The sequence below is a fragment of the Stenella coeruleoalba genome (assembly GCF_951394435.1).
Source record: "Stenella coeruleoalba genome assembly, chromosome: 1".
NCBI classification, from domain to species: domain Eukaryota; kingdom Metazoa; phylum Chordata; class Mammalia; order Artiodactyla; family Delphinidae; genus Stenella; species Stenella coeruleoalba.
Window position 1 is genome coordinate 186,494,059 of NC_137169.1, and position 1,153,433 is coordinate 187,647,491.

Below are 1,153,433 nucleotides of genomic sequence, written 5' to 3' on the forward strand. Positions count from 1 at the left end.
TTATAATCTAGTTGGGGACACAATAGACACCAATACAAAGTGATAGAGAGTAGTCAACATCAGTATGTTATTTGAAGCATGTGGTAGGAATTCATAAAATGGAAAAGTCAAGTTGGCCCAGAATCAAGGAGATAGAACTCTGATTGGACTTTAGAGAGTGGACAGTCTGAGTTGATCAAATAATATCGGCCAAGAAGCAAAGACAGAGACCTTATGTTGAGGAGACTGAAGACATCATAGAGATCTCATGTGAGGTGCTACATTACAATTTATTGAATCTGTTGAGACAAATCATAGAAGCTTGGAGGCATGTAGATTCAGGGGACCTGGGATAAGTTATAATGATGCTTCAGACAAGATAATTTTCAGATTCTCTATAAATAGCAAAATCATATCTTAAGGCCACGTGAAATAGCAAGATCCTCCGAGATACACAAAGGGCCCTGGAGGCAGGAAAAATATAATCATAGTAATCAACACGTGCTGTGTGCTTTCCAATTGCTAGGAATTATATACTTCACAGTGTTATTTTATCCTCCCAACCACCCTATTGGAAAAAACTATTATTATCATCCCTGTTTTGCAGGTGTCAGAATTGAGCTCCAGAGAGGTTGTGTAATGTATCCAAGAGAACACAGCTAGTAAGTGGGATTGAAATCTGGTCTGATTCTCTCAGTGAAGCTCTTTAAGCCCTCTCCTCTGTCACTGCCTTAGGTGGCCACAGGCCCTTATCAAGACAGAACTGTGCAACAGAGAAAGACAAATATCATATATCGCTTATATGTGGAATCTAAAAAAATGATACAAAGGAACTTACTTACAAAACAGAAATAGACTCACAGACGTAGAAAACAAACTTATGGTTACCAAAGGGGAAAGGGGGGAGCAATAAATTAGGAGTTTGGGATTAAAATATACATACTACTATATATAAAATAGGTAAACAGCAAGGACCTACTGTATAGCATAGGGAACTCTACTCAATATTTTATAATAACCTATAGTGGAAAATAATCTAAAAATTATATGTATATATATATTCATATATGTATATATATATATTCATATATATGAATCACTTTGCTGTATACCTGAAACTAACACAACATTGAATCAACTATATTTCAATATACATATATATTTTTTAAAAGACAGAACTGTGCATGGGTAGAAGTCAGTAAAGTGGGCCAGGCCAGCAGGCCCCATTCACGTGACCATCCCTTTGCTTCTTCACCACCTGAAAATACAATATTTCTGTGCCCAGTAACAGGGCATAGGGCCCTCTTCCTCAGATCAGAAGGAGAGCAGTGTGGTGAAGGGATTTGGGTCCCACTGCCCTGGGAACTGCAGAGCGCCTGGTAAGTGTGAACTCTGCCCCAGGCAGTGTTTATGGTGGCGGGGTCTGATGAGGGGCTACTGAGCCGTGGGGTCAGCAGATGGAAGCTGGGGGGGGACAGTGTTGCCCCGTCTCATGAATCCCTGAGCACTGTCCTGCCTGCTAGAGCCGCTGATTGCTGCCCTTTCTCCACTGGTAGTAAAACAGTCACTAACCTGGTTGCTCTCCCTAATACCTCCTGTCATCTGGAGCAGTGACCTAGTCAACCCCAGCCTGGAAAGGCCCCAGGAGGTGGGGACAGCGTGGGCTGCAGCTGCCGCAACGCCTGGGGGGAGCTGTAGAGGAGGAGGACACTGCCACCCGCAGCCGCGCGGCGCTCACTGCAGTCCCGACAGCGGCCAAGCCCGGCCAAGCCGGGCGCAGTCGGCTGAGGCAGAGGCAGGAAAGGAACCATGTTCCCAGCTTGCCCTTGCCTCTGGGTCCTCGTGGTCCTGGGCTCCAGCTGGGCAGGCTGGGGGAGCCTAGGGGCTGAAGCAGCGCGGCTAAGGCAGTTCTACGTGGCTGCTCAGAGCATCAGCTGGAACTATCGCCCCGAGTCCACATACCTTAGGTAAGGCAGGCATGGCGACCGGTGGGCTTCTCCAGGGAGGACAATCTATTTCTTTTAGAGATCATTCCCTTTGCAATTGCATTGCTTTTTTTTTTTTTTTTTTTACTTCAGGTAGGTAAATACAATTAATAGAAGAGCATAATGAATAAAATAAGCTTGGTGGATGCCCATTTTGCCTCCAATAATACAAGTTTATCATTCTGAGGATATAGAAAATAGTGTTTGACTGGCTAGATGCTGTTTCAAGTTTGCTGCTAATACAGTTTTGTTAGTATGACTGATAGATGATTTAATATATTGATTGATTCAAAAGCACCAGGTACCTACCTCTTCACTCCTGTTCCAGATTTTTAGTAGTCTAGTATTTTATTAAACTTCTAGTTACATATTATTTATTCCATGTCCACATAACTTCATCTTCTAAAACTAAAGATGTACACTGTATACTTTATTATAAGCAGGTTATTCGATAACAACTGCTATAATTTTGTTGTTTTCTTATAAATGACTTTCAAAACATCATCAGTTCATAAAAATGCAACATTGTTGTTCTTGTACCTTTTTTCTGCTTCGTGTGACTCTTCATTTTTCTCCCATTCTTAATCACTCCCTGGGATATGGTCTACTCTGGCTATTTTGATAGAGTCACTATTAAAAGGCATATGTGACTTAGAGGGGGGTTAAATAATAAAACTCTATTCGAGTTGCAAACTATTTTTCCTAATTGAAAGGTTAAAAATAAGACTCCACAGAAATTAAACAAATCATAGGTTCTACTCAATATTTCCAGTTCGTTATGTTTTTATTTCTTTTCATGGTAAACCTCTTAGTGTGACTTAAGTTTTTTTGTAACTTAGCATCACAGTTTAAGCAATTGTGAACGATGTGTTCCTCTTTTACAGTTTCGAAACCAAAGCAATCTGCCAAGAAGATATTGTAATGTTTTAAGCCTTTTAGTGTATAACATTACCCTTTCAAAACCTTTTCTTTGTAATTGGGTTATTTTGGAGGGCATTGCATCTTGGTCTTGTAATAATAAGAAGTCCCCCTTTTTTTTTTGTACAAAAATGGAGGGACTTCTTATTTAAATATTGTACATTTAAATACATTTAAAATATTGTATTTCAAGGTGATAATCTAGGTCACACCCACACCCTTAGAGAACTGCTGCTGACTGAAACCCCAAAGGAAGTAGCAGTCTTTCCAACATTAATTGTCCTGCTCTTGGGTAGAACACTAACTTGGTTGCTGGCTTTCCTGTGTCACACTGTGCTTATGCTTTGGAGTTTGTTCTTTCTTCTGTAATTAACAACAAGAATAACAAGCAGAATTTTGGAGGCAGAATCACATAGGGCAAAACCCTGATTCATATGGTGAATTCACATAGGAAGCCATGATTGGTCATCCTATCCTCTCTGTGGCTGAGTTTCCAGAATTCTGGGAAGAGGTGTTCCTCTGGTATCAATTACTGAGTCAAAACCATACAGTGATAATCCAGACCAACTGTCCATATTTTTGAACCTCAAATCATGTCATTTCTTTCTAGTACTTTTATGTGAAAAGTCTAACCTTGTATCTGGCTGCTTAAACTAAGAACTTGTTCTAAATTGTCCTACATCTAGAGCTAATGATACTCACTAGAAAGAAATCAACATAGACAACTCCATCCTTTGCTAAAGTGTATTTTAGCACAAAGCAAAGATCTTTCCTTATTTCATGTAATATTGGCAGGACAGTGCCTTTTAGAGGTGAAATATATCTTTCATTCTTGCTCTGGGGCTGAAGTGAATGGTTTTGAAAATTTCCCTAAGGAAACATGTTCAATCACATGTATATAGTAACAGATATTGAAAAAAATACATATGTATTTTTTCTCGTGTTCTAGCTTTATATGATTTTATTATGAATAAATCATCCTTAAATAGTCCTCATAAATGGAAAATTCATCATGCATATTGTTTGAATTCATGTCATCTTTAACTTTCAGACAAATTATTTTCCAATAGCAATTCAATTGTTCAAATTAAAATAAATATACCTCAGTATGCACACATAATATACACAGGGAAACATATTAGGAAACACACCTCTATTAAAATTACTCCACATAAAAGACTAATTTTTCTTAGTAAAGATTTTTTACTGTCACCTATACTCCTGTATTTAAAGATCTAAGGTTAGGGACGGGAGCTACGTTTCAACTGTACATAAAACTAAACACACAAAATTACCACCACAGATAAATAAAAATGGACCTTCACATTAGGGACACAAACTAACATACAGAATCCTAGGGTTCTTGGGCTCTAAAAACTCTATGAGGTTGTTTAATTCATTTTCAACTTTCATGTTTTAACTTCTTACTTTTCCCCACACCCAAAGCACCAATACCCCTAGCAAATAGTTGTCTAGTTTCTACTTGAATGCTTCCGGTGACTGAGAACCCACCACCTTCAATAGCTAGCCATTCCAAAAATACTTACTCATGCCTCCTTTAATCCTGTTTCCAAATATTAACACAGTTCTTGTATCTTACATTTTAAAATTAAGAGAATGACTATAATTACAGATTTTTCTGCTCTCCAGGAAAACCTAAAAGCTCAAATCCAATTATCATTATATTTTTAAAATACTACTAGCTAACACGCATTGAATATTTACAATGTGCCAGCTCTAAACCTTTTGTAGGTATTAACTTATTTAAAACTTGTAACAGTTCTGTGAGGGAGATTTTACTATTAGTCCCAGCTCACAATGATAGAAACAGAGGCACAAATTGATTAAATAAACCTTTCAAGGTTATATAGTTAACAAGGGGTAGACACAGGATTCAAACCCAGACACTCTGAATCTACAACCAGTTCTCTTAGCTTCTGTGCTACATAGACATCATGGCAAATGTGATTAGTATCCCTCTCTGTTACACCCTAGTTATAGTGGGACCACTTTCTGGATTAGGAAGCATAACAAAGCCAATATGGGCAACTGGTTTAGACATTGGTAAGAAATTTCCCCTAATTATCTTTCCTTCATCTTTGAGCTTAAGACAAGGATAGGAATCATGTGCCCATCTTTAGAGACACTGAAGAAAAAGATGGTAAAGTATCCCAGTTCTTTCCCTGCTGCCCTCTCTCTGAATTTTTAACCATGAAAACAGTCATCCCTTGGTACCTGTGGATATGGAACCCACAGATACAGGGGGATAACTGTACTAGTCTGTTTTATATAAGGGACTTGAACATCTACAGATTTTGGCTCCAGGGTCATCCTGAACCAACCTCCCACAGATACCAAGGGATGACTGTACAATGGTTTTTGAATCCTGGCTTTGCCATTATCAACTGATTCTCCTTGGGCAAGTTACTTAAACTTCCTGAGACTTAGTTTTTTCATTTGTTTGTTTCCTATATGAATCTCAGGGTCTTGACTCCATTAGCTATCTTCAACTTCTCAGCGAGAAATAGAGTCCACCAAATCAATAGTTCCTTACAATGTTCCCCAGTCACATAAGACTGTATTTGATTGATGAGTTGAAAAACAGCTCACATATTTATTCATAAAGGATTTGGTCATGTCTTTAATCATTTAAAATCTAAGCCTAAAGTTTGGGTTCACACTATCATCTTGGGTTCTATTTTAGAAAATTGATTCTGAGTAACAGGATTGGTTAGGGCAGACTAAATTTGTGAAAGAATGGTTATCACAACAGAATATTCTTGAAGACACCAATAATTATTTTATTAACTTTGCTTACTGTTCATATTTATAAGACCTTGGGCTTCTGAACTGCAGTTAAAAATACTGTTATTTCTAGTAAAAGTCTGAGGACATGAGAGATATATTTTGTTGTAATGTGCGAAGTAGATGTCAGGTAAGACTTTCAAATTTATTTTATTTCCAGTTCGAATACTTCTGCAACCTCCTTTAAGAAAACTGTCTACAGAGAGTATGAAGCATATTTTCAGAAAGAAAAACCACGATCCACAACTTCAGGTAAGCCTGAAATATATTTTTCAATTTTAAAGATAAAGCTCTATGGATAATTTGATATTCATATATATCTAAAATATTCACTTAGTGATCTTTTACAGAAATGTGTGTTTCTGTTATTTTGGCTAGGTAATTGGTAGAGCTCTTATTCATAGTACTGAGAATTGAGAAAAGCAAAGCATTAAGCCAGACTAGGGGCCCCTCTGAGCATGGGGCCCTGTCCAATTTCATGGGTCTCATGCCCATGAAGCCAGCTGTTTTTGACTGTGATTAAAAAAAAACTAAACTAAACTTCTAAGTGTTTGAATTTGTATTCACTCATCTAACAAACGATTATTGAACACCTGCTGTGGGTGCTCAATTGAACTAGGCACTATGGATGCCACGCTGGACAAGAGAAACACATCACCTGCCTTCCTGGAGCTTATGGTCTAGTTTAATGAGCACAGATGAGCCTTAGCAAATGATGATTTGCTGGGTCCCAAGACTCATTTAAAGGAACTGTATATGGTTGATTCTTTTGCATCTATCTTTCCCATCTCTTCTGTTTTATTTAGTGTGATGTATATAACAGCTATAATTTTTAGAGGAAAAAATCTCTTTTTTTTCTCACCTCTTTTTTAATTAAGGAAAGTAGGCTGAATGGGTTTCTGGGATCGTAAATATGGTAAATATGGTAACATAGGTCACAGAACTGATAAAGGCTGTTAAGAGAGAACTTCCTCCAGTTAGGTCCCCTAGTCAGTAATTCAACTCATCCTTCCCCCCAACCAGGTGAAGACCTGTCATCTTCCCCAGACTCGTCCTTCTATCTCTTTTATTCATTCCATCTTGTTCTGCCTCCTCCTCAGATCTCCCTTTATCTTCAATCTTTCCTTAAATGGAGACTTCCCTTCCGTCAAAAATCCTCAACAATAAAACAGAACACAACTTATGTTCAAATTAAAATCCGGTCTCAAAAAAAAGTCTCCCCTTGACTCTGTCTGCCTTTTCTCCCCTTTCCTTCACTACCAATTTCCTGTGTGATTGGTACATTTCATTCTCTATCATATCAAATTACTCTCCTAAAAGGGGCCCCATGACCTCTTAGATGCCAGACCAATGGTTTCTTTCCAGTTATTTTCCCACTTGATATTACTAGGACATGTAATGCTCCCCCTTCTTGAAACTCTCTCTTTACCTTGTTTCCCTGGTGCCACTTCCCCTGCTAACGGAGATGGAATGGAAGTGAATGGAAGGTGAGGAAATGTAAGTAGGAGGAACTTACATCGATAACTCTTTCCTGAAACTTGGCTCCAAATGGGAGGAGAAATAGGGTAGTTCTGGGAGGGAATGAGGGGTTTAAGGATATTTTAAGAGTTTTATTTCAAAAAGGACAGTGACTTAAAATATCTAAGTGCTCAAGGGAAGAATCCAATAGAAAAGGAGAGGATAAAAACATCTGAGGGAGAATAACTGATGGAGCCAGACTCAGAAGAAACAGGAAGTGATGTGATTCAAAGCTGGGTTGGATCAGCCTGAGGTGGAAGAGATACTAACCTTCATGGGGGGCTGGGTGGGGAGCCTGGCAAGGGACCAGGTGAGTAAGCTTTTATTAATAAGATTACTAATAAAATTAAGTTTGTCATTTTGGTCAGGAAGTTAAAGGATCTCCTGTCCTCTACAGACTCTGTAGTCTATTCATTTTTATAGATCCAGCTTCAACCTTAGTATGTACAGTAGATATTTAAGAACTATTTAATTAAATTAAGTTGTGAGTGGGTAAAGGGAAGACGAGCTGGGAAACATATTCATTAGGCCTGGGAAAAGAGGAATTGGGCAGAGATTCAGAGCTCTCCTTTTTGTGACTTTTGCCAAGTTCACTGAATTTGAATGTGCTGTGCCGGCCATTGTGCTGAGTGCAGTAAGGGATAGAAGGACCAGTGCCAGCCTGCAGACTGCCTTTTAGGTCAGGTGTCCCCAACCCCCAGGCCACAGACTGGTACCAGTCTGTGGCCTGTTAGGAACCGGGCTGCACAGCAAGAGGTGAGCAGGGAGCCAGAGAAGTTTCATCTGTATTTACAGCCGCTCCCCATTGCTCACATTACCGCCTGAGTTCCGCCTCCTGTCAGATCATTAGATTCTCATAGGAGCGCGAACCCTACTGTGAACTGCGCAGCGAGGGATCTAGGTTGCGCGCTGCTTATGAGACTCTAATGCCTGATGATCTGAGGTGGAGCTGAGGCGATGATGCTAGCGCTGGGGAGTGGCTGCAAATACCGATTATCATTAGCAGAGAGGTCTGACAGCCCAGAGACCATAATAAATCAATTTCCTGCAGACTCATATCAAAACCCTATCAGTGAGTGGCAAGTACAATTAAGCTGCATCTTACAAAGTAGACCGGACATAAGCAGCACACTTCAGGTGTCACTGTCTCCCAACACCCCCAGATGGGACCATCTAGTTGCAGGAAAACAAGCTCAGGGCTCCCACTGATTCTGCATTATGGTGAGTTGTATAATTATTTCAGTATATATTACAGTGTAATAATAATAGAAATAAAGTGCACAATAAATGTAATGCGCTTGAATCATCCCCAAACCATCCCCTGCCCTGGTCCGTGGAAAAACTGTCTTCCACAAAACCGGTCCCTGGTGCCAAAATGGTTGGGGACTGCCGTTTTAGGTGATACCGAGGCATCAATCATTTTTTAAAATTAATTCTTATTGGAGTATGGTTGCTTTACAATGTTGCGTTAGCCTCCACTGCACAACTAAATGAATCAGCCATACACATACAGATAGCCCCTCCCTTTTGGACTTGCCTCCCATTTAGGGTACCACAGTTTATTAGGTAGAGTTCCCTGTGCTCATTTTTGAAGAGGAGAAGACTGTGACCAAAATCCTTGGAGCTGATTAATTTTGTAGTGATTTCCTGATTCAACCTCATAAGTTAGAAGTAAACCTTGATAGTTGATTTATGTTTAAGCCTGGTACACTTAAAATATTGCCTTTGTCAACCCCAGTGTATCTCATAACATATTTGTTTTATGTGAACTCTGAGGCATTTTAACATTCATTTTCATGCAACCTCTTCCTGAACTCCCAAAGTTGCTTCATTATGAACCTTGGAGCACAGGGGTGGTGTCTTATTCAGCTCTGTAACCCTATAATAATTGATACTAGGAGGCAAACCTGATGTAAAGGAAAAGTCTCAGATTTTTAATAAGATCTGGTGTGAACACTGCCACTGACTATGTGGCCTTCCCCATTCTATTGCCTAGTTCTGTGTTCTTTGTACCTTTTGCTTATTTCCTGCTCCACCCATCTGGTGGGTATGATTCTAGCCATGTGCCCCATTTCTGCAGCATGAGCCCAGAAGTTATTGTAATTACAGGTGGGGCTAAGGCTACAGGACTGGAGGTCTGATGAGGCACCTGTCCAGTGAGGTTTGTGGACATGTGGACAGGTGGAGGGGCCAGGCTCATTTTCAGAAATCCTGTCTTGGGCTCTAAAATGGCTAGTTTTGAGTCTCTGTGTATTTTCCAGGAAGATTATGAAATGTTTGTCCCCAAAGGGGTTTTATATTAACAGCAACAATGGGCTGCCCTGTATTCTGCAACACATTATTCACCTGAGAGCAGGGGATTGCATTAGCTGGCCTCCTGTAGTCCTTTCCAACTCCAAAACTGCAAGAAATTGGGTACATGCTGTGCTAACTTCCTGGGATCTCAAGACAGGCTACTCCTTCCCCCAATTTGGCTTTGGGCACTGAGGAGAGGGTGGAAAAGGTCTTAGGCCATCTGGCTAATGGAGGAACTAAACAGCAGCTCAAACAACGTTCAGCCATGTGTTTGCCTACATGCATGAAGGTATTTGGTTTGTATTTATAAGAACATCCCTTTGTTTTGCTTTAATTCTGAAGAAGCAGATAGGGAGGCTAAATAAATATTGCAAAGAACTCATTGCAGTAAGAGGTGAAATCACTTAGAAGACTTATTCTGGGCATCTGGCATTTGCAGCCATGTGATGCCAACAAACAAATCGACCAAGCAAGGCAACCACGGCAACAAAATGCAGTGGACAACGTGACAGCAGTCAGCATCTGATTGGGCTCAGGGGCATTCTGGGCGGTGGGAGTAGCCAGTGGGGACTTCTGCTGGGAGCTAGGACTGAGGGTGGCAGCCAGAAGAGAGGGGTCAGCCAGTGGAGTCAGATGTGGCCAGGAGTCAAAAATGGTGTGGACTTTGGGACTGTTCCAGGAAAGTGGGGGATCTGACCCGCCCTGCAGAAGGTGCTTAAGAAAGCTTTGGTTCAAGAGTCCAGAGAACTGAGTTCTACACCCAGCAATGCCACCCAGTCACTCTCCGCACCCACTTCCCAGGCTTTGTAACCATCTCTATAATGAGGATTAAACTATGTGGCCTCCATGGTCCTGTGCAGAACTAACATAAGAACACACAAACAAAAAGCTTCAGGCACAAGGTCAATATAAACTCTAGGACTGGAGTTCAGTGAAAGGAATAAGTGGGTGGAAAGATAGGAGTTGGGGAAAGATAGGACCTCTATCTCAGAGATCACATTTTATCAATGCTAATAGGAAATTAGTGTTCTATTGCTGTAACACGTTACCACAAACTTAGGGGCATAAAACAACACAAATGTATTATCTTAGCGCTCTTGACGCCAGAAGTCCAAAATGAGTTTCACTGGGTTAAAGTCAAGGTGTTCGTAGAGCTCTATTCCTTCTAGAGGCTCTAGGGGAGAATCGTTTCCTTGCCTTTTCCAGTTACTAGAAGCCACCTGCACTCATGGGCTCATGGCCCCTTCCTCCGTCTTCAAAGCCAGCAGGCAGCATCTTCCAATTGCTAACTCAGACACTCCTGCATCCCTTTTATGAGAGATTTTATGATTACATTGGGTCCACCTGGATAATCCAGGAAACTCTCCCCGTCTCAACATCTTTAACTTAATCACACCCACAGAATCCATTTTGCCATATAAGGTAGCATATCCATGGGTCCCAGGGATTAAGTCAGGGACATCTCTGGGAGGCCATTATCCTGCCTGCCACACCCACCAAACAAAACCCTCCCACAACATCCTCCGTTTCAGAGAATGGCACCCTCATCCACCCAGCCTTCCAAGCCAGAACATCACCAGCCATCCATGCCAACTTGATCTCCCTCATCCTCCACTCCATGTTCAACCCATCAAGTCCTGACAACTTGATTTCCTAAATAGCTCTCTAATACGTTCTCTCCTTATTATCTCCATTGCCCTAACCTTAAACTAAGCCAAGTCACCAACATCTCTCTCCTGGAGCCTTCCATCTATTCTCTCAACATTCACTCTGGTTTCTCCCCAGATCAGAGGTTTAAAAACCAATATGTGGTTCATGTCACATCCCTGCTTCCAGATACTCTTAGGTTAAAACGCAAAAGTCTAAGAGGCCTACAAGGCCCTATGTGACTGGACCTCTGATCATGCCTTTGGCTTCACTTTCTGCCTATCTCTCTTACCTACTAAGCTCTACCTTCCCGTGGCTGTCAGTTCTCTGAATAGGCCAAGTTTTCTGGCACCTCAGGGCCTTCGCACATGCTAAACCCACTCCCTGGAATGCCCTTGTCTATCCCTTTGCCTCTTTGCCTTTGGACTTCAGTTAATGCATCACTTCCTCAGGGAAGCATTTCCCAACCCTGATTACCTCCCTGCTTCTAAGATTAGACTAGATGCTTCTGTCAAATGTTCTTAAGAGAATCCTGTACTTTTCTTTCATAATATGAACCACAGTTTGTAATTCAATATTTGTGTGATCATTTGTTAAAATCTGTCTTTCCTTCTATTTTCTAAGCTCTATGAAGGCAGGGGGTACATCTATTTTACTCACCATTGCAATTCTAACACCTAGGATAAAGTGAGCACTCAATATTTGTTGAATGAATGAATAACTACAAGGTGGGGGGCTGCAATACCAAGAGGTGGCTAAAAGCTCAGTATCTAGAATCACACAGATTTAAGTTTAAATCATGGCTCTGCCTCTAATTAGCTGTATAATATTGGGCAAGATATTTAAATTCTCTGAGGCTCAGTTTCCTCATCTATAAAATAAAGATCTTACTATCTACCTTAAAGATGTATTGGGAGGTTTAATGTAAGGACTTAGAGTGCTCAAATATATCAAGAGGGACGTTTATAACGATCGCCACTGCAAACAAATGCCAGTTGAACTCCATGACTACTGTAACTTCCCTTTCCTGTTCCTGTGATTCCTAATGGGCAGAAACCAACCCCATGAGAGCTTATGGATGGCTTGGAAGTGAGAACAGTCAATTGTCCGGAAGAGAGCTTTTGGTGACAGGTTCTCAAGCTTTGGAGGACATCAGAATTACTCAGGGGTACACATCTAAAATGCAGGTTCCCAAACCCCACCTCCAGAGACTCAGGTTCATTGAGGCTGAGATAGTATTTACTTGGGAGTCTGCCTTTTAGTTAGACCCTCACTGATTCTGACGCAGAGCATCCGAGGACTACACTTTGGGAAATTCTAATATATGATTCTTCAAAAACCTTACTCAAATATCAACTCTTCCCTTAACTCTGCAGACAGAACTGGTCCTTCATCCTCTCTGCTCCCGTAGCACTTGGCCCGTATCTCAGCAGTAGCTCCTACCGAATGTCTATCTCTGAACGAGCTTGTGATCTCCTTAAGGACAGGGACGGTGCCTTATTTACCCATGTGGCCCCAGAGCCTAGCACAGTGCCTGGGATGTAGTAAGTGAAACCTCACTCTTGATTTCTGCACCCTAACCTGCTCAACCCGCTGTGTCCCCATCAAAGTAACTTATAACATTATTTATCCAGTTGCTCAGATCAAAAACCTTGGTGTCATCCTTGACTTCTCTCTCTCAAGTGCCACATCCAACTCCTCAGCAAATTTGCTGGCTCTACTGTTGAAATGTCCAGAATCCAACCTCTTCTCCCCACCTCATTGCTACACATGCTGGCCCAATACACTGTTGTCTCTCGTTTACACCACCTGTTCTGCTTCCACTCTTGTCACTACACAGAATATTTTGTACACAGCAGCTAGGATGAACTTTTAAAAATTATTTATTTATACAGCAGGTTCTTATTAGTTATCTATTTTATACATATTAGTGTATATATGTCAATCTCCCAATTCATCACACACACACACACACACACACACACACACACACACTTTCCCCCCTTGGTGTCCACACATTTGTTCTCTACATTTGTGTCTCTATTTCTGCCCTGCCAACTGGTTCATCGGTACCGTTTTACTAGATTCCACATATATGCATTAATATATGATATTTGTTTTTCTCTTTCTGCCTTACTCTGTATGACAGTCTCTAGGTCCATCCATGTCTCTACAAATGACCCAATTTCGTTCCTTTTTAGGGCTGAGTAATATTCCATTGTATATATGTACCACATCCTCTTTATCCATTCATCTGTCAATGGACATTTAGGTTGTTTCCATGTCCTGGCTCTTGCAAATAGTGCTGCAATGAACATTGGGGTGCATGTGTCTATTTGAATTATGTTTTTCCCTGGGCATATGCCCAGTAGATTGAACTTTTAAAACATATCAGACCATGTCTCTCTGTTGCACAAAGCTCCAGTGATTTCCCATTTCACTTAGAAGAAAATCCAGAGTCCTTACCATGGCCCATAGAGGGTGATCTGCCCTCTCCACCCCCAACTTTTCTCACTCTGGCCACACTGTTTGTCTGACTGTTCTTTGGATACATCAAGCTCCTGCCTCAGGGACTTTGAATTTGCCTCAGGACCAGAGAACAGTCTGATCTGCTCCCTGACTTCATTTAGGTCTCTGAGGTCTCCCCTTCAGAGAGATCTAAAGTAGCCAGTCACCCTTCTTACATTACCCTGTATAAATGAAAATGAACATCTTTCTTGACCCAAGATGGTAGTCTCCCCAGGAATGACAGTGGATCAGAATGGGGTGGACATGGTCAGAACTATTTCTTCTACTCTCTTAACTAGCTTTGGGCCCAAGCCAAGTGTTTCTACCTTCCTATCCTTATCTGCCTGCATGTAATATAGAGTTAATGAGCTGGCAAAGCCTTCTAGATTGAAGATAAACAGGTCAACCTCAGGACTGAGAGGAATGACGGCAATCACCCGTGGGGTTTTCTGCATGTTTTTCTTGCTTAGCAGCTCTGTCTTGGTAATCCTGAACACAGACATATTTTAAATCCTTGTTTTCATAGGACTTCTCGGGCCTACTTTATATGCTGAAGTTGGAGACATCATGAAAGTTCACTTTAAGAATAAGGCAGACAAGCCCCTAAGCATCCATCCTCAAGGAATTAAGTACAGTAAATTCTCAGAAGGTAAGAGGAATTTAACATCCCTCTCACAAGGGAAAACTTACAACTCTTTACCACCTGTGTCAAACATTTTAAACCATATTGTTGACCAAGTTAGAGAAATCTCCTTTCCTGCAACTGGTAATTATAAAAGTTGCTGCCTTCGTAGATTTCAGAGAGGAAAATGAAAAAGTTCTGGGGTCATCTGGACCTCAGTTTTTTGGTAGGTTCTTGTTTTTTAATAGTTGGATGGGCAAGTTACCTAATCTTTATGAACTCCAATATGTTCCTCTGCAAAATGAGAATAATAATACATATATTGCAAGAGGGGTTAAGGCAGGGGTCTACTTACTTTTCTGTGAAGAGCCAGTAAATATTTTGGGCTTTGTGAGCTATGGAATCTCTGTTGCAACTACTCAACTCTACTCTTTAGTACAAAAACAGCCATAGACGATATGTAAATGGATGCACACGGCTGTGTCCCAATAAAACTTTATTTACAAAAACAGGCAGCTGACTGGATTTGGCTCATGAGACATAGTTCGAAATGGCAACATAGGACTAGCCTGGCACATAGATGGCACTTAATAAGTGATATTTGGTGGTGACGGTGGTAGTAGAAGTAGTATTAAAATTTTGGACATAGTGAAGTACTTAAGAACATAAGCTTTGAAGGCAGACTTAAATTCAAATTCCAGCTTTACAATTTCTGGTTCTATGACCTTAGCCCCTCTGAGCCTCAGTTTTCTCATCTATAAAATGAGAACGATTATAATTTTAACCCTTCACAAGATTACTTTGAGGATCAAATGAGATCACTTAAGGTAACAAACTAAACATGGTGCCTGGAACCTGGTAAGCCCTCAATAAATAATGATAATGATGATGATGATAACAATGATGGTGAAGATCATGAAGATGGTGGTGATAAAAGCCACAGGATGGTAAGTACCCATGTTGATATTGTTCTGATTATTTCCATTATGTTGATGTTCAGACCACATTAAGCAGAGCAGAGTTCTGCTAGGAACTGATAAAAGAAAATTATCCATATTGTAATAGATATTGGTATAATAACATTTAAAATAAATTTTAACCCTTCATGATTCACAAATCTTCTTTTTCCCATGTGTTCCAGCCATTATACCTTTGAAGAGAGGAACTGGGTAGGAGAGTGGTTTACAATGTAGGTTCTGGAACTAGATGCCTGGTGCAAATCCTGGCTGAGACACTTATTAGCTGTGTGACTTTTGAAAAGTTACTTAACCTCTCTGTGCCTCATCTTTCTCATCTATAAAATGGGGATAGTAATTACACTTACCTCATATAGGTTTGTTGTCATGAAATATTAGAACAATGCGTGACATATAATAAGCACTTGATAAATATTAGCTATGATGGTAAAGGTAATTCTTCAATCAAAATGTGTTCAAATTCTAATGTTATATGTCAATTATATCTCAATTAAAAATTTTAAAATATGCTCAAATAATTTAATATTTATTTGACAATATAGGGATTAGGAAGTGACTTTTATATTTATTGTTTCCTATGTAAATTGTTATCAAACTCATTCTGACAACATACAAATGACTGATAATAAGTCAATGAACTAACCTCCCCAGGACTATTAGTACTATCACTCAATATTTGGCTTGAGGAAAAACAATGAAGCATTAACTGTAATTTCAGGCATCTTAAAAAGGCACTTTGGCAAGACTCTGGGTGAGGTAGCATGCAATGGCATAGTGACATAGTGAAGAATCACCTACTTATAAGGATTCCAGATGACTGCATCAGGAATTCAGCAACACAATGCACGAGGGGAGAACCCTCAGAATGTCCCATGCAGGTTCTCTTTCAGGTGTGGGAGGAGGTAAGCGTTGTGGACTTTGTATGCTAGCTAAGCTGTTTGCACAGGGAATGAACCTTGCAACAGTATCCCCATTCCTTTACTGTTTATTTGTCCCTACACTCCCCTATGGCCAGAATCACTTATGAGCAATTGTATAAAATGCTCCCACCACTTCCATTGGTCACTTGGTTATTGCCCCTGGTTTCATGAGTCTGAGAAAGGTAAGCACAGATTGATGGAGAAAGTCAAATGTTACCTTAGAAATGAGATGCAAATCTAGTAAACAGCTAAAGTATCCTTTGCAGTGAAAAATAAAAATAAAAAATAAGACAAGGCTTCTATTCATTTTATCATGCCCTCTCTGAGAATAAAACATCTCCTCCTCCTTCATGTCTGACACTCATCCTCACCCATAGCCTCCTTCTATGGTTTGAACTATTTTTTCAGGAGTGGAAATAAATTAACTACATGCTGAGTCAGCTACAAGAGAATCCAGATTCCTTTATCTCAGAGGTAGATATTTGAGAGATGAATGGTGAGAGGTTGAAACAATATAAGTGTCTTGAGAGCAGACTCAATTCTTGCCTGTGTGGTTGCTTGATCTAATCAGTGAATGATCCAACCTAGACAGCAATCTTCCTTATCTGGGAATTAATCCTTGAGCCCCACTAAAGATTTGGAGACCTACTGTCATCAGCTAGAAGAAAAAGGTAGAAAGAATGCTGGCTTTAGAGCCAGAATGACCTGGGTTTGAACCCTAAGTTTACCTAGAAAATTTCCTTTATCTCTAACTCTCGGTTTTATATCTATAAAATGGGGATAGCGATTCCTCCCATCTAAAGTTATTGCAAGGGTTAGTCATAATATATGTTAAGGTTTTTGGCACATAGTTGCACACAATAAGGAGAGTGTTATTGCTGTGGTTCTTTCATGGCTGTTTATATTGCAGGTATTAAATTTTGTTTCTAGAAGCTTAGACTGAATGAAGACCTTGGCTTCATATAGTGCTCGTCATTTTATTTCCACTCAAATGAAATAAAACTCCACGATGGAACTTAGATGACAAAATGAACTAAAATTGCATAGAAAACTTCAGTTGTCCAGGAGGACATAACGCATGAGTTGTTTTGGATAAGAATGTTTTCCAGATAGTTTGAGGTTTCCTTCTTTAAGTGTAAGATACTTTCTTTTAATCACTTTGGATGCAAATCTTTCTAAATGTTATACTTTCCCAGACTTTTTTTAAAACAGAAGAGTAAGGAGGAAAATTCGAATCCCTTTCTAAACCATTACTTCCACTCTACTTTGAGATTTTACAAAGATCCACAAATGTTAGAACTGCGTTCAGTCTAAGAGTAAACAAACTACATTACTGTCTCTGGTAATGTCTACAGGTTAAGAGTCTCTGGTATTGTCTACAGGTAAAGACCCTGAGCTTTCATTCATGGATTATGTAATATTTATTTTGGTTGTCCAGGACCCTTGTTGCTTTTTTAATTCTTGGCTATGCCTTAGTTAGGAGATAATTGGAAATCTGAGTCCTGGCAAGGAAAGATGTTACTGTATTTAGTGTGGAAGTCTCATGATGGCCTTCCATCCATAAACTGGAAGCATCTGACATAAATGCCAAGTTGTAGCATAGTGTTTCCAAATTACTTCCAGTTGCACCCCAACCCCAGGTGTACAGCGTTACGTAGGGCAATGACGGGTAACCCTTTTGGCAGGATAGACAAACTGTGATTCATAAAAATGCTTACAAGAACATTCCTTTTAGAAATGTATTTAATAGGAATATGTTTTTAAACCAGTAAATAAAATATCTGCAGCTGTACTTAATCATTTTAAAACTTTTTATCACTAAAAGAATTTCAATTTGAGGCTAAAATTTTAGAAACTCTGTAGCCAGTACATGCTGAACTGTTTGATTATAATGCTACACCTTTGAGCAAATTTTGTTGTCCAGTAAGATTTCTGAAGCTGTTTTGGTCCATTACCTTTAAAAGTTTGTTTCAGAGGGAATCTTAATATTATTCTTTGATTTATATTCTCACAATTTAAATGTGTGAGTTGCATTATGAGTACTATACAACGAAATTAGTTCTATAATATCCAGCTGTCTGCTGGTAAGCCAACTCTCCAAGTAATAAATAAATAAACGAGCAAGTAAATAAATAACTTTTCCACCAGAGATAGCTCTTTGCATCTAAGTGTTGCCAAATTCTCTATATGAAAAAATATTTTTTCAAAACATTCCAATGCTTGACATCATGTAGTCAATTACATTTTTCACTCTGCATCTGGGTATTTTGGGCTTATATAGATACTTCTTTGAGTATATGATAAATACCTGAAACAAATTGTAAGGGCTAATATAATAATTCTTGTAAATCTAAAAACTATGAACTCTCCTATGAAAGAGACTTGCATGCCCTGTGCGATGAAACCAGGCTCTTCACAAAACATCAGCACTCTTAATTTGCCCACTGCCTAAAGTATAGCTTCTAGGATGTTCTAGAAGCTATAAGAATAAAGAATGTTCTGAATCTTTAAATGCGCACTGAACTGTTCACTAAGTTTATTAAATGGAGGGGAAAAGAGCTGTCCAAGAAAATAAATAACAAGGGAGGATTTCATGAACAAGCACCCTTAATGGGTGACCAAAGCGGCTCTTTACGTAACTTCCCTTTTCCAAAGCTTGTACGCACCATTTTACATTTGAAAAAAAAATACTCAGAGCCTCTTGGCAAATAATTAGCTCATCATGACAAGGGTAAACAAATCACAGAGCTGACTATGGACTAAGCAGGAAATGAACAGAATTGAAAAACTATGAAATAAAAGGCTGCCCTTGTATAAAGAATTTATTCTAGCGAGAAGCTAAACAAGGACTTTTTGTGCTCTAGCATAATAGTCTTTCCTGTCTATTTCTCATCTTTTCGGTTAAGAGTTTTAAACTTTTTGTTTTGATTACAAAGTCAAAATCAGATTTGCCAAAAATGTATTTCATAAATGCTTCCTCTAAGTAGCTATTTATATTTCATACCTCATGTTATATAGGTTGCAAAATCAAATATACAACATGCATGTTTTATTGTAGATGAAAGGTAAAAGAAAATGCTTTGGAATGAAAAGAATTAAAGCATTGAAAAATTATCCCCAAACTGTCTCATTAGTAATCCTCACTCAGTATAATTACTCCATATGCAAATTTATTTGTTTCAATATGTTCACAATTAATCTTTTAGTAGTATAGTAACAATTAAAATCATTCATTCAATTATTTGAAAATTATCTTATGTGTTTTTTATATATATTTCACTTATAATTCTCTATTTAAAAATTTTTGACTTTTATTTTATGTATTTTTTTATACAGCAGGTTCTTATTAGCCATCCATTTATACACGTCAGTGTGTACATGTGAATCCCAATCTCCCAAATCATCACATCACCACCCCCACCCCCATGCCGCTTTCCCCCCTTGGTGTTCATACGTTTGTTCTCTATATCTGTGTCTCAATTTCTGCACTGCAAACTGGTTCATCTGTACCATTTTTCTAAGTTCCACATATATGCGTTAATATACGATATTTGTTTTTCTCTTTCTGACTTGCTTCACTCTATAAGACAGTCTCTAGATCCATCCACGTCTCAACAAATGACCCAATTTCGTTCCTTTTTATGGCTGAGTAATATTCCATTATATATATATGTACCACATCTTCTTTATCCATTCGTCTGTTGATGGGCATTTAGGTTGCTTCCATGACCTGGCTATTGTAAATAGTGCTATAATGAACATTGGGGTGCATGTGTCTTTTTTTTTTCAACTTTATTCTGTAAATTTATTTATTTATTTATGGGTACATTGGGTCTTCGTTGCTGTGCACAGGCTTTCTCTAGTTGTGGTGAATGGGGGCTACTCTTCACTGCAATGCACGGGCTTCTCATTGCAGTGGCTTCTCTTGCTGTGGAGCACAGGATCTAGGCACACGGGCTTCAGTAGTTGTGGCACACGGGCTTAGTTGCTCCACGACATGTGGGATCTTCCCTGACCAGGGCTCGAACCCATGTCCTCTGCATTGGCAGGCAGATTCTTAACCACTGCACCACCAGGGAAGTCCCACATGTCTCTTTTTGAACTATGGTTTTCTCTGGGCATACGCCCTGTAGTGAGATTGCTGGATCATATGGTAATTCTATTTTTAGTTTTTTAAGGAACCTCCATACTGTTCTCCATAGTGGCTGTATCAATTTACATTCCCACCAACAGTGCAAGAGGGTTCCCTTTTCTCCACACCTTCTCCAGCATTTGTTGTTTGTAGATTTTCTGATGATGCCCATTCTAACTGGTGTGAGGTGATATCTCATTGTAGTTTTGATTTGCATTTCTCTAATAATTAGTGATGTTGAGCATCTTTTCATGTGCCTCTTGGCCATCTGTATGTCTTCTTTGGAGAAATGTCTATTTAGGTCTTCTGCCCAGTTTTGGATTGGGTTGTTTGTTTTTTTAATATTGAGCTGCATGAGCTGTTTATATATTTTGGAGATTAATCCTTTGTCCATTGATTCATTTGCAAATATTTTCTCCCATTCTGAGGATTGTCTTTTCGTCTTGTTTATGGTTTCCTTTGCTGTGCAAAAACTTTGAAGTTTCATTAGGTACCATTTGTTAATTTTTATTTCCATTACTCTAGGAGGTGGATCAAAAAAGATCTTGCTGTGATTTATGTCAAAGAGTGTTCTTCCTATGTTTTCTTCTAAGAGTTTTAGAGTGTCCGGTCTTACATTTAGATCTCTAATCCATTTTGAGTTTATTTTTGTGTATGGTGTTAGGGAGTGTTCTAATTTCATTCTTTTACCTGTAGCTGTCCAGTTTTCCCAGCACCACTTATTGAAGAGACTGTCTTTTCTCCATTGTATATCCTTGCCTCCTTTGTCACACATTAGTTGACCATAGGTGTGTGGGTTTATCTCTGGGCTTTCTATCTTGTTCCATTGATCTATGTCTCTGTTTTAGTGCCGGTACCATATCGTCTTGATTACTGTAGCTTTGTAGTATAGTCTGAAGTCAGGGAGTCTGATTCCTCCAGCTACATTTTTTTCCCTCAATACTGCTTTGGCTATTCAGGGTCTTTTGTGTCTCCATACAAATTTTAAGATTTTTTTTTGTAGTTCTGTAAAAAATGCCATTGGTAATTTGATAGGGATTGCATTGAATCTGTAGATTGCTTTGAGTAGTATAGTCATTTTCACAATGTTGATTCTTCCAATCCAGGAACATGGTATATCTCTCCATCTGTTGGTATCATCTTTAATTTCTTTCATCAGTATCTTATAGTTTTCTGCATACAGGTCTTTTGTCTCCCTAGGTAGGTATATTCCTAGGTATTTTATTCTTTTTGTTGCAATGGTAAACGGGAGTGTATCCTTAATTTCTCTTTCAGATTTTTCATCATTAGTGTATAGGAATGCAAGAAATTTCTGTGCATTAATTTGTATCCTGCAACTTTACCAAATTCATTGATTAGCTCTAGTAGTTTTCTGGTGGCATCTTTAGGATTCTCTATGTATAGTATCATGTCATCTGCAAACAGTGACAGTTTTACTTCTTCTCTTCCAATTTGTATTCCTTTTATTTCTTTTTCTTCTCTGATTGCCATAGGTAGGACTTCCAAAACTATGTTGAATAATAGTGGTGAGAGTGGACATCCTGGTCTTGTTCTTGATCTTAGAGTAAATGCTTTCAGTTTTTCACCATTGAGGATGATGTTTGCTGTGGGTTTGTCATATATGGCCTTTATTATGTTGAGGTAGGTTCCCTCTATGCCCACTTTCCAGAGAGTTTTTATCATAAATGGGTGTTGAATTTTGTCAAAATCCTTTTCTGCATCTATTGAGATGATCATATGATTTTTCTTCTTCAATTTATGAATATGATGTATGTCATTGATTGATTTGCATATATTGAAGAATCCTTGCATCCCTGGGATAAATCCCACTTGATCATGGCGTATGATCCTTTTAATGTGTTGTTGGATTCTGTTTGCTAGTATTTTGTTGAGGACTTTTGCATCTATATTCATCAGTGATATTGGTCTGTAATTTTCTTTTTTTGTAGAATCTTTGTCTGGTTTTGGTATCAGGGTGATGGTGGCCTCATAGAATGAGTTTGGGAGTGTTCCTTCCTCTGCAGTTTTTTGGAAGACTTTGAGAAGGATGGGTGTTAGCTCTTCTCTAGATGTTTGATAGATGTTTGATAGAATTCACCTGTGAAGCCATCCAGTCCTGGACTTTTGTTTGTTGGAAGATTTTTAATCACAGTTTCAAGTTCATTACTTGTGATTGGTCTGTTCATATTTTCATATTTTCTATTTCTTCCTCATTCCTTGAAGGTTATACCTTTCTAAGAATTTGTCCATTTCTTCCAGGTTGTCCATTTTATTGGCATAGAGCTGCTTGTAGTAGTCTCTTAGGATGCCTTGTATTTCTGCGGTGTCTGCTGTAACTTCTCCTTTTTCATTTCTAATTTTACTGATTTAAGTTCTCTCCCTCTTTTTCTTGATGAGTATGGCTAATGGTTTATCAATTTTGTTTACCTTCTCAAGGAACCAGCTTTTAGTTTTATTGATCTTTACTATTGTTTTCTTTGTTTCTATTTCATTCATTTCTGCTCTGATCTTTATGATTTCTTTCCTGCTAACTTTGGGTTTTGTTTGTTCTTCTTTCTCTAGTTCCTTTAGGTGTAAGTTTAGATTGTTTATTTGAGATTTTTCTTGTTTCTTGAAGTAGGCTTGTATACCTATAAACTTCCCTCTTAGAACTGCTTTGCTGCATCCCATAGGTTTTGGATCGTCGTGTTTTCATTGTCATTTGTCTCTAGGTATTTTTTGATTTCCTCTTTGATTTCTTCAGTGATCTCTTGGTTATTTAGTAACATACTGTTTAGCCTCCATGTGTTTGCATTTTTTGTTTTTTTCCCTGTAATTCATTCTAATCTCATAGCGTTGTGGTCAGAAAAGATGCTTGATATGATTTCAACTTTCTTAAATTTACTGAGGCTTGATTTGTGACCCAAGATGTGATCTATCCTAGAGAATGTTCCATGCGCGCTTGAGAAGAAAGTGTAATCTGCTGGTTTTGGATGGAATGTCCTATAAATATCAATTAAATCTATCTGGTCTATAGTGTCATTTAAAGCTTCTGTTTCCTTATTTATTTTCATTTTGGTTGATCTGTCCATTGGTCTAAGTGAGGTGTTAGAGTCCCCAACTATTATTGTGTTATTGTTGATTTCCTCTTTTATAGCTGTTAGCATTTGCCTTATATACTGAGATGCTCCTATGCTGGGTGCATATATAATTATAATTGTTATATCTTCTTCTTGGTTTGATCCCTTGATCATTGTGTAGTGTCCTTCCTTGTTTCATTCTTTATTTTAAAGTCTATTTTATCTGATATGAGTATTGCTAATCCAGCTTTCTTTTGATTTTCATTTGCATGGAATATCTTCTTCCATCCCTTCGCTTTCAGTCTGTATGTGTCCCTAGGACTGAAGTGGGTCTCTTGCAGACAGCATATATATGGGTATTGTTTTTGTATCCATTCAGCAAGCCTGTGTCTTTTGGTTGGACCATTTAATCCATTCATGTTAAGGTAATTATCGATATGTATGTTCCTATTACCATTTTCTTAATTGTTTTGGGTTTGTAGTTGTAGGTTATTTTCTTCTCTTGTGTTTCCCACTTAGAGAAGTTCCTTTAGCATTTGTTGTAGAGCTGGTTTGGTGGTGCTGAATTTTCTTAGCTTTTGTTTGTCTGTAAAGCTTTTGATTTCTCCATTGAATGTGAATGAGATCTTTGCTGGGTAGAGTCATCTTGGTTGTAGGTTCTTCCCTTTCATCACTTTAAGTATATCATGCCTCTCCCTTCTGGCTTGTAGAGTTTCTGCCGAGAAATCAGCTGTTAACCTTATGGGAGTTCCCTTGTGTGCTATGTCATTTTTCCCTTACTGCTTTCAATAATTTTTGTCTTTAATTTTTGTCAATTTGATTACTATGTGTCTCGGCTTGTTTCTCCTTGGGTTTATCCTGTATGGGACTCTCTGCACTTCCTGGACTTGGGTGGCTATTTCCTTTCCCATGTTAGGGAAGTTTTTGACTATAATCTCTTCAAATATTTTCTCAGGTCCTTTCTCTCTCTCTTCTCCTTCTGGGACCCCTATAATGCGAATGTTGTTGCACTTAATGTTGTCCCAGAAGTCTCTTAGGCTGTCTCCATTTCTTTTCATTCTTTTTTCTTTATTCTTTTCCACAGCAGTGAATCCCACCATTCTGTCTTCCAGGTCACTTATCCATTCTTCTGCCTCAGTTATTCTGCTATTGATTCCTTCTAGTGTAGTTTTCATTTCAATTATTTTATTGTTCATCTCTGTTTGTTTGTTCTTTAATTCTTCTTGGTATTTGTTAAACATTTCTTGCATCTTCTTGATCTTTGCCTCCATTCTTTTTCCAAGGTCCTGGATCATCTTCACTATCATTATTCTGAATTCTTTTTCTGGAAGGTTGCCTATCTCCACTTCAGTTGGTTGTTTTTCTGGGGTTTTATCTTGTTCCTTCATCTGGTACATAGCCCTCTGCCTTTTTATCTTGTCTGTCTTTCTGTGAATGTGGTTTTTGTTCCACAGGCTGCAGGATTGTAGTTCTTCTTGCCTCTTCTGTCTCTTTATCTTATGTTTAACTAACATGTGAATGTGAAATTCCCAGTAATTTACTCTGGTCAATGAGGTAGATATTAAAAACCACTATATGTTTAAATAAACCTGGATATGTAACACCATTTAAAATTAAATTTGATATAGTTGGATAATTGGTTACACTGCTATATCTAGCATGTGTTAGAGCCTCTTACATGATTCTTAGAAAATTATATTGGTTGCTCTCATTACAGTTGAACAATGCGTTCTGATTATGGCTTCTCCATTGAAGTGGCCCTAGAAGAAATCTAGAAGTGAAATCCATGACAACCAGTGCACCAGCATGTAATCTACTATTAACTGGGCTGTGAGCCCCTCAGGGTCTCAGGCTGTCTTCCTTACATTTGTGCCCTGGCACCTAGCCCAGAGTCTGGAACATAGATGATGATGATGACAATCATTACTGAACTAAACTGAGGGACTGAGGACTAGATTGGAAAGTAAAGACCATGTGTTATTTTCCACCTGCTCTGAAATGTATTAATTTTCCTGGTGATTGTGAGCAGTTACCTGATCTTACTACCAGTTCTTACCCCCTTTAGAATAGATTCAGTCTTTCTCACGTGTATTAAGAGAAATTAAGAACACAAGATAAATCATATCAGAAGTATGAAGTTCATTTCTTCATAAATGAAAGAGGTTATGTTAATTTAAAAATGGCTTGGGGGGCTTCCCTGGTGGCGTAGTGGTTGAGTCCGCCTGCCGATGCAGGGGACACGGGTTCGTGCCCCGGTCCGGGAAGATCCCACATGCTGCAGAGCGGCTGGGCCCGTAAGCCATGGCCGCTGAACCTGTGGAGCCTGTGCTCCGCAACGGGAGAGGCCACAGCAGTGAGAGGCCCGTGTACCACCAAAAAAAATAAAATAAAATAAAAATAAATAAATAAGTAAGTAAGTAAGTAAATAAAAATGGCTTGGAAAGGAAATAGCCAAAATACTAAAGTATATCAGCACAGGTTGCCATAGCATTGGTTAGGTGCCAGACGTTTTACATATATTTTTCAGTCCTCAGAACCCATCAAAATGATAATATTGTTGCTAGAAAATGATTATATTATCTTAAGTTATGAATGAGAAAATTGAGGCTGAAAGGGAGTTTAAGAAATTTTCCCAAATTCACACAGTTAGCAGGTGGTACAACCAAGAAATTTCAATTCTTGCCCGCAAACTCATGTACTTTCTCCCACAGTCTAGCAGAAGAAAGTATCATTAATCATACAACTTCATAAATATTTTAATTATAGTATCATCACAATTCTTAATTAAATATTTGTGAAATTATATGATATATATCAGAGATCAGGGAATGAGTAAACTGACCTATAGGATATGTTTATCCAGAGAAAGAGGAAGAACTTCAAAAGTTCTCTCTCACCCTACAAAGAATATCACATTTTGTCCTTTTGAGAGCTTATGAATGCCATTTGCTACTATAGGAATTTCCTATAGTAGAATCACAGTTGGAACAGTGGAAGTATTATGTCCAGAAACATCATTTTTTAACTTCATGAGATCACAAAGCATGAAGCATTGAATAAGGGTCATCATGCTTGATTCAACATAGCTTTAGTCAACAACTTGCCATGAGAATTTCAGTCAACAGACAAGGTTTAACCTGAGAGGGCAGATCTCCTTATCAGTCCTGTTTGTGCTTTGCTACCAAAGCTATTTTGCAACTTTCCAGTGATAATTCATTATGTTTATTAGCAGAGACTCTTCCTCATAAACTCTTTTTTCTTTTTGACTTAGACTGGAATAATATTATTATTCACAGGAAGTTATTTCAGCTTTTAACATTTCTCAGCTCCTGATAATTTTAACACTCAAATCCTTTTTATCAATGGAGTGAAAGTTCAGCCTATTAAATATTGGTTATCAGTGTCAAAAGGATATCTTTTGCGGGGGAAAAAAAGATACAACAAAGTCCCGTGTTAAGCTTTTCACTAGCACAAGGGTCACAAACTTAGATGCCTACAGAAGCTAGGAGGGTAATTCAATGAAAAACTTAGTCCAGTAGGGACTGGTGATCAGATAGTTAGTGTCCTATCTGACGGGGGCAGCCAAAACTCAGATCCAGCCAAATTCTCTGCAGGAATTTGATCCAGTGTCACCAGATCTCCAGGTTTTTATTTGTTGTTGTTGTTATTCTTTAAGAGAAACCAGCAACCTGATTCTTATATAATATCTCCATATTGTTAATGTTGGCATTTAATATGTTTTAATGCCATGCAATTCTAACAAACATACACATAAGTTTAGACTTTATGACCTTGCTTCTAGACCATAGGACCTTAAATCTTAAGAGTTCAATAAACATTCATTGAGCACCTTCTCCATGCTAGGTACTGTGAAAGGCACCAGAGATACTAAGACAAATACAATCCAGCACCTGTCTTTGAGTCACTCATATTCTAGTGACAGAAATGTGCATGGTACAAATAATTATTATCTAGTAGGAAGAAATAAAATTAATCATATAATCTCACATATATCAATACTTAATTATAAATTGTGGTGAGTGCTGTAAAAGAAAAAAAAAACCAGCACAATCATAGATGAGGGAAGAAGTAAGCTTACACCTGACATCTGAAGGATGAGCACACATTTATCCAAAGGAAGAAAAGGAGGAAGAACACTCTAGGCAGAGGGGATAATATCTACAAAGACCCTGAGCTAGGATGTAACTTGGCACTTCTGGGAAACTAAAAGGATACCCAAGTGTGAATGATACATAGTAAACAAGGGGAAAAGTCACACACGTCGAGAATGGAGAGAGAAGTAGGGGTAGGTCATAAATGGACCTGTGGTCAATGTTAAGGATTTTGAGAAATAAGAGGCCATTGTCAGGATTTTAAGCAGGAAAATGGCAAAGTAAGGTATGGGGTTTTAAGGGATCATTCTGTCTACAGGCTGGGAAATAGATTATGAGGGTCCTCTTATGCCAGAATCCCAGTGACCAGTTAACAGACTAATTCTGGAGTCTAGGCTTGTCCTAGAGTGATGCCTATAGAGATACAGAGAAGAGTGCAAACTTGGAATATATTTTAGACATAGTAAATTGCTGTGGAGTACAAAATATGCATGACATAGAGATACAAATGGAGATGATACTGGATAGGTAGATTGGGCAAACTCATGAATAACTTCAGCTGCCATAGTAACAAACTTAGTCTTTATCCTGTGGGTGAGACAAAAGTTTGATGGAATGAGTTGACACAGTTGGATTTGTGTTGACCTAATAGTAACCTGATTCAGTCTCCTGTCTTCAGTAAAGACTTTATGGTCCATCCATAACTAGTCTTTTTTTCCCCTATGCTCTAAGCTTAATCATCTACAAAAATTGGCAGCTTCTGAGGGTATTAAAGTCCATCTTTGTTTCCTATCTCTAAAGCAAATGAAATCATGACTACAATATTACTTCAAGTTTGGTTGTATTCTCTTCCATACACAGAATGGTGTCCTATGGAGAACATGTCAGTGAATCTAGATGTACATATTCAAATCTTCTATCTTATGACTTCCATACTCAGAACCTCATGTGGTACAGCAATGCATGTTGCTGCAGCCTAAACGCCCCATTGCTGATGGATGCATATTCCTCGTTTCCCACTCCCATCTGGAGAGCCCAAATGTATGCTGATGCCATGCAAATTCACATGAGTGTTTCTGAGTGGAATAGATTTTCCTGATGATGTGCAATTAGACAAGGGTAGCTGACACTACTACAGCATAAACTATTTCTTATAGAAATTCAGCATCTCAGAGTCTGGCTTTTGGACATGAGGGACCATATTTACCCTTTTGCTTAACAATTAGACAGGCAGACAAAATAACATGAAACAGTTTTCAGACATTGAACAATAGACAATGCAAGAGAATGATCAATGAGGGAATAACAACAAATGAGGTGAGCCCTCTGCCTGGAGAGAGTTTCCAGGGCACAGCACAATGAGGGTGAATCCAAGCAGAGCCCAGCAGTCTCTTTGAGTTGAAGAAATAGAGTTTAGATTCTGGGTAGCCCATAGTATCTGGAACCTGTGATTTGTAGGGCAGAGTCCTAGAGAGAATGGTACAGCTACAGAGAAAGAGCTCTTGTGAATTCAGTGAGAGGTCCTGTCAAGTCTTCAACTAAGTACTAATATGCACATGTATGTGAGGAAAGTATTAATGGTAAGGTAAATACCACCAAAAAGAAACAGACAGAACAATCCCTAGACCACACACAGGGTCAGGAATAGTGTATGTTCCCACCATCAAAAGTGGAAAGACCTCCTAATAAATGGGTACTGGGTAGAATCACCAGAAGGAACAGAAGTTGGACAAAATTAGTCTAGACTATAGGCCGCTCAGGAGATGACAAAGCTTTAAAAATAAGACTTGAATGTATAAAATTGATTCCAAGTGTCTGAACTATGTGTCAGCATAAAATCCAATACTTGTTACAAGAATGCAACAAAATCCCAAAACCAACATGTAAAACTCACAATGTTAATAAAAATTAATGTGTTCAAAAAATCAGGATAATCATTACCCGTAATCAAGAAAAAAATCAATCAATAAAAACAGATCCAGAAAAAGAACATACACACACTACTATACATAAGATAGATTACCAACAAGGACCTACTGTATAGCACAGGGAATTCTACTCAATATTCTGGGATAACCTGTATGAGAAAAGAATCTAAAAAAGAATGAATATATGTATATGTATAACTGAATCACTCTGCTGCACACCTGAAACTAACACAACATTGTGAATCAACTACATTAAAATAAAATTTAAATTTAAAAAAAGAAATGATAGTACTAGCAAGCAAAGACATTAAGATAGCCCTTATACATATTCTCCATATGTTCTAGAAGGTAGAGAAGAGTATGAGCATGATGAGGAGAGAGATGGAATGTTAAAAAAAACAAAACATAAATGGAACCTCTATAGATAAATACAATAGCTGAAATGGTAAGTACACTGGATGAGATTAACAGCACATTAGACACTGGAGAAGAAGTATTGGAGAACATTAATACATAATGATAGAAACTATCCAAAATAAAACATGCAAATAAAATGACTGAACAAAATGAACAGAGCTTCAGTGAACTATGGGACAATATCAAGTGATCTGACATATGTGTACAGTAAACCCTTAAACAATGTGGGGACTGGGGCACCAACCCTCCACACAGTCGAAAATCCATATGTAACTTTAGTCTGTCCTCTATATCTGTGGTTCTGCATCTGCAGATTCAACCAACCATGGATGGTGTAGTACGTATTTGTTGAAAAAAAAAACACGTGTAAGTGTACCTGCACAGTTTAAACCATGTTGTTCAAGGGTAAACTGTAATTAGAATCCTAGAAAAGGAAGGGACAGAAAAAAATATTCAAAGAAATAGTGGCTGAAAACTTTCAAACTGTGATGAAAACTATAAACCTACAAAGTTAGGAGGCTTGACAAAACCAAGAAGAAGAAACGTGAATAAAAGCACACCAAGGCACATCATAATCAAATTGCTGAAAACCAGTGATGAAGAGAAAATGTTAAAAACAGTCAGAGGAAACAAGTCATAGAGAGGGGGCTTCCCTGGTGGCTCAGTTGTTAAGAATCCGCCTGCCAATGCAGGGGACATGGATTCGAGCCCTGGTCCGGGAAGATCCCACATGCCATGGAGCAGCTAAGCCCGTGTGCCACAACTACTGAGCCTGCGCTCTACAGCCCATGAGCCACAACTACTGGAGCCCATGCTCCGCAACAAAAGGCGCCACTGCAACGAGAAGCCCGTGCACTGCAACGAAGAGTAGCCCCTGCTCATCACAACTAGAGAAAGCCTACGTGCAGCAATGAAGACCCAATGCAGCTAAAAAATAAATTTAATTAATTAATTAATTTTAAAATAAAGTCACAGAGGAAAAAAATAGAATGATAGCAGATATCATTAGAAACAATGCGAGCCAGAAGATAGTTAGGGACATCTTTAAAGTACTGGGTGTGGGGGGATGGGGACAATCTGTCCACTTGACATTCTACACCAAGGAAAAATATCCTTTTAAAATGAAGGCAAAATAAAGACTGTTTTAGACATACAAAGCAGGAACAATTTCTCATTAGCAGACCAGGAAAAATAAATGTTAAAGGAAGTACTTTAGGCAGAAAAAGATTATATCAGAGAGATATTTGGGGCCACAAGAAGGGATAAAAATTCCAGAAATGGGTAAGTATGGAGTAATTTTTCTTCATTTTTAATCTCTGAAAAAGATAGCTGATTATCTAAACTGGAAAGCAAAAAATAATGACAGTTTATTATGGGGTATATTATACATGTAGAAGTGAAATGGATGACAACCATAGCACAAAGGCTGGGAGGGGGAAGATGGAAATATACTACTGCAAGTTTCTTATAATATAAGTAAAATGGTATAAGATCATTTGAAGGTAGACTATGATAAGTTAAAGTTGTATTTTGTAAGCTGAAGGGCATCGCCAATAAAACAAAGCAAAGCTAATAAACCAATAGTGGAGATAAAAGGAAACATAAAAAATACTCAATTAATCCAAAAGAAAGTAGGAAAGAAAAGAAAATAATGGATAAAAGCCAGATGCACAAATAGAAAACAATAGCAGAATGGTAGATTTAAACCCAACCATATTAGTAATTATATTAAAAGCAAATGGGAAGAACACGACAACTAAGAGATTTTAAGATTGAATAAAAAGCAACACCCAACTTTAAGGTGAACTCAAGAAATCCACTTTAAAGACAAAGATAAAAAGTAAAGGATTGGGGCTTCACTGGTGGCGCAGTGGTTGAGAGTCCACCTGCCGATGCAGGGGACGCGGGTTCGTGCCCCGGTCCAGGAAGATCCCATGTGCTGCGGAGCGGCTGGGCCCATGAGCCATGGCCGTTGAGCCTGCGCGTCCGGGGCCTGTGCTCCGCAATGGGAGAGGCCACAACAGTGAGACGGCTGCGTACCGCAAAAAAAAAAAAAAAAAAAGGATTGAAGGTATACCATACTAACTATAATCAAACACAATGGATGTGTCATTCCATTTATATGACAATGTAGGAAAGTAAAGCATAGTGACAGAAAGTAAATCAGCGGTTGCATGTGTCCAGAGAATAGGGGAAGGTATGGCTACAAATGGCACATGGAAACTTTTTGGAGTGATGGAAATCTTCTGTACCTCGATAGTGATGGTAGCTATAGAACTGTACTTATTTGTCAAAATTCAGCAAATATTGTACTTAAAATTGGTGAATTGTATTGTTTGTAATTTATACCTTAATAAAGATGATGAAAGGAAGGGGGATGGAGTGAGAGAAAGAAGTGGGGAGGAATAAAGAGGAGAAGAAAAGGAACAGGGAGGAGGGAAGGGAAGAAAAGAAACTAACCATTTGTTTTCAAAAACTACAGTCACTTCAGTAAGAGTGGTTTCCACTGGCCCTTTACTCCATTATGTAAAACATTTTAGCCCTTTTTTCTGATCCTTATTTTCTACCCACATCTACAGTCTGATGGTCTTACCTTCCACCTCAAGAAACTTATTGACTGTTGTACTAAACAAAGATAACTGTATCCTAAAGAGAAATTCTGGCACCAGCGATGTGAAACTTTCACCTGATTAAATGAGGAATGCCTCAGAAGAAACTGCCCTTCCCTCTTGCTATCTATGACAACTAACTCTGCCCTTCCTGACCTCACTTGCTCCATCTCTCGCCACATCTTCTCTTTGTTGTTGAAAGCCCCACCCAACCCTCTGCACTGCTTTTACTCTTCAGCATCACAGTTCCCTTTCTTCAATAAGGAAGACCATTTCTATATCCTCCCCCGTCTCCCACCAGTAGGGAAAGTTGAATACACATGCAAGTGTTACTAGTGGGCCTTTGGGTACACAGAGGACCAAAGTAAGGCATGTAAACTTCAGACGGTAGATATATTTTATACAAGGACAATTAGACTGCATATAGGATAGACTCTAAGACTCTGGGGAAAGAGTTGGGATAATCAGATGGTGGAGATGTGATAAACTGATAAAACAGGGCTAAGGGTGGCATCAATTGGAAAGAAGACATGAAATGCAGAGCAAAACAATATATAAACAGATCTGAGTGTTCTTATAACCACTTAAACCCATGCTAACAGGCGATTAAGTATAAGATATCTTACCTACAGACTGGGAGAAAATATTTGCAAATGATGTGGCCAACAAGGACTTAATCTCCAAAATGGGCAAACAGCTCATACAACTCAATAACGGTAACAACAAGAACAAAAAACCAAACAACCCAATCAAAAAATGGACAGAAGACCTGAATAGACACTTCTATTCCAAAGAAGACATACAAGATGGTCAATAGGCACATGAAAAGATGCTCAAAATTGCTAGTTATTAGAGAAATGCAAATCAAAACTACAATGAGATATCACCTCACACCAGTCAGAATGGCATCATTTAAAAGCCTACAAATAACAAATGCTGGAGAGGGTGTGGAGAAAAGGGAACCCTCCTACACTGTTGGTGGGAACATAAATTGGTGCAGCCACTATGGAAACAGAATGGAGGTTCCTCAAAAAACTAAAAATAGGGCTTCCCTGGTGGCGCAGTGGTTGGGAGTCCACCTGCCGATGCAGGGGACCCGGGTTCATGCCCCGGTCCGGGAAGATCCCACATGCCGCGGAGTGGCTGGGCCCGTGAGCCATGGCCACTGAGCCTGCGTGTCCGGAGCCTGTGCTCCGCAGCAGGAGAGGCCACAGCAGTGAGAGGCAAAAATAGAGTCGCCATATGATCCAGCAATCCCACTCCTCGGCATATATCTGGACAAAATTCTAATCTGAAAAGATACACACAACCCCAATGTTCATACCAGCACTATTTACAATAGCCAAGACATGGAAGCAACCTAAATGTCCATTGACAGATGAATGGATAAAGAAGATGCGGTATATATATACAATGGAATACTACTCAGCCATAAAAAGGATGAAATAATACCATTTGCAGCAACATGGATGGACCTAGAGATTATCATACTAAGTGAAGTCAGACAGAAAAAGACAAATATCATATGATATCACTTACATGTGGAATTTGAAATATGATACAAATGAACTTATTTACAAAACAGAAACTGACTCACAGACATAGAAAGCAAACTTATGGTTACCAAAGGGGAAAGGGGATAGAAGAGGGATAAATTAGGTGTTTGGGATTAGCAGATACAAACTGCTATATATAAAATAGATAAGCAACAAGCTCCTACTGTATAGCACAGGGAACTATATTCAATATCCTGTAATAAATGATAATGGAAAATAATATATAAAAGAAGATACAGATATAGCTATATAATTGAATCACTTTGCTGTATATCAGAAACTAACACAACACTGTAAATCAACTGTACTTCAATAAAAAAATTTAAAAATTAAAAAAAAAGTCTTGTCATACATCACAGAGAAGATTTAACCCATCTTATTCTGAGATGATTTTCTGGTCAAAGGTGATTCACTTATCTGATTATATTTAAATAATAATTATTTAGATACTCTGGAAACTTAGCTTGCTAAATTTTAAATAATGTACTAGTAACATTTCTTGTTCACTTCAGATCACCATGGATTAAAGCCTTTATAATTACATAGACATAGAAGTGGATATATGTGAATCTTTCCAAATAATGAAGGCTTTCTATAGAAAGGCATATATATCTTCATAGAGAACTTATGTTCCCCCAGACTTGAGAGTGATGAAAAAGTTGTTCTCAGAAACTATCCAGATGTTTTCACAGCTTTTACGTCTCCAGGTGCTTCTTACCCTGACCACACATTCCCTGTGGAGAGGATGGATGATTCTGTAGCTCCGGGTCAAGAATATACCTATGAGTGGAATATCAGTGAGGACAGTGGGCCCACCCACGATGACCCTCCATGCCTCACGTATATCTATTACTCCTATGAAAATCTGGTACACGACTTCAACTCTGGACTGATTGGACCTCTGCTTATTTGTAAGAAAGGTAAAAAAAAAAAAATCAAAAGAGCAAAGATGTTGGATTGGTAAAGATACTATAATGGAATGAGGCTTGGGAGTGTCTTGGTATCTTTTCGTAAATCAAGCAGAGAAGGGTGCAGAAATCAGATCATCATTTGACACTGATATTTGAGGATTTGCAATCTTCCTCTGTTTCTTAAACCCCTCCTTCATCTCGGTCCTGGGAGTCTCTCCCAAGTAAATCTCTGTCTGAGAGTATGTTCTGCTGCCATGCCCATATGATCCGTAACATTTACCTCAAGGCCAAGTCTTTTTGAAAGTATACAGCAGTCCGTACTCTGCTGAGAGTACTTGGAAAGAACTTTGAGTAATAGATCTGAGGTTTGGGTTGGTAATTTGGTCTATAAATACACAAAACTCCAGGTTCCTTTCTTGTAAACAAGCTGAACACTTTGAGTGGTAGGTTTCAAACACACTCAACTGACTTTATGAGAAATTTCATTGGCTGGGATTCTTAGGAGCAAGCTTGGACTTTTATTTTACCCCAAACAAATTCATCCCATCTTTCATTAAAACAAACAACCACAACAAACTGCACTGTGGGAGATAATGTGATGGATTCACCATCTGTCTATACATACACGCATACCATACCTACATACATTCCTAATTCATTTATTCACTATACAAATACATATTTTCATTGCCTGGTATAGAAGATACTGTGATGACACCGAAAAAATTTTAAACTTATAAAAGTCTCTTCTTTCATTTTACTATCAGGTGCATTTTTTATTCATGAGAGTGGATTAATCTTGACCCTCTCAACCAATTCTCTAGCGTCCCATTACACGTACTAGCAAGATGGCTATATTAAACTTGGAGTGTGATGCGTTGACCAAATGAGCTACAGTACCTATGCATTAACTTATTTTCTTTAATATAAATTTCTTTATTTCTCTTTGGCTGTGTTGGGTCTTTGTTGCTGTGCACAGACTTTTTCTACTTGGCGGCGAGCGGGGGCTACACTTCATTGTGGTGCGCAGGCTCTAGAGTGCAGGCTCAGTAGTTGTGGTGCATGGGCTTAGTAGCTCCACGACATGTGGGATCTTCCCAGACCAGGGCTCGAACCCATGTCCCCTGCATCAGCAGGTGGATTCTTAATCACTGCACCACCAGGTAAGTCCCTGCATTGACTTACTGACACTGGAAGAAATGGATACTTTTACTAAAGCCTTGACAGTCACCACATGTTTTCTCTCTGTGCCAGATCAAATTTACTTTTAAAGCCCCATTCCTCAAGGCTATCAGGTGCCAGAAAGAAACAAGGTGGCACCAGGATTTTAATAAGCCTTCAATCATTATTACTTGACAGATGCTATCTTTATAAGAACACTTCACAGTTGACATCATTATGATTGGCTGCTTATCTTAAACTCTGTTATCTAGGAATAGCTAACGAGAGCCTTCTATCTGGGATGCTATTAAAAGTATGTCTTTTTCACAGGCACCCTAACTGAGGATGGGATACAGAAGATGTTTGACAAGCAACATGTACTGATGTTTGCTGTGTTTGATGAAAGTAAAAGCTGGAACCAGACATCATCCCTAATGTACACAGTCAATGGCTATGTGAATGGGACAATGCCAGGTAACACATGGGCTGTGTACTATCCAAAAATAGTTGAAGCACTGATCCCATTGTTTTCCTAAAGGCACTAGGGTAGTTGACCATACTCACTATCTTTTAACTCCTAATCTGAAAGGTAATGTAATCTAATTCAGTGGTTCTCAAGATTTAATCTTTTTTTTTTTTGCTTTTTTTAACTAACAAGTACAACAGACAAATTAGAAGCTACCTAAGAGAAGGAGTGTGCAGTCTTATTACATGTAGTGCTCCGAGCAGGTTTCATCTTGGCCTACATCTCCAGGAAGACATCCAGGATATCAGCTTAGTCTCCTTCAGTGAGTTGTGTGGTCCCTGCTGCATGGTGACCATGTTTTCTTCCAGAGAGGAAGCCCTACAAAACAGAGTTCAAGGCCAGTCCTCAGCAGGAAGGGTCAGCAGGAAGAATGCAATGAAGACACTTACAGTGAAGATGAACAGGAGATTAGGAGAAATATCCAACATACAAAAATACTACTAGCATTTCAAAACATGGTAGATGAGTAATATTCAGTGGCATATGGGATGTTTTTCTCTTTTTATTTACATGTAGACTCTTGTGAAAAAGCAAAATCATAACAATTGTTAAGAGAAAAAAAAAACTGATCCCCACCTAAACCACTTCTACTTCTCTCTGATAGAAATGACCTAGAACCAAAGATCCTGTGGGGGAAAAATGGGAAAAATGAAATATTACTTTATTAAATAAACTATGCTTCAAAACACTAAGTTTCTCAGAGGCTGCTTTCTATATCTGAAAATCACAAATGGCTTCTCTTACTAAAAATAAAACTTGTGAAGAGTTGAGGTCTGGACATTGCTTTTAAATTGTATTCCATTTCATTTGATTCTATCTTCCCACCCAGGTCATTACAAATATAATAAGATGACCCTGGGTTTTGTTTTTGGTTTTTTTTTCTTTTTTTTTACGTTACGCGGGTCTCTCACTGTTGTGGCCTCTCCCGTTGCGGAGCACAGGCTGTGGATGCGCAGGCTCAGCGGCCATGGCTCACGGGCCCAGCCGCTCCCGCGGCATGTGGGATCCTCCCGGACCGGGGCACGAACCCGTGTCCCCTGCATCGGCAGGCGGACTCTCAACCACTGCGCCACCAGGGAAGCGTGACCCTGGGTTTTGATTCAGAGTTTAAAAACTTAGTTAACTGAGTCAGCACATCTGAGTTCACACCTTGCTCACTTCTCTACCTTAGTGTGGCTTTTAGCAGTTAGTTGTCTCAACGTGCTTTCGTAAAAAAATGGGTTAATCATCTATCCTGGTGCACAGGGTGTTTAAGAAGTTTTTTACAGATAACATAGCATGTTAGCTACTATGGGCCTTAGAGGGGAGTGGTCAAAAGAGAAATTGTATCTGTGTCCTGGCAAAGTAAATCATCCGTCTAAATATAGAGAAGGAGAAGCCAAAATAACCCATATGAAAAAATAAAAATTAATAACTCTATCAGGGCATAGAATTTATGAATTTATAGTTGAAAAAGACAGAGTAGCTGGGGTCGAAAGTAGCTGGTAGTAGAAACTGAGAAAAGTTAATGCTTGTAAAACTGCCTTATGGGGCAGTATAAATTGAATAAATATGATAAACGCTAATACAGATGTATGAAATGCTCAACCCAATCTATGCATTGATTGGAGGCAGACAAATTCTTCCACCAAAGCCTCCTACCTTCCAGCTTCTTGTTCTCACCTGTGATACTAGGAATTGGTCTTGTTACAATGGTCTGAACAAGACAAGCCCTTAGCCCCTCTTTGGGTAAGGGACTGATTCATGGCCCCACAGTCTAGTATCAAGTGATTATAGATCTGAAATTTAAAACCCAAGCCAAGGATAGAAGCCAGAGGTTGGAATCTCCCATAGAGTGAATCAGCATTTTCTGAGTCACTGTGGGAGCAAGAAGGAGCCAGACAGCTTTTGTACTCAGTTCTCATTACTCCATCCATGAAACGCTCCCAGTGACCCAGTATACTGAGGATTTGTCCACTGCATTTTAAGGAGATCCTATAACCCACACAGTAATTCACTGCCTTGTCATTAAAAAAATCAACCAGTGGGCAAAGAAACAGTATAAAATCCTTAAAGCATCTTCACATCTTCTTCCTGTTAGGATCAAGCCCTTTTAGGATTAGAGGTTTAGGCCCTTAAACTCAGCCCTGTTGGAGGTTCTGGCAACTCCCTCCAGCTGAGTCCAGATTGGTACTAGAGTGACCAACTACTCAGGCCTGCCCAGGACTTTCTCAGTTCTAACACTGAAAATCCTGCCTCCTGGGAAACCCCTCAGTCCTCAGTAAACCAGGATGGTTGGTCACCTACTTTCTTCTCTCCTTGGCCTTAGCAATCCCTGTGTTTCTAAACAAATGTCCCCCCTCTCTGGGCTCTATAATACCACTTATTGCAAGGAGTTGTGACTGCTTGTTTGCCCACCACTTGGATGTCTGCTTTTCTAGGGCAGGAATGAAAATGGGAGTGTCTGTACCCCCAGAACCTTGCACAATGCTTGATGCAAAGCAGGTGCTCGATACGTACCTGGTGAGTGAATTTGTTATCACAGACTGCTGACTGACTGTTTTGGCCCCCATCTCTCTCTCTCTCTCTCTCCCTCAGATATAACAGTTTGTGCCCATGACCACATCAGTTGGCATCTGATTGGAATGAGCTCTGGGCCAGAACTGTTCTCCATTCATTTCAACGGCCATGTCCTGGAGCAGAGCCATCATAAGATCTCAGCCATCACTCTCGTCAGTGCTACGTCCACAACTGCAAACATGACCATGAGCCTAGAGGGAAAGTGGATCATATCTTCGCTCATCCCGAAACATTTTCAAGGCAAGAAATTCTTTCAACAGTCTTGCTTACAAATGTAGGATCCTTTCGTCCTAGGCACTAAATCCCTCATTTTCCTTTGCTCTTGCAAGCCACCCACACTCCAACCATACATTCCTTAGTCCTTGAGAACAGAATATAGATACTTTGCTCTTAGACTTATAGCTCGTTAGTTGGGGATGGAGGAAGTAGAGAAATTGACAAAGACTTTTTAAAGTGATGCAAAAGCTGAAGAGGTCTCTACTTCCTTAAAAGGAGAAAGGAGGAAGGAAACAAAAACATACATAGAGATATTTTTTCTTGGGCTACTTAATATGCAGCTAAAGGAAAAGAACTAGGTATTGGAACTGGTCAAACTTCTGTAAATTTATAGAAGCACCAAGTCACAGAAAGTGTAAAAGTTTTAACATGAAAAAATTGTCTTTCGTAACAAGATGAGCACAGAGCCTGACCCAAAGAGGAACTCAGTGGATGTGTGTTGAATAGAAAAAACACAGTATCTAACCAGCTGAGGGGTGAGCTTTAAAGAACATCAGTGAATTCTAGTGGGGGAAAAAATCAGCCTAGGTTGTTATATGGTATCAGGTAAACAAAATAACTAACGGTCTATTACACACTGTTGCTTTAAAACAGTTAGGAGGAGGGTTCCTGTAAATATAAGTAAATATCACTATAGGAAATCGTTGTGTTACCAAAATAATGTGTATAAAAGCAAGAAATAGGGCCTCCCTGGTGGCGCAGTGGTTGAGAGTCCGCCTGCCAATGCAGGGGACACAGGTTCGTGCCCCAGTCCGGGAAGATCCCACATGCCGTGGAGCAGCTGGGCCCGTGAGCCATGGCCGCTGAGCCTACGTGTCCAGAGCCTGTGCTCCGCAACAGGAAAGGCCACAACAGTGAGAGGCCTGTGTACCGCAAAAATAAATAAATAAATAATAAAAAAGCAAGAAATATAAAAAAGAGACACTTTATGGGATCATTTCATTTTTTGTTCACACTAAGCAGTCAAAATTATATTTGAAGTAATGAAATTGTCACAATATCCCTGGAAGATAGAGCCCCAAATACTAATGAAACAACAGCAAAACTAACATTATTGAAGTTAAGTGCTTTCTGTATTATCTTATTTAATTTTTAAGAACAATTTCATACAGTACATACTAGTAATATCTTCATTTTACAAATAAAAGGAAGAGGTTATAGGAAATATGAGAAATCGACATGACCTAAGTCATAAGGTTTTAAGGATCTGGAAATTTCAAGAAATTTTCCTCCCTGGTAAGAAACAAAGGATAGCTTTCCAAGTTATTCCCCTAATTCATCCTCTCTTTCCCTTGCTTTTTTATTCTTGGTCCTTCTGCAGTGTATTAAAAGAGCTTCAAACCAAAATGTTCAAAAGTTGCCTGAGCGTTACTTTCACTGTTATTATTGAAAACTTCCACAAATTTATTTTAAAGATATACATTTTATCAGCCTTAATTTCTTCTCTCAAATTCTTTCATTGTCTTTATGTCCTAACTCAGCTGGGATGCAGGCTTACATAGACATTAAAAACTGTGCAAAGGAAACCAGGAATCCTAAGAAACTAACTCGAGACCAGAGGCGGCACGTTAAGAGATGGGAATACTTCATTGCTGCAGAGGAAGTCATTTGGGACTATGCACCTATAATACCAGCAAACATGGACAAGTGAGTATGGGGGGTTCTTCCTACCGTGCAGATTCCAGACATTTTCCATAGGGTCCTAGATGCATGGGGTGAAAGGTCATGAGTTGACAGCTTTCATGGTAATACATGTATTGGATCTCATTCAGGTTTTCTTTTCCAAAACAATCTGAGATTACTCCAAACTCACCAAGAGAACTCAGAAAAATAATAATAATAGTAGTAGTAACAACAGCAATAATAATAGCAACTACCACTTCTTGAATGCTTCCTTTTGCCAAGCACTGTGTTAAACCTTTCTAAGAGCTTTGCTTTAATGCCACAAGTTAGAAACAGCTTTTATTTATTTTGTAAATTAGGAAATGGGAGAGTGGGATTAAGAAAACTGGAAATTCAAATAGCTCTTAAACACTTGAAAAATACTCAAGCTCACTCACAGTAAGAGAAATATGTAAACTAAACTTCTCTCAAATACTATTTTTCACCTATGAGACTCACAAGTTTAGATGACATAATGTATTGGCAAGGCTGCGGGAAACAAGCTCTATCATGTATTGCTGGTGGAAGAGCGAATTGGAAAAGCCATTCTAGAGGATAATTTGGCAATGTGTATTAAAATTATAAATGCATATATTTTCTGATCCAGCAATCTCACTCTGGGAATTTACTATATAGATATACTTGCTTACAGGTGAAATGGTATGTGTACAGGATGTTCACTGCTGCACTGTTGTAGCAAAAGATTGGAAACAACCCATAATGTCCATCAATAGGAAATTAATAAGTTATGGTACATCCATACAATGGAATACTATGCATCTGTTTTAAAGAGGATGCAAAAACTCTCTCTGTACTACTAATATAAAAAGTTCTCCAAGATATATTTTTAAATTAAAAAGTCAAGGGAGCAAGAAGGTAGAATAGCAGATTCCCCCACTTGTATTCCCCCACAGCAACGATAATTTGGCAGCCATCCACAAACAGAAGTGCCTTTGTGAGAGCTTTGGGATCAAAGTAGGAACTTGCAAAATCCCAGTGTAAGTCAAGACCAAGGAGGACTGTTTTGAGAAGGCAAGTCCATGCTCAGATGGTTGGTTCACTAACTGTAATTCAGTTACAAACCTGGAAATAGCCTCCTCCCCTTATGGACTCAGCTACAGCCCCACTTAACCTTGGTCCTGCCACTAGCACCATTTGATAAGGAACCCAGGAGGAGTCACGCCTGTCCATGACCCTGGAGGCTGACCTGCAGACCTCAGTTTGACTGTGGATCTTGAAGCAGCCCTGTAACTAATTCAGTCCTTCTCCCAGCCATGATCCAGGAGTAGTCTTGCCTGCCCAGGAACCTGTTGGGGGTCACATCCACTCATGCCCCTGGTGGCTGGCCTGCAGACCTTGGTCCCACTACAGATCTTGAAATGGCCCTGTTACCTAGTTCCATACCTCAAAACTGCAGTTGAGGAGCAGTTCTGCCAACCCAGGGACCCACCAAGTGACACACTGGGAGCCCTCCAAAGGGCCAGATGGGAGCCACTCCCATCTACACACTTGATAACAGGCCTACCATTTGCAAACCCAATTGTGGACCTTGAAGTAGACTGTTATCCCAGTGCCAGCTCTACTGACCAAGGTCCTGAAGGCAGTTCCATTTTTCCAGGGACCAGACAGGGTCTATGTCCACCTGAGCCCCTGGTAAAAGGCCTTCCAACCACAGATGCTGCTGCAGGCCCAGCAGCAACCACATGATCTGGTTCCAACCTCACTCAACTGTGATCCCAGAGGCAATTCCATCAGCCTGCAGACCTGACAAGAGGTTTTTACCTGCCAAAACCTGTCTGTAAAGATTGGAAGGGGGTGTTTGCTCCTTCAAATGCACAAACATCAACACAAAGCTACACAAATCACAAAGAATCAGGCAACATGACACCACCAAAGGAAACTAATAAAGCTCCAGTAACCAGTGTGAAAGAAATAGAGATCTACAAATTGCCTGACAAAGAATTAAAAATAATCATCTTAAAGAAGCTCAATGAGGTACAAGATAACACAGATAGGTAATCAAATGAAATCAGGAAAACAATAAATGAACAAAATAAGAAATTTAATAAAGAAAGAGAAACCATAAAAAAATAACCAAACAGAAATCCTAGAGCTGAAGAATACAATAACAGAACTGAAAATATTCAATAGAGAGCTTCAATAGCAGACTTATCACTTTAGCTTTAAGGACACCTATAGATTAATGGATACGTGTATATGTATGGCTGAGTGAATTTGCTGTGCACCACCTGAAGCTATCGCAATATTGTTAATCAGCTATACTCCAACATAAAATAAAAAGTTATAAAAAAAAGTGAAGGGGTAAAAAAGACAAGGTCACTATATAATGATAGAGGGGTCAATTAATCAAGATACTATAAAATTATAAATATATATGCAGCCAAGTTTAGAGAACCTAAATATATGAAGCAAATATTAACGGAACTACAGAGAAAAATAGACAGCAATACAATAATAGTAGGGGACTTTAATACCACACTTTAATCAATGGATAAATGATCCAGACATAAAATCAATAAGGAAGCAGTGGAATTGAATAACACTGTAGAACAAGTGTACCTAACAGACATATAAAGAACATTACATCCAAATAAAGAACATTCCGTTGAACAACAGCAGAATACATATTCTTCTCAAGTGCACATGGAATATTCTCTAGGATTCTTTATAACATATTAGTCCACAAAACAAGTTTTAACAATTTCAGAATATTAAAATAATATCAAGTATCTTTTCTCACCATAATGGTATGAAACTACAAATCAGTAACAGAAGAAAACTGAAAAATTCACAAATATGTGGATTAAATAATAGTCTCCTGAACAACCAATGAATCAAAGAAGAAATCAAATAGGAAATCAAAATATATCTTGAGACAAATGAAAACAGAAATACAACATACTAAAATTTATAGAATATAGCAAAAGCAGTTGTAAGAGGGAAGTCTATAGTAATAAATGCCTACATTTAAAACAGAAGAAAGAGAGCCTCATGCACCAGAGAGCAGACAGCAGAAGCAAGAACTACAGTCCTGCAGCCTGTGGAACAAAAACCACATTCACAGAAAGATAGACAAAATGAAAAGGCAGAGGACTACATACCAGATGAAGGAACAAGATAAAACCCCAGAAAAACAACCAAATGGAGATAGGCAACCTTCCAGAAAAAGAATTCAGAATAATGATAGTGAAGATGATCCAGTACCTCAGAAAAAGAATGGAGGCAAAGATCGAGAAGATGCAAGAAATGTTTAACAAAGACCTAGAAGAATTAAAGCACATACACCTAGAAGAATTAAAGAACAAACAAACAGAGATGAACAATACAATAACTGAAATGAAAAATACACTAGAAGGAATCATTAGTAGAATAACTGAGGCAGAAGAACGGATAAGTGACCTGGAAGACAGAATGGTGGAATTCACTGCTGTGGAAAAGAATAAAGAAAAAAGAATGAAAAGAAATGAAGACAGCCTAAGAGACCTCTGGGTCAACATTAAACATAACAACATTCGCATTATAGGGGTCCCCGAAGGAGAAGAGAGAGAGAAAGGACCCGAGAAAATATTTGAAGAGATTATAGTCAAAAACTTCCCTAACATGGGAAAGGAAATAGCCACCCAAGTCCAGGAAGCTCAGAGAGTCCCATACAGGATAAACCCAAGGAGAAACAAGCCGAGACACATAGTAATCAAATTGACAAAAATTAAAGACAAAGAAAAATTATTGAAAGCAACAAGGGAAAAATGACAAATAACATACAAGGGAACTCCCATAAGGTTAACAGCTGATTTCTCAGCAGAAACTCTACAAGCCAGAAGGGAGTGGCATGATATATTTAAAGTGAGGAAAGGAAAGAACCTACAACCAAGATTACTCTACCCAGCAAAGATCTCATTCAGATTCGACAGAGAAATCAAAAGTTTACAGACAAACAGAAGCTAAGAAAATTCAGCACCACCAAACCAGCTCTACAACCAATGCTAAAGGAACTTCTCTAAGTGGGAAACACAAGAAAACAAAAAGACCTACAAAAAAAAAAAAACAAACCCAAAACAATTAAGAAAATGGTAATAGGAACATACATATCGATAATTACCTTAAATGTGAATGGATTAAATGCCATAACCAAAAGACACAGGCTCACTGAATGGATACAAACACAAGACCTATATATATATATATATATATATATATATATATATATATATATATATATATGCTGTCTAAAAGAGACCCACTTCAGACCTAGGGACACATACAGACTGAAAATGAAGGGATGGAAAAAGATATTCCATGCAAATGGAGATCAAAAGAAACCTGGAGTAGCAATACTCACATCAGATAAAATAGACTTTAAAATAAAGAATGTTACAAGAGACAAGGAAGGATACTACATAATGATCATGGGATCAATCCAAGAAGAAGATATAACAATTATAAATATATATGCAACCAACATAGGAGTACTTCAATACATAAGGCAAATGCTAATAGCTATAAAAGAGGAAATTGAGAGTAACACAATAATATTGGGGAACTTTAACACCTCAATTACACCAATGGAGAGATCATCCAGACAGAAAATTAATAAGGAAACATGACCTTTAAATGACACAACAGACCAGATAGATTTAATTAATATTTATAGGACATTCTATCTGAAAACAGCAGATTACACTTCCTTCTCAAGTGCACATGGAACATTGCCTAGGATAGATCACATCTTGGGTCACAAATCAAGCCTTGGTAAATTTAAGAAAACTGAAATCATATCAAGCATCTTTTCCGACCACAATGCTATGAGATTAGAAATAAATTCCAGGGAAAAAAACATAAAAAACACAAACACATGGAGGCTAAACAAACGTTACTAAATAACCAAGAGATCACTGAAGAAATCAAAGAGGAAATCAAAAAATACCTAGAGACAAATGACAATGAAAACATGATGATCCAAAACCTGTGGGATGCAGCAAAAGCAGTTCTAAGAGGGAAGTTTATAGCAATACAGTCCTACCTCAAGAAAGAAGAAAAATCTCAAATAAACAATCTAACCTTACACCTAAAGGAACTAGAGGAAGAAGGACAAACAAAACCCGAAGTTAGTAGAAGGAAAGAAATCATAAATATCTGAGCAGAAATAAACGAAATAGAAACAAAGAGAACAACAGCAAAGGTCAACAAAACTAGAAGCTGGTTCTTTGTGAAGATAAACAAAATTGATAAATGTTAAGTCAGACGCATCAAGAAAAAGAGGGAGAGGACTCAAATCAATAAAATTAGAAATAAAAAAGAAGTTAAAAGGACAACACAGAAATAGAAAGCATCATATGAGACTACTACAAGCAGCTCTACACCAATAAAATGGACAACCTGGAAGAAATGGACGAATTCTTAGAAAAGTATAACCTTCCAAGACTGAACCAGGAAAAAATAGAAAATATGAACAGACCAATCACAAATAATGAACTTGAAACTGTGATTAAAACTCTTCATCCAGATCCAGATGGCTTCACAGGTGAATCCTATGAAACATTTAGAGAAGAGCTAACACCCATCCTTCTCAAACTCTTCCAAAACACGGTAGAGGAAGGAACACTCCCACACTCATTCTGTGAGGCCACCATCACCCTGATACCAAAACCAGACAAAGATTCTACAAAAAAAGAAAATTACAGACCAATATCACTGAAGAACATAGATGCAGAAATCCTCAACAAAATACCACCAAACAGAATCCAAGAACACATTAAAAGGATCATACACAATGATCAAGTGGGATTTATCCCAGGGATGCAAGGTTCTTCAATATATGCAAATCAATCAATATGATACACATATTAACAAACTGAAGAATAAAAACCATATGATAATCTCAATAGAGGCAGAAAAAGCTTTTGACAAAATTCAACACCCATTGATGAAAAAAACTCTCCAGAAAGTGGGCATAGAGGGAACCTACCTCAACATAATAAAGGCCATATATGACAAACCCACAGCAAATATCATTCTCAATGGTGAAAAACTGAAAGCATTTCCTCTAAGATTAGGAACAGGACAAGGATGTCCACGCTCGCCACTATTATTCAACATAGTTTTGGAAGTCCTAGCCATGGCCATCAGGAAGAAAATGAAACAAAGGAATACAAATTGGAAAAGAAGATGTAAAACTGTCACTGTTTGCAGATGACATCATACTATACATAGATAATCCTAAAAAGGCCACCAGAAAACTACTAGAGCTAATCAATGAATTTAGTAAAGTTGCAAGATACAAAAAAAATGCACAGAAATCTCTTGCATTCCTATACACTAACAATGAAAGATCAGAAAGAGAAATTGAGGAAATAATCCCATTCACCATTGCAACAAAAAGAATAAAATACCTAGGCATATACCTACCTAAGGATGTAAAAGACCTATACTCAGAAAACTATAAAACACTGATGAAAGAAATCAAAGATAACACAAACAGATGGAGAGATATACCACGTTCATGGATTGGAAGAATCAGTATTGTAAAACTGACTATGCTACCCAAAGCAATCTACAGATTCAATGCAATCCCTATCAAATTACCAACGGCATTTCCTTTTACAGAACTAGAACAAAAAATCTTAAAATTTTTATGGAGACACAAAAGAGCCCGAATAGCCAAAGCACTCTTGAGGGGAAAAAACAGAGCTGGATGAATCACACTCCCTGACTTCAGACTATACTATCAAGCTACAGTAATCAAGACAATATGGTACTGGCACAAAACCAGAAATATAGATCAACGGAACAGGATAGAAGGCCCGGAGATAAACCCACACACCTCTGGTCAACTAATCTATGACAAAGGAGGCAAGGATATAGAATTGAGAAAAGACAGTCTCTTCAATAAGTGGTGTTGGGAAAAATGCGCAGCTCATGTAAAAGAACGAAATTAGAACACTCCCTGACACTGTACACAAAAAACACTCCCTGACACTGTACACAAAAATACACTCAAAATGGATTAGAGATCTAAATGTAAGACCGGACACTATAGAACTCTTAGAAGAAAACATAAGAAGAGCACTCTTTGACATAAATCACAGTAAGATCTTTTTTGACCCACCTCCTTGAGTAATGGAAATAAAAACAAAAATAAACAAATGGGGTCTAATGAAACTTAAAATCTTTTGCACAGCAAAGGAAACTACAAACAAGACGAAAAGACAACCCTCAGAATGGGAGAAAATATTTGCAAATGAATCAACGGACAAATGATTAATCTCCAAAATATATAAATAGCTCATGTACCTCAATATTAAAAAAACAACCCAATTCAAAAATGGGTAAAAGACCTAAATAGACATTTCACCAAGGAAGACATACAGATGGCCAAGAGGCACATGATAAGCTGCTCAACATCACTAATTATTAGAGAAATGCAAATCAAAACTACCACGAGTTATCACCTCACACCGGTTAGAATGGGCATCATCAGAAAATCTACAAACAACAAATGCTGGAGAGGGTGTGGAGAAAAGGGAGCCCTCTTGCACTGTTGGTGGGAATGTAAATTGATACAGCCACTATGGAGAACAGTATGGAGGTTCCTTAAAAAACTAAAAATAGAATTACCATAAGACCCAGCAATCCCTCTCCTGGGCATATACCCAGAGAAAACCATAATTCAAGCAGACGCATGCACCCCAATGTTCATTGCAGCACTATTTACAATAGCAAGGTCATGGAAGCAACCTAAATACCCACTGACAGATGAATGAATAAAGAAGATGTGCTACATATATACAATGGAGTATAATCAAGCCATAAAAAGGAATGAAATTGGGTCATTTGTAGAGACGTGGATAGACCTAGAGACTGTCATACAGAGTGAAGTAAGTCAGAAGGAGAAAAGCAAATATCGTATATTAACGCATATATGTGCAATCTAGAAAAATGGTACAGATGAACCAGTTTGCAAGGCAGAAATAGAGACACAGGTGTAGAGAACAAACATTTGGACACCACGGCAGGGAAGCAGTGGTGGGTGGTGGTGGTGGTGGGATTAATTGGGAGATTGGGATTTACATATATAGGCTAATACATATAAAATAGATAAATAATAAGAACCTGCTCTATAAAAAATAAATTAAATAAAATTCAACAAAGAAATAAATATTAAAAAAGCACCTTGTATTTAGTTCACATTCAATAATTAATAAATTTTATTTTATAATCTGAAAAGAGAAAAATAAAAACACTTAAAAAAACAGGAAAGAAAGAAGGAGAAAGGGAGGGAGGGAGGGTGGGAGAGGGAGAAAGAAAGAAAGAAAGAAAGAAAGAAGAACGAAAGAAAGAAAGAAAGAGAAAGAGAGGGAGGGAGGAAGGAAGGGAGAGAGAAGGAAAGAAAGGAAAAAGAAAGAAACAAATGAAAGAAAGAAAGAAAAGAAGGAAGGAAGGAAGGAAGAAAGAAAGAAAGAAAGAAAAGGAAGGAAGGAAGGGAGGAAGGAATGAAGGAAGAGAGGAAGGAAGGAAGGGAGAAGGAAAGAAAGAAGAAAGGAAGAGAGAAAGAGAGAAAGAAAGAAAGGAAGGGAGAAAGAAAGAATTTTAACTTTATACCTCAAGTAACTAGCAAACTAAGCCCAAAGTTAGCCAAAAGAAGTAAATAAAAATTAGTGAAAAAATAAATGGTGTAGAGAAAAACAACAGAAAAGATAAACATAACCAAGAGTTACTCTTTTGAAATGATAAACAAAATTGACAAACCTTTAGCTAAGCAATGAAGAGAGATGACTCAAATAAATAAGATTATAACTAAAAGAGGAGACATTACAGCTTATACCACAGAAGTGCAAAGGATCATAAGAGACTACTATGAACAATTATATGCCAACAAATTGGATAAGTAGAAGAAAGGAAAAAGGTCCTAGAAACATATATCCTACCATGACTGAATCAAAAAGAAATAGAAAATCTGAACAGATGAATAACAAGTAAGAAGATTGAATCAGTAATCCAAAACCTCCAAACAAAGAAGCCCAGGACCAGATGGCTTCACAGGTATATTGTACACTAATCCTCAAACTCTTCCCAAATATTAAAGAGTAGGGAACACTTCCAAACTTATTTTACAAGCCTAGCATTATTCTCATACCAAAGCTGGATAAGAGCAATACAAGAAAAAAATTACAGGCCAATATCCCTTATGAACATAGATGCCAAAAACATTATCAAAATATTAGTAAACTGAATTCAACAGCACATTAAAATTATCATAAATGATGATCGAGTGAGATTTATTCCTGTGATTCAAGGATGGTTCAACATATGCAAATCAATAAATTAGAAGTACCACATTAAAAATGAATAATAAAAATATCATTATCTCAATAGATGCAAAAAAAAGGCAATTAACAAAATTCAACATCTTTTCATTATAAAAACTCTCAACAAGTTAGGTATAGAAGGAATGTGCTTCAACACAATAAAGGCCATATATGACAAACCCAAAGCTAACATCATACTCAGTGGTGAAAATCTGAGAGCTTTTCCTCTAAAATCAGGAACAAGACAAGGATGCCCATTCTTGTCACTTTTATTCAGCATAGTACTGGAAATTCTAGCCAAAGCAATCAGGCAAGGAAAAAAAATAGGCATCCTAATCAGAAAGGAAGAAGTAAAATCGTCTTTATTTGCAGATGATGTGATTTTATATATAAAAAAACACTTGAGACTCTACCAAAAATCTATTAGAATAAAGAAATTCAGTAGTTGCAGGATAGAAAATGAACATAATGAAAATCAGTTGAATTTATATACACTAACAATGAACAATCCAAACAGAAATTAAGAAAATACTTCCATTTACAATAGAATTTTTTTAAAAGAATAAAATACTTAGGAAATTTAACCAAGGTGGTGAAAGATCTACACACTGAAAACTATAAGACAGCAATGAAAGAAACTGAAGAAGATACAATCAAATACAAAGATGTCCTGTGTTTATGGGTTAGAAGAATTAACTTTGTTAAAATGCCCACATTACCCAAAGTGATCTACAGATTCAATGCAACCCTTATTAAATTCCAATGACATTTTTCAAAGAAATAGAAAAAAAATAGATGAAACCACAGAAGACCTTAAATATCCAAAGCAATCTTGAGCAAGAAGAGCAAAGCTTGAGGCATCAAACTTCCTGATTTCAAACTATATTACAAAGCTATGGTAATCAAACAGTATAATAATGGAATAAAAACAGACACATATACCAAATAAAGAGAAGTAAGGGCCCAGAAATAAACCCATGCATATATGGTCAACTAATCTTTGACAAAGGCACTAAGAATACACAATGAGGAAAGGACAGTCTCTTCAGTAAATGATGGTGGAAAAACTGGATATCCATATGCAAAAATATAAAATTAGACCCTTAACTTACAGCATAGACAAAAATTAACTCAAAATAAATTAAAAACTTAAATGTAATACCTGAAACCATAAAACCACTAGAAGAAAACATAACAGAAAATCTCTTTGACATTGGTCTTGGCAATGATTTTTTTGGGTATGACACCAAAAGCATAAGTAACAAAAGCAAAAATAAACAAGTGGGGCTACATCAAGCTGAAAAACTTCTGCACAGCAAAAGAAACAATTAACAAAATAAAAATATAACCTACAGAATGGGAGAAAATATTTGCAAACCGTATATCTGATAAGAGGTTAATATCCAAAATATAAAAGGAACTCATGTAACTCAATGGCAAAACAAACAAACAAACAAAAATAGCCTGATTAAAAAAAATGGGCAAAGGATCTAAACTGACATTTTTCTAAAGAAAATGTACAGGGACTTCCCTGGTGGTGCAGTGGTTAAGAATCTGCCTGCCAATGTAGGAGACACGGGTTCAATCCCTGGTCTGGGAAGATCCCACATGCCACGGAGCAACTGAGCCCGTGCACCACAACTACTGAGCCTGCGCATCTAGAGCCTGTGCTCTGCAACAAGAGAAACCACTGAAATGAGAAGCCTGTGCACCACAACGAAAGAGTAGCCCACACAAAGCCCGCACACAGCAATGAAGACCCAATACAGCCAATAAATTAATAAATTTTAAAAATTAAAAAATAAATATTGTCAACTGTGGTAAAAAAGAAAACATACAAATGGCCAATAGGCATATGAAAAGGTGTTCAACATCACTAATCATGAGGGAAATGCAAATCATATCCATGATGAGATATCACCTCATACCTATGAGGATGACTAGGATGAAAAAGAGGTAACAACTGTTGATGAGGGTGTGGAGAAAATGGAATCCTTGTACACTGTTGGTGAGAATGTAAATTGGTGCAGCCTTTATGGAAAACAGTAAGGAGCTTCCTCAAAAAATTAAAAATAGAACTACCACTTCTGGGTATATATCCAGAGGAAATGAAGTCAGTATATCAAAGAGATATTTGCACTCCTGTGTTCATTGCAGTGTTATTCATGATAGCCTACATATGGAAACAACCTGAGTGTCTACCAATGGATAAATGAATTTTTAGAAATATGGTTTATATATACAATGGAATGTCATTCAGCCTTAAAAAAGAAGGAAATCCTGCCACTTGTAACAACATGGATAAACCTGCAGGACATTAGGCTAAGTGAAATATTCCAGACACAGAATTACAAATATTGCATGATTTCACTTATATGTGGAATCTAAAAAAGTCGAACTCATAGAAGCAGAGAGTATAATGGTGGTTGCCAGGGGTTGGGAGGTGAGGGGAATGCAGAGATGTTGATCAAAGTATACAAACCTTCAGTTTCAAAATAAATAAGTTCTGGAGACCTGTTATAGTTAGTAACACTATAGTTAATAACACTGTATTGTACACTTGAAATTTGTAACGACAGTATATCTTAAGTGTTCTCAAAATTTTAAAGAATTAGTAACTAGGTGAGGTGATGGAAGTGGTAATTAGCTTGACTGTGGTAGTCTCATATATTCATATATAAATTATTATGTTGTACACCTTAAATACATACATTTGTCAATTATACCTCAGTAAAGCTGGACAAATGCAAAAAAACCTTCAAGGTATAGTATAGAATACATAAATAGCTGCCTTTTGTGAAAGGAGTGAAAGGATAAGAATATTTATATTTGCAAGTCATATTTGCATAAAGATGCTCTGGAATTAGACACATGAAATTAATACAAGTGAATATTTAGAAAATGCAGGAAGGGTTAGGGAAGTGGGGTTGGGATAAGAATCCAGAACTTTCTAGCAGTAGTCAGTGATTTTCATTGTGTAAAATAAACGCATAAAATGGAACTCTGCTTTTGCAAACTAAGGCTATAAAAAGGACCAAGGGGGAAAGTGGTTCATGTTGCTTCCCCCAAATCATTTATTGCAGTAGCTACAGAAGATGGGTGAAGGCATTTGGTTTTCAGATGGCACCAGGATTGGGTGGATGGTAGAAGAGATAGCCCAACAGCACAGAACTTATGTTTAATAAAGACAGCAGAAGCTTCCTAGAGTGGGGATGTGCTTTTAGAGACTGAGAAATACCTGGAAAGCCAATAAAGATATCATAAGTTAAGTGATAAGAAATACTTAAGAAAAATTCATAGTGTTTCTCATCCTTTCATCCAGGTAGACCTTTCAGAGATAGTGAAGGTCCACTCTAGAAACCATAGTGACAGGAAGATCTAAGTAGCTGGTTCTAACCATGATTAAGACTTTATCAATGGTGGAGGAGACAGATCAGAGGTTTCCAGTTTTCCAACTAGAGAGAAGGTATCAGGACTTTGCAAACCACATTAAGGTTTGTTTGTTTGTTTTCCTTAAGGAAACTAGCATTTTAGCTAATTCAATAGCAGAACTTCTAAGCATAAGGGTTTCCCTATCATACTGGGGTCTCTACTTGAGAAAATGATTTAATCTTTTAAATTTTATTTCACTTTAAGAAAGTACAGATCTCTGCATTTGGATAATTTCTCAAACCAAATTGGAAAACATTATAAGAAGGTTGTCTACAAACAGTACCAAGATGCATCCTTCACTAAACTCCTGGAGAATCCCGATAACAAACAAGATGGGATCTTGGGCCCTATTATCAGAGCCCAGGTCAGAGACACACTTAAAGTAAGTAACAGAAATATAGAACCATGGAAGAAATTAAATAGTGAAAACAAGATTATAAGTACTGGTTATTTTTTTAATGTGTCCGTATAATTTTTAGTTGAAATACAGCTTTAATTTTTATTTAGTATTTGCACCTATTGTAGCCTATCTCATAAAACAAACAATCTGAGACAGTTTATCAAATTATAAAGGAATAAAACAAGGAGCCAATGTAATTGGGGTGAAGGATAATGTGGGGACAAAGAAAATAAAGCCAAGGATAAGATAAGTATAATGAAACACATAGCATATGCTCCTGTAATGTTGTCAACAAATTTTGTCCTAAGCTTTCTAGCAGCCAAAGTAAAAAGGGAACTAGGTCAGGGTAGGAGTCACAGTAGTCATAAAAAAAAAAGCAGTTTCCCCTGCTACTGAGACTTAAGAGGAATTTCTCCCATGGATCCTTAAGAAAGAGGATGCTGTGTGATGTAGTAGATGGAATCCTTGATAAATTCCTACTGGTACAATAAATTTATAAAAGAAATTTATAAATTTAAAAGTTACAAAGCTTTTTAAAATAATGTTTCTCATTATAGCTGAGAACATAACCCAACTGAATGAAAACAATTCATCAATGTGGTCTAGGTATGTAGTTCTCTGATGATTAGTCTCTGATGAAGGTACATTTTGATATGTTTCAAGAGCACTGAGCGTTCTTCAGACAGTTTTCCTTAAACGCTGTGTCACATCATCAACTTATCTTCTGATAAGAACTAGACGGCAGAGAATTGAAAGTTGCAATCTTTGGCAAGATTCTAGAATGCAGATCATCTGCAGATTAAGCATGATCCAGATGCTTTGGCAAGCAAGTAGAAGATAAAATTCTCTTCCGAAGATTAAGCAGGCTAACTAGGACTCCTGTGTGCATAAAGCTCCTCCCTTCACCTCTTCATGGGAATGAACCAAGAGGATATCTACAGACAAGGCCAATTCTGTTCATTTAAAAAATAACAAAAGGGCAGAATGCAGCCTTTCTCTGTTCTCTTTCCCTTCCCTCATTTCTGATCCCTTTTAGGTACTCTTAGAAAGTGGAAATATGCCTCATTGGCAATTCAGGATCTCGCTATTTTCTGTGCCCCATCAAGAAGATGACTTGATGACAGGGTTCTGGGGGATCTGGCAGGCTGGTGAAGGTGATCATGGTCTAAGAGAAGAGAAGGAGCAGATTCAAAGGCAGATGTGGTCCAAGAAAGGAGAGGGGACAGGGGATGGTGACCAACTTGGAGAGAGTGATATACTGTGAGGAAAATGTCACTTCTAAGGTTAGACTTCTCTTTCCGTTTTCTACCTTTCTATGTGAGTGGAACTCTCTCAGATGCGCCTGTCAGGTGATGGGGAGAGGTTTCCACTCAGATAAACAGCATTAGTTTGCATTGACATAAACACACACACACACACGTGCACACGCACGCACGCACGCACACACACACACACACACACACACACACACACTATCCCACAAGTAAATATGCAAAGCTAGCATCCTCTGTTCTCATGATTGACCTTAAATCCTGAAATAATGAATTTGAGTTCATTTTGTAGATCACGTTCAAAAATATGGCCAGCCGCAGCTACAGCATTTACCCTCATGGTGTGACCTTCTCTCCTTATGAAGATGAAGTCAACTCTTCCTCCACCTCAGGTCTGAACCTTTCACTTCTACTGAATGAAACTATTGACTTCTGAGAGGTTGCCATAATTTTCTACTGTCCTCCTTGCCCAGTAGTATAACTTATACAGTCAGGTAGTATACGTATAGGGGTATCCTCAAAGTCACAACCAAACACTGCTCACTTCAGGGATTTTTTTACCCTAATGATTACAAAATATGGTGTCCTTTGTTAGTGCCATAAGTGGCCTCTAGTGGACGAATATGTAATAGCTACATGCTCTCCAGAGTTCTATCAAGTGGAACTTAATATAAAAATAATATTCCTTTTCCAACTTTGATTCTAACAAGAGCTCAATTATTTTAAATTATTCATTCATTTATTATTTACTTATTTGTTTATTTAATTTATTTCCATGAAATAATTTTGAAAATTGAAAACAATTTTGACTATATTTTCTTTCAGGCAGTAACACCATGATCAAAGCAGTTCAACCAGGGGAAACCTATACTTATAAGTGGAACATCCTAGAGTCTGATGAACCCAAGGAAAATGATGCTCAGTGCTTAACAAGACCATACTATAGTAATGTGGACATCACAAGGGACATTGCCTCTGGGCTGATAGGGCTACTTTTAATTTGTAAGAGCAGATCCTTGGATAAGCGAGGCATACAGGTATTTTGTCCTTGAAGTAACCTTTCAGAAATTCCAGGAATTTCTTCTATCTGGAACAGATTAGTTCTCCTTGTTAAATAATGGGGCTTTTGCTTCTAGAGAACCAGAAAATATTAAGTAGTCCTCTTTAGTGTGAATGTAACAACGCTTATTCCTTTAGTTACTTTTTTGTCTTGTCTATTTCCATATGGACTTTCACTGGAAAAGGCAAGTCTACAGTGTGATACTGTATTTTGTTTGCTTGTTTCAAATTCCAGATCTGTCCATGCTATGTGATGAGCAAGTCACTTAGTTTCTCTTAATTTCTTCCTTTCATCAAAAGGGTATTACCCATTTTTAAAAAATTAATGAGTGGTAGTGTTACTGATTAGTTACATATTTATCTCTGTACTTTACTATGTTTTCCACTTTTTCTAAATTTGTATGGATCATTTTAAAAATCAAAATTAAAGCTCATAGAAACATTACTTGTTATTAAATATTTCAGATATTCAAAAAGTTACAGAAAAGAATAAAACAGACTTCTATGTACTCAAGAAATAAAACATTACATATGCAAAAAAAAAAAAGGGGGTATTACCCCCTCCTAAAAATTTTATAGGGTTGTTTCACGGCTCAATGAGGTGCCATCTGGTAAAAGTGTAAAGCTCTGTACCAGTCCTTGTTATTTTTAGAGACCTGCAATAGGGAGAGAAAGGAGAGATACAGGCAAACATAGCTTGCAGACAATGGTTCTCAGGAAGTTGAACCCAGACAATGGTCTATCTCTAGCAAGACCAATTTATACGGAAAAATGTGAACAAAAATATGGATCTTCTGACTTTATCATCATTGAAGAATAAAAGCCTCATATCATTAACTTAAAATTCCCAATTAGGCTAAGCTATAATCAAAGAAGTCTCATCCCAAGGCATATAAAATAAATATATGCCTAGAAAAAGCAGAAAGAGACATTTGGAAGACCCTAATTTATTGAGCTAGGAAAGGAAACAGGTAGGGAGAGATATAAAACTTTCCTACGGCACCCTTCTTTTTTATCCTTTGCAACTATTTGGAGCACATCCAATCAATCATTCGAGTTGAAAGGTGATAGAGATAAACAGAATTACAGGTGCTACGTTGAAATGGGATTTTTCTATTAGGATATTTTAGCCTCTGAATTTTCTGATCTGCTCTGTTTGCCTTGACATGCTACCTTTGGCTCTAACAAGGGCTTTGTACACAATGGGCTCTCACAGATGTCTGAATTTATGGCTTCACTGGACCCAAGACCTGTACCCCTTTGGTTTCTGAGAACTCAGGGTTGTAGTTAATCAATCTGCTAGGACGTTAATCACTGAACACAGCACTTTTACCCTCCAGAGGGCAGCAGACATTGAGCAGCAGGCTGTGTTTGCTGTGTTTGATGAGAACAAGAGCTGGTACATTGAGGACAACATCTACAAGTTCTGTGAAAATCCTGAGAAGGTGAAACGTGATGACCCCAAGTTTTATGAGTCAAACATCATGAGCAGTAAGTCGGAGCACTCTTTTTGTCCATCAGTTTTTCACTCCTGTGGTTGAAGTGTGACTTTCCTAGAGGAAGAGACATGGATTAGAATCCACTCACCCCTTACCCTCACTTCCAGTATAGGGATTTGGTGATGAAATTACTGGGTGATATTATAGAAATCTTTTTACAGCATGAGGTAAAAAGCTTGTTATCCTTAGAAGTCTTCTTGGTCTCTTGCTCCAAATGTGTGTGTGTGTGTGTGTGTGTGTGCATGCACGCACACGTGTGCATGTGCACTTGCTCTGAGCAGGTAAGAACAGGGTGAGGGATGGATGGTGAGGGAAGAGGCCTTGGTCAGAGGTATCTGGGGATTTTAGAATGGGTGCAAGGTGAATACTCTGTATGGCCAGGGCAGAAATATTAAGTAGTCCTCTTTAGCATGAATGTAACAACGCTTATTCCTTTAGTTACTTTTTCGTCTTGTCTATTTCTTATTTCTGCCAGGGCAGAAACAGGGTAAGTAATCCAAAAGTGGATTGTCAAATCAAACTAAGGCAAAATGCATATGGGGAGACATGAGTCTTGGAAAGTCAATCCATAAAGAAGTTTTAAGCATGCAGTAAGAAGTTCAGAACAGAAAGAATTCCCTGAGCCAAGGTTCAGGCTTTTGCTACAGTTTTAAAGTCAGTGCCCAAAGCCACTGGTATGGGAAGTCTGGGAGAGATTTCACTGAGCCAGCTGGAAGCAAACTTCGCCACAATGGTCATCGTCCCCTTCCTCAGAGTTGAGAGTCACTATTATCACTTTCTCTGATAAGTAACCACAGGTACGAGGATGGTTTCTCCATGGTCTGTTCATATAACTTCAGACAACTAACAATTGGGGATTCTCAGAACTGGTAGGTGCCAGGAAAATAATTTGAAACAGGGAGTTAGCCTCAGCTTTCTGTACTTAATTTCATTTTGGCAATGAATCTGTCATAGTTCTAGACTAGTGCTGTCCATTAGAAATTATATATGAGCCACAAATATAATTTAAAATTTTCTAATAGGCATATTAAAAATTAGAGAGAAATATATGAAATTTATCTAATAATGTTTAATTTAATATATCATATTATCATTTCAACATATAATCAATATTAAAATTCATGAGATTTACTTTCTTACTAAATCTTTAAAATCCAGTGTGTATTTTATACTCACAGCACATCTCAATCCAGATTACCCATATTTCGAGTGCCCAATAGTCACTGGTGGCTAGTGGCTACCAAATTAGTGCAGCTATAGACCATTTAGAAAAGCTTCCTGAATGAGGTACAAACTAAAAACACATTATGTCAGCTATTCGATAACTATTTAAGTTCTCACTAGTTCTAGGCATTGTACTAAGATTAGGACTATAGTGGTAACCTAGGCAGACATGGACCCTGCCCTTATAGAAATCATATCTGTGATTTTATTATCATGCTTAGTATATAAGTAGACAATGATACTGACTAAAACTGTATCCCTTGGAAAGAGAATGAAAATGTCTGAACTTGATAGTTGAGTGCAAACTAGAGATTATATAAATGCTAAGACAGAGCAATTAAAATTGCAAAATGTGCTAAATATGCTTCATTTTTAGGAACTTTGCATTCAGTAACTAATGTGTCGAGGATACAGGAGGGGGAAGGGTAAGCTGGGACAAAGTGAGAGAGTGGCATGGACATATATACACTGCCAAACGTAAAATAGCTAGCTAGTGGGAAGCAGCCGCATAGCACAGGGAGATCAGCTCGGTGCTTTGTGACCACCTAGAGGGGTGGGATAGGGAGGGTGGGAGGGAGGGAGACGCAAGAGGGAAGAGATATGGGAACATATGTATATGTATAACTGATTCACTTTGTTATAAAGCAGAAACTAACACACCATTGTAAAGCAATTATACTCCAATAAAGATGTTAAAAAAAAAAAGAAAAAGAAAAAAAATAACTAATGCGTCAAGAATCTGTATTTCTTATATTATGCTTTTTCTCCAGGTAAAATTACTCTAGACAAAATTCTAAGTTACCTTCGGAATATCTTTATAAACAGAACCTAGAGTACAAAATATTTAATATACACTTAACAAATGAATAAATAAATCAATGTGAATGAAAAGGCTTTGTCTTTATCCTGACATTTCTCCCTTGGCTAACTTAGGAGAATAAGCTCTCATTTGAAAAGTCTGAGTTTGATCTTCCAGTTACATGTTACATTTGGTAAAGCTTATCTCAGATAATCACTGCTTAGATGCAACCAAATTACCATTGGGATATTTACCGTAAGTACAGTTAGACACATTCCCTTTTGTTGGCATAGGCCGGATGTTTCAACAAATTTCACTCTTTCAGCTATCAATGGCTATGTGCCTGAGAGCATACCCACACTAGGATTCTGCTTTGATGATACCGTCCAGTGGCACTTCTGCAGTATGGGAACCCAGAATGACATTTTGACCATTCACTTCACTGGGCACTCATTCATCTATGGAAAGAAACACGAGGACACCTTGACCCTCTTCCCCATGCGTGGGGAATCTGTGACCGTCACAATGGATAATGTTGGTAAGAGCTTGGACACTTAAAGGGGACTCCCTGATCAACCCGGTCTGCTGCAGCTCTCCAGACTACCATGGTTCCTGGGCTTCTCTCCCTGATCCCTTGCAGGCTTTCTTTTCAGGACTACTCATGATTTCTATTTTGGGAATTAATTACTTAAATGGGTCCAGTCCTTTACTGTGCGTTCCATTTATCCTTCTCTGGGCTAAGTGAGAAGTAAAGACACAACAGTAAAAAGATAAGGCATGACTTTGAGAAGAAAGCGTGAGCATTCAGCCACAAAAGAGCATTTCCTTTATCAAAATGCCTTTTTCAGCTTTATAAGACAGCCATCCCACCCTAGGGTTAGTGGTCATCTGATATAGTGCCTTAGAGGCTGGCTTCAGGGACAACAGTGTCATGGAAAGCACATGGGCTTTGGAATTCATCAGACCTGGGTTCAAATCCTGCTTTGCCACTTGATATCTGTGTAGCAATTTGGACAAATTACTCCACCTCACTGAGCCTCAGTTTATTCATCTGAAAAACAGAATAATAATACCTTACAGAGTTGCTTTGACCATTAATTGTTATATGTGCCAAGTGCCTAGGACTCAGTAGACAATCAACATGTGGTAACTATTGAAGACTTTCCAGGAAATCTTCAGTGTGCCAGCAAATTATACCATTTCAAAGAAACTCAAAACTGCCCTAGGCCCACCTGAATTATTTATTACTTAGAAATATCTATATGTCTCTTATTTGTGGGGGTAAACATCATCATCTTCCCCCTAACTCCAGTTCTCTAACAAAATATGCAACTCACAAGATGCTTATGATATTCAAAGTCCATTTCATTCTTGATTCATCCCTTTAAAAATATATTCTAAAATAGTGACTCTCAAACTATCTGTGCTGAAAGTTGTTTTCTCCCTAATTTTCACTGACCAATACTTTGGGTCTATATTCTGTTAAATGAGATAAGTATGCTGATCACATGATTGGATGTCATAGAAATGTCAAACTGTTAAAAGGTTTCCTATACACTTTACTCTTGATTTCTTTCCTTACGTCACTGTGGAACAGTAAACAACAGTTCACAGATCAGTTGTGGTCCACAGACCACAGTATCCCTGATGAAAGTTCACTGGAAATTTTCTGCCACAATGGACCATAGGGTTTTTATACCTTTTTCTGTACTCAGAGCTCTCTGTTCTCTCTGTCTCTATTTTGTAGGAACTTGGATGTTAACTACCATGAATTCCAATCCAAGAAGCAAAAAACTGTGGCTGAGATTCAGGGATGTTAAGTGTATCCGGGATTATAATGATGACTCATATGATATTATATACGAACCTTCAGGATCTACATCCATAACTACAAGGAAAATGCGTGAATCTTCAGAAATCAAAGATAAAAATAATGATGCTGACTATGATTACCAGAACACACTGGCTTTATCATTAGGAATCAGGTCATTCAGAAATTCATCATCAAAGCAGGAGGAAGATAAGTTCAATCTTACCGCCCTGGCTCTGGAGAACAACTCTGAATTCATTCCTCCAAGTACCAACAGAACTGTTGGTTCAAATTCTTCTTCCCCAGGTAACATTAGCAGGCTTATTGCCAATAACTTTGCACAACCTCTAAAAATTCTTCCTCACCCAGAAGCCACCACAGCTGGTCCACCGCTAGGACACACCAGCTTAGATAAGAACTCAGTTCTCAACCCTCCCACAGCAGAGCATTCCAGCCCTTATTCTGAAGACTCTATAGAAGATCCTCTATACTCAGATGTCACAGGGATAAGCCTGCTTCCATTTGGTACAGAAGAATTCAGAAATCAAGAACATGCTAAACGTAAAAGATTCAAGGCAGGAAGAGGCCGAGGAGCAAAGCATAGGTTCTCCCAGATGGAATTCCCAGCACATAAAACTGGTAGACATTTAAGCCAAGGCAACTCTTCTTCTTCCAGAATAGGGCCCTGGGAGAACCTTCCCAGTGATCTGTTACTCTTACAACAAAAGGATCCATCTAAGATTCTGAATGGGGAATGGCATTTGGTTTCTGAGAAAGGCAGTTATGACATAATCCAAGATGCTGATGAAGTTAAGGTTGTTAATAAGCTGCCAAACAGCCCCCAGAATGACTCAACGACTTGGGGAGAAAACATCCCTTTTAAAGACAAGCATGGAAAGCAGAGTGGCCACCCAACGTTTTTTGTAACTAGACATAAACCTCTACAAGGAAGACTAGATGGAGGAAATAGTAGATTGAAGAAAGGCCTTTTTTTAATTAGGACACGAAGAAAGAAAAAGGAAGAGAAGCCTGCACACCATGTTCCTCTATCTCCAAGGAGTTTTCACCCTCTGAGAGTAGAGGCCAACACCTCATTTTCAGATGGGAGACATAATCATTCATTGTTACTCCACCCATCCAATGAAACATCTCTTCCCGCAGACCTCAATCAGACACTCCCCTCTATGAACCTTAGCCTCATGGCCTCACTTCCTGATGGTGATCAAAACCCCCCAAATGACACCAGTCAGACAAGCTCCCCTCCAGATCTTTATCAGACAGTGAGCCCAGAGGAACACTATCAAACATTCCCTATTCAAGACTCTGATCCAACGCACTCCACTACAGTCCCCAGTCACAGATCTCCTCCTCCAGAGCCCAGCCAGATACCCGACTATGACCTAAGAAACAAGGCCTTCCCTACTGATGTTAGTCAAACGTTCCCTTCCTTGGAACTTGAAGTCTGGCAGACAACTACCTCTCTAGACCTCAGTCAGCCATCCCTCTATCCAGATCTCAGCCGGACCACCCCTTCTCCAGACCCTGGACAGGAGACTCTCTCTCCAGACCTCAGCCAGACAACATTTTCCCCAGATCTTAGCCAGGAGACTCTCTCTCCAGACCTCGGCCAGATGGCCCTTTCCCCACACCCTGGCCAGGAGACTCTCTCTCCAGACCTCAGCCAGACAACATTTTCCCCAGACCTTGGCCAGGAGACTCTCTCTCCAGACTTCAGCCAGACAACACTTTCCCCAGACCTTGGCCAGGAGACTCTCTCTCCAGACTTCAGCCAGACAACACTTTCCCCAGACCTTGGCCAGGAGACTCTCTCTCCAGACTTCAGCCAGACAACACTTTCCCCAGACCTCGGCCAGGAGACTCTCTCTCCAGACCTCAGCCAGACAACGCTTTCCCCAGACCTCAGCCAGGAGATTCTCTCTCCAGACCTCAGCCAGACAACACTTTCCCCAGACCTTGGCCAGGAGACTCTCTCTCCAGACCTCAGCCAGACAACACTTTCCCCAGATCTTAGCCAGGAGATTCTCTCTCCAGACCTCAGCCCGATGGCCCTTTCCCAGGACCTTGGCCAGGAGACTCTCTCTCCAGACCTCAGCCAGACAACACTTTCCCCAGACCTCGGCCAGGAGACTCTCTCTCCAGACCTCAGCCCGATGGCCCTTTCCCAGGACCTTGGCCAGGAGACTCTCTCTCCAGACCTCAGCCAGACAACCCTTTCTCCAGACCTTGGCCAGACAACACTTTCCCCAGATCTTGGCCAGACGACTCTTCCCCCAAACCTCAGTCAGATGCCACTTTCCCCAGACCTCAACCAGGCAACTCTCTCTCCAGACATCAGTCAGACATCCCTTCCTCTTGATCTCAGGCAGACATCACCTCCTCTAGATCTCAATCAGACATCCCACACTTCTGAATCTATTCAGTCATTGCCTCTCCCAGAACTTGGTCAGACTTTCCCTTATGCAGATCTTGGTCAGATGCCATCTCCTCCACCACATTCTCCACTAAATAACACTTTTATACCAAGAGAATTTAATCCACTGGTCATAGTAGGTCTCAGTAGAGATGATGGAGATTACATTGAAATTATTCCAAGGCAGAAGGAAGAGAGCAGTGAAGAAGACTATGGTGAATTTGATTTTGTGACCTATGATGACCCTTACCAAACAGATCTCAGGACAGACATCAACTCCTCCAGAAATCCTGACAACATTGCAGCATGGTACCTTCGCAGCAACAATGGAAACAGAAAAAATTATTACATTGCTGCTGAAGAAGTATCCTGGGATTATTCAAAATTTGCACAAAGGTTTGGCCAGTTCTCTCCTTTTATATTCTCACTTTTCCACTACTGCTAAAAAAAAGTAATTACAGCAGTCTAAGGAGATGATTCTGGGCAAATTATACTAAGTGTAACTTATACTAAGTATCATTTAGTTTCCCTATTGCAACTTGGCCTATACTGTTTCCTTTGTCAATTCCAAGATTAGCTTCTCTACTTTAGGTGACATCTGGACAATATAAGAGCTATCACTCTAAGAAGTCTATGATATTTTGTAGTTAAATTAGCCCCCTCCTCTCTCTTCTTTTCTCATCACACATGTTCCTACCTCTCCTTCTTGCTCCAATGCAGAGCCCAACCTATCCATAGCTATAGGCTAATCAATATGATTTCACTGAAGTTGGCTTCAAATCCAAATTTGTGATGTAGAAATCTCCTTTCGCAATTACTTATTTAACAAAAACATTTAAAATTGTTTACTGATCGATATAAAGTATATAGCATCTTGGTGAAGATTAATTCAAATTCCATAAGATTCCAGTAGCAGAGGCCAAGGGTACAAAGTAGCTTAGAAACAAAAAGCAAGTTTATACCCTCAACTGAGCCATTCATTACATAATGAGTTATCTTGATTTAAACTTTTGTTTTAACTTGGTTTATAGACTCACTCAGTCAATAACTCTTTAATGAGTACTTATTCTCTCCTAGGCATTGTGCTAAGTGCTGAGACTATAAAAGAGAATATAAACACAGGACTCCTGCCCTGATGGAACTTATGTCTAGTTGGGCAGGAAGATATGAACCAAGTGCTCACATAAATAAGTGTAAAAATTAACCATGATAAAGACCAATAAGGAAAGGTGATATTTGGAGATATGAGAACTGGGGAGCCTGACTCTGGAGAAGCAGCATTTGAGCTGAGATCTGAAGATGAACAGGAGGTAGAGAGGGCAGAGCATTCTAGACAGAGAGAACAGCATGATGAAGGCCCTGAGGAAGGAGGAAGCCCTGAAGCTGAAGACCTGTGTAGCTGGAACTCAAGAAGAGGGTGGGTGCTAGGAAAGTGTTTGGCTAGCTCTGCAGAGATCAGATGCCACTAGGCTGTGTGAGCCCTGGGAAGAATTTTGATGTTTTTCAAAGAGCAATGAGAAACTCTTCAAAAGCTTTAAGCCATTCCTAGTTTACTGGCATGTGTCAGTTCCTTTCCCGAACCTTGTTACTTGCAGTCTTTTTAATGGAGGAGTTACACCAAGTGGCCCCCAAGATCTGCTGCAGCTCTAACATTTTAGGGTTCCAGCCACTCTTCAACCATAGAGTTGAAGGAGTTGATGCAGTTTTGTAAGTGGCCTGACTTATAACAGAGAGTTTTTAAGGGAGCCACATGCATTTTTAAAAGATAATTTTTAATTTAATTTTGCTCAAGTGTGGAAAGCCATATTGGTCTGGGTTCTATATTCTGGGGTGACAATATAGAGAAAGGAGAGAAAGGGGGACAAGAAGCAACTACAGATCCTCAGGGATATCATGGGGACCATGTGTAAAGTGTCCAAATAGAGCCCACAGCTTTTACAAAAGCTAACTGTTACACTACTAAAGTTAAAACCCAAGTGCAACTAGAGTAAGCAAACACAATGCATGGCGTGACTTACAGAAATTATTTCATTAATCTGATGCCTGACATTTCCATGTTAGAATTCTGTTAGTTTAAGAGACTTTCTCCCTTGACTTCCTATTTAGATGTAGCACCCATTACTATATGAGAATAAATAGTTTATCTAGGGATTTCTAAGCAAGTTACTGAGGGAATAAGGTTTTCCAGAGTGTAAAGGGATGGAACTAGTTCCTTCAAAATCCTACGTCCCATTCCAGATATGCAACCCATTTTTATGGCAGCGTTATTTTGCTCCTCCCCGTGTGTTCTGTGAGACTGTATGTCATGCTTAGAGTCTGGAAGAACGGGGTTAATCCGGTAGAAAGGCTAGAAGGAAGGCAGAATGGGATTCTCTGTGGATGGCTCATGTCGTGTAACAAATACTATGAGACTGAGGGATGAGCTTTTGGCCTTTTTCCCAGACTCCTGGGAAATTTAAGAGTCAGTAGGAAAATATGATGTGCTCTAGCTCCAGACTGAGCTGGTGAACTACATGAGGAATACTATGATTTAGCAAAAGCAAATGTGGGAAGAGTGGCTACTTTCCGAGTATAAAACACTCATCCATCCAGTGACCTTTACAGGGGTGGCCCTCTCAATCAACTGACTCTTATCATCTGCCTGGCCTGGCACTGTCCCATCACATGGCTTTGTCTGCTTTTGATATTAAAATCTGCTATGTTAATATATGATTATGTTTGTCATTCATTAATACATTAAATAAATATCTGCTTACTATGTGCCAGATAACTTGCTAGGCACTAGAAATAAAAATTATAAGCAAACGAGGCACAATCCCTAACCTCTTGGGGCTTTCACCCTAGTGGTAGAGTCAGATATCAATAGATAATCTCATGAATAAATGATATATAATTTACTACATATACTATAGAAATATTATAAGAATACTACAGGGATTTACTATATATACTATAGTAGTAGTATAGAAATGTGAGGAATGCTAGAGATTTGACCCAGTCTAAAGGATCATAGGAGGAGATACCAAGAAATGATATATGAGCTGGGAGTTGAAGGATATTTACTGGCTTGTGGTTTTAGTTATTTATATTTTAATTCATTTGTTCATCAAATATTTATCAAATATCTTCTCTATATACTATATTCAGAAACAGAGATAATTTCCTAAATTCTTGAATGGTCTTTAACTTGTTCTTTTAAGCAAATGCTATTATTATCATTTCAGTGAAGACACTGATGATGTTTCAAAGGACACCATATACAAGAAAGTAGTTTTTCGAAAGTACCTTGATAGCTCTTTTAACAAGCTTGATCCTCGGGGAGAGTATGAAGAGCATCTTGGCATACTTGGTCCTATCATTAGAGCTGAAGTGGATGATGTTATCCAAGTAAGTCATCTTTTGAGCATTGCTAAGATCATCAGAGGAATTTCCACAAGCACCAGAGGGTTGTAGAGATGAAAGTGGCAAGAGAGCTATGGTGACTTATTTATTTTTCAAAATTAACAAATAACTACATTTCTTTTCAAAGACTGCTTACCAAGTAACTTGCCACTCTTCAAGGAAAAAAAAAAAAGATCTCATAATTTTATTTCTCCCTCTGCTAAGCTCCTGTTCATTCTATATGGGCCAATTCCATTGCTCCTAAGAAACTTTCTTTAATTCCCCCAACCTCTCCTAAACATTCAACTGAATTGCTTCTCCCAGGCATTCCCACCTAATCCCATTCATACTTTGTTTACAGCACCTTTTGTCTCCAGATTTTTAACTTGCATTCACATGTGCAATCTCTCTAGCCAGTAGGTTGAAACCTTTTTGTGAGTAAAACCCAAGCCTCATTCATTTTCAAATCTGTAGCACCTATCTTTATCATTTCATTTGTAGATATGTCAATACTTTTGCTTTGAGCCTAAAAACAAACCTGTTTTGGTGTTTCTGGGGTAAACTACTTAGGCCCTATCTCATAGGATGGTTGTAAAATTAGATGAAGTAATATACGAAAGTTACTTTGCGATTCTAAACATTCAATATATCTTAGGTTCAATTTAATAGCCATCCACTTTGACCCATAATGCTGACATTTGGGGGGCTTTATTAAACGTAAATACATTGATGAATCATTCTTTTTTTTAGGTTCGTTTTAAAAACTTAGCATCCAGACCATATTCTCTTCATGCCCATGGGCTTTTCTATGAAAAATCATCAGAGGGAAAGACTTATGAAGATGACTCTCCTGAATGGTTTAATGAAGACAATGCTGTTCAGCCCAACAGCACTTATACATATGTATGGCACGCCACTGAGCGATCAGGGCCAGAAAATCCTGGCTCTGCCTGTCGGGCTTGGGCCTACTACTCGGCAGTGAACCCGGTAAGCATGGCCATCGAAAGTTTTTCTCATTTCCCCAAACTTATAACTTGAGTCCATCAAATGGAAGTGTCACAATTATTTCTTAGTAGATATCTGTCTTTCCATGAGGAATGTGTAAGGATCATGGTCAACAGTCGACAGCTACCGTAATCAGGGACTATCCATGCCGATCTTCAGATGATGGTGAGAAGCATTTGTTCAGTGGAAAGGAATGAGGAATACTTAAAAGGTTGGCCCTAGTTAGAGTGACTACCTTTACAGAAGAAGATGTTTATCTGCAATTTCCTTGAACAAGTATTAGCTTTCTTCTGCCTTTTTTTTTCTTTTTTAATAAAAGAACTACAAAATCAAGACTCCCTCATTTCGAGCATGGTAGAGAGCATAGACTTAGATTTCAATTCCTATCCTGTCACTGACTGTGTAGCCCTAGGAAAGTTACTTGAGCTCCCTCAGCCTCAGTTTCCAAAGTTAAAAATGAGATAACAGTATATAGCATATATAGTAGGCACTTGGTAATATTTGTTCAATAAATGAATTTATTTTTTACCATATAGGATTGTTGTCAGAATTAAATAAGATACTATAGGCAAAATATTTAACATAGTAGATGCTCAAGAAATAGTATTTATAATAGTATCGCTATTATTATCATCATTATTATCATTACTACCATGTCGAAACAAAGGATTAATCAGAGGAAGTGACTATGAGTATCACAGAATTAGATGATCAATATCCAGGCTTATTAAGCTATTCATTTATAATCTTCAAGTTCAGAGCCTCTGAGAAGGTCTCCTCTTCAATATGATCAGTGATTGTCAGAAGGGCAAAGAAAATCTTGAGAAAGAGATAATACGTGCAATTTGCTCTTACTATCTTCCAGGAAAAAGATATCCATTCAGGCTTGATAGGACCCCTTCTGATCTGCCGAAAAGGAACACTTCATAAGGAGACCAACATGCCTGTGGACATGAGAGAATTTGTCCTACTTTTTATGGTCTTTGATGAAAAGAAGAGCTGGTACTATGAAAAGAAGCCCAGGAGGTCTTGGAGCCGCACATCCTCAGAAGTAAAAAACTCCCATGAGTTTCATGGTATTTTCCTCTGACTTTGATCTAGTCTCTGAACCTAATCCCTGGGTGATAGTGATTCCTGCCCATAGGTCTTCCCAAAATTAGACATGAGATGCTTCTGTGGAACCAGGAGCTCTAACTGACACCAGGTCCTTAAATGTCTACGAGGGCTGATGTAACCTGGCAGGTGACACTGCAGGTGAAAGAGAGGATACAAAATCTGCAATCTAAAACATAGCTCACAAGGCTGCTGCAAAACCAACCCAAGCAAACCAACAAAAAAGCCAGTGTGCTTCGGTGGGTAACATAAATTGGAAAGGAATTAACATCATTCTGCAGTTTAAACAGTTCACAAAACTGTTTCTTGATCTCTAAAGGATCAATTATTTATGTAGAAGTGATCACACGTACTTTCAAAATAAGAATGACTGTAACATTTGTAGCTCTCAGCAGTTCCCAGGTGGCACCCAAAGCATATGTGGAGAAAATGATATAGGAAACTGTGTAGCCAGCTAATGGAAGAAGAGGCCCAAGAGAGCATTTGGGTGGGAAGAGAGGGGAAAGCATATCTACTCTGAAGTCCATTCAGGAACTTTGTCTGTAAATTGGCAACCGAACTACAGTTTTAGAGAAAGGCAGAATTTAGGATTTGGTGAACAGCAGATAGAATGACTTAGGGATCAGAAGACAAATGAAGACCCTGTTTTCAGAGTTTGATAAATGGAGGTGATTTCTATGAGATTTCTGATCAGGAAGGTCTTGTGCTTTGGGTGATGGGTCAGTCATTCAGTGTAATAGGAAAGAAGAGGCTTCAGGAATAAAAAACAAAACAAAAAAAACCACTATAAGCAATATCCAGTTCACTGCCACCTCCTCTCCCCAGCCAGTCATCAAGGCTAAGTCGGTCTATGCTCCCTCTCCCACCCCATTTATATACTCAGGCTACCCTTTTTTAGCTTATTTTCCTCATTAAACTTCTGTAAGTGTGGAATACAATCTGATCTCACCTGTAAAAACACTTTGGTGTAGAGGAAATATGATTTACAATCTGCTCCAAAACCCCACCCTCTGGACTCTGCTTATCACACAAGGTTAAGAAATTCTATTAGTCTAGAATAGAGTCAGTTGAGAGCTGCCCCACAGACTCCAAGCAGAGCTTTCTTTTCTCTTCTCCTATAATCTCTAGGCCTTTCAGCCCAGGGTGCTTGGTCTCATGGGTAGGAAGCACATCCTCTGAAAATCTCTCAACCTAGTGGAAAGTACAGACTGCAGAATCAGACAGGCCCATTTCGTAGCTATGCCGTTTACTTGCTGAGTACCCTCGAGGCCCTGCTTCCTGATTCTTCAAAGAAAGCGTAAAATGCATCCAGTATAGTTTTAGTTTTAAATGTATTGTCGTCTAAATCTCTGTAATTTGGTAATCTTCCACTGTAGAACTTATCAGGGTATTTGATAAGCAGACCACCTATGCCTGGCCTCTGCAGTATACACTGAGTAAATATGTGTTGGATTAGTAAACAAATGAACTTTATTCACTCAGCTCAATTTATCTAATGTTTACTGAGTGCCTACTCTGTTGAGCATCTTCACTTTTGTATCCTGATGTAATGGTTTAGCAATGCTGACCTAATAACCACTGGAGATACCTTTTACTTTTAGGAGATCTATTTCTTACACAGAAACTAAGATGAGGAGGTGAGGCTGGTGTTATGAGTATGTAGACAGGTGCTTTCATATCTGATATAATTTTAAGAGAGCCAAAATGATCTCAACTCTTCTCCCTCCAAAAATTCACTTGCCTGGTTCCTGAAATTCCACAATAGTCCCTTTAACTTTAGAAGAATAAACAACAGCCACCACCACCACCAAAACTTCCCTCACTTCAGTCCCAATTAAGTACGTGGTAGCATTAAGCTTTATCATTAAAATTTTGTATGCATTCATTTGTTAAGGTGATCAAGTTTATCAGATGCTTAAAACACACATATTTCAGTAAGGGGAGAGTTGATAAAGTCTGAGAACCCTAGACGTCCAAGCTGGGAAGGGGGCGGAGGAGCAATCAGACAAACGAGAGAATAAACATGAATGTCTAAGGCTGGTGGGTATAACAAAGATAAAGGCCAACTTCCTGGGCTTCCCTCGTGGTGCAGTGGTTAAGAATCCGCCTGCCAATGCAGGGGACACGGATTTGAGCCCTGGTCCGGGAAGATTCCTCATGCCGCGGAGCGACTAAGCCCATGCACCACAACTACTGAGCCTGCTTGCCACAACTACTGAAGCTTGCGCGCCTAGAGCCCGAACTCTGCAACAAGAGAAGCCACTGCAATGAGGAGCCCACGCACCACAACGAAGAGTAGCCCCTGCTCGCCGCAACTAGAGAAAGCCTGCGTGCAGCAACGAAGACCCAACAATGAAGACCCAACGCAGCCAAAAATAATAAATAAATAACCTTTTTTTTTTTTTTTAAACCGACTTCCTAATTTTGCCTGGAACTATCTCTGAATTTAGGAGGCCTTAGAGTGATACACTGCATATCCCCTCACTTACCCTCTTTCCTCTAATGACTAGAGTTCACTTATCTGCCCACATTAGTCCTTACCCTTTTCGTAGCCTAGGAAAATTCATACTACAAATATAAAGAATAAATGGATAAAGCACAGAACAGGAAAAGTGTAAATCTGGGGAAAAGAGTGATAAACTGATTGGAAAGGGTACTCACCCACACTTCTGCAGTAGGCTGGTGTAAGAAGGAAAAGGTGGCTCTGTTTCAGCCTCTTACTGATATTATGACATACAGGGGGCCCCTTACTATGTCTGGGTGGGATTGGGCATGCAGAGTAATAAAGAAGATGGGTGGTGAGCGGAAGGCCTCATATTTCCTCTTTCCTGATGTTCACAGATTTTTGACTGATTGCAACTCTCTGTCTTTTCAGCCATCAATGGGATGATCTACAACTTGCCTGGCCTGAGAATGTATGAGCAAGAGTGGGTGAGGTGGCACCTGCTGAACGTAGGCGGCTCCCAGGACATTCATGTGGTTCACTTTCATGGCCAGACCTTGCTGGAAAATGGCACTCAACAGCACCAGTTAGGGGTCTGGCCTCTTCTGCCTGGTAAAGATCTCGACAATGAAAAGAGGTCCCTGTGACAAAATGGCGAGAGCAGACAATCTTAGCGTCTGTAACTCTTCCTTATTCCCTCCTTGTGCATCTCCTTCCAAAGGGGTTAAAGCATGGGCTCTGGCATGGATCCTGGGCAAAGCCATATTCTAAACCTGCATGCAGAATACAGAAGAGCCAGCTAAATGTCTGCACTGTTTGTAGCACCACACAGACTAAATATGCAGCCCAGCTTTCTTCTACAGAGATGCTCTGTCTACTGCAGATTCTTCCAAGCCATGATGTGTCACGCAGGCCAGGTCTAAAGCAGATTCCAAAATGAATCCCACGAGGTTCAGGCAGCTAAAGCTTTCTGTTGGGCGGAGATCAGAAACTTACCAGGATTTCGGGGTTCTTGAATTCTACTCCTCACTCTATCACCCTGATATCTTTGGGCAAGTGACTGTAGGAATCTGAATCTTAAACTGACTCATCAGGGGAAAAATATATTTTTAAATGATTATAAAAGCTAAAGAATAACAAAGGTATTTAAAGCTTTTCATATGCAAAATAATGATAAGGTTTAACAAACTACAATCATCAAAAAGGATTTTTACCTGCCAGTGAGTTGTTTGTAGGTGTGTATCGTAGGTGTGTGAGTGGAGGTGTAAGTGCTAGATGCCGTTGATTTTCAAACTGCAGTGGGCATAATACAAATTTACAAAGCTGGTTAAAACACAGATGCTAAGGAGAGATTTTGCTCTCAGAGATTTTGATCTGATAGAACTTGGGCAGGGGCCCAGGATTTTTAACATTTTTTTTGCATTTTTAACAAGCAGCCTACCTTCCATAAATGCCATCTGAGAAGCTAGTCAGGGCAGTCCTTTGACTTTGGGTGGGGAGGTTGCTGTGTGAATCAGCCTCAGATGTAGGCACCCAAGTCCAAACGAGCCCGATTTAGTTAAGGATGGGGTAAACAGGGTCCTTGTTTGTTTGAAACATGCCAGTTTCTCATTAACGAAGCTATAAAGACCCACTCTGTTAAAATCAGGGGCAGAAAGGATTAGGTCAAACTCACTCCTAACTTTTCACCAAGTGTTACCAGATCAGTCATCCTTTCCATGAGCCTGCGCGTGAGAAGTTGGGGTTCGCTGACCCACCTAAATCTTCATACCTAATATCTGCATTAGAGAGTAGAAGGCTGGAGGTCTTTTTTTAGCGTGTTTGAGGAGGATGACCATCAGCTATTACTTTTTACTCACAATCTAGGAAATGGTCACATATTATAGTCAGCAGAATTTAAGTATTAACTGGCGGTAGGTAATGTTAAATACCAGAATGGATAATCAGAGATTTCAGAAATCTCACTCTTTCAGTGATTTTCTGAAACAATTTTTGTACATCTCTCTCTAAAATGTAAACTTTATAGAAAAATTGAAACATGGGGGAAGGATGTTTTATTTTAATTTTCTCAAATAAAAAAGAAAAACTAGAGAAATGAAGAGAGAGAAAGGAAACATGTACAGTATTTTTGAGGCCCAATGACATATCATTCAAGGTTGCTTTGATAAGCTGTATTATATATGGGTTAACTTGTAACATTATATTTAGATAAATGAAAGTTTCTTTCTAGTAAGGGGTGCTGGAGATTTTTTTAAGTCCCAGGGCAATTTATTTTTAGTAAGTTTGTGTGTGTGATGTCATTGTTGTTTTGTTTTGATCTCTTTGTTATACCTGTAGTCCTGCCTAAAGAGAAATGGGTAACTCTTAAGTTATATTCTAAACCACTTGCAATTCAGGGATTTTAGGATTCTTTGGTAGTGGTCAACCAATGTTAACCTGTTAATCTTTGTGTATGCAATGTTGTCCTTTACTCTCTATTTTAGGTTCATTTAAAACTCTTGAAATGAAGGCATCAAAACCTGGCTGGTGGCTCCTAGACACAGAAGTTGGAGAAAACCAGAGAGCAGGGATGCAAACGCCATTTCTCATCATAGACAGAGGTATCATCCAAGAGCCACATTATTTTTTTTAGCAGGAGAGTGCCTGTCCCTAGAATATTACCAATTTTTAGATTGGAAATATTCAACTCTGAGAACTCTGACATAACAGAGGCATAATCTGTAGCAGTAATTTCTTTTATTCTGACCTATAGTCTGACTATACTGCAAACATCAGTTTTAAGCCAAATGGTTCAAACCAAAGGCATTCCTCTCATTTGAGGAACTAATATAAAGCATCCTCCTTCATGATTTGTGATCCATGGGGAAATGAACGTAAGAAATTCTCCAGACTCCCAGAGTAGAGGAGGGGAGAGAAACCAGGAATTCAACTGTGACCGAGATAGTCACTGAACTTGGCGTTTCAGTATTCAAGAAACACAGTTTCCATCTGTCCATCCATCTGTCCATCCAACCAGCCAGCCAGCCAGCAAGCCAGCATTTATTAAGCACCTGTTGTACCAAGCACTGTGTCAACATCCAGATAGTTCAGTGGCTAGTATTCCCTTCTTTGATCAGTATATAAATAACATTGTAACTTTCAGGTCAACTTTTGAGAACATAGTCTTATGAGGGATAGTACTTAATATTGTAAAATGGCTTATTTTAAGATACAAACAGATGGAAATCAATTTAAAAAGTATTTGCATTTCAGGATAAGTTGTTTTCCACTAGGGCATCACTAATTTTAATGTCTATTAAAGGACCAGTTCTTGCTAGTACATTTACGATTTTATGGTCGGACATATTTAAGTCAGTGCCACACAGGTAGGTGAAAACATCGAATTACTGACCCACTAGAGGTATAATCTACAGCCATAGAGATTTTACTTTATTATATATACTCTCTAAGCAAAAATTATTCATTGTTCTATTTTTTTGTAGACTGTAAAATGCCAATGGGACTAAGCACTGGTCTCATAGCTGATTCACAGATCAAGGCTTCTGAGTTTTGGGGTAAGTAGTAGCATCATAGCCTGTAAAAGGCACCTCCTACAATTGTGCTGCATACGGCCCGCAAAACTGTACATGACAACGCTGCCTATTGAATCCATGGGCCATTGCTCCTCTCTAGGCTTTTCTCTACCGCAACATAGTAAAACAGCAGTAAAATATCTAATTACTGACCCACTAGAGGTATAATCTCTAACCGTGGAAATTTTACTTTGTTATATGTATCTTCTAAGCAGAAATTACTCATTACTCTGTTTTGTAGAATGTAAGATGTCAATGGAACTAACCCGTGAAATATTCTAGCCAGATTCACAGGGTCTTATAGGCCAGGTATTACAATCCCCATTAATAGAGCCCTTTGCTGCATCAACCATGCATCTGTTCCAGAAACTTTTTGTTCACCCACTGTGCGTCAGGAACTCCTCCCAAGTTTCCTCTCTCTGCCTCAAACTCTTCCCAACATCAGAAGGTCAATTGTAAGGGATCATGAGGCTCCCATAAATTCCTCCCATGTCTTTCCGTTAGGCAGGCACACTAGGCAGAAACCATATCAACATAACTGAGAAGCAATAAATGTGACCTATATGCAGTAAAGGGGGTGGGTGGTAGTTGACAGCTGTCCAAGCACAGGCCTGAAACCAAGATTTCATAATCAGGGACTGACTTAGTAGCTGAGGCCCGTGTCAATGACCTGGTCTCCTAATTGCAACAGAAGTTCCTTGAGGAATCTGGTTTTCCACTGGGACTAAACTCACTTGAGAAATTGCTAGATGTTTTTTTTTTTTTTTTAATTCAGAATAAATTTTTTTCTTCCTTTGGATTTAGGTTATTGGGAACCCAAATTAGCAAGACTAAACAATGGTGGATCATATAATGCTTGGATCGCAGAAAAACTTGCAGTAGAATTTAACCCTAAACCTTGGATCCAGGTATATCTTATTAACCTGATATATTAACCTGATAATATTTACTGCTACTGTTAATAGTAAAAATGTGGGGGTTTTGTTTTTGTTTTTTGGCAGCGCTACACGGATTGTGGGATATTAGTTCCCTGACCAGGGATTGAACCCAGGCCCTCGGTAATGCAAGTGCAGTGTCTTAACCACTGGTCTGCCAGGGGATTCCCTGTAATAATAAAAATGACAGTGATTTAATAATTTCTTCTTGTTGTTCTTGCAATGTTCTTAGGGGAAATGACAATTACTAGGTGCTAGGCACCATTCTAAGTACTTTACATACTCAAAATGAACCCTATGAGGTTATTTCTAGTAATATCCCATTTTACAGATTAAAAAAAAACCTAATGCACAGGGGGATTAACTAACTTCCCAATGTCACATACACTAGTGAGTGGTTGAGTTTGGATTCAAGTTCAGGTACCCTGTGCTCAAATATGGATTGCCCCTAGCCATTTTATTAGTTTGTTAGGTGTTGGTTCTTTTTTTCTAAAGAAGGTTAGTTGTACAATGAATTAAGGCAGTGTGTGACTTGTTGACAAGGATGCTTCTGCTTAATGGCTTTTCTATATTGCAGGTAGACATGCAAAGGGAAGTCTTGTTCACAGGGATCCAGACCCAAGGTGCCAAACACTACCTGAAGTCTTACTACACCACCGAGTTCTTTGTGGCTTACAGCTCTGACCGGACAAACTGGCGGATCTTCAAAGGAAACAGCACTAGGAACGTGATGGTCTGTGTGCATTGTTGTTTCTTCCCGAGCCTAGGGTTATTATATCTTTTTTAAAAATACCTTTCTGGGTGTTATAAATACAAACGGCTTTCTTAGTGTCTTACGGAGGAAAGTGGTAAAATGAGGTGTATATATGTATTACAAATTAAAGGGATAAGCTTGACTTTTGAAATTCCAAAACTTCATAAAACTTGAAAAAAAAATCTCTTTATAATCAAACTAAATACCCAGACTTCTCAGATTGGCAGGTGATATGCAGTACAGTAGAATATCTGGTCTTGTGCCTTAAAGAGCTCATGCTAAAAATGGGCCACCCAGAGTTTTGATTTTACTAACTCTTACATTGTATTTTGTTCTCTATTTCAGTGTAACTGAAGGAAATAATAGTGTTAATACCAGTAATGCTCTGAGGCAGTGTGATTCTCACATTTTTTTTTTTGCTGCCATGCCTGAGGAGTGACTTTCCCCTGTTGGATCGTCCAGGGGCTCAGCCTGTTTATTCCCAATGACCCAATTATACCAGTCCTAATTCTTCCCCTTCTCCCTCACCCCCCTCTTCAAAGAAAGCTATCTGAATGCAAGGAGTCAGTCCACCATTATTACACTGATAACCTTGAATCATTTTCATTTTTTCTGTAAATCATTTACTATGTTACTATCTTCTATGTTATCATTTAGTTATTTCTAATAATAAATTATTTGCACTATACCTTAGAATAGATCATGAAAATCTTAAATTATGGTTCTTACCAATCAGTATTGGTGACAGTACACAAATTACAGTTAAAGTCCATAGTTTAAAGATTTTTGCATCTATGTTCATGAGGGGTATTTGTGTGTAGTTTTATTTGTTTATACTGTCCTTTTTGTTTTAATATCAGAGTAATACTAGCTTCATAAAATAAATTAGGTAGTGTGCTCTTCTATTCTGTTTTCTGGAAGAGATAATCTAGTATTGGTGTTAATTCTTTAAACATTTGGTATAATTCACCAGCAAAACCAGGTGGACCTGGAGATTTGTTCTCTGGGAATGTAAAAATTACAAATTCAATTTCTTTAATAGTTACAGGCTCTTCAAATTACCTATTTCATATGGGGTGAATTTGGATAGTTTGTGTTTTTTCAGTCAATTGGTCCATTTCCTCGAAGTTGTTAAATTTATGTGTAAGAGTTGTTTGTAGTATTCTCTTACTATCCTTTTGATGTCTGCAGGGTCTGTAGTGATATTGCCTATTTCATTTATGATATTGGTAATTTGCATCTCTTCTCTTTTTGCTTTGTCAGTCTTGCTAGAGATTTGCCAGTTTTTAAAGATCTTTTCGAATAACTGGCCCTTTGTTTCACTGCTGTTATCTATTGCTTTTCTGTTTTCAATATTCCTGATATCCGCTCTTTTGTTTTAGTTGGCTCTTCCTGACACTGTTCTGGCAGGGAAATGGGATGGGGCACAGCCTCTTTACAGCCAGGTAGAGGTCAAAGTCCATTCCCTACGTGGCCTCCTCTGTTGACACCTGAGCTGGGACCCCTTCTCTTTGCTGCTGGTGGGGGATGGGATGGTATCCACTGACCCTGCAGGAGTGGGAGCCTTATTAGAAGCTGGAAGAGATGAAGATCCTGGGTCTCTATTTGGCTTTCTCTGACACAACCCCAGTCAGGGTGTTGGGGTGCCTCCTTACAGTCTCATGAGCATGGAAGTCTAGGCTCCCCAGTTGGCCTTTGCTGCTGTGGGTAGGGAAGGGGCCACAGTGCTTTCTATTCTATGATGTTTGGCTTGAAGTAGAATAATTGTTATCTAAAAGTTTTCTGTCTTGTTAGACTGCTCTTTTCTGGTCCTGAGGCTAGAGAAAGAAGGCTTTTGCTGGCTTTTTTTTTTTGTCTGCACCTATTCGTGTTTCCTGGTTCCTGGCTTCTTTACTTATAAGTCTGTATATGCGGTAAAAAGAAAACCCAGGGGACTCACCACTGTGTTGTTCCTTGGGTCCTGAGAACCCTAGCCAGTCTGCCTTTTCTCCACCTTTCAGAGTCTTTTTATGTTTTCAGTTGTGCTTATACCATCTTCCTGAAATGGAAGTATTCCCAGGTATCTTTTAAGACCAAATTAATTTGATTCGGGCTACATGAAAACTTAATATTACCATATTAAATTGGATGAAAATTTTATTATAAAATCACCTTATAGAGAATTGTTATATAACTAAATTTTCCTCTCTTCCTCTAGTATTTTAATGGCAATTCGGATGCCTCTACAATAAAAGAGAATCAGTTTGACCCACCGGTTGTGGCTAGATATATTAGAATCTCTCCAACTAACTCCTATAACAAACCTGCCCTTCGATTGGAGCTGCAAGGTTGCGAGGTTAACGGTAAGGAACACAGATGCATTGTTTTCTAGCTGCCACTCAGAAAATCAAGATTTGGGGGGTATGGGAGAATGGGTAGAATTTTTAGTTCTCTTCACTTAGGCTCCTAGAAAATCCTTTGTGAAACAGAGGTTCCACTCAGGTAAACTCTCATTGTGATCTAGACTGAGACTGGTTCTGTCAGCCGGAGGGCAGGCTCTCTGAAGAGCTCCTGGATCATATGGACACTGCCTTGACCCTCGAAGGAAGGGCCCTAGCGAAGAACGACCTCCATCAGCCCATTTTCAATAAGAACTGAGAGTCAAACTAGGTCTGACTCTTCCAAAGTCTTCCAGCCAGGTCACTCAGACTTTAATGTAATAAAAGTATCTAGCAACATTACTGGCATATATTAGGTGTTCAGTGAATGTTTTTGAAATATACATCTGCCTCCCAACTTCCTGAAACCTTCCTTGAACTCTGTATTCTGTTTCACACTCTATGTAGGTATCCAAGCCTTTTCTATGTAAGCTTCTATTTTTCAGGGGATGTAATGTGACCTGTGGTATAAATAAATCTAGATAATCATAAATGGTCATAATAAAATTCTACTCTATATAACAAGATGCTTAGGGATTTTATCAACTCTTCTTCTTCTCTGACTCTTAAAGTGGTGCTTTCCAAATTTTTTCACTTCAAAGCACATATAAAATATAATACCTGTCTCACAGTCTGGGGTAAAAGGATGAAGCAATCCACCCTGGGCTTGGCTGATCTAGGCACCATCTAGCTGCTCAAGGGCTGAGGGGGGAGGGAGATCAATATTAGGCACACCTGTCCAGCAAAAATATTCTTCAACAAGGAAGGCAAAATAAAGACATATTTATACAATATATATGTATATATGTGTGTGTATATACATATATACACACACACACACACATACAGACACACCTAAAACTTGCTGTGGCACATCTGTTGGGGAGCTACAGTGCCTTCTCTCAGGGTAGAAGGAAGAAACCATGGCTTACAGTGGAGAAAGCTGAACCTTGGAATAAGTTTCTTATCAGCTGATAAGAAACTTGTCAGCAGATAACAGTACAATAAACTCTTGATATTCATGAGGGACATGGAAATGGACATTTTGCCAATGTTCAGATAGCAATGCTATGTAACATCTTCCAGTCCAGTGGTTAAGACTTCGCCTTCCAACGCAGGGGGTGCATGTTCGATCCCTAGTGGGGAGTTAAGATCCCACATGCCTCATGGCCAAAGAACCAAAACATTAAACAGAAGCAGTATTGTAACAAATTCAGTAAAGACTTTAAAAATGGTCCACATCAGAAAAAAACTGCAAATTTTGATCAGGCAGGAAAACCTGAAACAGCTCTATAAGTCATTATCGTTTTTCTTTCCATATGGTATGCGATGTAACTGGTAGTTTGTTCAGGTCATAGAGTCAAGCTACCCTAAAATGTGACATTCAACAATGTTAGTCTATTTAAAACTTCTATTTTCTATACAAGAAGTATTACTTTCTAAGATCTCTTCACTTTCTTGATGTTTATATAATTAGTATTAGCAGTAAGCTTTCTTCTTTGAAGCCTTTTTTTCATGAAGAAAGTTAGGTATCACTTCAAGAAAACGTCTGCATGATTTGCTAGCAAGAACAAAATGTCACAAAGATGATGATGATGGGCAGTCAGCTGGGCTCACTCACTAGATATGTTTCTTACACTCACAGATCAGCTTTGTTGCCTGTGACATTCAAATTCATGCCTTGGCAAAATTCTAAAGGGTGTATCACATGCATCACCCTCAAAGGGTTGGAAATAAAATATTAAATGTGACTACCAAGGTCCGCTATAACTTCTTCTTTGTAGCTTTTGTTAGAAGAAATAGAGTATGTTTTTATATACATAGATACTTTAGGAGTATTGTCTACCTCAAAGCAAAGAGCAAAGTTTCCATGACTCACTGAAGGAGGGAAATGAGTTTAGATGTTTAGAACATGGTATTTGATGTCAGACTGCCTGGGCTCAAAGCTAGTTTCTGATTCTTCTAGCAGTATTATTTTAGTCAAGTTACTTTTTCTTGCTGTGCTTTTGTTTTCTCGTTCGTAAAATGGAGATATTTAAGAGCATTAAGTAATACGTGTGAAGCCTGAAAACAGGGTTTAGCACTTGGACAATAAATGTTCATTGCTGTGATGGTTGTTTTTGTCATTACTTAGCAGTAATATTATTTCTTGTCTCCTCTGAAGTACAAAATGCCATGCAAGGAATATCATGGTATATAATTAATCACGTTATTTTTTTCTTGACAGGATGCTCCACACCGCTGGGTATGGAAAGTGGAAAGATAGAAAACAAGCAAATCACAGCTTCCTCAATTAAAAACTCTTGGTGGGGAGATTACTGGGAACCCTTCCTTGCCCGTCTTAATGCCCAGGGCCGTGTGAATGCCTGGCAAGCCAAGGTGAAATGTCCCCTGCAAATGGAATTCTCTCAGCCTTTCAGAAGAAAGCATAGGCCCTCACTACAGGGAACATGGGGGCCCTGGGAAGCCAGAGTATCATCTCCTGCTTCTGCAGATTATGATCCTAGGTCTGAGAACTAGGCTGTGTGCTGTCTTGATAGCTTTAGCTCAAACTTTGGCTCGGAGAGAAGTTATCATCTCTGTGGTCTTGATTTAGACTAGGGGTGGGCAAAATTTTTCTGCAAAGGCCCAGATAATATTTTAGCCTTTGTGAGACATACATTCTCTGTCGTAACTACTCAACTCTGACACTGTTGCAGGGAAGCAGCCGTCAACAATATGTAAATGCATCAACATGGCTGTATTCCAATAAAACCTTATTTACAAAAGCAGGCAGTAGGCCAGGTTTGGCCTTGGGCTGTAGTTTGCCAACTCCTGATCGAGACAACTTCCATTAGGGATAAATGACTTAGATTTGCAACATCTTGTCTTCTTTTTGCTCTCTCCAGAATTTAGCAATATTTTTCATTTTCTTAAGAGTGTCATTTAAATTGTTTTGTTCTCATTTTCTCAGAACTTTGTAACATTCCTTTTGATAATTGGCAGCCTGATAAGATGCTGCAAAACCAGGTTTATAAATATGTGATCTAAGTTTTGTAAACATCTCGCAGAGAGTTATATTGCCCTTGATATTAGCCCATTGAGTAATTAAGGTAACTTTTAGTTCTAGGGTAACTATTAATAATTGACTCATATTTATTTCATTCTTCGACTGACCTGAAAAATCTGAATGGCATCAGAAATCAGAACAGGCCAGTCAATCAACTTAATCCAGGTTCCCTGTTTTCTGTCCTCCTAACTCCCTCCCTTAAGGAAGCTACACTCCAATTCCCTGGACTCTGTATAGAATCCCACGTCCTAATCTTAAATCAAGCCACCAGATAAAGGAGGAGGGAATGGTGTGATGCAAGGGGAGCAAATAGAAGAGACTATCTGGGTCCAATACAGAGAGTCTTGGGCAACTATGTCTGTGCCTTGAGACTCATTTCTGGATCATCACAGAATTACAGAATGTTAGAAAGGCAAAGGGTTTTACAAAGCATCTGGTCCATATTTTCCTTTTAAGTCCAAACGCAGAAGAGGTTAAATAATTTTAGCTTAGCCTGGTGGCAGAATCAGGAATCCCACTCTCTGGATAGACAGATCTATGTTCCTTGCACCATTTGAAGCAACCCAGGCACCCCATTTTGCAATTTTGCAAAGGGGGGAACTGAGACCCACAGAAGTTAAAGTAATAATGTTGTGTAATATTATATTGATTTAATTTCTATAATATAAATAAAATAAAATAAATATAACTAAAATAAAGGGACTTCCCTGGCGTTCCAGTGGTTAGGACTCCGCTTCCACTGCCAGTGGCCTGGGTTTGATCCCTGGTGGGGGAATTAAGATCTTCAAACCATGCAGCACGGCCCCAAAAAAAAAGTTAGAGAGAGGGTATCAACCAATTCTTTCCCAGATGCCCCTTTAGACCTGTCCATGGTGTAACCTTGTCATCCCACCCTCCATTTTACAGCCTTTTAAAAAATGTTGCCCTCTCTATAATTTGCTCTTAGTTTTGTGATATAGTAAAGGCTGCAAAGATAAAAGTCTAATTTTAATTTTTAAAGCTGTCATTTTAAATCTGGAATTTTAGGTCAAAACTATTTGTTTCACTTAACCTTCAACAGTATGAAATGTCATGTACAGGGTTTCTTTAGAGAGGTGGAAAATCTAAGCCAGACATATGCAGGTATGCACGCAGACTGAAGTGTCTCTGCCTCCTCGATGCCTCCAAAAAAAACGTACACTTACAAAGCTCCCCTAGCTAGCTATCTGCATTCTGTATCACTCGTACAACCTTGATTTGAAGACACACTAAAACACCACCAGATGTCACTAGAGGGTGTTACAAAATTAACCAAAATTATCTAATACAGCCATTTTAATTCAATTAATTTGCTTAAAAAATACAATAACATGTGACTACACATATACATACACACATACATACATATGTGACCACACATATGTGACTACACACATATATATATGGGGCTATACATACATATGTATATACACATACAGACATGCACATATGAGTGATGTTGAGAAAATATATCAATATTCCTTATTTCATACAGAATTGAATGAGACTATGGGGCATGATAAACCTCCCAAAGATGAAAATTAATCTCAGATTACTCTAAAACTCAATTAGTCTTTCTGATTCTTTCTGCAAGCGTCTATCATCCAATTAGGCATTTTGTTAGGCCAGAGACAGGACAACTACTATGCCACACCCAGCCCTGGGTGTCGCTTTATTAGGTCTCTCAGATATTACATTTATTTGAAATATCAGAAAAGAAGAAATTGGACTACTTCTCCTAATGGACATTAGCAATGGAAAGAAAAGTGGGGCTTTTCTAAAATGAGTTAAATTGGGAGAGGATACTATCTAATTCTCTCTCAGATAACTCTTCAGTAATATCACCATAGCATTTAAATAAACTTGCTTAAGAGAAAAATATTTACAGGTAATTTAGCAATTTAATGCTTTTTCTCAAATAAAATGTATTTATTTGTTGAGCACCATCTGTGTGCCATACATCGTGGTGAACACCTGAAAACAAAACTAAGTCCCTGCCCTCAAAGGGTAAGGAACACAAGTAAACACATAACTGTTGTACAATGCGTGAAATATTCCAAAAGTTTATAAACCTGCTGACAATAAACAAGAAGGAACAGGGAAGGATTCTAGGAGAAAGGGAATCCTCAGGGATGAGACAGAAAAGAAATCCTTCCAGCTCAGTGCATTTCTGAGTATCTTGGTCTAAAAAAGCAAAGGTTTTAATGTCAAATGCATTGTTCTAATCATTTTCATAGGCAAACAACAACTATCAGTGGTTACAAATTGATCTGCTCAAAATCAAGAAGATAACAGCGATTGTAACACAGGGTTGCAAGTCTCTGTCCTCTGAAATGTATGTGAAGAGCTACACCATCCAGTACAGTGACCAGGGAGTTGAATGGAAACCTTACAGAGAGAAATCCTCGTTGGTGGACAAGGTACAGGGGTATCTTGGCAAAAAGAAAACAATTTGAAAACTGCTATGATGAGAACAGAAGCTCAAATTTGCAAATAGTTCTTTGTATTCGATAAGCATGCACTGACATGCGTCACTCTTTAAGTCTTCTAAGTCCTAGCTCTGTAAGTAGCTGGTCTTGGGACAGGGACCATGCACACTATCTTTCTGCTTTGACTGAGCCACCTATAAAAGAATGAGGACAAAACAGCAGCGGGTGGTGTGAAGTTTAATTAGCTCTGATTGAGAAAGATGGTGAAAGGGTTATCTCAGCCTGCTTGGACTGTATAACAAATTACCATAGACTGGGTGACAAACAAAAAACACGTATTTCTCACAGTTCTGGAGGCTAGAATCCTAGATCAGGGTGCCAGCATGGTTGGGTTTTTAGTGAGGGCAGTCTTCCTGGTTGTGCTTTCATATGGCCTTCCTTGGTGCGTGCACACACAGAGATGCCATGAGGGCCCTACCCCCATCCTAGCCCTAATCATCTCCCAAAGGACCCACCTCCTCGTATCATCCCATTGAGGATTAGGGTTTGAACATATGAATTTTGGAAGGATACAAACATACAGTCTGTAACAGGGGTCTAGAAAACCTTCTACCATATTAACATTAGCTTGGATGTACTTGTTATTCATGGCTGATCACATACATACCCATGGCCATATACCTTTCAGTGTCATATTGTTATTCAAACAATTGTTATCCTTCCGGATGAGGAGACTAATTTCCTGCAAGATGAACTATTCCATTATACTCCTAAATTCCTAGTTATGCAGTTTTAAAATACTACCAGAGGCAAAGCTAAGGAGAGGAACCTAATATTCCAGGAATGGGAATTGGGCTGAAACCAGTAGGAGGCGCAACACGGGAGAAGGGGATGGACATTTATGCTCACCATGGGCTCAGCACTTAATCTCAGTTACTGGATTTGAATCTCTTTCTCTCTAAACCCCTGGGTTGTTTATTTGTTAGGTTTGGTTTGGTTTATTTCTCACGTATCAAGATATCCTCATAGTAGGGCAAAAATCATTTTTATAAACAAATAGTGACTTAGCTTCTGATGTGTGTACATCTTGAGGAACTTGCTGGGGATGACAGAAACACACCTAAAACACAGTTTAGTTGATGATATAGGGCATATGACAAAAAGGATAAATAAAAATACATGATGTATTTTATTTTAAAAGTTAGTAATAGCTAACCATTTATTGGTGCCCATTATCTGGCACTTAATAAAGACGTGTCATATGTTTACATACTCTTTAAACTCTTTACAACAACTTCTATGAGGTAAAATTTATTATCCCCGTTTTGCCAATAAGGAAATGGATAATCAGAGACTACAAGTAATTTGCTCAAAGTCACATAGCTACAAAGGGGCTAAAGGCAGATATGCTTTTGCGGCTGCCCCACAGCACCATATCAGATTTCTTTATTTTTCCCTGTTCCAACTCAGATCACAGATGAGGTGATATCACTAAAGAGGTACGTCTGGAGTGTGAGTTCATAATTGATTGAGGATCATCTTTGTGATACTGTTGTATGTGTTCATTAATGCCCACAGTTTGAACTAAAAGGATAAAAAATTATAAGTTTTTCAAATTGAAATACAGTTGGTATACAATGTTACTTTCAGGTATAAGATTTTTATACCCATTATGCCATCCTTAAATATTTTCTCATATTTTACTTTCAGATTTTCGAAGGAAATAATAATATCAAAGGACACGCGAAGAACTTTTTCAACCCACCAATCATTTCCAGGTTTATACGCATCATTCCTAAAACATGGAATCAAAACATTGCACTTCGCCTGGAACTCTTTGGCTGTGATATTTAATAGAATTGATTATTCTAAAAGATAGGAGGGACTCAAAGATATCAAACCATTTAGAGTGGACAATGTATTTTAGAGCTATTTTAAATATTAAAATTTTTCCACTATTTCTCTTTTTTCTATTAGAGAATAAAATTTTATATGTGAAACCTTTATAACTTCTTATAACCACTAAGTAAGATGATGACTATTATCTCTGCATTAATTTGAGTATAGATGGGAAAATATCAAGAACCAACAAGAAAAGGCTTATCTTTCACTGATTAAAAATGCTATATAAAGTAATATTCATGTAGTTAACATTCTTCATTATAGTTCTCCAACCCTATACACATTAATAAAAGAGATATTACTCTTTTAAAGCATTTATAAGCCCAGATAACTTTCATTCCTATATTTTTCTTTTAAAAAAACTATGATTTAAGAGTATAGGAAACAAACAGTATTTCTCAATGGTTTGTTTTTCTTGACAGTGGAGAGAAAAAGTCTTACTATATGAAACGACACGTGCTTAAAATACCCTATCTTACTGACACGATAATGACTTTTCTGACCCTCCACGAGTAAAGATACAAGTAAGCATGTTCTCAGTGGTCCCGCTGCCCTTGTGAATCTGGCCTGGTCTCCCTTGGGACTGATTGCATATATTGATGTTCAGGGTTAGGGATCATTAATAGAACAGATCTAAAATAACCATGGGATGGCTGAACATGTAACCTTGGCTTCATTCTAGCTGGTAGTACATGGCACACTGTTTCAAAACACAGGCTCACCTACAGGAAAGTGAATACCTATAATAAAGAGCGTTGGAACCCTTGGCCCAAATGCAGCTGTTCTTGCTAGAACTGGCCCCTGGCCAAAGTGGCAAACAGTTGAAATTCTCTCTCAGTGCCTTTCTCTTTATGGCCCCAGCCTCCAGCTCTCCCTTCCCCTTTCAAGCACTCCCTTCCCTGGGAACTTGGCATCTAATAATTTTACAGACATTGTGAGACTGAGAAGCCTTCTGGTATCCTCTAAGTCACATGGGAGAGACTCACTGGTGACGCTATCTATTTTAGTGGAACAAACCACCCCAAAACTTAGTGCTTAAAACAGCCACCAATTTATTATTTCTCATGATTCTGTAGGTTGACTGGGCACAGCTGGGTGGTTTTACTGGTGGCTTCATTTGGGGTCTCTAGTGAGTTTACAGTTAGACAGTGACTGTAGCCAGAGTCATCAGGAGGCTCAACTGACTGTTGGGAAAGCTGGTCCTCTGTCCCTCTCCAAGTAGTTTCAGATTCTCTCCTCATTGCATGGCTTCTTCAAGCGGTCTGTTCACTTGGTGTCTCCAACAAGTGATCTAGACTTCTTATAGGGTGATACAGGCTCCCAAAAGCAAGTGTGTTCAAGACGTAGGAAGCAGAAGCTGCCAGTCCTTTTTTTTTTTTAATAGATCTTTATTAGAGTATAATTGCTTCACAATACTGTGTTAGTTTCTGTTGCACAACAAAGTGAATCAGTCATATGCATACACATGTCCCCATATCCCCTCCCTCTTGAGCCTCCCTCCCATCCTCCCTATCCCATCCCTCTAGGTCATTGCAAAGCACTGAGCTGATCTCCCTGTGCTATGCTGCTGCTTCCCACCAGCCAACTGTTTTACATTCAGTAGTGCATGTATGTCGATGCTACACTCACTTTGCCTCAGCTTCACCCTCCCTCCCCACGTCCTCAAGTCCATTATCTATGTCTATCTTTTTATTCCTACCCTGCAACTAGGTTCATCAGTACCATTTTATTTTTTAGATTAGATATATATGTGTTAGCATATGGTATTTATTTTTCTCTTTCTGACTTATTTCACTCTGTATGACAGTCCCTAGGTCCATCCACCTCACTACAAATAACTCAATTTTGTTTCTTTTTCTGGCTGAGTAATATGCCATTGTATATATGTGCCACATCTTCTTTATCCATTCATCTGTCAGTGGACACTTAAGTTGTTTCCATGTCCTGGCTATTGTAAACAGTGTTGCAGTGAACATTGGGGTACATATCTCTTTTTGAATTATGGTTTTCTCAGGGTATATGCCCAGTAGTGGGATTGCTAGGTCATATGGTAGTTCTATTTTTAGTTTTTTAAGGAACCTCCATACGTTTTTTCATAGAGGTTGTATCAATTTACATTCCCATCAACACTGCAAGAGGGTGCCTTTTCACCATACCCTTTCCAGCATTTATTGTTTCTAGATTTGTTGATAATTGCCATTCTGACCAGCGTGAGGTGATATCTCATTGTAGTTTTGATTTGCATTTCTCTAATAATTAGTAATGTTGAGCATCTTTTCATGTGCCTCTTGGCCATCTGTATATCATCCTGGGTGAAATGTCTGAGTCTTCAGCCCATTTTTTAACTGGATTGTTTGTTTTCTTGATATTGAGCTCCATGAGCTGTTTGTGTATTTTGGAGATTAATACTTTGTCCATTGTTTCATTTGCAAATATCTTCTCCCATTCTGAGAGTTGTCTTTTTGTTGTCTTGTTTATGGTTTCCTTTGCTGTGAAAATGCTTTTAAGTCCCATTTGTTTATTTTAGTTTTTGTTTCCATTACTCTAGGAGGTGGGTCAAAAAACATCTTGCTGTGGTTTATGTCAAAGAGTGTTTTTCCTATGTTTTCCTCTAAGAGCTTTATAATGTCTGGTCTTACATTTAAGTCTTTAATCCATTTGGAGTTTATTTTTGTGTATGGTGTTAGGTAGTGTTCTAATTTCATTCTTTTACATGCAACTGTCCAGTTTTCCCAGCACCACTTATTGAAGAGGCTGTCTTTTCTCCATTGTATGTTCTTGCCTCCTTTGTCGTAAATTAGGTGCCCATATGTGCGTGGGTTTATCTCTGGGCAGTCTATCCTGTACCATTGATCTATATTTCTGTTTTTATGCCAGTAACATCCTGTCTTGATTACTGTAGCTTTGTGGTATAGTTTGAGGATGGGGAGTCTGATTCCTCCAACTCCATTTTTCTTTCTCAAGATTGCTTTGGCTATTCGGGGTCTTTTGTGTTTCCATATGACTTGTAATTTTTTTTTTCTAATTCTAATTCTGTGAAGAATGCCATTGGTAATTTGAAAGGGATTGCATTGAATCTGTAGATTGCTTTGGGTAGTATAGTCATTTTCACAATATTGATTCTTCCCAACCAAGAACATGGTATATTTCTCCATTGTTTATGTCATCTTTGATTTCTTTCATCAGTGTTTATGGTTTTCTGAGTACAAGTCTTTTGTCTCCTTAGGTTTATTCCTAGGTATTTTATTCTTTTTGTTGCAATGGTAAATGGGAGTGTTTCCTTAATTTCACTTTCAGAAATTTCATCATTAGTGTATAGGAATGCAAGAGATTTCTGTGCATTAATTTTGTATCCTACAACCTTACCAGATTCACTGATTAGTTCTAGTAGTTTTCTGGTGGCATCTTTAGGATTTTCTATGTATAGTAACATGTCATTGGCAAACAGTGACAGTTTTACTTCTTTTCCAATTTGTATTCGTTTTACTTCTTTTTCTTCTCGGATTGCTGTGGCTAGGACTTCCAAAACTATGTTGAATAAGAGGGTGAGAGTCTTGTTCCTGATCTTAGCAGAAATGCTTTCAGTTTTTCACCATTGAGTATGATGCTTGCTGTGGGTTTGTCATATATGGCCTTTATTATGTTGAGGTAGGTTCCCTCTATGCCCATTTTCTGGAGAGTTTTTTTTTATCATAAATGGGTGTTGAATTTTGTCAGAAGCTTTTTCTGCATCTATTGAGATGATCATATGGTTTTTATTCCTTAATTTGTTAATGTGGTGTATCACATTGATTGATTTGCGTATATTGAAGAACGCTTGCATCCCTGGGATAAATCCCACTTGATCATGGTGTATGATTGGATTCTGTTTCCTAGTATTTAGTTCAGGATTTTTGCATCTATGTTCATCAGTGATATTGACCTATAATTTTCTTTTTTTGTGATATCTTTTGTGGTTTTGGTATCAGGGTGATGGTGGCTTCATAGAATGAATTTGGGAGTGTTTCTTCCCCTGCAATTTATTGGACGAGTTTGAGAAGGATCGGTGTTAGCTCTTCTCTAGATGTTTGATAGAATTTGCCTGTGAAGCCATCTGGTCCTGGTCCTGGACTTTTAATTATGGTTTCAATTTCATTACTTGTGATAGGTCTCTTTATATTTTCTAATTCTTCCTGGTTCACTCTTGGAAAATTGTACCTTTCCAAGAATTTGTCCATTTCTTCGTGGTTGTCCATTTTATTGGCATAGAGCTGCTTGTAGTAGTCTCTTAGGATGCTTTGTATTTCTGCAGTGTCTGCTGTAACTTCTTCGTTTTCATTTCTAATTTTATTGATTTGTGTCCTCTCCCTTTTTTTCTTGATGAGTCTGGCTAAGGGTTTATCAATTTTGTTTATTTTCCCAAAGAACCAGCTTTTACTTTTATTGATCTTTGCTATTGTTTTCTTCATTTGTATTTCATTTATTTCTGCTCTGATCTTTATGATTTCTTTCCTTCTACTGACTTTAGGTTTTGTTTGTTCTTCTTTCTCTAGTTTTTTTTTTGTGTGTGTGTGTGTTATGCGGGCCTCTCACTGTTGTGGCCTCTCCCATTGTGGAGCACAGGCACTGGACATGCAGGCTCAGCGGCCATGGCTCACGGGCCCAGCCACTCCGCGGCTTGTGGGATCTTCCTGGACCGGGGCACGAACCCGTGTCCCCTGCATCAGCCACTGCGCCACCAGGGAAGCCCTCTCTAGTTGTTTTAAGTGTAGCATTAGATTGTTTATTTGATATATTTCTTGTTTCTTAAGGTGAGCTTGAATTGCTATAAACTTCCCTCTTAGAACTGCTTTTGCTGCGTCCCATAGGTTTTGGGTTGTCGTGTTTTCATTGTCATTTGTTTCTATGTATTTTTCTTCTTTGATTTCTTCAGTGGTCTCTTGGTTATTTAATAGCTCTCTTTAGCCTCCATGTATTTGTGTTTTTTACAATTTTTTTTTCCTGTAATTGCTTTCCAATCTCATGGCATTGTGGTCAGAAAAGATGCTTGATACGATTTCAATTTTCTTAAATTTTCTGAGGCTTGATTTGTGACCCAAGATGTGATCTATCCTGGAGAATGTTCCATGTGCACTTGAGAACAAAGTGTATTCTGCCACTTTTGGGTGGAATGTTCTATAAATATCAATTAGATCTATATGGTCTATTGTGTCATTTAAAGCTTGTTTTTCCTTATTTATATTCTGTTTGGATGATCTGTCCATTGGTGTAAGTGGGGTGTTAAATTCCCCTACTCTTATTGTGTTACTGTCAATTTCTTCTTTCATGGTTGTTAGCATTTGCCTTATGTATTAAGGTGCTCCTATTTTGGGTGCATAAACATTTATAAGTGTTATAAGTTCTTCTTGGATTGATCCTTTGATCATTATGTAGTGTCCCTCCTTATCTCTTATAACAGTCTTTATTCTAAAGTCTATTTTATCTGATATGAGTATTGCTACTCCAGCTTTCTTGTGATTTCCATTTGCATGGAATATCTTTTTCCACCCCTTCATTTTCAGTCTGTATGTGTCCCTAGGTCTGAAGTGGGTCTCTTTTAGACAGCATATATATGGATCTTGTTTTTGTATCCATTCAGGCAGTCTGTCTTTTGGTTGGGGCATTTAATCCATTTACATTCAAGGTTATTACTGATACATATGTTCTTATTACCATTTTCTTAATTGTTTTGGGTTTGTTTTTGTGGGTCTTCTTCTTATCTTGTGTTTCCTGCTTAGAGAAGTTTCTTTAGCATTTGTTGTAAAGCTGGTTTGGTGGTGCTGAATTCTGTTAGCTTTTGCTTGTCTGAAAAGCTTTTGACTTCTCCATGGAATCTGAATGAGATCCTTGCTGGGTAAAGTAATCTTGGTTGTACGTTTTTCTCTTTCATCACCTTAAGTATATCCTGCCACTCTCTTCTGGCCTGTAGAGTTTCCACTGAAAAATCAGCTGATAACCTGGTGGGGATTCCTTTGTATGTTATTTTTTGTTTTTCCCTTGCTGCTTTTAATATTTTTTCTTTGAATAATTTTTTGTTAGTTTGATTAATATGTGTCTTGGTGTCTTTTTCCTAGGGTTTATCCTGTATGGGACTCTCTGTGCTTCCTGGACTTGGGTGACTATTTCCTTTCCCATGTTAGGGAAGTTTTCAACTATAATCTCTTCAAATATTTTCTCAGACCCTTTCATTTTCTCTTCTTCTTCTGGGACCCCTACAATTCAAATGTTGGTGCGTTTAGTGTTGTCCCAGAGGTCTCTGAGATTGTCTTCAATTCTTTTTGTTCTTTTTTCTTTATTCTGCCTCTCGGCAGTTATTTCCACCATTTTGTCTTTCAGCTCACTTATTCATTCTTCTGCCTCAGTTATTCTGTCATTGATTCCTTGTTGTGTATTTTTCATTTTAGTTATTATGTTGTTCACCTCTGTTTGTTTGTTCTTTAGTTCTTCTAGATCTTTGTTAAACACTTCTTGTATTTTATCAGTTTGTGCCTCCATTCTATTTCTGAGATTCTGGATCATCTTTATCTGAATTCTTTTTCAGGTAGATTGCCTATTTCCTCCTCATTTATTTGGTCTTGTAGGTTTTTACCTTGCTCCTTCATCTGTGACATATATTTTGGCCATCTCACTTTTTTTTTTTTTTTAATGAGTGGGACCATGTTCCTTTACTTACTGGTTGTTTGGCCTGAGGTTTCCAACTCTGGGGTTTGTAAGCTATTGGGTAGAGCTGGGTCTTGGTGCTGAGATGAGGAACTCTGTGAAACCTCACTCCAATGAATATTCCCTGGGGTCTGAGGACCTCTGTTAGTCCAGTGGTTCAGACTTGGAGCTCCCACTGCAGGAGCTTTGGCCCAACCCCAGGCTTGTGAACCAGGATCCCGCCTCGGGTGGCAAAAAAACCCCAAAAACAATATCAAAGTAAAAAATAAAATGAGACCAGGAAACTAACAGATATGTTAGGAAGAATATAAAAATATAGATGAATCAACAACCACAAGGTACAACAGTACCACAATAGTAAAAAAGAGGAGGAGGGAAAAAAAAAGGGGGCTTGCGGGAAGGCCTTGGCTGTGGAGGGCGGGGCCTAAGTAAGGGCGAGGTTTGAGTGGTGGGAAGGGCCAATGCTCAGGACCCACAGGGCTGGAAAAGACCCTGGGGGTTGTGGGGGGTGGGGCTTATGCTCAAAGAACAGAAGGGGCCCAGGCGTGCCCCCCACCCCTGGTCTCAGAGGGCAGGGGACCTCACCTGGGAGCCCAGCAGGCTCCTGGGCTCGAGTGGGCAGGGCAAACACCCTCCTCTCCTCTCCTGCTCCTCTGGTATGGTAGAGCCCCTCCCTCCGCCTCTCCTGATCTCCCCAGCCTCCCTCCTATGCTCCCAAGGACCTATGCAGCCTGGAGGGGGCTTTAGAGGGCAGGGGACTGGCCTGGGAGCTCAGCAGGCTCCCCATGCCTGAGTGGCCAGGGCAATCGCCCTCCTCTCCTCTTCTGCTCCTCCCGGAGGGCCCCTCCTGCCTGTGTCTCCTGATCTCCCAGACTCTCTCCTATGCCTCCAGGACCCACGCATCCTGAATGGGGCTTTGGAGTGGGGGGTACCAGCCTGTGAGCTCAACAGGCTCCCGGCCAGAGTGGGCCAGGCGATCGCCCTCCACTCCTCTCCCGCTCTTCCCGGAGAGTCCCTCCCACCTGCCTCTCCTGATCTCCCCGGCTTCAGGGGTGCCGATCCTGTCTGGCCTCCACTTCTCCTCCCCTCTCAGTCCCCATATGTCCTACTGGCTCATCTTGGGGTTCCTCCCATCTCCTTGGGTGTCACAGTCCCCCACCAGCGGCCAGTAGGTGCCCTAGTTGCGGGGAGATGCTCACTCCACGTCTTCCCACACCACCATCCTGACTCCACCTCAGAAGCTGCCAGTCCTTTTAAAGCTAGGCCCAGAACTGGAGCCTCCCTTCTGCTGCATTCTATTGGTTCACACAAGTCACAGGCCAGTCTAGATGCAATGTAGGATGTAATGACACAAAGGTTGTTCCAGGGGAGATAAATCTTTGGGAGCATCTTTAGATACTAACTACCAGAGTTCCTATTGCACCTATGGGTGGGCTGAGCATTGTGAATACATACAGGAGTTTCAAACATCCACAAAACACTGGCTTTCTTTTTTTATGTTTTAAACGTTTGAGTTTTGAGGCATAATTGAAAAATAAAATAGAGATATATTTAAAGTGTACGTGTTGGTTTGATATATGTGTGCATTGTAACAGGATTCCCACCATCAAGTTATTTAACACCTCCATCAACTTACATAGTTACTTTTTCAAAAAATGAGAATGCTGAAGATCTAATATTAGCAAATCTCAATTATACAACATAATATCATTGACTGTAGTCACCATGCTATACTGATGATTCTCAGAATTTATTCATCTTATAACAGTAAGTTTGTACCCTTTTACCAACCTCTTCCTGTTTCCCCTACCAGCCAGCCCCTGGCAACCACCATTCTACTCTTTGTTTCTATAAGTTTGACATTTTTTAGGATTCTACATGTAAGCGATACCATGCAGTACTTGTCCTTCTCTAACTTATTTCACTTATGATACTCTCCAGATTCATCCATGTTGTCACAAATGACAAGATTTTATTCTTTTTCATGGCTGAATAATCCTCCATTGTATATACAGACCACATTTTCTTTATCCATTCATCCATCTACAAATATTTAGGTTGTTTCTATACCTTGGCTTTTGTGAAAATGCTGTAAGGAACATGGGAATGCAGATATGTCTTCAAGCTAGTGGTTTTCTTTCCTTTGGATATATACTCAGAAGTGGGATTTCTGGATCATATGGTAGTTTCATTTCTAATTTTTTGAGGAATCTTCATACTGTTTCCCATAGTGGCTGTACCAGTTTACATTCCCACTAACAGTGTACAAGGGTTCCCTTGCTCTACATCCTCACCAATACTTGTTATTTCTTAGCTTTTTGATAATAGTTATTCTAACAGGTTAGGTGATATCTCTTTATAGTTTTGATTTGCGTTTCTATGGTGATTAGTGACATTGAGTATCTTTTCATATACCTGTTGGCCATCTGTATGTCATCTTTAGAAAAATGTCTTTTCAGGTTTTGCCCATTTTTAAATTGAGTTATTTGGTGTTTTTGCTCTTGAGTTATATGAGTTCCTTAAATATTTAGGATGTTAATCTCTTGTTGATTATGTAGTTTGCAAATATTTTCTCCCATTTCATAGGTTGCCTTTGCACTTTGCTGATGGTTTCCTTTGCTGTACAGAACCTTTTTAGTTTGGTAAGTTCCATTTGTTTACTTTTGCTTTTGTTGCCTGTGCTTTGGGTGTCATATCCAAAAGAATCATTGCCAAGAAAAATGTCAAGGAACCATCCCATATATTTTATTTTAGAAGTTTTATGATTTCAGATCTTGCATTCAAGTCTTTAATACATTTCAAGTTGATTTTTGTGTATGGTGTAAGATAGAAGTCCAATTTCATTCTTTTGCATGTGGATTTTGAGTTTTCACACAATTTGTTGAAGAGACTATCCTTTCCCCATTGTGTATTTTTGGTACCTCCGTCAAAAATTAATTGATCATATCTTCATGGGTTAATTTCTGGGCTTTGATTCTGTTCCATTTGTCCATGTGTCTGTTTTTATGCCAATACCATAATGCTTTGATTACTATAGCTTTATAATATCGTTGAAATCAGGAAGTGTGATGCCTCCACCTTTACTCTTTGTGTTTAAGATCGCTATAGCAATTCAGGGTCTTTTGTGGATCCATAGAAATTTTAGGATTGCTTTTTCTATTTCTGTGAAAAAAAGCCATTGAAATTTTTAGAGGGATTGTATTGAATCTGTAGACTGCTTTGGATAGTATGGACATTTTAACATTATACATTCTTGCAATCCATGATAGAAAACATCTTTCCATTCAATTGTGTCTTTGATTCCTTTTCTCAATGTTGTATACTTTTCAGTGTACAGATCTTTCACTTATTTGAGAGAATTTATTCCTAAATATTTATTCTTTTTGATTCTGTTATAGATGGGATTGTTTTAATTTCTCTTTTCAATAGTTCATTGTTAGTGTATAGAAATGCAACTCGTTTTTGTATAATGATTTCGTATCCTGCAATTTTACTGAATTCATTTACTAATTCCAAAGGTTTTTTGGTTGAGCCTTTAGGATTTTCTACATATAAGATCATATCATCTGCAAATAACAATTTTACATGTTCCTTTCAGATTAGGATATCTATTTTTTTCTTGTGTAATTCCTCCCGCTATAACTTCCATATGTTGAATAGAAATGGTGAACGTAGGCATCCTTTTCTTATTCCTGATCTTAAAGGAAAAGTTTTCAGCTTTTCACCATTGAGTATGATATTAGTTGTGGGCTTCTCAGATATGCTCTGTAGTATGCTGAGGTGCATTTCAGCTATACCCAACTTGAGAGTTTTTATCATGAAAGGATGTTGAATTTTGTCAAATACTGTTTCCGCATGTATTGAGATGATATGATTTTTATCATTAATTTTTTAATGTGGTATATCACATATTTTGATTTGAATATGTCGAACCGGTAATAAATCCCATGTGATCACAGAGTATGATCCCTTTGATGTACTGTTGAATTCAGTTTGCTACAATTTTGATGAGCATTTTTGTATCTATGTTCATCAAGGATATTGGCCTGTAATCTTCTTTTGTGTCCTTATCTGGCTTTGGTATGAGTATAATGTTGGCCTTGTAATATAAGTTTAGGAATATTCTCACTTCTTCAATTTTTTTGGAAGAGTTTGAGAAGGATTGGTATTAATTCTTCCTTACGTGTTGGGTAGAATTCAACTGTGAAGCCATCTGGTCAGTTTCTGGATATTTACCTTGTTCTTCTGTTTGGAATATATCTTCTTGTTCCTTCCTTTTTCTTGACTCTCTACATCTGTTTCTGTGCATTAGCTAAAACAGCCACCTCTCCCAGTCTTGACAGACTGCCTCGTGTAGGAGATGAACCTCATCAGTCAGCTCACCTGAGCTCCTGGTTGCCTCTCAAACCTCTGTGATTGCCCAAGCCACCTTCTTTGCTTCTAGTGGCTCCCAGTACATTAGGTTGTGCCAAGACCTGCCACTGTCCCAAAGGCAATGGGAAATGCCCACACGGCTGTTCAGGGTCCCGGAGGACTGTTAACTGCCTGCCCCAACAGCTCTCTGATGAAGGCTAATTGGAAGCTTGACTTTCGAGCAGCAGCTAAGTCAGGACATTAGATATGCAGTATAGACCTATCAGGGAGAAACTTGGAAATGGGTGTTTGTTTTTGCCTACTCACTCTGCTGAGCCAGAAGCAACAGTCTCTGGTAGGACTTGTGCACCCATACAGAGCCACCTCTTTGTTTTCTGTGGTCCTGGGGGACTTGTAAATGCCAAGCCTCATCAGTACCCAGAGCTAGGTGATTTGCAAGCCAGTCCCTCATGTGGCAGCTGTGATATTTGATGTGCTACATGGGTGGGTATGTTTCTTCCAGGGAGAAGTTGGAGACTTGGTTTACCACTGTAGCAAGCTAGGGGATACAGGAGGGGACATGCCCACCAACTCTTTCAGGCTCCTGGGAGGATCCCAGTCAGCTTCCACACGCAGGCTGATTAGAAGCCAGAACCTCAAATAGCAGCTGGGAAAGTATACAGTCAAATCCATTCTAGGGAGAAACCGGGAAATGAATGCTGTTCTCTCTGTGCTGAGCCATGGGAGGGAATAGCTATGAGAAGTGCTTGCATGCCTGTTCGAAAATTGCTTTTTTAATTTTAATATGGTCCTGTGGGACTCTGACTGCCAAGCTCTGTTGGATATCAGAGCTAGGTGATTTGAGCTCACATTCCTTAGGTGGCAGTTTCAAAAGCTGGGGCACAGATTTCAAGGGAGAAGCTGTTAACTTGGTTTTTGTTGTTGTTGCTGTGAGCCGGAAGAAGAATGTGGGGGAAGTGCCCACCAGCTCTTTTAGGCTCTTGGGATCCCAGTCAGCATCCAGACACAGGCTGATTAGAAGCCAGACCCTCAGGCAGCAGCTAGGAAAGTATGCAGTCAAATCCCTTCTAGCAGAAATTGGGAGAAGGGAGTTTTTGACTGCTCCCTTTGAACTGAGCCCTGGGGTATAACTGCAGGGAGTGTTCATGCGCTCCTTTAACCATTCCTTCTCTGTTTGCTATGGTCCTGTGGGACTTGTGAATGCCAAACTCCACTGGCTCTCTCAGCTGGGTGATTTGGGCATTCCCATTCCTCGGGTGGCAGTTGTAAAAGTTGGGGCACTGGATGTGTGATCCAAACCTTTACTCACAGGGAGAAGCTGAGAATTTTGGGGTTCTCTCCTGAATGAAATGCACTCTGCTGGGGGTCGGGTTTATGGTGAATATGTATTCTCAGCCCTTCCTACCCGTTTCGATGTGGGCATTTTCTCAGTCACCCAATGTGTAGGAGTCGCTCAATTTGTTTCCAGATTTCTCTCAAAGGAAACTGACCCATGTGTAGCTGTATATTCAGTGAATCTGTGGGAGGAAGGAAAGTCTGGAGCCCCCTGTCTCGCCACTTCGGTCAGTCTAAAACATTGGCTTTCTAATATTGTATTCCCATTATTGCTTCCCTTTAATGATTCATGCCACTGTTCCACCAAAATTTCTCTTATTTGCATTCTGTTAAGAGCAAAAGAGTGTGTCTACATGCGAAGGAAAAATTCCTTTGGTCTCTCCAGCGTCAGCCTCAAGGGTGTGTGATCTGTTCAGTTACAAAGAGCCTCCATGCCCAGAGGGCCCCCGTGCTTAGTTTAATGCTCTGTGGTCACCCTCGTGAATTTCTTAATAATTTTTTAACAAGGAGTCTGACAGTTTCATTTTGCAATGGGCCCCACAAATTATGTGGCTAGTCCTGGGTCCCTCTACTGAACAAATGGGCAGGATCTCTTCCAATCTAGAATCTACCAAAGTATAATAGGGCAAGAATATAATAGGAGTGATAGGGGAAGAGATGAGAATGGAGCATGAGGTCCAGCTTCATTATTCTATGTAAGAAAAAACTAGGGACTTCCCTGGTGGTGCAGTGGTTAAGAATCCGCCTGCCAATGCAGGGGACACGGGTTCAAGCCTTGATCCCGGAAGACCCCACATGCCGTGGAGCAACTAAGTCCGTGCACCACAACTACTGAGCCTGTGCTCTAGAGCCTGCGAGCCACAACTGCTGAACCCATGCACCACAACTACTGAACCCATACGCCACAACTACTAAAGCCTGCGTGCCCAAGAGCCCATGCTCCACGACAAGAGAAGCCACCACAATGGGAAGCCTGCGCACTGCAATGAAGAGTAGCCCCTGCTCGCCACAACTAGAGAGAGCCTGCACGCAGCAACGAAGACCCAGCGCAGCCAAAAAAATAAAATAAGGCCACAAAGTTTCAACAACCTGCCTGATGCTATGGTTTGTTCATGTCAGAGCTGAAACCAGAAACCAGATGATCAGATGCCCAGTCTCTCTTTCAGTCTGGTTTCTCTTCCATACAATGGAAATTATAATGTTTATGATCCATGGGTTATATCTGATGCTGTGTAGAAATATTAAAACCCCTCTTATTTTGACATAAGCATTTCCATATTTTTATTCTTCTCTTTAAAGTCATTTAGATAAAATTAAACCTTTGCTATGTAGTACATCTTCCACTGACCTAACAGATAGCAAGCAAACATACTGCTTACTATTTGACTGCATACTTTTCCAACTAGTTACAGTTGCTATGGAAAGGAGTTACATGACTTGCAGTAGAATCATGACTCAGAAGAGGAAACCAACAGATAATATCCTGAACATTATTAATTATTCTAATTGAGAATTGGAAAACAGGGGCTGTGAGTGTATCACAATTATGAAAGGGTCATAGGAAACATGGAATTAGTTCTCCATGATTTTTTCAGATTGTTAAAAGAAATTACAAACCGCATGTCTCTTTTTAGAATAACTTTGAATAATCCCTCTATTTTGAGTTCAGGACATGTTGGCAAACTCGGGGAAAAAGCATTCACCAAATAGCTTGGATCCTCCGAAGAGCTATGAACATTTCACCATTTATTTCTCTGGATGGACTAAGAAGGAGCAAGTTCCGGGGCAGTGGGTTTTGGTTCTATAATTGGTATGTGCCCTAAGGCAGTGGGCCTAACACACACTTAAAAATATCTGAAGGTTCCATACTACCATTTTTATTGTGTGGGTTTTTTTTTCCTAATAGAGAGTTATTTTATGGAAAATTCTGAATGCTTAATTCTTCCAAGTTCTTATGGTTTTATAGACTAGAGATAGGAAAAGCAGTAGGACACAGGCGGATAAAATGACTTTGTCTCGTTCGACTGTACCTAGCCAGAGTTCTGACCTCACACGGAGGTCAAGCCTTAATTATACAGGTTAAACAAAGAATTGAACAGCTTGAGTTGACTTTAGTCAGTGGACTTAACTGACCTAATTATGTTTTTCTCAGGGATAGAGACTACTTAACAGCAGTTTATATCCTGAGTCCATAGGCTTAGTATGGGATTCAGAAATTACTGTAAATTATCCACAAACTGAGATAATTTAAAACAGAAGTAAGTAAAAATTTACAAGAAAAAATGAATTGGTTGCCAATGAAGAAGGCTTGAAAAAGGGAGTTGTATATATCATGCCGGAGGCTAAACTAGGAAGAATAGTCAGTTTGCTAGATTGTAGCATGTATTGTGAAGGCTGTACTTTTCTGTAATGAACCAAATAGGTCTTTAAAAATTTATCAGCTGGTGATGATAGTGTGGTTTGATATCTTCCAGATATTATAAAGAATCTTCTCTGCCTTCCTATCAGCTAATATTCTAAATCAAAGATTCTCATACTTCTTCAGGAGGCAACATAATTGGAAAGCACCAGGCTCTTAGCAAAAAAAAAAAAAACTCAAATGACTAAACACAGCATAATTTTATGTATATATGAATGAATATATTTATGTATCTCTCATCTTGTTCTTCCACAAGATTTAAGGTCACTTAAAAGAAAACATAAAATACTACTAGATAACATATGTTAGAAGTAAGAGAGAAAGCAAAAACAGAGGTAAGACCATAAACAGGAAGTATAAAAATGCATACCATAAAGCCCTTCCCCTTGCTATGGGTGGGGCTTGGGTTTACCAGGAAGTTTGTAAATACCAATGTAAAAAGAAAAGCCTTATCAGCTGTACAATTCAGTGTCCCTGAAAAATGCCCCAAAGAGCACTTTTTTTTGATACTGAAATTAAATTTTGCCCTAAGATCCATAGAAAGAGGCCACCATATAATGTGCAGAGCACTCTTGTTTTTAACAAGGGCAGATTTTATAAGGTTGTTTCCTGTGTATCCTTCAGGAGGGGCTGAAGGATTCCCACCAAAGCACACTTCAGCGAAAGCAAGTCTACAGAGGCCAGTACTACGTGATCCAACTGCGTTGCTCTCTCCTGGTCTGGTAGATTTTATAGTTCCTCAAGGAAAATTGTTTTCCTTCAGACAACAGTTTATATCATAAATACTGTTTTTCCTAAGTCATGATTTTGATAGCAATTCAATGACAATGACCTCAAGATTAAACACTGAACTAAATTGTTTGCAAAGTTGTTATGTTCTTGCACCAGATTCTATTATAAGCAAATTATAGTAGATGCCAAATATTTCAGAAAAATTAATGGGAGAAAAATGTAAATTGAGAAAATTATTTCCATTAATCGAATTTTTTCCTATAATTTTGGACTAGACCACCATTCTATTTTGGTAGTAGAACACCTTAATCTAGCTCACAGAAGAATACCTATGGTAAACCCATCAACATTCAAACATAAGTATAGACATAATTTGTCTATTTAGTACAGATTAATCATTTCTAATAATCGCCTTTCCTGAAAATGAATATAACATGTTTGGGAGTCTTTCAATTCAGTTAAACAAATCTTTATTTGTTAATCATTTAAAGAACTAACAGAGTTATTTACAAATTTCCAGTTATTAAGGCCTGGTTTGAGTAATTACATATTGATCTCTTCTTAAGAGCTAACAATATTTTATGGTGTGTTGTTATATTAACACTCAGTACAATGGACTCTAAACAAACAGTTTCTCCCAGAATTTGAAATCGTTTGGACTATAGCCTAGATTTTGAAACATAAATAATGTCATGAGCTCCCTGGACGAGGTATTTGCTTTAAGAAGGTACCATTTATCAAGATGAAAGCTTTGCAAATAAACCCAGGTTTATATTTAACTACCTTCCCCCATTCTCCTCCAACACACAACCCTGTTTCCCTAACACTTTAATCACTCTACTTTTTCAATATTCACAAGATGTAAGTATTTTTCCCTTTTTTATACTAAGAGAACTTCTTTCAAAATAATCATTTTTACCCTCTGCTTTACCAGGACACATCTTGTCATCCTATGTTTAGCCCCCTTTAAAGTACTGTTCTACTTAAACCTAATGCCACATTTTAAAAAACACCCTTTCTAATGATGTTCTGCAGTTTCTTACAATCTAAATGTATATGAACGTGGAGGGATGTTAAATTCGATTGCAGGCTTTTCCTAGAATATATACTTGGAGTGCAAGGGTTCCAGCTGACTTCTTAAATTCTTAGCCTAGTCTTTTATTTTCTATCTCTGACCTTTGTTCTGTCTGACTTTGAACTATTAAGGATCTCCCAGTAAACATTAGTAGCTTTTTAGTTTTTATTTTCTTCTTTCTTTTTTTCATTTTCTCTCTTCCTTTTTTTTTGCAGAGAAAATGACCTTTTAATCATGTTTCTTTCTCCTTTGTCTATCAAAGCTTGCATTCAATGAAAATTGAAGTCTCTCAGGAGCAAATCTGTCCTCAGTCAATTCACTGATTACATATTAAGTGCTAGGCACCCTATGCCTGGCTACCTTACCAAGAAATGAAAATGTCCTTTCTGTTAATAAGGATTCCAGCCAAGAACTCTCAGCCTCGGAATAGGGAGGAAATACATGTTTTGCCAAAGCAAGCACAGAATAGGGAAGAAATAAAAGGTAAACATCTTAATGGGAGTTCGGGGTTATGAGAACCTGGACAGGAGATCCTGAACTTAGTATTCAGATTAAGAGATGGGAAGAGCATTTCCCTACTAATCGCTTCTATCTGGGTAGACTTTACATAAAATGCTTTGAGCCCTTAATTTGCCATTGGAGAGTATTTAAAAATACCTCACCAAACCACATGGAGACTATATAACTAAGTGAGAGGAGAGAAAGTAAGTGTGTGATTGTGTGTTTGCATGTGTTTATACATTGTTGAGAGGCAGAGAGGAGAGTGACACATCAGAAACATTTTAATAGATATGGACTGACTGTGGCCGTAAGAATCTCAAAAAGCATTTCACCTATTCCTTGGGCAATTATGTTGCCACAAATGAATATTAGATGAGAGAAATCAACACACCCTTATTTCACTTCATTCAGGATTTCCTAACTTACAGCTCATTCCCATGTGATTGTGAATACTGTTTTTTGGAGGCTGCCGTAAGAGTCTACATGTTTTTATAAAACGGGACATAACATTTTTCTTAAAAGTTCTATGCATTCCTTTAGAGATAAAGTATATCAGAAAATAAATTATTTCACCACATGGCTTGGCTAAATAGGCTAGGCCGCTCTGGCCTCAGGTGAAATCTATTCTGTGTGGTCTGACATGAGGAGGCTCTTGGGCTGAGCCACAGACTGGACTTCCAGGGCTGCCGCCTCACAAGGGACTGTCCACTGCCAGTGTGCTTCTGGTAATCTCTGGAACCCCCTGGGAATTTCCAAAGGGCACACTCTGAGCGCTGGGCCACATTAATTCTAATTCTCAGGGAAAAACCCAAGAGCAGAGCTAAGACAACCACCACAATGCTGATAGGTTTGCAGTCTCCTGAATAAGCCCTTCTCAGCTACACATATTGCTTAAACCCTGCGAGAGGGGCATCCCACCCTTCCCCTCATCTCCACCTCTTCCGTCTTGGTAGAAGCCCAGCTGCTGTAAGGTTGAAGAAGGCAGTTATGTAGGAACGGGAGTGCAAATGGGATTTAAGGCCTGTTTCCAGGCTCTGCCAGGTGTCAGACTCTGTCGTTATACCTCCCCATGCAAAGTCACTGGTGTTGAGAGATAATACATTCCTTTCCCAGACTCAGTTTATTCCACTGAGTACAGCCACTTGGGTACAACCTCCTGGCTGAATCAATCAATAGACCTTTACAGCTGGAAAAGGTTTTGGAGCTCATCTAGTCCCAATCCCTCTGTTAGAGGTGCAAGGGTGCAGCCACTTATCCAAAATCATGGACCCTGTTTGTAGAAAAACCTGAGCTACAACTTAGGGTTTCCAACTCCTTAAACAATGCTGTTTTCTACTACAGTTAAGTTTTATCCTTAGATTGGCCCCTAGAGAGTGTATGAGGTCCATAGACTCATGCCAGTCAGGTGGGTGATAGATTAGTCTCGTTCCTAAGACCATCAATTTTATTTTCTGATTAAATTCTACAGGTGACTGGTATTTGTAACATGACCTTCATGTCAGGACTGTTACACATTAGCTTGTTTTTTAAGGCTTTAGGTGTAATCACCATCCAAGCCATTATTGGAGGCCCAACGAAGACCAGAAGTCCTTACGAAGAGAAATTTGGGAAATAATGGTAGACTGGAAGGAGATATTTTTACATTTTTGCCTTGGACATCTATATTCAAACAAATGCCTGCCCTTAGTCCCAGTGTAGCCTCCAGAAGATGGGATTAATAAAGAGCTCATACATTTGACTCCTAGAACCTCCAATGTAGCTGTATCATTCTGCTTCTCCCACTTTCATTCATTCCACATGTTTTCACCAAATTAGTGCTGGATGCCATGAAGTATATGTAGATAAGTAAGACATCTGTCTCTGAGGAATTTATAGACTTGTAAGGGAGAAGAGGCAAAAATTACAATAAAAATGTGATAGCTCTAATAGAGGTATATACATAGCTCCAATGGAACAGAGAAGAAAACCAGTAACTTGGAGGTGTTAGGGAAGTGTGCAGAGAGAAGCTGACATTTTATTCATTCATTCATTCACTCATTCATTCATTCAACAAATATTTATTGAGATCCTATTGCTGCCAGGCACTGTTCTAGAGCAGCAAAGAAAAACAAAGTCACTTCTTTTATGGAACACTCATTCTAGTGCTCTAGGAAATATGCAAGCAAACAAATAATTACATAATATTGCAAGTGGGGATGAGTACTAAGATGAATAAATCAGGGTAGAGGGACAGAGTGGTGCCCGGATGAGGATATGTGCTATTTTAAGTAGGATAAGGTGATAGTTAGGCAGTAAGCTGAAAGTAGTGAGAGAGGACATCAAGCAAGTATCTAGGAAGAGGTTGTTCCGGGCAGAGGGAACAGCAAGTGCAAGGGTTCTGAGGTGGGAGTGTGGTTGGTATCTACAAGGAACAATGAGGAAGCCAGTGTGGCTGGCCCAGAGCAGGAAGGTGAAGAGTCATAGGAGATGAGAATAGAGATATACTGAGGTGGAGCGAGCAGATCAGGCAGGGCTTTACAGGCCATGGTAAAAACTTAGGATTTAATTCCAAGTGGAATGGGAAGCTACTGGAGGGGTTTGAGCAGAAAAATGGCATGATTTGATCTAGGCTTTAGGAAGATCACTCTGGCTGCTGTGCAAACAGACTACAACTCGAGGAAGACTAGGGTCAAAAAAACAAGCTAGGAGTCTAGTGTAGTATCTCAGAGAAGAAATGGTGATAGCTTGGACTGGGGTTGTAGGAGTAGAGGAGATAAGATATCTGAACACCATCTTGCGAAATTGGTGAGCCACTTGTAGCTGAACATAGAGAGTGCACAGGCCAGTAGTGAAGAATGAGACTGGAGAGGTTAGCAAAAGTCAGAAATAAGAGGTTTTGGCTTTATTGAGTAAACACCCAAAATTCTTAAACAATCAGAATTAAGGACAAGGGTAATATTTGATTCCAGGAAGATTATTCTGACTGTGGTATGGAAACTGGCCTGGGCTAGGAAGAGACTAGAGGCAAGAAAACTACAATCAAATAAATGCAAGTCAGAGGATAAAGGTAGTGGTTTAATAATATCTGAGTTATGGTTAACGATAGGTTTGTTCTCATAGGGTACACTAACTTTTCACACAGGACGGAATTTTTTAAGATTAGGGAGTGATGGTGGCATTCCCATTTAGATGTCAAGGATGGCAGAAGACAGGCAGAGGCAGGAGGGAGGCATGTTTCCACAACATATATACTGGGCAAACCCCAAAGCACTTTCCCTAAGGGCCTTGCTAGTGGGGCACCAAATTCCGGGCCCACACAGGCTGAGCAGGCTGATAAGTAGGCAGGCCTCTGAATGGGCTGCTCCATGACATGGCTGAGCTGTAGGGCAATGTTTTGATGACTACATACAGGCAGGAGAGTCACTTGTGAGCTGAGCTGGTCTTTTACTGGATAGCACAGCACAGTCATTCAGTCTATGATTATTGTCAGGACAACACATCATGCTTCTGTTTGTGACATAGGTCATCGACTTAGGGACAATTCAGGGTCACAGCCTAGAGCAGAACTTGGATGACTGATTCACTGCTGATCCATCATATGAGCGCTTCAAAGTTGAGACTGTCTTCTCATTGTTTACTACGGCACCAAGGACAATGCTTGGACAACAGGCTCTTAATAAACTCATGTTGAGGGAATAAATGTGACTTGGAAGGACTGAGATTCCTTGCCCCTCAGTGTTCCCATCTATAAACTGCGGAAACGTCTATTTGTACATATCATACTTATGAGAATGAATTAAGACTGTAAGTTGGAGTAAATACATTTGAAAGGCATTTCAATGCTTTCAAGGAGAACTGATTTGTGGTACATTATATTGAAAAGTAAAGAAATATTAAATAAAAGAGAACCTAAAAGGCTGCATGGCATGAAGGATTAATATTGGACTGTTAGTCTGCACAACCAAAGACTGTTTTGACTTTGCCTCTAATTCTCTTGGTGATCTTGGTAGACTGATTTACATTTCTTGGCCTCACCTTTGATATTATTTCCAAAATTAACAGTCTATGATTATAATTATGTTTTTCTGAATTACATCATTATTTCTATTGCAGAACAAAGTTCAAACTGGGCCAACAGGCATGTTTCCAATTTCATCACATCACATCTCTTAACTTCTCTGTAACTTGGAGTCTTCCCCTGGAAAGTAATGCAATAGGCAAACTGATCTTAATTCTTGTTTTTGCTCTAAGGTTCTATATGCCATACCATGGGTATGAATCCATGCTCCTTTCCTGCCTGGGCTAACACACCACAGATTCTAAATGTTTAACTCACTCATGCTTTGTAGATCACTGCTTGCTTGGAAGCTGTCCTTGATGTTTTTGAAATGGGTCACTAAGGGATTAGAACCAATGATGGGCCATTCATTCACCAAGATTCATTAAGCTCCTTCAACTAGTCAGATACTGTGCCAGAAAAACAAAACATTAAGACAAAAAGGTTTCTGTTTTCAGTCCAGAAATCTCCTCAATAAGGTCAAGTTAGTAAGTATGATCATTTTATTATTCTCTTTATATTTTTTATATTTTATTTCATATTAGTGCATTTATAGTCTTAGTTAAAGGGTTTCATTGTCTCCTAGAGTATACATGTAGTCTCGTAGATTTGGGGGTAAGATTATTATTATTACTTAAATTTAAATCATTTCTATATCTGGAATTTATTTTTACATATGGTATAAAGTTGCCTCAAATTTAATTTCCTTCATATGGATCAACAGTTTGGCCAGTAACATTTATTAAATTATTTACCCTTTTTTCATTTAATTGAACAAAATAGTTGTCAGTTATTAACTTTTCACATATAGTGAGCTCTATTTCTGGATTTCCTAGTCTGTTTCACTTATATATTTCTCTATTCCAATTATATTACCAAATTGATTTGCTTCTAGAGCCTTTAAAGTATGTTCTGATACCTGGTTAGGCAAGTACCCCCTTACTAGTCTTTGTTTGCAAAATTTTATTAGCTCTTCTTGTACATTTATCATTTTACCTGAACTTTAAAATGGTTTTGGATTCTTAACTGAATATTGTTCAGATTCCAATTGGAACTGCATTAAAGTTATAAATTAACTTAGGGGAAAGGGACATTTTTATGATGTTATTTTCCTACCCAAGGTCATAATATGTCTGACCACTGGTTCAGACCTTCTTTTATGTCAGGTCAATAAAAAGTATATTTGAAAAATAATATTTTCAATGAAGAGGATAAATAAAGCATTTATAAGACAAAGTGCTCTTATAAATTAATGAGAGGAATAAACAACCAAAAGAAAAATGAGCAAAGGACACGAACAGGTAATTTACAGAACAGTAAATCCAAATACCTGACAAACGTACGGAAAGATACTCAAATTCATCCATAAAGATTTTCAAACTGAAGACAAAATGAGGTATCGCTTTACACCAGGGTTTCTCAGCCTCGGCACTACTGGCATTCTAGGCTGGATAATTCTTTGTTGTGGAGGCTGCCTTGAGTATTTTAGGATATTTAGCAGAATCCCTGGCTCTGCCCACTAGAAGCTAGTAGCACCTACTCCCCAGCTATGACTGACAGTTATGACAATCAAAAATCTCTCCAGACTCTGCCAAGTGTCCTGGGGGTTGGGCTGGGGCAAAATCATTACAGGTCGAGAACCACTGATTTTCACCTATCAGACGAGCAAAAATTTTAAACTGATTACACCTGTTGTTGGCAAGTATGCAGTGCAGAAAGAATACTCTCATATGTGGCTAGTAAAACTAAGTTATTATAGCTTTTATGGAAAGTGACTGAACAATTCCTATTAAAAAATATATAACTCTGACTCAGTTATCCCACTCCTTGGAATAAATCCCATAAAATGAAAACAATACGTAGACATATATTGTACGAGGATGTTAACTTCAGGATTGTTGGCAGTGACCAAAAAACTAAAACCAGAGTGGCCATAAAAGGGAATAGTTGAATAAATTTTAGCACACCCACACAATGCAACCTTAGAAAGAATTAGAGCTTAACCTTATTACATGGAATGTTTTGCATGGATTATTCCTGAGTGAGAAAAAGCAAGATTCGAAAGGGTACATAATATAATTCTACTTTTTGCAAAACACACATTCGCTCATGCTTTCATATATAGATCTTCCTCGACTTACACTGGGGCTACGTCTCAATAAACCCATTGTAAGTTGAAAATATCTTGAGTCGAAAATGCATTTAATACACCTACCAAACATCATAACTTAGTTAGCCAACCTTAAACACGTTTAGAACACCTTACAGTAGCTTACAATTGGGCAAAATCATCTAACACAAGGCCTATTTTATAATAAAAGTGTTGACTATCTCATATAATTTATTAAATGCTGTACTGAAAATGAAAAATATAATGGTTGTCTGGGTACCGCATGATCACCTGGCTGACTTGGACTGTGGCCTCAGTAGCTACCCAGCATGGCAAGAGAGAATCATACCACACTAGCCCCAGAAAACCTCAAAATTCAAAATTCCAAGTACAGTTTCTACTGAATGCTTATTGCTTTCACGCCATCATAAAGTCGAAAAACCATTAAGTCGAACCATTAAGTTGGAGACCATGTGTATAGAGAAAAACGTCTCTCAATATTCTATTTACCCTTACAGAATGGGCAAAAGATTCGCATATCATATACCTGACAAAGCTCTACTCTCCAGAATATATGAAGAACTCTTACAACTCAACAGAAAGATAAACAATTCAATTATAAAGTGGACAAAAGACTTGAGCTGACATTTCTCTGAAGACGACATACAAATGGCTAACAAATACATGAAAAGATGGTCAGCATCATTAGTCATTAGGGAAATGCAAATCAAAACCTCGAGACACCATTTCACATCCCTAGGATGGATATTTTAAAAAAGGAAAAAAGTAACCAAGTGTTGCCAAAGATGTGGAGTAATTGGAATCCTCATACATTGCTGGTGGGAATGTTAAATGGTGTACGTTCTGTGGAAAACAGTTTGGCCATTCCTTAAACAGCAGAACATAGAATTAGTAGGCGATCTGGCAATTCCACTCCTATTTACCCCAAAGAATTGAAACCAGGCATTCAAATACTTACACATAAATGTTCATAGCAGCACTATTCACATAGTCAAAAAAGGGAAACACCCAAATGTCCATCAACTTATGAATGGATAAAGAAAATGTGTTATGTCAAGTGGAATATTTTTCAGCTATAAAAAGAATGGAGTACTGATACATGCTACAATGTGGGTGAACCTTGAAAATGCTATGCGAAGTGAAGGGAGGTAGAAACAGAAACTCACATATTGTATGATTCCCCTTGTAGGAAACATCCAGAAGAGGTAAATCCATAGAGACAGAAAGCACATGAGTGTTTGCCAGGGGCTGGGGGGAGGGAAGAAAAGGGAGGGATCCCTTAATGGGTACAAGTTTCCTTTGAGGTGGTGAAATATCTTAGAACTAGATAGAGGTGACGGTTGCACAACATTGTGAATGTACTAATGCCACGGAGTTGTACGCTTAAATATGGTTAATGGGTAATCTCGCATTATGTGACTATTACCTCAATTTAAAAAATATATTCTATTTACCTCTGTATTAGTTTCCTATTGCTGTAAAACAAATTACCACAAACGCAACTGCTTAAAAAATTACAAGTTAGCTTACAGTTCTGTAGATGAGAAGTTCAGGTGGGCTTGGGTGGTTTCTCTAAAGTTGACAGGCAGAAATTAAGGTGTTGGCTGTGCTGTGCTCTTATCTGGAGGTTCTGAGGAGGAATCCACTTCCAAGCTTGTTTAGGTTTTTAGCAGAATTCAGTTCCTTATGACTGAAGGACTGAAATCCCCAGTTCCTTGCTGGCTGTCAGGCAAGAGTCAGTCTCAACTGCCACAGGGTACCCACATTCTTGGCACACAGCTCCCTCCAGCAACGGCATGGCTAACTTTCTCCTTCAAATATCTCTCCCCGCCTCTTCTGCCACCAGCAGGAGCCAATTCTCTGCTTTTAAAGGGCTAGTGTGATTAGATGGGCCCACCTGGATAATCTCACGTGGGCCCACCTGGATAATCTCACGTTGGCCATACAATGTAACAAGCAGTTGTATTGTCTCATTGAATTCAGGGGTGCCACCCCGCACTCGAAGGGGTGGGAATTATAGAAGGGCAGGCTCACTGGGAGTCATTCTTAGAATTCTGCCATGACCTCTTAGAGAAAAATAATAGAACAGTTTCTACCTAATTTAAGAACAATTGTTATTTGTTAATGCCCAACATTGCCTAAATGATTAATACCAAGGAAAAATTTCAGAACCAATGATTTACAGGTGAAAACAATTTACGTCTCCAAGACTCAGGGAAGGGATGGAAAGCTGTTCTTAATAAGTGGGGTTCTCTTTCTGAGGCCTCTTTTGTTTTTCTCTTCCCTTCTACTAAAGCACTGAATGTATCAATAAATGTGAAGGGAAGCAATTGCCAAGAGGACCACTGATGTTCTCTCTGTAGTCATAATGAGTGGTAGATACTATGGCTGAAGTTTAGAGGACTAGATAATTGTAGAAGTTCTTACTTTTTTGGCTTCAAGACACCTGTTATTGAGGACCCTAAAGACTTTATTTTTGTGGGTTATACCTACTCACAGTTGCCATATTAGAAATTAAATCTGAAAAGTTTTTAAATGCAAAAATATACAAACATACATTCTCTTGGTCTTTAGAGTGACAATGTCATCACATATCATGTAGTCTCTAGAATGCAAAAGGAAATAAAGTCTTATTAGTATTATGAAAGTAGTTTGACCACGTGGAATTCTGAAAAGATCCCAAGGTTCCCTTGGGCTTCCTGGACCTCACTTTGAGACCCACTGATAGATGTAAATACCAACAACTGCATTTCTTCAGCGGTCAATCTACTCATATATTTTGGTTCATCCACTTGTGCAGTCTTAGAAACAAATCTCCTTTCCCTTTACTAGTATGTCGTTCCATCTGGTAGAGTTGTGTGGCTGATTGCAAAAAGTATCCTTTTTGCAACAAGTGTCATTTGCTGACCCAGGAAGAAAATTGAGCTAGATAGGTCGTAACATACATTAAAGCAAAATAGAGTTCAAAAATGTTTTCTGTGAGCTTCTGGTAGGATCTGTAAGTCTGCAAATACTGCACAGGGGAAATTGCTTTAAATGGTGCAGCTGGTCTGCAGTGGAAGGATTGGGTTACAGTCAGGCTGAGTCAGGCAGAAAGAGGTTTATAGACAAAAATTAAAGAAAGCACTGCGGATTCTTGTCATGCTTTGCCCTTGAACACTATGCCAAGACCTCTGTTTTGGTTTTTTTTAATAAAGAGATCGATGATATTTCGTGATTGCTTTAATGACTCGGGATTTCCCCCCTTACGTTTTAAACAGCCTGTATCTACAGTTACGTTATGTTTGCTTTCTTTGTATCCCGCTTACAAAAAGTAACGACATAAAGCTAAAACCCTTTCAGTAGGACTCCATTACGATCCTTCTGTTAAGCAACTAGCTCGTTCATTCTTTTCACAGCACTTTATCCACTTTTTCCTGCTCCAGCTCTTGGTAAACGCCTCGGAGCGTTTAGATCCGGGGCTTCTAATGTTTTTTTACTGCAGATGAATACAATTTAAAACCTGAAAGCTGCTGGAAGAAAGGTAGAGCATTCCCCGTCCCAAGGTTAAATCTTTGCCCGGAGCTGGCCACTTGGGAAGGAAAATCTGAATGGACCGCGGTTAAGAATCAGAAAATGACTGTGTGTAACAGCGCGTTTCTCTTGGTGGGGATAAGGCCCACGCGGAGCATTCCCGACAGGTGAGCTGCAGCACGAGGGATGACTTAGTCGACCTCCAGCGGGGTCGGAGGGCTCGCCCCTTGAGCAGCGCACGCCAGAACAGCCACGGTCTGACCTGAGTCCTACAAGTCCTCTGCGCCCGAGCCAGCGTACGTCTGCTGCGCTCTTGCGTGCCGCCGCCACCGCCGCCGCCGCCGCGAGTTCGCATCTTGTGAGCCACCGACCAATGGGACAGAAGCCAATGCCTGGCGTCCTCTGTGATTGGTTCTCAGCAGGGAGGTGGTGGCGGAGGGTGGGCCTTAGGGCGTGAACGGTTTTCTGCCGCTCAGCGGGCGGGTGGTGACTCGTGAGGTTCCCGCAACCAGGAAAGGCTGGGAGTCACTGCGATCAGAGGCGACTGTCTCAGAACTGCTTGGCCCTGCCGGGAGGAGGCGCCACTCGCAATTGCAGGTTCCTGCGCTGGGGCAACGATTCAACCTCACTCTGGTTGGCCGAGGAGGAAAAGGAGAAGGAAAGGGCCGGGCCGGGTCCCCGCCCCTCGCGCCCCAGATGGATGTGCCTGGCCCGGTGACACGGCGGGCGGCGGCGGCGGCCACCATGCTCCTGCGCACGGCTCGGGTCCCGCGCGAGTGCTGGTTCGTGCCCACCGCGCTGCTCTGCGCCTACGGCTTCTTCGCCAGCCTCAGGCCGTCCGAGCCCTTCTTGACCCCGTACCTGCTGGGGCCCGACAAGAACCTGACGAAGAGGGAGGTAGGCGCGGGGGGCGGGCGGGAGGTGGCTCGGCCGGCGCGGGGCGCGGGCGCCGAGATGTGCGGGAAAAGGTGAGAGCGGGCGGAGGGGCTGTAGCTGAGGAAAGGAGGAGTGAGAAAGGCGCTCGAAACGCGGGTGCCATTCTGAGCAGAGATTGCTGACTTTTCTCAGTTGGAAGGCGCTGCCTTAGTTCACGCTGTTTTTCTCTCCTGCGTTGGATTGATGAGCCGTGTCTTAGGTGAAGGGCTCGAAACGCGGTTCGGGAGCCCCAGTTCACGTGTGCTTCAGGCGATGTGCTGATGATGCTGTAATGGAACTTAGCCCCACTCTGCTCCGACTGATCCAGCAGTTCCTGCTTGGGGGCGGGGACGGGGGCGGGGGGGAGGAGAATATTTGGAGAATAAAAGGGAAAACAGCAGGTTGTACTTTGGACATGGTAAAGATTTAAATAAATATTTGCTGCCGGAAAGTAAGGAACCAGATGCTGAGTAACTCCTGCTTTCTGAAAGGATCTTCCCTCTACCTGCTGCACCCTCTTCCTTCCCCTACTTTGCATTGTTTACCCTTGAGAGATGGAAGTGCTCAAATAAGGACTGTACAAGACAACAAGAACCCATCATCTTGTCTTGATTTTTGGTTGGGCGAGACTGTGTCCAGGAATACGCTTCCCACACGCTCCCCCAACCCCACCTCCCGGGATAAAAGCAGATATTTAGATGGTATCACATAGTTGGCATTTAATTATAGTTTTTCTTGCGTTGTGAATTGTTGCTTCACGGATGTTAGTTTTGCTCCTTTCTGTTCTGCTGCGACGTTGAGAGTAATTAAGAGTACGTAGTCCATGATCAAGAACTTTTTGCTGACTGACTTCCCCAGGAGGATTTATAAGTAAAGTACTTGGAGTGCATTGTGTACTTTAAAAATGTGTTTAACTCTTTAAAGTGTATGGTCAATCTCAACACCAGTTTTTTGAAAAAGAAAGACATTATATTAACTGAAAAAGGACGTAAACTCACGCTGCTACCACAAAACCCAAGTAAAGCAGATTCAGCATCCTCTTCCTTGAACACTACAAAGCAAGAAAGCTGAGGTCTGGTATTCCTTTCTGGAACAAAAGGGTGAAAGCTGAGTGGGCAGTTGTTAGCTGTTTCTTATTTCTTATGTCTACTTCTCCTCCCACCCTGCCTTCCTGTCCCAGCTGCTGTGAAGTACTCCTCCCATTTAAACCTTACTCTCTACCCTGTGATTAGTAGTCACCTGTTTTGAGTATCCCTGCATAACAGGTCAGAGCAGGATGTAATTACTCATAATCCAGTTTGTTGTTGCATTGCTCCTCCATTTTCAAGGGCACTTAACAGGGAAGGGATTGAACTCTTGGTTGAGGATTTCACTTGAGTTTCCCACATTATCTCACCCCTAGCAAGTGGCACTTTTACCCAACTTCAGATCTACTTCTCAGTCTTATGGACCACTCCACAAGGAACTGTAAGAGTTACTCATTACCTATTTGAATTACAGTATTGGTTAAAAACAATAGTAAAGGGGAAAGGGCCAACTCTTGTGAACAGAATGATTCTCCAAGAAGACAATTACTTCAGTAAATACAAGAGAGAATGATTCTGGAGACCCACAGCAAACACCAAATCTGAATTGTAGCCACTGAAGCAGAAATGATACTGTCTGTGAGCTGCTAACAATTAAAATTTCATGTGAACTGCCACGTGATCTGCACAGTTTGTGCACCTTGCCTGAAAGAGAAGCACACGGGGAGAGAAACATGCTCCCATTGTTGATATTTGAAAGCCGAACTGTTTTGTACAAGTGCCCTGGGCAGAATTGCTGTATGATGTGCCATCATGTGTCCTGTCTTATCAGAAAGCTGCGTAGGTGAGTGAAATATGTTCGAGGCGTATAGCAATAAAGCAGAGGGGCCAGGCCCAGGAAACATTTGCTGAATGTGTAACAAAAACATAGCACACTTCTGTTACTGCACATTAGATGAGGAAGAGGGCAGGGTTTGAAGAAAAATCCAGAAGTCTGGAAAGGGATGTCGTTTGTGTCTGAGGACCTCAGAATCATGGCCGATTCTGATGGTCGTGCACAGTATGGCTCTGTCCACCCTCTCTGGAACCCTAGGTTTTTAAAAATCTCTAGTAACTGAAATAAATAGGACAACTTGTTCTCCTTTCTGACTGCTGGTTTTCACCAAGGTACAGTTATTTATTTATTTAATATTACATGATTTTTAGGCAAAGCAAATGCCAAATCATGGTCAGTCTATTTGTGTTGAATTTTGTATTTCCCTCAGGAGACTTTAGAAGGTCCAAGAGCAGTCATCTTAGATATAGAGCTGTTGTTAACCAAGGCCAAAGACAAAAGGAGAAAAAGAAGGTCAGAATTTCCTCTTTCCACTCAAAGGATTTTTTTTTTTTAGATTTCAGGAAAACCATTAACCTGTATCACTTTATAAATTTTAAACAGGTTAAAATTTGTCTTTCAGTAGTTGAAAGCCAAACTTTTAATAAAATAGAGCTCTTTATCACCAAAAATTTTTTATTCTTTCATCTTTTCCAGCATGGGATTTGACATTCACTACCTTTCTTTGATACTTTTAAGACATTAAATTTAAAACTATTCTGCCTAATATTGAGAGCCTTACAGAATTTGGCTCTTATCTCCTTAACACCCTTATCTCCCACTACATCCTTCTTCCCCTTGCCTTCTACATGCCCAAGCTCCATCCACGTTAATCTTATAGTCATAAATCCAGTGGATCTAACTTTCTCATCCTTCAAGGTCCATCTCAAAGGAGCAACCCCCCATATTTCCTAACTCCCTTGTCAATAATTTCCGTGTATGTGCTCTTCACTAGGTTCAGAACTCCTGGAGAACTGAGGCTTCATTTTATTCTTTTTTTGTTTTCGTAATCTCCATACAGTTTGAAAACAGTGTTGTGCAAATAAGTGCTTACTAACTAGTTGTCTAATTGAAATGTGATTCTAAAATAAAGTGTAAATCTGAATTAGAGCTTAAAACTGAACAGCTGTTTTCCCTTGACTCTGTGTCTCAGAAGAAGGCACAAACAAGCTCTGATCCAAAGAACTGTGAAAGGCACCTTAGAATAAAATCAGTTCCCTTAGCTCACACGGCAGATTTTTACCTGAGATAAGAAGGTATCGTCCAGGTGTGGCCAGTAAGAGTCTGTAACCTGTACATTTTTGCATGTAGGAAGTTTCGCTTCAGGATTCAGAGTATCCATCAAAGAAGCATTTCCTGGTGTGACAGCTTCTCCTTGGAGGCATTGAGAGAGAAGGGGTCTTATGGAGACTTTTGGAGACACAGTGGCTAAGCTCTGCATATTGTCTGGTCTTCTCTCTTCATGAAAGCCCCATAAAAGCACCCCTACGCAGGTTGAAAAAGCTGCTTTATGGCATTAGAAGTAAGCCTGGAACATAGTAGATGATCAACAATAGTTTTCTGATTGAAGAAATGGGGCATTTTAGGGCGGTGGATTCAGAATATCTAGGTGCAGATACTCCCTCTGCCGGTGACTAGCTGGGATAACTTCGGGCAATTCACATAAGGCCTAGTTTCCTTGGTTGTAAGATAGAGATGATAAAAGCATCTACCGCTTAGCGTTGTTTGGATTAAATGAGGTCATATAGGTGAGGTGATTAGCATAGTGTGTGGTGTCAGTAGAGATGTACTATTATAATGCTGATAATGCTGTGGGAGGGACGGTCCTCTTGGGTTGATGTCTCTCCTAGGAGTAAATTCAGATTTCTCATTGAGAATAAGTTAAAGAGAACATATCTGGTCTTTTTCCCCTGCTTGCCTTTATTTTAGTTTCTACTTGGCATTGCTTTTCCTTATCTTCATTACGTAAACTGTGGTTTTTGTATTAGGAGTGGAATTAGACTCATAAGCATAAACACTTTAAATTGATAATTGAAAGGATGAGGTTTATATAACGAAAACTTCACAGTTAATCGTTTGGGGACAACTAGTATTGAAGGGTATATAACATGTCTAAGTGCAGACAGTATTACTGGAGTGAAGAATCAGTGAAAGTCCCAAGCGGTGTGGTGGAGAACAAAGAAGACTGGGTATGGAAGGAAGGTATTTTTAAAGGGGAAGTGTGGTGGCTAATAGCTTTGTAGTATTATGTTGGGGAAAATGTGAAGGTGAAGAAATATGCAGAGTCAAACAGAGGAGGCAGTTTCACACTTAAGAAAACTGTAGGAGAATGAATAAAACTATAGGCAAAAAAGGAGTGGGAAGTTGCTAATGGAGCACACCTGTGAAGTCTGTAGGGCAGCCTTCACTCCTCACGGCTTTCATCTCAAGGTTGCCCTTATACCCTTTGGTTTTCTACTGAGAAGCCTCTGACCCTGTGTTAAGTCAGCCGAGTGCACTTTGTTCCTCATTTGATAAAACTTACACACTTGTGAATAAGAATCATTTCTACAGTTCTCGATTATTCTTTCACGCACACATTCAGGCACAAGAAAGTTTCCTGGTAAATGGAGGTTGCTAGATGATTTGCAAACACAAATTAGACCGGAATTCATGAAGGCGAGGCTATTAGACAAATCACTTTTGATATTCAGCCAGTCAGAAATCAAGTCTGGAATGTATTTCAGATTATGTTTTCCTTTTATAGTTGTTCTCTGCATTGGCAATTATTTTATAATAATTTACTAAAAATAAAATTTTTACTTTATTGTTCCTCTAAAACCTTAAAACAATTAGTTGGGTGAACTGAGGTATACATGAGAGTTAAAAAGTAAGTCAAACCCAAGGATTAGATTGCTCCATCACAAAGTATTTAGACTGTTAGTAAGACTACCTTTCAGAACGCACTTAAAAACTGAGGCCACTGATCCAAACTTTGAAATGATCACTTATAAAACTGACTCGCTTAAAGCCCCAGGAACTTACTAGGCTATGGGGTAGGTGTAAAAAGAGGGAAAAGTCTCCTACAATGATTGTTATTCGAAGAATGGGGACGACAGTTCAGTTAATTTAATTTGTATTGTCCCAAGTGGTCTGTGTTTCAGCTTCAGTCCTTAAGTCTTTAAACGTATGAAAAAAGAGTAAGTGATTTACATGTACTCTCTCATTTAGTCCTTGCAAGAAACCACCCTGTGGCATAGGTTTTACTTCTCTTTTACTGATAATGGAGATTAAGGCTAAAAGGAACTGAAAAAAAAACTTGCTTAAAATCATACGGCAAATGATGGAACAGAAATTCCAGCTGGGGTCTTTGTGGTTTAAATATTATTTCTACTATCTTCCAATGAAAAATTAATGAAAAAAAAACCTTCCATTTTTTTTCATAGTATAGACATACAAAAAGAAGGACAACAGAGTTGCTTATAATGCTACCATCCACAGATAGTTACTCTGTTAAGACTGTAGGACAGATTTACCTTCTTTATCTATTCATGTTACCCCAAAGAAATGAAACTTAAAATCAGAGAAACCTAATCAAACAGTAGGATCATGGCTCCCTGTTCTGTGGCTAGAAGTAAGAACTGACAGTGATTCCAAAACATTTATTTGTTTCCAAAGCATTTATTGAGCCAAGTATCTTCCAAACAGTGTGCGAGCCAAGTATCTTCCAAACAGTGTGCAAATGAAAGTCAAGTCCACTCTGAAAGAACCTATAAAGCAATGGTTCTAAACTCTGGCTCATAATAAAATCTCCTGGGAGGTTTCTAAAAAATGCCTGCGGCAAGGCATCCACATTTTTGAAAGCTCCTTGGGAGATGTGTAGCCATGGTTAAGAAGCAGTGCCATGAGGTAACTGAGGAGACTGACACATACAAAGCAGTATCAGGAGAGCTTTTTGGGTGGTGGGATACAAACACTATCAGCTGCAGCAAAGTCTTCCAGGATGAGGAAGGCCTTGAACTAGGCTTTGATGAATAGGGAAGATTTTATTAGGAAAAAGACGATGGGGTGGAAACGGAGAAGTATATTCCAAACAATTATCAGAATTGTTGTCAAGATTTCTTTGGTTGATAAAAATGAGATCTTTGAGGTACTGGTAGATTGTTTCATAAGAATAAATTGTTACGAATGTTCCCGGTCCTTTGAGATCACTAACGGGATTTTATCTTTTTTCTACCAGGTCTTCAATGAAATATATCCAGTATGGACTTACTCTTACCTGGTGCTGTTGTTTCCTGTGTTCCTTGCCACAGACTTCCTCCGTTATAAACCTGTTGTTCTGCTGCAGGGACTCAGCCTTATTGTTACATGGTTCATGCTGCTCTATGCCCAGGGACTGCTGGCCATTCAGTTCTTGGAATTCTTCTATGGCATCGCCACAGCCACTGAAATTGCCTATTACTCCTACATCTACAGTGTGGTAGACCTGAGCATGTACCAGAAAGTCACGAGTTACTGTCGAAGTGCCACCTTGGTGGGCTTCACAGTGGGCTCTGTCCTAGGGCAGATCCTCGTCTCAGTGGCAGGCTGGTCCCTATTCAGCCTGAATGTCATCTCTCTTACCTGTGTTTCTGTGGCTTTCGCTGTAGCCTGGTTTCTCCCTATGCCACAGAAGAGTCTTTTCTTTCACCACGTTCCTCCCTCCTGCCAAGGAGCAAATGGCGTCAAGGTACACAATGGTGGCATTGCTACTGATACCTCAGCTTCTAACCACCTTCCGCAGTGGGAAGACGTTGAATCAAAAATCCCTCTAAATACAGAGGAGCCTCCCATGGAGGGACAGGTAAGCACAGCCTTAAATGCCTGGTGGTTGCTACTCTGGGGCTAGACCAATGGTGAAAAGCAGACAGGAAAGTCCCTCAATTCATTTGGATTCTGGTTTTATCTTGAGTTGCTTCATTAATTCATTCATTCAATATAACGTTGATTTATATTAGGGATGACAAATGTATTTTCCTCTGGAGTAAATGACCTCCGAGACTGGCACAACATTATTATTATTATTTTTTTTTACTTAAATTTTATTTTAGATTTTTTTTTTTACATCTTTATTGGAGTATAATTGCTTTACAATGGTGTGTTAGTTTCTGCTTTATAACAAAGTGAATCAGTTATACATATGTTCCCATATCTCTTCCCTCTTGCGTCTCCCTCCCTCCCACCCTCCCTATCCCGCCCCTCTAGGTGGTCACAAAGCACCGAGCTGATCTCCCTGTGCTATGCGGCTGCTTCCCACTAGCTATCTATTTTATGTTTGGTAGTGTATATATGTCCATGCCACTCTCTCACTTTGTCACAGCTTACCCTTCCCCCTCCCCATATCCTCAAGTCCATTCTCTAGTAGGTCTGTGTCTTTATTCCCGTCTTACCCCTAGGTTCTTCATGACATTTTTTTTTTCTTAAATTCCATATATATGTGTCTTTCTCTTTCTGACTTACTTCACTCTGTATGACAGACTCTGGGTCTATCCGCCTCATTACAAATAGCTCAATTTCATTTCTTTTTATGGCTGAGTAATATTCCATTGTATATATGTGCCACATCTTCTTTATCCATTCCTCTGATGATGGACACTTAGGTTGTTTCCATCTCCTGGCTATTGTAAATAGAGCTGCAATGAACATTTTGGTACATGACTCTTTTTGAATTATGGTTTTCTCAGGGTATATGCCCAGTAGTGGGATTGCTGGGTCATATGGTAGTTCTATTTGTAGTTTTTTAAGGAACCTCCATACTGTTCTCCATAGTGGCTGTACCAATTTACATTCCCACCAGCAGTGCAAGAGTGTTCCCTTTTCTTCACACTCTTTCCAGCATTTATTTCTAGATTTTTTGGTGATGGCCATTCTGACTGGTGTGAGATGATATCTCATTGTAGTTTTGATTTGCATTTCTCTAATGATTAGTGATGTTGAGCATTCTTTCATGTGTTTGTTGGCAGTCTGTATATCTTCTTTGGAGAAATGTCTGTTTAGGTCTTCTGCCCATTTCTGGACTGGGTTGTTTGTTTTTTTTGTTATTGAGTTGCTGGCACAACATTATATTGCTCATGTTGGAGATGTCTTAGAAGCCACAGCAATGTCTGTCTCTTCTTCATCTTTCTATCCTCAGAACTTGGTATGTAAAGGAAGCTCTAGAAAAAATTTTCTAAATGAATAGGTGAAATGATTCCAATAAATGATGAATATCTACTTCCAGTTTCTGAATTGAAGTCCACAGTATGTAAGGATAGGAAGTTATCTTCCTCATCTGTGCTGACAGCTATGTGTGATACAGGCATACCTCAAGGATATTGTGGGTTTAGTTCCAGACCGCTGAGGTAAAGCAAATATTATAATAAAGCAAGTCACACAATTTTTTTTGTTTCACAGTGCATATAAAATTTATGTTGGTACTATACTGTAGTCTATTATGTGTGCAATAGCATTATGTATAAAATAATATACATACCTAAATTTAAAAATACATAATTGCCAAAAAATGCCAACCGTCATCTGGGCCTTCAGCGAGTCGTAATCTTTTTGCTGGTGGAGGGTCTTGCCATGATCTTGTTGGCTGCTGACTGATCAGGGTGGTGGTTGCTGAAGGTTGGGGTGCTGTGGCAATGTCTTAAAATAAGACAGCAGTGAAGTTTGCCGCATCGATTGACTCTTCCTTCAGGAATGATTTCTCTGCAGCATCAATGCTGTTTGATAGCATTTTACCCATAGTAGAATTTCTTTGAAAATTGGAGTCAGTCCTCTTAAACCCTGCTTTATGAGCTAAGTTTATGTAATGCGCTAAATTCTTGGTTGTCCTTTCAACAGTCTTCACAGCATCTTTACCAGGAGTAGATTCCATCTCAAGAAACCACTTTCTTTGTTCATCCATTGGAAGCAGCTGCTTATCCATTCAAGTTTTATCATAAAATTGCAGCAGTTCAGTCACAACTTCAGGTTTCACTTCTAATTCTAGTTTTTTTGCTATTTCCACCACATCTACAGTTATTTTCTCCACTGAAGTCTTGAACCCCTCAAAGTCATCCATGAAACAAAAGTTTTACAACACAATGGTTTATTCTGACACATTTCGTTTACTTTTTTATAATGTGATCACTGCCCACTAAACTGATTTTATTACCAACTAATGAGGTGAAATCTAAAATTTAAAAAACTCTGTCCTAGACCACCTTGATATTTGTTATTTATAGATATGCAAAATGTCAGTACTTGATATGGTGAAGAATTATAAACTTTTAGAGTTAGAAGTGATTCTAACCACAAATCATATAACAATCAGAGCATGTTAAAGGGACTTTAGGTCACATCACCCTTTCATTTTAGAGATAAGGATTCAGATCCAACACTAGTGAGTCGTGCAAAATTACACACATGTACTCCTAGACATAATTTTAGAGCAGATATGAAATCCACTTCAATCTGTACCTTGCTCCGTGAAGTCTTTCGGTGGGATAACAACATGGTCAGAACCATCATGTTGGCCATGGTGAGGTAAAATTAGGATTCAAGTCAGTTTCATGGTCTCCTTGGCTCAGCTACCGACACCAGGACAGGCAAGCAGTGCTGCTTGGCAGCTGTACAGCCCTAAAATACTGCTTGCTTTTCTTTGACGAGCTTGAAGGAAAATTAGAATGTGGATATTGGAGATCACAGTGCCATCTTAAATTGACAAAGCCCATCAATGAACCATAAATGATAATCGTGGTAATTACAGTAAAGAAGAGTTCTAGGTCAGTGGGTGGTTTTATCTTGACTTAAAAAGAGGGAAAATGAGGTAGAAGTCAAAGTGATAGCCCAGTCCACAAGTTATCTTAGAGTATTTGTAAGTTGATTTTCAGAATGAGTCCTACTGCTTTGGGGCAGAGGGTGCTGACATTGCAGGAGGAGGAGCTGCCAAAGCCAGTGATTTTCTTTCCCAAACAGGCAACTGGACTCATTTTGTGCTTGGCATATAGTTGGACATGATTTTTTTTAAGTAGCTTATCCATTAGAAATGATGTAAATTAAACCAACTCTTTAGCACAGGGCTTGACATGAGATTAATGCTTAATAAATATCTGTTAATAAAACTATACTTTTATTTGTAGACTGACACCTTTTACTATTAGGAAGCATTCTTTGTATGTGTGTGTGTGTGTGTGTGTGTGTGTGAGTTCCATAAAACACAGACAGCAGCAAAATAACTGTTTTTATCTTGTACTCAATATCATTTATAGAAGCAGAGTATAGCGGATTTTGAAGAAGGGAGGCAGTCCCCAGTACTAGTACTTACCAGCAGGGTGACCTTGGGCCAGTTTCTTAATTCTTTGTGACTTTTAGTTCCCTCATTCATATACCTACCTCATAGGGCTATTTCAAGTATTAAATAAAGCCATGTAGAGCTTTCAAATTAGTATACATAAGTAGGTAATCAATACACGGTAATTTCTATTATTATCTTTATCATTAGATATGAATAATCAAGAACAGCTTTGTACCTTCACTGTAGATCTTTATTTGTGAGGCTGTAAATAATTTCTCATCTTCCCTTTGAATTTGTTGAAGGTATTCTGGGCCTTATGAAGAGTTATGAGAGTCTGGTACTAATTCCATCACAAGTTCTTTTTCTTTTTTTTTCTCTTTTTCTTTTCTTTTTTTTTTTTTTTACTTTTTGGTCACACCGCGTGGCATGCGGTATCTTAGTTCCCCCGACCAGGGATGGAACCTGTGCCCGCTGCAGTGGAAGTGCGGAGTCTTAACTGCTGGACCACCAGGGAAGTCCCACAAATTCTTTTTCTTTAACTGAGTTAGGCTACCCCTAAATGTAGAGTGTTAAATCAGATGACCACTAAGCTTTACTTGACTCTAGAATCCTGAGTTTTGTGAGCTGACTGATGTGAAGGTACTCTCTTTTTTCTTCTGTTTCCCAGGCATACCATGAACAACTTCTCCTTTCCTCTCCAGTCCCTCACATATGTAGGGATACACAGAAGTAATTTAATTGAAATCATCAGCCCTTGACTTAAATCTTCATAGTCTAGGCATTAAACCCTAGTTATCCCCTCCCCCTACATTTTCCTATTGTATATAGAAGAAAATGCAAAATTCTGATCATGGCCTACAAAACGCCATACAATTTGGCTGCTTGCCAACCTCTCTGACCTTATCTCTCAATTGGGCTGAAACACATCAAGCTTGTTCCCACCTCAGAACTTCAAATCAGGAGATTGTGTCAGTCAGGACTGCCCTTCATTCTGATCTTCATGGCTGGTTCCTTTATGTCACTCAGGTCACAGCTCGGACATCAGCTTTTCAGAAAGCCATTTAACACTCTTAGCAATCATTACTCCATTCCAAAGTCACTTGCTAGCCCATTACCCTTTTTACTTTCTTTATAGTATTATTCCTACTATAAGCTCTCTTTTATGTGTGTGTTTATCATCTGTCTCTCTTACTCCAGTGTTAATTTCATAAGGGCAGGGCAGTTAATTTCATGGCCTTAACAGGGTGATTATGGTGGGTTTTTTCCTGCCTCTGTCTCCCAGCTTACGCAAGGCATGCAAAGTCCAGCAGCAGCTGAAAGTTAAAACCATGGGATCAACCTTTTATTTCTAGCTAGACAAGTGAGAAAGTGGGGGGCTTGCATGTTGAGGAGTGAGGGGGTCATCCCCATTGGTCTTTTTCTCCCCAGTTACCACATCTCCCCTGCAACCTCAGAGATGGCAGAGGCCTTCACTGAGAAATGGCCTGTGTCTCTGGACAAAGGAACAGGTTAAGAGGCTCCTATTGTCTGAAGAGTGTGGGGGCATGCCCGTTATTTTTCTTTCTTTTCTCTTGCTATTTAAATTGACAAGAACAGATACTACACTTGATCTTAGCCAAAAGGCTGAGATGAAATAGACAAAATAAACTTTAAGCTAAAATTACTGTCAAGTATAAATTTTACTAATATAGTAATTCCAAAGGACCAAGGAGCAGGGCAGTGGCTTTATTGAGAACCCAGGATTTATGAGCGTCCACCGTGCCCAGTCACTTTTAAATCATCAGCACAGCCCTATAATTCAGATATTTAGGTGAAGTGACTTGCCCAGGGTCACACAGCTAAGTGAGAGTCTTCTGGGACCAACAGTAACTTTTGCAAAGGCGTCTCTTGCTATACTTAATCACTGCCACCCTCTGACACTCACATTCTTTCTTTTTATACTATTCTGTTTCCTTGGGTCAAAGAATCCGACCCCTGAATTAAGGTTAAATAGGAATTAGTGGCAGATCAAAAGCCAAAATCGCTTCAAGATATTCTTTTAATTCCCCCATGTAATGCCTTTAGTCACAAAAATATAGAACAATATAGAAAATTACAAGTCAAGCGACGTTAGTATTCACAGGCAAGCACTAATATATTTTAATGTACCATGATCATATTAAAATAGAAATAACTATGAAACATTTTCTGCGGAGAAGCAGCCCCTGCGGCAGGCAGCAGGAAGGGACAGGAAGGCTGCACGGCGCCCAGGCCTCCGATGGCCTAGGTCTCACCCCGCAGCGCACTGTTGATGCGCCGGAACGCTGCTTCCTTCTCCGAGTCTAGGTCTTCGTTGGTGACCCGGAAACCCAGCTTAGGGGCTGGGGGCAGCCTCAGAGGCTCCCCTCGCCTGTGCGGCAGCAGAGGAATCCTGCGTTTTCGGGGCCTGGGACCGTCAGGTGTGAGGGAGCCGTTCCTCCAGGGCCGTTTCTGCCCTCTTGTTGCCTCTGCATCTTTGTCAGGCTGGCTTTTCCTCTGGGAAACCACCGGAGCTGCAGAGGGCGACGGAGGGCCCTCCTTGCTCCCTTTCTTTGCAGACTTCTGGGGCAGCCCTTGCGGTATGGCGGGACCCCTCCTTCTCTTCACTGGCAGGAAACCTCGGGTGGAGCTATATGAGCTCGTGATGGCGTTTCTTTGGGGGCAGGAGCTCATACAAGAGGTCTGCAGTTTCCTGTTGGATCTGTCCTCTGCCCTCTTGGCGTGGAGGTCTCTCTGCAGAGGTCCAGGCCTGGGCACGAAGGAGGAGCCCCCGAGGGGCCTAAATGCAGATCGTGCGCCCCCGGTGTCATCGGGGCCGCTTCTCTGGTCTTCGTTCCTCCCTGTGACTGTGGGGACTTCCTCCTGCTTGGCCATCCCTTGCCCGCTCTCTCCCAGGGCCCTCAACACTGTCTTATCTGTGCTGTAGTTCGGGACATAGCTGGGTGTCGTGGGCAGCACTGGCTGCCCCCGCGCCACACTGACAGTGACTGTGTCCACTGCGGACACTGAGCTGCGGGATGTCGTGGAGGTGCGAGCACCCATCACCGCCTTCTTCCGATGGCCTCGACTGCAGATGGAGATAAGGACCCCCAGAAAGGAGCGCAGGGTCTGCGGGATGGTAGAATGGGGTCTCAGAGACTCTGTGGCAAAGCGCAGATGCAGAGTCACTGGACACTTGTGGGCTGGCCTGCGAGTGGATAGCTGGCCATAGACAGCTGGGTGACCCGGGCCGGCCACGGGAAGTCGGTGGACGCGGGGAGCGGGCTGGGGGCAGCCGAACCCTCCTGGCAGGTGCTGGTCCCCCAGTGCCCGGGGCGGGGATGAGGGGCAGGGCCTACCTAAGTAACTGCCCCTAGAGAACTTGGGTGAGGTCGGTCCTTGGATAGAGAGCTGGGCTCCGAGCACTCTCCTTCATCTGTCAACTCGGCCAAAAGCGGAGTGCGCTCTCTTTGGCCTGTTGCCTTTTTATACTCTGCAACCTGTGAGCGAACAATGGGCGTGTGTTCGCAGGGCGCAAAAGTTTAGGGAGGGGTGGCGCATGCGCAGAGTACACGTCAGGCCCTGGGGCGCGCAGGTGAGGATGCGCGCCCCTGGACCGTCTAGCGCTTCTGAATCTCCCGGGGGTCTGAGGGTTGGAGGTGTTTGCCTTGAGGGTGATGAGCTTCTTGGCAGGGCAGCTGCCCCTTCTCCTCCGGCCGGCTCTAACTGTACAGGTTGGGTCCCCGGCCACCAGAGCGGGAAAGCTGGAGAGCAGGGTACCTGGCTCAGCAGCCGCCGCCCGAGGTGGCAGATTTGGCATCAGCGCCTGTGCGTCCGCCTGCCCTCCCACCTGGTAACATTGGAGGAGAGAGCCGCTAAGAACAGAAGTGCCAAAAAAAAACCCCCAAAAAACCCAGAAGTGCCCAAGCCACCGAGATCCTGCTGGGGTGACAACTGAAGGGGCAGGCAGGGCGGACTGGGAGGGACATATATACCAGGTCCAAACCCAGAAAGATCTGAAATGCACGAGTCAGAATGAAAGTCCAGAATCATCCTTGGGCTTTGGGCTGAGCTGGAAGTATAGCCAAACTCTTCAAGGTCTCCAGCTCCACCTGCAGTTTCTGCCTGGCTGGGACATTGCCCCAGAGTGGGGTTAAGTTTAAGGAGTCGAAGGAGGCATACATTTCCATCCTCTGGATCACTGCTCACCAAAAAATACATAATGCCAGGCACATATGTAATTTTGAATTTTCTAATGAACACACCAGGAAAATGAAAATGGTGGAGTCAATGTAAATAATAGATTTTTAATTCAGTATCTGCAAAATGTTAGAATTTTTACATGTGGCACGAGAAATGTGGTCATATTACGAGGGCTTGAGAGCCACATGGAGCAAGATAGAGGACAAACAGCATGCAGTTGAAACTCTAAGAAGTGAACGCTAACAGGCAGATGGGGCCTGGAAGTCCAAAGTTGAATAACAGCACTCAGGACCTATTTGTTGATTATGTTAATGAGTCATGGTAAATAGAATATAAGGAAAACCAACATTTATTGAGCACTTGCTACATACTGAATAATGCTTATCTAGTTCTTGCAATAACCTGTTGAAGTAAGCATTAATTTCCATTTTACTGTAAAAAGCCTAATATTCAGAAATTTTTCTCATCTGAGTGTAGACAGGTATGCTGCTGATTCATCATCTCAGCTCCCATTTATTTTGACCTGGGTACCAGACACTGTGCCAGAAATCTTATATTCATTATCTCATTCTTATTAAAACTACTATCATTAAAACTCTATGATATAGGTATCACTGTCTCCATTTTACAGGTGAGGGAACTGGAGCTCTACTGATTTTATTTAAAAGATTCATACTTAATTTTTTAAGTAAACAATACAGAAAACTACATAAAAAGAAGTCAAAATAATCTGAACTGCTGGGTGCAAAGATTACTTACCACTGTTAATATTTTAGTGCCCTTTCTAAATATCACTGTTTGTACAGATTTTATAGTAAATGAAATTATAACCTACATGTAGGTTTATAACTTTATGGTTTTTTACTCAGTGTTAATTCAAGGCCGATCTTTCTTTCTTTTCATGTCAGAATAGCCTTCCGAACCCAAAGAATTGAAACCATAATGGTGAAAGTGACTGGGGGGAGGTTTGTGTTGGGCAGTATTCTGCCTTTCTCACCAGGCTGGCCCTGAGCACTAAAAGCCAGGATCAGAAAGACTTGTGTGAAGGACAAAGTCTGTCTTTTGACCCTCCCTATTTTTTTTTCATTTGTGGTCACAGCCTTTCCCTCTGGATATCTCCAGCTGGGCCCCTGCCAATTGATATGTCTGAGTTGGGATGGAGGGAGAGAGTGTGTAGCCGTATATGGCTGTGCCCCCTACCTTTGGCAGCTTAATGCCCTTGAAGCTCAGATAGGTGTTATCTCCCCTGAAAAAGAGTAGCCAAAGGCAGGTCTCTGTGCCAACTCTTAAAAGGTTTCCAGTGCCCCTGAACTAGGGCTTATGAACTAGGGCTCTACGAGATACCAGGCAAAGGCAAGAATGAGTATTCTTGGAACAAGATAAGTGCACAGCAGGCCAGGGCAGGACAGAGTGTCCCAGAAGCCTTTTATGGTGGAAGAGAACTTTATCATTGCCGATTCTTAAGTACACCTTGAAAGCGCCTTCTTCTGTGCTATTGTTCTTGTTTCCTTTGCTTTGAATGTTGTTCTTAATTGTTTCTCTATTCTAATCTTATCTATCTCCCAAAGCCTGTCTCAAACACCAGTTCTTCCATGATACATATTTTGGTTCCTTTTCCTTGAAACCAGATGTACTATATTTGTCCCCATTGGTTAAGGCTCAATGTATATGTTTGTACTATGTTTTGGGTAATGAAATATCAATATCTGAGAAAATAATGATAGTCTTCCTTTCATCATGAAAAAAATATTCATTGTTTATAGCAAGAATTAGGATTGTGTCCTTCAACAGCACAATAAAAGAAGCAAACTTATTCTCAAGTTTCCATCCTAGCTATTGGCTTGATAATAGACACATCTCCCTCTGCATATAACTGAGCTAAGAAAAGAGTAGCATTTAACTTGGTATTATAAACACCTAACTATGCCTATTAAAAGGTTCTATTTAAAGAAGGGGCTGCACAGAAATTAACGTAAAATGGATTAAAGACTTGAATGTAAAACCTGAAATCATAAAACGCCTTAGAAGAAGACATACGTGGTAAGCTCCTTGACATCTGTCTTGGCAATGTGTTTTTTAATTTGACACCAAGAGCAAAAATAAGTGGAACAACGTCAAACTAAAAAGTTTCTATACAACAAAGAAAAACATCAACAAAATGAAAAGGCAACCTACTGAATGGGAGAAAATATCTGCAAATCATATGTCTGATAAGGGGTTAATATCCAAATTATAAAATGAACTCATACAACTCAATAGCAAAAAAAGAATCCAATTTAAAAATGAGCAGAAGATCTGAATAGACATTTTTCCCAAGAAGACATTCAGATGGCCAACAGGTACATGTAAAGATGCTCAATGTCACTAATCATCAGGGGAATGCAACTCAAAACCAGAATGAGATATCACCTCACACCTGTTAGAATGACTGTTATCAAAAAGATAAGAAATAAGTGTTGGTGAGGATGTGGAGAAAAGTGAACCCTCGTGTACTATTGGTGGGAATGTAAATTGTTGCAGTCACTGGAAAACGGTGTGGAGGTTCCTCAAAAAATTAAAAATCAGGGACTTCCCTGGTGGTGCAGTGGTTAAGAATCGGCCTGCCAGTACAGGGAACATGGGTTTGATCCCTGGTCCAGGAAGATCCCTCATGCCACGGAGCAACTAAGCCCATGCGCCACAACTACTGAGCCCACACGCCACAACTAACGAAGCCTGTGCACCTAGAGCCCATGCTCCGCAACAAGAGAAGCCACCACAATGAGAAGCCTGTGCACCACAATGAAGAGTAATCTCCACTCGCCGCAACTAGGGAAAGCCCTCATGCAGCAACGAAGACCCGACGCGGCCAAAACTAAATAAATTAAATAAATAAATTTTAAAAAATCAGACTACCACATGATTCAAGGATTCTACTTCTAGGTATATATCCAAAGAAAATGGAAACACTAACTCAAAAAGATACAGGCACCCACCAATTCACTGCAGCATTATTTACAATAGCCAAGATATGGAAACAACCTAAGGGTCCATCAGTGGATGAATGAATAAAGAAAATGTGGTATATGGACAAATTTATATACACACTGGAACACTATTTATTCAGCCATTAAAAAGCGAATGAAGTCTTGCCATTTGCAACAATGTGGATGGACTTAGAGGGCATTATACTAAGTGAAGTAAGTCAGACAGAGAAAGACAAATATTGCATGATCTCATTTATATGTGGAAACTAAAAACAAAACAAAACAAAAACCCCAAGCTCATAGATACAGAGAACAGACTGGTAGTTGCCAGAGGAAGGGGGTAGGGGGTAGCAAAATGGGTAAAGGGGAGTCAAAAGGTAAAACTCCCAGTTGTAAATAAGTCTTGGGGATGTAATGTACAGCATGGTGACTATAATTAGTAATACCATATTGCATATTTGAAAGTTGCTAGGAGAGTAGATCTTAAAACTTCTCATCACAGGAAAAAAAATTATAACTGTATGGTGACGGATATTGACTAGGCTTATTGTGGTGATCATTTCACATTGTATACAAATATAAAATCATTGTTATATACCTAAAACTAGTATAAAGTTAAAGGTCAATTATACCTCAGTTTTTAAAAATAAAGGAGAAAGGGCTGACAGCAGGTGGGAGTAGTCATTTTACATCTGTAGGTTCTCATGTGCAAGATATGGGTTCCAGCCAGCAAGCGGGTTGAATCATGCTGCTGCCATTGGTGTTAATAATGTGTAACATGGCTCCTGTCACACATCCTGGCTCTTATATGCTAATTCACAGTTAGCTTCCTCTTGGTCCCTTTGGATTCTCTCATTTTGCCTTCCCATGTTAGTTGCAAAAGTAAAAGTTCCTATGTTCTGAGCGAGGCTCCGGAATTATGGCAACCTTTGATAGCTATTTCACAGGATGTCTGGAATCTCATATTGACTTCTTGGCATAGTCCAGGGATGATGGTACATAGTAATGTTTTGATTCACTCAGTTACATGCATAGTAGCTTTATTACTTCATTATAATAGTAATATTTCCCATAAATACTGGGTAACAGAAAAAGTGTAAGGAAGAAAATTAAAATCACTGATTACCCCATCAGCCAGAGAGAACTGCTGCTAATATTTTGATTTATTTCTTTCTAAGATTTCTGTCTTAACTATTATCTTTCAGTGAATCTGATAGGTTCTCATTCATGGATTCTACGTGAACAGTGATTTACTAGGGTTGCTAATTATTGCGCTTTTTTTTTTTGGTTGCGTTGGGCTTGTGGGCTTTCTCTAGTTGCGGTGAGCGGGAGCTACACTGCGTTGCGGTGCGTGGGCTTCTCATTGCGGTGGCTTCTCTTGTTGCGAAGCACGGGCTCTAGGCGTGTGGGCTTCACTAGTTGTGGCTCACGGGCTGTAGAGTGCAGGCTCAGTAGTTGTGGCGCACAGGCTTAGTTGCTCTGCAGCATGTGGGATCTTCCCGGAACAGGGCTTGAACCCGTGTCCCCTGCATTGGCACGTGGATTCTTAACCACTGCGCCACCAGGGAAGCCCAAATTATTGCTTATTCTTAATGTTGCCTGCCACTGTATGGGGAGATATGGAATGTCATCTCCCTTTGGCTAAAGTACGCGATTTCTGACCATCTTTCTACCTTCATTTTGTAAACAGTATATCATTTGCTGGATGTACTAATGTTTATAGAGCATTCAAAGCAAAAATTATATAAGAATGTGTTTTTTTCCCCAGGGGGATAAATGTAATTGCTAAGAAGTTTATACATACACACACACACACACACACACGTATATGAAATAAGCAATAGGTTTTCACAAGGAACAAGAAAAAAGTCTGTTGAATAGAAAATTGAGTCTATACAATTGCTTTCTGTACAGTTGGCTTCTTCCCTTTTTCTGTGTAGGAATCCAAGCCAGACCGTCTCCTTGTGCTGAAGGTCCTGTGGAATGATTTCCTGGTGTGCTACTCTTCTCGCCCTCTGCTCTGCTGGTCCGTGTGGTGGGCCCTCTCCACCTGCGGCTATTTTCAAGTCGTGAACTATGCACAGGGCCTGTGGGAGCAGGTGATGCCTTCTCGTCATGCTGCCATCTATAACGGTGGCGTGGAGGCCGTTTCAACCTTACTGGGTAAGCAGTGCAGGGTGGTAGGGCAGCTTGGGAGGGGGAGATTCCTCTGGTAGTGAAGTCAACCATAATCAGATTTTCTCTCCCCTCCCAAGTTTGAAGTAACCCCAGAGAATGGATTACTTATTTTGAGCTCTGATTTTATAATTTAGGAGGACAATTTAGAATTGCACATGAGGTGGAGGGCTATGACTAACAAATTTAAATTCTTTTAACCTTTGGGAAACCTAATATAATAGTCCTCTAAATTGTCTTCTTATCTAGGTTTCCATTATCTCTGATTTACTGGGTTCTTCTGCCACTTGTTGAAAAACTTGGAGTAACCTATACAATACTTTATAACAGCAGTAGCAAATATATTGTTTATATGTGCCAAGCGCTGCTCTAAAGACTTTATGTATGTTCACTCAGTCCTCACAGAATTCCTAAGATAGGTGTAATTATTATCCCCAGCTTACAGTTAAGGAAGCTGTGGACAGATAGGTTAATCACTTGGCCAAGATGATATAGATGGTAAGTGGTAAAGTCGCGGTTTGAACTCAGAGCCTGTGTCTTTGGCCATTTTATTCTGTTGTCCCTTTCTAATTTGTCGACCCACCTCAGAAGGTTTTGGAAAACTTTATATGATTTCTGTAAACACTTAAAACTGTGACTGGCACTTAGAAAGCACTCCATACATTTTAGCTATCGTTATCATAATCATCATCATTTTACCACATAATAAACTGCCCCTCAGTTGGGAAGAGAGATGAGTCATCCTGCCGTGTTGCCAAGCTACAAGCAGTGGTTCTTTTTGATTCTCGCCTCTGTGTCCGCCTCAGTAGTTTTTCCTTAGCAGCATCCCTGGCTCTGTATCTTCCTTTTCCTTCTCATTACCAGCTGCCCTAGTTCAGTCTCTCATCATCTCTCCATGGCTCCATACTATTTATTCCATCAAGTCCAAAATTCTCTGCCTGTCTTTCAAGGCCCTCCATAATCTTAAGTTACCCTGTTTAAAAGTTAAAAGATCTTAAAATGTAATAATCTAAGATGAATTTTTAATTTATTGAAATAGTATTTGTGTAGCAAAATGACAAATTTTCTCTTTTTGTTTTGTAGGTGCTGTTGCTGTGTTTGCAGTTGGTTACATAAAATTATCCTGGTCCACTTGGGGAGAATTGACATTGTCTCTGTTTTCTCTCCTGATTGCTGCTGCAGTGTACATCATGGACACCGTGGGTAACATTTGGGTGTGCTACGCATCCTACGTTGTCTTCAGAATCATCTACATGTTACTCATCACTATAGCAACGTATGTATTTTGATTCAAAGAACCATTAGGAAGAGCTGACAGGATTAGCTTTTTGGTTTCTTTACAAATTAAATTTTCTGGTTAAAAGAGGCAAATGGGAGGAAGCATTATATGTGTATTGCCAGTTTTTCTCCTGAGGAAGCATTTAGGCAAGGTTCTTTATTTCCTTGTTTAAATGTTCCTGCTGTTTTCAGATGTTTGCATGGGGTTTACATCATTTAGCAACAAAATATTCTTCACTTGGTTGGGAAGGGAATTGACAGTAGAAAGTACGGACTACTCTTCACACTATCCTGGAAGTAATTCTTGTCTATGCATTCTTTTTATTTATTTTTTAAGTTTTCAGATTGCTGCAAACCTCAGCATGGAGCGCTACGCCCTAGTGTTTGGTGTAAATACCTTCATCGCTCTGGCACTGCAGACTCTGCTCACTCTAATTGTGGTAGATGCCAGTGGCCTTGGCTTGGAAATTACCCCTCAGGTAAGATCTCTGTTTCGGTACTGAAGATGTTATGAGTTGATCAGGGTAACAGAAGTGGAGCATGCTTCATGGAAACAAATTCAAACAATATCATCTTTTTGATGAGGCCCTAGAACATTTCTGTGTGTAATTAACCAGCCTGGTGGAGCTGAGAGGTAATATTGGTTCCTTCCAGGCCAAGCCCTTCTGCTTCCTCATCCATTATTTCCCTCCATTTTAAATTCTGTGCCTGGAATACTACATCTCATGTTTGAGATGCCATGCTTCACCTCAAAGCTCTCTAAGTCTCCTGCTTCTTTATTTAAAACACCCCTGACCCAAATACCAAGGTAATGGCTTCCTGTTGCTGAATAGCATTATGATTCTTAACATATGACCTATTGAGAAAACACCTGCACAAACAGAGACAGTGTGAATAATTTTATTCACTCAGGAATTGTATAGTTGTATATGCCTTCTTGATTGTGAGTTGTAGGTAGGGCTTGTTCTGTACTTCAGCAAAATGGGCAATTGAATAAAAAAGTGCCTACCGTACCTCATCTCAGCCCAAATGATTCCATCTCCATTATTCCTTCCTTACATATTAGTTTTCTTAGAATACAAAGACCTAACATGTTAGCAGTAAGTAACTTTGTTTTTACTGAGGAGGTCTAAAAGAGAAATAGGTAATGTGCATTGAGTGCTTTCTATGTGCCGGGTACTTTATATAGAATTGTGCAGTGTTGTTATCAGGATTAGACATCAAGAAAATGAGTCTGAGAGATGTTGTGTTGTTTAAGGTCACAGTCAATAATAGTATGGCAGAACCAGGATTCAAACCAGCATCTGACTCCAAAGCTTAGGCATCTCCCACTACATCATGCTGCCTCACAAAAGGATGGGGGAGGGGGTGGACAGAGCAGAGGAATGGGAACTTATTACTTTCTTTTAAGTAAGAATTACTTAAGTGTTTCCCAGTTACTACCTGCAATAAAAACCTTGAGAAGACCTCTCAAGGGCTAGGTACTTTCATTTGGGGTGGAGGGTAGAAGAGTAACTAGGTGCTTGTCATCTTGCTATAGAAGTGGTAGGTTTAAACGTATGGAATAATAGAATTTTGTGGGCTGTGCTGAAACTTGTAACTGCCATGATTAATTAACGAGTTTCCTATAGGAAAATGAAACAGAATTTTAAAGGACCTGGCTCAGAGTGTTAGCTTATCAGTAGTTAGTAAGTTATTTTAAGAACAAAAATGATGATGATGTTGATAAACAACATAGTTACATTAAAATATTGGCTCGGAGGGACTTCCCTGGTGTCTCAGTAGTTAAGAATCCGCCTGCCAATGCAGGGGACACGGATTCAATTCCTGGTCCAGGAAGATCCCACATGCTGCAGAGCAGCTAAGCCCATGCGCCACAAATACTGAGCCTGTGCCCTAGAGCCCGTGAGCTACAACTACTGAGCCCGCGTGCCACATCTACTGAAGCCCATGTGCCTAGAGCCCGTGCTCCACAACAAAAGAAGCCACCGCAATGAGAAGCCTGCACACCGCAATGAAAAGTAGCCCCCACTTGCCGCAATTAGAGAAAGCCTGCATGCAGCAACGAAGATCCAACACAGTCAAAAAATAAATAAAATTTAAAAAAAAATTGGCTTAGAGAAGATTCTTATAAAAAGTAATCTTATAATGGAATATATTGATAGTTGACCTTCTACTGCCCTCTTCTGGGCAAGAGTAGAGGTCTTGATATTCAGAATTTGGCCTGTTAATCATATCAGCTTGATTCAATTATAACAGCAAGATTCAATTATAACAGCAACAAAAATAAAAACGATAGTATTAACAGCATTAGCATTGTGCTAATAAACATTTGCATACATAATCTCATCCTTTCCCAACAACTCTGCAATTAGGAAATATTATGAATTACAAAATGTTTTGCAAATGAAGTTGAGGCTCAGAGACTGAGTCTCTCAATCCAGGTCATACAGCTAGTAAGGGGGAAGTCGGGATTTGCACCCAAGAATCAGCCTTCAGTATCACCATGCTGTGCTGCCTCTTTGTATCCTCAGGGCCTGGCACATTGTTTAAGCACACAATGTTTTTTGAAGTGTTATAGAGAAACTGAATATACCTTTAATTATGGAGTCTGTTCACATATATGTAATAAAAGAGCTTACCTTCTAATTGATAATTCTATAAATTATTCTTTCCCCCTCTTTAGTTCTTCATCTACGCTGGTTATTTTGCACTCATTGCTGTGGTTTTCCTGACTAATGGTGCAGTCAATATTTTGAAGAAATACAGAAAGCCCCAAGATCCAGAATCAAGTTCTCAAGTGACCACTTCATAACACACTGCTAATGAGCTTCTTATCACAAGAACTCTGCACAGCAGCTGTGCCTGGATGTATTTAATTTTTTAAAGTGTAGACACATATTTATGAGTGTGCATTTCATGGCTTCAAAGCAGCCAGTTGACTATACCTTGTCCTCCTAGAGTAATAGAATACTGTTCAGAAGTGAAGTGTACTTCATGGATTATTTACGAGAGCCAATATAAGGATGACTTTTTTCTGATTTGAAAGTGAGCTTGCTTTTGAAAACCAAGTAATCAAGAGCAATCAAGCAGCACATGGTGGTGTATACTTGCTAGCAAGTGAGTCTGGTGTTTCATAGGTCAAGTACTTCTGTATCAGATTAGCCAGATGCTTGGCCTGGTGGGACCAGGGCTTCACAGGGGCCACAGGTGTTACAGGTCAGAACAGAAATATGTTCTAATAGCACCTGCCTCTGTTCAACTTAATTCTTATTTCTGTGTTATTCATGTGCATTTGTGTTTCTGCAGATGAAAGTTGTTCCTATCACTGACAATATGTGCTCTGGTTTGGTGTTTTATAAGGAATATGTGTCGTTAATAATTTATTTTAAAAAATTCATTGTGTAAATATTCTCAATTCCCATCTTGACAATTATGTATTTGTGTGGATTTTTCATTTTTACATTATTCATATGCTTCCTAGAGAAGCTAATTTAGTTAAATAGTAAGGCAAGTTTTGAGGCCTGCTAAAAATCTAAGTGACCTAATCAGAAAACTTAAGGCAGGTTTGCTTGTCTTTTATTCTTCAGTATGAAGGACTATTAATTCTATGATGAAAAGTTACTAAATGGGCTAAAGATACAACTAACCCATTTTGTATTTGCACTTTTATCTCCAAAATAAAATGGAAAAGTTTTTTTAAAAATAACTTCATCTCCATTTATAGCTTTTATATTATTTATCCTTCTTATTCAAGATAAAGATGTCGTTAAGAGTTGGATCATTCCAAGGTCTTTTTCACAAACTGAGACTCTTATTAATTATTTTGGTGGGACAGGAACTAGGATAGACTTAGTTCCTGTATTTTGTACATTAAATCTGCCTTTGTTTCTAAAGGTGGATCATCTTGAATATCTGCTTAAAATAAGAATTGCTATTGATTCCATTTCCAGGTTACTTGAAAAAAATGTTATTCTGTGCACATTTAATTGGGAAGTTAGTCTACCAAGTGGCTGCTAGCCTGAGACGTAACTATCTTGAAGCCAATTTTGTTGCCTAATCTTAAAAAAAAAAAAAACAAAAAACAAAACTAGGTTAACTTTTTTAGAACGACATAGGTAAACACTGAATAATAGTGTCAGGATTCCAAAACTGACATATTCATTTATGTAAGCAGGAATTCTAGAAGCAAATGAATGATAAGAATAAGTCAGTTTCCACTCACCTTCCTTTCTGAATAAGGGAAAGGAAAAGAACACTAGCTAAGTAAGGGAAGAGGAAGTGATATTGTAAACAGCAGCCTCTAATTTTATATTTTGTCTTTGTTGCGTTTTATTTTGCTACATAGGGAATTGTTTACTCAGAAACAAGTAGAAAAGTGGTATTTGAGGAATTTTATTTAATTTTTTAAATAAAATAGACTGTGGTACAATCAATACTAAAGCAGTATTTCCCTGGAATTTAATTCAAAGTTTGTGGTACACAGTTAGGGCCTTTACTTATTTAAGACAATAATAAGTTTACATCTTGGTGTGTGGCCCTATTTGTAGAATGCTGAACCCAATTTGCAAGTTGTACTGTATGCAGTTTTGTAAAGAAGTGAAAATAATTTGTTGTACTTTTTATTCAATTCTGTATAGATTATAAACTTATTTATTAAATAAATATAGTATATTTTTCCTTTTTAATCAGAATTGTTTTTAATTTATCTTTTGCTGTATTAGGAGCTTTGGATTACTTCTTTAAATCTTTTAGTTGTTTCGACTAGGACAAATTTCAGAGTAAGCCTTCCCCTCACCTGACTTTACTAACTAACCCAGAGTCATCCTGTTAATTCTTCCATTGCTTTGTGATCTTTACTTTTGACTCTTCCCTTTCATTTCTGTTTTTCCAATTTTCTTCTAACACCACATTGTACTGTTTATTTTTCTTGGTCTTCATCTTGGTACCTCTTACTTTTTTAAAGCATTCTCCCATTTAGAAACCAAAAGACCTACATTCCCTTCAGTGTTAACTGGATTTTTAAAGTAAACGAATTGAAATTGAATCAAAGGCATAAGGTACCATCTTGTTTTGAAAAATCATAGCCTTTTTGTTCCAACCCCAAATATTCTGATACCCAGGGAAGCATCTTCTTGCCATTAGTTGAGAATCACTTGTTCATTATACCCTAGAAACCAAATCAATCTTCTCTCACAGTATCAAATGGGTACCTTCTCTTTAATTCCCATTCCAAAACCTGCTTCATTAAGGCATTTCATTGATTATCACCAAAGACTTGGAAATTTTTCATGCAAAAACGTTTTTTAAAGATAAAGTTTTCTCTCCCTATAGTTATATCCCTTGTATCTTAAGGCCTTTCAGACTGTAAGCCTGCTGTAAGCAGGGACCATGCCTTATTTTTGTCTTTTGTTACAAAACACACCCTGTGATGTGTTTGTGCGCTATGAATATTGAATTATACAAATGATATGGACTCAACATAGCCACCTGCCAATACAACAGCTAAATGCTCACTATTTTGAAAAAGGTACATCAACGTAAAACATTAAGATTTAAACGCCTATCAAGGATCCCTAGTCCACTGGATGCTTTATTCAAGGCATTATGCTCAAATGATAGAAACTGGATATCTATTTGTTTTACTTATTATGGCATCCTCATACTTAGTACCTTACTTGTTTAACATGTTTTAGTTTGGAAAAGGTATTTGTGAACATCATCTCCATTGATTCTGGAGAAAGCATCTTGTAGTAGGACTAATTTCTCTACTTTTTTCATTAAGTAATGCTGGTAGAAGAGAGTTTAAAATACTGGGTTTGCCACTCAAAGCTCTGATACATTAGGGAGGTCACTCTTGAGCTTCAGTTTCCTCATTGGCAAGTGGGGATGATACTTACCTCACAAGATTGTGTGAAGAAATGAAAGAACATATGTGAAAGCACCTATCACATCAGACACAATAAGGGACTGAGAAATCAGTTCCCTTCCCCCTCACCATTTATTGGGTTGGCCAAAAAGTGCCTTTGGTTTTTAAGTAAAAATAAAAGACATTTTCACCAAGAACTTTATTGAACATCATATTCACCCTTTTGTTCCACTACCTTCTGCCATTTTTCAGGCAACTTCATACTTTCATCGTCCCAAAACTTTTTTTGAGCAAAGAACTGTTCCAGGTACCTTTTACAGTCTAACAGGGAATGGAAATTTCCATTAAGAGAATTTTGGGAAGACTGAAATAAATGGAAATCCAAAGATGCAATGTCTAGTGAATACGGTGGATGAATCAGAACTTCCCAGCCAAGCTGGGAAGCCACCACCCCTTCTTTCTAATTTTTCAAACTGCAAGAGCTGACCATCGTTCTTTGCAGGATGCCAAAAATCCTGGAGGACCCACCTGCCATATTCTGGGAGTGTTGCCAGAAGTCGACCTTGAACTCCAGATCAGTACTTAAAGATTGAACACTTGGACAGAAAAGGCTATCTAGAAATTCCTGCCTGTGTCTTGTGTTTGACTGATTAAGAGGCAGTAGGCCAGAGAATGTATCCGTAGTGAGAGAGTATCCAAGTTGGCTTAAAGATCTGTTTTTATCTCCAACTCTTATAATTAAATCCCATGAACAATTATAGTTTTTTGATTCTCTCCTCCCTACCCTGACTTTTTCTTTGCATTTTGGTCTCCTTTCCTTAGGTATAAACCATTTCATACTTACTCAAAGCCATTCCTCCATATCCATTTTAATAAAAAAAGACCTGCTATGTCTAGTAGAAAGGACTCCAGCATTAAGTCAGGGATCTAGGTGGGAGCTAATGTGGTCCCAAATGGGTAGAAATTCCTGGCTGATATTAGAATTTTAAAAACAATATTTAAAAATAATCTCTAGAGAATAGCATTCCCTTTTAAGCCCCTGCACTGACAGAGTTATGGAATAGAAAGTCACAGAGAAGATACCGTAATCTTCAATAAATAGCCTCCTAAGAAGTGACCTAAAATCCTACCTCATAATGTATGATAAAATTTTACTAGCTGAGTTTATTTGTGGTTGGCAAGTATTCTGGTTCCATGGTTATTTTAACATTATTTCCCAGTTTTAAGAGTATTATGTATTATGTATGTATGGTAGGAAATTTGGGAAATGTAAAAAAGCTTTAGGAATAATGGTTACTCTTAATATCTGTCAACTCTAATCCCGTATGCATGATTTTCATCCTCTCACACCCCCCAGGAAACCACAATAGAGCATAAGTAGTTAATAAGACACTTAGTTGCAGATCATGCTCAGATCAAATAAATATATAAAATATTTATTTTAGAAATTAAGTTATTAAAAATTAAATACATTATTTTAAAAATCACCAGAGACATAAGCAACCACAAATAAGAGTTGGCAGAAAAAACAACAGGTAAGAGTCCTAATGATTTAGGTTTTGGAATGATCATATACAGAGTATAAAATGAATATCTATAAAATTTTAAATATAAAAGATGAAATCACAAAATTGAACAAGTAATAAGAGACTAACAAAAATGGAAAGAGTGACTTCAAAAAGAACCTAAAGATATATTTTAGAAATTAAAAGTAGAAATGCTGAAATTAAAATTCAATGGATAGGGCTCCCCTGGTGGCTCAGTGGTTAAGAATCTGCCTGCCAATGCAGGCGACACAGGTTCGAGCCCTGGTCCAGGAAGATCCCACATGCCACGGAGCAACTAAGCCCGTGTGCAACAACTACTGAGCCTGCATGCCACAACTACTGAAGCCCGTGCACCTAGAGCCTGTGCTCCGCAACAAGAGAAGCCACTGCAACGAGAAGCCCGCGCACTGCAACGAAGAGTAGCCCCCACTTGCCACAACTAGAGAAAGCCCATGTGCATCAACAAAGACCCAATGCAGCCAAAAATAAATAAATAAAATAAATTTATAAAAAAAAATTCAATGAATAATGTCTCATAAATTGCTGGTGCAACGTAAGTTGGTACAACCCCTTTGAATAGCATTCTGGCATGGCCCTTTAAAATCAAAGATTTTGCATCCTCTATGACCCAGCAATTCCATTCCTATAGAAATGTGTCTGCACAGGAATGAAAATGAATAAAACAGAGCTACAAGAAATAATTTCAATGAATATTTATTTATTTATATCCACACCACGTGGCATGTTGGATCTTAGTTCCTTGAGCAGGGATCGAACCCACGCCCCTTGCATGGGAAGCGTGGAGTATTAAGCACTGGACCGCCAGGGAAATCCTCTATGAATTTTATAAACATAATTTTGAGCAAAAGAAGTAAGACACAAAAGAATATAGCAATACAATTCCAGTTTTCAAAAGCAAACTATACTGATTAAATCTATATACATAAAGTGATTTAAAAAAGTATAAAACAAAGAAATGATTGCTACAAAAGTCTAGCAAGTATTTACTGCTGAGGAGTGCAAAGAGGTATGATTAAGGGGCACACAGCCATTTCTTGGCTTGGAAGATGATACATGTGTGCTTGCGATATAATTTTTCATTATATTATACATTTATGTTTTATGTTCTTTTCTGTATGTTCAGTAAATTTCACACTAAAAACACTTTAAAAACTCAATAACTAGGTTAAATAGCATATTAAACACAGCTGAAGAGGGAATTAGTGAAGTGGAAAATAAAACTTAAAAAATTATCTAGTATGCAGTAAAGAGACAGCCCTTTAAAGATGTAAAAAGAAGTTAAGATATGTTGGGGGAAATGAGAAGATCTTACATCACAGCCTCAGAAAGAATGAGCAGATAGAATGGAGGTGAGGCAATATGCTACAATATGACTGAGACTTTTACAGACACATAGTAGTAAAATTGCAGTTAACTTAGGAAAAAGAGAAGATTGTAAAAGCAGCCAGAGAGAAAAGACATAGCATCTGTAAAAGAACACAGCTGACAGCTCTTGTGAGAGATATTTAGAAATGAAGTATTCTAAATTCCTTATGTTATTCATGAGGAATATTAAGATACAGATTAGATGAGATTGTGTTAAATTAGGTATCACAGTAAGGTTTAAAGAATAGCAAAGAATAAAATTAGAGTGTATAAGTTACTAAACAGTTGAGAGAATAAAATAAAATAAAGTAAAAGCAAACAAAACGGGAATGATTTTAGCAGCAACAACCATGCAAGCTGGCTTTGTAAAGTTTCCCACAGTGCTGTGGCCATAGGCACCCAGACACCTGCCCTCCCCACCACAAACCACTGCCAAAGTAGCTCAAGGTGAAGATCAATTTAGCTGAAGGGACAGTAAAAGAAGAGGTCTAGAGGAGACTGGCAAGATTTTCAGCTAAACTAATTCTTGCAGACATTGAAACCAAACTCAAAAGGGCAGTGAGAAAGAATAAATCATCTGCCAAAAAATTACAAATGAAAAAAGAGAGCAAAAGGGAAACAGGCTGAAATGTCTATCCAGGAAACTAAAGACAAATAACCTGCAGACGTTGAAGAAAGTAGAAATGAGGAGAGTTAGCAGGAGAGAGAGACGTCAGTCTGATTAATATCATTTACCAAGTCTTGGTGGTTTCTGTGTCCTTTTTACAATCCAGAAAAATATTTTTATCACCTACTTTGTAAATGCAAGTTTTTAAAAAATAGCTCTAAAATCACATGTTTGGAAGGAATGAATACCACCACATCCAATTGTGTGTGTGTGTACATACTTTTTTTAAAAGAAGAATTCACATGCTGGCTATTCTTTTTTTTTTGTACAACCAAAACATGTGGGGATATTTATTTGAGAGGTTTTGACTGTCTTGATAAGGAGGGCAGTTTTCACATCCTATACCTTGAAGTATAACTAAAAGGCAATTTGGAGTCACAGTTATTCATTTAATATGCCTGAAATATTTCAAACTATTTAATGTCTGTCTCCAAGCCATTTTATAGATATAGTGAGGGAGAGAGAGAATTGCTTCTAAAGAAAACTGCTCCCTAATCTTGGCCTACATGACTTTTTAGATTTTTGGTACTTAAATTTAAAGATTTGTTTACAGATTATTCATAATATCTGAACATGATTGAATAAAATCACAACTATGAAAGAAAAATGAAGAATTATTAAATTGTTAAATGACAATTTAAACACAAAACATAAAAAGAAAAACATGAAATAACCCAAATGCCATTAACAGGAGAACGAATAGAAAACTTCTGATATATTGTACTAATGCAATGCTATACAGTGGCAAAAACACAAACATAATAATGTGCAAAACATTTATAAATTTCGGGGCTTCCCTGGTGGTGCAGTGGGTGAGAGTCCGCCTGCCGATTCAGGGGACACGGGTTCGTGCCCCGGTCCGGGAAGATCCCACATGCCGCGGAGCGGCTGGGCCCGTGAGCCATGGCCGCTGAGCCTGCGCGTCCGGAGCCTGTGGTCCGCAACGGGAGAGGCCACAACAGTGAGAAGCCCGCGTACCGCAAAAATAAAAAAATAAAAAAAAAATTTATAAATTTTAGAAAATAATTATACTGTTCAGTGAGAAAAAAACCAAATAGCTGGCATGTCCATGCTGCATTATACCATTTAAAAAATGAAGCTCAAAAGCAAGTAAATGAAACAATGTTTTGGTTAAGAACAACATACATAAGTGGTAAACAAATTTTTTTAAAAGAACATAACAAAGCACTAAAAATTTGTGATAGTGGTTACCTTTTTTGGTAAGATAGGGAGATGGTGTAGGTAGATCATGAATATTTGTAATGTTCTTATTTTGGTAAGTGACTTTTATTACACTGTAATATACATACATATTGTATATATAGCCTTTCGTGTGTATCAAATATAATATTTTTTCAGAGAGAGAATCATTGCCAACTTCCTGTGAATTTTGATCAGTATTTCTATCATCCTTCTGCATCACTTGCCAGAATTCAAATCAATTATAGTTGAGACCCTGAAGGAAACATTTTCTCCTGAGTAGGAGAAATCTAATAGTTGCCTTCTTTTATTGTAAGCTTTTAATTTCTCTAATGTCTGGTTAACCCCCAAATATAAACCACAATTAATGCAGCAATTCTGCAAAGTATCTGAACAAATACAAAAATATGAAAATATCTTATCTCTTTGTAATTTTTTTTTAGAGTTGGCAAATAATTTTGTGTGGAATTACCTACAGTCATAGTGGGCAAATGAGTGAGGGTATTTTCATCCTGTAGAGTAAGGAGACAAAATATCCATACCTCCTGGTTGTCTAGTTTGGACTCCGATAGTATTGAAATATAGATTTCATTTTTTTCCTGATGAAAAACATTATGAAGTGAAAAAATACATCTAAAAGAAGTTATGCTTTTGTCTGACTACCGCAAAAAAAAAAAAAAAAAGGCTGTTTTGTAATGAAAACAATGAAAAGACATTCTTAAAATGGAAAACGTCAGCTGTGGGTTTGCAACAGTTTCAAGAATGCATCTATTGGGTCCTAAGGAAGGAAGAGGCGCCAAAAGCAACAACTTGAGTAAGGTTATCGAGAACCCACATGTGTCATACAGATGGAGGAGTCTGGTGCACTTTAAGAAGCCCACCGCTGCAAGGTGAAGGTAATTTCAAAATTAATTCACCTAGCTACGCAGATGTCTTATTCTCTTGCTCCTATTGTAGTGATCAAGATTTCAGGAATGCATTTCCTCGAAGATGCCCACTTGTAGGAAGGGACATTCACTTTATGCTCTTTTAAATATTTATGTTAGTATTCACTCCCCGCCCCCCGCAAATGCCTGTACAAAACAAAAGATTAGAACTGGGAGGAAAGGAGGGAGAAGAGTAACAACGAAAAGGAGAGTGAGATTGGGAGCAACCTCTCTAAGGTTACAGACTCTGCTCCATGTTTGTAGTCTTGGAGCTCCTTGCTATAATGTGAAGCAGAGTAAGTAAGCAACAAAAATATGGGCCCCCTGTGAAAGTGGCTGTTCTGTGTCCCTCATGTTCTAGGAGAGGCTGAGCGACCATGTATTTGTATATTACACTAGGAAAGTGTTGTATACAAATCCAGCAGTTTAGGAAAATTTATTTCAATATTTCTGGAAATAAAGTTTCACACTTATTACTACTTAATGTGCATCAAGTTGAGACAGGAGGAAAGGGGGCAGGGCACAACCTTTAAAAGAATGACACAGCTGTTGAGGATACTATATAAACTAGTTAGAACCAATTAGGCCCAAGATGGTGGAAGATTCAAATTCTAGTAGACCTTGAAGCTCATTGTAATACATTAGCATGCTAAATAACACACCCACAGGCACCAAGACAGTTCTGAGGCAGACCATGAAAGGCCAAAAAGTGGGTGGCGGCCCAAGTCCTGGAAATCCCTGCCCCTTCTTCAAAATAGTTAGAATATTCCTCCTACTCATTCGTGTATGGAATTACTCAGCCCATAAAACTAACCACACCCTCAGCCCAGGGCTGCTCTCGACTTCTGAGACGACTGCATTCTGCCTGTGGAATGTGTATCTCTCTAAATTTGCTTTCACTTTACCGTGGCTTGCTCTTGGATTCTTTCCTAAAGGAGGCCAAGGACCCTCACTTGGTGGCCTGCCCCATGGACTCACTCGCCTGAAACCTGGGACATGACCATCTTCTTGAGCCCCCCATTTTCCTGCAACAAAGTGGTAGTCAAATGGTAGTGTCCACACAATACTATATTTTACAGAGATACTGGTTTGCCACTGAGTGGTTCAAATGAACATTAACGAAATTGTGGCTGTCTAGTTATTTTAAGAAAGTCTTAAAAATTCTAATGGAAATGTAACTTCTTGATAGTTTCTTCTTTTCTATTTTACTGTATTTAACGAAGAGGTTTGGTTCTCCGAGTAGGCATTTACTGTAAAAGGATGCATACTTTGCTGAGTCACCTTCCTTACTGTTACTGACCTGGTTTCTTGGACTCTTTAATCACTAGAAATTGATACGAGACCAGACAAGGAATTCATGCAAGACTTTATAAGGACTACTGCTGCAGCACGAGGGAGTGAAAACAAGCAACAGGTTCACTTGCTCAATCCCTGAGGCGGGGTAAGCTGGTTCCTTAAATGGGGTGAGGGTAGAGGTTGATCTGTGGGTGGGGCCCGAGGCGTGGCTTAGGTGGTCTGACCACCCTCCTGGTGGTGCTGTGTGCCGGGATCACGGCAGTACCCTGCTTTTGCTCCTGGCACCTCAGAAGTAGCAGCTGGGTTTTGGCCTTTTGTATCCTATTGTTCATAACTGTCCCGACTGTGCATGTGTGTGGATATCTTTAGTCCTTTATAGTTTCTTTGTATTCTGTTGCTCAAGGAGACATTTGTCCAGGTGCAAGGACGGAGGAAAGGGTCTCAGGTTCCAGGTCCCAGCCTGTCTCATTATTATCTCACAGCGTTTCTTGTTTTAAATCCTTACATTCTTTCTCAAATTTATTTTGCTTCACATGATTACACATTTCTTCAAAAAATGAAAATTAACGCATCTAGAGCCCAGAATAACTGCATTGGTTTATAACTTTGTGACCAGAAATCTGCAATTCTTGGTACTTCTATTTTCACAGTACATTAGGGTTGGATAGGTAGTTTTATTTTTTCTCACTCAAGTTCTTCAGGATTTAAGTGGTAGAGAAGAAGAAATGTAATTCTCAATTCAATGCAATCATTGTTTTTGTTATACTTGAAAACACTTTTGTTGTTCAGAGTTAAAACAAAACATGAACCCAAATTACCTGTATTCCTAACTTAAGTCTCCTTTACTCAAATACCAGCAGTGTCTGCAGCCAGACAAAAGTAGAGAACACTTGATGGAGGGAAGCTAGAATGGAAGGAGACACTGGTTCATTGTCATTAAAATATTTTATCTTGGGAAATTTTACAAAAACATATTTTCACAGAAACACATTGTTAGGGCCCTTCCTAGGGCCATAGAAGAAGCCGGTGCAGATGAGAAGCCCTGAAATGTAAGCTTTATTAGCTTCATGATAAATCCTCCTCTGCTTGAACTTCTATGTCCTTCTAGCTCCTGTCCCTTTTCTTCTCTTCCCTTTATAGCAATACTCCTTGAAGTGAACTGGCAATGCTGCTGTCTCTGCTTACTCTCTTCTATTTTGTTCAGGATCCCATCATTCCTCTAAAACTGTTACTGAGCTCACTCTGCTCGCTGCACGACCGACAGGCCAATAAACCGGGAGACGAACTGTTGCGGCAAGGAATAATGACTTTAATCAGAAAGCTAGCAGATCAAGAAGATGGCAGACTAGAGTCCACCCCAACAAAATCTTCCCTCAGTCCCAATTCGGGCTCCTTTATACAGAGGAAGGGGAGTGGGAGGGGCCCACTGCGATGCCAACCAATGGCTGACTGGGACTGCTAACGGTAGCCTTCTAAGGGTTGCTCCCTAATGGCTGCTCACCAACGGTGGTCTGCTTCCGGGAGGGGCCCACTGTGACCAATGGCCGACCAATGGCTGAGCGGGACTGCTACCAGTCACTGCTAACAACCCCACACCTGCCCCGCCTCTATTATACCCCAATCATGTATTAGTCATTCCTCCCAACAGCCTTAATAGATGTCCATCCCCATTTCAAAACAGGGTCCAGAGCATAAGTGCACTACTAACTTGCCCAAGGTCACAGAAAAAAAATACCAAAAAAACACAACTATTGTCAAAACTGTGGTTCCCAGTCCTCATTGTATTTGGCCTGTCAGCAGCATTTGAAACAGTGAACATCCCTTCTTTAAACAAGACCTTCCCTTGGCTTCTGGAACACAACTCTCTCTTGATTCTCTGTAACTCACTGGTTGCACCAGGGTCTTGTTTACTGGCTCTTCCTCTTCTTCCTGACAGCTAGATAGATGCTGGAACACTCTCAGGCTTACTTCTCTGAACTTTTGTTTCCCTCCTCATCTACATCCCCTCCCTGTGTGTCATGTATATCCCTTTCCTATTCTCTGAATTCCAGGCTCTATATCCAACTGCTCAGTTCCATCTCTACTTGATTGCCTAACTAATCACAACAAAACTGGAGAAACAAACTCTTGATTTGTACCCTGCTTGTCCTAGATCTCAGTAAAGTGCCATTTCATTCTTTCATTTGCACAAGCTAAACAAAAGCATTAAGTCATTCGTGACTCCTATTTTTCTCTCACTCTCCCCTCAGGCTATGGATAGCAAATCCTATTGACAATATTTCTCCCCATCTTTTCATACCGTCTTTCTCTTATTGCATCAACTCAGGTATTATGTAATTCTTTGTGAAGTCATTCATTTATACTTGTTACCTGAGAGTTGGTTAGTCTAGAATCAGTGAATGGGCTAGAGCCTGGGACAGAAATGATTTGTTTTGCTCTACATGTTTCTTGCTCCCTTAAAAGGAAGAGAAGAAAAAAAGGAGAGTGGCAACCATCAAAACACCTTCCTCTCTGCTCATCAAAATTAATTCAGTTCACTGCCACATTAGGCCAAATAAAGATTGGCATAAGAGTGGTTACGAATTTCAAGCACTCAGCCTATAGGATTTCTACTTCTATGCCACCTCTTATCAATCTCGTTTATTAATAATGCTACTGTATTTTATTTATCTTTGTGCTTTACAATTATTATAACAGCAAAATTTATATTAATTTCTACTCTTAAAATTAAACTTTTTGTCACACGAGGTAATTGTCAGTATTCTTGAATCTGGTTATGGAACAGGTATATAGAAAACAACAACTGCTTACATTTGAGCCCAGGAGTAATGGAATTAGAGATTGGTTGTTTGAAAATTAGTTGCTTTTTAACATCTCAAGTAGATACTTTTTTTCTGCCCTTTGGCCTCCTCTCTCCCCCTCTACTATGCATTGTGTATCTGCATTAGGCATCAACCAAACCTCCCCCATGGGTAGAAATACTTGCTCAACCATAAAGAGCAACATTCTCCTAGCATCAACAAGACAACTCCTTAACAGATAACATTCTTTCTTGATCTTGTAAGGGGCCACGATGATGCTTAGATCTAGATTGTGTAAACTGTCAATAATACATTATTTAATGTGTAGCCCTCTGTAGCAACAAACATATAACTGTGCCTTGATTTCTAACGGGCAGAACAGTTCTCAGAGTTTTCTTTTTTTTTAATAGGTTTTTGTTGTTGTGGTTTTATAAATTTGTTTTTTTTATTTTCGGCTGTGTGGGTCTTCATTGCTGCATGCGGGCTTCCTCTAGCTGTGGCAAGTGGGGGCTACTCTTCTTTGAGGTGCGTGGGCTTCTCATTGTGGTTGCTTCTCTTGTTGCAGAGAATGGGCTCTAGGCATGCGGGCTTCAGTAGTTGTGGCACGTGGGCTCAGTAATTGTGGCTCCCAGGCTCTAGAGCGCAGGCTCAGTAGTGGTGGCTCACGGGCTTAGTTGCTCCGCGGCATGTGGGATCTCGAACCCGCATCCCTGCACTGGCAGATGGATTCTTAACCACTGTGCCACCAGGGAAGTCCTCTCAGAGCTTTATGAGATGCTGTTCCTGGGCTATAATCATCAAATTTGGCTCAAAATTTTCCATTTCTTTCCTTTTTTTTCTTTTTGCTTTGTTTTATTTTATTTTTAAAATTTATTTTATTGAAATATAGTTAATTTACAACATTGTGTTAGTTTCTGCTGTATAGCAAAGTGATTCAGTTATACATATGAATACAGATTCTTTTTCATATTCTTTTCCATTATGGTTTATTACAAGATACTGAATATAGTTCCCTGTGCTATACAGTAGGACCTTGGTGTTTATCCATTTGTTTCTTGATCTATTGATTAATTTTCCATCAACATTGAGATGTTCTTGAATTTCAGGACTTAGAAATTTTTATTACTCTTTATTGTAAAGTACACTGAATATTAACCAACTACCTTTACAATAAACAAATACAGTAACAGTAACTCACACTAACACAAAACATATTCCTAACAAGCCATTTTTTTTCTGTCTGGGGCAGTTTTAAAGTCACCTTTTTCCCCCCACAAAAACAGAAATGTACTTACACAAAAGCCATCTTTTTAAACAAAGCTAATGATTCACAAAAAACCATGAACATAGTATGTAACTAGTTGATACACATCTAATAGATTTTGTTAAAATCAGTCTCATAGTAACATGTCTGAAGTGTTCTTTAGCAAAATATGTGAAGAGAAGACTTTATCAATGTCTAAAAAAGTGGGCCTTCTTTATAGACAATCTGGGAAATTATCATAAAATATTAAAATTTTCCTTATAATTTTTAAGACTAATTTTTCAAAAATACCCAGTTACAAATTTACTATCAGGTACACTACATGGCACATTTAATGCCTTTTAAACTAATTATAAATGACAGATATAGTACCTGTGAATTCATTAATGTCTTCATAAAAATTAGAATTTGATTACAATTGAGCGGAAGATATGGTTTTTGATAGAACAGTAACTGTGGGATAATACAAACACAAAAATTTGTGAACCATTCCCTCAGATTACCTAGCAATGTTGGGAACAGTAGGTGTGGTCAATAAACCTCTAATGGATTGAATTTAAGACTCTTCACAGCCTTTCCCTACCTGATTTTCCAGCTTTGTTTCACGACGGCATCCTACACTATTCCAGAATACTTGCTGTTGTTGACATTACTCAGGAGCCTCAGATTCTATGCTTTTGCACATATCAGTCCCTGTGTCTGGGATGCCCTCATCCCGATTTCTGACTTTGATATCCAACTCATTTGTGAAGATTAGCTCAAATGCCACTTTTTATAGGCAGCCTTCTCCAATATTTCTACGCTACCACATATACATACAGCTATGTATTACAGTTATTTGTATGTATATATATCCACTTTAAGCTCTTTGAGGGGAGAAACTTGTTTTGTTCATTGTTTGTCTCTTAGTACCTAGCACAACACCCTATAAATGTTCATTGAATTGATTGATTAAAGTGGAGAGTTTTAAGTTTTTCTAAGGTTCATATCTTTTGCTAAAGATGATATGAATTCATGGAAGAAATATCTTTGGGAAATATGCTTTAGATCTTGTGCACTCAAAGCCAGTGACTGGAGAAAATTCTGGCTTTATTACTGATAAATCTGTGAGCTACTCTCAGGGAGGGATAGAATATATACTAGTGAAGCTCTTAATATATGCCAATCCACCACTGATGGTTTGATTTCATACTCTGCTAAATTGTCTGCTATGTACAAATATCAACAATTTAGAAAAGAACACTGCCTCAAGTTGTGATGGGTGCCACTGTGCTGTAAGAAGGGCTATAACTCAGCTGAGATTGGCTCCAGAGGTAGTAGTTTCTGGAGTTCAATTCTCCCTTGAAAAATTCCCCATTGGATCAGAGGTAATGCTGATTTATGAACCATCTGAAGATTGAGCTGGTGGGTGGATTAATGAAGAAAAACAAAGGAAAATCTAAAACCAAAAGCAAGATTAGATAAGCCACAGACTGGGGAAAAATATTTATAAATCAAATATCTGATAAAGGACTTGTACCCAGAATATATAAAGAATCCTTACAACTCAATCCTAAAACAAATAACCCAGTTTAAAAATGGACAAAAGACTTGAATAGACAGATCACCAAAGAAGACACACTAATGGCTAACAAGTATATGAAAAGTACTTCAAATTAGTAGCATTAAGGAAATGAAAATTAACACCAAATTGAAACAGGAAGGAAGGGAGCATTTTAAAAAAATGACATAGCCATTGTGGATACAACATAAACTGGTTAGAACCAACTAGGTCCAAGATGACAGAAGATTTGACTTCCAGTAGAGCTTTAGCCTCAATATATGCTCATTGTAATATATTAGCATGCTACTGAGCTATGACCAGGTGTGAGGCTGACCATAAAAGGCCAAAAAGTGGGTGGTAGCCCAAATCCTCAAAATCCCCACCCCTTCTCCAAAACAGTTGGAATACTCCTCCCACTTGTTAGCCTGTGGAATTACCCAGCCCATACAAACTAACCACACCGTATTTTGGGCCACTCTCAAGCCTTTTGAGACAGACTGCATTCTGTCTATGGGATGTGTATCTCTCGCAATAAATCTACTTCTTACCTACCACTTTGCCTCTCGCTGAATTCCTTCTGTGCTGAGACATAAAGAACCTGAGCTTCGTTAAGTCCTGAGACCAGGTGTGCAATTTCAATTAAAAGACAGTGGGTTTGGGCTTCCCTGGTGGCGCAGTGGTTGAGAGTACGCCTGCCGATGCAGGGGATACGGGTTCGTGCCCCGGTCCGGGAAGATCCCACATGCCGCGGAGCGGCTGGGCCCGTGAGCCCAGCCCGCCGCTGCTGAGCCTGGGCATCCGGAGCCTGTGCTCCGCAACGGGAGAGGCCACAGCAGTGAGAGGTCCGCGTACCGTAAAAAAAAAAAACGACAGTGGGTTTGAGCCTCAGCCCATGGGTTCAAGGCCCAACCTGAGCTTTGGCTGAGTAAAAGTCTAAGCCTGTGGGTTCAAGAACCAATCTGAGTTTTGGCTGGGTTCGAACCCCATCTGAGTTGTGCAGTTTCAAAATGAGATGCCATTACACACCCTCTAGGAAGGTATAATTTAAACATCAGAAAATACCAAGTGTTGGTAAGGATATAGAGAAACTGGAATTCCCATACATTACTGGTGGAAATGTATCAGCACAACCACTTTTGAAAACAGATTGGTAGTTTCTTAAAAATTACACACAGCCCAATAATTCCACTCATAGAAATCTAACCAAGAGAAATGAAAAAGATAGGCCCAAACAAAGACTTCTACACACATTTTTAAAGCAACATTATAATAGTCATTATAAGCAGAAACAACCCAAATGTTCATCACCCACGGAGTGGATAAACAAAAGATGATATAGCCACACAATGAATACTATCTTGTGTTAAAAAGGAACAAAATACTATGCATACTACACAACAGATGAACTTTAAAAACTTTATGTTAGTGATAGAGGCCAGATGCAAAAGGCTACATAGTGTCAGAAAGTAGAATGGTGGTTGCCAGGGGTTAGGGAGAGGGAAAAATGGGGAGTTAATGTTTAACAGGTACAAATTTTCATTTGGGGAAGATGAAAAAGTTCTGTAGCTAGAGGCAGAAAGTAACCATTGTGAATATCTAAGCCTAGACATTCTTCATAACAAAGGCCTAATCTCCAGGGAAAAAGACTTTCCCAGAGCCTTATCTTATGTGAGGGAAGGGCATTTCTTCAACTCCAGTTCCCTCTAGCCTTTCTGTCTCACCTAAATAGATAGAGGGGGAAGCTAACAAACACTTGTGAAGGTCACAGCCCAGGGACCAAGGCCCACTGAAAGAGTGAGATTTAATCATAAGATTATAGAATGATTCTCTTCTTCCATACTTTACCACCATACCAATAGGGCGCTAGTAGAATAACAGTGAATTACAGCTGAAGGAGATGCAAGCTCTCTGAGGAGGAGTTCTTATGGAAGCCCCAAAACTAGAGAGAGAAAAAGAAGGACACTAGAGAAATTTGAACCCTCTGGCACATGCAGCTATGGAAAACATTAAACACAGCCCAACTTCTAACCATATTAACATAAAATCTCACACTAAAGGCCTATCTGCTTCAGTCCCTATTATCTGATATACCATGTCCAGCTTTCAACAAAAAAATTTACAAGTCATGCTAAAATGCAAGAAAAAACACAGTCTGAAAAGACAAAGAAAGCAACAGGACCAGGCCCAGCTTGACAGAGATATTAGAGTTATCAGATTGGGAATTTAACTATGGTCATTATGTTAAGGGCTCTAATGGAAAGTGTAAGAAAACATGCATGAACAGATGGGTAATATAAGCAGAGATATGGAAACTCTAAGAAAGAATCAAAAGGAAATGCTGTAAACCAAAAGCACTGTAACAGGACTGATGACTCTATAAAAGGCATTCATCACTACTCTTGACACAGCAGAAGAACCAGTGAACTTGAAGACTGGTCAATGGAAACTTCCCAAAATTTAAGGCAAAGAGGAAAAAGAATTTAAAAAAGAACAGAATGCCTAAGAACTGTGGGACAATTATAGAAGATGTACCATACATGTAATTGGAATACCAGAAGGAGAAGGAACAAATAGAGCAGAAGAAATATGCAAAGTAATAATAGCCGAATAACCTTCCAAAATTAATGAAAGACAGCAAACCACATATCCAGAAAGCTCAGAGAATACCAAGCAGGATAAAAAACAAAACAAAACAAAAAAAACACGAAGAAAGAAAAAACTACATTAAGGTATGTCATATTCAAATTGTAGAAAACCAAAGACAAAGTTAACAACCTTGAAAAAGCCAGAGGCAGGAAAATCTTACCTACAGAATTACAGCAGATTCTTGTCAGAAACCATAGAAGCACAAAGAAAGTTGAGTGAAATATTTAAAATATTGAAGGAAAAAAATCATCAACCTGGAATTCTATATTCAACAAAATTATCCTTTTGTTCAGGATAAAGACTTTCTCAGAAAATTAAAAACTCAGAGAATTCAGTGCAAGCAAGAAGTATTAAAATGTTCTGTCCTGCAAGAAATATTAGAAGTTCTTCAGGGAGAAGGAAAATGATATATAGGTCAGAAACTTGGATCTATATAAAGAAAGAAAGAATGTTAGAAAAGGAATAAATAAAGGTAAAATAAATTTTTATTTAATCTTAATTTATTAAAAACTAAACCTTAAAATGTTTAAAGTAATAATAGAAGCAATGTATTGAGTGATTATAGAATATGGATAAGTAAAACGAATGACAGCAATGTCCCAAGGATCAGAGGAAGGAACTGGGAATACTTTTATAAGGTACCTGCACTACATATGAAGCAGTAGTGTTATTTGAAATTAATTTTAGATTAGTTAAAAATGTACTGTAAACTCTAGGGCAGCCACCAAAAATTTTTTTTTTTTTTTTTTGCGGTACGCGGGCCTCTCACAGTTGTGGCCTCTCCCATTGCGGAGCACAGGCTCCAGACGTGCAGGCTCAGAGGCCATGGCTCATGGGCCCAGCCGCTCTGCGGCATGTGGGATCTTCCTGGACCAGGGCACGAACCCATGTCCCCTGCATCGGCAGGTGGACTCTAAACCACTGCGCCCCCAAAAATTTTTTTGAGGAAGTATAATTGCTATCTTAGGAGAAGAGATAACATAGATTATATAAAATGTTCAACTAAAACCAGAGAAGGCAGAAAAAAAGGGGGGAAACATATCAAAGAATAAATGCAATAAATAGAAATCAATTATAAACATGTAGGATATTCATCCAAGCATATCAATAATTGCTTTAAATGTAAATGGTGTAAATACAACAGTTAAAGGAAAGAGACTGTCAGAGTGGATAAAAAATAAGACCTAACTTATTTATAAGAAACCCACTTTAAAGACACATGTATGAATAGATTAGAAGCAATGGGCTGGGGAAAGATATACCATGCTAACAATCATTAAAAGGAAGCTGAAGTAGCTATATTGATTTCAGACAAAACTGAATTCAGAACAAGGACAATTAGCAGATATAAAGAGGGTCATTACATAATGATAAAGAGGCCAATTTTCCAAGAAGACATAACAATTCTTAGTGTGAATGTACTTAACAACAGAACCCTGAAATACATGAATCAAAATCTGACAACTAAAAGGAGAAATAGAAAAATACACTATTATAGTTAAATTATTCAACACCCTCTTTTAGTAATTGATAGATCAAACAGGCAGAAAATCAGTAAGGATATGGTTGGCCTGAAAAGCACTATCAACCTGATCTAATTGACATTTATAGAATATTCCATCAAACAACAGCAGAATGCGTATTTTTTCCAAACCTGAATAAACAACTTCCAAAATGGGCCACATTCTTAGTTGTAAAACATACGTTTACAAATTTGAAAGTATAGAAATCATATAAATTATATTCTCACACCACAATGAAATTAAACTAGAAATAAATAACAGAAAGATAACTGTAAAACCTCCAAATATTTGGAGTTAAAAGACACATGTCTAAATAACACCTGTGTCAAAAAGAAGTCTCGAGAGAAATTTAGAAATGTTTTGAACTAAAAGAAAATACTATTTATCAAAAGTTGTGGGAGGCAGCAAAAGCAATGTTTAGAGAGACGTTTATAACATTAAAGACATATATTAGAAAAGAAGAAAGATCCAAAATCAGTAATTAGTTTCCACGTTAAGAAACTAAAGAAAAAAGGGCAATTTAAACCTAAGGCAAGCCAAAGAAAATAAATAATCTTTAAAAGGCAGAAAAAAATGAAATTGAAAACAAGAAATCAACAGAGAAAATTAATGAAACACAGCTGTTAAGACATCAATAAAATCAATAAACCTCTTGCCAGGCTGAGAAGACACTAATCACCAATGTCAGAAATGAAAGAGGGATTATTACATGGACACTTAAGAATAATAAAGAAATAACATAAATAGCTCTAGGCCCATAAATTTGGTAACTTAGATGAAATGAATGAATGAACTTGAAAAACACAATCTGAATAGGTCTATAACTATTAAAGAAATTGTATCACTAATATCCTTCCAAAATAGAAAGCACTGGGCCTGGATGGTTTCATTGGTGAATTCTACCAAATATTTAAGGAAGAAATAATGCCGATTCTCCACAATCTCTTCCAGAAAACAGAAGCCGAGGGAACACTTCTTAACTCATTCTATGAGGCCAGCATTACCCTAACACCAAAAACAAATAGACTTTACAACAAAGAAAAACTACAGACTAAAATCTCTCATGTACATAGAAGCAAAAATCCTCAACAAAATATTAGCAAATTGAATCCAGCAGTGAAAAGAAGTATACACCACAAACAAGTGGGATTTATTCTAGGTGTGCAAGGTGGCTCAACATTAAAAAATCGATTAATGTAGTCCACCATATCGACAGGCTAAAGAGAAAAATAATGTGATCATATCAATTAATGTAGAAAAAGCATTTGACAAAATCCAAAAGCCATTCACGATAAAAAAAAAACTTTCAGTAAACTAAGGGTAGAGAGGAACTTCCTCAACTTGATAAAGAACATTTACAAAAATCCTACACCTAACATCATACTTAATGGTGAGAAATTGGGCATTTTCTCCCTACAATCAAAAACAAGGCAAGAATGTCCACTCTTACCTAAAGGATGAGAAGCATTTAGCAGTGCAAATATCTGGGGAAGAGCATTCCGGCAGAGGAAATAGCAAAGATGGAAAAGAGCTCGACATTCTTGAGGAACAGAGAGGTCAGGGTGCTTGGTGTATCATGAATGGGCAGCAAAGTGGTAGGAGGTGAGATTACAGGAGTAAGATGGGGCCCAATTATGCAGAATCTTGGAAGTAAGGTAAGGAATTTGAATTTTATTCTAATAGCATTGGAAAGTCAGAGAGGGGTATGGTCTGATTTACACTTTTAGAAGAGTGTGGCTTGCTGACATGAACCTCTTGGTTGTGGCCATATACGTACTTGGGAGGCATTCATTCTTTGCACGTAGATTCAGATGACAAGATGAGTCCATTTTCAGTTAATGCATAGGTACTCTTGCATATCCAAGTTTTGTAATGAGCTTTAATGATATTGCCATCCCCAGAGAAGAGAGACAGCCATCATTGCTATTGGATTGTCACTTTAAGGCAGACGACATTCACCAGGCATAGGTGAAGAGAAAAAGTTGGAAGAATTCAAAGTCAATATTTTTAAGTTTATGGTTTTGAAGTATAGCTTTAAAAAATTATTATTCTCAAGAAAATTGTAACAGCCTTTACAATTGTCTATACAATTGTCTATACCTTTGCTATAAAAATGCTACTGAAGGCCTTGGCCCTTTCATCACTGACTACTCCTACTAAAAACCCCACCAAAGAAATTATTTTAAAAATAAATGCCAGGACAACAGGTTTTTCTTGAGGAACACATGTGATTTCTTTTAAGAAATAGAAAGTGTACTTTATTTCCATTTTTACATTAGCTGCTTAAAATGTGAAAACTCAGTTACAGAAACTGAACTGACTCTTAGTGTTAGCATACTGGCATTGGCTTCATCTATATCTACCATTCATTGTATCCAGGATAGTAATGCAAGCAGCTTCAAATGCCTTTGGGAACATGTTGAGTATAAACTTAATCACAGGAAAATTTTATGCCTAATTGTATATTACCTTCAATAAACCAAAATGTACTTTGCCTTTCTATGGGGTGATGTTAATAGTAAGGAATATAAGTGGAACATGAAGGACTATAGAGATTATTAATTTAAAAGTATTTTTATGACAACAGAGTGACCTGAAGTGCATTTCTTCATGTTGATGAGTCAATTATTTGACCTCGAGCAGACGATAAGCAGGGTCATTCTTATCACTAGTCATCAATACTATTTGTATACCTTAAATAGAGCCTTTGTAGTTTAGCTTCCATATTTAATTATTTTTTGCTTTTCACATTAAATATGTATGCCTAGAAGTCAAGAAGGTGCAACTTCTGCTATAAAACTGCAAAGAGCTAGACCTATAGGACAGCTTAGCAAACGGCACTTAATGTTTAACCATATGGGTAGCTTCAAAGAGTAATTATTCAATCAGGCAATAAAACACTACTTATAAACACAGGGTTTTCCTGTCAATAATTTAAAAGGTAAATTATGTTTGTTGTTTTTCCTCAAAGGCTAACCTTTTAGGAAGATTCATTTTGCTTCTTTCCCTTTATAATTTATTTCTATAAAATCCTTCTCCCAGATTTCAGAATTTCTAATCACATACTGAGTAAGCTAGAGCCTCATAGCAGGAGATCCCTTGAAACTTCTGCCTTATGGGGGCTGGGCATACACTCAAAAGTGCTGAACACATGAAACAAGTGCTGAATAATTTTTTTGTGTTAAAGGGATGTACTTATGGCTGGCATACAAGCTGAAAAAGGGATTGTCCTGCTGCTAAGGGTCATATGCAAACTCAAGCTCTCCAGCCTTTACTGTGACACACTCATAATAATAGTGCACTACAGAAAGAATGTCTTGATTTTTTCAGCAGTTGCTGTATTTTTATTATAACTATATCCAGATATAAGATATATCTGATATGTAATATATATGTAATTGATAAATATTATTATACATCAAATCTGTGTATAACTACTATTAAAAGTATCAAATGTCACCTCAATAAGGCTTAACTTGACTAAGTTATTTGAAATAGCAGCCCCATTACTACAACCTAGCCCCACACTTCTGATCCTCTCTTCTTGGCTTTATGTTTTATATATCATTTCTCACCTTCTGACACACAATATGATTTACTTATTTAGTATGTTTATTATTTATTGTCTTTTCTCCCTACTAGAAGGTGAGCTCCATAAAGGCGGTGAATTTTTCACTTCCTAAAGAAAATATTCCCTACATTATAAAATAGCTTTTTTAATTTACAAAAGATCCAGATGTTAATGTATCGATTTCAAATACGTGTATGTAAACATTATAAAGCCCTTGTGCTCTGTAAATAAATGAGCCTTAAAGGTGGAATGTATAGGTATAAATTCAGAAGAATACATGCTTAAAATTTCACCTCTTCTTTTTCCCTTCCTTTCAAATGATAACATTCTAATTTGTGGGCTGGGAACTCAGAGATCTGAACTTATTAGAATAAAGTAAGGCAAAGGACTCTGAGACTTTTGCACCTTTTTTTTTTTGGCAATTGGGTTCTAGGTGTTTGAGATAGTTGGAACTCTGACTTCCAGGGAAGATGATAGTTCATTGATATATTCCAAGTATCTAGAACAGTGTCTGCCATTTAAGTGCTGAGTAATATTTGTTGAATGATTTAGAATATCGTGACTCTATACAGAATCTGAATATTGTCTGTAAAGTGTATTACTTTGAACAGTTTTATAGAAGACATGTACAGTCATGTCTTCTTAATTCTTGGCATTTATTTAATCTCTTCTGGGTATTTAAGTTAAATAAATATTGGTTTTTCTAAATCAAAGCCTTCAAAGTGCTTTTTTTTTTATTGAAAGAGAGTTGCTCAACTTTATGCTGTTCTCTTCCTCATTTTGTGTACTTATTTCTATACCATGTATAATGAACAATGACAGAAAACTGGGGGAGTTTTATCTCTTTCTTGGATCTTTTTTTCAGAATGGACATTTGAAATTTATAGTTATAACTAGTATTAAATTAACCAGTGGAGAGGGAAAACACATGGCACTATTCATATACACAGTGATCGCTATTTGTAAAATCCCATAGTCTTTCACTTCTCTAATGAAGACATACAGACGGCCAAGAGGCACATGAAAAGATGCTCAACATCACTAATCATCAGGGAAATGCAAATCAAAACTACAATGAGGTATCACCTCACACCAGTTAGAATGGGCATCATCAGAAAATCTACAAACAACAAATGCTGGAGAGGGTGTGGAGAAAAGGGAACACTCTTGCACTGTTGGTGGGAATGTAAATTGATACAGCCACTATGGAGGTTCCTTAAAAAACTAAAAATAGAATTACCATAATGCCCAGCAATCCCAATACTGGGCATATACCCAGATAAAACCATAATTCAAAAAGACACATGCACCTCCAGTGTTCACTGCAGCACTATTTACAATAGCCAGGTCATGGAAGTGTCCACTGACAGACGAATGGATAAAGAAGATGTGGTACATATATACAATGGAATATTACTTAGCCATAAAAATGAATGAATTTGGGTCATTTGTAGAGATGTGGATGGACCTAGAGACTATCATACAGCATGAAGTAAGTCAGAAGGAGAAAAACAAATATTGTATATTAACGCATATATGTGGAATCTAGAAAAATGGTACAGATGAACTGGTTTGCAAGTCAGAAATAGAGATGCAGATGTAGAGAACAAACTTATGGGCACCAAGGGGGGGGGGTGGGATGAATTGGGAGATTGGGATTGACATATATACACTACTATGTATAAAACAGATAACTAATGAGAATTGCTGTATACCACAGGGAACTCCACTTTGCTGTACAGTAGAAACTAACACAACACTGTAAAACAACTATACCCCAATTAAAAAAAAAAATCCCAGTCTTTGATGAGTCATAAATTAAAAACACATTTCTGCTGCCTATTACTAAAACATAGTCATTTATTGATGCTTAACATTTTCTGACTTTGAAGAGCATTAAAGTCCATCTAGGTGAAAGGGCCTGTATAGCAGAAAACTTCTTTTCTTTTCGTACCTGCATTTACCTAAATCATCCTGTTCCTATATTTCCTTAATTCTCCTTCCTTGTGCAGTTATTGGTAGTCCAAAGGGCTCACACCAGAGAGAAGAGGGAAGAGGACTTTATTTTTCCAACTTCACTGAGGTATAATTGACAAATAAAAATTGTATATAGTTAGGTTATATGACATGATTTTTAAGGTGTACAATATGATGACTTTATATATAAAAATATTTTATATGTAAATATTATATAATATTATTAAATATTATACTATATAATATTTATAAGTATAAATGATTACAACAATCAAGTTAATTAACACATGCATTACCTCCCATAGTTACTTTTCTTTTTTTGGGGATAACACTTAAGATCTATTCTCTAAGCATGGGTCCGGTTGACCAATTCAGTAACATTTTCAAGGTTCATCCATGTTGTAGTATTGAATATTTATCAGTACTTCATTCCTTTTTACAGCTGAAATATTCCATTAAATGGATATACTACATTTTATGTATCCATTCATTATTTTTTGGCCATTTGGGTTGTTTCTGCTTTTTGGATATTATGAACAATGGTGCTATATTCCATTAATATTTGCAAAAATACTTAAAATATTTAGGAGGGTCAGTGGAAAAAATATTCAACTAGGAGTTCAGAAACGTAAGGTCAACTTTAGCTTTGTAGTAATTCCATGTTCACTAAAGGAGATTTGACTAAAATTCCTTTGACCTTCAATACTTGATAATTTTATATTTTTTGTCTTTTTCAAGTGTTTGGCCTAAGACCAAAGTCCTGCAGCAGAAGAAACATTAGGTCATTACAACAATACATTCTACACTGTAGCTAGGAAGTGCACTCAATATTGTAATTAATCTTAACCTTAAATCTTTTCTATGTTTTTTAACTTAGTCTACTGTACAGTTTGGAGAATACTTAAAAATTCAGTTTTATATTGCTCCTCTTTGGAGAAAAGGTGCTCTCCATTTTACCAAATGATAGAAATCCTAATAATAAACAAAAATAATCTGAATGGAATGTGCTGAGGAAATATTTTCATTTCTCCCTGTTTTATTTCTGGTAGGGAATGGACAGTTCCTAAAATCTTGTCATTTGTCACCACAGCCCAAAAATCATCTTGCTCCCCCTTCATACATAAAGATGACCTTTAAGGAGGATGAGAAAATTCTAGATGACCATTTTGACATGCTTGAAAGTTGGAGCAAACAATCTATTTCCTTTGACCATTCTCTTGGGCAATAAAAGTTTTTATTTTACTCTATTTTTTTAATTGAAATATAGTTGATATACAATGCTGTGCCAATCTCTGCTGTACAGCAACGTGACTCAGTTATACACATGCTTTTTCATATTTTTTTCATTATGTTTTATTACAGCATATTGAATATAGTTCCCTGTGCTATACAGTAGGACCTTGCTGTTTATCCATCCTATATATAATAGGTTACATCTGCTAATCCCAAACTCCCAGTCCTTTCCTCCCCCACCCCCTCCCCCTTGGCAACCACAAGTCTGTTCTTCACGTCTGTGAGTCTGTTTCTGTTTCATAGCAGGTTCATTTGTGCCATATTTCAGATTCCACATGCAAGTGATATCACATGGTATTTGTCTTTCTCTTTCTGACTTCACTTAGTATGATAACCTCTAGCTGCAAAGGTTTGGTTTTGATTAGGGAGGATGGGGGTGGGATGGGGAATCTTCCGGTCACTAATTAGCAATGTGCTTATCTACTAATGAAAGCTGAAACTACTTTTGGAAGTTAATGGTGAAGAAAACAACTTAACGGCAATATACCTCTAGAATTCATTCTAATAAAGTCCGTATCCGGCAAGAGACACACGTTGGAAAACTCAACCCAGACAGTAAACTTTCCCCAATTCGTACTAACCCTCGTGAAACTTATGGGTGATGCTTGGATTTCTTGGTCGTTTCCTCAGAAACCGCAGCCAGAGAGGTCGTTTACCCGCACCAAGAGGAGCGCCTGGAGCGGTAGGTGTTCTTAAGCTATCGTCTGCGTCTGCGCTGATCTCCCGCGCCCTTGTAGTGAAAGAGGCCCGGATGGAAGACGCGGAGACGCGCCGTTGCCATGGCAGCCGGGTCCTGGCTGCTGCGGCGCAGGTGCTGGGGTCTCGCTCGCTTTGCTGTCAGAGCTTAGAAAGAGGAGGAAAGGAGAACTCCCCTGGCCGACTTTGTGACCTCAGCCGCTGCGTCTTACACAGGCAGGAGGGGATATAGAGGGAGCGAAGGGAAGGGTGATGCGGAGATATTTACGGTGGGAGAGAGGGTAAAGGGGTAAACGTCTGGGACAGCTGGGAGGAAAGGTGGGTAGAGAAGCGAGTGAGGAGACTTCGTGTTGGCGCCTCATCCTTCTGAGTCCGGGGTCCACGGAGCTTGGCGCTGGCGGGGAAGCCTGGCAATTCCGCCTTACTTCGCTCTGTATGAGGGAAACCCCTCAGAGGGTAGCTTCCTTTCTAATTTTTGTCATATTCTTTCGCCTCTGAAAGTTCTCATCCCTGGGAGAAAAAAGTCACTCCTGAAATGTTAGCTTCCATGAAGAGGCTAAGGTATTCAGTTAGTCGGTGGTACCTTGGGACCCTGGATAGAAATTAAAATTACCACTGATGTTTGTAAAATATTGTTTATCGTCATACTGTGTGACAGATTATGACTTAAAAAAATTTTTACTGATGGGATCACAGTCTGGGTAGGATGCCGCAGTAAGAATGGGCCAGATGGTTTCATGATGTGATTATTGGTTAGCTTTTGCTTAAGTACTTATTTTATATTAAAAGGCGTTTGGTTTGACGTTCTTCCCGTTTTCTTAGATTTTAAACAACCTTAAACTAGTATGACTGGAGTCAATGATTTAGATTAAACTATTTTTGAGTGTTTTGAATCCTGAAAGAAACTTATCAAAATTGTGTGTATATATGGACTTAACTAAAAAATCTACAGTCATAACCACGAGGGATTTAGCAGACACATAAGAGGAAGGAATTAATTTCTGTCTCTTGCTACAGTTCCTTATTAAGAGGGTGGTTCTGGCCTAAGCCACCTACATAGGTTTTTACTGATGATACACAGTGAATGTGTGAAACTCACAAGGAATACGTGTTAGGTGATTCAGTTTGTGTAAGATGTATTTCTTTTCCAGAATGTAGACTGTGTGCCATATGGCCAGTACCCTGGGGATGAAGATTAAAAAAAACTGAAGGGGATTGAATATCCTGTGACGCATTTGAAAAAGGCTTAAGGGACTTCGTTACAAGAGCTTATGATTTATGTTCTTTGTTTACTTGGGAACGATCCATGAATTTTTTGAAGTTACAGGAGAAGAATGGCACTTGTTATTTGATGAACTTCATTTACTTCCCTGAGTCACTTCAACTATGGCTTTTTTTCTTTTTAATTATAGCATGATAGTTTGATTTAATAATACCTAATATGTTTAGTTTGTAATTATCTTATTTTTATTTATTTTGCTGATTCTGTGTTTTAGTTTTAAATTTGAGTTTTCACATGGGTGAGATACTTTGTGAATAGAAAAGCGTATCTACTGGAGTCTTCAGGCAACCATTTATTTACAGGTCAGAACCATGTTTTTATGAAATTAAGGGAAAGCAGTGATGAATTGCATAGAAGTCTTACTCTAACAATTAGTTATGTAACTTAAACATCTTAAAATAATAAATTTCAAGATTCCTGATCTGAAAATAAAGCTGATTATCCTAAGGCATATGTGACTGTGAAAAATAGTGTTATTTATATAAGTGTTTTGGATCACAGTGAGTTTTAGTCTATTCTACATCATTCTTGGCACCCTTACTTTTTAAAACAATTTTTTTAAATTTATTTATTTTATTTATTTATTTTTGGCTGCGTTGGGTCTTCATTGCTGCGTGTGGGCTTTCTCTAGTTGCGGCGAGCGAGGGCTACTCTTCCTTGTGGTGCGTGGGCTTCTCATTGTCATGGCTTCTCTTGTTGCGGAGCACGGGCTCTGTGCACGCAGGCTTCGGTAGTTGTGGCACATGGGCTCAGTAGTTGTGGCTCACGGGCTCTAGAGCACAGGCTCAGTAGTTGTGGTGCTCGGGCTTAGCTGCTCCGTGGCGTGTAGGATCTTCCCGGACCAGGGCTTGAACCCGTGTCCCCTGCATTGGCAGGCGGATTCTTAACCACTACACCACCAGGGAAGCCCCAGCACCCTTACTTTTAATTGGTAGGTAAGTAGACAAAACAGTTTGCGTGATTTAGCCAGTTTTGCAGCTTAGGGAGTGATAAATAAACTCACTCTGAAACATTGATTTGTTTTCTTCAGGTCACTTCAAAATATTCCTCTCAACCTCTGATTTCCAAATTATTGAGACATTACTTTGAGTCCTTTAAGAAAGTCCATTTCCTATTTTTAGCTTAAAAGAAATAAGTATCTAGAAAGATACAGTCCAACTAATACATTAGAAATAGTTATAATTATCCAGTTGAATAATTGAGTTGAATAATTAACACTCAGTGTGCCTAAAACTAATTTTGTCTTGAGAGGGAAGGGGAAGGAATATTAAGAACTCTGCAGAGGAAAGGTGGTGACATTTAAATGAGATAGACTTCAGAATTTAAGTCTTGAACTCAGTTATTCAGACACTGATAATTTATCTTAGAGTAAAAGCATTACCATGGTACTGTGCATTTGTTTTTACATTCTCTTGCATTTCATAAGTCGGCACTTATTTGCTAATTTGCTTCTTGTAGTAAAAGTTAAAATAAACCTTAAGGGTCATCTAGCTCAATCATTTGTCCAAAGTTTCAGTCTCCTTTGAAACACTCTTGCGGTGATTATCTTCTGAGCTATGTAGAAACATTTGATCAACAGGGAACGCAGCTCACTTCAGGGCAAGTTTGAAAATGTAAATTCTGTCTTACATTGTGGAAAAATTTGCCCCTGAGTTTCTAGTCCTTGGTACTAGTCTTACTGTTTGAAATAATGCAAGTCCAACCCTCCTTTACATGGTTACCATTTAAATATTGTAAAGCAGTTGTCATGACTCTCCTTTAGGAGATTTCTCTTCTGTGGGCTAACATTCTGAGGGTTTTCAAGTATTCCTCAGAATACTGGCTTTAAGGCATTTTATTCTCATAACCTGCCTTCTTCCCTTCTCCTTGTCTTTTATTTCCCTGTCTCCTGGTTTACCAACCTCTGAATGTGTTCCAGCTTGTCTTTTGTTCTCTAAACTGTAACAAACTGCATACAGAGCTTCGTATGTTATCTGTACCTCAGCCAGGTCTCAGCCTTGGAACCCATTTATGTTTTTGTCCTCATCATTTTTTTTCTAATTGATGTACACTTGATTTACAATGTTGTGTTAGTTTCTGGTGTACAGCAAAGTGATTCATATATTCTTTTTCATATTCTTTTCCATTATGGTTTATCACAGGATATTGAATATAGTTCCCTGTGCTATACAGTAGGACCTTGTTGCTTAACAGTAAGACCTTGTTGTTTATCTGTTTTATATATAGTACTTTGTATCTGCTAATCCCAAACTCCTAATTTATCCCTCTCTTACCCCCTTTCCCCTTTGGTAACCAAAAGTTTGTTTTGTATGTCTGTGAGTTTGTTTCTGTTTCATAAATAAGTTCATTTGTGTCATATTTTAGGTTCCACGTACAAGTGATCTCATATGGTACTTGTCTTCCTCCTTCTGACTTACTTCACTTAGTATGATAATCTCCAAGTCCATCCATGTTGCTGCAAATGGCATTATTTCATTCTTTTTTATGGTTGAGTAATAATATTCCATTGTGTATATATACACACCACATCTTCTTTATCCATTCATCTGTTGATAGACATTTAGGTTGCTTCCATGTTTTGGTTATTGTAAATAGTGCTGCTGTGAACATTGGGGTGCATGTATCTATTTGAATTATCTCATCCTTTTAACTCATTTTGAACATACTGTGCACTAAAACCTATCAAAACTTTTTCACACGTAGTGTTATCTATTCTCTTAGCTAGTGCTTGTACAGCTAGTGGAAAGATGGTCTCCCACATGCTTTCATTATCATTTGGTGGTGAACAGTAGAAGGAAAAAAATGTAAATCTTGCTTTAGTAAAACTGGCACCAGGTTAGGTAGTCTGGTCAAACATTTAGGGAGAATAAAGTGAAGCTAATGGCCACAACAGAGTTTGATGTTTTATGTTTATCAAATCAAACATAATTTCTCTCATTTTGTATCTTAAAAAATGCACCTAGGGCTTCCCTGGTGGCGCAGTGGTTGAGAGTCCACCTGCCAATGCAGGGGACACGGGTTCGTGCCCCGGTCCGGGAAGATCCCACATGCCGCGGAGTGGCTGGGCCCGTGAGCCATGGCTGCTGGGCCTGCGCGTCCACAGCCTGTGCTCCGCGGCGGGAGAGGCCACAACAGTGAGAGGCCCGCGTACCGCAAAAAAACAAAACAAAACAAAAAAAAATGTACCTAGATTTAATGTGTGCTTGACATCTGTACTTTCTACTTCCAAAAAAGGTTTTAGGCAACCTATTCTTGGTGTAGGAGCAAGAGAAGGCAGGTATAGAAACAAGGTCCCAGGTGTTTGGGGCCCTGAAGATCATAGTTCTACAGTTATTTTGAAACTGGACCTAAAATTCTAGGTATATTTATAGAGCATTGCTCTTTTTGTTTAAGTCAATAGTGGAACGTATGCAGATTATTGCTGTATATTTCTACCTTTGGCTATTTCATGACAATTAGATCCACATAAACAATTTTCCCTCAACCATTTTCTTTTTGAAAAGAAAATATGACATCAAATTGATGCCTTCTCACTTCTTCTAGACCCTTCTCCAGGAGCACATTTATGTTCAGGCCACACTGGAAAATTCCATGCACTTCTGTGTTGCTTCTTCCTCATGCTGTTCTCTTGTCTGGGATAATGATGAACTCTCGTACTCATTATTCAAAACCCATCTCATTTTTTCCTTGATATTTCCAATTTTAAGCGAAGTTAGTTGCTTTTTTATTCTTCTTTCCACAGTCCTTTATAATATACCTTTTCCCTACTTATCTACATTTTCAATTTATGTTTTTTATCTACATTTTAAATGTATGTATTTTGTTTATGTTTGTCTTCTGTATCAGGGCTCAAGAGCATATTTTATAATTTTTATAGGAATATCGTAGGTGTTCAACAAATATTTGTCAAAATTGCAGTACATATTCACACATGTATATAGTATGCTCACACACATAAAGGCACGTTATAGGTAAAGATTAAAATGCTTCCATCATTTGAAAAGTTATGGACCAAAAAATTAGGACTTGGAACTGACCTCAATTTGCAGTTAACTTTAGTTTTTTCATAAAAATGGCTGAATGGTATTTTCATAAAAAGTTTTATACCATTTTCACAAACATTTATTAACTGTCATCTGCATTCTTATTTCTTGTCACTGCCTTCCAGATAGTACTAGGCATCACAGTTTGTTTTTTATGAAAAAGATATATGTTAGTTTGAATTGACAACAGTTTGACTTCTCTGGAAATTAGTATTTACTATAACTGAGAGTCAGTTGTTACATAGTTAAAAAAACTCTCAGATCACAAATTATAATTATGCTATATAAATTACCAGAAGGACTGAGAAACTGAGGATGAGAGTTAATATAATTGTTTTTATTTGAATATGAGAAAATGTGAACGAGTGAGACTAAAAAGCTGATTCATCAGCTTGTACCTGGACAAGGAGTTTTAATGATTGGTAGGGATGTGGAAAATCCTTCTCTAAGCCTCAGATAGTTTTCTTATCCACCTTTTTTAGTCTCCTCGTAAATAGGGTGTCAGGAATTGCGGGGAGGTGGAATGGTTGTTAGGAGTGGTACACCTAGAAAATGTCTGGCCTTTTTAAGTCTCTCTTTTAGGATATGCTGATATGTTTATTCTGAACATTCCATAATTTGTGTTTCTGTGTTTAATTAGCTTACCTTTAACATTAAAGGTAAGCTAATTAAGCATACTCCATACTACCCCTAAAGTGGACATGACGTACACCTTATCTCTTTTAATCTTATAACATTATTCTTTAACAAACAGAAAATGGATGAAAATCAAGAAACTGATTCAAAAGGTAGTGAAGAATATGAAGATGACTTTGAAAAGGACCTGGAATGGTTGATTAATGAAAAAGAAGAAAATGGTGCCAGCGTAATAGAGGTATATATAAATTGCCAACAGAGTTCATAGTAATTATATTAACAAAGCGTTTTGTAGTTCTTGAGGCGTTTCACATATATTATCTCATCTAAACCTCACAAAATTCCTTTGATATACATAGAGCAAGTGTAATTATCCCCATCTTAGAGATGAGAAAATTGAGGTGTGGAGAGTTTAAACATTCTAAGGCATAGGGCTAATTAGTGAGAGAACAGCGATTAAATTAACACTTAATAAAGCCAAAATTATAATTAAAAATTAAAATTATAATTTACATAATATAAATAATTTATTGCATCAAAAGTAAAATACATTTAATTTCTACTTTATATGAACCTGGGTAAAATCATGGGTTTATTCTTTTAATATACATGAAAAATAAAGCAAATCCTCAAAAACATGGTCTTCAGCTAATATTGGAAACCTTAAGAGTGAATTTTAGGGGAATGAATATATGGAAAAAAGTAAAAGGTCAAAGACTGAGCCATAGGAATATTTGTAGGAAAAAGTGGATCCATTAAACATGATTCCGTACTATTTATCAGACATGTAGAAGGGAAGTCCAGGAAAATGAACCAGTTCCTGGTTCACAGAAGGTTCCTTCTTTCTCTCTTTACATAGATACAGTGTGTATGTGTATCCATATATAATATATCTGTGTGTATATATATATATGCATATGTATTGACACTAATTATATATGTGTATTACAATAGATAATATGTAATTATTATGTATAATATAATTATTGTCAATAAATAGGGAAGTAATAAAGAAAAGGACCAAGATGGGGATAAGAAAAGGTGACTTTAGAGGGACGTTGATCAGAGTAGTTACAACAGAAGCCAGATTTCAGAGAGTTAAGGAAAAGAATATGAGGAAATGAAGGCAGCAGGTTTTACATCACAACTGTCTCTTAGTTCCTTTTTGCTTTCTTATGCAATGGAGAAGACAGATGGGATAGATGATATTTGGAAATGGCAACAGAGTCAAAAGTGAAGACTTTTCCAAGATGACTTTTACATGGCAGTTTTATGCATCTTTAACAAAAAAATAATCAGAATGAGTAGAGGTAGAGATACCCAGAGCAATAATGCTGAACCAAGGTCTCATGACTAGAAGAGTGTGAGAGCCACAGCACAGGGTAATAGAATTAGAGAAGTGATAATGATAATTCATTGTTTTACTTCTTTATTCATTCATTCAACAAAAAGTAATGATCACCTGCCATGTGTCAGAGGCTGTTCTAAGTGCTGAGGATACAGCAGTGGTCAAAACAGTGCTGTGATGAGTCTTGCTCATTCTGGTGGATTATTACAATCACTTTTTCCTTTGAGGCTGGTAGGAAAGATGGATGACAGAGCTTGAAACAGGGGTGAGGGTCGGGGGATGATTTTACTGTAGTGGGTTTTACAAAGAAGTGAAAGCTAAAGGAGAATTTGGAAACAGATACTATAGAAATGAGCCAGAGAATCAAATACAGCTAAAAAGAAAAATTACAAGGCAGAGGTCTTAGTTAGTCTTAGTTGTTTGGTAGTCATTTTAGGGGACCAGGTTTATTTACTTATTGGACATCCAGCAGTGTTGTGCAGGTTAGGAAGAGAAGGCTGTTAGAAATGGTGACTGAGCTAGTAAAAGAGGAAGGGAATTTTAAGGGGTTGAAGAGAGCAGAAAAGGGTAGCTCCCATGGAACTCTTTCAGGAGGAGAGAATTGTCTGAGAAAGAGAAAAAATTATATATTTTAGGGGCAAAGTGTTTGGTAGGTGAGGATACATGTTTGGAGGAGAGATGCTAGGTAAGAAACCATTAGTTAGAAACAGATGTGGAGCAGGGTTTTGTGATGTGATAATGCTGGTTTACGGTTCATGTGGAATTACATTTTTTAAAAAAGTAAGGCCAAGTTATATAATGGTGTTTAACGTAGATTATTGGAGCCTCTGAAGATAGCTGAGGAAAGAGAATCTGATCCAGAGCTAAAACTTGACCTGATATTTGGGTATAGGTCCTGCAGAAAATAGCAGCAACACTAATCTGAAAAGATTATAGGAACCTCAAAATTATTAGGACTTGACCAAAGGCACTGACCTTGTAATGGTCCTGGGGAGAAAGATATCTTTTTGAAAAATACAAATATTACAGGAGAAAACATTTTAAAATATATTCTTCTGAAACTGTAAAGGGAGGAAAATTTTATAGAGGGAGGAATATTAAAATAATATTGTACTATTTGTAGGTACATTTTTATACATTGGCATAAAATTAAAAAAAAATAACCAGTCTAGTACTTAGCAACATCAAATTCAAATTAGAGTTAAATTTTTCCTGATGTGCTTTTCCCTTGGGGTGCTCATAAATATGAATTAGAAAATTATGAGTGAAGTATGAGCAGGAAGCATGTAAATTTTCCCACTTATAAAATAAGTTACATGAGCATGAAAATCCATTTTGGATTGTCTACATATAAATGGACAAAAGAGTCTCAATTTTTACTGAAAATGAATCTCATCTCTGTTTTTCTAGAAGGTTTGTGGGAATGAAGAGAATATTAACCAAGGCTTAAAAGGGAATGAAACAGAAATAGAACATTCCAAGCAGCTTTCTGATTCTGACAGATCTTTCAAGGATGAGGTTTCATCAATAAGAAATGACTTCATTTCTGTACCGAGTATTCAACCTTTGGATCCCATATCAGATTCAGACAGTGAAAACTCTTTACAGGAATCCAAACTAGAAAGCCAGCAAGACCTGGAGGAGGAAGAGGATGAGGAAGTAAGGAGATATATTATGGAGAAAATTATACAAGCCAACAAGCTTCTACAAAATCAAGAACCTGTGAATGATAAAAGGGAAAGAAAACTTAAATTCAAAGACAAATTAGTTGATTTGGAAGTTCCTCCTCTGGAAGACACTGATACTTACAAAAATTATCTTGAAAATGAAAGTAATGTGTCTGGAAAACTGTCTCAGTTATGTATTTCCAATGAATTTGCACAAGAAAATGTGCTCCTGTCGCCTACTGATGGAAATTCTGAAGAAAACAAGGATAGGAAAATACTAGTAGAGAGAGATGGAAAGTTTGAACTTCTGAATTTACAAGACATTGAGAGTCAGGGGTTTTTGCCCCCCATTAATAATGCTAATTATACAGAAAATGAGCCTCAGCAGTTGTCACCCAGATCTCCCAATTTATCTGTCAGTGGAGTCAAGAAAGAAGAGCCAATAGCAAAAATTCATGCTCTGGCTCACTCATCAACAGAAGAGCAAATGGCTTATATCCCTCAGCCACCACCCAACCCCAAGACTCATCCAGGTTCTGCTGCCAACTCAGAGCGAAGTAAGGGGAATGGAAAATCTAGTCATAGGACACGGTCTGCAGATGTATCTCCAGTGACCTCAACATACTGTCTCTCTCCTCAACAGAAAGAACTGCAAAAACGACTAGAACAAAAGAGAGAAAAGCTAAAGAGAGAGGTGAGAGCACAAGTGGGCATTATATTGAAAGTAGAATATGTTTTTATGTTTCATAAATGCTGTAGGAATTGAAATGGTTCTTCAAATTATTTGATATATCTACTTGCTTATTTTGTTTTTCTTTTGTTAGATTAAGTGGTTAAGTATTAAGCATCTGTATTTATGGAACAAGCACCATGATTACCTTGGTCCTTTCTGGTAAGCATCACAAAAGCATAGTAATGAATGACCCGTGTTAGAGCTAGAGGAGACCTCAGTGATGACCTCATCTGATCCTTTCATTTTAAAGGTGAGGCTCAGAGAAGTTAAGTGACTGCTGAAAGTAATCTTGTTATGAGGTAGGTGAAAATCAGACGTCAGATGAAAAAATGAAGGCACAAATTTGTTGGGGTTTAGGAGGCAACAGGTGGGACTGGATTATGTTCTCTGGAGTGTGTGTGTGTGTGTGTGTGTGTGTGTGTGTGTGTGTGTGTGTGTGTGTATTTCAAATATCTTCCAGGCCTACTGATGGAAGAAATTTTCACATATTGAGGTATGGGGAAGTCATTCTGGCTTATACATGATTTGTCTTGAACTTTATGCTAACTAGAACAGCCTGTCTTATGGCCTGTAAAGCATACATTGTACATCTCCTTTCGCCATTAAAGAAAACAAAGAATGTATTTACCAGATTGCTTAGAATGTCCACTTTGAAGATAGGATAAATGCTCCCCCACTTCCTATGACACCAATGCTAATACTCCTTTGAAGATGAGGTTCCCTACCCAGACACCAAGATCATACTGACTTACTGTGTACATGTTAATCTGTCTCTTTTGAAACCTTGAAGGGATGTACCCCTCTCACGCTTGATGTTTGTTCTTTGTTCTGACAAGATATAAAACTGTGGTCCAAGCATCCAAAATGGCACTGGGTGGCCGTTGTGGATGTGGTTTCAGATGTGTTCCTGTATCGCCGAGAACTTGAATTTTCTGAACTGTATCAAACTCAAGTATATCAGCAGACTTTCCAAAATAGTATCTGCCAGCTGCAACCTTATGCTCTCAAGGTCTCCCCTTGAGATACCATTTCAGATACCAACCGATCCTTGCTTAACAAGCACCGTTATTTCTTGCCAGCTTCAATCCTGGTTCTTGACAAACAACTTATGTAACTTTGCAGTTTTTGCTAATATATATGCCTCCCCCATTTTGTAGTCCAGTGGAACACAATTCAAGTGCTTCTTGAATTTATGTCTCCTGGGCTATAGTCCTTAGTTTGGCTGGAATAAAACTCTTTTCTATTCCTATTACAGATTATTTTCGTCAACACTACAGTTCCTTGATTTCAGGGGTTTTAGTTTTAGATTAAGAATAGAACCTCATAACCTAAATGAAATGTCTCCAAAATGCCATACAGAATCCAAAATTATTATTTTGGGATTTTTTTTCTTGCTCTTATAATTGAAAATTCTAGGTATTAAAACTGGGGGATTTTCTCTAAATTACCTAAATCAGCACCCTGGTTCTCTGTTTTACTGGATACCTGATAGCATGAAGCTGAAACATATAAAATGTCTAACTGTAAATACCAAACTGCAACAGAATCACAGTTAATAGAACCTTACAATTAGAAGAAACCTTAAAGATTATTTTGCAGGTGAGAAAACTATAGTCGAGATAGTTTAAATAACTTTATTGAAGTCCCTCAACTTGTCTGTAGCGAAGTCAAAATCCCAGTTTTCTTGTCATTTGTTGAGAAACGGTATATTTTCTACTTATGTAGGAAATTACCATGGAAATTTCTGGCATTCAAATCAAACTCACATTAGCAGAAAAAGATAAAAAAATGAAGTTAGTAAGAACGTGTAACCTATAGCACACTCAGGTAGGAATCTGAAAGGGTGAATACTTAATAAAATTTTGCTTACTTGGGTACTGAACTCTAGCAGTCAGACTCAGCTTACTTGGTTCAGGTATATAATAGGTACTTAAAAGGATCTGTTAACTCAGAACTTCATGATAACACAAAAGAATTTGTTGAGAATAACTGAACTATATGTTTGCTGTACACACACATGCATCTATATGTGTATTTGTGTATATACTTCTGTAAAAGTTATGTAGGAGTTTTTATATAATTTCAGTGTCTTTTCACTAATGAATTAACGGTAATCTTTAACTGGTATGACCGATGGATAGTTCTGTTTTTCTTTTGATCCTCTTTTTTAGATGTCAAACACTCTGTTTTGGGATATACTTTTCTCATGTCAGGATCCTCATAACTAAATTTCCCTTTGCTTATGTACTTGCTGAAGGCATTGTCTTTAAGTGCTAAGACTTTAAAATATTTTTAGTTGGTTTCAGGGGAAGGCTTTCCTTTTTTATGCCCAGCAAAATATTTGCTGGGTTGGGCAGCTATACTCCATCTCTCTACATTAAGTGCATCATTTCACTGTTCTCTTTGGCAACTGTAGTATCTGTGCTTTGGCTGATATCTTCTGTATAATCCAGATGTTCCATCTGGAAAAATAATTGTCTTACAATGCTGTCTATATTCATGCAAGGCATCCAAAATCCTTTTGGTAAAAATGAACTTAAATATAAAATTTAATACTTAATAAATTCACATATTATATAATGTAAGCTCCTTTAGGGCTTAGAAAATAGTATACTGGCATTTTAAAAGACATTTTATACTGTTAATTGGATAGAACTTTTCCTTTCCTTCCTATATGTTGTTCAATCAAAAAGAATTAGAAGGGCTTGCTATATTGTCAAAATGTAAGGAAAGAACTCTGAATTCCATTGTTTAAAAACAGTTTAAACATGTATTCTATAATTCAGTTTATTTCCATGCTAAAATTTTAGTATTGGAAGAGACTTAAGAGCTTGTTAATACAACTTCATCTTATAGATGAGAATACTGAGTTAAGTGGTTTGCCCAAATTGACATATTATGATGGCAGTATGATTGTTAATCAGACCTCCTAACTTCTAGCTTGGTGCTCTTTCCACTGTGACATGCTGCTTTGTTCCCAGTAACTATTTTATAACTCTTCATAATTGGTTTATACTTAAACCAGTGAGGTACTCTCACTTCTAGTTTAAGTAACTCTCTTTTATAACATTAGTTGAATAATGCAGTTATAAAGTGCATTTTGTTCTCATAGTTAACTAATTACTTATTTTTCTGATAGCAGAAATGTTACTTTATGATTATACAGTAGTTGAAAATATTTTTAAACATTATATAAAAAAATCTCAAACATATACAAAGGTACAATTAACCCCTGTGTCTCCATTACCCAGATTCAAAAGTCATTGAGACTTTGGCATATTTGTTTCATCTCTTCCTTTTTTGGCTGAGGTATTTTTTTTAAATTAATTATTTATTTATTTTTGGCTGTGTTGGGTCTTCGTTGCTGTGCACGGGCTTTCTCTAGTTGCGGCAAGCTGGGGCTACTCTTCGTTGCGGTGCATGGGCTTCTCATTGCGGAGGCTTCTCTTGTTGCGGAGCATGGGCTCTAGGCGCACGGGCTTCAGTAGTTGCAGCGCGTGGGCTCAGTAGTTGTGGCTCACGGGCTCAAGAGTGCAGGCTCAGTAGTTGTGGCACACGGGCTTAGTTGCTCCACGGCATGTGGGACCTTCCCGGACCAGGGATCGAACCCACGTCCCCTGCATTGGCAGGTGGGTTCTTAAGCACTGTGCCACCAGGGAAGTCCCTGGCTGAGGTATTTTTAAAGCAAGTCCTAGACAGCCCATCATTGCTACTTGTGCACTTCAGAAGTGATTGTACATGTGAGAAAGAAAATGATTATAGCATTTTGTTTTGTAACCACAATGCCATGTATCACAATTATCAAATTTAACAAAAATGTAAAAAATTTTAAGACATTTATAGTGCTTCTATAGACCCCATGTAGTGCTTGTAGAGTGTGGTGTTTTTTTTCTCTTTTGCACAGCTGCAATTTGGGGAGTTAAATACCAAGAGTAAACTAGGAAGTGAAGGAGAGATCCAAGGAATTCTTGAACAGCATGTTGTATAATGTAGATCTATGTAATTGTAGACTTTATCTTGACAATTTAATTTATCTGAAAAGTCTTCATTTTTTTCCCTAAGCAAATTAGAGGTCCTGTTTTTTAGGGAGGCCCAATTTACAGATGGAAATTTTTAGGGGCAGGGAATCCTAATTTCAGACCTCAAAATGTATCTCTCTACTTTGATAACACATATATAATTTTATTAATTTTTCATTAATGTGTTTGGATATTCCTTCCACCAGGAAGAACAAAGGAAAATAGAAGAAGAGAAAGAAAAGAAAAAAGAGAATGACATGGTGTTTAAAGCATGGTTGCAAAAGAAGAGAGAGCAGGTCCTAGAAATGAGGAGAATTCAGCGAGCAAAGCAAATTGAAGACATGAACAGTAGAGTAAGTAAAACTCTGTGAAAAACAAGTTCATACAGATATGAAAGCTGAATTTATTTATAGAAGGGAGGCTATCAGACTAAAAACCTATGGAAGAAGTAGAAAAAGTGGTCCAAGAACTACCCTTGCTAAAGATGCCACATGCAGATGACTTATAATTAAATTCTAAGAAGACTTGTAAAAATCAAATGGTTCCTATTTTATTCAAACATTTATAGCACAGAAAAAGGAAAGCTACCAATTCATTTTTTTAAGATAGTATAACTTTGATATTTAAATAGGAGGACAATGCACACAAAAACCCTATAGACTGGTCTCACTTAAGAGTAGATGTATAGAAATCTTACGTGAAAACTAACAAAGACATCAAATTATTTAATTTTTTAAAGTTCAAAATATACAAAAAACCCAAGAGAAAGTAAAAAAATCACCTATATCCATACTATTTAAAAAATGTATGTAAAGTAAAAATTGAAAATTCAATTCTAAGCCCTTCTAGGCTCATCCCCTAGTGGTAACCACTTTTAACAGTGTGCCGCAAATCCTTCCAGGTCTTATTTATATTTACATGTTTATCTGCTAAAAATTTATTATATGGTTTGATTTTTTTTCACTCATTCATCAAGGAAATATTTCTAGATCATTACATTTAGATCTCTCTTTTCAAATAGGTGTATGATATTCTACTCTTCAGAGGTAACTTAATTTATTAAACCATTCCTCATTTGTACATATTTAGATTGGTTCTAATACTGCTCTATTAATTAACAGTGCTGTTGTGAACATGTGCATTCTGTAGGAGAACATCAGTATTCTGTAGGAGAGTTTCTTGGAAATTTATGACTTACTGGATGTCCAGAATGAAAGCTGTGGTTAAACATGCAAAATTAACCTCCTAAAAGGTCGTATCAGTTTATAGTCCCTCCAGCAGTATGGAAGAGTGAATGTTTAACACATCCTGTCTAACATTGTACATAGTTTATTTTCTTAATTTTTCTTCGAATTAATAATATACATTATTATTGTATACGAGCATGTGTGTATTCTGTGAATTTCCTATTTATAGTCCTTTTTTGTTTTATTTTTCTTATTGCATTGTATATTAGAGATTTTAATCCTTTGTCTATTATGTCTGCGCACGGTTTTCCTAGGCTGACAAAATGATATATTTTTACATTTATTTACATTTATTATGCCATTTGTAGAAATTTTTAGCTTTTAAAATCTTGGGATGGACGGTACCTTTTAAGGTAGTAGACCTGAAACCACAAACTAAAAGAGAAAATATTGAGAAATTTGACTGCAACTGTATAATAAAATAATACTATGCTATAACCAAGTAGGGTTTATTTTAGGAAGGAAATTATGGACCAATAATAACAAATTTATTAATATATTCAGTACATAATAGGTAGATAAAGGAGAATTTATGGTTATCTTGAAAGATATAGAAAGAGTATTTACTAGTATTTATTATAATTTATTTTTAAGTATTTCTAATAAAATGTGGGTTACAATATAAATACCATCTTAGGAAATACTATAGGCATACCCATTAAAGTCAGAGATAGGTAAGGCTCCCCTCTATAATAATAATTTTATTCTGGGAGTTCTATCCAATTTATTAAGAGAAAGGGAAATGAGGTATAAGTATTAGCAAAGTGGTCTTTTATATTATAAATATACAAAAATTTATAGTCTTTCTGTATTCCAACAAAAACCTCATAGAAAAATATAAAAGGGGAAGGAATATAGGCATATATAACAAACTTTGAGCTGAACAGGAATGTGTAAGACCTCCATGGAGCGTCTTTGCAGGGGACCAAAAAGGTGAATTTGGTAAATGAAAATAAATATAATATTCCTAGATGGGGGGAAAATATTATAAATATATGAGTTATTTGCTAAATGAAAACAAATATGATACTCCTATAATATTCCTGGATGAATGAACTAAATATTACAAAGGTTTGGGTTCCTCCAAATTTATCTTTATATTTAATGTAATATCCATTAAAAGCTGATTAGGACTTTTAAATTGTCATAATTGTTAGTGTTACTATTAATATTTATATTATTAAAGCAAAACTTTTGAATTTTCCAATAAAAAAATGGGCAAAGGATATGTATAATAAGTTCAAATAATATGGATAAATATAGTTGTCCATAATATATGAGAGCAAGATACAAATTTGGTAGAGTCAAAGAAATGCCAATTTAAATTTGTTCATGTATTCGATAGATTTTTTTTTAACTGCTTACTATATGACAGGTGCTATTCTAGGCACAGCATGGAAAAAATAGGTTTATTTTTAATTAATTAATTAATTTGTTTGAGCTGGGTCTTATTTGTGCCAGGTGGGCTCCTTAGTTGCAGCTCGAGGGCTCCATAGTTGCAGCTTGCCGGCTCCTTAGTTGTGGCATGTGGGCTCCTTAGTTGTGGCTTGCCAACTCCTTAGTTGAGGCACACGGGCTCATTAGTTGTGGCAGGCGAACTCTTAGTTGCGGCATGCCTGTGGGATCTAGTTCCCTGACCAGGGGTTGAACCCAAGCCCCCTGAATTGGGAGCATGGAGTCTTAACCACTGCACCACCAGGGAAGTCCCACAAAAATAGGTTTAGTCGATGTTTTATAACGCTCATCTAGTAGGGATTGAAAAAAAAAATTTTAAGTCTCAATGTAAAATAAATTTATAATTATAAATAGTGATGAATGCTATGAAAGAAAGGAGCTATGAGAGATCATAATGGGGGCAATAAGTGTATCAGGAAAGATTTTTCTGATGAGTAAAGTAGAAGTAGAAATTAGGCCAAGGATTAGAGGAATTTGTTTTAAGCCAGGAGAACATGTGAGAATGCCTGAGACAGGAACTAACTTGGTGAGTTTGAGAGGATCCAGAAAGTGAGCAGGAATCAGATCATGTGGCATGTTGGGGTCTATAAATTTGTATTTAATCCTGTTATGGGAAGCCATTGAGATTATTTAAACAGAGGAGTGATATATTAGATTTGCAGTTCCACAAGATCACTCTGACTGCCATGCTGTGAATGGATTGGAGGGGGCAAGAACAGATATGCGGAGAGCAGTTAGAAAGCATATATAGTTGTCTAGGTGAGAAATGATGGTGACTTGGGATAGAATTATAACAGCAGAGAGAGAAAGAAAGAGAGATGTGAAATGTGATATTTGTTTTAGGGTATTAATTGAAGGAACTTCATAATTAACTAGATATGTGAGTGAGGAAGAATGAGGTGTAAAGAGAATACACCAGGTTTCTCTTCTGAGCAACTTGGTGGATGATGGTGCCACTCACTGGAGCAGTAGAAAAGATACTGATTGGGGGAAATTATCATTTCAATTGTTGAGTTTGAAGTATCTACAAAACTTTCAGGTAAAGATGTTGAAGACTGACTGAAGAAATGTGTGTGGTATTCAGGACAGAGGTTGGGACTGGAAATATGAATGAGAAGATTAGTGATTTCAAAGATGTGGATGTGGATGTGGCTATTGGAGTGGGTGGCAAGTGCAGTGAAGAAAGGCGTAGAAAATGAAAAAATGAAAAATCTGTGAGGCTGGATGTCGAGTGGCTCATTCATTTGGTTATAAGTGTTAACTTGGGATTAGGATGGAGAGGTACATTGAGCCGGTTGTGACCAGAGATTGTTAGAGTAATATAGTCAAATAATATAAATATCAAAGGAGCATGGCTTTACTTAAGAGTAGAGAAGAAGAAGTTCTCTACTCTTCAGGAGTCCTGAAGAAGTGTGAAGGAATAAAGAGTATATTAACTTCTTCACCAGACCTCTGAAGTACTTGAAGTATGGCAAAAAAATGCAGCTTCCATTTGAGAGAGAAAAGCTGTGTCTTAACGGGAGAATCAGGATTTGGGTAAGAAAAGAGGTTTAAGGCCAGGGTCCTAGCAATGGTTTGGGAGAATGAGGGTTGTTTGGAAGTCTTTATATTATTGAATGGGAATTATAGAGAAGAAACTAAAAAGATTTTGGATGGAGTAAAGGAATTCGAGATTGGGTAGGTTAGAAGGATAGCACATTACTGTAGTATTTAAGAGTAAAGAAATTGAGAGGAGCTTACGTTTCAATCACTGACCAAGAAAAACCCCTGTGACAGCTCTGCTGATAATTTCCCAGGGGATGACGGACCTTCAGGCCTCATGGCATTCAGCCTAATGTTATATTTTTATTGGGCATTTGTAAAAATAAATGTATACCTTAATTTTCTATTGTGTTCTATTTAGAGATAATAAAACTTTGAATTGTATTCGCTAAAAACATGAGCCACATTGAACATAATTTAAATTTTTTGGTTAGAAGATATCATGGTTATATATTTCCCTTTGGAATTTTAATTTTTTGCTATATTTTAAGTCTGTCTCAAAAATTAACTTTAGCTAGAAATTATATCATAAACAAATAATATTCTGAAGAACTTCTGTGAACTTTGTCTCTGCTGAAGCCGAGCTATAGTATACTTTGGCAGTTGATTAATTTGGCTTATTAATGCATTGTGATAATAAGTGTATTTTGCTGGTCACTTCTGTGGGATATTTTGTATAATGTGAGTCATAGTTTCCAGAAAATATCTTTACAATATATAGATTGTAGAATGACCTATTTTACATTGAATTAAAAATGCTTTTAGGTGATGGAATTTTTATTGCCATTTAAGGAAAAATAGCTAAAAATGTCTTTCCATCTTTGTAATGAGCTTTGCTTCTCTTGGTCAGTGTTATATATAAATGATACGTGTGCACTGTATGTATATACAGACATATGCAAGCATATGTATGCATGTCATCACTCTATCTAGGTGAACTCTCCGTGGACACTTGCATACATTTTGTATTCTACATTTGGATGTTGTGTTGTATTAATGTCAATGGGCTGAAGTTGGTCCATAATGTTGTTTAAATCTTCTATATCCTTACTGTTTTCCCCCTCTTTGTTCTATGAAGCACTGAGAAAGTTATGTTAAACTATCATTGTGTACCTGTCTGTTTCCCTTCTAGTTCCATTGGGTTTTGCTTCATATTTTTAAAAGTTTCATGTGTATGCATTTACAAATTTATGTCTTCCTGATTGAATGACATTTTCACATTATGAGTCCCTCTTATCTTGAAATCTACTTTGCCTGATGTTAATGAAGTCACAGTAACCTTCTTTAACATTTGCATATGTTATAGCTTATTTCATATTTTAATTTCAATTTATCTGTCTTTATATTTGAAGAGTTACTTGTACAAACAGCATATATTTGGATCTTTTAATCCAGAAATTTGTTACTTTTAACAGGAGTTCATTTATATTTAATTATAATTATTGGTAAGGGTAGGTTTTAAGTTTACCATCTTGATATTTGTTTTCTATTTGTTCCATTTGTTTTTAACTCCATTATTCATCTTTTTTCTGCCTTCTTACAGAGATTAATCAAGTATTTAAAAAAATTACATTTTATTTTCTTATTGGCTTTTAGTTATACCTCTGAATTATTTTTGAAATCATTGCTTTAGGGATTATGATATGTATACCCTAAATCTTTATCAGAAATAGATTGTTTTTGAAGTTTTTTTTTAATTTGATATGGAATTTGGGGTTGACAGTTTTTTTTATTTTTCCTTTCAGCACTTTACATATGGTGTTCAGTGGTTTTCTTGCATCCATTGTTTCTAATTAGAAGTCAGTTGTAATTCTTATCACTGTCCCTTTGTATGAAATGTTTTTTCTGTGGCTACTTTAAACCTTTTCTGATGTGAATTTCAGCAGTTGAGTAGATGTGTGACTCTCTTTGAATTTGACTAACTTGGGCTTTGCTGAGCTTCTTGTATCTGTAGGTTGATGTTTTATACCAAATTTGGGAAATTTTTGGCCACTATTTTTACAAATATTTTTTTCTGCCCTATTATCTTTCTCTTATTATTCTGGAAATCCAGTTTTACATATGATAGAATACTTGCTGTTATCTCAGATGTTACTAAGGTCGTGTTTGTTAAAACATTTTTTCTTTTTTCAGCTTGCATAATTTCTATTGATCTATCTTCTGGCATTGACATCACTTAGGCTATGTCCAATCTACTGTTAAGCTCATTCAGGGAATTTAGGTTGTTTTTTGTCTTTTAAGTTTCTATTTCTTTGTGTGTGTGTGTGTGTGTGTGTGTGTGTGTGTGTGTGTGTGTGTGTGTGTGTGTGATCTTTTTTTTTTAGTTATATTGAAATATAATTAATAAATAAAATTGTAAGATAAAATGTACAACATGATTTGATACACATATACATTATTAAAGGATTCCCCCCATTAAGTTGATTAACATATACATCACCTCCCCCCTTTTTGGAGAAAAGATTTAAGTTCTACTCTCTTGGCAAATTTCACTTATATAATACAATGTTATCAACTATACTCACCATATTATACATTAGATCCTCAGACTTTTTTCACCTTATAACTGAAAGTTTGTACCATTTTACCAACTTCTCCCTATTTCTCCCAACCCCCCAGTTCCTCATAACCACCACTCTCCATTTGTCTATGAACTAGACTTTTTTTTAAGTTTCCACATGTAAATGGTTCTATGCAGTATTTGTTTCTGTCTGGCATATTTCACTTATAATAATGCCCTCCAGGTTCAGGTTCATCCATGTTATTGCAAGTTATAGAATTTCCTTCTTTTTTAAGGCTGAATAATATTCGTGTGTGTGCGTGCATGTGTGTGTGTGACATTTCTTGCTCCATTCATTCATCTACAGACACTTAGGTTGTTTTCATACTTTGTCTATTGTGAATAATGATGCAACGAATATGGGAGTGCCGATATCTCTTCTAGATAATTTTTTTTTCCTTTGGATATATACCCACAAGTGTGTTTGCTGGATCATATAATGATTCTATTTTTAATTTATTGAGGAACCTCCACACCGTTTACCATAATGGCTATACCAGATTACATCCCCACCAACCATGCACAAAGGTTCCCTTTCTCCACATCCTTGCCAGCATTTGTTTTCTCTTGTCTTTTTTGATAATAGCCATCCGAACATGTATGAGATGATATCTCATGGTGGTTTTTGTTTGCATTTTCCTGATGATGAGTGATGTGGAGCATGTTTTCATGTACATGTTGGCCATTTATATATCTTATTTGGAAAAATGTCCATTTACGTCCTTTGCCTATTTTATAATTGGGCTTTTTTCTTTTTTTCTATTGAATTATATGAATTCCTTGTATATTTTGGATATAACCCCTTATTGGACATATAGTTTGAAAATATTTTATCTCAGTCAGTAGGTTGCCTCTTCATTTTGTTGAAAGTTCCCTTTGCTGATCACAAGCTTTTTAGTTTGATGTAGTCCCATTTAAAAATTATTGCTTATGCTGTCTTTGTTTTGCTATCAAATCCAAAAAGTCATTTCTAAAAACAATGCTAAGGAGCTTATCCTTGATATTTCTTTTTAGGAGTTGTACTGTTTCAGGTCTTACACACAGTCTTTAATCCATATTGAGTTGATTTTTGTGTATGGTGTAAGATAGGTGTTCAGTTTCAGTTTTTTGTATGTAGCAATTCAGTTTTACCAATTTCATCTGTTGAAAAGACTGTCCTTTCCTCATTGTTATTTTTGGTTGCTTTGTTGAAAATTAATTACCATATATGCACGCGTTGATTTCGGGCTCTCTGTTCTGCTTCATTGATCTATGTATCTATTCTGCCAGTACTATAGTGTTTGATTACTTTAGCTTTATAATATAGTTTAAATTCAGGAAGTGTGATGCTTCCAGCTTTGTTCTTCTTTCTCAAGATTACATTGGATATTTGGATCTTGTACAAATTTTAGGACTTTTTTCTATTTTTGTGAAAAATTCCACTGGATTTTTTATGGGGATTATAATGAATTTTTAGATTATATGGCCAATTTTTAAATAGTATGGACATTTTAACAGTATTAGTTTTTCGAGTCCGTGAGCATGGAATATCTTTCCATTCATTTGTGTCTTCTTCAATTTCTTTCATCAATGTCTTTTTGTTTTCAGCATATAGATCTTTCACCTCCTTAGTTAAATTTATTTCTAAGTACACATTTCATTCTTTGTGATGCTATTTTATTTATTTATTTATTTATTTATTTTGCGGTACGCGGGCCTCTCACTCTTGTGGCGTCTCCCGTTGAGGAGCACAGGCTCTGGACGTGCAGGCTCAGCGGCCATGGCTCACAGGCTCAGCCGCTCTGCAGTATGTGGGATCTTCCCAGACTGCAGCACGAACCCGTGTCCCCTGCATCGGCAGGCGGACTCTCAACCACTGCGCCACCAGGGAAGCCCTGTGATGCTATTTTAAAAGGGCTTATTTAATTAATTTTCTTTCAGATAGATTGTTGTTACTGTATAGAAACACAACTGATTTTTTAATATTGATTTTATATCCTGCAACTTTACTGAATTGGTTTATTAGTTCTAACATTTTTAGGGTGGTGAAGTCTTTAGGGTTTCTATATCATATAGAATAATATAATAATATCATGTAATCTGCAAATAGAGCAGTTTTACTTCTTCCTTTCTAATTTGAATGCCTTTTATTTCTTTTTCTTGTCTGATTGCTCCAGATAGGACTTCCAATACTGTGTTGAATAAAAGTGGTGAGAATGGGCATCCTTGTCTTGCTCCTGATATTAGAGGAAAAGCTTTCAGCTTTTCACTATTGTGTTTGATGTTAGCTGTGGACTTGTGATATATAGCCTTTATTATGTTGAGGTATATTCTCTTTATACCCAATTTCTTGAGAGATTTTATCATGAAAAGATATTTTGTCAAATGCTTTTTTGCATCTATCCAGATAATCATATGATTTTTATCTTTCGTTTTGTTAATGTGTATAGCACTGACTGATTTGTAGATTTGAACCATCCTTACATCTCTGGAAAATCCCACCTGATCATGGTGTATGATCCTTTCTAATATACTGCTGAATTAGCTTTTCTAATATTACACTGAGTATTCTTACATCGCTGTTCATATTGGCCTCTAATTTTGTTTTCATGTAGTGTCCTTGTCTGGCTTTGGTATCACATTATGCTGGCCTCATAAAATGGGTTGGAAGTGTTTTCTCCTCTTCTGTTTATTGGAAGAGTTTGAGAAGGATTGGTATTAATTTTTCTGTTGATTTTCTAGAAGCCCTCTGGTCTTGGCTTTTGTTTTTGGGAGATTTTTGATTACTGATTCAATTTCATTACTAGTAATCAGACTATTCACATTTTCTCTTTCTTCCTGATTCAGTCTCGGTAGGTTGTATGTTTCTAGGAATTTATTCATTTCTTCTGGGTTTTACAGTTTGTTGGTTTATAGTTGTTCATAATCGTCTTTTATGATCCTTTGTATTTCTGTACTATTAGTTGTAATGTCTCCTTTTTCATTTATAATTTTATTAATTTGAGTCCTCTCTCTTTTGGTAAGTCTAGGTAAATGTTTGTCTAGTTATCTTTTTAAGAAATCAGCTTTTAGTTTCTTTGATCTTTTCTATTGTCTTTTTAGTTTCTGTTGTATTTATTTACACTCTGATCTTTGTTATTTTCTTCCTTCTACTAACTTTTGGCTTCATTTATATCTCTTTTTCTAATTACACCTCAGGTGTAAAGTTAGGTTGGCTTTTTGATCTCACCTTCTTAGAACTGTCTTTGTTGCATCCCATACGTGTTGGTATGTTGTACTTCCCTTTTCATTTGTGTCAGGCTATTTTTTGACTTCCCATCTGTTTTTTTCCTTTGACCCATTGGTTGCTCAGGAGCCTGTTAATCTCCACATATTTGTGAATTTTCCAGTTTTCTTCTTGCGGTGGATTTTTTCTATTTACTGGACATGCCAAGTATAATCCCTTCTCAGAACCTTTGCCCTGTTACCATTGCTTGAAATACTCTTTTTCCAGATATCCCATAAATGGTTCCCTCACTTTCTGTCTATTGATAAATACCATCCTTTCTCCTCACCTCTCCCATTATTACTCTCTCTGACATATCAATCAGTCAATCAATCATATATTTTCATCTCCTTATCTTGAACAACACTGCCCTATACAATTTTCTGTGATGATGGTAATATTCTATATCTGCAGCGTCCAATAAAGTAGCCACTAGCCATAATGTGACTATTAAGTATTTGAATGTGACTGTCTAATTTTATTTAATTTAAGTAGCTACATGTGACTAGTGACTCTTTATTGTATAGTGCAGGTATGGAATGTATGAGAAAGGGAGGCTTGTTTTTTTTTTTTCTTTTTTTTTTTTGCGGTACGCGGGCCTCTCACTGCTGTGGCCTTTTTTTTTTTTTTCTTTGATGCATCCCGGTAGCTATGTGCATGTAGATACTCTGTGTAGTAGATATTCTGTAAATAGCTGTTGAATAAATAGATGAACAGTGATACCCATCAATCCTGTTTATCTCTGAATTCTTAACTCTTTTAATCTATAATTGCGGACTGAACGCTTTTTAGTCATCTCCAGACATTCCCAAACTTTAGGTGTTCAGCAATGGTCCTGTAGGTCCATGGGACCTCCTCACAAAGTTCTGCATTATACATCAAAGATCCTAAATTGTATAAATTATATAAATTAGACTGAAGCATACTGGGCTATATGGGTTACAGATAAAGGAAAATGCAAGGTGTAGGAGGTGGTCTTCTCTATCACAGAGTTCATATTTGGTGAAAGTATTAATTGAATGAATCTTTTCCTTTTGTGTTCTAGCCAGGCATCCATGTGAGTCATGCTTTTCCCAAGAGTAAAGAGCCCCAAATCTTTCCCTTTGCTCTCTTTATTCTCCCAAATAAGAGCTCTTTCAGCTATCCCTGAATATAGTATCCATCATGAAGTTTGAAGAACCATACAATAAGCTGCTCCCACTAGCCCATTCTTATGACAAAATCCTCATGGCTGTTATCCTTATGAAAAAGTTCTTATAGTTGAAAATCCTCATTGCCACACTCCATAATAATAATTACAGTTTTGGAGATGGGCTTGGCAGTTAGATGCTCTTAAAACTTAAAAACGAAAGTAGAATTTAAAAGAAAGTTTGAATAACACAAATGTTGGGTCATTGGTTTTCAATTCCAGTGGAGCTTCCATGGAGCTTCCTTCAGGAATTGATACCAAGACCTCAACTCACTCATACTGCCTATCCCCAACATTTCTTCAGCCATGTTTTATGTGTATGTGCCATTGTGCAAAATTATTTTATTTGTCAAAGGGCTCAACTTTGAAAAGTTTGCAAATCACTGCATCTAGCCCTTCATTTATTGATTACCTCAGTAAGACTTTTGAAAGAAGCCAGAGGGCAGTGAGTTCAATGTTGAATTTTCTGACAAAAGGGTAATCAATGTTGCTGGTTCAAAGGTCATGTATTTGGTTTGGATGCAAGGAGCACAGGTAATGAGATTGGTATTATTATGAAAAATTGGTGAGTAGGACATGTGTTCCTATAGGGTCTTATAGGCAGGGGCTCAAAAAGTAGTTTTGGTTTCTTTAAATTAAGCAAAGGTTGTTTTTGTAAGTAGCAGGAAAACAGAGATCCACAGCAAGCTTTTCGATTATGGCTTAAAAAAAAGCACGAAGAACAGTTGAAAGAAAGAAAGATAGAAGAACTGCGAAAGCAAGAGGAATGCTTATTCTTCTTTAAAGGAACAGAAGGCCGTGAAAGGGCCTTTAAACAGTAAGTCAAAGGCAGGGCATTTTTCCCCCTTCCTCATGGTCATTTTAGAAAGTTATATAGTCAATAAAACTTAAAAAAATTGATCTCATTACATACCTATTCAATTTTAAAGCCACAGTTTTAACAATATGTGAGAAAATTCTTTAACTCCATACTTTGCGTAATACCTATACCATTTTTTCAAGGTAGTTTTCAATACTAAAATTGTTTCTTATGGCACCAGTGTGATAACCTTTGATAGCTTACCATTGATTGGTTGATTGATTTGTTCATTTCTTAGAGAAATAGGCCAGAGATTGGTTACAGCTTCTCCTACACAGTCCTCAGGAAAACTTAACAAAGAGTTGCATTTACCAATAAATATTTTTCTGTAAAGAAAAGCAGTCAGGCTGAGGAGGAAGATCTGTACAGACCAAATGAAAAGGAGATTTGGACACATATTTTGGTAACTTAAGGCAAACCTGGTCTCCCTTCAGTTGCCTGGGTAAGAGTCTGTATTACCCGGTTTATTCTGAGGAAACAGACCTGGCTTCAAAATTTTGCCAGCATACCTTGGGAGAGGGAGTGAATATTGTGTCCAGTTGTTTGAAGCTCACTTCTTTCTTTCTTTTCTATCTTTTTTGCTATCTTTCTCTTTTTTAGTTTCTTTGCCTCTTTCTTTCCTTTCCTTCTTTAAAAAATATACATATCCTTTTATTATAATAGATGCAGTGAATGTGCATTGTGGAAATGGAGGGGAATAAACTCACATTTTCATCACCCAGGAATCACTATTGTTAGCACTGTACTGCATAACTTCTAGATATTTCTCTGTACATATATTTACAGTTTTAAAATATAAATTGAGATCATACTGTATATCCTGTTGTGCAATCTGCTTATTTTTGTTAATGAGCTCATCTAATATCCAACCTATAACCATTTTTTTCCCAATCGACCCCTAAATGACTACAGTTAATTTGCTCAAACTGATATCCAATTTCAAAACCACACAACATTAGATTATGAGGTTTCTTAAGTCTCTTTTATACTAATGCAGTTATTTATTTGTCTGGATTTATTTCTGAAAAAATTATATATATACACACACACCACGTACACACTTTCATACCAGAGATGTGAGTATACAGTTAGTTTTTTTTTTTTTTTTTTTTGCGGTACGCGGGCCTCTCATTGTTGTGGCCTCTCCCGTTGCGGAGCACAGGCTCCGGACGCGCAGGCTCAGCGGCCATGGCTCACGGGCCCAGCCGCTCCGCGGCATGTGGGATCTTCCCGGGCCGGGGCACGAACCCGTGTCCCCTGCATCGGCAGGCGGACTCTCAACCACTGCGCCACCAGGGAAGCCCTACAGTTATTTTTAATGTTATTTTACCTAAGCAAGTTTTATAGACAAATTTGTTAGAATGTGGACGCTTCCTTCACCCTTTTTGATGTTTCTTATGCTTAGGCTTATTTTTCCATTTTAAGGGAGAACTATTTTATGCACTGAAAAGCAAGAGCTCTATAATTTCTCCACCAAGAAGAGCAAGGAGACATTTCTGCATGCTGGTATTCTGCATGCTGCTTAAGTAATGTTGTAGAATACAGTTAGTTGCAAAAAATAAGTTATTTGGTATCTATCAAATACTTATTTGCTTAGAAAATCATATTTTAAAAGGTAGGACCTATGTCACGTAAAATAGTGTGTTTATTACTTAAAAAAGTTTTTTTAGTTGGCAGTTTCCTTATTAGACAAACTTAATTTCAAACATTTGATTCTAAATGTGACTATGCTTCCTTGTATGAGCCTTTGGTATAAGCCTGAAATTTTTCAGTTCATACTAATTTGTGTTATGAACAGAGCTTTTTAATCTAAAGAAATCGAATTTCCTTTGTCTGTAGTAATAACTTTATAGCATGAAGAGTATATTCAGGTTGGTACTCAACAGGTCTGTTCATGTCTTTTTCTACAGATGGCTAAGAAGGAAACGGATAGAAAAACTAGCAGAGCAGCAAGCTGTCAAAGAAAGAACTAGACAGCTCCGACTGGAAGCAAAGCATTCTAAACAGTTACAGTACCACCTATATAATATGTCAGAAGCCAAATCTTTTCGTTTTACTGATCATTACAGCTGAAGGTATCTATTAAATACTTCATTTGGAAGCTGCTGTCCTCAAAATTTTCGATATCATTTCTTATGGCCTGTGTGCTTTGGTCATACTCTAAATTATGGAAATGCTATTTATCTTTTGGTAATGTTGATAGTGAATTTATCTTATTTCTTTTAACACTAGAGCAAAATAAATTTCTTCTCTCATAGCATTGTAATGTGTTATACCACCTCTTAGTCCATGCAAAAAATTGAGCAACAAATAAACTGTACATTCCTTTACTTCTAAATTATTTTAACATGTCTAGCTGGAACGGACACAAAAAAGGGACAGATATCTATTATTAGTTTCTGTTATCATTTTAAAAAAAATGCAATAGAACATTTCATAAGGCAGGAGGAGTGACCTCTTAAACAAGCCTGGTTCAAGGCCTGATACAAAGTCCTAATTATGTCAGATTTGAATTTGAATACCTATGGCAAGCTAAACAGTAGGTTAGGCCTACTTCCACGTGTTCTTTAAAAAAAAAAAAGATAGTAACAATTATGTATCCTATTTTGGGTATGTTATACAAAATTATCCAGCTCTTATTGAGAGTTTATATAATGTGCCTGTTGTAAATGCTTTGCATAAATAATTTGACCTAATCCTTATAACAACCCTATTAGTCTTGTTTTGCAGATGAGGAAACCAAAGTACAGAGGTGAGCAGTTTGCTCACAGATTCTGAGATCTGAATGATTGCAAAATCCTTTCTGTTAGTTATATTGTAAAGCTTACATACCTTGGTAGACATTTGTGGGTATATAGGAGTATACAGGAATCCAGCGTGTGGGAGAACAGTATCCTTGATATGTGTAAGAGCACTTGAGGACTGGAGGACAAAGGCAAACATACAAGTGTGATGGGGAGTGGAGAGTTGCTGTAGGAGTTCTGTTAAAGCTTCAGAAGACAAGGTACTTATCAACTGGGTATTTGTACCTTAATCACTTGACCCTAAATTAGAAAACACAGAGAGCTATTCAATCCTGTCTCAACTTCCTATAGCACTTTGAGCATACACCAGGCAATTTAGCATTTCATTATAACTAGTCTTGTGTTGTTTAAAGTTTATCCTTAATGATAAAAACCAATTTGGCATTTAAATATTCCACAATATTTTTCTTTTACAAAAAAAGCTGTTGGAATTTTCATAAGGATTGCAGTGAATCTGTAGATGGCTTTAGGTACTATTGCCATCTTAATGATATTGTCTTCTAATCCATAAATGTCTTTTCATTTAGTGCAGCAATGTTTTATAGTTTTCAATGTACAAATCTTTCACCTACTTGGTTAAATTTATTTATAGATATTTATTCTTTTGGATTCTATTGCAAATGGAATTGTTTTCTTAATTTTGTTTATGGGTTGTATACTCAAAACACAAACATAGATGATTTTTGTGCATTGATATTATACCCTGCAACTTTGTTGAATTTGTTTATTAGTGCTAAACTTTTTCAGTGATTTTTTTTTGCATTTTCTCTATATAGGATAATATCATTTTCAAATAGGGGTAGTTTTACTTCTTCCTATCCAACGGGATGCCTTTTATTTATTTATTTTTGTTGACTGATTACTCTGGCTAACATGTCTAGTATAATGTAGAGTAGTAGTAGTTAAAGTGGGCACCCTTGTCTTTTTTTTCCCCACAGTTTAATTGCTTTATGCATTTATTAGCTAATATTAATGCAGCAGAGGGGACAAAAGCTCACGAACACTCCACATATTTCACAAGACGCATTGCAGGAAACAAAGTGACTAAGAAGGATCAATAGTATCCTAGGGTCTTGCTGGACGCATTTCTGGGAGAGGTGGACCTCTTATTTCTGTTGGAGGGGGGTCTCATTCCTGGAGGGGGCATGCCTATTGGCATCCCTCAAGTAGGGGGGAGCCCAATTGGTGGGCGCATGGGTGATCGTATACCAGGTGGAAGAGCCATAATTCCTAGAGGTGGGGTTGCTCGACCAACAGGTGTGGGGGCAGTCCCCCATCCTGGTGGATATTGAGTTGAGGCTCCAGCAATGCTGGCAGTAGCAGCAACTGCAGCAGCTGCTACAGTGCCTCTTCCCTGTGGGATCATTACCTGTTGGGATGGCCCCCAAACCCTCGGACAGGGTCTGCTAACCCAGCAGGAGCCTGGGGAATTTGAACACCAGCTGGACCATCTCTGCCAGCTGCCCTGCCAACTCCAGGGCCTCCTGTAGCTCCAGCAAGTGGTACCCGAGCAATGCCAGTACCTTTGGGGGGTGGTCGCTCCACAGTCATGGAAACCAAGTTCTCCCCACACAGCAACACCTGACCCAAAACCCATTTTTCTTCACGCTCTGCCTGCTTCGCATTCTTTGGCTTGATCTTCCTGAACTCATCACAATCACAGAGGATCAAGTTCATATGCTTGTCAAAAGCCTTGAAGGTGCCAGTGAAGATCTGGCCATCTTGCAGGACACATCTCATCCTATAGTCAATGTGCTGCAGCATCTTGCTGCTCTTCCCCACAGTCATGATTGCTGTTCCACCAAGTCCAATACCTACAGGAAAGTTTTGGGATCCTTAAGACCTAAGGGAAGGCTGGTTTTTTTTCTCTTGGAATCAGCTACCCAGGTGTTCCAATACTGCTTTAACCACCTCTTGGCATCTCAGCTAAGAATGCCTGCCTCAGTTCCACATGGAATTCCACCGCGGGTACTTGCTGCTGCTGCTGAGACCACCTCGGGTACAGGCGACACGCCTGGTTGCGTAGCGAGGCTGTCCTTCTACGTTTGACTTGGACTTCCACCTCTGGGATGTGCTGTTCCATGGTCCATCTCAAGTGTAAGCGGTCCCTGGCCCTGCTCCATCGTGCCACTGGCCGCTTCTCAGAACAGAATGTCTCCAGTGGCCGGTCCATTCTGCCTGGGCATCCTTATTTTGTTCTTGATCTTAGGAGGAAAGCTTTTAGTCTTTTAGCATTAAGTATGATGTTAGCTGTGGGTTTTCCATAAATGCCCTTTATGAAGTTGAGGAAGTTCTATTCTTATTCCTCCCTCTATTTACTCCTTCTATTCCCATTTTTCTGAGTGCTTTTATCATGAAAGTGTGTTGGGTTGTATCAAATGCTCTCTGCGTCAAGTGAAATGATGTGGTTTTTCTTCTTTGTTCTAGTAATGTGATATATTACGTTGGTTGATAGTCTTATATTGAACCACCCTTGCATTCCTGAGACAAATACCACTTGGTGGTATATAATCCCTTTACTATGATATTGTATTTGGTTTGCTAGTATTTTGTGAGGATTTTTTTCATCTGTATTTGTAAGAGAGATTTTTCTGTAGTATTTTTTTCTTGTGTCTTTGTCTGGCTTTGGTATCAGGGTAATGCTGGCCTCAGAATGAATTAGGAAGTGTTCCCTCTGCTTTTATTTTCTAGGAAGGGACTGAGGTGGATTGGTATAAATTCTTTAAATAGTTGGTAGAATTCACTAGTGAAACTATCTGGTCCTGGACTTTTCTTTGTTGGGATGTTTTTTGTTTTTTAATATACTTTATTTTTTAGAGCAGTTTTAGGGTCACAGCAAAGTTGAGCAGAAAGTACAGAGAGTTCCCATATATCCCCTGCTCCCTCCATCCCTAAAACCTTCCCCAGTATCAACATCCCTCACCAAAGTGGTACATTTGTTGCAATCAATGAACCTACATTGACACATCATCACCCAACATCCGTAGCTCACGTTAGGATCCACTCTTGGTGTTGAGAGGTTTTTGATTACTGATTTAACCTCTTGTTATAGGCTTGTTCATATTTCCTATTTCTCGAGTCAGTTTTGGTAAATTGTGTTTCTAGGAACTTTTCCATTTCATTCAGATTATTTAATTTGTTGGTGTATAATTGTTCCTTTATTTAAATGAGGTTGGTAATAATGTCCTACTCTCATTTCTGAGTTTAGGTATTTGCATCTTCAGTTTTTCATAGTCAGTCTGGCTACAGGTTTGTCAATTCTGCGGATCTTTTCAAAGAACCAGCTTTTGATTTCCTTGATTCTCTGTTTTTCCATTTTATCTCCACCCTAACTTCAATTGTTTTCCTTCCGCTAGTTTTGGGTTGTTTGCTCTTCTTTTTCTAGTTCCTTAAGGTGTAATGTTAGGTTGTTGATATATGAACTTTTTTTTTTGTTGTTTAGCTCAGTTAACTGTTATCTTTATTATTGACACTCTTAAAGCAACAGTTGCAGAGGTGTGCCACTAGTTTGTGGTTATGAGTGTATGTATATAATTTTTAAAAGTTTTTTTATCGTGGTAAAATATATATTACCTAATTTATGATTTTGACCATTTTTTAAAATGTAAAATTCTGTGTCATTAAGTACATTCATATGTTGTGCAACCATCACCACTATCCATCTTCATAAATTTTCAACAGCCCAAACTGAAACTCTGTACCTAATAAACACAACTCTCCATTCTGCTTTCCCTTAACCCTGGGTAACCGCTATTCCACTTTGTCTCTATGAATTTGATTATTTCAGGTATGTCAAATAAGTGGAATCATCTAGTGTCTTAAAGATTCATCTGTGCTGTAGCATATCAGAATTTACTCCTTCTTAAGGCTGAATAATATTCCATTGCATGTATATACCGCATTTTATCTACTCATCCATCAAAGGACATGTGAATTGCTACTGTTTGGCTATTGTGAAGAATGCTGCTGCTATGAACATTGGTATACAAATATCCTTTTGAGTCCCTGCTTTCAATTCTTTCGGGTATCTACCTAGAGGTGTAATTGTTGGATCATGTGGCAATTGTGTGTGTAATTGTTTGAGGAACTTCCATACTGTCCTCAATAATGGCTGCACCACTTTACATTCCCACCAGCAATGCACAAGGGTTCCAGTTTCTCCACATCTTTGCCAACGCTTGTTATTTTGCTTTACTGGTAATAGCCACCCTAATGGATATGAAGTGATATCAGTTTGCATTTCCCTAATGATTAGTGATGTTGAGCATCTTTGGATGTACTTATTGGCCATTCGCATATCTTTTTGTGGAGAAATGTCTATTCCTTTGCCCATTTTTTAACTGGATTGTTTTTTGGTTGTTGAGTCGTAGCCCTTTATTTATTCTGGACATTAGACCCTTAAAAGATACATGATTGCAAATATTTTTCTCTATTTTGTAGGATGCCTTCTCATTCTGTTCATTATTTCTTTTGCTGTGCAGACGGTTTTAATTTTGATGAGGTTTATCTATTTTTTTCTTTTGTTGCCTGTGCTTCTGGTGTCATAGTCAAGAAATCATTGCCAAATCCACTGTCATGGAGCTTTTCCTCTATGTTTTATTTTTTTAAAAATCTTTATTAGAGTATAATTGCTTTACAATGGTGTGTTAGTTTCTGCTTTATAACAAAGTGAATCAGTTATACATATACATATGTTCCCATATCTCTTCCCTCTTGTGTCTCCCTCCCTCCCACCCTCCCTATCCTATGTTTTATACTAAGTAAACCTAAAGGAAAGGCTGAAGAATCAGTTGTAAATAGTATAAGCTAGATGAAGACTTGAATTGAAGCACATCATTCTGGGGGAAAGATAAATAAATATTCACACTAAAGAAGGCAGAGAAATTTATTGCCACTTGAAACTATAACTCAGATGAATCAGACCAAAACAAAACAAAACCATTAAGTTGACATTAAAACATGTTGTTATTTGATCATATTTGTCTTTTGAGGATTTCTTTACTGATAGGCACTTCTGCAACCAGTTAGGGTAATTTGGTGTAAACATTTTGTGGACATTTTTAAAGGTATACAAAAGGATGTTTGATGATAGCCGGTCCTAAGTAAATAATAATATATATGACATAAAAATTGATGAATTGCATTTTTGAGTTTGAACAATGTTCTAGAAAGATCCGTTTTTTTTTTTTTTTTTTTTTGCGGTACACGGGCCTCTCACTGCTGCGGCCTCTCCCATTGCAGAGCACAGGCTCCGGACGTGCAGGCTCAGCGGCCATGGCTCACAGGCCCAGCCGCTCCGTGGCATGTGGGATCCTCCCGGACCGGGGCACGAACCCATGTCCCCTGCATTAGCAGGCAGACTCGCAACCACTGCACCACCAGGGAAGCCCAAAGATCCTACTTTCTCTGCCATATTTCATAAGTATCAAATTGGATACTCCTGTTGTGCTGCAATTGCCAAAATGAGCTCAATAGTTAGAATGTTTCCTCTGTATATCAAATTGCATCCATTCAAAATATGGAATCCCCTGCACAAAACCAAAATGAGAACATGTTTTGCTCAAGCATTTGTTAATGTGGCTGTAAAATATTTAAAAGTTTCCTAACATATAGCATTTATTTTTAAAGTAGTCCCTTCACCCACAGTGTTTCCATAAGACTCTTTTGTAGCCCCTAAAAATCACCAAAAAGGGAAAGGACTCCTACCCCACTCCCTCCCCGACCCCTGCCAGCTACTTTTACTTTAGAGTGGAGGTCAGAAAACTTTTTCTGTAAAGGACCAGATGGTAAATATTTTAGGCTTTGCTAGTCATACAAACCCTGTTGTAGCTACTCAATTCTGCTGTTGTAGCACATGAAACCAACTACAGACAACAGTAAATGAATGGGTGTGGCTGCATATGACCCAAGGCTGTAGTCTGCCAATCCTTGCTTTAGAGTACAGAAATTAATTTGCTTATGTAAAATATATAGCAAGATTAATAAATTAGAGCCTAAAAGAAGGTACAGAATCGTTGTTTTAGTCCTTTAGGAAAACCATCCTGTAATGCCTGTATTGTCTATTTCAAATATAGCTACACAGTTTCACTTTTTTCTTACCCTGAGATATTTATTAAGAAAGGGTAATCCAGAGTCCAGTACATGAAACATCTTTGGGGATATATATTATTAAATAGAAAGTGATAATACTTCTAGCATTAAAAGAACCCCAGCCGCCAAATTATAATGACTCTGTAGTGTGCCTCCAACACACTGACTGTTAAAGGGCAGTAAGTTCTCCCTGGCAGTTACTGCAGCAATTGAAAGTTATATTTTCATATCTTGTATAGGGATGAAATCGTCCAATATTTTTCTTTGTAGCAAGTAAGGTGGTTGGTGAAGACTCAGAAAACGGATTATCAGCTGAGCTCTCTGTACAGGTGACTGGATCCAAAATGCGTAGAACCTAAGGAAAATAAGAGGTGATGTCAGATGTATGCAGGAAGGACTGTAAAAGCCCTTGGTTTTATTAATATATAAAAGTGCTATTTCATTAGTATGAAACTGCCATAAAAGATAACATCTGAATGATGCATTTGATTAGAGAACTTATGCCTTTTCTCAAAAAGCTCTAAATTTGACAATGATGTCAAGTTATTATATTACCTAGGTTACCTATTTTAAAAAATAATGAAATTACTCTTATGCATATTGATGAAAATATATGAAAACATAAAAGAAAATTAGGTTATATCAATTTTACTATAAGTGATGTTGATTTTTATCTTTAACCAAAAAGTATGCACTACCTTTCTCCCTCAGTCCTTCACTGAACTGCCTGGAACTGGGATTCTGCCTTCATTCTTCTACTGAAATGTTATTTCAAAGTTTTTGATCATTTACTTGTAAAATCAATGGTTTTCATTTCTCTTTTTCTAATTTATATGCAATATTTGATGCTAACGATCATGCTTTTGTTTCTTGGATTCATGGACACCATACTCTCTTAATTCTTCTTCTGCTCTGATTCTTCCTATTCTGTTTCCTTTACTGAGACCCACAACAGGAAGAACTCTTGGGTTGAAAAAAATTCTCCAATTAAGGGCAAGGATAACATGGCTGGCTCATAGCTCCTGTTTCTCATTTTCATATTCTTCCAACCATCATCATATGATGAACATGGGTTATTGAGCAAAGGAGGCAGGTACTGGAATTGGAAAGGAATTGGGAAAAGCAGTAGCGGAAAGAGCTTTCTCTCCTTCGATGTAAGGCTTATTCAAAAACAGCTTCAGAAATGGCTTGAGAGGTCTGTTTCCCTAGCTCTCATATTGTCCAGCAGGTTTTTTTCCTTCTAAGTTACCAATGTACCCAAAGAGCTATAGCTAATTTAAAAATGTCCTGGCATCATTTAACAGCTACCATTCTATTTTAGTACCTCTGTTTTTCTACTGGATTACTGCTTTTTCGATTTAGTTTTTGATATCCTTCTATTTTTTACGGAACTTGGTTAGATGCTACTGGACAAACAGAGATAAAGGGCTTATCTTAAAGCTGCTTATAAATTTAGAAGGGAAAATTATAACAGTACCCCAACTCTCTATATGTGTTATTACATTATGTGCCTTTAGAGGGAGGAACAAAATGCCAAAGGAATACAATTAAAGGAGACCAAGATACCAGTAGAGATACAAGGTTTCTAGATTTTAGCCTGAAAGTGATAGGGAAGGATTTTAAGCAGGGTGCCTTTCAGAGAGATCACTCTATACACAGCGGGTGGATGAGGGAAGGAGTGGGCACTAAAGCAGACATGGGAAGAACAGAGAAAGGGAGTTTACAGCAATAATCTAGCTAAGAAATGCTGACCTTGAAGCAATGTGGCTAAAAGGTCCAAGAGACACTAAGGAAGTAGGACTGTCAGTTTTGTTCAATGAGACAAGGTGGATAAAGGATTGGGAGAAGGGGATGTAAACCAAGCCTTGAGGCTACCCACCATGTATCGTGAAGTAGGAGGGTGTAGGGTTACGTAAGCCAAGGGAAGAGAGTGTTTCAAGATATCAGGAGTAGTTAATTATACCAAATGCTACTGGCAGCAACCAGGTAGGCAGCAACACCATTTCCCAACAAAAGAATAGAAAAAGAGAAACGATTTTGGATAAAGCTGATGAGTTTAGTTTCAGGGACTGATTCAGTAAATAGCTGAACACCTACTGTTGTACAAAGGATTATGCCAGACCTTGAGGAAATGCAAGACATAAGCTCCTTAAGGAACTCACAGTTTGGGAGAGAGATTTAACATGATAAAGAGCTATACTAGATATATATATATATATATATATATATATATATGTGTGTACAAAATGGAAGCCTGGAGGAAGGAACATCTAGGTTTGCCTGTGGGATTCAGGGAAGGCTGATTCTTAAAGGCAATATAGTGGTTGGGCAAGAAGAGAGATGTTGGGAGGGCAGTCTAGGCAGAGGGAAAGTATGTACAGAGGCATGAGATACAGTGGCCTATCTGTGGAATGCAAGTGGTTAACACTGCTGGGATGTGAAGTGCAGAGGGTGGACACACCTGGAAAGTGATACTAGAGAAGGGGAACTGGAATAATGATTAATGAAAGGCCTTCTCTACAATATGAAATAATTCAGATTCAGTAATGAGGGAGACTGGGAGCCCTCTGAACAGCAGTACCAAGAATGATGGGATTGGCATTTTTGAAATAACTCACTGACAGTAGAGGATGGCATGGAGGCAGGTAAAAAGCAAGGTGGGGATATTGGTGAGGAGGCTATTACTAAAGTTTAGCCTGGAGATCAGGTGTTTGAACTTGGGAGAGGGGATAAATTAGAAGGAACTGACAGGACTTGTAAAGGCAACAGGATTAGAGGGATGAAGGATATAATAATAAAAATGATAGCTACTATTTATTGAGAAATTACTGTACCTATACTGGAAACTGCTACAGGCTTTATATGTATTATTTTATGGAATCCCCAAAACTGTTGAGATCACAGTTCATGGAGAGATGTTGAAGATTTTAAAAGTGGAAAAGTTCTGGTAATGACAAGGCCTATGACTGGGATGAGGGTGAACCTGGATGGTTGTAGAACTGTGAGACCACAGTATTTGACAGGTCACCTGCATGAGCCCTCAATTCACACAGGACTGAAGGTACCAGGTCTACACTAATTGCTTCTGTGGAGTCTGGCACATTCCCATCTATATGGGGAAAAAACAAATAACATCTTAGACCAGAAGTAATCAATTATCTACTCTTGATTACTAAATTAATAGTTCTACACAGTGGTTTTCATATCAAAATGAGCTCAAGAAAAGGATTATCAATGATTCAGTAGCTAAAAAATAGGTCATCTTTAAAAACAACTACAACTACATTTTTTTCTCAAGTGTTTGAGAAAATTAAAGCTCAGAGGAGGAAATAATTTTCTACAAGATCCCTAGCTCATTAGTATGACAATCAAATTTTGATCCCATATTTCCTAACTCCCAATGCCAAGCACTTTCCATTACAACATGTCACCTTTCAATACGAGGACAGTCTTAGAGGTTCCACAGATCATGAAAGAGAAGTATTTTACCGTTTCAGCCATTTTTTCTGCTGGGGTGCTGCAGAATTCAACTGTTGATGGAAACTTTTTTTGACCATTAGTGCCAACATTTCCCAGAAGATGAGAATTTACTGCTTTTGCCAACTTGTGATTTGTTAACGCTAGTTCTGCTGTGCTGTGAGGTTGCGCGTTAGGGTAGTAAGTTTGCTCTCTTCCCCACTGCAAGGAGACCAAGAGCTCCTCCAACAACCTGCAAAGAACACACATGAGCACTCAATATTAATAAAAGGATAAAATCTAAAAATCAAGAATGATGAATAAATGAGAAACATATTTCTGAAATCATATAGTATCTTTCTCCTCTATCTTTCTCTCAGAGTTCAATAAATCAGGAAGTCTGGTAAAATAAGTCAGATTACAGAAAGCACTTATTGATTTTATGGTTATCTGGAAATCATTCAACAAACAGTACATTTTTTAGTTCTCATATTTTAGTACAGGTAATAATAGTGTACTCATACAGTATTATACAACTACAGATTTGTGCATTTATTGAGATATTCATATGGTATATGTATATGATAATTTTTTGTGTGAGTTACATTGGTTGATTTCTAAATGATAAACTAACTTATAATGCTTGGGATAAAACCTACTTGGCCACAATCTATAAACATTTTTATATACTGTTGGATTTGAATCACTAAAATTCTGTTAAGGATTTTTGCATCTGTATTCATTAGAGATATTGGCCTGTAGTTTTCTTGTAGTGCCTCTGTCTGGTTTTGGTGTCAAGATGATGCTGGCCTCATAAAATGAGTTGGAAGTTGTTCCCTTCTCTATTTTCTAGAAAAGTTTGTGTAAATTTGGTTTTATTTCCTCCTTAGATATTTGTTAGTATTCACCAATGGATCCATATAGGCCTGGGGTTTCCTTTACTAGAAAGTTTTTGACTACAAAGTAAATTGCTTTAATAGGTTAGGGCTATTCAGGTTATCTGTTCTTGGGTACTCTGGTGGTTTGGGTCTTTTAAAGAGATCGTCCATTTAAGTTGTTGAATTGATTAGCATAGTGTTGTTCATAACATCCCCTTATTATCTTTCCTATGTCTACAGAATCTGTAGTGTACCCCTCTCCTCATCCCTGATACTAGTCACTTGTATCTATTTTTTTCCTGATTATACTGCCTAGAGGTTTTGTAAACTTATCTTTTCAAAGAACCAGTGTTTGGCTTTCTATTTCATTTATTTCTGCTCTCATCCTTTTCTTCCTTCTGCTTAATTTGCTCTTTGTGTTTCTTAAGAAGGAAGCTTAGATTATTGACGAGACCTTTTTTCGTTTCTACAATAAGCATTTAAAATTATAAATTTCCCTCTAAACACTGCTTTAGTTGCCTCCCACAAAATCTGATATTTTGATATATTGTGTTTTCATTCTTCTAATTTCCCCTATGATTTTCTCTTGACCTTTACTTATTTGATTTGTAAGAAATCAACTACATAAAAGTATAAAGTACATTTAAGGAAGACTATCAATTTTGACAGTTCTGGTGCATATAGACATGAAAGTAAGCTCTAATACTGTAGAACAATCCTCAAAAAGATCTCCTTCCGGGCTTCCCTGGTGGCGCAGTGGTTGAGAGTCTGCCTGCCGATGCAGGGGACACGGGTTCGTGCCCCGGTCCGGGAGGATCCCACATGCCACGGAGTGGCTAGGCCTGTGAGCCATGGCCGCTGAGCCTGCGCGTCCAGAGCCTGTGCTCCGCAACGGGAGGGGCCACAACAGTGACAGGCCCGCGTACCGCAAAAAAAAAAAAAAAAAAAAAGATCTCCTTCCAAAGGAAAGACTGGTATGCTTTTTGGCTTCTACCAAAAACCATACAAAACTGCTATAACTATAACCAAAAATTACTTCTAAATCCAGAGATTTCTTCTATTATAGATATAACTAATTCTCTCCCCAATTAAGAATAAAAGAAGCATGTCTTCTGTTTTTTCAGTCTTTCTCCCTCCCCTGGGCATCTGTTTTAAAACATATATGCTCAATAAGTTATTAAATATAGAAATACTAAAGAACTATCTCAATAACAAAAATTGCAGGAGAAAGGAGAAGAGTTCAGAATGTAAACAAGTGCCATACTTCTGTGTAGTTATCATTTCCTGACGAAACTGTTCCCGTTCACTCAGGAGATCTTGTATAGCACTCTGTGCATCACGGTTTTGACGCTGTAAAACCGCTCTGGAGTTGGTTAACTCATCTGCCATAACCCTGGAAAAGATTAAAGTCTTACATATAAATTCTCTGACAGTGTTAAGAAGTTAATATACTACCTTTGTGACTGTCATTTTTAAAAACTTACAAAAAAGATTTAATATTGTCAAATTACTTCTCAGTTTTTAAATCTTCACTAAAAAACATTTAAAATCTTTATGAGCTTAGAACTTATTAAAGGGACTCAATTAAAATATCTGTTTACAAAATGACAAAGGAAACAGTTTTTTAACTTTCCTATATAGTGACTTTGGAACTTGTACTTTAGTCTTATTCTAGATTAATCAAGTTTTGGAAAAAAATAACATTATTTAAATGTTTTTTAAATATGGAAAATTTAAGAGAAAAAAATGAGTTATTTTTCTGCCATCAATTACTTTTTTGTCCTTAGAAAAATATTAAATATAGAAAGATTTATAAAAAAGCAAAACTAAGTCCTTCTTCCAGACCAGCATCCCCATCCTTCTTTTATAGTCAGTGATCAATAAAGTAACCAACATATTTTTCTAGAAAAAAATAATTTATGTGTATATCAACAAAAAATTATGTGTAAAAATAACTATATTCATATTATTTACAAAAAAGGGATTATTTAATATAAACTTTTCTATAGTTTGCTTTTTTTCACCTAATAATTTATCTTGGTGATTTTTTTTCATATTAGCACACATAGAGCTAACTCATTCCCTTTTTTAAAAAAAAACAGCTTAATGTTTTCTTCTGATTGGATGTACCAAAATGTATTTAACCAATTCTCTATTGATGGAAATGAAGCAAAATTTTAAAGTATTTTTATTCAGCTGAAAATCTTAAAACTAAAGTCTCAGACCATAGTAACCACTGAATTCCTTAAAATGAAAACAATTCTGACATTAAAAGATTAAATCAACTAAAATATCAATAAAGTTTGGTTTAATTATTATTGCCCTTAACGTGTTACTATCAGCATCGATCAGAATGTTAAAAAAAAGTTATTACAGTAATCTGTAAAATATATGCATGATTTGCTTCTTAAGCTGTTCAATGAGAATTAATTAATATTCATTCTAAGTCAATAAACAGTAAATAGTCAATAAACAGTAAATTCATTTCTCCAAATAGATCCTATAATAGTACAATTAGAAATAGATGTGTGTTAGATGGATAACACCCAGATCCTTTCTCCAGTAACTCAAAGTTGGAAGGAGGGGATAAATAGACAATCATAATATATAAGAGAGCTTCCCAACTACCATGGGCCTGGTGGTTCTAGGGGCCTGGGGTTCTCACCTCTACTGGAGAGTAGCCTCATCCAATAGGCTATACAGTATGTCATACAGATGTTATCATTTTCTGTTTGTGCATGGTGAGAAAAAGGTTGGGAAGCTCTATTATGTAGTAAAATGAGCTATAAGAACAGAGCACGAGAGACAAAATATGATGTACGGAGTGGCAATGATATTTGAGTTCTCCAGATAGAAGGTGGGGAAAAATAGTCTTTTAAAAAATTTACATATTTATTAATTGACTGAGTTTACAGTTTTGTTTTGATCTTAAACATTGTAGTAGGAGTGATTTCTACTATAGAAGAGTAACTCAGAATTCTGGAATGAGGGAGGTGCCTTTTGATACCACTTTTCCATTTACGGAGACTGTATGACCATCCAGAGGAGGAAGAGTCCACATCTTAAATAATACACGAGGTACTCTGACAATTTGAATCAGAAATTTTCACACTACAATCTATTTTCTTGCATTAGGGGTCAAAAGTCTGATAGAGCAAAAGCTAGGAAATGAAATACTCTTTAAAATAGAAAATACCTGCTTGCAAGGAATTTACTTCGCCACACATCACACTGTATGGACATCCGTTCTAACTGTTCGGAAAGCTGAGCTGTGTTTCGACCTAGGGCTTCGTTTTCTAAAATAAGCTGATTTTTCTCACGGGCTAGACGTTCAAAGTGATATTGAAGATCATCCCCAACAGAAGCCACCAGCAGCTTTTTTAACTCACGATTGACCTGGAGGAAATCATGACCAATACAACAAGCTCAAAGTGATGCCAGTGACTTTAATGTAGCAAAATGAACAAAAGAGAAACTGTTTCATGTAGTTTGGACCTCCATTACTGAAAGTGTGTATCAAAAAGTGATATTAAATATTTAAGTTTCATAATGTATATAACCATGTCTATATCTCTATTAATCTATAGTCCATGTGGTTATAATCTGAGCCTCTTATTATAAGAGTACAAATCATTATCATAAAAATTACAAACTGCCTCCAGTCAACACTTAAAGGCAAAAAATTAGAAAAGTGAACCAATAAATTTTGCTAAAAGATATGACTGAGTGTTTTATAAATCTTTTCCAACATTTAAAAATTGATTTCTTTGTGCCTTAGGATTTTTATTTTTAAGAATTTAAGCAAAAAAGCAATTCACATGTCTATAAGCATGTTCTTCACATTGTTATCAAAAATGCAAAAAATTAAAACATAAATGTCCAATAAAAGGTATTGGTATATGGTGCAGTCATTGAAGAACACTGTTGCTATTAATAATGATATTTTAATAGAATATCCTGTATTAACAACTAAAAGACAACTAAAAAAAGTGAGTTACAAGGCAAAAATATACTCAGTATGTATAATTATGCATTTATAGCCAGATGGTATAATATAGGTAGCACTATTTTCATTATTTTTTCTGTATTTTCTAAAATGTTTACAAATAAATATGTACTAGTTTTGTAATTTGAAATCAGTTATTTAAAAATATATTATTAAATATATTAGAAACATATTTGAATGACAACCACTAACCATGGTGTCACAAAGACTAACATCTAGCAAAAAGATGTATAATCTAACAGAGAGGCAAACTGGGGCTGGTAAGGCCATTACTAAGATGTAAAGATTAAAGAAAGTGAATCAAGCACTATAGATAATTTTCCATTTACAATGAAGACACTGATACTTATACCACCATTCTCTTTATTCTAAGTATTATCTACACATAGAAAAAAATACTTGGAATTTATGGATTCTTAAAGCAAGGATTATTAGCTAGTCTTACTTAGTCAATCTCTGGTTTGCAAGTTCATAACTGTAACCTCCTTTACAACTTGTAGGTGGTCTTGTCCGAAGTACCTCACATTGTCCAAAGTACCTCATACTTCAACCATGTTTAGAGGATAAGTTCCCAACATAAACTACTTCTATTAGAGGCACTAAAGAGAATGAGAAATTTAAGAGGAAGTTTTTTAGATAAATGACAAGTTACAATGACATTGCAAGAGGAAGTATTGTTTTCTAACATGCAGGCTCAGAAGGCCCAGGTATAAAGAGAGGTACTCATTAAACCTATTAAGGCTGTTCTTACCTCGGACTGTACTCTGAGCTGGTTTGAAAGACCTTCTTTATCCTGTAGTAACCTCCTTTCAGAGTTCTTGAGCTTTTCCAATATATTCTTTACCTCGGATAGTTCCTTTCTGGGTTCTTCAACTCCCTCTGGCTGGCCAAGGAATTCTCCTTTGTGATGTCCCAGAGACTTAACCTTTGCATTTTTGTTGGGGATATCATGGGTTATAGCGGCTTTGGGAACTAATATTCTTACAGCTTCGACTTCCACTGCTTTTTCAGCGAGAATCTTCCCTAGCTGAAGAACGCCTGGGCTCTCTGACGGAACTGCTTTCTTTCGTGGACTTGGAAGGACGTGATGCTTTATAGGTTGGATTCCAGGAGTAACTTCAATAGATTTAGATGGTTCCTCAGTTTCCATTCCATCTCCCGCTCCTCGAATTGGGGATGAAGTAAGGATGACTATAGAAGGGAAAACGAAACATAAACTACTTACTGAAAAGAAATGCCAGGAAAATGCTAAGACATGCTTTATCCTACATTCAGAATTCCTGGTACTGAAAAAAAGGGAAAACATTTAGAGTAAAAATTTTCAAAATAATCATGTGTCAACAAAAGATGAACAAAGTCTTACAGGTTCAAACTTTCCTTAAGTAAATGGTTTCTCTCTTGGTAGAAACTGCAAGAGATTTGGAATCAAGGTATTCGGCTTCAACTTCTACTTCCTAGTATAATCCTAAGTAAATAATGTAACCCTCCATGAATCTCTATTTCCTAATCTGCAAAATGGAGATAGTAACAACTATGCTACAGGGTTGTGGTACGAAACAATGTAATAAGATCAAATGCCTGGCACGTTGTAGACACTCAATAATATTAAATATAAAAATAAAATAAGCTATGTATATACGTATTTGAAAGTGTCTACCTCAAAATAGATTGACCTGTTTTTGTGAACTCTTAGCAAAGAATGCTTCACAAGTTATCCAACCAGATTCCTTAATACTCTCTCTCCTAGACCTTTGTTTCTGCTATTTCTTATTCTCTTAAATGGCTTCTTTCGACACTTACTGTGATTCTCACTTATCCCTTTAAGAAGTCAGCTTAAACTCTACTCTGCGTTAAATTTTCCCAACTGTTCTAGTCTACTCTCTGAATGCCTATGCTACTTACCATCTCAAACATTCAGTTTGAATCTTAATCATGAACCATAATTATCATTTATGGGTTTTGTTATATGCTAAATCTCACTTTCCCAATAAGTCTGATAAGCACACTACGGCCAGGCATCATGCCCTAAACAAGTGGAAGGAGCATGGTATTATAGAAATGACATGAACTCTGGGATCAGCCAGATCTGGTTTTGAGTCCCATTTCCACCACTGCTACCTGTACAATCCTGGACAAAATCCTGCAATTATCTGAGCTTCAGTTTCAGCCTCCATGAAAAGAATTTAACAATACATCTAGGGTTACCTTATGTCTTAAATGAGAAAAACAAATAAACATTTATAAAAGATTTACCATGTGCCAAACACTATTCTAAATACTTTACACATAACTCATTTATCCTTACAGTAACCCTTTGAGGTAAATATAATTAGCTCTATTTTATAGATGAAGAAAGTAAGGCACAAAGAGGTTCAAGAACTTGCCCAAAGTCATACCACACAGTAAGTAAGTAGAAGATGCAGAATGCAATTCTGGGCAGCCTGGTCCCAAAGACTGAGGCCTTAATCACTGCACACACTGCCCCTTTAAGTGTCAAAAGTGTCTTGCACAGAATTGCAGACATTCAATAAATGGTAGCTCCCATTCCTTTCCTCTGTAACTTAATACATTGCTGCACACATTTACTAATTTGCTCAATTAAAATAATCTCCCGTCTGGGACTTCCCTGGTGGCGCAGTGGTTAAGAATCTGCCTGCCAATGCAGGGGATATGGGTTTGATCCCAGGTCCGGGAAGATCCCACATGCTGCGGAGCAACTAAGCCCGTGAGCCACAACTACTGAGCCCACATGCCACAACTACTGAAGCCCACATGCCTAGAGCCCATGCTCTGCAACAAGAGAAGCCACCGCAATGAGAAGCCTGCTCACCACAACTAGAGTAAGCCCGTGTGCAGCAATGAAGACCCAATGCAGCCAAAAAAAAAAAAAAAAAAAAAACTCCCCTCATATAAGACAAACCTGGCTAGCCGTCCTTAGTTTAGATAACCTTTGGAAGGCAGCTATGCTCACCACTATACTATCATTGCTCCAGTCAAATAACAAAAATTTTGTTTCTTTTCTCCTATTTTACCTTACCTCAAATTAAGCAGTGTAAGAAGTTTCACTGAGTCATCTTTCTCCAAGAAAGGGCTAATTTCACTAATTGATTCAAGAAAATAAGTGGTTTAGAGCTTAGAAAGAATGGAGGATCTGCTAGAATGGGAAATGTTGCAACCCTGAGGAAATGGCTGAGATGATACCTAACCTACATGGAGTTCTTGAATTAGTATATTCGGTAACATCCCTATGAGCTACAAGTTAGATTCCTTGCCATTTTACAAGTCCAGCACACATCTGAGAAAATGGAGGCCAAAACCTAGGAATGGTAATAATTAGCTTTTATTCAATTTACTATGTGCCAAGGACATAGTTCTAAGTCCTTCAGATGCATCAATATCATTTAATTTTTACAAGTTTCATGGGGTAAGCACAATAGTACCCATTTTGTAGACAGAAACAGAGGCTGTGAAAGGTTAAATAGCTTGTCCAAATCATCAGTGTCAAACTGGGATTTGAGTCCGAATATGACTCCAGAGCTAAGCTGTTAATTGGTCTGGGAGGCCTTCCACACACAAAACTATTGCCTCATCAACCTTGAACTTACTGCCTCTGCTAATAGCCCTATTTGTCAGGTTGCAAAAGCCCACAGAATTTATATAACAGTTATAGTGAACTTAAAAAAATGCAGATCTGATCTGCATCAAACCCCTGAATGGCTTCCTGTCACTCAGAATAAAGACCAAGATCCTTACCATGGCCTATATGGCTCTTGGTGATCTGGCCCCCGCCTATCTCCTGGGTCTCAATTTATGCCATTCACTCCCTCAGATCCTAAGTTCCAGTGTTACTTGCTTTCTTTTAGTGTCTCAATAGGAGCAAATGCCTTCCTCTTCCTCTGCAGACATTTCTTCTTGGAATCTTCTTCCTAACTTCTTCTCCCCTACTCATCCTTCAAATCTCAGTTCAACCTTTCCAAAGGGAAGCCTTTCTCTAATCTTCCATGATTAGGCTAGGTTCTTTGTTTACACGCCCCTAGAGAAAAGACCATGCCTTTCTCTGTTTACCATTTATCAAAATGGTAAACATTTTTTTCAGTGTAATTAGTTATATACTATTCGTGCCTTCCACTAGGATATAAGTTCCATGAGGGTAGGGACTATGTGTCACTCATTTACCACTATATTCTTAGTAAAGTGCCTTGTACCCAGAACTCTCTATCTGATAAACAATAAATAAATGGAAGCAAGAGGAGGGGAAAAGGATAAGCACATATAACAATGGTGATGATAAACTTCTGAGTTTTACGGGCAACAAACATGCTGCTTGGTGCCTAATATTGGCCAGACATTGTATGAGGTAGTGGGGACCTCTATGCTTAAGAAACTTACTATCTAAACTTGAGGAGACAGGACATACATGTAAAAAGATAACATGTGTTACTGGGTAATATATAATAAGTGTGCAATAAGTGGTAGAAACATATTTCTACAGAAATTTGATTTCTACAAAAATGTTAATTGAACAATCATGGACTATTGATCAGTCTTTGGTGAATTCATTACTATCTAGCCAAATCATATATTCATATGATTTGAATATACATTTACAATGTTGTGTTAATTTCTCGTGTACAGCAAAGTGATTCAGTTATATGTATGTATACATTTTTTTCATATATTTTTCCATTATGGTTTATTACAGGATATTGAATATAGTTCCCTGTGCTATACAGTAGGTCCTTGTTGTTTATCCATTTGATATATAATAGTCTGCATCTGCTAATCCCAAACTCGCAATCCATCCCTCCCAGGTTTCTACTTTTTAATAAGCTTATTTTTCTTCTTCTTCCAAACTTAGTTATATAGATACAGAAACTACAGAGTAGAACAGATTATCATCATACACAGTCACATATCTTCTGGTTTCTATTACTATTTTTTAAAACATTACATTATTAAAAGATACTAAGAAGAAAAAATTACGTATATTCTAATCATTCTAAAATAACTTTTCATTACTTCAAATTTCTTCAATATTTTTATATACTTATACTCATAATTAACTTTATAAGCTTAATATATTTTTCTGTTTTGCTAGTCTTCATATTTTCATTTTATGACTATACTATTCCTTCAAGTTAATATAGCACTATTTAATTAATTACTATTTTATTGCTGGATGTTTAGACTCCAATTTTTTATTATAAAAATGCTTTAGTGAATATTTTTATGCCTACAGGTTTTTTTTTTCAAATTCTGAATTATTTCTTTTGAATAAATTCCCAAGAATAGAATTAATGTGCCAGGTGAAGATCTGCATTGTCAAACTGCCTCACAAAATAACTCTACTGACGTATCAGTAGATCTATTACTTATGTCTTTATTTAGTTTTATTTTTTGCATGCTCCATATCCATGAGCTAATGCAATGCTTAAAAGTAAATAAGAAAACATTCTAAAGTGTTTAGAATGGCACAGTAAGCGCTCATTAAATGTTACCTCCTATTGCTTTTATTATTATTCTTTAAAAAAATCTAATAACTTTGGATCTTGATTAAGGGGAGAAAAAGCTTAATATCATAAAATATAATTGTGCCTTTTATTCTCTTATGCTAAAGTTTTACAAAGTTATATCGTCAGACTTTAGGACTATTTTTTCATTTATCAGATTTTTGGGGACTTTTTCCTAAGTATGTAGTAATGTACTGGGAATCCTGAGTTATGTTACACAGGAGGTAGAAAGACATCTGAGGTATAATTAAGGTGTTCTATTTAACAAAACGTTTTATATTAAAATAAAATATTTTGTCATTTCTATATTAAACGTTAACTAAGACATACCCTGAGCTTTAGGACTCACTCTACTTTCAAAAAGATGAACAAAGGAATACTTCTGAAAGTGAAATAAAGGGTTTGGTACTTAGTTCACGCTGTAGCACATCAGCATGGAGAAGGAGAATTCCCACTGAACTGTTTTAAAAATAAAGGCCTATTCCCATGCTTTTAAAATATGGTTTCAAGTTTGTCTAACTCTATCTTGTGCAAATTTAATTTTGTCACTAAGACATCCTGGCATTTAAGAAGTAATGTAGAGTCATGAATTAACTACAGATTCACAATAAAAAAACACAACAAAAAGACACACTAGAGCTATGCCATTCAGGCCCACTGAAGCTGAAGAAATAAGAAGCAGGTGTGACATCTGTTAAGATTAAATACGATTTCTAGGCAAGTCGTAACATTTTTGAGTTGGAATTTTAGGTAATGGAGATTCAAGAGCAAATCACAAAATGGTTAATGCTAAATTTAAAAGGCAAAGAAACAATGGGTATTGAACAGAAATCTCTTTTCAAACAAAATTGTCATAAAATTCCAATCAAGAAATTCAATCAATTTGGTTCAAACTCAATTTACACTTCCTTTATTTAAACCGTTCTACTTACTCAAGCACTTGTGAGTCCCAAAGCTGTACCATATCTCACAGGGCAGCTCCCTCTTTGTAACAAGTGTGCTTCTAGCTACTGTGCACGGGCAAGGAGGCAAGGGGGAGTCAGGGCTTTACATTTTCTCGCCCAGTAACTCACTTTCATAATTCTATTTTTTCTGTGACCCACAGAGAAACCTTTATTACATATGCACTAGGCCCAATCCAGGGCACATTCATGAGCAATTACCTTCAGTCAAGTGGGATGACAGTGATCTATGGTACCAGCTCTGTAATTATGAGTAATGTTTATTTTAAGTAAAGCAAAACATCAATCCCTTCCCATTCTTTGAAGGGAAACAACAAAACAATTCTTCAATTACTCATCAACATTAACGTCCACCTGTGATCACTTATCAACGAATTAAAACATATCTAAGGTTTATGGCTCATTCTCACTGCCTTTCCCCCAAATTGGTGAAATGTAGCAAGAGAACAAATAATTGTTCAGTAGGGGTTGGCAAACTTTTCCCATAAAGGGTCAGATAACATTTTAGGCTTTGTGGACCATGAGGCAAAATTAAGGATACTACTGATATATAGGCATTTATATATGAAGAGAAAAAACAGAATTTTAAAGATGAAATTCAAATTATAATTATTGAGTGAAGTTTTTTTTGGGTAATATAGGTTTAATAATGAAAAGAATAGAGTTCTTTTTTACTTGGGATAACACCTGGCTTAAATGGGATTCAAAGCTCGTGTTCCCTATTATCAGACTGCCTGCAAATATTCTCAGCAGGCCCAAGAGCCATAATTTGCCAACCCTTGCTCTAGAATACTGAGGCAAAAAGAACATTATTTTATAGTCTGTAATGAAACAAACATTTCTCCTTTTTTGATAAAACTGTAAATCTATGGAGACAGATACTCAGAGTCAGCAGGATGGTATAATAAAACTAGACTAGACTCTGAGTCAAAAACTTCAGTCTCCACTGCCACACATTGTGTGACCTTGGGCAAACCATGTAACCTTACCTCCCCCCCCCATCCTACATTGCTTTCAGAATAATGCAAATAGAAGAGTGTTTCAAAATAATTTGTTTCCTTCCTAAACTGTTGAGATCTCCTCAGGGCGGGGACTGCCTCCTAATCTTGGTATCATCAGCTTAATGAAATGGTGCTTGGTGCAGAAAGGTGAGTAAGTGCTTATGGAAGTTCATCAATGTTAACATTAACACACCACCTAGAAGATTTCCTTTTAACATCCAATAACTAACTCATTTAAAAACTGCTCAATTTCTTTCCTCTACACGAAATCATTAATTACTAACTCATAATCTGACAAACTTTTCAGATCGTCTGCAGATTCAGTTATAAAACAGTAAAATTAGGGATCATCACTTGGTAATTTTAAATTAATATTCTTTTATATGTCACCAGTATCACCCAATGAAGCTTACTTACCACTAAATTAGAAAAATATGCTATAGGCAGTTGACTTAAGAGTCAGGCCCACGTTTACTGATGTGGAATCCAAACGTTCCTTTTATCACAGGCCCCGCAAATAAAAAGAGCTTCCCGGTCAAATAAGTGTGGGCAGTGCTGCATACCACATATCTCTCTTTGGAGCTGCACAGTGTACATTAGTATATTAAAGGCTCTAAAGGGTCCTGTAGTATAATCTCTCCCTTAATCCAGCATTTCTCTAATTTATCTGTCCATGGAATCCTTTTTCACCTAATAACTATTGTTCCACAGACTTAGAGTTAAAAGTTAGACTATTTTATGGAATTATAAATATTTGAACATCTCAGACCTTCCTATTTGGTCTATTTTCACTAAACTGTCTGACTTTAATCCCTTTACTTTTAATTTCAACCTTGCTTCCCCAAAAAGTTTTGGATTCAAATTCTAATTTTCTAATTGTTCCTATTTATTGCATGTTTCCCTTTCAAAAAACCTTAGCAGCAAGGACACATCCCTCTCATGATGACAGCATTGCTCAAATGTCTGCTGAGAAGTTCTGTCCCTATAAGCCAATCTTGCTTCTTTTCTGAGGCAGTTACAGGAAATGCAGGCAACTGACAAATGTCAACCATATAAGTGCACCTTTTCTCAGGCCATGTGATACAAGTAACTGTTCTTCACTAACGGCTAAAATGATATTAAACGAAGGATTAAGACTAACAGCTGAATTACCTACCTCACTGTAAAATTAAGATCAAATGAAGTAATGTATGTGAAAGTGCTTTATAACTCTAATCCTCAGTACAAACAAGTAACAACAAATAAATAATTTCACAGAGGCCTTGCAATAACTAACTTCTAATTACTAATGATAATGTATTTAGTTTTTCGCTTTTTGCCAGGTACCATGCTAACTGCTTTCATAGTAGTTATGATTTAATTGCTCTTATTTCCCATTAATCCCCAGCTTATTACTTTCATTTCAGTTTCTGGTTTGCTTATTCTAATAATATAAAAAGCCTCTGGTGACCTGAAATGCTCTTGCACTCAGCTGAATTAAATTCAATTAAATATTTATTGGCATGATCTTCGCTGTCTAAACACATTTAAACCCCCTTTAAAGAGTTTGCTTTTGGAGATCTGCTTGCTGCAAAACTGGCTTCTAGAAAATAGTTTCCCATCTCTCACTGACAGCTCCAACCTCCACAACTCACTCTACCCAAGAATAACCTGAATCAAGAGGAGCTCACTTTGGGACATGCTAAGACTGTTATCTATGTCTAAGTGAAGATAATCAGTAGACAGTAAGCTACAAGGGTCTGAATCACAAGGAAAGAGATCTGAGCTATAGATAGATTTGGAAGCCATCCTTATAATTACTAAAGCTGTGAGAGTAGAAGAGAAGGAGGGCTGAAAACATTAATATTTAAAAGATAAACCAGAAAAAGAGGAGAATTAAAAAGAAACTATAACTGGAGCAGTGGTGTCCAACAGAACTTTCTACAATTATAGAAATGTTCTATATCTGCACTTTCTAATGCAATACCCACCAGCCACGTGTGGCTATTGAGCACTTCAATGTGGCTAATGTGACTGAGAAACTGGATTTTTTTTTTTTTTTGAAACTGGATTTTTAATTTTTTTTTTTTTTTTTCGGTATGCGGGCCTCTCACTGTTGTGGCCTCTCCCGTCGCGGAGCACAGGCTCCGGACGCGCAGTCTGCTCAGGCTCAGCAGCCATGGTTCACGGGCCCAGCCGCTCCGCTGCATGTGGGATCCTCCCAGACCCGGGCACGAACCCGTGTCCCCTGCGTCGGCAGGCAGACTCTCAACCACTGCGCCACCAGGGAAGCCCTGGATTTTTAATTTTTAAAAATATTAATTTAAGCTCAAATAGCCACATGTGACTACTGCATTGGACAGTGAAGGGCCATAGAGTAGATGGAAAATAAGAGTAAAGTCATGGAAATCAAGGAAAGAAAGTATTTCAAAAAGTGGGCATGATCAATAGTATGAAATGTTACACAAAGGACAAGCAAGGCAGGACTAAAAAGTAACTACTGTAGTTAGCAAATGTTCTGAGTTGAATTGTGTCCCACCCATACCTCAGAATGTGACCTCATTTGGAAATAAAGTCATTGCAGATGTAATTAGTTAAGAATAGATCATACTGGAGTAGTGTGCACCCTAATCCAATATGATTAATGTCCTTATAAAAAGGAGAAATTTGGACACAGAGACATACATGCACAGGGAGAATGCCATGTGAACAAAAAGGCAGAGATCACTGTGATGTGTCTACAAGCCAAGGAATACTAAAAATTGCCAGCAAACCACCAGAAACTAGGCGAGAGGCCTCGAACAGATCCTTCCCTAGTGCCTGCAGAGGGAGCATGGCTCTGCCAACACCTTGATCTTGGACTACTAGACTCTAAAACCATGAGACAATAAATTTCTGTTGTTTAAGCCACCAGTTTATGATACTTTGTTACAGCAGCCCTAACAAACCAATGCAACAAGAAAAAGGTCTTTTATACCTGATAGTTGTTTGTCCATCTACCCAAATCTTTAAAACTGTACATTCTTATTATTTAAATCTTAATCTTCTAGTGGACAGAGAACATAGCTATAAAAATTTGCTTTTACACTACTGTTTAACAGTAGTAGTCATCTAATAAATACTACCAAATAATGTTACTATTCACCTGTATATCTGTAGTACTGAAATGTAAACACTGCATTAAAAAACAAACATGAAGAGATATGAAATACAAATGATTCCCAAGGGCTCTATGGGGTTTGGTTACCTGGCTCAAACAGTCCTTCGTCCTATCATCATAAATTTCATGTTTTAAAAACAATTATCAGCAAAAGAAGAACACTTACCTTTGGTTTCTAAACTTTCAAGAGTAGTCATTTTTTTCACCAATAAAAATGTACCCCAAGACTTCTACTAAAAAACCTAAAAATGTATAAAATGAAAGAATTAAAACAATACCATATAAACACATTCACTAAGTCCCTGTAATTGATATACTGTGATATTCTCCTTCTGCATTTAATAAGGCTGCATTTAGGAGGTGCCCCTTAATAGCCCCTTTTCACAAGGTGATATTGTTATGGTTCCCAAATGTCTCAAAAAATTAGGGGTGGTTTATTTTCAAATTTCTGTTTCAGTGTATACTCTAAATTACCACCAGTATATTCTAAATTATCAGATGTGTGTTCTTAAATTTAGCTCAGAAAGAGTACTATAGTTACTGTAGGGGCTTTTGTATCACTGATATGACGCCAGGAATTTAAAAGTAATTAAAGTAATTATGTTCTCAGTAGACATTATTGACACTATTTTGTTCACTATATATATCAGAGAGGAGCTTCTCTTCAGATGTTTAACAAGCGACAAAAAATTCATGATAATTTGCACTTCTTGGTAATAAAATTAAAATGGCATAGCATATGCTTTCAGAAGTGTATGCATGGCCTTACAGTATAGACTAAGATTCAGTGGAGAACGTGAGAAAGAAGGTGATACTAATGCAGTGATTATGAGTATGATGAACTGGACACTGGATGACAACTGGTTTCACCATAAAAATGATCACTCGGGTACTCGATATAACTTGGCATAGCGTCTCCCACGACTACCTTCCTCAAAAGTCACAAACCCTCCTCCTATTGTTCAGAAAACAGGTCTCCAAAGACCCTTCGAAAGAGCAGTGAGCCCTCGGAAGATGCGCAGCGAAATGTACGAGCGCAGCGAAATGTACGAGCACAGCCAATGTCGGCCGGCAAACACCAAGGGAAGGGGGTGAAGGATGGGTCTGGAGTGGGTAACAGGTATGAAGGCGGCAGGATGGAAGCGACAAGCCTGTCAACCTCTGCGGTCCCCAGAAGTAGAATCCCAAGTTCCGTGCCTGTCTGAACAAGCCTTCCTGGAACAACAGGCAACCTTGCCTTACAAAGCGATTGAACACCAAACTTCAACTCAGACCGCCGTCCCGTTCCAAAACGCCCTCTTAGTTACACAAGTCCGTTTTTGGACTTACCTCTCAGACTCTTACTCTTCCTATTGCAGGGGGTCTCACCTTACAGGTTCTTCGTCTAGATCTCACTGGGCTAACTTCTCCACACACAACTCTTGCACTCGGAAGCCAATCCGCCCAGGCCTTGGTGACATCAAGCTTCTGGTTCACAAATAATCACTTCCGATTACTCAGGGTTTCGTTTCCGGAATACTTTTCCAAAAGAAAAAAGTAAACACACTCTGTGGTGCGTTTAAACTCAAGTAACACAGAACATCTTCTGTAAGACTTCAGTAAGTGAAAACTGGATGAACCTTTATTAAAAAATAAAATGTAGACTATTTGGACCCTAGCCGCGTATTAGTTTGAACTTCCGAGTTATCTGTCGGCCAAACGGAAGTGATGATGCTGGCACGAGGTAGGCGGTGTTCCGTCGCCCCAGGCGACGGAGTGAAAGGGCGGGCCTGTCGGTTGGGTGGGCGGAGCTGCGTTTACTTTTAGCCAATAGGGACGAAGGGGCGGGCAGGGCGGCCCACGCAAAGTACGGCAGTAGGTGGAGCTCTGTTGCCAGAGTAACCCGACATTGGTGTTGGTGTTGTATACTTCCTGTCGCAACCATACCTGTTTCCTTGTGCTGAGATCCTGAGGTGATGGTGAGTGCCAGGCGAGGCCAGAACGGCTCCGGGGTCTTCTTTACTCCGCGTCCCAGGTCCTTGGTTGTCTGGGCACTGAGAGGCGTCCGCGTCCCATCTGCCTTCACGCCGTTATCTCTTTCTCCCTTTCCAGGAGCAGTCCCTGCAATTTCCTCTTTCCCTATTTCTTGTAGCACTCTGAATTCCACTTTGGTACTGCTAAGCCTCGAGAGTAATGTGACAGGAAGTTTAGGGGTAAGACACTGAGTCTGTTAGTCTGAGGTGAGAGATTATTTCGACCATTTAAAATGTTTTCATTTTTCATCATTGCATTTTTGTTTTTCAAGCTCCCAGCTTCACCTTAACGCGCTTCATTTAATAGTATGTTGTGGTGTGTGTATAACTTTCTCATTACTGATCCGAACCTCCCTAGTTCCTGAAATCTTTGCTTTCTTGAGTGGCCGAGTACTGTCCCACACCCTGTCTAAGGGCCATATAGTAATAGTTGTATTTTGCATTAGCTCTCTTCTAGCCAGTTGATTACCTTCTAGGTCTGTGCTTTTTAACAGGAATGCCCCTCAAGATCACTTCTGGAAAATTCACTTGCTAGAGCCTCACCCCCAGAAATTCTGAATAAATAGGAATGGGGCTCCGTATTTGCATTTTGAAAAAGCCTGTAGATAATTCAGTCACGTGTTTGAAAACACCAGTTAATTCACTTAATTACCAAATATTTTAAACACTTACAGGTAAAGAACTGGAAGATAGAGAGATGACTATTGTCAGATGAGTATAGCTATGAACTTAACAGAGACCCACCCACCACCCCTTTTCCAGTACTACTCAGCAATCCATTTTATTACTCCAATCTTCTGCTGCCCTTTTCCTTCCGAGCCCTTTCCACACCTTCACTTTACAAACCCTGTCCCTTCCCCTCCATTCTAAGCAGATGACAGAGTCTAACAGTCACTTTCTTTAACCTCATGCCCCAACCTATATATTGATCTATATTTTTTACCCATCATTCGGTCTTGTGTTTCTAGTTGATAGAAACAGGTGTTGAAGGATAATGCTTCCATCTTTGCCCTAAATCTTATTCCCTTCCATTCCTTACAAGACTTTTGCTTCAGGTTATAGTTCTTCTTTCCTGTGCTTTCAGCCTCTTCCTCTCTATTTCCTTCTCAGTGTTCAAGTCATACATCTTAAGAAAATGAAATAAAACAAAAGCCCTTCCCCTTCCTGTGTTTATCCAGTCCTCCCATCAATCTATCAGTAAACTGCTGGAAAGCATAGTGCTTCCATTTGTATCAAATTCTGCTCGGTCACTTACGTCCTCAACACTCTGTTGTCTGAATTCCTCTCTAATGGCTTCATGAAGTCGTTCTTGCTTAAATTTCGAACGGCCTTTTAAATGCCAAATCCAGTAATTTCTTCTCAAAATTTATTTTATTTAGCCTCTCTGACAACTGAAGCTCATGATTATTCATTCCCTCTTTTTTTCCACTGGCTTTGCCTGTTTTTAAAATGTCATTTTCTGGGACTCACTCCTTAATAATTTCACTTCTCAGTCTCTACATTTTCCTTGGTTGATTTCATGCACACACATGAGTTCTACTAATGCGTAAGCATTCATTCTTAAATTTCAGTTTCATCTCAGACCTGTTAAGGCCTAGTTGCTTCCTGGACATCTCTACCTGGTTACCGCAGAGGCCCCTCAAACTTGTACTTACCATATTCAGTCGAAATTATTTGCTCATAGATTTGTCACACTTGCTAAACTGTGAACTGTTAGAGGAATGGGTCTTTCTTTTGTTCACTGCTGTTGCTTATATCATGTTAGGCACTCAGATATTTGTGAAATACTGTTTTTTGGTGCCTGTCATTCAGACCCCCCAACAACCCTAAGAGCAGTGAACTCCTCCTCGCACCCTCTGTCCTGGCTCGAGTTGTGTGTGGTGGCTCTTTGAGAAATTGCGTGGTCAATGAAGGCTCGTCTGAGGAAGAGACTTTTGTCTTGAAGTCTGAGTGATAAAGTGCGATGATCTGAGGGAAGGATTCTAGGCAGCACTAGCAAAAAGATCAAAAGAGCTTCGAGTATTGTAAGCACTGATCTTATGGTTTAATGTGAAAAAAAATCGCTATTATTGATAGGTTATGAGGTGGTGTGTGGGTGACAGCAGTGGGGGGAGTATGGTGGAGTGTGAGATTCCGGTAGAGAGGTAGGTAAAGGGCAGACCACGTGTATATACTACAGCAGTGTTTTTGAAACTGTAGTTGTGACCCATTATTCCGTCATGAAATTAGTTTGTGGTATGTAGCCAGCATTAAAAAAGAAGACACATGAAATAGACGTTACCATATTGCCTATAGTAAGGGTCGCTTTCATGAAACTTTTGTTTTAAATTGTATGTATGTTATGTGTTCTGGGTTATGACGCAGAATATATTTCTTACTGTGACTCGTGATCCACAAAGTTCAAGGTAAAATGTACTTTGAGCAAGACACACTTTAAATGGCAAAATAGTTGAGATCTCAAGGCATGCAGATTTCTTCTTCCTCCTTTGACCTAGTGACAATCTTATTGTGTGGCAGGATAAACTCTGAATTTAATGAAAGCCTAAAATTGACTAGAGTTGAATTTTCAAATTTCTTTCTGCATCCAAATCTTTCTCCTATGTCAGTTGCTGTCGGTCCTTTATGAGAAGGAGTAGGCCTTTAGAAAAAGAGAGAAATGGATGTTCTTTCTCCGTGTTCAGTCTGGCCATGGGCAACTGTACTCTATCAAAGCTGATGGTCTCCATAAGCAGCTGAGGATGGAGTTTGTTTGCTCTGCTGGTCATTGCAATTAAATTGTCTGCATCTGGTTTGTTACAGTTCTAGCTTCTAGCACCAGAATTGGGTTCTGGCTTCAAATTCTAGCATCACCTGTATCTTGTGAAGCAGAGATAGGCAACCGTAGTTAAGGATGTCTCACATGCATGCTGTTTAAGATGAAGAATATAATAGAGTCATCAATTTATTTACTTTTGTGCATACAGAGAATAGAGATAATTCCAAGGCTCTTCTGATTAATAAAGAGATATGAATGTTATATATCTTCTAAAATAGAGCACTGATTTGAATACTGTTACCCGAGATGAACTGCTAGTATAAGGCCTTTAAAGATGATCAACTAATGTTCCACAAGAATTAGACTAAATAAATGTCTCAAAGTTGGTGTTGTTTTAAAACAACCTTCAAAGAGAGTTTCATGATTGCTGAATAAAGAACAGGATTTCATTCCATGAATTGTTTTTCAGTTTTCAACTTTATAAAGTTTTTTCTAAATAGGCTGTCTTGCCACGTGCTTCTTTGCCATCCAGAATTCCTTATGTTACTTGAACTGCTAACTTGGAGGAACTAAAGTTTGAAAGCTAGGCAGGATTTTATTTACTACAACTGAATCAGAAAGTATAGAGCCTAAAATAAAAACCTGAAACTTAAAACATTTTCCCCTATATATTTTATTATGAATGCAGTCTAGAGCTTGTTATATTCTTCTTTAGCAGTTGTATTTGCAAAACTCCATAGCAACTGGTTAATATAATGCTTAATTTTCCTCTTTATCTTTTTTCTGTCTTTTTTCTGACTTTTTGTCCCCCATCTTTTCTTTTTTTCCCCTAGATTTATTGAGGTATAATTGACATAACACTGTAAGTTTAAGATGTACAATGTGTTAATTTGATGCACTTATCTATTACAAAATGATTGCCTCCATCTCTTAGATAATTACCGTTTCTTCTTTTTTTTTGGGGGGGGGGTACGCGGGCCTCTCACTGTTGTGGCTTCTCCCGTTGCGGAGCACAGGCTCCGGACGCGCAGGCTCAGCGGCCATGGCTCACGGGCCCAGCCGCTCCGCGGCATGTGGGATCTTCCCGGACCAGGGCACGAACGCGTATCCCCTGCGTCGACAGGCGGACTCTCAACCACTGCGCCACCGGGGAAGCCCACCGTTTCTTTTTTGTGATGCGAACATTTAAGATCTACTCTCTTCGAACAGATTGGTGGTTGCCAGAGGCAGAGTGGTGGAGGGGTCAGTGAAAGGGATGAAGGTGGTCAAAAGGTATAAACTTCTGGTTATAAAATAAATGTCATGGGAATATAATGGACAGCATGGTGACAATAGTTAATAATGCTCTATTGCATATTTGAAAGTCACTACGTGAGTAGACCTTAACAGTTCTCATAAGAAGAAATTTTGTAACCATGTATGGTGATGGGTGTTATTTAGACTTATTGTGGTGATCATTTTGCAATATATACTAATACTAAATCATTACGTTGTGCACCTGAAAGTAATATAATGTTACATATGTCAATTGTATATTTTAAAAAAGCCAAAAACAAACAGAAAAAAAAAAGAAATCATCTTAGTGGGAACTAGGATTTTGACAAAAAAATTTACTATAAATTTGTTATAAAATGTTCCTAAGGACACTTTTGCTATTTTGTGTACTTAACACAGTGTGAATGATAAATCTTGTTTGCAAGGGGTAGGAACATAGGACCAGGCGGACCAGGTTGAAGTCTCCAGCCTTTGACAGGGGCTGTTTGTAATGGGAGACTACCTAAATGTCTATCAATAGGGAGATGGCTAAGTAAACCATGATGTGTCCATGCTGGGAATATTATGTAGCATTTAAGGAGATTGTTATAGGTCTATATCTACCAACTTAGACAGATAAGAATTTTTTTAGTGAATTTAGTTGCAGAATTGGTTGCAGAATATTTGTAGTTTCCAATGTATGTAAAAAAAAAAAACCCAGCAAAATACAAACCCACGTGATAGTACTATGTATTCTCTATGGAAATAGTAGGCAAATATATAGACAAGCTGGTAACAGTGGTCACCTCTGTGTTTAGGGGAGAGTTTTGGATTTGGGGAGCTGATCAAAGGGAATTTGAGTCTGAACTGCAGTGGTTTTATTTTTTTATCAAGTGAAGTGAATTCAGGTGTTACCTGTATAACAAAAAATTGAATTAAAAAATGTTGCCACTATTGTATCCTTCTGTTTACATTGTACATTGACCAGCCCCTGATTCAGGGACTGGCCATGAATAATGAAATGTAATAAGAGAATGCTATTAAACATGCTAATATCCTTTTGGAGGAAAAAAATCTATTCTTTTAGCAACTTCAAGTATGTAATACAGCATTGTTAACTATAATAACCGTGCTATATACATTAGATCCCCAGAACTTGTTCATCTTCTAACTGGATGTTTGTATCCTTTGACCAATACTTCCCCATTTCCCCCTTCCCCCAGCTCCTGGTACTCACCATTCTACTCTCTGTTTCTATAAGTCTGGCTTTTTAGATTCCACGTATTAGTGATAACATACAGTATTTGTCTTTCTCTGTCTGATTTATTTCACTTAGTATAATGCCCTCAGGTTGCATCCATGTTGTCACAAAAGGCAGGAAGAGAAGGATTTTGGGTTTCATTCTAAATGCAATAGGATAATGTATCTCATACATTTTTCCTATTCCATCAAAATATTTTATTTTCCTTGGATCTGGACTTATTTAAATGTTAGCCATATTAGTTTGGTTGTTCAGTGCCTATTTTCATCTGTAACATTTATGATCTTGTAAACTTTGGAAAGAAAGTTTTTTTTTGTCCTGCTCTTATATTTGAAGATCAGAGCCTAATTTCTCCCCTTATAATTGCCTTTTCATAATTTAATTGCCCTTTACTGGACCTTTTGTTTCCATAATATCTTCTGTAAGATGCGTCAGGCAGAGCCCCCCATTCCAGGTGGGTATGCATCATAGTTTCTACATGGTTATTAGGGATATTATGTGTTCTGCTGTGATTTCACCTGATACCTTTCTTAATGGGTCTATAGCATAAGATTGAAGTCCCTTGTTCTCCAGAAGTATCTCCGACATTTCCTATGAACCTTATATTCATTTTCCTGCAAAAACTATCTAAGCTACTTAACTTCCAAAAGTTGGTATTTTAAGACTTTCTATTAAGTAGATGTGAGAAATTGTTGCTATTAAAATGTACTGCCCAATTCAAGTTTATTTTCTGATGCCAGGCACTTTGTCTAATTAAGTTGTTATTGTTATCTCTCCTGACTCATCCTACGTGCTATTCATTCTTCATGTTGCTTTATTCTTTAAAATGTATTTCTGTAGACATGCATAATGGCTCCAGGGTTTTCTGACATATGTAAATTTAATTCTTTGTTTTCCATAGTTCTGGTACAAGTTAAACATATATATGCTATATGCATTTTATATATTTATGTAATATATAAAATACAGGTAATACATAATGTATCAAAACATAAAATACATACTTCATTTATATATATAATATTTAACTTACTCTGTTGTAGAGATGTAGTCAGTTTTAGAGATTTGAAAATAGCTAAGTGCAAAAATATAATTGAATGCATCTGTAATATCACTGACTATATACAATCAGTATTAATATTTTAGAATATTATCTCAGTCACACACACACGTGTGTGTATATATATATATACACACACACGTATATATCTCTTTTAAAATGTGATCGTATTGCATACATTGTTTACAAATTTTTTTTCACTTAATATGTCTTATACATTTTTCCAGATCAGTTTTAGAACTACGTTATATTCCTTCATTTAATCTGGTTTAACCAATCTATTTATTAATTTGGTCTTTTAACACCATAATAAACGTATTTTTTGCAGACACATTTTTACTCACATCATAATTATTTTCTTAGAATAAATTAGAAATAGAATAACTGAGTGAGAGGCCATGTGCATTTTTAAATCTTTTTGATATGCACTGCCAAATTACCTCCAGAAAGTTTTACCCGTTTGTACACTACTAGCAGTGTGCCATGGTGCCTGTGTCTCCTAATCTCTAACCTGATATTTCTATACATTTAATACATACATGTAACAATGGATTCGAACTCTTTCACTTTCTTTACCCAGTATATTGAGAGAGAAAGATTATAAATCACTAATTTTCTATAGATGAAAAATGCTGTTAATACTTATCCAAAATATTTCTCTAATTATTTCACATCTTTCATAAACTGTTACAATTCAAAATTTATTGACTGTATATACTGATGAAGATAGGAGTAACCTTTTCTAAACTATTATTCAAAGACAGATTATCCAGTCCTCTCTTGTCTGTTTTGAAGCAGCAGCTGATTGTAGTACGAAGGAACTGGTCTAGAGCTAGAAATCGAAAACTTTCAATCCTTATTGTAGTATTGGTTTCAGCACTTATTTACTGTGTGACATGTAATCTTTCTGGGCTTGTTTTCTCATCCATAAAATCAGAATGATAATTTCTGTTCATATTTTGTGACGATCAAATGAGGTAATGTATGTGAAAATAATTTATAAACTGTAATGTACTATACATATGAAATTTATTATTTTCATATTAACCAAACTACTACCTAATGAGAAGATGGTTGGAGAGAATGGAAGGTGATTAAAATCTAAAACAAGGGCTTCCCTGGTGGCGCAGTGGTTGAGAGTCCGCCTGCCGATGCAGGGGACACGGGTTCGTGCCCCGGTCCGGGAAGATCCCACATGCCGCGGAGCGGCTGGGCTCGTGAGCCATGGCCGCTGAGTCTGCGAGTCCGGAGCCTGTGCTCCGTGACGGGAGAGGCCACAGCAGTGAGAGGCCTGCGTACCGCAAAAAAAAAAGAAAAAAAAAATCTAAAACAAGTTTCAGAAGTAAATATTTGAGGTTAGTGGTGTTACTGTCCAATTTTGTGGATATTTAAAAATTTACTTTTATAGCAGTATATTAAATACTATCTTCCTCAATTTCTATTAGAGATTCATTTTCCTAAGGAAGCAGTAAAAGGTCAGGGAAAAGGGAGGGGATGGGAGATGGCAGGAATAGTTCTCGCGACCAGTTTCAATAACTCTCATGTCCTTTTGGGAGGAGACAGCTAAGCATGTCTGATATGTGTTTAGTAAGTATTAGATCTTGAGATCCATGAATTTCTGCCAAGCTTAAGTGGATTAGCTGGGAGCTAAGTTTTATTTGCTTTTATTACTGGTAGTCTTGAAATTTTATTATTCAATAATTTGATTGTGAAAATATAAAGGAGCCGTTTTTAGGCCTAATCTGTTTCTTGCTACAGAGGCTCAGAAATAGGGCTTTGGAAAAATGGAAAATCCCTCCATCTAGTGGCAGGTACAGGTCTATCATTTATGTTAAACCATCTTGCTCTTTAAGTAGTTTTTTGAATTTTACTATATCTGCCCAAATCTCTGAAAGGTGCATATTTGTATATCTTAGGTATTTGAGTATTTTTCATAATTAAATAATTAAAAATTTTATCTCCAAAGGGAGAATGGATCCTATAATAATATGCTCACTTTCCCCCAGAATATCCATTTAAAATCTAGTAATGGCCTTGAGAATTTATCTTGACTCTCAGTACACACATAGATCGAGGCATGCATCACTAGAACATTTTTAGAAGGAAAATTGAAATACTAAGAAGTGGGGCAGAGCCTCTTGTACTCATCCTTCTGCCCTACTGTTGGGTTCCTGCTACATGCCATAAATCTGAGATACAAAGATGAATAAGACTAGATCTTTCTTTTAAGGAGCTCACAATCTTGGGGGAAGAGGGAAGGCAGGGAAGAGATAAACATGATATATTGTAACATTGTACTACTAACTTAGAGAAATTCAATTTCCTCATTTGTAAAATGAACATAATACTAACTCCCTCATAGGAATAGTGTTATGATTAAAAGAGATAAAGTGCTTAGCTTAATGCTTTATACATTGTAAGCGTCCAATAAATGTTAGCTGTTGCTACTACTGTTGTTACTGACAGGTGTTAAGATAGAGACCTGCTGAATGTAGGAACAGAGAGGAGAGACTAATCACTATGTAGGAGTGTTAATTAAAAACAAGATTAGTTAACTTTACACCTTTTTCTGTGTTATTTTTCATTCACTGAGTTTCACATTTTCTTCAACTTTGAATATATATAAATCCCAAATTAAACTTAGCATGCTAATGTCAACATCGATTCCTTAAATTTACTAGAAGGCATTTGGAAACAGTAGGAAAGTGTCACTGTGGTTCATTGTTCAAGCTTCAGCCTACTTAACAAATGTTTTGTTTTTTCTCTTTCTTTTAGACATTTTTGCCTATTGACCCAGATGTCCCTTTGGGTGAGTTGTAGGTGGGCACAAGACACACACATCTGGTGACTATTGGGAAGTACTTGAGGTGTGCATGTTAATATGATTTTAAAGCAGATTCTTTTTGGTTTAACCTTTTGAGATATACATCTTTAAAAGTTTACATCTTTTTTTCCCCCAGAATTACATGGACTTCAGCCACAGTTACTATTCCATTTGCCTGAAATGCTTCTTCACTTTTTCCGATGCTTACCTCGTGGGAGAGGCCTTCCTAGGCCACTCAACCTAAAGTAGCACCTCCAGTTACTCTGGTTCCCCTCCCCTTCTTACTTTCTTTTTTCATTTTAGCACCTGACAGAAGCATTGCACAGCTGCAGGTTTAATAATGATAGTGTCTGATATTTACATAATATTTTCCATTTTTTAAGGCATTTAAGATTCTGAACTAATTCATAATGTCCTTTAGAGATAGGAATTGCATGTGAGGAGGAATATCAAAATCAGTAGAGAGCAGAGAAGCACGGACATTCAAAGAAGAATAATAATGCTCTGAAAAGGTAGTTGAAAAGAAGGGAAGTTAACTTTCCACTGAATTTCCCTGCTAGTCCCTTTGGTAAAGACCAGGAGTGGAGAACTGTTTTTGATCAAGGGCTGTTTACCACCAGAGAAAATCTAAAATTCTAAGTCTCAGACAGTAGGCTGTTGTATTCTGAGAGGGAACTCTAGATTCATTCATTCATTCAACAATTATTTTTAAGTTCCTATTATATACCAGGCACTGTTCTAGGCATCCAGGATATACAGCAATGACTGACAAAGTCCAACCCTTATGGAGCTAAAATTTCTGGGGGTGGGAAGTCACACAATAAACAAACATGTAATATAGTGTTAATTATTGATAAGTGCTATGGAAAAGTTAGATTATGGGAGAAGAGATTGAAGAAAGTAGAAGGAGGTGGTATTTATTGGATGGTCAGGGAAACCTCTCTAGATTGCTGACATATGAGCAGAAAGCTGAATGAAGTGATACTGTAGAGAGCCTTAATAACCCTAGCAGTGGAGTAGTCCAGGCAGAGGGAATAGCAAGGGCAAAGATTCTGAGGTGGGAGCCTGCTTGCTCTGTGCAGGGACCAGCAAGAAGGCCAGTAAGATTGGAGCAGAGAAGAGTGAGGGAGAGAGTGGCAGAAATGTGCTTGAGAGGTAGCCTGAGGCCAGATCATATAAGCCCTATGTGGTATGAAATCATAAACTCTTCGAGCTGAAGGAGACTTTGGATTTTTGTAAGACCAGTGTTTCTGAAACTGATGTTGGGACCCATTGGTGGATTATGAACTCTAAATTGTGAATAGCAACTAGCTTTTAAAAACAGTGTAAAATATTAGTACATTGCACATTCTAGGATCAGAATTGTTTCATGGAACTTTTTTTCCATTGTGGAGGGTGTATGTGTGTGTATTGGTTCTAGTGGAAATTGTAGTTCTTATTGTAGGTTCTGGTGAAAAAAAAAAAAAGGAAAATGTGGGGCTTCCCTGGTGGCACAGTGGTTGAGGGTCCGCCTGCTGATGCAGGGGACATGGGTTCGTGCCCTGGTCCGGGAAGATCCCACATGCCACTGGGCCCATGAGCTATGGATGCCGAGCCTGCGCGTCGTCCGGAGCCTGTGCTCCGCAACGGGAGAGGCCACAACAGTGAGAGGCCCGTGTACCGCAAAAAAAAAAAAAAAAAAGGAAAATGTTTGTGAGCCACCAATCTAGTCTTATCCCCAAATTTTATAGATGAGGAAGCTAGGTTGGGAAGTACTCAGAGGCCCACATGTCTTCTCCCTCAGTGAGATGTTCTTGCTGCCACACTGTGCTCATGTCTAGATGCAGTGTGCATCGCTGTATGTAGATGTGACTGACTCCATACTGCTGTAGTTCTAGTTTCTTAAATAAGGGAAGGAATTAAAAACTTTATTTAGTCAATACCATATCAGTAAGTACCAACTTCAGTTCTGTTTTATGATCCTTTTTTACACTGTTTGCCTTATTTTCCTTTGCATTCTCTATTTTCTTAAATATCCTTTTATCTCCCTAAAGAAAGCTGTCCAAAGTTTAGAGGTAGAGAGGGAGAGAAAGAAATCCAGGACCAAGAGAGAGGGAGAGGGACAGACATCTAAAATCCAGGAGAGAAAAGAGAGAAACCTCCAAGGCCACGCGAGAGATGGAAGTAGCGACGTCTCTGGCCCTGCCTATTCTTCCTACGGTCTCCATGATCCCCTCTGCCCCTTCCCAAAGGCTTAGTCTCCTGGGAATGCAGTGCTGGTGGAGAAGGGGCTCCATCTGCTTTCAAAGACATGCATTGGGAATTTATCTTTGTAATCTGCCTTCTGGCTCTCAGAGTGAGGACTGAGTAATGTGCCGAGGAGAGTGAGCTCCTGGAGAGCAGGATTTATTTATTGGGTTGGCCAAAAAGTTCATTCGGGGTTTTTGTAAGATGTTACGGAAAAACCTGGACAAACTTTTTGGCCAACCCAATATTCTCCTTTGCATTCCCAGGCCTGGCCCATGGAGGCCCTCAGTAACAGTGTGCTTAAAAGACCTTCCTAATTAATACACTGAGCTGTCATGAAACTGTTCTTATCTGTTACAGCTAAATTGTCACTTATACAAACAATAAATCTGTAACATTAAAGGGAAGATTAGGCTCAAAAGAGACTTAATTTTTGAGAATTGCAAAGGTAAATTAATAAAATTTGATGATATTAATCCAAGGGTTAAAAATAAAAGATTCTTTTACACACACACACACACACACACACACACACACACACACACACACATCAAATTACTCCCTTTTTTTTTAATGTCATGGGGAAGATATTCTTGAAATAGTTTAACTGGATTTTAAAAATTATTGTTTTAAATTGTTTAAAACCCTGCTATGTAATGTTAGATGTTAGAAAGCAAGTGAAGAGAATTGAGTGCCTGTTATTCTTCTTTAATCAGAGTTGCTGTTTGAACCTGATAATTTCTTCAGTGGCTAAAAAAAATGCTTTAAACTTACTTGGGACTGGTTGGGGGAAGGATCAGAAAAGAACTGAGATTAGGTCATTTTTTTATGCAAGGGATTAGAGAGAGATGAAATTGTTGACCTGGCATGTGTTGTCTTTTCAATAAAACATTTCTTAAAGCCCTGATGACTGGAAGGGGATCTATTAAAAACTAAGTTAACTTATTAGCTTATAAATCATAATGGGAGACCTACTTTTTTAATAACTAATATCTATCATTTATTTTATGCCTACTGTAAATTAAGTTCTTTTCATGTAAGGAAACAGTCTCAGGTTTGAAAGACCTAAGGTTATACTGCTGTTGAGTGGGAGGGCCCTGATTTGAACCTGGAAGTCTGGGCTCTTTCTAGTCTACTGCAGTTGAGACCAAGGTGTTTAAATTTTAAAAAATATTTTAGGAGTAAATTTCTGCTTGTTCTTTTTTTTTTTTTTTTGTAGCTATAGAGAAAAGTAAAGACTGTTTACTTCCTTTTGAAAAATCAATTTCTAGAGCATATGAGTGATACAAATTTTCTTCAAGAAGTCATAATTCTTATTTTGATACTCAATTGGGGCCTCTGCAAAATTACCATGATTTAATATATAATTTCAGGGCTCCAACTGAGGGGTGGTGTTTGTCACATGGCTGTGTGGCCTGGATATGTTGAAGTCCACACTGAACATTAGGTGGCACTCCTTTATCACTGGACGCATTCTCTCGGGAGCGATATCCTTTATGGATATTATTAGTTGCTCATTAATTTTAATTACATCAATGTGACATACGCATACCATTCATCTAGAAAGAACACAGTATCACAGATTATTTTTCATGAAGACACATACTTTTCCTTTTCATAAATTAGGAACCGGAAGCCTAGGTGATGAAAAGAATGGCCTCCTTTGGGATTAAACTTGAAAATGGTTTTTAAGAATCTGTTACTCCATCAAAATATCCTTTATCTTATTAAAAAAAAAAACAAAACAGTAAACTACTAAATTAAAATAACCCAGGAGTCACATGAAATAATGTAGGCAAAAACTTTTCCTAAAGATAGGGAAGATTACCCTAATATGTAGCTCTTCTGTTAGACTGTCTGATGATCAGTACTTCTGACACTTGCTGATATAGTCAAGGCTTTTGCCATTTTTACGGAAGTACGTTCATGCTTACAGCACCTTGAATCTGCATCTCAGAAATACTCAGACTCATTCCTTTTCGCATGAGGATAAAGCTAACAGAATCTGTAGCCAACTGTAGTTAATGCTGAATAGTAATAATTGCAGTGTATGAAAAGCTACATGTATATTTAACATCCACAGCATTCAGTATTTGAATTAGAGGAAAAATGGAACCAGTTGGATTTGCAAAGAGCTACCCTCCTCTGTCTCTGCAGCCAGGGCCCTACATGCTGCTGTGCATGTTGCACTGCACATGCACAACTATGAGTGAATTGCAGATACGCTTATTTATTACATATTTTTCTAATAGATGACAGAAAGTGTTGTGAGGAAAGCACAACTTTTTCTGATTTGCACAGAAGTACCAAGTCTGCTAAGGAATAAGCTTCTCAAATTTCGACTCAGTGACACTGGCACTCAGTGCCATTGGCATTTTCCCTAGAGGGAAAAAAGTAGGAGAGGGAGCACAGGAGAGAGAAGGTGATATAAAAATAACATTCTAGGATGCGTCTAAATTGCTAAAAATGTTAGGGTGGGTTTAGGGCCTCCGCAGTGGAGGCAGGATGCCCTCCCACCTTATCTATCCCTCTTCTACCACCTTCAGGTCATATTGGCTTTTTTTTTCTTGAATTCACCAAACTCCATCTCCTCTTTTTTTTTTTTTTTTTTTTTTTTTTTTTTTTTACGGTACGCGGCCCTCTCAGTGTTGTGGCCTATCCCGTTGCGGAGCACAGGCTCCGGCCGCGCAGGCTCAGCGGCCATGGCTCACGGGCCCAGCCGCTCCGCGGCACGTGGGATCTTCCCGGACCGGGGCATGAACCTGTGTCCCCTGCCTCGGCAGACAGACTCTCAACCACTGCGCCACCAGGGAAGCCCCTCCATCTCCTCTTTGAAGCTTTATGCTTTTTGTCTCTCTGGAATATTTCTCCCCACAGAATTCTGGATGAATGGCTTTTCCTTATCCTGGTTTTACTTCGAATGATATCTCCTCATAGTGGGCTTTACTGTCTATTTTAGTTGAAGGAAGACTCCTGGCTCTCTGTTCCTAATCATTAACACATTTACTTATGCATTGTATTGTCTTTATAACACTTATTATTACAGGAATTATACCATTTTTTTAACATGCTATGAAGAGAAACAGAAGGTTGGTAAGCAAGCTCCATGTCAACAGGACATGTCTGTTTTGAATATCCCTATTGTCTGCCGCCGTGCCTGGCAAAGAGAAGGAGCTCAATATTTGTTGAATGAATGGAGGAGTAAATAAATTCAGCTTTTCAGGCATGAATAACGTTTAATTTGATAATGGCCAGTGGATAAGTTCTGCTTTTTAAATTTATTTATTCATTCAACAAATATTTAATAACACCTATTATATGCCATACGTATACCTAGTCCCTTGGGATACAACCATGAATAAAACAGACAATTATTCCTGCCCTAAGAGGTCTTACATTCTATTGAAGGAGATATATAATAAATAATCAACATATTAAGAATAATATACATAATATTTGAAGGTGTTAAATGCTATAGGGAAAAAGTGGTCAGGGTGATGAACATTGGGAATGCTAGTAATGGTGGTAAGTGTAATTTAAAGGGACATGGCCAGAGTCAGTCTAATAGAGAAGATGATAGTTGAGCAAAGACTTGAGAGTGAGAAAGAATGAGCCATGCAGATGTTGGAGAAAAAGTATTCCAGGAAGTAGGGTAGCCAATGGAGAGGCTCTTAGGTGGAGAATGCCCTGTGTTCAAGTAGCAGTGTGGCTGTGGCACAGTAAGCAAGAGTGACAGTTGTGGGAGATGAGATCAGGCAGGTAATGGGAGGCCAGATCTTGCAGGCCGTTGAAAGTGTGTTGACTTCATTCTGATAGAGAGAGGAAGTTTGAGTCTGCAGATTTTAGGAGGAGGGGTGAGGTGGTTCAACTTACATTTTTACAGCGTCTCTTTGGCTGCTTTTTTGAGAATAGATGTGGCAGGGGGCAGTGGTCAAGAGTGGAAGTAGAGAGACAAGTCATAAGGTATAATCTAGGCGAGAGTATGGTGGCGTGGAGTAGTGTAATTGCAGTGGAGGTAGTGGAGTGATTTGGTGGATATTCTTTGTAGGTAGAGCTAACAGGATTTCCTGATGGCTTGGGTCTGAGGTCTAAGAGAAAGTGTGAGTCAGGGATAGAGTTAAAAGATGACCCTTGGGGCTTCCCTGGTGGCACAGTGGTTGAGAGTCCGCCTGCCGATGCAGGGGACATGGGTTCGTGCCCCGGTCCGGGAGGATCCCACATGCCGCGGAGCGGCTGGGCCCATGAGCCATGGCCGCTGAACCTGTGCGTCTGGAGCCTGTGCTCTGCAACGGGAGAGGCCACAACAGTGAGAGGCCCGTGTACCGCAAAAAAAAAAAAAAAAAAGATACAGTAATCAAGAGAATGTGGTACTGGTGTAAGGCTAGACATGGAGATCAGTGGAACAGGATTGAAAGTCCAGAAATAAACCTTTTATGGTAAGTTGATTTTCAACAAAAATGCCAGTGCAATTCAATGAAGAAACAGTAGTCTTAAAAAAAAAAAAAAAAAAAAAAGAAACAGTAGTCTTTTCCACAAATGGTGCTGGGACAATTGGATATCCATATGCAAAAAGATAAGACTCTGAAATGTAATTCAAAGTGGATTATAGACCAAAATGTACAAGCTAAAACTATAAAGCTCTGAGAAGAAAATATAGGAATAAATATATGTGACCTCAGGTTAGGCAAAGCCCTTTTGGATATGACAACATAAGCACAAGTAACTGAAGGTGACCCCCACCCCCCACTGCCCCCAATGAAAATGATCTGGGACTGGCAGTGTGAGGCAGGAAGTACCTGTATTCCAAAGTATCATTCTGGGTCCTAGCAGGATATAGATATAGTATACTCAATTGGGATAATTGAAAAGTTTACTAAAGAGACTAATTATAGAGGTGTGGGGAGAAGTAAGAGAAGTTAACAAGGGATGGTTCAGTATGAGGGGAGGGGCTAGCAACAGCATGGAGCCAATACTACCTATGGACCTGTTCCCAGGGCAGAAGGAGAGAGCTAGCAGAGTAGCTGTAATGGACAGATAGATTGACAGGAGCTGTGGCCTTTTGTAGAGAGGAGCAACTGACCAATGTGATCTGGCAGGGAGAAAGGAGAATAAATATCTTGACTTCACTTTTCTTCCTTTGATCTTTAGCCACTGCTTCCTACTGGCTGGACCCATGTGAAAGTCCAAGGACAAGGGAATCTTTTGATGAAGCTCATGCTGGTTGGCTGGCCAAACTCAGAGCAGGTTAAAGAAGAGCACAGTGAAGGTCTAGAGGGACACATCGTAAATGGCTAGCGCGTTCACTTCCAGGCCCAGTGGCATAGTGACTATGGGATAAAGGCATAACAAAATTAGGCTTCGTATACTCGTGACCTTAGCAACAGCCCTTTGGATCAAGAAATTTACAGATACCACTTATATTCTAATCTTCTGTGTTATCAGATGACTTCTAGCCCAATAATGAAGTCAGTTTTCTAATTGAATATTAGGTGAATAGTGTGTAATTGCTTTAATAGTCTCTTGCCATTATAGTTAGACCCAGTATTTCTTTTTTGGTTCAGATCCATTTCTCTTTTCGAATATTGTGGTTCAGATAATTGTTGACAAGTGGTCCCTGATGGATAACTCTTCTCCTGGAGTCACTTACTCTTTCATCAAGTGTATTTTTTTTTTTTGCGGTACGCGGGCCTCTCACTGTTGTGGCCTCTCCCGTTGCGGAGCACAGGCTCCGGACGCGCAGGCTCAGCGGCCATGACTCACGGGCCCAGGCGCTCCGTGGCATGTGGGATCTTCCCGGACCGGGGCACGAACCCGTGTCCCTTGCATGAGCAGGCGGACTCTCAACCACTGTGCCACCAGGGAAGCCTCATCAAGTGTATTTTTTAAAGTGCTAGTCAGAGAAGCCATACTTATTCAAAAAAGTAAGAAAAAATGTCTTCCTTCTGAATTTTTCTGGAAATAGAAATAGACAAACAAATGGGTGTAGGGTTTTGTTTTTTATCTTGAGGAGTGGATTTTGCCATTTTATTAAAATCTTGTGCTAAACACATTTATTTACTCCTTTCGATCTTTATTTTGGTAGTATATAGTTGACTTTTTTATTAGGGGTCCCAGAACCAGGAAAATCACTTTGGAGCTTCAAAAGAAATAAATGATGTAGTCACTATCCTCCAGAAGCTCAGAATTTGGTTATAGAGAGAATTTATGTTGCACAAACCTGCCAGATGACGACCCAGCATTCTACTACGGAAACATCAGTCTGCCCATCAGGAAACAAGGGTCTTTGTTAAACTCTGTTACTTAGCAAGTCACAAAACTCTTGCGAAGTTACTTAATTTATTTGAACTTCTGTTTCCTTATCATTAGTGTTCCTTTGATCTCTGAAATTCGGTGAAAATTAGATTCCAAGTATACAGAAATATCAGTTGGCTGGGATTGGTCTGGAAAGACTTTTAACAATAATTGTGTTTTCTTTCAGCCTTGCTTTTCAGAGAGAAGATTTCCCCTAGTAGGCAGTATGTGGCATTGTTTTTTTACATGGTATTTAACGTGGCGTTATTGTAAATTTTTACGGTAGTGATCTGCAGAAGTCTGAGAGGAAGAATTTTCAAGGATCTATAGGGCCCAAGCTGAAAAAGTTTCAAAAAGTCCTTTCTTCTCTGAAACTGGATATATGCCTTTTAAAATGATTCTTATTTGATCAGTTTCCTGATTTACACTTATACTATGGAAATGGTTCTTTTCTGGCATTTTTTACTCTGTAATAAAATTAAGCGGGCATTAAATGGAAGGTGCATTCCTAAGCATCATAGTTGGGGAAACACATGAGTTTGTGTTCTGTTTACTGCAGCATTGACTTTTTTTTTCTGTTAAGGACAAACAATAATGCATTCTACTTCTGAGATATTATCTCAAATGACTTTTTAAAAAGAAAACCTTGGAAATATGTAGAATCCTCACATTGAACATTGTATTTTTCACAAGGGGAGAAGATATTTGGCCTTAAACTGACTTTTTTTTAAAGATAAAAAGGATTACAACATTTTAACTTAATTCTTAAAGAATTTACATGGAAAAGGAAAATTAACTAAATTTAATAATTCGCCTAACTTTTCCTCCTCATGTAATTTGCTTGTCTGACTTTATTAATGAGAAATGCTAAGCTAGAGTTAGCAAATCAGAGTCTCTACATGAGACCCTTTTCACTGAGCTCACCTTCTGTTTGCCTTTCAAGGTGAATTTATGAGGAAGCAATAGCCTTCTGAGAACAATCTGGACAGGTTTGAAAATGGTTTTGGCCACACTAAAGTTGAGGTTAATGTTTGACACAATTCAGTGTAAGAGAATACTTGATCCTTGAAGGAAGCCCTGGAGGAAGACTGGTAAAGATTTAGTACAAAACAAGTTATTGCCTAAAGTCTAGTCTGTGGTAATGGGAAAATACAAACCTTTTGGTTGTAGTCTTTTCGTTTCTGTTGTACTTCTCACTGTGGCATCTAAGTAAAGCCATAGGAATTGCTATGTTTATTTGCCTACTAGTCAGGTAATAAATATTTAATGATCAACTGTGTTCTCAGAATGTTTGAGACAGTGAAGTTTGTTCTTTGGAGCCGCTTTTCACAAACCCTTACTGGAAGCAGCTGGCTTGACGTAGCAGGTTCTCATATACTGTTGATTTCTATTATAGTGTCATTCAGAGTGGATGGAGGTACATTGAGACTTAGATTAAACTTTAGAAGCCTGTTGAATGGTAAACTTTACCATCGGTATAGTTTACTCCAGAATGCCCTTGAAGTCACACAGAAGCAGGTATTTGGCTTAAAATAGATGGTGACTGACTCTTAAATATGCAACTTCTGAAAATCAGATTTCTGGTTTGTTTAAGACGGTTCTCCATATTGTATTCTATAACTCCATTTCAGTGTGATTTAAGCAAGGGAGCAGTTTAAACAAAAGTGTTTCGTTGCCTATTGTGACGTAGTTTTTTCTGAACTATAGTATTGCAGAGTGCAACATACATTTTTCAGTGCATTGTTAGAATTACAAGTCTGACAAGTATGGCCTGATTTTTAGGCCATTGTTGTTGTGTTGCTTTTTAAGATGTGATTTGTTTCAATAAGCAGTTAAAATGAAAGAGTTTAGTTTTGGGTTCTGGAGATGTAGCAAACAGAGCAGTGTATGTAGGCTGCGTGGTCCTATTTCCCTTAGATCCCCTTTCCACCACTCTGAGGAGAGTGGTTAGGAGCATGGGATCTGGAATCCAACTGCCTGGGTTCACTTGCTTCTAAGCTGGGTAGTCTTGAGTGTGTTTTTAAACCTACCTGAGTCAGTTTTACTATCTGTAAAGTACAGGTAATAATCTGTCTCTCTCATACTGTTATTCAGATAAAATACCTAAGTGTTTAGAACTAGGTGCTTAACACGTAGCAGGTACCTAATAGAAAGTGCGAGCTCTTGACTATCACTATAATTGTTCTTAGAGTATTAACTTATAATGATTTGTTTATATATTTGGCTTTTACATAACTGACTTCCTTACAGACCTCCTTAAAACCAGGGATTATTTCTTAGAAATCATTGAATGTACCATCAGAGCTTGGCACAAGAGAAGCAGTTAATAAATATTTTTGGAATGAATAAGTGAGCTCTCATCTGATCATATGTGGTCTGTTTTTTTCCCTCAATTTTTTAAATTGTGATAAATACACATAACATAAAATTTACCATTGTAACCAATTTTAGGTGTACAATTCAGTGGTATTAAATACATTCATAATGTTGTACAACCATCACCACCATCCATCTCCATAATTCTTGTCATCTTGTAACACTGAAACTCTATAACCAGTAAACTATGACTCCCAATATTCCTCTCCCCCAGCCCTGGCAACCACCATCCTGCTTTCTGTGTCTGTCGTTTCGATTACTCTGAGTACCTTGTGTAAATGGAATCAGGCAGTATTTATCTTTTTTGTGATTGGTTTATTTTACTCAGTATAATGTCTTCAACTTTCATCCATGTTGTGGCATATGTCAGAATTTCCTTCCTTTTTAAAGCCGAATAATATTCCATTGTAAGTGCATACCACATTTTGTTTATCCATTCATCCATTAATGGACACTGGATTGCTTCCACATTTTAGCTATTGTGAATAATGCTGCTATGAACATGGGTATATAAATATCTCTTTGAGACCCTGCTTTTAATTGTTTTTTTTTTTTTTTTTGCGGTACGCGGGCCTCTCACTGTTGTGGCCTCTCCCGTTGCGGAGCACAGGCTCCGGACGCGCAGGCTCAGCGGCCATGGCTCACGGGCCCAGCCGCTCCGCGGCATGTGGGATCTTCCCGGAAGGGGGCACGAACCTGTGTCCCCTGCATCGGCAGGCGGACTCTCAACCACTGTGCCACCAGGGAAGCCCGATACCCTTCTTTTGGGTATATAAGTGGTCTATTTTTAAAGAAAAAAGATAAAACTGTTGACATTGAATTCTTGTAGGAAACAAAGGTAGACAGGAAAGAGAATATATATATATATATATATAAAAATATATATATATCTCTAGGCTGTTTTGATCTCACATTCTTACTAGAAAAAGAAATAGAACATCTCTTCCTCCCTCATAAATGAGTGCTCAGTTATAATTTATACAGTACTGTATTAATACATTACATACATTGTAAATAATTCACAATAATAGAAACCTTAATAGGTTAAGAGTTAAAAAAAATAGAAATGTTGAGTTATTTTTCCCCCAGTAGGATCTTAGAGAATATTTGATGTAGAAACTTAGACACTCTTGGTATAGAAAAAGGTATTTTTATCAGACTTCGATTTATGTCCTGGTTCTGGCACTTAATAAATGTGGTTACTTAACCACTCTGTGCCCCAGGTTCCTATTCTGGAAAATGGGTGCAATCATAACAACCTCCTAGGGTTGTTGTAAGGACTAAGTGCAATAATATAGGCAAATAACTATGGTGCATGCTACATAGTAAGGGCTCAGTAAATGTTAGCAGCTCTAATAATAATACTGATAATAAATTAGAGTTATGTTATTGTTACGTTGATGATGATAATGATGATGTGTTTAGGAAGATATTTTTCCTCTGGGAATTTTTCATGAAGATGCTAGATTTTATCTATTCTAATACATTTTTGGGGGGACTCTTCAGTCATTAGTTCTTTTCTCTTGCTCAAATTCTGGTCTCATAACTCCAAGTGATTACTGTAATAATTAGAAGCTCTGCCTTCACTTCAAAAATCTATTGGCCTAAATGTAATCTTATTTTTACCTTGAAAAGATTCCTGCATTCTCCCATTCACTTTGGCTTGAAACTTTGAAAAATCTTTGCTCAATCTCTATTTCTTATTACCATATCTCTTCCCTTTCTGTCACTGACTTATTACTACTTACTTAAATCTGTCTCTTGTATCCATCACTTCTCTTCATTCTTCCTGTAACCACTTATAGTCCCGAATTAAGACATCTGATTTGTCTCCTAATTGGTCTCCCTGATTTAGAATCTTTATGTTCTCATCTGTCCATCCATACATCCAGCCATTATATTGGAAAACATTTACTGAGCACCTACTTTTGCTAGATACTTTTCTAGATACTGGCAATAAGCTTCCTCCCTCAAGAGCCCATATCCCTACTAAGATGAATTGAAACATTAACCTCATGATTGTATTTCTCTACTCAGACTGTTCACTAGCTCAATGATGCACTATTTTCATTTTGTTTTTAAAATATAATCATATCACTTGTTGAACTTTTATGTCCTTGTACAGCTGCATCCTCCCAGGTTGCCAATAATACTCATGCTTATTCCCAGCTTTGTGCCCTTGTGGCTTTTGTCATGATGATCATATAGACAGACTGCTCTTCTTCAAACGCCTGTAGTTTTGTGTCACACAACCTATCTCTGAATTATTTTTGTATTGTTTTCTTGCTGGTCTTTTTTCTTTTCTTTTTTAAGTTGTTTTTGATGTGGACCATTTTTAAAGTCTTTATTGAATTCGTTACAATATTGTTTCTGTTTTATGTTTTGGTTTTTTTGGCCGTGAGGCATGTGGGGTCTTAGCTCCCCAACCTGGGATTGAACCCACACCCTCTGCATTAGAAGGCAAAGTCTTAACTATGGGACCGCCAGGGAAGTCCTTCTTGCTGGTTTTTCACGTGTACTTGTTTTTATTGGCAATTTAGAATGATTGCAAAGCACCTGATGATGAGGATTGTTATTTTGACCTCTGTATATCCCCCTTTCTCCTACCCGGGACCTAGGGCCGAGTCTAGCTTATTCTATCCCCCTATCAATTCAGTCTGTACAGAGTGTGCTGGAGATCATTCTATGTGAGAGGAACCTACACTGTCAACATATTTTATAGGCCTCTTCTTATATTATTAAAAACAGAAAAACTGATGTTGAACTTTTTAGTAGTACTCAGACAGCAGGAGCAAAGTACATTGTCTGGTGGTATATCTCTTCTTCCCCTCCCCCATCACTCGTGTTTGTAGGGGTTAAGTGTGGATACCTCAGTGGCCACTGAAAGGGAATGGGCCTCATAGGTGTTGAGAAAGTACTATTTTGTTTGTACAGTGATTAATGAAACTCATGCTTGTTTGAGTGCAAAAATATATGTATATGATTTGACTGATGTACATTTAAAAACTTGTAAATATATCAGTGACAAGCAATGAGTAATAACCTAAATTACTAGATATGCAAGGTAACGTTTTATAAGAAGTAGAAGTAAAGTAGTAAGATATAGGAATACGTAAACAATTAATTTTTTGTAATCTTACAGCAACAGATAAAATGGTCATGTAAATAACCTGCTCAGATATGTTGAATTAGGTGTTGTGTAAACAGTTTTCAGTAGGAACTGGTTCTTTTTTTTTTTTTTTTTTGGCCACACTGTGGGGCATGTGGGATCTTAGTTCCCCGACCAGGGATCGAACGCACACCCCCTGCATTGGAAGGGCAGAGTCTTAACCACTGGACCACCAGGGAAGTCCTGGGAACTGGTCCTTAATGTGAGCCTAAGATTGAAGTATTGACCAGTTATTGACTGAATACCGACTTGTAGAAGGCCCTGGGATGTGCACTTTGGGGATATAAAAATGAATGATACCCTCATTTTGTCCTCAGGAACTTACGTTATAGTAGAAACATAAGGTGTGTATATAAACAACTATAAATATGCTTCCAAAGGCTCAGCTAAAATGCAAGGGGATTTCAGAGTACTGAAAAATGTCTTTCATTTGGGAGGCTCATGGAGATTTTTGTCGAGCAGGTGGAATTTGCATTGTGTCTTGACAAGAAGATATGTGAAGATTTTGAAGGAACAGAGAGAGACTGTTTCAAAAGTTTAGGAGAAGTACCGTAAATAAGGAGATATATGGTACATCTCATTGATCTAGGTCTGCAGAGTATTTAAGGGTGTATTTCAGCAGCATTCAGAACTGAAGTGTGATACTTTTTTGGTTTGGTCCCGAAAAACTAAATAGGCCAGTTATTTACTTACCATTTTAGAGTCTACCTGTACTTATCTTTATTCATCCTCCAGGAGGAGCCAGCCAGTTCTTCCTAGGATGTGATGATGGGTAAGAACTAGTTCTCTGATTTTCCCCTCCTCAAATAACAGTTTTTGCTTGGCTGTTGACCCATCCTTGCATAGGTGGTTCCTTAAAAGGAAGAGGAAGTTACAACTCTGTAGTTCAGTGGTAAGAAGTGTAGCTAGTTAGAAGGCTCACCATTTTCCTGAGTGGGTGGGCTTTTATTTTGGCAAATCTGTGTGAGACAGATTTTCTTCTCTTTTTTTTTTTTATAGCTTTCACTCAATAAACAGAGGATTCAATAAAAGACAGTTTAGTTTGTGTCAAAATTAAATACTTTGAAATTTGGAAGAGTAGAAAAGAGGATGAAGGTAGAAGGACTAGAGTAAGATGAAAGGTATAAACAGTTTTACATTGCTTAGATATTAAAAATTTCCTTGTATTAAGTAATAAACCAAAATGCAACAGAGGGTGCTTACTGCTGTCCAATCATGAGGAGAACTAGTATTTTAAAACTTCAGCCAAAATTTCCTAGTTCCTTACAGTTGGCTAAAGTACTTTTAAAAATAGTAATGAGAATATTTTGTTACACTTATATTGATTTATAGAAGACAGCTAAATTGTGAGATCCCATAGGAAATGAGGGAAGCTGCAAAAGTTCAGTCTCAGTTCTTGGGCAAGTGGGAAAATGTAATGAGAAATACGCTAACAAAGCTTGCAGCAAAGTTGATATAGTTTTTAAAGTTTGCCAAGTACTTCATTGCTTGCTGGAAGAGAAAAAACTTATAAGTGGCATTGAGTTATGATCTCATAGGTTCAAATAACTTATACAAATAAATATTTAAATAGTACACATTTTTAACTTGGTGTTTAGCTATTAAACTAGTTCTGTAGAAGTGATTGTTCTTGCTGGCTAGGATATAATTGCTTAATCCCAGTGAAGGGTTGTATTGGCTGTTTCACTGGACTCTGTTTTAGATACTTGATTTCAGAAACACTGCTTCTTTCTTCGCTTCATCTTTCTATGAGGATTTTAAGCAGTTTGACTGTGCCACTCAGTCCTGACCCAATAGCATGACAGGCTGTTTCCTTACAACCTCATTGAACTACAGAGTTGTAATTTCCTCTTCCTTTTAAGCTACTACACTCACGCACGGATGGGTCAATAGCCAATGTGAATTAAAATACCCCTCAGAAATGATTTCTTCCATCTTTCTGAATATACAATTGTTTCTCTCTGTACTGTCTGTTTTCAATTCAGGCACATTTATTTTAGTGACTGATATATTGCTTGGTTCCGGTAGGGAAAATCCTTTTTTTTTTCTCCTTTTTGAGGGTGGTGAGCCTGAAAGCAAAAAAGAGGATGTGAAGGGAGCAGTGGGTGGTAATACAATGTTTTTCAAAGGTTTTTGGCTTTATTTATAGCTCATAAAATCAGTTTAGTGGATCTCTATCGATGTTTGAAAAAAAGACTGGAATAAAAAATATCTTAGTAATCTGAAAAAGAATGGATATATATATAACTGAATCGCTTTACTGTATACCTGAAACTGATACAACGTTGTTAATCAACCATTCTCCAATATAAAATAAAAATTTAAATAAATTAAAAAAAATGAAGAAAAGAAAAAATATCTTAGTACATAGTGCATAGTAAGGATAAATATTGCATGAAATTTATCAGTAACATATTTACATGTATGTGTATATTGGGTCATAATGTGAAGTTATTACTGTAATAGTCAAAAGTTTGAAAGCTACTATTATAATGGGTTTTTAAATATATGGAAAAAAATATGATAATTGTTCCTAAATTGCATATACTTTCTGTAATTTTAAAAAATAACTAATAACTATGCATCTTTTCTCATTTAGATTCTAAGCTCCTTCATCAGTCTTACTCGTTCAACTTTGTAAATGTTTTCCACTCCTATCCTCTGTGCCCCAATATACTACTTTGTACTTTGATGACTCTCAATTAGTATTTCTCTCTTAACAATGATGCTTTGCATTCTATAGTTGTAAGATATGCAAGCAGCAGCCATTTAAAAATTTCACCTTTGACAATTTCAGAAACTAGATGTACAGTACTGGTTTCAGACATATAATAGATGATTGGTACATAATGTCATTACGTGTTTTTTTTTGGCTGCCTTGGGTCTTCGTTGCTGCATGCGGGCTTTCTCTAGTTGCAGTGAGCGGGGGCTACTCTTTGTTGTGGTGTGTGGGCTTCTCATTGTGGTGGCTTCTCTTGTTGCAGAGCACGGGCTCTAGGTGCACGGGCTTCAGTAGTTGTGGCCTGCAGCCTCAGTAGTTGTGGCTTGCGGGCTGTAGAGCGCAGGCTCAGTAGTTGTGGCGCACGGGATTAGTTGCTCTGCGGCATGTGGGATCTTCCCGGACCAGGGCTCGAACGCGTGTTCCCTGCGTTGGCAGGTGGACTCTTAACCACTGCGCCACCAGGGAAGCCCTGTCATGAAGTTTTTTTTTTTTTTTTTCGGTACGCGGGTCTCTCACTGTTGTGGCCTCTCCCGTTGCGGAGCACAGGCTCCGGACGTGCAGGCTCAGCCCCCATGGCTCACGGGCCTAGTTGCTCCGCGGTATGTGGGATCTTCCCGGACCAGGGTACGAACCCGTGTCCCCTGCATTGGCAGGCGGACCCTCAACCACTGCGCCACCAGGGAAGCCCCTGTCATTAAGTTTTAAAAGATGCATTTCTTTGAATAACTGAAGTTACTTGGGATAGTCTTCTCCTCAGTTACTGTTTTGGGGCAGAAGAATCCAAAGTATTGTTCTTCAAGATGCATTCCTGAATAACTGTTAGTTCTACTACATAGAATTGTATAACTAGCAAAGATACCCTTCAAAATAATGGAGGTGAAATAAAGACATTTCCAGGCAAACATCTGCTATGTTTCTGAATCCACACTACCACATCATACTACTGTTGCCACTGCAGTTTTTTCTCTTCTATTTTTTTCTCTTCCATGAAGTGATTTTCATTCCCTAGGAGTCTTGTATTGACCTTGAGTAACTCCTTTTCTTTAATCTCTTACAACACATCTTAAATGCAGTTTCCAGAAACATGTAAGAAGGGCCTCAGTAACCTTGACAGAGTCCTTCTATAACTGTAGAATGTTTCCTGTTCTTTCTTGGATTGAGGCCAAACAGTTTTCATTGTTAGTGATCTCCTCTGATTTATTATTGCAGCCGACTTTTGTGCTCAAATGTACCTTGTAGACAGGCTACCTTTCTCACTGTCTCTCATCTCTGCTGCTCTTTTGGCTGACCCAAAACTCTTCATTTTGATATTTTTCCTGATTCAGTTCTTTCGATATCTGGAAATGAGCATTGATTTTTGGCATCAGACAAACCTTTCTTTGAATTCCAGCACTGGCCCTGACTAGCAGTTTGATCTGTGTAACCTCTTGACAATTAACCTTAATGTCTCTGAATCTCTTTCTCATGGGTGAAAATTGGGGGAGTACCTCCATGATAAGTTTCTGGTGAGGATTAACCTAGACAGTGTATTACCTACCCCTAATGTACTGTTAGTTCATCTCCCTTTTCCCTCCCTATCTGCTTGAGTCAGTATTTGATTCTAACAGTTGTGAGAGGTAAATAAGATTTGTAAACATTGATTAAAATAGTAGCAGTTTAGAGAACACTAAAAGAGTCACAAGTACCAGCAATCAGATGTAAACAGTGTATCCCATTGATTTATGCAAGATTATGATAGTTGGTACCATAAAAAAACAAAACAAAACAAAACAATAATGGCTCTGCCTTCCTTCCTTCCTTTTCTTCTTTCTTTCTTTTTAAGCATTTTTAAGTGTTCAGTCTTTAAAGGTGGTAACATTTGTGTCAGTATGTATTGGGCTGATACCTTATCTTTCCAATATCCTCTAGAGGCCTTATCAGAATGAAAGGTCCCTGGAAGAATAGAGGACTTGTTAAGGGAGTCTATTACAATGGAGCAATTTATAATCAAAACTCCTCTTCAGAAACCTTGTAGTTTATTTGTAAAAAGAAATAAAGATAATTTTTTGCTATTATCATGTATTATTCAGAAATAATTCATCTTCACTTAACATGTACACAAACGCATATACACCCATGAACTCATCCTTTACCCCAAGTACTTACGTATGGGGGTACATTTCTAGCCATATTAATATTTTATTTTGTTTCTTCTGTATTTATAATTGATGTGGGATTAGATAATGAGTATGATTTTCAATTTTTCCTGCCTTTCTCCCAGGCTTATTGATATCAGGAATAAAAATTTACTTGAAAAGTTACCTTAAGTAGACATTTTATTTCACTGTTGAGCCATTAAATGAAGATTTAGATAATTTATTTGAAAATTATTTCCTGTGTTTTATTTTAGATACCAGAGAAGCCTTGGACTGACATGCTTTCTTATAAGTACATATTTCTCTCTTTTAAATAAAATATAGAACATTTCTGCTTTGCTTTGTGGACCTGGAGGCAGATTCTTCAGATTTTACTCCTATTTCATAAACATTCACATAGCTTCTCAGATTTCTTCTTGGTCCTGGAAACTAGTCACATAATTAATTTTGCATCTTAGAGTAGTTAAATGGTAAGATATGATACCTGCTCTTTTGAACATATAAGTTGTTTATAAGTATAATGTCCAATATGACTTTAAATATTATATTAGCTATAGAATGTAAGTGCTTTGTTATTATTTTCCATAACATTTCTGTGTTTCCATGCCGAGCCAAAGCACATGGTTTAAGTTTTCACATCTACAATTTGCAGCAGTAATTTCGTGTTGATTAATGTAATCTGTGATTTTTTTCCAGTGATGCTTTTCCTTTGAGAAGTTTGAATTATAATACTAATCATTAATGTGTAATAGATGATGTCATAAAATTTAGAAAGAAAATTGTTGCTCAATTTTGTACTGGTAAAAACAGACCCATAACTTTGAGCTCCCTAAAGGGCAAAAATTTGTACTGACTCTGGCTTACTACATGTCCTTTATAAAAAATTACTTACAGAAATAACTATATATGTTCAGTAGCTATACTTTTCATAATAAATACAATTTTAGTCACATTTGTGGTTTTCTGTTTGCCACAAATTCTTTTTTCCTTCCTACTGATTTTTTCTGCAAAGACCTTTAAAGAACTACTTACTAGGATTTGCTGCAGTGCAGGCTGCAGCATCACGAATCAAAAGAGGCCCTTCTTGTATATCAGAAAAAGGCCAGTAAGGGAGATGAATGTGTGCAGTGCAGCTCGAAAGTCACATGTGGCCCTACAAGCCACCGTCACTGCTATGAGACTTAGGCAACAGAAATCCTAGTGCTTTATATACACTAAGTCATCTAATCCCCACAACTACCCTAGGAGGAAAGTACTATTACTATTCCCATTTTATAGGTGGGGAAACTGAGGCTCAGAGAGGCTCTCTCCTATCTTGTCCATGTCACCCACCCCAGGTCTGTCTGACTCTATAGCCCGTGTTCTTAGCTATCCTGAAGTATTCCCCATCTGACCCCAAAAGAAAATTCTTTGTAGTTTCCTGGATTTTCTTTTCAAGCAGCACAGCTCAGAGCCATGTCATTTGCTATAGGCTACCAGCAAATGAGAGAAGCAATAGTAGCGGCAGCAGGCTCAATTTGGCACATGCATTGCCAAATACTGATAATGCCAGGTCCAATCAGTATTTGTTGATTGATTACTATAGAGTCATCAGAAATGGAATGGTTCTTTTTTTTTAATTGAAGTATAGTTAATTCACAATAACAATACTGTGTTAGTTTCAAGTGTACAGCAAAGAATATATACATATATTTTTTCAAATTATTTTTCATTATAGGTTATTACAAGATATTGAGTATTGTTCCCTGTGTTACACAGTAAATCCTTGTTGCTTATCTATTTTATATGTAGTAGTATCTGTTAATCTCCTACTCCTAATTTATCCCTCCCCCAACCCTTTCTCGTTTGGTAACCATAAGTTTGTTTTCTTTATCTGTGAGTCTATTTTGCAAATAGGTTCATTTTCATTATTTTTTAGATTCCACAGATAGGTGATATCATGTAATATTTGTCTTTGTTTGTCTGACTTCACTTAGTATGATAATCTCTAGGTCCATCCATGTTGCTGCAAATGATGAAATTTCTGGAATGGCTCTTTCTGACCAGTAATATTGAAGTGTATGAGGCCAAGGTACAATTATACTTGGTGGCACAAGCTTAATAAACTTACTCTTGAACTAAGGGATATTTTTAAAAGCATACGCACATGTGAAAGATTGTTAGTTTCACATGATCCATGTAGGGCTGGGCTTTCCTTTTTACATATATATTACCCAAAATGAATGACTAGACATAGAACTTACACTCTTCACAAAAGTTAACTCAAAGTGGATTACAGACCTAAATGTAAAATGCAAAGCTATAAACTCCACTGCAAGCACAGAGAAAGCACAGTGGTTAACTTCATCTAGTGTTGGGTCCTGGCCAAATGGTGCAATGAAAAGAATTGTTAAGAGCATGATTGACAAGTCAAGGAATCTGCGATGGATAGGGAAGGAAGTGAAGGAAAGAGGCTGGGGGGTTGGGGATGTGTGAAAGGGCTGCTGCGCTGGAAAACCTGATGATATAAAAGAGGGAGAAGTTGAACAAACTAACTGTAAGGACAGGAGGATATGGGCAGTGAAGAGAATGCTTGAATCCCTGAATTTGGTGGTGGAACACCTTCAGGTAATAGCAAGGGTCGGGGTGTGGCTACCTCATCTGTATTAATCCCGTCCTTTCTTCTAGCATTATCTGCAAGTTCATTCATTATCATGCTTTAATCAACGTACATATGGTTTTAAATTTACCTGTTTTACTAACGAACATTATTATTTCTATCGGTTATCACCTATTTTTCAAAAAGGAATTGAAAGAAGGAAAAATGTTTTCAAAATGAATGGAAGAAACTTACCTAAGTAATCAGCCTGTACGTGGTATAAGCCTACTATTTAAAAAAAAAAAAAAAAATGACTGAACTGGGAGATGATTCATACCAGAATGTCATTTGAATGGACAGCAATTTTCACATGCTACATTTTAAAATGACATTTTTCTTTTTTAGAAGGCATTACAAAATAAATTTGGAAAAACAATCTAAGGTTTTTCGACATTTAAAAATGCATACCATCAAAGGGAAATTAAAAATAAAGGTTGTAAAGTGCTTTACAGCACATTCTGATGACTAGTTATATAACCAGTGTAAAATGGGTTTTGAGTAAGATGAGAGAAAAATTAAATGACCTACTTAACTGAGTCAGTTGTGATATAGTAGAACAGTGAATTCAGAGCCAGGAGTTCTAAGTTTTTAGAAATAAATAAGAGTAATGCAACACAATAGTTTTTTATTTTTCTATTTTTTATTTTTTTGGTCAAAAAAAAGAATTTGTGTGATTGTTTGACTGGCTATTCTCCGTGCTAGATTATAAGGTCTATGAAGGCAAGGGCGATGTTTGTTTCTAATCATCATTGTCATGTCTTGATGTATCCTAGTACCTAGCATAGTACCTAGAACATGGTAAGTGGTCAATCTGTTGAATACACGAATTGGTGGATGGAAATCAGATGATGTATAAAGGTGTGATAGCTTTGCCTTATCCTTTTCATCATGTAAGTAGTGAGGCCTATACTTAAATAATGGTAAGATTGTATGTAGAGATATAAATAGGTTGAAGCAAGTCACTTTGACAGTTGTAAGCATTTTATTCAGAGAATACTGAAATACACTGTAGACATGGTTTGAACTGTAGACATGAGATTGAACACACTATCATACAGCCCTTCAAGTGAATGCTCTAAAATCTAAGCTCTAATTTTAAATCCTGTAAGAGCTGGAGATGTTGGAGATGCTCTGAGATTAGAAAGTCATCATTTCACCCTGAAATTCTGATCTTTAATTTTGCTGATTTGCTTCTGATCATTAATCATTCTGATTTATTGACAGTGTTAAAAATTCATTGTTTTGTTTACTGTTTACTGTTAGCCAGTGCCTTTTGGTTCTAACAGGAGACCTTTTCAGTTTTCTACGCTGTGTATCAGACCCTTTTACAAATGTGCTCACATTAATTTTTACAACTGTTTGTAATCGGTGTGATTTTTCTCATTCTCCAAATGAGGAGACTGAGCATACAGAGCTCCAGGACCGTGCTCCAGACACACCACCTGTTTTTATTTTGGCTAATGCTTACATTAACTGAAAGTCAAACCCAAATTTTTATAGAATATATAGAAACTCCCACATACGACTGTGCTTTGTATTAAGAGGCCTGTATAAAACTAATAACATTTTCTTTTAAAAATCTGAATGACTTTCCTTTTTCTTCGTTCTGAAACCATGGTTTCAGATTTGTTCTCAGTGGATTTACCTCTTTCTGTATAATGCAAAAGGATATTCTCCTCTCTGCTTTTGTGTTGAGGATTTGCTCTCTGCTACTTTCTCTGCATTCCACCTCTACTTGAGAATGCATTTTGCTTCAAAGCATCCCTCCCCCAACTCCAATCTATCTTTCTAACTATCTGTTTTATAAGGGGAGGGGAAGAGTAAGTTTCATATAAAATTAAAAAACACGATATATCTAATTGCTCACCAAAAGTTCTACCACGTAAAACACTTTAAAATGAAGATTTTTTTATAGGGAAATTTATTTTTTGTACTGACTATATAAAGTTTAGAAAATACAAAGAAGTAGGAGAAAAATAAATCTTAGCTTTTAATGTTAATTTTCCCATTCTTTTTGTATCATATATCTGATATGTAATTGTTTACACTGAGTTTTAAAGGGCTGTTTTTATGATTTTTATGATTTTATAAACAAATTTACATTGGGAGAACACAGACAATAACAATATAAAGGTGGGAAAAAAACTACAGAATGCTGCCACCCAAATTTAACTGTTTATATCTTAGTGTATTTCCTTAACACTCATGTTATACTCTTTGATTATTTGTTTGTTTTGTTTGATTTTTGTATTTACATTCTGATTTTATAGTGTAGTTGGTGGAAGAGAACTCCAAGAGTTCTAGATGATATATGATATGAGGGAGGATCTACTGACAAGTAGTATCTTTGCTGGGTGTTTAATTAGTCCTTACCTAATTAAAGAGAAAAAAAAAAAACTGGCTTCAGGTCTTCAATATAATTTGAAATTAAACTCTAAAGAAAACTATAAATTAGCAAACAATTTAACCCCTCTTGACCTCAAATAATAAAAGTAACACAAGCACCAAACAGGGTCAACCAGGGCAGAAAGGTGTAAATTGAAAAGGGCCCTCTCCAGTCCCCCGACCCCCTCATGCACTGTGAGAGAGTTGAGTGTGTGCAGTGAACCCCTAAAGTCATCATCACTGGCTTGTCACATTCCTGAGTGTCCTTCCAGAACACTGTTCCCTACCGATATACGGTATTATGTTGAATAATAAGAATTTGGGTCATCATCCCTCAAGTTCTGGGGCCATGAAAATGAATGCTCATTAGGTTTCTCTGTGCTGATGTAGCAAAAGGAATGGAACCACTTTTGTTTAGGATTAATAATACTCTGATTACAGTTTCCCCACTCTGCCTCGGGTTTGGTTATTGTTTACATAACCACTGGCATGTTGTTTCTTACTCTTTGCCATCTTGCAGAACCACTGTGCTTTTTGCTGCTTAACGTCTCTCTCCCCTTGCTGCCCCCAAGCTGCAGCTCATGAAAGCTTCTCTTCCATTTTTTTGGCTCTCTTCTTAGCTTTTTGACTATAGTGTGATTAGGGGAGGAAAAAGTATTCCTCAATCCTCGTAGGGTCCCCGGGTCTGAAATTTAAACTGACAAAGACAGATTAACAGGAGAAAAGCATACATGTTTATTTAATGTACGTTTTTCGTGACATGGGAGCCTTCATAAGGAAATGAGGACCTGAGGAAACAGACCTGAGTGTTTTTATGCTGGGTTTGATGAAGACTGGACAGTCTTGGAGGAATATGGTAAGTTAAGGAGTAGGAGGGAAGGGTGGTAAACTAGGGGAAACTCAGAGAGGGCTGTTTGTTGGGAGTTTCCTCCGTGTCCCTTTGCTTTCAAAGGGTATAGGCAGGGCAGCTCTCACATGAGGGTTTTATGACCTATTTCAGGGAAGAAGGGTTGGGTAAAGGTCAAAGTGACCTTCCTGCTTCTGTTGTTCTCTCAAACTCCTTCGGCTTAAAATATTCAATATGCCAAGGTTTCATATGTTGGGAGTAGTGTGTTTCGAACCTTATAGTGTGGCTATCTGCTTATAATATTAAAAAAATGAGATGGCACATTGGTGATTATTTACAAAATTGGAACAAAGTGTGCTTGAATGTTTTATTATGTATAAATTATATTTGAAATGTTCAGAAGAAGGAAAATGATTTAGCTTCTTTAAGAAAAAGTCTCATTTTGCTAGAGCGTAATCTTTAAATGTTCTGCATAATGGTATTTCTGACAGAAATGGAAATCTCTGTTGTCCCGGTGATCATCCAGGCAGTGACATTCTCATCCGAAGATCTGGCAGAAAACTGGAGGTGTCCCTATGTGTGACTAAAGTGTTAGTTTCTCCCTCTTGAGTTGGCCCTGGAAGCCCAGTATTATGGAAAGATCTGAGTCATAGCAAGTGGAGTTTCAAGTTTTAACTCAGTCGTTAACTAGCTCTGTGACTTTATGCGAGTTATTTATATTTGCTTGCCTCAGTTTCTTTATCCATAAAATGAAGGGTTTGAACACGATGATATTCAGCTTTGAGATCACTGAAAAAAAAAAGGAATGGAGTTCTTTGCTAGATTTGCCTCAACTTAGCTGAAAATAAAATTCTTAAAATTTCTCAGGTAACTTTGGGTTAGGTGTGTGGATGTGAATATGTGCTCGTGTGTGTGTGTGTGTGTGTGTGTGTGTGTGTGTGTGTGTGTGTATGTGTAGTGAGGCAACTAGTTGAAAGGCCAGCCTGAATGAGATGTTCAGATGTACCATTGTTTTCTGCCAAGTTCAGATGTACCACTGTTACATCTCTAGACATCTTTTGACTCTAGGAAATAACTAAAGTTTCTACTGCAAAGGTTAAGGTTAAATCAAGTTTGAATACAATTTTTACGTGGCATGATAAACCTTTTTTCATAGAGGAAACAATACTTGCTTGAGAGTTACTTTCTTCTATTAAATAGAAATTCTGTTATTATTCATATATAGTTTTTTAACAATCTCATTGAGGTAAATCACAGTTATAGATGAAGGAATGGGCTAATTGTTTGAGAGATTATGAAATATTTTTTCTTTGTGTGTAGGTGCTGTTGTGAAACTCTATGCCAAAACTTCAAGAGGTCAGACCCAAGAGCTTAAGCATTTTTGAAATCTTGTGGCCATAGTTATTGTATCTTTTTCTGTGTGACAATTATTTATCAGATTTATTGAGCTGATCTGTAGTGTTGCAAACTCTCCTTTCGACATCGCATTAGGTTGTTTGGTTTCTGATGGAATTTTAAAAGTTAACACAACTCTATTCTTTCCCCTCAAAAGTGTGACCTCTGGTATCTATTTACTTTTTTTCTTTTTTTACAATAAAAAAAGTAATTGTTTTTATTGTTTTTTCTTAGAGGTCTTGACTACGTTAGAATATAGTATTCACAGTGAAAATGGTTTCAAAGCAGGAAGTTATTGGCAACACAATATATATATATGTATATATATATATGTGTGTGTGTGTGTGTATATACTTTCTGTAATTTCCTAAATAACATCTGCTTTGTAAAATTTTGTTTGGTATCATAAACTGATGGTATTTTATTTTACTTTACTTTAAAACAGCTTTATTGAAATATAACTCATGTGCCATAATATTCACCAATTAAGGTGTACAATTCAGTGGGTTTTAGCATACTTATCATTACAAACAATTTTAGAACATTTTCATTACCGCAAAAGAGTAATACCATACTCATTAGTAGTCATTCTCATCCCTCCCTCCCTGAAAACCCTGGCAACCACTAACCTACTTTTTGTCTCTAGATTTGTCTGTTCTGAACATTTCATATAAGTGAAATCATATAAATGGAATATGTGATCTTTTGTAACTGGTTTCATTTATTTAGCATAATGTTTTCAAGATTCATCCATATTGTAGCATGAGTCAGTACTCCATTCCTTTTTATTGCCAAATAATATTCCATTTTATGGACATACCACAATTTATCCATTCATCAATTGATGGACATTTGGGTCACTTCCACTTTTTTGACTATAATAAATAGTGCTGCTATGAACATTCATGTACAAGTTTTTGTATGGGTGTATAGTATATTTTCAATGAATAAAGCTGTTATGAAAATTCATGTACAAGTTTTTATATGGGTATATACTATATTTTCACTTCTCTTGGGTATATATCTAGGAGTGGAATTGCTGGGTCATATGTACTCTATGTTTAACATTTTGAGGAACTGTCAAACTGTTTTCCAAAGTAGCTGCATCATTTTACATCTACCAGCAACATATGAGAGCTCCATTTTCTCTGCATCCTCACCAACATTTATTATTGCCTGTCTTTTTTATTATAGCCATTCTAGTGTGTGTGAAGTATTATCTCATTGTGGTTTTAATTTCCATTTCCCTAAGAGCTACTGGTATTGAGCATCTTTTCATAGGTTTAATGGCTATTTGTATATCTTCTTATATCTTCTTTGGAAAAATGTCTACTCAGATCCTTTGCCCATTTTGTAACTGGGTTGTCTTTCATTGTTGAGTTGTTAGAGTTCTTAATACATTCTGGATACTAGACCCTCCCTTATCAGATATATGATTTGTAAATATTTTCTCCAGTTCTGTGGGTTGTCACTTTGCTCCCTTGATGGTATCATTTGGAGTCCAAATTATCTATGTTTTTGCTGTTGTTGTTTTGTTTCATTTTTTGGTCACTTGTGCTTTTGGTTTCTTGTCTAAGAAATCATTTACTAACCCAAAGTCACAAATGTTTTCTTCTAGCAGTTTTTCTAGCTTAGCTCTTGGTGTTTAGGTCTATGATCCATTTGAGTTAATTTTTGTACAAAGTGTGAGGTAGGGATACAGTTTCATGTATTTTTTGGCCTATGGATATCCAGTGGTCCCAGTACTGTTTATGGAAAGACTGTTCTTTCCCCATTGAATGGTCTTGCTGCCCTTGATGAAAATCAGTTGATCATATACGTATGAGCTTATTTCTGGACTCCCTTCTATTAGATTAATGTATATCTATTCTATGCCAGTATTACACTGTCTTGATTACAGTAGCTTTGCAGTGTTTTGAAAATAGAAAATGTGAGGTCTCCAACTTTGTTCTTCTTTTTCAAGACTGCTTTAGCTCTTCTGGGTCTCTTGGCTTTCCATACGGGTGTTATATAGGTTTTAAAATATAGTTTTATATTTAAGGTGTTTTTGGTATTTTATAAGAACAGACCTCACTGACTCTTGATTTCTTAAGATTCTGAAATTGAGATATAATTGAAAAGAGATATTTTGTTAAGTATGTTTGATGTCACAGGGAGTAACCTGATTTCCTTATCCTATTTTGTAATAATCCATACCCTTTCTCCTACATGTTTGTTAAAGGTTACAAAATTGACCCTGTCTAGAATTATTTAACTTTACATAGAGGAGTAGTTAAATAAATAAGTTCATCATTAGTTTAGGCCCACTGAATGCTTTCTTTAACACTGACTTTTGCATCATTTTATGTAAGTAGTGCTGTTTAGTGGGACAAAACATGTGCTTTGCAAAGTCTGAAGAACCAAAGTTTGAGGGCTGACTTACTCATTTCTTTGCTTTGTAACCTTGGACCAGTGTTCAAATTTTCTGAGCTTTACTATCCTTGTCCATGAAATAGTATCCCTATTTCTGTCAACCTACATTGTCTGTTGTGAGAATGAAATGAGATAATGTATGTAAAGAACTTGCTACTGAGTAGCTACTCTAAAAATTATTATTGTCATGCTTAATGGTTATCATTAATTTCTTAAAGTTTGAATGGCACTAATTTATTAAACACTTTGATAATTGTTTTCCTGTTGTCTGAGCACTAGGAGATGAAGAAAGGTCATTCTAACAGAACAGAGGGTGAAAAATTGAACAAAATGTCTCCAGTTTGCGTGCCTATTAGCTTAAGAGACATTCTCCTCACTGATGCTCATTGGAATTTGAGAAAAGGTCGAGCAACTGATGTAGGAGATACTTTTTTTGCTTCACATAATTTGAAGAATATTGTCTTCCCCTCACACCCTTTATATTCTTATTGATCTGAATTCAAATTCTACTTATTTTATATCCCACAAGACATTATTGTTATTTTGTATATGCATTATTTATTTAGATTTACCCACATATTTACATTTCCATTGTTTTTCAGTCCTTCTGTTCCTTGAATCATCTTGAATCATTTTCTTTTTTCCTTCAGAACTTCCTTTAGAATTTCTTTTAATGCAGGTGCATTGGCAATAAATTTTCTGTTTTTGCTTGTCTAAAAATATCTTTATTTCACCTTCACCTCTTGAAGCGTAATTTTGCTAGTTATAGAATGCTGTGTTGGCAATTACTTTTCATTCTTGAATTTCTGATTGATTAAAAAATAGATTCTGGCTCTCTGGTGAAATTATTAATCTTGACATATATTTTTCATGCCTATCATTGTTATTTTGAAAACTTTTCAGATAATAACTAGGGTATTCATGGATTTCTTTCTATTGTCTGTTTTTTTGCTCTTGGTCTTCTTTTTTTGGTATATCTGGTAGTTTGTCTTTGAAAGCTTGACATTGTGTATGAAAAGCCATATTTCCATCTCTGGAGATGCAGGGGGATGGAATGGAGGAAACATCACTTATCATAATTGAACATTGAGTGAACACAAAACTTGTTTCAAATTTTGTAAGGATCTGTTTACCTTTAGTTTGCCTATGCTCCTGGAGTGTAATGCTCCAGGAGTCACAACAGAAAGGCTAGATAGTTTATCAGTGGTCTCCTTTTTGGTGGGTTTGAACTCTCATTTTCCTCCCTCCAGCACTGTGATGCTACTGAAAGCTCCATTGAACAAACACAGCTTTGAGCTCACTTCTCTGTGGTTTCCTTTTCTTCCGGATCTTTGCCCCTCAAGTCTTGTCTGCATTGGTAGGCCCAAATTCCAGTGTTTGTCTACTTACCTCCATGACACTGTCAAAAGCTCTGCTAGCTTCTCTGCCTCTTAGCAGCCTTCCCCTGCCAGCTTCTTGGGATTCTCAGTCTCTTGTCCAGCTTGACTTAAGTCTCAGCACAGGTCCTCAGGTAAAAGCAGTATAAAGAATGCTGTGCTCACCTCAGTGAACGTCCTGTCTTTCTGAATCTTAGATCATCAAATCTGGCTGCCTTAGATGCTCTCCAACGTCATCAAACAGGTATATTTTTTTAACATCACACTTTCCGAGTTGTTCTTGGAAAGTAGCATTGATTTGCTCTAAGCTACGTCGTCAGCCAGAAACAGTACTTCCTCAGTTTGTTTTCTTTGTATTAAAACTGTTTTCTGGATGATGAATCATGAAAAATTCTACTACCTGCCTCAGAGTTAAAGAGTGTGATTGGCAGCTTTTGTGGTTAAGGCTGCCTGGATAAATGGAAGTGCCAAGTTTCATTGGTTTTTCATTTGCATCACTTTCTTTGCCCTTTTACCTTCAGTTAGATGTCTCATCATTTCTTCCATTTCATAATTTTATTTTAGTGAAGGCAATATTTCAATGATCTTTTTGAGTGAATGAATATTTTAATATAGATAGTAAAAATTTTAATAAACCACTAATATTTAAATTTTATATTAAAAGGAGAGTATAATACTAGAATGCACAGTGAAACCTAAATTTTAAAAATCTATATTAAAAAATAATAAAAGCTGTATTTATAGGGATCAATATGAAAAATAATGAATGAAGAAAGTCTTGTTATAGTATGTCTCTTACCTTTGTTTTCTCTTGACTAATAAACATTTAAATGTGTCTTTTGGATGATTGTGGGAAAAATAAAATAGTGTCTTAAAAGCTATCTCAATTATAGCTTATGAGTACAATCATAAATATAACTAGACATAGTACTATTAGAATTTATAAGTGAATTATTAACATAAAAGGAACCCGTCTATATACTATAACCAGAGAATCAGATGCTAAATCCAGAATTAGCTACAAAACCCTTAGATTCCTTTCTTCTTTATGTCCTCATTTGCTTATTATGATGTAGGACCTTTGGGGGCTAAGATATTAATAACATATGATGGGAAATCCTGCCTAATAGTCAAGGAAAGAGGGCCATTCTTCGACTTAACGTTTTCATTGTATGCACCTCACAGATCTTCAACTAGAGGGAGCTGAAGTGATCAAAGGGCCTCAGCTCCTGTGCTGTGGAATCTACTGCTGCTTTTGTGCTTAGGACATGCTTCCCAAGGGCTGCTCCCAGCCCGTGACTGAGAGGAGCAGGGATACTAAAGCAGGCCTGTCCCTGGAAGTCAGAGAACTCTCTGAGGGCTAACTGGCTTGCGCACCGCCCAGTGGTCTTTTTTTTTTTTTTTTTTAACATCTTTATTAGAGTGTAATTGCTTTACAATGGTGTGTTAGTTTCTGCTTTATAACAAAGTGAATCAGCTATACATATATGTATCTCCCCATATCTCCTCCCTCTTGCGTCTCCCTCCCTCCCACCCTCCCTATCCGACCCCTGTAAGTGGTCACAAAGCACCAAGCTGATCTCCCTGTGCCTTGTGGCTGCTTCCTACTAGCTAGCTATTTTACATTTGGTAGTAGTGGTCTTGCTGAACCTTCCTTAGTCTGTAGAGCAGTCCGGAAGGATTCCACCCAGTCTTCCTTCACTCTCTTCTTCACTCAGTGTCAGATTTGTATTGTGGTCTGTCAGCCTTCCCTGGATCCCTCCCTATTTTCTCTTGTAGGAATTTCCTGTACAGAATTTCTCTTACAGAATAGAATTTTTGCATGTTTAATCCTGTCTTGGCATCGTGTCTGCTTCTCCGGGGACCTAGACTAACACATTCTCTCACTGTTTCTATAAAAAAATACTATCATGTGAAATTACTAAGGAGAGTAAAGATGCTTACTATAATTTGAATGACAACAATATTCTAATACTGCTGGAGTCTTAAATGTAGTACAGTTATGTTCTAAATGTAATTGAGAGCTAGCCACTCAGAATTTTTTTCTCATACTAATTTTCTTTTCTTTTTTTTCTCATACTAGTTTATTGATTATCTGCTTATATGTAAACTTGCTTTCAGAAGGACTGAATTATCACAGTAGTCAGATCAGGAGCTCATGTTCTAAAAAAAATATCAATTTATCCAGGATGATTGGATGGCTGTGAAGTATTAAGCAGTTCATAAGTCATCTTTGAGATATCTAAGGGTGTTTAATAAGAAATTAGAAGGAAATATGTATGAGGGTATGTTGATAACTGGCATACTGTTGAAAAGCAGAATTATTCAATACAATAAGTAATAATAAATTTCTTCATTGCAAATATTTGGTAATTCTTTCTTTCAATTTGTATGATTTTTACAAGAGTGCTTATATTTTATATGTTAGTGTTAAAATTCTTCTATCCTTCTTTACAGAATCATAGTGAAAGATTCGTTTTCATTGCAGAGTGGTATGATCCAAATGCTTCACTATTTCGACGTTATGAGCTTTTATTTTACCCAGGGGATGGATCTGTTGAAATGGTAAATGAGCCTTTTTTTGCTTTAAAGTTGGCAAACGGAGTGAAGGTGGGATCCAGAGAGGAATAGGATTGCCTTTTTTATAGTTGCTTGTAAAAATACATTCTTTTCATTTTGGGAATTTTAAACATTTTGGTATTATAATTCCAATACAAGAAGATACCTTGTGTCTTTACTTTTAATAGAAATTATTTTTTTGGTTAGAAAACTGAAGTGGGATTACTTATGCTTTGGATTAAGTGATAGTCAATAAGTGGCTATAGATAAAGATTATCATGCTCATAAATATGTCACCATTGTTGAATGCTGTTATCGCTACAAAAAGTCAAATTGAAGAAGACTGAGTTAAAAGAGTCATGCTTGTTTCTTTGTGTCCCTTTGTTGAGGACTCCTTTTGCAGGTGGACCTATTTGGTATTGGGATTTTTTGTTGTCAAGAAAGCAGAAATTTGGAATTTTTCTGGGATTTCATAGGCACTAATTTGCTGCAGTGATTTGGAAATAAATCTTTCTATCCAGTGTTTTTTAAAGTATAAAATTTGTAATTTTTATGTTATTACTAGAGTAGACTAGGAAATACATAAGTTATGAAAGAAATTATGATTTGTACTTATAGCAAAAATGAAACAGAATGTAACTTATGTTTAATAGAGCAAAATTAATAACTATTTCTAGTTTTATAATAAGGTTAACATTACCTACTGATAATTATTTGTTTCATTGTATTGTTTTTGATTCCAGCATGATGTAAAGAATCATCGCACCTTTTTAAAGCGGACCAAATATGAAGACCTTCACTTGGAAGATTTATTTATAGGCAACAAAGTGAATGTCTTTTCTCGACAACTGGTGCTACTTGACTATGGGGATCAATATACAGCTCGGCAACTGGGCAGTAGGAAAGAAAAGTAAGAAAGCAAGTATATAATCTTTTTAAAATTCTTAGAACATTATGTATGTCTTGATACCAAATTCAAACTTCTTGTTTCTATCTTTTGTTTTTACAGTATAGATATTTTTCAGTGATCCAATTCAGTATTATGACATTTTTAGAATTTTGTGGAGCAGATTCTGTGATTTGCTCTTCACTCAGGGAACAAAGTGATGCTCATAGTCTTAGGCAATGATTATTTTCCAGAGGAAAGAATGCAAACCTTTTATACACCCTCATCATTCTTCTAACTGGGAACTGAAACTGTAAGTCTTAGTGTACAGCATAAAGATGGTTTATGGGGGGGAAGTAGTGATTGCCAGAAGCTCAAAGGAAACTCAGGAAAGTAAAGCTATTTCTTGTAGAAGAGTAGGGAAGGCTTTGTGAAGGTATTTGACAGGATCATGAGAGATGGACTGAATTTTTACCCAGTTGGATCAAGTCAGAGGAATGCTGGTCAGAGGAATGAGTATGAGTAAAAATACAACAGAATGTTATACACTAGGCAGAGCTCATTGTTCTTCATGACTGGCTTGGTGGTTAAACATTTTTTTTAATTTAAGTAGTAAAATAGACTGATTAGGATGGTAGCCATAGGTATGAAGAGGAAGGAAGGAAAGTGATTAACCGAAGTACGGTAATAGTAGTAATGATAGGCATTAATATCTGTTAGCTATTTTTATAAAAGTTATTGTGTTAAAATGATTTGTGTGCATCATTTATTTAAGCCCTACAACAACCTAATACACAAGCTAATAATATTATTATTAGCTCCATTCTGCAGATGGAGAAGTTGAGGCTTAGTGATGTTAGGTAACTTGCTGAAGGTCACGGAGTAGAGGCAGGATTAAAGCCCAGCGTCTGTCTGAATCAAGAATAGGAGGATTTAATCACAGGAGAATGGATAGGACCTGCAAAATGATTGTCTTCTTTCTGTCTCAGTTCATTTTTATGTCTCCTGTGGCACCTCACACATCTCTTATACATTACAAGCACCTTGTCTGTGTTAGATGAATGACTCGTTGAATAACAATTTAAAATTTATTATCTACTCTTTCCTTTTCTTCATTTCCTCCCTGTTTTCAAATGATGACCTTTGATCTAGCTGACAAAGGTGTTTTTGTCTAGATTGTTTGGAATATATATTGTCTATTTTTGAGTTTTATTCACAGACGTAATAGATATCTGATAAATATTGACTGATCAATTGAAGACAGGATATGTGAGTATTTTGAAAAGAAAAAAGTATACAAAAACATTGTGATACAAAGAAACTTAATCTGTCTTGGGATCACAACTGCATCTCTAAAGGCCATGGTGGTGATGCCTCAAGCAGTGCATTATTCACAGGGGATGCCCCACATAACTTTGTTGAATGAATGAGCTTATGTTGGTGAAAATAGTCGTTGTGTTTGGAGGCAGAGCTCCCCGCTGGCTGCCTCCCTGCCTTCTTCCCTCCGTCCCACTGCACGTGGCTCTTCCTGTGAAGCGGAGAAGCTGCAGTATGGTGCCTTCTGTGTGTCTCTCTGGTCTTCTCTCTTCATTGTTTGTCATAGCTACATTTGTCATTCTGACTTTCCCTCAGTTTTGATTTAGAGCAGAGACAGAACAAGTTGCAGTTGTAGCTGAAAATTAGGCTAGCCAGAAAACATAATACGAAAATGACATTGTAATTTTCAACCTCTACGTTTATGAGTTTGCAGCTTTCTGAGTCTAGCACGAGCTATATTTGAAATGGAATGTCAATTCTTTGGTCATCTTTCTTGGCTCTGGTTTCTGTGGTTTATATATTGTGCTGACTTGGGGGATTCTCTGGATTTGTGGAGTGATTGTTGCAGTAATGAAAAATAGGGATCACTGGTGGAAGTTAAGGCTATATGTATAAAAAGCTCCCCAAACTATTTAATTCTATAGGAAAAAATACCTGTCAAACTATATTTTGAGGTTTGCCACCCAAATAATAGCTGGTTATCTACCTAATACCTGAGTCCCCCCATAGTAATATTCTTTCTGTGACTTCTTTACAAGCCCTTTATAATTCTGGAGGTTCTTTGATGCTCAGTGTGGTATTAGTACACAGGTGGTGATGGATCAGTGAGGTGGTGAATGACTCATAAAAAAGGAAAACCAAAGCTTCCCAGGACAACTCTGAACTAGGAAAAAAAAAAAAAGAATGTTAGACAAATAGGAATCTCTTTGTTATGAGATCTACTGATAAAAGTCCATGGGATTAAGGAAACACCAAGCACAGTTCCTTTATTTACAAGTAATAAATATTTATAGCTTAATTTTTGAGCACATGCTATATGCCAACCACTGTGGTAGGCATCTCAGTTCAAGACTACTTGAAGTTTTCATTTAAACTAGCAAAAATAAGTGAATTAGGGAGACAGGGTTAATAGTATGACCCAATCAAAATAAAATAATAATAGCTGTAACAATTATAATTTATATATATATTAATTGATTTGTCTACAGTGAATGTTGTTGATTCCATTTTACAGAGCACAGCCATAGTCACACAACTACAAAGTAAAGGGAAACAAGTAAATCTTGTTGTGTTTGACTTTAAAACTCATTCTCTTTTTATTAAAACCTCTAATTAATATATTGGTAAATACTATTGAATGAACTGATTTAAAAATAGGAGGAACAGAAGAATGTGAAGACAGATTTTAAATATTTGGGCTTTATAAATATAATTAATTAAAATATGTGCAATATTGTATTTTTACTGACTTCAATTGTTTCACCATTTTCTCTTCTGATTCTCTCCTAACTGCAAGTGGGTTAAATCCAACAACCATTTGGGTGATTTAAATAAAATTCTTCAGAATTCAAGAGTTTTAAAAATATATTGTTTCATTTAAATGACCAAAGAAGTAGGCATATGGAGAAAGAAATACGTGCATGTCTATCATGGTCCCATGGAAATAGCTTCTATGTAATAATTATAACTTAGCCTAGTTCTCAGTTTTATATAGTGTCAAGGATAATTTATGAACTAATTACATCCCTATTATATTTATCATACTCAGCCGTTTTCTTTCTGGAGTAAAGCCTGTACTGAGAGGGAGGAGTAAAGCTGATCTTCATGGTGCCCGTCTGCTAATTTTGAGGCACTTATCAAGATAATTCTATATAATTCAATTTAGCTAACAAACTAGCCTCAGCTTCCTAATTCCCATTAACTGTAGAAATCTGACATTCGATTTACATTTTTATTCTCTTTTTCAAAAATCTCTGTATTGAGGTATAATAGACAAACAAAAAGCTATAAATATTTAATACATACAACTTGGTGAGTTTGGAGCTAAGTGTATACCCATGAAACCATTACCACAATCAAGGGTATAAATTTATCTATTACCTCCAAAATTTTCCTCCCACCCCCTTATTATTTTTTATATTGAGTTTTCTTTTGTGGTAAGGGAACTTAATGAAAGATCTACTCTCTTAGCTAATTTTAATCTATTCTCCTTATAAAGCTCCTCAAATCAAATGGATAAATGTTATCAGTTGTCTATGAGTCATAGTATTTGACTTAAAAACATTTTTAATTTTTTTTCTTTTTTTTTAGCGTATTCAATTTTAATTTTAGAAGGTAATAAATTGATGCTTTATGGTTTTGCTGTTCAGATGTAAAGACATCATACAGGCTTTTTGTCATCTCTTGGGTTCAGTTAGTCTCCATTCTCCCTTCTGAATATTAACTGATGGAGCACTAACGTAGGCGCCAGAGGCAAATCAAAGTAAAGTGCTGGTTTAGGCTGCCTAGTGTAAGCCAGCTCTGAGAACGGTTGAGCTTTATTCCTACTTCTCCACCCCAGCCCTGCCCTCCTTCCCAGTCTGGACCTTGGGGCCCGTCTGAGGGAGAGAGATACCTTTAGAGCAAACCCTGAGAGCACACTTGCCCATCCAGCATGGGAGACAGAGCACCAGAGAGAGGTAGGTTTCCATGCAGGTGCCGGCCTCTGCCTCTGCTGTGCTAACCAGATGGAAGCAGGAGAAGAACTGTAGACTGTGTCCTGCATGAGGGCTTGCAGGTCTGAGAGAGAAGAGGCAGGGCCGCATACAACCAGAAACCCTTAAATGTGGCCATATGTGGAGGAGCAAATGAAGGGGGTGGAGAGAGGAAGCGCTCTCCTGGGAATGGAGTAGAAGTCACTTTACCCACGAGGAGCAAAGGTACACATGTTCTCATTGTTCCTGGAGTTTTATTTCTTTAAGCCAGTCGGCCTAACAATTTTAAGTAGACCAAGGCTACTTCTCAGGGGAGGAGACCAGACAATTACTGGTATTAGTTCAGTTCTGTTCTCACCTTTGGGAAACTACTCCCTCAATACCAATTACTGTTACTTTACATATCCTCCTAGGTGGTGGTGAGCAGTTGAGTTTTGGCTGCAAAAAGGCACTGAAATGCATTCAAGTAAGACTTTAGTTCAATTACCAAGGCCTTGCTAAAAATTCACACACCCCCTCCCCCCTCCCCAGCCAATCTTTATCTCATCTTTACTTACCTGTGGTCTCATCGTCCAAGATGGCTTACTCATGCAGGCAAAAAACTGAATGTCCAAAACAACAATGAAACTATATAAGTTGGAAGAGAGAACATTGGAGCTAAAGTGTTCTAAAGTCTTTCTAAAGGGTCAAGATATTATACAATTTTAAGAATTTTAAGTTAAATAAGTATGAAAAAGTTTCACAGCTAACCACTAGAAAAATAGTATTTAAACTCCAAAACAATAGAGAGTACAGTAGGCAGAATCATGGCTGCTCAAAGATGTCCATGTTCAAATCTCTGGAACCTATGAATGTGTTACTGTATGGTCAGGCCCTTCAAGACGGCTGTTTTCTTGCTCTCTGTAGATCTCCTGATTGACTAGGCCCTGCTTCCCTCACATGACTATCCAATTCTCTTAATTGTAAGGGTTGTTAATTAGCCCTTGTTAACTGATGAGCTCACCTGAAATCAATTCCCCCCTGAGTAAATGGTAGCCTCCCTCTGTCCTGAGTAGCCAAGACTGCTGCTACAGCCTGCCTGCAGTCTGCCACACACCTTGGGGTGTTGCTCCAGGACCTTGCTTCAGACATGTAAGTTCCTCCATCAGTTAAACCATTGAGGTCTCTTTTGCTGCTCTCTGGGCTCTTTCTTCTGTCTCGAGGCTGGGCATCTACAAGGCTTACAGGCCTGCGGGGGCAGCCCAACAGTTACCTTACATGGCAAAGAGACTTTGCAGATTTAAGATTACAGGCCTTGAGATGGGGAAATTATTCTGCATCATTCCTGTGGGTGCGACCTAATCACAGGAGTCCATAAAACCAGAGAACCTTTCTGGCTGCAGAGAACCAGAGAGATGCCAGTGTGAGAAGCACCCAGTCTCCATTGCTAGATTTGAAGGTGGAAGGAGACCCCAGCCAAGGAATGGGTGGCCTTAGCCATCTTTCTCAAGAATGGATTTGATTGATAATGTATTTTTGGTTGATATCTTTTTGTCATTGCTTTACTTTCAGCCTTGTTAAGTTATATTGTAGATATATCTCTTGTAAACAGCATGCAGCTCTTTAAAAAAAAAAATCAGTCTGGGGCTTCCCTGGTGGTGCAGTGGTTGAGAGGCCGCCTGCCATTGCGGGGGACACGGGTTCGTGCCCCGGTCCGGGAAGATCCCACATGCCGCGTAGCGGCTGGGCCTGTGAGCCATGGCCGCTGAGCCTGCGCGTCCGGAGCCTGTGCTCCACGACGGGAGAGGCCGCAACAGTGAGAGGCCCGCGTACCGCAAAAAAAAAAAAATCAGTCTGAAAACCTCTAGATTTTCACTGGTGAGACTAGTACATGTACATTTACATATGTTGTATTAGTATTTTTGTACATATTTTGACTATTTTACTGCTTTCCTGCTTTTCTCATTTTTTCTTCTTTCCATTCTTTTGTTGGGGTGTTTTTCCTCTCCAGAGTTTTTTTTCTCTGTAGTCTTTTATTGAAGACATAACAAATTACCACAGTCAGCTGCTTAAACAATACAAATTTATTATATATCAGAAGTCCAACACAGATTTCGTCAGGTTAAGATCAAGGTGTTGGTAGGGAAGGCTACATTTCTTTGTGGAGGCTTTAGGGGAGAATCCATCTCCCTGCCTGTTCTAGCTCTTGAGGCCTCAAGGAAAGAGAAGCCTGGCTGTCTCAACCGACCCACTAGCCAAATGCAGCAGTATGACCCATCCCAGGTGAAACCACTCCCCAGCCAACCTATATGATCTTGAGAAGTTGTTTGTAGTTTTAAGCCACTACATTTTGGGGTGGTTTGTTATGCAGCAGCAGATAACAGCGGCACTATTAATATATTTTCGTGGCCCTTTACTTTCTTTGTGTGCTATCTTCACTTTTAAATAATACAAATGATTCCTAAAGCCGATCTTATTTTCCCTCCAAAATGCATTTTAACTATTATCTACTGAACAATGAAGCAGTGAAGACATGACAGAGGAACTTGCTTAGAGTAATTAATCACAGTAATCAACGCTCTGTCTCCTGTAGGCACTTAAAGAGAAAATGAAACTGCATTTTTTTTCATATTCCTTCTTGTTCACTGCCGATGTGTTTTATATTTTCTTTAAGAGCTTTGGTTCTTGAAGATGTTTCCAGAGTTTAGCATAAACAATCATGGGTTACTTTGCTTTATAATATTTTAAACAATGTGAGCTAAAAAAATGATGAGTTTTAACTGTATCTTTGAAGCCATATAAAATGCTAGAAGTGACTCACTTGCTTCAAAATAAAAAGTCCGTTTATTACAAGCCCTATCAGACTAAAATGAACAACTTTTGTTATTTAAAAGTTTTAAAAGCCAGCCATAAGTTATATCCAGTTGTAAGTAAGGATATTTGTATCATTATATCCTTAGCTAAGTTTGTCTCATTGGTGAAAAAAGTCTACTTTGAGAAAGCCTACCAGTCTCCTTTTATGGATTCCTTGAGTTAATGCCAAAGGGTCAGAACAATTGAAAATAAAGGGAAAGTGACAGCAATTTTTTTTTTTTTTTTTGCGGTACGCGGGCCTCTCACTGTTGCGGCCTCTCCCGTTGTGGAGCACAGGCTCCGGACACACAGGCTCAGCGGCCATGGCTCACGGGCCCAGCCGCTCCGCGGCATGTGGGATCTTCCCAGACCGGGGCACGAACCCGTGTCCCCTGCATTGGCAGGCGGACTCTCAACCACTGTGCCACCAGGGAAGCCCAACAGCAATTTTTTATCTTATTTTGTGTGCCAGATAAACTGAATTACTCCAACTAATCTGATTTTACCTTGCGTTTGCAAATGTTAGTCTTGAGGATTTGTGATTATGTTCCCTTTTGCTAATATTAATAGCAACATTATTTGTGGTGTGGTGTGGAAGGAGCACAGACCCAAGAGTCGTGTGAGCTGGGTGTTCCGTCCTGAGGAGGCCACAGACCAGCTGTGTGATCTTTGGAGGGTTACCTCTCTGGGCCTTGTTAGTTTCCTTGTTAGTAAAATGAGGAAATTCAGGTGATCTCCATCTCTAAAAATCCATTAATTCTGTGGCTTCAGAGGGGAGAACGCATAGCTCTGATGTATCCTCTAAGAGGAAAGTGTGATTTTAAAAGTTAGCAGGGTGTTCGCTAGCCATATACATCTTCAGGTAAGAGATATTTAGTTCTTTTTATATCATTCATGCTATGAATAAAGTGTTAATAGAAGAATTTATATTATTTCCAAATCAGTGCTGAACTGACTGCATGGCATACACATGTTAAAGTCTAAGAGACTGAAAGTCAAGCTGATATGTTTAATGCAACTCTTTAGAGAATTGTTGTCTTTTATAAAGCATATGCTAAGAAATAGAAATCTTAAACACCTGTGTTTTATAACGTGGACATATTTAAAACGAGTCTTAACTTTTTTTCCCTCTAAACTTTTATTATTTTTCTAGATTGGGTACCTAATTTTTATTTCCTTGTGAAAAAATAGTAAACTTCCATTGTATAAGTTTTTATGAGGCCATTAATACACTTGTATTTATAATTCACTTTGATGTTTGATCTAGGATTTTTAAGGAAATTATCACTGCTTGGGAATTATAAGTAAAAACTGCCAAACTATTTTTATCTTTAAATTTATTCTTTATTTCTTTATAGAACATTAGCCCTGATTAAACCAGATGCAGTATCAAAAGCGGGAGAAATAATTGAAATAATAAGCAAAGCTGGATTTACTCTAACCAAACTCAAAATGATGACACTTTCAAGGTAAATTTTTTGAGCATTTTCAGTTATGTAATGTCTGGTTCCTTTTTTCAAAAAAAAATCATCTATCTTTCATGTCTTTGTTTAAAAACTTCTGGGCTTCCCTGGTGGCGCAGTGGTTGGGAGTCCGCCTGCCGATGCAGGGGACACGGGTTTGTGCCCCGGTCCAGGAGGATCCCACATGCCGTGGAGCGGCTGGGCCCGTGAGCCATGGCCGCTGAGCCTGCGCGTCCGGAGCCTGTGCTCCACAACGGGAGAAAAAACTTCCACAGAATGACAAAGAATAGTATAGTAGGAAATGGAAGACAACAGGTAATCAGATGCATAAAGGATGATTGAACTCTAAGCAAATAGGAGTTGTCAGGTTATACTATTAACTATTTATTAGACATGAACTCTTCATTGTCTTTCATAACCCCATCTGCTTTTATAACACCAGTGTTTCATAGTTGTAATCTCTTCTTTTATACAATGTAACACATTGTATAAAAATTATAGAAGAAATGAATATTAGATTATTTCTATTTGACAAGGGAATGTTACTGTTGAGATTTTCAAAAGTCATGTGTTTGGAAATGTTTTATTTCCTTCCAATATATATAATTGGCAGATATACCTATTTACTGCTCTGAAAAGCAAGCCATTCTATCTGACCAGATATTTTCTAAGTTATTTAATGAAAGTAAGACTTAGTGTTGCGGGCTTCCCTGGTGGCGCAGTGGTTGAGAGTCCGCCTGGCAATGCGGGGGACACGGGTTCGTGACCCCGTCCAGGAAGATCCCACATGCCATGGAGCGGCTAGGCCTGTGAGCCATGGCTGCTGAGCCTGCGCGTCTGGAACCTGTGCTCCGCAACGGGAGAGGCCACAACAGTGAGAGGCCCGCGTGCTGCAAAAAAAAAAAAAAAAAAAAAAAAAAAGACTTAGTGTTAGGTAGAGACATTCATGTAGCTGTTAGGCAGGGCTTGACCCAGCAGGTTTCTTAGCTTACTTCACTGATTTGTGTGTGTTTGTTTGCTTAGGTGTCTTCTCACTGATGTTCCTGGCTCTTTATCCCATGGAACGGTTGCTTTTTTGTCTCTGTGAGAACAGGGACAATGGAGAGCAGTAGATAGTGTAGCTTTGATAAGTCTGAGCCCTAGAAACCGTAACAAAACATCCTCATTTTTACCCCAGTAATGACAATTTGAAATTTTCCCCTATGTAAGATCTCCCAGTTTACATATATTCTAGAAAGGCAGGCGTCTTCTATTTCAGAGCACAGAGTCTAGAGCCAGATTGCTTGTAACTGCACCGCTTAGTAGGTTGTGACTCTGAACAGCTTACTTCTGTGCTTCAGTTTCTTCATCTGCAAAATGGAGGTTATAACATCATCTGTATCATAAAGTTGTTATGAGGGTTATGTGAGTTTAATAAAAGTAAAGTGCTTTGAAAAACCGTGGCACATAGTAGGTGTATATAGGTGTTAGCTATTAGTGGTAGTAGTGTGGTACTAGTGATATCACTATTATTTAGTAGAAACCGAGGTCATGATCCTTTATGAGCATAGTTATATTTGTCCCATTTCTGTCTTGTATTGAGACATTTGTCCCATTTCTGTCTTGTATTTCTTCTGTATTGAGAATGCTTGCCCTCACAGCAGGCTATGGGACTGAATTCTGGAGAGATGACTTTGAATAGTTTCAGTGAGATTAAAACTTTTTTATGTCTCTATAGTTCCAGTGTTTGATAATTTGGTGTCAAACTTTCCACAATAAAGCTACCCAAGAAAACTTAACAGCTTTTTAAATTGTTTATAGCACCTTATACATCTCTATTAATATTACTGTCAAGTCTTGGATTTTACCCAACTTAAAATCTAATAAGTTAGTCTATTACTCTCTCCGGGATGCTAGCAGAAGACTTGAAACTTCTGAGTCAGAGACAGAGGGCTTGAGTATGGTCAGTAAGCAGCATGAACATCATGTTTCTGTTGGTTCGCTTTGCTTTCATGTCCTGTGGGAATAATATGATATGGGCCCGGGTGGATGTCGTACACACAGTTGATTGCATCACCTCTGAGGAGCATTGAACTTAGGTTACCCACTGTTTCATTAACGAGCAGTAAACAAGCCTTCTGTTTGTACTGAAGAGGCATGACCTCACCCCTCAAAGTTGCTCATTATAAACATAACTCCAAGAAATGGCTAGGATAAACAGTAGCTGGGGCCTTGCATTCTTGGCCTACCCAATAAGACACGTTAGGAGTGTCAGAGACCCATGGAGGAGTATCTCCCAATGCTTAAAACTTTTCTAAACTTATTTGCTCAAATGTCAGTTCCTCCCTCATGACAGTATCTGAAAGGCAGAAGCTGAGTTCCATCTAACTTTGTACTTCTAGTTCTTGGATCAGTGCCTGATTCAAAGCAGGCACTAAGTAAGTATTTCGTAAAAGAATTAATAGATCTTTGTGACAATGGTGAGTTTCTTTATAAAAACACAACAAAACAAAACAAAATAACAGCAAAAAGACTTCTCTAGGTGGTGATGCACTTGTTAATCCTTCTCTCCATCTAAACTTTTTAAGGGAGGAATTAAGAATGATGAGAAAAAAACTCATGAACTCTCATCTTGGTTTGTTATAGATTTTCAGTGGAAATAACTATGGAGTCGGTGACATATTAGAAGAAAGCAATAAGATACTTTCAGTAATTAATATTTTTCTTTTCACTGATATTAAACATGATTTTTCTTAGTTCGGTTGTGTTAAAGTTTAGAATTGGTCATGTTAGTAGTCTTGCTGCTCACTCTTCTAAAATACTCCCCACTTGAGGATTTTTAGACGCTCAGTTTTACCTCATTTTAGGCTGCAATACAGAATATCCATATCATTTTTAGGAATTCTTTTCCTTACCCTCTAGAATTTTTTTTTTTTTTCTGAAGTTGGTAATAGTAAGGTCATAAGCAATCAGAGATTTGGGTTCAAATCTCCCTGTCCTTCTTCCCTTACCAGCACTTTGACCCGGACAAGTTATGTAATCATGCTGAACTTCATTATTTTCAAATGTAAAATGAAGATGATCATACCTATTTCAATATATTGTTATGAGGAATAATAACATTTAATGTTGGGCATATAATTCCCTCTAGAAAAATGAGTTTTCTTCCCCTTCCATTTCTTGGGATGAATTTTATTTTCTATACTTGCATAGTATACTTTCATAATCTTTTCACGGCCAAAGAGAATATTTTAGTACACTTGGTTTGAATAAAAGTATATCCTGATATAGCTTATTAAGTAAATTCATTTTGTAATGGGCCTATAAGATCTTAAAGCATTGCATACTAAATTACCAAGCCTGAAAGGTTAATCTTTTGTTAGGGGATACTTTAATTTGCTATTTTAAAAAGTTGATGTTGACATATATTTGTCATATACTATGAATTAAGTTTAAAGCCTTTGAGAAAACTGTACAAGTTTGAGACACTTGGTTTGATTAACCGAAAAGTCTAAATAACTTTTAAAATCAGTGTAAAAGTCTGTTATCCTTTCATTGTCTCTGTAGTTGTGGGACTATAAATTTAAAAGTAAATCCCGATTGCCCTTAATAAATTCAGATTTCTGAATATCTCCATATTATCCATTTTTTGGGGGGAATGTAAGTTCAAGGATTCGTTTTTAATACATTAAAAACCAATAAGAATACATTGATATGCATAATTTGTCAAGCAGTTTTTAAAAACACAAGTATATAGTCTTTCTTTTAGGGTGATCTAAGGAAGAAAACTATAACTATTAAAGTAAAATTCTAGGCTAACCTCTCAGGTTTAAAGCCGGTAGAAGGAGGTAACAAATTTTGAATTTGAAGATGGCTTTGCATTTTTTGATGTAACTTATTTGAACTTTAAAGAACAAATAATTTTTATTGGTCATATGTTAAACTTTGGCTTTAGAATGTTAAAGATGCTAGTGAAAAGGAAGATTGTCGATTTGAACATGAGTAATAAAGTAAATATTGCCTCTTTTGTTCATTTTAATTTTACATCTTAGCATAGATATCCAAAAATTTGAAAAGAGGGGAGATTTGAGCAGAATATTTGGTGAAAAGTCCTTAACTCACATACGGATCACATAGAGAATTTCATTATTTTATTAATGTAAGTTAAAATAATTTCCTTACATAATTCTTAACTATTGTCATTTTGATTATAGGAAAGAAGCAACAGATTTTCATATAGATCATCAGTCAAAGCCCTTTTTAAAGTAGGTACTGAAATTGGGGGTCGTGGGATATAATGGAGGATATCGTGGAAAATGAAAGAGTTATAATTTTACAATTCAAAAATTTGTTACATGAGAATAATTTGTCAAAAAGTCCTTAGCAACATCTTGCAACTGCAGAGAGCATTTTTTCTAAGAATTGTTTTTTTTCTCTCCTTTTATTAGTTGAAAATTCTCTTATCATTAAATAAACATATTAAACTTTAATCAGAAGCAAATAAAATGTTTAAATCATAAGGAGCATAGCTTTCTTTTTAGATTTCAGTAGATTAAAAATAGAGAGATAATTACATTTTATGTTGAATATCTATTTGTTGTGTTTTAAACTCTTATTTTAGCATTCTCAATGTATATAAAACATTGTTCAAAGAACCTTTGTATGTTAACTAAGTTGTTTGATATACGTTTTGTTCTTTGAAATATAGCAACAAATATGTTAGAAACAAACTATGTTCTAAATATTTGGGTTGTATTTAAAGTTAAGTGAATATTGTGCACCTCATATTGCTATTGACAAAGGAGGAATACTTATTTTTCTAATAAAGAAGGATTAGCCAAGCTGCTGCAATAGAAATGCTATTTGGTGTCCTGTACAGAATAGTGCCTTATTAAAGAAAATTTTTACATAAGAAAATCATTATGGTATAGATTATTTTAAACCAAGCATTATAAAAATGTTCTCAAACCTTGTGTAGAATAGGCATCTACAATTGTCTTGGAAATTATTCTTTGTTATAGTCTTTGTATGTGTTTATAGTATTACAGCTTCTAGTGGAATGTCTTATATGTCACTAGACCAACTCAATGCTTATTGACTGAAAATTCGTTGTCATTCTTTGAATTCTAATAGATCTACACAAAAACAATTAATTCTTACTGCAAATATATTACAATACATCACTCATCACTTTCTCTACTGCGATTTCATTTGACTGCAATGGTAAACCATGTGAAAATAAAAAGATTCTTCTGTACCTTTCAGAGCAATGTAGAAAGCATAGATCAAAAATATGCATTTTAAGTCAATGAAGTAGTCTTAGTTCAATGAAAGATTGATTTTTCTGCTAATAGTAATTGACAACACTAGTGATTTGTAGACACTCGGGCCACTGTAAGGCACTCAATTTATGAAAATTTTGTCTTGCCCATGTAAAATTCACTATGTCCAGTAGTTCTGAGATCATGATCATGAGTGTGTTGAAATACTCAAATTGTAATATATCCTTGTTGTTAAGAGAGGTACCTAGGTTGATAGAAAAATGAAGCAAATCAATCTTTCACCTGTTTCACAGTGAGCTGATCCAGTTTATCACCAGTGGTCCTATAATTGCCATGGAGATTTTAAGAGATGATGCTATATGTGAATGGAAAAGACTTCTTGGACCTGCCAACTCTGGACTGGCACGTACAGATGCTCCTGGAAGCATTAGAGCCCTCTTTGGAACAGATGGCATAAGAAATGCAGCTCATGGCCCTGATTCTTTTGCTTGTGCTGCCAGAGTAAGGTGTTTTTAAACTACTTCAATTCTGTTTTGGTTTTGTTAAATGTTTGATGTCAGAGTAAAGCATTTTGTCACTGCTGACTTAGGGTGGATTTATACAGTGGTGTAGCAGTAGAGAAAACCTTTGACCTTTTGCCTAGGATTAACAGTGTTTCAGTGATACATCTCCTTTGAGAACTGGTAACCTGGTCATGGTCAGGATAAGTTTTCTCCAATTGAAATACTTATTGTCCCATTTTGTTCCAAAGACTTAAATTACTGAGGCTTATCAGTGTATGACTTCTTCATCTAAGAATACCAGTTTATGGAAAGTGAATATTCAAAAAGAAGACATCATTTCATACATTCTTTCTTTGACTCAGACTTGACAGCATATATTCAAGCTTAACATTCTTTTCTTTTCCTATATATAGCTAGTGTTTATGAAAAAGTTTTCCTACTCCTTATTTTAAATCCATATAAATAAGGTATTATTACACTGGGTTTATACTGATGTTGAATTAATGAAGTGCAAGTTAATTCTTAGCATTGTGAGAAGTTTCTTAGCTAATTTAAGATGGTTTTTAGTCTGGTCATATTTTTAATGGAATAATATTGGAGTTTTATGATACAGTTGACCCTTGAACAACGTGGGGGTTAGGGATTCCAAACCACTGTGCAGTCGAAAATCTGCCTGTAATTTATAGTACTCCCTCCGCAGCCACATTTCCTCCCTATCCAAGTTTCCTTGGCATCCAATCACAGATCATGTAGTACTGTAGTATTTACTGTTGATAAAAATCTGCATATAAGTGGACCAGTGAACTGTTCTAACTTGTGTTGTTCAAGGGTCAACTGCTAGTTGATATATATATTTTCTTCTCCTTTCAACTCTGTCAATAAATCCTTTTGGTCTTTCTTTCAAATTAGACCTTGAGTTTGATCACTGTGGTCTAAATCACTGTTATATTTTATCGACTATTGCAAACAGCTTCCTAATTCTTCTTTACCTTCTTCTCTTACACTCAATTTATGAAAAATTTACCTTTCCCAAGTGAAATTAACTATGTCCAAGTGATCTTTTAAAAATAAATCAGATTAACAATTCAGCTATTAAACTCTAGTGAACTTTTGTCTCTTATAAAATCTTAAGTATCATAGCATGCAAAGCTCTACCTGATCTGGTCCCTATCAACTTCTATAACATCATCTACAACCAGTCTCTCCCTTACTCACTCTGTCTCAGGTATTCTGACCGTCTTGCTAATTTTAGAATAGCATATTGCTGCCTGGCTTATTTAGTTAACAGCAAAGAATGAGCTGATGAGGTCACAAGTAATCAGGGAGATACACATGGTTTGAAGACCACGATAGCACAAGACTTTTGTCGTCTTCTCTGAGGAAAGTGGAGAGCTGTTGCAGGGATTTGAACAGAGGACTGACAAGCTTGACTTGCCATTTAAAAAAGATTGCTCTGGCTGCTGCATTGAGAATAGACTGTAGAGGGCAAGAGTAGCAACAGGAGCCCAGTTAAGAGGATGTTGCAAATAATTCAGAGAGGTGATGGCTTGGACCAGGGTAGTAGCAATGAATGGAGTGCTGAGATGTATTTAAAAATATAGTTTAGTGGTTGAAGGTCAAATGATGAAAATTTCCTTCCAGATTGAATGTAGAGTATGAGAAAAAGAGAGATGTCTAGGATTACTCCAAAGTTCTTGGACTGACCAACTGAAAGGATAACATTGAAATAAACTTTGGTTTATTGAAATAAACTGAAATAAGGAAGGCTATGGCTAGAGTCAGTATGGATGGAAAATAAGAGGTTACACTTTGGACACTGCAAACTTAACATGTATGTTAGTTATCCAAGTAGAGAGATTGAAGAAAAAACTGAATATATGAGTTTGGGGGAGAGGTCTGGAAACCATGTGAAACTGGTTGAGATTACCAAGGAGAGTGTAGCTAGAGAAAGAAAGAGAACAGAGTTGGAACCTTTATGCCCTGGTAAAGGATTAAAGAGGAGAAAGAAGCAAAGGAGGTAAAGGAGGAGCCTTTAGTGAGGTAGAAGGAAAAAATTCAGAGATAGTTGTGTCCTGGAGCCAAGTGAAGAAAATATTCTATGAGGAGAGAACGATCAGTAGTGTCAAATGAAGCAGATGTATCAAGTAAGAAGGGGACTGGGAATTGAAAATTAGATTTTGCAATGCAGAGGTCATTGGTAAACTTGGTAAGATCAATGTTGATGGAGAGTTGGAGGCAAAGCCCTGCTTGGAGTGGATTTAAAAGAAAATTGGAGGACAGGAATTCTAGACAGTGAATCTAGACAACTCTTTTGGGGCAGTTTTTGCTGCAGAGGTGAGCAGAGAAATGAGGTGGTAGCTATGAGGAAAAGCAGGGTCAAATTTTTTTTTAAGATGAGAATTACAGATGTGCAAAATTAATGATTGGGGAAAAGGGGGAAACTTACTGTAGCAATGTCATTGATTAGAGGGAATCAATGACATTGATTGAGAGGGAAGGGAAATTAGAGACCAGATTGACTGCACAGTGGTGCGTAGGTACTTGTCTTTAGCAGCAAATGGGAAGGCAGAGTATGTGGGTTTTGATGCTGATACTTATTGCCTCAGTTTTCTCAATAGGAAAGTAGGAAGCAAGGTCAAAAACAGCTAAAAGTGAGGATGAGAGAGACAGTATTGGTTGGTTAAAAAAGAGAGGATGTGAAATAATCATCTGAAAGACTAGGCAAAGGAAGAGATTAGGGAAATATGGTATGATGGCTGTACTGAATGAATGGCTCACCTGAAGTTCATGGTCATGAACTATGAGTGTGGATGTTCTCCAGCCATGTTCAGTTGCATGAGTGTAGGTGCAGAGTAGGTGAAGGGTTGCTTTAGCCATGGCTGTGGTTTTGTGAAGCAAGTATGATAGGAGGGTTGTGGTTGTCAAAGGTATATGCAAGAGTGATTATAGTCCCTGACCTTTGATCTTATTTGTAGACATTTACTATAAATGTAGTATTATTTTCAATTGTTAAATGCCAATCAGATATTGTAAGATATTATAAAAATGATGACATAAATAATTAATGAAGGAAATTATTGGGGGCTGAACTGAAAAGTCATTGATACGTTCCTCCTATTTCCCCCATGAGCATCTCACCTCATCCCTTTCTCTGTTCTTGATTTTCACCAGTTCATTTAATAAATTTGAGCACAAATGTACCTGTCAGATTTTAGATAACTTAGGCTCTGTATGTATTTATACATTAGACGATTCCACCAAGGAGTTCCATGAGGGCAGGGGTTTTTTTTCTGTTTTGTTTTGATTATTAGAATCTGCCTGCTACATAATAAATGCTCAGTAAATACTTATCAGGAGAATTCATTCATCCAATAAATTGGTCATTAAGCTCCCTAGCTACTTCCCGTTAGTAAAAAATATTTTTTCAAAGTCTTTTTTTTTTAAGAAAAACTTTGGATATAATATAAATAAAATGGGAAAAGTGTCAGCATATCACTTTGGTATTTTTCTCGAGATGCTTTACCTTACAGATGTTCTTTGCCTTTTACCATAACATGAACCTTGACTCTAAGTCCAGCTATACCGTATCTTTATCGGATAGTGATATAGGTTGTACATTTATTTCAATAATACTTTGATGCTGAAAATAAGTGGATTTAGAAATGCAAGGGAAGTTTTATACATTAACATGGTAAAGCTAGACTCATCTTAAGTATATATATTTGTGTGTTTTGATGCATGCACATACGTAATGCATGTGCTAAGCTTGGTAGAAAAATTCCTACCTGCAGATACAGTTTGCAGAATGACCTTTCCCGCCGTTTTTTTTGTAGTGGAGAACCTTCTACAACTTTAGCTACCATAATCCTTCCTTCAAAGAAGTGTCTTAAGCATATTTGTTTCTATTTTGTGCACTTAAATTTTCTCAGCTATTTCTGACGTTCATCTCAGAAATACCCCATTATTTGTATGAACCCGTTAGGTTATACATATTCTTGATGTTTGTCTTGGGAAGAGTGAGTATTGTGGACGTTATGTTAGCTGACCAGCTATCAAGGAGAAATACTGCAGCTGGAACATGTAGCATACATGAGGAAGCAAGGACCATATTGACAAAAGATTGAAAAACACTATACAAGCAGTCCCAAATCACCTCTTTTTGACCTTGAATTCCTATTAGTTACTGTGTAATCTTTTTTTTCCTTCTTTCCCAGATTTCACCAAAGCCTAGACTATACTCACTGTTTGCAGTTGCCTTTGACTACATTGAGAGCAGTCATTACAATTTGGCTTCATCCTTTCATTCCACTGAAATCATTTTGACTAAGATAACCTATGTCCTCTTAATTAAAAAATCCAAGAAAAAATTATCATTTCTTATTTTACTATATCTACTGTGCTTTACTGCAACATTTAACAGGTTTGCACACTTTCTCCTTTTTGAAATATTCCACAATATTTTAATTCTGTGATATCTCACTATCCTTTTTTGTTTTATATTTAGCAGATCACAATCTATGTCTTATTTTTTTATTTTTATTATTTTTATTTTACATCTTTATTGGAATGTAATTGCTTTACAATGGTGTATTAGTTTCTGCTTTATAACAAAGTGAATCAATTATACATATACATATATTCCCATATCTCTTCCCTCTTGCATCTCCCTCCCTCCCACCCTCCCTATCCCACCCCTCTAGGTGGTCACAAAGCACTGAGCTGATCTCCCTGTGCTACGCTGCTGCTTCCCACTAGCTATCTATTTTACGTTTGGTAGTGTATATATGTCCATGCCACTCTCTCACTTTGTCACAGCTTACCCTTCCCCCTCCCCATATCCTCAAGTCCATTCTCTAGTAGGTCTGTGTCTTTATTGCTGTCTTACCCCTAGGTTCTTCATGACATTTTTTTTTCTTAAATTCCATATATATGTGTTAGCATATGGTATTTGTCTTTCTCTTTCTGACTTACTTCGCTCTGTATGACAGACTCTAGGTCCATCCACCTCATTACAAATAGCTCAATTTCATTTCTTTTTATGGCTGAGTAATATTCCATTGTATATATCTGCCACGTCTTCTTTATCCATTCATCCGATGATGGGCACTTAGGTTGTTTCCATCTCCGGGCTATTGTAAATAGAGCTGCAATGAACATTTTGGTACATGACTCTTTTTGAATTTTGGTTTTCTCAGGGTATATGCCCAGTAGTGGGATTGCTGGGTCATATGGTAGTTCTATTTGCAGTTTTTTAAGGAACCTCCATACCGTTCTCCATAGTGGCTGTACCAATTCACATTCCCACCAGCCGTGCAAGAGTGTTCCCTTTTCTCCACAACCTCTCCAGCATTTATTGTTTCTAGATTTTTTGACGATGGCTATTCTGACTGGTGTGAGTTGATATCTCATTGTAGTTTTGATCTGCATTTCTCTAATGATTAATGATGTTGAACATTCTTTCATGTGTTTGTTGGCAGTCTGTATATCTTCTTTGGAGAAATGTCTATTTAGGTCTTCTGCCCATTTTTGGATTGGGTTGTTTGTTTTTTTGATATTGAGCTGCATGAGGTGCTTGTAAATTTTGGAGATTAATCCTTTGTCAGTTGATTCATTTGCAAATATTTTCTCCCATTCTGAGGGTTGTCTTTTCATCTTATTTATGGTTTCTCTAGGAGGTGGGTCAAAAAGGATCTTGCTGTGATTTATGTCATAGAGTGTTCTGCCTATGTTTTCCTCTAAGAGTTTGATAGTTTCTGGCCTTACATATAGGACTTTAATCCATTTTGAGCTTATTTTTGTGTATGGTGTTAGGGAGTGATCTAATCTCATACTTTTACATGTACCTGTCCAGTTTTCCCAGCACCACTTATTGAAGAGGCTGTCCTTTCTCCACTGTACATTCCTGCCTCCTTTATCAAAGATAAGGTGACCATATGTGTGTGGGTTTATCTCTGGGCTTTCTATCCTGTTCCATTGATCTGTCTTTCTGTTTTTATGCCACTACCATACCGTCTTGATTACTGTAGGTTTGTAGTATAGTCTGAAGTCAGGGAGCCTGATTCCTCCAGCTCCGTTTTTCATTCTCAAGATTGCTTTGGCTATCCGGGGTCTTTTGTGTTTCCATACAAATTGTGAAATTCTTTGTTCTAGTTCTGTGAAAAATGCCAGTGGTAGTTTGATAGAGATTGCATTGAATCTGTAGATTGCTTTGGGTAGTATAGTCATTTTCACAATGTTGATTCTTCCAATCCAAAAACATGGTATATCTCTCCATCTATTTGTATCATCTTTAATTTCTTTCATCAGTGTCTTATAATTTTATGCATACAGGTCTTTTGTCTCCTTATGTAGGTTTATTCCTAGATATTTTATTCTTTTTGTTGCAATGGTAAATGGGAGTGTTTTCTTGAGTTCACTTTCAGATTTTTCATCTTTAGTGTATAGGAATGCCAGAGATTTCTGTGCATTAATTTTGTATCCTGCTACTTTACCAAATTCATTGATTAGCTCTAGTAGTTTTCTGGTAGCATCTTTAGGATTCTCTATGTATAGGATCATGTCATCTGCAAACAGTGACAGCTTTACTTCTTTTTTTCCGATTTGGATTCCTTTTATTTCCTTTTCTTCTCTGATTGCTGTGGCTAAAACTTCCAAAACTATGTTGAATAAGAGTGGTGAGAGTGGGCAACCTTGTCTTGTTCCTGATCTTAGTGGAAATGCTTTCAGTTTTTCACCATTGAGGATGATGTTGGCTATGGGCTTGTCATATATGGCCTTTATTATGTTGAGGAAGGTTCCCTCTATGCCTACTTTCTGGAGAGTTTTTATCATAAATGGGTGTTGAATTTTGTCGAAAGCTTTCTCTGCATCTACTGAGATGACCATATGGTTTTTCCCCTTCAATTTGTTAATAATGGTGTATCACATTGATTGATTTGTGTATATTGAAGAATCCTTGCATTCCTGGAATAAACCCCAATTGATCATGGTGTATGATCCTTTTAATGTGCTGTTGGATTATGTTTGCTAGTATTTTGGGGAGAATTTTTGCATCTATGTTCATCAGTGATACTGGCCTGTAGTTTTATTTGTTTGTGACATCCTTGTCTGTTTTTGTATCAGGGTGATGGTGGCCTCATAGAATGAGTTTGGGAGTGTTCCTCCCTCTGCTATATTTTGGAAGAGTTTGAGAAGGTTAGGTGTTAGCTCTTCTCTAAATGTTTGAAAGAATTCGCCTGTGAAGCCATCTGGTCCTGGGCTTTTGTTTGTTGGAAGATTTTTAATCACAGTTTCAATTTCAGTGCTTGTGATTGGTCTGTTCATATTTTCTATTTCTTCCTGATTCAGTCTTGGCACGTTGTGCATTTCTAAGAAGTTGTCCATTTCTTCCAGGTTGTCCATTTTATTGGCATAGATTTGCTTGTAGTAATCTCTCATGATCTTTTGTATTTCTGCAGTGTCAGTTATTACTTCTCCTTTTTCATTTCTAATTTTATTGATTTGAGTCTTCTCCCTTTTTTTCTTGATGGGTCTGGCTAATGGTTTATCAATTTTGTTTATCTTCTCAAAGAACCAGCTTTTAGTTTTATTGATCTTTGCTATCATTTCCTTCATTTTCATTTATTTCTGATCTGATCTTTGTGATTTCTTTCCTTCTTCTAACTTTGGGGGTTTTTTGTTCTTGTTTCTCTATTGCTTTAGGTGCAAGGTTAGGTTGTATATTCGAGATGTTTAATGTTTCTTAAGGTAGGATTGTATTGCTATAAACTTCCCTCTTAGAACTGCTTTTGCTGCATCCCATAGGTTTTGGGTTGTCGTGTCTCCATTGTCATTTGTTTCTAGGTATTTTTTGATTTCCTCTTTGATTTCTTCAGTGATCACTTAGTTATTAAGTAGTGTATTGTTTAGCCTCCATGTGTTTGTATTTTTTGCAGAAGTTTTCCTGTAATTGATATCTAGTCTCATAGCATTTTGGTCGGAAAGGGTACTTGATACAATTTCAATTTTATTAAATCTACCTAGGCTTGATTTGTGACCCAAGATATGATCTATCCTGGAGAATTTTCCATGAGCACTAGAGAAAAATGTGTATTCTGTTGTTTTTGGATGGAATGTCCTATAAGTATCAATTAAGTCCATGTTGTTTAATGTATCATTTAAAGCTTGTGTTTCCTTATTTATTTTCATTTTGGATGATCTTTCCATTGGTGAAAGTGGGGTGTTAATGTCCCCTACTATGAATGTGTTACTGTTGATTTCCCCTTTTATGTCTGTTAGTATTTGCCTTATGTATTGAGGTGCTCCTATGTTGGGTGCATAAATATTTACAATTGTTATATCTTCTTCTTGGATCGATCCCTTGATCATTATGTAGTGTCCTTCTTTGTCTCTTCTAATAGTCTGTGTTTTAAAGTCTATTTTTTCTGACATGAGAATTGCTACTCCAGCTTTCTTTTGGTTTTCATTCACATGGAATATCTTTTTCCATCCCCTCACTTTCAGTCTGTATGTGTCTCTAGGTCTGAAGTGGGTCTCATGTAGACAGCATATATATGGATCTTGTTTTTGTATCCATTCAGCCAGTCTGTGTCTTTTGGTGGGAACATTTAATCCATTTACATTTAAGGTAATTATCGATATGTATGTTCCTATTCCCACTTTAATTGTTTTGGGTTTTTTATTATAGATCTTTTCCTTCTCTTGTGTTTCTTGCCTAGAGAAGATTCTTTAGCATTTGTTGTAAAACTGGTTTGGTGGTGCTGTACTCTTTCAGCTTTTGTTTGTCTGTAAAGGTTTTAATTTCTCCATCAAATCTGAATGAGATCCTTGCTGGGTAGAGTAATCTTGGTTGTACGTTTTCCCCTTTCATCACTTTAAATATGTCCTGCCACTCCCTTCTGGCTTGCAGAGTTTCTGCTGAAAGATCAGCTTTTAACCTTATGCACATTCCCTTGTATGTTATTTGTTGCTTTTCCCTTGCTGCTTTTAATATTTTTTCTTTGTATTTAATTTTTGATAGTTTGGTTAGTATGTGTCTTGGCAAGTTTCTCCTTGGATTTATCCTGTCTGGGACTCTCTGTGCTTCCTGGACTTGATTGATGGCTTCCTTTCCCATTTTAGGGACGTTTTTTACTATAATCTCTTCAAATATTTTCTCAGACCCTTTCTGTTTTTCTTCTTCTTCTGGGACCCCTATAATTTTAATGTTGGTGTATTTAATGTTGTCTCAGAGGTCTCTGAGACTGTCCTCAATTCATTTCATTCTTTTTTCTTTATTCTGCTCTGCAGTAGTTATTTCCACTACTTTATCTTCCAGGTTACTTATCCGTTCTTCTGCCTCAGTTATTCTGCTATTGATCCCTTCTAGAGTATTTTTAATTTCATTTATTGTTTTCTTCATCGTTGCTTGTTTCATCTTCAGTTGTTTCAGTTCCTTGTTAAATGTTTCTTGCATTTTGTCTATTCTATTTCCAAGATTTTGGATCATCTTCACTATCATTATTCTGAATTCTTTTTCAGGTAGACTGCCTATTTCCTCTTCATTTGTTAGGTCTGGTGGGTTTTTATCTTGCTCCTTCATCTGCTATGTGTTTTTCTGTCTTCTCATTTTGCTTATCTTACTGTGTTTGGGGTCTCCTGTTTGCAGGCTGCATGTTCGTAGTTCCCGTTGTTTTTGGTGTCTGTCCCCAGTGGCTAAGGTTGGTTCAGTGGGTTGTGCAGGCTTCCTGGTGGAGGGGTCTAGTGCCTGTGTTCTGGTGGATGAGGCTGGATCTTGCCTTTCTGCTGGGCAGGTCCACGTCTGGTGATGTGTTATGGGGTGTCTGTGGACTTACTGTGATTTTAGGCAGCCTCTCTGCTAATGGGTGGGGTTGTGTTCCTGTCTTGCTAGTTGTTTGGCATAGGGTGTCCAGCACTGTAGTTTGCTGGTCGTTGAGTGAAGCTGGGTGTTGGTGTTGAGATGGAGGTCTCTGGGACATTTTCACCACTTGATATTACATGGAGCTGGGAGGTCTCTTGTGGACCAGTGTCTTGAAGTTGGCTCTCCCACCTCAGAGGCACAGCACTGACTCCTGGCTGCAGCACCAAGAGCCTTTCATCCACATGGCTCAGAATAAAAGGGAGAAAAAGTAGAAAGAAAGAAAAAGGATAAAGGAAAATAAAATAACATAAGGTAAAATAAAATAAAGTTATTAAAATAAAACAATAATTATTAAGAAAAAATTTTTTTAAAAAGTAAGAAAAAAAAATACGGACGGATTGAACCCTAGGACAAATGGTGGAAGCAAAGCTATACAGACAAAATCTCACACAGAAGCATACACATACACCCTCACAGAAAGAGGAAAAGGGGAAAAAATCATAAATCTTGCTCTCAAAGTCCACCTCCTCAATTTGTGATGATTCGTTTTCTATTCAGGTATTCCACAGATGCAGGGTACATCAAGTTGATTGTGGAGATTTAATCTGCTGCTTCTGAGTCTGCTGGGAGAGATTTCCTTTTCTCTTCTTTGTTCGCACAGCTCCCGGGTTCAGCTTTGGATTTGGACCTGCCTCTGCGTGTAGGTCACCGGAGGGCATCTGCTTAGGACGGGGTTAAAGGAGCCGCTGATTCGGGGACTCTGGTTCAGTCAGGCCGGGGGGAGGGAGGGGTATGGAGTGCGGGGCGAGCCTGCGGTGGCAGAGGCCAGCATGACGTTGCACCAGCCTGAGGTCCCACGTGCGTTCTCCCGGGGAAGTTGTCCCTGGATCCCAGGACCCTGGCAGTGGCTGGCTGCACAGGCTCCCCGTAAGGGAGGTGGGGATAGTGACCTGTGCTCGCACACAGGCTTCTTGGTGGCGGCAGCAGCAGCCTTAGCGTCTCATGCCCGTCTCTGGAGTCCGCGCTTTTAGCCGTGGCTCGTGTCTGTCTCTGGAGCTTCTTTAAGCGGCACCCTTAATCCCCTCTCCTCCTGCACCAGGAAACAAAGAGGGAAGAAAAAGTCTCTTGCCTCTTCGGCAGGTGCAGACTTTTTCCGGGACTCACTCCCGGCTAGCCGTGGTGCAGTAACCCCTTCAGGCTGTGTTCACGCCAGCAGTCCTCTTCCTGCGCTCCAACTGAAGCCGAGCCTCAGCTCCCAGCCCCGCCCACCCCGGCGGGTGAGCAGACAAGCCTCTCGGGCTGGTGAGTGCTGGTTGGCACCGATCCTTTGTGCGGAAATCTCTCCGCTTTGCCCTCTGCACCCCTGTTGCTGCGCTCTCCTCCGCGGCTCTGAAGCTGCCCCCCTCTGCCACCCGCAGTCTCTGCCCGCTAAGGGGCTTCTAGTGTGTGGACACATTTCCTCCTTCACGGCTCCCTCCCACTGGTGCAGGTCCCGTCCCGATTCTTTTGTCTCTGTTTATTCTTTTTTCTTTTGCCCTACCCAGGTACATGGGGGAGTTTCTTGCCTTTTGGGAGGTCTGAGGTCTTCTACCAGCGTTCAGTAGGTGTGTTGTAGGAGTTGTTCCACGTGTAGATGTATTTCTGATGTATCTGTGGGGAGGAAAGTGATCTCTGCGTCTTACGCTTCTGCCATTTTCCCCCTCCGGCCCTTATGTCTTATTAACTGGCATTTTTTCCCTTCACCTATCCTTTGGTAGTGTTGGTGTTGTACAGGCTTTGTTCCCTTGTCTACTACTATTATTGCTCTCAGTCTCCTGGTCTGTAATATGAGGTAATAGTTGTAAGTACATCATAGTGATCTTCTAAGGATTAAGTGAAATTATTTAAGTGCTTGGCATAGTGCCTGGAATATGGTATTTAATAGATGTTATATATTGATATTATTGTTTCATTTTCATGGTGCTTCCCAAATCTATATGTTATACTGCATATATCAATATATAAAAATCATTAGTATTCTTGATATATGTGAAATAACCAATTAGAAAATAAAATTTTAAAAGATTCCCATTTTTTTCTACTTTTTATTGGAGTATAGTTGCTGTAAAATGTTGTGTTCGTTTCTACTGTAAAGCAAAGTGAATCAGCTATATGTATACATATATCCCCTATGTTTTGGATTTCCTTCCCACTTAGGTCACCACAGAGCATTGAGTAGAGTTCCCTGTGCTATACTAGGTTCTCATTAATTATCTATTTTATACAGAGTTAAAAGATTTCCATTCAATGGTGAAAAACTATATGACACCTAAGATGAACCTAACAAAAGATGTGGGAGATCTTTTTCAAGAAAACTATAAATTTTATTTTAGGCAGTAAGAAAAGAAATAAATGAACATATATACATGTTCATGTATGGGAAGATTCAGTATCATAAAGATGTCAATTCTTTCCAAGTTGATCTATAAGTTCAGTGCAATTCCAGTCAAAATCCTAGCAAAGTTTTTCATTGAAACTTAAAAAAATAAACTCAAGTGAAAGAACCAAAACAGGTCCTGAACCAAGATGGTGGAGTAGGACGTGCTCTCACTCCATCTTGTGAGAACACCAGAATCACAACTAGCTGCTGGACAATCATTGAGAACTGGAACTCACCAAAAAAGATACCCCACATCCAAAGACAAAGGAGAAGCCACAGTGAGACAGTAGGAGAGGCGCAATCACAGTAAAATCAAATCCAATAACTGCTGCGTGGGTGACTCACAGACTAGAGAACACTTATACCACAGAAGTCCACCCACTGGAGTGAAGGTTCTGAGCCCCATGTCAGGCTTCCCAACCTGGGGCTCTGGCAATGGGAGGAGGAATTCCTAGAGAATCAGACTTTGAAGTTTAGTGGGATTTGATGGCAGGACTTTGACAGGACTGGGGGAAACAGAGACTCCACTCTTGGAGGGCATACACACAGTAGTGAGCACGTTGGGACCCAGGGGAAGGAGCAGTGACCCCAGGGGAGACTGAACCAGACCTACCTGCTAGTGTTGGAGGGTCTCCTGCAGAGGCGGGGGGTGGTGGTTTTGTGGCTCACCATGGGGACAAGGACACTGGCAGCAGAAGTTCTGAGAAGTACTCCTTGGCATGAGCCCTCCCAGAGTCTGCCATTACCCCCACCGAAGAGCCCAGGTAGGCTCCAGTGTTGGGTTGCCTCAGGCCGAACAACCGACAGGGAGGGAACCCAGCCCCACCCATCAGCAGTTAAGTGGATTAAAGTTTTACTGAGCTCTGCCCACCAGAGAAACAGTCAGCTTTACCCACCACCAGTCCCTCCCATCAGGAAACTTGCACAAGCCTGGTATATCTCTCCATTTGTTGATATCATCTTTGATTTCTTTCATGAGTGTCTTATAGTTTTCTGCATAAAGGTCTTTTGTCTCCTTAGGTAGGTTTATTCCTAGGTATTTTATTCTTTTTGTTGCAATGGTAAACGGGAGTGTTTCCTTAATTTCTCTTTTAGATTTTTAGATTTTTTCATCATCAGTGTATAGGAATTCAAGACATTTCTGTGCATTAATTTTGTGTCCTGCTACTTTACCAAATTCATTGATTAGCTCTAGCAGTTTTCTGGTGGCATCTTTAGGATTCTCTGTGTATAGTATCATGTCATCTGCAAACAGTGACAGCTTTACTTCTTCTTTTCCAATTTAGATTACTTTTACTTATTTTTCTTCTCTGATTGCTGTGGCTAAAACTTCCAAAACTATGTGGAATAATAGTGGTGAGAGTGGGCAACCTTGTCTTGTTCCTGATCTTAGTGGAAATGCTTTCAGTTTTTCACAATTGAGAACAATGTTGGCTGTGTGTTTGTTATCTATGGCCTTTATTATGTTGAGGTAGGTTCCCTCTATGCCTCCTTTCTGGAGGGCTTTTATCATAAATGGGTGTTGAATTTTGTTGGAAGCTTTATCTGCATCTCTTGAGATGATATTTTTTTTCTCCTTCAATTTGTTAGTATGATTTATCACATCGATTGATTTGCGTATACTGAAGAACCCTTGCATCCTGGTATAAACCCCAGTTGATCATGGTGTATGATCCTTTTAATGTGCTGTTGGATTCTGTTTGCTAGTGTTTTGGGGAGGATTTTTGCATCTATGTTCATCAGTGATATTGGCCTGTCGTTTTCTTTGTTTGAGACATTTTGTCTGGTTTTGGTATCAGGGAGATGGTGGCCTCGTAGAGTGAGTTTGGGAGTGTTCCTCCCTCTGCTATATTTTGCAAGTGTTTGAGAAGAATAGGTTTTAGTTCTCTAAATGTTTGATAGAATTCGCCTGTGAAGCCATCTGGTCCTGGGCTTTAGTTTGTTGGAAGATTTTTAATCACAGTCTCAATTTCAGTGCTCGTGATTGTTTTGTTTATATTTTCTATTTCTTTCTGGGTCAGTCTCAGAAGGTTGTGCTTTTCTAAGAATTCTATTTCTTCCAGGTTTTCCATTTTATTGGCATAGATTTGCTTGTAGTAATCTCTCATGATCCTTTGTATTTCTGCAGTGTCAGTTGTTACTTCTCCTTTTTCATTTCTAATTCTATTGATTTGTTTCTTCTCCCTTTTTTTCTTGATGAGTCTGGCTAATGGTTTATCAATTCTGTTTATCTTCTCAAAGAACCAGCTTTTAGTTTTATTGATCTTTGCTATTGTTTCCTTCATTTCTTTTTCATTTATTTCTGATGTGACCTTTATGATTTATTTCCTTCTGTTGTCTTTGGGTTTTTTTGTTCTTCTTTCTCTAATTGCTTTAGGTGTAAAGTGAGGTTGTTTATTTGAGATGTTTCTTGTTTCTTGAGGTAGGATTATATTGTTATAAACTTCCGTCTTAGAACTGCATTTGCTGCATCCCATAGGTTTTGGGTCATTGTGTTTTCATTGTCATTTGTTTCTAGGTTTTTTTTTTTTTTTTTTTTTTTTTTTGTGGTACACGAGCCTCTCACCTTTGTGGCCTCTCCCGTTGCGGAGCGCAGGCTCAGCAGCCATGGCTCACGGGCCTAGCCACTCTGCGGCATGTGGGATCTTCCCGGACCGGGGCACGAACCCGTGTCCCCTGCGTCGGCAGGTGGACTCTCAACCACTGCACCACCAGGGAAGCCCTCTAGGTATTTTTTGATTTCCTCTTTGATTTCTTCAGTGATCTCTTGGTTATTAAGTAGTGTGTTGTTTAACTTCCATGTGTTTGTATTTTTTACAGATGTTTTCCTGTAATTGATATCTAGTCTCATAGCATTGTGATCAGAAAAGATACTTGATACAATTTGAATTTTCTTAAATTTACCAAGGCTTGATTTGTGACCCAAGATGTGATCTATCCTGGAGAATGTTCCATGAGCACTTGAGAAGAAAGTGTATTCTGTTGTTTTTGGATGAAATGTCCTATCAGTATCAATTAAGTCCATCTTGTTTAATGTGTCATTTAATGCTTGTGTTTCCATATTTATTTTCATTTTGGATGATCTGTCCATTGGTGAAAATGGGGTGTTAAAGTCCCCTAGTATGATTGTGTTACTGTCGATTTCCCCTTTTATGGCTGTCAGTATTTGCCTTACGTATTGAGGTGCTCCTATGTTGGGCGCATAAATATTTACAATTGTTATATCTTCTTCTTGGATTGATCCCTTGATCATTATGTAGTTTGCTTCTTTTTCTCTTGTAATAGTCTTACTCTTCATTTTAAAGTGTATTTTGTCTGATATGAGAATTGCTACTCCAGCTTTCTTTTGATTTCCATTTCCATGGAATATCTTTTTCCATCCCCTCCCTTTCAGTCTGTATGTGTCCCTAGGTCTGAAGTGGGTCTCTTGTAGACAACATATATATGGGTCTTGTTTTTGTACCCAGTCAGCCAGTCTTTGTCTTTCGGGAGCATTTAGTCCATTTACATTTAAGGTAGTTATTGATATGTATATTCCTATTACCATTTTCTTAATTGTTTTGGTAATATTCCTATTACCATTTTCTTAATTGTTTTGGTAATATGTATATTCCTATTACCATTAAGAAAATTACCATTTTCTTAAATGTATATTCCTATTACCATTTTCTTAATTGTTTCTTAATTTTCTTAATTACCATTTTCTTAATTATTACCATTTTCTTAATTGTTTCCTATTACCATTTTCTTAATTGTTTTGGGTTTGTTATTGTAGGTCTTTTCCTTCTCTTGTGTTTCCTGCCTAGGGAAGTTCCTTTAGCATTTGTTGTAAAGCTGGTTTGTTGGTGCTGAATTCTCTTAGCTTTTGCTTGTCTCTAAAGGTTTTTATTTCGCCGTCAAATCTGGATGAGATCCTTGCTGGGTAGAGCAATCTTGGTTGTAGGTTTTTCCATTTCATCACTTTAAATATGTCCTGCCCCTCCAATCTGGCTTGCAGAGTTTCTGCTGAAAGATCAGCTGTTAACCTTATGGAGATTCCCTTGTATGTTATTTGTTGTTTTTCCCTTGCTGCTGTTAATATTTTTTCTTTGTACTTAATTTTTGATAGTTTGATTAATATGTGTCTTGGCGTGTTTATCCTTGAATTAATCCTGTTGGGACTCTCTGCGCTTCCTGAACTTGATTAACCATTTCCTTTCCCGTATTAGGGAAGTTTTCAACTGTAATCTCTTCAAATATTTTCCCAGTCCCTTTCTTTTTCTCTTCTTCTTCTGGGCCTCCTATAATTCGAGTGTTGGTGCGTTTAATGTTGTCCCAGAGGTCTCTAAGACTGTGCTCAATTCTTTTCATTCTTTTTTCTTTATTCTGCTCTGTGGCAGTTATTTCCCATATTTTATCTTCTAGGTCACTTATCCGTTCCTCTGCCTCAGTTATTCTGCTATTGCTTCCTTCTACAGAATTTTTAATTTCATTTATTGTGTTGTTCATCATTGTTTGTTTGCTCTTTAGTTCTTCTAGGTCCTTGTTAAACGTTTATTGTATTTTCCCCATTCTATTTCCAAGTTTTGGATCATCTTTTTTTATCATTAGTCTGAATTCTTTTTCTGGTAGACTGCCTATTTCCTATTTGTTTGGTCTGCTGGGTTTTTACTTTGCTCCTTCATCTGCTGTGTGTTTCTGTGTCTTCTCATTTTGCTTATCTTACTATGTTTGGGGGTCTCCTTTTCTCAGGCTGCAGGTTTGTAGTTCTTGTTGTTTTGGGTGTCTTTCCCCATTGGCTGGGGTTAGTTTAGTGGGTTGTGTAGGTTTCCTGGTGGAGGGGACTAGTGCCTGTGTTCCGGTGTATGAGGCTGGATTTTGTCTCTCTAGTAGGCAGGACCACATCCGGTGGTGTGTTTTCGGGTGTTTGTGACCTTATTATGATTTTAGCCAGCCTCTCTGCTAATGGGTTGTGTTCTCTGTTGTGTTCCTGTCTTGCTAGTTGTTTGGCATAGGGTATCCAGCCCTGTAGCTTGCTGGTCGTTGAGTGGTGCTGGGTCTTAGCGTTGAGATGGAGGTCTCTGGGAGAGCTTTTGCCATTTGATATTATGTGGAGCCGGCAGGTCTCTGGTGGATCAATGTCCTGAACTTGGCTTTCCCACCTCAGAGGCACAGGCCTGACACCTGGCTGGAGCATTAAGACCCTGTCAGCCACATGGCTCAGAAGAAAAGGGAGAAAAACAGAAAGAAAGAAAGAAAAATAATAATAAAATAAAAGTTATTAAAATAAGAAATAATTATGAAAAATAAAAATAATTAGTAAGAATTTAAAAAATTAAGTAATTTAAATAGAAAGCAAAAAGGGCTTCCCTGGTGGCGCAGTGGTTGAGAGTCCGTCTGCCGATGCAGGGGACATGGGTTCGTGCCCCGAGCTGGGAAGATCCCACTTGCTGCGGAGCGCCTGGGCCTGTGAACCATGGCTGCTGAGCCTGCGTGTCCGGGGCCTGTGCTCCGCAACGGGAGAGGCCACAGCAGTGAGAGGCCTGCGTACCGCAAAGAAAAAAAAAAAGAAAGAGCAGAGCACCCAAAGCAAAAAAGAGATCCACCAATGATAACAAGCACTAAAAACTATACTAAAAAAAAAGGACAGACAGAACCCTAGGACAAATGGTAAATGCAAAACTATACAGACATAATCACACAAAGAAGCATATACATGTACACTCACAAAAAGAGAAAAAGGAAAAATGTATATATATCTATATATTAAAAAAAAACACAGGAAGAGAGCAACCAAATCAATAAACAAATCTACCAATGGTAATAAACTGTAAATACTAAACTAAGATAAGCAGAAAATCAGAAACAAATTAGATGCAGAAAGCAAACCCCATGTTCCACATGTAGATGTATTTCTAATGTATTTGTGGGTAGGACGGTGATCTCCACGTCTTACTCCTCTGCCATCTTGAAGGTCTCCCCTCTAGCATAGCTTTTTACGTCTGAAAGAAAGGTGATAGAAAAAGTTCAGGACTTCGGAATCAGTATGACCTGGATTTGAATCATCACTTTGCCACTTGCCAACTTGCAAGGGCTTGTTTCTTAATCTTTTGGAGTGTCTGTGTCCATATAAATTCTACATATGTTAAATAAAATGTTTCTGAATTTCAGTCATTCCAAACTATTTATTGAGAAGCTACTGTGAAAAACGCAAAGTCCTGACACATGGAGCTTATAGCTTTTCTGATGGGGGGCATGTCAGATAGTAAATAAATAGACCTATAACTCTGATGTCTATTAGTAATTGCTCTGAAGAAAATACAGCAGGGGAAGGATATAGAAAAAGACCAGGATTGTGTGTGGAGTAGAGGTGTTGAATGTTATTAAATATAGCATATAGAAAGTCCTTATAATATCTGGTTTGAGGAGCGATCAGAAGGAAGTGAGGGAGAAATCCAAGCAAATGTCTAGGGGAAAGAGTGTTCCAGCAAGTAAGGGAACAATACATGCAAAAACTCTGAGGTGAGAGCATATTTGCTATGTTCAAGGAACAGTGAGGAGGTGAGGCCAGTGATGCTGGGGCAGAGATGTGTTTCATGGAAATAGCTGGAGATTAGGTCAGATATAGCCAGGGCCCAGGTCACATAAGGCCTTTTAGGATACCTAGGACTTTGAAATTCATTCTGAATGAGATAGGAGGTCGTGGAGGGTTCTGTGCAGAGGAGTGACATGATCTGTTTTTATTAGTTTCATTCTGACTGCTGTGTTAATAATAGACCAGGCAGGGTAGGGGTACTTGTGGGAAAAGTTGGACTGGGAGATCAGTTAGGAGGTTAGTGCAGGTATTAAAGGGAGAGATGGTGGTGGCATGTCACATGGAGCAAGGTGACAGATGTGGAGGTAGGTGGTTGGATTCTGGTTATATTTTAAAGAATTTCCTGATAGATTGGACAGGTAGAGAGGGATCAAGAACCACTGTGTTCTTTGTTTTTGTTTTTTGTTATTTATTTTTGGCTTACGCAGTTGAAGGGTAAGGAAAAGGGTGGGACTGAACAGATTTATGGGAGACAGTGGAAATTCGAAGTCTGTTTTGGATGTTTTAAATATGAAATGTCTGTAAGTGGTAGATATGGATGTGGAATTTAGGGAGGAGGTTGGGCTGGAGGTTAAAATGTAGGAGACATCAGGATACAGGTAACATTTAAAGCCATGGGACTTGAGGGCCTCAACAAGAGAGTGACAATAGGTAGAATAGTGACAATAGATAGTACTAGACCCCTCTCTAGTACTTAGGGGTCTGCCAAAGGGGAGAAAGTCATCAAAGGAGACTGAAAAGGAGCAGTGGGAAGAAAACCAGGTGATGAAAGCATTCCAGGACGTAGGGATCAATTGTGTCAAATGCTGTTGGGTCAGGTAAGGTGAGGTCTGAGAATTATCCAGGGTACTTGGCAACGTGGAGATGATTAGGGATTTTCATGAATAGCCTTTGTGGAATGAAAGCCTAATTAGTTGTAAGTTTAAGAGGAAATGGAAGAGAAGAAGTAAAGACAGAATAAAGACATCTCTTTTGAGGAGTTTTGTTGCAAAGGAAGCAGAGAAAGGGGAACTGTAGACGGGACAGGCCCTTTCCAGTTTGCAACCCTCTACCCTGCCTTCTTGTCACACCAGGTTTACTTCATTCACTCATTGATTACCTACCAGGACCCTGTAGGTATCTGAGTTTTCACCTGTACCTTACACGTTCTCCGAGAACATGTAATCAAAGCATCTGGTACAGGACTACAAGCGGTAGTTGCTGTTACTGATCAAGAAGAGTAATAAGCAAAGGCAGCAATACGATAGAAAGATACTTGTCTAAGGAATGGAACATTTTAATTCTAAAGTGTCATTAACCCCAGAATCACTCAAGTATATACACTACTATCTGAACCTTTCCTCATCTTCCCGGGATCTTTTTTTTTTTTTTAATGAACACCAGTGTGGCACACTAACACATCCTACGATCTTTCAATTTTTAAATTCAGTGAAAAGTGAGTATTTACTTTGAGCTATTTGTTTTAGACGCTGAAGGACCTACACGGCTATGCAAGTTAGTTCTTTTCTTCAAATTTACAATTCATGGGGGGCAATTACCAAAATAACCACAACTTTGGAGGAGTACAGTGTACTGATTGGGGGTGCATCAAAAGGGGCTCCTGGGGGAGATAATATTTAAAGTGACCCTTTACACGTTGGTATGGTTCTTTGGAACAGAGGGCTTTGTAGGGAATAGAAATAATACTAGTAAAAGCTTAGAAGCAGGAAAGCATATGTCTAAATAGTTTACTGATTAGTGTGGCCATCTTTGTGGCTAGTTCAAATTGCTGGGTGGTTATTTTAATGAACTATGTGCAAAGCAAATAGCACAGCCTGAATCTGGTTATAAAATAAGGTTCATGTGATTTGACTTTAGCACTATATGTAGTTAATTAGTTTTAACTGTAGCTCTGATTCTTGAATACTAATCTGTTTCTATAAAGATTTCCTAATTTTTAATTGAATTTTACATATTTTAATGAAAAGTTTAAAATTGGACCTGTGTCTCATAAACTGATGCTTTGGGTAAAATAAGAACTTTGTATTGATTACTTCCAATATTCAAAATATGTTAAGACATTCTCAGCTTTAATCCTGAGACAGAATGATACATATTGTCATTGCTTTAATACTTCTTTATATGTTCTTTTAAGACTTAAAACAAGGTTCAGTTAGTCTTTGTAAAAAGCATTTTTAGAAAATTTGAAGAAAAGAATTTATGTTGTGAAACTTTAAAAGTAATTGCATAGTTCTTTTCCTCTCACGTAAATATTCTAGGAGTTTGAGAAGAGATTGTAATGGAGCAGGACCCTCTGGGGCCTTCCTGAGGCAGACACTTCCCCCATATCCTCTGCTTTAACTCCTCTCTGAAGTACCTGGATAATAGTATTCTGTGCACATTTCCTGAGTTGTTTTACAGATTTGTAACAAGATTACATGTGCCAAAGTCATTTCTTTCTGTCTTTAGGAAATGGAGTTATTTTTTCCTTCGAGTGGAGTCTGTGGGCCAGCAAACACTGCTAAATTTACCAGCTGTACTACTTGTTGCATTGTTAAGCCCCATGCCATCAGCGAAGGTAAGTGCTGTGTTGAATACAATATAGCCAATACATTTTGCTAATAGGAGCTTATTTTGTTAATGTTTGTTTTTTCTTGATATATTTTATATATAGAAATTAAAGTATAATTTTAATATTTTCATTCATTTTTTTTGAAGGCACATGAATAAAGGTGACATAATATGAGGGCAAAATCTATCTGAATCTGTATCTTTCTGTTTGTATCTGAGCATTTCTAAAAGGTGTTCCTTGGGTTGCTGATTATGGTCGTGCTTACTGGTCTTGTTACTGGTCCTGTTACTGGTCTTGATTCCTTGACTTACTCTGCCTCCTGTCCTCCCAACCACATGACTGTGATTCACTTAATTCACTTAAACAGCACTCCTAATCTAGAACAATATCTACCATATCTGCAGTATGCCCTTTCTGAGAAAGCTATAGAAACTTCTTTTGGTTCTCTGTATCTGAAACAAAGTTCTTTGACTGATGTGTGTGTGTGTGTGTGTGTGTGTGTGTGTGTGTGTGTGAGAGAGAGAGAGAGAGAGAGTTTGTACATTTTTTCTTCATTTTCCTTCATCTGTTTGTTTTAGTCTGCTCAATGTATTTTTGTCAGCCATCCCAAATCCTTTTGGAAATGGGATGGGGTATAATTTAAAAGATCATCCTTAAAAAACTAGAATATACTAAATAATAGATGAATGAATGGATTTTTAAAAATTTCATTTTCTAAATATTATATGGGTTTAAATAATTTTTAGTCTTTAAAGATTAAAACTATATTTCATATACCCATATTTGATATGTAACAGTAGAGGCATATGAGTTAAAGTATAAGAAATTTTTGTTAAATCTAATCAGATGGCAGAATACTTTATTTAAACTTTGACATTTCAGGGCATTTTTTCCTTGTTTCTTTTTAAACCTCAATTTTAGGGATGCTTTAAAACCATTCTGAAATGTGTAGTTAACCCAATTCAGCTTAAACTGTGGTTACAATTAAATATAGTTTGAAGTTTCATGTTGAATTTATTATTAGCTTTACTTGGCCCCCTTTCAATTGCTGGTTTATGTTTCTTTTTCTATAATGATCTGATTTCCTGGTATATTTAATTTCACCTGTGGTCTAGAAGAAGAGATTTTTTAAAAAGGAGTTATGAAGAGAGCAGCTGAAATGGAACAGGGAGTGTTACCTTCTGTTGATTGTCCACTCCCCCAAAGAAGACCTGAATGACTTGTTGATTAAGCAAGACTGAGTTTACTGCCTACTACAGTAAGGAGATCACACCTGGATGGAGTCTTAGTGGACTTCACAATGGAGAGGTCACGGGCAGATATTGTAGAATTTCAGGTGTGACCTTGAGATATGTAAGGTGGGTCTGTCAGTGCGGTGATATGATTGAAATGGGGCAACATTTATGATATAGTAGTTTAGAATTAGTAGAAACAGTGAGGCAAGGATTTTAACCAAGTCTTAAAAGTATTTTGTTTGATGAGTGAGTTATTTGCCCAGTTGAGGGAATATTGTGAACTGTTTGAATAGACTATTGTTGAGATAAATGGACTTTTGGGAGGTTCCTGAAGTGAACAATGAAGTTATTTAATGATTTACAGCTTTATCTTTGTGGGTAATAATTTCTTGGCACAAATGATAATGTCATGTGGGTGTAGGCGGCCTTAATTCTTAGTCCTTTAGTTAATTTACATGGATGCGGTGATTCACTTCTGACTTCTAAGAGAGCTAGAAAAAAAGAGCTTAGTTTGTGGAATAGATGGTGGAAGAAAATAATAGGATATACTAGGATATTTGCAGTCTTTTTACATATGTAGATTGAAATATATTTTGTCATTTGGGGACTCAGGTTTTAAAAGGGAAGAAAAACAAGGTGAATTTTTCTGTTTTTTTCCGAACTTAAAAATTATGCAATGTGTTTGTTTTTGATGTCCTTAGTATTATTTATATGTAGTTAGTTTAATTCCATTGATGAAATGAATTATTTTTCCTCTGAAATCAGGCTGTGTAGGTTTGTATTCTGGCTCCGCTACTTACTAGCCATGAGGATATTGGATAAATTACTTAACCTCTTTGTACCATGTTTCCTCATCTATAAGATGAGAATAATAGTATACCTTCTTCACAAGGTAATTGTAAGGTTCAAATGCACTTAATGTAATGGTTAGATAACTAAATGATTAAATGTAGAGATTAATGTCCTAAGCAGTGCCCAGCACTTACTTAAGTGCTACATAAGTGTTAGACATTATTACTATTATGATTACTGCTCTATACTACTACCACTACTACTACCAATATCATTATCTTTTAATTTTTAACTAAAGGTGAATGACTCCTTAGAAACAAAGCAATAGTTTAAAATACTACAAAATCCGTCATCCACAGAGAGAAAGAAAATCCCTATTAGTGTGTAAGGAACAAAATATTTTATTTTTCTTAAAGTCTGGGTCTAACTTAAGCCCATGAAGTGGGATCATTGCTTCCATCTAGTCGATTCAGCAGCTATCAGCAATTACCTATTCTGATCATCCATTACGGTTGGCACTGGGCAGGAGGTGGTAGCCAAATCTGGGAGAGCTGCTTTTGCGCTTGTAATGGCCAAAAAAATTAGCCTTTTGAAGTATTAGAACCCTGAAGTTTTGTTGGAAATTTTCCTTTCTTATAACAGATTTCTGCATTAAACGATTTTATTGCATTGTATGATTTTAGTTTCCTCCTCAGTACAATGAGTCACGATGGTTTAAAAAGTTTCCTCTCAGCCTTTAAACCCAGATATTCTATTATTCTGTGGAACTGTATTGAAAATTCTTATAAAAGAAAGTTATATTCTGTATCTCAATGTTGTGTTTTGGCTGTAACATTTCTATTTTCACGGAGGCTATTTCAAAGCAATTTTAGATGTTTAAAAGATATATAGAGACAGTTTGGAGGTTGTCTGTTTACATTTAACTAAATAGGAAGCAAATTACTTATTAGAATGTTAGCCAGTTTGTAAATTTAATGCCAGAATGGTCTCTGATACACTAACTGAAACAGGACTAGATCTTCAGCAAGATCATATTTATCAAGTTCCTCACTTTTAAAAATTGAGTTATTCTTACTCAGAACCTCTTTCAGAGTGTTAATTTCCACGCTGAATGGTAGTTTTGATGCTAGGTAGGCCAAGAGCCCTAGAAGAGACAGTCCACCCTGTGGAACCCCCCTGAATTTGGGCGGATTGAATTGGTTAAGTTCCCAGCTTTTTTGTATTGGATTTCCTTCAAGTAATTCAGCTTCTGGGATACTATGGAAGAGCCGTGACATTTTTTGGTGTAGAGAGATTGGATTTACATATGATTTGACTTACATGTAGAATCTAAAAAACAAATAAACAAAAGAGAAACAGACTCATAGATTCAGAGAACAAACTGGTGGTTACCAGAGGGGAGGGGCATAGGGGTATGGGCAAAATAGGTGAAGGGGATTAAAAGGTACAAATTTATAGCTATAAAATAAATAAGTCAGGAGGTTGTAATGTACATGTAGGGAATATAGTCAGTAATACTGTAACAGCTTTGTATGGTGTCGGATGATAACTGGTTTTATTTTGGTGATTATTTCATAAGGTCGAATTGCTGTACACCTGAAACTAATATAGATTGTATGTTAATTATAAATAAAGAGATTGGATTTAACATTGTAAATCTAACTCAATTTCAGTAAAAATTCTTGGAGTGGCCCAGTTTTGCTTAGAATGTCACAGTTTTGGAGTTTTGTGATTGTTTTATTCTATCTGAAGGAGTTGAAGCTAATTTATAACAGATGCACCAAGTACATTGAACTACATATAAGACCCTGATTTTTTATGGAACTTGGCATGCATTTTGAAATGCAGAATTATAGGCAGTAAAAATATCTAATGAATTTGCAAGTTGTGGGAACTTTAAATGAAATCACTAATTTATTGACTTAAAAGGAATCTCAAGAGTTCTGTTAGTTCTACAAAAGAATCCCAATCTTCAGGAAGGATTACATTTAATGGTCCTAACGAAGTAGTTGCGCATTACGCTACTGAAAAAATTTTTTAGAAATAATGAAAGTTTACCTGTTAATATGTTCCAATGTCCAATAACCCTTAGAGGAAAATGAGAGTCCCTGGGATTGTCAGTTTTAATGACTTGACTGAGGGCAGAGTGGAAGAAGGTCTCAAATCTTGTTAATGAGACTGTTAGAAAGTACTTTTCTTAAGTATAGAACAACAATAAAAAATTTTATTACTAATTGCAGTTCTTATTTATGGAGTGATAAGTACTTTACATGAATTATTTAATTCTTAAAACTGTAAAGGTAGGTACTGTTTGAAACATATGCCACAGAGGAGGAAACCTAGGCAGTGAGATGTTAAGTAACTTGCTCAAAGTCACACAGCTCTTAAGTGGTGCGGTTGAGATTTGCACCAAGTTTGTCTTCGTTTATACCATTCTTCATTCATACATTATCACTTAGACCCTATAAATCCCCATCATCAAATTTGATTATTAACCCCATTTTACAGATGTGGAATCTAAGAATTAGAAGGGATAGTTAACATCTTGAAATCCAGGGCTCTTTGATTCTACAGCTGGAATTATTTGTGCCATTCCATGAATACTGAGGTCAATTGATTGTGGAAAGATGTTCTTGATAAGTATGAAGGGTGATTTTAATACTTTAAAAAATCTTAACATACTTATGGTTTAAGATGGGACCTGGAGAAATGACTGCTGTTCTGGACAAGGTAATGGCAGTTAAGAGATGAATAACAAATTATTGAGAATTGTAAATTTAGAATACTTCCTTAGAACTTTTCCAGTTAAATGGGAATAATGCTTTTTATATTTTTAAAGATGTTTAATTTGACTAAAACAGTTCTTGTTTCTTTTATCCTATTTTTATATTTCAAGAATCTCCTTTTCCTAGGTGCAATTTATTTCCATTTGTTTCAGGTTACTCTGTCCCTTGCTCCTGCACTCCAGCACTGCTGCCTGCCTTTCAGTTCTCTAATACCCCTTGTTCCTTCTCTCCTGAGGGCCTTTTTACATGCTCTTCCCTTTGCCTGGGATGTGCATCCCCTCCTCCTTCCCCCAGCCCCCAAAATGTAATTTTTCTCAGAAAAACCCCAAATGACATGTTCTCTTGGCATGCTGTGCTTTTCTTTTATAGCCCTTAGTACGCTTTGCTATTATATATTGTATAATTAGTATGTATGTGCGTATATATATATATATATGTACATATATATTTATAGCTACAATGCATAATATATATTAATTTTTGAGTGATCATTGTCTTTTTCCTCTACTAGATTACAAACTGATTACAGGAACAGTATTTGTTTCATTGTCATACTTTAAAAAATATTTTGTACTCTTCATAATTTTTCTTTTAGCCCATGTGTTATTTAGGAGTCTTTAGTGTCTGAACATTGTCAGAGAATATGGTCTCTATGATGGATATTTCTTTGAAATTTGTTGATGTCCTTTGTGACTTAACTCATGGCTCATTAAAAAAAAATTCCTGTGTGTTTGAAAGGAAGGATATTGTTGCATCGTTCTCCCTTTACATGTAAATAGCTATTGATTCAAACCTGTTGTCCAGACTGAATTTTTTTTTTTGTCTGTTTGGATAATCAGCTTCTGAAAAAAACTTTGTTAAATTCTTCCACATTAAAATTATCTATTATTATGAATTTGTCATTTCTCCCTTTAATTTGGACTGCTTTTGCTTTGTATGTTCTGAGGCTTTGTTGTGTGTGATTATCTTTTTGCTCCTTACACTTTAGTTCCAGTAATTGTTTTTTGTTGTTTACCTTAAAGGGAGGCATGTCTTTTCCCAATTTTTTTAAGCCTTTTGCTTATAATATATATCTTATAATCACTATGACTGAATTTTGTTTCATTCCTATTTAAGGAATTTTGCTTTTTCAATCCAATCTAGTAGTCTTAGAATAGTTGAATTTAACCCATTGCCATTTATTGTGATAACTGATTTGGATTTCTTCATCTTTCTTAAAGTTTTTTTTTCATTATTTTCCCCTGCTCTTAAACCCCCACCCCTTTCCACCTTCTGTTGGATGGACAAATTTTTCTTTATTGCCCTCTTTCTCTTTTGTTTATCTGCTAGTTTGAAAGTCCTAGATCAGGGGATCAGCAGACTATAGCCATTGGGCTAAGTCGGGTCATCTGCCTGGTTTCATAAATAAAGTTTTACTGGAACACAGCCATACTCATTTATGTATTATCTATGGCTGCTTTTATTGCTACAGTAGTAGGGTTGAGTAGTTGTGACAGATACAGTAAAACTTCAAAAGACTAAAACCTAAAGTCTGACCCTTTACAGAAAAAGTTTCCTGACCTCTGTTATAGAGTGTATATTTTTAAATTGGTTCTGCCTAAATTTTAGCATATGTACTTAACTCTAAATTTTATTAATAAAATTTAAACTTGTGCACTCTGTCCAAATTTTTCCAAAGGCGAAGACTTTAGAATGCTTTAAGCAGCCACTGAAATCTTCTTTTCCCATCTTGCAAGTTATTGGTATGAGAATGTCCTTCTTTTTTAACTTTAAATAACTTTATTGATGTATAATTTACGTAACATAAAATGCACACATTCTAATTGTACATTTCTGGCACTGTAATACAGTGTCTAAAACTCTTAGAGTTAAGAAGTCCTTCTTAATGGATAAACTTGGTCCTGGTTGATGTCTCCTTGCAGACATTTAGAGGATGAGTAGTTTTGATTGTTTGAATGTTACTGTGTGAAAGCAGGAGGATTGAATAGATTTATTCCAGGCTTAATTGTGTGCCTTTATGATTATAGTTGTTTTTTTTTTTTTTAATCAATGACAAAGCAATGAGAAATCACTGTGTCGTTTATTGTTGGAAGACAGGGCTTGCTCTTCACACCTGACTGGAATAAAGAAACATCTGTTGCTAGGCAGCCAAAGCACTAGCACCTAGCAACTGTGATGTGTGCATCAGGAATCGTAGGCTCTCTTCAGAGCCTAGTGAAGTGTAGTACAAGCAAAAGATCTATCTATACTCAAATGTCTGAATTAGAAGAAATAAGAATATAGATAAAAGAATGGCAGAGAGTTCAGTGAAAATCCTACAGTACCTGGCAAGGATGATCATAGGATATAATGTTTGGAATGACTGTTATAATTCTATGGCTTGACACTAATTATGTGGCCTTGAAGACATTTCTTGACCTCCTAAAGCTTCATTTTTTTGATCTGCAAAATGGAGGTGACAGAACCTACGTCATAAATAAGTTAATACATGTGATGCACTTGGAATAATTTGCATAGTAAGTATGCAATAAAGTGTTAGCTATTAACAGTAGCAGTTTTAGAGATTATATCACATGACACATTTTTAAAAAACCTGAAGTAGTTGTGTCTTAGTTATCTATTGCTTTATAACAACCATCGCCAAACTTAGTTCCTTAAAAATGGTTTCTCACAATTCTGTGTATTACCTGGGCTCAGTTGGGAATTCTCCTGTGGTATACCTGGGGTCACTTGGGTGGCTTCATTCAGCTGGGAGCTGTGCTGGAACTGAAATGTACAAGATAGTTTCTCATCCTTCGGAGACTTTTTCCACATGGCATCTCACCATTCAGTAGTCTATCCTAAGCTTCTTTATGGCATGGTTGCTGGCTTCCAAAAGGAGCATTCCAAGACAATCTTCATTGTGCAAGTGCTAATCAAGCCTCTGCTTGCATCATGCCTTAATGTCCCAATGGCTAAGTCTAGTCATGTGGCCAAATCATTATGAGAGGAATTACACAAAGGCATGAATACCAGGGATCATGATTCACTGGGGACCGCCAATGTAGCAGTTTCCCTCAAGTGGTATAAAGCATCCTAAGACCTTAACACGGTAGGAATGTGGTACTCAAACCCAAATCAGTGGTGGTGTGTAATTGTATGCTAGACGGTGCTTCTCAAACTTTAGTGTGCAACAGAACCACTTGGGGGACTTTTAAAATGCATATGTCTGGGCCCTAACTTCAGAACTTAGTTTAATAAGTCTGGACTAGAGCCCAGAAATAAGCATTTAAATAGTCTCCCCAGGTTGTCCTGATGAACACCTAATGTCCAGTTTGAGAACCATTTATTAGAAATTTTGTGGACAGGGAACACCCTGCATTTCCTCTGGTGATCTGCCTTTATCAGAAGCTGGCCTTAGGAAATTTTATACCAAGTGGAAGATTCCTAGCTTGTTCTCTGTGGCACGTTAATAGCAACCATGGGGAAGGTTAAGGAAGAGTCACCTTTTGGGTTTCAATTATTCGTATGACTCTACAGGGGTAGTTCCCTGTGCTACATTTCAGGTTGGTGAGAATTTCTTGGAGTGATGGAAAATTTGGGTATCCAGGGCACTCTGCTTTACCAAAGTAGCATCTCAAATACTTGTTTATTTCTATTTAAGAGCTGTTTAACAAAAATAACAGAAAAGTTTATCTGTGGCTAGGCAGTCCTTAGATTGACATTTCTCTCTAGTGAGATTAGAATGAAACCCATTTTCATTGAAAGAGCGCTAGAAGAAGTGTAACATTAAGGAAGGTGACTTCTAAGATCTCTCAGAAGTCTTAGTGTAGTTGTAAACTTTAGGACTATAAATGCAACAAACTTAATAAATATCATTTACAAAATTAATTTAAATTTCTTTTATAGTTATTCCATTTTTTGTATTTTGAATCATAAAGTTCATGCTTTGCTAAGTATTTTAGAAAGAAATTTATATAATTAACTTTCAAATCATATTTTATTATACATTTGGAGCATTTATACTTCTAAGTTACTGCACTAAGACTTGTGGGACATCCTGTATGTATATTACTTGGGGGATGATGTTTATTGGCAGGAGAATTATTTTATTTGAAAATAAGTTGGAAACTTCATTTTCCCATTCCTTTTTTCCAACTTTTTTGTATATTAGGATTCAGGAGTCACCTTTCAGGGAATGATGTTATTGAAGCAACTTGACACATTTGCCTTTGAGATATTGATCTGTTGACCTGTTAGATTCTAGATATGCACAGAGTCTTTGGGGAGGAACAGGATCAATTCAAGGTTAAATGCAGAACTTGGATGACAAAATACCACTCCCCTTGCTTATTTTTCACATATATGACTGTTAGAGGGCCATGTCATTGTAGATGTCATAACTAATGCTGAGCATAGCTAGAAATGGTCTAGACTTGAGGAAAACCTGTCTCAAAGAGTTTGCAAAGACAGTGTGTTCCCATTCTTCTGCCTTGGAGGAATCTCTGGTACTGGTTTATGTATCTCCTCCTAACTCCTCCTCTGCAAAAATGCCCATGTAATTGCACAACGACAGAAGGAAGACAGGACTTGCTTCCACTAGGCTGTGGTTCTGCTCTTCCAGCTGATTCCTTCCTCCAGCCCAGGAGCTGGACCCTTCTCTGTGGAGCTGGGGTCCAGGGATTCAGGCCACATCGTGTTACTTCATCAGGAAATATTTTAAAAATGAAAAGCCACATGATCTCGTGTGGTAAGACTTTGAAAGATGATTCATGTTACATGATGGATTATAAATGCTGAAATTCTGACAATATGATTACAGTTGATTCTCATGAGGAAGAAAAAAGGCACATATCTAATGAAAAGATGGCACCTTACAAAGGTGGAAAGCTTGGGTTTGCAAATGACATGTTAAAAGACGGGAGCAGTAGATACTTATGAAAAAATGCTGAAGGCACATGATCGCTGTAATTACTTTTTGAGTTGTTTAATAAGTGGTACCCTGCTTTTCTACATATTCGCACATCTTTCCTACTCTAGAAAGTCTGTGGTTCAAAGGTCTTGCTTGTTTTGGTGGTTAGTTCATTTGTAACCTATTACCACCTTACATTGACTATACCTCTGTGTACGGTGGCTTGTGTGTGCCAAGTGGGAAGTTATTTCTCCACAGCCATTTTCATGGTGGTCATCATGGAATAGCTTAGTTATCAAAGGACTGGTTTGCAATGTCTCTTCAGGATAATCTTAAGGATGTTTTTTCATTATTGAAGTACAGTTGACTTACAGTGTTGTGTTAGTTTCTGGTGTACAGCAAAGTGGTTCAGTTTTATATATAAAATTAAGGATTTTAGTTTAAACAGATTGGAGAGAGCTCAGATATGCTTGAAGTGTATCTTGAGATTTTTGGTATTGATTTATGCCCAGATTCTCTACTCTTTATTTTTATTCTTTAGAGTATCCTGGATTTGAGGGCAGGCAAACTTTAAGCCAAATCTTACTTACGCATTAGGCTGAGTCAGAAGATGAAATTTCCAGGGGCTTCCCTGGTGGCACAGTGGTTGAGAGTCTGCCTGCCGATGCGGGGGACACGGGTTCGTGCCCCGGTCTGGGAAGATCCCGCATGCTGCAGAGGGGCTGGGCCCGTGAGCCATGGCCACTGGGCCTGTGCGTTTGGAGCCTGTGCTCCCCAACGGGAGAGGCCACAACAGTGAGAGGCCCGCATACAGCAAAAAAAAAAAAAAAAAAAAAAAAAAAGAAGATGAAATTTCCAGTATGAGTTTTATGGTGTTTGGCTTTGTATGATGATAGTTTTCATTTAACCTGACTATTAGTTAATGTGATTCAAAACACATGCCTTAAATTCTTAACAACTATAGCGTGAGGATAAATTGGGTAATATATATAAAACCAATTTGAGATCTTTAGGAAAAGTCATCACTCTAAGATCTTACATTGATATGTAATTAAAGTTGAATGTTTTCTTTAGGAACTGTGTTCTTTAGGCATTGAAAATACCAGAATGCTCCTTTTAAGGAATAAACATCAAAGAGATACAGAGGTGGGTCATGCTGAGTTTTAGCCGGGAATTTGTCTTAGTAACGTTTATTGGAATTTCTCTTGTATTAACAGAAGTAATATACGTTACATAAAATATAGGAATACAGAAAAATGTTTGTTTTAAAAATCACTTCTACCATTCAGAGATTCTGTTTACAATGTGGCATGTTCTTCCTTCTCTGTCAAACAGCTGAACACAACAATATGGATGAATTTCACATCTTGAAGTTGAACAAAATAAGACATAGAAAGTTAGAAGCCGTATGATGCTATTCATAAGTTTAAATATAGGCAAAAGTCAACTATGTTTTTCAAGAATGCATATGTAGGTAGTAAAGAAAAAAGAAATACATGGAAAAAGTTATTCCAAAGTCAGGTAGTCTTTGAGAGGAGAGAGGGTGATGATTGGAGAGGCACACACAGAGGGCTTCTAGGGTCCTGGCAATGTTCTTCTTTTTTTTTTTTTTTTTGACCTGAGTGGAGGTTACCATATATGTTCACTTTAATATTATAAAACTGAGCATATCTGTTATATATTTTACCATAAAACATATACATTTTATATTTTACAGTAAATATTTAGAAATTGGGCAAGGCATAGAATAGATGGTATAGTACGTTCTTATTTCCTTAAAAACAAAAAGGCCATATCCATATATTTGTACATATGTTGAATATTTCTAGAAGAATATATAAGAAATTACTGACAGTGATTTCCCCTAAGAAGAAAAACTGAGATTCTGGGATGGGAGGGAGATTTACTTTCACCATATACCCTTTTTCTTCCATTTTGCATGTTTTCCAGTGAGGAATGCTCTTAAAAATTATGTGAGAGAGGGTAGGGGAAATTAAGACCAAAAAGTCAAAACTTGAGAATTTAATACCTTTATGACTTCCTTTTTAAGATGATGCAGGTTCGGTGTAGAAGGATTAAGGAAGAATTGGACTGAAAATTAAAATCATAAGCTTTTCAGATAACATTCCCCTTGTTCATGGCCAGGAGAATGGTTATTGTGATATTCTCTTGTCCTCAGAGATCTTGCTCCCAGTCATGGTTCTCGGACTTTAGTGAGCATCCATATCACTGGATCTGGATTGTTAAAATACACATTCCTGGGCTATACCTTCAGAGTGTCTGACTCGGTACGTCTGCATTTCTAATAAGTTCCCAGGTCAGGACAATGCTGCTTATGCAGGGATCACATTTTGAGAACCACTAGATGGCAAAGCTGCCCCCTACATAAGGACATGCTGGAAAATAGAACAAAAATGGAGGCCCATACCCAGTGCATACAGCATGTGCTTCCAGCAGACGAGGAGTAAGAGTTATATAAAATTTGTGGCCCATGTTGTGGCATTACGTCTGTTTTTAAGCCTGTGAGTGACAATGTAGGTCTTGCCAGCTGAGGAAATCAGAGCCATTTAAAATCAACAGAAGAAACCATGTTCTTGTAGTAAGATGTCTAAATTTGTGATCTCCTTAACTGTGACTTTGGATAACTGGAATAAAGAAAATAAATGTTCATAATTTTGAAAATTGTGCAAAAGACAAGCTTTGAGAATCTTTTTCTTTATATGTCTTTAAAAAAAAGATACAAAACAACAGAACTAATTTTAAGAAAGGGAAAAGATTTACTTTGTTTTGTTCATGTTAGAGTTTATGGATCCATGGTTTTGGTTTACTTTTTCAGTCTTTTTCACTGTGCTTCCCTATAAAACTAACAGATTTCCATTGATGAGTTATAACATGTATAGCACTTGTATAATTCATGAAAATCTCCTGCAAACATGAAGTCAACTTCCAGTGGGACTTGTGCTTACTCCACCCTCCAGAAGAGGGGCTGGCCTATTTTAAAATTAGGAAGGATCTCCCCCTACCTAGAAGTTGGCAGTATCCTGTGCTGTAAAAACATAACATTGCTTTGTGATTGTGTGATTAACTTGTTTTCCGTGGTAACCTGGCATTAACTTTGGGCTTCTGATGACCTATTTGCCTAGTACTAAATTTTCACTTTCTCCCTTGTCATCCTGGTACCCTATTATGTTTTTCCTGGACTGTGCTTGTTTTAAAATTGTGCTCTTATTTCAGCCATGCTAGCTGTTCTTGGCTTCCTTTGCTATGCTGAGCCCATCCTTGTCTTCCCAGTAAGGAGGGGTTATTGATGGCCTTTTCCTGGAGATTTTAGATGCTGTGGGTCTTCTCTGTTGCTCCTGCATTGGTGTGGAGCCTGCCTTTACTATTTTCTACTCACTTAATTACGTTATGATGAATTTTAATATACCAAGTTACCATATTGTGGGTACATCTGTAAAGCTATATTGGTTACTCTTTTTATTGCTTTGTAAGGAATTACAGATTGTGGTTGTTAGGACATTGGTAAGGAAAATGTGCATTTTAGATCTGGGTGTGTGGTGCAAGTGCAGAATCAGAAATGCTATTAGATGAATTAGGTCTACATTTTATAAGCCTACTTGCTACTGGAATAAATTATGATCAGCTAATGAATTAATTTGAGATCCTTTAAGACTTAAGTGCCTTACTAGCTCTCAGTTTAACACTAATTCTGCTGAATCCAAACTCTCATCTGCAATTGATTTAATGTGATTCTACAATATTTTTGCTTACTAGCCAGCAAAAAATCGTAACGGACATTTGAAGCCAAACTGATCTGTGGGTTTATCTTTTCATCGGATTAAAAATTACTGGAAGATTGTCAGTGAAGTGGTATTGCCTAGTAACATATTGCTGTCTAGGAAACAGAAAGCTTTTCCACCTGGCTTTTATGCCTAAATTGATTTGTTATGCATGTTTGCTAGGATTAGTACTAAATTCCTTCTGTTGAATTCAGTAATGTTTGTGATTTCTTTTGTATTTTGGCATTGAACATTAAACTCTTAAACTCTTATAATCTCTAGCTTTAACTTGGCTTTACACTAATTACATTTTAATGACACACCAGCCCTATTTTTTTAGTTAAAATGTCTTTTATTTCATTAGATTTAAATTTTAAAAGAAATCAGATTTCTCCAATTTGATTTAAATTGGTTATTAATATTAAACGCAACATCTGTTTATGTATAGTTCATGCATTCTTGGCTGTATCAAGATTAAAACTTTTCTTTCACAGATCCTACCGAAGTAAAATGCAAGATTTCTTTTTGACACTTCTTAATCCGCCATTTTTTTATCTCACCCACCCCTATTTAGTATCAGTATTGTGGAGTGTATCATCCAGGTTGTGATGAGTTGTCTTGTACAACAGACTGGCTGCTTTTTCTTTTTTAATTGGAGCACAGTTGATTTACAATGTTGTGTTAGTTTCAGGTGTACAGCAAAGTGAATCAGCCATACATATACATATATCCACTTTCTTCTAGACTCCATTCCCATATAGGTCACTGCAGAGAGCCAAATAAAGTTCCCTGTGTTATACAGTAGGTTCTCATTAGTTATCTTTTATATATAGTGGTGTGTATATGTCAATCCCAGTCTCCCAATTTATGTCTCCCCTCTTTCCCCCTTGATAACCATTAGTTTGTTTTCTACATCTGTGACTCAATTTCTGTTTTGTACATAAGTTCATTTGTACCATTTTTTAAGATTCCACATATAAGTGATATCATATGATATTTGTCTTTCTCTGACTTCTCTGACAATCTCTAGGTCCATCCATGTTGCTGCAAATGGCATTATTTTATTATATATGTACCACATCTTCTTTATCCATTCCTCTGTTGATGGACATAGTCCATGTCTTGGCTATTGTAAATAGTGCTGCAATGAACATTGGGGTGCGTGTATCTTTTTGAATTATGGTTTTCTCCAGGTATATGCCCAGGAGTGGGATTGCTGGATCATATGGTAGCTCTATTTTTAGTTTTTTAAGGAACCTCCATACTGTTCTCCATAGTGACTGTACCAATTTACATTCCCATCAATATCACCTCTCACCAGTCAGAACGCCATCATCAAAAAATCTACAAACATTAAATGCTGGAGAGGGTGTGGAGAAAAGGGAACACTCCTACACTGGCTGCTTCTTTAATGTTGAGTTTTGTAAGTTGTTTTGCTCACCAAAATGTCCTTTTCATGGGCACTCATTTCTTTGAATAAGGTCTTGTTTTTGGATGTTTATACCTTATTATTGCAAGGAGTAAGTTTAACATTCATAGTAAAGGTGTTTTTCAGGCTTTTCCACAGTATAAGGGTGGGTTCATTGGCTGCAAGGTTGCTTTCAAGTGTACAGTTTACTGTAGAGTATAGAGATTATAATATCAAGGGAAGATATCACAACTCCAGGAAAGACCTTAACATCAGAATAAGTTATTTCTACAGAAAATATTTTTTGGTGGCAAAATTGAAACTACTAGATTATTAAACGTGAAAACCAATTTTGTCATAATTTTGAAGAATATTGTCCATTTACCTTGTTAACAACTTAACTTTGCTCTTAACTATTTTCTCTCTATAAAACAGTTTTCTAGAACTACAAACAAATAGTAAAATGATCAATTGTTTCCTGTCTTTTTTCCTTCAAATTTGTTAAGCTTCAAAATGGTAAGAAGGAAGGAAACCTTAAATTGAAAAATCAATAAGTTGGGTGATGATCTTCTGAACAATCCAAAATTTACTAGATAAAAATTCTATATTCTTCTGTTACTGGTTTTACATTATATATTCAGAAGATCAAAAAATATAAGTAGCACACATAAATAAATGTTTTTTTTGTATATTGTAGGAGAGGCAAACTCTTACCCTCTTAGTTTTTTTGGCTGGGCATGAGAATTAAATTGACATGAGACAGATAGATCAACAGGAGAAAAGCATACAAATTTATGTAATACAAGTTTTTAATACAAGTTTTCCTTCGTAAGGAAATGAAGACCCAAAGAAATAGAGAAAACCTACTTGCTTTTGTATTAGGTTGAAAAAAAAGAGAGACAATAGTGCCTATTGTGGAGAAGTGACTAAACTATGTGGGGAGATTAAAGGAAGATAAGAATTATTTTAACAAGGTCTGTTTGTATAGAATTCTCTTGATCTCAACTTCTTATCCTTAGTGATGAGAATGTTGCTTTCCTTCTGGCATAGGGAGGACAACTTTCTTATGGGAATTTTATCTCACTTTTAAGAAAAGGAAGGAAGGTCAGTGTTTTTCTTGTATACGCTGCCTTAAGTCAAAATAGTATACCAGAGCAACATATTTTGGGGTGGTAAGTTCTGAACTCTTTAATATACATGAATTATTTAATTGAATGATCTATACAAACCAATTAAATATTTTGCCTATTTTATTGTAATCTAACAATCTCAGATCATCGGGGGCAAGCACAACTGTGTTTAAAATTCAGTTCTGTTACTTACTAGCTATTTGGGCATGTTGTTTTAACCTTTTAGTAGAGAAAGTAAACATCTATAAAATGAACATTATAATAGTACTTTCTTCATAGGGCTGTTCTGAGGATTGCAGGAATAATATGACTAGCATGTACAATACACACGAGAGAGAAGACTAGCTGTTCTTCCTAAATTTGTTCTTCTACAGTGTAGGCTTGTTTCTGATAAGTGACTGTCCTGTCAGAGACTGTATTTCCTAACTTTCCTTGTACGGCCATGTCACTGGGTTTATTGGAAAGGCTATCTCTCTTTCACTGAATTGCTCTTGTACCTTTATCAAAAATCAGCAGGGCATATTCATTTTTGGTTTTCTCTTCTGCTCCATTGATCTATGTGTGTGCCACTCTGCCAGTACTACACAGTCTTGATTACTATAGCTACCTAATATGTCAGGAAATTGGGTAGATTGACTTTTCCTACCTTTTTTTGGAAATTGTTTGTTATTCTAGTTCCTTTATTTTTCCTTGTAATATTAAAATAATCTTGTCTAGGGAGTTCCCTGGTGACCTGGTGGTTAGGATTCTGGGCTTTCACTGCAGGGGCCTGGGTTCAGTTCAGGGTCGGGGAACTGAGATCCCACAAGCCATGCAGCACGGCCAAAAAAAAAAGAAAAAAGAAAATCTTGTCTGTATTTACAAAATATCTTGCTGGGATTTTGATAGGAATTGTGCCAAACCCATTTATCAATTTGAGGACAACTGACATCTGTACTATGTTAATTTCCAAATCATGGATACTATATGACTCTCCATTTATTTAGGTCTTCCATCCAGCATTTTGTAGTTTTCATATACAAGTCCTGTGCAAGTTCTGTTAGATTAACACCTAGTAATTTTTTTCTTTTTGAGCTATTTATAAATGGCATTATACTTTTAATTTCAGTGTCCACTTATTTATTTCTAATATATAGATAATTAATTGATTGTTGTATGTTTATCTTATGTCCTGCAACCTTGCTGAAATCTGTCATTAGTTCTAGAATATTTTTTATAGTTTATTTTCTTTTTTTAGATAATTATGTCATATGCAAATGAAGAGATTTATATTTCTTCCATTCTGATCTGCTTGCCCCTTCCCTTCCCATTTTCCTTTCCCTTTCCTTCCCCTCTCCCCTCCCATCTCCTCCCCTTTCCTCCCTTCCCTTCCTCTCACCTTCTCTTCTTCTTGCCTTATTGCAGGAGCTTGAACTTCCAGCACTGTATTAAATAAGAGCAATGAGAATGGACATTCTTGTCTTTCATTGTTAGGCATAATGTTAGCTGTAGTGGTTTTATTGTTGTTGTTTTGTTTTTGTTTTTGTAGATGCTCTTTATGAAGTTCAGGAAGTTCCCATCTATTCCTGTTTTCTTCTAAGAGTTTTGATCATGAATGGGTGTTAAATTATTTTGAATGTTTTTTCTGCATCAATTGATATGATTGTGTGATTTTTCTTCCTTAGCCTTTTAATATAGCAGATGACATTGGTATAATACTTGTTGTCCAAAAGAACTATGGTTCTTTTTATATATTGCTGAGTTCTATTTGCTAATATTTTGTTAAGGACTTTGCATCTGTATTCATGAGGGTTATTGATGTGTGTTTTATTTTTGTACTCTGATTTGGATATTAAGGTAATACTAGTTTTATAAAATGAATTGGAATTATCCTATTTATATAAATTTATATTGCACTTTTTAAACCTAACATTGTATTTTGAATTTTTTCTGCATAATTAGATAATCTATGAAAACATAATTTTAAAGTCTGAATAATAGTCAGTTATAGGAATATACTTTTCTTTATCTTTTTGTTGTTTTATTATTTATAATTAAAAATTTTATTATTAATAATTCTGCAGTTAACATTTTCCTATATAAATCCTTGTGAACACCTAAGTTATCCTTAGAATAATTTCAAGAAATTCTTACATCAAATAAAAACATTTTAAAGTTTTTAATATATCCCAATTTATCCTCCAGAAAGAGGATAACAAATATTTCCACAGCTGCATGTCTATGAGAATACCTGCTACATTATATTTTTTTAAAAAATAAATTTATTTATTTTTGGCTGCATTGGGTCTTCATTGCTGTGCGTGGGCTTTCTCTAGTTGCAGCGAGCGGGGGCTACTCTTTGTTGCAGTACGCGGCGTCTCATTGTGGTGGCTTCTCTTGTTGTGGAGCAGGGGCTCTAGGTGCCCAGGCTTCAGTAGTTGTGGCACGCAGTCTCAGTAGTTGTGGCTTGTGGGCTCCAGAGCGCAGGCTCAGTAGTTGTGGTACATGGGCTTAGTTGCTCCGCAGCATGTGGGATCTTCCCGGACCAGGGCTTGAACCCGTGTCCCCTGCATTGCCAGGCAGATTCTCAACCACTGGACCACCAGGGAAGTCCCTATTTCAAAAATTTGATGTAATATATAATATAAAGTGTTATCTTGTCATTTTTCCCCTTGGAGGGGTTTTTACAGGCAAACTTTCTGTTTCAAATTCTGCTTAAAGTTTTACATATTCCTTATGAATCTACAGAAATTGTTTCACTGATGCACACGCTCATCTAAGACAGGGCTCGAGTGCTCTACAAAGTGCACCTCAAATATTTCTAGGGGTTCGTAGTGGGAGAGAGAGGCCTTATTTTGTCAAGTGCTGTGTAAGGACCCCCTTCTTCCTTCTTTTCTTGCTCTGCTTCCCCTAGCTTGTATCGCAATGTTTGCCAGGCACTGCTGGCTTAGACAACAGTGGCTTTCCTTCTCCTGAGAACCGGTGGGTTTGCCAGGCCCTGTTGTGCCTGTAGCTGGGTATTGCCCTGACCCTGTTATCTGCTTCTCATCAGTCATTGCAGCCATCTCATTTGGTGTGACCTGGGCACTAGCATTAGCCTCCTTGTGGTGTACCGGTTACACAGTATTCTCTTTGAAACGAGACATATAAAATGCTTGCATTTTAACAGTACGGCTAAAAATTAAATTCGTGCTCATTCTATAAGCAAAGCTATGCATCCTAACTCAGGCTATTCTTGGCTCTAGTACTACTTACTCTACTGCTGCTGTCATTAGCTAATAGTGCTGTTGTATGCCCCTGACTCTTCTAAGAATTTTACATATACAGACACATTACATCCTCATAAAACTTCTATGAGGTAGGTATTACCATCTTTTATAGACAAGGAAAGAAACTGAGACCATAGAGAGGTTAGGCTGAGATAGGCAAAGGAGAAGTCTCTTCAGACTGGATTATTTACCAGCCCTTACATCTGTGGCCTGGAGAGTAAATTGACACACTTGGTCCCTGGCCAAATATCTCATATGTAGTCATTGTTGATGGTCTTCCTCTGTGCCACACTGTGGGAGGTTTTACTCCTCTTTGGCAGCTGTAAAGAAAGAGAGAACAACTCGTTTTCAACTCAAGGTTATTATGAGCAATATAATCCTATTTCAACTCATAAGGGCTGCCTTTCAGTCTAAGTGGCCTTCTTTGCAGGGATGACGATAGGTAACAGAGCCAAATCAAGGCAGATCTGTTAACATTGATTCATTTACCCTGACCAGATACAGGTCAGAGGGAGCAAAAAATGGATTCTCAAAAATATATACTGTACTTCAATTTATGTATTTATTTAAAACTGGAAAAAAATCCATTTTTATTTCCATTTTAAATTCAAGCCAGATTTTCACAGTAACTCTTGGGAGAAGCTTTTCCCAATCCTCAAGACTCTAATAATGTGGCTGCATTCATACCTAAAAAAGCCTTAGACATGATATTAGCACCTCATTATACCCGCTTGGGTGACCCAGGGTACCTTATGTGGTACCTGGATATCCTGGAGCATATAAGCCTGGTGCCCATTTGTTTTCTTCCAAGTGGTGCAAACCATGTTATGTTAGGAAAACCTTTACTGTCCTTTTTATCTTATTGATACCAGTGAGTGTTAAAGTGCCTGTTTCATTCGATTGCCTTGCAATTTTGTTTCCATTATTTGGTGCAAGTCTATTTTTATTTAAACTGTTAAGTCTGCTATTTCTAAAAATACTGTTTGAACTTCAATGTACCTGAATATTTTATTGTCAGTTACTTTTCTTCCACTCTCCAACCATGATCACTTTATGAACTTTATAGGCAGAAAGAGGGATCATCTAATCCCAGTTTTTGATCATTTGGCTATTCATAGGATTTTTTTCTGGGATATTTGCTGATTGTAATTCTTTTGTCAGAATCAACACCCATAAGAATACCACAGCTTTCAAAATGTACTGTTTCTTCTTTCTCCACCCTTTCTTCTACAACCTTTCTTTCTCGGGGTACAGTGTGTCACCTCCTATATAAAAAATCCTACATAAAAATGGGGGCTTAATGAGGACACTGTTGGTACAACTGGTTGAAACCCAACTTGAATTCCCTATTTGTCTCATCTTAGGGCTGGAAGAAGAATAGGGGTCGAGCTAGGCTTAGGGAGACTTGTTCAACATCCTTGTTCTCTATGGCTTTCATATGTGCTTCTCTTGACTATCAATTTCATGCTTGCAGATTAGCTTTTAACAGCACCTTGAGAGAGAGGTTGGGTTTCCAGCAATGCAAGACTCATATACTTAGAAACACACTGGAAAGAACTTTTTTTTTTTCCCCCTGTTCTAGCTAAAAAAAATTCCAGGGAAGGACTCTGATTGGCTTGTGCCAATTCTAGGCCAATTCCTGGGTGAATTATTTTGCCCAGGGAGCAGAGTGCTATGATTGACCTTGTTTAGGTCTGGTGTCCACCTTTTGACCATTGGCTGAGGCCCATGGTTATAGGGTCACGTAAGAAGATGGCAACTCCCTTTCCAGTCAAATGGTTTAGTTTTCCTAAAAGAGAATGAGGGCTCCCAATTCCAGGAGAAGCAAGAGGTTTTAGAAAGACAAAGTAATAGATGTCTGATATTGATGATTGGATACAGGGTGGACACTTATTAAAAAGGCTTTAGAACAATTCAGGTAAAAGGTATCAGGATATGAACTGAGTATGTGAATGAGTGGAGATGGAGAGGTGATTTGACATTCGAAACATTTAGGTAGCATTCATGGAGTTCTAAGCAAACTATTAAAAAACAAATTAACTATGCAAACACCAGCCAAATAAAATAAGCCATCTGCTTTGTTTGACCCTTTTGAACATGTTTGCTGTGGGGCATGCAATTTTACTTTTTCTTTTGCTACTTCATTTACATAGTTATTGTCATTTGTTCAGTCACCTGAACATTTTGTGTCTAGAACAAAGTAAAGGATTATGGTTATTGACACTTTGTCATTTCAAGCTGTTAAACACAGAACAGGTTTCTTAAATGCCTCTCTGTCCTGCCTCTGCACATAACCAACTGAATATAAAAAAAGCAGTATCCTTGACTCAGGTCTGACTGTTCTTGGCACAATGTCAGTGCTGCTTGGGCTATAACTTTTATTGGTTTATTTGTGAATAGAATTATTCTGTTCAAATGTTACATCCCACAAGTCATAGTTTAATGTGATTATAGGTTTAGAATAGAAATAGATTGTACATTTCTCTTTGTGTTAGTTAATGCATAGGGCTAAATACTACTTTCATATTTAGATCAGGATTCTTTTTTTTTTTAGATCAGGATTCTTATGTAATCATGTAAAATATTTTCTTTATTATAATAAATAAGACCTCTTTTAGGCATCCTTGAGATCAAATCGCATAAGTACTAAGAATTTATTTGCCTTTTAAAATATGTTGACATTTGGACTGATGGTGCAGAAGCAACAGTGGGTAAAACTGCTGGTGTCTTAGAACAAAGCAGGATAGTGGCAGCAGACTGTACTAGTAGTGTGTTTTTAACCATCTTGCATTTGCAGAAAAAAAGCCACTTTCACTTAAGAGTGTCCTTGATGAAACAATAACAATTATTAATTTTATTAATTTTTTACCCTCAAGTCAAAATATTTTTAATATTCTGTGTGAAGAAGTGGGAAGTATACATGAAGCACTTTTGATACATACTGAAATATAATGCTATCTTTAGGAAAAGCACATGTACAGTTGTTTGAATTGTGAGCTGAACTAAATGCCTTTTTCATAGAATACCATTTTTACTTGAAAGAATGACTCACAAACTATGGTCATTCAGATATGGATATTTGGCTGGCATTTTCTTTAAAATAAGCCTATCATTTAAAAGAAAGGACAACTGACAGTAGTTGTTGCCCAAGAAAAAAATCCAAAAGAAGATAAAATTACAAATAAAAATTAGAGTTAGGAACTTGGAAAACTGTATGCACCACCTTGAACTCAACAGCTTTCCAATACTTAGATTATTCTGATGAAGTTGGTGGTATTTAACAAATGGGATTTTTTTTTTCTTTTGATGTGGTATAATAGAGAGTCAGCATTTGGAAGATCTGCATAACTCAGTGAACTAATATTTTCCAAATGATCAATGTGTATGATATTATAAAATCATGCATGGATAAAAGATTTATACAAGGGCTTCCCTGGTGGCGCAGTGGTTGAGAGTCCACCTGCCGTTGCAGGGGACACGGGTTCGTGCCCCGGTCCGGGAGGATCCCACGTGCCGTGGAGCAGCTGGGCCCGTGAGCCATGGCTGCTGGGCCTGCGCATCCAGAGCCTGTGCTCCGCAACGGGAGAGGTCGCAACAGTGAGAGGCCTACGTACCGCAAAAAAAAAAAAAAAAAAAAAAAGGTTTATACAAAGTACAAGATTGAGCAGTGGATTTTAATGCAACAGGGTTAAAAAAAAGGTCGTTGGTAGAAGTTTGAAATTATATGTTGCAGTGAGCTTTTAAGAAACTACCACTTGTCAAGTGAAGAAGAATATATACAATTATATTAAAGGCTATTAAAATACTACACCATTTTCCAACTAAATATACTTTAAGCAAACAACACATAACAGCAGGTTGAAAGTTGAATGCAGCTGCTTTTCATTAAATTAGACATTAGAGATTTTTAAAAATGTAAAACAATATCTCTCTTCTCTGATTTTTTTATTGTTTTGGAAAATAGTCATTTTTCTCATAAAAATTGTATTTATGTTAAAATGTAAATATTTTTTGTTATATTTAAGTTAATATTTTAAAAATTGCTGTGTAATACAACAAATATTTATCAATATAACCTATTTACATAAAAGTATTTTAGAGTCTTTAATAATTTCTAAGAGCTAAGGGGTCCATGAGACCAAAATGTTTTGGGAACTTCTGGCCTATAGGGTAAAATTCAAACCTCCGTCTGTGGTCCAAAAGTCCTTCTATCAGTGGCTTCTACCACCTCTCCTATGATCTCTTCTGTCTCATTTCCCCTCATCAAAAGAACCATGTTGTTTTACCTCTCTGTACCTTTGCTCAGTGCTCTTTTTGCCATGAATATCCGTTTTCTTTTAGCTCTCTGTCTAAAGTACTGTCTCCCAATGCCTCTTGGGACATTTATCTGTGTAATACTGTTTGCCATAAATTCTACTTTATTTGAAATTAATATAATCATTACAACTTTCTCATACTTATTGTTTGTATGGTATATATTTTTCCATCCATTTACTTTCAGCCTACCTGTGTCTTCATATTTAAACTTGCTTTCTTATAGATATCATATAATTGGATCTTGTTTTATTAATCCGTCTAAAATCTTGGCCTTTACTCATCTCATTTATGAGGGCTCCAGCCTCATGACTTGAGCACCTTCCAAAGGCCCCACCTCCTAATACCATCATATTGGGCTACATATGAAGTTGGTTGGCACACAAAAATTTAAATCATAGCAAGGGGAAAAAGGAGGCAAGCCTTTAACCTGCTACGATTGCAGGTAAATGAAGATTAAATTCTAAGTAAGAGAGATTGTGGTGGGGTAACTGAGACTGAGGGCATAAAGGTAACTGTTCAAAATACTTCAGGGCTTCAGAAGACACTGAGGAAAGACTTAGAAGGTGGACTGATGGTGAGGGTGAGAGGAAAAATGGACCAAGTAGAAAGGAATAAATATATGGGAAAAGATATGAAAAAAGATTGCATATTGGAGGAGGGTGAGTCTATCCAGAGCTGGAATTGAAGCTTACATCAAGGAACCAACCTTTTTCTTTCCTTTTTAAAAGGCTACCTATATCATGAGTATAATCACCTATATGTTTTTCTAATCAATTGCCTTTATTTCTTTTACATTTACCTTGAATTCATTAGGATTAATGTTTGTATGTGGCATGAGGGCAGTATGAACTTTTTCTCTCAAACTGTTAAACCAAAAAATTAAAATTTTTTTCCCTTCTCTAATTTTAATTACTCCTTTACAATTTTCTGGTATTTTCTAATTGTACTCTGAAGAGCTTTAGAGTTTCTCAGACTTGGATCAGTCAGAGAGCTATGACTGTTTTTTCCTTTGGTTATTTCTTTTATTAACTTTGTAATTCAGTGAACAATATTTGTTAACTACCTACTACATGCTAGACACTTTGCTAGTGTCACTGGAGATAAAATGAGTCCTAAAATGAGCACGGCCCTTGCCTCAGGGGGTTATATTGTCTAGTGAGTTTTACATATCAGGCTTTCATATACACGTTCCTGTTTTTCTATTGAAACTTGCAGAAAGACAGTGAGATTTGGAGACCCACTAATTTTGTAACATTGAGCATGTTATTTGTCTTCTCCAAATCTTCATATATTCTCACCTTATGGTGGGATGGTAGCCCCTGTTTTAGTGTATTGCTTTAAGGATTAAGTGGAATAACTTCATATGAAAGGGCTCAGCCCCCAATAATTAATTTACTTTCTTCTTTCCTAACTTTTGTCTATACTTTTCCTATTGATAAAAGACCTGGAATTTTGGTTAACATTCCTGTGTCCTATGCCATCTGAGTGTTTGGTACAGATTACTGATAGGTTATCTAACTTCTCTTTCCTAACACTCTGTTGATATGACTTTCTTTAATATCATCATACCATCTTGCTTAAGCCAAAGGATTTATCTTAGTTCCAAGGTGCTTAATCTCCTTTAATTCTTAACTATCCCTGTATTCTAAGAATTTCCTCCTTCTTTTGATACTAGTGTAATATTTTCCTTCTTTATTCTTTTGCAAGTATCCTTTTACATGTCCCCAACTTTAGATATTTTCTCAAAACTCATTCCTCCCAACTCTTTTTTTGCTTTTGCCCTTCTTTTTGTCAAACAAGTAGTCATCTATTCTCATCACTTCAGCTCTAACCTTCTGTAGCCTCATTATATCTGTCTGTCTATTGGAATACAACCCCATATTACCAATGTAGTATAGGGAGTTTATTCATTCATTCCTTGATGATTTTTATTGCCGTTGGATATACTGTCTTCTCAAATGCTGATTAGCGTTCTGCTCTAAAATTCTGTTTCTATGTCCAGAATCATTCACTTTTTTCTTAATTTGGTTTCTTAGCTTGTTTTCTTCTTAAAAGTGCTATCATTCTTCTAGTTACTTAGACTCAAAACCTTTATTCCTTCATGTTCACACTCTATGTTCACTTGAGTCTTGTTACTTTAGTCTTGTTACTTTTTGTTTGGAAATATCTTATATTCATTACTTCTTTATTTCTCTACTACTGCCATCCAAGTCTAGTCAGCACAGTAGATGACTTCAACGGCCTTTGCTATTCTTTCTATCCTTTATTCTTTTCTTCAGACCAGCTTGCCCATTATTATTACATTAGTAGTCTTCCTAAAATACTGTATTTATCCTGTATTCTCCTGTTCAACATTTTCAGTGATCCATTTCTTTTGGCAGTGTTTCTTTTTTTTGGCAGTGTTTCTTTTGAAGGAAAAATTTTCTCATGGATTCCCAGTGTTGACATTAAAATATCTTAATTATAATGTAACTTAAATATACAACTAAATATAAACACTTGCACATAAAATTGTATAACTAAAACAGTTTACAAATTCATTACAAACAAAACTATAAAATGGATAAAATTTAAGTTAACATTAATGTGACAAAAGATGTTTGCTGAAATGTAATCAGTAAGCTCAACATGAATATGGTACTAAGTGCTCTGAGTTTGGCACAGGCCTATTCTACTCTTTTATTTTTTTAATTAATTAATTAATTAATTAATTAGGTTGCACTGGGTCTTAGTTGCAGCAGGTGGGCTCCTTAGTTGCGGCATGCAAAAAACTCTTAGTTGCAGCATGCGTGTGGGATCTGGTTCCCTGACCAGGGATCGAACCCGGGCCCCCTGCATTGGGAGCTTGAAGTCTTAACCACTGCACCACTGGGCCTATTCTACTCTTGAAACTTCTGAGAAACCTTTGTTTCTACAGCATATTATGGTATCATTTGGCCTTCACTTGGTACAAACATCATTTAAGAAATAGATCTGTCCTTGTCTTTTTTTTCTTTTTTTCATCAGCCAGCTACAATTAAAATAGCCTGTTTGGCAGCAGTAAGATAGTAAATAAAAATGCACATTCGGGCACTGATACTACTTGTTTTTTGGGGGTTATTAGGTGAACATCAAGATGATCCAGAATATGGAGTGTGTGTGTGTGTGTGTGTGTGTGTGTGTGTGTGTGTGTATGAGAGAGAGAGAGAGAGAGAGAGAGAATTTTAGTTCACTTGAAAAAAAGAAACTTAGGAGATTTTTATAGAAGACTAATGGAATCTAAAAAATCAGTTCTAGACCTCCAGAGTCTACAAACACCATTATAAATGTTGCTATTCGTGGGATAAAGACCAAATTCCTCATGTTGCTATCTAAGGCCTTTATCAATTTGGATTAAATCTCTTTTCCTTTTTTATCTTTTTCTTTTTTGACTTCTTACTATTCTGTACACATATTCACATTTTTCCCAGAATTATGCCTTGTCTCTTTTTATACCTCTGTCCCTATATAATGCCATCTACCTATAGCCTTTAAGGGCCAGTTCATGCTCTCATATCCCCTTGAAGCTTCTGTTCCCCTCTTCAGTTATAATTTGATATTTCTCCTTCTTTGAACTGCTCCTGTGAACTCCTTCTGTATCTGGTACTTGAACATTTCATTTTTTTTGGTAATATTACTTTAATTGTTTGATTTTCATATTCTTTACATCACTAGCCCTCAGGGTCCTTACAGGCAATAGTAACTTAAAAGTTTTTTGCATAATCTTCAAGATCATTGTTGGTATTCCTGAAGCACTTTACTAAGTGAATCAAATGGGATTACAGTATTAGGGGTTTATTAGTTTCCCTCAGAAATATGTGATTCCTTCCTATAGAATGTAAGCAAAGTAATTTGATATAGAAAATTTGCATTTCTCTAAAACTAAAATGCCTTAGAAATTTTATATTTTTTGCACTCATTTGTTCTGTATTTTCAGGACTGCTGGGAAAGATTCTGATGGCTATCCGAGATGCAGGTTTTGAAATTTCAGCTATGCAGATGGTAGGTAGTTTGCAATGGGTCATAACTTACTGAGGAACTGTGTTTTTTTTTGAAGTATGCTTGAAAATTTTTTACACTGAATTTTCTCTGTGTACTTGTGAACTCAATGCATTAAAAATAAAAAGATATATTTGTTGAACTTGATAACCTTACAGTAAAAAATATTTTTGAACTGACTTTACCTATATAATCTCTCACTAAGAGAACTAATATTCTAATGGTACATCTAATTTAAGCTTATAAAGCAGGTTTATGTAATTCCTGGAACTTTAGTTGCAAAATAAATGCAGACTGAAACAATACATTTAGTTCCTCCAAACAAAATATAGAATTAAGCTAAGTAGTTATAATGAATTTTCTGTTGTCTGGATTTGTGACTAAGAAGAGAGTCAATTCAGATTTTTCCCAGGACCTTTGCTGGTTTCTGGAGTTTCCCTCAGGATCTTCTTTGGAGTTAGCACATTTCAGCCCCTCTCTTGGCAGTCATACCACTGGATCTCCGGAGCCCACAATCATTCAAAATTGCCCTGCTGGCACATTTCTAGGAAACCCTTCACTGAAGAAACAATATTAATTTCTATAGAGTCCTTCTATATCTTTGTGCTATACTTATCAGTGCATTTGATGATAAATTGGGCACAAATTATTATAGGAATCAAATAATTTACATTTTACAATTGTTTTTTGTTTTTGTTTCATTTTTCCTCTTTTTTTTTGCATTAATGGGGATTTTTTTAATGATTCCATTTTATTTCCACTATCGATTTATTACTTATACCTCTAAAAATTTTTTTAGTGTTGTTTTAGGGTTTAAAATCATCTTTAATTAGTCTGTCTTTACATTTTACAATTTTTGAAGGCCAGAAAGTTTGCATTATTATGACAGTGAAATGCCAGTTTTGGAAAGAATTTTCTTACCAATATAATTTATTTGCTCTTTTTCTGAAAAGGAACTGCTTTTGATTTCTATGAAGTCTTAGGATCACCCAAAATCAGAGGTCAGGACACTAACTGAGGTTCTGCCTATTTTGTATCCCAGATTGGTGGGAACGTTAATAAGCTGAGAAAAGATCAGAAATATCAGCTAGTTTACAGAGTTATCAGGCACAACTTGGAGACTGATGAGGAAGTTAATAATTGAAGAATCTTAGCCAGGACTATAATGAAATTGTTAGCCAAAACGTTCTCAAAGTATTAGCTTGATGATGTAGTCGCAGGGTTATAGGACCTAAGCCTCCTTAAGTAGTAATCCTTGTGGAAATTTTAGAATTAATCATTGATCTAACTCTAGGCCTACAACCTAGAATAGTGATTGTCCATAGTAGGTGCTCAGTGAAAAAAAATAATTAAAAAAAAAGAATCAATTGAACTTACGGGGGAGGCATGGTAGTTTAGTGGCAATCGTGTTGTGATTTTTGGAATCAGAAAGCTCTATTTCTGAATCATGTGTCTTCTGCTTTCTAGGTATGTGAACTTGGCCAGATTTTAAGCATTCTTACCTTCAGTTTTCTCAGCTAGGCAATGAGAATATTATTTGCCTCAATGGATTATTTCATGGAATAAATGAAATAACCCTACACAATACTTTGTAGAATTTCCAGTACAAGTTACTAAGTATTTAATAAATTATATTTTCTGTTATTATTTTATAGTATTAGTAATATAAGAATTTGTATGAATATCAAATAATATACTGAAATCAAACAAAATTCCCTCCCTGTAATAGTTATGTTGCCTATGAAAATAAATCTTCCTAGTTTGAACTATTGTCTTGGTAGACAGAAACTTCTTAGTGATCTTCAATCCTGGCAACAATAAAGAAGCAAAGTAGGGAGGAAAACAAAATTGGGAAATCTGAGGCTATTTTTTAAAAATTTAAGGTTCTGGTTCTTGAGATGGTAGAACTTAATGAAATTTTATTTCTAAGTTTGAATCCAGCCTGGATAAGAATGACTCATGTAGGTTTACCTTATTAGCATATTCTGACAATTCTTTTTGAAGAGGAGTGGGATTTCCAGATGAATGGTGTCAGTGCTTTATTATGAGCCAGACTAGGGATTTTTCTGAATGCTTGGGAGGAAAAGGGTATTATTTCCAGCCCCCTCTACAAAATTTGAAGAACTTTTCTTTAGTAATATTTCTTTAAAAATTTTTTTTTAATTTATTTTTATTTATTCATTTATTTTTACACCTTTATTGGAGTATAATTGCTTTACAATGTTGTGTTAGTTTCTGCTGTACAACAAAGCAAATCAGCTATATGTATAAATATATCCCCATATCCCCTCCCTCCCACCCTCCCTATCCCACCCCTCTAGGTCGTCACAAAGCATCGAGCTGATCTCCCTGTGCTTCTTATTTGTGCCACTAATCTATCGATAAACAACATTACATTGTATAGATACATAAGTCGTTTCTGTACCAGGAATGAGGTTTTATTCAGCGAGGTAGAGTGTAGTGGTTGAGAGTATGGTCAGTGAGATCAGACTGCTTAAGATGGAATGCCAAGTACTGAAGGCTACATAACCCCTCTGAGTCTTCACCTCATCTGTAAATGGGGGCTATTAACATTACTTACCTTGTAGGGTGATTTTTACGATTAACTGAGATGATGTACCTACAGGACCTAGAACAATGCTTGATATATTTAAGTACTCAAATGTTATAAATAATTTTTTATTTTTAATAAATAATTTGTTATTGATGATCTGAACTTTAACACTTCAACACTTTTTCTTCAAAGACTGTTTAATTTGTTCAAGGTTTACATTTTAAAGGAAATATATCCAAGAGATCATAAATGTTGAGTGCTAAGTGTGGCTCATTCTATTGTGTTGGTTGGCTTATGTTTTGTTTTTTTTTAAATATAGTTCAACATGGATCGAGTTAATGTTGAAGAGTTTTATGAAATTTATAAAGGAGTCGTATCTGAGTATAACGTAAGTATCAAAATACATGTAAAGCATTGGTACTGAAAACAACTTGTGTATCTCAAATCTTGTAGATCTCAGTATAATTTATAATCATGAAAGTATTGCTTGAAGTATTCATGATTCTGCCAATTGCCAACTGATCATACCAGTGACTGAGGCATTTTTTATCCCTCAGAGCCACTGGGTCAGTTTTAAAAATATGATCCTATTTCATTTATGAAACAAAAATATACAGGAATCAAAAAAACACTTTGCTGAGATATTGACACATTTTGATATTATCTATGAACATTATAAAATTCTCAAGGTGGAAGACTGTCCAAAATGCTTTAAAAAGTTGAGAGCAAATAGTTCTTAATGTAACTTCATAGCGGTAGTTAGTGTCTACTTAATGCTACAAATGCAGATAGAATCATCTGACAATGTGATAGAGACTGAAGAAATGGTTAGACTTAAAGGGAGTTGTTTAGAGGGCAGTGAAATTCATTCTTGAAAACAAGACTATATTCAGATAAACTGAATGTTGTTTCTTAAAATAATACATGATAGATATTTAATCAAAGTTAGTTTCTTTCGCCTTTTATCAAATTAGATACGTTTGTGCTGGTGGCCTGCCTCATCCCCCACATTATTTTATAGAGAATTTTGGCTTTTTTTTTGCATAAAGTTCACTATTCCTGACAATGAAACTAGATTCCCTTCTCCTCACTTCTCTATGCCCTTTCCTTTCAACCTACTTTAAGAAATGACCTGAGCCTTTGTCTTATTTAGCCCTACATAGTAAAGACCAATAATGAGATATTATATTTTGCATTCGGCATACTGGTAGTGATCCACCCTTCTTTAGAGGAACCAGTGTTCTTTTGCTGTAGGTTATCGAACTTTAATCTTGTTAGCTTCCTGATTTTAGAGTTATGCTCTTTCTTTTCTTAAATGGAAGAAATTTTAAAATGTGTTCTTATTTTTTTATTAATTTATTTTAAAATTTTTAAAATTTTCATCTTATATTGGAATATAGTTGATTTACAATGTGCTGTCAGTTTCAGGTATACAGCAAAGTGATTCAGTTATACATATACATATATCTATTCTTGTCCAGATTCTTTTCCCATTCAGGTTATTACAGAATATTGAGTAGAGTTCCCTGAGCTATAAAATAAGTCCTTGTTGGTTATCTATTTTATATATTGTAGTGTGTGTATATGTTAATCCCAAATTCCTAATTTATCTCTCCCCCCCCCCCCCGCCGTTTCCCTTTCGGTAACAGTAACTGTATTTTCTAAATCTGTGAGTCTGTTTCTGTTTTGTAAGGAAGTTCATTTGTATCATTTTTTTAGATTCCACATATAAGTGATATCATACGATGTTTGTCTTTTTCTGTCTGACTATGCTACAATTTTTGATGACAATTTGTATGCTTTCAATTAAATTTATTACCTCATCTCAAATTCTTAGGGCTTATGAATTTAGCTATTACCTATTATTTTTATTTTTTTAAACATCTCTATTGGAGTATAATTGCTTTACAATGGTGTGTTAGTTTCTGCTGTATAACAAAGTGAATCAGCTATACGTATACATATATCCCCATATCCCCTCCCTCTTGAGTCTCCCTCCCACCCTCCCTAGCCAACGACTCTAGGAGGACACAAAGCCCAAGCTGATCTCCCTGTGCTATGCGGCTGCTTCCCACTAGCTATCTATTTTACATTTGGTAGTGTATCTATGTCCATGCCACTTTCTAACTTCGTCCCAGCTTACACTTACCCCTCCCTGTGTCTTCAAGTCCATTCTCTACATCTGTGTCTTTATTCCTGTCCTGCCCCTACGTTCTTCAGAACCTTTTTTTTTTTTTTAGATTGCATATATATGTGTTATCATATGGTATTTGTTTTTCTCTTTCTGACTGACTTCACTCTATATGACAGTCTCTAGGTCCATCCACCTCACTACAAATAACTCAATTTCGTTTCTTTTTATGGCTGAGTAATACTCCATTGCATATATGTGCCACATCTCCTTTATCCATTCATCTGTCGATGGACACTTAGGTTGCTTCCATGTCCTGGCTATCGTAAATAGAGCTGCAGGGAACACTGTGGTACATGACTCTTTTTAAATTATGGTTTTCTCAGGGTATATGCCCAGTAGTGGGATTGCTGGGTCATATGGTAGTTCTATTTTTAGGTTTTTAAGAACTATACTGTTCTCCATAGTGGCTGTATCAATTTACATTCCCACCAACAGTGCAAGAGAGTTCACTTTTCTCCACATCCTCTCCAGCATTTATTGTTTGTAAATTTTTTGATGATGGCCATTCTGACTGGTGTGAGGTAATAGCTCACTGTAGTTTTGATTTGCATTTCTCTAATGATTAGTGATGTTGAGCATCCTTTCATGTGTTTGTTGGCAGTCTGTATATCTTCTGCCCATTTTTGGATTGGGTTGTTTGTTTTTTTGATGTTGAGCTGCATGAGCTGCTTGTAAATTTTGGAGATTAATCCTTTGTCGTTGCTTCATTTGCAAATATTTTCTCCCATTCTGAGGGTTGTCTTTTTGTCTTGTTTATGATGTCCTTTGCTGTGCAAAAGCTTTTAGGGTTCATTAGGTCTCGTTTTTAGTTTTGTTTTTATTTCCATTTCTCTAGGGGGTAGGTCAAAAAGAATCTTGCTGTGATTTATGTCAAAGAGTGTTCTGCCTATGTTTTCCTCTAAGAGTTTTACAGTATCTGGCCTTACATTTAGGGCTTTAAGCCATTTTGAGTTTATTTTTGTGTATGGTGTTAGGGAGTGTTCTAATTTCATTCTTTTACATGTAGCTGTCCAGTTTTCCCAGCACCAATTATTGGAGAGGCTGTCTTTTCTCCATTGTATATTCTTGCCTCCTTTATCAAAAATAAGTGACCATATGTGTGTGGGTTTATCTCTGGGCTTTCTATCCTGTTCCATTGATATATATTTCTGTCTTTGTGCCAGTACCATACTTTCTTGATTAGTGTAGCTTTGTAGTATAGTCTGAAGTCAGGGAGCCTGATTCCTCCAGCTCTGCTTTTCTTTCTCAAAATTGCTTTGTCTATTCAGGGTCTTTTGTGTTTCCATACAAATTGTGAAATTTTTTGTTATAGTTCTGTGAAAGATGCCATTGGTAGTTTGATAGGAATTGCATTTGAATCTGTAGATTGCTTTGGGTAGTATAGTCATTTTCACAATGTTGATTCTTCCAATCCAAGAACATGGTATATCTTTGCATCTGTTTGTATCATCTTTAATTTCTTTCATCAGTGTCTTATAGTTTTCTGCATACAGATCTTCTGTCTTCTTAGGTAGGTTTATTCCTAGATATTTTATTCTTTTTGTTGTAGTGGTAAATGGGAATGTTTCCTTATTCCTCTTTCAGATTTTTCATCTTTAGTGTATAGGAATGCCAGAGATTTCTGTGCATTAATTTTGTATCCTGCTACTTTACCAGATTCATTGATTAGCTCTAGTAGTTTTCTGGTAGCATCTTTAGGATTCTCTATGTATAGTATCATGTCATCTGCAAACAGTAACAGTTTTACTTCTTCTTTTCCAATTTGGATTCCTTTTACTTATTTTTCTTCTCTGATTGCTGTGGCTAAAACTCCCAAAACTATGTAGAATAATAGTGGTGAGCGTGGGCAACCTTGTTGTTCCTGATCTTAGTGGAAATGGTTTCAGTTTTTCACCATTGAGAATGATGTTGGCTGTGGGTTTGTCATATATGGCCTTTAGTATGTTGAGGTAGGTTCCCTCTATGCCTACTTTCTGGAGGGTTTTTATCATAAATGGGTGTTGAATTTTGTCAAAAGCTTTTTCTGCATCTGTTGAGATGATCATATGGTTTTTCTCCTTCAATTTGTTAATACAGTTTATCACATTGATTGATTTGCATATATTGAAGAATCCTTGCTTTCCTGGGATAAACCCCACTTGATCATGGTGTATGATCCTTTCAATATGCTGTTGGTTTCTGTTTGCTAGTATTTTGTTGAGGATTTTTGCATGTGTGTTCATTAGTGATATTGGCCTGTAGTTTTTTTGTTTGTGACATCTTTGTCTGATTTTCGTATCAGGGTGATGGTGGCCTTATAGAATGAGTTTGGGGGTGTTCCTCCCTCTGTTATATTTTGGAAGAGTTTGAGAAGGATAAATGTTAGCTCTTGTGTAAATGTTAGAATTTGCCTGTGAAGCCGTCTGGTCCTGGGCTTTTGTTTGTTGGAAGATTTTTAATTTCAATTTCAGTGCTTGAGATTGGTCTGTTTATATTTTCTGTTTCTTCTTGGTTCAGTCTTGGAAGGTTGTACTTTTCTAAGAATTTGTCCATTTCTTCCAGGTTTTCCATTTTATTGGTATATAGTTGTTTTTAGTAATCTCTCATGATCCTTTGTATTTCTGCAGTGTCAGTTGTTAGTTCTCTTTTTTCATTTCTAATTCTGTTGATTTGAATCTTCTCCCTTTTTTCTTGATGAGTCTTGCTAATGGTTTATCTATTTTGTTTATCTTCTCAAAGAACCAGTTTTACGTTTTATTGATCCTTGCTATTGTTTCCTTCATTTCTTTTTCATTTATTTCTGGTCTGATCTTTATCAGTTCTTTCCTTCTGCTAGCTTTGGGTTTTTTTTGTTCTTCTTTCTCTAATTGCTTAAGGTGTAAAGTTAGGTTGTTTATTTGAGGTTTTTCTTTTTCCTCGAGGTAGGATTGTGTTGCTGTAAACTTCCCTCTTAGAACTGCTTTTGCTGCTTCACATAGGTTTTGGGTCATCATGTTTTCATTGTCATATTTTTCTAGGTGTTTTTTGATTTCCTCTTTGATTTCTTCAGTGATCTCTTGGTTATTTAATAGCGTATTGTTTAGCCTCCATCTGTTTGTATTCTTTACATATTTTTTCCTGTAATTGATATCTACTTTCATAGTGTTGTGGTTAGAAAAGATACTTGATACGATTTCAATTTTCTTAAATTTACCAAGTCTTGATGTGTGACCTAAGATATGATCTATCCTAGAGAACATTCCATGAGCACTTGAGAAGAAAGTGTATTCTGTTGTTTTTGGATGGAATGTTCTATAAATATCAATTAAGTCCATCTTGTTTAATGTGTCTTTTAAAGCTTGTGTTTCCTTATTTATTTTCATCTTGGATGATCTGTCCATGGTGAAAGTGGGGTGTTAAAGTCCTCTACTATTATTTTGTTATTGTTGATTTCCCCTTTTATGGCTGTTAGCATTTGCTCTATATATTGAGGTGCTCCTATGTTGGGTGTATAAATAGTTACAATTTTTATATCTTCTTCTTAGATTGATACCTTGATCATTATTTAGTGTCCTTCTTTGTCTCTTGTAATATTCTTTATTTTAAAGTGTATTTTGTCTGATATGAGAATTGCTACTCCAGCTTTCTTTTGATTAGCGTTTGAATGGAATATCTTTTTCCATCCCCTCACTTTCAGTCTGTATGTGTCCCTAGGTCTGAAGTGGGTCTCTTGTAGACAGCCTAGATACAGGTTTTGTTTTTGTATGCTTTCAGCTTTCTGTGTCTTTTGGTTGGAGTATTTAATCTGTTTACATTTAAGGTAATTATTGATATGTATGTTCCTATTACCGTTTTCTTAATTGTTTTGGGTTTGTTATTGTAGGTCTTTTCCTTCTCTTGTGTTTCCTGCCTATAGAAGTTCCTTTAGCATTGGTTGCAAAGCTGGTTTGGTGGTGCTGAATTCTCTTAACTTTTGCTTGTCTGTAAAGGTTTTAATTTCCCCATTGAATCTGAATGTGGTCCTTGCTGGGTAGAGTAATCTTTTTTTTTTTAACATCTTTTTTGGAGTATAATTGCTTTACAATGGTGTGTTAGTTTCTGCTTTATAACCAAGTGAATCAGCCATACATATACATGTATCCCCATATCTCCTCACTGTTGCATCTCCCTCCCTCCTGGGTAGAGTTATCTTGGTTGTAGGTTTGTCCCTGTCATCACTTTAAATATGTCCTGCCACACCCATCTGGCTTCCAGAGTTTCTGCTGAAAGATTAGCTGTTAACCTTATGGGGATTTCCTTGTATGTTATTTGTTGCTTTTCTCATGCTGCTTTTAATATTTTTCCTTTGTATCTAATTTTTGATAGCTTTATAAATATGTGTCTTGTTGTGTTTCTCCTTGGATTTTTCTTGTATGGGACTCTCTGTGCTTCCTGGACTTGATTGACTACTTCCTTTCCCATATTAGGGAATTTTTCAACTATAATCTATTCAAATATTTTCTCAGTCCTTTTTCTCTTCTTCTTCTGGGACCCCTATAATTTGAATTTTGGGGCATTTAATGTTGTCCCAGAGGTCTCTGAGAATGTCCTCAATTCTTTTCATTCTTTTTTCTTTATTCTGCTCTGTGGTAGTTATTTCCACTATTTTATCTTCCAGGTCACTTATCCATTTTCTGCCTCAGTTATTCTGCTTTTGATTCCTTGTAGAGAATTTTTAATTTCATTTATTTCGTTGTTCATCATTGTTTGCTGTTTAGTTCTTCTAGGTCCTTGTTTAACGTTTCTTGTATTTTCTCCATTCTATTTCCATGATTTTTATCATCTTAACTATAATTACTCTGAATTCTTTTTCTGGTAGACTGCCTATTTCATCTTCATTTGTTTGGTCTGGTGGGTTTTTACCTTACTCCTTCATCTGCTATGTGTTTCTCTATCTTCTCATTTTGATTAACTTACCTTGTTTGGGGTCTCCTTTTCACAGGCTGCAGGTTTGTAGTTCCCGTTGTTTTTGGTGTCTGCCCCCAGTGGCTAAGGTTTGTTCAGTGGGTTGTGTAGGCTTACTCGTGCAGGGGACTGCTGCCTGTGTTCTGGTGGATGAGGCTGGATCTTGCCTTTCTGATGGGAGGGACCACATCTGGTGGTGTGGTTTGGGGTGTCTGTGAGCTTATTATGATTTTAGGCAGCCTATCTGCTAATGTGTGGGGTTGTGTTCCTGTCTTGCTAGTTGTTTGGCATGGGCATCCTGGTTGTAGAGTGGAGCTGGTAATTGAGTGGAGCTGGGTCTTAGTGTTGAAACAGAGATCTCTGGGAGAGCTCTCGCCGATTGATATTATGTGGGGCTGGGAGGTCCTTGGGGGACCAGTGTCCTGAAGTCAGCCTCCCACCTCAGAGGCTCAGGCCTGACACCCGACCAGAGCACCAAGACCCTGTCAACCAGATGTCTCAGAAGAAAAGGGAGGAAAAAAGAAAGAAAGAAAAACTAAATAAAATAAAATAATTAAAATATATTATTAAAATACAAATATTAAAATGTTATAAAAATCCAAAAGAAAGAAGAGAGCAACCAAACCAATAAACTAATCCACCAATGATAACAAGCACTAAAAACTATACTAAAACAAGAAAGAACAAGAAAAAAACGGATAGAATCCTAGGACAAATGGTAAAAGCAAACCTATACGGACAAAATCACACAAGAAGCATACACACACACACACTCCCAAAAAGAGAAGAAGGGAGGGAAAAAAAGAAAAAATATATATATAATAGGAAGAGAGCAACCAAATCAATAAATCTACCAGTGATAATAAGCTCTAACTACTAAACTAAGATAAACATAAAACCAGAAACAAATTGATGCAGAAAGCAACCCCCAAGTCTACAGTTATTCCCAAAGTCTACTGCCTCAGTTTTGGGATGATCCATTGCCTATTCAGGTATTCCAGAGGTGCAGGTACATCAAGTTGATTGCGGAGATTTAATCTGTTGCTCTTGAGGCTGCTGGGAGAGATTTCCCTTCTCTTCTTTGTTTGCACAGCTCCTGGGGTTCAGCTTTGGATTTGGCCCCGCCTCTGCGTGTAGGTCGCCCTCTGGCATCTGTTCTTCGCCCAGACAGGATGGGGTTAAAGGAGTGACTGATTAGGGGGTTCTGGCTCACTCAGGCCAGGGGCAGGGACGGGTACAGAATGCAGGGCGAGCCTGCAACGGAGGAGGCTGGCGTGACGTTTCACCAGCCTGAGGTGCACCATGGGTTTTCCCGGGAAAGTTGTCCCTGGATCACGGGACCCTGGCAGTGGTGGGTTGCACAGGCTCCCGGGAGGGGAGGTGTGGATAGTGACTTGTGCTTGCACACAGGCTTCTTGGTGGCTGCAGCAGCAGCCTTAGCATTTCATGCCCACCTCTGCTGTCTGTGCTGATAGCTGTGGTTCGCACCCTTCTCTGGAGCTCATTTAGGCAGTGATCTGAATCCCCTCTCCTCGTGCACCCCGAAACATTTGTCTCTTGCCTCTTAAGCAGTTCCAGACTTTTTCTGGACTCCCTCCCGGCTAGCTGTGGTGCACTAGCCCCCTTCAGGCTGTGTTCACACAGCCAACCCCAGTCTTCTCCCTGGGATCTGACCTCTGAAGCTGGAGCCTCATCTCCCAGCCTCCAGCCCCCCCAGCAGGTGAGCAGACAAGCCTCTCAGGCTGTTGAATGCTGGTCGGCACCGATCCTCTGTGTGGGAATCTCTCTGCTTCACCCTCTGCACCCCTGTTGCTGCGCCGTCCTTTGTGGCTCCGAAGCTTCTCCCCAACTCACCCCCCATCTCCACCAGTGAAGGGGCTTCCTAGTGTGTGGAAACTTTTCCTCCTTCACAGCTCCCTCCCAGCAGTGCAGGTCCTGTCCCTATTCTTTTGTCTCTGCTTTTTCTTTTGCCCTACCCAGGTACAAGTTTCTTGCCTTTTGGGAAATCTGAGGTCTTCTGCCAGCATTCAGTAGTTGCTCTGTAGGAGTTGTTCCACGTGGAGATTTTTTTTTTGAAGTATTTTGCAGGGAGGATGGTGATCTCCACGTCTTACTCTTCCGCCATCTTGAAGGTCCCCTCCACCGTTCTTATCTTAACATCATTTATTCAACCAGTGACACATGTTTTCCATTTCTTAAATCTTCCCTTTTTACATTTTCCTTCTTTTGTGTGTTTGATTGGCTTTTTAAAAAATATGGTTAGAAGCAACTACCTTTATTAATGCACATTATATTATAGTTTTATTGTACATAAGATGAACAGACTCGTGGAGGCATATCTTACAGTAGCCTTGATCCTGAGTTACATTCTCATACAACATCAGGTAGTATTGAATTTGGTAGCAAGTAGTAGTTGAGGACATTAATGTTTTATGTACATATCTGAGGTAGGCCATATTTCCCTTTGGTAAAAAACTTTTTTTTAAAAAAAAAGCCTCATCTTTTTCTTTTATTTTTTATTGAGGTAACATTGGTTTATAACATTATATGTTTCATGTGTACAACATTATATTTCTGTGCTATACTGTGCTTTGAAAATACCATACATGCAATTTTTTTATATACTATACATTTACTTTTAGAATTTTTTGATCTTGGGATTCTGGAGATAAAGATAAAAACATCACTGAGTGTATTTGTCATTTCCCCTGAGAAATCAGGAATTTGAATGGCAATAGCAATATTATACTTTAATGTCAGGACAGCCCAGAATGATTGATATTGATGTACTTTCTTCGGTTTAATCTTCTCAGTAAGATATTGTCTGTAATTACTATTTAAATCTTGTAATATTAATAAAAGAACCTACTTAGGAGAAGGAACAGAGGGACTGTTTGGAAGGGGAAAAACTACCTTATTTCAGAGTAATTATTAGTCTTGTGAGTAATTTTTAGTAATGGTTATGATTTTTATTCAGCTTAAATGGCTTATTCCGCTGAAAACAAGTATTTCAGATTATTGGTTTGTAGCAGTATCTTAATGGGAGAATGCACTATATATATGAACCAGAATATATCAATATCCAGGTATCTTTGAGATGTTACTGCATTTATATGATATAAAATTTTATTTATGCTAAGAAATGTTTCCTTGAACATTTTCCCCAAAGGGGAAAGAGTGTTTTTATCCCAGTAATATTTTATTGAAGTAAATATATTCTTATGAATGGTATATAGCCTCTGATTCTTTTAAAGTTCTTTTCCCATTTCATGATTCTGACTATTTCATTCAAAGGAAGTTGTATGATGGTCTGTATTCATATACTAGAAATGCATATGATTGGGATATCTTACATTGGGTAGTTTGGGATAGCAAAAATCAGATAGCAAATCCTGGGTCTCATTTGCTATTGTGATTGTTGTATTTCCTCTTGGGTCTCTTATTTTTCATGACAGTTAATATTTAGGACTCAAGTTTTAAGTTCAAGGAAGAGGTAAGTTTTTAAATGCTGGTACTGGATGTCTCTTAATTTTATGAGATTTATTTAATTCTATAAAGTAGGCCATGTAAAAATAATCTTAAGAGGCAACATAGTCTAAAGAAACAAAAACAGGTGATCTGATTCTTACTCTGACTTTTAGTACAGCACTTTACCCTCTTTGTCTTCAGATTCTTACTTATAAAAGAAATAAGATATATAAGGTCATATTAGTGGTTTCATCCATTTTATTGTTTTGAACTTAAAGATGTAAGGGTGTGAAATGTAGAATATGTAGTGTGAAATAGTACAGCATCACTGACACTGTTGTACCAGATATTTTTTAATAATTCTACTCTAGTTCTAGGTTTTCCCATGTTACTTGCTTGAAACTGTAAAATTTTCCTGTTTCCCAAAATTCATTGCAACAGCTTACAGCTTCCTGACCTCAGTTTCCTTTGTTGTTGTTTTTTTTTTTTGGCTATGGAGTCAGATGCAAAGTTCAAATCCCAAACACACCCACCAGCTGTGTGACCATGGAAGTTATTTACCTTCTTTAAGCCTTAGTTTACCCATATATAAAATAGAAACAACACTATTACTTTATGAAGTTATTGTGATTAAATGAAATAAACCATGTAAAGCAGTCTCACATACTGAGACTATTGCTTTAGTAAATATTAGCTATTTTTATTATTACTACTATTATTGTTATTACTGTAGCTGAGAATCTTTATAGTAGATTCTGTGTTGATCATTTACAGTTAAATTTGCTGTTTCAGCATTTGCAGTCATTAAAAGGTAATAATTCCTATCTTATAGAGTTATCATGATCCAATTATTTACCATACATGTATTGAGTATCTCCTGTGGGCCGTACAATGTGTTGGCTACCAGGGAGACAGAAATGAACAAAAAAAGCACACTACCTGCATTCATGGAGCTTATGTCCTGGTGAGGAGAGATATTAAATCAGACATCCCACTGCAACTGCTTAAGGATGGTAGTCAAAGGGCTATTAAGGAAGGAAACAAGTGCTTTTTTGTTTGACAGTGTTTTGCTTAAGTAAAGACCTAGGTGACTTGAGAATTCTGTTAATTCTTTTAATTAATTAATTCTCTTAATCTGTTAACAGAATTCTCAAGTCCATTTTTTAAGGAACACTTTTTGCTGTTGATGGAGTCCTTTTCTTTGCATTTTGTGCAGCCCTCTATGTTTATCGTTTTACTGGTATTTGTTATTAATACTGAAAGAGAGACAGGTGAAAGAAAGGTGGACAAAATTTACACTTCTGTTTTTGGATAACATGCTCATGCCTTCTTCTACCCCTACTGACAACTTGGCTCTTGACATTTATGTGTAGGCAGTACTTCAATTTCATTAGACAGAAAATCCTACTCAACATAACTATCCATAAAAATCAATTTCATATGACCTTTGTGAAATAGTAAAGTGACTTCAGGGGCATACATCTAGGGATTCTAATGAGTAGGGTTCTGTGTACCATATTAATTATGAAGTTCTCTCCCTCCTTTAACTTCTGGCATTTCTAGTAGGCATGATGACTGAGTTTGGATTAATATTTAAATATTCTGTAATAAATTGCCTTTATTTTACTTTGGCATTATCTATCATAAACCTTCAAAAGTCATTAAAATGGTTTACATGGCCCTCCATGATCTGGCCTCATCTCTTAACTGCTTTCCTCTGGTCTCACTCAGATCCTGATACCATGGCTCCTTTACTGATCTTCATATACCCCAACTGTACTTTTTCCTCCAGGCTTTATATGTATTTTCACTTCTGCCTGAAGTGTTCCGTTCATTGAACGTTTCAGACACTGTGAGAGGCACTTTTCTTTGACCATGTTTTTCATTAAACCACTTCACGTATAGAGTTAAGAACCCTAAAAGAGTATACTTCCATTTCTTCTCTCCTATTCTACATGCTGTTGTCATACATTTTACATCTATATATGTTATAAATTCTGCAATACATTTTTAATATTTTTGCTTTAAATAATCAATTACATTTTTTCTTTTTTAGTTGCTGTGAAATATGTTTTATATTTACCCACATGTTTACCATTGTTTTGTATAGATCCATATTTTTGTCTGGCATTATTTTTCTTCTGTCTGAAGTACTTCCTTTAACATTTTCTGTGGTATGTGGCTGGTGGTGGTGAATTCTCTCAGATTTTGTTTGTCTGAAAAAGTCTTTTTTTAATTGAAAGATCAGTGATTTACAATATTATATTAGTTTCAGGTGTACAACACAGTGATTCAATATTTTTATAGATTATATTCCATTTAAAGTTATTAAAAATAATGGCTATATTTCCCTGACAGTATATCCTTGTTGCTTATTTTATGTATGCCAGTTTGTATGTCTTAATCCCATACCCCTGACTTGCCCCTACTCCTTTCCCTCTCCGTACTGGTAACCATTAGTTTGTTCTCTACATCTGTGAGTCTGTTTCTCTTTTGTTATATACATGTGTTTGTTTTATTTTTAAGATTCTGCATATGAATGATAACATATAGAGTATTTGTCTTTCTGTGACTTACTTTACTAAGCCTCTAGGTCCATGCACATTGTTGCCAATGGCAGAATTTCATTCTTTTTTATAACTGGGTAGTATTCCATTGTATGTATATATACCACATCTTATCCATTCATCTGTTGTTGGATACTTAGATTGCTTCCATATCTTTGCTCTTGTAAATAATGCTGCTATTGGAATGCATGTATGGTTTTGAATTAGTGTTTCCATTTTCTTCAGATATATACCCAGCAGTGGAATTGCTGGATCATATGGTAGTTCTATTCTTAGTTTTTTGAGGGGCTTCCGTACTGTTTTCCATAGTGGCTGCACTAATTTACATTCCCACTGAGAGTGTACTTGGGTTCCCTTTTCTCCACATCCTCACCAGTGTTTGTTGTTTGTAGACTTTTTGATAATAGCTATTTTAGCAGATGTGAGGTGATATCTCATTGTGGTTTTGATTTGCATTTCTCTGATGATTAACAGTGTTGAGTATCTTTTCATGTGCCTGTTGGCCATCTGTAGGTCTTCTTTGGAAAAATATCTATTCAGTTCTTTAATCGAGTTGTTTGTTTTTTTGATATTGAATTGTATGAGCTTTTCATTTATGTTTTGATATTAACCCCTTATCAGTCATAGTATTTGCAAATATTTTCTCCCATTTAGTAGGTTGTCTTTTCATTTTGTCAATGGTTTCCTTTGCTGTATAAAAACTTTTAAGTTTAATAGGTCCAATATATTTATTTTTGCTTTTATTTCTTTCGCCATAGGAGACAGATCCAAAAAAAATACTGCTACGATTTATGTTAAAGTGTTCTGCCTATGTTTTCTTCTAGAAATTTTTGGTTTCAGGTCTTACACTTAGGCCTTTAATCCATTTTGAGTATATTTTTGTATATGGTATGAGGAAATGTTCTCATTTCACTCTTTTACATGTGGCTGTACAGTTTTCCCAGCACCACTTGTTAAAGGGACTGTCTTTTCTCCATTGTATATTCTTGCCTCCTTTGTTGTGGAGTGACCATAAGTGTGTGGGTTTATTCTGGACTCTCTATTCTGTTCCCTTGATCTATGTGTCTGTTTTTGTGTCAGTACCATGTTATTTTGACTACCATAGCTTTGTTGTATAGTCTGAAGTTAGGGAGCATGATACCTCCAGCTTTGTTCTTTTTTTCCTGAAGATTGCTTTGGCAATTCAGGGTCCTTTGTGGTTCCATATAAATTTTAGGATTATTTGTTTGAATTCTGTGCAAAATTTTATGGCTATTTTGAAAAGGGATTGCATTAAATCTATAGATTGCTTTGGGTAATATAGCCATTTTAATAATATTAATTTCTGCAGTCTTTCCATTTCTTTATATTGTCTTTAATTTCCTTCATCAGTGTTTTATGGTTTTCATAGTATAGGTCTTTCACTTCCAAGACAAGGATGCCCACTCTCCCAACTTTTATTTAACATAGTATTAGAAGTCCTAGTCACAGTAATCAGACAAGAAAAGGAAATACAAGGCATCCAGATTGGAAGGGAAGAAATAAAACTGTCATGATTTGCAGATGATATGGTACTATATAGAGAAAATTCTAAAGTCTCCATGAAAAAAAACTGTTAGAATTAATAAGTGAATTCAGTAAAGTTGCAGGATATAAGGTTAATATATAGAAATGTGTTGCTTTTCTATACACTAATAATGAACTATCAGAAAGAGAAAGCAAGAAAACAATCACCATTTAAAGTTGCATCAAATTGGCTTCCCTGGTGGTGCAGTGGTTGAGAATCTGCCTGCTAATGCAGGGGACACGGGTTCGAGCCCTGGTCTGGAGGGACCACATGCTGCGGGGCAACTAGGCCTGTGAGCCACAACTACTGAGCCTGCGCGTCTGGAGCCTGTGCTCCGCAAAAAGAGAGGCCGTGATAGTGAGAGGCCCGCGCACCACGATGATGAGTGGCCCCCACTTGCCGCAACTAGAGAAAGCCCTCGCACAGAAACAAGACCCAACACAGCAAAAATAAATAAATTAATTAATAAACTCCTACCCCCAACATAAAAAAAAAAAATAAAGTTGCATCAAAAAGAATAAAATACCTAGGAATAAACTTAACCAAGGAGGTTAAAGACCTATACTCTGAAAAAGTCTTTATTTTTCATTCATTTTGGAAAATATTTTCCAAATGTTTTCTCAACCGGGTATAGAATTCTAGATAGGTTGTTGTTTTTGTTTTTATCCTTATCTTTGTTCTACTGTTATGTTTCTTTTTTCGGATGTTTCTAAGGTTTTTGTTTTTACTGTTTATCACTGGGTTGTTTTATTTGTTGTTGTTGTTGTTTTATAGCCAATTTGATTATGATGTGCCCTACTTTATTTTTCTTTCCATTTATTCTCCTTTGATTTTGTTGGATATGTGAGTTTGTCGGTTTCATCAAATTTGAACTCTTTTTAGCAATTAATTCTTGAAATATATTTCTGTTCATCACCCTTTCTTCTTTTGGGGCTCCAATTACACAGCTTGTCATTGTCCCACAAGTCTTTTTTTTTAGTTTTTAAATTTTTCTTTATTTCTCTTTCTCTCCATGCTTGCTTTTTAATAGTTTCTATTGCATGCCTTCAAATTCATTGATCTTCCACAAAATCTTATCCTGTTTATCCCATAAAATGTATTTTTAAGTTCAGATGTAATTTTCATCTCTAGAAGTTCTATTGGGATCTTTTTAATATCTTCTGTTTTCTGTGCATTATGTCCATGTTTCCTTCTATATTTTGAGCATATAGAACCTATTTATAGTGACTGTTTTAAAATTCTTCTGTAATTACATCCATCATTTCTGTCATTGCTGGGTCTATTTATTTCCTTCTGGTGATGGTTCATATTTTCTTACTTCTTTGCATGCTTGGTAGTTTTTACTATATGCTGATGTTGTGAAACTTACAGTGTTACATGGTATTTTTGTATTCCTTTGAAGAATGTTTGACTTTGTTCTGGCACTCAGTCAAGTTACTTGGGATCAATTGGACCCTTCTGAGACTTGCTTTTAAGCTTTTATAGGATAGGTATAGAGCATTCCATATCTAAAGCAAGTTTAGGCCAATTACTATGATGCAGTACCATTCTGAGGACTCTGCCTGATGCCCTGTGTATCATATGAGGGCTTTCCACTCTGGCTGTTAGAAGCACAAACTCTTCTCAGCCTTGTGCTATCTTTGTGAATTGTTTCATTTTCTGCTTTCTGGTAGTTCTTTTTTCAGCCTTGGGTAGTATGCTTTATACATACACAGACTCTTAGTCAAAGACTCAAGTGAACTTCTCTGCAAATCCCTGTAGCTTACTCTCCTGTAGCTCTCCCACCTCCTGTAGTATTCTGTCCTGCAAATTCTAGCCTCATTGGTCTCCCTAAACTCCAGTCTTTGTCTCTTCTACTCAGTGAGAATGTTGGGCCCTTTTCTGTTTGCTCTACCTATCCCACTGTCTGGAAGCCTTCAGGCAGTAAGATGGGGCTGTGATATAGCTTTTGTTTTCCTCCTCTAGGGGATCATAGTACTGTGCTATTTGTCATCCAGTGTCTGAAAACTGTTGTTTTATATATATATATTTTTAGTTTCTACATGTTTAATGTGAGAGAATAAATCTGGTGCCTGTTTTTCCTTATTGCTGGAACTCATTATGATTTTTATAAGTTGCTTTGTGGTAAACACTTTGGAATTTATATTTTTAGAAGTGTTCATTTGACAGTACTGTGTTCAAGGGGAGAGAGCCTTTTAAAAGGAAGATGTACTAGAAGCTAATTTCAAATAGTGAACATGTCAAGTGGTACAGCATTAAACTAAAAGTGGTAGTGGTAGGAATGGAGAAAAGGGGACATATCTAAAATACATTTTTGCAGGAAAAATGGACAAAATGTGGGAACTGCTTGTCATAGAGGGTACAGGTAGAGAAGATGTCAAACATAACTCTAACATTTTGAGTTCAGTAGAATAGTGGTACAATTAAAGGAGGAGGAGTAAAAGATTATTAAATTCTACTTGTTTGTTAATATTATTTTATATTACATATTATAGGAAATGGTGACAGAAATGTATTCTGGCCCTTGTGTAGCAATGGAGATTCAACAGACTAATCCTACCGTGACATTTCGAGAATTCTGTGGACCTGCTGATCCTGTAAGTTATTGTTTAAAACATAAAGTTTGTTTTATCCATTAACTAAATATCTTAACAGGTTTTTGATGGTTTTAGTTCTTTAAAAGAAATAATACAAAATGAATGTAATAGATACAAATTTTTATTCAAAATCACATTTTACGTCCTTTATTTCTTATACAGTATTGCCACAAAAGTGAATTTTTATTAGCCTCGTGACAATATAGAATGGGCAGAAACACTGTGACATTTTCTTTTATTGTTTCTTGTTGCTAAATTGTGTAGGTAAGTAAATTTGTTAAGCTCTGTGATAGAAATTATCTAAAGTATTAATTATCCTTTGACATAGGGAGGCCATAATAAAGCTCTCAATGTGAAGAATATTGATATGGTGGCTTCATACCAGATATGTAAATAAATATGAGCAGTGGGACTTACGTGAAAAGTGATATTCTCTAGTATGCCTTTCAGTTTGCTTCAGGTTTTCTTCACATGGACATTTGGTGGTAAGGGGAATGGAGACGGGGATGGGACTGAAAAGCAGAAGTAACATTTGAATACATATGCAAAAGCTCCATGCAAATGTTATAAGCTGGGTAGGATTATAGGAAATATTAACAATTTTAAACACTAATTATAATTTAAATGTACCCTTTATTTCACTATCACTTGTAAAGTTTATTGATGAAGAACAGCCAGTTCAATTTAATTTAATTCAGACAATTTATTGAGTTCCCTTAAATGTAAGATAAAAAATTAGCAGCACCTATTAAGAAGCCAGCTTGTATGAGAGTGCTGCTAGATTAAGCCCTGTAGGAAAAAACAATACACCTGTTCTCAACAATCAAAAAGCACATACAGGACTTCCCTGGTGGTGCAGTGTTTAAGAATCTGCCTGCCAATGCAGGGGACATGGGTTTGAGCCCTGGCCGAGGAAGATCCCACATGCTGTGTAGCAGCTAAGCCCGTGTGCACCAACTACTGAGCCTGCGCTCTAGAGCCCAGTGCCACAACTACTGAGCCCATGTGCCAAAACTACTGAAGCCTGCGTGCCTACAGCCTGTGCTCTGCAACAAGAGAAGCCACCACAATGAGAAGCCCGCACACCACAATGAAGAGTAGCCCCTGCTCGCCACTAGAGAAAGGCTGCGCACAGCAACGAAGACCCAATGCAGCCAAAAGTAAATAAATAAAATAAATTTACAAAAAAACAAGCACATACATAAAGATCTTTCCAAACACTTACAGAGCAACATACTAGTAAGGTCTAAAATATTGTTAGTTCAGGTAAAATACAAATGGTGAAGGGCTGTTTATTAAGGGAGCAATTAGTATGACCTGAAGGTAATTAAAGAATCTTTGTAAGAGGAAGACAGATGTAAACAGGGATTTTAAAGGTGACTCAAAGCATGAAGAGAATAGGGAAAGCTGTAAAACTCTATGTACAAAGGTAACAATGAAAGAATTTTAAGATTTACTATGGTATACAGCAGGAATATTTGCTTGGCTTCAATGGGAAATGCATACCTAGAAACACAAGGAAATATGTTTTCTGAGAGGAAACAAGGTAGGGAATACTGGTAGAGATGAGTATGGGATGCATAGCTTTAAAAGCCAGGCTAAAAATTATGGATTCTGTATAATTAGAATACTGTATAGTAGAAAATAGGAATTCCTTGTATGTAGTTTAATTTTGGATATACTAAATTATTCCTTTGATGAAACTAGAGCAAACTAAATTGGAAGAGATTAAAGGCAGGGGCTATAGAAAAGGAACGGAGCAGACCTGATGACATTACTAGAGAAAGAGTTGGCAGGACCTACTTTCTATCTTTTCAGGGAGAAAGAAGAATAGAAGTAAGTAATATGTGTGATTGTGAAAGAGTGATTATTAAAATGTGATTCTGCTTTAGAGGACATTAGGAGAAAGTGGTGGTGATATTAATTATTTATTAAATATTGTAAGATATTAAGAAGGAATACTTTTTGGCTAGATGAATAAGCAGAACTCAGTGTTTGCTGTTTTTAATTTTTGATTTGTGTTTTATGACCAAGAGGGGGTTTTGTTCATTTGTTTTTTAAGATAATTAAAATTATGGGTGACCAGCTGACCAGAGGTAAATTAGAGAGAAACTAAGACAAAAAAAAAAGAATGAGATGAGTTTGTTCATTCTTTCATTCATTCAATAAATATTCATTGAACCTGTGCTGGTATTTGTGACTATAAAGAAAGAAGCTTTAAAGAGCTTACATTCTATGAGTGGACACAAATACATAAGTGGTTAGTTTCCATGTTTTGTGGCAACTGCTTTGTTGGATGTTTGTATTGGGTACTATGGGAGCCCAGAATCATAGCATTTAGCTTAGTCTGGGGATGGATGATGAAGTGAGGGGAGTCTTCTTGAAGAACATGACGTCTGAGCTAAATTATGAGGAATGAGTAGATGTTAGCTAAGTGAAGAAGGTGGGGAATGATAGGAGTAAAGTTATGAATGCATAAAACAGCATCACTTTTGGGCTGCAGCAAACTGTTATTACTGTAGCTAAAGTACAGGGCAATGAACGATAGAAATAAGGTCATTGGGGGAAGAGTTGGAAAGTGAGCAGGTGAGTAATCATAGAAGGAAGAGTCCTGACAATAAAAAAATTTGCTGATTCCCTTTCTTTCTAGATATTTATTCAGTGACCATTTATGGAATGAATAGTATAATATGTACAAGACTCACTGCTCGGTCCCATGGCTGGGCTATAACAAAGATGACTAGAACAAGGTATCTTTCCTTAAGGAACTCATAATCTCTTTCAGGGTCCTAAGTCTTGCGTCATTAAGCATAGTTGGAATTACTCCACTATATTTTTTTCATTTTAGTTATTTATGAGCCCCTTATTGCATTATATCACTACAAAGTTGTATCACAGGGATTTTAAAATTTGGTACTAGTTTAACATATAAAATGTTAACAGTGGCTGTCTGGGTGGTAGGATTATAATAATGTTCAATTCTACTTTCCTGTATTTTACAAATTTTCTTCAAAGTATTTATATTACGTTTATAATTAGAAAAATACATTTTATTTTATCATAAAACCTGAAAGTAAATGAACTTCTAAATGAGCAGTTGGGGCTGATTCAGGACTGATTTCTCCTCTTTAGTCTCAGGGTCCTGAATTATGTACTGTTCCTAAGTATAGGTACAGGATTTCAAGGGGGACCGTATGCTTTTTTAAAATTTAGTTTAATTTGGGGGTGTTTTTATTTTTTTCTTAATTTTATTGAAGTATAGTTGATTTACAATGTTGTCTTAGTTTTAGGTGTACAGCAGAGTGATTCAGTTATACACATATATAAATATCTTTTCTTTTTCAGATTCTTTTCCCTTATAGGTTATTACAAAATATTGAGTTTAGTTCCCTGTGCACAACCATATGCTTTTGATGGGTATTGATGGGTATTTTCAAGTCAGAAGAAACACCATTAGTAGTTACAGTCAAGCTTTAGGCCCAATAAGATGGCTCTTACAGTTTGGTCTCAGACTTTAGTTCATTTTATCCTTCTTCCTCTCTCTTTCTCCCTTTTCTCCCACCTTTCCAGTAAATAGATATTGAATGTTTACTACATGCCAGCCACTATGCTAGGTGCTACCAGGTTTATATTAATAAACAAATACAGTCCTTATCTTTGAGGAACTTAATGGTTTAGCTCTAGGAGGCAGAACTGATAATTAAACAGCAATCTCACTTTTAACTGCCAGGTGTGCCAATCTGTTCATGTGTTACATAAAAATAATTTAGAAATTCATTTCTTCACTGCTTAGTAATTCCCACATATAAAGTGAGAGCCTCGGTTACAATACACGTCAATATAATTAGCACTTGGAAGAAAGCCAGGTACATAATGGCCATACAATTAATATTTGATGAATTAATGAATACACTGGCTGTATTTTTATACCTACTTAACAACTGGTACTAATTTATTGTTTGAATGTATTTTATCTACAAAGTGGGTCCTTTTTTTCTTTATACTTTTCTAAGATGTAGAACTACTTTTTAAGTTGATTCAAAAGAAGATTCGGCCTAATTTATTGTTTGAATGTATTTTATCTACAAAGTGGGTCCTTTTTTTCTTTATACTTTTCTAAGATGTAGAACTACTTTTTAAGTTGATTCAAAAGAAGATTCGGCCTAACAGTGATCATTAGATCACTTTGTAACCATACAGTTGACCCTTGAACAATGAGTGGAGGGGCACCAAGCCTCTGAGCAGTCAGAAATCCATGTGTAACTTATAGTCATCCTCCCATATCTGTGGTTCCTCCATATCCATGTTCTGAATCCACAGATTCAACCAACCGCAAGTTGTGTAGTATTTACTGTTGAAAAAAATCTGCATATTAGTGGACCTGAGCAGTTCAAACCCTTGTTGTCCAAGGGTCAACTGTATATGTTGTATATTGACATCACTTTCATCATTGATATCTGCTATTGGCAGAGATTCTGCCTCTCTGTGGTCTCATAGCTGGAAGGAAACAGTCATATGTATGAATGGAATTTCTTCCAGTCTGTCCAGAAGTGGTCTCCAAAGAGGGGGAGGTGCACAATACAATACATTGTGTGTGTGGGGGTGGGGTGGGGTGGGGATTATTAGACTTTCCATTTATTTATTTACCATATGAAAAATAAGAAAAATTAAAGTTTGATATAGTTAATGTGTGGACTAATAAGAGTACATGTAAATAATCTATTAAAATAGATACATATTTTGATGTATGTACATATTCTACTCATAAGGGTGCTTGAAAAATGTTGGACGCTACTATATAGAATGGTAAAATTGTCACAACAGATTCCTTTACAATTACAGAAGTATTCACTCACCACACAATCACCTGCAGAAAATACATTCACTTAGGCAGAAAATCGGTTCCAGATTTGCCTCTGGAAGAGATTTTAATTGCACCTGCTGAAGAATTTCACTGTTGAGTAGCTTGGCAGTTTTCCTGCTGAGCCATTAGGAACCTGAAAGAGTCACCAAAGAAGTGGTAAATTGTTTGGAAAAATCATGCAGAATATATTTGTTCTTGGACTGGTGAGTATGACAAGCCAAAATAACCTAACATAGGTATGCCGTATTTTATGAAAAATGTGAACACATGAAAAATGTGTTCGTAAAATATTTTACGCAAAGGATCTTATTTAAGGGAATCTGAATTATTTTGTCAAGTGAATATCTACCCTCATCTGCTTTCGTACTTTGAAACCTTTACCCCATTGCCAGATTGAATTGAGTCATTTTCATACACAAAAAGTAAAAGTGGCTCTTCAAATTTAATGAAGTTTTTCATTCATTTGATTTTCCAGAGGGATACTTTACCTGCTATCTAGCGGCCTTCACTGATTTCAGGATCAAAGTAGAAGTATGATATTTTGAAGGGCCGTTCTTTCTTCATGAATGTGCAGAAAGTTGTTGAAACGTGGAAGAGAAATGCTTGGAAGTTGTTGCTTCTGTCTTCTATTGACTTTCTGGTCACATTCCTTTATTCACTGAAGACTTGGAAACCATGATCATAGTCCTGCTCTTCATCCCATTTCTTACCATAACATCCATGTGGAAGATTCACCCAACAGCTAGCCTCAGAGCTCAGCTCCCGTCAGTTATCTTCTCAGTTTTCTTCCACAGCCATATTCAATGCTTTTTTAAAATATTGAAATATAGTTGACTTACCCATTATGTTAGTTTCAGAGTACTACGTAGTGATTTGACATTTGCATACATTGTGAAATTATCACCATGATAAATCTAGTAACCATCTGTCCCCATGCAAAATAATTATATTTTTGACCATATTCCTTATGCTTATATATATATTCCTTATACTCATCATGATTTATTTATTATATAAATGGACGTTTGTACCTCTTAATCCTCTTCACCTATTTCACCCAACCCCCACCCTTTCTGGCAACCACCAGTTTGCTCTGTGTATCTATTAATCTGTTTCTGTTTTGTTTTGTTTGTTCCATTTGTTTGTTAAGAGTCCACATATGAGTGAGATCATGTGGTATTTCTCTTTCTCTGTCTGACTTATTTCACTAGTGTAGTACACACTAGATTTATCCATGTTGTTATAAATGGCAAGATTTCTTCTTTTTATGATTGAGTAATATTCCATTATGCAGTTGTTGAGCATCATTTCATGTATCTGTTGTCCATCTGTATGCCTTCTACAGAAAAGCATGTATTCAGATTCTCTGCCATTTTTTTTTTTACTTTTTATTGGAGTATAATTGATTTACAATGTGTTAGGTTTAGTTGTACAGCAAAGTGAATCTATTATACAAATACCTATATCCACTCTTTTTTTAGATTCTTTTCCCATACAGCCCATTACAGAGTACTGAATTAGAGTTCCCTACTATACAGTAGGTCCTTATTATAGCAAGCCCCCTACATACAAACCTTCAAGTTGCGAACTTTCAGAGATTAGAACTGCGTTCGCATGTCCAATCATGTAAGTTAGTTCGCGTATCTGGCGTACGTTGTCACATGCGTGCATCCTCTACAAGTGGTTGTGCTTTTGCGTACTTTACTGTACAATACTGTACAGAGTACAGTAGTACAGTATCTTTATTTCAAGCCCAGGATGTCCGGAAGCAAGTGTAAAAGCAGCGGTGATGTAGCTGGTACTGCTAAGAAGTGCCAAGCGATAGTGATGGAATTAGAGGCCCAGAGAAAGGACAGAGAGAGATAGAAGTAAGAAGTAACTGAAGAACTGAAGAGATTCACGGTGCAGGACATGGCAAGGGGATTTTCTTTATTTGAGGAGGCACAGGACCCGAATGTAGAATGGTACACAAAGGTTACAGCAGCCATTCAGAATGCAATCCAGTGCTGCCATGTCATCTATGATGAGAAAAAATTAGCTACTACCCAGGCATGAAAAAAACTGGATTTATTTTTTTCAAGAGGGTAGATAGAATTGAATACAGCAAGGAACCGGAACCTGAGCCATCAACGTCAGGCATGAGTGAAATTGCAGCTTGCCCGCCATCTCTTATTGCTGACAATCCTTCAGCTCTACCATCTCCCACCTCCTCTCCCTCCTCCAGTCAGTAATGCCAGCCCCTGTATGCCAGCTGTTGTACTGTACTACTGTGCTTTGCAAGGTACTGTACTGTAAGATTAAAAATGTTTTGTTTTGTGTGTGTGTTTGTTGTATTATTGTGTGAAAAGTATTATAAACCTATTACAGTACGGTACTGTACAGACAATTGTGTTAGTTGGGTACCTAGGCTAACTTTGTTGGACTCACGAACAAATTGGACTTACGAATGCAGTCTTGGAACTGAACTCGTTTGTATGTAGGGGACTTACTGTAGTTATCTATTTTATATATAGTAGTGTGTATCTGTCAATCCTGATCTTCCAATTTATCCCTCCCCCCATTACCCCCGGTAACGATAAGTTTATTTTCTACATCTGTAACTCTGTTTTGGTTTTGTAGATAAGTTCATTTGTAGCCTTTTTTTAGATTCCACATAAAAGAGATATCATATGGTATTTGTCTTTCTCTTTCTGACTTACTTCACTATGAGAATCTCTCTCCGTATGAGTGTCCATCCATGTTGCTGCAAATGGCATTATTTTGTTCTATTTTTATGGCTGAGTAATATTCCATTCCTCTGTTGATGGGCATTTAGGTTGCTTCCATGTCCTGGCTATTGTGAATAGTGCTGCAGTGAACATTGGGGTGCATGTATCTTTTCGAATATGGTTTTCTCTGGATATATGCCCAGGAGTGAGATTGCTGGGTCATATGGTAGCTCTATTTTCAGTTTTCTAAGGAACCTCCATACTGTCCTCCATAGTGGCTGTACCAGTTTGCATTCCCACCAACAGTGTAGGAGGGTTCCCTTTTCTCCACACCCTCTCTAGCATTTATTGTTTCTAGATTTTTTGATGATGGCCATTCTGACTAGTGTGAGGTGATACCTCACTGGAGTTTTGATTGCATTTCTCTAATAATTAGTGATGTTGAGCATCTTTTCAAGTGCTTTTTAACCATCTGTATGTCTTCTTTAGAGAAATGTCTGTTTATATCTTCCCTTTTTTTTTTTTTTTTTTTTTGCGGTACGCGGGCCTCTCACTGCTGTGGCCTCTCCCATTGTGGAGCACAGGCTCCAGACGCGCAGGCTCAGCGGCCATGGCTTACGGTCCCAGCTGCTCCGTAGTATGTGGGATCTTCCCAGACCGGGGCACGAACCCGTGTCCCCTGCATCGGCAGGCAGACTCTCAACCACTGCGCCACCAGGGAAGCCCTATCTTCCCATTTTTTGATTGGGTTGCTGGGTTTTTTTGATATTGAGCTGCATGAGCTGCTTGTGTATTTTGGAGATTAATCCCTTGTTGGTTGCTTTGTTTTCAAATATTTTCTCCCATTCTGAGGGTTGTCTTTTCATTCTGTTTATGGTTTCCTTTGCTGTGCAAAAGCTTTTAAGTTTCATTAGGTCCCATTTGTTTATTTTTGTTTTTATTTTCATACTCTAGGAGATGGATTGAAAAAGATCTTGCTGTGATTTATGTCAAAGAGTATTTTCCGTATGTTTTCCTCTAAAAGTTTTGTAGTATCCAGCCTTACATTTAGGTCTTTAATCCATTTTGAATTAATTTTTGTGTATGGTGTTAGGGTGTGTTCTAATATCATTCTTTTACATGTAGCTGTCTAGTTTTCCCAGCACCACTATTGAAGAGGCTGTCTTTTCTCCATTGTATGTTCTTGCCTCCTTTGTTGTAAATTAGGTGTCCATATATGCGTGGGTTTATCTCTGGGCTTTCTATCCTGTTCCATCAATCTGTATTTCTGGGAGTTCCCCGCCAGCTCCATTTTTCTTTCTCAAAATTGCTTTGGCTATTTGTGGTCTTTTGTGTTTCCATACAAATTGTACAGTTTTTTGTTCTAATTCTGTGAAAAATGCCATTGGTAATTTGATAGGGATTGCATTTAATTTGTAGATTGCTTTGGGTAGCATAGTCATTTTCTCAATATTAATTCTTCCAGTTCAAGAACATGGTATATCTCTCCATCTGTTTGTGTCATCTTTTGTTTCTTTCATCAGTATCTTATAGTTTTCTGGGTACAGGTGTTTTGCCTCCTTAGGTAGGTTTATTCCTAGATATTTTATCCTTTCTGATGCAGTGGTAAATGGGATTGTTTCCTTAATCTCTCTTTCTGATCTTTCATTGTTAGTGTATAGGAATGCAGATTTCTGTGTATTAATTTTACATTTTATTTTGTATTTTATTTCAGTTGTTTGTTTTATTTCAGTTGTTTTTTGGGTGTTGAGTTGTGTGAGTTCTTTATATATTTTGGATATTACCCCCTTATTGGATGTATCATTTGCAAACATCACCTGCTCAGTAGGCTGCCTTTTCATTTTGTTAACGGTTTTGTTTGCTGTGCAAAGGATTTTTTTTTTTTTTTTTTTTTGGCCACATGGCATGCACGATCTTAGTTCCCCAACCAGGGATTGAACCCTGCAGTGGAAGCACAGAGTCTTAACCATTGGATTCCAGGGAAGTCCTGCTGTGCAAAAGCTTTTTAGTTTAATGTAGTCCCACTAGTTTATCTTTTGTTGCCTTTGCTTTAGCTGTCAGATCCAAAAAATCATTGCCAAGAATGATAGCAAGGAGCTTACTGCCTGTGTCTTCTTCTAGGAGTTTTATGGATTAAGTCTTTAATTCATGTTGCATTAATTTTTGTGTATGGTATAGGATAGTGTCCAGTTTCATTCTTTTGCATGTGGCTGTCCAGTTTTCCCAGTATTATTTATTGCAGAAATACTATCTTCTTCCTGTTGTGTATTCTTGGCTCCTTTGTTGTAAATTAACTGACCGTATATGCATGGGTTTATTTCTGTGTTCTCTATTCTGTTCCATTGATCTGTATGTCTGTTTTTATGCCAATACCATACTATTTTGATTACTATAGTTTTGTACTGTAGTTTGAAATCAGGACGTGTGATGCCACCAGCTTTGTTGTTCTTAAGGTTACTTTGACTACCCGGGGTCTTCTGTGGTTCCCTAAAATTTTAAGATTGTTTGTTCTATTTCTGCGAAAAGTGCTATCGAAATTTTGATAGGGATTACATTGAATCTGTAGATTGCTTTGGGTAGTATGGACATTTAAGCAATATTCTTCAATCCATGAGCATGTTATATCTTTCCTTTTTTTTTTTTGTCATTTTCAGGTTTTTCTAAATCAATGTCTTATAGTTTTTTGAGTATGAATCTTTTACCTCCTTGGTTAGGTTTATTCCTAGGTATTGTATTACTTTTGATGTGATTGTAAATGGGATTATTTTCTTATTTTCTCTTTCTGGTAGTTCACTATTGGTGTATAAAAATGCAACAGATTTCTATATATTGATTTTTTTTTATCCTGCAACTTTACTAAATTCATTTTACTAGTTTTTTGGTGGTGTTCAGGATTTTCTATGTATAGTATCATGTCATCTGCAAATAGTGACAGTTTTAATTCTTCCTTTCTAATTTGGATTCCTTTTATTTCTTTTTCTTTCCTTTGCTGTGGCTAGGATTTCCAGTACTCTGTTGAGTAAAAATGGTGAGAGTAGGCATCATATCTTGCTCCCAATCATAGAGGAAATCCTTTCAGATTTTCACCATTGAGTATATTGGTTGTAGGTTCGTCATCTATGACACTTATTATGTTGAGGTATGTATTCTCTACACCCACTTTGTTGAGAGTTTTTATGATAAATAGATGTTGAATTTTGTCAGAAACTTTTTCTGCATCTATTGATATGTTTATATGATTTTTATTCTTTAGTTTATGTGTTGTATCACATTGATTTGCAGATATTGAACCATACTGCATCCTTGGGATAAATCTCGCTTGATCATGGTGTATGATCCTTTTTAATATATTGTTAAATTTGGTTTGCTAATATTTTGTTGAGTATTTTTGCATCTATGTTAATCAGTGATATTGGCCTGTAATTTTTTTTTAATCATCGTGTCTCTTTCTGGTTTTTGTATCAGGGTGATGCTGGCCTCATAGAATGAGTTTGGAAGCATTCATTCCTATTCCTCTTCAATTTTTTGGAAGAATTTGAGAAGGATTGATGTTAATGCTTCTTTAAATATTTGGTAGATTTCACCAGGGAAACCATCTGGTCCTAGGATTTTCTTCATTGGGAGAGTTTTGGTTGCTGATTCAACCTCCTCATTATTGGTCTATTCAGATTTTCTATTTCTTCATAATTCATTCTTCATAGCTTTCATATTTCTACGAATTTATCCAGTACTTCTAGGTTGTCCGGTTTGTTGTGTATGATTTTACAGTAGTCTCTTATGATCCTTTATTTCTTTGGTATTAGTTGTAATGTCTCCTCTTTCATTTCTGATTTTGAGTCTTCTCACTTTTTTTTTTTTAAGTAGTCTAGCTAAAGGTTTGTCAGTTCTGTTTATCATTTCAAAAAACCAGCTGCTTTTGGTTTCATTTATCTTTTTATTGTTTTTGTGGTCTCTATTTTATTTATTTCTGCTCTGACCTTTGTTATTTTCTTGCTTCTGCTGACTTTGGATTTAGTTAATTTCTACTTCCTTGAGTTCCTTGAGATGAGAAGTTAGGTTGTTCATTTTTAGGTATTTCTTGTCTCTTAATGTAGGCACTTATCACTATGAGTTTCCCTCTTAGATCTATTTTTGCTGCATTCCATAAGTTTTTTTTTTTTTTTTGCAGTTATTCAGCAAACATTTATTGAACTTAGAAGTTATACCAGACCCTGATCTGGAGAGCCAGTACAAGAAAATTTTGCCTGGTGTCTAAAGGGAGAGATAGTCACTTACACGAGTAGGATGCAAAGTGCTGAGTGTAGACACTAGAGGGTAGAAGATAATAAAGAACCATAAAAGACATGAACCTACCCATGACTGGAGGTGAAGGGAGTGGGTCAGGGAAATAGATATCACCTAAGGCAAGTCCCAAACACTTTCCAGACTTCCCCCATAAATTTTAATATATGTGTTTCCATATTCATTTGTTTCAAGATATCTTTTGATTTTCCTTTTTATTTCTTCTTTGACCCATTGGTTGTTCAGGAGTGTTTAATTTCTAAGTATTTATGGATATTCCAGTTTTCCTCCTGTTACTGATTTCTAGTTTCATACCATTGTGGTCAGAAAAGATATTTGGTATTTCAACTTTCTTAAATTTTCTAAGGCCTATTTTGTTACCTATTATATGATCTATCCTGGAGAAGTTCCCCTGTGTGTTGAAAAGAATGTGTATTCTGCTTCTGTTGGAGGGAATGTTTTGTATATGTCTCTTAGGTTCATTTGGTCTAAAGTATAGTTTAACTCCAATGTTTTATTATTCTGCCCATTGTTGAAAGTGGAGTATTGATATCCCCTACTATTATTATATTGTCTGTTTCTCCCTTCAGATCGGTTGGTATGTGCTTAATATATTTAGGTGTTTTGATGTTAGGTGTATATATATTTGTGATTATTATATCCCCTTGATAAATTAACCCCTTTATCATTATATAATGATCTGTGTTTTTTGTTGCAGTTTTTGATGTAAAATCTTTTTTTTTCTGAGTAAATTGCTAGCTCTTCTCTCTTTCACTTCTAATTGCATGAAATATTATTTTCCGTCCCTTTACTCTGAGCCTATGTATGTCCTTAAAGTTAAAGTGAGTCTCTGGTAGGCAGAATATAGTTCGATCTTTTTTTTTAATCCATCCAGCCTCTCTATGCCTTTTGTTTTGAGTATTCAATTCATTCACATATAGAGTAACTATTAATAGATAAAGATTTACTAATGGCATCTTATTGTTTTCTGACTGTTTTGTAGTTCCTGTGTTCCTTTCTCCCTCTTTTGCTGTCTTTATGTGTGTGTTGATGATTTTTCCATAGTGATGTGCTTTGATTCCCTTCTCTTTGTTTTTTGTGAGTGGACTGTAGGCTTTTGCTTTTTGGTTACCATGAGTATTACATAAACATTTAAATATATGACAGTCTGTTTTACACTAGTAACAACTTAACTTTGATTGCATACAAAAACTCTACCCTTTGACTCTCCCCTTTTTTGTTTTTGATGTCTTAGGTTAGTTATTTTTAATATTCTTGTTTATTAACCTTTCTACTACAGTTAACTGGTTAATACACCACCATGTTACAATTTTAGAGCATTCAGAATCTGACTACATACTTACCTTTCCCCAAGTGTTGTATATTTTCATATTACTACTTAGCATTCTTTCATTTCAGCCTGAAGAACTCCTTTCAGCGTTGTAAGGCAGGTCTAGGGGTGATGAACTCCCTCAGCTTTTGTTTGTCTGGAAACGTTTTTAGCTCTCCTTTATTTCTGAAGGACAACTTTGCCAGATATCGTATTTATGATTGGTGGGTGTTTTTTTGTTTTTTTGTTTTTTGTTTTCTTTCTTTCAGCACTTTGAATCACCTCACTCTCTCCTGGCCTATAAGTTTTCTGCTGAGAAATTCATTAATAGCTTTATGGGGGTCCCCTTGTAAGTTACAACCTTTTTTTACTCTTGCTGCTCTTAAGTTTCTCTCTTTGTCTTTGATTTTTGAGTTTTATTATAATATCTCTTGGACAGGATCTGTTTAGGTTTTGTTTGTTCGGTGATCTATGAGCTTCATGAACTTGGATATCCAAGCCTCTCTAGATTTGGGAAATTCCCAGCCATCCCTTCTTTACTTAAGCTTTCTATCATCATGTTCCTCTCTTTTTCTGAGATTCCAATAATTTGCAAGTTATTGCTTTTGATAATATAGATCATGTAGACTTTCTTCACTCTTTTCATTCTTTTTTGTCCTCCTCTGACTGAATGATTTCCTGGTTTCTCTCTTCTAACTCAAAGATTCTTTCTTCTGCTTGATTCATTCTGAGAGTGATGCTCTCTAGCTCATTTTTCTTTTTGTTCATTGTATTCTTCAGCTTCAGAATTTCTGTTTGGTTCTTTTTTTTTTTTAATTTCTGTCTCTTTGTTAAACTTCTCATTTTGTGTGTGTATTGTTTTCCTGATTTTTTTGAATTGCCTTTCTGTGTTTTTTTTTTTAAAGCTGTACATATTTTAAATTTATTTATTTATTTTAGGCTGTGTTGGGTTTTCGTTACTGCGCATGGGCTTTCTCTAGTTGTGGCAAGCAGGGGCTATTCTGCATTGTGGTGCATGGGCTTCTCATTGCAGTGGCTTCTCTTGTTGCGGAGCATGGGCTCTAGGCATGCAGGCTTCAGTAGCTGTGGCACGCAGCCTCAGTAGTTGTGGCTCACAGGCTCTAGAGTGCAGGCTCAGTAGTTGTGGTACACGGGCTTAGTTGCTCCACAGCTTGTGGGATCTTCCCAGACCAGGGCTCAAACCCGTGTCCCCTGCACTGGCAGGCAAATTCTTAACCACTGTGCCACCAGGGAAGTCCCGCCTTTCTGTGCTTTATTGTAGCTCATTGAGCTTCCTTAAAACAGGTATTCTGAAAATTTTATCAGGTAAGTAACAGATCTTCATGTCTTGGGATCAGTTACTAGAAGATTATTGTGATCCTTTGGTTGTGTCATGTTTCATTGATTTTTTTTTCATATATCTTGCAGTTTTGTGTTGCTGTCTTCACATTTGAAGTAGAACTCACCTCTTTTCTTCTTTATTAACTACCTTTTGGAGAGAAATATCTTCCATCAGCCCTGCTAGGGATTCCGGGGTTTCTTAGAACTTGTATGGATATACCAGCTTCACACTTCTTGCTCCCTCTTCTGGCAGAATTCTTAAATTTGTATGCCTTCTCTTGATCCTGAAATGCACCAGGCTGGATGCTGACAGCTTGCCTTTTGCTTTTTCAAAGATGACACTAAAGCTCAAGTTGGTGGTCTCTCCCTGGCTCACAAATTCTTGTTGGCTTTCTGCACAGGCTCACTAGCCATTTGCCAAAGCTTTCTCTCACTGCTGCCGTTGGGAATGCACACAGGGAGCACACGGGGTGAGCACCTCACATGGTCGGTGAGGCATGTGTGAGTACTGGTGGTGCCCCTGGGCTAGTTGAGGTGATCCTCTGGTGAGGCATCCCCAGCAGCTCATGGACAGGCTTCTTGATGGAGTCTGTGACAGAGTTTTTAGGATCCGTGTCCTTTTAGTGATCTTATCTGCTGCTTTCCCAGCTGTTCCCACTCTCTAGTCATGCAGCTCACAATTCAGTACTTTGAATGTAGTGAGAGAGAAATGGGCTTCTTTGGCATCATCCTGCAGTGCTGCGGAAGCCAGGTGCTCACTCACAGACTTTCACTTTCTTCACTTGGGAGAAATCACAGGCTGAGACTTGGTCCCCTTAGCTAGACTCTTTAACTATCTATTTTTTAAGTGAGGGTGTTCTAAAGCAGCGGTCCCCAACTTTTTTGGCACCAGGGACCAGTTGTGTGGAAGACAGTTTTTCCAGGGACTGGGGTGGGGGGGTGGCTGGTTTAGGGATGATCAAGCGCATTACGTTTCTTGTGCACTTTATTTCTATTATTATTACGTTGTAATATATAATGAAATAATTATACAACTCACCATAATGCAGAATCAGTGGGAGCCCTGAGCTTGTTTTCCTGCAACTAGATGGTCCCATCTGGGGGTGATGGGAGGCAGTGACACCTGAAGTGTGTTGTTTATGTCCAGTCTACTCTGTAATCTCGTTTTGGTGGCTGTCACAGCAGAAAACCCTGCCTCACAAAGATAGGGTGTTGGAAATGGAAGCAGGCTTTTCAGTGCTTCTGTGGCAATCTCAGGATATTCTGCCTCGACTTTAATCCAGAACGTATGGACATTTGAAGTTGTCTCAAACATACTTTTAAGGCCACCATCATTTGCCATCTTAAGCAGTTGATCCTCTTCCAGCATGTACAAAGTCGATTCACCAGGCTTATTCACAAATGGGTCGCAGATCCATTCCTTCCCAGTTCGGGGTTCTTTTGTGGTTGGGAAGTAATGCTCAAACTCTTTGGAAAGCTGAGATAGGTGATCATGCATCAGGTGGGAGAAAGAAGGCCCTGGCTCAGTCTCTTTCAAAATCTCTGCCAATGTTTGAAACGTGTCAAAAATCCCAGTGTTCACTAGTCACCCCCATAATTCCAGTTTGGCTTTGAATGCAGCCACTTTATCTGCCGACTTGAACACAGTTGTCATTCTCCCCTGAAGTGACAGATTGAGTTCGTTGAGCAGGTTGAATGTGTCACACAAGTAAGCAAGTTTTGCGACCCATTCTGTGTCACTGAAATGTGCTGCCAGTGGTGACTGTTTTTCTAAAAGAAATCTCTGGAACGGCTCTTGTAACTCAGAAACTCTGGCCAGTGATCTACCTTTAGAAAGCCATCTCACTTCTGTGTATAAGAGAAGATGTGTGTGCTCTGCGTCCATCTCCTCACAGAGCTGCGCGAACAGACGTGAGTTAAGGACATGTACTTTAATGTGATAGATAATTTTAATCACATCCTGCAAAACGTTGTGAAGTTCAGGTGACATTTTCAGTTAACCAGCATTTCTCTATGGATGACACAGTGCATAGATTCACATTCAGAAGCCACCTCTGTGATCCGAGTAGTGAAACCAGAAAGCCGTCCAGTCACGGCAGCTGCTCCGCCCATGCATATACCGGCACAAAATGACCAATTCAGTTTTCCTCATATGTGATCATTCAAAGACTTGAATAGTTCTGCAGCTGTGGTGTTGGTTGGAAACAAAAGTGTATATAACATATCCTCATGCACATCCTCCTGAAATATATATCGCACAAAAACAAGCATTGTTGCCTTATTGTGAACATCAGTAGATTCGTCAACCTGGATTGCATACCACGGCAACTCATTAATCCTCTCTAACAATTGTGCCTCAATACCCTCTGCTATTTCATCAGTTCATCTAGTTATGGTGCTAGCTGAAAGAGGAACACGTACCACCTTTAGAACTGCAGCCTCCTAAAAGTTCATGACAAATGTCCTTAGCGGCAGGCAGGATCAACTCTTCACCAGTAGTAAAGGGCTTCTTAGCTTTAGCAATGTGGTTAGCCACTAAGAATGATGCTCTCAGTGCAGACACATTTGATGAAGTGGTGGCCTTCAATAATTGCTTCTTTTCTTCCTGTTCACGTATTTTTGTTTTGAAAAACCGCAAAGGCTTGTCTTTTAATGCAGGGTGCTTGGTCTCTATGTGGCGAAGCAGTTTTGAAGGTTTCATGGCTTCGTTGGATAGCCAGTTGCCACATATTATACAAAGTGGGCTTGGAGAATGTGAATCACCTGTTGCAGTGAACCCCTAATTTAAGTAGGACTCTTGGTATTTTCTTTTAAATGCAGCTTTCTTTTTGTTGGCAGTCTTAGAGTCTTCTGCTGTCTCATCATTGGGTCTTTCCCCCTTTCAAAGAAGCTCTCCAGTGACATTTGTTTTTTACTCATTTGGCTGTGACAAGTGCGGAGTACAGGAAAGAGACACAGACAGAAGTGATAAATAAAATAATGGGTGGTCCACATGCAGACTAAAATAAGTGTAGGATTCTGACTTAAAGCCTGCCACCAGATGCAGCTGTACAGTTGAAGTACATCAACTCACTTGCCACTGTAAAGCCTGCCACCAGATGCAGCTTAATTGTCACTTGCCACTCACTGATAGGGTTTTTTTTTTTTTTTTTTTTTTTTTTTTTTTTGTGGTACGCGGGCCTCTCACTGCTGTGGCCTCTCCCGTTGTGGAGCACAGGCTCCGGACGCGCAGGCTCAGCGGCCATGGCTCACGGGCCCAGCCGCTCCGCGGCATGTGGGATCTTCCCGGACCGGGGCACGAACCTGTGTCCCCTGCATCGGCAGGCGGACTCTCAACCACTGCGCCACCAGGGAAGCCCACTGATAGGGTTTTGATATGACTCTGCAAGCAATTGATTTATTATGGTCTCTGTGCAGTCAAACCTCTCTGCTAATGATAATCTGTATTTGCAGCCGCTCCCCAGAGCTAGCATCATCGCCTCAGCTCCACCTCGGATCATCAGGCATTAGATTCTCATAAGCAGCGCGCAACCTAGATCCCTCGCATGCGCAGTTCACAGTAGGGTTTGCGCTCCTATGAGAATCTAATGCCATCGCTGATCTGGCAGGAAGCAGAGCTTGGGCGGTAATGTGAGCAATGGGGAGTGGCTGTAAATACAGATGAAGCTTTGCTTGCTTGCTCGCCGCTCACCTCCTGCTGTGCGGCCCAGTTCCTAACAGACCATGGACAAGTGCTGCTCTGTGGCCCAGGGGTTGGGGACACCTGTTCTAAAGGACCTCATCCTTTCATCTGTTCAAAGTCCGTAAGCTCTTGCGTGATAGCATTAATATTTATATATAACAGTACATTTTCTATGAATTACTATGCTGATGACTCTAAATCCATAACTGCAGCCCAGACCTTTCTCCTGCTTCATGTGCTTCTAAAACTCTGTGCATCCTACACATTTCTCCCTCCTTTCACACATTCTCCTGTCCTTACGAATGCCAGTAATACCTTCCTACCTGGAAACTGAAGAATCAGCTGAAACTCTCTTTTCTCCTTTATCCCAACATATTTGTTTGTGTCCCAATCCGGTAGCCGATACCATTTCATAGCTAAGTATCTGTCTCCTTGTCTCCATCCTCAGTGCTACTTTTTTATTGCTTATACTCACTATTTCTATTATACCTTAAGTTTTCTCCATTTTGTAGTGTCTTATCCTTCATATACTCTTCGACATTCCTGATGCAACACTCTTTCTAAAATATAAATAAGTAACACTTCTCAGTTTAAAACCCTGCCAGCGGCTCCTTATTGCTTACAGTTAAAGTTCACTTTTCCTAGGAGGTTACAGAGTCCTCCATGATATAGTCCTTACTACTTCCAGCCTCATTTCTCGCTGCAATTTTTCCTCTCCTCTGTCCTCCACATTTGCACCCTGAAAAGTATGAAGGAAGTAGATTATATTCTTTGCCTCCTTAGATTCTTTGTCTCCTTCCTTCGTTCTCCACAATCCCAGGATCTTGGGCTTAGGCTTCCTCATTTTCTTAACACAACGACGTCTCTAATCAGCTCTGGCAAATTCAGTCACACTGAGATGCAAATTACTACTCAGAATGAATATATTTTCACTTCCTAGGGTTTTTCCTTTTTAAACAGAGTGCATTATTTTTGTCTTAAAAGAAAAACAGTTCTAACTTTGGAGTTGTAGGCCCCAGGAAGGTGACTGAGGAAAGAGAAACTGACTGAAGGGACTTCTTACTTTTCAATCATTCATTCATCCATGAATAATTGAATGCCTACTGTGTGCAGGCAATATTCTAGGTACTGGGGATGCACCAGTGAACAAAACAAGTGTGTGTGTGTGTGTGTGTGTGTGTGTGTGTGTGTGTGTGTGTGTGTATGTGGTTGTGTGTGTGTATGTGTTTGTATGTATGTGTGAAACAGAGAGCACACAGTCTCCTCACAGACCAGTGAGCTTACATTCTAGTTGAAGACAGATAATAAATAAATAATAGAATGCATAGTATTTCTCATGGATAAAAATGAAACAAGGAAAGGAGACTAGAGTTAAGGACGTATAGATAGGATTCTGCTTTAAATTGGAGTCATAAGAGAAGGATGAAAGAAGGAAGAGAAAAGAGCCAGCCATACCCATTTCTGGATGAAGAGCATCATAGGCAGAGGGAACAGGCATTGTGAAGGCTCTGGGAGAGGAGCTTGCTTGAGGTAATCCCAGAACTTGGGGGAATAAGCAAGGTGGGAGATAAAGTCACTGAGATAGATAAAGACTGGGAAGATCTTGTAGACCCTTGTAATGACTTTAGCTTTTACTCTATATGAGACCATACGTTTTCAAAGGGTTTGAGCAGAGTAGTGACATGATTTGACTTTTAAAAGGATCATTCTGGGGCTTCCCTGGTGGCGCAGTGGTTGAGAGTCCGCCTGCCGATGCAGGGGACACGGGTTCGTGCCCCGGTCCGGGAGGATCCTACATACCATGGAGCGGCTGGGCCCGTGAGCCATGGCCACTGAGCCTGCGCGTCCGGAGCCTGTGCTCCGCGACGGAAGAGGCCACAGCAGTGAGAAGCCCGCGTACTGCAAAAAATAATAAAAAAAAAGATCATTCTGACAATTGTGTTCAGAATAGTCTAAAGGGAAACAAGGGTAGAAGTTGCAATCCAGGACCAAGATGATGTTGACTATGCCCAGGATGGTAGCAGTGGATGTGCTGAGAGGCAGCCAGGTGTTGTTTATCATTGTTTCTTACCTTTTGCTTCTCTTTATCTCTAGTGGATGAATGGATGAAGGTTAAAATTGATGAAAACCTAGAGAAGGGATATGGTGGAATCCTTAGATCTAAGTGATGGGACTAGAACGGAACAGAATTCTCTTCATTCTTTTCTGGTTTCATCTCAGTCTATTGACGAGACAAGTGGAAGGTGAATCCATATTTCTCCTCTGTCAGTTTAGTGCATAACAACAATTAGAGAAGACATTTATGCCTGACCAGGGATAGAAGGCCTATTCGCAGATTAAAACAGGCCAAGAATTTCTGTTGTTAGTTTTTGGTAAAAATATAAGCAATACTTTTTTTTTTTTAAGGTTAATCAACTTAATTATTTTATAAGCATTTTACTGATTTTAGAAAGTATAAAAATGATTTAAAAATACATTTTCAGAAAAGTATTAAGTGACTTAAATGCATTTAAAAGAGTAAAGAACATTGAAAGTATTCCAAGTACAATAAGAACGTAGAGTAGTATGCAAAAATACTATGTGAAAGTAATTTACTTAATTTGAAGTAATTGTGTGCAGTAATTTACAATACCTATTAAGTGATTCAGTATTTAAAAATAATCCTATTGTGAATTATCATGTTTTTAATGAAGAATTATTTCTCTAACAGAAAAAGAAAACAAAACAGAAACCACTTATCTCAGTGTTGTATACCAGCTAGAGTGACAAACACTGTCTTAGTTTGCCCAGGACTCTCCCAGGTTTAGCACCAAAAGAGCAGAGTCCTGAGAAATCTCTGAATCCCAGGAAAACTGAGATAGATGGTAGATCACTTGAAAAAATTTACCACGTTATTGCACGATATCTCTTAAAAACAAACTGTAACTAAGGTTTAACTATTCGTATTCATTTTAAAAGAATTTTTAAATGGATGTTGTATTAAGTTATAAAAGGTCAGAAGAAATACAGAAATAACAGTTAAAATGCTTCCACTCACCTAGAGAGATGGTCAGTTAGTTTCAGTTTTAAAGGTGAAAATTGGTGAAGTGTTGAACTCAGCTGTATTTACTTTACAAGTTACCCTTTTACTAGAATTTGTTTACATGTAGGGATATTAAGTAGAGGCCCATTTCCTAAAACAAATGGGATTGAAAGCGTAGACTTTGGAACTGAAATGTAAGTAAGTACTTAAAGTTATGACTTATGAAAATCTTTCATGAAGGATGAGAACCAAAATGAAAGGAAAATAAGGAAAAACTGTCTCAGAAGATCTTCCTGACCTTCCTTACATCAAGTTTCTGTAGCTTCTTTATCATTGAAAGTGGATATTGGAACATGTTTCAGAATGGGAGAAATAGAGTAAATATTATCTTGTTCATTTCACCTGTCATTGTTTATTCATAAATTCAAGCATTTACTGAAGAATTGATATGAACCTAGCATCATGCTTATCTCTTGGGGATTCAAAGATGGGTTCTGCACAGTTGGGACCCTCAGGAGTTCACAGTCTAATAGGAGAATCAGACAAATTTCAGTCAGACATGATGAAACCTATCTTAGAGGAAAGTACAGGATGCTAAGGAAATACATAGAAAAAACACACAACTCAGCCAGTGTTGGGTAGAGAGGAGGTGGGATGGGGGCCCAGGGAAGAGACTATTCAGGAGAGACTTCCCAGAGGAAATGATGCCAGGAGGTATAATTTATTTATTTATTTATATTTTTGGCTACATCGGGTCTTCATTGTGGTGTGCAGGATCTTCATTGTGGCATGAGAGTTTTTTTTGTTGTTGCGGCACGTGGGCTCTTTGTTGCAGCACGTGAGCTTCTCTCAAGTCGTGACATGCAGGTTTCCTCTCTCTAGCTGTGGCACGCGGGCTTCAGAGCGTGTTGGTTCTGTAGTTTGTGGGACACATGCCCTCTAGTTGAGGTGTGTGGGCTTTGTTGCCCCACAGCATATGGTATCTTAGTTCCCCGACCAGGGATCGAACCCGCGTCCCTTGCATTGGAAGGTGGATTCTTTACCACTGGACCACCAGGGAAGTCCCTGGAGGTATAATTTAGAGAGTAAAATTTGCCTAGGTAAAGAATGAATCCTGTTCATCACAGTAGGGTGAGAGAGCATGGTTTGAGCTGGCTTGTAATGGGAGATCAAAGCTCCTACCATCTGCCTTCACTATTACTTCCCTCAGAAAAGTCTGGATCTTGTGCAAGATACTACACCTGTTCTTTTTTACTGTCTTTGAAATCTTGCATTTATTTTACACTTAGAGCACATCTCAATTTAAACTAGCCACATATCAAGTACTTAATAGTCACATGTGGCTAGTGGCTACCATATTGGACAGTGCAAATCTGGGCCATTCCAGTAGACCTTACTTATGAATAAAGAACCTTCTCCCATAGTGTAGCTGAGATTATTGGAGTGCTACACGGGGTAAACAATACAAACAATAAAGTGTTATAGTGAATAGTTTTAATTCCTTTGTGCATATTTCTCTCAGGTACTTTAGAGAAGATTAGCCAAAGTCTTAGGTAGGAGTCAGATCTCTTGGCCAGAATATCATTAATCTATCTTACCCTGAGTTCTCACTGCGTGTTTCACTGGACCATGCAGTTGGGGGTAGGCAAAGGCCAGATTAGAAAAGGCTTTATAAATTATGCTAAAGGGTTGGGATTTAATTCCAGAGGCTGAAGGGTGGGAAAGAGGGAGGAGTTAGTGAGGGCCATTATGTGATCATTTTTGCATTTTAGAGAAGTTAATATTATGGTAGTGTGGAGGACCCATAATAGGGCAGCTTGATTAGAAGCAAAGAGAAGGTCCTTACTGACCTGAAACAAATAGACTGCCAGATGTTTCTGTAGCAAGGATGGGTTTATTCAGGATCAGCAGAGAATTGCAATTTGGAGTCTGCAACCTTGGTGAGCCATGTGCAAATATGCAAACGGCAAGGGAAAGAGAACACTTTTATAGAGAGGAAAAGGCAAGTGGGAGGGGTATAGTAAAGAGTCCGTGGCTTTTCATTAACTGAATCCTTGCCAGGAAAGAGGAAGAGTCTTTCTGCCTTTTGGGCTCTGCTATCTTCACAGGGAGTGAGAGCTCCCCCTTCTGGTCTCCCAACTTTATTTGAGGTTTCCATTTGTTTTTATTTTTTTTACATCCTATAAAAATGTGGATAAGAAGTGATGAAGGGATAAGCTAAGGTAGTAGCAGTGCAGACAGAGAAGAGAGGGCAGGTTAAGAGATATTAAGGAAGGCTATAGAATCCACAGTGCTTGGTATCAATTAAGTGTGGTATAAGAAAATCTATCAAGGATGACTCCTAGCTTTAAAAAAAATTTTATCTTAAGCAACTTGGATTATAAGTAGTACCATTAATTAAACTAGAAAATATAGGAAGGGAAGCCAGTTTGAGATGAAATGTTGAATTTCATTTTGGTGCATACTGACTTTGGAGTGTAGAGAGTAGAGTTTGAAAAGTATCCAACTTAGCATATCGGGAAACCTGATGAAAGTGGTAAAAGTAATTACAGTGGAATAGTGAGGACGAAAGCCAGGCTATAAGTGTGTTGAGGAATGAATGAAAGATTTTGAGAAAGCATAGTATATTCAATTTATTCTTATAACAAATATTAATTATTATTTAAGATGCATTGGAATGTATATTGGGAATACACTCATGAATAATATAGTATCTGAACTCAAGCAGTTTTCTGTGGGGGTGGGAGAAGCCACAAATAAACCAACATTTAAAAGACATGAATGGTTAAGATAGTCACCACATGGCTCTGTGAGAGCATACAGAAAGGTCACTGACCTCTAAGGGGTTAGAACCAGTCTTTCAGTGAACTTGTGGTAAAGGGGCAGGGAGAGTGACCGGAGTGCTAGACATAAGAATGAGTTATCTTAACATGTTTTTTTTCTGTTAAAAGGTTATTTAGGGTCCATGTTGCATCCTGTAGAGCACATGTGGAAAACTTTTCCCTCTTCTAGCCGAGTCAAAGACTGAAGAAGGAAAATCATTTCAACCCTGTGTTTGTGGTGCTATCAGGTTTTTTCACAAGTTAGAGATTTGTGAAGGCTGCCAAGGGGCCACAGTTAATAAAGGGCTGCAGTAGAGGAAGGTGCCTCCTCTGAGCCCTGAACACAGGCTGTGGGAGCTACTTCTGTCTACAGATACATTGTCCAGTACAGTAGCCACCAACTAGCCACTTGTATCTATTTACATTTAATTACAATTAAATAAAATTTAAAATTTAACTCCTCAGTCACACCACCACATTTCAAGTGCTTAATAACCATATGTGGTTAAGGGCCACCATATTGGATAGCGTAGACAATACAACATTTCTGTTGTTACAGAAAGTTCTATTAGACTGCACTGGTGTAGAGAACTTGTTTTATTTCTGTAAGTCTAAGGAATTTTTAAAATCCAAGGATTATATGCTGTTACCTACTTGACCTTTTTATCCCTCTAGGGTTTTACACTACATCCTATGGTTTTATAAATTATACAATTATTTTTAGCTGTATATTGTTTGTATATTCTTTTCAGCTTACTTTAACCTGCTATTTTTATTGTTTCATAATTTCTATATTTATAGCTTTTAACCCCTTTTCATGTCTTTTGTATCATTTTCATCTCCTGTTGTTGACCCTTTAGCAGCCTGACAGTCTTATAAGTTACTTTTTTTTTGAATTCTATTTATGTATTTTCTATACAGCAGGTTCTTATTACTTACGTATTTTATACATATTAGTATATATATGTCAATCCCAATCTCCCAGTACATCCCACCACCACCACCATCACCCACCCCAGTTTCCCCCCTTGGTGTCCATACATTTGATCTCTACACCTGTGTTTCTATTTCTGCCTTGCAAACTGGTTCATCAGTACCATTTTTCTCCATTCCACATATATGCATTAATAAACGATATTTGTTTTTCACTTTCTGACTCACTTCACTCTGTATGACAGGCTCTAAGAGGTCCATCCACATCTCTACAGATAAACCAATTTCATTCCTTTTTATGGCTGAGTAATATTCCATTGTGTATATGTACCACATCTTCTTTATCCATTCATCTGTCAATGGGCAGATTTAGGTTGTTTACATGACCTGGCTGTTGTAAATAGTGCTGCAATAAACATTGGGATGGGTGTGTCTTTTTGAATTATGGTTTTCTCTGGGTATATGCCCAGTAGTGGGTTGTTGGGTCATATGGTTATTCTATTTTTATTTTTTTATTTTTATTTTTCTAACCCTGTAGAGTTGTGTGCATCTCCTTCCCTCCCCAAACAGTGTGTTTTTTTTTTAAACATCTTTATTGGAGTATAATTGCTTTACAATGGTGTGTTAGTTTCTGCTTTATAACAAAGTGAATCAGCTATACATATACATATATCCCCATATCTCCTCCCTCTTGCGTCTCCCTCCCACCCTCGCTATCCCACCCCTCTAGGTGGTAACAAAGCACCGAGCTGATCTCCCTGTGCTATGCGGCTGCTTCCCACTAGCTATTTTACATTTGGTAGTGTATATATGTCTATGTCACTCTCTCACTTTGTCCCAGCTTACCCTTCCCACTCCCAGTGTCCTCAAGTCCATTCTCTATGCCTGCGTCTTTATTCCTGTCCTGCACCTAGGTTCTTCAGAACCTTTTTTTTTTTCAGATTCCATGTATATGTGTTAGCATACTGTATTTGTTTTTCTTTTCTTACTTACTTCACTCTGTATAACAGACTCTAGGTCCTTCCACCTTACTACAAATAACTCAATTTCATTTCTTTTTATGGCTGTAATATTCCATTGTATATGTGTGCCACATCTTCTTTATCCATTCATCTGTCGATGGACACTTAGGTTGCTTCCATGTCCTGGCTATTGTACATAGAGCTGCAGTGAACATTGTGGTACATGACTCTTTTTGAAATATGGTTACTCAGGGTATATGCCCAGTAGTAGGATTGCTGGGTCGTGTGTTAGTTCTATTTTTAGGTTTTCAAGGAACTTCCACACTGTTCTCCATAGTGGCTGTATCAATTTACATTCCCACCAACAGTGCAAGAGGGTTCCCTTTTCCCCATACCTTCTCCAGCATTTGTTGTTTGTAGATTTTCTGATGATTCCCATTCTAACCGGTGTGAGGTGATAACTCGTGGTAGTTTTGATTTGCATTTCTCTAATAATTAGTGATGTTGAGCAGCTTTTCATGTGCCTCTTGGCCAACTGTATGTCTTCCTTGGTGAAATGTCTATTTAGGTCTTTTACCCATTTTTGAATTGGGTTGTTTTTTTAATATTGAGCTACATGAGCTATTTATATATTTTGGAGATTAATCATTTGTCCGTTGATTCATTTGCAAATATTTTCTCCCATTCTCAGGGTTATATTTTCGTCTTGTTTATAGTTTCCTTTGCTGTGCAAAAGGTTTTAAGTTTCATTAGGTCCCATTTGTTTATTTTAGTTTTTATTTCCATTACTCTAGGAGGTGGGTCAAAAAAGATCTTGCTGTGATTTATGTCAAAGAGTGTTCCTCCTATGTTTTCTTCGAAGAGTTTTATACTCTCTGGTCTTATATTTAGGTCTCTAATGCATGTTGAGTTTATTTTTGTGTATGGTGTTAGGGAGTGTTCTAATTTCATTCTTTTACATGTAGCTGTCCAGTTTTCCCAGCACCAGTTATTGGAGAGACTGTCTTTTCTCCATTGTATATCCTTGCCTCCTTTGTCATAGATTAGTTAACCTTAGGTGCATGGGTTTATCTCTGGGCATTCTGTCCTGTTCCATTGATCTATATTTCTGCTTTCATTCTAGTACCATATTGTCTTGATTAATGTAGCTTTGTAGTATAGCCTGAAGTCAGGAAGTCTGACTCCTCCAGCTCTGTTTTTTTTCCCTCAAGATTGCTTTGGCTATTCAGGGTCTTTTGTGTCTCTATACAACTTTTAAGATTCTTTGTTCTAGTTCTGTAAAAAATGCCATTGGTAATTTGATAGGGATGGCATTGATTCTGTAGATTGCTTTGGGTAGTAGTCATTTTCACAATATTGATTCTTCCAATCCAGGAACATGGTATATCTCTCCATCTGTTTGTATCATCTTTGATTTCTTTCATCATTGTCTTATAGGTTTCTGCATACAGGTCTTTTGTCTCCCTAGGTAGGTTTATTCCTAGGTATTGTATTCTTCTTGTTGCCTTGGTAAATGGGAGTGTTTCCTTAATTTCTCTTTCAGGTTTTTCATCATTAGTGTATAGGAATGCAAGAGATTTCTGTGCATTAATTTTGTATCCTGCAACTTTACCAAATTCATTGATTAGCTCTAGTAGTTTTCTGGTGACATCTTTAGGATTCTCTGTGTATAGTTTCATGTCATCTGCAAACAGTAACAGTTTTACTTCTTCTTTTTCAGTTTGTATTCCTTATTTCTTTTTCTTCTCTGATTGCCCTGGCTAGGACTTCCAAAACTATGTTGAATAATAGTGGTGAGAGTGGACATCCTTGTCTTGTTCCTGATCTTAGAGCAAATGCTTTCAGTTTTTCACCATTGAGAATGTTGTTTGCTGTGGGTTTTTTGTATATGGCCTTTATTATGTTGAGGTAGGTTCCCTTTATGCCCACTTTCTGGAGAGTCTTTATCATAAATTGGTGTTGAATTTTGTCAAAACCTTTTTCTGCATCTATTGAGATGATCATATGGTTTTTATTCTTCAATTTGTTAATATGGTATATCACATTGATTGATTTGCATATACTGAGGAATTATGCATCCCTGGGATAAATTCCACTTGATCATGGTGTATGATCCTTTTAATGTGTTGTTGGATTCTGTTTGCTAGTAATTTGTTCAGGATTTCTGCATCTATTTTCATCAGTGATGTTGGTCTGTAATTTCCTTTTTTTGTTGTACCTCTGTCTGGTTTTGGTGTCAGGGTGCTGGTGACCTCATAGAATGAGTTTGGGGGTCCTTCCTCTACAGTTTTGGAAGAGTTTGAGAAGCATGGGTGTTAGTTCTTCTCTAAATGTTTGATAGAATTCACCTGTGAAACCATCTGGTCCTGGCCTTTTGTTTGTTGGAAGACTTTTAATCACAGTTTCAATTTCATTACTTGTGATTGGTCTGTTCATATTTTCTCTTTCTTCCTGGTTCAGTCTTGGAAGGTCATACCTTTCTACGAGTTTGTCCATTTCTTCCAGGTTGTTCATTTTATTGTCTTAGAGTTGCTTGTAGTAGTCTCTTATGATGCTTTGTATTTCTGTGGTGTCTGTTGTAACTTCTCTTCCTTCATTTCTACTTTTATTGATTTGAGTCCTCTCCCTCTTTTTCTTGATCTGTCTGGCTAAAGGTTTATCAATTTTGTTTATCTTCTCAAATGACCAGCTTTTAGTTTTATTTATCTTTGCTATTGTTTTCTTTGTTTCTGTTTCATTTATTTCAACTCTGATTTTTATGACTTCTTTCCTTCTATTAACTTTGGGCTTTGTTTGTTCTTCTTTCTCTAATTCCTTTAGGTGTAAGGTTAGATTATTTATTTGAGATTTTTCTTGTTTTTTGAGGTAGGATTGTAGTGCTATAAACTTCCCTCTTAGAACTGCTTTTGAGGCATCCCATAGGTTTTGGGTAGTCGTGTTTTCATTGTTGTTTGTTTCTAGGTATTTTTTTGATTTCCTCTTTTATTTCTTCATTGATCTCTTGGTTATTTAGTAACGTATCGTTTAGCCTCCATGTGTTTGTGTTTTTTACATTTTTGCCTTGTAATTTATTTCTAATCTCACAGCATTGTGGTAGGAAAAGATGCTTGATATGATTTCAGTTTCTTAAATTTACCGAGGGTTGATTTGTGCCCCAAGCTGTGATCTATCCTGGAGAATGTTCCTTGTGCACTTGGGAAGAAAGTGTAATCTGCTGTTTTCTGATGGAATGTCCTATAAATATCAGTTAAATCTATGTGGTCTATTGTGTCATTTAAAGTGTGTTTCCTTATTAATTTTCTGTCTGATCTGTCCATTGGTGTAATTGAGGTGTTAAAGTCCACACTATTATTGTGTTACTGTCAATTTCCTCTGTTATAGCTGTTAGCATTTGCCTTATGTATTGAGGTGCTCCTGTGTTGGGTACATATATATTTATAATTGTTGTATCTTCTTCTTGGATTGATCCCTTGATCATTATGTAGTGTCCTTCCTTGTCTCTTGTAACATTCTTTATTTTAAAGTCTATTTCATCTGACATGAGTACTGCTACTGTAGCTTTCTTTTGATTTCCATTTGCATGGAATATCTTTTTCCATCCCCTCCCTTTCAGTCTGTATGTGTCCCTAGGTCTGAAGTGGGTCTCTTGTCGACAGTGTATATATGGGTCTTGTTTTTGTATCCATTCAGCAAGCCTGTGTCTTTTGGTTGGAACATTTAATCCATTCACATTTAAGGTAGTTATCGATATGTATGTTCCTTTGACCATTTTCTTAATTGTTTTGGGGTGTTTTTGTAGGTCTTTTTCTTCTCTTGTTTTTCCCACTTAGAGAAGGTCCTTTAGCATTTGTTGTAGAGCTAGTTTGGTGGTGCTGAATTCTCTTAGCTTTTGCTTGTCTGTAAAGCTTTTTTTTTTTAATTAAAAAATTTTTTTAAATTTATTTTTGCTGCCTTGGGTCTTCATTGCTGTGCATGGGCTTTCTCTGTTTGCGGGGAGCAGGGGCTACTCTTCACTGTGGTGCACAGGCCTCTCATTGCGGTGGCTTCTCTTGTTGCAGAGCACAGGCTCTAGGCATGCGGGCTCACTAGTTGTGGCTTGCGGGCTCTACAGCGCAGGCTCAGTAGCTGTCAAGCCCAGGCTTAGTTGCTCCGTGGCATGTGGGATCTTCCTGGACCCCGCCTCAAACCCGTGTCCCCTGCATTGGCAGGCGGATTCTTAACCACTCTGCCAGCAGGGAAGTCCCTGTAAAGCTTTTGATTTCTCTGTCCAATCTGAATAAGGTCCTTGCTGGGCAGAGTAATCTTGATTGTAGGTTTTTCCCTTTCATCACTTTAAATATGTCCTGCCACTCCATTCTGGCTTGCAGAGTTTCTGCTGAAAGATCAGCTGTTAAACTTACGGGAGTTCTTTGTATGTTATTTGTTGTTTTGCCCTTGTTGCTTTTAATAATTTTTCTTTATCTTTAATTTTTGTCAGTTTTATTACTATGTGTCTTGGCATGTTACTCCTTGGATTTACCCTGCCTGGAATGCTCTGTACTTCCTGGACTTGAGTGTCTATTTCCTTTCCCATGTTAGGGACGTTTTTGACTATAATCTCTTCAAATATTTTCTCTGGTCTTTTCTCTCTCTCTTCTCCTTCTGGGACTTCTATAATGTGAATGTTGATGTACTTAATGTTGTCCCAGAGGTCTCTTAGGCTGTCTTCATTTCTTTTCATTCTTTTTTCTTTATTCTGTTCCACAGCAGTGAATTCCACCATTCTGTCTTCCAGGTCACTTATCTGTTCTTCTGCCTTAGTTATTCTACTATTGATTCCTTCTAGTATATTTTTCATTTCAGTTATTGGATTGTTCATCTCTTTTTGTTTGTTCTTTAATTCTTCTAAGTGTTTGTTCTTTAATTCTCCTAGGTCTTTGCTAAACATTTCTTGCATCTTCTCGATCTTTGTCTCCCTCCTTTTTCCGAGGTCCTGGATCATTTTCACTCTCATTATTCTGAATTCTTTTTCTGGAAGGTTGCCTACCTCCACTTAATTTAGTTTTTTTTCCTGGTGTTTTATCTTGTTCCTCCACCTGGTACATAGTCCTCTCCCTTTTCATTTCGTCTGTTTTTCTGTGAATGTGGTTTTTGTTCCACAGGCTAAAGGATTGTAGTTCTTCTTGCTTCTCTTAGAAATTACTTTCATTGATCCTCCATTTCTTTCTTTGCTGATTCACCTAAGTAAATGTAAAGACTCACAGAATAAAATTCCTTCTTGGGATCAGGAATATTACATGTACTAATAGGTTCCCTCAGTTACTAGAAATATTTTTTCTTTGTATCATACATCAGTCTAGTTCCTTTGTTAGAGGATCTGAAATTATGAGTTTTGTTATATTTAAAATCTTTAAGTGAGCAAGCCATTTAAACAGTTGTGACTTTCTAAAGGGGAAAGGTATGGTAGATACTATCCATTGTTTATTAAGCATTTGTATTTGCCTATCCCTGTGCTAAAAACCATTTAATCATTTAATTCTCTCAGCAATCCTATGAGATCATTATGATTTATTCCAATGCACAGATGAGAAAACTCAGGTCCTGAGAGAATGTGAATGTGTGACCTAATGTCATGCAGTTAAGTGACAGACTTGAACTCACAGATTTGAACTTTAATTCCAAAGCCTATGTATTAAGTAGGAGGTTCCTCTTAGGGAAGGACCCACAGACGTAATATCTCTGGTTCAGTCATGGCAAGAAACTTTATGGTATTGAATCTTCTCATATGTTTTTATGAATATAGTTGCCTTAGAACATCCATGGCCAGGTTTCTGAAGTTTTAATAAATCAAGTTGTCCTGCCATCTGCTGATAATCCTGATCAGTATCAAATCACACTGAATTTTGAGTCTTTGTTGTTTTTAGTTATTTTATACTGGTGTTTAAACAAGCAAAATATCTGTGGCAAATGGCTGGGTGTTCCTCCTGTGATATCAACATGATATGAGAGAAGTCTCTAGGCCAAGCATATGACATCTGGATCGTGTTGCTCATATGCTCAGGCCTTTATCCTGGTTGTCCTTTCTGCCTATAATGCTGTTCCCACAGTGAGCCACATGTCAAACTGCCTCACCTTCTTCAAGTCTCCACTCACATGTAACCTTCTCAATCAAACTTACCAGGACCATTCTATTTAACTGTAATATGCCTCTCCCACATAAATTCTTCATTCCCCATTCTACTTCCAGTAATTGATTAGCATGTGATTATTATTCTTATGGGTAATAAGCTCTAAGGTTCTTTATGTAGCTTTCCTAGGGCTCTGGTCAATATTATCATCTTTTTGGGCTAAGGCCTTAGCCTACCTTTAGAACTAACTTCCTCTTTGCTTCCCAGTTGTGTTCCTACTTTCTAAAGCTCAAAATATGGTGCTAAGCTAGTATTCCTCAAATTTGAAAAAAATGAGTCATCTCTTTCTTTGTTCCAGTTTGACATTAATCCTGTCACTTCTTTATACCTCTGTATGTTAACATGGACCTGGAGAAAGTTAGGAAGACTTCTTTCTGTGCAAATAAAATAATCCTAAGAAGAAAGCCTTACCTAATGCCCAGGGGTCTTCTTTCCTAGTCAAAAGACTCTTTGATGTTCTTAAGATAATTTAACTTGGACCTCTTTTCATTCTTTGAAATGGTAGAAAAATCTCATAAAAGCTTTGTGTTTTTCCAAATGAATAGAGGAGCCAAGGGAGTTGGAGGAGCCACTGCAGGTTCCATAGTCATGTTTTCAAACCAGGTTATCCCCTTCTTCACCAGGCTCAGGCTCAGAGAACACCTTGGAAAAGGATCTGCCAATCTTTTTAAAAGGAATAATGATGGAGAACAATATTGAGGCTTTTTTTCTAGGGCTTCTGCCCAATTTAATTCTAATCTCACATATAAGCTCTTCTTCAAACCACTTGCTTCTAGCATATTTCCTAAGTTTCATCTCGGAGAGCCCTTTTTCACCCAAATCCTCTATGCTTGGTGTGTCTCACAGCTATCAAAACCTAATGAGGACTAAGGTTCTCTTATCTCATAATTCACTTTTGAAATTCTCAGATGATAAGTAGGACTGCTTATACAGATCTTCGAGCGATACACTACCAGAAAGTAGCTTACTGCTAAGGATGTCTGTGTGCTCGTACCACCAGTCAATGTGTATGACAAAGGGAATGAGTGTATAGCATTGGGAAATTTGGACAGTCTTTTAACTGGAGATTAGTTAACAGAGTTTCCACTGTGTGTGTACATATATTTTCTTTCAAGGAGACTTTACCATTTTTATGAGATGATTCTATTGGCAAACAACTGAAATCATTTAAACTCGGACCTCTGTCTGACCAGGATGGGTCTCTCTTGGCTAGGTCTAAGCAGTCATCTAAATCACTTTGGACAATCAACCAGGGAAATTTCTTCGGTACTCATTCTCTGTTAGATATATTTAAAGATTCGTTGGTTATAATTCCATACTTGAGGAAGACAAAACAATGGGGAACAATTCACAGAAGAGAAGCCTATTTCATATAACACATGCTTAGTCTTATTAATCAGGGAAATACATATTAAAACAGAATAATAGAATTTTCTTAAACTGGTGAGTTTGACAAAATATAAAATGATACATAAGATCCAGCATTGGCAGCCATGTGGTAGAAAAGGCAATCTAGGTTGTAGTACTATGATTGAGATGTTCTTTCATTTTTCTACAGTTGATTCTTACTATTCACAATAGTTATGGTCTGTAAAGTCATTATGAACACTGAATTAGTGAATACTGAAATATTGCCTAGTGGAGAAGTACAGGGTTAGGTTTCCATGAGCTTCTAGATGCATTTTTGTCAAGCAGTCAACACATAACCTTGTTTTTTGTGGTTTTCTGTTTACTGACACCTTATTTAACATGTATTGTTGATTCAGTAACATTGAACTCACAGCCAACAGCACCGTAACTCATTCTCAAATGATGCTTGTAATGCACATGTGTTTTCTCTGTAAGGCACATCACAGTCTTCTTGCACTTAGGAGCACTAGACAGCACTTAAGTCCTATGCTTAGGGGCCATTGTAAATAGTGAAATCAGCAAAAAGTACAAAAATGCAAAAAGTGTGGCACTAAATAGCCTGCAGAAAGGATACTTGCTTATAGTATGAGAGCTAAAACAAGAAGGCATACTGTTGCTTTGTTCAGCCTTAGCTGGGAACTTTCATGGCAGGTGATTCAAATTTTTGCCATTCTCTGCATGTCCGTGAATGACAGTGAAAGTGCTCCAAGTATTAATGTGGAGTTACATATTTTAGTGAGTAAGTGAATTTGCAAATATGGAGTCCGTGAATAATAAGGATTGACTGTATTTTTTACATTTTTAAAATAGTAAGCTCGAATGACTTTCATAAAAGTAGAGAATATAATTAACAATGCCTGATTAATAAAATATCCTGGCTAAAGAAAATAATTTTTCATGAAGAGTATAGATAGTGTTTAATATAATTAGCTCAAAGTACAAAATACATAGTAGAAAATTCTTACATTACAGAATAACTGTTGTTTTGGATTTCTTTTGTTTTGGTGTCAAATAACACTCAGCTCAAAAACTTGGCAAAGATCATAACTCTCTTTGTGATTATAAAAATATGAGGACTTGCCTAGTGGCGCAGTAGTTAAGAATCCGCCTGCCAGTGCAGGGGACGCGGGCTCGATCTCTGGTCTGGGAAGATCCCACACGCCGTGGAGCAACTAAGCCTGTGCACCACAACTACTGAGCCTGCACACTAGAGCCCACGGGCCACAACTACTGAAGCCCACACACCACAACTACTGAAGCGTGTGCACCTAGAGCCCTTGCTCCGCAACAAGAGAAGCCACTGCAATGAGAAGCCCGCGCACTACAACCAAGAGTAGGCCCCACTCACCGCAACCAGAGAAAGCCCACGTGCAGCAACGAAGACCCAATGCAGCCAAAAATAAGTTAATTAAATAAATAGATTTATTTTTTAAAAAAGATGAAACAATGTGATCTAATAAGAGAGTAATAGAAAAGCAGTTGACATTAAACTACTGAAATAAAACAATATTTTATAATACTTTTCAATGACAAAATAAAGCTTTATTCAAATATATTAGTATTATTGGTTCAAGCAGTATTTTCCTGAAAAGGCAGGAGATGTAATTCAAATTTACAAGGAAGATGTTTAAAATTATTACATATCTTCTTCTGGTAATGTGTAGATTTTTCAACTAAGTTAACATGAAATATTTTCTCCTCTTTTTTTTTGTTTTTGTTCCAGCCATTAAGTGTCAGAACTGGGATCCAAACGTTTGAACTGGGATTCAGAGTTCATGCTTTTAACCATTTTATCAATATTATACAAGTCTTATTACTTGTCTGTGAGACCCTGTCACATTACCAAGGCATTAAACATGTACAAATCAAATGACTTTTGAAAATTAGATACAGAAGTACTTTCTTCTCTATAAAGTTTTAAAACGAGAGATTGTGTAATCCTTTTTCTGAGTGATTTAGCTGTCAGCTGACCCAAAAGCCACAAAATAAATGACAGTGTTTGCCTTATTTCACATATATCATAGTTACTTATATTACGAATAGATGCCCAAAACCCAAGAAAACAGTAAAAAGTTGGATTAAAGACAAAAGGAACTTTATACTATCTCACTTTAACTCCTAGCTATTACATATTGTATATTCAGAAATAAAATAATGTTTTCCCCTGTAAAACCATTTAAACACCATTTTTATACTTTTATGATGAATAGTGTTTATGGTTAATTCTTTTCCAAAAGTTTCTTTTTAATATATCCAAATGTTTCTCTAGCATCTGCATTGTAAGTCCACCAAACATGATTGGGCTAGCTTAGCTGGTGAGAACTGTTCATTGTCTGATTCTCTAGGGGTATCACACTGTCCTTTGATCATGAAACCTCTTCCCCCCACTCCCCTTTTTTCCCCCCCATTTTATTTGTGATTATAACTGGGAAAGTCTGTTATTCTATAATAACATTACAATTCTTGGTTTGGCACATTACATTTAGAGTACACTCTTTTATTCTGACAGAAAAAAAATATAGTGATATTGAGAATGATATTTTTATTTATTTATTTATTTTTGCGGTACGCGGGCCTCTCACTGTTATGGCCTCTCCCATTGCGGAGTACAGGCTCCGGACGCGCAGGCTCAGCGGCCATGGCTCAGCAGCCCAGCCGCTCCGTGGAATGTGGGATCCTCCCAGACTGGGGCACGAACCCGTGTCCCCTGCATCAGCAGGCAGACTCTCAACCACTGTGCCACCAGGGAAGCCCGAGAATGATATTTTTAGAAGAGTTAATATCTAAAATATATAAAGAACTCATACAATTCAATAGCAAAAAAAAATCTGATTAAAAAAATGGGCAGAGGATCTGAAGACATTTTTCCAGAGGAGACATGCAGATGGCCAGCAGGTATGTGAAAAGGTACTCTGCATCACTAATTATCACTAATTATCAGAGAAATGCAAATTAAAACCGTAATGAGATATCACCTCACACCTGTCAGGATGGCTACTATCAAAAAGACAAGAAATAACAAGTGTTGACAAGGATGTGGAGCAAAGGGAACCCTTGTGCACTTTGGTGGGAATGTAAATTGGTGTAGCCACTATGAAAAACAGTATGGACGGTCCTCCATATGATCCAGCAATTCCACTTCTAGGTATATATCCAAAGGAAATGACACTAACTTGAAAACATATTTGCATCCCCATATTTATGCAGAATCAATGGCCAAGACGTGGAAACAACCTAAGTGTCCTTTGATGAATTAATAGATAATGAAAAGGTGGTATGTAGACACAGTGGAATATTATTATTCAGGCAAAGAAAAAATAAAAGGAAGGAAATCCTGCCATTTGTGACAAAATGGATCAATCTTGAGGGCATTATGCTAAATGAAATGAGTCACACAGAAAAAGACATATACCATATAATCTCATTTATATGTGGAATCTAAAAAAAAAATCATACAAAGAATAGTGTTTTACAGATATACATCTCTATCTCTCTGTCTGTCTATCTTCTAGTGGCATGGAGTATATAGGAAAGTATCCTTTGTGAATAAAACTTCTAGAGATTGACTATGGTGTAGACTTAGGGTATACTAGAAATAAATCTCCCTTTAAGAGATTTTTACCTTTTACCTACATTTTTGGTAGATTGGGATTTACTTTGTTTCATTCAACTAAAATTATTGAGTACATTGTGTGTGGGGGTGGTATTCAGCAGTAGGATGATAGATGTTAGCTCTGTCAATGTGGAATTGATAGTCTAATGAGGAATATGGCTGTTAAACAAATGATTATATGAATATGTATATATTAGAACTACATTAAGTGCTATAACAGAGTGTCATCATTGTGCAAGAGCTTATAACAGAAGGCTGTAGCTTAGTTGAAGTGGAGAGATTCCTGAAACATTCTCATTTATTCCAAATTTGAAGGATAGAGAACAGCCATGTGTGGAGACCCTAAATCTGGGGAGAACCTAGCATATTCTAGGAATTCAGAGAAGTCCAGTTTGGCTCTACTTACAGTACAAAGAGGAGGGTAGCCTACGGTGTGACTGAAGAGATAGTTTAGGCAGGTTATGAAGGCCACATTAACTAGTTTGTGTTTATTCAAGTACAGTGGAAAGTTCTATGGAAAAGTTTCAACGAGGGGTCAATATGATTAAATTTGTATTTTAAAATATCACTCTACCATGTAGAAAATTGGTTGGAGCAGGGTAAAATAATTCTGACTAGAGATTATGAGACCCTGGGCTTATAACCATCATTGGATGGTGACAGTGGGAGGTTTTGAAATATACTATTGGAAAGGAGAGCTTGCAGAACTTGGGTATGAAGAGTTAGGTAGTTTATCTACTATAGATAAACAAATTGGTGATAGAAGGGACTCATATTTTATTTATTTTTTAATTTTTATTTTATATTGGAGTATAGTTGCTTAACAATGTTGTGTTAGTTTCAGGTGTACAGCAAAGTACAAAGATTCAGTTATAAATATATATTTTAGAAGAGATACAAAATTCAAAGATTCAGTTATACATATGTATTTTAGAGGAGATACAAAAACAGTGATTAAAACACCAAAGCCTATTTAACTATTCATTATTTAAATACTCTTCCTGAGCTATCAGTTTAAATTTTAGGTACACATAAATAGCTTCTACTCGCAAAAGTAGGAGATAGGAATAGAGAAAAAGCATTCAATCTTGAGTTTAAACTATGTTTCTTAGACATCTATCAGCTTTTAGCAAATTTGGAATCCCTTGGTAAAGTTCTTGAGTATGTCCGTTTTTTTTGTTTTTGTTTTTTTTAAATAAATTTATTTATTTTATTTATTTAGTTTTTGGCTGTATTGGGTCTTTGTTGCTGCACGCAGGCTCTCTCTAGTTGCTGTGAGCAGGGCTACAATCGTTGCAGTGCACAGGCATCTCATTGCAGTGTCTTCTCGTTGCGGAGCATGGGCTCTAGAGCGCAGGCTCAGTAGTTGTGGTGCACGTGCTCAATTGCTCCGTGGCATGTGGGATCTTTCCTGGACCAGGGCTCGAACTGCATTGGCAGGTGGATTCTTAACCACTGTGCCACCAGGGAAGCCCCTGTTTTGTTCTTAAAGAAAGTAGTCTGGCAGTAATGGGCCCTTATTCAGCTCCTTCAATGTTAATTCTAATTTTGAAGATTTTTTTTTGAACTCGGGTTTGGTAAAAAGAAAAATGCTACACATCATCCTGCTGTAACCAGCAGATGTTGCTTGCTTGTTAGTTCTGCTTTGGGGAATCAGAAGTAGGTGGAATTAGTTGATTAGGATCCAAAAACAGATAGACTATGAAAAAACATTCTTTAAAACCTTGTGGAGTTGAAAGCCAAATACTAATAATATTTTTTTTCCTAAACCTGTAACTCTGTGGATATATATTTACTAATTTATTATCTCCTATAAATGTGATCCAAGCCATTAAAGATTACATTTATAAACTATTTGAGATTGGTCCCAGTTTTGGCCTTTAAGCCTCCCTATTAATTACCATAATTTATTGCTAGTAAATGTGACACTTACTGAGATGTCACAATTAATCTTGCATGGAATGTAAATGAGATGCTGATTAAATCATTAATGACGTAGTCTTTCTAATTTCAAAGCTGTGGAAATGATTAGAATAGAAATGTGCCTTCCTTTTCTTAACTGAGGTTTCACTATTATTTTAGATTAAATATAACTGTGCATGTTGACTTTTACTGATAATAGCCACTGATCTTTGTTATCCTCTCCTACTGTTAACCTTACTTTGTCAGGCTTCTGAAGGTTCCTTACAAGAATTTGGCTCAAAGCATTTCTTTTTATCTCTCTGATTTATTCATTCAATCAACCCACCCACCAACCACCAAACAACATTTACAAACCATCTAGGTGTCTAGAATTCTTAGGCATTGACAATGAGAAGATGAAAACACATTTTCCCTGAGCCAAAGGAACTTATGTCCTAGTGGAAGGAAATCTCTGCACAATCAGTAATTGCAATAAAGTCTTATAATTGCCATGATAGACATATGTATCAAATGGAAAAAAGTTTGTGATCAAATTAGATCGAGAAATACTGAAACACTAATTTGAAAAGATATACGCACCCCATTTTCATAGCAGCATTATTTACAATTGGCAAGATATGGAAGCAACCTTAAGTGCCCATCAATAGTTGAATGGATGTGGGCTATATATACAATCGAATATTAGCCGTAAAAAAGAATGAAATATTGTCATTTGCGACAACATGATGAACCTTGAGGGTCTTATGCTAAGTGAAGTCAGACAGAGAAAGACCAATACTGTATGATTTCACTCATATGTGGAATCTAAAAAACAAAACAAACGAACACATACAACAAAACAGAAACAGTCATAGATACAGAGAACAAACAGGTGGTTGCCAAAGAGGAGAGCAGGGTTGGGGGAGGACAGAAATAGGTGAGGGAGATTAAGAGCTACAGACTTCTAGTTACAAAATAAATGAGTCATGGGTATGAAATGTGCAGTGTGGGGAATAAAGTCAATAATTATGTAATATTTTTGTATGGTGACAGATGGTAACTAGACTTATTACAGTGATCATTTTGAAATGTATAGAAGTATTGAATCTCTATGTTGTATATCAACAACTAATATAGTGTTGCAGGTCAATTATATTTCAAAAACAAACTCATAGGCCTTCCTGGTGGTGCAGTGGTTAAGAATCCGCCTGCCAGTGCAGGGGACATGGGTTCAAGCTCTGGTCCGGGAAGATCCCACATGCCGCAGAGCAACTAAGCCGTGTGCCACAACTACTGAGCCTGAGCTCTAGAGGCCTCAAGCCACAACTACTGAGCCCACGTGCCACAACTTCTGAAGCCCGTGCTCTGCAACAAGAGAAACCACCGCAATGAGATGCCGCACGCTGCAACAAAGAGTAAGAGCCCCCACTCGCCGCAACTAGAGAAAGCCCACGCAAAGCAGTGAAGACCCAATACAGCCAAAAATAAATAAATAAATTTATTTTTTTAAAAAACTCATAGAGATAAGATTTGTGATTATGAGAGGCAGCAGGTAGGGGATGAAGGATAGTAGGATGAAGGTAGTCAAAAGGTACAGTTATAAGATAAATAAGTACTAGGAATGTTAATGTACAACATGATAAACATAACTAACACTGATGTAAGTTCTATATCAAAGTTAAGAGTGTGAATCCTAAGAGTTCTCCTCACAAGGAAAAAAAAATTTTCCTGTTTTTAAAATTTTGTATTTATATGAGATGACGGATATTCACTAAACTTATTGTGGTTATCATTTCCAGATATATGTAAGGCAAATCATTACACCGTACACCTTAAACTTGTACAGTGCTATCTGTTAGTTATATCCCAATAAAACTGGAAGAAAAAATTGATAAATTTCCAACAACTGAAAAGACAAGCAAAAAGATTAGGAAATACTGGGTTAAATGACGTTAAGCAAATTTGTCTAGTACAGGACTCTAGAACATTTTGAATGCTAACATAAGTTGTGAATCTCCAAAAAGGGCATCTGGCATGAAGTATATTCCAACTTTGTTGCCAAAAGTAAGAGATGACAATCAGGATAAGAAGAAATTGCAGACCGTATAATTCTTGCTAAGCTGCCTGCAGGGACCATGAAGAGAACATAAAGAATTTTGAAACATAACTTTTCCTTTTTAGGGAAGAGAGAAAGGTAAACAGGGCTACATAAATCTAAATTTCAAAATTTCTCTTCTTTCTTTCCCGCTTACTCATCCCAGCACACTCCCTTCCCCGTGCTATGGATTTTTACACTGATTTTGAGTCTCCCATGCTGCTGTGCTTTTGAATTTCTCAAGAGTGTTAAAAAGTAACCATTTGTACTGTTGTTGAAACTCATTCATCCTGATATTCTAACATTCACAAATTCTTGCATTTTTAGGTCTGTTCTCTAAGTATTGAATGAAAAGGATTATCTACAGTTAAAGGAATTTGGAAAAATAGTTTTGTTTTGCTTTTGTTTTCTCCTCCCTCCTCCCCCAAGTTTCAGGTGCCGAGAGGACAGAAGGGTACTTAGCTTTTATTTTATTTTATTATTTTTAAATTTATTTTATTGAAGTATAGTTGATTTACAATGTTATGTTAATTTCTGCTGTACAGCAGAGTGATTCACTTATACATATATATATATACATTCTTTTTCACATTCTTTTCCATTATGGTTTATCACAGGATATTGAATATAGTTCTTTGTGCTACACAGTAGGACCTTGTTGTTTATCCATTCTGTATATAATAGTTTTCATCTGCTAACCCCAAACTGCCAATCCATTCTTCCCCTACTCCCCCACCCCCTTGGCAACCACAAGTCTGTTCTCTATGTCTGTGAGTCTGGTTCTGTTTTGTAGATAAGTTCATTGGTGTCATATTTTAGATTCCACATATAAGTGATATCATATGGTATTTGTATTTCTCTTTCTGACTTACTTCACTTAGTATGATAATCTTTGGGTCCATCCATGTTGCTGCAAATGGCATTGTTTTATTCTTTTTTATAGCTGAGTAGTATTGCATTGTGTGTATGGAGGGGTACTTAGTTTTGATCCTCTCCTTCCCCTTTGAATGTAGCCTGAGACTGAACCTAGAGCAGGGATTCTTATCCTGTTGTCTACAGACCCCTAAAGTTTTGGGGAATAGAACTCAGGAGTCTGTGACCTTGGATGTGAAAAAAAAATCATGTACTTATTTTCACCGATCTCTGAATGAAAGTTAGAATTCCTGTGAATACAAGCAATAAACTACTGTAATGGCTATACCTTGACTTTGCAATCATTAGAAATTACAAACATTTTTGTATCACGTTACAATTGTAGAGATCATAGAATATCATTTACAACCATTGCTAGTTTAAAAGTATAGGAGCTGTTAGAAGAGCTGCTAGATCTTAATAAAGATGCACATTATGTTTTTATATTACCACTTAAAAACTATTTTGATAATTATATTTCAAAATAATGTTTCCTTTGTAATCCTGTGTGTTTTATGCATTTAAAAGCATTGCTCTGAGAAAGGTTTTTAGACTTCATCAGGCTGCCAAAAGAGGACCCAAGCATAAGACAAAATGAAGGCCAGAGGAAGATACACAGGGTCAAATAAAGATAAACAAGGAGCCCTGGAGTTAGAAGACAGAGTAGTACCCAAGGCAGCTTCTTCTATTTTATTCCTTTTTCCAGCATGAATCCTCCCCATCCTTGCCACTCTGAGCTTCTGAGAACTTACAAGACTTGTATCCCATACTTATTGTTCATTCTCTTAACACCTGCTCCAACTTCTATACAGATATTTGAATGAATTCACTCATTCATTCAACAAATATTTGGGGGGTACCTATTATGTACTGAGTAGACTATGGAGATATAGCAATAAACAAAACAAGCAATGAACCTTGTCCTCACAGACATTACGTTCCGATGGAGGGAGATATACCACGAACAGAATAAATAAGTAAAATGTTTAGTATGGCCAATGATGGTAAGTGCTGTAGGGGGGAATCAATCAGGGAAGGAAATAGGTTCTCCCGGAAGGGGAGGAATTTGCAGCTTTTAAAGGGAGTGGACAAGGAAGGCTGTAACGTTGGATACAGACTTGAAGGAGGTAAGGGTAAGAGTCAGTTAGCAGTCTAGGTCAAGGGAACATCAAGTCCCAAAGTTGCAGAGTGCCTGGTATGTTGGAAAAAGCCAGGAGCCCAGTGTGGCTGGAGCAGAGTGACCACGGGGAGAACAGCAGGAGGTGAAGTCAAGTTGGTAAGGGATGGGAAGAAATACCCAGGTTGGAGCATTGCATACCACTGAAAGGACTTTGGCTTTTACTCTGAGTGAAAGAGAGGCCGTTGACGAGTTTGAGCAAAGGACCAACACGATCTGACGTGTTTTAGCACTATCTCTATTAGTTTCTATGTGGAGAATAGATGAAACAGTACAAGAACAGAAAAAAAAAAAAGAAAAATCTTGAGATTTTCTCCACTTCCTGACTATTTTAGACAATAACCTTCTACCTGGTCTCCTTGCTTTCAGAATTACCTCCCTCCAATTCAGTAACCACACAGCTACCTGAGTAATTTTTTTAAATGTAAATCTCATCACGTCATTCCCCTTCTTAAAACCATTCTTTTGCTTCCAGTGTTTACTGCGTAGTTAAAAACTCCTCAGCAAGACAGACAAGGCCATACACTATCTTTCCCCTTTTCTAGCTATGTAGTTGAACTGACTGTGTCTCTGTTTTAAAATGTAGGTTTTATTATTATTCAGACATGGTGAAGTCCGCAGATCAGGAGACGATTGCTGTTGAAAGGTATTTACAGTTCTCAAGTGGAAGGGGTGTGCTGTCCCACACAGGGAAAAGCACTGGGGTTAGTCAGGAAGCAGAAGGAGTGGGGTGGCAATGGGGTACGTGGGCAAGAGCCTTTATTGTGGCTTCTGCGGAAGGATAGGCAGGACAGGGTAAGCAGGCTTTGTATTGACTGGTTTTAATAATTTTAGTGGGACCTAGGGTGTAGGCGCCTGTTCTGAGTTGTCTGGTACCTGACCCTGGGGTGATAAGGGCAGAGGAAAACTGGCCTGGGGTATAAATGTGATAGAGGAGGTGAGGTTGTGTGTGGGGCTCTGGATTGGTGGTTCTTTCCAGGGTCAGTAAAGCCCCAGATGTCAGAACATCACAATAAAGAGACATGCTTAATACAGTCTCCCACTCTCACTGGCTGTGCTCCAATTAATCCTAAATGACTTGCAATTTCTGACCATCATTCCATGCTAAAGTTCCGTACCATCTTCCTGGGAAAGAAAATTTATCTCTTAATGATTTTCTTGGTGAAGGCTTCCCTGACCTTTCCAACAGACTCATAAGGCCCTGCCATGTTTATTCAGTGTTGCTTATCACATTATATTGTAATTATTAGTTTACATGTGTTGCTTAAGACCACCTCCCCTCCCAGTCAGACTGTGAGCCCCTTGAGAGCTAGAACTGTTGTATTCCTCTTTGACTTTCTGGAGTGTGTAACCTAGCACATAGTTGACATTTAATATATATTTGTTGACTGAAATGAAAAATGACTAAATGAATAAGTGAATGAATGAATGAGTTCTAAATCAGTCTTAACTGTAGAAAGGCATCATTAATGAGATTTCTTTATTTTGTAAGGGTTAGGCAAAAGTCCCCAAATCCTCAGGTTTTATTACGTCCATGAAATTGTCATCAAACCAAATGATTTATGCTATTCCTTCCAACTGTAAAATTTTGATTTTTTTGCTGAACTTTTGGTGAATTATACCTTTCCCTTTCCCTTTACATGGCTTAGAAGTATAATTTACAGTTTTAAAAGTTGAAACTCTAGAAAATGTGGTACATGATTTTTATTTGTATGTATAATATACAAGAAGTATATCAAGGTGGTTAAGAACTTGGGTTCTGTTATCTGAGTTCACATCCCACCTACACCAATTGCTCTTGGTCCAAGTAGGAAACCTCTCAAAATTTTAATTTCTTCATCTGTGAAATTGGGATAATAATGATATCTACTGCTTGGGATTATTATTGTAAAGAATAAATGAGATTATTCATGTAAACTCCCTAGCATAGTGAACGTGTAATTGATATTAGCTAGCATTATTACTGTCATTGGTGTAATGGAGATTATTATGATAATCACTACTCAATCATATAATGCACCCTTACAGTATGATACTGGCCAAGGTCTAAAGGGTGCAGTGGCATTATTTTTGAGAAATGTGGAAGAAAAAAATATACATTTAGCTTTAAGTATTTAGCTTTAACCATTTTTAAGTATTATTATCTGTCACATTTTGCATAATCAAAACAAAGACAATGAAAGAATATCTTTTTTTTTTTACGCGGGCCTCTCACTGTTGTGGCCTCTCCCGTTGCGGAGCACAGGCTCCGGACTCGCAGGCTCAGCGGCCATGGCTCACGGGCCCAGCCGCTCCGTGGCATGTGGGATCCTCCCGGACCGGGGCACAAACCCGTGTCCCCTGCATTGGCAGGCGGACTCCCAACCACTGTGCCACCAGGGAAGCCCAAGAACATCTTTTTAAAGAAATAATTATCTTGATTGGCTGTCTGGTAAATTAATTCTTTCAGAGAGGTTGAAAAAAGGGGGTGAGGGGAAGAGAAAGAAAATCTTGTGAAGTTTGTAAAAAACTGAGTAAGTTATATACATTTGCTTTTTAAATAGCACTATAGAGATATAAATCACATACCAATACAATTTACCTGTTTTAAAATGTACGGTCCAATAGTTTTTAGTATATTTACACATATGTGCAACCATTATCACAGTCTGTTTTAGAACATTTAGAATATCACCTCAAAAAAAAACCCCATACCTTATGCTATTTCCTTCCTACCCCACAGCCCTGTGCAGCCACTGATCTGCTCCCCACCTCTGGAGATTTCCCTGCTTTGGACATTTCATATGAATGGAATCATTTAATACGTGATCTATTGTGACTGGCTTCTTTCTCACAGCATAACGTTTTCAAGGTTCATCCATGTTGTAACCATGTATTCAGTACTTTCTTTTTATGGCTGAATAGCATTCATTTTATAGATATACCACATTTTGTTTATCCGTTTGTCAGTTGATGGACATTTGTGTTGTTTCCTTTCCTTGGTCATTATGAATAATGCTACTGTAAACGCTGTGTACAGGTTTGTGGGGATGTATGTTTTCAGTTCTCTTGGGTGTATGCCTGAGATGAGTATTGCTGGATCATATAGTAACCCTATGTTTAATTGAAGATCGGCCAGACAAGTTTTCCAAAGCTACTGCACCATTTGACATTACCACTAGCAGTATATGAAAGTCTTGGTTTCTCCACATCCACACTGATACTTGTTACCTGACTTTTTTGTTTTTCCCCAAACCTATTTGCTTTTATTTTCATTTCAACAGAAGCAAATTTAAAGCTGAATTATTATACAGAATTGGTTGTTGAGGAGAGAGTGTTGAAAATCTATAGGGGAGTACAGACTTCTACCATTACATACCCCATTCTTATGATTAGCTGTTCATACAGAAAGGTCTCACTGGTTAAGTAGTTCCAAGATCCAAAAATATTACCAGGTAAACATTCTGAGGAAATGTAAAATTTCTATATACAAAGTTTCAATCTAGAATATTACTGATTTTTTTACAAGCTATTTGTGTGTGTGTGTGTGTGTTTCTAAAATAAAAACCTTTATTTACCACAAACTTCCATTGTTTCCAAATAAAATTTTCATGTTTATTTTATAAGTTTTCCTTCTCCATCTTTTTTTCTCCCTTCACTCCCCTTTCCTTCCAATAGTCAGGTCTCATTTCATCTCAGCTTTTATTTTTTTTTTTTTCTTATTAGTCATCAATTTTATACACAACAGTGTATACATGTCAATACCAATTGCCCAATTCATCCCACCACCACCACCACCCCCCCGCGGCTTTTGCTGCTTACTGACCATATGTTTGTTCTCTACATCTGTATCTAAACTTCTGTCCTGAAAACCGGTTCATCTGTACCATTTCTATAGGTTCCACATACATCCGTTAATATATGATATTTGTTTTTCTCTTTCTGACTTACTTCACTCTGTATGCCAGTCTCTAGATCCATCCACGTCTCAACAAATGACCCAATTTCGTTCCTTTTTATGGCTGAGTAATATTCCATTGTATATATGTACCACAACTTCTTTATCCATTCGTCTGTCAATGGGCATTTAGGTTGCTTCCATGACCTGGCTATTGTAAATAGTGCTGCAGTGAACATTGGGGTGCATGTGTCTTTTTGAATTATGGTTTTCTCTGAGTACATGCCCAGTAGTGGGATTGCTGGATCATATGGTAATTCTATTTTTAGTTTTTTAAGGAAACTCCATACTGTTCACCATAGTGGCTGTATCAATTTACATTCCCACCAACAGTGCAAGAGGGTTCCCTTTTCTCCACACCCTCTCCAGCATTTGTTGTTTGTAGATTTTCTGATGATGCCCATTCTAACTGGTGTGAGGTGATACCTCATTGTAGTTTTGATTCGCATTTCTCTAATAATTAGTGATGTTGAGCAGCTTTTCATGTACTTCTTGGCCATCTGTGTGTCTTCTTTGGAGAAATGTCTATTTAGGACTTCCACCCATTTTTGGATTGGGTTGTTTGTTTATTTAATATGGAGCTGCATGAACTCTTTATATATTTTGGAGATTAATCCTTTGTCCATTGAGTCATTTGCAAATATTTTCTCCCATTCTGAGGGTTGTCTTTTTGTCTTGTTTTCAGTTTCCTTTGCTGTGCAAAAGCTTTTAAGTTTCATTAGGTCCCATTTGTTTATTTTTGTTTTTATTTCTATTTCTTTAGGAGGTGGGTCAGAAAGGATCTTGCTGTGATTTATGTCATAGAGTGTTCATCCTATGTTTTCCTCTAAGAGTTTTATAGTGTCTGGTCTTACATTTAGGTCTCTAATCCATTTTGAGTGTATTTTTGTGTATGGTGTTAGGGAGTGTTCTAATTTCATTCTTTTACATGTAGCTGTCCAGTTTTCCCAGCAGCACTTATTGAAGAGACTGTCTTTTCTCCATTGTGTATCCTTCCCTACTTTGTCATAGATTAGTTGACCTTAGGTGCGTGGGTTTCTCTCTGGGCTATCTATCTTCTTCCATTGATCTATGTTTCTGTTTTTGTGCCAGTACCATACTGTCTTGATTACTGTAGATTTGTAGTATAGTCTGAAGGAGTCTGACTCCTCCAGCTCAGTTTTTTTCCCTCAAGACTGCTTTGGCTATACAGGGTCTTTTCTGTCTCCATACAAATTTTAAGATTTTTTGTTTTAGTTCTGTAAAAAATGCCATCGGTAATTTGATAGGGATTGCATTGAATCTGTAGATTGCTTTGGGTAGTAGAGACATTTTCATAATATTGACTCTTCCCATCCAAGAACATCTTATATTTCTCCATCTGTTGGTATCATCTTTAATTTCTTTCATCAGTGTCTTATAGGTTTCTGCATACAGGTCTTTTGTCTCCCTAGGTAGGTTTATTCCAAGGTATTTTATTCTTTTTGTTGCAGTGGTAAATGGGAGTGTTTCCTTAATTTCTCTTTCAGATTTTTCATCGTTAGCATATAGGAATGCAAGAGATTTCTGTGCATTAATTTTGTATCCTGCAACATTACCAAATTTATTGATTAGCTCTAGTAGTTTTCTGGTGACATCTTTAGGATTCTCTATGTATAGTATCCTGTCATCTGCAAACAGTGACAGTTTTACTTCTTTTCCAATTTGAATTCCTTTTATTTCTTTTTCTTTTCTGATTGCTGTGGTTAGGACTTCCAAAACTATGTTGAATAATAGTGGTGAGAGTGGACATCCTTGTCTTGTTCCTGATCTTAGAGGAAATGCTTTCAGTTTTTCACCGTTGAGAATGATGTTGGCTGTGGGTTTGTCATATATGGCCTTTATTATGTTGAGGTAGGTTCCCTCTATGCCCACTGTCTGGAGAGTTTTTATCATAAATTGGTGTTGAATTTTGTCAAACGCTTTTTCTGCATCTATTGAGATGATCATGTGGTTTCTCTTCTTCAATTTGTTAATATGGTATATCACATTGATTGATTTGCGTATATTGAAGAATCCTTGCATCCCTGGGATAAATCCCACTTGATCATGGTGTATGATCCCTTTAATGTGTTGCTGAATTCTGTTTGCTAGTATTTTGTTCAGGATTTCTGTATCTATATTCATCAGTGATATTGTTCTGTAATTTTCATTTTTGTAGTATCTTTGTCTGGTTTTGGTATGAGGGTGATGGTGGCCTCATAGAATGAGTTTGGGAGTGTTCCTTCATCTGCAATTTTTTGGAAGAGTTTGAGAAGGATGGGTGTTAGCTCTCCTCTAAATGTTTGATAGAATTCACCTGTGAAGCCATCTGGTCCTGGACTTTTGTTTGTTGGAAGATTTTTAATCACAGTTTCAATTTCATGACTTGTGATTGGTCTGTTCATATTTTCCATTTCTTCCTGGTTCAGTCTTGGAAGGTTATACCTTTCTAAGAATTTGTCCATTTCTTCCAGGTTGTCCATTTTATTGGCATAGAGATGCTTGTCTCTTAGAATGCTTTGTATTTCTGCGGTGTCTGTTGTTAACTTCTCCTTTTTCATTTCTAATTTTTTGATTTGAGTCCTCTCCCTCTTTTTCTTCATGAGTCTGGCTAATGGTTTATCAATTTTGTTTATCTTCTCAAAGAACCAGATTTTAGTTTTATTTATCTTTGCTATTGTTTTCTTTGTTTCTATTTCATTTATTTCTGCTCTGATCTTTATGATTTCTTTCCTTCTGCTAACTTGGGTTTTGTTTGTTCTTCTTTCTCTAGTTCCTTTAGGTGTAAGGTAAGATTGTTTATTTGACATTTTTCTTGTTTCTTGAGGTAGGCTTGTATAGCTATAAACTTCCCTCTTAGAACTGCTTTTGCTGCATCCCATAGGTTTTGGATTGTAGTGTTTTCATTGTCATTTGTCTCTAGGTGTTTTGATTTCCTCTTTGATTTCTTCAGTGATCTCTTGGTTATTTAGTAACGTATTGTTTAGCCTCCATGTGTTTGTGGTTTTTATGTTTTTTTCCCTGTAATTGATTTCTAATCTCATAGCATTGTGGTCAGAAAAGATGCTTGATATGATTTCAGTTTTCCTAAATTTACTGAGGCTTGATTTGTGACCCAAGATGTGATGTATCCTGGAGAATGTTCTGTGCGCACTTGAGAAGAAAGTGTAGTCTTCTGTTTTTGGATGGAATGTCCTATAAATATCAGTTAAATCTTTCTGGTTTCTTGTGTCATTTACAGCTTCTCTTTCCTTATTTATTTTCATTTTGGATTATCTGTCCATGGGTGTAAGTGAGGTGTTAAAAGTCCCCCACTATTATTGTGTTACTGTCGATTTCCTCTTTTATAGCTGTTATCACTTGCCTTATGTATTGAGGTGTTCCTATGTTGGGTGCATATATATTTATAAATGTTATATCTTCTTCTTGGATTGATCCCTTGATCACTTTGTAGTGTCCTTCCTTGTCTCTTGTAACAGTCTTTAAAGTCTATTTTATCTGATATGAGTATTGCTACTCCAGTTTTCTTTTAATTTCCATTTGAATTGAATATATTTTTCCATCCCCTCACTTTCAGTTTGTATGTGTCCTTAGGTCTGAAGTGGGTCTCTTGTAGACAGCATATATATGGGTCTTGTTTTTGTATCCATTTAGCAAGCCTTTGTCTTTTGATTGGAGCATTTAATCCATTCACATTTACAGTAATTATATATATGTATGTTCCTGTGACCATTTTCTTAATTGTTTAGTGTTTGTTTTTGTAGGTCCTTTTCTTCTCTTGTGTTTCCCACTTAGAGAAGTTCCTTTAGCATTTGTTGTAGAGCTGGTTTGGTGGTGCTGAATTTTGTTAGCTTTTGCTTGTCTGTAAAGCTTTTGATTTCTCCATTGAATCTGAATGAGATTCTTGCCAGGTAGAGTAATCTTGGTTGTAGGTTCTTCCCTTTCATCACTTTAAGTATATCATGCCACTCCCTTCTGGCTTGTAGAGTTTCTGCTGAGAAATCAGCTGTTAACCTTATGGGAGTTCCCTTGTATGTTATTTGTCATTTTTCCCTTGCTGCTTTCAATAATTTTTCTTTGTCTTTAATTTTTGCCAGTTTGATTACTATGTGTCTTGATGTGTTTCTCCTTAGGTTTATCCTTTATGGGACTCTCTATGCTTCCTGGACTTGGGTGGCTCTTTCCCTTCCCAGGTTAGGGAAGTTTTTGACTAATTCCTTCAGATATTTTCTCGGGTCCTTTCTCTCTCTCTTCTCCTTCTGAGACCCCTATAATGCGAATGTTGTTGCTTTTAATGTTGTCCCAGAGGCCTCTTAGGCTGTCTTCATTTCTTTTCTTTCTTTTTCTTTATTCTGTTCCGCAGCAGTGAATTCCACCATTCTGTCTTCCAGGTCACTTTTCTGTTTTTCTGCCTCAGTTATTCTGCTGTTAATTCCTTCTAGTGTATTTTTCATTTTAGTTATTGTATTGTTCATCTCTGTTTGTTTGTTCTTTAATTCCTCTAGGTGTTTGTTAAACATTTCTTGCATCTTCTCGATCTTTGCCTGCATTCTTTTTCCAAGGTCCTGGATCATCTTCACTATTATTATTCTGAATTTTTTTTCTGGAAGGTTGCCTGTCACCACTTCATTTGGTTGTTTTTCTGGGTTTTTTATCTTGTTCCTTCATATGGTATATAGCCCTCTGCCTTTTCATCTTGTCTATCTTTCTGTGAATGTGGTTTTTGTTCCACAGGCTGCAGGACTGTAGTTCTTCTTGCTTCTGCTGTCTGCCATCTGGCCTGTTACCTGGCTTTTTTTTTTTTTTTTTTTTTGCGGTACACGGGCCTCTCACTGTTGTGGCCTCTCCCGTTGCGGAGCACAGACTCCAGACGCACAGGCCCAGCAGCCATGGCTCATGGGCTCAGCCGCTTCGCGGCATGTGGGATCCTCCTGGACTGGGGCACGTACCCATGTCCTCTGCCTGCATTAGCAGGCGGACTCTCAACCACTGCGCCACCAGGGAAACCCCTGTTACCTGACTTTTTGATGTTAACCATCCCAGTGGTTTTGATTTGCATTTCCCTGTTGAGTAATGATGTCAAGCATCTTTTCTTGTACTACTGTCCATTTGTGTATCTTCCTTGGAGGAATTATCTATTTAAGTTCTTTTGCCTATTTTTTAACTGGTGCATCTGTCTTTTTATTACTGAGCTGTAAGCGCTCTTTGTATATTCTTGATACGAGTCTCTTATCTGGTATGCAATTTGCAAATATTGATATTGTTTTTCCCATTCTCTGGGTTGTCCTTTTACTTTCTTGATGGTGTCCTTTGAAGCTTAAAAACAGGTTTTCAGTTTTAACAAAGTCTAATTTATATATTTTTTTCTTTTGATGCTTGTGCTTTTTGTGTTGTATTTAAAAATCATTTTCCACAACCAAGGTCATGAAGGCTTTACCCCTATGTTGTCTTCTAAAAGTTTTATGGTTTTAGTTTTTCCTTTTAGGTCTTAATCTATTTTTAGTTAATATTTGTACTTGGTGTGAGATAAGGATTAAGCTTCATTCTTTTGCATGTGGTTATTCCGTTGTTGTAGAATCATTTGTTGAAAAGACTGTTGTTTCCCCATTGGATGGTTTTGGCACCCTTGTTGGAAATCAGTTGACAGTAGATGTATCGGTTTATGTCTGTGCTCTCTCATTGATTTATATGTCTGTCCTTGTTCCAGACATACATTTGATTTGATTTTAAGACATTTTATTGTTTTATTTTTTTGTCTTGTCTTTCTTTTAAAGAATGTTGACATCCAAGAAGGTATATAAGATTTGTTTGTTTGTCTGTTTTTTACAGTTTTTGAATAATGTACAATTTTATAGTCATGATGATGGAGTTAACCAGACCTGAGAAGTAATGATTCATTCAAAATTGTATAGTTAAATATAAATAAGAATACAAATTCCAGGTATTGCATAAACCTGGAGTTTTTCTGAGTATTAATCATAGTTTTTATTTTGAGAAGTAATATATTTTTCCAAAGTTCTTTTTCAATTTTTAAAGCAATTAAATATACATTACTTCACCTGGTCCTAAAAATAAATTGGTGAGATATAAGTACTGTTATTTACTGATATTACTGTCTTTTCCTTTTTACCTATGAGGAAACTGCCTTGAAATATGCAGTGACCTGTCCAGGGTCACTCACTAAGTTCAAGCCATTTCTGTACTCTGACCACTTTACCAGGCTGCTTCCATACGGTTAGATTAGGGACTGGAATTTTATTATATTAAAAGCTCTTTGTAAAGTAAGAGGGCTACATCCTGAGATCTTGACTCTCCAGTTCTTGCACCACTTTAGCAAATAACTTGCTCCATACGGATGTGCTCAGTCACTAGTAGAAAATGACAAAGCCACCTTTCATGTCGGAGGCTGAGCAGCTCCCTTGATAAGTGATTTGCTCCCATTCACAAGCTTCTGCAATGTTTTATTGCATGTCACACACCATCAATATTTTAAGTACTTGAAACCACAAATGTTTAATCTCTGAATTCCAAGCCTTTTGTTAATTATGGAAGTATCTAATAATTTACCAAATGGCTGTTTCTTTCTAAAAACAATTCTTAATTACCTGCTTTCATTCATTCAGCCATTTACCAAGTACTTTTTATATGTCAGGCAATATTAGGCCAGGGGATACTGCACTTAAAAAAAAAAAAAAATCCCTGCCTTCACAGAGTTTTTGTTCTAATGGGAAGACAGACAACAAAAGATAAGTAAAATAAGACAACAGGAAGATGGGGAGCACTTTAAGGACAGCTTCTGAAGACTGACAGTGAACATGGCCTTAATGAGTACTGTTGCTACAAGGTCAAAATAAATGGTTCTGCTTTACTTATTTTTAATTAATTATTTTAACTGAAGTATAGTTGATTTACAATATTAGTTTCAGCTATACAACACAGTGATTCAATATTTTTATAGTTGTACTCCATTTAAAGTTATTATAAAATACTGGCTGTATTCCCTGTGCTGTACAATATATCTTTGTAGCTTATTTATTTATTTTATTATTATTATTATTTTTGCGGTATGCGGGCCTCTCACTGTTGTGGCCTCCCCCGTTGCAGAGCACAGGCTCCAGATGCGCAGGCTCAGCGGCCATGGCTCACGGGCCCAGCCGCTCTGCGGCATGTGGGATCCTCCCGGACTGGGGCACGAACCCGTGTCCCCTGTGTCAGCCCGCAGACTCTCAACCACTGCGCCACCAGGGAAGCCCTGTAGCTTATTTATTTTATACATAGTAGTGTGTAGCTCTTAATCCTCTACCCCTGTCTTGCCCCTCCCCACTTCCCTCTCTTCACTGGTAACCACTATTTTGTTCTTGTATCTGTGAGTCTATTTGTGTTTTGGTATATTCATTAGTTTGTTTTATTTTTTGTATTCCACGTGTAAGTAAAAACATATAGTATTTGTCTCTGTCTGACTTACCTCACTGAGCATAATACCCTCCAGATCCATCCATGTTGTTGCAAATGGCAAAATTTCATTCTTTTTTATGGTTAATATTCCATTGTGTGTGTGTGTGTGTGTGTGTGTGTGTATGTGTGTGTGTATATATATATATATATATATATATATATATATATATATATATACACACCACATCTTTATCCATTCGTCTGTTGATGGACACTTAGGTTGCTTCCATATTTTGACTATTGTAACTAATCCTGCTATGAACATTGCAGTGTATATATCTTTTTTTTTTTTTTTTTTTGCGGTACACGGGCCTCTCACTGTTGTGGCCTCTCCCGCTGCGGAGCACAGGCTCTGGACGCACAGGCTCAGCAGCCATGGCTGACGGGCCCAGCCGCTCCGCGGCATGTGGGATCCTCCCGGACCGGGGCACGAACCCATGTCCCCTGCATCGGCAGGCGAACTCTCAACCACTGCGCCACCAGGGAAGCCCCATATATATTTTTAATTAGTTTTTTCATTTTCTTCAGATTGACAAAAGAGAAGTTAAGAATAACATGAAAAGTGGAATATATTTGTTAGAATATTTCAAGGTAAAATTCTTACAGCAAATATAGCTTATTTAAGCCTTTGGATAACAACAATACCAAAACGCCATCCATGTATCAAACACAATTTGCTTACAGAAATCCAAATTGGTTCTTTGTTACATCAGTTATTTGTGCTTAGTAGCACTTGTACTTGTACGTAAAAGAGGTCTAACCTGCCCCAACCCCCCTGCCCTTTACAGTTGCAACACCCTGACATTCTCAATTGCTTATCTTGCCCTATTTTGTTTTACTTTTTTCTGTAACAAGTGTTAGCTTCTAAACATACGTTATCATTTACCTATTGAACACATGTATTTTTTGTTTTCTCCCACTAGCATATAAACTCCAGGAAGGAAGGGATTTTTTATTTTCTCACCAATATATCAGGAAGAGTATCTGGCATATAGTAGGTACTCATTGTACTTTTTTTTCCGAAAGATGAATATTAATTATATTAATTACATTTCCATTTTCTATTGCTTAAATACGTATTTTATGTACTATTTATTGTGGCTGCTATATCCAGTCATTGCTATATGACATTAGCTTTATGACATTCCAGTTCATTTCGATAACACATCATGAAACTGTCACCCATAAAATTTTAACTTTTTTGAAGACCCTTGCCTATGTATCCTTTTGGGTTTGGCACTTTTTCTGACTCTCCTAGTATTTTGAATTTTGATTTCTCTGCAAGGTTTTTGGCTTTGCTTGCTCCTCTGGCCCTAGCATCTTCTATCATGGAGAAGTACTGTGTCCTCTTCTCTACTTCCCCCCCAACCCAGCTTCTTGTCTTTTATTCCATAATTGCCACCTTGGTCCCCACAGAGATTGGAAAATTTTGGTAACTATCTTTTTTCTTCCATAATGGGCCTTTATCCTTTCTTTCTTTCTTTCCTTCCTGTAATTTTGGCATTTGACTTGTTTTCATTTCCCTCTTCACATATGAGCACTATTTTCCAGTACGTTTTTCTGAATGATTCTCACAAGGAATTTTCCCTTTTAGTCTCGTTTTCCTCTCATTTATTTTCCTTTTTATTTCAAAAAATATTCCTCCCTAGGGATTCTTTTATCTCCCTTTGGCTGCTTTAACTGTTTTCTACCAGACAATATTTTTTCCATTAAGATCTCTTAGCTTAACATTTTACCTCTTTTTTTCTTTCCATTTTCTTATTCATAGAGGAGATCGCTTGTTTTGAAGGTCTTCAAAAATAGCCGTATTACAATCAGACACATCCCCATCACAGTTGGAAGGAGGGGCTAGTTTCCCCAAAGCAGCAGTGCACACTGGGGAATGGGGCACAGCCACCAGCTGGAGCTGCTAGCATTCTAAAATCCCAGGAGGCCACAGCAACATGTGCCAGGCCTTATCTCCCTAATGCACATGTGCTGCTTGTCAGTTTCAAATGTCAGCGCTAGTGGTACAACTTAAAGACAGTAGTCTTTGTGTTGAGATGGAAGGAAGATATTTTTAAACCTTCTTGAGTCTCTGGGGAATTACCATTTTTGGACACGTAAGAGCCTGCCACCTTACCAGTTTCTCAATAGGTAAAAGCCACTGACACTAGCGCCAAGTTTGAGCCCAGGATCAGTTACAGTTGGCATGAATAGTACTGAGCCATGGTGTTCTCAGGATGTTGTTAGTAAAGCATTTTATTTATATCTCAGTGAGACAGTCCTACCACTTGCAAGGCCAAAAAGAGGGATTTTAGGGGCCCTTAAAAAACCCATGCAAGTAAGTGCCACCCTTTCTCCTTTGTATATTGATTTTTTTGATTGGTGACACTAGATAGCAAAACAGTAATCATTGCTCCTCTGTAGTAAGTACAAGTATGATCTTTTTGAAAGAAATTAAAATAAATGAAAATATTTTCATTTATACTCAACTCAAAGTACATATAATTTAGGAATTGACTACGTATATCATAAAAGGATTCTGTACTTTGCAGTAGAACCCTTTCAGTAGTGCTTCAAAAAGAGGTTTCCCTACATTTTAAGTAAAACTCAAATTTTTTTTAAGACATTTAATGTAAAAAGTAAAATATATATGGATTTAAAAAACTTGTTCTCATAGAAGGTTGTACATTTCAGAATAAACCAATGTGATCTCTCAAGATTCCTCACTCCTTTATCTTCTGAAGCTTTGCTACCTGATTGGTATGCTATTTTCAAGCATATTTTGCTGTAAGTTACTCAGACTTAATAGTTTCTCTCTTTGCAGGACATTTTGTCCTCTCTAAAACATCCATTAGACATTTGGTCCACACAAAAAGGTCCCTGATATTTGTAGAACCATATGGTCCTGTCTAAAATGTCCATAAGGAATTTGATCCATGCCAAAAGGTCCTGTCCAGAACCATTTGGCATGAACCAGATATGCTCATGGACATTCTGGATAGAACCAAATTTCAAGGACCTTTTTGATGTGGACCAAATGTCTTATGAAGTAAATGTCTTATCGATATTTTGTACAAGACCAAGTGCCTGCTAACTGTTTCTCTCCTGACCCTACTCAATCCTCAGAGCTCTAGTTATGTCATAGTTACAAAACTTCTAGAGAGTAGATTTACCCAAAGTTGGGTTGAGTATACCATATTCACTTTTTCCTTCTTTTCCAAGTATTCTTTTTCCTTTAAGACACCACAAACTGCCCCAACCTTGAGTGACTTTTGCCTTCCTTTGAACTCCTATATCACTCATTGTCTACACTTGTTATCTGGCAGTTGGCATATGCTCCTTGTATAATTTTCTTTTATGAATGTTCCTCACCTCCTGGTCTAGATACTAATACCTGTGTTACACCTTTTTGTCATCTCCAGTACCCCCCAAAATACTCTAACACAGTATTTCTCCAACTTTCATGAACATAGGAAACCCCTTGGGATCTTGTTGAACTGCACGTTGTGATTCAGTCAGTGTAGGGTGGGGCCTGAAATTCTCTATTTATGACATTCTCAAGTGATGTGGTACAGTTGGTCTACAGATGACACTTCAAGTGCCAAGTCTTTAACAGACTTTCAACAAATGTCTGTCAATGATGTTATTTGTTTCATGAAAGGACAAAAGATAAATTTTGTTAAATGCTTCATTTGCCTGCAATATTAAAACAGCACTAAGATGTAAACATAGATTTAAGTCAATTTCTGTGAATAATTGAAGGTGTGAGATGTCTTTTTTTTTCTTTTTTCGGATTTCTCTACCTGATCAATGGGAATGGAGTTTAGCTTACCTATTTTAACAGATACCAGACTGGTTGAGATTGTATGTGAATACCTTCTACTTCTGGCTTCACCTGATTTAGGCTTAAAAGCAAAGGCCTTTATAACACATTTTCAGTCATCTGAGTTATCCAGTCTTTTTCTAACTTTGCTCTTACTTGAGATATCTAGCTTTGAGGAGCAGATGCAGTTTTTCTGGTAGACTCAAATCCTATGGGTATCACATTTCAGGGTCAAGAATTATGCATAAACTTACTCTAAACTTTATAAAATTTTTCCTTCCTATTTTTGATGGAATTCAAAAGGGGACCATTAAGAATTATCAACAAGGGCTTCCCTGGTGGTGCAGTGGTTGAGAGTCTGCCTGCCGATGCAGGGGACGCGGGTTTGTGCCCCGGTCTGGGAAGATCCCACATGCCGCGGAGCGGCTGGGCCCGTGCGCCATGGCCACTGAGCCTGCACGTCCGGAGCCTGTGCTCTGCAACGGGAGAGGCCACAACAGTGAGAGGCCTGCGTACCGCAAAAAAACGAACAAAAAAAAAGAATTATCAACAAGCAATGACTGAGTCCCCAGGCTATAATGGCAACCAAGAAACTCATGTTCATTACCACAGAGTCCATTGTTGATTTCCCTCGTTTCCCCAAATAGAGAACACAGTAATCTAGGAGATTATGGGCACTTCAAACTTTGATTGCCAATATTAAAGTATCCAGATAGGACTCATTTTTCTGGTTATTTTGGTAGAAATAGTCACTTGCTTCCTTCCTGTGAAATGTAAGTGCCAGATGTTATTTGGTGTGCGTCTTCCTGGCCTATACTTTTTTATATTGCCTCTCTCCCCAGGCCCCAAATCTACTTCAATATAATTCCTCACAAGTGAAATCAGGCACACTAAAACTGAAGAAGACACCTCTGTTCTGCAACTAGTGAAATGAATCATTTTTAATGGAATTTTTATCATTTTTTTCTGAATTACTGAAGTAGTTCATGTTTATTACCCCCACCCCAAAAAAAAACACACAAAAATAAGGACAATTATGTAAAAGAACCAAGAGCCAACTATAAAAAAATTTAAAAACTACTGTTGTTTCTCTACTTTCCAGAAATAAACACATTTTGGCCTCAAACCATTTTTATGCATATTATAAAAAATTGCAATCATACAATATTTACAATTATGTAGCTTCCTTATTTAATTAAAATATAAGTTGTGATCTTTTCTAATGTCGTTAAATATACTTCCATAACCCGGTTATTAAGACTTCCATAATATTCCAGCATATGGTTTAGTTAACCATTCCCCTACTGTTGATTTATTATGTCAAGGGCATTGCAGAGATCAGATTTATAAATGAATGTTTGCACAGGTTTTTATTATTACCTTAGAATAAATTCCTACAGGTGAAATTACTAGGTCAGAAGATAAAAGGTATTTATTCATTTACAACTTTTGTCCTTTCTAAAACCACAGTAGTAGCTTAATAGACTTTGACTTAAATGATTACATGGTTTCCTTTGTAGAGTATTTTCTTTGAATAGCAGGGCTTATGTTGGTTCCTGAAGTGCGTCAATATACACGAGAGTTATGTAATATTTAGAACACTAATTAACCTGAGGAGATAGTAAACAGTAGGCATTACAGTGAGCAGCATTCATCTATTTGACTAACCAGCAAACAGTGCCTAGTTCTGTTATGGTCTTGTCACATTTGAGTCTTTGGGTTGTACAAACAATACGCAAAACAACTTAAACATGAATTTTAACTAAGAATGAATGGCTGTGTGCCAAAGCAATAATTTGTCTTTGAAGTTTTTTCCCCCTTATGTGGAGAATTCTATTTGGTAAACACACTGTATATACTATTTGTTGCCTTTCAAAACCATCTTTTTATCATGTTTTAAAAGCAGAATCAAATTTATAAATGATTATATTTTGAAAATGGCTGAGTTACATGAGCTGATGTACCACAGAATTGATTTAAATATAGGACTCTTTTTTTTTTTTTTTTTTTGCGGTATGCTGGTTTCTCACTGCTGTGGCCTCTCCCGTTGCGGAGCACAGGCTCCGGACGCACAGGCTCAGCGGCCATGGCTCACGGGCCCAGCCACTCCACGGCACGTGGGATCTTCCCGGACTGGGGCACGAACCCGTGTCCCCTGCATTGGCAGGCAGACGCTCAACCACTGCGCCACCAGGGAAGCCCTAGGACTCCTTTTGATACAGCTTGTTGAATAAATAAAGCAAATGGTCAAACAAGTATTTTATGAGTTTAGTTTTATAAAAGTAAATAAATCTTTCAAAAAGTGAGATATTTAATTAGCGCATGAATGGAAGTTTTGTGATTTTTAAACATTCATTGTTTGGGTGCCTGCAACAAGAATGCCTGCAGTTACATATCAATATAATTAGTTGCAATTATATATAAACAGATATTTTATTATAAGTTAACACTATCTTTTAAAAAGCATACAACATTGGCATTAATACATTTATTTATTTATTTATTTTAAATTTCCTTTTTTCCAGTTATGATTTAAGGTAGTTTAGGAGCATTTATGCAAGATGATAAGGTAAATTAAAATAAGTGAGGAAATGAGACTACACATGATAAAATGCATGCCACGAAATCCTGTCCTTTTGTTACAGGGCGCCACAATGTGGCTCTTAGTTTTTAGACGTCCAGGCAATCAAATTATATATGACTGGCCGTGTCCATGAGATAAACTAGTTTCTTAAAAAAAAAAAAAATCCTAACTTTTCCTGATACCTAGGAGGAAGTTCCTTCATGGATCCCAGAAGAAGGCACTATGTGATCTAGCACTCACTGTCTTCCATGGCAGCAAGTTTCCTAGTCTATTCCTTATAAGAAGCTGACGGTATCACCCAGTGGGCAACAACTGTATGAGAAATCAGCGTGATTTCTATTCCTATACTGTAGGATGTGGTGCAGTATAGGGACAGAGTTCTAAAAGGAAGGATATGTTGTTTGTATTTTCTTGAAGTGATCTCTATACATTTTCTTCTTTAAGTATTTTGGTAATACTGAGTGGCACCAAGTTCAAGGTTAAACTCCCTGGAAAATAACTGGAATGTGGTTATTCTCTGTCCTCGGGCAAATACAGACAGGTGTGCTTCACCTCTTAGCCAAGCCAGGTGCACTTCTTTTGGAGTTTAAGGAGAATAACCTGGACATTCACTTGAATGGAGGTAAGCGCATAATGAGACAGGCCCAGGAAGTACCCACAGGCAGGGCCTGGATTTATTTCCCGTCATTTGTTGCATAGAAACTATTGGAAGAATCAAGTCACCAAAGTTCTGTAGCATGAAGCATGACTGTATAGTTTTAGTCTGGAATGTTTTTTTAAAAAACACGTGTGATCAAATACTTATCCTTTCCTGAGATAGAACACACACATTCAAACAAAACAGAACAAAACCTCTAAGTACCCATACAACATTTGTCCTTGAATCTTGTTTTATTCCAGTGTACTCTTCAAGATGAACTTGTTACAAAATGTACCTTTAGGTCTTTGAATGAATTCACTCACCACATAGGGTGTGGAATCAATAAAACCTCTGAAATAAGTAAGAAATATATTGCACATATCCAAACCCACAGAGCAATGAAGTATTCAGATCCCCGTTCTGTGGGTTCTCGTGAAGCTACTCCAAAAAGAGCTGCAAAATGATGTCTAGAGCCTGGGGTCCTGTTTGTGGTGACATTTTGTTATTTGTACAAGTCCCAGGTTTCACTTAGAACCCGGTAAAGTGTCTTCTAAAAGCAATAGCTGGAGACATGGTCACAGCTCTTCCCTCGTGCAACAGAAATATTCTAATTTTATTGAGATTCTCCAGTGTAAATTCTGGTTGGTCTCCTATCTATATTGCCCAGGCTTCACACCTTTAGAAATTCAGTTTGTTGGTGTATTTTTTGCATATTTTTAGAAATACTTTTATTTCATAATTCATGGAATATGGTTTTTGATTACTTAAAAAAATGAAATTCGTAGAGAAGATTCAAACCAACTCTTTACTATTATGGCAAATATGTATGTCCTCTTTTATATCCTGGGTCCATGCACAAATATTTGCTTCTCTTTCATTAGCCTTTTTCATTTCTAAATATTTTCTAAAGCATACATTATACAGATATGCATGAAGTGATGAGACTAAAAGAGGACCTCAGGGCAAAGTTGAAGCACCTTGAATTACCACGACTTATAACTTTGAACTTATTTTGTATGGAGCTATCAAAGGTGTTTGAGCCAGGGAAGAATCTGTCACGCTATGAGGGGTTTTATAGTGGTATGTTGGAGTCATTTGCACGAACTTGCAAAGATACAGTTTTAGCATCACTTCCCAACTTCATGTTCCGTCCCAGTGGGCATATTTACACCATGGAAATGGGCAAATAATACAAATCAGTTTGTTTTTTGATAGCTGGTGGTTAAACAATTCTTGACACATCACTAGTTGTTTATTTACCTGTCTGACTTCCTTTAAGGCTGTGATCACTTAGAGTAAAAATGTCTTATTAATCTTTATTTCCTTACTTTAGCACCAGTACTTCACATATTATAGGTACAAATAAATAATCGTTGAATAAATGGAGGGGCAGATTAACAAATGAGATTAGCAAATTAGGTAGTGACCAATTGGTTGTGGGTAATGATGAAATTGTTAGAAATAGCTCTAAATTATCTAACCTGAACATTTGGAAAGATAGTGATGCCACTAGGAACGAAAGAAGTGAAATGGCATTAGTGTTGTCTGGGATGGGGGGTTGGAGAATTAGTGAAAGATAATTGTTTTGGGACATGGGTTTGAGTGCTAGCAGAAGACCAAGGTTGCAGATGACCAGCATTTATTCCAATTACTATCCAATGACAGTTTTGAAATTATTTTTTATGGTGTTTTCTAAAATACTCACCTCTACAGACTAAAGTTCAAATTTATTTGTTTAAAAAAAAGATTGCTTCATTCTAGAGTATAAGACAAAATAAAATTTCTATAATGCATTCTTAATATTGCTTTGGCAGAGAAAAGAGAATGAGGAATTTTTTTTTCTTTTTAACAATGTAAATTTTGTATTTCAAGATGATAGTTTACAGTAATCCTGGGACGAGAAAATGAATTTGGGGGGAGGATGAAGTTATCTTTTAGAATATAACTCCTGAAGAAAAAATTTTCTTTCTAAAAAAGCTATTATAGTTAAAGACTAAAGATGAGAAAGAAATGTCTTTGTACAATAAAGACTTGGGGAAGGAAAACAAGATACTTCTGAGGGCAACAACTTGAATCTGAATTATCTAGATAAAGGGATAGTCTGATTTTGAAATATTCTCATTAATAGAATAATTCAGTATATTCTGTACACAAATGAGTGGTTTTAAAATATATAACCAAGTAAATGTTGATATTGCAACTATGGTAAACAGAGTTTATTGTTTCATTTTTAAATGAGGATCTTGCCTCAAGATCATACTTAAGAATGTGAGTTATTGCATTATAGAGCAGTGGAGGAGTACATATCTTAAAAATAAGTAATGGAGAAGTTAAACATAAAATGAAAGATCATTTACTATAATGTGAACTCTAATGTTTACAGTGAGTTGTTCTTTTCTACGCTATGTATATTCACCATAAGATTAAATAGTTCTTCAGGGAATTAGGCATGTCTTTATATCCCCACTGGAAAAGTCACTTATAAGCTTGCACTTATAAATCTAATGCCACGCTGGTGGATTGCTCCCATCTCATTTTATATTCACCACATGGTGTTTCGTATCTGTGATAAAATAGTAATATTATCCTCAATCAAGGTCACAGACCAAGTCACTATCAGAGCTTTGGGATCAGTGCTTATGGTTTTTGATTCCATTCTCAGGTGTGCCCTAGTTGGAAAAAATCTGATATACAAAACTATCAGTTCACAAAATAGATAAATTAAGGGTGATTACTTGCATTTCAAAAGGATCTGCTTCAGGGTTCCTTAAAATAGGCACTTCTGAAGAGTGTAATTTAGCCAAAGGGAGCTGGACTATTGGTAACCAAGAGGCCTAATTTCACTGCCTATCATTAACCAGGTTAATGAAGTGTATAAATTTGGGCAAGTTAGTGATTTCATTCATTTATTCTCTCTTGCACTAAATCATTACTACTATTACTCAGTGATTCTTTTCTTTTTTAATATTTACTTATTTATTTGGCTGCGCTGGGTCTTAGTTGCGGCATGCAGGATCTTTTAGTTTAGGCATGTGGGGTCTTAGTTGCGGCACGCGGGATCTAGTTCCCTGACCAGGGCTTGAACACGGGCCCCCTGCGTTGGGAGTGTGGAGTCTTAACCACTGGACCACCAGGGAGGTCCCTACTCAGTGATTCTTTTATGAGCATTCTCTGTGTGTTGGATATGAAAAGGTCATAGTCCTTGTCCTTAAGGAGTTTACAGATTACAATAGTAAAACAGATATGTGAACAAATAAGTGGCATTTTTGGCGGTAGAGGCAAGCTGGCTTGTTAGGAGACCACTATGGTGTTCTCATTACAAGATGAGAGGGTGAACTGTGGCAGTTGGGGTAGACTAGGAAAGTTAAGAAAAGGATGCTTTGTTAAAGAAATAAATCCATGTGATTGACATGGATTGGCTATGGGGCCCAAGGGCCCAAGGAGAGAGAGAGGGGTCTTAAGATGACTCCCACACTTTTGGCCTAGATAACTTGGTTGAGTGGTGGTGCTACTCATGAAGAGAAGGAATTTAGGAGGAGGAGGATTTGTGGGGGGGAGGGAGATAATGAGATTAGTTTTGGACAAATTGAGTATAAGAGTCCTGTGGGATAACCAGGTGATGTTGGTTAGACAGTTGTATATTCCAGTTTGGAATTTAGAAAAGAGGACTGGGATGAAATTAGGGATTAAAGAGTCCTCTGAAAAGACATGATTAGTAGTGAACAGATTGCCCAGGGAGAGCCAAAAGTTAAGAGAGCGAAGAGAGAACTCTTGGCGGGAGGAATGTGTAAATAAAGGAGGCTGAGGAGGAACAGTCAGGAGGAGAACCTGGGCTGTGGTGTCATGTGGGCTGAGTAAATGGAGAGATTCAGGAATAAGGGAATGGTCCACAGTGCTAAAAGCTGGAGAGAAGTGGCGAATGCAGAGATTCTATGACCAATTAGATTATTGGTGTCCTTTGCCAAAGCAGTTTAGGTAGAGTTGTGGGGCACAAGTTTAAAGAGTAAATGGGCATAGAGATTATTAAGACTTCTAAAAAGGGAAGGGAAGAGATGGGGGAGTAATTAAAGCTCTGTGTGTGTGTGTGTGTGTGTGTGTGTTGGGAGAGACTTGAGCATTTATATAGGAGGCAGGAAAGAAGCTATTGGAAAGAGAAATGTTGAAATTGTAATGGAGCAAATTTCCTGACTTAAGAGTGGCCAAGGAGGGTTAATTATTAAAAGGAAAAGAAATACTTCTTCTTTTGACACTGAATAGGAGAGGAGAGGATAAAATATATACATATATATGTGTGTGTTTGTGTGTGTATATATATATATATATAAAACTGGGGGTATAGGAATTTTAAGGAGATGATTCTTGATAATCTCAATTTTCTCTGTGAAGCAGGAAACAAAGTTGTCTGCTGAGTGAACAGATGTAGCTAAGGATACAGGCTTGAGGATAATGGTTTACATTTGTAATGTTAGCTGTGGAGGAAAAGTGGGCAACAGACATGATTAATTGATAGGTAGATAGATAGATAGATAAGATTAGATTATAGCCTAGGATGGCAGTGTGAGTAGCATGGCTAGATTGCCCTAAAGGTTATGGTCCTGTGTAGACTAAGGTCTCCTTTAGGTCAGAAAGGTTAATACTATAGATATTAGCAGTCTTGGCTCAGCTTTTAAGTAGAATGTTGCTTAGAAGTTACCCTGGGTCAAAAAAGAGAGCTACCGGTCTCTAGGTCTCCATTATCCAACATGATGGCCACTAGGCACTTACTGCTCTCAAGCACTTGAAACATGACTGGTTCAAATTGAGATGTGTTTTACAGGTGATATACACCCAGGACTTTGAAGATGTAGTATGAAATAATATAAAACAGCTCATTAATAATTTTTATATTAATTACTCATTGGAATGATAATATTTTGGATATATAGGGTTAAATAAATTATATTATTAAAATTAATTTCACTTGTTTGTTTTTGCTTTTTAATGTGGCTCCTGTTATATTTCTGTCGGACTGAGCTGCTCTTGGTAATTAGAGGAGGCAGTTAGATGGTTTTGGAAGTGCTACTAACCTCAGTCTGGAATCTTAGCTGCTCATAGCGACTCTAAAGGGGATTATAGCACACCTGGGGCAGTTTAGGAAATTAGCCTTTTGAAAAGAGTTTGCCCAAAGTGGTTGGATCTTTGACTACACCCTTTCTTTAGTGCTGGATAGGAGATCTAAGACTGTCCATAGAACCCGGTTATCCATATCTACAAAAGGTGAAAACCATCTGCATTGTCAGCCCAATAGGGAGTTGTGAGATTCATAGGAAATACTACCTGCTTTTTAAAATGAAAAGATTATGTGAGTGCCTCATGGTTAGCTATAGTTTTAAGTTTATTTTTTAACAATATGAAGATGAGTTTATCTACTGCTGTGTGCCTCCAAGTTGGCCAGACAGCACTAGACATTTTATGGGCATTACCTCGCTTAACTCAGTCTAGTAGGCTGAACCTAAGCCTTTAAGACACCAAGATATTTCCACTAACTGTTGAGATTTATGTTGCTTCTGGGATCAATAATCTTAAATTTTATAAACTCTCTGTCCTATTTTATAAATTGAAGTATACCCATACTCAGATGCTACTTCTGATGGTACTTTTATAACTTTGCTGCTATATAAGAGATTTCAGCAAGAAGACAGATTATTATAGGTGACTTTTGAGAGAGCAGTTTCAAGAGAGTGGTGGTGAAAGCCAGATGGCAAGAAGGTACTTACTAAGTAGCAGCAGGGATTGTCCTTTTGTGTAGAGATGAGGAAGAGAGATGGAACCTCAAAGTATCACTGAAAGTTCAGAGCAGGAAACAAACCAGGCTAGGGATTTTTTAAAAAGGGATTTAATAAAGGGAAGAAGTTTACAAACTCATTAGGAGGGCTGCAAGGCCTGAGTCAGGAGCTGCTGTTGGAGTTATTGATTTTAAGGGCATTTCTGCCTCTAGAAGCCAGAAGTTGCTGCTGCTACCGCCTCCACTGCTGCCACCATCACTGACTCTCATTCCCAAGAATCTGGTGACTCAGGCACTGAGTTTGGCTACCACAGCTGCCTCCAAACACTCGTCTCCTACCTTGTCTGACTGTGGCACCATCAGCAGAAAGATGGCCTCTGCTCAGTTCTGCCCTCCAGACCTCACTGGTGGAACATAATTTGCATCAAGAACACTAGGCAAAAGGGTGTCTGGAGAATGTAGTTTTTCCAACTAGAAGGCAGACGAATGAAGGGTTGAGAGAGCCACTCTGCAGAATCTACCACAGCTGATTTACGTTGCTTACTCTGAACCATTTGTAAAGAACATAAACTTCTTGAGAAGAGGGAGAAGAATTTCTGAGCCAGAATATTGAAAGGGAATAATATATGTTTTCATGCTTGAAGTAGGGAAGAGCTTGGTGGCTTTGAAAAATTGGAAGAGGTTGTTGTGACTAGACCATTTCAGGTGAGGGTGGAGAGGTAAGCAGAGATGAGATCATGCAAGAATGTATAGCTTAGGTTAAAATTTTTGGATTTTCTCTTAAGAAGGAAAGCATCAGAGGGTGTAAGGTAGGAAAATGGTATAACTCAACTTATGTTTTATAAAGGCTAACCTGACTATTTTGTGGAGAATGTATTTATCAAAAGCAGTGGAATCTAGGAGACTAGATAAACCAGGAAGGAACCAATAGTCTATGTACGAGAATATGGTGGCAGAGTGAAGATAGAAAGTAGACTGATAGGGCTTCCCTGGTGGCGCAGTGGTTGAGAGTCCGCCTGCCGATGCAGGGGACACAGGTTCGTACCCCGGTCTGGGAAGATCCCACATGCCGCGGAGCGGCTGGGCCCGTGAGCCATGGCTGCTGAGCCTGCACGTCCGGAGCCTGTGCTCCACAATGGGAGAGGCCACAATAGTGAGAGGCCTGCGTACCGCAAAAATAAAATACAATAAAATAATAATAATAAAAAAAAGTAAAGTAGACTGATATGGGCCATATGTCAGCATTTGTAATGACAGGATATGGCAAGGAATTGGGTGTTAGAGATGCCAGGAATGGGTCCCAGCTATTTCATTATTTTATTCCTTTAGAGGGGTTTCTGAGTATTGAGCTATACATTTCTTTAGGAGAGTAGAGAAAGGTTGAGCGGCAGTTACTTTATCAGGGTGTGGTAGACTGTGCAGGACACTGTTTTTGTAGGGGGGAGACTGAACGCCTCTCAAGTTTCTCAGTAGTTATGTGTCTATACAGGCATACCTTGTTTTATCGTGCTTCACTTTATTGCGCTTCACTAACATTGTGGGGGGTTTTTTTGTTTGTTTGTTTTAACAAACCGAAGGTTTGTGGCAACTCTGCCACAGGCAAGTCTAACAGCACCATTTTTCCAATAGCATTTGCTCACTTCTTGTCTCTCTGTTACATTTTGGCAATTCTCTCCATATTTCATATGTTTCATTACTGTTACATTTGTTACAGTGATCTGTAACCAGTGATCTTTGATGTTACTATTACAGCTTGCTGAAGGCTCAGATGGTGGCTAGCATTTTTGGCAATAGATTATTTTTTAATTAAGGTATGTTCATTGTTTTAGACATAATGCTATTGCACACTTAATAGACTACAGTATATTGCAAACATAACTTTTATATCCACTGGGAAATCAAAACATTCATGTGACTCGCTTTATTGTGGTACTCATTCTATTGTGGTGGTCTGGAATCAAACCCACAATATCTCCCGGTAATGCCTGTACTTCAAAGGTTAAATCTCCTATGGTGCAGTGTTTGGGAAAAACAGAAAAGCACTAGGAAAATGTTTACCAAAAAGGAATTTCATTTTCCTCTATACTAATGTTTATGTTCTCAGACTTTACTTACATAAGCAAGTCCTTGTGGTTTTTGCCAAAATACGAAGTAATTCACATGAAGAGCAAGCAAAAACATTTGCCCAACAATTTGAAAAGAGTAGAACCAGGGGATCATCATTTTACATTTAAAAATAATACCTCTGTCAAATGAGAGTTTATTTCAGCCAGAGCCTATTATTGACTGCAGGAGCAAACAGCTCGTTAAGAGGCAGTGATTACTATGGCATGCGGTCTGCTGAAACCTAGTGGAAAAGATAGGATTGAATTGTCTGAATGTTTCACCTGAAATTACATTTGATCATGACCCTCTTCAGGTTCTATACATTTACATTACAGCTAATTCCTACTTAATTAAAGGTGAGATGTGAAGCTTGTCAGAGTTCACAAGCCAGGTTTTAATGATTCCTCATATAAATAATTCATGTGGTCTCCAGAGCTAACAAGATAAGAGTATTTACTGTGAATTCTTCAGTAGCTCATTCAATGAGACTAACACAGAAGTAGTTGAGTTCAATTTTGTAGTTCCTCTTTCTGAATCCTATGCGTAGGTCCTAGAAGGATCCTTAGACTTACAGAAAGTAGACGTTGGATCTCTTCTCTCGTTTCCTTTCCTACTTGCAATTCCTTCCAGTGTTTCTTTATCTTCTTTTAGTTGTGAATTAGCTTGATATTGCTCTTCTCCCAGGAATATAAAACTGTAACTGCATTAGTTAATACAAAGTTGCATGTAACTGGGAAAAATGGTTGGAGGATAAGCTTTGGTAAAATATTTTTGGAGTACCAGAGGAGTCAAGAAGAGGACTAAGCATGTATTTTTTAATATTATAGGACTCTGCCAAGGGGTACCAGTAACGGCTAGAAACATGGATGTTTACTGTTTTAATTATAGTGGTTGCTTCATTGGCCTTTGATATTAAATTCTGTTACCCTTGTTGCCTATAAAATGAAGGCAATGATTGTAACATGATTTTTTGTTTTGTTTCACAGCTCTTTTAGGATTGCTAAGACTGGAGCCATGCTACTTCCTCTGTTAAGATTTATCCACTTATCTATATCACTGCTAGCATGGTTATCCTATAGATTAGGCAAGACTTCTTTTCCTTTTACTTAGAATTTCCCCAGAATTAGGCTAATGACCAGGTGTGATTCTGTACCATGTGTCACTCATTATATAAATATATTCTAAGGTTGATCACAAAGTTGTCTTTCTTCAAATTTCCATAATCAGTAAATTTTACAAATCTCTTCCAAATTTAATTCATTTCTTAAATGGAAGGTCATTTTCATTCTTGCATATCTCTCCTGTATCATGGAGAACTGAAACAGAATAGCTTTCCAGGGAAGCAGTTTGTTTTCTTTGTCCAGTCATATTTTATCGGTCTGATAGACCTATTATTCAGTAAACAACAATATTCTTTATAATGCACATGGTAATAGAATAGCTATATAAACTTTCTCTTCTTCGTTTTCAGTGTCCTGCTAATTACCATTCTACTTAGTGCATTTTTTTCCTCCGTGTCTTAGATTTAGAGGTCATTCTCTAAACCAGATTTCTTCCTCCCCCTACAGGATTACCCGAGCGGAATTTTTAGTACTTAAAATGAGCTGTTCAATAACCAAGCATTTGACTTGACGGAACTGAGAAGGCAAGGTGGTAGTGGGGGATGGGTATGCCAGGAATTCGGTAGAGTTTGAAAGTCTTCTGACCTTTTAAGTACAAATAAATATTGCTCTTTAAAGAGTCTTATTTTCTCAGCATAACCCCTCACTTATTAATATTGTGGTAACTTAAAAAGTATCATATTAAATTTAAATTGCATTTTTGGTACTTTTGTCGCTTTTATTTACCCGGTACTCCTCTCTGCTTCATTATGGGAGTGGGACTGTGCATAGTAGGATGACTTTCACCGTACAATGCAAGGAGCCAGAGCAGCATGGACCTATTGGGAATAATTAGGGAAAATCTGCCAGGAAAGGAAGGGGGGAGATGATCCATGGAGGATTTTTCTAGGCTTTAAACATTTCAATATTTTTTACTTATATAGACATATTTGATATTTTACAATTGTCAAAACCAAAATAAATGTATTACCTTTTTAAAGAAGATGATCCAAAATGAAAGCCTAAATTTTAACAACAGATGTAAGAAAATACTTGTTGTTCTATTCTTTATCATTATCATTTACCTAAACAAAATAAATTATACACGTAAAACTACTTCATATTTTCTGAGGTTTGTTTATAGATTAGTATTATCAAATCTAAATGTCTTATTACTTGATTATTTAAACTTTTACCTTTATTCTAAAACTATCATTAATATTCTTGAAAAATGTTGTATATTTATTAAAAGATACATGACTATTTGGTTGGATCATCTTTGACTATATCAAAATATACCGTTCTTTATCTCTTTAAGAACTCTCATCTTAGTTTCCTTTTAATTCTAAGGCTACATTAATAAAACTCATAGCCATTATCTATTGATTGTTTACCATATGACAGACACTGCTCTAAATACTTTTACTTACTATAATTCTCACAAAAACATCATAGTTAAGTCTAGCTAAGTCCTATTTTTATCCCTGTTTTGCAAATGAAAACCTTACAACAGGCAGAAAGGTTAAGCAATGTGGCATGACCACACAACTAGTAAGTGACAGAGGCCAAATTCAAATCCACATTGCCTTCCTTCACAGCCCTTATTCTTCATTCTGCTCCATCCTGGCTCCTTAAATAGAAGTTTGCCATTTTATGTCAGTCAAAAAATATTTAGCAAACATTTATTGTGTGCTCATAGTAAGGCATAGAATATTAAGGAATTTTTGTATTGTGTTAAAGGGTTGAGAGTCTAATGGAAACTTACTGAAATAGGCACACAGAAAAACTATATGAATTGCAAGTCAGGGGTTACAATAGGAGCATAAATTCCTATAGGAGCAGTGGGAAATGAAGGATTACTCTGGAAGGAATTCAATTTTTAGACACAAAATGATAGCAGCTAATATGAATTGAAGGTAACTTACTGAGTTTGGGGAAATGGAAATGTCAGTAAGATGAGTTTTCATCAGTGTGGCAGATAACCGTGTGTGCCCATCATTCCCTGCCTTTCCAATCCTTAGAAATTATGGGAGATATATTTTATTTTATCTTGTTTTATTTTAAAGAGTAAATCTCCAGCCACTCTGGAAAACAAGAAAGAGTGCCTACCATTAGCAGAACATTAACTTTGAAAGGCAAAAAGCAGGTAGGATTGGACTGTTAAAGAGAAGCATATTCTAAAGCATGCAGGAGAGGATTGCTCAGAAGGGGCAGGGGGTCTGGCCGCACATCAGCCACAGTGGATGCAATGCTAAGGAGGGACCTGGAGCCGTCAGCAGGGTGATGAGTGAGGAGACTGCATAAAGAGCAGCAGAATAAATCAGCCCTTTCCCCTTTGCTTGCTTATGCTGAGTAGAGGACAGCTGGTGCTGTTAACTACAGCCCAAGGCCGTGAACGTGGGGCTTTAGCTAGAGGCAATGTGGTGGGTAGGTAGCTAGTGACACCCAGGAAAAAATGGGACGCCCACTTCCTTAAGAAAAACAACCAGCATACCCTGCCTGTCAGTATGTCCCTGACCTCTATGACAGGTAAACAGAAAATTCCAAACAAAGATAAAGAGCCAGGAATTACCAACCATTTGAAGGTAACCCATACCATAAAGAAGACACCAAACACAACAAAGGGAATCAGTACCTAAGGAGAGCAAGTTGATAGAGCTAACAAAAGTCTTTAAAATAATACAGTCAGTAGCCCCGGAAAGAGAATACTGGATCCATAAAAATAATTATAGATATGAAAAACTTAAAATATAATTTTTGAAATATTAAAAATATTCAGTAAATGAGTAGAATTGTGCAGTGGACCTAAAAACAAAAGTTTAAAAACAAATTAGTGAGGTGACAGATCAAATGGAGGAATTCTCCCAGAATATAACACAAAAAGACAATTAGATGGAAAGTATAAAAGAAAAGAGAGAGGGAGTATAGAACCAGAAGTTTCAATATCTATTACATAGAAACAGCGAAAGGAAAGAAGAAATAAAATGGAGGAGAGAAAACAATAAAAGAGATAACAGACTGAAGGTGTGTATCTTCAAATAGGATTGGACTGTTGAGTACAGAGAGGAATGACCAGTAAATGACCAATGCCTAGATAGAGAGATAATACAAAACCTTGCAGAAAAAATTAGTTACCTAAAAAGAATGGTAATCAGATTGCAATAGTCTGCAATGCCGTATTTGTCATATATGCTATATGTACTGAACGTATCACATATGCATGTGTGCATGTCTGTGTGTGTATGTTTGTATGTATGTAATTAGTAGATGCTGTGGAGGGCCACTCAGACTCCCCTCTGCCCTTCACGACTGCAGTGCCCATTTCCCAGCTCTGGAAGTGTTGGCTGCTGACTGTAATACAATAAGTCCCTCTCCAGACATTTCTCTCTGCCAAAGAAAGTCATCTGCCCAAGGACATGCCCCCTTCCCTGGAATGGCATATGTCCAGTGACTTGTCAATTTAGAGAGATAAAGGTCTGACCCCTTTGCTTCAACTGAGGACAAGTCTGAAGCTCCAGAGCTTCCTGTAGGATGATCTGGGGCAACTGTTGTAACTGCATTGAACTTCAACTTCTCTCTCTGCCTAATCCTGTTTTCCTCACTTCCCCACAATAAACTTCCCTGAAGCCACTCCCCAACGAACTTCCTGCATGCAAATCTCCACCTCAGAGTTGGTTTCCCGGAGAAATGCAACCTGTGACAATATTCTTTTCCACTACCCATGAGACATTCACTATAATTGACTATGTATTAGGATGCAAAGAAAATCTCAACAAATTCCTTCAAAAGAAGAACAAAGAGACTGCCTTCTCTGACCACAGTACAACACCCACCCACCGCCTACACACACACATGAACATCTTTTGAGTTCAAGTGCTGTGCGTGTAGCAGACACCTACAAGAAAATATTTTAATGAACATGGTGATTTCCAAATAAAAATGGGTAGAGAATAAGTTCTTATGAAGCAGTTTAATCAAAGTGAGTCACTTTAAAGTTTTCCCCCTAATCTGAAACAATAAGGAAAGGAAAATAAGTACTCACCTTTCATTCACCTTTAATAATTTTACAAAGTACATCTTTTTTCACAGAATGGCAGCTTACCACCACGTAAGTAGAGTAGATGTTTTTAATATTGGGTACTTCATTCCCAGGAAAATTATGGAGAACAGAATGAAAGTAATGAATATGAAATAAAATATAAGGTCATCCTTATTTCTTTGTTTATCAAAATGTTTTTCTTAAACTTGATACACTTATAACTGACATTTGATAGAAACCTTGGAAGTAAGACTTAATAAATAAACCCATGCCTTTAAAATTGCTTAAGTGACGGAATCACGGGTGTGAACGCTGCTCAGCATCCTTGCACCATACGCTACACCTGTCATAATTTTTGGTGATTTCCATATTCATACGGGTAATCCATTCCATACGTTACCTTTCCATCTGTTGTCCTCCTTTCTTGTAACCTTCTTGCCCTCCACCTGACCTCAGCCATGGTTATATCTTAAAACTGGTCATTATAAATATCTATAACCCCCTCTCTGTGCACCTCCAGTAATTCCAATTTCAGGTATCCTATCTCTTGACTTTCCAGCTCACTTCTTATAACACACCGATTTCCATAATCATCCCATCCCACTAGGAGCTCTAATCCATTGACCTACCTTTTCATTGTCTCTAACCCCCCCTCCACCCCCCAGGGCCTCACTTACTTTCATCCTCAATTAAAATTTCTTTTGTCTATCATTATCATTGTTTCCTTACATACAGTTTCAGCCCCCTTACCCCTCTCTTACTTTGTTGTTTTCTCTTGGTAAAACCCCAACCCTCAGGGCTTCCCTGGTGGCGCAGTGGTTGAGAGTCCGCCTGCCGATGCAGGGGATGTGGGTTCGTGCCCCGGTCCGGGAAGATCCCACGTGCTGTGGAGCGGGCTGGGCCCGTGAGCCATGGCCGCTGAGCCTGCGCGTCCGGAGCCTGTGCTCCACAGTGGGAGAGGCCACAGCAGTGAGAGGCCCGAGTACCGCAAAAAAAAAAAAAAAAGAACCCCAACCCTCATTAAATTCAGCCTTCTACCTAACCTTTGCCTGCACCCATGACTGGAGAACACTCAGGCGTCCTGAACGATCTCCCTTTACCTTCATGATCATTAACCTCAAGAGGGCCCTCAGTGCTGCCGAGCAGTCACATTCATTTTTCTAGTCCATTCACTCTTCTCCTCTCTTAAAATGTCTTGTACCTCCTTTTCTGTCCTCACATCCCCAAAACCTCTTCCCCATCCTTCCTCTCAGCTGGTGACAATCTTGCTGACTTTTTCACTGGAAAATAGAATGAGTCAAAAAAATAAAGTCTAGAGGGAACTTTAGAGACGTTCTATATCTTGTTGAAGATGGTGGTTGCTGAGTATATACATTTGACTAAATTCATGGGGCAGTGCAGTTAAAACCTATGCATGCTATCATATGTAAGTCACATCTCAATAAAAACGAAAAATAGAGAAAGAACTTCCATAAGTTCCAGCCACTGCATAAACCCACATAGCTATAACTGGGCCCATGTACTGTCTTGATGCTCAGGGTGCATGTTCCACACTCTTAGATATAAGGCCAACTCCTCTACTTTGTCACTTGCTTCCATCACTCCAGCAATTCTCTCTTCTCCTTTCTGTTTCATCAGTTTTTCCCTTTGTTGGGTGATTCCTATCAGCCTGGATAGATATTATTATTTCTCCCACTTTAAAACAGCATCCCCTCCCCCTCAAAAAAAGAAAACCCTCTCTTTTTTTAAAATATCTTTATTGGAATATAATTGCTTTACAATGTTGTTAGTTTCTGTTGTACAACAAAGTGAATCAGCTATATGTATACATATGTCCCCATATCTCCTCCCTCTTGAGCCTCCCTCCCACCCTCCCTATCCCACCCCTCCAGGCGGTCACAAAGCACTGAGCTGATCTCCCTGTGCTATACGGCTGCTTCCCACTAGCTATCTGTTTTACATTTGGTAGTGTATATATGTCCATGCTACTGTCTCACTTTGTCCCAGCTTCCCTGTCCTCCCCTGTGTCCTCAAGTCCATGCTCTACATCTGCGTCTTTCTTCCTGCCCTGCCACTAGGTTCATCAGTACCATTTTTTTATATTCCATATATGTGCATTAGCATACGGTATTTGTTTTTCTCTTTCTGACTTACTTCACTCTGTATGACAGACTCTTGGTCCATCCACCTCACTACAAATAACTCAGTTTCGTTCCATTTTATGGCTGAGTAATATTCCATTGTATATATGTGCCACATCTTCTTTATCCATTCATCTGTCGATGGACACTTAGGTTGCTTTCATGTCCTGGCTATTGTAACTAGAGCTGCAGTGAACATTGTGGTACGTGACTCTTTTTGAATTATGGTTTTCTCAGGGTATATGCCCGGTAGTGGAATTCCTGGGTCATATGGTAGTTCTATTTTTAGTTTTTTAAGGAACTTCCGTACTGTTCTCCATAGTGGCCATATCAATTTACATTCCCACCAACAGTGCAGGAGGGTTCCCTTTCTCCACACCCTCTCCAACATTTAATGAAAAACCCTCTCTTGATTCTACTTCCCTCTCCAGTTACTGCTCCATTTTTCTCCTCCCCTTTGCAGTAAAATTCCTCAGCGTAGTTGCCTGTATTCACTTGTGCCTGTTCTTCCTCTCTCATGAGGAAGCGTGTGTGAGGAGAGAGAGGTGAGAGGACGGAGAGGTGGGGAGAGAGAGAGAAGAAATTAATTGAATGTCAATCATCAGGAAAATGGATAAAGTATGCTCTATCATACATTGGAATATATATGGTAATAGAAACAAATGAATTACACATATTTACATGGACAAATATGAAAAACTGCCTTGAAAACTAAGTAAAACAAGGGAATATTTAAGTAAAATTGATATTAATGGTAACCTCTGGGTGCAGATAGGGATGGGATGGCATGAAGATGGAGCACACCGGGACCTTGAAAGTTATTGTAATATTATTTTAATTCAGCTTAATAGTGGGCACACAGGTATTTGTTTCATTATTATTTTTAAATATGTGTAGTAAATGCCTTTTTTGTATGTATATTTCAAAATCAAAATAGGATTTTAGAAAATTTTTAACTTAGAAAAACAGACTATTAAGTAGGTCATTGATACTCCCACATCTTCAATTTTTTTTTTTTCTGTACGCGGGCCTCTCACTGTTGTGGCCTCTCCCGTTGCGGAGCACAGGCTCCGGACGCGCAGGCTCAGCGGCCATGGCTCACGGGCCCAGCCGCTCCACGGCATGTGGGATCTTCCCGGACCGGGGCACAAACCCGCGTCCCCTGCATCGGCAGGCGGACTCTCAACCACTGTGCCACCAGGGAAGCCCACATCTTCAATTTTTTTTAACCTCTTGTTTCTTTTACCCAAAATTTTATGAGTTATTTGTAACCATTTTTTTGCCTTAAATGTAAGATAGCACTAAACTGATACAACTGTAACATTTTAAAAAGTCTTTCGCAATCAGTGCCATCAAACTAGTTCATTTTAAATTAAATTGTTAGGATCTCTATTGTCTTTATAAAATACAAGTCTTTCACAATAATGAGCTGGGTTCATATTTATGTGATTCCCATAACCTGTTGATAAAAAGAGATATAATTATTATTGCCCTCGACATAGATTACAGTGGACTTTACATTGGGCCAGAGAAAAGGCTTTATGAGTGAACTTAGAATTTTCATTGCTCAGTTTTCATGCATTCATCCTGTTTCCAGGAAAAATCATTACCAACAATGTATACATGTACATGTAATGAATAATTAATGAACGTATTTCGTACAGCTGGTGTTTTTTTTTTAAATTGACACTACATGGCTGACTTTAATCTATATGTGAATGTGTATTTATTTGATAGGAAATTGCCCAGCATTTACGCCCTGGAACCCTCCGAGCAATCTTTGGTAAAACTAAGATCCAGAATGCTGTCCACTGCACTGATCTACCAGAGGATGGCCTATTAGAGGTAAGATGAAGAAGGGTAAGCATCCTATTTATATTTCAAACTCATAAATAATCTTAGCAGGTCTAGTGTGTAAGGAACCTTTTAATACTCTTGGATTACAATGTTCTTTGGCCATCGGATAACTTCAGACTGCAACTTTAAAAGACCAAATTGTAGGATGCTGTCGTAATGGGGTAGTCTTCAAAGAACTAAGGTATTTTTCTGATTGGCATATAGTATGGTTTAAAAACTTAAAAAGTAAAAAGCTACAGCATTGATTAAATAATGTGAAATTTATTTAAAAATCAGGTAAAAACACCATTACCTTAGGTTTCTAGTCATGATTTATCAATGAAATTGTGCAATGTGATAGCATTAAAAGTAATAGCTACCGTTTTAACTTAGAAAAACAAAGACTGTTTTGACTTTTTATATACCAGGTTCTATAATAATTATGATAAATGCTTTGTATAAATTGTTTTTAATCTCCACAGCAACTCTGATAGGTTGGCATTATCATGTCTGTTTTATCAGAAAAATGAAATTGAGACTCAGAGAGGTTACGTAACATCCTCAAATCAAACAGTTAATAAAGGACGAGGCCATATTTTGATTTCTCGTCTGTGTGATTAACATGACATAAGAAACAATGAAAAGAATTATAAGAAGATATAAGTGAAAAATTGGTGTGGTTTGGGATTAAGAAAGTCACTTCACAGCCAAGGGAAGGAGGCCTTAAAGAAAAGATTGGTATTTTTAACTTCTTATAGTTTAACTTCTTATAGTTTTGTGTCAGGAGGAGCTAAATGAAATTAAAAGACAACTGATAAATTTAAGTGATTAAAGCATGAATGACAAAAATGATTGATATCCTTAATACATATTTATTTTAGTGAGTAATATGTTTTATATCAAATCTATCAGTCGTTTTTTTGTGTGTGTGTGTATCTTTAAAGCCTTTCCCAATATTTCGTTTCATTATCTTGCACTGAAATATTCAACTAGCCTGGAAAGCCTGGAATTAATTTGCTGAATGGTGTGAGGTATGGGTCTAGTCAGCTGTCACAACATTGCTTATTAAATCCTTTTATTCTTTCATTGTTATTTCTCATTTATTGAATACTTATATACACCTGTGCCTGTTTCGAACTTTCAGTTTTATTCTGTTGGTCTGTGCCAGCAAAATACTATTTTTATTATTGCACTTTATACTTTTAAAAAGTTTTCTTGGTTATTCTCTTAAATTTATTCCTCCAAATGAACTTTACATGAGTTTACCAAGTTCTTTAACGTAGCAGTCCCCAGCCTTTTTGGCACCAGGGACCAGTTTAGTGGAAGACAATTTTCCAATGGACTGTGGGGGGAGGGGGAGGATGATTCAGGCTGTAGGCCGAGTGATGGGGGGCAATGGTTCAGGCGGTAATGAGAGCTATGAGTAGTGATGGGGAGTGGCAGATGAAGCTTTGCAGGCTTGACCGCTGCTCACCTCCTGCTGTGCGGCCCGGTTCCTAACAGGCCTCGGACAGGTACCGGTCCATGGGCCAGGGGTTGGGGACCCCTGCTTTAACCCACCCCCACAAGATGCCAATGGAACCTTGACTGACATTACAGTATGTTTATAAATTAATGTGGGTGTGACATAACTATAATAATAGTTCTCCAGTTGTGTATGTGGTATGCCTCTTCTTTTACGCCTCTTTTTTTATATGGGTCTTAGACATATAGCCTATTAAATTTATTTCTATGAGTTTTTGTTTTAGTTGCTATAAAGAGTGACTTTGCTACCTCCATTAAGATTTTCTGTCATAATCCAAGATGTTAATCTGCTAAAATCTTATCCAAACTGCACCATAGTATGAAATGTAGACATGCATACTTCTGAAACATAAAACTGTAACAAATTTTATTTTTATTACACAAAGGATTAAATATTTACTTTATACTTTAACTTATTTTATAAATATTCCCTTTACCTTCTGATAACTTAGGACCTATAGGTGAGGCTTGAATTCAGACGGTTGTTCAGGGAAATTGAAAAATTATTAACCGTGAATTTTATGCCCATTAAAAAATGTTACTGAAGGTATGCTTGTGATTTTGCTCATACAATTTGAAATAGATATTACTGCCTGCAGTTTACAGAGCCATTTTCTAAATGATTAAAATCTTTCTAACCAAACTACACAGGAGATTTAATTGCAAATTAATGCCTGTGTGGTTCAGAGAATTAATCAAAAACGGAAGTTAGAGCTCCAACAGCCTCCTTTCACCTTGCTGATGATTCATACTTGATGTGCCCTGGAATAAGTCACTTTCCATGCCTCCCTTCTCTTATCAATAAAATGGAATTAAGAGTGCTGATACTATCAAGGGATGTTCTGTTAGTTAGGGATTAACTATTTGCAGATTATCACTTAGCTTTAAATGGTAAAATTTTATTAAAACAAAACAAAACACTATGAGGCCCAAAGAGTTATCTGCTCATAGGTTTTTAAAGAGAAATTTAAAGTGACACAAAGACAAGCTCTCTGATCAGGGAAGCACTTTGTACTTAGATCTACTATTCATTAAAGGAACATCCTTTAGATGTAGAGTGACCATGAAATGTATCGCCCAATCTAGAATTAATCAGCCAGGATGTTAGGCCAAAAGGTATAAACAAGAACTGTCATCAGCACACTGGTGTCATGGGTTCCCTAATTATATGGCAAGAAGGGAAAAAAGGGAGCAACCTACTTCTCCTTTTTCTCATGTGATGTTTACTGACCTAGGTTTTTTGTGTCATATGTGTAGAGCTCAGAAAGTATGGTTTCCATTTATATTTTGTCGCCATCCATGATTTTATTTACTTACTCTTAACAGCAAACAGTTATAGAGTGTGTTTTACTTGCTAACATTGTGATAGGATTTCAAAATCAAGCAAGATATTTCCTCTGTCCTCAATGAGCTCACAAAGTTTTAGAGGTCAAGGATCTTAGCATGAATGTTGAAATCTGATTTCATTACATGCTGCTGTTGTGACACAGCCACTTTTGTGGTTATAGGGAAAAATGACAGCATCTGTATAGTATGAGACATTCTAAGATGTTATTTTGCTGGTAACATGCACTGAGACTCTATTGGTAGTAATTATGAAGATCTTAAATTTGTGCTTTAGAGAAAGCATTAGTGGAAAAAATGTTTAGCTTAACTTGTAATAAAGAAATACTCGTTTTCCACTAATGGAAAAGAATTTTTAGAGTATCAGTGCCCACTTCTGGTAAGGTTACAGTAAAATAGATACCCTCGTATTGCTGGTGACAGCTATGTGGCAGCAGGTATTGAAAGCCATGGGGTTTTTCCATACACGTTGTCCCAGAATTCTACTTCTTAGAATCTCACCAAAGGAGTAGGAATAGAAGCAGGACTACTAAATGGAAAGTTTTCTGCACAGATGTTCACTTAAGAAATATTTGTGGTAATTAAAATTGGAGATAGGGTGCATGTCTAAAGATATATCTGATGTTCTTTCCTCTGATTAGGCTTCCATGACACCCATAGTCTGCCTCGGAGGCTCATCTGTGTGTTTTCATAGCGCTTTGCTTTCCTCTAATACAGTAGTGTAGTCAAGAGTCAACACAGATCTGTACTCCAGGGTGAGTGACTTATTTCATTGTGCCTAGGATTCCTCATTCTGTAAAAGGAAGATGATAGCGGTGCCTCACCTTTCAGGTGGCATAGTGTCTAGCACACAGTAATTGCTGAACAAATGACAACAATTCTATTATTATTATTATTACAGCACATTTTGTTGGCTTGTAGATATTTCCCCACGAGACTTAGTGCTCATAGGGAAGAGATTCTGTCTCGCCTGGCCTATAAAAACTTTAATAAGTCATTTTTGAAGGAAAAGACAGAAGAGTTTGGTTAAATAAATTGTAGTTCATGTACTCAGTACAAAAGTATGTAACTTTTTTCCTTTAAGGTTGATAAATGAAGACTCTGTAGCAGTGGTTTCTAGCCTTGGTTGCATGTTAGAATCACCTGAACAGTTTTTAAAATACTGATGTCCAGACCCACCTTTAAAGATCCTAATTTTTTTAAAAAAGTAATTTCAAGCTTAGTATACAAAACTTTTTAAAAATAAATGTCTGGGATTAAGTTGCCAACATAATGGCCCATTTTTCTGAGTACTTTAGTGTGTATTTTTAACATACAGGGACATTTTCCTACCTAACCACATCACAAGCATCTAAATTAGGAAATTAATGTTGATACATTACCACTATCGAATCTTCAAACTCCATTCAAGTTTTGCCAGTCAATAACCAATGGATCTTTAGTAGCAAAAGGGTTCAGGTCAGAATCATGCATTGCGTTTAGTTTTCCCCTTACTTTCTTACAATCTAGAGCAGTTCCTCAGATTTTCCTTGACTTTTGTGACCCTGACACCTTGGAAGATAATAAGTAGAGATTCTAATTTAATTGAGTCATTCATTCCTTTGCTCATCAGAACCTTTTCTAGATGGCTTGCACCTACAGTTCAAACAAGATACTGACATATTTCTTTTATTGTATGGCATATACTCTTTATGCAAAGTCATTTGTTGGCTTTCCGTTGTCCATGAAAATGTGTGATGCCTTTTTGATGTTGTGACTCCGCATTGTGTCTTCCTCCCCTCTATCCCCTTCAGCATTAGCCCTCCTCTCACCCATGTCACTGATGATACTTCTGAGGGTCAGTTTTACTTTCTTCTTGCTTTCTTTATCTCTCCCAACGCTTTATTGAAAAAATATATATATTCCTCTGCCTTTCATTTTTACTTCTGTAGTCTGTTCCCAGGACTGTCTTTCTCTGATTATCTTCAACACTTTACATGTACTGTAATTGAAATTCTCAAAGTTGCCTAATAGGTATATGGTAGAAAATTCAAGTGTGTTTGAAGTTTGAATTCTGTACACCAAAATGATACATTGGTCATTCATCCAGATTCATCAGTCATTCATCCAGATATTTACATTTTTTTAAAACTAAAAACAGCACTGGGGACATAGCAATAAACAGGGTATGCGTAGCTCTTGGCTTTACGGAGCTCACCTTCTAGGAGATAATAATCATAGTAATTGTCTTCTAGAATGATGAAAATATGGGTCTTTCCTCTGTTTTTCTTTTCCAAATGTTCTATAACTTGGTTATATCACTTCTGTGGTTGTAAAATAAAAATTTAAGAAATATATAAAATATTTAATTGTATGTATGACTAGTCAATCAAAACAAGTCTGAATTTGGATATGTAATTATCTCTGCATTGATTCTTGTTCTGGTACACTCTAGAAAAAAAAGAATCAAGCATTTACCAGAAATAAACATAGGTGTATAGTTTATAAGATGATTGGACAGGCCTGGATTTCTTGGCTGTGGTTAGTGTAGGCCTCTGAACACTAATACTCATAATTTATCTTTAGTTTTAGTTTCTGTGTTGAATGAAGAGTTATGATTTTTACTAGTACATTGTCCAAGAGGGAACAACTTGTACAAGGACAAGAGCAAATAGCTTTCTCTTAGAGATCTAAAAATAGTTTAGTAAGGCAGGGGCTTTGAACTTGACATGGAAAATGACAAGAGATAAGGGTTGAAAAACCAGCAAGGGCCCTGTAAAGTCATATTAAGACGTCTGAACTTTATCCAGAGGGCAATAGAAACGTTTTACACAGGGGATTAGCACAATCATCCCTATGTTATAGGCGTCACTCTGGCTGCAGTGTGGAGAGCAAATCAAAGCGGGGTTGGGAGGGAGACAGACCAGGGAGAAGGCTATTAAGATAATTCAGGGAAAGATCCTGGTAGTCTGAACGGCTATGACAGTTTGGATAGCCAGAAGCAGGAAGTGTCAAAAGACTTTTAGGGGGGTAGACGTGACGGCCCCAGAGACTGACTGGATGTGAAGGATTAACACATCCAAGGAGAAGGAGACTAGATTAACTCCTATCTCCCAGTGAAGATGGTGGTACAGAGACTACCATCCTTGTGATGCTAAAATTTCTGGAAACCAAAGTGTTTTCATAAGCTTGAGGGCAAAGCCTAACCTGATCCTCCCTCGGTATCCACAGGGGATTGTTTCCAGGATACCAAAATCTGTGGATGCTCAAGTCCCTTATGTCAAATGGCATAGTACAATCCCCCCTTTGTACCCGTGAATGCAGAGCCCACATATATAATTTTTATATAACTCATTTAATGTGACTGTTCACACTGCTGAAGAACTATTAATGTATTAAATAGTGGGGGAACTTCCCAGATTCTTTGTATAATATATCCCAGGATGGTTGTGAGAACTACAGTTATCACCTCTGTGTTCCAGGCTTGAAAAAGGGGAAGAGCAGGGGACAAAAGGTGGAAAATGCCAGCTCAGCCAGCACCCTCCTCCCCACCCACTTTAAAAAGCTTTTCCAGAAGCCCCAGCCAACAACTTCTGCTTATGATTTATTTGCTGGAATTTCGTTCTACAAGCACCCCCTCCTTCAAGGGAAGCTGGTAAATGGAGTTCTGTTAGTTGAGAATCATTAGTACCTCCAGCGAAATCAAGTTTCTGCTAGAACGCAGAAAGGCAGGACGAGCACTGGAGAGGTGACGAGCAGTATCTGCCATAGGAGGTCAACAGGGTAACGGGTATTCAGCCAGGGACCGGCTTTCTGGTAGAGTTGGCCCCTGCCCTTCCCTAGTATGGTCGTTCTCAAGCTCCTCCCCTGATGAGCAGCATCTGCATCACCTGAGAACTTGGTGGGAATGAAATTCTCTGGCCCCACCATAGAGCTATGGACTCAGAAATTCTGGGGCTCGAGCCCAGGAATCTGTATTTTGATTCTGATGCCCCTAATGTTTGAGAACCACTAGTGCAGTGGTTCCCAGCTGGTGGCATGCATCAGTATCACCTGTGGAATTTTTTAAACTACATGAGCCTGGAGCTCCCTCATAGAAAGTTCTGGGTTAAGTAGGTCTTGGATGAGCTTCCTGTATCTGTATTTTTTAATGTTGCAGGTGATTTTGATATAGCTAACAATTAAACTACCATTTGGAAACCACTGCCCTTCAGACTTTTTGGAAAAAGTTGGTCATGATTCTGCTTTTGAGGGAAACCTAGACCCTGTGGGCAAGCCAGCAAAGGGATTATTTTGCTTGGAAGATTCAGTGAGAATTGGAAATAGGAACAACCTCTGAAATTTGAGGGGATCTGTAGCCTCTGTCAATGGGTTCAGCTGCAGCCAAGGGTTATTACACTCCCAAGGGAGTCCCAGTCTCTGATTGGGGACATCTTTGGCTTCCCAGGAAGAAGGCAGCCATGACTTGGTTGAGGACCTGGGTTTCTTGGGGAAAGGCTCAATGTTGAGGCTGCCAAAATGCCCCTCCAGGAGTAACTAGAGGCCTGGGGTACATGTGTGTGTACATGTGAGTGTTGATTCATGCTAAGGCTAACAAGGACAGAGGCCCTGGGTCTCTCACAGCTGAAAACAGTTCTCAGATCCTTCACATCTGCACCCGCAAATTAGCTTGGGCATGTGGTTCACAGCTGTGCCAGGAACTAAGTCACGTCTTTCCACCCTGCTGGTTGTGTAAGTGCCTTGAGGGCCTGGACCTCTCACAGATTTTTGTCTCTCTAGCGCCTTCCTTCCATATTGCAGGCTTTTAGTCAATGTCTGTTGAGTCAGTGCAGGGGGGAACTGGGAGAAGGTATCATGAATGGGGTCAGTGCATCTTCATCCCCCTTTCTCTCTTCATATGGCTAAAAAGTCACAGCCTGATGAGGGTGAGCCCTACTTTCAAGGGCCACACCCACTATTCCCTCCACTTACCAGTTGTCAGAAAAGTCTACTGCTGCCAGCATCTTTTATTGCTGACTGTGTATGCAGGTCAAACCTGATACATGTGCATGTGGAAAGCTGATGGTTTGCATAGAATTTTCTTCCTTCTCAAACATAATATTTCAAAGTCTCTACATTAACCTTAAAAACATCCTGAAAATATAAGAAGCATTAGGCTATCAAATTATAATTCTTTACAGTCCAGTTAGTATTTCATCAGAATTGGTTGTTTTCTTGGATAAAAGCATCTGTAAGGCACAATTTCACGTTCCCTCCTGTATTCTGCCATATGTGGAGCTCATGTTCCTTGCTAGATTACTTCAGTTACTTTCACCCCAGACAGTCCTCACACTATCTCAGTAATAAATGGATCTCCAATATTTCCCTCATTTAGCATAGGTAGGAGTTTAATTTTTTATTCAAGACAGCAGATCTCTATTAATAAAGTGCTGGAATAATTTATCCTAAACAGTCATAATACCTGTTTACTTCATGGAAATTTCTATAGACATTAATACTATAATAACCATGCAATCGTTATAATGACTGAAATGACATTGCACAAAGGGAGTTCACAGGTCCACAGGTCTTTCAGTTCCTCAAATACAGCCTCAGCTCCAACTTTCTTTAGATTGACTGACTTCTCATTCTGAAGAATAATTAGCCTAATCACTTAAGGTCTATATTTAGCATTATTTTTCCCACTTTGAATAGGCACTTATGAAGTCATTCACTGTAGACTCTAGGAAATAAATCTAGATTAATTCCTTTGGAAATATTGATTAATTAATAACTATGGAAAATCCATACAAAATAAATTAGATGAAGAATCACTGGACATTACAGGGGCATTTAAAAATCTCCAGGTATTTTGTCTCAGCACTTTTTCATCTTCCCTACCTAGTTGGAAGGTTGAGTGGTTCTCAAACTTTAGCAGCAGCAGAATCCAGTAGAGGGCTTTTTAAACACACAGATTGCTGGTCTCCACTCCCAAGTTTCTGATTCAGTAGATCTAAATTGCATTTCTAAAGAGTTTCCAGTTAACACTGATGCCATGGGTCCAGAGCCCCACACTTTGAGAACCATTGCCTTAGGCCAAAAGTCACTGCACATGCATACTCTGTTAGGTCAAGTTGTTGTCTTGGTTAATTGTTCTCAGACATGGAATTTCAAAGACTAGGGATATTTCCAAAACTAAACCAAGCAATGAGCAACAGTAACAAAGCCCACATTGGGGATAGGCATAACAATCAACTTTAAAAAAATTGACCAAATGAGGATATTTAAAATAATTGTTTCTGGGAATTCCCTGGTGGTCCAGTGGTTGGGACTGCACACTTCCATTGCAGGGGGCACAGGTTGCATCCCTGGCCAGGGAACTAAGATCCCATAAGCTGTGTGGCGTGGCCAAAAAAAAAAAAATCGTTTCCCATCATCACTACCATTTTGTTTTGAAAGGACATTTAATTGCCAACATCATTTAATTGCACAATAATGGCCTGTCTCTTCAACTGGATAAATTTAGCTTTACTCAAAGCTCACTTTATTGCTATGACACACCAAGGGCACGATAGTAGAAGCAGTCTGCTACAGGTACAGACAAAATGTGGTTGCATTTTCTGTAGGTACTTTTAAAACAATAGTAGAATCCACTAAAAGTTTGTCTGTTTTTTATCTACCCTGTACAGGCAGTTCCAATGTCAGTAAGAAAATACTGTCCCCTCCTCAGAGTGGACTACTCCTGCCAGCCCTTGGTTCATCACTGCTTTAGTGCCCTGATTTCTCCCATTTTGCTAGAGAGCAGTGAAATGTCATCCCGGCCCCATCCCATAGCACCTGCAGAGTGGTGACAGGAGCCACTGGGCTAAGTTACATGTGATTATGGAGCCTTTGGATTCCTTATTTTACTCAAACCCGATATGAAAAACATGTATCATGTTTCTTAGGTCAAAGAGGAATATAATTATTTGAGATTTCTTTCGTACTGAGTGATGATTCTATGCATATTAAAGAAAACTGTACAAAATTTAAAAACACATATAAAAACAAAAAGCCTTTCTAATTTGTTTGGAGAGGTAGAGTCTTCTTCTAACACTTATACTACGTAGGCTCAAATATGATGATATAGGTGTGAATATAAAAACAAAATCTTTAAGTATGACTAGCAAAGGGAGAATAATCTAATTCAAAGTAGAAAGCCAGAGATTTTTCTTATAACATTGAGTCCTTAAACATCATATGAAGAATTAAAAAATAAATTTCTCTTCTTAATCCATGACTCATTTTTAAGTTAACTGAAACACATGTGCGTACGTTTTAGTTCATTCATTCACTGATGATAATGTGCAATCATTTGATTAGGTATTATTTTGAGGACACAAGTATTATATGGTCCCAGCCTTTAAGGAGTTGAAGCGTTGGTGATATCGTGGTTAGCATAGCTGCCTTCCAAGGAATTGAAAATTTAGCTAGGAAAACAAGATAAATACACATATACAGTTAAATTGTAATATAAAATTAAACATCAGCATAAGAGAATGTGGTCAGGCAGTGAGGGTATGATGAAATGTCAGGAACAGACAGTAAGTATGGTGAGAGTATAATGGAGAGCAGTGTGACTGTGGCTGAAGGGATCAGGGGAATTTCATTAATGAAATTGCACTTGAGAAGGGTCTTGAATAAGGCAGATTTTTATATGCAGAGAGGAAGAGGGAACGGCAGGCTAGTTTTGGGAGAACAATGAGTTACCCAAATCTAGTTAAAGTGGAGGACTCCTTTAGTAGATTATGGGAGATAAATCTGGAAATGTAAATTAGGGCTAGATTATGGAGGTTTCTGAAGGCTTTTTTTTCTGATGGCAATAATGAACATTAGGATTATGGTGATAAAAATAGTAACTGCAGTTTACTGAGCAATATATACCAGGCACTATGCTAAATGTCTTAACTGCATTACCTAAAAACCTTATTGGGTAGTTTTTATTATCCCCTCTTTACATGTAAGGAGAGTGATGCTCCCATAGGTGAAATGACTTGGCCCAGCATCACACCACAAATAAGTGGCCGAGAGCTGAAATTTAAACCTGTTTGTCTGAGTCCAGAACCAATACTCTGTCCAGAAAACTGGGTCAGCAATGGCAAAAAGGTTTCAATTCAAGTACCAACCCTTGATTTATTATAAGATTGCAAGACCACAACTAAAGAGAAAAAGATATGCCATCATGGAATACTAACATCTGCCATAAATGGAGGATGGGAGTTTGTTGGTATGTATGACACACAGTGGCTACTTAGGCTCTACAAAACTGGAAGCAATCAAAGGTTTCTGAATAGGGCAATAACCTGACAAAGTGCAGTTTCCAAAGCTTTAACCAGGCAGCAGAGTTTAAGTGAATAGATAATAGGAGTAATAGAAGCATATGCTTTAATCATCCAGTATAGCAGTCTAAAATATTTATTTATTATTATTTTTTTAATTGAAGTATAGTTGATTTACAGTGTTGTTAGTTTCAGGTGTACAGTACATACACACACATATACATATATATGTTCTTTTTCAGATTATTTTTCCTTATAAGTTATTACAAAATATTGAGTATAGTTCCCTGTGCTATACAGTAAGTCCTTGTTGTTTATTTTGTACATAGTAGTGTGTATATGTTAATCCCAAATTCCTATTTATCCTTCCCCTACTCTTTCCCCTTTGGTAACCGTAAGTTTGTTTTCTATGTCTGTGGGTCTATATCTGTTTTGTAAATAAATTCTTTTTTTTTTTTTTTTTTAGATTCCACGTATAAGTGATATCATATGATATTTGTCTTTCTCTGACTGGCTTCACTTAGTATGATAATCTCTGGGTCCATCCATGTTGCTGCAAATGGCATTATTTCATTCTTTTTTATGGCTGAGTAATATTACATTGTGTATATATACCGCATCTTCTTTATTCATCTGTTGATGGACATTTAGGTTGCTTCCACGTCTTGGCTATTGTAAATAGTGCTGCAGTGAACATTGAGATGCATGTATCTTTTCAAATTAGAGTTTTCTCCAGATATATGCCCAGGAGTGGGATTGCAGCTCTATGGTAGCTCTATTTCTAGTTTTTTAAGGAACCTCCGTACTGTTCTCCATAGTGGCTGCACCAATTTACATTCCCACCAATAGTGTAAGAGGGTTCCTTTTTTCCTACACCCTCTTCAACATTTATTATTTGTAGACTTTTTCATGTGGCCATTCTGACTGGATTAAGGTGATACCTTACTCTATTTTTGCTTTGCATTTCTGTAATAATTAGCGATGTTGAGCATTTTTTCATGTGCCTGTTGGCTATCTGTGTGTGTCTTTTTGGAGAAATGTCTGTTTAGATCTTCTGCCCATTTTTTGATTGGGTTGTTTAGTTCTTTTTTTGTTTTGCTTTGTTTTGTTTTGTTTTTTGCAGCATGCGAGCCTCTCTTTGTTGTGGCCTCTCCCGTTGCAGACCACAGGCTCCGGACGCGCAGGCTCAGCGGCCATGGCCCACGAGCCCAGCCGCTCTGCGGCATGTGGGATCTTCCCGGACCGGGGCACGAACCCGTGTCCCCTGCATCGGCAGGCGGACTCTCAACCACTGTGCCACCAGGGAAGCCCTGGGGGTTTTTTTGATATTGATCGGTATGAGCTTTTTGTGTAATTTGGAAATTAATCCCTTGTCAGTTAGTGGTCTAAAATATTTAGAAATATTCTTCTACTTCAAGTAATCATTTCTGCTTTACAGGGTACAATTCTTTGAATAATATCTGTCTCCTCCACTAAATGCTATGCTTAATGAGAACAGTGACCTTGCATTTTTTTTGTCATTGCTTACTTTCCCAGTGCTTAGGCACTCAATGCATTTTTCTTAAATCTAGTAATGTTGAAAGTAATGATAATAATATTAAGCATTCACTTTCTGCCAGGTACCATGCTAAGTGTTCTCAGTACAGTGAGTACATCTGGCGCCAGACTACCTGGGTTTAAATTCAGCTCTGCCACTTACTAGCTGTTTAAGGAAGTTGCTTAAAATCTTGTGGCTCAATTCCCTCACCTTTAAGATGAACATAGTAATACTTATCTCCAAGGGTAGTTACAAGACATAAATTAGTTGATATATGTAAATCAATAAGAATAGGAAGTATTCAATAAATATTATTAGTTAATATTATATTTATCATTATCATAATCTTTACCATTACATTTGGCTATTGGAAAATAAATATATCAGAGTCAACAGGAAGACTATAAGTTTTGTTATGTTGTGCCCATTAAGTGTAAGTACTGTTAGGCTCTTTCACAAACAATATCCCAGTTAAATTAAAACTATAAGAGGGAATTCCCTGGCAGTCCAGTGGTTAGGACTCGGCGCTTTCACTGCCAGAGCCCGGTTCGATCCCTAGTCTGGGAACCAAGATCCTGCAAACCGTGTGGCGGCGCAGCCAAAAAAAAAAAGCTAAACCTCTAGGTATAATTTCACTGTCAGAAACCACTTAATTCCATTTTTACCAAATACAAAGCACATACAGATCTGGTTTCAAATAATACATTTTTAAGTATAGATAAAAGAAGGCTTTCATTTTTAGTGTAGCTCTTTATGACTGAGTATCAGATTGTATTCCTTTGCAAGCAATCCAAAGGTCAGTACCCAGGTGCTAGCTAGCCTCAGTGCCATAGCAGCTAAACTTGGTCCTCTTGTTTTTTTGTTTTCCAACCTCTTGTCTCATTGTAGACGACTCTGTCGTCTACCACCTGGCAGTAAAATGAAACTCATGGATGATTCCTTTTTTAGCTGAGGTTTGAGAGGCAGAAGCTAGATAAGCCAATAGCGATGGAGTGAGAATACACACTTTATCTAGACAAGCAAAACTTCCCTTTGCCGACTCTGTTAAAAGCGCAACATTGTAAATCAGCTGTACTCCAATAAAAATTTTAAAAAATTAAAATGTCCTTCCATTCCCACTGAGTGGTGCTTGTCTCTAGTTTGTAGCCCTTCACCGTGATGATCTTCAGTTATGTTGACATATGAATTTGAATGAGTATGGTCAATTCTTGGTCATTTACCAGAATGGAGAAATGAAGAGGTTAGCAAGGGCACCTGAAATCCAGAGAGAGATCAGCAACCATTTGTCTATTAAGTGCAACCTGTTCACCATGTGACATTTAACTTTTTTGGTAATAAATATTCAAGTGGAATATTTGCTCTTTTGCTCTTAAATTTGTTATTTTTAGCCATCTTCTTATAGAGCACAAATATACTTGTTGTGGGCTTAAAATAAATATTTTACGATCAAATGAACGTGATTAAGAATTATGAAGGGACCCAAATAAGTCACAAACTAGAAGTTAAAAGACTGACTCATCCCAGAATTATATAATCTAGATTTGATAAGGTTACATTATCATCAAGTATAATCCTCTAGTGATAGACATGTGTACCTAAAATAGTAACCTCTCTGAATTAAATACTATTTAAAACTAATAAATATGCTCTCTGCTACTCTTATTTCCAGTAATCCTAGAGTCAAAAGAACTTCCAGAATAGCATTGGCATGGTGTCTGCTTTGTGTACAGGCATCCTGTAAAAGAAAAAAGGTACCAAACCCAGCACTCATAAGGGTTTCATGGCTCTGATCCTGATCTCAAGTAAGGGAAACAAAGTGCCCTTTTTAACTGGAGGTATTTGTGTCTTCACTAGCACACCTGATATCGCATTCACATTAGTACCTCCAAAGGCTGCCTGGTCGCCTCATTTCCCTGACTCTGAAAGAATGAGGAGGAAGGTATAACCATCCACTCATTGTCCTTTGCTCTCTGCAGTTTGACCCTGAACTCTTGTCTTCGGTCTGCATGATCCTTCATTTTTTTAGCCAGTGACTAAGCATGATCTGAGTTAATGAGTAACTCTCAGGTGACTAACTGAAGGTCCTTAGAGAGGGCCTAGAAAGGAGCCTAAAGCATTGTTGACCTAATCAAATTCATCCTCTTTTTCATTCATAAAATATTACTACTACTCCCACTTTGGTGTCAGAGGAAAAGTTGCTAAACCCACTACTGTTCTTTGCCCATTAGACAGTTATGGGCATTTCTGTTTTAACAAGAGAGAAAACTATGGAATAATCGAACAGAAGGAAAATATTCCTCCTAATGTTTTCAAGAACAAATGTATTGAGATTCTAAAGATTATAGAAAGCTTCTAAAGAAACCTGAAAGGGCTTTAATCTTCAAAGGTCAAATACCTCCACTATCACATAAATACTAATGTTGTGTAAGCAATTTCCTGTGATAATTCTGTAACTTTCTGTGAAAGAATGACAATGGTAGCTATATCCTGTTCTCCTTTAACCTGAACATTCCTTTACCGACAAAGGTAGCAACTAGACAACACCTTGAAAATATCTTGTTCACAGCAAAGTCGCACATTCTTTTCTTGCTGCATGTAGAGATGAAATCCAAACTACTATAGTTACTTTTTAAAAAAATCTTATATTGGACAAATCTTTATGTCATAATGAGTTAAGAACTCAGTACAATCATGTTTGTAGCTAATTTTAAAAGATACCTATGTTATAAAATTTATTTGTATTAACTCCTTTGTGTCATTTGCTTATTAATTTTGTATTTTTATGTATTTATGTGGTGTCAGTATTAACTAGCTTCAGGGGGTACTTACTATGTGCCAAGCATTGTTCTAAGTGTGTTACGTGCATTAACTTGTGTATCTCTCAATGACGTAAATGTTACTACCTCATTTGCAGATGAGTAACTGAAGCACAGAAGGGTTAAGCAACTTTCCCAAAGTCATACAGCTAGAACATAGCAGAATTGAGATTGAATCCAGGCAGTCTGGGTCCAGAATTTCCACTTTCTAACTTCACCACCTTTATATTAAAAACTTAAATGTAATGAGTATTACTTCTATGGAGTTCGCGATGAAATGATGGATGAGAGCAGAAAATTAAGCTTGGGGGAAGAATATTTGGCCTCCATCAATAATTAGGATAATTGGATATTTACTTATGTTTTATCTTCATTAACTTATATTTTTGTTCATGAACTTGTCCCCCCTAAGTTTTAGATGAAAAATTAAAATTACTTATTCCTCAAAAAACGCACAACCAGCAGGCTGCTTACATTGTCACCAGGGCTTTGGCAGAACTCTTGGTGAATTCATATGTGATTATTGATAAGCACATTCATTTTTGCTTAATTTATACAATGCCTATGTAGGTGCCCCCAAATCGTTGCAGCATCCAAATTTCTATCTCGTAATGTAGGAATAGGCTAGGAAGTCTGCCTTAGAAAATATGGCTGATTCTTTGAAAAAACCACAGATTTGTTTATTATTTGAGACAAATGTGCAGCACTGGGTGATTTTTCTCCCAATAATATCAAATGCTGTCTCTCTCTGCTTCCTTCCTCCCTTTTCTCCCTGTCTCGACCATACTCTCATAATTCACCACATTTTAGTTCGTATCACTTACGTTTTGCGCTGTGTACCCACAATTGTGCTGGACACCATTTTTGTTTCTAAGGGTTTTAAAATGTTCTTTCTTCCTACATAATTCAATTTGCTGTTGTTGTTGTTGTTTTTAAATTCAGCATAAATGACAGCTCCCATCTTTGTTGTAAGCCCACTCTTGTTTGGTGTTTTTCTATCTTTGTTACTGCTCCTGGCATTTTGTATACAAAACATAGTCTGATGTTGAGCATTCTTTCATGTGTTTGTTGGCAATCTGTATATCTTCTTTGGAGAAGTGTCTATTTAGGTCTGCCCATTTTGTCCATCAACAGATGAATGGATAAAGAAGATGTGGCACATATATACAATGGAATATTACTCAGCCATAAAAAGAAACGAAATTGAGTTACTTGTAGTGAGGTGGATGGACCTAGAGTCTGTCATACAGAGTGAAGTAAGTCAGAAAGAGAAAAACAAATACCGTATGCTAACACATATATATGGACTCTAAGGAAAAAAAAAAAGAGTCATGAAGAACCTAGGGGTAAGACGGAAATAAAGACACAGACCTACTAGAGAATGGACTTGAGGATATGGGGAGGGGGAAGGGTGAGCTGTGACAAAGTGAGAGAGTGGCATGGACATATATACACTACCAAATGTAAAACAGATAGCTAGTGGGAAGCAGCCGCATAACACAGGGAGATCAGCTCGGTGGTTTGTGACCACCTAGAGGGGTGGGATAGGGAGAGTGAGAGGGAGGGAGACGCAAGAGGGAAGAGATATGGGAACATATGTATATGTATAACTGATTCACCTTGTTATAAAGCAGAAACTAGCACACCATTGTAAAGCAATTATACTCCAATAAAGATGTAAAAAAAAAAGAAAAAAAATAGTCTGCTCCATCAGTGATATCTCTCATTCTCCCAGCAGTTTGAGTGGGGTGGGGGCTGGAATGAGGCTGAGAGAGGAAATCAGCATATCACCTCTAAGCAGGGATGAGGGGGTGTTAAAAGATCGTTATTCTCTGAATCCTCTGATAATGCTTCCATCCCTTGCCTCCACCCCCCAACCCCATGCTGCAATATCTGACTTATGACAGCCTGTGAATCTGGCATAAGAGAGAAGTTCTAGAGCCAGTGAAACAGAAATGTGTGAATTGGCCATCTCATTGGACCCTTCCCAATCACATTCTGCATTATGCTCCTAGTCTATTGTGTCATGAATGGTCATCCTTCCAGTGATAACTACTGGTCCCCTTTGGTATCAGCTGTAGAATTACAGATACCTTATCTGTTGGGTAAATGAATAACAACTGCAGGTTTAAAACAGCAAAACTAATTTCTTTGCTTGGAATATCAGTGTACATAACTTTCTGTGCAAAGTTCTCATTTTTGCTTGTTATACATTAACTTTTTGTTACCGTACAGTCACCATCTGAGAGCTGAAATCTGCAGCTTACTATTCATGGGGCAATGAGAATTGTAAAACATTGTACAGCAGTAGCACGTAGCATGGTACCGAACCCTTCCACGAGGGCGTCGTAATGATACATTTTCTGAGTATTACCTTCAAACTATTTTAATAAAGAATCCATTGTTCTATTAGTTGTATGATGATTTTCTGTAATGGACACCCATACAGACACTGATATCTTAGACTAGATATTTTTTGAACAGTAAAATAACTTTGTTATGCGTCTTTTGTGTTAATAGCCTTTGACGATGATTATACATTGTAGATGTTCAATTTATTTATTAGTATTACAGTTTGTCCTCTCAATTGAGGGATATTATCTATGGGTTCTCTTAGCTCTTCTACTATTGTTCTTCAGCAGTTCAGATTAACATACATTTATTGAAGATCTGTTTGTGTCATTCACTGTTCCAAACACTGGGGTGTGGGGAGTTGGGGGGTTTAAGACGTGGTCCCTACACTCAAAGAATTTAATTCTCCAGGAAAGACTATAATTTTGACATTAGGAAGTGAATGCTAGGAGGCTGATCTCTACCAGGTGTCATGGTAAAGAGGTACCCATTTCCCAGCATGGGAGTCAGGTGAGGCTCCTGGAAGATACAAGCTTCGTTCCAAGTATTGGAGGATATGTTAAAAAGAAAAAGTGAGAATGGAATTCCAGGAAGGGAAATGGTATATATTCTGGGAAACCACACGGACTGTGATATATTAGAGTTTAAAATAATATTAGAGAGTGGCAGGCGAACTTGGAAAGGTATCAAAGGATCAAGTCAAATCAAGTCAAAAGGATCAAGAAAAAGTAATTTTATGCCATGTTTAGGCACTTGAAATTTATTCATAAGGTTAGTCCATGGACTAACTGCCTGAGATTGTTCGCAAAATGTTGTGAATGTATCCATTTTCTTGAAAAAAGTGTCCAAATCTTTTAAGTATTCCACGATCCAAAAATTAAGAATATTTGCACTGAAAGCTTTTAAGTGAATGACCATACTGTTCATTAATTAGAATAAAGCATCACCATATCCATATTTCACATCATAAGAAATTTGATGTACAGAACTATGTCAGTTCAAAGATTAGAGTTGCCAGGAAGACTCCTACATATAGCCCAAACAAAACCATAAATTTATCCATTAAACAAATATTTAATTGAAACATACTCTTAAGTCATTTGTCCTGGCATCATGGAAAATTTTCCAGCCTTCTCCAGTGAGAGTGTCAGATCTTGGTAACAATTATTCATAAATGACCTATGACACAGTAGTAGGCACTGAGGAGACAGTAAAAGCAAAAGAGTTGCTGGCCCTTTTCAGAGCTTAGAGTCTAATGAGGAAAGCAGACGTTAATCAGATAATCGCAAAAGGAAATGAGCGAGTTCAAAACATCATCAGTGCTGTGTAGTAAAAGAAAGGATGAGATGTAGTAGGGGAACCTGATATAGAAGGGAGATTAGGGAAGGTTTTCTTGAGGAAATAACACTTGAACTGAGATCTATCGAAATGAGTTAAGTGTCAGCTAGGGAAGAAAGTAAAAGGGACCCCAGAGTCTAAAGCTCTGATGCAGGAAAGTGCTTGGGCCGTTTTAGGAAAGGAAAAAAGGGATATAAAGTGCAGTGGGGAGAATAGTGTGAGATGACCCTGGAGAAATAGAGGTTGGGACATGCAGGGCCTAGTGGGCTATTTTATTATGATAAAGAACATGGGTCTTTATCCTAAGAACAATGAGAGGGAAAGTGGGGACTGATGTGATCAGATCTGTATTTTTTAAGAGAGCTCCCTGGTTGCTGTGTAGAAAATGAACTGAAGTGGGGACAAGTTGGGGAAAAATTATTAAATAATATATGAGTGTAACAGCTGATAATATACATCGATACCATATACTTTAACTTACAGGTTGTTGTAAAGTCACTTTAGTTTCTCCACATGGAAACTGATGAGGCTGAACGGGTGGTTCTCTAAGCTCAGACTTCTCCACAAGTGAGCTGAGAAATTGATCTTTGGAGGCCTAAGAGCAGTTTCTTCAATCCTGAACTGCTTCCTGCTGTGGCTTCAGTATGTCACACAAGAATTAGCATTTTCTCTGTGTGCCGTGAGGTGACAAAGATTGAGAGTCCCGCTCTAAACCCCTTTTGTGCACTAACATTTCCTGATTCTGGGTTTTGAGGAACTCAGACTCCAATCTAACCCCCTTGTTTTTCACCAGTGAGGACAGTGTGGCCTAAAGAAGGAAGTGGCTTACCTGAGATTGCATAGCTCGGTGTATAGAACATTAGTCTCCTAACCAGGAATGCTGGGTTTTTCTAATATGCATACTGTCTTCATATTCATTGTGATCAGGTAATTGGTTATTATTATAATTATCAAGATTGCAGGTGTTTTTTCTTTCCTTAGTTATGTACAGAAATATATTTTATATTTTTTTCAATGACTGGTAAAAATTTATTACTCTGAGATATCAAACATCATTTTACTAAAACTGGAAGCTTGAAAACTTCGGAGAAGTGACTTCCCAGGAGAACACACTTCTTATTTTATTCTGACTAAGCTGAAACTATTACAAGACCAGCATTTCTATTTCTAAGTCAGTCCAAAGTCTGTAAGCATACAGAAATGATGAGTAGAAAGAGAAATTAGCTGAGCTTTCAATAGCTTTTTACTTGATTTGAACTTGCGTTCAAAGGTGAATCAAAAGTTTAAAGTTGAATTTGAATCTAAAGTTTGAGGCAGGCTGAGGAGTATAGAGCTTCTGAGCACAGGCTCTGGAGTCGAGTAACCTGAGTTCAAACCTCTAACTTCTCTACCTACCAACTTTGGGACTTAGGAAAAATTACCTTTCTCAGACTCATTTGCAGAATGGAAATAATGACATTTCACAGTAAGCATTGAATGAGACAATATATAAAAAGGACTGTTTCATCAGAGTTCAGTATAGAAAACAGAAACTAGGTGTTTCAATAATAAAGGGGTTTAATACAGGGGAAATCAATGGAAGGAAGGGGATGCCACAGGGCCACTGATTTCACACCACACTACTGTGCAGAGGTCAGGCAGCTGCTCTTGACGCCACCTCGGCCACAACTGCTGACATAACTGCAGTCTCACAGCCGTGAACCTGATGACAAGACACTGGAAGGCTGAGTCCAGCCACTACAAACACTTATCTTTCTAACTTGCTTGCCAGTATTCAGAGCAGTAAGAAGATGGCCTTTGTCTTGCCTCTCTCTTGCAAATTTCCCATGGATGCATCTGATTCGTGGAGCCTGATTTGTAATAAGAGCTTTAGCTGCAGAGGAGTGTGGGAAATGTAGTTTGTAGCTTTCTAGCTACCAAACAGAAGGAGGATGAAATAGAAATTGAGAGACCCAATCTAAGTATCTGCCACAACGGTAGAGCCCAGGGTGTGGCATACAGTACTGTTGGTTTTGTTGCTGTTGGTATATTAGTAGCAGGAGTACAGGTACCACTAAATCTCAATACATAGTTTACTTGTAAACTTTTATTAACCTTAAGATGTTGATTTGCTTCTATCCTTAGGGGGTGCACCAAGGATGCAATTAAATATAAATCTTCATCTATGTTGTCAGCCCATCATTTATAAGATCCCTTTTTCTCCCGGTCAAGATGGCAGGACCTAATAAAGCAAAGTTCTATGTATTGTCTGATTCAGTTAACATAATCACTGAATTAAAACAATAGGACTCAATTCCGTTAACTGTTTTGTGACAGGATACGCCTTGCTGCATTCAGGTGTAAACAGCTGATTGATCTTACTGGGTGCCTAGACACAAACTCAACCTTCTTTCCTATAATAAACTGTCAATGGTACAATCATTTTGAAATTATTATTTTCTAATACTAATGAAAAGATATAATTGTATCAGTAGTGCCATGCTTTCGCCACCATTATTTTCATTATTCCCGTTATTTATTTATTTTCCCTACTCATTTCCTTCTATTCTGATAAGCCTTTGGCACCCAGAAACCCTAATAACAAAACGTCTGTGTCGCTCTTTCCATCGTCATTTTAGGATGAGAACAAACCCACAGAATGGTAGGACAGTTACAGACTTGCCTGGTTTTTCTGACGCAAGGACACCTGTTTTCCAAATGCGCCTTTTCACCTAGATATGCTTAGATTGTACTCTGTTTTTGCTTAAGGAAGGGAAGATTTAATCAGAAGTGACTTACAGGAATAGCACTTACAGCACTTTTGCAACTAACTGAACATACCTGGAAGAGTAGTTTAGGCATCTGACCTGTCTTTTGAAAGTCAAGCAAAGGGTAATGTAACATGCCTTTCCTCCTACATTTAGTTTGTGGCATAAATTTTTCTTAAACTATTTTTATTTCATTCTCTATTTTATGTTTTCCAACCAATCACATTTAGAAAGAAGGGTGCTTATCTTCAGAATCAGTATAAGAAATTGAAATTTAAATGTTTAGAGTCAGTAAAATTGAAAACACCTTTTATTCATTTATTTATTTAAGAAATATTTCTCGGATACCTGCTTAACTACACTTAAAATCCAAAAAACTTTCTACATTGTATTATTTCTTTGCATCATATGTTAAGGCCTTTAAATGTAATTCCTTCGCTAAAATATAGATATATTTACCTTTAGACATATCACTAGGGAATGACTATATAAGCTATAGTCCATTACCTCATGGGGCTAACATTCTAAGAAGATGAAACAATTACACATACATGACAATTGGCAAAACAGTATTGTATATAACTTAATAGATTAAGTGCTGCTAAATAATGAGTTAATGATCTAGCATTATGAACATTATGCTTTTTGTTGTTTTCTTGTTTAATAAACTCTATTTTTTAGAGCAGCTTTAGGATCACCGCACAATGAAGGGGAAGGTACAGGGATTTCTGAAATACCCGCTCCCCTGACACGTGCATTGCCTCCCCATTGTCAATAGCCTTGAGCCAGAGTGGTACATTTATTACAACTGATGAACTCACACTGACACATTATTATCACCCAAAGTCTGTAGTTTACATTAGCGTTCACCAAAGTTTACACCTTTGGTGCTGTACATTCTGTGGGTTTGGACAAATGTATAATGGCACATAGCCACCATTATGGAATCATACAGAGTAGTTTCACTGCCTTAAAAATCCTCTGTGCTATTTGTATGCATCTCTCCTTCTCCCCAGCCCCCCTGGCAATCACTGGTCTTTTTACTGTCTCCATAGTTTTATCTTTTCCAGAATGTCATATATTTGTAAGCACACCGTGTATAGCCTTTTCAGATTGGCTTCTTTTACTTAGTAATAAGCATTTAAGGTTCCTCCGTATCTTTTCATGGCTTGATAGATCATTTCCTTTTAGTACTGAGTAGTATTCCATTTTCTGGATGTACCGTAGTTAATACACACATTCACCTAGTGAAGAACATCTTGGTTTCTTCCAAGTTTTGGCATTGATGAATAAAACGCTACAGACATCTGTGTGCAGGCTTTCGTGTGGATATAAGTTTTCAACTTCTTTGGGTAAATACCAAAGAGTGCGATTGCTGGATCATTTGGTAAGAGTATGCTTTATCAAACTCTCTTCTAAAGTGGGTGTATCATGGACACCAAGGGGGGAAAGCGGGGGTGGGGGTGGTGGTGGTGATGGGATGAATTGGGAGATTGGGATTGACATGTATATACTAATATGTATAAAATGGATAACTAATAAGAACCTGCTAGCTGCATGTAAAAGAATGAAATTAGAACATGCCCTAACACCATACACAAAAATAAACTCCAAATGGATTAAAGACCTAAATGTAAGGCCAGGCACTATAAAACTCTTAGAGGAAAACATAGGCAGAACACTCTGTGATATAAATCACAGCAAGATCCTTCCTGACCCACCTCCTAGAGAAATGGAAATAAAAACAAAAATAAACAAATGGGACCTAATGAAACTTAAAAGCTTTTGCACAGCAAGGGAAACCATAAACAAGATGAAAAGACAACCCTCAGAATGGGCGAAAATATTTGCAAACGAAGCAACTGACAAAGGATTAATCTCCAATATATACAAGCAGCTCATGCAGCTCAATATCAAAAAAAACCAAGCAACCCAATCCAAAAATGGGCAGAAGACCTAAACAGACATTTCTCCAAAGAAGATATACAGACTGCCAACAAACACATGAAAGGATGCTCAACATCACTAATCATTAGAGAAATGCAAATCAAAACCACAATGAGGTATCTCTATCACTTCACACTGGTCAGAATGGCCATCATGAAAAAGCTACAAACAATAAATGCTGGAGAGGGTGTGGAGAAAAGGGAACCCTGCTGCACTGTTGGTGGAAATGTAAATTGATACAGCCACTATGGAGAACAGTATGGAGGTTCCTTAAAAAACTAAAAATAGAACTACCGGGGCTCCCCTGGTGGTGCAGTGGTTGAGAGTCCGCCTGCTAATGCAGGGGACACGGGTTCGTGCCCCGGTCTGGGAAGATCCCACATGCCACGGAGCGGCTGGGCCCGTGAGTCATGGCCGCTGGGCCTGCGCATCCGGAGCCAACGGGAGAGGCTACAACAGTGAGAGGCCCGCGTACCGCCAAAAAAAAAAAAAAAAATAGAACTACCATATGACCCAGCAATCCCACTACTGGGCATATACCCTGAGAAAACCGTAATTCAAAAGGAGACATGTACCACAATGTTCATTGCCACACTGTTTACAATAGCCAGGACATAGAAGCAATCCAAGTGTCCATCGACAGATGAATGGATAAAGAAGATGTGGCACATATATACAATGGAATATTACTCAGCCATAAAAAGAAACAAAATTGAGTTATTTGTAGTGAGGTGGATGGACCTAGAGTCTGTCGTACAGAGTGAAGTAAGTCAGAAGGAGAATAACAAATACCGTATGCTAACACATGTATATGGAATCTAAAAAAAAAAAAAAAATGGTTCTGAAGAACCTAGGTACAGGACAGGAATAAAGACGCAGACATAGAAAATGGACTTGAGGACATGGGAAGGGGGAAGGGTAAGCTGAGAAGAAGTGAGAGAGAGGCATTGACATATGTACACTACCAAATGTAAAATAGCTAGCTAGTGGGAAGCAGCCACATAGCACAGGGAGATCAAAGCTTGGTGCTTTGTGACCACCTAGAAGGGTGGGGTAGGGAGGGTGGGAGGGAGACGCAAGAGCGAGGGGATATGAGAATATAGGTGTATGTATATAGCTGATTCACTTTGTTATACAGCAGAAACTAACAACAATGTAAAGCAATTATACTTCAACAAAAATGTAAAAAAAAATTTTTTTAAATGCTTTGGTATTTAAGTAAAAATAAAAGACACATTTTTCATTTTCACCAAGAACTTTATTAAACAACATATTCACCCTTTTGTTCCACTACCTCTACCATTTTTCAGACAACTTCATAATTTCATCTTCCCAAAACTTTTTATCTTTTTGAGTGAAGAACTGTTCCAGGTGCCGTTTACAGTCTTCCAGGGAATTGAAATTTTTTCCATTAAGAGAGTTTTGTAAAGACCAAAATAAATGGAAATCTGAAGGTGCAATGTCTGGGGAATACGGCAGGTGAATCAGAACTTCCCAGCTAAGCTGTAACAGTTTTTGCCTGGTCATCAAAGAAACATGCGGTCTTGTGTTATCCTGATGTAAGATTATGCATTTTCTGTTGACTAATTCTGGACACTTTTCGCCAAGTGCTGCTTTCAGTTGGTCTATCTGGGAGCATTACTTGTTGGAATTAATCGTTTGGTTTTCTGGAAGGAGCTCATAATAGACGACTCCCTTCCAATCCCACCATATACACAACATCACCTTCTTTGGATGAAGACCAGCCTTTGGTGTGGTTGGTGGTGGTTCATTTCACTTGCCCCATGATCTCTTCCATTCCACATTACTGTACAGTATCCACTTTTCATTGCCCATCAAAATTTGTTTTAAAAAGGTAACATTTTCATTACTTTTCAGTAGAGAATCACTGTTTAACTTATGTGGAACCCAAACATCAAAGTGATTAACAAACCAACCTGGTGCAAAGGATTTTCAATGCTTGATTTGGATATTTTGAGTATGTTGGCTATCTCCCTCGTGGTATAACGTTGATTGTTCTCAATTAGTGTCTCGATTTGATCGTTATCAAGTTCAGCTGGTCTACCCAACTGTGGAGCATTGTCCAGCGAGAAATCTCCAGCACGAAACTTCTCATACCACTTTTGACGTGTTAGATCAGTCACAGCACCTTCTCCATAAACTGCACAAACCTTTTTTTGCATTTTGGTTACGTTCTCACCCTTCTTGAAATAACAAAGCATAATATGCTGAAAATGTTGCTTTTTCCTTCCATCTTCAATATTAAAATGGCTACACAAAAATTCACCAATTTTGGTAAGTCTTTTTTTAAGTGCACGCTGATGTGACAGCTGTCACATACAGTCTAACAAAATTGTTTCAAATGAAGTTAAAGACAACTAAGTGCTACTAGAGCCATCTTATGGAAAAAAACAAGTGAAGCTTTTAGCCAACCCAATAGAAGTTAGCTTCATTACTTAAGGGCTGTACCACAAAATACCACTGAGCATTGATAACAGCATTATAATTTCAGGTCAACAATATTTTAAATGAAACCTACTTAAGAAATTTTTATTTGTAGTCTACACCTTTCCAGTGCCATCCAAATGAGGATACAGTTTGTTTGTTTGTTTGTTTATTTATTGGCTGCATTGGGTTTTTGTTGCTGTGCGTGGGCTTTCTCTAGTTTGCGGTGAGTGGGGGCTACTCTTCATTGTGATGCATGTGCTTCTCATTGTGGTGGCTTCTCTTGTGGGGGAACCCCGGGCTCTAGGCATGCAGGCTTCGGTAATTGCAGCACTCAGGCTCAGTAGTTGCAGCATGCAGGCCCTAGAGTGCCTGGGCTTCAGTAGTTGTGGTGCACTGGCTCTAGGGCATGCGGGTTTCAGTAGTTGTGGCGCATGGGCTTAGTTGCTCCGCACCATGTGGGATCTTCCCAGACCAGGGATCAAACCCGTGTCCCCCACACCGGCAGGTGGGTTCTTAACCACTGCACCAACCAGGGAAGTCCCAAGGATACAATTTTTAAAAGAAAGATATAAATAATTTATAAGCTAAAGGAAATGAAGCAAAGAATTTATTTTCTATTCATAGTAGTATAAACAGGGATTTTCACTCGTCCTTTGGAAATGATAGAAAATCAAGTGATAAGCATTTTACAACTAGGGATTTTATGACTAATTTCATTCCACTGAGGTGAATACATATTAGTTTTTCTCATTCAAGTATACGATATTTTAGTCATTCAGTAACTGTCACACTGGCCTGTGGGGCATTTTTTTCCTAACATATTCAGAGGTTAGATTCAGATTTCCCCAACTTAAAAATGTTGTTTTACATTTAAATTAATAAATATAGGCAAAAACAAAAGGGAATAATAACCTAGGCAAGTAAAGAGCAATATTTTTGATTTATTATTTTGTATATTAGTTTCCAAATTAGAAGCAAGGCAGAGTTCCACAATGTCACTGAAGGACTCAGAAAGTTCCCTCCACTACTAATTAAGCTGACAAATAAGAGAATCATTAAATTAGTTAATCATAAAATTATAAAACCGCATGGATTAGTAACTTTTATGAATTAGTAACTTTTATGAATATTTTATGACTCTAACAGCCATCAGGACTAATTTGAAAGAGTATATGTTTAATGTCAGCTTCATTGTCCTTAAACCTTTAGTTCACAATTAGCACTAAATTTTAAACTGGAAATTAAGTTTCTATATGATCTGAAGAACGTCAGTTTTAAAAGGAAGTAAAAGAACTTACAGTAAAATCTTAGATTTTTGTGACTTGGTTTTGTTAATTAAAAGCTCTATTCTCATAATCTCCCATAATTTCAAGTTTCAATATAATGCCCCTTGTTCACTAAAAGAAGTTATTTTAGGAGGTGGAGTCAAGATGGTGGTGTGGAAAGACACGGAGTTAGCGTCTCCCCACAACTAGGGTACCTGCTGGCCGCTGGTCAGGGACTCTGATGCCCAAAGAGGCGGGAGGAACCCCAAAGTGAACCGGTAGGACGTAGGGGGACTGAGGGGGATGGAGAAGTGGAGACCAGACAGGATTGGCACCCCTGAGGCCAGGGAGATCAGGAGAGGCAGGCGGGGGTGGCGGGGACTCTCCAGGAAGAGCAGGAGAGGACTGGAGGGTGATCACCTGTCCCACTTGGGCCAGGGAGCCTGCTGAGCTCCAAAGCCGATGTCCCTCCTTCAAAGCCCCATCCAGGCTGCGTGGGTCCTGGAGGCATAGAAGGGAGTCTGGGGAGATCAGGAGAGGCAGGCGGGAGGGGCCCTCTGGAAGAGGAGAAGAGGAGCAGAGGGCGATTGCCCCGCCCACTCGGGCTCGGAGAGCCTGCTAAGCTCCCAGGCCAATCCCCTGCTCTCCAGAGTCCCCTCTATGTCACAAGGGTCCTTGGGGACATAGGAAGGAGGCCAAGGGGAGAACAGGTGAGGCAGGAGGGAGGGGCCCTCCCAGACTGGAGGAGCAGTAGAGGAGAGGAGGACCTTTGACCCACCCACTCGAGCCCAGGAAGCCTGCTGGGCTCCCAGGTGAGATCCCCTGCCCTCTAAGACCAGGGGTGGGGGGCACGCCTGGACCCCTTCTCTTCCTTGAGCCTAAGCCACAGCCCCCAGGGCCTTTTCCAGCCCTGTGGGTCCTGAGCATTAGCCCCGCCCACTACCCAAACCTTGCCCTTGCTTAGGCTCCGCCCTCCACAGCCAAGGCCTTCCCCCCCTCCCCCCATTTTTCTTTTCCATCCTCCTCGTTTTTACTATTGTGGTACTAATATACCTTCCGGTTGTTGATTTATCTATTATAGTTGAAAACTTCCCTAACATGGGAAAGGAAATAGTCACCCAAGTCCAGGAAGCACAGAGACTCCCATACAGAATAAACCCTAGGAAAAATAAACCAAGACACATATTAATCAAACTAACAAAAATTAATTCAAAGAAAAAATATTAAAAGCAGCAAGGGAAAAACAAAAAATAACATACAAAGGAATCCCCATAAGGTTATCAGCTGATTTTTCAGTGGAAACACTGCAGGCCAGAAGGGAGTGGCAGGATATACATGAAGTGATGAAAGAGAAAAACCTACAACCAAGATTACTGTACCCAGCAAGGATCTCATTCAGATTCGATGGAGAAGTCAAAAACCTTTCAGACAAGCAAAAGCTAAGTGAATGCAACACCACCAAACCAGCTTTACAATAAATGCTAAAGAAACTTCTCTAAGCGGGAAACACGAGGAGAAAATGAGCCACAAAAACAAACCCAAAACAATTAAGAAAATGACAGTAGGAACATACATATCAATAATAACCTTGAATGTAAATGGATTAAATGCCCCAACCAAAAGACAGAGACTGGCTGAATGGATATAAAAACAAGACCCATATATATGCTGTCTACAAGAGACCCACTTCAGACCTAGGGACACATATAGACTGAAAGTGAAAGGATAGAAAAAGATATTCCATCCAAGTGGAAGTTAAAGCTGGAGTAGCAATAATTACATAAAATAGATTTTAAAATAAAGATAGTTACAAGAGATAAGGAGGGACACTATATAATGATCAAAGGATCAATCCGAGAAGAAGATATAACAATTATAAATGTTTATGAACCCAACATAGGAGCACCTCAATACATAAGGCAAATGCTGACAACCATGAAAGGAGAAATTGACAGTAACACAATAAGAGTAGGGGACTTTAACACCCCACTTACACCAATGGACAGATCATCCAAACTGGAAATAAATGAGGAAACACAAGCTTTAAATGACACAATAGACTAGATAGATCTAATTGATATTTATAGAACGTTCCACCCAAAAGTGGCAGAATACACTTTCTTCTCAAGTGCACATGGAACATTCTCCAGGAGAGATCACATCTTGGGTCACAAATCAAGCCTCTGAAAATTTAAGAAAATTGAAATCGTATCAAGCATCTTTTCTGACCACAGTGCTATGAGACTGGAAATCAGTTACAGGGAAAAAACTGTAAAAAACACAAATTCATGGAGGCTAACCAGTGTACTACTAAATAACCAAGACATCACTGAAGAAATCAAAGAAGAAATTTTAAAAATACATAGAAACAAATGACAATAAAAACACAATGAGGGGCTTCCCTGGTGGCGCAGTGGTTGACAGTCCGCCTGCCGATGCAGGGGACACAGGTTCGTGCCCCGGTCTGGGAAGATCCCACATGCCGTGGAGCGGCTGGGCCCGTGAGCCATGGCCGCTGAGCCTGCGTGTCCGGAGCCTGCGCTCCGCAATGGGAGAGGCCACAACAGTGAGAGGCCCGTGTACTGCAAAAAAAAAAAAAAAAAAAAAAAAAAACACAATGACCCAGGGCTTCCCTGGTGGCTCAGTGGTTAAGAATCTGCCTGCCAATGCAGGGGACACAGGTTCAAGCCCTGGTCCGGGAAGTTCCCACATGCTGCAGAGCAGCGAAGCCTGTGTGCCACAACTACTGAGCCTGCGCTCTAGAGCCCGTGAGCCACAACTACGGAAGCCCACGTGCCTAGAGACCATGCTCCGCCACAAGAAAAGCCACCACAAAGAGGAGCCCGTGGACTGCAACAAAGAGTAGCCCCCGCTCGCTTCAACTACAGAAAGCCCACATGCAGCAACGAAGACCCAATGCAGCCAAAAATAAATAAATAAAATAAATGAATAAATTTAAAGAGAAAAAAAAAAAAAACATAATGACCCAAAACCTATGGGATGCATCAAAAGCAGTTCTAAGAGGGAAGTTTATAGCAATACAATCTCACCTCAGGAAACAACAAAAATCCAAACAATCTAACCCTACACTTAAAACAACTAGAGAAAGAAGAACAAAGAAAGCCCAAAGTCAGTAGAAGGAAAGAAATCTTAAAGATCAGAGCAGAAATAAATGAAATAGAAACGAAGAAAACAACAAAGTTCAATAAAACGAAAAGCTGGTTCTTTGACAAGTTAAACAAAATTGATAAACCCTTAGCCAGACTCATCAAGAAAAAAAGGGAGAGGATGCAAATCAATAAAATCAGAAATGAAAAAGGAGAAATCACAACTCACAGTGTAGAAATACAAAGAATTATAAGAGACTTCTACAAACAGCTATATGCCAATGAAATGGACAACCACGAAGAAATGGACAAATTCTTGGAAAGGTACAATTTTCCAAGACTGAACCAGGAAGAATTAGAAAATATAAACAGACCTATCACAAGTAATGAAATTGAAACTGCAATTAAAAATCTTCCCTCAAACAGAAGTCCAGGACCAGATGGCTTCACAGGAGAATTCTATGAAACATTTAGAGAAGAGGTAACACCCATCCTTCTCAAACTCTTCCAAAAAATTGCAGAAGAAGGAACACTCCCAAACTCATTCTATGAGGCCACCATCACCCTCATACCAAAACCAGACAAAGATACTAGAAAAAAAAGAAAATTACAGAACAATATCACTGATGAATATAGATGCAGAAATCCTGAACAAAATACTAGCAAACAGAATCCAACAACACAAGGTTTAAAAGGATCATAAACCTTGATCAAGTGGGATTTATCCCAGTGATGCAAGAATTCTTCAATATACACAAATCAATCAATGTGATATACCATATTAACAAATTGAAGAATAAAAACCACATGATCATCTCAATAGATGCAGAAAAAGCTTTTGACAAAATTCAATACCCATTTATGATAAAAACTCTCCAGAAAGTGGGCATAGAGGGAACCTACCTCAACATAATATAGGCCATATACGACAGACCCACAGCAAACATCATTCTCAATGGTGAAAAACTGAAAGCATTTCTCTAAGCTCAGGAACAAGACAAGGATGTCCACTCTTACCACTATTATTGAACATAGTTTGGGAAGTCCTAGCCATGGCAATCAGAGAAGAAAAAGAAATAAAAGGAATACAGATTGGAAAAGAAGTAAAACTGCCACTGTTTGCAGATGACATGATACTATACACAGAGAATCCTAAAGATGCCACCAGAAAACTACTAGAGCTAATCAATGAATTTGGTAAAGTTGCAGGATACAAAATTAATGCACAGAAATCTCTTGCATTCCTATACACTAATGATGAAAAATCTGAAAGAGAAATTAAGGAAACATTCCCATTTACCAATGCAACAAAAATAATAAAATACCTAGGAATAAATCTACCTAAGGAGGTAAAAGACTTGTACTCAGAAAACTATAAGACACTGATGAAAGAAATCAAAGATGACACAAACAGATGGAGAGATATACCATGTTCTTCAATTGGAAGAATCAATATTGTGAAAATGACTATACTACCCAAAGCAATCTACAGATTCAATACAATCCCTTTCAAACTACCAATGGCATTCTTTACAGAATTAAAATTAGAATTAGAAAAAAAAAATTACGATTCATATGGAAACACAAAAGTCCCCAAATAGCCAAAGCAATCTTGAGAAAGAAAAATGGAGTTGGAGGAATCAGGTTCCCCAACCTCAAACTATACCACGAAGGTACGGTAATCAAGACAGTATGTTACTGGCACAAAAACAGAAATATAGATCAATGGTACAGGATAGAATGCCCAGAGATAAACCCACGCACATATGGGCACTTAATTTACGACAAAGGAGGCAAGAACATACAATGGAGAAAAGACAGCCTCTTCAATAAGTGGTGCTGGGAAAACTGCACAGCTACATGTAAAAGAATGAAATTAGAACAATGCCTAACACCATACAGAAAAATAAACCACAAATGGATTAAAGACTTAAATGTAAGACCAGACGCTATGAAACTCTTAGAGGAAAACATAGGAAGAACACTTTTTGATATAAATTACAGCAAGATCTTTTTTGACCCACCTCCTAGAGTAACAAATAAAAATAAACAAATGGGACTTCATTAAACTTAAAAGCTTTTGCACAGCAAAGGAAACCATAAACAAGACAAAAAGACAACCCTTAGAATGGGAGAAAATATTTGCAAATGAAACAACAGACAAAGCATTAATCTCCAAAATATACAAACAGCTCATGGAGCTCAATATCAAAAAAACAAACCATACAGTTAAAAAATGGGCAGAAGACCTAAATAGACATTTCACCAAGGAAGACATACAGATGGCCAAGAAGCACATGAAAAGATGCTCAACATCACTAATTATTAGAGAAGTGCAAATCAAAACTGCAATGAGATATCACCTCACACCAGTCAGAGTGGCCGTTATCAAAAATCTAGAAACAATAAATGCTGGAAAGGGTGTGGTGAAAAGGGAACCCTCTTGCACTGTTGGTGGGAATGTAAATTGATACAACCACTATGGAAAACAGTGTGGCGTTTCCTTAAAATCTAAAAATAGAACTACCGTATGACCCAGCAATGCCAGTACTGGGCATATACCCTGTGAAAACCATAATCCAAAGAGAGACATGTACCACAGTGTTCATTGCAGCACTATTTACAATAACCGGGACATGGAAACAACCTAAGTGTCCATCGATAGATGAATGGATAAAGAAGATGCGGCACATATACACAATGGAATATTACTCAGCCATTCAAATAAATGAAATTGAGTTATTTGTAGTGAGGTGGATAGTCTGTCATACAGAGTGAAGTAAGTCAGAAAGGGAAAAATAAATACCGTATGCTAACACATATATATGGAATCTAAAAAACAGTAGAATGGTACTGATAAACCTAGTTACAGGGCAGGAATAAAGAGATAGGCATAGAAAATGGACTTGAGGACATGGGGTGGGAGGGCGAAGCTGGGGCAAAGTGAGAGTAGCATCGACATATATACACTACCAAATGTAAAACAGTTGGCTGGTGGGAAGCAGCAGCATAGCACAGGGAAATCGGCTCAGTGCTTTGTGATGACCTAGAGGAGTGGGATAGGGAGGGTGGGAGGGAGGCTCAAGAGGGAGGGGATATGGGGACATGTGTATGCATATGGCTGATTCGCTCTGTTGTGCAATGGAAACTAGCACAGTATTGTGAAGCAATTATACTCCAATAAAGATCTGTTAAAAGAAAAAGAAAGAAAGTAAAATTTCACATGTACATATTACCAGCTGAAAAATAAGTGAGCACTTATTTAAAAAGAAACAAAAAAAGAAGTTATTTTACAATTTCCAGGCTCAAAGATTTAGTAACGCCCTGCTTTGGTGCTCCGTATCATTTGTTCATGGGAATAAGCTCTATTTTTAAATATAATCACTGTGGCTGCCTACTTAATTCATCTATTTTTTGTTGAGTTTTAAGACATGGGGGTACACAATCATTATCCATTAATCCTATCTACTCACTTTCTTGTATGTGTCAACAACATATGGAGCACTGAGAGGTTGCAAGTGGTAATTGTAACTCTTTAAAAAATGTTACCAACACAGATAATTCAGCAAATTGTGGTTTTGACCCAACAATATAAATAAGTGAAACATTTATTCAAAGTATTTTAGTCACTGTGACTCACTGGGGAATCAGGCCATTTATGAATTACTGTTACCAAATGTGACACTCTTGGAGAAGGCTAGAAAATTTTCCATGATGCCAAGGCAAATGATTCAAAAAGGTGGTATTTAATTTTACATAAAATTGACATTTTTATCCCTAACCTACTCCAATGCAATATTTGCACTCTATGTTAAATGTAACTCTAATATCCTCTTTACTCGGTGGAATTGGCATTCTCACATGAATTAAAAGTGCCGGATTCTGAATAGCTCTCATTGAATGTTGACATCACAGATGTCATTTACAAGAGTGAACGAGTCTCAAAATAGCAAAGCATTTTCCATTTTTACTTGTACTCTAAGATGTTTTAAAACTTTTCATAAGAAAGAGGGTCCCGAGTGACAGACTTTTATCTCTTTCTGCATTTGGTGTAGAAGTGTTATTTTCTTTCTGATGTTCAGTGTCTTTAGGTGAACCTTTTACCTACCAGGCTCAGGCATGGACTTAGGCAGATCTCAAATGACCATCACAACCTGAGCTCCCAAAGTGGCAAGGCCTGTCTCCATCCTATCTTTGTTTCCCGCCTCTCTCCATCTGCTATGTTCCTTTCCACTCTCTTTGTAACCTGTGATGTATTCGCTTGCCTCGTGTACCTTAATCATTTTCAGAGTAGCTAGATTAGTTTACTGTGTCTGCCATAACAAAGTGCCACAGACTGGGTGGCTTAGGCAACATAACTTTATTTCCTCACATTTCTGGAGGCTAGAAGTCTAAGATGAAGGTGTCGGCAGTCTTGGTTTCCTCTGAGGCCTTCGTTCCTTGGTTGGTAGATGGCTGTCTTCTCCCTGTTTTCACATAGTCTTCCTTCTGTGTGTTTTTGTGTCCTAATCTCCTCTTCTTACAAGAATACCAGTCATATTGGATTAGGATCCACCCTAACAACCCCAGCTTAATTTAATCACCAGTTTAAAGATCCTTCTCCAAATACAGTCACATTCTGAGATAATTGGGGCACATATGAATGTGGCGGGAACACAGTCCCTCCCATAACAGTAGCCCAAGATGGATATCGTAATACTTGTCAGTTAGAGGCAGGATTCAATTCTTCACATCCTGTTGACCTCCTTGGGTGATCAGAGGAAGTAGGGTGGGAGGAAGGTGATCCAGCATCAGAGGCACGCCCCAAGACTTAGGCCTTCCATTCAGCCAGGTTCTTGTCATGACGCCTCTATAAGGGCAACAAAATAAGATTTGCTGGTACAGTTATGTACCAGCACTGTGCTAGGCATTTTACATACATTTGTCTAACTGAATCCTTAAAATAGTCCTAAAAGGTGGGAGCTGCCAGTATTCTCATTTGGGAGCTGAGGAAACCAAGGTTTGGCAATACTGAATGATTTGCTCAAGATCCCACAGCAAGTAAACAAAAATGCTGGGATTCAAATCCAGATCTACATCTGACTCCAACAGTGATGATTTTTCCATAGCACCTGTTTGCTTCTCTCTGTAGAAAACAAATGTGTTGATTGATCACTTGTTATAGGTAATCCCCAAATTACCCTATTCTGAAGATCTAGTTTTTCACTTCGTGTTCCTCTTGGCCAAGTCAAGACCAGGTCAGTAAACTTTCTTCAGGAAAAAAATTTTTTTTTTCTTTTTTTACTAACTCCAGGTGGAACTCTATATGGTTAGAATATTCACTGCAATGATTCCCAGAAAAGAAACACTATTAATATATTCTTTTTAATCATTTCAAAGTATTTTGATTATCTATATTGCTGTGTTATAAACTACCCCAAAACTTAGTGGCTTGAAAAAGTAATCATTTTCTCTCTCACACTTCTGTGGTTTACTGGGTTCTGTTGGGTGGTTTATTTGTTCTCTGTGATGCTGGCTGGAGCTGCAGTCACCTAGCGGTTCAAAGGGGCTAGAATGTTCAAGATAGCTCCTTCAAACCTCTGACATTTTGGAGGAGAACCACAAGAGAGCTTAGCTCAGACAGCTGAGTGTCCCTTTCTCTCCATGTCAGCTCAGAACTGCCTCTTCACATGGTCATCTCTCCAGCAGAGACTCCTTACATGGCAGCTTAGGACTGCCAAAAGCAGAAGCTGCTAGGCCTTCTTAAATCTTAGGTCAAGAACTGGCATAACATCCCTTCCATCACATTCTCTTAGTTAAAGTGAATCTCAGGCCCATATTCAGTGTAAGGGGGGAAACCCAAGGCCACAAACACTGGACAATGTGACTCATAAAGATCATCCTTAGAGACTAGCTGCCACCCAAAGTGTGCTAAAGAAGAGAAATGGGGGAAAGAAGGCGCTAACTGCATATTTAATATTGAGTGATTTAGCAATACTGAACTAAATGGGGAAATAGTTTTGAAACACTTAAGCCCTTTTTTCCAAAAGCAAGGAGTGTTTTTTGGATTATAGTATATCAGTGAAAAGAACTTATACAAAGGCAGCATATTTAATCTCTGTAGAAAACAAATAAGACCACTTCCTTAGATCACTGCTGTGATGAGAACCTACAAAACCTTGAGTATCAATTAAGAAATATAACATCAGTTTCACTAGTACCAAATTCTCAGTCCTTGCTCTCTCTAAGCTACAGTTGTTATGGCTTTGCAGTGACCAAAGTTGGAGTGGGTTTTTGGCTCCTTCTCTGAGTCAGAAATTTTTCTTGAAGAAAGGAAGGAAGGAAAAGAGGGAGGGAGGAAGCCACATGAAAAAACAACACAAAAACCTTGCACAATTCTCCAGTAACAAGGTGAATTTGTATTCTGTTTTGGTTCAATTAAGCATTTGTTAAGTACCAGAAGTGTTAAATGATATCATGTACATTATATCATTTACTCAAGTATAATCAATAATCCCTACCCTCAAAAATTAGCTTTCATGGGTTTTAAAATTATTTATAACTAGATTTTTTGGTAAGAAATATGAGTGCATCCCACATGGCAGATACAATTTGTAACAAAATATATTCTCTTGTGTATGATCAGTATGATTTTGCTATTTATGAGTATACTCATGGAAAATGATGTATTTTGCCAGCTAGAGATATGTGTGCTATTTAGACATAGCATGCTTTAGATGAGGGTCAGCAAACTATGGCCCACCAGTCAAATCTGGCCCTCTGCCTGTTTTTTTAAATAAAGTTTTATTAGAACACAGCCACACTTTATTTACATAATGTCTATGACTGCTCTGCAGCTACATCAGCAAAATTGAGTAGTTGCGACAGAGATTGTATGGCCCACAATGCCTAAAATATTTACTACTCTGTCCCTTAACAGAAAAAGTTTGGTGACCCCTGATTTAGATGATTAGTTTGGCCTTTATCAGTTTCTTTTTAAGTTCCACAAGGGTTTTTCCTTGTTTTCTGTTGGTTGATTGGTTGATGGCTTAAAGTAGAGATTCTAAGGTTACAAAGTGAAAAGTGGGATGGGGGGAAGAGGGTACAGGAAGAGCATTTGGGCAGAGGAAATTGCATGCCTAGAGTCCCAGATATATGCCAGAAGATGGAGTATCCAGGTAATTATTTGAAATGATTGTGGCTAGAGTTTAAAATATGAAGGGAAAAGTGGTTATGGTAGCATTTGGAATAGTAGACTAGGTCCAGGTTGTGATGGGTTGTGTTTTGTTTTTTAAATAAGGAGCAATGGAAGAAAACTCTAGTGGCAGTAGAGAGAATGGGTTGGAGGAAGATCAAAAGTAGAATAGCTAGGAAACTGGGACCTCCTACCTCTAAATGAATTTTGTCATAAGCATCTCTAGTTTTACGTGTTCAAAATGTATTCTAGCTAGAAATGTTAAACATCAGCATTTTCTGCTATTATTCATCTTTAGGAGATGGAAAGTGCACAAGAAAGAGAAAGCAATATAATTGAGAAGATTGTACAAAATTCTTTTGGTACTCAGTGCTTAACTTTTGTGATTCTGATTTTCCAAGCAATTCAATTAATTTTTAGTTGGCCTAACCATAATAACTAGTATTGCAAAAGTTCCCTCAAATTTACTGCTGTTATGACTGAGTCAAAGAGCAGTGGTGATCAGAAACTGCTTGGAAAGGACCTCCGAAAAATCTTCTCAGGAAATATCATAAGCAGTTTTGGAGTGGTTTGCTTTTGGTTTGGTTTTGTTTTTTCCTAAATCAACCCAAGTGTATCCCGCTGAAGATAGATCATTTCCACTTGGGTTAGGGGAGTTATAGGTCCCAGGGAGTAGACATGGTGCCTGCACTAAAGAAAACAACCACTGAAGTTGGCACTAAATTGCTCCTTTGGTATGATTTCATCTGAAAGGGTAGGGATTTAGTAAATCAATGAAGATCTCATCCCAGACTCTTACAAGGTGAGGATGATGTCTGGCTAAAATGTTCAGGCTGATGAATGAGGAAGTGAAAGGGAGCTGACAGACACAGGGCAGGTAGTTCTAAATCCTCACATAGGGGAGATTTTCTTCTGGAAAATCTATTTGATCTGACTTTACTCTTTTTAAGCATGAATTCTGAATGTTTCAGGAATCTTTATTGGAAATGCCTAGATTAGAGATGTGTGTATTTGGCATAAAGGAGAATAGCAACGGAGAACAGCATCCATGACCCCAGAATCTCAATTGAGCTACTTGATGTTTTCCTTCACTTAGTAGGGTAATAGAAATCACAATACAAACAGTTAAAATTAGATTGCCAGGGCTTCCCTGGTGGTGCAGTGGTTAAGAATCCACCTGCCAATGCAGGAGACATGGGTTCGAGCCCTGGTCCGGGAAGATCCCACATGCCATGGAGCACCTAAGCCCGTGCGCCACAACTACTGAGCCCGCGTGCCACAACTACTGAAGCCTGTGCGCCTAGAACCCAGGCTCCACAACAAGAGAAGCCTCCGCAATGAGAAGCCCGCGCACCGCAATGAAGAGTAGCTCCTGCTCGCTGCAACTAGAGAAAAGCCTGCGTGCGGCAACAAAGACCCAATGCAGCCAAACATTAATTAATTAATTAATTAATTTTAAAAAAATTAGATTGCCAGGGCTCAAATCCTAACTCTGCTTCTTAGCTAGCTATGGGGCCTAAATCTCAGTTTCCTGAACTGTCATACAGAGATAACAGTCATAGATCAGTAAGTATTAAATGAGATAATGCAAAGCATTTAGAACAGTGCTATTGTTATCACCATTATTATTGTAGTTATTACTGTTATTTATATCCGTTAAGAATTTGGCTGCTAGGAACAGAAGTGCCAAAAAGAGAACAAATTAAAGGTTTTCTTACTGTGAAACAAGAAGTGAGGAGGCAGGCCATGATAGGCTTTGGTTTAGCCGCTCAACAATCCAGGCCCAAGATCTCTGCAGTAATCTTGGCCTTTCCCTTGTGACTGCCCCTTAGTTCCAAGGTGGCTACTCTGTCTCTAACATCATGTGCTCATTCCAGGCAGAAAGAACTGAAGGGCAGAGGGCAACAGGATACTACCAGCTGAGTGCCTGCTTTTAAGGAGCTTTCCTATAAGCCCTACCCAACAACTTCTGCATATGTGACATTAGTGAGAAATGAATCACCATCCTCCCCTCCCCGCCCCTCACCTGTAACAGAGGCTATGCACTTCGTTAGGCGCCAACAAAATCAAAATCCTCTTATAAAGGAGAAAGGGAGAATGAGTATTGGGTGGGCACTGGCAGTCTCTACCGCATTATTTTCAATGTTGTTGTTATTGCTGCCATCCCTGCTATATCTTGAAACACTGTCATCTTTCTCTGCTGTAAATTTCCCAGTGACAGGATCCATGGAAAATCTCTCTCTTTGTTTTAAAACACTTCTTCAGCCTGTCAATATTATTCTTGAAAATAGCACCAGAGGAATATGCCAATAGTAAGTCACCTATATTTTAATTGATTGGGTTCTGTTTCAGTCTTTGACATCACTGTTCTGTTCTAAGTAGTTTGAGAGAATATGAAACATTAAATAAAATAAATTATCTAGATTTTTGATAGGACCAAGACAGGGTTATACCATTCAAAATAAGGCTTAGAAACTAAGATCCAAGCTACTCTAAATGAAATCTTTAAACTGATAAGGCTTTAAATAATTCATTGTTTTATACTATTCTAGAAACTTAAAGAACTTTTGGAGTATTTACGGCCACTGATATTCTTGTTTGAAAATAAATTAATTCATGATATTTTGCCTGAAGCGTGTCTCTGTCATAATTGCCTCTTTCTAGAAGCCTATTTACTCTTCTTTGATAGGAATATAGTCACTCATTTCTTACCCTCCTGAAATCCTCTTCAGTTCTCTACTGCCCTAAATTGTTCATTGCAAACCAGCCATGGTCTTTGCTGGCCTAGGGACAGAGTTCTTTCCATTCTGTTCATGAATATCAGTGTTTATTGTTATATCAGCGTGATTGGCAGAAGCCAGTGATGGAGATTGTGCAAGAAGCTTCTTTTTCTTTTTTAATGTATTTTATTGAAGTATAGTTGATTTATAATGTGTCAATTTCTGCTGTACAGCAAAGTGATTCAGTCATATATACATTCTTTTTCATATTCTTTTCCATTATGGTTTATCACAGCATACTGAATATAGGTCCCTGTGCTATACAGTAGGACCTTGTTTATCCATTCTATATGTAATAGTTTGCATCTGCTCATCCCAAACTCCTATACCCTCACTCCCTCCTTGGCAACCACAAGTTTGTTCTCTATGTCTGTGAGTCTGTGTCTGTTTCATAGATAAGTTCATTTGTGTCGTATTTTAGATTCCACGTATCAGTGATATCATATGGTATCTGTCTTTCTCATTCTGATTTATTTCACTTAGTATGATAATCTCTAGGTCCATTCATGTTGCCGCAAATGGCATTATTTCGTTCTTTTTTATGGTTGAGTAGTATTCCATTGTATATATGTCCCACATCTTCTTTATCCATTCATCTGATGATGGATATTTAGGTTGTTTCCACATCTTATTCACTATTGTGAATAGTGCTGCTGTGAACATAGGGGTGCATGTATCTTTTTTTTTTTTTTACAAGGGGACTTCTTTAAAAAATTTATTTATTTATTTTTGGCTGCACTGGGTCTTCATTGCTGTGTGCTTGCTTCTCATTGCAGTAGCTTCTCTTGTTGTGGAGCACGGGCTCTAGGTGCGCGGGCTTCAGTAGTTGTGGCACGCAGGCTCAGTAGTTGTGGCTTGCAGGCTCTAGAGCACAGCCTCAGTAGTTGTGGCGCACGAGCTTAGTTGCTCCGTGGCATGTGGGATCTTCCTGGGCCAGGGATCGAACCTGTGTCTCCTACATTGGCAGGCAGATTCTTAACCACTGTGCCACCAGGGAAGTCCCCATGTATCTTTTTGAATTATAGTTTTGTCCAGATATATGCCCAGGAGTAGGATTGCTGGATCATATGGCAATTCTGTTTTTAGTTTTTTGAGGAACTTCCATACTGTTTTCCATAGTGGCTGCACCAATTTACATTCCCACCAACAGTGTAGGAAGGTTCCCTTTTCTCCACACCCTCTCCAGCATTTGTTATTTGTAGACTTTTTAACGATGGCCATTCTGACCAGTGTGAGGTGGTACCTCACTGTAGTTTTGATTTGCATTTCTCTAGTAATTAGTGATGTTGAACATCTTTTCATATGCCTGTTGGCCATCTGTATGTCTTCTTTGGGGAAATGTCCATTTAGGTAAGAAGTTTCTTTTTTATCTATAGCCGACTTTGAGAAAGAGTGGGTGATGAGGGTGTGATAAAGAAGAGAAATAGAGAACACAATACAGATATTTAATTATCAAGACTTTATGGACTACTGTATATGAAGAATTCTGACATATACAAAAGAAGTAAAAGGAGCATCCCTTGCCCTGAAGCATAAAATCCCTTGCGCTGAAAGAATAAAAGAAAGGACATTTGAAGTGGTAAAGTCCTTTCTTTGTCCCTGGGCATCAGAAAAGGAAGAATGACTGGAGCCAAAAGCATGCTGGTTTTAGGGGGCTGTAATGTTGGGCTTTATGAAAGCCAAGCCAGGAAGGTTTGACATAATACAGTGGGAAACAGGGAGCCAGTGGAGGTTTTGAGCTGGGGAAGGTGTGTGAGATTCAGAGGTTGCTTTGGGCAATGACAGTGGTGGTGGCTGGAGCACAGGTGGAGATGGGAGCCTCCCTGTCTTAGAATTAGCTGGCAACTCATCTCTTTCTTCGCATGCAGTTGTCTTCCAGGCTGTTATCTCCCTACCAGGAGCACTGGCCATCTCGGTTCAGGGCCATTGTCTCAATTCATCTTTCCCAGGAACTGTGCAACAAGCTCTTTAAATACATAATAAGAAGGTTGAAATTTCACTGGAATATATTTAGCCCAGAATAACTTTTTTGTTAGTAACAGTGAGGAAAGTTTTATAGAAAAATATGGCAATTGCCTTTTATAACATTGTTATCAAAGATTAAAAATATTCCTTCCACATCTCCAATTTGCTCTTCAAAAGATATTATTAACATATGATTCTAGCCATTTTGACCCTTTAAATCTTTGGATGTAAGGAGGTCTTTTTTTCTTTAATCTTAAATTATCTCAACATTTGCCCTCTCTAGTTCTTTCTGGATTTAGTGGAAAAGTCCATCCCAACTATTCCCCTCATTAGCTAATTGTATATTCTGATTATATATTCTATCTGCTTTGATCTAATTTAAGAGCTTTTTAAACTTTTCTAACATGTCTTTATAAAAGTGATGCCATATCTTCTAAATAACTTGAGTTGCTATTTTCTAATTTAATCATTTTCCTCTTGGAGCTTTTCAAAGTGAAATGTGTGTGAAGTATAGCAACAAGAACTTCCCAAGAAACGAATACCTGTGGGTTTTTTGTTTTTTGTTTTTTTAAAGGTACTGTACTTCCTTGGGTTTTAACTTCCAGTATCCTTTATGAGGTCAGTCTGCAAAGATGGCCTCCCAGACAGCATTTGCCCCTTGGGCCCAAGTCTTTAGGGGACCATCAGGACACACTCCAAGATCCCTTTCCCAAGTCACCGTTTATTGTTATAGAACTCACTCTGTGAGGCTACTTTGATTTCTTTCTCATGAATATCCAAGATGAGCCTGTTGAAGTTCAGTCTCCTTTTTTTTGCCCATATTCTCCATTTCATCGTGTGAGGCCTTACCCATCTCTTGGGCACATTATTCATGTTGAGAGCCTCCAGTGTACTAGGAAAAGCCAAGTTAACTGGGAGATTTCATTCTTTCCTTCAGATCACTTGTGGCAGTATCAGATGGGCTTGGTTCCAGCTCTGATTTCTAGGGCGCCTACTTTTACTAACTGTCTAGGGTAGTGGTTTGCAACCCCCATGAACATCAGAAGTATCTGTGGAGCTATTTGAAGTGCATATATCCTGGACCTACCCAAGACCTAATGAATCATACTCTCTGGGAATGGGGTCCAAGCATCCGTTTGTTGTTTTTTAGAGATCTAAAGGGTGATTCTGATCTACAGCCAGATGGAGAATCACTCCTTCTCCAATTGATCATCATGTTTACATTTCCTTTTCTTACTTGAAGACATTTTTTAAGTTTTAAGGACAGAATATGTTCCCTATCAAAAACCTTTTTTTCTGTAGGGGGGTCAGCAAAAATGAATTTCGAACATGAAATGACAAGTTCACCTGAGTTTTCTCCCCTTCTTGACTGATATTCCCAGGTGAGCCTCTTAGCTTCACCGTAAACTGACTTGCAGCAAAGCCCATCCTGAGCTGCGAATTTATAAATCCACTAATCAACGTATATACACATTCATCCCAATGAGGTAGATCTTATTGTTCTCAATTTTTAGATTTAGGAATGAAACAGGAGGGAAGGGGGCAGGGCACAACCTTTAGAAGAATGACATAGCCCAAGGACACGACAAACTGATTAGAACCAAATAGGTCCAAGATGGCAGATGAGTCAATGACTTCCACTAGACCTTGACCCTCAGTATACTCTCATTGTAACACATCAGCAGATCCAAGGCTGACCTTTAAGGTCAAAAAGTGGGTGGTGGCCCAATTCCTGGAAATCCCCGCCCCTTCCTAAAATAGCTGGAATACTTCTCCCACTCATTAGCCTATGAAATTACCCAGCCCTATAAAAACTGACAACCCCGTACCCTGGTGCCTTTCTCACCTTCTGACATGACCCACACTCTGTCTGTGGAGTGTGTTTCTCTCTAAATAAATCCACTTCTTTACCTATCACTTTATCTCTCACTGAATTATTTCTGTGACAAGACGTCAAGAACCTGAGCTTCATTAAGTCCTGAGACCAGGTGTGTTATCTCAGTTAAAAGACTGTGGATTCAAGTCCCAATCTGAGGTCCACGGTTTCAGGAACAGCCTGAGAGAGTTTACATGACTTGCCTAACAGCACGAGGAAATAGTGACTAGAATCAAACAAAGTTCTTCCAAGTCCAAATTCAGTACTCTTTCACTATACTAGGCTGTTTTTTCTACTGATTAATATTATCATTTTATTTTGAAATAATTTTAGACTTATTTTTAAAAACTGCAAAAAAATAACAATTCAAGGAACGTCTCTAAACCATTTACCCACATTCCCCAGATGTTAACGCTTTACCACGTTAATCATTCTCTTTTCTCTCCTTGTGTATGTGTGCATTATTTATTACATATATGTATATATATTTGACAGTAAATTACAGTTATGATTCCCTTTTATCTCTCAATACTTCAGTGTATATTTCCTAAAACACAGATATTCTCTTCCTTCCCCACAGAATAATGATTAGAAATCAGGAAATTAATACAGCACTATACTATGTACAGACATTCAAATCTTACCAGTTTCACTCACAAATGTCTTGTAGCACAAGAAAAAAAAATGTTTCTGCTCTAGGATCCATTCAGGGATTACATGTTGTGTTTGGTTCTGAGTCTCTTTACTGTCTTTGTTTGCAAAGGTCCTCAGTCTGCCTTTGTCATTCATGGCCTGGTTAATTATGTAGGCTGTCCCCTAGTAAGCTGGAATTGCCCTGGCAGTTTTGGCTCTCAGAGCCGGATGGAATTGCTCAGAAACCCATGGCTTCACTGACATACAGCAGGACAGACCACAGCATTGTGAGGATATGGGAGAACTGATAATGATAATTACTTTGTAATATTTACTATATGCTGGGCACTGTTTTAAATGCTTTCCGTATATTAACTCATTTAATCTTTACAACAACCTTATGTAATCAGTATTATTATATTAGAGATGTGCAATATGAGAAACCAAGAAGTTATGACTTCCTCAAGGTCAGCCAGCCAGGAAATGGCAAGGCCAGGAGTCAAACCCGTCCCCACCGCAGCCAGGCTCCATCTTTACCTTGAGCTCTTCACCAGCGTGAGCAAAGCCTGAGGCACTCAACTGAATCACGCGTCCTCAGGCAAGCTGCTAGCTCTAACCTCAGTCTCATCAACTGAAAAATGGGACTAATACATCTGTTTCAGTTCTAAGGATGACACAAGATAATTTATGAAAGCATTTGATATATAACAAGGACTCCACTTTTTAAGAGTAAGTAAAATTTTAAATGTAAACTTTGAAAAATTATCCGTGGCTCTCATATGGTGACCCTCAGAGAGTACTTTTTTAATCATTGAGGGTAGGGAGAAGGGAACAAAAGTTCCCTATTCACACTTTTAGGTTTTTTGAGGGCCTGGGGAGGGACTAGCTGCAACCAGAACCACCTTCAGGGCAGAAGAGGCCAGATAAGAATGAGTCACAAAACACAATTTTAGAATGAATTTCTAGAAAGGACTCCTGTTAGATATATTAGAAAAAATGGTATATATTTCCTATAGAGAGAAAGGTCAGCACCACTCTATTCTGGGCTGAGGTGTATTTTCCTTCTAGCTTTAAAAAGACAGTTGCTCTCATTAGTGGGTGGCAGCAGAAGAATCAAGAGATCTTTATAAGAAAACTGAGAATATTGGGTTTACAGAATTACTGAAATGTCTAGTCATTTCAATGTGAAATTTTCATTGTCTTAAAAGACTTCTGGTGTATAGCAAAGTGAATCAGTTATACGTATATCCATTCTTTTTTAGATTCTTTTCCCATATAGGTTATTACAGAATATTGAGTAGAGTTCCCTGTGCTATACAGGAGGTCCTTATTAGTTCTGTTTTTATTTTTTTAATTTTTTAAATTAATTTTTATTTCAGTATAGTTGATTTATAATGTTAGTTTCAGGTGTACAGCAAAGTGAATCAATTATACATATACATATATCCACTCATTTTTAAGACTATTTTCCCATATGGGTAATTACAGGGTATTGAATAGAGTTCCCTGTGCTATACAGTAGGTCCTTATTAGGTATCTTCTTTTTTTTTTTTTTTTTTTTTTTGCAGTACGCGGGCCTCTCACTGTTGTGGCCTCTCCCGTTGCGGAGCACAGGCTCCGGACGCGCAGGCTCAGCGGCCATGACTCACAGGCCCAGCCGCTCCGCGGCATGTGGGACCTTCCTAGACCGTGGCACGAACCCGTGTCCCCTGCATCGGCAGGCGGACTCTCAACCACTGTGCCACCAGGGAAGCCCTAGTTATCTCTTTTATATACACCTGAAACTAACACAACATTGTAAATCAACTATACTCCAATTTAAAAAAACAAAAAAGACTTCAAATATGGCCTCCGAACCCATGGAGAAGATAAACATATGAAGGAGATAACTACAGTAGGTTCAACTTTATTATTAATATTTTGTAGCCTATAAATAGATTTGAGGGGGTACCTCTGCAGCCCAAGGACGTTCTGGGCTCTGTAGCTGAGACAGTAAGCAGGAACAGATTTTTCATCTCTTTTTTTTTTTTTTTTTTTATATCAAGGCGAGGATGTTTCCTCTGAGACCTTATGTCTGGAGAACAGAGGTCCTTTACCCACAACCTTTTTCCTCACAACTGTTTACTTCTGAACTCCATTATCTGGAGAGCTGAAAACAAGTGGTGACTTGTAGGGAGAAGACAAAGAGGGAGAGAGGGAGCGTGGGAAGAGTTCAGAAAGGATTCCAGCTCACATGTTAAAGGCCTGCTGGTAGCCTCCTCCAACCATCCCCACAGCAGAGGCCCTGTCCCCCTCACCCCTGCCCCAAGGCTTCGGCCTGCCCTCCTGGGCCTCTGTTTCCCTCCTAGCAAGTCTGGCGGCTCCCATCTTCCATAGCCAGCCTCACCTTGCACCTTCCCCAACCCGCCACCTCTCACCATGGATCTGTTCATTGCTTATTTTACAAGCAGCCTTTTCAACCACATTTTCCACTCACCCGATAGGAAAACCAGGCCAAAGTAGCCCTAGCACAGAGGCCCATGGCTGTAAGCAGAACTGTTACAGAATGGAAATGTAGGGCCCTTGGTTCAAGAATTATTAAGAATTTCAAGAGAGAGACAGTGGAACACTAAACCAGGCATAGGCCCTTCTAAGCATGTGGCCCTGTGTGTCAGCACAGGTTACACATCCATGAAGCCAGCCTTGGCTATAAGGGCCCCAAGTGAGTAGAAAGTTGTTTCCTTTCTGAATAGGCTGATGTATTTAAAAATCAGTATATTATTGGAACACTAACAAAACTGTACTGAAAATCTATCTAGTATAATGGCACAGGTACATATATTTTAGTTTGGTGCTGAACTCCACGACAGTAGGATGGATAAATTCTGTAAATGTTCGAGCACATCTATACTCTGATTTCAAAGGAGAAAAAAAAGAAAAAAGAAAGCTCCACAGGCATTTTTGTTGCTCAGCTCACGTTAAGAACCACTGGAAAACAGACACCTGCACTCTACCTCCAAAGTGTCTGATTCAGCTATCTGTGGCGGAGCCCAGGCATCAGGAGCAGTAAGCTACACTAGAGACTCTGATACAAAGCCAGAGTTAATAAAACACGCAAGGAGATTTCACGCTTGCTGCATATACTAGAAGTTCCTCTGGGGGAGTGGTGGACAGGGAATCACTAGCCTTGAGACCCGTTTTTGTTATGCACCGTACTCAGGGCAAAGACGAGACATTCTCTGGAAGCTTTCCTTGAGTCTACACTTGAAGCAATTACAGAAAATGTACATTTATTTGAATTACATTCTTACAGAATTGGCAATAATTTATAGATGGTCATCAGCAAAGGCAGGGGCTACTCCATGGAAGGTCACAGTGCCACTGTGGCTTAGAGTTGGAAGACACAGATTCAAGTTCCAGCCTTGCCAACTGAGCAAGTTCCTCAGCTTACTATAGAGGGAAGTCATGGACCTCTGAGTCTCAGGATCCTGCTCTGTATGGGGATAAGGGGACCAGCTTCACAGAGCTGGTGTGAAGGAGATGGTTTATATATGAAATTAGACCATACACTGTGAAGTAGTTCATAAATGTAAGCTGTTGTTCTTATTTAACAGTGATAAAGACAGAACAAATCCTCAAGTTAATCTGATTATTAAAGTATCATTGCCCATTGGCATAGCAATCGTATATTCAGCTAAAATCCGCTGCTCCTTCCTCTATGTCACTTCCAACTCATCCTAAGGACTCAAATGTTAACCACTTTATGAAACATTTTGTGTTCCCACTAGCAGTTAATTATTCCCACTCATACCTTAGCACACGATAGTGATTTTATTTGATTACACGGGTTTTCCTCTTTTCAGTCTATAAGCTGAGGACCAGGTCTCACCCATCACTGAATTATCATGAATGGGATGTGCTCCATGTTGAATGAATGATTGACAGAGGAGGGAAAGAATGAATTAAGTATAGGTGAGAGTAGTTTAGGGCATTTAAGACATTTAGAAGCGTGAAGGCAAAATTTTCATAAGAACAGGGATCTTGTATGCCTGAACCCTTCCCTCCCCCACTTATAGTCGGTGCTGGGCACATAGTAGGTAGCTTGGAAGACATTTGCAAGTCAAAGAAAAGGAGAAAGGCCAGCTCTAGGCACAGGTTTCCGTCAGCATGGACTTCTCGTGCCATGTTTCACTTTTGGTAGTACAATCCCAAAGTGTCTGTTAACCTTATTCTGTTCCCTTGCCCCCCAGAGGTTCCAGTGCTGAATTATCCGCACCTCCCCAATACCTGATCCTCACCCACTAGTCATTTTAGAACCCCCGTTCCTATGTAAAGGAATAGACCCTATATCCCATTGCTATAGGACTGTTCCATGCTCCTCCAGTACTTGCTAATTTAGTGACCATAAATCCCTGTAACAAGTTATGGGCACTAAAGGGCCACCTTACAGAGGAGTGAATACTGAGTATATCAGACATTGTGGATAACTGAATAGGTGGGTTTCAAATCACTCAGTGTCTCCTCCTACCTGGCCTGTATGGGACAAGCACTAGAGGAAGAAGGTGAGCATTTCCTTGGAAAAGGTAGTGCTTTACAGACTGCTTGTAAGGGTGCCGATTTTATGAAATCCCAGTTTTTTAAAAGTTTTGTGATAAAGCCAGCTGGAGATAGTAAGTCACAGTTTTATTACAATGTGGGCCTTTTCTTAGGGTGTGGGATTCATTTGTGGCTAAATAAAATAGCTGGGTTCTGTAGTCAATAAAAATCAGTACCTTCATGAGGTACTTAACCTCTCAGAACAGACCAATGCTGACAGTCTCTGGGAGAAAAATAGAGAATTAAAATATGAACCAAGATATCTGCCTTGGTCCGATCTCTCTGTTTCACGTTGGGTAGGCTATAGGTGCTGGTGATTGCAGGCGTCAGTTGGGAGAATAACAGGTTTATCTCTCTCTTTCCTGTTCATCTTTTCCAGTGCAGAGCCTAGAAATGGCGGATAACATGTCTGGCTAATGCTAGTTTCCTCTTGAAGAAGAAAAGACAGAGTCACATTTTCTCTGAATCTGAAACCAAGATCACTTTATTCACTTGATTACAGCTGTTCTTAAATGCTCCTTGGATAGTTTCCCTCTGTATTATGTTTCCCTCTGTCCTTAGTCATGGATTTTCGAAGTAACCTCACTTAGTTCTCCTCCATGGGCCAAATAAATATATACTGATATTGAAGTGTTACTAATCCTTTAAAATGCCAGGAGTTTGAGCTTTCATTGGACTTTGAAAGATTTTAATAACTAGATTTTCGTCTCTGATCACTGATAATGTTTTTAATTTGGAGTTGGAGCAGTTCCCTCTGGTAATGCATGCAGCTTGAGCAGACAGGGCATGCTATTGTTCTAAAACAGCTCAGATTAGATTTTGCCCAAACAGGTACAGAACCGAAAACCTTGGCTTCCGTTAATGCTGTATTTTGGGGCAAAGGTTCCTAAAGTCTACTTGGCCTTTATTACCTTCATGAGTTTTACCATATCTGAGTACCACCTGAAATCGTATTTACTATTTTTCTTTAAATTCATTCGCTGTGATACTTGAATAAGTTTATTTTCCATCATGGAAATATTTATTTAGCCTAAGTGGGAAACTAGTATTACTTGTCCTTAATTGAAGGTAATAAATACAATGAAAAGAAAAGTTATTAAATTCTGGCTAGATACTATTGCTTGCAAAAGGTTCTGAGCCCCAGGCCTATCTCCCTTTATTTGAAAGGGTAGTAACCTGGGTTGAAGCCATACTAGCACCACATTGAAGCTCTCCTTCAGGGAATGTGATGGATTGGGAAAAAAAAAAAAAAAGAAAGAATCCTTTTTCCTCTATTTAGTAATTATTCCAATGCTTTTGATTCCAAGTGGTACTTAGCCAACGTGTGAGAAACCCTGCCTTTGAAAAACTCATTCCTTTTATATTCTGTGTGAGGAATTCAATATTTGATTGACGGGACTTGTATGAAAACCCCTTTTCAGGATGTAAGGACACCCCAAAAGTAGATGGCACTGTTCCTACACCCAAGAAACGTGTCATCTAATAATACGAGGAGAGCAAATCATGATAAGCGTGTAGCAGCAAGAGTTTCAGAAATATGCAGGTACTTCATACTAGAATGTGAGTGGCAGAGGGTCACTCGAGGGTCTTTCCGGGGCAGTTGAAGAGTACTTAGCAGACTAGGCAGCCAACGAATACGTACGGAGTCAAAAAACACTAACCAATTCCCCAGTCTCCTAGTGGAGGTATAAGCACTCGCACGGGCAGGGCATAGGTTGGCACCATCTGGAAAGGCTACAGGGAAGCAAGATTTGGACAGAATCTTGAAGGAAGGAATAGGCAGAGAGCACACACATACATACACAGGTGCCCATGCACACACATATATGCACATACACACAGTGTCTTAGAACAGAAGGTACAAGGTTCATGTGAAAGCAGGGGGTTAAGTGTGTCTGACCGAGGTTGTGACCTGAGAACAGTCTCAAAAATACAAACGACCTTCCAATTTGAATAAATACTCCCCTTTCCTCAGACGTAAAGCCATTCCTCACTTCTTGTTCATAAACATCACACGTTTAAGACTCATGTACACTGCAAAAAGTGTCGATGTTTCAGCAGAACAAACCATCTTCTGTTAAAGGAACGATACCTTCCATTTCAATGTACGTGGAGGTTGCTTTTTGAGAAACCCAGCTTTAGGTAGCTATGTGGTCCGTTTACGGATTTTTGCCGTATTTCCTCAGTTGTTAAGGAGGGCTCCTAAAATCTTTGCAGCTAAGCAGTTGTGCCATTTCTCACAGTTCCCTTTGCTGTTTTTTGTTAAATGGAGTCATTGTTTCTCCGGTATTAATTTACCATCACACGATTTGCTGTTCTAGAGATAGCAAAGTCTCAGGTAGTATTTTTAAAGAATAAACAAGAGAAGCAGATTGGCAGGGTAATAAATGTGGGGCAATAAGGTGGGAATTTAAGCTGTTACTATTTCTGAACAAGTTGTGCTGTCACAGAAATGGCCATGGGCCTCTGGGTCTGTTTCTGTAAGAGGAGAGCCCAACTGAGGAGGCATTTCAGCATTTCAGGTCCCAAAGGATTTCTCGGGACCAGCCTGAAGGCAGGAAGGATTGATGTAAGCTTTGGCTGCACAGGCTTTGTGAAAGGTTTCCATTTTCTGAAATATGATGATGCCAAGATTTTAGTTTGGGTACTTCCCACGTGGGTTAAGGGATACTAAATCTTCAGCTCCGTTATACCTGGAGAATGTTTTTCAGAAAGCTCATTTTCATCTCCTTTCACTCTAAGGCTCATTTTTAAATATACGGCTAAATATGGACTTAGGCCAAACCATGAACCAAAAAGCAAGGTATAAACCTTCTTAATTTACTGAACCTCAAACCCTACCTTTTTTTTTGGCACATGCTAATTTTTTCAGTTACACACATATATATACACATTATTTTTCGTATTCTTTTCCATTATGGTTTATCACAGGATATTGAATATAGTTCCCTCTGCTATACAGTGTTATTCTGTATGTAATAGTTTGCATCCGTTAATCCTAAACTCCCAATCCATCCCTCCCCCACCCTGCCACCCCTTGGCAACCACAAGTCTATTCTCTATGTCTGTGAGTCTGTTTGTTTTGTAGGTAAGCTCATTTATGTCCTATTTTAGATTCTACATATGTGATATGATATTTGTCTTTGACTTAACTTCACTTAGTATGATCATCTCTAGGTCCATTCATGTCGCCGCAAATGGCATTATTATGTTCTTTTTTATGGCTGAGTAATATTCCGTTTGTATATATACTACATTTTCTTTATTCATTCATCCTCGATGGACATTTAGGTTGTTTCCATGTCTTGGCTATTGTGAATAGTGCTGCTGTGAACATATGGGGGCATGTGTATTTTCAAATTACAGTTTTGTCAGGATATATGCCCAGCTGTGGGACTGCTAGATCATATGGCAACTCTATTTTTAGTTTTTTAAGGAACCTCCATACTGTTCTCCATAGTGGCTGTATCAATTTACATTTCCACCAACAGTGCAAGAGGGTTCCCTTTTCTCCACACCCTCTCCAGCACTTGTTGTTAGTAGATTTTCTGATGATTCCCATTCTAACCAGTGTGAGGTGATTCCTCATTGTAGTTTTGATTTCCATTTCTCTAATAATTAGTGATGTTGAGCAGCTTTTCATGTGCCTCTTGGCCGTCTATATGTCTTCTTTGGAGAAATGTCTGTTTAGTTCTTCTGTCCATTTTTTGATTGCTAACCTCATTTTTTTTTTTTAACTGAACTACTAACAACCATATCTCGTGAAGCGCTAGCAGGAACCAAAATTTCATGTTTTCTAAACTGAGTATCACTGCAAAATATTTCTAAACTTGAACTTTAAAACTTCGCTGATTGAGCCTCTGCCTCCAACTAACCTGGTTGTCTCACTGGGAAGGGGTGTGCACCTTGGTGTTCAGAGTCCTGACCCAGCTCTATGGCCTCTGTCAGGTAGAAAAGCCTGAACTTCCATGTGAACTGATGAAATCACGTGTTTGTCTTTCAGGTTCAGTATTTCTTCAAGATCTTGGATAACTAGCAGCTTAGAAAGTAAAGAAGTCACAGGTTGTGGTGTTTAGACAAGAGTGAATCACACATGAGGAATGTGTTCATTCTTTTATTGTCCATTGTTTTAACCTGACTGAATACAAGATCAACAAGAGCACTGTACTCCTGGCAATTATGACATATGTTAGAACATGGATTTTGCACTGCAGACAACATTTAACACCAGTCTATGGGGTACTGCATTGCTTTTTATAAAGTCCAAAATAAAGATTTATTTTCAAACAAGTGACTTTGGTTTATTTCATACATTACACTTTTTCTCGCAGAAAAAAATAAAATTGTACAACTGCATAAATATAAAATTCTTCCACCATGAAAATGGTTAAAACATTCATAAAGACACAGCACCAGCAGGTGATGCCTCCAGAGAAAGGAAAAAAGGAAAGTGAAAGAAAATGTACAAAGCAAATTAATCAGCCCCGTCACTAGCCAAAGTGACGGGCGCTCCAGATCTCATACACGGCTTCAGAACAGACTGGAGGACAGGGGAAGAGGAGTCAGGACAGCATTCAGTACAAAGCACAACACAACCCATCACCTTTGTGTGTGTTTCTGTAGTGTCACTTAAAATTTAAAGGGCAGTTCCCCCATAACAGCCCACCCCACCCCCGCAACCCAGACCCAGGAAAAATAATAATAATAATAATAAAGACCTAACAAACACCACAGGGAAAGACTATGGAGTGTGTTAAAAATGCTCATCGATGGGCCATTATCATCTTTGAAAGAGCCAAACCCAAAAAGGAAAAATAAAGTACCATGCCAGTTTTATTCCCATTGAATATTTACACCTTGGACAGCAAACTTTGCTCACGTTAAGTAGAAAACAGATACGATAAAACATGGCTTGAAAAATGACCAGAGTGTGTGCACCGAGAGTACTGTACACTAAATAAAATACACAAGGCAGCAATACTTAGGGGCCAGAAACACTGCTTACTATAAGTCAGTTATGGAATCATAATTTACAGTAAAAATGGGCACGTCCCAAGGCTCAATTTTTATTTTTCTTTTGTCATTTACAGTAGAATAAATATTTTGTTGCTATTGCTACACTTTAAATTTACATTCTAACCTATTAAATGCAGAAAGCTAGTGTAAAGCATATAGATTAAGTGTAGGTCCCATACGTATTACGGTTTGTTCAAGACTAGTAGGTTTTTGTATCTTTTTTAACTTTTTTAAATGGCTAGTGGGAAAGATCTGTGCTTGTGATCAGCTCTTAACTTCAATTTTTACGTCAAAGCGTCCCTGAAAACGGTCTTTCTCACTGTACCCAATGTTCTCACCATACGCCTTGCACTCTATGCGGATTTCCGTGTCCATGGTGAGGTTGGTGAACTGTACAGCCAGCAGGGGCTGCAGGTACTTGGGCTGCAGGAGCTTGCCGTAGTAGGGATAATACTGCAGCGGGAAACCAGGGTAGCTGCCCAGTCCAAAATACTCCACGGTTCCAATTTTCTCCTTATCTTCGTCTCGCTGGAAACCAGAGAGGAAATGAGATTTTTCAGGGCTCACATCCTGGATGACGATTTGTACTCACATACAAATGAGACTCTCAGTCCCACAAAGCAGTCTGCAAGCTACTGCTGGAGGAAGTGGGTCATCCGCGGACATGCCAGCTCAAGCCCCTCGCGGGAGGAGGTGAGCACTAACCACTGGAGGATACGGGAACCGCATCTCCCGCGAGAGGAAGAGACACACTCAGCCTAATCCTTAGCAGCCTTGAGAAACGGTCACTAAAAGGAGGCTTTCCTCACTGTACAAATGGGAAACTGCAGCAAAAGCCAACTAAGGCCTTTCTTCAAGCCAACACAACCTCCTAGAAGTAGGGCCAGCACTGAAAGAAAGTCTTCAGTGTTGGCCCAGTGGATATTTTCAATGACATTACCTCCAAAAGTTTAACTATTTGCCTTTCATTTTCTTGTGTCCATTTCCTTTCTTGGTGCCAACATAAATTTGAACTGTTTGGAGATTTCCCTTTCTTTATTCTGCTTCTCTCTCTAAACAATCCATCAGGTACCTGTCTTCAGATTTAAAGGGAATACACATTGATGGTTACCTTAATATTTCAATATTGTTTTTAAAGAAAAGCCAGAAGCAATTTTTCAATGTAAAATTATTAAAAAAAAAAAACAAAAACGTTGGCCTCAAGTTTTTAACACACCATGTGAGCCAGAGAAGCACTCACGTGGGCTAGTTCACCTCAGTTCTGTAAACCAATATTCCAACTGATTAAATTCAGATATTTCGGTTTCTTGTTCCAGTTGGAGAAACTGACAGATGTTTTTATTCTTGTTACATCGTTCTGTTCTTTTAAGAAGTTTTACCCAGTGTAGCTACAATTCCATCAGCTGAGACTGATTCCTGGAAGCAGTGCTTCTTATTTCCCATGTTAAAGTTTTACCTCTAATTTAAAACAATCTCATTCATTCTCCCCTCTCTCCTGCCCCACCCTCAGTAACTCTAAAGGTCTCCTTACCTTGCCAGTGCACTGAACAGGCAGGACATATGGACTGTACTTCATCACTGGGTAAGTATCCAAGGACTCATTCTTGGGAGGCTAAAAATAAAATCCATGTTGGTCAATAAGTTTGTAAATAATTCCTTTAACTTCTGAAAAATAAAACGAGCTTGTAGCCCAAACAAGTACACTTTGGTCAATTGAAATAATAACCAAACGCTTGAGGACAGCAGAATGAATGACTCTCCTAACCAATCTAGGAAAGGTCATGCTGTGATGTTCTTGAAAATAAATGCCCAAGTTTTGTGACCACTACAATTAAGCCGTGATGTGTAGCCCAGTACTAAATGGAACTTCTAATGGCAACCCATTAGAAGCTTTATTCAAGGACACTGAAAAATAAGAGCCAACTCAGAAATAATGCTCTCTTCTCATTTGCTAAGATTATAATTAGATGGAAAGGTTGGTTGACATTTCTGTTTTTATAAAACTTGGGCTTTCCTCCCGAGCCATGAATAAATAATGCCATCCTTCTCCCTCAAGCATGCCTTCTTCAAGTAAGCTTTCCTCTTTTTTTTTTTTCCCTTTTTTGTTTTTTTAAATCTCCAGTGGAGGCCCTGTCATTTAAGTCCCAGTTTTGTTAGGCAAGTCCAGCATGTAAAATAGATTAAAGTGGCATTGCCCTCAATGAAGGGGTCTTGTGAAGGGGTAACTCCATCGAAGGGACCCATAGTACACGTTGAAAATTACTGCTGTAGTGAAATATCCAGGGCCTGCCTTCCTAGATCCCTGGCTCAAATCCATCTCAGGAGAAGTGTGATGGACATCTACCCCCTGGAAGACAGACAGGCACTTGCTTACTCACATCAGCAGAGTATGTGAGTCCTGACATGAGATGTAACACATACATAGCCTAATCAAAGTCAGATAAAATGCACAATTCTCTATGTCAGTAAAGGACTATTTTTGGTACTGCTCTTTCTTTTGGAATATAAGAAAATGATCATCTAGATTTGCTTCTTGGAACTTTCTGCCAGCAATAGATTTATCTTTAAAAATATGAAGAGAAAATACACATTGATAAAGAAGTTACCAGAATCTATCCTCGGGGAGTGAGGGAACGGGCACATCAAGTGAGATGTGGAGTACTGCAACCTCTGTAATTCCAACAACGAAAGAGTTGGGGATTTGGGATGCGGGGCTGAATCAGAAAGTGGCAATGGATAACCAAGGGGAATCCAAAGGAAAAAAAAAAACAAAGACTGAAAAGAAAGAGTAGCTGAATTCATCACTTTAACAGAATATCTTTATAAATATGGGAAGAGATGTGAATCACAACAGACTCTGTGGGGGACAAATATCATTCAATGTCTAGGAAAAGGAATTATCAAAAGTGAGGGATTCGGAGAGCAAAGATCACGATTAGTCCTTTGGATACACTGCACCAATTCCTTTCATTGCCAAATAGCTTGTTTATCTTGGTGAAGAATTTCCTAGCAATATGAATATCAACTCTAAGTGTGACATAATGGCTTTCACCATTCTTCTTCGATTACCTCCTAGTCTACGTGGAACGAAGATTAAAATTCTGTTGAGAGGTACATTAATTTCTGTAGGAGATCCAACAAGCCAGCCAGGCAAACATCCATGCACCCACTCATCCATTTTTGCCTCTGGTGGCAGTAAAGGAGTTTTGATGTATCCTTCAGTTATGTTAATAAAACTTTTCATCTCTACATTGACTTTCTTTTGAAAATATTATTCATGGGTAATAAGCATTGCAGAAATAAAGAGCAAATAATAGAAAGTTAATGAACAAAAGAGCCAGATTCCAGAAATGAAGTAAGTTTGTTCATATAACTCTGTATACTGCAGTCAATTCCTATCAGAACCAAAAACTACCCTCTTAATGGCAATGCTCTCATGAGCAAATGGGAGAAATCTTCTGTAAGAATCCACGCTTAAGAGAAAAGGACAGCATTTTTTACTTCATGAGCTGGGGGAGAGAATGAAATAAGCAGTCTTATAAAAACAGAGAGAACACCCATACAATTTTTTCTTCTAATTTTAAAGAATTGCTACCATCCCACCAAATGGTGAGCGAAGGCAATTTGCAATTGTTCAATGATCTCTAGTAGTATTTACCCATTATAAGTTGCAATAATGGCAAAAGCCAATGGCATGGTTATAAAAGTTCAACCTAGACAGTATTCAACTTCTAATTTTGAATTAGAAGTTGTAACGGAAACTTCATTCAGAAAAAAAACAAAAAAAACATTTTTTCTGATGACCAGATAATTATTTCAGATTACGAGATTTTTTTTTGGTTTGTTTTAAATCCTGTGGCTCCTACAGTTCAGGTAGGTTTTAAATTTAAAGACATCTTTTTCTCTTTTTTACTTTTAAAGAGTTTACGTTATAGAATTACATAATAGAAATCCAGAACAGGGCCACAGGACTTACTTCAGAATTTGGCTTTGCCACACAGAATTTCTCTAACTTTAGGAAATGAGATTAATGACCTAACCCTAAGAATTCCAAGGTGGCCACAGAGGTTTTTCAGTGTTACTCTACTGATCAGCTTCAAAACTGTCACTGAGTATCCTTTAAACGTCTGTTAGGGTCTCTTTTCATACCAATTAAGGACTACATCGAGTTGTGAATGGCTCATCTAAATTCTATGATTTAAAATATTACTTGCCTTAGGTTTGAAGCCCAAAACTCGGTTGAGCTTTATAATGACACATGGTTTGCCCTCTTTGTAGCCGTAAGTTTCATCATTTATTCCAGAGCAATTTCCCAACCATTCAAGCTTGAACCTGCAGACTTTTCGCTCTCCTCTTTCGTTGTTAAATTCTCCTCGCTCTTTGAGTTCACTGGGCACATCTGAAAATGCAAACGCCATTTTCACATTGTACCAACAATTCCCTGAGCACCACTGAGAAAGGACAGGGCTCTCTTCCTTGTCACAATGACTTATTCGAAGACAGGGCTATCCTGCACTTAATGTATTATATCACCTGAGTTAAGAAAGGATTTCCAGCAAGCCATCTCTCCTCTCTCCACTGACCTTAAAAAGGTATTTTACCAAAAGCAACAGCCAGTACCAAAGCTTCACAGTGCTCGATGAGCAGCACATGATGTTGGGTCTCTGCCGATTTTTCTTTCTTTAAATAATGGATGACTCCACTAATTAGAAAACTGAAAGGAAACTGGATCTCTCTTCAGGAGTAGCATCATTTGCACAGGTCGACATCAGCTCAGCTCAATAACAGGGACGTTTATAATTAGAGCACAAAAGGACTGCCAATAATTTTCAGAACTGGAAGTTTCATGGTCGGGATTTCTCGGAGCTATGCCTCTAATTAACATGTTAAACAGTAAAAAGGGAGTAGGAAAGAATTGTTTTTCCTTTTCAACCACCATTCAAGGTTTAAAAAAAATTTCTTTTTGAGTTTTTGTCTTTCAGCACTGAGTTCTTATAAGCATTTGTTCAAGTGAGAAATTGTATTGTTGCATTTTTTATTTCAAAGCCAGAGAAAGAATAAATGAGAACAGAATTCAAGATTAAAGCATCCTGCAGGAAATGGATGCAAATACCATAAATTATATACATATTTTTAAGTCCACAAACTAACTATTTTCCCTTCAAATAAAGTGCCTCAATTCAGTCCATCTCCTGAGAAGTGATTCACTCTAAGTATCTATCATACGGGCCTTTTAATTACTACAAAGTAAGATGAAAACCTCATTTAAATTCTAATGAGAAAAATTTAGTGAAAGAGTTTCTTTTAAATTACTAAATCTTTTTAAAATGACTTAAAATGGCAATTCACCCCATATTACACAACGGTCTGCCATTTAAAGAACTGGAGGTGATAAATGCTTGAACTGAATCAGAAAAACTGGTATCACCTGGTAACTCAGAGTGGCGTCTTGTTTTGGTAGGCGTGACAACAAGGCTGGGAAATTCACACTCCAGGTAGCAAGGAGGAAGATGTGCATTCTGTCAATGGCTTAATGGAACTAAGAGCCATTGTTTACATTCATCAGTCATTCCCTTATCCATATGATGGACATAGGATAAGACATACTTCATTATCCATCCCGGCCAGGGTCTCTAAGATATACCCTGACCATAAACCCTCCTCCATCGGTATCAGTGTGGTTATAGCTAATCACACCAAAGGTTCATTTTGGTGACAGAAGGTCCTGTGAACTCTTCTGTAGGGGCCAGGGGTTGGATGGGGAGGGAGGGGGACAGAAATCTGGAAATATAAGCAATTGTATTTCTCAAAATCAATGGATGTGAGAGAATCAAATCTGTAACTGTGGTCTTTGAGTCTGAGTAGTAAAAACAGAGATATTTGGGAGTGTTCAAAAGTAAGACACCTTTCAAATACAGGTAAAAGTAATACTTGAGGCTATACTGTTTATTTCATTGCATCCAAGCCTAACCCATAAAGTGTTCCTGCTTTAAAAACAAAACAAAACAAAAAAACTATCCTCTCAGTATGGCCAGAGTTCAATCTTTTAATTATTTCAGGAGTATCTTTCAATCATTAAGTAACAAATAGAAACAGGAAATCAGAATTAACCAACCACAAACATCCAAAATACGTCTACTTACTGCCACAATCTTCAAAAATCATATCATCCTTCTGGGCCGAATCTTTGTACTTCTCCAGGAACCTAACTATGTTCAGCACGTATGCCTCATAGCTCTTGGGATCGTTAGGACGAAAGGCAATTTCAGTCTTTTGGATCTGAGGAATCTGTGTTAATCCTAGAGCAGGAAGAAAGTTAGAAAAACACAGAGCAAAGTCATGAGTGGGAAGGTAGTCAACCAAGATACTTCAAAAGCTCACTCTCCACGTATAAAACATACTTTGCTAATCCCATCTGACTAAAAAGAATGGTTTAAATTCTCTCTCCCGGCCTTCCCTGGTGGCGCAGTGGTTGAGAGTCCACCTGCCGATGCAGGGGACACGGGTTCGTGCCCCAGTCCAGGAGGATCCCACATGCCGCGGAGCGGCTGGGCCCAGCATGTCCAGAGCCTGTGCTCCGCAACGGGAGAGGCCACAACAGGGAGAGGCCCACGTACCGCAACAAAATAAAAATAAATAAAAATAATAAAAAAATAAATTCTCTCTCCTGTGAAATCCTTTCTCTGGCATTTAGGTTAAATACGTAAGTACCAATGACTATGTCTTGATATCAGATGTCATTTAAGTTCCCCAGCAACGTTTCATGATAAGCATATCTGTTTTTTATGAATGAAAACACTTCTTGCACAGAAAGGTTAAGTACCTGACCCAAGGTCACAGAGGAAGTGGTGGAACCGGAATTCTAACCCAAGCACGTGGTACTCTAAAGCCTGTCATCTTTCCAGTCCTCCCTTGCGCACTGCTAGCAAGCATCTCATGCAGGTGGCTTTTCCTTTTCTAACTGTACGTAAGACTGAGCACAGACATCGTCTTCCATACTCCTTTTAATCAATTAACTTATGACCGCTGAAAATGCTACAGACTCAAGACTACTCAGTAGAGACATTTCTTTGGATCTTTTCACCTAAACTGGAGGAATATGCAATTTATGTGCAGTTACTACTCCTGCTTTCCATTCCAAACATAAGTGGTTATCCTGAGAAAGTCAAGTGCCAGCCAGGGTATGTGCACCTTGGATTTCCACTCTTCAATGGACTTTTAGATTCTTTAAGTTCTAAAAGCCTCTGTCATTCACAAGACTTCCCAAATAGATATTTGAACAACACTACACAGCACTACGCAAGACAGTGGGTGGAGAGCCAATCACAACGGCATTCTATTCCAGGACAGCCAGATAAAATATAAAATGCATGGTGAAATCTGAATTTCAGATAAACCATGAAAAAATTTTTATATAAGTATCTCTCGTGTAAAATTCAGGACATACTTACATAAATTATTCATGGTTTATCTGAAGTTCAAATTTAATTGGGCCTCCTGTATTTTTATTTGCTCATCTGGCAACCCTATTTGAATCCCCACTCCCAGACCAGCCCTCTTTGTGTTGGGCATGAAAGGTGCCTCATCATCACAGCCCTTCAGGGTACCTCCATCACTCACCTAGGGGCCTGTTAAACACGAAGCCTGGCAGACTCCACTCGGGACCTGCCAGATCCCCATCTCTAAGGGTGGGACTTGGGAATCTCTGCTTAACAAGCTTAAAGAGATCCTTAAGCACCCTTGGTTTGAGAACCACTGCTTTAGAGAATTAGAACCTGAGGGTGGCAGTCGTGAGGTGGGTATGAAGATAATGACCTAATCAAAGTGGAAGTGATGACCAGAGTGAGACCAGACTTCAGTAGGGCCTGGGCTAAATGGCCGTTATTTTTTCTCGTCATTAAGGATGGCTTTGAGCTTCAAAATCAGTTAAATAATGAGGGGAGGGGGGGCCAGCTCAGGGGGCTGAATGGGCAAGTTCTTCTGTGCTTGTAGTTCCCTAGAGGAATGGAGACGATGGGAGATGAAGACAAGGAACGTGAGGGTCTGGAGCCAGGCAGACAGGGTGCCCGAGACAAACTACCAGTGACGTTAAGAATCATCTCGGGGGCTTTCCTGGTGGTGCAGTGGTTGAGAGTCCGCCTGCCGAGGCAGGGGACACGGGTTCGTGCCCCGGTCCGGGAAGATCCCACATGCCGCGGAGCGGCTGGGCCCGTGAGCCATGGCCGCTGAGCCTGCACGTCCGGAGCAATGGGAGAGGCCACAGCAGTGAGAGGCCCGCGTACCGGAAAAAAAAAAAAAAAAGAATCATCTCGGAAAGGGTGATGGAGAACCTGAAGAATTTCAGGGGGAAAAAAGCTGTCAACAGTGATGGAAATGAGTCAGAGAGGAAGTAGCAGAAAATCTTCAGTTAAAAATAAAGGTTACTACAATTAAAACATTTTTTTATGATTATCACAAACCGTAGAAAACTGTATGACTTAAGCAATTTAAATATACCCTAAAAATGTTTTTCTACATTATTTAGTTAGAAAACTGGCATTGTGATTATTTATGGTACAAAGAGGCCACATGATAAAGATGATAGATACGTGCAAACATAAACAAAGTAAAACAAACAGAGGTCAGGAGAAGCTTTCACTGGGATTTCCTGCCTGAGCTAGTAGGGTAAATAGGGATCCCCGGCTGAAATGCTGAAATGCGCAACGTCTGGGAAGGAGGGTCATCGCTGGTTTGGGTTGTAAACAAGACATTTAAGTCAAGGTGACTTGCTTGGACCTGGGGAAGTGCAGAGACAGTCCCAGAGCCAGAGGTTAACAGAACTCAGGGGGATGGTATGTTCTCCCAGAGTAACCCTGGAGTCAGGAGAGAACAGAGCTTTGAGGGGCATTCACATGCGAGGGGCCACAGAGAAAGGCAGTGCACAGGGCAGCCAGAGAACTCGGAGGCAAATGCCTTTGAATTTGTCAGGCAGGAAGTTTGCCTCGACCCTGGTGGCGAAGGTGGTGGGCAGAAATGGACTAAGAGAAGATCTATGGGCCAAGGGTTAAACAGTGTTTTCAGGCTTGGGAAGGAGAAGGCGGGAGAGCGGTAGACAGATGAAGGGTGAAGAACATGAGAGCAACTGTCAGAAGCCAAAGAGCAGTCTCGCCTAATCTTCAGGTAGGAAGAAGGTGGGGAACGACCGTCTGGCTGATGGCAGGGACATCAGTCATGCCAGCCATGGTCCATCTGCAGAGCAAGTGACGCAGCAAAAAAGAAAATGCTAACAAAACATCAGTGAGCCTGGTGTGAGATTTGGAGTATCTCACCCAACAGGTTAAAAAGAGGAAAGTGACCCTGGAAGGTCACACTGAGAGTAAACACGGTAGGACCTAAATGGCAAGGTGAGGGTCACACAGGTCAGTGTTCCCTCTGGCCTGGCTTCAGCTCTCCTCCCCAGCAGTCCGCCTCTCACTTTCTGGCCGCTTCTGCATCCCTCTTCCAGCGGCTGTTCTATCTCCCGGATGTGTGTATGAGGATGAGGGATGTACTTCTCAGATTCTCCCAGAGAGAAAAGGAAAGCAACAAGAGGAGCTGGGATTCTGCGGCGTGCTTTTCATCCCTTCCCAATGCCAAGTGCAGGGTCTCCACTATTAAAGAGACCACGTGACACGTGGGAGACCCCAGGCATTAGCTCCTTTCACTCAGTGCTGTGGGCCCTTTACTACCAAAAGGGTACTGCTAGTGAGTGAATTCTTCAGCAGACTAACGGAAATGTAGATATTATTATTACATGCACAGTGGTACCCACTGGCTCAGAAAAATGTTACACACAGTTGGTCTTGTGTCTACCAGTTTCCAAGAGCCCAAATCCTTCAGAGAGTTTGGCTTATGACCTAAGCCCTGTCAAGCCTCTATGTTACCGCATGAGAGAAAAGCAGATCAGCACACTTGAAGAATCTCTACTGTGTTCTGTACAGAGAAGCAGCAGAAACTGGTGAAACTGAGAAGGCAAGAGGTGAAATGGACAGTTAAGCATTGGGTCTTACAATCCTGTGACTCGCCCAGCTGGATTAGACCTTGGGCCAAAGTCTCTGCCCCATCCTTTGCATTTTCAGTGACGTGACAACCTTGGCCACGGGAGCCCAGGAATGATGGGTCAACTCAGGGAGCTCGGCCGCGTCTCGCTCTCTTCTGTAAAGTTTCCCTCTGGAATCTCTGAGGGATCTCTGAATATAAGCCTTAGTGACTATCCTTTTAAGATACCTAACTTCTGATCTAAATGTTGCTTATCCAGAAAAACATGAACCATTTGGGTTGAGGTCATGCAATCAGCTTCTGTCGCTAAACCCTCACCTATGGAGCACGTACATAAATAATACAAAAATATCCAGAAGGCCGCCCCACGGTCCAGGGTGGCTGTTGCTCTTCAGCCCCTCCTCACATTTCTAAAGGTCCCTCACTCTTTCACCCACCGTCTCTGCCTCCACTCTTTTCTTTGTCCAGAACCTGCTGACCTGAGAATTCCTCTTCCTGGAAGCTCTCAGAGATCAATCCCCCCCCAACCCGGGACAGTTCTGTTCTGGATAATCTTAAAATCTCTGATGAGACTTTCTCTAAAACATTAGGAAAACTCCTAGTCATTTCCCTAATTAGATAGCAATTAGATACTTACAAGAGGCAGATGAAGGACCCTTGACCTGATATCTAAATCCTTTAAACCATTTACTTTACATTATCAGACTAATGGAAAAAAGGGATAGAAAGAATTAGGATTGGATTTGGCAACTTCTTTATTATCTTGAGTCCACAGGCAAATTCCTCAAGCCTGACCCTCTCCAAGGACACACAAATCCCATCTTGCTGACTGGCCTTCTCATTAGTTGTTTTCACACTAGGTCAGATACTTTCAGCTGTCCCTCTCCACACTGCTCACTCCTTAACAGTCCTTAGTTATAGCTCTGGATAAGGCCGAGCTTTGTTTGCAGTGGTAACTCCCAGAGGCCAAAGATAGCAGAACACCCAATCACTAGCTTGTAGTTTCAAATTATATTCCAGGAAACAGATCTAACCTTTTGCTTCTCCAGTCTTCTGAACTTGAACCGACATTAACCACGCTGAGCTCTGTACAGCTTTGCCCTGATCTGACCATTTGCCTTAAATTACAGATTGATTATTATCAAATAAAGCCACCTGAAAGACTGAAATGAGAATCTGGATATGTGAAATTTTAATATTTGGTTTTTAATGAGTATGTCAGTTTAACATAAGATTTGAAGTTAAAATAAATAATAATTAAACAAACAAACAAAAACCCTTTGGCTCTGCATTTGCTTTTTTTTTTTTTTTTTTTTTTGCTGTAGGCGGGCCTCTCACTGTTGTGGCCTCTCCCTTTGTGGAGCACAGGCTCCGGATGCACAGGCTCAGCGGCCATGGCTCACAGGCCCAGCCGCTCCGCGGCATGTGGGATCTTCCCAGACCGGGGCACGAACCCGTGTCCCCTGCGTCGGCAGGTGGACTCTCAACCACTGTGCCACCAGGGAAGCCCCTGCATTTGTTTTTGAGTTACACTGGCCTCTCCTTGGTTCCCCATCTCCTGAGAAACAAATAAGGAAAACACTCAATCTTCGGCTTTAGTAGGTGTTCATAGCAGGAGGGGTCAGGGCAAGTAAAAGAGGGAAGGAAAGGAAAGAGAAAAGAAAGGCTTTTCATTAAGAAAGAAGTATTTTGCTTCCAATTAGGTTTATAATGTTAGCAGGCTTATAATTTCTCCATCTACTTGTGAGTCTGAAGTACTGAAACTAGAATGCATTCATTTTAACCTTCTAGCAGTTACTCAAAGGGGGAATCCCAAAGCACAGCTGCTTGTACCTGTCATTTACTACATCCAATAAATCACTCGGCCAAATACTCTAAACAGGTATCATTCTCCACAGAAACCTCCAGGAGGCAAAGAAATGCTTATAAAGGTAGCCATGCACACAACACATATCTATCATGTGTCTCCTGTACATTCCAAGCAGAAAAGTAATTTTCAATTAAAAAAAAAAAGCTGGGGGTGTGTGATTTTATACACACAGTCATACATTTCTAGGCACACATACATACACACACACACACACACACACACACACACGCACACACACACACTTTACCCCTTCAAGTGCCACTAAGATATTTATGGGTTTTGACTGCTGTTTTTAATTTTTATTTTACCCCTGCATGATTAATATCAGTTTACCTAATAAAATACAGGGAGAGCACAGGGAAAAAGGTGCCACTGTGCCCTCTGGAAACCCGTAGCCTAAGCCTCACCTTCTGCCTCAGGTTCAGCTTTCGACTGTGGCCTGGGATCAGCTGACGTCCACCCCCCCTACCTCCAGGCAGGGTCACACCTACCCTCCCAAACCCTCAAGAAGCTGCTCTTTTTGAAGAAAAGTCTTAGAAAGATGGGTTGCTGGACTTTCGCTACAGCCTATTTGGATGTTCAACAACCCTTAGTGTATGGAAATCTTTTCTCCTAAGCTGAATGCCATGCACACTGGTTGAAGGCCCTTCTCTGTTTATGGAATTACCCTTTATCATCAGAGTTTTTTTCCTGTAGTTGTATGATCATCTTCAGGCGAGCAGGGAGAGAATTATTTAGTTCAAGGGCTCCATCTTAGATGTGCACAGAATTTCACAGGGACATATCTTTGATATTTTGTAGAGCTCGTTATTGTGCTTGTTCCCAAGATAAATGACAACCCCTTTGATAATGGGAAAATATACATAGTCAAATCCTACTATTTTACGTTAATTATGCTTTTTTATCCAAGGCCAAACTGAAGAACAAGCACACATAGTATTTTGACTTGAGATATAAAATTTGCTAAGTGACCAATACTATCCCCAAACAAGACACCACGTTATCCAGGATACTTGATGACGTCTATCTCACGTGTGTATGTGGGGAAAGATACTTTTCTGGTTGGAAGCCCCTAGGGGACACCTCCCCGCTCCCCTTCATCTCCCCAACTTCCCTCTCGTCTTGTCTGTGTCAGATAGGCTCTGGAGTCCTGAGATCACTAGAATGAGAGCGCTGAACAAGCACAGACACCAATTGCAACCCAAGGTATTGTACCACAGACATGGAGATAGACGTGGAGGCCGTGAGGCCGGTGCTCTTTCCACTGCCGTCCTCCCCGAGCCCTTCCCCCAAGTGAGCGCAGTGGAAGCTCCACAGATCCATCTCCCCCTACACCCACCCCCATCTCCGCATGAAATTTATTACCTGGTCCTATTCATCACAGGGCTCTCCTCTGCTCACTCATCTAAAATGAGCATATGAATGCAGACACATTTTTTGTGTGTCTCCAAGAACAGTTTTAAGTTAATTAGTAGACTTCCCGTGTACCCGAGCTGACTTATTAGTTGTACCCTCGTCTTTAGACATGAAGAAGTGGGTGAGTTGTGGAGGGCAAACAGCGAGGCTCACCGAGGAAGGGAACCTGGAGTTTGCTGCTCTCAACCCTTTACCCAAACTACAACTCTGGGCAGCAGCTTCCAGAAATCCTAGCGTCACCAATGCCAGCTCATCCACAGCCTTAAACTCTGGGAGTAGGTTGGCAGGACCCATCTGAGGGAGGGAGGAGAGGAGAGGGAACAGAGCGCCAGGTGGGCCTGGAGGGCATCACATATTTATCGTGTCAGCTCACGGATCAATGGAATCTAACGAAATAGCTGAAAAACACCTTGTTGGCACTTTGAAGGAACAATTCCTCTGAAGCATAAGGAAGCCAAATATGTCCAATTGCCCCTCTGAAATTTAAGTGAAAGAGAGTAACATGGGTGTAATGTAGCTTGAAAAAAAAAAAATTAAGCAATTCTGAGCTCGATATGGTGACTTCTCAAAGATGTTACGGAAAAACCCAAATGAACTTTTTTGGCCAACCCAATACAATGAGATTGGAATTACAGGTGCCTTCTATCTTAATGGATTTGAAGACAAGATGTTTCCCTCTGCCAATCAAGATGAAATGGAGTCTGCTGGTGGTGGCAGTGTGGGCTGCCGGTCTTCCCACCCTGTTTATTCTTCTGCCTTGATGTTGGTTACCATCTCATGGTAAATATGACCCTTTAAAAATGAATTATTGGGCTTCCCTGGTGGCGCAGTGCTTGGGAGTCCGCCTGCCGATGCAGGGGACGCAGGTTCGTGCCCCGGTCTGGGAGGATCCCACATGCCGTGGAGCAGCTGGGACCGTGAGCCATGGCAGCTGAGCCTGCACGTCCGGAGCCTGTGCTCCGCAACGGGAGAGGCCACGGCAGTGAGAGGCCCGCGTACAGCAAAAAAAAAAAAAAAGAATTCTTCCGGCACTGAGCCATCTTTACTTCAAAGCAAAACAAAAAACCTGTCCACAACTTAACAGGAAGAGAAGAGTCCACATATTCATACCTGCTTACCAGGAAGTAAGGCAGCTGGGAATCTCCCTGGACCCCCTGACTGACACACACACTTTGGTTCATCCCACTGTGGCGTGAGCAGCAGGGATGGAAGAGGAGACTCTTCCATTACACCACTGGCCAGGCAGCGAGAAGTGCACGGTCAAACCAGGGACGGGGCCTCGTGAGCGTGACCGTGGGCGGGGAGGGGGAGCGGGCACGCTCGCGTGCCTCCTGCCCTCTCTAGCATGCTGACACCCATGTCTCTCTCCAGATCCAGCACCGTTAACATGGTGAGAAGAGATGCCACTGACCAACTGCTGAGGACTCTCCTAAGAGGGTCCCTCAGGGAGGAAAGCTTGGTAGGGGCTAATCCAACAAATGTGGGTATTTTAGAGGGAGAGATTACAGAAGCAACACAATGTCACCTGAACATTTTTCTTCAACGTGTTTCCTAACCCAACTTCTCCCGAACCCTTTTCTTGGACAGCTAAGATTCTGTTACCTTCATGAAAATCTAAGTGTCATATCATCTAAGTGTCAAAGCATCTCTGTTATATCATCCAAAGCCTGGAAATACTGAATTCAATATCCAAAAAAGAAGAAACTGCTGCTTCCAGTGAAATGATAGGGCTATAAAAATAGAGGCGGCTGTTAATATTGCCACCTAATGCCACTAGGTTTGCAACTATAAAGTACTATTCACCTTACAGATATTTATCATCTCTTTTAACCCTTACACGTATTATTCCCATTTTATAGATCAGAAAATTGAGGCTCAGTGAAGTTAAGTACTGTGTAGAATGGTGGGATTGTGTCCAGCTCCACAGCCCCTGCTTGTCATTCTCAGGTCAATTTTACTGGGAACCTCCGTGTCGTGGCTTAGGACCTCAGGGGCTGCTTTCATATTTAGCTTAGGCAATGTGAAATTGCCAACACGTAACCATTTCTGACCCACAAAAATAGCAAATTAATATGTTTCGACATAAAATCCCAGTAGCCCTTGCCTTCCAGGTTGAGCAGGCAGATCTGTTCCAATATCTCATAGCAACACAACTCTGTGAGACATTATCAGCAGTGATGGCCACCACTGCTCAGGGCAAGAAACCGTACATGTCATCCATTTTTTCTTACATTTTTCTTCCGTTTGATGATTTGGTCCTTACTCTGAGACTTCTGGGTTTAGCCCAGCATCTTGTCCATTGCTACGGACGTATCGACCCAAATGCACCGCACAATTGCCACTGCTTAATTTGACCACATTCACACATGTTATTTAGAAGAGATCTGATTACTAGGTATTCCAGTGTGAAAAGGGCAGTCAAAACCCAGTCTGGCCAGGTTTGTATTCACGACTCAAGTTTAGTTAATAATAGCATTAATAAGTCTTTATATCTTTAAATGATGGACCAGCTCTTTCACTCTCACTAGGTCCACTTGACTTAAATATACACTTTCCTCCCTTTAACTGTCATGAAAATACAGGCTTAGAGATATTAAGTTGAAGTCAAAAAATTGCCAGGGTATCCTTCCATATATTCCTTCAGTTCTTACTGCCTACCAAAAATACAAATTCTTAAGATCTGTTCTGAAAGATGCCAGGAGGAGGGCTCAGGAGGGTCCCTCAGAGCACTCGGGGAGAGTCCACGGGCTGCCCTTGTTCGCAGCAAGTGCTCTGCCGACCTGGCCTCCCGGTTCAAAGGCCTCTATCATTTTCAAATTAATGCCATGTCCCTTGGAAAGGCGAGGGTAAAAGGGGGCTTGACCTAGACTCTCCTGGCAAGGTGATGGGTGAGGGGATGATGAAAAGGAGAGACAGAGAAGTGACAAAGAACCCAAGGGACAGGGCAGAGAGGATGGAGAGCTGAGGAAGCACTTTTCCTGTGACTCAGACCAAAGGACAGGAATGCATATTTCCAAGATGAGCCACCAGCATTCCTTTGGAGAAGTGACGGTTTGTCAGGTCAGTCCAACTGCTGTGAGGACACTAAATATAGGTACTCAGAATGTGTCTTTTAGGAAGGGGCTGGAAGGAAGGGGAGGGAGGGAAACGGAGAGAAGGCACCTCGGCCAGTAGATTTTCCAGGCAAGGTCATTTACAAGCCCTTACTTAAAAGGTCCAGCTCTTTGGCTCTTTCTTTTTGAAAGTGAAACTTCCCTTTCTGCAGAGAACATGAAGAATATTTTTAATTTTATTAAAAAAGACTGATACCCCAAAGTCAAACTAGTCAAGGACTAGTTTTTAAATCTAGGAAATTAAAGAAAATGCTTGACTTTGGGGTCGCCTTTGACTTTGAGTATAAGAATTATTAGAAAATGGCATCATGATTGAAAATTAGCTTTTTTTTTTTTTTTTGAGATTTATTTTATTTTATTTTTTTTTTAACATCTTTATTGGAGTATAATTGCTTTACAATGGTGTGTTAGTTTCTGCTTTATAACAAAGTGAATCAGTGAAAATTAGCTTTTAAATGGCAAAAAAAGAGAAAAAATAAAAGGTCTACACAAATTTAAATTATGACTAATGCTACCATAAAAACTCTAGCAGAAGTGAACGTGAGGGACATCCCTGGTGGCGTAGTGGTTAAGAATCCGCCTGCTAACACAGGGAACACAGGTTCGAGCCCCGGTACAGGAAGATCCCACATGCCGCGGAGCAACTAAGCCCGTGCGCCACTACTACTGAGCCTGCGCTCTACAGCCCGCGAGCCACAACTACCGAGCCCGTGTGCCACAACTACTGAAGCCTGTGCGCCTAGAGCCTGTGCTTTGCAACAAGAGAAGCCACCGCAATAAGAAGTCCATGCACTGCAGCGAAGAGTAGCCCCCGCTCAACGCAATTAGAGAAAGTCCACGTGCAACAACAAAGACCCAACACCGCCATAAATAAAAATTAATTAATTAATTAATTTAAATATATATTTAAAAAAAAGAGAAACCACTGCAATGAGAAGCCCGCGCACCGCAACGAAGACCCAATGCAGCCAAAGAATTACTTAATTAATTAATTTTAAAAAAAAGTGAACATGAAAAGACACACCGTGCTTTACTATCATAAAAGCCAGAGTCCAACATGTTTACTTAAGATCCTACGTTTCACTGTACCAACCGGAATTCTTGCTTCAACCTTTCCATAGACCCACCTCTTTTAGGAAACAGTTGCTGGAAACTGGAATATTATTAAGCAGTCATTTTATATACTTACATGTTCTCTTTTTTTCACTTCCAAAATCCCCTAGATCTAAATTTATCTGGAAATATTTAGGGGTTCTCTTACAGTAGAGGACTACTTGACTTGGGGCTAAAAACCAGTGTTTTCCATCTCCATATTCTGAAGATTTTCTTCCGAGGGACTTTCTCATGCCCAGGGAGGAGGTGGACACGACAAGGCTGTGACTGGCGGCCGCACCTGATCAAGGCTGCTCAGTCCCATGAAGATAGCCTCAAGATTGTCACCTCAGTACAGCTGTTACTAAACCGTTGCCCAGGGAAAGTGTAGAGGGGACGCGTCATTGCCACCCCCAGCGGCAGGCAGCCTCAAGGTCACTGACAATGTGAGAACCCGGAAGTTATGCAACATTTCCTCTCTCCAGGTCCCGACAAAGACTTTTAGATGAGCCAGACAGTACAATCACAAACAGAACAATCGGTTGTGGCTGCTGTCTTGTCCTTCTGTCAGCGTCAGGCATGAGGGCAGTGGGTCTCCCCAGGGTTTAGTGACCAGCGTGGACATGCACACGTACAGGGCAGGTCACTCAACAGTGACAGCACCCACATCACCGCAGGGCACTCATGCGGCAGTTTGCATTCCTCTATGATAACCTCTTTATTGCCCCAAGTTTTCAGAGCTAAAGGAGACAGTTAACCTGCAAAGGGGGCCCAGAAAGCCAATAAATAAAACTCCTATTAAACAAACAGGCATATATATTGAGAAGTGAAGAGAGAGTGCCTTTGTTTAAGGTCAAGTTGCCTGTGAATAGCAGGTGGAAGAATGGACCCCTGAAGTCAGGGCTCATCTCCCTGGGAGCGGGTGGCCATTTCAGAGCTTCTCATCATCCCTAAAAATAAATTAACCTTTAAAAATGGGAGCCAGGACTTCCCTGGTGGCGCAGTGGTGGGGAGTCCCCCTGCCGATGCAGGGGACACGGGTTCGTGCCCTGGTCCGGGAAGATCCCACATGCCGCGGAGCGGCTGGGCCCGTGAGCCATAGCCGCTGAGCCTGCGCGTCCGGAGTCTGTGCTCCACAACAGGAGAGGCCACAGCAGTGAGAGGCCCGCGTACCACAAAAAACAAACAAACAAAAAAAGGGAGCCAGATTGGTTTTTTATAGGATTTATCTGAGTCATAGGCCCCTGAAGCAAGTGAAAAATGTGCGTTGAGAGCTGGAAAGGCCCTGTAATGATCCCACTAACCAAGCCCTTGGGTGGGAGGGACGAGGAGAGCAAGGCTGTGGTTGGGAGTCACAGAGGCGGTGAGTGGCAGGCTGGGTAGAGGACCAGGGCTCTCCTCGCTCCCAGCAGAGCTGGGAAAATAAGATGCCTGCAACCCTAGGAGCTTTGCCTGCAGTGCAGGTAGGAGAGCTGGCTGCAACAGACAGAAGTCCCGATTTTTCCTTCCTAGGCTGGGTTTAAGACCACATGATAGACAATTTTCAGAAGAATGTTTTCGCAATTGAAAAAGTCACGCTCCTTTTACCTCCAGAAAAACTGAACTTATTCACGTTCATTTTACCTGGTGGAGCCACTCGGTCCTGATACGTGGGCTTAAATTCACTGATGGTGAGCAGCATCACTTGGATGGTTCCGATGAAGATGCCAGCCAGGCAGCCATAAAATATTACGTAGAACAGAAGGATCTTAACTGCAAGGGGAACAGACAGAAACAAAAAGGCTGTGATGCAGTCACATGCTCAGAATGCAAGGCAAACCTTCCCAGAGACGAATGCATTTCCTTCCCGGCTTCCCCTCCAAGCTGTGTCTTCAGAGCTTCCTTTTCCAACATTGATCAAGAGAGTGCATCTCGTTCCCAGACTGTAGGGTAAAAACAGGGGGATGGGCAGCCCTCCATTATAGTGCATGTGTGTTCCGGGTAGGATGAATATTCAATTAGAAGTAAGGTTCTTTATAGGAAATAATTTTATTCCCTAAATTAAAAACAAAATGTCACAGGACATCCCTGGTGGCTAAGTGGTTAAGAATCTGCCTACCAACGCAGGGGACACGGGTTCGATCCCTGGTCTGGGAAGATCCCGCATGCCGCGGAGCAACTAAGCCCATGAGCCACAACTACTGAGCCCGCATGCCACAACTACTGAAACCCACGTGCCTAGAGCCCGTGCTCTGCAACGAGAAGCCACCACAATGAGAAGCCTGAGCACCGCAACAAATAGTAGCCCCCGCTCGCTGCAACTAGAGAAAGCCCGGGCAGCAGCGAGAACCCAACACAGACAATAAATAAATAAATAAATAAATGTTCCTTTAAAAAAAAAATGTCCTGAAGATCATCAATAAAACCTAGGGCTGTGTTTGTGTGCTTATGCAGTGCATTTCAAATATGACAACACACTTCCTTAGAGACTGATGTTTTCTTTGCTTGCTTATCCTTTGACGTTTCAATACTACAATCCAGGCTCTGCTGCTTCTCCAAACATTCAAACACCTGTGAGTTTTTATGCTGAGAAAGAGCAATGAACGCTGAGAGACCCAGTGAAGCTCTCCTGACCAAGTACACTGTCTTTCCTTTCAGGGGCACCAGACAAGAAAAAAAAAAAAAAAAGGGAAGGAAGGAACTGCTATAGTAAAAATGGCAAGCACATTTTTATTTCATCTTCTGACTAGACTCAGACTAAGGACTGACTTGATAAGCTGCATTTTCCTCTCCCCCTAGTTCACAGGACAACAGAATGGAGGCTGAAAGAGCTGCAAAAGCCAAAAAAAATAAATAACAAACCGAGAAGCCCATGGACTGGAATGAGGCTATCAGTTACTGGTTTACAGGGATTATCTCCCCAATTAGCCGCATAGTAACAGGCTGTACTAGGCACCACCGGGCAGCCCTGTGCCAGCCACTCAATGTGAAGGCAGCAGTGGGAACAGTGAGCCGTAGGGTTATCAAATCTGAAACATGACTGCACAAGGAAGCTTTAGCTTACTTCTCAAAACGTTCAGATCTCCTGCATTACATGCTGGGGTCCTTGGGAGAAAGCAACAGAACAAAAGCATCATTGAAAAGAAGTGTAAGCGTGTGTGTGTGTGTGTGTGTGTGTGTGTGTGTGTGGGAGTGAGGGAGGTCAGGAGGGAGTGGGTTCACTGTGGCTGTAATCAGCCAGGTTCGCCTTCTCCGTACATTTAAAAGCTCAACTTTTCTATCAGCAAATAAATAGTTCAGGGGAAAATCATACTCTAGAGCTGTTAAAACAAGCCAAACACACATAAAACCACACCAAAATGCTTCATCCTTTTTCTCCCCTATTCAAAAAGAAAAGAAGGAAAAGGGCAAAGACACAAGCAAAGATAAGGAAAAATGAAAAGACTGTACAATGCAGAACTATAGCTCCCCAACTCAATCAGTGCTTCCCTGCAGGACAAGGGTTAAGTGCTGCATTCTGTATCCAGGCAGCAGTAGGCAAATGGCAAGGCTGTGACGTCAAGAGATCTGGAAAAATTTTCCAGTGAATGCTCCTAAGAGGTACAAGAGTTGGTATAACACGGTCAGAAAGAGAACTGTTGTATCCTCTTTTTTGCTGCCCTCACCTCATCTTGGCACTCTCTGCCTAACCACGGAAGCATTTTTATACTGATTCCTTGGACTCCAGATACCTAATTCTAACAACATGAGGAGACACATAATTGAGGCTACGATTTAAAATACAAATATGATTACGGAAAAACAACCCATTCTGCAAGCACGCTGATTAAATTGAAGGAGATACAGCCTTTCCTATCTGCCCGACACTATACGCTAAGGGCAGTGGGGGATTCTTCTCTTTTGCTCGGAGACGTTACTTGGCACAGTTTCCCCCGTTGGTGCTGTGAGGTCACTTGGTTAGAGTGGATGACGCAGGTGTGGCAGGGCCTATGCAGTGGGGGCTCACCGACACACAGGCTCAGAAAGAAAAGCTGGGCATACTGTACCAACCAGCCAGGGTGGCACAGAGGGTAAACTTTAGAGACGTTTTTTTCCTTTGAAGCAATGTTTCTTCCTTTTAAAAAATACAAGTAATATAGAGGTTTTCCAGTTAGGAAACAAACAAACAAAGAACGAGTACCCTTCAAAAGGTCACAGACAGAAGGGAAAATGGCATCTGGGCCCAGCAGTAGACATAAAAATCTACCAACGCCTGTATTAACTTAATAAAAAGGTAGAAAGCACCAGGTGATTTGTGTGCTGCGCTTTCTCCAGCAGGTGACAGGCGAGGAGGCTCCTGCGTCCATCTTGGTGAAAATCTACCTACAAGCGAACTGAACCAAGGGCAACCTGCCCTGGTCCCAAGGGCATCCACGTTGGGCCCAGTACTAGAAAGGTGGCATTTTCTCCATAGGAGACACAGCTGCTGCCACTCTCTCTGCCTGTGAGGGGCTCTGTCATTTCTTACATTGCCAGAAAGGAGTAAACATATTAGTGCAAAATAAAAACCAGATTTTTTAACCCAGCATCTTGGAAAATGGAAGGAAAGATGAGACAAGAGCACCAGTCCTGATGTCTGCATTCATTAATCAGTGTATTTAACACTTTGCTGTATGTGGTATCAAGACACAAATATCAACACAGTCTCTCTCATACGGAGGTGCTGCCTTATAAAATGTCAGCTTACAAAACAAGTCGTTTCATACTGCCTTACCCTCTAAAACAAATATCATTCTGGAAATGGAATGAGGAACGAAAGACATTTTATGAGAGGGAAAAACACTAGAGGGCAAATTTTACAATATGGCTGGGGTCAATGCAGCCCCTGGCCCATGACGAGGCTGGGGTCAGATCATCGTGGTAGGAACCTCCAGTGAATCTGGGAGAAGAGGGCCCATTCTGCAGTGCACCCCTCAGGCCTCACTCGAGTTACCAGGAGTTGCTGGGAGACGGCCCAGGCCAGGAGCTGTTCACCCTACAAAACACCCAGAGTTCTTCAGGCTTTTCCTTCCACGTTAAGAAAACACAGAGAGCTATCTTTCTGCGTGAGAAACTATGGCAGTAATCCCACTGAAGAACAGAGTCTTCCCAAAACAAAATATAGAATACAAGCTAAAAGCCATCCCTTTAAAGACCTACATTTAACATGGCTCAGGGATCTCTATGCTTCTCAGCACAGGTATGGGATGAGGTTTCACCTTGACTAACCTTGAAATGTGATGCATTATTAACCCTTTACTTTTCAATCAAAGAGACCCACTACAGGCTGCATTTTTTTTTTCCTCTACAAAAATCGTATATTCCAGCTTCTTCCGTTTCAAAATGTCAGCCAAGCATTATTTCCCTGACTCATTCTCCTGCCGATGCTCACAGATCCTTCCAATCAGGAGCACCACATCAGCACCTACCCAGGGCTCCCTTAGTGGCTGCAGTGGTGGTGCTAGTGGTGTCTATGATGATGATGATGGTGATGATGATATTAGAGAAGGAGGAGGCAGTGATGCAGGAGGGGGGTTCCCTCCCTCTCTCTCTCTCTCCCCAGCAGTCACGACTGTTACAGATTTGCCTACAACTCTGCCCTTCAAAATGACCTTAAAAAAAAATGTCACCCTTCCCGTGTAGAGAGGTGGAAGACAAGTAAGGTATTTAATTTTCAATGGGGGGAAAAAAAAAGTCTATCCAGCCAAGCAACAGGCTGCCCAAAATCTTATAAGATAACCTGCTACTGCCTTTGTGCTATTTATTTCTTACAGTAACCCTTCACCGTAATCAACCCAAGCTACTGATTCTGCATCTCTCTGTAGACACTGAAAACAACCAGGCTTTGCCATGTTTTGGGGCCAAGGCTCAGAAACGAAGTCCTGACATGGAGCTTCCTGGGCCATTTCTGGGCTGTGATGACTCCAGGGTAGGTCATCGGGGGAAACTCTGGGCACCGCTACGAAATACTGCAGTGTATGGATTCTGCCACCATCACCGCCGCCCTCCCACACCCGCCTTTTGAGGTACATATTTAGACTAGAAGAAAGCTGCTATAATACACAACCTCGCCTGCATTCGATCCGATTACCCTCATGCGGTTCTCTCAGAGCCTCAGATCTCATTTTTAAGGACTTGAAACATGTCTATAGGGAGAGGCATATCTAGTCTCCCACAGCCTGACCATTCCCAGTACGGAAGAGCTCAAGCGACGCTCCGATAGACTGCAAATTACGAAGACCGCTAAAATATACATAACCCTCTACCTGGCGCGCTCCTATCCCCACCCCGCGTCTAGCCCGGGGACTCCACATTCCGCACAGGATGACAAGCCCAGGCCGGCGCAATCTGAGCAGCGCTCAGCACCCGACCCCCTCCGTCCTCTCCAGCGCGCAGCGTGCGGAGCGGTCCGCAGAGCCTGCGCAGGGGATGCGCCTACAAGGAAAGACAAGGCGCTAGGAGCAGAGCTGCGGACCCCGTACTTACACCAGCTGCCACCGGTTCTGCCCAAAAACTCCTTCTTCTCCGAGTTCCAGATGAATTTCTTCCAGCTGCCCTCCTCCTTGGCTTTTCCGCGGGCCATGGTGGCGGGTCAGCAGCTGCCGCGGGGACTAAGGGTGGGAGACTGCGGCGTGCGCCCTCGCGTCCTCCCCGGCTGCCGGTCGGCGTCCCCGGCCTGGCTCTCCGCAGGCTGCACCCGCCGCTGCCGCTGCGGCTCTCAAAGTGCCAGACGCGCGGTGGAGGAGCAGAGGCAGGAGGGGGAGGCGGCGGCGGGGGCGGGGGCGGAGAGAGGAGGGAGGGACCGCGCACGCTGGGCGGCTCCGAGCCCCGCACCTATTGGTGGGCTCACGGCCGCTCGCGGGCGCTCTTTGGTCCGCCACGCGCTCCTCTTGCCCGTGGGGGGTTCGGGGGCTACACGAACCCGCAGCTGCCGCTCCCGCTGCCGCCGGGGACGCGTGCTCGGCCCCCACCTCCTGTGACCTCTGCAGAGACAGGCAGGGGACAGGAGAAAGTCAGAGGCAAGAGGACGGACCAACGGGCTGCGGGCCTAGGACTCTGGGGCCAGCCACGAGCCGAGAAATTGGCTAAGGGCGCATGCCCTACCTTTACTATATACCGCGCCTAGGCGGCCGGGCGCCCCGCCCACTAGCGGCCCGGCGGGCCAATCGCCGGCGCGGAAGGGGAGGGGCCTAGGGCTCGAAGGGGCGGGCGCGGGGCCGGCACAAAGGAGCCGGAGCGGCGGCGTGAGGGGCGGGCTGGAGAGCGGGGGCGCGGAGAGGGGCCGGGGGAACGGCGAGCGGCCCCCCGGCAGCAACACGCAGCCCCCCTCCCTCGCTTCGGGCTGGGCGCATACTCGCTCTTTATTTAGTGAGGTGCCCGGCACCTGCGTCGCCCGGCGCCCGGCAGACGCTCGGGGACCCCGGCCCGGCTGTCCTGATCCGGTCCCTCTCGTGCGCTCCCGGCCTCCTTCCGCCGCAGGTCCACCCCTTCTAGGCCCTGGCCGGGTGGGGGAAGGTCACTCCGGGACGCCTGAGAGTCGGCGACTCTGCCCAGCTCCGCCCCGCCTCTCCGCTCCTGCACCTGCCGCCCCCTCCGGGCTCCCAGCCCCTGCGGTTGCAGTTCCGGCCCGTCCCTCTCCTTCTAGACCAGCCCAGCCGGCAGCCCCGGCTCGTGACTGCCGGGCTGCGCTCCCTGTGGGCGGCCTGAACCACCTCAAGCAGGACGATTGCCAAACCCACCCAGGGCGGCAGCCCGGATCCGGGGTTCGGAAGGGGTGGGAGGTGTCGGAGGCCGAGCCGCCAGCCCCCAGTGAGTCTTTCCTTCGGAAACCAGTCGCACTGCCTGGCGGCTCACACCAGTCTAGACCCGGGCGACAATGTCTGCACGTGACCCAGCCACCGAGGACTCCCCTTGGCGCCGAATCGGTGGCTGGTATTATCACGGACGTGGTTTTATGCCCCCTCGGGAGTACCGACCACTTTGTTCTTCTATAAAATGCCTGGGGCCAAACAGGACACGGGGAAACCCAGCTCAGATGGCGAGAAGGTGCAGGGCAGTCCTTGGTACCCTTTATCCCTTCCCCTCCTTTATCCCCTGTGCCTGAAAACCCAAACTCCTTGGTTTCATCTCCCTCCGCTAAACACCTGAACAGCTTCACAGGTCCCTCTCAAGGGAGTGACACAGCAGAAATCAGCAGGGGCGCCTCTTCAGTCACTGCAGAGAGGTCTCATCCCCAGGGAGCAACATAGCCCATCCTGGAAAAGGAGATTTCCCCTCCCCATATCCAGAAAGCCAATACAGGGGATGCTTGTCGGGGGTCACCTTTCTGTCACCAAGGTGAACCTGGCAGGTCTAAGGACAACCTTGAACTGATGTAGTATGAGCTCTTTCCCGCTAATCCTTCTCAAGGCCCACCTACCAGACCTGGGCAAACCTGAAAATTCCTGAAATGCAGAAGCAGCCACCCATCCACCCAGCCCCCAAGGGGCTGCTACATGTAGGGCTGGGTCAAGGGCAACCTTGAGAACTGCAGTGTTGAGAAAGGAAGCCACCCCCTGCTTTGCCCCTGCAGTGTTTATGTTGGAAAAGCCCCAAGTTGGTGGTAGAACTGCAGGAAGAGGCTGCACCTGCAGATACGATGCCCCTGGTCCCCTCCCAACAGAAGCTACCTCATGGAGGAGTTTCCAGCAGGACAGGTCACTGGGAAGGGCATGTGTTATATTGAGTGCCCCCTATGTGTAAGACAGAGGAAAACTTGTGAGCGGAATCAGCAAAAAAGGATGAGTGGAGGGAAAGGTGGGATGGGAAGGGGTGAGGGGTTTGAGGGAGGGTGTGGAGCCCGCCTTTGTGCATACTCCCCTTTCCCACCCTTCACATCCCCACACCTATATTCCCCTCCCTCTCTCTCTCCCCCTCTCTCTTTCTCTCCCCTCCCCTTCTCTCTTTTCCAGTAGAAGTAGGTAGTACAACAAAGTATGCAGAGAAAGGCTCGCATTGCCAGGTTTTTTTTAAAAAAATCTTTTTTTCTTAAAAAAGCAGTGTCCTACCCTAGCTCTCTAGAGCTATGGCAAATGCCAATTGGTCTGATCCTGTATCTGGCAAGGATGACCTTTTCCTGTTGTCCTTGACCTGCTATCTTCCTCTGGGGGATACACACACCCCCCCCCTCAAATTTTACCTCCCCAGCTTTGCTCATTCTCCCTCCCCTGCATGTAAACTCTTGCTGGGTTCTGACAAGCTTCGAGGGTCATGCCTTCACAGGTAGCATCTCATTCTAAACCAACCTCCCCTTGGCTTAAAAGAACCTCCATGTTTCCACCCAAACCTGGTATTGCCCCTGGAGAGCATGATCTCTATGGGAACCAGATTCAAACTCCACCTTCCACTGTAGACCATCTAGAATTGTTTCACTCATCTAACCGTGTCACCAAAAAGAGCAACCTGATGAAGGGCAAGACAGACCTGCACTCGGTCTCCCAGCTTCAGTACTCACTAGCTGTGTGACCTTGAGCAAGTCACTTGTTCTCTGCAGGACCGTTCTCTCAGTTGTAAAATCGGAGTGATACATTGTTGCAAGGATTAAATGGTAGTTGTGGGAAGCGCTAAGCACAGTGCCTGGTGCATAACAAGAGCTATAAAGTAGGTAGCTTAATTATAATTAGCAGTTTCCATTTGACCTTGTCTAACCTTGGGGCTGTTGCTAGGACCTTCCCACTCTGATACGCCCTCCTGCCAGGCTCTGAATTCCCTTAGAAGGTCACCCTGACTAATCCCCCACCCTCCATGCCACCTTTCACCTTGCTTTCCAATGTGCTTCCTGCTCTGTGACCTCCTCTAACTTGAGTAATGAATAACTTGAGCACACCATGTCCCTTTGGGCTTTGCTGGGCTGGGCTTGTGTTCTGAGGCCCCTTCAGCGCAGGGTGCTGTAGCAGCAGGTTGAAAGCGGAGAACGTGTGGGTCTCCAGAGGGAGGGGTGCTTCTGGCAGGTGGAGCGTGTGGCTGGGGTGTGACGGGGGGGAGGGGTGGACCACAAGGAACTCAGAAAGCCGTTCAGTCTGTGCCTATGGAGGTCTGGTGTTTCTCTGCAGAAAGAAGGAAGAAGGAATTCTTCAGCCCAGTTTCAACGGTCAGGGTGAAAAGAACAATTTTTCAATCTCTTTTTCTGTGCAGGCTAGGGAAGTGGAATAGTTCTGGAGTACTGTGGCTTGTTCTGCCTGAGACTGCTGCTGGGGGGAGGGGGTGTGGAGAGAGGGGAAGCTGAGAGCAGGGATGGCAGCAGCGAGGAGTGGAGGAAGGTTAGGGACCTCTGTCCAAGCGGGGGAAACAACCAGATGCACATTGAAGCAGAATCTACCCAGGGTGCAGAGATAGGGGTCCAGAGATAAAAGCAGGAAAGGGCGGTCTAGTTTGTAGCAACATGACCCAGTCAGAAGCCGGGCTGGGAGAAGAGGCAGAACCAATCAACCCCAGGCTGTCAGCTACTTCTGCTCAAGATCACGGAGGCTAACATGGAGGTTCACCTGCCTGTAAAAGAGAGGCTGCAGCTTGGCAGGCTGCGTGAGGGAGATCCAGACCTGAAAAATAGAACCGCCCCCAGGCTATTGGCTCTCTGAACCCCTTGGGCAAACATAACACAGTCTGCTCTGCAGAGGACTCAGGAGGGCTGAGCCTGCCCATCCCAAGTTCACGCACATGCTCACGGACAGCAGGGTTCTGTTCGGCCAGGCCTAGAGTATTTGAAATCCAGAGTGGAGGGGGTGAGGGTATGTGTTGCAGGGTGACTCATCCTGGCAGCAGAAACTGTATGCAGCGTTGAGGAAAATGGCTGAACGGCAGCCTCTGTTCGCAATGGAAAGCGGCAAGAATGCACAGCTCTGCAATGAAGGCCAAGGTCTGGGAGAGAGAAGCACTGAGCAATGGCCCCGGACGGCTCACAGTGGCGGGGACATGGGTGGATGCTTGCCTAACACCTCACACAGCCCACCCAGCCCCAGGCTGAGCACCTTGACCATCCATCATAGCAACCCGAGTGTTCCACAAGACATCCTTCTGTGCCTCACCATGGACTCTGCGTATTTAATAGGAAAACATTCTCTGGAATGGTTCTGAGACCCTGAATGCGGACATATAGAAATATCCCTCCATTACTTTCATTTAAGGTCATTCGGGCACTTTGCTGTTTCAGTAGGTCTGGAATTGAATTCTTGTCCTGGTTGAGAACATAGTAAGAAAATAATGAAAAAGGATTTTTTCTTTTTTTTTTTTTTTTTTTAAGCAAGACCCATTTGGGTCTGTCCCTGACATCAGTGGAAGAAGTGGCAAGTTACCTGTGTCACCTTGGTCACCAGGCCCTAGCAGGCAGACTTCCAAAAGCTGCTTTCTGTCACACTGTTTCCTAACTGGTAAGTCAGGAAACTTAAATCCAGAAAGCGTGCATGGTGGAATGAGACTTGCCTGTTTTCTCTCCACCACCCCTGTCCTTTGTCAAGTTGCTATTAGGTGTGTAGATGGTGGAGGTGACCACAGTAGAGAGAAGAGGACACAGAGAACATGAGTTTTTGTTTGTTTGTTCTGGCAGGACCACAGAGGTTCATGGTCTCTACAAATATTCCTGATGTGGTGGGCAGTAAGGAATGAAGGTCTGGGAGATGTACTGCTAAACTATCCTTAGAGCTTTCAGAGTTTACTTGTTCCTTTGTACTTCCCCAGTGCGGGGCAAGAGGTTGAATTTTCTTTTATCTTGGAAAAATGTCTGGTGCCAGCCAGCGCATCCTAGGCTTTAGAAAATAAAATTCCTTTCCTGTATTTTCCATCTACTTAAAAGGTGACAAGTGGACACCCCTCTGAGAGCCTAAGCTCAGTGAGGGGAGGTCCCATTGCAGCATTTTACTGTCAGAGAGGCATGGTCTAATTGGCCTTGGGGACATGTATAGATGGGATGAGAATCTGGGGCATGTTATGATCCTTTTTTTTTACTGGACCACTTACTTGAAGTCTTCCAGGGATGAGAGGGAATGTCTATTTTACGGTCTGCTTAATTTTCAACTTCTTTCTGCTCCTTAACTGAGGACCTGGCAGGCAGGTCCTCAATTGGAGAGGCATCATGGATGAATTCACTGTGTATAGTGCTTCTGAAAGTAATGTCAGAAGTCCTTGAGTCCAGAATCCCTTCTCCTGGAGATAAGGTCAACTAGCCTCTAGTTGAACAGCTCCAGGGGCTGCGTCCTCCCTCCCCTGCAGTGGAACGTTCCACTGTTGGGAAACTCTGAACTAAAACCTAGCTCCTTGTAACTCCTGCCCAATTCTGGTTCTCTCCTTCAAGGGACAGGATGCAAGTCGGGTGCATCTTCAATGTGTCCACTCTACGTATACTGATACCTTTCACAGTGAAAAGCCCCCAGTTTCTTCAGTTCATGTAGGAGCTGGTTTCTGACCTCCTCATCATACTATCTCCTTTCCCCTGCACAATTTCCCATTTGTTGGCGTCCTTTTTTAAAGCGAGTACCCTGGTTCCAAGGAGCGCAGAGTCCAGTGGACATCATTTTGGATTGTGATCAGGACACTATCATTTTTTTAATCAATTACTATCCTCCCAACACTATGCCTTCATGGTTTTATTGAGCTAGGCCTTTTTTTTTTTTTTTTTTTTTTTTTGCGGTACGCGGGCCTCTCACCGTTGTAGCCTCTCCCGTTGCGGAGCACAGGCTCCGGACACGCAGGCTCAGCGGCCATGGCTCATGGGCCCAGCCGCTCCTCGGCATGTGGGATCTTCCCGGACCGGGGCACGAACCCGTGTCCCCTGCATCGGCAGGCGGACTCTCAAACACTGCGCCACCAGGGAAGCCCCTATGAGCTAGGCCTTTTTAACACTGAAGTCAGATAAATGTTTTAGAAAAAGCTCTTGCCAAAAAAACAGAGACACTCCCTCCCCTTGAAGTCTAGCTCAAGGAAAATGGCTACACATGGAGCAGTCAGGGCAGGGGGACACCTGTCCCTGGGCTCCAGGGAAAAATGCTGCAAAGGCTGACCTTGAAGGGACTGTTCTGGGCAGGTGCTGGGCCGGAGTCTGGAGGTCTTTATTCTAGCGTCCCCATCGAAGTGACTCAGCAGCATTCTGCAGGCTTTCTCACCACCACCTGACTTCCTCAGCGGCCCCCAGTGCCCAGTTTTGGCCCACAGGCAGGTCAGCTGGCTAAGGCTTTTATGGTCCTACGTTTCTCATGGTCCTGAAGCTGCAGTTCCCATTGCTAACTGGCAACAGCTTTCTTTGCTCTCAGTCTTAATACAGGTGGGGGAGTCAGGTTGGCACAGATCCCGTTTCCCCAGGTCAGAGGTTGTTGGGAAACCTCAGCATTGACCATCTTGGCCTCAGTTCCTCCCCGCCCCCCGCCCCCCATGTGGCTCCTGCTGGTTGAAAGGGCTGCATAGCTGTTGGCTGGCATGAGACAGACACACACGCCCAGATAGGCAGGCAGACAGGTAGGCAAACAAACGTGTAGAACAAAGGACCTTATACACCCTATAAAATTTGCCAGATCTTTTTTCTTTTTGAGGTACTGTAACTTTCCACACCATTCTAGAAAGATTGCATTTTAATGTGGCTACTTTGTAGGAATCAAACCAAAGGGGAGAAGTGAAAAAAGACAGTTTTGCATTTATTTTACTTTGAGAAGGAGCTGGGAGACAGATGCAAAAAATGCAAAAAAATTGTATAAACTAGATTACAATTTAATTTATACTCATTTCTACACCGAGTAATGAGAAGGATTTTATACTCTCAAGAAGCAGATCCTTTAGGCAGATGGGCTGTTTGCAGCATCTGTATCATAGCGAGCTAACAGATTGATTTTTGCCTTAATGAATGATAACATTCAGTCTTTCCTACCTACCATCCACATGGCATTGCACCCACTGATCACTGAGGGTAGGCCCCCTTTGCTGGAGTTTTAGAAATGCATCCTGAGTACCAGATGGCCTTCTGTCCAGTCACATGACATGACACTACCTGCCAAGGTGCTTGACTTCCTGGTTCCAAAAGTTATTGCTGTGTCTTTCCTCACAGTAACACATAAATGAGTGGAATGATGACCAGGATCACTGAGCCCTGGCTTTCCCAAGAGCTCTTGTTCCCTTTAAAGCTTCTGTCATCATATGAGAAGCTACACTGGCTAATAATAACTGTGTTTATCAAACATGATAAGTCAGACACTATGCCAAGTATTCAATGTGGATTACCTTTTCTACTCTATAGTACCTGTTTAACAACTTCATGAGGTAAGTCCTATGATGGTGAATTTTACATGTCAACTTGACTGGACTAATGGATGCCCAGATGGCTGGTAAAATATTATCCTGGATGTGTCTGTGAGGGTATCTCTGGAAGGGATTAGCATTGGAATCAGTAGACTGTGTAAAGAGGGTCACCCACACCAAAGCAGGTGGGCATTGTCCAGCACGTTGAGGGCCTGAGTAGAACAAAAAGGCAGAGGAAGGGCAAACTCCTTCTCTTTGCTTGAATGGGACATTTATCTTTTCCGGCCCTCAGACACTGGTGCTCTAGGTTCTAGGGTTTTTCAGACTCAGACTGGGACTTAAACCTTTGAGTTCAGACTGACTTACCGCTGGCTTTCCTGGTTCTCCGCTTGCAGATGGCAAATCATGGGACTTTTCAGCCTCCAAAACAGAGTGAGACGCTTCCTATAATAAACCTCCTCTTATAGATATATCTATATATATCCTATTGGTTCTGCTTCTCTGAAGAGCCCTGACTAATACACTCCTATTATTGTTATATCTTCATTTTACAAACAAAGCAACTAAGTCTCTCATGTAGATTAGATCCCTAAGGCTAGCAAGAGGGAAGCCCACATTCAGAGCCAGGCAGCCTGTTTCCAGAGCCTGTGCTCTGAACCACTAGGCCTAACTGCCTCTTCAGAAGGAAGATGTGTACATATAGAAAGTGCAAGCACACCTCAGGGCACCAAATGGGTGGAATCATGTAAAGCTTCTTCTTATTTTTTGTACATGTCAAAAGCTCTCCGAGATAATGTAAGTCTCATTGGGTCACAATTTAAAGAAGCCTGTCTTGGATTCATGTACTTATTCATCAACCATTCATCGATTGCCTACTGTGTATATAGCATAGCCTTAGAAACCGAGAGAGTCACAAAAGACAGAGAAGATGTCTGGACCTTTTAGCAGCAGACAATCGAGTCAGTGAGGCCAGATACACGGGAATGAGCAGACAACAATGCAGGGTAGTAAATGATCAAGTCCCACAATGGATACCACAAACAAGAGGAACAATAGGAATTTACAGATGAGAGATACCCCTTTGGGAAGAGGTGGGCCCTGAACAGGATTCCAACAACCCTGTGAGAAGAAGCAGAAAAGAAGGAACACTCCTTCACTCATTCATTGAATATCGGTAACCTTACCATGTGCTGGGTCACTTTGCTGGTCACCAGAGGGTCGAGATGGTCAAGCAGCTTGTTCTCTCATGTGGGGACAGCCTGATACTTGCCAAGGGTGCTAGGAGAGAACACAAGAGAGGGACCTCCTGAGAGCTGGGAAGGCTTCCTGCAAATGGTGGCATCTGTGCAAGGAAGAGTTAGCCTGTGAGGGGAAGTGAGGGGAAGGGCATGGCGGGCGGGGGGGAAGCTTGTGCAAAGACATGGAAATGTGGGCTATGTTTAGGAAGGGTAGATGGAAGGAATGCCTGGGACAAAGATTTTTTTTAATAGAGAAAAGATGAGACTTAGAGGTAAAGGGTCTGGACTGCCCTTTCTACAGAAAGAAAAAGAGCGGAGCAGATCAGAGTCCATCGGAGAACTGTGACTTCATTCCCAACACTCTGACGTTCATCAGGGTAGGAAGAAAAAGATACTGCTTCCGTTCCTCCAGCGTATGAAATCAGGTCTGTCCTCATTGCGTCTTCATTGCTGAACTCCCTTGGTTGAACTGGGTGATGCCTAGGCTCTGTGCCACTGCGACCAACAGGAAAAGTCAGACTTTACCATAAGGCATAATTTCCTTAAAAGAGAGCACCCTTCCTCCCTTTACCTCTCCCAGGGCTTCTGCATAATATCTACTTAAGGGAATCTGGACATTCCCAGGAAATGGCCTTTCTTTTCTCTGCAGGACAAAGTTTTCAAATGAAATCAGAATGAGACTGAAAAAACCAGGCAGCAGTCTCATAGGTGTCATATTTGACACCTGCTGAGACTCCCATTTTCTTTTTTTTAACTTATGTTTTATTTTTTTATCATTTAAATTTTATCTATTTTTTTATACAGCAGGTTCTTATTAGTCATCCATTTTATACACATCAGGGTATACATGTCAATCCCAATCGCCCAATTCATCCCACCACCACCACCGCCACCGCCCCCTGCCACTTTCCCCCCTTGGTGTTCTTACGTTTGTTGAGACTCCCATTTTCTCATTTCATAGGAATCTGGATGTGAAAGGGAAGCGCTGTTACTCTGAGGTGATTATTCTCCCCAGCAGAACATGGGGCTGAGGGAGGGTGTGTGTCCTCTTCTCTGCCAAGGGTGAAGGAAAAGACATTTCTGTCCCTCCTCCAATTTGAAATTGAGCACTTTTCCCCCCACACCAATCTTTTACATATTGTTTTGGTTCCCTGACTCTCCCCGCACTACAGCTGAACAGAAAGTTGATTAAATATCTTTCTGGAGTTTGCTCGAGACCCTAAACTTCATGTACATTATAGACCTGTGGAAAACTGTGTTGCAAGTTCTAAACAAGTAATGATAGACTTTAAAAACACAACCTGTTGTTGGTTAGATGAAAACTCTTCATCCTGATAACAATTTCCCTTGACAGGCAGAGTGGGCACAAGGCTTGGGGGAGGCCTAGCATGTCTGGTCTTAGAAACTCTACGATTTGTAAGGGAACTTAGAGGTTATTTTTCAGATGAGGAAGCAGAAGCCCAGTGAGAGAAAATAGCCGGAGAGCTTGTGGCTGGACGGGCTTCAGACCAAGGCCTCGTGCCCCTAGTCCATGTTCATTTTCCATCTTATAATTCAGCTTGGGTTGGGCTGAAGAAGCAGCCACACGTGAAGATGGAGAATATTGTTGCCTACATTTGAGGGACCCCAAGAAGCAACTTCACTGTGATCCCCCATTAAAAAATAAAAAAAGAAAAGAAAGAAAAATCTGCCATGATGGTTTTACCAGTTGGAGTTAGGTTTGGCTGTGAGTAACGGAAGCCCAAAATAACCATGGCCTCAACAACATAGGATTTATTTCCCTCTCACTTACAAGTCCAGAGGAAAGCGGTCCAGGAATGGGGACATGGCTGTATTCTGTTACATCCTTAGGGATTTGGGCCTCTTCCAGCTTCCCTTTTTACTATCCCTCCTATGTGGCCCGTGCTCTCATGGGCCAAAATGGTGCCTAGGACGGCAGTCTTCCCAGCCAGGCTAGAAGAGAGGACAAAGAAGAAAAGGGAAGATGTAAGTGCCAACTTCCCTTTATGGAAACATCCATCCAGCAGCGGTAACATGGCGTGCCTGCTCCCATCTCACTGGTCAGAATTTGGCCTCAGGGCAATACTTGGCTATAAGGAAAGATGAGAAATATAGTCTTTATTTTGGGCACCATGGGCCCAGCTAAAAATTATAGGGTCTATCCCTGTCTCCACCACAATGACACAGAGGAATTTGACACATATTGATTTGTTCTTTTGAGTTAGTATTTTCCAGACCTTTTTCAAAATACAAATCCTGGGATGGCTGCCATTATCTATGTTGTCCAATGAGAATATCAAATCTCTTTCTTTTGTGGTAAGAAAGGCGAGCCATTGTAAGAGCAAACCATTAGAAAAGTCCAGGTCACCGGGATCAGAGAAAGTGGCTCTGGAAGAAGCAGGGGAGCACAGCTGGAAAAGATCTCAAAAAGAGTGTGCAGAAAACAGCTGTATATAGATTGTGCTATGGGCGTGATCTGTGACTCTGCCCTATTGGCAAAGGCTGGATCTGTTGATATTCTGCCCACATCTCCTTTCTCTACTTCCTATGGCAACAGTGGATTCGATCTCCTCCAGCCTCTCTGGGGGCTGTGGGATTTAGATAGCTGTTGCCTAATCTTAGTATGAGTTGTGGTGGCACAGGGTGTGTGATTGATCCAGACCCAGCATGCCAGCCGCCCTGCCAGTTTTAGCCCGTTAACTGACGATGGGTCTTAGAGCAGGTCACATCTGGTTGCAAATTAAGAGCCACTTCCAGCAAATCAATAATTCTTCAGTTTCATCAGCCTTCTGAAAGGATGGCATGTTAGTTTTGAAGTCTTGATTGGGGCTGGCCAACATTGGACCACACGTTATTGAGTCCCCAGGGTAACTTTTAGCAGCTCCTCACACTTTCCAAGCTTCCTCTGGCCTCAAGGCTTTTACACACGCTAGTCCCTCTGTGTCTGGAGGGTCTATCTCTCCCCTTTTGGCTAGGTAACACCTACTGAGCTTTCAGGGGAAGACTTCCCAGATGTCTGAAACTAGGGAAAACATCTTAGCCACGAGTTTTCATGGCACCGTGTAACTCTTCTTGGTGCCGTTGGTCGCTGAAGCCGTTCTACGTTCATTTGTGTGATTATTTGCTTACCTAAGTTTCATAAGAACAGCCTTGGTCCACCATGGTATCCCCTCTACCTATCACAGATGGACACATAGTATATGCTCTATAAATTTAGCTGAGTAAAGAGGTCCCCCTGCACATTTGTCTCAAACCCTAAGACAACTGCACAGATTTTCTCAATATGTTGACCATGAATCCATCTTCTGCATCAGATTTACCTGGTTGACTCCTTTAAAGGGCACATTCCTGGGCTTATCCCCAACGTCCTCCTGAATCACTACCTGGATAGGGCCCAGGAATCTGCATGTGAACAGGCTTCCCTGGTAACTAAGCACCAAGTACCAAGATGATTGAGAAGCCCCACCTTAGGGTGTGTAGAAGTTTGGGAAGATAGCACAGCTGGTTATAATTAAGACCCCCACGCTAGGCACTGGAATGTGTCCTAGGATGAGACTGTTGTATTCGGGAACTATCTTAATATGCTTAAACTGGATGAAGAAACACATAAGACAGCTTAGACCTTTGAGATTTGAAAACACACTAGAAAATTGAGAGACAGCTGCTCACTGTGCTTAGATCAAGCGTATGTGGAAATAAAACAATGTGTGCTCACTGCAGCACCTTTGCTGAGGGATTCTTAAGGAGTAAAAAGAAAGACCCGATTGTTACCAGTCACTTGCTGTCTTCTCCCCCCACACCCCCAAGCCCCCATCCCCAGGTGAAGTGGTGACACAGAGCTCTAGCTGGGCCTTTTGAATGAAGAACTGAGTCCTCTGTGGAACCCTAGGTCTGATTTCAAGCCTCTGAACTTAAGAAGACATACACTGTATTCACCTATTAAAGACATCCAAACCTGTGAGCTGACAAACTTTAATCCTTGTTTTCTTTGAAAAAACTGAGGTATACCATACCCTGAAGTTGACAACGCACACGGGCAGCCACACTCAATGAAGTCCAAGTATGCACTTCGACAAAACTCTTCCTTTAAAGGAAGAGTTCTACTGAGTGTTCTTGTCTTTCTTTTGCCCACCTAGTTGCACTTTTTACTTCACTACAAAGATTTCTTTTTCCTCTTTTTTTTTTTTTTGCGGTACCCGGGCCTCTCACTGTTGTGGCCTCTCCCGTTGCGGAGCACGGGGCCCAGCCACTCCACAGCATGTGGGATCTTCCCAGACTGGGGCACGAACCCGTGTTCTCTGCATTGGCAGACAGACTCTCAACCACTGCGTCACCAGGGAAGCCCATCTTTTTCCTCTTTTAAGACTCTCTTCTCCTCTCTCTCTACTTGAGGGTAAGTTCCTATCTTTTTTTAAGGATCATAGATTCTTTAACTTCCAAGAATTTTTCTTTTCTCCCATCGCTTCAGGACCCACCTCCTCTTTTTAATATTTCCCTAAGATCTTGGATAATCACTGTCATTTCTCTTTAAAAAAATAATTCACTATATTGTCTCACCAAATACCCAACTCCTCTATATAAATAGCTCCACTAAAACAAACAAACAAAACCAAACAGCACAAACTGATGTATGAATTGGGATTATGAATAAAGATTAAAAGTTCAAAGTATAAAACATAAGACAAAAGTTACTGTCCCAAAGAGAACCCCAAATGCAGTAGCTGGAGGAGGTCCAGGAAGAAGTCACTATACAGTAAGTCCCCTACATACGAACCTTCAGGCTGCAAACTTTCCCATCACGTAAGTTAGTTCACGTGTCTGACGTACATTGTCACGTGCAGCTTGCCCTCTGTGTCCTGTTGCTGACGATCCTTCAGCTCTACCATCTCCTACCTCCTCTCCCACCTCCAATCAGTAACTCTTCTTGCCTGTTCCCTCGATGCCAGCCCCTGTATGCCAGCTGTTGTACTGTACTACCATACTTTTCAAGGTACTGTACTGTAAGATTAAAAATGTTTCATTTTTTGTGTTTGTTTGTTTGTGATGTATTATTTGTGTGAAAAGCATTATAAACCTATTACAGTACAGTACTATATAGCCAACTGTACCTAGGCTAACTTTGCTGGACTTATGAACAAATTGGACTTACGAACCTGCTCTCAGAACAGAACTTGTCCGCATGTAGGGGACTTACTATACTTACATTGTAACCTGCTTGAGAACAGAAACAAAGTCTTACCTCGAATTCTCCACACTTCCTAGCATAGTGCCTGACTCACAGAAGTTTCAAGAAACATTTACTGAATAAATGATTGAAGGAAGAAAAGATCTCCAATTTTAACTAGGCACCTGCTAGTTTTTATGTACAGTTGCTGTTCAAGGTAAACTTCTGAACCCACAAAAACTTTATTGTGGCCCTGCCGTTAACTTACCTGGCCGGATGATCCAGTGTGTTGTAGTCAAGAGTTAGGAAATCCATCCCTTCCTTGCAGTCTATAATATTCTCATCCAGCCCTTGAGATCTTACACTTGAAGGTCCCCAATCCTTCAAAGATCTTTCCAGGCCATAGCAGTGAAAAAGAAATCCTTTGCTGGCAAAATATAGGGTATTTCAGCTAAAAATCCCTGTGTAGTAGTGTTAGCCAACTATATTTCATTGTGGTGTCATGGAAAGTATATGGGTTTTGGAGACAGAGCCATTTGATTTTGTGAGTTACTTAACGGTATGAGGGTCAACTTTCTCATCTTGAAAATGGGAATAACGACACTTATATTTTATTGTCTTTGTGGGAGTTAGAGATAATTAATGAAAAGGGCTTAGGACATAACAGAAGCTCAACAAATGACAGCTCTTCCTGCTCAAATTTAAGCTCTATAGGGACTGACATTTTTGTCTGCTTTGTCACTGCTAGCTCCTAGTGCCTGGTCGAGAATAAAATCACTTGTTACTATTTGTTAAACAAATGATGTATTTGTTTACAACTTACCAAGTCACAGAACAGAAATGCGTCCTTGCATTTTGAATAAGCTAAAATATCATGGTGTTTAGTGTTTCTATTAGCATCTGGCTTTAAGACTCTGTGGAGTATGCCAGCAATAGCTGTGTGTTGTTTTTTAAATTTTGTTCTTGTTTTTGCTTTTTTTTAATGTGTGTTTTCGATACAACATGTAGGACAGTGGTGGATGATGTATATCAGTGGATCTCAAAGTGTGATGTCCAGCCTAGCAGCGTCCGCATCACCTGGGAACTTGCTAGAAACGTAAATTCTCAGGCCTCACTCCAGACCTAGTGTATCAGTAGGGGGCCAGTAAATCTGTGTGAACAAGTCCTCAGTTGATTGTGGTGCATGCTACAGTTTGAGAAGCAGAACGACTGGCGTGTGTAAAATTCTCCTGTGCTGTGATTAGAAATGATATGAGAATAGATGACTTGCACCTAGAAAATATAATCCATTGGAGATTTTAGAATATGATGCTCACAGAATTAATATCTCCCAGGTATTGAACTTTCAATTTATTATATAAACATCTAATGAGTCCACTGACTAACACCTCAGCAACACTTGAATTCATTCAGGGCTTCCATTTCCTGGAAGAAATAGGTAGAATTCTTGGGTCTCTTCTCTCGCAACCTTGTTTCCTTTTCCTCCTTTTAAAGTTGACTGTTTAACTCTGATGTACAAATGCCTGGACCAAATAAAGTGACAGGACTTCATAGTTGTGTGTCTCGTGAGGGGTTATAGTAAACTGAGGAAAAGGAGAAGAAACATTCAATGGGATTTTGCACATTCAAGGTTGAAAATGAAGTCCATGTTTAGACTTGATCAACTCAACACCTGTCTTTGGCCTCATCTATCCCGGGCTTCTTGGCTTCTTCTCTGGGTAGTTTGTTCTTCCATGGGCCATGTGTCTCAGGGAAATAATGGGACAGTTACAGTCCCATGACATTCTGTTCATGGAAGGCTTTACAGGAGGAATGGAAGATGGAGGGGTAGGGAATGGGCTCAACATGGGATGAACAGCCATTATGTTCCAGGCACTGATGGATGCTTTTAATTATCAAATAAACTGAAGAGGAATTAATATTTCAACTTATGAGAAAATGGAGGCTTGAAAAGTTTAAGTAATTCACCCAGGTCCCTAATAACTGATAAGTGGTGAAACCAGAATCTGAACAAGGTCTGTCTGGTTTTTAAAGCCTGCACTCAAAATTGCCTTGACCAGCTTTACGCAAAGAGTCTTTCATGAATAGTTATACCTTGGCAGCAAGGAAAGGAGGATGGCCCACTTTAATTGCATTCTTTATTAGTGGACGGAGGGTGCAGGGGGAATGGGGACCACTGAAAATTAATTCATAATTTATCAAGGGGTTCTAGGTTCTGCCACAATCTTATTATTATTTTTAGTATTATATTTTTTTTGCGGTACGTGGGCCTCTCACTGTTGTGGCCTCTCCCGTTGCGGAGCACAGGTTCCGGACGCGCAGGCTCAGCGGCCATGGCTCATGGGCCCAGCCGCTCCGCGGCACGTGGGATCTTCCCGGACTGAGGCACGAACCCGTGTCCCCTGCATCGGCAGGCGGACTCTCAACCACTGCACCACCAGGGAAGCCCTGCGATAATCTTATTATTTGACTCCAGGAAAATCCATTTTCTTCCCTGTGACTTAGTTTTACAACCAGATTTTTTGAAAATAAAAAAATAAAAAGATAATGCTCCCAGTGTTTGAAGGGATCAGTAAAAATTGAGGTGAAAGACCATATAAAAATCCTAGGGCTTCCCTGGTGGCGCAGTTGGTTGACAGTCCGCCTGCCGATGCAGGGGACGCGGGTTCGTGCCCCGGTCCGGGAAGATCCCACATGCCGCGGAGCGGCTGGGCCCGTGAGCCATGGTCGTTAAGCCTGCACGTCTGGAGCCTGTGCTCCGCAACGGGAGAGGCCACAACAGTGAGAGGCCCACATACCGAAAAAAAAAAAAAAAAAATCCTAGCAGGTAGGAGGTCCATATGTATGAGTATAAATGACAGATTTTTAAAACTCCATTTAAAAGCATTCTATACAGAGCAACTTCTATTTAGTTTCGCTATTGCACCAGGCTTGTTTCTTAAAGGTAGGCCCCATATCTTCATCAAGGAATCCTAAAATGTTAGAACTGAAAGCGACTTTGGACATCAGCAAGGCTAACATTCTCATTTTTTTTGGCTGAAGAGAATCTCTTTTTCTGTTTCCCTTACATGGCCTAGTGCCTTGACTTGATACCATAAGGGCTTATTAAATAGCAATTGAATAAATAGTGGATGTCTTGTATATGCTTTCTTGTTTGACCTCACCCCTGCACCTCTGTGAACAAGGATACAGGAGCAATCTGAACCTCGGAACATATTTTATACAATCATTAATCACCCCTTTAAGAGTATAGTTGTTTTTATGAGTTTTCCCTCCTGAAATGACCTTTACTACAGCATAAGTTTAGTTTACAATATGAATTCAGTGTATTCAAGTGTTTCGTAGCAAACATTCCAGTGGCCTCTCTGATTGTATTAGACCTACAGTGATGACAAAATCCGTATTTGCGTAACACTGTGACACTGTTGCTCCACTTATTTCATCAGTATGATGATCTCTAGCAAGCCTGGGAACTTTAATGGCAAGTTCCCCTGCACCTGTGGCTCTATGCCTGGCTTTGTGGCTTTGTAACACATGCAGGTATGTGTAACCCATGCAGGTATGTATATTACCCATGCAGGTGTGTACAACCCATGCAGTTGAACAAGGTTTAGTGGTCTGCCGTGACCCTCTTGAAATTCTTAATAATTTTTAACAAGTGGCCTTGCATTTTCTAAATATTTTTAAAAATAAATTTATTTTATTTATTTATTTTTGGCTGCATTGGGTCTTCGTTGCTGTGCGTGGGCTCAATCTAGTTGTGGCGAGCAGGGGCTGCTCTTCATTGCGGTGCGCGGGCTTCTCATTGCAGTGGCTTCTCTTGTTGTGGAACAGAGGCTCTAGGCACGCGGGCTTCAGTAGTTGTGGTACGTGGGCTCAGTAGTTGTGGCTCACGGGCTCTAGAGCACAGGCTCAGTAGTTGTGGCACACAGGCTTAGTTGCTCTGCGGCATGTGGGATCTTCCCAGACCAGGGATTGAACCCGTGTCCTCTGCATTGGCAGGCAGATTCTTAACCACTGCACCACCAGGGAAGCCCAGCCCTGCATTTTCGTTTTGCACTGAACACTGCAAATTATGTAGCCAGTGCTACCTGGCTCCCTGTGCATGCTTGAGCTGTGTGTGCTCTTCCTGTAAGTTTCCCACCCCCTTTCTCAAAGGCAGAGCTATCTATCACTTACTCCCATCTTGCTGGGATCTGAAACATCAGCCAGACCTTTAAAATAAACTAGTAAGTACATTATTCAAAACAAACTGTGTTAGATGGCCAGGAGGCACATGAAAAGATGCTCAATATTGCTCATTATTAGAGAAATGCAAATCAAAACTACAAGCAGTTATCACCTCAGAATGGCCATCAGCAAAAAGTCCACAAATAATAAATGCTGAAGAGGGTGTGGAGAAAAGGGAACCCTCCTGCACCGTTGATGGGAGTGTAAATTGGTGCAGCCACTATGGAGAACAGTATGGAGGTTCCTTAAAAACTAAAAATAGAACTACCATACGACCCAGCAATACCACTCCTGGACATAGATCCAGAAAAGATGAAAACTCTAATTCAAAAAGAAGCTTGCATGCCTAGAGCCTGTGCTCGGCAACAAAGAGAAGCCACTGCAATGAGAAGCCTGTGTGCTGCAAGGAAGAGTAGCCCCTGCTCGCCAGAACTGGAGAAAGTCTGTGCACAGCAACAAAGACCCAGTGCAGCCAAAAATAAATAAATAAATTTAAAAAGAAAAGATACATGCACCCCAATGTTCATTGCAGCACTATTTACAATAGCCAAGACACGGAAGCATCCTAAATGTCCATCGACAGAGGAATGGATACAGATGTGGTATATATATATATACAATGGAATACTACTCAGCCACGAAAAAGGATGAAACAATGCCATTTGCAGCAATATGGATGGACCTAGAGATCATCATAGTAAGTGAAGTAAGTCAGAGAAAGGAAAATATCATATGATATCACTTATGTGGAATCTAAAAAAATGTTACAAATGAACTTATTTACAAAACAAAAATAGACTCATAGACATAGAAAACAGACTTATGGTTACCAAAGGGGATATGGGGGGGGTGGGAGGAGAGACAAATTAGGAGTTTGGGACTAACATATACACACTACTATATATAAAATAGGCAAGCAACAACCTACTGTATAGCACAGGGAACACTACTCAATATCTTGTAATAACCTATAATGGAAAAGAATCTGAAAAAGAATATTCATATGTATATATATATATATATGTATAACTGAATCACTGTGCTGTACACTTGAAACTAGCACAACATTGTAAATCAACTATACTTCAATTAAAAAATTAAATGACTGAAAAAAAACCTAATTGTGTTCTTCCTGCATTTTGACAAATTAATGGGATGGAATGAATATGTGTTAATCATTCATTTATTTCATTTCACCGTCACCTCAAACCTGTGAGATAAGAGCTATTTGGATTTTACAGATGGAGATATTGAGGCTCAGGGAAGTTGGTAAGTGGCAGGGCTCACACAGTGAATTCTGATTTGTCTGACTCCAAAGCCCATCCCATTTCTCTACCTTTGCTCATCTGAGGCCTGGCAAACTTCCCCTTGAGATCACAGCACTGCCTGAAAGGACCAATGACTTTTTCCATCATTTTTACACCCTTACATTTTGCACAAGACTTACAGTTGTTTGGTTAACAACTAGGATATGTTATTCTAGACTCGCCCATATCAGGCTTTCAGTTATACATCAACATTCCCAGGACCACCTATGGAACTAGAATTAAAGTGGCAACATTGCTCTCACTGATGGGAATGGGGAGTAGAGAAAGCAGACAAGCAGCTTCAAGAACTGATGTGCTCTGGGATCTTGAGTCCAAGCCAAAAGGCACAGGTCTTACTCAGCAACAATTTCAGCTGTGTCATAGCAAATGGCACTTACTCATTTCTTTTACAAACCTCTGTCCAGCATTTGCTATGTGCCAGGCACTGTACTAGGCCCTGCAGAAACTATAATGAAAAAGACACAGCCCCTGCTTTCCAGAAGGTCACAGGCTGGCAGAAAGGTGCAGACTCTTAACTCTCTTTACTCCAACATTTTGCCAGCCATGGTTCTGAAGTTGAGGAGTCAAGAGTCAGAGAAAATTTAGGAAACGGGTGATATTATTTCTGAAGCTCACTGGAATTCTCCCTTGCCTGAGCCTTGCTGTAGATGAGGGTTTTTGATTGGGCGGCATACCTATACCTGCCATAATTTGCATCCTTCGATTAATAGCTGACTCTGGCCAATCTTGTACCTTCCTCTACTTTAGGAAACAGAAACACAAGTTCTGAAAATTGACATGAAGAAGAGTTGAAGAGCAAACAAGCTCTGCCCTGGGTCCCCACCCTCTACCTGGCTGCTGTGCTTTGTGAAACCATGGGTTGTTTAATAGTCTCAAGAAGCCAGCAGGGCGAGAAGGCCAGAATTATGCTCAGCAAATGCAGGAATGGAGTATGGTTCTCTGTGAATGTTTCCATGGTAACAGAGATAACAGCTTATATTTATAGACCCTCTATTTCCAAGGAGCTCAAAGCGCTTTATAGACACATTATCTTCATCTATGGGGCAGGGGGAGGGGGAGAGGGAGAGAAGGGGAGGGGGAGGGAGGAGGAGGGAGAAAGGGTGGGAGAGAGGGAGGGTGAACGTGAGCAGGAGAGGAAGGAGGAGGGACAGAAGGACATGATGTGCTATTCATGCACATTTCACAGGTGGCACAGAGTGCGGAAGTCAGTGACCCAAGGTGGCATGGTAAGTCAGTGACAGTTGGCATATTGGATGGCCCTAGTGGCTCATATAACTCCTGGAACCCTTGCTGCTGGTACTGGGCAGATGTCAGGGCTGAGTTGCCATCTCCCAGTCATCTAGCTCTGCTCAGTGTCACCTGGGTGAGCAGATAACTCCAGGATGTCAAAGGCAGTTTGGTTCAACTATTGTTGACATGACACACAGGACAATTTTTCCATGGAGAATTGGGGATCATGTCCAGAGTCCTTAACAGCCAGAGAGCCACCAGACAATCCCAGATGGCATGCCCAGGAGCGAGAGGCTTTCTTGTCCTGATAACCTCAGATGAAAAGGATTACACACACACAGAAGGTCTGCACACGCTGACGGAAATGATTCTTTCAGTGGAGCCCATTTCAGTGTCCCCAGGACCTTTGGAGGGAATGCTTCTCGATCATTCCCCCTGAGACACACATCCACTCCATTAGATGTGTGATGTAGCTTAGAGTTATTTGAAAGCAGTAGCCTATAAAATTGAAAATGAATCTTGTGAATCCCAGATCTACCACTCTTTGTATAAAATACTTTGTATGAGTGAAGTCGACATCCTCTGGGGGAGGCTTCAACTCTGGGGTGGGTCGGAATGGCTCTCAAACTCCCTCATCCTGGAGTCATTTCTGCCCCCATCCTTCTTTAGTCACAAGTTGCCAACCCTGGTCCGCATTTCTTACCCTTATAGACCTTCTGTTTCCCCACTTCTTACTGTTACCTCATTACCTATTTGGCCTTTGGAAAATAGGATCTATTTTCTTTTTTAAATGAGCCATTATATGCAGAATATCCACTGACCCAGCCAGCAGTCCCCATGGCACCCCTGAGAGACAAGGGTCATCCTCCTCCGGGTCGTCAGGGGTCTTTATGAACAAATCATGCCAGTTCCTGCAGCCCGGGACCTCAGGCTTAAGCAAAAGGTGATCTTCTTACTTGCCCTCAGTCTGTTTAGGCTGCAGGGAGCCTTGGATTCAGGGGTTGGTAGTTTGGAAGTTCAGGGGGTGAGCCCCAGGGAAATTTAAATGTTTGATTTACAGATAGGCTCTGACCCCCAAAGCAAAAAGAACTTAAATAAGGGACAGCTGAAGAAGAAGGAATGGTTTGCTGGGCCTTCCAGTTCATAGCACCATATTAGGTACTTGACGTCCTGACGTGTATCCATTAGTGCCCTGAGGTTGATTGTCCAGGAGACTGTGTGGGATCCTCTTCTACACCCCCAGGATGGGCTTCCTCACGCTGAATTTCTTTATGTTCCCCCCAGGACACCGAGCTCCCTCTTTCCTCCTGGCCTTGGGCTCCATGAGGAAGGAATCCTGTTTCCTTTGCTACTGTCTCCCCAGGCCCTAGTTTGGTGCCTGTTACAAACTCAGTATTTGTAAGTGAATAAACTTCCTGTGGCTCGGCCCTCCTCTCTTCCATCCTCACATTTTTTTTGGTTTACCTGTTCCTCCTATAATAGACCTCTTCCAAACTGTCAAATATGGTCCCTCTCCTTGTTCTTATAGCATATGTTATCCTTCCCCATTCACAGTACTTTTCATTCACCATGACATTTGCTTATGTTCATATGAGTTTCTAGATGCCATTGAAAGGGACTTTTGAGTAGAAAACATTATTCAAAGGTTTACTTTTTGTGACAGATGAATGGATAAAGAAGATGTGGTACATATATGCAATGGAATACCACTCAGCCATAAAAAAAGAACAAAATAATGCCATTTGCAGCAACATGGATGCAACTAGAGATTATCATACTAAGTGAAGTAAGTCAGAAAATACCATATGATTTCACTTATATGTGGAATCTAAAATATAGCACAAATGAACCAATCTATGAAACAGAAACAGACTCATGGACACAGAAAACAGAATTACGGTTGCCAAGGAGGAGAGGGGGATGGGGAGGGATGGAGTGGGAGTTTCGGGTTAGCAGATGCAAACTATTACATATAGAATGGATAAACAACAAGGTCCTACTGTATAGCACAGGGAACTATATTTAATACCCTGGGATAAACCATAATGGAAAAGAATATAAAAAAGAATATATATGTGTTTATAACTGAGTCAGTCTGCTGTATAGCAGAAATTAACACAACATTGTAAATAAACTATACTTCAATAAAAAAATAAATTAAAAAATAAACCAAAACACCACAAAGGTTTACTTTTTGGATTAAATATTAATATTCCACTTATTAAAGTTAAAATTTGAAAAACATAGCTTTTTTGGCTCAGCTTACATGTGTAACTATTTTATTTTTTGGTCTAGCTGAGTTTAGTAACCACTTCATATATAAATATATATATATGTGTATATATAAATATATATGTGTGTGCGTGTGTATATATATATATATATATATACACACGCACACACACACACACACACACACATATTCAGAGTTTGCCAACCCTGGTCCCAATTTCTTATCCTCATAGACCTTCTGAAATATATGTATATAGGGCTTCCCTGGTGGCACAGTGGTTGAGAGTCCACCTGCTGATGCAGCGGGAGAGGCCACAACAGTGAGAGGCCTGCGTACTGCAAAAAAAAAAAATATATGTATATATTTATATTTATATATATATGTATATATATATGAAATAAATAAATATATATATTATATATATGCACACACACATATTTCAATTAACAAAACTTTCTGGAGTACTTCAGTATAAGATGCAAGAGGGAGGAGATATGGGGATATATGTATATGTATAGCTGATTCACTTTGTTATAAAGCAGAAATCAACATACCATTGTAAAGCAATTATACCCCAATAAAGATGTTAAAAAATATTTATATACATTTAACCTCTTAAATTTATAAATATAGGGTCCTAAACTTCTCTTACATGTTTCAGTAAACTTAATTCAACTTTCAATTTAAAACATAAAACTCCACATCAACTACTCCACATCAATTACTCATCAAGTATTAAATTGACATTTCAAGGCTATGCCTCAAATAGGCCCAATTCTCTTAAGAATTACCAATACACAAAGAGCAAATATACACAATTTCTTTCTTAATACAAAATTATCAATACTATGGTTTGGTTCTCTAGTATCTTACTAGATACTAGAGAATTACTTACTTACTCACTTCTCACTTTTCCTGGTGTTAAGAAACACACACCCTCCCTCAAGGAACACAGTTGCCATCTCAGTTACTTAGGAGCAGGGTTTTGGCCAGGACATGGGCTTGTGCATGACCATGATGGGCTTTATTTAATGGTTATAAACTTGTAGGTTTTCACACTAGAGAGGTTGGTCGTCTAGGCTCCTGGCCACTTCATCTAATTCTCTGTTTACTCAAGAAGTCTGAAGCTCTCATTCTTGCTGCCCACTTGACTGGATTTTGGACATCTTTGGTACCTTAAGATTTATAAATACATTTATTAAGTATAGTAACTCTAACTTGAACTTGATGGAATTAGAAGATCTGCAACCATTATCTTCTTGCTAATAATAAATAAATTTGGCTTTGAGGGAGTTTTCTATTCTTGCATATTCTCAGTATCACACCACCCTTAGGGCTATTTAATTTGATATTCTGTTGAATTTTGTTTGACTCCTAACGACTCTGGAGGTTAGAGTCTCTGCCTGCTGCACCCTTGTCTCCTCCGTCCGATTGTGAGCTGCCTGAGGACAGGACAAGGTGCTTTGTTTGGAGCTGTAGGCCCAGAATTCAGCACACAGCTTGGCACAGAACAGACACTATTGTCACTTCGCCTTTCAGGTGAAGACCAGCAGGACCCACCTGTGGTTGAACAAGTTGGGTTTATTGCTCCTTTTGCGCAGATGGAGCTCCCCACCATGGGCAACCAGAGGGTGTGTCAGAAAGAAGGTGTTAGAAAGGACTTAGGATGCAGCAACATGGACGGACCTAGAGATCATCATACTAAGTGAAATGAGCCAGACAGAGAAAGACAAATATCATATGATGCCACTTATATGTGGAATCTAAAAAAATGACACAAATGAACTGATTTACAAAACAGAAACAGACTCACAGACATAAAAAAAAAACTTATGGCTACCAAAGGGGAAGGATAAATTAGGAATTTGGGATTAGCAGATACACACTACTATATATAAAATGGATAAACAACAAGGACCTACTGTATAGCACAGGGAACTATATTCGATGTCTTGTAATAACCTATAATGGAAAAGAATCTGAAAATTTTTTGTATATTAAAAATATATTCATATATATATATATCTGAATCACTTTGCTGTACACCTGAAACTAACACAACATTGTAAAACAACTATACTTCAATTAAAAAAATCAAATTTTGATATAACTACCCAAAAAAAGAAAGGACCAAGGAAAGGACTTGGGCTTGCTTGGGTTAGATGATTTGGGGTAGGGTTTATAGAGGCAGGGCTTTGCTCTGAATTGAATGCTGCCAGGAAGCAGAGGTAATTCTTTGATTGAAGAGGCTGACTAGAGTAATGTTAAAGAGGTAATTGGTAAAGAAATAGCAGTCATGCATATCAGTCAGGATAGGGGATACTGAGTCATTCTGAAGGTTTTGGCAATGTTCACGTTTCTGTCTGTTCAGACATGATCACAGAGTATTCTTATCCTGCTCTTACTGCATCATAGTCACAGAGCAGCCTCTCTGCTCATGTGTGAAATTGGTTCTGTTCCACAGGAGGACACCAAGACCTGGCCATGAGCTCTGGGCCAGCTTGTAGCAAAGCCAAGGTTTAGCAAAGCCAAGGTTTAGGAGTACCAGCCTGGCTCCAGTGTGGACTTTAGGACACCTCTAGTTGGTCCAGGGTCCTGCTCCCATGACACCTCCTTCAGATTCTCTGGACCTCAGGGAGTGGCTTACACAAAGCCTTAGGACCCGATACATCATTCTCCCTCTCTCCCAGCCACCTCTGTCTTTAACATGCATTTTTCAGTATAGCAACTCTCTATATCTTAGAGTCAAGGGAGCAGATGGGGGAGACCCGTGGCTAAAACAAGCTGCCTAGCCACCATCTGTCCTTCCTCGTGTGGGATCTGTCTAACCAGCTCTTGCTTCTCCTCCTTCAGCCCAGATTTTCCACCCCTGGTCGCTGCAGTCAGCAGAGCTGGCACAGACCAGGCTCTCAGCCCCTGCTGTTGACCTGCCAAAGATATTTCTGCAACTGGAATTCAATTTGGAAAAGGTTTTACAAATAGAATAGCTTGGGAGAACATTTTAATTTCCCTGATCAAAGTATGATGCGCTTTTCTTCTGGATAATAGCTCTCAAGGCTTTGGAAATGGAGATCTTCACTGGTTCATCTTAGTCCTTGATTTTATCCCAGTCCCTTAATTTGGACATCTTTAAAATTAGTAACGATCTCAAACATAAGAACACTTGGAGTGTACATAAATATTTAAGATCCTGACTCAAGGAACTTGTTAATTCCCCAAGGCCTTTGACTAGGGGGAAAAAAGTTCACAGCTGGACTGTTTGTCATTTACACTGGGACAAATCTGTTCCCCTGTTCCACTCTCACCAGTCATTCTGAGTCGCTTTGAAAAATATACGTTTTGAAGAACTAGTCAAATATTTAGAAGGCAAGAAGGCATATATATATATATATATATATGTGCGTGTGTGTGTGTGTGTGTACATATATATATATATATATACACACATATATATATCTTTTTTCTAATATAACTGATGTTGTGATTATGTTAGTAATAATAACAGCAATGACCTTCCTTTGGGAATGCTTATTAAACCTACAGAATAGAGAAGACTTTGGTTATGTCTTGGTCTTTACATTAAATTGCAGGGTGTCTTTAACCAGTTAAATTAACCAACCAATAAGTAAACTCCTTTCCCTGTAAAGACTACTGAAATGAACATGTAAATTGCTAGGAGAAGTGGAAAAATCTACCAATTGGTTGATTTATTGTTGGTGGACATTGGCCTCTTTCTACGCTTGTTTTAACTTTTATGTGAATATGTCGAGGGCAAAGTACAGAAGCCAAGTGTGCAGTAGGATTTTGGTATAATGGAACATTAACTGTTCTAAGAGTCAAGAGACCTTAGAATTCTAGTATCACCTTAGTACTTAAATGTTGACCTTAAACAAAACATGCAAACAAAAGTATCTAGATCTCAGTTTTTGTAAAATGAGAGGAATTGTACTAGCTGATTTAGGAGGTTCCTTGCAGCTGAAGTATTCTAGCTTTTGAAGGTATGAATGCATTCAGTCATTTAATACAGGCAGCTCACAAAAAATAATAGGCCCATAATATAATTAGTGCATGCTGCCGTGGGGTGAAGGTGAGGTACCATAGGTCATGTACCCCAAATGGTAGCTTGTGCCATAAAATGTGTTGTATCTGAAACATATGTTACATTCCCACCTTTCACCTCCTTTAAAACAACTATTTGGGGCTTCCCTGGTGGCGCAGTGGTTGAGAGTCCGCCTGCCGAAGCAGGGGACACGGGTTCGTGCCCCGGTCCGGGAGGATCCCACATGCCGCGGAGCGGGTGGGCCCGTGAGCTATGGCCGCTGAGCCTGCGCGTCCAGAGCCTGTTGCTCCGCAACGGGAGAGGCCACAACAGTGAGAGGCCCGCGTACCGCAAAAAATCCCCAAAAAACAAAAAAACAACTATTTGTTTAAACATGAAGCTTAGCCATTATCACACACTTGCTGTCCAGACTCACGATCTGCTCATGATCTGATATCATCTATTGTCTATAATTTATATTTTATGTGTTGCCCTGCTTCTCAGCCTGGCAGCTTGGGCTGGGCTCTTGGTGATGAGAACATAGTGCGTATCTGTGCTGCCGAAATCATGAAATAAAACTTTGTCCAACCAGAAAACAGTCATATCCTCATTTCTCCTAAGAATGGAGGTGCTTTGCAGGATGATCCTAGATATTAACAGCTTAATTAGGTGTTTACTAGAAAGGTAAACACTACAGCAAGATTTTTTGATAAGGAAATTTTAGATAGTTTCCTTAGTGATAAATTTTACTTTAAAAACCTGCCTAGGAAGTGAATTATTTTAACAATATCTTACCTGAAACTACTTGTCTATTTTTCTTGTTGGATAGTATATATTATACAAAATAAAAATATAAGTTTACAGGGTTTTTCAATAGTATAAAAGGGTTTCAGGAGAGAAGACCCTTACCATAAGTTTGGTTTGAGGACCCTAAACTTAAATCCTATGACCTTCCATAGCAAGATTATAACCACAACATGGGGCAGCTGGGGACCAAGAAGGACATTAAGAAACATTCACAGGTCAGGATGTCTGGCATTAAAACCTCGATTAGCACCAAAGCCCGCCTTATGCACACAGACCTACTGTATTGACTTTGGCAATGTGTCTACCTTGTCAAGCCAATAAAGTTAACTGAAGTTGAAAACTGATTGATAACATAACCTAGTTCTCTCTGTCTCTCTTTTCACTTGGGTTGCGATCTGGTTTAGCTGAATGTGGCAGAACCCTCTCCCCCTGTACCCATACTTTTCTCCCTCTTTGGGTCAAGACTTGGGCAGCCCCGTCCCCTGGGAGAGGCAGGTTGCCTGAGGAAATCACTCTTCCAGGCTTCACACATCCTCAAGCACTTGATGTCTGTTTAAAGAAAATTAAACTTTTATTTACTCTGAAAATGTATTCAATGGGGTTTTGTCTATAGACATATGTGTGCCTTGTTAATCCAGTTAGGAAAAAAAAAAAAAAATTAACATGACTCTAGCTAAATGGTAGCAGCAACAGGGGAAATGTTTCAGCACCTGCTTGGGCAGCCCAGGGAACATCCTTCTGACCTCGTATGGCTTGGAGATCACAGGACAGGTGTGCCCAAGAGAACCACGGACTGAGGGAGGATAGAGGGGCAAGCATGCCCCAAAGGATTAAACCTGAAGAGACAGGGAAGGGGAGGGTGTGAGCTAATTAGAAACTCTAGGATGTTTGATCTGCAGAAGCCCTTGTACATTTTCTAGTAGGACCTCCTCATGTTGTGCACGAAGAGTAACGGTCCCTGAAAGGGTAGGTAGTGACAAAGCCAGCTCTGAAACTCAGGCCTCCTGACTTGTCAGGTAGTCTTTTCATCACACCACACTGTGTGCTTTGCCTATTAGAGCCTCCAGCACTTTGGGAGACAAAGGATTCTAATCGTAGCCTCACCACTGATTTTTGGCATAACTGGGCAAGTCGCCCTTTCTGAGCTCCAGCTTCATTCTCTCTTGAGATGGGGACAGTGCCAGGCCGAGCTGACCCATGTTTAGAGCTCAGGTTCTCTGGAGAACAGTGCACTCTAGATGCTTTTATTTCTTGTCTCCATGAAGGAACGTTCTGAGTGTTAGATTTTACCCAGATGTGCCTGCTTTCTTTGTTTTTCTCTTGGACAGGGAGATTGCTTTGTTTCCTGACCAGGGTCTGTTAGAGGCAGATGAAACCTGCCTGCTTATGTAGACGAGTTTCAGTGACTCCAGCTAAGCACGTGAATTCTTCCCTTTGGGGCTGTTCCCAGAATGGTTGAGAAGGTGATGGTACCCTGTAAACCGGGTAAGTAAAACATAACACTGACCTAGGGCTTTCTTAAAATGATTGCGATAAATAACTTGACCGGGACATTACAAAAGAATAATGATTTGGCTATTTTCTGTTTTAAGCAATACTAAAAGTTAAAATGATGTGAACCTTGTAAGACAGAAACATGAGGTGATAGCTACTCACACGATCAAATGATTCTTTACCTTTCTTGCAGATTTTTCTTCCATTAGCACAATGCAAAGTGCAACCTAGTTTATACACATCTACTGCATAAAGTAGCATGGACCAAATTTTCAGAACTCATATAAGAACCCCATATTTATCACATGTACCATATATGTACCACATATGTACCACAGATCTGTCTCTTCCTATTAACTCATTTTAAAGATTTTGAAATATATATATATATATATATACACACACATATATCTTTTGTAAAAGGCACATGTAATTTTTGTGAAAGAGTAGAAAGTTACCCCCATAATCCTACCACCCAGAGATACCTATCCTTATCACCTTGTTATAGATCCTTACGGAAATCTCTATATAGTACTACTACAGACTACTAAAAGTACTATACAATAATACTACTTATTCTCTTTTCTGCATATTTTCTCCAACCTGCTTTTTCTATTAATATATTGTGAGCCACTTTCCATGTTGATAAATATTAATTTACAACTTTATTATAATAGCTACTGTTTGTACACACATTCATACACATTTATTTCAGTCATATGCTATGGTTGACATTAAGTTGCTTCCAACTTTTAACTATTACAAATGACCATTCAGTTCAATACATATCTTTCAATCTTTGTGCATTCCCTCCATTATTTTCTCAAGGTAAATTTTACTAAAATGGAATTTCTTGGTCAGAGAGCATCCTTACTTTAAGGCTCTTGATATATATCATTAAATTGCTCTGAAGAAAAACTGTACCCAGAAGTCTGTACGTGATTATTTTTCTCTGTACCTCAATAGCCATGTGCATGATCTTTTTGAAAGCCATTATTTTATTTTATTTTTTGACATTAATTAATTAATTTATTTTTGCTGTGTTGGGTTTTCGTTTCCGTGCGAGGGCTTTCTCTAGTTGTGGCAAGCGGGGGCTTCATTGCGGTGCGCGGGCCCCTCACTATTGCGGCCTCTCTTGTTGCGGAGCACAGGCTCCAGACGCGCAGGCTCAGTAGTTGTGGCTCACGGGCCTAGTTGCTCCGCAGCATGTGGGATCCTCCCAGATCAGGGCTCGAACCCATGTCCCCTGCATTAGCAGGCAGATTCTCAACCACTGCGCCACCAGGGAAGCCCCGAAAGCCATTATTTTTTTAGAGCATTTTAGGTTCACAGCAAAATGAAGAGGAAGGTACAGATATACATCCCTGCTCCCCCAGATTTTAGCCACCATTATCAATGTCCCCCACAAAGTGACACATTTTGTTACAGTTGATGAACTTACATTGACACATCATAATCATCTAAGGTCCATAGTTTACATTAGGGTTCACAGGTTGTTTTTCACATTCTGTAGGTTGGGACAAATGTATACTGACATGCATCTAGCATTACAGTATTGTACAGAGTATTTTGACTGCCCTAAAAATCCTCTGTGCTATGCCTATTCATCTCTCCTCTGCCACTCCCCCCGTCCCTCAACAAAAATCCTGGCAACCACTGATCTTTCTATTGTCTCCACAGTTTTACCTTTTCCAGAATATCATATAATTGGAAGCACACAGTATTAGCCTTTTCAGATTGGCTTCTTTCACGTAATAATATGCATTTAAGTTTCCTCATGTCTTTTCATGGATTAATAGCTCATTTCTTTTTAGTGCTGAATAATAGTCCATTGTCTAGTTGTACCATAGTTTATTTATCCACTCACCTATTGAAGGGCATCTTGGTTGCTTCCAAGTTTTGGCAGTTATGAATAAAGCTGCTGTAAAATATGTGTGCATGTTTTTGTGTAGACATACGTTTTTAATTTCTTTTGGTAAATACCGAGGAGCTCAACTGCTAGCTCATATGGTAAGAGTATGTGTAGATTTGTAAGAAACTGTCAAAGTGTCTGCTAAGGTCTACTAACTGTCTGCTCAGTTCTTTGGCCATTTTTTGATTAGGTTGTTTTCTTATTGTTGAATTTTAAGAGTTCTTTATACAGTTTGGATAATAATCCTTTGTCAGATGTGTCTCTTGCAAATATTTTCTCCCAGTATGTGGCTTGTCATCTCATTTTCTTAATGCTGTCTTTTGCAGAGCAGAAGTTTTTTTTATTTTAATGAAGTCCAGTTATCAATTATTGCTTCCATGGATTGTGCCTTTGGTGTAGTATCTAAAAAGTTATCACCACAACCAAGATCATCTAGGTCTTCTCCTATGCTATTTTCTAAGAGTTTTATATTTAGATCTATGATCATTCTGAGTTAATTTTTGTGAAGGGTGTAATGTCTATGTCTAGATTCATTTTTTTTGCATGTGGATGTCCAGTTGTTCTAGCACCATTTGTTGAAAAGAATATCTTTGCTCCATTGTACTGCCTTTGTTCCTTTGTGAAAGAAAAGTTGACTGTATTTATGTGGGCCTATTTCTGGGCTCTCTATTTTGTTCAACTGATCTATTTTTTCATCAATAACACACTGTCTTGATTATTGTAGCTTTATTGTAGGTCTTAAAGTCAGGTAGCTTCAGTCCTTGAACTTTGTTCTTCTTCAATATTGTGTTGGCTATTCTGGGTGTCTTGTCCCTTCATATACACTTTAGACTTATTTTATAGATATACACAAAATAACTTGCTGCAATTTTGATTAGTATTACATTGAACCTACAGATGAATTTAGGAGGAACTGACATGTTGACAATATTCAGTCTTCCTATCCATGAACATGGAATATCTAACTATTATGTTCTTCTTCGATTTCTTTCATCAGAGCTTTGTAGTTTTCCTCATATAGATCTTGTACATATTTTGTTAAATTTATACCTCAGTATTTTATTTTTGGGGATGTGACTATAAATTGTATTGTGTTTTTAATTTCAAATTCCACTTTTTCATTGCTGGTATATAGGAAAGTGATTGACTTTTGTATATTAACATTGTATCCTGTCATCTTGCTATAATCACTTATTAGTTCCAGGAGGGTTTTGGGTTTTTTTTAATTGTTTTGGATTTTCAACATGGATGACCATGTCATCTGAAAACAAAGACTGTTTTATTTCTTCTTCCCCCGTCTATATACCTGTTATTTCCTTTTCTTGTTTTATTGTATCAGCTATACTTCCAGTACAATACTGAATGTATTATCTTTTTACTCAACAGTTTATTGAGGTATAACTGACATATTATAAAATTTACTCATTGTAAATGAACAGTTCAATGATTTTTAATAAATGCATATAGTTTCAACCACCACCAAAATCCAGTTTTAGAATATTTCTATCTCCCAAAATTTCCCTCAGCATTATTTTTTAAAACTTGATTGATTTATTGAGTTATAATTGAATACAGTGAAGTGGTCAGATTTTAAGTGGAACTACTGTCAATCAATTTTCATGAATGTATATCAAGACACAGGATATTTTAGTCCGACCAGAGCATTTCCTTGTGCTTCTTCCCAGTCAACTCCCTTTATGTCCTAAGAAGCAAATATTGATCTGATTTCCATCACTGTAGGTTCTAGAGTTTCATATAAGTGGAATCATACACTATACACTTTCATTCAGTATAATATTTTTGAAACTTATCCATGCTGTTTCACATATCAGTAGCTTGTTACTTTTTTACTGGTAAGTGTTTTGCCATTGTATGACTATATCAAAGCTTGTTTATTCATTCTTCTGTTGACAAACATCTGGAGTGTTTCCAACTTTGGCTACTATGGGTAAAGCTGCTATGAACATTCTTTTGTAGACAATTCTTTTAATTTTTCTCAGACAAATAGCTAGGAGTGGAATTCCTAGATCATAGGGTAGATGTTCATTTTAACTTCTTATGAAACTGCTAAACTGTTTTTCAAAATGGTTGTACCAATTCATACACCTATCAGAGTACTGCTTATTCTACTCTTTTCAATATTTTGTGTTTAAAATCTTTTAAATTTTAGATGTTCTTGTGGGTATGTAGTGGGATTTCATTGTGGTTTCACATTATCTTTAAAAATTGTATCACTACCAATAATTTGATACCAGTCAGGTTGACTAATTTTTATATATTCATTGGTCATTAGATTTACCGAATTCTCTTAATAAATGCAAATTTCCCAGAAAACTTAGCACTCATGAAACATAAAGAAAATTCAGAAAACACTTTGCCTCTTTTAGGATCAATGTTTAACTTGCAAATTAGCTTTAGATTTCAAATATATGGGCCAGTCCTGGCATTCAATGTTGAATTATCTATGTAAAAATGTTCTCTTTCAAATTTACTTTATATTCAATAGGGAAGGGACACAAGTTTAACCTTCCTTTTTATTAAAAAAAAATTTGTATTATCTAACAAATAAGGCTAAATAGATGAAGAGGGTCACTTAAGTTATGGGACTAGTTATATAACCAGTACATGGTACGTAAAAGTACTTAAAATTTTTTACAGAATGATGGAATAAATCAATGAATGGAGGATTAAAGATGTTGGATTCTTTATTTACATCTTCTCTTCTTTTTACTTGTATTTGGTTTCTTCCATCTTTTTCCTTGCTAGAGGTTCATTAAAAGGTATTAATGAGGTATTAGAACATAGTACCTGGGGTTGAGAGACCTTGGAAGAAGTCAAAGTCTACACTGCCTATTTATCTTCATTGGCCCCCTCTTCTTCCTCGTATTATTTGTATTTTGTAATCGTGTGTGTGTGTGTGTGTGTGTGTGTGTGTGTGTGTGTGTGTGTGTGTTCTTGTAAGTTGTCCTAAAACCTTTCTGGAAAGAGTCATGGAACAAACAAAACACAATGCATGGGAAAGAAAAGGACTGGCCTGGGCTCTACAGCAAAACAGTCTCTTTGGGGAGAAAGATCCACCCACAGGAAAACTAAGAGCTCTGGCAGGTGGTCCAGATAGTAATCACAGAAGCACTTATCAAAGCCAGCCAGGACTTTGGGGGAAGGAAGTATGGAAGCTAGGCCCTAGGAACACCTACGATTTAAATAACAAATATTGCAGAAAACTAAGAAAATATAGATGGGCAAAAAAAAGAAAATATATAGGGGAAGATAGAATTCAAATAGATGAATGAGTAAAGGAGAAGCAAACTGGTAAGGGTATAACATGAACAAATTTTGGAGGAGATAAGCGTGCACTGTCCAGGAGACAATGAAGCAGGGATGGAGTAGAATATGCAAATTATGGAGAAAGGCAGGGACCAAGCCATAGAAGGGAGGTAGGGCCATATTATAAAGTAAGATAGTGAAATACCAGGCTAGGGAGCCGGAGCTTTTCATGTAAATAAAGACTCCTGGGAATTCTTGAGCAAGGGAGCAATACGATGAAAACCAATATATTAGTAGGATTAATTTGGTCATATTTTCCAGGCTGTCTTGGAAATAGGAGAGACTGAAGTCAAAGAGACTGATTCTGTGATAACCTCTCAGAAATCCTTCTGTGCTTCAACTATTGGTCTGACTTCCTGTAAATGGGGAGAATTTTATCACCTTCCTAAGGTATTAATCAAGTGTTTCAAATATTCTTCACACTAAATGCTCGTACCTCATTAGCACAGTTTTCTCCAAAGTTTTGTCTTCTTTTAAGATAATATGTTACACAAAATTCAATCTTATAGAAGAAATTAAATGGTTGTTATTTTCTAATTGAAAGTATACTTCACAGATGTCTTAAGTAAGGAACACAACTGAGAGTAGAACTGGAGCCGTTATAACTCAGCATTTCTATGGGGAAGGGGGAGGTTTATACTTTTACAAAGTACCATTATCTCAGGTGATTCCGGAACTTAATTTTTTAGATAAGAAAATTGATATTGAAAGAGGTAAACAATGTTGCCCAAGGTCACAAAGATAGAAAGAGATGAAGCCTGACCATTATTTAAAGAAAAGATTGAATTTATCAAAATTGAAGAGAAAACAGTTCTGGAATAATAATCTAATAGGAAAACATGTTTTAATTTTAAAATATTCAAATGCAGAGAATTTCTGACAAATACAACTTCTGTGGGAAGAAAGCTTCCCCTGGGACACTCTTTGAGGTTTTGTCATTTTTTTCCCTCTGTTTTCTTTTGCTGATAATGGCTAAAATACCACCACCATTACTACCACCACTTTTTCCATGGCATAATTCAAATCCTATCACTTTTAACAATACTCATGGCTATTATTTTTTCCTGGCTTATCACAAATTTCACCACTAATATAATACTAACATTTATTGAGTGCTGACTGTGTATAAGCACATTTCTTGGATCACCTCATATCTTTCCTTTGAAGACCCTGTAGGGAAGGCATTATTACGATTATTATGTCCATTTTACAAAAATGGGGAAACTGAGGCTTAGCAAGAGAGGTTAAGAACCATGGCCAAGTTGACACAGCTAAGAAGTGGAAAGCCAGGGATCAAATCCAGCTTTGTCTTATTGGAGAGTCTTAACCATTGAGAAATTAGCTGAAGGCATTTCTCTGGTTTCATATCCTGGGAAGCTCCTGGACACTCTGTCAAGAGCCAGGGAGTGCTTGTTTTTCCTGAGTCTCTTCATCTCCGGTGAGTGACAAGCTTTGAGCGGCTCAGCCAGCCACCGATCCTCAGGGGAGAGGTGATATTTCACTCAGCCTGTTTTGTGTGTTTTTTGTCCCCTTCTTTTTGCCAATATAAGTTACTGCCAATAAAAGATCATCGGATTGTGAAAGAGATGCCAGTAAAGCTGCTGTAGGAAAACGTCCTTGATAATAACACCCTGTGCTTGGCCAGTGGTATCTGAAAATCTCCCAACACAGCGCAGCCTACAGGTACCTGAGTCACATGCTCACCCCAAAAGATTTCATGTGTCAGGGGAGGAGGGTGAAACAGAGATGGGGTTCTCAAAGTCTTTCCAAGGCTGTAAACCGAGGCTGACCAGGAATATATCATTGTCAGCCTTACCTTTATAATGTGCAAGATCAAGCAAAAGGCATAGGCTAGTCCCTGGGGAGAGCCTGGAAAGAAAAGCTCTGCTGAACTCTGCCAAGCCTGAAACAGAGAGAGGCAGTGGAAAAGCTAGTTGAAGCACAGATTCTAGAGTCAGATTTATTGGCTAAAGCTTAAATAACCAAAGAATTCTATGCCTCAAATTCCTCATTTGCAAGTTGAGCTTAATACAGGTGAGTGCCTGTCTTGCAGGATTACGGTGAGGATGGTGAGCTAGTGCTAGAAAGATGCTGAGCAAAGTGGCACAGAAGTTCCCAGTTCGTGGGAAATATATGTGTAAAGCCCCAGTGGGAACAAACCTCTTTTAGTAGAAGCTGTTGGTTACTAGGAGGGATCACAAAGCCATACGAAAAAGAGAGGCGTTCTGTTGTTGTGGGGAAAATATATTAATGAGCCCCTTGCTGTGGTAGCAGGTGTTTTAGATTGAGTTATGTCTTATTGTTCCCAGTTTGCAAGGGAAAATCTGAAAATTTAAATAATTTGCTCAAGGTCAGCTGGGAAAGCCCTGATTTTTAACTCAGGTCTGTCTGACTTTCAAGGGTTTCCACTACACGGTATCATGTCTCAAGCATACAGTTTTCAGACATGAGATATAGAGAGTGAAGGTGTTTCCACGAGCTAACATGCTTTCCATAAGCATGAGTAGCTCTGCTTCTACTCTGCTTTGCTGATGTCAGGAACCTGAGTTAACAAAAGTGGAAAATTCAAATGCCTACAGGGGCCAGGCAGGGAACTCTTACTGGATGTAAGAAAATGAGCAGGGCAAGCTGGATAATGAATAGCAGAGAAACCTGAGCCTAGTTGATAGGGAGACGATAGGGAGCAGTGAGGACTGCGATGAACTGACAAAGGCATGCCCAAACTTGAACTGCAGCTGCCGCTCCACACCAGCCCATTTTACCCGCATGTGGAAGTGCCTCAGATCTTGTGATTTTTCCAGAGATTTCGATTTCGATTTTTATGTGAAGTTACATGAAACCCTTTTTTAAAAAAAATTAAACTTTTTATTTTGAAATAATTATAGATTCACGTGCAGTTTTAAGAAATAATACAGAGAGATCCCTAGTACCCTTTTACCCATTTTCTTTCCCCCAACGGTTAACATCTTGCAATATTACAACCCGGATTGATACTGACAGAGTCAAGATGCAGGACACCTCCATCACCACAAGGATCCCTCCTATTGCTCTTTTATAGCCACAGACACTTCCTTCCCACCCCACCACCTGCTTAACCCTTGGCAACCATGAATCTGTTCTCCATTTCTCTAATTCTGACTTTCTAGAATGCTATATAAATCAAATCATACAGTATTTGGGGATTGGCCTTTTTCATTCAGCATGATTACCTGGAGATTTATCAAGATTGTTTCATCTATGAATAGTTTCTTCCTTTTTATTGCTTAGTATTCAGTGTAGCATGGTTTAACAATTCATCCATTGAAGGACATCTGGGTTATTCCCAGTTTGGTGCCTTTATGAATAAAACTACTTTAAACACTTTTGTACAGCTTTTTGTGTGAGCATAAGTCTTCATTTCTTTGTGATAGATGCCCAAGAATCCAACTGGGCTGTATGGTAGTTCCATGTTTAGCTTTTTAAGGAACTGCCAAACTGCTTTCCAGAGTGCATTTAGCATATTACATCCCCATCAGCATTGCACGAGTGACCCAGTTTTTCCACATCCTTACCAGCGTATGGTGTTGTCACTATCTTTTACTTTAGTCATACGGATAGGTTTGTAGTGATATCTCCTTGTGGTTTTAAATTGCATTTCCCTAATGGCTAATGATATTGAACATCTTTCCATGCTCTTATTTATCATCTGTATATCCTCTTTGGAGAGAAATCTGTTCATGACATACAGATGGCCAATGGGCACATGAAAAGATGCTCAACGTTGCTAATTATTAGAGAAATGCAAATCAAAAGTACAATGAGGTATCACCTCACACCGGGCAGAATGGCCATCCACAAAAAGTCTACAAATAATAAATGTGGGAGAGGGTGTGGAGAGAAGGGTATGCTCCTACACTGTTGATGGGAATGTAAATTGGTGCAGCCACTATGGAGAACAGTATGGAGGTTCCTTAAAAAACTAAAAATAGAGTTACCATATGATCTAGCAATCCCACTCCTGGATATAGATCTGGGAAAGATGAATATTGTAATTCAAAAAGATACATGCACCCCAATGTTCATAGCAGCACTATTTACAATAGCCAAGACATGGAAGCAACCTAAATGTCCATTGACAGATGAATAGATACAGAAGATGTGGTATATATATACAGTGGAATATTACTCAGCCATGAAAAAGGATGAAATAATGCCATTTGCAGCAATATGGAGGGACCTAGAGATCATCATACTAAGAAGTAAGTCAGAGAAAGGAAAATATCATATGATGTCACTTATATGTGGAATCTAAAAAAATTATACAAATGAACTTATTTACAAAACAGAAATAGACTCACAGACATAGAAAACAAACTTATGGTTACCAAAGGGGGGAGAGGGATAAATTAGGAGTTTGGGATTAACACATACACACTACTATGTATAAAATTGATAACAAGGACCTACTGTATGGCACAGGGAACTATACTCAATATTTTGTTAACCTATAAGGGAAAAGAATCTGAAAAAGAGTACATATATATGAATCACTTTTCTATACACCTGAAATTAACACAACATTGTAAATCAGCTACACGTCAATAAAGAAAAAAAGAAAATGGGACTGAACACTGATGTCTATAAGACTATTCTAGTAAGATGTTAAGAAAAATCATGTTTGAAAATAAATAGATCGTATTAAATAGTAAAAAAAAAAAAAATCGGCTCATGTTTTTTGCCCATTTTCTAACTGGAATTTTTAAACAGTATTGAGAGTTCTTTTATTTTATTCTAAATACTAGTTCTTAGTCAGATGTGTGATTTGCAGATATTTTCTCCCACTTTATAGCTTGTCTTTTCATCCTCTTAACAGGGTCTATAGCAAAGTAATTTATTTATTTTTTTAACATCTTTATTGGGGTATAATTGCTTTACAATGGTGTGTTAGTCTCTGCTTTACAACAAAGTGAATCAGTTATACATATACATATGTTCCCATATGTCTTCCCTCTTGCGTCTCCCTCCCTCCCACCCTCCCTATCCCACCCCTCCAGGCTGTCACAAAGCACCGAGCCAATATCCCTGTGCCATGCGGTTGCTTCCCACTAGCTATCTACCTTACTACGTTTGTTAGTGTGTATATGTCCATGACTCTCTCTCGCCCTGTCACAGCTCACCCTTCCCCCCCTCCCCATATCCTCAAGTCCATTCTCCAGTAGGTCTGCGTCTTTATTCCTGTCTTACCCCTAGGTTCTTCATGACATTTTTTTCCTTAAATTCCATATATATGTGTTAGCATACGGTATTTGTCTTTTTCTTTCTGACTTACTTCACTCTGTATGACAGACTCTAGGTCTATCCACCTCATTACAAATAGCTCAATTTCGTTTCTTTTTATGGCTGAGTAATATTCCATTGTATATATGTGCCACATCTTCTTTATCCATTCATCCGATGATGGGCACTTAGGTTGTTTCCATCTCCAGGCTATTGTAAATAGAGCTGCAATGAACATTTTGGTACATGACTCTTTTTGAATTTTGGTTTTCTCAGGGTATATGCCCAGTAGTGGGATTGCTGGGTCATATGGTAGTTCTATTTGTAGTTTTTTAAGGAACCTCCATACTGTTCTCCATAGTGGCTGTACCAATTCACATTCCCACCAGCCGTGCAAGAGTGTTCCCTTTTCTCCACACCCTCTCCAGCATTTATTGCTTCTAGATTTTTTGATGATGGCCATTCTGACTGGTGTGAGATGATATCTCATTGTAGTTTTGATTTGCATTTCTCTAATGATTAATGATGTTGAGCATTCTTTCATGTGTCTGTTGGCAGTCTGTATATCTTCTTTGGAGAAATGTATATTTAGGTCTTCTGCCCATTTTTGGATTGGGCTGTTTGTTTTTTTGTTATTGAGCTGCATGAGCTGCTTGTAAATTTTGGAGATTAATCCTTTGTCAGTTGCTTCATTTGCAAATATTTTCTCCCATTCTGAGGGTTGTCTTTTGGTCTTGTTTATGGTTTCCTTTGCTGTGCAAAAGCTTTGAAGTTTCATTAGGTCCCATTTGTTTATTTTTGTTTTTATTTCCATTACTCTAGGAGGTGGGTCAGAAAGGATCTTGCTGTAATTTATGTCATAGAGTGTTCTGCCTATGTTTTCCTCTAAGAGTTTGATAGTGTCTGGCCTTACATTTAGGTCTTTAATCCATTTTGAGCTTATTTTTGTGTATGGTGTTAGGGAGTGATCTAATCTCATACTTTTACATGTACCTGTCCAGTTTTCCCAGCACCACTTATTGAAGAGGCTGTCCTTTCTCCACTGTACATTCCTGCCACCTTTATCAAAGATAAGGTGTCCATATGTGCATGGGTTTATCTCTGGGCTTTCTATCCTGTTCCATTGATCTATCTTTCTGTTTTTGTGCCAGTACCATACCGTCTTGATAACTGTAGCTTTGTAGTATAGTCTGAAGTCAGGGAGCCTGATTCCTCCAGTTCCTTTTTTCGTTCTCAAGATTGCTTTGGCTATTCGGGGTCTTTTGTGTTTCCATACAAATTGCAAGATTTTTTGTTCTAGTTCTGTGAAAAATGACAGTGGTAGTTTGATAGGGATTGCATTGAATCTATAGATTGCTCTGGGTAGTAGAGTCATTTTCACAATGTTGATTCTTCCAATCCAAGAACATGGTATATCTCTCCATCTATTTGTATCATCTTTAATTTCTTTCATCAGTGTCTTATAATTTTCTGCATACAGGTCTTTTGTCTCCTTAGGTAGGTTTATTCCTAGATATTTTATTCTTTTTGTTGCAATGGTAAATGGGAGTGTTTTCTTGATTTCACTTTCAGATTTTTCATCATTAGTATATAGGAATGCCAGAGATTTCTGTGCATTAATTTTGTATCCTGCCACTTTACCAAATTCATTGATTAGCTCTAGTAGTTTTCTGGTAGCATCTTTAGGATTCTCTATGTATAGGATCATGTCATCAGCAAACAGTGACAGCTTTACTTCTTCTTTTCCGATCTGGATTCCTTTTATTTCCTTTTCTTCTCTGATTGCTGTGGCTAATACTTCCAAAACTATGTTGAATAAGAGTGGTGAGAGTGGGCAACCTTGTCTTGTTCCTGATCTTAGTGGAAATGCTTTCAGTTTTTCACCATTGAGGATGATGTTTGCTGTGGGCTTGTCATATATGGCCTTTATTATGTTGAGGAAAGTTCCCTCTATGCCTACTTTCTGCAGGGTTTTTATCATAAATGGGTGTTGAATTTTGTCAAAAGTTTCTCTGCATCTATTGAGATGATCATATGGTTTTTCTCCTTCAATTTGTTAATATGGTTTATCACATTGATAGATTTGCATATATTGAAGAATCCTTGCATTCCTGGAATAAACCCCACTTGATCATGGTGTATGATCCTTTTAATGTGGGAGTGTTTTCTTGATTTCACGTTCAGATTTTTCATCATTAGTGTATAGGAATGCCAGAGATTTCTGTGCATTAATTTTGTATCCTGCTACTTTACCAAATTCATTGATTAGCTCTAGTAGTTTTCTGGTAGCATCTTTAGGATACTCTATGTATAGTATCATGTCATCTGCAAACAGTGACAGCTTTACTTCTTCTTTTCCGATTTGGATTCCTTTTATTTCCTTTTCTTCTCTGATTGCTGTGGCTAAGCATGTGTTTTTTGAATTATGGTTTCCTCAGGGTATATTCCCAGTAGTGGGATTGCTGGGTCATATGTATGGTAATTCTATTTTTAGTTTTTTAAGGAGCCTCCATACTGTTCTCCATAGTGGCTGTATCAATATACATTCCCACCAACAGAGCAAGAGGGTTCACTTTTCTCCACACCCTCTCCAGCATTTGTTGTTTGTAGATTTTTTTTGTATTGCTGAATTCTATTTGCTAATATTTTGTTAAGAATTTTATATTTATGAGGCATATTTGATATTTGTCTCTAGTTTCCTTTTTTTTGTACTATCTGTAGTTTTGGTGTCAGGGTAACACCAGCTTCAGAAAATGAATTGGGAAATATTCCCTTCTCCTCTATTTTCAGGAAGAGATTGTGTAGAATAGATGTTAATTCCTCTTTAAATGTTTGCTACAATTCTCCAGTGATACCATTTGGGCTTGAGAAGTTTTTTTATTATGTAGTAGTTCAATTTCGTTAACAGTTATAGAGCTGTTGGACCCCCCAAATTCTACAGATATGAAACAGGCTGATAAAACTATTCAGCTGCCAACAAGTACTACCTTCCAGGAGAAAGAAAGGTTAACACCAAAACTGAAGCTCTGAGCTTAGAAAATGGAGCCTTGAGCCACAGAAGCCTTGAAACCTAATGAAATTTGCCCAGCTGGATTTCAGAATTGCTTGGGACTGACGACTTATTTTCTCCTTCCATTCTCCCTTTTGAATGGCAATGTCTTTAGCTGCTATTCTATGCCTGTCCCATCACTGTATTTTAGGAGCTGATGTCTTGTTTTCTAGTTTTACAGGTTCACAGATGGAGAGGAATTTTGCCCCAGGCTGGATCATAACCAGGGTCTTCCTCATACCTACTTAAATGACTTAGATGATGAGATTTGGGACTTGTAAGCTGACGAGAATTTGGATTTTGAGTTGATGCAGTCATCTATTGAAACTTTCGACAGCTTTAGGATGTGGTGAATGAATTTCATATGTGGGACAGGCCTGAGTCTTTGGGAGCAGACTGTGATAGGCAGAACAACTGCCCCCTCAAAAATTTCCACATCCTAATCCCCAGAACGTGTGACTATATTACCTTAGTTGGCAAAAAGGACTTTACAGATGTGATTAAAGATCTTGTGATGGGGAGATTATCCTGGATTCTCCCAGTGTACCCAATATAACCACAAGGGTCTTTGTCAGTGAAGGAGAAAGGCAGGATACTCAGTGTCAGAGTAATGTGATATGAGAGAGACTTGACTGGACATTGCTGGCTTTGAAGACAGAAAGGATCCACAAGTCAAGGAATAAGGGCAGGCTTGAGAAGCTGGAAAAGGCAAGGAAACACATTCCCCACTGGAGGCTCCATAAAGTAACACAGGCTTCACACACCTTGGTTTTAGCCCAGTGAGACCCACTTTGGAATGCTGACCTCCAGAGCTGTAAGGTAATAGGTTTGTATTGTTTTAAGCTACCAAGTTTGTCATAATTTATCACAGCAGCAAGAGGGAATAATACAAGTCCATACACTGAGATTTTGATTACTGTATTTTCCATTCTAAAATTTCCATTTGGTTCTTTTATATATCTTCTACTTCTTTGCTGAGGCTTCCTATTTTTAAAAAAATTTGTTTCAACTATATTCATAATTGCTCATTGAAGCATTTTTATCATTGGTTGCTTTAAAATCTTTGTCAGATAAATCTAACATCTCTGTCATCTTGTGTTGGCATCTGTTGAATATTTTTTTTTCCTTCAGCTTAAGATCCTCATAGTTTTTGGGGTGATGAATGATTTTTGATTGGAACCTGGACTTGCTGTATTGTGTTCTGAGGTCCTGGGTCTTTTTTAAACCTACTCTTTTAGCTGGCCTTCGCTGACACCATTCTGGGAGGGGAAGTGGGGCTGCCACTTTGTTAGATCCAGGCAGGTTAGAAAGCCAGGTCCACCACTTGGTCTCCATTAACACTAAAGTGGTGGGGGTTAGGGAAGCTCCTTGTTATTGCTGTTGGGAATCAGAGTTCCAGTGATGGGAGTGTCCTCATTAGCACTGGGTGGGTGTGAAAGTTCCCATTCTCCACTAGGTCTCCTCTGATACCTCTCCTCTGGGGAGTGGGAAGTATGCCTCATTACTACTGGAGAGATTCCCCAAGATGGGGGGAGGTTAGGGCTGCCTACCAGTGGTAGTGGATGAAAGTCCTGGCTTTCTACTTGGCCACCTCTGACACCACCCTGGTGGCGTGCTTGGGGCACCTCATTACAACCTCACAATGGTGGAAGTCGAGGCTCCCCACTCAGCTTTGTTGCTTTGGGCAGGGGTGGGGCCATAGTTTTTCCCAGTGGTATTTGCCTGGGGCAGAGCAGTTACTGTCTAAATGTTTTCTGTCTTGTTGGCTGCCCTTTTTCTGTCCTTTGGCTATAGACAGCAGACTTTTCTTGGGGCTTGTTTTTGTTTATACCTGCTGGCATTTCTGGATCACAGGCTTGCTCCAAATCTAGGATGTATGAGTCAAAAAGAAAACCCATGGGACTCACTACAGACAGTCCCCAACTTATGACGGTTCAGCTTAGAATTTTTCGACTTCATTATGGTGTGAAAATGATACGCGTTTCAGTAGAAACCATACTTTGAAGTTTGAATTTTGAGCTTTCCTGGGCTAGTGATATGTGGTACGATGCTGTCTTGCAAATCTGGGCAGTGGCAGCCACGTGATCATGAGGGTAAACAACAGATACACTTACAACCATTCTGTACGCATACAGCCATTCTGTTTTTCACTTTCAGCACAGTATTCAAGAAATGACATGAGCTACTCAACACTTTATTATAAAATAGGCTTTGTGTTAGACGATTTTGCCCAATTGTAGGCTAAGTGTTCTGAGCACATTTAAGGTAGGCTAGGCTCAGCTATGATGTTTGGTGGGTTAGGTGTATTGAATACATTTTTGACTAACAATACTTTCAATTTATGACAGGTTTAACCTCTGGGTCTTTTTTATATTATATTGATTATATTGGGTCCACTGGGAGAATCCAGGATGTAACCTCTTCTTAAGTCGAGGAATATCTCTGCTGTGCTGTTCCTCAGGTCCCAAGATCCCTATCTAATCTGGCTCTTCTCTTCACTTTTTAGTAGTGTTTATTTTGTATATAGTGTCCAGGGTTTTTGGTTGTACTTAGTGGGAGGAATAGGGAAACATATGTCTATTCCATCTTCCTGGAAGTGAAAATCTCTCCTTATCCTTTAATGCTGGTAACTAGTTCAAAGTAAAATTAACACATTTTGGGAAGAGATGTCAAAGAAAAGAAATCCATAGATCTTACTTGGCCTAGGGCTGTCAGTTTATGATTTCTGTGTTAACAGAACTGAAGGAATGGAAGTGTTTACGTGTGTGCGCGTGCGCGTGGGCGCCTGTGGTAGGAAGTGGTGGTGGAAAAGAGGGAGGGATGATAGAGAGATACTGTTGGAGTTTGGGAATCCATGGGGCATGGCCTAGAATCAGGCACCTCCAAAACACAGACCACAACAGGTCTCTGGAGGGAGACACTCTGGCTTCTGAGAAGGCTCTTCGTACTTGAAAGTTCCTGTGATCAAGTTTGCTAGAGGTAACTGCTTTGGAATTTTTTTCTTTAATTACCTACTTAATAGAAGAAAGTTTTTCTGATTGTAAAATTAATGCAGTTTTGTGTGGGAAAATTAGAAAAATTCAGACAAAGTGGGAATAATACTTCCCTAGGCCCTTTATCCACAGACCGCTGTTAATATTTTCGTGTGTTTCCATTCAGTCTTTTTATCTGTCTATTCATCCATCTATGTGAATAAAATTGCAGCTATTCTTTTCTGTATGCCTTTAATCACCTTTTCCTCTTCATTTTAATTTAATTATAAATGTATTCCCCTGTCACTGAATATTTGGGAAAGTATGCTTTTTGACAACTCAATTGTATTCAGTTATTTGAAATTTAGCAATAATTCTCTTACTGTTGAATGTTTTAGTGTTTATTATTTCTCACTCTTATAAATAGTGCTGTGATGAGAATGCTTGACCACATGTCTTTTTAATCCTAGAAGCGGAAATACTTGAGCGAAGGACATTTGAGACTTTTGATTCCTATCATCAACTCGTTCTCCAGAAACACTACCAATTTACATTCCCACCACCAGTACTGGAAAAGTCTTGCTTCACTCTAGTATTGCAGGCATTGACTGTTATCATTTTACAAAATCTTTGTGAATTTGAAGGCAAAAAAAGGTCTTATTGTCATTTAATTTGCATTTATTTTATTACTAATAGTGTTAAACACCTCTTTTTTGCCTTTTTTCTTTCTCTTGAGAACTGCTTTTGTTATTTGCATATTTTTTTCTATTGTAATTTTCTTCTTAATGGTTTGTTAGAGGTGTTACAAGACGATTTTTCCAGTTTGTCATTGCCTTTTAATTTTGCATACGATGGTAACTGACATAGAACAGTTTACAATTTCAAATCTGTTTCTTTTTTTCTTTTCTTTTTTTTTTTTCGATTCCCACCAAGCTTTTGTGCTTAGAAGGTCCTTCTCCACACATTCCATTTATCTACTGCTGCATAACTCATGGCACCAAAACTTAATGACTTAAAACATAACCATTTCATTATATGTTATCGTTTTTGTAGATCAGGGATTTGGATAGGCTCAGCTCGTGATTTTTTGCTCCATCTGGTGTTGACAGAAGTCATTCAGTGGACCTCAGCTGGCTGATTAAGAGGATCTAAGATGGTGTCACCCACATGTCTGGAGCCTTGTGGGGATGGCCGAAAGGCTGGCTTCAGCAGGGACTGTCCCCTGAGTGCTTCCATGTGGACTGTCTGACATGGTGGCATTGGAGTAGTTAGAATTCTTACCATGGCAGCTCAGGACTCCAAAAAGGGACATTCAAGCTAACAACTGTAAGGTCTTTCATGACATAGCTCTGGACTTTGTCAACTAGTCTATCAGTCAAAGCAGTCTCAAGCCTGCCCAGATTCAGGTGGCCTTCATGGGAGATGTATCATAGAGTCTGTGGTTGTATTTTCATATTGCCACTCCCATGATAAGTTAAAAGCACCCTTACATTTTCTTCTATCTTATTTATGCTGCTTTTGCCACTGCAGCTGCTGCTTCCTTTTCTTTCTTTTTATAAATATAAATCCTCAATCCGTCGAGAAAATGTTTTTATATAGGCTTATAATGAGGTTTGAATTTGAATATTTCTACCTAATAAATGATTTCACTATAATCTTTTCTTGAATAACCATCTTTTTGCTGATGGCTAACTATTAGAGACACTAGGGCCTGTGTGAGTATTTTGTTAATGGATGAAAAACACCCTTCATCTTTCTCTTGACTTTTCTGGCACTCTCCTCCTCAAGATAAAACTGGAACCTCCTGGGCTTCCCTGGTGGTGCAGTGGTTGAGGGTCCGCCTGCCGATGCAGGGGATGCGGGTTCGTACCCCGGTCCGGGAGGATCCCACATGCCGCGGAGCGGCTGGGCCCGTGAGCCATGGCCGCTGAGCCTGCGCGTCCGGAGCCTGTGCTCCGCAACGGGAGAGGCCGCAACAGTGAGAGGCCTGCGTACCGCAAAAAAAAAAAAAAAAAGTGGAACCTCCTGGTTAAGTATAGCTGTCAGTCTGAGGGGCAACGAACCACACCACCCATGCCAGGTTGGCCAGCAAGCATCTTTCCAGAAGGTCGCTAGAAGGGCTCTGTGACTCTGCGCCTGGCTGTTGACCTAACTCAGAGGGGCTCCTACTTTTCAATCTACTTTTTACAATAGCAGGTTCTTCCACTGCAGCAGAGCTGTGTGCCTTGGGCTGCTGCCCTGGGTGTGTCTGAGGTACTCTTGTTGTTGTGATTCCAAGTGCAATAATTCCCGGGGAAGATTGCTTCTGAGATGAAGTAACTTGACTGCTTCTAATGGGAGATGGCATTCGCTCACCTTTACTAAGGTACTTAGCTCCGCTAAACAAGGAAGGAAACTACAGTACCGTGAGGTGGTTTTTCCACAACCTCCCCCTCTCTCGCCAGTTCTTATCTCATGCTGGCTCCACCCTACATTCCTCCACCCCAGAGGGACCTCTGATCTGGCCTCCAGTTTCCTCACTGACATCTCTACTTCCTTCTACCACACAGAAATGCAGAGCCAAGCCCTGCGTCATAGGTCTCACAGTGCTGTATTCTGCTGCTTGGTTATCCATTTATTAATAACCTCCCACGCTTATTGCTGCAGTTGCTATGCTACGCACATCCCTTACACAGCCGATATTCTGTTAGCTTTACTACCTTATTTAATTCCCCCTAACACTTTGGTGGTGTAGCTATTGATACTATTATTCCCGTTTTAGAGATAAGTGAATGTTTGCCTAGAGATAGGAATGCACTCACCCAGTGTAGTTAGTAAGTCCCGGAGCAGGAATTTTAACCTTGGTAGTTTGCTTAATTTTTAAACACTGTGCGATACTTCCCCTCTTCTTTCATCTTAATCCCCAGTTCCTAACTGTGGATCGGTGTTCCCACTTCTCCCTGAAAAAGAGCACACACAGCTGATACCATGGGCCACAGGAGAAAGACACCTGCTTGAGGACATATAATCCTGTCTGGCAGGAACATTTGAAACTCAATCCTCCTGAAAGTTTACTTAGCTCATCCCTCTGATTCCAGCCAACTCTTTCTGACAGGTAGGAACGTCATCCTCTTAGACAAGGCACAACAGAGATGACCACACTTTAGCTAACTGGCCCACCCTCTGAAAACTCCTGGCTGTTTCTTCAGGGGAGTTTTCTGTGTAACTTCACTCTGCAGCTTCATGACTCCTTTCTTCTTTTCGAGGTTGCTTCAGAGGAAATTTACTTCTGTGGTCCGAGCCCAGAACACACTCCAGCCCTCTCCGGAGAGAAGCAGGGTCGGAGAAGGAAGAGATTTCATAACTGGGGTAGCGCTGGTTGTTCACTGCTGAGGAATCTGAGAGCTGCCTTGCGTTTATCCTGGGTGGAAGGCCCAGCAGCTGGGGAAGGCCTGCTGTAGGGGGAGGAAGGACTCAGCGGGCAGCACTTCCGGAGGGGAAGGGGGTAGAAGAGTCAGCGGAGGCTCCCGGAGGCGGTGCCCTTTGTTCTCCTTTGGCCCTTCTGATATCAAACTTGCGCCTTGAGCGTTCAGCACCTGTGGTCCTGCCAGGTTTCAGAGAGTATGACCAGGAGAGAGACCGGCCAACCTTAAATCAAGCGAATGAATAATGAGTGATCAGTAGAACAGCAACTTGATCATCCAATTTAATGCTTAATATACATCTTTGAGAGGAAAACTTGCAGTCACATCTTGAGGAGGACTAGAAGATTTCAAGTTTTTCCAAAAGAACCTTTATAGAACCCCCAGAAGAGTCTCCGGGCAAGTCGTGAATTGTATTTTTTTGATCATGAAAAAAAGCATTGTATTCTTCAGAGGGAGGCATTGGTCAATTCTGTAACAGAGACTGAAACTAAAGTCAAATAGCACCGTTCCAGCGTTGACATTTATCTGGAACTGGGATGTGCGTACCATTAAACGATGTGACTCAGCAGGTACTACAAGAAGATTTTGTTTTCTTCGCACTGGTGAGCCTACTTTAGTATTTTGCATAGTAGAAGATTTCAGTGGGGCCTTGTTACTGTTTCATCCCACACAGATAATAACGGTAGAGCCATTCCGAGTTAACACTTTCAGAAGCCTTTATCTCTTCAACCAGATTGCGGCTCTGAGTAAGCAGGATCTTACAATAGTTTGATTTTCCCACACTTAAAATTAAGATACTTTTACTCATTTCCTTCCTAGAGAGGCCAAGGGACCAAACCTCTCTGTTGCAGACACTGTTGGTTGCCTGCCAGGGAGCCGTTTCGACTTTGGTTGCCTTCCTTTAAAGGGTTCCGTCCTTTTGAGGAACCTAGACTCTACCTAATCACGTAGGGTGAGACTTCATTGGTCTAGGCCAATCGTGGTGGCCTCACCTCGCATAGCGATTGTTTAAGCATGGGCAGAGTGGGCTGATTCTGGCCAGGGAGACATGGGGAATGTCTGATGGAGGGACCAGGATGGGGACATTCCCTGGTGTCTAAAGCTTTTTGACAGCATATGAGGCCTGACCTACAGCAGATCTTAGAACTGTGGGGGGAAGCTGTAGAAAAGGTAAGTGAGATCTGTGATGTTTGTGTGTCAATGAATTGACCCACTCTGAAACTGTCCTACCTCCAGACTTCACGTGATGCAAAATATCAACATCCTTATTGTTTTCAGCGGCTCATAGTTAGATCTCTCCTTTGCTATCCAAAACATCTTACACTGCCTTTTTAAAAAAATTAATTAATTAATTATTTTGGTGGAATTTGGTCTTTGTTGCTGTGCACAGCCTTTCTCTAGTCGTGGTGAGTAGGGTTTACTCTTCGTCGTGATGCACGGGCTTCTCATTGCAGTGGCTTCCCTTGTGGCCCAGCACGGGCTCTAGGCACACGGGCTTCAGCAGTTGTGGCTCGCGGACTCTAAAGCACAGGCTCAGGAGTTGTGGCGCACGGGCTTAGTTGCTCCGTGGCATGTGGGATCTGCCCGGACCAGGGATCGAACCCGTGTCCCCTGTATTGGCAGGCGGATTCTTAACCACTGCGCTACCAAGGAAGTCCCACAGCCTTTGTTTAAAAAGGGGAAGTTGATGTTGGTTGGGGAATCAAGGCAAAAAGCTCCCTCCTCACTCATGTTTGAGGAGGGAGCCATGTTTGCCTGGCAGTTCTGGCCGGTCTATCTCCTAAGGCCGTTTCTCTGCTAATACTCTTCAAAGACCTGATACTGGTGGGAAGACTAGTTCCTAAGGTTGAGCTGGTTCAAAAATAGAATACATTCAAGAAGTAGCAAAGAAAGGTTTTCTCCCATGTGACAGGAGGCAGAACTCATTGTCGACACCTTTCTGCACAGCAAGAAGAGTGCATAACTGTTTGTGGCTAACTTTGCACAAACATGATTTCAAAATGAATCTCCTCTTGCCAAGTTGAGACACAGGTGAGGATCTAGTGAGGGATAGATAGTATGTGGTAGTCGGGGTGGAGTGGGGCAGGAGCTCTCTAGCTTGGTGCAGGGCCAGGCTGATAAGCATGTATCGGACGCCAGGGAGCAATAAGAGCTTCCTATGTTGGAGTTTCCAGCATGAATACATTTATCAATTTAACTGACATTCACTGAGTACATGGTACATGTCAGGCACTGTGTGAGGTACCTGAGGAAGAAGAAAAAAATGTTCTTTGACCACAGAGAACATACAGCCTAATATACAGTCCAGCCTTTAGGTAACCACTCCCAGCCCCTTCTTGTCTTAGCACTCTGGCGGTGTGAACATCTCCTCCCATTCATAAATTATGGCAACGTTGGATTGTAAATGCATGCATACCAGCCGCTCTTACAAATATTCCACATGATTTCCTTGTTATCAGGATTAAGAAATGTAACATTTTAAGTCTGTGAAGAGTTACCAGTTCTCCAAAGAAGAAATACAGATGGCACATGAGAAGATGCCCAACATCGCTAATCATTAGAGAAATGCAAATCAAAACTACAATGAGTTTGACCACACTGGTCAGAATGGCCATCATCAAAAAGTCTACAAATAATAAATGCTGGAGAGGGTGTGGAGAAAAGGGAACCCTCCTACACTGTTGGTGGGAATGTAAATTGGTACAGTCACTATGGAGAATGGTATGGAAGGTCCTTAAAAACTAAAACTAGAGCTACTATATGATCCTGCAATCCCACTCCTGGGCATATATCTGGAGAAAAGCATAATTCAAAAAGATACATGCACCCCAATGTTCATTGCAGCTCTATTTATGCTAGCCAGGACATGGAAGCAACCTAAATGTCCATCGACAGAGGAATGGATAGAGAAGATGTGGTACATATATACAATGGAATATTACTTAGCAATAAAAAGAATGAAATAATTCCATTTGCAGCAACATGGGTGGACCTAGAGATTATCATACTAAGTGAAGTAAGCCAGAGAGAGAAAGACAAATATCATATAAATTTGCTTATATGTGGAATCTAAAAAAAAGGGTACACATGAACTTATTTACAAAACAGAAATAGAGTCACAGTTGTAGAAAACAAACTTATGGTTACCAAAGTGGAAGGAGGGAGAGAAGGATAGATTGGGAGTGTAGGATTAAAATATACACACAACATATAAAATAGATAACCAACAAGGACCTACTGTATAGCACAGGGAACTATATTCAAAATCTTGTAATAACCTATAATGAAAAAGAATCTGGGGACTTCCCGGGTGGCGCAGTGGTTAAGAATCCGCCTGCCAATGCAGGGGACACGGGTTCGAGCCCTGGTCCAGGAAGACCCCACATGCCGCGAAGCAACTAAGCCCGTGCACCACAACTACTGAGCCTGAGCTCTAGAGCCCACAAGCCACAACTACTGAAGCCCGCATGCCACAACTACTGAAGCCTGCGTGCCTAGAGCCTGTGCTCTGCAACAAGAGAAGCCACCGCAGTAGGAAGCTCATGCACCGTAATAAAGAGTAGCCCCGGCTCGCTCAAGTAGAGAAAGCCCGTGTTCAGCAATGAAGACCCAATGCAGCCAAAATAAATAAATAAAATAAAATAAATAAATTTATAAAAAGAGAAAAAGAATCTGAAAAACTATATATAACTGAATCACTTTGCTGTACACCTGAAACATTGTAAATCAACTATACTTCAATAAAAATAATTTTTAAAAGAGTCATCAAGCACCACTACGATGAGCCAAATGGTGTGGGAAATACAAAGGTAACTGAGAAATCCTGTACTTCCAGGAAACCACAGCTCAGGTGGGAGTATTAATTTGCATACTAGAAGAGCAAGCAACTAGGTGAAAAGCAAGCATTTGAATGGTGCAGATAATTAGTGCTAGGGAAGTTGAATTCAATTCCACACATATTTGTCGAGCCCTTCAGTGTGTCAAGTACTGAGTCAGGCCCCTGGGACACAGGAATGAATAAATTCAATTCCTTCTCTTATTGGAGCTAACTCTGCAGTAGTGATGATACAGTAATATTAGTCATATCAAATAACATTTATGAAGCCCTAATTATTATTATACATTTCTTTTTTTTTTTTTTTTTTTGCGGTACGCGGGCCTCTCACTGTTGCGGCCTCTCCCATTGCTGAGCACAGGCTCCGGACGTGCAGGCTCAGCGGCCATGGCTCACGGGTCCAGCCGCTCCGCGGCACGTGGGATCCTCCCGGACCGGGGCACGAACCCGTGTCCCCTGCATCGGCAGGCGGACTCTCAACCACTGTGCCACCAGGGAAGCCCTATTATTATACATTTCTATGTGCTTTCCATATAATAGCTCATTTATTGGTTAACTCTATGAGTAGGTATTAATATTATCCCCATTTTAGAGATGAGGAGACTGAGGCAGGCAAAGTAACTTTCCCAAGATCACAGAGTTAGTACGGTAGATAAGAGATTAATGAAGACTCTAACAGTTTATCAATTTTACCTGTAATAGATCTAGATATGGGAAAACTAGGTTCTTTAGGCAAAGGAGACGTGGTAATAAATGGACAGCTAGCCCACTATGGGACAAGTAGGTTAAATTGCCTACACATTCCCCCAGCACTGCTGGAACCACAGAGCCCCAGTGACGTCACGGGCCCACAGTTGTGCCTGCTGCTATGGAAAACAGAGAAGTCGGGAAAGAAAACTAGCAGAGCACCAGCTTTCTTCCATCCACATGTGCTGAGCTGAACTGAGGTTTATTGAGGACATTTGGGACATTGTGGGACACCTGGAGTTAGAATCCCATGGAAAATTACAATTGAACCAGGGTGTAAATCTCCCTAAATATGTAATCTAATTAAAGCCATCAACACCAGCCAATGAAAGACAGGAGGGTTGCTTGGCATTCTACATCAGGCTCTGCCTCCCATGGACCTGTAGGTAAATTGAGAAGTGCGGAGAAGGCAGTTTCTCATCTACATTATCTTCTCCTCTTGAGGGACTGAATACATCCCTCCTGATCCTAGGTCATCTTTTAAAAATGATAGGACCCATTAGCAGTCTTACCCTGAGGTGGCTGTGATATTGTGATTTATAATAATAAATATATATTCAGCCTTCCTCCCCTTTCCTGGCAGAGTTCCTAAAACTCTTGGAATTCCCCCAAGTGATAAGAGTCATAAAGATGAAAAGAAAGTGTTTTGTTATTCACAAGGAGGTTCTTTCGACCACACCTGAATTTGTTAATGAGATGAGTTTGGGGAAAGCCCCTAGAGAACCACTCAACAGGTGCTGGCTGTCAGGAGAACTCACCACGATTAGAAGTTTGGAACTTTTAGCCCCTTCTCCACCTCTGTAGAGGGGAGGGTCTGGACTTTGGATCAATCACCAGTGGCCAATAATTTAATCAATTATATCTGTGTAATGAAGCGTCCATAAAAATCCCTAAGCATGAGATTCAGAGAGCTTGGTGAACAAGAATGCAACCACATGCAGGGAGAGTGGCATAGCCCAGACTCCCAGAGGACAGAAGCTCCTGTGCCAGGAATTTTTCTGGACCTCACCCTATATCTCTCTTCATATCTAAATAAGTCAGTAATAATAAAGTGTCTCCCTGAATTCTGTCAGCTAGTCTAGTAAATTATCAAACCCAGGGCTGGGGGGTGGGTAGGTCAGTCAGAGCCCAGGTGAAAACCTGGGCTTGTGGCTGGCATCTGAAGTGGGGGCAGTCCTGTGCGACTGAGCCCTTAATCTGAGATGTGATGCTGTCTCTAGGTTGATAGTCTCAGAATTGAGTTAAATTGTAGGGCTTCCCTGGTGGCGCAGTGGTTGAGAGTCCGCCTGCCGATGCAGGGGACACGGGTTTGTGCCCCGGTCCGGGAAGATCCCACATGCCGCGGAGCGGCTGGGCCCGTGAGCCATGGCCGCTGAGCCTGCGCATCCGGAACCTGTGCATCCGGAGCCTGTGCTCTGCAACGGGAGAGGCCGCAACAGTGAGAGGCCCACGTACCGCAAAAAAAAAAAAAAAAAAAAAATTGTAGGACACCCAACTAGTAGTGTTGGAGAACCACTTAGTGTGGGGAAGAACCCCTATATATTTGGAGTACAGAAGTCCTCTGTGAGTAGAGGAGGAAACAGCAGCATATGACCTACATTTGCTAGAGATTACAATCTGTCACCCGTACTAAACCACGGACAGCTCTAAAATGAGTAGTTTCTTTAGGCTGTAAGGATGTATTTCTGCCCTAGGAACTGGACTCTTGAATTCAACATGATGCCCAACCTGCATGCTGTACATTTCTCTTCATTCCTGATATATTTCATACCTCATTCTGCTGGAAGAAACCAAACCCCTACCTCATCACACACCCCCCAAAAGTAACTTATCTATATCCCTATATATATCCTATATCCTATATCTATTTCTAGAGTCTTCTGATTAGAAGAATATGCTCCTCAGCCTCTTGGAAGGACCTGAGATGGACAAATAGGAAGGAGATTCAGAAAGCAAGTGATAAATTTCTCTTGAAGCATCTATTCTTCCCTCCCTCCCTTCTTCTCTCTCTCTCTCTCTCTCTCTCTTTCTGTTTAGTGAGGCCCTACTTGGTGTGAAGCTCTGGGCCAGGCAATAGAGACACAGAGAGGAATAAGATTAACATGGTCTGTGCTCTCAGGGGTTTTCAGTCCACTGAAGGCAACAAAACGTTCAATTATAAATTAAAATAAGTGCTGCAAAGGATAAAATATAGATAATATGACAGAGACAACGAATGGGGAGCAAACCAACTATACTTTTGTGGTCAAGGAAGAAGGTTACATTTAAAGCAAGACCTGAGACTTGACTAATCCGTTTTGGAGAATCTTTCCAGGCAGGGGAAACACTTTCCTTTGAGACACTGTGGCAAAGAGAAACTTGAGTGTTCAAGAAATTAACTAAGATGGGTTGAGGGGAAGGAGAGAATGAGGAAGTGAGACTGAAGAAGCGGGCAGGAGCCACGGGAAGGATTTTGCATTTTATTCCAAGTGCAGCGAGCAGTCCCAGGAAGGCAATGTGTAACGACAATCCCTCCTCAGAAACTACATGACATCACTTCCAGAGCGAAGGGGAGGATGCTTGAGGGGAGAGTGATGATGGAGGAATATCTGGTTTCCTCTGAAAACTCTGGGATTTTGGAAGAACTCCGTCTGGCTATAAACGATGTTGTCACATGTGGGGTTTACAGTTCCAGTATTAGCACTATTAACGTAACGAGACGGCCTTCAAAGAAGAACTTGAAGGACGGATGTTTTAAAAGGAAGTTCTGAGTGGTCATTGTGACACCTTCAGGTAGGACTCATTTCCCACGGCGCTTCCTCCACGGGACAGCCAGAGTGAGACAGGGTCAAAATAAATACATATGTATTGAGCAATTACTCCATGCTTAGCACTGTGGTAGATGCGGTGGTGACTCCAAAAAATGGTCCCCGTCCTCAAGGACTTTAAAAGATATTATAGGAAGGATGGTCGAAAGAGTCCATCAGAACAATCCCATGAACAATCAGCCAAAATGTGTGTAACCTCCACCTTGGGTTTCTATTTGACAGCTCACAATACAGAATTCAAAGTGGTCAAGGGATAAGGATCTCTGGAGGAGTAGTTTGCAAATCATTAGGGAGGCTTAGCCATGCAAACAGGTAAGCAAGGATGCTAAGGTTCTCCTCACAGGCTGTCATTCTTTCCCACGGGATAATTCCAGACATCTGGAAGAGAGCAGCTAACTGGGGTGTCCTTTCCTTGCCCACCCTATGCTTTTATCATTAGTGGTAAACTTGTGCAAACATGGGGAATCCTGGCTGTCATGGTTACTTCCCAAACTCCGAAAGGCCAGAGGGAACAATCACTTTAGATTTCTCATAGGGATGGGGACGTGTTTCCAGTGTCATACTGCCCGTTTCTGATACCAACTCAGGATTAGGAAGAAGAAGAGGGTTGCACAGAGCTTGTGTAGAGAAACTTGGGTGCTCAGGCCTTAAATGCCACAGAGGTCGTAGGCTGGCATGGTAGAAGTCAGAGTCTGGGCCTGTCATCTCAAGAAAGACATTTGATCTCATTCTTATTCAAATGAACCATTTGCACCCGATAAACTCAGGCCAATGATGTCTCACTCCAACTAGTTCCAGATTCCAGGAGAAGTGGGGTCAACTGCTTTTCCCCTCTCCTGGTCATGAAGTAGAAAACTCAGGAGATGGCTATTAACAAAGAGTTGAAGCTGTGACCCAAAGCACACAGTTGAGTGTTAAGACCGCTCTTGGAATCTCGGTTCCTTCACGTACTAGTTGTGTGATGCTGAACAAGTTAACCCAAAGTTTCCTGATCAATAGAATTAATTCATTGTCTATCTACTAGGCTATTAAAGACAGGAAAATGAAATAAAATACATGAAAGATCTGAGTAAGGCACAGAGTACTACACAGATGTGAAGTAGTCCTATCACACCTAGTGCTAAGGTAGGTGACCACTGTAACAGCTACCTTCCCCAAATCAACTACCACCAGCTCTCTATGTGGGGGTCCAGGGTCTAAAGATACAGTTTCTCATCTTACCCATCTGATGCTGGAGGCATAGGGCCTAGTGCTTCGAATTTTTCACAGGTCTATTAAAATATTTGAGACAAGACATGGAAAAAATATACCTTCGAGACATGAGAAATGCAATATGGAAAAAAGGAAGTGAATGTTTCAGTAAATGTCCACAGAAATGATTCTTTCAATTAGTCAACTGCAACACAACCTACCTCAAACAGAGCTGTATATCAATTGTTTAACATGTGATAAGGGTACATCTTAGTATGCTTAATATCATGTAAGGTAGGATCTCTAAAAGGAAGTTCTTAGAGCCTGTGTGATATCCAGGCAGCCCTGTCTATGTCAGTGGAGAATGTGAAGCAGGAACAAAGGCCTTTTTTTCTTTCTCTAGCTAAAACCCACATTCATCTGTTAAAAGCTGGCATCACATCTATTTTTAACTGCATCATAAATGCTCTTTTCATTTCTTTTCTTCCTCTAGTGCCCTGCAACTTATCCATAGAAGCTACAGAAGATGAACCGACTCCGGTTTTATTCAATCCAAGATTAGGCACGCCCACTTTCTGTATGTTTTCAGGAAGGTTTATGCTTCAGGAAGGTTACCTCCAATTTCCTTCTCCCCATCACCCCCTCTTGTCCTCCTATTCTTACGGTGTGTGGTATCCATGGGACTCTGGTTATTTGCAGGTATTTATTGAATTGTGAGAAGGCTCATTGGTTAGGTGGGCCTGAGTGGGAGCTAAGAAGCTTTGAGAAAACAGGTGGACAACATACCAGGCTCCCTTCTTACCTCTGACACTTCACTGTCTGACCTTGGGCAAGGCCTTTCCCCATCTGCTCTTCCATTGGCTTATCTGTGTAATGAGATGTGTAACATCTAAGAGAGTGGATGACCAACAAATCCAGCTTTCGTGTACTGTGATTCTGATTGCAGTTCCGAATGACTCTGTCATCCAAGCGTGTGTCACAGACCCTAAGTAGGTAGACACTTCCATAACCTGCTCCATGGAAGAGGTCAGGCTTCAGCTGACCTCGGCTTGTTTCTTTCTTCCAAGTTGTCAAAACTTTTCAAGTTTGGAAAGCACTTTCAAGTTTGGAAGTGTTGCTTAAGTTGTATGATTAAACTCCAAATGTAATGAAACTCTTTCATCTCAGGAACCGAAAGCCACTTGACGTTTGTTTTTCCCGAGTTAATCAATCACCCACTTTTCCTGCAGGGCTATCTGTGATGGGAGATGAGGGAAGATGGGAGTTCTGAGTTAGCCACACCATTGGCGGCCTCCCTGCTGCTACCTGCTAGCTAGCTGCACTCTGCCTTGCTGACAGACCCCTGATTTGGTTTAGGTATTGGTGTCCACACTCTTCAGGGGGAAGACAGGTCCCTACCTAGCCCTGGGAGGTGGGAGAATATGGATTAGATAATTCAATCATAGTAATTCCATTTCTTTTGTCTGTAATTTTGTGCTTTAATTCCATCCAGGGCAATGTGAAGGGAAATCTGCTAGGGTGGGGGAAACCTACAGGGTAAGTTTCTCTTGTTTTTTTAAAAGGGAGGCAAGGTAGAGCGCTCTTGATTTTCCTGCCTTCCCATGTCACTGTGTGAGCCTACAGGGCTTGGGACTGTACCAGTTATCTGGATACCACGAGCACAAATACCTACAAGCTGAGGACGGTAGAGAGAAAATGGAAAGAACCTGGGTCCTTGGTAATATCTTTGAACCACTCATTTATGTAACCTTGGGACTTCTCTGCTTTGGAAGCTCTTATGGTGAGAGAGAATCATTTGTCCTGTCGCTCAGGACCACGTCTGGTTGGGTTTGCTGTTACAAAAGCCTGCTAACAGCTGAATGAAGCTGCCTCCTCGGTGCTCACGTTTCCCTTTCTGCTTGGACAGGGTTTGGAGAAAGTATCCCAAAGGCAGAGGTACCTCAGTGGGCAGCCTCACACCAGAGCTTTTCAAACCAGTCCACAACATAGGACTAAGGGGAGGGAGTCTAAATCCCTTATGGGAAGTAAAGCCTAAACCTGCAGCCAAAAAGCTGAAATTTATTTGACCTCTTATGTCTTTAACTTTGAAATTCACGTGAAATTTTCATTCTGTTTCCTAATACCTTTATTTCCATGTAAAATCAATATTTTACCTACTTACCAGTTAAATTATTTAACTTCTCCTACCCTGCGAATTTTCAATGTAAATTAATGCTGGACTGACCCCTGGCAATGTGTCTCACATGATGCCAACAGGCAGAGCATCTGCTTCCAGAAGGTGTAGGTGGACAGAACCTGCAAAGGCCCATGGGATTATTGTTGCAAACGTGGAAGAGGTCAAAGCAAGAGGAAGTACATGGGGAAGTGTAGCAACTTTCCCTTCCTCTGAATCCTCAGCCTAGAAACTCTAGGCAGGCGATGGTGACACAAGCCACACACAGACCACATTCCTGCCTCAGATAAGGTTTGTGTAGGTGACTGCGCAGGTGACTCCTGAGAAGCTTGAGTCATTAAGCCCAAGAACGCAAGTGACTTGCCCCAGGCTGCTGCTCGATTTCAGGGACAGTGTCTCAGTCCACTGTGTTTCACCCATCCTGACAGGCTGTCATTTCAATCAGATGTGAAAGGGCAAATCACTGAATCATTCTGGGTAAGTTGTTCCTGTTTCCCTTCTGCCCAGGTCTAAACTCTCCTTTTGTGAAAGCCCCCTAGAGTATCAGCTCAGGGAAGCCAGGGACTTTGCTTCTCTTGTTCCCTGATGGGTCCTCAGTGCCTCTTACTGTGTCTGGCACATAGTATATGCTTCATATTTTTTGAATGACTGACTTTGAAGAAGTCGAATTAGGAATACTTGGAAGGCCATTCTATAGTAGGAGAGAGGAAAGTGCTTTGAGAGTTGAGGTGCTAGGAATGGAGAGGGACAACCAAAGATGGGACCCTGGAAACCCAGGAGCAGACCTCAGAAGGCATCCAGGGAAGGAGCTGCTGGAGGAGGTGAGGGTATGAATCTAAGGGTGCCCCGTGGAACAGGTGCTGCGCAAGTTCTCCTGAGCCACGCGGGAGAACACGGTTCATCTTTACTTGTGTGAGAACCTCTGTGGGCCTGCATGGAGGGTCTAAGCCAGGCAATGCTTTTGTGGCCTAGGACAGAACTGTGATCCATCCCCTTAGCACCCCACCCATGGCCCGGCCAGGAAGACTGAATCTGATGACAAGATTTCCTTGGTCTCTGTGCAATTAATTATCTCTTCCTCTTCAATTACCCAACAAATTCCCAGAACACCAGTCAACTCAAAGTGGGTGGTTTCCACACCCTGGCGGAAAGGTTTGGGGAATTATTGTTAGAGATCGTTTGCAGGCGCTCTGCGCCAGCCACCTGCTGCCTAGCTGTCTGTGTGGCCTTGACTTCCTCGGCTCTCTATCAGCAACAAACTGGCCTTTCTCCTCCCGGGTTCAAGAACCTCTTGAATTCTTTGGTTCTGTTCCATCTGCTCCCTCAGGTACCTTACTTCTCAAATTATATTAACCAAAGGAGGGAAAAATTTGGTCAAAGGTTCTCAGTTGATTATCCCAGCTAAGATTACCTAGGCGGTTGGGCACAGTGGTTGGACACGCAGCCCGTGGGGTCAGCCCAACTGGCTTCCACTCCTCCCGTGCCTTTCTAGCTATCAAACCCTGGGCAATTCACTTAACATTTGTAGATTTTAGAATTCTTCTCCATAAAAGAGATAGAATCTTACGGGGCTGTTCCAAGGTTTAAAAGAGATAATGTATGTAAGGCATTTAACAACAGGCTTGGCATGTAGCAAGTGATCAATAAATGTCAACTATTTTTATTTTTGCTTCTCCTTTTCATTCTTCCTTTTTATCTCTTGCCTAAATTGATAAATACTTTCATCTCCTCATGGGATGAGTGTGTTTGTGAGGAGTGAAGATAAGAATGGTAGGGGGGCAGAGACATTATTCTGTTTAATTTTTTAAGTTTTTTTTTTGATGTAGACCATTTTTTGAAGTCTCTATTGAATTCGTTACAATATTGCTTCTGTTCTATGTTTTGGCTTTTTGGCCCTGAGGCATGTGGGATCTTAGCTCCCTGATCAGGGATCGAACCCGTATACCTCACATTGGAAGGCAAAGTCTTAAAGACTGGACTGCCAGGGAAGTCCCTGTCTTATTTTTTAAGTCATCAGATACACTAAAAAAGTAATAATAATAAGGAGGAAGATGAAGATGGCAGAGTAGGAGGATGTGGAACTCACCTCCCCCAGCAAACACATCAAAAATATTGGGTTGGCCAAAATGTTTGTCTGGGTTTTTCCTAAGATGTTACAGAAAAACCCAAACAAACTCTTTGGCCAGCACAATACATCTACATATGGAACCATTCTCATGGAAAACTAACTGGGAACTGGCAGAAGAATTCCTATACAACCAAAGCCACAAGAAAGATCTCTATGTAACTGGGTAGGATGGAAAGAGGGCATTGGGTTGGGACCTGCGCCCTTGGGAGAGGTCTGAAAGGAAGAGAAGGTCCGCATGGGTGGACCCTCACCCTGGGGAGCAAGCAGGTTGAGCCACAATCTGGGCATCCCGGTCCTGGAGTCCTGCGTGGAGGAGATAAGCCACCTTGGCTTCTAGGAGAACCACTGGGGGAACTCCCTGGCAGTCCAGTGGTTAGGACTGCACGCTTTCACTGCCAAGGGGCTGCGTTCGATCCCTGGTCGGGGAACTAAGACCCCACAAGCCGTGTGGTATGGCCAAACAAATGAAAAAACAAAAAATGGTGAACCACTTGGACAGACAGAAGGGCTGAAGAACTTAGACTCTACTCACGAGGAGTGCACGTGGGCTGGTTTGCCGACAATCAGGATGGAGAGAGCCTTGCGCTGGCAGCGCCCCACCCCAATTCCTGAAGCCACAGCACCTCGGCTACTCTACACCACAGTCTTGCACTGGATCTGGGACTAACACAACAGGGGGAGGGACACAACCTTGGGCTGCCTCTGAGCATAATCATGGACACCTGTACAGGTGGCATACACGTCCTCTGTGAGTGCACGGGCCTCACTTCCTTCAGCAATTACCTCCTTTGGGGCAGGGCACACACTCAAGGGCAACAGAGCCTGATTCAGGCTGACCCTTAGGGCTTCTACATCGACAACTGGAGAGCAGGCCTACCCCTGACAGGACAGCGAAGCTACGGAGCAGAGAGGAAGTCCCACCTCACACCCTGCACAGGCTTTAGATCCCCCCAACACCAACCATACCCACTATCAAGGGCGCAACAGCCAGCACACCCTGAAGAAAGAGGGGGTTGCAGCCATTCTGAAACCAGCCCTTGCACCAGAGATATTGGACACAAACAGTCTACACAGGGACACTGCCACATAAAAACACCCCTTGAAGACCACAGTGGGGTAACTGTTTCTCCTAAATTATACAGACAAAGTTAAGTAAAATGAAAAGGCAAAGGAAACCATCAGTAAAACGAAAAGGCAACCTATGGAATGGGAGTAAATATTTGCAAACGATGTGACAAATAAAGGGTTAATATCCAAAATATACAAACAGCTTATGCACCTCAATATCGAAAAAACAAACAACCCAATCAAAAAATGGGGAGAAGACCTAAATAGACATTTTTCCAAAGAAGACATACAGATGGCCAACAGACACGTGAAAAGATGCTCAACATCGCTAAGTATTAGAGAAATGCAACTCAAAACTACAATGAGGTATCCCCCCACACCGGTCAGAATGGCCATCATGAAAAAGTCTGTACACAATAAATGCTGGAGTGGGTGTGGAGAAAACAGAAACTTCCTGCACCGTTGGTGGGAATGTAAATTGGTGCAGCCACTATGGAAAATAATATGGAGTTCCCTTAAAAAACCAAAAATGGAGATACCATATGATCCAGCAATCCCACTTCTAGGTACATATCCGGAAAAAATGAAAACTCTAATTTGAAAAGACACATGCACCCCAATAGTCATAGCAGCACTATTTACAATAGCCAAGAAACAACCCAAGTGGCCATCAACAGTCGATTAAGATGGCTTAAGATGAGGTTTATATATACACACATATATATATATATATATGCAATGGAATATTATTCAGCCATGAGAAAGAATATTGCCATTTGCAACAACATGGATGGACCTAGAGATTATTATACTTTGTGAAATAAGTCAGAGAAGGCAGATACTGTATGAGATCACTTATACGAGGAATCTAAAAAATACAAATGAATGTATACGCAAAACGGAAACAGACTCACAGACATAGAAAGCAAATTTATGATTGCCAAAAGTGGGAGCAACAAATTAGGAATATGGGACTCACAAATACAAACTGCTACACATAAATAGATAAGGAACAAGGATTTACTGTATAGCATAGGGAAATATATGCAATAGCTTGTAATCTGTAATGGAATCTGTAATGGAATATAATCTACAAAAAAAAATAACCTGAATCACTATGCTGTACACCTGAAACTAACGAAATATTGTAAATCAACTACACTTCAATAAAAACAAAATAATAGTAATTGTCGTCACTTATTGAAGACCAGGCATTTCATATGCTGCAGTGCTTTAGAAGCACATGCAGAAAATTTTGACACTCCTTCTAAAGGAGGAGGGGTCTAATCCCTCTCCCGTTCGTTGATTTGGGTTGGCAGTTGTTACTCGCTTCTAGTGGAAGTGATGTTGTATGACCTTCGAGGCCAGACTAGTAAAGGTGATACGGTTGCACCTGTTTCTCTCTCAGGACATATGCCTTTAGAGCCCTGTTCTGCCCTGTAAGAAATCTAGTGACCCTGCAGGGGCTGTGCAGGAAGGCCAGGTGGGTAGGTCCCCTGGGCGGTTATGGGGATATCCCGGGGGAACCCCAGCTGCTCCAGCCCCTGCCGTTTGTCTTCCCAGCCCCGGCACCAGACGTGAATGAGGAAGTCTTCAAAATGATCCCAGCTCTAGCCACCGACTGACTGCAACCTTGAGGGAGACCCCCAGTGAGAATAGCCCAGCTTAGTCGCTTTCAAATTCCTGACCTGCAAAAAGCACTAGAGCTAATAAACAGATATTGCTGTTTTGAGCCAGTAAATTTCGAGCTGATTTGTCATGCATCGATACATGATAAACATGGTATCAACTAATAACACTGGGTGATAGGTATTGGAATCTCAGTTTTACAAACAAGGAAACTAAGGTTTAGAGAACTCAAGAAACACATGTAAAGACACCACTTGGAACATGCAGAGCAGGGACACAAACGTATGTCCACGTGAGTCTAGAGTCCATGCTTGATCCACTGCACCGGGACTGCTTCATTTGACTGATCCTGGAGGAGGTTGAAAATAATGGGCAAAAATGCCTTTTCCTTATCTGCCCTACAAGCTTCTCAATATTCCAGGATAAAACACATGATCATATTGTGTTTGGAAGATCACCACCTGCTCCACACTCTCTTGGCTCATCGAAAGTAACTGGCAAAGTGAGTTTCCCAGAAGTAAACTCTCTCATTGTCAGGCATTGATCTCAGGTAAGCTTCAGAGCAGGGTTGCTAGCAGTAGTCTGCTGACCCAGAGGGCCCAGGGTGCCCCGGGGAGGCTTGTGGACAGTTAGAAAGCCTGAGTTCAGGGCAGGCAAGGAAAAGCCAGATGGTGTGTGGTGGAGGAAGACAGTACAAACAAGGCGAGGAGTGGGAGAACAGCTGAGAAGGAAATGAGAAGTGATACACTGTGACAGAAATTCCAAAGAGAAAAGAGAAAAATGTTCACGGAGAGAACTGATGAGTGTTCCCTAGAGACAAACAACAAGGGCTCCTGCAGCTGCCGAAGGGACGTGATTGGCTTGATATGAGCCCCACGAGGATGTACATGCCACAGACTGCTTTAGAATCACCACCCTGACCCTTGCACCTCTAAGATGCTGCATCTCTAAGAAACAAATGTTTCTGAGAAGACAGGGTCTATCCATTCAGGTTTGAATGTCTATAAAGCACCTTTTGCACATCAGGGACCCTTTGACAATGGAACGTATATAATATAAATAAAAACATGTTTTCTGCCCTGGTGGAGCTTGAGGTCTGGAGGGGAATACTACTTTTTTGAGACCTGTTGTGTGCCCGTCCCTATACTGGATGACTTTCTTGTTATCTCATATAATCTTGACACCAATCCTATAAAAATAGGCATATTACCCTTACAAGAAAATGAGCGTAGAAAAATTAAATAACATGCTTAAAGTTATATACAACAAGCAAGTGCTTGGTATTTTAATCCAGGTTAGTTGAATTCTAAAGCCCATGGTTACTGTACTATAGACACTGCCTGCATCTCAGACCTGTGGGTTCATATTACCATTCTGTGTAATAGGAACTTTCAGACGGCAGAGGAGGAATAGGTTAGTTCTGCCTCAGAAGAGACCCAGGGAAGCGGTGCAGGGGTTTCACAGAAGTTATTAGATCTGGGCTGTGAAGCATGAGGAGGAGTTAAGTATTTAGAGAAGGGCATTGTAGGCAGAGGGAACAGTGTGCCAGGGAGGGAATGGAGGGAGACAGACCTGCAAAGACCAGCCGGGGCCAGGTTGTGAGGGACTCTGTTTCTTGTTAAAGGAATATGGACTTAGTCTGCAGGCAATGGGAAGCACGGAGGTTTTGAAGCAGAAAAGTTCCTTGATCAGATCTGCCTTCTAGAAAGGTCAGTCCCATAGCCTGTAGAATACTGTTAGGAACACAGAGTGCCTCTGAATTTTTACTTGGGTATTGCACTGATCCCTGAACTTCAAAATTCTCACAATGAAGTGCACGGTTCTCTTTCTCTTGCTTGCAAACCCTCACCTCCTCCTGGGGCCCCAACTTAGTGAACAGATCATATCATTCCTCTGCTCAAAACGCTGCCTTAGCCATCATCAAAAGTCTGTAAACAGTAAATACTGGAGAAGGTGTGGAGAAAAGGGAACCCTCCTACACTGTTGGTGGGAATGTAAATTGGTACAAGTCACTATGGAGAACAGTATAGAGGTTCTTTAAAAAACTACAAATAGAATTACCATATGATCCAGCAATTCCACTCCTGAGCATATATCTGGAGAAAACTACAATTCGAAAAGATACATGCACCGGAATGTTCGTGGCAGCACTATTTACAATAGCCAAGACATGGAAGCAACCTAAATGTCCACGATTGGATAAAGAAGAAGTGGTATATTTATACAATGGACTATTACTCAGCCATAAAAAAGAATGAAATAATGCCATCTGCAGCACATGGATGGACCTAGAAATTATCATACTAAGTGAAGTAAGCCAGACAAAGACACATACCATATGATATCACTTATATGTACAATCTAAAATAAAAAGATACAAATGAACTTATATACAAAACAGAAATAGACCCACAAAAGGGGAAAGGAGGGGTGGGCGGATAAATTAGGAGTTTGGGATTAACATATACACACTACTATATATAAAAGAGGTAACCAACAAGGATCAGTGCAGGGAACTATACTCAATATTTTATAATATTTTATTATAATATTATAATATATTTTATTAAAATATTTTTAAATAATATTTTATAAAAATATAATATTTTATAATAACATAATGGAAAAGAATCTAGAAAATTATATATATATATATATATATATATATATATATATATATATATATGCTGTACACCTGAAACTAACACAACACTGTAAATCAACTATATTTCAATTAAAAGAGAAAAAGAACCTTGCCACAGTTTTCACTGAGAGCAAAACCCAAAATCCTTAGGATGGCCAATCTAGCAGGGCCACACGGAAACTGACCCATTCACGCTCTGAGGTTTTGCCCATCACTCTTCCGTTTGCTCACACTGCTCCAACAGCACTGGGCTCCATGCTGTCCTTCACCACTGCAGGCGCACTCCCATCTCCCATCACAGGGACTGTGCCCTAGCCTTCCCCTCTGTCTGCAGTGCCCCTCTCACAGTGCTCACCTCTTGCAAGTCTTTGCTCAAGTCTTCCCTTGTCAATGGGGCCCATCCTCAACACCATGTTTAATACTACAGCCCTCCCTTTCCTTTCCTTTCCCCTGCAGTCCTGGACCTCTTTGCCCAACTCTGCTTTTTTCTCCATTGCATCTATCACCTCTGACTTGCAATATAATTTGCTGGTTATTATGTTTCTATTCATTTTCCATCTCTCCTCTCACTAGAATGTAAGCTCATGAGAACATGGATCTATTTGTTGTGTCTGTACACTGATGCAGGCATTATCCTTGATTTTTCCCATTTTCTTTCTCCCTCTATCCAATCCATCAGCATGTCTATGGATTTTGTTCTCAAGAGCCTGGAACAGTGCCTGCTTTTTGACCATCTTGCTTACAGTTTTGTTAGCAATTTTTATCTGACTCAATCACAAAATGGTACCCAATTATGAAGCAGATAGCTGCCCTTGGGGCCAGTGGTTAAATGAAAAGGAGAAACTGCTCCAGTGGGGTTCAGCTCTCAACCCTGGCCTGAGAGGCACAGGAGTTCACGATCATACAATAGCAGTTCAACAGGAGCTCCCTTCTTCCCACCGTCGTCTCCACCCATCCTCCGCCTTTCCTTCCCACAGTGTATGCATCATCCTCATTCTTATCAAGGGCCAACCCCTCCTTGCTGCTCTGGGTCCTCAGGCAATGACCCCTATAAACACTCTTTTTCTGTCTTCTGTGTGGAGTGTCTCCCTCTCACAGGGTTGCGGCCATCAGAATGCAAACTCTAGTTTCCATCTTAAATGCATATCTCGTATACTACCCATATACTTTTTCTAAATGTTTTTTCTATTGTGGTAAAAGTCACAGAATATAAAACATACTATTTTAACCACAGTTAACTGTACAGTTCAGTGGCATTAAGTACCTTCACATTGTTGTGCAACTCTCACCATCGTCCATCTTCCGAATTTTTCACCTTCCTAAACAGAAACTCTGTCTCCATTAAGCACTAACTCCCCATTCCCCCTCCCAACCCCTGGCCCCTGGCATCTACCAATGTACTTTCTGACTCTATGAATTTGACTATTCCAGGTACCTCATAAAAGTGGAATCAAACAGTATTTGTCTGCACCAAATGTATATTGGAATGCATTTTTAAGGTTAACATGTCCTGCAAGCAGATTGTACCTTCGTTTCCCTCCCCCGTGTTATACAGTAGGCCCTCAGCAGCCTTCTACTTCATACATAATAGTGTACATACATCAGTCCCAATCTCCCAGTCCATCCCACCACTCCCCCCCCCGCCCTTAGTGTACATACATTTGTTCTCTATGTCTGTGTCTCTATTTCTGCTTTGCAAATAGGTTCCTCTGTTCCATTTTTCTAAATTCCACATATATGTGTTAACATACGATATTTGTTTTTCTCTTTCTGACTTACTTCACTCTGTATGACAGACTCTAGGTCTATCCACCTCATTACAAATAGCTCAATTTCGTTTCTTTTTATGGCTGAGTAATATTCCATTGCAGATGTGTACCACATCTTCTTTTCCATTCCTCTGTTAATGGACATTTACGTTGCTTACATGTCCTGGCTATTGTAAATAATGCTGCAATGAACATTGGGGTACATGTATCTTTTGGAATTATGGTTTTCTCTGGGTATATGCCCAAGAGTGGGATTGCTGGGTCATAATGGGCAGAAGGCCTAAATAGACTTTCCTCCAAAGAAGACATACAGATGGCCAAGAGGCACATGAAAAGATGCTCAACATCATTAATTATTAGAGAAATACAATCAAAACTACAGAGAGATACCACCTCACACTGGTCAGAATGGCCATCATCAAAAAAATCTACAAACAATAAATGCTGGAGAGGGTGTGGAGAAAAGAGAACCTTCCTACACTGTTGGTGGGAATGTAAATTGATACAGCCACTATGGAGAACAGTATGGAGGTTCCTTAAAAAACTAAAAATAGAACTACCATATATTACCCGTATACTTTTGGGTAAGACACCAGGAAAAAAAAAAAACAACTGACTTGAATTCATGTGTCCATTTCCTCACCTCGTGTCTCCTTAGCCAACTCCAATAAAGCTTTGTCCTCCCCACTGCACTGGAACTGCCCTTGTCAAACTCACCAGTACCCTGCATCTTGCCAAATGCAATGATCACTATTCTATCCTTATTCTATTTTACCTTTTGGCAGCTTCCTACACATTTGTCCCTCTTTCTTGATAAGCTTTCTTCCTTTGCTTTCTGTAAATTTATTGACTGAGTTTTCTCCTTAAACACTGGCCATTCTTTTTCATTGCATTTTTGGGATCCACTCCCCGCTCCTTCCATCAGACCTCTAAATATTAACCTCCCCTCCCCTCTTTCCCCTCTGCTCTCTCACCTTCACCCTTTGGTTCCCCTCTTTCCACCCTCCCCACCTCTTCTCTTATCAACACCTTCTCCTTAGTAATCTTATCTAATTGGGGTCTTCAGATACCATCTATGTGCCATTAACTGCCTGACCATGCCATTGATCTCCAGAGCAGTTTATCCAGCTGCCTTTCTGACCTATCTACCAGGTTGTTTAATAAGCATTCCAAACTTTTCTTAGGCACCTTAACTTATCCACTTAAACTCTTTTTCCCGCCATTTTTCCTCCATATCAGCGAATGGACTCTACCACCCCCAGGATGACTAAGCCCCAAACCTTGAGAATCAAGGCATATTTTTGATTCTTCTCATTTCCTCTCTCCCTATAGTCAATCCATCAGCAAGTTGAGTTGATTCTACCTCCAAGATGTAACCTGAATCTGTCTGCTTCTCTCCATCTTCACTGCTGCCAGCCTGACCCAACTTTCACCATCTCTGCTAGATCACTCCAATAAAGGTTGAAACTCCAATAAGGGTTGATCTCTACTTTCTCTTTTGCCCCATCAGGAATCTAGTCTCTACTAAGCTGCTAAAGTATCATCTACAAATTTAAATCAGATCCCACCACTCACTGCTTAAAAATACATGAATGGCTTCCAATAGTGCTATGAATAAAATATAGACCCATTGGCATGGCCTACAAAGCCACATGAACTGTCCCTGCCTCTCCCTGAGCTCACGTCACTCACATGCCCCTGAACTCTGTGCTCCAGTAATCTGGCCTTCTTTCTTTTCCTTAAACAGGAACAGGTTTATTCCAGCCTTAAGGCCTTTGAGTTCGCTGTTCCCTCTTCCTGAAATTGCCGAATCCTTTTCAGAGTTCAGACTTCAGCCTGTCTTTACCTCCTTTGGGGAAACTTCCCCCAACACTGTAACCAAAGTAGCACAACAACAGATCCCCAACCCCTGGAACTCTGTTTTTTATCCTGTTTTATTTTCTTTATAGCACTTATTGCTTTCTGAATTTGTCTTCTGTGTTTATTTATTTACTGTTTCTTTCAAAGAGTAGAATAGAAGTTTTGTGAAAGCAGGGATTTTGTCTGCCTTGGTCACTGCTATGTTCTCAGTTCCTAAAACAGTGCTTGGCACTTATTAGAGTCTCAGTGGTTTATGTGTTGAATGAATGAATGAATGAAAACAGAGATAGAAGAATACATAGCTGCTTATACGGATGGTGAAAAATTCATAGCTGCTTTGAAGGATGGTGAAAAGACCTTTCTTTCCCCACAAATCTTTCCATCTTGCCTCCTGGTAATATCTGAAGTTCCATTTTTAAAGAATAACAACTGACTTTTATTTCTGGTTATGACTTAGCTATACAGGACTCTCATGCCAAAAACATACATAAAACCTAAGTAAAATTTATAAAGCAATTTTTCTCTCTCCTCTTTGGTATTCTTTGTGTATCCAGAAGCTAAGGATTCATGCTTTTCACCAATTCTAGGAAAATCCTTGGTCGTTATCCATTAGATACTGTCTTCCCCATTCTCTCTGTCCTCTATCTTGTCGGACACATGTCGAAACTTCATATCCTAGTATTACGTTGTTTTCCTTCTCTTTCATTTTTTTTTATTTTTGGCTGTGTTGGGTCTTCATTTCTCTGTGAGGGCTTTCTCTAGTTGCGGCAAGCAGGGGCCACTCTTCATCGCGGTGTGCGGGCCTCTCACTATCGCGGCCTCTCTTGTTGCGGAGCACAGGGTCTAGACGCGCAGGCTCAGTAGTTGTGGCTCACGGGCCTAGTTGCTCCGCGACATGTGGGATCTTCCCAGACCAGGGCTCGAACCCGTGTCTCCTGTATTGGCAGGCAGGTTCTCAACCACTGCGCCACCAGGGAAGCCCTCTCTTTCATAGTTTTAAGCTCTTTCTCTATGCTGAATTCTGGATTTTGTCTTCAGCTCTATCTTGGTTGACTAATTCTTTCTGCGGGTGTGTTTAATCTGCTCTTTATTTTAGCTTTAAATTTAATCATACCATTTTTCCCTTCTAGGAGTTCAATTTTTCTGAAATTGCTTGTTTCTTGATAGTTACTTTTTCACGCTTTAAATGTTATCATTAATTTATTAATAATTTACAAACATTTTTATAATTTAACCAATAATTGCATTATCTCAATTCTTCGGAATCAGATTGAGCTCCTTTGTTTTTGCTGACTCTGACTCATGGTGGCTTAGTCACTCATGCTCTTTATGTGTTCACTTTTGAGCTCATGTTCAACTTGGCTTTATCTGTGGGATTCTGTGGAAGCTGTGTTGAGTATCTATCCCTCCAGGTATGATTTATTTTGGCATTTGCTAAAAGTTTGATTTTGTTAATAACCTAGGATCATTTTATATTCCTTTCTTATCTTGCGTTTCTGAGACTATACAGATAGTGTAAACATGAACCCCTAATTCACATGAGGGCAGGTTGGGGTTATGAACTCTCAGAGGAGACTTTTTTCCAAAGAGTCCCGGACAATATGTCAAGTATTGTTTTATGCCCCCTTTGTCGGTGGGCAGATATTTTTCTTGTTCCCCTTCATTGAGGATATTTCAATGTTCTTGGCTTTATGCAGGGGTCTTGGATTCAGCCCTCCACCTTGTGCGTTTCAAGGAATTGTCTCCTGTTCTCATGTTTTTCCATGGGTAAAGAGAATGAAAGTTATCCTCAGGATACTCTTTTCTTCAGTACTCTCTAGGGAGTTCCCTTCTTTCCATGGAAGGTCAGCTATACATCTCAGAGCCTTGCCATATGTGATCCAGCAATTTTAAGTGCTTTTTGTTGGGAAGATTTGTATAGTATATAGCCTACCATATTTTCAGAGATAGAAGTCATACATTTTCTGTAACCCATGTATTAGTTAATTCTTCATGTCTTTATATACTGTCTACCAATTATTGATAATAATCTTATCTCTTTAGATAATTTTTTTTTTTTTTTTTTTTTTGCGGTACACGGGCCTCTCACTGTTGTGGCCTCTCCCCTTGCAGAGCACAGGCTCCGGACGCACAGGCTCAGCAGCCATGGCTCACGGGCTCAGCCGCTCTGCGGCATGTGGGTTCTTCCCGGACCGGGGCAAGAACCCGTGTCCCCTGCATCGGCAGGCGGACTCTCAACCACTGCGCCACCAGGGAAGCCCCTCTTTAGATAATTTTAAAGCTCAAATCCTTTTCATACTTATTCTCCCATACGAATCATTGCTTTCGTTTTCTAAATATGAAAACTGGGCTCAGAGTTAAGTGAGTTGTCTAATAATAACTATCATTTTTTTGACATCTACTCTGTGTCGGGCACTATAAATATATTATGGAAAATGCTTACAGCAGACCCATGAAGTGGTTATCGTTTTCTGTGGTTGAGAAAGCTAAGTGTCAAATGTGTATGCAACTGGACTAAGGTCCCATAGCTCATCATACTCAGGCCTGCCTGATTCCAGAGCCTGTTCTCTTTCTAGTGCTGTCTCTGTTTATTCCATTTCCCCAGGCTGCTCTCCTAGATGTGGGCTTAATGAGGGCATTTATGCATTTTAGTGAGAATATTTACTTAGCAAGTTCTTTACTAATAAATGTGTTTAGTAGTAACAATGGTTCATTGGTTTGTTGCAAGTGTGCACTATGTACCTTTTCAATCTCAGTTACATCTTGGAGATAAGCTCTTTTGGAGTCTTAAATGACTCAAATGAACCCAGATACTACCATTTATTGTTGTGACCTTTTCACGGTGTAGATATCTCGTCTAAAGGTTACTAGCTGGTACCTCAAGCTGTGGTTTTTAATCCTTTTCTTTTTGAGCCATGAATTTATTTTTCAAATGATGTTTTACACAGAATCCTAATACAAATCAGAGAATTAGTGGCCCTTCCTGAGGAGTACATATAGACCTGCCATCGCATTTCACTTCTTGAAAAATTAGTCACCTTGTAAAAAAACATGTATAAACAAGTACAAACAAATAAAAATCATCAGCTATGACAAATAAATTCAACTATCTGTGAATACAGCTCTTGATTCTTAGTTTTCAGTTTCCATTATTTTTGTCCATATAATTATGGGAGCCTGTGCTGTTGAAAAACCACGTCTCTAAGAAAAATGAAATTGTTTGTACATTGAACCTGATATGCTGTACCAGCTCTCTTCAATTCAGTCCAACATTCTTAATTTGTCAGTTTCAATGAAACAACATAGTGTCCATCAGCCAAAATCAAAGGAAGGGAATGTGAGACTTCAAAAGAAATCTCTCCTCCCAGTAGCCACTTTGTATCTTCTCCAGGAATGCATTTTTTCTCTGCCAATCTGGGTACTTCCATGTCAAAGCTCTAGGAGGGCCTGCCTCAGGTTGGAGGTTTGAACTCTAAAACCAGGGGTCTTTCCACTGTACAACAGCCTTCCCTGGTCCTCCCTCTTTTTCCCAGCCTGGCCAAAATAATTCCATTTTTTATTTGAAACAAAAATCAAGTCTCATTTTCCTTCAGAAGCAACCCTTGGTTGTCTCTGTTCATAAAGATTTTTCTGTCCTTTGAACTTAGAGCTGATATAGGATTACAATTCCACTCAAAATATATATCTTGGATACCTTTTCTATCTATCTACCCCATTCCTTTAAAGGCTATATGGTACCTTATTATTTGTATAGTATACTTTGTTTAGTTCCATACTGAAAGACTTTTATTTTGTTATCACATTTTGGCATTACAAATAATTTTGTAATGATTTCATGGTACTTTCATCTTGGCATATTTGTTCCAATAGATATGTAAAATAAATTCTTACTGTCAAAGCTGTTGGGTTAAAAGGTATAGACAACATATGTTTTTGATAGTTATTAGCAACTGTATGAGAATGACTGTGCACACCCTCACCATCACTTGGTGTCATAAAAATTTAGATAGAATAATTTGGTTTACCTATGTTAGGTTAGGTACATACAGAGCTAGTGAGGCACTTAACAAATATATGTGCACCCTTCTCTTTTTTCTCTAGAGAAAGAGTTTTTTAGGTGTTGTGGCTTTGAACAAATTTCATCTAAGTCTCAGTTTTCTTATCTGAGAAATGGGGTTAACAAAACTTTAAGAATACATATAAAGTTGTTGTCAGGATGAAATCATACAAAGCAAATAAAGTACTTGACCCAATATTTGACAATGCTCACTACATGGCAGGAACTTTCTCTTTGTGTTTTCTGTAGTACTGGGTACATATGACACTCGGAAAATTCCTTCATCATCATCATACCCAATATCTGCTAAATACTGACCACACGTGCCACCACTGTACTTCTTTACTTAAATTTTACACCAACTTAAAGGTACAAGTTAATTAGGTGTGGATCAGAGATCTAAACCTACCCAGTCTGAATGTAGAAAGTGTTCCACCTTTTGGAAATCAGATGCTGTATGCAACAGGTTGCTCACCTCTTGTTTCTCTCAGGCCGATGTGCTGTCCCTGGAGCTGCCATCTTGCTAAAGCCAGTCGGCTTCCTCGGCTGGCTTTACCATTCCTGCCTGGACGTGACAGCACGTTTATAAGGGTCACCTGTTGTGGTTCAACAAAAACACTGTAGTTAAAGAGGACAGACAGAGAAAACAATAAGCATGTTTATTTCAACAAAGTAAAAAAAAAAAAAAAAAAAATCACAATTTATTTATCCAAAGACTGGTTTGATTTCTATTGAATACTATATAAAGCCCTACATCTAAAGATAAGCCCAGGTGGATCTCCAACAGCTAAAATGTTACACTAGGACTTTATCAGTGTGCGTTTAATAAGTCATGGGTTGTGTGTTTTCAGGTGAGTATTTAAAATGGCATTTTGAAATAAGTGTAAGTATTCATTGTTTGCTTCGCTTTTTATAATTTCTTTGCTCAGCGGCCATGGCTCACGGGCCAGCCGCTCCGCGGCATGTGGGATCCTCCCGGACCAGGGCACGAACCTGTGTCCCCTGCATCGGCAGGCGGACTCCCAACCACTGCGCCACCAGGGAAGCCCACTTTTTATAATTTCTGTGTTGATATCATCAGTGAAGGATTGTAATAAGAACTGGGCACCTTAATTTTGAAAGAGAAAACATCCCCTACAGCCCAACGGATATAGGTAATTTTGTTTTACATAAAGGTAGGCTGATAGACAATGGTGATCTTCTCATTTTACAAATGAACATTGAGGCCAGGAGTGTCAGAAACTTGAACTTTTGCTGTGCTATTAGGACAAACAGGGGTAGGTCTGTGGGGTGCAGCCTTGGGCTTTCAAAAGGGGTCCTGCTTTGTGCATTAAAAAAGTGTGTAACAATCACATAGAGAAAAAAATCTGGAAGGTTATACAGCACAATGTTAACTCCATGTGGTGGGATCAGAGAATATTTTTACATTTTAAAAGTATCTTTCTAAATAGCCTGAAATTTTTAAAAATGAAAATCTTTTATAATCAGGAAAATGAAGAAGCCATTAATGAATAAAGGAACAAATCTGATGGAAAGCAAAGAAAGCTCTGCCTTTCCTGGTCCCTCTGAAACTTGGGAATCTAGGCTGGGCTCCCTACTCTCCTGTCCGTCCTTCCAGATCTCATCCAGATTAGTGGGCATACTTGGGCTCTTCCTCTCACTCTGGCTCAGATGTGGTGTCTTGTTTTTCTGTTTCATTCTGTGAACTGAGGGGGGTCTTGGAGTTATCATTCAAATGAAGTTCTAGTCAGTTGTCCTCTGCTATCTGACCTTAGTCTCTCTCTCCAGTACTCCACACAATATCTCAGATGAATAACTTTTCACCCTGCTGCGTGGAATTGTGGAGAAGGAAGCTTTCAGAATTGGATAGCTGGGCATTCAGGTTATCTAACCAGCCTGAGTTTCAGTTTCCTTATCTGTAGAGTACAGATAATAATCCTACCCTCTTTTTGTTTGCTTTAAGTACTAGAGATGATATAAAAATAGTGTTCACCAAAGTACCTGTCATTCCCTCATTCAACAACAGCTATTTATTGTGTACCTATTTATGCCAGGCACTCCTCTGGACACTGGTGATACACAGAGTCGACATATTTTTTTAGATGAATATGTATTTTTCATCTCTTAATTCTAGTATAGAACATCCTCTATGACCTTTCAACTTACTAATTTTATAGATACAGAGCTATGCATATAAACTCTGCCCCCGCCAACAGATGTTATCAGCAGTCCCCTGTGGCCATTATAGTTTTGCCATCAGTCATGGCTTAAGGTGCGTTTGCTGGGTTTTGCTTTTTCTGAAGGGCAAAGCAAAACACAAAGAGTGAGCTAAAAAACTAGTATCTAATACCACTTTGATATTATAGCCATTAAGTTTTATGAAAAAGATAGTTTCACTGTTCAGATATCAGAATCCTAACTTTATGAAAATGTCCATAGTTGTTGAGAGATTTATGTAAATGTCCACAGTTGTTGAAGACCTAGTCTCTTATAAATTTTATATGCAGTGAAAATAAAGATAAAATAAGAGCATCTTTTTAAGAGATCTGAAATGAAGAAGAGTTGGAACTGAAGCCATCAATATCTACAGTTCTCTGAAGAAATTGAAGCTTGTATAGCTAACAGTGTTGACAATTATTGAACACTTTTTAATGTGTCAGGTACTGTTCTAAGTGTACAAATGAATTTAATTCTCACATCAAAGAGCTATTATTATCATTCCCTCCCCCCCCCCCCACATCTTAAAGATGAGAAAACTGAGGCACAGAGAGTTTATGTAGCCAGGTTGCAGGTAATAAACGGCAGAGTTGGGATTTGAACCCAGGTAGGTGGGCTCTATTGTACTGATATATGCACATTGGTTACCATGTAGCTTCACTGTAGACTTATGTACAAATGGACTTATTAACAATTCTTTGAAATCTAATCTGCTCAGTGGTAGAGAAATTCCTGACTAGACACTTAACTACTAACTGCGGTTGTGGGGATGCCAGAGATGGAATTGTTGGGTCAGAATCATTCATGGGAAACCCAATATTCTATTTTTTAAAGATCTCCCAATACTTGGAAAATCTGAGGAAGAAAAGAGAAGAATTCGCTTTCAGTGGGGAATCTATTTCATACCTCCATTTAAAAATTTTTTATCAAACACTGGCTGATGTTTAAATTGAACTGAAATGTTAAACTAAAAAGAGCAAAGACCCTTTAGGATGCCTAGAAGGGACTGGTAGTTACTGAACTCACTGGTAGTCTGGGACTGAGAAAGAAGTCAAAGGAGTGAGAAATAAAACATAAACTGAGTTACCATGAGTAGTCCCTTTCTCACTGGTGAGATAATCAAGGGCAGGTTCTGCCTATCTGACTCCAGGTTCTTTGCTTTTCTTCCATGACTTGAACCATGAGGAGGGAATTTTTCTAATACTGATAGTTTTTTCAATACTGAGTCTATTGGTGCCTTAATTCTGATGCTAGTAAACAGCTAAAGAGCTAACATAATTGTGACCAGCTGGTCAAAGTCTTGTGACTCTCAAGCAAAACTAACTCTAGTTTTGATGTCCCATCAGATTTGCAAGACTTCCGCAGAACTGGGTTTAGGCTCAATGCACAACTCAGGCTTAGAAGACTTACTGAATTGTGGTTAAATTAGTAAATCTAGTGACAGAAAGCATTTGACCTAGATGTTTGTATTTCTTTAGTTCATTCTCCAGGTTTGATCTCTGTGTTTATATTTTGGGAATAAGTTAAATAGCTCATTGCCTTAGGTAAAAATAGAGGAAATCTGAATAAAGCACAGACTTTAGTTAATAATAATGTATCAATATTGGTTAATAAGTTGTAACAAATGTACCACACTAATGTAAGATATTAGCATTACAGGAAACAGTATAGGCTATCTGGGGGGCTCTGCATTATCTTTCCAAATTTTCTGTAAATTACAAGTTATCATAAAATAAAAAGTTTACTTTTTAAAACAAACAAACAAAAAACTCATTGCCTTATCCTTTATATAAACATTGAGTTATGTTTTAAAAAACAGTGGAATTTTTATTAAAATTTTTGACTTCAGAGGTAATAATCACCAAGCTTAAGACGAATATACCTAGAGAGCATGACTTAAAGAAACAACTCCTAAGTATAATTAAGTACTTTCCCCCCAAATCCTTACTCTAATGATTCTAAATTCTGTCTTTCTTTCTTTCTTTTCTTTCTTTCTTTCTTCCTTCCTTTCTTTCTTTCTTTCTTAACGTAAGCCATCCATTTTGGAAACTTCTGAGACTATGATAGTGTCAAATCCATCATGGCTCAAAGCAGTTCCATTACAAGCATTGGTGACCTTGCTGTATACCGCATTGCATAATTATTCACCCTCTGCTCTTTTCCTCCTGTCACTGTGGAAGAGATGTTTCTTCTCTAGTTCCTGGGTACGGACCCTCTTTCTTCCCATACTTGCTGGGATGCTGCCTCATGCCTACTATCTTTTCTGGATTGTCCGTCTCTCCTTTTTTATTGATTTATTGCCCTGGTTTCACGCAGCCGTCTCGACTCTACTCTGAGCAACTTGGGAGAAGGGACGTGGATCACTTATTTCTGTATCTCCCAGCCTATCTAGCACACTGTAGGAGATCAAAATAAAATTATTTTTAACATTAAGATGTAATGATAAAGACAATAACCTTTTCTCTATTTTTCCTCTTATTCTGACTTGATGAAGAAACAACAACGAACCTTAAGCAGAGCTTGGCTCCACGGTTCACTGAGTGTTCAAGTCCCTTCATGAGGATAGCTATGACTTCGTTTTAGCTCCTTTGCTACCACAGGATTGACTGTGTTGGTGTGGACATCAGGAGGGACGAGTAGACCAACCAGATCATTCCTTTCTGTCAATCTTGTGCCTAAATTTTTCCCTGAGGCAGAAGCAGAAAGAGAACTACCATCTCTGCATTGTCCATCCATATGTTGGCCACACAAGTCCCATGCTCTCTTACCAGTCAGATTTCTCTGTCAATTCACCTTTTCAGGTCCTCTACTGAGTGCTTACTGTACCACTGTGCTCCCTGCAACGTAGTTTTCCTTGGCGAGGAATCCTGTGAATATACCAGGCAAGCCAGGCAGTCTAGGACTGACCAAGAAGTCAAAGGAGTGAGAAATAAAATGTAAACTGAGTTACCATGAGTAATCTCTTTCTCATTGGTGAGATAATCAAGGGCAGGTGCTGCCTTTCCGGCTCCAGGTTCTTCGCTTTTCCCCTGCAGCTTGAGCTGTGAGGAGGGAATGTTTCTGATACGGGTAGCTCTGGAGTCTATTGGTATCTTTATTCTGATGACGGTAAACTGTTGTCAAGACCTTGGAGTGAAAGAATCTCAGCATATACCAGCCTCTGTTTCCTAGGACAGTTGGTATCTCTTCCACGACAAGCTATTTTAGTGAGGCTAACTGGAAAACAGATTTTCTAAAACTACTATTTAATGTATCACACATAAAATCACACATACGCCACGAGTTGTTAAAGCAAACTTGAAGGTAATCGCCTCTGACTAAAAGAAGCAAGAAGAAAAAAACGCAAACCTGATCCCTGAGTCTGGGAAGACAAAATGGGGATTGTAATATTTGGTTCACTTGAGAGAGACAGAGAGGAGTACAATAATCTTATCTGTCTCTAACAGTCCTGTTCCTCAAGGTCATGCACATACAGAGATTGTTTTTTTTTTTTTTTAATTCAACAGAACTACGCAACACTCTTTCGGCTCCACAGTGTCCTGACTGAGGCCACCTCTCTAGGCTACTCTCCCCAGGCTTTTAAGTCACAGTGAGATTTGCCACAGGCATGAGATCGGGTCCACAGAACCTGAGCTGAGCAGTGACCCACAGGTGCGGGATTGCTGGGATTTGCACCAGATGTTGCATGCAGGTGATAAATGAAGGAAAGGAAAATGTGTCCTGAGGGACACTGAAATCTGAGAATCGTTCTGCTCTAGTGACTCCCTAATTTGGTGGTTGATGGCAGTTATTCCTAGCAGCGCTAACCCCTTGTCTTGCATTTCCCTCGGCCGAACATCAAAAGAATGAAGAGAAATGCCAGAGAATGTCAACTCGAATTCCATTATCTTAGCACCCCTCATTTCATTTAATTAATTTATTTTTATATCAATATATTCTCTTCCGGAACTCATCTTTTAATCTACTGAACACACTAGTTAATGATATAAAAAGAAGCAGAATCCCTTATTTGAATTTTCCTATTTAGTCAAGGATGAAGAAGATATTTTCACGTGGGTAGGAAAATTTTGGAAATTTGGGGGTGTCTGAATCTTTGGCTTTCTGGCTTCTGCTTAGTTGGTACCTTATTTAACATTTTTCTTTGTGACCTTGGGAAAGTTACCTCATCTTGCTGAGCCTTGCCAAAAATGGGTAGTAAAAAGCTTTGCTTCAGCCTGCAGAAAGGATGACCCAACATATCTGGGGGAGTGTTGATATGAATAATTAACATGGTACATACTACTCATTCTTTATAGTTGCGAATATTTTCTGTAACCCTTTCTAAAAAAATTCAAACCTACAGAAAATTTGCAAGAATAGTACAATGAATGCCCATTTACCCTTTATCTAGATTTACCAATTAACATTTTGCCACATTTGCTTTATCTCTTTCTCTCCACACGTATGCACATTCACACAAGTATATTTTTGGTAAGCCATTTGAGAGTTCTTTTCACAGAGAATTCAGTTACTATTATTCTAAATATCTTAACACGTTTTCTAAAAAAAGGACATCCTCCTACATGACAACCATAAAAGTATCACATTCAGGAAATCTCACAATTGAAAACATATTATCTACTATACAGACCAAATTCAAACATCCTCAATTGTCTCAATATTTAGAAAAGATACATCCACTCCTATGTTCATTGTACCATTATTTACAATACCCAAGATATAGAAGCAACCCAAGCACCCATCAACAGATGAGATAAACACACACACACACACACACACACACACACACACACACACACAATGGAATATTACTCAGCCATAAAAAAAGAATTAAATCTTGCCATTTCCAACAACATGGATGGACCTAGGGGGTATTATGCTAAATGAAATGTCAGACAGAGAAAGACAGATATTGTATGATTTCACTTATATGTGGAATCTAAAAAACAAATGAACAAACGAAACAAAACAGAAACAGAGTTCTAGATACAGAGAACAAACAGGTGTTTGCCAGAGGGGAGGGTGTGGGGCGGAGGGAAGAAAAAGGTGAGGGAGATTAAGAAGTACAAACTTCCAGATGCAAAATAAATGAGTCATGGGTATGAAATATACAGTGTGGGGAATATAGTTAATAACTATGTTATCTTTGTATGATGACATAGCATAGCTGGACTTACTGTGGTGATCATTTTGAAATGTACAGAAATACCAGATCACCATGTTGTGTAACAGGAACTAATAGTGTTCCTAATAGTGTAGGTGAGTTATACTTCAAAAACGAACAACAAACAAACAAACAAACTCACAGCAAAAGAGATTATATTTACGGTTACCAGAGGTGAGGTGTGGAGTGAGGGGAAATTGGATGAAGGCAGTCAAAAGGTACAAACGTCCAGTTATAAGTTAAATAAGTACTCAGGATGTAATGTACAACATGATAAACATAATTAACACTGCTGTAAGTTATATATGAAAGTTGTTAAGAGTGTAAATCCTGAGTTCACAACACAAGCAATTTTTATTTCTTTAATTCTGTATCTACATGAGATGATGGATGACCACCATGCTTATTGTGATAATTGTTTCATGATATATGTAAGTCAAATCATTATGCTGTACACCTTAAACTTTTACAGTGCTGTATGTCAATTATACCTTAATAAAACTGGAAGAAAAAAAATTTTTTTTCAATCCAGGATAGAATTAAGATAATTCATTCCATTAGTTGTCCAGTTTTTTTTTTAAATCTAGATCAGTTTCTGAACCTTTAAAAAAATTATCTTATCACCTTGATAATTCTGAAGAGCTCAAGCCAGTTGTTTTGTAAAATGTCCCTCAATTTGGATTTACCTGATTGTTTCCTCATGCTTAGATTCAGATTAAATTTGGGGGGTGGGGCAGGAGTACTGCATATGTAATATTGTATCCTTTTCAGTACATCATATCAGGAGGTGTAAGATGGCAGACAGTCCCATCATCGATGCTGTAAACTTTTATCACTTAGTTAAGTTGGTATCCATCACATTTCTCCATTTAGAGGTATTTTTTTTTTCTGTTTTTAATAAATAAGCAACTTGTGGAGTGGTATTTTAAAATTGTTCACTGTTGGTGGATTCTCGTATGCTCATCTTTGTTATTGGAACCAATATTTCATTAATTATATTCATAACAATACTGTTTTCTTCATCTACAATTCCAATTCCAATTCTATATCTATCCTCACTAGTGGCACAGCTTCTAGCATGCTTGGTCATCTTCATTAGTCCTCTACTTGAGCTTAATAAGAAAGTCCTATAGTCTAACTTGGTGAAACTTCGCTCCAAAGAGGGTTTGACTTTGACTTCTGCCCATGGAAGCATCACTTCCAGCCCTCCTTGTGGCTTTTGACTTTGAATGGAAAGGTGGGCTCAGCTTCCCGACCTCACTCCTCTTCCAAGATTCACGACCCTCACTGCAGAGAAGTTCTTAGAACCTTGCCTCTTTCTCTGTTTAATAATATGGCTTAAAAGAGTCTTAAGGGTGTTGCCCCACAGCAGCCTCACAGGGAGCTGAAGGTCAAGAAAGACCTATCTCCAAGCATTTGTGGCTGTGGCTTTTTTGCCTAGTGGAGTAAATTATAAATCGATACCTAAAAGTTCACAGAGTTTTAAAAAGAATTGTATTGGCTTGGATTGAAAGTGACAAACAGTGTGAAATGAAAGGAGAACTTTGGACCCCTCAATCACTATAGACAAGGAGCTGGTTGAGAAAACTACTCAGCTGCTAACTCAGGCCAGTCTTATTGCAACGGAATGATGACTCAAAGGGCAGAACCAGGAGCCCCAAGGGAAGAGCTAAGAGCCACAGAACAAAGCAGCAGAGCTGAACCCGCAACAAAAACTGGCCCCATGTGCCCAGCTGGCTTTCAGGATTGCTTACAGACCTGTGATTGCTGTGTGCCTCTTGTTTTCCCCCCTTTTGAACAATAGTGTCCACATTGGTTAGATTCCCCTCATTGTATATTGGCTGTGTAGGGGCCAAAGCTAATTCTCTGGTATTTAGATTGGAGAAGTGGAGCCTAAATTGCTGCATCTGGGGAATTCATGCACACATGGACCTGAATGAAATGACTTGAGCTGGTGTCATGATGAGTTGGGACTTGGTGGTCTTGGGGGAGGGGATCGGTATAGTTTGCAGGTGGGAGGATGTGAATGAAGTATTGTGGTCTGAGGATGTGCTGTCGTGACTGTATTTTCCAAACATGACCACAACAGTATTTCCTGTCTTCCTACAACATGATCTTGCCATTTCTCTTGCTGGGGAGGGGCAGGGTCTACGTTCCCTTTTCTTGAATTTGGGCAGATTTACGACCACAGTGGAAGTGAGGCTAGATCATACATGGTGATATAGTGTCCTGCCTGGTTCCCTTGGGATCTCATTCTTAAAACCCAGGCGCTTTGCACTGAAGTCCAAGCAGCCACGAGGAGAGGATACGTATAGGTGTCCCAGCCAACAGCCAGTATCGACTACAAGACATGTGAGCAGTGAGCCTTCAGAAGGTTCTGATTGTTCAAGTCTTCCCAGCTGAGAGTCCAGACATTGCTGTACAGTGATAAGCTCTCCCTCTCTGAATTCCTGACCCACAGAACATGTGGGCATAATCAAATGTTTTTGTTTTGTTTTGTTTTTGCCATAAGTTCGGGGTCATATGCATCACAGCGAGAGTAACTGGAACATTGAATAGAGCTTGCATCTCACTGGGGACTATTCCGCATTGTCTCTGCAGTTACTCTTGTTCTCCTCAGTGCCTCCAAATAGAAGGTAGCTGGGGAGTTCTTTAATTTTTAGTAAACTAGAAGCAAGGAACGAGGCATTCCAGAGATGAGGCAGGATGCCAGATATTGCCTGAAGAAAAAAAAGTTGCGGGGAGGAGCAATCTTATTTCAAAGCTGGACTCAAGGAGTTTATCTCAAACATTCTGCTGAGCACCAGGGCATGGGACAAATGGAAAGGACGAGCCTGGGGACATATACCATCAACAGTTCAGCACTTCTTCCTATGTCCAACTGCCTGCTTCTTTTTATATTTTCCACTCCAAGTTCTCAAGAAGGAATATGTTTTTTCTACGTAATTACCATTATTCTTCACTGGACAGAGTTTCCATATCAAGCCACTTGATGGCCTGCTGACTAACCTATGGACTGTCTGCCTTTGGGTCAGCCATCTGCCCACTTTAAGCTTTTGTGATTGAGGTGATTGGAACTGTTTGGGGTTGAATTGTATCCCCTCAAAATTCATACATTGAAGCCCTTTATTTGGAGATATTTGGAATGTGACTCTATTTGGAGACAGGGCCTTTAAAGCAGTAATTAAATAAACATGAGGCCTTTAGGGTGGGCCTTAATCCAACCTGACCGGTGTTCTTATAAGAGGAGGAGATTTGGACACACAGAAGGGCACCAGGCATGCAGCAAAGAGGAAAGGCCATGTGAGGACACAGTGAGAAGGTGGCCATCTGCAAGCCAAGGAAAGAGGCTTTAGAAGAAACCAAACCTGCTGACATCCTGATCTTGCTTCTATACTTTAAAACATACATCATCTTCTTTGTAAGGAATTAGAGATACTCCAATAGAGAGGTGTGAAATATTACACATATAACTTAACATATTGACATCAACTTCAAAGTAGGTCGTAAAGCACAAAGTTCGTTCTTAAAATGTGCCTTTAAACAGGCAAAACACTTCTACAGTCTAACATGTATCGATAGAGGAGGAAGGAACTGGGGGCAAGGTTTTTGGTCTCTGAAAACAGAATCTATCAGCGGGACCAGGATGGGCATCACATTTCAGGAGAATAGAAGGATTCTTCCAGGTGAAAGGATCCTTGAAGATTGTCTGACTTAACCTTCCACACCACAGATGAGAATCCTGTCATTCAGGGAGCCTCTGCCAGCCTCCCGGATTCCTGCAGAATCGGCCCATCTCTGGAGCCCAGCTTTTGCAGACATGGTCCAAGGCAGTTCAGTTCCAAAGCTGAATATTTAAAATGTCAAATTCTGAGGGTAACTGCCTCGGAGTCTTCTGTGCCACAAGGTGCCCCCCTAACAACAAGGGACAGCATTTCCCAACATCTTCATCAGAAGCTCTTGGGCCGTTTGTTAAAAAAGAACACCAACAAAACGGATTTCCAGGACACCGCGCAGATGTAAAGACTCAGAACTCTGGTATAGGAATCTGTGTTTTAACAAGCATCCCAAGTGATTTTTATTTACATTAAAATTTGAGACCCACTAGCCCAGGACAAGTACAGAAGTCTGAGATCGTCCCTGGTGATCATCTTTTCCTTTTGGTCGCCAGCCCCGACGTCTCTGGCTCAGTGCTTTGCTGGGCCTCCCCAGACCACACGCCCCCTGCAGCGTTCTTGCTTCCCCCATGCTCCTTTTCATCTTTCCACTGCCCAGGCATTTTCCTGTTCCTTTTCTCTTTCCTTCTTTTCGTTGCTCTTCTTTGCTCTTCTTGTTGTCTCCCTTTCTTCTTCCTGTATTTTATTTCCTCTCTCCCTGGCTTCTACCCACCCTACTCCCTGCCCCACCCAGCCCCTTCCAAAGTGGTGCTGGAGCACTGACAGGATCTAGAGGCAAGGAAGCTCCAGGTCACAGAGAGCAGAGTTCTGATCAGAGATGACAGCTCAGGAAGCACCTGGGGAGGCCAGAGACAGACTCTGTATAGCTACAGGGGGTGTGGGAGGGAAGAAGGGAGGGAGGGTGCAGATTTACGGCACAGGAAATGCCAGGAGGAAGTAGATCAAGGATCCCAAAGTGCCGGGCGGGGCTGGGCAGAGAGAACTTGTGCACACCTGCTCACTCTCTTCCTAGTGACCTGTGTGTGGGTGCGCTGATGAGCAACTGAGAATCAGGTGTGCACTACCGCATAGCCCCTTCACCAGACATGTTCCCAAGTGCTCACTCTACCTGCCAGGAGGGGTTTGTGTTCTCATTTTTCAGATTCAAGATTTTTTTTTGTAGTATGTTGATTTGTGTCGTATTTTTTTAATAGATTTTTAAAAAATTAATTAATTAATTTTTGGCTGCATTGGGTCTTCGTTGCTGCGCTCAGGCTTTCTCTAGTTGTGGCGAGAGGGGGTTACTCTTTGTTGCAGTGCACGGGCTCTAGGCACAGGGGCTTCAGTAGTTGTGGCACATGGGCTCAGTAGTTGTGGCTCTTGGGCTCTAGAGTGCAGGCTCAGTAGTTGTGGCACACGGACTTAGTTGCTCCGTTGCATGTGGGATCTTCCAGGACCAGGGATCGAACCCGTGTCCCCTGCATCGGCAGGTGAATTCTTGCCACTGTGCCACCAGGGAAGTCCCAAGATTTTTAAGGAAAGCCGTGAACACACTTTAAAGATGTGGGACCTTAAGCATATGGCAATTGGAGGCTTGCTCCACGCATCCCTCACGCACAGAGGCCCGGAAGGCAGGATTCTACCTGAGTGTCCGATGCACTCTGCCTTGGGTGAGATTGAGAAACGAAGTTGGTCTTGTTTATTCAGTATATTCTAACAAGCCGGTATAGAAGCACTTACAATTATGTGTATGTGAATAAATATTACTTACACTCTGGCACGGAGTAAGTAAGCACTCACTGCATGTTGGCTAGTATTTATTATTTGCAAATAGTCTTATATCTGCCATACGCCAGCATTTACTTCCCACTCAGAGTGGCGGTAGGCCTAGCATTTTGAAAGCTCTCACGAAGGGGTCCAGAACACCTGGAAGAACAACTGGAGGCCATTTCTCCTTCTACTGGACAGACAAGATGCCATCCCCATTGGGTGTGGGCTGGGTTCTTCAGAGGCCCAGGAAGTACCACCGCTGACAAAAGAGACCTGCACCTGTTGCGCGTAGGTGTGGCATGTTCCATAAACCCCATGGGGCAGGACGGTGCCTCGGGAGCAGAAGGGTCCTCACCCAGGAGCCCTCCTCTCCAGGATGGAGCTCCCCCAACAATGCTGTCTGGGTAGGTCAGCAGCACCTGAGGCAGGAACTCAGGGAGCCTCTCTTGTTGGTCTGGATCAGCCAGAAAGCAGCCTCATTTCCTTACTTCCTTTCTTTGGACTCCCAGGTATCTCCCCTCAGAGGGTTGTATTCCTTAAGGCTAGAACACCCTTGGCGATAGGGGCTGCCCTGCCACCCTTGGCGATAGGGGATCTTATTGGGCATTTCTTCTAGAGGCTGTATCTGAATTTGAATGTGAGTTTCTCCATCCTTTGTGAGCTGCCTTCTAGAATCACAGGGTGAGCCCTGCACATTCGGGGCCGGCCTTAGCCTCCTTTAGCTGACCCATTCATTCTTTCATTCATTCCTTCTCCTGTGCCCGCCCTGATCACTCTTCCTAAAGCAGGAAGCCCCTGCTGATGCTGATCAAAGTACCTTGTTTATTTTCTTCTTGACCTTACTACTGATCTACAATTATTTGTCTATCTCCCTCATTAGGATACAGGTTCCTTGAGGACAGAGATCTCATCTGTCTTTGCTCTAGTGTCTTCAGCACCAAGTACTGGGCCTGCTCCAGTATTTAGGGAATGAACCAATGAGTGAGCAAACGTACATTTCACTGGTTCTGGGTAAAGGACAGGAGGTACAGAAGAAGTAAGCCAGAACTTTTGTTTTCAGTAGGCTTGCTCACAAATGGGGAAGCTGATTATACCACAAGGCAGAATGATAAAAGCTGACAGAGCAGAACACAGGAGCTCATGGGAAGGCGGAGGACTAACCCAGACTGCGGAGGAGGTGGGTGTGGCTGGGAAGTGCCACATTTGCGTGGGTTCCTGAACACGAGCAAAAGTTGGCCAGGCCGGGCTTCCCTGGTGGCTCAGTGGTTGAGAGTCCGCCTGCCGATGCAGGGGACACGGGTTCGTGCCCCGGTCCGGGAAGATCCCACATGCCGCGGAGCGGCGGGGCCCGTGAGCCATGGCCGCTGAGCCTGCGTGTCCGGAGCCTGTGCTCCGCAGCGGGAGAGGCCACAGCAGGGAGAGGCCTGCGTACCGCAAAAAATAAATAAATAAAAGTTGGCCAGGCCAAGGGGGGTTGGGAAGGCCATTCTAGGGAGGTGAGGCACATGTGCAAAAAGCCCAGTGGGAGAAAATGGGAGATGGAAGAAGTGCAGTAGTAGGCCACAGAGGAACTGGCCTCTTGCAGGGTGGCTGGCTGTTCTGGGTGGGCGTGACTCCACTGCCTTCAGCTCTGGGCCAACACGCAGACATCAAGGCCTGAAGAAAGTGAAGTGCTGCATGCCCGGATAACCCCAGTCCTTCCCCACTCAGGCTTTTCTCTCCGTGGGATCCCAGGAGGCAGAGGACAGAAAGGCAGTTCTAGGGCGACCCTGCCTAGCGGCCGTGCAGGCAGCAGGCTTTGCACAGGGCCCTCCCTGAAGGGCACACGGCTCTGAGGAAGCCGGTCCAGGGAGGGCAGTGTTTGGCAAACGGTGCTGAGTCAGCAGGAGTAAGAGAAACGCAGAGGAAGAACCAGGGCTCTGGTTCCTGAAAGAAGGCAGAGGACAAACTCCAGGAAGCTTCTTTTCAAGACTCTGTGGGATATACACACTACTATATATAAAATAGGTAACCAACAAGAGCCTACTGTATAGCACAGGGAACTCTATTCAATATTTAGTAACAACCTGTAAGGGAAAAGAATCTGAAAAAAATAATGTATGTATAACTGAATGACTTTGTTGTACACCTGAAACTAACACAACATTGTAAATCAACGATACTTTTTTTTTAAAAAAAGATGGAAAGAAAAAAATAAATAAGAAAGTAGGGGGAAAAAGTCTTCTGTGGATACTCCTGAGCTAGAACCTTCGGGGGCACCGTTTGAGATGCAAGAGAGGGAGGGTGACAGCTGGCCTGTTTAGTCCCCTCCTTTCGTCCTTTCCACTAATAACGGGTATCTATTATTCGCAGGGAATGTTCTAGTCATTGGAAGTAGGACATCGAGCCAAGCAGTCAACGTCCATGCTCTCACAGAGCTTACATTCTAGGTGTGTGTGGTAGACACATATAAGAAAAAAACCACATGTGTAACGCATGTCAGGTGATAAGAGTGATGAAGAAAAATAAAGGAGGATGAGAGAAAAAGGCTGATGAGGATGGGTGTGTGCTGTTTGAGAGACGGGGCCAGGGATGACCTCACTGGAAAGGTGACATTTGGACAGAAACCTGAATGAAGTGAGGGAGAGAGCTGTGTGTGTTTCTGGCTAAAGTGTGTAACTCTGTTAAATGAGGGTCTTGTTCTCTGTGGAGGTGGTCTGGTCTAGCAGGGTGAACAGGGCTGGAAATACTCTCCCATTCATGAATGACAGAGAAATATAATACATGATATATATATATATATAATACATGTGCTATTATAGTATTATAATAAATAATTATATTAATTATGTGATATAATACATTATCATATGTTATGATGATATATTATTATATAACATGGTAGTACTAAGATTTATTTATTTTATTGGAGTATAACTGCTTTACAGTGTTGTGTTAGTTTCTGCTGTAGAACAAAGTGAATCAGCTATATGCACACATATATCCCCATATCCCCTCCCTCTTGAGCCTCCCTCCCCTGCCCTCAATCCCACCCTTCTAGGTCATCACAGAGCACTGCGTTGAGCTCCCTGTGCTATCCTGCAGCTTCCCACTAGCTATCTATTTTACACATGCTAGTGTATATACGTCAGTGCTACTCTCTCACTTCATCCCACCCTCCCCTTCCCCCCCTGTGTGGTAGTGGTAAGATTTAGAATAAAATACTTGAGCATTTTTCTCCCTTTGCAATTCCTGGATTTACCCTCTCTTCATTCAGTAGTGTGATTATATTGGGCAGGGATTTCCCAAAATACAGACAGCAGAGAATCAAATTCTTGGCTTTTGTGTTCCAAAATGGGCTGACTTCATTCTTATAATAATTTCCCTGTAAAAGTAAGTATAATTATGTCCATATTTTTGAGGCAAGAAATCAGAGGCTTAGGAATTCTTAAAACTTAAAGCAGAAACAGTGGTCTGAAAGGCCACGGTTTTGATTTGCAAGAGTCGAATCACTAAATAATCCGCTCAAAAACAACAGATTGTTAAGGGAAGCACTGAGCCACGAGGGGTCCTGGCCCTGGCCTGGAGACTAGTTGAGAGGGGAGTGAGATGGGAAGCAGGAGACCTGGGAGGCAAGGTCAGCGTCCCTGGAAAAGGGCTCCGTGTTGGCCTTCCCTCTCTGGGCTGAGATGGAGCCAGTGGCTGGGAGTCTGAGAGTCAAGGCCACCTTCTGCTGCAGGAGGCGGCCACCAAGCCTCTGCAAGGGGAGTAGAGGGAGAGAGAGGGTTTGCATAGCATCGCAACTGATGGGTCTGATGCTGCATTTCAGTCTCCTGCCTGGAAGGTCCATCAGGAGGAAGGGCTCTGATATCCTTTGGGGCAGCGAGGAGGGGTTCAAATGTGCTGAGTGATGGCCTGTGTACCTTGAAACCTGGATGAGGGAAAACAGAAAGACTCCTTGTGGACCAAGGACTGGAAACCAGATGGAGTCTGAGACTTTCCAGCAAGCGCCTGTGAGAACAGGTGCCCATAACGGAATGATGGTAGCATAAACAGCTGCCACTTAGGCATGAGGAAGATGGAGGAGGGGGATGTGGAAATGACTCTGTTTAAACTTGAAGTGAATACCATTTTTCCCTCAAGGGACTGGATCGAGATTTCTGCCAATGGCCAGAATCAGTGCATGAAATAGAAGTTGAGTCATAGAAGAGTAAACAGAGCTTTTTTTGTTGTTGCTTTTTAGGGGCACATTTGAATCCTGTAGTTTGCAAACTAAGCATTTTTACCCACTCCACTAATGTTGACAAGGTAGCAGACAGATATGCAGAGTTCTCTAGGAGATTTTCCAGCAGAAAATCCATTATCAGTCTTTGTGTCCTCTGAACCCAGAAAATGTGATCAATTCTCCTCTACTGAAAAAACTGTGAGAGTTTCCTCAGGCTTAAAAGCCTTGTGGTTCAGAGAGGGAAGTCGGTCTCCTTCTTGCTTTTCTACAAATACTGTGATGTTATTTATACCTCATCTGACTTCAGCAGCCCTGCTCAGTCTTGTGCCTTTGAAATCCCAGGCACAGGTCTTTATGGGATGCTCCCTGTTAATATTTTCATTTTCATGGGAATCTCCAAGCCTGGTGTTTTGGAACAGCACAAAGGAAGTTTCAGGGTTAGAATCGAGTGTGGCCTCAGGGGCCAGGTGGGAAGAAAAAAGAGAAGTTAGAATCAGATAGATTTTGGCTTTGCCACTTGCTGGCTGTGTGACCTCTGGAAAGTTACTTTACCTTTCTAAGCCTCTGATTCATCACCTTGAGAATGGATATCTATACCCACTTTTACATAAATATTATAAAAATAAATGAGGTAGTGTATTAGTTTGCCAGGGCTGCCATGACAAAATACCACAGACTGGGAGGCTTAAACAGAGGACACTTATTTTCCTCACAGTTCCTGAGGCCAGAAATCTGAGATCAAGTTGGCAGCAGGGTTGGTTTCTTAAGGCCTCTCTCCTTGGATTGCAGATGGTTACCCACCAGTCTGTGTCCTAACAGTAATTTTTTTTAATTAATTTTTTTTAAATTGAAGTATAGTTGATTTACGATGCTGTGTTTCAGGTGTATAGCAAAGTGATTCAGTTATACATACATATATATCTATTTTTTTTCAGATTTTTTTCCCTTATAGGTTATTACAAAATATTGAGTACAGTTCCCTGTGCTATACACTAGGCCCTTGTTGGTTATCTATTTTTTTAAAATAATTCTACAGCATTTCCATTGATTTATTGACTGATGGATTGGCTGTGTCGGGTCTTCGTTTCTGTGCGAGGGCTTTCTCTAGTTGTGGTGAGCTGGGGCCACTCTTCATCGCGGTGCGCGGGCCTCTCACTGTCATGGCCTCTCTTGTTGTGGAGCACGAGCTCCAGACGCGCAGGCTCAGTAGTTGTGGCTCATGGGCCCAGTTGCTCCGCGGCATATGGGATCTTCCCAGACCAGGGCTCGAACCCGTGTCCCCTGCATCGGCAGGCAGACTCGCAACCACTGCGCCACAAGGGAAGCCCAGTTATCTATTTACATATAGTAGTGTGTATATGTTAATCCCAAACTCTGAATTTATCCCTCCCCGCCCCTTCCCCTTTGGTACCCATAAGTTTGTTTTCTTTGTCTGTGGGTCTATTTCTGTTTTGTATATAAGTTCATTTGTATTGTGGGGGTTTTTTTTGGTCGTTGTTGTTTGTTTTTGTTTTAGATTTCACATATAAGTGATACCATATGATATTTGTCTTTCTCTGTCTGGCTTACTTCACTTAGTATAATTATCTCTAGGTCCATCCATATTGCTGCAAATGACATTATTACCACCACATTAAAAAGAATAAAATACCTAGGTGCTGGGAAAACTGGACAGCTACATGTAAAAGAATGAAATTAGAACACTCCCTAACACCATACACAAAAATACACTCAAAATGGATTCGAGACCTAAATGTAAGACGAGACACTATCAAACTCTTAGAGGAAAACATAGGAAGAACACTCTTTGACATAAATCACAACAAGATCTTTTTTGATCCACCTCCTAGAGTAATGGAAATAAAAACAAAAATAAACAAATGGGACCTAATGAAACTTCAAAGCTTTTGCACAGCAAAGGAAACCATAAACAAGACGAAAAGACAACCCTCAGAATGGGAGAAAATATTTGCAAACGAATCAATGGACAAAGGATTAATCTCCAAAATATATAAACAGCTCATGCAGCTCAATATTAAAAAAACAAACAACCCAATCCAAAAATGGGCAGAAGACCTAAATAGACATTTCTCCAAAGAAGACATACAGATGGCCAAGAAGCACATGAAAAGCTGCTCAACATCACTAATTATTAGAGAAATGCAAATCAAAACTACAATGAGGTATCACCTCACACCAGTTAGAATGGGCATCATCAAAAAATCTACAAACAACAAATGCTGGAGAGGGTGTGGAGAAAAAGGAGACCTCTTGCACTGTTGGTGGGAATGTAAATTGATACAGCCACCATGGAGAACAGTATGGAGATTCCTTAAAAATCTAAAAATAGAACTACCATATGACCCAGTAATCCCACTACTGGGCAGATACCCAGAGAAAACCACAATTCAAAAAGACACATGCACCCCAATGTTCATTGCAGTACTATTTACAATAGCCAGGTCATGGAAGCAACCTAAATGCCCATCGACAGATGAAGGGATAAAGATGTGGTACATATATGCAATGCAATATTACTTAGCCATCAAAAGGAATGAAACTGGGTCATTTGTAGAGATGTGGTTGGGTCTAGAGACTGTCATACAGAGCGAAGCAAGTCAGAAAGAGAAAAACAAATATCATATATTAACACATATATGTGGAACCTAGAAAAATGCTACAGATGACCCGGTTTGCAGGGCAGAAACTGAGACACAGATGTAGAGAACAAACGTATGGACACCAAAGGGGGAAAGCCACTGGGGGGGTGGTGGGGGTGGTGTGATGAATTGGGAGATTGGGATTGACATGTATACACTGATGTGTATAAAATGGATGACTAATAAGAACCTGCTGTATAAAAAAATAAATAAAATTCAAAAATAGTTACAAGGATATATTGTACAAACTGGGGAACATAGCCAATATTTTATAATAACTATAACTGGAGCATAACCTTTAAAAATTGTGAAACACTATATTATACACCTGTAACATATAATATTGTACATCAACTATACTTCAATAATAAAAAAATTTTAATTAAAAAAAAAAGAAGTAAGTCCCTTTTAAAATAGATAGCTAGTGGGAAGCAGCCGCATAGCACGGGGAGATCAGCTCGGTGCTTTGTGACCACCTAGAGGGGTGGGATAGGGAGGGTGGGAGGGAGATGCAAGAGAGGGGAGATACGGGGATACATGTATATGTATAGCTGATTCATTCTGTTATAAAGCAGAAACTAACACACCATTGTAAAGCAATTATACTCCAATAAAGATGTTAAAAAAAAAAAAGAATACCTAGGAATAAACTTACCTAAGGAGGCAAAAGACCTAACCTCTTCTTATGAGGACACCCATATGACCTCATTTTACCTTGATTACTTCTGTAAAGGCCCTATCTCCAAATACAGTCATATTCTGTGTTATACTTGAAGTTAGGCCATTAACATATGAATTTAGTGGGGACACAATTCAGCCTTTGGCCATACAGGTAGCGTATGCTCTACCCGTAGTGTATGAAAGGGCTCAGCACCCCCAAGATGCTCAGTTAATGTGAATTCCTCTCACTGTCTCTTCAGGTTGCAGTATGAGACTCAGACTATTAATGACATCTACTCTAAAGAGATGGTCCCCTCTGAGGTTGCCCATGGGCAAATGGCTTAGAGGCAATATACTGAATATAGGAGATTTAATAGTTTTAACAGAAAATGTAATTCCACTGATACTCTTCAGACGTTTGAATTTGAACCAAACCCATGATTTCTCCGATTCACTTCCTGACAATAATAACTAGCTAACAGGGTGGATATCAAAATTATAACAAAGCGATAGCTCTGAAAGTGCCTAGGACACTGCTTGACTTCTGTTAGGTGTGTCATAAACATTTCTTCAGTTGGACATGGAGGTTTCTGGTAAAGTCCTCAGTGTTAAACAAATGTGAGATACTATATTCTCCTGCTGCCATGACTTTTGAGCTCCACTTTGGGAAGTGGAAATACCCACAGGTTATAAAAAACCCAGATTTGCTTCTCTCTTTCATGCTGTTTCTCAGGCGACTGGCTCCCTAGATGTTCGGGGCTGGGTTCGCTCCCCCATAGGTACTACCTGAAGGGGATGTTCCAGGTAGTTGCTGTTCTCCAAGGTTCTGAGGGAGGAACTGGGGTGCTTGTTCCTTCTGTTTTCACTCCTGTTGTGTGGAAATCAGTGGGAGAGCCCTGCAGGCCTCCTCTCAGGTTTCTCTGTACCTTCTCCTAAAAAGACACACACGATGTTCCACGCCCCTAGTAACCAAATGTGCTTCAAGCTCCCACACTGACTGGCTTTCTTGAAGGCAGAGCCAGGTGTGGACTTCTCACCACAGGTGCCTGTCATCCCATCTGACAAATGGTTCGTGCTCAGTGTTAACTCAGTGGATGCCACCTTTCCCCATTCTCAGCTGAATGGCCTTCACAAGTAGTAGAAATCCCTCTCGGGCTTTCATAGTTCCCAGAACCTTCTCCATCTCCATAGAGATATTGTCTTGGTGAGGGCTTCCCTCGGCTGTCTGATCCCCATGGGAATGGGGAGGGTTCATGGAAGAGAGAAATTTCAATTTGTGTGCTTCAGCAAGAAACTGCAGGGACAAGAGTCGGCCTGTAGTTGTTTGGTGATCTCATTTCTCTCCAAGCCAGCTCTTTTTGCTTTCTATTTTTGTTTTCTTTGTCCTCTGAGGCCTTACCCATCCAAATGCTCTTGTTATGAAGTCCAGAATGTGAGTCAAATGGCTGTTTTGGGCCGATAGGGGATTGCCTGCCCTTTCTTGATGGGAGATCAGCGTGGGGAATAAATCACAAATTCAGTTCTGCTTGGAAAGGCTGGCGTGGACATTCAGTGAGCAAACGCATTTGAAGGATATGATTGACCAGTCCCATTTGTTGAGGTTTTCCTTTACAGTCAGCAGAGATGCTTTTAGGCTCCCAGAACCATCTGGAAGGCCCAGTGACGTCAAAAGGAGAAAGATTTTATTGGATTTTTCCCTTCAAAGGAAAATTTGGTTTATGTGTGGGATCCTAAATAGCACTTCATTTTTATTTTTAGAAAAACCTCATTGGGTTATAGTGATTCCTCTGTAGTGGTCAATATTGACTCTCTTGAGTAGACAGGTGATTATTTTAATTTGTTAGCACAGGGGAAGCCATTTTTTCCAAAAAGTTGGTTTAATTGAGGTGATGTTTACATGCTGATATAGTGTACCTGGGGGAAAAAATGGGTCCCGATGAGATTTCCTGACACATGGTATATATAGATTATTGCTGTAGCTGGGTGGCCCTGCTTCTGCTCTGGAAATAGGTGTCCTTATTCTGAAAAGGAAAGGGATTTATTCCTATAGTGATAGCTAAATAGGAGGGCATATTATGGCTCCTTGCAGACAACGAAGGATATTAATGGCTACTTTGCTTTTAATATATTTATTCCCTGCAATTACTCAGTGAGTCCTATCAATTTTCCCATCACAGCCATACCTCAGATATTATGGGTTTGGTTCCAGACAACCCCAATAAAGGGAATATGGCAATAAAGCGAGTCACATAAATTTTTTGGTTTCCCAGTGCATAGAGAGGTTATGTTTACACCATACTGAAATCTATTCAGAGTGCAATAGAATTATGTCTAAAAAAATCAATGTACATGCCTAATTAAAAATAATTTATTGCTAAAAGATGATAGCCATCATCTGAGCCTTCAGTGAGTCATAGTCGTTTGTGGGTGGAGGGTCATGCCTCAATATTGATGGCTGCTGAGTGATCAGGGTGGTGGTTGCTGAAGGCTGGGGTGGGTGTGGTGATTTCTTAAAATAAGACAATGATGTTTGCTGCATCAATTGACTCTTCTTTTCACAAATGATTTCTCTGTAGCATCAATGCTATTTGATAGCATTTTAACCACAATAGAACTTCTTTCAAAATTGGAGTCACTACTCTTAAGACCTACTGCTTCTTTGTCAACTGTTTATGTAATATTCTAAATCCTGTTGTCATTTCAGTAGTCTTCACAGCATCTTCACCAGAGTAGCTTCCATCTCAAGAAACCACCTTCTCTGCTCATCTGATGCAATTCCTCACCTGTTAAAGTTTTTTCATGAGATTACAACAATTCAGTTACAGCTTCGAGCTCCATTTCTTTTACTGTTTCCACCACATCTTCAGGTACTTCCTCCACGGGAGTTGTGAAGCCCTCAGGTACTTCCTCCACGGGAGTTGTGAAGCCCTCAAAGTCATCCATGAGGATTGGAATCAACTTCTTCCAAACTACTGTTCATGTTCATATTTTGACCTTTTCCCATGAATCATGAATTTTCTTAATGGCATCTAGAATGGTGAATCCTTACCAGAAGGTTTTCAATTGACTTTGCTCAGATCCATCAGAGGAATCCTTATTTATGGCAGCTATCACCTTACGAAATGTATTTCTTAAACACTAAGACTTGAAATTGAAATGTCTCCTTGATCCACGGGCTGAAGAATGGATGTTGTGTTAGTAGACATGAAAACAACATTCATTTCATTGTACATCTCCATCAGAGCTCTTGGGTGACCAGGTGCATTGTCAATGAGCAGTAATACTTTGAAAGGAATTTTCTTTTTCTGACAGTAGGTCTCAACAGAGGGGCTGAAAATATTCAGTAAACCATGTTATAAAACAGATGTGCTATCATCCAGGTTTTGTGGTTCCATTTACAGAGCACAGGCAGAGGAGATTTAGCATAATTCTTAAGGGCCCTAGGATTTTCAGAATGGTAAGTGAGCACTGACTTCAACTTAAAGGCACCAGCTGCATAAGCCCCTAACAAAAGAGTCAGCCTGTCCTTTGAAGCTTTGAAGCCAAGCACTGACTTCTATCTATGAGAGTCTTAGATGGCATCTTCTATCCAATAGAAAGCTAATTCATCCACACTGAAAGTCTGTTGTTTAGTGTAGCCGCCTTCATTAATTACGTTAGCTACATCCTCTGGGTAACGTGCTGCAGGTTCCACATCAGCACTTGCTGCCTCCCCTAGCACTTTCATGTGATGAAGACAGCTTCTTTCCTTAATCCTCATCATTAACCTAGTTTCCTTGAAGGAACCTCTGCTAGCTTCAGACTTTTCTTCTGTTGCTTCCTCACCTCTCTCAGCCTTCACAGAACTGAAGAGAGGTGGGACCTTGCTCTGGATTAGACTTTGGTTTAAGAGAACATTGTGGATGGTTTAACCTTCTATCCAGGACACTAAAATTTTCTCCATATCAGCGACAGGGCTCTTTATTTCTTATCATTCATATGTTCACTGGAGTAGCACTTTTAATTGCCTTCAAGAACTTTTCCTTCGCATTCACAACTTGGCTAATTGGCACAAGAGACCTAGCTCTTGCTCTGTCTCAGCTTTTGAGATGTCTTCCTCACTGAGCTTAAGCACTTCTTACCTTTTGATTTACAGTGAGAGATGTGTGACTCTTCCTTTCACTTGAACACTTAGAGGCCATTGCAAGGGTTACTCATTGGCCTAATTTCAATACTGTTGTGTCTCAGGGAATAGGAAGGCCCAAGAAGCGGGAGAGAGACAGGGGAAGGCTGGTGGGTGGAGCAGTCAGAACACACACAACATTTATCCCTTAAATTGGCTGTCTTATAGGGGCACGATTTGTGGTGCCCCAAAACAATTACAGTAGTAATATCAAAGATCAGTGGTCACAGATCACCATAACAAATATAATAATAATTTAAAATCTGAAATATTGTGAGAATTACCAAAATGTGATACAGAGACATGAAGTGAACAAATGCTGTTGGAAAAATAGCATCGATAGACTTGCTTTACGCAGGGTTGCCACAAACCTTCGGTTTGTAAAAGATGGAATAAATGTGAGGTGCAATAAAGTGAGGCACAATAAAATGAGGTGTGCCTGTCTACAGATGAGGAAACTGCTTCAATACCCACAGCAGAATATAAAGGAACTGAAATTCAAACTTAGGTCTAATCTGATTTTAAAGCTTTTGCCCTCAAGTGCTACATTCTCCTGCATCTCAATTTAGGGGTTATCTAATCAGAATGTCCCTACAGTAGCTCTCAAAGTATGGTCCCGAGGCCAGTATTATTAGCATTACCTGGACACTTGTCAGAATTGCAAATTCTCAAGCTACCTCAAATGATTACATCAGAAATTCTGGGGGCTCAAGCTTGAGTATCACGGCCCCAAAACATTCCAAACAGGTAGTTGTATAACCTCTCCGTGTGGCTCTTACATCCCATAATGCAGTCATTCTCTCTGCTCTGCTTGTTTAACTGAACCAATCATTAGAAAGTTCTTCCTTATACTGGAGTATAATTTGCTTCTCTTCATCGTTCACTCTTTGGTTCTGGTTCTGCTGTTTGTCTCGTCAACAAAATAGCTGAATGTAGCTATTGAAACTCACATGATCAACAACAGGAAATTGCTAAGGTATTAAAAAGAGCTTGTCTGATGGAACATGTGAAGTTTGAATGCCAGCTTCCTTTTTTTGTACATTTACCACAGATGCTTTATTCTTTGTCTCACAAATAAGATAGAAGCGGAACATTTTTGAAAAGGGGAAAAAAGAAAGACTGAGGAGTCAGGGTTCAAGGCTCCGCTATGTCTTTAGGATATAGCCCTTCTAGTAGCTCTGGACCTGGAAGATGTTCTGTTTCCTCCAAAGTCATAGGTCAGATATAAAATCTCTCATGATGAGCAAAGTGGATCACTGAAACTTGAGGGAGTTTCAGAGCAGGGTGAGACTAGGTTGGTGAGAGTTGCTGTAGGTCAGAGTGGAAGGAGAGTTTAGAAGACCAGAAATCATATGTGACGAGCAGATGATTGAATCTTTGCCCTTGGAACTAAAGGTGAAGTTCATGTACTTGTTTCTTAACTTGGCTACCCCAGAAAACAAAGCTTCCATGCTATGACTGCATTACATGCTATCTTGGGAGGGAAAGGAGTGAGGGGAAAGGGATGTGATTCAAGAATAGAGGGAAAGCCAACACAACAATGCGTCACTGAGTTATCTTCTACTCCGTATGAGTACGTGCTTGATTCTGCTGGACCGGCTTTTCAAAGCTAGATTGTTATTCTTTGGGGAGAAAGAAAATTTATTCACTGGTTTCCATCTACCATCTGTTAAAAGTTCCACCCACAGAGTCTTAACTTCCCCAAACTCTGGGTCATGCATGTGTGGGCTCCATGTTGGGTCCTACACCATCCCATGCCTCATGGTCAATGGGATGGGAGGCGAGAGGCACTTGGCATAGGCATGAGATGAGGCACTGTCAGGTTTTACCTGTGTGAAATTGGTCAGAACCCAGGCAGAACTGATGGCCACAGTGGTGGCTAGAGCAAGAGTCAAGTGAGGCTGAGAGGCTCTGAAATTGCACAGAAGAGGTTTCTGATATAACACCCTTAAAGTAATTTTGAAAAAAAAAAGAACATCCTTTTACATTATAAGGTCGATGTCTAAATTTTTTTTTGTCATTAGTTTAAATAATGGCAAAGGATAGCATTCCTAGCTTATCATAAATGCTGATTAACATTTTAAAACAAAATTGGGTTCTGGTTTCAGGTATGATGACTAAGACTCTACTGGATGACCATTCAACTTCCATCCACGTAGAAAATAGCTGCAAAGTCTGGACCTAACACCAAACCAAACAACCAAAAAACCAGAAAATCAGTATCTGAAGGTACTGGAGAGCAAGTAGAAGTATACTAACTCTGGTGGGAAGTTCATACTTGTTTGGAGAGGGAAGACTGAATTAAATAAATAAATTTCTGTCTCTGCGGCATTTAGCTTGAGGCTAAGTACAGCCTGCATGTGGCAACAGCACACGTGACAAAACTTGCAATCTTTCAGGCCTGGAGAATAAGAAAATTGAAGTTAGGCAACTTACTAACTTTAATACTAAAGAGCGTGGGTAAATTCTGGAAGGGAAGAACCAGAGTGGGGACCCCCAAATGCTATCTATCCACATCTCTGATAGGACTCCTGAACTACGCATGGGCAGAACAGACTCAAAGCAGCCAATTAAAGATGAAAAAGATCTGAAGAGACCCAAGTTGCCATATAAGAAACAGAGTTTGCAATTCAAGCCCAGCCACGGAAAAATACCTGCTAAAACAAATTTCCTCTTTGGAGAAAAATAACAGAATCCATATTTTCCACACTATGGCATTCATAATGTTCGGCATAGAATTCCAAGTTACGTTTCGCATGAAGGAACACGGAAATAAAGCATATTCTCAAAAGAAAAGAACATGAAACGGATCAGACGCTGAGATTAAATGGATGTTGGAACTAACAGACAATGATTTTAAAGTAGCTATTATAATTATTCTCAATAAAGTAAAACATATGTTTTTAATAAAGGAAAGTCTCAGTAAATACAAAATTATTATATCATTCTTTTCACCATATCCATTTGAATTTTAGTATTATAGTGATTAAATATTAAAAAATTGCACAAACATTTCTTTTTTAATGGTCATAAATTTTACATTTTTTCTCCTTGAAATAAAAATTTCATTTTACTAGTCCCACAGAATTTTATCTAAATATAAAATAATATGGTTCAAATATTTTGATTATTATCATAATTCTCTTAAAATGCATTTAAAATTTGCTTGTTTTTTTTTTTTTTTTTTTTTTTTTTGGTAGTTTAGAATCTTTAGTCACACAACATCAAGAATAGGTTAGTTCCAGGGCAGTGCGCCATTCCATCACCTGAGACCTTCTCTCCCCCCTGCACACTCCACAACGCAGTATAATCAAACGGCGCCTTCATCTAGAATAGAATGTTTAAATACCTGTTCAATAACTGTCCTTGCTTCTTTGTGGTGTTGGGAAAGGAAAAAAAAGAAACAAAAACCAAAAAATCAAGAAAGCAACAGAACCCAAACCCTTTGCAAGCCGCTTGGTACCTATATTCCCAGGGCATTTTTAGTGGAGTTTCTCCTGGTCCCTGACCTCTGCCCTACTACATCAGTGAGGACAGAGGCCGTGGGACAGGTTTGGGCATCCGTACTGGAGTAGAAAGAGAAAACAAACACAAGTCGGGCCACAAGTGGATTCTGGCACATTTTTAGATGAAGTTAAAAATGTCATGGCGTGCACAGGGAGCAGGCAAAGGACTTTTCCATGGGAGGTAATGCCTGTAGGCAGAATAAACTGTCCAGTCTACTCTTGGGGAGGAGCTCCCTGCGGTAAGAACAGAGGAACTAGGGGGCCTCGAGGAAGGTGTTGGCTCGGAAGATGGAGGAGACGATCTCGCCGGTGGCGTTGATGGTGCCTTCGCTGTCTGAGCTGGACTCAGAGTCGCTGCTCCCAGAGTAGGCGCCCAAACCTGGGAGGATGCCGATACATACAGCAGCGGAGGGGCGGTCGATGGAGGGAGGGACCACTCAGAGATGTGCTTCCACGAGACAAGCAGGATGGGGCTTATTGATTCTTGTCATCTGGGTCAGGGTCCGACTGCAGTCTTTTCACACTGTTGCCACTCTCTGAGCTCTTATGCTTCAGAGCTCCTGCCGACAGCTTTGCCTGGGAGAACTTGGTCTTGGTTTCTGTGGGTTTCACAGCCACTTTCTTCTCCACTTCCTTCTTGTTTTCTTGAGAAATTCCAACCTTGTTGAGATTACGTCTGTATTCCTTCAGTGCTTTCAGTTCTTCTCTTCCCTGCTTTTCTATTAGTTCCTGCTGCCGAGAAACCTCATCAAGGAAGTTGGTCTCATCTTCGTCTAAGCCTCTCACCATGTTTTTCAATTTGAACTGTTCTTCATACTCTTGCTGCTTCCTATCTTTCTGTTCCTGTTAGCCTTTCATACAGAGACCGAGGGTCATAAACCTCCTCTGGGCATTCTCCTGGATCTTCAGGTTTTCGAACTTTTCGAACTTTCTCCCATTCTTCTTGCCTCCTTTTGTGCCGTTCATCTAATTCTGCCTCAGACACAAACCTCTTTTTGATAACAAGGTTACCATCATCCCCTCCACCCATAATGGAACAGTCTACCAGCGTGCAGGAGGCGAGACCCCCTCACCTTGGCGGTGCCCACCCCAAACTGCCACCACAAGGGCCGCTCGCTCTTAAGGAAAAAGAAAAAGAAAGTAAAAACAGCCATTTAAAATTTTTGTTTTCTGTACTAGCATAAGGTTCTAGGTGTTAAAAGTCTATTTTAAATTGAATCATTATTCTATATAGTATTACTATAGAATTGGTCAAAACAATGCAAGTATATTACACATTTTGATAGCTATTCAATGGAATAAGATTTTATTGCAAATGCATATCTTGATAAAACAGATGAGGTTATTTTATTTTTTCTGTTTGTTTCTATATTCTTGGATGGATATTACTTACTGCTAGTGTAAGTTAATGTTTTTATTTTTTATAGGTATAAATTTCGAGAAACTGCATTCATATAAGTGGATAGAACTGAAAGGGGGATTATATCAGCAGTCAATAGTTACTGTTCACTAAAAATGATTCTTTATGATCCATCAACTAACATCTTCCATTTTGTAGAAAGCAAAGAATTGGAAACCACCTGATTTATGAATATTCTTTTCCCTAGTTCATTAGAGACACTCACTTTCTTATCACAAACACAATATTTAATTGTTGCATTTTTAGTGCCCTGGGGTTGTTTTTTTTTTTTTTTTTTTTTTTAACACTCTGGGGCAATGCATTGAAGTAAGTTTAGAATGGATGAGAGGTGAGTTTTTCTTTCATTAAGTTGGACAGGGATAATTAGTGGTCCAGGAAAACTCAGCTTGAGCAACCATGTTGTCACCCGTATCAACGAGGAATGAGTTTAAACAGAAATTGAAAATCTAGAAACTGATCCTGTTGAAATTGTGCACTAATATGTACTTCCTGGAAACTCTTTATGTATGTGAATGCGTGCTCTAGTTTGCAGATCACTGATTTAGATAATCAGGGTGCTGGAAACCACCCACTGGTTAAGAGACCTCAAAGGGAGGGAGTTTAAGAATCAGTTTTGTTTTTCTTTTTTACCTGAAAAGGTGAGAAAGGATCTCAGACTAACACTAGCCAACAGATTAATGTGAAACAGGAAAAACTTGAGGTGGTACAGACTAACACAGTATCCAAAGTGCAGCTAACAACAGTGAAATCTTGGATTTCTCAAGGAGATGGAGAAAAAAAATTCTCATCTGAGCAGTGTAATGCAGTGAATACGTGCATAAAAATACAAAGAAACAAAGATGGAGAAGATCATCAGATGTGATAAAAGTAGCAGTACCAGCAGCACTTGTAGTTAAGGATAGAAAGTCATTTTTAGTAGATGCTGGATTTGAGTAAGTGCACTGGAGTCTGAGGAAGCCCGTGGAAATAGCCTACTTCTAGAGGTATTAATAATAACAGAACAAAACCGTCAGTTTCAGGCAGGTTCAACTGAGGACTTACTTAAATACAAGGTGAAATAAGAAGCTATTTAGAACTGAAATAGTGATGGCACATGACTGAGTTCACTAAATGTAGTTACTTTTGACAGCACTGGTGAAGAAAGCAGGGTTCAGGTCTTATGCTATCACATCCTTTCTACACCTGCCTCTTGCTGTGTCATGTGACCAAAGAGTTTAATGGAGATTAGACCAGATAATTGCTAAACTTCCTTCTAGTTCTAACATCCTATGGAAGAACACTCTGCAAATGTTCATAGCAGCATTATTCATAAAAGTAAAAAAGTGGAAATAATGAATGGGACAAAAATAAAGGTGGAATAATGAATGGACAAATAAATGTGGTATATCCACTCAATGGAATATTCTTTGGCAATAAAAAGGAATGAAGGGCTTCCCTGGTGGCGTAGTGGTCGAGAGTCCGCCTGCCGAGGCAGGGGACACGGGTTCGTGCCCCGGTCCGGGAAGATCCCACATGCCGCGGAAAGGCTGGGTCCGTGAGCCATGGCCGCTGAGCCTGCGCATCCGGAGCCTGTGCTCCACAACGGGAGAGGCCATAACAGTGAGAGGCCCACGTACCGAAAAAAAAAAAAAAAAAAAGGAATGAAGTACTGATATATGCTACAATATGGATGAACCTTGAATACATTATAATAAGTGAAAGAAGCCTGACAAAAAGACCACATATTGTATGATTCCATTCATGTAAAATGTTCATAACAGGCGAATCTATATAGACAGAAAGTTGATTAGTAGTTGCTTCAGCTTAGGGGTTGGGGAGAAATGGGGATGACTGCTAATGGGTACCAGGTTTGTTTCTAAGATGATAAAAAGTGATTGTGATTATTACACAAGTGTGTGACTATAGTAAAAAACTACTGAAATATACTTTTAAATGGGTAAATTGCATGGGATGTGAATTATATCTCAATAAAGTTTTAATTTTTTTTCAAAAGAACATTATGAAAGAATTTTTAAGAAGAGAAAAGAGCTTGGATCCTGGCACAGACATAGGACTGTTCTGTTTTGACAGAGATTCTAAAAGGAGACAAAGGCCAGGAGTAAGTAGGGATGAGGGGCTAATTAGGGAGGTTAGGGCAGACAGCCAGTAGCCTGAGGAGAGTGGGCATTTGGTGGTAGGGGAGGATGCTGGCGAGATGTCCTGAAATGGAAAAGGAGGGTATCTTAAGGCAGACTCTCTGCCTCAAGCCTTGTCTTTTGCCAGATTTGCACCTGGGCATGTCTTTCTAAATGGACCCCGCTTGGCCCTCTACCCCCATATTCATATCCAGGCAGCTAAAGACACAACTTTTCTCTCAGTTCTTTTAAACTCTTGTTGAAATGTCTTCATCTTCCCTAGCTTCTGCCTCTTTTGACATAAAGTCCTTCTCCTCTTTTCATTGGGTGCATACCGGGTACTTTCTCTCTCCTAGGTTTTGACTTTTATATTTCATTTATTCTTCCCTTGGGTCTTTTGTGACCTTATCATAAAGGTTTATTACATATAAATGTGAAGATTCACTAATACACTTAAGATGAGGGAAACCAATGTAGCAATTGCTGATAAGATGAATCATTGTATACCATAAAAATAAGTACAAAGCTATCTGACATTTATTTTCAATAATTTACACAATAAAGAAATTAAGAGCCACCTTAAATTTTTTTTTTCTGTATTCTCATTTATTCTCTAACCAGTAAGGACACAGTTTTATGTCTTATCCAGGGTTTAGCCAAAGTATCATCTAACTTTCTACACAACTAAAACTAATGCTAGATTTCACATTCATTCATTAATCTAATCATTCATTCACTCATTTAACAAATGTTTATTGAGCATCTACTGTGGACTAGGCATCTTGCTAGATGCTAGAAATATAATGATGAAAAAAGGGGCAGAGTTCTCCTGGCTCTTGACACATACAATCCAGCATGAGAGACAGACGTTAAGCAAATAATCACACAACTTCCATAAATAATGATATAATTTAAATTATGATGTTTTATAAAGGATAGATATAAGGTAATGTTATATATTGGGTTGGTCAAAAAGCGCCTTCAGTTTTTTTTTTTAATTAATTAATTAATTTTTATTTTTGGCTGTCTTGGGTCTTCATTGCTGCTCGCGGGCTTTCTCTAGTTGCGGCGAGTGGGGGCTACCCTTTGTTGCGGTGTGCAGGCTTCTCACTGTGGTGGCTTCTCTTGTTGCGGAGCACGGGCTGTAAGCTCACGGGCCTCAGCAGCTGTGGCACACGGGCTTCAGCAGTTGTGGCTCGCGGGCTCTAGAGCGCAGGCTCGGTAGTTACAGCGCAAGGGTTTAGTTGCTCCACGGCACGCGGGATCTTCCGAGACCAGGGCTCGAACCCATGTCTCCTGCATTGGCAGGCGGATTCCTAACCACTGTGCCACCAGGGAAGCCCAGTGCCTTCGGTTTTTAGGTAAAAATAAAAGACACATTTTTCATTTTCACCAAGAACTTTACTGAACAATGTATTCACCCTTTTGTCCCACTACCTTCTGCCATTTTCCAGGCAACTTCATAATTCCATCTTCCCAAAACTTTTAATCTTTTTCAGCAAAGAACTGTTCCAGGTGCCTTTTGCAGTATTCCAGGGAATTGAAATGTTTTCCATTAAGAGAATTTTGTAAAGACTGAAATAAATGGAAATCCAAAGGTGCAAACGCCTGGTGAATATGGCACATGAATCAGAACTTCCCAGCCAAGCTGTAACAGTTTTTGCCTGGTCATCAAAGAAACATGCAGTCTTGTGTTATCCTGATGGAAGATTACACATTTTCTGTTGACTAAGTCTGGCCACTTTTCGTCGAGTGCTGCTTTCAGTTGGTCTAACCGGGAGCAGTACTTGTTGGAATTAATCATTTGGTTTTCTGGAAGGAGCTCATAATAGAGGACTCCCTTCCGATCCAACCATATATACAACATCACCTTCTTTGGATGAAGACTGGCCTTTGGTGTGGTTGATGGTGGTTCATTTCGCTTGCCCCGCAATGTCTCCTGCTCCACAGTATTGTACAGTATCCATTTTTCATCACCTGTCAAAATTTGTTTTAAAAACAGAATGTTTTCATTACATTTAAGTAGAGAATGTCATGTGGAAATATGGTCAAGAAGGTTTTTGTTCTCTTAACTTATGTGCAACGCAAACTTCAAAGTGATTAACATAACCAAGCTGGTGTAAATGATTTTCAGTGCTTGATTTGGACATTTTGAGTATGTCAGCTATCTCCTGCATGGTATAATGTTGATTGTTCTCAGTTAATGACTCAATTTGATCACTATCAACTTCAACTGATCTACCTGATCATGGAGCTCTGTCCAGCAAGAAATCTCCAGCACAAAACTTCCCAAACCACTTTTGACACGTTCGATCAATCACAACACCTTCTCCATACACTGCACAAATCTTTGTGTTTCAGGTGCATTTTTACCTTTCTTGAAATAAAAAAGCATAATATGCTGAAAATGTTTTCTTCCATCTTCAATATTAAAATGGCTACACAAAAATTCATGAATTTTGATGTTTTTTTAAAAAAATGCACGTTGATATGACAGTTGTTGTAATAAAATCTAACAAAATTGTTTCGAATGAAGTTCGAAGAACTAAGCACTACTAGAGCCATCTTATGGGAAAAAATGAACGAAACTTTTGGCCAAACCCAATATAACAGGGCTCCTTCTTTCTTGATTTTCTTCCTGCACTTATTTGATAAAGAAGCCCATGAAAATATGGGAGGGGATTTTCAAGTTACTGAATATTTTAAAAGATATTAAAATTTAAATCTTTCAAGTAAGTGCTTTAATTAACTCAAGTACAGCTGTCTTTACTTTAGTGAATAGATCACTCACTTGTAAAGCAACATTAAAAAGTTTTAATAACTTTTAATTTAAGTATAACCTACGTAGGGAAAAGTGTGGAGATCATATGTATACAACTCAATGATTTTTTACAGACTGAACACACCTGTGTAACCAGACCCTAAATCAAGAAACATTATTAGAACCTCAGAAGTTCCATACATGCCTACTTTTCTTCACCAAATTCAGTTTACAAGAGGACTAGTAGCTTTGAGCACTTGTTATGTGCTAGGCTCAATGCAAAGTCTTTTATAGACCCCATATTATGTGAAGAGCAGTTTTTTTCTCTCTTTTGTTTTAAATTACTCCCTGAGAATCTAATTGACATCCATCATTTAATTAGCAAATTCATCCTTTTCAGATAGCCAGAACAGTATCCTTCAGCCCAGCACAGATAGGACTCTGCAGTTCTGCTTTCCTGGAGACTTTCCACAAGTGCAGGAAATTTCCATGATGGCAGTGGCCTTGGAGCCCATGAATAGAAGCAGGGAAGTAGCAGTTTATCTGGATGGCTGTGTGCCAGGCCCTTAAGCAATCGGGTGCCAGGATTTCTTAATTTGCTGTTCCATATCTCTTCCTTCCCCAAGGAGAAGAGTCAGCCTGCATGCCTCTCTCCAATCCCCTCACCATAAAGTCCTCCTTAAGGATAACTAAGATTGATTTGCTAACTTCTCTGAATAGTGAAGGTCACTGTAAGGTGAGCATCTCTTAGCCAACTGTAATCACTCAAAGCTCTGAAGAAATTTATATCTAGTATTTGGGACACCATCTCTTTGAATTCTAGGGGCTTGTGGAAGGGGATTGCAGTGGGGTTTTAAGGAGTCTGGCTGGAAAAGAAAAACAAAGGAATCCAAAGGACTCTGGGAGAAATAGAGACAGAAAAAGTTACCTACTGCCCAAAGGAGGTTTGGATCTCTAGGAACAATACTAAGAAAGTTTACAAGCAGTTTTGTGGGGTTTTTTTGTTTTTTTTTTTTTTTTTTTGCTTTAGAGACCAATCTAGATGAGAAAGCAGGAACAGGAACCAAGGACTTAATATTGTTATCAATTATCCTAGGAGCTATAGGGGACAAAATGTATTGGTGAGGTTATACCTACCAGAAACTGTGCTGGTGAGACCTAGCCTATTTAGATGATAAGGTGGCTGCATACTTATTATTATGGTACATGCTAGGTTGGGAGGAGTAGTGTGATCTCTGGAGATTAATAAAGTACCATGGGCAGGACATACCTTGGGCACTGGTGAAAGGGAAAGCCATCTCTGTGGTTTCTCCAAGACATAATAAACATCTCCTTATTATAAAAACAAATATGTGAACAAACAATAAGAAAACTACTTCTAACTGATCCTGACAAGTTCCAAAGTCCCCTAATAATTTGCCTCTTTGTGCGAGGCACTGAAATCCCCAGAAACAATGTGGGTGTCTTGTAGCTGGTGAGATCTCAGAATTTCTGACTAGGTCTTCTATAAAACCTAGGCTTCTCCTAGGCCCTTGGTGCTTTTTGAGTATGTGCTGATTTTCCACCATTGTTCTTTCTGGCGATGTGAAAGGCTGTGTCATATCTCTCCCACCTCCACCCCAACCTCAATCTCATGTTTTTTCCATTGTGGGGAGACAACTTTGCTTTTCCTTTGCTGAGAATCTTGAGGTCACCATGCAAGGTCTTCCTTACTTTCTCTCACTTCTCTCCTCTGCCCCTTAGCACAGTCTTTTCACATGGGCTTTGTTGATTTTTCTCCTGTTTCAAAGGACAAAACTCCTTCTTGCATCCCAAAGCCATTCTCTGTGCTTCTTCTCTGGGACTGTGTTCCTCAGTAATTTCATTTCTCTCATAATTTTGTTTTAAACTTTTATTGTAACATTTTCCAAACATATACAAAAGTAGAGAGAATAGAATGATTCCCTCATATACCCTTCACCCACATTCAAAAAATTATCAACATTTTTGCCCACTTACTTTATCACTTTTTCCCTTCTCTCTTTGCATCGTATCTTGAAGCAAATTCCATCATTGTCTCAGAATGTCTTTTTACAATTGGTTTGTTTAAATTAGGATTCAAACAGGGCTTACATATATTTGAGTGCTGTGTCACTTCATTTTTATCTAATCCAAACATTTCCCCAGCCCCCTTCTATTTTCTGCCATGTTATTGACTAGTGAGGAAAGCAGATCAGTTCTACAAAATGTGCCACAATCTGAATTTTTCTGATTGCTTCTTGGTGTTATTTAACTAGGTGCTCAATCGCCTGTATCTTCTATAGCCTGGAAATTAGACTTAAAGGCTGATTAGTTTCAGGGTCTCCCCTACCCTCTTACTTCTCTTGTTTTATGATCTGTGTCATGCACAAATAGCTCATGACTATTCATTATAAAGCGTTTGCTTTTCTCTCTGTGCCCAGACGGCCTCTGTCCCATCATTGCTCCATATATAGAGCAAACAGTCTGCATCAATTTTCTCTCCTATTCACATACATTTCCCCCCTAACGCTTTTATATGGCCTCTGCCCCTATCAACTACAGAAATAATTCTTTCAGAGATCACTGAACATTCTTTAACACAAAACCCAATGACTTCTTGTTAGTATTATAATTAATGATTATCATCATTAGTTGCCAACTCCCATTTGTAGCCTTATAACAACCTATAAAATGCTTTTTGTCACTACTCTTTTTTTTTAGTCCTCCTCCTTTACGACCTCATTCCTCTTTCCTGACTTTTTTATTTTCACCGTTTAATACTATTTATTTTTTTATATAACGCTAAGGGCATTTTTTTCTGTTTTCCTTTACTTATTGCATTTTCTCCTCCCACCAACAAACATCCGTGATTGTTTTTCAAAGTCTTGTCTTTTTCCGTTATTGGTTTCAGGAACCTCAGGGCTTCATTGCTTAACTTCACGTGATGGCTCTGCTATAGGTAGCTCTGACCAAATCCAATGAGCTCCAAGCCCACATCTCCTTTTTCCTAATGGGCAATTTTTCCTATAAATGATTCACCAACACTTGGAACTCAGTTGATTTCAGTCATGTCATTTTCCCCTCAAATGAACTGCTTCTTCTAATTTCTCACCTTTCATAATGATATTGCTGTAAGTACTTCTGCTTGGAAGTCATTTTTACTTCTTCCTTTTTTTTTTTTTTTTGCTGCCATTTCTAATCTATTGACAGCCTAGCCCAGCCTGATCTGCAATATCTGTCCCAATCATTTCTTATTTTCCATCTTTTCGGTGCCCATTTTCTCCATTTAGTCTTCTCTACCTAGTTAAGACATTGTTAATCTCATGTCCTGCACATTCTATTGAAAATTGAGCCACCACTACATTTCATATCCTTTTCCATGCTTAATTTTTCTCCATAGCATGTAACAAATTTGTTTTACTATGTATTTTGTATATGTTTTTTAAAATTGTCTGTCTCCCTTGACTGGAATATAAGCAAGGTAGGATTTTTGTTTTGGACAGAGAGGAGGTACTCCACAAATATTTATCAAAAAGACAATGTAGAGCCTGAATCATATAATCGGATTCAATTTAAACAATCTTTATTATGTAAACTTATGATAATGCTAAACTGATTTTCTGAATCGTAAGCTCCTTGAAGATAGAATTCATATCTCATACGTTTTTGGTATTCCACCCGACCCTCTCCTCCCTCATCCCCATTTGAATACACCTATATCTCTATGCTTTTTGGTGGTTGGCTTGGCAAATGTGACATAGGTGGTCTTCCAGACCACCTATGGTCTGTAGAGAGAGAAACAGGAGTGAAAGCAGGAGCCACAAGAAGGAAAAAGGGATAATGATGGAAGTCTTATCAGCAGGAATGAACTAGAGAAGGGTCTTGAAGACTAGTGTGTGTGTTGGGAGATGGTGCAATACAGAATCTACAGAATGGCAATTGTATTTTGAAAATGGAGTTTCCATCTGAATAGGTCCACAGATCTTGCTATTTTCTAGCTTATTAGTCTCATATAATTAACATTACTCAAATTGCAGAATAAGTCTTTGGGCTGCGCCAGTAAAGTTGTTTGCAAATTAATCTAAAAAGAAAAGAGTGATTAGAAGCTTCTGTTGATTTCTCTCGTATCACTTTCATCCTGATTAAAAGACTTCTTGTAACATCTCTTATGCCATGAGTTTCCTGATTATAAATTCTTTTAACTTTTTTTTATATATCCAAAAAGCTTTTATTTCATCATGATTTTTTGAGAGATATTTTTGCTAGGTATAGGATTCTAGGTTGACAGTTTTTTTTCAGTACTTTAAAGATATTGCTCCATTGTCTTGTTGCTTTCATTGTTTCCATTAGGAAATCTTCTGTCATCCTTATCTTCTTTTTTCTCTATGTGTAATATGTCTCTTTTCTCTGACTCCTTTTAAGATTGACTGGTATTTTGGTTGTTACAGGATGGTAGGTTAAATCCTTTTACTTTATCTGAGAGAGATATTGTCCTAAAGCAGCTTTTTGCAAATTTTTCTATTTGGAGATTATGTTTTAGAAGTAAGTATTTTTGCCCAAAAGATCAAGGATAATGACACTTATATTGATTTATTTTGATTTGGTGATATGACATTTAGTTAATATGTATTTAATAAATGAATTTAATTCAATAGGCATTCTTACTTTTTATAATGCATTGTGATATATGTACTACAAAGAGAAATAAATCCTTATCTCTATCCTTGAGGATATCTTGGAGTTAATATATGCACAAAAATAACAATGCAAGGAAAAAGTATTAAGTGTCACAAAGGCATGGCATATACTTTTGTGGGAAACATATGATTGAATCTTCTTATAATAGGAGGACTTTGCTTCTAATTGGGAGAATGCAGGAGACTTTGTGGTTTTGAGGTAATCTTATATGATAGGTTATTTGAAAATGAAGTGGTTTGTGAGTACATGAGGAGGGTGATTCTAGAACTGATAGAAAACGTTGATCAAGTGCCACACAACAAGAAATACAGGGTATGTTAAAAGGCACACAGGTCAGTTTGGACTGGATCCTAGGGTGTATGTAGGAAAGTAAATCAGGCTTGCTTGCAAGGAAGGTTAGTACCAATTCATGAAGGATTCTGAATGCCTAGTTAAAGGTATTTTCCCTTTATTTATTAAGTATGGGGCATCTTTGAAAGCTTCTGGGCAAGAGAGTGAAAAGACTAGAGAAATGCTGTGGAATTCTTGAAAGTAGTGAGAGTGGATGGGAAGGGCAAATATGGAAACAAATTAAGAGGCAATTGTTTAAGAAGTCATGAACTTGAACTAATGTAGTGACCATGGGAAAGAAGTGGGGATTGAACTTATTTTCAAGTGATGTTTCTTGGATAATATCCACAGTGTATGGAAACAGAATAAAAGGGTGAAAGAATCTGAATTCTCAAATCTTCATAATAATAGCTAATATTTGTTGTTTACCATGCAATAGTTTGAGTGCTGTACATATCAGTCTGCATTCTCTGTATCTCCACTTGGATATCTTAATAGTCATCTCACAGTTAACATGTATGTAACTCAGCTCCTGAGATTTCTTCCCAAATCTGCCTATGTCTTTTCCATTTCAGATAATGGGAAATTGTTTTATCTAGTTCTCAAACCAAGATTCATCCTTGACTCCTCATTTTCTGCTCATACTTCACTTCTAATTTGTCAGCAAATTTGTTGATTCCATTTTCAAAATATATGCAGAATTCCACCACTTCTCACCACCACCACTGTCATCACATCTCACTAGGGTTGTTTCAGTAGCCCCCTAACTGGTCTCCTTGCTTCTGTCTTCGCTTCCCTTAAGTCTATTCTCAATACAGCAGAGTGATTTACTTAAAGCATAAATTAATTTTAAACCTGTGCTCAAAAACTGTGCAATAAGAACTAGAGTCCATAGAGTGTCCTACGGTACTCTCCATGATCTGCTCCCTGCCCACTGCATTACTGCACAGGTATTTTCTTTTCTTCTCTCTTTCCCTCAATCCATTCTAGCCACACTGGGGTTCCTTGTTCCTCTAGTTTGCCATCTCAGGGCTTTTGCACTTGTGGTTTCTTCTGCCTGGAACAATTTTCCTCCAGTATCTGCAAGGTTCACATTCTTATCTTTTGGAGCCTTTGCTGAAAGTCACATTATGAGTAAGGCCACCATACTTAAAATTACAACCTATCCCTCTTGACTTCACATTCTGTTTCCCCCATTAAACTGCTCTGCTTCTCCACCCTCACACCCTTCAGTTAACTTATTACATTGGGCCCCCAGTGGGAACATGCCCTACAAAGGGGAAGGAGGCAGGCCTGGAAAAACAGGTGGAAAGACTCTACATATTTCCCTCTGTATTTATGGAGTCACAAAAACAGAAGTTTCCCACACCTGTGCCTCATCTTTAGCCTGCCTGCTTCCTTATGTTACCATCTTGGAGTGAATAAGATGGGAGGACAATGAAAAATTTCAACACAGAAGAACATTTGGAGGAGGAATCTGAATCACAGGCTCTTCTAAGGTGTGATCTTCAAAACTTCTTTGAACCCTGGATACCCCTCCCACTCTACCTAGAAACCATTTCTACAGTCACACCTCTGATAAGACATATTTCTTCTGTGCCTTTGAAGCTTTTACTCAGCTCTTTGAAAAGCAGCAGTAAAAATCTCTTAAGTGTCAAAGAAAATTGGTCATGACCTCCCAGCCTGTGGGAGCAATGCTGCTGAAAACAGTCAAATGGTGTGGCACACTGCCTGCAAATAAACACACACAGGGTAGCTTTCCTGGTCACTGCTGTGCTGCTTGCAGCTGAGGCTAAGGGGAAATTATAGACTGTCCATCTCAGCGCCAGGTCCAGAGGAGGCTGATGAATTCACCTTGGCCTTGACTGTCTTGATGACTGTGCACAGATGTCTCTGGTCGGGGGGCTACCAAACATGCCCACACAGAAGAACCTCTTTGGTGAGTTCCCTGGTGGTCCAGTGGTTAGGACTTGGCACTTTCACTGCTGTGGGCCTGAGTTCAATCCGTGGTGGGGGAACTAAGATCCCACAAGTCTCTCAGTGCAGTAAGAAAAAAAAAAAAAGAGAAGAATCTCTTTGGAGTCTTGTTAAGCATACTGATTTCTGAATGTTCTGAATCTGAACCTTTGGAGGTGGTGGGTCTAGAAACCTGTATTTGTCCCAAGTTCCTCAGGTAGTTTTCTACAGCCCACTGATGACTGCTCCACAGACTAATGTATGGGATTCAGTGCTCTTCTCACATTTCTTTAAAGGTTACTTATACGTACTTTTTTTCCTTTTATTGGAGTATAATTGCTTTACAATGTTGTGTTAGTTTCTGCTATACAATGAAGTTAATCAGCTATATGTATACCTTTATCCCCTCTCTCTTGGACCTCCCTCCCCTGCAACCCACCCATCTAGGTCGTCACAGAGCACCGAGCTGAGATTCCTGTGCTTTATAACATGTTCCTGCTAGCTATTTTATGCAGGGTAGTGTGTACATCTCAATCCTAACCTCCCAATTCATCCCACCCTCCCCTTCCCCCACTGTGTCCACATGTCCGTTCTCTATGTCTGTGTCTCTATTCCTGCACTGCAAATAGGTTCATCTGTACCATTTTTCTAGAGTCCACATATATGCATTAATATACGATATCTGTTTTTCTCTTTCTGACTTATTTCATTCTGTATGACAGACTCTAGGTCCATCCACATCTCTACAAATGACCCAATTTTTTTCCTTTTTATGGCTGAGTAATTGGCCGAGAGGCACATGAAAAATGTTCAATATCAATAATTATTAGAGAAATGCAAATCAAAACTACAATGAGGTATCATTTCACACCTGTCAGAATGACCATAATAAAAAATCTACAAACAATAAATGCTGGAGCAGGTGTGGAGAAAGGGAACCCTCTTGCACTGTTGGTGGAAATGTAAATTGATACAGCCACTGTGGAGAACAGTATGGAGGTTCCTTAAAAAACTAAAAATAGAACTACCATATGACCCAGCAATTCCACTACTCGGCATATACCCTGAGAAAACCATAATTCAAAAGGACACATGGACCCCAATGTTCATTGCAGCACTTATATGTACTTTTGACATTTGGTTTTGTGTGAACTAATTCTTAACCACAAATAACGTTGTCCTGCATGAGTTGGAGGTGGTGTTTTCTCCTAGTTCCTGAAAACCTGTCTTGTGTGGAAGATCCATCCCTCGGGCATACTCTGTGTACTTACCCAGCGAGTGCCCACAGTCATCACTGTCTCCTTGACATGACCCCCAGACATGGGCACTTCCATTTTCTCTCTATAACAGTGGGATAGGGGTATGTGGTGCTTGGGGTGTGACAGCTCTGAGAGGCATTCAATTAAGAGGGAACTTTAAATCTGGCAGTGTATGGAACAAGACCATGACTTGTGTTAGGATTTAATAAGGGAAAGTACAAAGTGTAGTTTGAAAGGTTATTTTGGTAAGTGGCCTGGAAAGAGGGTGACACACTTTAGAGTCACGCTCCAGTAATAACAGATGTTTATCAGTTGCATTCTTAACGGCTGGGGCAAGCTTGGATACCTTCAGGGTTTGGGTGGAAAACTGCTGTGTGGAATCTTCATGTCCGAGGCTTGGGTCCCATTCATTAGGGAATGAATGGGTCCTTTCTCTGACTCCCTTTCCCCACGTGGCATTCATCATTTGTTCTGAATAGAGGTTGAACAAATACTATCTGCCAGGTGAGACACCCCAGTAGGGAGTCAGACAATACAGACTTTAGGTCTGATCTCACTGTCAAGTCTCCTTGGTGTTATCCTCTCTAATCTTTCTGGGAAGAATTAATACCTCCCTTAGCATCTCATACTATTGTTGTACGGTCTTCTACAGATTGACTCTTGGTATAGTGGGTTGCGTATGTGTCTGCTTCTCCTACAGATTGTGAATTTCTTAAGGACAGGACTCATGTTTCATGTACCAACTTGTTAATTAATTCTATGTGTTATTTGGTGTCTGCTATAGCCAAACACTATACTTTGTGGCCTTTGGATTTGAAACAGTAAAACCATAGAACAGGCAAAGGGTCAAGGGAGCAACAACAACAGTAAACATTAGCTAACACTTATTAAAATTATTTCCCCTTTAAAGGATTTTCATTCAAGTTTAAAGCAAGTTTAATTCATTTGACCATCACTCTAATCCTATGAGGTAGTTACTATTATTAGGTAATTTTACAGATGAGCAACTGAGACACAGAGACATTAAGAGAGCAGCCAGAGTCCCAGAAAGACACAGGAAGCTGTCAGGTAAGGCATTTCTGCCTGGCCATTAAGTGGAGTCTGGTCTTCAGTAGAGTTGAGAGAAGAGATATATTTTTAGAAATCAATTGGTGAGGACACTTAAACTAGGAAATTATAGCAAATATGGAAGCAGAGACCAAGAATTTAATTTTCTATAAATTGTAATGTAATACTAAGAAGTTCAACCACCTTCAGTGGTATTTTCATAAAGTCCTTAGTTAAAATACCCTTCAGATAGAATTATAAATAACTTTCTGAATCTGTTGAGCTCTAACTGAGAACTATAGTCAAAGTTTTATCCAGAGTGGGCAGATCAAGAAGACGACCTACTTGGAGAATGCAGTTTCAAAAGATGTGTTCTGTATTGTACTCAAGGTTCGGGGCTGAGAAAGGTGACAGAGGGAACACAGAAGAGAAATTTCTGTGAGGGATGGGGTTTTTGTCTTGTTTTGTTCACTGTTATATCATTTGTTCTAAACAGTGCTTGGCACATGGTATGTGGTTTAACCACGATTTGTGAATGAATGATTGAGTGACCGGGGAGAGATATAGATAGAGCATGGTGGAAATATGCATAACAGGTGCTCAATAATTATATGTGAGGTTGAATGGAAAAGACAGTTTACAGAGAGGCCTCACTAAGGCAGGAAATAAAGTAAAAATAAAAACAACAACAACAAAAACCCTAAACAAATTAACACAGAGGTAGTATAAGCCAGACTCTCTTGACTTCGTGGGTACTAGTATGTAATAACCTGTGAAATATTTTAAATTCTGCTTCTAGCATAGAATCTCTTTTCAGATGTCCCCTCTCCATGCCCCTCACGTCATCCATTATATCGTGATTCAAATGGAAAAAGCCTAAGGTTTTTGTTCTCATCAAGTTTCATCAAGGAGAGCTGGGTGATAAAGAGAAGAAAGAAGACTCAGTCCTTAGAGAACTTGGAACAGGCTGCTGAAGGAGAGAAGAGGTGGAAGCCTTCCCAGAAATCTTGGGCTCTCTTTGGCAGGCCTTCATTTGAGAAAACTTTTTAAAATTATTATTTACGGGGTCATGTCTCTTTACGCCACCACTACATTTTCTGCTGTTTGGGTCCAGTTTTGCTACTTGACTTAACTTGCCTGTGATGGGCGTACATTTGTCCTGCTGGCATTTTCTGTACATGTGGGAAGGTATGTCTGCACATAGAACAAGACCTTTCCAGTCTCTTTTGGTGCCTGGCGTGGGGAACCCCATCTCTTTAGAATGACTTCCCTGGGGATAATTTATACCTCTAAAAAGCTCTACCAGGGTGCCATCTCAACTTTAAAGTTCTTACCAACCTACTCAGGTAGAATTAATGACACTACTGCTATTTGTTTCTTGTATCGAGTTCCATTTATTGTTACATCAGTGGAGGAATGAATGAATGAATCCAGAACTCTCATCTTATTCTTTGTAACTCCACAGCTCTGCCCAGCACCTGACCCAATAACCACAAAATCACGGCATATCATGGAGGATCAAAAAATGTGCAACTGTACTGAACTTCACCTTCCATTTTTTTCCTTTTTTCCTTGATATGATGATCATAAGAAATTAGAATCAGTGGGAACTTCAGAGATCATCTGCTCCTTTATACTAATCAATTTAGAAATCCTCTCTAGAGTGGGTTTTATTGCCAACTTGAACATCTCCAGTGGTGGGACAGTCACTAATCTGTAATACAGTGTGATCCATTTTGAACCACTCCAATTGTTAGAAAAGTGTTTTTATATTGAGCTGAAAATTGCTTCCCTATAACTTTTACCTATTGGTCCTATTTCTCTCCTCCCCCCCACACTGGGGACTATCTAAAATAAGACTGAACTCCCCCTATATGGCCATTCTCAAGTATTTGAAAACAACTGTCATGTTCCATTTAACATTCTCTGTTCCCAACTTGGGCCATTATATGACTTCAGACTTCAACACTCTCTCATATCCTATGGTCCCTAGGCCATTTCTCTTCCTAGTCTTTCTCATTTGACATCCAGTTAGTCAATGTGGTTTCCACAACCTAATACCCAGGACAGGTGCAATGGTACCCAAAAGTTCAAAGTTATAGTTATGATCCTTGTTAACCTTTTTGAGCCTTCTGAATGCCAGGGCTGTGCCGGGGGCTGAGCATTCAGAGTTGGCAGGGTCTGCCCTCAACAAACACCTGAAGGAAAAGACAGACTTCTCACTGCAATTCTGCTCCAACACCCTGTTTGTTTAGTTCCTGTTGCTATGGCAGAAGCAAGGTGCTCATCTCTTGTTGGCCTTTCTGAACTGAGGTGATCTGAAATGAATGAGATTGCCTGGAGCGGATGAGGGAAGGAGTGGTCAGTGGTGGTATTTGGGCCTTAACAACCGCTGGCAGGGATGAGGAGGCTGTGTATGAGGGCCTGTGGTGGGTATCAAAGCCAGGGGATCCCTGGATGACGGGAGAGATTGGCATAGCATTGGGTTGATTTCTGAGACTTGCTGAGAGCCCACTGAGGTGGGGGCTCTTCACTTTGGGAAAAGCAACTTCAGTTGTACGGACCCTCGGCTGCAGTCTGGGTGTTCACCTGCAGAGTCGAGGAGGCACACAAACAGTGTGGAGTAGCTGCCAGGTGTTAAGCACTGAGAAGTAAGTGGGAGAAGACTGGGCCTTCACTCTCCTTCCCCTCCCCTCAGTACCTACAGTAGATTTACAGACATGCAAAGGGTTCGTGCCAGACAAGAACTGACTGGATCAAGCAGTGCTTTCAGAAAAGTCTTTCCTCCTTCTCAAACTCCAGGTGGGACCTCACTGCCAAACATCTGGGGAAACCCAGAGGAGGGCAACATTTGCTATTCCTCTGGGGTTCCTATTATCAGATACCAGATTGTTGCCCTGAATTTATGATCAGGAAGCTTCTGTAGCTGGCAATACATTTCCAAGACTCAGAAGTCATTCTCAGCTTAAAGACATGCACACTGAGAACTCTTAAAAAACAAAATGGTGTGACAGAAGCAAGATCTAAACATTAAAAAAAAAAAAAAGTAGATGAAAGGAAGCCGACTGTGCCGAATGGAGGTCATCTGATTAATACAGAACACAAAGGAGTCATGAGTTTCAATGATTGGGTCTGGCCCTGTGCCCAGAGAAGAGCAGATCAGGGGTTGGAGGACACAAAGGGATAAAGACAGTGGGAAAAGGCTGAATTGGGACTCTGACAGAAGCTGTGGTGACAGATATTTTGTCATTCTTATTAGGTGTCGCATTTGAGGGCAAAGGCCCATGAGACAGGGCTTGTGTGGGACTCTGAGCAAGCTTGTGTCTGCAGGGAGAGGTATGGTGTTGGGCATTGCGGGGTTGTGATACTGGAGAAGGAGCAGGAGACAGGAGGCTCTGGCTCTGGTTTTTTCTTGGGTACTTGAGAGATGATGCATGGATAAGCTGGCCGTAACACAAAGCTCCTCACAAGTAGGTCCCATGTGGCATGAAGGGCCACGGCGAAATCTGAGTGACTACCTCCACTGTTCATCTGCCAGTGTGAGTCCTGTGGGAGCAGCCAGATGAATGATCAAAGCTGGCAGCAGACTCTGTTGGTAAAGGACACACTCAGAGCAGTACAGGATCCTGCCTAAAGACCTTAGCCCCTGTTCTACCTCTTCTTCTCTGATTCTGAGCGAATCATTCTTTGTCTTTCTCAAACATGTCACCATGAGCAAACATCCATTTGTTTGTGAACTGTGTCCCCAACTTAAGTCCTATAGCCCTCACAAGACCTATAATTCTCTCACCTCAGTACAATCACTCTGATCCTACTTCAAGTCAAGTAGGATCAACTGATGCGGATGCCAGTTCCCCCTAGTCTCAGTGTTCCTTCTTTTCCTGCCAATGATTTTTCTTGGACCATAAACTAGTGCCAAATGACCATTCCTTTTTCTTACTCACTGCATCCTTGCCCAGGAAAGTTACACTCAGCCCTGGTTACTGCAGTTGAGAAGAGTAGAAAAATAACTAAACTGTCTTTCGTGAAAACTATTTGGTCTGGGGGACCTTCAAGATGGCAGAGGAGTAAGACGTGGAGATCATCTTCCTCCCCCAAAATACATCAAAAACACATCTACATATGGAACAACTCCTACAGAACACTTACTGAACACTGGCAGAAGACCTCAGACTTCCCAAAAGGCAAGAAAATACCCACATACCTGGGTACGGTAAAAGAAAAAAGAAGAAAACAGAGACAAAAGAATAGGGACGGGACCTGCACCTCTGGGAGGGAGCTGTGAATGAGGAAAAGTTTCCACACACTAGGAAGCCTCTTCACTGGCGGAGATGGGGTGTGGCGGGGCGGGGGGAAGCTTCAGAGTCATGGAGGAGAGTGCAGCAACAGGGGTGCAGAGGGCAAAGCGGGGAGATTCCCAGACAGAAGATTGGTGTCAACTAGCACTCACCAGCCTGAAAGGCTTGTCTGCTCACCAGACGGGGCAGGTTGGGGCTGGGAGCTGAGGGTTGGGCTTTGGAAGTCAAATCCCAGAGAGAGGACTGGGGTTGGCTGCGCGAACACAGCCTGAAAGGGGCTAGTGTGCCACAGCTAGCCAGGAGGGAGTCCGGGAAAAAGTCTGGACCTACCTAAGAGGCAAGAGACCACTGTTTCAGGGTGCACAAGGGAAGGGGATTCAGATCACTACCTAAATGAACTTCAGAGATGGGGGCGAGCTGCGGCTATCAGCTCAGACCCCAGAGATGGGCATGAAATGCTAGGGCTGCTGCTGCAGACACCAAGAATCCTGGGTGCAAGCACAGGTCATTATCTACCCCCCCGACCCCCACCCCCCACCCCGGGAGCCTGTACAGCCTGCCACTGCCAGGGTCCCATAATCTAGGGACAACTTCCCTGGGAGAACACATGGCGCACCCCAGGCTGTTGCAACATCACTCTGGCCTCTGCCACTGCAGGCTCGCCCTGCATTCCAATGATAACTACCATACCTCTCCCTCTCCAAAGGCCTGATTCAGCAAGAGCCCCCTAATCAGCCACTGCTTTAACCCCCTCGTGTCTAGGCAGGGAACAGATGCCTTAGGGTGACCTACATGCAGAGGTGGGGCCAAAACCATAGATGAACCCCAGGAGCTGTGCCAACAAAGAAGAGAAAGGGAAATTTCTCTGTGCAGCCTCAGGAGTGGTGGATTAAATCCCCACAATCAACTTGATGAAACTTGCATCTGTGGAATATCTGAATAGGCAACGAATCATCCCAAAATTGTGGCGGTGGACTTTGGGAGCAACGGTAGACTTGGGGTTCGCTGTCTGCGACTGACTTGTTTCTGATTTTTATGTTTATGATTTTTATGTTTTTTGATTTGATTTATGTTATGATTTTTATGATTTTTATGTTTATCTTAGTTTAGTGTTTAGTTGTTATCATTGGTGGATTTGTTTATTGGTTTGGTTGCGCTCTTCTTTTTTTATTATTAATTTTTTAATTTTTTTATTTTCATAATTTTTTTTATTTTTTAAATTTATTATTATTTTTCCTTCATTTTCTTCTCCCTTTTCTTCTGAGCCATGTGGCTGATAGGGTCTTGGTGCTCCAGCCTCATGTCAGGCCTGAGCCTCTGAGGTGGCAGAGCCAAGTTAAGGACATTAGACCACCAGAGACCTCCTGGCCCCATGTAATATCAATCAGCGAGAGCTCTCCCAGAGATTTACATCTAAATGCTATGACCCAGCTCCACCCAAAGGCCAGCAAACTCCAGTGCTGGATGCCCCATGCCAAACAACTAGCAAGACAAGAATGCAACACCACCCAATAGCAGAGAGGCTGCCTAAAATCAAGCTAAGGTCACAGCCACCCCAAAACACACCACCAGGCGTGGACCTGCCCACCAGAAAGACAAGATCCAGCGCAACCCAGCAAAAACACAAGCACCAGTCCCCTCCACCAGGAAACCTACACAAGCTGCTGAACCAACCTCTCCCACTGGGGACAGACACCAAAAACAATGGGAACTACGAACTTGCAGCCTGTGAAAAGGAGACCCCAAACACAGTAAGGTAAACACAATGAGAAGACAGAGAAATATGCAGCAGATGAAAGATCAAGGTAAAAACCCACCAGACCAAACAAATGAAGAGAAAATAGGCAGTCTACCCAAAAAATAATTCAGAATAATGATAGTAAAGATGATCCAAGATCTTGGAAATAGACAAAATACAAGAAATGTTTAACAAGGACCTAGAAGAACTGAAGGGTAAACAAATGATGAACAATGCAATAAATAAAATTAAACATTCTCTAGAAGGAATCAATAACAGAATAACTGAGGCAGAAGAACGGATAAGAAACCTGGATGATAAAATAGTGGAAATAACTACCTCAGAGGAGAATAAAGAAACAAGAATGAAAAGAATTGTGGACAGTCTCAGAGACCTCTGGGACAACATTAAATGCACCAACATTCGAATTACAGGGGTCCCAGAAGAGGAAGAAAATAAGAAAGGGTCTGAGAAAATATTTGAAGAGATTATAGTTAAAAACTTCCCTAACATGGGAAAGGAAATAGTCAAGTCCAGGAAGCACAGAGAGTCCCATACAGGATAAATCCAAGGAGAAACATGCCAAGACACATATTAATCAAACTATCAAAAATTAAAGACAAAGAAAAAATATTAAAGGAGCAAGGGAAAAGCAACAAATAACATACAAGAGAATCCCCGTAAGGTTAACAGCTGATCTTTCAGCAGAAACTCTGCAAGCCAGAAGGGACTGGCAGGACATATTTAAAGTGATGAAAGGGAAAATCCTACAAACAAGATTACTCTACCCAGCAAGGATCTCACTCAGATTCGATGGAGAAATTAAAACCTTTAGAGACAAGCAAAAGTTAAGAGAATTCAGCACCACCAAACCAGCTTTACAACAAATGCTAAAGGCACTTCTCTAGGCAGGAAACACAAGAGAAGGAAAAGACCTACAAAAATAAACCCAAAACAATTAAGAAAATGGTAATAGGAACATACATATTGATAATTACCTTAAATGTAAATGGATTAAATTCTCCAACCAAAAGGCACAGACTGGTTGAATGGATACAAAAACAAGACCCATATATATGCTGTCTACAAGAGACCCACTTCAGACCTAGACCATACAGACTGAAAATGAGGGGACGGAAAAAGATATTCCATGTAAATGGAAATCAAAAGAAAGCTGGAGTAGCAATTCTCATAACAGAAAATATAGACTTTAAAATAATGTTACAAGGTACAAAGAAGGACACTACATAATGATCAAGGGATCAATACAAGAAGAAGATACAACAATTGTAAATATTTATGCACCCAACATAGGAGAACCTCAATATATAAGGCAAAGGCTAACAGCCATAAAAGAGGAAATCAACAACAACACATTAATACGGGATTTTAGCACCCCACTTTCACCAATGGACAGATCATCCAAAATGAAAATAAATAAGGAAACACAAGCTTTAAATGACACATTAAACAAGATGGACTTAACTGCCATTTATAGGACATTCCATCCAAAAATAACAGAATACACTTTCTTCTCAAGTGCTCATAGAACATTCTCCAGGATAGACCATATTGTGGGTCAAAAATCAAGCCTTGGTAAATTTAAGAAAATTGAAATTGTATCAAGTATCTTTTCTCACCACAGCACTATGAGACTAGGTATCAATTACAGGAAAAAAAAACTGTAAAAAACACAAACACATGGAGGATAAACAATACACTACTAAATAACAAAGAGATCACTGAAGAAATCAAAGAGGAAATCAAAAAATACCTAGAAACAAATGACATTGAAAACATGGCAACCCAAAACCTATGGGATGCAGCAAAAGCAGTTCTAAGAGGGAAGTTTATAGCAATACAATCTTACCTCAGGAAACAAGAAAAATCTCAAATAAACAACCTAAACTTACACTTAAAGTAATTAGAGAAAGAAGAAGAACAACAGAAAAAACCCAAAGTTAGCAGAAGGAAAGAAATCATAAAGATCAGATCAGAAAAAAACGAAAAAGAAATGAAGGAAACAACAGCAAAGATCAAGAAAACTAAAAGCTGGTTCTTTGAGAAGATAAACAAAATTGATAAACCATTAGCCAGACTCATCAAGAAAAAAAGGGAGAAGACTCAAATCAACAGAATTAGAAATGAAAAAGGAGAAGTAACAACTGACACTGCAGAAATACAAAGGATCATGAGACACTACTACAAGCAACTATATGCCAATAAAATGGACAACCTGGAAGAAATGGACAAATTCTTAGAAATGCACAACCTTCTGAGACTGAAGCAGGAAGAAATAGAAAATATAAACAGACCAAACACATGCACTGAAACTGAAACTGTGATTAAAAATCTTCCAACAAAAGCCCAGGACCAGATGGCTTCAAAGGTGAATTCTGTCAAAACTTTAGAGAAGAGCTAACACCTATCCTTCCTAAACTCTTCCAAAATACAGCAGAGGGAGGAACACTCCCAAACTCATTCTATGAGGCCACCATCACCGTGATACCAAAACCAGACAAAGATGTCACAGAAAAACTACAGGTCAATATCACTGATGAACATAGATGAAAAATTCTCAACAAAATACTAGCAAACAGAATCCAACAGCATATTAAAAGGATCATACACCACGATCAAGTGGGTTTTATCCCAGGAATGCAAGGGTTCTTCAATATACGCAAATCAATCAATGTGATACACCATACTAACAAACTGAAGGAGAAAAACATATGATTGTCTCAACAGATGGAGAAAATTCTTTTGACAAAATTCACCTTATTATTTATGATAAAACCTCCAGAAAGCAGGCAGAGAGGGAACTTTTCTCAACATAATAAAGGCCATATATGACGAACCCACAGCCAACATCATTCTCAATGGTGAAAAACTGAAAGCATTTCCTCTAAGATCAGGAATAAGACAAGGTTGCCCACTCTCACCACTATTATTCAACATAGTCTTGGAAGTTTTAGCCACAGCAATCAGAGAAGAAAAAAATAAATAAAAGGAATACAAATTGGATAAAAAGAAGTAAAACTGTCACTGCTTGCAAATGACATGATACTATACACAGAGAATCCTAAAGATGATACCAGAAAACTACTACAGCTAATCAATAAATTTGGTAGAGTAGCAGGATTCAAAATCAATGCACAGAAATCTCTTGCATTCCTATACAGGAATGATGAAAAATCTGAAACAGAAATTAAGGAAACACTCCCTACCAATGCAACAAAAAGAATAAAATACCTAGGAACAAATCTACCTAAGGAGACAAAAGAGCTGTATGCACAAAACTAGAAGACACTGATGAAAGAAATTAAAGAAGATACAAACAAATGGAGAGATATACCATGTTTTTGGATTGGAAGAATCAACATTGTGAAAATGACTCTACTACCCAAAGCAATCTACAGATTCAATCCAATCCCTATCAAACTACCAATGGTATTTTTCACAGAACTAGAACAAAAAATTTCACAATTTGTATGGAAACACAAAAGACCCCAAATAGCCAAAGCCATCTTGAGAAAGAAAAATGGAGCTAGACGAATCAGGCTCCCTGACTTCAGACTACACTACAAAGCTACAGTAGTCAAGACAGCACGGTACTGGCACAACAACAGAAATATAGATCAATGGAACAGGAATAGAAAGCCCAGAGATAAACCCACTCACATATGGTCACCTTATCTTTGATAAATGAGGCATGAATATAGAATGGAGAAAAGGCAGCCTCTTTACTAAGTGGTGCTGGGAAAAACCGGACAGCTACATGTAAAAGAATGAAATTAGAACTCTTCCTAACACCATACACAACAATAAACTCAAAATGGATTAAAGACCTAAATGTTAAGGCCAGACACTATAAAACTTTTAGAGGAAAACATAGGCAGAACACTCTATGATATAAATCACCCGAAGATCCTTTTTGACTCACCTCATAGAGAAATGGAAATAAATATAAAAATAAACAAATAGGACCTAAAGAAACTTAAAAGCTTTTACACAGCATAGGAAACCATAAATAAGATGAAAAGACAACCCTCAGAATGGGAGCAAATATTTGCAAATGAATCAACTGACAAAGGATTAATCTCCAAAATATACAAGCAGCTCATGCAGCTCAATATCAAAAGACAAACCACCCAATCCAACAATGGGCAGAAGACCTAAATAGACATTTCTCCAAAGAAGATATACAGATTGCCAACAAACACATGAGTGGATGCTCAACATCACTAATATTAGAGAAATGCAAATCAAAACTACAATGAGGTATCACCTCACACCAGTCAGAATGGCCATCATCAAAAAAATCTACAAACAATAAATGCTGGAGAGGGTTTGGAGAAAAGGGAACCCTCTTGCACTGTTGGTGGGAATGTAAACTGATACAGCCACTATGGAGAACAGTACGGAGGTTCCTTAAAAAACTAAAAATAGAACTACCATATGACCCAGCAATCCCACTACCGGGCATATACCCTGAGAAAACCATCATTCAAAAAGAGTCATGTACCACAATATTCATTGCAGCTCTATTTACAATAGCCAGGACATGGAAGCAACCTAAGTGTCCATCGACAGATGAATGGCTAAAGATATGGCACATATATACAATAGAATATTACTCAGCCATAAAAAGAAATGAAATTGAGTTATCTGTAGTGAGGTGGATGGACATAGAGTCTGTCATACAGAGTGAAGCGAGTCAGAAAGTGAAAAGAAATACTGTATGCTAACACATATATATGGAATCTTAAAAAAAATGTTTCTGATGAACCTAGGGGCAGGACAGGAATAAAGATGCAGATATAGAGAATGGACTTGAGGACACGGGGAAGGGGAAGGGTAAGCTGGGATTAAATGAGAGAGTAGCATTGATATATATACACTACCAATTATAAAACAGATAGCTAGTGGAAAGCAGCTGCATAGCACAGGGAGATCAGCTCAGTGCTTTGTGACCACCTAGAGGGGTGGAATAGGGAGGTTGGGAGGGAGATACAAGAGGGAGGGGATATGGGGATATATGTATACATATAGCTGATTCACTTTGTTATACAGCAGAAACTAATACAACATTGTAAAGCAATTATGCTCCAACAGAGATGTTAAAGGAAAAAAAAAACTCTTTATCCTCCTGAGCAGAGATATGCCCCTTCTCAAACATGATGACTGTTACTGAATGTTCTGACATTTACTTAAATTCTTATGGTTTTCGTGGGGATGGTGTTACGTCCATTCCTGTTTCTTCAAACAACACTGCACAGAAGTGTGTCTGCAATATGTCTATATATGGGCTATGAAATCACAGGGGAGAAAGTAGAGACACAGCGAAACAGCTAGCTGCCATCCCAGTATACCTGTTTCTCTTTATAAAACTGCCAAGTATATAATATGAGAACAGCAGAGATAGTATTATAAATTTAAGAAATACAACCATCCTTCAACTTATTCTAGAATTTTTAAATGTTGACACTCTACCATATCAACTTCTGGGCTTTTTATTTATTTTTTTAAATAAAGCAACAAAATTATATACACATACAAAAGCCATACCTTTCACATCCCCCTCAGTTCTTGTTCTCCCCTTCCTAGAGACAACATCACCTTGAATGTGCTGGTATCCCTCATGCATTGCTTTATGGTGTATATGTGTTCAAAAAAATACATTGATAAAAGGAATCAACACAGAATGGAGAAATAAAACATGATGTAACTTGCAAAAAAACCCCAAACATTTGATCTCAATCTCCTTGTGTTTGTGGACCATTTTACCAAGGTAATGCCCCCTCCCCCTCCATGAGATCTTGAATTACATAAGAGTTTAATATATAAAAAGGAAGGTACTGAAAATCAGAGGAGTAGGAACTGGGTCTTGTTGTCCATTGAATTCCCAATGCAAAGCACTGGGCCTTGTACAGAGTAGGCATGCAAAAAATATTTGTAGTACAATTAGGGACGAATGAACAATTACTCAACAAATAATCATTTGATAAATTTTCATTGGCATATAGTTGATTTACAATGTTGTGTTAGTTTCAGGTATACAGCAAAGTGATTCATATATATATATATATATATATATATACACACACACATGGCTATTTGAAATTTGAAAAGAAAATCCATTCAGAGAGCCATCATCTCACAGTATACAATAACAGAAATTCCAGGTTAATTAATATTTTAAAGTAAAAAAAATTAAATCTTAAAAAAACGAAGAAAACACAGAACGTTGTTTATTTGATATAAAGAAGGATTTTCTAAGTTTAAGGCAGTGGATGGAATTACACAGGAAAAGATTGATTTGACTAATTAAAAAATTAAAAGCTTCTGTATTAAAAAAGGTGAAAGGTAAATTTGAAATAGTATTTGGAAAAATATTGTTGAGGTTTCAGGGGACTCATAATTAATATTCCTTTCTTTCCCTTTCAAGTTTGGAACCAGTTTAGTAGTAGACACAGAAATTAGACTGAGATCAAAATATCACATTATTGGTGATAAAAAATCGATTAGAGTCTACAGTTTAGATTTGAGGCGGTACCAGATTTCCTAATACTTTACCCAAAGAATAAAGTTGCTTGCCTTGTCACAGGCAGAACAGGATGGCTGCAGAACTCCCCAAGGGCAAAGCTTCTCTCGGTCAGTTTACTTCATGGCAGAGAGTAGGCAGATCAGAGAAAGAGAGATAGAGAGACAGACAGACAGATGCGTTGAAAATATTCCGTTCCTTCTCTAACTCCTTATGAGTCAGATGAGTCAAGGGATGGAAAGAAGCCATGAGTGTTACTCCAGGGCAAGAATTTTTAACTGTTTGGCGCCATGGACCACATTCACAGTCTGGTGAAGGCTATGGACTCCCTCTTCAGAATAATATTTTAAATTCATTTAATAAAATACATAGAATTATAAAGGAAGCCAACTGTACTGAAATGAAATTATACAAATATTTAACAATTTTTGTGGTTAAGTAAAATACACCCTTCTTAATTACCCCATTACATATCATGACCTAACAGCAGACCTAAAAACTACTATAATTTTGGTGTGATAAATCATAATTTGATATATGCAATGTGATATAAAAATACCTATGATTTCTATTGGTGGCAAAGTCACAGGTACTGCTAACATTAGTTAAAGGAATCCTAATTTCAAGTAAGGGTTCATAAAAATAAAGATGTATTTTTTCCCATTCAAGTTCAAAAACAACACTCCCCCACCCTCTACTACTTCTATCGCCAAACCTGATAGACTTCAGGTGAAGAATCCTTTCTCTAAGGAAGTGCCTTCGTCATAACATGAGGTCAGGAACTTCAAAGTTCTCCCAAATATTAAACACATAAATGCCTCATACAAATTAACGGGAAAAGCCCCAAAAGACGGACAGGCCATGGGCATGATGAATAGATAGACGATGATAAAAAAAAACTGAAGAAAAATTCAACTTCAAAACAGAGAAGCAGAAATTAAATTTTTTTGGCGTATTAAACTAGTCAGGTAAAAACATGCACCCACACAAACACTTACAAATTCTGCCGAATGGCACTGATATGACTATTCTCACTGCTGTTTGAATCGAAAATTGGTACAGTTATTTTGGAAAACAGATCTTAAATTATTCTTTTTTTTTTTTTTTTTTTTGTGGTACACGGGCCTCTCACTGTTGTGGCCTCTCCCATTGCAGAGCACAGACTCCGAACGCGCAGGCCCAGTGGCCATGACCCATGCGCCCAGTCGCTCCGCGGCATGTGGGATCCTCCCAGACCGGGGCACGAACCCGTGTCCTCTGCATCGGCAGGCGGACTCTCAACTACTGCGCCACCAGGGAAGCCCCAATTATTCACATTTTTGAATCAATAACTTATTAAATCAACTTGAATTATTGTCTTTTATAATGGCTAAACTCTTAAGGTTTTTCTCATAATACTGACTACCCAAATCTTAAAGGACCCACTGGGTCATGTATACCAACAGCTCCCGCCATCACTAATATTTCCCCAGTCCCAAAACCATATATGTAATAAACCCCACCACATTCCATTATATATGCTTAAACCTCAAAGGGGCTGGTTACTTATGCTGAACTCTCCTCTGAATCTGCTGAACTCTCAGAATATTCCTGGAGGAATGGCGAACTGCCCAGGAGAGCACGTATTTGGGTCCAACGGTTAATTTTATGTGTCAACTTGACTGGGCTAAGGGATGCCCAGATAGTGGGTAAAAAATCACTATTTCTGGGTGCATCTGTAAGGGTGTCTCTGGAAGAGATTAGCATTTGAATTAGTAATCAGTAGACTGAGTAAAGAAGATTATCCTCGTCAGAGCAGGTGGGCATCATCTAACACATTGAGGGCCTGAATAGGAAGAAAAGGCAGAGAAAGGGTGAATTCACTGTCTCTGCTTGAGCTGAGACATGCATCTTCTCCTGCCCTCAGACATGGATGTTCCTAATTCTCAGGCTTTCAGACTCAGATTGGGACTTGCTCCATTCTCAGGTCTTTGGAATCGGATGGAATTATACCACTTTTCTTGGTTCTACAGCTCGCAGACAGCAGATCACAGGACTTCTCAGCCTCCATAAACATGTGAGCCAATTGCTTTAATATATCTCCATATATATAATATATATTATATATCATATATGGTATATGGAGATTATTAAAGGAATTATATATTAAATATACTAATTATTAATCAATATTGCTTGATATATTATGTTAATTAAATTATATATTAAATATATTATATACGTATATATACACACAGCTCCTACTGGCTCTGTTTCCCTGGAGAACCTGACTCATTGGGCATGGACATTTGGGCACAATATTTAGTGGCCTATATTCAATTTTTGCTCAGATGGTTTTCTTTGTTCATATTTTTACTATTATCTTTGTTTTCCCTTTGGCCTTTCTACCATTAAGTCTTCTGCTTGATCTTGGCATCACTGTCCCATCTATTTAATAAGTATTTCTTGACAGCTTATTATGTGCCAAGGATTGTACTAGGTATTAGTGAGTCAATGGTGAATAAAATAGACTTATTGCTGTCCTCGTAGAGTTTACAATCGATTGCTGGGTCAGCAAACTACAGTCCATGGGCCAAATTCAGCCTGTCATTTTTTGTACATTTTAAAATGTAATAAAAATCAGAAGAAGAATAAAGTTTTACCGAAACACACCACACTAATTTGTGCATTATTTATGGCTGCTTTTACACCGCAGCAGCAGAGTTGAGTAGTTGCAACAGATATCGTACGGCACAAACCTGAAATATTTACTACCTATCCCCTTACCGGAGAAGTTGGCAGATTCCTGAATAGTGGGATAGATAGAAAAGAAACACAGAATCAAATTATAAATAATCACAGATTGTGGCAAGTGATATGAAGGGGAAAATGAGGCCAAGATTGAGAATGTCAGGAGCACCTGTGTGGATGGGGTGGTCAGAGAATGCTTTCAGGTGCAAGTGACAGTGAAGCTGAGATGGGAAGGGTGAGAAGAGTCCAGCTATGCTAAGAGCAGGGGCAGTTCTGTTCCAGGCAGTGGAGAGGGGGTGGGTGATGGCAAAAGGACTGATACGGGAAAGATGTCAGCCTGTTTGAGGAGGTGAGACGCCTTCATGTCTGGAGAATAGTAAGAGGGGCGCCTGACACATAAGTACATGGGAAATCAGTGAAGAATTTTAAGCAAGGGAATGACATGGTTTGATTTGCATGTATCAAAGATCACTTCAGCTGCTCTGTGGAGAACGGATTGCAAGAGAAAAAGAAAAGAGGAGAGAGTATTTAGAAAGGGAATGCTCTAGCCTTTCCTAAAAGGCCCCCTCCCACACCTTTCTCCCATGAACATGTACTACGGTCAACTCCATAAACCAATCAAGGTGAGATGCTTCAGGATTCTGTAATGTTTTGCAATTCTTTTTTTGAAAGTCGGTGATCGAACTTTAGATGTGTAGAATAGCAACAACTGCTAAAAATTTCTGAAGAAGCGTGTGTTTTCTATCAGATTTTACTCTAATAAGAACTCACTGAGGAATATTTTCTTATGAAAACATAAGAGTTTTCAAATATGATGCAGTAGAATATAAACACTGTTATTAGAAACCGTAACTAGTGGTAGTCACTTTAATCTTCTGGCAAGCTGTATAACACTTCTCTGGAGTAGATACCCATATTGGGAAGGAAGGTGAGGCCAACACTGATAGCTAAACATCTGTGCACAAGAAGTGAACAGTAATCTGTGGTTGATGCAATCAGGGAGATGGAAAGAGTTTGCAGAAGGTAAGATAGAAGCTGAGAAACATGGCTGTGGAGACCAATGGGGAATTTCTGGAGAAGGATTAGCCTGAGGACTTTTAAGAACTCTGGTATCTATTGTTTAATTGTGTTACATTTTGCAGTGCTGCCATTTTAAAACCTTCCTTTTTTTTTTTTTTTTTTTTAAAGATTTCAGTGAATATCTTATACAAGTGCACAGACCTGGGTTGGTGGTTTTCTGGAAGTAAATGGGGTGCTATCTCACAAAATATGAGATAGTATAGAGAAGCAATCACGTGTGTGGGGTGGTCGGGTGATCTATAAAATAAAATAGTTAGGTGAAAGCAGAAATTCAGAGTCAGATGGACTAGGAGAAAATTTAAGAAATATAAGAATTCTAAGAAAGACCAGGTGAGAAAACAAGTTTCTCACCAAAAGTAATAGGGATTTTTGAGGCCATTTTATTTGACAGTTTAAGGACACTATGGCTGCAGCTTACATGTGGGTTACAAATCATGGCCTCTCATTAGTTCTATAATTTACATAAGGTCAGTAGTGTGTTCATTTCAGAGACTGGGAAGAGCAGCCAGAGAGCTTAAATAACATCCAAGGGCACTGACATTCCCAGGGATAGAACCCCTGTTGTTCCTCTGGCCACTGGGGCCCTTGATAAAGCCCGTGCTTCTGGCTACTTGGTATATGAAAGCCAAGGTCAAAGAAAATCCAAAAAGAACAAAAGTAAATGTTTATGGAAAAACACAATCCAGCATTTATAGGAAGTATTTGCTTCCTCGTGTCTCTTGTCCTTTCTGAATTCTGGGTTTCCCTAAAAGAAACAGTTCTATTTTTAGGAACACACACACACACACACACACACACACACACACACACACAAACTCATAAGGGCCAGATTTTGCTGAGCCTTTTTCAGGAAGCATTTTCCCACCAATCTGTTTCTGGGTTTCACACACCAGCTCAGAGAGTGTGAAACATGTTTCCATAGTCTCTTCCAGTCAACTCGGTATCCAATAAAAAGACACAATTAAAAGGATAGTTTTGTAATTTAAGAAAGATGAGGTAATTTAGCATTGAGGATCCCAGTAGGAATCTGCCTAAATCTGCACAACATGAAGAATAATGAGGACTTTAGTCAATTCAGTCTCATGAAGAGCTTCTTTGATATGCTTTTTACTTTCCTAATCTTAGGACTGACTGACAGTGTCCTGGAGACAAGAGTGGGCCTCTTGTTACCCAAGAACCTAAGCAAATGACCTTAGCTATGAGGTATCTGGTGCAATGGTGTGGATGAACCTTCAGGATGTGAGTGGGACTCCAGGGTCTTCCCTGGAATGGCCAACATTCCTCACTTCCTCTCTACTATAAGTCCTACCAAAAAATTCTGGAAGAGCCCCTCTCTCTTTCCCACATGTCTTGGATGAAATCCTGACCTAGACTCCTAGTAGAGATAGGAGCAGGCCAGATAAGAGGGCACAAAACCCTCCTTCCACAGACCCATAGAAATGGGAGTCAATACATGGATGAGAAGTTGTCTTGGCTTTCCTGACCCTGCTTCTCTCCATTTTTCCAGACTCAAAAGAATGTTCTTCTTCCTTCTCTCTCAGAATGCAAGAATGAATAAATAATTGTCTACAAAGCCTCTTGAGTTTCTTGAAGAAAAGTACTGTCTGAATATAAAAGTAAATGCGCTAGACAGCTATCAGAGCTCAAAGCAAGAAAGTTGCAGACTGGGAAGAAACTTGCAAAATATAACTTAACATGTCAAAGTCAAAATCTTGTACAAATAACTCAGTAGCATTTTTTTTTTGAGGTCAAGAGAATCTGCAGAGCCTGCCGTTCCCACTAAATAATAATCACCACCACCAATCCCTGTTTAGTGATTAATAGTTTGCAAAGCACTTTCAATACATGGCCCAATTTCTCATCAATGAGACATGCAAGTAAAACAGAAACATTGTGAGATAATATCTATTCTTACCACCAATTAAGATGAAGAGAACCTAAGACTCAGGAACAGTAAATTTTGCTCATTTCCTCAGTTGATAAGTGGTAGAATCAGCAACTGAATCCAGATCTTGTGGAGCCCAAATCCGTGCCATTTCCACTATATGGGACCACTTCTCCAGAGAGTTAAATATCCCTTTCCCCTCCAACTTCCTGTCTTGTTATGAATAGTCCATTAAAATATGATTCCTGACTTCTTCAGTGAGGAATCAGCACTTTAGATACCAGAACCAGCCTAGAGTGGCTCACAGGGGCAATAGAGAGCTACTTCTAAGGTGATTTAAGTCAGGTCCTCCAGATCCAAGATATTCCTTCCTCTCCAAGCTGTAAAGTTTAAATTCTAAGTCACCAAGTGAAATAAGTTCAAGTTCTAGATCACCAAGAAAAACTCTAGAAAGCCTTTCTTTTCCACAACTACCCCTCAGATATATCGTGTTTAGCTATGATTTATTGCCCCTTCTTGTGCTAGACATGAGCACTTTACATAAGTCGCCTCAGCCACTCTTTCAGCATTTGCGTTTATGAGTGTTTTGGGCATATTTCTAATCGCTGCACATAAAGTAGTGAACAAAATGGTCAACCCTAACCCTACAAGGGGTGGGTGGGTGGCACAAACAATATGCAAAATAAACAAGTAATATGTCAGGGGGTTGGTAAGCTCTGTGGATATAAATTAAGTAATCAAGAGGGACAGAAGTGTCAGGGTTGGGTGGTACAGGGGTGGCAGTGGGATATTGCTGTTGGGATGTAGCTGGGTCTCTGATTTAAACAGCTCTCCCAAGGACACAGGAAAGCAAACCACATGGTTATCTGGGGACAGAAGTTTCCAGGGAGAGAGAAGAGAGTGCGAATGTCCTTGGGAAAGAATGCTGGGTGCCTTTGAAAAACATGTAGTAGAACAGTGTGACTGGAGCAGGGGGCGCAGGGGGGAGAAAGGTAGACTATAAGACAGGAAAGGCGTTGGGTGAGAGGTCCAGACAGCTTGGAGGCCATTGTCTGAACAGAGATTTCAGATGAATCTTCACAACAAATACGTTTACTGACCCCCCCCACCTTCTTATTTACTATTTTTTAAATCGAAGTATAGTTGATTTACAACGTTTCAGGTATATAGAAAAGAGATTCAGTTGTAATAAATATACATATAACTATTCTTTTTCAGATTCTTTTCCATTATAGGTTATTACAAGATATTGACTATAGTTCCCTGTGCTATACAGTAGGTTCTTGTTGTTTATCTGTTTTATGTACAGTAGTGTGTACCTGTTAATCCCAAATTCCCAATTTACCTCTCCCATCCCCTTTCCCTGATTTTAAAGTTAAAGACACTCAAAGAGAAATTTCATAGTTACTCAGGGCTACTGCAGGGTGGTCAGGAGTTTAAATCCAGAATTTCTGATTCCAAAGTTTGCTTTCTGTTCTCCTTCTTCTCTATCCTGAGGGTCCTTTTGCTCCCATGTTCCTGAATATAGACTTTAGGCAAATAGCTGTGTCCACAACACATAAATTTTGATGCACATTTCTAAAGTGTAAACATTAAGAAAACTTCATACAGGACATTTTAATGAGAGGCAAATTACATTCTAAATTGTTGCATATATTAAGTTGGGATTTATAATCTAGGTAATCTAATGCTTTGTTTGTAACAAGGGGAAGAAAGGCAGAAGAGAGGAAGCTGTGGCTGCAAGTCTCAGAAACGTTGAGCACAAGGGCATACTGAACAATCAGAGATCAAAGAGGCCAGTGGAAATGCAGCCAGCGTGAAATGCCAGGCCAATCCCCTGAGGATGAGACAGAGATGCTCTGCACCTGTTATCTAGGAAATCTTCTGAAATGCACACAGTGAAAATGCTGTCCCATGCTTTGGTTTGAGTCCCTTTGACAATGACTACAAACTCTAGAAAATGTCAAATCTCTCTTTCCCATGTTATTTCAAAATTCCAGTAAATATGGTTGGTCATTCACATCGTACCACTAAAAGCAGTGCTCCTGTGATTATATTTTTTGATGAGCCCTAGGGCCCCTATGCAGACCCTCTGGAGCATATCTCATTTGGGGTCTGCTCATTCATGTCTTGACTTCCGAGCTGTGTGGGACCGTCCAGACCAGGTTCATCCTTCATGTCAGATACATGCATCCCTAGGTATGATCCCCTGTAGGTCCAGGCAAAGTCACCTGGTTTCATATGGAAACAGATGGATAGTAAACCTTACTGACCCACACAGGCAGGTTGGGTGTTTAGAAGACCGGAGCTCACTGCCTTCAAAGGAGCAACTTGATAAAAATCCTACTGCAGCATCGGCTCTCAGCAGTTCTGATGCTCTGAGGAATTCCAAGGTAGCTCAGGAATTCTATCAGAGCAGATGACTTACTGGAGGTTCTGTATGTCCTCATCCAGCTGTTCCCTGGCTTCCCGACAGCCATCATTCGCATGTGGAAACCAGGTAGAGTTCTGAGACCACATCCCTGGAGGAATTCCCTCACCAGCACAGATGGAGAAGGCAATGTAAGGCTGATGAAAACAGTTAAATGAGAGTTGGAGGAGGTCCAGGAAAAAGAAAGGTATCATTCTGGTAGGGAGGGCAGGGTGCTGCTAAGGAATTCATCCAGACAGATCCTGAGAGACAGCCATGAAGTCTCGCTTGTGCAAAGGCTGACTGGACCCGTGGCTTCCTCTGTGGTATAATTTCAGAAATGCCAGGAAAAAAACATCATGTTTTCAGAACACCTTCTTGCTCCTGATTGTTGCTGCCTACAATTCCTTTCACTTATAAGCAGAGGAGTGAGTATAATTTGAGGTCAAAACCCAAAAAATCTAGGAACAGCAACATCTCAGTGTAAACTCACCTTAGTGTGCAACTAACTGACCCTTCGAGAGGAGGTTGAATGAGGAGTAGTGGAAAGAGGTGATATTCGTTTTCTATTGCTGGAAAACAAATTAGATCAAACTTAGTGGCTTAAGACAACACACATTTATTATCTCACAGTTCTGTAGATCAAAAGTCTGGGCAGCTTGGCTGGGCTCTGCTCAGGGTTTCACAAGGCCAAGATCAAGGTGTTGGCGGAGCTGCAATCCTTACTGGAGGCTCTGGGGGAGGACCTACTTCCAGGACCTCTCAGGTTGTTGGCAGAATCCAGTTTTTTTAGTTATAGGACTAAGGTCCCCGTTTCCTTGTTGACTATAGGCCAATGTTCTCAGCTTCTAGAGGCCGCCTGCATTCCCTGGCTAATGGCTCCCTCTTCATCTTCAAAGTCACCAGTGCTGGTTGAGTCTTCATGTTCCACATCTGTCTCATCTCTCCTCTGCCCCATCTCTCCTGCATCTTCTTCCACTGCATCTCTCTGATTCCAACTGGAAAAATTCTTTGCTTTTAAGACTCAAGTGATTAAATTGGGCCCATCAGAAATTCAGGATAATCTCCCTGTCTTAAAGCCTATTACCTTAACTATATCTGCAGTCTCTTTTGCCCTATAAGTTAACATATTTATAGGAGCCAGGGATTAGAGTGTGGACATCTTTGGGAAGAGGGCCATTATTTGCTCTATCACAGAGGTGAAGGGGGACAGGTCAGGCTTTTTACACACATTATTTCTTTTAATCCTTACAATTACAATGAAGTACCAGAGGCTCAGAGATGTTAAGAAACTTAACCCAGGTAATATGGCTAAACCTTGGCAGTGTTAAAATCTGAATACAACTATGTCAACTCATAGACAAACAGACTGTTGGATACAGAAGGGGCCTTAGAAATTATCTAGACCGGAAATTGTTACCCTGGGTCTGTAGATTTGAAGTCCATGGGTCCATCAGGGAGTAAGAGAGCCAAGAGAAATTGAAAACAAGGAGGTATATATGTAAAAGCATGTTTTTGTTTTTGTTTGTTGTTTTGAAAGAAAGAGAGGGTTCATGGTTTTCATAAGGACCTCAGAGGACTCCTACACAAAAAAGGATTAAGAAGTACCAATCCTCATGCTTCATTAATTGAGTTTATTTAAACATCGCCAACAACCCATTATGTTGTAGCTGTGAAGAACAGACATCTAGACTCAGGAGATTTCTTCTGCAGATCTCCTTACATCCATCAGCATCATTCAGTTTCTATCCTAACATTCACTGAAAACAATGCAATCCTACAGGGTTATTTTAAAGGTTGGTGTAAAGCTGAAAAGATATTAGCATCTTACCTAGGGCTTCTCTATCATTGTTATTCATGAATATTCATAAACCCTGGAACACTGGAGATACTTTGATAGAGGAGGGAGGTATAAGAAAACGGAAAGCTGTGTGGTTGTGAAATTATATAGAATCTCTTTCAAAGGTCAGTAATTTTAACCTTCCTCTCAACCAAGCCTTTTTAGCTAATTTTCTTTGCTGTTCCTTTGGTGTTCTGTGCCAGCCTTCTGCACTTCATTCATTGCTTACCTTTTCCTACTCTGGATTTTGATACCCTCAAGGTCATGCCTACACTGTGCCAAGAACTGTGCTTAAATCCATGAAACCAAAGAGACACGTTTTCCATAGAGCTTACAGACTAATGTTTCAAGAAACGTTTTTCTTTTAACCTGAATATTAAACAGTCAATATACAAATATTGGTTATATTATTTCTACTGATAATAAAGAGATTGATTTAAATTGCTGACTAGAGATTTCAGCCATGATATTCATTCAACATAATGTTTTAACTAATTCAGCCAAAGAGCCAAAAGAATTATTAAAATAACATATTGACCACTGAAATAGAAACAGAGGGCCATTTTCTATATTTGTTCAATTATGGAAGCAGAGGGGAAAATATGAAAATGTTATGATCCTTATAAATGAATTTCAAGATAATATTACATACTAAGAGAATAACAAAGTCGATTTTCTTTGATTTTTCTTTTAATTGAGGCAGAATAAAATGGAAAATAGACAATAGAAGAAAATACCCTATGGTATATATAGGAAAGTAAGAAAAGGGACAGCAAATGAAAAGATACATTCAAATAAAATTATCAACCACTAGCTTTGCAGAGTGGAGACAAACAGAACTGTATGAGTTTAGACAAGTAACTTAAAAACTATGAGCTTCAGTTTTCTCATCTGTTGTCATGACAACAATAACTGTCTTTCTATATTTTTAAAGAGTAAATTTTAAAAATTAAATTATATTATGTATATTTATAAGTAATCACTATCTAAATAAGAATGCATATGCCATAGTAAAATACCTTGAAAACAGTAGAGTTTTAAAAGTGTTACTAGTGTTTGATTGTATTGTCTCTTTGTTTAAAACATCAGTGAAAAGAAAACTATGAAGGACCCAAGATGTATTATTGTTCTTAGAGGAAAAAACAAAGAACAAAAAAAACACTCAAGGCACCTGCAGTAAATGGTAGCACAGGAGGAACCAGACCATTTTTCAGTTTTATTGTGACTTTCTAATGGAGTCTTTGGCTTTGGGGATTTTAGCTAATCATTCGACTCATACTTGTGTCTACCACAATGATAAGGGTCTGGGTGTAAACACAGAAAACAAGTAATTAACTTAAGGAGGTTGCAGGGGAGCATGACTGTGGTTTGTCCTCACTTGATGTGCCTACGCTTTTGTGTGAGGTTTAAAGAATGCTATTAGAGCAGGAAGGCTGATGGAACTCAAAGGACAGACCTGCAACATTGCCTGCAGAGAACCTCCTCTTGCTATTGTCGCAGAGCCTGACAAATGTGAGAGCCCCTACTTCACACGTACCTATGAAAAGCAGTGACTGTGGTCCTCATTACCACTGCCTCAAGGAATAACTTCTCCGTGGCATAACTCTGCAGAAGGCTGTCTTGTTCCTAACAATATACTGGAGTCCTACCACGGAGTTTAGCATAGGATAGGTCTCGGTAAATATTTGTTGTATGAATATATGACTGAGCTTTTTTTTTTTTTTTGTGGTACACAGGTCTCTCACTGTTGTGGCCTCTTGCGTTGCGGAGCACAGGCTCCGGACGCGCAGGCTCAGCGGCCATGGCTCATGGGCCCAGCCGCTCCGCAGCATGTGGGATCTTCCCGGACTGGGGCACGAACCCGGGGCCCCTGCATCGGCAGGCGGACTCTCAACCACTGCGCCACCAGGGAAGCCCATGACTGAGCTTTTATGTAACTATTTGGTTCAAATATATGGAAGTAATGCCCAAACATCTAGCTAAGCTGCAAAATGCTCTATTTGTCAATATGGTGACATGGCAGAAGAGCTTTGCTGGCTGCACAGAATGAAACATCTACCATTATGGACTTCTATCAACATATTTTGTTCCTCAATTAAACCCTTTTCTATGGCCACAGGTTTCCCAAATAAAGAGCCTTTAGATGAGAGGAAGGGAAGGAAAGAGAGATGAAAAGACAGACAGGCTGGTACAACCGGATAAGTCATCACTACCACTATATAAATGATTTATACATCATGTATAAAAAGGAAGAGTTCAGCCCTTTTTTATTACAACTTATTTTGTTTTCCCTGTCATATTTTAACCCTAGGAAGGTCAGACAGATCTAGGTTCTGCAACTTGCCATCTTGAGCACTAGGGCAAGTGACTCTGGGCTTCAATTTCTTCATATGTAAGACGAGAATATTCAAGGATGATGGGGAAGGGGAAGAAACCAAGGAAAGGCAAGTTTTAATTTGAAGGAAATTCTCTCTTTCACACACATAAACACACACAGAGCCTGTTTCTCGTTAGGACCTTTCGCACCCAGCATAGAGTTTAGTAGTGCTCAATAAATACTCCTTGAAGGTGCAAAAAAAAAATTCCACTCTCCATGATATTGTGTCATCACAGACCCTAATTTACACTAGAGAACACAGCAAACAGGGCAAGACCAAAGCCACTACCCAGTCATAAAGTTCAGAGCCCTCAAGAGGGGAAAGGAGTTTACCAGAGGTTGCTATGGGTGGGCCAGGGCGGAGAGGCCAGCCCACCCAGGTAAAGCTCATTCCAGGGTCTACTGGCTTCCCAAGAAGCCTGGCAGGGGGCACTCCTCAGCAAGCATGCAGCCTAACACCATCCTTTCCCGCTGAGACTAGAGTGCCTTGTGGGATGGGGATTGTAAGAAATGTTTAGAGCAAGCCTGGCAAACTGGCAGTCCACCAGTCAGATGTAATTTTTATTTTGTTTTGGTTTTGACTTTTTCATAGTGTTTTCCAAACGCGTGATTTCAAATGCTTTATTTTTGATGGAAGGGCGCAGGTGTGCCCCAGGTGACGCTGCCCCACCTCTTCCTAGTCTTCTTCCTGGCAGTTTCTCTAATTCACATAACCCCCAAATTTGGGGTTTATAACCTCTGCTTGGAAGGAAGCCATAGGGAACATTTAGCCTAATACTGTAGAGAAGATAATAAAAGTATTAATTATAGTAGCAAACATCCGGGTATGTGCTTACTCTGTGCCCGATTCTATCTTAAGGGTTTTATAGGCATGCATCATCTAACCTTTAGAGCAGGCTGAAGCCAACACTGTGGGGTTGTGTTCAGATCTCAGAACTTCAAAGAACTGCAAGGGAGATCAGCTGACGTGTTCTATTTCCACATTCACTGGAGTGACAACTAAGCTTGAGGCTGCTACAGAGGTGGGCTAAGGGCTGAGGTGGGACAGTTGGGAGACAGGGCTTGGAATTGAAAGATTTCCAATGACCGGATAGCAGCATCAAACCCTTCTCTTACAGCTTCTTTCAGAAAACAAAAGATACCAGCTGAACTCTCGGGAGTGTTTTGAGAGGCAAGGCAAATGGCACATTTGAGAACTGAATTTGGCTCCATTTGTTCAAGGGAAGGTGGGTGGCTTCAGCTGCCTAGGAAACAGGCTTTGAATATGTGCTTCCTGGAATTCTTTATGCTTCTCTCCTGAAAGGGTTCCTAGTGTTCCTGATGAAGGATTCTTATTATTTGGCATTTGCAGGCAGCCTAGTTTTGGCAACATTCTGTTCAATTCTTTATGTTGGTGAGCTCTTACAAAGCCCCGTATCTCTTCAGAGCTAGGCCAGAATTCTCCCTTCTCCCTGCCTCTTTCTCCTTCCCTCTCTTTGCCTCACTCCCACCTGCCAAACTTGTGCATACTTTTATTTTATTTCCAATCTGAGAGCTGAAACTCTGGCACAGCTAGGTGAAGCTACACACAGAGCATCTGCTTCAGTGTTTCAGGCTGCTGCCTAGGAGAGTAAATAGCATATGCAAGGCAGGGGTGCTGTATTGGAAGTGAAACAAGCATCACCGTGAATGGCTGAACGTTGACCGTGACACAAAACCCATGAACAAAACCTCTAAGACCTTGCACTCGAAGAAGCAAAAACAAGCCTTGGCCTGTCCTTTCATGTCATCCAGATCTAAGGTGTAGAAAACAAAGGGAATGAGAGAAGAAGGTCTAGGAAGAACAGCTTCATTCTTCATTCATTCACTTGTATGTTCAGTAAATCTTCACTAAGCAAGTATTAGTTTCAGTATTGTTCACTTATGAGGATCTGAGTAATGGAGCGATACACTTCAGTTAAATGAGATAACGTACCGAAGGACCCAGTAAAGCACTGGGCACACAGTAGGCATTCTATACATATTAATGATAGCTAACATATTCTGGGCTTCCTACTTGCCAGGCACTATTCTAAGCATTTTATATGTAATAACATACTTAGTCATTGAAACGATCTTTTGGAATAAGTTACCCCAATATTACAGATAAAGTTAAATAACATGTCCAGTATCATTTACTTAACTCCTTTGTCTTACTTATATGTAGTGTACATCTCAGGAGCCCTGCCCTTCTCAGCAAAGATTAGCTGAGCACTTGACCAGACTAGGGAAGCAGAACTTCTTTAGGAAGTTTGGGACTATGTATCTTGTCGGGAAAGATGAGAAGAGGAGATAGCTGTAATCCTAAGAGACTATTACAGCCTAGGAGTCTCACCATAATCCTATTGGTTCAGCATGCTGGTAGAGGACGGTAAGCCACAGTAAGTAGCAATAGGGGCAGAGACTAGGGATCCTGCCACTATTTTATCACACATACACATACATGCGTACACATGCATATGCACACACAGAGTTTCTGCATTCAAGAGGCTTGAAATCTTTTGTGGATACAAATCACATATACCTGAAGAGACTTACAGGATAATACGAAACAACAACTAGATTTACCATGCTAAATACTATAGGGATATAAAATTAAGTGTTCCTTTCCTCAAGAATTTTGTGATCTTGTTGGTTATATCTGTACATGATTCGTAATTTTTGGAATTCAGACCAGTTGATGTCTACCCATGTGAGCGATTCACTGCAGCCTGAGTGCTCTGCTCAATGACATTCCAGGCAAGGCTTACACACAGCTATATTTGTCACATGGTCTGTCAAAGAAACACAGTGGATGGTTCAGTAATAAGCTAATAGGCAACATATTGCATTGGGATCATGTGTTATAACTGATACTTTCATTGCATATTTTATGTTGGACTTGTTTGACTTTTATCTTCATGATAAGAAGTTCCTACTATTGTTAGATATTGCTAGCAAAACACTATTACTCCTCTTTAAAGCATTTGGATCCATGTAATTGAAGCAGAGCCTAAGACTGCAAGGGATGCTGTTAAAAACAAAATTATACTGAGGCTGATATAAAAATACAAATACCATGGATAACCCCTGAATTAAAACTTTTGTGTTCGGGCTTCCCTGGTGGCGCAGTGGTTGAGAGTCCGCCTGTCGATGCAGGGGACACGGGTTCGTGCCACGGTCTGGGAAGATCCCGCATGCCGCGGAGCGGGTGGGCCCGTGAGCCATGGCCGCTGAGCCTGCGCGTCCGGAGCCTGTGCTCTGCAACGGGAGAGGCCACAACAGTGAGAGGCCCGCGTACGGCAGAAAAAAAAAAAAAAAAAGTGTTCATCATTAGTTTTTGTGTTGAACTTTTGTGTTCGTCATCATGAACGCTCCATTGTTCTATTTAGTTGACAATTTGCATTCGGCTTTATACAAAGGAATGCATATAGGGAGGGTTCAAAATAAAGGAATATTCTTTTGAAATCTTTTGTGCAACAAATGACCATCTTCTGATCTATCCTTTGTACAAATCTTTCATGTATAGTGAACTTCATCTGAAACAATTTCATACCATAAAAGCAATTGAAAACCCCTGACGTAGAGTATCAACTCTGTGGGAAAAATGAGAGAGAAGACTTGAAAGGCAGAGTGAAGTCTTATACATCATAGAATGATATTAGCAGCTATGACTGTAGAGCCAGATATAGGTAGGAAATAGATGCAGAACACAATCAGATACTTAACTATCTATGCAAAATATGGTCCTTCCAGAGAGGAGGAATGGGTAAAGAATTCTATGGAGTCAAGTGGCCGATTTATTAATTGAACCAGTTGGGTAGTAAATCAACCTGCACGAGCATATGGAATTTTTTCCCACATCAATCAGTCAACAAAGCTAAAATAGATTATTAAAGAATTAAATTAAAAACATCATTAGAAATTTGAGAGTGTATTTGTGGAAACAACCCCATTTAAGGCAAATGGCCAGGATCTCCAACTGGCAAAGCATATTATGAATAGGTCTCAGCTTTCAAAGAAGTATGACTCTGGATATGGGCAGTTTTAGAATTCACACCCCAGCCAGAATCATTGGTTGGTAATCAACCTCTTTTAGTTGAGCATTATAATCGTCTCCTGTGAATTCTAGTTCACTTAGGTGGTCTTCCTGTTTCTTTTGTGAGTTGTCTTTTCACTCTGAGAAAAATTATACAATATGCATAGATGAGATGCTATTTTCTATCCATCGAGAGTGGCAAAAGTTCATAAGCTTGACAAATTATATTAGTGAAGTTGGGAAACAGGCATTTTCATACATTGCTGATGAAAATGTAAAATGTTACAAACTCTATAGGCATTGTAAATGTTAGTGTTTACCCTTTGATCCTAGGGCCTACCTTGAAGATATATACTTCTAACAATAAAAAAAATATCTGCAAAAGGTTATTTATTGCAGCACTGTTTATACTGCAAAATTTTGGAACTACCTAAATGTCCAAGTATAGGAGATTGGTTGAGTGAATCATGGTACAGTCACATAATAGAATGCTATATGGCTGTAAAAAAAAATAAGAAAAGTCTCTATGAAAGTACTGAGTAGTGATTGCCAAGGGACAGTATTAAGTGAAAAAAAAGTACAAAAGAGCATATAAATATAGTATGTTACCCTTTGTGTAAAAAAGATGAGGAAGTTTAAAAAAAACATATGTATACAGTTTCTTTTTACAAAAAGAAACGGGAAGAATAAACCAGAAAACGATAAAGTTGGCTACTTACAAGGGATGGTGGAAGGGAAATGAGGTGGAAGGGATATGGAAGGGAGTTACATAAAATTATTCTTAGAGAATAAAAATATCTTTCTGTTTAATTTGCCTTTTGGAAGCATGTTTATGCACTACATATTTTAAAATATATACAGTTGTCCCTTGCTATCCACAGCAGACTGGTTCCAGGACCACCCCGCAGATATCAAAATTCATATATGCTCGAGTCCTTTATACAAAATAGCATAGTATTTGCATATAACCTATGTACATTCTCCTGTATAATTTAAATGATCTCTAGATTACGTCATAATACCTAATACCATGTAAATGCTATATCAATAGTTGTAAATACAATGTAAATGCTATGTTAATAGTTTCCAGCATGAGGCAAATTCAAGTTTTGCTTTTAGGAACTTTCCGGAGTTGTTTTGAATTTTTAATCTGTGGTTGTTTGAATCCACGAATGTGGAATCTGAAGATAACAGGGGGCCAACTGGGTATAAAATATACATTAATTAAATCAGCAGGGATGGGAAGGGGGAAAAGAACCTAACACTGAAAGCAAACTGAAACATATGAACCTTAAAGAATTTCAAAGAAATTCTGAAGCTACTTCAGGTGTATTCTAGGATTAAGCAAATGAGTAAATATATAAATATATATTTTGTTGGGGTCCAGATATCTCATTATGGAGAAGGTACATATATGGAATGGGAGTAGGCAAGAACAAACCCTGTGGGGATAAATTGTATTTCATATTATCTGTGTGAACTCGTTATTTCTAAATTATGTTTATGTATGCATAAATATATACACATTTATGTACATGTTTGTATATGTATATATATAAACATTCCTATATTTTCTAGCTTTGTCTGCAACAAGGATCTAGAAGCAAAATCACCCCAACAACACCTGTAGCAATTAGCTCATCTTGGTTTCTAAATACTGCTTCCCAATAAATGGAATCAGGGCTCCTTAGAGAAATGGCAAATCCCAGGGCTGGGATAGGGTAGGTAGAAAATGAGATATTTTGTTATGTTAGAAAATAAGGAAGTTAAAACACACAAAAAAGACACAGATCCTACTTGAAGGGGCTCTCACTGACCAAATCTGGGACAATGTCAACACCAAAATAATTAACGGCAATAAGAAGGTCACTGATAATCAATAGATAAGTAAACAAATAAATAAATGGGTGAGAAGAGAGGGCTCTTGCCTAGAATAAGTCTGAGCACTGACTGGAGGAAATGCTGGAGTTAGAAATCTATCATTCTGCAAGCATCCTAGTTAAGACTGGTTCAGGCAAGAGCCAGTAATGGATACTAAACCTAGTGGGGCACTCGGATAGGCCAGGCCTGGAAGTGGGGCCTTTGGCACTTCCATGCGCATCCTATCAGAGCAAACTCATTGACGCGGCCACACCTAATTTCAAAGGAGGCTGGAAAGTTTGGCGTGCCCAAGGAAAACAAGGAGAACACAGATATTGGTGAACACTAGTAGTCCTCATCAGGGTTTAGGAGATTTTGGCATACTGGAATATTCAGCTGTGATAGCTAGTCTCTAAGGAAGGTCCCCCAGTGAACCACACGTCCCGATACTTGATGCTCTTGTGGGGTCCTCTCCCACATTGAATCAGGGCTGGACTCCTGTTAACAAATAGAAGGAAGTGGAAGTGACTCTGCTCCAGTTCTATGTCTGCTTAGACGTTAAGAAGACTTGTAGCCCTCACTGTTGGAACCCTCACTTTTGGAAGCCATGTGCCGTCGTGTAAGAAGCCTGGCTTTCCTGCTGGAGGGTCCATGTGGAGAGGCCACGTGGAGAAGAGACATGGGACTGAGGGGGAGGGAGGGGAGGGAGAGAGAGAGAGAGAAAGAGAGAGAGACATAGCTGTCTAAGCAATTCCAGTGAAGTCTCCAGATGATACCAGACAGAGCTCTGGGCCCAGAAGTATGACAACGTGTTTGGCACATAGATCGTATGACCAAAAAAAAGAGAGGAATTTCAGAAACCTGACCTCAGAATTCCCAAATTCTAAGTTAGGGATAAGATTTTCCATGACGGGTTTTGCTTTTCGGGGAAGTGGAGATAAGTCATGAACGCTCTCCTAATAAACGCTTTACAAAGTCTTACTCTGGGGCAGTTGAGGAGAAATGATCTTTATGCATGATATGTAAGGTTGGCACCGTGCAGACTCAATCTCTGAACTGGCAGAAATGTTTCAGGCGGCCAGCTCACAGATAAAGCAGGCCAGGAAGCTGGTCCCTGGTCCGAATCCTCTGATTGGGACATTCAGACCCAGGGATGGTGTGAAGGGGCCCCTGAGGCACAGATGACGCAGTCCTTCCAGGCCAACCACGTTAAGAGAAAGGCCCAGTACAGATTCAGTTATGGAAGGAGGGTGCTGTATGCATCTCTGAGTTCTGCCAGTTTAGTCCAGAAGAGAGAGAAGTGCTCAGGATGAAGTTAAATCCTGCTAAAAAGCTCACTGATTGTTGAAAGGGGTGGGGATGGAGGGTAGAAGTTGCAGATGTGCAGAGAACGAGAAATAAAGGAGGAAGGAGAAGAAATAGGAAAAGAAAGGAGGAGGAAGGAAGTTTTATGTTAAGCTCTGTCAATATCTAAATTTGGTGTCTATGTTTAGACAGCCAATAATTTATTTCCGGATCACTTATTCTGCCCTGCTGTCTATGTGAAATCTCACAGACTCTTCACAGAAGTGGATTAGATTACCGCGGGTTGGGGTTTGGGGAGGGAGAAGATTTTAACCCACGCTCCTTGGCAGTGGAATGTCAGTATTTCTGTGTAGGAAGTACTCTGGATAGTAATGTAGTTGGAAAAGGGCTGGCTAGGAGACTTGCATTGAAACTCTGCTCAAATGTGAGAACACTTTTTCTTTTTTTAGCTTATATTCTACTGCTTATTTGTGATGGATTGAAAAGGGTCTAAGGTGTCCCCAAGTCTCCCAAATCTCCACCCCAACCCCATCCCTGGCACCTCTCACAAGGGACCATGGCAACTGCCAAGCTGTAAGAGTGCCTCTCTGTTTCCGTGGCTGAGCTGGCTGACAGGACTGGTGGATAAGCTGACCACAGACTGGCAGCCATTCCCCCAGCACTCTCAGGATCTTTGTAGGTTCGAGAATCTCCCTTTCGTCTAGTGACATAGATCCTTTATCCAAGCCACCCACTTAATTTCTGTTTTCCTACCGGTTCTTTAGTGACCTTTCTACTGCAGGAATACGGCTAACCTTAGCTTTTTACACGTTTCACTCATGGCATTTTCAAAGGCCCTACATTTATATTGTGTCTAGGACAATGGACAGTTTTCATCAACTCGTCTCCATTCTTTGGGCATTATATTCTAAAATAATGCTACTGGAAGTGTAGTTGCTGGGCTAGCAGCATCACTTGGGAGCCTCACCCCAAATATACTAAATCAGAATCTCTGAGTCTAGGGTCCAGGAATCTGTTTTAACAAGTTCTCCAGGTGATTTCATTGCTATCCAAGAGTCTGAGAAACACTATTCCATTTGTCATTTTTCTTCTTTCTCTACTGTTTATTACTGACTGAGATTTTATTTTTGAATATAGGGATAAAAAAATAAATATCTGCTCAAGCAAGTTGATTTGAGACGTTACATAAAATTTTACATGCCCAAAAAACATCCCTAACACATGATATTGCCATGGCGCTGTCCCTGCTTTTGTTAGTTTCTGGACTGAGAATGAGTGAATGAAAGAGAATCTCTAATGTGCTTTGGATATCAAGATCCAGGAGGAAAGGGCATTGTATTAATTAGGATTTTGTTTCGGCTCTGTAACAGAGAGATCCCAAGTAATAATGGAAATGGATTAATCATAGTAAAAGTTTATTTCTCTCTCACATAGAAGTCTAGGTGGGCAGCATTGTAGTTCCACAATGATGAGGAATCCAGGCTTCTTCTGCTTTGTTGCTTTGCCATCCTCAGACTACATCATTCATTTTGTGGCCCAAGGTGGCTGCTCCAGCCACTGTCATTACATCTGCATTCCAGCCCATAGAAAAAGAGAAAAGGGAAGCGAATAATACTATAAATAATACTACGAGACAATATGGCCAGAGCCACAGAAGATGTGGATCCAAATTGCACTGGGTGCTGTTTTGGTCTTGGTCCTCTTTGACCTTAGACCCTTTCCTCCTCTTTTTTCTGCTTTTCTCTGTTTGGACAAAGGGCTGACCCTTGGAGGCTGTATCTCCCAAGCTCCCTTGCCAGCTGACTTTCACTGGATTCAGTCATTGGGAAACACTGGTGAGAGATTAGTAGGTAGCAGGAAGGGAGCAACTGAGGTATTTTTTTCCTGCCTCCTTCTGTCTTCATGCAGCGATTCCAAGGATGACTGTGTCTGTCTGAGGTTCCAGCTCCTACCGGCCCCTCGGCTCTAGAAATACTACCTCCTTTCTTCATCTTTCCAGTCCTCTGGTGGTAATGGCTTCTTGCTGGTGTTAACCTCTGGATTGCTTCATCAACCTGTTTGGTTTTTAAGCTCTTCCATCTCCTGAAATCAACTCCTTGTATTAAAATCCCCCAGTTGTAAGTAAGGTGGTCAAACGCTGTCCAGCATAGAAGGGGATACACTATCTAGGGGAGAATTCACAGAGGAAGTGACATTTGTTCTGGATCTTCAAGGTTTGCTGATTGATTTCTATTAATTAATGCCAATTTGGTCTTTCTGGACCCTGGGTGTAGGGAAGACACAAAGGAAGAAGTGGTTTGGGGCTCAGATAATTCAGCACAGGATTAGCGGAACTCAGAGCTATGGGTTAGAACTGCTTCCAATGCAGGGTTTCTTGAGCTCCACACTACTGACATTTTGGGCCAGATAATTTTAGTTGGAGTGCTGTCTTGTGGACTGCAGGATGTTTAGCTGCATCCTTGGCCTCTACCCATTAGATGCCGTAGAACCCCCGTCCTGGTCAAGTTATGATGACCAAAAATGTCTTCAGATCTTGTGAAATGCCCCTTGGTGGGGTGGGGGTTAGGGATTGTAGGTGAAATCACTCCAGTTTACAAACACTATTCTGTGCTGATGGCTCAGCATCTAAGCACTGCACTGGAAAACATTTTAATTCTAAAGGTCAGAAAGTCACTACCTTCCAGAGAGAGCAGCTGCCACCCTGCCCCTCTCCTTCATCTCTACTTCCCTCAGCTGGTGAGTGCCTTCAATTCTGATAAACACTGTCCACTAGAGAACAATGATCCCTTAGTCTCTAAGGGAGTGTCAGGGCCAAACCACTGTCTTCTTGCCAAGCAGGGGTGACACAGGAAATGGGGAGTCATCACCATTACAATATTATAATTCTTCTTTGAATTTTGAGATGAAAGTTGCAGAGCTCTGAAGGATATTTAATTTTATCCTTATGATAACCTTTCTTTCGTAAGACAAATTTTGTTCCTCTCACCCCCAAAGGCACATCAATCCTGGCCTATTGCACAATAAAAGGAACGAGGAAAAACACATCCTCTCTGAGAAAAAAACAACACCCTTACTGCTATCATCATTCCATCAAGAGCTGCCCATCACAAGTCAGACAGCTTACATGCATGCCAATATATCTGATTAATCCTTATAACAGCCCTGTAATGTCAACATAGGTTTTTCCTATATTACAGATAAAGAACTAACTTGCGTAAAGAAATACAGCCAATGTTGATGAAGGCATTAAAAGCTCTCCTACCAGTTAAAGATAACAGCAATTCTTTACATTTGCATTGTGCTTTCCAAATTTTTGTTGGGTTGGCCCAAAATTTCGTTCGAGTTTTCCATAAGGTGTTATGGAAAAGCCCGAATGCACTTTTTGGCCAACCCAATAACTATTACTTTCACATATGTTATCTAAGTTGTACTTATAGCTTAAGTACTGTGAGAGTTCAGAAAAAGTTCTAGAATGTTTCGTGTGGTTGGAGGGAACTTCATAAAGAATTAGGAAGTGAGTTGGTCTCAGAGAGTGAAATGGGTCTGAGAATTGTTGCTGGTGTTATTGGTGGAGGTGGTAGTAGAAGGTTCATTTAGACAGAACATGTGAGCAAAGACCCAGGGTTAAGAATAAGAGGGTGTACAGGGAAAAGCAAGGGGGATAGGTTACCTAACAGGAGCAGATGATTTGTGATGGCAGGGAGAGAGATGGGGTGGTTATGTCTGGTGGGATCAGATTATGCAGGACCTAGAAATCCAGACAGGGGAGTTAGGATATTATGAAATAGCCATAGAGAGAAGTTGGAAGTTTATAAACACAGATGAACCTATTGCACTGTACTCAGTATCACCTCCCCTCTGATGCTCTGCTTTGGGTGTCAGTCTTTTAGTATCCTGGGGCTTCCCTTGATCATGGCCCTACAAGACTGTAAGCTCTTTGGGGGACAAAGTTCTGACTTACCCACACTTGTGTCCCCAAGGCCTGGCACATAGGTGCCCTCAGTGAAGGTAGTAAATGGACAGAGAACCATGTGCTTCTCAGTGCCCTGAGAAGAGGAAGGCCACTAGACAGATGAAATCACAGATTTTGAAAGCAGGAAGGTATTGTGAAATACACAGATGGACTCTCAAAGGGATTCCCTTGCGGAGAGCACAGTTGGAGAGGAGATGAACTGATGAAACTCCAGGTTGTGGGGGACAAGGATATGGATGAGAATCACCAAGGTAATCAAAATGTATTTGAGAAGCATGACCATCTTCACCCATCCTGAAACACGGTAGCTTTCAGACATTAGGAGAGAATTAGACATAACCACTACTCCAACGAATATGCACTGCCCTGCTGCACGAAATGAAATACTCATACTCTTGATCTAAAAAACTGAAAATCAGAAAAGGGAGCTTCAAGATGGTGGAAGAGTAAGACGTGGATATCACCTTCCTCCCCACAGATACATCAGAAATACATCTACATGTGGAAAAACTCCTACAGAACACCTACTGAATGCTGGCAGAAGACCTCAGACCTCCCAAAAGGCAAGAAACTCCCCACGTGCCTGGGTAGGGCAAAAGAAAAAAGAATAAACAGAGACAAAAGAATAGGGACAGGACCTGCACCAGTGGGAGGGAGCCGTGAAGGAGGAAAGGTTTCCACGAAGCCCCCTCGCGGGTGGAGACTGCGGGTGGCGGAGGGGGAAGCTTCGGAGACGGAGCTGCGGGGGAGAGCACAGCAACAGGGGTGCGGAGGGCAAACCGGAGAGATTTCTGCACAGAGGATCAGGGCCGACCGGCACTCACCAGTCCGAGAGGCTTGTCTGCTCACCCACCGGGGCGGGCGGGGCCTGGAGTTCAGGCTCTGCCTTCGGTCCGAGCGCCGGGCGAGGACTGGGGTTGGCGGCATGAACACAGCCTGCAGGGGGTTAGCGCGCTAAGGCTAGCCGGGAGGGAGTCCGGGAAAAAGTCTGGACCTGCCGAAGAGACGAGACTTTTTCTTGCCTCTTTGTTTCCTGGTGCACGAGGAGAGGGGATTAAGAGCGGTGCTTAAAGGAGCTCCAGAGACGGGCGCAAGCCACGGCTAAAAGCGCGGACCCCAGAGACGGGCATGAGACGCCTAGGCCGCTGCTGCCACCACCAACAAGCCTGTGTGCGAGCACAGGTCACTATCCAAACCTCCCCTCCCGGGAGCGTGTGCAGCCCACCACTGCCAGGGTCCTGGGATCCAGGGACAACTCCCCCGGGAGAACGCACGGCGCGCCTCAGGCTGGTGCAACGTCACTATGTCCTCTGCCGCTGCAGGCTTGCCCTGCATCCGCACCCCTCCCTCCCCCCGGCCTGAGTGAGCCAGAGCCCCCGAAGCAGCTGCTCCTTTAACCCCGTCCTGTCTGAGCGAAGAACAGACGCCCTCCAGCGACCTACACACAGAGGCGGGGCCAAATCCAAAGCTGAGCCCCTGGGAGCTGTGAGAACAAAGAAGAGACAGGGAAATCTCTCCCAGCAGCCTCAGAAGCAGCGGATTAAAGCTCCACAACCAACTTGATGTACCCTGCATCTGTGGAATACATAAATAGAAACGAATCATCCCAAATTGAGGAGGTGGACTTTGAGAGCAAGATTTATGATTTTTTCCCCTTTTCCTCTTTCTGTGAGTGTGTATGTGTATGCTTCTGTGTGTGATTTTGTGTGTATAGCTTTGTTTTTACCATTTGTCCTAGGGTTCTGTCTGTCTGGTTTTTTTTTTTTTTTTACTTAAAAAAATTTTTTTTCTTAATAACTATTTTTTATTTTAATAACTTTATTTTATTTTATTTTACTGTATGCTATTTTATCTTCTCCTTTCCTTCTTTCTTTCTTTTCTCCCTTTTCTTCTGAGTTGTGCGGATGACAGGCCCAGGCATCAGTGCTGTGCCTCTGACGTGGGAGAGCCAACTTCAGGACACTGGTCACAAGGGACCTCCCAGCTCCACGTAATATCAAACAACAAAAATCTCCCAGAGCTCTCCAACTCAACACCAAGACCCAGCTTCACTCAACGACCAGCAAGCTACACTCCTGGACAGCCTATGCCAAACAACTAGCAAGACAGGAACACAACTCCATCCATTACCACAGAGGCTGCCTAAAATCATAATAAGGCCACAGACACCCCAAAGCACACCACCAGACGTGCACCTGCCCACCAGAAAGACAAGATCCAGCCTCATCCACCAGAACACAGGAACTAGTCCCCTCCACCAGGAAGCCTACACAACCTACTGAATCAACCTTAGCCACTGGGGAGAGACACCAAAAACAAAGGAAACTACGAACCTTCAGCCTGTGAAAAAGAGACCCCAAACACAGTAAAAGTTAAGGAAAATGAGAAGACAGAGAAACACACAGCAGGTGAAGGAGCAAGGCAAAAACCCACCAGACCTAACAAATGAAGAGGAAATAGGCAGTCTACCTGAAAAGGAATTCAGAATAATGATAGTAAAGATGATCCAAAATCTTGGAAATAGAATGGAGAAAATACAAGAAATGTTTAACAAGGACCTAGAAGAACTAAAGAGCAAACAGAGATGAACAACGCAATAAATGAAATTAAAAATTCTCTATAAGGGATCAATAGCAGAATAACTGAGGCAGAAGGACGGATAAGTGACCAGGAAAGTAAAATAGTGGAAATAACTACTGCAGAGCAGAATAAAGAAAAAAAGAATGAGAAGAATAGAAGACAGTCTCAGAGACCTCAGGGACAACATTGAACACACCAACATTTGAATTATAGGGGTCCCAGAAGAAGAAGAGAAAAAGAAAGGGACTGAGAAAATATTTGAAGAGATTATAGTTGAAAACATCCCTAATATGGGAAAGGAAATACTTAATCAAGTCCAGGAAGCACAGAGAGTCCCATACAGGATAACTCCAAGGAGAAACATGCCAAGACACATATTAATCAAACTATCAAAAATTAAATACAAAGAGCAAATATTAAAAGCACCAAGGGAAAAATAACAAGTAACACATAAGGGAATCCCCATAAAGTTAACAGCTGATCTTTCAGCAGAAATTCTGCAAGCCAGAAGGGAGTGACAGGACATATTTAAAGTGATGAAAGAGAAAACCCTACAAACAAGATTACCCAGCAAGGATCTCATTCAGATATGATGGAGAAATTAAAAGCTTTACAGACAAGCAAAAGCTAAGAGAATTCAGCACCACAAAACCAGCTTTACAACAAATGCGAAAGGAACTTCTCTAGGCAGGAAACACAAGAAAGGAAAAGACCTACAATAATAAACCCAAAACAATTAAGAAAATGGTAACAGGAACATACACATCGATAATTACCTTAAATGTAAATGGATTAAATGCTCCAACCAAAAGACATAGACTGGCTGAATAGATAGAAAAACAAGACCCATATATATGCTGTCTACAAGAGACCCACTTCAGACCTAGGGACCCATACAGACTGAAAGTGAGGGGATGGAAAAAGATATTCCATGCAAATGCAAATCAAAAGAAATCTGGAGTAGCAATTCTCATAACAGACAAAATAGACTTTAAAACACAGACTATTACAAGAGACAAAGAAGGACACTACATAATGATCAAGGGATCAATCCAAGAAGAAGATATAACAATTGTAAATATTTATGCACCCAACATAGGAGCACCTCAATACATAAGGCAAATACTAACAGCCGTAAAAGGGAAAATCAACAGTAACACAGTCATAGTAGGGGACTTTAACACCCCACTTTCACCAATGGACAGATCATCCAAAATGAAAAAAATAAGGAAACACAAGCTTTAAATGACACATTAAACAAGATGGACTTAATTGATATTTATAGGACATTCCATCCAAAAACAACAGAATACACATTCTTCTCAAGTGCTCATGGAACATTCTCCAGGACAGATCATATCTTGGGTCACAAATCAAGCCTTGGTAAATTTAAGAAAATTGAAATTGTTATCAAGTATCTTTTCTGACCACAACGCTATGAGGCTAGATATCAATTACAGGAAAATATCTGTAAGAAATACAAACACATGGAGGCTAAATAACACACTACTTAATAACCAAGAGATCACTGAAGAAATCAAAGAGGAAATAAAAAAATACCTAGAAACAAATGATAATGAAAACACAATGACCCAAAACCTATGGGATGAAGCAAAAGCAGTACTAAGAGGGAAGTTTATAGCTATACAAGCCTACCTGAAGAAACAAGAAACATCTCAAATAAACAACCTAAACTTACAGCTAAAGCAATTAGAGAAAGAAGAACAAAAAAACCCCAAAGTTAGCAGAAGGAAAGAAATGATAAAGATCAGATCAGAAATAAATGAAAAAGAAATGATGGGAAACGATAGCAGAGATCAATAAAACTTAAAGCTGGTTCTTTGAGAAGATAAACAAAATTGATACACCATTAGCCAGGCTCATCAAGAAAAAAAAAGGAGAAGACTCAAATCAATAGAATTAGAAATGAAAAAGGAGAAGTAACAACTGACACTGCAGAAATACAAATGATCATGAGAGATTACTACAAGCAACTATATGCCAATAAAATGGACAACCTGGAAGAAATGGACAAATTCTTAGAAATGCACGTGCCAAGACTGAACCAGGAAGAAATAGGAAATATGAACAGACCAATCACAAGCACTGAAATTGAAAGTGTGATTAAAAATCTTCCAACAAACTAAAGCCCAGGACCTGATGGCTTCACAGGCAAATTGTATCAAACATTTAGAGAGGAGCTAACACCTATCCTTCTCAAACTCTTCCAAAATATAGCAGAGGGAGGAACACTCCCAAACTCTTTCTACGAGGCCACCATCACTCTGATACCAAAACCAAATATGTCACAAAGAAAGAAAACTACAGGCCAATATCACTGATGAACATAGATGCAAAAATCCTCAACAAAATACTAGCAAACAGAATCCAACAGCACATTAAAAGGATCATAAATTATGATCAAGTGGGGTTTATCCCAGGAAGGCAAGGATTTTTCAATATATGCAAATCAATCAACGTGATAAACCATATTAAATAACTGAAGGAGAAAAACCATATGATCATCTCAATAGATGCAGAGAAAACTTAAAAACAGCAGATTAAAAACCTCCAGAAAGTAAGCATAGAGGGAACTTTCCTCAACATAATAAAGGCCAAAAATGACGAAACCACAGCCAACATCATCCTCAATGGTGAAAAAGTGAAACTATTTCCACTAAGATCAGGAACAAGACAAGGTTGCCTACTCTCACCACTGTTATTCAACATAGTTTTGGAAGTTTTAGCCACAGCAATCAGAGAAGAAAAAGAAATAAAAGGAATCCAAATCAGAAAAGAAAAAGTTAAGCTGTCACTGTTTGCAGATGACATGATACTATACATAGATAATCCTAAAGATGCTACTAGAAAACTACTAGAGCTAATCAATGAATTTGGTAAAGTAGTACGATACTAAATTAATGCACAGAAATCTCTTAAATTCCTAGACACTAGTGATGAAAAAATCTGAAAGTGACATTAAGAAAACACTCCCGGGCTTCCCTGGTGATGCAGTGGTTGAGAGTCCGCCTGCCGGTGCAGGGGACACGGGTTCGTGCCCCGGTCTGGGAGGATCCCATGTGCCGTGGAGCGGCTGGGCCCGTGGGCCATGGCCGCTGAGCCTGCGCGTCCGGAGCCTGTGCTCCACGACGGGAGAGGCCACAGCGGTGAGAGGCCCGCGTACCGCAAAAAAAAAAAAAAAAAAAGAAAACACTCCCATTTACCATTGCAACAAAAAGAATAAAATATCTAGGAATAAACCTACCTAAGAAGACAAAAGACCTGTATGCAGAAAATTATAAGACACTGATGAAAGAAATTAAGAATGATACAAGTAGATGGAGAGATATACCATGTTCTTGGATTGGAAGAATCAACATTGTGAAAATTACTCTACTACCCAAAGCAATCTACAGATTCCATGTAATCCCTATCAAACTACCACTGGCATTTTTCACGGAACTAGAACAAAAAATTTCACAATTTGTATGGAAACATAAAAGACCCCGAATAGCCAAAGCAATTTTGAGAAAGAGAGATGGAGCTGGAGGAATCAGGCTCCCTGACTTCAAACTATACAACAAAGCTACAGTAATCAAGACAATATGGTACTGGCCCAAAAACAGAGATATAGATCAATGAAACAGGATAGAAAGCCCAGAGATAAACCCACGCACATATGGTCACCTTATCTTTGATAAAGGAGGCAAGCATATACAGTGGAGAAACGACAGCCTCTTCGATAAGTGGTGCTGGGAAAACTGGACAGCTACATTTAAATAATGAAATTAGAACACTCCCTAACACCATACACAACAATAAACTCAAAATGGATTAAAGACCTAAATTTAAGGCAAGACACCATCAAACTCTTAGAGGAAAACACAGGCAGAACACTCTGTGCCATAAATCACAGCAAAATCCTTTTTGACCCACCTCCTAGAGTAATGGAAATAAAAACAAAAATAAACAAATGGGACCTAATGAAAGTTAAAAGCTTTTGCACAGCAAAGGAAACCATAAACAAGATGAAAAGATAACCCTCAGAATGGGAGAAAATATTTGCAAATGAAGCAACTGACACAGGATTAATCTCCAAAACATACAAGCAACTCATGCAGCTCAATATTAAAAAAACAAACAACCCAATCTAAAAATGAGCAGAAGACCTAAATAGACATTTCTCCAAAGATATACAGATTGTCAACAAACATATGAAAGAATGCTCAACATCACTGATCATTAGAGAAACGCAAGTCAAAACTACAATGAGGTATCATCTCACACTGGTCAGAATGGCCATCAAAACATCTACAAACAATAAATGCTGGAGAGGGTGTGGAGAAAAGGGAACCCTCTTGCACTGTTGGTGGGAATGTAAGTTGATACAGCCACTATGGAGAACAGTATGGAGGTTCCTTTAAAAACTGCAAATAGAACTACCATACGACCCAGCAATCCCACTACTGGGCATATAACCCGAGAAATCTATAATTCAAAAAGACTCATGTACCAACATGTTCACGGCAGCTCTATTTACAATAGCCAGGACATGGAAGCAACCTAAGTGTCCATGAACAGATGAATGGATAAAGAAGATGTGGCACATATATACAATGGAGTATTACTCAGCTATAAAAAGGAATGAAACTGAGTTATTTGTAGTGAGGTGGATGGACCTAGGGACTGTCATACAGAGTGAAGTAAGTCAGAAAGAGAAAAATAAATACCGTATGCTAACACATATATATGGAATCTAAGAAAAAAAAAGAATGAAAATGGTCAGAAGAACCTAGGGGCAAGACGGGAATAAAGATGCAGACCTACTGGAGAATGGACCTGAGGATACGGGGGCGGGTGTGGAAGGGTAAGCTGGGACAAAGTGAGAGAGAGGCATAGACATATATACACTACCGAACATAAAATAGATAGCTAGTGGGAAGCGGCCGCATAGCACAGGGAGATTGCTTGGTGCTTTGTGACCACCTAACGGGGTGGGATAGGGAGCGTGGGAGGGAGACGCAAGAGGGAAGAGATATGGGGACATGTGTACATGTAAAACTGATTCACTTTGTTATAAAGTAGAAACTGACAAACCATTGTAAAGCAATTATACTCCAATAAAGATGTTTTAAAAAAATAAATAACTGAAAAATATCCTTCCAAATGCTTCCCTCTTCCTGCATACTCCACCCCCACCCATTCACATGGGTCTGTTGGATATATTCCCACCAAATTAGTCAGACAGGTTAGAATATTAGTCTATGCGAGCAGATGTCACTTTAAAAAAACAACATTGTACCATTACACAAAGCTTACCAATAATGCCTGTCATGTAGCCACGGTTCTGATATAAAGAAAAAGAGTAATTCTGGTGAATTCAAAGGAGATAAGATTACTATAATTATGAGGCACTGCTTCTAGATAATCTCAGAAAAAAGAAAGGCTGCTTTGTATCATGTTGAGATATGGGAAGGAGGAGAGAAAGCCTGGCAAGGAGGTAGGCTGTCAGAGGGGAGCGGGTGGGAGACAGCAGTATTTCCTGGTTGTATTCTTGTGGCTGACTTAGCTTGCCTTGCTCTGAACACTTCCCTAAGAGAAAACAAGATCTCTGAAGGTCACTGGGGGAAGAATCCAGAGGGTTTGCTCAGAATAAACTACACCTCTCTCTCCTCACAGGTTGCCTAAATCAAACTCTTCTTTTTCAAAGCCCCGCTCAAATCCTTTCCCTTCTGTGAAACCATCCAATTTCACTTCAGTCTGCAACACCCTTTACCTCCTGAATGACAGTACCAGTCATAGGGCAATTAATTGGGGTGAGTATTATGACTTCAGTGGTGATGAACCAATATCTTCTATCATTATTTAATCTTTCTTGTGTTCATATACAGATTCCCTAACCATACCAGCACCTTTTTTAAGAAGGCACGGTGGCGTATCCCACCCTAGGGTCCCTCAGAGTGCCGTAAATAAAGTATATCCTCAATGCATCCTGGTTGGTTGATTAGTTTGACAAGTTTCTGGTAATTTGTTACAGCAGCAAAAAGAAACTAATACATGAAGCAAGAATAAATTGGTGTCTGTTCCTGTTACAAACCTATGGAAGATTGAAGGGCTTGAAGAAGAGAACAGGAATCCACGGAACTTACAAAGAGGTGGAGAGAAAGGATAACAAAAGCCAAAATAAAAGGGTATAGCAGAGGTCAAGGATGAGGATGGGAACTCCTGGAAGGTGGGAATCATGTTCGTCTGCCTTGGCATCCCCAGTGCCATGCATGGGGCCTGAGATATAGCAAAAATCATTGATTCAACAGAATGAATGAATGGGTGGAGGAAATGATGAAGGAAGGAAGGAGAGAGGAAGGAGAGAATGACTGGAGAAAAGAAGAGAGAAAAGAAAGTAGGTAAATGGGTATGGGGATGAGTGGCACCATAAGAGAGAAATAAGGTGGGCAAATAGCTGGACTGAAGGTTCTGGAATACATTTATGGTAAGGCTACCCCTTCAGTGAAGTGTGCAACCTATTCTGGAAACCCAATAAACAGTAAAATCCTTGTAAGCTTCTCACAAATATCATCACTGGCTCCGTTTCTTGACCCATCATTTCTTTTTTTTTTTCTTTGTATCCTTATCTTTATTTTTTTTAAACATCTTTATTAGAGTATAACTGCTTTACAACGGTGTGTTAGTTTCTGCTTTATAACAAAGTGAATCAGCTATACATATACATATATCCCCATATCTCCTGCCTTTTGCGTCTCCCTCCCACACTTCTTATCCCACCCCTCTAGGTGGTCACAAAGCACCAAGGTGATCTCCCTGTGCTATGCAGCTGCTTCCCACTAGCTATCTGTTTTATAATTGGTAGTGTATATATATCAATGCTACTCTCTCATTTAATTCCAGCTTACCCTTACCCTTCCCCATGTCCTCAAGTCCATTCTCTATATCTGCATCTTTATTCCTGTCCTGCCCCTAGGTTCATCAGAAACATTTTTTTTAAGATTCCATATATATGTGTTAGCATACAGTATTTCTTTTCACTTTCTGACTCGCTTCACTCTGTATGACAGACTCTATGTCCACCCACCTCACTACAGATAACTCAATTTCATTTCTTTTTATGGCTGAGTAATATTCTATTGTATACATGTGCCACATCTTTAGCCATTCATCTGTCGATGGACACTTAGGTTGCTTCCATGTCCTGGCTATTGTAAATAGAGCTGCAATGAACATTGTGGTACATGACTCTTTTTGAATGATGGTTTTCTCAGGGTATATGCCCGGTAGTGGGATTGCTGGGTCATATGGTAGTTCTATTTTTAGTTTTTTAAGGAACGTCCATACTGTTCTCCATAGTGGCTGTATCAATTTACATTCCCATCAACAGTGCAAGAGGGTTCCCTTTTCTCCACAACCTCTCCAGCATTTATTGTTTGTAGATTTTTTGCTGATGGCCATTCTGACTGGTGTGGCGTGATACCTCATTGTAGTTTTCATTTGCATTTCTCTAACATTAGTGATGTTGAGCATCCTTTCATGTATATCTGGCAATCTGTGTATCTTCTTTGGAGAAATGTGGGCTTCTGCCCATTTTTGGATTGGGTTGTTTGTTTTTTTTGATATTGAGCTGCATGAGCTGCTTGTAAATTTTGGAGATTAATCCTGTGTCAGTTGCTTCATTTGCAAATATTTTCTCCCATTCTGAGGGTTGTCTTTTTATCTTGTTTATGGTTTCCTTTGCTGTTCAAAAGCTTTTACGTTTCATTAGGTCCCATTTACTTAGTTTTGTTTTTATTTCCATTTCTCTAGGAGGTGTCAACCCATTATTTCTCATATATTATGTCAAAGAAAAAAATTAACTAAATAGAAATACAATTCTTCAGTATGACAGTCAAAGGGGAGTGGAGCAGCACTGATGAAGAACAATGGTTTTTCAGGCAATGAATTTTTTTAAAAAAACGTTTTTTTTCCCTGACATCTCAACTTTTCACTCCAGTGAAACTTCATTCAGAACACATACTTGAAGGATCAAGTGATAATTTCCTTTTCACTTAGACTTGTCTTCATTAACCTTATTATTCTATTGGAAAGCTTTAAACATGATGTCAAAAGTAGATTCCTCATTGCTAATTCTTAAATCCTCTCAGTTCCCATAAAACTGGAGACAAGGTCTCCGAGACTGACAATATCCAAATACATGTGTTAAGTTACCTCCCTCTCAGCAGTCTGTCCAACAGCTTTTTAAAAATATGCCTAATATTTATTGTCTTGAGTTGTAATATGGAAATTGATGTTTACAGACCCATTTTCTCTGAGCATTAGAAATACTGATTATATAAGAACCAGAGTCTCAAGTTCAGGATACGAAAGCTGTTAAATATTTGTTCTTTGCTACTGTTTCTTTCTCTTTAATCCTTTTATATTCTCATTCTTCTTCACTCTTTCTTTTTCACAGATACATGGGCATGCACATTTGCGCACACACACATATCTACCTCTAACACCTAAAGTTTAATCTATGTGCCTTAAATAATCCATAGAATAACCACAGTTAGGGGTCATCTAATCCAGTCTCCTTCAATAGATAATGAGATGCGATTCACAGCCAACAGAGATAACCAGTGAGTGATAACAAGAAATCCAGATCCAGGTCTCCTAATTCCCTTCAGACCCATGTGTTTTCCACTATAACAAACCATCCCTAAGTGCAATAAATCTGACTATGAAAATACCCAGAGCCCCTGTATCCAGTCTCTTCCTCCTCCTTTCCCTCCTTTCTCCTCCCTCTGCTCGACTTAATTCTTTGTTAATCAGGTCCATCACCGTTTTCTTTTTTCTTTAATAAATTTATCTAATTAATTTATTTTTGGCTGCATTGGGTCTTCGTTGCTGCACGTGGGCTTTCTCTAGTTGTGGTGAGCAGGAGCTATTCTTCATTGTGGTGCGGGGACTTCTTATTGCGACGGCTTCTCTTGTTGCAGAGCACGGACTCTAGGCACGCAGGCTTCAGTAGTTGTGGCTCGTGGGCTCTAGAGAGCAGGCTCAGTAGTTGTGGCACACGGGCTTAGTTGCTCCGTGGCATGTGGGAGCGTCCCAGACCAGGGCTCGAACCTATGTCCCCTGCATTGGCAGGCGGATTCTTAACCACTGCACCACCAGGGAAGTCCCCATCATCATTTTCTAAACCAGGTAGGTGGGGAATCAGATGTCTTACTGTCTTGGAGTGGCCCTGCCAAAATGATGAAAAAGGATGACTGGGGCGAATGCTGATGTTGGTAGAATTAAAGAAAAATTTAAAAATAAAAATATTCACTAGTTGGGAAAACTGTTATGTGTATTATTATATCAATACTATGAAAATGAGTCAGTTAGAAATAATAAATTAGCTTTATGCATACTGACATAGAAAAGGTGTCTCTGGTATGTTAAATGAAAAGATTTAATTGTAGACTGCGATGTATAGAGTTATATTTTTGTTAAAATAGATGAAAAATATGTGGAAGGGTACACACCAGGTTGATTTTATTGGCTATATGTGGAGTGGGCTTATGGAAAAGGTGAACTTTTACTTTCTTACTTTAGGAACTTGTTTGAAGTTTTTGCAAGGAGCAGGTCTTCTTTTTGTAATTTAAACAGCATTAACAGAGAAGTGAGTTAGCCTGGGGCATGGACCTTAACTGGACAAAAGGTAACCACAGATTCAGCAGTGGAGCTGCAACCTTGGTGACTACCATGATCGGGCTCATCCTGTGTCACATTGCCTGCTTTGGCATCTGAGCCAATCCTCAAAGAGTTGAGTCCAGATCTTTATTAAACGCTTAGCCCCCTTTTCCTTTGCTTCCTGTCTCCTCAGGCACTGTCTGGTAAATGAAGTCTTGCCCTAAAACCCAAACTCAAGTGGCCCTGCCGAGATTTCTGGGAACCTCTGTTGTCTCCATAAGTCTGCTTCCCTGACACCCAGCCCCTGGCTCTGTGTGGTTAGTCAGGGCAGGTGTGTGGGCCCTTACACAGCCCTTGCATATGGCCTTCTGCATTAGCCTCACCCACAAGCCTGGGCTTTTGTGGATGGTCTCCTCCTACCCTTGAACACCAGCCTGCTACATCTAGCATTGCTCATACGAGTCACCTCTTTGGGGTTGGATGGTTCCACCATAGCCCCAGCTTGAGGCTGGCCGCTGTGCATGGACAGATCTACGTAGAAGGTTGCCACTGTCTGGCCTGACCTCTTGCTGTGGCTCTGCCTTACCTGCAACCTGGAGTACTTCAATGTGGTTAGTTTCTGGAATTCAACAAATTACGTCATTGTGCCCCATTTGCGCCCTACACCTGGACCTTAGAGTCACTTTTTATAAGGCCAACCTCCACTCTGTACTAGATTTTTCCATCACCATGCCATGTGATATTCCTCCTTGACAACCATGGACTGGGATGTGACCTATAAAGCCAAGTTATCCCATCAGACCAAGCTTCAATAAAATGGTTTGGCTCAGTTTCACTCTGATGAATTCTTGAATAGTCTCTGCCTTCCAGCTGGACAGGGTCCCAATCTGCAGGGTGCCATTGTAAGTTTCCAAGACTCCTGAAGAGCTTACACTTTGTCATTTGATTCTCTCCTCCAGAGGAGACTGAGTACGCAGATATTGAGCTAGAGGACAACCGTGTCCCTGAAACATCAGAGCACTCCATCTCCCAATCCAGGATGTAGTGAGACAGCATGTCATTCTCCATCAAGTCTTCGCTGGATAATGGAAAAGCCTCTAGCTTTGGAGCTCAGGAAACCTGGCCTTGAATCCTGGGAGTTTTACTTGGTGGGCTTATGCAGTCACTTTGCCTTTCTGAGCCTAAATTTTTTAGATGAAGATTGAGGATACCCCCTTGGCAAGGCTCTTGGGAGGGCCAGAGAGAATGTTTGCGTAAACTGACTGAAAGTAGAGCTGCTGAGGTTGAGGCAGAGGTTGCAATCCTGTAATTCTGCCAGCTTTGCCCTTATCTACTCTTCCCATTCATACCAGCTTCCCCATCTCAGGTCTGTCCAGAGCTCTGTTACTGTACTACTTCTCTGGACACAGTGCAAAGACCACTGCTCTAGATAACATGGAGTCCCTGACATTAAGCTCAGAACTAGAAGCTATTAATATGCCTTAATACTGAGTCCATAAGATGCCTGTGACCTCAGAGATAGGTGAAGGTATTATGACTAACTGTCCTGATGTTCCTAGGACTATCCCAGTTTGGGCACTGAAAGTCCTGCATCCAAGGAAACTCCTCAGAACAAAGGAAACCAAGACAATTGGTTACCCTAAGAGAAGAAGGCAGATCCAAGGTAGGGGTCAATAGATAATGCCCAACTATTACAGAGAAGATTTGTATACAAGCATGTTGATCAGAGCATTCACTTAAAGTAGAAAGGAACTAGAGCAGGAAAAAAAAAAATCAAATTCAACCAAAGAGGAATGGTTAAAATTACAGTACATTTAGTTACATGGGTTATCAGGTAGTCACTAAAAAACATTTTGATGTACATTTAAAAGATAAATTTTCATGATATATTGCTCAATGAAAAAGCACAGGGAAAAATTATTTATGTAGCATAATGGGGGTATTATTGGTGATTTTTCTTCTTTATAAATTTTCAACAAGCAGTTTGTATTACTTTTATAATCAGACAAAAAGGTCAATGATCATTTTAAGATACTATGGGTAATGAGAAGATTAAGCTTAGGTAGACCCAATTCCTAGAGCATCAGGAGCCCCAAGGATGCCACCTGGGGTGACCGATCATTTATTTTACCTGGGACGAGGGGGTTCTTGGATCACAAAACTTTCAGTGTGAAAACTGGGAAAGTCCTGTTTACACCAGGGTAAGTTGGTCACTTTAACTTCACTATCTCTACCAACGCATGTCTTACAGCTTCTCTATAATTTGTCGCTAGCAGTGTAAGAAGCAGCTGAGACTATTGGTGAGTCTAGTGGGTAGACTCATAGCCTGTGGAAAAATAGCTGGACTTCTCAACTCAAGCATCTGCTCAAGATTGCAAAGATCTCCTTAACTGGTAGAACCAACTCGAGAGCAGGTGTCATGGACCTTGGATCCCTAGGACTCCACCCAATACCTCAGCCAGGATTTATGTAATAGGTGAGTTTGGCTGGCTGAAATCACAATGCTAAAAGCTACAGACAGAGCAGCGATCCCAGAAAAGCCCCATTGGCCTCGTGGGAAGAGACTGTTCCTCAGAACTGGAGGCAGAATAGCCACATGAAAAGGACTTGTTCTGATGATGAGTGCTGACCAGTTTCCATAAAATTTTCAATTGGGCAACAGAAAAGGAGCCCCACGAAAGAGTTAAAAAGGGGCACTGGATCTTCTGCACTCCTAGCCAGTAAGTCCTTGAAGGACATTTCCATTGATGCTCCAGATGCTATGGTATTAGCTAAGCTCCATGGTAGCCCCATTCAGTATCTTCAGGTTCCTAATCCTTAGGAGCAAATAACATTAGTAAAAGTGGAACTCAGATGACTTGGACTAAGGTAACACTGCCAGCATCATCCCTGGGTGATTTTTGCCAAGCTCTTTTCCTAAAAATACATATACATGCGTGTGCGTAGTTTGAGATAAAACCTATGTATATAATAAAACGTCCAAGTCTCAAGTATAGAGGCTCAATAAATTTTGACAAATGGTCACACTCATGTAACCAAGATCAAGATACAGAATATATCTACCATTCCAGAAAGTTCCTTTATGCTTCTTTTCCAATCAAAACTCAACTACTCATCAGAGGCAACTGTTCTGATTTGTATTTTCATAGACTAAATCAAAATTAGATACACTCAGAAACGTGGGTACAGAACTTGGGAAAGAGCTTGAAATAAAATTTAAAAATCATCTGGAAATGAAAACTAAACTAGAAGGAACACAAGAGTGGCTAAAACCAACATATAATGCATTCGAGAAACAGAAGGTGAAAATGTAGAAGAATTTAAAAATCAAAAAGAAACGAAAAGATAAAGGATTTGAGAGAAAGCGACAAATATTGAAAAGAGGTGAAGACCTAACATATGGATACTAGGAACCACCATAAAAATACTAGCTATTTGCTTAAATAATTATGTCCCATCTCCCTAGCTCCTCTCTGGTGGGTTCCCTGTCTTCTTTGAGTTCACTCATTACCCACCACACAGTAAATACAGTACTTTAAAAATAATTTAAAATCGAGGAAAGGAAGGAATAAAAAATAAAGAGAATGTAAAGGAGGGAAGAAAATAAGGAAAACATGTAAAATCCCTTCCAACTCTGAAACTGGGTATATTTGGCAGGGAGAAGAAGGCTGGCCCTGAACGTTTCTATAAATCTACAGATGACAGTCCCTAGAAAATAGTTTTCATTTTTAATAAGTCTCTGAGTCCTATAATCCCTTAGCATACCGTATGCACAGCAACATTTGGATGGGAATAGTGTAGGATTTCGCTGTCATAAATCATGCCTCTCATTTATAAGAAAAGTTTTGAGAACCTGCTTGTGCCCCCATCACTGACGCAGTGGGTCCAGGGCATTGGTGGATACTTATATCCCTTCTCTCCAACTATCAATTGCCCATCTTGCCCCTTGCTCCTAAAGAAGGCCCACCTACGTAAAACATGTGTGATGGTGTTGGTATTCTGCCCAGGCTCAAGGTGAGGACTGACAAGAGGACCTTGTCTCAGCCTCTGTTTTGCTGCTTCGCTCGAGCAGCCCACTTGACCTCTCTCCTCCACTGCTGGCAGATGCTGCTTCTTGCTCAGACTGCTGAGCCACCTGAACATTCTTCTGTTTCCACAGCATCCTCTCCTTCTTTTGCTTCATTTTCTAATGCTGGACACACTCCTGCTCAGTGAATATCCTGTGGTATATTGGTGGTCTTTGGGAACAGGCAGTATGGTGTAGAGAAAAAAGAGATGAACTAGATCTTCATTCAAGTCTGGCTTTACCATTTTTAAGGTGTATGATCTCAGTTCCCTCATCTGTTAAAGGCAAATGGAATACCAATATCTACCCCTCAAGATCGTCATGGGCATTAACACAAGATGATGCATATGAAAGAGCTGAACACATAGTTGGTGCTCCGTAAATAGCAGTTTCTTTTCTCCCACTGGATGGACTGTGGGCCGGTTGATCTCTAGATGAATTGATGTTTGTAGGATGACAGTATCTGTGCCATCTGTAGTAATTTAGCACTGATTAGGAACTCAAACAGAATGAAAGACACAAATGTATGGCACAGATGTGGTCTGAGATTTTTGATATCCCAGTTTTGTTTTGTTTCAGATTTAGAAAACGGATAGGTTTTGTTCAAATTTATACTACTTTTTAAATAAACAACCCCATGTTACGTAGTGGCACAGGACAAGAAAAAATGCCTTCTTAGAATTAATATTACTTATGTCACTTGATTTTGGTTCATATGAATCTTTTAAATCCCCTTCTCCTTTATCACACACACATATACACACACCAATATTGCCAAAGGTAAATATAACTGGATTTCTTGTTGAACTGGTGCCTTCTCTATAATGATTTTTAAATCAAAAGGAGTGATTGTCTTTGATGAAGAAAAGCCTGTATAGTTTTTTCCTATAATAGTTTTTAAGAGATGAATTAGATAATCAGAGCCTGGCTGCTTGGGGCCTAAGTAAGTGGAATGGTCAGATGGCAGGTGTCAGGGTAGGTCAGTTGTCATCAGCAATTACCACCTGAAAATCGGCAATTTTCCTATGACAGGGAAGTCAGGATGATACCCTTGAAAGAGTGGTTCCATGTCTGCTGCCATTCCTATGACCTTGGGGAAATCGTATCACGTCTAAGAAGCTATAGTTTTCTATTTATAAAATGAGGCATTTCTTGTAAATGATTTCTAGGATCTCTTCCAGCTCTATAATTCCATGATTCCTTGAATACAAAAGTGATAATACAACAAAATCAAGTGCCAGGAACAACAATGGAGGCCAAATGAGCTAGCCTGAGAATACTAATGCAATGAACTTAAAATGGGCCTGAAAAGCAAAGAAAAATATGCTGTGGCCTGAGAATGGATAAATTAAAAGATGAGGGAAATACTGATTCAGACAGAACAATGTATAATTGGCAAGGGGGATATTTCATCATAATCTCTTCTAGCTTTTGATCTTTGTACTTTACTGTCCCACGGTTGGAACCCAACAAATCTCATGGGTTGCATTTGAAGGTGAGCTACTGACATGCTGCTAAAGAGGAAGTATTAATATTATAGAGTGATAAATGTGGGAACAATGACATGTCCAAATAGGGTAATTAGAAAAAAAGCATGACGGGGTCCAAGTTACTCTGGACAGTAATGAGGCATGTACTAAGCAGAGAAAAGTCAGGAAAGACAATTTTCAGAACATGAAGCAAATATTGCAGCTCTTTTCCTATAGAGAAAGATGGGAGGTACTAGGGAAAATAACAGAACACATGAATTACATGATATCTTCATAGTACTCATGGCAATGGCAATGTGGCCCAGAGGTGTTGTGGTGTTTGTGTGTGTTTACTGAGTGAGATGGCATCTCCATTAACAAGAATCTTCCTACCACCACCTCACACAACTCATTCCATTTTAAGTTGAATCTGGTTTTTAGTTGTTTCTTCTATGGGCTAAGACACAAATTTCTGTAGCACTGAATCATTGGTCCTTGTTTTATTTCCAGGACTATAGCGGCTAAAACTCTGAGTCTGTTTAACTTTGAAGACAGCTTGTGTGCACCTTTGACATCTCTTTTCTTCATTTGTAACTTCTGTTTCCCCTTAATGGTCTAATACCCACAGGTTTCGCCCTCCTTTCCTCAGAAGTTTTGTTACCTACACCTGGCTTTCTGTAGCAGTCCTAGATCTCCTTATTTCTGTCTCCATGTCTGCCCCAGGTTCTCTGCTGAGGTTGCATTTCCTTGTTTGGTTCTTTCATCACATAAATTTATACATCCTGACATATGCAGGCTTCAGCCTGTGAATCATGTAGGTTAAGGTCCACATCTCCATCTGCAAGGTAAGCACTATAGTGTAGTTGCTGAGATCTAAGTGCTATCTCCATCATTTCCAGATTGAAAATATGGGTTGCCCACAGCTTTCTTCTTGAAAAGTTCATGGACTTGCAGCTCTGGTACCACCAAGCAATTGCTGACAGTCCCATTAAACACATTTTTTTTTTTTTGCAGTACGCGGGTCTCTCACTGTTGTGGTCTCTCCCGTTGCGGAGCACAGGCTCCGGACGCACAGGCTCAGCGGCCATGGCTCACGGGCCCAGCCGCTCCGCCGCATGTGGGGTCTTTCCAGACTGGGGCACGAACCTGTGTCCCCTGCATCGGCAGGCGGACTCTCAACCACTGCGCCACGAGGGAAGCCCCTAAACACATTCTTTAACACTTCCACAGATTAATTTGCCTGTATTACCTCATTACAGCAACCACATCATGTATCTGGTACAGCATTAGATTCTGGGAAGAAAACTCAGAATGCCTTATTAAAGGCAAATTTGTCAATATATTAGTCAATATATTAAACAGTTTAGTATAGTAGGATGACCATGGATTTGGAATCATGAACTGAGTTCCAGTTGTAGCTACCACTGACTCTTTAGTGACCTTTGGCTTTGGGAGGATTGAATCAGATCATAATGTTAAAATGTCTGGTAAATTCTATGATACCTGGTAGTTGCACAGTAATTGTTACTACCTTTATTCCTTTTCCTGGGAACCAGTCCTATGTTGCATTTCCTGAGACTCCTTAGAAATCTCAAAGCAATGCATCTTCATATCTTCATTTGAAATAGGATTTCCTAGCTAAGAAAATTATCCTGTTATCCAGGACAACTGCCTTTCCTTAACAGTGCATTTTCTTAAGTGTGATTACTGACTCTGGATCACTTGGAGTGATTTTTCTTCTTTGGGGAGGTACTCAGTCTGACTACCCCACTGCACACACCATCAGCTCTTGCACTTAATCATCTGTGTCACTCTCATGACTTTGAATTAACTGCAGTGGAATAAACAGAAGGTTGTTTGGCATGTGGCTGCGGCTGAGTGAGCATTTCTAATGGGGGCTGAGCTAGGGCTGCTGAACTTTCAAAGTTCTTGTAAACTGAAGAAAGAAAGCAAATGCCAGTTTTTGATAATGTTGAAAATCTGGAGGAAGGCCAAAAAAAAGAAAAAAGTAAAAGAGATTTTGGTTTTTAATTAGTATTTTTAATATGGTCAAAAAGGATTTGTTGTTTCATACATCTAGTGTCTTATATCTTTTTTTTTTCTTTCTTTTTTTTTTTTTTGCGGTACGCGGGCCTCTCACTGTTGTGGCCCCTCCCGTTGCGGAGCACAGGCTCCAGACGCACAGGCTCAGCAGCCATGGCTCACGGGCCCAGCTGCTCAGTGGCATGTGGGATCTTTCTGGACCGGGGCACGAACCCGTGTCCCCTGCATCGGCAAGCGGACTCTCAACCACTGCGCCACCAGGGAAGCCCTAGTGTCTTATATCTTGTATTGTGGTAACTTACAAGCACTTTGTTTAATAAGGCTAAATGCTCAGCATTGCTAACACAGATTAAACATAACCAAAAATAAGGTGGGTGATCTGACATAAACAAAAATTGAACTAATATCCAGCGTGATCTGAGACTTGTAGAATGTAGCAAAAAAAAGCACTTAATTCACCTCTCATAAGTTACTGGACTCTATTCTAGCTCTTCTCTGCCAGATGGAAAAGTGTGGTGGTTGAAACAGAGACTCTAGAACCAGGTTCATTCTGTTCAAATCCTGGCCTGACCACTCATCTTTGTATGACTTTGGGCAAGTTATGCAATCTCTGTGTCTCAGTTGCCTCATCTATAAAATGATACAACCTACTTCATACAGTGGTAGTGAGAATTAAATGTAATAATATGTGTAACATAAAACTGAATAAGCACTACACTATTAAAATACCTAAGCTCAGAAGGGATCATTAGCTTCCATTCCACGACTGAACTACAATAATTGCTGGGCTGTTCTTTCTTATTTCTATTAATGTAACCAATATCATTGATAATTTAGAAAGTTCAAGCACTCTTCCAGGTGAACGGAGGCAAATGATTCTAGCAAAGTCCACGCGTTCAGCACTCAGAATCTGTCTCCTTGTAAATTCCACATGTTGGTCTTAATTTTACATGTGGAAACATATGGAATAAATTTCCTCCCTTTTCTGCATGGCTGTATCCCTTTAATGTGAGGACGGTTCTAACTCTTCAGGCTTTGCTGATTAAACAGGTGCAATTCTTTCAACTACTCCTGATATGCTAGATGTTTTCCAGCTGTGTTCCTGGAACTCTTTAAGGAGTCACAAGAGGAAAGCATGAACTTTAACCGAGGCAACACTGAGGCTCGAATCTTGTTTTTGGCAGTCCTCCAAGTTTTACCTGCTTTCACTCTTAACCTCCTTGCTCCTGCTCTAGAATTAGCTTTCTCACTTTGTACCTTTAATAGGACTTTAGCTCATGTCTGTTCTCTGGTTCTTTCTGCACCTGCTTGCTTTTATACCATCTTGCTGCTGGGACCCTACTCAGACAGGACCCCAACTGTCCTAATCAGGTCCAACCCAGTTCACAAACTAATGGGTTTCAGATCCTGTAAATTTTCATTTTTTGTAAATGCTTTTAGTTGTCCTAAAGCCCCTGACCTCTGAGCTAACCTTTCTCATAATAAGCAAGGGAACAGAATTAATGGGCCTTCTGTTAGTGAATCCAAGAGGCACTTGATTGTAAGATACACCAATATTTTATGTCACACATACACAGAGTGTGGTCAAGTAAATCATGACACGATGCTTTCTTATCACTTAGAATTTTTATTTATACTTACTGAAGGAGCTCTTTTAGACTTATTTAGCAACAGACTTTTTAGTCCCATGTCACTCTTGTGCATAAATAACCATCAAGACCCATCATGTTTCAAAAGTTTATTTTTAAACTGTTCATGATTAAATATCCGTAAGGTGATTAAAGGGTCAACATACTAGGTTGGTTAGGTAGAGCTCCTGGACTTCTACATTTATCTAGGCCTTCAAAAGCTCAGAGATCATTGTTTCGGCGTTCTCCGTATGCATGGTAACATCTGAGAAACATCTTATTTTGAGGCAGAAGTGGATTTATTTGTAGCTAATGAATCTTAGGATTCAGGGCTCCTCGCTAGCGTAAGTCCCTTCCTATTTCTGTAGAGACTATGTCATCACAGAATTTTGTCATATGAAAAGATCAAAAAATACGCAGTCACAAAATCTAGGGAAACATATGAAGTCACGCCAAGCATCTAATTAATAAAAATATTACATTTTTGGGGATTATTGTATTTGTCAACTTTAAAAAATCTGTAATTTTTCATGATTTATTTTCTCTTTCTTAATCTTCACTGTCATATTTTTATTCATAATTTTGTATTCGTTTTTTCCTAGAGTGGGGGTCTGTAAATTGCATAAATCTAGGGACCAGTAATACCTGGATTAGCCCCATTTAAGTATAACTTTTAAAATACCTGATGGCAGCTCTAGGCCATTGGTAATACACACACCATCATAGTGATATGCTATTTTATGACCCATCCTTCAATTTTATGTGTGTAGCTCCTTTAACATTGATGGAATTATTTTGAGGCATGTTGAAGTACACCATGATTTCATTAGCATTTCCTATTTGACTAAGCCCCAGTGTTTTTTCCTTAATTGAATTACATGTTGTTGGAAGTTAAGAAGTTTCTGTTCAAAGTTAGCTGGAAATTTCTGATGAATTGATGTCCTGCCCAGTGTATGAGTTGGTTACACCAGCCTCTCATTGTTTTAAAATCCTTTTACGTATTCCCAGAGATTTGGGTGTTTTTCTCCTGCCTTTAGTTGATATGTTTTATTGATACATGATAGTAAATCATTTTAAATTTTGTACTTTTAATCATTTCAAGCTTATAGAAAAGTGGCAAAAATTGTGTGAAGAATTCTTGTATACTTTTCCCCAGATGCCCCAATATTAATATTTTACCACATTGATTTCTCATTCTCTAACTCCCTATGTTTATACATAGTTTTTCTCAACCATGCAAGAGTAAGTTAGAGATATGATGTCCCATTACACCTTAATGCTTCAGTATGTATTTTCTAAAAACAGGAACACTCTCATAAATAACCATAGTATAACCATGGAAACCAGGAAATTCACAATGGTACAAGTAACATGCAATCCATTGCCAATTATCCCAATAATATCCTTTTTAAGGTCTAGGATCCAATCGAGAATGATGTATTTACTTGTCATATCTCTTTAGTCTCTTTTGAGCTGGACCATTTCCTCAGGTTTTTCTTTTTATGACTGATATATCTGATGAGTCCAAATCAGTTACTCTGTAGATTATCCTTCAATTTGGGTTTGTCTCATGTTTTCTCATCACGGAATGATGCTGTGTTCTTCTCATTGCGTTATTTCAGGTGACACATGATTTCTGGTGTTGTTAATCTTACCACTTGGCTAATAACCTGTTTTCCAAGCTTCTCGACTATGAAGTTGATAACTACATATTAAGCATGTATGTGTGTTTTGTGGGAGTATAGAGATTATGTAAATATCTTGTTCATTATCAAACTTTTAGCTACTAGTTTTAGCTTCCATTGAATGCTGGTGGACTGCTTTTTATAAAGTTTCATTGAAACACAACCATGCCTAGTTTTTATGTAATGTCTGTAGTTACTTATTTGCTACAACAGAATTTAGTATTTGTGACAGAGACAAAATATCCCCCAAAGCTTAAATTATTTACTCTATGACCTTTTATGGAAAACCTTGCTGACCTTGCTCTTATGAGCATGGTAATCTAGATTTTAACGAGTGTGTAAATATTTAACAACATGGCTGCAGTATATGGTGTTTCATTGAACTTAGTCTATACTTGATAACTTACATATCTTTTCAGCTTTATAGCCTATTTTGTCCTTTTACATTGTATTTTGTAATAAAACTATGAGATTTATAAAAGCAGATGAGATTAATGTATCTTTGAAATACCAGCTGTATAAACTGTACAGAGTGGTATGCTAACATGGATTTTTAATAGATACTCTTTCATATTATGATTTGTTGTAAAACTTCACAATTTGGAGTAGAAAGGACCCTGATAATAATGTTGAGCTTGATTCTGACTCCCTCGTCTTCCAATGTCTTCAAATAATGCTGTCAGACTAGCCTTCCTAAAGGACAGCTTTGGGTTTCTCATCCCTGGTTAGAAAAGCATAAAGCATTTCAGACTCTCCCCATACCCTAATTATCAGGAGCCACATTTCTGAGGCTGGCACTGAAGAGCCATCGTGAACTGGGCCTAACCTAGGCTGAAGACGGGAAGAGGGCAAGACAGAGGTGGTCTTAGAAATTAGAGGTCTTTTCCAACAACATGGTCCACTTCTAGCCACACCTTTCTTACCGCTTTTGATAGCTCAAACTATCGACCCTTACCATAAGTAACTCATATTTAGATTTCTCTTCAGCTCTCTCTCTCACACACACACCCATCACATACCTAGCTTGTAGCCTGTGTTGGTACAATCCCTTGATCTGTCCTTTCAAACTGTCTCCATGGATCCAAATCTTACCTGCTTCAGTTTAAATTCTCTCTTTAAGAAAGCTGCTCTTCCTGCCATGCGTTGGAAGTCATCTTTCCCACCTTTGGACACACTTTATACTTTCTCTGTACTTCTCCTATGGAACTTATTTTCTATCTTGACTTACAATTCACTGTGCACATAATTTATCCTGCCACTATTTTATAAAATGGGAGAGGATAAGCTTTATATCTGATCTCCCTTTGTAGTACAGTGTTTCCCCCTTAATAGATCCTCAATAAGCAGTGACTGAGGGACTCACAGGTCTGTCAGTGTGTCCACCCTCACCAGAACACCTGATTGTGAGTAGTGTAGCCGGGTACACAGGATCTCTTGGGACCTATGAGCTCCATTTGCTGTAAGGAAAGAGGCTAATCTGAGAGGTTCTGGGCCACTTTGCAGTCCCATTCCTTGTTACTCCACCTCTAAAAGCACATACTGAGAGCACTGTGAGGTGTAGGAGTTGATGTCTCCATCACAGGTCACTAACTATGTTACCAAGCCCAAGTTTGTACTGCTCACTGCATGACAAACCAATAAATGGAGACAAGTTATTAGGGCAAGGAATAGGGACTTTATTTGGAAAGCCAGCAGACCAAGAGGATGGTAGAATCATGCCCAAGAACCATTTTGCCTGAGTTAGAACCCCAGGCTTCTTTTATACTAAAAGGGGAGGGAGTAAAGTCAAAAATTTCCTGGTTCCAATCTGCCTCCAAAGGGAGGTGTTAATTTCTTCCTCCCTGCAGTCATTCACAGGTGGATCTGGTCAGGATGTTTCATGTGAGCTAAACAAAGATATTTTAGCATAATGCTCATTACCTGGGAGGCAGGGTGCCCAGAGATGGGCCATTATGTATAATTTAAGCTTATTAGGCAACATCCCTTTAGTGATTAACCTGTAATAGAATACAAAGTTTCTTCCCTATTACAATTCCTCACTTTCAATCTCCATTCCACAGTCTTGTGGGGAAAGGGACAAAGACCACTCTGGCTACTTCACGCTGAAAGGGGGGGTGGGCAATGAATATTCTTTAGAATCTTTAGTCAGTAGTAACATTTTTTTTTAATCTACAACTATTTGAACCTGATGAAACCACTTAGCACATTGTCATCTAATTTATAATTGAAATTGGGGTTGTTTCCAATTCCCAATACATATACTAAATTCCTGTGCCATTTGGATAAAATTAAACAAATAGGTTGACCCTTCTCTAGCTACAATAAAATTACCATTTACTTCAGTTGGATAGGCAGACCTGTTCGAGGCAAACTCATGAGCAGAGGTTGGTATAGTGTCCAAAGTTTCAACACAATTGGCAACTGCTCGGGCTTTTAGAGCATTTATAGATTCTCCCTCCTGGGCAGATACCTGGAATGGCCTATGATACAATATTTTAAAGGGGCTTAATTTAAGCCTGCTTCTGGGAGCCACTATTATCCGTGGCAGGGCAACTGGAATGGTCTTATTCCAAGTTAAATTAGTCTCTTGACATATTTCAGAGATGTTCCTTTTTAATGTATGATTGATTCATTTTCTTGGTTTTACCCATCGATTGTGGTCTCCAGGACGAATGTAGTTTCAATGCTTTAATCCAAATCAGGGGATAAGTTCCTTAACCACCTCAGATTTTCTGCCCAGGTAGGATATGCTTCCACCCATCCTGAAAAAGTATCACCACTAGTATCTACAAACACTAGCAGGTTATCTAAAATTTCCTGCAGCTTGAGGCATTTAAGTCTTTTTTCCAGTCCTCGGTGGGGCAAGTTCCCGTGTCAAGTCCTCATCTGGGGAGGTCTGACAGCAGTCTGAATTATTTTAAGCGCGAGTCATGCAATTCTGAGTGACTTGCTGGATGGCCTTTTGTAGGTTAGGCCCATTATAGAATTTTTGAATCCATTGTAAGGTGGCACCTCTCCCATAATTGGCATTATTATGAGCGTGCTGCAGCACGCTGTCGAGGAGCACCCCAGGAATCAAAACAATTGTGCATTACATTTTCAGTGAGGTGTGATCCAAGTGAAGCCCCACTCTTTTTGGCCCTCTTTGTCCTCTTCTGAATACACTGGCTGGTATTTGGACCAGTCAATCTGTGGGAGAAGTGATACTCTCGCCTCAGAGGATACTGTTTTAGATTAGGTGTCCCAGCATACTTTTTTAATGGGATTCATATCGGCCGTATGTTTTTGGCCTTCCCTGGGGTGCAGCTGGCACACATTTCCGGTCTTACCTTTTCACAGACCCAAGGAGGTGGGGAGAAGGGGAAGAGCTCTCCCTTTCTGGGGTTTTTACAAGTGCCGTTTGTAGGCTTAAAGTGTGTTCTGGTGCAGGGGGGATCTGATATCAAGCTGTTCTGGTGAAAAACTTCAGGGTGAGGTCTATCAGAAAGTTAATCAGCTCATCCCCCACTGTCAATTTTACCTGGGGCTTCTGTGGGGAAATTGGAATTCATGGCTCTCGGGCCCAGCCGCTCTGCGGCATGTGGGATCCTCCCGGACCGGGGCACGAACCCGTGTCTCCTGCATCGGCAGGCGGACTCTCAACCACTGCGCCACCAGGGAAGCCCAGTTCTTGTCTTTCTATTGTTTTTCTTATGTTTTAGCCTAGGACAATCTGTTTTCCAATGTTCTTCCTCCTTACAGTAAGCACATCGCTCTTTCCCCAATCGTGGCTTACCTTCCTTCGGTTACTCCCCTTTCAAAAATCCAATGCTGCTGCCAGAAAAGTGGCATTTCATTTTGCTTCTTCGTTCTTCTGTCATTGTCCCCTGTTGAACATTTTAAAAGCAACATCTACCAACTGAGAAGGGTTCATTCCAAATGCACCGTCTAATTTTTCAACTTTCTCCTGATATCTGAGGCACTTTGCCCTCCCAAAAGTTAAGTATTTTCAGGGACCTCAAGATCTGCATTAAGATGACATCCATAGGCCTGATAAATCCTTTCCAAAAATTCAGTTTTTTTTTTTTTTTTTTTTTTTGCTGAGTTTCTTGAATTTTTTTCAAACTCCTTTGCTTTGTTTCCTCTTTTCAAAGCCCTACTGAGATGCACCAGTAAATACTGCTGTAACAAGGTCATTCCTCTCTCACTGGGGTCCCAGTTTGGTTCAACTATGGGTCCTGCCAAGTGGGCTTCAGGTGTAGGGGATCCTCCATATAAGGAGGGTTGTGATCTTTCCAAATAAATAAGTCTGAGAAATCCAGCTGGCTGATCATTTGCATTTAGCCCCATATGAGATAACAGCAGTGGAAATTACCCTGGCCTGGGAGGGGCTCCTGGCCCAAATTGGGAGTCCTGTCGGGTCTTAGATGGTGATACTGGACCAAGTCCCTGTACCCCCGAAACTAACACAGGACTTTCTAATTGATCTCTAGAAAGAGGGGAAGTCCTTAGTCCCAGTGTCAGGAATTGGGGCTGGATAGGAAAGGAAGGGGTAGATATATTGGCATAACGGCCAGCTCAGCTGGGACAGCCAGCTCAGCTGGAGGAGTTAAGGTTTGAAGCAACATATCTTCTCTCATTCCTCTCCTTTTCTTATTTTCCCAGATGTAACGGCACAAATGCTTGCTTGCATATAAAGGATTTCATCATTCTTTCCCACTTCATCACAAAATAGCTACAGAATCATTCAAAAGCCACTGTAAAACCATGAATATCAATTGATCATCTCTAACCATTAAAAAGAAGCCTTTTAGCTTTGGCATCGACCAACTGGGATTACAATGCAATTGAAAAGAAAATTGGTTACTGCTGTGACATACAATTTAAGATAATTATGACTGATATCATTTACCAGGATATAGCAGAATTTTACGAGTTCCATATAATTTCTAGAGTGTGTATATTAATAATGTTTACACATATGATACAAGTTTGTTTTTGTTTGTTTGTTGCGGTACGCGGGCCCCTCCCGTTGCGGAGCACAGGCTCCGGACGAGCGGGCTCAGTGGCCGTGGCTCACGGGCCCAGCAGCTCTGCGGCATGTGGGATCTTCCCGGACCGGGGCACGAACCCGTGTCCCCTGCATCGGCAGGCGGACTCTCAACCACTGCGCCACCAGGGAAGCCCTGACACAAGTTTTTAATCACCATTTATTTGACAATGCTTCCCACATAATTTAACATACCAAATAAGCCTAATTACTTTAATATTCCTGATATGGAGAGAAAACAAATAATTTGAGGTGTTCCAGGGACCCTTTGGAAAAACCTCAAAGTTAGCTAGAGGTCAAATGAACTTCATTTAGAATTTGATCTTTGGGAAGTCTGTCAAAAATATCAAAAAGTTTTAACCAGTGATAATAAAAGACCTCAATGGCAAATACAGATCACGTAAAGAAACTCAAAATCTATTACCAAAAGCACTTTAATATTTTAAGAAAACTTTGTCCTCTTAGAGAACCAAATTCAGGTTGTGTACCATTTTACCTTTAAAAATCATTTTCTTAATTAACTTTAATCTTAGCCAATCCTGACCATGCACAAAACTTTCAGTTTTCCTTCTCCACAAACTTTCCATAATTTTCTGTATCCATATTATCTGTCCCACACTTTCTTTTCCATTCAGAGACAACCGATTCTAGGACAAAACCACGATTTTCCCTTTAACAAAATGCATTTTCATTCTTCATACCTTCTTTGATGAAAACACACAGCCTACATCTTTGCATACTGATATGTTTCCCTTATAATTCTTAACCTTAAAACCTTAATCTCTAGTGAAAACCAAGAAGCAAGTAATTGTAAACTGTTTGTCATACCAGCATTTGCTAATTGACAAATTTATGCTTTAGTCTTCCTCTTCTTAGGAGAGGAAGATAGGTAAACTTAGACCTGCCCAGCAATTAGCATTCTAATATTTTATCATATTTGAGATGACCCAGGTAGTCAACGAATTCTCTTCAACTAACAGTTTCAAGTTATGAAAACCTGGAGAGACTATTTTACATAGACATTGCTAGAACATAACTATTCCCAAAACATAACTATTCCTATAGAGTTTACCTAAAACTCTAACCGCATTTATCTCTATTTTATTTACTTAAAAGCTTTCTCATATTGTTATTTTCCTTGCTGATAAACTTAGTAACGGAAATAATAAGGTCTTATTTGATTTCTAGCAAACCTAGATACTTCTATTGTATTATACTTAATGTTGATGACTCTAAAGACGTGTCTGTATTAATCAGACCAATAAGCTTAAGCTAACTTTAATACCAGATATTAATCAATTACTGAATATTTCCCAGACCATGTGAACTCAAAATTCATTCCGGCCAGTCTTGTATTTGAGTATTTATATAAGCACTTAATTTCCTTTAAGTTAATTAAATAAAGCTCTTTTACAAATTAATTTTGACAATGCCACACATGTACAAACACAAAAAAACAGGGACCTCACAGTTGTCATTCCAAAATTTCAGCCATGAATCAGCTACAACAATGTAAAACCCATCAGTTGCTAAAGAGGTTGGATTCAAAGCATGTTTCTGACAGACGGGACAAATCAAGGTCACTGTCTAGATGGCTACACCATTTATACTAATGTTTATGGAAAAGATACGTCTATATCTTTTTGTCGCTTGTGGCGATTTTAGGAACTAAGTGGAACATTTCTCTTCTTCCTGGGAATGTCCTATTCTTGGACAAGAACAGACAAGGTTTTTGTTTGTTTGTTTGCTTTTTTCCTGTTCCTTTCCTCCATTTGATATCAGTAAAAGTTTTAAATATCACAAAGCTGATTTGGCTGTAAATGGAGAGAGTACCGAATGAAATGAAACAAAAAACCCATAGGAAAAACAGAAAATCCTAAATAAACGCTCAAGTTTAGACTTGGGGTTTTACATATACCAACCACACAGTAGTTCATAAACGATATCATTAACACAGCAAGGGTAGCCGTACATGGAGCACAGGGTCCCGGGATAACCCTGCTAAACCCCTTGTGGAGATCCTAACAGGTACTGTGGCCACACATTGTTACAATAAAATATCATCTCCCTCTCATCCATGGGTTCATAGCTGTAATCAGATCACTTATTCAAAAATGCACCTCAGAGGACTTTCTTTAGGGATAGTTGAAACATTCCCCATTTTTTTTTTTTTTTTGCGGTACACGGGCCTCTCACCGTTGTGGCCTCTCCCGTTGCGGAGCACAGGCTCCGGGCGCACAGGCCCAGCAGCCATGGCTCATGGGCCCAGCCGCTCCGCGGCACGTGGGATCCTCCCGGACCGGGGCACGAACCCGTGTCCCCTGCATCGGCAGGCAGACTCTCAATCACTGCGCCACCAGGGAAGCCCCATTCCCCATTTTTAAAGACAGAAATTCAAGAAAACTGCACACACAAACTGCATACACAATCTCAAATATCCAAAGAAACAAACCGATTCACAAGTCAGGTAAAAGTCCAACAACTCTCTCCTCTCTCCAGAGGGTACCGCACCCAAATACAAAACAAATTGGCTTATTCCAGAGAAAAAGCTCCAGATGGAGAGGAAATACAACTATTTCCTCTCTCCAACAGGGTATCTCAAACAAACTGGCTTATTCTGGAGAAAAAGCCCCAATTGGAGAAGAATAAAGTTTCAAGCTGTATATACCGGAGTGACTTACCCTACTGTATAGAGCTGTCAGCTCCCAAATGCTGATTCCTTGCTCCTACTGCCAAGCGCTGGGGCAGCCGGTGCTGCTTCAGGGAATTTTGAAGGGAAGATATCCCAGGACAAGCGACCCCAGCAGCTGCTAGGGCTTGACGTGAACGGGCAGCCACGAGCAGCAAGTCTCCTGGTGGGCTGTGCCTAAATTTGTTATCGTGTCTAAGCTCAAACTGCTCGCTGCACAACAGGCCAATAAACTGCGAGAGGAGCTGTTGGGGCAAGGAATAGTGACTTTATTCAGAAAGCCAGCAGACCAAGAAGATGGTAGACTCGTCCCCACAAAGAACCATCTTCCCTGAGTTAGAACCCAGGCTTCTTTTATACTAAAAGGGGAGGGAGTAAAGTCAAGCATTTCCTGGTTCCGGTCAGCCTCCGGAGGGGATTTGTTAATTTCTTCTTTCTTGCAGCCATTCACAGGTGGGCCTGGTTAGGATGTTTCACATGAGATAAACAAAGGTACTTTAGCTTAATTCTCATTACCTGGGAGGCAGGGTCCCCAGAGATGGGCAACTATGTATAATTTAAGCTTAGTGATTAACTTGTAATAGAATACAAAGGTTCTTTGTTCTTTGAACAAAGGTTCTTCCCTTTTCCTTCACCTTGGATTCCTGAAGGAGAAGGCAGGATGAGGTCAGTCTGAGTGTTACTGATTCCTTCTGTTCAGAGTTCTTGAACAAGTTCTTTGCCTTGATAAGTTGTTCTTCCCACTGCTATCAACAGTGCCTTAATCTGATTTTTTCCAGGTGTAAAGAGATAGGAACAGGAAAAAAAATGCATTGTAGGTCAATGCAAAGTAGCAAAAAGAAGAGACAAACTTCAGTGTGGGGAGACCTAGGTTCCAATCCCAAATCTGCCAGTCACTGTGGAATCTTAAGTAACATATAACTCTGCCTGAGATCCAATTTCCTAACCTGTAGAATGAGAATAATAATAGCTACCTTATGGGGTAGGTGTTAATTAATGTGCAACACCTGGTATAGGTGTTCAGAAACTTGTTAAATGGAACCTTGGAGAAACTGGACAAAAGGACTTTTTAAGGGGTCATGTTGATTATGAATATACTAATGAAAGATGCTGCATCCATAATTGAATAAATTACTTTAAAAGTATTAAATAAAATAATTTTAATGTGAAAAAATACATTTAAATGGAAGCTGGAAGGTATGCGATATAAAGCACTAGTGAAGGAATGCTCAGACAACTAGAGAAAGACAACTTCTACATTCGAGAGGAAATTAGGTAACAAGAATGGGTATTGATTGACGCAGGTAAGATTGCAGGTGGGATGGCAAAAAGTCGAGGTCATTTCCACTACGTGACTTTGTTTGTAAGATTATTTATTTATTTATTTTTGGCTGCATTGGGTCTTAGTTGCAGCCCGCGAGATCTTTGTTGAGGCATGCGGGATTTTTCGTTGCAGCACGCAGGCTTCTCTCTAGTTGTGGTGCACAGACTCCAGGGTGCCTGGGCTCCAGAGCACGTGGGCTCTGTGGTTTGCAGCACGTGGGCTCTAGTTGAGACACGCAGGCTTAGTTGCCCCCAGGCATGTGGCATCTTAGTTTCCTGGCCAGGGATCGAACCTGAGTCCCCTGCATTGCAAGGCAGATCCTTTACCACTGGACCACCTGAGAAGTCCCTACTTTGTGACTTTTATATTCTCCATCGAGTAAAAGGCATGGTCATCTGGCAATGAGGCAGGATAGGGTTTAGGAGGATGATTTGATATAGACTACAGAAAGTTAAATAAAATTTGATATGGGTTAATTCAATATTAGGCTATTACCATATGAGAAAATTGGAAAGATTTTGAGGCCAGGTAGCAAAAGTTTTGGCAAGATAGTGATTCAAGTGTTGGGATATGGAGTCTAGATTGAATAAGGAAAGATGTGAAAATTGGAGTAGTCTTTGCAAGGGAGAAGAGGATTGGAAGTCTTGTGAGGAATAAGGGCAGAGGAAGTGGGAATAATTGGGAGAACCAGGAGAGGAGATTATGACTGGACAATAGTGTGTCTGAATGGAAGATTTCAAGAACGGAGTGACAAGGGACTAAAGGTCCAGGATGTGCCTGTGGGAGTGGGTAGCTGGAGTTGGGTGGAGGAGAAGGCCATGCAGATGGTGAGACAAAGAAACTGATTTGGAAGCCTTGACTATGTGGCACAAAAGTCTTCTTGAGCAACCACAGTACTTTAGCATGATAAAAAGAGAGTTAACTAAGTACCAATTCTTAAGGAAATATTGAATATTGGGTGTGGTGACCCCAGGAGGTATTTGTAGATGAAAGGAAAGGACTACTTACACAGGTCAAGAGTCAACACTCCTCTCCACCCCACCCACCTGCAAACAATTGTACTTACATTGTCTGATTGACTTTAGAATCTTGGTTGGAGCCAGCCATCACATCACTCTGCGAATGGCCTCTGTTAAGAGAATAGATGTTTCCCCCGCACCCCAGATCCTAGTTGGTAAATTACTGTCTTTTCCTTCCTGGCTCTTGTGCCTGAGGCAATGGCTGATTGGTGTCTGATTTCTTCTTCCTACCCCTTGTATCCAATATTGTATTTAATTCTATTGTCCGCTGGCAGCTGCTCAGGTTTAACTAGAAATCCCAGTGACTTGTAACTGTTTGATTCTAGTAAACAAAAAAAGCCCCAGAACAAGAACAAAACTATGGAAGAACACAGACTCCAATAAATCTTCTTCTAGCAATGGAGAGGAAGATGTGTCAGTATTTACTGAAGGCAGAAAATATGCCCCAGCAGGTACATAATTAGTTTTTTGAATGATGCCTGGGTCTCACTCATTCCTGCCCAGACTACTCAGGATTGCCTCTTCATTAGCTTGCGATATTATATATATTTGCATGAAGGTCATTTTGAATGTAATGGCCAGAAAAGTCAAATGGAAAAATCTGAAAAAGCCCCCACTCATGCAGTTGTTAACATAATAAAGTTTCAAATTGGATATCAAATAGCCCTTCAGTGTTTTGTTTCTAAAAATGATATTGTCTTGTGGGAAGCTGTGTGTATATTTTCTTAAGATGACTCTGTCCCATCTTGAATATCTCTTTTCAGCAGTGACTATCCTTAAAGATAGAAATAAATGCTCAGAGTGCCTGGTAATGGTTCTGAGAGCACTCAGGGGACTCACGCTCACTGAGCACTACACAACGGACTAATGATTTAAATGCAGTCTGTCCACTAAGTGCTCTGCTTATGATAATCCGTAGAGAACTAACTTCACCTAATCTGTGGCATCCCATGCCTCGATCTGAAGGACTGATTATCATCCTCTCCATCGCCAGAAGGCATTCAAGCGTCTTTGGGGCAGTGCATATAGTTTGAAAAGGTATAACCACTATTAAAATGTCACTTTTGATGGATTAGAAACTATTATTCTGTTATTTTTATAATAAAAACTTCTGAGAGAAAAGTTCAACAGGGTCCATTCGGCTGGCAAGGCCACATCAACACGACTGTTTTATTTGTGTCAGTGATTTTCATGAGGTGCCGTAATATAGTTTTTACTACAATGTTGGACAGACAGTATTCACTAAAATCAGCACATACGCATACAAATACCGTTAATTCAATCCACATGGCTGGGGAATGACCCAAGTCTAATGAAGTACACCATTCTAATAGGGAATAGTAGGCTGCAGGTCAAAGAAGGACATGTTGATGGCATCCCTCCACCTGCCTGAGCTCTGGGGCATGTCTTATTGCTCGTCTACCTTTTCTGAATTGGACATGCTCAATCAACTTTCTGTGTCCTAACCCTGACTTATTAAACTGTACAAACTTCAGAAGTGTTTCCTTCAACAAAAATTGATGTAAATTTCTTTTTTTTTTTTTTTTTTCTGCGGTACGCGGGCCTCTCACTGCTGTGGCCTCTCCCGTTGCGGAGCACAGGCTCCGGACGCGCAGGCTCAGCGGCCGTGGCTCATGGGCCCAGCCGCTCCGCGGCATGTGGGATCTTCCCGGACTGGGGCACGAACCTGTGTCCCCTGCCTCGGCAGGCGGACTCTCAACCACTGTGCCACCAGGGAAGACCAAGAGGTAATTTCTTACCAAAGTTTTCAAGGAATATTTGGGACCCCTGGAGTGAGCAAATGTTGCATTAAAATGTTTTTTTAATAAGGATGACAAATAGATCCTTTGTGTACCAGTATACTCTGGTTATTAAATACCTGGTTAGTAATAGCCAATTAGAGTAAATAGAGATTTGAAATTTAAAAAAAAAATCATTTTAAGTGAAAACCATTGATCTCTTTAGAGGCTAAAAACTCAGATGACAAGGAGGGCCACACAGTAACATAAATGAATGAAGCAAATTGGGTAAGGACTGTGGTGAACTGGAGAGCTCTAAAAGAGGCAGCTACTCCTCACCTCCAGACTCCTGTTAGCAGAGAAAATGTGGGCCATACATTTCCACCATATTTTTTCTCAAGAAAAGATGGACAAAAGTTGGACATCTAAATTTTTTTTTTTTACATCTTTATTGGAGTATAATTGCTTTACAGTGGTGTGTTAGTTTCTGCTTTATAACAAAGTGAATCAGTTATACATATACATATGTTCCCATATCTCTTCTCTCTTACGTCTCCTTCCCTCCCACCCTCCCTAACCCACCCCTCCAGGCGGTCACAAAGCACCGAGCTGATCTCCCTGTGCTATGCGGCTGCTTCCCACTAGCTATCTACCTTACATTTGGTAGTGTATATATGTCCATGCCTCTCTCTCACTTTGTCACAGCTTACCCTTCCCCCTCCCCATACCCTCAAGTCCATTCTCTAGTAGGTCTGTGTCTTTATTCCCGTCTTAACCCTAGGTTCTTCATGACATTTTTTTTTCTTAAATTCCATATATATGTGTTAGCATACGGTATTTGTCTTTCTCTTTCTTACTTCACTCTGTATGACAGACTCTAGGTCTATCCACCTCATTACAAATAACAACCCAATCCAAAAATGAGCAGAAGACCTAAATAGATATTTCTCCAAAGAAGATATACAGACTGCCAACAAACACATGAAAGAATGCTCAACATCATTAATCATTAGAGAAATGCAAATCAAAACTACAATGAGATATCATCTCACACCAGTCAGAATGGCCATCATCAAAAAATCTAGAAACAATAAATGCTGGAGAGGGTGTGGAGAAAAGGGAACCCTCTTGCACTGTTGGTGGGAATGTAAATTGATACAGCCACTGTATGAACAGTGTGGAGGTTCCTTATAAAACTACAAATAGAACTACCATATGACCCAGCAATCTCACTACTGGGCATATATCCTCAGAAAACCATAATTCAAAAAGAGTCATGTACCAAAATGTTCATTGCAGCTCTATTTACAATAGCCCGGAGATGGAAACAACCTAAGTGTCCATCATCGGATGAATGGATAAAGAAGATGTGGCACATATATACAATGGAATATTACTCAGCCATAAAAAGAAATGAAACTGAATTTTTAATATGAGAAGATAAATTTAATTATTTGCAGACTAACTAGGATATTGTTGAAGTCTAACCTCAGCCTGGGATCCCCAGTTTGTATCTTCTGATTTAGGGGTGAGCAAAATGGCTGAGCAGGAAAGGGTAAATTAGAAGATGCTTGTCCAAAAATAGGTGGATGTTGAAAGAGGAGATATTTGCTCTTTTCAGTCAATATGTTTCATAAGTGATGGGGAACTATATTAGGGCTTATGACTGAATTATCCAAAGACCTAAAAGTATCAATAAACTGGATTGTCACTCTATCTAGACTTCATCATACATCATTGTCCTTCCAGCTCTCTTCCTAAGAAAGGGAAATTTTTCCTACAGGAGTTTATCTATTTCTCAAAGTCCATTTTCATAAATATCTGAAATGTTTATGATGCTGCATTACATTTATTTTTTGTATTTTGAACTTGGTAATTTATCTGATAGAACATAATTTTCATAAAGGTACCTCTCTGAGCCTTGAAAATATTTTAGTTCTTTTTGTCCCTTAAAACTACTAAAGTAGGACTTCCCTGGTGGTGCAGTGGTTGGGAGTCCGCCTGGTGATGCAGGGGACACGGGTTCGGGCCCTGGTGCGGGAGGATCCCACGTGCCGCGGGGCAGCTGGGCCCATGTGGCACAACTACTGAGCCTGCGCTCTAGAACCCATGAGTGTAGAGCCCGTGCTCCACAACGAGAGAGGTCACCGCGATGAGAAGCCCGCGCACCGCAACAAAGAGTGGCCCCCACTCGCGGCAACTAGAGAAAGCCTGGGCAGCAAAAAAGACCCAACGCAGTCAGAAAATAAAAATAAAATAAATAATTAAAAATAAAGTACATTTGGTTATCAATTTATTTAATCTTTTAATTTTTTCCAAACTTCATTTATTCCATGCAATTTTTGTGCTAGGCAATATGCTAGGTGCTGAGAATACCACAGTGAAAAAACATGGTCTCTGTTTCTCAGATGCTTATGATCTAAAGAGAGAGTTAGACTTAAGTCTGACTTTTAGGTGAAAAAGTATGATTTTCGGAGAGAGGCAGAACAGACAATAATGATATAATTTTCCCTCAGTGATGCATACCCATGATTCTTTACCAGATAAGTATATACTTTGAAAAATCCAAAGATCACACTAAAAAAACAAAAAGTTATTCTTTCCTCTTCCCTACAGAACAAAGTTCTATTGAAATAATATGTGCAGAGATGTTTAGTAAATTTATTTTTAAGATAGCCAATTAAATATATTACCTTGAAGATAAGGACTCTCCTCATCTTCTCAGACTCAGTCTTTAGAACTTTCTCTTCCCTGTTTCCCTCATTGCCTTGGGCATTCATCTATCTCATTGTCTTAAATGCCCTACATTTATCTACATTTATGATAATGTTTAATTGACCCCATCTAAGACAGTTACAAACAGAAGCTTAATGCGTGGTTGATCAGTTTGTTTTCTTTTTCAAGAAGAGCTGTTTCAAGATGAAAAGCCTGAGACTGAACTGAGAAGTCTGAATTTCTGAGGAGATATTTTAGTTGCCCTTCTAATCACGCCACACAGATAGAAATTTCCTGATCACATCTAGATTACAATAATATGGCAGCCACCTCATTCATTACCCTAGCAGTTAAGCACACAGCCTCAGAGAGCAACTTTGAGGAATTATTTAGTGGCAAATTGGCATTGTCTTGTGAATGAGTTTCAGTAGAGACTCAGTTTATCACTTCCTTGGGAACACCATAAAATTATTTATCTTCCATGTAATTCTAGGAAGACTTCTGAAATCCTGAGGTACCAGCAGCTGGTCTGATCTTTTAAGGTTCTTAGCCAATTATCAGCACAAATGTCACATTTTATTTATAAGGTGAAATTTTATTTTTTATAGTAAAGCCCATGATATGGGTGATCCTTGTGTTTTATGATTTGTGATTCACCTTTTCACACCATCATCATTTAGGTAGCCTTCATCATTAAAAGAAAAAACAACTTGGGGAGGAAATAGACTTAACTCATTGCAAATAAATATTCTCCCAACTTTTAAATGAGATTTTGTTCTGGTATTAATGTCAAACATGAAAGCTTATCACACCTTTACTTATATCTGTGTTGAAAAGAAAGTATTTTAAGAATTCAAAGCAGTGGCTTATTCATTTACTTTTGGAAACAAAGACAACAGGATGAATTTCTATTTCTACTTATTCGGGAAAGTGAGGATGATTATAACTGGTACTATTATATAAGTAGACAGTTCAAACATCAAAACAGTTTGTTGTACCAATGTCATTCTTTTGAGAAAAATCTATATTTAAATACAACAGAGTAAAAATTAAATGTTATTTTTAATATAACAAGCGGATACTGAACAGCTCTAACCTCCTTGGTACTGTAGATGGGTAAGCTCTATGCTTAATAATACTCAGGGACAGACATGGGTTTTTGGAGCCTGAAATATAATTTGGGGAAATGACACAAAAACATATTATTTTATAAATTTAATAGTAACATGTGACCATATTGCTAGGACCTTTCTCAAGGGTTTGGAAGGGCCCATGCAAATGTGGGACCTGACACTTGAGTTTACTGCTGCTGCCAGGAACATTTTAAGAAAAGGAGTGACAATATTAATTATGTCTTCATGATAGAAAGAGGAAGGCTTTGGGGTTCCTAAACTCTGAAGGTCTCCGTCAGGAGCCTGTAGTCTTCATATGTTCACATGTGGGTCATACAGAGAGTTAATCAATGAAGAATTGCAAAATTATGACTCAATCTAGAGAGATAGGTTAGAATCATTTTATCCCTCTCCAATAGGATATATTAAAGGTAGAATAGGTCGCCTCATTCATCTTCTTTTCCTGGACCCAATTTCTAATCTTGACCCTGGATATCTCACCATTTTGTTGGGGAGAAACAAGACAGAAAGAAAAATACAGAAGTGAGAGAGTTTCTTCCTAAAGTCAAGGGGATAACTGCCTTAACGCATTCTTTTAGATCTTCCCAGGGTAAAGGATTCTCTTCTGAAAGGGAGGTAACTTCAGGTCTGTCTTACACTCAGTACAAAAAGAAAAAAACAATTCAAAGAAGAATGTGACTCTACCAGCAGGAGCACAGAAAACAGGCTTAGAAGAGCAGGCCTTAAGGATGCAATCATCCCTGTATCTCTTTTCTGTTATGCAGTTTAATTGCCTTCAAAGCTCATTTCACTCTCTGAAATTCTCTTTGTTTAGTTCATGTTTTTCTGTCTTCCTCAATAGAATGTAGTTTCCATGAGAGTGTGAACCTTGTCTGTCTTGTTTACCTTTGTAGTCCATGTGCCTGAAATAGTGCCTGATACATAATAGACCTTCCTTAAATATTTGTTCAAAAGTTATATAAGTATTCTAATGCTTTTCTGGTCCTAGACTATGGGGCTGGGAAGGGTGAAACTTCGTATAATATCTAGAGATAAGTTTCCTCATATTCTGTCTCACTGTTACTATATCTGTTGATTTCAGAGTCTCTGGCAGGATAACAGAAAACAGACTCTGAATCAGAGAATAATAAGAGATTTTATCAACCTCATATTTACTACTTCCATTATATCAAGCCCAATTCTAAAATAAATGTCCCTGAGGCTTACTTTATGTGTTTTACCACTTTGTAATATCCTCTTTAGTTTTTTCTCAGTTGTGTTCCTTCCATGACTATAAAAATGTGCAACCCATAATAAGCAGTGGCTTTCACTTTGTGTTCCCTGGAGCCCCAGGGTTGCTTTAGAGGTGCCTCCAGGGCTATTAGGGACGATGAGGGTAGAAGTACCTGCAGCCGCAAGCCATCTATCCTTTCTTTTGATCACAATAGCTCTGCTTTGAGTTGTTTTATGCTTTGTCCTTCTCTGTATGATCTGACTTGATGCCACATGATTCCAAGGTTTAAACAAAATATTTGAACACCATTCATCTTTGACATCATCTTCTGGCTATGAAGAATCCCAGATGCTTCTACGTAATTCTAACCATCTGAGTCCCCTGAAAGACACTTCAAATCTGAATGTTTCCTCCCACAATATTTGGCCCTTTTGCATTAGAATTCAATTAATTATGCAATTCTATTTCAAAAATAAAGAAAAGATAGCATACGTTTGCTTATTTGTACCATAATCACAAAGGAGGTATGACTCGTGTCAAGAAAAAAGTTAAGAATGCCTCTACACTCTTTCTTAGAAATTAAAAAAATAAGTACAGAATGTGAGATAATATATTATCTAGCATGAAACTTTTAACTAGGGGAACAAAAATAGGCAACAGAGTTACAGACTATCTGGCTTTATTTTTATTCATCACCATGGCTTTCAGTTAGGATACAAAAGGAGAAACCCTGAGCCATTCAAGCTGGGAGCCCCGTTGAGGTCACTGTATTTCTGATTAAGCATTCCCCTTTGAAAACCTCCTCCACAGATGCCAGGTGATCTATGAATACTACTTACCTACAGATACCTAATACGCAAGGTTGACGTGCTTTCTTACTTTACCAGTTCAGTTATTTGAATAACATGACTTTCCTTAGCTCATCAATAGCTCGTTTGTTTACATCAGAAAAAAATGCCATTATTCAAAATGTGAACAGCTTGATTTGTTTCTAATAATTCTGAAAATTTAAATATTTAACTCTAAAAAAGTACAATGATTAAAAAAAATGCTTCAGCATGTTTTATGTGTGTATATGTGTGTGGGTGTGTTCTGCTTGACACTCAAGGCCTCAGTGCTCTTCTTGAAATAGACAAAAAATAAAGAACTATGAATTTATCAACTGCTGATAAGATCTGAATGACGTCCTTGCAGTTATACCTTACATTCGGCATCATTCAGTCTGTATCAAGCAGGTCTGGTCCGTATGGAATCACTGACTGGTGATTCTTAGCTAAGCAGATGCTATTTTTCCTATGCACCGTACTTTAGTAAATCATATTTTATTCATTATATTGGCATAACTTTGAAAGTGGGTGATCACAAAAATGATCTATATGGAACCATCCATATTCAACCATTTTGTTGTTGAACACTTCTGGTGTTTTCATTCCCAGATAAACACGATTCTACAGTATTATTATATTCAATATGGGACTTTTTGTAGCCAGTTTTCTTTATATCATCAAAATGTCTATGTTACCTGCCAATTATATGTAAGTCCCTTGATGGCAGGAGTCCAGGTCTTAATACCTGGATAGCCCCCACAGTGTCTAGTTCAAGGCTCACGTTTGGTCAGGCTTCTGGCGGGTTAGAGTTAGCCTTGTAGTAGGCAAACATCACTAACGAGAGATTTTCCTGGTCTTCCTGATTCAAGGAGACAGGAAAAATGAGTAAACTAGTCAGGAGACAGAACTAGAGCCACGAAGTATGGAGGCCAAGAACTACATGGGACAGTCTTGGATGTAGGAAACCTTTTGAGGAGGGGTAGAGAGGGAAGATATTGAAAGCCAAAATGAGCCTGATTGAAAGGAGACTGCAGAGGAAATCCTGGGGTCTGATGGAGTCAGGGGACACAGGAGAATCACTCTTTACTAGACTGAGGATGAGCAAAAGCATGGAAGCCAGGGACCAAAGCTCACCAAGCTGATAGTAGAACAAGGCTGGGTTAGGGCAGGGCCAAAGGCTATAGGATCATAAAGGAGGAGGATTAAATGTTCCTCCTCATAAATCTGGAGGAACACGGTGGGGAGTGAAAGAAGAATGAGAATGAACATGAAGAGGGGCCAAGAGGAAAGCAGATGTCTGAGTGCCATCTCAGCTGTATTTCTTCCTGATCATCACATGTCCCTGAGCCTTAGAGGCACCAGGCAGAGCCTATGACAAATGCACATAATCAAATATGGTTTCTGTCTCCAGACTTTGCTTGCCCTCATTTGCTCTCTCATTCTCCTCCCCTCTACCTCCCTCACTTTTGTTCTTGTTCACTCCTTCTACAGGGCCATACCAGTAGAGCTAATATGAAATTCAAGTCCTTACTGTCATAGATAAAATCAAGAAAAAGGTTCAGCAGGCTACATGAAAAAAAAGCAACGTGAATATAAGATACGTGGTGTGGTCCAGGATGGTGGCAGAGAGATAAGGAAAAATGGAGAAATGAGGAGGGCAATTCAGAGAGGTTTGAACTATTGAACTTCCTATGGGCCAGACACTAGTCTGGCATCTCTCTGCATATTAATTCTAACCTTGAAATGGTACAAGGCAGATATTATTACCTCCATTTTTAAAATAAGCAAACTGAGACTCCAGAAGAAGGAGTAACTTGCCCAAGTTCACACAGCTCAGTGGCCAAACCAGTATTCAAGTCTGAGTTCCTCTATTTCATAACCTTCCTTCTGCTTCTTCTCAGGAAACTCTCTACTTTGGAAAGTTCCAATAGCTTCTGAATCCATCAGGGCAGTCCTCTCTTCATGCCCCTTTTCCTGATCTTGGTGAAGACACAGTTATTAGTACAGTCTTATAAATTTGCTCTTGGGTATTCTGGGGTATCTTCTACAGCCTTTCTTTCTTGACACTTTCCTCACCTTACTTTAATATTACAGGTGGAACAGCACAAATGAATAAAACAGCTTTTGATTAAATATAATGTGACTCAAACAGCCTATGGAATGGGTCTTAAAACATGGTCTGCTGCTTCCCCACTGGAGCTGGATGTCATTCTTAATACTCCTGCAGTTGCAGAAGAACTTGTGTAGTCACTATTTTCCGCCTCTGGCTACTTGTTTTCAAGAGGAACAACATTTATAGAATCTTCAAGTAGATGAGGAAACTGTATCCTATCTCTCCATCCTGGCGGAGACAGCCATTGTAAGTTGCTAGGAAATTGCCAAGTACTGTTGTGATGATTTCTGGGCCTGATCCAAGAGGCTGTTTATTCATGAGGCCCAAATCCTTCCGGTCCCAGGATATACAAGTGATCCTTGGCTGAAGTCAGTACACAAAAAGACACTAAGAGGTTATTCAGAATCTCATTTGGAAAGCCTCTCATGGTCATACAAGAAAAGCCAAGCCCTGATATTGTATGTGGAAGATAAGGCTGCGACAAAAACTCATCATGGATTCCGGTTTTTTCTGGTCCAACTTCTGAGATATGCTGTCTGGGAGTATATGTTTCCTTGGGAAGGAAGTTCAGGCAGAAGTTGACTTGTGATTCTGTGGGTTCCTGTTGGCCTTGAAGGCTTGCTGTCTTTACTCCCCACCCCCCATCCTGCCTGGAGTTGATCTGTTTACCTTCTGATCATATCTGTTCAGGATACATTCAATCATTCACTGAACAAGTTAAGGTGAACACCTACTATAAGCTGGGCTCTATGTAGGAACTGGGAATATAATGCTAAGCAGAAACAAACATACTTTTTACACTCAAGGAGCTTACAGCTTAGTAAAGGAAAAACAGGAAAAAAATCATAGGGCTATGTAATTTCTTGTGAGTGATTTGGAGAAAATGACAGCCAGGCTTCGAGAGTGTATAACATGGATTGAATCTAGTCTGCAGAGTTGGGGTAGATGTCCCTGGGAAATAGGTTTGAGCAGAGATTTGCGAACCATGTATGACCTCACAGATGCTTGGGATTGGTAATGAATTAAGACTAGGATTTGACAAGTCACTAGAAGTGTGCACACACTCACATCTGAGCAATCAGCAGAGCGCTTGCTTGTTTTTTTTTTCTTTTAAGATGGCAGCATTTTGGCAAAGGGAGGAGGAGCTCATACTTGTGCAAACCCAGCTTCGTCCAAGTGACATTTATATCCCTTCCCCAGATAGTCTCTTGACACCTGGTTTGGTTTGACTCAACCAGCAATCACTTTCCTCCTTTTGTTTTACAATGTCAGTCAACTGGTCAACTCCCTTTTGAAAGTCTTGAGTTTCATCCCTAACTACTGAGCTGGTTCCACAATTTGCTTTCTTCCTCTCCACTTTCCCAACTCACCTTTCTGACCTCCTCCCTTACCACATTCATTCCAATCTTCCCTCTCTCTTCTGTTGTTGAGAGATATATATATCCTTTGAGACTTCTAGGTCACAACTGTGACCACAGGAATAGAGTCAAGAGCAATTTCTATGTCATATGCTCCTATGGTCACCCTATGTGGTTTTCCCCACCATATACTAAAATCTGGGTATAGCGGAATCACTTTTATGATGAGATATGTGTAGATCTATCCTCTTACGGATTATCTTTACCTGGGGAATACATGATCTGAGGCATTTTAATAAAAGAACTGTAGTTTTCTTCCTTTATTGTGTTTCACTCAGGCTGGGAGAGGTGTGACATATAAGCTGAAAGTAAATTTAATAGAAAAAACTTAGGTTTTGTTTCCTAGCAACACTAATTCAGTCTTCTTACAAATGCAAACGACACTGGAGGCCTTTGTTTCTGCATTCCCAGCTCTACAGGGCAATGTTCCATGCTGAGCACTCTGGAAACAGTGCTGTATCATAGAATTCTCTGACATTCACTTCAGAGCCTTCCCTCACTTAATTTCCAACCTTCTCAGGGGCATTACGCTGCAGTTGATAGTCATCTGTTTGCTGAAAAAAATGGGGACAGAAGAATATTTAGCATTGTCACTTTTAGTACACTAGGTCATGCTTGTCAGCAGGGAAGGGTGCATTTTGCCAGGCCAGGATGAGGAGTTTGGTGGGTCAGGAACAAGAGTGGCTGGAAGGTCAAAGTTAAAGCGGACAATAGTCCAGTAGTTCAGACATTTAGGGCTGGAGCACTGGTGTATAGGAACAGTAACCACATCACTTATATGGGCACTTGTGTTCTTACCTCTCACATCTATTTTGAACATTATATAAATACCAGGGTGAGTTTCAATAAGAATCCTGGAAGACATAGTAAACCACTTTTATCCATTTGAATAATGTGCATTCAAGAGGTTTTGATAAAATTTGGTCTATTTTCTACAGTTAGGAGATTTCATGGATGTATTTCTTCTGGGAGGTTTCATAATAGTGGTAAGTTTTCGGGTTCTAGTAACAGACTGCCAAGATTTAAATCTTGGTTTTACTACTTACCATCTGTGAGACCTGGGAAAGCCTCTTACTTTTCTGTGCCTCAGTTTTCTCATCCATAAAATGGTCAGGATTGTAGTTTAGGGTTGTAAAGATGGTTAAAAATAGACATCTACATAAAGCACAGAGAACAGGGCTTAGAGTCTTATAGTAGGCACTACTATGTCTTAGGCATTGATCTGCCACACACTCCCACCTATTTGCCATGGGAGAAGAGAGCACTTGTCAGATTTTTTGAGCCCTTGGAAAAATTTCATAAGAACTGATAATACGTAACTTATCAGTTTGTAAATAAAATTTTTACAAAGTAATTCAGGAGGGTTTGACTGTTCCTGTTTTGTAGCTGCTCCTTTAACCATGTGATGGAATAGGGCCTTGAGCTCATGCATGAGAAGCAGGAGACGAAGGAGGAAGAGGAGAGGAGGCGATGAGAAATCTCATGACCTTGGAGCTGCTTACAGATTGGCACCCACATGCCCTCTTCCTCCCCCTCTCTCTCAGCAAGGTTTGCTCGTTCCCAGTAACTGGAGATCCTGCTTGGGACTATGAGTTGCTTTTATTTTCCTGATCTCCAAGAGCCAAGTCTGAAACACAACTCCTCAGTGTGAAGTTACTCACAGGATATTATGTAGTGCTGCATCCTGCAATGAGAACACAGATTAGCACAGCCCTGGTAATAGTAGGAACCCAGGGTTCTGTGTGGGTGTGGAGATGTGAAGGAAGATTTATTTTTCACCCTTAAGGTTAAGCTCAGAAAAAACAAAAAGAACAAAACCTCTGTTTTTATCTGTCTTTCTTAAACACCTACCTTGCAATTTTAGAAACTTAGAGGGCACGGTACTCATTTAAGGCAGTGTTAAGACTTATGACACAAATCAACTAATATCAGGCAGAAAAAAAACAAATGCCACAAATTCTCTTTTTGTCTGTAACTGAGGATAAATGTTACTTTATTGAAATCATAATTGTTGGGTGTTCCTCCTTCTCTTGCCTGTCCACATTTTCATGCTCCTGAGTGATATTACAGCACATGTGACATTCTCGCCAAATGTGCACTGCCCATTCTTGGAGAGAAATTCTATCCCAAATACAGACACTTGAAAAGGCATACTTGGCTCTCATAACTTTGGCCCCTGCCCTCTGCAGACATCTCTTAGCACTTCTCCTCATTCATCTCCCACTTTATTCTCCAGCAATACTAATCATCTCAGGGCTCTCTCATGTCTCTGGCCCTTAGCTTGTGTTGATACTTCCACCCTGATATGTTCCCCTTCTTCTCACACTCTCGCCCTCAACTTGTCTTTTTGCTCTTTGTCAAGAGCAAAATACAAGTGTTAGATGCACGAGGCTCTAATGTAAGGAGCTCCCTCTTGGGCTGTGTGCTGGCCAGGATGAGGAAGATGACAAGAGCCAACATTTCTTGACATTTATGGTTCTCAGGGCTTTACAGGCATTCTCTCATCTAAGTTATGAACTATTAGGTCTGAAATGTTATCCCCATTTTACAGATGAAGAGACTGAGACTTATATTGGTTAAGTAATTTGTCTAAGCTTATATCGCTAGTACATGTCAGAAGTGTCAGAGCCAGGACTCAAACATAGGTCTGCCTGAGTCTGACAGTGCAACTCATTCTAAGGCTGCTATCCAGGACCCTGCCTCATGTTGATGTCCTTTTCCACGCCCGGGATTCCTGAGTAATGGGGGGTTGGCATCAGTAGTCAGGAACAGATGAGATACAAGAAGATCTATATTTACACAAAAGATAAACTAAGGATGATCATTTCCATGAAAAGATTTAACATAGTGGTACTTTAGGGAGAAAGCTCCCCAGGAAGACACATTGTTGTTCAGAGATTCACATCACAGAGTTTTTTCAAGCCCACAGAGCAAAGCATGATGGGATTTTAGCATTGGCCTAAGGCACAGTATTTGTACCCTGAAGCCGCCTTGAAATTGATGCTACATTTATATGAGTTGTTTTGCTTTTCTGTGATAATGCAGTAAAATCATTCTGGCATTCTTATAGATTTTCCTTGTACAGTATACAGTTTAGGTTTCCCAGACCATTTATGTATTTTATACAAAAAATTTATCTTCTTTAAACAAATAAATGCCTTATGATGCTTATAAAAGTAGGACATCAAGTTTTACCTACTTAAGGAGCAGAAGCAAGAAGAAATACAATCCTGCAGCCTGTGGAACAAAAACCACATTCACAGAAAGACAGACAAGATAAAAAGGCAGAGGGCTATGCATTAGATGAAGGAACAAATAAAACCCCAGAAAAACAACTAAGTGAAGTGGAGATTGGCAACTTTCCAGAAAAAGAACTCAGAAAAATGATAGTGAAGATGATCCAGAACCTCAGAAAAAGAATGGAGGCAAAGATGAGAAGATGCAAGAAATGTTTAACAAAGACCTAAAAGAATTAAAGAGCAAACAAACAGAAATAAACAATACAAAAACTGACATGAAAAATATACTAGAAGGAATCAATAGCAGAATAACTGAGACAGAAGAACTGATAAGTGACCTGGAAGACAGAATGGTGGAATTCACTGCTGCAGAACAGAATAAAGAAAAAAGAATGAAAAGAAATGAAGACAGCCTAAGAGACCTCTGGGACAACATTAAACATAACAACATTTGCATTATAGGGGTACCAGAGGGAGAAGAGAGAGAAAAAGGACCCAAGAAAATATTTGAAGAGATTATAGTCGAAAATTTCCCTAACATGGCAAAGGAAATAGCCACCCAAGTCCAGGAAGTGCAGAGAGTCCCACACAGGTTAAACCCAAGGAGAAACATGCCGAGACACACAGTAATCAAATTGGCAAAAATTAAAGACAAAGAAAAATTACTGAAAGCACCAAGGGAAAAATGACAAATAACATACAAGGGAACTCCCATAAGGTAAACAGCTGATTTCTCAGCAGAAACTCTACAAGCCAGAAGGGAGTGGCATGACATATTTAAAGTGATGAAAGGGAAGAACCTACAACCAAGATTACTCTACCTGGCAAGGATCTCATTCAGATTTGATGGAGAAATCAAAAGCTTTACACACAAGCAAAAGCAAAGAGAATTCAGCACCACCAAACAAGCTCTACAACAAAAGCTAAAGGGACTTTTCTAACTGGGAAACACAAGACAAGAAAAGGACCTACAGGGCTTCCCTCGTGGCACAGTGGTTGAGAGTCCGCCTGCCGATGCAAGGGACACGGGTTTGTGCCCCGGTGCAGGAAGATCCCACATGCCACGGAGCAACTGGGCCTGTGAGCCATGGTCGCTAAGCCTGTGCATCTGGAACCTGTGCTCCGCAATGGGAGAGGCCCACGTACCTTAAAAAAAAAAAAAAAAGAAAAGGACCTACAAAAACAAACCCAAAATAATTAAGAAAATGGTAACAGGAACATACATATCAATAATTACCTTAAACATGAATGGATTAAATGCTCCAACCAAAAGACACAGGCTTGCTGAATGGATACAAAAACAAGACCCATATATATACTGTCTACAACAGACCCACTTCAGTCCTAGGGACACAAACAGACTCAAAGTGAGGGGATGGAAAAAGATATTCCATGCAAATGGAAATCAAAAGAAAGCTGGAGTAGCTATACTCATATCAGATAAAATAGACTTTAAAATAAAGCATGTTACAAGAGACAAGGAAGGACACTACATAATGATCAAGGGATCAATCCAAGAAGAAGATATAACAATTATAAATATATATGCACCCAACACAGGAGCACCAAATACATAAGGCAACTGCTAACAGCTATAAAAGAGGAAATCGACAGTAACACAACAATAGTGGGGGACTTTAACACCTCACTTACACCAATGGACAGATCATCCAAACAGAAAATTACTAAGGAAACAGAAGCTTTAAATGCCACAATAGAGCAGATAGATTTAATTGATATTTATAGGACATTCCATACAAAAACAACAGATTGCACTTTCTTCTCAAGTGCACACGGAACATTCTCCAGGATAGATCACATCTTGGGTCACAAATGAAGCCTCAGTAAATTAAAGAAAATTGAAATCATATCAAGCATATTTTCTGACCACAATGCTATGAGATTAGAAATCAATTACAGGGAAAAAAACGTAAAAAACACAAACACATGGAGGCTAAACAATACTTTACTAAATAATCGAGAGATCACTGAAGAAATCAAAGAGGAAATCAAAAAATACCTAGAGACAAATGACAATGAAAACATGATGATCCAAAACATATGGGATGCAAAAAAAGCAGTTCTAAGAGGGAAGTTTATAGCAATAAAAGCCTACCTCAAGAAACAAGAAAAATCTCAAATGAACAACCTAACCTTACACCTAAAGGAACTAGAGAAAGAAGAACAAACAAAATCCCAAGTTAGTACAAGGAAAGAAATCATCAAGATCAGAGCAGAAATAAATGAAATAGAAACAAAGAAAACTGTAGCAGAGATCTATAAACCTAAAATTTTGTTCTTTGAGAAGATAAACAAAATTGTTAAACCATTAGCCAGACTCATGAAGAAAAAGAGGGAGAGGACTCAAATCAATAAAATTAGAAATGATAAAGGAGAAGTTACAAAAGACACCGCAGAAGTACAAAGCCTCCTAAGAGACTACTACAGGCAAGTCTATGCCAATAAAATGGACAACCTGGAAGAAATGGACAAATTCTTAAAAAGGTATAAACTTCCAAGGCTGAACCAGGAAGAAACAGAAAATATGAACAGAACAATCACAAGTAATGAAATTGAAACTGTGATTAAAAATCTTCTAACAAACAAAAGTCCAGGACCAGATGGCTTCACAGGTTAATTCTATCAAACATTGAGAGAAGAGCTAACACCTATCCTTCTCAAACTCTTCCAAAAAATTGCAGTGGAAGGAACACTCCCAAACTCATTCTATGAGGCCACCATCACCCTGACACCTATACCAGAGAAAGATACTACAAAAAAAGAAAATTACAGAACAATATCACTGATGAATATAGATGCAAAAATCCTCAACAAAATACTAGCAAACAGAATCCAACAACACATTACAAGGATCATACACCCTGATCAAGTGGGATTTATCTGAGGGATGCAAAGATTCTTCAATATACACAAATCAATCAATGTGATACACCATATTAACAAAGTGAAGAATAAAAACCATATGATCATCTCAATAGAGGCAGAAAAAGCTTTTGACAAAACTCCACACCCATTTATGATAAAAACTCTCCAGGAAGTGAGCATAGAGGGAACTTTCCTCAACATAATAAAGGCCATGTACGACAAACCCACAGCAAACATGATTCTCAATGGTGAAAAACTGAAAGCATTTCCTCTAAAATCAGGAACAAGACAAGGATGTCCACTCTCACCAGTATTATTCAAGATAGTTTTGGAAGTCCTAGCCATGGCAATCAGAGAAGAAAAAGAAATAATAGGAATACAAATTGGAAAAGAAGAAGTAAACCTGTCACTGTTTGCAGATGACATGATACTATACATAGAGAATCCTAAAGATGCCACCAGACACTACTCGAGCTAATCAATGAATTTGGTAAAGTTGCAGGATACAAAATTAATGCACAGAAATCTCTTGCATTCCTATACACTAATGATGAAAAATCTGAAAGAGAAATTAAGGAAACACTCCCATTTACTATTGCAACAAAAAGAATAAAATACCTAGGAATAAACCTACCTAGGGAGACAATAGACCTGTATACATAAAACTATAAGATACTGATGAAAGAAATTAAAGATGATACCACAGATGGAGAGATATACCATGGTCTTGGATGGGAAGAATCAATATTGTGAAAATGACTCTACTACCCAAAGCAATCTACAGATTCAATGCAATCCCCATCAAATTACCAATGGCATTTTTTATGGAACTAGAACAAAAACTCTTAAAATTTGTATGGAGACACAAAAGACCCCGAATAGCCAAAGCAGTGCTGCGGGAGAAAACATAGCTGGAGGAATCAGACTCCCTGACTTCAGACTATACTACAAAGCTACAGTAATCAAGACAATATGGTACTGGCCCAAAAACAGAGATATAGGTCAATGGAACAGGATAGAAAGCCCAGAGATAAACCCATGTACCTATGGTCAACTAATCTGCGACAAAGGAGGCAAGGATATACAATGGAGAAAAGACAGTCTCTTCAATAAGTGGTGCTGGGAAAACTGGACAGCTACATGTAAAAGAATGAAATTAGAACTCTCCCTAAGACCATACACAAAAACAAACTCAAAATGTATTAGAGACCTAAATGTAAGACCGGACACTTTAAAACTCTTAGAGGAAATCATAGGAAAAACACTCTTTGACATAAATACAGTAAAATCTTTTTCGATCCACCTCCTAGAGGAATGGAAATGTTTTTATTTCCATTTTAATTTCCATTTCATTAGGTCCCATTTGTTGGGATTATTTTTGTTTTTAAAAATAAACAAATGGAACCTAATGAAACTTAAAAGCTTTTGCAAAGCAAAGGAAACTACAAACAAGATGAAGCGACAACCCTCAGAATGGGAGAAAATATTTGCAATCGAGTCAACGGACAAAGGATTAATCTCCAAAATATATAAATAGCTCTTGCAGCTCAATATTAAAAAAACAAACAACCCAATCCAAAAATGGGCAGAAGACCTAAATAGACATTTCTCCAAAGAAGATATACAGATTGCGAAGAAACACATGAAAGAATGCTCAACATCACTAATTATTAGAGAAATGCAAATCAAAACTACAATGAGGTATCACCTCTGACCAGTTGGAATGGGCACCATCAGAAAATCTACTAACAACAAATGCTGGAGAGGGTGTGGAGAAAAGGGAGCCCTCTTGCACTGTTGGTGGGAATGTAAATTGGTACAGCCACTATGGAGAACAGTGTGGAGGTTCCTTACAAATCCAAAAATAGAATTACCATATGATCCAGCAATCCCACTACTGGGCATATAACCAGAGAAAATCGTAATTCAAAACGACACATGCACCCTGATGTTCATTGCAGCACTATTTACAATAGCCAGGTCATGGAAGCAACCTAAATGCCCATCGACAGACGAATGGATAAAGAAGATGTGGTACATATATACAATGGAATATTACTCAGCCTTAAACAGGAATGAAATTGGGTCATTTGTAGAGACGTGGATGGATCTAGAGTCTGTCATACAGAATGAAGTAAGTCAGAAAGAGAAAAACAAATATTGTATATTAACGCATATATGTGGAACCTACAAAAATGGTACAGATGAACCGGTTTGCAGGGCAAAAACTGAGACACAGATGTAGAGAACAAATGTACGGACAACAAGGGCCGAATGCGGTGGAGGGGGGTGGTGGTGCTGTGATGAATTGGGAGATTGGGATTGACATGTATACTCTAATATGTATAAAATGGATAACTAATAAGAGCTTGCTGTATAAAAAAATAAAATTAAATTTATAAAAATGTTTTACCTAATTAAGTAGTTACTACTTTTTTTTTTTTTGCATGTGGCTTTATAACTCTATGACTCAGTCGCCTGCATTTTACTTCTGTAACTTGGCCACTTAAATTATTAAAGAAGATGATTTTGGAGCCCTACTATGTACTTCTTTTTTTTTTTTGCCACAGAATTGTTTAATTTTAACAGCAGCTCAGGTGTCAATTAACAGTAAAGGACTGAGTGACTTAGAGCACTGCGTGCAATGCTCTAAAAATATTTGAGTTTGAGTGAAAAGAAACACAATAAAAACCGAGTTCCAGCCGATCCAGCTGCCCAACCAGCTTTAGGAACCAGTAATTCATATCTGAAAGGGCTGGGGTTTGAAAAGTCTGTGTACGTCAACTTTGAAAAAACGTTTGCCATGGCTTCATGGGAGCCTCCAGATGGGGCACAGAAGAAGTAGGCAGAGACCACCGAGGTTCAGAAAAGTAATCTCGCTAAACTCAACAGAGCACCTAACAGCCGCTTTCTGAGGGCTCACCCCACAGGGACCGCCGCAAAGCAGTAGTTCTCAACCAGAGACGGTTTTGTCTCCAACTCCCCTCCCTGAGGACATCTGGCAATGTCTGGAGACGTTTTTGATCGTCACAAATCGGAGGGGATGCTCCTGGCATCTCATGGCGAGGGCTGGGTATGCTAATCATCCTACGATGCCCAGGGCAGCATACCCCAACCCAACCATGACAAAGAACGATCCAGTCACAGGTGTCAGTACTGCTGAGGCTGAATAGCCCAGTCCTAACGTCACGCGAACCCCCCTGGGCATCCACTCTCTTGAGTCCCTCTGAGTATCTCCCTCAGTAGGCCCTGTCCCTGGTGGTGGTGGGGCGGGGCGGGGTTTATACACACAGACACAATGCTTCGCAGCTTTGAAGGGGTAGTGGAGGGGGGCCAGCTATGCCTGATGCCCACTCATGAACTCTCCCCCACACCCCACCCCGCAATGCCAGGCACCCAGGGATGCTGAGTTCAAGTTCTCTTTTCAGAGAGCCTTCCAAATTTTTAAAAATCCTTCTAAGTAAAAGAAACCCCGCTCAAAAGAACCTTCAGCACTTATTACCTCATTTAAACTTCACAGCCATCCAGTCGGGTCGGGACTCAGGATCACCATGAGACAGAGGAGGAGACTGGGGTACACAACGAGGTTTAGGTAACTTTTCCAAGGTGACACAGCCCTTGAGTGGCAGAGCCGCAGGCCCGGGCCCTCCGGGTTCCGAGGCCACCGTGGAACTGCGCGGTGGGGTCCCAGACGACGGGAGAGGGGGGCGTTCCGATCCCAGCCCGGCTTCCATCCGGCTCGCACCTCCCCCGCTGCTGCCGCCCTTCCCTGGCTGGGACGTGAAGGCGTCCAAGGCGGCCGTCTAGTATGGCCCTCACCAGGGAGGGCGGCCCTCGGGGGCAGAGGCGGGGCCTGGAACGTGAGCGGACACGTGGCGTGGGGCAGAGGAAGCTCCTCCCACGGGCCGCCGCGGCTGCGCAGAGAAGGCCCTGCCCAGCCTCTCGCGCCACGCGGGTTCCAGCTGGTGCCGGTCTGGCGGGCCAGGTCCTATTCCTCCGCAACCACGCTCACCTTCGAACGTGGCCAGCAGCACCTGTAGGAGCTACTGGTTCATGAAGCAAGTCAGCTCCAAGGCCCATCACCTGTGCATTTAGGGTCCCCCAACCTTGCCCGCTCACAGCATCCGCCAGGAGCCTCTCTGTGCTCCTCGGAGGCCAGCAGCCAGCCAATACCTGGAAATCAGTGAGTAATGGCGAGTCCCTGAGGTTTCCTTATTTTTTCCTCCATTAAACCGCTCCTCGGTTCCCTCAGTCTGTCTCTGCTTTTGTTTCACAGCAAGAGGCTGCTTGTGGACGAGGCGGGCTAGCGGTCCTGCAGGGACCAACCTCACTCTCCTCCTCTGGCTGGGGCTGATGCCGGACATTGGACATTCATGCCCCAGGGCTCGTCCCGTGTCTTCATTTCCTGGTGGTCACACTTTAGTCTGATCCGCAGATTCCTGTTGAAAACTACCTAGCAGGGCACCTTTGCATCCAGAGGCCTTGAGTCACGCTGTGGGACCATCTCTAAATCTATCCCTCTAACGAGCGTCCCCTCCCAGCTGTCCTATTTCGGCTCACAGCACTGTATCCTGCATCTGGTCCTTTAAGATCTGAAATTGCCCCTGGACCATCCCTCTCCAGCAGCCTCCTCATTCCCCCAACGTCCTCTCTGCTCAGAACCGCCTCCCAACTACTATGTACTTTTTTTTTTTTTTTTTTAACAGTACGCGGGCCTCTCACTGTTGTGGCCTCTCCTGTTGCGGAGCACAGGTTCCGGACGCGCAGGCTCAGCGGCCATGGCTCATGGGCCCAGCCGCTCCACGGCATGTGGGATCTTCCCGGACCGGGGCACAAACCCGTGTCCCCTGCATCAGCAGGCAGACTCTCAACCACTGCGCCACCAGGGAAGCCCTACTATGTACTTCTTATGTTACCTTATTTCATCCTCACAAAAACCCCATTTTACAAATGGGATTTGACAGATGGAAGCCCTGAGGCTCAGAGCCCAGTAGTGACCTGGCACAAGGTGATATCAGCAGCTGGGATTCCAACTCAGAATTCAAACCTTGCACCAAGAGCAGTGTAGTTTATCACATCAGAGCTCCGTTCCCTGTTTTCCAATGGATGCATCTCACCTGATTTCTCAATGGCTTATGGCACCTTTAAAAAAACAATTATGTTAATACAAATCAGATTCTACCTTATTATGTTGTTGATGTTTTCAGCATTTATCTCCAACATGACATTGGGCCTATCCTGCTCATTATTTGAGTTTGGTGATTATAGACAGATTGCTTAGGTTCTAGCAGAGAAAGAATTTGGAGGTGGAAGGCTTCAGAACGGCTCAGGTCTTCAGTCCCTCCCGTCCCCATAATTATCCCTTTGAGTAATTGCTTTGTGCCCTTTGGTGGAGGCAAACAATAGCCACATTGAAATAAGCTTTTTGTGTAAATGATGGTGGGATTCTTTTTTTTTAAGGTTTATTTTTAACTTTCAGTTTTTGAAAAGAACACAGTTAAGAAGATTGACTAAAACTGCGGCCTATGTTCAACCGAACTGAAAATCTACCCAACTGGATAATTTCTTTAAAATCATGTCAAAACTCTTGCCCTTTCTCTCTCCCTTTCAGAGTGCCCAGGATCCAAAGTCCTGTGGGCAATGGCCTCAGCAGTGGATGCTGAGGAAGTGGCCAAGCCCGAGGATATCAAGGCGGCTCCTTTCCAGCTCCTTTCAAGGCTCCCTCCTGTGCTGCCAGCATTCAGTGGGGACCTTCTTTGAATACTGGGGCAATTTGATATGTTATTTGGCAAACAATACAATAGAATGTGCAAATGAACAGCACCTTCCTCTCCATTTTAAGAGTTGCTGGGTAACTGTTTTCTCTTTTGCACGTAAACTTGATGTCAGTGCAGTTTTGGTGAGTTTGCTTGACTGATTAATGCTACATCTTAACGAAGCCAGACTTGTGCATATAATCCCTATATAGACCACTTCACTCTCTTTTTTCTCTGCTGACTGATTGCTCTCCTGAATCTCACAAATCTGGGGCCTTGATCACCAGGCTGGCTAATCGAGACACTCTTGGAGGGTATTTGCTATTCCATCTCTCTCACTGATTAAGTAGCACGATTTATCTGTCTACCCAACAATGAGTCTTTCTTTGAATCTGAATAGTGCATAGCTTCAGAAGCAATTCCAGTGCTAATCTAAATCTCTGCGAAATGTACTGAAGTTGTCATCCTAACTGAAATGCAAAGTGCACAGTGTTCTATGCCCACAACCCTGAGTCAGTAATTGCACACATAACCTTGAGATTGCATTGATTGCAAAGGCTGCCTTTATTTTTCATGGAACCCTGCCATTTGGGGAGGGGACTTTGGACTTTGAGAACACAGGCACTCTTTGCCCCCTGGAGTGCCTTGGTTTGATTCCTGGCCGAACCTCTTTGTTAGCTATGAAAACTTGGGCAAGTCTTCACTTTTTCAAAGCCTCATATTCATTACCTAGAAAATTTGATAAGTAGTCAGAACCTACCTTATAAGGCTGTGTTAAGTACAAAACAAGATAATCCATGTAAAAGGACTCAGCACAGTGTCTTGTAAATAACAAATACTCAAGTAAATGTGATGATTAACATGTTAATTTTCATCTTATGTAAGGGAAAATGAGGATGTGCTAGATGAAACGATGACCAAATCATCTTTTGATGCTAGGTCTGGATTCATGAAATATTGAAATAGACTCTGTATAAAGGTTAACTTTCTGCTGTTGAGAGGCAGTGGAGATCATTGGTTAAATAACACATTTAATGTATGAGGAACAGATGCCAAAGAAGAGCCAGAATTATTACATTTTCATTTTTATTTTAAAACTTTTAGCAAGAACCACCACACCAGTCAGTCTTCATAGTCTTTCGTGGCAACAGAACACAGGTAAAGATTCCCTGGTTCATCATGGATCATTGATCAACTAGAGTCTCATGGTGAGTCACTTACTTGTTCAGAACCAGTTTTCCCATTGCAAAAATGGGATGAGAAATCTTAGTTCACTGGGTTCTCATTAGGAATGAGTAAGACAATGCATGTGAAAACACTTCCTAATCCACAAAATGCTTTAAAAAGTAGAGTATTATTATTATTATTTATGGCTCAAAAGTTTAATAAGAAAGCTATATAATTCTTGAAAACAAGTTGAGTGAATGCTACAGGCCATTGTAGGCTCAGCTCTTCTTTTCCTGGATCTATATTATTGATCCCCTGCTGGACAGATGGCACTGGATGAAGTTGGCCTGCTCCACAATCTTACTCATGGCATGTCCACCATTCTACTCCCTGCCCTCATAGACCACATATGACAGAACTACTCATAGGCTAGAAAAGAACTAATTCCTCCCTTTGAATATCTTGTGTTTTTTCAGGAAAGAAGTCTCTCGCCTTAAGGAACTGAAATCCATTTCTTGATATGGAAGTAATATACCTTGTTGGAAATTAAATTATTTGCAAAGAATGTCTTACTAAAAAAAAAACCCACAAACAAACCCCCGCCACTGAATCAGTTGGTATTATTCCTGCAGATTCATTAATGAAAAAGAGCTGCCCCTCTATTAGGCAGTATGGGTGAGAGTCCTCAGGTCACTTGTGTGTGATAGTGGGTAAAGCTCTGTTACACACCTTTAGCTGGAAAAGATCTTCCACCTACTGAGGCCTGGAGCATGTTAAACCTCCTATTTTCATATCCAGTTTCATCTCTTGCCATATGTCAGCTTTTATTTGATGTTTAGCCAGACAATATTATTTTCCTTTTAGTTTCTGTAGTGGTCTTTGCACGCTCATACCTTGGGGCCTTTGCACATGTTATTTCTATGTCTTGAACAAATCTCTCTCTCTCCCCGCTATCATTGCATGTGACTATAGCCTACTCTATAGTGATGTATAGCACTTGTAAATTGATCCATCTGTCTATCTGTCTCCTTCACCAGATTGTATGTCTAAAGAGAAGGACCATTTCACCACTGCGTAATCCTCACTGTATTCCTTTTGCTCTGCCAAGTTCCTTGTTCATTTTAGATGTTCAGTAAGTATTTGCAGAATGAAAAAGTAAATGAAGATGTGCCGATACTTTTATTTTCAACATTATAATCTCTTTTGGATTTTTTTTTAATCGGTAAGGGTGTAAAACCCTTATGTAGTATATAAAGGCCTAGGATCCTTAAGCCCTCTGTCAATGACAAGATAAAACAATGAGGATTCCTTATTTAAATCTGAGCAAAGACTCAGTCATGGGCAAAGTTGCTTTTCTTGTTCAGGAAAGTAACACCTTAAAGATATAATGAAAAATGGAAGAAATTATGGAAAATGTTGGATTTCTATGAGGGAAAGGAAGATTTGTCTTTGGAAATAGCCCTAGCTAAATGAAGGGAATTGAAGTCCTAGCATTGGGATAGCTAATTGGTGAGAATTACTTTCCATGTGTGGAGTGATTGTCAGTTGAGGAAGACCGGCTGAAGTAGGAAATGCTCTACCTTGAGGGATTCAGGGCAAGGTTCAGGCACCTAAGGAGTCCTCTTTTTAACTGAGGGCACAGCCCTGGGTAGCAGGCAGTCACCTGTAATTGTTTTTAATACTACTTGGGGCTTCCCTGGTGGCACAGTGGTTGAGAATCTGCCTGCTAATGCAGGGGACACGGGTTCGAGCCCTGGTCCGGGAAGATCCCACATGCCACGAAGCAACTAGGCCCGTGAGCCAGAACTGCTGAGCCTGCGCGTCTGGAGCCTGTGCTCCGCAACAAGAGAGGCCGCGATAGTGAGAGGCCCGTGCACCGCAATGAGGAGTGGCCCCCGCTTGAGGAAGCCCTCGCACAGAAACGAAGACCCAACACAGCCCAAAGTAAGTAAGTAAATAAATAAATACTCCTGTTCTCTGTTTTGTTTTTTTTTTTCCTGTACGCGGGCCTCTCACTGCTGTGGCCTCTCCTGTCCAGGATTTGAACCTCTGAGTCTGCCATTGTAAACTCATGCTTTCTATTGCCTCTTTGCCATCAGTATTACTGGTTTTAAAAGGGTATGGGATAGAGGAGAGTGGTGAGTCTTTGACCAGATGCACTGATTTCATTAGGTTTGGCATGCGGCAGTGTAGTTACCCAGCCATACTGATCAGCAAAACTTTTTCCCACTCAAGCATGACCTTTTGCATCTCTCTGCATATAATCTAGAGGGCCTGGAAATTCTGTTTAATTATCGCAGTTATTCCAGTAAGCCGCCGAACTGAAAGTGAATAAAGCCACAAAAGGGAAGAGGTGTACAACTATCTTAGGCTCAGGTATACCTCACTGGTTAGGCTCTCAGGGGCGGCCCCATACAGTGATATTATGCTGCTGTGTTTATGATACTAATTTCAGGTAAATTTTATCATAATGTACTTTCCTTAGTGAAAACCAAACCGTAGGCAAGAATATCTTACGAGTTAAGAAAAGTTTGCCGTAATGAAATATTGGGAAATAGGAAGGGGAAGAAAAAGATTAAGCAAGGGGTATTTCACCTGTGGGATGGCAAATATTTGTTTTTACTAGATTAACTATTAGTATCGTGATTAGAGCTGTGGATCAGTCGACTTCTGCTTCTTCTGAAAGTGGCCTAATCTTGGAGTCAGCCAGTCCCTTTAGCTCCTAGACCCTCCAATTCTCGCTTAGTCAAATGGAAGCAAGAATTATCAGCAGAGAACACTTACTATGCGTGTGGAGTGGATAAATAGCTGGTCAGTCTCCAAGGGCCGTGTTGGCACCTCTCTGCTACCTCATTTCTCCCCCAGCTGCTTCCCAGAAGTTACTGGGATTTGTGGATATGTGAAGGGGGAGATTGAATGGGGGATGGGAAAGCAGAGAAGGTAGGGAAGTCTGAAATGTGACAGTGGGAGTGGCTTACAGGGCAGCTACTTATAACTCATACATCCACATCAACCAGCATGAATTCAAGAGCTGAGGTTGGGAGGAAAGTGTGGGCTTGGTGGAAAATGCTTAGGGGGAGAGGGAGGTTAACACTGGCCACAGGTTCTTCCTGTTGAACCTAAAAAGCTGTATTCAATTAGTTAGACACCAACACACCTACCCAGTACAGACTCATGGGCTCTGCAATTCAGGTCCTTAAAGATTAAAGCTCCCAGCAGAGATGTAGATGGGCACCTACTCTAAGACAACTACGAGGAAACCATGGCAAAGAAAATACTAAATGGTGTAGGCAGCCAGAAAAGAAGCTCTGGAGTCCTTGAACTGTCCACTGAAAGCTGGAATGTGGCATTTCTGCCCAGAGCCCTCCAGCTCATGTGGGTCATAGCCCTGAGAATAGATGTGACTGGGCCAAGAAAGAAAAAGAAGTGCTAAATGTAGAAGGACATTATCAGACCAGTTTGATGAGTAATATTTGCCTAGTGCTTTGACGCTTTTGAAAGAAACATGAAATCAAAGGGTAAATGATTAGGACAGTACACAAAGCAGGTAGCTGCCTACTGTGGCTTTAAGATAATCCCAGATCTATGCTCCTACGTAAGAAGAAAAAGTAGCCTATTGAAAAGACTTTCGTAATTTATTTAGAAAGGATCTCATGTTCTAAGGAAAGGACAGCTTTTTCTTTGTTAGAGGCGAGCAAACAGTCAAGTTCGAGGCCATGAGAACAGATGTAATTAATAGAATGCTAACTCATTATTCCTGACATCAAATCTCCCGGATGCCTGAGTGTGAGAAAGGAAAAGCCACTCAGGTGAGAAACTGTGGCTTATTAGCACAAGGAGAAAACCACTATCATTTCTGCTCTCTGCTTTACATTTATATAACAGTGAATAGTTTATAATACAATTTTTATTGAAGTTGACAGCTCTGAATACCACAAAATGAAAATGAATGGGTATTAATATCCCCATCTGCAGATTAAAAAACTGGGACTTGGGCTCAAATGCTCAGAATGAGTGTTTCACCTCCTCTACTCCCTCCAAATCTGGCCTCATCCTCTCATGTTACAATTGCTTGACATTCTTGATAAAATGGAAATAAGCAGACTGACCACCAATGGGTCTGCCCGTTACCTCCAGGCTGTGTCCTGATAGGCTCCCTGCTTGGGGGGGATGCACAGATAGTCATATTATGGGTTTTATGACATGTACATTATTGGTGATTATATAATAACTGACAAGAGTTGAGCAGTTACTGGCATAGTAAGAACACTGTGCTAAGAACTTTTCTTGTATTATCCTCTCAATAACCTCTGAAATCAGTATTATTATAACTCACTTCACAGATGAGGACACAGACACAAATATGAAGCAACTTTCCCAAGGTCACACAGTAAGTGTAAACCCATCTAGATCTGTACTCATAGACTTAATAATTAATACTTTGTCATTAACTTTGTTGTCAATGACATTCCTGAGTCTAAATGAAGTTAGAGGAACAATTAATGCAGTGGAAAAGAGCACAAACTCAGAGTCCAGTGCCATGAGTTCTTGTCCCAACTCTGTGACATTAGCTATGTATCTTCTTCTCAATTTCCTCATCTGCAAAATGAAGGTTAGATTCTGCATAATCTCCATGGTTCCTCACAGATCTAATAGGGTATATTTGACTAAAGACTCTGCTCTATTAGATCATCAAGTGTCTTCATTTCCTAAACTACAGTCTGAAGATACTCTCTGGGTTTCTGAAACTCTGAAAAGCTATCCTAATTACCTTAGAAAAACCAAATGTATAAGAACTATTTTATTTAGTGCTTGAGCTCTGCAAGGCTCCTAAGAATGCTGATAACTAAAGTTTTCGTGCTGCTGCGTGGGTTTATATTGACTTTGACATCCAGTGTCCAATGACTCCTCATGTCAATTCTGAGAAGTGGGTGGGAGATGTTGGCTCACTGCAGCAAGGGAGGGTATCACCGCCGTTCAGACACCCCTCCTTCAATGGCTTTTGGCAGTTTAAAAATCACTTCCACAGATCATAACACCCTCTGAGGTAGGTGCTAAGCATTCTCATTTTATAGATGAAGAAATTAAACCCCAGAAAGTGGTATGTCTTGACTAAACTCTAAATACTTATAAGTAAAGACCTAGGTCCTAAACCTCATCTTCTGACTCTACATCTAAATGCATTTCCATTGCCTCTTGTAAGAAAGGCAGGGCTCTACAGTGGCAGGTAAGACTCATGACTCCACTCTTTACCATCCATGTAATCTTGGGTAAGTCAACCAAACTTTTTGCATCTCACCTTGTAACCAACTTGGGGGTCTGGCTGCTCACCACTCAAGAGCCAATAAAGAGGCAAGGTTGGTGGAAAGGAAAGTTTGTTTTATTTTGGAGGCTGGCAACTGGTGGGGAGGGTGTACTCCTGTCCAAAGGCAGACTCCCCCACAACCACCCAACTGACAATCAGTGGGCAAGTCTATACAAAGGGAGGGGGCTACATGCAGAAACAGCACAGTCAGCTCTGACAGTCACCTTGAAATTGGTCATCTGTGGTCTGATCAACATCATCTTGGTTGTTTTAGGTACAGTTAATCTTCAGTTCCAGAGTTGGTTTGTTCCCATTTCCTTGAGGCCAGTTCTCAGAATTGTGGCAGCTTATATCTTGGCTATAGTCTGGTCATCATGTAGTTAACTTCTTCCGCCTGGTGGGGGTTTCAGTATCTATAAAACAGCTCACAGGATATGGCTCAGAATATTATCTGTAGCCCTTGAGAAGGAGCTACATGTCCTTGACTATGCTTAATGACTAAACTATTATTATTTGGTCTCCTTTGACTTCCTTTGTTTCTGCATTTTCTCACTTCTCTGATTAAACTTATTCTTTGGCTAAATTTTTTCCACAGGCAAAAGGCAGGCAGAGGACATGGGGGAGAAGGACCATAGGGTCCTGTAAGGTTTCAATCTGTGAAATAGGTTAATAATACTTACCATGCAATGGTAATGGCTCAAAACTGACACATTCAAAATTACCTAGTAGAGCAGCTAGCACAAAGTAGGTACTCAAAATCACTCTTGTTTCCACTTCTCCATGTTTGAAAACCTAGTATTTTCTTTTTCTTTTTTTTTTGAAAACCTAGTGTTTTCTTATGCTTCCAGAAAGTCTACAGTTTTGTCCTTACTGTCTTAACTATTGGGTTGGCCAACAAGCTCGTTCGGGTTTTTCCATAAGATGTAACATCTTTTCTTATGGAAAATCCTGAACGAACTTTTTTGCCAACCCAATAATTAATATACAAATGAAGAACCAATATTTTAAAGTTTTCCTGTATAAATGATTTTCTTGTCAGTGAAGAGCAAAGAAGAAGGTAGATTAGAAATTTGAAAAATTGTCAATTTAATACATCAGGATAATCTAGGGCTACAGAGTCACAGATTTCTTGCTCTAAGTCTCTTCATTCTCTTAGCTTCTAAATCTCATTTTCCATCTTTCAAACTCATCTTTAAAAAGTGAACTCACAAATGATATAATGTATTAGTCAAGCTGCTCTCTTAGGCATTAAGTTGAGAAATGGAAACTCTAATGGAAACTCAAGCGTTGGAAAATGTATCCTCAGCATATACAGTTGTGTCCTTGGTGAAATATTTACCCATTCTCAATTTACAGTGTAATAAGCAAAAGACTAGTGCTCAAAGAGAATAAACAAGTCTCCAAGCTAGATTTTTCAATTTTTTATATTATTGTTCATGCACACTTATTTAAAAACAGAACATTTTATTTTAACCATTGTTATTATTTTTCAGTTCCAGCAGTGTGGTGTCCTGCTGGTTTTCTCACCTGATTGTCACAATTGGTTTCTGGTGTTGGGGAAGGGAAGGCAAACTATCATTTATGGACCTACAGTGTGTTGAAGGCTCTTTGCATTATCACGTTTAATCCATTTGACCCTGAAGAGGACTGTGCAGACCTGCACAGTGTTGTCTGACTCCAGAGTCCGTGTTCTCCTGGTGGGAGAACACTTCATCATATTACCTCCAGAATTCCTTTGTGATCCTTGTCAGTACCTCTGGTGGAGCAAAGAAAACAGGAATGATTTCTTAGGAAGTGATATGAGTAATTTCAAGATCTTTTCAACCGTGACAATCCTCTCTTAAAATAGAAGAATGGAAATCCATTTGTCAGAGGAATTCTCTAGTTGAGAAGAGGCAGAAAGGTATAAAGGGAGTATGGTAGACTAGAAATAGGACCCCGGGATCTGGGTCCTGGTTTGGGATCTGGGGTAAATTCTAAACGCTTCCTGAGCCCTGATTTCCTCTTGTATTAAAACAAAGATTTGGAAACATAAATCTCTAACTTCCCTTCAAGCTCTAGGATCTCGTGGTCTAAACTGAGTCTTCTTATATGACTCTTGTTAATGGTGAAACAATTCAGGCTTAAGAACAGTTATGTTAAGTACCCTAGCCTTTTAAGAGCTTAATTTTGGTTATGTATAATAATGGGTTTAACAAAACCAGAAATGATGAAAGACGGGTAGCTGAAACCCTCATTTATCTTCTCCTGAGACAAGGGGTTGGCAGTTTGCCAGACAAAGTTTATTTTCTAGCAACATGCCAGGAAAACAGCATGGGTTTGGTAGCCCAGAAGGTACAGCCACTTTGGGATTTTTTGCTTCCATACTGTAATCAGATTCTCCCAGTCCCAGTGGGCATGGCCTTAGAGTGAGTTGAGCAGTGGTCATCTCCTAAGTTTAAGCTGAGAACCATACGCTACAAGGTACCTCCTGCCCAGTGACTAATGAGTTGCATGAGTGGTTGTGGTTACTAGGAGGCAGAGGGGGGAATAATCCCTCAATGGTAAAGATGTTGGAGAAGGTTAGAGGTCATTCTGTAGAGGTAACTGGAAGGCTGAACCTTCTTTGAAGGTTGAATAGGACCCAGATAAATAGAGAAGCGTTGGGGGCTAATAGGGTAAAATGAGATAAAGAACGTAGAGCAGCTGAGAAAAATTTAATTTAGCACAGGCGACTCAGATACAGAGGCCTTCTGAACTAAACCCAGAATTTCTAGGCTCTAAAGAAATGTGGAGTTATGTGCATGAGTCACAGTAGACAGATTAACATTTTTTCAATTCCATTTCTTTACGTGAGTGACTTTGGTTCACTGACAATAAAGGTAATAACCAAATTGCTTATAAACTTGCTTTTTTCAAACTGATTTTACAGACACCACTCTGAAGAGGGTAACTTTGATACCTTCACAGGAACGTGCTTGCCTTTGACCAATTCGTTGGCGTTAGGGTCTCCACAGAAAATAATGCTATTAAAAGTTTCATGTGGCAGTTGGATCTTGGATTTTTTTGGCATCAGCTGCCTCTATCAATTCATTACAAGGAAACCATGTTCTTCTTAAACTCTTTGAGCTTAAAGTACAAACTGTCCAATTGAATGAGATGTGTGGGACCATTTTCAAGTCTAGAAGCACTTTATAGTGCTCCTGAGTATATGGCATCCCATTGGGGTCATGTCATTCATCAACTGAGGATAATGACAAAAAATAGGGCTCTGATAGCTTCACTGTGGATAGGTCCAAGTACAATATCAACATCTTCCTCTGCCTGTTCACACATACCAGTCATAAAATAATTTGCATGTAAAATAGTATTTTTTTCTTTAAATCTATTTATTTATTTTTGGCTGCACTGGGCCTTCGTTGCTGCGCACTGGCTTTCTCTAGTTGCGGCAAGCGGGGGCTACTCTTCGCTGCTCTGCGTGGGCACGGGCTTGCACCGTGTGGAGCACGGGCTCTAGGTGCGTGGGCTTCAGTAGTTGTGGCACGTGGGCTCAATGGTTGTGGCTTGCAGGTTCTGGAGCGCAGGCTCTGTAGTTGTGGTGCACGGGCTTAGTTGCTCTGCGGCATGTGGGATCTTCCCGGACCGGGGCTCAAACCCATGTCCTCCACATTGGCAGGTGGATTCTTAACCACTGCACCACGAGGGAAGTTCAAATAGTATTTTTTTCAAACTACTCCAATATCACAAGAATGATCTCCCTATGGAAACAGCAGTAAATAAGTATTATGTAGACACTATGGGCTTTAGTTTGGAGTCTTTGTTAATGTTAACATTCTATTTTTGTCATAGCTGATTTCTTCTAACTCTAGGCCAGTTAATATTCATGCATAATCTATGCCTTCTGAATTTGACTAGCTAAGGAGAACTTCCGGATTTTTTTTTTTTTTTTTGCCTATTTAAAAATCAAGATTTGTCATCAGTAACTTAGGGAAACTTTTCTCACAGATGTTTCCATCATATAAGATGCTAAAGTAGTATTTTAGAGCTTAAGAATTGGTCTTTGGAGCCAAAATTCTTTAGTTATTCAAAGAATCATGAAGTTTTCCCCTCCTTCCCTTCATCTTTCAACCACAACAAAACTTCGCATGGTATGTGTATACATTTTAGCAAGCAAGGCATGGGGGATTCGAGACAAATGATCTCCAAATCTCTGCCTTTAAGGAATGCAGAGTCTAAGAGAGTTAGACCTAAGTAAGTAATCATGTAGACCACATGTCAGCTGAGTTACCCTGGCCATTAAGATTCAATGAGTTTGCTTCCAGTCCTAATCTATAAGCAGTGATAGCCTTCAGTCCCTCCCAATCCTTCCAAAAGAATTGTCTGTGGAGGAAGGAAAAGGGAGGAGGGGGGTGGTTAGGATGACACTTACATTCCCTCTCATCACTTCTGGCTGCATCTTGCTGTTCCATACATAACGTTCCTGCATCATATTGCCCAGGCTGTGGGACCTGACCCCTTTAGCCCCTGAAAACTTCAGGCACACAAGACATTTGTTTGTATAGTGGACTTTATTGAAAGTTTGAGATGATGGAGGGGTTTTACACTGTACATTCCATGTCCTCCTCTCTCTGTAAATACCCTATTTCTCCATCTTTCAGGCCCCCACCCTACTAACACAGAAGAGAGAAGCTTAACAGAATTGTAGAAAGTAAGGGATGAAACGAAGCATGAAGGATGAATAAACACTGGCCAGATTCTGGGGCACATCACAGCAGTGAGGGAACCTTTTCTTCCTTTAATTAGGGGGAGCCCTCCACCTTCTCCATCTCTGCTCCGTGCTCTCCTATCCATGGACTCTACAATGTGTCTGCCCAGCCACGACCAGCTACTCCTGCCTCACACTTCAGTGGTACCCGAAACTGTAGAGACTGAAATTTTCTATTTTGCTTCGTCTCTTCTCTAGTACCCATAAAGGAAAGGGAGCATTATAAAGAATTATTGATATTGAATTATGTCACTTCTTTTAGAAAGCAATCATGGCTGTTTTAAGTATTATATTTTTCCCTTTTAAAATTGCAATACAGTCTAATCTAATCCAGCCCTAGATCAAGGTGTTCATATGCTCTCATACAAGGGATAATGGATTCTTTACTTCCCATCCTAAGCCGTGACTCTAAAAGTATAAACAGTAGTCATGTTCCATACCAGGAGCAGACTTCAATGACTACTAAAAAGTTCATCCTTAAATGAAAAATAAGTACTATTGAATACAGAATTCTATCACTGTTTAAATACTGTTATTTTGTTGCATCATAGTCAATAGATACTCATTCACCTCTTAACAATAGTGAAGGTAACTTTAAGTTAAAAAAAAAAAAAAGTCTTGTTTTCCAGGAATTAACATTCCAAAAGAAACTTGTTTTCTGGAGTAAATCTTCTTATAGATCAAAATGCCAGAATTGTAAAGTCAAAGGAATTAAAGAGAAAACTTGAGAACTGAATAGCTTACAATATCACTTCTCAAATATTCATGTTGTAAGGGCCACTTAAGAATGAAATGATAATGGAGACATACAAATCATTCCCTAATCTTATTTTAGCCTTCAGGTTCAAACTTTTTATAGAACTGGTGAAGTGCTAGGTACTTCATTAATAGTTATCTTTTCACATAATACTGTTTACCCCACAAGTGGAAATACTTCTCAAGAGTGAAATGACCAAATTGAAGAAAAATATAAGTTTTAGAAAGGAACACATTTTAATGCATTATTTAAAGTTGTTTTTCATTCTAAATCATGTTAAGTTACTTTTAAAGATGGCCATCATCATTTCTTTCCTTCTGTGCACCTATGTGCCATTTCCACATCAGAAGATAGTCAAATTTGCCCTCCCTTGAATTTGGGCTTGGCATTAAGTTCTTATTTGACCAATAGACTAAGTTAGAAATAAAATCACAGCATGTCCAAGGTCATAAAAATTCCTACGCATTACACCTGGGTATCATGGAATACTCTTCTTGGGATGCTCTTGGAACCCACCTGCCATACTGTGAAAGGTCCAAGCCACATTGAAAGACCACATATGGAAGCTTCAGAAGACAGTGTTTTAGCTGAACTTCCTACCAATAGCTGGCCATATGATCCAGGTATCTTGTTTGTTGAGCCCATTTGAGCCTTCAGATGACTCCAGCCCCTGCTACCATGTACCTGCATGGGAGGCCCTGAGCAAGAATCATCCAGTTGAGCCAGTCAACCTATAGAACCATAGAGATAATAATTAACTGTTTTAAGCTGCTAAATTTTATTTTATTTTAAAATTTTTATTGGAGTATAGTTCAGTTATACTGTTGTGTTAGTTTCAGGTGTACAGCAAAGTGAATCAGTTATACATATACATATATCCACTCTCTTTTTTTTTAGATTCTTTTCCCATATATGCCATTACAGAGTATTGAGTAGAGTTTCCTGTGCTACACAGCAGGTTCTTATTAGTTATCTATTTTATGTATAATAGTATGTATGTGTCAATCCCAATCTACCAATTTATCCCCCGCCCTTATCCCCTGGTAACCGTAAGTTGGTTTTCTACATCTGTGACTAAATGTTAGGATGCCTTGTAATAGAGCAATAAATACCAAGAACAGAAATAAAAATGTTTTGAATAGTTCATTTATTCTTTTTTTTTTTTCCCCACTTTTTGCAAAGTCTTTATGAACCAGGTACAAAGCTAGGTGCTAGGGATTCAGAGATGAGTGAGATATAAGCTGTAAGGCCTAAGATATTTGCTTAAGGAACTTGGCACCTAGTTAGGGATACAGACAAATGAACAGAAAAATATTACACAATATGATGTATACTGCCATAAAAATGTGTGTGGCTCCTGTGGTATCACTTCACCTTGAGAAAACTAATCAGTTTTCTGGAAAGTGGGACATGAAAAATGAGCAGGAGATAACAAGGCATTTAGGTAGAGGGAACCACCTGAACACTAGCATGGAGAGAAGATGGCGTGGGGAACCCTGCTGCAATTGAAAATAGTTCAGCAAGGCTGGGGCATAGATATGGGGGCTAAGTGGGAAGAGATGTGGTTGGAAAGATTGTCAGAGAGCTCAAAAATTTCCCGTGTTCTGTTGAAGGAGTTTGGATTTTATTCTTCAGTGCTAAATTCTAGCCATGTTGACCCTTCTGTTTTTTATTTTATCTAATTGTACTTCAATAATTAAAAAGTAATCGAACTCCTCTAGTGGCTGTATTGAAGGATTTTGAAGAGAGGCAGAGAGTCACATTATCCAATTTGTAATTCAAGATGATGGTATCAGATATAGATTGGTGGTGTGGTAGAGAAGGCAGGATTATATGTAGAGAGACTATTTAAGAGTCTGTTCTAGTAACTTAGGCATAACAGTGGGGGGTGAGAGTGTAGAGAAGGAGAGGGATACAGGATATGCTAAGCAAGTAGAACTTGGATGTTGAATTTGATAAGACAAGGGAGAGGGAGGAATCCAAAACAAGTTCCAGGTTTCTAACTTGGGCAAATGAGTAGATGATGATGTCATTCACTGAGGTGTGGTGAGGGGATAATGGTGAACAGTTTTGAATGTATTGGATTTAAAGCATATATTGGGCATTCACGTGGAGACGTACAGTAGAAAGTTGGATGCATAGTTCTATAGAGTAGAAGAGGAATCCAAGTTGAAGGTCTAGTTTAGAAGATCATCAGTATACAGAAAGGGCCTGAAGCCATGGATGTGAGTGAGCACTGAAGAGAAATGTGCACTATGTTAATAGAGTTTAAGCATGGAACTTTGGGGAATGGCAGTATTTAAGGGATAGTTAGAAGTCTGTAATGGGAATTGAGAAGAAGTAGGAAGATAGGTATGAGGAAATCATGTATAAAAAGCTAAGGAGAAGAGAGTTACCAAAGGAAAGAGGTGATGAGTGATTGGATTGATCCAGTGGTATGATTTTCCGGGCAGGTGCAATGGATTCATAAATTGGCATGGGAGTTGAGACTATTAACCAAAGAGTAGTGAGAGTTTTAGATCACAGAATCTAAGCAAGGATCAGAGGGCTCATTGAGGTGGAAGAATGTGTATTAAAAAGAGAAAGCTGGAAGGATTGTGGTCAGAAAGAGATGCTGTTCAGATTAGGGATGAGCTGGATTTTCCCTATGGACATGAAATACACACAGGATGATGTAGGACTTCTGAAGAGATTGTAAGATATCAATTGGATGACATTCTTGTATCAGGAGGTAAGAAGACTCCGTAGATGAAAAGCGTGGAGAATGACATAGCTGCACTGCATGAGCCACAGTGGAAGAGATAAAGAAATGATATAGAGAAGGGATTGATTAACTCTGAGGCATGGAGTGGGTAATAGCTGAGTGGGGCTTTTCAGGATCAATACGAGTTCTCCAGGCAGATGAGGAAGATTAGTGAGGGCATTTCAGATAAAATCAATAACAGCTGCCACGGGTTAAATTCTTTTTCAGCACAATATCTCCCAGGAGCTATACCCCATATATGTATACCCTACTTCCTACTTTTCCTCTTTTTTTTTTCCAGACTATGACCATTCTGGAAATGAAATCTTATGGAATTAAAATAATCCTATATCCTGGATACCCAAGCAGGTTTTACTTAAGATGTGCCCAATTTTGCCATTTGTACAGTCTGGAAAACCCTGTTATCATTATTTTTCAAGGAAAAATGGTAAAAGTTAAAGATAATTCTGTGGAGCTCTTAATATATCTTTGAAGAAGTGCCACTTTTATGACTTTGCAGGAATTGATATCCTAGAATCCATTATTTCTCCATGACCCATATTCTCTTTCTATTCTTCTTTGGGAGTGAGTGTAATTTTAGGAAGATCATGGCCTTAAAGGCAAGACAGAACTGGTATTGATTCTTGCTAACAACATATACAACCTGTGTGATATTTAGCACTTAACTTTTCTGAGTTGCCATTTCCTCCTCTGTGAAATATGGATAACATGCCTATCTCCCAGACTTATGAGGATAAAATGAGATCATGTCAATAAGGTATATGACATGAGTAGATGCTCAGTAAGTTTATTCTTCCTGGCTCTCTCTCAATCACCCTTGCTTCTCCCAACTCTTTTCCTGTGCCAATTTCTTTCAAGCACTTAGATGCTGACCTTTTCTTTATCTTAATCCATTGACTCCTCTATAGTTCTCTATCTTCTACCTGCCACAACCTCACAGAAATGCATCACAGTTTCCTGAAATCAAGTAACTTTCCTAGAATCTTGACTTCCAGCAGTCAACACCAAAAGAAAAAGAAAGATCCAAGACAAAAAGGAGTGGAGGGGGATAATCTCTTTTATACTGAATGGTTTTAAGAATGGAATCTTGGAGACAAGGGCAGAACATGATCATGGAATGGAAAACAAAGAGAACAAATACAAGAATGTAGAAGAGACACCTTAACAGTAAAACTCAGAGCGGCAAAGGATCCTGCCATGTTTGGCTGAAGTTGAGTGATACCTGATGACAGTTTGTTTGTACTCTAACAACATTTCTGAAACTAATGTTCTTTAAATAGGAGGAGCAAAATCTTTTAATAATGAAATAGTGGTTTATCACATGCTCTTTTTATATTTTCATCAAAATGAAATCCATATTTTTTCTTTGAATTTAATTTTTGTTAGTTTGATTAACATGTGTCTCGGCATGTTTTTCCTTGGGTTTATCCTGAATGGGAGTCTCTGCACTTCCTGGACTTGACTTTTTCCTTTCCTATCTTAGGGAAGTTTTTGACTATAATCTCTTCAAATATTTTCTCAGACGCTTTCTCTTTCTTTTCTTCTTCAGGGCCCCCTATAATGCAAATGTTTGTGAATATAATGTTGTCCCAGAGGTCTCTGAGACTGTCCTATTTTTTTTTTCATTCTTTTTTCTTTATTCTGCTCCTCAGCCATTATTTCCACCATTGTATCTTCCAGGTCGCTTATTTGTTTTTGTGTCTCAGTTATTCAGTTATTGATTCCTTCTAGTGTATTTTTCATTTCAGTTGTTGAGTTGTTTATCACTGTCTGTTTGTTCTTTAGTTCTTCTAGGTCCTTGTTAAACATGTCTTGTATTTTATTGATCTGTGCCTCCATTCTATTTCCAAGATTTTAGATCATCCTTACTATCATTATTATGAATTCTTTTTCAGGTAGGTTGTCTATTTCCTCTTCATTTTTTTGGTCTTGTAGGTTTTTATCTTGTTCCTTCATCTGTAACATAATTTTTTCATCTCATTTTTTTAATGGGTGGAGCTGTATTCCTATTTTGTTGGTTGTTTGGCCTGAGGCGTCCAGCACTGGAGTTTGCAGGCAGTTGGGTGGAGCTGGATCTTGGTGCCAAGATGAGGATCTCTGGGAGACCTCACATTGAGTAATTTTCCCTGAGTCTGAGGTTCTCAATTAGTCCAGTGGTTTGGACTCAGCACTCCCACCACAGGAGCTCAGGCCTGACCCCTGGCCCCATTGTGTGGGGATTCCTCCAGTCCCCTTAGGTGTCTGAGGCCCCCCACCAATGCCTGGTAGGTGCCCTAGTTGTAAGGAGACATGAACTCCACATCCTCCTACTCTGCCATCTTGACTCTTCCCCTGCCAGCCTTGTTTTATATTTTATCTCCTACAGAGGTTTTCATCCAAGAAAAACTGGGACTCTTGAACCAGTTCCCTATTTATACTTTCTGAATAGAGTCGCACATTGTCTTTAGGTGAATGATGCTCTCTGGGTTGTGCAACACAGTTTCCTGGAGAATCACCGAGGCTGGTCTGGGTCTTGAGACACAGGACACTTAAATCTTCAGAGCTGCCAAACTTCAGTGGCTCCTTCACCTTTTCCTGTTAATGGTTATACAGCATGGTGCACATTTCTATTCAACTATGCAGGAACAGCAGAAAAAGAAGTTTGTAATATAGCTGATAAGTCCCTCAAAACAGGTAATTCATAAAAGAAGAAATATAAATAGAACCTATGAGAGGATATTCAATGAACCTATGAGAGGATATTCTGTCTCTCTGGTAATGAAAGCAATGCCAACTAAAACAGCAAGGATGAGCCATTTAAACTGATAGCATAGAATAGTAACCATCATTGGCATGAATGTGAAGGAGGCCTGGAAGAGAACAGACCCCAATGGCAATGCTGGTTATTACTGGACAACGTGACCATGGATGATTTTCTCTTTGTTTTTTATGTATGTCTGAATGCCTTCCTATCTGCCCACCCCTCCCAATAGATACACTCACATAATAATCGTGTCTAATTGAGAAATTAAATAGGGAAATGATCTAATATAATGTATGTTTAAAACTTTTAAAAGAAAAATGTTAACTATGCACCAAAGTAGAGAGAACAATTTAAATATCCCTCCTGAGTACCCACCTCAAGATTTGATAGTTAGTCAATATTTTTGCCTGTCTTCCCTCCTCTCCTCCTTCCATTCTTCCTTTCCCTTCCTTCTTTCCTTCCTTTTCCCCTAATTTATTATTCCTTTCCTTTCTTATTTTTTTTCCCTTTTGGTGCTTTATTAAAGCAAATCTGTCTCACGTCATCTTAACTGTATATATTTCAATATATATTCCTTTTACTTTTTAAATTTTAAAATTATTTTTAAAATTGTTATTTTGTATTGGAGTATAGTTGATTTGCAATGTTATGTTAGTTTTAGGTACATAGCAAAGTGATTCAGTTATATATATATACATACATCTATTCTTTTTCATATTCTTTTCCCATATAGGTTATTACAGAATATTGAGTAGAGTTCCCTGTGCTATACAGTAGGTCTTTGTTGATTATCTGGTTTTTTAAATGTAAATTTATTTATTTATCTGTGGCTGCATTGGGTCTGTTTTGCTGCGCATAGGCTTTCTCTAGTTGCAGCGAGTGGGGGCTACTCTTTGTTGTGGTGTGCAGGCTTCTCATTGCAGTGGCTTCTCTTGTTGCAGAGCACAGGCTCTAGGTGAGCAGGCTTCAGTAGTTGTGGTGCACAGGCTCAGTAGTTGTGGCTCATGGGCTCTACAGCACAGGCTCAGTAGTTATGGCACATGGGCTTAGTTGCTTTGTGGCATGTGGGATCTTCCTTGACAAGGGCTTGAATCCGTGTCCCCTGCATTGGCAGGCAGATTCTTAACCACTACGTCACCAGGGAAGTCCCTATCTCTTTTATATGTCGTAGTGTGTATATGTTAACCCCAAATGAGGAGTTTGGGATTAAGGTAGGATCTTTTTTTTGTCTTTTGAACTTTTTTACTATGATTTTTTTTTTGCCATACAAACATCTTAATTTTTAAAAAATTTTTTATTGGAGTATAGTTGATTTACAATGTTGTATTAGTTTCTGATGTGCAGCAAAGTGAATCAGTTACATATACATATATCCACTCTTTTTTAGATTCTTTTCCCATATAAGCCATTACAGAGTATTGTGTAGAGTTCCCTGTGCTTATATATTCTTTTTTTTTTTTAACATCTTTATTGGGGTATAATTGCTTTACAATGGTGTGTTAGTTTCTGTATATATTCTTTTTAAAAGGGATATTTTCTTACATAACCACAATTCTGTTATCATGCCTGACAAAATTAACAAAAATTCATTAGTAACATCTAATTCTAAATGTACTTTAACATTTCCCCAATTATCTAAAAAAAGAGTTTTACATGGATTTATTTGGATCAGGACACAAATGAGGTCCAATCATTGCAGCATTTGATTATAATGCCTTTTAAGTCTCTTTTAATTTGTAAGAGACCCCACTCCTCCCCCCTTTTTTTTTCCGCTCTTTGAATTGTTGAATAAACTAGGTTAGTTGTCCTGTAAATTGTACCAAATTCTTAATTTGTCTGTTTGTTCTACTGCTCTGCAAACTAAAGGTTAGACCTAAATGTTGATTAAATTCAGGTTTCACATTTTTTGGCAAGAATATTTCATAAGTGGTGCAGTGTATTTCTTATTGCATTACATCATGCAGTACATAATGTCTGGTTGTCTCATTTTAAGACATGCTAAAATTGATCAGTGGGTTCACATGGGGTAGCCTGATCCTTTCACTGTGAAGGTCCTTATCATCCTCTCCTAATGGCTTTAGCATCTGTTGATGTTCATTGCCTGAATCAATTACTTCATTAGTGGTTGCAAATGGTGATGTTTTGATTTTATTAATCCTTATACATTTAATAACTACAATTCTTCTCTAAATGTACAAAGTGTCTCATCAACTAGGACTTTTTTGATTATTCTGAAATGTAGTTATACAGAACAGTTAAGATAAGTGCATATTCCCTACCTTTGTCCACTCCAAAATTCTAGAAGCAATGACAAACAAGTGTCAAGAAATATTCATAATGTCCAGGTTGCGGCCTGTAAGTAACATTATACCCTCAAAGGAGCCAGGGTTTTGTGGAGAAAGGGCTGATTCCAAGTCTGAGGCTGGAAATAAGCAAGATGATGATAAGCCTTGTGGTACCAATAAAAAAAGAATCTATCAAAAAAAGGGGGCAGGGCTGAGTCATAAAGATCTAATTTGATGTAGGAGATAGTATGAGGGAGCTCCCACAGGTGTAAGATGGGGCAATTTGAGAATCAAAAACAATAGCAACTGCAATTGACTGACTCATATTGAACATATTTTAAAAGTCTGTGAGTTCATAATGATACAAACAAACAAAAAAAACATGCAGAGAATCACAAACCACCAACCGAAACAAAAATCTATACATTGGTAGCCACTGCAGGAAAGTAGGACACAGACCACTTAACTCTGAAAATTAATAAATTAGAGAGAAAGAATGATTATGTTTTAAAAGATCAGCATGACTGCTGTGTGAAGAGAAGACTGTTGGAAGACAAGAGCGGAAATATAGAACTTGCACTGAAATCCAGGGACTGTGCAAATTGCCAGGAATATATAGATAAAAGAGCTAGTCCCTGACCTCCTGGAGCTCCCATTTCTGGTAGGCTGGATTGCCTTTTAACCAGGCAATTGTAATCACGTGGGATATGTATAGTAATAGGGGCAAGCAGAGGTGCCACTGGAATACACAGGGAGGGTATCAAGCCACGCTGGGAGCTCTAATCCAGAGGAAATGATACCCAAGCTGAGTCTCACAGGTTGAGCCAGAAATAAAAAGTTGTCCTGCCTCAAAGCAACTCCAGAGCCAGTTGAAGCCTGATGGAACTGAGCCAGCAGTGGTCAGTACTAACTCAGAACCTGCATAGGATTAACCTGGCAGGAGGAAGAAGGGAGCACTAAGTCCAGCAGAGAAGGGAGTAGGGAAGATGGGCCAAAATTTGACCCAGCCTAGCCACAGAAAGGATAAGTCTCAGCTCTCTTTTTTATTTATCTTCATGTCTCTATTATATGATCATTGCTTGTAATTGGGAAAGAGATGCCAGCTGGGAGAGATGAGAGAACTAAGGGGAAAGATAAGGATGGGGTGGTAAATAGGAATGAAGAACAAATCACAGCTGTACTACATGGAAGATGAATTATACTATGTGCTGAGCTACACCACAGGAAAAGAGATGCCGTGTGTAATAGCTAAGATATGCCATGTTAAAGTCTTAAGCACTAGAGATGATATAAACATGGAAGACTCAAAAGCACATTAAGAGATAACTAGTCAGATAGAGGCAAGAAATGGAGACAGTCAGACTCAGGCTCTGGAATATCAGGAAGATGATGTCAGAATAGACCCACAGTACCCAGAGGGTCTGCAAATGTCACAAATCCTCAGGAATGGACTGAATCAACCCTACCCACAGCAGGGTGAATTATGGACTGACTCTATATGAACAAAAGTACAGGGAAGAGTTACAAACCAGTATCAAGCTGAAGTGGAAGGTTTAAGCAAATATTTCAAATAATAGTTCACAATAACATTCAGTTCTGGCAAGAGTGCAGTACAACTGGTCCTTTCATATACTGCTAGTGAGAATTAAATCAGTATAGTCTTCCTGGAAAACAATTTAACAGTATGTTTAAGATCCTTAAAATGTTCTTATAGTTTGACCCAGAAATTGTACCTTTGAAAAATCTATTATCAGGAAAAAAATCCAAAATATATACAAGGATATACACACAAAGTATATCAGAATATTAGTATACAGAAAAATTAAAAATCTAAATTTCCACCAATAGGGGAATGATTAAGTGTGGCATATTTATAAATGGGCTATCATGCATGCACTAAATGTTTCCAAAGTTTTTAGTAACATGGGGAATATTTATTATTGGAGAGTAAGTTAGAAAGTAGAAAATAAAGCTTACATATTTTTTAGTTTTTAAAATCCTATAGAAAATATATCTATAAGTTGGGAAATACAACAATATTATCTGTAATCAGTATGTGTTACTTTTAGAAGCTTTATTGAGGTATAGTTTACATACAATAAAATTCACCACTTTAAATGTACAATTTGATGAGATTTAACAAATGTTTATCTCCATGTAACCACTGCCACAACCAAGGTATAGAATATTTCGGTTACACTAAAATATTTCCTTGTGCCCCTTTGCATTCCCTTCCTCTAACTCCCTGCCCCCATTTGCTTTCTGTCACTATTTGGTTTTGCCTTTTCTAACATTTCATGTAAACAAAATTGTATACTGTATAGGCTTCTGTGTCTAGCATAATTACTTCTGCAATTCTATGTTGCTGGATGTATCATCACTTTGTTTCTTTGTGTTTCTGAGTGGTGGTCTATTACACAGATGAATTACAATTTGGTTTTTTATTCACCAGTTATTGGATATTTGAGTTGTTTCAAGTTTCTTACCATCATGAATAAAGGTGCTATGAACATTTGTATACAAGTCTTTGTGTGGACATATTTTTCATTTCTCTTGGGTAAATATGTAGGAATGGAATTAGTAGATTATTTGGTAAGTGTAAGCTTTGTAAGGAACTGCCAAAATCTTTTTCAAAGTGGCTGTTCCTTTTGTAATGCATGAGAGTTCCAGTTGTTCCATATCCTCACCAACACTTGGAATTGTTAATTGTTTTAATTTTAGCCAATCTAGTGGGTTCGAAGTGGTAACTCAATGTGGTTTTAATATGTTTTCCTAATGACTAATGATGTTGAGCATCTTTTTGTGCACTTCTAAGAAATCTGTGTATCTTCTTTGGTGAAGTCTATTCAAATCTCATCTTCCTGTTATTTATTGGGTTGTTTTCTTCTTCTTGTTGTTAGTGTTCTTTATATATTCTGGATATATAAAAGGTTATTTATTGGATATACATTTTGCAAATATTTTTCCCAGTCTGTGACTTTTCATTTTCTGAAGTGTCTTTTGAAGAGAAAAACTTAAATTTTGATAAAATCCAACTTATCAATTTTTTTCTCTTATAGTTCATACTTTCTGTGTCCTATTTTGGAAATCTTTGCCTAAGTCTAAATTACCAAGATTTGTTTTCTTTCTATTCTTCTAGAACTTTTATAGTTCTAGCTTTTATGTTTATATTTAGATCTATGACCCATTTCAAGTTAATTTTTGTATATGGAGTGAAATAAGGGTTTTTGTAGATGCCTTTTTATCACGTTGAGGAAGCACCCTTCTATTCTTTGTTTCCCGAGAGTTTTTATCATGTGTGGGGTATTGAATTTTATAAAATGCTTTTTCTGAAACTATTGAGATGATTATTTATTTGACTTTTCTTTTTTATCTATGAACATGGTAAATTACATTGATTACTTTTGACTATAAAAGTGACCACTAAATTCAATTTTTCATGATGTATTACCATTTTTATATGCTTTGAAATTTGATTTTCTAAAAAGTTGCTGAGAATTTTCCCATCTATGTTATGAAGTCAATCAATCTGTACTTTTTTTTTTCCCTCATAGTTTACTTTAATGGTTTTGATTTTGGGACAGTATTAGATTTAAAAGGAGTTGAGATGTGTTCCTCTTTTTATTTTCTGTAATAGTTTGTGTAAAATTAACTTTATTTCTTCAAGAAATAGTTTGTAGAATTAATCCATGAAATCATCTGGGCCTGGAGTTTTCTTTGGGGAAGGATTTTTAAAGATAAATTCAATTTCCTTCATACATAAAAAGTTATTTGTGTTATCTCTTCTTGTTGTTGAGTGAACTGGGATTATTTGCTTTTTTAAAGAATTTTTTCAGTTTAATCTAAGTTATTGAATTTATTGGCATAAAGCTGTTTATATAACCTTACTATTCTTTTAATGTCTATAAGAAGTATAGCAATGTTTCCTCTCCTGTTGATATCATCAAAATGTATCTCTTTTTGCTTCCTGATCAGTTTGGCTAGAGGTTTATCAGTTTTAATGACTATTGTTTTTATCTAGTTTTCTATTTTCTATTTTTTTTTCTGTTTTTTATTATTTCATGCCTACTACTTACTTTGGGTTTAAATTGCATTATTTTAATCAGAAAAATCAATAAACAAAAACCAAATAAGACACCAAAGACACACTAAAATTATCTTTTTGAGGGGTGTAAAAGTAAAAAAAATCAGTTTGAGTGGAAGGCTAGAGACTCTCCCAATCATCGAGGATTACCAGCAATTCAATTAAATCAAATAAGTCACTATTTGCTTTCCTATAGAAAAAATGCTAGAGAATTATTGCGATTGGTACAGGGGACAAAAAAAACTAATTTATTTTAATTTCTCATGTTAATTAATATACTGTATACTCTTAATATATCTCATAAAAATATTTTGCTTTGCTCAATTTAGAAAAAAAGAATAGGGAATATTTTTTTTATCACTTACCGCTTGAGAATATCTTGACAAAAACTGATGAACAACTGTGAAGTGCCCTGTGAATACAGCTTTGAAATGTAGTTGCCAATATGCTAATTAGGAATTCATCAGGAGTGTCGAGATTGGTTCAAGATGGCGGAGTAGAAGGACGTGATCTCACTCTCTCTTGTGAGAGCATCGGAATCACAACTAACCGCTGAACAATCATCAACAGGAAGACACTGGAACCCTTGCGAGAGCATCGGAATCACAACTAACTGCTGAACAATCACTGACAGGAAGACACTGGAACTCACCTAAAATGATATCCCACATGCAAAGACTAAGGAGAAGCCACAATGAAATGGTAGGAGGGGCGCAATCACAATAAAATCAAATCCCGTAACTGCCGGTTGGGTGACTCACAAACTGGAGAACACTTATACCACAGAAGTCCACACACTGGAGTGAAGGTTCTGAGCACAACATCAGGCTTCCCAACCTGGGGGTCCGGCAATGGGAGGAGGAATTCCTAGAGAATCAGACTTTGAAGGTTAGTGGGATTTGATTGCAGGACTTTGACAAGACTCGGGGAAACAGAGACTCCACTCTTGGAGGGCACACTCAAAATAGTGTGTGCATCAGGACCCAGGGGAAGGAGCAGTGACCCCGTAGGAGACTGAACCAGACTTACTTGCTAGTGTTGGAGGGTCTCCTGCAGAGGCGGGGGGTGTCTGTGACTAACCTTGAGGACAAGGACACTGGCAGCTGAAGTTCTAGGAAGTAATCCTTGGTGTGAGCCCTCCCAGAGTCCGCCATTAGCACCACCAAAGAGCTGGGTAGTCTTCAGTGTTGGGTTGCCTCAGGCCAAACAACCAACAGGGAGGGAACCCAGCCCCACACATCAGCAGACAAGCAGATTGAAGTTTTACTGAGCTCTGCCACCAGAGCAACAGCCAGCTCTACCCAGAACCTTTCCCTCCAATCAGGAAACATGCACAAGCCTCTTAGAGAGCCTCATCCACTTATTAGCTGGACAGCAGAAGCAAGAAGAACCAAAATCCTGTAGCCTGTGAAACAAAAACCACATTCAAAGAAAGAAAGACAAGATGAAAAGGCAGAAGGCTTTGTACCAGATGAAGGAACAAGATGAAACCCCAGAAAAGCAAATAAATGAAGTGGAGATAGACAAACTTCCAGAAAAAGAATTCAGAATAATGACAGTGAAGTTGATCCAGGACCTTGGAAAAAGAATGGAGGCAAAGATCGAGAGGAAGCAAGAAATATTTAAAAAGACCTAGAAGAATTAAGGAACAAACAAAAAGAGACGAATAATACAATAACTGAAATGCAAAGTACACTAGAAGGAACCAATAGCAGAATAACTGAGGCAGAAGAACGTAAAAGTGACCTGGAAGACAGAATGGTGGAATTCACTGCTGCAGAACAGAATAAAGAAAAAATAATGAAAAGAAATGAAGACAACCTAAGAGACCTCTGAGACAATATTAAATGCAACAACATTCACATTATAGGGGTCGCAGAAGGAGAAGAGAGAGAGAAAGACCTGAGAAAATATTTGAAGAGATTATAATGGAAAAATTCCCTAACATGGGAAAGGAAATAGCCACCCAAGTCCAGGAAGCCCAGAGAGTCCCACACAGGATAAATCCAAGGAGAAACACACCAAGACACATATAAATCAAACTATCAAAAATTAAATACAAAGAAAAAATATTAAGAGCAGCAGGAAAAAACAACAAATAACATACGAGGGAATCCCCATAAGGTTAACAGCTGATTTCTCAGCAGAAACTCTACAAGCCAGAAGGGAGTGGCATGACATATTTAAAGTGATGAAAGGGAAGAACCTACAACCAATATTACTCTACCCAGCAAGGATCTCTTTCAGATTTGATGAAGAAATCAAAAGCTTTACAGATAAGCAAAAGCTAAGAGAATTTCAGCACCACCAAACCAGTTCTACAACAAATACTAAAGGGAATTCTCTAAGTGGGAAATACAAGAGAAAAAAAGGACCTACAAAAACAAACCCAAAACAATTAATAAAATGGTAATGGGAACATACATATCGATAATTACCATAAACGTGAATGGATTAAATGCTCCAACCGAAAGACACATGCTTGCTGAATGGATACAAAAACAAGACCCATATATATGCTGTCTACAGAGGACCCACTTCAGACCTAGGGACACATACAGACTGAAAGTGAGGGGATGGAAAAAGATATTGCATGCAAATGGAAATCAAAAGAAAGCTGGAGTAGCAGTACTCATATCAGATAAAATAGACTTTAAAATAAACAATGCTACAAGAGACAAGGAAAGACACTACATAATGATCAAGGGACCATTCCAAGAAGAAGATATAGCAATTATAAATATATACGCACCCAACATAGGAGCACCTCAATACATAAGGCAACTGCTAACAGCTATAAAAGAGGAAATTGACAGTAACACAATAATAGTGGGGGACTTTAACACCTCACTTACACCAATGGACAGATCATCCAAACAGAAAACTAATAGGGAAACACAAGCTTTAAATGCCACAATAGAGCAGATAGATTTAATTGATATTTATAGGACATTCCATCCAAACACAGCAGATTACACTTTCTTCTCAAGTGAACACGGAACATTCTTCAGGATAGATCACATCTTGGGTCACAAATCAAGCCTCAGTAAATTTAAGAGACTTGAAATTATATTAAGCATCTGTTCTGACCACAACATTATGAGATTAGAAATCAAATACAGGGGAAAAAACGTAAAAAACACAAACACATGGAGGCTAAACAATATGTTACAAAATTACCAAGAAAGCACTGAAGAAATCCAAGAGGAAATCAAAAAATACCTAGAGACAAACGACAATCCAAAATCTAAAGATGCAGCAAAAGCAGTTCTAAGAGGGAAGTTTATAGCAATAAAAGCTTACCTCAAGACAAGAAAAATCTCAAATAAACAATCTAACCTTAAACCTAAAGGAACTAGAGAAAGTAGAACAAACAAGACCCAAAGTTAGCAGAAGGAGAGAAATCATAAAGATCAGAGCAGAAATGAATGAATTAGAAACAAAGAAAACAGTAGCAAAGATCAATAAAACTGAAAGCTTGTTCTGTGAGAAGATAAACAAAATTGACAAACCATTAGCCAGACTCATAAAGAAAAAGAGGGAGAGGACTCAAATCAATAAAATTAGAAATGATAAAGGAGAAGTTACAACAGACACTGCAGAAATACATAGCACCCTAAGAGACTACTACAAGCATTTCTATGTCAATAAAATGGACAACCTGGAAGAAATGGACAAATTCTTAGAAAGGTATAACCCTCCACGACTGAATCAGGAAGAAATAGAAAATATGAACAGACCAATCACAAGCAATGAAATTGAAACTGTGATTAAAAATCTTCCAACAAACAAAGGTGCAGGACCAGATGGCTTCACAGGTGAATCCTATGAAACATTTAGGGAAGAGCTAACACCCATCCTTCTCAAACTCTCCTAAAAAATTGCAGAGGAAGGAACACTCCCAAACTCATTCTATGAGGCCACCCTCACCCTGATACCAAAACCAGACAAAGATACTACAAAAAAAGAAAATTACAGAACAATATCACTAATGAATATAGATACAAAAATCCCGAACAAAATACTAGCAAACAGAATCCAACAACACATTAAAAGGTTCATACACCATGATCAAGTGAGGTTTATCCCAGGGCTGCAAGGATTCTTCAATATAGGCAAATCAATCAATGTGATATACCATATTAAAAAATTGAAGAATAAAAACCAAATGATCATCTCAATAGATGCAGAAAAAGCTTTTGACAAAACTCAACACCCATTTATGATAAAAACTCTCCAGAAAGTAGGCATAGAGGGAACCTACCTCAGCATAATAAAGGCCATATACAACAAACCCACAGCCAACATCATTCTCAATGGTGAAAAACTGAAAGCATTTCCTCTAAGATCAGGAACAAGATCAGGCTGTCCACTCTCACCATTATTATTCAACATAGTTTTGGAAGTCATAGCCATGGCAATCAGAGAAGAAAAAGAAATAAAAGAATACAAACTGGAAAAGAAGAAGTAAAACTGTCACTGTTTGCAGATGACATGATACTACAAATGGAGAAACCTAAGGAGGCCACCAGAAAGCTACTAGAGCTAATGAATGAATTTGGTAAAGTTGCAGGATACAAAATTAATGCACAGAAATCTCTTGCATTCCTATACACTAATGATGAAAAATCTGAAAGAAAAATTAAGGAAACACTCCCATTTACCTTTGCAACAAAACAAATAAAATACCTAAGAATAAACCTACCTAGGGAGACAAAAGACCTGTATGCAGAAATCTGTAAGACACTGATGAAAGAAATTAAAGATGATACAAACAGATGGAGAGATATACCAAGTTCTTGGATTGGAAGAATCAATATTGTGAAAATGACTATACTACCCAAAGCAATCTATAGATTCAATGCAATCCCTATCAAATTACCAGTGACATTTTTTACAGAACTAGAATAAAAAAATCTTAAAATTTGTATGGAGACACAAAAAACCCCAAATAGCCAAAGCAGTCTTGAGGGGAAAAAATGGAGCAGAAGGAATCAGACTCCCTGACTTCAGACTATACTACAAAGCTACAGTAATCAAGACAATATGGTACTGGCACAAAAACAGAAATATAAATCAATGGAAGAGGATAGAAAACCCAGAGATAAACCCACACTCCTATGGTCAACTAATCTATGACAAAGAAGTCAAGGATATACAATGGAGAAAAGACCGTCTCTTCAATAAGTGGTGCTGGGAAAACTGGACAGCTACATGTAAAATAATGAAATTACAACACTCCCTAACACCATACACAAAAATAAACTCAAAATGGATTAGAGACCTAAATGTAAGACTGGACACTCTAAACCTTCTAGAGGAAAACATAGGAAGAACACTCTTTGACATAAATCACAGCAAGATCTTTTTTGATCTACCTCCTAGTGTAATGGAAATAAAAACAAAAATAAACAAATGGGACCTAATGAAACTTTAAATCTTTTGCAAAGCAAATGAAACTACAAACAAGTTGAAAAGACAACCCTCAGAATGGGAGAAAACTTTTGCAAATGAAACAACAGACAAAGGATTAATCTCCAAAATATAAAACAGCTCATGCAGTTCAATATTAAAAAAACAACCCAATCCAAAAATGGGAAGAAGATCTAAATAGACATTTCTTCAAGCAGACATACAGGTGGTCAAGACACACATGAAAAGCTGCTCAACGTCACTAATTATTAGAGAAATGCAAATCAAAACTACAATGAAGTATCACCTCACACCAGTTAGAATGGGCATCATCAGAAAATCTACAAATAACAAATGCTGGAGAGGGTGTGGAGAAAAGGGAACTCTCTTTCACTGTTGGTGGGAATGTAAATTGATACAGCCGCTATGGAGAACATCATGGAGGTTCCCTAAAAAACTAAAAATAGAATTACCATATGATCCAGCAATCCCACTACTGGGTATATACCCAGAGAAAACCGTAATTCCAAAAAACACACACATCCCAATGTTCATCACAGCACTATTTACAATAGCCAGGTCATGGAAGCAACCTAAATGCCCATCAACAGACAAATGGATAAAGAAGATGTGGTACATATATACAATGGAATATTACTCAACCATAAAATGGAACAAAATTGGGTCATTTGTAGAGATGTGAATGAATCTAGAGACTGTCATACAGAGTGAAGTAAGTCAGAAAGAGGAAAACAAATATTGTATATTAATGCATATATGTGGAACCTAGAAAAATGGTACCGATGAACCAGTTTGCAGGGCAGAAATTGAGACACATACGTAGAGGACAAACATAGGGACACCAAGGAGGGAAAGCGGCTGTGGAGGGGTGGTGGTGTGATGAAATGGGGATTGGGATTGACATATATACACTAATATGTATGAAATGGATAACTAATAAGAACCTGCTGTATAAAAAAATAAATAAAATTAAATTTAAAGAAAAAAAGAATTCATCAAGAGTGTCAACATATTGACGTTTAGAGTCTGAAATTTACCTAAGAATATTTGTTTCATAATTGAGTTGCTGTTGTCATTGTCATCCACAGCAACAAATGTTTATAGGATGTCTGCCTGTGCAGGGCACTGGGTTAGCAAATATGTCCCTGTTCTCAAAGAATTCATATTTTCATTGGGAAATGGAGGCAGCGGAAGGGCTGTGCAATACCCCCGGTATAAAGAGCTCGAGCTAGAGTGGCAGTAGTCAGATTGGAAAGGAAAATGTGTAAAACACTTTCCCAATGACTTGGAAAGGTATGATTTCAACACATTTTTACAAAATTAAAATGTTATTGATCTTAAATAAAAGGAAAAGTCAGGAGGATTTTGCATGTATAGATAAGAAGCATGACAGACAAGGAAGAAAAAAAGATGATTCAAATATTTTACCATTGAGTAATTTAGACAATGACACACCATGAAAATAGGGAAATCTGGCAGGGATGGGCTGATTGGGGAAGAAAAGTAATATATTTGGGGTAGGTTGGGGTAAGTTGAGTTTGAAGAGCAGGCAAGTCATCCAGGCAGAGATATCTAGCACAGGAATCAATATAGCATTGAAACTTACAAGGAACTGTGACTGGAAGATGTAAGTGGAGGTCAAGGTTAAGACTCTTTTTGGAATTCTCCTATTATAGCTAATCCTTTTTAGAGGACTGGTTTTGTCTTTAATTGCTCCATAATTAAAGAGAAGTCAAGTGGAATGCTTTGGAAAGATGATGAAAAGTTTTGGAAAAATCAGACTTACGAAGGAAGGTTTTGCAACACTAACTGCAGCAGCAGCCAACATTGATTTAATACTTTACTAAAAAGAATTTCCATTTGTTGAGTGCTTTCAGTGTACTGGATGCTTTTCCTATTCAGCCTCATGTAACAACATTAACAAACTGGGTAGATAAAATGATGGAGGAAGCTTGTGACAGAATCACAGAGCTGGAAAGAACCTTGGAGATTAGACCAAACATTCGTTTTACAGACAAGGAAATATGGTCCCAGGATAGTTAACTGATTTACTTTCTGAAGAGTTTGAAAAAAGTATATCTTGTTATTTTGAATTAATCACAATCTTGTTTAAAGCCATAAATAAGGACTGTGCAACCTTACAAAATCCCTTCTGGATGTGTGAGTGTATTTTGGAATTTCATTTAGTAAGGACGAAAAGATGATCTCTTATTCATGGTTCAATCTTTGTCCCTACATCTACTCTTTGCAGTGACTAAGATATTACCAAGCATATGGCTTCTTCTGGTACCTTGCATGCAACTACAGTAATCAAGCATTTCTGCTGTTCTAAACAGTGAGCAATTTTCTCCAGAGCCCCCATAGGTCAGAAAAATGCAGCCTATTTTGAGCTATTGTATTTACACTACTTAAACTTCTTTTTCCTTCCAGATTAACATTTCCCAGACTGATTTCAGCCCAGAAGAAAATCTTTATTTTTGGAAAGTTCTAAAGAAAATCTGTTCAGCTATTTTTGAGTTTTCTGAGTGAGAAAAGTCAATGTTTTATTGCTCCTGAAAAAAGAAGTTTAAGTACTCTGATGCTTTGGATACCCAGATAATTAAAAACTGTCTCCTCATGGAAATTTTTAACTCGGCATGCTTGTAGTTCTCAGCAAAAATCAGCCACTGTGCAGAATTTGACAATATTTGTCCTGTTTTAGTTTTCTATTGCTGCATAACAAATTACCACACACTTTGCAGCTGAAGCAACATGCATTTACTATCTCATTCTCCATGGGTGAAGTGTTTGGGCACAGCTTAGCCAGATCCTCTGCTCAGGCTTCATAGGCTGTAATCGAGGTGTCAACTGAGGCTGCGGTTCTCATCTGGGAGGTCCTCTTCCAAGTTCATTCAGGTTGCTGGTAGAATTCAGTTCCATGGATTATATGACTGAGGCAATGTTTTCTTGCTCTCTAGGGACCACCCTCAGCTCCTAGAGACCCCTGCCCTTCTCTATAAGCAGCTCACAACATGGCTGTTTGCTTTCTTCCTTCAAAGCCAGCCAAAGAAGACTCTGTTTTTAAAGGCTCATCTGACTCGGTCAGCCTCCCCCCAGGATAAGATCAACTCATTTACAACTTGAGTAACAACTGCAAGATCCCTTTGCCATGCAATGTAATAGAATCAGGAGTGATAGCTCATCATATTCTCAGGTTCCCATCACTCTCAAGGGGAGGGGATTACACAAGGATGAGGGTCATTGGGTACCATCTTAGAAACCTGCCTACTACAGGTCCTAAAATAGAGTTGCTTCAAATAGAGTAAAAACTTTCATTATATATCATTCTATCAAGTTCTGTATGAAATATGAGTCACATTTGATCAGATAGCTGAAGCAAACCACAAACTTATCAGACCTCACATTTCCCCTCTTTGTGCTGCTATTAAAAAAATAAAGCTATGACACATCTTGAGAGCATCTTCTCCCCTTTTAGACTTGGTATCCCTCTCTCACTTTGGGCACCATCTTAACTCCTGCTGACCCAGTCTTTTCTTCAGTGAGAGAAGCAACTAAGAAGAGAATGTGTAAGGGGTTAAGTGACTTAAATATTATTTTCCATGAGTATTTGCTTTTTAAAGAGGAGCACATAGCCACAGCCATATTACACTCAAAGTAAGTAGTTCTCGATGATAGAATTTCACCGTCACCACACCAGGAAAAAAAAGAGGAAGGGGAAGGAGTCTTTCCTACTAATAATACTGTCTGACCCCTGGGTAAGTAGAGATACTGAGCTATGTTGACTGTGGGTGTCCTTCTAAATGGGAGGGACAGCTCAAAGCCCACTGCCTCACACCACCTTCTGTGGAGGGTCAAGGACATGGGTTGGCCAAGGAGACAATTAAACCACATTCCCAGATAGTGGAGTTTTCTGGTAATTGTGCAAACTGGCCTTTTTCTTGAGTAAATTTGTCTTTATTCATTTTAAAACCCATTAAAACAGTTTTCCTTGGGTTCAAATTTCCATGCCTCTACTAGCCCTAAATCACGATAAGATCCAGGGCCAGACTTGGAATGTGGGCACGGCTTGCTCTAGTGTGTTCTTAGGTTAAGAACCAAAGAATTCTCTCAACTCTGTACCATCCAGCCTGGCACACCTGTGCTGCACATAAGGGCTTTAGCACATCAGTCCTTGTAGAAGTAGACAGTGTTGTGATCTGCCCAGAGTGCATTTTCTGCATATCTTCCTGTTAAGTCTGCATCGGAATTATCTGATTGAGGTACCCAGATTTGGGGAACTGGATAGCTTCCTACCTCTTTTTTCACCAGGGGCATAAGATTGGCCCATTTTCTAAACCTCACTTCAGGAAACATCTGGTACATGTCTTGACTGGGATGTAGTATCTGAAACTTGAATTGCCTTGAAAAATATCAGGAAGTGTGGCTGTATGACTGACTGTTATACATTTCCCTAGTAGGGCTGAGGTTTGACTTTCAGAACCACCCCACTCAGAGAAACTTGTTTCAGAAGAATTGGTGGGCAAGGTTTCTGACCATTTTTCTGTGTCTCTGTATGCAGTGTTGAGGTATTATTCTACTAGGAATCAACATTTCTGTCCCTGTAACAAATTATTAGTAGAGAGTTTCTGCCTACCACTTTCTATTTTGGTTGACTCCCTACCTTTAAGTCAGGAGTTGCATTTTTTAGTGATGTGCAAGGGAAAGGTTGCATGTCTGCTGCCACTGGCAGATCTGATATTTGGCAAGAACCCTTGAAGCACACAACATATTCTACTTGCTTCAGTTAGACTAAAACTTAGATTTGAACATCCACCATATGTTAGGTGTTAGGGGAGATACAGAGATAAATTAGATACACATCCCTGCCCTCCAGCAGTTCCCCAGTAGATTTTTCCTCCTATAGCTCAGAGCAACAGTCGTAGTTTTCTGGGGAAAAGAGGAAGAGTCTGCTCCTCAGGCCCCATCTCTTTTAATTCTCTATTTGAATCAGAGTTGCTGCTCAAGACAGCTTAGAACTCTGACCCGGGGATAAGACCACTGAGGCATGAGAGTTCAGCAGCACTTTGTTCATAAGTCAGCAATGACACAACATTGAGTTAAACTTTACTCGTTTGTCGGTCTATCCCAGTAAGCTATACGCTTTTGTAATTAAAAATTGTGTATTACTCATTTCCGTGTCGCCCTCAACTGGAACGCTAACTGGCACATAAAGGGTATTTAATGTTAGCTGTTATCTTCGTTGTTGTTATTTTTATTGGTTCTAAACACCACTTCCGAACTCATTGTGTGTGTGACTCTGAATGCTGTGTAGTTTGGGTGGTTCTTTAGGAGAACACTGGGTCACCTTTTGGTAACGTGATAAACAAGGGGGGACCTCATTTATGTCAGCTCAGTTTCAACCACCATACATGTGGTATAGCACTTTAGCTCTGTCGTGGATAAATTCTGCACCAGAGCATGGAAGAACCTGGGAGGATGCTGACTTGGATCTATTTCCACCTTGTCTAATGTCTCCCCTTCCTCTTACCTCCCTCTATCGAATACAGGTCCATGGAAAGCCCAGGGGTGTTTGATTCAGCTCTTGTCATTTCCTTCAAGGCCGAATTATAAAAATTTCTATTATACCACCTACTTTACTTCCCTTTTTTCCTCCCAATGCCGAATTTAAAATGATATAAACCTTTAGAGTATTCACGGCATTTCAGCATTCTTTTTTTCTGGTATTTTCCCAAAGGCAAATGGAGACAGTGTATCCATCCTAATGTTTTCTTAACAAAATAGGTTAATTTCTAACTCTAAGGAACTGCCTCATTTCACCTATTCACTGAACATTTACAGTCCCTGAAGGATTCTGGAGGTTCCCCCACAGGGTTTCCAAGCACATTCAATTCAATTCAACAAACATTCATTAAGTGCACACTAAAGACCAGACCCAGGGTGAGATCTGGAAATGCAAAGATGAACCAGATGCTGTCTCTACCTTTGAGATGCCCATAGTGTAGCTGGGAAGAACAGCATATGTAATCAGTTATGAAAGAACATTTCAAAGCAGAGTTATGAAAGAACCACATGTCTGGGCAATACTGAGCTCTCATTCAGTGTGACTGGAGTGTAGAAGACTTGGGGGAAGTGATGGAAAGTGGGGGTGGGAGAGATTGGATATAAGTTTAGGACAAGTTGTAAAGGGCCTTGAATGCCAAAATAAGTACTTGGGATTTTTGTCTTGCTATTTATGGGGAGATCTCTGAAGGAAAAGATTAGATTTATATGATGCTTTGAGTCTGATGTGTTTTTAAAAAATTGAGATGAATTTCACATAACGTAAAATTAACAACATATTTTAAAGTGCACAATTCAGGAGCATTTCGTGCATTCACGGTGTTGTACAACCGCAATTTCTCTCTAGTTCCAAAATTTTTTCATCACCCCAGAAGTATGCCCTGTATCCATTAAGTAATCACTCCCCATTCCCCCTCCACTAATCTGCCTGGAGTCTCCATGGATTTGCCTATGCTGGTTATTTATTTCATATAAAAGAAATCGTTACAATATGTGAACTTGGTATCTGGCTTCTTTCACTTAGCATGATGTTTTCATCCAATTTGTAGCATGTTTCAATACTTCATTTCTTTTTATGGCTGAATAATATTCTATTGTATGTATATGCCACAATTTGTTTATCCAGTCATCTCCTGGCAGGCATCTGGGTTTTTCCACCATTTGGCTGTTATGAATAATGCTGCTATAAACATTTGTATACAAGTTTCTGTTTGGACCTATATTTTCATTTCTCTTGAGAACATACCTAGGAGTGGGATTTCTGGTCACATGGTTATTCCATGTTTAACTTTCTGAGGAACTTCTAAACTATTTTCCCCAATGGCTACATCATTTTGCATTCCTACCAGCAATGTACAAGTTCTCTGATTTCTCCACATTATTGTCAACACTTATTATTTTCTTCTTTAAAATTATTATTATAGCTATCCCAGTGGATGTGAAGTAGTATCTCGTAGTTTTGATTTGCATTTCCTTAATGGCTGATGTTAAACATTTTCTCTTGTGCTTGTTGGCCATTTGTATATCTTCTTTGGAGAAATGTCTATTCAAGTGTCTTGCCAATGATGTGTTTCTATAAACAGTTTTATTGAGACATAAGTTACGTACCATACAATTCACTCATTTAAATCATATAATTCAATGGTTCTAATATATTGACAGAGTTGTGCCACCACCACTACAATCTAATTTTATAATATTTTCATTCCCTAAAAGAAACTCAGCACTCTTTAGCAGTTTTTCCTCATTCCATCCTCCTCCCAGTCCTGGCAACCACCAACCTACTTTCTGTCTCTATAGATTTTCCTATTATGGACATTTCATATAAACGGAATCATACAATATGTGGGCATTTGTGACTGGCTTCTTTCACTTAGCATAATGTTTTCAAAGTTCATCTATGTTGTAGCATGATCAGTATTCATTCCTTTTTATTGTCAAATACTTATTCTTTGTATGGATATACCACATTTTATTTATCCGTTCATCCGTTGATGAACATTCAGGTTGTTTCCACCATTTGGTTATTGTGAATATTGCTGCTATGAACATGAGTGTACATGTATTTGTTTGAGTATCTGTTTTAAATTATTTAAAATTATTTAAATTATTTAATTATAATTAAATTTAAATTTAATTATTTAAATTATTTGCCTATAAGTGGACTCTCTAGATAGTATGATAACTCTAACTTTTTAAGACCCATCAAACTGTTTTCCAAAGTGGCTGCAACATTGTACATTCATACTACGCACAAGGGTTCCAATTTCTACATATTCTCACCAATACTTGTCCTTGTTTGTCATAGTCATTCTAGAGAATGTGAAGTGGTATCTTATGATTTTGGTTAGCATTTCCTTAATGGCTAATCATGTTGAACATCTTTTCATGAGCTTATGTAAATCTTCTCTGGTCATATGTAAATCTTCTCTGGAGAAATGTCTATTCAGATCCATTGGGCATGTTTTAACTGGGTTATTTATCTACCAATGAGTGGTAAGAGTTTTTAAAATATATTTTGACTAAAGGTCATTTATCAGATATATACATAATTTTCAAATATTTTTCCCATTCTATGGCTGTCTTTCATTTTCTTGATGGTACCTTTTGTAGCAAAATATTTTAATTTTTTAATTTAATTTTTTTTTTTGCGGTACGCGGGCCTCTCACTGTTTTGGCCTCTCCCGTTGCGGAGCACAGGCTCTGGATGCACAGGCTCAGTGGCCATGGCTCATGGGCCTAGCCGCTCCACGGCATGTGGGATCTTCCCGGACTGGGATACGAACCCGTGTCCCCTGCATCGGCAGGCGGACTCTCAACCACTGTGCCACCAGGGAAGCCCTATTTTAATTTTTGATGAAATCAAATCTACCTATAATTTCTTCTGTCATTTTTGCTTTTGGTATCATATCTAAGAAGGTTTTGCTGAGGTCACAAAGATTTACTCCTATATTTTCTTCTAAGAGTTTTTTAGTTTTAGCATTTAGATCTATGTTCAATTTTGGTTTAATTTTTTGTGTATGGTGTCAGGAAGGACTCCAATTTTATTTTTTTAAATGGGTCTGATGGGTTTTAATTCTATACTCTAAGGCAAAACTAATGATAGCTTCAATATAGGCTGATGAATATGAGATGAATATGAAGAATTGGAGAGGGCAGCCAGTGTGTTAGGACTAAGCTTTATGCTACCAGGGCAGTGATTCAGGAATGCACGTATGAGTCAAGCCAGGCTAATGAAATGAAATTTCAAGACCTGTTGGAACTATTGGGATAAAAACTCTTTTTTTGTTGTTTTTCCTTTTGTTAGGATTGTTATCTGTATGGATGACTTAAAGCTGATGCTGCCAGTCTCCTTAACTAGAGAGCCTGCTGGAAAATGGGCCAATAACATGGAAAAAAGCCCTAAGAGATGGGGAGACAGACAATGAGTCTGATGACACTGACTTTCTAAATCTCACCATTCTTGAAAATCTATCCTTGGATTTTTCACTTATATGAATGAATAAATTCTCGTCTTTTCTTAAATGGCTTTGGGTTAGATTTTTGTCACAGTCAAGTAAGTGGAGAATGGCACATACCTATAACTTTCCCCAAATATTCACCAAAAATATACACTTGAAAAAGAATAAATTTGTTATAGTTTCCTGTTCATATTATGCTCTGGAGCTTTGACATGGACTATTTTTTTCTACAAGGAATACCTTTCTCCTTATCTACTTGATTAATATTACCTATCTTTTGAAAACTAGTGAAAGCCTCAAATGGTCCTCTAGAATCCTTAGCTAATATAGCTAGACATGGTTGGAGCTCCCCTGTGAGCGCCAGTGACACCCATCTTATTTTATCTTAGTTTTCTGGCTCCCTGACTTCTGAGAAATGAAAGGGCAGTGAATATATTTATTTATCTCTGTATTCCTAGTGCATAGACCAGTACGTGCCTGGTACGTAATAGGCAATTTGTAATATTTGTTAAATGAATGGATAACTGAAGCAGATAATCTGTACTCATTAAATTTTTATTATGGTCTCACAGTGCCATAAATATATAATTACTTTCTCTGTGTCTAGCTTTCCCCCACTCTCCTTGTTCTGAATTTTAAAACATTCCTACAGGAAGATACTTAAGATTAGAGGGAACACACATTAATGTGATGGTTTTGACCAGTGTGGAATGCAGTTGTCTTCATGCTTTCTGAACAAAGTAGTGTTGACCCAGTGTAACACCACCTATATTCTCAAATTATCACTTGGTTTTAGAATACAATTTCTCGGGCTTCCCTGGTGGTGCAGTGGTTGAGAATCTGCCTGCCAATGCAGGGGACGTGGGTTCAAGCCCTGGTCTGGGAAGATCCCACATGCCGCGGAGCAACTGGGCCCGTGAGCCACAGCTACTGAGCCTGCCCGTCTGGAGCCTGTGCTCCCTAACGGGAGAGGCCGCGATAGTGAGAGGCCCGTGCACCGCGATGAAGAGTGGCCCTCACTCGCCGCAACTAGAGAAAGCCCTCGCACAGAAACGAAGACCCAACACAGCCAAAAATAAATAAATAAATTTATGTATATATAAAAAAGATGCAAAGGTGTGTTCACATGTCTAATCACGTGTTAGTTCACGTGTCTGGCATACATTGTCACGTGCGTGCATCCTCTACAAATGGTTGTGCGTTTGTGTACTTGAAAAAAAAAAGAATACGATTTCTCTTTTCAGTTTGGTGTTTTAGCATGAGGAGGCCAATGACAAATGATCTCCTTAGGTTTAAGACACATTTAGCATTCTTGATCTTACTTTCACATCCAAAAACATCCCCATGCTTCTGGAGTTGCTCTATGGTGTAATTCATAGTGGTGGAGAGCTGATGTTGCTTTATTTCCTTGCTTAACCTTCTCAGTTCCAACCAATATCCACGTAGCATGTTTTCTCTTAATATTTTCAAAATTAATTATAGCCTGTAAAATTTTTGATGCAAATGAAAGAGCACTAGGGTCAGAAAAGTAGCCTCAGTTCTTCCACTAGTTTGTTGGATGACTTGAACATCTCTGGTCCTCAGTAACTTCAGCTGAATCATGATGGACCTGGATGGAAAATACTCTAAGAACCATTCCAAATCTCAGATCCATAGGACACTCGATATTCTTAGTATTCAGTGAAGTTATTTGAGTTAGTAGTTACTGGAAGAGACAATATGGCCTTCTAGTCCTTGATTTCATGCTCCCAGACTGTATGCACTGTTAATTGTAGAGAAAACATTGGCATTAAAAAGGAATAGTTACTCTTTACTTAAGAAAGCTTGTCTTTACTTTTCTCCTTTTTGTTCTTATTTCTTTAAATAATATGTTGTGACCATTTGGGGGAAACCAAATAATCTAACTGGGCCTGTAATCTGCTTTCTTTCTTTCTTCCTTTTTTTTTTGACCATGTGTGGAAAATTAGTTCCCTGACCAGGGATCAAACCCACACCCCCTGCATTGGAAGCATGGAGTCTTAACTACTGGGCCACCAGGGAAGTCCCTGCTTTCTTTCTTTCTTTTTTAAAAAAAGAGACATTTTTAATTTATTTTTATTTTTTAATAGATCTTTATTGGAGTATAATTGCTTCACAATACTGTGTTGTTTTCTGTTGCACAACAAAGTGAATCAGCCATATGCATACACATGTCCCCATATCCCCTCCCTCTTGAGCCTCCTTTCCATCCTCTCTATCCCACCCCTCTAGGTCATAGCAAAGCCCAGAGCAGATCTCCCTGTGCTATGCTGCTGCTTCCCACCAGCTAACTATTTTATATTTGGTAGTATATGTATGTCGATGCTACTCTCACTTTGCCCCAGCTTTACCCTCCACCCCATGTCTGCAAGTCCATTTTCTACATCTACCTCTTTATTCCTGCCCTGCAACTAGGTTTATCAGTACCATTTTTTTTTTCAGATTCCATATATATGCCTTAGCGTACAGTATTTGTTTTTCTCTTTCTGACTTACTTCACTCTGTATGACAGATTCTAGGTCCATCCACTTCACTACAAATATCTGTTTCATTTCTTTTTAAGGCTGAGTAATATTCCATTGTATATATGTGCCACATCTTTATCCATTCAACTGTCGATGGACATTTAGGTTGTTTCCATGTCCTGGCTATTGTAAATAGTGCTGCAATGAACATTGTGGTACATGTCTCTTTTTGAATTATGATTTTTTCAGGGTATATGCCCAGTAGTGGGATTATTGAGTCATATGGTAGTTCTATTTTTAGTTTTTTAAGTAATCTCCATACTGTTTTCCATAGTAGTTGTATCAATTTACATTCCCACCAACAGTGCAAGAACTTTCCCTTTCCACCACACCCTTTCCAGCATTTAGTTTTTCTAGATTTTTTGATAATGGCCATTCTAACTGGCGTTAAGTGATACCTCACTGTCATTTTGATTTGCATTTCTCTAATGATTAGTGATGTTGAGCATCTTTTCATGTGCCTCTTGGCCATCTGTACGTCCTCCTCGGTGAAATGTCTATTTAGGTCTTCCACCCAGTTTTTAAATGGATTGTTTGTTTTTTTGATATTGAGCTCCATGAGCTGTTTGTATATTTTGGAGATTAATCCTTTGTTGTTTTATTAGCAAACATTTTCTCCCATTCTGAGTGTTGTCTTTTTGTCTTGTTTATGGTTTCCTTTGCTGTGCAAAAGCTTTTAAGTTTCATTAGGTCCCATTTACTTAGTTTTGTTTTTATTTCCATTTCTCTAGGAGGTGGGTCAAAAAAATCTTGCTGTGGTTTATGTCAAAGAGTGTTTTTCCTATGTTTTCCTCTAAGAGTTTTATAGTGTCTGATCTTACATTTAAGTCTTTAATCCATTTGGAGTTTATTTTTGTGTATGGTGTTAGGGAGTGTTCTAATTTCATTCTTTTACATGTAGCTGTCCAATTTTCCCATTACCACTTATTGAAGAGGCTGTCTTTTCTCCATTGTATGTTCTTGCCTCCTTTGTCATAAATTAGGTGACCATATGTGTGTGGGTTTATCTCTGGGCATTCTATCATGTACCATTGCTCTATATTTCTGTTTTTGTGACAGTACCATACTGTCTTGATTACTGTAGCTTTGTGGCATAGTTTGAGGTCAGGGAGCCTGAATCCTCCAACTCTGTTTATCTCTCTCAAGATTGCTTTGGCTATTCAGGGTCTTTTGTGTTTCCATACAAACTGTAAAATTTTTTGTTCTAATTCTGTGAAGAATGTCATTGGTAGTTTGATACGGATTGCACTGAATCTGTAGATTGCGTTGGGTAGTATAGTCATTTTCACAATATTGATTCTTCCAATCCAAGAACATGGTATAGTTCTCCATCTGTTTATGTCATCTTTGATTTCTTTCATCACTGTTTTATACTTTTCTGAGTACAAGTCTTTCACCTCCTTAGTCAGGTTTATTCCTAGGTATTTTATTCTTTTTGTTGCAATGGTAAATGGGAGTGTTTCCTTAATTTCTCTTTCTGATTTTTCATTGTTGGTGTATAGGAATGCCAGAGATTTCTGTGCATTAATTTTGTATCCTGCAACTTTACCAAATTCATTGATTAGATCTATTAGTTTTCTGGTGACATGTTTAGGACTTTCTATGTATAGTATCATTTCATCAACAAACAGTGACAGTTTTACTTCTTTTCCAATTTGTATTCCTTTATTTCTTTTTCTTCTTGGATTACTGTAGCTAGGACTTCCAAAACTATGTTGAATAATAGTGGCGAGGGTGGACATCCTTGTCTTGTTCCTGAACTTAGTAGAAATGCTTTCAGTTTTTCACCATTGAGTATGATGCTTGCTGTGGGTTTGTCATATATGGCCTTTATTATATTGAAGTAGGCTTCCTCTATGCCCATTTTCTACAGAGTTTTTAATCATAAATGGGTGTTAAATTTTGGCAAAAGTTTTCTGCATCTGTTGAGATGATCATATGTTTTTTATTCCTTAATTTGTTAGTGTGGTATATCACATTGATTGATTTGCATATATTGAAGAATCCTTGCATCCCTGAGAAAAATTCCACTTGATCATGGTTTATGATCCTTTTTATGTGCTGTTGGATTCTGTTGACCTGTATTTTGTTCAGGATTTTTGCATCTATGTTCATCAGTGATATTGGTTTATAATTTTCTTTTTTTGTGATATCTTTTTCTGGTTTTGGTATCAGGGTGATGGTGGTCTCATAGAATGACTTTGGGAGTGTTCCTCACTCTGCTATTTTTTGGAACAGTTTGAGAATGATAGGTGTTAGCTCTTCTCTAAATGTTTGATAGAATTCGCCTCTGAAGCCATCTGGTCCTAGGCTTTTGTTTGTTGGAAGATTTTTAATCACAGTTTCAATTTCAGTGCTTGTGATTGGTCTGTTTATATTTTCTATTTCTTCCTGGTTCAGTCTTGGAAGGTTGTGCACTTCTAAGAATTTGTCCATTTCTTCCAGCTTGTCCATTTTATTGGCATATATTTACTTGCAGTAATCTCTCATAATCCTTTGTATTTCTGCAGTGTCAGTTGTTACTTCTCCTTTTTCATTTCTAATTCTATTGATTTGAGTCTTGTCCCTATTTTTCTTGATAAGTCTGGCTAATGGTTTATCAATTTTGTTTATCTTCTCAAAGAACCACCTTTTAGTTTTATTGATCTTTGCTATTGTTTCCTTCCTTTCTTTTTCATTTATTTCTGATCTTTATGATTTCTTTCTTCCTGCTAAACTTTGGGGTTTTTTGTTCTTCTTTCTCTAATTGCTTTAGGTGTAAGGTTTGATTGTTTATTTGAGATGTTTCATGTTCCTTAAGGTAGGATTGTATTGCTATAAACTTTCCTCTTAGAACTGCTTTTGCTGCATCCCATAGCTTTTGGGTCATCGTTCTTTCATTGTAATTTGTTTCTACGTATTTTAAAATTTCCTCTTTGATTTCTTCAGTGGTCTCTTGGTTATTAAGTAGTGTGGTGTTTAGCCTCCATGTGTTTGTAGTTTTTACAGATTTTCCCCTGTAATTGATATCTAGTCTCACAGCGTTGTGGTCAGAAATGATACTTGATAACGATTTCAATTTTCTTAAATTTACCAAGGCTTGATTTGTGACCCAAAATATGATCTATCCTGGAGAATATTCCATGAGCACTTGAGAAGAGAGTGTATTCTGTTATTTTTGGATGGAATGTCCTATAAATGTCAATTAAGTCCATCTTGTTTATTGTATCATTTAAAGCTTATGTTTCCTTATTTATTTTCATTTTGGATGATCTGTCCATTGGTGAAAGTGCGGTGTTATATTTCCCTACTATGATTGTGTTACTGTGGATTTCCCCTTTTATGGCTGTTAGTATTTGCCCTATGTATTGAGGTGCTGCTGTGTTGGGTGCATAAATATTTACAATTGTTATATCTTCTTCTTGGATTGATGCCTTGATCATTATGTAGTGTCCTTCTTTGTCTCTTGTAATAGTCTTTGTTTTAAAGTCTATTTTGTCTGATATAAGAATTGCTACACCAGCTTTCTTTTGATTTCCATTTGCATGGAATATCTTTTTCCATCCCCTCACTTTCAGTCTGTATGTGTCCCTAGGTCTGAAGTTGGTCTCTTGTAGACAGCATATATATGGGTCTTGTTTTTGTATCCATTCAGCCCTTCTATGTCTTTTGGTTGGAGCATTTAATCCATTTACATTTAAGGTAATTATCGATATGTATGTTCCTATTATCATTTTCTTAATTGTTTTGGGTTTATTATTGTAGGTCTTTTCTTTCTCTTGTGTTTCCTGCTTAGAGAAGTTCCTTTAGCATTTGTTGTATAGCTGGTTTTGTGGTGCTGAATTCTCTTAGCTTTTGCTTGTCTGTAAAAGTTTTAATTTCTCCATCAAATCTGGATGACATCATTGCTAGGTAGAGTATTCTTGGTTGTAGTTATTTCCCTTTCATCACTTTAAATATGTCTTGCCACTCCCTTCTGGCTTGCAGAGTTTCTGCTGAAAGATAAGCTGTTAACCTTATGGGGATTCCCTTACGTGTTATTTGTTGTTTTTCCCTTGCGTCTTTTAATGTTTGTTCTTTGTATTTAATTTTTGGTTGTTTGATTAATATGTGTCTTGTGTTTCTCCTTGGATTTATCCTGTATGGGACTCTGTGCTTCCTGGACTTGATTAACTATTTCCTTTCCCATATTAGGGAAGTTTTCAACTATAATCTCTTCAAATATTTTCTCAGTCCCTTTCTATTTTGCTTCTTCTTCTGGGACCCCTACAATTCGAATATTGGTGCATTTAATGTTTTCCCAGAGATCTCTGAGACTGTCCTCAATTCTTTTCATTCTTTTTTCTTTATTCTGCTCTGCAGTAGTTATTTCCACTATTTTATCTTCCAGGTCACTTATCCGTTTTTCTGCCTCAGTTATTCTGTGATTGATTCCTTCTAGAGAGTTTTTAATTCCATTTATTGTGTTGTTCTTCACCGTTTGTTTGCTCTTTGGTTCTTCTAGGTCCTTGTTGAACGTTTCTTGTATTTTCTCCATTCTATTTCCAAGATTTTGAATCATCTTTACTATCATTATTCTGAATTCTTTTTCAGGTAGATGCTTATTTCCTCTTCATTTGTTAGTTCTGGTGGGTTGTTCCCTTGCTCCTTCATCTCATTTTGCTTAACTTACTGTGTTTGGGGTCTCTTTTTCACAGGCTGCACATTCGTAGTTTCCTTTGTTTTTGGTGTCTGTCCCCAGTGGCTAAGGTTGGTTCAGTGGGTTGTGTAGGCTTCCTGGTGGAGGGGAGTAGTGCCTGTGTTCTGGTGGATGAGGCTGGATCTTGTCTTTCTGGTGGGAAGGTCCACGTCTGGTGGTGTGCTTTGGGGTGTCTGTGGCCTTATCATGATTTTAGGCAGCCTCTGTGCTAATGGGTGAGGTTGTGTTCCTGTCTTGCTAATTGTTTGGCCTAGGGTGTCCAGCACTGTAGCTTGCTGGTCATTGAGTGGAGCTGGGTCTTGCCATTGAGACGGAGGTCTCTGGGAGTTTTTCACCGTTTGATATCACGTGGAGCTGGGAGTTCTGTTGTGGACCAGTGTCCTGAACTTGGCTCTCCCACCTCTGTGGCATAGCCCTGACGCCTGGCTGGAGCACCAAGAGCCTGTACTCCACACGGCTCAGAATAAAAGGGAGGAAAAAAGAAAGAAAGAAGAAGATAAAATAAAATGAAGTAAAATAAATAAAAATAAAGTTATTAAAATAAAAAATAATTATTAAGAAAAAAATTTTTTTAAGTATTGAAAAAAAGGGACAGACAGAACCCTAGGACAAATGGTAAAAGCAAAGCTATACAGACAAAATCACACACAGAAGCATACAAATAAACACTCACAAAAAGAGAAACGGGGGAAAAAATATATATCGTTGCTCCCAAAATCCACCTCCTCAATTTGGGATGATTCGCTGTCTATTCAGGTATTCCACAGATGCAGGGTACATCAAGTTGATTGTGGAGATTTAATCTGCTGCTCCGTAAGCTGCTGGGAGAGATTTCCCTTTCTCTTCTTTGTTCGCACAGCTCCCGGGGTTCAGCCCTGGATTTGGCCTCGCTTCTGCATGTAGGTCGCCTGAGGGTGTCTGTTCTTTGCTCAGACAGGACGAGGTTAAAGAAGCAGCTTATTCGGGGGTTCTGGCTCGCTCAGGCTGGGGGGAGGGAGGGGTATGGATGCAGGGCGAGCCTGTGGCTGCTGAGGCTGGCGTGACATTGCAACATCCTGAGGTGTGCTATGTGTTTTCCTGGGGAAGTTGCCCCTGGATCATGGGACCCTGGCAGTAGTGGGCTGCACAGGCTCCCATGAGGGGAGGTGTGGATAGTGACCTGTGCTGGCACACAGGCTTCTTGGTGGCGGCAGCAGCAGCCTTAACATCTCATGCCCGTCTCTGGGGTCCGCGCTGATAGCCACGGCTCGCGCCAGTCTCTGGAACTCCTTTAAGCGACACTCTTAACCCCCTCTCCTCGCGCACCAGGAAACAAAGAGGCAAGAGAAAGTCTCTTGCCTCTTCGGCAGGTCCAGACTTTTTCCCGGACCCCCTCCTGGCTGGCTGTGGCACACTAGTCGCCTTCAGGCTGTGTTCATGCCGCCAGCCCCAGTCCTCTCCCTGGGATCCGAGCTCCAAAGCCCGAGCTCAGCTCCCAGCTCCCGCCCACCCCGGCGGGTGAGTAGACAAGCCTCTCGGGCTGGTGAGTGCTGGTCGGCACTGATCCGCTGTGCGGGAATCTCTCCGCCTTGCTCTCCGCACCCCTGTTGCTGTGCTCTCCTCCGCGGCTCCGAAGCTCCCCGCTTCCGCCATCCGCAGTCTCCGCCCGCGAAGGGGCTTCTAGTGTGTGGAAACCTTTCCTCCTTCACGGCTCCCTCCCACTGGTGCAGGTCCCGTCCCTATTCTTTTGTCTCTCTTTTTTCTTTTGCCCTACCCAGGTACGTGGGAGTTTCTTGCCCTTTGGGAGGTCTGAGGTCTTCTGCCAGCGTTCAGTAGGTGCTCTGTAGGAGTTGTTCCACGTGTAGACGTATTTCTGATGTAACTGTGGGGAGGAAGGTGATCTCCATGTCTTACTCTTTCACCATCTTGAGTCTCCTCCTTCCTCCTCTTCATTTATTTGGTCTTGTAGGTTTTTACCTTTCTCCTTCATCTGTGACATATTTTTTGCAGTCTCATTTTTTTTTTTTTTTAATGAGTGGGATTGTGTTCCTGTCTTACTGGTTGTTTGGACTGAGGCTTCCAACACTGGAGTTTGTAGGCTATTGGGTAGAGCTGAGTTTTGGTGCTGAGCTGAGGAACTCTGTGAGACCTCACTCCAATGACTATTCTCTGGTGTATGAGGTTCTCTGTTAGGCCAGTGGTTGGGACTCAGAGGTCCCACCGCAGGAGCTTCGGCCCGATCCCAGGTTCATGAACCAAGATCCCGCAAGCTGAGTGGGGTGGCAAAAAAAAAAAAAAAAAAAAAAAAAAAAGAGCAATAACAATGTAAAAAATAAAATTAGACTAGGAAACTAACAGATATGTTAGGAAGAATATAAAAATAAAAATATAGATGAATCAGCAACTGGAAGGTACATCAGTACCACAACAGTAAAAAGAGAAGGATGGAAAAGGAAAAAAAAAGGCGGGGTGGGGGGGTAAAGGCCTTGGCTGTGGAGGGTGGGGCCTACGCAAGGGTGAGGTTTGGGTGGTGGACGGGATTAATGCTTAGGACCCACAGGGCTGGAAAAGGCCCTGGGTGCTGTGGAGGTGGTGCTTAGGCTCATGGAAGAGAGGGACCCAGGCGTGCCCCTCAACCCTGGTCTCAGAGGGCAGGGAACCTCACCTGGGAGCCCAGTAGGCTTCCTGAGGCAAGCCCTCCTCTCCTCTCCTGCTCCTCTGGTCATGGAGGGCCCCTCCCACCTGCCTCTCCTGATCTCCCTGGTCCCCCTCCTATGCCCCCAAGGACGTACGTGGCCTGGAGGGGGGCTTTGGAGGGCAGGGGATTGGCCTGGGAGCTCAGCAGGCTCCCCAGGCCTAAGTGGGCCGGGCAATCGCCCTCTGCTCCTTTCCAGCTCCTCCTGGAGGGCTCCTCCGGCCTGCATCTCCTGATCTCCCCAGCCTCAGGGTCCCCGATCCTGTCTGGCCTCCACCTCTCCTCCCCCCTCAGTCCTTCTATGTCCTACTGGTTCACTTTGGGGTTCCTCCTGTCTCCTTGGGTGTCAGAGTCCTCCACCAGCAGCCGGCAGGTGCCCTAGTTGTGGGGAGACGCTAACTCTGTGTCTTCCCACACCACCATCTTGGCTCCACACCCCTGCCTTATTTCTTAAAGGAAGCTAAGATATACTTGGTGTCTAAAGAGTTTTTATAGCTGGGTTGTGCAGTCAGAGTGAGTTAAATGATATACCAGATTACCCCCTAATTTCAGTGGTTTAACAACACAAAAGTTTATTCCTTTCTTACATTGTAATCCAGTGAGAGGTGGCAGAGCTGGGCGATGAATAGCGGGTAGAGAGCTGGGACTGACTGCTTCTATCACGTGGCTCCACCACCTTCCAGGACCTCCGAGTCTGCCCCTGGATCTTTCAGCTCCACCAACAAATGAGGAAAGAGACAGGGAGAGTGGAGAATTGTTTTTATGGTCACTCCTAGAGGGTTATATCAATTTGTATACATTACAGTGATCAGAACTCATATGACTTCACCTCTGCAGGGTGGCCAAGAAACGTAGTTTAACTGTACACTAAAGATGAAGAGGAAATTATTTATGTGATCTGCTAGGTCATCCAGGTGTGGCAGAAATATGCACAGGGAGATGTTTATACAGTATGGTAGCCAAACAGAGAGATTTCCATTGTTATAGAGAGAGATTAAAAAGACTAATGTGATCAAAAGGTCACAAGGAGGGACAAGGGGTGATTCTGACCTCAGAGAAGGGACTTAACACAATCTCTTTTGTTTTGTAAGCAAGGAAATGATGACAGTGGTAATCAAAGTGGACTGCTCAGAGCCACTGCAAATCAACAGCTTAAGCTGAAACTAGGATGCCTAGGCCAGTGTACTTCCTGACCAGTGCAGTAGGATCACAAATGCCAGCATTCTTTGGAGAAAAGCCTGATTGGATCTGGTTTGAGGTCAAAGTTAAGTTAATCAACTTTATTTATTTATTTATTTTTTTAGTGGTATACCTTTGAAGAAGCTCTTCAGAACTCTTAAAAGTCTCCGATTGTCTAAGAGCACAGAGTGGAGGAGGCATTTAATGTGAGAGAGACAGAGAAAGAGAGACAGGCAGAGGGACAGAGAGAAGCAGAGAGACTGACAGAGAGGAGAACCACTTAGAAAGAGCCAAAGATCTACTTAAGAAATGCTCTTTTGATAGTCTACCTGGACTATTAGTTTTGATAGCTCTAGGGGTCTATAAACATGAATTTTACTTCCTGTTTTCTAGCTCTAAGGAGAGCTAGCCGCTGGTCAAACACTGAAGAAGGTAAATGTTTTGGGGACCCTCTGCCCCTCCTGTGGTGTACCTCTCCTACCATTTAAAGCTCCATTGTGTCTCCCAAATCCCTCAACAGATAGCAATACCCTCAATTCATTCCCTGGTCAATTTGATCATTCCATTCTCCATCCCCCAAAGATTACTCTAGTTGTGTATAAAGTGTTGATTATGTACATTCATTGTCTCCTGATCCTTCACATATACTATATGAGCTGTTTTATTATACCAATTTTATAGGTGAGGAAACTGAGGCCAATAGGCAGAACTACCAATTATTGGTTTCAAGTGCTTTATGTATACCATCACATTTCATACAGCACCTTTGCAAAATACTGTTCTATCACTTTCCTTTAAAATAAGAAGTGTCACTATCAGAGAGGTTAAATATTTTTTTCCAAGATCACCAAGGTGGCAAGATGAAAAGCTGGATTTTAAACTTAGATCTATTTTATTTCAAAACCTATGATTTTCCTGATGCTTAATAATGATGATGATGATGATTTTATCATCTTTAATCATTTTTTACTGTTATTAATTTTTTATTTCATAGTCTCCTCAGAGAAATAATTCTATGATGGGATTCAATGATGGGATTCATAGAGATGTGATGCTTTAAACCTTATGAAAAAATGTGTTAGTTTAATTTATCATTTAGGATGCTTTCAGCTCCAAGTTAAAAAAAAAGACAAATGGCATAAACAAGTAAACAACAATGTATTTATTCTCTCTCTTAAAGGAAAATCCAGAAATAGAAGAGTTTCAAAGCTGGTTAATTCAAAAGTTCAGTGATGTCATTGAGGAACCAGTATCCATCCATCTTTCTACTCTTTCATTTACATAAATTTGGTTTGATCTTTTAGGCTGGCTCCCCTGGTGATAACAGATGGCTCTTTTATTGTAGGCAACAACATCCAGAGGCAGAAAATGAAACTACTAAACTTGTATTCCTTTTTAGGTGTGAGAAAAACCTTCCCAGATCCTCACCAACAGATTTCCCTTGACATCTCTTTAGCCAAAATTGTGTCACATGCCTGCGCTTAAACTAATAACTTTCCAAGAGCAATGGAGTTACCATATTTGACTTAAACCACTGAAGATTTAGCCTCTTACAGCTTTGGTGACCCTTGAACAAAATAAGAATTCTATTAGGAAGAAGGGTCAAGGACATGGCCAGTGGGTAGGAAGTAGTAGTGACGATCACATTCAGACACGAGAACTTAGTGGGTGAGGGAAAGAGGTAGAAGCTTTCAAGTTCAGAACAGAGGTCTCTTGTTTTCCCACGAGCCCAGTCCTGATATGAAACTTGTTATAGAAATAAGCACTATTTATAAGTGTTTCAGAAAGAATTTTCACATTGTTTTAGGGTGTTATTTTACACCCTAAATTACAAAGATTCCAAGTTGGTTGCTGGAAAATCACTTGGAAAAATAATTGAAATTCTGACTCATTAAGGCCCACTTATGTTATTCTATTGTGGACTCGTGGATTTCAACTAGTTTTAGAATCATTTAGCTTAATCTCCCAACCCCCTGTTATAATGCTTAGCTTCCTTCCACTGTGTATTTGGTTATCTAGCCTCTGCCTCAACACATTCCATGGCGGGGGGCTCCCTATTTACAGTACATTCCCTCTTTTGTTAAAAAGTTATTTTTCATTTTAAACTGAAATTGCTATAATTAATTAAGTATATCTTTTGCAGAGACACAAATGTGCTGTGTAGAAAAGAATAGGTTTTGGAATCAGCAGATTCTGATCTAAGATTGGCATCTCAGGCTTACAATGACTGGTTATGGGGCTGGGAGCCAGACGATATCTAGATTCCAATTCCAGATATCCTATCTACCAGCTGTGTAACCTTAGGAAAGCACTTAACTCAACCCCCATCCCCATGCCTCAGCTTTCTTTTCTGCAAAATGGGTCCTATAGTGGTATTTACTTAAAGGGGCTGAGTCTATATACGTAACACCTTAGTGCTGCTGGAGACAATAAATGTTGCTTAATATATTAAAATGAGCTGTGAGGACTTACAAAAAAAATTTGAACCCTTTAAGATGCAGTAAAATTGACATAACCATAACTACCTCTGAGGTTTGTTATAATGATTAAATGAGACAGTGAATACAGAGAAGTCAAAAAAGGTTAGTCCTTCTTCCCACTTCACTTGCCCAATTCCTGCCTGGAACTTAGAAGGCGCCCTTTAAATATTGCCTGTTCCTCTAGTTCCCTTTCCCCTGCGAAGCTCTAGGGGTGAAGTTCACAGGGTGAATTTCAGCCTTCCCTGTGGATTCCATGTTTTTGCAGAAAGAGAGTCTGCTGTCCTCAAGGTTCAGGCCTCACTACCATTTGTATCTCCTGGGGTCAGCAGACCATAAACTTCTCCACAGCAGCACCAACTCTTACTCAACCTTTTACCTGTACAATTCCTGGAACAGAATCAGTGCTCAACGCGTATTTATAACTGAATTAACTTTTCTCTGTGACTTTCTGTAAGTACTGCACTCACTGTAAATGTTTAATCAACTAATTATAATAAAATTAGCCATTGATATTATTATTGTATAACAAACTCAATTGTTTGTGCAGGTAATGGGATGGAGGCCAGTGGGGAATACAGCTATTCCCAATGTCTGCAGTACCTATTTCCTTTTCTCCCTATGCCAGACCTTTTGATGTTTACTTTTCCTCTCCCAAGATGCAAATCATACCCACGAAGAGCAGCCATCACAGTGGGAAGGGAGAACTGAATGTCTCCATGACGTAGTTTCTGTTTTTCTTCACCCTGGCTGGGGCTACACTTTCAGTTCACTATGCACCTTGGGGTAATGCAAATTGCATTTTAAATGGATTAACTAAAGTCAATGTGTGATGACTGCTGCCCCTAAACACGCTCGGCCCAAATCATTTATTTTTGCCCTTCAAATGGTAACCTGAATTCCATATGAAATACAGTATATGACACATTAAATCAAAACATCGGTCCCTTCAACCCAGTCTTCCATCCCTGCTGCTGTCACTAGGTAAGGATTGCGACAGAGCCTAAGAGTTTCATGGCAACAATTTAAAATACAAAAAAAAATTCTTCAAAGCCTTTTACAGATTCACCATCATGGATTAATCTTCATGTTTCTTGAGCTTCTGTGGGGAACTAGGGAGCATCAGGATTTGTCCCTAGTTCTTGGGATCAAGTTTGTGTTCTCACTATGGTCTTATAGATGCTGATCTACTTCCAGTATCCATCTCAGCAGACCTAAGAGGCCTGTCTACACCATGGTCCACACGATGGCTGGCCTTGGCTTTGTGTGACTCCTGCATTTCATCTTTGGTACATTCGAATACGAAATAACTTTTTCAAGCCCTGCCTCCCTGGGAAGGAGGCACAGACCTTTTCCACTCAAGACACACCTTCTTGACGTAGGACAAATCTGTTTATCTAAGAAGCCAGAAATTCAGAAGCTTCACTAAATTATTCTTCGGGAACAAAGTAAAAAATCTGATGTGTTGACTTCTACTTTTATTTTAGCTGGGCTGGGATGTCTGTATAAACAGCCTTTCTTATGACAATTTGGCAGCACGAATTCTGGTCAGGAAGAGGAGAATCGGACAAATGTTTTTATTTCTCAGTCACCATCCTCACTTGCCCTCCCCTTTGCTGCCCTTTCTCTGAACTGAGACGGGAGTTTGATTGGGGCTTTGTTTTGTGCCTTGGGCAAGAGTTGTGGGTCAGCTGAGGTCGGTTCTCATTTTATCTAAATCAGTTTGCCCTTCCTCAATCTCAATGGAAAAACTTCAACAAAAATACATTTACACATAAGACTCAGTTTTCATTGAGTTCTGTATAGGCAAAGGAGACCAGATCCTTATCCCCGCAGACACTTAACCTTTTAAACAATGTTTTATTAACTTTTTTCAAAGCACTTCTACTTCTTCATAAATACATTGGCTCCCCTGTTTCTAATACTGACTCCAGAAGCTTGTAGACTTTTGACGTTTCCTGTAATTTAATGTAGACATTGTCTCAAATATATTGTAAGGTGGCAGTGTCATAGACTGGAGAACGTTCTGTGAAGGAGTGAGAATCAGGAAGCCTGGGTTCTACTCCTGACTGTGCCATTAGGTGTGAACCTGAGCAAATTCCTAAACCCTCAGCTACTCATCTCAATAAATAGAAACTGGATAATATTTAAGCTTTCTTAGACTACCAAGATTTAATGATTCAATTGATAGAAACTGAGTGGAAATCCAAGACACACAAATAAATCAAAAAATAGATATTGGGTTTATTTTAGAACTCACATTTTTTAGGAGGCTAATAAGCAAGGAGTACATCTTCCTGAGTTATCAAGACTAATAGTGACATTTAAGAAGCAATAGACAACTTTTAGCACGTCAGAGCTGGAAGGGACCAGAGAGGTTTTCATATCAAATCCATTCCTTTTATACAGGAGGACATTGAGGCTTGAAGAGGAACAGTGACTTGTCTAATGTTGGTTGAAAAAAGTTACCCAGGATTTTCTCTTGGTTGCTTTTATTTATACTACCTTGACTCTTTATACTACTCAGAGGTATTCTTTACCATAAATGTTGTTAGTGTTGTGTTTTAAATAATTCCAGCTTTTAAAAACTCTGTTTAGGGCTTCCCTGGTGGCACAGTGGTTGAGAGTCCGCCTGCCGATGCAGGGGACACGGGTTCGTGCCCCGGTCTGGGAAGATCCCACGTGCCGTGGAGCGGCTGGGCCTGTGAGCCATGGCCGCTGAGCCTGCGCGTCCGGAGCCTGTGCTCCGCAACGGGAGAGGCCACAACAGTGAGAGGCCCGTGTACCGCAAAAAAAAAAAAAAAAACCAACAAAAAACAAACAAACAAACAAAAACAGAAAAAAAACAACTCTGTTTAAAGCAAACCCCCTAGGCCATTCTTTCTCTTCCCCATTAGGACTGTAACTATGAACCAAGGGACAGTGTGGCAGCTGATATATGGTACATGTGTTCTAGGGATTTGAGCATAACAGAGGAATCTGAAATACCATTTTATGTGAGGACACGTTCACAATTTTCATCCTTTGTTGGTTCCATATATACCAATTATCTAGCGTATGCAAGCCTGAAAAATAATTTCTTACCGCAATTTTCCAAAGACTACATTTATCCAAGGTGTCTGGATAGCTGACGACCAAATTTATTCTGGGAAAGTGAATAATCAGGATTGTTGGACTGGGAAATTTATAGACTACATTTAAAAAATGCAAGCGTATAGGCTTTCGTTTGTATATAGCACCTCCTAAATTCTACCTGTTTGTCATATCCCTTGGACAATAAAGACAGCTCATCAAATTTTAGTTTCAGAGTAAATATCTATTCTCCCTGATAATCTCTTGTCTTCTTCACATTTGGAGGAGTGAAAAGTATCCTATACATGATTTTTTCAGGCAATTAGTATCTTTGTAAAAGCACAATCCTAGTTTTAAATTGATAATATTTGGTGGAATATTTCATAAAATACATACTTTTCTAACACCAGAATAGTTATCAATGTTTTAAAATTTTCTAGATGATCAAGTTTCATTATGAACATCAATTATTATACCTTCCCTGAGAATACAGTGATCACCTCAGGTGCTATTGATGCGCATGGAGCCGTTTGCCCCAGTGTTTAAATGCAGGCAAGTGCACATTTGTATTTTTGCAGTCCTTATACTAATGATCTGTCACCCATAAGGCCCTCAAGGGAGAGCATGGCAATGTTTAGTAACCCCTCACTCACCTGAGAACATATTGCTTTGGGTTTTGAAACCAGATGACCAAATTTGTTATACCGGTGGGAAGAATGAGAGAAAGAAGGATCTGAGAGAGGTTTACAGGACTCTGTTGCATGGAATTTTACTGCTCAAAGATCTCTTTTATTTACTTTAGCAATAACTAGGTTCTGGGAGGCATTTTACCCAGGGCTTACAACCATATATTAGTTCTCTAATTAGAACTTTGGGTCAGTTTGTTTACATTCTGCTAAATAACAAAAACTTACTTACGTCATTCTTGGATCTAGACAAGTTATGAATTATGAAGGATTGGATAAATAATTAAATAAACAAAATTCAGCCCTACACAGCACAATTTCCTACATTTCCGGGGGGCAGTATAGCATGAATGTTAAAGAGAACAAGCTTCAGAGCCAGAGCAGCTTAGGTTTGAGTCCAAGTTCACCACTTTTTAGCCTTATGACTTGAACAATTCACTTATTCACTCTATTTTCTTCTTCAGTAAAATGCAGATGCTACTAGTAACTACCTCTAATTTTTGTATAAATGAAATGTGATAATGCATGTAAAGCACTTAGTACAGTGCCTGGCATAAAGCAAACATTAAACCTTATTTCAGTGCGTACTTTACTCTTCTAAATTTCTCCCAATCTCTTTATCAGTCAGGATTGACTAACTGCTATAATGAACAACACCTAAATTTTAGGGGATCAGCATAACAGTTTACTTCCCACCTATGTAAAGTCCAGTCAGCAATGGGTAGAGAAGCTCTTGTCCACTCAGTCATTCAGAGAGACCCAGGCTCCTCCCATCTTGAATCTCCAAGATCACCTTGGCAGGGAGCAGCAAATGATAGCCTGTGGGCTAGATCAGCCTGTTACCTGTTTTTGTACAGCTCATTAGCTAAAAATTATTTCTTTCCTGTTTAAATGATTATATTTTAAATAGTTTTAAAAATGCATGCATAATATCCTTGATTTTGGTTCTTGGCCATCAAAGCCTAAAATATTTACTATCTTGCCCTTTAATAAAGTTTGTCAACCCCTTTCCTAGGGCCCTAGGGCAGAATCCTCTGATCTGAGCCATCAAATGAAAGAGGGGAAGAAGTGGAGGATCATGTGGGACATTTTTGGAAATGGTGTGCGTTATTCCCATCACATTCTTTTGGCCGGGAGTCAGTCAAATGTCCTTACTTAACTGCAAGGCAGGCTGGGAGATGTGGTCTAGTGTATGCCCGGGAGGAAAAGTGTGGATTTTAGTGATCACAAGACAGTACTGCCATACCGTGCCAGAAATAAACTTCTCTCTCGGCAACCCCCATGCCTCCCCAATCCCTGTACTTTCACTCCTGACCCAATACTCCTCATGCCTAAATATCACCAGACTCATATCTCCCCTCCCTGTGGGTCCCTTGGTAATGCACATCACGGGACCATTCTCTGTACTGTCTCCTTCAGACGACTTGCTGTCTCTGAATCCTTCTAATCTTGTGTGTCTTACAACGCCTCTGTCTTTCCGCGGTGACTTTAGCGTGATCGGTCTCCTCTTTGACTTATTCTCCGTCAGTGTTCTTGCCACACAAAGAGCAGTCACACCATGGCTGTGCGTATGGATTAATCTTTTCCACCCCACCGCCAAGACTTCAAACTCTGAAATCCCCCTCTTTGACAATAATTCGTTAGCATCCTAACTCCTTCTTCGCAAACACCCCCTGGTCTTTGCCTTCATCAAAATCTTCAGGCCCCGGGTGTCTCTCTCTGACTTTTTCTCTCTCTGCCTCTCCTAACCTTTCTCTCTTGTTCTCTCTTCACTTGCCATCCTACTAAGGACTCAATGCTTACTTATGTCAGCTGTCTTCTTCTGATTTCAAAAACCCGCACCCAGATTCTTTCTACCTGTTTTCTACCTTAAGTATCTCCACATCTGGTTAAACAGCATCACTCTGTGTGTCCTCCATTTCTGTTCCTAAGCTGGTGAGTGTTGCAAAATAAAGTAAAATAGCGCACAGGCTGTTTTCTCTAAATATTTCTACTCTCCACCTACAGCTAGGCCCCCAGATACTCAGCAATTCTTTCATTTACCTCCAGTTGACACTCTGCTGCATACCTAAAATTTGTAGTTTTCTTGTGTTTATACTTCTTCACCTACCACTGTCCCCTTATTCACTGTAGATGACTTTTATTCACGTATAAGTAATTTAAATGATTCATTCATTCAATACATGCTAACTGAGAAACTATTGTGTACCCTACTAGGCATCTAATCAATTTTTTTCAGGCCATCTAATATGAGAGTCTCAACTTGCTCTTGATTTCAAAATGTCTCTATATCCTACCTCTCTCTGCTTCTTTCTGTTATCTCGGAGGATGAAGAATTCCCCTTCTTTCTTAAGCTGGTATATTTAATCTCATTTCCTTTTATCTCTGTCAAGCCAAGTCTTAACCAATTTTTCATTTTCTGTTCTGCCTGTTCATTTCTGAGCGACTCTACCTAAAATTATAATTTAGTATCCTCTGTTCTAGAAAATCAAATCCTTATCCTAATTTTACTGCCCCTTAGAAAATTATTCTGTCTTCCTCTTTTCCTTTCTCACCATTTTTTTCCCAAAAAACTACTTTGTATATTTTACCACAAGTTAATATGTCAATCTCCCCCTCCTGAAAATGGTTCATTTGAAGATAACTATTGACATACTAATTGCTAAAGCCCGTTATCTTTTCTTATTCCTCGTTCCTCCTGATCCCTACTTTAAAACTTTAAAAATTAATATCATACAATAAACTGTACAAATTATAAATGCCTTTGTAATATGCCTCAATTTTTGGTTGTTAAGTGTTCCAGCTTTGTTCATCTTCAAGATTATTCAGATTGTCTATTTCTCCTTGTGTGAGTTTTGGCAGATGGTGTCAAGGAGTTGCTTCATTTCATCTAGGTTATTAAATTTGTTGGCATAGAATTGTTCATATTATACCTTCATTATCCTTTGAATTTCTCTGGGATCTGTAGTATGTCCCCTCTTTCATTTCTGATATTAGTAACTTGTGTCTTCTCTCTTTTTTTTTTTCGTAGTTAACCTGGCTAGAGGCGCATAGATTTTATTGATCTCTCCAGAGAAATAGCTTTTGGTTTTGTTATTTTTCTTTATTAATTTCCTGGTTTTGACTTTATTGATTTCTGGTCTAATTTTTATTATTTATTTTCTTCTGCTTACTTTAGATTTAAATTGCTCTTCTTTTTCTAGCTTCCTAGGGTGGAAGCTTAGATGATTGATTTTAGATCTTTCTTCTTTTCTAATATATGCATCCAATGCTATAAATTTCCCTCTAAGCATTGTTTATGCTGCATCCCACAAATTGCGATGTTATGTGTTTGTTTTAATTTAGTTCAAAATATTTTTAATTTTTCCTGAAGTTTTTTTTGGACCCATGTATTAGTTAGACATGTTTTGCTTAATGTCCAGGTATTTGGGGATTTTCCAGCTGTCTTTCATTGATTTCCAGTTTAATTTCACTGTTCTCTGAGAGAAGACTTTGTATGATTTCTATTATTTCAAATTCATTAAGTTATGTTTCTGACATTTCTGACAGAGGGGAGTTAAAGTCTCCAACAATGACAGGGGACTTATCCATATTTTCTTACAGCTCTATCAGTTTTTGCCTCATGTATTTTGGCACTCTGTTGCTCAGTGCACACACATTAAAGATTGTTATGTCTTCTAGGAGTATTGACTCTCTTATTGTTATGAAATGCCCCTCTTTATCCCTGACAACTATTCTTGCTCTGATGTTTTCTCTGTCTGAAATTAATATAGCTACTCCTGCTTTCTTTTGTTTAATGTTACCATGGTATATCATTCTTCATCCATTTACTTTTAACCTATATGCGTTTTAATATTTAAATTGGATTTCTTGTAGACAATATAGAGTTGGGTCTTGTTTTTTGATCTCTGACAATCTCTGTCATTTAATTTGTGTATTTAGATGATTGAGGTGTAAAGTGGTTATTGATACGGTTGGATTAATACCTGTCATAATTGTTAGTGTTTTCTATCTGTTGCCCTTGTTAGTTGTTTCTATTTCTGTCTTTTGCACTTTTATTTTCCTTTTGTGGTTTTAATTCAGCATTTTATATGATTCCATTTTCTCTCATTTCTTAGCATATAGTTCTTTTTATACTGTTTTTAGTGGTTGTCCTAGAGTTTGCAATATACATTTATAACAAATCCAAGTCCACAAATCATATGACAACATACCATTTCACAGATAGTACAAGCATCTTATAATAACAACATATTTCTAATTCCTCCCTCCCATACCTGCATCATTACTGCCATTCTTTTAACTTACATATAAGTATACATAATTGAATACATTGTTGTTATTATTTTGAACAAACTGTTATCTGTTAGATCAATTAAGAATAAGAAACATAAAAGATTTTTTTAAGTTTAATATAACCTTCACTTACCTGTTCTCCAATGTTCGCTCTTTCTTTATGTCAATCCAGGTTTCTGACCTATTTCATTTTCTTACTCTCTGAAGAACTTCTTTAACATTTCTTGAAAGGCAAATCTACTGGCAACAAATACCTTCAATTTTTGTTTATTTGAGAAAGTCTTTATTTCTCCTTTACTTTAGAAGGATAATGTCACAGGGTACAGAATTCTAGGTTGATGTTTTGTTTTCTCTCAATACTTTAAATTTTCACTGCACTCTTTCTTGCTTGCATGGTTTCTGAGCAGAAATCAGATGTATTTTTGTTTTTTCTTTGTTCCTCTATATGTAAGGTATTCTTTTCTTCTGGCTTCTTTCAGGATGTTTTTCTTTATCTCTGATTTTTTGAAGTTTGACTATGATATGGTGTCAAGGTGGAGTTTTTTCTTTTTTGATATTTACCTTGCTTGATATTCTCTAAACTTTCTGTATCTGTGATTTGGTGTTCAACATTAATTCGGGGGAAATTCTCTGCCATTATTCTTTCAAATATTCCTTCTATTTTTTCTTTCTTTCTTCTCCATTGGGTATTCCCATTACATATATATTATACCTTTTATAGTTGTTCCACAGTTCTTGGATATCTTGTTCTATTTTTCAGTATTAAAATTTTCTTTGCTCTCCAGTTTTGGGAAGTTTCTGTCATCATATCCTCAAGCTCAGTGATTTTTTTCCTCAGCTATGGCCAGTCTACTAATGAGCCCATCAAAGGTATTCTTCATTTCCGTTACAGTGTTTTTTTTCTCTCTAGCATTTCTTTTTTTTTAATTGTTTCTTGGAATGTCCATCTCTTTGCTTACATTATCCATCCATTTTTGCATGTTGTCTACTTTTTTCATTAAAGCTCTTAGCATGAGCTTCCCTGGTGGCGCAGTGGTTGAGAGTGCGCCTGCCGATGCAGGGGACAGGGGTTCGTGCCCCGGTCCAGGAAGATCCCACATGCCGCAGAGCGGCTGGGCCCGTGAGCCAAGGCCGCTGAGCCTGCACGTCCGGAGCCTGTGCTCCACGGCGGGAGAGGCCACAATGGTGAGAGGCCCGCGTACTGCAAAAAAACAAACAACAAAAAACAAACAAAAAAAGCTCTTAGCATGCTAATGTTAGTTTTAAAATTTTTCTGGTTTGATAATTCCAACATTCCTGCTATATCTGACACTGGTTCTGTTGTTTATTCAGTTTCTTCAAATTGTGCTTTTGCTTTTAGTATGACTTGTATTCTTTTGTTGAAAGGTGGGCATTGTGTACTTGTTAAAAGGAACTGATGTAAATAGGCCTTTTGTAATGTAGTGGTATGTTGTGGCAGGGGAGTATTATATAGTCCAATGATTAGGTCTCAGTTTTTTGGTGAGCTTGTGTAATGAGGGAAAGGGGTGAAAAGGTACAAAATTCCAGTTATAAAATAAATAAGTCAGGGGGATGAAAGGTACAGCATGGTAACTATAATTAATAATACTGTATTGCATATTTGAAAATTGCTAAGGCAGTAAATCTTAAAATTTCTCATCATAAGAAAAAAATTTGTAACTACATATGGTGACTGATGTTAAATAGACTTATTGTGATGATCATTTTGCTATATATACAAATATCAAGTCATTATGCTGTACCTCTGAAGCTAATGTATGTGAATTATACTTCAATAAAAAAATCTATGTCCATTTGGGAATATAAGGTAAAATCTTTCATCTTAGTATGCATTTTCTATGTTTAATTACTTGTTCTGTGCTTTCTTATTCTTTCATTTTTTTTCTTTCTTTTAGATTAATCAAGCATTTTTATTACTTCCAACTTTCTCTCCTAATGTTGCTAGTTATACATTTTTTTAAACTATTATTTTGGTGATTACCACAGAGATTACAATATACACCTATGACTAATGTAAATTTGTAGTTTTATTACTTCCCTGAGAATTCAAAGACCTTAGAACATGTTAACAATTTTTAACCTTTCCTCCTTTGTTATTGATGTCATTGTTTTATACATATTTTTAAAGTTCTATAAGACATGATATTTTTTGTTTGATATAGTCAATATTTATTATGTTCACCCATATATTTCCCTTTTGTATACCTCTTAATTCCTTTATGCATTTCCACACTATCTGGGACCATATTTCTTTATCCCAAAGAAATTATTGATATTTAGTATATATTTTCATGCATATATCCTGGCCATAAATAATCTGAGACCTGGAGGTGAGGCAGGAGCTGAATCCATATGTTTTTCATTTCGTCTTCATTTTAAAAGGATGTATTCACTGGGCATAAGATCCTAGATTAGCAGTTATTTTTTTTCAATGCTTTAAATGTGGCACCCATTATTTTTGTTGAGAAGTCAACTGTTTTGTTGCTTCTTAAAAAGTATTGTATTTATTCTTGACTGCTTTGAAAACTTTTGCTTAATTTCCATTTTTCAAGAGTTTTAATATGATGTGCCTCTGCCCTCTCTCCCTCTGTGTGTCTGTGTGTGTCTGTGTGTGTGTGTGTGTTTATCCTGCTTGGTTTCTGAAGTGGTTCTTGAAAGAGTGCGTTCAGTATTACACTGAAGTGGCTTTCAAGTCTTGTCCCTTTGAGTAGATTCTCCAGTTTTTACACAGATAATCTACCTAAAATGCAAATTTAACCATGTTCTTACCTTCCAAATCTTTCAAATACATATTAAGATAAAGCTCAGTCTCTCTGTCCCAGTCCATAAGGCCTCCCTGACCTAAATCTACCTACATTCTCATCCTCATTTCCTTCTCCCTCCTGAATCTATCTTTCCCCTGGATCATAATGAGGTAAGTATTTTAATCTCCCTCCACAAACTTTCATAACTCTATGTCTTTGCTTTTCTCTCTCTTTTTTTTTTAATAGCACCAGGTCATTTCTTTATTTTCAGGAAATTATACAATAGAACTCACAGAGTTAAAGTAGTTGCTCTATTTCATTCTCTGGGTTCCTGTCCTCCGGGCCTTCATTGGCCCTTGCAGCATTTCTTTCTTCCACTGAAACAGGAACTGGCGGGTGTCCAGTGTATCGTGCAATAAAATTTATACTGGGCCCCATTCTGGGAGCATTAAGAGATTTTCTATCTGGCCTGGACATAGGCTGAGGCAAACTGAGTGAAGAGGATGCAGGAGGCCAGGAGCAGAAAGCAGAGGTGCCTCATGGAGGGTCCTGTGTGGTGAGGAAGAAAGAGGGGGAGCCGGCGGCCGAGGCTCACCACTATTCTCTTTGTCTAGAATAACCTTCCCTTATTTCTACCCACACACACATCTTTATCCAGAGAACCCCCCACCGTTTTCAAAATCTTATCTTACCAATTCTTCCAGGAAATTTCTCTGTGGCTTCAGCCCGTACTGTACCAATAATAACCTTCACTGGCCTCCACTGTAGCTCTTCTTTCTCAATATTGCAGTTGCCTTTTTAGGTAACAGCCTCCTTACTGAGCACAGTCGATATCACGCTACTTAGAAGCTAAAACCAGAGATTACTCATCCTTTAATGCCAAGTACTTAAACCAGTACCTGCCATACTATAAACAAATATTTGTAGAATAAGTTAAATAAAATAAAAATAACTAGACTCCAATGATATATATCCTTTCTCAACATTTATTGAGTCCTTCCTTTGCACCAGGCACTGAACTGAGTGCTTTATACACATTATGTTCTTTAACCTTCCATAACAAGCCTATGAGGTACTATAATTATCCCCATTTTACAGATGAGGACATTGAGTTCAGAGAAGTTATATGATTTGCTCAAAATTACACAGATAGTAAATGGCAAAGAAAAGTTTCAAATCCATTTTTTAAAATTAATTTTATTTATTTTTTAACATCTTTATTGGAGTATAATTGCTTTACAATGGTGTGTTAGTTTCTGCTTTATAACAAAGTGAATCAGCTATACATATACATATATCCCCATATCTCCTCCCTCTTGCATCTCCCTCCCATCCTCCCTTGTGTACCTCCAGAATACAAAGTCTTCCCCACAAAAATACAGACTAATTGTCCCTCTCAACTGCTAATTTCTGACATTATGACCTACTTCCCAGCCCTACCAACATTCTCTAGATTGAATACTTATTACTGTGTTGTCACCAATACAAGGCTAATTTTGGATCACGGTAGCCCTCAATAGTTATCAAATCATTAAAAAATAGATGAGAAAATACAATTTTTACCGTGCCTGAACTTAGCAGGCTTATTTCTGAGTCATCAAATATCCCTAGGGCATTATGAGAATTAACATAAAGAAATGTTAATTCAAATTCTCCTCAAGATCTAGGTGGGAATTAGACTCTTGGAGGCAGAACCTGGACTATTTTAGGCCATTTGTGTAGGATGTTTTAAGTGAATTCTTTAGACTGCTGATTAAACATAATTTTGCATATTCTATAGGTACAAAAAGAGCAAGCATGCTAAACATGGTGGTTTCCCTTTTCTCAAGGGATAATATGGACAAAAGCCTCTACACACAAGTCCACTGTGGTCTGGAGGAGTTAAAGAATCTTCTAGATGAAAGAGATTTGCAACCAGAGTGCCAAGTAGCCCCAAGAGGCTGCTGAATCCCAGGGCATAATGTCTTTCCTCCAGGCATTGTGTTTTGCATTATGGGCCATAGAATGTGCATTGGATGATCTCTCAGAGGCCTTCTCAGTGTTAGGTGGGAGCTCTCATCACTGAGAAGTGCAAACATCATATGTATAATATGCATCTGGGCTCAGCAGGGATGATGACACTCTATTCTGGGGCAGCCTTTTGGATGCAGTCTCATCCTGCAGTCTGCAAACACATTCCTTGGTTTCAACTGCAAAGGCAGGAAGACGGGTGAAGGGGGGAGGGGCTACTGAATGATATCCTTCACATTTGTCCTTGTCTTCATAGGGTATTCCCTCCATATTCTATTGCTTTCTGGTCTAGCTCCAGCCTCCCTGGAGTATTACTCTCCTTAACCAGAAAAGCAGGAGATGAAAGGTGGGAATTGCTGTTTGTCAGTGAATGGTGCAGCTTTTCTTCACCGGGTGTGAATGTAAGGGTGCTTTATACATGGAGAGATGCTATGAAGATAAAAAAAATCACTATATTATTATATATTATTATTTGAAGGGTAAATGTTGAATTGCAAAGAAATGACCCATGGCTACCTAGAATAATACCTGTGACAAAATGAACCATGCAAATTAGCCCAGTTAATTTAACAGGAGTTGGGAGGTGTGGGGTGGGATGAATTGGGAGATTGGGATTGACACATGTACTCTAATATGTATAAAATAGCTAATAAGAACCTGCTGTATAGCACAGGGAACTCTACTTTACTTTGCTGTACAGTAGAAACTAACACAACATTGTAATACAACTATACCCCAATTAAAAAAAAAATTAACAGAAGTTAAGAGAATTTGTAAATTGAACCTGAACCGAAAGAAATAGGAATATAAATAAGTTTGGGAGATTAGGAAGAATGCATTTTGGCTTTTTCTTGTTGTAGGGCATTAACTCATAGTGATACCTATGATTTGCACAACAGGCTGTATGTTTTAAAGCACTTTAACATATTCCTCATCTTTTTTGACCCTCACGGTAACCATAGGAAGAGGATAACAATATAACACCTTTGTCCAAATGAGGAAGGAGATATCCAGGTGTTTTTCCATTGTCCATGGGGAGTCAGGGTGAGGCTGGGACTTGAAACCTACTCTTCTGGTTCCAAATCTTTAGTCTTTCTACTACACTGTAGAATCATGATCTAAAATCCACAGTGTACTTAGAATATGATTTTATTATTAAACCAGTTTTCTTTCCACTATGCTACACCTTAGACAAAAGCAGGAGCGGAGTATAGTCAGTGAAGTTGTGCAGGTTTGAGGGGTTTTGCTATTGGCTTGGAGGTCTCATGTAGAGTCACATACAGCCAGCCTGGGGACTACATTTAATCTCAAGTCACGCTTGAGATTGTGATGATAGGTGCATCCCAATGCCCTGAACTGCAGATTTCCACAGAGGCAAATACTGCCCCATAATTCAGCCTTATCCTTCCTCTCCCACAGTGGTGGAGCAGATTTTGTCAACAAGTGTGCTTTGGGCAACGTGCTGGGCACCACTGGGAATAGAAAAGAAGTTTACTACAAGATCCTGTTCCCCAGAGCCTGAAATCTAGACAAAATAAATACACACACACACACAAAAGTGTGTGGTGCCCGCTCTTCTTGAAACAGCATTTCAGAGAAAGAAGGGACCAGTGAGAGCAAGCATAGCTGCAGGAAGTTGCAGGAAGGAGGTGTCATTTAAAACAAGCGGGATATAGATGAGGAATTAAATAGACCGAAGGGAGAGGCACGTTATTTCCAAGTGAAGGGACAAGACGAAGAAAAGCTTAAAGGCAGGAGCAGCTCAGACGTCAATGTGAGACAGTGAAAAAGCCATCTTGACTGGGTGGGAGGGCAAACCACTCATTCAATCTCTGTTTAGAAGGAGAAACAGTGAAGACCAGACCAAACCAGAGGCAGAAGCAGGTTAGCTTTTGTGATAGCCTAGCAGGAACTCCACCCCCTCCCAACTGTGTATGTAATGTTAACCAGTATGGTCCTCAGAGTGGTGGGCTGCCCACAGTCAGTGTGGATGCGATTTTTATAAGAGGGGGTGTTATAAGGAGGTAGGAGAGAGGATAAGGAGTGCTTTGCTTGGGGTTGGGGAGATGTAGGTTTCTACCGAGCACATTGCCCCACAAGAAAATGTTTGCCAAAGACCAACTTCCTTCCTTGTCTTTACGAGTTGATCTGCCAATGATCTTCTTTTGGGAGATTTCCCATTTTTCTCTCCCCTTTCCCCCTCGGTACATACTTTTTCTTCTTATGGTGGAATTTGTATTTTTAGCCTAGGCAGTTGCTGTGGCAACCACTAGAGCTGAACATTTTGTTTCCCAAGAACAAATGCATGTTTAAATATTCAAGCAATTTTCCATTTTCAAAGCAACTGAGATTTCAAGCATATTATTCAGACCATATGAGAGAAATTGAATTTTCTGTCCTTTATTTTAAGGATTCCCACAGTGTTCACACATTTCCAGGGCTGGGATGGAGGTCAGGATTAATGTGTACATCAAATGTGGTAAGCCCTTTCAGAAAGGAGAATAAGGAATATGTTATGATATTTTACTCCCCTCCACAACTTTTTTTGGGCAGATCTTAACCATGATTACTCCAGACAACAAGGATGGGGGCTAATTTCCTCTCTCCTCAAAAAGGGAAGATACATAAAGAGGTACTCTTCTCCAGTCTTTCAACGAAGGGGGCCGTCCTCCCATGTCTAACTTACCCCAAACAATGTTGGCATCAAAAAAATGGCCTTTGTTCAATCTTTTGACATTTTCTCACATTAGATAAATTGTACTTTCTCACATTAGAGAAATTGTACAAATTGCATTTACTATGTCTGAGTATTCTTTTTTTTAAATTTATTCAATTTTATTTTATTGATGATAGGTTTAGCCTCATCTTTATCATTAAATTTATTTTGTTTTTAATTTTTATTGGAATATAGTTGACTTACAACATTGTGTCAGTTTGTGCTGTACAGCAAAGTGAATCAGTTACACATATACATATATCCACTCTTTTTTAGATTCTTTTCCCATATAGGTCATTACAGAGTATTGAGAAGAGTTCCCTGTGCTATACAGTAGGTCCTTATTAGTTATCTATTTTATATATAGTAGGGGGTATATGTCAACCCCAATCTCCAATTTTATCCCATTCCTCCCCTTTCCACCCTGGTAAACATGAGTTTGTTTTCTACATTTATGACTCTATTTTTGTTTTGTAAATAGGTTCATTGTATCATTTTTTTTTTTGATTCCTGTCCGAGTATTCTTTTTCTCTCAAAAATATTGCATATATATTTTATAGATTGTGGATTACAAACACATCTCTATTTTAGTATCTAAGGTTCAGAAGCATATCCCAGATTCCAGACTCCTCTCAAGTACATTGGAGTGTGAGAATGGCTCTCCCACACATCTAAACAAGGGCTCGTAACCTTGGGTCCATGAACTCGAATGGAAAAAAATTACACCATTATTTTTGCTAACTTCTAACTAAGATTTATCATTTTGTTCCATTATGATTATAGGTAACAAACCATAAGTCACCACTAAACACCACACCACATTACAATTGCTGAAGAATTATATGAAAATTTTGTGCATGCCCATCACCACCTTGAAATTAATGGTAGTTATTAGATACACTGCACAGCACAATCTTGTTGCTTCTTGAGTTAATAAAGAATATACATAGAGAGGATTGGTTCAAGATAGCAGAGTAGAAGGACGTGCTCTCATTCCCTCTTGCGAGAGCATCAGAATCAAAACTAACTGCTGAACAATCATTGACAGGAAGACATTGGAACTCACCAAAAAAAATACCCCACATACAAAGACAAAGGAGAAGCCACAATGAGATGGTAGGAGGGGCACAATCACAATAAAATCAAATCCCATAACTGCTGGGTGGGTGACTCACAAACTGGAGAACACTTATACCATAGAAGTCCACCCACTGGAGTGAAGGTTCTGAGCCCCACCTCAGGCTTCCCAACCTGGGGGTCCGGCAATGGGATGAGGAATTCCTAGAGAATCAGACTTTGAAGGTTAGTGGGATTTGATGGCAGGACTTTGACAGGACTGGGGGAAACAGAGACTCCACTCTTGGAGGGCATACACAAAGTAGTGTGCACATCAGGACCCAGGGGAAGGAGCAGTGACTCCATAGGAGACTGAACCAGACCTAACTGCTACTGTTGGAGGGTCTCCTGCAGAGGCAGGGGGTGGCTGAGACTAACCTTGAGGACAAGGACACTGGCAGCAGAAGTTCTGGGAATTACTCCTTGGCATGAGCACTCCTGCAGTCCACCATTATCCCCACTAAAGAGCCTGGATAGGTTCCAGTGCTGGGTCGCCTCAGGCCAAACAGCCTCAGGCCAAACACAGTCCCACCCATCAGCAGAGAAGCAGATTAAAGTTTTACTGAGCTCTGCCCACCACAGCAACAGCCAGCTCTACCCACCACCAGTCCCTCCCATCATGAAATGTGCACAAGCCTCTTAGATAGCCTCATCCACCAGAGGGCAGACAGCAGAAGCAAGAAGAACTACAATCTTGCAGCCTGTGGAACAAAAACCACATTCACAGAAAGAAAGAGAAGATGAAAAGGTAGAGGGCTATGCACGAGATGAAGGAACAAGATAAAACCCAAGAAAAACAACTAAATGAAGAGGAGATAGGCAACCTTCCAGAAAAAGAATTCAGAATAATGACAATGAAGATGATTCAGGACCTCAGAAAAAGAATGGAGGCAAAGATCGAGAAGATGCAAGAAATATTTAACAAGACCTAGAAGAATTACAGAACAAATACCTAGAAGAATTAAAGAACAAACAGAGATGAACAATACAATAACTGAAATGAACAATACACTAGAATGAATCAATAGCAGAATAACTGAGGCAGAAGAACGTATAAGTGACCAGGAAGATAGAAGGGTGGAATTCACTGCTGCAGAACAGAATAAAGAAAAAAGAATGAAAAGAAATGAAGAGAGCCTAAGAGACCTCTGGGACAACATTAAACATAACAACATTTGCATTATAGGGGTTCCAGAGGGAGGAGAGAGAGAGAAAGGACCCGAGAAAATATTTGAAGAGATTATAGTCAAAAACTTCCCTAACATGGCAAAGGAAATAGCCACCCAAATCCATGAAGCACAGAGAGTCCGATACAGGATAAACCCAAGGAGAAACATGCTGAGACATATAGTAATCAAATTGGCAAAATTAAAGACAAAGAAAAATTACTGAAAGCACCAAGGGAAAAATGACAAATAACATACAAGGGAACTCCCATAAGGTAAACAGCTGATTTCTCAGCAGAAACTCTACAAGCCAGAAGGGAGTGGCATGACATATTTAAAGTGATGAAAGGGAAGAACCTACAATCAAGATTACTCTACCTGGCAAGGATCTCATTCAGATTTGATGGAGAAATCAAAAGCTTTACACACAAGCAAAAGCGAAGAGAATTCAGCATCACCAAACCAGCTCTACAACAAATGCTAAAGGGACTTCTCTAAGTGGGAAACACAAGAGAGAAAAGGACCTACAAAAGCAAACCCAAAACAATTAAGAAAATGGTAACAGGGACATACATATCAATAATCACCTTAAATGTGAATGGATTAAATGCTCCAACCAAAAGACACAGGCTTGCTGAATGGATACAAAAACAAGACCCATATATATGCTGTCTACAAGAGACCCACTTCAGTCCCAGGGACACACACAGACTGAAAATCAGGGGATGGAAAAAGATATTCCATGCAAATGAAAATGAAAAGAAAGCTAGAGTAGCAAAACTCATATCAGATAAAATAGGCTTTAAAATAAAGAATGTTACAAGAGACAAGGAAGGACACTACATAATGATCAGGGACCAATCCAAGAAGAAGATAAAACAATTCTAAATATATATGCACCCAACATAGGAGCACCTCAATATATAAGGCAACTGCTAACAGCTATAAAAGAGGAAATCTACAGTAACACAATAATAGTGGGGGACTTTAACACCTCACTTACACCAATGGACAGATCATCCAAACAGAAAATTACTAAGGAAACAAAAGATTTAAATGGCACAATAGACCAGATAGATTTAATTGATATTTATAGGAGATTCCATCCAAAAACAGCAGATTGCATTTTCTTCTCAAGTGCCCATGGAACATTCTCCAGGATAGATCACATCTTGGGTCACAAATCAAGCTTCAGTAAATTTAAGATACTTGAAATTATATCAAGTATCCTTTCTGACCACAATGCTATGAGATTAGAAATCAATTACAGGGAAAAAAATGTAAAAAACACAAACACATGGAGGATAAACAATATGTTACTAAGTAACCAAGAGATAACTGAAAAAAATCAAAGATGAAATCAAAATATACGTAGAGACAAATGACAATGAAAACACAATGATCCAAAACCTATGGGATGTAGCAAAAGCAGTTCTAAGAAGGAAGTTTATAGCTATACAAGCCCACCTCAAGAAACAAGAAAAATCTCAAATACACAATCTAACCTTACACCTAAAGAACTAGAGAAAGAAGAACAAACAAAACCCAAAGTTGGCAGAAGGAATGTAATCATAAAGATCAGAGCAGAAATAAATGAAATAGAAACAAAGAAAACAATAGCAAAGATCAACAAAACTAAAAGCTGGTTCTTTGGGAAGATAAACAAAATTGATAAACCATTAGGCAGACTCATGAAGAAAAAGAGGGAGAGGACTCAAATCAATAAAATTAGAAATGAAAAAGGAGAAGTTACAACAGACACTGCAGAAATACAAAGCATCCTAAGAGACTACTTCAAGCAACTCTGTGCCAATAAAATGGACAACCTGGAAGAAATGAACACATTCTTAGAAAGGTACAACCTTCCAAGACTGAACCAGGAAGAAACAGAAAATATGAACAGACCAATCACGAGTAGTGAGATTGAAACGGTGATTAAAAATCTTCCAACAAACAAAAGTCACTGACCAGATGCCTTCACAGGTGAATTCTATCAAACATTTAGAGAAGAGCTAACACCCCTCCTCCTAAAACTCTTCCAAAAAATTGCAAAGGAAGGAACACTCCAAACTCATTTTATGAGGCCACCATTACACTAATACCAAAACCAGACAAAGATACTACAAATAAAATTACAGGCCAATATCATTGATGAATATAGATGCAAAAATCCTCAACAAAATACTAGCAAACAGATTCCAACAAGATATTAAAAGGATCATACACCATGATCAAGTGGGATTTAACCCAGGGATGCAAGGATTCTTCAATATATGCAAATCAATCAATGTGATACACCATATTAACAAATTGAAGAATAAAAACCATATGATCATCTCAATAGATGCAGAAAAAGCTTTTAACAAAATTCGACACACATTTATGATAAAAACTCCAGAAAGTGGGCATAAAGGGAACCTACCTCAACATAATAAAGGCCATATTCGACAAACTCACAGTAAACAGCATTCTCAATGGTGAAAAACTGAAAGATTTTCTCTAAGATCAGGAATGAGACAAGGATGTCCACTCTCACCACTATTATTCAACATAGTTTTGGAAGTCCTAGCCACAGCAATCAGAGAAGAAAAATAAATAAAAAGAATACAAATTGGAAAAGAAGAAGTAAACCTGTTACTGTTTGCAGATGACGTGATATTATACATAGAGAATCCTAAGGATGCCACCAGAAAACTAGTAGAGCTAATCAATGAATTTGGTAAAGTTGCAGGATACAAAATTAATGCACAGAAATCTCTTGCATTCCTATACACTAATGATGAAAAATCTGAAAGAGAAATTAAGGAAACACTCCCATTTACTGTTGCAACAAAAAGAATAAAATACCTAGGAATAACCCTACCTAAGGAGACAAAAGACCTGTATGGAGAAAAGTATGACACTATTTAAAGAAATTAAAGATGATACAAAGAGATGGAGAGATATACCATGTTCTTGGATTGGAAGACTCGATATTGTGAAAATGACTATACTACCCAAAGCAATCTACAGATTCAATGCAATCCCTATCAAATTACCAATGGCATTTTTTATGGAACTAGAACAAAAAGTCTTAAAATTTGTATGGAGACACAAAAGACCCCGAATAGCCAAAGCAGTCTTGAGGGAAAAGAACAGAGCTGAAGGAATCAGACTCCCTGACTTCAGACTATACTACAAAGCTACAGTCATCAAGACAATATGGTACTGGCACAAAAACAGAGATACAGATCAATGGAACAGGATAGAAAGCCCAGAGATAAACCCATGTAACTATGGTCAACTAATCTATGATAAAGGAGGCATGGATGTAAAATGGAGGAAAGACAGCCTCTTCAATAAGTGGTGCTGGGAGAATTGGACAGCGAAATATAAAAGAATGAAATTAGAACAATCCCTAACACCATACACAAAAATAAACTCAAAATGGATTAGAGACCTAAATGTAAGACCGGACACTATAAAACTCTTAGAGGAAAACATAGGAAGAACACTCTTTGACATAAATCACAACATCTTTTTTGATCCACCTCCTAGAGATATGGAAATAAAAACAAAAATAAACAAATGAAACCTAATGAAAGTTAAAAGCTTTTGCAAAACAAAGGAAACTACAAACAAGACAAAAAGACAACCCTCAGAATGGGAGAAAATATTTGCAAATGAATCAACGGACAAAGGATTACTCTCCAAATATATAGAGCTCATGCAGCTCAATATTAAAAAACAAACAACTCATTCCAAAAAATGGGCAAAAGACCTAAATAGACATCTCTCCAAAGAAGAGATACAGATGGCCAAGAAGCACATGAAAAGCTACTCAACATCACTAATATTAGAGAAATGCAAATCAAAACTACAATGAGATATCACCTCACACCAGTTAGAATGGGCATCATCAGAAAATGTACAAGCAACAAATGCTGGAGAGGGTGTGGAGAAAAGGGAACTCTCTTGCACTGTTGGTGGGAATGTAAATTGATACAGCCACTATGGAGAACAGTATGGAGGTTCCTTAAAAGACTAAAAATAGAATTACCATATGGGCCAGCAATCCCACTACTGGGCATGTACCCAGAGACCACCATAATTCAAAAAGACACATGCACCGCAATGTTCATTGCAGCACTATTTACAATAGCCAGGTCATGGAAGCAACCTAAATGCCCATCGATAGACGAATGGATAAAGAAGATGTGGTACAATGGAATATTACTCCACCAGAAAAAGGAAATTTGTTCATTGGTAGAGACGTGGATGGATCTAGAGACTGCCATACAGAGTGAAGGAAGTCAGAAAGAGAAAAGCAAATATCATGTATTAACGCATATATGTGGAACGTAGAAAAGTGATACAGATGAACCAGTTTGCAGGGCATAAATAGAGACACAGAGGTAGAGAACAAACGAATGGACACCAAGGGGGGAAAGTGGTGGGGGGTGGATTGGTGGGGGGTTGACGAATTGGGAGATTGGGATTGACATATATACACTAATATGTATAAAATCAATAACTAATAAGAACCTGCTGTATAAAAAATAAATGAAATAAAATTCAAAAAATATATATATAATATATATATTCACTCATAATACAATTTTCAATTTTTAGTATTTTGAGAACTGTTTTTAAATTGCTTTTCTTTGTAACAAATTACATTTTATTTAATTCATTTAAACACATTATTCTGAACAGGGATTATGTAGGTTTTCCAGACTGCCAAAGGGGTCCACGGCATATGAAAATTTAACAACTTCTGATCTACATATTTGCACTCTAATGTTACCATCTCTGTATCTATGACTAGCTGTGTCTTAAGGAAGCAATTTAACCAATCTCTTTCATTTTATTTATGAAGGTCACTTAAACTTTAACTCACGTTTCTCAGTAGCATGATTTGGACCTTGTCAAAGAAGCTCTGGTCCTTTTTGAAAGCAAGTGGTCTTTTTGAATGACCTATTGATGTTGATTCACTATCATTACATGGGACATTTTCTGCACTCTGTTCTTTGCCTCGAAAGCCATATGTGTAATTGATAATTTAGAAACAATCTTACAGAATGAAGTATCATTCAGGGCAGAGTCAGGAATCAGAAACCATTTTTAGTATTGCAAGCAAGAAGGGATTTAATACAGGGAATTAGAAGCTGGGGTGGGTGGACCAAAAGTCAAGGAAAACTACCACTGGTTTTCTGGAAACCAGGGAGTTTAAGGAACTGCAGGAAACCATCGCTGATATTCTTAGCTGCTACAACACCAAAGGGGCACAATTCTAATAAGGGCACCTGGAAGCTGCTGGACAGTCACTTCTATATTCTTCTGAAGTTCACAGAACTCATACAACTGCCTATTGCTGCTGCAGGAAACTTAATGGCTCTACTTCCCCTCTGCTTTCCAGATTTTGTACTTGCTTTTCATTGTTGGAACCTAACCCAGAACCTCACTGGTTGGGATTCTGAGAAATGTGGATTTCAGACTCAGAGCCTCTGGAAAACAGAGAGTAGGGAGCAGGGGAAGGGTGGAGAGTAGGGAGCAGGGGAAGAATAGTACAGAATCAATAAGAGACAATCCAGCATACAAATCTGGTGGAATGGTGATGTAGTGGAGAAAATGCAGGTTTAGATGTTGGGATATCTGAGCCCTAACCTTGGCTGTGTGCCTTTGGACAACTCACATTTGTCCTCTCTGAGACTTAGGTTTTACATTTACAAAGGATTAATTTTTAAATTGTACTACATTATGATTAAGGTCTCTTTCAATCTTGAATCCCAATAGTTCTGGGAATGTGGCTTCTCAGAATTCAGTCTCTTGAAATGAAGATTGACTTCTCCATTTCTGAGCACTGATGAAAGAGGGGGTCTGTGAGAAGAACCTGTCAGGCAATGGACTAAGGAATTCTTGAAGAATTCTTAAGGTTTGCATGTGCTCTATAGAGAGGATGCCTGTCCTTCCCAATGCTGCCTTGTATGCCTGAAAAACCCACCCGTGATTATGGGCTGACATCTTTCTCTACACAGCAGCTTAGGTAAACTACCAGCGGGAAAGCAATGAAATGAATTCCACAAGCCACACCTGAGGGTTTGATTGCTTTATCTGAGAGTCTCATCACTTTTGTGCATGCATATGAGAGTACTTTGGAGATAATTTCTTATTAACCCAGAGGCATCTCTATGTGATATAAGCAGTATCTTGAAGCATCTCCTGCTAATCTTGTTCAGATGCATTTTCACCACTTCCCCCACTCATTCTACATCCCCGTAGTCTTAACAAGTGAGGGGTAAAAGAGACCTAGAATACAAATGTCTCAAATATCCCAAAGGGGTCAAAGTCGTAGGGATTGGACAAGAGCATTTTGTTGCTGCTCCCAAGGGGGCTTTGGCTGAAGCCTTCTAGGGAAGTCTTCTTTTCTCCTACCGGCAAGTGTACCCCAGAAACCATGAACTCAGAAGGTTAAGCTCATTATCCAGAGAGACTCAAGTGGAGGCTAGAGGGAGGAGGTTTTGCATGGTCAACATTAATTCTCTGAGCTTATTCCTCTCAAAGTGAAAGGATTAAGTGCACCTGAAAGAACTGGTTTAGCAAGAATTTTCAATAAAGGAGGGACTTACAATTTGATTTCATGCTTTACAAAGGGCAGGCCTTGGTTTCCACAGCATGTCAACCATTCAGTTCCTGTTCTGAGAGTTGGGAGGCTTCTGGGCACAGGTGGGGCCAACTCAGAGGTCCAAGCTTCCTGGCATCCTTGGCTCTGTTGAGAGATCAGTTGGACAGGTAGCTGAGAGGGAATGTGGTTTTGGGGATCTCTGCTTTACACTGCCTCCTTTCAGCCTGAAGTGACTAAGAGAAAATCAATCGAATTCACTTTTTTTTTTTTTTTTTTTTTTTTTTGCGGTACGCGGCGTCTCACTGTTGTGGCCTCTCCTGTTGCGGAGCACAGGCTCCGGACGCGCAGGCTCAGCGGCCATGGCTCATGGGCCTAGTCGCTCTGCGACATGTGGGATCTTCCCGGACCGGGGCACGAACCCGTGTCCCCTGCATCGGCAGGCAGACCCACAACCACTGCGCCACCAGGGAAGCCCCGAATTCACTTTTAAAAAGCAACTATTGATCACGTGCAAAGCTCAATGCTGGAGCTACTGGGGATTCAGGGGTGAAAAGTACATGGTTTCTAACTTCAAGATTTTATAAGCCAATTAAAATGAATAACACATCTAAATAACTTTGATACAGCTCTGTAATGAGTGCTAAAATATGGTTACAAACATGCTTTATGGGACAGAGAAGAATTATTTCTTTCTCTGTGAGTCAGGGAAGGCCTCCTGAAAGATTTAAGATGTGAGTGGACTTGAAGGAAATGTAATTTAATAAATAAATAAATGATGGAGAAGATTAGCAAGGAAGGAGGAAACATTTCACATAGAAGCCAAAACTTGAACGGGGGCCCAAAGCAGAAGGAAAAAGAGCATTATTTGAGAAATAGAGAGTAATCTCAGATGAATTTACTAGGTGGAATGGAGGAAATGGAATTACATAATTAGAGGCCAGCCTGTGGAAGGCTGGGCTGAATGGTTTGGAATTGATCCTATCTGTTCAGTAGGGAGTAACTGAACGTTTGTGATCAGGGAATGATGTGATCAAAGCTAGGAATAAGGAAGATAGTTCTGGCAGAAGTGTGTGGACAGATCGGAAAGAGGGAAAGACTGGAGCTTGAACTAGGGATGGATATTATAAGTGGAAAGAGGGAGATGGGTCTGAGAAACGTCATAGAGATAGAGCTGACAGGACTAGAGAACTGGCTTCCAGCAGTTAACCTGTCTAATCTTTAGTTTCTGACATCCAATAAACCATAGACTCATAGTCTCGTCTTGTGACATTTTAGAGCTGACACAGTATTAGAGATAATCTACACTTTGCTTTATTTTACAGATAGGGAAATTGAAACTTAGAAAGGTCAAGTTCTAAATCATAATGTATTTTAGCAAAAGAGCTTAACTCTTCATATTAATTTTTCAAATAATCTGGAAAGGTATTTGATAATTCAAAATGTATCCCTATTTTATAGAAAGTCCAACTGAAGCACGAACAAATGAAAATAGAACTTCCAAATAAATCCAAGTTATCTAAAAGGACTCTCCTTCTACCATATCATCTCTTAGTATAAGGAGAATTCAGTTTGCTATTCAGACATTAAAAACAACTCCCTCTCCTATTTCCGTTACCATCTTGGTGTCTACTGTTTGGTGTTTTGTTTTCCTTTATGCTAGAAAATATTATGGGGCAAAAACTGGACTTACCCAGTTGTGGCTCATTTAATTCCAAATATCAGTCTCAGTGGAATCCAGACAAGAATACCTGGTTGAAAAATAAATATAGGGCCTTAGAGGTGATCTGTCTGGCATACTGAGAAAATTAAGCTAGATCATGTCTAAGGAGTTCTCAAGAGGCAAAACTCTGTGCTGCTGTGATACTTGGTTAAACCAGCACCTTATTCACTTCCATGTTCTTAGCTCTGGGCCCAGCTTTCATATCCTCACACAGCCAAGGAAAACAAGGATTGGCTAGGGTAGGAGCATGCCAGATCATTCAGGTTTGAGCTGTCTTAGGAGGAGGACTTTGCTATGCAGTTTCAGTTCTGAAACTTCTGCTTCTAGGACCAGCTCAGATGGGTGTAAGGAAAGAAGGAAAAGATGCAACTTCAGCAGCTTCTGTTTATGGTAGACCATGAGGACTGAAATATTTTGACTCCAGGAAAAGACAGAAATAAAGAAACCTTGGGAAATCATTTCTTATCTGCGTTTCCAGCCTAAGAAGAACACAAAATTTAGAGGTAAAGAGAATCAGAAAGAATAAAAATTCTATGAGACTTCAAGCTTTGTGGCAGGGCCTTAAAGACTTGGTCGAGCTTAAAGCAGCACAGTAGCCCAGAAATGCCCTTTCAACTTGTAAGATATATCAGTAAAGATTACTATAGTTTATATTTTTTGAGCACTCTTTATGTACTGGTCAATATTGTGGGGTTTTTTTTCAGTATTTTATATTTTATTTTTTCTAGCTTTATTAAGGTGTAATTGACACATAAAATTGTAAGATATGTAAAGTGTACAATATGATGATTTGAAATATTGTATACATTATAAAAAAGATTCTTCTCATTGAGTTAATTAATATATGCCTCTCTTAGGAAATATCAAATACACAATACAGTGTTATTAACTATAGTCACCATGTTATACATCAAATCCTCTAAGAGTTTCTTAGCTAATCTTCATAGCAACTCTTTTAGGTAACTTCTACTAATACCCCCATTTTTCAAATAAGAAAATTAAGACTCAGAGAAATCAAGTAAATGGCCTGAAGTTGTAAATGGCAGAGATGGGATTTGAAACCAGTCAGGCTGACTTCAAAGCCTATGATCTAAAGCACCACACTGCACTACATTGCATCCCAGGTGTACTACATCATCCAGTATGAATGAATGAATGAATGATGAAATGTTTTGTTCATTTAACAAAGTCTGCCTTAGGCTTAGCATGACGATGAAGCATGACTAAAGTTTTGCCAAGTACAGTTGATCTTTACTGTTGACGAATTCTGTGTTTTCAAATTCACCTACTTGCTAGAATTTATTTCAACACTTCTGGTGGTTTTGCAGTCATTTATGGACACATCAGAGCAAAAAAAAAAACATTGAGTCATCAACACGCAGATTCAAATAAGGCAACACTCCACCTTCTTATTTCAGCTCTCATACTATAAATAAGTGTAATTTTTTCAGTCTATTTAGTGCCAGGTTTTTTGCATTTTTGTGTTTCTTGTTGATGATATCACTGTTTAAAATGACCCTAGACATAGGCTGAAGTGCTATTTAATATTCCTAAGTGAGAGATTTTGATGTGCCTGACAGAGAACATACATGTGTTGGATAAGTGTGTATAGGAATGATTTACAGTGCTGTTGGCCATGAGTTCAATGTTAATCAACAATATGTATTAAAACATCTTTAAGCAGAAACACGTATAAAACATTATATATTGATCAGTTGACAAAAATGTTGTGACCAGAGGCTTGCAGGAACCTAACCCTGTATTTCTACTAGGAGCAATAGTTCAGTATTCAGTAACTTATTCCTTGCAGAGATTTTGTAGAACACAAATATGGTGAGTAACAAGGCAACTGTGCTTATCATCCCTAGACAATAATGCTAATAATAGCTACATTTAATTACTATGTACTATGTGTCAGGTATTGTGCTAGGTGTGAAGGTTACAGTGATGAAAGAGACAGACAAAAACACAGTCCCCTCACTCAAGGAGTGTATAGTTCACTGGGAGTGTGGGTACTAATCTACTCATGACAAGAGTGATGGCTGTGATAAAATGGGGAAATATGATATGCCATGAAAGCATATAACAGAAGATCCTAATCTACAGTTGCGTACTATTATTCTCCCATGCACAGGGGACTGAGAGGCACAGAATGGCTAAGTAATCTGTCCCAAGTTCCTTTTTCCCACTTTGGACAACTGCCTCTAGGGATGGAAAAATGTTGGGAGATTAGAAGGCAAAAATGATGAATAGTCTCATGATTAAAGGAATCTTGATTTTATTGATATTCACTTTAAATACCATGGTAGAGAAATGTGAAAGTGTCAGAAGCCACTGTAAATGAGGACAGGAATGAAGAACCTGCAGTGTTCCAATTTTAACAGCAGTCAGTGAGATGCAAGCCAGTTTTCTAAGCATTTCATTATTCACAACCTTAAAGGATAAATCTGCTACGTAAAAGCAAGGTAGCTTTATGCAATTCCATTGTAGTCTCTAAAATAGGAATTTCATAGATAAATGTGTTCCTTCCTCCTCTCCTTTTCGCCTTTATCCAGCTCTATTGCTTTCCCCTGGGGACCATGTTTTCGCAACTGAGCCGTATTCAATTTTAAGATGAACTTCAGTATTGATATTCTCAAGTGACTGAGAGTAAGAAAATAGAGGGAAGAAAAAGCAAGTAGTAAATGGTTTTCTCTCATTTCACTCTCACTTTCTAGAGATTTAATTTGTTTCTGGTAATGGGTAACAACTCTACAGGGACCTTGGTGACACATACACTAGAAATGGAAAAATCTATAGGGAAACACTTGTTCTCTCCATTTGTGTGGACACAACAGCACTCCTCTGGCCTTGGGCTTAAAGGAAGTGGCGCTTCTCAGTGACAAGGTACAGGCACCAGAGAGGAAGGAATTGAAGAGTTCCCTTTAGGGAGGATAGAGCCTGGCATGGGGGATAGCAGAGGGGCACCTGTTGGGTGGAAATCTTAATGAACAGTCTGACAAAGGAGCCCCATTTCCAGACCAAGAGGGACCACCTCAGGGTTCTTCGAGAGGACACAAATTCAATTCACCTCTTCTGGCACATGTCCCAATTCTGCTTTTTGTGTTTTAGAAATCTTTGTTGTTTCAGTTGTGGTCCTGGAGAACCATCTATTGTATGTAAAATGCCATCCTACATCACAGTACAGCAATCCCCGAAGTGGGTGGGAATGATTACCAATAGATGTTCTGATGGGAAACAGACCGTTGGAAGAGAAAATTCTTTTTCCAGGGCTCTCCAGCCAGTGAGTCACAGCTGTGACTTAAAGCCTTTAACCATCAGAGGGCACAGAGCAGTCAGAAAACACAGACAAGAAAATGTTCTTCTCTAAATACTCACTTCTTAACTTACCATGTGCTGAAGCCTCAGTTATTTTTTTTTTTAAATCAGCTAACTTACAGGATGTCTGAAAATCCCATATTCTACTGATGTCGCTGCAAACATGGCTGATTAAATCCAAAGGAAGTACAGATGAAACAAAAATAATATCTGGAATTTAATTGCAGGAAAGAACCATTTGATTTAAAAATCTTTTATGCCTTGAACAGAGATTCTACATGAAAATATAGCTGAGCTTAGCTTTCTCATTTAAAATAGGACACTGGCAAAATTGGAACACATGTGTGAGAGATCTTTCACAAACGACTGTTACTGTTCAAATGAGAAGAGGTGGATCCAGTATAGGGTTGCCAGATAAAATACAGGATGCCCAATTAAATTTGAATTTCAGATAAACAACAAGTAATTTTTTAGTATAAGGGTGTGCCAAATATTACATGGGCTAAATATTGCATGGGCCATACTTATACTAAAAAATTATTCATTGCTTATCAGAAATTCAAATTTAATTTCAGTTTAATTTAGTGTCCTGTATTTTTATTTGATAAGTCTAACATCTCAAATCCAATGACTTAAAATCAACAGCTGATCCAGAATATCAGAAGTTTGGAGTATCATAAGTATAATGCCTTCTCAAATCATATGCTCAATAAATAATACAAGTTGAATCAATGGGAACATCTTCCTATATGGTAAATATATCTATTTCACAACAACTCTACAAAGTAGATATTTTTTCCTTATCTACCATATGAAGAAACTAAGGCTCACGGGACTTACCTGAATTTTGCAGGGTCACACAGTAGGTGGCATTGACGACATAATTATCAAAGCCCTTTTTGTCATAAAAACCCATCGTCTCTCAATACAAAAATTCAGAAACTTTGAGATACCTCATGATCTTAAGGAAAAAACGGTTTTAAGATATCAAGTCAATTTTGCAATAGGGACTGGAAACAAAGTTCACTGGGCCAGCTGGACATTCACACTGAAAAGTAAGCTAAACCATTGATTTGAGTAGCTGGAGCACACTTTGAAGAATATTGCAGGTATTTCTTTGTATGTACTTGGTGTAGGCAATACACCAAGGTAGAGTGCTGCCCAAAGTCTACTTTGAAGACAATGGAAATTCAATTGAAAGAACTTCTTCATTCTCCAAACATAGAAAATTTGGATAAAATATGCCAACAAAAGTTAAATATATTGCTAAGCTCAAAAGAAGTGGAAACCCACAGGTAGCAGAACAAAGAGAATCTCAAAGTCAAGAGGGGGAGTAATAGCCTGAAGCCACAGTGGCTCAAGGGACAGCTGGTCCTGGATATAAGTTTTAGAAGATGGGTATTAGGCTTTTCATGTTCACAGAGGATAGGCTATGAGATTTGAAGCCATTTGAGATAAGCAACTGTAAAGGAGTCTCCTGTTTATTGCTAAGATTTTTGAAAGCATATACAGTCCATGGAAAAGGGATTGATTAGAAGAATTACACATACTCACTTGAGGTCCTGACAAAGAACTACTTACCCCCTGGAACCTTAGATGGGAAAAGTGTCAGCCATAAAACTCAGAATCACCATATTATAAAGGAATAGGTGTAGAGTCTAAATTTACTCTACCTTTGTTGTGCAGGAACGTAGATTTAGAAATTAGCAAAAAACTGGTCCATCCCTGGTGAAAAGCTTGAGGCCCTGGTAGAAGAAAATGTGAAAATGCTTTGTAGGTGTACTTCCACAGATCAGCACAAAATCCCCTCCAAAAACCACCTCCAATAAAAATAAGTTTAGGAATAAAATTACCATTAACACAAGCAAGTCCTGAGAGAGACTTAGCAACACTGTGAATAGAAAACAATCAGTTGGGAAAAAGAGAATGAGAAAATAAATATATTTAAAGTATTCACTTTAGAACATTAGAAAAAGGATAGAAGTCAGAAGACAAGAAGAAATAGTGTAAGAAAAGAAAAAGCAGAAAAAATATACTTCCTTAAATTAAAAACTTTAGTAATTAGACTAAAATCTCAAAATATGAGTTAAACAGTAAAGTATAGCAGCTGAAGACAGAATTAATTAATGGAAGATAGATCTGAATAGACTATCCAGAATTCAGGAAAGAGTGCTAGAGATGGGGTGCACTATAAAGAGATTAAGCAATGTGGACATTAGAATGAGGATACTGAATATACATCTGTTAGAAAAAAAAAAATGGAGATTAGGCAATATTCAAAAAGATAATGGCTTCAATTTTTTCTGAACTGAGGAAAGATATAAGTCCTCATATTAGAACTGCACAAGCAATCCCAAGGAAGATGAATTTCATAGTGAAACTGCAGAATAACAAAGACAAGGACAAATACATTTTATAAGGTACAAGAGAGAAAAGACATATTATCCACAAGGAAAACTAATGAGTCATAGTCTACATCAGTAACAATAGAAGCCAGAGTAAAAGGGAATAATATCCTCAAAATATTAAATGAAGTTGTTGTTGAAAGGTATGATAAAATTATTTTCATACAAAAGAAGACTGAGCTTACTAATCACGTTCACTGAAAAGATTACTAAAAGGTGGACTTCACAAAAAGGGAAATTATTCCAGAAAGAAGGTTTGAAAAACAAAAAATGATAGACGGTAGAGAAATTAGTAAGCATGCTGGTAGGTCAAAATAATGATTGACTATATAAACAAGAAAAAAGAGATTATTTGAGGAAGTTTAAAAACAAGGTGAGACTAAAGTCAAATAACATGAAAATAGGAGAGGATTGGAGTTAAAGCATTCTAAACTTCTTCTATTTGTCAATGAGGATATTGATTAAAATTAATCTTTATTAGATATGTATGTTAAAGAATGGAAATAAAATATGTATTCAAAAGAATAGATTAAATAAAGGGGGAATTTTTTGATAGTATATAGTAAAAGGGAAAGCTGATGAACAGAATGGAAAATAGAAGGCACATACAAAAAAGGTAGAAATAAATCCAGATATACATTAAATATAAAGTGATTAAACTCACTGATAAAAGGCAGGGAATTTTAAATTAAATTATAAGGATCCATTATTAATATGATTAGTAAGAGAAAATTTTTAAATAAAAAATGTATTGGGAAAAAAGAAAGCTAATGTTGCATTATTAATAACAGACAAATTTATTTATTTATTTAGTTTTAATCAAGTAGGGTTTTTTTTTTAATTATTATTTTTTTAAAATTTTTGACTGTGTTGGGTCTTCATTGCTGTGTGCGGACTTCCTCTAGTTGCAGCAATCAGGGGATACTCTTCATTGCAGTGCATGGGCTTCTCATTGTGGTGGCTTCTCTTGTGGAGCATGGGCTCTAGGTGCACAGGCTTCAGTAGTTGCTGTGCATGGGCTTAGTTGCTCTGCGGCATATGGGATCTTCCCAGACCAGGAATTGAATCCATGTCCCCTGCACTGGCAGGCGGATTCTTAACCACTGTGCCACCAGGGAAGTCCTAGCAGACAAATTTAGATTTTAAGACACAATTATATGTATATATATATTATATATATATATAATTTTATAACCATTAATGTTTATAAAAAGGGTTAGTTCTTGATGATTAAAAGAATATCAGATTAATGTAATAGTCATTATATATTACAAGAAAAACTGATACAAATACAAGATCAAGCAAATAATAACTGGTAAAAGTAAAAAATTTTAATGTTAGTATTAACAAACTTGATTTAATAAATATGTTTAGAGCACTCTACTTATCAAAAGAGAGAATTTAACCCATATTCTTCATCCTATAAGCACTTTTCCAGAGAAAAGTAATTAAGGGAAATTTCCCCAAGTCGATTTATACAGCTATCCTAACTTGAAAGACAAGAATGAAACGATCATTGAAGGCAAACTCTCATTTATAAATGCAAATTTCATAAAACATAAGGAAACTGAACCTAGCCATTTATTACTATTTTTTTAAATCTATCATGATCAAGATATGTTTATTCCAGACATTCAGGGATATAGTAACATTAAGAAATCTACAGTGTAATTTGCCACATTAATAGATTCAAGGAAAAAAATCAGATGAGCAGCTCAATAGATGAAGAGAAGTCATTTGATGAAAAATTAACCACTCTTTGTGGTTATATAAAATACTTAGCAAACTATAACAGGTAGAGAAGTTCCTTAACTTGATTAAGAGAATCTAAGAAATGTGCACAGTGAACATCATACTTACAACCTTAGAATCTTTTCCTTTAAAGTCAGAAATACATCTGAGATACCAACTGTTGTTTCTATCCATCATACTGGAGATCTCAGGCAATACATAGAGGTACGAAAATGAAATAGGAAGAATTAGGATCAGACTGGAAGGAAAAAAATTTTCTATCTGCAGACAAGTTATTAGAACAATTATTTGAGATGCTTTGTAAGTTAGATCAATATTAGGAAATCTAATTGAGAGTGAGGAAAAGGGAGCATTTTTCAAGATGTGGCTTTCATTGTGTAGGCATGTAATGGTCTGACACCCCCATTCAGCCATTCCTTCTCCAGACCTGGGTTTAGTTTGGTTACTCTATATGCAGTCTGTCATTTTCTGTGATAGATTCTTTGGTCAGATTCCCTACATTGACCACTGAATTGTATCTTTCCAAGACACAATTCTCTCTGTTCTTTTACTTGCAGACGTAGGGCATAACTGCAGCATAGGCTATTAGAGGTATTTTGAGGAACCATCTTATATAAAGCAGAATTTCATGTTCCAGCTAGTCCATACTTTCAGCCACACACTGAAGGATTTCAGGTCTCTATATTCTTCAGCAAAACGAATTTTACCAAACTTAATAGGAAGCTCAATATTTGTATGATTCCCTTTCAGTGATTAAGGACAGAGGCATTTACAACACATTTTATCCTACTGTGAAGCTTCAGGCAAAGGACCCAGAGAGTGACGTTTATTTGCTCTGATAGCTGCACTGATTGAATAACTGTCACAGCTAGGACGATATGCAGGGGGAAGACAACACTGTCCCTGGAGGGATAAGTAAATAGATATTTAAGAACACTGGGATAAAATTACTATAGACTAAGGTGGCTCATAGAGTGGGAATATTTCTTTCCTCCTCTTGGGAATAATTTTATCCTTTTCCTGTTAGATTTTCTTATCTTTTGGTGGCCTTGGGAATGTGTGTTTTTGCCAAGTAGCCTTCAGAAGCTTGTAAGCAAGTAACATACCAGACGCTTACCAAGCACCTTACAATTTACAAAGCAGTTTCACATACATTATCTCGCTAGAGTCTCACAAGATCCCTGAGGGTGAGGCGTGGTGTCTGTCATTCCCTCTTGGTAAGGATACTGACTCCAGAAAGTTTAAGTAACTTTGCTCAAAGTCACACAGCTCCTTTAAGGGCAGGGTCCAGATTCAAGCCGGTAGGCTGTCAGATTCCAAATTCAGTGTTCTCTCAGCCATGCATTGGAACTCAGTGAATGATACAATGAACAGTAGTAAATAAGATATCAGAAGCCATCTGTCTGCTGGTAACAGCTTTTCTGGGAGCCACGGTCTCTGCCAAGGACAGAGGGTACAGAATATTGTATTTGGGGGTTGTTCCATGGATTTCACCTACTGCAAAGGGCTTGAGTTGTGTCTCTTGAGTTCTAGTCTTGACTTGTCCACTGTGTTTGGGATCTTGGGCAATTTATTAAATCCCTCTGGTCACAGTTTTTCTATTCATTAAATGCAGTGAACAGTAATTACACTAATGACATCAGGGTTGCTGTGAGAATAACGTAAATGATAAACAACATCTCAGAAAGCTTAAAGTGCAATATAAAAGTGAGAAAAATACTATCTTGGTCAATAATAATGTAGTAAACAGCAAGGCAAGCTTTGGTTTCAGTTAACCTTTGACCTATGTCCATGGGCCCCCAGGTAAATACTAAAGGAGCTGACTGATATTGCATGCACTTATTTTTCGAATTTGAAAAAAACACTAAGACATCAGTGTAAAAATCATCCACATTTCTAATATTAGAAATTGATATAGAGTAAGAATTTAAAGTCTCCTGCCCTCCCCTCCACTTCACCTTCTCTAGTGTTTCTTGCTTGGGCCCCGGAGTTCATCACTGTGGACTGTTTCTTGTTTCCTTTCCTTTGGTTTCTTGATTTTCATGAATTGTGCTACTCTGAGAAATAATATTGCCCTGCAAATAATGACCACACCTTAGAATCACACACAGCTTTATGGTTTATGAAGCACTTGAGCACTGTCCTCTCGGAGCCTCCTCGGAGCCCTTAAGAAGGGTTTATTATGGCTCTGTTTCGTAGTTCAGACAGGTAAGTATGATGATCATTTATTGAGGCTGACTATGAGCCAGACACTGGCCAGGCCACGGGCAATCAAAGCCAAGAGTCCTGAAGGAATCATAGTTGACGGAGGGCGATAAACATGACGTATGTAGGTACATCTCCATAACACAAATCTGTACAAAGTACAGGAAGAGCATAAAGAAAGAGTAAACTTATTCTGCCTGAGCCTGGTAGAAAAGAGAGCTAGGGAATATTTTATATAGGCGATTCCAATAAAGCACAGTTTTAAATGATATTGAAATCTAGAGAATCAGTGCTTGCTCAAGGTCAGACCACTAGAAATGACTCAAACTCATATATGGTGACTCCAAGTCCAAGGTTCTTCTTTCTCCCCTACTCTGCTGTACAGTTTCTGGCTTGCCCATTCAAAGCAGGCATGTATTACATAATGTTTAACCAGAGTTAAAGGAATTTCCTAGCTTCAAAGACATTTAGTACAGCCGACGGAGAAATGTGATTCCCTGAAAGGATTCTAAAGTTCATAGGATGACCGGTTACTGTGAGAATAACCTTGATGTACCAAGGTGGGTACAGTGCAAAACAGGGAAGTAAATAAAGTTTGCTTTTATAATGTTTCCTTCAAACCATTCAGGATTCCTGCATCCTCTTATCTCTGGCTTCTCAGAGGCCCCACTGTGATAACACACCCAGGGCTGCCTGGGCCAGACCTAAATCATCCATCAACACGGACCAGCCAGTGTCTCATAATGATACTTATCAGGTTGCAATGGAATCTGGTGTATGTTACCTGATGTGATCAGTAGCTGATAATTGTTTGAGGTGATTTCGTGCAGCTAATGGTTTGTCCATTTTAGCACTGGATTTAGAGAACCTGCAGCTCTTAACTGGAAGAGATGGCTTCCTAAAGGTGCAGTTGGAGATGCTGTGCTGCCTGAAGGAAGACATATTTGTGGCTGGCAGTGGAGGGCTAGAAACCATCAATTCTGCATATATGTGATGCTGCATCTCTCGGCAGCTGAAGTGACTCTGACTGTGCTCAGCTTGCTCATTTGTTCTCCATGCTGGGGTGACCAGCTATTTTGGTGGGAAGGAGAAGGGACGGCCTTATTTTTCTAAGACAGGGATGACACATGATGGGCCCAGCCCATGGGGCTGCGCCCCTTGGCCTTGTATCTTATCACCCCTGTGGCAGGAAGGAAGAAGCCTGCTGGGGTTGAGGGCTTTGGCAGGGCCACGTCCGGTTTCCTGTTTTTTGGGCTGCCACGGTGGCAGGGGGAGGTAGCAGGGGGGGGTCATTGGCTGCCAGAAGAAGGGTAGCTCAAAAGTCAATACTGGTCCAGAAATCAGGAGAAAAAAAGCCAGCCCTAAACATGTCCTGTGTGTTTCAACCAACAAGCACTATTATTTGGTCTATAAGAGTTCAAAGTCCTCTCCTAATGGGAGCACTCAGTGACTTCAGGACAATGAAGAGAAGGGGGCAGAGTGAGTGATAGTGGGGAGTTGTTGCTAAGAGAACCGAAAGTTTGGTCAGTCTTTGCCTCTCCCCATGACATCCTTTATTTCTAGACCTTCACATCTCCATGGTAACCTACATGGACCAGCACTGTGCCTGTTGTATTTACTGCTCTACTACAGCACTTAGCACAGTGTCTGAGACAAAATAGAAAATCAATAAATATTGTTGGATGACCTTTGGGACTATCTACTTGAAGTGAAATCTCATTAAACCATTTCCTTCTTTACAGTCTAAAAATTATTCAGACTTACACTTAGGTTAACAAATAAACAAATAAAACTTGTGCATAGGAGAAAAGCCTGGGAGGAAATAAAATAATAATAACTATCTGGGAAATACGAATACGTTTATTTCTCTCTGCTTCTTCCAACTTTATATACTAAAATGTATGTTAACTTTTATAATGAAAAACCCTTAGCAAACTTTAAAAATCCTTGTGTTGGAATCCATCTATTTTCTGAAGCGATACTGACTACTTACTGACTTCTTACAATGTTTGGGTGGGGTAGAGCTGTGGGTAGCTTTATATATACACGTGTGCATGTGTACCTATATGGGCATATATACATATATGTGTATATATATGGGGCATTGCTCTAACAGAGATGTTGACGCATTCTTCAAAAGTTCACTGTAACCAAATAAGAAAGACAGGGAATGTCCTTGGTAGGTTCTTCCAGATATAGAGCATTATGTAATTCCTCTACGGACATTTGCAGAAATGATCCCCCAGCTGATTAATTCTACAGCCTCCTCGCTTGCTGGGCCCATCTCCCCATCCTCTTCCCCCGTATCCTCCACTCCTGTCATACTGAATCACTTGACACTCCCTGACGAGGCTAAGTCTTGCCCATCTCTGTGCCTTTGCAAACGCCCACCTAGCAAACAACCCTCATTCAAGATACAGCTCACAAAAGTGTCACATACCACAGAAAAATCTTTCTGACTCCCTTCCCAACCCTAACTACCACTTTTACAGGCAACTGATCCCCTCCTCTGGGCCATCCTCACACCCCATGAGTGTCCTTTACATAGGCCTGCAACCCTGGACTCTGTCGATCTGTACGCAATTGTCTCTCCACTTGACTCTGGCTCCTTAAGGGCAAGCAGCAGGTCTGAGTGCCAGCACCCAGCCCAATCCTTGGCACCTGGAAGGCCCTCAAGAGGTGTTTGATGAATGTAGGAATAAATCTGACCACAATTTGCCAATCTCAGTGACAGGCTAAGGACAATGATGACACCAATGGGAAGAGAGGAATGTGAGTTTAAAATTAAAATGAGAATCAGAGGAAAATGAGAATTCATTACAGCCAAGTTTTGGAGATGTAAACGGACTTGCCACTTGTTTTGGATCTCCCAGTGCCTAGCTTTGTTGTTTTTGTGGAGAAACGTCATCTGAGATTATGCTGTTTATATCTTGTCTATCACAAACTCTATGGTTTGGTGGTAAGAACACAGAAACTAGTTTGCACGCTGCCATGGTAATCACTGATTGTAAAAAACAAAACAAAACAACTTTTCTCCTTGATCCCATAAAAGAAAAACCACTTTGGGGACTGCCCTGGTGGCACAGTGGTTAAAAAATCTGCCTGCCAATGCAGGGGACACGGGTTCAATCCCTGGTCCGGGAAGATCCCACATGCCATGGAGCAACGAAGCCTGTGCACCACGACTACTGAGCCTGCACTCTAGAGCCCTGAGCCACAACTACTGAGCCCACGTGCCACAACTACTGAAGCCCGCGTGCCTAGAGCCCATGCTCCGCAACAAGAGAAGCCACCGCAGTGAGAAGCCCGTGCGCTATGGCAAAGAGTAGCCCTCACTTGCTGCAACTAGAGAAAGCCTGCGTGCAGCAATGAAGACCCAATGCAGCCAAAAAAAGAAAAAGAAAAAGAAACTGAAAAAAAGAAAAGAAAAGCTGGCGAATTAAAAAAAAAGAGAGAGAGAAAAATCAGTTTTGAGATGCTGCTTAATTTAGATGTAAAAGTTCATGCCATATACTCCAAGATAACTATAATCATAATAGTATATTCATTAATTTCACAAATATTTGTAAAGCACCTACCATGTACCAGACACGGTGTGTAAATGCTGGCATGACTCTTACCATGAGCACTGGGACAATGGCCCTTTTCCACTATGTTGTTGCTGGGGGAGAACTCCTTCTTTCCTTCTACCATCGTCCCGTGGGCACCATGCTCTGACCCCAGCCTGAGAAAGGAAGGACACTTTACCCCTACCTGAACAGGTGGAGGACGGAGGGTTCTTCCTTCTTCCCACTGTCTCTCTAACTGGTGAGAGATGCACCAACCATAGGGTTTCAGAAAAAAAGGTACAACAGGGCTTCCCAAATCAGGGGGAGCCCCAAAGGTAAGGAGAGAGAGAAAAGAGGTTTTCATGCACCAAAAATGGGGCAAAGGGGCAGTAAGGCAAGAGATTTGAGAAATGGGAACTACAGAAAGCAGAGATTAAGACAAAGGGAATGAAATAGAAGAGGATGGGAAGAGAAAAATGTATATAGGGAAATGGGACAAGACAGGGAGTGAGCGAGCTAGAACTAGAGAGAATGTGTAAATGTAGAGAGAGAACTGGAGAAGCAGTTACTTCACTGTATCTGGGTTGTATGCTCCTCTTGAGGAACATGGGGTCTTCTGCCTTTTAGACACTTAAACCCAGTTCAAGATCCTAAGTCAGGTGTTAGTGCATGTCTTCCCTCTTCAGACCCCAGGTACTTGGTCCATGGCCTCTTATCTTTGCTGCTGACACTCTTTGTCTTTCTTCTTTAGGTTCTGATCCTTCTAGGACTGTCCGTGGTTTGGGTTGAAGATTTCTCAACCACTCTCCATTCTATAGCCTGTTTATGATAATTCAATGCAGGGAAAGTCATTCATTTGTTTATTCATTTGCCAAATTGCAGCCTTTCAAACTTAAAATCTAAAGAAAATTCTTCCTTTGGCATATTAGGGTATGATTTAGTTCCTGACTCACTCTTCTACCTTATTTCCTACCACTCATCCTTTTGTTCTCTCCATGCTGGGTTTCTTGCTGTTTCTCAAATACACTGAGCATTCTCCTCTAGCATTTGTCCTTAACACTCGTTGTTCTTTCATCCTAGAATATTCGTGGGGTAGATATTTACATGGCTCTGTCCTTCAATTTGTTTTTGTCTCTGCTCAAATGTTACCTTCTTCTAAAAGCCTTTCCTAACAAAGCTCTTGAAAATAGCCTTCCTTCTCAATCTTCATGGAAACACTCTGATTTTTTTCGTCCACATTACAAATTACTAGCTCTTCATTCATTCATATATTTGTCTTTGTCATTATAAGATCCATGTGTTGGAAGACATTTCTCTCATGAGACATGAGTCTCTCATGTTTGCATGTCCAAACTACCTTTTCCAGAACATTTGTAAACCCCCTGGAAGATAGAGATAGTGTCTCCCACAGAGGCAAAGATCAGAAAAGCTTACTGCACATTAGAAAAGATTCAGGTTCACTAAGCTCAGGGATCCTCTCCTGTAATGCTGTCCATTGAAACTGTAATTGTCACCTGATACCTTGAATCTTGATTCCCACAGGGTGACTCCATGTAAGAAAATAGTGATACACTTGCAACTATGAAAATGTGGCAGGAAGGTTAATTTTAGTTTGCAAGTAAGGTAAAATGTTTTTCTTAGCTAAACATTTTCAAAGAGTTAATGCTCAGCTATTTGTTTATATCTTGGTAAAGAGCACCCCCTCCCCCCAGCTCCTCCCGCACCACTACCTGTGCTTGGATCCCCTGTTTCTCTGTTAGGCACTGTGACTGTCTAGAGCACAATGAAGAGGAATCTGCCCTCAGTGAAGAATCATCCTAAGACCTAACCCAGGACGCAATTATGTGTCATAGCTTGGGGAAATTCCCAACCAGTGTGTCCAATCTCAAATCTCCCACTTCCCCAGTTTTGCACACAGAAAGCCAGTTTAGATAATCCCTTGACTTTCGCCCAAGACTTGCAGAATTTTGATCTTATTTCAAGGGTTATTTCTAGAGGGCTTTTATTATGCACAGGCAAGGCTGAGAATTTACAAGGTTGTTTTTAGTGTCTCTCTGATCCTCAGCTCTCTTGAGAATATTTGATTCATGGGACAGTGCTGTGGCTAATGCTAGAGGATTAGTTTGTGGAGCTGGACTGCTCTTTTTGCCTGAATTAACCTAAGTATGTTTTTAAAGAGATATAAGTATTTATTTTTATTCGTAATAGAGATGCATGCAACAAACATTATCCCCAAAGGTCTTATGTAACTGAATTTTGATAGATCAGGTTTTATGTTCTCTTTCAATTACATTATAATTTTAGAGATAACACTATTTATTCTCATTGCTGAATCATCTACAACTGGGAGAAATTACTGCCTCTATTACAATTCTTTAAATGTTTATTGAGTACCTATTATGTTCAAAGGATAGTGCCAGATGAACAAGTATGCCCTAATCAAGTTAGAACATAATATATGCCTTTAGTGTAAAGAAAATGTTAAGTATTTGGTATAAAGAAAATGCTGTGAAGGTTTTAGAACATAGGGTGATTAGGAATGTGTTCAGTTCTTATAGTATTGAGCTCAGGGCCTGATTTAGAGTAAGCCTTCCACAGATGCTTATTTAACTGAAAATAGGAAGGAGAGTATATCTTATTGGAAGGAACAATGGTTTTATAGAAGAAATGTTATTTCATATAGATCTTGAGAAACAGGTAGGCTAATGCAAAATATCTGGGAAAGAGCCCAATATTTTAGTAAATGCATATGAAAGTGAGGAGATGAAGTTCTCTGCCTTTGGTCCTTTATAGTAACTTTTTAAGACTTTGTTCTCTCCTTCTCTGTTTTATTACTAAATAGTATTAGTAATTATACTAGTGACTTTAATTACTAGTAATTATTTCTTAATATTAAGCTTTCTTTATCATACCATGTTATTCATTGTTGTCTTCTCTATTCCAAAGAAATAATTTTCATCATGAGTAATGTCTTTTTTACATTTTCAAAGTAAGGTGAGAACCAAGGCCCCTCTAGGCAAAACTGAAGCAAGGAGTTTGTGGTTAGCTTTCCTTCCCCAAGCAACACTTAGGTTCTGCAACAGGATACATTAATATAGACCATCACTGGGTCCCAATTCTTGAAGAGTCCACTGTCTGCTAATCTATGTCTAGTTTGCTTGGTAAACTTATGGGCAAAAAATTATATTGTAATGAGCTGCTTTTCTCTGGTGTTACATATTTAAAGATGGTGGCACAGAGCCCATCTAAAACTCATGGTCATAATCAGTGGTTCAAATCGTGGGAATTTTTTCACCATAACAAGCTGGTAGTCAAAATATACTATACTACATGCTGCTACATGCGCACAAGCTCCTTTGGAATCACAGAAGTTTAAAGCTGAAAGGGACTTTAGAAATCACATAGTCTGTTATTCTCATTCTAAAGTCAGGAAACACAAGCTCCTTTGGAATCACAGAAGTTTAAAGCTGAAAGGGACTTTAGAAATCACATAGTCTGTTATTCTCATTCTAAAGTCAGGAAACTGAGGCTTAAAGGGGTTAAAAAAAAACCAAAACAAACAAAAACAACAAGTAAGCAAACAAACACAGCTTATCCAAAGTCATGAATCCAGCTAGCAGCAAACTAGCAGCACCAAGTTACATGAGACTAAAATTTAGGTCTTTTGATGTGTAAGCCATAAATTTTAGCAATTTTAAGAATTATCACTTGCCTATTGTTCTGAAATAATTTAATCTCTAATTAAGAACTAATGTCAAACATAATTAATGGGTCTCATTACGTGAAGGAAAAATCCTGAATATTAATTATGAACCAATTACATATTACAGTTTCCTCTCAAGTTACATCAAAGAGAAAGCAATTTCCATTCTACAGGATATAAAAGCTGGTGGTTTTTAGGTAAAGTGACTAATCTAAAGTCATAGGAAGTACCAACGGTTTAGCTGGGATCAGGACTCAGATTACTGGCCTGCTTGAAGTCTTTGTCTTGAGCCCCAGAACTTCTTCAGTGAGCTCTTATTTCATACTATATTGCCACTTGTGTGTAAGTTTTAAACTAGTTAGTTAATCCATACTCAAATATTTATGAGTGCCCCAAGGTAACTGCCATCTGAAATTCAAAGAAGGGGGGTCTCAACCGTCAAGGAGTTTCCATGTAGCTGCAAAGAGTCTTGGGGGGTATGTTCCGTCCAGGTTAGATAAAACATCTAAGGCGATTATGTGACCATGTGATTTGTAAGTTTCACAGGTGGTTTAGGCTTATGATCTTGACCTATAAACCTTGAAGCAAATAATAATAACATAAAATAAACAAACAAGGGCCGAGATGTTGAGTCAAGGCTCTAGATGCTCACAGACTTTCTGTCTGGCATTCTCATTCTTTTCAAACCACATATTAATGATACTGACCTTTTTAGTAATTGGATTCTGGCAATGGTACAGCAGCAACAGAGCTCAAAGGCTGATAGACTAATGTGGGCAAGCCAAGGAAGTAATTACTGCTTTAAATCAAAGAACTGTTTGTGCCTCTATAGTAGGCAAATTCTATATTAAGTAGGAACTCCTCCATCCTCCATACCACATGGCACCCACCATCTTCCTGTGGGTTTACTTCCCAGGTCTCAGAATAATGGACTGCCCAAATCCCACTACTGGGCATATACCCTGAGAAAACCATAATTCAAAAAGAGTCATGTACCACAATGTTCGCTGCAGCTCTAATTATGATAGCCAGGACTTGGAAGCAACCTAAGTGTCCATCAACAGATGAATGGATAAAGAAGATGTGGCACATATATACAATGGAATATTACTCAGCCATAAAAAGGACCAACACTGAATTATTTGTAGTGAGGTGGATGCACCTAGAGTCTGTCATACAGAGTGAAGTAAGTCAGAAAGAGAAAAACAAATACCGTATGCTAACACATATATATGGAATCTAAAAAAACAAAACAGAACAGAACAAAATGGCTCTGAAGAACCTAGGGGCAGGACAGGCATAAAGACTTAGACGTAGAGAATGGACTTGAGGACACGGGGAGGGGGAAGTGTAAGCTGGAATGAAGGGAGAGAGTGGCATGGAGATACATACACTACCAAATGTAAAATAGATAGCTAGTGGGAAGCAGCCTCATAGCACAGGGAGATCAGCTCAGTGCTTTGTGTCCACCTAGAGGGGTGGGTTAAGGAGGGTGGGAGGGAGATGCAAGTGGGAGGAGATATGGGGATGTATGTATAAGTATGGCTGAAATACTTTGTTATACAGCAGAAACTAACACACCATTGTAAAGCATAAAGATGTTAAAAGAAAAAAAAAGAGAAAGAAAAACAAATTAAAAAAAAATGAACTGCTCATTTGGGCTTCTAGATATAAAAGACATGTTGGTGGCCATTTCATTTCGTCATTGAGTGTTAGGTCAGGAAAAGGCTTTACCAATCATCTCCTCTAGCTTTCTCCCCTAAATAGCATTAACTTTGAAAAAGGGACTCCCAGCCTTCTTGGGTGCTTCCAGTGATGGGGAACTCAGCCCCCTGGAATACAGATGCAAGGACCCCATGCATCTATACTTTCAGGCAGGGCATTCAAGAAAATGTTGGGTGAGTACGTCTAAGAATCATTGCCTCTGTCTCCTTCTCTTTAGTTCTTCCTTCTTTCCTCATCCTCTTTATATTCTTCCTCTAAGTTACAATGATTTCTAAGTATCCACTGAGCAACCAAGATGTTGCTTCACAACTAAATGAAGGACCATATGAAAATGTGCTTTGGCCACATATCCAGCAGGACATACGAGGGGAAAGGACACATTAAAGATAATTTTTAGCTTAAAATGTATAAGCAAACTCAGTTTTCAAAGGGCTAATTGAATTCTCTGTCTAGCCATTCCCTATTTCTCCATGGCATTATACTTTTCCTGGAGGAATTACATCAGGCTAGAAAATTTAGCTTTTGGTTTGTGACCAGATTCATTTCCTCTCCCTCATGTGTTTTATCAGAGAGTTAGCTTTTAAACAGGAGGGGGACCTCACATTCTCACACTGAGAGCCAAGATTTTAAACCAATTTTCAAAAATCACTGACTTGTCTTATGATCAAATTCACTGCTTCAACATTGCACTTGACTGTTCTAGACTATCCAGTTTCTTATATCAGTGGATGATACATCCAAAGGACAGAGACTTAATGCAGGCTTATTGTCCATACTTACTGAACGTCCTTATGATGGTTAATTCCTAGAGGGCCACCACTAACCTATATATCACCTTTGTGCATTGACAAAATATTTCATCTTTGAGAAGATGCAACCTAAAGTTGTACAACTTGCCTAACGGAAGACTTTGTGAGAAGCAAAAAGGTACTCCTTCCTCTGAAAAGTTGTTGCCCTTCTTTGCATAATAAGCACAGAAGTGGTAGTTAAGCTAACACTAGCTACTGTAACAAACAAACTAAAAATTACCTGTGGCTTATTACCATAAAAGTTTGCCTCTAGTTCACACTAAAGTTACTTATTAGCCTCCAACAGGCAGGTGGGGGAAGACAGAAGATGGAGAAGGTCAACCTGCGTCTTAACCTCTTTGACTTGGAAGTAACACACCTCACTTCTGCCCATATTCCGTTGATATGAACTAGTTATTTGGAGCCCCCCAGGTGAAAGGGGGGGAGGAGTTGGGAAATATGGCTCATATCTGGGCAGCCACTTTTAAGATTCAAGGAGATTTCTATGCCTGATAAATTAATAAAATGCATTTTGAACAAGTCAAGGTATCTTTGCGCAGCCTCCATGCGTATAAGGATGCCACAGATCTGCTATTGGTCAACCTGGGAGGCTCCAATTGCTTTTCAGACACCAGCTGGTTCAGGCCATGAGTTCACGTGAATAAGGACTTGGAGGTCAATCCGGACTGGATTTTAAAATCTCCCAAACTGCTTAGTCATCCATTGTCTCAGTTTTCTAACCTATAAAATACTTAAAAATAGATAAAATTCTTCCAGTTAAGCATAATGAATTGAATGACTTGTTTGTCTCTATTCCTTTCTGAAATCCCAGTAAAATGGGTATAAAGTGTAATAATGTTATAATTTGTAAACATTTGAGGAGAGTGACAGCAGATTAGGAACATCTGTGCAATTTCAGATGATAGATAGCGGACTCGTGAATGATAACTGATATGCTGCAACAAAACAAATAAAATTTCCAAAGTCAAGTGGGGGTGAGGAAAGCCAACAACAAGCAAACTGATTTACACCATAAAACTCTATAAAGGCTCAGGACTGGGAGTACTAGTTGCCTTTGAAATAAAGAGTATCAGGTGGGACTGAAAACAGGAATGACTGCAAATATCCCGGGAGCCAAGGAGGGATGCAATGTTATACAAACGTGGGGCTTAGAGGAAAGTTTGCAATCTAAATGGTAAGACCCCCTTCTTGGTTCCCAGACTTCAAGAAGTCAGGATTATTTTCTCTCCTCTCTGGAGAAACTTCTGGGCAAAAGAAAAGGTGTATATATACTGCTATACTGCTCTTAAGAGTGAATTAAGTTCCTACTGCTCCTGTAACAAATTCCCACAAAATTATCAGTTTAAAATAATAAAAATTATTATCTTACAATTCTGGAGGCTAGAAGTCCAAAGTGAGCCTCACTGGGCTAAACTCAAGGTGTTGACCTTTTGGGAGGACGAAGCGGGTAATATGTTTCCTTGCCTCTTCCGGCTTCTAGAGGCTTGCCGTTTTGCTTACTTCATGTCCCTTTTCTCCCATCTTCAAAGCCAGCAACATCAGACCAAGTCCTTTTCATGCGGCCATCTGTCTGGTTCTCTCTTCCAATTCCGTCTTCCACTTTTAGGACACTTGTGATTACATTGGGCCCACCCAGATGATTCAGGATAATCTCCCTATCTTAAGGTAAACTGATTCCTTAATTCCACTTACAACCTGAATTCCTCTTTGCTTGTAACCTAATATATTCACAGGTTCAGGATTAGGACATAGATATCTTTAGGAGTCATTGGATCTCACAGAGAAACATCTGTATGCCAGTCTGACCACCTTGTGAGTCAGTCTCACTGGCTCAGAAGTTCTACCTATGCAAAGAGAGCTCCCAGTTGGCTTTTTAGGGCCTCCCCCTTATGTATGAACTCACAGAAAATGATCACCAGATATCAGGAGACTATTCAAAAGGTAAGAGACACACACATGTATATAAACAAACACACACACATAGACAGAGATCCACATACCACACCATGTCTCACCCACCCACATCTACACTTATATCCTCACCCTCATACATGGCCCTACTGCATATACAGAAGGGATATTCATCAGGCACATTGTGCCATTCTAGAAGGAGCAGAGCTTGTGATAAATTCTCCCTCTTTTCCCCTAGGGTGAGAATAGAAGAAAACCTAGATCCATTTATTTATCAAAGAACAGGTGAAGCTGAGGGCATATTGGCCTGGGCATCTGGGTCCTGTGGTCCCTGGCCAGGAAGAATAAAGTTCCTTGGAGGGCTATAAAAGGAATTTTCTGACACTAGGTAAAGAGATCAGGGTCTGGGGTGGAATTAGGGTACCCTGGTCTATTTGGGTACAGAAAAAGGGCACAAGTCAGGAAAAATGGTTGGGTTGTTAGGTAACACGAGGAAGGCTGGGGACACGGCCACACATGCTGTACAAGTTTCAACCTGTATCTCTCTTCCCCTTCAACCCTTTCTCTTTGGCTTCCCCTAATTGTGTTATTTCTCTCTTCCCTCTGTATAACCCTTTCCCTCATCCTTTTTTCCTTCAGTCTCCCCTGCATGCTTTTCTTTCTCTCCATCTGCGACTTAAAGTCCCCATACTGTGATAATATCAACTTGTTTTATACATAAGTGTGCACCAGAGTCAATGTACCATTCTCCTAGTTTTCCTGAAAATTAGTTGGATAGAATATTACCATTGCTGGCATACTATGTTTTGCACCTTCCCAAGATTCCTAAGGAATATATGAAACTTAGGAAAGACTTTTAGCAAATGTAAGAAATTGTGTTCTTTTCATAACAGCCTTTCATCAGATGTACTCTGAGAAAGTGTACTGATGGAAGAGGGAAGTTTTGTTGTCTTCAGTCAATAAACCTAATTAAAGCATCCCCAATACTCCTCAGTTTTGCCCTAGGTTTGCGTAATCTTTTGGTTACAGTCATTTCGGTAGTAATGATGGCATCAATGAATGCTAAATGCTAGTGGAGAGGTTGGGGTTAGCTCAGAACATTCTGCTCCTACGTCGATGATTCATATCCTAATGTTTGCCAAGAGGAACGCTCTGATGTTCTAGTTTCCCAAGCTAAGCACTTACTAGAACCATCAACAGCATCCCAATAGGCAAAGGGAGAATGATCAGGATTTATGATTTATCTTAAAAATGAAAGGAATAAAATTAGATGTTTTTCAAATATATAATTAGATTTAGATTTCTACATGATCATGTCCAAACTGATATTAAAAAAAAACTTGCATCCAAACTTCTTAAAACTCTCTACCATTAAGTTCTTATGCATTTAATTTGCTTCACACATTTGAATTAATTTTTAACTTATGTCAAAATAATACACGTGCACAGTCTAAAAATTCAAACAAGGCTACAAGCTGTGTGATGAAAAACAGCATCTCTCAGCTCCACCTTGTCCCACTCTGGATTTCTACTCCAAATATAGAACCATTTAATTCTTTTAGCTCATTTTTCTGTTATTTACCTCCATTTTGCTAGATAAATATTTCTTGTTTTTTCAGTTTTACTTAGTTGATGTCCTACAGTAGAAAATGAGGATTTAAGTCTTTTACTCTCTGTCCCCTTTGCACACTTACACTTCCCCTCTCCCTTTATTCCAAATATATTTATGTCATAAATTTGGTTATATAAATATTCAGGACTTATAGTGTTATGATATTAATAGGCTTCACATCTGGGCTACATGGAGTCATTGCATTATATTTCTCATCCAACTTTTCTGTTAGTGGAATTAATCATCACTTTTGTGGTTTTCTCCTTAGTTTTCATTGTCCTGTCACTAATTCACTTCCAAACTCTCTATCAGATCTGTAAGATTCCTCTCATTATCATCAAGTATATCACAAAGTCTCTGTATATTTTTTCCTTTTTTGGTGAAGACATCACCTCTAGAGCCTTCCACCCTCTTGCTCCTGCCTGCACCAGATGTTTACTAATGTGATAAACAGCTGTTTTCTTGGGCCTCCTCTCCACCATTATTCCAGAAATGTCCTTTGCTTTTTTCCTATGTTGGATCTTGCCTCTTGGATTTCAAGTCCTTGCCCTTCCTTATTTTTTGTTTATTCTACTTTGATGGAAAGCAGTTTTTAGCAATTTTCTAAGAAAGAGTTTGCTATTGACTGAATGTTTGCATCCCCTCCAAATTCATACTTTGAAATCTAATACCCAATGTGATGGTATTTGGAGAAGGGCCTTTGGGAGGTGATCAGATCATTTGGGTGGGATTGGTGTCCTGATAAAGAGACCTCAGAGAGCTCCCTCACCCTCACCCTCCCTCACAGCAAGTAGATGACTGTCTGTGAGCTGGGGAGCAGGCCCAGACCAGACACTGAATCTGTGGGCACCGTGATCTTGGAATCCCCAGCTTCTAGAACTCTGTAAAATAAATTTCTGTTATTTAAGCCACCCCATACCATAGTCTTGTGGTAGTTTTGTTATAGCAGCCCAAATGGATTAAGATATGGTCCCAGGGGGATAAGTGTTTAGAGATTTTGCATATAAACCAAAGTCTCCTTATTCTACTCTCACAGTTTAGTGATAATTTATCTGGGTATTCAGTATAGACTGGAATTTAAATTTTCCTCAGTATTGTAAAAGCACATCTTCATTATTTTCTAGATTCTAGATTTTGTTGATAAATTCATTATCGTTCTATTTCAAGTTGTTTGCACATGACCTTTCTTGTTTTTTTTTGTTTATCTGTTTCCTATCTCAAGAAGTATTGAGGGGCTTCCCTGATGGTGCAGTGGTTGAGAGTCCACCTGCCGATGTAGGGGACGTGGGTTCGTGCCCCGGTCCGGGAAGATCCCACATGCCGCGGAGTGGCTGGGCCCGTGAGCCATGGCCGCTGAGCCTGCGCGTCCGGAGCCTGTGCTCCGCAACGGGAGAGGCCACAACAGTGAGAGGCCCGCATTCCGCAAAAAAAAAAAAAAAAAGTATTGAGGATGTCTTTATAGTCAGTGTTCTGAAATTCCCTAATGATGTGCTTGATGTTTTTTTTTTCATTCATCATAAAGGGCCCTTAGAAAAATATTGAAAATGTATAAGGTATTAACAATTATCATGTGAAGGCAATAACAAAAAGACTTAACCTAAATTGATTATATGCTAAGCACTGTTCTAAGCATGTTCTAACACACATGATTTCATTTCTTTCTTTTTGGTGTTTTTTTTTTCTTTTTTATTGAGCTATAATTGACATATTATATTAGTTTGGGTGCACAACGTAATAATTTGCTATTTGTATATGCTGTGAAGTGATCATCACAATAAGTGTAATTAACATCCATCACCACAGATAGTTAAATTTTTTTTCTTGTGATGAAAACTTTTAAGATTTATTATCTTAGCAACTTTCAAAGATACAATATAGTTAACTATAGTCACTATGCTGTACATTATATCTCATGATGATTTATTTATTTGATAACTAGAAGTGTGTACCTTTTCAGCCCTTCACCCATTTGCCAAGCCCCAACCCCCTCTCTGCCAGCCACCAATTTGAATTTGTTCTCTTTCTTTGAGTTTTGTTTTTTAGATTCCACATATAAGTGAGATCATATGGTATTTGTCTTTCTCTGTCTGATATATATATATATATATACATCTCACATTTTCCTTATCCATTCATCCATCAGTGGACACTTGACTAATCTACAACAGAGAAGCCAAGAATATACAATGTGGAAAGAACAATCTTTTCAAGAAAAAAACTAGTATTATTTCCATTTTATATATGGATAAAAATGAGGCACTAATGCTTAAATAACTTGCAAAATTTATGCAGCGAGTAAATGGCAGCACTAGGCTATGAAGTATGGTAGGTTTATAACCATTATACTGCAGTGTCCATGACAGCAGACCAAACCATTAAACATTAGAAGGAAGATTACAGAGGCTTATTTTATGGTTAGGAAAAAACAAAATCATAACTGGAAGGTAATCAACAAGCAGTATATTAAAAAATGCAAAGTGTATCAATTATTTAAATCACTGTTTTGGGAAAAAAGAAACAAATAGAGGAAATGGAGAGACATGGCTAATCCAAATAAGCTTTCTGGGACCAGTAAATTTTTAAGCCATCCAACTAAGATTCAACTGTAGTACTTTAGGGACATAAAAATGTTGATACAAGTTCTACACACTCACTATACACTCAGTTTCCGCATCTTAGACTAACCAAGCCATGGATGATAACACATGAGTTTCCAAAAATGTTTGGAATTCAGCCAGGCAAACCTTTCCATCCATCCATCCAACCACTTATTTATTATCCTAGGCTCTAGGACACAAAGATGAATAAAGCGTAGTCCCTCTACACAAAGACTTGATAGAATAATGAAAGACACCTAATCTATGCCATAGGTCTTATAATAATGGATAGACATGGAGATTTACAGGAGGAGGAAGAAGAGGCTCTTGGGACCTGGCAGAGTCAGGAAAAGCTTCAGTGAAAGAAGTAATGGTCAAATTAGGTCTTAAAGGATGAACTGAAGTTAGATAAGCAGAAGAGCGGGAAAGAGCACAGGGTGGCAAGGGACTACAGATTAGTGTTGCTGAAGTTCTGAGTACCTGTCCTGAGGACTGAGGCCAGAGAAGTCAGACACCCATCATGGAAGGCCATTTATGCAAGGCAGAAGAGCTTATATGTATCCAGGTGGTAGAGGAAAGTCTTTGAAGGCATTTTAGCAGAGAATGTCACTCTAAAACCCTCACTCCAAAACCCTCTACTGTTAGCCCGAGCATCTGGCGTCTCACCCTTGTGATAGTAAGAACCAACCCCCAGGAGCCAGGAGTTGGATACCCTTCTGTTATGCCATTTCCATTCAAATAGCTTGTTCACCCTCCTTCAGCCTATCATGACACAGGCAATTAATATCCTAAACTTACCTCTTTTAATGCTGCATCATGGAACTTCCTAGTTAAGCCCAACACATCAATGGACAGCAAAGCTTGCCTCCCAAGCTCATTGCAATAAATACATGAATGCCATTGTTCTTCTTTTCTTACAAAAACAGCAGAACCGTATATCACATCTTATATCCCCCACTGACCCTCATGGTTTTCTATTTACTCTTTTAAGTTTTATAAATTGACTGATTAACAAGCACAATAAACTAATTTGTTCTAAGGAATTGATGATCGATAATGGTTTACAAAATTAACTCTTCCCCAATAATATGTTTGCATGTTTTCTGGGGTCTTTAATCCTCAACTCAAAGTAATTCTTAAAGTGGGAATATCAACCACTTGGCAGGCTAGTGGATAAGGTATCTGCGGCTGGACTTTCAATCATTTGTTCCTTCAATCTTACCATGTAGACAGTCCCATACTCTGTTTAATTGACTATAAATTGACTCCATTAAATTGACTATATCCACAGAAGAATCTCCACAACCAAGGATTGCATTGCAAGCATATCTGCCACTGGGATGCTCAAGATATGAGATTACATTCATTCCTAGGTTTGTACTCTGCTCTCCTGATGTGAACCTTCATCACTCAGAGTGACAATGAAATGACTTCAGAGGAGGTGTATTCTCCATTGCTGGAAGTGGGCCAGAAGTTCAGGTAGGGAGATGACATAAGTTCTAATGCATTCTGGATGCTGTCACAAAACACTACAGACTGGGTAGCTTTTAAACAACAGAATTGTATCACTTAGGCTGAAAGTTTGAGATCAGAGTGCCAGCAGGGTTGGGTCAGGGCCCTCTTCTGGGTTGCATACTTCTTGCTTTATTCTCACATGGTGGAAGGAGCAAGGGAATCTCTCTGGAGCCTCCTTTAAAGAACACTAATCCCATTCATGAGGGTCCTTCCCTCATGACCTAATCCTCTCCTAAAGGCCCCACCTCCTAATATATCACCTAAAGGGTTAAAATTTCAACATAATGAATTAGACAAAGGACATAAACGTTCAGATCATAGCAGTGTAGTAAGTAAACCTAAAGAAGAGGAGAAATGAAAGATATTCAGGCTTCTTATGATTAGAGAGAGGGGTTTGGAAAGTACCACTATCTCCTAGGTTACTGGTCCATATGCTGACACTACCTTACAGAATAATTTTCATCAATCTGCTAAGCATTTCCATCTGAGGCTTCTTAATTTCTAAAATTTATAAGTTGTTTGGCAACCAGAGTGAATATATCCTAACTCAGTTGATGAATGTGATTTTAATTTCACTTCAGTTATAAAAGTGATTAAAAATAGATTAGGGGCTTCCCTGGTGGCGCGGTGGTTGGGGGTCCGCTTGCCGATGCGGGGGACGTGGGTTCGTGACCCGGTCCGGGAGGATCCCGCGTGCCGCGGAGCGGCTGGGCCCGTGAGCCGTGGCCGCTGGGCCTGCGCGTCCGGAGCCTGTGCTCCGCGGCGGGAGAAGCCGCAGCGGTGAGACGCCCGCGTACCGCAAAAACCAAAAAAAAACAAAAATAGATTAAATAACTTAAATTTACATTGATGCATTCTCTCTAAATATATATATATATATAAAGCATATATATATTCAAATCATTAAGAATTGAATAGACATATGCACACATATGGAAATTTTAATGGTTTAAGTAGGTATTTTCCTAGCCCACAGTAGAGTTAAATTGGTCTAAGTAAATCTAGAAGAGTGATTCTTGGTCTTGGCTGCACATTGGAATCTTCTGGATATTTTTATGTAATAGACTTGGGGTGCAGCCTAGGCATCTGAATTTTTTAAAATCTCCCAGTGACTCTCATGTACAGCCAAAGTTGAAAACCACTGACCGTCTTTCTACATCTGTAATAACACTATCAGTGATTCTATATCCAGAAGAACTCTGTTAGTGACTCTATATTACACATCAACTTGTGAATCATTGCTATTTTCAACTGTGAAATTCATAATCCTTACTGCAGACATGAAAAGCATGTATTTTCATGACCATTTAACAGATAAAGGAAACAAGGCTCTGAAAAGTTAAGTAACTTGCCCAAGGTCACATGACTAGTAAGTGGCAGAGCTTGGAGTCTGTGTGGGTTAGATGGCTTAATTGAAACTGGGGTTGTCTGATTCCATGGCCAGTGCTCTTACCAGCTTGTCACACCATGATGTCTTCCTTCTGCAAACCCCACAAGGTGACAAATTAAGATTTTAAAGTCTATGAGAGAAGATGATTCTACAATACAAAAATAACACTTTATTATTATTACTGTAATTAACATCCTTCCCTTAACCTTCTTTGTGACTATTCTGACCAAATGGTCTGGGGTTCTCCACCCGTCCTGTACATCCAAGGCCATCTTGAATCTTGGAGATTTTTCTGGAAAGAAAATGTATCAGTATTCTTGATCCCAGCCTTACCTCCTTGTCCTCTACCTGTCACCGACCCTTTTGGTAAAATTAATCCAGCAGACTTTCCTCTGGCTTCTTGAAGCCCTGCATTCTTGTATTTTGGGTGAGAATAAGAGAGATGGTAGCCTAGTACCAGGTAAAAGCAGTGGAAGGAAATATAAGGAAAACAGCCCAAAATTTTGCTCAGCATGTGTTATGGGTTCAATTGTGCCCCCTCTCCCCACAGGTACCTCAGGAGTCCTAATTCCCAGTACCTCAGGATGTGACCTTATTTGGAGACAGGGTTCTTACAGAGATAATCAAGTGAAAATGAGTCATTAAGGTGGACCATAATCTAGTATGACTGGTGTCCTTATAAAAACGGGAAATTTGAACACAGAGACAGACACATATGGTTAAAAGACAATGGAAAGAGACAGGTGGAAGAGGACTACCTACAAACCAAGGAGAGAAACCTGGAATAGATCCTTCTCTCCTGGCCCTCAGAAGGAAGCAACCTTGCCAAAACCTTGATTTCAGACTTCTAGCCTCCAAAACCGTGAGGCTTTAAATTCTGTTGTTTAAGCTACCCAGTTTGTAGTACTGTACTTTGTTACGGCAGCCCTAGGAAATTAATAGAGCAGGTGAGTGCAAGGGAATTTGGCTCCAGGAGAGGAGTCCCATGGAGCTGATGTGTTCTGCTTAGGAAAAGTAAAGACAGGATCTGAAAGTCCCCACGGAGCCCCTCGCAAGGCACTGTGTGCCGGGGAACTCTCACCCCATCACCGAAGGAAAAGCCGTCTTGTCTGAGCTGCCAGCATCTGGCACTGCACCCAGCCTGAGGCCACTTATTCTCTCTGTTTCCATGCCAACCATGGAGGTCAGAAAAATTCAGGTGCTCTCTTCTGCCAAAAGGTTACCATTTAGGTTCTTTATCCATCACCTCTTATAACTAGGCTTGCCTTCTTAGAATTTCCATTCCAAGGTGGATAAGCCATAATTTTCTCCTTTTCCCTGATTTCAAGGTTATAGTCTATTTTTATTAGCTGGAACACCTCTCTGTATCTTGAAAACTTCGCCACAGGGTATTAGGGCAAGTTCACCAACTAAAGTGTTTTGGTTCTTTGTTATGCGTAGAAAGATGATACTGCCTCAGGTTCTGAGCCAGTAAATGCACTTCTCTCATTACCTGACATCATCTCTCTGATTCTCTCCTGCCCATTCTACCCTCCCCCATCACCTGGCCACACCATCACAGGTATTCGTGTGGGAGCTCAGGTGTCAGACTTCAGATTGCTTATTTTATCATTCTGATGATGACAGGGCCATCACTTACTCACGTCTAGCTGCCTAAACAAAGGGAATGGACATGTACTCTGTCTTTGTGTCCATAAAGCACAGAAACAAGCAAGGGTATAGAGCATCGTGGGGATCATTGAGGCTTTCCAGGGGGTCCTTAGCAGCCAGGTGCCTACTTCAAGGAGATGAAATAATATGTATGATCCAATGGATTCACGTACACAGTGACTACAAACACAGGTCATGTTCATGCGGTTCTTGAAGAAGACTGCATTTAAAATATTTACTGACTGAAAAAAAACAGTGGATGCACAGAGGCAGCTGAAGTTCTGCAAAAGTGTCACCACAACAGCCAGAACATCAAAGATTGTGTTGATGAGTTATGCTCTCCTTCCTTCCTGTCGTCATGAATGCTGACAAAAATTATGACCACTGTAGAGCGGAGCACAGAAGTAGTGAGCACACCTGTCACAAAGTAATTGAACATTTATGCTAAATAAAAGAGAGATAACTTTTGCAACTCTTCTTTCTACTCAGTTATTGTGGGAGAGAGGTATACGATCACAGGAACACTCTCAAGAAGTCAGCATGGTGTAGGCAAAGTTAAAAAACGGGATGAGGCTGGAGTGGGAATCTTGGCTCTGACATTTTATTGGGCAACTTCCTTCACTGGTATTTTGGGGAAGGAATCAAATGGAGAAATCTACGCTATAGGTTGATAAGTTGTAAAAATGGATCCCCCATTCCTCTTCGGTTCCCAAGCCTTTCCCCCTCTCCGAGTACACTGGCACGATGATAAATCTAAACAGTCAAACGAAATGGACAACTGTCTGTAAAAACAAGAAATTACCAAATTTTTCTTCAGAGGACAATTTAGGAGTTTTCTACATTTTCACAGGCTAACTTAGATACAGTGCCCATTGGCACTCCTATTTTCTTTCCATACTTTATTTTCCTCCATAGAACTTCTTACCTTCTAGTATACTATGTATATATATAACTCATATGTTCATTTTCATTATATAGTAATGAACTAATATAAAATAATATAAATAATAATATAATAATGAATAAGACATATAATGTCTTCATCTCAACTAGATTAAATCTCCATGTGGGCATATTTTAAACTTTTTACTGTTGTTGGTATTTTTGGAGGAATTTTTTTTTTCTGAACCCTCCTTCACGAGACCTAAGATTCTTAGAACTCATTGCCTGCTTCTAAATGCTTCAGTAGGCCCATGTTTTGTCCCTTTTAGGAACTCTCTATCTCCCTGTCTCTCTAAAAAACAAAAGCAAAATAAAACAAAACAACATAAAAATGAATGCATGCCATGCTCCAAATATCTCATATGACATTACCTCTGAGTCTTGCTAGACGGTTGGTTTATCAATTTAATTAAGATATTCATATAATTTGTATAGTAGTAATATCATTAAAGTAGTTATATAAATAATATAATTAAATTGTCTTAATCATTTAACTCACTATTTGTATATGTTTGTTGTCCTGTGTTCACTGGTATTATTGAACTTCTTGTACTGACACATTTCTACCTTTAGTAACTATTGATATTTTTATTATTTTTATTGGAGTATAATTGATTTACAGTGTTGTGTTAGTTTCTGCTGTAAACGAAGTGAATCAGCCATATGTGTACATATCCCCTCCCTCTTGGACCTCCCTCCCACGCCACCCACCTTCCGATGCATCTAGGTCATCACAGAGCATGGAGCTGATCTCCCCGTGCTATACAGCAGGTTCCCACTAGCTATCTATTTTACACATGGTAGTGTATATGTGTCAACCCTAATCTCCCAATTCGTCCCACCCTCCCCTTCCCCTGCTGTGTCCACATGTCTGTTCTCTATGTTTGCATCTCTATTCCTGCCCTAGAAAGATTCATCTGTACCATTTTTCTAGATTCCACATATATATGTTAATATACGATATTTGTTTTTCTTTTTCTGACTTACTTCACTCTGTATGACATTTGTTATTGATCCTCGGTCAACTTTGGGAAACTTCAAGCCCTAAGGCAGGCAGATATTTTCTGAGCAGTGGAAGTGAATGAATATCAGCTTATGAATGGCAGTGAATGAGTTCCATTTCAATGTGATACAGGAGGGAGAAATGGTATCCAATTAATTAAGGCTTATGACAAGAAAGTACCTGTCTGGTCCAGGCAGCCCCTGAGGCTGCTGTCTAATAAATGATCTGTATTAACTTTGCTCTATCAAAAGACTGGCTGGGAGCCATGCCTGAGAGGCTTTAAGGCATCAAAGCCCACCTGGGTTGGTGGTTTACAAGTGAGAATATGACAGGATACCCTGGAACTTTAGACTTGGAGTCAGTTCTCTGGGTCTGAGTCCTGATTCTTCCACATATGATCAGGTGGGCATCTGTGTCTTCATGAGTATAATGGGACTAACTCCACCTCTCAGCATTTTTGTGAGGATTAAACTCTGGTGAAAATGTGAAAATGCCTAGCATTTGGATCTCATAGTTTAAATTGCATTACTTTTCAAAGCTGAGAAAAACAAATACTGATGCTAACACATATATATGAAATCTAAAAAAATGGTACTGATGAACCTAGTGGCAGGGCAGGAATAAAGATGCAGACGTAGAGAACGGACTTGAGGACACAGAGGGGGAATGGGAAGCTGGGACGAAGTGAGAGAGTAGCATGAACATATATACACTACCAAATGTAAAATAGATAGTTAGTGGGAAGTTGCTGCATAGCACAGGGAGATCAGCTCGATGCTTTGTCATGACCTAGAGGAGTGGGATAGGGAGGCTCAAGAGGGGAGGGGATATGGTGATATATGTATACATATAGCTGATTCACTTGGTTGTACAGCAGAAACTAACACAACATTGTAAAGCAATTATACTCTAATAAAGAGGTAAAAAAAAAATAGTACAAACTTGCAACCTGTTAAAAAAAAAGCTGTGAAGGCACATGGTAATGGCACTGGTTGGCAGTTGAGTCCACAAGGCTACCTGGTGCATTATTTAAGTGTGAGAGACAAAGAAGAGTCAAGGATGACTCCAAGGTTTGGTCCACCCAACTGGAAGGAGAATTGTGAAAACTGAAATGAAGAATGTCGTGGGTACAGCAGGTTTGGGGTTAGGGAGCAGGGAAGATTAGCAGTTCCTCTTTGGACATGTGGAGGTGGAGATATCTATTGACATACAAGAAGTCGAGTCGATAACTCCAAGAGAGCTTTCAGAACCTCCTCAGCATATTCCTGTATCTGACATACAGTGATCAGCTCTGCCAATGGGCTGGTGCTCAGTTATAATAATTAATATAATAGTTAATATAATATAATATAATAGTTACTACAGATGAAAGCTTGCAACTTTCCCCACTTCTAAAATCACCTAGTTTCTGGTTTCATTCCAGAAAACAAAAACATCTCGATAAACAGAAGAACAAGAGACTTGGATATTCTCCAGAAGGCACAATCATCACGTATAAGAACTTTAGGTATAGGTTTACACAGAATATTGCAATGACCTAGTTACCGTAAAATATGTCTTCCCATTGCTGGAGTTAAATTCACATGTAGGTATTTACTGACCATCAGAATACCACAATTAGTACCTCAAAGATCTCAATTTTACTTCTTATGTTTGGCTAGACTAGTATGATAGAACATTCAAAAAAATATTAAGGGAAAAATAATGTGTAATCTTGTCCCTTTATTACAATGACACCTTTTTTACTTGCTTTGTTTTCATATCATTTTCCATTTCTTTACAATTTTATATGAAACACTGATTAGGATATTTTCCAATCATAGGACTCTTCTCACTGTGCTGGTAACTCAGGCCTTTGGGGGGGAAAGTGGAGCAGGACCCAGCATACGGTGGTAGAGGTATTTAGAGCTAACAGTGCAGATAAATAGAACTGAATTCCAGTGAAACATTATTCTGTTTTAATAATTTTAAAAAATAGATGAAAGATCTATTGTCCTATTACTTCTGCCAATAATAGCACCTATTAGTGAGTGTTTTATGTTTGTGTGCTTTGGGTGTTTATTTTATTTTATTTTATTACTCTTTACTCTTTGATCCTGAGGACTACCCAAACACTTTATACATACACATTCTCATTTTTTTTTTGCAGTACGCGGACCTCTCACTGCTGTGGCCTCTGCCGTTGCAGAGCACGGGCTCTGGACGCGCAGGCTCAGTGGCCATGGCTCACGGGCCCAGCCGCTCCGCGGCACATGGGATCTTCCCAGACCAGGGCACAAACCCGTGTCCCCTGCATTGGCAGGCGGACCCTCAACCATTGCGCCACCAGGGAAGCCCCAGTCTCATTTTATTCTCAATTTTATATTTATAGCACATGTAGATAAAGTAAAGCCCCTTATAATAGCCCAGTACACACTGCAACTTGAAATATCTAATCATTCATCACTTCCCCTATAAATTCCTAATATCATTCCAATTGGTTAAGAGCCTCAGATAAATTGTACCTTCCTCTATATTTTTAAAAATTAAGTATTTGAAGAGCTAGCTCCTAGAAAAACAGTGATAGATTACAGAATACCTATAGATATAGGTGATATTTTTGCAAAGAGACAATTAATAACAATGAGAGAGAGTGGCCAAAAGACCGGACTCTGGAATGTAAGGCACTCTTTCAGAGGCAAAGAAAGACCCTCCTCAAGAAATGCATGCATGAACCAGAATAACAGCCCCAGTGATCTGCAAGCTTATTTGACTATGCGTCCCTATTAATAAGAATGTTTTAAGTTGTTCCCCCATTAAATATACGTATTTATACTACATACACACTTGTACTAATATGTATCATAAAATATACACAAGACAGAAATTAAATGTAAATTTATGTAAATATTACACATCCTAATAATTTTGTCCTGTGTCCTAATGGATCACCTTTACCCCTGGGGTGCAGGTACCCCACTCGAAAGACCACTGAACATAGCTATTCAGGGCTCTAGGAACTTTTCAGCTAAAGGCAGCTTCTCTGTCTCCATTGTGTTTCAGCTGTGGATTGCTGCCCTGCTCCATCACATACAAAACCACTGCAGTCTGCTCCTGTCACAGTGGCCTGAAAGCGACCACCCCAAGCCATCAGTCTAAGACTGGAGACAGGGAGGCGTCATGTCAGTTTAAAGGTTTGGAAGGGGATAAAGGCCACAGTCCCAATCAGCTCCGGCCAAGCACAGAATATGCCAAGCCTTTGTAGGGCCTTTGAATGAGTGTTCATCCCTGCCAACAGCAATATAAAAATTGCCCTTCTCAGAAGCAATGCTTTGATGTTTGCACGAGGCATTCTCTTTTCCAAGCAGGCATTTCCCCTTAACTTTCTGCCAGCCACTGGCAGTCTTATGACCACCTATACACACTTCTGGATCCATGTTACTTGGTTGTTTCCCACCATGGTTTCCTCACATAGAACTTGCTCTCTTTTCTCATAGAGCGAGTGTTTGTGTGTTTCCATTCATATGTGCTCACATCCAATCATGCTCTTCAAGGAAAACTGCTTTAAAGTTTGTGTTGACACCCAGAGAAGGAAATAAATAATTATGTCTTTATTTTAAACAGATGAGCAGTGTAGATAATTGGTGATGTCATAACTGAATTCTCCTTTTTAAGTCAAATATATATACCAAGTTATTGACCAGGCATCACATCCCTGATCATAAGCTAGTGTCATAGTTAGACATTTATTTTGTACATTTTAATGATTTGGATGGTAGATGGTAGAGCTAATCAGCTGAGCTGAAATCAGTCAAAGACCATAAAAATGAACGGTTGTAGATGGGGTGGTTCCCAGGTAAAATCACTAGAGCCCTCGTATTAATACCCTTAAAGAGAAAGAAAATCCAGATGATAAATCAGGGTCTTGTTTACATTTGAATATGCAGGATAATCATTTTCTGGCCTATCCAGCATTATTAATCGTTTTTAGCAAAGCAAAGTGTATCCTAACACTTCCTACATGCTATGAAATTTATAGTGCTAAAAATTAAATATGTTCTGGAAACACAGTGTCATTTTATAGCAACGACCACTGGTTCTCTATCCCAGTGGAACATTTCAAGAAATTGTCATTATTGACAATTTAAATGTTAATATAATTTCAGTTTAAAATATTTGAATTTTTTCCTTGATTAAAGCCTTCAGCCACTTTTTTACTTTTTTCCAAATTACAGATTCAATCAGAGCATCTTTCAAGGATAAGTAAAGAAGGAATTCAAAAAAAATTAAATTAAAAACATTAGACTTGACTCACTATGTTGGCACATAAAGGTATTCTGGATAGTTAATTTAGTATCCTGGCATGTACAGAAATGTATTATGTACTATTTAATATGAGTACCGTATGTGTGTTTAAATCTACAATGTTCGTATTGCAGATCTGTGAGGTTTAATTACCATACATATGCACACTACTTGTCTCACAAACACTGAAAGATAAGCTATATAAAGGTACTTATATATCTGTCTCCAATTCCCTTTGAAGACTAAGAAAATGCTAAAAAGAATAAAACTTGCTTCATAGAACTTTCGAGTTTAACCAGAACTTAAACCAATCCATTTATTTTGTGGTTGAGGAGCTTGAGTCTCGTTCCAATGACTCACATCTAGCCAACGGTCAGGACAAGAGTAGGAGAGAGAAGGTCTGACTCTTTCTGATTCTCTTTAGTCTTCAGCCAGAAATGGGCCTAACCATGGCTCTCTTCAAGTAAATAACAAAGGAGAAAATTTTAAAGTTTAATGAAGGTTAAAAAAATGTTAATATTTCCTTGGTATAGTTGATTCACTATTAGTGTACATTCAAGCGCACTACTGAAAGCTGTACAGTAGTTTATTATACGGATAATACAGTCACTTTGGGGGCTTATATTTATTCTAATAGTATAGATGTCCTAACTGATTGTACCTTTATCAACCAGACTATCTAAATTATGTGAACTGTATAAAAGATAAATCTGGACTTTTATTGCCCTAATTAAAATTCTCCACTGAACTGCCATTTTCTACGCAGGCCAAGGACTAAACTCTTTCACTTAGCCCCGTCCATACCTTCATCCTCATCTCTTGCACTGTCTCAGTCTTTATCTTCCAGCAACACTGAGCTGGCTGTGGCTTCCATACAGCTCATATTGCTTATTGCTTCTGTGCATTTGTTCCTGCTCTCCCCTCTGTGTGTAACCTCCTCCTCACCACCAGCTCAGCCCCACTCCACTCTACTGGCTCATCCTCCCCACGCTCAGCCCTGCTCCACCAATTGGCTCACACATGAGACTCAGCACTCAGGTGAAACCTTTCTTAGGAGGCTTTCTTTGACACCTCCGCCATTCCCATCTCTGAGATTAAGTATAATTTCTCCACGACTCTGCACTTCTCCCTGCATATTTAATCACTGCTCTTAGATAATTATCACTGCTCTTAGATAATTATAACACTCTGTGTTATATGTCTACTTCACCTAGTTTACTCGAGTTTCTTGAGGGAAAGACTATTTTACAACAAGCATAGAATCTGATATATTGTAAGAGCTCAGTATAAGCTCGACAAATGTTATTAGGATGATTAAATAATTAATCACTAAATGAGTTAATATGTGTAAAGTACACAGAGCAGTGCTTGGCATGCAGAACACGAATAATGCCAAGAAATGAATGAATGACTACCTTCCAAGATCTGCCCTAATTCTATGTTCTTCTGACTGGTGAACATCGTGTTTCAATAGGAGTCACATGGTGGATGGATGATGATTGGAATTTGCCAGAGGAATTGGGCAACCTTCTGATTTGGGTAACTTATATGAAGAATTTTCAAGAATGAGCGTATTTTTTTATTGGCCTTGCAGAGAGGACTAAGAGAGAACTGCAGAAAAATTAGTCAGGCTCACTAAAGAGTTTCATGAAGGCTCTTTCAGTGTACAAAGAAAATGATATACTGATATTACTTCAAGGTGGATCTTCTTCCTAACTCCTTGTCATTCATAAAGCCTTCCTTTAGTTTATAACTTTAGATTTTATGCCTAATATATCCACTAGGTGTCAAACTTTTATATACAGTGTGTGTTATCATAATATTATTGCTGGCTTAGAGAAAAAAAGTTCACTTCCTTCTTGGTTTAAGTGAACATTGCTGTTTTCTGTGTGTGGGTTTCATAGTCAACCAACTTCTTATCATAATTTGGGGACTAGGAATAAATCATGCTTGTTTAAAAGTGTGGTTTTTCTCTTGTCCTATGTCCTTCATCCACTCTCACTAGAAATGGGTTACTGTAATATTGGCAATTCAAAGACTATACCCATTTGTGGAATGGTTTACATAGGTTGCCATCTAAAAGCGCGTGGACTCAATCCTTTCTTGTCCTGATTTAATTTTTTTCTATATTATTTTTGTTATAAGCTGTTGCACGCTGTAAAGTCAGTGCATTCATGAACTTTCACTTCACCTTAAGTTATTATACATTAAATTAATTTATTTATGAAAAATTAGAATTAATATTTGTGTAGTCTTTTATAGTTGACAGAACATTTTCATAAGCATTGTACTATCTGATCCTTGTACTACTCCAATCAGTTGGATAAGGAACATAAATTTTATTACATTAATTTTACTACATTAATTTTATAGTTGAAGAAATTAAGGCTTCAATGGTTAAGTGACTTGCTCAAGGTCACACAAATAGAATGTTAGCAGGGCTAAAATAAAGGTCCTATCTTTGGAATAAGATACTTGTGATCTTATTCTCTTGAAATTCACTTGCAATATCAATTTATGTCAATTTTCAAGATCCTTTAAGTCACCCTAAGAAATATTTTTCACATGTATTTGTCTTCATAAATTGATAGATTCTCAGAGATAAGAGTTCAAGGGATAATCTGGTGTAATTCACAACTCCTGGGGAGGTAAATACTGAGCTCTCAATTAACATATTTTTATCACATGGATTATTAAAAAATTATTCTCTATGTAAAATTAAAATTCACCCTGATGTATGACTATTCTTTCATATTTGCCCTTTGGATATAACAGAGAACTGACAGTAGTCTTTTCTACGTTTTGGAGAGGAAAAAAGTCTTCCCCATTTTCCTCTTTTTATTTTCCTTCTCCTTGTTCTTATGCCAGGTCTCAATCCAAATCCTTGCTGGCAGCATTTCTCATCTTGTTTCTGCATGACCACTGTGGATTTCCTTGTGTCACATGTGGATTGCATCATGCAGTCTCTTCTTAGGTCTCCCTGAGGGCAGACTTACCCTCTGTGCATCATAATCAAATTGCTTCAAATCAGTGATATAGAGAAAAATGTAGAAACTTCCTGGCAGGAGTGGGGTGGGGTGGGGATAGAGGCATACTATATGCAGAAAAACAAAGATAAGAAGAACAGCAGACTTCCCATTTGGAAACAATGCAAAGACAGCAGAGCAAATCTTTATTGTACAAAATAAAAATAGAACAAAGAATAGGAAGAGAGTAGTAGCAATACATTTTCACTCTTAGGACTCTACGTGAAATGGTATAATATTACTTGAAAGTTTACTTTGACAATTTAAATACATATACTATAAATCCTAAAGAAACCAGCTAAAAGCAGAGCAATTAGTTATAGATAATAAGCTAACAAGTGAGAAAAAAATAGAACCATAAAAAATTAATCCAAAAGATGGTAGGAAAAGAGAGAAAAGGGGAAAAAACAAATGAGACAAAAAATAAAATAACCTGTTAGAATTAAAGCCAACCATGTCAATAATCATATTACATGTAAATAAGCTAGACACTTGATTAAGAAGCAGAAATTGTTAGATTGTATTACAAAGCAAGATTCAAATATATGCTTCCTGGGCTTCCCTGGTGGCGCAGTGGTTGAGAGTCCGCCTGCCGATGCAGGGGACACGGGTTCGTGCCCCGGTCCGGGAAGATCCCACATGCTGCGGAGCGGCTGGGCCCGTGAGCCATGGCCGCTGAGCCTGCGCGTCCGGAGCCTGTGCTCCGCAATGGGAGAGGCCACAACAGTGAGAGGCCCGCGTACCGCAAAAAAAAAAAAAAAAAAAAAAAGCTTCCTATAAGAAATCCACTTTAAATATAAAGACATAAATAAGTTAAAAATAAAAAGATGTACAAAGAGACACCTTACAAAATGCTCAAAAAAAAAAACCCCAAAACAAAAAACAAAACTGGGGTGGCTATACTAACATAAGACAAATTAGATGCCAGAGCAAAAGATTTCAACATCCCTCTCTCAGCACAAGCATACCTTGGTGATATTGCAGGTTTGGTTCCAAATTATTGCAGTAAAGGAATATTGCAATAAAGCAAGTTACACAAATGTTTTAGTTTTCTAATGCATATAAAAGTTATGTTTATACTATACTGTAGCCTATTAAGTGTGAAATACCATTATGTCTAAAAAATATAGTGTACCTAACTTAATTAAAAAATACTTTATTGCTAAAATGTGCTAACCGACATCTGAGCCTTCATTGCATCGTAATCTTTTTGCTGGTGGAGGGTCTTGCCTCAATGTTGATGGCTGCTGACTGATGAGAGCTGTGGCTGCTGAAGGTTTGGATAGCTGTGGCAATTTCTTAAAATAAGACAACAGTTAAGTTTTCTGCATCTATTAACCCTTCCTTTCATACTATTTGGCTGTAGCATGTAGTGCTGTTTGATAGTATTTTACCCACAGTAGAACTTCTTTCAAAATTGGAGTCAGTCTTTTAAAACTCTACTACTGCTTTATCCATTAACATTATATAATATTCTAAGTACTTAGTTATCATTTCAACAATCTCGGCAGCATCATCACCAGGAGTAGATTCCATCTCAAGAAACCACTTTCTTTGCTTTTCTAGAAGAAGCAACTCCTTATTCAAGTTTTATCATGAGATTTCAGCAACTTAGCCACATCTTCAGACTCCACTTCTAATTTTAGTTGTCTTGATATTTCCACAACTTCTGCAGTTACTGTTCCCACTTGAACCCCTTAAAGTCATTCATAAGGGTTGGAATCAACCTCTTCCAAACTACTGATATTTTTTTACCTCTTCCTATGAATCATGAGTGTTCTTGATGGCATCTACAATGATGAACCCTTTCCTGAAGGTTTTCAATTTACTCTGTCCAGACACATCAGAGGAATCCTTATCTATGGCAACTATAGCCTGACAAAATGTATTTGTTAAATACTAACACTTGAAAATTTAAGTTACTCCCTGATCCATGGGCTGCAGGATGGATGCTGTGTTAGTAGGCATGGAAACAACATTAACCTCATTGTACATCAGAGCTCTTTAATGACCAGGTGCATTGTCAATAAGCAGTAATATTTTGAAAGGAATCTTTTTTTCCTGAGCAGTAGGTATCAACAATGGGCTGAAAATATTCAGTAAACCATGTTGTAAGCAGATATGCTTTCATTCAGGATTTGTGGTTCCATTTATAGAGCACAGGCAGAGTAGATTTAGCATAATTCTTAAGGACATTAGGATTTTCAGAATGGTAAATTGGCTTCAACTTAAATTTACTAGCTGCATTAGCTCCTAGCAAGAGAGTCAGCTCGTCTTTGAAGCTTTGAAGCTGGGCATTGACTTCTCTGTAGCTATGAAAGTCCTAAATAGCATCTTCTTCCAATAGAAGGCTGTTTCAGCTATAGAAAATATGTTCTTTAGTGTAGCCACCTCCATTAATTATCTTAGCTAGACCTTCTGGGTAACTTGCTGCCGCTTCTACATCAGCACTTGATGCTTCCCCTTTCACTTTTATGTTATGAAGACAGCTTCTTTCTTTAAACATCATGAGCCAATCTTTGCTAGCTTCAAACTTTTCTTCTGCAGCTCCCTTATCAATCTTAGCCTTCTTAGAGTTGAAAAGTGTTAGGGCCTTTCTCTGGATTAGGCTTTGGCTTAAGGGAATGTTATGGCTGGTTTGATCTTTTGTTCAGACCACTAAAACTTTCATCAGCAAAAAGTCTATTTTGCTTTCTTATCATTTGTGTATTCACTGGAGTAGCACTTTTAATTTCCTGCAATAACTTTTCCTTTGCATTCATAACTTGGCTAACTGTTGGGTGCAAGAGGCTTAGCTTTTGGTCGCTTTCAGCTTTCAACATGCCTTCTGCACTAAGCTTAATTATTTCTAGCTTTTGATTTAAAGTGAGAGATGTGCAACTCTCTCTTTCACTTGAACATTTAGAGGCCACTAAATGGTATTAATTGGTCTAATTTTAATATTGTTGTGTTTCAGGGAATAGAGAGGCCCAAAGATAGGGGGCGGGGGATAATGACTGGTCAGTGGAGCATTCAGGACACACATAACATTTTCAATGAAGTTCACTCTCTTACATGGGCACAGTTCATGGTGCCCCCAAACAATTATAATAGTATCATCAAAGACCACTGATCACAGATAACCATGACAAATATAAGAATGAAAAAGTTTGAAATTTTGTGAGGACTGCAAAAATGTGATGTGGAGACACAAAGTGAGCAAATGATGTTGGAAACATGGTGCTAATAGACCTGCTCAACACAGGGTTGCCACAAACCTGCAACTTGTAAAAAAAACACAATGTCTGCAAAGCACAATAACGCGAAGTGCAATAAAACAAGGTATGTCTGTAACGGGCATAACAATTAGGTTGAATATCAGTAAGGATGTGGAAGACTTGAACAGCACCTATCAACCAGCTTTGACTGACATTCATAGACTTCATCTAACAACAGCAGACCACACATTTGTTTTCAGGTGCACATGGAATATTTACCAAAAATACACCATATTCTGCACCATAAAACAAATCTCAACCAATCTGCAAGAATTGAAATCATACAAAGCATGGACTCTGACTACAAATGAATTAAATTAAACCCGGTAACAGAAAGATACGTGGAAAATCCCAAATATTTGGGAACGGAAGAACACAGAACAGAATATCCAAGGACTGTGTGACAACTACGAAAGGAATAACGTAGATATAATGGTAATATCAGAAAGAGAAGAAAGAGAAAAAGGAACAGAAGAAATATTCAAAATAGTAAAAACTGATAATTTTTCCCAAATTAATGTTGGATGCCAAACCACAGACCTAGGAAGCTCAGAGACCTACAAACAGGATAAATGTCAAAACAAGAGTTAGGCATATCATCAAAGATAAAGAAGAAATTCTGAATCCAAATAAGTATAAAAATAATTATACAACACAACCAAGTGTGATATAAAATAATTATACAACACAACCAGGTGTGATTTAGCCCAGGTTCAATATTCCAAAATCAATTACTGTAGCTCATTACATCAACAACCTAAAAAAGAAAATCACAGGATCATATTAGCAGATGCTGAGAAAGCATTTGATATAATTCAATACCTAATCATGATAAAAACTCTCAGTGAACTAGGAATACAGGAAAGTTTCTCAACTTGATCAAACTATCTACAAAAACCTACAGCTAAACATCATACTTAATGGTGACAAACTTGAAGCTTTCCCACTAAAATCAGGTACAAGGCTAGGATGTTCCCTTTCACCACTCCTTTTCAACACAGTAATGGGTGTCCTTGCTAATGTGATAAGGCAATCAAAGGAAATCAAAAGTATACAGATTAAGAAGGAAGACATAAAACCATCTTTGCTGGAAGGAGAAATTACAAAGGGACACAAAAAAACTCAGGTGGTGATGGTTATGTTCATTGTCTTGCTTGGGGTGATGGTTTCAGAGATGTATGCATAAGTCAAATTATACACTTTAAATATGTACCATTTATTGTATGTTAAGTATATCTCAATAAAGCTGCAAAAACAAACAAAAAGTTAATTGATGGCAAACAGACAAAAAGACAACCACCACAAACCTTGCTAAAGGCAGACACTGGAATTGCTACAATGAAGCGCCTGCATCTCCCCTATTGTCCCCTTACTCTCTCCTCTGTGATGGAAGAAATGTCTTCCCTACCCTCCATTTGTGCTCTGGGTCCACCCTTTGGACCTTCATCAGAATTTGGCTCCTTAGCTTTCCCACTGTCACTTATCACCAATCTTTTTGTGTTCCTTTGGTTATTCCCACCAGAACACAAATGTGCTCTTGTTATCTTTCTTTTTAAAAACAAAATAAAAGTCTTCTTTAACTAAGTATATCCTTCTAGTAACTGCCCCATACACACACATTCACACACACAGATACTTATCACAGACATGCATGTACACAGTCTCCGAAATCTGATCAAACACTCTTCATAAATTCCCCCAAATTTTGTGAATTTAGGCATGATATCTCTGCCACATTATTTATTAAAATAATGAACTGTGGTGACAATTAATAGAAAATGGTTACTCTGTTAATATACAGTTGTCGGACTTACAGATCCAACAGACCTAGTTTTGAATTCTGCCTCTGCTGCAGCCTAACAATGTGACTTTGAGTAGGTTATTTAACTCCCTGAGAGTGTTTACTACCTGCAGAATGCATGTATGATCCCTGTTTGATCTATTTTGAAAGGTGATACAAGGATTGAATGAAATCATGCTTCTATGTGTGCAAGTGCCCTGCCAGGAACACATTAGACTCAGTCAATATCCATGTGCTACACTTCTGCCCGCCTGGGCTCCAGAGACACAGTCTTCCTCCAGTTTCTCTCTTCCCGTTTTTTCCCTTTGTTTCAAGGTAGGATGAGTCAGCACAGCTCAGCACCTCACAGGGTAAGCTCCCCTTATTTTCCTTAAATCCATCAATCTCTCCTCCAACCCAATAAGCATTGCTAGGCAGCACTGCTCGCCCCAACATGCACCCCGAGAATACTCATTGTGCGCTGAGCATGGCAGCCCTGCTTACTCAGAGCTTTTAACTATTTTCTCATTCTCCAGGCCCAACTTAATGTATAATATCTCCCTAAAACGTTGATTTCTTTAGAGCAATTCAATCCCCACACACTTTTTTAAAAAGCTGCCCTCCTTGCAGTCAATCAATATATCAATAAACTAAAATATAAATAAATAAAAATAAAAGCCCTACTCCTATAATACTTATGTGTGCTTCACAGTAGGACTACTATGTAGATAGTCTCTTGTATTAATCTCATTTGTTTTGTGTTTATGTTTTCCCTCAAGCTACATAAACTTTCAGGGTAAGAACTTTTTTCTTTTGAATTATGTCAAGTACTTAATGTAGTGCTCAATTTTTATTTGTTCCATTAATTTTGATGCAAGTTCATAGATACCCAGACTACTTCCCTATTTTCCCACCTCCACAGATCTCCTTACTTAAAAGTTTCTTCTCTCTGGAATTCCTTTCCCTTTCACTCCTATTCCAGAAGGTAGAGACTCAAGTTAGATCACACCTCCTCCCTAAGACTTTTCCCTTTCTGCTTCGGCTGAAGTTGTTCCCTCCCTCCTCTGTCCTTCCATTGTGCTCGACTGGATTTAAAAGGCCCATATGTCAATTATTAGCTGTGGGAACATGGTCAAGACATGTAATCTCTGTGAGCCTTGGTTATCTATGACTTTAAAATGAGGATAATAACACCTATCTCCTACAGCCCTTGTGAGGATCAGATGATGTAAAATTTGATGTGAAATTTTTTTTTGTAAAACCTAACCAGGATAAACAAATGAAAGGGATAATTACCTCTATTACGGCTATTATGTTGGTCTGCCTTGGATTGTAGTTAACTTGTCAGTGGCTCTGTCTCCTGAACTGCTTGGAGAAATGCTGGAAGACTAAAGACTGATTTACCCATTTTCATAACTCCCACAGTGCTGTGCAAACATAGGTGTACTTTAGAATGTGCTGAATGCGTATCGGAGCCAGGCCCTTCTTCCTACAGAGAAGCAAATATCTATGAGAGCATTTGTAATTCTACAGATAGATAATAAACAAACAAACAAATAAACAGATGATTTTTAAAGGGGATGATTTTTAAAGGGGATGATTTTTAAAGGGGAAAGATGATTTTTAAAGGGGAAAGAGGGAGTCATTTCCCCTGATGAATACCTCATGTTCAAAGTCTGCAAAGCAAGTACCTAATACAATTCATCAAATGAAATTATAGGAATTCAAGACACAGCAAATTCTAATTAAACCAAAACAACAATCCACACCAGATGCATACTCTATTTCCAAGCTATGATCTTGTATTTCATTATCACACAGGGTTTTGGAGTCAGGACTTGCAGCAGAGGAACTGAGCTGGAAGCCAAGACAGGATGACAGTCCAGCTCTTGTGGAGGAGTCTAAAGTGGAATGTCAGATGTTTATATTCAAAGTCAGGGACATCTGCCAACCAAGGAGGAGACGGTGCTGTTAATTGACCAACTGATTTCCTGGATCCAAAGATGGAGGCATAATGTTGAAAATTCTGTTATAAATATTCCCTTTCTGTATCACTTCTTTAGGAGGTCTTATCTGACTTGCCTGGTATAGTTTGGAACCTTTCTCTCTGTGTCCCCATCATTCCATGCTCATCTCTGCCTAGTACATAACACACTGGGAACAAGAATGGTTGCCTGATCCATGCTGGGCCAATCAGACTCTCAACAAAGTTTTGAACGTAGAGTTGGAATTAGTCAGATGGTGTTAAGCTTGAAATCCCCATAATCTTTCCAAGAGGAAATGTTGACTAGACTCCTGGATATGACTTCGGAGCCCTGAAAAAGCCCTGAAAATATACAGTTGTGAATCATCATCATATAGATGGCTGGCCATGTGGATAAAGTCTTCCAGGGTAAGAGATTATGGAAAGAAGAGAATAGAAGGGAAGAAAGGGAAGGGAAGGGAAGGAAGGAGGGGAGGGAAGGGGAGAGGAGGTAGTAAGGGAGGGGAAGGGAGGGGAGGGCTCAAGACTCAGATTTACTCTTCACTTACTTGATGAGGACTTCAGGTAAGGCCTTTGCTCATCCTGAGTGACAATTTTACTTTCTATAAAAAGTCCATTCGTTCACTTCTTCTTTCATTTAATTGACAAATAATTTTTAAATGCTTATTTTATAAGCCACACACTGTGTAACATGTTGGGTATACAGTGGTAAACATAATGAAGACTTTGTCTTAAAATATGGATATAATTCAGAGTGAGATAGAGATAAATGAATGCTATGACAGGATATAGCAAGGGTGATTTTGGTACCTTTTCAGGAGGCAACCACTCCAGTTCTGGGAGATCAGCAGAGGTTTCTGGAAGAATGACATCTAAGAGGAGATCTGAGGAATAAATTAGCAGTTATCCAGGTAAAGGTTAGGAAGTGGGAGGAAGTGAACTGGACAGAGGAGACGAGTGCAAAAGCCCACAGACAAGAGAGGGCATGATGAAATTTGAGGAACTATAAGCATTTCTGTATGGTTTAGAGAACAAGTGTGCAGGGAGGAGAGATGAGAGAGTCAGGCCAGGTCCAGGTTATAAAGCATCTTGTCAGTTGGCTGTAGGAGGCTGGCTTTCATCTCAAAGAAAGAGAAAAGCTATGGAGGGGTTTTAACCATGGGAACTCTTTTAATAGAATTATGTTTCAGCAGTAGAATTCTTATTTCAATGTGGAAACTGGATTGGAAACAAAAAGGTCAATTAGGAAGCTGTTGAAATAATCTAGATAAGGGATGAAGATGCCCTGAATCAAGACAGCTGTTGTAGAGATGAAAGAAAAAAGAATTTGGATTCGAGTAGCAGTGAGAAGGTAGGACACAGCAGCAGCCAGCATTCCTGGGGTGGGCAGAAGTCAAGAGGACCTGGACTTCAGTAATGAGATGGCATTTTGCTCAGCTTAGCAATGAAGAGCTAATTAACCCAGTTACCACAATGACCCCTGACCTCTATGAAGTTTTAGATATATATGAGTCTGTCACTGTGTGCATGTGTGTGTGTGTGTGTGTGTGTGTGTGTGTGTGTGTGTGTATGTGTTTGCCTTATGGAACCATCAACCAAAACACCCTCAATTTTTAACCATGAAGACTCCAAACCTACCTACATCAGCACCTTCTTTCCTTCTGTGGAAAGAGAAGCTGTCCATCCTAACACTGACCCCTCTCTCTGTGCTTTGGACCCTTCCACTTTATCTTCTCGTGAACAATTTCCCCTTTTGTCTCTTGCATATTCAGACCCTCCTTCTCAATCAGATCCTTCCCATCAGCATTTGGACATGCTCAGGTCTTTCCCAAGAGAGAGAACATAACTCAACCCTCCTCCTTCTTCTACCCTATCTTTCCCCTCCCTTATCTGCCAAATAACTTGAAAGAATGGCCCAAACTCACTGTCCCCCTTTTCTCCCCTCCACCTCAATCCTCGGCACACTTTAATCTGATGTCGTATTAGCATTCCTCTTATTTATGTTTACAAACTGTTTTTTAATTGAAAAATACAAGAAATAACCAAGAATGATATAACAAGTACCCATGTAATCAACAACTAAAATGTTCTAAATGTTAACAACTTTCACATTTACTTCAGAACTATTTTTTCAAGAGATAAAACTGTGGTTAAAATCACAATCCCATTTCCTTCCTTCTCTCTACAGGGCAGGCTTTATCAGGAATTTAATTTTTGTTTAAAAATTGTTTGTGTCTTGCTCACTGTTGTATCTTCAGGACCTAGTACAGTACCTGGCACATAGTCGGCACTCAACAAATATTCCTGAATAAATGAATTAATACTTTTAAAAAGGAATAAATAGTTTATATATAAGGGCTTTGGGGAAATGGGGCAGGTTGTGATTTTTCTGAGAATAAGATGGGGGAAGATAAGTTACCCAGAGGAAATGTCTCACTGTGAAAAAGAGCAGGACCATGGACTAGTCTTTGGGGCTTCAGGAAGTTGAGTGCCAGTATGCAGGTGTTTTGCTGGCATAGTTATAAAATCCAAGCATTTGGTTAGAAAATCCAAGCTTTCTGGTATACTCTTCAGTGACAGGTAATATGTTGCTTTGTAAAGTAACTCATTTCATTTCCATATTCCTTGCTTGGAGAAAAGCTTATTTTTCACTTTGATATCTCTTTTCAGGTATTTTCTTTGCGTATTTCCATAGCCACCACTATGCATGACATATGCTTAGCTGAAACAGACAGAGGATTTTCTCCTTTCAAATAATGGTGACATGTCTCAAGACCGGAGGGAGGAAGGAAAGGAAAGAAGAAGGGAGAGAGGAAGAGAACGTGAGTGAGAGGTACAAAGAGTCTTCTCAATGAAAAAGAAAAAAGAAAAAGGAAAAGATAAGTAAAGTTGGATTAGTCACAGAGCTGCCCAAATCATATTCTTCTATACATATCACTTATACACACACACACACACACACACAGAGATGTATACAAGTAAGGAAAACATGTAATTAGGAAGAATCAGATTGGGAGTCTATATCTGCTCCTAAACCCTGTGTTTCAGAAAAGTATTCTTTATGCGGCTGGTTGCTATGGAAATAGTCTGAGGAATTGCCACATGCTTCATGTCTAGCCCCAAAAGGGAGACATTCGCAATGCAAATAACATATAAGTTCAGTAAGAGCCTTAGAAGCACGGTGGCCCAGAATGGTTTCATTCCATAGTCTCAAACCCTTCTCAGTGCTACATATCCAGAGTCCAAGTAGCCACAGAAAGGAATAAATTTTTCACTAGTTTTGTAAGTGAAAGTCTGCCTGGCATCCTAATTTAGCTAGAAAATAGCATCAATCTATATAATGTGTGGGCATAGAAGTTTACAAGAAAAAACAGACCAGGAGATAGGAAATTCGTCTTCTAGTTTCAAACCATCAACTATGTACCTGTTTGACCTTGGGTAAGTGAATTCCCCTCTATGAGCCTCATTTTCTCATTTGTAAAATGAGAAGAAAGCACTGGGTAATTTCACGGACTGCACCACTTAGGAGGCTTTAGGTTGTAAATCAACCCCCAAAATTCAAATTGGTTTAAAACTAAAGGAAATATAGTGGATAGTGAAATGGAAAATTCCAGAAATGGGGATGGCTTCAGATAAGGGCTAAATTAATGTCTCAACAGTGTCACCTGGTTTTGATATCAACTTCATCCTGAGGCTGGTCCCAAGATGGTAGCCAAAGTCTCAGGACTACATGGTACCTCATGTAGCAGAAAAGAGAATGTGTTTGCACTGCATTCCCAACAGCCATTCTGAAAGTTACCGCGATTGGACCAGCTCCTTGCCAATCACAGTGGCCTAGGGGATGAAATGTATTTGGTGACTTATAGGTCATCCATGCTGCAAATCCGGCACAGAGACAGGATTCATTTTCCCTGGAAATACATGGATCTTTAAGTGGAAATCAGAGATTGCTGGGAAAGGGATAAGGGGAATTCTGAGGAGACAACCAACAAACGTCTACTCTGGGGTTTCCCCCATTCTTACATATTCTATTTGCATTTTCTGCCTCAGTGGAGAAGCAAGTTGACTTTGAGCATGAAAGGAGATATCATTTGAAGGTCTGAGTGCTTGGAAGTTCCTACTGCCTTTGAATTTTGCCCCAGTCATAACCCTGATGGAAAACCACCCCAAAACTTGTTAGTTCAAGAGTTTTTGCTCTCAGGTAGTTAATGAAAATGAAACATATAGAGGAGGGAAAACACACACACATTCCATACTGAGGATATTTCCATTCTGCTGCATAGTACTTGTCCTTTTTCTGTTTTGAATTTCTGATCCTGAAAATTAATCTGAAGGTTTTTTCTATACTTCAAAATTTTGCTCTGAAACTACTAAATTTCTAAGGATTCTGGTAGGAAGCCTTAATCTTGATAAATAAAGACACGTTTCTCCTTCCCTCATTATTCCACACACATGCACACACACATAGACACAATAATATATTAGGGGAAAGAAACCATCAGCAAACATGAGAATAAAGAACTTTGTTGGTTCAGACATTTCAGGCAGAGGTAACAAAAGGCCAAATACAAAATGGTTTAAACACAAAGAAATATAGTATCTCACATAAAGAGAAATTCAGTTAGGACAGTTCTAGGTTAGTAAATTCAGCAGCTTAACAATATCATCAGGAACGTAGGTTCTTTTTACCTCTCCACTATGCCTTCTTCAGCAAGCTGGTGTATCTCCTTAGGATGACTAACCTCATGGTCCCAAGATGGCTATGACAACAGTAAGCGTCACATGCCAGTGGCAAATCTAAACACAGACAAGAGTAGTTTTTCCTCATGCTTCCTTTTTTTATAAAGCCAAACAAAATCTTTCCCTGGACCATTACCTCCCTCCAAACAGATTTCCCTTCTTATCTCTTTAGGCAGAATAGTGAGTGTCGCATGCCCATTCTTAAATATCCCTGGAAAGATGAATTACCCCAGTTGGCTTACCAAAAAGGTTGACTTGAAGCACATGATTGCCTGATACCTGAAACTAATGGAGTCTGCTACAAGGGATTTCCAGAAGGGAATGCTACAGAGAAGAATGTGTACCATGAAGCCTTTCTCTCAAGCACTGTCTCCACCCTGCAGTAGACTTCCCCCAATGTTTTAGTGGGCAGAAGGAAGTTATGTATCTGCTCTGAAATACCAGTCAATTACAATTCCAAAAATAGATACTGGAATCACTCCTGGATTCAAATTCATGCTTCTTTTCTGATTATTGACCACAGGAAAGGGGCACAGCCCTGATGCCTGGCTGGAGCACCAAGAGCCTGTCCTCCACATGGCTCATAATAAAAAGGAGAAAAAAAGAAAAAAGAAGGAAAAAGATAAAATGAAATAAAATTAAAAAGTTATTAAAATAAAAAACATAAATAATTATTAAAAAAATTTTAAAGTGATTCGAAAAAAGAAAAAAAGAACAACCAAACTAAAAAAAAAAAAAAAATCCATCAATGATAACAAGCACTGAAAACTATACTAAAAGGAAAAAAAAACAAAACAAAAAAGGACAGACTGAACCCTAGGACAAATGGTAAAAGCAAAGCTATACAGAGAAAATCACACACAGAAGCATACACATACACACTCACAAAAAGAGAAAAAGTGGGGGAAATATATATGCTCTGAAAGTCCACCTCCTCAATTTGGGATGATTCATTGTGTATTCAGGTATTCCACAGATGCAGAGTACATCAAGTTGATTGGGGAGATTTAATCTGCTGCTTCTGAGGCTGCTGGGAGAGATTTCCTTCACTTCTTTTTTCATACAGTTCCTGGGATTCAGCTTTGGATTTGGCCCTGCCTCTTCTTCTGGTCACCTGAGGGCATCTGTTCTTCACTCAGACAGGACGGGGTTAAAGGAGCAGCTAATTCAGGGGCTCTGGCTCACTCAGGCCATGGGGAGGGAGGGGTACAGAGTACAGGGCGAGTGTGCAGCAGAAGAGGCCAGCCTGAGGCGCGCTGTGTGTTCTCCCGAGGAATTTGTCCCTGGATCATGGGACCCTGGCAGTGGTGGACTGCACAGGCTCCCAGGAGGGGAGGTGTAGATAGCGACCTGTGCTTGTACACAGGCTTCTTGGTGGCTGTAGCAGCAGGCTTAGCATCTCATGCCCGTCTCTGGTATCCGCGCTGATAGCCATGGCTTGCGCCCATCTCTGGAGCTCATTTAGGTGGTGCTCTGAATCCCCTCTCCTCCTGCACACTGAAACAATGGTCTCTTGCCTCTTAGGCAGGTCCAGACTTTTTACCAGACTCCCTCCCGGCTAGCTGTGGCGCACTAGCCCCCTTCAGGCTGTGTTCACACAGCCAACCCTAGTCCTCTCCCTGGGATCTGACCTCCGAAGCTGGAGCCTCAGCTCCCAGCCCCCACCCGTCCCGGCGGGTGAACAGACAAGCCTCTCGGGTTGGTGAATGCTGGTTGGCACTGATCCTCTGTGTGGGAATCTCTCCTCTTTGCCCTCTGCACCCCTGTTGCTGCGCCTGCTCCATGGCTGTGAAGCTTCCCCCCTCTGGCACCCGCAGTCTCTGCCGGTGAAGGGGTTTCCTAGTGTGTGGAAACCTTTCCTCCTTCACAGCTCACTCCCACTGGTGCAGATCCCGTCCCCATTCTTTTTTTTTCTTTTCTTTTCTTTTGCGGTACCTGGGACTCTCACTGTTGTGGCCTCTCCCGTTGCGGATCACAGGCTCTGGACGCGCAGGCTCAGCGGCCATGGCTCACGGGCCCAGCTGCTCTGCAGCATGTGGGATCTTCCCGGACCGGGGCACGAACCCGTGTCCCCCGCATCAGCAGGCGGACTCTCAACCACTGCGCCACCAGGGAAGCCCCGTCCCTATTCTTTTGTCTCTGTTTTTTCTTTTGCCCTACCCAGGTACGTGGGGAGTTTCTTGCCTTTGGGGAAGGCTGAGTTCTTCTGCCAGTGTTCCGTAGGTGTTCTATAGGAGTCGTTCCACATATAGATGTATTTTGATGTATTTGTGGGGAGGAGGGTGATCTCCATGTCTTACTCTTCCACCATCTTGAAGCTCCTCCCCTTTTTTACTTTGTTTCACTCCCTAGCCTCCATCTATGGACCTAGAAAGAGGAAGATCACACAGCATGAAATACATTAAATTTCCATGTAGCTCGTTTTTAATTTTAATATTATAATTTTAATATTATTTAATTTTAATTTTAATATTAACATTTTGAGATATGGGCTTCCCTGGTGGTGCAGTGGTTAAGAATCCACCTGCCAATGCAGGGGACATAGGTTCAAGCCCTGGTCTGGGAAGATCCCACATGCCGCGGAGCAACTAAGTCCACGAGCCACAACAACTGAAGCCCACGTGCTTAGAGCCTGTGTTCCGCAACAAGAGAAGCCACTACAATGAGAAGCCCACACACACTGCTAAGAGTAACTTCTGCTTGCCACAAATAGGGAAAGCCTGCGCACAGCAACGAAGACTCAATGCAGCTAAAATAAATAAATAATTTTTAAAAAATAAAATTTGAGATACATTTGTTACAGAAAACAAATGTTAGCATATTTATTTTGGTCCATATTCCAACCTTTATAATCTTGGTCTGCCTGGTTCCAGAGCTCATGAGTTTGATGCCCTACTTATGTTTCCTGAGTCATCTCTTACTGGGATTGTAGGAAAGCTGCCAATCTGTAGGTAAAAAAGTCAGGGTGAGAATGGTTGTATAATATAACATATTCAAAGGTCATGAGACTCACTTCTGTCACTTTTCTCTTTAAAATTCTCCCTTAGAATTTTAATTTTAGATGGTTCTTTGAACCAATGTTTAGGTTGTAATTCTAGGAAGATATGTTCAGCTAGAGTACAAGGGTTTTGTTAAAGTGTCATCAAAGCTAAAATGGAGGCAGAGAAGACTTGATGGAAGAGTTAACTTCTGAACCAGATTTTGAAAGATGATCAGGAATTTGTTAGTAGGAGAAAGGGAAGGAGGACATTATGGGCAGAGGAAAGTGCATGTGTAAACCTTGGAGGGAAAAAAGAAAATGGCAAGTTTATCAAAAACAACTACTTTAATACTGGAGAAGCCTGGCAGGAGATATAGCTGGTAAAACAGAGCTCAAATGTTGAAGATCTTTTTATGCCATTCTGAGACATTCCATTTTATCCTGTCAACTCTGAAGAACTACTAAAGGTGTTGATCAGGGAAGAGGCATGATCAGACTTATGTTTTAGTAAGATAATACTCATGGGGGATAAGATGAGGATTTGGGCTGATTTTTTTTCTATGTTGGTGGACACTTTCCCTACCCTCCTCCACTAATACCACTTATTTTATTAATCTTAGAATTTAGAACTATTAAAATGTTTTGGGGGAGAAACTTTCATTAGAATAAGTTCTCTGGTTATTCTTTTTCTGTGTTTTAATTTACCATCCCAAAGAAGTTTAAGTAAGTTAGTTAGCCAAGGTTTTTCCTGGCAGAAAGCAGGCTACTTTCTCTCAGAAGGTTATGCTTCCTTAAATCTCCAAAGTCTTCCTCATTTATCAGAGATCTATATCCTTCCTCAGTATGAAAGTGAAGCAACTCTGCAGTGCCTTGTTGGAAAATGTCCTAATAGATTGAAGACAACCTTCTGTTGTGGAGCTGTTAGTAATCACTTTTGGAAAATGGCCATAGTTTTGCAATGTCACCCTTGAATTCCCTCAAATTCTTGGGTGAATTCCATCTACATTTAGTGATTTATTTACAGTTTGACAATTTGAACTAGAAAAATTCTGTTTATTCTCAGTCTTTTCTAACTAAGAACTAAGTGGCACATAGATTGTCTTGTCTGATTACAACTAACATCATTTGGTGGATGAAATGTAGCAGCTGGGATCCCACCAAGCTGTGCTCCATAGAACACGGAAGCATGAATACAGTATTTAAACCTTGACTCTACTGCAATAAGTCCCTGGATTAACTGCTGGCTGATATATTGCATGGAAATGGAAAGGATCTTCAAATAGCCATCATATGAGGTGACTGGAAAGTGGATGGCTCGTTTGGTTATGACCATTTAAATGGCTAAATCGAATCTAATACTACATGATCACTTTTCAGTTAAAAGCTTAAAGGATGCCTAAAGCTTGCTTACTCGAAGACTTTTATTTATCATACTTGATGTGTAGCTAATTTAGTGCTAAATTTTATATTAATTTATAAAAGGACATGTGGAGTCATATATGTATGCAAATTCCTTTTATTCATTCATTCATTCTTCATTTATTTTATTTACTCAGTCATAAATTTTTATCTTTTATGTGCCATATGCCATGTTTGGCATGGAGACTATAACCTCAAACATGATCCTGTCTCTCAATAAACTTAAATATATAGCATTATATATTAAATATATAGCATATATTAAATATATAGCATGTTAAACTTGATAAAGGTATGAATATGGAGAAAGAATATTGCTAAGGGACAACATCAAAATCATACTAAGGAGGACTTCTCTGGTGGCGCAGTGGTTGAGAGTCCACCTGCCGATGCAGGGAACACGGGTTCGTGCCCCGGTCTGGGAAGATCCCACATGCCGCGGAGCGGCTGGGCCCATGAGCCATGGTTGCTGAGCCTGCGTGTCCAGAGCCTGTGCTCTGCAATGGGAGAGGCCACAACAGTGAGAGGCCCGCATACAGAAAAAAAAAAAATCATACTAAGGGATTAGGAAAGGTTTCCCAGAGAAAGTAATAACTATATCTATATTTAAAGGATGAGTAGGAGATAGCTTGATTAAGAAAGTGGTGGGGCAGGGTGGTGGAGAGAGGAAATTACAACAAAGGGAAGATTATAAACAAAGGAATGTGAGGTGAATAAGAGAAGCACAGAAGTCTCCATAAAACTTGGGTAAAGGGTAAATGGATATAGTAGTTGGGCTGGGATGAATTGATGGAAAATAAAGCTGTAAAGGGAGGTTGAGATCAGAATATAAAGTTTTCTGTTCCAAGCTAAAGCATTTAAGTTTTGCCCCAAATGTCACTTTTTTGGTAAATTCTTCTTGGCTTCTGTGATTAGGTCATATTCTCTTATAAGTGCTTATAGCTCTGTGAATCTCTCTCATGTGGAGCTTATTACGATGTTAATTTCAGTTTGCCTATATGATCAGTTGTTTGATCCACGTCTTTCCCCTTTACCAGATTGTAAGCCCTCTGTGCTTCTGCTTATTTACCTCACATATCTTTGTTTATAATGTTTCCTTTGCTATAAGCTCCATGAGGGCAGGGGCTCTGTTCATTTTGTTCAACTTCCTATCCCTAGAACTGATTACAGTGCCTGGCATATGATGAACTTTCAATAAAAGCTGGCTGACTGACTTAATGAATGAATGCCAGCCATGAAGAGCCATCAAAATTCCTTATGAAGCAGATGATTTTCTAGATTACATTTATATTCTGGAAAGATTCTGCTGGGAGCAGTCTTGAATGATGAATTGGAAAAGCGTCAGACCAGAGGCAAGAAGATTAACTAGGAGGCTACAGAAGTAGTACTATGGGGAACTACATGAGAGTCTGAAGTAAAGTGTCAGGGGGAGTGCTGAAGAAAACAGAGTTAAGAGAAGAAAACAGATTTATTGAAGAAGAAGAAACATGTAAATCTTGGTATCTATATAACTTGGTATTTAACTGGATGAGTAAGCAAATAAAATTGAGATGTCTAGGATGACTATCACAAGTTGGGTTTCCCAGGAAACATACTCTGAGGAATAGTTTAGTGTGCAGGAAGTTTATGAGGGAGTGCTCTTGGCATTAAAACCTGTGGAAGGGAAGGAAAAAGAAGGTGAGGGCCAGGGAAGGGAAGAGAGAGGAGGGGAGGGGAAGGGAAGGGAGAGGAGGGAGCAGGATTTGGCAGAGAGAGAAGGTGGGCTCTGATGCAGTCTCAATGAAGACCTCAGCCAGCCATATGGAGGGCTCTGAGATGGCACTTCAGAGTCATCCTGAGTTTGAGGAAAGGCTGGAATTTATACTTCTGTATCAATTGTTCATTGAAGTAAGACTGCCATGACCTTCAGCAAGGCAACTCTCTTCAATTCAGGCAATTCTGAAGAGATCTGATAGCTCAGGTCTGTCTGCACTGGGGGAATACACCTTTCAGTCCTGAAGGAGAATCTGGGTGGCACCTCACAGCAACCACTACAATGAATCCCCATTTTAAGCAACTAAAGGCATTTGAGAGTAGATCTCAAGGGTAGGACTATTCATTCAGTTTTGGAGTATAGAGTTTAAGGTCTGTAGGTCACGCACAAAGAATTGCTCCAAAAGGTCTGAGTTAGAGATCAATTTGAGAGTCATTAATGTGGAAACAATGGTTAAAATGAAAGGAGACAAACAGAGAAAACTGAGCAAAAGTAAGGAAAAACAGGATGAAGTGGTGCTCACATAAACCAAGGGAAGATAGAATTTCTGGCAAGAAGAAGCAAGTAGCTAATGATAAGAACCTAAGTCCTGAATTTAGCAATATTTGCTGACTCATGCCAAAATTCTTCCATGAAATGGAGGAAGAGAGCAGAAACACGACTGTAGTGTGTTAAGGACCCATGTGTAGCAAGGGACACTACTCTGTGAAGATAAGGTAGATTGTTTTCTCAAGACACTTGCCTATGGAGGGAAATTGAATCATAGGGTAGTACCAAGAGGTGGACAAGGTGGTCAAGGAAGGTTTTGTTTATTTTTCATTTGTTTTAGGACTGAGAAGGCATAACATGTGTTTATGACAGAAGGAAAACAGCGATTGAAAAGTTGAAGACACAGAAGGAAGCGGTCATGGAGAGCACACCAGGAGATTGGAAAGGATGAGACCCAAATAAGCAGGAAGTAGTCTGCGATTTTAGAAGTGGAAAACCCCTTCCACTAGGATGGGAGGGAATAAAGGAAAGTGATGGGCACATTTATGGAATTATGAACAGATGGCCTCAGTTTTCTCACTTGAGGGAGTAGGTTGAAATATAGAAGTCGTGGGGTGAGGGTTTTGAGGAACAATTGAAAGTTTTGAAAGAGTTGCTGAGAGGAATTCCTTCTTTCATTTATTCACTCAACAAAACTTTATTAAGTGTGTATATGCATCAGGCACAGTGGTAGGAGTTGGGGTTCCAGAAGTTAATTAGTGAAACCTGTTTCTACCATCCAGGGCCAGTTTTGTGGGTGTTTAACATGTGTAGTCACACAAGACACTGCTTGGAAGGGCCCCATGATTAGCTTAATGGTCTACTTGTCACTGTCTGGAAATTCTTAATAATTTTTGAACTTGTTGCCCCATATTTTCATTTTGCACTGGGCCCTGAAAATTATGTAGCTTGTCTTTCTGCTATCACAGAAGTTATTGTCTGGTAGGGAGGCAAATGTTAAAAATAAAAAAGTGAAAGAGGGCTTCCCTGGTGGCGCAGTGGTCGAGAGTCCGCCTGCCGATGCGGGGGACACGGGTTCGTGCCCCGGTCCGGGAGGATCCCGCATGCCGCAGAGCGGCTGGGCCCGTGGGCCATGGCTGCTGAGCCTGCACGTCCGGAGCCTGTGCTCCACGGCGGGAGAGGCCACGGCAGTGAGAGCCCCGCGTACCTCAAAAAAAAAAAAAAGTGAAAGAAAATGGTCACATTCGAAGGATTTTAAAAGAAAAATAAACAAGTAATAAGATGAGTTGAGAGTTATAAATAGAAAAGTAGAGAGATCTTTGGTATAAACAGCAGGAAAGTCTATCTTGGTACAGGAATGGGAAACCCAATGCTGGGTAGAGCTGTGAAGACCTCGTAGTTGTTAATCAGGTGAAGGGTGTTCCCTGCAGATAGAAGAGCAAGTGGGAACATACAGAGGATGGAGAGTATTTTCCTCTCAAGTTCAAAGGAAAAAAGAAGAGATGAGGTGGAAAGATGAGCAGGGCAATGTCATGTCTACCATTGTCAACCATTAAAAAAACCTTTGGGCTCTACTTTATAAAGTTTAATATCACTTTATAAAAGTTAATGAACTTTAGGAAAGTATTTGAGAAGGGAGGGGTGGTACAATAATATTTGTGCTTTAGAAAGAACATGCTGATGTATTATCGTGTGGACAGAAGAGCAGAAAGACTGCAGGCAAGGAGATCAGTTAGCTGTCGCATTAGTCTATGTGACAGGAGAGGTTGAATTGCACAAGGGGGGTGACAGTGGGAATAGTGACAAGTGCCCAGGCTTCAGATGGTGTTACCTCCCTCCCAGGAGGATCTACACTTACTTCTAGCAGCAGTTAAAAAAGAGGCAGGTCACCTTAATCCAGTCCTGAGTTGAGGTGATTTGAAGCTAAGTCTGGTCTGGTCTATCCTTTCTGGAGTTAAGGTAAAATTCTGGAGTATATTTTTTGGGGCTCCTCCTTCTAGGTGGGTTCTGAACTCTAACTACTTCTTAGCCTCTCAGCTGTTGCTTTAGAATTGGCGATCTATCAAAGAAAAGGAGGCTTTAAATGTTGGACTCATTTCTCTGGGCTCCCATGTCTCCAGGATCTTAGGCCCTGAAGTCCTCACTGGCTTTATTGTTCTCTAAAGCCTTCAAACACATTTTTAGGAATATATTCATCCAGATTTCCTAGAAGTACTTGACGGGAAGATTACCCTGATAAGCTAATGTGCCATAGCTGGAGTTGGAGGTTTCACAGCTGAGCTTCTAGACTGAGGTGCATCCCCAGTACAGGAGAGAATACAGGAAAAACACCTGGCAAAGTAGTAGGCATATATCAAGGCACATTGCATGATAGCTATTACTGATATACCGAGAATAAAGCATACCTCTATTTGAGGGATTAAATAGCTATAGGTGAGCAGGAGGTATAAGAGGAAGGGAGCATGTTTTCAGGAGCATTGTTCAGGAGAATACATGGAGATGTGCTCAAGGGCATAGATGGAAGGCATTACTTAAGAAATAAGAATGTTCATATTCCCAAAGATAGAGAATATTAATAGACGTACAGAGAAATTAAATTTAGAGATGAATGAGGTAGTGGGAATTCACATTTGGCTTTTATTTTCTACGTGAAGTAAAAGGTAAGATAATTTGCTAGAAGTGAAGAGTATGAAGATGTATTTAGAATTTAAGAATAGAGTAGGAACACATGTTATAAGTGTTGTGGAAGAAGTTTTGGAGTGTGAAGTGTGGATGGATCAAAGGACTCCTGGGCAGCAGGATTCCAGGCTGTGTTGGTTCTGAGGCTTTTGAGGAGAGGAAATGAGACCCCAGGGTGCTGAAAGGATCCCTAAGTATATGATGCTAAAGTCAGCATTGAGTATGGCAACAGAAGGAATAGGAAAGGACATGGGAATCAGGAAAAGGAAACCAAAAATCAGATACTAGAAACCTCTATAAAGGAAGATAGAGTATCCAGGAGGTGAAGAGACATATCAAAGAGAAAAAGGAGAGAGTTTTAGAAGTACATTCTGTGTATGTCAAAAGAGACAGTGCAGGTGGACCATGACCAAGAAACAACAGTGTGGCAAAGTCAGTTCTAACCACTCTTCCTGGACCTAAGAGAGGAAGGGATTGAAAAAAAGATGCACTTGGTGAAGAAGAGAGGGAAGTTCTATCATTAAGAAAAAGACAGATGTGCTTTAAGAAAATAAGGTTGAAGAAAGTGTATGAAGAAAATAGTGAGGATTGTCTTCTACTTCTAGCCATGAGAAGTAAGAAAATGTGACCTGTGTCTAGGAGAAACATCAGGTAGTAGAAAGAGATCCAGAAATGACAGAGAAGATGAAATTAGTGAACAAGGACATTGAAACATGTTCTATAAACATGTTCCATATGCTCAAGGATATAAAGAAAATCCAAACATAGTGAGGAGATAAATAGAAGATTTTTAAAAAAGAACAAAATGGAACCTCTAGAGATGAAAAATGCAATATCCAAAATAAAAACTTAATTGGGTGGTATCAGCAGTGAATTAGACCCAAGGGAAAACACCATAGACTTGAAAACAGAGCAACTGTTCAAAATCAGTCAAAAGAAGAGAAAAACAAAGCCTGAAAAAAAAAAAAAAGATGAAGATGGGAAGGGTTCCAGAGGCACAGAGGAAGTATCTACTGGGAGGCCTTCAAGGAGCATGAACCTTGAAAAAACTTCAATTTGACAGGACAGAGATGGGAGCTGAGGAGAAGACACAGGCTGAAGACACTGTCCTTAGGGTATGTGGTGAAGAATGGTCATTCATTTATTTATTTTAAAAATACTCACAAATACATGTCATCATTAATTGAGTGCTTTCTATGTGCTGCAGTTTGTACTAGCCTCAGGGGATACAAAGATGAACAAGACACAGTTTATAGTCTACGAGAAAACAGGCAACTAACGAACAGAATGCTAAGTACTACAATGAAGCTGTGGACATTTAGGGAGGTCACTCCTTCTCAGGGCCATGCAAGTGCAGAGTTGGCACTTGATAGGCTGTAAGAGCTAACAGCTCCATAAATTTTGCATCCTAGATGGCTTTCTTGTCTCACTCTAATCTGGCCCTGGGTAGGATGAGTTAATGATAGTAGAAAGAAGTACTGGATTTAAGACTAAGCTACCCATAGGACTTCCCTGGTGGTGCAGTGGTTAAGACTTCACCTTACAATTCAGGAAGTGCGGGTTCGATCCCTGATCAGGGAGCTAAGATCCCACATGCCTTGGGGTTAAAAAACCAAAACATAAAACAGAAGAAATATTGTAACAAATTCAATAAAGACTTTAAAAATGGTCCACATCAAAAAAATCTTAAAAAAAAAAAGACTAATCTACCCAAGGTTTCTACTGTTATCCAAATGTTCTTGCCTGCATGGTCGAATCCAGTGTTTGAGGGAAGACTGAGCCTTTGGCTTCTGGAGAAGAATTGCTCACCTTTGAAGCCTCAGCTCTAGAGGACTTTTGTAGTCATCACCACCACCACCACTAAAAAATAAAACAAAAATAAATGAAATGTTAAATTTAATTCACTCCTTCCTCCTTTCCATCCAGCATGCCCTTTACATACATCTATCTTCTCACCAAGGACTCTTTATTGCATGTGTTGGTCTTTCCTACTAAACTCTGTGCAGTGGGAGGACCAGGACTGTCTCATTCAATTTTGGGAGCGAAGCATTTTTATTATTGCAGTAGAATACATGTAACATAAACTTTTCCATTTTAACCATTTTTAAGTATACAATTCAGTGGCATTAGTTATATTCACAGTGCTGTGCAACTATCACCAGTCTCTATTTCCAAAATGTCTTATTCAATTTTTGGATCCTTATCAAGGTGCATGGCACAAGTGTGATTTTAATCAAATTTATCAAATGAATTATTGAATTGATGCATGAATTAAACCAACAGTCTAGAGATCGACTGTAAATACACAGCAATTAAGATTTCCTTTCCTGCTATGCAAGAATGACAAAGAATAAAGACTAAAAGTTTAAACAACTTGTAGACAGAAGTAGTGGGTACATCAAAGGAAATATCTTTAGAAAGAGAACTTGCGCTAATGAGAAGAAAATCATGATATGATTTTGATGTTGAAACTACATGACAGAAATCAATGACCCCCACAAGCAAGTGACAAATTCCTTTGTCAAGAAACAACTTTCAATGGAGTTGGGCCTGATGGTCTTTTGCAGGTGGTTTGATTCCTGAGGGTGTTTAGAAAGTAATCAAAAGATTTTTGATGTTTAATACATATTTTATATCTTCTCTCTAATAGAAGGACATGCTGGTGCTATTACCATCTTTAGACCTGAAAACTAGATAGATAACAATAACTCTTCTCTGTGCTTCATCAACATGTGAGTTCAGGGCACCTGGCATAGAATGGAGGTAAATATTGATTTGCTTTCACAGTGATGGGGTAGTTCTATCTATAGACTGAGACAGAGAGGGGAGGGCAGAATAACTATCAGAAATCTTAGGTCAGATGGAAAAATCAACAAAGGTTTGTTTTATTTTAGTGAAAATTTTCCAAGTATGCTAAGTATTCTGTTTAATTTGCTAATGTCCCCTTGCTTCACATTATACTATGAGGAACTAGTTACCTGACTGTGCTGTCAACCAGGAGGACCTGGTATGGCCCAGTTAAGAGGCTGAGGAGCAATAATGACCTACAAAACGTTCCTGACAATGGGGCACAGAGGAAAGGATCAGAAGCACAGATGTCAATCTCTTCTCAGCCTCCTACTTGTTTGATGACTCTTCTTTGTGTTTGCATATCATACATATTTATGTGATCATTATGTTGATTATTATAAAGCAAGTGCCATAAAATATGGTCTGACTAACTTTTTTCTCCCCCTTGAAATACTCCCCTTGGGAGTGGATCAATACCTTGTTTGGTCCATTCCCAATCTCTAAACAAATCTAAAAATAGCTTAAAACAACTCCTTCTATGGGCATGAGTGTGGAGGTTTGGTATAGGAGACCCATAGTTAATGTTATCCCTTATGAAATCTCCGCCCACTGTTGTGAGAGAAAAAACAAGTTTTCATCCAATGTGTTCTCAATTACTAGGTTCGCTTCATGGGAAAACCCCCAGCGATTATGGGAGTTGCCATCAAGAGACTAATGGTAACTAGGAGAAAAGAAACAGGCTTGAGAGGCTTTGTCTAGCCATCTGTCTATATTAAGAGCAGATGACACAACTGATTCCCTCAAACTGGGGTCCAGAAGACTTTTTTAGTAAAACTTAACCATCCACTGATTCTTCCCTTTGTGTGTTTCCCCACTCCTGTTCTCAACTAACTCATATAACTATACTACTGAGAATCTGGATTAGGGATTCAGACCAGAAACCAAAAACAAAATATCAGCTTAAAGTCACTAAAAAGATAACTTTAATGCTATTTATAAATCTAGGGTTCAACTTCTGTAGCCTTCACAGGTATCACAAATGCACACAAGAACAAGTTATAGTTTCTGTAGCCCTAAATTATTGTGCTCCCTAAAAAGATCCTGAGAGGAAGAGATAGAGACACTTATGAGCAAGAACAGCTCAGCATGGGGACGGGAGGGTGGGGTGGAATTTCAGGGAGCTTTCTTTGAAATTCTACCTTTTCTTTGGCTCCTTTTAAAATGCAAATATTTAATTTGAGAAAGTCAACTAACTGATTCATTATTACTCACTAAAGTCTCAGCACAGATTCCTTTCTCAGAAAAAGAGAGAGACAGGACCTGAGAAAGAGAAAGAAAGAAAGAAAAAAAAGAGGGTGGGTGAAAGTTATTTCAGAACAGGTATCTTTTGAAGGGAAAAGATGAGAGAGGTCTGGACCAAGTTGGGGCAGGCCAGGCTAGCACCAGGAAGGGACTGCCAGCTTGAGGGCACAGTGAAGCTTAAGAAAATGAGGACCCTCCAAATAAACTTGACTTCAGCATTTGGCCCTGAACCAGCTCTGATGCTTGTCACCTTTTCTCTCCAGCACATTCTCACTTTCAAGCTCTGTCCTCGCATCTCCCTCACTCTAGCTCCTCTCTTGGGCTTTATCTGCCCAGTGATGGGCCCTCGGTAATGAATTCTTTGATCTGGTTCAGTCAGTGGTTCTCCCAGATGCTTTCTGTCTTTCTTTAGAGATGGTGTGAGTAGAAGAAAGCAAAGTAGAGCCATGACCTCCCCACCAGCTGGCTGGCTGATCTTCCTTGCATTGCATTTGTCATTCTGGACATTTGTAGATCTAGAAGATGCATGCCTGGAGGTGGGGGGAGCTGTGCCTCAAATTGCAGTCTTTTTTTGGGCTCATGAGTAAGTGCTCTCAGCACCTAAGGAAGGTAGATACAGAAAGGGAGGGGAGGAGGGAGTTAAGAGTCAGTAAAACTGTCACTGCTTGCCGATGACATGACACTATACATAGAGAATCCTAAAGGTGGAACCAGAAAATGACTAGAGCTAATCATTGAATTTGGTAAAGTTGCAGGATATAAAATTAATGCACAGAAATCTCTTTCATTCCTATATACTAATGATGAAAAATCTGAAGGAGAAATTAATGAAACACTCCTATTTATCACTGCAACAAAAAGAATAAAATACCTAGGAATAAACCTACCTGGGAGACAAAAGACCTGTATGCAGAAAACTATAAGACACTGATGAAAGAAATTAAAGATGATAGCAACAGATGGAGAGATATACCATATTCTTGGATTGGAAGAATCGATATTGTGAAAATGACTATATGACCCAAAGCAATCTACAGATTCAATGAAATCAAATTACCAATGGCATTTTTTTACAGAACTAGAACAAAAAATCTTAAAATTTGTATGGAGACAAAGAAGACCCTGAATAGCCAAAGCAGTCTTGAGGGAAAAAAGCAGAGCTGGAGGAAACAGACTCCCTGACTTCAGACTATACTACTTCAGATTATACTACAAAGACTATACTACAAAGCTACAGTAATCAAGGCAATATGGTACTGGCACAAAAACAGAAACATAGATCAATGGAACAAGATAGAAAGCCCAGAGATAAACCTATTCACCCAGGGTCAACTAATCTATGACAAAGGAGGCAAGTATATACAATGGAGAAAAGACAGTCTCTCCAATAAGTGGTGCTGGGAAAACTGGACAGCTACATGTAAAATAATGAAATTAGAATGTTCACTAACACCATACAAAAAAATAAACTCAAAATGGATTAGAGACCTAAATGTAAGACTAGACACTATAAAACTCTTAGAGGAAAACATAGGAAAAACACTCTTTGACATAAATCACAGCAAGACCTTTTTTGATCCACCTCCTAGAGTAATGGAAATAAAAACAAAAATAAACAAATGGGACCTAATGAAACTTTAAAGCTTTTGCCTAGCAAAGGAAACCATAAGCAAGACGAAAAGACAACCCTCAGAATGGGAGAAAATATTTGCAAATGAATCAATAGACAAAGGATTAATCTCAAAAATATATAAACAGCTCATGCAGTTCAATACTAAAAAAGAAAATAACCCAGTCAAAAAATGGGCAGATTACCTAAATAGATATTTCTCCAAAGAAAACATACAGATGGCCAAGAAGCACATGAAAAGCTGCTCAACATCACTATTTATTAGAGAAATGCAAATCAAAACTACAATGAGTTATCACCTCACACCAGTTAGAATGGGCAGCATCAGAAAATGTACAAACAACAAATGCTGGAGAGGGTGTGAAGAAAAGGGAACCCTCTTGCACAGTTGGTGGGAATGTAAATTGATACAGCCACTATGGAGAACAGTATGGAGGTTCCTTTAAAAAGTACAAATAGAATTACCACATGATCCAGTAATCCCACTACTGCGCATATACCCAGAGAAAGCTATAATTCAAAAAGACACATGCACCCCAATGTTCATTGCAGCACTATTTACAATAGCCAGGTCATGGAAGCAACCTAAATGCCCATCAACAGGTGAATGGATAAAGAAGATGTGGTACATATATACAATGGGATATTACTCAGCCATAAAAAGGAACAAAATTGGGTCATTTGTAGAGACATGGATGGGTCTAGAGACTGTCATACAGAGTGAAGTAAGTCAGAAAGAGAAAAACAAATATCGTATATTAACGCATATATGAGGAACCTAGAAAAATGGTACAGATGAACCAGTTTGCAGGACAGAAACTGAGACACAGATGTAGAGAACAAACATGGACACCAAGGGGGGAAAGCAGTGTGGGATGGGGGTGGTGTTGTGATGAATTGGGCTACTGGGATTGACATGTATACACTGATGTGTATAAAATTGAGGACTAATAATAACCTGCTGTATAAGAAAATAAATAAAATAAAATTCAAAAAAAATACTTCCACAAATACAATAAATTCTTCCAAACATTTAAGAAAGAAATATCCAATTTTATACAAATTTCCCAAAGAATTAAAAAAAAAAAAAGATCTTGGATATAGTGATCTGAGGGACATGTTAGAAACCTCTTTCCCCACAATCATGCAAAAAAAAAAAAAAAAAGCTTCCCCACCAGGCACTATGGTGTGGAAATGCAACTACTAGAAATATGCTTATTTCAGTAATGCATTGCCCTCTCCTCTTGGTCCTTTTAATGTAAATATCCTTGAGAGGGATCATACCTGAGTCACTGATACTTTAATCAGAAAATATACTAATAAAATAATCAGAAAACTTTCTTTAGTCATAGGAGAATTGGTGTGAGCACTCAGCTGCTGGGTTGGGGATGCTTTGGGGAACAGAGTGACAAAGGAGGATAAAAAGATAAGGACAGGCACAGAAGGGAGAGAAAGAGATATCAAAGCATCCTCACTGAGTTAAAAAGCTCAAACTCCTCAGGTCTCTTGTCCTCAGTGTCACGTTTTCTGGGGTCATTGTCAACCACATTGCATGTGTGTGCATGTATGCGTGTGAATGTATGCGTGTGCATGTGTGTGTGTATCTGCATAGTAAGTAGCCTACATTCTAGTATTCTAGTATATAGTAAATGGTATTCAGTGTATAGGAAGTATATACATAGCATACAGGAAGTGTTCTAGAATTCTATCATGTTACTAATACAGATTTACTTGTGATCACTAAGAAAAAGAAGAGTTCAGAAAGTGACTTTTGCTTCACTGCAGAAACTACTAAAAATGACTAATTTTCTTCTCTAGCTACTAAACTGGTAAACTTCATTTCTCTCATAAAAGCTTGAAATTGTATCCAAAGAGGTGACCTCAAAACAGAGTTAATTGTTCTGGAAGCAGGCTGACACATTTTCCAAAATTCTAGGACAAAGGGACAGTCAGGTATGAAGTTTCTTAATGGCCTATTCCAGGAATTAAAATGTAAAACCATTTTGGAACAAGTCACCTGCAACCCAAGACAGAAAACCATCTTTCCAGAAATGAGGGAGGGGGAAGGTGGGAAGGACTTGGATGATGTAGCAGAAGAAACAGAAAACCAGCAAGTATGGACAACTTCTGTAGAAGCAGACTTTGCAGTTCACCCTGTTTACTGTTTATTAGACTCTCCTGAGACTCACTCTTGCTCTGACACCTTCAGAAAATTCACAGATTTTAACTTAATGCTGCCATAAAAACATTTTTTGTCCCTAGGAGGACATAGCTTCCTACAAGATAGCTTCTTACAAAATAGCCTTGCACGAAAAATAAAAAGCTTTTAGAGGAACGTTGACAGTAGGGTCCAGGTGGCCCAGACTATCACTTGAGTTCTATTCATTCACTTTTACTCCAAATTCAGGTCTTATAGCTCTGGTACACTCATGTATACTTTGCTTAGAAAAAAAGCCATCACTCTAAAATTTCTCAACTCTGAAAATACTGTCATTGTTGTTTCCCAGACTTTCTTCAGCCTATCATCAATCAGTTACACTTCTTTACAGACATAAACCTAAATAATTTGAAGCAGTTTTGGGTCTTTCCTTGATAGCTGTTGTTTAAATGGAAATCTTGTGAGTGAGAATAGATTCTAATTCATATCAACTCAACCAATAATCGAGATTAGTAGATGGCATCTTCTTCTATAAAGGGCCACATAGTAAATATTTTAGGGTTTCAGGCCCAATGGTATCTGTGGCAAGTACTCAACTTTTCCCTCATAGCTGGAAAGCAGTCATACACAGAGAATAAATAAATGGGTATGGCTGTGCTCCAATAAAGCTTTACTTAAAAACTCAGGCAGCAGGCTGAATTTGGCACAGGCCATGGTCACTGACCCTTGATCAAGATGGCTATATAAAACACCCATGACACAGCAGAAGCAAGAAGAACTACAATTCTGCAGCCTGTGGAAGGAAAACCACATTCACAGAAAGACTGACAAAATGAAAAGGCACAGGACTTTGTACCAGATGAAGGGACAAGATAAAAACCCAGAAAAACAACTAAATGAAGTGGAGATAGACAACCATCCATAAAAAGAATTCAGGATAATGATAGTGAAGATGATCCAGGAGCTCAGAAAAAGAATGGAGGCAAAGATCGAGAAGATGCAAGAAATGTTTAACAAAGACTGAAAAGAATTAAAGAACAAACAAACAGAGATGAACAATACAATACCTGAAATGGAAAATACACTAGAAGGAAACAATAGCAGAATAACTGAGGCAGAAGAACAGATAAGTGACCTGGAAGACAGAATGGTGGAATTCACTGCTGCAGAACAGAATAAAGAAAAAATGACGAAAGGAAATGAAGTCAACCTAAGAGAACTCTGGGACAATATTAAACACAAAAACATTCACATTATAGCGGTCCCAGAGAAGAAGAGAGAGAAGAAGGACCCGAGAAAATATTGAAGGGATTATAGTCAAAAACTTCCCTGACAAGGGAAAGGAAATAGCCACCCAAGTCCAGGAAGCACAGAGAATCCCAGGCAGGATAAACCTAAGGAGAAACACACCAAGACACATAGTAATCAAATTGAAAAAAATTAAAGACAAAGAAAAATTATTGAAAGCAACAAGGGAAAAATGACAAATAACATACAAGGGAACTCCCATAAGATTAATAGCTGATTTTTCAGCAGAAATTCTACAAGCCAGAAGGGAGTGGCATAATATATTTAAAATGATAAAAGGGAAGAACCTACAAGCAAGATTACTCTACTCAGCAAGGATCTCATTCAGATTCGATGGAGCAGTCAAAAGCTTTAAAAGCAAGCAAAAGCTAAGAGAATTCAGCACCACCAAACCAGCTCTACAACAAATGCTAAAGGAACTTCTCTAAGTGGGAAACACAAGAGCAGGAAAGGACCTACAAAAAGAAACCGATAACAATTAAGAAAATTGTAATAGGAATATACATATCAATAATTACCTTAAACATGAATGGATTAAATGCTCCAACCAAAAGACACAGGCTTGCTGAATGAATACAAAAACAAGACCTATATATATGCTGTCTACAAGAGAGCCATTTCAGACTTGGGACACATACAGACTCAAAGTGAGGGAATGGAAAAAGATATTCCATGCAAATTGAAATCAAAAGAAAGCTGGAGCAGCAATACCATATCAGATAAAATAGACTTTAAAATAAAGAATGTTACAAGAGACAAGGAGGACACTACACAATGATCAAGGGATCAATCCAAGAAGAAGATATAGCAATTATAAATATATATGCACCCAACATAGGAGCACAACCATACACAAGGCAGCTACTAACAGCTATAAAAGAGGGAATCGAAAGTAACACAACAATAGTGGGGGAATTTAATACCATACTTACACTAATGGACATATCATCCAGATACAAAATTAATAAGGAAACACAGGCTTTAAATGACACAACAGACCAGATAGATTTAATTGGTGTTTATCGGACATTCCATCCAAAACCAGCAGATTACAATTTCTTCTCAACTGCACATGGAACGATCTCCAGGATACATCATATGTTGGGTCACAAATCAAGCCTTGGTAAATTTCAGAAAATTGAAATCATATCAAGCATCTTTTCCAAACACAACGCTATGAGATTGGAAATCAATTACAGGGAAAAGAACGTAAAAAACACAAACACATGGAAGCTAAACAATACGTTACTAAATAACCAAGAGATCACTGAAGAAATCAAAGAGGAAATTAAAAAATACCTGGAGACAATTACAACGAAAACACAATGATCCAAAACCTATGGGATGCAGCAAAACAGTTCTAAGAGGGAAGTTTATAGCAATACAATCCTACCTCAAGAAACGAGAAAAATGTCAAATAAACAATCTAACTATACACCTAAAGAAACCAGAGAAAGAAGAACAAAAAAACCCTAAAGTTAGTAGAAGTAAAGAAATCATAAGAATCAGAGCAGAAATAAATGAAATAGAAAGAAAGAAAACAATAGCAAAGATTAATAAAACTAAAAGCTGGTTGTTTGAGAAGATAAACAAAATTAAAAAACCTTTAGCCAGACCCATCAAGAAAAAGAGGGAGAGGACTCACATCAATAAAATTTGAAATGAAAAAGGAGAAGTTACAACATACACCACAGAAATACAAAGCATCCTAATAGACTACTACAAGCAACTCTATGCCAATAAAATGGACAATTTGGAAGATATGGACAAATTCTTAGAAAGGTATAACCTTCCAAGACTGAACCAGGAGGAAATAGAAAATATGAACAGACCAATCACAAGCAATGAAATTGAAACTGTGATTAAAAATCTTCGAAAAAACAAAAGTCCAGGACCAGATGGCCTCACAGGTGAATTCTACCAAATATTTAGAGAAGAGCTAACACCCATCCTTCTTAAAGTTTTCCAAAAAATTGCAGAGGAAGGAATACTCCCAAACTCCTTCTACAAGACCACCATCACCCTGATACCAAAACCAGAGAAAGATACCCCAAAAAAAAGAAAATTACAGACCAAAATCACTGCAGAACATAGAAGCAAAAGTCCTCAACAGAATACTAGCAAACAGAATCCAACAACACATTAAAATGATCATACACCATGATCAAGTGGGGTTTATCCCAGGGATGCAAGGATTCTTGAATATACACAAATCAATTAATGTGATACACCATATTAACAAATTGAAGAATAAAAACCAAATGATCATCTCAATAGATGCAGAAAAAGCTTTTGAGAAAATTCAACACCCATTTATGATAAAAACTCTTCAGAAAGTGGTCATAGAGGGAAACTACCTCAACATAATAAAGGTCATATATGACAAACCCACAGCAAACATCATTCTTAATGGTGAAATACTGAAAGCATTTCCTCTAAGATCAGGAACAAGACAAGGATGTCCACTCTCGCCACTATTATTCAACATAGTTTGGAAGTCCTAGCGACAGCAATCAGAGAGGAAAAAGACATAGAAATTGGAAAAGAAGTAAAACTGTCACTGTTTGCTGATGACATGATACTATACATAGAGAATCCTAAAAATGCCACCAGAAAACTACTAGAGGTAAGCAATGTGTTTGGTAAAGTTGCAAGTTACAAAATTAATACACAGAAATCTCTTGCATTCTTATATACTAAGAACAAAAGATCAGAAAGAGAAATTAAGGACACAATCCCGTTCTCCATTGCAACTAAAAAAATAAAATACCTAGGAATAAACCTAAGGAGATAAAAGACCTGTATGCAGAAAACTATAGGACAGTGATCAAAGAAACCAAAGATGATACAAACAGATGGAGAGATATACCATGTTCTTGGTTTGGAAGAATCAATATTGTGAAAATGACTATACTACCCAAAACAATCTACAGATTCATGCAATCCCTATCAAATTACAATGGCATTTTTTACAGAACTAGAACAAAAAATCTTAATATCTGTATGGAGACACAGAAGACCTTGAATAGCCAAAGCAGTCTTGAGAAAGAAAAACGCAGCTGGAGGAATCAGACTCCCGGACTTCAGACTATACTACAAAGCTACAGCAATCAAGCCAGTATGGTACTGACACAAAAACAGAAGTATAGATCAATGGAACAGGATAGAAAGCCCAGAGATAAACCCATGTACTTATGGTCAACTAATCTATGATGAAGGAGGCAAGGATATACAATAGAGAAAAGAGTCTCTTCAATAAGTGGTGCTGGGAGAACAGGACAGCTACATGTAAAAGAATGAAATTAGAACACTCCCTAACACCATACACAAAAATAAACTCAAAATTGCTTAGAGACCTAAATGTAACACCGGACACTCTAAGACTCTTAGAGGAAAACATAGGAAGAACACTCTTTGACATAATCACAGCAAGATCCTTTTTGACCCACCTCCTAGAGAAATGGAAATAAAAACAAAAATAAACAAGTGGGACCTAATGAAACTTAAAAGCTTTTGCACAGCAAAGGAAACTAAAAACAAGACAAAAAGACAACCCTCAGAATGGGAGAAAATATTTTCAAATGAATCAATGGACAAAGGATTAATCTCCAAAATATATAAAGAGCTCATGCAGCTCCATATTGAAAAAACAAACAACCCAATCAAAAAATGGGCAGAAGACCTAAATAGACCTCTCTCCAAAGAAGAGATACAGATGGCCAAGAAGCACATGAAAAGCTACTCAGCATCACTAATATTAGAGAAATGCAAATCAAAACTACAATGAGGTATCACCTCACACCAGTTAGAATGGGCATCATCAGAAAAATCTACAAACAACAAATGCTGAAGAGGGTGTGGAGAAAAGGGAACCCTCTTACACTGTTGGTGGGAATATAAATTGAGACTACCACTATGGAGAACAGTACGGAGTTTCCTTAAAAAAACAAAAATAGAATTACCATATGGGCCAGCAATCCCACTACTGGGCATATACCCAGAGAAAACCATAATTCAAAAACAGTTATGTACCACAGTGTTCACTGCAACACTATTTACCATAGCCAGGACATGGAAGCAACCTAAATGCCCATCCACAGACAAATGGATAAAGAAGATGTATTACATATATACAATGGAATATTACTCAGCCATAAAAAGGAATGAAATTGGGTCATTTGTAGTGACGTGGATGGATCCTGAGACTGTCATACAGAGTGAAGTAAGTCAGAAAGAGAAAAACAAATATTGTATATTAATGCAATATGTGGAACCTAGAAAAATGGTACAGATGAACTTGTTTGCAGGGCAGAAATAGAGACACAGATGTAGAGAACAAATGTATGAACACCAAGGGGGCAAAGTAGTTGGGGGTGGTAGTGGTGGTGGTGGTGGTGGTGGGATGAATTGGGAGATTAGGATTGATATATATATACTAATATGTATAAAATAGATAACTAATAGACAACCTGCTATATAAAAAAATAAACTAAATAAAATTCAAAATTCAAAAAAAACCACCCACTACCTTTTATTTTTATGTACTCCTTATTATATTATCTGAGAGTTATGAAAGTCTCCAAATTGCATAAACTATCTATACATTCATGTAAAGTTAAAAAATTTGCAACACAAAAATGTTTTATTTTAAAAACTATTTTTGTCATAAACTTACAGATGAAATACATACAATGAATTCCATCTAGCTAAATTCCAGTTATTTTTCTGAATTCATGAACACATTTTTATGCTGTTGTAATTTGTATATGTACATCATCTTTCGATTTTGTGATTTACACTCAATACTCTCTTGTAGATCCTTTGTTTACTATATTGATATACTCTGCTTACTTATTTTTAAAGATTATACAATAAGTATTTCATTATACTTATAAAGGTGGCTTAGCAAAAATTCTCTTATTGTTAAATATTTGGATTTTTTCCCATTTTTTTCCATGAGCTAAATAGCACTCTGTAAAAATCTTTGTACAAGTGACATACAAGAAAGTTAAAATCTAAATGTAAAATCCATATTACTTCTTCCAGCTTTACTAATTATTATGCTTGAAATATGGTAACATTATGTACTCAAAAACACAGCCAGATAATTTATTTTAAAGCAACCAGACTGAAAATTAATTGAATTGCCTATCATTTTGAATGATCTGTCAGACTATCCTACACAACTTTTTCTAAGAAATGTGATTTGATCTTAATTTTTTTTCTTTTTCTATAGTTCTCTACAGATATTATATCTTCCTTCACAGATTCAATGCTTTATTTCAGTATTATTATACAAGCTCACCTGTGCTGATGGATTAAATACTCCAATCTATGGTCAAATACTGTATTTATTATTTTAAATAAGACAGCTTCATTGTCAACAGCTACATAATTAACCTCCAGATACTGTCATGCTCATACTCACAATTTTCTTTTTCCAAATGCAAGAGATTTGAATGTAAAGTTTGGTAGTTTCCTATTAGAATAAAAGACTTTGCTCCAGCTCAGAGCTCAGGCATTGCTTGGTATTTCTAGGGCCAGCAGTAGACTCTTGCCTTGTAGATCCAATGGACACTGATGTCTGAAATAGCAGAGAGGGCTAGGTGGGAACAGTATAATGATTTCTCTGTAGGAAAAGGTTTTCATCAGGATGGCTCTCATTTGACTGGAGTATTTCAGAAATACAAATCACCGATTTAAAATGATTGAGACAACTAGGCACCCAAATACAGACTGGTTCAAAACTTTTGATCCATCCTATTTGCATCTTCAGGCACTTAAGCCAGCAAGGGACACCTTTATAGAGAAAAGACACATACTCTAGATTACAGCTTCTCAAGCAATCAGTGGTAAAGAACCAGGTTTTTGTTTGTTTGTTCGTTTGTTTTTCCAAAATGTCTTCAACTGTTTTATAAAACAATAAAAATAATTATCAGAAAAATAAATTAAAAAACAAAGACATGCCAAAGACAAGCCCCCGCCCCAATTTTGCATTTACTATTAGAGACAATTTTTATTTTTTATTATTATAGTTAATATAAATATATTTATTATAATTATGTTAGGTATTATATCAAATTAGGGTTAAATAAATATAATCAGAACAAGCACAGCATAGGTAAAATTATAAAAACTATCCTCATGTTTTCATTGAAAGTGTGTGTGTAGGTGAATAATATAGACTTTACCTAGCTAATTGTGAAAAGTTCTGAAGCCCAAATTTAGAATAGCACCACTGTAGAGGACCTTGGCTTTAGAGTCAAAGATAGCTGGTTTTGTCTCAGTCTCTTACTGGCTGGGTGACCTGAGACGACTTACTGTCTTAGCTTCCATTTCTTCATTTGTAGAGTAGAGATAAAAATAAAATCAAGTAGGGTTTTTGTAAGGAACTAGTAAGATACTACATGTAAAGTGCTTAGGTTAGTATCTAGCATAATAAATGCTAAAAATTGATAGCCAGAATTTCTGTTACAGGGTCAGCCATCATGGAAAAGGCTTAAGGAGATTTAGTGATAAAAAGTGTAAAGAGCAAGTATACATCTGTCTTCAAGGTACGACCTAATAAAAGGAGTCAGATACGTGTTAAAAACCTACAGCATAATAGACTACTAAACTAGTAAGACTTCAGCAAAGCTGCCAGATACAAATTCAACTTACACTATCAATAACCACCAAGGAACTGTAATAGAAATTGAAATGGCATTCACAATATCAGGAATCTCTAAACTTTCCAGGAATAGAAATAACAAGGAATGACAAAATTTTATGGATAAATCTTTCAAATTCTATTAAAAGACATAGAAGACATAAATAATGAATGAAGTGGAATTAGTTGATATTATAAATTTGTCAGTTCTCCCCTAAATTAATGTATATATCTAACATGTTCCAATATAAACTTTAGCTGAAATTTTTGAAAAAGTTGACAAACTGATTCTAAAGTCTATATTGAAGAATTAGGTTTCACAAAGAGTTGTCGATTTTGTGTGTGCATGTGTGTGCACACAAACACACACTCACATACAAAGAGTGGAGAGAGAATAGTATATAACAGCACAGCAGCAGACAAATAAAATATGGAACAGATAAGAATGCCCAGGAACAGAGCACATGTGTAAAGAAATGGAATATAATAGAGGTGGGGAATAGATAAATTGTTTAGTAGATGGTGTTAAGAAAGCTGGCTCACTTATGAGAAATAAATATATACATTCTTATTTCATGCCATGTATACAATGAACTCCAGATGGCTTAAAGCCCAAAATATAAAAGGTGAAACTTTAAAGCTAATAGGAGAAAATATGACCTTAGGGTGGAAAAAGGTTTTTTTAAACAAGACTGTATAAACACAAATTATGAGGTAGAAAATTGTTGGGTCTGACTACACAAACATTAAAGATTTCTATTCAACTTGGGCCTAATAGGAAGTGTTAAGAGATGTGTACCACACCTACAGAAGAATTTGCAACGTTTAAAATCAATGGGATTAATACATTATAAAAATAATTCCTATTAATCATTGAAAAAATAGAAAATGAGTGAAAGATATGAATACAATGCACAAAAGGAGAAACCTGAACGACTAAAGTTAAAGAGATTCTCACCCTTACCTGTAATAAGAGATATAAAAATTAAAACAACAATATTATGTCACTTAATACCCACTTAATTAATGTCTCTTATGACATATTAATTATGTCACTTAATAAGAGATATAAAAATTAAAACAACAATATTATGTCACTTAATTGAAAAAAAATGAAAACTTAGAGGACTCCAAGTTTTCAGCAAGTTGGGAGAAACAGGAATCCACATGCCTAGCTGGTGGGAATGGGAACTAACAGAGTCTTCTTGGAAAGTTATCTGGCAGCTCTGAGGGGAATTAGAAAGTCTATGCACCCTACAATGCAGCAGTCTCTCTCCTGAGAACATGCCTGAGAAAGTCTCACACAAGCCCATGAGGCACCATGTAGAAAAATGTACACAGCAGCATTATTTGTAGCAGCAAATAGCTCTCCATGATTAGATGGAATATTATGCAGCCGTCAAAAGCAATTAACTAGTGGGTATACATTAGAATATAATATTGAGTAAAAAGGTAAGAAATACAGTGAGACACCCTTATGGAAGCTGAAAGCATGTACATACACAAAACACCACCACATATTTTCTGCAGATACATACATATGAAGAACGTATATTAAACATCATAAAGGAGGTGACTTCTCAATGGTAAGGAATAGTAATAGGAAATGGGAGATGCAGGGAAAACTAAAATAAAATAAGAAAGGGACCTTGTGGGACCAAACATAATAGTGTGTTATGAATTAAGAAAGGTGTTTGATTAAATCAAAGCTCTGCACCTAAAATCCAAAAAGTTAAAAAGGAGGGGGGAAAAGGTACATGCAACGTGGAACAGAGTGTTACCAAAGGCACGCTTGGTTCCCCATACGTGCTTTACCTAAGCACTTGGAAACACTTGAGACCCTCAGGAGAGAAAAATGAGGATTGAGACTCTGTTTAATCATGAACTGCGGTTCTCCCAGACTGGTCTTCGATCCCTTGACGTTCCTTTCAATTCTGCTATATTTGTGATGATGAGCCAAGTGGGAAGCAGAGGGCTTGGTTTCTCTATCCTGAGAAGCTGGTGACAAAGCTATCTCCTGGTTGAGGTATCCTAGAAACGCTCAACTGTGTTCTTGCCTGAGCAGTGTTTTCCATGTTTCTCCTGTACTGCTGGCAGTAGCAAATGTCTTTACCATGGCTGCCGTCCAGAGAATTTGAAGCCAGAGCTTTGCTCTGGGCTAGCATCCAGAAGAGTAATTTGGATTCCAAGGCTGAAGAGCCCTAAACTTTAAGGAGGACTCAGAGGCTACACTGACTGCCTCTTCAAGCCTTTGTAAGCAAGAGGGGAAAAGGCTGGAAGCGCTCAGTCACTCTCAAGTCTGTGTGCTGGCCTTACTTCGAGTTTTGTTCTTGTGCCAGGAGGCCCAGATATGTGGTGTTTCAAGAGCAAGAAGTGAAGCGTTTCCAGGATAGGTATATGCTGGTATTTTAGACCTTGCCTCACCTCCACCCTGGATCTGAAGATCAGTTGGGTAACATTTTCCTTATGGATGCTGTGTTTATGAAAAGACTGAAGTGTGATTATCTTTTCAGTGTGTCAACATTCATTGACAAAGCAAGCATGTTCCCACACAGGGTGATAAGAGACATCTGAAAGTTCTTCTAGTCTCACATCAAATGTTCTCCAACAAGCTGAAAGTCCCATTATGTTTATTAATGGTAACTATCACTTAAAATATGTATAGTGTTGTAAGATGTTTATAAACGAAGTCTCATTTTATAATTTTAACAAAACTGCTAATGCTCTTATCATTCCTAGTTTACTAGTAAAAATGGTGTCAGAGGGGCTCCTGCCTCGCCCAAAGTGACACAGCTAGGATACAGCAGATCCAAAATGCAGCCCAGGTCTACATGGGTCCATGTGTAGAGTCTCACACCATCTCAGTATTGGTATTAAAAGCTTCTGTTGAGATACAGATATATTTTATGCAGCAAATTGGAAACTAAGTCATCCTCAACATTCAGTATTATTGATTGGTTAAAATTAGGCAGATGTGGACTCAAAAATAGGACTTTGAAAGAATGAAGCACAGAAAACATAAAAAGCTTCCAAGCTTGGGAACACTCATCACCTAAGGAGAACCAAATAGTGCATCACATAGGAGAGGCCCAATCGATACAAATTCCCTTCCCTTCTTGTCTTGCATGAGGTACACAGTGGAGTGTTAGAGACAGAAGCCTGGACACCAGAGATCCTGGATTATAGGAGAGGGGGTCGACAAAAACTGAGAGTTCTCTGAAAGGGTGATAAGAGATTCACCAAGGCAAACAGAACCCATTTTTTCCAAACACACCAAAGGTCAGTCCTCTCTAATCACACAAGGGCTGTTCCCTGTGCCATTTTCTAGCTAAGGCTGATGGTCCCAAAGCACAAGACAGGTTTTGATTCTTTCTCATTACCTCTAAGTCTACCTGAGGACTCTGCTGATAAGGAGCCTATAGGTTGTCATTGTTATATGTCAGGCTTATTGACTTTCATTTGACAGCCAAAATGCCCAGTGATTACAGGTAATAATAATCATAGCTGCAGTGATAGCAAACTCTAGTTAAGCACTTAGTACGTGTTAGATGCAGTGGCAAATGCTATGTGTGTACATATATATATATAATATATATGTATATATGTACAAAATATATGCATATATATTATATATGTATATAGTCTCATTTGATACTCTAACAGTCCTCAAAAGCTAATATCATTACTCCTATTTTATATAATTAAAACAGGATGGAAAGGTCAATTAATTGCCTATGACCACCCAGCTAGTGCGTGGTGGTGTAGAACCAATTTATTTCAGGCTCCAAACGCCATACTCTTGACCCTTACATTATACTCTTTGCTGCTATTACCCTGATCATCTATGATCTGGGGAAACTGAAACACAGAGTATAAATTCATTAGGGTAACAGTTTGTGATATATTTGTGACCTAAAAACATATTTTACTTCTTAATTGTCCAGCCATTTATTTTACTAATATTTCCAGTGAGAAGTAATTAATTAATATAATTAACATCTGCAGTAAAGTATAATTGAACGTGGTAAATATATTACTAGTAAATGAAAAAAGTAAACATTAAATGCCATCACAAGTGTTATTTCCTCCACAATTTATTGTCTTCTACTCAAAAGCCTTCTTTAATTTCCTCTAAACCAGGGATTCTTAATCTTGGGTCCCAAAGGATTCATGATAGAATTCCGGGGTGGAAAAAGGAGGATGTACAAAGATTTAGAGAGGAAAAAAATGACATTTTTGTTTCACTGATCTCTAATTGAAATGCAATATGTTTTTCAATGACAAATACTGCCAACAAACTACTGCAGTATTTATGAATATCTAATTGATGACTTTGTCATCAATAGAAATTGCATATTTTTAAATATTATTGTACAGGTGTGACAGATACTTGAAATATCATTTGTGCGTATCTCTACTTAGAAATTGAAGTAGTTATTAGACCCACTGCTAAATCTTTTATCTAATACTTCCATAAAGATACAAATATAATTACTATATAAAAATATTTTAATATTTTGATAAGTGCATTTCAATATAATTTGTCTCTTTTGTAGTCCAATGTAATTGATATATTTAATAACATTATTGAGAAGAGTACATGGGCTTTACCATAGAAAAGTTTGAGAACCTCTCCTTGAAGCTATACATTAGAGGTAACTTCTCTTTGCAAGTGGGACAGAGAAGGTAACTGAAACTGACCTCTGCAGAGAATGGGGACCCTGAACATAAGGTGCCCTCTGAAAACCTCCTTCTATCCACCTTGCTCAGACCAGTGAATGTGTAGGTAGAGGTCTCTCTTTGGTTAGCTTATTTCTTCACGTTCCTGGAAAGCAGCATGTCCTCATAGACAGAAAGCTCAGCAATCGGTGTCTCTCCAAATATTGACTAGCAGGGTCTGCAGTGCTGGCGGGTACTTCAGGAGTTTGGTGCTGACACCCGGGTCCTGCTGGACCTTCCTATTTGATTCTGGGCAAGGACTTCAAGACTCTGAACCTCAAGTTTGTCTCATCTGAAGTCAGGATAACAAGGCTTGATATTTGTAAAGCACCTTACAACTTTCAATCTCCCTTTACATTAACACTTCAGCCGTCACAACAGCTCTGAGGTACTGGATAAGCATTATCACCTTTGTGCCACATGTGACAGGACAGGGTAGAGCTGGGACTGGCACCCTTAGCCAACTACCCCTTCCTCAACACAGATGCCCCCGCACTGTTTCCCTGCAGAAGTAGCTTCTGGGCACCTCTCGCCTGCGGCTTTCATCCTTAAAGACACTCTTCCTCCAATGACTCATTTCTTCCCATGATGATCCCTTTCTACCCTGCTCTATGTAGCACCTGACAGCCTACCTCTCATGAATCCATCTTAAATAGTAATATTCTTGTGTGCTCAGGTCTGAATCTCATAACAAATGTCAGTCCACAAATTTATGGACTGGATGAGTCATTTAAGCTGCCTGAGCCTTATTTTCTTATCTATAAACAGGGTATTACTGATTTGAGGTTTGTCATGAAAATAAATGATGTATGAAGATGCTTCTGTAGAATCATACAATACTTTATCTATCAACAACCAAAGTAAAGACAGACTGGGAGGTGGTGAGGTACAGAATAAGGGTCTGAGGACGCACAGACCCCTTGGGTCCTAGCTATGACTTTTTACTTGTATTGATATAACCCTGGAAAAATGGTTTCCCCTTCCTGAGCCTTAGTCTTCATCTTTGATAGAAATATTTTTATCTTCCTATTAAAGTTTTGTGAAGCTAAAGGGGATCAACATATCAAGGATCTTAATACAATGCCTGGCACTTAATAATTTGTGCCGTTGTATTTTTCGTGGTGGTGGTGTGGTACGATTATTATTTTTTTCTTTTTTATCCTAGTTTTTTGTTTGTTTGTTTGTTTTTTGCGGTACGCGGGCCTCTCATTGCTGTGGCCTCTCCCGTTGCGGAGCACAGGCTCCGGACGCACAGGCTTAGCGGCCATGGCTCACGGGTCCAGCCGCTCCGCGGCACGTGGGATCTTCCCGGACCAGGGCACGAACCCGTGTCCCCTGCATTGGCAGGCGGACTCTCAACCACTACGCCACCAGGGAAGCCCTCTTTTTGAGAACAGAATCTTTTTTAATACATTTTATGTCCACAACATGAAGCATAGTGTTTTGCAAATAATAGGTACCCAAATATAATTTTTGAAGGAATGCTTGTTTTTTTAAAAAAAATTTTAAAGCTTTTTTTTGATATGGACCATTTTTAAAGTCTTTATTGACTTTCTTACAATATTGCTTCTGTTTTTATGTTTTGGTTTTTTGGTCGCGAGGCCTGTGGGATCTTAGCTCCCCAACCAGGGATCGAACCTGCACCCCCTGCATTGGAAATTGAAGTCTTAACCACTGGACCACCAGGGAAGTCCCTTGATCGTTGTTAAATACTATGAGGTAGTCAAGAGATAGGAACTACTGTAAAAATTTTAAAATTCTGTCTAAATATCGTAACTTCCTATTTTTCTATGTTATAAAGCAGAGTGAACAGGCCTCCGTTCTTAGGGTTCATCCTGGTTATTTTCTCCACTGAAGACTGTAGGATATATAGTCTACATAACACTTCCTGGTTCTACTGCACATGTGACTTTGCAGGCTCCACACCCCCATTAGGTGGTGAGCTCCATGGAAACTGAGTCCACGTTTACGGTTCTTCATTCCTCAGGCATCAGCATAACACAGGGCAAGGGCAAAGGCAAGGCCCTCACAAATGGTTATTGCTGACCACCACCATTCTGCCCATCCCATGGCACAGGGGCCAGGCAGAGGCAGCTGCTAAGGCTTTGAATACAGGACCCATTCTCCTTTCTCCTTTTCTGAATTCTTTTGAGAAAAGCAGTCCTTAGGTTTAACAGAAGAGAACTAAAACACCCACTGAGGATGCTGTGATTTTTACTACAGGAGTTAATTATGAGCTGAATGAAATGAGAAAAGAGAAATGTGTATAGGCATTGAATGTTAAATTAATTAAATGCACAGCTTGACACTTCAGTGTCATCCCAGCAGATATAATAAAGTTAAGCATATACCTCTACCTTATTAATTCTAGGAGCTCATAATGCATGATATTAAACAAGATTGAAAAGGCCTCTATCTAAAATATGATGTTCCTGGAGATGGATATCTAGCTTTTATGTCACATTTAATACTGTAAGAATAGCTTTCATCTGCATCATATCATTTAAGTCTCATGACACCCTTGTGGAGTGGATGGCATTATCTCCATTTTTACACGTGAATAAACGGGAGTGTAATGAATTAAATCACTGCTTAAGAATATACAGCCAGTGTATTTTTTTTTTATTGCTGTGTAACAAATTACCCAGAGACTTAAAACAACAAACATTTATTATCTTCCAGTTTCTGTAGGTCAAGAATCAGGGCACAGGTGAGCTGGATGCCTCTGGCTCAGAGTCTATCCTGAGGCTACAGTCAAAGTTGTTGCTGAAGGCTCACCTGGGGGACGGTTGGCTTCCAAGCTCACTGTGGGGCGGAATTCAGTTCCCTGCAGCCTGTTAGTCTAAGGATCTCAGTCCCTCACTAACTCTTAGCCAGAGGCCTCCCTCAGTTCCTTGCTGCGTGGGCCTCTCCATAGAACAGGTCACAATGGGGCAGCTGGCTTCCCTCAGTGAGACAGAGAGAGCATGGGGGAGGGCACCCAACACAGAGCCACAGTCATTTTACAACCTAACCTTGAAAGTGACATCTGTCATTTCTTCTGTGTTTTATGAGGGGAGACAATAAATCTACCATGCTCAAGGGGAGGGGATTACAGTGGGGCGTGAACTGCAGGAGACAGGGCTCACTGAGGAATCATCTTCGAGGTGGCCTACATAGCTAGTTAGTAGTGAAGAAAGGACTCAGATATAGATTAGTGTTTCATCTAAAACACGGTGATGCTCCAGCCAGGATCCAGTGATTCATTCGAACGTTTACTGCTGGGACTATTCTTGACACAAACGATTTTAAGATATAATATGTACCTCAAGGGACTCACCATATATACATGAAGACTGACTGGACAATTACAACACATTGGGACAAAGGCCATGCTAGAGGAAAGCAGCAGGACAGCGGGAAACACCCAGGAAGGCACACAGCCCCGTCCTGGAGGGACTCCGACGTCTGAGCCAAGTGTTGACAGACTTGATGGGCTCTCAGGCCTAGGTGAAGAAAAGAAGGGAGAAAGGCCTGTCCAGCACCTGTGAAAGGCAGAAATTTGAGAGAATATCACCATTCAACGAAGTGTAGATTATTTACTACAACTACTAAGAGGCAAGTAACTCATGAGGCTGGAGAATTAACTGTGTGCAGTAGCTCTCAACCCTGATTACGCTAGAATCACCTGGAGGGCTTTTTAAAATGGCCTGTACTTTAAGTTAAATGAATGAAATCCAAATCTCTTGGGGGTGGACATTGGTTTTGGGGGGGATTTTTAGCATTTATTTTGTGGCGGTCTTTTTAATCCTCATATCTACCCTATGAGATAGATATTGTTACTGCCCTCATTTTACAAAGGATTTACTTCTGCATACTTCGTTTTATTTCTAAATTTAAGTTACATGGCATCAGACACGTGATCTAAACGCAGTTCCCCCAAATACATTAACTGTGATGAATACATTTGCATTCCTGCCATGGTGTCTTGCAAATAATATTTTCTAAAAGAATTGCTTCATTCAAGATAGCCATCTTGCACGTGGCTGATTCACTTTGTTGTACAACAGAAACTAACACAGTATTGTGAAGCAATTTTACTCCAATAAAGATCTATTAAAAAAAAAAAACCCATAACCGTCTTTGGGTTGCGAAAAAGCAGTTGATAATAAACTACCAAATACTTTAGCAGGTTAGTCCTACAGGATCCTCCATGAACCAAATTCTGATTATGAGGAGTGACTGGTTGATGCAAGGGAAGAGAGACCTGGTTCTCTGTCCTCAGTTCGGGATAACTCTGAAGGGACAGTGCAGCCCAGAGCTCCTGTGGGATCAGCTGAGGCCTTTGTGGAGACTGCACCGTAGTTCAGCTTCTCCTTTAACCCAACCCTGCCTCCTTTACTCTCTCACAGGTCTTGATCTCAAGGACTTTCCCCAATAAACTTCCAGCACACAGATTTCCATGTCTCCAGAGTCTCCCTCCTGAAGAACCCAACCTAAGAGCAAAGGACTATGGAAGGACCACATTTATTAACTTTATTTTACCTTAATAAGCTAGGGTGCATAGACTTCCTAATTCCCCTCAGAGCTGCCAGATGACTTTCCAAGAAGACTGTGTTAGTTCCCACTCCCACCAGCTAGGCATGTGGATTCCTGTTTCTCCCAACTTGCTGAAAACTTGGAGTCTTCTAAGTTTTAATTTTTTTTCAATTAAGTGACATAATATTGTTGTTTTAATTTTTATATCTCTTAAGTGACATAATTAATATGTCATAAGAGACATTAATTAAGTGGGTATTAAGTGACATAATATTGTTGTTTTAATTTTTATATCTCTTATTACAGGTAAGGGTGAGAATCTCTTTAACTTTAGTCGTCCAGGTTTCTCCTTTTGTGCATTGTATTCATATCTTTTACTCATTTTCTATTTTTTCAATGATTAATAGGAATTATTTTTATAATGTATTAATCCCATTGATTTTAAACGTTGCAAATTCTTCTCTAGGTGTGGTACACATCTGTTAACACTTCCTATTAGGCCTGCTGCTCTATCTTAAATAAACAATAGCAATCTCCTCTTGACTCATTCATTTAACTTATATATATATTGAAATTTTGCTACTGTACCCAGGAGTTGGGTTTAAAAAAGGAATAATACTTTATTGGTTCTCTTGGGTGTATTATTTCTTCAAATTTTCCTCCATAGAGAGGGTGAAACTCATCTTGGTCTGTAACAAAGGTAAAAGGTCTAAGGAAGGCTTTTCAAGGGAGAGGCTGTCTTAGTTCTCACTAATCCTGGACTGATCTGCGTGGAGAGGGGGCCTCCCAGGAGAGATGGGACATGAGCACTGAGTCACCTGTGGCCAAGCACAGAAGGAATACGGGGCTACATATCTTGCGTGTAAGGAGGCAGCTAATGTTTTTTAACAAGTTATTAGAGGATAAGTGTAGGCTACTGTGAAAGATGGAACCCCTGGGAGCCAGAGACACTAAGGCCGTATTCATCCGCTTGGAGATTCTTCCCTCTGGACATCTACTGGGTGCTCATGGAAGGTCTGAAGTTAGGGCTAGGGACCGACCCAAGGGAGCGTCCATGGATGGTGCAGGCCAGTTGCAGATAAAGCATGAAACATCACCCACACCCTCTCCTCTAACGAACAAAAACCTGCGGTTGCTTGTGGGAAGGCAGCTAACTCTGTCACCCCTAGGTCAAAATTGAAGACCCAGGGCTTCCCTGGTGGCGCAGTGGTTGAGAGTCCGCCTGCCGATGCAGGGGACACGGGTTTGTGCCCAGGTCCGGGAAGATCCCACATGCCGCGGAGCGGCTGGGCCTGTGAGCCATGGCCGCTGAGCCCGCGCGTCCGGAGCCTGTGCTCCGCAACGGGAGAGGCCACAGCAGTGAGAGGCCCGCGTAAAAAAAAAAAAAAAAAAATTGAAGACCCATTGGGGCTGGGAGAAAGCAAAAGAAAAGAAAAAACACTAGCCCCAGGGTAAGGGGATGGAAATCTCCCTGGGCCAGTTTTTATAAGAATCCCACTGCTGAGAGTAGGGCAGGACCAAAGAGAAAGACCCACCCTAACAACCTGAGACCCAGGGCATGCCTAGAGCAGATTAGCAAGCCCCTAGCAACAATCAGCAACAGTCTAGTGCTGGGAATCAGGAGGAAGCAAGGAATGAGATGCTCTCAATCACAAGGGCACAGGAAAGCAGGTTTGGGTGGTGCAGGAACACTGAGGAAGATTTTCAGGCTGCCAACTGTCACCATAGATGATGCTAGAAGAATCCGGAGCTGGTGGTGCACTGAAGGTAACAAAAGCTAAAGTCTGATTGGGGTACATTCGGGCTTTCTGAAACTAAAGGTTCATATCAATCGTCAATTCTTTAAAATAGTGTTGCCTTTTCTCCACTTTCATTCCTGAACTCTGATTAGACCTAAGTTAGTCATCTAGTCTCTATGGTCCATACTCCTCATGTTTCCCATCTCATTGTTTCCCTGTGCTACATCCTGGCTTATTTCTGCAAATTGATGCTTTCAGTTCACTTATCGTTTCAGCTGTGTCTAATCTGTTGCTCAGCCTACTCAATGAGTTTGTAAATTTCAAGTATACTTTCTTTTATAGGAGCTATATTTGATCTTGTTTGACTCTCCTTTGTCACTTTTGTAGTCTCTTATTTCTTGCTCATACTTTTGGCACTTTTTTTTTTTTTTTTTTTTTTGCGGTACGCAAGCCTCTCACTGCCGTGGCCTCTCCCATCGCGGAGCACAGGCTCTGGACGCACAGGCTCAGCGGCCATGGCTCACGGGCCCAGCCGCTCCGCGGCACGTGGGATCTTCCCGGACCGGGGCACGAACCCGCGTCCCCTGCATCGGCAGGCAGACTCTCAACCACTGCGCCACCAGGGAAGCCCCTGGCACTTTTTAAAATGTACTTAAACTAGGAATTCCGTGGAGGTCCAGTGGTTAGGACTCCACACTTTCAACGCCGAGGGGCGAGGTTTAATTCCTGGCCAGGGAACTCAGATCCCACAAGCTGCACAGCGCGGGCAAAATTTTTAAAAATGTATTTAAACATTTTAAATATACACACTTTATATACTACAACTAACAAATCCAATATCTGAAATCCTCATGCATCTGATTCTACAACCTGTTTGCTTCTGCTGGTTCTCATCCATGATACCCTGTTTTTTCCGTGCTTTTTGATTATATATTCTTGTTTGATTTAACTTTATGTGGAAAAGGGTCCTGGTGAAGCTATATTCTTCCATAAAGAAATTGTGTTTTGTTTAGCCAGATGATAGGGGGCTACAGATGGAATACAATCTAAAAATAAAGTTTTAACTTGCAGTTTTTTTAAACTAAATAGGTAATATGAATTTGGCAAGAAATCCCAAGAGGGCCAATGTTCAGTTAAGATTTCTTATTTCGGGGAATAATACTTTTTTTCCTCTCCATCTGTGACCAAGTTTAAAGCGGCAATTTTCCTTGTGGGCCCTATTTGTGTGTGTGTGTGTGTGTGTGTGTGTGTGTGTGTGTGTTTTCTTTCTTGTAACTTAGTCTATTCTTTTGTGAAGAGTCGATGGTCTTTAGGGTTCCGGCTTTCCTTACCCTCTCTGATTTGCATGGACTCCTACAACATGGGTGGTCACCCAGATCACCAAGAATTAGCTGATATCTCCAAGACAGCCAGTGGTTTAACTCTTACTCTCCTTTCGGATTCCTGCTTTTTCTTTGTTTTTATCAAGTTGGAATCACTTATAAAAAATAAAGGAGCAGAATGTCCTAGTGATGCTTGTTAGTCTATTCTCGGGTTTGAATCCCGGGTCTGCTATCTTAATCATTATGCAAACTTAGGTAATCTATTTGCTTTTCTGAATTAGTTTTATCATTTTTAAAACATAACTAAGAATACTTATCTACATATCTGACGCTCAATAAGATTCAAGATAATGACTGCAAAGTGCCTAGAACCAAAGACCTTGCCTGTCTATTAAACAGTGTCAGCCATTACAAGTTTTATTAGCAGGCTCCCTTGAGATAAATGTCCTGAAATCTTAAAAAACTCCAAATTGGCCACGTCAAGGCAGGTCTGCTGCTCACTTAGCCCAGAGTGATAGTAACAAAGGAGAGACCCGGTTTGGAGTCCACACACTATTATACTAGGGGTGAGGGTAGTCGTAAAGGAAATTTATTTTTTTCTCCATCTGTTTCTCAATAAGAAATGACCTGGCAGCATAAACGGCACATCTCATGTATGAATGATTGCCTCTTAAAGAAATAATAAACAGGATAGGACTCTCAATCAAGAGACCAAGTTTTATTATTATACAGGCTCTTGAAGAGTAACAAGGAGTCTGATTTCAGTGGTATTTGCGCTGTGACGCAAGCATTTTCCATCTGCCAGGGTGATGGTCTTAATGATTACATACACAACATCCAAAGGGTAATTTAATTCACAAGTTCCTGATCCACTTACACTAATATAATTTGAACTTGGCCTGATAGACACCGATAGACATGACAATAAGATTGCCCTCTCTCCTTTTGGTTAATTTGGCCAGAGGAAAAGTAATGCTAACTTAATGTCCATTTGAAAATTCTTAGGTCTATTGGATTTTACACATGACAAAACACCATTACTTTTAAAGGTTTTTAAAAGTTTTTTGATGAATAGTTATGTGTTTATGGCCGCTTTGGACTTTTTGTTTACTGTGCTCTGCAGCAATCATTTAAATGTCTATCTTTCAAAGAAATAATAAATTATGACAGCATCATTAATTGGAAGCTGTCCTATATCTTAGGAAATGTTTGCCTATAAAACTATGGAAAGTGGCCATGGTTTCCATTCTTTCCCATCTCTGGAGGAATGTTTATACTAAATTGAATTGATTTTACTGGCAGCTCTACCCCTTTCCAGTGTTCACTCAGACTTCCACAAATATTATTTGAACCCTACAATGAGTATCTTTTTGGGTTGGGCTCCCTAGGAAACAGATTTTGCTGGCAGGTCTATTGACAAATGCTTTTGGCTACGACACCTGTAAGTGAGTGAGGAAGGCAGGATTGGGAAAAAGTAGAAGTTGAATTTTCACCCAGTATCAACGAAGGCCTCAGCTAGTCATACAGAGAGTTCTGGAGCTGAGGATGGCCCTTCAGAGTTGTCTTAATTGAGGCAAGGGCCCCAGGCCTTTGTACCACTGTACTGACCAGCCATTGGTCTGCGACCGTAGAGGGGATAAAACCTTGGGCAAGGAACTTTCTTCTACCAGGGGCAACGCCTGAGAAGGCACTCAGCTGTGAACCGTCAGTAGCCAGCATTCCCAGCAGCTAGGGAAAGTCTATGCTTCCATCCTGAAGGTGGGACATGGGCAATGCATTACAGTGTCCCCTAACCCGGGGATACACCGGTGAGCAAATCAAACATAGTTTCCTGCTTCAGTGTTTCTCTATTTCCTTTACCTTGACCTCCAAAGGTCACACTCATCCTGTGCTTGGTAGCCCTGCTCCACTCTGCCTTCATTTACTTGTTCGGGCTTCCTTTCACTCGAGGACCTTGGAGACAATTATGACCATCGTTAGCAATGTTTGAGTCAGTATTGGGCCCCTTCTTGCTTGAGGAAAGAGTTCTATTAGCCCAGTGCTGTGTTCCCAGTGGTTTAGTTCTATCCATGATCTGAAATCACAGCTATAACATGAAGGCATATTTAGGATTGACCCAGGGAATGGGCACCCTCCAACATCTCCTTTCCTCAGTGTCTTTTAGATACAGCTCTACACTAGCTGGTCTCAAATTATTGTGAGCATCAGAACTTCTGGAGGCTGTTTTTAATGACGCAGAGGTATCTGGCCCCAGAGGTTCTGATTTAGCAGGTCCAGGTAGGGTACTGGTACCTGTAATCATAGAAAGATTCTGAATTGGTTCTTATGCATTTCAGATTTGAGAAGCACTTCTCTACTCCATCTGCTTTGCGATTCTGGGAGTCTCTTCCCCTCACCCAGACTTACATTCCTGACTTGAATATTTGTCTCCTCTGGCCAAATTCTGTTCCCCTTTGAAAACTGGGCTCAAGTGTCACCACTGCATTTAAGGGCAAAATAGCACCATGATTGAGTAAGGTTTCTGCAATCAGACAGGTGAAATCAAATCTCAACTTATTTTATTGACAACATACAGAACTAAGTTTGCTTATGTTCTCCCTGAGCTTCAGTTTCTTCATCTGTTACATGAGAATAATAAACTATTATCTCATACGGCTCTCAGGGTTGTGGTGAGGATTAAATGATATAATATTCAATACATGTAAAGTGTTGAGTACACCACCAGGTACACACTAAGTATGCAATTGTCACTTCCTGGTGGGAAGGTAGCACAGCACAGTACTGCCAAGTGCAGGTTCTTCGTCCGTATGTAGTCAGAAGCGGGACCTTATACAGTGTACTTAATGTCTCTGAGCCTTAGTTTCTTCGTTTTAAAATTGGAGTAATACTAACCTCCATCTCAAAAGATTGTTGTGAGTATTTGAGACAATAATACCTGTAAAGTACTGTGTACTTTCCTGGCACTTAGGAAGGATCTCAGCAAATATCTGTTATCATTATTCTATGAAGATATTCTGCCTTTTCACTCACGTTGCAGAATTTACTTTTCCTCTTTGGCATTTCCATAAAACATACCCTTATGAAAGTACTCATATTACTTAACAATTATCCCGGAGAGACCTTCAAGACGGCGGAGGAGTAAGACATGGAGATCACCTTCCTCCCCACAAATACATCAGAAATACATCTACATGTGGAACAACTCCTACGGAACACCTACTGAACGCTGGCAGAAGACCTCAGACCTCCCAAAAGGCAAGAAACCCCCCCACGTACCTGGGTAGGGCAAAAGAAAAAACAGAGACAAAAGGAGAGGGACGGGACCTGCACCAGTGGGAGGGAGCTGTGAAGGAGGAAAGGTTTCCACACACTAGAAAACCCCTTCACTGGTTGAAACGGGGGGTGGCGTGGGGGGAAGCTTTGGAGCCGTGGAGGAGAGCACAGCAACAGGGGTGCGGAGGGCAAAGCGGAGAGATTCCCACACAGAGGATCAGGGCCGACCAGCACTCACCAGCCCGAGAGGCTTGTCTGCTCACTCACCGGGGCGGGCGGGGCTGGGAGCTGAGGCTCGGGCTTCGGTAGGATCCCAGGGAGAGGACTGGGGCTGGTGGCGTGAACACAACATGCAGGGGTTAGTGTGCCAAGGCTAGCCGGGAGGGAGTCCGGGAAAATGTCTGAACCTGCCTAAGAGGCAAGAGACCATTGTTTCGGGGTGCGCGACTAGAGGGGATTCAGAGTTCCACCTAAACGAGCTCCAACGACTGGCACAAGCCGCGGCTATCAGCGCAGATATAAGCACGGACCCCAGAGACGGGCATGAAATGATAAGGCTGCTGCTGCCGCCACCAAGAAGCCTGTGTGTGAGCACAGGTCACTATCCACACCTCCCCTCCCAGAAGCCTGTGCAGCCCGCCACTGCCAGGGTTCTGTGATCCAAGGACAACTTTCCCGGGAAAGCACAAGGTGTGCCTCAGGCTGTTGCAACGTCACACTGGTCTCTGTGCTGCAGGCTCGCCCCACATTCTGTACCCCTCCCTCCAGCCTGAGTGAGCCACAGCCCCCTAATCAGCCGCTACTTTAACCCCGTCCTCTCTGAGCAGGGAACAGACGCCCTCAGGCGACCTACAGGCAGAGGCGGGGCCAATCTAAATCTGAACCCCAGGAGCTGTGCGAACAAAGAAGAGAAAGGAAAATTTCTCCCAGCAACCTCAGGAGCAGTGGATTAAATCTCCACAATCAACTTGATGTACCCTGCATCTGTGGAATACATGAATAGACAACGAATCATCCCAAATTGAGGAGGTGGACTTTGGGAGCAACAGTAGACTTGGGGTTTGCTTTCTACATCTAATTGGTTTCTGGTCTTATGTTTATCTTAGTTTAGTATTTAGAGTTTATTATCATTGGTAGATTTGTTTATTGATTTGGTTGCTCTCTTCTTTCTTTTTTTATTTTTAATATTTTTTATTTTTAATAATTTCTTAATTTTAATAACTTTTCTCTTCCTTCCTTCCTTCCTTCCTTCCTTCCTTCCTTCCTTTCTTTCTTTCTTTCTTTCTTTCTTTCTTTCTTTCTTTCTTTCTTTCTTTCTTTCTTTCTTTCTTTCTTTCTTTCTTTCTTTCTTCCTTTCTTCCTTTCTTCCTTCTTTTCTCCCTTTTCTTCTGAGCTGTGTGACTGACAGGGTCTTGGTGCTCCGACTGGGTGTCAGACCAGTGCCTCTGAGGTGGGAGAGCCGAGTTCAGATATTGGTCGACAAGAGACCTCCCAGGTCCATGTAATATCAAACACCGAAAGCTCTCCCAGAGATCTCCATCTCAGCGCTAAGACCGAGCTCCACTCAATGACAAGCAAGCTACAGTGCTGGACACCCTATGCCAAACAACTAGCAAGACAGAAACACAGCCCCACCCATTAGCAGAGAGGCTACTTAGAATCATAATAAGGTCACAGAGACCCCAAAACACACCACTGGACATGGTCCTGCCCACCAGAAAGACAAGATCCAGCCTCATCCATCAGAACATAGGCACTAGTTGCCTCCACCAGGAAGCCTACACAATCCACTGAAACAACCTTAGCCACTGGGGGCAGACACCAAAAACAATGGGATCTATGAACACGTAGCCTGTGAAAAGTAGATCCCAAACAAAGTAAGTTAAGCAAAATGAGAGGACATAGAAACACACAGCAGATGAAGGAGCAAGGTAAAAACCCACCAGACCAAACAAATGAAGAGGAAATAGGCAGTCTAGCTGAAAAAGAATTCAGAGTCATGATAGTAAAGATGATCCAAAATCTTGGAAACAGAATGGAGAAAATACAAGAAACGTTTAACAAGGACTTAAAAGAAACAAAGAGCAAACAAACAATGATGAACAGCACAATAAATGAAATAAAAAATTCTCTAGAAGGAATCAATCACAGAATAACTGAGGCAGAAGAACAGTTAAGTGACCTGGAAGATAAACTAGTGGAAATAACTACTGCAGAGCAGAATAAAGAAAAAAGAATGAAAAGAATTGAGGACAGTCTCAGAGACCTCTGGGACACATTAAATGCACCAACATTCGAATTATAGGGGTCCCAGAAGAAGAAGAGAAAAAGAAAGGGACTGAAAAAATATTTGAAGAGTTTATAGTTGAAAACTTCCCTAATATGGGAAAGGAAACAGTCAATCAAGTCCAGGAAGTGCAGAGAGTCCCATACAGGATAAATCCAAGGAGAAACACACCAAGACACATATTAATCAAGCTACCAAAAATTAAATACAAAGAAAAAATATTAAAAGCAGCAAGGGAAAAACAACAAATAACATACAAGGGAATCCCCATAAGGTTAACAGCTGATATTTCAGCAGAAACTCTGCAAGACAGAAGGCAGTGGCAGGACATATTTAAAGTGATGAAAGGGAAATAACTACAACTAAGATTACTCTGCCCAGCAAGGATATCATTCAGATTCGACAGAGAATTTAAAACCTTTAGAGACAAGCAAAAGCTAAGAGAATTCAGCACCACCAAACCAGCTTTACAAAAAATGCTAAAGGAACTTCTCTTAGCAGGAAACACAAGAGGAGGAAAAGACTTACAATAACAAACCCAAAACAGTTAAGAAAATGGTAATATGAGCATACATATCAATAACTACCTTAAATGTAAATGGATTAAATGCTCCAAAAAAAAAGACATACTTTGGCTGAATGGATACAAAAACAAGACCCATATATATGTTGTCTAAAGGAGACCACTTCAGACCTAGGGACACATACAGATTGAAAGTGAGGGGATGGAAAAAGATATTCCATGCAAATGGAAATCAAAAGAAAGCTGGTGTAGCAATTCTTATATCAGACAAAATAGATTTTAAAATAAAGTCTCTTACAAGAGACAAAGGAGGAAACTACATAATGATCAAGGGATCAATCCAAGAAGAAGATGTAACAATTGTAAATATTTATGCACCCAACATAGGAGCACCTCAATACATAAGGCAAACACTAACAGTAATAAAAGGGGAAATCAGGAGGGTGGCACAGAGAGAGAAGACTCAAATCAACAGAATTAGAAATGAAAAAGGAGAAGTAACAACTGAGACCACAGAAATAGAAAGGATCATGAGAGATTACTACAAGCAACTATATGCTAATAAAATGGACAACCTAGAAGAAATGTACAAACTCTTAGAAAAGCACAACCTTCTGAGACTGAACCAGGAAGAAATAGAAAATATAAACAGACCAATCACAAGCACTGAAATTGAGACTGTGATCAAAAATCTTCCAACAAACAAAAACCCAGGACCAGATGGCTTCACAGGCGAATTCTATCAAACGTTTAGAGAAGAGATAACACTTATCCTTCTCAAACTTTTCCAAAATATAGCAGAGAGATGAATACTCCTAAACTCATTCTGTGAGGCCACCATCACCCTGATACCAAAACCAGACAAAGATGTTACAAAGAAAGAAAACTACAGGCCAATATCACTGATGAACATAGATGCAAAAATCCTTAACAAAATACTAGCAAACAGAATCCAACAGCACATTAAAAGGATCATACACCATGATCAAGTGGGGTTTATGTAAGGATTCTTCAATATACACAAATGATATCAATCAATGTGATAAACCATATTAAATGTGATAAACCATATTAAAAGTTGAAGGAGAAAAACAATAAGATCATCTCAATAGATGCAGAAAAACTTTTGACAAAATTCAACACCAATTCATGATAAGAACCCTCCAGAAAGTAGGCATAGAGGGAACTTACCTCAACATAATAAAGGTCATGTAACACAAACCCACAGCCAACATCATTCTCAATGGTGAAAAACTGAAACCATTTCCTCTAACATCAGGAGCAAGACAAGGTTGTCCACTCTCATCATTATTATTCAACATAGTTTTGGAAGTTTTAGCCCCAGAAATCAGAGAAGAAAAAGAAATAAGAGGAATCCAAATCAGAAAATAAGAAATAAAGCTGTCACTCTTTGCAAATGACATGATACTATACAAAGAGAATCCTAAAGATGCTACCAGAAAACTACCAGAGCTAATCAATGAATGTGGTAAAGTAGCATGATACAAAAGTAATGCACAGAAATCTCTTGCATTCCTATACACTAATGATGAAAAAATTTGAAAGAGAAATTAAGGAAACACTCCCATTTACAACTGCAACAAAAGGAATAAAATACCTAGGAATAAACCTGCCTAAGGAGACAAAAGAGCTGTATACAGAAAACTATGAGACACTGATGAAAGAAATCAAAGATGATACAAAAAGATGGAGAGATATTACATGTTCTTGGATTGGAAGAATCAACATTGTGAAAATGACTCTACTACCCAAAGCAATCTACAGATTCAATGCAATCACTATCAAACTACCACTGACATTTTTCACAGAACTAGAACAAAAAATATCACAATTTGTATGGAAACACAAAAGACCCCAAATTGCCAAAGCAATCTTGAGAACGAAAAACGGAGCTGGAGGAATCAGGCTCCTGGACTTCAGACTATACTAGAAAGCTACAGTAATCAAGACAGTATGGTACTGGCACAAAAACAGAAATATAGCTCAATGGGACAGGATAGAAATCCCAGAGATAAACCCACACACATGTGGTCACCTTATCTTTGATAAAGAAGGCAAGAATATAAAATGGAGAAAAGACAGTCTTTTCAATAAGTGGTACTGGGAAAACTGGACAGCTACATGTAGAAGAATGAAATTAGAACACTCCCTAACACCATACACAAAAATAAACTCAAAATGCATTAAGGACCTAAATGTAAGGCCAGACACTATAAAACTCTTAGAGGAAAACATAGGCAGAACACTCTATGACATACATCACAGCAAGATCCTTTTTGACCCACCTCCTAGAGAAATGGAAATAAAAACAAAAATAAACAAATGGGACCTAATAAAAGTTAAAAGCTTTTGCACAGCAAAGGAAACCATAAACAAGACCAAAAGACACCCCTCAGAATGGGAGAAAATATTTGCAAATGAAGCAACTGACAAAGGATTAATCTTCAAAATTTACAAGCAGCTTGTGCAGTTCAATATCAAAAAAACAAACAACCCAATCCAAAAACGGGCATAATACCTAAATAGACATTTCTCCAAAGATGATATACAGATTGCCAACAAACACATGAAAGTATGTTCAACATCACTAATCATTAGAGAAATGCAAATCAAAACTACAATGAGGTATCTCCTCACACCAGTCAGAATGGCCATCATCAAAATATCTACAAACAATAAATGCTGGAGAGGGTGCAGAGGAAAGGGAACCCTCTTTCACTGTTGGTGGGAATGTAAATTGATACAGCCACTATGGACAACAGTGTGGAGGTTCCTTAAAAAACTAAAAATAGAACTACCATACGACCTAGGAATCCCACTACTGGGCATATACCCTGAGAAAACCATAATTCAAAAAGAGTCATGTACCACAATGTTCACTGCAGCTCTATTTACAATAGCCAGGACATGGAAGCAACCTAAATGTCCATCAACAGAGGAATGGATAAAGAAGATGTGGCACATATATACAATGGAATATTACTCAGCCATAAAAAGAAACGAAATTGAGTTATTTGTAGTGAGGTGGATAGAGTCTGTCATACAGAGTGAAGTAAGTCAGAAAAAGAAAAACAAATACCGTATGCTAACATATATATATATGGCATCTAAAAAAAAAAAGGTTCTGAACAACCTAGGGGCAGGACAGGAATAAAGACACAGATGTAAAGAATGGACTTGAGGACACAGGGAGGGGGAAGTGTAAGCTGGGATGAAGTGACAGAGTGGCATGGACATATATACACTACCAAATGTAAAATAAATAAGTAGTGGGAAGCAGCTGCATAACACAGGGAGATCAGCTCAGCGCTTTATGACCACCTAGAGGGGTGGGATAGGAAGGATGGGAGGGAGATGCAAGACGGAGGAGATATGAGGATATGTGTATATGTATAGCTGATTTACTTTGTTATAAAGCAGAAAATAACACACTATTGTAAAGCAATTTTACCCCAATAAAAATTAAAAAAAAATTATCCCCATGTTTCTTCATTAGGCCTTGTTATATTATATCAATTATATTATATTTTATTTTATTTTATGTTATATATATACACGTATAAAACTACCACCACCTCATAGGTGTTCAATAAATGTTAATGAATCCCTGAAGCAACCCAAAATCATTAGGTAAGTTTTTTTATTAGATCAACAAGAGGTTCTTTGAATTGGTCCTTAAAATGGCCAGAAAATCTGGCTTATATGTGACCTGATTTATCTTTGGATAACTAACAACATCCCAGACTCATCATGTGTTTAATGAGAGGCAGGAAGTGCATTGCTTTCCTGGAACAGCTTAATAAGGTCCTCAGTGTATGATGCTAAAAGGGAAGATGAGAAAATGAATAAATAAATGCTTGCCAAGTGCAAGAAGCTCTGGAGAAAAAAGAAGTTGCCTAATAATATAATGGCTGTGGGTCACGCATGGCCAGAATTTTTCTCCTTTAGTCATTGAGGGAACTCAATCTTTGCCAGTAAACAGGTACACTATCTCTACAGCTTTTGTGAGATTGAATTAGGCAGGAGACTCAGATTATTTCCATTCTGCAGATGGGGAAACTGAGGCATGACATAGGCATAGATTTTTCCCTATGCCACATACCAATGAAGTGGTGCATATAATAAAAAGAGCTACTGGTTGTGAAGAATCTACTATGTCCCCTCACTCTTAGGTTTATTGTAAACATTATCGCTAATTTTCACATCTACCCTGGGAGGTAAATATTAACAAATTGAAGTTCAGAGGGGTTAAGTGACTTGCCAAAGGTCACAGAGTGATTAAGGTTTGGGATCATCCTGTATGATTCCGGAGTCCATGCTCTTTGCACTACATCAAGACCAGGCATTCTGATCTCTAGCCTAGAAGATTGTACTGTGGGATAGGGAAACGGTACTGGCTTTTGAAAAACCTGTGATTAAGTTTCAGGATTTCAGAGAGCAGTGCACAGGACATGGTTGAAGGTGAATTTAGCCTCAGGTGAATGCTGCTGCAAAGCCAGTTGTTCCTGGTTTAATGAATGTGATTAAGTTGCAGTGGGAAGTGGGTTCGAGAGGAAGAGTTTCAGGGCCCTGCTCTGGCTCAGTGGAATAAATAGGGCAGGGATCCAGCCCTCAGCTGGAAAGAGGAGCCTCTCGCTTGAGTGTCCTGCAGAGAGGAGCAGGAGAGAGAGGCTGTAAGCTAGTGTGGTCTCGGGGAAAGCGTGGACTGCACAGCCAGACAGGCTAGGTTTCAGCCTTCTTTCTGACATTCTCCAGGGTGTGCCTCGGGTATGTTCCTTCACGTAGCTGAGCCACTGCTTCCCAGTTGGGAAATCAGAGACATTCTGATCATTTTCACAGCACGGTGATGATGATTACAAGAACTTATGATTAAGACGCCAATCTCAGAGCAGGTAGTTTGACCTTCCAGCTCTGGGATGGCTGGGACTCAGAAAGCAATCAGAAAGCCAAGCTGCTTCACTGGGGGATGAGGTGACCCAGGGCAGCCCAGGCTGGTTTGTAGTTACCAGCATAGGCCAGACCTTGCCTTTATTGCCCTACAGGAAGGAATAGGTCATGGTTCCGGTTCACTAGCTGTCACGAGGTAGTTTCTACCAGGCTAACGTAGAAGAATGAAGCAGTGAGAACAGGAATTGCTCAAGGTGAGATTATGTCCCGGGAAAACAGCACCAGGCTGCCTTGCTCTGCCCAGAAAGCAGCAACCTGCAAGGCAGAGCTACAGAGTCCCCGGGTATGGGAAGGGGTAGGAGAGAAACTGTCTACTTCTCGAGGCCACTTTCAGGCCTCTGATACATCACCCACACCTTTGAGCAGAGTGTGAAAATGGCACCCAGCCCTGCCAGATCCCCCTCCTTGTATTTTGCCCGATGAACAGCAGGCTCTCAGGGGCACAGCTTTAGAAGAGTGAGAGTTTTCCAAGTCCAGACTAAATGGAGCCCACATGGCACCAGGGCCTTGGCATTTATTATTCCTGGGGAGACTTGAGCTCTCCTGTAATTTGCAGTTAATATGGTGAACTGTTTCTCACTTGTCAGCAACCTTGACTGAGTGCCTGCTCTCTGCAGAGCACAGCTGCACAGACGGACTTAGAGTCCTGACTTTGAAGCACACAGTAGGGAATGGGAGCCTGAGCCAGGGCTTACTAACTGAAGGTCTTTGAACTCCCTGCATTTCAATTGCCCCATCTGTAAAATGGGAATAGTGTTAATATAACCTGATGCACATGAACAAATGCATTTTCAGATACTTTCTCTAATGCCTGGCACTTGTTAGATGCTCCATAAATGCTACCAATACAGTGAATAGTAGAATAGTTGTATTCTCAATGTGGTCACACTGAAAAGCAAAGGAAATAATGATAGAATGAAATGCACAGATTGCATGACTAGAAAGAAACATGGGCTGCAGAATTATGGAGAATGACCTTAAAAGCATTTTTTTCAGACAGATGGCCACACTGTCACTGACGAAAGTCAGTCAGCTCTAAGGGGGCCTCGGCTTTAGTGCTGCATTTTATATGAGAAGGATTTTTAACTTAGTTATCATATGGCTCAGGGGTGTGGGTGATAATTTCGTTCATTCCACAGATATTTTTACTGCCTCCCATGTACAAAGTTTTCAAAGTAAAACAACTGCCACATCCAGACTAGAGTGATTGGAATTATTTGGGTCAAAACTGAAAAGAAGGTAGTTTTCTCTGTGCGTTTTCAACTGGTTCTTTCAGCTTTCCCTTTCCGCCGGGTGTCTTCTCCCCCAGCACATCCCATCTCAGCACAAGTGTCCTTAGTCATCTCTTAGGGTCTCCCTCTCTTCCGGATGTCAGTCAGAACTTACCTGTCCTTGCTCATTGTCTTTGGTTTTTCCGGACCCAGTCTCGGCTAACTATGAGAAATTGAACTGGGAGACCACATTTCACATCATGTTAATGATTACAATCCCATTATAGTCTTAACCATCTGAGAAATATTTACAGCATAAACAGGGACGGGTTGGGGACTGTACACGCTGGCCCAAGGAACAGAATCTAATAGGACTTCAGACACTGCAACAGGAAGAGGAGGTATGTACAGATATTTTTGCTTCCTACTCTGTCATTTTTTTTGCCGAAAGATGGGAAGAAGGAAGCAAAACATTTGCAGAAAGAAAAATGGGCCAGATGCTGACTTGGGCTTTGGAAATATGTAAATGAATAAGACAGTCTGAACACGTTTTAAGTAGAAAAAAGGATGTGATTTGGAAGGTGCTAAGATACCTAATACTTTTTTCCTCCCAATAGAGCTTTTAGCCATGTTATGATTGTGACATTTTCTTAATATTTCCCCCTGTGTTGAAATCTCCTATCTTGTCACCTCTCACCACCCACCTAACTCATTTCCTGTTTGACCTCTTGGATCAATCCTTAAAATGCTCCAGGTCACAAAGTAGACATTTAAAAGGGAATTTGTGATTGTACTGACACCGTGCTTCTGCTAAGTGGTCAGCCCTTAAGTTTGTTTTCCTGGCATTTAAATAAAATGGTCACATCAGGGTGGTTCCTTCAATCAGGCCTATAACAAGGCTTCACAGGTGAATATTAGTTCTTATCAAAATGTGATTATTTGTTTATATTTACAGTCTAGGGTCAATTTTTTTTTCCTGGGGAAATACCTTTGAAATCATAATTCAAGTAGAAAGTCTGGTTCATTAAGAAAATTTAATTTTATTTACAAATATACAGAAAGGAACCTAAGGCTTATCTGAAGTTGTTTGATTAAAATGTTATAATACTGTATGGGTTAAAATTCAGAAAATATCAGATTTTTACATTTTTAACCTGATACTCTCTAGAATATTGAATTTAAAATTAGGTCTTTGAAGGCAGAAGCAGTGCCCTGTGGTTTATCCTCTCTTGGTAGCAATTCATAGTCATAAAATATTAGGAAAGAATCCTCTGGAGCAGGGACCCATGGTCTGTGGTTGGATTCAAGGTGTCCATAACGTCCCTGAAAATGTATGTTAAAAGTCTAATGTATGCACTTTCTTCTGGAAGGAAGGTTTAGTGTTTTCATCAGATTCTCAAAGTTGTCTATGATCTTTAGAATGCTAAGAATCACAATCTTGGAGATAAGCTACACCGACCTCCTCATTTTACCGGTTGGGAAACTGCCCACTCCCTCCCAAACTTGTACGGTTAAGCAACTTGCCTGACAGTCTGCATGAGCGCAAGGCAGATCCCAGGCAGAGACGAAAGTCTGTGGACTTCAGGAGCATAAGAATTAGAACCATCTGCACTAACACCAGTATCTTCTGGACCTTTTAGGCAAACGAAAGATACTAAGTTTAGTTTTAAAAAATATTATTTTTCACCGTAATTTTAAATGGCTCATTAACATTGAGGAGCTGGAATTGTATCAGTGAAACCCTGCATCACTTAGGTTTACTGGCATCCGGTTTGGCTCTGATTCAGGACAGGGGCTGCATATGTGCTGGAATAAACACCCCCTCCCTCCCTCTCTCCTGCGCTGCATCCTGCTCGCATGTTTGGTGCCGTTGGCAAGTATTTGGTCTCTTCTGATGAAGCCCTGGAGTTGAGGGATGCTGTCTGCTTTTGTTTCATGGAAAATTACTGCCATATCTCGCCCTGATATCTGAAACCTCATACCATGGTTCTCATCCAACAGGTCTGTCAGGTGTGAGGTGTTTGCACAACAGTTTCTTGGACTATAAGGAGAAGATAAAATTTCCCAGACGAGGAGGAAATGATATGAGTGGAAACCTGCAGAGCTTTAATTCCCATCTCTCCTCTCCTCACCTCGTCCCCACCCCTCTCAGAGTCTGTCAGTACGATGCTATCTGCATACATACTACAAGCTGTACAGGGTCCATAAATCGTAGTTTTAAGTGATCCACCATTTAATATTTATTCTACTCAGTGTGTCAACTGATTTGTCTTTAGCTGAGTGAGAGTAAATAAAGTTGAATTTGAAAAGTTAAACTGTCAGGAGTTGGGCTTCCCTGGTGACACAGTGGTTGAGAGTCCGCCTGCCGATGCAGGGGACGCGGGTTCGTGCCCTGGTCCGGGAAGATCTCCACGTGCTGCGGAGCGGCTGGGCCCGTGAGCCATGGCCGCTGAGCCTGCGGGTCCGGAGCCTGTGCTCTGCAACAGGAGAGGCCACAACAGTGAGAGGCCCGTGTACCGAAAGAAAAAAAAAAAAAACACTGTCAGGAGTTGAGTGACCTTGATTCCCTTTCCTGGCAAACCTGGGAAAAATTGCCCAATTCATCGATCTCGATGCTCTCCAAACAACTTGTTTAATATCATTACTCATATTTTTCTCAGTTATTTTTCCTGTAAAATGGAATTTTTACTTGTGTGTTTCAGTCACTTCTCACCCTCAATCAATTTCCTGACCACCCATGTCAGGGCGACTGTTAAATTTGGTTTGTTTCTTACCGTTTTAGTTGTTGCTGGGGAGACACGGCACCTCTCTTCCTAGGTATCGTGTTTGGCAGAAGGAGTTTTCTGTTTTAATTCATCATTTCAGTTCAGCTCAACAATGGCTTTTGAGCCTTTACTATGTACCCACACTGACTCTGAGGAACTCATGGCTGAAACAAGCAGTCCTTGTCTTCAAGAAGCACACAACTTTGTGTGGGAGTCTCGTGTAAGCTGCTAATTTTAACACATGGCAGCATGACAATTTCATGCTAAAAAGAAATACGGGCAATGTGTTATGGCAGCTCAAAGCAATGACATCTGAGTTGTGTGATCAGAAAACTCTTCAGAGAGGAGGCTGCATGTGAGTTGAGCTTTTTTTTTGCCTAAAATAGTCAACGGGTATCTTTTGTTGAATGCCTACTATGAAGCATTGTGCATTTTCTCCTTTCATACTCACAACAATCCTATGAAGTAGATACTATTATCCCTATGTTACAACCGGGCAAACACAAACGTAGAGTTCAAATAACCAACTGCCAAAGGCAGTTCTTCTTGCTGACTCCAGAATCCCTCACCTCACCACTCTACCACGCACCTGCTTATTTGGGTAAGTTCTCTAATCAGCAGGAGTTGAAAGCATCCCAGGCTGCACCTCTATGTCTACTGGGTGAGCAGTGGAAATGGAGTGTCAGAGGACAGGACTGTGCAGCCTAGAAAAGAGGATAGGGATTGTCCTCAACTCCTGAGTGGTTCCTCTGAGCCAGGCACTGCCTGAGCACTTCACAGACTCAATTATCATCTCATCCTCATAATACATTTGAGAACTGGATATTATTATGCTAATTTTTATAATTGAGGAGACTCAGAGAGTTATGTTTACTTACTTGAGGCTTCAAGGGATATTGGAGGGCAGAGATTTGATCTCAAGTCCTGATGATTCCTTTCCAACCTCTCTAATCCACTAGGGGAAGAGTAGGCTCCACAAAACTGATCAAAGACTCCTGGGCTTTTGACCGTAAGTATACCTTCACCTACCTTTCTCCAACCCAGGACTAGAAAGCAAATGAAAAAAAAAAAAAAAGCCTAGATTCCTTTCATCAAATTGCCTTCCTTTTGTGAGCTGGATTATAAATTGGCAATTAGGAAGAAAAGGGAGTAGATTAATTCTCACCATAATCTCCCAAGATGAATACTGATTTCCTTATTTTACAATGAAAGAATTTGTACTCAGAGAGTGAAGAAACTTTGTCATGTCGATGAAAATTCAATTAGCTATCAAGAAGAAAAAGAAAGAATTTTATTCCAGTCAAACTGAGGATTATAACCGGGGAGGCCAGTTCTCAGAAAGCTGAGAACTGTTCCGCTTGTTAGAAGTCAAAGGCATAGTCATGTACATTTTCGAGACAAAGGATCATACATCAGAATGACATACTGACATTTTACATAAAGTTTACCAAGGATATATAGTCCGGGTGAGTACGTACAAAGCAAGCAGCAAGTCACCATGAGCCCCTACAGACCTGGGAAAGAACACTATTCTTTGGAGAAGTTACATTGCTAGTGTGAGAAGAAAGAAAACAAAAATTGATCTTTATGGCTGAACAGGCGCTCCTGTCTTTGAGGAGCTGTGGTTAATGTGTAATGCAGATGCACACTGCACACCAGGGAGGGAGGAGGCCCAAATAAACACACAGAGAGAACTTTATGTTTAATTTTTTCTTGTCCTGCCTTAAAATGGAAACTTTATTTCATCAGTCAAAATTAGATAGCAATTATTAGAAGCAGGAGGGATGAATGCATCATTGTTTGATATTTATGGAGATTATCAAGATGTAAAACAATTTGTATTCAGATATTTATCCCTGGCCTTTTCTGGACTATTCTTTTAAAGGATTCAAAGTCAAAATTTGTAGATGGATCTCCTTCCTCCAAGTTTGTATTTGGGGTATTCTAGTCCTTGTGGGGTTTGAGGAACTTTGCACCGGTTTACCATAAATGTTGAAAAATTCTCCTTTGCCTTTCTCTCATGAAGTCTTCTTGGAGCAGACCCCATCTAAGGCCACATTCACAGATCTGGATTATCTCTCCAAAGGAGGTAAGGGAGAATCCCAAGATTCCAGCACCCTGGGGAGACTCTGGGTGCTCCTTTCAGTTGTGTCAAATTCCCACCTTTGCAACTTGTTCTATTCAGGAAGTCAAAGGTAAATCTTGTCCAGAAAACAGATTGGGAATCCCTTTGACTTGTCCTGATGTATGTGAGTCAGGCTTCTCCACTAGGCCATACAATCTCTGTCCCCGGAGATCTTCCTGAGCAAAGAAAACTGACGTCTCACAGACCTGCACACTTACATCAGTATGTCTAACTGTGGCACACACTTTCATACTCATGATTTTGAATGTCATCTTTGCACTCTTTGAAGGACAACTTTTCCCAGTTTTTCAAAGGGGGTGACTGATGCTGAGAAAGAAACTTGCCCAAGGTCGCTCAGCTGGTGCAGATAATCTGTTTTAAAGTCTGGTGGAACACAAAGCTTTGCTCTCTCCGCAAATGGAACAAGTTGCAAACGTGGGCATTTGGATGGAGTGATATGAGCGCTGAGGGTAGAAGGTTGGCGGGGAGAAGTGGGGCTGGCTTCACATTGAAGAAGGAACCACATTGATGCTTCCCAACATCCCGCAACTGAAAGGAACATTTTTCTCCCACTGGGTAGCTAAGGGCCACAAGCAACTGGAGACAGATGTCCAGTGCTGGGGACAGTCACCATGTTTCAGAATTGCCCTTGTATTGAATCCAGGCGCTTATCATTTATATCAGCCAGGTCCCGGCAAGAAACAGGTACATATTCAAGAGGGATGACTGGAGAGAATAAATGAAAGAACCATGTGCAAAGGTGTGAACAGGATTAAAGGTGAACACCCAGGTCAGCTACACTAGAAACAGTTGAAATACTGCCCCCAGGCCTGAAGGGGCAGGGAAAGGGTGATGTTACTGGAACCTAGTCTTAGAAGAGGGGACAGCCAACAGAAGCTGAGGCTTCATGGAGAGAAACCCAGTCACTGCCTACCAGGGCTTGGCAGGGAAATTACTATTTTGCCCCTTTCTTCTCATCCTTTAATATTCCCCTGGTGCCTCCCACTGGCCAAGCCTAACGAGGACCTGAGGGCCGGAGGGCACTTTCACGCAGTGCATTACGCTTCTCAGGGCCCAGGGCAGGAAAGAGAAGTACTCTGGAAAGTGAAATGAAGAATATCTGTCACATCACCTTGCAAGACCATAACTCATTAATTTTTTTAATACCAGCCTCTCTTCAAGCACTTTCTACATACTGTCTCATTTAATTTTGTGTAGATTAAAAGTAAAGTATGTGCATATATATATGAGTGCATGAATGTGGGCACACCCATGCATGCACACAGATACACACACACACACACACACACACACACACACACACACACAGCCTGCATGGCTTTGGCAATTCAATCAGTGCTTCTGCTTAGGTGAAGCAACCCCACCGTCCAAGAGGGTTGAATTATTTTGGTAGATGTTAATATTGCAGCATTTTAAAAAGCTGGGTTAGGAAATAGCAGTCATTAGCGTCCAGCGTGCTTGGCTCCAGGCTATTGACAGGGAAGGGAGGAAGGTTGGGCTGCAGCCTTTGCTGTGGTTCTCAGTTCTTCTCTGTCACTGTCTGCATGGGCGGTGTGTGAGCAGGAAGCCAGGGTGGGGTCCGTGAAAACAGGATTATAGTGCAAAGCCCTCACCGCAGCCCGCGTGCCATGGAGCCAGGGACACACCTGGACCCGGACCAGCAGCTGGGTAGTTGGCAGAGGGAGCCTTGCGTGGTTCTGCCTCACTCACTCGGGGAACGATATGAAATCAGACTCATTCTCAGGGAATGAACATGCACCTAACCCTGTGGTTCTAGACTTTGTTATGCATGAAAGTCACGGTGGGAGTGGGGGTGGGGGAGCTCATTAAAAACACAGATTCCAGGGCCCCGTCCCCAGGGATTGCACTTCAGTAGGGTTGATGGGGCCCCAGGAATCTGCCTTTAGCACATTTTTCCATAAATATGTTGCAGGTGGTCTGTGGACCTCACTTTGAGAAATGCTGATTTGGAGTGGTCATGTGTTTTTAGAGTTGGGAGAGACAATAGGTTTCCTAGGTGACCAAGTCCATCATCTGCAGGCCAGAAAGGTTAAGTGAGTGTACAACCCCAAAGGAAGTACAAGTGCGTCCCTGCGGGAATGAGAGCAAGAGAGTGAATCTTAGTTAAGGTAGTCAGGCAAGATCAGAGGAAGCGGCAGACAGACAGTGCTGGGGAAGCAACTGGCAGAGACAATGGAAATACTGTCTCCCTGGAGAGGAAAGTCACCTTCAGGGAGGCTCCTGTCCCTGCCTGCTTCAGAATGGGCTTGTTAAATGTGCACGAGCTACAGGACACATTCGTCGAGTCTCACGATGCCAAGTCCTCCACACCCCTGAGAAACCCGGCAGGGGTGATGGGACTGACTGTCAGAGCAATGTGGGGTGCTTCAGACCCTCAATTTGGAAGTGGGAGACATGGGTTGATATCCAGACCCTGTCACCCAATATGTCTGTAAGTTGGGCCATTACTTCTCAAAGCCTCCATTTCCAAACTGGTAAAGTGGAAATAATAAGGCCAGCTTTCCCGCCTCCAATCAACGCAAGGATGAACTGATTCATGCTACCGCCCTGCCAGTGGAAGAGACTAAATATTTACTGAGTGCCTACTAGCTGCTAGATCATGTGGATTATATGCATAGCTTTAAGCATTTAAAAGCCGATTTCAAATTAGGAAATGTGACTTGGAATGACACCACGTCAGTGCTTTCTGAATGAATTATTTTCTTTTTTTCCTCATCTGTATCCATATCTTTCCAACGGGACATTCCTTTCAGCAGTGCTCTCTAGCAGATCATTAGCTCTTGATTACATGTATTCTGATTTCAACATGTTGTTTCACTTACAAGCACATAATCTATTTACTAAAGTGATATTTCCAGCAGCCTCCGTGTCTCTGGGCTTCATTCATCCTCACAGATCCCCAAATACTAATTCGGCACTTAGACCTACCAGCTTCCTTCCATGAGCGTCTCAGAACAAACATGGCTTGGCTCTCCCTTCCCAACCTTGGTTCCAGTGCACGTGAAGGCCTCCTTCTCCGCCATGAAGGCGCTTCCTCCTGCCTGCTGCTTCCGGAACTCCTAAATTCTCCTCCCTCACTCTCTGCCTTCATTGCTCAGCCCTGCAACTCACTCTCAGTGACCTCTGCCATCCACACTCATCACATGGACTAACGGAGCCCCTGAGGGTGGTGAAACAACACCCTCCCAGTTTTGCTCCTTCCCAGGCTAATTCTGCCAGTCACATCTCTGCACAAGGATACTCAGCTGCCTGCAGAGCCCCGGGCTGCTCATCACACCGATTGGCCTAACGATCCCCTCCGCTCCAGCGTCTAGTGTTTTTCTGAGGTGATAATGACAACCTACGTTTGTGTCCAGCATTATAATTTACAAAGGCTTTGCCAGACCACAATTTGATATGATTCTCACAATCATCGCATGGTGGCTATTATCTCTCGTTTTACAGATAATAAAACAGGTTTGTCTAACTCAGTGGTTCTCAACCAGAGATGATTTTATTCCCCAGGGAATGTGTGGCAATGTCTGGAGGTATTTTTGGTTATCACGTTTTGGAGAGGGGAGACCTACTGGCACCTAGTGGATAGAGGCCAGGGATGCTGTTAAACATCCTATAATGTACAGGACAGTCTCCACAACAAGGAATTATCTGGCTCAAGGTATCCATAGTGTCAAGCAAGATATTCTGGTCTAATGTCATTTCATTTACTTGTTGAACCAGGATTCTAACCCAGATATTTGGAGTCCAGGAGCCCCTGCTCTTTTTAGCATCGTGTGCCACGGCTTTCAGGTCCTGCCACTACCTTGGTTAATATCATCTCCTCATTAAGAGAAGAAGACTGATGAACTCCATGAAGTTCCCTTGGTGCTTTGTGCTAGCTGTGAAAATTATGGTTGTTATTAATTCTCTCTGAACCTAATTTTCCTCAACCATAAAATGGTTAGCCTAGAACTATTGGAAGATTAACTGGTCTGTCACATGCAAAGCACGTGGTTGAATATCCAGCACACAGTAGGTGCACTTTATTCTACCCCTCCCAATCTTCTCTCCTCTCTCTTCTTAACTTCAGCTCTTCCTGAACTTCTTTAACTTTCTCTGCTGCCTGCAGTATGAGCATTTTTAACATTTTAGCTCTCAAGGCTAGCTTCAAATGGCAAAAATGTGGGTTCCATCATAGGAAAGAAAAGGATCACACAAAGAGATGCAAGCTTGAGGAAGGGGAGGACAGACTGGGTATACCAGGGCTATTCAAGACCTTCCTCAGCTAAACGGTGAAGCTGGCAAATATTCTTGTTTGGAGGAAAATATGAACGGTTCAGCAGACACTTGCCGTCTTTCCTGAGAGTACATATATAAAGACCCTGTACTTTGGCCACATAGCACTGCAGCCAAATCCTAATTATACACAGAAGTTAAAAGGGAAAAAAGAAAGTGCTCCCAAATGGAATCCTCCAATAATTTCCAGTCAATATTTTAGGTTAAGTATCTGTTCATCTGGGGCTACCACCTTCTCCCAGGCACTAGGATGAGCCATGCCTTCTGCCTTTCCAGTAGCTTGTCCACGGAGCCAACAGGTCTTATCCAGATTGCTCTAGTAGATGTAGATCTGCTCTAGAGTGACATCGTGAGTATATACTGTTTTAACTAGCAATGTACAACAGGATCTGCCTCAATCCTAAAGTAACTCACTCAGAGGGATGTGTTGATTCGAAGGCCTTTGGGGAGGCTCCCCGTTGAAATCAGGCCAAACAGCATATTCAGAATTTCTCAAGAAGGGATTCTATGCCTGAGGAGGCTTCCAGGTAGGAGTGGATCCAGGTTCTAAAACGTCTCACCAGAGCAGCTGTGGCTTTCCATAGCTTTCTGAAGAACTTAGGCCTAAGAGCAAGTATGGGTGAGGATGTAGAGAAATTGAAACACTCATACCCAGCTGGTAGGAATGTAGAACGGTGCAGCTGCTTTGGAAAGCAGCCTAGCAGTTCCCCAAAAAGTTAAAAACAGAGTTACCATATAGCTCCAAAACTCCACTCTTAGGTACACATCCAAGGGAAATGAAAACATACGGCCACACAAAAACTTGCATGTAAATGTTCATAGCAACATTGTTCATAGCCAAAAGGTGGAAACAACTCAAATGTCCATCAATTTATGATGGATAAATATCATGCGGTATGTCCATACAGTGGAATATTGTTCGGCAATAAAATAAATGAAGTACTGACACATGCTATAACATGGAAGCACCTTGAAAAAATGCTAACTAAAAAAACGATCACAGAAGACCACATATTGAATGATTCCTTTTGTATGAAATATCCAGAATAGAAAAATCCATAGAGACAGAAAGTAATTTTGTGGTTACCTAGGGCTAAAGGTTGAGGAAAAATGGAGAGTGATTGCTAATGGGTACAGAATTTCTTGTTGGATGATAAAAATGTTCTAAAATTGATTGTGGCGATGGTGGTAGAACTCTATGAATATACCAAAAGTCATTGAATTATATACCTTCAATGGTGAATCGTATGGTGTATGAAGTATATCTCAATAAAGCTATCAGAAGGAGGAGAAGGAGAAGAAAGAAAAGGAGACAAAAAAGGAAAAGGAAGAAGAATCATCAAGGCATTGGAATACTCATTGGCAGAGTCTCTCCAAAACATCTCAGGTTCATTACTACTAGGAAATGAGACAGTCCAGTGATTATGCTGTGGGCTCTGGAATAAGTATGATTGAGCTGGGGTCAGATAGGCGTTAGCATGACTGTGTTACTCCTTACCAAGTGACTCCTGAAATTGAGGTAGAGTTTTCTGAGATAACTTGTGTGTAGTGGTTCTGCAGCATGCATCAGGTCACCTGGAGGGCCTGTAAAAATGAATCTTGCTGGGCCCCACCCCAGAATGCCTGATTCAGTAGGTCTGGAGTCGGGCCAGAGAATTTGAGTTTCTAACAAGTTTTCAGGTGATGCTGATGCTGCGGGCCCTAGAACCGCACTTTGAAAACTACTGATCTAATACTGAGTTCTTGACGTTCCCCAGGGCCTACTGAGCATACTTTGCCAATAACAGCAGAAATTCATAGTGCAAATTAATTACTATGTGTGATTTAATATTAGTAACCTTATCAATATTTTATTTGGCGATTATTATTATTATTATTTTCTTTTTTTTTGCGGTACGCGGGCCTCTCACTGTTGTGGCCTCTTCCATTGTGGAGCACAGGCTCCGGACGTGCAGGCTCAGCGGCCATGGCTCACGGGCCCAGCCGCTCCACGGCATGTGGGATCTTCCCGGACCGGGGCACGAACCCGTGTCCCCTGCATCGGCAGGCGGACTCTCAACCACTGTGCCACCAGGGAAGCCCGGCAATTATTTCTAAATGTTGATATATAATTAGTGGACTGCAGTTTTGATGAAATGATGAAAGGAATCACAGTCTAGGAATCAGAAGACCTGGGGGTCATGCCCTTGCGGCCCTAGGAATTTGAACCAAAAAAGTTCCTGACCACAGTTTCCTCACCTGTGAAAAACAAATCCCAATAATGCCTCACTAATATATACAAGGCTGTGAGAAAGATAACATGATAACCTAGTTGAAAATACATGGCAAATTGCATATGCGTTAAACGTACATTCTTAATGTCTGCTCAGGACAGCCAGTCTCTGGGAAACTTCTAGCAATGGGCTGCAAGTCCTCAGTTTCTAGAATCCCCTGCGACACTGCATGAGTTAGGATGCTATCAACTCTAAGTAACAAGAATCTATACCCAAACTAGACTAAACTCTAAAGATGTTTACTTGTGCACATTACAGGGTGTCTAGCCATGGAAGCTGTAAACTGTAAGATAAAAGAGGTCTGCAGAGAATGGGGAACAGGAAGGGCCTGGAAAGTGTTGGGAAATGAACGTGTGATCAAGATGAGTGCTTACAATGATTTGCATTGTCTCTTGGAGCTCTTTAAACCTTAAGACGTATCCAGAATGCAGGATATAACTCATGAGCAAAAGGATGATCCGTTTTAAAACCTCTACAGTAGTGGTTCTCAACCTTGGCTGTACATGCAAATCATAGAGGAAGGTTTTAAAGGATACTCTCGTCTGGGCCTGGTTCAAAAGCTTCTGATCTGATGGATCTGGGGTGAGACTCAGACACTGGTGTCTTTCAAAAGTTCCCCAGGTAATTCTTAAGTACTGACAGGGTTGAGAATAATTGCTCCAGCATATCATAAACCGAAGTGGTTGCCCTAAGCTTGGAGGTCTCCAGTTGCCAGCACTGGGGAGTTACTTAGGGATAGGAGTGATAGGACAGTGGTCCCTAATCTTTTTGGCACCAGGAACCGGTTTCAAGGAAGACAGTTTTTCCGCGGACCGGCGGGGGAGGGGAGCGGGGGAGCTGGGAATGGTTTCGGGATGATTCAAGTGCTTTCTATTTATTGTGCACTTTATTTCTATTATTATTACCTTGTAATATATAATGAAATAATTATACAACTCACCATAATGCTGACAGGAGGTGGAGCTCAGGTGGTAATGAGAGCAATGAGAAGCAGCTGTAAACACAGATGAATCTTCGCTCACTCACCCGCCATTCACCTCCTGCTGTGTGGCCAGGTTCCTAACAGGCTGCAGACCGGTACAGTCCGCAGCCCAGGGGTTGGGGACCCCTGTTATTGGAGAAGGTGGTACTAAAACAAACTGGGACTCATGCTTAGTCAGCCCAGAGCCTCTTCCCCTCCCTTTGATAACTACATCCTCAGAGCAAATTACACGCTCGACACACACACAAATACACACACGTTTGCTTTCCTCCCATGTGTAACTTTCTCCTTCAAGGTTACCTTAATTTAGCCTGAATGCCATCTGGTAAATGTGCTATAAATTGACAAGGGGTGGACTTCATAGTGTGATTTTTTTCCCCCTGGATCCACATTCCTTTAGGAAAGTGGTTCTTAAACTTTGGTGTGAATAAGAATCACGTGGAAGAATTTTTTAATGTAGATACCTGGGCATCACCTGTGAGGTTATGATTTAGTAGGTCTGGAGCCCAGGAATCTGCATTTTAACAATCTTCACAGGAGCTTGAGAAATCATTGGTCTACAGCCACAATTTTAAGAAACTTCCTGAGGGACAGCCCTGATGAAAAATGGGAAATACTACCCACTTAGGGGATGCCCAAAGGGCTCAAGAAATTTGAACAGCTAAATCACCAAAGAAAACAGACAGATGACCAATAAACACATGAAAAGATGCTCAAAATCATTAGTCATTATAGAAATGCAAATCAAAACCTCACTGAAATACTACTGGAAACTAGTAACTTGTTAAAATGGTTAAAATAAAAGAAACTGCAATTTTTCTGGGAGGGATGCACTATAGTTCAGCACTTGAGAAATCGGGTAGTTTCTTACAAAGTTAAATATACACTTAATCCAGTACTCTCACTCCTAGGTATTTGCCCAAATGAAATAAAAATTTCTTCTCACAGAAACCTATTCATGGACGTTTATAGTAGTTTTATTCATAACTACTAAACACTGGGAAAGAAAAACAAATGTCTTTCAACTGGTAAATGTATAAGCAGTCTGTAGCACAACCATAACATAGAACACCACTCAACAGTGTAAAGGAATGAACCATTGACACTAACACACAACAATACGGATGGATCCAGAAAGCATTTTTCCTAGTGAAAGGAGTCAGACAAAAGGCAACATATTGTATGATTCCATCTATTTGACATCCTGGAAAAGGCAAAACTACAGTGACGGAAAGTAGATCAGTGGTTACCAGGGGCTGGGTATTGGGAAGGATTTGGCTACCAAAGGGCATAAGGGGACTAGAGGGTTGAGGGAACTGTTCTGTGTCTTGATTATGGTACTGGTTGAACGACTGTATGCTGAATATAGAAGAGATGAATTTTATTATATGTAAGTTATACCTCATTAAAAAGAAAACTCAACACAGAGGGGAAAACCACCGAAGGATAAAAAGTGGCTTTATTCAAATTAAACTCATGACGTATTTGTCAGCCGAGCATGGTTTCTAGGTGTAGATGGGTCCAATTTCAGCAGCTCAGAAGGATGTTTAAATGTAGCAATAATGCCCAACTTATCTCTCTAGGGGCCCATAGTACTTCCATATGTGACTTAAAAATTCTCAGAGTAGCCTGCAAACTGGCATTCCATGCTTATAACTCAGGGTTAAAAGATGTTGGGCTGAGAACTTAAAGTAGGTATCTAGCCTTGCAGAAATGTGAATAACTCTGACCCTTCAACCTATTATTTTGGTGTTTTGAAATCACTTTCTGCATATTTGTGTGGTCCTGGAAGGCTGGTTTGGAGAACAAATACAGGGGTTTGCTAGTGGTGGGGTGGGGGGGTTAGGGAAGAGAGAAGTGAAGTGCTAAGAGATGAGGGACAAATTTGCTCCTTCTTTCAAGTGAATGTTTCTGAGGTGTGTGAAGCCATTTGCTTTTATAATCTATCTGCTAAGTTGTTCCTCCTCTAGGGAGTTTCTTCCATTTGCATGTTCCTTACGTTTTCTTAGAATTCCACCTTAAAACAAACTGAATGTACTTATGGCCAGTATCTCGGCGCTGAAAAGTTTTGCTTAAACGATGACACACTGCAGTTGGAGCCTGCTTGCTCGCCCACATCTGGAAGCCACATGTCAGCAGCAGCTGTATAAAACCAGCAGCCCAGCAGACATAGGGTGACATTTTTTGCCAGAAACCCAGACAGCATGGACCTCACTCTTCTGTGGGTGCTTCTGCCACTGGTCACCGTGACCTGGGGGCAGTATGAAGACTACGGGTACCCATATCAGCAGTACCAAGACTATAGTGATGATGGGTGGGTGAATCTGCACCGGCAGGGCTTCAGCTACCAGTGTCCCCATGGGCAGGTGGTGGTGGCCGTGAGGAGCATCTTCAACAAGAAGGAAGGTTCTGACAGACAGTGGAACTACGCCTGCATGCCCACACCTCAGAGCCTGGGGGAGCCTACAGAATGCTGGTGGGAGGAGATCAACAGGGCTGGAATGGAATGGTAAGAGCCAGCGGGCTGCACACGGCCGGTATTATCGCAGCATATCCCTCTCACTGGGGGATGCTTGGTGCTCAGGGAACAGCACTTACTAGAGACTGGGCAAGTTCTACCAGGAACCTTTCCATTGCATGTTCTGGGTGGGGCAGGGTCACTGCTGAGCAGACCGCATTACAGGGCAAAACCCCAGAATGGGGGGGTGTCCATGGCAGATGGACTCTTCTATGGTTCTGTTCCTTCCAGAAGCAGCCCTACTCTCAGTTTGGTCCAGGACTAGTAGGGGTCTGCGAAACGTTTACCAGTTCGCCAAAAGTTAAGTACAGAAATTCAAAGTATTTACGGAACTTTATAGCAATTTAACATTATTGTGACATCCAAGTGACATTTTAGTTTGGTAGTAATTTATTTTGACTGTTTTACAAAAGTATTGGTACCCAATAGTTTGGGGAAAATAAACAATGGGACGTTCACCACGGACAGTTTGAGAAATATTGATACAGAGCAAACGAATGGGGAGAAGGGTCAAAGAAGCTTAGGCAAAGAGAAGTGAAATTAAATAGCTCTCTCCTGCCCCGATTAAATGTGCTCTCTCAGTTTTGAGTACCAAGGTCCTTCTCTCTGTCTGAATTTAAAATGGGTTTCATTGCTGGGAAATAGTTTACTAAAGTCTTTTGGGGAGAAGGACTGTTCTCTTCTGACTGGACTCTACCATGGTTAATGACATGGAAATGGTCTGAGCCTGTGTCTCCACTGTGGGGTGTGACTGTCTCACCCTAGTACTTGGTCAGAACCCATCCTAGGAGCTATGGTCTGTGAGGCCAGTTAATCACAGCAGTCAGGATGAAAGCAGGACCACTGGGTGGGTTGGAGGAATGGGTGGAAGCAGACCCTGTGGAAGGCTGGCCTGGGGAAGAGGAAGCCCAACTGGCAGGCTGCTGTTATGGTAACTGTAGAGAGAAGATTCTTTGAGGACTCCCAGCATGCATGGGGTGTAATGGGGGTTAGGGATGGTCAAGCACAAAACAAATCCAGCAGCACACAGAACAATGATGGGAGATCAAGAGGAAAAGACTGATGGGTGGAGGGGACCTCTCAGTAATAAAAACAGTGGCCATTGATTGAGTGCTTACCCTGAGCAAGCACCACGCTGGGGGATTTCTATGCATTATCTCATTTAATGCTCAAAACAAATCTCTAAGTCATTTTATAGGTAGATAGAACGCAGTCTAGAGATCAGGGGTTTCCTCAGCTGGGAAGTGGTAGAGCAAGGATTTGGATTCAGTGAGTCTCAGCTCCAAAGTGTATGTGCTTAGCCCTGGTGATGGGTGAGACAGACTTGAGAGTCTGCTCCCTCTGCCCATTGTGGGCTCAGTCAGCACAGCCAGGGCCACAGGACTGGACTCAGGGCAGTTCTTCATCCTGAGGACGGAGGGCTCTGCAAATCACAGCAGAAGCCAGCCCTGGAGGGATTGGACCAGCTTGTTTACTACCATGACTGAGGAGGGGCTCAGCCAGCCTGTGGAAGGGATGGGAAGAGGGTCACACAGGCAGCTTCAGGTCAGGGGCCCCATTATTGGGCCTTTCTCATCCCCCTCACTGCCTCTAGTGAGCAGATTTAATTATCCAAACCCCCTGCTGACAGATGGTTGACTCCGAATCCAGCCTCTCACCTCAATGACTGACAGTCTCCAGTGGTTCCCTGTAGCCAGGCCAGTTGCCTGGCACAGAGCATGGGGATGCCCAAATTACAACTGTCTGTCTAGTCCTCCAACTTAGGGGGCTATTATGTGGGTGGGGCCCCTTTCTAATGTTCCCCTTGTAGAGCCACAGCAAAACACACTCAGATGATTTCTTAAGCCCCAAAGGAAGAGCCCTGGGCTCTGAATCAGGAGGCCTGGATTTAGATCCTGGTTCTAAAGACAACTTGCTGGGTGACCTTGAACCACGGGTTCAGCTCTCTAGGCTCCCACCACATTTGGAAAGTGAGCAGTCAGACTGCATGATCTCGCAAGGTTCCGTGGCTCCAGTTCTCTTTCCTCTGCTTGGCTCTGAAAAGACAGTTGGATTTTTCTTTCATTCTGTTGATTCTTGTGTTTACCCCTGCTTGGGAGAGAAGACAAATTATGTTTAGTTTCAAACTTGCCAGAGTGTGACTGGTTTGTCATTAACTCCCAAACTGTTTGAAGAAAAGTATGAGAGGGAGTAGAAATTATATGATTTTGTTTGACCAATGCAAGTCGAATGAGAAACTGACAGGCACGATCTCTCTTCCACCTTCTCTTCTTCCACATTTTTGAGTATGCAGAGTCAAGTGATATATTTTTTTCTTTCTCCCTTTCCACCCTCTGTTCTCTCATCTCCTCCTCCATTAATCACAGAGTAAAAAATGTACAAACATGAAAAACAGTAGGACTCAGCTGTCCCAAGACTGATCTCAATTATTCCAGAGGCATTTTTGTTGGATGATTATTGCTTTGAGTTTAGACTCCAGTCTCAGTGAAAAATCTGGAAGGAAAGAAATTGCTCATAAACTGGGGAGCAGTTATATCTTCCCGTTGGCTGCAGGGTCTTAATCTGTTCCGGAGGAAGAGTTGACAGTTTTGTGCAATTTGGCTGCCTTGTATAACTACATTAGCTTTCAGGCTTATTTTAAGAGCGGACGAGGAATCTTGAACACAGATGTGACAACAGTACATAGGGTCTGCTAAAGACACTTGCTAACTGGAGCACAGTCTTTAAAAAGTGCTTCCGTCATGGCTGAGTGACTTGTAACACTGCTGTTTTGCTAGGGTTTCTCTGTTGAAAATCACTTCTTCAGTTGGCAGATTCTGAAGTGTGCATGCTGGTCCCTCACTAACAACTGCTTGGAGGCTTTACCTGGGTTCCATGAGTGGCATTTTGCCATCTCAGAGCATGCCTCAGTTGTTCTTGGGGAGTATTCTCAAACCTGGGTTGACCCAGGCTGCAGGACATGTGGGTCCTGTGTGGAACAGGATGAAACTGGAATTTTGTAGTGAGGCTGAGCTGGAGTGTGGTGGAAGGGGCTCTGGTCTTAGAATCAGGAAACTTTGACTTGCAGCTCCTGTTTCTATCATCTCTGAGCTCTGTGGTCTTGGGCATTCAGTTTCTCATTCTGGAAAAAAAGAAAAGAGTGTGACACCCACCTCACAAGCTGTTAGAGGGTGTTACCATGATGCTTACAGGAGAAAGTGTAGGAGAACTCTAAAACAAATCTAAATCTAAAACAAATTCTTGGCACATCATGGACAGTCAATAGAGATTTTGTGTATCCGAAATTTGATGAGGCTAATTTGAGGCAAACCAGCTTTACATGGAGTCTGAATTCAGAAGAAGAGCATTCAGTATATTGACATCCACTTTTTCCCCAGGGCTTCAAAGAATTCCCAAGAAGATATTTCAAAATGGTAGCTTGTTTTAGAGCTAATTATTTGAATTTATGAATTTACCAAAGATAAGTCGCATGATAGAGAAGAGGAAACCATGTTACTTCCACAACATTCCAAAATCATGAGCTACTCCAAATTTTGGCAGTTTTATCCTTGGCTAAGGTACAAGCCCACATAAGAGCATATAATTCAGCCTGTTAGGCTGAAGTAGCTATAGATGAAGGTACTGCCTCAACAATATCAAAAGAAGTTGCAATAGCATACTCAGCACAACATTTGCCATTGTCACCTTTTAAATAAGAACTACTAGTGAACCATGAATAGTCAACATTACCCAAAGAATTTCCTACAGATCATTTACAAGGAGTCAGTAGGTGATCCATCAGTGTTAAGAAGTCAAGAGGAACTTCATCAGTGACAGAGGGGAGAAGAGTAGCAGAATTAAGATTATTACAACATAAAAGAGTGATGTGAGGAACAGCTAACAAAAGGACTTCTTATGAAGTGAGGCAGCTGAGAAATGTTGAGTGTGATGAGAATTTTCAGGAGAGCTTCTACTGAAATGGTGAAATGGTCCTGGACAAACCTCAACTCTAAGTCCTTAGGTTTTCTCACCAGTAAAATGAGAGCATTACAGGGACTAGTTAAGGGACAGTGAGGCCTTGAGCCTTGTAATCTTCTAAGATGGTTTTTATGTCTTGAAGGACTTCTTTACTTACAGGATGTTGATTAATTCTGGGAAGAGGTTTTAAGAGATCTATCTGAATCTTGATGGGAGGTGGGCTGTGACTTTTTCCAATATCAGCTGTAGATTTTGCCCATAAGGAGGGTGGTAGTTGATTCAATAGGGGTAGATGATCAGTGTTTCCAGAATAAACTCTGGTACCATCAAAAACAAAGCAAATAAAAGATGTCAAAGAGTCATTTAATTCACCTGGTTGGCTGCTTGGATAACTACTGTCAATTCTAGAATTGCTTTCTCCTTTGGGGAGAAAGAAAATTCTATATACTTCTCTAAGAAGTCTTGACCTAATAAATGGATGGGCAGAGAAACTAAGGAGAAAGGGGTATGTGTCTTTCAAAGGGCCTAAACAAAAGGGAATATGTCCAAGGACAGAAACCTCTTGAGGTTTATTAGAGATCCCTACTATTTGAATTGTTTTAGCGCTACAAGGCAAGGGGTGATTGACAGTAGAGGGGTTGAGTACCAGGAGTGTGACTCCAGTGTCAGTGAGGTCTGGAAGAGATTTATCTCCAATCTGGAGAAACGTTCTTCAAGTCAATTAAGAGGGAGGATTGGGAAGAGCTCCTATAGTTCCCAGGAGCTTAGTCACTGAGAACCGGGAGGATGTTGGAAAAGGCTGATTAGAGGGCTGAAGGCACCTAAAGCACTTAAATTTGTAGCAAATTCTTTTCCAATGTCCTGACTTTTTGCAATAATAGCAGAAACTCGGGGTGGGTGGGGGATCATTTAAGGGCCTTCACTTGCTGGAGTTGAAGGTTAAGAATTTTGTCAGTCTTCCTTTTAGGTGACTCAGTTAAAGTATGAGAGAGCTGGTTTATCAGATTAACTAAATCTGGAGTGGACAAATTTTCCTGTTCCGTCCTGGTCCTTTTTACCAGAAGGAAGATGTTCTGGGTCAGCCTATGACTAAACATAGAGTTACAAGCTACATGGGTGGAATCAACATCTGAAGAAAGACCAGAATTTGCTTTAAAAATAATATGAAATCTATTGTAATAGTCATAAACAGGTTCATCAGATTTTTGTGTGCAAGTCTGAATTTTGTTCCATTCAACAGTCTTTGGAAAAGCCCTAGGAATTCCTCAACAAAGTCACTTATTGATTGCCTGAGTCTGATCATAAAATAAGTTAGTGGGCTGGTCTTTCCTCTACTAACAGTTTTCATTCAATGCTGGGCATGGTCTTCACCTACAAGCTTATGAACAAGCTGATGTTAAGTCTTAGAAACCAGGTTGATAAATCTGAATGACTATATTAATTCAGCAAATCTGTGAGGATCTCCAGTTACTTTGGGAGAATCTCTGACCTTGACTCACAGTTCAGTGTTAGTCTAGGAAATATAAGAAATTAAGGGTTTGTCCTCTGGATCCCCCAAAGGCTTAATTTTAAAGGGATAGGTTCTGATAAGTTCAGAGGAAAAGGGAGTGGGGAGAGTTTCAGAGAAAAGGGGAAGTCTGGCAAGAGAATTAGTATTGGGGAACTGGGGATGTAAGGGATGTGTAGGCAGGCAAAAAGAAGGGAAGGGGGAAGCTGGCACTGGAGGTGGGACCTGAGCAGGAGGAGGAGTGAGACAAGATGGTGCTGGAGATGGAGCCTGAGACAGAGAAGCCAAGGAAGAAGAGCCTGAGGCTTTGGGAGCCATGTTACCTTTCTTTAATTGTTTACCTTAGTTCATCTTAAAATCTTATTTTGCAAAGATCCAATTTTAGGCTGCTGATAATGTTTGGAAGCCTAAAAATACCAATCGAAATAGGCATTCCATTTAGTTTTGGAAATTTTAGAGCTATGGTTGTCCAATTTGGTTTTAAGAAAAGTACGTTTAGGGATTTCAAAAGTTCCTCATAATGGTCATTGCCATTCTAAATTGCTTTCGGTTAGGTCAGTCCAGTTTGGTTAGACATGCACATGAAGAGGGACCTTGGTTTTCAAACATAAAATGGGCCAGGATCCCTGTAGGGAAGGGGTACCCTCAAAATATTTAGATAACTGGGATCCTATTTCTCAGAGCTTTTTCTCTAGAGTAAAATAATTCTTTTCAAACAACTTAAGCAGCTCAAATAGCTCAAACAGCCTGCAGGCCTAATACCAGCCAGTTCTAAGGGAACAGTCTAGTCCTGGAAGAGCCAGGCAGGAAGCTGCTCAGCACAGTTCCAATAGAACAGCCCCTATTCCTGAAGGAATGGGCTGGTGGCTAGCCAGTTCAAGCTGGATAAGTCTGATTTCAAAAATCAGGCCGAAGTGCCAAATGAGTAGTCGCATACAGAACAAGGTCTTAACCAAAAAAGATGAAACCTTAAAACAGATCCCAAATAAAACCTGGAGAGCTTCAAAACGCAAAGAGGATGAAGCTCAGATCCAGGAGAAAGACTTGTCCTCAAACCCCAGGGTCAGTTAGAAAAGCAGTGAGCAACAATGAGCTCAATGTAGTACCACACCTGTTTGCTTACAAGCCTCAGAGTAATCGGGGGTCTTCACTGGACCCACATATGGAACAACAAAATGTTGACCTAAAACAAACAGACAGCCAGTTATAACTCCAGAAAAAAATGGGTTTATTTGGAGGAGCAAAGAATTGCAATTTAGGGTCTACAACTATAGTGAGGCATGCACAAGTCCCCCACAAAATGGAAAGGAGAAAACTCTTTTATAGAGGGGAAAAGGAAGTTGGGGGGGGCCTATATTAAACAAAGTTCATGGCTTTTCATTGGTTGCGTTATGACAATCTCTCATTGGCTGAGCTCTTGCCAGGCAAGAAGAGGAAATCTTTCTTCTTCTGTTGGGCTCTGCTATCTTTGAAGGGTATGAGAGCACCCCTTTCTGGTCTCCTGACTCTAATTGAGGTTTCTGCTTATTAATTTTTTACAGTAGGAACTCAGCTTTCCATAATCTGATTCTAACTGAGACCAAGGTTCTGTCTAGTACGGAGCAATCCGTCCTGATTCATTATTCTGATCATTCAGTACACACAGTGCTCACCTCTTCAGAGAAGTTTTCCCAGACCACCTCCTCTAAACCAACGTCTCTCACACTCTATTCCCCAAACTGCGTTACGTTTCCCGCAGTGCTCTTGTCATTACATGATTTGTATTTATAGTTTGTCCCCTTCAGATTATAAGCTTCATGAATGTAGGGACTTTGTCTCATTCACCATTGTATAGAATATTGCCCAGCACTAGAATAATGCTGGCACATAGTGGGCCCCACTAAATATGTAGCAAAAGACCAAATAAGACTAGTTAGTGCATCGAGCACCTCACAGTGCCCTAAACAAAGAAGCCTGAGATCTTCCTGCAAGGGAAACCATTTTGCTTACATTTTTTAATTTAATTTTTTATTTTATATTGGAGTATAGTTGATTTACAATATTGTGTTAGTCTCAGGTGTACAGCAAAGTGACTCAATTATACATATATCCATTCTTTTTCAAATTCTTTTCCTATATAGGTTATTACAGAATGCTGAGTAGAGTTCCTTGTGCTGTATAGTAAGTCCTTGTTGATTATTTTCTATATAGTAGTGTGTATATGTTAATCCCAAACTCCTAATTTATCCCTCCCCCCCAGTACATATATACAGGGGAACACTACTGAGTCATAAAAAAGAATGAAATAATGCCATTTGCAGCAACATGGATGGACCTAGAGATTATCATACTAAGTGAAATAAGTCAGACAGAGAAAGACAAATATCATATGATATCACTGATATGTGGAATCTAATGATACAAATGAATTTATTTACAAACAGACAGACTCACAGACTTCAGAAACAAACTTATGCTTACATTTTTGATTCTCAATATTCCAGTGTCTATAATATGGGGCTCAATTTTATTGTACACAACTCATTTTGGCTTCTTGCATTCACCACCATGCAGGATGATCTTTTTTGACTTCCTAAAGTTCTCTAAACCATGTGCAGAGGATGGCTGACACACTTGTTAGCTCAGGATAAATTCTTTATTAGGTTTCCATTATCCCACAAATCTTAATGTCCCAATATGTTTTTGAAAATACAATAGCAAAACTTTTTATTGCAAAAGCCATACGGGCTAAATGCTACATGGTATCCTGGTTTGGATCCTGTAACAGAAAAAGTGCATTAATGGAAAACCTGGTAAAACCTAAATGAAGTCTGGAGTTTAGTGATGTACAATGTTAATTTCTTAGTATTCATAAAGGCACCAGAGTGATGAAAGATAACTTTAGGGTAATCTAGGTGAAGGGCATACATGAATCCTATGTATTATCTTTACAAATCTTCTGTATCTCAAAAATTATTTCAGAATTAAAAGATTAAAAAATAAGGAGGCAGGCTGGTAGAGTACATATTGGGAGTTTAAAAGGCAGAGTGTAACAGAATCACAAAATCTCAGCACTGGGAGGGATCTCATGTAACATCCAGAACAACCTCCCTGCATCATAGATTAGGAATTAAAGCCAAGAGTGAAGCAATTGAAAAAGCAGCGAAACAAGTACATTAAGTATAAGTGCTATTATCTTAATCCTAATTGATATGGTGCTTTATAGTTTATAAAGTATTCCTCAGTCATACATTCATTTGCTTATTCATTCACTACCAAATGTTTATGATCACAAACTTTGCCAGACTCCAAGATTATGAAGATAAATAACATACAGTCTATGCCCTTGTGCTACTCATGATCTAATCGTATTCGATCTTCACAATAATACTGCAAGGCAGCATTACTATTTCCCCCATTTTATACATGAAGGAACGCGGTTCAGAAGCATTAGGAGACTCGCCTGCTCATAGCTAGTGCAGAGGTGGAACCCAAGCCACAGTGCTGATGCCACAGTGCTGCCGGTGAATATTAAATGTTGGTGGTATTTTTGGTCTTGAATAAAGTTGTAGTCAGTTCTGGGCTAAAGAAGATATCACACCTATGTAAGATTGACCTCTGAGGGAAACAAGGTTGCGTGTGGGAGAATAGAGTTATAGCAGATCTAGGATTCTTGCCAACTTTCCATCTTGGTCACTGTCCTGAGATCTAGGAATCAATTGTCTGAGGGAACTTGGGCTTTGCAAAATGGCTCTTGGCTGTGCTCATAGGATGGTAAACGTTCACTTCTCCCAGTAGGGGATTTGCTTCTGTCTGCATACTTGTCAGATATAATATTCCTAATGAATAAGAGATTTCCACAGAATTAGGATACCTTTCTCTCTCCTCTCTCTCTGTGTGTATGTGTGTGTTTCTTCGAGGTATCTTGAAGTAATTGAAAGAATATGGACTTTGGAGACAAACAGAATAGTTCTCAAAATGCAGCCCCACTACTAACTTTAGGCAAGTCATGTCAACTTTCTAAGCCTCAGCTTCTACTTCTACAAAGACAATGCCCCAGAATTGTTGTGAGAATTAAATGAGATAATATATATGTATTATTGGCTGTGTGTCCTTTGGGGAATTACTTAACCTCTCTAAACCTGAGTTTCCTTATCCATCAAATGGTGGTGGTGGTGGGGAACTGATTATCCAAGCCCATTTCACGGGATTGTTTTGATGATTAAAATAAATAATGCAGGTATCGTGCTTAACACAATGGCTGGCACATGGTAAGTCCTATATAAGAGTTATTTATCCTTACTATAATGACTACTCTCTGGAAACTGAAACTCAGAGATAAATGTCACACAGTTGGTAAATTATAAAGCTGGAGTTGAAATATACAAATTGCTAGGTTACAAAGACCACTGATAGGTAACATTTCGTTTTGGGAACATATAATTCAGTATACATATTAAGTGTACAATATGAATGTCAAATATTTTTCACATTTCAGATAACACAGCGGTAGTATTAGATCGCTTGGTTAACAAATATTGTAAATAATTGACTTCAGGAGCTCCTGTGGTTAATTAAGCCTGAAATCCCTGCGTGACCTGGAATTGTGCTCAGGCCAAAAGTGATCTCAGGACATAAATACATCTCATAATATAACCTGGATCTTCTCAGAGGCCTTTGGGTTAGCCTCTACTGCTTGTATTTTTCTAAAACAGGGCAGGAGTTTGTGTTTTGGGAAGAATTTCTATGTCTCCCTTGTCCTGTCCTATGGCTTTCTATCCAGAGAAGCTGTTCAGCAGTTCATTTCTGATTCACCATCTTGAAACCTGCTATATACTAGCAGAATTAAAACCCGACATGGAGAAGATAGCAGAACTCTTACCCAGATGTGGGCAGGAAGAGAGCAGACAGCATATAACTCAGCATTATTTAAAGAGACTGTTCATATCCCCATCATTGTGGCAGGGGGACCAGTAATCAGTGGTACAGTGTTTACCTTCAAAACCCCAGCACTATCCCACGATGAGATGGTTCAGAGATAGTACATGTTAGGTGAAATGTGTGATTGTGACATCAATGTATCATGAGGAAGAAAAATCAGCAAGAGTTACAATTGTCAAGAAAGGAAGATTTCTTGGAGCAGGTGAGCTTCAAATTATGTTTTATCATCTACTTTCTAAGGCTAATCTTACTGCCCCACTGGAAGGGTTCAACCTTGATAATTCCTAATGTAGGCTCCAACAGAAAGTGTTTTGTGGAGACTAGAATGTAGCTTCTCTTTCCATTTAATTGCAAATATTTATGATAATAGTAATAATAACAACTACTACCTTTCCTGCCTTCCTGCCTTTTTTTTTTAAACATCTTTATTGGAGTATAATTGCTTTACACTGTTGTGTTAGTTTCTGCTGTATAACAAAGTGAACCAGCTATATGTATACATATACCCAATATCCCCTCCCTCTTGTATCTCCCTCCCACCATTCCTATCCCACCCCTCTAGGTAGTCACAAAGCACTGAGCTGATCTCCTTGTGCTATGATAGCTTCCCACTGGCTATCTATTTTACATTTTGTAGTGTATATACGTCCATGCCACTCTCTCACTTTGTCCCAGCTTACCATCCCCCTCCCCGTGTCCTCAAGTCCATTTTCTACATCGAATCTTTATTCCTGTCCTGCCCCTAGGTTCATCAGAACCAATTTTTTAAAGATTCCATATATATGTGTTAGCATACAGTATTTCTTTTCTCGTTCTGACTTACTTCACTCTGTATGACAGGCTCCATCCACCTCACTACAAATAACTCAATTTCGGTTCTTTTTATGGCCGAGTAATATTTCTTTGTATATATGTGCCACATCATCTTTATCCATTCATCTGTCGATGGACACTAAGGTTGGGTCCATGTCCTGGCTATTGTAAATAGTGCTAAAATGAACATTGTGGTATATGACTCTTTTTGAATTATGGTTTTCTCAGGGTATATGCCCACTAGTGGAATTTCTGGGCCAAAGAGTAGTTCTATTTTTAGTTTTTTAAGGAAACTCCATACTGTTCTCCATAGTGGCTGTACCAACTTACATTCCCACCAACAGTGCAAGAGGGTTGCCTTTTCTCCACACCCTCTCCAGCATTTATTGTTTGTAGGTTTTTTGATCATGGCCATTCTGACCACTGTGAGGTGATACCTCATTGTAGTTTTGATTTGAATTTCTCTAATGATTAGTGATGTTGAACACTTTCATGTGTTTGTTGGCTACCTTTATATCTTCTTTGGAGAAATGTCTATTTAGGTCTTCTGGCCATTTTTGGATTGGGTTGTTTGTTTTTGTGATATTGAGCTGCATGAGCTGCTTATAAATTTTGGAGAAAAATCCTTTGTCGGTTGCTTCCTTTGCAAATATTTTCTCCCATTCTGAGGGTTGCCTTTTTGTCTTGTTTATGGTTTCCTCTGCTGTGCACAAGCTTTTAACTTTCATGAGGTCCCATTTGTTTATTTTTGTTTTTATTTCCATTTCCCTAGGAGGTGGGTCAAAAAGGATCTTGCTGTGATGTATGTCATAGAGTGTTCTGCCTATGTTTTCCTCTAAGAGTTTTATAGTGTCTGGCCTTATATTTAGGACTTTAATCCATTTTGAGTTTATTTTTGTGTATGGTGTTAGGAAGTGTTCTAATTTCATTCTTTTACATGTAGCTGTCCAGTTTTCCCAGCATCACGTATTGAAGAGGCTGTCATTTCTCCATTGTATATTCTTGCCTCCTTTATCAAAGATAAGGTGACCATATGTGCGTGGGTTTATCTCTGGGCTTTCTATCCTGTTCCATTGATCTATATTTCTGTTTTTGTGCCAGTACCATACTGTCTTGATTACTGTAGCTTTGTAGTATAGTCTGAAGTCAGGGAACCTGATTCTTCCAGCTGCATTTTTCTTTCTCAAGATTGCTTTGACTATCCAGGGTCTTTTGTGTCTCCATACAAATTTTAACATTTTTTGTTCTAGTTCTGTAAAAAATGCCATTGGTAATTTGATAGGGATTGCATTGAATCTGTAGATGGCTTTGGGTAGTATAGTCATTTTCACAATATTGATTCTTCCAATCCAAGGACATGGTATATCACTCCATCTGTTTGTATCATCTTTAATTTCTTTCATCAGTGTCTTATAGTTTTCTGCATACAGGTCTTTTGTCTCCTTAGGTAGGTTTATTCCTAGGTATTTTATTCTTTTTGTTGCAATAGTAAATGGGAGTGTTTCCTTAATTTCTCTTTCACATTTTTCAACATTAGTGTATAGGAATATAAGAGATTTCTGTGCATTAATTTTGTATCATGCTACTTTACCAAATTCATTGATTAGCTCTAGTAGTTTTCTGGTAGCATCTTTAGGATTATCTATGTATAGTATCATGTCATATGCAAACAGTGACAGCTTTACTTTGTCTTTTCTGATTTTGATTCCTTTTATTTCTTTTTCTTCTCTGATTGCTGTGGCTAAAACTTCCAAAATCATGTGGAATAATAGTGGGGAGAGTGGGCAACTTTGTCTTGTTCCTGATCTTAGAGAAAATGGTTTCAGTTTTTCACCATTGAGAACGATGTTGGCTGTGGGTTTGTCATATATGGCCTTTATTACATTGAGGTAGGTTCCCTCTCTGCCTCCTATCTAGAGAGTTTTTATCATAAATGGGTGTTGAATTTTGTTGAAAGCTTTTTCTGCATCTATTGAGATTATCATATGGTTTTTACCTTTCAGTTTGTTAATATGGTTTATCACATTGTTGATTTGCATATATTGAAGAATCCTTGCATTCCTGGGATAAATCCCACTTGATCATTGTGTATGATCCTGTTAATGTACTATTGGATTCTGTTTGCTAGTATTTTGTTGAGGATTATCGCATCTATGTTCATCAGTGATATTGGCCTGTAGTTTTCTTTTATTGTGACAACTTTGTCTGGTTTTGGTATCCGGGTGATGGTGGCCTCATAGAATGAGTTTGGGAGTCTTCCTCCCTCCTCTATATTTTGGAAGAGTTTGAGAAGGATAGGTGTTAGCTTTTCTCTAAATGTCTGATAGAATCACCTGTGAAGCCAGCTGGTCCCGGGCTTTTGTTTGTTGGAAGATTTTTAATCACAGTTTCAATTTCAGTGCTTGTGATTTGTCTGTTTATATTTTCTAGCTCTTCCTGGTTCAGTTTCAGAATATGCTTTTCTAAGAATTTGTCCATTTCTTCCAGGTTGTCTGTTTTATTAGCATATAGTTGCATTTACTAATCTCTCATGATCCTTTCTATTTCTGCAGTGTCAGTTGTTACTTCTTTTTCATTTCTAAATCTATTGATTTGAGTCTCCTCCCTCTTTTCATGATGTGTCTGGCTAATGGTTTATCAATTTCGTTTATCTTCTCAAAGAACCAGCTTTTAGTTTTATTGATCTTTGCTATTGCTTCCTTCATTTAGTTTTCATTTATTTCTTATCTGATCTTTATGATTTCTTTACTTCTGCTAACTTTGGGGGGTTCTTTGCTCTTCCTTCTCTAATTGCTTTAGGTGAAAGGTTACATTGTTTATTTGAGATTTTTATTGTTTCTTGAGGTAGGATTGTATTGCTACAAACTTCCCGCTTAGAACTGTTTTTGCTGCATCCCATAGGTTTTGGGTTGCCGTGTTTTCATTGTCATTTGTTTCTAAGTATTTTTTTATTTCCTCTTTCCTTTATTCAGTGATTTCTTGGTTATTTAGTATTGTATTTTTTAGCTTATATCTGTTTGTATTTTTTAACATTTTTTTTCCTGTAATTGATATCTAGTCTCATAGCATTGTGGTCAGAAAAAATGCTTGATACAATTTCAGTTTTCTTACATTTACTGAGGCTTGATTTGTGACCCAATATATGATCTATCCTGGAGAATGTTCCATGAGCACTTGAGAAGAAAGTGTATTCTGTTGTTTCTGGATGGAATATCCTATAAATATTAATTAAGTTCATCTTGTTTAATGTGTGATTTAAAGCATGTGTTTCCATATTTATTTTCATTTTGGATGATCTGTCCATTTGTGAAAGTGGGGTGTTAAAGTCCCCTACTATTATTGTGTTACTTACTGTTGATTTCCCCTTTTACGGCTGTTAGCATTTGCCTTATGCATTGAGATGCCCCTATATTGGGTGCATAAATATTTACAATTTTTATATCTTCTTCTTGGATTGATCCCTTGATCATTATGTAGAGTCCTTCTTTGTCTCTTGTAATAGTCTTTTTTTTAAAGTCTATTTTGTCTGATATGAGAATTGCTACTCCAGCTTACTTTCGATTTCCATTTGCATGGAATATCTTTTTCCATCCCATCACTTTCAGTCTGTATGGGTCCCTAGGTCTGAAGTGGGTCTCTTGTAAACAGCATATATATAGGTCTTATTTTTGTATCCATTCAGCCAGTCTATGTCTTTTTGTTGGAGTATTTAATCCATTTACATTTAAGGTAATTATCAATATGTATGTTCCTATTACCATTTTCTTAATTGTTTTAGGTTTGTTTTTGTAGGTCTGTTCCTTCTCTTGTGTTTCCTGCCTAGAGAAGTTCCTTTAGCATTTGTTGTAAAGCTGGTTTGATGGTGCTGAATTCTCTTAGCTTTTGCTTGTCTCTAAACGTTTTATTTTCTCTGTTGAATCTGAATGATATACTTGCTGGGTAGAGTAATCTTGGTTGTAAGTATTTCCCTTTCATCACTTTAAATATGTCCTGCCGGTCCCTTCTGGCTTGCAGAGTTTCTGCTGAAAAGTCAGCTGTTAACCTTATGGGGATTCCCCTGTATGTTATTTGTTTCTTTTCCCTTGCTGCCTTTACTATTTTTTCTTTGTATTTAATTTTTGATAGTTTGATTTTATGTGTCTTGGCATGTTTCTCCTTGGATTTATCCTGTATGGGAACTCTCTGTGCTTCTTGGACTTGGGTGACTATTTCCTTTCCCATGTTAGGGAAGTTTTCAACTATGATCTCTTCAAATATTTTCTCAGACACTTTCTTTTTCTCTTCTTCTTCTGGGACCCCTATAATTTGAATGTTGGTGTGTTTAATATTGTCCCCAAGGTCTCTGAGACTGTCCTTAATTCTTTTCATTCTTTTTTCTTTATTCTGCTCTGCAGTAGTTATTTCCACTATTTTATCTTCCAGGTCCCTTATCCATTGATCTGCCTCAGTTATTCTGCTATTGATTCCTTCTAGAGATTTTTAAATTTCATTTGTTGTGTTGTTCATCATTGTTTGTTTGCTCTTTAGTTCTTCTAGGTCCTTGTTAAATGAGTCTTGTATTTTCTCCATTCTATTTCCACGATTTTGGAGCATCTTTACTATCATTACTGTGAATTCTTTTTCAGGTAGACTGCCTATTTCCTCTTCATTTATTTGGTCTGGTGGATTTTTATCTTGCTCCTTCATCTGCTGCATATTTCTCTTTCTTCTCATTTTGTTTAACCTAATGTATTTGGGGTCTCCTTTTCACAGGCTGTAGGTTCATAGTTCCTGTTGTTTTTGGTGTCTGCCCCTAGTGGGCAAGGTTGGTTCAGTAGGTTGTGTAGGCTTGTTGGTGGAGGGGACTGGTGCCTGTGTTCTTGTGGATGAGGCTGGATCTTGTCTTTCTCGTGGGCAAGACTGTGTCTTGTGGTGTGTTTTGGGGAGTCTGTGACCTTATTGTGATTTTAGGCAGCCTCTGTGCTAATGGGTGGGGTTGTGCTTCCGTCTTGCTAATTGTTTGGCATTGGGCTTCCAGCACTGGAGTTTGCTTGCTGTTGGGTGGAGCTCAGTCTTAACATTCAGATGGAGATCTCTGGGAGAGCTCCTTTCCTGCCCTTTCATAATAAACTTTGTGCTATGCTCTGGGGTAGACACTTAACATATAGCTTCTCTTTAATCTTCATGTAATACTATCAGGGTAGAAATTGTCATCTCCATTTTGTGTAAGTAGGTATAAATGTCAGCAGAAAGGACAAGATGAGGAATGGAGTCATTCTGTTGGGGCTTAAGAGAGAAATCCAGAACTTTTAAAGCTCCTTTAAGTAGGCAAACGTGCTCCCAAATTGGTTTGCTTCTGCCACTTGCCATTTCACTGCCCCACCATCCCAAGCCAGTTTCTTGTTTCTCTTTTCTCTCTTTACTACAAATCTACTTCTTCTCTCCAATATCTGTATTGTTGTGGTGTCTCTTATTAGCACAGTTGTCTGGAAAGGATTGTAGACCAAGTACAGCACCTGACATAGAGTAGGTTCTAATGACTATTTTTTGAAAAACTTAACAAACATTCTGAAACTCTGTGACCCATGTTATAAATGTCTGATAGCAACTCAAAGGATTATTCTGGGGAAAATAGAACTTACAGGAGTCAAACTTTACTCTAAAAGAATGAGTCTCCCTTGGTGGAATTTAAACCCTCATCAAGCTGGGTTGGGAGAGAAACACTGGGGAGTAAGAGCTTTGCCACGTGGTCTCCCGGTCACATGGAGTGGCTACCAGCCTGGATGATGATCAAAGCTGCTCTTATTTCATATTTGCCGTGGAGCTGAAGACTGGATAGCAGTCCTGGAAACACGTCTGTATGTTTATAGAGCTGGAAGAAAGCTACCAGCACAACCAGCCCACCCATTTGATGGGATTGTAAAAGCTCTTAACCAAGATAGTGCTGCTTTCCTTTACCCTGTTCTCCACTCAACCCAATGCCACCCCCAACTTGCTAAGAGTTTGGACTTTCTTTGAGTTGGGACTGAGACCAGCAGAGACTGGAAGGAGAGACTAAAACTTCACAGAGGAGTTCACCAGCAAAACCAGATATGTGCACACCTTCCAGTCCTGGCCTCCATCATTGGGCCTGACCAACAGCCCTGGACCCAATGAAGAACACAAAAAAACAGTGAGAAAGCCTGGCCGGAGGTTGGACCAGAAGCAGAATGACAATCCTGGAGCAGCAGTTCGTGCTCCCTGAAAGTTCACGACCAGGAGCTTTGGCCTCAGAAAAATCTGAGTTTGGATCCTGGATCTTCCTGTTTCTATCTTCGCCAAGATTTTTGCAGGCATCATTTTATTTCATCCTCACAGTGACTTAGATGAGGCTCCACACAGCATGTGAAGGTCAGGGCTAGGACCAGAACTCATGCTGCTGATTCCTCAACAAGGGCTCTTTCCCCTGCATCCTATCACTTCCATGTTTTGTTATTGTGGACACAGGAGAAAGTTTTGTCTTTGCTTTTAGGGTGAAGGCCCTGAGAGAAACCACTTTCAGAAAGACCACTTTCTCAGAAAAGGTCCATGACTATTGTCAGAGGAGGAGTAACTGCCTGCTGATTTTCCTTCTAGAAAGTTTCTAGTGTCAGGTGGAGCACAGCTAACAGTGCTCCAGTTTGTGAAACTGAGCCTCCAGGCTTCAAAGAGATGATAAGAAAGAAAATATGGCTTTTCAAATGGAGAGGAGAGAGTCCTGAATGAGGGCACCCCAGGGTCCTGAGACTCTGAGGGAATGTTCTCAGGGAGTCTGTGCCTAGGGCTCAGCTGGGGTCCTGTCACTGTACACCAGGAAAGCTACAGTCTTGGGCTCAAACTCTTTTCTGTGGACCATTCAGGAGCAACAACCGAGTGCTGGGAAGTAAAGCAGATCCTCAAGAATGTCTTTTCACCATCAACCATTTTTAAAAATTGAATCTGGGGCTTCCCTGGTGGCACAGTGGTTGCGAGTCTGCCTGCCGATGCAGGGTACACGGGTTCGTGCCCTGGTCCGGGAAGATCCCACATGCCGCGGAGCGGCTGGGCCCGTGAGCCATGGCCGCTGAGCCTGCGCGTCCGGAGCCTGTGCTCCGCGACGGGAGAGGCCACAACAGTGAGAGGCCCGCGTACCGCAAAAAAAAAAAAAAAAAAAAAAAAAGCATCTTGATTAGTTGCTAATAAAACTCTTTAAAAAAATATTGAATCTGAATCACTTTAATGATTCAAGTTTTCTCCAACTTCCCCCGCCGCTCCCATTGACAGGCTGCCCTCATTCCCTTTCTCACCTGCCTGGTTCCTGTGTTTGCAATCCTGCAGTTTGTGGCCAAATGTTTAACTGAGTCTTATTAAATAAGGTACTTTTAAAAAAGGTGATTGAAAGGGAGAGAAATGCCTAAAGCTATATTCATTTTTCACCCTCGTCCTGGAGTAGGCTTTGTTCCTGAAAGAGAAGGTGGAAGTGGGAAGATGGATTGCTCAACGTGAGTTCCTGAGAACTACTTGGAGGGAGTTTCAGGGCCCTTCCTGGATTTGAATGACAGGCTTTTAAAAGTCCATTCTGCCTCTGATAATGGAAGATGCCCTCATCATTCATTTGTTCATCATTCTTCCATCAAACATTTGCTAGACCCCACTGTCAGGCACTGTGGGGAATTCAAATTGAAGATTAAGTGATCTTTCTCCTTCAAGGACTTTACCATCTATTGGGGGCAATAAGTCATACTCAAATATCTATGCTGCAAAGTGGGTGTGTCAGTGACTAAGACAGTTGACTGCTGTGAGCTTTGTTTTAGGGAAACAGCAGCTCAAGGAACACATATGAGTCCACCAGCTTTCCACTGATGGAGACTGGGAAGCCAAGGGCAGATTTCACAGAGTATACTCACAAGTGCCGTGTGGACTAAATGAAAGTATGATGACAATAGTAAGTAATTTATTAATCATTAATAGACACTATCCCCAGAGTTGTATATACATTGCCTTATTTGGTCTTCACAATAACTTTAATAAGTACATACTGTTATTATGCCCATTTTACAGCTGAGGAAACTGAGACCATTAGAGGGTCTGAAGCCTGTCAAAGGTGACAGTCAGAAGTGGTTGGAGCACCAGTCCAGCAACATAGCCTATGCTCTTAACCACCCTGCTATACTGCTCCCACGTGAGTGTGAAAATGTACCCTTACAAAAATCCAATTCTAGAAGGAATCATTTCATTGTGTTGGCCTCATGTACTGCCAAACTCCAGTGCAGGCTCACTCTACTAAAATGTGAGTGCAATGGGACAGAAGCTGGGGGAGGTGAGCTCTCTTTGGTTGTCTAACTTTCATCATATGTTCTTAGGCCCTGGGACTGTAGTGTCCAAATAATCTTCACAGGGCAGTGTTATCTGAGGTGGTGTGTGAAAGAGTGACACACACACTTCCCATAAGGACTATGGGGTCAGCTGCCTGGCTGGCAGCCGGCGGAGAATTCATGGAACTTGGATAGCCTTCAGAACTGGTACCCCGTGAAACCATTCAGCTTATCTTGCTACATTTATTTTTGCTTATGGGAACTCACCACCCTGGGAATGCTATCCCCGTGATAGTCTGAGTGCACAGGACAAACCAAGACAATGGAACAACAGCTCCAGGGAAACCACAGCCTGGCTCAGTTCTGAAAGGGCTGTTTTAGAGGAAGGCAGAATTTTAGTGATGGTAAGGAGGAAGCTCACAGAGAGCACCAGTTTGCTGCACCGTCTCTCTTTGGACACATATGAGCTTTGTTTACAACTCTTAGAGCTTTCTGTTGAAGTTGGCTTTCACTCGCATTGCTAGGATTAGGATAGAACAAGACCATGCTGGAAGATCAGCCCCCAAGGCTACCCTTCAGACCTTGGTTGTCCATTCCAAGTGCGTGGCTTCCTGATACATACCAGGTGTTTTCCAAGGCGGTAATACTCCTGATGAGATGTGAGTACTGGTAGAGCAAAGAAGACTAGATCATCAAAGGGCACAGGTCTCAATTTACGTCATAAATTGCACTATTGATCTCCTACAGTTGAGCTTTCTAAGGTCTTTCAGAACTTCTTACACATCCTGGGAACCTGGAATTCAAGCCAGTTTGTATGGTGACCGAGTACCAAGCCCATCTCTCAATTCTTCTTTCCACACAGAAGCACTGTGATTGAAACAGAATAGTGAGGGAGTACAAGTTTGTTGAATGAATGAATGGATAAATAAACACATGTCTGACTATATATAAGCATAAATGAATAAATGAATAATAAATGATGAAAAGTACAGATGCTTTCTGACCAGACATGAAATATATTTAATATCTAGTTTTGTCAGACCCAGAAGATCATTTCCAATAATTAAAAAGAATGAAATGAAATCCAGTCACTGATGGTTTTATAGTTTGTGTGTCAGCAAGGTCCCTCTCACCTATCAGCATCAGGTACTTATTCTTACTTTACCTATTATATTTTCTGGAAACTTACCTTTCCTTGAAAAGCAGGGTTGTATTCCAGCAGCTGTCAGGTTGTGACACAGAGACAACTGCCTTCTCTGCTTACTCATAAGAGGGAACATGATCAATGGCCAGGTGGGTAAGAATACAAAGAAGCAGAGGTAGCTAAAGACCTCCTTTGGAAGGTTTTATGAAAGCTCTCACTCTGCGCAAGGTGGGAGCCCACTGCGGCCAGGTAGAGAACAGCAACCTCATCAACACAGCAAAAGGAGCAAGCCTTAAGGCACCAGTGGGATATGGGGAAGGAGTGGGAGAAAGTGGAACAGGAGATGGAACAAAGGGAGAAATGATTACACTATTCTAAGCCAACGCTTAGCTAGCAAGGTGCTGTGAAGATGAAACAGGCTGATTCCTAGACCAATAGCAGCCCAGATAGAATGAAACAGTGAAAATTCATGTGACTGCAGGGAGGGTCTGTAGACTAGAAGAATTAGAACTGAGCAGCTTAGACAGGAAAGGGACCCTTAGAGGATGTTTGAGGAGTTCAGGTGGCCCGTCACCACTCTGTAAGGACTGCCTCCATATGCCAGGACCCACAGTGGGCACTGGGGATAGAATTTTGACCAAACGCTCCCTGACCACGTAGAGCTTGACGTCTAGTGGGCAATAGAAAGATTCCCGGATACGTTGTGAAAACTTGGGGTTGTGGTCCCAGCTCCCCACAGCTTGTACTGGGTCACCCTGTACAAATCGCTGTGCCCATCTGGGCTTTGCCTGCTGAGTATCCTTGTGCTCCGTCTCCAGGCTTATGCTTCTAAGAAGGTCTTGTGAAAGCTTCTCTTTGTATTCTTTTTATTTTAATGCAAGTAATGTGAATTACATTATCTTTTATTTTAAATGGCATGAACAATATAATATTGCATTTGTAAAAATTCCAGATGCCTCTATATCCATTCATTTATGCATTCTTCCATCTAACAATATATTCATAGAGGTCTAACAAGAGCAGAGTTTCCCAATTTTCCTTCGGTTGAAAGACTGTGAATCATTTGAATTTTAATGGTGAGTATACATCATTCCTACCAGTAAAACAAAGGTTTTTTATGATTTGCATAAAAATGGAATAAATTGTAAGGAATCTAGGTCACTGAAAGACTGTCATGACTCAATAACTGAGGGAGCTGGGATCTTGGAAAGGGGGGCTCTACTTGTGCATCGTTGTGGTTGGTTTACTTGGACTTGTTCTCTTCTCTTCAGGTACCAGACGTGCTCCAACAATGGACTGGTGGCAGGATTCCAGAGCCGCTACTTCGAGTCAGTGCTGGATCGGGAGTGGCAATTTTACTGTTGTCGCTACAGCAAGAGATGCCCATATTCCTGCTGGTGAGTTTAGCAGCCAAATGCAACTCCTCACTGCTTCTGGGGCTGGAGGGGAGCTTGCGGGGTGGTGGGGGGTGGTGCTCTGGTCCAGGTTTCTGGCTTCAAATAAGCCTGGGCTGTCACAAACAAGTTTTAAATATAGCATCTAGCCTATAGAAGGGGATGGATGGATGGATGGATGGATGAGTGGAAAAAAATGTCAGAATAATACTCACACTGGGAGAGACCTTACAGGTCATCAACCCACTGCTCCTATATCCCTCTTTTGGCAGAAAAGGAAACAAACAGAATAGAGCAAGGATGTGACTTGCCCGAAACCACCCAGCTATTTCATGGGGGTTCACTTCTAAGCTGAAGTGTACTGACTCCTGTTTTAGTGCTCTTTTCCCTCTATCACAATAACTACTCATCACATCCAAGGCTGCTGAACCCATCTGGGAACTTATGTTTTCCCACGGGACTTCTCTGGAAGAAGCCAACCCTGTTCCAGGTCAGAGTGGCAAACATAGTATATAATTACAGACTGAAAAAGGAGGCTAGTGCTTTCTAGATAACTATGTAATTCCAGTCTGTGAAATTTTGTTCCTTTCTGGCTCCCTGGGCTGATGCCACATATCCCCTGACCTAGACTTTGGGTTGACTAGGAGGATGTGTGTATATTTATTTACCCTGATAACTTACACTGGATGTTGACAACGTAACTTGTCCCAAGTTCTTCAGTCTGCAAACAAGTCAGACATTTCTGCTTTGGACAAAGGAATCCAAAAGTGTCAACATTTGAAGGTTGGCTGACTCAAATGATGTATCTCTCCTCAGAGTGATGCTTGGAAGAACAGCCTTGTGGGTTATGCTTATTCTCTGCAACCAGAGAGCATTATTCCACAGATGCCCACGTGGGGCACAATGTCTCTAAGGATATGCATCTCCAAACTCTTAACATTTTTCTGTTTGAAGCAATGATAAATGGTAACTTCAGAGATCAACGTCAGCTGATATCAGTAGCTATCTGATGGGGCAGGGACCTCGTCCAGCTTTCCAAAATGCCTCCATAAAGCTGTTCTTACTCCACCACAGCAGGCAAACAGGCATGGCTAGGGTGTAGGATATAACTGTGAAAGGTCCTGAATCCAAGGCCAAAGGGGCTTCACATTCTAGGGTGGAGTGGAAGGAGCCTACCAATCATTAAGGAAATTAATGAACAGGGAACTATGTAGGTAGGCACAAAGTCTTGATATCAAAGACTGGCAAATAGAGATGTGCAACTTTTCTTAAGTTGCCCAAGACATTCAAATCTCTGGTAGCCATATTTATCCTTGGCTTTGGTCTGCAATGGTCTGCCCATCTTCCTTCACCACCCTACCCTGCCCCTTCCTCATCCCACTACCTCACCCAGACATGTCACTGATGGTTGGTAGAACCAAAGGGTGGGGGGAGAAAGGAGAGAATTACTCAGAAAGACACAGCAAGTCAACTTAGAAGCGGTCCCTCTAAGGAAGGCTTCACTTACTGCACCTCTTTCCGGTTGCGTGGTGTTAGAGCTGAGAGCTACCACGGTTGTTAAGGAAATGGTACTTTTTCAAAGGGACCCTTGGAGCAGCAGCAGAACGAGGCTGCCATATCACCATGGTAAGCAGTGCATGACTCACTCTCCCACTGGTGTGTCTAGACATTTTAGTGGCATCTTTACATTTCCGGAGTCATGACGGTATATGTTTTTCTAAATTGAATGAAACCTCTAGGGCATGAATTAGGTCATAGTTCTTCAGCATCTCAGCATATCGCCTGGCACAAAGCGGGCCCTTAATACATTTCTCGAATGAATAACGAAACATCACAGGCGCATAGGAACTGTAACAGTGGTGAAACCTGACATTGATATGATGATGTTTTATAGCGGAAAAAGACTTCATTCACGAGCATCATTTTATTTGATCCTTTTAACAGCTCTTTGGAGTGAGAACTGTTTTCCCACACCTTCCCACAGTGAAAACTCCTGATAACTCTCTTATTTGAAACCTTCCCTTACATCACTTTAACTAGCTTGAATCACCTCCCAGGGAACTGGACATGTGTAGGTGGGGACATTTTTCTCTTCCCACTTTGAAGGCCATTCTGCAGCATTGAGCCTGACACTGAGAAGTGAGCATCTATCCTCTCTGTGCTTGCAAGCTTTTAGGGATTCAGGAATAGCACCACTCTGCACAGGAAAAAAAAAAAAAAAATCAGCCAACCAACTCCCACATAAGTGCAGGATTTATTTGTTTGGTGGGAACCAAGGTGCTGCTCCCATTTCAGTCTCTGCAGTTTCTCATGAGATAATACAGCATCACTGAGCTCTGGCAAGAAAGCGAATTCCTGATAGATGCAGACATGGCGTCACTCACCGGTCCCCACTGGGATTGGATACATATGTAAACGTTACGCATATTTATTTATATGTGAGAATTAATTCTTAGTCCATTCATCTGCAAACCACAAACACGTCACTGAGGAAGCCACAACCTTTCACAGACTGTTTGAAATAATTCCTCAGTCTCCAAACAGCTCCAGCGGCTGTCCCCCATCAGCATGCTAAGGCTGTCCATGTGGAGAATATGTCCCAGGAACCGACAGTTTTGAATTGAGCATGTGTTTCCTTTCCTAAATGGTTCTTCTCCAGATTCGTGACCTTACATCAGGTTCACTGGATAATATGTTTTGACCAAAAAAATAATGGCCTTCTTCAGAATTAACACAGATAACCCGTTAGTTTTCCTTCAGCCTTGAGTTTCTATGACTCTCAGATGTTGCATTCTATTTTCCGCTGCCTAGTCCCCCTCTCCCCTGCTCAAGTCATAGCCACAGAATTTTTCTTCTTAATTCCTAGATAGCTCTGGCTAACAACAACAAGAAAATCAGTTCATCATAATATTCTCCTCTGTCTACCCCAAAGCACTCCATCAAAGCTAATCTTTAACTCCTACTCTCATTGTTCAGATTTTAATACAAGATGGATAGTGTCTGCATGACTGTTCCCCATGAAATCGTGGCAGGGACAAGAATGACCTCATAGGCACCTCCACTGTGGCGTCTGTCACCCCTACCCCAGCTCAAATGCCTGCTGCGGCACTGTTCCCAGAGGTCTGGTGGGAAGGGCAGCTTCTACACTGGTTCTTCTGAGCAGGTGGGAAGCTGTTATTATAGAGATGGAGACACACACACTTTGAGAAATAGGACTGAATGTTAACATTTAAAGCAGCTTGCATTGAGTTTAGATGCTTTGGTGCCCTGCACCAACCATTGCCTGGCATTGCATGATGGACAAAGCACTCATTCGGGAGACAATGGCGCCTCTGAGCTCGAGCAAAATCAGTCATACCTTTCTTCAGCTGGGGTGGCCATCGTAATTACTGTGCCATATTTATAATACAGAAATGTGTTTGCTGCATGCATCTCAGTGCTGCCTCCTTTCTTATGCACAAACTTCAAGAGCAGAAATTTCAGAGATGTCGCTGGTTGTCTAGTAAGTATTGGGTAACGAAGGCCAGGCCCTACTTGTTATTTTAGAACAAAGTAAACCTCGCAATTTGAGACCAAATTTGTCATTTTGTTCTCTCTAGTCTGCTCTCCTTTACTGTTTTCTAGAAATAATCATTCATTCTTCTATTCATGAATTCATTTAATCAGACTGAATATAAATGAATATAAAATAAGTACAACTCATAGACTTTGATTCAGTTCCTGTTGATCACGATGATGATGATAATGATGATTTTTATTTATTGAGCACTTATCATGTTAACACATTGACTTTTTTTTGAATTATATTTTATTTTTTAATACAGCAGGCTTTTATTAGTTATCTGTTTTATAAATATTAGTGTATATATGTCAATCCCAATCTCCCAATTCATCCCACCACCACCACCACCCCCGCTTTCCGCCTTGGTGTCCATACATTTGTTCTCTATATCTGTGTCTCTATTTACACCCTGCTAACTGGTTCATCTGTATCATTTTCTAGGTTCCACATATATGCGTTAATATACGATATTTGTTTTTCTCTTTCTGACTTATTTCACTCTTTATGACAGTCTATAGGTCCATCCACGTCTGCAAATGACCCAATTTTGTTCCTGTTTATGGCTGAGTAATATTCCATCGTATATATGTACCACATCTTCTTTATCCATTCATCTGTAGATGGGGATTTAAGTTGCTTTCATGACCTAGCTATTGTAAATAGAGCTGCAATGAACAGTAGGGTGCATGTGTCTTTTTGAATTATGGTTTTCACTGGGTATATGCCCAGTAGTGGGACTGCTGAGTCATATGGTAAATCTATTTTTATTTTTTTAAGGAACCTCCATACTGTTCTCCATAGTGGCTGTATCAATTTACATTCCCACCAACAGTGAAAGAGGGTTCCCTTTTCTCCACACCTTCTCCAGCATTTGTTGATTGTAGATTTTCTGAAGATGCCCATTCTAACTGGTGTGAGGTGATACCTCATTGTAGTTTTGATTTGCATTTCTCTAATAATTAGTGATGTTGAGCAGCTTGTCATGTGCCTCTTGGCCATTTTATTGTCATACCGCTGCTTGTAGTAGTCTCTTAGGATGCTTTGTATTTCTGCCGTGTCTGCTGTAACTTCTCCTTTTTCATTTCTGATTTTATTGATTTGAGTCCTCTCCCTCTTTTTCTTGATGAGCCTGGCTAAAGGTTTATCAATTTTCTTTATCTTTTCAAAGAACCAGTTTTTAGTTTTCTTGATCTTTTCTACTGTTTTCTTTGTTTCTGTTTCATTTATTTTTGCTTTGATCTTTATGATTTCTTTCCTTCTACTAACTTTGGGTTTTGTTTGTTCTTCTACCTCTAGTTCTATTAGGTATAAGAGTAGGCTTTTTATTTGAGATTTTTCTTGTTTCTTGAGGTAGGATGGTATTGCTATAAACTTCCCTCTTAGAACTGCTTTTGCTGCATCCCATAGGTTTTGGATCATCGTGTTTTTGTTGTCATTTGTCTCTAGGTATTTTTTAATTTCCTTTTTGATTTATTCAGTGATCTCTTGGTCATTTAGTAACGTATTGTTTAGCCTCTATGTGTTTGTGGGGTTTTTCCTTTTTTCCCCCTGTAATTTGTATCTAATCTCATAGTGTGCTGGTCGGAAAAGATGCTTGATATGATTTCAATTAATTTACCGAAGCTTGATTTGTGACCCAAGATGTGATCTATCCTGGAGAATGTTCCATTTGCACTTGAGAAGAAAGTGTAATCTGCTGTTTTTGGATGGAATGTCCTATAAATATCAATTAAATCTATCTGGTCTATTGTGTTGTTTAAAGCTTGTGTTTCCTTATTAATTTTCTGTCTGGATGATCTGTCCATTGGTGTAAGTGAGGTGTTAAAGTCCCCCACTATTACTGTATTACTGTTGATTTCCTCTTTTATAGCTGTTAGCAGTTGCCTTATGTATTGAGGTGTGCCTATGTTGGGTGCATATATATTTATAATTGTTATATCTTCTTGGATTGATCCCTTGGTCATTCTGTAGTGTCCTTCCTTGTCTCTTGTGACATTCTTTACTTTAAAGTCTATTTTATCTGATATGAGTATTGCTACTCCAGCTTTCTTTTGATTTCCATTTGTATGCAATATCTTTTCCATCCCCTCACTTTCAGTCTGTATGTGTCCCTAGGTCTGAAGTGGGACTCTTGTAGATAGCATATATATGGGTCTTGTTTTTGTATCCATTCAGTGAGCCTGTGTCTTTTGGTTGGAGCAGTTAATCCATTCACGTTTAAGGTAATTATCGATATGTATATGCCTATTACCATTTTCTTAATTGTTATGGGTTTGTTTTTGTAGGTCCTTTTCTTCTCCTTGGTTCCCACTTAGAGAAGTTCCTTTATCATTTGTTGTAGAGCTGGTTTGGTGGTGCTGAATTCTTGTAGCTTTTGCTTGCCTTTAATGCTTTTGATTTCTCTGCTGAATCTGAATGTGATCCTTGCCAAGTAGAGTAATCTTGGTTGTAGGTTCTTCCTTTTCATCACTTTAAATATATCGTGGCACTCCCTTCTGGCTTGTAGAGTTTCTGCTGAAAAATCAGCTATTAACCTTATGGGAGTTCCCTTGTATGTTATTTGTCGTTTTTCCCTTGTTGCTTTCAATAATTTTTCTTTGTCTTTAATTTTTGTCAATTTGATTACCATGTGTCTTGGCATGTTTCTGCTTGGGTTTATCCTGCCTGGGACTCTCTGCACTACCTGGACTTGGGTGGCTATTTCTTTTCTCCTGTTAGGGAAGTTTTTGACTATAATCCCTTCAAATATTTCCTCAGGTCCTTTCTCTCTTTCTTGTCTTTCTGGGACCCCTATAATGCAAATGTTGGTGTGTTTAATGTTGTCCCAGAGGTCTCTTATTCTGTCTTCATTTCTTTTCATTCTTTTTTCTTTTTTCTGTTTCATGGCAGTGAATTCCACCATTCTATTTTCCCGGTCACTTATATGTTCTTTTGCCTCAGTTATTCTGCTATTGATTCATTATAGTGTATTTTTCATTTCAGTTATTGGATTGTTCATCTCTGCTTGTTTGGTCTTTAATTCTTTGTAGGTGTTTGTTCTTTAATCCTTCTAGGTCTTTTTTAAACACACCTTGCATCTTCTCGATCTTTGCCTCCATTCTTTTTCCGAGGTCCTGGATAATCTTCACTATCATTATTCTGAATTTTTTTTCTGGAAGGTTGCTTGTCTCCACTTCATTTAGTTGTTTTTCTGGGGTTTTATCTTGTTCCTTCCTCTGATACATAGTCCTCTGCCTTTTTGCTTTGTGTATCTTTTGTGAATGTGGTTTTCCTTCCACAGGCTGCAGGAATGTAATTCTCCTTGCTTCTGCTGGCTGCCCTCTGGTGGATGAGGCTAGTGCCTTGTTTATTTCTTATGCATGCGACTCATGATACTATGACACAGATCAGAGAATTGAGGTGCAGAAATTGCGACTTGTTCAAAGTACTGAACTCAATTCCAACAGGTCTATCTGCTTCCCAATCCCATGTTCTTTGCAGAGAACTGAGCTCTCTGAGTGTTGATAAGGAAATAAGACCTGGACAGGTGAAGTATTAGGTAACAATACAGTAGGCACCCAGTAGTGAAAACAGAGAAGAAAGTGGTTATTTTTGCTGAAGGGGAGATGTTGCAGATGGAGTTGCCCCCACTGATTGCAGGACCATGGCAACCATGATGTAAGTTGGCCAGTGAAAGCCAGCATGAATCAAAACAAATGTGTTTGCTGACCAGCTCTGAGCTTGGACAGCGAGCTGGAAATTCAGTTCTAAGAGAATAATTTGGAAAATACTTAGGGACTTTCCTCTTCTAATTTAAGTCACAGATATCTCTGGAACTGTGTTCCCCATGTTGCGATACATACTTGAACTGTTTGATATATAGATCTCCAAAATCCGCCACAAGTGGACAGACATGAACATACTGCATTCTTTCTCATACCCCCAGAGTTCAGGGTCTCTCTGCAGAGAAGGGCACTTTGGTGACTACAGAGTCATTTAGTCTCACTTGACCACTTTCTCCAGCTCTTTGCAGTAGAAGCCAGGGTGACTGTTCCCTTGAGGTTGCTTTCCTTTATGCATAAGTGCAATTGGGTTTTACTTTTCGCATTTCTGCAAAAGTAATTCAAACAGGTTCTGGTACAGCACCTATTGGGGGTGCCAGACCACTGGCAAATTAGCCTAAACTAAAGTTTTCTCATTTCTTGTAGCTTACCTAGAAAAGCATTTATTATGCAAGAGGATTGATCACAAACAGATTCTGTTTATTTAAGACATTTCTCAATGATTTTCCTGTCAGAAAGGGGCATCCTCTTTTTGGCTGGATGCAGAATGTAGGCCAACTTCAATACATCAAGTCTATAAATGTTGAATTTCTCCTCCATGCCCACTGCTGAACTCGATCATAAAGGTGTATATGACTTCCATGTACCAATGACCCCTCAAAGAGTTCACTGTATTGATCATCATCGTGAAACAAGATGCTATACAGTATTCTGTTTCTAATCAGATGCTAAATATGTGGTGCTAACAAGTAATAGAACATTAGAATGTGATATTTTAAATGAGGTGTTAATTAGGAAGTGGAGAAAATAGGAGCAAAACAGAACTAGAGATTGGACTGATCAGCAGAAGCTTCTCTGAAATGTTGTTTGAGCATGGGCTGAGCTCTTAACAATGGGATGGAAAACATTGTTTCCTCTTGTCTTTAAAAATGCTGAAGTATGGCTTCCTCAGGTACCCCCTTCTGGTTTGTTACCTTGTAAGTGCTGAGTTTTCTTCCAGTTTTTACAGTAGAAGTCTGTAGTGTGTGCCTCTCTGGCATTTCACAAAGTGGGATAAGGTTGAGGATGTGACACCAGCTGACTTTGGGTCATGAGACATGGCCCCATTTGTTCATGTGCACTCCAGTGGGATGCATGGCCTGAAAGTGGAGCCTCTAGGATGACCCCAAATAATCCAGCTGTCCTACCTACCAGCAGGTCAGACATGTAACAGATAGATGCTAGTGCTATGAAGTCTGACTTTATGTTCAAGTCTCAGTAATCAATAATAAAGGTGAAGTTTGTTAAAATCTTATACTGAGTCACTTTCTGTTAAAGAATAGAGTCAAAACCCTTTAACTATTAAAAACCGCATAATTTCTTAAGCAAACCTCCGACAAAAAGTAAAATTGTCCTCTTTATCTAACTAAATTCTATCTCTACTCCCCTTTTTAAAATGAATGTGATAACATATATCTGAGTAAGCTCTGTGATATATCTCACAGCAAAGGAGAATGCCATCTATCAGCTGCAGTTCAGTTTGTGGTAACGTATTGGAGAGAAATCATTTATTGATTCTAGTTGGATCTACTGATAATTTCAGAGCTTTAATAACCTTAGACGAGAAAATCCTATATCAGTCTTAAAAATCCCTTCCATTTGTATGGGCTCTCTTCAGTTCATAACTAATTTCTTTCCATCTCCTTCAACCTTATCTAATACAAGAAGCTGTACAAGTGGTTCTATGTTATCAAGTTCTCACTTAGCTTTGGAACAACTTTCTGTCTCTCTCATCTTGCCTGCATAGGGCGTAAAAAGTAATGTAAAGCGAGGAATTGTACCCCAATAGTCACTCATCTAAAAGTGATAGGAGGAACACATACACACACATATGTACTTCTTTGTAAAGGGATATGTAAGGCTCCTGATAGAAGACCTTCAGTAAGTGACTCATTTCAGTAAATTGAATAAAGACACCTTTCTGACTGAACTTTCCCTTCATCTTTCCAAGCTGAAGGCTTGTTTGATTGTTGTAATTGGCCTAGGAATGTATGGCAATGCTCAGTATGAAGTGTGCTTTGCCAAAAAGCTGCCTGAAGTGACCTGGTAATTCACAAGGAATCTGCAACCACACTGAACTCTCCTCCTCTCTCCCTCTGGAAGCTCATTGCCATAGCTTATGAAACGCTGATCTTCTGCTTCCCTGTAGTCTCTTAATTTCCTGACAAGTCCCTATGCCCTTGTCCCAATACCTAGTTCTGAAAGTTTAAATTCTTTTTTTCCTCTGAGGAGCCATTACTAGGGCTTTCACTTATTAGAATATTTTGTGTATGCATGATGTCATCACGAACTAAACGGAGACACATCTATCTGGTTCTAAAATTCAGAATCCTGGACCGTATTGAAACAGCAGCTCCCTCTATGAATGGTGTTTGGGAGGTTCACTTTCCTCCCAAAGGGGAGGAAAGGGGCCTTTCTCTCTCTGTATTTTCAGTTTCATAAAGTAGGGATAATTTCTATCAATATCCAAACTCCTTCCCTAGCCTCTTTAATCTAGGATTCTGTAAGATAGTCTAAACTTTATCTCATGATTTTATAACAAAAACAAAACAACACCAAACCCCAGAAATAAGGCAAAAACAAAAACTTGCCTGGGATCAAGATGGAAATACACAAATAAGCATGCATAATACCTTCTCCAGGGCATTCTAGAAATTCACTGAACAGCAGTCCCCCACAGAGAAATCTCCCAGTTGAACAGCAGGCCCTTTGGTCTGATCACCTCCAAAAATGAAGCAATAGGGAATGCTCGTTGAAGAAAGCGTTGGATGACTTTTGTCCCCCTTTGAAGCTTAAAATGTCATGATTTTTTTAAAATGCAAGTCTCTTTCCCACTTATTCCAAATGTATTTAACTATCCAAATCATCTGAAGGTAGATCAGTAAAGACTTAAATAGAAGTCTAGCCTAATTATTTCCAATAGTTTTGGCAATTGGATTTAGCCTAATGCAGTATTACCTTATGTAGACTTTGCCTCAGCAGGTATTAAAATGTTTGGCAATTAACTTTTATACACTGTATCTAAAGAATGCTCTAAAAGTTCTGGAAAATACTTTGTGCTTCCTGATGCAAGAAAAACACCTCCTACTCCATCTCTTTTAATCCTAATTTGCATTATCCACATTCTCAACCAATCCCTCTTTCTTTGGGTAAACTTGAATCTAGCACTTGTTAGGATCCTCAGGGATCATAAACCAATGGAATCCAAAGGACAACCTATTAGGTCCACTTATGAGTCATTTAACATTTTCATTAGAAAGATAAAGCCCCTGTTCTGGGTCTCTTTGGAAGCACAAAATAGACTTCTGCATTAGCCTTATTTCCTTTCATGAACATGTTGGGTCTGGCATACTTATGTCTTATGTCTTAAGAAGAGAAAAATCAGAGAACAAGGACAACTGCATAATGTGGGAAAAGGGATGGTTATGAACAAAGACAGTGAATTTTTAGGGCTCTGGCTAACCCAGGTTACCCTGAGCTAACCATTGATCTTGTTGCATCTAAGCACTGAGATTCTCTTGGGAGACCTTCCAGTTTATAAATCAATCTTTTTAAGATTTCATGACAATCTTGCAGTATTATGACTACACAGGGAGAGATGTTTCTATCATCAACATACAATGACCCCAAATCACATTAAATTACTAACACTCACTATTTGTTTCCCAAGCAGCCTTGGGGATGCAGATGAAGACTTTGGGGAACCTGTATCATACTGAAAGGACTATTTTGGTCTTGAAGAGCCCCAGTGGTTTAGCCTTATAAGAACCAGGAAATTCAAGATTTATTCCAGGGTGGACCACAACGAACCTCTTCAGAGAGAGGCCCAGGATTGACGTAATTTTGGAGAAAGAAGGAAAGGAGAAGGAGGAAGAAGAAACAAAATTTCTTCTAATAATTCAACTCCTACCACGTGTCACACATATTTGTATTACTGCCAATGACAAACCTATAAGGTAGCTTTCATTCTTCTATAGACCAGGAAACTGAGATTAAATGACTCTCCCAAGGCTATTTATTTATTCAGCAAATACTTACTAGGTACCAGGAACTGTTTTAGGCGCCAAAGAAACAATGGCAGACTAGGTAAAGAGCACCCTTGTACAGCTTACCTTTTACTTTAATATTTTTCAAACACCTTTTAGATCATGACTCACAATAAAAAATGCATATTAAACTATTACACAATACAAACATCATATAAATACAAACATGCATATATACTTGAAACAAAGTTTTTACACACACACCCAAGAACTTATCTTTAGTGTGTACAATGCAGTCTCTGATATTTTCTATTCTATTTCTTCTTTTTTTAAAGTTCATCTGGTACTAACCAATTAAATTGATTTCATGATCTGCAACTAAGTCACAATCCACAGTTTGAAAACATGGTTCTAGTGGACTTGAATGGAATGGATTAATATTGATATTAATCAATATTTCCTCGAGACCTGAGGAGTTATCTACATCTTTTTCAGTGTATAGTTTAACGGCAAGAAGGAATATGAGAAGTGCAAGGAAGCTGTCCATCATTTGGCAGCCTGGAATAGCTTGGTGGAGGCCACCCAACTCTGGTTTGGGTCTCCCATAATGTTCAAACTCCATCTCTCCCTTATAGTATGTCTCTTGTTTGCTCCTGTTTGCCTCCAGCAATAATAGTTTTATCTTTTCCCTCTAACCTTTTGTTCTTCCCACACAGGCTGACAACAGAATATCCAGGCCACTATGGTGAGGAAATGGACATGATTTCCTACAATTATGATTACTATATACGAGGAGCAACAACCACTTTCTCTCCAGTGGAAAGGTGAGCCTTCACCATGGGCTAGGGTTAGCGAGGTCAGGAATTAGCTCCACACAAGAATCATGCCTGTAGGAACCTGGATCTGGGGTTTTCCCTATTTGAGTTTCTTACTTGGTCTAAGATTAACTGAGAGATTGATGGGACAGTGGAAAGCAATGAGAATTGAACCCATTTCAGCAGCAGCAGATGAGGTTGTGTTCCAACTTGCTCAGAGCAGGAAATTCCCAACTTGGTATTCCATGATGTTCTAAGCTTTTCCCTGTATTCAATTTCAAAGAGGATTTTTCCTTACCAAACATTAGGAAGAGAGTACAAAAATGATTGAAAGAGTACCCACTGTCAAAATGAACCCTCTCCAATGCCATTTCTCCATATGGTCCCCACTTTGGGTTGTGGGAAGAGAGAGAGAAAAGAAGGAGAGGGGGCTGGAGGGGAGAAACACACAAAACTTACCAACCTTATTTAGAAATAAAAAAGGAGAATTTAAATAACGGAAAAGAAAACGCCACTAATTTTTTAAATCTGTTTGCTCTCACAATCAGCTCCCAATCTTATCACAAATATTGAATACATCAAAACAAAACAAGAAGAAGAAAATAAAAATTCTTCTCCCTACTAATAAAGAGACATGAATAAATTCAGGTGTTAAAAGGTTGATCTGTCTACTTTTAGTCAGGTGATCATCACTTTACACAGCAAATGAATTTCTGAAAAGTTAGCAATAAATATTTTTCAAATAGGACAAAACCTAACTCATTAAATAATAGATTGACAAATTTGAGTGTGACTTATGTTTTGTGTATATTTATGCTTTTGAGTGCAATGATATCACACCTAACTGATACAATACAATACAATACAATACAATACAACTGACACAATCCTTAATTTAAAAAAAGAAAAATAAAACAGAAAAAAAAACCCATGAAGTAGCTCTGAAAAGACACAATACGTGTTGCCGGCTCCACGAACAAAAACCCTTACATTTGCTCATAGCAGAACTTCTTAGTTCTCACACATTAATTATTTGTATTTTAGATATGTTTTTATCTAGCTTAGTTACTATTTTCTAGAAGGGGCAAATTAAAAAATAAAGATATTACTTAGAATGAGACTCACTTCACCAGTGAAAAGAAATAGTTGAATGATGTGACACATACAAAAACATACTTAAGAAAAAGAAAGAAAGAAAAGGAAAGACCTAAGAACTCAAAGACTATGGAAGCCCGGTGACATTTAGCAGGCGTGTGTATCCCCAACGGGCAGCACTGGATAACATTATAGCAGAGAGCTCAATATTCCTAATGATGTCTCCAAGTCATCATGAAAATTAGTTCTGCATTTCCTCCTTAAGAAGGCAGGAAGGAATACAGTAAAGAAAGCATGCCATCCAAAATTTCCACCAAATAAATACATTTTGGCAGTTAAAATGTCCAACTGCTTGGCTTGGAAATTTTCAGTTATGTGGTTTAACTCAAAATCTTGGAAAACTGAGATACTATGTCATGCATTTGTTTAAAATGAATATACCCATGTAATTTTGCTACTGTCACTAACAATCAGTGGCTTAAAGGTCCACAACTTCGATTTCTTCCACTCTGCTAAAAGAGGCTGAGGCCGCTACCTTGGATAAATATTGTCAGTGCACAGGACTCACTGGGCAGGAGCTTTTCCTCTACATGCAAATCGTAGTGGTTTCCTCCTGGAATGGAGTTGCTCATCTGGGGCACTACCGACAACTGGGGCCAGATACTTCTTTGTTGCAGGAGCCTTTCCTGTGCAGTCTAGATGTTCAGCAGCATCTGGCCCCTACACACTAGCTGGCAGTAGCAACCCCCGCCCATAGTTGTGACAACAGCAACAACGAACCCTGGGGAGCAAAACTGCCCCTGCTTGAGCACCACTGTCCAGGAAAGAAATCAGCGACTAAGCCTGATTTGGGTACCTCGATTCTTTTACAACCAAGTAGTCTACATTTTGCTTAGCATCAATTAAAAGCCTCGTAAAAGAGTAGCGTGAACGCCTGGCTGAAGATCTTATTTACCTGTGTCTGTTGGCACAGAGATAAATAAGACTTGTCTACAGTAATAAAATTCATTTGATAAATATGCATGCTACCACTTTTCTAACCTCCATCTAAAACAAGCCATGTCCTCTGTTGCCAACTGCAGGAATAAATACTAATAAATAGTTGGTTATCCAGGCTCTTAAAGATCTGTACTGGAGGACCCTATGCCCAATAACTCTAAACAAACAAGCTGGAGCAGCAGACTCAAATGATAAAGCCTGCCTTAGGCTGTTTGAGCAGCGTGTACCATAGCTGCTGTTATCTCCCAGGACTGAGAGTAGTCAGCCCCACCTTCCAGATGGATGAAGATCTTACCACTGTTGGTGTTTTAGAGAAACTGATCTGGGAAGAGGCCTTTCAGATTGAAAAGGAAGAAGGATATTCTAAGGTTGAATGACCTCACTGTTCTTGGGAAGCATTTGTGTGATCGTATATGGAATGACTCTTTCTTTTTGCCCTTCATCAAGACTTTGCGAAGGATGTGACAGCCCATGTCCTCGATGGGATTATGGGTATCAAGTTATGGAGGCATTCTGATATAAGATAAAGAGGAAGATTTGAGTTCAACAAACTTGGAACCTGAAATTGTCACCTAATTATGTTAATGAAGGCCACTTATTTCTCTGAGTCTGCTTCTTCACCTTAACAATGACTTATCATGAGGATTAAATGAAAAAATATGTAAAGCATCTAGTGCAATGCTGGATAGATTGGAGGACTCAGCAAATAGTAGTTACAATTGTCAATACCATCACCGTTATCATTGTTAAACAAAATCAGACCAGAAAAGTGCTGTGCAGAGTAGGATCTCAAAATTTTTTGTTAAATGGGTGAACGAAGAACTTAGGCTAGCCCTTAGCAAAGAACATTCCTTGAAATGTATCCACACCATGTTATTTCAAAATTGAGCAATTCTATGTCCTCTCATACCCATGCCTGACCATTTAAACAAATACTCAATTCAATTTGTTATACAAGAATGGCAGGCATTTTCTTTTTCACTTTATGGGTTTTAGAGTTGTTTCCCCTCCCTTCATTTCCCTATGATAGTGTCTTCTGAAGGGGAACACACAGGGTATAGCATGGAGCCTAGCACATGATAGGTATTTAGGAAAAGAAAGAATGAGCAGATGGATGGCCTAGGTAAGAGAAGATTCTTTACCGTGAAATGGAGACAATGTTGAATAAATGCTTTTATTACACGTTGTTAACCTATATGTCCAAGAGGTCCCTTTGAGACAGAGCAGTGGTGAACTGATCACTGGTGATAAACAGGACCTCGACATGCCAGTGACCTAGCTAGTCCCCTCCTAGGTGCAACTTGAACTAGGTGAGGCGGTGTCCAGGACTCCTGACCTCATAGACGATCACTTGTAGGTTTTCTAGTGACTTCATAGATGTGTCTTCTGAGAGGAAAGTGAAATTAGTTGACCCTAAATGCTCCAAAGGTTTTTCACTCCTTTACTCTTAGCAGTGGTTTTTCCTAAGGTGTCTTTTCTCACTGACGTTAGCTCTCTGACTCTCTCCCCACAGGGATCGCCAGTGGAAGTTCATAATGTGCCGGATGACTGACTACAACTGCGAATTTGAAAATGTTTAGATTTGCAACCTACCAATCTGGGTGAAGGGAAAGGGGCCAGGAGACCTGAGGATGTCCACTTATGTTAACATCAGTTGGGACTCCTAAATGGTTTCTACCGCTCTCTTTTCTTCTCCCTGAGCTGGTTGATAGTTGCTATGCCGGCTATCTGGGCCCTTCTGACTAGTATCACACTTATAATAAAATCCACAGTTTCTCACTTTCAACAAGTTCCATAGCAACGATTTTATATGAGTGACAACGGCTCTGTTGCACACCATGTATTCTGTGTGCATGCTCACAGCCTGAAAAAGAAGCCTGGCTGCTGGAGCACCTGTCACAGCCTTGCTGCTGCTTTTTCTACCCAATAAGCTGCCTGTTGCTGAGCAGTGTCTGTGAACAGGTTCAGTAGTGGAGTGAAGGGGCAGAAACTGAGGAAGGGGAAGGAAGGTCTGCAGCTATGACTGTTTGAAGGAAACCTAGGGTCCTCCCCTAGAACAGACCTTCTGCCTTCAGGGGACATGCTTCCACTCTCCCCCACCACATGAGCCATGGTTGCCTAGAAGTTCACCTACAGAGCTCCGTGCTCCAGGAGGGAGGAGACTGTGAGGTGAAATGGGGAGGTGGAAGAGTTTGGGGGCTGAAAGACTGAGGATTAGAAGAATTTCCTAAATTGGAAGAAGACTACTAGCACACCCAGTAATGAAAATGAGCATCGGAACCAGAGGAACCTGTGGGAATCTGTCTCAAGTAAGACAAAAACAAGAAAGAAGAGAGAGGTCAGAGAATGGAACTCAAATTAGGAACCTGGAGGGAAAGGGAGTGTGGTCAGGGTGCTTTGGAAAACTGAAAAAGGGGTTTGACTCACTGGCACCTGGGAAGGCTGGCATACGCCCTGTAGCTGTGAGAGCTCTGGAAAACTCACTTGGATTGGTCTCAATATTCTGGATGGGAAGGCCTGTCCTGGGGGGTCTCCTTCTCTTCTATGTGTAGTTTAGGAGTGTCTTTTGCGGAGGTGGCATTATCTTTCCTCCTCCTGTGATGTCTCCGTCCCCAGCCCTTTTCACTCTCTTCGTCATAAAAGGAATAAACATATTAACATTTACTATGCTGCAAATGTTAAGGGTCAGCTTTTTTCTCGCTTCACTCCCCTTTCTGATCATTCGTCCATCCATTCAGAACATACAGCTTAGCGCTGTGATTGTGCCAAGTACCATGCATGGCACCAGGAATACAATAACGATTATGACAGAATATGGTTAAGAAATGCAATACATAAACTATAAAGTGCTAAGTGCTTCCATTAAGGATTGGACAAAGGGTGGAACCACATTTCTCTGCCTTTAAATCCTCCTCACACCAATGCTTTTTAACCACAGGGAGCCCCTATTTCCTTTACCCATACAGTTGGCCTTTTCTTTTCAGGTCTATGCTGCCCTTCCCTTCTTTTCTCTCTCAGGGGACCCAGGAGAGCAGGCAGCCAAGCAAAACCACAGGGGTCACCCACCTTGTTATGCAAGCCATCTAGGTGGCCAAGATAGTGAATCTCAGCCAGTGATGCTGCATTTCCCACAGTGAGATCCTGGTATTAGGAAGAGGAAGGCAGAGCTAAGGATATGTCCTCCTTTGCCTTAATGCTGAGGCCCTCTTTCATATTATGGTTTCGCTTTATTTCTTCCATTTCATTGTTTGCACCTCTCTGGCAATTTTACTTTACAGCAAGCTTCACAGTGTTGTTTCACAATGGGCATCATTAATATTTTAGCAATTGCAGCTCTGGGTCAGGATGGCAGCCAGGAAATGGACTTAGTTGGGTGTGTGGAACACAGCTGGAAGGGAGGCAAGCAACACAGACGGGCTGACTTAGCAGCTATGATGAAAACCAAAGGTGTGTAGGGGTGTTGCACCTCACCAGGGCTGAGGTTGGAGAGATGCAGCTGGGAGAAGCAGTCCAGAAGACTGCCAGACAGCACAAGTCGAGGAAAAAAAATAATAAAGCAATCCAATAAGTGTCTGTGCCAAGTAGAATAAAAGGAGAGAAAAACTATGAGAGAAGCTGTTTTTGCATATAGGCCAAGGACAATAACAGTAAAGACATTATCAACTTGGTTCAAACCTGAATAATTTATACTTTCTATTATGTCAGTCAGTAAGAACTGGGTGCCAGACTGGGGCTAAATCCCAGATCTTTTGACTGCAAGTTCTCTCTCTGTGCTCTCATTACTCCAATCTTTCTACTTACTTGTCCACAACCTTGGATGGGCTACCTCTCCACTCTAGGAGGACATTTATCTAGGTAATCATTGTGTTTTCTTGCAATCCTAGAATTCCGTAAATGCTATCATCTGCCCCAAATTGTTTACAAAGGGATTTGCTAAGGCATTTTCTTCCAGAGAAGAAGCCTGGGATGAGAGTTGAAAACCTAGGTCCTAACCTCGGCTCTGACAGAAAGTGGCTGTGCAATGCTAGACAAATCCCCGGGCCCACCCTTTCTTCATCTGCCTGGTACGAACAGGAATCCCTTTTCCAATAATTTCACAAGATGGTGATCACATAAAATGGGAAGAAAAGAGACATGATTCCTGCCTCACAGGGTCTACAGTCTGGTAGGGAGAGATGAGAAAATAGACAATTGAGACACAAGTGCAGCAAAGTTTCCTGAGGAAGCCAAGCCTATGGTTAGCCCTGAAGGACCAGGAGAACTTGTGAGGTGAGCGGGAAAAGTGTGGGCTCTGGAGTCCAACCGTCTGGGCACAAATCCTGGTTCCGTCCCTTATCAGCTGCATGACCTTGACTCAGTCACCTACCTTCCCTGAGACTCTATTTCCTTACCAGTAAAGACAATAATAGTACCCACATCATGGGGTTGTTGTAAGGATTAAATGCAATCTCACAGTGTCTTATTATACTTATTATATGTACTTACTTATTATACATAATAAGTACCCAATAAATGTAGTAAGAGGAATGGAATATTATTAGTATATATTAGAAAAAATGTTCCTCAGGTAAGCTGGATATTAGTAGAGATAAAGAATAGGAAAATTCATAAAAGAGGTGGCACTTAAGTTTTGCTCTCATTCATTTATTTATTTGTTTATTCATATTCAGTCACTGAATCAATAAATTATTAAGTTCTTATTATATATTAACCCCTGTACTAGGCACAGTTTCTACATTCCAGAGGATTATAAACTAAGGGAGTCAGACAAGCAAACAAATCATTACAGTCCAGATTGATAAGTCAAGAATAGGTATCGTTTCAATAGAGAGTGGTGAGAGGTTAGGGTGGGAAAAGGGAAAGTGGCATTTCAGGCAATAGAAACAACATCATGGAAGGCATAAAAAGATGTATACGCTTAGGAAAGGTTCCCTGGGAAACACTGATGTCACCAAGGTGTCTTGGAGGCACAACATGCAGTCATAATGCCCTAAGGATGTACTGGTAGTTCACATCAGCACCATAAACTAGTTATGCATATTCATTGCAATTTTTATATCTATCTAGAACTCAGATTGCAGCTGGGCCCTCCTAGAAATCTAGGGAGAGGGAATTTATCAACTCCCGTCTCTGCTCCTCCATTCTTCTCATATGCACAATACCAGGGCCTGGGAAGTTTTCTCTCCATCCTGGGTGTTCATCCACATATATTATCTTTACCATCAACGGCTTTGACCCAGACCAGAAACTCAACATTTTTTTTTAGTCCCTTCAGAGGAATGTATTCTCATAAAAGCATTAATGAATGTACAAACTCAAACAAAACAAAAAAACTTAAAAATTTAGACATTTCCTTCTGCCATGTTTTTTTTTTTTTTTATTGTCCATCATGTAGTCAGGGGTTTTCCCTCTCTCTAGCTGGTTCTCCATCTAGCTTCCAACCTACTTGATTCTCTTCTTACACTTCCAGATTCTTCTCCCCCTATTAATGAAGGAAAAGGTTGCTCAGTACAGACCGCAGCCAAACAGGGATGCATATCAAGGTGGCCAACACAAGCAAAGGCCATAGAGTCAATAGAGTCCACTCTTACAAAGAAAATCAAAGAAAAGAAAAAAAGAAAATCTTACAAAGCTTCCATCAATTTTAATTAAACCTGTTTAGCGCTTCTGTTTAGCTCTCTGAAGTTAAACCACTGTGTTAAAAAGTAGTACCAGAGCCTAGTTACCATTCTGGAAGCCAGAGTCATTTAGGTAAGTGAAATGAATATATTTTATCAACTTATTCCTTTGTAAAGCAAGGATAAGAAAACACACCTACCTCAAAAAGTCATTTTAAATAATAATGTATTCACGCATAGCACAGATTTTCATGGAACTTAAACTTTTCACAGGATGAAATAACCACCATCTCCTAAAAACTAAAAACCAACCAACACTACCTATGTATTTTAAAACCTATTTATTAGATTCCGCTGTGCCTTGCTAAGTACTGGAAATGTACCATTTGTGACCTCCTTCTTCTCCTATTCCCAATGCACCTGGAAGGAGCCCAGTTGTCTGTGTGAATGAATGAGTATCTGTATCAGTGAAAAATGTGGAATAGAAATATCTTTTAAAAAATGTAAATTCCTATATTCTCTGAATTCTCTGAGTTGTAGCATTACTGTTTATTTCTCTGTTCTTTTTTATACTTTTCTGCTTTTCCCAACTTTAAAAAACAATTACCATTGATTGTGCTTATAATTTTTTTAAAAAAGTAATTTTAATCTTATGGAACAAAAATGGTCACCACCTGCCAAGCATTTCAGCCCCAGGACCGTGTTCCAGCTGAAAGGTGAGCATATGGTGACTTCATGGAAAGAAAGATTATAAAACCAGACTCTTTCATCTAACCGGCCACCTAGTGAATTATAATTTAATATGCAGAATTACCTGCTCTTTCCAACGTCTCTCACCATCCCCAGAGACAATGGAACAGATGTTCATTCTGTCATACGGCCAATGAGAAACTAATATTTTAAACTCCTCCACTCACCAAAGTCTAACTTGCCCTTCAGGGCCAAGCATGGGCTCAGCTTCCCCAGAAAACTTCCAGTGCTTTCTAAGACGGTTCAGGATCCCTCCCTGGCTCCCTCCGTACCCCACATCTTTGTTTTCACTCTCATGAAGGCAGGAGTCCTGCCTCTTCGGTTCATTTGTAGGTTTTTAGTGCCTGGCAAGGTGTTTTACACATAGTGGGCACCCAAGACATATGTTTTAAAATTAATCTGGATTTCTAGTTGGTTTTCAGTTTTTATTGGGAAAACCTACCAAAGCTCTAAGCAATCAGTAATTGAAAACATGAGTAAATGTACTTTGAAAATTGTATCGTTCTATTAAGAGGCATGGTATGATGATGATGCTGTGGTTTTGAGGGGGGTTAATGCCATCTCCTGCTCTTTCCCCAGCATCATTAGGTAATCATCAATTTCATCCTTTACAGAACTACTCACTAATGATGAGGGAGTTGGAAAACACACGAGTCACAATTGGCACATGTTCAGAAAGTGTGTTACCGCACTAATGACCAGAATGTGAATTTTGGTGTTTTTATGACCTTTTAAACTATATTGAAATCAATATCTGAGCAGCAAGGACAGGGCTAGGTATTTGTTGCACGTGAGATAGAGCCTAGTTAACTAAGCCCTGAAGAGACTGGGGGCTGAGGGGCAAAGGGGCTCAGGTTGGTAAACTGGTGTAACTCTGTGTGAATTTGGATGCTTTTTGAGTCTTATAACAGCATATGAGCTCTAGGGGGGTGGGAGGGCAGTGATTTTTGTTTGATGCATCCCCAATACAACAAATATTTGATGAATAAATAAAAGTAGAGCCCTAAGACTAATGCTAACACAGATTAAAATTTCATGAATACAGACTTTATGACCCTTGTTTTTCCTGGTTATTCCCCCTACGAGTTACTTGTGGGATTCGCTGGTGATAAGCTGGACTGAAGCGGTGAAGCTAGTTTCTCAGAGTCAGGGTTTCCTGTTTATAAGGTTGCTTGGCAGGCATTCATAAGCCGTGCTGGTGTGCCACATCTCCCCTCTCTGAGACTGGTGGATTTCAACTAACCTGGGTGTCTCCTTGGGCCTCTTTTGTTGGCAGACTCAAAGGTGAGCTCATTAGCCATAACCCCTTGGAAAGACGTTTTGGAAATCAAACAGCCTCTGAGTCATACCTGCCTGTCCCCTACCGAGACCGTAGAATGTCATGCAAATTAGTTCTGCCCATTGCTCCCAGGAAAAAGGAATTGAAAATCTCTCACAGTGTAAAACAGCACAGTTCAAGTTGGAGAAGGACTTCCCAGAAATTCAGAGAGAAGGCAGGCTTAGTTCTCCACATGCGTTGGTAAGCCGTGATAAAAGTCCTTGCAGACGGATAGAAAAAGATGGAAAGATGTGGATGAGTGGATTATTGGGGCAGGGCATCAGGCTCAGCCCTTCCCAGAATGGCGCCATTGCTTGTTCTAAATCCATAATCTCACACATCTGTGCTGTTGTACATTTAATGTTGACTGTTACTTCAACAAGGTATCATTAATTACCTACTTTGCTCCTGGAACAAACTGAAGGAAGCCACAAAGCATAAAACACACTCCTGACTTACTTCCGCGATCGCCGGCGTTCCGGAGCCCAGACGCAGCCTCTGCGGCGCCCGGCACCTTCTGTTCGGTCAGCGGCGTGAGGGTCTCGCCGCAGCGTGTAGTCCGCGCGGCTCGGCCGGTTGTGAGCCCGTGTGCTCGCCGGGCCGGCCGGCCGGCACAGCTCCAGCCCGTATCCCCCGGCTGGTCCGGGGGGTCCGGGCACCGCCTCGACGGCGGCGCCGCCGGACGCGCGGACTGGACCGCAGCCCGCACCCCGAGCGGACGACGTCACGAGGCACCTGCCGTACTTCTGCCGCGGCCAAGTGGTGCGGGGCTTCGGTCGCGGCTCCAAGCAGCCGGGCATTCCTACAGCTAAGTTTCCTGAACAAGTAATAGATAATATTCCAGCTGATGTATCCACCGGCATTTATCATGGTTGGGCCGGTGTTGGAAATGGAGTCGTCCCTAAGACGGTGGTGAGCATAGGATGGAACCCATACTACAAGAATACAAAAAAGTCCAGGGAAACTCATATCATGCCTACTTTCAAAGAGGACTTCTATGGGGAAATTCTTAATGTGGCCATTGTTGGCCACCTCAGACCAGAAGAGAACTTTGATTCTTTGATTCAGCAATTCAAGGTGATATTGAGGAAGCCAAGAAACGACTAGAGTTACCAGAACATTTGAAACTCAAAGAAGACAATTTCTTCCCGGTTCCTAAAAGCAAAATAATGAATGGCCACTGATGGAAAAGCATTTTATTTATTCATTCACTGTTCTCTAATATTTTACTGCTCATAACTCTACAGTCTCATCTTGGTTGTATTTTAAAAATCAAACATTTTCCTACAGCTGTGAATTAGTTTAAACAGTTTAATGTTACCATATTATGTTCCAACTGTTCAATTAAACCCATCATGTTACAGTACTAAAAAGGTTCATTTTAAAAATCAAGATTCTATTTTATATATGTTGATTAAAATGTACCACTAGAAAGGTCTTAAGTGTTTTATAATGGAAAAGAAATATATATAAATATGGGTAACAGGCAAGTCATTAGTTTGAGATGAGAACTATAATTCTCATGGTAAAATTCTAGCATGCATTACCTGCATAGCATGCTTTACTAATCAGAAGGCTTATAAAAACAACTATATTAAGCAGAAGTTTGACAGTTTATTACAAACCTAAGGGGAAAGATCCAGACTTCGTATTTTTGATACTTTGTGCATTTATATATTATTATAGACATGTAGACTTGCGAAATTTCTTTTTAATTAGTCATTTCCTTTAAGGGCTCAAATCACTGTACTGTGTTCCATTTTTGTTACAGCTGCCTCAGTTTTAATTGGTCTACACTCTGTGCCTATTATTTTTTTGTTTTTCTTTTAAAACAGTAAAATGAGCATTTTTCGAATCTCTAGGTCTAATTTTTGTGTTGTATAATACTTCTCTCTTTTTCAGAGTAGATATTCTTCAACATTTTTCTTAACCTTTGCTTCCTGTAAACAATTGTCAGTGTCAGTTTTTCCATTTAGAATATCCTACAACTCTACACTTACAAAATGTAGAGTTTCATCTGCGTCTGTATGTGCCATCCCATCCCTTCACTATATAAACAGCGATTAAATGCATATCGCTCTTTTTTGTAGATTTCACATCCATTTTTATTAATTAATTACTTTGAGAATCATAATTTATTTAGCCATTGAGGGATTGGGTCCTGTCCCATTCTCAGAATCTTTTCACTTTTTTTGTGTGTGAATTTTATTTTATTTATTTTTTTATACAGCAAGTTCTTATTAGTTATCTATTTTGTACATATTAGTGTATATATGTCAGTCCCAAACTCCCAGTTCATTCCACCACCACCCCCCACCACTTTCCCCCCTTGGTGTCCTTATGTTTGTTTTCTACATCTGTGTCTCTATTTCTACCCTGCGAACCGGTTCATCTGTATCATTTTTCTAAGTTCCACATATATGCGTTAATATACGGTATTTGTTTTTCTTTTTCTGACTTACTTCACTCTGTATGACAGTCTCTAGATGCATCCATGTCTCTACAAATGACCCAATTTCATTCCTTTTTATGTCTGAGTAATATTCCATTGTATGTATGTACCACATCTTTATCAATTCATCTGTTGACAGGTATTTAGGTTACTTCCATGACCTGGTTGTTGTAAATAGTGCTGCAATGAACATTGGGGTGCCTGTGTCTTTTTGTTGTTTTCTTTTTGTTTTTAACATCTTTATTGGAGTATAATTGCTTTACAATGGTGTGTTAGTTTCTGCTTTATAACAAAGTGAATCAGTTATACATATACCTATGTTCCCATATCTCTTCCCTCTTGCGTCTCCCTCCCTCCCCCCTCCCTATCCCACCCCTCTAAGTGGTCACAAACCACCTAGCTGATTTTCCTGTGTTATGCAGCTGCTTCCCATTAGCTATCTATTTTATGTTTGGTAGTGTATATATGTCCATGTCACTGTCTCACTTTGTCACAGCTTACCCTTCCCCCTCCCCATATCCTCAAGTCCATGCTCCAATAGGTCTATGTCTTTATTCCAGTCTTACCCCTAGGTACTTCATAACCTTTTTTTTTTTTCTTAGATTCTATATATATGTGTCAGCATACGGTATTTGTTTTTCTCTTTCTGACTTACATCACTCTGTATGACAGACTCTAGGTCCATCCACCTCACTACAAATAACTCAATTTTGTTTCTTTTTATGGCTGAGTAATATTCCATTGTATATATGTGCCACATCTTTATCCATTCATCTGTTGATGGACACTTAGGTTGCTTCCATGTCCTGGCTATTGTAAATACAGCTGCAATGAACATTTTGGTACATGACTCTTTTTGAATTCTGGTTTTCTCAGGGTATATGCCCAGTAGTGGGATTGCTGGGTCGTATGGTAGTTCTATTTTTAGTTTTTTAAGGAACCTCCATACTGTTCTCCATAGTGGCTGTATCAATTTACATTCCCACCAACAGTGCAAGAGGGTTCCCTTTTCTCCACACCCTCTCCAGCATTTGTTGTTTGTACATTTGCTGATGATGCCCATTCTAACTGGCGTGAGGTGATACCTCATTGTCGTTTTGATTTGAATTTCTCTAATAATTAGTGATGTTGAGCAGTTTTTCATGTGCTTCTTGGCCATCTGTATGTCTTCTTTGGAGAAATGTCTGTTTAGGTCTTCTGCCCATTTTTGGATTGGGTTGTATGTTTCTTTAATATTGAGCTGCATGAGCTGTTTATATATTTTGGAGATTAATCCTTTGTCCATTGATTCATTTGCAAATATTTTCTCCCATTATGAGGGTTGTCTTTTCATCTTGTTTGTAGTTTCATTTGCTTTGCAAAAGCTTTTAAGTTTCATTAGGTCCCATTTATTTATTTTTGTTTTTATTTCCATTACTCTAGGAGGTGGGTCAAAAAAGATCTTGCTGTGTTTTATGTCAAAGAGTGTTCTTCCTATGTTTTCCTCTAAGAGTTTTATAGTGTCCGGTCTTACATTTAGGTCTTGAATCCATTTCAAGTTTACTTTTGTGTATGGTGTTAAGGAGTGTTCTAATTTCATTCTTTTACATGTAGCTGTCCTGTTCTCCCAGCACCACTTATTGAAGAGACTGTCTTTTCTCCATTGTATATCCTTGCCTCCTTTGTCATAAATTAGTTGATGAAAGGTGTGTGGGTTTATCTCTGGACTTTCTATCCTGTTCCAGTGATCTATATTTCTGTTTTTGTGCCAGTACCATATTGTCTTGATTACTGTTGCTTTGTAGTATAATTTAAAGTCAGGGAGTCTGATTCTTCCAGCTCTGTTCTTTTCCCTCACGACAGCTTTTGCTATTCGGGGTCTTTTGTGTCTCCATACAAATTTTAAGATTTTTTTTGTTCTAGTTCTGTAAAAATGCCACTGGCAGTTTGATAGAGATTGCATTGAATCTGTAGATTGCTTTGGGTAGTATAGTCATTTTCACAATATTGATTCTTCCAATCCAAGAACATGGTATATCTCTCCATCTGTTTGTGTCATCTTTGATTTCTTTCATTAGTGTCTTATACTTTTCTGAGTACAGGTCGTTTACCTCCTTAGCTAGGTTTATTCCTAGGTATTTTATTCTTTTAGTTGCAATGGTGAATGGGACTGTTTCCTTAATTTCTCTTTCTGATATTTTGTTGTTAGTGTACAGGAATGCAAGAGATTTCTGTGCATTACTTTTGTTTCCTGCTACTTTACCAAATTCATTGATTAGCTCTAGTAGTGTTCTGGGGCATCTTTAGGTTTCTCTATGTATAGTATCATATCATCAGAAAACAGTGACAGTTTTACTTCTTCTTTTCCTGTTTGTATTCCTTTCACTTCTTTTTCTTCTCTGTTTTCCATGGCTAAGACTTCCAAAACTATGTTGAATAATAGTGATGAGAGTGGACATCCTTGTCTTGTTCCTGATCTTAGAGGAAACGCTTTCAGTTTTCACCATTGAGAATGATATTTGCTGTGGGTTTGTCATATATGGCCTTTATTATGTTGAGGTAGGTTCCCTCTATGCCCACTTTCTGGAGAGTTTTTTTCATAAATGGGTGTTGAATTTTGTCAGAAGCTTTTTCTGCATCTATGGAGATGATCATATGGTTTTTATTCTTCAGTTTGTTAATATGGTGTATCACATTGATTGATTTGCATATATTGAATAATCCTTGCATTCCTGGGATAAACCCCACTTGATCATAATTTATGACCCTTTTAATGTGCTGTTGGATGATGTTTGCTAGTATTTTGTTGAGGATTTTTGCATCTATACTCATCAGTGACACTGGTCTGTAATTTTCTTTTTTTGTAGTATCTTTCTCTGGTATTGGTATCAAGGTGATGGTGGCCTCATAGTAGGAGTTTGGGAGTGTTCTTTCCTCTGCATTTTTTGGGAAGATTTTGAGAACGATGGGTGTTAGCTCTTCTCTAAATGTTTGATATAATTCACCTGTGAAGCCGTCTGGTCCTTGACTTTTGTTTCTTGGAAGATTTTTAATCACAGGTTCAATTTCATTACTTGTGATTCTTCTGTTCATATTTTCTATTTCTTCCTGGTTCAGTCTTGAAAGATTATACCTCTCTAAGAATTTGTCCATTTCTTCCAGATTTTCCATTTTGTTGGCAGAGAGTTGCTTGTAGTAGTCTCTTATGATGCTTTGTATTTCTGTGGTATCAGGACTTGAGTCCTGTTCCTCTTTTTCTTGATGAGTCTGGCTAAAGGTTTATCAATTTCATTTATCTTCTCAAAGAACCAGGTTTTAGTTTTATTGATCTTTGCCATTGCTTCTATTTCATTTATTTCTGCTCTGATCTGTATGATTTCTTTCCTTCTACTAACTCTGGGTTTTGTTTGTTCTTCTTTCTCTAGTTCTGTTAGGTGCAAGTTTAGATTGTTTATTTGAGATTTTTCTTGTTTCTTGAGGTAGGATTGTATTGCTATAAACTTCCCTCTTAGAACTGCTTTTGCTGTATCCCATACATTTTGGATCGTCGTGTTTTCATTGTCATTTGTCTCTAGGTATTTTTTGATTTCCTCTTTGATTTCTTCAGTGATCTCTTGGTTATTTAGTAACGTATTGTTTAGCCTCAATGTGTTTGTGTTTTTTACGTTTTTTTCCCTGTAATTGATTTCTAATCTCATAGCGTTGCATTTAGAAAAGATGCTTGATATGATTTCACGTTTCTTAAATTTACCGAGGCCTGATTTTTGACCCAACATGTGATCTATCCTGGAGAATGATCCGTGTGCCCTTGAGAAGGTGTAATCTGTTGTTTTTGGATGGAATGTCCTATAAATACCAATTAAATCTATCTGGTCTGTTGTGTCATTTAAAGCCTGTGTTTCCTTATTAATTTTCTGTCTGGATGATCTGTCCATAGGTATAAGTGAGGTGTTAAAGTTCCCCACTATTATTGTGTTACCTTCAATTTCCTCTTTTATAGCTGTTAGCAGTTGCCTTATTTATTGAGGTGTTCCTATGTTGGGTGCATATATATTTATAATTGCTATATTTTCTTCTTGGATTGATCCCTTGATCATTATTTAGTGTCCTTCTTTGCCTCTTGTAACATTCTGTATTTTAAAGTCTATTTTATCTGATATGAGTATTGCTACTCCAGCTTTCTTTTGGTTTCCATTTGCATAGAATATCTTTTGCCATCCCCTCACTTTCAGTCTGTATGTGTCCCTAGGTCTGAAGTGGGTCTCTTGTAGACAGCATATATATGGGTCTTGTTTTTGCGTCCATTCAGCGAGCGTGTGTCTTTTGGTTGGAGCATTTAATCCATTCACGTTTAAGGTAATTATCAATATGTATGTTCCTATTCCCATTTTCTTAATTGTTATGGGTTTGTTTTTGTAGGTCCTTTTCTTCTCTGTGTTTCCCACTTAGAGAAGTTCCTTTAGCATTTGATGTAGAGCTAGTTTGGTGGTACTGAATTCTCTTAGCTTTTGCTTGTCTGTAAAGCTTTTGATTTCTACATCAAATCTGAATGAGATCCTTGCCGGGTAGAGTAATCTTGGTTGTAGGTTATTCCCTTTCATCACTTTAAATATATCATGCCTCTCCATTCTGGCTTGTAGAGTTTCTGCTGAGAAATCAGCTATTAACTTTATGGGAGTTCCCTTGTATGTTATTTGTCATTTTTTCTTTGTTGCTTTCAATAATTTTTCTTTGTCCTTAATTTTTGTTAATTTGATTGCTATGCATCTCAGCATGTTTCTCCTTGGTTTATCCTGCCTGGAACTCTCTGTGCTTCCTGGACTTGTGTGGGTATTTTGTTTCCCATGTTAGGGAAGTTTTCGACTATAATCTCTTCATATATTTTCTCAGGTCCTTTCTCTCCCTCCTCCTTCTGGGACCCCTATAATGCGAATGTTTTTGCATTTAATATTGTCCCAGAGGTCTCTTGGTCTGTTTTCATTTCTTTTCATTCTCTTCTCTTTGTTCTGTTCTGCAGCAGAGAATTTCACCATCCTGTATGCCAAGTCACTTGTATGCTCTTCTGCCTCAGTTATTCTGCTATTGATTACTTCTAGTGTATTTTTCTTTTCAGTTATTGTATTGTTCATCTCTGTTTGTTTGTTCTTTAATTCTTCTAGATGTTTGCTCTTTAATCCTCTAGATTTTTGTTTAACATTTCTTGCATCTTCTCAATCTTTGCGTCCATTCTTTTTCTGAGGTCCTGGATCATCTTCATTATCATTATCCTGAAATCTTTTTCTGGACGGTTGCCTATCTCCACTTCATTTAGTTGTTTTTCTGGGGTTTTATCTTGTTCTTTCATCTGGTACGTAGTTCTCTGCCTTTTCATTTTGTCTATCTTTCTGCACATGTGGTTGTCATTCCCTTCACCTCTGCACAGCAGCATCTTTCTCTCTGCAGACCTCTGGCAGCACTCAAGTGCATAGCTCTTACATTTTAGAAAAAACACCCAAAACTTCATGTTTAGGTTTCCTCAAAGTTTAAACGAGCACCTAGCAGTTCATTTATATATATCAGTTTCTTAAACAACACAAAATACTTGTTTCCCCCTTAGGAAAACTATTGAAAAGCCAACTAGACTATGAAATACAAAGTTATTTGTTTTTGATGTGATTTTATGTTCCTGAGCAAATGCAAACTGTTGTAGTTGTGTGTGCACAATGTAATTTAAGGCTAAAGACTGCTATCTAGAAGCTAATTTTAAAGATAACTCTTTATAAAACCATTTTCCCCTAATCTGTATAAATGAGAGAACTGATTTTAACAAAACAGTTTATATAATATTTAGAAAAACATCTAAAGCTAATTTTGGAGAAGGGGGAAGCAGCAATAAATTCAGTTGGATTGCATTGAATTTTTGGTGTGTGAATTTACGGCAAACAATGTACTATGTGTTCTTTTCATTTATCCTCTATAGAAATACTTAGAAAATGTAATTTAATGTTAGAAATCCTATACTTGAAAGAAGCCTCAATTATCAGTGGCTCTATGAAACAAAGTTAAAAATGAACATGGAAAGTGTAAAAAAGATTTGTGTTTGTTCGAGTACCTTGCTGCTGATTCTGTCCTAATTAGGTGTGAAAATTCTTTGATATTGTGTTGTCACCTTACATTTTGTTAAATTACTATTGCTTTTGAAAAACCTATAGTGTGTGGTTTAGGAATTAGTTAATAGTGTCTACATTTTTTAAAGTTTTTTATTAAGTATTTATATATTATAAGAAATTGCAGTAGGACCATTTTCGATTAGTCAATATTTTCAGGCCTTGAAGTAAATCTTGACCAAATGATGTTATTAAAAAAAAAAAAAAAAAGCAAAACACACACACACACAGACTCCTTTCTTCAGGAAGATTTTTGTTTTAGATAAGGAGCCAAGACCTAAAATTCAAGAAAGGTTAAAAATTAAAAGAAGGCTGCTTATAATCAAGTGCCCAGTGGGTGACAATCAAGGGTATGGTGAGTGATACACCCAGGAAATCTCATGCTATTGCAGAGGTAGGAGGATCACTATGGGCTGATGAAATAGAAGACATTGGGACAAGTGAAAAAAGAGTAAGAGTCATGCTAATAGTGGAGATTGTCTGGGCATACATTTGGAAGTGAGGTGCTTCTCAAGGAGCTGAGGGAAACCCTGGGGCCCATTAGTCCAATTCTTACCTCTTACCCATGGAAGGCTGGAGCCCACTGAGGTAAACGACTTGCTCAAGGACACCCCATGAATAAGTGGCAAAGTTGGATCTAGAATTCAAGGCCTGGGATATTAGTTATGTACACTCCCAGGTCCCTGTTCAGTGGTTTAGTGAGGTTAAATGAAAGGGTGATTCAGGCCCTTGAACTCTGTGCTCTAACAGGCTTTCCTCTCTAACAGGCTTTCCTATTTAACACTTGCAGCTACTCTAGGTAGGCTTGCTTACTGTCATTTTTTAGATGGGTTCAAGGGTTTCTGAAATAGAACGTAACTTGCCCTAGGTCACACAGCTAGTGAGAGTGGACTTGGAACCCAAGTCAGGCTGTTTGCAAAACCCAGTTTCTCTCTGCTGTGTCAACCTGGAGTCAAGGGTTTCCAGTGAGAATAAGGAGACAGAAAGTTTTTAGACTGTGTGTTTTATTTTTCCATAGCTGAATGTTGTACAATATAAAGATTTACAGATGTATTCCAATATTTTACATATTACCCTTGGAGAGAGAGATACATTGTACAGTAAGTGGAAAAACATGGTTGGAGGTCTAAAAAGCCAGATGAGTGGTCTGAAAATCATAGCATTACTATTCTACTTTTTCATATTACTGTAGACTTTACCCATCATAGTAAAATCAGGAACAGATTCAACATCTCCTGTAGTTACAATAACTCTTTGTTGTCTGCCTTCTAAAATGACTCCTACATCACAAACCTTCAATTCCATAAGCTCAGTCTAACCCAAGTAAGCAGGATTATTCTGACAACTGAGACAATAATTATCTTTGCTTGGTCCCCCAGCCTCCCCAATTATTTCAGCTCCACACAGAGTCACAGCCTCATTTTTCTTTGCCACATGTGCCCTGGGAAGATTTCTGCCTAGAGAATCATCATGCTTAATAAGTACTACTGTTCTCTTCAGTTGATTAAACCCCAGGATACCCAGTGTGTTAGCAGACTGATAACTGTGTTGGACTGATATCAAAGCTCTTCTCATGAGGCTCTTTTTCCATGAGAAGAGAGGTTCTTTCCAACATTATCATGAGGCTCTTTTCCAACATTATCTTGAAGGATGAAGGTTACCTGCATCATAAACCAAATTGATCACTAGAATTTGGTAATCACAACCTATTCAATAGAAATATAAATTATTTTTTATTAGCTTTAATCCCAGTGAAGGAATTTGGACCCCTAATCTAAAGAAGTAGAATAAAGTGTCCCAGCTCCATCAAACATTGTAAAGATCTCACTTGCTAAAAGAAAAGTAGAAAATAAGCAAATTAACAGTAGTGGCAATTTTGAGGTCCTTGCACGTGAAGTCAGTCGTCCTTAAAGAAGCTGCCTTTGACCTTACGTGTCACGTCAGCCCACACAGGCCTCAGTGAATTGAGTCGGTCTCCATGTCCTGAGGTAACCAAGTCTTTGATTTACATGTGGCTCTAAATATAGGTACCAAATTGTGATGATGATAACAATTATTTTGTACATACTCTGAGCTGGGTACTTAGCCCTTAAATGCACCTCATTTGAATACTCATAGTAGACTTACAAGGTGGCTATCATTATTCTCATTCTATAAACAAGAAAAACAACAGAGAAATTGAATTACTTTTTCAAGGCCACATACCCTACACATCAGAGCTGACTCAGACCTGGCTGAGTCCAGTGCATGAGTATTGTAATGTAGACTGCACTATGCTGCTCTTTGTAGGTGATGCCGTGGACCACTAATTTCATTCTTTCTCTCCCCACTTGAGGCCTCAGCCAGCAAGAGTACCAAATCAACTCATCATCTGAAACTATAAAGCCAGTCAGTCTTCCCCTGGTAAACATGGCCCATTACTGTATTCCCAACACCTAGCAGAGTACTTAGTACATTGTAGGAGATCAAGACGTATTTGTTGAGTTTATGAATGGCTTACTCAGTTGATTATTCTTGGCTAATGCCCTCAGTGGCAGCCCCTTTATTTATCTCTTCTCTCCCATACTCTTTATTCATATTCTTCTAATCATATTATCTCACTATTGCTTTCATTCTCACATCCCCAAACGTTTATACTACCTAAGCTCTTAGAACTTCTATCCCATGGCTCAAAAAGAGAAAATAAATAAACATACATTTTCCATCATTTTCATAGACTCATACCTCGCCTCCTCCTTGTTTTTAGTAAATCCTGGTTTTCCCTGCATTCCTCTTGAGTGGGGACCATACATTCACATTTGCTCCCAGTACTATGGAATCATCAGTTATAATTTTTGCCTCCTGGGCAATTCTTGGATTTGACCTATTTTATTTAATCTCCAACTACTACATTTATTTAAACCCTTATCATTGCCTCACAGTCTCCTTAGCTACAGTTTTCTTTTGAAATCTATCCATCTGCTGGAAGAAGATTTTTCCAAACATACATCTAATATGTTTTGTCCTTGCTTAAAATCTTCACATGATTCCTAAACATATTCCTACCAGTGACATATATTCTTTCACACTGTGCCCCTCGGGTGTAATTCTGCTCCAGCCATGCAGAATTATTCACATTTCCCTGAAGAGAACATGACATGTCCCTCTATGACTTTGTAGCTTTTATATATTATTTCCCATTCCTATATTTCCTGGATGCCTCTGTACCTGCACCTTCGTTCCCTGGCTGTCTCACAGTGCTGTACCCCTGATTCCCCAGGGTGAGTTAGTAGTCCTTCACTGATGCTGCCATAATACCTAACTATACCTACTTCACAGCATTTGTCATACTTTTGCATTTTTCCTGTTTTGACAAAGACTAAATGTTCTCTTTGTCCCTTTGTACCCACTGTCCCACATACAGTAGGTATTTATTAACTATTAACTATATAAATATTTAAACTATGAAAGAAGTACCTTCCAACACCAGACAGTCTACAGTTCCATGAAAAATAACTACAACTAGAACTCATCATCTCTTTTCCAAACTACTGCAACATTTTTCTATTTGGTCTCCTTATCTCCATTCTGACTTGCCTCCTTCAAATTCCACTTACACATGGCTGGGAAAGTGATCTAACATAGTGATCTTTAACTCTTACTTTCTATGCTCCCTATAGTGCATGGGTTTAAGTTCCATTTCCTAATAAAACATCACTGTCTTCCATGGGATTGTCCTCTGCTTCTTGTCTCCCCATTCCTTGCCTTCCTTGATCTCTCCCAGGCTGGTTAGGAGGCCTTCATGGGGGATCATAAAATACTGTGTACAGAACCATCACTGCCTTTGCCACAATGCTTTATGGTAACTATTTAAAATGATATTCCCACCCTCAGACAGTAAAATCCTTGAGGACAGGGATTGTGTCATATTTATTTCTGAATCCTTGGTAGCTACTACAGTTTATGACTATAGCAGGTGTTCACCAATGGGTGTTGAATTAATATTACCTGACAACAGACAGAGTAGTTAGATGGCAGGAAAAGTGGTGCAAAAGAAAGCAAACTTTTGAACAAAGATCAGAACTTCCAGGAGACTTTAAATGTAATGTATCCCAGAATGGTAGGGGACTTGTATTTCTCACCAAAGTTTTCAACTGAAGACAATACTCTGGTACAAATTGAAATTTGATTATACCATAAAAGTAACAAATAAAAGTACAGATAATCTTCATAAAATGCAATGAATTTTATAAAGCAAGACGTTTTTAATATGCATTTTCAAAATAACCACATGTAACGTTAACATCATCGCATTTATCGGTTAGTATGCACAGCAGCAGATTGCATTCCATTACATGCTCTGTGCCATTGTTTGCCACCACACAATGTCCCCCATCATCAGGCAAGGTTCCAGTCCATTGGTCGGCATGTATTTATTAAAAACATCTTGTGGGGACAGCACCCTTTTGGTTGCAGTGGGGGAATAATGAAATAACAGCACTCAAGCAGCTCGTTTTATTTGGATAGAAAAAAGATACCCAAGAGCAATAAAAGATAATATATAAATTCAAAACGCAGAAGCTGACCGCTGCAGATCTGATGAAAGGAGGCAATCACTGAAAGCTTAACGGAGGAAGTGGAAAGGATTTGGATAGCTGGGAATAGAAAAAAAATCTTTTACAGGATTTGACAGTCAATATATGCTTCATTGGTTTGTCTCTTTATTCATCTATCAAGTATGCATTGAAACTAAGAGTCCAGTGCAAATTCATCTCCAGATCCAAGGGCTAGTTTGGTCCCAGTCATGTGTATTCTATTCATGCTTATTACCAAAGAATGCAAACATAACAAATAACCTGGACAGCTACATGTAAATCAATGAAATTAGAACACTCTCTCACACCATATACAAAGATAAACTCAAAATGATTTAAAGACCTAAATATAAGACATGACACCATAAAACTCCTAGAAGAGAGCATAGGCAAAATATCCTCTGACATAAACCATAGCAATATTTACTTAGATCAGCCTCCCAAGGCAAAAGAAATAAAAACAAAAATAAACAAATGGGACATAATGAAACTTAAAAGCTTTTGGACAGCAAAGGAAACCATCAACAAAACAAAAAGACAATCTATGGAATGGGAGAAAATATTTGCAAATGACGCAGCCAACAAGGGGTTAATCTCCAAAATATACAAACACATCATATAACTCAATATCAAAAAAACAAAGAACCCAATCAAAAAATGGTCAGAAGACCTAAATAGACACTTTTCCAAAGAAGACATACAGATGGCCAACAGGTACATGAAAAGATGCTCAACATCACTAATTATTAGAGAAATGCAAATCAAAACCACAATGAGGTGTCACCTCACACCTGTCAGAATGGCCATCATCAAAAAGTCTACAAACAATAAATTCTGGGGAGGGTGTGGAGAAAAGTGAACCCTCCTACACTGCTAGTAGGAATGTAAGTTTGTGCAGCCACTATGGAAAACAGTAGGGAGGTTCCTTTAAAAACTAAAACTAGAGCTGTCATATGATCCAGCAATCTCACTCCTGGGTATATACCCAGGAAAAAAACAAAAACTCTAATTCAAAAAGGTACATGGACCCCAGTGTTCATAGCAGCACTATTTGCCATAGCCATGACACGGAAACAACCCAAGTGTTCATCAAAAGACAACTGGCTTAAGAAGATATGTGTATATATATATAATTGAATATTATTCAGCCATAAAAAGGAATGAAATATTGCCTTTTGCAGCAGCATGAATGGACCTAGGGAATATTATACTTCATGAAGTAAGTCAGACAGGAAAAGATAAATACCAAGTCATTTAGCAATATGTATCACTAATACATATCATTTCTAAATGATATTATTTATATGTGGAATCTAAAAATAATACAAATGGAAAAAACAACAACCATATAGCTCTTCTACAGACCTGTGTGGTAGGTATTATTGCCCCTATTTTACAAATGAGGAAGTAGACACCCAGAGATTGTGACTTGACTGAATTTACATAGTTACATGAGATAGGACTAAGACTTGAACTCAAGACGTCTGATTCCAAAGCCCAAGCTCTTTCCAGCACTGTGCAAGAGGCAAATGTCAAATTTTGCCAAAAAGTATCATTGGTCCTTCCCAATTCCTTCCAGCATGAGATTTTATAGACGATACTTGTAAAAGTATAGTTGATTACAAACATTGGACAAGGAAATCTATACTGTGTTTTCCAATCTAAAAAGTATATAATCCTCTCTAGACCGTATTCATGGGCACCAATTTTGCCATAATTCAGCCATTATGACTGAACTGTTCCATCAAGCAACCAATCAGGGCAATGAAGAAACAAACAATATGTCTGATTTATTTAACTGGGTGATTTAAGCACAATGGTTAAACCATTTAAGAGTGAAACAAAACCACAGTTTTTGGCCAAGCTTAGTATTACCTCATTCTTTCAGTGTTATGACATACAATACGCTGGATTCCTGTTTGTAAACAGCACCATGCCCTCATTAAAACTGAATTTTGGCAATTAGATGTTCTAAAAAAATTCACTTTGGCTACTCAAAAATATTCACATTAGTCTCTTCTGGTTTCTTTCATATCTCTATACTCTCACACAATACCGTATTATTTGTTTAATTTTTAATACACTGCTGAATGTGTTATTATTGCTATGACGAGCATTACCTAATTACTAAATTTTCACAGAGTTCTCCACTTTTCTATGACATTATGAGTGTGTCTTAAACTATTAATCTGAATTGTTATGAAGGGAATCTTTTGGGACTTCCAGTTTTACATTTTTTTTCTTGATGGGAAGACAGTGTCAAATGTTTGAGGCAAATGTTCAGCTTTCATCCAACTCCTGTATGTATGGGCATTCTTTTTCCCTACGGTGTATCCCTGCTTCCTCAAGGCACCAGCATTATTAGGGATGATTTTGAAATAGCACAACAAGAGAGACCTCCTAAGTGTACCTCACGAGTAACAACCTCTTTGCCTTCAACAGCTTTGTGCTGGACTACAGCAACTAAGATGCCCCCTGGGCACCTGTTGGCTGCATTCTACCTTGCCCTGACTTCCAAGCTTGGACACTTGGTGTAGGTGCTAAATTCCAAGACAACCATTTTCTCTAAAGGGCAATATTTTAACTTAAAATGAAAACAATCCACCCCTAACCAAGACCACGAGCCTTACGTAAATTTAGTTCAGAAAAGAAAAGCAGAAAAAGAATTTCTTTACAATGAGACCTCTTGTTTCTAGGGCAAAGTATGACTCCTCATGCCTTGGTTCAGATGTACTGATATAGAAGAGATTTTGTAGGGAAATATTTCATCAATTGGGTTGGGAAGATGACAGCTCAGCACCATTGGGAGAGTATGGGATACAGAGTCAGGTTACCTGGTTCTCATTCTGCCTGTGCAATGTTCAATCTGCACAACTTTGGAAAAGTAACTCAATCCTCATGAGTTAAAGTCTTTCTCTGTAAGATGAAAATAACTATAATAATTCCTCCCTGCCTCAATGAGTTGTTGTGAGGGTCAACTTAGATATGATAAAACATACTATAAATACCAAATGCTGATATTGTTATTAGTATTAATTTTACATTCTGATCTGCCATTCAAGATTGCCTGAGGAAATCCTTCTTTTCAGACCCCCTAAATGCTTTCAGTTTTGAATAAGAAAGAGTTTGAAAGCAAGTATTCATTGAGTACCAAGTGTGGGTCCCACACTCTGCTAGGAGCTACAAGGATTAACAATAAATAAATAAATATATAGTAATCCTAACCTTAAGAATCTCATAATCTAGTCATAGAGAAGGTATGTATACAAAAGATAACCGAAAAAATCAGGATAATGTAGATTTAGAGCCAATTAGGTGAGACCTATTGGATGGAGTCATACATAGCAGAGGTGGAGGGTAGACAGTGCTGAGGCAAAAATTTGTGAAAGAGGCACACGAGCTGGGTGCAGATATGGGCATCTGGAGAGATTAAACTAAGGGAAAACTCACCCCTTAGTTGAGCCACTCCTGAGCTGAGACCAGTGTTAAAAGATAAACTGGGGCATATTTAAAATGTTTGAGTTTATTGAGCAAAAATTGATTCAAATTGGGCAGTATCCAATCTAGCAGATAGAAAGGAGCTCTGATAAGTTGTACAAAATGAAAGACTTTCATAGGCAGAATGCAACAAGGAAGTTACACTAGGCAAAATAGTGCATTGGTTATTGCAAAGTTACTTTCCTTTAGGGGATGGTAGAGGTCTATCAGGCAGTTTACCTAACTAGTGCTGATCAGGCAATTTTTGATTGACAGGTTTCAGATTTCATCCCTGGAAAAGCCGAAACTATAATTAAGTCTCAGTCTGGTGACACGGAACTTAGCATGAACAACTCCACCTTGGGCTGGTTTTCTCTTTTTTAACACCAGAAAGGAATGACAAAATAATTGAAGAGAAACAAAAAGATGGAATCCAAAATTAAGATCTTAGCACAGGATTTCTATCTTCCTAGAAAAAGGTGGAAACATTGGCAAATGCATAAGAAAACATATTCAGTGAGGTTGACTGCAAGGTTGAATAGAAAATTCAGTGAAACCAAACACAATGAAATTCTCACCCAAGTACTAATTCTGTCACACAAACTAGGAAAAAATATTTTACTAGAAGATTACATTTCATATTTTCAAGTATCCATATCTCTTTTAAAAATGATGAATATTTTTTGAGTCTGTAACTTGTCCAAGATAACTATACTAAGGTCTTTACAGATATTATCTAACATATTATCTAGTTTAATATAACTACCCAGTGAGCTAAGTTTTATATCCCCATTTTACTGATGGTAAAACCAACTGAAGCTTTAGAGCAGTGGATTAACTTGCCCACATGAGTGAGGATTCCAAGAGATGTTTTCAATCATCTTAACAAATATTACTTTTTCTTTTTCATGAGATACTTGTCGATTCAGATGTTGAAAGGTCGCCAAACATTTATGAGAGAAACAGCTAAAATTGGATAGCTATTCTGTAATTTTGTTTTCTCTGTGAATTGGGATGTAACCTCCATTATTCTATTTTAGTGACAGAACACTTCAGCGCTAAACATTTCAGACATGGAACGTGGAATGTTCCCTGTAGGAGCTTGGTTTGAAAACCACTGCTAAGCAAATTAAAAAAGCTGAGAAAGGCAGAAGCAAGAATCCTTGCCTGGCACCAAGTACATCCCTGGCAGCAAATTAATAGGCCTTCTTTAGCATTTTTGCAATGCCAGGGGCTGGGATTCCAGGCAGCACCAAGAAAAGCACTGCTGGGCTGTGTGAGATCTTGTCTCCATTACCGACATCTGGGTAAAATATGGTTTTAATAACCCCAACATTTTTTTTCTACATTGTCCTGAGTTCTAGCTGGCAGCTCTGGATATTTCCACCTCTGTCGCCACTACTAAACTGAAAATCTCCCAATGTCGAAGGAAAACCATTCTACCTAGGCACAGCAGCTCTTCCTCTCTGTGAAAGTTGCATGCATGCTGCATTAGCCTGAGCAGCCTCGTATCATGGGGATGAGGGAGGTCACAACCTTCGAGCCTTGCTAGACAGCATCTTCTCTTTCCATTTGAGCCAGACTCCATTTGCCATCCCTGCAGGTACTTTTGTGTTCCACAAACATGCTCATAGGTCACGGTGTCATTCAGTGTGGCTGAAATATTATTCAGGGAATAGATTGCTTTTTGTTGTTGTTTTAGATTGCTTTGTTTTGTTTTCATAGAAGTGTTCAAAGTTTTGGAGAAACATTTTTATAGCCAACCAGGTGTCTCATAACACACTCCATCCTGACTCAGGCCCTTAAGCGGAGAGATGGGATTGGGACCTCATCAGTAATGAAATAAGGGAAGTTCATTTCTGGAGATGAGTGGTGAGGACCACTTGTAGGCAGACCCTTAAGAAATAAAGAATTCCATGAAAGGTACAGGGAAGTGAAGAACAAAGATGATTCTTAAGAGGTCTAGCCAGAGCTTCTTATATTGAATAACACTCCTGAGGGAGAGAGCCTGTTTTCCTTGTTGGCCTCGATTGGAGCATTTCACAGACAGCTCTAGCTCAGGACAAACTCCTTCTTTTGCATGTATCCAAATATATGGAAGATGGCAATGATCAGATTATTCATGGCCCATGCTCACCTCTGCCTAGTTTCAAGTTGCCAACATTAACAAACCTCTTTGTCTAGACTGTCCAGACAACTGCCTCAATTTCTCCTTTCTGTTGTGAAGCTCACTAACACATCTTTAATTTACTTCTAAGTGAATGGCCAGCTTAAAGTGTGCTGAGAGGGAAAAGGAGAAACAGAGTGGAGAGAGAAAGGTATCCTTTGGGAAACCTGTGGCAGAATCTCGGTGAGCAGAGGTAGTTATGCCAAATTGGAAAAAGGGTCTCACAGTGTGTATTTATCAACCAGGCAATAACTTTGATTTTTTTTTTTTTTTTTTTGGAGTATAGGGACTTCTTTATAATGTAGGATGACCAACCATCCCAGTTTGCCCAGGATTATCCAGTTTTAACATTGAAAGTCTCCTGTCTGGAGAAACTCTTCCCCAGTAAGCAGAAAGTCCAAATGGCCATAGGTGTGGAAAGTTAGGGAAAAAGTACAGAACCCATACAGTGACCAAAAACACAGGGCTGAAAGTAACACTGTTTTTTGTGTCAATTGAAAGCAACACATTATGTGCCTTCGATAGTGACTGTTGCTGCTTTTTGCCATGATCTCTCTCTTAGTCTGTGCTGCTCTAACAAAATACCATAGATTGGGTAGCTTATAAACAACAGAAATTAATTTCTCACAGTTCTGGAGACCAGAATTCCAGGATCAAGTCATGGGCAGATTCAGTGTCCGGTGAGATCCAACTTTCTGCTTCATAGATGGTGCATTTTGGCTGTGTCCTCACATAGCAGAAAATTGCAAAAGAGCTCTCTTGGACATCTTTTTTTTTTTTTTTTTTTTTTTTTTTTGTGGTATGCGGGCCTCTCACTGTTGTGGCCTCTCCTGTTGCGGAGCACAGGCTCCGGATGCGCAGGCTCAGCGGCCATGGCTCACGGGCCCAGCCGCTCCGCGGCATGTGGGATCCTCCTGGACCGGGGCACGAACCCGCGTCCCCTGCATCGGCAGGCAGACTCTCAACCACTGCGCCACCAGGGAAGCCCCTCTTGGACATCTTTTATAAGGGCACTAATCCCATTCAAGAGGCAGGACCCTTGTGTCCTAATCACCTCCCAATGGCGGAACCCTACATTCACCTTCAGGGTTAGGTTACATATTTGGAGTTCACAATAATGGGTCATCCTCTGTTGCATTGCTCCATGTAATAACACTTAAGTGTGCAACTTAAGAGCATGGTAATCATAAGAATTAACAGTCCATTTTTTACTTTGCCTATGGATCAACAATTGTGCTTTGTATCAATATAGAGCTAGTTAAATTTTTTCACATTGTGACTGTTGTCACCCTGTTTCCTGAGTACTGATAATGAAAATAAGAATGATTACAGTACCTTTTGAATTATGGTTTTCTCAAGGTATATGCCCAGCAGTGGGATTGCTGGGTCATATGGTAGTTCTCTTTTTAGTTTTTTAAGGAACCTCCATACTGTTCTCCATAGTGGCTACACCAATTTACATTCCCACAAACAGGGCAAGAGGGTTCCCTTTTCCCCACACCCTCTCCAGCATTTGTTGTTTGCAGATTTTTTCATGATGGCCATTCTGAACAGTGTGAGGTGATACCTTACTGTAGTTTTGATTTACATTTCTCTAATAATTAGTCACATGCACCCCAATGTTCATGGCAGCACTATTTACAATAGCCAGGACATGGAAACAACCTAATGTCCAATGATAGATGAACAGATAAAGAAGATGTGGTACATATATACAATGGACTATTACTCAGCCATAAAAAGGAATGAAACTGGGTCATTTGTAGAGATGTGGATGGACCTAGAATCTGTCATACAGAGTGAAGTAAGCCAGAAAGAGAAAAACAAATATCGTATATTAACGTATATATGTGGAATCTAGAATCTAGAATACAGGAATCTATTCCTGCTCCGCGGCATGTGGGATCTTCCCAGACCGGGGCACGAACCCGCGTCCCCTGAATCGGTAGGCGGACTCTCAACCACTGCACCACCAGGGAAGCCTGCATGTGTCTTTTTGAATTATGTAAACCACAGAAAATGTTTTTAAAAAAAGATTGTTGACATCTTATCCAAACACAAACTAGACTTTGCTCATGTACCTGCATGTTTGGCAGACTGTGAAAATGTAAACTTTACATCTTACCGAAGAAAATGGAAAGATCTTCCTACTAAATGTATATACCTTGTACAAAACACTGCTAGAAGAAGTAATGATTTCCTATCTGTGAAACTGTGGCTTTTATAATGAAAGTTTTTCATCAATTTTCTCTTTTCTCTAAATATGCAGAAGCACTTAAAGAGATATTTTACTTTATGGAAATGAAAGAAGATAGTCCTCTTAGACATGTCTTTAAAAGATGACTATTATTGTTGTGGGCCATAGAAAAATATTTTATGTCAGCCCAATATTTTAACATCTTTGTATGGTCTCCTTTCAGCAGATTATGTGAATGTGGTAGTTTAAAAAACAAGTGCAGAAAATTGTTGATAACCTTCCTTTTAAGAAGTGGAGGTTTAATACCTTCCCCTTGAGTGTGGACTGGACTCACTTCTAATGAGTAAAATATTGCAGTACTGGTAGTGTGTTAATCCTGAGAATTAGGTTATAAAAAGATTGTGGCTTTCAGCTTGAGTATTTTGTCTTGCTTTCTCCCTCTTGAATCATTCATTCAGAAGGAACACATAAGCCATGTCAGAAGGATTTGAAGGTGAATATAGAGAGGACCAAGTAATGAGACACTGAGGCCAGACAGCAACCATGTGACTAAACTTGGAAGTGAATCCTCCATGATTTGAGCCATTTTTTATGGTGCATCATATGACTAATCGTAATTCATTTAATTATTCCTATTTGTACCTATTTGTACCTATTTGTATATGAATGGGTTTTTCCCCAGCTTTACTGAGATAGAATTGACAAATATCATTGTGTAAATTTAAGGTATGCAGTGTGTTAATTGAATATATTTATATTATGCAAAATGAGTACAAAATAGCATTGGGTAACATCTCAATCATATCACATAGTTATGTTTTTTTGTGGCAAGAACATTCAAGATCTATGTCTTAGCAACTTTAAAGTATATAATACAGTATTATTAACTATAATCATCATGCTGTACCTTAGGTCCTCAGAATGTATCCAATTTGTAACTGAAAGTTTAAACCCTTTGACCAACAACCCCCCATTTCTTCCACCCCAGCAACCATAAAACGTCTTATAGATAAAACAGTTTATTTTACCCTGATAAAAACTGAATTTGATCACATACAAGTACTCTACCCTCTTATTCCCCTGCCCTTTTATGTTTTTGATGTCACAATTTACCTCTTTTATATTTTTTGTCCATTAACAAATTATCGTAGCTTAATAGTTAATTTTTAATAGTATAGTTATTTTTAAGTCTTGTTTTTTAACCTTTATACTGGAGTTATGTGGTTAGTACTCCATCATATTACAGTATTAGAGTATTCTGAATTTGACTATATATTTACCTTTACCAGTGTGTCATATATTTTCATATGATTCATGTTACTAAGTAGTGTCTTTTTATTTCAGCCTGAAGAACTCCTTTCAACATTTCTTGTTAGGAAGCTCTAGTGATGAAAATCCTCAACTTTTGTTTTTCTGGAAAAGTCCTTATCTCTCCTTCATTTCTGAAGGGTAGCTTTACAAGTTAAAGTATTTTTAATGGCAATTTCTTTTCTTTCAGCACTTTGAATATACCATCCCACTCTCTGACAACTTGTAAAACCTCTGCTGAGAAATCCACTGATAGCCTATGGGAGTTCCCTTGTAAGTTACAAGCTTTTTAATTTTTTTTTCTCTTTCTGCGTTTAAGATTCTCTTTTTGCCTTTGAGTTTGGAAATTTATTATAATGTGTCTTGGAGACGATCTTTTTAAGTTCATTTTATTTCTGTCGTATGTGCTTCATGAACTTGGATATTCAAATCTCTCCCCAGATTTGGGAAGTTCTCAGCCATTATTTCTTTTCTTCAATATTTTTAATTTTTTTAACATCTTTATTGGAGTATAATTGCTTTACAAGGGTGTGTTAGCTTCTGCTGTATAACAAAGTATTTCAACTATACATATACATATAACCCCATATCTCCTCCCACTTGAGTCTCGCTCGCATCCTCCCTAACCCACACCTCTAGGTGGACACAAAGCACCAAGCTCATCTCCCTGTGCTATGCGGCTGCTTCCCACTAGCTATCGGTTTTACATTTGGTAGTATATATATGTCCATGCCGCTTTCTCACTTCGTCTCAGCTTACCCTTCTCCCTCCGGGTGCCCTCAAGTCCATTCTCTATGCCTACATTTTTATTCTTGTCCAGTCCCTAGGTACTTCAGAATCTTTTTTTTTTTTTACTTTAGATTCCATGTATATGTGTTAGCATATGGTATTCGTTTTTCTCTTTCTGACTTAACTTCACTCTGTACGACAGTCTCTAGGTCCATCCACCTAACTACATATAACTCAGTTTCATTTCTTTTTATGGCTGAGTAATATTCCACTGTATATATGTGCCACATCTTCTTTATCCATTCATCTCTCAATGGAGACTTAGGTTGCTTCCATGTCCTGGCTATTGTAAATAGAGCTGCAATAAACATTGTGGTACATGACTCTTTTTGAATTGTGGTTTTCCCAGGGTATATGCCCAGTAGTGGGATTCCTGGGTCGTATGGTAGTTCTATTTTTAGTCTTTTAAGGAACCTCCATACCGTCCTCCCTAGTGGCTGTATCAATTTACATTCCCACCAACAGTGCAAGAGGGTTCCCTTTTCTCCACACCCTCTCCAGCATTTACTGTTTGTAGATATTTTGATGATGGCCATTCTGACTGGTGTGAGGAGATACCTCATTGTAGTTTTGATTTGCATTTCTCTAATTATTAGTGACATTGAGCATCCTTTCATGTGTTTGTTGGCAATCTGTATATCTTCTTTGGAGAAATGTCTATTTAGGTCTTCTGCCCATTTTTGGATTCGGTTGTTTGTTTTATTGATATTGAGCTGCATGAACTGCTTGTATATTTTGGAGATTAATCCATTGTCAGTTGCTTCGTTTGCAAGTATTTTCTCCCATTCTGAGGGTTGTCTTTTTGTCTTGTTTATGGCTTCCTTTGCTGTGCAAAAGCTTCTAAGTTTCATTAGGAACCATTTGTTTATTTTTGTTTCTATTTCCATTTCTCTAGGATATGGGTCAAAAAGGATCTTCCTGTGATTTATGTCATGGAGTGTTTTGCAAATGTTTTCCTCTAAGAGTTTTATAGTGTTTGGCCTTACATTTAGGTCTTTAATCCATTTTGAGTTTATTTTTATGTATGGTGTTAGGAAGTGTTCTAATTTCATTCTTTTACATGTAGCTGTCCAGTTTTCCCAGCACCACTTATTGAAGAGGCTCTCTTTTCTCCATTGTATATTCTTTCCTCCTTTATCAAATATAAGGTGACCATATGTGCATGGGTTTATCTCTGTGCTTTCTATCCTGTTCCATTGATCTATATTTCTGTTTTTGTGCCAGTACCATACTGTCTTGATTACTGTAGCTTTGTAGTATAGTCTGAAGTCAGGAAACCTGATTCCTTCAGCTCTGTTTTTCTTTCTCAAGATTGCTTTGGCTATTTGGGGTCTTTTGTGTTTCCATACAAATTGTGAAATTTATTGTTCTAGTTCTGTGAAAAATGTCATTGGTAGTTTGATAAGGATTGCATTGAATCTGTAGATTGCTTTGGATAGTATAGTCATTTTCACAATATTGATTCTTCCAATCCAAGAACATGGTATATCACTAAATCTGTTGGTATCATCTTTAATTTCTTTCATCAGTGTCACAGTTTTTTGCATACAGGTCTTTTGTCTCCCTAGGTAGGTTTATTCCTAGGTATTTTATTCTTTTTGTTACAATGGTAAATGGGAGTGTTTCCATAATTCCTCTTTCAGAATTTGAATCATTATTGTATAGGAATGCAACAGATTTCTGTGCATTAATTTTGTATCCTTCAACTTTAGCAAATTCATTAATTAGCTCTAGTAGTTTTCTGGTGGCATCTTTAGGATTCTCTACGTATAGTATCATGTCATCTGCAAACAGTGACAGTTTGACTTCTTCTTTTCCAATTTGCATTCCTTTTATTTCTTTTTCTTCTCTAATTGCCATGGCTAGGACTTCCAAAACTATGTTGAATAATAGTGGTGAGAGTGGACATCCTTGTCTAGTTCCTGATCTTAGAGGAAATGCTTTTAGTTTTTCACTATTGAGAATGATGTTTGCTGTGGGTTTGTCATATATGGCCTTTATTATGTTGAGGTAGGTTCCCTCTCTGCCCACTTTCCGAAGAGATTTTTTCATAAATCGGTGTTGAATTTTGTCAAAAGCTTTTTCTGCATCTATTGAGATATCATATGGCTGTTATTCTTGAATTTGTTAATATGGTGTATCACATTGATTGATTTGCGTATATTGAAGAATCCTTGCATCCCTGGGATAAATCCCACTTGATCATGGTGTATGATCCTTGTAATGTGTTGTTGCATTCTGTTTGCTAGTATTTTGCTGAGGATTTTTGCATCTATATTCACCAGTGATATTGGTCTGTAATTTTCTTTTTTTGTAGTTTCTTTGTCTGGTTTTGTTTTTAGGGTGATGGTGGCCTCATAGAATGAGTGAGTTTGGGAGTGTTCCTTCCTCTACAATTTTTTGGAAGAGGTTGAGAAGGATGGGTGTTAGCTCTTCTCTAAATGTTTGATAGAATTCACCTGTGAAGCCATCTTGTCCTGGACTTTTGTTTGTTGGAAGATTTTTAATCACAGTTTCAATTTCAAGACTTGTGATTGGTCACTTCATATTTTCTGTTTCTTCCTGGTTCAGTCTAGGAAGGTTATACCTTTCTTAGAATTTGTCCATTTCTTCCAGGTTGTCCATTTTATTGGCATAGCATTGCTTGCAGTAGTTTCTTAAGATGCTTTGTATTTCTGTGGTGTCTGTTGTAACTTCTTTTTCATTTCTAATTTTATTGATTTGAGTCCTTTCTCTCTTTTTCTTGAGGAGTCTGGCTAATGGTTTATCAATTTTGTTTATCTTCTCAAAGAACCAGCTTTTAGTTTTATTGATCTTTGCTATTGTTTTCTTTGTTTCTTTTTCATTTATTTCTGCTCTATCTTTATGATTTCTTTCCTTCTGCTAGCTTAATAACTTTGGATTTTGTTTGTTCTTCTTTCTCTAGTTCCTTTAGCTGTAGGGTTAGATTGTTTACTTGAGATGTTTCTTGTTTCTTGAGGTAGGCTTGTATAGCTATAAACTTCCCTCTTAGAACTGCTTTTGCTGCATCTCATAGGTTTTGGATTGTAGTGTTTTCATTGTCATTTGTCTCTAGGTATTTGTTGATTTCCTCTTTGATTTCTCCAGTGATCTCTTGGTTATTTAGTAACGTATTGTTTAGCCTCAATGTGTTTGTGTTTTTTACGTTTTTTCCCTGTAATTCATTTCTATTCTCATAGCGTTGTGGTCAGAAAAGATGCTTGATATGATTTCAATTTTCTTAAATTTACCAAGGCTTGATTTGTGACCCAAGATGTGATCTATCCTGGAGAATGTTCCATGTGCACTTGAGAAGAAAGTGTAATCTGCTGGTTTTGGATGGAATGTCCTATAAATATCAATTAAGTCTATCTGGTCTATTGTGTCATTTAAAGCTTCTCTTTCTTTATTTTCATTTTGGATGATTTGTCTATTGGTGTAAGTGAGGTGTTAAAGTCCCCCACTATTATTGTGTTACTGTAGATTTCCTCTTTTATAGCTATTAGCAGTTGCTTTGTGTATTGAGGTGCTCCTATGTTGAGTGCATATATATTTATAATTGTTATATCTTCTTTTTGAATTGATCCCTTGATCATTATGTCATGTTCTTCCTTGTTTCTTGTAACTTTTCTTATTTTAAAGTCTATTTTATCTGATATGAGTATAGCTACTCCAGCTTTCTTTTGATTTTCCATTTGCATGGAATACCTTTTTCCATCCCCTCACTTTCAGCCTGTATGTGTCCCTAGGTCTGAAGTGGGTCTCTTGTTGACAGCACATATATGGGTCTTGTTTTTGTATCCATTTAGCAAGCCTGTGTCTTTTGTTTGGAGAATTTAATCCATTTATGTTTAAGGTAATTATCGATATGTATGTTCCTATGACCATTTTCTTAATTGTTTTGGGTTTGGTTTTGTAGGTCCTTTTCTTCTTTTGTGTTTCCCACTTAGAGAAGTTCCTTTAACATTTGTTGTAGAGCTGGTTTCGTGGTGCTGAATTCTCGTAGCTTTTGCTTGTCTGTAAAGCTTTAGATTTCTCCATTGTATCTGAATGAGATCCTTGCTGGGTAGAGTAATCTTGGTTGTAGGTTCTTCCCTTTCATCACTTTAAGTATATCATGCTACTCCCTTCTGGCTTGTAGAGTTTCTGCTGAGAAATCAGCTGTTAACCTTATGGGACTTCCCTTGAATGTTATTTGTTATTTTTCCCTTGCTGCTTTCAATAATTTTTCTTGGTCTTTCATTTTTGTCAATTTGATTACTGTGTGTCTTGGCATGTTTCTCCTTGGGTTTATCCTGTATGGGTCTCACTGTGCCTCCTGAACTTGGGTAGCTATTTCCTTTCCCACGTTAGGGAAGTTTTTCACTATAATCTCTTCAAATATTTTCTCGTGTCCTTTCTCTCTCTCTTCTCCTTCTGGGACCTCTATAATGCGAATGTTATTGCATTTAATGTTGTCCCAGAAGTCTCTTAGGCTGTCTTCATTTCTTTTCATTCTTTTTTCTTTAATCTGTTCCACAGCATTGAATGCCACCATTCTGTCTTCCTGGTCAGTTGTCCATTCTTCTGCCTCAGTTTTTCTGTTATTGATTCTTTCTAGTGTAGTTTTCATTTCAGTTATTGTATTGTTCATCTCTGTTTGTTTGTTCTTTAATTCTTCTAGGTGTTTGTTAAACATTTCTTGCACCTTCTCGATCTTTGCCTCCATTCTTTTTGCGAGGTCCTGGATCATCTTCACTATCATTATTCTGAATTATTTTTCTGGAAGGTTGCCTATCTGCACTTCATTTAGTTGTTTTTCTGGGATTTTATCTTGTTCCTTCATCTGGTACATAGCCCTCTGCCTTTTCATTTTGTCTATCTTTCTGTGAATGTGGTTTTTGTTCCACAGGCTGCAGGATTGTGGGTCTTCTTGCTTTGCTCTGTGTCCTCTGCTCTTGACTTTCATATTTCTGCTAATTGTCTCTTCAAGGCAGTCTAAACATTTTCTATCATGCTTCTCAATATTCTTCTAGTTTCTACTCATTACCCAATTCCAAAGCCACTTCCATATTTGTAGGTATTTGTTAAAGCAACACCCCACTTCCCAGTATCCAAAAGATCTGTATCAGTAAGGGTTCTAGCAGAAAGACAGAACCAGAAGAGAGAGAATGAGAGAAAGAGATGGGGAGAGAGAGAGAGCGAGAGAGAGAGAAAGACATTTCAAGAAATGGTTTCTGTGATAGTAGGGTCAGGCAAGTCCAGTCTGTAGGTCAGGGCAGCTGATTGGAGACTCTAAGGCAGGAACTGACACTGCAGTTTACAGGCAGAATTTCTTCTACTTCATGGAAATCTCAGTTTTGCACATGAGGGCTTTCAACTGATTAGATGAGGCCCACCAGATTATCAGGGACAATCTTCTTTATTTATTTATTTTTAAGTGAATGGTGTTTTTTTGTTATGTTGTTTTTAATTTATTTTATTTTTGGCTGCATTGGGTCTTTGTTGCTGCATGTGGGCTTTTCTCTAGTTGTGGCAAGGGTGGGCTACTGTTCCTTGCAGTGTGTGGGCTTCTCATTGCAGTGGCTTCTCTTGTTGCAGAGCACAGGCTCTAGGCTCGCAGGCTCAGTAGTTTTGGTGCATGGGCTTTGTTGCTCCGTGGCATGTGAGATCTTCCTGGACCAGGGCTCAAACCCACCCATGTCCCCTGCATTGGCAGGTGGATTCTTACCCATTGCACCACCAGGGAAGCCCTGACAATCTTCTTTAAAGTCAACTGATTGTAGATGTTAATCACATCTACAAAATACTTCTACAACACCTAGATAAGTGTTTAATTAAATAACTTTTTACTGTATCCTATGCAAGTTGACCCATAAAACAGATTATATCATAGTGAAGTATGAATCTGAATGAAGTATTTAATTCTCCCTGGCTTTTACAGCCCTTTATTTGGTAAAAATATTGACTTTCAAAATGAATATATTTGACTGCCAAATTTGATAGAAAATATATCTGCATAAAGCCATGTACAGAAATGCACATTTTATGATTCTGTTCATAAAAGAATATAATGAACAGCAAAGAAGTATCACTTACATTATTTTTGCCACTTTTCACTGCTTCCCCTGACTGATAAAAGAACTTGGGTTGAGGGGTAAGTTCGTGTCTTGTCCCTTGGTTCCTTGAAATGGCGCTCAAGTTGAAATGTTACAATCCTTTGCATTACTGCCCAGAACACTACAGCTAAAGCATTCCTTTAAATTCTAATGTACCACATAGAGGGAGTTCTTCCATATTTCTCAAATTATGGTTGAAAGTACTAAAAAAATTAATAATTGTACTTACTAAAGCATTGTCTTCAAACATTTCCTGTGCTGCTTTGGGAAGAAGAATTGGGCTGGCATTTGTATATACTTTTATTAAGGTGATTTTTGCCTAAAAACTTTCCTATAAATTCTTTGATTTTAGTTTGATTATCAAGTCATTTTAAAACATATGGGCGACAATCTGAGAAAGAATGGATTTATGTATAACTGAACCACTTTGCTGTACATCTGAAACTAACACAATATTGTAAATCAACTATACCCCAATATAAAATAAAATAAAATATATGGGCTACATATGTGTTCCTGTTATATTTAAATAAGCATAATCAAAGACTACATAGAAAGGGATTTTGGTAAATTTAGGGGAGGCCACTTGTCGCACAAGTTAAGATAGCACTGTCCTCACAAATATTGAAAAAATACTTCATTTGGTTTGTTTGCTATAGTTCAGTGTCTGACCTTCAGCTACACAGGCTCAAAGACTCCATCTCTTCAGTGCCCTGGAGTTTATTTAACTTGGGAAACTGATTCAAGCTAAGTTCACAAGAAAACAGTTTATAAAACCATAATATCAATGTATTAATTTAAAATAAAATTATACTAAGTGAACTAGATGCTTGCATCCACCTGACCATCCTTTTCTTTCTTTGTAGAAAAGCCTCATTAGAAAGACTCATTCTTAAGGGATTGCTTGGGGATCATAAAATTAGATCAAGGGAAACTGAAATAATCAAATACTGAGTGACCATCAGGATTTGCTAACTGATGCTTCCATTTCTACAGTAGGGATTTACCTGTCAGAATAACTAAATACTTGTTTCTATCTAAATCCCTCTTCTTTAGAAAGGGCTTGAATGCACATTGCCAATATCTAAATCCATGACTCTATTTCTATGTTACTAAGGCAGATGACCTTCATGTACAATGTAATTGACACCTTGTTCAGATATGTTAACTTTTTCAACCTGGTTATAGTCAATAGTCATGTTGGCCTGTGAACCAATCACTTTCTTTAAGATGTAGTCATTATAAAGAGCCCTTCTGAGCACCTGCGCTTCAGAGTCTCCTTGAGTTTGGTGGGACCATGTGACTAATACGTTTGATCAATACTTTTCAAGTGGAAGAATATAAGTCACTTCTGACTGGAACATTTAAATACCTGTGCAAAACTCTCCTGAGTTCTCTTTATCTGCCAAGGTACCCAACAGCAGCCAGTGCTCCAGATAGGATCTGCTCTGGGTCCCAAGGGCAAGAAAATATGGAACATAGGCCTCCAGATATCTTGTGAAGGACACATGTTATGAACAAGAAACAAACCTTGATGTTTTAACCATGGAGATCTTGGGACTGTTTTTCACTATAAAAAAAAAATCTTGCCTATCCTAAATAATAAAAAATGGCATTACATATTTTGTCTTTGATATTAGGTTATTTTTAATGGTAATTTTATTTCCTTTTTTTCAAAGTTTTTGGCAAACACTTCACTATTGTTTATGTCCACATATCACCTATGAAGTCATAAATAAATAAATTCTATATATGTAGTGTTTATGAAGCTAAATTCTATATATGTAGTGTTTATGAAGCTAAACCATCAAATCCTATCTCCCTATATATATACCCTGAACTGCCACAGAAGACTCAATATTTCAAACATTTTCATCCAATTAGGATTGCTAAATAATTTGAAATTTTCAAATAAAACTTCATTTACCGTGTTCTATCAAAATAACTAAGAAGGGACTGGGAATTATGACAAATTAGTATTTTATTTTTGTCTAATTTTTGGTTAGAGAGATCTATAAAGATGTTAGGTTAGTTCTTCCTATCTTTTAAATGACATAGTTCACCTTCTCCAACCACTAGACTTTATTTTTTATATTGGAGTATAGCCAATTAACAATGTTGTGATAGTTTCAGGTGCACAGCAAAGCGACTCAACCATATGTATACGTGTATCCATTCTCCCCCAGACTCCACTACTATTCAGGCTGCCACATAACATTGAGCAGAGCTCCCTGTGCTATATAGTAGGTCCTTGTCCAGCCACTAGACTTGACCATGAACCCTGATGGTTGTCCAAAACTATAGGAAATGTGTCTCAAGTGCTGATCATATCAAGACTCAGCCTGCCATGAAGGAGAACTCCGTGTACATGCAGATAACTAAGAAAGGATACTTGAATCTCTTTATCTCTTCCCTTCCCCTGATGGAAGCTTCAGCATCACGATCTTTTTCTCTTGTCTGTTTGTGGAAGAAAAGGGAATGGGGAAGAGACCTTGAAAGGAACTTCCCAAATCAAAGACTCTAGTCTGCTACAATTGAATCAGCATTTTATCTGCACACTTCTCTCTTTTTTTTTAAAGGAAACTTTAGCTCTGTGAAGATACAGAAGGAGAATTCTGTATCCTTTTGGATAAATGACTTAAAACCTGTGAGTACTATATAAATGTTATTTCTTATTTTGTGGGACTAACAATTCATATGTCAGAAATATAATCAAGGTATACATTATCTTCCATGTGTAATTTCAACGTGATTATATTCAAAGTCATAATTATATAAGGGAAATTAACTTCTCCTTGTAGCTTCTTACTTTTCTTTGATAAGTTCCTTTGAGGTGACTTGCTTAAATGCTCCAGAAATTAAGGCTATAAATAGCAATCACTGCAGAAGAGAAGAATGCTGGGCTTAAAGCCTTGGGGATGTTGTCACCGAGTCACCAAGTCCTTCATCTCAGTGTCTCTGGTCAGCATCCAGCAGATGTTGGCAGCATGCAGACAGTTCATCCCTTGCCCCATTACCAAGTCATGGCCATTAAGGGATGAGTCAATAATTATTTTAACCAATTCTCAGGGATTTATATACTAAACACTACTCTTTCATGATTATAATACAAATTTAGGGTTAGAATGGGCCAAGGATCCAGGAAAATCTTTAATAACAAGTGACTAAAAATCATTTGGACTACTCTATTAGCCAGTGAGAGATCTGTTCCACAGTATATCTGATAAGTAATGTGTTAAAGGAATTGAGTCTTATATGCAATAGTTAATAGCTATAATGACTATCATTTATTGAGTTATTATAAACTACGGAATGGGTCCTCACCAAAATTCTATAAGGCAAGTAATTTTAGTGCTTTCATTTTACAAGTGAAGACCTTGAGGTTTAGAAGAATGCCAAATAATTTACCTGAGATCTCAGATTACATGAAGCCAACTCTGGCAGTTTCTAAATTTCATGCTTATAACCTAATTTACATTGCTTCTATCAAGTAATCATTAAAGACTTTGAAGTCGAGAGTGACATAACAAAGCTTTTTTGTTTTTAAAGAAGATGACTTTAATACCACAGAAACAGGAGAGTTTATAAAAAGCCAGAGAAAGTCCTAATTTCAAAAGGAGAGAGGAAACAAAACTAATGCATCATATTAATGTCTAGGTGAGAAATCAACTGGAAAATAAAATTTGCACAAAATCTTGAGATTTTAACAAAGGGAGTTTTATCTTAATATTTTAACAAAAGGAGTTTAACAATGGGTAAAATGAGATCTAACTGAAACATACATATATAATTGATTTTTGTAATTCATATGCTTGTGTATTTCCCATTGACCTCATTTCCTTACCTCTTATAATTCTTGTTCACCACTGTAAGCTCAATGACTGGCACATACCCAAATGAGATAGACAGTGAAAAGTTGTTAGTTAACAAAGGATTCAGAGTGACATTTAGTTCTCTATTGTTCTTTGGTCATTTGATTTTATTTTAACCACAATTTCACTTGCTTCAAGCAACCCTATATTGAAGTCTTACTTCGAGAAAATACTACTTTCACTTACATTTTTAAATGGCATTATTATATTTTAATCTCACAAATGCAACTCTAAATAGTTGAACAAGTCAGATCCTAAAGGGTTTGTTGTACATGTCTCTAAATATATATATATAGATAGATAGATATAGATATATCTCAAAGGAAAAGAAGCAATAGTAAATAGCTCTGATCAGAGAAACCATTTAGAAACAAATAATAAAATTCAAGGCATATGTCATTTTGGCAAGTGGTAGGTACTGTCATCTCAGTTTTAAGAAAGAAAATATGGTAGGCATAAGTCCTCCCTGTGATGCAAGATGCATGTCCTATGAAGAGTGAGCCAGCAAGGTTATCTTCATTAATTAGGTATGGAAATCGTTTTTCATGGTGTTACATCTACTTTTTGGAAAAAAAGGATTGGATAAATGCAAACTCTCAAGAGAGAAGTTAGCCAGCGCTTCTAGAATCACTAAGTGCGAGTCATTCAATTAATCTCTGAGTAATAGTCTTGATATTGCAGGCTGCCATGATACCAGAGAAAAGAGTAGAAAATTATTCCTTGGCTGGGACATAAAATATTAAGAGACACCAAAATTCAATATGGTAACCGATGCCTTTTGAGACCCTCAGCACCCTAGGAAATAAAAAATCGCCTCTCCAATTCTCTTTCCACTGATAGGTCAGTTGTATAAAAGACCTTCTAAAACTATGTTAGCTCAGCTAGAAAACATTTGACCTTGTCCTCTTGAATTGCTTGTTCTGTTATCTTCATATTTTAAAGGAAATGTTTGCTATTCCTAAATGAGTCCAAAAATAAATGGTTGATTTGACCTACTCAACTAACTAGCAAATTTAGTGAGGAAATAAAACAAACAAACAAGCAAAAAACATTTGAACAAGTAGTGAAGATACCTATGCAGGAATTGCTCCTTCAAAACTCTTGCTCCATTCACATGAGTATGGAGGAAGTCACCACCTACATACAAAGAAATCACATTCCCTTGCAAGCACAGGGTCATTACCCTCCTCACATGAACACAAGGTCATCACACTCTCCATGTGTACAATGTAACCACACTGCAACCACAGCTGATTGGCTCAAGAGTAGATAAGTGGCCCACATTAATTAGTCAATTTCTTTAGATTTCCTTGTGTACTCGGGACAAAGTTAACCCAGTCCTTTTCAGGTGACCAAAACTGTACGGTATAAAATTTAAAAACTGACCACAACCACATTTTCTCATCTGTGGAAAGGATGACCTGTGGTAGAAGAGGAGAAAAAAGCTGACATTTGGAAAAAAGCAGAATTAAAAGACAGAAAGATCCCTGAGCACATTTCAGTCTTTGACTCAGTTGCCCCTAAGAGTCTGATGCATCCAAGCCCTTTAATGGTTTTGGTTGTTCAACCTTCCCTTAATCTATTAGAAAAATCCAGCCTGCTTTCAATAAAATCTCCTTTTATATTAGAATACTTGCAACTTGGTTCTTCTAGCCTCTAATAACAGTTTCAATTTCTATATCAGTTAATAAGTATAAATTTTACTGAAGTAACAAAGAAACTTCGAATGGCTTTCAAAGTTTAGATTTTTGTTCTCACCTCTTTACTGTAGAATCCAAGTTGATTAAGCAGCCACCATCTCAAATATTGCTGCTCACTGTGGAAAGAAAATTCTGAGGGTCTCACTTTGTTTAGAACTTATGGGTCGGAAATAGCCACAGACCTACCCAACCACAAAGAGGCCTGGAAGTACAGTTTCACAGAATAACTAGGATATGAAGAGCTAGAAATAATGGGGAAATATCTCTAATCACCACCACACCCACGTTTCAATTTTAACAGAATTGAAGCTGATATTATATTGATCAAATATAATATGTATTGAAGCCAGAAGAAATCACTGTCCTACTCATTTTGTTGTGGACCTCAAATATTCAGCTCCTTAGCAAGTAGGTAAGCTTTGCTGAATAATACTGATATATTGGCACCGTTACACTCAGGACTAGAGTTTGCTAATTTAAAAAATGAGGTAGTTTCAGCTGTGAGCTTTTTTCTATTTGTTTGAGTGAAAATGATGAGAAGGTTAAAAGTGAAAATAAATTGTTTAATTAATATTTTAGTTTTGAGGCCAAAGTACCTAACATACAGACAACACAATTGATACTAAGGTTGAAAATTGTGTAAGATACACAATAACCATTATCTATTGCATTAATATTTGCATGGGGAGTGGGCGCAGAAGATGAGAAGCAAAGCTCCCCCACCCTAGCTAATCTACATTAGACATATAGTGTGAGCAGAAAATAAAACTCTGCATTTAAAAACCATTTGAAGTTTCTTTGTTACTTCAACAAAATCTATACTATCTAACTGGTACAGAAATTGAAACTTTTATTGGAGGCTGGAACAATGTTGACAGGGACAAAACATTTGATAAGACTCCTGTCTGTAATATCTTAGAAGGCAAATTAGGTCCCTAATGAATTTTCACATATCAGAGAAGATGCTGTAAAAAAGATATTAGTACCAAGTTTTTTTTAAGATGGCTGAATTTGACAAGGCACAAGAAGTAAAAGGGGGAGAAAAAGGAATAGAGAACATTCAGGAATCAGGGTATGTATAGGGATAGAAAAGGCAACATTTTATCGTGTTAAGCAGTGACAGATAAAACTGAGAGGAACTTTGAGCCAATTAAAATTCAGCCTTGAGTTAAGGATCAAATCAGGGGCACAGCCATGGCTATAACACCCATTTGTTAGAACCTCTAAATGAAATAAGATGTTTCAGAGCAGAGATCCATGTAAGTTCATGGTACCTAGTAGACACTGTCAACTGAACACAGTAATTCAGAGAAGAGATTAGATATGTGGTTCTCCCAATGAAGTCTGACAGACCAAGAAACTCACAAATAATTTGAAAAAAAGGCATGAGGTAAGGTAAGCATAAAAACATAGCAAATATAAGAAATATGTCTAGGAAAGAACCATAGATGTGGCTATTGGCACAATGAGATGATCAGGATCAAATATAATACATAAGAATCCTACCGCACTTTTAAAGGGTTATGGTGTCAAAGAAACTGTGAGCCTGGGCTAAAAAATGTTTATGGCTATTCAAAACTCAGAACGACACTTTAATTTCCACCAGTCTACAGGGAGGAAGCTGGCTGAGACAGCTGTTCAGATTTCACAAAGGGCATACTCTGAAATAACACTTTTTAGGTGTCTAAGATGGATTATGGAAAAGGAAGAATCTCCCAGGGGAAGGTCCATGAAGAACTTCAGGCAAAAGAACTACTCTAAGAGTATGAGTTAATCAAGAAGCATTCAAAAAGCAGAGGGCTATCACAACATTTGCCAAGTAAGGGTTCAGAATTGAACACATCAGTGACTGGGGATTCTCACATTCTTCTCACTTCTACTGAAGTGTTTATTTCAGATCTCCTGTCTCTATTCCAGTATTGCATATTGGGTGTGGGGATGGGAGCATGAAGTGGATTGTATGGTGGTCCCCCAAAACATATGTCCACATTCTAATCACCAGAAGCTGTGAACATGACCTTAGTTGGAAAAAGAAACCATCTTTGAAGATGTAATTAAGGGTCACTGACAGCTTGGACTGAAAGGAACAGAGACAGGAAAATATGAAAGAAGGCTGCTGGCTAAAATTCTACAGTCAGGAAATGGACTGATAGAGCTACTCAGCTGCAAACATCCTACCCTTCAAGAAAAGGAAGGATGACTCCAAGGGCAGAGCAGTAGTACGTGGCGCAGAGGCTAGCGGGGCCATCATGGGCCCAGAGAGTGGAGTCTGGAGAAACAAAGGACTACTCTTAGACTTTGAAACCTAATGAAATTTTCCCTGCTGGATTTAGAACTTACTTGGGACCACAATGAAATTTGGAATTGATATCAATCACAGCATCTTAAATCTCACAGTCAGAAGGGAGCTCTAAGTAGCATATTTCAAGTGGCTAGAGTGCCAATATTATTATTTCATGGATGAGGCATTTGAGGACTGTAGTAGGCTGAAAAATGGGTCCCCAAAAGATCCTACATCTTAATTCCTGGAACCCATAAACGTTGCCTTTTACGGTGGCAAAAAGAGTTACGGATTTTGAGATGGGGAGATTATCCTGGATTATCCAGGAGGGCCCCAAATGCAATTACATGTATCCTTACAAGAGAGGCAGAGAGAGTTTACACACGGACACACAGTGAAGAAGGTGATGTGAAGACAGAAGAAATAGATTTGAAGATACTGGCTGTGAATATTTTAGTGACACAATCAGACACCAAGGAATGCCAGCAGCCACTAGAAACTGGAAGAGACAATGAAGGAGTCTCCCTAGTACCTCTGAAGGGACCATGACCCTGCCAACATCTTTATTTCAGCAAAGCAATACTGATTTCAGACTTCTGGGCTCAAGAACTTTGAACTAATAAATTTCTGTTGTTTTAAGCTACTAAATTTGTAGTAATTTGTTACAGCAGCCCCAAGAAACTAATACAAATCTCAAGAAGATTAAGTGGCTTGGCTAAGGACTCACAACTAAAGAACAGTTGACAGAAAATTAAAATGCCTATGTCTTTTCAGTGCTCTTTCCACTACAACATTTAGACTGAAGGGAATTTTATTAGAAATTCAAGGGCTAGAGGTAGAAATGGGGGTGAGAGGGAATAAGAGATGAGTATATTAGAAATTATTATTCCAGCCTGTCCCATCTCTCTGGCATAAACATTTCAGGACTCCAATTTCACAGGAGGAGAGCAGGGTTCCTAGGGCACTGAACTGGCATCTACTTCTCCAGCCAAGTACATGAGTCAGCCCGTGGTGGTGAGCCTCCCTGGCCAAGTCTGCATGATGAGCCAGCTGTGCGGTCTTCTCTTTTTCTCTGCTCCAAGTTTGTAGGTGGATCAGCATATTTTTCAACACAAGAAAGTTTCTGGAGTTTGGCTAGCAAAATCTGTAGAGATTAATGGCCCTTTTAGGCTGGGACCTAATGAATTGACTCATATGATGAATGTGGCTGAAAGCTGCAGTTTGCTGCTCTAGAGGTCACTGAGCATACCTACATCAAGATAATCTTCGCCAAGTCATTGACTCCTCAGCCGGAGGAAAGCACATTGCCCTTGCTCTTTCCAGTTTACAAGGCTAGCAGGATACAGTCCATTAAAAGTTCAGAATCTAAGAAGAGCCACTGATTGGAATTCTGAGCTTCACATCCCCAGGGGAGTCTGAGGAAATGGGAAATCATCAACCTGACTCAGGAGTCGGCAGGTGCATATCAATAAGCAAACTGTTAGAATCTCTGAGCGCCCAGATCGCCATGTGTCCTTATACACAAGATTCAGTTACATCAGGTGACTCTCTGAAGGTGAAAGTCAGTGCACTAGATGTCAGGGGAACTTGCTTAAGTCCCAGTTCTCCTAAAATTGGTTTGGCAATTCACATGACACTCTTGAACCTCAACTTTCTTACCTGTAAAATGGTAAAATGAAGGCCTTTAAAGTTCTTCCTCGGGAACCCTTGTGCACTGTTGGTGAGAAGGTAAATTGGCTTAGCCTCTATAAAAAACAGTATGAATCTTCCTCAAAAAATTAAAAATAGAACTGCTATATGATCCAGCAATCCTACTTCTGGGTATATACACAAAAGAAATGAAAACTAGATAATGAAAAGATATTTGTACTCCCATTCATGTTTATTGCATCATTATTCACAATAGCCAAGATACGGAAACAACCTAAGTGTCCATCAATAGATGAATGGATAAAGAATATGTGATATATATATACATATGTGTATATATATCACGTGTGTGTGTGTGTGTGTGTGTGTACATATACAATGTTATATTATTTAACCACAAGACAGAAGGAAATCCTACCTTTGGGACAGTATGCAGGAATCTTGCTAAGTGAAATAAGACATTATGCTAAGTGAAATAAGTCAGACAGAGAAAGACAAATACCCACAAGGTATCACTTATATGTGGAATCTTTTTTTTTTTCAAGTCAAACATAGAAAGGGAGAGTAGAAAAGTCATTGCCAGGGACTGAGGGGCGGGGGTGTGGGGAATAGGAAGAGTTTGGTAAAGAGTACAGAGTTAGCTATAAGATGAATAAGATCTGAGGATCTAAAGCAAAACATGGTGACTATAGTTAATAACACTGTATTGTATAATTGAAATGTGTTAAAGGAGTAGAACTAAATATTCTCACCGAGAGAGAGAGAGAGAGAGAGAAAGGAAAAGATACATACGTAAGGTGATGGATGCATTAATTAACTACATGGGGTGAATCCTTTTAAAATGTATACATATATCAAATCAACCATGATGTACACTTTAAATATCTTACAATCTTATTTGTCAATTATACCTCAGTAAAGCTGGAATTTTTTAAAAACAAATATAAATTAAAAAAAAAATCTTCCTGGTTCTACATTCAGGTAATTAACATAATCAGGATCAAGACATCTGGACAGATATATACACCCACGTCTCTTACTACATCCTTCAGATCCAATGGGCATTAGGTAGACAAGGGCTGGAGACTCTCAAATATGTGACTGGAGCGTATTGACACAGTGTTCTCTGCTTTGCAGATATTTGTAAGTTGCATTCTGAATCTCACAAATGCATATTTATCTCTTACTTCCCAGGAGAGCTTGACTACAGTGTGAATCACTAATCTATTGATTTTAGAAGTATCTATCTGCTCTGTTGGAAATGAGAAGAGACGTCAGTATTAAGTGAAAGCTTAAAGGTCAATATATATTTAAAGAATTATCATCAAGAAGGTCTTGTTTTCCTAAAAAGATAAATTTCTAAATTCTATACTCCCCTCCCTAGATAGTATAAGGAAATTCTCAGGAACATGCAGCTTGGTATAGTAAAAACAAATAAACAAGAAAACATACAACCCAATGCAATTAATACCTAAATGAAAACGTCTTCAAATTCCAAATTTTCGCTTTACTAAGTCAAAAAATGAACCTTACTTTGTGGAAGGGAGGCATTATAGCTATTAAGGGGAAATGGAGGACATTCTTGATTTGAACGCCAGTTCTTCCAAATACTAAGTGTGACAATTGGCAAATTAATTTTTCCAGACTCGATGTATTTCTTTATAATATGGGAATGATAACAATTCTCTCAAGTGTTATCAGGATTCAAAGGAGATAATCAATGTAATAGACTTTCTGTAGAGCCAGGAATATCTAAGTTAGTAATCAATAGCTGATTTTGCCAAAGGTTGAGGACAGCCTGGGTAATGAATATAAATGAAAAGGCATTTAAATGACTATTTTAAGTAGTTTGGCTAAAAAGGGAAGATGAAAGAAGAGATAAAGGGGATAAAGGGATATTTGGAGATAGATGGTGTGGCTGATACTTTTTTTTTTTTTTTGGTCTATTTGTTTCAGGGTTACTATGTTTTTTTATTGTGATGGTAATTGATGGAGTAAGGTCCCAGGGGTCAGAAGGGATGGAATCCAGTAAGTTTAGCAGGAAAAGGGACACATCTTCCACTGACATGGGTGTACAGGAGGGAGGCAGAAACAGAAGGAGATAGAGAGAAGTTGGGCTTGCTGGGAGAAGACTATAGGAGGGGGAGAGAGTCGTTGTCTGAGGCCACAGTGCACTGAAGGAGGTGAGGATGGAGGTTCTCTGTGGCAAGTGATGGCTGGATGCTTGAGGAGAGTCATAAATGTTCAAAATTTGTTAGGAGAACAACTCATAACAACAGCTAAAAAATAAGTTTGTTCATTTACCCCAGAGGAGTTCACCTGGGACACACAAAAGACTTGCCATGTAAGACTGAGGGCTCAGTAGAGATTGAAACCTGAATTTGCAGGACACAATCAGTAATATTATAAACTTTTCTCCAGTAGAGAAAGAAAGAAAGTCTTAGACCAAATTTAGGAATACAGAATACGGGTCATCTGGGTTCTTCAGGAATGGAGTTTTGTTGAGAGATTGGAGTAAAATGACGACAGTACTACAAATAATATTGTAATGTGTTTATACCATGCCAGGATAGTTTGGTTTGGACAGGGTTCAGAACATGCAAGTTTAGGCATTTATAAAATGAGAACAATAGTGTCAATAATAGGACCATTTTTGTTCATCATTATTATTGCCCCAAAGTACAGAAGTGATTAAAACCTTCCATATGGGTTTTGTCTTAGCTGTTCACACAGATTTAAAAATAGAATTTTTAATTTTCCTATCTCAAAACTTCTCTTCCATCAGTCTTTTCATCTCTGTGAATTACACCATTATATTCCTATTTGCTCAAGCCAAACCATACTCACCCAGGATACTTCTCCTTCATTCTCCCTTCCCACGTCCACATCCAATCCAGCAGACAGTCTTTTTACCTCCACGTTTGAAATCTTTTCTGAATCCAACCACTTAACGCAATCTCCTAGTCCAAGAGTTGCAAACTTTTTCTGTAAGGGCCAGATTTGGTCCCTGGGCCATAGTTTGATGACCCCATCCTAGTTCAAGCTTTTATCATTTTTCATTCTTCTTATTTGTATACCTCTTAAAGCAATCTCCCTGATTCTAATTTTACTCCCCTTTGGCCCATTTTCATAGTAGCTAGAGTGATCTCTTTGAAACAAAAATCAAATTGTCTTACTTAAAGTTCTACAGTGACTTTCCATTATAATTAGAACTAAGCGAGCCTCTGGCCTCCAAAGTACTCCATGATCTGGTCCCTGCCTTCCACTCATTCTCCATTTGCTAAGCATCTTCTGCTTATACTGTCCATTTTTCTGTTCTTTGAACTCCCCAAGACTTTTCTTGACTCAAATCCTAGTCCTTCCAGCTCCCTCTGCTTGAAATGTCCTTCTGTGGGCTGATTTTCTCTTTCTCGTTTATACCAACTATCCCCTCCTCCAAAAAGTCTTTTCTTTCCATAAAATTATTGTTTTTAAAAAAGTCTTTTCTGATCTACCTGACAGAAATACTCCTTTGTATCTCACCCTTCCTAATTACTCTATGGTTCATTATCCTGGTTAGTTTCTTCACTGCACAACAATCTGAAATCATTTCATTTACCGATTTACTTACATATTAAAGTCTCCTCCATACCTGTAAACTTTATGAAAGAAAGGAATTTGTCTCCTTTTTTGGTGTATCTGTAATCCCTGTAATAGACCTGGCAGACAGCAGACACTCAAAAAATAATTGTTGAATGAACACAAGAATGAACAAATGCATGAATGATCAATAGTAAATGATTTGGAGATAAAATTCAATGCCAAAGGCCTCTCTCTGTCTTCTCATTAGTCCTCCATTCTCTCATTTTCGACAAATATTTGATAACATTTTTAAGGGTTTGTGGAGCTACTTTGGACACTGTGAAGTTTTTTTTTTTAATTTTTGAATCTTATTTTATTTATTTTTTTATACAGCAGGTTCTTATTATTCATCAATTTTATACACATCAGTGTATACATGTCAATCTCAATCACCCAAATCATCACACCACCATCCCCACCACTCTGCAGCTTTCCCCCCTTGGTGTCCATACATTTGTCCTCTACATCTATGTCTCAAATTCAGCCCTGCAAACCGGTTCATCTGTACCATCATTCTAGGTTCCACACACATGTGTTAATATACGATATTTGTTTTTCTCTTTCTGACTTACTTCACTCTGTATGACAGTGTCTAGATCCATCCATGTCTCAACAAATGACACAATTTCGTTCCTTTTTAGGGCTGAGTAATATTCCATCGTATATATGTACCACTTCTTCTTTATCAATTCGTCTGTCGATGGGCATTTAGGTTGCTTCCATGACCTGGCTATTGTAAATAGTGCTGCAATGAACATTGGGGTGCATGTGTCTTTTTGAATTATGGTTTTCTCTGGGTATATGCCCAGTAGTGGGATTGCCGGATCATATGATAATTCTATTTTTAGTTTTTTAAGGAAACTAGAGACTGTTCTCCATAGTGGCTGTATCAATTTACATTCCTACCAACAGTACAAGAGTGTTTCCTTTTCTCCACACCCTCTCCAGCATTTGTTGTTTGTACATTTTCTGATGATGCCCATTCTAACTGGTGTAAGGTGATACCTCATTGTGGTTTTGATTTGCATTTCTCTAATAATTAGTTATGATGAGCAGCTTTTCATGTGCTCCTTGGTGATCTGTATGTCTTCTTTGGAGAAATGTCTATTTGGGTCTTCTGCCCATTTTTGGATTGGGTTGTTTGCTTTTTTAATATTGAGCTGCAAGAGCTGTTTATATATTTTGGAGATTAATCCTTTGTTTGTTGATTTATTTGCAAATATTTTCTCCCGTTCTGAGGGTTGTCTTTTCATCTTGTTTTTAGTTTCCTTAGCTGTGCAAAAGCTTTTAAGTTTCATTACGTCCCATTTGTTTATTTTTGTTTTTATTTCCATTACTCTAGGAGGTGGATCAAAAAAGATCTTGCTGTGATTTATGTCAAAGAGTGTTCTTCCTATGTTTTCCTCTAAGAATTTTATAGTGTCTGGTCTTACATTTAGGTCTCGAATCCATTTTGAGTTTATTTTTGTGTATAGTGTTAGGGAGTGTTCTAATTTCATTCTTTTACATGTAGCTGTCCAGATTCCCAGGCACTACTTATTGAGGAGACTGCCTTTTCTCCATTTTATATCCTTGCCTTCTTTGTCATAGATTAGTTGACCATAGGTGGGTGGGTTTATTCCTGGGCTTTCTATCTTGTTCCATTGATCTATGTTTCTGTTTTTGTGCCAGTACCATATTGTCTTGATTACTGTAGCTTTGTGGTATAGTCTGAAGTCAGGGAGTCTGATTCCTTCTGCTCCGTTTTTTTCCCTCAAGACTGCTTTGGCTATTCAGGGTCTTTTGTTTCTCCATACAAATTTTAAAAGGTTTTGTTCTAGTTCCGTAAAAAATGCCATTGGTAGTTTGATAGGGATTGCATTGAATCTGTAGATTGCTTTGGGTAGTATAGCCATTTTCAAAATATTGTTTCTTCCAATCCAAAAACATGGTGTATCTCTCATCTGTTGGTATCATCTTTAATTTCTTTCATCAGTGTCTTATAGTTTTCTGCATATAGGTCTTTTGTCTCCCTAGGTAAGTTTATTCCCAGGTATTTTATTCTTTTTGTTGCAATGGTAAATGGGAGTGTTTCCTTAATTTCTCTTTCAGATTTTTCATCATTAGTGTATAGGAATGCAAGAGATTTCTGTGCATTAATTTTGTATCCTGCAAACTTACCAAATTCATTGATTAGCTCTAGTAGTTTTCTAGTGACATTTTTAGGATTCTCTCTATATAGTATCATGTCATGTGCAAACAGTGACAGTTTTACTTATTCTTTTCCAATTTGCATTCCTTGTATTTCTTTTTCTTCTCTGATTGCTGTGGTTAGGATTTCCAAAACGATGTTGAATAATAGTGGCGATAGTGGGCATCCTTGTCTTTTTCCAGATCTTAGAGGAAATGCTTTCAGTTTTTCACCATTGAGAATGATGTTTGCTGTGGGTTTGTCATATATGGCCTTTATTATGTTGAGGTAGGTTCCCTCTATGACCATTTTCTTGAGAGTTTTTTATCATAAATGGGTGTTGAATTTTGTCAAAAGCTTTTTCTGCATCTATTGAGATGATCATATGGTTTCTATTCTTCAATTTGTTAATATGGTGTATCACATTGATTGATTTGCATATATTGAAGAAACCTTGCATCCCTGGGATAAATCCCACTTGATCATGGTGTATGACCCTTCTCATGTGTTGTTGAATTCTGTTTGCTGGAATTTTGTGGAGGATTATTGCATCTATATTCATCAGTGATATTGGTCTATAATTTTCTTTTTTGTAGTATCTTTGTCTGGTTTTGGTATCAGGGTGATGGTGGCCTCATAGAATGAGTGAATTTGGGAGTGTTCCTTCCTCTATACTTTTTTGGAAGAGGTTGAGAAGGATGGATGTTAGCTCTTCTCTAAATGCTTGATAGAATTCACCTGTGAAGCCATCTTGTCCTGGACTTTTGTTTGTTGGAAGATTTTTAATCACAGTTTCAATTTCATTACTTGTGATTGGTCTGTTCATATTTTCTATTTCTTCCTGGTTCAGTCTTGGAAGGTTATACCTTTCTAAGAATATGTCCATTTCTTCCAGGTTGTCCATTTTATTGGCATAGAGTTGCTTGTAGTAGTCTCTTAGGATGCTTTGTATTTCTGTGGTGTATGTTGTAACTTCTCCTTTTTCATTTCAAATTTTATTGATGTGAGTCCTCTCCCTCTTTTTCTTGATGGGTCTGGCTAAAGGTTTTTAAATTTTGTTTATCTTCTCAAAGAATCAGCTTTTAGTTTCATTGATCTTTGCTATTGTTTACTTTGTTGCTATTTCATTTATTTCTGCTCTGATCTTTATGATTTCTTTCCTTCTGCTAACTTGATAACTTTGGATTTTGTTTGTTATTCTTTCTCTAGTTCCTTTAGGTGTAGGGTTAGATAGTTTATTTGAGATTTTTCTTGTTTCTTGAGGTAGGCTTGTATAGCTGTAAACTTCCCTCTTAGAACTGCTTTTGCTGCATCCCATAGGTTTTGGATCATCGTGTTTTCATTGTCATTTGTCTCTACGTATTTTTTCATTTCCTTTTCTATTTCTTCAGTGATCTCTTGGTTATTTAGTAGCATATTGTTTAGTCTCCATGTGTTTGTATTTTTTACATTTTTTCCCCTGTAATTCATTTCTAATCTCATAGCGTTGTAGTCAGAAAAGATGCTTGATATGATTTCAATTTTCTTAAATATACTGAGGCTTGATTTGTGACCCAAAATATTTTCTATCCTGGAGAATGTTCCATGTGCACTTGAGAAGAAAGTGTAATCTGCTGTGTTTGGATGGAATGTCCTATAAATATCAATTAAATCTATCTGGTCTATTGTGTCATTTTAAGCTTGTGTTCCCTTATTTATTGTCATTTTCGATGATCTGTCCATTGGTGTAAGTGAGGTGTTAAAGTCCCCCACTAATTGTGTTACTGTCAATTTCCTCTTTTATAGCTGTTAGCAGTTGCCTTATGTTGAGGTGCTCCTATGTTGGGTGCATATATATTTATAATTGTTATATCTTCTTCTTGGATTGATCTCTTGATCATTATGTAGTGTCCTTCCTTGTCACTTGTAACATTCTTTATTTTAAAGTCTATTTTATCTGATATGAGTATAGCTACTCCAGCTTTCTTTTGATTTTAATTTGCATGGAATATCTTTTTCCATCCCCTCACTTTCAGTTTGTATGTGTCCCTAGGTCTGAAGTGGGTCTCTTGTCGACAGCATATATATGGGTCTTGTTTTTCTATCCATTCAGCAGGCCTCTGTCTTTTGTTTGGAACATTTAATCCATTCACATTTAAGGTAATTATTGATATGTATGTTCCTATGACCATTTTCTTGTTTTGGATTTGATTTTGTAGGTACTCTTCTTCTCTTGTGTTTCCCACTTAAAGAAGTTCCTTTTGCATTTTTTATAGAGCTAGTTTCCTGGTGCTGAATTCTCTTAGCTTTTGCTTGTCTGTAAAGCTTTTGATTTCTCCATTGAATCTGAATGAGATTCTTGCCAGGTAGAGTAATCTTGGTTGTAGGTTCTTCCTTTTCATCACTTTAAGTATATCATGCCACTTCCTTCTGGCATGTAGAGTTTATGCTGAGAAATCAGCTGTTAACCTTATGGGAGTTCCCTTGTATGTATGTATGTTATTTCTTGTTTTTCCCTTGCTGTTTTCAATAATTTTTCTTTGTGTTTAATTTTTGCTATTTTGATTACTATGTGTGTCGGCATGTTTCTCCTTGGGTTTATCCTGTATGGAACTTGCTGCACTTCCTGGACTTGGGTAGCTATTTCCTTTCCCATGTTAAGGAAGTTTTCAACTATAAGGTCTTCAAATATTTTCTTGGGTCTTTCTCTCTCTCTTCTCCTTCTGGGACCCCTATAATGCGAATGTTGTTGCATTTAATGTTGTCCCAGGGGTCTCTTAGGCTGTCTTCATTTCTTTTCATTCCTTTCTCTTTATTCTGTTCTGCAGCAGTGAATTCCACCATTCTTTCTTCCAGGTCACTTATCCGTTCTTCTGCCTCCATTATTCTGTTATTGATTCCTTCTAGTGTAGTTTTCATTTCAGTTACTGTACTGTTCAACTCTGTTTGTTTGTTCTTTTATTCTTCCAGGTCTTTGTTAAACATTTCTTTCATCTTCTTGATCTTTGCCTCTCTCTTTTTCCAAGGTCCTGAATCATCTTTACTATCATTATTCTGGATTCTTTTTCTAGAAGGTTGCTTATCTCCACTTCATTTAGTTGTTTTTCTGGTATTTTATCTTTTTCCCTCATCTGGTACATAGCCCTCTGCCTTTTCATCTTGTCTATCTTTCTGTGAATGTGGTTTTTGTTCCACAAGCTACAGGGTTATAGTTCTTCTTGCTTCTGCTGTCTTCCCTCTGGTGGATGAGGCTATCTAAGAGGCTTTTGCAAGGTTCTTGAAGGGAGCAACTGGTGGTGGGTAGAGGTGACTCTTGTTCTGGTGGGCAGAGCTCAGAAAAACGTTAATCCACTTCTGCTGATGGGTGGGGCTGGGTTCCCTCCCTGTTGGTTGTTTGACCTGAGGCAACCCAACACTGGAGCCTACCTGAGCTCTTTGGTGGAGCTAATGGCAGACTCTGGGAGGGCTCACACCAAGGAGTACTTCCCAGAACTTCTGCTGCCAGTGTACTTTTCTCCACAGTGAGCCACAGCCACCCCCTGCCTCTGCCGGAGACTCTCTAACACTAGCAGCTAAGTTTGGTTCAGTCTCCCCTGGGGTCACTGCTCCATCCCCTCTGTCCTGCTGCTCACACTACTTTGTGTGTGCCCTCCAAGAGTGGAGTCTCTGTTTCCCCCAGTCCTGTCAAAGTCCTGCAATCAAATCCCACTAGAATTCAAAGTCTGATTCTCTAGGAATTCCTCCTCCTGTTGCCGGACCCCAAGGTTGGGAAGCCTGATATGGGACTCAGAACCTTCACTCCAGTGGGTGGGCTTCTGTGGTATAAGTGTTCTCCAGTCTGGGACACTGTGAAATTTTAATCAGAAAAATAATCCATGCTAACAACTAACCTGTCTAATGCTTTTCTTTCCAGTGTCATCATTATCATACCTTAACTCAGGGAGTAATGCTAACTTGGACAAGGTCAAACACTGGGGACAATGGAATAAGAGCACTGAGGTTTTATTGGTCTTGTGGACCTTTGAAAGTTGTTCAAAATCAACAGAGACTATGGTGTCAGGACAGCAGTATCCAGAGCCAGAAGACCTGAGTTTAAGCCCTGCTCTGCCATTCACTAGATATGGGGCCATAGACAAATGACTGAATCTCTCTCACACTCCATTTCATTATTTATAAACTGGGGTAAAGGTGAGATGACCGCACAGATGTATTGTAAGGATTAATTCAGTTCTATATGTAAAAGGGCTCTGTAAGGTCAAAAATGCTGTCAAATTTTAGTTGTTGTTAAAAATATGTTGCCTTTGCCTAAATGGTCTGTGCTGTGCAGATCCCATATAAGATATGACTTATATTGTCTTCTGAACAGAACAAGACCTTTATGGATTTTAATGTGTTACTGATTGGGGGCACATTTGAAATTTAACAGGAGCCTTCAATTAAAAGGAAGCCAAAGAAAAGAATCAATGCAAATATGAAATGTTGGGGTTCCATGAAAAGAGGGCAGGAGAGGGAGATTTTATAAGGAACACAGGCTCTGGATTAGGCCTGGTTCTAAATGGTGCTTCTGCCATTTATTAGCTGAATGACCTTGGAGAAGTTCCTTAACTCCCAGTTTTGGGTAATCAACCTGTACATGGAAAATAATAATTCTTATTCTAGGGATTCGTTAAAAAGATAAAATGAGAAAATATGTGTAAAAATGCCTGGCCCCATGCCCAGCTCATAGGAGGACCAGAGAGGTTGTGTTCTCTTTGCCATAATTTATGGTGGGCAGCATAGCAACTGACTTTTCTATTCCAGAGGAAAGGGAGCCCAAAAAAGAATGCCCTTCAAGAAGATTTGAGTTCAAAAGGGACAAAGGAGGACTGGAGGGAAAGATCAGAGCCATGGGTTGATGCCTGGGCTGGGAACATCCAGCTTCCAATCAGGGGGATCCCAACTAAGGGTCTGGAGTCTAAAGATTAGAGAGGAAATGGCCCTAACTGTCCATTTCTCAGGTCTCCCCAAGGTTGTTGTTTTTACAAGTGACTTTTCCACCTTAACTAGAACAATTTGGGAGAGCTCCAGCCCAAACTCCAAATTTAACATTTACTGACTTATAACTATCTCTGGAGCCAGAAAGAGGGCTTTCAGAATCCAGGCCCCATTTAGGCATGAACTCTACCTAAATATGTGGGACAGGAAACGTGCCAAGTGAGTCATACACATTGCAAGGGAATTTAGAAGTTGTACCAGATCTGGTGTTCCAAATTTGTTCAAAGAATTGCTTTAGTTCATCTGGAGGCTGCTGATGAGTGGTGGAATTCATTTCTGTTTGAAAGAAATCTTTCTTCTTGTTTCTGTGTGCTCTTCCAAAATGAGCCTAATTGTTCCTTCTGATTAATTTCTAACTATATATACTTAGTAGAATTAAAAACAGGCTGGTGTGTCATATAAGGAGATATGGAGATACTGAATGAACTACATCCTAAAATAACATTATTTTCAAAGACAGAGTATAATTGCCTAAGTAAACCTCGCCTAAATCCATAATAGGGTAAAGAAAGCAATACAATCTAGACTGGCCACAAAGGTCCATAAAACATTGTCATTCCTGGTGATGGGTTAATGAGGCCCCTCTCATGACTCTGAGAGTAGAATTCTTGCTTAGTCTTATTTACCAGGAAACCTGCAACATGGTGAAGCAGCACAGCTTCTCATTAAGAACCAAGGACCAAGGATTGCTGGTCCTCGGAGAGATGAGGAATGTCTGACCTAAGCTAAGTGAACAATTTACTCAAGTGTTTTGCACCTTGAGTTCTCCATATCAGAGATATATCACAGGTTGTTCCACACCATGAGAAAAATTGCTTCTGGAAGGACACTTGGGTGTTCAGGGTCAGCACCCTCAGGTGAGGTTCATATAACAGATATCTCCCCAAAATACCACCACAGGTAATATCTGGTTATATTTCAGTAGGGCTAAGAAAAGTGTTGAATGAATCATCTCAGTGGCTGCCTAAGATCTACTTGGGAAGGGAGAACTGAATGATGGTTTTTGAAGCATCTGCTTTTATAAATTACCTTGATGAGAAACTGAGACAAGAACTACTTAGGAGGAGTGATCTTTCTTTCATTATATACAATCCCTATATTCATGCTGAAATAAGACCCTAAAATCGGAGGGTACGAACCTGCCTTTTGGTCAGTGTCTATAAAACAGGTAAAACTTGTGTCCTACACAGACCTCTGGGCTCTAGGCTGGCAGCTTCAATGTCCTGACCTGGTCTTTTCCTCCGTCAGGAAAAGAGTTAGCTGAGGAGTTCTACTATTTATCTTCAAGGCATTGACCTCATCCATGCATACAGATGTCTAAATCTTATTTTCTCTTAAATCTTTAAACTTCTGCTTCAGATATGATTCCTAGGTGGAAGTATGCAGGCAAGCAGGAACAAAGGATTTATTTATTCTATTCATGTGGTAATGATTCATATTCATGTTAACAGAATTCAAACAATGCAAAAATCATTCTCCCTCATGCCCCAGCCCCCGAGTTGTCCTTTTTTGTTTCCTCTGAGAAAACCAATATCAGCAGTTTCTTTTTTGTGTGCATTCTTCAAGAGAGAGCTTATGCATATAAACACATCCTTTAAAAGTGCAAAGGGTAGTATATATAATATATATGCTCTTCTGTATTTTGCTTTTTTATTTACTAATTTACCTTGGAGATCATTTTATGTCAACTGGAAATCTACTTTGTTATTTTTAATGGAAGGTTTGTTGCTAAAGGTGTATCTGTTTTGGGAGATACCATAATTTATTTAACTAGTCCAGTATTGATGAACATTTAAGTTGTTTATAGTATTATGCCACTTGTATCTTAGAGCAGGTGTAATTTTGAACAAAGGTGAATCTGGTCAGGAACTCAGCCCTCAAATCACTGGTCAGTTGCCTATCTTCAGAGTGTGTGCCAACGAGGGCATCAGAAACACAAAAGATTAAGTGTTCTTACCCCTACACACACACACACACACACACACACACATAATAATGATAATAATAATAAAGGAGTGAGAGGAAAGTTTGGGAGGTAACAGATACGTCTATGGCCTTGTTGGTGGTGATGGTTTCATGGGTGTATACTTATCTCCAAATTCATCTTTCAATATGTGCAGCTTTTTACATTGTCAATCATACCTCAACAAAATAGTTTTTTAAAAAGGAAAAGAAAAACACAAAAGAGTCTCTGACCAAATGCATGTGCTCTATCACTGGTGTGATAAATTGCTTGCAAAGATAGCTGCAATAATTCCACCCATCCCTACATGCACACTCCTTTGCAACAGACTTTGCCATTTATATCATCCTGAGGGACAGTCCATTTCTTTATGGCTTCTATCTGACCTTGCCACGTGATTGTTTTCTACAAAAGAATGTAGCAAAAGACCCCAGTGTACTGATAGTGAATGCCTGAAGCACTCACTTGGCCGTATCTGCTCCTAGCGAGCCCCACAGACATTCTCCCACTGCCACTGGAGCCAGTGTTATGGCTAGATTGGACCTTGTGGTTCTTATTATGACTGCAGGATATCCCTCAACAAAATCATCAGGGAACTTTGAAGATTTATTGATCACAGGTCCTGGAGGGTACACAGCATGCAGAGACCACACAGCAAGGTCTTGGCAGAGATAGAGGGAAGAGTGTGGACCTGGGGCTTTGCCTTCATTGGGGTCCAAGAGTGGGGTGGAGTTTCACAAGTTCATTCTTTATTGGAGAATTTAAAACATAAGAATGGGAATCAGGGCATGGGAAGGGAGAAATCTTCCATTATCTAGGTTACTCAGGGCTTCTAAAAGGGAAACTTCACTGGTGGGGGGTGCGGGGGCAGCCTAGCTCCTTATCTAGTTGTTTTGCTAGTAGCTGTGTCCTACAGCTGGAAATTTGTTTTCGAGATGGATGTCTTTGAAATGGATGCCTCAGCAATCAAAAAGCTTAATGTCAGACACATTACAACCAAAAACCTTAAAGTCAAGCAGTTACACTACAGAAGCCTTGCAGCTTCTCCTCCTGCCCTCTTAAAAGGCTGCCTGACACCATGAAAAGAAGCCCAGTGAGACCTGAAGGTGAGAGGCCACATGAAGACCAGCTGATGGCAGAACCCAGATGTGAACAAGGCCACCTTAGACCATCAAGGGCAGTCAGGCAGCCAGATGACTGCAGCTGTACCAGCTAATTCTAGCCCAGACTGCTGACCCACAGAATCATAACAAGACAGTGGTTGATATTTAAGCCACTGAGTTTGGGATTGTTTGTTAAGTAGCAGTAGACAATGGATTCAAGTGATAAGGATTTGACCAAATCTCTCTCACAGGGTTTTTCCAACCCTGAAAATTCTAGAGATGGACCTAGGAATTCACATTATAGCAGGTTCCCCAGATGGTTCTTCTTTAATGTAATAGTTGAGGCATAACTCACATCCTACATTTATGTATTATGTAAGGTTATGAAGCAGAATAATAAAATAAACAACCATAAATCCACTACCAGCTTAAGAACTAGATATTACAAATATTACTGAGACCATGCTTGCCCCACAAAAGGCCAATAAATCGGAGATGAGGTGTTGAGGCAAGGATTACGACTTTATTCGGAAAGCCAGCAGACCGAGAAGATGGCGGACTAGAGTCCCCAAAAAACCATCTTATCGGGGTCTGGATGCCAGTTTCTTTTACAGAATCAGAGAGAGAAGTAAAGTAAAAAGGCAGAATAGAGAGGGAGAGGCGGAGAGGAAATAAAGTAAAAAGGGCCATCAGTCTTGCAAAACGTCGGGGAAGGGATGTGTTAATTTCTTCTTTATTGAAGCCATTTACAGGTGGGTAGGGTTCCCTGAGGCAGGCCATTATGTATGATTATACTAGAAAAAGCAACGAAAAGCAAAGGCTAAATTCAAAGAAACAGATCCAACATGGCGTCAAAATTGGCTCTTCCCTGTTACACAAACACCATGGTATCTATCTATACTCTCCTTCCCTGACCCATTCCACTGTCTTCCCAAGAGAGAGGTAACAACATCTTGAACTGGGAGTTCATCATTCCTTGGCATATACATATACTATATACATACAAAATCTATATGTACGTACATATATGTACACTGTATATACAGTGTGTGATAAATATGTGTGTATATATACACATTCACACACACATATTTGGTTTTGCTTATTTTTAAACTTTATTTAAAACTTGTATCATACTGCATGGCAAAGCAGAAGATTACTTTGATAAGGGTATAGTCTCGGGTGTTAAGCTGCTTGTGTACAAATTCTAGCTCTGCCACTTAGTATCTGAGGGACCTAGGCAATTTACTTAAATTCTATGGGATTTGGTTTCCACTTCAATAAAGTAGGGGTGATAATAGTGATATCTACCTCTTAGGGTCTTGGTGGAGTTAATGAATTAATGTATCTATAGAAATTAGAACAGTGCCCTACACAGAGTAAGTGCTTTGTAAGTATTACTATTTTTATTTTGCAATTCACTTATTTCACCCAGAATTATGCGTGTAATGATTCATACATGCTGTGTGTATCACTGCAGTTCATTCATGTTTCACTGATGTATATCACTCCAGTAGAGAAGTATACTGCAATTTATTTGGCCATTCTCTAATTAATGGATATTGTCATTGTCCCCAATTATTTGCTTTTACAACAGTGCTACTCTTAACAATCTTTAACATATTTCCTAGGGAATATATGCAGAATTTTCTCTGGGGTGTATGTCTTGGAGTAGAGTTGCTGGGTCATAGACAATGAGAATGTTCAGCTTTACAAGGTAAAGCCAAGTCGTTTCCACAGTGGTGGTACCAGGAAACAGTCCCGTGTTCTTGTCCTTTCACACCTTCACCAGGATTTGATTTTATCAGATTTCAGAATTTTAATGCATTTATTTTTGAGTCTTAGAGAAAAATTCTAGCTCAAGATTTTAGTGAAAGGAAGATATAACTTTTGAAAAAAAAGTTTAAGAATCTTGACATTGTTGATGTCACAGTTGGAGAAGCATACAGGCATTTCCTCAATCCTTCTTAGACTCCCTGCAGCCCCTAGCTCTCTCACCACCCCTTCCCCATTGCACTTCCCCTTTGTCTGCCATCTTTATGCTACACTGTTTCTATTCTCACCTTACTCCCCTGATTGCTTTCTCCTTTCACCTCCCTCTTTGCTGAGTATGCTTATTCTCTACTGCCCCTCAGGTTGCTTGAGTTTTGAATCCTGACAATTCCACTCACTGCAACTCTGGACAAATTTCTTAATCTTACTGCACCTCAATTTCCTCAGCTCTAAAATGGGCATAATAACAATACCTACTAACCTGGTTTAGTGAGGATAAATGTAAAACACCCAGAAAAGTGTCTGACACATACTAAGTGCTCAGTAAATGTTATCGACCATTATTCCCTTCCCTTACATCTCAAGTCAAGTTTCCTGGAAAGGGGACTCTGAGATTTGCTGGCAACAACTTTACTGGGGAGTGTTCTCAACACTTTTGAGGGGTTGTAGGAAGCAGAGATGGGCAGAGAACCATGATGCAGTAACAACAAAGGTCTCAGCCAATCCTACAAGAGTTCTAGAGCTGGATGGCCTTTCAGAGCTGCCCTAAACTGGGGCTAGAGGTCGTCTTTATTCCCCTATGTCTACGAGGCTCTGGATGCTGGCTGACCTGAGGAAGGGATTGTTTGCTGAAGACAAATCCCAAAGATAGCCCCAACTGAGGTTGGTTGGCTACTGATACTCTCAGTAGCCTGTGAAACAAGGGCTTCAGTCCTAAAGGGCAGTGAGGGGTTAACCTAGGTGGTACACTGCAACATCCACTTCACTCCCTTCTATATTTTCTCCCAAGGAAAGCACTTAGGTTATTTCTTATTCTTCAGTTATATTCAACGTTTTCTTCATTCATCACAGTTTGCTATATGATGTCAAAAAACCCTGGTGAATACAATTAATTTTAAAGGCCAAAAGAATATGATATTCTTGGCATTTTATGAACCAAACTCTGCTGCAAGTTGACTTTTCTACCTTTCTGTCACATTGGTATTGTGTAGAATTAGCCAGTCTCCTTGTGCTGTGTATATATGTTATATTAGTTAATGGTAAACATTGTAGAAACATACAGACCTTCAACAAAGTTGCCATTCACTGAAGCAGAGCTACGCCAACCTATTTCATACCTTCCCTATCAAATTCCACAGATATCGTAGTGCAAAGAAAGTTACTTAAGATTGCTGAGACTTGGTTTTCTTTATCTGTAAAATGGTTAAATTTTACCTATCATAAAGGACTCAATGGGGAAAAAGTCCAAAAACAGGTCCAATAAAGAAATGTTCCCATCAGTGTAAGGTATTAGTCATCACAGCATGTGGCAAGAGCACCTTAATCACATGTGTATAAAATAAAATTTAAAAATCTTAATACCTTAAAACTACAGTGACCACTGGCATATATGGCGACAGCAGAGGCCACTCAATGTTGAGAACTTTCCACAACAGATTCATTTACTCACCTTCATTCATGAAGGGAAAATTTATTTGAATCACGCCTCTCTAAAAAAAGAATTCTCCAGATAAACGTCAAGCTGCTAGTAATAAACAAAAGCTGATTAAATATTGAGTGCCTATGATCCAATTTAGAATCTTTGCTCATCTTTTGTACTTTCTAAAAGCTGATCAATAAAAATAGACTTTGAGTTGTGATGCGTCATCACAGCCCATGTCAAGACATACTCTGGGGGCCCTAAACCAAGATGGTGGAGTAGAACAACATGCTCTCATTCCCTCTTGTGAGAACACCAGAATCACAACTAGCTGCTGTACAATCATTGACAGTAAGACACTGGAACTCACCAAAAAAGGTAGCCTACATCCAAAGACAAAGAAGAAGCCACAGTGAGATGGTAGGAGGGGTGCAATCACAGTAAAATCGAATCCCATAGCTGCTGGGTGTGTGACTCACAGACTGGAGAACACTTATACCACAGAAGTCCACCAACTGGAGTGAAGTTCCTGAGCCCCACATCAGGCTTCCCAACCTGGGGGTCTGGCAACGGGAGGAGGAATTCCTAGAGAATCAGACTTTGAAGCCTAGTGGGAATTGATTGCAGGACTCCGACAAGACTCGGGGAAACAGAGACTCCACTCTTGGAGGGCACACACAAAGTAGTGAGAGCAGCAGGATACAGGGGAAGGAGCAGTGACCACAGGGGAGACTGAACCAGACCTACCTGCTACTGTTAGAGGATCTCCTGCAGAGGCGGGGGGGTGGGTGGTGGTGGCTGTGGCTCACTGTGGAGAAAAGGACACTGGCAGCAGAAGTTCTGGGAAGTACTCCTTGGTGTGAGCCCTCCCAGAGTCTGCCATTAGCTTCAACAAAGAGCTCAGGTAGGCTCCAACGTTGGGTTGCCTCAGGCAACCAAGCAACAGGGAGGGAACACAGCCCCACCCATCAGCAGAAGCAGATAAACTTTTTCTGAGCTCTGCCCACCAGAGCAAGAGTCAGCTCTACCCACCACCAGTTGCTCCCATCAAGAAACTTGCAAAAGCCTCTTAGACAGCCTCATCCACCAGAGGGAAGACAGCAGAAACAAGAAGAACTATAATCATGTAGCCTGTGGAACAAAAACCACATTCACAGAAAGATAGATGAAGAAACAAGATAAAACCCCAGAAAAACAACTAAATGAAGTGGAGATAGGCAACCTTCCAGAAAATGAACCCAGAATAATGATAGTGAAGACGATCCAGTATCTCGGAAAAAGAATGGAGGCAAAGATCAAGAAGATGCAAGAAATGGTTAACAAACACCTAGAAGAATTAAAGAACAAACAAACAGAGATGAACAACACAATAACTGAAATAAAAACTACACAAGAAGGGTCCAATACCAGAATAACTGAGGCAGAAGAACGGATAAGTGACCTGGAAGACAGAATGGTAGAATTCACTGCTGCAGAACAGAATAAAGAAAAAAGAATGAAAAGAAATGAAGATAGCCTAAGAGACCTCTGGGACAATATTAAATGCAAAAACATTCACAGTATAGGGGTCCCAGAAGGAGAAGAGAGAGAGAACGGACCCAAGAAAATATTTGAAGAGATTATAGTTGAAAACTTCCCTAACATGGGAAAGGAAATAGCCACCCAAATCCAGGAAGCACAGAGAGTCCCATACAGGATAAACCCAAGGAGAAATATGCCGAGACACATAGTAATCAAATGGGCAAAAATTAAACACCAAGAAAAATTATTGAAAGCAGCTAGGGAAAAACAACAAATAATATACAAGGGAACTCCCACAACGTTAATAGCTGATTTCTCAGCATAAACTCTACAAGCCAGAAAGGAGTGGCATGATATACTTAAATTGATGAAAGGGAAGAACCTACAACCAAGATTACTCTACCTGGCAAGGATCTCATTCAGATTCGATGGAGAAATCAAAAGCTTTACAGACAAGAAAAAGCTAAGATAACTCAGCACCACAAAACCAGCTCTACAACAAATGCTAAAGGAACTTCTCTAAGTGGGAGACATAAAAGAAGAAAAGGACCTACAAAATCAAACCCAAAACAATTAAGAAAATGGTCATAGGAACATACATATTGCTAATTACCTTAAACGTGAATGGTTTAAATGCTCCAAACAAAAGACACAGGCTTGCTGAATGGATACAAAAACAAGACCCATATATATGTTGTCAACAAGAGACCCACTTCAGACCTAGGGACACATACAGAGTAAAAGTAAGGGGATGGAAAAAGATATTCCACACAAATGGAAATGAAAAGAAAGCTGGAGTAGCTATACTCATATCAGATAAAATAGACTTTAAAATAAAGAATGTTACAAGAGACAAAGAAGGACACTACATAATGATCAAGGGATCAATCCAAGAAGATATAACAATTATAAATATATATGCACCCAACATAGGAGCACCTCAATGCATAAGGCAACTGCTAACAGCTATAAAAGAGGAAATTGACAGTAACAAAATTAGTGGGGGACTTTAACACCTCACTTACACCAATGGACAGATCATCCAAAATGAATGTAAATAAGGAAAGAGAAGCTTCAAATGACACAATAGACCAGGTAGATTTAATTGATATTTACAGGACATTCCATCCAAAAACAGCAGATTACACTTTCTCCCAAGTGCGCATGGAATACTCTCCAGGACAGATCACATCTTGGGTCACAAATCAGCCTCAGTAAATTTAAGGAAACTGAAATCATATCAAGTGTCTTTTCTGACCACAATGCTATGAGATTTAGAAATCAATTACAGGGAAATAAATGTAAAAAACACAAACACATGGAGGCTAAATAATACGTTACTAAATAACCAAGACATCACTGAAGAAATCAAAGAGGACATCAAAAACTACCTAGAGACAAATGACAATGAAAACAAAACAATACAAAACCTGTGGGATGCAGCAAATGAAGTTCTAAGAGGGAAGTTTATAGCTCTACAAGCCTACCGCAAGAAACAAGAAACATCCCAAGTAAACAATTTAACCTTACTCCTAAAGGAACTAGAGAAAGAAGAACAAACAAAACCCAAAGTTAGCAGAAGGAAGGTAATCATAAAGATCAGAGCAGAAATAAATGAAATAGAAACAAAGAAAACAATAGCAAAGATCAATAAAACTAAAAGCTGGTTCTTTGAGAAGATAAGCAAAGTTGATAAACCATTAGCCAGACTCATCAATAAAAAGAGGGAGAGGACTCACATCAATAAAATTTGAAATGAAAAAGGAGAAGTTACAACAGACACCACAGAAATACAAAGCATCCTAAGAGACTACTACAAGCAACTCTATGCCAATAAAATGGACAACCTGGAAGAAATGGACATATTCTTAGAAAGGTATAACCTTCCAAGACTGAACCAGGAAGAAATAGAAAATATTAACAGACCAATCACAAGTAACGAAATTGAAACTGTGATTAAAAATCTTCCAACAAACAAAAGTCCAGGACAAGATGGCTTCACAGGTGAATTCTATCAAGCATTTAGAGAAGAGCTAACACCCATCCTTCTCAATATCTTTCTAAAAATTGCAGAGGAAGGAACACTCCCAAACTCATTCTACGAGGCCACCATCACCCTAACACCAAAACTAGACAAAGATATTACAAAAAAAGAAAATTTCAGACTGATATCACTGATGAATATAGATGCAAAAATCCTCCACAAAATTCCAGCAAACAGAATCCAACAACACATTAACAGGATCATACACCATGACCATGTGGGATTTATCCCAGGGATGCAAGGATTCTTCAATATACACAAATCAATCAATGTGATACACCATATTAACAAATTGAAGAATAAAACCATATGATCATCTCAATAGATGCAGAAAAAGCTTTTGACAAAATTCAACACCCATTTATGATAAAAACTCTCCAGAAAGTGGGCAGAGAGGGAACCTACCTCAACATAATAAAGGCCATATATGACAAACCCACAGCAAACATCATTCCCAATGGTGAAAAACTGAAAGCATTTCCTCTAAGATCAGGAAAAAGACAAGGACGTCCACTCTCACCACTATTATTCAACATAGTTTTGGAAGTCCTAGCCACGGCAATCGGAGAAGAAAAAGAAATAAAAGGAATACAAATTGGAAAAGAAGTAAAAATGTCAGTGTTTACAGATGACATGATACAATACATAGAGAATCCTAAAGATGTCACCAGAAAACTACTAGAGCTAATCAATGAATTTGGTAAAGTTGCAGGATAGAAAATTAATGCACAGAAATCTCTTGCATTCCTATACACTAATGATGAAAACTCTGAAAGAGAAATTAAGGAAACACTCCCATTTACCACTGCAACAGAAAGAATAAAATACCTAGGAATAAACCTACCTAGGGAGAAAAATGACCTGGATGCAGAAAACCATAAGACACTGATGAAAGAAATTAAAGATGATACAAACAGATGGAGAGATATACCATGTTCTTGGATTGGAAGAATCAATATTTTGAAAATGACTATACTACCCAAAGCACTCTACAGATTCAATGCAATCCCTATCAAATTACCAATGGCATTTTTTACAGAACTGAACAAAAAATCTTAAAATTTGTATGGAGACACAAAAAACTCAAATAGCCAAAACAGTACTGAGGGAATAAAACGGAGCCTGAAGAATCAGACTCTCTGACTTCAGACTCTACCACACAGCTACAGTAATCAAGACAATATGGTACTGGCACAAAAACAGAAACATAGATCAATGGAACAAGATAGAAAGCCCAGAGATAAACCCACACACCTATGATCAACTAATCTATGACAAAGAAGGCAAGGATATACAATGGAGAAAAGGCAGTCTCCTCAATAAGTGGTGCTGGGAAAACTGGGCAGCTACATGTAAAAGAATGAACTTAGAACACTCCCTAAAACCATACACAAAAATAAACTCAAAATGGATTAAAGACCTAAATGTCAGACCGGACACTATAAAACTCTTAGAGGAAAACATAGGAAGAACACTCTTTGACATAAATCACAGGAAGATCTTTTTTGATTCACCTCCTAGAGTAATGGAAATAAAAACAAAAATTAACAAATGGGACGTCATGAAACTTCAAGGCCTTTGCACAGCAAAGGAAACCATAAGCAAGATGAAAAGACAACCCTCAGAATGGGAGAAAATATTTGCAAACAAATCAACGGTCAAAGGATTTATCTCCAAAATATATAAACAGCTTATGCAGCTCAATATTTAAAAAGCAAACAACCCAATCCAAAAATGGGCAGAAGACCTAAATAAACATTTCTCCAAAGAAGACATACAGGTCACCACGGAGTACATGAAAAGTTGTTCAACATCACTTATTATTAGAGAAATGCAAATCAAAACTACAATGAGGTATCACCTCACACCAGTTAGAATGGGCATCATCAGAAAATGTACAAACAACAAATGCTGGAGAGGGTGTGGAGAAAAGGGAACCCTCTTGTACTGTTGGTGGGAATGTAAATTGATACAGCCACTATGGCGAACTGTATGGAGGTTCCTTAAAAAACTAAAAATAGAATTACCATACATATGACCCAGCAATCCCACTCTTGGGTGTATACCCAGAGAAAAACATAATTCAAAAAGACACATGCACCTCCAGTGTTCACTGCAGCACTATTTACAATAGCCAGGTCATGGAAGCAACCTAAATGCCCATTGACAGACAAATTGATAAAGAAGAAGTGGTACATATATATGATGGAATATTACTCAGCCCTAAAAAGGAATGAAATTGGGTCATTTGTTGAGACGTGGATGGATCTAGAGACGGTCATACAGAGTGAAGTAAGTCAGAAAGAGAAAAACAAATATTGTATATTAACGCTTGTATGTGGAACCTAGAAAAATTGTACAGATGAACCAGTTTGCAGGGCAGAAGTTGATACACAGATGTAGAGAACAAATGTATGGACACCAAGGGGGGAAAGCCGGTGGGAGTGGCGGGGTGTGTGATGAATTGGGTGATTGGGATTGACATGTATACACTGATGTGTATAAAATGGATGAGTAATAAGAACTCTCTGTATAAAAAATAAATTAAATTAATTTAAAAAAGAAAGACATTTCTGATCACGGGGGTGCCAGACATGCTTTGCATTTATTCATCTACCTTATACCGAACGCCTAGCATGAAAATAGCACTAGGCAAAGACTAAAGCCTCATTATGAAAGGAAATAGCACGGATAGTTTAAGACCATCTATACTTAAGGAAGAGGGCGGTTAGCAAGGAACTTAGAGATATAGGTCTTTCTAAGGCTTTCTTTCTGCAAACCCACTTGGGAAGGGCTATATTGGAGCATTTTTCCTGCCTCCAGCTACCACTTCTCCCACATCAGCATGGTTTCTCTTCATAATTTTCCCCTGTATTTTTTCTCTTTTCGCCCATTTTCTCTTAAATACAGAAGAGAAAAGCAATCAGTTCCTTCTGCAACAAAATATAGCACAAGGAATGAACTGAGGAGTCTTCTCCACCCAAGAGCCTAGAAAACCCCTTTATTTACCTGGAGAGATTATACCTTCTTCTTGGACCACTGCCCACACCCCTTGCTTCTTGTAATAATCATAGCATTTGGTTCTCATCTCTCCTACTTTGTCTTAGCACAATAAGTCAATAGAGCATGTCTTGGCTAAGTTACTAGAGGATACAACCAAAGAAAGTGCAATCAGTACAATCAAGTTTCCGAAGTACAGACTCCTTTAAAAAGTAGTAAAGTAGTTGCCGTATTCCAGCAATACAACAACTAGAACCACATTTCAAGAACCCTACTGAATTATTCTCTATATCCTGCCTGTTTCTCATGTGACCATCAGGATCCATTTTGTTTCCCTTCTCCCAGGACAGGGATCTACCTGGACAACTTCACCTTTACAGGGACCATTCAAATTACCATAAAATGAAACCTGTCATAGTTTCAAACTACAGTTGCCTTCTCAGGCTCTCCCAAGAAACATATCTATTTAACCAGTGACCGTGATGATCAATATTCCAGTGACAAAGTGATGAGAACTTTCCTGGAATAGTTTGCTGTGTCTGCTTAACTTAAGATCTTTCTGTGAAGACTCAGGTAATTCTTCTCAAAAAAAAAAAATTATTCATTAGCCTTGCAAATGTCTACCAATTTTACAATATAATATTTTATAATTATGATTTTATAATATAATCATAATAACCATTTATGGGACATTTATATGCCAGGCCCTATCCTTCAAGCTTCACCATGGTGGCCCAGTTACTTAACTGGGCTGGGATTTCAACCTAAATATCTTTGACTCTAAAGAACATGCTCTTAACCACCACATGGTTTCTCCATTTATTTGCTAGTAATTAGTACATGATATAATGTATATGAAGGGTCTAACACAATGCATAGCCCATAAACACTCTATCTTCTTCTGCTCACCTGAATCATATATTAGCTATAAAATATGTGAACCAGATGTAAGAAGAGAAACAAGCCCCAAATGCTATAACAAGATTGAAAATAAATTGGTCACTTGTGTTGGTAAAGGGAAAAACTACTCATCAGTTGATTTTTCCATCTTTAAGCCAAAAATATATGTATCTCACCTTGATGTCAGAGATTAATTAAGGAGTCTAATAAAAAAAGGTATTCTTAATTATTTGTTGACTATTACTTGTTTTGAATGGGTAGATTAGCTTATCTTCAAGGCCAGGCTTATGTTATTAATGATAATAATTATAACAATTATAATTAATTTGATTAAGCATATATTATTACGAGCCAGCTACTGTTTGAGATATTTTACATACTGTATCCATTTAACCTTTTTGAAAAAAGGAACCTGTGAGATTGGCTGTACTATCTCTATTTTACATAGGTAAAAATTAAGACTCTATAAAGGTAAGTATCTTGGCCAAGATCACAAGACTGGCAGATGGTGAAGGTAAAATCAGAACCCAGTATGCCTGACGCCAAAGCCTTTGTTCTTTATGTGTTCTTCATTTGACATTTCTTTACAAATATATTTGTGAGCACCTGTAGAGTGTTGCATATTTGGCTAGGCTTCAGGGACACCATGCTGAACAAGACAAGCAGAATCCTGGCCCTGGTGCGCTCTTCAATCAGGTAGGAATACCAGTATGACAAACTTTCCTATATGCTAAATGATATGACAGGGGCATATGGAATGTTATGGAAACTTAGAAAAGGGCTATCTAACCTAGTTTAGAGAGTCAGCAAAAACTGCACTGTGAAAGCAACATTTAATTTGAAGGTTGAAGAATGAATAGGAGACAGCCAGATGAAGGAGAATAAAGGAGTATTGGGGGCAGAAGTAATAGCATGTTTGAAGGCCTAGAAGCAAGATGATATGGCTCATTGGAGGAACCATGCGGTCCAACAAAACTTGAGCACAGAACTGTTCTATTACTGGCAGCTTTGAGGAAGGGGAGAGTTACTTATCAGAGGGCCAAAGACGATGAATGAGAGGTAGAAAAGGGCGAAAACATGATGTGTATGTAAACCACCTTAAGGATATTGAACTTTATATTAAGAACAGGGGAAACATCTAAACGTTTTAGGGAAGATCAGATTTGTGCTTGGAGGAGGGCAAAAGTGGATGCAGGGAGCCAAGATCTGCAAAGTCACAAGTAGAAGAGAAGATATTTTTCTTCTCAAGGGACTCTAAAGAGTGGATATAACTATAGACAAACTTACTGAGAAAAATGTGCCATTCGTTTACTTGAAGATATTTATTGGGTACCTACTTTGTACCTGGCACTGTTCTAGGTGCTGAGGAGGCAACAGTGAACAAAAATGCACAAAAATGCCTGTAGTCATGGAGCTTCCATTTGAGATTTGACTTGCAGACACTAAGTACTTTAGAGATATTAACTAGTTAAGCCTCCCCTCAGCCCTATGAGGTGGGTTATCCGATTATCTCACCTCACAAAGAAACCGAGGTGCAGGGTAGTCAAAGACTCCCCAGGATTTGCCTGAAGATCTGTCTGGTTCCAGAGCCAATGCCTCCCTGTGAGATAAACACAAGGGAAAGGAAGGAGAGCTCAAGGGAGGAAAGCCTAAAAGCACAGCACCTACAGAGACTGCAGCAGTGAGAGCAATGCAGGGTACTACAAAGGTTGAAACCACAAGCCTTAATTTCAGTCTTGTAAATGGTGTTTTTAAAGCTTTCTATGAACTTCTGTTTTACAGTAAAACCACCATTACCCTTAGTCAACGTATTTCTGTTGGGAAAATTCCATTCTCTGCTTGGCACAGAAATCAGCTACGCACTCCAGAGACAGCATACTCAAAAGCCTGACTCCACAGGGCATGACTGTGATGGATCAGTTTGGGATGGTTTGACGGGAAGGCAACAACTATAGCTCCTCTATTGATTTCCCTTCTCCTCACTGAGCACCTAATGAAGAAAACTTGGCTTTGCTTTAATCAGGAACTAGATCCCTTGTTTCCTCTCCTTATAAGGTTGTGCCTTCTTAGCTCTTTAGTGCTCAATTCTTCCCAGGAACTAGGATCAAGAGGCCATCTTAGCAGTACTTTCTGGAAGAATGTGCTTCAGGACACGTCCCTCAAACTCCTGGGAAAGATACTGTCAATGAATGTTGGAGTCAGATGCTTGTTTAGCCCATTAACAGGAATGACCTGGCCAGGGATGATGTTCCTCCTCTGTTCTTCCTGGGCCCTTTGCCCCCAGACCTGTGCCCAGCTTAGGTTAATTGTATGCTTTCTCTGATATTGTTCAGGGCCTTTAACTTGTCATGGGATGCTAGTGAGAAGCTTTCAGCAAGGAGATGAGTAAAAACCGCTTTCCAATTTGCATTTGAGAAAATTGGGAGGGAGAGATTAAAGGACAGGTCATTTTCCCAGAGTCAAACCAAGCAAGAGTTATTTAGCTTATGATTTTATTCCTGAACTACATGATAAGCTCCTCAAAGATGCCATGTTCCCTCCCATTGAAGGATATTTGCACATGGGATTCCCTGTGTCAGAAACATTGCTACCACAAATTTCATCCAAGCTGCTCTTTACCAGTTATCTCCTATCCATCATCAGCTCTCAGCCCAAGATTTCCCCTGAGCCCGGGCCAGGTATCACTTCTCTGACATATGCTCTCACAGGGTCAGGCTCCTTTCCTCCACAACGCTTGACTCACTTGTGTTTATACACTTGTTTATGTGCTTCTTTTATTAGATCAGTGTCCCTCCCACTAGACCATGACAGCAGGAGTGCTTTGCTCACTATTGATTAACTGGAAGAGTGCCTGATGCGTAGGAGGAACTCAAAAATAATTGTTGAATAAATGAATGAAACCATATCACCAAAATGGGAGTTTAATTTCCAAAAAGGCCTTATTTGGTAATAGGAAATGGACTGGGCTCTGTGACGAGGGACAGATGGAAGTCTGCAGAGAGGCTCTGAGGACAGAGAGGCTAAGGGTTGACCTTGAATGTGACCAAACTTCTGCACATTTCTATGGTGTCCCTTGTGTATATTTTTATGGTATCCACTAATTTCCTAACAGGGGTCAGGGTCTCTGCTGTTCCACATAAACCTGCAGAGGAAAAATTTATTCCACCAACCTGTGGGAAAAACCAACTTGATCAGTTAATTCATGGTTCAATAGATATTTAGCCTTGATTAGGCGTTCAAGAGTGATCTAAATTCTCTAAGGGATTATAGAGGAAGTATTAATATAAACATGGTGCCTGCTCTCTAAGAGCCGACATTACAGTCTATGGGCTTTAAATCCAAGTCTCATTTTTGTAACTGGGTGGTTGCAGTGTCAATTCACTGGGGTTGTAAACATGAAACTTCTGTTGAACTCTCCTATCTAACTGAGTAGTGGGTCCCTTAACAGCATCATGGCTTAATTTTTTAACTTCCCAAATTCTGTGCCTATCAGAACAGCTTCAGTTTAGCATTTAAGCTTTAGTCCTTTCTGTTTATAAATCTTTTTATGCCAAATTCAATTCAAAGCACATCTCCTCCCCTCACACACCTCAGTGCTGGCTAGAGCTGTCTTTGGCTCCAGTGGTTGTGCCAAACATTTTCCTTAGCCCACTCGTGGGTTAGCTGCTCCAGCTCATTGTTGCCAGTCTGCACCATGACACATGAGAGCTGCAATGGGCCCCGCAGGTTTTGCTTCTGTGCAGATCTCCTAAGCATTAGAGATCCCCTATGAGACTTGGCCCCCTTAACAGTCTGACCTCCAGTTTTATTCCACAGCGCTCTGACGTGTGTCCAGCTTCGCCTCAACTTCAACCCCAAAGCTAGCCTATCAGCATGTTTAGTTTCCTCAGTCTCTTCCATCTGCCACAATCATCTCTTATGGGCAGTTATAGGACGCATCTCCATACATCGTGGGAACTGGGCATTGAAGGGGGTATCTTGGCATCCTTCTCAGAAAGACTGTCCCACATTCTATTTTTCTCACTTCTGTTTTCCCTATTCAGGTGGTACAGGGCAGGTCACAGAGTCAGCTGGCTAAGCAGAAACCAGCTGAGAAATGAAATACCAATAACTTCCTTTCATGCTGAAACCACAAATCTTTACAATTCTTGAACGATCTTTTTCATTTACCTCTACTTCAGGAAGGGAAGCACCTCCCATGGATGGGAAGCACAGAGGCTCTCTCTATGCACCGTGCACCCCAAGTGACCCTCCTCCACTTTCAGTCCTCTGGCCCTCTTATATTGGCAAAGGTGGAAACAGAGGTGGTAGGAGAGCTGGGATTTGAACTGATGCCTAGGGAAGGATCTGGCAGACCCTTGAATTTAGAATGCTGGGCACTTAGAGTCTTTTTCTTCATCTTTGGGCTTTAGCCCCACTTCAGGAGTATAGAAAAGCTCTGGTCACGTATACTATAAAGGAAGAACAGACAAGGTATGTGACCTTGAATGGGCCGGGTAATCAGTACTTATGTCTATTTCCATGTTTCTCTGTTTCTATGTCCATCTTTTCTTCATTCCCACCTAAATCAAAGATAAAGGAGTCCCCATTTTCCAACGCTCATCCCTCCTGCCAACATGACTTCTTCAGTTAGGAGGTGAATCTTCTTTCTCAGGATCCTTTACCTCACCCTACAGATATACCTATTTGTTCCCTACATCAGTAAACTTTGATCTAAAACTTCCTGCTAAATTAGTTAAGTGACCTTCCTATATCTCTCCTTCCTTTCATCCCAAATTCTTGTTTACCACTAACTTCCTTAATTTCCAATTCTACTCAACACTCGATCTTTTTCCATTTCACTTCGGATTCTACCACTATCCTATAACTCTTCCCTTGGAGGACCAATGGACTAACTACAAATTTATTTGTTTTCTCAGTCTGTAGGAAAAATAAATTGATATAAATATAAAGGCTGGATGGGTTAAAGATGGGATTGAGGTTGAGGATATAAACAAAAACTCTTAGCTAAGTGAAGATGAGAATGAGAGCAAATACTTATTTTGAGCAATTACTATAGACAAGATAACATGCTAGTTATTCTGGGGATACAGGATGCATCAGACATGGATTATCAACTCCATCAAGGGTCTATAAACTAGAAGAACAGAAAAGGTCTGCACAGATTGACTATATTTCAAAGCAGAAATCTATATATGCCATAACTAATGTGCTCATAAAATGTTTTTGGAAGACCGAGTAGGAGATATTTCATTGTATTTTAAGTTTTAATTTACATTTCTGACTCCCTTTGAGGGAAGGGTAGGTTTTATCTGTCTGTATATCTACAAGAACAGAGATGTGATAGGCATGCCACAAATGTTTATTGAAGGAGTGAACTGAATGAATGAATGAAACTAAAGATTCACTTTAAAGGTTCACTTTTCAAAGCCATGCTACCATAGAATCATCCTTCATTTGAATATTTCATATGAAATGAATGAGCATTTCCTTGAAACAAAGGGTCATGTAATGTCTCATTTTATATTCTTCTCAGAACCTGGCTGGTAAAGTTAATGCACAATAAATATTTTCTGAATCAAGTGAATTAATCAGTAAGGATGCTTTAACAATGCATAGCAAGTAAACAATTCTAATGCATTTGTCAAAAATCATAGAACTCTACATAAAAAGAAAGATGTATTTTTATGTATGTAAATTTATCACAATAAACTTTAAAGAAAAACTCTAAAAGGATTAAACAATAAGAAAGTTCATATGCCACAAAGCAAGAATTCTAGAGATAGGGTGACTGCAAGGTCAGTTGATTTAATAGCTCAACAAGAGCACTGAGGATCCAAGTTCTCTGTTCTGCCATTTTTGGTGGTTCATTTTGTCCTCAGGGTAGTTCTCATGTGATGTCATCCAGACATTAAAAACAGAGGAAGAAGAAACCATCTCCTCTATATATCATTTTAAAAGCAAGTTAACATTTCCAAGTAGGTCCTAGCAGACTTTTCCTCATGTTTCAGCAGCCAGATGTGTTGTCTATGTCGGAACCAAAGACTTCTAAGAGGATAGAACCACATTGATTGGCTTAGAAAGTCAGTACAAACCCCCGAACTGGCCCTGGGACCAGCCTTCTCCAGACACACAGCTCTCCAGAAGAGGTTGTATATACTAACAAAATAGAGTCTGTTAGAAAGTAAGAGTTGGAGGATAAAGAAAGAATGTTAAATCAGCAATCACCAGCAATGCTACAGGGAATAGACTTTCTAAGTATTAAAAAATTAAATTTCAGTTTATGATGAAACTAGAATCTCAGGTATCAAGACAAAGTCTCAAGAGAAGTTGAACCCAAGTAAAGTGAGTTTCTGACATTCTTCCCCCTCACCTCCCCACACATCTCACTCCTCCTACAGATGGTCTGCCCTTAAGCTAACTCCCTGTTGCCCAGGACCCCCAAAGTACCTCATTCAGACACTACTCCTAGAGCCAGGCTTCACCTACACACTATAGCCACTACTTCTTCAACCAAAAGTTACCTAGACCCCCATCTGTTTCTTAGGGTTCTATCCTCAGCCATCTAATAGCTTATTTTTTTCTCACTTCCTTTTAAATTGTTTTCAGGAATCTTGGCCATACTACCTGGCCAAAGACATTGGCATTTTTGCAAGTTCCTCTGGCGTAAGAATGGTCTCAATTCAGAAATAAATCTCATCTTGGAGAATGGTGTGCGTGAACCTCAGGCAGGCTGAAGAGGAAAAAATGGGGGAAGGGAAAATTTCCCAGAGGCCCTCTGGCATGTATACATCATCTATTCTATCATTGTCTTTCTCTTCCTTATGCTCTGTATAGTCTGTTCTTCTTGTATCCAGTGCAGACAAGGTATTTATGACATTTATGACAGCTGGAAAGCTGTGGAGAGAGGGATAAAGAGGGGTTGTGGGAAGCAAAAAGTCTCATTGTCTCAAATGTTACAGCTAAGGCTGTTGAATGGCTCAGCTGCCCCTATAGGATGCCATGTGACTTAGCAGTACACACTTGGAAGGTGTCATTTTGTTAATCTCCTAGCCCTTCAGTTTCACCACATCATTCACTGTCATATAAGAACACACAGTCATGGGAACCAACTCCAGCCTTCCCATGCCAGAAACTTTTTCATGGTCTTCCTTAACCTTTGCAAATAGACTCAAATATCTGGGAGTAAAAACAAAATTTTTTTTAATAAAAAAATGAACTCCAAATATTCCCTGGTGGGATGTTGAACTGAAAAAACTTCCAATGTCTCCTTCTAATTCCGAAATACCATTGTCCTTCCTGCCAGATTACAAGTCATTCATGTAGCAGGCTCTGAGCTTATCTCACATATGACCTATAAAAACTTTAGCACTCTGTTAGACAGAAAAACAACTGCTGAATCTGGGAGATAGGGTAGAAGATGTGTATGTCACCCTGGAAACCTTCAGACACCCAGGACTAGTGATTCCCAACTGTTTATTCTAGGAAAAACTTCAACAAGGTGTTGTGTGTGTGTGCACACGTACACACATGTGGCTGTATCAGAAAGAAAGCAAGAGAGAGGGTGAGTGAGAAAGAAAAAGAAGAGAAAAAGAAGAAAAAGATAAAGAAAAAGAAAGCTCTCCACTTTATGTTGTATTATATTGCACTTCAAGAAAATGTAAGCAACACAGAGCTGAACCTCGTATTCCAGAACCCTCTTTCATCAAGCTGTTAGTAATTGGGCAGCTGACAGTTACAGTATAGCGCCATCTAGCTCTTACTACCAAAGCCTGACATCCTAATCCCAGCCTGGCTGAGAGGTTTAGGGTTAGTCGCTACCCAGTGTAACTCAGCTGATTTCATCCCATTATGTGAGGATGAAAGCAAGCAAAATTCCAAAGCAGGTTTATGTTTAATAATAACTCATACTCAAATTTTGTTGTCTACATTCCAAACCAGTTTTCAGTAAAAATATAAAGACTTAGATCTTCCTTGTTGAACATAGGTTAAGTGTTGCCCTGGGTTAGTTTTGTTAACCAAATTTCCACAGAGTTTGCATTACCTCCTGTCTTCTTTGGAAAGGCTGTCAGCAGACAGTGTTACAGACATAAATCTAAAGTCAATAGATCACTGATTTTGCATATTCCTAGGACATTTACAAAAATCTCTAATGAGGATACTTGGTAAAATTTTACTTTATTTCACTTACATTGAATAGCAAAGTTGTTCACACAGTATGTGTGAGGAGGAATGTTGAGGTCATATAAATAAAATAATGAATGGGTGTCATGCCTGCAGAAGATCAAAGATCCTTGCTGAGGGCATGATCTAGAAAAAAGTCTAAGAACAAAATTTTATGAAGCTTCCACATAATAAATTCTTTACTAAATTAACCAATTGCAGGGGATTGTGCCTGCTTCCCATCACTATCGCTGGCTAGTGCAGGGGAGTGGGAAGGGCACACTAAATGTCAAAGGGACAAGAACACAAGAATTGGATTTCTTCCCTCTAATAAAGTGTCATGGTGGAAAGATCATGGCTTTTGGCTTTACAGACTTGCATTCAAATATTCAAACAGGCACTTTCTAGATGTTTAGGGGGATTAATCTCCCTGAGCTTTTCAGTGTTATTGCAAAAAATAGTGGAGATAATGTCTGTAAAATATCTAAAACTATTTTTCAGGAAAATGGTGTTTATGATTCTATGTAAATACTATTGAAACATCAAAGAGGAATATAATTGTGTACTGGCATCTTTATGGGCATCATTAGACAGTACCTATTTGGATCCCTCATAACCTGGTGATGATTTGAGTCAGTGATTTAAGAGGGGCAAAATGTTCCCTATCGCATTACCTTTGTTCTGCGTCATCAAGCTTCCAAAAATAGGGACAGTGCATCCTTTAACAGGAATAGACATCTGAAATAGCTGTTAAGCTGTGTGAGTGACAAAGTTGTAAGTATGAGGTAAATTAACCTGAAATAGAGCTGCAGTGGAGAACAGTCAAACATGTGTGACTGTATTCAGCAATGGAGACAGTGCTTGCGTGCAGGATTCCTTCTGGCTTCAGTGGGACAATTTGGTAGGGAAATAGGCAACAGACCGACTGCATCTAGAAGCCCGAGTTTCCCACACAGCCTTTCCATTTACTAGCTGTGTGGATAGAAACAAATCTACACTCTCAGAGGTTTAATTACCTTATTTGTAAAATGGCGATTATATTTTTACTACCTCTCAAGGATTGTTGTAAAAGCAAATGAGATAATATATCTGAAAGTCTTTTGCAAATCATAAAGCTACAGGCAAATACTGTTCCCCTCCTCAGTCAATTCACCCCCATGCAGTGATGGCTGAAGCCAAAATCCAGCAGCTTCTCTAAAACCACACTGTATTGATTACTGCAACTTTATAGTAAGTCTTGAAATCTGGCAATGTTAAGCCCTTAAACTTTGTTCTTTTTCCAAATGGCTTTGACTATTATAGGTCCTTTGTATTTCCATGTAAATCAACTTATCAATTTCTACAAACAAAAAAAAAAACTTACTGTCTCCTAGTCCCTTTATACCCCACTGACTCATTTTATTTCCTGTATAACACTTAACAATTTTTAAATTGTTTACCCAGTAGAATATAAGCTTTAAGAGGGAAGGGAATTATCTATTGTTTCTTTTTTTCTCCACTGTATCTCCAGCTCCTTGAATAACGCATTTCACATAATAGGTTTTCAATAAGTATTTGTTGAATAAATGAATTCAGTAGTCTCAAAAGTCATTTTTCTTATGAAAACCCCTATTGCTTTGAAATCTCTCCTTTGCCATTGAAGAATTCAGGGTTAGAGCAACTTTCCATAGTATGCTCTTGAGTTAGAAAAATGTTCAAGACTGCCATCATCTCCTCTTACCTAGAAAGACTGAGAACAGCCAAAATGTAATAGAAGGAGCATTGGCCTAAAATTTAGAAGATCAATATTTCTAATTCTACTCTGCAACTGACTAGGAGTGTGACCTCAGGAAAATCACTTAACTCTCCAGACCTCTTTTTTTTTCAATCTGTAATTTGGAGATAATAATTGTATCTACCCACATGTGTATCATGAGAATTCAACGGGGTAATGTTGTAAAGTATTTGGTAAAGTATTTGTAAGTATTTGTAAAGTATTTGATCTAAGAATTCCTCATTGCTTCACAGCAAAAGTAAGTGAGATTTCCCCAAGAGAGAACAGCTTTCTACCTTGACTCAGTTTTCTGAGTATAGCTAAGAAGAGTACTGCTAATTTAGCTAAGAAGCTAAAAAATGTTAAATGACTTTTGGGTGGCTTTCCTTTTTTTTTTTAATTTTAGAATTTTATTTTTTTTTTATACATCAGGTTCTTATTAGTCATCCATTTTATACATATTAGTGTATATATGTCAATCCCAATCTCCCAATTCATCCCACCACCGCCACCACCACCACTTTCCCCCCTTGGTGTCAATACGTTTGTTCTCTACATCTGTGTCTCTATTTCTGCCCTGCAAACCGGTTCATCTGTAAAATTTTTCTAGGTTCCACATATATGTGTTAATATATGATATTTATCTTTCTCTTTCTGACTTACTTCACTCTGTATGACAGTCTCTAGATCCATCCATGTCTGTACAAATGACCCAATTTCATTCCCTTTTATGGCTGAGTAATATTCCATTGTATATATGTACCACATCTTCTTTATCCATTCATCTGTTGATGGACATTTAGGTTGCTTCCATGACCTGGCTATTGTAAATAGTGCTGCAATGAACATTGCAATGAACATGTGTCTTTTTGAATTATGGTTTTCTCTGGGTATATGCCCAGTAGTGGGATTGCTGGGTCATATCGTAATTCTGTTTTTAGTTGGGTGGCTTTCTTCAAGGAGTTCTAAAACACCATCAAATAGCTGATTCTATACCATCAGAAACATGCTGATGGCTCCCCCAAAATTTATCATCATCATTTGTTATCTATGTCTCCAACACCCACTTTGGCCATCTCTGCTCTTTCTCTAGGTTTGGAGAGGACCTAGATAAGGGTCTATTTTCAGCAAATGCCTCCTCGTGCTGCAAATGCATGCATTCAGCAAATGCCCTTCTTCCCATGCATTTCTCCCTCCTCACTGGATCTGTTCAGGTTTTGGGGGGGTGTGCATTTGAGCATTAAGCCTCGTGCTTTCTGTCCTGGTGTCTCTCATCTGATTGTCTTCTACATTTGATCCATGACTTTATGTGGATTAGTGATAAAAGCCTGAATCAAAGAAACAGTAATGTAGTTAAAATAAAATACCAGGAACAGGAGCAACAGTGGAGAGACTACTAATTAGGGAAAAATTATATAGCAAAGTTTTCTTAGTTGGTGGCTTAGACTTCTAAGTAGATTTTCTCATGGTAACCGTGTTATGCACAGCATGTGATGCAGTTGAAATAGTATAATTATTGTCCTACTTTGAGTAACAGAGGTCTTGGGAACTAGCCTGATCACCCTATCATCATTTATTATAATATCTCATGGGAAGATACTCTCCTGTTCTTAATCGCCATGACCCTTTCCTGCAATGGCCGGCATGATTGGGTTTTACTTGTTTTTTTAGGACAAGAGAATAAATACTTTCACTCATTCCTCAGATATTCATTAAATAGCCACTATAGTCAGGTGCTCTGCTAGGTGCATATAGAGATAGAAGGAGCCCACAGTTGATAAGAGACAGATAAATAGACTGTCAGAGTATTGTGTGTCAGAGTATTGTGTGATGGTGCAGAATGATGGTTAAAGACAGGAAGAAGGAGAAGAATGTGATTAAATACAGAATAAAAGACCCCAAGGAATACCATTAATGGTGTTGGTGGGGAACAGGAGTCTGTCAGGAAAACTGGGACAATCCAAGAGAGACTGGAAAATAGAATGGCATCACAGAAGCCAAATAAGAAGAACACTTCAAGGAGTGAGTGGTAATCGTACCTCGTCTATTTAGTCACCCACTTCCTCTCTTTGGAATGTATATTGCCAGCCCAGACCTATCCCCTGAACTCAGAGCATCCACCTGTCCACTCCACGTCTCCACATGGATATCTAATAGGCATCCCATCAAAAAGCCAACAATTAGGAAAAAAACATTTGGATAAGTATAAGAGAATAGATATTAAACCCGTATTTATAAGAGCTAGAACAAAACCCCGAGGCATGGGGGATGTCAAAAAAGCTCGTGGGGGAGTGAGCTGTAAGATTTGCCTTAGGGAAATTGGAAAAGATGAGAAGAGGGGAGGTCCCAATTTTGGAAAAAAGAGTTTGGATCCTTGAACAGTTCGTCCATGAACCAAAACTTGACCAGTCAGATGATACATAGATTATTTAGGGCAAGACCCTAAGTAGACAAACATTTGTTCTGCCCTCCTGAGTACTAATTATCCAGTCTAAGAGAAAATCCTCTCTTATTAGATAGAATGATGCTCAGTTGATAGACAATTTCATCAAGCATGAATAGGTCAGCTCATCAGGACAAGAAGCTTAGGACAATAGGAATCATTTGATTCCTCTTCAAACCACTTATTTTTATTTGAAAGGTTAAAATCTAAAGAAGCCTTAAGAGCCCCTCATTTCCCATGCATTGTTTCATAGGATAACCTGGAAACCAACAAAAATATCACTGAACCAGATGGTTCTTCCTACAGTGGGTTGGAGCCTAAATGTTCTAATTGAGAAAATTGAGGTGCAGCAGGTGCTTCTGACATTTAAAGCAGTAAGCATCCTGCTTCTTTGCAAATGCACTTAATAAGTAGGGAATTAAAAGAGAAGTGGATTTCAACAAAACTCCCTGTCAGCAGATGTTCAGCAAACCCTTTCCAATATGAGGGACTTTCATGTTAACTTTTGAGTTTGGTTTAATTGCTTCTCAGGGTTCACATTAATTACATTTTATGTGATGTCAAGTAATGGAACACTATCAAAGATAAAATTTTATTTTGGGCTTTCTTGATTTATTCTATTTTCTTCTGGAAGAAAAGGTCTATACAATCTGCCCAGCTGTATCCCTGCTCTAGGCTCTGTGATCTCATACACCTTGGAGGTTGCCTTAGAAACTTGGCTAAAATTGCTGATTTCCTCTGGAAATCTGTGAACATGCTGTCTGGAGTATTCTGGAGGCAATGACTCCTGGTTTGTGTGTCAAAGAGTTAGTTTTTCTAAGGTTTAGATAAGTCTTGACCATTGACACTAGATTGACTTTTTAACCAAAGGTCAGGTTATCTCCTGTTACCATCCTCTGTCTGCATTGGGATAGGAGGCATTCGAGTGTACTTTTCTACCAGTCATTTTCTCTGCTCGAGGCACACTGAGAACTTAGCTAATGCTTTTACCAGGTCGTGACTATGTACAACCTTTCACCCCCTCAGTACACAGGACACTGAGGCCTGGTATAAAACATAACGAATGAGAATTCATTAGATAGGATGCTTGCTAAATTAGACTTCTTGCTCAGAACATTGATGAATGAAGTTGGGATGAGTGGGGATCATCCACTATTATTATTACAATATGTGAGGGCCTCTCAAAGTAAGGCATAGTAGGAGGTACAAAAAATTAAGACAAGTTGCTTCTGGAGAAAAGACATTAAAGGGTCACATAAAAATATAACAGTGCAGGCAGAATTTGGTCTTCTGAAAACTAACATCACTGCCTTACCACCTGCCAAGGACAGCATGCCAAAACGTCCCCATGCAGTATACCCCAATCTCTTCGATGTTGCTGTGGCCTTTGCCCACTTCCTTTGATGTCACTGATCTCTAGGATCACCTTTTTTACCCACAGGTGAAAGAGTTCCTGTCCTGGCACCTGTGGACTGCACTTGAAGAACTTATTGTGTCTTCTCCTCTCCCCACCACTTAACCCCCCTCCTCCCCTCCCCCATCCTCCTTGCCATTGCCAGGCGAGTCTTTCTGCAAATGTTGTTTTAAGATGTTTATCTTTCAGGGTCTTTTGCTCCTCTTTATGGCTGTTGTAGTTTCTCTAAGAGGAAAGGTAATCTGATAAATTATTTCACATAAGGTATTAAGGATTTGATGGGCTGACTTCTCTCAAGGACATTACTTTTCAAAGAGTTTGACCTGAATAGCTATTAAGGCATTTTGGCCCCTGAAATATACAGGTTGGAAAGAAAATTTGGGGCTTCCAGGAGGTCTTCCTCCCCAATCTCTTCTTCAAGTCATAATTATGAAGGGTGGAGGTTCAGGAAAAGCAGTGAGAATAGACAGAAACTGGACCTTGGCCATCTCTTGGTGCTCCATGGAAATAGTTCAGGTCTAATATTGATATTTAAGCATGAAGTCTAATCAGATCATTAGTTTTCAGTCTTTGTCATTACTTCCCCTACACCAAACTAATGTTTTCATCCTCTAAAATAGTTATTTCTTTTCCACATCAGTTCTTATCATGTTTCTCCTGCCTTGCCCCAGCTTCTCTTCTCTAGACTGGTGTCTGGAAAGACTTAGGGGTCAGAAGACCTGGAATTAAGTGTGTTCTACCACTTGCTAGTGGAATGACCTGGAGCTTTTCCCTTAACTTCTTTGACTGTCCATTTCCTCATGTGTAAAATGGCCAGACTAGTAACAACACTCATAAGATTATTGTGGGGATCTGACTCTGTCATGGATGTGAGAGTATAGCTTTGTAAACCTTATAAAGTCCAATAGATATTGCACCAGCGAAGAAACTGTTCTGCTCTGAAGGATGCTGACTACATGATGGTGACATCTGGGCACAGAGACTGACCTGGATGGACACGTGTCTCAGAAGCAACTGTAACATGGCCATGAAAGGATCTCTCAGGGGTGATGGTGATTATGAATCCACTAGTGACTCTCCTGGGCGGTTCGGGGCACATGCCAAAAAGTCAGCACTTAAAAGTGGGAGGAAGAAAACAAACCAAAAAACATGGACAGAGGAGACAGCAAGGCAGAGTCTATTAAGGAGAAAGAAGGTGACAACAGGAAGAATGGCAAAGGGTAGCAGAGCCACCAGCACAGAGAAAACACTAGGGCAGAAACCAACAGATGCCTGCTGCTGAGTGGGGACAAGAAAACCAGATTGCTCAGGCTACACCAAACCCTAAATGACCCAGTTTCTAAACAACAGTCTCTGTGTGGTCTGGCATTTCAATGCTTCCTTTCCTTCATGAGGTCCATGCAGTACAACTCCTATTTTCCTTAATTCCCTGTGTATGTTTAAAACAAACCCTGTTACCTGAGGAAACCCCAGTAGACCTCTTTCTTCCAGCCTGAAAAAGCCTAACATCCAAATGGTAAATTTTATTATTTGAGGCCATTTTCCTCATTTATTTGGCCGCAAACCCTTGGGTTATTTACTAATTATCATTTTAAAAAATCTAGCAAAACTTCTTGAAATTTAAAAGAATCAGTATATTGAATAAACAAATAAATATGATCATAGATAGATTGAAAAAGAAACATTCATGTAGTTGAAAAGACACTAAAAAGATAATATTCATAAACTTTTTGTTTGACTTTCAGACTTGCCTGAGGAAACTCCAGACCTATCACTATCTCAAAATAATGTATGTGAATATATAAGGCAGAATCTCCTAGGAGGAGAATCCATGGATTGGTTTTAGGGAATCTATGAACTCCACAAAACTGTACACAATATTTGGAATTGTTTTTGTCCATGGATTTCATCAGAGTCTCAAAAATCACTGACTAAGATGTTCCTAAATGCTTTCTTCCTGGGACCCCTTTGACCTCTGGATATATTTTACAAATTTAATCTTCTTTTATTGGTCATCCCTATAGCTTCAATCCTAGAAAAATAATGACACTCCTTTTCTACCTTCTCCTCAGGCCACCCTCTCCTTTCTCTTTTTTGCTTCCCTCCTTTTGTATTGAGCTCTTCCCTTTGTCTTTTCTAACTCCCTCTCCAACTTCCCTCTTTCCTACCTTTCATGTGACTTCCATGTTTCTCATCTCTCAGAGCTAAACAGGGTGCTACTTCCCCATTTAAAATATTTCATCAAAGTCTCAGTCCCTCTCCTCCCTCCTTATTTTTGTAAATCTATCCCCACCCTTCCCCTCCCTCCAGCAAGTGCCTGAAGAGTCCCACAGCATGAGTCACTGTGATATTAATAATGTCCTCTGTGTAGGAAGATGACATCACTAACCCACCATCAGTGGGACATGTGCCCTTGAGCAATTTCTCTATAGTAGGAAGAGTGGGCATTGATGTCTTCCCACACCCCAACTCAGTGCCCCTAAGAACAATTTCAAATTTTTCTAAACTGAGATTTGTGGTATAGAAGAGGACCCAGAATAGAAAAAAGTCAATTTACTGTCTTCTGAAGTTTTGATCCAGGGCAAGAAGAATCTTAGGAGGCCCATGCCCAAAACTAGTCAGAGCATTTAACTGATTTTTTTGGGTATGGTTAGTTTTTATTATTATTCTCTAATTTGAAAAAGCTCAGGTGTTTCTCAATGATAGAGTCCTCAATGATGACGTTGCCAGTTAGTGAGCATGGGTATGTTACATCATCTCTAATCCTCCCAACCAACCTCAGGAAACTGAAAATCACTGAGATTCAGTAATTTACAAAAGCCACTGAGCTAGTAAGTAATAAATCCAGGACTGAATTTCCTTTTCCTTCTAGTACACCATATGCCATATGTGTTACAGCTTCAGTTCCTCTCTTCTTGGATATTAACAAAATGAACCTCAATTATGGCAGAGAAGAGCCCGTGAGCAGCTTAAGTGACTGAGATGTCCTCCTCTGTCTGACCTTCCCTTTCACAGTCACTTCCTACAACAAATCTGAGACTCAGTCACTGGAGGTCTAATGGCTAACACTTGTCCTCATAGTTTTTGTTTGTTTGTTTGTTTTCAATTAATTAATCTATTTATTTTTGGCTGTGTTGGGTCTTCGTTTCTGTGCGAGGGCTTTCTCTAGTTGCGGCAAGTGGGGGCCGCTCTTCATCACGGTGCGCGGGCCTCTCGCTATCGCGGGCCTCTCGCTATCGCGGCCTCTCGTTGCGGAGCACAGGCTCCAGACGCGCAGGCTCAGTAGTTGTGGCTCACGGGCCTAGTTGCTCCTTGGCATGTGGGATCTTCCCAGACCAGGGCTCGAGCCCGTGTCCCCTGCATTGGCACGCAGACTCTCAACCACTGTGTCACCAGGGAAGCCCCATCCTCGTAGTTTTAAGTGTACATTTTTACAACCTGCTACCTCATCCCTGGCACGGAAGTAGGATTCATTTTTTCCCTGACTTTACTGGTCACTTATCTGCTCTAACTAGTTTGATCAGCTAGTGCAGGAAGCAGTGTAAACCGCCTAGGAACAGTTTGTTTCCTTTCTGTCATCCCTGGAGAGTGATCTTTTCTTGATTGGAGCCAGCTGTGCTATCCTCGTGCTCCAAGAGCAAGGGAGGGCTAGTAAATATTGGTCTTGTACTGTGCTCTGGTGGCATTTCATATGTGTCTTCCTTCCTACTTAGATTATAAGCAGGACAGACATTGTCTCTCTGTTAATGATGATGATGATAGTACCTACAATGACAATAATAATAATAGATAACATAATATTAGCTGCTTATGATATATCAGGCAATACACTATGTTACTGCTGAAATACGATTCCATAAGAGGTCTACTGACTTCAGACACTATACATTTACTCACGACTCTATATTGTTCCCAAAATTCTGATAGGGGAAGTTTGGGAAAAGAGAGAAATGAGCCCCTTCTAAATGTAGGTCAGTTTCTCAGTTTTGAAGATTAGAGAAAACTCTCAATGAATTCTACAAACATTTGTTACACGTCTACTACATCCTAGTCTTTCTGCTAAATGGTAAGGAGATTCAGAGATATATAAAAAAAATTTAAATCTAGCTTAAGAGACAGACATGCAAGGAAAAAGACTCCCAAGATGAATTGGGGAAGAGAAGTGACAATGATGCAAAATGGAATAGGAGCCCAGAGGAAATAAGATTAAACCTGTCCAGGAGAATCTGGACTAGAATTTTTGTGGAGACTGGCATCAAGTTGGTCCTGAAAAGGTAAAAAAAATTCTGTACATGGAGAAGAGGAAGGATTTTCCCACATAAGGAATCCACAAAACTTACCAATAATCAGAGGTACCATTGTTGGATATATACTATATACCCAATGCTATTCACAATACAATTATATTTATTGATTTATTAAATTCCAATAACAATCTCAAGGATGGGTTATTGCTGTCTCATTTTATACTTCAGAAGAGGAAGGTTCTTGGAAGTTAAGTAGCTTGTCTAAGTGCAGGTGAGCTAAGGTATCTCTGTCTCAAAACCCCATGTCTTCCCACTACTCAAAATGTTACTCCACATCACATCTTTGTTGTGTTTCAGAGATGGGGATGTCATCCTTGTATAAGATCCAAGTTAATCAATCTATTAATTTTTGTTGCTTATTTAAATAAGATTTTCTTCATGATCGAGAAAAAGACACAGAAACAAGAAGCAACTCAGCCCTAGTCAAGGCATAATAATAAAATAATAATAGTATTATAACAGTATTATTATTATGTTTTTCTAATATGTATTGAGCTTTATTATCTGCCAGATACTGTCAGTACTTTATGGGTATAAATGAAGTAATCACTCCCAGGCTACAGAGATGAGGGCATCAATACATATCTACGAATCTAGGTAATAGGCTAATCTATCTCATTTACTTTGTGCAGCTTTTGCAGGGGTGGCGGTCAGGGGAAGAACATTTTCTTTGAAGCCTATTTTATTTAAATCATATCTAAACTTTACTCCTTCCCAGCAGCCTCCTTCCCTGACACCCCTCTTCCCTTTAACAAAAATTCCAAATCTACCCACCTGTGAATCCAGTCTATTAGTGTCCCTGACCAAATGGATTCCATTGCAATTCAGACCAGGCTCTGCTGACTGAGGATTCCAAAGGTCCCTAGGTCCCTCCTGGTGTAAAGGGCAGTGACCAGTGACATGGATTGCATAGAATGGCTGCCAGGCTGGCTTAGAACACATTTGGATGCTTAAAATACCAGTGCAGTCAAAAGCTGGCCTGCCAGATGAATGATGACTGGCAGGAAGAACAGACATTCCAGAGACAGGTCTGTCTCTCTTTAAGCCCCAGCTCTCATCTGGAATCAGAGTTTGGAAACAAAGAGCCAAGAGCTTCAAGAGCTTTTTGCACTGCAAGAAAAAATGAGAAAAAGAAGGGAGATGAGGGTACACCCTTTCCTCCCTGAACCTTCAGCCTAACTGGAGAAAAAAGTACAACCATGCTAACTGGTGTCACTTTCAATGCAGGTGAAACCTAACCTACCTGAGGCTCTTTGTGATCCTCCCCATCCTATTATCCTTAGTTTATTCAATCTCCATCTCTCCTAGACAAGAATTTCACACCTTCTCCTCTCTCCTTAAACCTCCAACAACTCCTCTCATTTTCAAGTGATGGCATTGCTTCTTATTTCCCATGGGAATTAGAAACAATCAGAAAAGATCTACGTGCTGCTGCCTAACAATCTACTGGCAGCTCTACCTATGAGCTGTTTTATCTCCAGTTTCAATGCATGAACTATCCATGGTGCTGGCTGAAGTTAACCCTTATATTGTGTTCTGGGTCCCATCCCCTGGCACCTTCTCAAGGATTTTGCTCCCTCCAATGTCTCTTCTCTTTCCCACATAATAAATTTTCTTACCTGCATAAAAACACACTGTTATTTATCTCACTTTAAGCCCATCTCTCAACCTCACTTCTGCCTTCAATTACTGCCCTAGTTCTCTGCTCCCCTTTGTAGCAACAGTCATAAGTTGTCTATATGTGGTGTCTTCCCTTCCACTACTCCCATTCTCTCTTGAACTCACTCCAATCAGACTTTCCTTCTCAGCATGCATTAAAAACTGGTCTTGTCAATATGTTCAGTCACACACACACACACACACACACACACACACACAAACACTAACACCCTCAAAGCTAAATCCAGGGGTGAATTCTCACAGTTCATCCTACTTGACCTAACAGCAGCATTTGACCCTAAGAATCACAGTTTCCTTCCTGAAATATTTTTTCTTGAACATCATTCTTGGTTCTTTATCTACTTCATTGACTGCTCCTTCTCAATCTCCTCTGTTAGTTCCTACTTATATCCCCGGCATCCAAATGTACATAGAACCAGGGCTTAGCCTTCAGATATCTTCAGCATCTATATTCACTCCCTTGGTGATCTCCTCCAGTCTCATAGAATTAAATATCATGTCTATGCTGATAATTCTCTATTTTATAACTCTGACCTAATCTCTCATGTGAACACCAGCCTTGTGAATACAGCTGTCAGTTAATATTTCCCCTTGGTTATTTTTTATAGGCTTTTCGAATTTATCATGCCAAAAAATAACTCTTAATTTCTCATCCCATCCTTGAGCCTGCTTGTCCTCTAGTCTTTCACATTTCAGTAAATGGTAGTGACTCCATTCCTCCAGTTGCTCAAGACAAGATCTTAGAGTAATCCTTGACTCCTCTTCTCTTCTCATCCCTCATATCAACAAAACATCAATTCTTCTCTCAATTAGTAGCCTGAATCTGACTACATCTCACTACTTCCACTGTTACCTCCTTGGTTCCATCCACAATTGTGTCTTTCCTGCATTATTGCAAAACTCTCTCACTGATCTCCTTTCTTCCATCTGTGTTCCCTATAATCTATTCTCTAATCAGCAGAGTTATCTTCTAAAATGTAAGTAAGTTTGTGTCACTCCTCTGCTCAAAAACCTCCATGCTTCTCATGTCACTCAGAGTAAAATCCAAAGTCCTTCCTATGTTCAGTGGGACAGCAGGATAGCCTGAGTTTTTTCTGTGAGATGCACATCTTGAAAGAATAGAATTGACTGGTATCCTCTCATTTGTTCAAGTCAAAACCTTGGAATCACTCTTGACTCCTATCTTTTTCTCACACTCAATTTCCACTCCATCTTCAAATCCTATCAACTCTATCTTAAAAACATCCCCAGAATCTGACCATTTTTCACTATTTACATTGTTACCATATTAGTATTCAAGTCACCATTATATCTCACAATACTATTTTAATAGCATTCTAATAGATGTCCCTGCCTTCACATTTGCACCTTTCAGAGTGACCTTGATAAAATATAAGTCACATTATGTCATTGTTTCTGTTCATAACTCTCCAATGGCTTCCAACCTCAGAGAAAAAACCAAGCTCTTTACTATAGTTCAAGTGGCCTGTAGACTTAGTGATACAGAGATAAACATAATAAGAGTAGTTTCAAGGAAGTAGTCAAAACAGAAACCTTACGAGTTGAAGAGTTAATTAGAGGTGATAAAATGGGCAGCCAGAATAAACTACTATTTCAGGAAATGTGGCTGTGAACAAAAGGAAAATAAAACAGAAGAGTAGATGCGGGTGGCTTAGGCTTGAATGGGAATTCTTCCATAAGGTAGAATAGATGTGAGCATACTTTCATGTTAAGGGTAGTTACTAGAAAGGAAGAGGTTGAAGATTTAGTAGAAAGGGATAGTGTATGGCCCCAGAGGAAGCAGAAGGGATGAGAAACTGGAGGTTCAGTTGAAAGAGGCAGCTTCTGACAGGAGGTAGAACATCTATTGTAATGAGGCAGAAAACAAGGAAAGGATTGGTTCAACGCAGGTAAGCTCGCTGGTGGCAGGGTTAGAAGTCAAAGGTAACAAAGTGAACCATGTGATTTGAAAGTTTCACTCATATTGATCATACTCATTGAGGAAGAAATGTATTTTAAAATCAATATCAAATTCTTAGCAAACAAATACTAGTACATTAAAACAATTCAATTCTGGAAGAATTTTGATTTTTAAAAAATAGTTTTCAATATTAGAGCTCTGGAGCACGTATTCTAATTGATGTCAGGTCTCTATCACAATGAGGATTATCAATGCTTCCAAAATGGCGGTTGGCAAAACCCAAAGGTTCAAAAATGGATTCCAGTGAGTTCATTTTATTAAAAACAATAATATCATGTTTCCACTGTTATTTTTCAAACATCAATCAATAAAATAAATTTTTAAAGTTTTTAATCACAAAATAAAAGTTTAAGAATGTCCAAGTGATATTAAAAGACACTATATGGCAGTCAGTGGAATTCAGATGAACATGCCAATGACTCAGTAAATCAGCTAAACAAGGTTAGCTACTGTGGAGGTTTTTACTAGTATACAGATTCATATTTGTTCATTCCTAACCATATATTATTTGACTTATACACATAATTAACATATACCCATAATTAACCACCATGAAGGCAGCTTAAGTCATGTTACTGTTGAAATATAGCAGGTTACTAGAGAGATAAGGAATTATAAGAAGCTTGCAAATTTGCCCCAAGATGCTCTTCACCAATACATGTTAAATGTATTTGTTCAAAATCCTCCTGCATTCCCTGTCTTGGCAAATTGTACACCATCCATTCAGTCTTTAGACACAGAAACCTTTGAATCTTTTCATACTTTTCTCTCTCTCAATCCCCATTTCCAATCAATCAATTACATCACCAAGACTGCAGATGCTTTCTCCTTAACATCTCTTGAATAGAATCTCCAACCATCCTGCCAGCCTCGGGGAGTGGTGGGATAATTAGGGTGGGAGGGAGACAAGAGGTAAGAGGGAGGAGATATGGGGATGTATGTATATGTATAGTTGATTCACTTTGTTATACAGCAGAAACTAACACACCATTGTAAAGCAATTATACTCCAATAAAGATGTTAAAGAAAAAAAGAGTAACATCCTTCCCCAAAATCCTGCTTCCTCCAACCTATTGCCATACTGCTTCTACTGCTCTGATTCCAATCCTTTGAGAGTTTCCTACAGCTTTCACGGTAAAACTCAAACTCCCAAGTAAGATTAAACTACAAAGCCCTAAATGATGTGACTATTGCCTGATTCTGATCTGATCCCTCCTTATTTTATCCCACCTCTCATCTTATGTCAAGCCTATATATGTTTCAATTAAGGCAACAATGAATGCTTTAGAGTACAATGGCATGACCAAATACTATTCCTTTTACTGGAATTCCACCCACCTCCTATGTCTAGCTAACTCCTATTTTTTTCTTCAAAGCAGAGTTCTGGATTTGATATATACTTTGAGGGTTTTTTTTTTTCTGTAGCAGGAATAGGTTTGTCCTAATATAACCCTGCTCTTTTCTCCGACTGCACTTGATTCAACAGTTTGTAGTTTTAAAAATTGGGGAACAAATGAATCCTTCTTATGAGCGAGAACTAGAATACAAAGAATTGATTAGGGTAAAAGGATAATAAGGTTAGTTGTATATCCACCTTCAAATGGGAAATGCACTGGAAGCATTGAATACCCTACTCTGATATGACAACATGGAATTTTCTTCATGCCTATACCAAGCTATGTTGTTGGCTATGTTTGAATAATGTAGGATATCAAATCTCTCCTTTAAAAGGAGGTAGATGTAATTGTAGTACTTTTAAAAGATAATCATAAAAACACAAAATATACGAGTTAAACAATAAGAAACATAAAGTAATCTTGCTTTGACAATTCAGAAGGCACTAGAGATTTCATAATATAATCACTAGATTATAGATGCTCAAAAAATATCTGTTGAACAGAATTCTCTGGGTAATAGAATGGCACACAAGTACTGTATCTATATGTCACAAATTTCCTGGGACAATTCTCTCCCATTCTAAAATGAAAATAAAAATTCTTTTTCAGACCATATGCCCTTACTTAAAACAATGTTTAATTTATTTCTATTTCAACTCTGGGTACTTAGTTTAGGAGTTTAAGGAGTACAAGTGTTAACCCTCTATTTTCTGGCACTGACTTGTGGAGGAGAAATATAAGGTACTTCTTTTCCCAAATTTTAACATTTATTTCAAATTCTGACTCCTCCACAGGGCCTTCTGGGTGATGGGATGCTGACAAATGTGTAACAACCAGCTCTCTGGATGAGTGGACAGAGGAAAAGCACTGATTTATAGGGTTTGCCAATTTTCAAGGTGTAAATACTCCATCATGGCCAATTTCAAACTACCAATTGTTTAACAGTCAATTTGCAATATCGATGTATGTTTAAATTAGCCCTTGAGAGCAAGTCAAGCCAGCTCCACAATATCACTGCTTCCAGTCAACACTCGTCCACAGAGACCTCTTGCTTATCTGAGCTCTGATGTACTCATGTCTGTCCCTATCCCACAGCAATCCCCACACCACACTTTAGAGTCACCACCTTATACTCTGACATGGTTGAAACTTACCTGAGTCCTATGTTCCTATAAAACTCTAAGGTTAATATATTCCTCCATCCTCCATCCTTTTGTTCCTCCAAACTTTTGGGTTCTAAAATCATTAACCACTCTGTCCTCCAATATTTTGAATATTCCGAAATAAGACCCTTCCTCAAGACTCTCATTTATCCACCCTTATAATGCCAAGTCTCCTTCCTTCCTTTTCTTTGAGACATTATTTATTAATGAATGTTCTTCCTATTGCAATAGCCTGAATTAAATAATCTCCTTAATTGTCTGGGTTATTTTGCCTTTCACTACTCTTTGTTGTTAGTTTATAGTATCCTGAAACCTCCTCCCAACTCCCAGTTGGATTATACTATGCGAGCAGTTAACAGTCTATCTTTTGGGCTGCCCCTCAGGTGAAAACCCAGGCCCCTGCACAGCAGCCCCAGCTGTGTTTTGATGCCCCCCATTGAGGTACCCCTGCAGCATTATTTGTTCTGATGAGAGGTCTCCAGGTGGGAGAATAGGAGCTGCTCAGAGCCACAGACACAGGCCTTCTTTTCCATGTTCTAGGATCTCTCCTTTACTTTGGTGCAGTGTCACTGGCCTGCAACCATGGTGCTAACTGTGGTTCAGTGGGGGTGGATAAAAGAAGACCTGACACTTTCCTCCCTTCCCAGCACCCCTCCTATAATGCCTTCACCCATGAATTTATAAGCTCAGCCCCTGAGGCAACATCTAGATTTGCTAACTGCTGACCAGCCTGGTGTCACCTTTGCCCCAGAACAGCCCCCCTGCTGCCCTACCAGAGTCTTGCCCTGCAAACTCATTACAAATGCAAGATCTCAGGCCCCAGATATACCAAATGGAACACGCATTTTAACAACATCCCAGGTGACTTATTTGCACATCATAATTTGAGGGGGTAGCTGCTATAGAGCATAGCAGAGGAAACACTGTGTGCAGAGGAGGGGCTCTTAATCCTCTTTGAGGGGTCTCAGGGCAAGTTTCCACCAAGAAGTGACATCTAAGGTAGGGTGTGGTGTCAACATCCACAGCCAGTTGCCTGCAATTTCAATGGGGACAGAATGAGTGCAGCAGGGCCTGCTGGCCAGTCTCTCCCTCCTTTCCTCCTCTTCCCCCTGCCCTCTGGCTCTCTGCAGCCACACTCCACACCCTGGCTCTGTGCCTAGCACTCTCCAGAACTCCTTACACCATCTGGGTGAGGAGAAAACCCCTTTGGCTCAGCGAATTCCCCATTCTAAGAATGGCTTCCACCCCTGGTAGAGAGCAAGTGCTACTTTTGGAAGGATTTTTCTCTCTGTGTCGCTTGGATGGAGGGATGACTGATGGCTTGATGAATTGAAAGCTGAACTCTGACTTTCAGGTACTAAATATAGACTATGCACATGCTGGAAGAGCTAAATTTAGTGGAGTTGGCATGGAAGCAGGGAAGAGGGACTTCAGGGGCTCTCCCGGGACTAGATGGCAACAGCTCTGAGTGATGCCCTAGCAGCTGCTGCAGCCTAGGATTAATTTATTATTCCTGTCAGGGAAGGAGGTGCACTGGAGATTTCAACCTAGGTTTATTTGTTAAAATAGTTTGCTAAGAGTCATGGTTCTGAAGAACCTAGGGGCAGGACAGGAATAAAGACGCAGATGTAAAGAATGCACTTGAGGATATGGGGAGGGGGAAGAGTAAGCTGGGACGAAGTGAGAGAGTGGCATGGACATATATACACTACCAACTGTAAAATAGATAGCTAGTGGGAAGCAGCGCATAGCACAGGGAGTCAGCTCGGTGCTTTGTGACCACCTAGAGGGGTGGGATGGGGAGGGTGGGAGGGAGATGCAAGAGGGAGGGGGTATGGGGATATATGTATACATATAGCTGATTCACTTTGTTATACAGCAGAAACTAACACACAATTGTAAAGCAATTATAGTCCAATAAAGATGTTAAAAAAAAAAGCATGTCTCTATGTGAATAACTGAGTCACTTTGCAGTAAGCAGAGATTGGCATAACGTTGTAAATCAACTATACTTCAATAAAATAATGAGGATTTTTTAAAAAAGAGTCATTTTTCAGTTTTTTAGAAAAACAACAAGTGCAGATTGAGAAGGCTTCTGTCTGCCTCTGATTTGTTTTCTTCCGCTTAAGTTACAGCCAGGTACTGTCCTCCTCGGGCTGAGCTCTCACCTCCTGGTGGGTTATTTCTAATTCTGTCCTACGCTGCCCCAGATCTTCTTCGTTTAGTTAGATGAGAAGACGCTAATTATTTAGATTGAAGGTCAGAATGAGAGTGGATCTCTAAGGCTGCCAAATTGCAATACCCTGAAGTGCCCTTTCTGGTTAAAAATCCCAGTGGCCTGGCATACTTCAGGGAAAGCCACTTAGCTGCTCATCTTTGTTCAGGTTGGGGCGAGGAAGGAAGGAATAAGATCCCTTGGTCCTCACCTCTCTTCCAGTAGTGTGAGAAGAGAACATTAGTGCAGCACTCAGCCTCTCCTGACAGAAAGCAGGCAGTCGATACAGGGTGGCGTCAATTCAGGACACAAAATGTGTCTCCTGGCTCTCCATCCCATTGCCTCCTACAGCCCAGTTGGCCACCCGTGGATGGAGAAGCCACAACAAATATCCATTTGCCGTTTCCCCTTCATTAACAAAAATCCATGTTCCTCTCCTATGGTAAGATGGAGATAACTCTCATCTGCATGTTGATTGCTGTCTTTGGGTAATGACAACTAAAAATACGTTCTGAACAGCCCCCACACTCACTTTCCATTCATTAGACTTAATTATGTGGCCTGAGTAAAGAAAAGAGGAAGAGAAACCATTTCTTTGTCTCCTGATGAATAAATCAGATTTGGTTGATTCCACTGTTTTCTTTCACTTCTCCCTGGTTCCCCAAACACAGGAGTTAGAGGACCACTAGGGTATATGTACTATATTACCACATAGCACAAACCAGGTGAAACTTACTCTATGACATTTCTCCGTCACCTTCCTTCCTCCCAGTGGTGTCTCTGAGAAACTGGCTGGTCTCACCTCCAAAAAAAGGAGATGAGAAAGAGTCTGGCCCACTGATTGTTTAAATGGCTTCATGCCCAGCAGTTTGGAGGCAACACCCAAAATGATTGTAATTGAGGGGCTCCCAGACCATGCTTTGAGAGATACAGCTGATTCCCTGCTAGGAGGTAAGGGCACACTCAGCACTGAGTTCCTGGGGAAAACTTTCCAAGCAGTCTGAATCATGCAATTCTCAACATTTCTACTAGCCCATGATTATATCCAAAGTAATTAGAAAAAAAGCTCCTACTTCGTGGAGACTGAATGTGTTAATACAAATACTGTTTATGGACTTTGGGCAGACAGTGCTGGAGGAGCTAAGAAGTCAGAGAAAAGAGCTATTCTACTTTGTGTCCCAGTGGCTTAGCATTGATCAAACCACAAGAAGCCTGAGCCTCCCTTTTCCCCTTCCCTACCCCGACGTCGGGTTTCCTATCCCACTCTCTTGGAGACCTGTGGCTTAACTTCTCTCTCAAGGCTGCATTGCCTCTGGAAGAAGAGTCATCAAGCCATAGAATAGCTCTGAGAAGCTTGTCGGCCAAAAGCAGCTTCTGCTATTAGCAATCCTAGTATCAGCTATCACCTCTAAACTCTCACATATGAAGGAGGATGGTCTTGATCCTAGGAACCCCAAGGTGTTTGATGAGGTAACATCACAAATATAAGTTCGCCTCAATTTATACAATCAACTTACCAGTGTAAATAGTTCTCCCAAATAAATATCCCTTCTTTCCAGTTTAAGAGATATTTTATCTTTTGATTTATCTGTAATTATTAGGGACTTTACTGGGTGCTTTTTCAGTGAAGATCTGGGTATCAGCTAGCAGACTCTCTGGGGATTCATTGCTTCTATAGGGTATGTATCTTCATCTGTTTTCATAAACTAGGCAATTTTACAGATCTGTATGAATAGAAGTTAACTTGTAGAAAACTGATAGTAAAGCAAATTATTCTTGTCTATAGAAATGCAAATGAATTTTGTCTGGTAGAGATTTGATTGTTTTCCATCCTGTAAAAATGTTAACACCAAGTATTATACTTCATGGCACTATAGGCTATTAACCAGTTTTGTATCTATTAGAGAATTCATTTCAACATTCCTGATGCTGTGTGTGTGTGTGTTCTTCAAATTCTCCTTTGAACAGATTTTAGCATCTTACTCATTCCCTAATTAATTGATGGGTTAAAAAAAAGTTTGAAATTTATCCATTGTATATTTGTATATGAGTCATGATTTTTACCTTTTTGAAAATTGTACTTTGGCATAACTGCTGTATTTACTGTTAAGACCTATTGTATCATATTAATAATCACTTTAGCTTCCATTTTCTTAGAAGGAAAGTAGCAGTAGCAAAAGAAGAAAAAATTATCTACCCATATAAGACTTAGTTATGTGGTTAGAGTGTTAGTACAGAAGGGCTCTTCTGTTGTTTTCTAACTCATGATAAGCAAAGGAAGGAGGCAATTACATGTACTCAGATTTATTTTCCATGTACTTTTATGTATGTTGTCTAATTTATACCTCACAGCAACCTTGTGATGAAATTATTGTTGTTATAAAATTATTATATTATTTTAAAACACTTATTCTTTGTTATCCACTATTTTAAACTCTATGCACATATTAACATATTTAATCATTACAGCAACCCCATGAGGTAGGTACTATTGTCCCCATTTTCCAGATGAAGAAACTGAGATGCCAGGAGGTTCAGCAACTTACCTAAGATCACAGTTAATAAGCAGTAGATTGTGTAGTCAAACCCAGGCAGTTTAACTTCAGAGCTTGTGCTCTTAACCACTTTTTATTTAACCCCACTTAACAGATGAGAAAACTGACAGTGAAATTCCTTGCCCAATAACAAAAAGCAGGTAAATGACAGTGCCGAGATCTCTACTCAGGTCTGTCTGATTTTAAAGGCCAGCTTTCTCTACCAGAACAAAAAGAGAGTGAAAATTGTTGAAGTTGAACAGACACTGAAATGTACCTACAGCTTTTGTCCTGTTGACACCCTGATCAGATTGCTGTGATCATACAGAATAACCCATATCTTGTTCCTTCAAAGCAGAAGATCAGCTGGAAGGAAAGGTGTTAAGTATTTGAACCTGCAGGAAAAAAACATATGGCACTTTGCATCTTCCTCAAGGGTTTCAGGTACCATGTTCAGCTGTATGCTTTATTTTATCTGGGCCCTTGCCTATTTCTTACAACTATCCTGAAAGACCCAGAGGGCAGGAATATGCCCTGAAAGGTCTTGCCTGGTACCTTGTGCAGAATAAACTCAAAGAAATATTATGGGATTGCAACCACCTGATTGGTGCAACATGGAGGTGCCTACTTAGCTGAGATGCTGCCATGTATCTCCAAACATGATGACTGCAGCAGAGCTTCTGCTGGTTACTAGGTGCTGGGGTGGGCAGCTGTGGGCCATGGTTTAGGAGAGCCAAAGATGGGGAGGAGTCTGGCTGAGATCATAAGGAAGAATCTTGCTGCTTTAATTCCTCCCCCGGAGAAGCAGCTCAAAGGCCTCTGGCCTTTTCCTCTCCCCTCTGCCTCCTCGCTCCCTCCCTCACTGCACACCCCCACCTATTGCCACAAACAAGCCCCAATAAGGCAGCTTTCCCACCATCTTCAGCCCTACCCGCTGAGCATTGCCAAATTAGGGCTTTGCGTCCCAGCACCGCAGCTAGGAGCTCATAAACCCTCCTCCGCCCCTGCTGCTGTCTCTGCATTGCAGCAGTACAGTCCTCCGCACCTCCACGCGCAGCTTTCCAAGCTGGGATCCGCACTGCCGCTCCTGCCTCACCGGATCTCCCCGCCCCGCCTGTCATACCGTTCCCCACTCTGCGCTGCTACCTGCAGCTTACGTAAGCGCTGCGCACACATGCAGCGCGTCCATCTTCTGCTTTACGGAAGGTCCCGGCAGGACAGTGAAGCTGAAATGCTACTAGATGTCCTTCCCCTCCCCCCGCCCCCGGAGCTGTCAAATAGTCACGCCTTAAATCAACAAATCCAGCTGCAGCAAATACCCTGTGACAGGACAGAAAGGCGGCCGGATCTAAGCCTGAAAGGAGAACTCGGTCCTAAGTAAATAGGAACACTTGGGAAGGGGGCATCTGAGCAAGTGCTTTAACCTCTCGGCTAGCGCAGCGCTTCATCTAATCTGCTGGGACAACCTGCCAGCCGCACTGGGTCGGGTAAAGCCAGCCAAAGTCATCAGACCTACTTTGCCAAGAGAAATGAAGGACAAACTGGTTTGTGCTGAATCTTCTCAGTTACTACGGTAGACTGATGTCGTAGGTAATTGCTCCCTGCTTGACTTTACTAGAATGTTCTATTCTAAAAACATTAAACATTTTCCCTGGGGCAAATGGGATAGTCCTAATTTCCTCCTGGCAGGAGTGAGTGGCATCAATATCTCTCATTTCAAGCCAGCCACAGCCACTCTCTTCCACTCCCAGGAGCCTCTCAAGTCTCATGCTAGGAAACCCAGGACCCAGAAAAATCTGTCCTGTAGGTTCATGGGGACGCTCTTTGTCCCACAGAACAAAAGACCATCAAGCCCAGTTCACCAGTCCACCTGCCTTGGTTAGATGTAGATAGAGCCACAGAATGTCTTTCTAGTGAAGACAGAGCATTTTGCAGGATCTGATTCATCACCTTCAGAAGCAGGAAGAGGGAACTCCTTCCCATCAACACCATCATGCCTAAGTTGGGAGATCCATGGAAAGCCCCCTCTTCCTCTGCCCCAGGCTATCTCATGGGATTTCCATTTGCTATTAACAACACCCTGTCCTAGAAGGATCAACTTTGCAAAAATTAGCCCTAAATGTAGGAATGGAAGAGGTATGGATTCACAGGGGAGCTGTTGTAGAAAATAAGGGCCATGGTAGAATGACCAACTACCCCAGTTTGTCCTGGGCTAAAAGGAGGACACGGGACTTTCAGCTGGAAAAGTCCCAGGCAGACTGGGACAAATTGGTCACCCAAGGCAGGGGTAGGGGTAAAGCAGTTTATTCTTGGCAACTTGAGCTCTGGACTGAAAGGAATTTTTTTCCTTCACAGAGTATATGAGAGAGTATTTGTTCCCTGCCAAATGGCAGGAAGAGGACATCACCTCATGAACATTTTAGAAATTTGATAAACAGAAACTTGATTGAGAACGTAAACAGGACAGAACTCTGGGAGATGGTGTCAAGAAATCTAATGGTATAATACTGTTCAGGACATTTAATCTTCAGCTATGTCTTGTTTATGCCAGTTGGAGTGGCATAAGCCATAAAAAAGAGTCCATATCCATGATGGCAGGATGGCATCCCCACACTCCACCCCTGGCTGTACCCACTGCATCCCTCCCCCAACTTAAACTTAGAATAGTAACAGCAGTCTTCTACATGGCATTTTCTGGACATTGGCTTTGGGTCTCTTAGAAGCAGCCAGCAGCAGCATAACAGAAAGAGCCCTGACCTAGAAGCTAAGGTACCTGATTCTATTTTCCTCTTAGTCCTCTCTGACTGTATGACCTTGAGGAAGCACTTAACCTTCTCTCAACTGTGAAAAGGGGAAAACATTCCTACTGCCATTTCTCCCTCCATTCTCATGAGAATCAAATGAAGTAACCTGGGCTCTCAATGACCGTAAAAGAACTAGACCCTGATCTACAATTCCCAGGCTGTCCTAAGTTTTCCAGGCTAACCCAACTTTTGCCCCAGCTTTGGGAAACATCAGATCCACTCCATTTGATTTTTTGTGTGTCTTCCTCCTGTGCATCTTCTGAAGGTATAAATTAAATCTCTTTCCAGGCATGTTTGGACCAAATTTACACTCCTTTAACAATCATTCAGTCAGAGGGTCAGATCTTCAAAGTTAGGGGTGGGCTGGAGGCCAGTCATAACCGGAGGCTAAAAGTCTATAGCAACAACTCAGGTTGGAAGAATCTGAAGATCAACTAGCCATGGAAGAATTCCCAGAGTTTGAGTCCCTAGGAGATCAGCACTTGAAGAGACTTGGGTATGAGAGCTACCTCTGCAACTTACCACATGACACTCTAAACTTCAAATTCATCATCATTAAAGCAGGGGTAGGGCAGGGGTGCGGGAAATGGTAAATATTCTGCCCTCTTCGTGGGACTGTGAGGATTAAATATCATGACAATCTTTTGTAAACTATAAAATGTAGTAGCATTTTAATGTGAAAGACCAAAGCAACAGATTTTTTTTAATTGTGGTCAAATATTAAAATATATTATTGTGGTAAAATGTTTAAAATATATTAAACATTTGTAATTTTAGGAGTTCAATTCAGTGACATTAATTATACTCACAACATCATGGAACCCATTACCACTATCTTTTTCCATAACTTTTTCATCACCCCAAACAGAAATTTTGTACGTATTAAAGCAATAACTCCCCATTCCTGCATCCCCTCAGCCCCTGTCGACCTCTGCTTTACCTTCCGGCTCTATGAATTTTCCTATTCTACATATTTCATATAAGTGAACTCATATAATATTTGTCCTGTTGTGTCTGGCTTAATGTTTTCAAGGTTTATCATGTTGTAGCATGTATCAGAATATTATTCCTTTATATGGCTGAATAATATTCCGTTGTATTACACATAACACTTTGTATATCCATTCAACTGTTACTGAACACTTGAGCTATTTTAATTTTTCACCTATTATAAATTATGCCGCGATGAACACTGGTATACAAGTGTCTATTTGGGCCCTTGTTTTCAGTTCTTTTCCAGAGCGCAATTGGTGGGTGATGTGATAATTCTATATTTAGCTCTTTGAGGAACCAACAGACTGGTTTCCACAGGGGTTGCTCCATTATGCATTCTCACTAGCAATATATGAGTGTCCCAATTTCTCCACATTCTCACCAACACTGATTACTTTCTGTTTTGTTGTGTGTGTGTGTGTGTGTGTGTGTGTGTGTTTTATAGCCATCCTAGTAGATGTGAAGTGGTAGAGAGATTTTGTTTTCAAGACACATTCAATCCTCAGACAAAAGCCATCAATCAACATATGTATGTGAATTGAGTACCAACTATAGGCAAATTGCTTCATTTAGAAAGTATTTCTTGAGTAGAGTACGCTGCATGTATATGTAGCTCAGGAGAGGGATAGGAAAGCTGGAAATAAAGATAGACTCAAAATTAGAGACATTTGGCCCAACCAATCAGGCAGCAGAAACAATATTTGCTAAGTGGTTATAGGTGATAAGAAAAGACTCAAGACTTCTGGGATCCATTGTTCAAGCTAACCCTGTTCTTTATTTAATGTCTCTAATCCATAAAATCTGTGTCACTGTCTTTATTTGACCAGTAATTTAAGAAACTATTTTTGTGGGCTGTTGTGCACTTGATGAGATGCACAAGATAGATACAGTACCATGATGAAATCCCATCTCTGTAAATTGGTCTGAGTCTACTGATATATTTCTTTCCATTAAAGCTCCTTGGCCTGTCCAAATTAGATTTTTTTAATTTGGATAATGGAAGCTATATTCAGTGTAACTTGAGATGCATATCACAGAAACTTGCTGTCTTTCTTCTCTCTTAGCTTTTTTCTTTGCTTCCAGATGTTTTAGTACATTTTTGTTTTTTCTTTTTTCAAGTAAAGGATATGAAGCAAAATTCCAGGCTCACAACTCACCTGCTGCATTTGCGTGTTTATTCTCAGATCAGTTAATGGCCAGACAGAGAGGCTGGGCTAGGAAGGAGAGCAAAGCATGAGAAGTTACAGCTTTCTGAAGTCCAAAACAAATTTGAAGTATATCTCTAAAACTATAATCTATGTCAAAGGAAAAGCAGACTATAATTAAAGGAAACAAAAACAGTAGGCTATTATCCACAGCATTGTGTTTTCTATGTAAAGGAGGAACACAGACGTTCCAGGAGATAAATTGTGAGTCATTTAATAACAAACATCATATATTATAATTAATATGCGTCTGAGACAGGAATGTATTTGTTCCTCGGTATCTGTTCTTTACTTAACTCCTCTGATTTTTAGCTGGAAAATGATCACATGGAAAAAGAAAAGACTGCATTTCTCACCCTCCCTTGGAGCTGAACTTGGCTGTATGACTCACTTCTGGGCAATGAGCTGTAGGAAGAAGTAATATGTACAACTTCTGCAAAATGTCTTCAGGAAAGAAGAAACATGACTTCTCTTTTCTCCTCCTGCTGGATGGAATGTGGGTACAAACTTGGGAGTGGAAAATGGATAGAACCTGGTTCAATGGATCTCATACCATTCATGGCCTGCTTAACTCCTGATTTTGTTGGTATGAGAAAGAGGGAAAAATCTATCTAGCTTAACTCAGTGTATTTTGGATTTTTGGTCATTCACAGCTTAACCTACTCCTTAGCAATATCCCACTTCAGCCTCTGGAAGAATACCTTGCATTCAATCAACAGTTACAATTGTCACAATTACCATTGGCTAAACAAATGTCTTGGGAGTGTTACTTTCCTCGCATTTTTGGAATGTTTGGTGTTTGAGAGTCTCAGTGATGTATATGAGAGAGGACTGAGTCATAATTCACTTGATATGGTGAGCAAAGCAGCCTCAGGGAAATTATATAAATATAGACATAGACATATAGATATAAATATATTACATACTTCACATATATAGAATATGGACAAATATCTACATAGATAACAGATAGATAGATAGATAGGTAGATGATAGAAAAATAGATAGATGATAGATAGATAAAATACTATTCAGCAGAAGGCTCAGTGAGCCAGGGTTCAAGTAGAAGCCCTGTTACTGGCTGGTAGAAGTATAAATTGGTAAAAATTTTTTGGAAGCAATTTGCTAACAATTTGTATCACAACCTTAAAAATGTTTATTCTCTTTTCTACAGTGTGAAAAATTAATAAACAGAGACCTCAGTTAAATAAAGTTGGGAGACCAGAAGGGGGAGCTCTCAGGTCCTGCAACCATAGCAGAGTCCAACAGGAAGAAGAAAGACTCCTCTTCCTTTCCTGCAAGGACTCAGCCAATAAAAAGTTATGGACTACTATAGCACTCCCAACTCCCTTTTCCTCTCTATAAAAGTATTCTCCTTGCCTTTCCTTGCTAGGGACTTGCACATTTCGCCTCATAATTGCAGACCCCGAATTGAAATTCTCTGCTGATCCCAAATAAACCCATCTTTGCTGGAGAAATATCTGTCAGTCTATTTGTTTCAAGTCCACAACAGTGATTCCATTTTTAAGAATCTAAGGAAAGACACTGGACAAAGAGCCATGTCCAAAATTTTCATCATAGCACTAGGTATGGAGAAAGTTTCTGAACCTAAGGGTTCAGACAATAAATACGTGTGTCGTGAAATGTCAGAGTTGGTAGTTAACTGGTGTCTTCTGCATGTGTTGATTTTCACTGAGGAAAGAGTTTCTGAGAGGGGAGTTTGGCTTGTACACTGAGGGGAAGAGATTAGGGTGAGTGATGGAGCAGGCAGTGAGGTGTCTCCCTCCAACCCAGACCCATGGGTCATTTCCACCACAAGGGAGAAAGGATTACTCAACACAAGCTGAAGAAGCTGTTTCCATAAATGAGACATAGAGGCCTGAAAACACTGTCTGGTACTCAGGAACGAGGTGGAGGACTCAGTGCAGAGCCATCGTCACCTGGGGGACAACCTTGGTTGGGTTCAAGACAGTGGGACTGGAGGCATGCTTTGGTAACCTGAGGGTCTGCAGCTGTGGGAGGATGAGGAGACCTAGCCTGGGGAGAGGCACCAGCTGCAGTGGTGGTGGGGACGTGCTGCCCTCCAGTGGCTGTGCAGGCAGTAAGCAGAGCAAAGGGTCAGGAGTGAAGAGCAGGGAGGACCATTTGTGAGCTCACTTGAGCTCCCAGAGAGAACTGAAATGGGGTGCGTGGTTGACATGTATGCAGGTGGGGACACAAGCCAGTGAAATCTGAGTTACCACTGTCTCATTTGTAGTCATAGGCCAAGGCATTAACATAAATGTACCACGATGGGGAAAATTAAGTAAAGCCTGGTCTGTCTCGTAACCTGTGGATTTGATATCACCTATGCATCTCCGTATCTTCCCTGTCATTCTAAGCTTCCCCTGCACCACAGGTACTGAAAGCCTGGAAACTATATGTCACAGATTTCCTTGGCAGCAGGTGTTTGTGGATATCACCAGGGGTGGCACTTTCCAAGGTTCACAAGGCAAGAGAAAAGGATGGGCCATTGTTTCTGGCAGAAGCTCTAGGCATGTGTGGGCATCAGCAAATGACTGATGTGGGCCTTTGCCAGCAGCTCTCAAGTGCTCCTGGAAGCTGAAATTAACAATAGTGGCATCACTATTGTAGATCTAGGGCCTTCCTGACTGTTGCTCTCTCCCAATGGGAGGTGGATGCAAGGTTGTATGAGCCTTACATTCCCTGTATTAAATCCCTTCATACTGAAAAAAACCTTCTGTTTTTCTGTTTTCATAACCAACACCTGATGGACACAGCCTACTGGTTAGCGGCTGAGTTCTGGGATCACTCAGACTTGGTTCAAGCCTGATTCTGCACTTAATTCTGGTGAAACCTTGAGCAAGTTCCCTAACCCACATTTGCCCAATTTCTTCATCTTCAAAATGGGTTAATAAAATCACTTACCTCATAGGACTGTGACATGGGTGAAATTATATGCTATATAGCAGCATCAATAAACATTAAGTGGCATCATTATTGAATATTGCACAACAATTAAGTTAAAGTGTTTGAACAGTAGGTGGAAAAGGGAAGAAGAAATGACCTATATGGAATAATCTCAACTATCTGAAATACACAAATAGAAATATACCAAAATGTTTTCTCTCTAGGTGTTGGGTTTACAGGTGATTCAATTTTATTCTGTATATTTTTCTTGTAGTTTTAAAATGATCTATAATAAGTATACGTGTACTACTTTATAAAAGGAATAACATGAATGTTATTAAAATAGCCTATAGGGAAATTTATTAAGTATACATTCAATACTCAGCATTGCTCACAAATTCAATGTCCCATGCAAACACACTGAAATAATATGATCTTCTTGACATTTAATATTCACCATCTTTGTTTAGTTCTTTTCCCACAAGCCCGAAGACAAGTAAACATTGTGATAACTCCAGATCTGAGAAAAGTAAAGCCCCAGTTCAGGAAATTTGCAAAAGGTGAACTCTGGAAGTGGCAGAAAAGTTCATGGGATTATTCTGGGGAGACTGTTTCACTCTTACTGCAAATAGGAGGAGAATCTATTTCTGAGTCAGATGTGGCTTGATATTCTACTCAGAAGAGGTTTCCGGAGTCTGTGTCGTCTGTTTATGTTTTAGTTTGCTCTTAAATTCTCTTTATTCACTTTGTCAGTCTGCAAGACTAGGGTAGCCGTACTCCAGGTTTATGTCTCCTGTTGTCACAGAGTAATTAATAATAGTAGTGCTCCCTTTTGCTTTCAAAAATGTCTCCGTTTAGATAACAATATTTATATGTACTCTATGCAAGACCTATCCAAATAGCAACAACTCTTGGATTTCAATAAAGGTCTGTATACAAAAATCTGCATAGAATTGGTCCTTAGTCAACTACCCAAGAAGAATAGCATCTGTTTTGGTTTTGGGTTTTGAAAAGTTTTTTTTTTTTAATTTAAGGTATAATTGACATACAACATTATATTAGCACACCTGAAACTAATATAATGTATGTTTTGTTTTGTTTTGTTTTATTTTTGCGATACACGGGCCTCTCACCGTTGTGGCCTCTCCCATTGTGGGGCACTGGCTCCGGACGTGCAGGCTCAGTGGCCATGGCTCACAGGCCTAGCCGCTCTGCGGTATGTGGGATCCTCCCGGACCGGGGCACGAACCCATGTCCCCTGCATCGGCAGGCAGACTCTCAACCACTGTGCCACCAGGGAAGCCCTATGTTTTGTTTTTTGATGAGCTTCCTGGCTTGAAAGGTTGCAGCTCACTTTCTTTCTACCTGAAACCATCATACCCTATATTTTTCCCTTTTCCAACTAGGAGTAAGTTGGAGTCCTAGGGTACCTCTTTGAAAAAGGATTATTGCATTTAAGAAAATAATAGTTTCTTGTATATCTGTGTTTCTATGTCTGTATAACAAGCCCACCTGCTAGGAAATTCCAAGCAGTCATATCAAATGTAACCCTATAATCACATCTTATTTTTCTCTATGTCCCCTGCTCTATGTCATACAGCAGCAATTTGTAGAAATTAAACAAACCCTGATTGAACTGAACTGAATTTGCTGTGAGTTACTAATAAATAGGTGATAGAGGAATTCATTATTTGAGCTAATCTATTAGTCATTTTGTTACCAAACCAAACTTGGATCTGCCTGTCCTCTCACGTTAAAGCCAATCTTCTGACACCGAGCTGCAGTGAAGAAAAGTACAGTGTTCATTGCAAGGTGACCAACATGGGGTCAATCAAGGAGAATGGGCAGCTAAAGCTCAAATTACCCACACTTCCCAATGGCTTTCAGGGAAGGATTTTTAAAGACAGTATGAGGGAGAGGGTCATGGGGTACATGATTGGCTCATGGACATTCTTCTGATTGGTTGTTAGTAAGTAACCAGGTGGTATTTTGGGAGTCAACATCATCAATCTTCTGGTTCCAAACTCTCTGGGGTCTGTATTCTTATGGTCAGCATGTAGTTAACTTCTTCCACCTGGTGAGGTTTTAAAATCCACCCAACAACTCAAGGATATGACTCAGAATCTTATCTATAGCCTTTGAGGAGGAACTAAAGGTTCTTGACTTTGTTTTACGGCTAAACTATTATTATTTTGTCTTGCTTGATAGTTTTTCTTTGTTTCTGAATTTTTCTCACTTCTCTGGTTAAATTTTTTCTTTGGAACTCAGGAAAGACCTCAGAGGCTAAAGCTTTTCTACAAACAAGAGGCAGAGATCATGGAAGAGAGGGGGTGATATCTTTAATTCCCTTTTTATTTCTTCATTGTACTTGGAATAGAGTCAACATATAGCAGACATATCTATCAATTGGGTTTTATGCTGGTAGAGATAAAAAATCATTAATACAAAGATGTTGCCTTTGAATTATAGTATACTGCAAAAGATAAAGTATATACACGGCATGTTTTTGACTTGGTGCATAATCTTCATAACCTACCATAGACATCTGCATTTTCTCTCCATTACCTGTGCCTCCCCTCCTCGCCCTTCTACATGAGCTTGTAGACTTCTTAGCTGCAAGATGGAGTACTAATTTATTTGAGAAAGACATATTAATGCAGATCGGAAGGTAAAGGTGATGGAGTCCATCCCTAAAAGCTAAACAAGACAATCCCTGCATGACAAGTTCTAGATGAGTGCTATTGGATCCTCAAAGGGAAAAGAGGTGAAATGAGCTTTGGAGTCACAAGGAGAGGTCTCTTATAGTAAGTGAGCTTGAACTAGGTCTTGACTACTGAGATGAGCAGGAGGATGGCTCTTCTGAGAAGGACCAAACTGTGGAGAGAGAGCTTAGGCCCCTAGCAGAAATTCTGGGACCCCCAATGGGGCACAAAAGCAGCAGTATAATCCCCTAGCCCAGAAGTAGAGGAGAGAGTAACATGGATGCAACTGAGGGATGTCCCAATGGCGACTGCATGGAACAGTGGATGTTGTGTGAACCAAGGACTGGATGGGTCCTTGCCCCAGTGCACTGTCTTTATTCACATCTCTTGAAATTAGACTTAACCCCAAGATGGTAATGGCAGTGGGAAGAAGAGACTCCAAATTGATTGAGAATGCTTTGCCTGATCCTAGTGAAATGAGGCTTGAAATTACCAATGAGTAGAGATTTGGAAAACAACTTGGAAAATAAAGAAGTCTAGGTTCCTTGCACACTTAATGTCTGTAGACTGAGATATATACTTGTTATTTGTGTCTCTGTGACAATCCTGAAAATGACAAACTCACCAACTGTGCATGCTGCTGGCTTGGGAAGGGAGCAGGGGAGACACTTGTCTCTGGGGTCCATCATCAGTCCCATTGTGCATTTGACTTATCAGGGGTCGACTTGCAAGGTGAGGTTGTGGCGTGGAGGACCTCAAGTCACAAACAGAGCAACATGGGTCTGGACACTTCCCTATTGCCAAAGTAAATTCAATGCAAACTTTACCCAATCTAATTTTAACTGTAAAACTGGACTATAAATCTCAGAAGAGCAGCCAGCATTGCCTGTCAGGTGGTTAACTTACCGTCTGCCTCAGCTCCTCATGAACCAGATGAACAATTTTCCCTTTGGTGCTTAATTTGATAAGTCTGTTCCCATTGTAAGCATAAAAGATGAGGTGTTAGAGCAGACAAAATGAAAAAGGGTGGTGGGACAAACGTGCATTCCATAAATCAGCATGAAGATTGTCTTTATTAGTATAACCAATTGGCTATGGGTATATAATCATACATTTTCAAAAATAAATATATATTCTTTGTTTTTAAGAAAAGTTCACATTACTGTATTCTTTACTACATCAGATTTATGTGTCTGTCTTCCTTGCCAAAACCAAGTTGGTGAGCTAATTTCCAACATGAAGTGATTCTGCCTTGTGGAAGGCAAGGGCCTGCCAGTGGCATGAAATAGCAGCAGGACCAACCTGCTCTCAGAAGCATACTGTGAACATTGGTCTGGAAAATAGGCAGACAGTGTCATCATAAATCCCCCTTTTTCAATTCTTTTGAAATAGGAGTTGGCCAGCTCAGTTCAAATCACCCATAGATCATTTTCAGACATCTTGTAGGTAGATATAAAAATCTCACTAAAATTGGAGTTATTGAGTGGCATTTGTGATTTGTCCCTTTTCCCAACATCTCAGGGTCATAATGGAATCTACCAATCATAGCAACTGGCCACTTACTCACTGGAAGTGAAGGTGAAAGGCTCCCATTATACTGAGGCAGGACAGAAATTGAAAATGTCAACTTACATTTTCTGTTTTATTGGTTTTCTTTTCCTTGTGGCTGGAGATGAGGATGTAGACTAGGAAGGGGTCAGTCTCTGAAAGAACCTTCCAGAATTACATCAAAAAATACCAGTAGTAGTGGATACTTTGTATTAGCTGTACTGTAATTTTACTTTATCTTGTTTATTGCTTTCAATCAAATTAATCAACAATAAGATCTTAAAGAAATCTTTGGTTATGGCATTTATATTCTCAGAGCAAGGCACAAAGTTATATATAATCACAATTTTTTAAAAAAATCATAGGGGCAGAGTGGAAAGCAAGATAGAAATAGCAACAACTCCATGATACTTATGGATGGTAAGATTGTAGATTTTTGTTTTCTCCTTTTTACTTTTTTGTGTTCTCTATGTTTATTATTAGTATCATACATTTTACCTTTTATGTTTGGGGGGGAATGAAATTGTAAGTGCCTGAGAAAAAAATACTTTAAAACCATCTAATAATTGTGGGTATTGGGATATACAGAACTGACTGGGAGTATGATAAATTAGGCAAACATTGAAAAAAAATGCTGTGGTTTATATCAGATGGAATAAATTGACTATAGCCCAGTTGAATCAACAGTGATAGAAAATGGAATGGTCCTGTGTTCAACCCATTCTCTGCGAAGGTCCCTATACTAGTACTATATTTTTTTTTATCTGATCGTGGGTTTGTGCTTAGATCAAGATCTATCATCTGATCTGATAGAACAATGGGATGTCTACAAGTGTACCTCATTTTTGAACATGACAGCGCCCCTCCCTCTAAGCATGTACTTGCATCCGGTGATTCATGAAAATGCCAAGGAGCCTGGAAAAGGGGTAAAGACGGGAACTGAGAGAAAAAAGAACAAACTTATAGTGGCTGTACAATTGGCACTGAGGTATATGCAAAAATTGTTTAAAAAAACAAAAAACAAAACTCCTTTGTTTGGAGGTTGTGGAGAGAAGGCTGTTCCTGAAGTTGGGTTGCAGTGAGATTGCAGGAAACTGGGACGGAGTCTGAAATTGAAAAAAAAGAGGGGGATCTTTGTGATGACTAGACTCTGAATGGGAGGGGAGTCAGAGCTTCCACATTCTTTGTGAGAACTGCTGCTTAGAACCTGTCTTAACTCAGCCACCCTGATAGGCATGTATGAGGTCTAGGGGAAAAGGGGTTTCACGAAACTGCTGCAAGTTTATCCTCTTTTTAACACTTCAGGGACCAAGCAATCCTTTTGCAGCATCCTCCCCATTCCCAATTACCCATAACTAGAAGGAGTACACATTCTCACTCTTACAGCCAAAGAGCATCATGGGCCCAGGTAAGTCACCTACACCACAGGGTGACAGAGACAAGCAAGAGACAGGACTCAGGTCAGAACACACCCCTCAACACCATGGATGAGCAACTCTACTGGCTAGAAGGGCAGCTGAGCTCCTACAGCAACAGAGGCCCCAGCAAGGTAGGAGCAGGACTTTTATGGAAGTTGTAAGAGACCTCTTGGGGAGTCAAAGGGACTTTGTAAGGGGTTTGGGTGCTGCATTAACAGGTATAGGTCAAGAGTCAGAATTCATGCTACTGGGGCTACATTAGAACTAAAAAGCTGATGATGCCTGAGTATTAGCAGATACAGAAAAAAAGAGCCTTATTCATGGGTGTTTAATCCCTCTAACAATTGTATAATTTCACACAGAGAAAATACAAGTTCATAACCAAAGAAAGGGAAATAACTTCAGCCACCATTTTACCTCCAAAATGTGTAACTCTGAGGGACAGTGACATTTTCAGTTGTTTTTTGAGTATTCTTGAGGGTGTGTGTATGTCTTTCGCTGTGTTCCAAGAAACTTTTAGGGCCATTTAAGACAAATCAAAACATTAATATGCCTTAAAAGTGAAGTTAGAGTACTGCAAATTCCAAGCCACTACAGACTTTAAGCCAAATAACAATTAATTTAAAAAGTAAGACATGCAGATTTTGAAAACCTCTGCTGCTGACTGTGAAAAAGTAACTGACATTCTTGGATTACCTGCTCTGTACCAGGCACACGATGGCCGTTTTGTCTGCTGCACTACAAATGCAGCTGGTCTGGAAACAGATTCTAAGCATCCTTCTTGCATTTTATTGCTGCTTCCAAACCACTATTTCTCCCTCACCTCTATTTTTCCCTACACAGAGACTCTGAAGATAAGATCACAAGACAATACTACCAGATACCTCCCTTTGTTGCAGTCCCTTTGTTGTTGAAAATGTTCACACCCAGCGCTTGTCTCTCTCTGTCTTGTGCTATAGTTCTTGCTGATTTCAATACCCATGTGGACTATTTTCTCAAATACTGGCCGGCTCTCCTCCCATATTTTACACCATACCTGAGACTCTTACACCCATGACCATACCCTAGATACCGTCATCACCTAATTATGACATCTCATCCATTAGGCTGGTTTCCTGGCCATCATAACCTATCTTTGTATCTCATTCATTCTAGTATCCTGATTCCAACATTTCTTTCACCCCACTCCACTAAGACCCCAAATATATTGACTTAACTACCTCTCCACTGGCTATCACTTCCTAAGGTACTCACTTACCTCTCTTCCAGCTTAGATTCTATAGTCCATCATTACTATCACTCCCTTACATACACCAAAACTCCTTTATTTCTTTTTCACTCCTTCAATCTCATCATATTTCTCTAGTCCAGTAACTCTTCTACTCTTCTAAATGTCAACTTTATGTTTTCTTTTCTCTCCCCAAACTAACAGTATCTTTCCCTTCCTTCCTCATCTCACCTGGTGACCATGAAAAAAATAAGACCAATCAGAAGCAAGTTTCCCCACACTCCCATCACCAAATCTACCAGCCCGTATACAATGGTCCTTATAAACTCTACCTTTTTTCATCTACAATGGATCAACCATCCATGTTCCTTTTTATGGACACTTGTTCACTGGAACTTAGCTCTCACATTCTCAGGAATCTCACTTCTGAAATTATCTCCTCTCTCTCCTGCATTATTTTTTTTCCTTTCTGTTGTAATATCTCCCAAATTTAAGAAAAAGAGAGAGAGAGAAAGGGAGGAAGGGAGGAAGGGAGGAAAGGAGGAAAAGAAGAGAGGAGAAGAGGAAGAGAGGAAGGAAGGAGGGAGGGAGGGAAGGAGAGAGGAAGGAAGGAAGGAAGGAAGGGAGGGAGAGAGGGAGGGAGAGAAGGAATGTAGTACCTCCCTTGGTGCTACATTTCCCTCCAGCTACCATCCAATTTTGTGCTATTCATTATGGCTAATCTCTTCCTTATGGCTCTGAGTTGTTCCTAACCACACTCTCCACTTTCTCTCCTTCCATTCTCCCTTTCACTGTTCTAGTCAGATTGAGTCCTCATTACTCCATTTATATTGTTCTTACCAATAACACCAGCCACCTCCAGGTTGCCAAATCCATTAACCAATTTTCAGTTTTACTGCCCTCATGTATCTGCACACTTTGACTCGTCACTCACCCCTTCTTGAAACAGCTTCTTCACATGTCCCCCAGAGCACCACTCTCATGGTTCATCTGACATACTTGATGCCCCTTCTCAATCTCCACTCTGATTTCTTCCCTTCTCCCTGCCTGCTATTATTTTAAGTCCTCCAAAAGTCAGTCCTTGGAAGTCTTTTCTTCTCTACTCACATTCACTCCTTAAGTAACATCACACGGGCCATGGTTTTAAATACCATATTTATGAGGTTGACTCGAAGTTTTATCTCACACAGCTGAACTCTAAGCTTCTAAATCTGTCTCCTTTACATCCTTACTTGGATGTCTAATAAAAACCTTACATCTAACTTGGTTAAAACACTTGTGATTCCCACTCCCTAACTTTTTCTTTATCCAGTCTTTATTCACTCAATAAATGGAAACTTTTTCTGATTGCCCAGAACAAAAGGATCAATCATCTTTGACTCTTCCTTTTCTTTTATACCCAACATGCAATTCATCATCAAATCCTATTAGAGTTACCTTTAAAAAGAACCCAAAGTTCTTAGATGTGAAATCAAAAGCACAATCCATAAAAAATAATAAGTAGGACCTTATCAAATTTTAAAACTTTCATGGTTCAAAGGATACTTTAAGAAATTAAAAGACAAGCCAAAGATTAGGAGAAAATATTCATAAAGGGTAAATATGACAAAGGTCTTGGGTCCCAAATATATGAAGTACACTTATAACTCAATAACAAGGAAGAAAGTAAACCACTTAAAAACTCAGTAGAAGATTTGAATAGACAATTCATTAGAGAAGATATACAAATGGCCAATAATTGCATGAAAATATGTTCAATATCATTAGTCATTAGGGACATGCAAATTAAAATGACAAGATACTACATCATATCTACTAGAATAGCTACAATAAAAAACATGATAAGTTTTGGTGAGGATATGGAGAAACCTGAATCCCCACACATCATTTAATGATAATATATAGTGACACAGTCACTTTGGAAAATTGTTTTTCACTTCCTTAACATGTTGGATATAAACTTACAATAAGATCCAGCAATTCCACTCCTAGGCATCTATTCAAGAAAGATGAAAGCATACGTCCACCCAAAGACTCATGTATAAATATTCAAAGGAATATTATTCATATTAGGCATTAAGTAATGACTAATGTCCATCAATTGTTGAATAAACAAAATGTGATCTATTCATTCAGTGGAATACTATTCAGCAATGAAAAGGAATAGACTACTGTTCCATGCTACAACACAGATGAACCTCAAAAGCTCAATGTTAAGTGGAAAAAGCAAGATGCAAAAGACTACATATTGTATGATTTCATTTATATGAAATGTCCAGGAAAGGCAAATCCATAGACAGAAAGCGTATTAGTGGTTGCCTGGAACTGGGAGTGGGAGCAGGAATTAAATGCAAATGGCAATGAGAGATCTTTTGGGAATGATGGAAATGTTCTAAAACTGAATTGTGGTGATGCTTGCACAAATCTATAAATTTTTTATAAAAATTACGCATTTTAAATGGATGAAATTCATGGTATATAAATGATACCTCAACAAAGATGTTAAAAATATGGGGAAAAAATCTGAAGTATGACCAGTTTTTTACTACCTCTCCTACTGACCATGCAGCCACTGTCTCTTGTGTAAATTACTTTAAAAGCTTAACAAAAATCTGTTTCCACCCTTTAGAATCTAGTCTTTACACAACTGACAGAAGAATCCTTTCAAAATAAAAAACAAATTGCATAATGGCTCTGCTCATAAATCTCTAATGACTCCTCATCCTGCTCAGAATAAAATCCAAAGTCCTTCTATGGCCAACGAAGTGCTGCATGCTCTGCTCTGTGAGGTCCCTGACTCTAGTTCTATTATTCCCTTCTCATTCATCAGTCCCAGCCACACAGGCCTTCTTGCTGCTCTTCAACACATCAGTCATACTCCTGCCTCAGGGCCTTTGCATTAATCCTTCCCCCTGCCTGTAATATTTTTTCTTGAGGTATCTTCATTGCCACTCTCACTTCACTTGGGTTTCCTGAATCTTATCAAAGAAGACATCCCTGACTACATCATATTTAAAGAAGAACACCATTACTCATTCCCTGTCCCCTCATATCATCACTATCCTCTTATCCGCTTTATTTTTTTTATAGCACTTTTCATCTTTTTACACATTTTGATTTGTGTGTGTTTGTGTGTGTGTGTGTGTGTGTGTGTGTGTGTGTGGTCCCCTCACCACCCCGCCTAGAAAGGAAGCTCCATGAAAACAAGCAACCAGTCTCTTGTCTATTTTGTTCATCGCTGAATCCCATTTGATTCCCACAAACACCATGTGACCTAGGTCACTTACAGAGGAAAACAATGAAGCTCATGAGATTCAGGCATTTATCAAAGGTCATACAGACACTGATCACGTAAGCTGGAATTCAAGGCTAGGGCTGCCTGACTCCAACCAAGAGAGACTCCCAAGAAAAAGAGTTAAATCACATCCCATAGAACAAAGTTTTATTTATTCTGTTCCTCTTCAATCAGAGTTAACAGTCTTAATCACCATGTTGAATTCCTTGAGTCTTTGTATGGCAGCAAGATCTGTGTAATACAAAAGTAAGAGATGTTGCTGCAATATCTTGGCTTCTTCACATTTGCTTCAGTTTTAAAGAATTCAACCCCCTTGTTCCATAAGCTGAAGTAAAAACATTTCAAAAAGAAAAATTAAAAATCCCAACGCTTACATAACTCCAATTTAACGTCAAGATTAGAAGGGTAGGAATATGTAAGACAGATGACACCAATCCATCACAATCCCTCTCTTCCTCCAGAGCAAATACACTTACTACACGTCTTCATAGCAATCTGCATGATATATTAGTGTAATCACAAGATAGCCGTACCTTTTTTTTTATTTTATTTTTTAACATCTTTATTGGGGTATAATTGCTTTACAATGTTGTGTTAGTTTCTGCTTTATAACAAAGTGAATCAGTTATACATACACATATGTTCCCATATCTCTTCCCTCTTGTGTCTCCCTCCCTCCCACCCTCCCTATCCCACCCCTCCAGGCGGTCACAAAGCACCGAGCCAATATCCCTGTGTCATGCGGCTGCTTCCCACTAGCTATCTACCTTACGTTTGTTAGTGTATATATGTCCATGACTCTCTCTCGCCCTGTCACAGCTCACCCTTCCCCCTCCCCATATCCTCAAGTCCGTTCTCCAGTAGGTCTGTGTCTTTATTCCTGTCTTACCCCTAGGTTCCTCATGACATTTTTTTTCTTAAATTCCATATATATGTGTTAGCATACAGTATTTGTCTTTTTCTTTCTGACTTACTTCGCCATACCTTTTAAAATTGTGGCTTTGTTCAAAAATTGTACGCATAAAATGTAATCAAGGAAAGAATAAACTATTTATTTACATCTAAGCTCATTTCAATGCCAAGAGACTTTGTTTTTACAGTTTCCTTCTTTCTATCTCTTACTTTATATCTTAGAAATCTTCCCGATATACAGATGTACTTATGGACACAGTGATGACTCCAGGATGCTCTGAGGATATTAGTTAGTGCCAGAGAGAAAAGAAAGAAAAAAGGAAAAGTGATGCCTGGGGCAATGATAGTATGACTTAGGAAGTGTTCTTGAGGCTAAAGATTTAACTTTATCTTGTAGTCATTTTGAAGAGTTGACTACAGCTCCAGTGAATAATGCAAGTAAAAATGTTCCTAAAAGGACATATGTAAACAGAAATATTTGGTGTTATTTCTTACTTCCAAGGCGTCAAGATAATGTACCAAGGGTGTACATCAAGAGTGTACTGGGATCTTTTCATTTTTATGCAGTTTTCCTCTGCTTGTTGATCTTGCTTTTGGCAAGATAGATGGAGAAACACTTCATTGGTTAGGAGGAAAAAGATTTCCAAACTCTTAATCTTTCATCTTTAGCCATGAAGTTATTCATTATTTGGAAACACACAGGTGATTATGATTAATATATCAACTCTATGAAATTAATTTTTCAAGGTGAATGTGGTGAGAAATAAGCTATCTTCTTACATTACTAGCCACCCTAAATCTTCCAACTTTCAAATAATCTGCTACCTCTATATTTTGTCAAATTTAACTCTCCTGTGTTCTTAATGGATTCCAGCCTTAAACATGATGAAGAGAGAGCTAACTAAGCAATGACTTCTTTCAAATTTTTATTGAAGTATAACACACATATCAAAAAATACACATAAGTTAACAGCTAAGAGAATTTTCATGATCTGAACACATGAGTGTATTCACTATGCAGATCAAGAAACAACCTCAACTGCACTAAGTAACTCATTTTTTAATTTAATGTTCATCTCCAATGTCTTCTTTACTAAACATTATGAATCTATTATATGGAATGTAAACTTTTTAGGATACTCACATTCAATCCTATAAATATAAGTTTTAATCCAAACATACAAAACACGATTTCTTTAACAAATATCAAAGGATTGTTGGTCTCGATGAAGTGCAGTCAATCTCACCATTATGTTCCTTTGCTGTTGTCAATCAAAATATTTAAATAATCTTGATTCCTTCAATTCCTTGGAATTGACCCAAGACAACTGTTTCCAAACATCCCACAAAATTTGAATACTGTAATGAGATAATAAGTTGGGGAATTCCAATCAAGGAACAAAAATAATCACAGAAAATAATTAAAACAATCACAACAGTACACTAATAATCAGTTTCCCTATTCTGTTTACAATGAAGAATAAACACTAAGGCCTATATTTAGCCCAGGTGGAAAGTTAATGACTTAGATGTAAATAACCATTTTTTCTCTCAACTTATTTTGATGTGGATATGCCTCAAAGTCCAAAAGTACAGCTCTTTCATGTAGTTATCCTAAGGTATGAAATCAATCTTCTTCCCAAATGGAGCTGCCATTAGTGGTACGAGGAGGACAGAGAAAAGTATTCATGCTACAGGTTTCTCTGCTCATGACTGTGTGGCCTTGGTCTGCAGCCCACTCACAAAGGGTCTGTTGGTCTGTGGCAGGAGATAGTAGTCTGTCCATGGAACACCTGAGGCACACAGGATACTCGACCTCAGCTGAACAGCCCCAGAGATTTGCTTAGATGTCCACGATTCATTGGGACTTGCACTTCCTACTGGTGAAGGTACAGGTATATGATACTGTAAAGAGACCCATCATGGGAAATGTTTCTAAATAAATTATATTAATTTGGCTGTGAGATATATTACCCAAATACCACAGAAATCCCAATGGAACTCAAGTTGTCCCCTAAAAAATCTCAACTCTTCAAAATGACTACAAAATAAAGTTAATTCTTCAGCTTCAAGAACATTTCCTAAGTCACATTTTTGTTTATCCTTCACTGCTTCTCCTTTCTTCTTTCCTACTCATCTCCTGGCTATACTCCCTACTCACCTAGCACATATTTGCTGAGTGTTTGCATTGTCCCAGTCACTCTGCCAGACACTGATATAAAGTCCTGAGTAGAGCAAAAATTGGCCTTACCTTAAAAGAGCTTATAGTCTAATGCGAGAGGCAAATTAATCAAATAACCAACAAAAATATCTTGGTCTGTTATACCTCCACTCCTTTTTGCTTACATCATTGCTCTCCTTTTTTTTTAAACAACTTTATACGAGTATAATTGCCTTACAATGGTGTGTTAGTTTCTGCTGTATAACAAAGTGAATCAGATATACACAAACATATATCCCAATATCTCCACTTTCTTACGTCTCTCTAACCCACCCCTCTAGGTGGACACAAAGGACCGAGCTGATCTCCCTGTGCTATGTGGCTGCTTCCCACTAGCTACCTATTTTACATTTGGTAGTGTATATATGTCCATGTCACTCTCTCACTTCATCCCAGCTTACCCTTCCCATTCCCTGTGTCCTCAAGTCCATTCTCTACAGCTGCATCTTTACTCCTGTCCTGCACTAGGTTCTTCAGAAACATTTTTTTTACATGCCACGTATATGTGCTAGCATACGGTATTTGTTTTTCTCTTTCTGACTTACTACACTCTGTATGACAGTCTCTAGGTCCACTGACCTCACTACAAATAACTCAATTTCATTTCTTTTTATGGCTGAGTAATATTCCATTGTATAGAAGTGCCACATCTTCTTCATCCATTCATCTGTCGATGGACACTAAGTTTGCTTCCATGTCCTGAATATTGTAAATACAGATGCAGTGAACATTGTGTTACATGACTCTTTTTGAATTATGTTTTTTTCAGTGTATATGCCCATTAGTGGGATTGCTGAGCCATATGGTAGTTCTATTTTTAGATTTTTAAGGAAACTCCATACTGTTCTCCATAGTGGCTGTATCAATTTACATTCCCATCAACAGTGTAAGATGGTTCCCTTTTCTCCACACCCTCTCCAGCATTTATTTTTTGTAGATTTTTTGATGATGACCATTCTGACCAGTGTAAGGTGTTACCTCATTGTACTTTTGATTTGCATTTCTCTAATGATTAGTGATGTTGAGCATCCTTTCATGTGTTTGTTGGCAATCTGTATATCTTCTTTGGAGAGATGTCTATTTAGGTCTTCTGCCCATTTTGGGATTGAGTTGTTGGTTTATTTCATAATGAGCTGGATGAGCTGCCTGTATACTTTGGAGATTAATCCTTTGTCAGTTGCTTCGTTTCCAAATATTTTCTCCCATTCTGAGTGTTGTCTTTTCATCTTGTTTATTGTTTCCTTTGCTGTGCAAAAGCGTTTAAGTTTCATTAGGTTACATTTGTTTATTTTTGTTTTTATTTCCATTTCTCTAGGAGGTGGGTCAAAAAGGACCTTACTGTGATGTATGTCATAGAGTGTTCTGCCTATGTTTTCCTATAAGAGTTTGATAGTGTCTGGCCTTACATTTAGGTCTTTAATCCATTTTGAGTTTATTTTTGTGTATGGTGTTAGGGAGTGTTCTAATTTCATTCTTTTACATGTAGCTGTCCACTTTTCCAAGCACCACTTATTGACGAGGCTGTCTTTTCTCCATTGTATATTCTTGCCTCTTTTTATCAAAGATAAGGTGACCATATCTGCATGGGTTTATCTCTGTGCTTTCTATGCTGTTACATTGATCATATTTCTGTTTTTGTACCAGTACCATACCATCTTGATTACTGTAGCTTTGTAGTATAGTCTGAAGTCAGGGAGCCTGATTCCACCAGCTCCATTTTTCTTTTTCAAGATTGCTTTAGCTATTCGGGGTCTTTTGTGTCTCCATACAAATTTTAAGATTTTTTGTTCCAGTTCTTTATAAGATGCCTTTGGTAATTTTATAGGGATTGCATTGAATCTGTAGATTGCTTTGGGTAGTATAGTCATTTTCACAATACCGATTCCTGCAATCCAAGAACATGGTACATATCTCCATCTGTTTGTATCATCTTTAATTTCTTTAATCAGTGTCATACTTTTCTGCATACAGGTCTTTTATCTCCTTAGGTAGGGTTATTCCAAGTTCCCTATATGCCTACTTTTTGGAGGTTTTTTGTCATAAATCGGTGTTGAATTTTGTCAAAAGCTTTTTCTGCATCTATTGAGATGATCGTATGGTATTTTTCCTTCAATTTGTTAATATGGTGTATGACATTGATTGATTTGCATATATTGAAGAATCCTTGCATACCTGGGATAAACCCTACTTGATCATGGTGTATGACCCCTTTAAGGTGCTGTTGAATTCTGTTTGCTAGCATTTTGTTTAGGATTTTTGCATCTATGTTTGCCAGTGTTATTGGTCTGTAGTTTTCTTTTTTAGTGACATCTTTGTTGGGTTTGGTATCAGGGTGATGATGGCCTCATAGAATGAGTTTGGGAGTGTTCCTCCCTCTGCTATATTTTGGAAGAGTTTGAGAAGGATAGGCGTTAGCTCTTCTCTAGATGTTTGATAGAATTCACCTGTGATGCCTTCTGGTCCTGGGCTTTGGTTTGTTGGAAGATTTTTTATCACAGTTTCAATTTCAGTGCTTGTGATTGGTATGTTTATATTTTCTATTTCTTCCTGGTTCAGTCTCTGGAGATTGTACTTTTCTAAGAATTTGTCCATATCTTCCAGGTTGTCCATTTTATTGGCATATAGTTGCTTGTAGTAATCTCTCATGATCCTTTGTATTTCTGCAGTGTCAGTTGTTACTTCTCCTTTTTCATTTCTAATTCTATTGATTTGAGTCTTCTCCCTTTTTTTCCTGATGAGTCTGGCTAGTGGTTTGTCAATTTTGTTTATCTTCTCAAAGAACCAGCTTTTAGTTTTATTATTGTTGCTACTGTTTCCTTCATTTATTTCTGATATGATCTTTATGATTTCTTTCCTTCTGCTAACTTTGGGTTTTTTTTGTTCTTCTTTCTCTAATTGCTTTAGGTGTAAGGTTAGGTTGGAGATGTTTCTTGTTTCCTGAGGTAGGATTGTATTGCTATAAACTTCCTTCTTAGAACTGCTTTTGCTGCATCCTGTAAGTTTTGGGTCATCGTGTTTTCATTGTCATTTGTTTCTAGGGATTTTCTGATTTCCTCTTTGATTTATTCAGTGATCTCTTGGTCATTAGGTAGTGTATTGTTTAGCCTCCATGTGTTTGAATTTTTCACAGATTTTTTCCTGTAATTGATATCTAGTGTAATAGTGTTGTTGTTGGAAAAGATAGTTGAAACGATTTCAATTTTTTAAAATTTACCAAGGCTTGATTTGCGACCCAAGATATGATCTATCCTGGAGAATGTTCCATGAGCACTTGAGAAGAAAGTGTATTCTGTTGTTTTTGGATGGAGTGTCCTATAAATATCAATTAAGTCCATCTTGTTTAACGTATCATTTAAAGCTTTGTTTCCTTATTTATTTTTATTTTGGATGATCTGTCCATTGGTGAAATTGGGATGCTAAAGTCCCCTACTGTGATTGTGTTACTGTTGATTTCCCCTTTTATGGCTGTTAGCATTTGCATTATGTATTGAGATGCTTCTATATTGGGTGGATAAATATTTACAATTGTTATATCTTCTTCTTGGATTGATCCCTTGATAATTATGTAGTGTCCTTCTTTGTCTCTTGTAATAGTCTTTACTTTAAAGTCTATTTTGTCTGATATGAGAATTGCTACTCCAGCTTTCTTTTGATTTCCATTTTCATGGAATATCTTTTTCCATTCCTTCACTCTCAGTCTGTATGTGTCCCTAGGTCTGAAGTGGGTCTCTTGTAGACAGCATATGTACAAGTCTTGTTTTTGTATCCATTCAGCCAGTCTATGTCTTAAGTGTAAATGGATTAAAGTCTATGTCTTTAATCCATTTACACTTAAGATAGTTATTGATATGTGTGTTCCTTCGACCATTTTCTTAATTGTTTTGGGTTTGTTATTGTAAGGGTTTCCCTTCTCTTGTATTTCCTGCCTAGAGAAATTCCTTTAGCCTTTGCTGTAGAGTTGTTTTGGTGGTGCTGAATTCTCTTAGCTTTTGCTTGTCTGTAAATGTTCTAATTTCTCCATCGAATCTGAATGAGATCCTTGCTGGATAGAATAATCTTGGTTGTAGGTTTTTCCCTTTCATCACTTTAAATATATCCTGCCACTCCCTTCTGGTTTGCAGAGTTTCTGCTGAATTATCAGTTGTTAACCTTATGGGGATTCCCTTGTATGTTATTTGCTGCTTTTCCCTTGCTGCTTCTAATATTTTCTCTTTGTATTTAATTTTTGACAGTTTGATTAATATGTGCCTTGGCATGTTTCTCCTTGGATTTAACCTGTATGGGACTCTCTGTACTTCGTGGACTTGATTGACTATTTCCTTTCCCATATTAGGGATGTTTTCAACTATAAACTCTTCAAATATTTTCTCAGTCCCTTTCTTTTTATCTTCTTCTTCTGGAACCCCTACTATTTGGATGTTGGCGTGTTTAATGTTGTCCCAGAGGTCTCTGAGATTGTCCTCAATTCTTTTCGTTCTTTTTTCTTTATTCTGCTCTGTGGTAGTTATTTCCAATATTTTTTCTTCCAGGTCACTTATCCGTTTTCCCCCCTCAGTTATTCTGCTATTGATTCCTTCTAGAGAATTTTAAATTTCATTTATTGTGTTGTTCATCATTGTTTGTTTGCTCTTTAGTTCTTCAAGGTCCTTGTTAAATGTTTCTTCTGTTTTCTCCATTCTATTTCCAAGATTTTAGATCATCTTTATTATCATTATTCTGAATTCTTTTTCAGGTAGGTTGCCTATTTCCTCTTCATTTGTTTGGTCTGGTGGGTTTTTACCTTGCTCCTTCATCTGCTGTGTATTTCTCTGTCTTCTCATTTTGCTTAATTTACTGTGTTTGGGATCTCCTTTTCGCAGGCTGCAGGCTCATAGTTCCCTTTGTTTTTGGTGTCTGCCCCTAGTGGCTAAGGTTTGTTCAGTGGGTTGTGTAGGCTTCCTGTTGGAGGGGACTGGTTCCTGTTTTCTGGTGGATGAGGCTGGATCTCATCTGTTTGATGGGCAGGACCATGTCCGGTAGTGTGTTTTGGTGTGTCTGTGAACTTATTATGATTTTAGGCATCCTCTCTGCTAATGGGTGGCATTGTGTTCCTGTCTTGCTAGTTGTTTGGCATAGGGTGTCCAGCACTGTAGCTTGCTGGTCATTGAGTGGAGCTGGAGATGGAGATCTTCACGTTGAGATGGAGGTCTTTGAGAGAGCTTTCGCTGTTTGATATTACATGGTGCTGGGAGGTCTCTGGTGGATCAGTGTCCTGAACTCTGCTCTCCCATCTCAGAGGCTCAGGCCTGACACCCAGCTAGAGCACCAAGACCCTGTCAGCCACACAGCAGGTTTGTCTTGGGCACTGCAAGATAAGCAGACCTCCGCACTGGACTCTAGAACCTTAAAATGTATATAAAGTCTTTAATGAGGTTCAGTCATGTATACAGACCATCCAGGTGGTCTCAGCCACCTATCGTACTCCTCTCCTTTGGCTTTTAAGTGCTACTCATCTTCCATGGCCAGGTTGAAGTCTTTTTACCCATACAAGCTTTTGTTGACTTACTGCAGTCAACCCACAGTAACCTGCACTTTCTCTGAAACCCATACACAATTGACCTTACCAGCATCATCAAATCATCTAAATGCATGCCACCACTAGTGAGTTTATAACACAAGGCAGACATCAGTAACTGATCACAACACTCTTTCCACCGAGCCAGGAAGTCACCTCAAGATTGCACTCAATACAGAATGTCAGGCAGCCTTGCCAGTCAAGTGGAGTTTATTCTTTTAAAGAAACATACTGTCATCCTCCATCCATTCCATTAACTAGGCAATTATCATTCACCTCTATCTTCTGTTGTCATTACATCCTTATGTGTAGGTATTATCTCCACAACCACATACTAAATACCTTAAGTGATGGCAACTACGTCTTATGTTTCTTTTAATAGTTCTAATTCAGCAGCTATATGTTGAGCTCAGAGGATGGGAAAGCCCTGTTTTTGGTGCTACAGAGAATACAGGGATGAATAAGACACAGTCCCTCCTGCCAAAGGTTCCATTTTTTTGAGGGATAAGTAGTTCATAAATATCTACAACTCATAGCAGAGTAAAATGAATGTCATAAGAAAGTCCTGAAGGTTCAGAGAAGCCACAGATCAGATCCAGTTGGAAGGAGAGGGAAAGGTTTCTTAGAGAAAGTGGTACCTGAGATGAACACTGATGATTGGAGAAAGAGAAAGAGGAGGAAGAATGTCACTCTCCAGGCACAATGAAGAGCATTAGCAAAGCCACCAAAAGAGGAAAGTTTAGAACCCTTCACGTATCTACTTTGGCCTCAAAGTATTGTTACTTAGCCTGATCTCTCATTCGTAGTAGGTATTCAGTGAGTGCTAGTAAGTAGATACTTTAGGCAGTACCTGATTAATTAACAACATAAAGGAACCAAAGAGTCTGTGAGCACCTTATATGAACACACGCACACCCACACAACACACTCCAGAAGATCAGACATTTCCAAAAATGGGACTCCAGGCTCCAACCGGTTACAGAGATATAAGTGAGGGAACACGGAGCAGATTCCTTTTTCTGATTGTGTTGATGCTATTGATGGATTACGGTTTTATTCTTTCGGGATTATGGATCTGAGAGATTTTTAGTCTTCAATCTTTTGAGGAATTTATGTTCAATAGATGTTCTTGGGATGTTTATCAATGGTATGGAAAGAAGTTTTGTACTCAGGTTAACTTGAGGAAACACGTGTCAATTGAGGAGGAAAAAAAAAAAGCACAACATGAGAATTTTGAGTTAAGTTTTATTTGAGACGAAATAAGGACTATAGCCTGAGAGACAGCCTCTCAGATAGCTCCGAGAAACTGCTCTGAAAAGGTGGGGTTGGGGGGTCAGTCTACATGTGATTTTGGTGAAGGGGGATACATGCAATCAGGCACACATTTTGGTAGAGGCTTGCTGCTAGTCACAAGGAGCAGATGTCTCCGTTAATGATTTTAGTGCTTTTCTGGATATGAGAAGATGCAAGAATTTGGGCTCATAAAATCTCCTGAAAATATTTATCTGAAGGCCTGTTCTGCCAGTTTTTCTCAGAGCAGAGTGCCTCATTCCTGATCTCCACACTGAACTCCACACTGAACTCCTTTCACGGTGTGTTGAAGGTCAGCAACTGCAGTGGCTAGTGACTTCATTCTTGTAGAGGCAGATGGCAAGTGACAATTCTTAGCTGGCACACAGGACTAAGTGAGGTTTAATGGCTATCTTTTTCATAGTACTTTTCAGAGACTTTGACAAGCTATGTCACCATGATTCTCCAACAGAAGGAGGATGGTATGATCATTTCCTAAATACATTTGACTAGAGTACCTTTTTTTAAGTGGAGGCTCTCATGGTACAAATATTCCGTAGAACAATTTATGACTTGATGAGTTAAATACAATTATTTAGAAAATATAGAAAATTAAATCCAGTTTTGCCTAAATGGTGAAGACAGAAGCATCAACCAGTAAATGTAAGCATACAGGAAATCTTATAGATTCTTGATCTATTCCCTTTTTTATCTATCCTCCCTTTTACTACCTCCTATTCCAGCCTATCCACTAGGGATAATAAAAGCTGTCATTTATTGAGTCTTCACTATGTGCCAGGCTCTGTTTTAAGTGTTTTGACCCTCGTAATAATCCTATGAAGTCAGCACTATTATTATTCTAATTTTATAAATGAGGCAACCTAAGGCACAGAGAAATTGAAGAATTTCCCCATGGTCACCTATATAGTAAGTGGTAAAACCAGTATACAAATGTATACCAGGCAGAGCTACACTTCTAACTACCACATCAGTGTCTACCCCAGAGAGCAAGAAGGGGAGAGAGAGAAAGACAGAGAGAGCACATGACTAGTCTTCTCTCCTCTTTCACCCGCTGCTTATGACAGGTTAATTTGCCAATACTCCTCTCACCCATCCATCTCTTCACCCACCCATCCATCTCTGCACCCACGCATCTCCTCTACCCAGGCTTCAGAGAAATGGGAATCCACTCTTCCCTCATACAGCACCTGGTGCTTCTGGCTAAGATCATCTCAGTCTAGCCATGTGGCCTTTTGTTTCCTTACTCTATAATGTGAAACTTCTTCCCAAATATCTCATTCAGCAGTTCCACCTTGATGAGAGAAATCACAAGTTTCAGGAGGAAGCAAATTATACAGCCTTAGCAATTACTCTAGGCAGCACAGTGTGAAAGGAAATCAACATATATTACTTGTATTTGATTGAAATTTCTTTTGGAAGGATTGAGGGGAGAGGCGGTGGGGGGGGGGTACAAATTTCTCTCAGCAGAGATTCCTCTAAATTTCCTTCCTAGCTTCCAAAATAATAATTCCAGGTCACTGCTCTGGCCTTCCACTTTCAGCAGTCTGTCCCAATTTTTACTACTTCCTCCCAAAGAAAGAAAAAAATCTCTTTGACCTTCTCCCTCGTCCTCTCTCATCAAACTCCACCTTGCTGTCATGCTTGGGCACTCCTAACTCCCACACAAAACCTTTTCTTTCACCTCATTTCTTTTTTTTTTTCTCATTATGGATTCATATCTTTGCTCCTCTCTGCCTCTCACTGCCATGTGACAAATCCCTCTTAAAATAACACTGGTGACTCACCCAGTGGATACTGTATTCCCTTTATGTGTACCTTTTTTCACCAAGGGGCATAAGGTTTCACAGATATTCAGTTTTATTTTTACCTCATCCTTGTAAAAAGATAGTCTGTCAAACAGGGATAGAAATGTAGTTTGGGCTTTAAGTCTGAATTATTTGAGTATTAAGGTTGATAATCAGTTTTTTCATCTTTCAGACCTCCTCCTTCTCTGCATCTCTTCCTTGGTACTATTTATTTTCTTCAGAGTCTATTAGTAACCACACTAAAATCTTACCAATCAGTCGTGCTGTTTCTTAACCATCCACCCAAGCTGGAAACCTCAGTGCAGTTTCAACTCCTCCAACTAACTTATTCTCCACATCCAGTTGATAACCAAGCCATTCTAATTCTGTCTCAGGCCCCTCACTGCTACAGCCTAATTCAGGCCACCATATCCTCCAGCCTGGACCCATCTTTTCCAACCTGACTCAGTGTTCACTTCACTATTCCCCTCCACCCTCAACCATTTTCTGCCCTCCTCCAAGTCAAATTTGATTATGCTGCTCCCTGGGACCCACTATTTAAAATCACACCCTTTGGCATGGCACTCTGGGTGATCTCAATCTAGCCTTGACTTCCTTTCCTCTGTGATTTCTGAGCTCTATACCCCAGCTACCCTAGAAATGAGCAGTTTCCCTGAACAGGCCTTGATTTACCTGCCTCTGTTCTTTCTCATTCGCACAGTTCCCTCTGGCAGGACTGTCCACCCCTACTGTTTCATCCTGGCATTTTTCTTCTCAGGTTTAAAGGTACAGTTTTTATATCACCTTTTCTGCAGAGCTTTTCCTAACCTTCCCAGCACAGATTTAAATATTCTCTCTTCTGCATTCCTATAGCTCTTTATGATAACTGCTAAGGTACAGATACGTATAATGTAGTGTATATTCCACAAAAATTTATTGGAAGCCTATGATGTGCCAGGCACTATACCAGGTACTAGGTACACAGAGATCAAATTCGCAGTCCCTACCCTGACTACTAAGTAAGATAGAAAGTAAAGAAAAATAAATTTGTATTTCAGAGTAATATGAATGATAGTAGAGGTAAGCCCAGGGGCTGAGTGGGCCCATGAGAGGGGTGTCACCTAGGCTGGGGACATCAGAAAGGTCTCTAAGAGGAGGTGAGCCCTGAGCTAAGTTGTTTGGAACATTCAAGTGGGAAAGTCTTTGGTGACTGCACTTTCTCCCCATGAGATCATGGGCTTTATGATAGCAGACTAGATCCTGTGCTCCTTGTAGTATGCAGGTGCTCCACAAATATTCAGAAAATTGAATAACTGATATCAAGTTTATTGCCTCTCAACCCTGCCTTCTCCTTCCTCTTGGTGGTTGGCTTCAATCTTGACTACACAGATCCAATCTCAGCTCAGCCAATAAAAAAGTATAAATAATAAAGCAAGTCCCATAAATGCAATATTCTCCCATCTCAAACCTGGCTCCCCACATCCAAAGAAGCAGTGATTGGATTTGCTGGTCTGAGGCATTTGGCATGTACAGCGGGGCTACACAGCCAGAGTTAGGCAATTATGCATCGTTAATGTGCTCCCGGGCTGAGCAGGAAAAAAACATGAGGAAAAGGAAAAATGTGTCACAGCACGCCAGGCCAAGTTCAAAAGTTATCAAGCCCAGAGCCACTTCCCAACTGTCTTCCCAGCTCCTGTTTTCCTCTCTGCACACCTTTTACCACCTGGCAGCCAGCGTCATTTCCCACTACCTTTAGGATGGAGTAAAACTCCTCCATCTGGCAGACAAAGCCATTGGTGATCTCCTCCATCTCTCTAACCTCACCTTTTGCTCACACTCTCTTTTTTGTCAAAGCTTAGCTTTGTCCCTCAGTCATATTAAACTACTTTCATTTCCTTAATGCATCTGGATTTCTCTCGCCTGCTGGTCTTTTCATGTGTTGCTTGTTCCTTTGCCTGGATTGCACTGAACTCCCCTGGATAACTCTGACTCATTCTTTAGGTCTCAGGTTAAAAGGTATTTTCAAGGGGAAGCCTGTCCTGACCCTCTCCACCTGCTAAGACCTGGACAGGTTTGCTCCTGTCTGCCCAAACTTCACACTCCCTGCTTCCCCTATCATCACAGGTTACAGTATTGTTGAAATTGTCTGCTTAGTTGGGTAAGCTCCCTGAAGGTGAGGATTGTGTCTGGTTTCACCACTGCGTTCCAGTGCTCAGCAAAGTGTCTGAACTACGTTAGGCACTCAGTAAGAATCTGTTGGCTGAGTGAGTAGATAAAAGAACCCTGGGGTGGAGTGGAAGGTTGGGGTTAGCAGATGCAAACTATTATATATAGAATGGATAAACAACAAAGTCCTACTGTATAGCACAGAGAACTATATTCAATCTCCTGTGATAAACCATAATGGAAAAGAATATAAAAAAGAATATATATATACATATATAATATACACATATATAAAAAACTGAATCACTTTGCTGTACAGCAGTAATAACACAACATTGTAAATCAACTATACTTCAATATAAAAAAATAAATATAAATAAATAAATAAATACCCTGGAGTAAGGAATAGAAGGCACATCTTATCAGAATGTAAGCTCTGTGAAAGCAGGGGCTTTGTTCTGCTTATGGTTACAGCCTCTGGCATATAATAGACCGTCAACAAATATTTACTGAATGAATGAGCTAATTAATTAATTAGGTTGGTTAAATGAAAATATTATGTAGGTCTTAGTAGACTTTTCATGGATATATTACATATGGTTTGGTCTTTGGGAAACTGGCTCCTAAAGCGAGGAAGGCAGCATGACATAGTGGTCAAGAGCATGAACTTGGAGCCAGGCTTCCATGGGTTCAAATCTGAACTCTATCCAACACAAGCCAATAGTTTATGTCTTAGGCGTTTTGTCTTTAACTGAGGTCTATAATGTGATTAAATGTCTTCACATTTGCAAATCAATGAAATAGTGCTGGTTACATAGTAAAAACTAGTTAAGTATTTGCTATAGACAACAGAACAATATTACAAAATGGAAAGTCAAGAAGTATTGTCCACAGTTGACCAAATAAGAAATAAATGATAGGTATATTACCTAAATCTATAAACATAGATAATTAAAATATCAACATAATTATATGTAGAGAATGGAAGAAGTGAACTAAATCCTCATGTATCATAAAGGCAGCCACAAACAATGCCCAAAATTCATAGCCCGGGAATTAATGGTGACCAAACATTGGTGATTTGAAGGTGACTATCAGAAGAGCCATCAGCTAAAAGAGTTAAAGCAGTTGTCTGTGAGGAGGAAGGTTAGAAAACAGGAAGAATAGGGCAGGAAATTATCCATTTTCATTAGTACTCCTTTTGTACTACTTAAACTTTTGACCATGTTCATGTATTACTTTGATAAAATAAAAATATTTTTTAAATAATTGCATAGAAAAAGGCAAATGGGAAGTACTTGTTGTAGTCTTCAAATACTTCTAATTTATGTGTAAAAATCTGAGACTGGTGAGATAATGTGGCCCTGCTCAGAGATTGCCTACATCATACCCACTCTAAGAAGACTTATAGATTATCACTCTCCTTCCTGAGGCTGAGATATCACAGAAAGTTGCTCTCTGAGATCAGGCTCAGTTTCTCAATAACTGCGTGCTCTTAGCCAAGACAATCAAGCTCTCTGTGGCTCAGTTTTCCCACCAATTAAATTTCAGTAACAGTTTTATACTCACTTTATTGTTACAGCAAATATCTAGGAAAGAATAGAATACGCTACAAATATTACAATCACAGTGGAAGAATTTCCTAGAGAAGAGAGAAATATGTGACACCATCTTTCTTCAAACCAACTTAGGATGCATCCTCCATTTCTTATTAATAATAGTCATTCATAATTATATGTAAATTCAGAAAAAAATTTAGAGAACATTCTCAGGATAATTATTCCCTTCTCTCTTGAGCATGCCCATATTATTACCTGTTTCAAACGCTCGACTACAATTGGTTTTCTTACATCATAGTGTCATCCACTGGTCTATGATTTCCTGGAGAGCAGAAGTGGTGTTTTACTTATCTTGATGTATACTAAGCTTAACACAGTGACTGTCTTATAGCAAGTACCCAAAACTGTTTGCTGAATTGAACTTTCTGTTAATAAAGTTTATTTTGTGTTATATATAATTTTAGAAATATGAAAGAGTAGAATGAAGGAAATAATGTAATATATGTTATTCCTCCCATTCATCCAACAAATATCAATTGACTCCCCACACACAGTTCTATGCTAGGCACTGGGGACCTGGTGTAATAATACACACAAGCAGCTTCCAGTCTAATTTCAGGATTGGGGTGGGGGAAGCACAGACAGGCAAATAAGCAATTTCAATATAAATTGGTAAGTTTTAGGTTAAAGTTAAGTATAAGACACCACAAGAGCACAAAAGGGGGGTCACCAGCCACTAAAACAATTAATATTTTGAGATCTCTTCTTCTTAGATTATTTCTTTGAATTGAATTGAAATCCATTAAACCACAGCACTATAGTTAGTAGACATAGGTCCTACCTAAATGATTCAAAACATCGAGTCAGTTAGTTAAAAGTTATGTGCACTATTTGGTTGAAACCACTTAGCATCACATAGCCACCTTAGATAATGTGCCAAGTTAGTAAAATGCGTTTACCCATATCCTTCCACATGTCGTATTATTATTATTTCATGAAAACCTCTAGGGTTTGGGAGACATTTGGGGAATGCAAGTACATGTTCATTAAGGAAACTTTCCTTTCATCTTCTGTGACTTGACTTTGCTATGTTTCACCCCTCATAAAGCAGGTGTTTTCTTCTCAGTGTTTTCTTAAAAACCAGCTTTGAAAGTTATTGTGGGCAAATAGCAATAGGGAAGGATAGATGACCCCACTTTTCACTATGAGGAAGTGTTTTAATGGTTTCCTCTGTGGTTCACTAGTTGGATGAGATTAGAAGTAAAACTGATTCCAACAAACTGCCCTCAGGTAACATTCTAAAAATACTTGACATTGTGGAGTGTCCCCTTAGGACTAGAAAACAGTTAGTCCTTTCTCTTCCCTTGAAGTTATCAAGGTCTGATCAGTTCTTAACTATTTAAAGTCAGATAGAAGTGAACGTGTACATCATCAGCTACTTGGATAGTAGAGTCTTAAACACGAAGCAAATTAGAAATTTAATAAGAACAGGAGGGCATGAGTCTGGGGTGTTTAGTGACCAGATGAAGTAGCTTTAATTAAAACTTTACTGCAAATTGTGATCACATTCAAAAAATGTTCCTGGTGACAGTTTGGGATGTTAAAACCTTACTGGCAAAAAAAAAAAAAAAAAAAAAAAAAGCATGACTTGTATGATAACTAGAGTAGTGACAATTATGGAAATCACAGAAAGACAGTGAGATCATTGCCCAATTTGAGGAGAACTGATTTTTGTTTGAATAAATTATCCTTTCATCAAAAGTCTGATCCTTGCTACTTTGGCAAATGAAAGAAGTGGCAAGTTATATTTGTTTTCTTTCCTTTACAGGACATCACATGAAACACAGAGGTATGTGTTTGCTCCAGATCAAACTTGAATGAAGCCACTTTTTGAGTAGCAAACCCTCAGTATGGGGACCAAATAATTGTTGGATGATTTTCTTGCTTATTCCATAAAAAAAGAACTCCATTATGAAGACAGGTTGAAGTAGATATTAAATTGTCATTACCACAGGTGTCAACTATGACTCATGTGTAGGTTGAAATAGATATTAAATTGTATTATCAGAGGTGCCAACTATGACTCATGTGTAGAGAACCATTTTACTCTAGAACCTAAAAATGATGAATATATCTTTCATCGCTGATAAACACTGACCAAAATCTCTCCCATCATGGATACCATCAATGAAGTACAGTTAGGACAGAAATAGACACAAATGATGTATTATTTTTCCCAATATGTAATGAATAAACTTTGGTACTGTTCTTAATAATAAATATTTATTAATTAGAGCATCTAAATGAATATGAAAGACATAAAAATATAAAAACAATAATTTGACTCATGCAGCACTTTTATAAAAGGTGAATATAATGTAATGAGTCCATGAGCTTTAAAGGGAAATGAGCTGCCTGGCTAGTGAGGGGACAAGACGCCAGAGGGTCACTACCCACTCAGGATCACAGCTGTACTGCTGGATTGTTGGGCTCTTGTAGGCTTGGTCTGGCTCACATTTCTCCTGGTGGACTTTATTGTTCGGACTGCTTTTTTCACCCATTCAACTTGTGGATCAGCACAGACTTTAAGGCCACGTCTGGTAATAAATCTGCAATGCAAAGAAAAAATAGACAAAGTCAGTCACATCCTCAAAGTCTTGGGACCAGAAGTTAAGATCAGATCATATATAAGAGATCTTGTGCAGAAATGACTGGACAAAACAGTCTTTCAGATTCAGGAGAACATAAATGAAAATCTTTCCTCTGCAATCTATTTTCCCATAAAGGAGAAATAGCTCCAGGTAATACCCAGATCCCTGGCTCAGCATAAATTGCAGGCTCCTTTTCTCATCATTGCTACCAGGTGATGTAATTAAACCGGACATTTGAGGTCATCTAGTCCAATTATTACATATCATTTCTTTTTCAAATTTAAACACACTCATCTTATTTTCTGGACAAAAGGTAATTTCTTTATCATATTTTGGGAGGTAAAGTTGCAATTGTGTGTTGGGAAGAGTTGCTGTTCTGAAGATGAGATCCTAGAAAGAGAACGGTACCATGTAGGCTAGTTGTTGACACTATTCCTCGAGATATGGCAACTGATAAAATATGGCACTCTACTCCAGCCCACCATAAGGGCAGAGAAAGGCAGGGAAGGGGAAGGATGGGAAGGAAGGCATCCCATACCAGTGTGTCTCTACGGTCAAATCCTGATCTGAACCAGCCAGCTATAAACCTAACCCTCGGGACTGAGCATATTATTCATCTGATTCCCAGTTAGATTCTTCTGCTAAGATAAAGCAGAAAGGAGGGTGATATCCTTCACTTGTTGCTAATTTTTTGTCATAAACATTGTTTGGGGCTACATAAAGGCATGGTTCATATGGAAAAACAGAAAGACTATTGGCTATGTTGAGGTTTTCCTCCTTGTTGACATTTTTCCTGAGGAGGGCAGCATTTCTATATACTGTGTTCCATCAAGCCCAGATTTGGGGGAGAGCAACTCACATCACTGCTTTCATGGGGCCCTCCTTGATGGTGTAGGTCTTGATTTTTTTAATTGGCAGTTGCTTGGTAGTCAGACTCACACAGATGTTCTTGTCTAGAACTTCACTCCCCACACCTGGTAAAGAAAACCAAACAAACAAAAATAAAATATAATTGTTAATACTATCAATGTTAGAGTGCTGTAAATAAAATAAAGAGTGATCTGATAAAGAGTAATTTGGGGAAGGCAACACTAAATGTGGGAGAGGTAGTTCATTCTTGACTGAATAAATAAAGGTGTCCTCATTTTAAATGGTAGAATGTGAAATATGTAAGGGAAGTAGTTCATTAAATACTCATCCTCAATAGAAATGGCCCCGGAGGATTAAACCTTCTAAGTTTAGAGAACATCTTACATTGGAGAAGGGAAAATAACTTGGGAGAGTTAATAATAGTAAGGGTTTTCTAAAATCTAAAAAGGGTTTCTAAGTGCTGATTTATTCCTAAGCTGGAGACTGGCATTTGCTACTCAGGGAAGCAAGTATTCTCAGAGAATATTTCTCAGAGAAATATTCAGCAAAAAAGCATCTTAAATAATAGCCAATGTTGATGAAGTTTGAGCTATAGTGTTGCTGGTATCAGAAGGCATTTTATAAACATGAAACTGACCCGGTGTTCACTACCATTGCTCTTCATCTCTCCTTCTCTCCATCACACAATATCCAGCCTGCACATTCTTAATCCTCTACATTTGCCAACTTACTTTTAATGCTGAACTGTCGCTGACCGCAGTGAAAGAGGGAAATACCCAAGTGTCTACAGTCTTCCTCAGTCTTATTTCCCCTACCCGTACATGGGTTTCTACCAAATGGCAGCCTGTTTTCTCAGACAAATGCCAGCCAGCCATGGTTAAGACATTTGGCCTAAAGTTTTTGTTTCATCAATATTTTTTTTTAATTTGGGGCACAATTTCAGGGAGTTCCAGACATTGCCATCTCTATTTACGGACACCCTTGGCATCCATGATCAGGTTCAGATATTCTAGTCTAAGTAATAAGTCTATGGATTAGAAGGTTGAAAGGAGAGTTAACTGAAACATTAATTATACCCAAAGGATATTCCCTCTTGTGGCCAGAGCCACAAGGAGAAATATACTCCAACCAGCTTGGAAAAAATGATCTTTGAAGAAATATGTGTAGAATGCTCAGGTAAGTCTCAGTATAACTAAGTCTCATCTGGGTATGTCTTGTAGGTTTATCTGATTGTATATAAGACGTTGATATTTGTTAGCACTTATGGTCTCTTATAAACTCAAGAAATTGATCATCAGTGGGAACAACATTCATAGCAGTAATAACAGACTCTCCTACACACTTAATGTAAAATTGATTTCCTGGGTGTAAAGGTGTGAGCTACCAGTCATTTTTGTTTTAATAGAACATTGTTTTGCTTCAGAACATAAACCATCTACTTCATTCCCACTTTGTGAACTCTCAAAATTTTTGAGATTTTATCAAGGTCAATATTAAATAGGCAAAAGCTTCAAAGGTATATACAATCGTCATCAGCATTCCACAACTAACATTAATCAAGAAGTTAGGACGTGTGTGGAAACCTGATAAGTGATCATAAGATTTATTTCATTTTAATCCCAGGTAAGCGTATCGGTTATTACATTCTTCTTATAGATAAGGAAGCACAGGCACAGAGAGGTAAAGAAATTTACCCCAAATCACCCAATTGTGAAAAATAGGAGCCCAGATTGTGACCAAGTTCTATCTTCAAAATCTACAAAGTCTCCTAGAGTCAAGTTATTCCCATTTTCACTAGGGAAGTCTGAGGCTAAGCTGGGCGAAAGTTTACTGCAGTCAAAGCTTGAGTCAAAACGAAAATGTGTGGCCACTGCCTGCATACATAGATGCTCCTTATCTCATAAATAAGCTTTTGACTTACCTTCCACAGTGTATGCAGCGAGACAGCAGATCCCGAGGAAGGCCAGGATGAGAAGTCTCATGGCTGAGGTCCTGATGAGCTGTGCAGCGAGAGGCTGAGGAACTGATCCTTTCAGTCTCCTTTATTCCTCCAGTGATCAGCGCACTTCCTGTGGTGAGAGGGCGCTTCCGAGGTGGGTGTGGAATCACGGAAAGTCTTTGCAATACTGATGCTTTCTTTGGTTGAAAAAATAAGTTCCTTTGTCCCCACTCATACTAACCCAACACCTTGTGGCCTTTTCTCTCCTGTGGTTAACGTGTCCGTGAAACCAAATATGTGCACAGAAGAAACATAGTTGTCTCATCTCCTGCCACCAGTCTAAATTCAAATCTTCCACTGCACACATGCCCCAAGGCCATGCCAGTGTCATGGCCCAGCACAGAGACAGTGTAAAGGAAACAAGGTGGAGTGATCCCTGTGGTCCATCTCCCCCACCTGCCTCATGGAACATCAGCTGTGACATGAGGCTTCCACCACTGTGAATCCTAAGCCCAGTGACACCTTAGGGAGGTGAAAGGATGCTATTGCTTCCCTGAGCTCCTCACTCCTCTGCCTTAATCTTATTTCTCTCTTCTGCCCTCATTCAAGTGATCCCCTTTCTTTACACCAGCCTCCCCACATACCCAAGAAACATTTCAATAATGTTTGGAGCCTGTCTATATGCATGGGTTTGGTTTATTGTAACTTAATACATACCTTTTTAAAAGATTTTGAAAAGTTGTCCTGACATAAAATTTTGGAAAAAAGAAAAAGGAAATTATCTATAATCTTACCATTCTGACTGTTTTCATTTTTAATGTTTTTCAATGAGTATCTATCAGTATATATATGTTTGCAGAGTTGAGACAATTATAAAGACTATTTTTACATCTATGTATATATGCTGCCATGTTTCTTCATAGTCTTCATGTTTCTACTCTAAATAAACACATGCACAGGCACTTAAACCATCCCCTTATAACTTATTGTTATATAAACCACATCTGTAAGGTAAATTTTGATTAATTACACTGAATCTTTTGCTTTTAATCACCAGACGTAGGATTACTAGGCAAAATCATATGATCATCTTTATAACTCTTGCTACATATTGACATATATACTTCCCAAAATGTAATTTCCATTTGCAATTCTTCCAGCAGGGTTTCAGTGTATCGGCTACAATACAACCTATCTGGCACTCAATTTGTTGTTCTTGGTTTTTGTCTTGTTTTATTTAACATAAGTATCTATAAAATGCATTTATTAATTATGTGTGTAGCTAAAAGGTTTAGTCATTACCATTCAGGGATATGAAAATAACATTCTGATTAAATATATGTATAGCTAAAAGGTTTTGCCATTGTTATTAAGGATATGAAAACTAATTCCTATATTTCTATAGAAATTATAGGTTAACCTCTAAGATGCTTTTCATTAATGGCATTTAATTTTCCACCCAGATTTTACTCAGATATTCAAATAGCTTTTTAGTTATCTCCACGTGGCTACACTGTCAGTTCTTAAACTTTGAACACATCTTTCTACTCAAAATGCTTCTCCTCCTATTACTCTTTGACATCGAATAATGTGTTATCTACGATTCAATTTCCAAATACAGATTACTTGGGTCATCTTAGACTCATTGCTAGCTACCCATATGTTGTTCTCAACCAAGCTGGACTAAGTATACCTTCAAAGTAGCTCTTCTGTATGTCTTCTCCTTTCTCGCCACAATGCTCAAGGCAAGACCCCATCACTCCTTGTTAGGACTACTGCAGTATACCAACTGATTCCCCAGGCTTGGGTCTCCTCTCTTTCCAACTATTTTCCACAGCATTGCCAGAGTAATCATTCTAAAGTCTTGATCTAATCAGGTTGTTTTCCTGCTGAGAACCTCTTTGCTAATTCCCATTGCCTACAGGATTCATTCATTGTCATATGTAAAGGTGTTCAAGATATAACACTGCTTCTTTTAAGACTCATTTTCCACCACTCATGCACATGTTCCAAAACCTCTAGCCTTAATAAATGTCTGTGCAGTCAACCAAATGGGCCATCCTCTCTTCTACTCCCAATATATTGCCTCCATTTTCTGGAATGCCCATCCTAGCTCCCTACATAATTATTTGTAAACTCATCCTCTTTCTACAAGTTTTCCTGAATTCTCCAGATACAATTAAGTTGTGCCATCTTCTATGCTCTCTTGGAACTTTCTAGCCACCACTGTTCTATCACTAATCTCATTTTATTCTCCTACTCAATTACATTTCTGCATCTTCCACTAGATGGCAGGCTGCTTGAGAGTAGGGAATTTGCCTCAGTGCTGTCTGGGTCTCTGGCACTAGCAAAATGTTTGCTATATAGTGGTCACTCATCAAAGGGTTTTTGAATAAATGAATTCTTTTCAAAAGACCAACATTATAATGATTGTACATCACGTAAAGGATGAACATCTAAATACATAAAGCCAGAAGATTGTGCCTATGTCTTCCTCTCATGTTTATAGTCAAATCAGCAAATTGACCAATGGCTGAATTTTTACTTAGCATTTTGAAAAAGGATTTCTTAAACTCTGAGAATGAATTATTCATTTCAGTTTTTCCAAGCATGCACTAAAGTCTCTGATGGAGAAGAATTAAGCAACCAACAAAAATATAGAAACTTAGTACAAAATGGGCATAATCTGCTAATGTGTGGACATTGATTGACAACCAACTGAAAGATATTAGAACAAATATTTCTCATCCTTGACCCCTCTCTTTCTCTTACATGGCACACCCAATCTGTCAGAAAATACTGTTGTCTCTCTGTCTTCAAAATAGAATCTAAACAATTCCCACCACCCAAAAAGACCCAACTCCAAGCCACAGTCACTTCTTACCTGGATTTGTCCAACAGCCTCCTAACTGATTTTCCTAATTCCACCCTTACTTTCTTTTGGTCAATTTACCAACCTGACAAAGTTGATCACGTCAAAATGTAAGTAATATGTTACTTCTCTGCTCAAAAATCCTTTGGTGTAGCAAATTTTCATGAGTGAAAACCAGAGACTTTTTTTTCCCCATGTATTGTTTAATATATTTAGATGCTCTGCTGTACATTAACCACTTAACTCTAGTGTAAAGGGTAAAGGGCAAAAGTACTAATAATAAATATAGCGGAGAGACCTCCAAGATAGTGGAGGAGTAAGATGTGGAGATCACCTTCCTCCCCACAAATGCATCAGAAATACATCTACATGTAGAACAACTCCTACTGAACACTGGCAGAAGACCTCAGACTTCCCTAAAGTCAAGAAACTACCCACGTACCTGGGTAGGGCAAAAGAAAAAAGAAAACAACATAGACAAATGAATAGGGATGGGACCTGCACCTCTTGGAGGGAGCTGTGAAGGAGGAAAAGTTTCCACATACTAGGAAGCCCCTTCACTGGTGGAGACGGGTGGTGGGGAGAAAGCTTCGGAGCCATGGAGGAGAGCACAGCAATAGGGGTGCAGAGGGCAAAGAGGAGAGATTCCCACACTCAGATGATTGGTGCCGACCAGCACTCACCAGCCTGAGAGGCTTGTCTGCTCACCCGCTGGAGCAGGTGGGGGCTGGGAGCTGAGGTTTGGGCTTTGGAGGTGAGATCCCAGGGAGAGAACTGGGGTTGGCTGCATGAACACAGCCTGAAGGGGGCTAGTGCACCACAGCTAACCAGGAGAGAGTCCAGGAAAAAGTCTGGAACTGCCTAAGAGGAAAGAGACCATTGTTTCAGGGTGCACAAGCAGAGGACATTCAGAGTACCGCCTAAACGAGCTCCAGAAATGGGCATGAGCCATGGCTATCAGCACAGACTGCAGAGACAGGCATGAGATGCTAAGGTTGCTGCTGCAGCCACCAAAAACCCTGTGTGCAAGCACAGGTCATTATCCACACCTCCCCTCATGGGGGCCTGTGCATCCCGCCACTGCCAGGGTCCCGTGATCCAGGGACAACTCACCTGGGAGAACACACGGTGCATCTCAGGCTGTTGCAATGTCACACCAGCCTCTGCTGCTGCAGGCTTTCCCTGCATTCCATACCCCACCCTCCCCCCGGCCTGAATGAGAGAGAGCCCCCTAATCAGCTGCTACTTTAACCCCGTCCTGTCTGAGCAGGGAACAGATGCCCTCAGGTGACCTACAGGCAGAGACGGGGCCAAATCCAAAGCTGAACTCCAGGAGCTGTGCAAACAAAAAAGAGAAAGGGGAATTTCTCCCAGCAGCCTCAGGAGCAGCGGATTAAATCTCTACAATCAACTTGATGTACGCAACATCTCTAGAATACCTGAATAGACAACGAATCATCCCAAAATTGAGGTGGCGGATTTTGGGAGCAACTGTAGACTTGGGGTTTTCTTTCTGCATCTAATTTGTTTCCAGTTTTATGTTTATATCAGTTTAGTAGTTAGAGTTTATTATCATTGGTAGATTTGTTTATTGATTTGGTTGCTATCTTCCTTTTTTTTTAAATATAGATATATATTTTTTTCTTTTACTCTTTTTGTGAGTGTGTATGTGTATGTATCTTTGTGTGATTTTGTCTCTATACCTTTACTTTTACCATTTGTCCTAGGGTTTTGTGTGTCCGTTTTTTCTTTTCTGCTTTTGGGTCATTTTTTTGTATAGTTTTTAGCTCTTGTTATCATTGGTGGATTTGTTTTTTAGTTTGGTTGCTCTCTTCATTCTTTATTTTTTTAATTACTTTTTATTTTCTTTTATTTTTCATAACTTTTTTATTTTTTACTTTAATAACTTTATTTTATCTTCTTTCTTTCTTTCTTTTTTACTCCCTTTTCTTCTGAGCCATGTAACTGACAGGGTCTTGGTGCTCCGGCCAGATGTCAGGGCTGTGCCTCTGAGGTGGGAGAGCTGAGTTCAGGACATTGGTCCACCAGAGACCTCCCGGCTCCACATAATCTCAAATGGCAAAAGCTCTCCCACAGATCTCCATCTCAATGCTAAGACCCAGCTCCACTCAATGACCAGCAAGCTACAGTGCTGGACACCCTATGCCAAACAATCAACAAGACAAGTACACAACCACAACCATTAGCAGAGAGGCTGCCTAAAATCATAACAAGGCCACAGACACCCCAAAACACACCACTGGACATGGTCATGCACAGGAGAAAGACAAGATCCAGTCTCATCCACCAGAACACAGGCACCAGTCCTCTTCACCAGGAAGCCTATACAACCCACTGAACCAACCTTGGCCAGTAGGGATAGACACCAAAAACAATGAGAACTACAAAAGTGCAGCCTGAGAAAAGGAGACCCCCAGTAAGTTAAGCAAAATGAGAAGACAGAGAAACACACAGCAGATGAAGGAGCAAGGTAAAAACCCACCAGACCAAACAAATGAAGATGAAACAGGCAGCCCAGCTGAAAAAGAATTCAGAGTAATGATAGTAAAGATGATCAAAAATCTTGGAAATAGAATGGAGAAAATACAAGAAATGTTAAACAAGGACCTACAAGAACTAAAGAGCAAACAATGAGGAACAACACAATAAATGAAATTAAAAATTCTCTAGAAGGAATCAATAGCAGAATAACTGAGGCAGAAAATGGATAAGTGACCTGGAAGATAAAATATTGGAAATAACTACCACAGAGCAGAATAAAGAAAAAAGAATGAAAAGAATTGAGGACAATCTCAGAGACCTCTGGGACAACATTAAATGTACCAAAACTCGAATGATATGGGACCAAGAAGAAGAAGAGAAAAAGAGAGACTGAGAAAATATTTGAAGAGATATTATTTGAAAACTTCCCTAATATGGGAAAGGAAATAGTCAATCAAGTCCAGGAAATGCAGAGAGTCCCATACAGGAGAAATCCAAGGAGAAACACACCAAGACACATATTAATCAAACTATCAAAAATTAAATACAAAGAAAAAATATTAAAAGCAACAAGGGAAAAACAACAAATAACATACAAGGGAATCCCTATATGGTTAACATCTGATCTTTCAGCAGAAACTCTGCAAGCCAGATCTTTCAGGAGTGGCAGGACATATTTAAAGTTATGAAGGGAAAAACCTACAACCAAGATTAATCTACCCAGCAAGGATCTCATGCAGATTCGATGGAGAAATTAAAAACTTTACAGACACACAAAAGTTAAGAGAATTCAGCACCACCACACCAGCTTTACAACAAATGCTAAAGGAACTTCTCTAGGCAGGAAACACAAGAGAAGGAAAAGACCTACAATAACAAACCAAAACAATTAAGAAAATGGTAATAGGAACACACATATCAAAAACTACATTAAATGTAAATGGATTAAATTCTCCAACCAAAAGAAGTAGACTGGCTGAATGGATACAAAAACAAGACCCATGTACATGCTGTCTACAAGAGACCCACTTCAGACCTAGGGACACATACAAACTGAAAGTGAGGGCATGGAAAAAATTCAATGCAAATGGATATCAAAAGAAAGCTGGAGTAGCAATTCTTTTATCAGACAAAATAGAATTTAAAATAAAGACTACTACAAGAGACAAAGAAGGACACGACGTAATGATCAAGGGATCAATCAAAGATGAAGACATAACAATTGTAAATATTTATGCACCCAACATAGGAGCACCTCAATACATAAGGCAAAGGCTAACAGTCATAAAAGGGGAAATCGACAGTAACACAATCACAGCAGGGGACTTTAACACCTGACTTTCACTAATGGATAGATCATTCAAAATGAAAATAAATAAGGAAACACAAGCTTTAAATGATACATTAAATAAGATGGACTTAATTGATATTTATAGGACATTCCATCCAACAACAACAGAATACACTTTCTTCTGAAGCACTCATGGAACATTCTCCAAGATAGATTATATCTTGGTTCACACATCAAGCCTTGGTAAATTTAAGAAAATTGAAATTGTATAATGTATCTTTTCCAACCACAACGCTAGAGACTAGATATCAATTACAGAAAAAAATCTTTAAAAAATACAAAAACATGGTGGCTAAAAAATACGCTACTTAATAGCCAAGAGATGACTGAAGAAATCAAAGAGGAAATCGAAAAATACCTAGAAACAAATGACAATGAAAACTCAACAACCCAAAGCCTCTGGGATGCAGCAATAACAGTTCTAAGAGGGAAGTCGATAGCAGTAGAATCCTACATCAAGAAACAAGAAACATCTAAAAAAACAACCTAAACTTACACCTAAAGCAATTAGAGAAAGAAGAACAAAAAAAACCAAAGTTAGCAGAAGGAAAGAAATCATAAAGATAAGATCAGAAAAGGAAATGAAGGAATCAACACCAAAGATCAATAAAACTAAAAGCTGGTTCTTTGAGATGATAAACAAAATTCGTAAAACATTAGTCAGGCTCATCAAGAAAAAAGGGAAAGACTCAAATCAATAGAATTAGAAATGAAAAAGGAGAAGTAAAAACTGACACTGAAGAAATACAAAAGTTCATGAGAGATTACTACAAGAAACTATATGCCAGTAAAATGGACAACCTGGAAGAAAAGGACAAATTCTTAGAAAAGCACAACCTTCCAAGACTGAACCAGGAAGAAATAGAAAATATAAACAGACCAATCACAAGCACTGAAATTGAAACTGTGATTAAAAGTCTTCCAACAATCAAAAGCCCAGGACCAGGCTTCACAGGTGAATTCTATCAAACATTTAGAGAAGAGCTAACACCTATCTTTCTCAAACTCTTCAAAAATATAGCAGAGGGAGGAACACTCCCAAACTCATTCTATGAGGCCACCATCACCCTGATACCAAAACCAGACAAAGATGTCACAAAGAAGGAAAACTACAGGCCAATATCACTGATGTACATAAATGCAAAAATCCTCAACAAAATACTAGCAAACAGAATCCAACGGCACATTAAAAGGATCATACACCATGAACAAGTGCGGTTTATCCCAGGAATGCAAGGATTCTTCCATATATGCAAATCAATCAACGTTATACAACATATTAACAAATTGAAGGATAAAAACCATATGATCATCTCAATAGATGCAGAAAAAGCTTTCAACAAAATTCAACACCCATTTATGATAAAAACTCTCCAGAAAGTAGGCATAGAGGGAACTTACCTCAATATAATAAAGGCCATATATGACAAACCCACAACAACATCATTCTCAATGGTGAAAAAATAAAACCATTACCTCTAAGATCAGGATCAAGACAAGGTTGCCCACTCTCACCACTATTATTCAACATAGTTTTGGAAATTTTAGCCACAGCAATCAGAGAAGAAAGAGAAGTAAAAGTAATCCAAATTGAAAAAGAAGAAGTAAAACTGTCACTGTTTGCAGATGACCGGATACTATACATAGAGAATCCTAAAGATGCTACCAGAGAACTACTAGAGCTAATCAATGAATTTCGTAAAGTAGCAGGATACAAAAGTAATGCACAAGAATCTCTTGCATTCCTATACACTAATAATGAGAAATCTAAAAGAGGAATTTGGAAACACTCCCATTTATCATTGCAACAAAAAGAATAAAATATCTAGGAATAAACCTACCTTAGGAGACAAAAGACCTGTATGCAGAAAACTATAAGACACTGATGAAAAAAATTAAAGATGATACAAACAGATGAAGAGATATACCATGTTCTTGGATTGGAAGAACCAACATCGTGAAAATGACTATACTACCCAAAGAAATCTACAGAATCAGTGCTATCCCTATCAACCTACCAGTAGCATTTTTCACAGAACTAGAACAAAAAATTTCCCAATTTGTATGAAAACACAGAAGACCCCGAATAAGCAAAGTAATCTTGAGAAAGAAAAATGGAGCTGGAGGAATCAGGCTCCCTGACTTCACACTATACTACAAAGCTACAGTAATCAAGACAGTATGGTACTGGCATAAAAACCGAATTATAGCTCAATGGAACAGGATAGAAAGCCCAGAGATAAACCCACGCACATATGGTCACCTTATTTTTGATATAGGAGGCAAAATAGACAATGGAGAAAAGATAGCCTCTTCAATAAGTGGTACTGGGAAAACTGGACAGCTACATGTAAAAGAATGAAATTAGAACACTCCTGAACACCATACTCAAAAATAATCTCAAAATGGATTAAAGACCTAAATGTAAGGCCAGACACTACAAAATTGTTAGAGGAAAACATAGGCAGAACACTCTATGACATATATCACAGCAAGATCCTTTTTGACCCACCTCCTAGAGAAATGGAAATAAAAACAAAAATAAACAAATGGAACCTAATGAAACTTAAAAGCTTTTGCACAGCAAAGGAAAACATAAACAAGACGAAAAGACAACCCTTAGAATGGGAGAAAATATTTGCAAATGAAGCAACTGACAAAGGATTAATCACCAAATATACAAGCAGCTCATGTGTCTCAATATAAAAAAAACAAACAACCCAATCCAAAAATAGGCTGAAGAGCTAAATAGACATTTCCAAAGAGCATATACAGATTGCCAACAAACACATAAAAGGATGCACAACATCACTAATCATTAGAGAGATGCAAATCAAAACTACAATGAGGTATCACCACACACCAGTCAGAATGGCCATCATCAAAACATCAAAGCAATAAATGCTGGAGAGGGTGTGGAGAAAAGGGAACCCTAATGCACTGTTGATGGGAATGTTAGTTGATACAGCCACTATGGAGAACAGTATGGAGTTTCCTTAAAAACTAAAAATAGAACTACCATATGACCCAGCAATCCCACTACTGGGCATATGCCCTGAGAAAACCATAATTCAAAGAGTCATGTACCACAGTGTTCATTGCAGCTCTATTTACAATAACCAGGATGTGGAAGCAACCTAAGTGTCCATCGACAGAAGAATGGTTAAAGAAGATGTGGCACATATATCCAAAGATATTTCTCAGCAATAAAAAGAAACAAAATTGAGTTATTTGTAGTGAGGTGAATGGACATAGAGACTGTCATACAGAGTGAAGTAAGTCAGTGAAAGAAAAACAAAAACTGTACGCTAACACATATATATGGAATCTAAAAAAAAAAAATGGTTCTGAAGAACCTATGGCAGGATAGGAATAAAGTCACAGGCATAGAGAATGGACTTGAGGACACGGGGAGGGGGAAGGGTAAGTTGGGACAAAGTGAGAGAATAGCATGGACATATATACACTACCAAATGTAAAATAGGTAGCTAGTGGGAAGCAGCCACATAGCACAGGGAGATCAGCTCAGTGTTTTGTGACCACCTAGAGGGGTGGGATAGGGAGGGTGGGAGGGAGGGAGACGCAAGAGGGAAGAGATATGTGGATATATGTATATGTATGACTGATTCACTTTGTTGTTCAGCAGAAGCTAACACATCATCGTAAAGCAATTATACTCCAATAAAGATGTAAAAATAAATATTGTATTTCTTTAATTACTAATAAATTGACTGACTGCAATAAAAATGAATAAATAAGTAAATATAGCTACCACAATTTGTTAATGATACACAATATAAAAAAGAGGAATATTAAGGCATAAAAAACATAAAATGGAGCAGGGATTAAAGGGATAGAGTTTTTCATGCAAAAAGTTAGGTTGTTAATCAGCTTACAGTAGACTGCTATATTTGTAAGATATTTATATAAGCCTCACTTACAATATATACACTGAAGAAAAGAGGAATCAATGCATATCACTATAGAAAATCAATTCACAAATAAATTCAGCAGAGGAAGAAAGAAACAAGAGGACTACAAAACAACTAGAAAACAATTAAGATGCCATTAGTTAGTCCTTATTTATCAATAATTACTTTAAATGTAAATTGATTAAATTCTCCAATCAAAAGGCATGAAGTGACTAAATGCATTTTTTTAAAATGACCCAAATACATACCGCCTACAAGAGACTCACTTCATCCCTAAGGACACACATCATCTCAGAGTAAAGGGATGGAAGAAAATACCTTATGAACGTGGAAACCATAAGGAAGCAGGCCTAACTATACTTATATCAGACAAAATAGACTTTATGTCAAAAACCATAGCAAAGTGACAAAGAATGTTATTATATAATGATAAAGGGGTCAATTCATCAAAAGGATATAACAATTGTAAAGACTGTATATATTTACAGTCTTTACAATTGCTATATTGTAAAGGGTTTACAAGTACCTCCATGAGCTATGCTCTCATCTCCCATTTACTCTCTGACATCATCTCCTGCTACTCTTCCCCACTTCTTTCTCCACTGCAGTCACAATGACCTCCCTGTTGTTTCTCAGACATGTCAGCATGCTCCTGCCTTCAAGTCTTTTCACCTTCTGTTTACTTCACCTGGTATTTTCTTCCCTCAGACATAAGCATGGCTCAGTCCCTTACCCCCTTTAATCTTTTGCTCAAATAGTGTTATTGTGGCTTTCCCTGACCCCCCAGTTTAAAAGTGCACACACATATCAATTCTGGTATCATTTGATTTCTCTTTGCTGCTCTACTTTCGTTCATAGTACCTAGCACCTTCTAATATAAAAATAATTTACTTTTTTATTATCCATCATTTTCCTGGAATTGTTTGTTTGCCTTTTTCATTTCCTCAGAGGCTAGGACAATGCCTTGCACAAAGAAAGTGCTGAATTAATATAGCCATACTAAATGTAAATGTATAAGAATGCATAAGTGTAAGAAGGCATAAGCACACATAAAACATTTGTAACCGCAAAGTCTAGTACTCTGGAAGATCAGTACCATTTATATATGATTGACCGCAGAGTGGAATTGTAGAATCCTTTTTTGAAGGAAAACATTGCTTTTTGTAAGAATGAAGGGTGAAAGCAAGAAAACTCAATATATTTTCTCTTTTCTTTTTACTGTATCGTTTGAATATTTTGATTCATCTGAAAAGAAAATTAATTCATATTTTATCATATGTAATATATAATTCACGTAAAAATTTCTTCTTCTGTAGAATGCATGTTTGTATAATATTCCATTTTTCTGTTGGATACTTTGTCATTTTCTTATTGATATATATGATTTCATTATGTATTTCCATACTAATTCTTTGTCTTTTATAAGTGTTACAAATATTTTCTCTCAGTTGGTAGCTTAGCTTTTCACTTCCTTTATGATGTCTCTAATGGAAAAAAATATTAATACCAATGTAATCAAATTTATCCATATTTTATTCTATAGTTAGTACTTTCTGTGCTTTAATAAATTCTTTTCTTCCTCAAAGTCAGCAAAATTTACACCAATAAAAATTTTAAACTCTTGTATTTGACACTTAAATTTTTAGTCTTTCTAGTCGGTATTTCAGTATGTATTGTGAGATAGAGATCCAAATACATTTTTTTCCTCTTTAGATCCTGAATTTTCTGGCTCTGGTTTTGAATAGTTCTTCCTCTTCCCATGCTACCTGTCACATATTAAATTTCCACATACATGTGCATCTCCTTCAAATCCTCTACTCTGTTGCATTGGTAAATCTGTCTATCCTTGACTCATACCATTCTATTACTATGTAATCACTATAGGCTTATAATTTAACCTTAATTTCTAGTAGGGCAAATCACCTTTCATTGATCATTTTCTTCAGAAGTGACTTGCCTTAAGCTCACTAGTGATCATGACAATGTAAACAAGACCACAGTGTGACCCCAATTTATTCCCATTCAAATGGCCAAATTAAGTCTGATAATTATTGTGATGGCAGCGATAGGGAGCAACATGAATTAGTCGTGGCATTAGAAATTGGTACAACACTTCGAATAGCAGTTTGGCATCATTGTGTAAAGCTACACATTTGCATATCCTGAAGCTCCAGAAATTTTACTCCTAGATGTATACTTAGAGAATATCAAAAGGAAGGGGCACATAGATAGGAGTTATTTGAAATGCTCAAGTTATCTGAAATGTTAAGTTGGAAGTAGGTTACTAGTGGAACATTATACAACTTAGTTAATTGTATAAAAGAAGGTCATATGCAGACCAATGATGGTAACCTATAATTCCATAACTCAGATTGGACTAACTGCTATAACAAGCAAACAAAACTCTCACTGCCGTAACACCAAAAAAAAAAAAAAAATTTACCATTCACTCGCACAAAAGTCAATGCAGAAGTTCCTAGCAAATTGTCTTTCTTCAGAGCTCTTCTCCAAAATGTGATTCAGGAATCTAGTCTGCTTCCACCTCTGAGCAAAACCATCCCTTACAGCCTGGGAGTCCTTTTCTTCCAGCTGCAGGAAGGCAACAAAAGAACATGGAAAAGCACACCTATTCTTAACTACTTTGATCTGGAAGTGACTTTTTTCCTTTGGTCACATTTCACTAGTAAGAACCAGTTATCTGGTCTGATCTAGAAGCAAGGACAGAGGGGAAGAATGGGGTTGCATGTGAGAAATGTGATCTAGATCTGTGTTTGTAAAAAAGAGCAATTCAGGTCTAGCATGCCCTGCTGCAACTATGCAACAGTGATTAATCCAATTGTGCAGCTACGGTTCTGGTTCTTTTATATACTCTAAACAACTTTATTATTCTTCTGCCATTTCATTTCTATTTTTTTCTCACAGTTTCATTGAGATATAATTAACATGCAGCACTGTATAAGTTTAAGGTGTACAGCATAATGATTTGACTTACCTACATCATGAAATAATTATCACAATGTTTAATGGACATCCATTATTTTATATAGATGCAACATTAAATAAAAAGAAAAAATATTTTTCCTTGTGATGAGAACCCTTAGAATTTACTTTCTTAACAGCTTTCATATATAACATACAGAAGTGTTAATTATTTTTATCACATTGTACATTAATCACTAGTACTTATTTATCTTACAACTGGAAGTTTGTACCTTTCAAATACTTTCATCCAATCTCCCCTCTCCCCACCCGCCGCCTTTCGTAACCACAAATCCAATCCCCTTTTTTTTCTGTTTGTTTGTTGATTTGTTTGGTTTTGACGTATAAGTAACCTACAAAACTATGTTAGTTCCTGGTACCAACACATTGATTCAATATTTTTATACATTTCAAAATGGTCACCATGATAAGTCTAGTTGTCACCATACAAAGATATTACAAAATTATTGACTATATTCCCCACAGTGTACATTTCATAACTGACTCATTTATTTTGTCACTGAAAGTTTGTACCTCTTAGTTTCCCTCACCTATTTCTCTCCTCCCCTCACCCCCTTCCCTCTGGCAACCACCTGTTTTTTCTCTGTATCTCTAACTCTGTTTCTGTTTGGTCACGTTTTTTAAATTTTTTTATTTGTTTTTTTTTAAGATTCCACATATAAGTGAAATAATACACTATTTGTCTTTCTCTGACTTATTTCACTTTACATAATTCCCTCTAGTTCCATCCATGTTGTTGCAAATGGCATGATTTCATTATCCTAAGGTTCTATCTTTTCAAAGACAAAAATAAAAGCAAGGACTTCCCTGGTGGTGCAGTGGTTAAGAATCTACCTGTCAACGCAGGAGACATGGGTTTGAGCCTTGGCCCAGGAAGATCCCACATGCTGCGGAGCAACTAAGCCCGTGTGCCACAACTACTGAGCCTGCACTCTAGAGCCCGTGAGCCACAACTACTGAGCCCACGTGCCACAACTACTGAAGGCCGTGTGCCTAGAGGCCGTGCTCCACAACAAGAGAAGCCACCACAATGAGAAGCCCGTGCACGGCAACGAAGAGTAGCCACTGCTCACAGCAACTAGAGAAAGTCTGCACACAGCAACGAAGACCCAAAGCAGCCAAAATAAATAAATTTATTTTTAAAAAATTAACCATTCATTTAAAAATAAATAAATAAAAACAAGATTACTACTATTGTTTTCTTTGAAACATACTTCCAGTATATTTTTTCTTATATTGTACTTAGTTTTCTTCCCCCTAATTTAAAATAGCTTTGTCATATTTTTTCTGATAAAAACAGTATGGTTATTGTAAAAAAAAAGTCAGACGCTATAGAAAAAATAATTTTTTTAAGAAAATTCACCTAAATCCCACTACCTAAGATAGCCATTTAACCACTACTGATGGACCTTCTTCCAAGCATCTCTCAGATAAATATGCCTACACGTATATCACTTCACAGTCTTTTTGCAGCATTCAATGGCTGTAGATTTATTGTATTTGCAATGTGTGAGGCTTTGTGCTAAGCGCTCAAGGGCATTAACCTATTTAAGAATAGCAATATTATAAACTAAGTAGAATTATTATCTATATTTTATAGATGAGAAAATTGAGGCTAGGAGAAGTTAAGTAATCCACTCACAATCCCAAGCCTCAGTGATAACAGAGTGAAGATTCAAACTCAAATCTGCGAGATTCCAAAGCCTAAGCTTTTAAGCAGTGCCCTATGCTGTCAGATCTTCTCTGATGCACCTACTACTCCCTATTGATAGAGTCTCTAGGTAATTTCCTTTCTAAACCGCAGACCACACAGCAACGAGAATAGACATGTCTTTGAACTTTCTGTACTTTTCTGTGTATCTCTTTGTTATCAGTTCCCTCCAGAAAGTTTTCACAAAACAGTCTCTTACTTCCATACATACTGCTTTCTTGAAAAGCTGTGCAAAGGTTGAATATGTAAAAATGAAGCCTGCTGGCAGGTAAATGCCACATAAGATACCTCTCAAGGGTCGTTGCTTTTCCACTGATCTGCAGAGCCAAATTTGTTACATGAAAGTCAATTTATACCACTCAGACTTTGGAAATACTTCCATTTATGGTATGTATTGACGTGCAATTTTTAATTTATTTTATACCAGCTCAATGGTTCTCAAATATCATGTTTCGTACCCCTCAATTAGAAAACATCTTTCTAAATCAGAACACCTAGATTCATGTAGTTTGTTGGTCAGATACTCCATGTTGCATGCATGTGGATTCATGGTTCATTAACTTGTTCTTTTACTAAACTCTCACATCGTTTGGAGTGTGTTGTTTTGATTACCTTTTAGTAAGTGTTCGTTGTTGTATATTGGAAAGGCATGGTCTTGGACATCAGATAGAAGTGGCCACAAATACCAAGTCTGCATTTTTAATAGTTGTGTAAATGTGGGTGAGGCACTTTGCATTTCTGAACTTCAGTTACGTTATTTTGAAAGATGCTTTAGCATTCTTCAAGCACTATTGAGAATACACGATTATGAAATAGATGAACCTAAAATAAGTAATCAATAAATTTGTTTCCTTCCTTCCTAAAAAAAACAAATCTATGGATATTTATTTATAACATATGAAACTGTGGCTTATAGTAAGGTCAAAATAGGGCCTAAATTACCCTCCCACTAATAAGGTATGAAAACACAAGTTTTCCCAGATTAACCAATACTGGGTTTTATCAATCATTTTAGCCATTGCAAACATATAGGGGAAAGGTTAATGTTTACATCTTCTTCAGTTTCAATTGCTTTGACTACTAGTAAAGCTGATAATATTTTACAAATTGCCTTTCAGTAATTTTTGCCCATTTCCTTTGGAATGTTTGTAGCTTTCTTTTTATTTGTGAGAGTGTGCTGTCATATTTATTACAACTATTTTTCTACTAAATTTCCTGACTATTGCAATGCTAGTAATACATAAAAAGTGAGAGTACTAGGTATATACTGGTTTATTCACTTTCACAGGAACTACACATACTTCCTGCAAACCTCAAGAGTGCCTTTTCTAACAGAAAACCTCAGCTTAAAAGTACAGATAAAATATTTTAGTTTGCATAGTTCTTGTGCAAGATCTAGACCAGGGGTTTCTCCATGAGGGGAAAGTATCTTGTTGCTCTGACATTTTGTTTGGGGACTCTCATTTAATCCATAATGAATAAAACACTGCTTATTACTCAGAGCTCTTCTACTATGTGTTCCTTACTTATTAATTAGGTGACTTATAAAGAAACACCACTTAAAATGGAGTACAAGAAACTATGCCACGGATACCAGTAGAGGCTCTACCACAAACTAGTTTTGAGGAATCAGCCAAGCAGTGACTGTCAGTGACTCAGTGCTTCTATCTTTACTTTCATTAACCTCTTGGACATATGATGGAAGCTGGTAGTATTATGTCTACAAAATACTCAGATAACATACAAAGTACAAGTGTAATTTGTAACCATGCTCGTTCTCTTTTGCCATGTAGATCATAGTATGTCAGACAATAATGCAGGTAAAGAAGTGAAATTAAGGAAATTAGGTAGCTCAAGGGTACATTTTTATGTTCAAGTTCAGCATAATTAAAAGGCAAAGAGGAGAGGGAGAGAGAGAGAAAAAATAGTACCTAATATGAATTGAATGAGTAGCCTGTTCTCACTCCCAAGGGTTTCTAAGCAGAGTTTTGCAGGTACTGCCAATGAGTACTGTGAAAACAAGTGGCCTTCATACTTTGATTTTCAAGTTGCCACCAAAATCTCTCCTGACCCAAAGCAATACTCCCATGATTCTGACATAATATCAGAAATCCCTCCATTAAAGTCATTTACTCATAAAGTTACACCTTCATTCAACAAAAACAGTTTTTATTATGTGTAAGATACCATCTTAGAAATAAGGGAAAAGAAAAGAATAAGGTATGACTCATGTTCTGGTGAGTGATACATATCTATATCTACAGACATATAGATATATGTCATAATCTATTGCAACACGACCTGTACTATCATAGCTTGATTAATTACTTGAAAAGGAACATTGAATCTCCAGGAGCCAAAAACAATCCTGGGGGTGCATAGAGCATAGAGCCTCACTCTCAGATATTAACACTGAATTATGGTTAATACATTACATAATAGAATGTCACTCTATGAAGCAAGAAGGTCCCTAAGGGAGCTCACAGAGAAGATAATTCTGAAGAAAGAACGTGGGAAGATTGGCTCTATTGGCATTTTCCCAAGGGTTTTATACCAAACACTAGTTTTGAAGGTTATTCTATGATAAAAGAAGATGGGGTCCACTTCTAATAAGCTTGGGATATTTTTGTGTATTATTAAATCACAGTATACATCACCATATTAAAAGTTCTGAGAAGACCTGCAGTAAAATTTAGCTAACCCAGCTTTTCCTAAATATTTTTAACTTACAGAACCCTTTTTCATAGAAGACTTAAACAAACTGGAGATGTATTTTAGAAATGCTAATCCAGTGCATTGGTATTCTGTCTAGCGAGGGCCATACTAACAGTTAGGTGTGATAGGGGTGGGTGCTAAACATAGCACTGTCTAAACTAGTAAGCACAGGAGTCATTTTAAGTTTTGTTTTCCTTTTTTTCAGAAGGCTGACATTTTGGCCACAAAGTCTGCCATAATCTTAAAATCCTCTGTCATGCAGAATTCAAACACTTATCGGTTTCCTAAACTGGATGTCAGGTAGCCTCTATCTGCCTGAAAAGAAATATACCTGAGGCCTGACATCCATGGCCAGCAGCCATCCTAAGGAGCATTTCCTTGAGAAGCCACATACTGCAATGGAAACCACGAGCTGTAAAGTCACATCGTTCAATCTTATCCTGATCCTGGTTCAGTTGATACAAGATGTGTTACACGAAGGAGAATCAAGATCATCCCCACCTCACAGACATCAGAATTAGAAACGGAACATATAACTTGTCTGGATCATAGGAGGCACTCAATAAATGGCAGTGATTACAGTCAAAAGATAGTCACTGAAACCAACACAAAGTCTCAAAACTAGAGCCAAGACTGCCAGAAAAGTTGGTGACAAGAGAGGAAAGTGGTTTTTATGAGAGGTTATGATTTTATTTTTATGAATACTAATGACTGATTTTTTAGAGTCAGCCAAACCTATGGACATATGACCTATGAGCCAAACCTATGATCCTCTGTTTCCCTTACCTGATCTCCTCCCCATACTTGAAATACCAGGAGGAAGATGTATGTCACTAGACAACTTTGACCTCAGGCTAGAAGACATTTCCATCTTCCCGATGAAGGATCACTCACAAATACAATAAGACTTCTTTATTGTGGAATAATTAGTGTGTGAGTGTTATGGATGACCTAACTCTCTGATTAACCAAAACAATTTTTAACTTTATTCTTTACTGAAAATTTTTCCAATTTTTTTTTCTGATAGAGCAGAGGAAAAATACCGAATCCTTAATGATTGAGCCTCAGTCAACACATTTCATATTAGTACCACAGACCAATAACCGATACACAAAACCTAGAAGGATTCTGACAATGTATGCATTCACTTAAAGAACATATGACACTAGATTGAACCTGAGTGGGTCCCCAAAGTTGATTCCAAAAACAAATTGATCAAATGTTGTCTTATCAGAGTCTTAGCCTGGATATTCCATATAAAAGAGCAGCTACCATCCCACTCCTAAAATTTCTTGTCACCTGCTTCATTTGGACTCATAGCTCTTATCATCACCTTTGACACATCTTTGTATATTCTGTGTATTGTTCTTCTCTCTCTACTAGAATCTAATGTCCTAAGAGCTGAGACTGTTTCAGTCTTGAATTCTCAGTGCCTATAATGTAGGAATTCAATAAACATTTATTTATTAAATAAAGGAATAGAAACTGATTCTCTTGTCATTTTCTTCTAAGAACAAAACAGAGAAGCCCTGTTCAATTTAACTTGGAGCAAACCACTATATGCTGATATTATCCTAGAATCATGAAACATATGGAGGGGGAAAAGCTTAAAGTTTACAGGGACTAGAACAGATCTTAAAATGATCTAGCCAATCCACTATCTTTTTATGAATGGGAAAACAAATTACACTTACGGATGCACACAGTTCAATGCATTTTGAGAAATGAATACCCCTCTGTAACTAGTACCACAAGACATAGAACATTTCTGTTGCCCTTGTGTCCTTTCCCACTCAATCCTCTCCATCCCTGGGCCCAGGCAACAACTGATCTGCTTTCTGTCACTGTAGATTAGTTTTCCTGTTCTAGAATTTTATATAAATAGAAGCATACAGTGTGTCATCTTTTGAGTCTGGTTACTTTTACTCAGCATAGTGTTTTCAAGATTCATCTACATTGTTCCATGCATCTGAAGTTTGTTTAATTTTATTGCTGAATACTATTTCATGGCATGAATTTAGAACAATTTGTTTATCTAGTCACCTGCTGATGGACATTTGGGTTGTTTCTAGTTGTGGGCTTTTATTAATAAAGTTGCTATGAATACTCTTAAAAAGCAAAATTACAGTTATGGGCAACACCAGGAAACTAATGCCTGTTCTGTCACATCCCTAGGGCAGGGCTCAGTGGAAGTCAGAAGAGTGACCCCGCCAACAAAAAATGTGATATAGGGCTTCCCTGGTAGTGCAGTGATTAAGAATCCACCGGCCAATGCAGGGAACATGGGTTCGAGCCCTGGTCCAGGAAGATCCCACATGCCACAGAACAACTAAGCTCATGCGCCACAACTACTGAGCTTGCATTCTAGAGCCCATGAGCCAGAACTACTGAAGCCCACGAACCACAACTACTGAAGCCCGCGTGCCTAGAGACCACGCTCTGCAACAAGAGAAGCCACCGCAATGAGAAGCCTGCGCACTGCAACCCAAAGTAGATCCTGCTTTCCGCAACTAGGGAAAAGCCAATGCATAGCAATGAAGACCCAATGCAGCCAAAAATAAATAAATAAAATAAATACATTTTAAAAAAATAAAAGAATAAAGAGATGAGATTGACAAACATGAATCATTTTTTCAAAAATGTGATCTATATGGGGGAGAATGATTAATGCATTTCTTTGTTTGCTTTTTCAACTACACAAGACAGAGCCCCCGTGGAAAAAGTACACAGCGATGGGTTCATGTGGTGGATGCATGCTCGCACGCTAGTCTTCCCCCATCACCTGCAGTGGCTCCTTTTCTGCGATCCTCTTCGCAGTTCACTGCATCCAACCGGGACAGACATTAAAGTAAAATTAAGTATGAACTGCTTTGTGACCTGGGGAATACACACAACTCTAACCCATCTACTTCCCTTCTTTCTGTAAATGACATTACTCAAGTAACTTTTAAAAAATTCAAAGTGTTGATCATCATCTTCTTTTTCAAAGTTGTGATTAGTACCCCTAATTTCATTATACATTTTCTTACTTAAGGTATTTTAATATGTTCCATAATAAGCTATAAATGTAAAGCTGTCCCCGAAAATTTCCCTCAAATACCTATAAAAGTTTTATACTCCCCTTTGCTGCTTAGCTGACTTTACAGCTTACCTTTTCCTTCTCTTTATGACCATGATCATTTTTCTTTGGGTCACAGTCAATAGTCTACAAAAATGAGTCACCATATTTGCACCAATCTCTACACTCCCAGAGCCTCCCATTTTTTTTTTTAGTTCTTGTTTCTTCTTTCTTTCCTCATGTCACTTATATTATCCCTGCTGTAGGAATTTACTTAATCTTTGTATTATTATCTCCTATTGGAATAAAGCCTATTAATTTCTGAGTTTACCATCAAAACCAAAGATGGAATCATCCTCCCACTGTTAGAATCAGTTGATAGTCCTAACATTTAAAAAATAAATCTTTAGATATTCAGCATCTGGATTTTTCTTACCTAGTCAAAATAAATTTGTTAGGGGTATTTACTTTGCATAACTGACATGAAAGGAGTTTAATAAACGTGTAAACTTTGCGAATTTAGTGCCTCAACTGTTAGTGTGAGGAAATGCTAACACTTTTATTAAACAGTTCCTAGAAGTGAATGTATGAATGTATTGAAAGAAGGTAGAAAAATTACACGTGCACTTAAGTATTTCTGGCAGGGATATCTCCACCAAAAAAAAAACAAAAACAAAATGGTGCACATATAGAAACAAAAATGGTGCACATATAGAAATTCAAGGAAGCAAATATCAAAATGAAGAAGACTTTTTTTTCTATTCAATGGGGAGAAGACAGTGAATTAATTATTCAGGTATTATGCCTATGATGGAGTTAGTCATTGAAATATATTAATGTGGGTTTTTTCCCTTTCCACATTTGTGTCTGTAGTGGGTATTTGCCAGAATGGTGGCAATATGACTTCCTATGTCTATGGACATTCCCATATCTTAGTCCTTTCTCCCAACGTAGAGTCCTGAGTCCATCTCCAACCTGTCATTGTCATATGGCTTAGATTGAACCAATCAAACTACCGCTACAAGTTTGGATTTGGAAGAGATTAATATGCAGATAGAAGGCTCCACATGGAATCCATGTTTTGGGAGAATTTTATGATTGTGGACAAAAGCCATGGAGTTTGTTTTTAGTTAACTGACTTTCTTTTTAAGGTCAGTTTTAGTTTCACAGCAAAATTGAGCAGAAAGTACAGAGTCCCCATATATCCCCTTGCCCCACACACATGTATAGCCTCCCCCTCTCATCATCCCACACCAGAGGGGTCCATTTGTTCCACTGATGAACCTACATTGACACATCGTCACCCAAAGTCCACAGTTTCCATTAGGACACAATCTCTGTGCTTTCCATTCTATGGGTTTTGACAAATGTACCCACCCTTTACAGCTTCATACAGAATAGTTTTACCACCCCAAAACTCACCTGTGCTCCACCTATTCATCCCTCCCTCAGTCTAAATTTCCGGAAACCACCACTCTTTACTGCCTCCATAGTTTGCCTTTTCCAAAATGCCATATAATTAAAATCATATATTATGTAGTCTTTTCACATTGACTTCTTGCACTTAATAGTATATTTTTAAGTTCCTTCCATGCCTTTTGTGACTTGATTGCTCATTTCTCTTTACTACTGAATAATATTTCATTGTATGGGTGCAGCAGAGTTTATTTATCCAGTCTCCTGTCGAAGGACATCTTGGTTGCAAGGACATCTTGGTTTGGGCAATTTTGAAAAAAAGCTGTTACAACATCCATGTGCAGGTTGTGTGTGAGCATATGTTTTCAACTCATTTGGGCACATTCCAAGGATAGCAAGTGATGGATCATATGGCAAGACTATGTTTAGCTTTGTGAGGGACTGCCAAACTATTCATAAGTGGCTGCGCCACTTTGCATTCCCACCAATAATGAATGAGAATTCCTGTTGCTCCAAATCCTTGCCTTCATTTGGTGTTGTTAGTGTTTTCAATTTTTACCATTGTAATAGGTGTGTAGTGGTATGTCATTATTATTTTAATTTGCAATTTCCTGATGAGGTATGATATTGAGCATCTCTTCCTTTGTTTATTTTCCATCTGTATATCTCCTTTGGTGAGGTATTTGTTAAAATCTTTTGCCTGGGTTCTTTAGTCAAGTTGTTTGTTTTCTTATCGTTGAGTTCTAAGAGCTCTATGCATGCTTTGGGTAACAGTCCTTTATCAGATATGTCTTTTGAAAGTATTTTCTCCTAACCTGTGGCTTATCTTCTCCTTCTCTTGACAGTCTTTCACAGAACAGAAGTTTATAATTTTAATGAGCTCCAACTTAATTTTTTCTCTTAAGGAGCAGACCTTTGGTTTTATACCTAAAGCAAAAATAATCTCCAAACACAAGGGCATCTAGATTTTCTCCTATGTCATGTTCTAGATGTTTCATAATTTTGTGTTTTACACTTGGCCTATGATACATTTTGAGTTAATTTTTCTTGAAACGTGTAAGGTCTGTGTCTAGATTTTTTTTTTTTTTTTTTGCTTGTGGATACCCAGTTGTTCCAGAACTATTTATTGAAAAGATTATCCCTTCTCCCATCATACCCACTCTAAGAAGAGTTGTACATTACCACTCTCCTTCCTGAGGCTGAGATATCACAGAAAGTCACTATCTGAGATCAGGCTCAGTTTCTTAATAACTGTGTGCTCTTAGCCAAGACAATCAATCTCTCTGTGGCTCAGTTTTCTTACCATTTAAATTGCAGTGACAGTTTTAGACTCGCTGTATTCTTACATCTAATATCTACGAACAAATATAATACTCTACAAGTATTACAATCACAGTGGAAGAATTTCCTAGCAAAGAGAGAAACATGTGACGTCTTTCTTCAAACTAGCTAAGGATGCATCTTTCATTTCCTATTTAATAATCGTAACTCATACTTATATATAAATTCAGAAAAATTTTAGAGAACATTCTTGGTATAATTCTCCCCTTCTCTCTGTTATTTCTATTTCTTGATCATGTCCATATTATTACCTATTTCAAATGCTGTACTGCAATTGGTTTTCTTACATCATAGTGTCATCTGCTGGATTGTGAGTTCCTGGAGAACAGAAGTGGTGTTTTAATTATCCTGACATATACTAAGCTTAACAAGCTGCCTGTCTTATAGCAAGTACTCAAAACTATTTGCTGAATTGAACCTCCTGTTAATAAAGTTTATTTTCTGTTATACATAATTTTAGAAATATGAAAGTATAGAATGAAGGATATAATGTAATTTGTTATTCCTCCCATTCATCCCCAGAATATTAATTGACCCCCTCCCACCCTTCTGTGCTAGGCAAGGGGACCTGGTGTCACACAAGCAGCTTCCAGTCTAAATACAGGATTGCGGTGAGGGAAGCACAGACAGGCAAAGGAGTAATTTCAATATAAATTGGTAAGATTTAGGTTAAAGTTAAGTATAAGATGCCACAGAAGCACAAAAGAGGGGTTGCAGTCACTAAAAATACAAATTAATATTGTAAGATCTCTCCTTCTTAGATTATTTCATTGAATTGAATTGAAGTCCAAAAGACCACAGGGTTATTGTTAGTAGACTTAGGTCCTACCTAAGCGATTCAAAACATCCAGTCAGTTAGTTAAAAGTTATGTGCACTATTTGGTTGAAACCTCTTAGCCTTACCTAGCTCCCTTAGATAATGTGATAACAAGATATGTATACCTATATTCTTCCACATATATTATTATCTTTTGAAAACCTCTAGAGTTTGGAAGACATTTGGGAAACTCAAGTACATGTTCAGTCAGAAAACTTTCCTTTCATCTTCTGTGACTTTGCTAGGTCTCACCCCTCATAAAACAAGTGTTTTCTTCTTAGTGTTTCATTTAAGACCAGCTTTGAACATTATTGTAGGCAAATATCAATGAGAAAAGACAGATGACACCACCCTTTGCTAGGAGGCACTGTGTTAATCATTTCCTCTCTGGTTCACTAGTTGGATGACTAGAAGTAAGCTGATTCCAACAAGCTGCCCTCAGTTACCCTCTGAAAATACTTGACATTGCTGACTCTCCCCTTAGGACTAGTAAAACAGTCCTTTCTCTTCCCTTGAAACTATCTAGGTTTGATCATCTCTTAACTATTTAAAATCACATAGAAGTGGATGTATACATCATCAGCTACTTGGATAGTAGAGTCATACACATGAATCAAATTAGCAACTTAATAAGAACAGGGGGGCATGAGTCTGGGGTGCTAAGTGACCAGGTGAAGTAATGTTAATTAAAACGTTACTGCAAATTGTGATCACATTCAAAAAATGTTCCAGGTGACAGTGTTTGGAATGTTAAAATCTTACTGGCAAAACAAAACAGCATGACTTGTATGATAACTAGAGTAGTGACAGTTATGGAAATCACAGAAAGGCAGTGAGATCATTGCCCAATTTGAGGAGAATTGATTTTTGTTGGAATAAAGTATCTTTCCATCAAAAGTCTAATCTTTGCTACTTTGGCAAATGAAAGAACTCGCAAGTTGTATTTTTTTTTCTTTCTTTTAAGGAGATCAAATGAGACACAGAGGTATGAGAATTTGCTCCAGATCAAACTTGAATGAAGCTAATTTTTGAGTAGTGAACCCTCAGAATGGGACCCCAATAGTGGTTGGATCATTTTCTCCTTTATTCCATAAAGATAGAACTCCATTATGAAGACAGGTTGAAATAGATTTTAAATTGTCATTGTCACAGTTGTCACCTATAACTCATGTGTAGAGAACCATTTTACTCTAGAACCTAAAAATGATGAATATATCTTTCATCGCTGATAAACACTGACCAAAATCTCTCCCATCATGGATACCATCAACGAAGTACAGTTAGGACAGAAATAGAACACAAATGATGTATTATTTTTCCCAATATGTAATGAATAAACTTTGGGACTGTTCTTAATAATAAACATGTATTAATTAGAGCATCTAAATGAATATGAAAGACATAAAAATATTAAAACAATAATTTGACTCATGCAGCACTTTTATAAAAGGTGAATATAATGTAATGAGTCCATGAGCTTTAAAGGGAAATGAGCTGCCTGGCTAGTGAGGGGACAAGATGCCAGAGGGTCACTACCCACTCAGGGTCACAGCTGTACTGCTGGATTGCTGGGCTCCTGTAGGCTTGGTTTGGCTCACATTTCTCCTGGTGGACTTTATTGTTCGGACTGCTTTTTTCACCCATTCAACTTGTGGATCAGCACAGACTTTAAGGCCACGTCTGGTAATAAATCTGCAATGCAAAGAAAAAATAGACAAAGTTAGTCACATCCTCAAAGTCTTGGGACCAGAAGTTAAGATCAGATCATATATAAGAGATCTTGTGCAGAAATGACTGGACGAAACAGTCTTTCAGATTCAGGAGAACATAAATGAAAATCTTTCCTCTGCAATCTATTTTCCCATAAAGGAGAAATAGCTCCAGGTAATACCCAGATCCCTGGCTCAGCATAAATTGCAGGCTCCTTTTCTCATCATTGCTACCAGGTGATGTAATTAAACTGGACATTTGAGGTCATCTAGTCCAATTATTACATATCATCTTCTTTTTCAAATTTAAACACACTTATTTTCTGGACAAAAGGTAATTTCTTTATCATATTTTGGGAGGTAAAGTTGCAATTGTGTGTTGAGAAGAGTTGCTGTTCTGAAGATGAGATCCTAGAAAGAGAACGGTACCATGTAGGCTAGTTGTTGACACTATTCCTCGAGATATGGCAACTGATAAAATATGGCACTCTACTCCAGCCCACCATAAGGGCAGAGAAAGGCAGGGAAGGGGAAGGATGGGAAGGAAGGCATCCCACACCAGTGTGTCTCTATGGTCAAATCCTGATCTGAACCAGCCAGCTCTAAACCTAACCCTCGGGACTGAGCATATTATTCATCTGGTTCCCAGTTAGATTCTTCTGCTAAGATAAAGCAGAAAGGAGGGTGATAGTCTTCACTCGGTTGCCAATTTTTTGTCATAAACATTGTTTGGGGCTACATAAAGGCATGGTTCATATGGAAAAACAGAAAGACTATTGGCTATGTTGAGGTTTTCCTCCTTGTTGACATTTTTCCTGAGGAGGGCAGCATTTCTATATATCTGTGTTCCATCAAGCCCAGATTTGGGGGAGAGCAACTCACATCACTGCTTTCATGGGGCCCTCCTTGATGGTGTAGGTCTTGATTTTTTTAATTGGTAGTTGCTGGGTAGTCAGACTCACACAGATGGTCTTTTCTAGAACTTCACTCCCCACACCTAGGAAAGAAAACCATGTAAATAAAAATAAAATATAATTTCTAATACTATAAATGTTTGAATACTATAAATAAACCAACAAAGAGTGACATGATAAAGAATAATTTGGGAAAGGAACACTAAATATGGGAGAGGTAGCTCATTGTTGACTGAATAAATAAAGGCATTTTCATTTTAAATGGTAAAATGTAAAATATGTGAAAGAAGTAGTTCATAAAGTACTCCTCCTCAACAGAAATGGTCCAGGGGATTAAACTTTTTAAGTGTAGAGAACATCTTACATTAGAGAAGGGAAAATTACTTGGAAGAGTGAATAATAGTAAGGGTTTTCTAAAATCTAAAAAGGATTTCTAAGTGCTGATTTCCTCCTAAGTTGAAGAGACTGGTATTTGCTTCTCAAGGAAGTAAATATTCTCAGAGACTATTTCTTAGAGAAATATTCAGCAAAAAAGCATCTAAAATAATAGCTGATGATGACAAAGTTTGAGCTACAGTGTTGCTGATATCAGAAGTCTTTCTATAAACATGAAACTGAGCAGAAGGTATTCACTAACATTGCTCTTCATCTCTCCTTCTTTCCATCACAAAATATCCAGCCTGTACATTCTTAACCCTCTACATTTGCCTATTTATTTATTTACTTATTTTTTATTTTTTGCCAATTTATTTCTAATGCTGAACTATCTCTGAACCGAATGAAAGAGGGAAATACCCAAGTGTCTACAGTCTTCCTCAGTCTTCTTTCCCCTACCCATACATGGGTTTCCACCAAATGGCAGAATATTGTCTCAGAAAAATGCCAGCCAGCCATGGTTAAGACAACATTTGGCCTAAACTTTTTGTTTCATCAATATTTTTTTATTTGGGGCACAATTTCAGGGAGTTCTAGACATTGCCATCTCTATTTACGGACACCCTTGGCATCCACGATCAGGTTCAGATATTCTAGTCTAAGTAATAAGTCTACGGATTAGGAGGTTGAAAGGACAGTTAACTGAAACGTTAATTACACCCAAAGGATATTTTCTCTTGTTGACAGAGCCACAAGGAGAAATACACTCCAACCAGCTGGGAAAAAATGATCCTTTAAGAAATATGTGTAGAATGCTCAGGTAAGTCTCAGTGTAGTGAAGTCTCATCTGGGTATGTCTTGTAGGTTTATTTGATTGTATATAAGACATTGATATTTGTTAGCACTTATGGTCTCTTATAAACTCAAGAAATTGATCATCAGTGGGAACAACATTCATAGAAGTAATAATAGACTCTCCTACACACTTAAAGGTAATATTGATTTCCTGGGTATGAAGGTATGAGCTACCAGTCATTTTTGTTTTCATAGGAAACATTGATTTCCTTCAGAACATACACCCTCTAGCTCATTCCCACATTGTGAACTGTCAAAATCTGGAGAATTTTCAAGATCAATACTAAATAGGCAAAAGCTTCAAAGTCTTCATCACCATTCCACAGCGAACATTAATCAAGAAGTTAGGACTTGTGTGGAAACCTGATAAGTGATTATAAGATTTATTTCATTTTAATCCCTGGTAAGCGTATCGGTTATAACATTCTTCTTATAGATAAGTAAGCATAGGCACAGAGAGGTGAAGAAATTTACCCCAAATCACCCAATTGTGAAAACTAGGAGCCCAGATTGTGACCAAGTTCTATCTTCAAAATCTACAAAGTCTCCTAGAGTCAAATTATTCCCATTTTCACTAGGGAAGTCTAAGGCTAAGCTGGGAGAAAGTTTACTGCAGTCAAAGCTTGAGTCAAAACGAAAATGTATGGCCACTGCCTGCATACATAGATGCTCCTTATCTCATAAATAAGCTTTTGACTTACCTTCCACAGTGTATGCGGCGAGACAGCAGATCCCGAGGAAGGCCAGGATGAGAAGTCTCATGGCTGAGGTCCTGATGAGCTGTGCAGCGAGAGGCTGAAGAACTGATCCTTTCAGTCTCTTTTATTCCTCCAATGATCAGCGCACTTCCTGTGGTGAGAGGGCGCTTTCGAGGTGGGTGTGGAATCATGGAAAGTCTTTGCAATACTGATGCTTTCTTTGGTTGAAAAAATAAGTTCCTTTGTCCCCACTCAGACTAACCCAACACCTTGTGGCCTTTTCTCCTCCTCCTGTGGTTAACGTGTCCGTGAAACCAAATATGTGCACAGAAGAAACATAGTTGTCTCATCTCCTGCCACCAGTCTAAATTCAAACCTTCCACTGCACACATGCCCCAAGGCCATGCCAGTGTCACGGCCCAGCACAGGGACAGTGTAAAGGAAACAAGGTGGAGTGGTCCCTGTGGTCCATCTCCCCCACCTGCCTCATGGAACATCAGCTGTGACATGAGGCTTCCACCACTGTGGATCCTAAGCCCAGTGATGCCTTAGGGAGGTGAAGGGATGCTGTTGCTTCCCTGAGTTCCTCACTCCTCTGCCTTAATCTTATTTCTCTCCTCTGCCCTCATTCAAGTGATCCCCTTTCTTTACACCAGCCTCCCCACATACCCAAGAAACATTTCAATAATGATGATTGGAGCCTGTCTATATGCACAGGTTTGCCTTATTTTAACTTAATACATACCTTTTTAAAAGATTTTGAAAAGTTGTCCTCAGAAAAACTTTATTTTGGAAAAAAGAAAAAGGAAATTATCTATAATCTTACCATTCTGACTGTTTTCATTTTTAATGTTTTTCAATGAGTATCTATCAGTATATATATGTTTGCAGAGTTGAGACAATTATAAAGACTATTTTTACATCTATGTATATATGCTGCCATGTTTCTTCATAGTCTTCATGTTTCTACTCTAAATAAACACATGCACAGGCACTTAAACCATCCCCTTATAACTTATTGTTATATAAACCACATCTGTAAGGTAAATTTTGATTAATTACACTGAATCTTTTGCTTTTAATCACCAGACGTAGGATTACTAGGCAAAATCATATGATCATCTTTATAACTCTTGCTACATATTGACATATATACTTCCCAAAATGTAATTTCCATTTGCAATTCTTCCAGCAGGGTTTCAGTGTATCGGCTACAATACAACCTATCTGGCACTCAATTTGTTGTTCTTGGTTTTTGTCTTGTTTTATTTAACATAAGTATCTATAAAATGCATTTATTAATTATGTGTGTAGCTAAAAGGTTTAGTCATTACCATTCAGGGATATGAAAATAACATTCTGATTAAATATATGTATAGCTAAAAGGTTTTGCCATTGTTATTAAGGATATGAAAACTAATTCCTATATTTCTATAGAAATTATAGGTTAACCTCTAAGATGCTTTTCATTAATGGCATTTAATTTTCCACCCAGATTTTACTCAGATATTCAAATAGCTTTTTAGTTATCTCCACGTGGCTACACTGTCAGTTCTTAAACTTTGAACACATCTTTCTACTCAAAATGCTTCTCCTCCTATTACTCTTTGACATCGAATAATGTGTTATCTATGATTCAATTTCCAAATACAGATTACTTGGGTCATCTTAGACTCATTGCTAGCTACCCATATGTTGTTCTCAACCAAGCTGGACTAAGTATACCTTCAAAGTAGCTCTTCTGTATGTCTTCTCCTTTCTCGCCACAATGCTCAAGGCAAGACCCCATCACTCCTTGTTAGGACTACTGCAGTATACCAACTGATTCCCCAGGCTTGGGTCTCCTCTGTTTCCAACTATTTTCCACAGCATTGCCAGAGTAATCATTCTAAAGTCTTGATCTAATCAGGTTGTTTTCCTGCTGAGAACCTCTTTGCTAATTCCCATTGCCTACAGGATTCATTCATTGTCATATGTAAAGGTGTTCAAGATATAACACTGCTTCTTTTAAGACTCATTTTCCACCACTCATGCACATGCTCCAAAACCTCTAGCCTTAATAAATGTCTGTGCAGTCAACCAAATGGGCCATCCTCTCTTCTACTTCCAATATATTGCCTCCATTTTCTGGAATGCCCATCCTAGCTCCCTACATAATTATTTGTAAACTCATCCTCTTTCTACAAGTTTTCCTGAATTCTCCAGATACAATTAAGTTGTGCCATCTTCTATGCTCTCTTGGAACTTTCTAGCCACCACTGTTCTATCACTAATCTCATTTTTATTCTCCTACTCAATTACATTTCTGCATCTCCCACTAGATGGCAGGCTGCTTGAGAGCAGGTATTTGCCTCAGTGCTGTCTGGGTCTCTGGCACTAGCAGAAAGTTTGCTATATAGTGGACGCTCACCAAATGGTTTTTGAATAAATGAATTTTTCAAAAGACCAACATTATAATATTGTACATTAAGTAAAGGATGAACATCTAAAAACATAAAGCCAGAAGATTGTGCCTATGTCTTCCTCTCCTGTTTATAGTCAAATAGACAAACTGACCAATGGCTGAATTTTTTTTTTTTTTTAACATCTTTATTGGGGTATAATTGCTTTACAATGGTGTGTTAGTTTCTGCTTTATAACAAAGTGAATCAGTCATACATAAACATATGTTCCCATATGTCTTCCCTCTTGCGTCTCCCTCCCTCCCACCCTCCCCATCCCACCCCTCCAGGCTGTCACAAAGCACCGAGCCAATATCCCTGTGCCATGCAGCTGCTTCCCACTAGCTATCTACCTTACTGCGTTTGTTACTGTGTATATGCCCATGACTCTCTCTCGCCCTGTCACAGCTCACCCTTCCCCCTCCCCATAACCTCAAGTCCGTTCTCTAAGAGGTCTGCGTCTTTATTCCTGCTTTACCCCTAGGTTCTTCATGACATTTTTTTCTTAAATTCCATATATATGTGTTAGCATACGGTATTTGTCTTTTTCTTTCTGACTTACTTCACTCTGTATGACAGACTCTAGGTCTATCCACCTCATTACAAATAGCTCAATTTCGTTTCTTTTTATGGCTGAGTAATATTCCATTGTATATATGTGCCACATCTTCTTTATCCATTCATCCGATGACGGGCACTTAGGTTGTTTCCATCTCCGGGCTATTGTAAATAGAGCTGCAATGAACATTTTGGTACATGACTCTTTTTGAATTTTGGTTTTCTCAGGGTATATGCCCAGTAGTGGGATTGCTGGGTCATATGGTAGTTCTATTTGTAGTTTTTTAAGGAACCTCCATACTGTTCTCCATAGTGGCTGAACCAATTCACATTCCCACCAGCAGTGCAAGAGTGTTCCCTTTTCTCCACACCCTCTCCAGCATTTATTGTTTCTAGATTTTTTGATGATGGCCATTCTGACTGGTGTGAGATGATTTCTTACACTCTAAGAATGAATTATTCATTTCAATTGTTCAAAGCATGCGCTACAGTCTCTAATGGAGAAGAACTAAGTAACCAACAAAAAAGTAGAAACCTATTGCAAAATGGGCACAATCTGCTAATGTGGACGTTGATTGACAATCAGTTGAAAGATATTAGAACAAAATTTTCTCATCCTTGACTCCTCTCTTTCTCTTACATGCCACACCCAATCTGTCAGAAAATACTGTTGTCTCTCTGTCCTCAAAATACAATCTAAACCATTCTCATCACCCCAAGAGACCCAACTCCAAGCCACCCTCACTTCTCATCTGGATTAACAGATTCATGCAACAGCCTCCTAACTGATTTTCCTAATTCCTCCCTTATTTGCTTTTGATCAATTTACCACCCTGACAAAGGTAATCATTTCAAAATGTAAGTAATATGTTACTTCTCTGCTCAAAAATCCTTCAATGGAGCACATTTTCATGAGTGAACAACAAAGTCTTTTTTTTTTTTTTTTTTTTTGCACAGGCTCCGGACATGCAGGCTCAGCGACCATGGCTCACAGGCCCAGTCACTCCACAGCATGTGGGATCTTCCTGGACCAGGGCACAAACCCGCGTCCCCTGCATCGGCAGGCGGACTCTCAACCACTGCGCCACCAGGGAAGCCCCTCTTTTTTTTTTTCTAAGTATTGTTTAATATATTTAGATGCTCTATGTTAATCACTTGACCCTAGAGTAAAGGTTAAAGGGCAAAAGTATTAAAAATTAATATAGCTACCATAATTTGTTAATGATATACAATATAAAAAAGAGGAAAATTAAGGCATCAAAAACATAAAATGGAGTGGGGATTAAAATGGATAGAGTTTTTACATGCATACAACGTTATGTTGTCATAGTAGGCTGCTATATTTGTCAGATGTTTATGTAAGCCTCACAATAACCACAAAGCAAAAACAGTATATACACAGAAGAAAAGAGACAGGGATCAAAGCATATTACTATAGAAAATCATCAATTCACAAATAAATTCAGCAACAGAGGAAAAAAGAAACAAGGGGACCACAAAATAACTAGAAAACAATTGAGATGGTATTAGTAAGTCCTTAATTATCAATAATTACTTTAACTGTAAATGGATTAAATTCTCCAATCAAAAGGTCTAAAGTGACTAAGTGGGTTTTTAAAAAAGACCCAAGTACATACTGCCTACAGAGACTCACTTCATTGTTAAGGACACAAATCAGCTGAGAGTAAAGGGATGGAAGAAGATATCCCATGAAAATGGAAACCAAAAGAGAGCAAGGCTAGCTATACTTATATTTAGACAAAACAGACTTAGGTCAAAAACCATAACAACGTGACAAAGAATGTTATTTGTCTAGAATGTAAAGACTGTAAATATATACAGTCTTAACAAGGGTTTACATGTACCTCCATGACCTATGCTCTCATCTCCCATTTACTCTCTGACATCATCTCCTGCTACTCTTCCCCACTTCTTTCTCCACTGCAGTCACAATGACCTCCCTGGTGTTTCTCAGACATGTCAGCATGCTCCTGCCTTCAAGTCTTTTCACTTGCTGTTTACTTCGCCTGGTATTTTCTTCCCCCAGACATAAGCATGGTTCAGTCCCTTACCACCTTCAAGTTTTTGTTCAAATACTGCTTTCTTATTGTGGCTTTCCTGACCACGCAATTTAAAAGTGCACACACATACCAATTCTGGTATCACTTGATTTCTCTTTGCTGCTCTACTTTCATTCATAGTACCTAGCACCTTCTAATATAACAATAATTTACTTTTTTATTATCCATCCTTTTCCTGGAATTGTTTGCCTTTTTCATTTCGTTAGAGTCTAGGACAATGCCTGGCATAAAGAAGGTGCTGAATTAATATATACATTCTAAATGTAAATATATAAGAATGCATAAGTGTATGAGTGTGTGAGAAGTCATATGATCACATAAAATATTTGTACCTGCAAAGACTAGTACTCTGGAAGATCAGTACCATTTATATATGTGTGACCACAGAGTGGAATGGTAGAATTTTTTTTGAAGGAAAAAATTCTTTTTTGAGGGAAGAAAGTATAAGCATGAAGGGTGAAAGTAAGGAAATTCAATATATTTTCTCTTTTCTTTTTACTGTATGGTCTGAATATTTTGATTCATCTGAAAAGAAAATTAATTCATATTTTATCATATGTAATATGTAATTCACATAAAAATTTCTTCTTCTGTAGAATGAATGTTTGTATAATATTCCATTTTTCTATTGGATAATTTATTTTCTTATTGATGTGTATGATCTCTTTATGTATTCCCATACTAATTCTTTGTCTTTTATACATGTTGCAAATATTTTATCTCAGTTGGTAGCTTATCTTTTCACTTCCTTTATGATGTCTCTGATGGGCAAAAAAATATTAATACCAATGTAATCAAATTTATCTATATTTTATTCTATGGTTAGTACATTTGTGCTTTAATAAATTATTTTCTTCCCCAAAGTCAACAAAACTTACTCCACAGAAAGTTTTAAAGTCATGTATTTGACACTTAAATTTTTAACATTTCTAGTGGTTATTTCTGTCTGTAGTGTGAGATAGAGATCCAAATGCATTTTTTTCCTCTTTAGATAACTGAATTTTCTAGCTCTGGTTTTGAATAGTTCTTCCTTTACCCATGCTACCTGTCACATATTAAAGTTCCACATACATGTGCACCTCTTTCAAATTCTCTGTTGCGTTGGTAAATCTGTCTATCCTTGACTCATACCATTCTATTACTATTTAATTACTATAGGCTTATAATTTAACCTTAATTTCTAGTAGGGAAAACCCCCTTTCCTTAATCTTTTTCTTCAGAAGTGTCTTGGCTTAAGCTCACTGGTGATCATGAAAATGTAAATCAAACCACAGTGTGACCCCACTTTATTCCCATTCAAATGGCCAAATTAAGTCTAATAGTACTACTGTGATGGCAGGGATATGGAACAACATGAATTACTCATGGCATTAGAAATTGGTACAACACTTTGAATAGCAGTTTGGCATCATTGTGTAAAGCTACACATTTGCATATCCTGAAGCTCCAGAAATTCCACTCCTAGATGTATACTTAGAGAATATCAAAAGGAAGGGGCACATAGATAGGAGTTATTTGAAATGCTCAAGTTATCTGAAATGTTAAGTTGGAGGTAGGTTACTAGTGGAACATTACACAACTTAATTAATTGTATAAAAGAAGGTCATATGTAGACCAATGATGGTAACCTATAATTCCATAACTCAGATTGGACTAACTGCTATAACAAGCAAACAAAACTCTCACTGCCATAACACCAGAAAAAAAAAAAGTTTACCATTCACTCACACAAAAGTCAGTGCGGAAGTGCCTAGCAAATTGTCTTTCTTAAGGGCTCTTCTCCAAAATGTGACTCAGCAATCTAGTATGCTTGTACCTTTGAGCAAAACTAACCCTTACAGCCTGGGAGTCCTTTTCTTCCAGCTTCAGAAAGGAAATGAAACAACACAAAAAAGCACACCTACTCTTAATTACTTTGATCTGGAACTGAAATTTTTTTCTTTGGTCACATTTCACTAGTAAGAACCAGTTATCTGGTCCCATCCTAGAAGCAAGGACAGAGGGGGAAGAATAGGGTGCATCTGGGAAATGTGATCTAGATCTGTGTTTGGAAAGAAGAGCAGTTATGGTCTAGTATGCCCTGCCTCAGCCATACAAGTAGCTAAGGACTCAAGGGCATTAACCATTTATGAATAACAATATTATAAATTAAGTAGAATTATTATCTATACTTTATAGATGAGAAAATTGAGGCTAGGAGAAGTTAAGTAATCCACTCACAATCCCAAAGCTTAGTGATAACAGAGTGAAGGTTCAAACTCAGATCTGCCAGATGTCAAGGCCTAAGCTTTTAAACAGTGCGCTAGGCTGTCAGATATTCTCTAATGCACTTACAGTTCCCTATTGATAGTCTCTAGGTTATTTCCTTTCTAAACCCCAGACCACACAGCAACAAGGATAGCCATGTTCTCCTTCTCAATGGTGAAAAACTGATACCATTTCCACTAAGATCAGGAACAAGATAAGGTTGCCCACTCTCACCACTATTATTCAACATAGTTTTGGAAGTTTTAGCCACAGCAATCAGAGACGAGAAAGAAATAAAAGGAATCCAAATTGAAAAAGAAGTAAAACTGTCACTGTTTGCAGATGGCATGATATTATACATAGAGAATCCTAAAGATGTTACCAGAAAACTACTAGAGCTAATCAATGAATTTGGTAAAGTAGCAGGATACAAAATTAATGCACAGAAATCTCTTGCATTCCTATACACTAATGATGAAAAATTTGAAAGAGGAATTAAGGAAACACTCCCATTTACCATTGCAACAAAAAGAATAAAATACCTAGGAATAAACCTGCCTAAGGAGACAAAAAACCTGTATGCAGAAAACTATAAGATGAAAGAAATTAAAGAAGATACAAACAGATGGAGAGATACACCATGTTCTTGGATTGGAAGAATCAACATTGTGAAAATGACTATACTACCCAAAGCAATCTGCAGATTCAGTGCTATCCCTATCAAACTACCAATGGCATTTTTCACAGAACTAGAACAAAAAATTTCTCAATTTGTATGAAAACACAAAAGACCCCAAATAGCCAAAGCAACCTTGAGAAACAAAAACAGAGCTGGAGGAATCAGGCTCCCTGACTTCAGACTATACTACAAAGCTACAGTAATCAAGACAGTATGGTACTGGCACAAAAACAGAAATATAGATCAAGGGAACAGGATAGAAAGCCCAGAGATAAACCCCCGCACATATGGTCACCGTATCTTTGATAAAGGAGGCATGAATATACAATGGAGAAAAGACAGCCTCTTCAATAAGTGGTGCTGGGAAAACTACACTACAATGGACAGCTACATGTAAAAGAATGAAATTAGAACATGTAAAAGAATGAAATTAAAACACTCCCTAACACCATACAAAAAAATAAACTCAAAATGGATTAAAGACCTAAATGTAAGGCCAGACACTATAAAACTCTTAAAGGAAAGCATAGGCAGAACACTCTATGACATAAATCACAGCAAGATCCTTTTTGACCCACCTCCTAGAGAAATGGAAATTAAAAACAAAAATAAACAAATGGGACCTTATGAAACAATGAAACTCTCTCACTTCATCCCAGCTTACCCCTCCCCCTTCCCATGTCCTCAAGTCCATTCTCTACATCTGTGTCTTTATTCCTGTCCTGTCCCTAAGTTCTTCATAACCATTTTTTTTTACACTCCTGTGTATGTGTTAGCATACAGTATTTGTTTTTCTCTTTCTAACTTACATCACTCTGTATGACAGACTCTAGGTCCATCCACCTCACTACAGATAACTCAGTTTCATTTCTTTTTATGGGTGAGTAATATTCCATTGTATATATGTGCCACATCTTCTTTATCCATTCATCTGTCAATGGACACTTAGGTTGCTTCCATGTTCTGGCTATTGTAAATAGAGCTGCAATGAACTTTGTGGTACATGACCCTTTTTTGAATTATGGTTTTCTCAGGGCATATACCCAGTAGTGGGATTGCTGGGTCATATGGTAGTTCTCTTTTCAGTGTTTTAAGGAACCTCCATACTATCCTCCATAGTGGCTGTATCAATTTACATTCCCAGCAACAGTGCAAAAGGGTTCCCCTTTCTCCACACCCTCTCCTGCATTTACTGTTTGTAGATTTTTTTTTTTTTTTTTTTTTTTTTTGCAGTACGCGGGCCTCTCACTGCTGTGGCCTCTCCCGTTGCGGAGCACAAGCTCCGGACGTGCAGGCTCAGCGGCCATGGCTCACGGGCCCAGCCGCTCCGCGGCATGTGGGATCCTCCCGGACCGGGTCATGAACCCGTGTCCCCTGCATCAGCAGGCAGACTCCCAACCACTGCGCCACCAGGGAAGCCCTGTTTGTAGATTTTTTGATAATGGCCAGTCTGACTGGTGTGAGATGATACAAAATACTAGCTTTGAAAGTTATTCTGTGAAAAAGGAAGACAGGGGTCCATTTCCAGTAAGTTTGGGAAATTTTGTGTTTTATTAAATCACAGTGTATATCACCATATGAAGGGCTCTGAGAAGAACTGCAGTAAAATTCAGCTAACCCAGATTTTCCTAAATATTTTTAACTTACAGAACACTTTTTCATAGAAGACTTAAACCAACTGGAGACGTGTTTTAGAGATACTAATCCAGAGTGTTGGTATCTACTTAGGAGGGTCATAATAAAACTTAGGTGTGATAGGAGTGGGTGCTAAAAATAGTCACTGTCCAAAACTAGAGCCTGGCCTAGAGCAAGAGAGGTTGGAAATATTTTGATGGTGAATTCAACACAGGTATACAACTTGATGCTAGTTGGAAATCCAATTGTATTATACAGTTTTCAGTTGAATTACCCAGCCAGGGGAGAAATCTTGACTCTGTGGCAGTTTTCTCCATGATTACTACTCTGTTTCTGCTTACTTTCCAATAAAATGTGTAATTGTACATCTTGTTTTTCTCACAGCTTAGAAAAAATATTAGATCCTAATCAGTAACCAATTAAAACAGTAACTGATGTTTTTTCTTTCAGAAACTGCTAACAATGAGTGCTTAACTTTTATAGGATTTTTTTTTGTACACTTAAGTTGAGATACTGTGCAAAGAGAATTAATTTTTTTCTCCTGAAAACAAGAATTATATAGGAAATATCTATTTATTTCACTGGCATGAACTTTGAGTAATTAATTATAGTCAAATCTGTAAAATTTTATTTATTAAACTGAGTCACTGGATTTTTTTAAATTAGTGAATTCTAATGAGATGTGCCACACAGATATTATCTCTAAATGATAGATACTGTTAGTAAGTCTATACTACTAGCATAGCACATACACCCACCTCATGTTTTGTAAATAAATTTTCATCAGAACACATCAATGCCCATTTGCTTACATTTTTACTGGATGCTTGCACACTGCAACAGCAGAGTTGGTGAGTTGGTCTTCAAAGGTTAAAATATTTGCCGTTATAGAGTTTGCTGACCCCTGGGTCCCCCCCTGATTTGTATGTATTATTGAAACCAAGCTATGTTTAATATACTATCAATGATGTAAAACATGCAGAGAGAGAAAAAAAGACTAAATAAGTAAACCAAAACATTTCCGCGCATTCCCTTAGGAAGTTATCAAGTTCACGGTCAGGCTGGCAGAGTGAGGAAGACATCCAGTAAGAGCTAGCTTCTGACATTTCAATTCCCTGTGTCATTTATTAGCTATTTAATTTATTTATTCTTTATTAATAAAAGTATAGGCCACTAGCAGGCAGGCACTTCGTCATTAGGTAGGTTTGTATTCACCTTTGTTCCTTGATAAAAGGTACAGTCACCAAAAAGGACACAAAGAAATTTCTAAAAATGTTTGTGGTTACCGAAAGGTTAAAAACTACTGCTCTCCACTATATGGGAATGTGTTACTCAGGGCCAGGGATCCACAGGATGAAGCAGGATCAAGGTGACAGAGGAAATACTGCATGTTGGTCACTGTACAGAAGTTGCTTAAACATAGTCTTGCTTACATTGTTCATTGTTCACAGATCAATGAGGAAGCTGGACAGAACAGGCAACCCAGTCAAAGTAACCAACTCTCCAGGGAAGGTTAGGTTGGGACGAAGAAGTGTGCTCAGTCTCTATGATGTCAAGTCAATCACTTTGTCGGGAATTAAAATTAGTAAGCACGGGAGTCATTTTGGTTTTGTTTTCCTTTTTTCCAGAAGTCGGCATTTTGTGGTGCAGAATTCAAACATTTATGGATTTCCTAAACTGGATGTCAGGTAGAATCAATCTGCCAGGAAAGAAATATACCTGAGGCCCAACATCCATGGGCAGCAGCCATCCTAAGGAGCCTTTCCTTGAGAAGCCACATACTGGAATGGGAATCATGAGCTGTAAAAGCAGATCATTCAATCTTATCCTGATCCTGGTTCAGTTGATACAAGATGTGTTACGTGAAGAAGAATCAAGATCATCCCCACCTCACAGACATCAGAATTAGAAACGGAACATATAACTTGTCTGGATCATAGGAGGAATTCAATAAATGGTAGTGATTACAATCAAAAGATAGACATTGAAACCATCACAAAGACTGTGAACCTAGAACCAAGTCTGTCAGAGAAGTTGGTGACAAAGAGCGGAAAGTGGTTTTTATCAGAGTTTATGATTTTATTTTTATGAATACTAACGATTGATTTTTTGGAGTCAGCCAAACCTATGATCCCCTGTTTCCCTTACCTGATCTCCTCCCCATATTTGAAATACCAGGAGGAAGATGTATGTCACTAGACACCTTTAACCTCAAGCAGGAAGACATTTCCATCTTCCCAGTGAAAGGAACAGTCACAAATACAATAAGACCTCTTTATTGTGGAAATATGTGTATGTGAGTGTTATGGATTACCTAACTCTGACTAACCAAAACAATTTTAACTTTATTCTTTATTTAACTTTATTCTTTATTTTAATTTTAACTTTATTCTTTACTGAAAATTTTTCCAATTTTTTTTCTGATAGAGCAGAGGAAAAAAACTGAATCTTTAATGTCAGAGCCTCAGTCAACACATTTAATATTAGTGCCACAGGCCAATAACCGATATACGGAACCTAGAAGGATTCTGACAATGTATGCATTCACTTAAAGAACATATGATACTAGATTGAATCTGAGTGGGTCCTCAATTTGTTTGATTGTAAAAACAAATTGATCAAGTGTTGTCTTATCAGAGGTTTATCCTGGTTATTCCATATAAAAGAGCAGCTACCATCCCACTACTAAAATTTCTCGTCACCTGCTTTATTTGGACTCATAGCTCTTATCATCACCTTTGACACATCTTTGTATATTCTGTGTATTGTTCTTCTCTCTCTACCAGAATATAATGTCCTAAGAGCTGAGACTGTTTCAGTCTTGAATTCTCAGTGCCTATAATGTAGGAACTCAATAAGCATTTATTGATTAACTAAATGAATAGAAACTAATTTTCTTCTTTCTTCAAAGAACTAAAAAGAGAAGCCCTGTTCAATTTAACTTGGAGCAAACTATTATACTTTACACTGATAGTATCCTAGTATGATGAAATATATGCAGAGGGAAAAGGTTAAAGTATATGGGGACTAGGATAGATCTTAAAAGTGATCTAGCCAATCCACTATCTTTTTATGAATGGGAAAACAAATTACACTTACGGATGCACACAGTTCAATGCATTTTGAGAAATGAATGCACCTCTGTAACTAGTACCACAAGATACAGAACATTTCTATTACCCTTTGTGTCCTTTCCCACCCAATCCTCTCCATCCCTGGGCCCAAGCAACTACTGATCTGCTTTCTGTCACTATAGATTAGTTTGCCTGTTCTAGAATTTTATATAAATGGAAGCATACAGTGTGTCATCTTTTGAGTCTGGTTACTTTTACTCAGCATAGTGTTTTCAAGATTCATTTACATTGTTCCATGCATCTGAAGTTCGTTTCATTTTACTGCTGAATACTATTTCATGGCATGGATTTAGAACAATTTGTTTATCTAGTCACCTGCTGATGGACATTTGGGTTGTTTCTAGTTGTGGGCTTTTATTAATAAAACTGCTGTGAATACTCTTAAAAAGCAAATTGCAGTTATGGGCAACCCCAGGAAACATGCTTATTCTGTCATAGCTCTTGGTAGGTCTCAGTGGAAGCGAGAAGAAAGACCATTACCAATAAAAAAAATGTGATCTATATGGGGGAGAATGATTAATGCATTTCTTTGCTTGCTTTTTCAACTACACAAGACAGAGCCCCCGTGGAAAAAGTACACAGCGATGGGTTCATGTGGTGGATGCATGCTCGCATGCTAGTCTTCCCCCATCACCTGCAGTGGCTCCTTTTCTGCTGATCCCCTTCGCAGTTCACTGCATCCAACCAGGACAGACATTAAAGTAAAATTAAGTATGAACTGCATTGTGACCTGGGAAATCCACACAACTCTAACCCATCTACTTCCCTTCTTTCTGTAAATGACATTACTCAAGTAACTTTTAAAACTTTCAAAGTGTAGATCATCATCTTTTTAAAAGTTGTGTTTTGTACACGTAATTGCATTATACAGTTTCTTATTTATGGTATTTTAATATCTTTCATAATAAGCCATAACTGTTAAGCTCTTCCTGCAAATTTCCCTATAATACTTATAAAAGTTTTATACTCCCCTTTGCTACTCAGGTGCGTTTATTTACCTTTTCCTTCTCTTTATGACCGTGATTATTTTCCTTTGGGTCACAATCAATAGTCTACAAAAATGAGTCACCACACCTGCACTAACATCTACACTCCCAGAGCCTGCCCTTGTTTTAGTTCTTGTTTCTTCTTTCTTTCTTCATGTCGTTTATATTATCCCTGCTGTAGGAATTTACTTAATCCTTGTATTTTTATCTCCTATGGAATAGCAAAGTCCATTAATTACTGAGTTTACCATCAAAACCAAAGATGGAATCATCCTCCCACTGTTAGAATCAGTTGATAGTCCTAACATTTAAAAAACATGTCTTTAGATATTCAGCATCTGGATTTTTCTTACATAGTCAAAATAAATTTGTTAGGGGTATTTACATTTGCATAACTGACGTGAAAGGAGTTTAATAAATGTGTAAACTTGGCTTATTTAGTGCTTAAAAAGTTAGTGTGAGGGGCTTCCCTGTGGCGCAGTGGTTGAGAGTCCGCCTGCCGATGCAGGGGACACGAGTTCATGCCCCGGTCCGGGAGGATCCCACATGCCGCGGAGCGGCTGGGCCCGTGAGCCATGGCCGCTGGGCCTGTGCGTCCGGAGCCTGTGCTCCGCAACGGGAGAGGCCACAACAGTGAGAGGCCCGCGAACCGCAAAAATAAATAAATAAATAAATAAGTTAGTATGAGGAAATGCTAATCCGTTTAGTAAACAGTTCCTAGAAGTGAATGTATTGAAAGCAATTAGAAAAAGTTACACGTGTGCTTTACGTATTTCTGGAAGGTATTTTGGTATTTCCACCAAAAAAAAAGTGCACGTATGGAAATTCAAGGAAGAAAATATCAAAATGAAGAAGACTTTTCTTTTCCATTCAATGGGGAGAAGAGAGTGAATTAATTATTCAGGTATTATGCCTATAATGGAGTTAGTCATTGAAATATATTAATGTGGGTTTTTTCCCTTTCCACATTGGTGTCTGTAGTGGGTATTTGCCAGAATGGTGGCAATATGACTTCCTATGTCTATGGACATTCCCCTATAATAGTCCTTTTCCTCAACGTAGAGTCCTGAGTCCATCTCCAACCTGTCATTGTCATATGGCTTAGACTGAGCCAATCAAACTACCGCTACAAGTTTGGATTTGGAAGAGTTCACTATGCAGATAGAAGGCTCCACATATCCATATTTTGCAAGAGTTTTATGATTGTGAACAAAAGCCTTAGAGTTTGTTTTTAGCTAACTGACTGTTTAAAAACTTTTTTATTGGAATATTATTGATTTACAATGTTGTGTTAGTTTCAGGTGTACGGCAAAGTGAATCAGTTATACATACAAATATATACACTCTTTTTTATTGGTTTTATTTTTAAGAGCAGTTTTAGTTTCACAGCAAAATTAAGCAGAAAGTACAGAGTCCCCATATATCCCCTTGCCCCACACACATGTATAGTCTCCCCCCACACACATGTATAGCCTCCCCCTCTCATCATCCCACACCAGAGGGGTCCATTTGTTCCACTGATGAACCTACATTGACACATCGTCACCCAAAGTCCACAGTTTCCATTAGGACACAATCTCTGTGCTTTCCATTCTATGGGTTTTGACAAATGTACCCACCCTTTACAGCTTCATACAGGATAGTTTTAGCACCCCAAAACTCACCTGTGATCCACCTATTCATCCCTCCTTCAGTCTAAATTTCCGGAAACCACCACTCTTTACTGCCTCCATAGTTTGCCTTTTCCAAAATGCCATATAATTAAAATCATATATTATGTAGTCTTTTCACATTGACTTCTTGCACTTACTAGTATATTTTTAAGTTCCTTCCATGTCTTTTGTGACTTGATCGCTCATTTCTCTTTACTACTGAATAATATTTTATTGTACGGATGTAGCACAGTTTATTTATCCAGTCACCTATTGAAGGACATCTTGGTTGTTTCCAAGTTTTGGCAAATTTGAAAAAAGCTATTAAAACTCCATATGCAGGTTGTGTGTGAGCACATTTTCAACTCATTTGGGTCCATTCCGAGGATCACAAGTGACGAATCACATGGTAAAACTATGTTTAGCTTTGTGAGGAACTACCAAACTATTCAAACGTGGCTGCACCACTTTTCATTCCCACCAATAATGAATGAGAATTCCTGTTGCTCCAAATCCTCGCCTTCATTTGGTGTTGTTAGTGTTTTCAATTTTTGCCATTGTAATAGGTGTGTAGTGGTGTGTTATTATCATTTTAATTTGCAATTTCCTGATGAGGTATGACATTGAGCATCTTTTCCTTTGTTTATTTTCCATCTGTATATCTCCTTTGGTGAGGTGTTTGTTAAGATCTTTTGCCTGGGTTATTTAGTCAAGTTGTTTTTTCTTAGTGTTGAGTTTTAAGAGTTCTATGTGTGCTTTAGATAAGTCCTTTATCAGATACGTCTTTTGAAAATATTTTCTCCTAAACTGTGGCTTATCATCTCATTCTTTTGACAGTCATTCACAGAACAGAAGTTTATCATTTTAATGAACTCCAACTTAATTTTTTCTTTTGAGGAGCATGACGTTGGTGTCATACCCAAAAAAAAAAAAAAAAATCTCCAAACCCACGGTCATCTAGATTCTCTCCTATATCATCTTCCATGTGTTTAATAATTTCCATTTTACATTTAGGCCTATGATATGTTTTGAGTTATTTTTCTCATGAAATGCATAAGGTCTATGTCTATTTTCTTTTTTTTTTTTGCATGTGGATGCGCAGTTGTTCCAGAACTATGTGTTGAAAAGATTATTCTTTCTCCAACGATTTGCCTTTGCTTCTTTGTCAAAGATGAGTTGACTATATTTGTGTAGATCTCTTTCTGGGCTCTTTTTTTCTTCCATTGATAAAATTGTCTATTCTTCTGCCAATACAACACTGTCTTGATTACTGTAGTCACAGAGTCATGATTGTGAGAACCCACCTGTAGGTAGTCCCACAGTGTAATTTGGTAATTATTCTTCAAAAGCATGTTCTATTGTTTGCAACCAAGAACTCACAGGGAACGAATGATCTCCAAAGACAGTCAAATGTATTTTCTTGATAGTAAGTTGCCAAACAATTAGCTCTTTATTATTCTTCTTGAGGCAATATGATATAGATAAAGGAAATGGGATTTAAAATCAACGGACCTGAGTCTAAGTTTTGGTTTTGCCTATGGCTAACTGTACGATGCTAGGAATCACCTAACTCTTCCAAATCTCTGTTTATTCTTCTGAAAATGGGAATAATTTCTGTGTCGTAAGGTTATTTTTGAGAAGTAAGTGATACTAATCAAAACATTTGACAGGTAATAGAAAGCCCTCAATTAAAGCTCTTTACATTTACTGTCTGCCAAGATGATCTTCTTACTCCAAAGTATTGTACCTAAAAGATAAGGTAAGGCTTTCTATTTGATTGGATGTACCAGCTTAGGAACACTGGTAACAATAGAGAAAATAATTGAATATGTTAAGGAAATACAAAAAGTTTTAGCATGAGTAAGCTGAATTTTTTAGTAGTAACAGCTCTATAATTTAAAAATAATAATTAATTATTAGTATAGGGTTCAAACAAAAGAAAGGATCAATATATCTTGTGACTAAGGTAGATTCATATACGTTGCATGTTTAGACTAGGTATTGTTGGAAGACTTCTCTTATCTGTTCTAGTTAGTTAAGGATCTGCAGAAGTGGTATTTTTATAAGCAACAATAAGCTTATATGGTCTACTTATTACTGTTGAAAAACAATTTTATTTTTTCTGTATTATATAAAGTTTAATTAATAATAATTATAGAAAATTGTTTGAAAAACAGAAAAGCAAAAATGAAGGTAATATCATCTATAATTCTACTATCCAGGGATAACCATTCCCAGTGTTTAGGTGTCTATCTTTCCAGAATATTTCTTATGCATTTAGGTAGAGACATAGATGACAAAAATAAGAATATACTATATATTCTGTTCCTTAACCTGTTTTCTTTTCACCTAAAAACAGTCATAAGCATATTCCACAGATACATAACTGCATCATTTTTAATGACCATTGAGAATCTCTTAAATGCATGTAAAAAATTTATTTAACTAGTCTCCTGTTGATGGATATTTAGAGAAGTTTAATGAGAGAGAGAGGGTTATTACCAAAACTGCAATAAACATCCTTTCCCATATATCTTTGTGTACTTGACCAATCATTTCTTTAGGAAAATTACCAGAAGCACAGCTGCCAGGTTACATAAGTGGCATCCACTGGTCTTAGCATCACCCTCATCTGTGGAGGAGCATCATTATACTCCCAGAATCCACTTCAGTTGAAAGGAATAAAAGTAAGTCTGGGGTTCTTTTTGATAACATAGCACAAAATAATGGTAGAAGTGACCCTACTAACAGCACTAGCACTGCTGCTGAAGCCTGGTTATTCATTTCTTCATCCTAAGAGAATAGCAATGATGCTATTAACAGAGTATCATACCATGGCTGCTGTTTTCTTATCAGATCTGTGTGTGTGTGTGTGTGTGTGTGTGTGTGTGTTTCTCTGCCTCTCTTTCTCTGCCCCTCGAAGTATGTATGCACGAATATACTACCCTTAAAGCATAGTCTAATCCACAGTAGGTCTATGTGGTTTGTTGAAAGTAACCAAAAGTTCAGTGAAATTTCGTCACCAGTGGTGATGAATACTTTCAAAACCATTAGTCCTTAGACTCAGACGACCATCAGATATTCCTCAGAGGCTAAGCTTAGTCATATTCACAAAACTTTCTCCAGTCACTGCTTGCTGTCTCTAAAATCAGGCAATCCAGATTACTTTTCTCAATTTATCTGCTTTCTCCATATGTTTCCATGAATTCTGATACTAGGCTACTTAAGCAGAAGTTAAAACAACCTGTTCAGTGCAAAAATTTGCTTTTTGAAACGACAAGGGGGAAAAGAATTAGAGGATGCACTTTCATTAGGCATGGGAGCAGGTAAATGTAGGGATTTAATAATTTTTCACTACGAAAGTCCTACACTTAGATCTTCTGAAAAATGTAGCAGACTTAAAACACAAAAGGAAACTATTTCCCTAATTTATACTCTTCACTGCCAAAAACTGGTTCAGAAAGACAATGAGCATAGAATCACTATGGAAAGTTACCAGGACAGAATTTCCATTCCAAAGTTCCACAGAAGCAAACTTCCTTGTGGGCATCCTGTAAAAGATTATAAATTTGTATTTGAACATATACTAGAGTTTATGATAAAATTTCTATGGACAGGTTTATGCCCAAGAAAATAATATTCATGGGCAACCACAGAACTTGAGCATGAGCACATTTTTCTTCATAGATCAAAAAGAAATGGCTGAAAAACCTGGGAGTGTTTGGAGCAAAGCAGAGAGGTGCTCAGGAAGACAGACTGATCTTTACCTATTGGCAAGGGATTGCTTGTAATCATATGTTCCACTGGATCAATCTAGAGTGCGTGGGAAGAAAGTACCAGAGGAGAACCATCAAGAAAACTGGTGTGTCTACTTTAGGAGGAGTTTCTCACCCTAGAGGTGTTAAGTACAAGCTGACAATGCTTAGAGAAGGTACTATAACGTGGAGCCGTTTAATCAAGCAGTTCAGACCGGGAAGTCTATTGAAGTTGTAGAACCAAGTGTGTAGTTTCAGACCCCAGAATACCCAGTTTACACTATATTTAATGTAATATGATTTCATTTATGGAATATCTACCTCCGAGAAGTAATATACTGTAGTGGTTAAGGGCAAACTAGAATGCTGTATTTATAGCCAGATTGATCATTTGGTAACTGTGTGACCTTCAGTCAGTTACTGAATGCACTTAATCTGTCTGTGCTTCAGTTTCCCTCTCTATATAAAATGAAAGTAATAATACTGATTACCATATGGAGCTGTTGCAAGAATTAAACGAGCTATTAGCACATGCAAATTACTTAGAATTGTTCCTGGCACAGATAAAGCATTCAATATATATTAATTGATATTATTAATATAATGCTAGTATTATGCAAAATGTTATGTACAAGAGAGTAAAAGTTATTAAAAGAATATTTTAGAGTCGTGTTATGTGAGGATAATTACCTACTTGATTCAGTAATGAAAGAAGAAAACACTTGCTTTTGGTTAAATGATTCAACAGCTGAATGGGAGTTTTTCCTGATTTACCTAGATACTTAAACTTTCCTTTTCATTTTTTTTTTCAGATTTTGCATTTGAACACAAAACACTGACCAAGCATATTCTGTTCCTAAATGATGTGTTGCTTTTTGAATAGGGATATTGAGTGAGGTGGGGGGCAGACACCAGATCTGCTGCTCTGCAGAACATATTTCTGTAACAAGATTGGACTGAATTCCTTTGAGGTCTTCTCCAGCCAGGGTTGCCAGATAAAACACCAGATTCCCAGTTACATCTGGATTTTAAATAAACAACAAATAATTATTAGTATAAGTATATTTTAAATATTGTACAGACACACTATTACTAAAAATTATTTGTCTGAAATTCAAATTTAATTGGGTATCCTGTATTTTTATTTGCTAAATCTGGCAGCTCTACTTCCAGCTGTGAGACCGTGAAAGCTGTGATCCCCTTGAGCATAGTTCTCAGCTGCAAGTGACGAAGGGGTTGTCATTTTCCTGTTAGATTTTGTCCCACATCCAAAATACACTGTTTCACTTTCTGTAACTTCCTATAATATAAATAATTGTAATTTTATGTTGTGTATCACTTTTTAAAAGCCCACTAATAAGGATGGCAGCATTTTCTAGTTTTTGCAATATAACATAGTCAACAAAAAGAGAATAAATCAGCTTCAATTATCTTCTATCTTCTCTAGTAAAGGGAATGATTTTCAAAGTGACAAAGACAGAGCAAGTAGTTAAAAGAGTTAAAAGAGAGTCGAAGTTAGAGGTAGGTGGTAAACAGCAAGACAGAGGCTAGACATTTTAATAGATTCAAATCTGTGGACCAAGATGAATTATGTCAGCCCTGTCTCAATGGCTGGGCTCTGCCCTCTGTGTTCACCACAGCTGAGACCATTAATTTTCCGCTTTGTAGGCACAGTCCCACATTTGATCTCTAATAAATCTGGACATGGAGATTGGCTATCCCGCATCCAGACACCTGTCCTGCTGGGCCAAAATCCAAGATAAATGGGAATAAAATCTCTACCACCCACTACGGAAAATGGAGGACACATTTGTCTCTCAATAACCTGGACACAAGGCAAATTTAAATCAAGTAGATACTTCTCCTTAGAATTTTGAATCTAAAGAGAATGATGAAGTGGTTCAGGGACAGAGCTTATTCATGGTAGCTGTGACAGGATCTAGAGTCGGGCAGTAAGGCAGCCATTGTTGAAGGGCGCTGGCATTCAGCATTGGGTTGGCGAGTGCTCAGTGGTGATGGTGCCAGCATCCTAAGGAAACTGTCCCTGTGACGTCATTTTGATTATCCCTTGCTCTCTGATCCAGGTTCCCCAGAATTTAGGACAATTCAGTGAGCTACTCAATATTCTTCTTTTCTTAGGTTTCTAGAGTTAGTTTCTATTTTTGCATCCTAGAATCCTAATCAGAAGAGCCCCCAAACTATTGCCTTCCCATACCAGACACGTCCCCATTTCCAGCACAGAGCTGCTCTTCTGCTCTCTTACCTTCTGTAGCTCTTGCCAAACCTCCCCCTATGAACAGATCTGAGTAGATCCCCATTCCTCCCCTACATTCAGACCACAGAGATATGAAATGACTGATTTCCAAAAGTGCATCTGCACAGATTCTATGACACTCTGCTTTGCCAGCCCGTTTGGGTCTTACTGCGGCTGAATCATAATTGAGTTTGTGCCACAACATGAATATGGGTCCAACCAGCCTACCCATGGTTGAGCTGCATCTTGTTTCTCCTCTCTCTCTCTCTCTCTCTCTCTCTGCCTTTGTGTTACCTCAAGAAAATACGCCAGCCTGGAATACTAAAAGCATGTAAACAGTGAGAATCTAAATAATCATGGAAAATAAAAGGAGGACAGAAGATGGAAAACAAGTATTGTCTCTATTTTCAAATATGAAGACATGGTAGATTTCCAAATGACACAATGTTGAGTTTGACCCAGTTTCTAAAACAGATTAGTAAATAAATTATTTGCTAGTATTTAGAAAAAGAAACCATGATCAGTAGACTCAGATTCACTAAAAAATGTTGTATCATCCTAATTATATGTACTTTAAAGATTTTCATTGAAACACATGAAAATGGTTTTCTAAAATTGCCAAATAGCCCTAAAAGATGAAGATTTATCATGAAAATAAAGGATCTCTTCTCACCCATTCAAAGCTCCCAGCCATAGTTAAACTATGTTTAACTCTTTTAGCTATTTCTTCTATAGTTATATTTGACTCTCTATATAGATATTGCTTATATGGTATATTTTAATGTATGAATTTTAGATGCTATCAATTGACTTACTATTATAGCAGGTTAGGATCTTTTTATATACACATTATTTTTCCCTCCTGTACTTTGTCTTTCCAATAGATGAATGTAGGTTGATTCAATAATTACAGTTTATATTATTATGAATTTGGGACCATTGCTAAATGCAGAGCCAAACCACATTCAATTATTACATTTCTTTCCTTGCTCATGTTTTAGTTTTCCTTGTAATTTCTAATTGACTTTTGTTTTGAATCTCTCATCCCATATGCAATCCACAAATCCTAAATTTTTCCCCCAGTTGTATATGTCGGGTAATCTATTGAGTTGCCCTTATTCCTAGAGGCCTCCCTCCTAGAGCCCTCTCCCCTCCTGCTTCCCGGGTGTTACTTTAGGGCTTCCCATTATTGCTATCTGGGGTTAAATCCACTATTTCATAGGCCCATGTCTTCCTTTTTCTCAATTTACTCCTTTTGTTTTCCTGGAGAATATCCTCAAAAAGTTTTGTAAGAAAAGATCCATAATGAAGAGGAAGAAAAAGACTTGTTTTCATTCAACTTTTGAGCTCTTTTCATGGAATATCTCTGGACTAGTGACTTAAGGATCACACACTGATTAATAGTGCTCTATGTAAAAAACAGTGGAAAAATGTGACATGCTATGTAATGCTTAAACCTAAAGCATTACCAAATTGCCACAATTCCAAGATGTCTACTTTTTTTCACATTTTTAACATTTCTAAATTTGGAATCAGCTTTAGGTTGTTTACTTTGAAGGTGGTAGCATATTTTCATTTTTTTCCTGAAAATTCCTATTAAGTGCCTTACCACTGGTTTTATTTTAGAACAGAAGAAATGTGATATCTTTCTTGAGCACTTGTACACTTTACAGCATAAAGGCTTTCCCTGATCCTCCCAGATCCTCCAATTGTGGTAGATATTCATAAGGTGCCTGAGACTTTTTAAATTGCTCAATAATGTTAGCAGAAGGCTGAGCTAAAACCCCTTTTCTGGGACAAAGGATTTAGGCTACAAATGGAAGCAAGAGGCCTCACCCCTGAAATCGGGGTTGAGGAGATGAGAATTAGTACTTGGGGTTGCAAGAACTAGTTTAAGTGGAGATGAGAAGATTGTTGTAAGGATACAAAAGTGACTCGTAGAAGCCACGAGCAAAGATGTGCCCAGGCCTAGAGAGCAGTCTGCATGCAGGCTTGGAGCATTTTAGACAGGGCATGAAAGCATGTCTATACCAGGTTCTATTCCCCTCTCTCACAGCACGTGAGCTTCCAATGCCTCATGAGACTCTACGTGGTACGTCACAGCTACCCTGGTTTCTATTTTCTCTGTTCAAAGTCCCATCCAGACTAAAACTGGAATCGCTTAGAGACCCCTAGGGGACAGAGTCCTGAGTCAAATGCTCACTCTTCGATCAGTCAGCTGTTGCCGGGAGGATAAGGATTCTATTATAAGAACACGCTTCTCTCATGTAAACATTTGTATGGGACGGTGGAAGGGGTTGTCTTCAGAAAATGGGAAAGGAATCCAAGCAGACAAAATACCTAACTTATCAAAGGTCAAAATCAAAACCGAAATTAAAACAAAAACAAAAAAGGAAAGGCCAATAACATTCTGGAACTCAACATGAGATGCGTAGATTTAGCAAGTAACAGACAGAGCCACAAAGCCAGCTCCTCCTTTCCTTCTCTTCACACTGTTGAGCCAATCTGGAAATTTGTTTATTCCAGAAAGAATCAAAGATGACCATACCTTTCTGAAATTTTATTAAATGTGGGGGAGAATCGGAAGGGTCCAGGGGCAGAGGTGAAGGTGGCATCAAAAGCTCTAAGTTTAGACCCAAGCTCTGATTTCCAGACACCTCTTCTCGAAAGTTAATCCACGATTCCATCAAACTAAGAAGAAGAGAATTCATCATTACTTTTCTCACTTTACTTAGAACTTCTAGTATCACTTGTTTTTCTCAAGTTAAGTCATGTTTAGGATCGTCTACTCCACCTTTGAGTGCAATTGCCCTGCCAGTGCATAACAACTGAGACTACTACTCAATACCCAGGCCAGTAGCTGCTGAAGAATCTATCCCCTATCCCAGTTAGGTCTTAATCATGTAAATGATGCCTACAAAGCAGTTATACAATATGTCATGCTGCAAACTCTCTATTGTTATTTAAAGAAGATAACTGAGCACTTCTGCTTTTATTTTTTTGCCCCTTAGAAAAAAGACAAAATGAAAGTTATTTCTACTCAGTTGCCCCTACCTGGCAAGCACCCAGCTACACTCTGGGGAATAATCCCATACTCCCTCTTTCCTTTATTTGATGATGTATTCAAGATTTTTGAGTCACCACCTGGTGCCAGGTGTTATTCTGGTTGCAGGTTCAGAGGCAGAGGACAAATGATTCCTATACTTAAGGATCTCCCAAGCAAAATTTCCAGATCATCAATATCTCTTTCTCCTGCTTACATTCGGACCTCAAGAGGCAATGTGTTCTTCCCAGAGCTCTCTCATCAGCTCTATTCCTTTTTCATGTGGGCCAGCCCAACATCAAAGACATTCTTCTTTGGTGTGACATGGGTTGAATCTTCCTCTGCTTGACGTAGTGACTGACAGGAAGGTTGGCGGCTTCTCCACTGTCAGTCAGTACAAAATATTGTGGTAGACCACCTTGAAGCTGAGACTGGGGGCAGGTGGTGGAGCAGAGAGGAAATAGCTTCTATTTTGAAAGTGTTGAGTGGAGAAGTAAAAGCAGAAAAGGAAAACTCTGACCTGCCCCTCCACCAAGTTTCTCAGCCTCTGCTGTTCACCAACCTAAAATGTTACTCATTAGACTTTCCACGGGAGACTCTAAGGTTCTTGGACCCTCCCTTGAGCTGGAGATTTCCTCTGGTACAAGACCACCAGTGTAGCCACCTAACCAGCAGGCTGGGGAAGGATCTGTCTGAGGAAGGAGAGATATCAGTGGTCTGAGGGGGACTTCTGTATCAGTGGAAAAGCTGATTTTTGTTCCACTCGCCATACCATATAAGTGTCACATTGTGATGTTTCTCCTCATGACGCTTCACCATGTGCCTATGGGTTACAGCGTTCTTATTCAGTGTGGTTTTTGTGTACTGTATTCTGAGGGGGGCGTGCATGTGGCAAAGGCAAACCATTTCCTCTGATATCCACATGCCCTCATGATCCTTTCAGTGGTCTTTACCTGACATCAGTGGGGAAGCATCAGCTCCATTCTATGAGGGAGGATCCTCGGCACCTTTGCAGGGTTGGGCTGGCAAGGATGTTCCTTGAACACCTGAAAACATCCTGTCAATCCCAGTGGTCATGAGGTCCAACATGTCAGTGGAAGGTTATGCCTCTGAATATTTCTTGTATGTTGAGCTCCATATTTCATATCATAGGCTACACAAGACAATTAAAATTATTTTGCCAATCATTACTTCATATTTGACAAACATTCACTCATATTAGTCATTCATACAATAGACATTTTACTAAGCATCTAGCAATTCCAAACCCAGTGATAGCACTGGAGACAATGGGTGAATCAAGGAAAGAGCTGTAACACAGAGTAATAAAACAGTAACGGAAAAAAGCAAAGGGTTCTGTGGGAGCACAGAGAAGGGACATCCCTTCTAGTGGGTAAGGGTGGGGCAGAAAAGAAAGGAGTCACAGAGGATTGATGAGTAGGGGTTTCCAATTAAAGAAGGAAGGAAGGGTGTTCCAGCATTCTGGATGAAGGAAAAGTTCAATGACATAGAGAGGGTAGATAAAGAAAATATGTGGATATCGATAGGGCAAGCTAGAGTGGAGTGAGAGATAAGAACCAAAGGAAGGAACAGACTAGATAGCAAAGGACTTCTGTTAAACCAAGGCATGTGGACTTTAAACTCAAGGTGTTTGGGGGAGCCACTGGACTCTTTAAGCAGAGTGGTAATGAAATCAGATACTAAGTAAGAGAATTTTGTTGAGGTTGTCAGCCATCTAACGAAAAGTAGTGATCCAATCTTGCTTGTCCTCCCCTCGGTGTCAGTCACACTATAGCCCTTTGAAGAAGGCTTATTGATTGGACTGCCATTTTCTGTCTCAAGGTTCTGTTCCTTCTTTGGCCATTCATGAACTATGGACATTTTATCATCTCACTGAGTGCCTAAGAGGATGTGAAAAAGGACGCAAAGACTTCTCTGTGGTTTTCCACATCTCACTGCTGGCCTCAGAGGACCTCTCCAAAGCAATAAGAGAAGGTGTGTTAGAGGGTGAGGTAGCTTAAATTCTGGCCAAGATCACCAACGTTGCAATGAGTAGACACCAGTTAAGTGAAAAGCAGTGAGGCTCTCACCCAGCTGACAGAATTAGTAGTGTAGGAACATCAGACACTCCAAAGAGAGTTAGTAAAGGAATCAGAAATACAGTTTTAGCTCCACGACTAGCCCACTCTCTCACCTTGGACAAATCACTTAAATAAGCTTCAGCTCTCCCTCTAAAAAAAATGAAGACAATAATATCAATCCTGGCTACCAAATGTATTTCAAAAATGAACTAAGATATGAGAAAGTGCTTGGTATGCAGTAAAATATGGCAAAACGTAAGTTTATTGTTGTTGTTTTTAGTGCATTTCTCTGGAGTCAGTTAAGACTTCTCCCCCCATGTTAAACTGATGTTCTCCTTAGCACAAGGAAAAAATGTTTTTGCTTTTTTTGCTTTTTTTTAATTGTATTTATATGAGATGACGGATGCTAACTAAACTTATTGTGGTGATCATTTCACAATAGATGTAAGTCAAACCATTATTCTGTACACCTTAAGCCTATAAGTAATATATGTCCATTATATCTCAATAAAAGTGAAAAAATGATATTCTTCTTGTCCCTTCTTCCCTGACAAGTACTACTTCCATCTCTACTCTACAGTAGGGAATAATGGGCAGCAATATCCGTAGTGTTTTCAAAAGCATACATGTTAAAACATATTAATACTAGAAGAACCATTACTTCTAGTGAAGTTGGTTTTCTTGTGCAGCACGCAATTATGCATATATTGAACTTTTATACAGTCTTCAACAAGTCAGAGGGATGTCCTATATTATTGTCTCAATTTACAGAGAGGAAACTCTGATCTAGAGAGATTTAGTGACTAACTAAACACCTTCTCTTATTGCTTTGGAGAGGTCCTCTGAGGCCAGCAGTGAGAGGTGGAAAACCACAGAGGGTCACACAGTTGGTAAATGATCGAGCGGATTGTCTCCAAATATCTCTATTCTAATAACAATTCAGCAAATAGCCATTTCTGGCACTAAATGGGTACTCAATAAATGACCAATTAAAATATATATGTAGCTACAATTAATGTCGTTTTTCAGCATTTGAAAATTCTGGTGGCTAAAGATTATAATGATTCTGTGACTAAGAATGGCCAAATTCATTCAACTTGAAAAGATGGAAGTATTCTTTTTAAATGTATGTTTGGAAAAACCAATAGTGAAATAGAGCTCTAAGGAATATTTATCTTGTCCACAATTTATATTTTATTCATTTATGCACAAATATTTATTGAAGCCTACAACATGTCAGCCATTTTTTTCTAAAAACTGGAGCTACAAGAATAAACCAAACAAAATCTTTGACTTTGTGGAGCAAACATTTGGCAGGAAAACCAGACAATAAACAGGATTAGACAAGTGAAATATACACCAGAAAGTGGTAAATGCTAAGGAGGAAAAATAAAGCCTGGAAGGGGAGAATGAAATATTGAGGAAGGGGGTCATTGAGATTTTAAATAGGGTAGCAGTTAAAAGCCACGCTAAGAAGATGACTTTTGAGCAAAGAGCTGAAGGTAATGGGGAAGAGCACTCCAGGCAGGCAGAGGAAACAGCAAATACAGAGGCCCTGAGGTGGGAGTGTGCCTGGCACATTCAAGAAATAGCCAAGAAGTCCAAAGTAGCTGGTTTGGGAAATTAATGGGGAGAAGGTAGAAGTTGAAGTCGTAGGGGTGACAGAGAGCAAGATAATAGATCACAGGAGGCTAAGATAGAAAGGCAGACCAGTTAGGAGGCTATTGCAGTAGTCCAAGTGGGAGATGACTGTGGATTGAATTAGAGTTGTGACAGGGGATTGGTAAGGAAGGCTCAAATGCTGGTTCTATTTTGCAGGTAGGACTGACACGATTTGCTGACAAACTGGGTGTGGAATAGTGGAGAATGAGGAGAATAAAGATGGCCCCGAGCCATTTGATGTGAGCACCTAGAAGAATGGTCCCACTATTCACTGAGCTGGGGAAAACACAAGAGTTGCAGGTTTGAGAGCTCAGTTTTGGACATGTTAAGTTTGAGATGCTTATTAGACAACCAAATGGAAATGACAAGTAGACAGTAGATAGGTCTCGAGTTGAGAGGAAACATCAGGGCTGGAAATAAATTGAGAGACATCAGCTCTCACAAACCACAAGAGAAATTGAGAAGCAGTCAGAAACTTATCTTGGATAAGTCCTCATTTTCTGACCTATCCCAAGCATTTGACAAAATCGTACACTCCCTTTTTCCTGCAAACACGCTCCTATCTTGGTTTCCAGGACACCACATAACTTTCTGGCTACTTCTCAATTTCTCTTGCTGGTTCTTCCTCATCTTCCCAACCTGAAGACTTTGGAGTGTCCTAAGGCTCAGTCCTTGAACCTCTCTTCTTTTTTCTATCAGCTCTCACTACCTATGTGCATTCACCCTTTATCATGGCTTGAAATGCAATGTATTTGCTGATGGCTCTCAATTTATTTCCAGCCCTGATGTCTCCTCTCAACTCGTGACCTATATACTTGTCTACTGAATAAAGAAGATGTGGCACATATATACAATGGAATATTACTCAGCCATAAAAAGAAATGAAATTGAGTTATTTGTAGTGAGGTGGATGGACATAGAGTCTCTCATACAGAGTGAAGTAAGTCAGAAAGAGAAAAACAAATACCATATGCTAACACATATATATGGAATCTAAAAAAAAAAAAAAAGTGGTTCTGAAGAACCTAGGGGCAGGACAGAAATAAAGACGCAGACGTAGGGAATGGACTTGAGGACACAAGGAGGGGGGAAGGGTAAGCTGGGACGAAGTCAGAGAGTGGCATGTACTTATATATACTACCAAATGTAAAATAGATAGCTAGTGGGAAGCAGCCACAAAGCACAGGGAGATCAGCTCCGTGCTTTGTGACCACCTAGAGGGGTGGGATAGGGAGGGTGGGAGGAAGACGCAAGAGGGAGGGGATATGGGGATATATGTATATGTATAGCTGATTCACTTTTTTATAAAGCAGAAACTAACACACCATTGTAAAGCAATTATACTCCAATAAAGATGTTAAAAAAAAAGATAGAAATAAAGGAAAAAAAAAGAAAAAGAAAATGAGGACTTAGAAATGACTGTTGAGTTTAATAACACAGGTGACCAACCATGAGAGGAAACATTTCATTGGATTGGCAGGAGCAAAAACCTACTGACAAGGGTTCAAGAAGGCCTGGGAGAAGAATTAGAGGCAGTCAGTATACATAATTCTTTAAGAATAGTTTTAGACTTAAGTTGCTTCAAAAGTGTCACTATAGAGGCTTGAAGAGAAAAGGACTATAAGAAGGAAGTGGAGTCAAGAAAGGGTTTTTGTTTATTTTAATTTTAAATGGGAGAAATAACATCAAGTTTGTATGCTGATGGGAATAATCTAGTGGAAAGTTTAACAATTAGTATAATACTCAGTGTATCAACCATATATATTTGCCTTCCTTCTAACAATTTGAATTTACAAATGCCTGTCCCCTAGAAACTAGTTATGCATTTCTGACTCTTTAATCTTTCAATCTCATTACTTCCACCAGGAACTAATCATATTAGCAATTTGATTGATGATTAAACTATTTCCTGGTATTTCCTAGAACCTATAATAATTGTGTTTTTTCAATAAAAATATGATTTCATTTAAAGAGCTTTATAAATAGACATTAAACATAAATTATCTACCTTTATGTTGTAGCAGTAAGAAAAATCACTATTGATACCAAAATCAAAAGGAAACTCATATCCAGGATAAACTGAGTCCTCTCCCCCATACTTCAGCTACTACTGATTAGTATTTGAACCCTGTGTATTTAAAGTTCCAGTGGCAGTACAGTTGACTTAAGAGTTAGGTGTCTGTGGGCCATGCTCCTCCCAATGGGAGAGGAACATTCACTTCTGAGGTAATTCAATAGAAGTAGTTCCCTGCCTGGGCAGTCACTTTCTCTGACTTCAGCATTGTCACTTGCTCATGCTGCTACTTTAACGAATTCGTTCAAGAGAATGTCATCTTCAGAGCTGTGGTTTCCTCCCCAACTGTAGCTTAACTTTTAATACAACACCCTTCAATATTTCCTTCCTGTTGCTTCTGCCCATGCCCCAAGCTAAGAGTAATGAAAACTCTGCTGTAATTACTCCTGACTTTCTCAGCCTCTTGACTTCTGCTCTCCCCTTACATTATAATTACTTAGATAACAAAATGACACTTAATTCTCACTGCAAAACTCTTTACCTCCTTTATATTAAATACATAATATTGTATCAGCTTCTTGCTCCCTCAATTTTATTCTTTTGTAGTCTATTTCAGTTCTTTATTTATTGAGACTATCTACCCTCCTGTGCTTGATTTGTTAACAGTTATGCATTTTGAACAGAACAAAGAAGAGTTATAGGCTGCAGTTACCTTAGAAGGGTCATTTATGAGTATATACACACATTTTCATATATTAGATTATAGCAAGTATAGCTTAAAATTGCTCATCCTAGTAGCTAACCATTAGTAAGCACTTACTCCAGGTCTGGCACTCTGCTAAGCATTGGGCATGCATCATCTGATTTGATTCTCCGTTTTACTGCTGACAAAACTAAAGATTTGGAGTAGTTAGAGCATCTGCCCAAGGTTACACAGCTAGTAAGTGATTGATCAGGGATTTGAACATAAGTGATCTGGCCTCAGTACCCACATACTTAGTGACTCAGGCAGAAGAGAGCCATTTTGCAGATGTGTAAGATGCAGATGTGTAAAGGCAGGACTCCTAAGACTTGTCTAGTTGAGTCTTGATAGAGGGGAGAGTCCACTCCTAGAGATGAGAAAGTCTTGGTGAGAAGGGAGTTACAATACTCCAACAGTTCCCTGAAGTCTCATTACTGACATTTTAAGTCCATGATAATTTTTCATTCTGCTTCATAATATATCCATGTCACTTTGATATAAAAGGAATGTTTGACTCTGTTAAAGGACACAAAAGACATGTGTAAATATTTATGAAGTAGATGGCAAACATTGTAAAGATGTCAATTTCCCCCCAAATTCATCTAGTATTCAATGTCTAGTATGCAATTCAAAGTCATTCCAATAAAAATATCCAAATAATTTTGGGAAGAAATTTTCTAATCTTATTCTTAAATTTGTGTGCCACAGAGATATTCACAGATAGCTGAAGCAAGTTGGGAAGAGAAAAACATAGAGGAAAAATATGCCCTTTCAAATGTTAAGGCATAAGACAAAGCTCTGGTAATAAAAAACCTTTAGCGAAGAGCAAACAGAAAAATGGAAATTATATATATATACTATGAAATTATGTATATATTATGAAATTAAATATATACATATATATTAAGTGATCAGAAGAGGATAAGATATATTATTCAGTATGTTTTGTTGGAATATTTTCTTTATTTTACAGAGAAAAATAAAATGTTTCCTAACTTACGTTACGTACCAAAATAGACTCCTGATGAATTAAATACCCAGATTTGAAAAACAAATACATACAGCTTAACAAAAGAAAACACAGGAGATTATCACGTCTAGGTAGAGAAAAGATACCATAACCAGATTCCCAAAGAATAACTCATAAAGAAAAAAACTTATATATTTTGAAATTACAGATAAACTTAGAGTCACTGTCTACCTGATTGACCTATTCATTTCCTTCACAGTGTTTATCACTTTGTGAAGTTGTCTTCCTTACTTAATTGTTGGCCTTACACTCATCTGTAGTCAGATGCTCTACCCCTGAGCTATACTCCCATTACACTCATCTGAAGGTATGCTTCCTGAGAGCAGGTACTTCACCTACTGTGTTTACACTGTAGACACAGCACCTAGAACTGTGCCTATTATAATAGGTGTGCAATAAATGGGTTCTTTGAATACTGTTTAAAGGGTTTTTAAAAAAATGTTCCTATATTTTGTAGATCCCACTGCTGTCTGTCTAAGGCTCTCTTTCCTTACCATCATGCAAGTTCTACTGTACTTTCCCCAAATGTAAGCCCTAAAGGATATCTACAAGAGTGATCATTAGAGGAACTTCATGGTACTACCAAGCCTGAAACTCTGATTTAAACCCTGTAGGCAACAGTGAGACTATTATGACAGCAACTCCTGAATGCACTATGTAGGGCAAGTCTTTTTAAATGAAAAGATACTATCTTTAGGCTATAGCTAAGAAGAAAGAATTGAAAATACAGAGAAGCATATTTTAGCTTAACACTATAAATTATTTTCTCCCAGTTGCAGTCGTCCGGAAACAGAATGGGCTGTCTTGAGATGCAATAAATGGTGCATCACTGGAGATGTTTGGGAAGAATCTGGAGCGCCACTTAACAAGAGAGAGAAAAAGTAAGAAGGAATTATTTCCTTGCATCCTCAGATCTTTGCCCTGTTCCTTCTTAGAACCACCTCCTCTTCACAGGACCTTTCCCTTTCATCCCACCAGGAATATTCATTGAAGTACCATGATGCCAAGAGCGGTGATGAACATTGTAAATTATTGTTATTTTCAACATTTGATGAATGACACCAAAAATTAAAGGAAGGTTACACAGTAAAGCTAGCATTCTGTAGGGCATTTATCTGGGCCTCTGGAATACAAAGATATATAGTCAGAGAAACACACTCATTCTCCATTCTTAAACCCCCACGCCCACCCCATTGAGAGAGGAGCTCAAGCAAACAATGGGCAAAAATCTCATGGTATGGGTTGAAATTCATAGACAGAAGGCTTAGCACAGAATAATGCATGCAGCCCTCTGTCTCTCGAATCCCGTGAATAGGCTTGACCGTGTACAACTGGACACATCAAAGGTTTTGCTCTAGTTTCGTTCTGTCTACGAGACCCCATCCCTTGCTGCTCTCATTCTTTAAAATAGGGATTGCATGAAAGTAGTCTTAGAAATGTAGGGGTGGGGGGAATTCTGAGCATGGATACCAGATGCTCAGGAGTTGCATTCCCATACTGATAGCACCTAGAGCACTTGTGGGAAGCCGAGGCTGCACCTACTGCTCTTCCAGCTGGCCAAAGAGCTTCCCTTACCCCAGTCCCAGTGCTCATTGCAAGGAATCCCCAAGATGGGCCTCAGGTTGATTCAACAAACAATCCAATCATTTTCAAATTCCTTACCTTGTTTGATCCTCCCAAGAGCCTTGTACAGAAAGATAGAGCAGGTATGATTGTGTCCATTTTATTCATGAAGAGGCAGATACAAACAGGATAAAAGGACTGGCTTAAGTCATCCTGCTACGTGGCAAAGCCAGGACTCATTGCAGTCCATCAGAATCCTCTTCTCATGCAGTCTCACCCTAAATATATATCCCGTCAGATTGCCCTGGCAATGATGCCATCCATGTCAGAAAGAGGAACTCTAAGAGGAATGGTTATCTGTGCCCCATTTGCCCCGGGAAGAAGGGCAGCACCCAGGAGTTCTCTAAAATTCTGAAGAAGTGATAATAACAAGGCCAGAAGCAATTCCCTCCAGAAGCACTCTCTCCTGGAGATGTGTCACTTTCACATGTAGGCACTGCCTATGACCAACTGTGGGCCACCTGGGAAAATAATACGACAGACACAGAATAAGGCTGAGATGTTTAGTTTACCCCTCCCCTTCCCCTAAATCAAGGAGTAGAGATTATATCAGAAGAGAAAGTGCTCTTTCTCAATATTTGCTCTTGGATTACATGTGAAATTGCAATCACACCAACCGCGGTTCCTGTGCCAAATTCAGAAGTGGGACAGGATATGGAGAAATCTAAGAGAAGAGAAAATGATTATTTGAAGATACCTCTTGAGAGATGACGTACACAGATTGAAATACGCCCTAAATTGTCCAGTATCAGTGGGCTCCATATGGAGAAGATAAGACTAGAAATCAGGTTTTGGTGGCAGACCCTAGGTCTCCTGTGTTTGAATTAGAAACCCGTTTTGACGCCTCTTAACTTGTACCAATGCTCTGAATTCTGGACTCATCTGCATTAACCAACCATGTGGCAATGAATATAGTAAAATTGAAAGAATACTGGATTAGAAGTCCTGTAAGTCTGTGATCCCTCCTTGCTTCACCTCTCTAGAAACTGATTTCTTCATCAATGAAGTGAGGGAGATAAATATAATCTCCAACTTTCCATTACATTCTAAAAGTCAAAGTCATTTTCTACACATAGAAAATTAGATGGTTTGAACATCATGTTTTCTAAAATCCTCTCTGGTCCTAACACTTTAGTTTCCAAAGTATATTTTCTGAGTCATTTTTTTCTTAGGATAAACATATGGTCCCTAGTATTTCAAGTGGTACCTCTGCAGTAAACATACAGCATAAATGCTGTGGGTTGTACTGAACTGAAGAAATGTTATGGTTAGCCTATATGATACCTTCATGCAAATTATAAAAATGTTTTCTTCTCTGGACAAATTAGAAAAGGACGCCTTTCTCTACAGAAGCAGCTCCATAGATACAGGACTAAAAGAGGGTTGTTTGGGCTGAATTTCAGCTTCCTCTTTCCTCCTCAGCTGCACATTCTTGTGCAGTGTACAAAACACTCAACTGAACACAGCAGCCCTGGTGGAGTCCGAAAATCTGAAGGCATTTGCTTCAAGCCAAACTCAAACTTTCTGAGGAAAATTCTGAAAGATTATACTTAGCAGCATACAACCTCTAGGCTCTCTGAGCTGGGCAAAGATTACACTGAAGACTGAAAGATTTCATGATTGGAATGTTGATTTTGCTATTTGTGCTTTGAAGGATAAGTACAGCACCTCTGTCATAGGAAGCAAAACACAATCTGAAATGGTGCATTATTGAAGCATTAATCTGATTAATTAACCTACTTAGGAAATAGATTACCCTACACTCTAAGCTTCTCTTTCAAATAGACTATAAGCTCCTCAGGACAATTGAAATTCTTGCTCATTTTTATACCTCCAGAATTGACCACAGTGTCTGGCACAAAACAGTCGTTCAATGAACAACTACTGATTGAACTCATTATCTGAAGTTGATTTGATTCAAATACCCCAAGACTGGATATTATGGACATAAAAGAAATGCAATGAAATTAAAGTAGAATTGGAAAAGTCAGCCTAGAACAGTAGTTCTTAACCTGCATGTGCAATTACTAAACACCTGGAGATTCTAACACGTCTCCCCACTCTGTCCCTGCTCAATCTTGAGAACCCCTAAAGGATTGAGATTTTCCAGACACCAGTTCTGAAGGTCCTCTCTCACCTTCCACAAACCTAATCAGAGTGCAGAGACATGGTTCTCAACCTGGAAGGGCAAAGGTGCTAGTCAGAATTAGCTCCCACCTCTCCAGTTAAGGAGCTTGACGACAGCTTTTACAGGAATAAGGCCCCTGGGGCATTTTGTTTGTTTGTTTTTTGTTTTTTTGCGGTACGCGGGCCTCTCACTGCGTTACTGTGTTCCGGACGCGCAGGCTCAGCGGCCATGGCTCACAGGCCCAGCCGCTCCGCGGCATGTGGGATCTTCCCGGACCGGGGCACGAACCCGTGTCCCCTGCATCGGCAGGCGGACTCTCAACCACTGCGCCACCAGGGAAACCCCTACTTTTCTTTTAACCCGTCTTTATCAGTGTGTTTTAAGTGCGTTTGTAAATGACAAATAGTTGATTTTTTTTAGCTTGCCTTTTTAATAGATAGGTTTACTCCATTTATATTATACTTACTGACAAACTTGGATTCATTTATACCAGGAGTTGGCAAATTATGGTCCTTGGGACAAATGTAACCCAGCACCTGCTTTTGTATATAAAGGTTTATTGGAACTCTCATGCTCAGTTGTTTATGCATTATCTGTGATTGCCTTTATGCTTCAATGTCAGAGGTAAGTAGTTGCATCAGAGACCATATGGCCTGAAAAGTCATAAAGTTTTACTATTTAGCCCTTTACCAAAAAGTTTGCTGTTCCCATCATCACTTTTTTTCTTCTAGCTATACTTTCACCTACTTCTATTTTCCCCCACCCTCCATTCCACTGGCTTAATTCAATAGAAGAATTAACTCCTTTCCCTCCACTAGTTTGAAAGTTATACATTCTATTCCTTTTATTTTAGTGATCATTCTTAAATTTTATAATGCATTTTTTGGTTTCAAAATTATTTAATGCATTAATCGGGTATAATTAACATACAATAAACTGCATAGATTCAAAGTGTACAATTTTTGTTTTGACATATGTATGTACCCATGAAGTGACAATTAAGAAAATGAATGTATCCATCACTCCCGAAAGCTTCTTTATGCATAACTTTCCCCTCTCTTCCTTCTCTGACACCACATCCCCAAACTACCACTGATTTGTGTCCTATAACTATAAATTATGTTAGATTTCCTAGAGGTCAATATCAATGGCATCATACATTATATACTCATTTGTTTCTGAGTCCTTTCACTCAGCAGAACACTTTGGGTCTCATCCATGTTTTTGTGCATATCAATAGTTCATTCCTCTTTATTGCTAAGTAGTATTCCACTGTATGAATACATGACAATTTATTTGACCACTCATCTATTGATGGGCATTTGATGTTTCCAATTTGGAACTATTATAAATAAAGCTGTTATGAAGATTAATGTACAAGTATTTATATAAACATATATTCATTTTTCTCTGAGTAAAGATCTAGAGGCAGCATGGCTGGATCATAGTACATTGTAGATGTACGTTTAACTTTTAAGAAGTTGCCAAACAGTACCACTTTACATTCTCACTATCAGATAGTTTCCTTGCTTAGAGTTTCAACACTGTGAAGGTAGTGTAGATTAGGTCGGTATTCTCAACTTAGGTTTGAGATCCTGATTTCTCTTATGTTATCCTTTTTCAACCCATTACCCAGAAAATGTGACCTACTCATATGCTTGTCCCCAGACTATCAGAGAGAAATTTTCCAATCTGTCTCATGGATGGCGCACTTGTGATGCCTGGCTTTGTGCACGGGAGTCAATGTCAACGCTCTACTTCAAAGGAGCTTGAGACTTCATCTTTTTTTCCACCCATGAAAATCCCAGCCTCCCCCGCACTAAGGTCTATAACATGCTTCCGTAGGCACTATGCACTGTTCGGCTTCAGCTCCTGCTTATTGCTTTGCCTTTAAGTTCACTCTCAGTTCTAGCACCTCCAGATTTCCCTTCCATGTTTTTGAATTCAGAAATTAATTTATCTCATGGTATATCAGGTCATATTATCTTATATTTTACTCAGCACTTATTGGAGTGAAGGGTATCTGCATATGTCAGTTCCCTCTGTCATTTTGATTGGAAGTAATCTACACATTGGTTCGTAAATCAATGTATATATGGATCCCTAATTATGTAATATTCAAAATAAAATTTGCACATAAGTTTCTCTCACAAGTAGAGTGTAACATGATTTGTTGAAGGCTGCTGGCTCTGGCTTTAAGAAACAAAACACCATCTTGTATATAGATTCACTGCTACAAAAGTATCTGTTAGGTTTTCTGAGATCAAGGGACTCCTTGAGCCTTGAGTCCTGGAGTCTGAAGGTGATGAAACATCCAATGTTCACACAGTGCACACAAGCACTGACAGCACCAACTGTTGAAAGTTGCAACAGTCAGCAAGCAAATGATATAGCATAGAAGGGACCTAAGTTTAATCTACTTGTTGTGAAGTAGCTAAGTTGTATTCTACCAGGTAAGAAGCTTTACAATTTTTCATGAGAAACCAAATCACTTTCCTTATGCAACCCTGTAGTTATAATGGGCCTCTCTGTCCCTCTGACACCTAGGTCAAGGTGAAGCCTCAAATTCTACAACTTTTGTAACTTCAAAACTGCCCCCCCCCATGGTTTCTGAAAATTCCTAGAGACTTTTGCTTTCTCATGGTAACATACCATGCCTCCAGCATCTGCCTCTGCATACACTGTTTCTATGTCAGCTCCACATCAGTGTTGACAAGAAAATCAGCTCCTCAGATTTCAGCAAAAATTCTACTGACCTCAAGCACTTGGGACATCAGAAACTGTACTGATTTCTGGGAGGAGTGAGGGACGAAGAGACGGTGTTGCATCGCACAGCACACAATCTCTCATCAAGCCACTCTTTTTTTTTTTTTAACTTCTTTACTGGAGTATAATTGCTTTACAATGCTGTGCTAGTTTCTGCTGTATAACAAAGTGAATCAGCTATATGTATACATACATCCCCATATCCCCTCCCTCTTGAGCCTCCCTCCCACCCTCCCTATCCCACCCCTCTAGGTGGTCACAAAGCACCGAGCTGATCTCCCTGTGCTATCTGGCTGCTTCCCACTAGCTAACTATTTTACGTTTGGTAGTGTATATATGGCAGTGCTACTCTCTCAGCTGAAAAAGAAACGAAGTTGAGTAATTTGTAGTGAGGTGGATGGACCTAGAGTCTGTCATACAGAGTGAAGTAAGTCAGAAAGAGAAAAATACCGTATG

General features: G+C 39.0%; 10 protein-coding genes, 1 long non-coding RNA gene and 3 pseudogenes across 19 annotated transcripts; 6 read left to right on the forward strand and 8 right to left on the reverse strand.

The window, feature by feature from the left end:
• Positions 1 to 1,697: 1,697 nt before the first annotated feature.
• On the forward strand, positions 1,698 to 87,303 carry F5 (coagulation factor V; the record flags this gene model as incomplete). Of its 3 annotated transcripts, none has more annotated exons than XM_079914457.1 (26): positions 1,698 to 1,946; positions 5,848 to 5,939; positions 14,182 to 14,304; positions 34,695 to 34,907; positions 36,390 to 36,533; positions 39,163 to 39,384; positions 40,902 to 41,067; positions 54,045 to 54,222; positions 55,804 to 55,903; positions 56,337 to 56,548; positions 57,911 to 58,061; positions 60,418 to 60,630; positions 61,840 to 63,965; positions 64,290 to 64,738; positions 67,558 to 67,720; positions 68,465 to 68,701; positions 69,585 to 69,795; positions 72,708 to 72,887; positions 74,759 to 74,875; positions 75,758 to 75,829; positions 76,652 to 76,755; positions 77,360 to 77,515; positions 79,734 to 79,878; positions 82,181 to 82,332; positions 85,258 to 85,440; positions 87,160 to 87,303. In XM_079914457.1, the coding sequence occupies exons 1-26, from the start codon at positions 1,789 to 1,791 to the stop codon at positions 87,301 to 87,303; spliced, it is 6,411 nt and encodes a 2,136-aa protein (XP_079770583.1). In that variant the 5' UTR covers positions 1,698 to 1,788. The 3 variants fall into 3 exon arrangements, with proteins under 3 accessions (XP_079770583.1, XP_079770584.1, XP_079770582.1); XM_079914458.1 differs by having other exon boundaries at positions 61,840 to 63,617; positions 64,236 to 64,738; XM_079914456.1 differs by having other exon boundaries at positions 61,840 to 64,738.
• A 27,324-nt stretch (positions 87,304 to 114,627) lies between these two features.
• SLC19A2 (solute carrier family 19 member 2) lies at positions 114,628 to 139,803 on the forward strand. Its single transcript, XM_079930071.1, has 6 exons — positions 114,628 to 115,042; positions 121,179 to 121,781; positions 134,347 to 134,569; positions 135,665 to 135,857; positions 136,197 to 136,338; positions 138,546 to 139,803. Exons 1-6 carry the CDS (start codon positions 114,842 to 114,844, stop codon positions 138,672 to 138,674), a joined length of 1,491 nt encoding a protein of 496 aa, XP_079786197.1. The 5' UTR covers positions 114,628 to 114,841; the 3' UTR covers positions 138,675 to 139,803.
• A 27,759-nt stretch (positions 139,804 to 167,562) lies between these two features.
• CCDC181 (coiled-coil domain containing 181) lies at positions 167,563 to 194,340 on the forward strand. 2 transcript variants are annotated; one of them, XM_079923120.1, is made up of 6 exons: positions 167,563 to 167,648; positions 172,144 to 172,263; positions 174,784 to 175,734; positions 179,999 to 180,145; positions 191,692 to 191,846; positions 193,799 to 194,340. In XM_079923120.1, the coding sequence occupies exons 2-6, from the start codon at positions 172,147 to 172,149 to the stop codon at positions 193,959 to 193,961; spliced, it is 1,533 nt and encodes a 510-aa protein (XP_079779246.1). In that variant the 5' UTR covers positions 167,563 to 167,648; positions 172,144 to 172,146; the 3' UTR covers positions 193,962 to 194,340. The 2 variants fall into 2 exon arrangements, with proteins under 2 accessions (XP_079779246.1, XP_079779247.1); XM_079923121.1 differs by lacking the exon at positions 191,692 to 191,846.
• Positions 194,341 to 195,551: 1,211 nt separating this feature from the next.
• LOC307189236 (small nuclear ribonucleoprotein-associated protein N-like) lies at positions 195,552 to 196,588 on the reverse strand (annotated as a pseudogene). Its single transcript has one exon. The product of its transcript is annotated as a small nuclear ribonucleoprotein-associated protein N-like (transcript).
• LOC307178677 (SNRPN upstream reading frame protein-like) lies at positions 196,508 to 196,865 on the reverse strand (the record flags this gene model as incomplete). The annotated part of the gene is made up of 1 exon (XM_079907096.1): positions 196,508 to 196,865. The coding sequence occupies one exon, from the start codon at positions 196,863 to 196,865 to the stop codon at positions 196,596 to 196,598; it is 270 nt and encodes an 89-aa protein (XP_079763222.1). The 3' UTR covers positions 196,508 to 196,595.
• Positions 196,866 to 199,469: 2,604 nt separating this feature from the next.
• On the reverse strand, positions 199,470 to 221,407 carry BLZF1 (basic leucine zipper nuclear factor 1). The gene is made up of 7 exons (XM_079924345.1): positions 221,064 to 221,407; positions 219,901 to 219,976; positions 209,874 to 210,313; positions 208,313 to 208,512; positions 206,381 to 206,509; positions 204,272 to 204,491; positions 199,470 to 201,137 (listed from the first exon to the last, which is right to left on the reverse strand). Exons 2-7 carry the CDS (start codon positions 219,929 to 219,931, stop codon positions 200,952 to 200,954), a joined length of 1,206 nt encoding a protein of 401 aa, XP_079780471.1. The 5' UTR covers positions 219,932 to 219,976; positions 221,064 to 221,407; the 3' UTR covers positions 199,470 to 200,951.
• Positions 221,408 to 221,587: 180 nt separating this feature from the next.
• Positions 221,588 to 480,463, forward strand: NME7 (NME/NM23 family member 7). Of its 3 annotated transcripts, none has more exons than XM_079935494.1 (12): positions 221,588 to 221,692; positions 263,330 to 263,437; positions 264,175 to 264,341; positions 272,518 to 272,628; positions 276,816 to 276,866; positions 278,177 to 278,384; positions 299,687 to 299,795; positions 327,331 to 327,395; positions 330,266 to 330,334; positions 347,119 to 347,220; positions 425,753 to 425,875; positions 479,559 to 480,463. In XM_079935494.1, the coding sequence occupies exons 1-11, from the start codon at positions 221,690 to 221,692 to the stop codon at positions 425,867 to 425,869; spliced, it is 1,110 nt and encodes a 369-aa protein (XP_079791620.1). In that variant the 5' UTR covers positions 221,588 to 221,689; the 3' UTR covers positions 425,870 to 425,875; positions 479,559 to 480,463. The 3 variants fall into 3 exon arrangements, with proteins under 3 accessions (XP_079791620.1, XP_079791618.1, XP_079791619.1); XM_079935492.1 differs by having other exon boundaries at positions 425,753 to 425,860; XM_079935493.1 differs by lacking the exon at positions 221,588 to 221,692 and adding an exon at positions 249,811 to 250,289 and having other exon boundaries at positions 425,753 to 425,860.
• A 151-nt stretch (positions 480,464 to 480,614) lies between these two features.
• Positions 480,615 to 505,140, reverse strand: ATP1B1 (ATPase Na+/K+ transporting subunit beta 1). Its single transcript, XM_079935526.1, has 6 exons — positions 504,563 to 505,140; positions 499,703 to 499,831; positions 486,715 to 486,870; positions 484,786 to 484,970; positions 482,103 to 482,183; positions 480,615 to 481,099 (listed from the first exon to the last, which is right to left on the reverse strand). The coding sequence occupies exons 1-6, from the start codon at positions 504,657 to 504,659 to the stop codon at positions 480,836 to 480,838; spliced, it is 912 nt and encodes a 303-aa protein (XP_079791652.1). The 5' UTR covers positions 504,660 to 505,140; the 3' UTR covers positions 480,615 to 480,835.
• Positions 505,141 to 507,840: 2,700 nt separating this feature from the next.
• On the reverse strand, positions 507,841 to 690,768 carry LOC307194894. Its single transcript, XR_013830653.1, has 6 exons — positions 690,431 to 690,768; positions 580,399 to 580,519; positions 515,363 to 515,523; positions 514,499 to 514,623; positions 513,517 to 514,065; positions 507,841 to 508,161 (listed from the first exon to the last, which is right to left on the reverse strand). It is a non-coding gene; the product is annotated as an uncharacterized lncRNA (long non-coding RNA).
• LOC307196204 (PSME3-interacting protein-like) lies at positions 607,978 to 609,125 on the reverse strand (annotated as a pseudogene). The gene has a single exon. The product of its transcript is annotated as a PSME3-interacting protein-like (transcript).
• Positions 690,769 to 909,348: 218,580 nt separating the features above from the next.
• Positions 909,349 to 948,812, forward strand: DPT (dermatopontin). Its single transcript, XM_079938302.1, has 4 exons — positions 909,349 to 909,665; positions 931,578 to 931,703; positions 943,765 to 943,872; positions 947,471 to 948,812. Exons 1-4 carry the CDS (start codon positions 909,361 to 909,363, stop codon positions 947,535 to 947,537), a joined length of 606 nt encoding a protein of 201 aa, XP_079794428.1. The 5' UTR covers positions 909,349 to 909,360; the 3' UTR covers positions 947,538 to 948,812.
• Positions 948,813 to 952,238: 3,426 nt separating this feature from the next.
• On the forward strand, positions 952,239 to 954,827 carry LOC307178738 (riboflavin kinase-like; annotated as a pseudogene). The gene is made up of 3 exons: positions 952,239 to 952,291; positions 953,602 to 953,783; positions 954,227 to 954,827. The product of its transcript is annotated as a riboflavin kinase-like (transcript).
• Positions 954,828 to 1,082,189: 127,362 nt separating this feature from the next.
• LOC307183174 (lymphotactin-like) lies at positions 1,082,190 to 1,085,243 on the reverse strand (the record flags this gene model as incomplete). The annotated part of the gene is made up of 3 exons (XM_079915321.1): positions 1,082,190 to 1,082,349; positions 1,083,251 to 1,083,365; positions 1,085,183 to 1,085,243. The coding sequence occupies 3 exons, from the start codon at positions 1,085,241 to 1,085,243 to the stop codon at positions 1,082,190 to 1,082,192; spliced, it is 336 nt and encodes a 111-aa protein (XP_079771447.1).
• Positions 1,085,244 to 1,111,171: 25,928 nt separating this feature from the next.
• Positions 1,111,172 to 1,114,530, reverse strand: LOC307189245 (lymphotactin-like; the record flags this gene model as incomplete). The annotated part of the gene is made up of 3 exons (XM_079927134.1): positions 1,111,172 to 1,111,607; positions 1,112,507 to 1,112,621; positions 1,114,470 to 1,114,530. 3 exons carry the CDS (start codon positions 1,114,528 to 1,114,530, stop codon positions 1,111,448 to 1,111,450), a joined length of 336 nt encoding a protein of 111 aa, XP_079783260.1. The 3' UTR covers positions 1,111,172 to 1,111,447.
• Positions 1,114,531 to 1,153,433: the final 38,903 nt, after the last annotated feature.

Coding starts and splice junctions, on each gene's coding strand:
- SLC19A2 (XM_079930071.1), top strand. CDS start 114,842: ATGGATGTGCCTGGCCCGGTGACACGGCGGGCGGCGGCGGCGGCCACC. Junction 134,570..135,664: donor GGCCGTTTCAACCTTACTGG/GTAAGCAGTGCA, acceptor TTTGTTTTGTAG/GTGCTGTTGCTGTGTTTGCA. Junction 135,858..136,196: donor TTACTCATCACTATAGCAAC/GTATGTATTTTG, acceptor TTATTTTTTAAG/TTTTCAGATTGCTGCAAACC.
- CCDC181 (XM_079923120.1), top strand. CDS start 172,147: ATGGATGAAAATCAAGAAACTGATTCAAAAGGTAGTGAAGAATATGAA. Junction 175,735..179,998: donor GAGAAAAGCTAAAGAGAGAG/GTGAGAGCACAA, acceptor TCCTTCCACCAG/GAAGAACAAAGGAAAATAGA. Junction 180,146..191,691: donor TTGAAGACATGAACAGTAGA/GTAAGTAAAACT, acceptor TTTTGTAAGTAG/CAGGAAAACAGAGATCCACA.
- BLZF1 (XM_079924345.1), bottom strand. CDS start 219,931: ATGACTACTCTTGAAAGTTTAGAAACCAAAG. Junction 208,513..209,873: donor AGCTCAGAGTACAGTCCGAG/GTAAGAACAGCC, acceptor GATTTCCTCCAG/GTCAATCGTGAGTTAAAAAA. Junction 201,138..204,271: donor CAGAAAAAATGGCTGAAACG/GTAAAATACTTC, acceptor TATTTTCCTTAG/GTTCTACGCATTTTGGATCC.
- NME7 (XM_079935492.1), top strand. Junction 276,867..278,176: donor CAGTCAAAGCCCTTTTTAAA/GTAGGTACTGAA, acceptor CCTGTTTCACAG/TGAGCTGATCCAGTTTATCA. Junction 425,861..479,558: donor CAGAGGATGGCCTATTAGAG/GTAAGATGAAGA, acceptor TTTGTCTTTCAG/GTTCAGTATTTCTTCAAGAT.
- ATP1B1 (XM_079935526.1), bottom strand. CDS start 504,659: ATGGCCCGCGGAAAAGCCAAGGAGGAGGGCAGCTGGAAGAAATTCATC. Junction 499,832..504,562: donor CAGAACCGGTGGCAGCTGGT/GTAAGTACGGGG, acceptor TTCCCCTTGCAG/TTAAGATCCTTCTGTTCTAC. Junction 482,184..484,785: donor TTTTGGGCTTCAAACCTAAG/GCAAGTAATATT, acceptor TTTTATTTTTAG/CCTCCCAAGAATGAGTCCTT.
- DPT (XM_079938302.1), top strand. CDS start 909,361: ATGGACCTCACTCTTCTGTGGGTGCTTCTGCCACTGGTCACCGTGACC. Junction 909,666..931,577: donor AACAGGGCTGGAATGGAATG/GTAAGAGCCAGC, acceptor TCTTCTCTTCAG/GTACCAGACGTGCTCCAACA. Junction 931,704..943,764: donor AGATGCCCATATTCCTGCTG/GTGAGTTTAGCA, acceptor CTTCCCACACAG/GCTGACAACAGAATATCCAG.